Source organism: Rhodnius prolixus, unplaced genomic scaffold (genome assembly GCF_049639745.1).
Source record: "Rhodnius prolixus isolate KJV_2025 unplaced genomic scaffold, Rpr scaffold_4, whole genome shotgun sequence".
Lineage (NCBI taxonomy): Eukaryota > Metazoa > Arthropoda > Insecta > Hemiptera > Reduviidae > Rhodnius > Rhodnius prolixus.
The window spans coordinates 50,127,327-51,280,759 of NW_027411614.1; the positions used below are offsets into that span (position 1 = coordinate 50,127,327).

General features: G+C 35.4%; 14 protein-coding genes, 4 long non-coding RNA genes, 1 other non-coding gene and 1 pseudogene across 34 annotated transcripts in view; 7 read left to right on the forward strand and 13 right to left on the reverse strand.

The window, feature by feature from the left end:
* The window catches only part of LOC141456435 (uncharacterized), a 72,268-nt gene extending 1,066 nt beyond the window's left edge, over positions 1–71,202 (forward strand). The window contains exons 2-20 of one of the 2 annotated variants that reach the window (XM_074132429.1): positions 45,775–45,898; positions 48,952–49,125; positions 49,969–50,094; positions 50,441–50,530; positions 51,839–51,999; positions 53,521–53,747; positions 53,859–53,993; positions 55,174–55,473; positions 56,205–56,544; positions 57,062–57,261; positions 57,352–57,451; positions 60,180–60,389; positions 60,480–60,569; positions 60,943–61,120; positions 61,209–61,368; positions 61,519–61,594; positions 65,746–65,862; positions 65,964–66,224; positions 67,637–71,202. In XM_074132429.1, coding sequence (XP_073988530.1) covers positions 45,775–45,898; positions 48,952–49,125; positions 49,969–50,094; positions 50,441–50,530; positions 51,839–51,999; positions 53,521–53,747; positions 53,859–53,993; positions 55,174–55,473; positions 56,205–56,544; positions 57,062–57,261; positions 57,352–57,451; positions 60,180–60,389; positions 60,480–60,569; positions 60,943–61,120; positions 61,209–61,368; positions 61,519–61,594; positions 65,746–65,862; positions 65,964–66,224; positions 67,637–67,825 — 3,258 coding nt within the window. In that variant the 3' untranslated portion in view covers positions 67,826–71,202. The remainder of the gene's footprint in view (positions 1–45,774; positions 45,899–48,951; positions 49,126–49,968; positions 50,095–50,440; positions 50,531–51,838; positions 52,000–53,520; positions 53,748–53,858; positions 53,994–55,173; positions 55,474–56,204; positions 56,545–57,061; positions 57,262–57,351; positions 57,452–60,179; positions 60,390–60,479; positions 60,570–60,942; positions 61,121–61,208; positions 61,369–61,518; positions 61,595–65,745; positions 65,863–65,963; positions 66,225–67,636) is intronic. The other variant, XM_074132430.1, reaches the window with a different exon arrangement.
* A 763-nt stretch (positions 71,203–71,965) lies between these two features.
* Positions 71,966–75,175, reverse strand: LOC141456455 (uncharacterized). The gene is made up of 5 exons (XM_074132483.1): positions 74,995–75,175; positions 74,090–74,213; positions 73,544–73,732; positions 73,353–73,461; positions 71,966–72,790 (listed from the first exon to the last, which is right to left on the reverse strand). The coding sequence occupies exons 1-5, from the start codon at positions 75,056–75,058 to the stop codon at positions 72,575–72,577; spliced, it is 702 nt and encodes a 233-aa protein (XP_073988584.1). The 5' UTR covers positions 75,059–75,175; the 3' UTR covers positions 71,966–72,574.
* Positions 75,176–75,934: 759 nt separating this feature from the next.
* On the reverse strand, positions 75,935–79,030 carry LOC141456454 (uncharacterized). The gene is made up of 5 exons (XM_074132482.1): positions 78,873–79,030; positions 78,234–78,372; positions 77,970–78,149; positions 76,468–76,600; positions 75,935–76,140 (listed from the first exon to the last, which is right to left on the reverse strand). Exons 1-5 carry the CDS (start codon positions 78,973–78,975, stop codon positions 75,961–75,963), a joined length of 735 nt encoding a protein of 244 aa, XP_073988583.1. The 5' UTR covers positions 78,976–79,030; the 3' UTR covers positions 75,935–75,960.
* Positions 79,031–84,530: 5,500 nt separating this feature from the next.
* On the reverse strand, positions 84,531–87,856 carry LOC141455501 (uncharacterized). Its single transcript, XM_074130613.1, has 5 exons — positions 87,697–87,856; positions 86,886–87,021; positions 86,596–86,784; positions 85,288–85,396; positions 84,531–84,831 (listed from the first exon to the last, which is right to left on the reverse strand). Exons 1-5 carry the CDS (start codon positions 87,770–87,772, stop codon positions 84,622–84,624), a joined length of 720 nt encoding a protein of 239 aa, XP_073986714.1. The 5' UTR covers positions 87,773–87,856; the 3' UTR covers positions 84,531–84,621.
* A 6,979-nt stretch (positions 87,857–94,835) lies between these two features.
* LOC141455640 (uncharacterized) lies at positions 94,836–101,332 on the forward strand. The gene is made up of 3 exons (XR_012459368.1): positions 94,836–96,069; positions 98,623–99,909; positions 100,012–101,332. It is a non-coding gene; the product is annotated as an uncharacterized lncRNA (long non-coding RNA).
* Positions 101,333–101,408: 76 nt separating this feature from the next.
* LOC141455641 (uncharacterized) lies at positions 101,409–106,229 on the reverse strand. Its single transcript, XR_012459369.1, has 3 exons — positions 105,807–106,229; positions 104,658–104,839; positions 101,409–101,665 (listed from the first exon to the last, which is right to left on the reverse strand). It is a non-coding gene; the product is annotated as an uncharacterized lncRNA (long non-coding RNA).
* Positions 106,230–131,114: 24,885 nt separating this feature from the next.
* LOC141455510 (uncharacterized) lies at positions 131,115–159,289 on the forward strand. Of its 5 annotated transcripts, none has more exons than XM_074130620.1 (12): positions 131,117–131,281; positions 131,543–131,683; positions 133,270–133,440; positions 134,499–134,603; positions 134,699–134,957; positions 135,823–136,023; positions 136,884–137,102; positions 137,842–138,061; positions 140,073–140,196; positions 141,543–141,917; positions 157,534–157,713; positions 157,882–159,275. In XM_074130620.1, the coding sequence occupies exons 2-10, from the start codon at positions 131,657–131,659 to the stop codon at positions 141,633–141,635; spliced, it is 1,419 nt and encodes a 472-aa protein (XP_073986721.1). In that variant the 5' UTR covers positions 131,117–131,281; positions 131,543–131,656; the 3' UTR covers positions 141,636–141,917; positions 157,534–157,713; positions 157,882–159,275. The 5 variants fall into 5 exon arrangements, with proteins under 5 accessions (XP_073986722.1, XP_073986721.1, XP_073986720.1 ...); XM_074130619.1 differs by having other exon boundaries at positions 157,534–157,734; positions 157,882–159,274; XM_074130621.1 differs by lacking the exon at positions 135,823–136,023 and having other exon boundaries at positions 131,115–131,281; positions 157,534–157,734; positions 157,882–159,288.
* Positions 159,290–165,600: 6,311 nt separating this feature from the next.
* LOC141456506 (uncharacterized) lies at positions 165,601–167,273 on the forward strand. Its single transcript, XR_012459801.1, has 3 exons — positions 165,601–165,615; positions 166,828–167,012; positions 167,090–167,273. It is a non-coding gene; the product is annotated as an uncharacterized lncRNA (long non-coding RNA).
* Positions 167,274–170,409: 3,136 nt separating this feature from the next.
* klg (klingon) lies at positions 170,410–758,012 on the reverse strand. Of its 4 annotated transcripts, none has more exons than XM_074132565.1 (12): positions 757,680–758,012; positions 577,035–577,094; positions 484,142–484,246; positions 313,392–313,592; positions 288,214–288,335; positions 242,449–242,599; positions 207,649–207,746; positions 185,933–186,107; positions 178,848–178,975; positions 173,513–173,729; positions 172,349–172,473; positions 170,410–171,443 (listed from the first exon to the last, which is right to left on the reverse strand). In XM_074132565.1, the coding sequence occupies exons 1-11, from the start codon at positions 757,753–757,755 to the stop codon at positions 172,352–172,354; spliced, it is 1,455 nt and encodes a 484-aa protein (XP_073988666.1). In that variant the 5' UTR covers positions 757,756–758,012; the 3' UTR covers positions 170,410–171,443; positions 172,349–172,351. The 4 variants fall into 4 exon arrangements, with proteins under 4 accessions (XP_073988666.1, XP_073988667.1, XP_073988665.1 ...); XM_074132566.1 differs by having other exon boundaries at positions 173,528–173,729; positions 242,449–242,608; XM_074132564.1 differs by having other exon boundaries at positions 242,449–242,608.
* Positions 210,621–210,693, reverse strand: TRNAK-UUU (transfer RNA lysine (anticodon UUU)). The gene has a single exon. It is a non-coding gene; the product is annotated as a tRNA-Lys (tRNA).
* On the forward strand, positions 657,963–658,045 carry LOC141456591 (U4 spliceosomal RNA; annotated as a pseudogene).
* A 7,622-nt stretch (positions 758,013–765,634) lies between the features above and the next one.
* LOC141456584 (ATP-binding cassette sub-family C member 4-like) lies at positions 765,635–800,069 on the reverse strand. Of its 2 annotated transcripts, XM_074132738.1 has the most exons (27): positions 799,901–800,069; positions 798,570–798,680; positions 796,319–796,456; positions 795,840–796,044; positions 795,008–795,230; positions 794,402–794,558; positions 793,361–793,499; positions 792,756–792,866; positions 792,469–792,684; positions 792,137–792,301; positions 791,637–791,758; positions 791,020–791,117; positions 789,847–789,932; positions 788,938–789,075; positions 787,592–787,827; positions 787,289–787,503; positions 786,654–786,733; positions 783,862–784,012; positions 783,660–783,766; positions 782,485–782,614; positions 781,591–781,752; positions 780,663–780,796; positions 778,654–778,899; positions 778,409–778,578; positions 777,074–777,203; positions 773,582–773,692; positions 765,635–765,839 (listed from the first exon to the last, which is right to left on the reverse strand). In XM_074132738.1, the coding sequence occupies exons 1-27, from the start codon at positions 799,972–799,974 to the stop codon at positions 765,801–765,803; spliced, it is 3,894 nt and encodes a 1,297-aa protein (XP_073988839.1). In that variant the 5' UTR covers positions 799,975–800,069; the 3' UTR covers positions 765,635–765,800. The 2 variants fall into 2 exon arrangements, with proteins under 2 accessions (XP_073988839.1, XP_073988840.1); XM_074132739.1 differs by lacking the exon at positions 783,862–784,012 and having other exon boundaries at positions 786,602–786,733.
* A 2,374-nt stretch (positions 800,070–802,443) lies between these two features.
* Positions 802,444–803,593, reverse strand: LOC141456241 (uncharacterized). Its single transcript, XM_074132031.1, has 4 exons — positions 803,150–803,593; positions 803,005–803,070; positions 802,759–802,848; positions 802,444–802,675 (listed from the first exon to the last, which is right to left on the reverse strand). The coding sequence occupies exons 1-4, from the start codon at positions 803,303–803,305 to the stop codon at positions 802,565–802,567; spliced, it is 423 nt and encodes a 140-aa protein (XP_073988132.1). The 5' UTR covers positions 803,306–803,593; the 3' UTR covers positions 802,444–802,564.
* Positions 803,594–805,855: 2,262 nt separating this feature from the next.
* Positions 805,856–815,150, reverse strand: LOC141456238 (uncharacterized). 4 transcript variants are annotated; one of them, XM_074132026.1, is made up of 15 exons: positions 814,707–815,150; positions 814,391–814,627; positions 813,232–813,437; positions 812,292–812,451; positions 811,599–811,883; positions 811,106–811,232; positions 810,933–811,029; positions 810,677–810,863; positions 809,470–809,595; positions 809,219–809,380; positions 808,353–808,437; positions 808,078–808,274; positions 807,824–807,967; positions 806,882–807,168; positions 805,856–806,565 (listed from the first exon to the last, which is right to left on the reverse strand). In XM_074132026.1, exons 1-14 carry the CDS (start codon positions 814,975–814,977, stop codon positions 806,918–806,920), a joined length of 2,535 nt encoding a protein of 844 aa, XP_073988127.1. In that variant the 5' UTR covers positions 814,978–815,150; the 3' UTR covers positions 805,856–806,565; positions 806,882–806,917. The 4 variants fall into 4 exon arrangements, with proteins under 4 accessions (XP_073988127.1, XP_073988128.1, XP_073988126.1 ...); XM_074132027.1 differs by having other exon boundaries at positions 805,856–807,168; positions 807,833–807,967; XM_074132025.1 differs by having other exon boundaries at positions 805,856–807,168.
* A 101-nt stretch (positions 815,151–815,251) lies between these two features.
* On the forward strand, positions 815,252–821,262 carry LOC141456240 (thioredoxin-related transmembrane protein 1-like). The gene is made up of 6 exons (XM_074132030.1): positions 815,252–815,524; positions 815,631–815,792; positions 817,599–817,773; positions 818,429–818,530; positions 818,611–818,706; positions 819,154–821,262. Exons 1-6 carry the CDS (start codon positions 815,385–815,387, stop codon positions 819,247–819,249), a joined length of 771 nt encoding a protein of 256 aa, XP_073988131.1. The 5' UTR covers positions 815,252–815,384; the 3' UTR covers positions 819,250–821,262.
* Dbp45A (putative ATP-dependent RNA helicase Dbp45A) lies at positions 821,142–822,819 on the reverse strand. The gene has a single exon (XM_074132029.1). The coding sequence runs from the start codon at positions 822,618–822,620 to the stop codon at positions 821,253–821,255; it is 1,368 nt and encodes a 455-aa protein (XP_073988130.1). The 5' UTR covers positions 822,621–822,819; the 3' UTR covers positions 821,142–821,252.
* Positions 822,820–824,830: 2,011 nt separating this feature from the next.
* LOC141456242 (uncharacterized) lies at positions 824,831–829,672 on the reverse strand. The gene is made up of 3 exons (XM_074132032.1): positions 829,392–829,672; positions 827,629–827,739; positions 824,831–825,252 (listed from the first exon to the last, which is right to left on the reverse strand). Exons 1-3 carry the CDS (start codon positions 829,407–829,409, stop codon positions 825,112–825,114), a joined length of 270 nt encoding a protein of 89 aa, XP_073988133.1. The 5' UTR covers positions 829,410–829,672; the 3' UTR covers positions 824,831–825,111.
* A 3,095-nt stretch (positions 829,673–832,767) lies between these two features.
* Positions 832,768–857,180, forward strand: LOC141455772 (uncharacterized). 2 transcript variants are annotated; one of them, XR_012459426.1, is made up of 5 exons: positions 832,768–833,026; positions 833,103–833,225; positions 837,704–837,842; positions 856,710–856,963; positions 857,044–857,180. It is a non-coding gene; the product is annotated as an uncharacterized lncRNA (long non-coding RNA). The 2 variants fall into 2 exon arrangements; XR_012459425.1 differs by lacking the exon at positions 832,768–833,026 and having other exon boundaries at positions 833,033–833,225.
* LOC141455770 (uncharacterized) lies at positions 843,562–849,262 on the reverse strand. Of its 2 annotated transcripts, none has more exons than XM_074131131.1 (3): positions 847,995–849,261; positions 846,552–846,703; positions 843,562–843,790 (listed from the first exon to the last, which is right to left on the reverse strand). In XM_074131131.1, exons 1-3 carry the CDS (start codon positions 849,171–849,173, stop codon positions 843,568–843,570), a joined length of 1,554 nt encoding a protein of 517 aa, XP_073987232.1. In that variant the 5' UTR covers positions 849,174–849,261; the 3' UTR covers positions 843,562–843,567. The 2 variants fall into 2 exon arrangements, with proteins under 2 accessions (XP_073987232.1, XP_073987233.1); XM_074131132.1 differs by lacking the exon at positions 843,562–843,790 and adding an exon at positions 846,370–846,455 and having other exon boundaries at positions 847,995–849,262.
* LOC141455771 (protein amalgam) overlaps positions 853,355–1,153,433 on the reverse strand; it is a 553,007-nt gene continuing 252,928 nt past the window's right edge. Inside the window, exons 2-12 of one of the 2 annotated variants that reach the window (XM_074131133.1) lie at positions 1,061,875–1,062,000; positions 1,032,300–1,032,500; positions 990,387–990,508; positions 971,802–971,952; positions 930,669–930,766; positions 899,882–900,056; positions 895,655–895,848; positions 869,397–869,619; positions 863,188–863,223; positions 861,048–861,178; positions 853,355–858,610 (exon numbers count right to left, since the gene is read on the reverse strand). In XM_074131133.1, coding sequence (XP_073987234.1) covers positions 861,060–861,178; positions 863,188–863,223; positions 869,397–869,619; positions 895,655–895,848; positions 899,882–900,056; positions 930,669–930,766; positions 971,802–971,952; positions 990,387–990,508; positions 1,032,300–1,032,500; positions 1,061,875–1,062,000 — 1,445 coding nt within the window. In that variant the 3' untranslated portion in view covers positions 853,355–858,610; positions 861,048–861,059. The remainder of the gene's footprint in view (positions 858,611–861,047; positions 861,179–863,187; positions 863,224–869,396; positions 869,620–895,654; positions 895,849–899,881; positions 900,057–930,668; positions 930,767–971,801; positions 971,953–990,386; positions 990,509–1,032,299; positions 1,032,501–1,061,874; positions 1,062,001–1,153,433) is intronic. The other variant, XM_074131135.1, reaches the window with a different exon arrangement.

The window sequence follows — 1,153,433 nt, forward strand, 5'->3', positions numbered from 1 at the left end:
AACTGATAAACAGGGAGTATTGCGATCGTGTTACATTTTCGAGTTTCTAGCTGAAAATCCTATTTTAAGATACCAAGTCCAAAAAAAGATGTGGTACTCCACGATAATTTTCAAAAAACAAAATTAATTTTCTTCCAACTCCAAATTTCAACAAATATTTCATTTTAACTAATTATTTACATCTGTAAACCCTTACATTTCCCTGGAAGGACACTTAAGAAGGAGGTCTACGACTTTCTGTCCCCAGAGCAAATCTTCCCACTTCAGATGAAAGTTGTAGATCAACTTGGACGCAATGTAAATATGAGATTTTGAAAAAAAATTGGAAGAATCATTTTCGAATAAATTTAAGGAAGTATGTGGTCCATCACTTAAGATTAATGATAACGGGGAAAACTCCAAGTAAAAACCGCGAATTTCCTAAAATATTCTTCGCATCATCTCGATTTTCCTGTGTACCACTTCAACTATTTTTCTTAAGATCTCTTAATATGTATGACTATAACATCACATTCCTGTATCGCGATTTCAGCGAAAGCACTCGTTTTAAAGCTCTCTGCGTTCGAAACAGTAGTTTCAGAACGTGGGGAATGGTTTTTGTGCGTGTCTACACTAAGAGGGAAACGAAATCTCGCAGCAGCTTGAAAGTTTATCGTTCAAATAGATCTCAACAAGCCCGCCAACTGTAATTTTAGGTATCTGGATAGTTCATTGGCGCTGTTCCTTGAAAAGAAAAGTAGTTTTATTATGTGAAACTGAAATGACGTAGACCATTTAACATTTAGTGATAATTCAAAATTTGGCGAAAATCCTGCGTTTTCAGAAGTTTAAAAATAACGTGAGATTATGCGCGTAGACTTTTGTTCATAATTTGATAAGAAAGATTAGAATTGATAAGAGTTCTATTAATAGATGTAAATAACCAAAAAAATAATTAGGCGTATAATTTGCATTGAATTAATCAAACAATCATTGATTAATAAAAAAAACTATCGAGATAAAAGAAAGATTTAATGACGCGCATATCTCTGGGAACATAAGAGTGGATCTCTGAAAAAGAATTTGCATTTTTCGGGAACGGAAATTAATCTAAATTAAGTTATATAATGCTAGGAAATGACGTAGTAATTTAGTTAAAAAAGAAACACAAAAATTGAAATAATGTTTGTGATACACGCAGTAGAATTAGATCATAAACAGAACTTTCTATTACCGTTGTGTGAAGTAAACATTTTGTAGAATCTAGTTTCACGTGTGCAAAACACCTGTTGAACTTATCACGTGAATAATGAATATTTTATTAGACAAGTAAGAGATGCTCTTAATTTTACTTGCTTGTCATGTGTATACATTTTTGTGCGATCTCCATTAAAATGGATTTCTAATTACTAGAATAACAAAACTGAGGTTACCGTCATATAACTTTCTATTGTCATAATTTACATAATTGTAAATTCCCACCACTTACGGTTGAGGGTTCTCGCTAACAGCTTCCTACTTAGTTTTAGATTGTTAGTTTTTGAGATATTTTGTTCGCACATAAACCACTTTAAAACCCAATTTGTTCGAAGTCAGGATCTCCCTCCCATTTACAAAGCCATACTGCATAATCAGCAGACCAACACTCATCCTCCATTGTGGAGGATAGAACCGTTCATTACAGAGAAATATCCCTTCAATGAAAATGTCCACCCTCTTCTTGAAGAAGTGCTTTTATTCAAATATTTACGCGATGTCTAAGTTGGTAGAGATTCCGCTAGGGTATTAGTTTTACTAACAGCTTCTTAACAAAATTGTAAACTACATTATAGTTATAAGATTGTGGATATTCATTTAAGAGTTTTGCGAACTCTGTGGACCTAAAGCTTGTGTTCCTAGAAAAAAATCGTTTTTCAAAACTTTGACTCGAAATAATCCCAAGAAATGAGAAAAGCTGACCATTCATTTCTGGAAGAGTGGCTGTCTGTTTAGTTCTGCATTGCAAGGCGTCTTGGTAGAACTATCTACCTGTGCACTGCATACCTAGCCCTATTACCTAGTTCGCATGTATCCCAGCAGGGGGTCACTAGACCACAAGTCACTGCTATGTTGATCATTGACTCCCCAGATGAGTTCTTTATTTCTATTAACCCAGCTAATGGGAGGTAAACTGTACGACCTTGAGCCCGTGCCTTTATTTCCTCTGATGGCCTGCAATTAGGAGCTAGCTCTTGTGTTCTAATTACCAGTTCATCTTAATTCTACAGCTATTATGTGGTACAATGTGGATCATTAGGTGCTCTCTAATATTACCTTCAGCCCGCAGCTTTATTACTGTTGTAATGTTACTTAAAATCCTTGTTTAACCATTGCGAATACCAATTAACCTGATGAGATAATACGTTCTAAATAGATATTTCGTTTTTTAAAGATTTTCTCTAAGATGACTCCTAACGATTTTTATCTGAAACTTTGAAGTAGCCTTTTTATTTCTTAATAAAATTAATAATTAAGTTTAATCAATAAAATAAAATTAAGTCCTGCACTTATTAAAAAAATAGATGGGTTAATCAAAGTTGTTAAGGATTGCACTTTCGCTGTAACTGAGATAAGCTAGAAACGCCACCGTCTGCTGACTCTTCTCAGAACGCTCAGTGGCGAGGGTAATGGAGCTTATAATGTAAACTAATTAAGTTAGTTTGCTTAAAACATAATAATTCCTTTATTAAAGAGTGAAGAGCGGTGCAGAGTGCGGCGTTGCTGGATGGCGAGGTAGCCGCTATTGTTTAGGAACTAGTTTACTATAGCTCCCATGGTTACCATTCACGCAGAGGGATGCTTTGTATGGAGGTCAAGACCCCCTTGGTTTGACCGCGCCAGGGTCGAACAAGGTCGATCTACAGCTCCAGATATTATTTACTGCTTACTGTAGCTGCTGTTAATGCGCTGCTATAGCGAGTTCTCATCGCAAATACATCCCTTGCGTCAACAAATCTGTTACGAACTTTCACATGACCTCCTCGCATCGTGGTAACAGCAGATATAATCTACAGTTCCTGAAACCTAACGGGTACAGAGTTCTGGATTGTAGTTACAGCCTGCTACCTGGAATGAGCAAGAGTCTCTTCTTCCTTGATCTTATTCAACATAAGAGAAAAGTGATGAATAGGTTTGCCAACTAAGTACAAATAGTTGTATAAATTTATTCAATTTCACGCAATTTTTATTAATGAATTGATATGCTTAGTGATGGTAATGTTGTATTAGAGTAGTTTTTAACTGCGTCACATCTAGGGGAATTGCGGTACTAGAGGCTGACATTTATTTACCAACATCTGTGTAGTAAACTACATTAGCCGTCTCCATCCTTCGACACTGGTAATTGGACGTAAAGACTGCCTACAAAATTGGACATTACTATAGTTTTAGTTGAACATAAAAGTTGTGGAACAAATACTCTGATTGCATTTACTCTCGCCAAGGTTAGATTAAATTAAATTAGGGCGGCCTCAGGGCCTACGCCACCGCGACCCCTTTGGATCTATTGTGGCTCCCCTCACTTTAAAGCTCACTCTCTAAACCCGTCCGCTTAATCAGACTCTTAATTCTGAAGAGTGGCTCCTGGGTGAAGCTCTCAGGCCTTGGTTTTTCCTCCCCGAGAAGTAACATCCTTAGCCAGACAAAAGGTTAAGGTAACATCCTTAGCGTCAAGGTTACACACAGCTAATAAATTGCTGTTGAAGGGACCAAAACTTGTACTTCTGGTCTCAGTTTTAGAATTTGGCACAATGGCAGTACTAACTCTTCTTACTAACGAGTAAAAATTTACTGCAGAAAGAATAAGCGTTGGTATGTCCGGGACAGTGACTTCGGAGTTATCCCAATAAATATTCAGTTGGATAGCACTCTGTTCAGATGTGTGCACCCGGCAGCAATTAACAAACAATGGGAACAGATGTTAATCTCCGGCCATTGTCTTCGATCTCCACTTTCTTCTTCGTAATGCGAACCTTGATTATATTATCGCCAATTTGCCACTTTTGAAGAAACAAAACCTTAATAAGAAGTGACTATTCGGAATGTCCGCTGGACTTCCCAGATTAATACTAATTGGAATATTTATTTTATTTTTTCCACTATTTAATGCTCTACTAGATTTCGCTCCTGTGGCAAGTACAACATACTGGATAGAATGCTTATGATGGAGTGATTGCTTTCTCAGTATCCAGGAGATGAAATTTGAAAATAACTTTCTCCTACTTTCGGGATGGTAAGAGAAAGTTTTCCCCTCAAGTTTCTACCGGGAAAACAGAGACCGGAATAGTGTTTGTGTGTGTAAGGGAACACTGTAGCTCAAAAACGGAAACTAGTAGGAATTGGTTTACGTTCCTGCACAGGACGTGGCAGTAACTCAACGTAGACCAGAAGAGCCACTTCGCCCAACTTCCTGCAGCGGCGTCATGGGCTATTGCCAATTTACCACTTGTTTGCTATTGAGGAGCGTTCGAAGAAAACTCTTTAACCGGAAATCGCGCTTGCTCATCAATAGATTTTCACCAGAATGGAGTTTACTATTTAGTCTTAACTTCCTGCATTACAATGAATACATCTGTAACTTTTGTTTACGACTTCTTTGTTTTTACAGAGAAACTAGGGCTTTTCTTGGGGCATTATGGGTAGCTTTTCTTCTGATCATTCATTTCAGTCAGTTTTCCAAACTAATGATCATAAGAATTAAGTACGTTTCAAATAGTCGTAGTGTTACTAGGTACTTTAAGAGTTTAACTAACCAGAACTTTGGTTAGTGGTTAGAGTAAGTCCATTGAGTGACTGTATCAGATTGGTTTGTAAAGTTTTCCGCATTTTAGCCAAAATTTTGTGAATTTATTCGATCACTGCACTAATAAAATCATTCAATGTTTGGACCACTAAAATGCCGACTGCACACTGAGAGACAAAGAAACTTTTCTTTTTTCTTATCACAATTGATTGGGCGATATCTTGAAATTTCAATTATAATTGGCCATTTAAATTGGTGTGATATTTTTTAAATTGAAGGCCGTATAATAAGTGATAACTAACCATATGATTGTGTGTGCGGCCATATTGTTATTGAGTCCATCATAATTGAGTCAGTTTACCCATATTACTGTTTATTACTTTTAATAAGTTAGGGGTTGCCATCATTTCTATTTATATACAAAGTGGTAATTGCGTTTAACCATATCTATTAACCGCATTTTATGAACAATAATATGTGTATTATTGCAGAGGAATTCATTGGTTCAGTTTGTGGTTAAATTTGAAGTTATAAAATTAGAACTAGCTGGTTTATGGTTTTCCAGCGATTAGTTGATTGTTATTTTTATTTCCGCCTTCCTCAGCGAAATTACTATACCCGATTTTAGGCCCCTGTAATGTCAGCATTTTCTTATACCTTGGAAGATGACCGTGTAAGATTAATTTTTTTGGATTTCACTAGAAATGTTTGAATAAAGGGGACTATTACAAATTGACATCAAGCGTAACTAAACAACGTACTTCTGGCGGTCCCCTACATTTTATAAGATTTACAACTCAATCTGCCTAGTATGCATCGTTTTTAAATTTTAAATTAGAGACAATTTTAATTGCCGACACGTAGTTCTATAATTTTCATTAGAAACATATATTCATGCAAATCGTCACTTCAGCAATAGAAGCTGCCTTCAATCAATCTTTAAGAAATTAGTTATGTAAGATTTCTTCCAGTCTACTTTAAATCCGTCAATAGTTCTGAATTAGTTTCCGTCCTTCATACATGCAGTGATTCAGAGAGAAGACTTACAGATTGGCTCTCCTATTACAAACAAAGAAAGGCGGCCGCAAGTAAATTGATATTCACGCCACAATATCACAGTTTAAAAGTAGACGTAAAAAACTTACGTCACACATGGTTTTCTCCATGCTAAACCATCCACCCCTTAATTTTTTTTATTTATTCATTTTATTTTATTTTTTTATCTTCATGTAAATTGGATTACAAATGCATATTATTCTCAACTTAGCTAATGTTTTCTTATTTCTATAATCGATTACTTTTTATCCCACAAATTCACCCTGCTATATCTACTCTTCTAACGCATCGAGAATGACCATATTATCCTCAATTATAGAGTCTTATATTGTCTATAATTGAGCACAATTTCATTGATTTCCGATGGTTACTTTAAGAGATATAGCGGTTCAAAGTTTGAGTAAGATAAAAAACCAGCAAACTTCAACCTCCAGTATCTGCTCTTCTAATGCATCCAGAATGATCATATTATACTCAATTATAGAGTACTATATTGTCTATAATTGAGTACAATTTCATTGATTTCCAATGGTTACATTAAGAGATATAGCGGTTAAAAGTTTGAGTAAGATAAAAAACCAGCAAACATCAACCTCTAATATCTCCTCTTCTAATGCATCGAGAATGACCATATTATACTCAATTATAGAGTTCTATATTGTCTATAATTGAGTACAACTTCATTGAATTAAGAGATATAGCGGTTAAAAGTTTGAGTAAGATAAAAAACCAGCAAACATCAACCTCTAATATCTCCTCTTCTAATGCATCGAGAATGACCATATTATACTCAATTATAGAGTTCTATATTGTCTATAATTGAGTACAACTTCATTGAATTCCGATGCTTACTTTAAGAGATATAGCGGTTGAAAGTTTGAGTAACATAAAAAACCAGCAAACGTCAACCTCTAATATCTCCTCTTCTAATGCATCCAGAATGTTCATATATTGTTGAGTATATTATACTCAACAATAGAGTTTTATATTGTCTATAATTGAGCACAATTTCATTGATTTCTGATGGTTACTTTAAGAAATATAGCGGTTCAAAGTTTGAGTAAGATAAAAAACCAGCAAACTTCAACCTCTAATATCTCCTCTTCTAATGCATCGAGAATGACCATATTATACTCAATTATAGAGTTTTATGTTGTCTATAATTGAGCACAATTTCATTGATTTCCGATGGTTACTTTAAGAGATATAGCGGTTCAAAGTTTGAGTAATATAAAAAACCAGCAAACTTCTACCTTTAATATTTGCTCTTCTAATGCATCCAGAATGTTCATATTATACTCAATAATAGAGTTTTATATTGTCTATAATTGAGCACAATTTCATTGATTTCCGATGGTTACTTTAAGAGATATAGCGGTTCAAAGGTTGAGTAAGATAAAAAACCAGTAAACTTCTACCTTTAATATCTGCTCTTCTAATGCATCCAGAATGTTCATATTATACTCAATAATAGAGTTTTATATTGTCTATATATGAGCACAATTTCATTGATTTCCGATGGTTACTTTAAGAGATATAGCGGTTGAAAGTTTGAGTAACTAAAAAACCAGCAAACTTCAACCTCCAATATCTCCTCTTCTAATGCATCGAGAATGACCATATTATACTCAATTATAGAGTTTTATATTGTCTATCATTGAGCACAATTTCATTGATTTCCGATGGTTACTTTAAGAGATATAGCGGTTGAAAGTTTGAGTAACTAAAAAACCAGCAAACTTCAACCTCCAATATCTGCTCTTCTAATGCATCGAGAATTACCATATTATACTCAATTATAGAGTTTTATATTGTCTATAATTGAGCACAATTTCATTGATTTCCGATGGTTACTTTAAGAGAGTTATAGCGGTTCAAACTTTGAGTACGATAAAAAACCAGCAAACTTCAATCTCTAATATCTCCTCTTCTAATGCATCGAGAATGACCATATTATACTCAATTATAGAGTTTTATGTTGTCTATAATTGAGCACAATTTCATTGATTTCCGATGCTTACTTTAAGAGATATAGCGGTTGAAAGTTTGAGTAATATAAAAAACCAGCAAACTTCAACCTCTAATATCTCCTCTTCTAATGCAACGAGAATGACCATGTTATACTCTGTTATAGAGTTTTATGTTGTCTACAATTGAGCACAATTTCATTGATTTCTGATGGTTACTTTAAGAGATATAGCGGTTCAAAGTTTGAGTAAGATATAAAACCAGCAAACTTCAACCTCTAATATCTCCTCTTCTAATGCATCGAGAATGACCATATTATACTCAATTATAGAGTTTTATATTGTCTATCATTGAGCACAATTTCATTGATTTCCGATGGTTACTTTAAGAGATATAGCGGTTGAAAGTTTGAGTAACTAAAAAACCAGCAAACTTCAACCTCCAATATCTGCTCTTCTAATGCATCGAGAATGACCATATTATACTCAATTATAGAGTTTTATATTGTCTATAATTGAGCACAATTTCATTGATTTCCGATGGTTCCTTTAAGAGAGTTATAGTGGTTCAAACTTTGAGTACGATAAAAAACCAGCAAACTTCAATCTCTAATATCTGCTCTTCTAATGCATCGAGAATGACCATATTATACTCAATTATAGAGTTTTATGTTGTCTATAATTGAGCACAATTTCATTGAATTCCGATGCTTACTTTAAGAGATATAGCGGTTGAAAGTTTGAGTAACATAAAAAACCAGCAAACGTCAACCTCTAATATCTCCTCTTCTAATGCATCCAGAATGTTCATATATTGTTGAGTATATTATACTCAACAATAGAGTTTTATATTGTCTATAATTGAGCACAATTTCATTGATTTCTGATGGTTACTTTAAGAGATATAGCGGTTCAAAGTTTGAGTAAGATAAAAAACCAGCAAACTTCAACCTCTAATATCTCCTCTTCTAATGCATCGAGAATGACCATATTATACTCAATTATAGAGTTTTATGTTGTCTATAATTGAGCACAATTTCATTGATTTCCGATGGTTACTTTAAGAGATATAGCGGTTGAAAGTTTGAGTAATATAAAAAACCAGCAAACTTCTACCTTTAATATTTGCTCTTCTAATCATCCAGAATGTTCATATTATACTCAATAATAGAGTTTTATATTGTCTATATATGAGCACAATTTCATTGATTTCCGATGGTTACTTTAAGAGATATAGCGGTTCAAAGTTTGAGTAAGATAAAAAACCAGCAAACTTCAACCTCTAATATCTCCTCTTCTAATGCATCGAGAATGACCATGTTATACTCTATTATAGAGTTTTATGTTGTCTACAATTGAGCACAATTTCATTGATTTCTGATGGTTACTTTAAGAGATATAGCGGTTCAAAGTTTGAGTAAGATATAAAACCAGCAAACTTCAACCTCTAATATCTCCTCTTCTAATGCATCGAGAATGACCATATTATACTCAATTATAGAGTTTTATATTGTCTATAATTGAGCACAATTTCATTGATTTCCGATGGTTACTTTAAGAGATATAGCGGTTGAAAGTTTGAGTAACTAAAAAACCAGCAAACTTCAACCTCCAATATCTCCTCTTCTAATGCATCGAGAATGACCATATTATACTCAATTATAGAGTTTTATATTGTCTATCATTGAGCACAATTTCATTGATTTCCGATGGTTACTTTAAGAGATATAGCGGTTGAAAGTTTGAGTAACTAAAAAACCAGCAAACTTCAACCTCCAATATCTGCTCTTCTAATGCATCGAGAATGACCATATTATACTCAATTATAGAGTTTTATATTGTCTATAATTGAGCACAATTTCATTGATTTCCGATGGTTACTTTAAGAGAGTTATAGCGGTTCAAACTTTGAGTACGATAAAAAACCAGCAAACTTCAATCTCTAATATCTCCTCTTCTAATGCATCGAGAATGACCATATTATACTCAATTATAGAGTTTTATGTTGTCTATAATTGAGCACAATTTCATTGATTTCCGATGCTTACTTTAAGAGATATAGCGGTTGAAAGTTTGAGTAACATAAAAGACCAGCAAACTTCAACCTCTAATATCTCCTCTTCTAATGCATCGAGAATGACCATATTATACTCAATTATAGAGTTTTATGTTGTCTATAATTGAGCACAATTTCATTGATTTCCGATGGTTGCTTTAAGAGATATAGCGGTTCAAAGTTTGAGTAAGATAAAAAACCAGTAAAGTTCTACCTTTAATATCTGCTCTTCTAATGCATCCAGAATGTTCATATTATACTCAATAATAGAGTTTTATATTGTCTATAATTGAGCACAATTTCATTGATTTCCGATGGTTACTTTAAGAGATATAGCGGTTCAAAGTTTGAGTAAGATAAAAAACCAGCAAACTTCAACCTCTAATATCTCCTCTTCTAATGCATCGAGAATGACCATATTATACTCAATTATAGAGTTTTATGTTGTCTATAATTGAGCACAATTTCATTGATTTCTGATGGTTACTTTAAGAGATATAGCGGTTCAAAGTTTGAGTAATATAAAAAACCAGCAAACTTCAACCTCTAATATCTCCTCTTCTAATGCAACGAGAATGACCATGTTATACTCTATTATAGAGTTTTATGTTGTCTACAGTTGAGCACAATTTCATTGATTTCTGATGGTTACTTTAAGAGATATAGCGGTTGAAAGTTTGAGTAACCAAAAAACCAGCAAACTTCAACCTCCAATATCTGCTCTTCTAATGCATCGAGAATGACCATATTATACTCAATTATAGAGTTTTATATTGTCTATAATTGAGCACAATTTCATTGATTTCCGATGGTTCCTTTAAGAGAGTTATAGCGGTTCAAACTTTGAGTACGATAAAAAACCAGCAAACTTCAATCTCTAATATCTCCTCTTCTAATGCATCGAGAATGACCATATTATACTCAATTATAGAGTTTTACGTTGTCTATAATTGAGCACAATTTCATTGAATTCCGATGCTTACTTTAAGAGATATAGCGGTTGAAAGTTTGAGTAACATAAAAAACCAGCAAACGTCAACCTCTAATATCTCCTCTTCTAATGCATCCAGAATGTTCATATATTGTTGAGTATATTATACTCAACAATAGAGTTTTATATTGTCTATAATTGAGCACAATTTCATTGATTTCTGATGGTTACTTTAAGAGATATAGCGGTTCAAAGTTTGAGTAAGATAAAAAACCAGCAAACTTCAACCTCTAATATCTCCTCTTCTAATGCATCGAGAATGACCATATTATACTCAATTATAGAGTTTTATGTTGTCTATAATTGAGCACAATTTCATTGATTTCCGATGGTTACTTTAAGAGATATAGCGGTTCAAAGTTTGAGTAATATAAAAAACCAGCAAACTTCTACCTTTAATATTTGCTCTTCTAATGCATCCAGAATGTTCATATTATACTCAATAATAGAGTTTTATATTGTCTATAATTGAGCACAATTTCATTGATTTCCGATGGTTACTTTAAGAGATATAGCGGTTCAAAGGTTGAGTAAGATAAAAAACCAGTAAACTTCTACCTTTAATATCTGCTCTTCTAATGCATCGAGAATGACGATATTATACTCAATTATAGAGTTTTATATTGTCTATAATTGAGCACAATTTCATTGATTTCCGATGGTTACTTTATGAGAGTTATAGCGGTTCAAACTTTGAGTACGATAAAAAACCAGCAAACTTCAATCTCTAATATCTCCTCTTCTAATGCATCGAGAATGACCATATTATACTCAATTATAGAGTTTTATGTTGTCTATAATTGAGCACAATTTCATTGATTTCCGATGCTTACTTTAAGAGATATAGCGGTTGAAAGTTTGAGTAACATAAAAGACCAGCAAACTTCAACCTCTAATATCTCCTCTTCTAATGCATCGAGAATGACCATATTATACTCAATTATAGAGTTTTATGTTGTCTATAATTGAGCACAATTTCATTGATTTCCGATGGTTGCTTTAAGAGATATAGCGGTTCAAAGTTTGAGTAATATAAAAAACCAGCAAACGTCAACCTCTAATATCTCCTCTTCTAATGCATCCAGAATGTTCATATATTGTTGAGTATATTATACTCAACAATAGAGTTTTATATTGTCTATAATTGAGCACAATTTCATTGATTTCTGATGGTTACTTTAAGAAATATAGCGGTTCAAAGTTTGAGTAAGATAAAAAACCAGCAAACTTCAACCTCTAATATCTCCTCTTCTAATGCATCGAGAATGACCATATTATACTCAATTATAGAGTTTTATGTTGTCTATAATTGAGCACAATTTCATTGATTTCCGATGGTTACTTTAAGAGATATAGCGGTTCAAAGTTTGAGTAATATAAAAAACCAGCAAACTTCTACCTTTAATATTTGCTCTTCTAATGCATCCAGAATGTTCATATTATACTCAATAATAGAGTTTTATATTGTCTATAATTGAGCACAATTTCATTGATTTCCGATGGTTACTTTAAGAGATATAGCGGTTCAAAGGTTGAGTAAGATAAAAAACCAGTAAACTTCTACCTTTAATATCTGCTCTTCTAATGCATCCAGAATGTTCATATTATACTCAATAATAGAGTTTTATATTGTCTATATATGAGCACAATTTCATTGATTTCCGATGGTTACTTTAAGAGATATAGCGGTTCAAAGTTTGAGTAAGATAAAAAACCAGCAAACTTCAACCTCTAATATCTCCTCTTCTAATGCATCGAGAATGACCATGTTATACTCTATTATAGAGTTTTATGTTGTCTACAATTGAGCACAATTTCATTGATTTCTGATGGTTACTTTAAGAGATATAGCGGTTCAAAGTTTGAGTAAGATATAAAACCAGCAAACTTCAACCTCTAATATCTCCTCTTCTAATGCATCGAGAATGACCATATTATACTCAATTATAGAGTTTTATATTGTCTATAATTGAGCACAATTTCATTGATTTCCGATGGTTGCTTTAAGAGATATAGCGGTTGAAAGTTTGAGTAACTAAAAAACCAGCAAACTTCAACCTCCAATATCTCCTCTTCTAATGCATCGAGAATGACCATATTATACTCAATTATAGAGTTTTATATTGTCTATCATTGAGCACAATTTCATTGATTTCCGATGGTTACTTTAAGAGATATAGCGGTTGAATGTTTGAGTAACTAAAAAACCAGCAAACTTCAACCTCCAATATCTGCTCTTCTAATGCATCGAGAATTACCATATTATACTCAATTATAGAGTTTTATATTGTCTATAATTGAGCACAATTTCATTGATTTCCGATGGTTACTTTAAGAGAGTTATAGCGGTTCAAACTTTGAGTACGATAAAAAACCAGCAAACTTCAATCTCTAATATCTCCTCTTCTAATGCATCGAGAATGACCATATTATACTCAATTATAGAGTTTTATGTTGTCTATAATTGAGCACAATTTCATTGATTTCCGATGCTTACTTTAAGAGATATAGCGGTTGAAAGTTTGAGTAATATAAAAAACCAGCAAACTTCAACCTCTAATATCTCCTCTTCTAATGCAACGAGAATGACCATGTTATACTCTATTATAGAGTTTTATGTTGTCTACAATTGAGCACAATTTCATTGATTTCTGATGGTTACTTTAAGAGATATAGCGGTTCAAAGTTTGAGTAAGATATAAAACCAGCAAACTTCAACCTCTAATATCTCCTCTTCTAATGCATCGAGAATGACCATATTATACTCAATTATAGAGTTTTATATTGTCTATCATTGAGCACAATTTCATTGATTTCCGATGGTTACTTTAAGAGATATAGCGGTTGAAAGTTTGAGTAACTAAAAAACCAGCAAACTTCAACCTCCAATATCTGCTCTTCTAATGCATCGAGAATGACCATATTATACTCAATTATAGAGTTTTATATTGTCTATAATTGAGCACAATTTCATTGATTTCCGATGGTTCCTTTAAGAGAGTTATAGTGGTTCAAACTTTGAGTACGATAAAAAACCAGCAAACTTCAATCTCTAATATCTCCTCTTCTAATGCATCGAGAATGACCATATTATACTCAATTATAGAGTTTTATGTTGTCTATAATTGAGCACAATTTCATTGAATTCCGATGCTTACTTTAAGAGATATAGCGGTTGAAAGTTTGAGTAACATAAAAAACCAGCAAACGTCAACCTCTAATATCTCCTCTTCTAATGCATCCAGAATGTTCATATATTGTTGAGTATATTATACTCAACAATAGAGTTTTATATTGTCTATAATTGAGCACAATTTCATTGATTTCTGATGGTTACTTTAAGAGATATAGCGGTTCAAAGTTTGAGTAAGATAAAAAACCAGCAAACTTCAACCTCTAATATCTCCTCTTCTAATGCATCGAGAATGACCATATTATACTCAATTATAGAGTTTTATGTTGTCTATAATTGAGCACAATTTCATTGATTTCCGATGGTTACTTTAAGAGATATAGCGGTTCAAAGTTTGAGTAATATAAAAAACCAGCAAACTTCTACCTTTAATATTTGCTCTTCTAATGCATCCAGAATGTTCATATTATACTCAATAATAGAGTTTTATATTGTCTATAATTGAGCACAATTTCATTGATTTCCGATGGTTACTTTAAGAGATATAGCGGTTCAAAGGTTGAGTAGGATAAAAAACCAGTAAACTTCTACCTTTAATATCTGCTCTTCTAATCCATCGAGAATGACCATATTATACTCAATTATAGAGTTTTATGTTGTCTATAATTGAGCACAATTTCATTGATTTCCGATGCTTACTTTAAGAGATATAGCGGTTGAAAGTTTGAGTAACATAAAAGACCAGCAAACTTCAACCTCTAATATCTCCTCTTCTAATGCATCGAGAATGACCATATTATACTCAATTATAGAGTTTTATGTTGTCTATAATTGAGCACAATTTCATTGATTTCCGATGGTTGCTTTAAGAGATATAGCGGTTCAAAGTTTGAGTAAGATAAAAAACCAGTAAACTTCTACCTTTAATATCTGCTCTTCTAATGCATCCAGAATGTTCATATTATACTCAATAATAGAGTTTTATATTGTCTATAATTGAGCACAATTTCATTGATTTCCGATGGTTACTTTAAGAGATATAGCGGTTCAAAGTTTGAGTAAGATAAAAAACCAGCAAACTTCAACCTCTAATATCTCCTCTTCTAATGCATCGAGAATGACCATATTATACTGAATTATAGAGTTTTATGTTGTCTATAATTGAGCACAATTTCATTGATTTCTGATGGTTACTTTAAGAGATATAGCGGTTCAAAGTTTGAGTAATATAAAAAACCAGCAAACTTCAACCTCTAATATCTCCTCTTCTAATGCATCGAGAATGACCATGTTATACTCTATTATAGAGTTTTATGTTGTCTACAATTGAGCACAATTTCATTGATTTCTGATGGTTACTTTAAGAGATATAGCGGTTCAAAGTTTGAGTAAGATATAAAACCAGCAAACTTCAACCTCTAATATCTCCTCTTCTAATGCATCGAGAATGACCATATTATACTCAATTATAGAGTTTTATATTGTCTATAATTGAGCACAATTTCATTGATTTCCGATGGTTGCTTTAAGAGATATAGCGGTTGAAAGTTTGAGTAACTAAAAAACCAGCAAACTTCAACCTCCAATATCTCCTCTTCTAATGCATCGAGAATGACCATATTATACTCAATTATAGAGTTTTATATTGTCTATCATTGAGCACAATTTCATTGATTTCCGATGGTTACTTTAAGAGATATAGCGGTTGAAAGTTTGAGTAACTAAAAAACCAGCAAACTTCAACCTCCAATATCTGCTCTTCTAATGCATCGAGAATGACCATATTATACTCAATTATAGAGTTTTATATTGTCTATAATTGAGCACAATTTCATTGATTTCCGATGGTTCCTTTAAGAGAGTTATAGCGGTTCAAACTTTGAGTACGATAAAAAACCAGCAAACTTCAATCTCTAATATCTCCTCTTCTAATGCATCGAGAATGACCATATTATACTCAATTATAGAGTTTTATGTTGTCTATAATTGAGCACAATTTCATTGAATTCCGATGCTTACTTTAAGAGATATAGCGGTTGAAAGTTTGAGTAACATAAAAAACCAGCAAACGTCAACCTCTAATATCTCCTCTTCTAATGCATCCAGAATGTTCATATATTGTTGAGTATATTATACTCAACAATAGAGTTTTATATTGTCTATAATTGAGCACAATTTCATTGATTTCTGATGGTTACTTTAAGAGATATAGCGGTTCAAAGTTTGAGTAAGATAAAAAACCAGCAAACTTCAACCTCTAATATCTCCTCTTCTAATGCATCGAGAATGACCATATTATACTCAATTATAGAGTTTTATGTTGTCTATAATTGAGCACAATTTCATTGATTTCCGATGGTTACTTTAAGAGATATAGCGGTTCAAAGTTTGAGTAATATAAAAAACCAGCAAACTTCTACCTTTAATATTTGCTCTTCTAATGCATCCAGAATGTTCATATTATACTCAATAATAGAGTTTTATATTGTCTATAATTGAGCACAATTTCATTGATTTCCGATGGTTACTTTAAGAGATATAGCGGTTCAAAGGTTGAGTAAGATAAAAAACCAGTAAACTTCTACCTTTAATATCTGCTCTTCTAATGCATCCAGAATGTTCATATTATACTCAATAATAGAGTTTTATATTGTCTATATATGAGCACAATTTCATTGATTTCCGATTGTTACTTTAAGAGATATAGCGGTTCAAAGTTTGAGTAAGATAAAAAACCAGCAAACTTCAACCTCTAATATCTCCTCTTCTAATGCATCGAGAATGACCATGTTATACTCTATTATAGAGTTTTATGTTGTCTACAATTGAGCACAATTTCATTGATTTCTGATGGTTACTTTAAGAGATATAGCGGTTCAAAGTTTGAGTAAGATATAAAACCAGCAAACTTCAACCTCTAATATCTCCTCTTCTAATGCATCGAGAATGACCATATTATACTCAATTATAGAGTTTTATATGGTCTATAATTGAGCACAATTTCATTGATTTCCGATGGTTACTTTAAGAGATATAGCGGTTGAAAGTTTGAGTAACTAAAAAACCAGCAAACTTCAACCTCCAATATCTCCTCTTCTAATGCATCGAGAATGACCATATTATACTCAATAATAGAGTTTTATATTGTCTATCATTGAGCACAATTTCATTGATTTCCGATGGTTACTTTAAGAGATATAGCGGTTGAAAGTTTGAGTAACTAAAAAACCAGCAAACTTCAACCTCCAATATCTGCTCTTCTAATGCATCGAGAATGACCATATTATACTCAATTATAGAGTTTTATATTGTCTATAATTGAGCACAATTTCATTGATTTCCGATGGTTACTTTAAGAGAGTTATAGCGGTTCAAACTTTGAGTACGATAAAAAACCAGCAAACTTCAATCTCTAATATCTCCTCTTCTAATGCATCGAGAATGACCATATTATACTCAATTATAGAGTTTTATGTTGTCTATATATGAGCACAATTTCATTGATTTCCGATGCTTACTTTAAGAGATATAGCGGTTGAAAGTTTGAGTAAGATAAAAAACCAGTAAACTTCTACCTTTAATATCTGCTCTTCTAATGCATCCAGAATGTTCATATTATACTCAATAATAGAGTTTTATATTGTCTATAATTGAGCACAATTTCATTGATTTCCGATGGTTACTTTAAGAGATATAGCGGTTCAAAGTTTGAGTAAGATAAAAAACCAGCAAACTTCAACCTCTAATATCTCCTCTTCTAATGCATCGAGAATGACCATATTATACTCAATTATAGAGTTTTATGTTGTCTATAATTGAGCACAATTTCATTGATTTCTGATGGTTACTTTAAGAGATATAGCGGTTCAAAGTTTGAGTAATATAAAAAACCAGCAAACTTCAACCTCTAATATCTCCTCTTCTAATGCATCGAGAATGACCATGTTATACTCTATTATAGAGTTTTATGTTGTCTACAATTGAGCACAATTTCATTGATTTCTGATGGTTACTTTAAGAGATATAGCGGTTCAAAGTTTGAGTAAGATATAATACCAGCAAACTTCAACCTCTAATATCTCCTCTTCTAATGCATCGAGAATGACCATATTATACTCAATTATAGAGTTTTATATTGTCTATAATTGAGCACAATTTCATTGATTTCCGATGGTTACTTTAAGAGATATAGCGGTTGAAAGTTTGAGTAACTAAAAAACCAGCAAACTTCAACCTCCAATATCTCCTCTTCTAATGCATCGAGAATGACCATATTATACTCAATTATAGAGTTTTATATTATCTATCATTGAGCACAATTTCATTGATTTCCGATGGTTACTTTAAGAGATATAGCGGTTGAAAGTTTGAGTAACTAAAAAACCAGCAAACTTCAACCTCTAATATCTGCTCTTCTAATGCATCGAGAATGACCATATTATACTCAATTATAGAGTTTTATATTGTCTATAATTGAGCACAATTTCATTGATTTCCGATGGTTCCTTTAAGAGAGTTATAGCGGTTCAAACTTTGAGTACGATAAAAAACCAGCAAACTTCAATCTCTAATATCTCCTCTTCTAATGCATCGAGAATGACCATATTATACTCAATTATAGAGTTTTATGTTGTCTATAATTGAGCACAATTTCATTGATTTCCGATGCTTACTTTAAGAGATATAGCGGTTGAAAGTTTGAGTAACATAAAAAACCAGCAAACTTCAACCTCTAATATCTCCTCTTCTAATGCATCGAGAATGACCATATTATACTCAATTATAGAGTTTTATGTTGTCTATAATTGAGCACAATTTCATTGATTTCCGATGGTTACTTTAAGAGATATAGCGGTTCAAAGTTTGAGTAAGATAAAAAACCAGTAAAATTCTACCTTTAATATCTGCTCTTCTAATGCATCCAGAATGTTCATATTATACTCAATAATAGAGTTTTATATTGTCTATAATTGAGCACAATTTCATTGATTTCTGATGGTTACTTCAAGAGATATAGCGGTTCAAAGTTTGAGTAAGATAAAAAACCAGCAAACTTCAACCTCTAATATCTCCTCTTCTAATGCATCGAGAATGACCATATTATACTCAATTATAGAGTTTTATGTTGTCTATAATTGAGCACAATTTCATTGATTTCTGATGGTTACTTTAAGAGATATAGCGGTTCAAAGTTTGAGTAATATAAAAAACCAGCAAACTTCAACCTCTAATAATTCCTCTTCTAATGCATCGAGAATGACCATATTATACTCAATTATAGAGTTTTATGTTGTCTATAATTGAGCACAATTTCATTGATTTCCGATGGTTACTTTAAGAGATATAGCGGTTCAAAGGTTGAGTAAGATAAAAAACCAGTAAACTTCTACCTTTAATATCTGCTCTTCTAATGCATCCAGAATGTTCATATTATACTCAATAATAGAGTTTTATATTGTCTATATATGAGCACAATTTCATTGATTTCCGATGGTTACTTTAAGAGATATAGCGGTTCAAAGTTTGAGTAAGATAAAAAACCAGCAAACTTCAACCTCTAATATCACCTCTTCTAATGCATCGAGAATGACCATGTTATACTCTATTATAGAGTTTTATGTTGTCTACAATTGAGCACAATTTCATTGATTTCTGATGGTTACTTTAAGAGATATAGCGGTTCAAAGTTTGAGTAAGATATAAAACCAGCAAACTTCAACCTCTAATATCTCCTCTTCTAATGCATCGAGAATGACCATATTATACTCAATTATAGAGTTTTATATTGTCTATAATTGAGCACAATTTCATTGATTTCCGATGGTTACTTAAGGAGATATAGCGGTTGAAAGTTTGAGTAACTAAAAAACCAGCAAACTTCAACCTCCAATATCTCCTCTTCTAATGCATCGAGAATGATCATATTATACTCAATTATAGAGTACTATATTGTCTATAATTGAGTACAATTTCATTGATTTCCAATGGTTACATTAAGAGATATAGCGGTTAAAAGTTTGAGTAAGATAAAAAACCAGCAAACATCAACCTCTAATATCTCCTCTTCTAATGCATCGAGAATGACCATATTATACTCAATTATAGAGTTCTATATTGTCTATAATTGAGTACAACTTCATTGAATTCCGATGCTTACTTTAAGAGATATAGCGGTTAAAAGTTTGAGTAAGATAAAAAACCAGCAAACATCAACCTCTAATATCTCCTCTTCTAATGCATCGAGAATGACCATATTATACTCAATTATAGAGTTCTATATTGTCTATAATTGAGTACAACTTCATTGAATTCCGATGCTTACTTTAAGAGATATAGCGGTTGAAAGTTTGAGTAACATAAAAAACCAGCAAACGTCAACCTCTAATATCTCCTCTTCTAATGCATCGAGAATGACCATATTATACTCAATTATAGAGTTTTATGTTGTCTATAATTGAGCACAATTTCATTGATTTCTGATGGTTACTTTAAGAGATATAGCGGTTCAAAGTTTGAGTAAGATAAAAGACCAGCAAACTTCAACCTCTAATATCTCCTCTTCTAATGCATCGAGAATGACCATATTATACTCAATTATAGAGTTTTATGTTGTCTATAATTGAGCACAATTTCATTGATTTCCGATGGTTACTTTAAGAGATATAGCGGTTCAAAGTTTGAGTAAGATAAAAAACCAGTAAACTTCTACCTTTAATATCTGGTCTTCTAATGCATCCAGAATGTTCATATTGTACTCAATAATAGAGTTTTATGTTGTCTATAAATGAGCACAATTTCATTGATTTCTGATGGTTACTTTAAGAGATATAGCGGTTCAAAGTTTGAGTACGATAAAAAACCAGCAAACTTCAATCTCTAATATCTCCTCTTCTAATGCATCGAGAATGACCATATTATACTCAATTATAGAGTTTTATGTTGTCTATAATTGAGCACAATTTCATTGATTTCCGATGGTTAATTTAAGAGATATAGCGGTTCAAAGTTTGAGTAAGATAAAAAACCAGTAAACTTCTACCTTTAATATCTCCTCTTCTAATGCATCGAGAATGACCATATTATACTCAATTATCGAGTTTTATGTTGTCTATAATTGAGCACAATTTCATTGATTTCTGATGGTTACTTAGTTTGAGTAATATAAAAAACCAGCAAACTTCAACCTCTAATATCTCCTCTTCTAATGCATCGAGAATGACCATATTATACTCAATTATAGAGTTTTATGTTGTCTATAATTGAGCACAATTTCATTGATTTCCGATGGTTACTTTAAGAGATATAGCGGTTCAAAGGTTGAGTAAGATAAAAAACCAGTAAACTTCTACCTTTAATATCTGCTCTTCTAATGCATCCAGAATGTTCATATTATACTCAATAATAGAGTTTTATATTGTCTATATATGAGCACAATTTCATTGATTTCCGATGGTTACTTTAAGAGATATAGCGGTTCAAAGTTTGAGTAAGATAAAAAACCAGCAAACTTCAACCTCTAATATCTCCTCTTCTAATGCATCGAGAATGACCATGTTATACTCTATTATAGAGTTTTATGTTGTCTACAATTGAGCACAATTTCATTGATTTCCGATGGTTACTTAAGGAGATATAGCGGTTGAAAGTTTGAGTAACTAAAAAACCAGCAAACTTCAACCTCCAATATCTCCTCTTCTAATGCATCGAAAATGATCATATTATACTCAATTATAGAGTACTATATTGTCTATAATTGAGCACAATTTCATTGATTTCTGATGGTTACTTTAAGAGATATAGCGGTTCAAAGTTTGAGTAAGATAAAAGACCAGCAAACTTCAACCTTTAATATCTGCTCTTCTAATGCATCCAGAATGTTCATATTATACTCAATAATAGAGTTTTATATTGTCTATAATTGAGCACAATTTCATTGATTTCCGATGGTTACTTTAAGAGATATAGCGGTTCAAAGTTTGAGTAAGATAAAAAACCAGCAAACTTCAACCTCTAATATCTCCTCTTCTAATGCATCGAGAATGACCATATTATACTCAATTATAGAGTTTTATGTTGTCTATAATTGAGCACAATTTCATTGATTTCTGATGGTTACTTTAAGAGATATAGCGGTTCAAAGTTTGAGTAATATAAAAAACCAGCAAACTTCAACCTCTAATATCTCCTCTTCTAATGCATCGAGAATGACCATGTTATACTCTATTATAGAGTTTTATGTTGTCTACAATTGAGCACAATTTCATTGATTTCTGATGGTTACTTTAAGAGATATAGCGGTTCAAAGTTTGAGTAAGATATAAAACCAGCAAACTTCAACCTCTAATATCTCCTCTTCTAATGCATCGAGAATGACCATATTATACTCAATTATAGAGTTTTATATTGTCTATAATTGAGCACAATTTCATTGATTTCCGATGGTTACTTTAAGAGATATAGCGGTTGAAAGTTTGAGTAACTAAAAAACCAGCAAACTTCAACCTCCAATATCTCCTCTTCTAATGCATCGAGAATGACCATATTATACTCAATTATAGAGTTTTATATTGTCTATCATTGAGCACAATTTCATTGATTTCCGATGGTTACTTTAAGAGATATAGCGGTTGAAAGTTTGAGTAACTAAAAAACCAGCAAACTTCAACCTCTAATATCTGCTCTTCTAATGCATCGAGAATGACCATATTATACTCAATTATAGAGTTTTATATTGTCTATAATTGAGCACAATTTCATTGATTTCCGATGGTTCCTTTAAGAGAGTTATAGCGGTTCAAACTTTGAGTACGATAAAAAACCAGCAAACTTCAATCTCTAATATCTCCTCTTCTAATGCATCGAGAATGACCATATTATACTCAATTATAGAGTTTTATGTTGTCTATAATTGAGCACAATTTCATTGATTTCCGATGCTTACTTTAAGAGATATAGCGGTTGAAAGTTTGAGTAACATAAAAAACCAGCAAACTTCAACCTCTAATATCTCCTCTTCTAATGCATCGAGAATGACCATATTATACTCAATTATAGAGTTTTATGTTGTCTATAATTGAGCACAATTTCATTGATTTCCGATGGTTACTTTAAGAGATATAGCGGTTCAAAGTTTGAGTAAGATAAAAAACCAGTAAAATTCTACCTTTAATATCTGCTCTTCTAATGCATCCAGAATGTTCATATTATACTCAATAATAGAGTTTTATATTGTCTATAATTGAGCACAATTTCATTGATTTCCGATGGTTACTTCAAGAGATATAGCGGTTCAAAGTTTGAGTAAGATAAAAAACCAGCAAACTTCAACCTCTAATATCTCCTCTTCTAATGCATCGAGAATGACCATATTATACTCAATTATAGAGTTTTATGTTGTCTATAATTGAGCACAATTTCATTGATTTCTGATGGTTACTTTAAGAGATATAGCGGTTCAAAGTTTGAGTAATATAAAAAACCAGCAAACTTCAACCTCTAATAATTCCTCTTCTAATGCATCGAGAATGACCATATTATACTCAATTATAGAGTTTTATGTTGTCTATAATTGAGCACAATTTCATTGATTTCCGATGGTTACTTTAAGAGATATAGCGGTTCAAAGGTTGAGTAAGATAAAAAACCAGTAAACTTCTACCTTTAATATCTGCTCTTCTAATGCATCCAGAATGTTCATATTATACTCAATAATAGAGTTTTATATTGTCTATATATGAGCACAATTTCATTGATTTCCGATGGTTACTTTAAGAGATATAGCGGTTCAAAGTTTGAGTAAGATAAAAAACCAGCAAACTTCAACCTCTAATATCACCTCTTCTAATGCATCGAGAATGACCATGTTATACTCTATTATAGAGTTTTATGTTGTCTACAATTGAGCACAATTTCATTGATTTCTGATGGTTACTTTAAGAGATATAGCGGTTCAAAGTTTGAGTAAGATATAAAACCAGCAAACTTCAACCTCTAATATCTCCTCTTCTAATGCATCGAGAATGACCATATTATACTCAATTATAGAGTTTTATATTGTCTATAATTGAGCACAATTTCATTGATTTCCGATGGTTACTTAAGGAGATATAGCGGTTGAAAGTTTGAGTAACTAAAAAACCAGCAAACTTCAACCTCCAATATCTCCTCTTCTAATGCATCGAGAATGATCATATTATACTCAATTATAGAGTACTATATTGTCTATAATTGAGTACAATTTCATTGATTTCCAATGGTTACATTAAGAGATATAGCGGTTAAAAGTTTGAGTAAGATAAAAAACCAGCAAACATCAACCTCTAATATCTCCTCTTCTAATGCATCGAGAATGACCATATTATACTCAATTATAGAGTTCTATATTGTCTATAATTGAGTACAACTTCATTGAATTCCGATGCTTACTTTAAGAGATATAGCGGTTAAAAGTTTGAGTAAGATAAAAAACCAGCAAACATCAACCTCTAATATCTCCTCTTCTAATGCATCGAGAATGACCATATTATACTCAATTATAGAGTTCTATATTGTCTATAATTGAGTACAACTTCATTGAATTCCGATGCTTACTTTAAGAGATATAGCGGTTGAAAGTTTGAGTAACATAAAAAACCAGCAAACGTCAACCTCTAATATCTCCTCTTCTAATGCATCGAGAATGACCATATTATACTCAATTATAGAGTTTTATGTTGTCTATAATTGAGCACAATTTCATTGATTTCTGATGGTTACTTTAAGAGATATAGCGGTTCAAAGTTTGAGTAAGATAAAAGACCAGCAAACTTCAACCTCTAATATCTCCTCTTCTAATGCATCGAGAATGACCATATTATACTCAATTATAGAGTTTTATGTTGTCTATAATTGAGCACAATTTCATTGATTTCCGATGGTTACTTTAAGAGATATAGCGGTTCAAAGTTTGAGTAAGATAAAAAACCAGTAAACTTCTACCTTTAATATCTGGTCTTCTAATGCATCCAGAATGTTCATATTGTACTCAATAATAGAGTTTTATGTTGTCTATAAATGAGCACAATTTCATTGATTTCTGATGGTTACTTTAAGAGATATAGCGGTTCAAAGTTTGAGTACGATAAAAAACCAGCAAACTTCAATCTCTAATATCTCCTCTTCTAATGCATCGAGAATGACCATATTATACTCAATTATAGAGTTTTATGTTGTCTATAATTGAGCACAATTTCATTGATTTCCGATGGTTAATTTAAGAGATATAGCGGTTCAAAGTTTGAGTAAGATAAAAAACCAGTAAACTTCTACCTTTAATATCTCCTCTTCTAATGCATCGAGAATGACCATATTATACTCAATTATCGAGTTTTATGTTGTCTATAATTGAGCACAATTTCATTGATTTCTGATGGTTACTTAGTTTGAGTAATATAAAAAACCAGCAAACTTCAACCTCTAATATCTCCTCTTCTAATGCATCGAGAATGACCATATTATACTCAATTATAGAGTTTTATGTTGTCTATAATTGAGCACAATTTCATTGATTTCCGATGGTTACTTTAAGAGATATAGCGGTTCAAAGGTTGAGTAAGATAAAAAACCAGTAAACTTCTACCTTTAATATCTGCTCTTCTAATGCATCCAGAATGTTCATATTATACTCAATAATAGAGTTTTATATTGTCTATATACGAGCACAATTTCATTGATTTCTGATGGTTACTTTAAGAGATATAGCGGTTCAAAGTTTGAGTAAGATAAAAGACCAGCAAACTTCAACCTCTAATATCTCCTCTTCTAATGCATCGAGAATGACCATATTATACTCAATTATAGAGTTTTATGTTGTCTATAATTGAGCACAATTTCATTGATTTCCGATGGTTACTTTAAGAGATATAGCGGTTCAAAGTTTGAGTAAGATAAAAAACCAGTAAACTTCTACCTTTAATATCTGGTCTTCTAATGCATCCAGAATGTTCATATTGTACTCAATAATAGAGTTTTATGTTGTCTATAAATGAGCACAATTTCATTGATTTCTGATGGTTACTTTAAGAGATATAGCGGTTCAAAGTTTGAGTACGATAAAAAACCAGCAAACTTCAATCTCTAATATCTCCTCTTCTAATGCATCGAGAATGACCATATTATACTCAATTATAGAGTTTTATGTTGTCTATAATTGAGCACAATTTCATTGATTTCCGATGGTTAATTTAAGAGATATAGCGGTTCAAAGTTTGAGTAAGATAAAAAACCAGTAAACTTCTACCTTTAATATCTCCTCTTCTAATGCATCGAGAATGACCATATTATACTCAATTATCGAGTTTTATGTTGTCTATAATTGAGCACAATTTCATTGATTTCTGATGGTTACTTAGTTTGAGTAATATAAAAAACCAGCAAACTTCAACCTCTAATATCTCCTCTTCTAATGCATCGAGAATGACCATATTATACTCAATTATAGAGTTTTATGTTGTCTATAATTGAGCACAATTTCATTGATTTCCGATGGTTACTTTAAGAGATATAGCGGTTCAAAGGTTGAGTAAGATAAAAAACCAGTAAACTTCTACCTTTAATATCTGCTCTTCTAATGCATCCAGAATGTTCATATTATACTCAATAATAGAGTTTTATATTGTCTATATACGAGCACAATTTCATTGATTTCCGATGGTTACTTTAAGAGATATAGCGGTTCAAAGTTTGAGTAAGATAAAAAACCAGCAAACTTCAACCTCTAATATCTCCTCTTCTAATGCATCGAGAATGACCATGTTATACTCTATTATAGAGTTTTATGTTGTCTACAATTGAGCACAATTTCATTGATTTCCGATGGTTACTTAAGGAGATATAGCGGTTGAAAGTTTGAGTAACTAAAAAACCAGCAAACTTCAACCTCCAATATCTCCTCTTCTAATGCATCGAAAATGATCATATTATACTCAATTATAGAGTACTATATTGTCTATAATTGAGCACCATATCATTGATTTCTGATGGTTACTTTAAGAGATATAGCGGTTCAAAGTTTGAGTAAGATAAAAGACCAGCAAACTTCAACCTCTAATATCTCCTCTTCTAATGCATCGAGAATGACCATATTATACTCAATTATAGAGTTTTATGTTGTCTATAATTGAGCACAATTTCATTGATTTCTGATGGTTACTTTAAGAGATATAGCGGTTCAAAGTTTGAGTACGATAAAAAACCAGCAAACTTCAATCTCTAATATCTCCTCTTCTAATGCATCGAGAATGACCATATTATACTCAATTATAGAGTTTTATATTGTCTATAATTGAGCACAATTTCATTGATTTCCGATGGTTAATTTAAGAGATATAGCGGTTCAAAGTTTGAGTAAGATAAAAAACCAGTAAACTTCTACCTTTAATATCTCCTCTTCTAATGCATCGAGAATGACCATATTATACTCAATTATCGAGTTTTATGTTGTCTATAATTGAGCACAATTTCATTGATTTCTGATGGTTACTTAGTTTGAGTAATATAAAAAACCAGCAAACTTCAACCTCTAATAATTCCTCTTCTAATGCATCGAGAATGACCATATTATACTCAATTATAGAGTTTTATGTTGTCTATAATTGAGCACAATTTCATTGATTTCCGATGGTTACTTTAAGAGATATAGCGGTTCAAAGGTTGAGTAAGATAAAAAACCAGTAAACTTCTACCTTTAATATCTGCTCTTCTAATGCATCCAGAATGTTCATATTATACTCAATAATAGAGTTTTATATTGTCTATATATGAGCACAATTTCATTGATTTCCGATGGTTACTTTAAGAGATATAGCGGTTCAAAGTTTGAGTAAGATAAAAAACCAGCAAACTTCAACCTCTAATATCTCCTCTTCTAATGCATCGAGAATGACCATGTTATACTCTATTATAGAGTTTTATGTTGTCTACAATTGAGCACAATTTCATTGATTTCTGATGGTTACTTTAAGAGATATAGCGGTTCAAAGTTTGAGTAAGATATAAAACCAGCAAACTTCAACCTCTAATATCTCCTCTTCTAATGCATCGAGAATGACCATATTATACTCAATTATAGAGTTTTATATTGTCTATAATTGAGCACAATTTCATTGATTTCCGATGGTTACTTTAAGAGATATAGCGGTTCAAAGTTTGAGTAAGATAAAAAACCAGTAAACTTCTACCTTTAATATTTGCTCTTTTAATGCATCCAGAATGTTCATATTATACTCAATAATAGAGTTTTATATTGTCTATAATTGAGCACAATTTCATTGATTTCCGATGGTTACTTTAAGAGATATAGCGGTTCAAAGTTTGAGTAACATAAAAAACCAGCAAACGTCAACCTCTAATATCTCCTCTTCTAATGCATCGAGAATGACCATATTATACTCAATTATAGAGTTTTATGTTGTCTATAATTGAGCACAATTTCATTGATTTCCGATGGTTACTTTAAGAGATATAGCGGTTGAATGTTTGAGTAAGATAAAAAACCAGTAAACTTCTACCTTTAATATCTGCTCTTCTAATGCATCCAGAATGTTCATATTATACTCAATAATAGAGTTTTATATTGTCTATAATTGAGCACAATTTCATTGATTTCCGATGGTTACTTTAAGAGATATAGCGGTTCAATGTTTGAGTATGATAAAAAACCAGCAAACGTCAACCTCTAATATCTCCTGTTCTAATGCATCGAGAATGACCATATTATACTCAATAATAGAGTTTTATATTGTCTATAATTGAGCACAATTTCATTGATTTCCGATGGTTACTTTAAGAGATATAGCGGTTCAAAGTTTGAGTAAGATAAAAAACCAGCAAACTTCAACCTCTAATATCTCCTCTTCTAATGCATCGAGAATGACCATATTATACTCAATTATAGAGTTTTATATTGTCTATCATTGAGCACAATTTCATTGATTTCCGATGGTTACTTTAAGAGATATAGCGGTTGAAAGTTTGAGTAACTAAAAAACCAGCAAACTTCAACCTCCAATATCTGCTCTTCTAATTCATCGAGAATGACCATATTATACTCAATTATAGAGTTTTATATTGTCTATAATTGAGCACAATTTCATTGATTTCCGATGGTTACTTTAAGAGAGTTATAGCGGTTCAAACTTTGAGTACGATAAAAAACCAGCAAACTTCAATCTCTAATATCTCCTCTTCTAATGCATCGAGAATGACCATATTATACTCAATTATAGAGTTTTATGTTGTCTATAATTGAGCACAATTTCATTGATTTCTGATGGTTACTTTAAGAGATATAGCGGTTCAAAGTTTGAGTGAGATAAAAGACCAGCAAACTTCAACCTCTAATATCTCCTCTTCTAATGCATCGAGAATGACCATATTATACTCAATTATAGAGTTTTATGTTGTCTATAATTGAGCACAATTTCATTGATTTCCGATGGTTACTTTAAGAGAGTTATAGCGGTTCAAACTTTGAGTACGATAAAAAACCAGCAAACTTCAATCTCTAATATCTCCTCTTCTAATGCATGCAGAATGTTCATATTGTACTCAATAATAGAGTTTTATATTGTCTATAATTGAGCACAATTTCATTGATTTCCGATGGTTACTTTAAGAGATATAGCGGTTGAATGTTTGAGTAAGATAAAATACCAGTAAACTTGTACCTTTAATATCTGCTCTTCTAATGCATCCAGAATGTTCATATTATACTCCATTATAGAGTTTTATGTTGTCTATAATTGAGCACAATTTCATTGATTTCCGATGGTTACTTTAAGAGATATAGCGGTTCAAACTTTGAGTAAGATAAATAACCAGTAAACTTCTACCTTTAATATCTGCTCTTCTAATGCATGCAGAATGTTCATATTGTACTCAATAATAGAGTCTTATATTGTCTATAATTGAGCACAATTTCATTGATTTCCGATGGTTACTTTAAGAGATATAGCGGTTCAAAGTTTGAGTAAGATAAAAAACCAGTAAACTTCTACCTTTAATATCTGCTCTTCTAATGCATCCAGAATGTTCATATTGTACTCAATAATAGAGTTTTATATTGTCTATAATTGAGCGCAATTTCATTGATTTCCGATGGTTACTTTAAGAGATATAGCGGTTGAAAGTTTGAGTAAGATAAAAAACCTGCAAACTTTAACCTCTAATATCTCCTCATCTAATGCATCCAGAATGACCATATTATACTCTATTATAGAGTTTTATATTGTCTATAATTGAGCACAATTGCATTGATTTCCGATGGTTACTTTAAGAGATATAGCGGTTCAAAATTTGAGTAAAATGAATAATGTACAAATTTCGTAATGGGCGATGGTTTCAAGTAAACCGCAGAATGTGCTATGTATGTGTAGTTTACAAAATGGAATGTACAATAAAGTGGAGAGTTATGACAGTTATGAAATAGCTTGAAAGAGAATAGAATAGAAGTATTTTTATGGAAGCGATGGTGCAGTATTTAAACTTTTCTAAACGTTTTCAGCAATGTAATTTAAATAGCAAATCCGGCTAATTCTGTTATGGAAATAAAAGAAGTCAAGGCTTTCCAGAACTATAGTAGTTCATTATTTTTTAGAAGTAAGTAACAAAATATAGTTTTATTTTGTTTGGAATAGTATATTGACACGTCAACATTTAGAAATCTTTTTTAGAGATTAAATTAAGTTTTACTATTACCAACATATGTAAGTATTCTAGTGATAGGTTATTTTGTTTATTTTTCTGAGGTTTTTTTGATTGATAATTGGTTCTACGATTTCCTTCACTTGAGTGAAACATTTGTCTGGGAAACTTTTTCACTGGACAGACTAACCGTTTTATTTACGGTCGTATCATTTAAGTAGATGCATGGTTGATTTAAGTAGTGACATTTCTGAGTTTTGTGTTTGCTGACAGTAATATCTTGGAAAGATCGCTTGATGGAGGCGCCGCCTTCTGGAGGATAGCATAACCTGACAGATCTGCTTTAGGGCTGGTTCAACCTGTATCAAGAAGAAAAGTGCGACAGTAAAATTGAATTCATTCTTTCCATTTTCCATTTCCAAAGAAAGTCTATGGGCAGGCAGTTGAATATTTAATTTAGTGTTGATAATAGTTTTCCATTTTATGATAGTTAACAAGATCGTTAATTGTTCTCCACTTGTACAGGAAATGAAGCGATAACTTCATAATTTATTTACTTATTTCTTCACACAGATGATCAAGAAGGCTTGGCCATACAGTATAAACTATCTAGGCCTTGGAATTATCAGTCTTACTTTATAAGTCCGTTGGTATGTGGGGTTGTTACAGCATTGTTGAATGTTGATACATTTATTTCCTTTGTTAACTACAAGGATAAGTGGCTGTTAAACTGTCGATTATCGATTGACTATTTAGCCCTTGTAGTTTATCTTTGGATCTTAAATTCTAAAATAAAGGTAAGAAAATATTCTGCTAGAAAAGCCAAGCAAGTTCGATCATGACGCTGTAGTAATATCGAGAACTACTGCAATGCTAATGAAGGACGTTAAATAACGTTAAGTTACGGCTTCTCCGGTAGATTGCGCAATTAGCTAGTTATGCAAGTATGCTCATAAATAACAGCATCCATATCAACTTACGGCGGGTCTTGGACTGGCCGGGAAAGATGCTGGTTTTCAAAATGCATTTAATTCCTAGCAGTCACTTTTTAGTTTAATGCACATCGTCCAATGTTTTTGCAGTGAACAGATTCCACCCCTGGCAGTCTGGAATATGGGCAAAACATCCACCGGCAGCTGTCTTCATTGTATATGTTTTCCAGTCATAAAGTTCTTTAGATTTTGAAATAGATGAAAAGTTCTAAAGATGCCAGTTGTGTTGAATGGTCTTCGTTCCAATGATTGGCTCGTCAAATCCATCAGATTTTCCAGCACATTTAAGTGCGTAGATGAAAATCATAGTGATTTTTTTACTTTACCGGAAGGAAGCGATGATGTCAAGAGTTTTTCACCGGAAATTTTCTGCTAGGTCCGAAAAGGTGTAAACATATCTGCGAATAGAATTTGGACACTGCGAAAATCACAGAGAGCAGAATATTTGGTTTGCGGCGAGATCTAACGTGAACCTAACGTTGGAAAAGTGCCTCACCCGAACATGCCACCTACTGGATCTAGTTTTCATCTTCTCGAGTTTTTCTTGGGCATAACTCTTGACGATTTTCCCTGCCCAGCAAGTTTGCCTTCAAAAATCTTTTTCAGGAAATTTCTGATAAGGGCATTTGGGAAGGAGGGTGGAGGGAGGCTTACCTCAAATTATTTAAAATTTACTGTACAGCGTTTTAATTGTGTGGGTTAAAAAACCGGCTGTAAAATTTATTTACGTTAGTTGTAATGAAAAAAATTCATGTGTGTGTTCACATAGTTCTGTTATGACGTCGTACGAATTAAAATGAAGAATGGAAAAAGTTAAGGAAACAAACTCGAAGTGTTTTGACAGCGTTGTAACACTCGATGTATATCTGTGGCATTAAGTTCCCATGATATATGCGACCTAAAGAAGTATTATGGAGCCGTGCGGTTGGTTCTTGTTGCTGGGAGCTGTGAAATGTGTTCCAAGATGGCCCAAGGGGATGTGGAAGATTAAGGAGTGCGTGCGTGTGAGGGGGGAGATTAAAAAAACGAAGTGTGGGAGTGTCTAGATGACTTAAGAGGGAATGCCACGCAGTCCTTGCAGCGATAGAAGATTCTGTGGCGGACCGTTTTTTTTTTTCGAATCCATTTAAAATTGCTTTCTTAATCTGTCTGGGCGGTAAAGTTGTCTTACTACGTGGTTCAACAGTCCTTAAAGTAGGACCTGGACCTCAAGTTTTCCCCATTCGTCGCGATCTGCCCCCCCCTAAGGCGCCATCTTGGCACTGCAACCCGACGAAGGTTTTCCTTCACATCATCCAGCCACCTAAGTCAAGAGCGCCCTCGAATTCTTCTGCTTCCTGGGTGCCAAATAGGCGCTCGAATTCTCTGACTTCTAGAAGTGGTACGTTCCTTAACAATTCAAATTTACTTTTAGTGGAAGGAATGCGATTATCTCCAATTTTTGAGATCGAATCTTACCTCTAACGTGCCGCTTCAGTAAAACAAATGCAACCTCACCTCCTGTGCAATATTAACCTTTTTTTAACCATTTGGAAAGCTAGCGTTTCTCCTGGGTTGTTCAGGCAAACAGGAATTAAAACTATATGATCTCAGTTGCGACTAAAATGTAAGTTTACTGCAAAAACATAAATCAAACTCATCGTCAACAAGTTGTAAGTTGTACGTTATCCATTCAGATAGGGCTACAGGTAAAGCTTTTTCGATTTTCATACGATTTCTAGGCAGTCATCGATTTTGATTTTAAAATTTGTTGTGGTTAGTAGGGTTTAAGGAGGAGCTGTGTTGAAGCGCTTCCTTTAATGGAATCATTTTTACGTTTGCAAAATTGAAATTATAATTTTAAATGGAAGTTTATTTTCGAAAAAGATTTAATGACTCAAACTCTGCTGTGAGCAAGAAGGGATTCCAAGATCTATTTACAAAACAGACAGATCTACGAGGGAATTGACGGGGGTAATGAACGTTACAAACAAACATACGGACCGAGCCGTGGGGTAACCATGTGCTGCTTCCCTCGTAGTGACAGGAACACATTCTGGCGCGAGTATCACCCATTCCAGCCCAGCTTGCTCAACCCTCTCACCCACAGAACTCAGTAAATCGCAAAGTAACTTCTAATTTATGGTCTGTCTGCCTTATAGCCTAGGCTTACACTCATTCTGTCTTTGTTTTTTTTTTTCCTTTCTCTCTTTTTTATGTCTCAGCTTTGAGATCAGTATTTTTTAATCGACGAAGATGGAATACTAGTCTAGTTGTTTGAATACTGCAGCCCTAAATGTACCTCTAAAGTACCAGCGTCTGCTCTTTGTACAGAAGTACATTTATAATCTTGAGTTCCAAATTTTAAGCACAAAAACTGTTTTTGACCCTCAGTAGACTTTATTATTGTACCTCTTTTATTTATAAAAATAAATAAATAAAAATAATAGTAAAATAAAAATAAATAAAGAAAACTGAGGATCTTACAACTTAGAAATGTACTTAAAAGTTTCGAAGTGTGCCGCCAAATTTTAGAAATGCATACAATAAAAATTACGCTTTTTTTTTATTTTTTATTAAGACTAAAGTATGCTGTTATTTGTGTAGTACATATTATTTTATTTTATATTGAAAATAAACATTAACTATTTTACACAGTGTATTATGGGGATAAGTAAAATACTTTTAAACTTATCTTATTGTAAGTGTGCCGCCCCAAATTTTAAAATTGTTAAAAGTGTGCCGCCGCGACAAATGAAAAGGTTAAGAATCACTGGTTGAGTAGTTCACTGTTAGGCACAATGTTGATAGTGGCTGACATCATTTTACTCCCCTTGCTTACTAAAATCAATAATCATAAAAAGGTTAAAACTTTTGAAACTATGTTAGCTCAAATGACAATTGCTTTATGGCAATTGTCATTTGGAATATTCTAGAAAACCTCTAAAAAGGGAGTACTATGAAGACGTATCTCATCCGCTGGGTTTATTAATTTATTTGTAAAGAGGGGTCTTCGAAACTGATAATTCCAAGAGAAACTTAGGAGTTACATATCTGAGCTTTTTCATTCCTTATCTGATGAGAGAAGCGTTTCAAGGAACTTTTACCTCTCATGATCTCTCTCTTAACTGTTTAAACCAAAAAGCGGCCAAAGTTATTGAAATATTTCTCAATTAATGAACTTCAAATTCATCAATTCGTAGTAATTCCCCCCCACCCACCCACACAAGATAATAAGAGATTTATAACTAAAAGTAGACAATAACAATTTAATGATCTGTTATGACGTAGTACTAGATGAATTTCTAAATAGTACCCAAACACATGTTTACATAGATCATTAGTCAAATTGGCGCGAATAAATATTATAGAGGCAGTGGTAATAATAATTTGGCATGTTTACAAAATAATATGGTAATAAATAATACAATAAAAATTTACAAGTTTATTAGAATGAAGGTTTTTATTATCAAGGACAACCTTTTTTATTTTAATGGATTTATTTTAGTGCAGTAATCGTTCAGTGTTCTGTTCTTCGCCATATTTTAATTCATTGTATTTTTTTAAGGAAAATATTACAACGTATTCCCAGTGGAGTCTATTAGGAAACCTGTATTAGGAATAACTAATTTATTTATGGGTAAATTTTAAATATAATTTATCCTGTTACAATTGTAACAATATTCTGCAAGAGGTAATCGTGTGCATGTTCCCAGTATTCGCGCACTTATCGTAAAAAAATATTTCTTTTAACTTCTGGACATCACGTATTTTTCTTATTCTAATTAAGCATATTTGTTGACGCATAAATCCTTGAATCAATAAGAAAAATGTAGGTCAATCGAAGAGTGAATTGAATGTTTGATCGCTTGTTTTCTCTCTTGAAATAAATTTTGTTTTCGAAGTTCATATAAAAAAGAAGTAAGTAGCAGATGGGTGAGAAGACACCTTTGCCACTCGCCTTATCTAATCACCTCTTATCAGCGACTTCATATACGTTTCTATTTTATCGTGTCAGCCTTGCGTAATCCTAGTGATAAGGAAGCGTCGCCGCTTACGCTTGCATTTTTTTTTGTCCTGACTTTATTTTTATGATAATTCTTACAATTCTATGGTTTTTAATTTCCGTTAAATTATTATGAATAGTCGAACTTAGGTTTCCAGCGGAAGTACGGCATTAAATATTGAAAATAATCTGACTTCTTAAGTAACTCTTTAAGTTTTTACCAGAATTTTTGTTTAACATTTGCTTTAATTTAGATTTACTGCATAAAAAAGACTTTGTGGAAGCCATTCGATCCAGAATATTCTATTTGCAAAGCGATAAATCTTTTATCTGAGTAGACGGTGGCCACTACCCGAAGGAAACGTTCTAGAGAGATTCAGGAAAGGCGTGTTCATTCGACTGCTATTCCCGCTTTTCTGCAGGGACTCTAAACTGTCCCCAGAGAGAATAAACTCCTGCTGTACAAGGTAGTGGTTAGGCCCATGTTACTTTATGCTTGTCCCTCTTGGAGTTTCGACATGTCGATCCAATATCGCCTCGCTGCAAATCATCCAAAATAAATTCCTCAGGCTTGTCACAACTTCCGCCCGCTACACGCGTATTATAGACTTACACTCGTAACACCAACATGGACTATGTAGGACACTACATCAAGTACCTCGTTACTAGTTTTTTCAGCAAATGCGAAATAAGTCATAACCACCTCTGCAGACGAATAGGTGACTATAATGTAGACACGGTGCACAGGCACAGGAGAGTTAGGGACTCCCTGAATGGAAATCTCTCTTATAAGCTAGGGGTTTTTCACTGTTTTCCCCTTAGTATGTAATGTAATTTAATGAATTTGTTGTAAGAAACTATGTCTGGAGGTTATAGTTCTTAACTGGCACTCCACTCTGTATGTATGTATTTTGTATGTAAAATAAAAATTTGAATCTATCTATCTATCTAGAGAGATTCAGACTTCATTCCATGTTCTTTCAACTGAGTAGCCTACGCTCGTGGCGATATCTACAATTCAGTGAAACAGTCTCTGTCCAACTTTTTTACTCTACCCAAAATTGATGAAACTATCTCTGAAGGTGGATGGCATAGTTCTTGGCTAGCTAGTTCCCAGCTGTCCCAGTATATCTGGCCGTTCAGCCATCCTTGCCGACCTTCTTGTGGCCATTCTCCTCAGATTGCATCAGTAAACTGGCATTTCTAGTTGGCTAATTTCGTCCCACAGCTTAGGGACTTCAAACTGGATACTTCCAATGGATACTCAAAATCTGAACGTCCGCCATACCTAGCTTCAGTAGTGGATTAAGAGGATAGCGGAAAAAAATCCGGGTGGTTTTATTGACTGCGATTTTAATATTACAGCACCATTGAGTGTGGATGGTCAGTGGAACATGATAAAGTTATAATGACGTTGGTAGGAGCTAGAGTCTTCTGTTTGTTGTAAAATGTCAAGAGAGTACGTAGTTGATCAATGTGTGAATGACATTAAACGCAATATTAGCTGCTGACATATGTTGTTATATGGGAGTTGATATTGCTGGCGGCCCTCCTCCTGTAGACTGGTACCGCCACTGCTCTCTAGATTACAGCAGGGCGGGTAGACTCTCCAGCGCTCTCTAGATTACAGCCGGAAGTGCTGGGCGGGCGGACTCTCCAGCTCATTCTCGACTTGCAGTAATAAAAGCCACTTGAGTAAATGACCTTTCTGATTAAACCCACTCCAACAATCGCAGACTAATTGTTTTATAATAGAAACAGAAAGACTATATGTTCCTTATCTATTTCTATTGTTATCTTACAATATTTACAAAAAAAAACAGCTGATGTACCCTCCGCTACATCAATACTTTCGCCGATAGCATTGCTCTTTCTCTTACTGTAAATTCGCAAACTTGTGACGTAAAAACTTTACTATAAAATTGTTTCATCACCGTTACGATGGCCAAAATCAATCAGTTCTTTGAGAAACGGTGACTTCGCACCAGTTTCGTGAAATAAATCCGTTTGTTGTTTACTTCTACGCCATTTTTGTTTTAGTGCTGCAAATGAGCAGATTTTTGGTGATGAAATCTTGATCGGAAATAAGTTTACATAAATTTTGTTAGTGTATGTACGCGTTTAAATCAGCTTAACAGAAAATCGTAGAAAGCTTAAAATTTATATTTGGATTAGTCCCCTACGGGATTAGTCCCCTTTTGGACAAAATCAGCCAGCCAAAAATGCCCTTTCTTTGCATCCGTTTTATTGAAAAGTTCGGGAATTGTCACAGTGAGTATTGATTTTCAACTTTAGGCATTGCCTTACAGTTGTGACAGTCATCCAACTATTCTACCGGACATTTCTAATTTATGGTTATGCAATTACGTAACATAATCCTGAACAGGAAGAGTATCATTCTACAGGAAATGGAACTTCCCAGTACGCCTTTTGTCCGTTGAATTCAAAATTTGGCCGAAGAACTCTCACTCTGGTGAGAAACGTTGTTCAGGTGTCAGGATTTTAGATGCGCAATCTGGGGGGAAGCTGTGATTATCACGCTACTTTTAACAGCATCATTTTATTGCAAATTCTAAGCTTCCAGTCAATTTAAGTTAAGTAAATTACGGAAAAAGTCATGCGTGTTTTTACCCAAACAACAGTAAAATAGCAGTTTCTACATCCCCAACTCTGAGTTTGCTGGGGGTCTATGTCTTAGAATAGCGTTTTACAAAAAACCAAATAAACACTTAGAAAACATTAACATTTCATCGAAATATCGTTCTTGATCGATGGCAAAATAATTGGAAAATGACAGTGAAGAGGTATTTCCGGTTGGCGGATGTGTGGTGGTACTCCTGAATGAATATTCTAAAACGTTTCGATTTTCCGTTTTTGAATAATGCACACGCACATACGCGCTGAAAGAACACTTTCTTTTCAAGGTACCTCAAAAAGTTATTTCTTAAAGGGACTCAGTGCTCGAAAATAAGGAAAATGAAATAGGGTATGGGTTCGTTTGGAATCTTTGCGTTTGGTTTATCAATGACTTATCCGCTCTAAGTGTGCCAAAATTCTGTGTACTTGGGAACTTGGATAATGAGAATTTTAAAACAACCTCTAACAGAGAAGACGATTGGTGACTTCTTACTTGAATTTAGACTGAATTTGAGACTCTAGTGGCAGGGGTTCCTCAATATTATCGTTTATCCATGAACACCTCCAGATATCTTAGTTTGACAATGATGAAACAAAACACAGAATTTCTCTAAATTGTAGGGGGGACTAAATTGAATACACTATTTCAATGACCCCCATATACGAGTAGCCTGCAGTGATTGCAGCTTGTAAGCCAACACCTGCAGATTCTGCAGCTTGTTGGTCGAGTGGTGGGGAGAGCACTCAAGCTGCAAAAAGCAATTCAGTCCCCTCCTCCATCCATGGCTCTTATTGTCATCAACCCTTCCAGTTCAGAACAAACCTGCCCATAGCAGCCTGGATCTCACCTTCGTGCTCTTTGGCTGATCACCCATTATGGTTTGGGCCATTCTTCAGGGGTAAAACCATTCTGTTCCGCTTTTTCTGCAACCCTACATCTAGATGTACCCCACCACCTCACGCAATTTAACGTTTCAAGTAAATTTGCCATAAATGGAGTAAACAAGTCGTGTGAATAGTCTTAACCAAGATTTCTTAAGTTACCATAAACATATTTTTAGACTTATACAATAATATGCAGAAATATTTATTGTATTATGAATTAGTTAAGCAATACTGCAACTACACGGACGGCATTATCAAGGATGAATGCATTAATTGCATTTAATTGAAATGATCTGTGGCTGCATTTTAAAACCGCATATGAATTGTTAATTCTTGAATGTTAAAAAAAAGCGTACAGGAACTAAAATGCCGTTAAATATTATTTGAATGTATAAATCTTCTTCAATTATTTTCAGCTATTATTAGCTTCAAATGTTAACAATTTAGAATTTAAATATATAAGTTTTAAAGTCCTCTAAAGCAAATGTTTAATTCGCATTTAGAGAAATCCGTAAGAGAAAATTAGAAAAAAGCGGAAAATTCTTCAGGAAATGTGAGCATTTTCCTTCTAACTGAGAATTCGAACCGTACATGAAGCCTCCTAAATCTTGGATAAGGCACAGAACGATTCTACTGAAATAGGTCTTTGTACGGAAGCGTAACTAAACACTGTCCGCAGGAGTTTTCTCGTTCAGAGTTTCATCTGAGAAAATTCTTTGAATAAAAGTTGTAGGACTGCGCGTGCGTGGATGATTGCCAAGTTTTGGGGGAAAAGCTTGAAATCAAGTGGAAACTTGATTGCTTCGCTTGAATGAAGGATTGTGATTGCTGTGATCAAGTCGGTTGCTAAAATTTGCTTAGAATAAGGGGAACGAAAATTGTTGCGGAAGATCTACGGTCCGGTCTATATTTACGGTGAATGGAGGATCCGAAAATACGAATAATTCAAGAAACTGTACGGATAACCTGATATAGCTTCTTGTAAAGGAAGATTGACTCATCATCACCGAGTACCAAGGAAAGTTTTATATGGTACTAGTCCTAGAGGTCTCCCAGAACAAGATGGTTGGCAGAGAGCGATCTGCGGAAAGCAGGAGTCAGAAGATAGGGATGAATGGCAGGCTCTCTTGAATGAAGTCCAGATCGTGCACTAGGACTACAGTGATCACGTTACAGTGGGAACCTCTTTTGGGAACATTCGAGACATAAAGACTCCAGCAGGCTTTGGTTTCCCGCTCACCAGATTTTTCCCTCCACAAAGGCTACTTTTCTAAAACTTCATCCTTTCTGACTCTGGAGGCTCAAAAGGGACATTTTCGTTGAAAGTTTGACTTAAAAACATTCCCAAGATCCCAGTAATTCGCCCAATTTAAGTGTCCCATAATTCTGGAAACCGTCCACTTGGACTTCCGACAAAAAGTTTGGAAACCGCAAGTTTGTAAGCTACAACTTTACTTCCTCTAGTAAGAGGAAGCCACGTGAGTGTGCACTCTAGATTTTTGCAGTGATGGCCCCCCCCTCACAGGTTTTGAAATTTTGCCATGTTAAAAAGTATGTTAAGCTAATTTTTGTTCTATTTTGTTGTCTTTTTTATTTTATGTCAAAAATAAGTCGCTCTCAGTCAGTGCCAAAAATATTCACTTACCTAATAGTTATAAATATCTTTCACGTAACAGTTAATTCCATCTTTCCACCTCTCTGTAATTATTACAAATAAGTGTTTCTTTTTGGCATACCTTTAAGTACGTCTTTACAGTGGTTATGAAGCGTGGCTTTGTAAGTGGGAGATCCCCCCAGTTCAAATTCCGTGTATTCGAGCAACTATACTCTGTTAGAAACAATGTTGATAGTTAAGTATATGTTTCCGCCCTCCAGTCCATGACACCTAATTGGTAGTTGGACGTTAAGCCCCGCCTGAAAATATAGGCGATTACAATAAGTACGTCTTTGTGACGGATTATTCGACTTTATTTTGCGGTATTCTTAAGTTCAATAAGTTGTTAGAACGTTTTACAAGATGTGTGGTGTGGATACCAACACTTCACAGACTTTTTCTTGTCAACCATTGCCAAGGTTCTAACTTACAAAATTCCTTCATATTCCCAACATTTGAGTTACATGATTCTTACCAACATTACACCGTACATTACGCCGAAATGAAACCATTACAAGGAAGCCCGTCCCAATCTCTTCTCAGAAGTGTCGTAAAATGAATTTTCCCCCAGAAAAACGGAAAATGCGGTCAAGTTGTCTGACTGTGTTCATGGAATGCACACAGGAAGAACCTGGGAGCCATTTTCGTGGAAGTGAACACAATCTATTCACAGTAATGGTATAGTTCAGTTCCGGTGGAGGAATTTTTGACTCGATTTCAGCGGCAGATTTAGCCCTCCTTGGCAGGAAGTACGTTTCAGAAAAATTACAGGAAATTTATCTACCCTCTTTCCTGACAGTGCCTTATTTAATTTTCCGACGAAAATGTTTTACATATAGTCTTAATCTTTTCGAGATTAATCTTAAAAACTATCAATGACGTGGTTTTTTCCGGTTGCCCAAAGTTGATCAAAACTTTATCGTAATAATTAGCATTCACTGGCGGTACTTAGCGAAATATCAAATTTTTAACCTGCGAGTTTTTCGGTTTTGAGTTGAACCTGGTTTTCACAAACTAGTTTATAACAATGTGAAAATAATGTCTTAGGTCTCAAAATTATTTTTAATAAAACCAAACACAAAATCTATCTGCCCAATGTTTCAGGCAGAAATAAAAACATTCCATTCCGCTTTGTACATCTATATGTACCGCCACCACTTCAAGGAATTACGGTGTTCCTTATGAGGAATATGGTTTGTCAATTTTTCTTCTGACCTGTGAATTATTCTGAATAAAAATGCGCAGAGGAACTGAATATTATTCTGAGCGGCCATTTTAGTTGCAACTTATTTAAAAAAAAGAAAAAGTTTTCTGGTACAAACAAAATATTTAGTTATTATTGATCCTCTTTTTTTAGGAAGGCCATGTTTGCTTGAGAACAGAGGGAGTTGTCTGAGGGAAATCGCTCAAAATCTGGACCAAACAACGAGGGAGCAATTTAATGAAACATTTCGCACATAAAACATAAACATCAAACTGTTGTTTGTAACATTTTATCAACAGACACAAACTGGCAGACAAACTGTGGCAGTGTGAGGTGGAGAAGGGAAATAAGGAAGGATGATGATGTCATTGTTGGGAATACGGGCCGAGTGGACACGTTGATAGTGTCGCCATCCAATAAAGAGTAACTGTGTGCGTGTGTGTGTAGCGTGTTAGTGAGGGTTGAGAGGGTAGGGGGATGCCCTACAGTAACTTGCTAAACACACAGACAGACACGGAACGAACAATAGAATGCAAAAAGCCAACTCAGTGTAGATCCCCTCCTGATTGCTTGGCCAACCCAAGCGCCTGAAAACACACCTGGCTATGTCCAAACTTGTACTTTGGACTTTGTGTCAGAACTAGACTGTTGTTCTGTCATTAAAAGCGCCATGGGAATTCTAACAATACAATGCGGAAATGTATACGCACACCAAGAAAATCCATTTGTTTCCGTTACTTACGAAAACTACTGGCACTAACCTTCTTTTGAATTTCTTCATCAACTATTATAATTGTCCTAATTCGTTGTTCCTCGTCAAGGAGGCATTTTTACATTAGTGAACTTCATTCACTGAAATATTTCGATGAAAGAATTCGAGCGGATTCAGATCTCTAGCTCGAATGCTGTGAGGAAACGACTTATTTGTTTTTATTTTCATTATTTTCTCGTAATAGGCATTTTTTTTTTGCCGTCAAAATATTTTTACCTGAAATAAATGTTCCCCCCCAAAAAAGTGGTCTTTAGAAAATCATGAATGTGTTTGTTGTGAACACAAAGTACAAAAAAAGGAAAAGGAAGCTCAGACTTTAGAGCGGCAAAACAAATCGGACAGGTCTTTAGCAGCTGAAGGGTTGATTGAAGAGAATGCGTTAAGGTGGTTTTGCCACGTGTCCTGGATGAGCAGTAAAAAAAAAAAAAGACAAAAGCAGTGAATGTTGGGAGGGGTACAAAGTCCAAGAGATAGGAAGAGGCAGAGATAGGATATGTTCAGGACAATGGAATGGCGGGAGGATGAAAGAGTTGGATATAAGAGGGAACCCACATGTCTTTCCTGGAGGTAGACGGAGGTTGTGAAGAAGGACCTGACAGTAGCTGAGCAAATACAATGCATTGGAGTTTCTCCTAACCGGATTGAGGCCTTTGTTGCTTTTGGAAAATGGCTTCTGAGGTTTCCTCTAAACTTCCTGTTTACGTAGATCTATTACTTCTATTGGGACCGTTTTTCTGGCAGTATTAGTTTTATGGAACTTCTGAAAGGTGTGAGGCAGGTTTCCTTTTAAAGAGATGCCCCTAATTGCATTGACTCACGAACTGTATCATGTACTATATGTGTTTGTGAAAATAGAATGGTTAGAACCTAGACAATTGCCGTGAGGAAGGAAGTCGAGTGAACGCATTGAAATGGAAGGAGTTCTCTCTGGGTAGAATGAGGCATTCCTGACCAACACATTTACAGGATGCTATCACCAATAACAATGAAAATGGCAGCCTAATGTTTGATTGGCAGCTGGGGCATAGTTTGGCCAGATTCTATCTGGACCAGTTCAAAATATCATCTAACTTGTGTGTGCCAAGAGTATGTTCACCTCTCAGCTGCTTTGCAGTAGTTCGCCGCAGTGATTCCTCGTCCTCGGTAGGGAATCAATAATGTGAACTCTCCTCACATTTAGCTTCAATCTATTGCTGGTTCATTGACTCCACCAATTTATGGTCTTATCCAGCTGATACTGGAATTAGCACCCGACTGTTTTTAAGGTTGAATCAAATTTTATTGCTGTACAAATAATTGATAATCCAGTCGTGTGTACTTGCTTTGCAAGTTTCTCTGAAAAATATTTGAATAAAAAAAAAACGGAAGTGAAGACTCACACGACTTTCTCTTACTGGAATAATCGTGACGTTGCATTCAACTCGTACATTTTTTCATTCTTCCTTGCATGAACAGTTTTTATAACTGCATTCCACTGCAATGTCTCTTAGGAGGATAGTTCTGCTAGAAGTGCTTGAAAACTACTGTACCCAATTTCAAGTATAGGTTATAGAACTGTGCATTGACTTCACAGATGCTCAAAGAAAATCATTGAAGTCAAGAAAACGCCAAAAAAATTAAAAATAACTCAATAATGCAGTTCTACCGGATGTGGGACTTTATTTCCAGGGTTAAAGTCAGCTTCCGCCGGAAAAGTCGAAATATAAAGTTTGAGCTGTTTGCGATTTGTCGTTTTTGAGATGAAGTGTCCTTACACTTGTGAGTCCATTAAAAATAAAAAAAAAGAAGGTTTTTTTGAAACATACGAAAAAAGGTTTATTTTGTGCAACTCAAAATGGAAAATTGTAGCTGCTTACTTCTTGGTGAGCCAGAAAAAAGAAATCAAAAATTATTGCTCCATAATCTTAGATTCATACTCGAAAACAGCTCGAAACTACATAGAGCTTCATTTACTGGTAGGGGGGAACATTTTTCCTGAAAAAGTGGTTTTGAGGTTTTAAAGGAATCTTCTGTTTGTTTTGCTTCAAGAGAAGATTAAAGAGCTGGATGCTGTCTGAGCGCGGTTACCAACTTGGAAAGTTTTAAAACTGTTCCATTACTAGAACTAAATTCTTTAAATGAATGGTGTATTTAGTAGTTTTTATAAAAAGTAAAGTAAGAGATAAGTTTTCTATAGTTTCCAAACAAATTATGCGATAAAACAGAGGAAGGTTACCGAACGGTTATTAGTGAGTTGCTCAGAGCATGACCATGGCATGGTGGTGTTCCTGAATAGTCCAGCGACCGGCCGGTGTGTTGCCTCTTGATTTAATCATTCACTTTATTATAAGCCCTGTGTAAGGGTAGCTTTTTTTCTCTGTGATTTAAATTATACAAACAGGTGTCACGGTAGCCGAGAGTTTAGAGGCGAGATGTAAAGCTAATATGTATTGTGGTACTGGGTTCGATTCCCGATCTTAGGCCTTGGATTTTATTTAATGGTTAATAAAAGAAATTTTACCGTAAAGTAACATATGTTTGCTAGGCGCCTCCGTTTACGATACCTAATTGGTAGTTGGACGAAAGCCCGCCAGAAAAAATAGGCAATTACTTTACTTTTTTATAGAAACATTTTGATACTCAGATGTGGGGATAGTTTACTTGTCAATTTTTAAAAAAACTGATGTGATTCAAGTTGACATCATTGGGATACCCGCCAGCTAAGTAAAACTAATTAGAAGGATGTGTCGAGGAATCTCTGCTATCCAGCCTATTCAAGCACTGTCTAACCTCCGCGGCAGGACACTCAGTCTCCAGCAGTACGGCGTCCATTGGGGTTCAAAGCCATTACTTTTTCCCTCTCAAGAAAAAGAGCATCAAAATCATTGGACCACCTTCTTAATGAGGACTTACATTGTTAAAATATGCTGTTCTTTTATTACAGTGACTAATTAGTTATTACTAATTGTTTTTACTGATATTAGATGAGAAATGTCTAATAAGATATTTTGTGTGTGATTACAGATGTCCGGCGTTTGTGTGGAGGAAGGGGAGACGGCAGTTCGAGTGCAGGCTCAAGTGCCCCATCTGGTGAGTCTCGGCGGGGGCAGACTCAGCACCGCCGTCACCATACATCCTCTCACTCAAGGTTGGTCGCAGCGCTTGCTTTAGCTTCCATAAGTACCAACCGCTAAGTCTAGCTGATTACTTTCACTTCATTAAGTGTGCAGTTCGAAATCAATGCTCCAAACCGAGATCTCGCTAGAAGTACTATTTGATCTGGGTGCACATCCTGGGGTATCTGAAATTTGCTAAGGGATTAGAGTTCTATTCCAACATTTTCTGCAATAAGAATTGGAAAAATTATCCACTTACTTGAGTTCCGCTTCGGCGACACATGTATTAAAATGTACTAGAGTACGGGGAATAGAACTGAAAACTAGTTGACAGAATAGTGCAGCTAACAGCCTCTTGTTTGGCTCCCCTCTCTCCTGCAGAACAAATATTGCATGAGTAATGCTAAATAAACAGATTGTGTTCTCCTTGTATAAATATTCATGCCTTCATTTTAACTCTGTCTTCATTTTTACACAAAGAATACAAATGAATTCGCACCTCTCCATTAAAATTACATTTGTATTTTTAATAAATTTGTTTGCTTTAGAAAGAACTACGACTTGCTCTCCTTGTGATGGAAATGATGGAGATCGCGTCACTGAACACGTCGTGCCCACTCCATTACGTACAGAGAGGATGCCTCGACGAGGGATGTTGGTTTATTGAATAATTTCCTTTTTTTTTGTAAAGTTGGTAGGATGGAAATGCTATCTACAAGATATTGAAAGAACAACCCCATTGAGAATTAACTACTGTAATGGGCGATGACAGCTCACCTAATATCTCTAGCGATAATGATGACATAAAACCGGCGATAATAGCGATGCGGTTAGAGCATGGCTATTTTTAGAACCATTTTTATACATTCATGAAATCATATTCACTGTTCGTTTAGTATTTATCGGCGGAATAAATAGCTAACATGGCTTTTACCTTAACCAATTGTAATTCACCTGCTAAAACGAACATTACAGCAAATATTTGCATTTATTTTTCTTAGAACATATTGTAAGTCGCTATTTAAGCGGGTTTTCTTATTTCTCTTCAGTAGATTGCACAATAATCTGCTTGATTATGGGCAGAATGGTTTTGGCTTTGAGACTTTATAGTTTTGAGGTTTTGTTTTACTGTTGCGAATCACCGATTAATGTCGCCTCACCAATAAGGAAACAATGTTCACGTATCTGTATGATGTGCAGAGTACCAACTGTGTTTTTAGGGGGAACAATGGGCATTTTGGATTGCCTGCGTTCGTTCCCCTTTTTGGTGGTACCGCCCCTTTAATACAATACCAACTGTGGAGCCCATACCCCGAATTGGAGGAATATCAGTTCAAGGGAAGAGCATCCTTCCAGTATGGCTTTTTTGGTATTCTGTATACTCTGGAGCGAATCCCATTTGAACTGAGACCCTACGACTTGTTAGAAAAAAAGTACAAAGTGTGGTTCTGGACGGAGGTTAATTAAGTTTTATAAATTAAGCACCAATGGCTTTCTAATTGCAATTAATATCTCGGTTGTTAGTGTTGTTGCTTTTAGCGGCGTCTGAAAGGGTTGTCCATACTTGCAATCAATGTCTGTAAGTGTACTAGATTTTATTTTCACTTCGGATGACTCACCATCTTTTAGAGGTCAACAGCACGGTGTTAAGTATGCGTTTGGTGCCTTCTATCTATGAACTCTTGAGCAGTACAGTCATAACCAAACTATGAACGTTCTCTGTTCACAGTATACTTAGCTGTACCCATTAGTTTCACTAAATAGTTATGTATTGTCGTTGAACACTATGATTCTAGTGAAGGGAATCTTCCAGCCAGCAAGATTTCAGCCAGTGTGTATAAGATTAGAGAGGGGTGCCGCGCACAAAAATAGCCATGTTTCCTGTGTTTCTCGCAGGCAATGCTTCCACTACAATATAAGCACAAATATAACCTTTCTGGCAGCTAGACTCTGTCGTTTCCCCTTTGTAGCTTCTTTCTTCCAACGTTTGTTTACTTACTTTAATGCACTTGTTTAGGTTTGTTTGTAGCTTAAACTAATTGTTTCTAACATTTACTCGTCTTTAGCTACAGCCTTTCCAGACTCTGTGTACATGATCAGCTGACGACTTAGCTTGTCATACTGTATCTAAAATTCCTTTTTTGTTGAATCAAATATTAATTGTTAAATCAGAAAGACAAGTGAATTCTTAATTTCACAAATATATGCACATAAAGGGCAAGAAATATCGTAACTATTTGTCCAACTAAACGGAATGTTGAAGGGACGTTACCTTGGAAATGGAAAAAACATGGCGCTCACCTTTGCATCATCTAGCCACTCATGACGGCACACATCCGTGCCGAAGCAAATGGTGAAAGACATATTTTTAAGACCTACACCCACAAACTAGAGTTCATTACATAAAGAAGAACAGAGCAGAATGCAATCTCAGTGGCTCAAATAGCGATTATTTTGAAGATTCAGGCAGAAGGTTGTTGTCTCGTTACTTCCGGTTCTTCTCTCTAATTAATGGTGGCTACATCTTCCCATTATAATCATCATCTAGTGTGCCACTACCCAAACTTTGCGGGGAAGGAACCACCAGACGTAATAAAGAAGTCACATTTGTACTTGAATGGAAATTAATTATAATTATTTAAAAAAATAAAAAGTAGTTCTTAAGTCCAGGAACGTTGTTAAGTAAGTGGGAATAAAGTAGTTGTCAGACACATCTTTGCTATCCCACCTAAGTTTTGCGCTAGTTATAGATTTATTTTACATAAGTTGTTCCTTTGCCTTCATGATTACTTCATGTGAGTGGGCTTCCCTCTAAGTCCTATTTAATAGTGTTTTGTAAAGTTCTTCCAAACTATTAAATTTCAATTTAGTTACCATCAATCAGTAAATATTTGAAGTTCGGAGAAAATATAATAGTTAAAACCTTGAGTTTCGAGTTGGAGATCGTCTTGTGAATGAAATCACTTTTTTCCCCTTCACAGGACTTTATAATTCAAATAAAGAATTGATCAGGAAAACTGAAGAAAATCTATTACAAATTATAAAGCATTAGAAAGATAATTGAAGTATGTATTTGCATTTTCAGGCAGGACAGAGCTTGGCTGTGGTCGACAGGTGGACGTGGTAGTTAGCGGCCCCGGCGTAGAGGAGCGACACTGTACCATTGAGAATAACTGCGGTATATTATCGCTGTCCACGAATTCGCCGCTCACCACAATCGACGGACTGCAAGTTACTGAACCAACTAGATTAGTTCAAGGTAAATGATTTTATAAAGACCATTACTTCCGGTCCGATAATCTCTCTCCTCAGTGTGTGCACCCATATGAAAGATAAATTCATCCTTTTTGGTCCAAAAAATTCAATCTGTTTTACTTTTTAAGGATTAAGTTACTGCTATTACTTAATGCACTTTTATGTGCCCTTATCATTCGCAGACCAACCCATTAGTGAGGGTAAAAGTAAACCTAGAACCACCTATTTACACGTGTTTGTATACATATTTTGCGATATTAGTGCAAAGGTGTAAATCTAAGTACGATTTTTTTTACTTCCTCGCAAGATGCATTTTTTTTGGCCCGTCTGAGTATAAAAAAGTTGTTTATGTGGAACGTGTCTGTCTGAAGTGAGAATGAATAGAAAACAAAAAATCACATATTGTGTTTCTTCGACAAAACCGCTCTATGTTTCTGTATTCTTTATTGTGTTTCAACGGGTGCAATGAAGAAAAACTGTGATTTTATTGAAGTATTAATAAAAATTTACGAAAAAGTTTATTTCGTAAATAATGCTATAAAGAATTATTTGGCTTTTATTAATAAATTCCTTAATTACAAAATAGTTTTAATAGAATAATTGAACATTCATTCTTTAGTTGATTTCAAACGAATTTATATCTGTTTGTTGTACTGTTGGTTGGCAACACAATGAGTTCTAACGTTTCACCTTGACTGATCAGTTCCGCTACAATTCACCGCGTGTTTGTATTTTTATTTCTTCTCAAATAATCACTACTGAATTACAAAAAAAAAAAATACTTCATTTTGAAAGATATTCTGTCTTAAATGTTTAATGTTGAATTGATGATAATCATTGCTTGCAGGTTGTATAATTGGCCTGGGCCACGGCGCCTACTTTAGGTTTAATCATCCAGATCAAGCAAGATTGATCAAAAAGTCATTACCAGATCCAAAGTCACCATCCATTTTGCCTTTTAGTTTTTATCAAGGTGTGGAGAAGTATGATTATTATTATTTTATTTTTTTGTACAATAGATATTTACTTAATTTCGTTTATCCAGCAAATGAGTTGCAACTTTGTAGGGGCAGATGAATGCAATGTATGTAATTATATAAAAACTTAACATAAAAATGAAAATAAAAATTGTACATACGTATGTGTTTTTTCGGTGAGCTTTTCCATTGTCTTTAATTCCTCCCGAACCACCCAATCTTATTGCTTGAGGCTACTAAACTATAGAAATTAACTGTAGATTTATTTTTACAAGAATCTGGCGTATTCCCTTTTTTTCTGTTATCTATCCATTTTTGAAACTAATATTTAAGGATTGGTAGGTTCAGGAGTTGATGCGAATGCACCAAATCATCACCAAGAGTCGCGTTCCAGGGATGCACTGAGTGAGGTTACTCATATCTATCAAAAAGGTAAATTGTTCTCTATATAATAATAATAAATAATAAAATAAAATAAAAACCTAATAATAACTGTAATAAAAAAATTAATGTTACTTTTTCAAAAATTTACTTATTGTTTATCATCTATGGTAAGGTCCTTCCATGAATAGAATGATCTTACACAAACATGGTTGCGGTTAAAAGTAACAGAGACTCTTCACTTTAGAACTACGTTTTTTTTCGGGATTGAACATCGTCAAGACATCCTCTGGCATGGCTACCTGAGAGCTTCTACAGCGTTCTGCTACTTTAGAGGCTGGACTCTCTTATGAAGATTTTAAATAATATAATAACATAGTATTTATCCCAAGACTATTATGAGAAAGTCGGGCATTGTACTACCACCATAACAAGAATTGCCGCCAGACTGTGTAAGAAGAAGAAGAAGAAGAAGAAGAGAGGAAATGGAACTGATGAACGAAGTGGGTTTGTTTCCGCCGGTCTTTATCAAAGAGATGTCAATGTTCAAACCGAGTTCTTGAAAGCAGATTTATTACCGATTTTGGACGATCATGGTGGTGCCATCTTTCTGCTGTAAGTGCAGTTAGAAATTTGGCCTTGGCTAGCAGGTTCACCCGCAAGTGCAATCAAAGAGATCAGGATACATGCTGAAATAATGTTCAGCTGTCGTCTCGCCACCGAGTGGGGAGGGTAGTCTGGTTTCAAATGTTTCAAATTTATTTTAAATTTGGCATTTTATGAGATTTAAATTATCTTTATTAATGTATAATGCATCCACAAAAGCTGTCTGCTCTGTGAAAAATGCATGCGTTACATTCTATGCCTAGCGGCCCTGCATGTAAGCCCCTAATTGTTTATTTTCTTAAATAGAAATCATAAAAAAAAAAAAAAAAATTAAAAGTCAAAAATTAATTTACAGAATTTCTGCCTTGAATAAAAACTGTGAATGGATTTTTTTTATTCCAGTTTAAGTTCATAAACGCACGGTGTGGGAGATCTTGTTTATGCCCACTTATCTCCCCACTTGGGACAATTTTTTGTAATATTTGAACTCTGCCCTCATTAATAAAAAGCGTTAAAAAGTCTTGGAGTGAGTAAAGTAGCTTCTGTAATTGTTTCAGTAAGTTGTACGTAATACTTCAGTCATTTTAATGTGAGAAAATAACCAGATCGGCTGGACAAGAAGGTACAGTTAAGTAGAATTATTCGTAGGTGGCAAAATTAACAAGATCCGCCTTCTTAATTCTTTCACACCATTTGTTGTGCTTAGTTTTATGTTAGTAATAATAACAATAACAATAAAAATATTTTGCGCAGGTTACATTAATGGGGATCTAACCAGGAATGGCGAAGCTCCCAGTACCCCTAGAAAGGTGATGCCTAGTCCATCTTACAATAGAGATCCACAACCTTATATATCTCAAAAACCGCCGATTTATGATTCCTTTCATTCACCACTACATTCAAACAAAACTAACGTAAGTAATGGAAATTGAAAATAAACTTATTCAGAATATGAGATTAGTAACTGTGATGCTACAAATTGAGTTAACAGCACAGAAAAAAATACGTAAAAAGTATTTTTTTAAAAATATTTTAATGTGGGTGTGTATAAGTTTCCAGCATAACTTTGGAATTCGCCATTTTTTACACTTTTTCTTTTTTACAAATGGCGGCTTCAATTTTCTGTCAACTTTGTTTACTTATTGCTAACAAACAGAACTGCATCCTTTGTTTGTTTTACCACTTTCCAAGGAAAATTCATTTAGGAGCGCCGACGTGAGGAGGGTGGTTTCCCTCTAATAAAGTTTCGTAAACAAACTTTTACGTTTTACAGTTGAGAAAGTTTAGGTATATATAATGCCAGATTATTGATTCAGTTTTTACATTCGTAATAATCGTACTCAATATGCCCGAAATAAAAGGGCATTGTTTTGAAATCATAAATAAAATGAGCAAAAACGAGGCCTTCCCGCCGCCCATATTAATTAGTTCTACATTCTGTTTCATTAGTAGCTCTAGAGATAAACTTTAAATGCCGTGTTGACATTACATGCTACTCTGCTACAACAATAAAACTGCGATCTTTTCTACTGCAAGTTCTGTTTATGTATTTGTAAAAGAGAAAGTGGTTATTCTTATTATAAAAATTTAGGCACTCGTATTTATCATCCTTTTATAATTATTATTTTTTTATTAAGGCAGTATGAATATTATTTTTGGAAATTGGCTATCAGATGTTTATAATATTTTGTTTGATTTAAGATATTCTTTCATTGAAAGCTTTTTTTATTACACAGTTTAATTTATTTAGAAAGATAAGATAGCATGTACCCAAGTGGTTAATTAAATTTATTGCATATCTGTGTTATCATGCTAAACATGGATATGAGTTAAACTGTTGTTTTTCAACATTATTCACATTCCATTTTCCAGCGTTCGTGGAATAAAATCTTGAAGGGCAACTTTATATGTATGCGTGGCCAAAAATACTCAAGCCACTAATATATTACTTAAAATGCATAACTACGTAATAACAAACGTAGATCAACACTGTGCATATTGGTGGCACTTTTTTTTAAAGGAAGATGAAGGTAAGAAGGATGGACTGTCTTGACAAGGCCGGTAATTAGTTCTTTCGAAAGAGGTACTAGTCTTTTCCTACACGCCCTTAAATATTGCTGGTTAATCGACCTGCAAAAAAAAAGAAAATTGGAATTGACAAGATCCAACTGAAATCTGTTCTTCAACATACCCCGGCTGTTGGAGATTGGCATATAGCCGTCGACAATGCAGAATATGTTGATACCGTTCCTGATCCTGAATCGTACGCATCTTTATTGTACATTTCTATAGCCGGACTTAGTTGGGATAAAATTAGATTTATCAGTCATTTTTTCAGTTTAGGATCATTTCTTACTGTAAAAACTCCTTTTATTTATACAGAACTAGTCATTCTTATTGACACTATGAATTTGGTAGAAAACGAACTGTTCCAGGAACCTCCAAAGTGTGAGAGCAATAGCAGTCGAATCATGGATGTCGACCAACTAGGACTGGATGAAATTCTGGCCCTTTGTTCAGAGTACGAAAAACAAGTTCAACTCGAAAAGTGTACAAAACCGGTGCAAAATAGAATAAAAACCAATGGTTCTCTGCCCAGAGAGAAAAGACTTAATTCTCCTTCATCGCCAGCTGTTCATCACAGTTTCAGTTTTGACACAAGGTATTCTAGCCTGGATGTTAATATTATTTTAGTTTAAGTTGCTAATTTTTTTAAAAAGTAAGTTACTACTTCTAGTTTACTTGATTAATGCTCATTTAAAAATGATTTTAGTGAAATACACTGTTTGGAAAAAGATAAAGTAAGAGATGGAAAAAAGTCTCCTGCGCACGCTTATGAAAACGTAATGGTTACCTCTGGAAGTCCCAGGCCGCGCATAAAAACTTTTCTGAACAAAGAAAACTATGTGTAAGTGGATAATTTCTTTTTTAATTCAGATTAGATTACTTTTAGAAAGACCAAGTCAGCACGGATTGGTGGAGCTAATGTGGTGTTCTCTTTAGTCAGATTACCAGTAGTACTTGACCTGACGTTATACTAAATATTTGACTTCTACAATTTAAATTAACTTTATATACACGACTAGTACTCTAGTATTACGAACTGCAATCCATAAGTCGTCTATTTAATGCGAATTTCCTTTCCTCGAAGATAGATGAATGAATACATCCATTTCGAAACATCATTTCTAACCATTTCTTGTTGTCCATAAGTGAACATTGAAAAAATTTATTTTTGTCTTGAATTAAATAACCCTAATGCTCAAATTTGTATATAATGAGTTTGGAAATAACACTAGGTTGTGTTTCTCGGAGAAAAAAGTGTTTTTTTTACATTTAGTATTATTAATAAATATTAATTTTGTCGATACATATTTATTTAAGTGTTCTTCACTACCTGAAAAAAGAGAAATGACACACACAGTCGTTAATTCACTCCACTATGTTTTTACAACCTAACCTGCCCCTTTTTCCCTACCCACTCATCACTTGAAGCTAGGAGCATGCGCTCTGAGATAGACGGAGAAATTTAAATTTAATATACATATTGTATTTTACATGTATTTATGGGTTTCCGAAATCTTGTAATAAGATACATTCTAACCTTGATTTTTACATTACTCCTAGCGAAAGGTTTCACTGCCATGTTATTTCAAAGAAAGTTTGGATTCATGTACAAAATATGCTTTGTTTGGCAAATTCAAAGGAACATCAAAATTTCTTAACTAGCACAATTATTGAAAAAGCTACTGTGGAAGCACAAAATTGCCTGGAACATTACACTTTAAGGATTACCAATTTGACTAAAATTTTGAATTATTTAACAGAAAAAAAAAGAAGAAGTTATTTATACTAAACATCTACCATTCTTTAATAAAACATAATTTTTGAATGGTTTTATAATCTCTTGTCAATTTTCTTTCAGACTAAATAAGTATAAATGCTACATAATGATTTATTTAGTGATAAAATCGCTTGATCAGTTTTCAATTTGTGCGACCATTTAAGAGTTCTCAAGTGGAATCCTGTATTAATAATCATTTTCCATTTCATTATTTTCTTTTAACTGAAGATTTTTGGTTGTGCAGGCGAGAACACACCTACGAAAGCATGACTAATCGAATCCCGTTGGTTTTGGATTTCGAATTACCGTCGACAAACCAAAATGGTGAACATAATGGAAAAGTCTCTGCTAGCGCATCATCACCTTGTAATAACAATAGTTCGTCTAGTCGAGCACCGGATACTAGTGAACAACGACCTTCCAACGGCCAGAATGGAAGTTTAGAAAGGCGGCATTTTCTCAGAGATCAGTCTGACCGTACGGAGGGAGAACGGCCGACATCTATGGCAGACATCACTGCCTCCACTAAGTACGCCTTTCTGGGGTACAGTAGATTTTTTGTGTTTGTGTTTGTTCCTTTATTTATTTTTAAAATATTTCCTGATGTTCAAAAAAAGAAAAAATGGAAGAAATTGCTAATGGAATCTAAACTAAATAGAAAATCTCCGAGGACTCAGTTGAGCTTTAATTAATATTATTCTGAACAGAGAGTGTTGTCAAATTATCATTTTTATTTTCTCTTAATTACTTAGCATTGTAATTGTCGAGACCTCGATTTTGAGTGTTCTTGTTTTTCGATCTGCTTTGAGGTCCTTTAAGTCAGAAAAGTTTTTTTTATTTTTACAACTCGGTCTCTGTGTGTATTTGTAAAGACCGAGGAGAGGGAGAGGGAATCACCGTAACTCAAATATGAAAAAATAGCTCAAATTTGATATTTACGTTCAAGGCCAACCTAGAATTCCACTATAAGGTCTTGGACAAATCAATCGACTGGAAGTATCAATTTTCATTTTCTCGGACTTTCTCGCAAACAGCCCCTAAGATTTCATTTCTAACTTTTATAATGAATACTAACTCATAAATTTACAAGTTTAACTTAAATTGTTGTCGCTAAAATTCTATTTATGGTACTTCTGAGAGAAGGGTTCGAGTAGAGTCCCCTAGTAAAGGTTTAAATGTAACTCTAACATTGATTTTGAAGGACATTTATTTCAAGAATAGTACCAAGAAAAAATAGTATGAGTTGTTTCACCAGATTACTTTAATTTCTTTTAGATTTGATCCGCGAGAACAGGCAAAAGATGATGAAAAGGACTCAAGAGGATCAGATGTCACTGATAGTAGTTGTAGCATAAAAGAGGCAAAAAGCAATCGGCCTCCACCGTCTTGGGCAAGTCCTACACTTGACTTACACGGTTTTCAAGATTATGAGATTTTAAATGGAGATTCCACAGTTAATCGGAAACTTACTGTGGATAATGGTACATCGGCCGTTGACAAAGCGCTTCTTCAAGAACAGTTGAGAATTGAAAGGGAACAACTTTTTAAAAGAATAAGTGCTTTGAAAGCGAAAGTTACTGAACTGGAGCAACAGGAGGAAGAACTTGTTAGAGAGGTAAGTGTTGATGAAACTTGGTCGGGATATTTACCCGTTTTCTGCTCAGGCACAGTGAGGCTTCTACTTTTGAGACAGTGCAGTTAAATCAAATCGTATTCATCCAAATTAAATCTTAAAATAAAAATAACAAATCTGATCTAATTCGATTATAATAAGCATGAAAAATAGCGGATAAAAATGTATTAGTTATTCAAATAATTTAAGTAAAGTCCATTTCTGCAGCAAGCAACTAGAAGAATTAGATAAACCATTTTAAAATAAGTTGGGTCAAAGAATGATCAAGGCAAAAGAGGTTCAAAATGTTTGTAAATTGGTTAAAGAAGGTTCCAAAAAAACTTAGATAATTGATCCAAATAGCTCAGACATTTGGTAATATCTATTTTCACTAAAAACAAAACAAAAAAATCGGATACGTTTTTCATAAAAGTAAGAAAAATAACTAAGGACTGGCACACACTAGAAAAATTAATTGTAATTAATTAGGGAAATTATTTTAGCTTTTCTTTTTATACAGACTGAAATTGAAGAAGCTTTAGTTTCTGGTGAAATTGCTGCACAAGATGAAAAACTGAGATATGAAGAGAAGAAAATCGCTTTACTTAAAGAAAGGGCCAAAGAATGTGAACAGGAAATGGAGAAATGTTTAGCACAGCAAGCGGAAAGCCAAGAGCATTTTAAAATAGTTTGTGAAAATCATACTGCAATTATTGAAACGTATGTACTACTATGGCTGATGTTGAGCATATTTTTGAATATTATTTTGAATATTCATTAATAACTTTTTTCTTATTTTTTTAATTAAAGATTGGAACACAAGATAGAAGTTTGTAATGATCATACCATAAAGGGAGATCTTGAGGATTCTTTAAAAGATCAACACGAAGTCTTTGATGTGGAGAAAAGAGTGAGTTTAAATTATCTCAGTGAATTGAACTGAGAATATGTTGATAATATCTCGAATTCAGTTATTCTTATCTAGGTCCAGTTATTAAAATAACTAAATAGTAAATTAAAATTAAAATAGTTATTAAAAATATTTTTTTCTTAGCTTCTTTGAAAGTCACCATTAAAAATGTTTCCATTATATAAAAGTATATCTCTTTAACAAAAACTTACAGTTTAAAATGTTAAGTATAAGGGTTGATTAAACGCCAAAAGGTACACAAATCAGCAAGCACCCAACATTTCATTAATTCTTCATTAATATTTAAGTAATTTTACTGCATTAATATTCATTAATATTTTTTAGAATTTATTAGATGTCACAGACCCTTATGCTGGCCATTTTCGTCTACAAAATATTTGTTCAAGTAGCACTGTAGATTGACTGTAATATCTAGTTATTTATAATAATCAAACTATTAATTACAGGTTAAAAAGAAAAACGTTATAAAAAATAAAAAAAAATTATGAGGCTAAAAAATTCAAAACTTTTTTTTATAAAAAAAAATGTAATATGTAAAATAAAGTAAATAAGATATGTATATTTTTAGGACAGCTAATTATTCCAGTATTTTACTATAAGTAAAATTAAATTACAATAGAGAAATCAATAATTGTTGTTGAATAATCTACTTGTTATAACTGTGTGTTATTTGTGCTCTCGAATATTTTGGTAAGACGAATTCAAGACAGTAGCCTACTCTAACTTTGTCTTTTTCTACTTTAACATGCATGTACATATGTGTGATTTATCATAATTATAACAAAAAAATATTATAAATGAAGTGGCCAGCATAAGGGTCTGTGACATCTAATAAATTCTAAAAAATATTAATGAATATTAATGCAGTAAAATTACTTAAATATTAATGAAGAATTAATGAAATGTTGGGTGCTTGCTGATTTGTGTACCTTTTGGCGTTTAATCAACCCTTATACTTAACATTTTAAACTGTAAGTTTTTGTTAAAGAGATTTTTGTACCTTTTGGATAGATTTTCCTTTTTGTCTATTTTACAAAGTTACATATCTGCTTTACAGATTTTTTTAAATTTGGAATAAGCAATTCTATCATTATAACCTGATAAGATGGTAAGTCGGAACCGTAACTACCACTAGAGAGATCTTTTTAAAGAATGATTATCGTTAAGGTCCCTCAAACCATCCTCAGTAACAACTTTTTTTGAAAAAGCGTTTTGAATAACATAGGAAGGTATTTGTGCGTGAATAACAAAATTAAACTGCGATTTCATTACTTCCTTTTAAGAGGAGTAAAAAAAATAAACTGCGATTGCAGAACTTCTAGGCAAAGAGGCAAAGATTTTTTAATCGAACGACAATTCATTGATTTAAATCGGTTCACTCATTGATAATTTAAACGATTGCAGTACTTCCTCTTAGTAGGTGCAAGAGTATCAGCAATGTAGAGGAGCTTTAACCACTTATTCGAGCTGAATTTTATCAAAATCGGACTAAGCGTTATAGAAATATTAGTAATAATAGTTTTAGAAAGGGCCTTATTTGGGTGGGGCAAACTCCCCTCCTTATGAGGCACGGCGTCGAGACTTTTAAAGTGCAAATCTGTACAAAATTTCGATTCGAATGACATTTCATTCATGAAAATCGGTTCACGTGTCGATAATTTGAAACGATTCCTATACTTCCCCTTAACAAGTGTAAGAGCTGATCGCCGCTTTAATGTTACGTAGGGGAGCCCTAACCCTATCATCCTACCAAATTTTATCAAAATCGGGCCAAGATTTACAGAGTAATTAGTAATAATAATTTTGAAGGGGGCCTTACATAAAGGGGGCTAACTCCTCTCCCATTCGATGTACAGGGTCGAGACCCCCAAAAGGCACATCTACATAAAATTCCGAATCGAATGACACCTCATTCATGAAAATCGGTTCGCGCGTTTAGGCTGTACGTTGTTTACAAAAAAGGTAACAACAACAACAACAACAAGAACAAGACCAAGAACATTTTTTGAAAAAGCCGTTTTTGCTCATTTTCGGCAACTTTTTTCTCGAAACCTATTAGATCTGGGTTGTTGCAAAAAAATTACAGCTATAAAGGAGGATTTGCCCCATATTTTAAAGAAAATTTGGGAATTTTATCTGTAGTAGAAAAAGAGAAAAAAATTGTCAAAGTTGGGTGTTTTTCAACGTTACGCTTTTTCGTGCACTTTTTGACGATCAACCCTTATACAACTGTCCTACCGGACAGTTTTAATATAACTGTTATACGTATATATAACCTGTTATATAATTGTTATATGTATAACCTCTTATAACTGTTTATTTAGGGATGTTTAGTAAAAGGGTGAGGGAATTATAAGCAGGGGAAAGAGAGGAAACTTGCTGCAAAAAGTGTAGTTTTGCACATTTATATAAATATTGTTTTTATCTTAGTTGTCTTTTTAGTTTCTTCTTTGCAGCCAATCAAGAAATCTGATATTAACTTTTAATAAATAATATGTGAATCCCATTGATATGTATAATTAGTCCCATGTAAAAAATTCTTAAAAAGTAAAAAGTTTATTGCTAACTATTGCTTTCAGTTGTAAATTAGGACTGTACTATTTTATTTAATAAGTTATTTGAATTTATATTTTGCACAATATTATTACCATTGATCGTATATTTTGCTCCAATTTAATAATTGATTTTTTTTTTTTTTTACACTTAGGGCCATGAGTTACTTGAATTTCAGTTAATGGAAGCCGAAGCAGGTTGGTTATCAAAACGAGAAGACCTTCAAAGAGAGCTGAATGAAGCAACAAAGCGCTACGAAGAAAGGCGACAGAGGTTGCAAAGTCTACAAAGGTCTCCATTGAGGAACAGCCACAATAATAACCTGGAATTGCAAAGGATCGTTCATCTGAAAGCGATTGAAGAGGTTCGTTCAACAATGTTAGAAACATCATGTGAATAAACAAGCTGATCTAATTATTTGTCAGTATTAAAATGAATAACCTTATCATTATAGGGACGGAATCGATTAAAAGTTATTGATGAAGAACTGGAACGATTAGCATCCACTTCCCCTTCGTATAGACTTAAAGGAGAGGGCGAGATGGTATTTATTATTATTGTTATTATCATTGTTTTTTCTTTTTTTTTTGGCGCATCAACAGCTGAGGTCATTAGCGCCCGGAGCTTTTTCCAGTGCACTGCCGGCCTCCGGACAGTGTTCTCTCGTTACAGACAACACTGTCCATCACCGGACAGTGAGCTGTAAGAAGCTCCTAGGAAGAGAAAATCTAAGGGTCAGCAGCTGGATTCGAACCCGGGACCTCCGCGTGGGAGTCCAGTACGCTAACCGCATAGCTAATCCCTTCCCTCATTGTTACTATTATTATTATTATTATTATTATTATTAAAAAAAAATATGTGGTTTTAGAGAATGAAGACTATTTCTAATTTGTTTTTATTTTTTTGTTTCACCCCAGAGCAACGGTATATCATCTTGGAGACGTGTTACAACAAGTCAGGATGATTTAGATAGAATTTCCCGAGTAACCTCAGGAGCTCCTATAGATATGGGCTCATCTAACTCATTAGGCCGTAGGACAATTGCCTCTTTGCAGGAGATCGAACGGAACAGGCAGATACACCTCGCCAAACAAGGTAATTTGGTTCGCCGTTATTCCATGGTTTTATTTTTTATTTCTCCATGATATCTCGAAAGACATCATCAATTGTTGTTTACTTCTAGGTAGCTTAGTTATTCAAGAAGAACGACAGAGGGTAGAGGATCTGAAGAAGAGGGTGCAAGACGAAGTGAGAGCTCAATGGCACCAACAGAGAAGCAGTAACTGCCAGTCACTTACTAGCGGAACTAGTGATGATTCAAGTTTGGAACCTACTAGAGACAGGTAATTGAATTGTTTTTGAGGAATTTACATGTTTTTCCGCGGTTATATCGTTGATTATTAAAAACAAGTTGTAAAAGATAAATAAATAATTAGTTTTCATGAATGATTTCCATTCAATATATTTTCCATAATTTTATTTATTTTTCACAGCGGTGTAAGCAGTGAAGAGGTCGAAAAAGGGATTCCATCTAGTGAAGATGGAAAGAATGAAGAGTGCATGACACCTGTGAGTTAATTTTAGGGATTTTTGAAAATTTAATTTTTCCCTATTAGAAAATATTCTGTTATTCAGTTTGTTGTAAGAAATACTATAAATTGGGGTTCAAATTGTGTTTGACGACGATTTTTTAATGTGTTTACTTTAAAATTCCTCTAATAATTTGTTCGCCTATTTGTCCCATTACATTTATTTTATATGAGAATTATTTCTAATTAAATGAAGTGAATATGCAGTATTTCTTTCACTCTCCCCAGGGTAATTGTTTGGAAGGAGCACTTTCTTTGACTTCTGTTTTGGAGATGTTCTGAACTCAATAACGTAGGCCTGCAAATATGACGGGTAGTGGTTTGTGCTTCTTAGCTAGCTGGCGCACACTAGAGTGGTTGTTTTATATAAGAGTAAATCATAACTCAATCCAGAGATATTGTAAAAATAAAAAATTATTTATGTTTTCCTGGTCGAGCAAGTGAACGTGTCAAAGTGAATGTTAGTGGAGTCTCCAAAGAATCTATTTTAGTTACGGACAAAGTTAAACTGATGGTAATAAATTACAATCCTGGCTTGACTACATAATTAGGAGTAACGTTTACTCCTGATAAAAAAAAACTGTCAAGATTTCAAAGAAGAAAGTTTTGTTTGGCTCAATTGATTTTTCAACTGTATGATGATCTTGTATTTACTTTAATCTTTGTATTGCGTGCAATATTTACGTACTTTAACCGTCGGCAATAAATTCTTAAAATTATATTTCAATCTAACAAAAAAATAGTATAGCTATTTGTGTCTGTTTTATTATATAAATCAAAATTCCCTTTAAATTTATGGTTAGGTTTTTTTGTTGGACGAATATTTTTACAAATTGTTTGACGAACATACAAAGCCCTGTGGTCTTTTAAATTTAATGTGAACGGTATGTGATAGTAAGTAGAAGGATATTAAATAAAGTATGTTTGATGATATTTTAAACCTAGTATCTGCACGAGACAATGTTTTTTTCCGTTAGAGAGAGAGACAGACACAACGTCTATCTAATCTCTTTTTCTGATAACAAATTTTCCTGATAATGTTTTTTAGTCAGAAAATTTTAACTTTTTTGACAAGTGATGGTTTAATCAGTTACATAAAATAATTCATCTTTTCTCAATATTTTTTACACGGATTTTTATAATATGGTAATTTTATTTTTATTTTTTACAATTTAAAAAATCCAGTACGAACTTGTCTTTCTTTGATCGCAATGTAGGCATTGAAGTTTAAAAACAAAGTACGAAATAGAGCAAAAATCTTAAGTTGTTTTGGAGAGCAGTACTTACTCGTACATTCTCCATTTTTCTATAAACTTGGTATTTCATTCAAATATGTAGTTCGTATTAATGTTATTCATGGGAAGGGATTAGCTATTGAGCTAATCCATTGGGATTCCCCTGCTGCAGAGATTAACAGAGAAGGTTTGCCATTCCTTATAACCCACATAATTGTCGTTGCTTATTTTTCGTGATCCCAGAAAGCAGGCAGATGTTTTCTATTCGGATTATTAACTATATAAATTATAATTATATATTTATATTTATAAATACCCATGTGGGTGGCATTAAGATTTTTGTGTGTGGGTAACTGAGAGGGAAAAACAGCGTATTCAGGACTCAGTAGAGTTTGGCACGACCTTACTCCATAACCCCCCTCTATGACAACTGAACATATTCTTCCGGCACTAGCTGACGCTGTTTATATATAAATCGTAGTTTGTTTTAACACTTTGTACTGTAAACATCTGAGTGGCGTTGTCAATCTCCGTATCGCGTATTTTTAGTTCATGTTATAAATGGTTAACAATTTAGATAACCTGTAGTTTTTTGGTCAGCCGTGGTACAGTTTATGCTCTATTTCTATTGCTAATTTGTCAATATTTATGCTAAATAACCCCCTGGTTAAATTAATATTACTAGGAAAGTAAACAACATGACTTTATGGATGAACTACGCGAAAAACGAATGCAAGAGGCAGCCTAGAAAAAGATGTGTCAGTGTGGCGGCGATCTACGATGTGAGTCATTGTTATTAACATGAGAGTTATAATATTCAAAAGTGTATAATTAGACTTTAGGTCTTTAGGTGCTGGGTTAGAAGGGAACACACTGACAAATATATGTAGGTCTCTAGGAGACTTTAATATTTTAATATTTTTCTTTCACCAATTCTGTTACTGATTCCTCAGATTTTCTATGTTTCAGCTTTAGATTCATTTTTCATTAATTTCTCCTTTCTTATTCATAATTAAAGGAATTCTTTTTCTTTCCACTAGTTGTCTAATTCATCGACTCTTAACAGTTGGCGTCGTTAAACCTTGTAGTTCCTATTTGTATATTTCTTATTTTTTTATTTTATTTAATTTTTTTTATATAGAATATAGATTTTCAGTTTCCAACTTTTTAATAGAATTACACTTTTGATACCTGATAATCAGTCTATGGTTATCAACTAAAAATTTATAAATCAGGAATGCTTTAAATTTGTTATTTCGTTTAACCCAACTTTTCAGCTTTTAGAAAAAAAATAATCCGACCGGAAATGATATTTTACACTTCGTTTTCTTCACTTTTTTGGACACTCGGTACACGGCATTAAATCTAAGTATAGCTACAACTCTTATTTGAAACATTTTACCAGGAAAATACTAGAACTTTGTGAGGGTTTTGGGGATGCTTCCTTCTCAAGAGCCACTTCCTTTGTTGACAAGGTATGGAGAACACCTTTGTTGACTAGCTCCTAACAGGAACAACTAAAAACATCTAGAAATGTCGTTACTCTTAAGAGGCAGAGATCGGTTTTGTTTCCTACATACTTGTAATTTGTGGCAGGGTTCTCCAATCAGTTACAGAGTAATCCCATGTTACTAGAAATTTCACATGTAATTGTTATTATTAATAATTGTTAAATGGCCGCATGATATTTTTATTTAAATCTGGTGACTGAAATCAATTTCTGTCTCAACCATACCCGTTCTATTTTTATTTAAAATCCAAACAGCAATTCTTAGGATAGACGACAATATAATACCCACCGTGTTGAACTAAGCTGATGCGAGTAATTTGTCAATGGGTTCTCCCTCAAGGCAATTGCAATCATTTAGCTGTTATTTAGGTTGTCTTCTTGTCACTAAACGTCAGTTTAAATTTATTCCAATGACTAGATATTTTTAGTTTCTCTTTCTCTGGGCATTTTTTAAATTTTTAAATAATTAAATTCTCATAAAGAAATATTTTAGTTATTTTTTTTTAAATATGCGATTTCAGACCTGAGTTTGATGAAAATTTTTTTTAAAGGAATTGTCTGGTTGTGCTGCGGTATTCTGTGACTTCTATTCTATTTCTGGGTGACTTAGATCAACATATCCTCGAACCAAAGCAAGTTCCTCTAACCTCTGCTGATCAAATCACTGAACTAGACCCTGAGAAAGGAAGCAGTGCTGTCCGTGACACTCGTAATCTCGTTCTGCGATCCTCTGAGTCAAAAAAGTGTTCTTTTTTTTGTTTTTTTTTAAACGGGTTTGTTCATGTAACTGCTCAAATACAAATATTTCTATAACTAACAATCACTGGAATTTGAACTGATAGTTTCCTTTGAGTATTCCTGTAGGTCGTGAGGAAAGTTGGCATTTAAAAATACCTCAACTGGAAATACCACTTTATGGTTTTTCCCCACCTTTTGGTGGTTTCCGTTTTCAGCCAAGTACAGCATTCATTTTCCGCTTATCCTACAATCATTTAGACTTCTTATTGCAGTAGAATTTATGATTGTGGTTAGCAGCATGCAGTTCCCCCAATATGTAGGATCTAGGAACCAGTTCTTCAGTTGTCCTCACGCTTGTTAGACGGTCGAACCTCGTTATTATGACTTACTATGTTGTAACAACCTTGTTAGGTTATCGAGACAATAACAATGATGTTACATCTATTTAAAAGAGACCCCATTTCCTTTTTCCTTGTAAGATTATGTATTACACGAAAGTGATGAACTTTAAGAGCGCCCTCTCACTCTGATAGTTCATTCAGTTAACGAATTTATTTATTTTTACTCATTTTCTAATAATACTTGTGTATTCAGACTTAAATTTAAAGATGCATTTATTTAGATTCAATTATTTATTTGACATCTCAGATTGACCAGCTGACAGTAAGCGGAACTCCTGAAAGCAGACCTTTGTCAGACGCTTCAGGATGTAGTGATGACCAGCTCGCTATTAAATTAAGATCTAAATCAACTTCTAATCTTCAGGTAATTGTATTTCAGAATTTAAACAAAACTTCATGAACTGTTATCATCTAATAATGAACTCAAAATTATAAAAGACAACACCAATTTTTTTTTCTTTACAGAGACCACTGACTCGATACTTGCCCATCAAAAGTGAGTCCTTAGATTTAAGACAACATATTGAATCAGCTGGACACCAGGTAGACGCATGTCCACATGTTACCTTGGATTCAACTTCATGTCGAGGATATCTACACAAAATGGCTTCAAGATTTCACTCTCACTGGAACAAGCGATGGTTTGTGTTCGACAGACTGGCGCGAACTCTCACTTACTACAGTGACAAGTCCGAGCGCAAGCCAAGAGGCGGTGCTTACTTCCAGGTCAGTAATACAACAAATTTTAATTGAAACAAATTGGTGTGAACAGGATTTTATCTTCTTTTACTTCTCGTGGCTTTCTTGAAACTCCGAATGTTTACTACACGATGGCTGATTTCAATTAAGATTACTGTGATTAAATGTTTTTTTTTTTTTTTTTAATATTCCTTCCTTGAAATCCTTCTTGTCATCAGTTTTCATGAAACGTTTCTCAGCTTAATCTCAGCTGACACAGTCGTTGCCTTTTTTTAAGCGTACGTCATTCTCTTGAACACATTTTATTTATTTTATAAGAAAGCCCCTAAAGAAAACAAGCAAAGCAACATCTCCAATTGGCGGACAATACCCATTATTTATCGCACAACTGAAAGAGAGGGTTCTTCTTTGAATAAATTGCATGTAAAGTCCTTCTTTATGTGGTTTTAGTTTATTTTTAAAATATACTGTCCATAAATTTGGATCTTTATGGACAAGTGTACATTTCTTTCTAGTACAATATAAAACTTGTTTTGTTTTTTTATTCCTACAGATTTAGAAGTTCTGGAATGAGACTGATACTATATTTTGCAAGGATTATTATAGAATTTAGTGTTTTTAGTTGTTCTAAAGAAATGACCCATGACAAGCTAAGAAAATAACTCAATCAGTCAAGTATGGAAAGTTATTTAGGTTTTCCTTTCTTTGTGAGTGTGTGTGTGTGGAATCTCACTGACACATTGAAAGCAGTCAATCATGTGACATCAAATGACTGCTGTGTTGAATTTAGTAGTGGTAACCATTTTTATTTAACTAATATTTTTAGCCTTTTATCAACTGCAGTCTATTTAAGAAAGTATTAAAATGAAATTTTATAAACGTGACAGGGAAAAGTTAATATTAACCCACTGTATCCCACTTATTCTTGCCTCTTTCTGCCAGCTATTATTGGATTCCCTATCGATGCCATTCCTTACTTTGAATTTTTGGAAATTGAAGCTTTTTGATTTCTTAAATTGTTGAATTGCCAGTTCCTAAGAAAATGTCGGTCTTCTTGTTAAACTTTCTGCTAGGCCAGTTTGATGAATGGGAAAGCGCAGTATCCTGTTGGAAATGTACTCTTTTCGATTCATTAAAACTCAATCCAGCGGTTCGCTTAAAGGTGGGAATAAATAGATTAGCAAATAAGTCCGTAATTAAATTCCCTCTTAGCTACCCAAAATAAAACTTAACATCTTTTTTTATATCAAACTGAGAACCCCATTAACCACTGACCACCGTAATTGATATTTTACTCAAAATCTACTTTATCACCGATGGTAACGATTCTGTTGCTGATACGCTTTATTATTGTTGTTTGAACAGCTCAGATTTTTTTAAGTATTGTGACATAGAAACCTATATATCTATATATACAATATTTTTATTTTTTTAATAAGGCCATAGAAGAAGTTTATGTGGACCATTTGAACACATTCAAATCACCAAATCCAAGAGTAACTTTCGTTGTAAAAAGTTCATCCAGGACTTACCATCTAGTGGCACCAAGTCCAGAAGCTATGAGAATCTGGGTGGATGTGATTTTTACCGGAGCCGAAGGACATCACCAGTATACTCAACATTGTTGATAAAAAAAAGTAAAGCGAACTTAATATTTTATCTTATTTCAAACTAATTTTTAAGTTGAAATTAGTTATCAACTTAGAACAGTGTGATGTAATATCTTTTTATTATTATTATTTATTAAGTTTAACATCTGAAATATTGAAAGAGCAAATTCTTTCTTTAAAAATAAAATAAGGTAAAAATAAAGATACCTTAAAACCTTTTCTCCAAAGATTAATTATAAAATATGTGTAATGGAAGAAATTTTTATTTTTATCACCTAATTACTATCTCTAATTTAATCTTTTTTAATTAAGATTTATTTACATTTTTGATGATCGTATAATAATACTTGGTGTATTTATATTTCGCCTTTGAAGAAAAACATTTAATTGACTATTTTTAGAGTCTGAATATTTGTAGTGTAATAAATAGTTACGCTCAAAAATTTGGGTTATGTTGCCTTATTATTTATGTTTTGAGAGGTTTATGAAGGGGAGATTTAATGAATTCTTAAACTTTCCAGACAGAATAGTAATTTGTCACTATTGTGGGTGTTACAATTAGGTTGTTCTACATTTTCGAGCTTAAATAAAACAATTGTAAAAATAATTGAAGGTTTATTTAATGTATTCATTTTATGTAAATTTACTTAACAAAGTTTTAGTTACGCAAAAGAAATTCTGTAAAGTGGCCACCGTGTCTACCTAGACTTGACTGGAGATTTTCATTTTTCTTATGTCTTACATGGGCTAAATTTAATGGAAAACGCAAGTTATTGTGTTATTTTGTCAACAATTTAGCATACTGTAAAATAATTCCTTATTAAAACCGAGATGTAGAAAATAAATAGAAATTGAGAAGTAGACTTGTAAAATTAATCCCACGACGTTAATCACAATTAAGTCGAATAAGATTAGATCGGGGAGCAATCCTGTCCCTAGGCAATGCAACTAGAAAAGGTTTTTGGTGCCTATCCCTTTGTAGGAGAAACTTCTCCTTTTCACAAGATCCAGGGTTTTCATTATAGTCGTTTTTCGTGTTACCTCATCTGAAGTAGAGTGGCCCGTAGTTTTGTTGAATCGTACATTTGGGAAATCAGGACGTTCTTACCAGAGTAGCGCTAGATCTTTGATATTCCGCTTACCCAACATACAACCTAGTGGATCCATTTCTCACAAAGTTCAAACTTAAGATATCTCGTACTGGATACGTAAAAACTAGTCTCCTCTATCACTTCGTTAAGGCAGCACCGTACCAGAAATGCACAGAAAACTTAGATGAATTTAAATGAGGGCATTTTCTCCCTCAGTGGCAAGTTAACTTCATTATCAATTAAAATGACGAAGAACCTGATAATTCCCTACCAAAGTTCGACTAGTTTTACCAGCAAAATATGGTCGGCTCGTGCATTTCCAAAATTTGATGAGAATATTGTTAGATGAGCCCACTATTCTATGGTTTAGAATATATTATGGGCTCTCTATAGTCGTTCAGTTCTTTGAGTTAAGAAAGTTTGATTAATATCCAATCAGTCAAGATGCAAAATCTTCGCCTGCTATAGTTAGCTAAAGATGAAATTTTTGTACTCGCTAAGATATTGTTATTGGAGCGCGCGCTTTTTAGAAACTGGTCATTGTTAGATTAGCAACAGAAACGGCTGCTTCAAAGTTGTTGGTAAAATGTTATCTTTTCGCAACGGAAAGATTCAGCACAACACACTTTACATGTGATGTCCTGGAATACTTGTCCGAAATGGATCAAACTTTCAGGATTTCTACGCATTTTTAGAATAGTGTTATAGTTAATCACCGTTCGTTCCTAACTAAAATAGACGTGAAACGGTTTAAAAGTACGGTTGCCCATCAATAGCCAAATTTGGTCCGTGCCGATGAAGTTTCTGACATTCGGTGTCTCGCAGTTCAATATAATTCCGCCAAAATTATTGTGGTATGTCTGCCAAATCCAGAAATCATTACTGATGTGGTGCCATCTATTTCTTAGTGAAATTAGGACATATGAATACCCAAATCCTATTTAAGTGCTTCTGAACAATAGTTGGGATTCAGCTAGTTAATATCTGAAAGCATCCTTTCTGCTGTTATCTAGAAAGTTGAATTCTTGACCTAGAAGTTAACCTTCAGCTTGTCATGAATATTTGCGGGTGCATTTCTGTCTTCTCGACGAGCCAACTATTTGGTATATTCGTTGCCAAACACCAATTTCACTAACTTATACATCGGATGGAAAGTCGTTAGATTTACTATTGCATAAAAATTTGAAAATCTAGACTAAAGAACAAATTTTATTAAGTATAATAATCTGTGTACTCCTAGTAATTGGGCTTTTAACTAATAAACAACTTGACAAATTAACCTATGAATATTTTCAAAAATAAAAAGCAAGGTGTTTAACAATTTTTAATTTTAATGTTTCATTTTGTCGTCACATTAGATTTCTCTGCGCAATTACTCTTCTAAAAAAAATCTAGTTTAATTGATTTTTGCTAGGATAGTGTTCTGTGTTAAAAAATATCTTATTTTTTTTCCTTTATAAATACATAACTGGTACAATTATAAATAAACTATGAAAAAACCTCAAGTTGCTTGTAAATAAAAATATTATATTGTTAAGAAAGAAATTGATTAGAAAAAGGAGCAGAAAGTCTATTATATTATACTTAAGCGTGCTTTAAGAAGAAAAGAATTCAAAGAGTTGTATCCTAAAACTTATTTGGAACAATTTAGACTGATTTATAATATAAACTAAATATGTAGCAAAGATAATTTCCAAGCTGCCTTCAAAAGAAAATTGCCTTTATCTTATGTAGAGATTTTTTTTTTTAATTTAAAAAAAAAAACGGTTTATAAGCTGTTATTTTAAGTTCTATTAACTGACCAAGTGAATGCAAAGTTTTGTTTTAAAATCTTGGTTTTGAAAAATACTTAGTTGAGAAAATAAGTTTCTGCTGTTTTTTTTTTTGTTTTTAGTTTATGTAGTGTTAATATATTATATATTTAACATAAATAATATATTTTTTAATTTAATTAAAAAGTTAATGTTGTTAACTCAGGGTGAAGTGCCTAATATTACTAAAAAAAAAGGAAGTTATACTTAATTCTTTTGTTTCAAACTAACAAAACTACTAAACACTTTACTTTAAATCTGTAAACATGATTTTTTTTCATTCGAAGAATCAATAAACTTTTTATTTAATTTTTTAAATTTAAAAAAAAATGGCACTAATCTCATTTAAATTTTATTACTACTTATAAAAAAATATCTTTTACCAATTAAATTGATTAATTAATTTGATCATACATAAGTTATTAATTTTATTTTTTGGTTTTATGTAAATTTTGTATATATATTATAAATACAAAAAATTTATGGAAAAGAAGTTTTTTGTTTATCATTTTAAGTTTCCTTTTTCTCTGTTTTACTCCTATAAAACAATCTTTATAACACTTAGCTGTTGTGAATAAATTTATAACCTCTTAAATAAATTCGAACGATGGTATATTTGGGTCTCCTTCATAAAAACCTTTTTTATTATAGAAAAGAAGATACAGACAAATTCAAACTCAATTGCCAAAACACATTACTAACTTAAGATTATGTTTTGCTGTTTAGCTGTTGTACTTGCGACAATTTTTATTGCAGGAGATAGTTCGGATTACTGCCGCTAGAATTCATGAGCATTGACTTTCCAAATTGTAAACAATAATTCTCTTTTCTGTTCCTTGTTTATTTATTTTTTTTAGTTTCTTTAATGTCTTGTAAATGTAAATTTTCAATTGTTTCTCTTGAAGCAAAAAGAGTTGTTTCAGGCAAATGAAAAGTCCTGGTTTTAATTCATTCTCTTTATTCGAACTTTATTTCTATAATATTCATTTTTAGTTAGGTATTTAATTATGTATTTCTGTTCAATTGGGACTATATTCTTACCACATTATTAAAGCACTTAAGGTAAAATTAAAACACAAAAGGCAAATTGAAACACGTATGGAACAAATTCGGACTTAGGATTGGCTTTGGTCTATTATCATTTGGTAGCAGACAGTAAAAAAAAAAAGTTTGTTCTTACTAGTTTTAATAAGAAGCCATATGGAATTTTTTTTTTTTTTGGCGCATCAACAGCTGAGGTTATTAGCGCCCAGAGCTTTTTCCAGTGCACTGCTGGCCTCCGGACAGTGTTCTCTCGCATATGGAATTGTACAAGAATTGTAAAAGTAATAGATATATAGATTTAATACGGAGGATTTTGGTGCCTAAATGAGGAGAGAAGTTAAAGGAAAGTCGTAACTACAAATTTAAAGGTCTATGTTTGGAGGTTAATAGGAGAAGACTTCTATTTATAGTGCAGTTTTATTGCATTTGTTAAAATTTATTTTGGTTAAGTTGAAGTTTTAGATTCAAATAGAGGAAATTGTGAAGAAAATTTGAAATTATGAGAGGTCAAGTGGTTGTGGAAGGAACTACCAAACGGTCATTTTTTTTCAACTAATAATTGTTAAAGCTAAAAGCCATTGCCATCTGTCCAGCTTGTTGCTTAACTAAATGATTTTACTAGAATTGTTCAATCATTTTTTTTTCCTCCGTTCTTTTGCCCTAGGTATTTGAAACGTTTGAAACTAAAACATAGAATAATCATACTACAGCAAAACGGAAACTCACTTAACAAAAACCAGAACAAAAAAGCTTCTTTTAATGTAAAAATCATCTTCACTTTACTATTTATACTTTCATTCTAAGTGTATACTTTGCTGCACTCAGTAGAAATGGTGGATGAAATTCCTGAGCCAGTCGAGAAGTTGTTGTAATGTCTTGCCGTTCATTATTTTATTAGCCTGCTCCTTCACGTAAGCACTGACTTGGGAGCAGATAAATTTCTCATTATCTTGGATATAGTGCAAGAAGGAGTTGCTGAATAGATCCTGCAATTCCTCCGGAGTCAAGCCTTCAACACTTAGTCCATCAACTGAGAACTAAAAATGAAAATTACTTTTTTTTATATTTTTATTAAACTTTCCTTATTGCTAGTATTACTAAGAATTGTGATCGATATTGAATTTTCTCTAAAATGACTTCTTCGCGATGTTATATTACCAACAGTCAGATCTACAACTTTTTCAATCATTGCCTTCTATTATTTTTATCGACCTATTGGTAACTTACTTTGTTTACAGTTTAGGTTAAGGTAGATGGAAAGAATTGGTAAAAAGCTCTACTCAATTTCGGCTATTAGAAGGCACGTTTCTATCATGTAAAGAGTCATTTTGGTGTAACTTGAGGATTTACAAAGGGCAGAATATTAATTAGAATTAGGTATGCTTTGGAATTCACAGTTTGTATGAAATGTTTAAGATAGAAGATTGACAGTTGGAGCAATGGAAAATCGTCCACACCAAATTTATTTTGAGTAATTTTCTTGAATACTGCTTTCACGATTTTATGAGCGTTTCGACCACTAACTGCAATCGTAAAGGCTATCAACTTCAATTTAAATCTCCCTTGCATTTCACTTCTATTTAAATGTATCAGTTTTACCTTAAGATCTTTAACTGTATAATAGATGTCCAGAGTCTTTATCTGAATGTAGTAGCTATCCACTTCCAGGGCTACATAACCACCTGTCACCAAATCTGTAATGTCCATCCTGTGGAATATTTTTATGAGTCATCAATATATTTTAATTTGGCCACTGTTTCAGAAATAATTATTAAAGCAAATAAACTCACTCAAAATGACCCTGTCCAGAAACCTTTTTACCTTTGACCGTTCCACTGGTGATGTAATCTCCTTCTACATGCATTGTTGGCAGTGAAACAGCGAATTTAGCCCACAGTCCCACCAGATTGTTTTCAATGTGATCGACGGTGAAATCGCTAGCTTTGGACACTTTAACATTATTGAATTTCGCTTTTAAACTGAAAAAAGAAAGAAATAGATTTTACATTACTAAAAATAACATTCTTGAGTAATACGTACCTTTTATCCTATGCCATTCGCTTCATTAAAGAATGATTTAACTCTTCAAACGAGAGAAATATCACATCGGAGATGCATGTAATTAAGCGGATGAAATATTTTTTATTGCATTGCCCGTTTCCGAACAATGTTTTTATTATATTTATTTTTCAAAGAAAAGCTGCGAACGTTTATAAAAAAAAAAGAATATGTTCTTGAAGAGTTTATTGTAGGTTTTAAACTGTCGAATTTACATTATAGTTTAAATAACGAAAAACTAATAAATTTAAAGCAAATTTAGTCTGAACTTTACTGACTAGATATCATCTCCTTGGACAGTTTGCTCCGGTAAATCCGGCACTTGGTAAGGTTCATATTTTTTCAATAGTTTTCTCACTACTTCTAGCGCTTCTCTAATTAATTTGTCAATTGGATTTTCCGCTGGAAAAGAATAACATTACTTTAATTTAGTCTTTGAGAGTTTTCATTCAGTATTTATTTTAAAATACCGATTAGATAAATTGTTAATTGTGATTAAGTAAAATTAAAAGTTATGTAATTGTCTTTTATATTTGTTAACAACTAAAAATTAATTTTAAAGTGGCGATAAAAAAGTAGCTGTTATCTGTAAGGTGTCATCCAAGGTTGTTATTTACACAAATGAAGAGCTACCCAATCTGCTGTGCAAGGAATATAAATAGTTGAAAAGAATTTTCAGTTTTTGCAATTGTTTCTAAAACAGCTTAACGATTTCCTTCCAACTTCAGGACGAACCTAATTGGCAAATGAAGTTGAATTAAATAAATCCTATTAGATATTTCTTTCTGCTACAGTATACCCGGAGATGATCAACTTATTTAATTCTTTTTTTTCTTTCTATGACAAAATGGTGATAGAAAATATGATTTTATTTTCACTGGGTCACGCTGAAAGTGCCACTTCACAACAAAGTTCCGTTCTACGTAACCTAAACTTTCAATTAAAACCGAGTGTTAAAAAAAAATACGGTAGCGAATAGGAAGAAAATTAGTCCACTTCCTTTTTTTGGAAGGGGAGGGAATTTTCTTCTTTTTGTGGAACCTTTGGGTTGCTTTTATCCCAAGATTGCCATTGAAGATGTGAGAAGGTGACAGAGGTCGCGTCCGGATATCACAGTTTCAGCATCAATCTTAACAACAAACTACAATTTAACAACAAAACAAGAAAAAATTACTTTTATTACCTTTAATGTGTGTAATTCCAAGGACTGCCACCAGGAGGCAGATAATTGTGAAGTGAATTTTCATTGTTTCGGGCACTGATTAACTTGATGTTCTATCAGCGATTTGATGAAACGTTGCATACTTATATACACCTTCTTATCACAAGAAATAGATATCTCTCTTTTCATCCATTCAAGAAATATAAATCAAATCAAACACTAAGAATATCTGAATATTTTTGTAGGTGGAGGGGCCACAATTTTATTTATCTTTCCAAGCAATTGAAATAAGCAAATTGAACTATATTTGTAATGTCCCTTTTTTGTACTATAAAATATATTGATACAAATAATGGGTAATACAGTTTTAAGTTGTGGCACATCCATCTATTAATTTAGAACGGAATTTTAAAAGATATTCATTTTTTATAAAGTTCATGTGACGATATACTTGATAAAAACTGGATAAATTCTTCAATATTGCATTGAAGATTGTTATGTTATGCAATGCAATCTACGTAATGCTTCTAATTTTCAGTGTGGTCATCACTTAGATAAGTAAGTTTGAAAATAGAAAAAGTTCAAAACCATTATTTAGTTGAACAGCTGTGCACCAGAAATTGGGTTTAATCTACAGTACGGAATGAAGAAGCCCTTCTTCTTGACATCGCTTTTAGAGAAACCCTAAAAAAGTTTTGAATGGATTCATAACTTTAGTTGCTATGCAACTGGTCAACTAGACCAACGTTTTGTACAGAATTGCTTTAACTACATCACATTCTAGCAACTTAAAAGCAGAAATATGCATGACATAATCACAGCACTCAAACTCTCCATTTAATACCACAGATAAGATTTTTTTTTTCTTACATTAATATATAATAAAAGGTGTTTAGTATATTTTATTTATTAATAAAATTGAACCAAAATATTTTTTACTTTGAAAAAAGAAATTTATTTTATGAATTATAAAATGTAAAAAAAAACTCATTTTCTAAAAGCCATTGATAACAGGTGAGCCACATTTCTCAGCGACATTTGTCGATAATTTTCTGTTGCTTGGCTGTTGAACAGTTCTATACCTTTCTTCATTAAGTTATTTATTTCTAGTTCAAGTAATTCATCAAAACGATTCTTTAGCTTTTCTGGAAAATTCTGGAAGTTAGTCTGAAACAATTGTATAGAAACAATAATGCTATTTAAGTTTCTGGTTTTATATATTCAATGTTTCGACCTGCGTGGGTCATTTTATACTGTAGGAATTTCTATACATCACTGAAAATACAGGAAATTAAAATAAGTGTACATTCAAAGTGAGGTAACTGTAATAGAAAATAAACATATTTTTCATGAATGAATTAAATGAATGAATGACTGCAAAATAACGCTAGACAATTAATGTTTAGGGCAATGTAACGATCCGCGTCCAAGAATATTAAGGCAGTACTGACAACAACACAGTACATCAGATAATTCATAATTTAGTAAACTTACCCTGATCATTTTAGACTCATATTGCAATTTAAATTTTCTAATTCCGTACATGTCTTCAATTTGTTTGGCTGCATGATCAATCACCATTAGATAAATTTTTCCAGTTATATTAATTTTAGAATCAGTATTTAGGCTACACAGAGAAAAATCAGTTCATAGTTAGTTTTTTCTATAATTGCTAAATAATGGGCCCATTAATTGTACTAAATGTTTAAAATAAACTTCATATTTTAATCGCTTGAATAGATTTTTACTTAAAAATCAATTCAATTAATTTATTAGACGTTAATTTAATGAATAATAAATTCTTCTTTTTTTTTTAATTTATTTGTTAAGTTACACCAGCGCTAGATGCACTATTAGTAAGAGTGACAATAACTGACCACTACTAACTCACTAATTGAAGGGAGAAGTTACCCAAGGATAATACTCCCAAATGATAAATTCAATTTTAAATTTAAACTCAAGAAGAAGTTTTGATTGATGTTTTTGAATTTAAATGGTCTTCTAGTGTAGAGGACTGATGAGATTGGCCCGCCGGACTTCGAGGAACTGGCGGGCCTAAAATGAAGAATAGTAGAGTCATCTTACAGACTGAACTGTTCTGATGTGCTGGAGATTATTATGTCAATGTTTGTGGACGGAGATGCGCCGAGTCAGTGGAAGAGTTCCATCATGCGTGCAATTCAGGAGTAACAGCACCAGTTGCAGGAGATGACTCTCATAACATATGTACATTTGCAAGACTTCTCCAACATACGAGTACTCCCTTCCGGAAACTGGAAAAGATGCAGCGAGTTCCTGAATTCTTAGAATGACGCTTAGAATCTAGAAATCAGAGTTCAGAACAATAACAATAAATCTAGTCCAATTATGGGCTTAAACGGCAGATTTTGACTCCTAGCACGCCTTCCTTAAATTAAAGATGGGTTTAATCATAAAAAAAGATTTACTGAGTTAAGGTGATAGATCCCTCGGAAATAGTTCTAGAAGTTTTCTACCTTAGTTTCCAAGTGTAACAGTGTTTACAAACGTTATCCTCCCGGTCTTATAAGCTTTCCAAACTTCGACTATCACCAGAGTTGATGAAAAAACTTCTTGTACTTTAAAGAAAAATTCTCTGGTGCATTTTCAGCGATGAGTGAGAGAGGAAGAGAAGTTAGTTGACTTTAAGCCGGAGCAAAAATTGAAAGCAGGGTATGGAAAATGGTAAAGTTATCTTAGAAAGATCTTGGATGATGGAAAGCGGGCCATTAAGAGGCTGCAGAACGAAACTTAGTGACACCATGGTGTGACTTGACGAAGGAATATTTCAGGTACTCGCAATTGGACCAATATAGACACATAATTGAGGCGAAAATTGAGAAGAACATGAGGACACTTTCCCTTAACCCCTTCCTCGGCATCTGAGCAGTTCCGCTCCTTCTCAATCTGGTGTTCTCAATCCACCAACCGTAATTTTATTTTTTTTAAAGCACTAACAAAAGGTAACATTAGCTTACTTAAAGTCTCCAGAAGCGCTGAAAAGCTCTCCGTCGATTTTGCCGATTGCGTCGTACTGACCACTCACTACCAGCGGCTGAGATACAGTGAACGTTGAACACAGCTTTTTCACATCATTAGACGTGGACTCCAAGAATAGATTGATTGGCATCCTCAGATCTGATAACGTAATACTAATCCTGAAAATACTCACATGTTAATCAAGCAAAAACTTCTTAAGTAATTAACAAGTCAAGCAATTATAAACAAGGATAAGTCCATACCTAGTTTTATTGTCAGAAAGATACAGATTTTTCAAATCAATTGCGTTTATGAATGACGTTGGATCATTGAATAACACCTGGTTCATGTTGACATATGTGGCAATCCACATGTGGAGATCATTAACGGCACGGATTTTATCTGCACAGAAAAGGAAATTACTAGAACTGCATGAAACATTGGGAAATGAACCGTAAGTACAGCCCCAAATTCGGTATCTTCCAGCTGTCCTAAAACTTAACATTAGTCAATAATAGTACTGCTCTTGTAATGTTCCTTAAATCCATTCTGTGGCTATACCTAATGCATCTTCCTACAAGAAATCGTGGAGTAACATGAAAGTCAAAGGGATGTTAATAAGTAAAAGATCATCTTTATTTTCTGGTTGTATCAAAAGGAAGACTTAGCACGCTTGCCTATTGGTCTGAATTGCACAGCCCTCAAGTATGTATAGCGTCCTTCCACTTCAATTTTTAAATGAGCCAAATTTTAAATTCAAGCAACATATTCAGAAAGGTTTTCTAATTGTAAAAAAATTTGTTGATTTAAAATAAAATTTGCAAGCTGAATATGATTTGTAATACTTTTGCCCCAATAAAATAATGTAACTCTTAAAATGTAAAGAGTGAATCAAAACTTACTTGTACTTTCAGTTGTTATCAGGATATCCTTTGGATCTGACAACGCCGAAGAAATTAGTAGTGAAGTTACAAATAAACATAACATCTTGTAAGGATGGATCATTGACTCTGTATTAATAATAACGTCAGAGTGAATTGATCACTAATTAATGTCGCAAGTTAACTTCCTTATCTAGATTTGATTTGAAACAGATTGCTTAATAAAGCACTTCAAAGAAACAAATACATTTAAAAAAAAACTTAATTGAATCTAAAAATTGTATTTATCGCATTCATGCGATATTGGGAGTGGGAAGTTCTTAATATATTAAAAATAATCAATTTCTATAATTAATTATTGCATTCCCGAATACTTTCCTGAAGGATTTCGTGAGGTCTGGGTTAAGCTTCTTTCTAGAGGGAGGGCAAAATGAAATAAGCATATTTACAAATAAATAAGCATCTAATTTAAAATAATAACTAATGCAAATATTTGTGCCTATGAATTAATTTTGATTATCATTATTATTGAATATCCTTAACAAAAACTTACAGTTTAAAAAGTTAAGTATAAGGGTTGATTAAACGCCAAAAGGTACACAAATCAGCGAGTACCCAACATTTCATTAATACTTCATTAATATTTAAGTAATTCTACTGCATTAATTTTCATTAATAAGTTATTTTTTAGAATTTATTAGATGTCACAGACCCTTATGCTGGCCATTTTCGTCTACAAAATATATGTTCAAGTAGCACTGTAGATTTACTGTAATATCTAGTTATTTATAATAATCAAACTATTAGTTACAGGTTAAAAAGAAAAACCTTATAAAAAATATAAAAAAATTATGAGGCTAAAAAAATTCAAAACTTCTTTTTATAAAAAACTTACATCAATGATTTTGTTTATTTTATTTATTTATTTTTATTTTTAAATAAAAATCGTCGGTTTAAGTTCATTCTTCGATTAAAGCACTTGTTATTTTATGAAGTAGTCAAACGATTATAATAATAGGTAATAATTATCTGGCTTTATCGCAAATAATATAGTTTTCTTCAATTACATTCTCAATCTAGGTATTCATCCCACAATGTTGTATATATGTAATATAAAGTAAATAAGATATGCATATTTTTAGGACAGCTTATTATTCCAGTATTTTACTATAAGTAAAATTAGGGGAACTAAATTAAATTACAATTGAGAAATGAATAATTTTTGTTGAATAATCTACTTGTTATTAACTGTGTGTTATTTGTGCTCACGAATATTTCGGTAAGTCGAATTCAAGACAGTAGCCTACTGTAACTTTGTCTTTTTCTACTTTAACATGCATTTACATATATATGTGACTTATCATAATTATAACAAAAAAATATTATAAATGAAGTGGCCAGCATAAGGGCCTGTGACATCTAATAAATTCTAAAAAATAACTTATTAATGAAAATTAATGCAGTAGAATTACTTAAATATTAATGAAGTATTAATGAAATGTTGGGTACTCGCTGATTTGTGTACCTTTTGGCGTTTAATCAACCCTTATACTTAACATTTTTAACTGTAAGTTTTTGTTAAGGAGATTTTTGTACCTTTTGGATAGATTTTCCTTTTTGTCTATTTCGCAATCTTTACAGACTTTTTTAAAATGTGGAATAAGCAATTCTATCATTATAATCTGATAAGGTGTTAAGTCGGAACCGTAACCTCCACTGGAGGGATCTTTTTAAAGAATGATTATAGTTGCGTTCCCATCCATCCTCAATAACAATCTTTTTGAAAAAGCGTTTTGAATAACATAGGAAGGTATTTGTACGTAAATAGCAAAATTAAACTGCGATTTCAGTACTTCCTTTTAAGAGGAGTAAGAAAAATAAACTACGATTGCAGTACTTCTCCCAAAAAGGCAAAGAGGCAAAGATTTTTTAATCGAACGTCAATTCATTGATTTAAATCGGTTCACTCATTGATAATTTAAATGATTGCAGTACTTCCTCTTAGTAGGTGCAAGAGCATCAGCAACGTAGAGCAGCTTTAACCACTTATTCGAGCTGAATTTTATCAAAATCGGACTAAGCGTTATAGAAATATTGGTAATAATAGTTTTAGAAAGGGCCTTATTTGGGTGGGGCAAACTCCCCTCCTTATGAGGCACGGCGTCGAGACTTTTAAAGTGCAAATCTGTACAAAATTTCGATTCGAATGACACTTCATTCATGAAAATCGGTTCACGTGTCGATAATTTGAAACGATTGCTGTACTTCCCCTTAAAAAGTGTAAGAGCTGATCGTCGCTTTAATGTTACGTAGGGGAGCCCTAACCCTATCACCCTACCATATTTTATCAAAATCGGGCCAAGATTTACAGAGTAATTAGTAATAATAATTTTGGAGGGGGCCTTACATAAAGGGGGCTAACTCCTCTCCCATTCGATGTACAGCATCGAGACCCCCAAAAGGCACATCTACATAAAATTCCGAATCGAATGACACCTCATTCATGAAAATCGGTTCACGCGTTTAGGCGCTACGTTGTTTACAAAAAAGGTAACAAGAAGAAGAAGAAGAAGAAGAAGAAAAAGAACAAGAAGAACAAGAACAAGAACATTTTTTGAAAAAGCCGTTTTTGCTCATTTTCAGCAACTTTTTTCTCGAAACCTATTAGATCTGGGTTGTTGAAAAAAAATTACAGTTATAAAGGAGGGTTTGCCCTATAATTTAAAGAAAATTTGGGAATTTTATCTTTTATAGAAAAAGAGAAAAAAATTGTCAAAGTTGGGTGTTTTTCAACGTTACGCTTTTTCGTGCAGTTTTTGATGATCAACCCTTATACAACTGTCCTACCGGACAGTTTTAATGACTTATTTAATGAAAAAACACTGTATGTGAAGGTGCTCTTGGTTAGTAACAACACTAAACCTCACTTAGAAGCATCACTATTTCACAATTCTAAAATTTGATTATATTTGGCGCACCATAGCTCCTGTTACCATAACTAACTTCGACTATCGACAATCTACAAAATAATATCACCTTTCTAAAACTCGGTACCTTCATTCTGACAATCTAATGCCTCATTTACATCAATAATATCATTTTTCATAAACTATAATCAATATGAGCGCCATCAATTGTGGAAAGTGCTTGGAGAATTAGGAAAAACTTTTGAAATATCTTCTCTCTAACTATTGTATCCTTTCTATTCCAAAAGACCCTCTCCAAAAAATTTGAGGTTGACTCCCTTTGTCCACCTCTCAATATATTGTTGAGGAGAGTACTTGAGGATTATCGCAGTCCTAAAGAATAAGTTCTGATGAAATCTCAGAACGTATCGCTGGAGTAATTTTTTAATACTTTTAACTTGCAAAGTTTTATCATTTCACGGAAAACACTGATAAATGGGGAATAAAACTCATCCTCTCGATCCGCATTGAGTAACCAACTCGGTTCAAAAAGATGAAAAACAAGAATACACTAAAGTATTATTTGCCTACATTATAAGTGACAAGTCAATCCAAGGTTGGTTCAATGTAATATAAAGTGAGAATTACTGTAATGTATGCATAAAACTAAAACAATTACTGACAAATGAACTGAGTAATGTAGCCTTACGTGAGATCTTACTAATCCAGAAACATCCTACAAAAACGAGGTTCCACCAGAGTGGAATAGCAAAGGTTGAAGAAGCAGCTCAAATTACTTACTTCACTAACACGAGATGTGTAGTAGTTGGACAAAATAATAGACTAATAATGTTAAATAGGTTACATGTAACGCGGTACAAAAAGTAAGTTAAATATTAGAGTATGATGGTCCTATATAAGTCAAGTGAGTCGTCAACATGGTTAAATGTGAATGTAGAAACTGCATTTATGTTTACAGAAATTGCCACTAGAGTTCTCCACGGGATGGAGTATAAAGTAAGCTGTGTAATGGCGGCTTACTAGTCTGTATCATGCCCATTCCACTTTTATCTATTTCACGATTAAACAATATAAATTCTCAAGTTTTTTGTTTCAGTTGACGATGATTATGTAAAACATGAGGTATTATTCCAAAAGAGATATTATTTATCGTATTTTTAAAAGGAAATTTTTTTCTGGCTTAATTCGAAAGTTTATCAAATACCTATGGGAGAAATGTTGGAAAAAATAATTTAAATTACTTATTTCATAAATTATTAGGTTTAAAGTATTGGCGAATCACAATGCAGTATAGTTGCAGACGGTGGGTGGGACATGCCCACCTCTAGTGTAACCACGCCCCGTCCAATGAAAACGATTCATGGCTGGGTAAAGCGCATGGTAACAATGGTGCTTGTTTACCTTTCTCTTTTTTCTTCTGAATCTTTTGTTATTCTCTCATATTTTAATATTTTTTATTATTTTAGAAATAATATTAATTTTACTTAAATATTGAGAAAAAATGCTGACAAATGATTTTTTTTTTAAATATTCTCAACTGGAACAATACCCACTATTACATCAATTTAATGTTAACTGTTAACTAGTGCCAATCTCTCGTAACACAAAACTGCAAAATTTAATCGTACAATTTATATAATAGTGGCTTAGGAGTTTCGATTACCATTCTGATGTATCTTAAAATTTGGGAGAAAGATGAAATCTCTAAATTTCCTTTACAATAGTGTTCCAATATAGTGCGGATATTTGTCTTAATAATCTCTTAACTATGACTATAGGTACACTAAATGATTGAATGAAAATGAATTTAATCAAATAAATTGTCAGTAAACATTCTAAATTTAAATAAATTCCACTTTATAAGTTGCAGGAGGGAAAGCAGAGCTTATGACCACGAGATTTTGTATTAATTCTTGTTGTTCGTCGGGTGTCACGCCACTGAATATCGTGGGATTAACTGAACGTTACCTATTATGCAGCCCTTTACCTAAAAACTGTTAATTCTTTCTAATTTGTATATTTCTTCAGATTTTGCAATGATATTCATGTACATGTAGGTGTGAGGCAGATAATATTTATTGGATCTAGAACACATTCCTTCCTTTATGGAGTAAATATCCCAATGGAAATTGATGTAACTCTACGCAATATTTTGCACTTGGCAACAGCGTAGTTGCAGGTAGGAGATAATTTCTCCTTGAGTGATCACTGCTAACTATTTGTCTTCTTGAACACTCTGAAGCTGGCTATATTTATACTGTGAGCTTCTTACCACTTTGCGAGGAGGAAAATGACCCTGTAGCATGCGATGATAGGTATATTTTGGAAGTTGTCCCGGCAATATGCTGGGACCAAGCTGTTCTTTAACTTACCTTGCGGACAACTTAGTATTGTTCTCCTGGAGTGGTGTATCTTGACAGGTGGCTGACTAACAGATCGTACCTTATAACTTGGCTGAATTCTTATAATTCTAGATAATGCCCCAAGCTGCCTGTGAGGAGGGCTTTGTCATCCTAGTGCCACTCTACTTAATGTTGAGGACCTTAATATTTTCTACCCGTTCCTCCACAAATACAGTTTGCCTTGCAGAACTATCCTCACTAGCGTTCATGACTTTGCTGATATTTGGACACTCAAGGCGTCTGAATTCCTATCAATATTATTCCCATAAATATCGTGGGGTCAGAATAAGAAGGGGTCCTTTGCGAATCTTGACCGCCTGTAGTGTACCATCCAAATAATGTAATCTTGATAGTTTTTTTAAAAAATTTATTTTTGTTAAAAAATATATTTATAGTGTATTCTTACAATAAAGTAATTTTATATTCAAGATGAGAAGGGTTTTATTGATGAATAAATTTCTTCAGCCAATCCAGCAGTTCCTTCAAGGTTTTACCGGCCATGATCTTGTTGGCAGCTAGCACTACCTGTTTGGACACTACTTCGCACGCTTCTTTCTTGTTCTTCATTAGGAAATCGAGGAATTGGTGGTTCACTAGTTCTTCTACCTGTTCTTTGGTCATTCCTTCGATACTCAAGCCATTCAATGAAGTCTGGACAAAGTTCAAGATAAACTTTAAATTACCAAATATTTACATTTTAGATACACAGTTTGTTTTAATTTCTACATCGTCAGACCTTATACTGGAGATTAGGCAGTTGCGGATTAATAAAGGGCGGCAGCCTAAAGCATCAAATATAATGAAATTGGTTTAATTAGATCGTGTCTAATTTTTGAAATTGAGTTCTTACCGACAGTACATGTTCTGAGGTCCTTTGAATCCTTTTTTTTTTTGGGTGGGAGGGGGTCAAATATGGGGTTAACGTATGTTAATAGGATAGCTCAAAAATAAAAAGTCTGCCATAACTCCAACTTGGTACTATTCTCGCTTCAGATACTTTAGATTGCCACTTCAAGAATTTGGTTTCAGCCAAATTCGGGAAGGTTCGGGCAACGTTAACAATTGAAAAAATTAATCATTATGAGAAAAGAAAAAGAGCGTACTCACTTTGAGTTCTTTTAAAGTGAAGTCCAGCTCGAGATTTTTCATCTGTAGAGCGTGGTCGACCATGGCCATCTGGATGGTTCCGGTTTGCACCAATTGATTCATGTCAATTCTGTAGAGAAAAATCTAGCCTGAACAATACAATTCTATACTCTTACCTCTGGCTTAGATGTGGCTTATGATGAAAACGTGTTTCTTAAGACAGTTCTAAGGGAAAGGTTGGGTTAAGCTTTCCTCTACAGTTAATTCGCGGCTTCACTGCCAGCACAATATTAATTGGGTTTGCAGGTGTAAGTAAAATTCAAAATAAAAAAAAATGGCTGAAGAACCACTTCACTAAATTTTGTGGTTTTTAATTATTTTTACCGTATAAAGTCCAAGTTTGAGGAAAAGTTCATTGCGGTGTGAGAAATTCGCATGAGTGTGCAACTGATTGAAAATCTGCTAATCAGTTTATCTACCGGTCAATACCTATTTATCTGCTGGTCAATACCTATTTATCTGCTGGTAGTTGCTAGCAAAACCTGCCATGAATTACTTGGTGATACACAGCCAGCCGCTATGTAGAGAACCTGGACCTCGACTTCCTTGGTTTTAAATCAATTATAACATTACTTAAGAGAAAAATTAATATAAATAAAAACTGAATCTTTACACAACGGCGAACAATCGTTAGCGCACGGACAAAGGCTTTGTATACACTTGGAATTAAAGATCCAGTCGGGAAAAATTTCGCACGACCACTCAAAGTCGTGCAGTTTAAGTGGCGAGAGTCATTCGTGTATCTCTCCGCACCTGAACGATTGGCAATCGCGCATAAGTTGGAGCGTTTGGACGCGTAGTTCGACATATTGATTGCGTGTTGGTTTTACGCCTATTAGGTGAAAGAACTAATATTCCATTATATTTTAAAACATGTAGTTTATGTTTAAAATTTGAAAAATATTGTATATTCATCCTGCATCACGTTTTTGGAAATTTGTGAGCTGCAAGACTTACAAAAAAAATTGGTGAAGTTGTAAGGGATAATGGTAACTTCTCCCACCCAAAAATAACCATATCTATGGATCTACTTGTTGAATTTCCATACCTACGTAACACTTTTTGTGTTCTGAGGGTTCCCAAAAATGTATTTTCAATGAATACTTAATTTTGGTAGTCTGACACGTTTACGATACTTTCTCTTATTATTTGATTAAGAGAAATAAAAATTAAAGATTATGGATTCAAAAAATTATAAAGATTACTAAAAGATTATAAATACAAAGTAGTAACATGCTTCTGAATGGATTTTTTTACAAATGTGCTTACGTAAAAGTGCCAGAGCCGCTGACTTTTTTTTGTTGAACAACTCCGCTAACCTTGTATTGACCTTCAAGATGCATCTGGGGCACAGTTACACCAAATTTAGCCCATAATCCTGGAAGATAGTTTTCAATGTGGTCCACAGTAAAATCATCCGCTTTTGATACTTTCACATCTTTCAGTTCTACGTTGAGACTGTGGTAGCGGCAGGAAAAAAAATGAAAATTCATGTTATAAGAATGATCTTTCAACTATAAATTTGATTCAAAAAATCAATTTAATTTAGGATGACTTACTCTATATCTTTGTCTACAATGTGCTGTGCCGGGATTTCGGGAATCTGGAATGGTTCCTTTTCTTTCAGCATCTTCCTAACAACTTCCAACGCCTGTCTGATCAATTTGTCTATCACATTCTCGGACAACACGATCCCTGAGAAATTTAATTTAGTTAATTTCCTCAACAAATCCAGCTCAACACAACTGTCTTCACACAGAGACTGCTCTCTTAAAATAACTGTTTGGTTACAGGGAATTCTAAACAAATATTGAAATACTTTCTGTACCTAGTATGCGAGCGAAAGTACACAAACTTTTTCATTTGGTCCATCTAACAAACCAGAGGTCAAAATGTGATCATCCGCTATTTTCCCTAATAGAATCATTACAAATTTTCTTTTAAACATTTTAAGGTTCATTCAAATAAATGCGGATGTCGTGGTGGTGATCCCTTAAAGAGAAATTCTACAGGATCCTCACTTAGATCATTGGTAAAGACTACGCTTTCCTTTAGTGTCCCTTTAGCGAGAGAACATTGTCCGAAGGCCGGATGAGCACTAAAAAAAAACTCCGGACACCAATGACTTCAGATGTTCACGCGCCTTAAATAAAAAATAAAGCCATGACCCACTTAAAATCACTTTCTCCACTTTAAAGTAGAGGCGACTCACAAAAAGTTTTTGACCATTTTTTTTAGAAAATAAAAAAAATATTTTATTGTAACGTTCATTTTCAACCTCGTTACAATGACTCCAAATGTTTTCTGTCTTTTGAGTATTAACACTAAAACTCTGACGTAATTGGAAATAAGAAACACTGGCTCACTTACCATAGCCTTCAAAAGGCATGAAGGCCCCGCTGGCCACAGCAACCAAAGCGATGAGAGCTACCATACAAAATTTCATCTTGAGGAATCGGTGTCCAACTGATACAGTCGGAGAAGTTAATCAACTTTTATAATCCACGTTATCTAGATACATTGCATGAAGCAATCGTATCTAATGCCGTTCCCAAGTGCCTCTTCAAATGATAAGTGAAAATTTTACGTCTCCACAACAGTCAATGCAAGTGTTTTCAACGATTGGGACTGATTAGTGTGGTATCAAATCTTTGATTGAGGGGGATGCAGCCCTGGCTAGTAAAGCTTCACCAACTACAGTCTATTGGCAAAATTAACATTACCTTTCTATCACTTGTCTAACGTTGCATAATAGGAAACGGTTTGATTGCGGGTTTTGTCCAAATTCGACAAAGATTTCCCTTAAATTCACAACTATTTAAATTTATTTTTAATACACATTCTTTTCAAAGACTTATTGCTGCAGAAAATGTGGTTCGGTCCACAGGGCTGGATTTGATCCGTCGAAGCACTCTTGTTTACAGTTTCCCGACCGGTTTTTGACTGTCATCGATCACCAAAGATAGATAATCAGTTTGGTGTAGAGATTTAACTTCATATTCAATGTTACTGTCTCGCACTACATTTGCTGACTTAGGCTGGAAACATAGTGGAGCGGCGAGCAAAGCGGCGCTGATAGCGAAGAGCGAAGCGGCGAAATCAAACACAAGTAAACATATGGGACCGCGCATAGTGGCGAGCAAAGCGAAGATAGAGCAACTCTATCTATTTCTAGTTTTTGTTTTTGCCGCTTCGCTCTTCGCTATCAGCGCCGCTTTGCTCGCCGTTCCACTATGTTTCCAGCCTTAGTGAAGAACAGTCAACAGTTATGATGATATACTTATGTAGCTCAACATTAAACTACCCAAACTTTTTTACAATACCCTGAAGAAGGCAATAAAATTACCGAAACGTTGGTATAAAGCAACTAAATTTGTTTTTTTTTTATGTCCGCACCTCGATATTACCCAAAATCATTAGTGAGGAAGGTTACTTACATATGTGATGTGTTTGTTTGTTATTCAAAATGTTAATGAATCGTAAAACATTTTGCAAAAAATAAAAAATAAAAATAAATAAATAAGAAAAAAGAAATGAAAATTAATGAAACCTAAAAATTGTTTAAGAGTCCTGTACGTTTAGTTTTAGGTTAGTAAAGTTGAAGTTATATGAAGAAGGTACATATGTACATACATATGTATGTAGTATATGGGAGGCGCGCTAATTCAAGATGTTAACACAGAATTACACTTATGTATTTCATACGTGCTGGGAAACAAAAATTGGTCAATAAAATTGAAGAATATGTGATTCTAATAATTGAACAAAATCGTAAATAAGTAAAATCTTAAAAAGGAAACTTTAAACAGTTAACAAACATACTAGTATGTGTGAAGATTGCTCAGCTGTCTGTGTTTGGTATGGAATCACTTAAAGAAATATCAGAGTTGAAGTTAATTTCATGTGTGCTACAACGGATGAAATCAAAGACCTGTCGCTGTACTTTACACATTCTTATCTTGGAAATAAATTTTAAGGTTTCTGGGACGTCTCGCTTCCCTCAGGATTCTTCTCTTTTAATGAACTGAACCTTCATTTCTTCATCTAAATGTTCAAGTAAAAGTAAATTTATAAGCATTGTCAGAGAGAGCAGTGAGAGTAATATCCGCTACTACTTGGCAATGCGATTGATTAAAAACTTTCAATATTGAGTTTCAACGCAAAATATCTTTTTTGAGATCTCCTATTTACGAAAAAATGGTTCTTAGAAAAGTATATTTGTGTGTAAACTAAGCACGGAACCAATAATCAGTATGATTACTTATCGACAAATCGTATTTGTTTTAGTGATTAATTCCTCGACAAAATTAAACACCTGAGCTGATTTTCAATTTGTGATTACCACACTCAAATAGATTAATAAAAAGATAATGGCACTTGAGATAAAATAAAGTAATTGTATAATGGTGTTGTCTTTGGTCTTTCTACTTTAGCACAGATATGATGACTAATTAAGAGTTATTTTCCACTTAGGATTCCATTTCTCAGGATTCTTACTTACATAAATCCTTGAAACTACGAGTTGCCGGAAACCGCACATCGCACTAGAACTACACTTTAGAGCAAACCATTGCTCTATCACAACAAAAACGAATTTCTGTTGGACGAAATACATCAAATCAAAGTTTTATAGCTTTGTGTATGTAGTGTAAATGCGAAGTTTATAGATCCATCCTAGAGGAAATCCCGGAAAAAGTTCTTCCGGTCCGGAAAGCTATATATATATAATAGATTTTTTTAAAAAAATAAAAGATCTGCTTGTTTTAGTTGTGAAGACGAAGTTAGTGAAATTGGGGAGCCACTCTGTAGGAAAATTCAAAAAAATTAAGACTTCCAGTTCCCAAAACTGATTTTGGGCTTTAATTTTCTGCTAGAATCAATCAAAGTACTCAAATGAAATTTAAAGATTCTAGCCTCTGTGAATTTTTTTGGTTTGCGAGCTAAAGTGACCATTATAAACATATTTTGCACTCTTACATTGGACGCACATGACGAAATTATTACGTTAGCTTGAGAATTTAGGAATAAGAAATATATTGTATAGGTATAAAATATAAATATAAGTCTAAATAAATATATAAATAAGAATAAAAAGGAGAATTCCAGCACAATAAGTAAGTATATACTTTTGGTTCTTAGCCAGAATTTAAATATTTGCTTTCCATTCCTTAGATGCACAGTTTAGTTTCATCTTTTATCCACTTTTCCTGTTCCCCCCCCCCAAATGTTTTTCTTTAAGTTAAAATGAAAAATAAATTTCACTCCAATCGGTCCAGTTTGACTATTTCCCAATCTTATACTTTACCTACTTTTGGATTGGTACTTTGTTCACATCTATAACTCCTAAAGTCCTTTATTCTAATGTAATTATGCTAAAAGAGTTTCCTCTCCTTTTCCGTGACGAAGTGGGATCACTTCTTGAATGGAAAAGTGCTAAAGCTAGAATTACAGGATGCTGAGAAATTGTGGATCTAATTTGAATACTGAGCAGCTGTTTGGATCTGAATAATAAGGTTTTGTAATCGAGGGAAATGGAAAACAACTTTGAGAAAATCTAAAGTTATTCATGATTTTCTTTTTTTTTTTTTTAAGGAAACGATGAGCGTTGATGGTCTTCTAGGGTTTCGTCGAGAAAAACCAGAAGTTCTTCAGAGAAATGTACATTCAAATAAACATTTCTTGATTCTTATGGTTATGCAATGCCGATCAATTGATTAGCCCACTCTAGATTGATCAGGGCGGGCGCGCAGCTTGTTTGTATCATATTGTACACAATGTCTATTCACAGCTGAATGTGCTCTTTCCGCCCGTTCAATCAATACAAATCCTTTTAAGCGAACCCAGGACTTACCGAACACCCTTCTAGCTAATCAAGTAGTACTAACAGAGGGCCGATGATGTATGCATTAGTGTTTTACAAACAATATTCTTGTAGTTGAGAATGAGTAACAGTTTTGATTGGGATTACTCGGAGGGTTAGATCGCAAGCATGTCAGCCCAAGGTTCATCGTATGGATGATAGCCAACGGTTACGCTACTGTAAACTGATGGAAATATTAGTCATTATTCCAGGAGTACTTTATAAAGCAAACAGTCAGTCTGTAAATATTGACTCACACGGCCATGCGCAGCTCGCTGGTTTTCCAAAATGTTAATCTTATTCTGATTATCTTCTATAAATAGTGCTTTAGGGAAGAGACGTCGGAAGTACCATCGTACTAACCAATAAAACTAGTTATAGATAGGGCTACTTCTGTCTTTATAAACAGGGGAAAATAAATACATTTCTTTCCAAGCAAGAGGCTGGGATGGAGTAAGTACTTACGAGCGAAACTTATACTACATAGCCCCTTTTTTTAGCCAATGAACTTTGTCCAACTTCCCAACCAACAGATTTAAGTTGCAAGCATTCAAGCATTGAGAAATTAAAAAAAATTTCCTAACATTAAAAAAGAAATGCTATCGGTTTCTGGCTAAAAACACCCACAACCAAATACCAAATTTGGAGTTCCAACGAGATACTCTCACGGAGATATAGTGCTAAAATAATGTTTGTTTATCTTCTGTCATTCCCAGCAAAAAGAAGGCCCTGTCAAATTTGCCAAAAAAAATTGAGTACGTCACTTCTTTCCTAGGTAAACTTTAAACGGGACTTCAAAACTGCATTTCCGGTCAAAACTAATTTCGAGAATTCGAAACGATCTCAACACTTCCCCTTGCTAGGAGTTAGTGTATTTCACGAAGAGTAAAAGAAGTAAACAAAGATTTGAACGCAATTCACAACATCCCCTCTCATGGCAGTAGGAAAAAGGAAGATGTGACAAGTTTGTCTTAATGCTTCTGTCTTTACGAAGCGACAAGAAGAAAAAGGTAAATAAGCTCCGGCGGTTCTGAACCGCAAGTATGGGGGGGGGGGGAAATGAATAAAAACTCTTCTTAAAATCAATAAAGAAAAGGGTGAATGAAGTTTTTTCATTCAATTTTGCGATCTAATTACAAAAGGAGTGAGGTGTATAACTGGAGCAATAAGGAATGGAGGCTGCGGCACAGGCTGAGGGGAGCCGACGAAGTTATCAAGCGGAAATAATTATATGCGGCGAGCTGCCAGATTCCAATTAAAAAAGAGATAATTGATATTTGAAATTAAAGCAGACTAGGTAATAATGCAGATTATTAAAAAAATAAAATTCTACTTCAAGAATTCAGATGCAATTCAGTTTTCAGCGTAAATACAAACTCTAGGTTGCCCTGAATACAGAAAGAAAAGAAGGTTTTTTTTTGGGGGGGAGGGGGGAATAATCTACGCGTGCCTTAATAGGAAACCCACGCAGAGAAATATCACCGGTTTTCTCCGAAATCATTCAACTGTGTGTGCAGCACAACATTAGAATATTTTATCTTCTTTATTAAATTTTTTGTGACTTTTAAAAATTCAATAATGGTACATTTTTGTACACTGCTATCAAGTGTGTATAGTGTTTGTAATGAATCCAATCTTGTTTCAGTCTCACTTTACTTGATTTTTTTATTTTACATTTTTGAACCTTTTTCAGAAAGAAAAAAACTATCTTTAGTTACAAGTTAAATCAAGTTACACAAAGCATTATCTTTCTCGTGTACGTGTACACATGTACTTTCAGTTTCACAATAGATTCTACATAAATAAAGGGTGTCCCAAGCTATATGGATAACTTTTTCTCGGAAACTAAGATAGCTAGAAAAAAACTAAAAAATACGTGTTCCCTTAGTTTTTTGTTAGGAATCCAAATTTAATTTGTAAATTTTTTTCGGTGCTTCCAGAAGCGAGATACAGGCACCAACTTCATTTTTTCAAATAAGAAGGTGCGGTTTTAATTTCAGAAATAGATTCCTCTATTTTTTTAAAGAAAAATTTACTTGAACGGTTTTTTTCTGTGAGTGATATTTTAGAAGTTAGGAATGAAAACATGATTCTTATAAGAAATTATAAAATGATAATATTATAACGGTTTTTTGATAGAATAAGAAGAAAAGTACTATTTTATTATAAATTTTACTCCTCATTAATATTACAAATCATGCTCGAAATGGCCTCCACCATTAGAGATGCATAGACATGCTCTTTCCTGCCAATTGCCCCTTACTGCCAAAGAAATAGATTCGGCTTTAACCGACTTAAAGGTATCTATTATTCTCTGTTCATCTACAGATGCCATCCCGACTTGATTCTGATACACCTAGATTTAGAAATGCTTTTAGATAAGCAGAAATAAGGAAAGAAAGAAAAAAGTTATGAATAATCACCTTGTTTTTCAGGTATCCCCAGAGGAAATAGTCCATAGGTGTCAAGCCCGGTGAGAGAGGTGGCTACTGAATCGCCATATAACACGCCCATCAAATTGTCTATCGAGATATCTCTTTACATGCCTGATGGTGTTATATCGACACGGGGGGCGATTCAGTAGCCACCTCTCTCACCGGGCTTGACACCTATGGACTATTTCCTTCGAGGATACCTGAAAAACAAGGTGATTATTCATAACTTTTTTCTTTCTTTCTATGTCTATGCATCTCTAATGGTGGAGGCCATTTCGAGCATGATTTGTAATATTAATGAGGAGTAAAATTTATAATAAAATAGTACTTTTCTTCTTATTCTATCAAAAAACCGTTATAATATTATCATTTTATCATTTCTTATAAGAATCATGTTTTCATTCCTAACTTCTAAAATATCACTCTCAGAAAAAAACCGTTCAAGTAAATTTTTCTTTAAAAAAATAGAGGAATCTATTTCTGAAATAAAAACCGCACCTTCCCATTTGAAAAAATGAAGTTGATGCCTGAACCTCGCTTCTGGAAGCACCGAAAAAAATTTACAAATTAAATTTGGATTCCTAACAAAAAACTAAGGGAACACGTATTTTTTAGTTTTTTTCTAGCTATCTTAGTTTCCGAGAAAAAGTCGTTATCCATATAGCTTGGGACACCCTGTATATAATACATGGAGAAAGATTTGGTTTTTATTTAGTTTAAGTTGTAACTTTATTTAAACTGACATCACACTTTTATCAATTATACGTATAACTTGTTGACGGAACGTTTCTAAAAAATAAATAATTAAGAAATAAAGAAAAGAGAGACTGAACAAGCTTAAATTCATTTACAAAGATTTTAAATACAGAGAATTTAAACCAAATGTACTGCTATATAATCGAACTGAATCCAGATAGCAGTGGAATCAATAATGGTGTAACCTCCAACAGTGTATCTTGAAATGGGTACATATCTTTGCCAAAACTTTCGGTTATGTAATAAAAGTGATTTTTCAACGCCAAAAACTCCAACATAATTATCAGAAACTGGTATTTTTATTTAAAAAAAATTCATGAATACTTTTAGACCCTATTAGGCCAGCAGTAATTCTAAATTTATTTCTCAACAAGTTAAGTGTATTTAGTTTAAACTTGTGCAGAAACTTCAAAAATTGAATCTCCTGGCAGTGATTCCAGATGATCTCTCAATTCCTCAGCAATGTTCTAGAAAGATTGGGCGAATTAAATGAAAATTATTTACTTATAAATGAATCAGTTTTGAAAAATTTCTAACCAAAAAGCAGCAAATATGTGCAGTCTCGAAATCGTGATAACAGAAGTGTGTAAGAAAATTCGAGGAGACAGTGGTGTTTTCTTGTTTTCTTGGCTTTAAATCTGCTGAGTTGGTCCTCTCTTCGGGAAGGTTAATTGGCACGCTGGTTATATAATTCCGGTCTAAATCCCCACCATACTTTCTTGCAATCACTCTCTCTTAGCAATGCGCAAGTACATTTCCTTTTCTTTTTGCCAAAAGGGTGAGGGTACTCATTAATGTGCAAATCTTCCAGCCACACCCACGGTAGTTCCAAGTCCACACAAGCACACTCAAAGAACAGGAAGCACAGCGGAAGAATCCAGGAGGCTGTCTGTAGTGGTGGTTGTGGAACTAGAATTGTATTGGGTCTTTGTAGAATGGTTTGCCAACCCTTCCTCCATAAAGGGCCTTAAATCCAACTTACTCTGCATAATGCGTTTTTGATAGCACCTGCCGTGTCGGTAAGTAAGTTTGCTCAGAGACAAGTTTAACGACAAGAGGAGTATGAGGCGTTTTCTTCGATAAAATATATTCTTTACTTATTGTTGTTTTCCACTTACCACTTGTACGAAGTTAGCAATGCGATTATGTCCGATTTACTATTTCCAGTTTTTACCAGAAATATCTTTTGAAGTGTATTAAGATTGAAAAAGTAAAATCTAGGAAATGTCCGTATCTGACTTCCATCAAAGAGGAAGAATCTGAATCGAAGCTGAAACTTGATAGTTCTATTTGGTCCCACCAGGGGACTTGGCAGTAACCCAGGGACAAAATAACCTAATCCGAAATTACTGTGTAACTTTACTGATTTCATTGTTAATGTTTTAGGGAATTTTAGATAATAGCTCCTAGATTTTCTGCTTTGTGAACATTTTTTTTGTTATTTTTTTAAAAACATTTCGATGGAGTATACGTCATAAAAACTGCGAAGTGTTAATAATGAAAACATATGAGTTGGAAGCTCAAGCATTGTTATAAGAAGAAAAGTCATGTGAGTGTAAAGATAAAACATTTATTTCTCTGACCTTCGTATTATCTCTTACTTCCGTAACACAACATTTACAAGAAGGTGATAATTTTGTTTGCAGCAATAAATAGTGGAATAAAAAAATAAATATACAAATTTGGTCAAAGGTAAATAAATAAAAATATTCTTATCTTAAATCGTGCATCTACTTCATTAAAACAGACTAAATTCCTTCTATAAATATAAACAAAATCCGTTTTGATTTAATGAAATAATATCCCACGGATATAAACTGTTTACGCTCTTACTGAACATTGGATTCGTTTGGTTAAAGGTAACTGATAAGATTTTTAAATTAAAATAAACTAATGATAAGGAATTCTTGTTTATAAATTTCAAGACAAATCGAAATAAGTGGCGAACAAAGGAAAATATTGCGCCTAGGTTTAGTTTCTTCCCAAAGTGGCTTTGAGTGTTCTGTGAAGGTCTTATCTCTTACACAGTTATAAGGAGAACTGGATGAGTTCTGGGTTTGAAGAAGGTCTTTACCTGTACTGGTCGGTTAGAAAGTACTGATAGGGGAGCAAAGAACCACCTTGAGCCCGTGACTTCTCAGACATCTTAAATTGGAGCGGCTTTATGGAGCCAGCACCAGTAAGGGGATACTGAAAGCCCCAGTAACGTCGGGTTCGAAAGAAAATCTGTTAGTGTTCTCAGCAAAATTCCTTTTCCATTGCTTTTCTTTGAGTGCAATCAAGTTTTTTCTTTTTGCAATTTCCCGCAACTTCTTTTGACTAGAATATGTTTAACAAGGGTTAAAAACAATCATGTACTTGGTCCTGAGAGAGCTGACAGGGCGCCTTCATCCCTTAGGACAACAAACCCTCCATCCGCCGCTAGCACTTCATTTCCTCCCCGTGCCCTGCAGCCAATATTCTGCTAGCTGGAGGCCTCTCACTTTCTTCATTCTTTCTTTTGGTATTAATATAGAATTGGTATTACATTCTTCTAACCCGGAACTCCATCAAGGACTATGCTTGTCGATGTCATCACAAGGAAATTCCCCTAAAAAAGAAAACCTCTGACCCTTTCAGAACCCTCTCTCTACGATTGGGTGAAGATAGAGCAAGTGGGGTGTGGAGAGAATATCTACTGATGATGGAACAAAAAAGCCCTTCGACCTCCTCCCTGGCTGCTCCAAGAAAATTACTCTTCTTTAACGAAAAACTTAGCACAGATTTCTTGATTCCATTTTCTTTAACGAAACAATTTCAGTTTGAGCACGTACAGACAATCAACCTGCTTATTGGTCACTAAATTCAAGAAAGAAAATCGCGTCGTTTAATTTATAAAAAAAAGTATTTGGAGTGAACTCTCATGACTTCCTCCCTTTATAATTCTCCCACTCTTTTCTCTTTTTGCAAAATCAGTTCCAGAAACATATTTCTTTGCTACCATTACTTTGTCGACAGTATATTGGAATGACCTTTAGAGGGAACACTGTCTGCCCGTTGGTGTATGTTAATTTTGTGCTTACATAGTCTACAAATTAGCTATATATTTGATGTGTAAGATACTCAGCACCATCAGCGTACTTATCGCATGTAATGCCCTCAAAGTTGAATGCGTGTCTAACAATGTAGCGCATTAACTTATTAGCCAACCAGCCAACTGTCTGAACCAGCTGACACCTGCTACAATATTACATTTTGCTATGCTCAAGGCGGTCAGTGTTGCATAATTAGCCAACTCTAGCGTGCAACGTGCACATTTCTACAAACAACTTGAATACCTAAATATTCAGAAGATATTCTTATTCGCCAATAAATAACCGTAGTCATAAGGGAAGGGTAAAAGAAGAGTTGTCCTATTTTATTATGGTAACCTGCTATTGGGCTTTAAGTCAACCTGTTTTGTATGCGAAGACATAATAAAACTTTACAGACAGTGTTGCCAGAACTTTGTAATATAAGTAGCTCTACACGGTGAAAAGAAACTTTTTATCCTATAAAACAGTATAGCCAACATTCTCAACACTCTTGTTGAGGCGGTGCCAACCCAAGCGGCAATTTTTTCATTTGATTTTTCTTTCTTGTTTTTTTTAAGCAAATGTGATTTCATTAATCTGTAAACCGATATATTCGTCGGTATCATCAAAATATTTGGTTTGCTTTTGATTCAATATCACGTCTTTTAACGTAACACAAATGATTCATAAAAAGAGAATAAAGTAGATAGATATTAGAAAAGGCCTTTGAAATTTGGAGAAAACCTTTGACTCAGAATTTCAGCAATTCATTTAATCCTAATTAAGTATAATATATTATAAAAGGCAGTTCCCTGGAGCATTTATTATCTGTAAGTTGTTAGAGGAATACGTCATTTAATGGTTGACTCCCAAACAGATGAGGACAGGATCTTTAAGTTGAAGGACATACATCCAGAGCGCTCTAATGATGTCTGCTAAGGACGGCCAAGTGTCAGCTAAGTTGTACATGCAGATGATACATCTCATATGAACAAACTTACAAATGGGCATACAAATGAGCTGCACAAACTTGCAACAGCATAGATTACACGACAAACTAGTCATTAACTAGAATAACTCAATCGTTAGCTAGAGGAAGCTGGGTTCTTTGGTGCTAACCATTCAGAACTATCTTGTACTTTTGTGGATTTCTGGATCTTATATAATGGATTTTTTTTTTTTTTTTTTTTAGATATTCTTGAAGAGGCTGTTACGGTCTTCACTAAGCTTCGAGTAAATAAATTACATTCTCGTCGCTCTATGACTTCCGTTGCAAAAATGGAACTCACCAACGAAAAGCGAGAGAAGGAAGACTCCAACATTATTCAAGAAGGATGTTCGATGTTGACAAATAGCGAATTATTTGCTCAGATGTTCATGATTCAGCAGTGAGAAGTACATCGTAGGGTGCACTGACATCTTGAGCCTGTTTGGGACAAGGCGAATAGATTGGCTTCGCCATTACTCAAAATGTGACCCAAATATTATCCCTACTTCCGATGATAAATTATACCTTTATCAGTACAACTTCCCCGGGCCCCTCACAGTCTTCCTGCTCATCTCCTCCTGCACAAAAAATCTACCCTGTCTTAAGTATGACAATACATTTAAATTGAAAATTAATTAATATTTCTCGTGAACTAAGAACAGAGATTGTATCCGTCCCAACATGAAGATACAATCATATTTAGTCACTAGACTTCAGCTACAAATATTAATAATTGATTATTATTGCTGTTATAACTTATCTTTTACTCAAAGCCACTCTCGAATTGTCACCACGAGTGAATTACTTTGTTAATAAAATTATTCCTTACGATTGCGTGTAAAAGAGATTGGATTACAGTTTGAAAAGAAATTTTAACAAATTGTTATTGCTAACGGTTCATCTTTTCTCGTGATAAAGTATGTAAATATCTATAATGTTAAATGAATGTAAAGTTCAAAACCCATGTTGGAATCGATTCCGGACTTGTTTTGGCCATCACTATAGGAGGTTCTCCTACTCACATTTGAATTGTTTCTTAGACTCCTTTGAGTAGAATAGGTACACTATCTTCTACACAGGTACGAAAAGATATTTAAAGACAGAAGTATTAACAGTTCTTAAGAAAAGGTCTTTTGTCACTTTGAAACGCTGAAAAAAGTGATTTAACAAAGCTAGTGTGGAAAAGAAATTTTATCGGGAGTAAAGATTCAAGATGGAAGTGACGTGTGTTCTATTGAAGGGGGTGGAAGGAAGCGGGACAAGAAAGGTTACAGAGATGTGCGGAAGGTTGCAAGTGAGGATTGTGAGATTGGCGCCAAGCGTTAGGCATCTACATCTGCCCGCTGACTAGATGACAAATCCTCGTTCACCACTAGACACAGTAAATATGGCTTGAGCTGCTACCTGCCGGCAGTCAAGGGAAATGCACACATACACCACCTTCGGCACTTCTCTGCAACTTTAATGATTTCTTTTCTACAACATTAATGGGTGTGTCAAAAACCGTTTTTACTATCCTGTATTGGCTCTAAACGATTCTTATTAATCCTTTAAACATAACTATCATTATAACTTTTTCTCTTTTAATTTAAGGCGTAACATCTGAGGTTATTGGCACTAGGGACCACCGGCCTCCGGGCAGTGTCTTCCATTACACACAAAGTGGGCCTACACCGGACCGTGAGCTATAGAGGCTGCTAGGAAGAGAAAATCTAAGGGCCTGCAGCTGCATTCGAACCTGGATCTCCCATTAAACAATTCAAATTCAAATTATTCGATGTTATTTCATCTTTCGATCAATAAACCCATTCGCATGACGCTTTCCTTCGCTCATTGCAGTACTTTCATCCGTCTTGTTCAATTATCGAACAGTAAAAAGTGCTTAAAGTGCCACTTTCAGCAAATAAGACTTGGAACTCATGCTTACCAGTTTCTCTAGTTGTAGGAAATCACTTGCTAAGTTAACATAAATTAACACGTCTTTATATGCAGGTGATCAACTTAGCGCCATGCTTTACACCGACCCAAAGATAACATTCACACTTGGGTACGTGCCTGTATAAGCCTGGTAATGCCTAAACGATGTTATTGCAATTACCTGCTAGTCTCTAACAGGTACTCAACTATCAGTGAATTAATTACTGTATTAATAATACACTCCCTAAATCCGTACAAGCTGGGGATTAAATGCACACCATCCTGTTTATTGGATGTCCCCATAGATCGAACTAACATATTAGTCTAATTTACATTCGATTGCTATCATATATGATGTAAGACAATTTAAATCTGGAAGAATATGCAAAATGGATCTGGATGAATATTTGGCCATTTATTGTGAACAATTTAAATTTTCTAAATTGAATTTTAAAAAAGAATGTACATTTTTGCGTCCCACCTGCTTGAAAAATTTTCGTGTGTATCGTTATCGCCTAAAATCCCTTTCCACAATACGCACATGAACGAACAGGTGTACATCTAATCGGGCCCTTGCCATTCTATGTCCTTTTTCAAATTAGTCCCAAAAACATTTCAAGCGCAAAAATGCATAACAATCGGACAATCAGCGCGGCTAAGCGCTCAGCCAACCAAATAAAATAAGCATGCTACGTCTCCGCTAGCATGCAAATTCTAATTAGAAGACGAAAACATTTTCTTTTCAATTTTTAATTACAGTTAATAAATCAAATTCAGTTGGTACAGTGACCTATAATATCTTAATTGCATATTAAAATATCAATTAGTCACTAATTCATTAAATTGTGCTCCTAATTTCATTACCTCTAATTATCTAAAATCAAAATTAAATATATTTACAAAATTTAGAATAAAAAACTACAAGCCCCAGTGCTACCATTAAATTTAAATAATTTGCGATGGTTCTATGTTTAATGTTATTACGGAGGCAATAGCAATTCTAGGAAACAGTCTCAAAATGTAACCTCCTTCCGTTAAATCGACTATTAGTTAATTCTGGTCTTGTATATTTTATTAGCTTTAAATAATCTATTAGGTTCACATTTTCTATTTACTCTAAAAAGGAAACAAACATGAAAATCAATTAAAGTTAGACTAATGAATAAAATACTCGTAAATCTGTCTATTAAAGCATAGAACTGAGTTTTTCACTATTTACACTTTATTCTGTAAGAGATACTATAACATTATTATCTTACTTTCGTAAGAGATATTATTACAAAAGTTTAGTTTCTTGACCTTTTACCAGATATACAGGTTTTGGAGGCTCCTGAAACATGAAAATGTAGCTTTTAAAATTTGTTTACGGGTACGGGTGTACTCCAAAATATTACTAAAAAATGCCAAATTTTTCAGGCAGCTTTACGTCCAATTATCTAATAAGGTGTCGTGGAAAGAAGCGGCTAGCAAAGATACTTTACTATAAATTTATCTATTAAATAAAATTCAACACCAAGAGCAGGAATCGAACCAAGCACCACCACCACCACAATACATATTAGCTTTGCGGACATGCTTTTAACCGCTCGGCTCTAGTGGCAGTAGTACTATTTGTCTGTGGGATCAGACCAAACCCAACACCCTAAGCTTTAAAGGACTATTTTAGTGTATAATGCGGTCTCTCAATGCGCTGTTGCATTCGATGGTTCGATTTTTTTTGTCAATAAACATTACGTGCACATACTAACGTGCATGTCTGTGGTTAAATATGAAAAATGTTTCAAAGACAATTTATTTTTGTGAGGAGAAGAGAAGTTGAGTTCTCTTCCACAGATTTAGTTCATTGTACGGATCTAAAAACGGAGAAATATTTATGAATAAGTAGTGTGCAACAAATATTTCGTGTCGGAAGAATATCCGTGTACTGAATTGAGTTTTCTGTAATGTGTTAGACAGTCGGCATTGAGTTGCACAACTTGGACATAATGTTTGCTAGCAATATCACCTTGAATTGACCTTTAGTTTCAGAAAACATTGTTTCTATAACCACTGTGGCATCAATTATCAATTTATTGCAAAGAAAATATTTAATATTGAACTTGAGAGAGTGGAAATGGGCGAGAGAGATATTTAGTATTATTTGAAAAATTTGATTAAAGATGTCATAATTATGAAAGTATGATTAAGTGATTGTAAAGCAACAGGTAGTCGAGGCGTGATTGTTCGAGCGGATGCTGAAGTTACTCGCGAAGTCGGCGTTCGACTGGGTCCACTATTGACGCGCTGATTTGGTGACGATCTTGTGTCTGTTCATCTTCCAAGTCTATTTCCGTTAAAGACGGAATAGAGTCTCCTCTAATTCTTCCCGTACTAGACTGTATAATTTTCTCTCGTAGCGAAACTATTTCTTACAATGGTGAGAGCTTCTGTGCACTACAAAGTCAAATAAAATTTCAAGAAAAACTCTTTAAAAAAAAGAAAAAATTATGTAATTTGCGCTTAGGGAAAGCCACCAGATTTTTTCCATACTCCTAGAGATGGCAGATTCTCTGAGGTTCGATACAATCGATAATCTCTTTTACGAATCAGATGAGCCTTCGCTGGGCTTACTTGAATCAGGAAAATTGTTTTTAGTAATAAATCTATGTGATGGTATTCAAAATAAGCTGGATGTGCATTACAACTAAGGGGGAAATTGCCACCAGAGAGCAGTTAGTGAGATGGAATACCGAGTTCCCAATGCTTGTTTAAATGTAAATACAGGGAATTTACCCTACGTAAAGTATGGAAATAAAGGTTTAGTAGAGAATGCGAATAGTGAAAAAAAAGAAAAGTTGGGAAAGCTAGGCTAGCGCCATAAATTAGCATGTAAACTTAGCTGGGGCTCCCTAGAGCCGCTAACAGTGCCCTTAAGTGCGGCACACAGTCATACGCTCGAACATCCGGTTTCCGGTTAGTGATGAATGTCGTTAGGGATGAGTCAGGCCCCCCCAAAAAATATTTTTACTGAGAAAAATCTGTGTGTGCGTTGCCGATGTTGTGCACAAACCATTTAACAAGACCTTTCTTCCATTTTGGCGCTCCGTCGTCCGAACAACGAAGCAGAGAGAGAGACCATAGCTAGTTCAGCTTGCTTTTTTGTTGTTGTCGTTTTGTAGTGACAACATCATTGTCATGTTCTCTGCTCCACACAAAAATGTAAACAAATCCTATCCTTTTTACTAAGCTGCATATTTTTTTTTGGTGGAAAGAGAGGCTGTGGAAATATTTAAAATCTTTCGGATAAGAATGTGATGTGGCAATTAGGTTTACTTTACTGTGGAGGACAGTTTTAATTAAATAAAATATTTAAATAAAGAACGATGTAGTCAAGCCTCATTCCCTTCTGAAAGTAGCATATTCTCCCAACTGAATTTATTAAATCTCTGTCGATCTCCAACGTTACTAACCTGAAACACTGTGCATCTGTTCATTGAAGCGAAAGAAATACGAATTTGTAAAATAAATAAATAACCCAGTTTCACTCTCAATCCCCTCTTTTATTTTCCTTCTAAAAATGCTTTCAATTTACGATCATTTAGGGGACATGCTCACTTCAGTTACAATTCTGCAATTCACAGCACACAGCTCAAGGATTGTAGAGGTAAGAAGGAGGTAGAGGAACATGGAATGTTACTGATGGCTATGATGCGGACAGAGGTACAATAGCAAAAGTGTAATTGGTTGAGTATGTTATACGAGTAAAAATTGAACAGATTAAATAGGTAAAGAAATACTAATCTTTAAACGTCTCCAAAATGGTTTAAAATGCAGCTATAGTGAACCATCCAGAAATAATCTTTGACAATAGATTTAAATCGATGGATTATTTAAAATAATCAATATTCCCTAACTTTTAGATCTCCTTATGTATTTAGATCATTAAAAAGGAAATATTACTTAATAAAAATATTGATTTTTGGTCTATTTTTGATGAATTTTTTTTATTGCATATTCTGAAAATTCATTGAATACCTACGGGGGGGAAAAATTGTTTAAAAATTTTTAAAATGTATTTTAATAAGAAATAATTGAGAATATACGATTGACCAATCAGTCTGGAGAATTGAAAATGTGAAATATGGGCGTTTTGTGAAGCCAATAGGAAGCCATGCTTGGGTTACTTGGCCACGCCCACATTATATAGGCTACGCCTACAATAAGTAAATCTTTGTCAAACTTATTATTACATTGTGTTTTTGTACTTTGATATATTTGTCCTTTTAGTTCATTTAATTACCGTCTAAAAAAAAATAAAAATATAAAATAATTTGTGTTCTTACAACTAGATCCTTGGTAATCAACTCATCAAAAGACCATTTTTCCCAAATGTTAAAATCATCTTTTATTCTTTCTTCGTGGTGTTTTGAAGTGTTTGGTCTTAAATAAATTTCTTTCTCTATTTGCCAAACATTTCGGCTAGGATTGGCTGCCACCTCAATAGAACTAATTGGCGCAAAGATTCCTAATTTTGGGAAATAAATGTGAGTAAAGAATACACTTTAATGTGATAGTAATTATTCGACTGCAGGGCCCTGACTTCTTTTGGTTGGCTCTTCACTTTTCCCTTCCTTTTTCTGTGGATATAAGTTACGCTGTGTTAAGGGACTTTTATTCCCGTGCTACTTGTATAGAAAGGGATCCTTTCCCCTAATGTCTTAAACAAAATTGTGCTACTAGTTTAAAGTCCAAGTCTATCATAACAATTGGAGGAAGCCAGAAAATTAGGTTTATACGTTCTTACGTCTAAGGGTAGTTTTTAAGCCCTTTAACAAAAAAAACAACTTTTTTTTTGGTTTTTTACTTGTTTTTAACAGGGTTCTGGTAGTGAATCGACCTACAGGATGATGGTCCTAAACTCCCCCTTTTTTTTATGCGTTTGTGTATCTGTGCGTAGGAATGGCCACACTCTTTCAAACAACCCTCGGCTTATCAGGACATTGCAAGTGACAATAAAAATCACCCCAATCATTAAATCACTGCACTTTGCACCCTCCGGACACTTGCAATCCCTTCTCGGCCTCGCATTCTCTATCTTCTCCAAAATCCTCCGTATCTCACAGCTTTTTTTCTTTTTTGTCCCAAATTACCTGTGAGTTTACCCTTAGAACAAACTTTTTACAATGATGAATAGGCCTTAGCGGAGAGTGATATTATTGAACATTTGTCTAGATAAGTACTGATCTTAAGTACTTTAATTTGAAATCACTTAATCGTTCAAAATTTTTCTGTTTTTTTTTACTACTTCTTTTTTAGAGTAGTTCAATGAAGGAAATACACAGAGTTTTAAAGATATATAATTATTGGAAAAAGGGTATTGTACGTAGTAAGTACGATCAGCATCAAGGTGATTGTATCTGATCGTTCAAATTAGATCTTTCCTCAGGTAAAATAAGATTTCCATACATTACCGATCATTCTAAAGTACCTACACACCACTTCCAGTAGTTTGCTGATCTTGGGCTATGCCTAGGCCGATGAATTACTTGGAATCCCCGCGTTTGCCCCCCAAAAAAACTTAAAGACACCAAAGCGACAATTCTAAACTTTCACTTGATAATCAAAGAATCATTTATTCATCAATCTGATCTAGAATTTCGACTACCATTTGCAGCAAACACACGCCAAAGTCAAGTTTGGAATTAATTGTATTTCACAAAACTTCTAAATAAAATGAAAACGTTTTTTCCCAGCCAAACAATTTATTTCACATAACTTGCAGAATAATCATGAGTTATGCATTCCCAACTTTGGGAATTCAAAAGATATGAACATATTGATAAGTTTTTGAGGTTACTTAATGACAATTATCACCATCTGCCATCTTAATAGTACATTCTATTGTACTCCAATATATTTGCATTGTACTATAGATAGCTAAACATTTTAAAGCTTCACGCTGGATATTTTCACAGTATTATTTGCAAAATAAATTAAAATTAAGTGAAATAATAAAGAAAAGTATTCGTGCTTGTTTGAAAAATGGTAAAAACAATGTACATAATAAGATCGAATGTATGTCTGTTAATCTCTTTGGGTCGAAACTATGTTAAAGTAGAGGAAAAAACAAATGACAACAAAGCTGGAATTCAAGCTAGGAATGGTATTCATAACGGATTGTAATCGCTCAATGACATCATGTTTGTGATTATTTCACTAAATAACATCACTACGTCATATTTTCGTGATGCAATAAAATTGATAATGAAGGTTAGATGTAAGTTGTTTAACTGTAACTTCAGACCGCTCAAACCAGAATTAGGTCTATTATGATCAGAGCGCAATTCAGGAAGAAAGCATTACGCACTTTATAAATAGTAGTTTATGCAATTTTAAAGTCGTAACAGAAGTATATCAAGAAAGAAGCTATAATAGAAGCAGTGCTATATGGGTAGCTCAAAGGTTAGGTGAACGCTCTCGTTAACTAAAACATTTTAGATCTGCAGATAATTTGTTACATCTTTGAAAAGATTTGTTAGATGTATTTAAAACAGAATTATCTTTGTTTACAATTCAACCGTCAGAACTAGCTGCTATTGTGAATCAACTCTAAAATTCAATCAGACCAAAAGTATTGAATTCCTAACAGAATATATTATTGGGACAAAATAGAATTAGCCATCAGACCATTGGATACATTGTTGACTCTGTCCGTCCTCTCTTCACTACGGCATCAGGATAATGGTTCATGGTAAAACTGAGCTAGAAAGGACGAGCCAAATGTCCACAGAAATTGTATTATTCAGTAACGGCTTTTGATTACGTCACTGCACTTCCGGAGGGTGATAGAAGGCCGGACAAACTTCCGGCGGACGTAACAACGCTTCTCGAGTGGATACTTCTCTCACAGTCTCTCAGTTATTCAGAAAACCAGGGTAAATAGAGATCATCTCCAAGGTTGTATACTGGAAATAAATTGGTCTTAAGCCAAGGGGTTGTTAATTAAGGAAGATTTTGTCACGGCTTTCTGGAAAACAATGCTGCGTTGGCCCCTGGGAGCTTTCGTACTGGTATCGCAGTTTCCGGTACTGGTATCGCAGTTCCCGAGACTTCCTTTGTCCACTTGTCAACTGGGACCGAACATATCCCTGAATAAAATTATCTCTGCTAAATTTCCCAACAAGCTTTGTAGTAGAATGTAAATAAATTCTAAAATAAAATTTATATTTTTTGGCAGGTTCGCCAGGGTAGCTCATTAAGCACAGTGTAGCCACAACGTGCAGATCTATCGCCATTATAAATTTCCCCAAAATTCCAAGATCATAGTAAATTAGTAAAAGAATTGAGTACTTGGTTAGTTGGTAGGAATGTTGTTCAAATTACTTTCTAAAACATATTTTCTGTGATTTGGTAGCGTTGCATGTGTTGAACAATGTAATCAGACACATTCGACCAATTGGAGCTGGCAATATTCGGCCGGTTCTCACCATTTATAATAGTATAATAATAATAATTTCTTCCTTCAGGAGTAGGAAATTTATTGAATGAAAGTTTTTTGTTTTCTTTTTGTTGTATAATGTGAGGCAGAAATGAAGAAAAGCTGCGGGGAGTGTGCTAGGAGATTTTAAGGGCCTTACAAAGCCCTACAGGAACACCTGTTTGGAAAAATATGAAAAGGAAAACTTCAGTTCATCCCTATTTCGCCCAAGACTTGGGTAATCTCCCCAGTGTTCGGTGGGTGGGCGGTTTGCAAGTGCCTCCGCTCCCGCTCTATCCTTGTTTCCCAATGAATACGCTCACCCTTCTGGTGGAGGAGCCATCCCCTTGAAATCTCGAGTTTTCCATTTTAGCTCTTTGATCCTCCATGGTAACCCGGAATAGCCCTCAATACCCGTACCATCCTCTCCTTACTCATTAATTCATCACTTTTTTCCCTCTTCTACACCCTCACCCTTCCATCCTTTTCTTTTACCTCCATTTTTCATTTCATCCTGGTCGCCCTTTTTGAATTAAATTTCTTCCAATTAAAGAAATAAACTGGTCCGGTCTGATGCAAACATATATATGTATAGCAACACTTTACGTATTTATTATACCCAAGAGTTTGCTTCATTAAATTTTACTTTGTACAAGCAATTTGTAGCCCACTACATCAATATTAAGAAGTGTGTTTTTTAATAATACCTTTTGATCTCTTTGAAAATAGAAGCAAAACAAAAATCAATCGAACCACTTTAAATTGTTAAAATATAAAAAGTACCGATTACATTAAATTTATCAGTTCTGATGATATGAGGAAAACTTTTTGATGTTCCAATTAAGAAGAGATTCCAATTGCAATTTTTCTGTTCACACTGTCGCAATCCAGTGATAGCTGTTTGAGTCATTGTCATTGATCTGATGTTGAAAGTGACTGTGAAAGATTTGGGAAGAGGAACCTTGTGGAAAATGTCTTTCACTGATAGTATTGTCCTCACTGAATCACCAAGGAACTGGGAACAGAGGAAACTGGAGGTAAGGGAAGAAGAGAGAGATGCCCGAGGAACAAGGCATAAATTTGCTTTACATCGGATTTTTCTTAGGATATGTTCCCGATAAAAGTTGTAGCACTACCAGTGAGCAAATGAGTAAGGAAATTCATAGTAGCCATGTTTGAGAAAATATCAATACACTGGAAAAAAAACCCGATCAGTAACTTGATCGATTTTAACCAACATCTTACTGTCGCGCCCACTAAATATGAACTTTGAACTATCCTGAACAAAAAAATTCACTCTTCGATTCCATAAATCAATTATTAGTGGTGGTGTGTGTGGCTTTTTACAATAATCAATGAAAAAATTGGGTCTATTTTGCAGTTTTGTATCAGTTATCTTATTTACTTACATTACCCTCTTACTTATACAATACCTCCCCACAGTTGTATGGCTATTTTTAACAAGTCTGCAGAGCAATCCAAACAAATCTAATCCATTTCACCAAACAATAACTTGAATTTCAGTGAGATATTCATATTAGCAGGCTAAAGATCGAAATAATTGTATCCATAATTTCATTTGATCTTCGTAACTTTTAAGGAGAATTACTTCTCAATAAGAGAGCAAGAATAGTATCTTCTACAGAAGATGGGAAGTCTGAGGGGAGTGGGGAAGAAATAGAATATAAAAGAGAATATGTAAGCAGGGCTCGCAGATTTGCAAGTCAATAGGGCCAGTCAGCTGTCAAATAGACTGTGACATTCAGCATGACTTTATAATCCAACATTATTTGCGAGCATGCGCACTTCCATGGCTTCATTTTTTTTTTCGTTAGATCTTGCATGTTAATACATGAATACTCATCAATCCAATCAACTTTCTTTGTACTCTCCAATAGAAAGGAAGGATTCACTTTTGATCAGTCGGTCTCCATCTTTGTCTGGATGATTAATTAGAGCATTTATTACTTCTTCTTAGTTTATTCCTGAAATATTTGTTTGGAGGTTCTTAGGAAAAGAAAGTGGGATTTAGAAATGGAACAGTTCATGTGTATGTGAACAAAATATCGAAAAAAGTTACGATTCACAGAAAGTTGAAATTGTATATTTCGATTCTGTCCTGTTAGGATACCCAATTTTAACTTAGTGATCAAAATACCTATATAAATTTTCGATAATACCGAAATAAACGGGGGAAAAAATCAAAAGGTGGTACATCCGTTTTAATGAATTTGTCAAAAAGCTTATTGTCCAATTCTAGACGTGCACCTAGTCCAAATATTTTTCTTTTTTGAGTTATACTGATCTCATTAATCAACAGACAGACTGACACACATTCAGACCAAAAACCGAAAGGATCTTGAAAGAATCTCGAATTTCCGGCAGGAACTCAAATTGTGAAAATCTGTACAAAAGCAATACTTACAATTATAGTAAGAGGAAGTAAAAATTTGGGAACCAAATGGTAACTGGGTCATTTTATTGCAGAAAGGAAATCCGTAATAACGAACTTTCCTAATGATGTGACTGCAGTTACCAAGTAAATAAAAAGTGGCAAGCACTCAATAAAGTCACTTTTCTGTATGGCCCAAGTGAGTAATACCTGTGCTATTTTTGTTATATATATTTATTCTATTTGTGCAATATATCCTGTGAGAATAAAGTTTGCGCCGGAAAGGGAAAAGATAAGGATAAAAATGCGCAGTAATATCCGACAGCAATTTGGTAGGAAGGTGAAGGGGTGGTGGGAGTTATTTTTTCGCTTGGGCTGTAGAAAAAAGGGCCAGCGAGATCCCTTCAATAAAAGATTTTGTGCCCTGCACTGATTGAATGATTGGATTTATATATCTACAGATATATCAAACTGCCGACCTAGTCACGCCGAGAGCGACAGAATATATCCAAGTATTTTTGTTTCTTTTCATTTTCTCTGATTTCCTGGAAGTATTGCACTAGTTTCCTACATTGCAGGATACTCACTTCTTGCTGGTAATACACGCCTTCAGATCCTTTAAATCAGATAAAGTAGTTTTCCTTTCTATTAGAAGGAAGTAATGCAATCCTGCCAAATTTTTAGTCTTAAATTGACACCAAGATTCGGTAAGGGCTGATTGCAAACGGTTTCTATGTTTTTTTTTTTTATATACTTCTTGATAAATCTCTTGCCAGGCACCAAAAGAACATTTTGAACAGCTTAAATAAGAAGAAAATAACTAAGTCATCCCAGAGTGCTTGAGGGCGTTCAAAAAGAGGAACAGGTTGACGTGGAAGTGATTAGACTGAATTCCTTTTAGGTTATAGCCCGATTTATAAGAAAACTGAATGTTAGAAGAGCCAAGTCTGGATTATTTTCTAAGTTTTAGTTTGCGGTACCGCAAATAGAGAGCTTAGGTTAGTGTAGAACTTTGTTCCTCTCGTAGCGTGGCTTTGTTCCTGTCGTAGTGTGGCTTTGTTCCTCTCGTAGTCTGGCTTTGTTCCTCTCGGAGTGTGGCTTTGTTCCTCTCGTGGTGTGGCTTTGTTCCTCTCGTAGTGTGGCTTTGTTCCTCTCGTAGTGTGGCTTTGTTCTTCTCGTAGTGTGGCTTTGTTCCCCTCGTAGTGTGGCTTTGTTCCCCTCGTAGTGGGGCTTTGTTCCTCTCGTAGTGTGGCTTTGTTCTTCTCGAAGTGTTGGTTTGTTCTATAGAATAGTCACGTTCTTATGCAAGTGAGTTTATTTAAAGAATTAGACACAAAGAACTCAAAGCATAAAGACAGAACCCCTTGAAATAACTAATTTAATGCTTAGAATAAGAAGAGCGATTTACACTACATGCATATTGGCATAGATACAGCATGGGTAAATTATGCATAAAGTCAGCATAAACTAGAAATGAACGTTTAGTTTTTTGCTCGTTCACTATGTTCATGCGATTTAAATATTGATATTTTAACTTTGTGTACAGATCTTGAACTCGGTAGCCACAATTCTGTTGGTTCGTGATACTAATTTAAACATTTACTTCGGCTTATATTATGAACCCACTGAATTTCCCAGAATTAATTATTTGTTTATTTTAAGGGAAATCAATAGCAGAAACTAATACTCTCCGTTATTATAATAAATGTGAGTGAATTTTCATTTCAAATTCATGGAGTTAATCCTTCATTTCTGCAGAAATTCTAAATGAAATGAATTTTTAACAATTCATAAAGTACGCAAGATTAATTTATTAATTTCATTTGTAATCAAATTCTAAATTTGAAAAGATTTGTTTTCATTTTTAATCGATTTAGTAACAACAGTGACCCCAAGCAAAGAAAAGTTAAGCAGCGATCTAATCGATTTCACTAACATCGTGCCTTTGCGATATCTTAACAATCTAAATCAAATATGGACATCGATAACCTGATCATATCTAGAGTTGTCGATTATAACACACCATCATAACAAAACTGTCTTATGAAAGCTTTAATTAGTAGTGGTACTTAAATCATTTCCTAGACCTAATTACCTGACTTCCTTACCTAGCCTAAACTATGGTTTTTTAAACGAAGAAAACACCTTGATAATATCAATATCTTCCTAAAAAAAGCTATGGTATTTAATACTACCTCTATTTCCCAATCTGTGATAAAAATAATGATGATGTTAATTTGCTAAAATAAATGGAGAAATACAAATATTATTTGTAACCTTACTACCTACCTAGCTTACAAATACCGCTTTTTAAAACATGAACATTATTTCTAACAACCATCTGGTAGAACCGCACGTTACGCAGAAATGACAAGGTTAACCTAACGCAGGATTTCCTAGAACCCAATCTTATTGTTAATGTTATCCTATATTATCCTCAAGTCTCAACTTATCGACTGATTTTTTCCCCCCAAATTAGTGAAGACTCCTCACTCTCCTGAATGTGCCCAAGGATGCATCCTGTACATGACTACTTTCGGTAATTACGTTTTTGCATATATTTGAACCTTAAATATGTTTCCTGTTACTCAGAGTTTGATTGATGAAAATTTATTGTTTAGTATCGGAGTGTTTACTTTTATTTATTCTGAATTAAGTAAAAAAGAAAGTTAAAACAAAACAATTACAACGAAAAGTAATCTTGTTTATCTATGGCTGAAAAAAAAATTACTATATAATATAAAATACATTTTACTAGAATTACTTTTCGTAAACAAAATGAAAAAAGTTTTTAATTAAAAATAAAAAAAAAATGAAGTAAAAGAAGTAGAAGAAGAAAGAAAAACCAGCTCAAAAAGTATGTTTTAGGTTGGAATATTTCTTGAAAGTACAGCAATAAGTTTATCTAAGCCTGAGGCGGTGCCGCTCAAAGAAAATGACAAAAAATACAAATTGAACAAAATAAACACACCCGACAGTCGTGGCGGGTTAGACCAAGACTTTCCAAGATGTTGATAATCTTTTTGATCACCTTAGAGCGTTCTTTTGTTATGTCTCGAAAATTGAACAAGAAAATATGTACCGAGAGGAATTAGAATCAAATAGTAATTAAAAGAAAAATGAAGAATGTGTTTCTTTTCTTTATTTTCAACTACTCTTTATCTTTCTACTTTCCAAAGCACACCTTTCAAATATTCGAACTTGAGTACGATCAATTAGCTTATAAATCGATATTCTGAAATCGACGAATGATCTTGGAAATAACTTTTTATCTAATGTTATTTGAAATTTACGATTGTCAAAAAAAAGATGTTCATCAAGTAAATCAGCTGACCACAGACTTCGCCCAGAAGGGAGGCTGATTAACATTAGAATTTTTTTTAATATTTTCCGATCAAGTTGGCAACACTTGCTGAAGAGTAAACAAAATAAAATAAAAAGTCTAAATAAATTAACTAAAAAAAAGAGTTCATGTTTGAAGTCACCCTGGTCCCAAGGCGCCCCCGAGGCGCTCGCCATACATACGTATTCACGACGCTGAAGGCAGGAAGTACCATTACGTAATAAGAGCAACTATATTTATTGACGCCCTTCTGGAGGATACAGAGGTAACTAAATACTCTCGCCAACTTGAAACTCCTACAGCGAAATTTCCACCAGAGAAACTATGGGTAGGAAAAGCGTTCACCGATAAGCAGATAGCAGTCTCATCCATTATAAGCGTTATCGCAAGGGGGCGTCCAGATAATCTTCACCCTCTGTCACCTCCCCGAACCATCGGGCTTTAATTGGTGTTGTTTAATTAACCGTCAGGCGAGGGTAGCTGCAAGCATCTCACAAAAACGACACACAGGGTTTATATTTTGGTAATTCCAGGTTCTAGAAGAGGAAAGTTGTTCCTGTAATCCAATATAGGCTGCACTACATATACACACTTCCAGTTAAGGACCCTCTCCTCGTACAGCCAGTTTCCCTAGAAGTCTGTTCAAGGATGAAATGGTAGCCGAAGAGTCCTGAGGGAGAAGGGCGCACTTACTTCCGCTGGAAATTATGTAACCCCTTCCATAATCTCTTTAGCAGACGAGGGGCGAAATGGAAGGTCATTTGCATACAATTACGGCTTTCTTAAGGTGGCCCAAGACAAGGTGAGGCTACATCAGTCGACCTAGACAGAGATATTGGTCGTTTCCGGTTTAAATAACGTCCATATCTTTCTTTGACTACTACCACTTCCTCCTCTCAGAACTATCTCTCTCAAACCCCAGTCTGTCAACGTCAGCCAGAGTTAATCAGCCCGTTCTGACTCTGTTAGATTCACGGGATTAACAACACACAACGAGATTGAAATCCATTTTTTTGGAGTAGGGAATTTACTTAAGGCGCTTTTCGTTCCTTGAATTTCCCTTTCACCAACCAACAGGAAGATTGCGAACTTGAGGTAGATAGCTTTTACCGGAAATATACATTTTGTGGTCCAATAGAAAATAAACAAAATGACGTACGATAATTCTCGAATTTCTTTGAAGCTCTCATTTATTTTCAAAGATCTAACTTGTTCAGATTATATACAGTATTTGAAACACTTTTACTTCTAACGTAATGCTGATTGTAAAACCTGCACTGAAACGAAATGATATTTTGGAGGAAAATTTAATCCTTCCTTGGAACAGTGTTGTTGGGAAAATGATTCCCATAAAGTTATGGATCCAGATGTACGTATCAAGTACAATGCTCTACTAAAATAGTTAAAGCTGATTTCTAAAAAATCCAAAAAATAATGGAAAATCTATCCGACAAAGTGACTGATTTTGTTTAAAAGATTGCGGAAGTCACGCGAGTGTTATTACTAATTTTATTCATTAGTATCGTATATTTACTGTAACAGTTGACTGCGACTACGACCTTATTAAGTGTTGCTTAAATGTTATTCCAAGTCTATAGTCAATAACTTCACACACACTGTTGCGAAGAAGAGGAAGAGAGATGTTTGTTTATGCGAACGTATGAATGTATGTGTAGTCTAAAGTAAAGGAAAAGATGTGCTCGGATGTTTCGTATTTTAGAGAGCGGAAGGTAAAAAGGGGTTACTGACACAATAGTAGGTGGGTGTTATTGTTGGCATGACTGTTCCTTGGTGACTAGGTTAGACTATGTTTAATTCATGATAACCACAAAAGTAACCTCTCCATAAAGCGCTCTCTACGCTTTAACCCATCATCTGCAGCATCCTAGATCCTTCGAAGATCTCAAAACGGATGTATTTATTGAAAAGATTATTTTTTTTTATTGAAAAGTTATTTTAATGATACATATACTTCTCTGCTATTCTGACAGTAGGCGCTTAAAGTTACAGTTCCTTAAGGACTCTTAAAAATGTTCTTAGATTAGTAAAACTTTGAAATTGAAATATACCAACTTGAAATGTGCGTGAGAACTCCACTCTATTGTGTTATATTTATATTAGTTACAATTTGAATAGACCAATATATGGAGCAATTAGGGCAGGTGCACTCTGGTTAGGTGCTCTCAACCATGTCTATTTTCGAGAAGAACATGACGTTCATGCATCAGCACTGTTGAAAACGCCCAATACTGAATCACTTATTTTAATTACAAATATATCACATATAAACTTAAAGTTAGTTAATAAAAGTGACAACACTAAATGCAAAATAATTTAATAACTTTCCCAATTTAATTAAATCAATAATTAATGTATAATTAAATTAATTAATTTTCCTATTTTGAATATCATTTTACTAGTTGGTAACACCAGATGAGTATTATCATACTTAAGTACACATCAGTTACTACTTTTAATTAATTATTAATTTAAAGCGCCAAACAGTGCGCGAAAATAAAAGGGGTAATTCTTTATCAACAGCTGGCCAAATAAACAATCGAGAGAAATATAAAGCTGGCCAAATGAAAAATAGAATGAAAATGTCAAAAAAGCTATGTACTTTTTAAATAAATAAACAATAAATACGTACACACGCTTATCATATAGGAGAAAACTTTCGTGTCAGTTGTTTACCACAGACATACTTCCCTCTGCAGTTTTTAATAACAATCCGCCTAGGGTAGGATTAGCTGAGTGGTTAGCGAATACTGGATTCCAACGCGAAGATCACAGGTTCAAATCCAGCAACTGGCCCTTAGATTTTTTTCTCTACCCACCAGCTTCTTACGAGATAACATTGTCTTGTGATTAGCAATGCATTGAAACAAGCTTTTAGCCATGTATAAGTGTTTGAAAAAACTTATATGTTTTATTCAAATTTTAAAACAAATGATATCATTCAAATAATTTTACTGTAAGTTTTATTTTTAATTGAAATAATTAACAATGAAGAATTGGATAATCGCTGCGAAGAATGAAAGTTGAAAAGTAGGTTGGTAGCAGAGCCAATCAGAAACGAGAAATGTTTATTTAACCACGCCTTCTTCTAAGTTTGTCACACCACGCCCTCTTTGGCCCGCAATAAAATGGAAGATCTATATACACATATCTATATAATTGATATCTTTTAATTAATTTTATTGCATTATATTTTCAATAATATTGTTCAGAATTAGTAAATCTCACATACCCTTATTCTGACCATTTCATCCTTATCAATTTTAATGATAAAATGAATGCTACATCTTCACAAATGGTAGTAAATAGGCACTTTATTCTTAATATATTCCAAATTATTCTTTTGATTTATCTTTATTATACACACAAGCCCATTAAAAACGAAAGAAGGTTGAATCATTGTTTACAAAGAAGGTAACAAGTACAAGGAGACAATGAAGAAATTTTTTTGAAAATGCTGCTTTTAATCTTTTGTAGAAATAGAAAATATGATTGTCAAAATAGGTTGTATATTTCTACGTCACACTTTTTGGTCCAGGGATTTCAGTACATTCACTATATTGGTTGAATATATCAGGAGTTTGCTTCGCTCCTGTTCATAGAGTCTGCTGGAGGAGCAGGACTCACCGACATCTGCGACACATCCGTGGAGATATATTCTAGCTCTATAGGAATAAGACCAGATTACATATGTCGGCTTGGGCAATCAGTCTGTTGGGTGTAGTGCCGTTTGGTTTAGAGCCTAGCCATAATCTTCTACTTACGTCTTCAGCTCAAAAGCTAACGTGTGGTTGTAAGTGGATGGGTACCCTCGAAACAGCCGCCAGCTCTTCAATACTGGGTCCAAGAACATATCCTCAATGTTCAATGTTGTACATCCAACTACCACCCCGAAACCCAAAACAACGGCCATAATTTTAGTAGAAAGCATATCCTGCTAGAGCGAAAAGTGAACGTGCAGTGGCTGTCCAGTGCATCTTCAGGTCACGATTAGATTTACCTTCCTTAGACCTTGCAGCAGCAAGAAATGAAAAAAAAAAATGTATTCATAACGGAACTAAAATAATTGAATATTTTATAAACGGAAGAATGTTTAACATTCAGATGGCTCGAACAGATTTGCACCAATTGCCGGAGACTGTAGGAATGCTCATTGCAGTCATGCAGTATACCTCTTCAATATTCTGTAAAGGTTCATGTCTCCTTTACTTTAGAAAACAACTAAATAATTTACTTACACCTTCTTCTGACCCAGTTACTTTTGTATTGAGCAACTATAAAACATGGCGACTGTTTGGTACACTGAGAAAGCGTTGCGTCTCATTTGGCGGCACCATCTTGCGGTGCAAAGAGACAATAAAATTATTTTTCTCACTTGAGTAATATTCATTTTCATTAATGATCATGGAACAATTTATGATTGGCAATTCAAAGGCGATTAACTTCAATTGCTCTTCATTTTTCTACTATCTTGTGAAACGTGCCTTATCTTTGAATTGATAATGTTTGATTGCTTATCACTTGTCTTTATAGATAGTTTTATCTTCTTTAGGTTGTTAATTACAATTTTGTTTTTTTGGGGGAAAAAAGATAAAACACAATCTTGAAATTGATGTGTGATAAGGTATATAAGTGGCACCCAAAATCTAAAACGTTTCTTATTTAGTTATTACTTATCTTGATGGGGTGTATAAAAAAAAAGTCAGAGTATCTCTAAAGAAGATATAAATTGTTCAAAATTCATTCCTGCAAGACAAATTCCAACGATCTTCCATATTTTATTCATGTTGGCATCAATGATTGGAATTTAAAAAAAAAATATCTACAAGTAACTAGCCTAACATAACTTGCTACGTCACTGCAATAAAACTTTATACACGACAGAAGACTAATTGTGGCGAACTTACCGGAAGTAGAGTTCTGCAAACCTCCCCTACCCATCAGATTCATTACGTCACATGCCCGTTATGCAAAGAGCCAAGTTTCTCTCACTGTTAAGTACCCAGAATAAGTTACTACTGAGGCGAATGCAACAAAACTTTATAATGAAGCATATGTGCATCTAAGTATAAATCCCAGAGGACTTAATCACAGACTTAATCATAAATTATGCTTTGGTTGTTTATCACTAATGGACGGACATATGTCCGTATTTGAAGTTACAATAAAGTTTTGGCGTATTTTAGTGTGAGTCATTTACTGTTTTTGAAAGCATCCAATTAAATTTTGTTTACTTTATTTCGTATTAACAGTGGTGGGGATAGAAACTGAGATCATATACCAAGATGGACTTCAGTAACAGTTCACTGTAAGAAATAAGATGTGAGAAGCCTGATAACAACAACCTTCCCTCGAACTCCAATGTAAGTTTCGATTTCCTCAGAAAGAGTTTCGAAGAGTTAGAATTGTAAAGTAAGTAAAGTAAAGTAATCGCCTATTTTTTCAGGCGGCGCTTATCGTCCAACTACCAGTTAGGTGTCGTGGACGGAGGCGATTAGCAAACTGTAAACTTCTTTTATCAACTATTAAATAAAATCCAAGGCCTAAGACCTGGAATCGAACCCAGTACCACAATACATAATAGCTTTACAGGTCTCGCCTCTTAACCCGCTCGACTACCGTGGCGCCTACCGTGAAGTATTACTGCACTTTAGAGAAAAGCAAAATTTTTGAGCTTTCTAAAAAATGTTTGAATAAAAGAATCAAAAACAATGAACCAAAAGTAGGTTCGCTCCAAGCGAAAATGAACCCCAGAAACTGATTTAACATAAATCTCAATATTTTCTCTCACTGCAATTCTGTAGCCTTTTATCATTTAAATATAAGCAATGTAAGCTCTTTAGCTTCTCTCACCACTGGTCCAGTCCGTATAATGCCATTTCCGCCAGATCAAAGTATTTATGGGAATTTCGTGCGGTTTTACCATTTACAGAGGGTTTTCAAACTGAACTTCCCAGTTGACTGAAAATCCGGAAAATAGTTACCTCTTAAATGATGAGAACTGAGGAAAAGAGGGTCATGTTAGTGTTTTCGTGCCACACGATTGCAATACTTCCTTTCTAGGGGAGCAAGAGCATGGAAAACTTTAGAAAATTCAAAGTGACATACAAATTGATTAATTCAAACTATAGTATAATAAAATACGGATAAAATAAAAAATGATAGCATGAATCCGTTTTATAAGTAAGGGACAAGGTGTCAAAAAGATTTAGAAATGAAAATGATATGAACCTTTTAAGGGATTACTATAGGAGAACCCTTCTGCCAAGTCCTGTAGGTAGCCAGCCATGTCTCGGTCTACATGGGCCACTGCCACTGTGTCCCCAGGAGGTCCGTGAGGTCCACAACTGTACCTGACACTTCACAAATGGAAAATACATATTTGACCTTTTTACAGCTGCCGCTTCCACCCTTCTAAAGGATTTTCCTTTAACAACAGAAATCCTGCAGATCTGTTTGTTATCCCTATCTAAACATGGTTGGCTTTTCGTCTCCCCCTACCACCTCAGTGTCCTCCTTTTTATCTCTTCTAAATACATAAACCTATTTGTAACTCTGATAAATTATTCAGGATAAATATTACCTTGTTTATGGTATACTGTTTCTGACATTGAACCATTTAATCCCGTATCGGTTTGCTTTACCAGGCGGCAAGAGTCTGGCTTTCTTTCTCTTAAACCTCATAGATTACATTTCATAAGGGTTAGCGTACTAACCCAGAGGTTCTTCTGTGGCAGCGACTAGTTAGAGCACCTCTTTCTACCCTGCCTACTTAATTAGACTCAGGAGCTTGTTGTCGGGCTACTGGACAAAGAATGAAGGCAAGTATTTTTCTTCGCCGAACTCTGAGCCGCAACCACCTTTTGCACTACCACAACACATTCTCTGTGTTCTCTGTTCCTCACAGACTCTTATGATTCATGTGTTTATCATAAAGAAAGTCTTTCTCAACAGCAAAGAATGGACTTAAAAAAGATAACTTATGACGAACCGTGCTCAACAAGTTAACCAATTTTGCGTCTTTTTTGTGATCAATTCGTAAGGTTTCAACATGCACTAATACCAAGAAGATACAACAGAATCGTTTTTGTTTCATTTGTCAATGTAATAGTAACAATGATCGTGATAATAAAGGGGTTGTTATCTCAGAGGTAAATGTAAGTGCGATTAAGATCCAATAAGGTAAATTAGATACGATTGCAATGCCTCCTTTTTCAAATAGTAAAAGGAAGTAAAAAATACATTCAACAATTTTCTGTTTTCCAACTGTCGTCACCTACATTAAGGCTAAAAGCCGTTCAGTATTAGTATTCATTATTTAGACAGTTAAATCGAATTTGTTCAGAGAAACTCGAAACCATTAATTACCAAGACTAATTGTTGCCTATAAAATAATTACATAAAACACTGTGGTAACTTGATTACAGTTTTAGTGTCTGTTTTTACGACTCTTTCCGGCCCAAGTAAATTAACTTCCATGCAAAATGCTGACCCAAACGTTAATACAATAATCGATAATTGCTAAATAATTCCGCAGAGTAATTAGAATAGGCACAAAAGAGTTGGGAGGTTCTTATTTAAATATTCTAAAGCACTCAGATATTCTCAGATATCGATGTTTTCAATTCTCAAATGATTTATTTAAACAAGCAATGTCGGACTTCTTGCAGTGTGCTACCTTCACTGGACTGTTATAATGTATTATAAACTACGTACCGGATCGAGGAAGTGGTAGTTAAGGTTTTTTGCTGATTTGTCGCCATTTACTATTTCAGCACTTTCCACAGAGTTTTGCTGGAAATCTCATAGTGTACTCCACAATAAGGCATATCAAAATATTTTTGCGACATAAAAACTCTCTTTCATGCACGAACATTCGTGGAACTAAACTTTTACACAGATTAACACTTCCCATAGTATTATTATTGTGACACTAGGTAAAAGTGAATCAGTTGCTAATATTGATCGCCACATATTGCTTTACAAATAAAGCAGATAAATGGATGAGATGAAATTCTAGATAAAAATAAAACTGAAAATGGATTAATTGTGGACATATGATCAATTCCACTGTTGATCCAATCCATAAGTCTGTCCAGTGCTTTTGTTAGCTCTTCCTCCGCCATAACACGTTCCTCACCAGCATTGCTAGCCCTAACAAATCCATTTTTACAGCGGGCAAAAATAATCCGTTTTTGTTTTGGCTGGGATTATGAATTTGTCAAACCATTTAACTAAAGTAACACTTAACGCAAACACAATATTACGTCATTTAAATTGCAGCTATATCTTTTTAGGAAATTTCACACTGCTCGGCTATTTTATCTTCCTGTTTCACGGAGCTATAAATTGTATTTCCGGCCAACTGCTTAAAAAAAGAAAAGAAAATCTCATGAGGGCGCCACTCGACTTTCTCTTGGCGCCATTTTAAGTAAATAATCTTTTTAGAAACTTGGAACTAACAGTAAAAAAATCGTTGACTTTGACTTAAAATAAATAAATGATTTTATTGGAAGAAGTGCGAAATCAAAGTTTTGCCAAAACACTAACCAAAGTGGTAGGCCTAGCAGAAGAAAGCCCAAGATATAAGCTTGAGTTGTATCCTTGCTTAGACTGTTACAGAATAGTTCCTTTGAGTACTTCCAACCTTGGCTTCACATTCCTAAACGCATAAACCTTTAATATCCTTTTGGACACGTTTGAGGAGAAATTAACTTCATCCTTCAGCAAGAACACCATTTAAATGAATCTGATAAAAGACATGAATCTTGATTGCGATTGCACTAACTTTTTTTTACAATTCTGTAAAGAGACCCTTTAAACTTGGAATTTTGGTTCAATAGTTTTAATTTCTATGTATACTTCTCTTCTCTTTTACTTATTCGCGTTAACTTTCTGCACTTAAAAAGCTCTAACCCATTTCCGTACCATTCCACAGCTCAGTTTTCTCCATAAACTTCACTATTCTCACGATGAATTTCAGCCGCTCTTTCACACCTATATCATTAAGAAAACTGTTCACAGCTTGTATTTCACAGTCGTCAGGAATCTCAATCGGCAGAGGCAATTGAAGTACTCACAAAAACACGTATACACGGTCGAATGTAGGTACCCATCACGCATGCGCCAAAAACCGCCCGCAGCACTGCAGTGGCCAAATTTCAAAGCGGTACTTATTTAAAAACACCACGTATCATACAAATTTACTGAAATGGTACTTCGCTAGGTACTCCAACCAATTTCTCCGCTACAGTGGTGCCCTTAAGCTTGATGAACTAAATGAGCGTACCAAAGTAAAGAAAATAATAAGGGCCTCTTTCGGTTCTGTCACGTAGAACTACCGACAAACTGATTATTAAGGAACGGATTTTTATGTATTTAAAAATGCCAAATATTTAATTAAAATATGCATTTATTTTCGTCAATTATGTGGAAAATATGTGATTTTCTTAAAATATTTTCTGGAATATTTAAGTAAAATGGACATTTTTTTTTATGAAAATGGAATTTTTTTTGAGGGGGCAAGTTATAATTATTTATACAAGAAAAGAACATTTTTACAATTTATAATAATTTATTAGGAACAAAATAATTTGTTTTTACAAGTTATAATGATTTATACAACAAAGACATTTTTACTATTTATAAAAATATGTGTTAAATTTTCAATTTTGAAAACTTCACTCTTCGAAATTGTTTGCAATCACATGAAATTTCAAATGTTGGAACGTAAAGTGACGACGATCTGGGCGTAAGCTGGACTTGTAATGACTAAAAGATCGTTCAACATCTACAGATGTTATAGGTGCCTTGCTGAAAGAAGTTATCTCGTTGGTTGTAAAGGGTACACGATGTTCTGAGGTGACTTCTGTTCCACTGATAATATCAGAAATCTGGCAGATTTTCTCCCACCCTTTGTTCTTGCTCAGTACTTCTACCAGTTTTGATCTGATCAGATCTCCCTTACTCCCAGGAAAAAGTTCTGCTGGAAACTCGCGAAGATATTTAGCAACCAGTTGTTTGTTTGAGGCCGATGTTCGTGGCATTTCACCAAAAAAAGAATACACTAAGTGACCGAACGAAATGAATTGGCCACTTCAACGAACGAGCTGAAAGAACAGACAACGTCAGACAACTTCAAAGAACTAACAAGTGCCCGTCACTGTTTAGCAGCATTCTGTGTAAATTACAATAACCATTGTACCCACTGTGATTCACAGCCCTACAGTCTGTGGTTCACAGTTCCTGTCAACCACCTCCCAATTATGAAAATATGCCCAAAATGAAAAATATGAAAAAATATGCACATATTTTGATTAAATATGTAGAAATATTTATTTATTTTAATCAAATATGTATAAATATGCGATTACATCCAAATATGTGGAAATATGTGAAATAAAAGTAGACTCAAACGGCTTAAAAAGTGTCAGTATGAATACTTCTAGTTGAAAAACGTCTGTAAATTGCCTAGAAAAAAATATGTAAATACATACAAATCCGTTCCCTACTGATTATTGTACATAGCGTTCCTTATTCTCGCAGCAAATTTGAACTTGGGCGAGTATTTGTGGGTAACCTCTAATAAATACTTGATACACCAACCCCAATTCGCGAAAACGGCTATTTAGCGCACAGAGTACCTCAAAAAATGATTTTACCAGAGATTATAAAATTTTATACCTACTCATTATGTGGTCGTTGTTTAAAGTTTTGTGTGTAATTGTTTACAAGCTTGTAAAAGTGTTTAAATTCAGATGAATTGGCAGCACTTATTTATTACTTAATTACCAATAATCCTGAAGGAATGCTATCTTTTTCAAGTTGTCAGCAACTCCATTTAAATCCATTTTGCAATCAATCAATTCGCAGAACAGGGAACATCCTCATTTCTTGTCTTCAGAGAGTAATCCAATTAGTCTATTGGATTATATCGATAGACCAGTAGGGAAGCAGACATTACTGGCCGACATTAGTCTTCTAGTAATCCGCTTTGAACATAATATTGTCTCAATCAGGTGGATTATTTAATTACATTTTTAATAAATACTGAATTTTAGAAATATTGCAAACAAAAAATCTTACTTCGGCCTCATTCCGCGACTCCTTATCTCTAGTTTGACGTTAATTCTCGACTATGAAAATAGGCGATTACTTTACTTCGATATGTAAAATCTGCCAACTAAATTAATACTTACATTTATGAAGGATAAAAAACAATAAATTTATGTTTGACCTGAACCTGTTGCGTTACTAGAACAAAATACTACGATGTTCTTACTGATTTGCTACTTCGCTTTCTTTCTGCATAAAAGTTCTTCCCAGTTTAGTCGATAAAGGTTTATATTAATAGTAAAGGAAAGTAATCGCCTATTTTTTCTGGCGGCGCTTTACGTCCAAGTACCAATTAGGATGGTGAAAGGAGGCGGAAGCTCATACTTCATTATAAACAATTTCTTCTCTTACAAATTAAAAGGAGCCATACGCTGGATTCGAACTGGGGATCTCTCACTTACAAAGCCACTCTCATGACCATTAGACCAACCACCCGCCCCAGGTTTATCCTAATATAAAAACAATATATTTTAGGAATAGCTTTTCTAATAGAATTACAGGAAACTTTGCAACAATTTGGTACCTGAATGAACCCGGAGGATGTAAGACGCTGTTGAGCTTGAAGGATGAGTTTTGTTTGAATTGAAGGGAAGATAGAAGATAGGGTTCGGTTGGGAGTTGGAGGGAGTGAGAGGGAGCGAATGGGAAATAAAGGGACGGGAGGGTTGTTTGTGAGAATTTAGTGGATTTACGTAAACTTAGAAGCAGGATCGGGGGGATACTGCAAGCACAGGAGACGGTGCCTGGTTTGACAAACTTACACCTGCATCTCCTCCCAGAAATACTCTCCACCAAACTTACTAACGAGTTCCGGACAAACTCGCTGCTCCAACGAGACATTGGCGCTCTCAGTCGACCACCACCAACACCAACACTAACAATCGTTTAGCTCAATCCTAACTCCTTCTTCCACCCCCAAACTCCACATCTCACCGCCAACTATCTCAAGAGGAAGAATCTTCTTGTACAACTTAAGAAACACAACTAATTTATTTACATTAACAATTAATTTACAGCATTGAGAGAGAGCAGTACTTTCTCTGAGATTGTTCTGCCAAAGTTTTATCTCTTTCTCTTTCTCAGAGTGAGTCTGGTTGGGTGGTTGGGTAGTTCTCTGCAGAGTCAGAAATTTAGTTAGTGACATTTTGTAAAAGTGTCATTATTTTGTACGTAACTAAATTTAATGCAGCGCAATTTTTGTTGCAACCAGTAAGTACTTTACCTTAAATTGTTTTGTAGTTCCTGGTTCATTCAAAATACTAAATAAATAAATAAAATAAATCTTAGCAAAGATAATATTAATTTGTGTGACTTTCGTTCACCAAAGTTCTCAAAGTGCTAACTTATTTCTTAAAATTAGGAATTTTTTAATCATATTTAATTCTACCAAGATGATACATTTGTTGTTGTTCATTCTTTTTGGTGACTGATTCATAGTTTCAATAGGATGAAAAATAATTGCATACATATTCATTTCAACAGAATCATTGTTAACAATCTGTAAATATGTTCCACAGCCCTGAAGATGACCTAGTCCCTAGGTCGAAAGCTCGGCAAAATAAATTTTATTCGACTGAAATGGCAATTATTTTTTCATCCTAATGATACATTTGGTAAACCCGTATATTATACTGAAATGACTGCTTACAGTCTAACCTTCCGTTAGAACAGCCTGGAAGGGAATGTCGCTGGAACAATCATACAAATTTAAAAAGAAAACTCAAGGAGTTATTTCTGGGAAAGACTCTGAAGAAGTGGAAAACTAGAAGTATACGTGTATAAATTCCCTGGAGTACATTTTTGAAATATGTTTTTTAGTGAATGGCGAACACCGTCTGACAAAATACAAAAGGTAATTACCAATACTCCCGTCCAGGGAATCCAAGTGTAGTTTTATTGGTGAAAATTAGGTCATTAAAGGTTAATGAGCACAACATGTAACACATAACCTTTCATTTCGACTAAAAATATATACAAACTCTTGTCGATGGTCTAAATCTATTGAATGGTTTCCCTGTCAGTTGGACCAAAAATCTGTAATCATGGTACTCCACTTATTCTTTACTAATCAAGTATTAACATACACATGATTGGCTCCATCATTTGCGCGTTTGTGTGACGCACTATCTGAGGGTGTGTTTGTTCCATTCGTCAATTTTGTAATTCCAGTTTAGTACTGGCGCTTTGAACGTTTATTTCTGCTAATCACCTGAACCCTTCGACCAACATGTTATTAACGATCTCTTTCACTATTTGTGGTATTCTCAAACCCCACGTTATGTGGTTATTTTAACTATTAATTTGATTTTTCTTCTTGCAGTCTAGTAATATTAATATTAGGACGAATGGCTTTTCATTTGCCCATTGCTAGTCCTGGCTGGACGGATTTTCGTGACTCCTTGCCCTTTTGAAAATTCGATCTAAAAAATTTGACACGATTACAACAGTCACTTTTTTACTTTAGTAAGTAAGAGATCGCTGAAAAATGGAGATAGTCTGGTATGTTGGCCCACATAAACTTAAACGGTTTAAATTAGATGAGCTGAACAGACGGATTCGGATTCGTGAAAGTGTTACTGGTTCCTTTCCTAACTTCAGCATAGAGACCTCCTCCCCACCCCCTCATCTTTCTAGAATGCCCTTCTGCTGTAGCCGCTACTAATAAAATTCCCATAGCCTTATGGTTCTAATACTCTTACCGTCTTTCTACAACATAGAACTGACAAGAATTTATCGAACCGTTTAAGAGTTTTTGGTAGTCTGTTCGGTGAGAGAGGGTCTTATAGAGGTATTCTCATCAATCCTGGGCACCCTTATTTACCTCCCCCTGGCCCTTCTTCCTGACTTTACATAACCCTGTCTAATAGCTTGCTTTCCATAGATCGTACGATCTGGAGAGGGGTGTGTGTGTACATACCGACATCGGACCAACCAATCTACAACCACCACCCTCTTACAGAAGCACTTCTCCGTCTCCTCCGCTGACGATATCTGATTTCCCTTGTAGTGGTTTTTAATAAGAAAGTTGGTGGATATAAGGGAATAGGCCTGGTATGGGAATGCACGAGTCCTGCTCGTTCAGCTCCGTCAATATTCTTATTAAGCTGCAAGAAGTATTGAAAGCACGCAGGAGATTGGTGAGCAGAAAAAGAAACCATGGACACAATCTGGACTTTACACGACTTACTAACGCTGCAATTCGCATCAGGTACTTAGCCTGACTAAATCAGGATACCGTCATGCTTGCTAAGTACTTTTAAATACGTAGAAATAGGATACCGTTTGTCAACTATCTTTCTCATTGTATTCAACAAAAGCAATAGAAAAGCCCATTGATCTTCGTCAGACAACAAAATGGTGACAAAGTTTCTTTGTGTTGCGTAAAGATCGAGGTTTAGTAAAGATAGCGGGTCTTGCATCCTTTAGCTGGATTGGAAACTGAATCAATCCTGGGACCAGACCAGTTGAGACTTCTTAAGTAACAGCAAGTAGTGTTAGCATTTCCCTCCGGACGTTTTGTTGGACTCAGTGGATTTCAAAAGGTATTTCTCCATTGAAACTCAAGATTCAGCACCTCCGCAAGGCATCTTCTACTGGCGGCCTTCTCCTACTCACCCGCATTCAAGAGCCTTCTCATAACCGCAAAGAACTCCACACGGACAGCTACCAAACTTAAATGGATGCTTTCTAAGTGGAATAGATTTTGTCAATTAGTGGTTAGGAGGGGGTGATAAGCTGGCGTAGAGGGTGGGAAACACTCTCTCTCCCCTGAAACTCTCTTCCATGTCCGCCTCTCTCCAGCTTTCCTCTGGAGAGAGACAGAGAGATCAGCCCTGGATACAAGTCTGATTGGAATGAAAACCAAATTACGGTGATACGGCTGCCCTAGTTTGCATCTCAATTGGACCAACTTTGGTACATTCTCATTAAAATAAAAGCAAACACAATCTGACAAAGCCTGACATCCGCCCTACTCCTTCCCCGCCCTGCCGCGCTACCCAAACAGAAATTATATTCCTCGTCGCCATTTCCGTCACTTTGCATCATCATTTATCTCGTGACTAAAACTTCATTATTAACTATGAATATTTTATTATTTTAGTCTCTTTTTCTCTTACAACTCGAAAAGATGGTATTGCGATCGTGTAAATTTCGATTTTTGGTTATTCATTCGAAATCGTCCCTGGAGTCCCGAAAATTCTGCATATCTGGCTATATATGTGCCTTATCTGTCGGGTCCGAATGAGTATAAAGCATAATACCAAAATTTATTGAGTGCCATCATCACAAAAAAAAGCACTTAACCGAAATGTAATAAAGTTTTTTTAGCGGGGAGGGGTCCTCAAAAACGCCTCCACTTAAACTGGATGAGGTATTTTAAGTCCAATTGACTTTAACTAATATTACTATCATCTTTTTTTATGGCTATTATTACCATTTTCATTAGTGCAAAGAGGAAAGAGGATATATGTATATACGTAAGTATACAACATGGCTAAGGCCATGCAGGTAAAAACAGAAGAGCAGGTTTTTTCGTAATTCTGTTCTTGCAAACTCTAAACGTGCTCTTTTTACTGGTGAACGCTCATTATCTAGCCAACAGTCACACTGAGCAGAATATTTGAGCCGTGTGCGCCCGAAATAAAATACCTAAGAATTCTAAGCACAAAACAAAAAAACTCGAATGCTGGTTTGATGTTTATCGAAATGACGAACTCTGACTGACTGACGTCATATCGGATGTCTTATTAACGTCAGGCCAAATTTTCCTCTGTTGGCCCCCCTCTTCCAACCGCTCCTTTGACATTCTTAATGCTTTTGTTGCTATTACCAGTATTTTGCTCCCCTCCGCAGCTTTGTTTCTGAATTGTTTATTTTATTTTTGTTTTACTTTCTTAGTGCCTGTAGATAGAATGTAAAATGTGTCTTTACTATTTCCTGCTAGAAATGCATTTCTTAGATCGATCCGCTTTTTAGCAAATGATCTGGCTTACAGGATGCTCAAATTGATATTAACTTTAGAGATAAGCGCCATTCCTTCTGCTGAAGAGGCCGACAATGCAGAGGAAGAGGCTCCTCAGACACCAACCAGCTGATACTTGACTAGGAATTATTGCTCACCTTTTTTCCCCCTCCCCTATGAATAAAGTTAAACAGGTGTTCATTAACTTACACACAATTTAAGCATTGTAACTACGTATTTCCATTTTTTCAGCTATGCCATCATGCATGTAGTATCAAGGGGAGATTGCGTGGTCTACGTACGTAACCATGAGAGCATGTTTATATCCAGGTGTAGGTTGAAGAGACTTTACAGGTCCCATTGGGCTTTTACCCAATACGATAGACCCCGCGCTCGTGTCAAGCATTCGGTACCCTAACCATTACACTAAATGTGTAATAGTTTTCCAGCCACACTTATCCAGTCAAACGAGCCCCTGGAGTCAGAGGAACGCTATTAAAAAGCTAGCCCTCCAAATAAATAAGTGCTGCAGTAAAGTTGCCAGTCACAAGGTGTTCGGCCATCAATTTACCTGTAAAAGAGTGGGAGTCTCTCACACAGGTGACACATGCTGGCAGGATGAATAGTTTTAAGGGGGATGAAAAATGAAAATATCGTTTGCAATAACATTTTTATCAAATAACAGGATGTAGAAGTCTCTGTGGGCTATAAATTACCGGATATGACACGAAATAAAATCTGCTTGGGGACGTACATTCTACATTCAGATACTCCTGCTTGATGAATATTCTTCATGCTTGGAATTGAAAATAAATCTTCATTGCTATAAACATGATTGGGAGAACTGTAGATTACACTAAAGTGGAAGCTTTAGGGTTTTTAGTCTCGCAGCATCCAAGCAGCTCCTCTCCGCCAAAACAAGAACCTGGAATTAAGACTCGTTCGACTTACTCTTATCACTTTGTTTAGAAACTTTCTTTAAAAAACGAGTTTAGTCAAATTCCTTTATTTATGAGTTCAGCGTAACTCAAAAACGGAAACTTGATAAGATTTGAATTCATTATTTGAGCCCCGAATAAGCTTTCCAATTAAATTACCCAACTTATTCTATTTTACCTTTTCCTGGGCACTTGGTTGGTGTACGCTTTGACCACAGAGTACGAATTATACATCCTTGAAAGAAATGTAACATTTATTTTTTAACGCCCAAGAATACTTTTGGCGGAAAAGTTGGGGACACGCTTTTCTCATTTGGGAGCAATGCACGGCCTCATTACCTCCATAAATATTAATAAGAATTGAATAAATCAGGAAAATTCCCAATTTGTTGAAGATAAGTTAGCTGGAAGTGGTTTTTCATAGACCAAATGTTTTCAGTTGTTACAATTTTCTCTCAGCTTTCCGGATTTTCTTAATTTAAGATGTACATTAGAACTTAAAAATTATAGTAAAGTGAAACTCGAATGAATGTTTACATCAGATTTACTTTGTATGCAATTGCCATGGAAACGACGTCCATAAAGTTTTCATTAAACTTGTTAATATAAAATACAGAGGAAGGATTTTTAACTTTTCCATTGCCAAAGCAAACTTTATTTATTAAATTGTTTATTTTTTATTTTTTTAGTTTATCGAATTGTAAAATTCAGAAATTGGGCAGTAAGTATTTACTGACATTCTATGTACAAACCAATTAGCCTAAAGGGAAATATGGCTGACAGCTGACTACTGCAATATATTCATTACTGTCTGCTTCCACTTGTTTCTTGATTACATTTCCATGATCAGTAGATCCGTAGTATTGCTATTTCATTTTTTTTTTGTGAAGAATAATTTCTTTTTTTTTGGAATTTCAAATAGGAAGTATTTTCCTACGCTATTTTTAGTAACTAAAAAAAACGCTCAACTCTTATGTTTCAGAATAATGTCAGCACAATAGCATAACCATTATTTAAATGAAAACAACAAAAATAAGCACAAATTCACACCTTATTGGAGCTAATTATTAAAAACTGGTACTAAACGAATTCAAATATGTCTAGAAGAATAGATTTGAGAGTGGTGAGTTAACACAATTAATTTATTATGTATGTACTTCTAAATGGTTTTGGAATCATGTCAATTAGAGTTGACACCATCGGCAATGCTGTTTAAAGATCTCTACACGAAAATAATCTTGTGCGAAACAACTTCACTAAATAACTTTGTCAACCCAGAAAAAAAAAACTAAAGTACTTTCCCATATTTCTGCAAAGTTGCTAGCCTATTTTCTGAAGAGTACAAATTATAAAACCCCAGGCATAAAGCAAACCATGTGATTCGCATGGGCCACAAAAAAAAAGAAGAAGTTTTATCCTTATCGAGTAAGGTTATCCTTTGTAACCTTCTGTTGTTGTGTCCGAATTCTTTGATTTTTTTTTCTCTGCAACTTTTTATTTTTGTCTCGAATTTGATTGACGTTTGGCCACTAAGAAAAAATATCTAACTCTTTACAGCTATCAACTAAACTTCTTTAATTGCAGTTTATTTTTGTACAAAATGTATCAACATTTGCTGAGTTTGACGTATGTATATTTTCTTCTTATTGATCAGGATTATCAATCAGGTTATATAAACTTTCCAGCATGAATTTAAAACTGATTCTATTGAGCAGCTTAATCATATTTAAAAAATATGAGTGCATTGTGAAACATACTCGTAAGTGAAGTCGAAGTCTCTACAACAAATTAATCTATTTCTGATAATGGATGCAAGTCTTCCCGAGCAAAGACAGATAACCTCGAAAGTTTTTAGAACTTAAAATATTTGTGGGTGACATGAAAGGTCAACGTTGAATCTATACAAGTGACAGGTCAGCTATATGATGTTCGAGTTGGAATCAAGCTGTGATATGATTAGTATTTCTTGGGGTGTCCACTATAAATACTATAGTATGTGTCCGCGAGAGTCTGCAGAGTGCAGATGCTATTTCTCACAGGGAATGTCTTCACGTGTTACGTTCCCGTTGTTTCTTCTTCCTCTTCTTCCTTAATGTCCTTCACTATACATCTTTGTCATCGACCATAGCTGCTTTAATTTTCACCAAATTCACTTTCCTCTCAATTCCTCTATCCACTCTAGTATTCTTTTTTGGCCTTTATTTAATACCTTTTGCCTTTCAAATTATATTACAAAAATGTTTCCAATGATATTTATATAAACTTGGAATGCAATTATTACAGAGCCAAACAAAAGTTTCATTTGAGACATTTGTGCAGGAGATATGGTCTAAGTGGGATTAGTATGGGTTAGATTATGACTTTCAGTCACTTCTATTTATTTATTACCAGAATGTGATTTATGGCAGATTCACCAACGATCACTCAAGACAAATGAACTTCAATATCAATTCAATGTCACATAATAAAAATTTTCAATTAAAATATAATAATCAAGATAAAATCGAGTGGCTGTTTAATTACCTATTTTGTTTTAAATTCTTTAAGCTCTCTCTAAATTTAGTAAGCTTTACTAGACTCGTGGACATAATTAATATTGAAACTTTGTCATAATAATCTTTACTTTGTAAAAAATTGATAGTGTTTATTTTAATTTATCGTTTGAAATGAACAGATATAAAAATATTTTGTATTTATTTTATGATCCAGTCTTTCAAGTATCAAAAGAAGAAAAAGAAGTTACGATTTAATGGTAAAGATTTCTTTCGGGTTTCTGTAAGGAATGCCCTCCACCATTACGAATGGCTTAAAGATGATCTTCTACCACCAGAAGAACTAGAAGAAAAAGACAGATCGTCCGGACATTTACTAAATTTTCAGGTATGTTTTCTTTTCTCTTCTGCTGTTTTCTCGTTATTTAAATAAAAATTTGTCGAGTGATCAGCAGCAGCTGTTATCATCTGCAGATTGCTTACTTAGACCTCCTTAAGACTTGGTCTTCCAACCCCTCAAATTGTTTGACGTGTGTTTGCAAGATGCTTATTTCAATCTTTGCATGTCTCATTTAGACTATTGCTGTTTGTTCTACAATGATCTAACTGCTGAACTTCAAAGATCCCTGATCGTTAGATTAATTTTTTTTAAATCAGCAAACATGAAACTACTACTCCTCATCTGTTATCACTTCGAAGACTAAACGGCATAAGTAGGAGGAAGTATTTTTGGGCGTAATATTCCACTGCCTCCTCAACACCTTTATACAAAGTTAAGTATAAAGTTAAAACGAGACTAACCAGCATACTGGACTCCCACGCGGAGGTCCCGGGTTCGAATCCAGCAGCTGACCCTTAGATTTTCTCTTCCTAGGAGCTTCTTACAGCTCACTGTCCGGTGATGGACAGTGTTGTCTGTAACGAGAGAACACTGTCCGGAGGCCGGCAGTGCACTGGAAAAAGCTCCGGGCGCTAATGACCTCAGCTGTTGATGCGCCAAAAAAAAAAAAAAAAAAAAAAAAAAAAAAAAATACCATTACCTCATAGTATGACCTATTCAAAAAACTTTCTTATTGCAGGCAGTGGATTCCGTTCATGAAATACTTATTTTCATTATTATTTTTTTTAAAATACTCTTAGAGCTGCTTTTTCAAACTTAATATCTAAAAACGATACTGATCCCCGTTACTACTAATTAAGTAATATGATCTCATATTAATAAAATGACGCTTTGGAGAGATGCAGCAAAGTGCCCCGAAATGTGTTGACCTGGGAACCGTTTCCTGCAAGTGAAGCATATTTTTAAAAAGGACGATACAGCTCCAGATCTCCTCGTTTCATGTATCCAAAGAAACGATTAGAAGTGTAATTATTAGAGTATAAGATAGTGGTGTGAATGACCAGATTGGCCACTCTCACTTTAGATACCTGTGTTTTTTTTTCCAGGAAAAAGTTTTGCTGATGCAAAGTCCTCGGAACAGACCAGAAGCGGAGTTGCAGAAAGTAGCAGAAAAATTTCAAACGTGTAAATTCTTCCGCGGCTTTTCTTTGGTAAATTTTTTAATTTTTAAAATGGAAAACGTTTGCAGTAAAATATGAGCTTTTTAGAAAGGAAATCCATAATCATTGTTTATTTCTATTTTCAGCCTAAACTCACCAACATATTTAAAGTGGCACGATTAGTATTTGTTGGACCGAATCGTACCATCCTAAAAAAGGGACATCAACCGCAAAACATGTATTTTGTAATCGGCGGAATGGCCGTATCGCGACGCGATGAAAAATCAGAACAAATCCATCAAGAAGAAATTGAAAATACTGTTTATATTATTCCTGGATGTAAATTTGCCGACATCAATCTATTTTTTGGAGAACCTATAAATTATTCAGTTTGGACTGGCGATCGTAAGTACTTCTTTAGGTTTTATCTTGTGGGACCCGAGAATGCTCTTTCAGATTCCGTAGAGGTTGGCGGAAATTCGCAAGTATTCTCCTGAATGAATTCCTACGCAATTCTCTTCAGAGAAAGTTGAAACTTCTTTTGACTCAACCACCAGTTTAGAAGGGAAAATATGTAATCTAATCAGGTTGCACTCTTTTAGATAGGTTAGTTTCTAAATGGTTCTAGTTCCCAAAGTCTGTTGTGCCTTCCTGGCTACCAATCAGAAGATTCTTGTGGAGCACTAGTTTTTCAGACATAGAGATAGTAAGTTTCTCGGCTTTATTCAGCTCTAGGTTTTCTGTCTCCAGATAAATACGTATAAGAGAAGCCCTGTGCTCAGTTTCTGGCCACAGTAACTTCTGCTGGCAACTGGTCTGTCTATTTTAAATGTGAGAGTCATCCTTAGCTTGCCATGTTGGTAGGTAAACCCCCTAATTCTTTTGAAGCGGAGACTCTACAATGTGGCTAGAACTGTCACTAGTGTTGGGATCGAAATTCGATGACCTTCTGTTCAGTCGGTTGCAGGCTCACATTTTTCCTCAATCACTCCTTTCACTAGTGAAATCACTACATCAATACGCACAGCTAAGCCAACCACTGAAATTCCGTCCATTTTGGACAATTTATCCCAAACAAGAAACAAGAAAATCCGTGGCCAGGTTCCTTCGAAAAAGTCCACTGATAGCTTTTATCTTCTTTCACCAAGAGTAGCGAGGGATCATTTTCTATTTACGTCACATCTCACTATTATTCGCTGTATAAATACAATTAACTGATAAGTAATCACTTGTACTAATAAATACTAACACAAATTATGTTTACTAATAGAGAGTGTCTATTTACTTTGCTTGAATAGTAAATTTTTTGAATACTTGTGGGCACCAAATGGATATGACCAACAGTGGGCAGCTGTTAAAAAAACCATGTTCCTCTTTAAAAATTATTTTAATGATTTCCCCAAGGAGGGAATCATAGATATGTTCCTAAAGGCTACGGTGGAGAATACTCCGGCAAAATCATGCGTGAAGAGTGAGTAGACATTTATTTTGAGAACTGTAATTGATTAAGCAGTTATATCTTATTTTAATTCATTAGAAAGAATGCTAAGTTTAATAATGGAATAACCTGAAGCTATTTTCTAACCGTAAAACCTTAAAATGTCTCAAAAAGGGCACCGGACAACTCACTTTTAACGTACCACAACATTCCTAGTTGTATCTCTGCACAAATCGCCAATTTCCATGAGAAGGCAACAAATCGCTAAGTTGACTATTCATGCGCCAAGTTTAGCCGGACTAGCATGAAAGTAATATGCAAGTTAAGGTCAGCAAGTTATATTGCAAGTAAGTCGAGCAAGTGTCTGTTCACACACTGTGCCTTTGCATCTAATCTGGAATGCAGTAGCGTCCCTATCTTCTTATAACTTTCCTGAAGAGACCTTCAATCCCATCCTCAGATGTGGTTGCACTTTATTAACGACTTTTTTCTCTACTCGAGACTTTCTGGACAGCCTCGGTAGTTACCAAGAATAGGTTGGGTGTAAATCTTATCTAGTTTCCTCTGACTTTCATTTTGGGAGCATTATTCAAAATACCAGTGGAGAACACAATGACCTCATTGGTCGCTGTGCTGAATATCCCGTTCAAAATTGCGGGTTTTGAAAACCCACTGATATCTCTGCTCACAGTTACATCCTCTTTTCAAATTTACACGCCGTTCGGTAAGGGTGCCTATTTTCAATGATCCTTACATTTAGTTTTAAGAAAACCATAACAGACCATTTAGATCGTAACGGATTTAGCTGACAACCCCATTCCCTTTACAAATCTAACCATAATCTAAATATTTTTACATCATGTTCGCGTGTAATTTTAAAACCACTATTGCAGAGTGCACACAAGGTAAGCCCTTGGTGATGTTTATAATTGATGGCATTGTTCAGGTGATAGAGAGATTGTTAGTTTATGAGCGCCCATTGAAACATCAACATGACAAACAAATCTACCAATTGTATCATTTTCAAGAAACGTTGCAAACATTGCCACCGAACGTGAAGCCAGTCTTTATGAATACTGTGACGCTGACGAGTGGCGCATGCGTAGGTTTTGGTAAGTCCGTAGAAATTTGTTTATTTCATTGTCTTTTAGAAAAAAATAAAATAAAATTAAAATGCCTTTTGGCAGCTTGACTTCCGAATTCTGGAAGTCTCTGGCAACTTTGATCTCGAAAGTGGGTTACTTCCAAAGCCAACTGTGTCCGATTTAAAAGGTTGCGTCAGGGTAAAACTTTATGTTGCTACTGTTTATTTCTATTCACTTTATAACATGGGAATGATCATTAATCATTATTGTCGCACTTTTTAAACGCAAGTTTAAGTCCTAATGTAATGGGATGCAAATTCTGTTACTGTTCAGATGAAAGCCGCTAAGTTACACGAAACGCAGAAGCCTTCCTTGGATGAAGATGCTGAAAGGCTACAGATCGAACAAGATTCAACAGCCATTTTACGTTTATTATCCAAATTTTTTCCACAAAAACTTAAATGTCCGAAGAGACATTTCAACAGATGCTTGTTCTTTTGATTGGTACTGAGGCTGAGTAGTCCAAGTCATCGTTGGTGACCAGTGATTTATTAGCCAGAATAACTCTTGCTCTATCTAGTTTCTAGGCTCTTGACACACACAAAACCATCAGATATAGGACTGTGCTGATGAAGTCAAAACATAGTCCCCAGTTTTATAGCCATTCATTTGACGTATTGTAAAAAAAAACAACTGTTCCTCAAGTTTAAGTTTTTTAATGATTTTGTAAGCTATTAAAAACCAGTCTATGATCCCTAAATTCCAGGTGAAGAACTATTCAAACATATAATGTACGCAGTGACGGACATAAAAACATTAAGAGTTCCAGTCTCCGTGTTGCAACAACATTCATTCAGTTATAAATGGAAACAAAATGTGCTAACACTAAATCAAGTTTGTCCAAACAGGCGACAATTGTTCGAGGCGTTTGTCGATGGACGAAAATGGGGACAATACAAGAAAAAGATCATGCCATCGACTAACAAGTGAGTTTCGACAGGCAATATTTAAAAATTCCACTTTTCATATCTCAATAACTATTATAAATAAAACCTATATCTCATAAACTATTACCACTAAAACAATACGATTTATATCAGTTGTAGGGCTAACTTTTCTCTACAATTTGGTAAAGAATTCATTGAATTCTGAACTATACCAAAAGAGATATAAAGGTTTGAAATTTGAAGGAGTTTGAAAACCTCCTAAATTTAACCTTCAATATCTCATTATCTATTATCACTAAAACATTGCGATTTATATCACTTATAAAGCTAACTTTTCTCTACAATTTGGTACAAAATTCATTGAATTCTGAACAATACCAAAAGAGATATAAAGGTTTGAAATTTGATGGAGTTTGAAAAGCTCTAAAATTTAACCTTTCTTAGCTCGTAAACTATTATCACCAAAACAATATGATTTATACCAGTTGTAGGGCTAATGTTTCTGTACAATCCAGTACAGAATTCATTGAATTCTGAACTATACCAAAAGAGATATAAAGGTTTGAAATTTGATGGAGTTTGAAAAGCTCTAAAATTTAACCTTTCTTAGCTCGTAAACTATCATCACCAAAACAATATGATTTATACCAGTTGTAGGGCTAATGTTTCTGTACAATCCAGTACAGAATTCATTGAATTCTAAACTATACCAAAAGAGATATAAAGGTTTGAAATTTGATGGAGTTTGAAAAGCTCTAAAATTTAACCTTTCTTAGCTCGTAAACTATCATCACCAAAACAATATGATTTATACCAGTTGTAGGGCTAATGTTTCTGTACATTCCAGTACAGAATTCATTGAATTCTAAACTATACCAAAAGAGATATAAAGGTTTGAAATTTGATGGAGTTTGAAAAGCTCTAAAATTTAACCTTTCTTAGCTCGTAAACTATCATCACCAAAACAATATGATTTATACCAGTTGTAGGGCTAATGTTTCTGTACAATCCAGTACAGAATTCATTGAATTCTAAACTATACCAAAAGAGATATAAAGGTTTGAAATTTGATGGAGTTTGAAAAGCTCTAAAATTTAACCTTTCTTAGCTCGTAAACTATCATCACCAAAACAATATGATTTATACCAGTTGTAGGGCTAATGTTTCTGTACAATCCAGTACAGAATTCATTGAATTCTAAACTATACCAAAAGAGATATAAAGGTTTGAAATTTGATGGAGTTTGAAAAGCTCTAAAATTTAACCTTTCTTAGCTCGTAAACTATCATCACCAAAACAATATGATTTATACCAGTTGTAGGGCTAATGTTTCTGTACAATCCAGTACAGAATTCATTGAATTCTAAACTATACCAAAAGAGATATAAAGGTTTGAAATTTGATGGAGTTTGAAAAGCTCTAAAATTTAACCTTTCTTAGCTCGTAAACTATCATCACCAAAACAATATGATTTATACCAGTTGTAGGGCTAATGTTTCTGTACAATCCAGTACAGAATTCATTGAATTCTGAACTATACCAAAAGAGATATAAAGGTTTGAAATTTGATGGAGTTTGAAAAGCTCTAAAATTTAACCTTTCTTAGCTCGTAAACTATCATCACCAAAACAATATGATTTATACCAGTTGTAGGGCTAATGTTTCTGTACAATCCAGTACAGAATTCATTGAATTCTAAACTATACCAAGAGAGATATAAAGGTTTGAAATTTGATGGAGTTTGAAAAGCTCTAAAATTTAACCTTTCTTAGCTCGTAAACTATCATCACCAAAACAATATGATTTATACAAGTTTTAGGGCTAATGTTTCTGTACAATCCAGTACAGAATTCATTGAATTCTGAACAATACGAAAAGAGATATAAAGGTGTGAAATTTGTAGGCGTTTGTAAACCACCAAATGCATGTCATTTGTATACAAGAATCACACGTTTTTGAATATTTAAATGGTGTTTGAAATTGTTGAATTTGGTTTAATGTAGACTTAATTTTGTAGTAAATTCATATTTTGCAAATAACTAATTTCCAGGTCAAATGTATTCCAAACTTCTATACATGACGTTCCAATATTGATGCGTGCCGAACATTTACGTCTGAAACCCGCTTTGATGGAAGCAATAGACAGAGATCCGGATTTTCAGATGTATAAAGAGGTTTGTTTTGGACAAGGGTCCAACTCTGTATCTGAAGAATACCTGCATTAGTTAAATAAATAGATTAAAATTTGGTTTGTGTTTTATTATTTTTATTGTAACTTTTTCCTTTTTTTACGCTTTGGTAGGATGAGGTATTGCGCACGTCGGCAATTTTCTATTTTGAATTTGCCGGGAAAATGCCCATTGAGGTACGAAAAAGGTTGAGGTTCTTTGTCTGTTCCTGAACGCTATAATATTTTAGCAGATTGTAAAAAAAAAATCTGCCTTAAGTATTTGAGGCCAGACAAGTAAAGATTTCTAAAAGAATTTCCCTTGCGCTAGTTCATAAGTAATTGGAACATCGAGCTGTAACTATTTGTGACTAACAGAGTTATTTTCAGCCATCCTGCTTAGCACGCCTAACAGCGGATTTGGATGTGGAGGGTTTGAGAATCAATTGTTTCCAGCAGACTTTAGGATTGGCTGAAACCAACCAAAGCAGCATATTCCAGCTTTGCAAAAGTTACCTGTTTTGTGGGGTTGCCATTTAATCTCCAGCAACCTGGTTTTTTTTGGGTCAACATTACTCTTTTACACCATGAACAATTAGTCCGAACTGACAGGGTTTAAACTGGATATCCAACATGGCGGCCCTCCCCATTCTCGGCAATAATGCGTAAACCTTCAGAATATTGTTAATGACCGATATATCCTTTTGTTTGTCTGGAGGGAGGGTATTGTGGTTTGAGGACGGCTTTCGTCAGCAAACTCTCTCTGCTCACTGGCCCTCAACCCTCAGCAGTTGGAACGTACAACTAGCTTCTGTATACAACAGCCAACAACCATTCATCATCGCGGCTTCCACATCCAGATCCTTCTTCTGATATATTCTCTAGTTTGTAGGAGTTTGTGTGTTTGGCTTAGTATTTAGAGAACATTATTGCAGCTTAGTAAAGCACCTTATTTGTACCAACTTTATACTAGCCCACACTCCAGTCTTCCTCCTCCACTATCCGGGAATCCGGGCACTCTAATGGCTACCGATTATTACCATTGATAGCCGTTTAATTAATTTTAAATCTCTAAAAATAAAGTAATTTTTGGAGTTCGTTTCTACGGAAATCTCTCCAATTGTAAAATATATCTGATGTGATCTCTCACTACGATTCCGCGGGCTTCAATACGGAGTTATTTACACGAAATGTTATATGGGAGCAGATGTGGGCAAATTTTCCGTCGGATAAACGATTTTTCCTACCTATATTAGCCTTCTATTCTTAGCCTCACAATATTTGCCTTGTCTTTGTTTAATAGTATCCTAATAATTATTCTCATTTAGCATAATCACTTGTACTTCTTTCTAGGGTAAGGAAGAAAGAGACGCAATTCACATAACGTGCGTCTGTTGGTATGAATGTTGCCATCTAGACTCGAGCGTACATAGAACATGGGAGTAGCAGAGAGATTACACTATTACATCCGTTAAGATATGATGGACAGGATGCAAGGCGATGAGTAATGTAGTTAGGGGTGGCCAGCCAAGTACCTCACTTCTCATCCCAGATCTCTACTTCCGGACAAATTTCATAAAAGCAAGCAGACGAAAAATTACAACTACTTAGTATTACGCCTAGGACCTTGGAAATTTTACAGACTGACCATTTCTTCCTAAAATCTGTAAGACGCCTCTGTGACAAGCGCTCGTGTGACTTAATGCAATGAATCTCACATAAGTTATGGTAAGGGAAAAAACTTTTTGGTAAAAGAAATTTTCTCTCAATTTATTTGTAACTTGGTAACTATCATTTAAAGAATGTAATCATGCAATTGCTTTTAATTTTTATTTTCTTGTACATAATTCCTAATATTCCAATATAATCATTTATTAATGTGGTTACAACTGTGGACTTTGTATGCGCTAGATTAATAAAATCCGCATGCAGCTGCAAATACACTATGTAGATTAGCCATTATATTAATTAATGTTTGCGACCTATGTGTGTGGTATTAAACAATGTACTTGGCCTGAGACCGGACGGAAGTTGGGAGGTAAATATTTTGTTGATGTCAATATTTGACTTGAGTCAGGTTCGGTTTTTTGTTGATTACTTTCTTATCTCGTTCCTTTTCAATGTTCTTGAATACCCTCCACACAATACTTTGCTTGAGGTACGGGCGGAACATCATCGAATACAATTCTAATCTATTCTACAATTCCTTCATGGCATATGAGTCATCCCCACCACTTGGCTGGAGGTTTCGTTGTTATCCCGCTTCCTTATTATTTGCAAGGAAACTTCATATGCACTTTCTTATACAACATTTCTACAATTTTACTTTAAAGTACTAATTTCTAGTGAGCATTACATACGAGTAGTTCCAAAAAAGATTCACTAAAAGGACTTTTGAGGGAAGAGTGACGTTCCAGAGTTCTTCCTTGAAGACATTTCCATGATTAGCGTTTTTGAATGAAAAAACAGTTTACTTACGGTCAAATGAAATCCATCAAAATTTGAAAATTGAGAAAAATGCTCTCTTACATTTACAATTTAGTGAAGTAGCACTTTTAATTTAATTTAATGACTCTCAGAAGGGACCGCATAAGGGACAATCGAATAACTATGGACTTATGCATAATCACGAAGAACTAACGGGAAAACCAATGAATTCTTCACCCACAAACACCGTCATCACCGTCTTGGGTGTCACCTCAGACGTCAAAAGGACAACGGCAGGTATACACAACCTTTCTATCTACAACGTCCCTACGGCTTAGCTGTCAGAAAGAGGTTAGCATCGCGCTAAAATGTAGTGAGAAAAGAAATTAATCACTTAGAATGTCTGATTGGCAGCCTGTGATATGATTGTTGATCTAATATCTAAATGAATGACGTCGGGATGAAACAAAGTAACCGCTGCAAGCAAAAACTGTTACTTTACTTTGCGAGATTATTATATCTAAAAGCGTGGTATTAGTGGGGGAATCGGATTCTGGTCTGAGGTAGGGAGCGACCCAATGAAGACACGGCCGAAAGTAATGGTACATACTGACAGCTCACCACACGGCCCACTAGATAGTGACGTTGGCTGGCTAGCTGAGGGAAACAAAACTTGGTGGATGGTAGCAAGCAAAAAGTTCTAGAATTGGAAGCTGTAACAAGCAGTTTTTGCCGTGAAGAAACCCATGTGATGTCACTTCCTCCCAGAATCGCCGTACCTTCCCTACTTTATTTTTATTTAATTTGGCTGAAGGAGTTTCTACTCTTAAATTGTCTGACATCGCAGGCCGCTGTTAGACTGTGGATCTGAGTACTGATATAAATTGAACAGAACGAAGACAATCCTCACAATATGATGGACAAGAACAAGGTTCAATAATGAACGCTTCTATCTTAAAGTTTCTTTACAGGAAGAGGAAATAGGAAATGATGTTCACATATAACGAAGTGCATTGCTACTTCCTCAAAAGAAAATGACTCTTTTCGAAGTTTCAATACATGGCACTGGACCCCGGGCAGCTGCAAAGAGGATCATCTCCCAGTAGGTATTTCTTTCCCCTCTTTAAGAGGTCCACGGTTTTACCAAATACTCTACATATCTCTTCTTGTTTCGTTGTATCTCGAACTGCAACCCTATAAGTTGCAACGAAGTCAAACAGGTAAATATTGTAGCGCGCTTAGCACTAAGAATAGTTGTGAATTAAAGCAGCACCATAATACACATTCACCTCATCCACTTATTGTCAAATCATATCCTAAATACGACTTCGTTCTCAAGATTTCGTAGAAACGAGTGTACCCGTTGAAAACTCAAAGCAAACTAAATCCGGCCATTTGCAATGCCGACTCCTGCTGTGATGATGGGAAAAAGGTGGTGCTGGGAATTAATGAGTTTATTAGGATACAAACAGGGAGTGAATCAGTTGTTTACAAGCCATTTTGACCAATGTACAAGCTAGAGCGTCCTACTTCGAACAAGAAGACAATGCGGTGAAAGAGAGTTTGATCTCTTACAGAATTTGCGTAAAGGACAATGATGAAGGAGTTTGCAATTGGAAACTAGTAAAATTCCCTCCCCACAGCCTACCCATGCCGAGGTATGGGTATGTAATAATAGTCCCCTCAATCAAATTGCTTTCTTGTTTATTTAAGAGTAAGAAAAAAGTATCTTAATATCTCCTGTAACAAGTCCCTGAGGCTGAAACGCTCCCTTTGTTGGCAGCGCTTTACGTCAATGTTTAGTCAATATACTTGAAAGTGGACTTTCTTAGTTCTGGCTGGACCCACTGCTACACAGTGACACTGGAATTCTTTCTTGCAATCTAGTGTGGAACTTTTAGACGAATTTTTGCCTTCAAAATTACTGAAAGGAAATAAATATCTACTGAGGTAAGGTAGCCTTTCGAGCTGCCAGTGAATGACCGGTTTTTAGTTTGAAAACGCATCAGTAGTCCTCCATTTTGTTCATCGTTTTTCCCATAATGGACTCCAATCCCTAAAATGCTATTTTTAGAAGCAGTGACAAATATCCATTTAACGGCTGCTATCTATTTCACGTTTGAAAGAAAACTGTTCCATCCAGTAATTTCTTTAGCTTTTAGAAGTCAGAGGGTATGAAGTCTGGTGTAACACTTGCATACCTACGCTACCATATACATATACAACAAATAAGAAGTAGAGCAATCAGTACTTTTCCGGCCTTTGAGGACTTCAGAACAGCCGTAAGACTTTCACTTACTTGAAGAAGAGAAGTTTCGAAAAGGAAATGATTCTGCGTAGAAAACAATCTGCTTTCAACTAATGAATACTTGTTGGAGTAGGCCTTAATGGAAATAATTGAGCGCGAATAAATAATTCAAGAAAAACCAAGAAAAGAAATATAAATATCTGGCATTGATATTCAAAACAGCAAGTTAGCCCCTCGTCTGTGTGTATTTTGCTTTAAAATAAATTACTCGCAATATAAATAAAAAAGTAAATTGAATAAAATAGGAGGAGAAATCGCTCGTTACTTTGGAGGGCCTGGAGCTCCCCTCTTTGTTACTTAACTGGCGCTTGGTGCTGGATTTGTGTTAGAAGACTTTTTTCCAGTTTTACTTTTTTGAAGTTCGCCCCTTACTTGATCCAGTTACTTACACCCTCGGCCCTAACAACTTGCACACTGAAATCCTCGGCTCACGACCCTTCTATTACCTTCATATAAAAAAAGGGAAAGCAACTACCCCGATTATTGCTTCGCCTGTTCAATCCTCCAGGAAGAGAGGAAGAAGGAGAAGTATGAGACAAAGCAGACTTACAAGAGACCAAATATATCTTCTCGCTTGGAGGCGGCAGGGTTGGAAGCTTTAGTTTGGCACAAGTGTGATTACTCAAATGAGATTGGTCCAATCAACTACGTGTTGTACGGTTGTTTGCTGTAAAAGGGTATTCGACCGTTTTGGGGGGGATGTATAGGGCGGGAATGACTGACTCATCAGTCACTCTCTCTGGATGAAATGACCTTGAGGCAACGCCTCCGGGTACCAGTAGTTTGTTACACTATAAGTTGTATTATTAAAATACGAACACCGTCACCCTAGCAAGCAGAAACAATGAGTAAAGCATGCTAGACCAGCTTAATGCGTCCCTCCTTTTTACTTTCTGGTCCTCCTCGTTGCAAGCATCAATTGCATTCATGCGGATTTTTAATTCTAAAGATTCAGATGAAAGTAAGAGTGATAAATATCATGTTTAGGGATCAGATCGGTGATATGGATTAGCTGAAAGATTTGAATTTAAGTAGCATCAACATTCGAGATCATTGTCACCCGGAGCTTTTCTCACTGCACAACTGGAAATAGGATAGTGTTCTCTCATTACTGTCCATCACCGGTCAGTGAGCTGTAAAAAGCTCCTAGAAAAAGCTAATCTTTAAAACACATTACGAATACTTACCAATATGTTGATATCCACTCCAAAAGAGAGCACGAAATGGAGAACTGACTTTTAAAAAACACGAAAATGGAGGCTGTTATTATTGCGGGCATCAGAACGCCCGCAGAAAGACAAAACAACACCTTAATTTGAACGACCGACTTGTTCTGACAATTCGCGCAGGCAAATTAAACACCCTCTTAACAATTTCCTTCTTTGACTGCTTTGTCGAATTTGACAGATTTGGTCAGATCACTGGAACTTGCATATCACCTCTTAGCAAGAGTGAAAAACAAAGAAAAAATAGCAGGTCTAAATTTTATGTTTTTGGTTCTCCTGGTCACAACTCGAAGGACAAAAATGGTTTTAACAACTCAAAATCAAAAGCTTCAATCTCATACGCCATATCTGTGGTGATGTAATATTCCAAATCGTGATATAATGCTATTAATTAATTTGACATTATAATAATATTAATTGAAGACCCATTGTACCAATTAGCTAATTTGGAATAATATTGCAATTGAATAATAGATCAATATGCCTTTATCTAATCATTTATATAGGGTAACCGTCGGTAAATGCTCATTTAGCGAGCTACAATCGAGCAGCTCTGGTGCTTACACACTTATCAGGTTTCCTTCGGATTTTCCGTAAACTCAGAGTTTCCCAGTTAAATTAGCTGTAGTTAGAAAAAAAAAAAAGAAATGAGAAATCACACTTTAGAGGCCCATTATACAATCGCTCCAGAGCTTGCTCCAAAAATCATTTTTTTTCTAAAAGTTTCAAGTAAATCCTGAATATATAAGAATAATTAGCTCACTTAGTTTACCAACATTAGTAACGACAACAGTATTCAAGAAATTCAATGATCAAGACAGAGTTCGAAGTTCGTTTTCTGTGGTTTTCCCCTGAACTTCTTGTTCAGGAGATTGAGTATTTACACACGAACCACTTTGGAACAAACCCACTTCTTTTTTAAGGACTCAGTACTCCTCAAAACCCATATTTTCGGCGAAAAAAAAAATCGATATTGAAAATTTCTATTTCCTTTGTCAGTTGTTAATAATTACAGACCCATTTCTTTCCTTCCGCATTCCTCATATCACATTTCATCGCATTTGTTGAGACTTTTTTACAAATCAACGTTTCAATAATCAATTAGACAATCGATTAAAATTATCCTAACAATACTATAGATGTGTAAGAGATGCCGAAAAAGTGGAAATCAAATTGCAACTAGTCACGCTAGAGTTTCTGAAGATTTTTCTTAATTATTTTAGTTGGTTTGGAAAAATTGTATTTACCGTAGAGTTAGAAAAGTGCAGATCCTAAATCTGATTATTTAAATAAATGAATTATTTGAAATATCAGTGTTGAAGTGGCATAGAAAGGTAGTTCCTGAAATGGGATTAAAACTAAGGCAATAAACTCCATTGTAATTTAGTTAATGTACACTCATTTGTGCAGAGGGGCTTTAATATGGTGACCTGAGCTGAGTGGGTAGACTCTAATGTGGGCCCCAGGTACAAGAACGAGGTACGCCCTCTACCGCTCTTACTTGACCAACTAAAATAATACTGCCATAATATATGGATTGATTTTGCAATGCAATGGTGATCATGCGATGCGTTAAATGTAACACAGAAACTTTATCCATTTACCATAACCATTGGCCACAGTTGATTTCATAAAATTAGGAACTCGTTTTTTTTTTAAAAGGTATATTTCCAATTTATTTATTTTTCTAGCTCTTCTTTCAGTTCAAGATCTTTAAACAATCTTAGCAGCTGAGATGTTTCTTTCACTAAATCGTGCCACACTAAATAAATAATCAGGTTAATAAATGGCATGTACTTACAATGGTGTTCTTTATTTGGGATACCCAAGTACCTATGTGCTATCTCCTTAACATTAACTGTGTTTAAATTTGTGTTGACTAATAATTCCGTTTGTCAAAAATAATGGAAAGTAAAAAATACAGATACCAAAGAGGGCGTGGTGTGGCATACATTGAGTAGGCGTGGTTCAATAAACATTTCTAGCTTCTGATTGGCTCTGCTACCCACCTACTTTTCACACTTCCATTCTCCACTGTGATTAGCCAATTCTTTATTCTTAATTATTTCTATGAAAAATAAAAGTTTAATTTTTTTTACTAATTTTTCCTCCGTAGGTATTTGATCAAGAATCAAATTATACAATACAAATTTTTCTCAATTAAAAACATTAAAAAATAGAAGATTTTTCTTCCTTAATGTCTTGTTTTCTGTACTAATAGTGCAAGGGTAAACAGGAAATTGGGAATAATGGTTATTTTCTTGGGAAGCAGGTAAAAGAAAATTGCGGGTCATGTTTCATGTTCACATATTGTTACCCGCCAATTTGTGTGTTTATTTGCATAGGGATGTTATATATTGATCATTAAAGATTTAATGATAAATAGGTCGATACCTCCTATTACAGTCAATGTAAATTAAAAGGCGTGCTACAAAGAACAAATATTTTGTATATGGAAATGGCGACGAGCATAAGGGTCTGGGACATGCAATAAATTCTAAATGATATTAATGAAAATTTAATGCAGTAAAATTACTTAATTAATTGTTGGGGATTAAATGGGAATAAATCACTTAAGCATTTTCGAAACATTTTAAATGACTGAAATTACGAGCTGAAGTATTAATGAAATAATGGGTACTAGCTTTATTGGTGTACTTTTTGGCGTTTAATCAACCCTTATACTTAACTTTTTAAGGTGTAGGTTGTGTGTCAGCGGAACTTTATCTCTGCTGGAGAGATTGTTTAAAATGATGCTTAGAGTTGCAGTCTCCAAAGAACCCCATGTAAAAAATATTCTTCATTAAACGTTTCGAATAAAAGTGGAAGGTGTTTATTTGAAGATAAGAGCAGGACGGTTCATGTTACGTAGGAGAGCGCTAACCCCGCCATCTTGCTAATTTTTATTAAAATCGGGATAAAATTTACAGAATGAACGTTTAAAAGAGGGCCTTACATATATGGGGCTAACTTTTTCCCCATAGAATCTAGAGCATCGAGATCTGCATATCTACATGAAATTCCGAATCGAATGAAACCTCATTCATGAAAATCGGTTCACGCGTTTAGGCGCTACATTGTTTACAAATTAAAAGGTAACAACAACAACTGCAAGAAGAACAACAAGAATTTTTGAAAATGCCGTTTTTGCCCATTTCTGGCATTGCTTTACTCAGGGACTAATTAATTTGCATTTGTCTAACATTTCATTGTTGTGGCTTAATAACCGGACCACCTTCACTACATCAGCTCCGATAATTGTTTGTTGATGTCTCCCTGTTTTCCTTATAGTTTTAGCACTCTTGAAGATCATCGCAAATCCATCTACTTCCTCAATTTAAAGTCCAGCGCATCAGTCCAGGGAATATTTCCAGATAACAATAATCATGGCAAGAGGGTGGATAATTAAACTTCCGTTTTATCGGGGAAATGACGCCACAAAACTAGCCATAGTGACAGAGGGTGTTTGGAGGCGGTTAGAGTTCACAGACAGGCCGGGCTAGGAGCGGCAATACCGGAACTCGGCTCGCACTAACTTCCAGATTGATCCCACAATAGCGTGTAGTAAATTGGAGTTTACTTTAAAAGAAAGTCACCCTAAATAGCGTTGCGATAGGGATCGGCGTAACCCACAATCCGCTCCCCTAGAATATCCACAAATTAAATTAAACCCTGTCGGGGTGGCGATATGGTCTGGGCTAACATGATCACCGGCCTCTTTCAGCCGCCCCCGCTCAGAACAATAATGTTTCGCGCCTAATAAATGCTTATTAGAATTTCAATTGTTGCATTATTCAATTTTTTTTCCCAACTGATATGTTTTTTTTACTGTTGTGAAACTACATATGAATAATTAATTTATGGCATGTTTAGGTCACGTGTATTTATTAATTTTTTTTATAATAACCCACGTGATTTCAGAGTTAACAAATTGAATCAATCAATTGCAGATAACGTCTTTCAAATCCATTTTCCATTTTTATTGAATATCTTTTCCTCCAAGTGAAGCAAATTTAATTTCTCTTACTTCTTAATAGGGGGTGTATTGCAATCGTAACAAATTTCCGATATTGAATATTCAAGGAACAAAAGCTGGTGAGGAAAATGGCCGCTGGTGACCGGAAGAGAAAGCTCGAGCATGCCTTTCGCTTGCACTTCTCAAAGTTCTAACTTTTCAAAGCCAAATTTTGAAACATATATAACTATTATCCAGATTTTAAAGCTACTCGTTCCTATATAATACACTGCCTTCACATCCATCCTCATAATCTCCAAAAATTAATTTTTTGCATACCCACAGAAACATACTATTTACTAAAATTCATATTTTTGGATTCTGGTAATCTCAAGACGGATATTTGCTATGAAAACCTTGCTATCAAACGGAAATATGGCTAATTGAGTGCCAAATTGGTGCTCAATAAACCGGAAATCAGTGTCAGCTTTCTGAGATTTTCTTTTGTCCAATTATGTTGACTGTACACTCTTCAACAAAATCGCTGTTTCTCTCGTGGGGATCCTCAAAGCATGAATTTCCGGCAAAACCAGCCAATCAAAACCAAAATCCTCGCGAATGCAGTACTTCTATTAAGAGTTGTGAGAGAGACATTTCTAGTTAGAATTGTAAACATTGGAAGAGAAATTCATTTAAATTTTTCGCTTCAGACAACTTCTTTCTTTCTTTAATTTTCACATATTGGAGTTGAAATCTCGATCATGCATGAACGGCATCCATTTTCACAAAACTGAGTACAGATGAATATCACGTTACAATTAATTAAGATAAATGATTGCAAAGCATGAACATGCATGCAGCAGAGTAATCTTATGGAACGGCCGGCCGGCTTTTCATGTTGTGTGAATCCTGTGTTTGTGATTATACACGATTATGTACGATCCTGTGCGAATATGAACGAGAAAGGGGGCGGTTTGTGTGTGGGTCCGTATGGGGGATGTACATTTTGTTAGTGTGATTTGTATTCAATCTGTTTAATGCCTTTTGTGATTTGATATACTAGCTGTATATGGGGTTATTATGATTATATGTAGGTGATTCGTGCCGGCCTCTGTGATGGCAGGTGTCCGTTGCAATGGTGACTCTGGCTGAGAGAGACCGCCTGGACACTCTTCATGCAAATGTTTCACTAATGCACCACACAAATGTCTTTCAACTGCAGGGTATTACAACACTGTCACCATTACTCTGTCCCTATTACACATAGTACACACACTCTCTCAGAAATAAAGCCCCTCTTAACTTCGCTATATTTCTACTTTCATTTCAAAACAGATGAGTTTTATCTGAATAGATCGCTCGGTAGAGAGCGCTGGTAGTCGGCCCCCTATAGCTCTTAATATAACCTACCCACTTCAAGCCCCGCTAACCATTTCCGCCAATTAATCCTCCACCTACACTTTCCCTCTAGTTGTATTTCAAAGAAGGTTAAAGGAGGTTATAGTGAGTAAAAGCGGAAGTAAGTAACACTGAGTGGGGGAATGTCCTCACGCACAATCTAAAAACAGTTAACATTCAAGTGCTGACAAGAAGTGCTGGTTTAGACTCATTACCGCTTCGTACAATTAGTTTTCCTTTTTCTTCAAACCAGCAGGATTTGAACGCTGGTAGAAGACTTCGTTGGGCTTCGTCTTTCTCTCCGCCTTGCCTTTTGTTGAAGTTAGCTTTTCTTTTAAACCATATCTCAAGCTGTTCAAGTTACGACTCTCTATAGTCCTAGAAGATAGCTCTTCAACATTTAGCCAGTAGAGTTCCGTTTTAATCCGCTGCTGCTGCAAGCTTCTCACCCAGCTTTATGTGGCTTGTAATGGTTGATCGAGTCATCCACAATAACAAATCAACGAATCATTTGGATTCTATTTATATACTCATAGTACAAACATGGCTACCAAGATCGTTTTTGCATTTCTCGTTGGACAGCATCGAACAAATGCGATCTCATACTTAATTCTTGAAATAAAATCGTTCGTCTTGAGGCATTAAGCAAAGAAAGAACTAAAAGAGAACAAAAAATTCGCGAGCCGAATTTATGACAAAAATAATTCGTTTAAGATACCTAAAATTCACAACTTTTCGAACCAATCTCAATCCCAGTACTTTCACTGTCCAATCTATAGTGCGGTAAGATCGGACAGCTGCGAATCTTACTCGGATATCACCTGAATTTTTGACGCATGTCGTTGTTTTAACTTCTTCTTGTTTTTGTTGAACAGCTGTAAGGTTTTGCCAAAATGAGGGCCCTTGTCTTTTCGCTAAGAAAGAATCATCGGAAGTAGTACCATTTCTTGCGGTGCACATGCTGTGACAACTATCTCATCGCCGATCATCCAATACACCGTTCTTCACGTGCATCATCTCTAAAATAAGTTTAAATTCGGTTGTCAATTTTACTTACAGTTACAAATAAATAGCTGACCTTCAAGCGGAAAGGCTATAAACCTGAAAGGCTATAAACCTTTAAATGAATTTCTAGTAGTTGCTTCCTGTCTATCTGACAAGATTCAAGAGTAAATCCTCTTATGAGTAAGACATGTTGGATAATTTTCCCGTTCTGGACACACAACTTCATGAGCTTGTACACAAATACACAAACACAGAAATTAGAAAAGGATTTTTAAGTCAAGTTATAAAGATAACGACCTTCATCAAATCCAATCTGACGCTACTTCACTGACCACAAAAACCTTATATTGCCACTACAGTTGAAGTTCTAAACATTGTCCAACCAAAGGGTAGAATATGGGTGCGCTGGACGAATTTAAAGGATAACATTATAACCCAAGGGTTTATTTGGATGTCAGGAGTAGAATTAATATAACAAATCCACAACTCTGTGGTCTTTCCTCTATTCTTTTGCTACAAAACACATTCTCTGATCTAGTTATTTCTAACAGCGTGTTTTACCCTTTGGTTCGTTTTCGTATTTCCTTTTCACATTCCCTTTAACTAACGAAAAAGGAAGTATCGCAAATTTGCGGTTTTTTTTTTTCTATTCGAATTTCCACAATTTTGCATTTCCTCTGAAAAATAAAATTCTTTTACCGAATGGTCTGTCTGCTATTCTTCCTGTGATCTGTAAACTTTTTTTTTTGATCCGGAAAAATCAAGAAAGAGCAGTTTTGGAAGAGAGCTTGGATCGCCTTGGAAATCCCATTTTATTGGAATGTACGGGCCTCTTTCTGATGAAACAACTAAGAATGGTGAAGGTGTTGCTGCAGTTCCGAGGGGAAGGAAATCACACTTGCGCAATAACAATTTACAAAAAAGATTTTTCACATTTCTGAGATTTCATTGAATATGGCATCAACTACATTCTTTGAACTTTGTCCAATCCTTAAGCAATCTTAAATTCTTTTAAGATTTCCAATAGTGTAAAAGTAAGTATTCCCCTTAAAATGTCGTTTCATGGTGATCCAAACAATACATATGTTAGGAAGAATTAAATATGTTTCAAAAGTTCGAAATTTGAACCTTTGAACATTGAGATTTGCAGTGAGAGGAGGTCGCGAAAGGGCTTACAGCAGATTTTTTTTTTTTGCAACAAATGAAACCCATTTTCCAAATGAATTAAAATAAATTACATTTCTTAATTAAACCTTTGAACTGCAAAAATAAACCATTACTAAATTATGAGCTAAATTAAAACTTATTTCCATTAATCAACCAAATTGAAATTTGCTTCCCACAAATTAATCGATTTTTTCCAAATAGAATTTAACATTTATTTGACAGCATTATCTGTCTCCTGTTACATCCGCATGTTGAGGCTTCAGCCCCGTCCACTGGCTGACTCTAGCTCATCATAGGCCCACACTATTCGTACGTCTCACTTGGTCGCTTTCAAACTTCACCATTTTAGGAAGCCACAATAAAGATTTTCATTCGCTATCAATCTACTTTATTCTAGCTAAATTATTGTAATAATGCTTATTTAGTTGACAAATTCGAAATGGCAATTTTAGTGCAAACCATAGGAAAAAATACTTTTAGTTAATTGGTGGTTAGTTTCAATTGAAATGTTTTTGTGAACCTGAAGAAATGATAAGATTTGTGTGAACTTAAGTTTTTAGCTATCAGCAATATATTTCGTTTTTGTAACGGTTGTTCCACCAATTTTACGGATTCCGGACTACGTCATATCCGATTAAAAAAAAGAAAGTAGAGACAGCTGAAGTACATGTCGTGTGGAACGTTCGACACCAGAAATTTAATGTAGATGTACCAAGGATTTATGTAACTTGCTAAGAAAACTAATTCCGATTAAAATTGATTTCAAATTACATTGCTTCAGTTTGGATAATATGGTTAGCTAGCTATCCAGAAATCGTAGATTTATGCGAAAATGTTCCGGTATTCCTTGTCCTGATTTACATTTGATTATTAATATTAGAGTAATGTATGTACAATAAAATGCTTAACGTAGAATGAATCCTCTTCACGTTAAGTGCTACGTGACTTTCATTATACGCTTTGAACCCAGTCGACTCTCTGAACTCTAAAGATCAGATTTGATTATTTAGCCGACAGTATATACAAACCCCATCTCCCCAAGTATGTCTACTTTGTGAGTGTATGTGTTTTCACAAGTATATTTGCACAGTTCCTGCACGGGTAGGTTTGCGCGTGTTGGTTTAAACCTTGTCTTCCTGGGGAGTTGGTAACCTCGCCCAACCGTAGTTGGTCGCCTAGTAACCGGAAATTAGTGGTTTTACGTTATCATGTTTGCAAGCGTCATGTTTTACAATCTACAACCCTATCATCCATCCTAAACTCCATTAGATTATGCCATTCTAATACATAATTGTCCTTTCTTCTGGAGTAATCGATAAAGCTCATCTCACGGAGATAGATAGTGGTAACTTGAGGTGGGTTATGGTCTAAAATGGGATTTTGGTTTGTGTTAATGTCTCCCAGTCAGCCTATACATTTGTAACTAATATTAATACAGATGTATTAGCAATATTACTACATTCAACTGACTGTAATAATGCAAAGGGTGAAAGGATATCCACAGTTCAGAACAATGTACTGGATTAGCAGGTCAAAGTGATATCAGAGCCATTAATTCCTGTGAATCTCACGAAAATTCTGCTGTGAACACGATTTTCCCTTCCCAAATTCTTAAAGGTTTTTCCATCACAGACCTGGAGTTCCATACTGCTCGCATCCCAGTGCCCTTCCAGTCTTCGCACAATAATTTTCTTAAGAAATGAAGAAGAAGAAAGAAGAAAGAAACACCGAAGGGATTTCAGGAAATATGACGTCAAACTATTTAACATTTTTTAAAACATATGTGGGTTTGCCATATCTACTTTTAAATTAATTTTCAACGATAAAAGCACAAAAAATCAACTAGAAACATTTAAACTGCTGAATAAGTTGGATAGGTCCTACCTGCCATCTTCCATCTTCCATTGGTACCTACCCTGCCCGCACAAACCAGTTCCTGAACAAGGACACCAGATCTGTCCGAAAAGTCGAACATTAAAAGAAAGTTAATTTTTTGTTGGCCCTGGCCAACCTGTGAAGTTTTTATTAAAAAGATTTAGTGAATTCCCTAAAATCATTGTCTTCCTATAAATTATACTTCATTCCATACAGCGTGTTTTGTGTTATTTATTATTTATATCGTCAAATAATATTTTAAACGAAATTCATAACGTTTCTTTATTTAATAGTGCAAATCAGCTTCTTTTCTTGTGTGAATATTTGTGCGCATTGACACGAAGTGTTACCCAATGCCTAGGAATAGTTGAATTAACTGTTCCGTTGTTCAACTTCCCTTTACATTTGACACTCTCCTTAGATTATCACAACTGTTGATAAAGGAACTATCGTAAAAAGAAGAAGTTTAGATATTTTTCCCAAGAAAAGACAAAAGTAGACGAAGAGCTATTTTTGGGGGGAACTACCCCCGAAGATGTCATTGTAAAGATTGACGGTTGTCACTCTAATGAACCAACAAAAAACACCCTCAAGTCATCCCTTCCGGGGCACAATGCAATCCCACACACACACACACTTCCAAATTAATTGACACATTTCACAACCAATCGCCCCATCTTACAGTAGTCTGCCGGTTCAACTTTTCCAAAGTTAGATCCCTTGGCCTTTTCCCAGTTTGAAGGTGACGCACACACAAAAAAAAAAAATCTTAAACGTTGGTGTTGTGGTAAGCACCTAGTTTGAGGGTTACGCTGGGACGATCAGTCCTCAATTCTAATTGGTGAGGAGATGGAAGTTGCAATATCCACATGTCTGGCACGGATATTAATGACATTGCAGCTCCTTTGTCGTGGATTTGACTGTCATGTGAGTATTCTTTCTATTTAAGAGGCTAGACAAAGGGTTCCTCTAGAATAACATAGACTCGAAACCCTCATTGGAATTGAAAAGTTTACTTTCGTTAATAATGATGTCTGGGAAAAAAGAAAACCATTGGTTGCATTGTATAGATATAACAGAGAGGGGGGTGTAACAAGTGATGCGGTCGTGATTGGGGGAATGGTTAAAAGGTGAAACGTCATCCAATAACATTCAAAGTGAAATCTATGATTTCACCATTAGTCGGCATCTTTGCGGCTCCCTTGCACATTATGACAGCATTGTCCCCACTCCAGATACAAACTTTTAAGAGCAAAACAAACACTATATTTCAACAATATCTAGGTCTGACTTCACATCTCAGACCTCATTAATTTCATTGACAGCAGACTACCTTCATCACTCATAAAAGGGAACTAATCAATACGTCACTTCCTGCTCTCTGTATGGCAAAACCCTTCCTTTAACTAAACATAAAATTCTGAACTCCCTTAAACTTGATGAACTCCTTTTCTTTTTTATTGTCTTTGGCAGAATGTGGAGCTCATAAATCTGGTTTTATGTGAGCTTGATCTGGTGCTCCTCAGTCAATTTGTTAACCATAAAATATCAAATTACTTCCTTGAACCAGATTGGACGATCTGATGCATCTATTCCTTTTCTTCTACAATTTTTTATTTTATGTTTATTAACTAGTCAAATTTGTGGAATTGACTTTTCATTAACTCCAAAAAGTTGCTGAAAAGAAACAAAAAGCTCAATTTTATATTCCGTTTAAAACCATGTCATTTCCGATTTTGAGTTTTCCCGGAAATAAAGGTGAAAGGTAGTTAGTTCACTACGCTCTTTAGGCACTGGGTCGTAAAAAAAGTTCTTGAGTTTTTGGCTGATTTACTTTATTGAATATTAAAAAATAAGTCATCATTATTTTATTCTTCAGTTAAAAATCCATCTTTGGGCCAGTAATTCCATTCCCCTCTTTGGCAACACGAACTTTCTTTTGAGGCAAAGAATTGAATACAGTTTGCTTTCATTTTTTCGCAGGTATGGATTGGAATAGCTTGTTGGTCCAAAGTAGCAAATTCTCGCATTCAAATGCTGCAGAACTTCTTTTCAGTGGACTAAAGAGGAGAGCTTTTCGGTCAGAACAGCAAGGACCGTCTCTACCGGTGCTGAACAGACTTCCGATTTGACAGCTCGCCCATCGAGGACCAACTCGAAGTGGTACTACGATAGTATAGAGTGGTAACAATAAACACATACATTTTTTGTTTTTCCTTACTATTTCCTCGCTTTCCCTGCTATTTCCTTGCATTTTCTTCAGCGGGAAATATTGGTGACAATATTTTCCACGTAATATATTTATTTATTTTTATTTTTTACTTTTTACAGAAATTTGAAGGAAGAGAGCTGCGGCATCAAGAGATACGATATTAAGAAAGGGTTCTTCATCTTCTTTCAGTCTCATCATGAACGTTAATTACGCATAAAATATGAGCTAGCTAACGGACCAGCAGAAGGAGGGTGACTCTATCATTAATTTCATCTCTTTTTTGTCTCCGACAGAGAGATAAAGAGTTGTTTTAATATTCAAGACCCGGAGCAATGAATGAATGCCGGAGAAGTGCATTAATAAGTTGACCGAACTGGAGGCAAAAAGTGCCCTACAAAGTTGTAACTTGTTGAATTTAGTGGATTCAATAGAGAAATTTGAAAGGGTTTCTCCGTGCCAGTGGGTTTGTTTGGCGCGCTTTCTCCGTCCATACATATTCATATTGTAATGTCTATAAGACTGTACTGGTGTGTGTAAGTTTTCAGTAATCAAACTGTGGGTCTGATGGAGCCACTAATTATGGAATACATTGCGGAAGGAGGTCGGGTAATTAAGGGGAAAAGCGTTAAGGACTGCTCCTACAAAACACATTCCTCCGGTTCGCCCTTCCGGGCCAGTGCTCCCCCTTGTGCAAACACCCCCCTAATGTTTAGATTCTTCCACTAGCATTAATACAGGCCGACCAAAACTCAGGGTCTCTTTCACTCCACTGTTCTGGTCTAAATTCGGGCCACCGTTACAGGGAATATACTGTTCAATGTTTCATGAGTTCTATTCTCGGCCACTGGGCTTTCTTCAGCTACCCTATAACCCAAAGTAAAACACCAGCTTCTCTCTCATACTGATCGCTATTCCTTCTAAAGCATCGAAAGTAAAAGTTTAAGAAATATAAAATTAGATTATTTTTATTTTTGGGATAAATTTAAATGTAATTCATTATTCATTCACTCTCTTAAAGGATTCAGAATCCGGTGATTCAATAAGAATACGCTGACAAAAACTGAAATAATTAGTTACTTGAATGGGCAGAATAATAGTTTTAAGCTCATTTATTGGTACCACTTGGAGGCTGCTAATTGCAGACATTTTTTTATGTCAAATTACAATTTTTAAATTTACTTTATTTAAGGTTTTGCGGATTTCAATAATTAATTTAAATTTATTAATTTCTTCTGTGGTAAAGAAGAAAATCTTCTTCATCTTTTTGTTTTTTTGTAGTAAAAAGAAAAAAAAACTAAGTTTTCATAGAGGAAAAATATTTGTATTAATGTATGTATTTTTGAAAGTGAGGCCAACCTCTGCAGACGGACATAATGTCCATGCATGTGTTCTTTTTCTTAGTTTTCTGTTCAGTATGTTTTGTATTATTTTGTATCATATTTAATAAGCACACATTATTATTATCCATTTAGGTACTCATTCATTCATGTAATAATAGAAATGTAACAATTCATCTAATTCTATTTTAATGGTTTTTCTTAATCAGAGGAGGTACCCAGAGTTTTCCGTATTGAGTTCAAAATTACATGTTTCACATTCACATAGTATAAAAAAAAGAAGTGTTTTATGTGCAGATGTACGTGTACAGGGATACACGATTGGGTGTAGTTTGTGCGGTAAGAAATATTTCTCCATATCCACAGAAACTCGAGGGAAAACTAGGTAAAGTGGCGTTGCCATGTGATTAACTTTGCAAAACAGCATTTTATCGGAGTCTGTGGATGTAATTAAAACCAAATATCGAATTGAACAGTGCGTTTTTCCGTTTTTGAGTTATGGTTGGTGCTTACTTCTAAACAGATCGACAAGCGCACTAAATAGATTAGTGGAATTCACTCCAGCGACATGAAAACTAGTGTTCCTGCTAATAACTAAAAATTGCACTTCTTCCACTTAAAAGTGGTGGTAAAATGTGAAATAGAAATAGAAGGAAGTGGAACAGTAGGGCGGTCCAACTTGAAGAAGTTGATTGTTAAGTTGTTGGCCGGAAGTTGGTGGGCGTATTGTGTTACCCTCTACTCAGCACTTCCTCTTTGCTCCTCTTCTTGTAAGAGATGGCCAGCTCATTCACCAATACTGTAGAAGGCAGAGCCTCGAGATCTGTTCAAAACTTTCTCCACAGTGTTCTGTTCGCTCTCGAATCCACCCCAACATTCTCGCACCATTTATACAAAAGGAAAACAAAAAAAAAAAAAGGGTGGAAAAGCTCTCGCTCCATTTTCATATAATTATTAAGGGAGGGGGCTACTTTCCCCGTCCTTTATTATCGAACAATAAGGGTGAATAAAGGAGAGCTTTTCTCTTTTTTTCGACTTTGGTTGGAAAATTTCTTCCTGCAAGAAATAGCAGCAAGGTGGAGAGTTTGACGTCGATTTTAAGAGGCCAACTAAATAAGATCTTCCCTAACTTCGCTGTGGCCGAGCAGTTCTTTAAAAGCGCTTACTAGCATTAAACTGCTCCTTGCCACGAGCTTGGAGTTTACTCAATCCATCCCCATCCTAAAGCCTCCGCAGGACTATTCTAGTACAGACTACTCACTATATTGTATTAGGGAATTGCTTACCGTTCATGAAATCGCACGTGATTCCATTTCCAATTATTATTGCATAATAATGTTCGCGAATATTGTTCATTTACAATTATTCGCATAAAAAAAAAAGAATTTCGGTAGCGAACAATTTTCACCAAGAACCAAATTTAATTTATAAAATATTAAAAAAATAGATAAGCTCACAAACTGTTAAGATTATGAGGAATTATGTTTTCTACAATAGACATCGTCACAACACTTGCCTTGTCGCCTGCAGAAAAGAATTCAATTTTCATTTAGTTTGATTGACAGTGTTAACAACAAAACCTGCTCATCTAATTGTAATTACTAAAGATGCATTAGAAGCTTGAAACCTTTCTTAGATAATAATCTTAAATTTGATTTTAAAAATAAAAACATGGCCCGAAGCACGACGGGTATTTGTAACTCTTTGTTCTTGTTCTGAACTTTTCATATCAGCAACTCTAAGATTATTTCACTGCAATTTACCTTCTCCAAGGAAATTCTACAATAAGGAATATGTATCTGGGCAATGTTTCCAGCAAGTCCTTGAGGATCCCTCGAATATTGTAGACAGGAACTTCTTTTCCAGTGTTGCAACAGTGCACAACTAATAGCGCCAGTCTTCCTAAAAAAGAATAAGCATGACGTTGTTAATTGGCATGATACGTACGCAAAATGGTGTCTTTTTTTAAGCAATTTGATTTACAATTAAATAATAAAAAGCAAAAAAGCTGTGAATATTTAATATTTAAGATAAATTGGCAAACAAGTCATCGTTGAGTTAGCTGTACTCAGTTAATATTTAATCCATGTTACAGACAGAACTCAATAAGTTGAGGACGGTGTTGGTGTTAGTTGAAGAGAGAGTTCAGTGTTGGGAAATAAATAATTTAGACGATCACTTATATAATGAATATAAGCTAAAATTGGCAGAATTGCTAGATAATATTAGGTCTCTCATTTCACAGCTGATGGCACTCATGTCTGCTGTCACCGACAGATAGCACTGTCCGTGTTTGCTCCCCTCTCCGTTCCAGATTATATTTTAGCAAAATATCACAACTCGTCGAAAGTTCGCTCTAAAGCTTATATATATTATATATACTACGTTTAATATTTAAAAGTGTTATATCTAATTCTACATCTTTATTGAAACAATTCTGAAAAGTGTAAAGCTCACTATAATGCAGAAACATGAAAAACCCATTTAAGAAATCTTATTCACCGTCAACTGTGAATAATCACGAGTTAATATCAATTAAATGAAAATGCAATCTTGTAACAGTGTTCAACTGTCAACAGTTTCTTTAATCTTTAAGTTCATCAATAGTCACGTGACTTTCTGTTACTATACATTTTTTTTTGGAAGGGGTAGAATTTCCTGTAAACGTCGAATTTTCGACGATTTCACTAAAGTTATGTTTCCTTAATTCGTACAGTGTACAGGTAAGGCCAGGTGTAACCTTTTTCCCCATCAGAAAATTAATTTTCCCCAAACTATTTTCAAGGCTATTGACTGTTGAAGTGATGGACTACTTATGAGTAGGTGTTTACAGGATGGTGCAGGAATCAGGGCAATCTTTCAAACCCTGGGGCTTTAAATAACCGCTTACCATACACACAGACAACAGTCATCCTCGTTGGTACATAATCAAGTTCAAACTCTGATAGTAATGCAAAGACAAGTTTATACTTGCCTTGAATGTTTACCATCCATTCTTTTCCCAAATTGTTCTTAAATTACTTATTTTTCTGGAAATACATATAGGATATGAACAGATATACTTACTTATATAACTTAGTTATATAAGTAAGTTACTTGGTTTAATGAGATTTTTTCTTGTCGCTAAACTGAGAATATAAATTAACAAGACCAGAAGAAAACAAGGACTTAAACCAAAATGCCTTAAATTAATTAGAGGCATTTAACAGTGTGGATGAGCAGCCCAAGGAACAGTGAAGTAAGTAAAACATGGATTAACTCATTATCTGAGGAGTTAACATCATTTTGAAAGTTCTCCAGTGGAATGGATTAAGGGACTTTGCAAGAAGTTGTGAATGCAGGTTCTCTGGAGCCAAGTTAGTGAGTGGCATTGGTCCGTGGAGATGGATCACTCTGAAGGAGCTTTCCTGCTTTCTTGAAAAGAGATACCTAGTTCACACAGAAAGATTGTCGCCAGTCTTCGTCAGACCTCGGGCTCCTACATGATAAAGGAAGAAACTATGTTGAAGCCGTGTTACTGAAATGTTAGAGAATATTTGAATAGCTGATAAAGGTTCATATTAAACTTTTTAATTAAGAGTCAACACTGAGGGCTAGAGTCACCCCTTTGGAGAAAAGAATGAGGATCCCTGCTGCTTTTTAAGTTTCAGTAGCTCGAGGAAGGCTTACTACACATCGTTGATTCTAAAAACATTATGTTAAACCGCTGCTTGGCCCATCAAGTATATTAAGTAGTTCGAGGATTCTGGAAAATGTATATTTTGATATTATTAGTGGGCGTGGCTTACATTGAAAAGCTGCAGACTGTGTTCACAGCTGGCAGGGTGAAAAGTGGACCCTCCCCTAATGTTTATGTGAAACTAAACTCCAGGAGAAATTTGTCTTCCATCATTGTAACACTGTGTGCTGAGTTTTCTACACCGGATTATTGTGTTTAATTCCAAGTTACACGTCCACGCGCAGACCTGGCCCACGTAGCAGTTCCCCCACAACAGCTCCTAAATCACGTCGCCTCGCCCACGGGTATCGACACAAGTCATTTGCATGGTCATACACGCAGCTTACGTGTACTAACTTTTGGGTAAATTGATTTCTGACGTGTGCCAGATTACACGTTGCGGTCCACTTGGCGCGCGCCACGGTGATGGTCAGAATGGGGGGAGTAATAAACGCTGCACGATTAGTGTACAGCCAGAGAGTGGTGGAGGCGGGTGCCACTGTGTGTTAGTGTACGAATCGCCCTGTGGCTGTTTACTGTCTGTGCAAGTGGTCGGTGTTTGTGTGAATGTTTAATAAGTTAGTGTGTGTTAGGCTATCCAGTGTTAGGCTATATCCATGTCTGTCATTAACTCTTAGCTCATTAACCCACTCCCCTGGCCTTCCTTCAGGCACACTCAGTCACCTAAAGGAACCGGGAGGGATGAGAAAGGCTATGGTTGAACATTCTAGTCGTGGCACTTTTTTTATATAGCGTGTTAGTGTGGACCTTGCACCTACACACTACCACACTAATACAAACTTACTAAACTACTTCCCCTACAAAATCTTTGTCATAATCAATTGCACCACACACTCCCATATTAATAATAAAAAAACCTTCCCTAACTAACTAAGAGGTAATAAACGATATAAAATAATAGTAATAATGAACTGGTAATCACCGTAGGAACAGTTATTGTTATAAAATAAAAAATTGTTTAGGGTAATTAACTAGATTAAACCTCGTTCGCTTTTAGTAGCCACAATAATAAAATAATAAAAATAAAATATAAAAGCTGTAATTAAAGAAATCCTAAATTGAAATTTTAATAATATAGCTGGAAAATGGTCTACTATTAAACTTGCACTATCATTTATCTGCTAATAGTTGAAAGTAAATTTATTTTGAAGGATTTTTTAAGAAAAATTAGAACAGCGTCCTAAGGGTTTGGAGGTTCATTACTGTGACCCCAGAATCTTGAGAGCTACATATCACAAGTGATGCTGGACATTCTCATGTATAATTACATAGCCTCAGGTTACGAAGCTGTGAGAAGCTGAGGCCAAAACTGTGGTGGTTACTATAACCAATAGGTCTCCCGAACTATCATCACGGTTGACTATAAATACTCCATCAAAACCATAGTCACATAGAGTTTTGTAAACGTATGCTGAAAAATAATAAATCAATAAGTCACAATGAAAAGTGAATAAGAAAATAACTTAGTACACGTTTCATCAGCTCACTCTGGCGGCTGTCAATTGAAAGCAATCTGTCGTAATCCAAATTGGCAGTTCAACGTACCATTAACCGGACGAGAAAACCCCATTTGATTTTAAAATGTTATCGGAAAATAACATTAAAATACTTTCTGGGTACAAATAAACCATTCTGCAAGTTTAGAAAAATGTTTGATTGCATTTTTCGTTTTGTTGGACGCGAGTTTAAGTGTTAACACCAGTTTTCCGAGTTTAAAAAAGAATAGTAACACTTGTGCGACTACTTCTAGATTCAGTTAGTTGAAAATAATATTTTTCTGTTAACAGTTTTTACATCTTTTGAGTACAACAAGGTCCTATAATTAAACGGGTTAATTTTTAGGGATATTGAAACTTTAAATATGTTTTCTCCAGCTGAATCAAGTCAATACAACGTTACTGCATCATTCCAGCAATATGATGGGTTGAGATGGTGTGGTAACTGAATGTCACTAAGTTGTCACTACGGTTACCAGTTGTGGTCATATCCATTATAGTCACATTATTGAAAAATTACAGCTAGTTCTTGCGGGAAAACTTTCTTCACTAAGTCGGATCGCATTGGGACACCCAAAGTTTACATAAAGTTTAAGCTTCATGCGTCGTTCGAACTAGAGTGTTCGAAACCGGAAATCTCAAAACCGGATATTCAATTTCGAAAATTTAACAAGATCGCAGATTACACTTATCTGAAAGAGAAAGTAAACATTTAGAGACTCTTCTTCCAAAACTACAAACATTTTGCTAAATGTGAATTGGATTCACAGTGTTAGTTCGTAAAGATAAATTACAGGGAATTAATTAAATTACCTCCATTAATCAGGTTACAGGAAAGAATTTTCTTTTCAACTTTTGGGTGAAAGTCAACAAAAGAACGTCGCTGAAGTCCTGTTTAGAGATTTTTAGAATTTAGAATTTTTTAATTGGAGTTTGCCATTTCAGCAACAGATTTACAGGCTAATTGACAGGATAATTACAATTCCGAGGTCCTCTTTATTACAATAAAGAGGACAGCAAACAGTCCTTCTATCAGCTAGAAAAGGCGGCGTGAGTGTTAAGCCAATGGGTGAGAAAGCGGCATTACTGCCATTAGTGCACACACAAACAGGAAACGGGAAGTAAGGCCATTTTTGTAGGCGCCAAAGTGTTCCTTCCTGTAAACTGACCTTCTCTAGGTCACTTCCTTTGTTCGTGAAAGTAGTTCCGGCGAATACAGAGCTACCAAGCAGGGCTTGACTGAGTGGATGCAAGATCGCTTCCATAGAGAATTAACTCCAGGTAGAAACGGTTTATATAAATGGAAGTGTTCTTACTCTTCTTCCCCCAAAAATTATTAATTAATAATATATTATATAATTACTAATCATAAATCAAAATTACAATATTGATTATTATTATTATTGGCAAATTGCCTTGCTCAGTGTGACTATAGAAGCCAGCGATGATACTCCTGGTATCAGTGTAATTCAGTATCCAAGCTGGCCCCAATGTCTTTTCAGTCACCTTGTGATGTTGGGTAATGAATTGGAGTTTAAGTTTGAGACGTGTGGGAATGCGGGTGTTGAGCGCAACTTCCTGCGTTTGGTTTTGAGGGTGTTGGTGGCCACAAGTGGAATGTTTGTGTCACGCGTTCAACGAGAGGTTTGAGATGTAGAATGGTGCGTCGTCATGTGTCGAGGTAGTTTGGATTCTGAACAGGAAGGGAGTATCGTTTATTTAAAAGATTTTGGTGAAAAAATGCGGCCTTTGCCGCATTCTGTGGAGTTGGGGGGTTTTCAGTAAAGCTTTTCCATTGAAAGTGAAATGAAAAATAAATAGGTAGTCAATTATGCAAATAGGTAAAATATTGGCGAAAAAACCCCAGTAATATGGAAATTCAAATAGCGTTTAAATATGCATTTATATTGCCAAATGGGGTAAATAGCATTTCAAAAAAGCATTACAAAAAGTGAAAGTTGGAATGAGATGGACAAAGAAAAATGGTTAGGCAGTATGCCGCAAGGCTGCGCTCTCGATAACCAGACGGTTTAATACGGAGCCAAGGGAAAACCTGAAATAATAAACAAAAGAAATACTCAGCGAGAGGGGGTGAGTGACGCCCCCTGCTTACCTCTCATTATGCAAAAAGCCTCTCATTTAAAGTTGTTCCACACCTGGTACATGATTGCCAGGTCGCTCCACTAGATTGAATTAAATTCCTACCTTTAGCGCGGTGCATGCTTCCACTAATCTAACTCCACTTCAGCGACAACAGTGCTGGCCTGCTGTTGTTTTGTGTCGATCACGCGCTTCAAGAAAATAAAAACAACATTACAGATTAGTAATTTTACTTAATGGAAGATCATGTCTAGTATTGGATATAATGGAGGGGGCGAGTAGTTTGTTTGGAATGAATGCAGCGATTTTGTTTAACCAGGCTGGGCTACATCTTGCATTAAGTCACCCTTAAATGTTCTTACCACTTTAAACCATTTTTCCGTCTTTAAATAGATACGAAAAATCTAAACAAATACGCTTACTTACTACAAAACATGGTTTTGACGATTGGCAACACTGACCTGTACACCAACCAAACATTTAAAAGCCGACCACACTCAGTTCATAAGCGGCCAGGATAGAAGAAACACCAACCAAACAGTTTAAATGTAAGAAGTATAATTTGTCAATAGAATAAGGTAATTAAATTACTTTTAAACTAGTTTTATACAAATCATTGTTCATTTTAACTCTAAGTGTAAAATATGTTCCACAGCCCTGAAGATAACCTAATTCCTAAGGTCGATAGCTCGGCAAAAACTTAAAACATAATGACTGAAGCTGGCATTATTTCCACCTTCTGGATTAACGTAGAATGTATAATATCATTATGATGTGAATTGATTTTAAGGAGGGGCCCTGTGCCCTCAATCTCCTTCGTAGCCTGACTTCTCACTTCTCGCCGTTCATCAGTCTGCCTGGATTGGAAGTAGTGTGCAAACCTTTAGAAGGTGTGAAATAAAAAAATTAATTGAAATAAAACAAGATATTTTTTTTTTTTGTACAAATATTTATTCATTTATGGTACAATATTTAAGACAACATAACCTCTGTTCCATTATCTCAATATATTTACAAAAAATGTGCTCATTTAGTTTTGTTTTTTAGATTTTCCCCCATTTTTTTGCTTTTTTTAATTGAACAACGAACGTCTGATGAAAAAAATGTAAAAACAATCTTAAAATTTAATAAACTTTAAATACTTTATTTGAAATTAATTATTTGGAAAATATTTGTTACATTTATTGGACAATTAAAAACAGAAGAATCTCATTATCTCTCGCTCACTCCCTCTTAGTCTACCTTTCAAATCTGAATTTTGATTAAAAAGTTTATTTAATGGGAGAGGGGAGAGTTACAAAACAGAGAACGGCAAGAGAATATAAAAAGAGTAAATTACGTTTTATTAAAAATGGGGAGAGAGAATTAAAGTTGATGAAAAACGTTATTATTTCGGTGTAATGGACGACAAGTACTGTGGCTGAAATTTTAAGCCAGAGAGAAAATACAAAATAAAAATAGTAAAAAACTGATAGTTAAAAAAAAGAAGTAAATTATCAATAACATTTATCACATTGACTGGATTATACAAAACTATATTTTCTTCGTGACCATTGATTTTTTACCCATATTATCGAATTTTTATACGTAACTCTCATTTTTTCATTTTATACACAGATCATGATGTTTCAAAAATCCGGATTTAGGAGCTGGCTGTTCCTGTGATTAAAAATGGGCCATTAGGCTGGAATTGTAATCTGCATTATTGCTTTTACGCCCGTGCAAGTTTGGGTGTACACAATCAATACTTCCAATCACGTTTAACGTTAAAACGAACGTTACTTCAATATCGGCAAGTACAACTGGAACCTAGTTCAAAGCAAAAGGCCGCCTTATTTTTCTTATCACATTCCAAATGTATGTTACAAAAACTCTCTAATATGAGAGACATCTTAACTGAATTCCACAACATGTTTCTGCCAACTATGAATAAAAGTAATACAGAGAATCGCCTGGCTGCATCAAAGTTATGGTAGGTTTATTGTTATTATATGCATCCAATTAATCTTACGTTCTTTCATATGAAATGCAACGTAACAACGCAAGTGAACGTCGATCTAATAATACTATTTTGCTGCGAAAGAACGAACTATTGAGTTGTCATCGTCAGCGTAGGATTTCAACTGAGGTTGAACAATTTTTTATCAAATAACTGCTGCAGCCGTCCGACTTTTCCATGTCTTAATTTTCGTCCAATTCTAATGCAGAGCTTCAGGCTTCTCGCATGAAAAGAAAGGGAAACACCGAGTTGCAAGAAACATTGAAACCCCAGTAGCTTGTTGCTTATTAGGAGAAGCATTGAAGAATCATCACAGAATGATGTGCAAAGAAGATCGAGCTTATTGTACGCTCATGTTACCAAAAGAAACACATAAAAGAACATATGCAAACCAGTTTCTACTCTAAATAGATGGAATGGCCGATAAATGGGAAGGAACAGGTAATCTCCTAGAGACTGCAATTGACTTGATGGTTTCAGGTAGGACAAACTGGTTTAAATTTTCAATGTTCAATTACAGCGGTATTAGTATCGGCTAATTAGTGAATATATTAGCCGAAGGTGTAATTCAATGTAACAAGCACCTAATTAGTTGATATGGTGCCAATTTACCGTTCAGTTTGTCAAGGAGATAGTCCGCCTAATCCAAGAAGTATCATGGTCTGTGGACAAAAATCAGTAAAAATAATTTTCAGTTTATTTTCTCCTATATTCATCAGAGAGAATAAAAAAATCAATTGATCATATTTATTTATTCATATTTATACTTATTTATATTCAATACACACCTAAACTTACACTAAAATGATGCCTAAATATATTTATATACATTTACACATAAATCATAAACTTTAAACGCTGTGTTAAAAAAATAAAATGATAAATTACATTTTGAAAGGAAACAAACAGCTGACATTTTATTTATACATACATTTTGGTTTTTACAATTTATTTTTGAATTCTACATCAAAGAAGTAAACAAAAATATTTTACAGAATGAGTTTCTTTATGGAAAATAATGGGTTTTACTGCGGCAGTACATCAAGAAAATCTTTTGTGTTTATTGAAAAATTCTATCGACTATAATTAATGAAAATTAGTTCAAAGTTTATACATATAAGAAAAAACTGTTCTTTAACAATGAGATAAATTTAGGAAACAAAATTGCAACCTTCTTTTTCTTTATATATTTTTATGCGCGCGAATTTTTTTATTTTAATAATAAACACTCAAAAAACATTGGACGTTATCTTGATTGTGACTTTTATTAAAAATAAAATTAAAAAATCTTTGAGAAAAGAAGGTACTCCTTGCAGGATCAGTTCTCGCCTGGCGTCCACATTCAACTTGCTACTTTGCACCTTTGCACAGAATCAACCCTTATTATCTGTACACAAGACCAACAAATCTATCAGTAATTTCTCCAGTGAAATGACCCATTACGTCAAGGATTTCGAATTGTGGCTGTAACAGTTCTTAAAGTAACATTTCAGAACGGTATGCACTCACTTTCAATCACCCAATCATTTCTGATTTTATTGCCCAGTCATCTCTCATCAGTACACTTAGGACCTGTGAAACTATTTGATGACTTTAGTTAATCCAAAACCAATAGGGGCTCATCACAAAACACACTAAGTGTGAACTAACTGAACAGATTATAGTCAATTATATCAAACACTTCTGGAGAGCGAAATTTAGGCCGCAGTGACTTGGGCCGTGTTTACTCTCCACTGAATGCCGGGGTCCATTCTGGAATCCATGGGATTGAAGCCGGTCTTTTCCAGTACTACTCTTGGCCGCAAACAAATATCACCCCAAACCATAAAGAAAGACAAGCACGCAAACCTTTCTCGGTTCATTCACTAGGACTCGGATAATGAACTTCAACTGACAACACTGTATTGACGGGCAGGTCAAAAAGTATGTTTTAGGCCGCAAAGTGGATTTAACCTTGTGTGCTCACATCTCTCACCATCACAAGTATAACCTTCCTCCAGGTTAATGTACTGCAGTGTTACCAAGTTCCTTGCTTAACAATAGATAAAATTCCCTGGAATTGTCTTTCACAAAAATATCAAACACCAAAACTAGATTGAATCATCTGTTGTAAGATTTAATCGTCTAAGAATTGTAGCAACAATGCCAAGCGAACTGATGAAAACTCATAACGAGTTCAGTATTTGTAATGCACGTTGATTTCTTATTAGTTTTCTTTGTTTTACAGTATTCGACGTGCAAGCGACCCACAACTATCATTGTTAACACACTAACTTTTTACACACATATACAAAGAAAAACTAATCATTCACTAAAGCAAAAACAGAAAGAAAATTGGCTTCAAATAACAATAATTTCTCGTTTTCTAAAATTATGGATTTTCACATTTATTTATTTTTTGTTTTTCACAGAAATTTTGTATTTCTTGAATTTTATAAGGATTTTAACTAAATTTTTTTTCCCCCATTTTTGGCATATATTAAGACTATTTACAGTACAGTGCAAATATTTCCTAAGGACTGAAAAATCACTCAATTAGTCCTTTGTCTTTATTATTAGTATATTTTTTATATTCTTCACAATTTCATTCAATTAAAGAAATTTTTGCCGCAATTTCTTTTTCTCATTTTGTTTTTGACAGTGCGTATTTATTTTTACAAGACTGCAGCAGGAATTTCCTTTGCGATGGAAAAATTATATTTTTCTTCGCGAAGAAGGAAAAAAAATTACTGAAATTTCCTTGAATATAAATTGTGAACTATTTATTTTTTCCCCGACATATATACAAATTTTATAGATTACTTTTATTTGGATTTTGTCAATTTTGAAAGTTTTTTGCTCTTAAAAGAAATATTTAAAAGAACAAATTAAATAAAGAACTATCAAGGATGATTAATCATCAATAAATAATTAATAATCGAATGATTGGTAAACAATTTGGTTTTCAGTTCCCAGTGTGTGATTTTCAGCTCAAATAATCTTGAAACGCTTGGTATTTGAAGCTCCTCATCTGAAAACAATAAAAGATTTTTTGCTTTTCAATTCAAATGGAGAGTGGCCATCTACTTTGTGTTACTCACTTGTGATTTCACAATAGGAGCCTGATTAACCTCTTAACTATAAAGTTTATTGAATTCCTGACATTCCCCATTGCGGTGGACTTCTTAAGAAAACTGTGAAAGATCTTTAACTTCGCACAGAGATCATTTAAAGATAATGAGATATAAACAAAGTGTAGAGAGATGATTGTCTTTGCAGTATGTGAAAGAAATGTACGGGCATTAAGTAATATTCTTAATGCAATTAAAAACACCGTATACAGGACCGTCCTGAGGCGGTAACCATGGGCGATTCTGGGATTGGTCTAGACTCTAGACAGCAGCAGGCCATCAGTAATTGAACTGCTGGCCAACGTGATACTAAGAGCTGTGTAGGATTTCATGACCAACTGAAAAACGCTGAATAACTACATTCATTACGTTCTTAAGAAAGCAAACGAATTAAGAAGATTCAAATAAATCTATTTTAAGTTCGGAACCTTTTTTTCTGAGAAACATGCAGACTTGTGAAGAAAAAAGTATGTGGTGGTCGGGATATTGGTAAAAATCGGTGTATGATGGAGAAACACTACTGAACAAAGAGCAGATTAGAGCCCTTGCCAAAGCAGACGGCAGAGGTCTGAAGTCTTTGCATGAAAAGAGTCCTTGACAAGGGTGAGATTCCAACTGGATGGCAAGGCAGAGCAGCACTAGGACTACTCAGGCCACCTTGGGCCTTTGTGAGAATCAGACCTTCATTTGCGAATCGACTTATGATCCTGTAGAGATGCAGCGTTCTACTCCTTTTAAGGCATGTTCTCAGACAGTATATTTTATTTTCTAAAACAAATTATCCTAAAATATACAAAATACTTACTTCCTAATACCAAATGCAGGAAATAGCTGCAATCAAGATGGCGTTGCAGCCAAACGATGACGTCACGGTGGTATGTGAAGCAGCCACCAGTTCCATGTCCTCAAGGCTGGGTTCTGATGGATAGTCTGTAACAGAATTAGAGGCATGTCCCCTTGTACTCTGTGGCAGGCAATTGGTTAGTTAAAGGAGAATGTATTTGTCCAAGGCAAATAGTGACTGGCTGAGTTGATGTCAGCTATTTCAGTTATTTGTGGATACTGCACAAGAAGTTAATTACTTAGGCTTAATACTTCAAAACTTACTAAGGTCAGTGAATAAATTAACTTTTCTACTTATGATACTCTAAAATACTAATGGTAATCGATTGTAATCGATTTTGAAGAAAATCGAAATGAACTGTCCTCACTGTAAAGCTGAACTACGATTATATTAAAAAAGTAAGATAATTAAAAAAGTAAACTGTAACACAAAATTTTATTAATTTAAATAATATTGTATATTATTTGTCTAGTGTGCATTCCCTAATCTATCTTTATAATAACTTAATTTGAAAAATTTAACCTCTACATTCGCGCGAGCCGAGGGAACCTTCCCAGCTTACCATGACGTGTGACTTAACAGATTCAATAAAAGAAATTTAGAGAACTGAACTCTTCTGTAACTCAATTGAGCGCTAAGAGTTGTACAACAATACTTTGATAAAAGGCAACCATTTTATTATTTCTACTATCTAGGGCGATATCTACCATCACAGACATCTCTCTGCGCTTGGCGCTCCCAGGAGAAATTCACGAACATAAGCCTCCCCTGGATTGAATAAGTCCTCGGAACCTTTATTTACTTTTTTCTAGCACTTTTTGGACAACTATAATAATCTGATAGTGCATTTTACTATAATTGGACTAAACAAAAATCTGGTGACATCACTCGAACGATTTTTTTCATTCCACAATTTGAAATTAAAATTTAGAATTAAAAAAAAAACAGATGGAGGGCTTCAATATTATACGAGTATCTCAGGGAAGTGAAGTTATCCCTGTTGAACTTAACTAAGCCCTACTTTCCGCCTGAGTTTCACAAAAAATCTCTGATACCTGGCGAATTATTTAAAAAAGAAAGAAAGTTTTTGTTTTTTGTTTTTATAAAAGTTTTATGTTTATGTACCGTACAGATCCTCACCGGGTCCACGGGTGTAAAACTGGTAGAGATCGGATACTTCATTCCAGCCGTATTCATTCTTCGCTTGTGCGATCGCCTCGAACACAGAAGCCGCTTCTAGACCGCGGATGTTGTAAGACATCATGTGTGAGAAGGTCTCTCCTTTTGGAGGATGAAGGATCACTTCATGCCACTTTCCGTGCCTCTGATGGGTGTCGTTCATCTGTGAATAGTTAAATATAGTTTTTTTTACACGTTGATTGAAAAGTGAATAAATAGATTTACTTAATTCAATTTAAACTATTAATTACGAATAAAAGAAAACACCATAGCCTCGTGTAGGTTATTTCAAGGCGAATTCCTAACTTCTGGTTTCTAAACTCCATTTTGGAGCCTAGAAGTTGTTTTTATTTTGGTCTAACCAGTTTGGAGAAGGGAACTACTAGCCTCTTCTTGAGGGACTTTGGGGTTCTTACTTATCTCTCAACTGATAACAGACCACACTTGACAACTTATTTGACTTTGTAAATCTACTCATTGACGAGAAGAAAACCATCCAAACTACTCTCAAAACTTTTAAAATAGAAACCATACTTCTATAGTTGATGGTGGCGCTGCCATGTAGCGGGAACTAGATGTATAACTAGGAACTTGACTTAATTATGGCAGACCTACTATACCATCTATGGAGTTATAGAGAAAATACTATGTTCAGCAAAATTCAATGCTACAAGTGTAGCTATTAATTAACTTTAATTACTACCGTAAGAGAAAGTTACCTAAAGAGAAAGTTAGGTGAACACTCACACGACATTCTCGTACTGAAACTCTCCATTTCAGAGACATATTCAATTCTTACGGACATAGGCTTTGTAATCACGTACATTGCACTGTTGTGACACATTAGAGAGAAACTTAGCGGCCCCTCCCCCCCCACGATCGCCCAGAACTGCCTGAAAAACTTTTCTTTTTATTGTAGAAAAAAGTTTAAAATAAAATTCTCATGGTAGCAAAGTGTTCAAAAAATCGAAAACATTTTTGAGAAAAAATAAGCTATACAGTGCTATTTCCATATTGACGAAACTGATCGCCATGTTTGTAGTCAGGTCTTCTGGTGCAACCAACCAGATTCGATCCCCAGTGATTTGTTTTTAGATATCCATGATACCGAAAGAGGAAGAAAGAGACATTTATGTACGGATAGAACCTCAGAGCTGTTATATCCGGTGAAAAATCTAACTTCAATAACCTGATACTTTCGTAATACTTCTTCCTCTTACTACTTCAAATTAAAGGAAGTGAAATAGGGGGATTAATAAAATTTAAAACAATATATTTAAAAAAAAAGTAAAGAGCAATAAAAATATTTCATTATATCATGGATTATTCTGAGGAGAAAACGAAAACAAGTTAGCGAAAGTTTAATAAACGGGGGATGATAAAGTTGGTGATGGCCATTTCCAATAGTTGGTTATGCCTTTGATGTTTCCGATGCGACAACACTATATATATCTAGAACAGTGCACCGGGAAGGGAGTGGAGAAGCTGGAGAAGAAGCAGGGTGATAGTATGTGAGAGGAAGGCCGCCGTACAGAACAGGAAGATGTCGTAAAAGCTATCCAAGTACGGCTATCCAGTACTAGAGTCGTAAATATAAATAGCAGGATAGCGAAATGTGTGTTGGGTTGTAAATAGTGCACGTGTTGGAGAGAGAGAGAGTGAGAGAAGTGTGAGAGGGGAAGCTATAGCTCTGTGGAATGAGCAGGGAGCAAACATGAGTCTGACTGGAGACAAACGAGCGCACTCTCACAGACATGTTCATACATGCACGGTTTGTAACGGTAATAGTCGACCAGAGAAACGATATGTAATGGATATATATTCATTGAATGAACGTTTGGGTGCGCTGTGTGTAGTGTCATTTACAATCATACTTCCGGTATTCACTTCCTTTATTCATGGCCGACTTGCCGTAAATACTGTCCCTCTGCTATTTCTTCCCATTTCAATTTAAGCAGTGAAGAGAATATTTTGAAGACGCTAGAAATGATAAAATAACCGGTTAGTTTGCAATATGTGACCTTAGTCAGATTTCAGTGTCGCCAAGGTTACATTGAAGCCGTGGTCCAGGTGAGGCGAATTCTTCTAATAAAGAATAAAAATTTGGTCACTGAATACTGAACGAATAAACGAGGGTTGTAAACTAGTTACTTGATATTTAAAAACTCGTTTGATGTACGATTCAGAATGTGCAATTAGTTTTTCGTCTGCTGAGTTCATTTTTTATGTTTATATGGTAGATTAGTTTTTGAAGTGAAGTCACGTGGACCGACTGGGAGTGACACGTGGCTGTGAGTGGACTGCCGATCCTCGGGGGAGAGAGGACAGCTTGGGACAGACAGAGAAAAGAAGATTGCTCGCCGCTCTATTCCGTGTACAGAGGCTCGCTCTGTCGGTCGTGACGTCACAAAGGCCAGACACATCTAATTCAATTGGAATGAGACAGGGAATGCCCCTCCACCCTTCAGAAGTACCCTCTTTGTTCCCGATCTCCGCATATAGCTCCGTAGCTCCATAGACAACCCCTTATCTTTTCAAAACCAATAATAAAGCTTAAGAGAAAAATTAAAACATAAATAATAATAATAACAACCCCATCGTTACTATTCACTCTGCGCAGGCAATCCCCGAACAACAGGACACTCTGCATTCACACTAACAATAAGATAGGATTAGGTCACGTGACATACATCCCAGTTTTAATTGGTGTTCGGTTAAAATCATAAGAAATAAATCCGCCAATCGTACTGGACCTTAAATAATAATAGATTAGATATTAAGGAGTCCATCAGCCGGTGGGATTATAATCCATACAAACTTGTCTACCTTATTTACAATGTTCTACATCTGTCGCTATTTATTGTCTGGTGTGCGTAATTCAGCTCGTGTGCATATAAATGCTATGCGTCATATTATTGCAATATGATACGTGGTTGTGAGTGGACCGTTTTTTTATTCTGCTGCCAACACTCAATCGATATTCTCTTAAACGATATTCTCTTAATCGATATTCTCTTAATCGATTTTCTCTTAATCGTTTTTCTCTTAAAAGATATTCTCTTAATCGATTTTTTTCTTAAACGATATTCTCTTACTCGATATTCTCAAACGATTTTCTCTTAATCGATATTCTCTTACACGACATTCTCTTAATCGATATTATTAAAATTTCTTTAAATGTAATGTAATTTTATAAGTTTACACCAAAAGTGGTGGAGGTAACTTGTCCAAAGTCAGGACCACTTCTGCTTTTTATTCTATGTTAAAGACATGTAAAGAACATCATCACTACTTCATCTGGTGACTGGATCTTTACTTTCTGTTTGCTGCCGAGCTATCTGGTGTACCATATACACAGTGTTGGCAAAGTCATGGTATATATAACAGCTGAATAAACGGTTTTTCGCCTTCATACAACTTTTTTCAGTTCGTAAACTATAATAGTGCTACATCCTCCATCTTGTACAGAATAACGTGAAATAAGATATTCTCAGTACTACCGAAGGAACTGGTCCCACTCTCTGGTACACAGCTCTGGAGGACTCTTTGTCTAGAGATCTTGGGAAGCTGAAATTTCACGTTTCCTCCGACCGTATTAAAGAGAAGGATTCTATGTATCAGGTCAAGAGAATTAAGTTAATTGAGGCAAGCGGGCATCGTTTGTTTGTGAGTTCACTCCAGAGTTTTTTGGTGCGCCCCCCCCCCCCATTATTTCTACGAAGAAATTGCAATTTTCAAAAAAAAAAGGGTACAAAATAATAAAGTGTATTTTGAAAAGATTCATTACAAACAGTTTATTTATTATTACAATTATTTTTGCTGGAGGTAATGTGAGGTATTAATTTTTGAATAATTGTTTGCCGCCAGCGTAGTAACGTGGTCGTCCTGATGAATACTTGAAGACGTTACAAAGCAGACAGCTTCAGAACACTTGGTTAAACAGCTTTTTCAGCTGCTCCTAACATTTCTCTCCATGATTTATGCATGGACTAAGGAGAGAATGCTGCAGGCTTCATAAAGCTTGCGCTTTATATCCCATGTGTAAAAGGGAACAAAAAGAACCGAAGTGTTTTCAAAACTTTTTATGAGAATGTGTGCCAGTTGTCCTCTTTGCACACAGAAATGCCACATTAGGAGAATTTACGACAAAAACTAGCGTTTTTCTTTCTTTAAATTTTCCATTAGAATATTTTATAAATGAAATTAAATTGTAGAATGTTAAGGTAAGAGCTTCATCTTTAAAAATCTAGCGAGGGCACCCGCTCAAACTTCTCTTTCCGCATTTTAAATGTTCTGGAAAATGATCATTTTATAAGATGACAAAGGCGTTTACTTCAAGATTTACCTGTTCGCTACAATAAAATGTTGCTGGAGGAAGCCTAATGTCACAGCTTCCCGGAGCCCATCTATGCTTTCTGAGATAAAGGTGCAAAGAAAGGTCACGTCAAACTCAAGATCAAATGAAACCCTAACGCCATCTAGCAATTAATAAACGCAAAAACTTGACGCTCAACCTCAAATAGAAATTGATTTCTCAAGGATTCTATAGCTTAATCAAAGAAATCAACTAACCTTTGTAAGCATGTTTGCCAAGACAAGCAAGTAACTTCGTATTGTTAAAAGTAACTAGTTTGATGAGGGTAATGTCTAATCTCTCTACCTTCTCGTGATGATCCCCCGGAATTCTACAGAAAGGCCAACTCTGACAGAGATGATGGGTTGATGACTTGTTCTATATTGAGATAATCTTAAATCTCACACCACTACATCTTGCTGAGAGGTGACAAAAGAAGCACTTGGCTCCAGGGAGCGTTGTCAGCCAAGACTGCTGCTCCACACAAAGCTGCTTTCTCGCAAAGATTAGAAACCAGCCTTAGTTTGAATAACAGATCCAATTCCGTGAAAAAAGGGAATGAATATCCATTTCGTGGATAAAGTGGTAAAAAAAATGGTAAAATGATGGTTTACCATGAAATGGGTTCTGAGCAATTTGCAGTGAACATTCTATGCAGTTTCTTCGGCTATAGTAGCAATTATAAGGTCGAATTTAAAATGTCCATTGGAAGCTTCAAGTGAGAGATGCTGCTCCAGTCTAAATATTGATTAAAATATCAACATAGAGGATTATCACCAGAAACATTAAGTTACCACCAACAGAGAGGAATGTAGTCTACCAGAAGAGTTCGAAGACTTCGAAACACGCAGCATCAAATCACTCAAGCCGCAATCGCTGTTTCAAACACAATCAACCAATAATCATTAGAGATTTACCACAACTTACCATGATTTTTCTGTAGAGCAGCCTCACTTCCAGTAACGGTGGATAGCTCTCGACCACCCATGTCAAGTTGTAACTATCTTTGGCCCTGCTGAACGGAGTGCTTCTAAACTGTGCTGGACTTGGTCGACCTACAAAAAGAGAGAACAACTGTCAAAATTTAAAATCATATTCAAAGATAATGAATTAAAAAATATCTGTCTGGATTACAAATTTTTCAGTTGAGGATTATAGTACGAAAACGTCGTGTGAGTGTTCACCCAACATATTTTTTATCAATCCCCAATGTCCTGGCCATTGGAACCCCCAATGTCCTGGCCATTGGAACCCCCAATGTCCTGGCCATTGGAACCCCCAATGTCCTGGCCATTGGAACCCCCAATGTCCTGGCCATTGGAACCCCCAATGTCCTGGCCATTGGAACCCCCAATGTCCTGGCCATTGGAACCCCCAATGTCCTGGCCATTGGAACCCCCAATGTCCTGGCCATTGGAACCCCCAATGTCCTGGACTTATGCAGAGTTTTAACGGTTTTTGCCATCTCTTTCTTTCGCACTAAAACTCTGCATTAAATACACACGTCTCGTAAATTAATTTAAATAAAAATAAGGTACATCAAGGAGAAGTCCAAATCTGGAGGAATGGAGGAAATGAAATTCATTTGGTAAAAGAAAGCTTTAGGTGAATGAAATAATGAGGGATGTAATCCGGGCATGGAGATAAAGAGCAATACTAAGTAAATATGGCAGCCGCGGTAAAATAATTAATGAGAATATCTCTGTCTGCCTCTAGGACAGACAGGGTAGTCTGCAGTGCGGGCAACAAGGACAGGAAACAAACCAAATTGACACAAAGCAGATGTAAAACAACACCCGAAGCGTCTCCAGCGGAATGCTTTTAAGTAAATTATTCCTAAATAATATATGGTTATTAAAATGAACCTGACGTGAATATGTGTTTAAAAGGGAGAGAGGGAGCGACAAATGAAAACGGGATGGAGGGAGAATGCGAGGGAGGTATCAAATATGCAGGAATATTCAAATAGCGTTCAAAATAGCATGATGGATCTGAAAAGCGGCCATCATGTAACTAGCCCTTCACAAGGCGCGCTACTAACTCTCCACACCCCTCTGGGGTCAGATGACCTAAATTTAGGGGGAAAAAACTCAATTTAGGGATGGTGGAATTCAATCAGTTTTGAAATAATATGTTAATTGAGATATCGCTATTGTCCATAAATTCTAAACCTTTTATTTGAACATATTCCCGGCCGAATTCTTTCTCAGTGGGCGTCGAGTTTTCAATTTCCTAATACCCAGAAAATCGAATTACGGGATTTTCTTTTGGCAAGCCTTTTGAAAATGGATCCTTTAAAGGGAACTGGAACTGACAGGAAGTCATTAAATTTTAGTCCGGAAAATTTTATTTCTTATATTGCGTACAGGGATTGATTATTCATCCAAAGTGGGTGATGTAAGATGAAGAAAAGTTTAAAATTTGATCAAATAGTTTCCTGTTTTAACAAAACTGAAAGAGGAAGGAAGTCCTGTTTCATGGACAGACAGAGGGGGGTTTGGCGTAATTAACGAAATTAAAAGATCATAAGATTGGTGTTTGGCGCACTCACTAGAGCTAGTACGAGTTCCCCTGGATCAGGGATGGAATCCGGAGGGGACTTGTAAACTCAGCAAGTCCACCCTCCTAAGTACTTTGGATGTTTGTCTATGAGACGTCGAGTGACTGAGTCTACAATTTCCCCTAGTCCTTCAATCTTCTAAATGAAAAGTAAAAGGAAAATATGAATGCTCATCGAGCGATCAAAAGAGCGCGACTAGGGAATTACCCAAACAACTTTACGCTCGAATCAACATGGTCCAATTGGGTAAGTTTATTGCGATGCTGTGTTCCAGCTTAAAAGATTGGATTCAGTATACATAGCGAGACGGTGTGTGGGTTTGAGTGAGAGAGACGATTATATTGACGGACCCCAGTTTATATTGAGGAGGGTGCGTCCAAACATGGCCAAAAATGTTAGTGTTTCGAGTTTAATTGCCATCAGATTTCGTTTTAATCAATGTGTTCAAAATCTGGTAAATCCCTACACGTTTGTCGTCTTCCAAGTTGGTTTAACATCGTGATTACAACTGTGTCGATATTCTTGGGATTTCTGTACATTAAATCCTTCTTTTTACTTTATGAAACTCATCCACTCTAATTTCATTTCTCTTATTTTCGTCAGAGAAAAGTATTGTAATCGTGCCGTTGAGTTTTCACCGTTCGATCTTCATGTGCACTGTGAGAGTACCAACTTTATAGAGAAAACAGAGTGTCCAATTAGTAAATCCTAGTTATTCGAACTCAGGAACTTCGGCACTAGTGTTTTTTCAGTACAGGAGAGGAAATCCGGATGTTTACAATAGGTCCATTTACGAGGAATAAGAGGTAGAAAACAGAGATTGGAAGATGAAAATGGTAAGATGATGAGGACTAAAATATCTGAAGGACATCTGCAGCTGTACGAGAACACGATAAGTCCTCGGCCTGGCGCTGAAATTTATACTTGTTTTTTGTTTAAAAATAGATTTGTTCGACTATTTAGTCCCCACATGTCACTGCACTCTATCCAAAGTATTTCCAGCAAATAGATCCAATACCTGAATTGCGACTCTGGAAAATGTGCTCTTCATTTGGCCCAAAACGTTTTGTAGAACAAACATTTCTTTAGATTTGGAAATAGTGGATGCCAAATCCAGTGGATAGTTTAGAATGTTTGAGATAAACCAACAATTTGTACTTCGAATTCCTCGGTGGTTGGATAGAAGTGCATTGTCCTGTAATTCTCTTTTGTAATTCAGGTCTCTTCTCAAGCAATCCAGTTGGTCAAGAAGACGCTTTGCATTCGCCAGTTACTGCTTAATTTTTTTTTTTTTTTAACATAATCAAGAGAAAAGAAATCGCCATACTGGCCATCGACATTGCCTTCTATAGATACAGAGCCAATGGCTTCCGTCCGGTGCTGTTTCCTTATTGGCGTATAGTGGTAGGCCTACGCCTCATCCAGAGTGAACAATTCCCCGAAATAAGTTGTTGCTTTTTGTTGGGTTTTTGTCAATATTTAACGAATTATTAGAGAATTGCGCTCCTTGCTCTAGTTATTTGGATATACCACATCTGGAGAACGTCACGTGAGTGTTTTGCGACAAGAAAATCCTATCGGCCAGAACATGTTAATCCTTGGAATAGAATCCAAAAATATTCTAGATTTTAAAACTTTTTTTCCCCCCCGTTGGCCAAATATTCAAACATAAAAACGAAATTTATAAAGCTTCAAGCAATAGAATGTTGTATAAAATAAAATAGCTGTTAGTGATTGGTGAACGAGTGGGGATGCCTGCGCCGGAATATAGCGAGGATTAGGCAATCTGAGAGACACTGAGAGGCAGGCAATCAATGGCCAGTAACCCTGGCTCCGGGCTGTATTTAGTTTGGTTTCCTCTTCGTAAATTTGCTTTTTTTTATATTTATTTTTTGTTTTCCCAGCGCCACCCCCCAAAAGAATGTAGTTCCAAATCCAACAACTCGCACCCAGTAAGTTCGTTAACAGTTTTCTATTGGATTAAAAAATAAAAACAAAGAAATCCCATAATGAATTTCTCTTTCAGTCATAACTTCTCTCACGTTAAAAGCTAACCACAAAAGCGAATTTACAATTAAGGTCAGTTAAATATATTTCGCGTGATTAGCTACCTTTTATTATTATAACAAAAAATGTAAAGTAATTGCCTATTTTTTCAGGCGGGCCTTACGTCCAACTACCAAATTAGGTGTCGTGGACGGAGGCGATTAGCAAACATACTTTACAGTAAATTTCTCATATTAACCATTAAATAAAATCCAAGGGCTAGACTAGTACCGCAATACTTCTTAGCATTGCGGGTCTAGCCTATAACCGCCTAACAAACATTCTTTACTATAAAAGTTCTCGTATTAACCATTAAATAAAATCCAAGGTCTAGAGACCGGGAATCGAACCTACTAAACCAACAATACATCTTAGTATTGCGGGTCTCGTCTCTTAACCGCTCGGCTATCGTGGCGCCTATTATTATAACAATTATGAACCTTTCAGTTGAGTTATCATCACCTTGACGGACTCATGGTGAATACACGTTTAGTAAAAAGCAACATTAATAAAAACTAGTTCCAGATAGAAAGGTAATCTTAAAAATTGGACTAAAAGAAAATCGTGCGACCATTCATTCCAGAATTTTGGTTTCCAGCTCTATACAGACTGCGATAGGAAGTGACTAAACTGTCTCTCACATCCGCACGGTACAATTGCTAGATTACGACTTGAAAGTGTAACTGGCGCTTGGAGTTGTCCAGAGAAGAAAGTAAGATAAAAACCCTGGGTCCTGTAAGAACTGGTCGGCTTTAGGCGCAATGCCTGGAGTACCAAAACTCCAGGATCTAATAAGAAATCTAATAAAAAATATTGCATCTGCTTCCAGTCTCAGCACTAATTAAATGGTGAACACTTTAGATAAATGAATAAAATTTGTTACTTACGTGAACTTTACAGTGGGAAAAAAGATGATAATGCCCAGTCTTTGGGTGCTTTCGCAATGAATAGATGTGAGTAAGTGCAACTTTGGTTTGGCTGCATCTAGCTAAAAAGATGTGTGAGCAGCAAATTTGTGTTTAGTTTTGGCTCCCTTCAAAGTTCAAATTCCGGTTAGAGAAGCTTGGAAACGGGGATCGCGAGGGAAAGCCGATTCCTTGTGGTATGCTGAGTGCTCTAAGAAGGAAGAAAGGATGGAAGCCGGGATTCAAGAGGCCTAAACCGTAGTTTGATGTTTTGGTTAGCTTAGGAAGAGTAGGTACAGGTCTTTAAGGCGGACCTAGTCGCATGAACCTGGGCGGAGTACAGCCTATTCAGGTTCTATGATGAGGAAGATGAACAGCACTGCAATTATTGTTTCAGTATGAACAGCTAGTTTCACACAGACTTTGGCTCTTCAGAGAAGAAAAAAAATCTACGCTTTTAAAAAATCCACTTTGCCCTGGAGCTTCTCACCAGACTTCTAAGTCTAGTCAAACAGAAAGGATCAGAGGGATTTTATAAACCCAAGAGTTGGATACCAGGGTTTAGGCCGACAAAGAGTAACTAAAACATTTTACACCACTACAAGTAGGTTAGGAAGAAAATAAGGGATTTGTTGGTAGCTGCAGATCACTAGGGGAGAGCTATCAGCGCGGTATCTGAAGGTGAGCAAGGCCTCGTTCTAATAGAATGCACTTAAAAGAACTTGCATCAATAAAGAGCTAAATTTTTCAATAAATTATGTATGATTTATATAAACCCATTGTTTTATAATTGTTTGTTAATAGAAAAAAGTGTTACTAAGGTAAGTATAAGTTTCTAATCGAAAAAAGGTGGTAATCTAAAAAAATGCAGTTTAGTTAGAATGCAAACTTTTGCATATTTTTACGAGGATGTAGTTTATTAAATACACTTTTTATAGGAGCTCTTGTAGCGAAAACTAATATCAATTAAAAAAAAGGTAATAACTGTATTTAAGATTAATTAAAAAAGTACAAGAGTTTAATTTTGAACTAAATAATGTGAAACAAAGAAAAGACTTCAACTTAATGGTGGCTCCGTCAGCGGAATATGTAAATAGTTATTAAATTTTCTAGTAAAATTAGCGGGCCAGTGTGATGGAAGTTGTAAATACAGTGAAACGAGATACACGTGTTGGGGTCGAAGGAAAAGATAGTGGAAGCTGTAGTTCTAAAACGGAAGAGCCCTCTTTGTGTACACGACGTAATGTATATCCTCATTTTGGGTGTGTGTATGTGTGTCTGAAAGTGGTATTCGGGCATGCGCTTTACATGTTATTAGAGTGTTGTTCGACTAGTGTGTATACATCTCTGCACAAGACGAGCAACGGGGGCAATAAACACACCTGGAGACAAGCTGAATGCTTCTTGCTTCTCTCCTATCCAGAGTGCCAGGCGGTGGGGAGGGGGAAACTCCTAATTCTTGTGGATCACCTGGCAGAGTACGCGGAAGGCCTGAGTGCAGGCTGGCGCGGGAACATAACAGTCCTGGAAGGGGATTTCCGCTGCCTTTACGATCCTCCAGGATTATGAAACAACCTTTCACCCATGGTTGGATCTTTCCCACTCATCTACTCTAAAACAACACAAGCATGCCAACATACTAACTATATTTCTAGCAACCTTATATTCTGGAGCGGGAAGTCATGATTACCAACTTTACTTTATTTTACTTCACAAGCAAGGCTTCCGCTCTAGTGTGTGTGGGGGGAAACAAATGATTAATTCCAACTAGGAATCACTAACCAATACTATCTTATGGAACAGCTTGACGCAAAATCATGCTAAAGGGATGAAAAGTAAAAGAGATTGAATAATCACCAATTTTGGATTCTAAAAACTTCAAAGTATTAGTGCTATCAATACAACGTAATATTCAAATTCGGAGTTAAAGGAAACCTCTTAAACGGATATGATGAATTCATAAATATTAAGTTGTTACTCAAATCCTAATCAAATCAATTACCTACCGTTTTTTTTCCCCGCAAAAACTGATTTCAGAGCTGCTTCTTTCAGTAATAATTTGGTCCAGACTTGGAAGCGACCCAGAATCTACGCCAAAGGATCCCTGCTTGTCCACTTTATTGTTATTATTATTAAAATCAATCTAATCATTAGGAAAGTTGAAAGCAAAGGGAGAACAAAGCAAATTCAGATTAAAGTATGTCCTCGACGTGGGGTGAATGTGAAGAGTATCTCTGCAGAATGGATTCCTTGGCCGACTAATTAAATTTAGATTGAAGATGGTACTTAACAGTGAAGTCCCCCTCCTTGTTATGGAAAGTACGGCCACAATCGATAATGTATTCCATTTCCAGATAATCCGCTCTTCCTGCCGCTCCCACTTCCTGGGCCGCTATACATCATCCTCCAGACACCAGATCTCCTTATCACCTCATATACATAGATATTACCTATATAATAGTAATAAGAAAGAAGAAGAAGAAGAAGAAGAAGAAGCTTACCCGACAGTTCCATGTACTTCTTCGCCCTTCCCAAGGAATTCTCCGCTACACAGCTATAGTTACCAAAGTCTGAGGCTTGTACTTCTTTTAAGGTTAGTGTGTGCTTATTGCCGCGAGTTTCCATCAGCTTTCTTTCCGTCGGTTCTAGTGGAAAACTGTCTTGGTACCAGACCACCTGTAACAAGAAGACGTAAACATATTACAATAATGCAATTACAGCATCTGTCTTTCTCTTCCCAGGCATCTTAAAGGAAGTATTGTAATTCAACGAATATTCCCCAGGAAATATATTCACTCGAATTGAAAGCAAATTAACATTTCATACAGAAAAAAAAAAAACCATCCGAAGAAGCAAAAAATTACATATCTTCCGGGAATTCAAAGTTGAGAAAAATGAACCTTGATAAGAGAAAGTCGTGTGAGTCGTTACGCCAATTTTCATCCAAGAACTGCCGATAGTAACTAAGATAGAAGTAAAGCTTGTTCTAAAGAAAAAGCTTAAAGCAAAAGTAGAGAAAGGGGAGTCTTTGGCCGCTTTACAGTCGAGAAATTTCTGTTCAGTTTACTTAAACTCTTTTAAAAAGACCTGCCGACTTAAAACCACTAAATTATGGTTATATAATTTTAAAATCTGTAGTAAACTTTGGTAAGAACTTTATAGAAAGAGCGGAAAGTACTTAAAATATACTTTGCCTTCAAAACTTAGGGTCTTTAAAGAAAGAGAGAGTGAGAGAGGGAGCAAAGTAAGAGAATGTTAAATAAATTATAATTATTGTATTTTCGTCCCCCTTTCGGCAAAAAAATAAAGAAGAAATCCTGGAGGATTTAGGAATAAATAAATAAAGCTATTCAGAGTGCAGAGTGGTAAAAAGCATTCCTGGAATAAATAATGGATTCCTTATTTTATTTTCAAGTTAAATTAACACATAATTTTTGTACCTAAGTGAAAAAACTTTTAGGTATAGCAAAGCTTTCTTATAATTCTTGTAGTTGTAGAATCTCCCAGAAATTTCCTTTTGCCTACTCTCTTAGGCGGCTCCTAGAAATGGTGAAAAATCTTTGGTGTGAACATAGTTTGGGCAACAATATTCCTAAAATAGAAGGAAACTTAAAGCTCTCCGTCTATCTTTAAGCTTAAGTTTATCACATTGTTGTCGTAGGAGGGTGAAAAAAATAGGGCCACAAATATACACTAACCAATAAGGCGACACCGTAGCCGAGTGGTTAAGATACTAGACCCGCAATGCTAAAATGTATTGTTGGTTTAGTGGGTTCGCTTCCCCGGTCTCTAGGCCTTGGATTTTATCTAATGGTTAATAAAAAAAAATTTACAGTAAAGTATGTTTGCTCCGTCCACGACACCTAATTGGTAGTTGGACGTGAAAAAATTACTTACACTAACCAATAATGCAGTTGTATTCCTGAATGCAGAATAAATGATGCCGAACTGTTCAATAGCATAAACGATCATGTGTGAACAATTAATTGAATCCTAGCAATATGCACTTCAATTAAAGTTCTAATCAAGCAGAATTTACTAATGGCTGGACGGTAATAAAATAATTCATTAAACTTGCACAGAACGGCGCTGTTGTCGTTAGCACTGTGACGGCCAAGTTACAAATAGTAAAATAATTTCTACTGATTGATATTAACCAGAACTTGTCAAAGAAGAGAGGTAAAACTATGGTTGTTTATAGTTTGATAGGCAATTCACTGGAAAATAGTGGCCATAGAACGTAATTAATGAATCAATCAATTAGCAGACTATCGTTAATAACAATTCGCTAACTTCAATTTAGCGATATATGCACCGTCGGGGTTAATGGACAAGCGAGCTGATTACTTAGTCCACTGGTATTACTCCGCTTGAATATGAAACTGGGGTCATGAGAGGAAATTAATCAGTTTTAAGTTATGCTGAAAGTATTGAATGCAAATGGTGGTGCCTGAAGGTGACCAGAAAAACCCCCTCCGCACAGAAAAATAACCTAAAAATCGGAGAAGTTCTGAATTTAATATTTGATTTACCAAATCGCTAATTTGCTATACGAGACCTCTAGCACTTGGAGCCACATCTGGTGGGAAACCCTTGTCCCTTGCAAAAGGGACGAAGTTTCAACGGCCGGAAGTTGATTCCTGGAGCCTCTAGAAAACAAATTGGCCTTCCTATGCGCCGGAATTGTAAATCCTTGTGGCATGAGAACACTTAGACTGTGGCCAGACTAGAACATCTCTAAAAAGTGAAGGATCACGTAAAGAGGGGCGGCTTTCAAGGGGAAGGTCCAGCAAGCCCTTTTGGCTTGGGGAAGCCTTCGGGACTGTCCCATGTACCAATGAATAAATAAATTGGTGCCAACGCAGAACCCGACCATCAGGTTTTGAAGAAACTCAAGCAATCGGATGGGAGCACTTTTTTCTCCAGTTTTGCTACAACATGGCTCCAACCATTTTCTTTAAAATAGATATTGCAAACTAATCCAAATCTATAACTTTTATTAGCAACAATTTTACAGGAACATTTGATGGAGGAGAGTTTTAAATGCTGCTCCAGCTTCACAGCTGTAATGTCCGGTCTTACGAATCATAAATTTTAAGAAGACAGTCTACTTTAAAATAATACCACTTTAAAGATTTCTATTCTCCTAGAATTTATAATAATACTGAACTACAATATTAGCCCTGTTCCTAAATAATAAAATGACGCTGTTTAGAAAGCGTAAGATCACAGCTTCCTAGATATACCATTAAAATCGTTTTTCTCAGTAGAAAATTCTGCATTAAAGTGATAGTCCTGACATCTGTATTGTCCAATCTCTAGGCTAATCTCTAGAGGTCTAGAGAAATACACAAAAATTCTTAAGACTTATAAGATAATCGAAAATCTTCCAATTCGGGAATATTTTAATCTTCCAACTAATAAATATTTAATGCTGAACATAATTAATATTTAATGACAACATTAATTAATAATGCTCATCAATATTATAATAAAGATTTTAGAACTTGGTTGTTCAGGGAAATTTTGAAGATAGTCTTAACTTCGTCATCAATTCAGATTATGTTAATAAGAATTAAATATGTTTTAAAAATGGGAATTTAAAGGAATTTGTTGACTTTCGACAGCGAGAGTTTGGAATGTAAAGTAAAGTAAAATAATCGCCTATTTTTTCAGGCAGGTCTTAACGTCCAACTACCAAGTAGGTGTCTTGGATGTGGGGGCGGAAGCTCATACTTTACTGTAAACAATTTTTTTTAACAAATAAAAATTAGACAATACGCGGGATTCGATCCGGTGATCTCTCACATACGAAGCCACGCTCTTTACCACTAGACCAACACCCGCCCCAAGTTTGGAATGTAAATTATTTCGTATCCGATTTCATTTATACTTGGAAACTAAAAATCTGTTTTCCCAATGAAAACTCAACTTCAAAAATTGTTCTCTTTCACGATTCTCTTTCTTTTTGAAGATGTCAAGGAGAATATGGCATGCGAAGATATAAATCAAAAAGGAAGTGGCGAGTTCCAGGACGACGTTCCGCAGAGACAAGCTATACTCTCCGGGTGAGTATTAATTCTTGTAAAAGAGTACTTTATTATTTTATTTTTAAATAAAGACAGTTCAATATAAATAAATAAATAATGTCAAGCTGAAATTTATTTTACTCGTATCTTTTTTCTTTACGGGTGGGGTTGGGGTTGGGGCTTACATTTATATGTAAAAGGGGACATTGAAGCGAAAAGTGTTATAGGACAAGGGCGGAGAGTTGTCGTAGCAAGTCTGGCCGGAGTGCGCTATCTGGAGGAGAGTCAGGGTTAGGTAGCCCATTGGATTGTGTCCTCAGGGCATATTTCTTCCCCAGCCTTCACGAGGCTAGAGTTACTTGGACCGCCTCTGGCACCAAACTTCCGCTCTCGACGTGTCATTTGCATACTCCAGCTAATCGGGGGACAAGCATCTCTCCCTCTACTGAATCCCTTAGTGAACACTGCTATTCCGGGTTCCCTTTCACACAGATTTATCTTCTGGTCCTTTCCTCTGCTCATACGTCAACCCACACTATCCAGGGTGTTCAATCCTCCCCACCCATTCTAAGTATGTCTGTCTTTTTCCATTGCCTCCTCCTGCTTTTGCTTTTCACAAAATCACACACCCCTACTCGTAACACTGGCTCCCCCTATTCCACAAACACTCCAGATCCTCATTAAAGTGTTACATAAACTAGAGAGGATAACTTGAGATGGTTATGGTAATTAACGAATCTGTTATGAAAATTGAAATTCAAGAATGAAATATCTATTACCGCATTATAATTCAAAATTTTCCCTTTTAATGGCAGAAGTCTTAAATTTTATATCTGATTTCGTTTTGCGAACTAGTGTTTGCATTTCTTTACAAAAAGTTTTGAATTTTTATTGGGTCGCCATTGTTTTTTTTTAATTACTCAATTAGTAGTAGTTTTAATCCATTAAAATCATCCTGGACACTAACAGTTTGATGCCTCTGAATCTAATCAAAATGGCGAGTACTTTTTCCGCTGAATGAATACTCTATAAAAGAAAAGGATCTAAAAAATATTAAAGCTCGATAAAATTATTTAAATCGAATACGTTCTAATAAAACTAGCAAAATTATTACGGACTTTTATACTTCTTAATATGCTTTAATGAACCTTGAAAATATTGTTCAAAAACGAAAATTAGGATCAGCTCAAGCTTTCATAGGTCTAGAGCCAATGTTTGCGACTTCTGAGACTTTCTTTCTTTCTTTTCCTCTGGCTCTACGGTCCTCGAAGGACCTTGGCCTCCTCTAACACCTTTCCCCACTCCTCTCTTACTAAGGCAACTCTCCTCCATGTTCTCACTCCCAAACTCCGAACATCTTCCTCTACATCATCCAGCCACCTAATCCTCGGCCTTCCTCTTTTTCTCGCCCCCCCTGGGTGTCCATTCATTATCTTCCTGGGAATTCGGGAATCTTCCATTACGCAATAATGGTCACAGATTAATAGATTTTGCTTCCGACAAAGGAATGTGTATAGTTAGCACGTGTTTCCAGCACAGAGAGATTCACAAGGAAACTTGGGTTTCTCCGGACGGTCTAACAAGAAATCAAATAGATCATGTGTTGATGGAGTCAAGGCATGTTTCTGATATAGAGGTCGTTCGAAGTTGCAGAGGCGCAGATATTGGAAGTGATCATTTTATGGTGAAAGTAGAATATAAACAAAAAATAGCAGTCAGACAAAGAGATAAGAGAGGAGTTAAGATAGTGTCATATAGGAGAGAAGTGCTGAACAGTGAAGAAAAACAAAAAGCATATGCGGCGAAGGTGACACAGCTTTTGGAAAGAAATGACGGAATGAAAGACAGCTTGCAAGGAAAGTGGAATAGGATAAAGGCAGCGGTCACTACTGCGGCAGAGGAGATCATTGGTAGATCGAAAAAGGCTATTAGAAATGACTGGTATGATGAGGAATGTGCAAGAACCGTACATGAAAGAAATGAAGCTAGGAAAATTATGCTGCAGAGAATGACTAGAAGTGCCAAAGAGCAATTTAAAGAAAAAAGAGCAATAGTTAAAAGGATATGCAGAGAAAAGAAAAGGGCTGCAGAAAGGGGAAAACTGCAAGAATTGCAGGAAGATTTTAGAGGACACAGCAGCAGGAAGTTTTTTTTTTTTAAAGGATTAAAGGAAATTAAATCAGGCTTTAGTTCACAGCTAAATTTTTGCCGTGATGAGAACGGAGAGTTGATTGGTGATAGGGAGAGTATTTTGGGAAGATGGTCAAGTTATTTCAAAGGTTTGCTCAACCCGTCAGGTGTTGGTGAAGGCCAAGTAGTCCCCGCCAGGCAGTTCGTCATAGAAGATGAGGTCATTGATGAAGAGGAACCGCCGGAACTGGAAGAAGTAATGGAGGTTATTAGTGCACTCAAAAATAACAAAGCGGCTGGAGAAGATGGAATACCATCTGAATTACTCAAGTATGCTGGAGAGGAATTAATAAAGGAATTGCATAGCCTCGTTTGGGACATATGGATGGGTGAGAAGATGCCGGAGGGCTGGAACACCTCCATCATTTGCCCTATTTATAAGAAAGGTGATAAGTTGGAGTGCCACAGTTATCGCGGAATCTCTCTTTTAAACACGGCGTATAAAGTATTTTCTACCCTTTTAAAGAATAGGCTGAATAAGTGGGCGGAGAAAATAATTGGGGAGTACCAGAGCGGGTTTAGACCAGGTAGGTCTACGACTGACCATATATCTGCCATGAGAATGATGATGGGAAAAACATATGAGTATGATGTTACTCTCCATCATCTTTTTATCGACTTTCAACAGGCTTATTAAAACTGTCCGGTAGGACAGTTGTATAAGGGTTGACCATCAAAAACTGCACGAAAAAGTGTAACGTTGAAAAACACCCAACTTTGACAATTTTTTTCTATTTTTCTATAAAAGATAAAATTCCCAAATTTTCTTTATAATATAGGGCAAATCCTCCTTTATAACTGTAATTTTTTTGCAACCACCCAGATCTAATAGGTTTCGAGAAAAAAGTTGCCGAAAATGAGCAAAAACGGCTTTTTCAAAAAATGTTCTTGTTCTTGTTCTTCTTGTTGTTGTTGTTGTTGTTGTTGTTGTTGTTGTTCTTGTTCTTGTTACCTTTTTTGTAAACAACGTAGCGCCTAAACGCGTGAACCGATTTTCATGAATGAGGTGTCATTCGATTCGGAATTTTATGTAGATGTGCCTTTTGGGGGTCTCGGCCCTGCACATCGAATGGGAGAGGAGTTAGCCCCCTTTATGTAAGGCCCCCTCCAAAATTATTATTACTAATTACTCTGTAAATCTTGGCCCGATTTTGATAAAATTTGGTAGGATGATAGGGTTAGGGCTCCCCTACCTAACAATAAAGCGACGATCTGCTCTTACACTTGTTAAGGGGAAGTATAGCAATCGTTTCAAATTATCGACACGTGAACCGATTTTCATGAATGAAGTGTCATTCGAATCGAAATTTTGTACTGATTTGTACTTTAAAAGTCTCGACGCTATGCCTCATAAGGAGGGGAGTTCGCCCCACCCAAATAAGGCCCTTTCTAAAACTATTATTACCAATATTTCTACAAAGCTTAGTCCGATTTTGATAAAATTTAGCTCAAATAAGTGGTTAAAGCTCCTCTACGTGGCTGTGAAGTGCCATCATGCTCTTACACCTACTAAGAGGAAGTACTGCAATCGTTAAAATTATCAATGAGTGAACCGATTTACATCAATGAATTGTCGTTCGATTCAAAATCTTTGCCTTTTAGGGAGAAGTACTGTAATCGCAGTTTATTTTTCTTGCTCCTCTTAAAAGGAAGTACTGAAATCGCAGTTTAATTTTGCTATTTACGTACAAATACCTTCCTATTTTATTCAAAACGCTTTCTCAAAAAAATGGTTATTGAGGATGGTTTGGGGACCGCAACTATAATCATTCTTTAAAAAGATCTCTCCAGTGGTAGTTACGGTTCCGATTTAACACCTTATCAGGTTATAATGATAGAATAGCTTATTCCAAATTTTAAAAAATCTGTAAAGCAGACGTAACTTTGCAAATAGACAAAAAGGAAAATCTATCCAAAAGGTACAAAAATCTCCTTAACAAAAACTTACAGTTTTAAAAGTTAAGTATAAGGGTTGATTAAACGCCAAAAGGTACACAAATCAGCAGTTCCCAACATTTTATTAATACTTCATTGATATAATTTAAGTAATTTTACTGCATTAACTTTTCCTTCACATTTTTTAGAATTTATTAGATGTCACAGACCCTTATGCTGGCCAGTTCATTCATAATATTTTTTTATTATAATTATGATAAAATGAGTGATGAATTATTCTGAGTAGTCACATATACATGCATGTTAAAGTAGAAAAAAACAAAGTTAGAGTCGGCCACTTTTTAAATTTCAATCACGGAGGATTCAAAACAATATTTCAGTCTTAAATTCGTCTTACCGAAATATTCGTGAGCACAAATAACATACATTTAATAACAAGTAGATTATTCAACAATATTTACTCATTTCTCAATTGTAATTTAATTTAGTCCCCCTAATTTTACTTATGGTAAAATACTGGAATAATTAGCTGTCCTAAAAATATGCATATCTTTATTTTCTTTATTTTATATTACATATATATAACATTGTGGGAAGAACACCTAGATTGAGAATGTAATTGAAGAAAACTATATTATTTGCGATAAAGCCAGATTATTTATTACTTATTATTACAAACGTTTGACTACAACATAAAATAACAATTACTTTAATCGAAGAATGAACTTAAACCAATGATTTTTATTTAAAAATAAAAATAAATGCATAAAATCATTGATGTAAAAAAAGTTTATGAATTTTTTAGCCTCTTATTTTTTTTATATTTTTTATAACGTTTTCTTTTTCACCTGTGATTAATAGTTTGATTATTATAGATAAATAGATATTACAGTCAATCTAAGTTAAATGGTGTGCTACTTGAGTAAATATTTTGTAGACGAAAATGGCCAGCATAAGGGTCTGTGACATCTAATAAATTCTAAAAAATGTGAAGGAAAAGTTAATGCAGTAAAATTACTTAAATTATATCAATGAAGTATTAATAAAATGTTGGGAACTGCTGATTTGTGTACCTTTTGGCGTTTAATCAACCCTTATACTTAACTTTTAAAACTGTAAGTTTTTGTTAAGGATGATAGTTTAGAAAGGAAGGAGCTGCTGTTGTGTATGAAGCAGTTTGGCATCCCAGCGAAATTGATCCGGCTCACCGGAATGACATTATCCGGCACAAAAGGATGTGTGAAGGTGCAAGGTAGGACCTCGGAACTTTTTCTCTTAAGTAAAGGCTTGCGGCAGGGGGATCCCCTCTCCCCATTGCTGTTTAATTTAGCGTTAGAAAAGGCTGTAAGAGCCATACGGACAAGCCCCAATGGCACAATCTATAATCGGTTAAGCCAACATATGGCATACGCGGACGATGTCGTCTTGACTGGAAGAACCAGAGCAGCTCTGGCGGGTTCTTTTCAAGAATTTGAAGCGGCTTCGAAGGAACTGGGCTTAAAAATAAATCAGACGAAGACAAAGTTTATGGTGTGTTCTCGAAGAAACCTTGGTAGTGATGAGTCGCCTATATGCGCACCGTACAATTTTGAGAGGGTTGCATCTTTCAAATATTTAGGGGCCGTTTTAACCGATAAAAATGAAGTGAGTGTAGAAATAAAAGGCAGGTTAACGGCAGGCAATAGGTGTTTCTGGGCACTACAGAAAGTCTTAAGTTTTCGAGAACTATCAAGGGAGGCAAAACTAACCGTCTATTAAAGCATATTGAGGCCAGTGGTTACGTATGCCAGTGAAACGTGGGTGTTGACCAAGGAGGATGGAAAATTGATTAATTCCTGGGAGAAGAAGATTCTGAGGAAAATTTTTGGCCCCGTGAAAGAAGGGGAAAGGTACAGAATCAGGAAAAACGAAGAAATAAGAAAGCTGTACCAGGAGCAGGATTTGGTAGGTTTCATTAAGAGGGGAAGATTGAGATGGCTAGGCCATTTGGCGACTTCTGAGACTTATTCAAGAAATCGGAAGTTAATGAATTGATGTCGCCAAATAATTTTGACTTGTACTCAGTCATCATGTTTTATTATTGGGAAAGTCAATAAAAATCAAGAAGGCTATTGCACCAATCTAAAAGAAGGGTTGACGAATGGTAACGTTATCGTTGAGGACCATTTCTTCAATCCGAAAGTGTTAATCCAGCTGGAGGAAGAGAAACAATGGTGCTTTAGTTGGAAAAGTGTCCGCGGTTTGTACAAAGCAGACACAAGATATGTTCAGAGTAGATAAAAATCGATTATTCAATGAGTAGATACTAATCGATTTGAGCAGATATATCCTAGGCAATCAGTAGGTTCTGCGATACTATGGGCGGTTATTAATAATAAGAGATTACGAATGGAAATATTTTTTTTTTGGTGGGGTGGCCTCTGTGTAGGACCAAAATATGGTTAATTTCAAATTTATATTATGTTAAAAAATATCACTGTCATTAATGGCTGCCCAAAGAAGTTCGCCAAATGACCTCATTCACCTTTCTCACCAACCACACCATGCGGTGGGGGGGGGGCACGCGCTAATTATAATTATGTACATACACCATACATAAAATCGATCAATACATCGATTAATACCCTTTTCAACAACCCAACGACTAAGAATTTCTTTGGAAATCTGTAGCGTTCAAACCACTAATTGATTCTGACTAATTATACAACCTGTCGAACTTACCGATTCAGTGAAACATATGAGCTAAACATATTGCTTTATTCAATTCTCTAACCAATAAGCTCAAGAGCTTTAGTCAACTAAGGTGTAATTAAAATTTAACTTTTCTAGCTGAGAAGAAAATTAGGAAATAATTTTCCTAATTAGGAAATAAGCAAAAAAGGGCGCCACGGTAGCCGAGCGATTAGAGGCGAGACCTGCCAAGCTAATATGTATTGTGGTACTGGGTTCGATTCCCGGTCTTTAGGCCTTGGATTTTATTTAATGGTAAAAAAAAAATTTATAGTAAAGTATGTTTGCTAGTCGCCTCCGTCCACGACACCTAATTGGTAGTTGGACGTTAAGCCCCGCCTGAAAAAATAGGCGATTACTTTTTACTTTACTAAAGGAATTATGGGAACTTTTATACGTATTAACTAATCTTTGATTCGTAACCATCGCAATATTTCTCTAATCCTGAGGTGTAAGAGGTTGTTAAAAAATTAAATAATGAAGATTTTTTAAAGTGGAATAACTATAATTGACTTTCAGTTAAATCTGAAGATCAGACAGGGCGGCCTCAAAGGCATTGAAGAGAAGGAAGTTGCAACCATTGCAATCAAACAATACAAAAGTTTAATACCATATTATATCCGGTGAATATTACAAAACGCTGATTCAGGGTAGGAAATTAGACAAAGCTGGCCGTAGAATGCTTAAGGCAAAACTAAATCTCTAATCACTAGGGAGCGGGAGTTTTCTGCAAAGGATAATTGTTAAACCTCAACCAGACTAGTTGGTGGGAAAATGCCTTTGCCAATTGTATGCTGAAATAAAGGATAATAATGAAGGAAGCGAACTGGAGAAGTCCAGGCTGGGCAGATAGACCTGGTTTGTATTGTAGAATGTCTTTATTTGTTTGATCTGAATTTCATTTAACTACATCACTTGCATAAGTATGTTTAGCAACTCGTGTAACCAGTTCACATTTAGTTTACTTCAGCTAGTGCTGCCTCTATAAAACGTGCATCGTATTTACAGAACTTAATGTATCTTAAAGGCCCTCTCATTGCCACAGCTACTGTTTAGGATAATAGTGAAAACAAGAGCAGCTTTGAAATAGAAAAATTAGATTTGTATGCAACGTCCAGGTAATTACTCCAGTACACTCAGTTATGCACTTATTCTAAGTTGTAGGTCTATTAAATGGGTTGTCAACTTTTTGTTGTACTCTTTAACAGTAAGGGGCCACGGACTTACTTTTCAGTAACATAAACACAGCATAAAAGCAAAAATAAAATCGGTCCATCAAAAATATCTGCATGTTAAGATGCATTATGACTACGGACAGTCTATTAAGTGTTCTTTCAGCTATGTGGGCTTCAATGTTGAAGTTCGCGAGAAAATGCATTGCAGCTTGTAAGTCCCAACAAGCTTTACACCGGAAATCTGCACGAATGTAGTAACTGGAAGGAGGAAGTAATCATTTGGCGGAACAAAGAAACTTTTCTCTTCCTAAAATTTATGTAACTAATTTCTTTTAAAACTCGTGAATTCTTTAAGAAAAGATATATGATTTGACAGGTTATATTTATTTGTGAGATGAAGTGATAGGGGGTGAAGAAAGCGTGACGTCACAGCTCCCCCTTGACTCCCACTTAAATCTATATTCTCCAAGAAAAATTTCAAACCAAAGTGGCAAACTATCTCTCACAATGGTAAAAGCTGTTAGCGATTTTCTACTGCTACGATACAAGGATGTGCTTGCGAATTTATCCGCAATTGAAATATGCATTCTCACACATATTTGTGCCTCATTTTGTAGTAAACATCTTTCTCTTCATCTCAGAAAATTTTCTCTGAAGCACGAGATGCAGAAAGAGCGTGAGAGAAAACTATCTCCATGAACTGTTTGTTACCCTCTTAGGCAGTCCATGCTGAGGAATAACTCTGGCGAGCAAAGTGGGGAGGGGGTAAGTTTTTGCTCCAATGCTCGTCATCCACATCTCCTACATAGAAGGCCTCGGTAGTAAAGCGTGTCCCCTGTTATTGCTCTTAGACATCATCGTCTGATGGAGTATCTATCATTCCCCTACCAACTGAGAATATCCACATCAAGCACATAGTCCTGTTGAGTGGAAGATACGAGTCTTCCTCGTTCCCCTACCTCAGTCAGAGTCTTGTTTAAATATTAATCCCCCCCCCCAAGAAAGATGGGGAGGGAGAGCTAACTAGCAAGGTTAGAGCAAGAGCGTAACCAAATATGCACCCATTGATGTTATTGGGGTAGAATAGTTGCCTTGTAAATATAACCTCTTACAATGTTACCAACATGAATCCCTCACTTCTTTTGAACAATCAATAGAAATCAAAAAAGGAAAATTAGAAATTTCCCAAAACTACTGCGAAAAAAGATGACAGGTTTTTCTTTTTGATATTAAGTCATCCTAAACGATTGGGACTTTTCCAGAAATGACAACTAAAAATCAAAACAGTAACTTACACGACGTTCGTACCAGTTGAAGGAAATTTTGTGAAACAACCGCAGTTTCACCTTCTTAAATAATCTTTAAACACTGAATTCTTGCAACATATTGAATTATCTTTTAACAAAGTAAAAAATGTAATGCGTACAATGCACAAAAGCAAGTCTAAAGCGCTAACTAACCGGAACCACCAATTAAAAGCTTTCCAGCAACCAAAGTTACGAACTAAAATTACAGCCTGCTTTACCATTTCCGGATGGTATAAAAAATTTAGTTCATTACATCATTACTACAAAATTGGGATTCTAGCAACACAATCAATTCTCAGTGAATCCGTAAATTAGACAGACGCTTGAAGAATTTGCAGGAAACAATTATTTGTTCTCAGGGCATCTTCAAACCGGTTCTTCCGGTGACAATTCAAAATTGAAAATTTGCCCAATTTCAATATTTTTTTTTTTTTGCTAACAAAGGATTATGAGAAAAGAATAATATACGGTTGGAAAAAGTGTGACGTCACTAATCTCCTACAAATCACCTCCTAGGTGGGCCTGAAATACGTCATATCCAAGCTCATATGGATTTGCTGGCTGTCTAAAAAAAAAAAAGCTGGAAAAAGCTCGCACATCCGATCGATTGATTTTGTACCAACTCGGAGTTCTGTAATATATTTCGAACATAAATATTGTACGTTTGATAGATTTACTGGAATGAAATTTTAGAAAAACGCTCAATTTCACTCTTGCAAAGAATCAATTTCGCTTAAGTCCAGTCTTCTAGACAGTTGTTTCAAATAGAGATTTGCGTGTATGTAGTGGGTGGAGAGCAATTAACAATAATCTTAGGCACTATTTTTAGCTAAAATCGCTAGAAATAGAAAGATCTAAGCAGTAACGCTTCTACCGATCGATTTTCATAAAAATTCAGATCTATACTACACTTTTACCGAAGCTCTTTTTACCACAGCTTTGAACAAATAAATCCACCTCTTTATAAAGCTCCCACCGCCTCCATAATGGGTGTTTCTAATTTTGTTTTCAGCCTTAATCGTCTACCTTTTGTCAGAATGTAATGTCTGTTCTTGTACATGAACCCAGGTGAGTCGACGTTCTAAGTCTACAGCAGCAGTCTACAGTAAAAGTAAAAAGAAAAAAGTAAAGTAATTGCCTATTTGTTCAGGCGGGGCTTAACGTCCAACTACCAATTATGTGTCGTGGACGGAGGCGACTAGCAAACATGCTTTACTGTAAATTTCTTTAATTAACCATTAAATAAAATCCAAGGCCTAAGATCGGGAATCGAACCCACGAACCAGCAATACATATTAGCTTCGCAGGTCTCGCCTCTAACCGCTCGGCTACCGGGGCGCCTAGCAGTCTACAGTAAGTAGCTTGTCACTTCTTTAGCGAATTTCTAGACTGTATTGATGTTATCTCAAAAACGTTTGTTATTCTAAGAACTTAGTTGAACGTAAGTAGATGTTATACCTGTTTTTTTCCACTTATTAATTAATTACCCGAATTCTGTTATGAGCAGAAAGAGAAATTATTGCAAATCTTCTCTTAAGCACGCAAAGAAAGCATTAAGCACAATTCCTTTTCTTTTTCTTTTGGTTGGAGAGTAATTTCAACAGATAAATGCTATTAATTTCCAGTAAAGAAGTGAACCTCCAAAAGCCATTAACTCCGGAGGTCGAACGTTAGGATAGTGCCTTAAACAGCATCTCCAAAATACACTTACTTCCTCTTTTCTGTTTGAGGGCTTACTTCGCCACTGTTTTTTTTTTGGGGGGGGTGGCTCTTTTTAAACCGGTTTATGGAGCATATTAGATAGTTTACGACTGTAAGGTATCAGCTGCAAGTTTTATAACTGCTAACCCCTCTCTGCCATTGGCCTATTCTCCACTTGCCAGGAAAAAAAGGGACGAATGAAAAGCAAGCCTCTAAAACCCTCCACAGCTAAGACCCTATAACACATAAGTAGCTAGACTCTACTTCCCACACACATACGAGTACACACACCAAATTATATCCCTTATTTTTTTTCGTCCTCCAAGTACTAATGGGGAAAAAATTGTAATGGCTTGCAGCCAATAAGGAAGCTGGGAATGCCGTAACTCTACAGGCCGCGAAACGAAATATCTCCCTTTATTTATTATACACACTTACACAGACACACATACACACACTCTCACATGTATAATTTATTGCTGGTGCTCTTTATATTATCCAGGTAAGCAGAAGGCACCTCCTGTTTAGAGACACAGAGCCTTCTTTATCGCTCAATAAATTGCTCCTATATTTATTCATTATATAAAAAGAAGAAGGAAAGTGAGATAAACAACGTTTCTATTCTGAAGCAGTAAACTGGGATAAGCTGGGAGTTAGAGTCACAGAAAATAACTGATAAATGTAAACAAGATAATGATAAAAAATGATAATAATATATAATTATTCGACTTCATGGCCATTTATGACATCCTTCACGAGCTGGCTGAAGCTGAAGATGTGATATTATACTGCCTTGAATCTTGTACGTCACAGCTCCTCTAAAACCCCAATAAAATAATAGGATAATTTAGAACAGTCATGTGAGTGAATCAACCGGATTTTGTTATGTCAGCTCGAAACTAAGCAGCAGCAGCTAACAGGAAAGAGTGTTTATCGATTGGTAGTGTATCGATTGGTCCCCCTCATAAAGGAGACACCTCGAAACTGTGACAGAAATAGCCTCGCTATTTTTATAAAACGGTAACTCTAAATTTCAATTAAGATCCTCTGCTTTAGCTCCTGAAAGTGCCAAAGATGAATCACCCATCAATAAGCTTGTAATGTTGACCGAGAAGGGCTTTCCCACTGGATACCACACGGTCTCCCCGGGGATTGTACTAACCCAACTGCTGGTGAACATGAGACATGATAGTGCCGGCGTATTTACACCTAGCAGAGAGGCTGTACGAGTAGAAAAGGTCAACTTGGTGTGGAAATAGATCAGATAAATATTTTCGACCTCTGAGGACTGCGGCCTGTTACTAGTGGTGTTATAATCTTTATTATTAAACAAATTAATAATAAAGAAGGCAATTAAAAACAGTTGCAGACAGTCTTATTGTTAATATGCTAGACTAAACCTAATCTAAAATTTTAATGTTGCTGAATTTTAACAGCCAAGATATTATATTACCATTCTAATTAAGAATAATATTTTATTAGCGAAAATGCTAACAAGCGTGCCGGAATTTCAAATTGATCGTCACAGACATCCGGTTAATGTACACAAACAGGACTTACTACATTACTTAGGGCACGTGTAGTACACGTGTACATTTTCTTAAAAAACTAAATTCCAAAATGTTGCTGGAATTGAAGTTTGAAAACCCCCCTCTCCGCTGTGAAAAAAAAAATCCATAAAAAACTCAAAGATGTTGGGCATGCGCATGCGATTTTCAATGTTTATCAAGAAGATCTCTCAAAAATGCAAAATTCACTCATTTAAAGTGGCATATCTGGTTGTTAAATGTTTTTGTTAAATGATAAAACCGTACATAACGCCTTTAGGCACTTAAGGTTACGCAACTCAGCCTGGAATTCCCTTAATCTTGTATTTTTGGAATAATGTTCCAAGTAAAAGTTGTAAACATACATCATGAAGCAGTAAATGAAAATTAGAGAAAATTCCGGCGTATTTAGAGAAATCCCTTCAGTGAAGTTCTACTTCCGGCTGAAAGATTGCGACCTCTAATTCGTGTGTAGGTAGAGAGCCTAGACTTCACGCCAATGATGATAAAAACACAGAAATAATTAAAAACAATTTGGGTTTCTGTGGCGCGTACACTAGGTCATAATTAGAAGACTTTCGGTAAAAACCGGTTTGTTCTGGTAGATCCCTATTGCACGCTAACCACTTAGTAGCTAGAGAATGACTCGTCTCGAAGAGACCTCTTCTAGCTGAATATATTGGGAAACAGGATTCTCTCTATGTTCTAACAACACGGTGGCGATAGGGAGGAAACGATAAAGAGGAAGTATGATCGACCTTCCACGAGTTTTGTTAATGTCTTTCTATTTACAGAATCATCTTTAGATACGAATTATCATCGCCGGATCTTCCACATTACTGGAAGTCACGTTCATAGGATGTTGGGTTCCAAATTGAGACGAAGAGGGGAGAGGGAAGCTGGGTAGAATCAGACTAAGAGATTCACCCATGTACAAGTGATGGGAGAGTCAACTCGTAGAGTGATTTGTTAGCGAGGAGAACAGATGGGCGGCTTGAAGGTCTCGTCCCACCACCTCAGGATCACCAACTTCCAGGCACCAGGATCAGCGCTGTGTGGACAAGTTTAGCTAACTTTACGCTTTGCTGTTAGTGATAGAGCGGCAGGGGAACTGCAACACAATTGTAGCAAACTGTGCCATACACACACACCCAGACTATCATTTACGAATCAAATTACCAACACAATCAACACTTCCTTTAGTTCACACTCCAATCAAACAATCCCTCATTGGACGGATGAATGGCCACCATAAATGCGCCGTAACAATGAGCACATCGATTCTATCTAATTATTCCGTTAATTGTAATGAGTACCCGAAAAATGAACATCTCGTAATTGTTTCTGGCTGAGATGAGACCCGCTTCATTGTTTTAATGAATTCCTTACAAGATCCTTATGGACACATACTACTTTCTCTTAAGATAATTGTCCAGTTTGTAAAACTGTTCATTTCACCGAAATGATACCTTGCTTAGAGTGAACGTCATCACTCACACTGCCATAAAAAGAATTTTCTTACATAATGATTCAATAAAGAATTTTTAGCTATTTTAGTAACTGTAGGTTTCCACTTTCTCTTTGTTACAGTAAACCATGTTCATGACCGGAAAGTCAGCGGTAAGAGCTTCTCGGAAAAGAATTCCTAAGGGCCGCCAGCTAGATTCGAACTCGGGAGCGATTTCCCTTAAATTGGAAGATTTTTAGAAAAAAAAAAAAAATATTCTTCCGTGACTGATCCGACCTCCCAACTCCGAAATCGCACTTCCTACGGAAGCATTCTCATTCCGCTTTCTCTGAAGAGTTTCCGACAGAATTCTCCTGGAATATGTTTCCAATAAATGTTGTAGATATGTCAGTACTACCCGTTCAGGATTCCAGAATCCGTTCAGGAAATCGTTGAGGGATTTTGACTACTAACTGTCGGGTCCCATTTTACATTAAAATGAAAATCTTAATGAATAAAACTTAAAGTGAAAACTACCTGAGCTTCTTCATTCTTAAGATATTTAGTTCTTTGATTCTCTTTCGCCTTTCTCAATGACTGACCCAAAATGAAAAGGCTGAAATTGATCACAGTTAAGAGAGCGACGAGACCTTAAAAAAGTTTTCAACAATCAACAGAGCGTTCACAACGGACAACGGAGTTTGAAGACGTGCTCCCATTGGTCAAATGTGAGTAATTCGATTTTAAGTTGGTGGTCCAAGGCAGGATCCAGTTCGTAAGAGCTCTACCTGCTAACTGACACACTCGCCTAACTATGTATTGCCATTATAAAGACCAAATATCTACCAAAGAGAAATTCACTTAAAGATGAACTAGAAGAAGAACATGACCGACTTGTAACGCTATAATTCCCACCGGGGATCCAGGTATTAGCCTCCAGTTTCACCCACAGGATGAGAACAATCGCTTTATGATAACGATAAATACGATAGCGCGTTTTGTTTTTTAATTGCATGTAGATTGGGTTGCGATTGAATATAGCGCCTAGCAAAGCTGATGTGTGAATTTATTCAATTCTTTCGTTGTGACCATTCACGTAGATACCACTTGGTATAAAACACTTTCTGGCAGACTACGGGGAGCTAAAAACGCGAATCACCGGCAAAAAACTCATTAAATGAAAATTGACAGATCGCAGATGATAGAGATAATAAAGAGCAATCAACGAAAACAACATACGATAACAACAATCATGTTGTAACCATAACAATAATAGAACTAATTTCATTACAATTACTGTTCTCATGGTAGCGCAATAACTACATTCTGTTCCCTGGTCTAGTTGAGAGCTCACCCTTTACAAAGTGTGCCATTACCAAAGTGGCGGCAATTTACTGAGGGAAAAACATTAACGGGCAATGTCGTGTGAGCCGATAATCACAGGAAGTTCCGTTTTCCTTCCGCTCTACTGCAGCAGCTTCTGGGCATTACGATTGGTTCGGTTATTGAAGGATGAGAAACTAGTCTGGTGATATTATAACTAGGTGGAGGAGAGCAGCTGAAATTTCAGTCTCAGGTTGGAATTAGTAAATAGATTATGGTAGAAGAAGCTAAGTGGGGAGCAGTGAGGGAGCCTGATGGGATCAATCAAGATAATGTGGGGAAGTCCAGACGACCAATTACGGGCTAAACAGAGCTAAAGTCCCATGACATTTATGTACAGACAAACAGAAAAGATGGGCGAACCCATGGTTTGTCGCGTGATATCACACACTTGAACAAGGCTTCTCCCACCCACTGCGCGGAGTTGTCTCTTCTTCCGCTTTGGCAAGACAAAGTGGGGAAGGACGTCTGTCTACCTTTATACATGATCGTGCTGCTATTCCCTAGGGCAAGGCACTTTTCTATCCGTAGTCTCTCATAAGGTCAGATGTTTTATGCATTCGTCTTCTTCACTTCGCCGCCCTCCACCGGCGGATCCCTGTTTGTTCAAAAAGAAGGAACTTCCCTTCAACCCTGGAACTACGTTTTCCACTCTTTTCTTCAAACTTATTTCCTTCCTGCTTTACGCTCGGCAATGCTTTCGCTCTGTTCTTCCCGGAGAGTACTCCATCATTCCCTGCCTATAAAGATGGAATGAATAATACATTCTTGAATGAAAGTGGCTGTTCCTGAAGACCGGTTAAAAGAAAGGTATCATCCTTTTTCGCTTTCCTTTATACACTTTATAGTCTTAAAGGCTTCGCCCCCAACAGTAGTTTCTTTACTTAATCTTTTCTAGGTATTCCCTAAAAGCTTACTCCAAAATAAGCGTTCGTGCTGACTATTTAAAGTCATTTCTACATTTTTGTTTGGTTAATTTTTGTGGAATCGAGTCTCACAATTTGGGTGCATTTTCGCAATCACCCTCCTTGAATGTAGCCAACTTATCGGACCCGCCCGGGGAAGTCAAGTCTCTTAAGTCTTCAGTCCATCACGATTCTATTTCTGGCGGTAGGGCTCTCTTTGCTGATTGTGGGGACCTTTAGAACAAGAGAAAAAGAGAGCAGATATGGATGTTTTTTTCCACAAATTGAAACAGACCCTGAACTAGCTTGAACTTGTCGCGATCTCAGGAGAAAATCAATAATTGTTGATTGGAATGAGGAGAGCTTTATTTCCGTGAACGGACAATCCTATTATCCAATATGGCGACCTGACGGATGTCCTCTCAGGTAAACAACCGGCACTGATACTATAACCTTCACATACCGGTCTCACATCCTCTCTTTAGTCGAACTCCTCAAAACATTTTGCTCCTGGTTGGGAATCCAGATCGTCAGTTCGAGAGAGGCAAACTTTCGGAGACAGTTGTGATGTCGACTTCCATCGATATTGAAATGAATATTACCGAAGTGGTGATTAATATTTACGAGAGGAGAATTTGGCGCCCCTATTCCTTCAACCATGTGGTAAAAAGTGCTTTTCTACTCACAGTGCCAACAGTTATTTATGGTTCTAATCTTTTTATTTAAATATGTGCATCTCTATCTTGTTAAAAAATATATTTGGCAGTCATATATACATTTACTTTCAGATTTATAAATGTATATAGGTATATAATAACGTTTGGGCAAAAATAGATATGGGAATAAATAAATGAGTCCTTCTTCTATATCCAGAGTGAATGAAACAGTAAGTTGGAGGGGGAATGGGATGGAAATTTCCTGGGAGTTTCTTACTTCTTAGCGGGGAAGAGGTATCAAGTGGGTCAGTGGAGTGCTGGGTCCGAGAGGGAGAGAGGCGGCCATTTGGCAGCGCTCCGTCCTAAGAAGTGCGCCCCCTCACAGGGCAAGGTGGAAGGCGGCTAGGATGAAAAGCTTTATGTCGGACAAACTTCCAATATTGGACGGCACTACTAGCAGCAGTGACTACCTAATACCCAGAGGCTCACACACAGAGCCACTGCTTGGCTCCAAACACAGACAGACTCACCGACCTCTCCGGCGGACGTGCGGCAACAGTCACCCAAGTACTTGAACTCTCTCCTTCCAAATCCCAACTTCTCTCACATCTTCCAACACTTATCTATTTATTACATTCCTCTTACTCGGCCAATAGGAAAGTGTTGCGATCAAACTTACGAAGCTGAGTTTTCATTGGAAGGCCGATTTTGAGGTTCCCTCACAGGACTTTTTGTTATCGCCGCGGACATTCAGTAAACATGGACTTCATTCTCAATGTGTAAATGGCAGAAAGATCGATTGTTGTCACACGTTACAACGATATCCCTACAAAGAAAGTGATTTAGGTAAAAGAAAATCCCCGCAAAAGGAAGTTGCATCCAGTACAACCTCAACAAGAAGTTTTGGAATAAATAGGTAATAATCTCCTTCAAGTGCCAGGCTGTCATTAAAGGAATTGAAGGATACAGTGACACCTTAGGGCTAAGGACTAATGTGTATGCCGAGGTCATCTCTCAGACCACTGGGTGGAATCCCTTTCACGGCATTCTGATTTAAGAAGACATCTTTACAAATGTGACCAACAGCAACCCAGTTACAAGAGGAAACATCGGTGGTTGGGTGGATGGAGATCAGGTCCAGTTAGGAAGTGTAACATTTGGAAGAAGACTGGAGTATAAGTGGGATTCAGAGTTCACTTTTGGATTTCGTTTTATTGTAAAGCAGTAAAATTATTTACAACAATAACTTACATTTGGCGCCGGCTCCCCATGGACTATGCACACCAGCTGGGCATCGTATCCCTCGCCCGTGTGCACCCAGCTCCTCTCCACTTCGATTTCCGGTGGATCTGAAACCATTTACAACATGAACTCATTAACAATAAATCAAATACGTCATGGATTCTAAATCATTTAGGAACTTCTTTACATCCTTAAAGAATAAAATATTAAAGATAAAAGCAATTCAGACGAAAGGGATTAGCTAAGTGGTTAGCGTACTGGATCTTAGGTTTTTTTTATTGTTTCTTAGGAGCTTCTTATGTCCAGTGAAGGATATCGTTAGAGAATCGAAGTAAGAGCAAGTTATGTAACTCATAACTGAATTGTTATTATTTTATTTTAAGGATCGTCAAGGATCTGAGGTTATTGGCTTCCGGAACCTTTTTTTTAGTGCACTACCGGAAGTGTTCTCTGGTTACAGGCAACATTATCATCCGCACGGGATGGAAAATGTGAGTTTCCTTAGATTTTCGTTTTTAGATAGGGTTCAAATAGCTGCAAGGGAACCACTAGGAACCAGACTTAAAAAGGGATATTTCTGACGAAAACTCAACTTCGGGAATTCAATACGACGATTACAATATTACAATTGGATACCACTGGGAACAAAATCGGCCTATCATGTTGGTTGGACAGTGATAAAGAGATAACAGGAAGGTTGTCACTATGTAGCCAGACATACGTCTACATCACGGCGGAGACTGGAGCCGTGGGGAAGAGAGAGGTCCCAGCGGGGATAGGAGAGTTTGTCCATTACGAGAGCAACCATCATCACTAGAACAGCTCCTCTTCAGCAGTCTGCACCAGATGGACAACAATTAGTTGCTGACGGAAAACAGAGCATGCTGGCACAGACTGAATGACAGAAAGGATATGGACACGGATAGATGGCATTTTGGGAGGCAGGAGAGGTAGAGTGTTCAGGTCCGGCTGACTGTCAAGCTGGTATATGTGTGCGTGAAGGGCCGAAGAGGGCGCATTGTGGCCGCAGAAATGTCCTCCCCATCCAAAAACACCTCCATCAACGGAAGTATGTCACTCTCTCCTATGTTCGCCAGATGATTATTTCCGCCTCTATACATCAAACATCCATCTTTACAATTACTTAAAAACATCCCAAATACAGTTTATCCATACAATGAAACTTTACATCCTTTAAAAGTATCAAAAATTTGCTGGATAACATAAACCCATTTCGAGATAAAATACGATGTCTTTTAAGTAAGTACCGCTTTGATCTAAAAGAAAAACAAGTACACTTTTCTTGAACAATTTTATTTTTACAAGAAAGCCTCTGGTACTTTAATCTTCTTCCCGAAATAATTGCCAATAATATTAAGGCGCTTATCGTTCAACTATCACATAAATCCCATCCTCATAGAAGTCGGCCGCCTGATTTGACAATCACAGCAACTCATGTGGTTTTTAGAAATTGGTCTGTGCATAAAATATATTTTCGGGGAAATTGAAAATCTGCCCGGAAACGAGGTTAGAGAGGTGTGCAAGAAGTATGTCATTTTGGAGTAATTCCATGATACCACTGGAGCTGGTGAATCTAGGTTTAACAAAATGGGAAAAAATCTTCTGCAGAGCTAAAATTCGGTGGCAAATCAAGAAGCCAAAAACTCGATTCTTTATACTTTTCCACTTTCACGGTGAATTAACGAAGATACAGAGAAATTAAAGCGAAACTCGCCGGGCTAATGGGCTACAGTATACCAAAGGACGGAACCCTTTGAAGTGCTAAAAGACACCTTTTTAAATATTTAGCCAGCCGAGGGTGGATGTTTGTTTCCTTTTAAAGTTCTACAACAGCCAGCTGACTCAATGAAATTAACTTGCGTCAGATTTAACTGGTTTATCATTGGCCACTTTTAATTGCGGCTAAAGTTAAAATTGCCACCATTACAATAATTTCCGTCGACTACGTTAACTTCTACATTTTCTTTCACTAATGATAAGAGGAAGTTTTACGTTCGAAAGCAATTTTCAAGGTCACATCCGCTTTAAGACGCACAAAGTCCAAATACTTTTAAAGTATTTTGAAAATAGCGCGCGCACTACAAAATATCTCCCAAACTATGAGGTCTGACTCATGCAGCCTAACAGTCAGCACTGTGCCGCAAGTAGAAGACGAAGAAACTAGAAATTCTATTCTGTAAAATCGCACATCCGGTTACTTAACTTTACCTAACCTTTCACATTCTCAGGTTCTGCCCACGTTGTAAATGATGTAGAATATTACAGCGGTGGAATTACAGAAAATTATTTAAAAAATGTATTATTTATTTTTCCAGAAAAAAAAGAAAAGTTTCAACGGGAAGTTGAAAGAAGAATAATACTGTTCAAGCGATTGACGAGAAGATGCGCAATACTCGATCAGCAATAACGCCTGTAAAGTTTTCATTCAAAATCTTCTGATGCCAGAAGTGACAACAAAAACGAATCCCAGTTTAAACTTTCTTGTTTTGGGATTATTTTTATTGATCCACCAACAAACAGACCATGTGCTGAAGAAAATTGTTTTCCATTTTCATGGTAACTTGCGATGGAAAATGAATTATGAAATTTGAGACGTTTGCAATATTTTCTTTTTCAGTACGGGAAAGTAAAATATCTGGTATGAATAGTAATACTTAATGGGAGGGGGGATAGTTTTCAGGGAAATTCTAATTATTATTATTAATTATTATTTTACGTGAAACTGGATTTAAGTTCTTAAATGGCACTAGCGCTAAAATTCCTCTAAGAGAAAGTAATATTTAATAATTTGCTAAAAACCGAGTAAAAAACTAGTATCGTATATGTTATAGCTTAATCTAATATTATTTAAATAATAAAAGTAAAATAAACAAAAAAAAACTGACAAAGTTACGTTAAGAACTAAATTTATAACAATGAAATAAAATAAAAAATAAATAAAAAAAGAAAAAAAAATTAATCGCCCGAACAGGGACTCGAACCCTGGACCCTCAGATTAAAAGTCTGATGCTCTACCGACTGAGCTATCCAGGCTGATGTGTTGGCCACTTATTATACCAGACTGTTATGTTTAATCCAGCTTAAAGAAAACTTTTTTTTCCATTAGATTAATTTATTTTTTTTTATTAACTTTTGTTGATTTTACAGGTTTCTAAAATTTCTGAATAGTATTTTCCTAAGAGATATTAATTATATTTTATATATAGAGGTACTATGGATGTAGAGCTAATAATATATTCCAATATTAACTGCGACATATACAAATGTATGTTACTGTCAAACTGCTTTCAAGTGGCTGAATCTTTAAAAGCTTGTCAGTCAGTATCTTGTCATGCAGTAAAGGAAGTTTATAATTGATATGTACTGCACTTATGACTCTCAGTGCAATGTTGGATGATTTTAAAACAAAAATCTAGGGTGCACTTTTTCTTTCTATTATTATACATACTTATTTATATATAAACCCTAATTAATTTAATTATTTAATGAAAAATTATTCAGTAAAGTGCTACTTTCGCTAGAAGGATTTCGACCAAGTTTAGGTTCCAATCGAAATTGGTCAATGAACGTTGGAAATCCTGCTAATGTGAAGGGACATATTGGTTCTCAGAAATTTGAAACTTAAGGCATTACTCTAAAGCGCCATTTCAGGACAAGATACAGTTCCGTTGCCCAGTAAAATTTCTAGCTTGATAGATTTTCAATTTTTTTAAAAATATCTTTCGAAAATGGCTCCGTAATTTTTTTTAATTGGGCATGAAAACCACTGTCTAGAACATGTGTTTTAGGGTGGGACGATAGATGTAAGATGGAAACATACTTCCGAATTGCAGGCGGTAGTTAATGGTTAGAAGTAGTGAGAAATGTTGCAAAGATTTATTGTGGTATTGAGTTCGATTCCTGATCTAGAACTTGCATTTTATTTAATGGTTATTAAAAGAAATTCACAGAGAAATACGTTTGCTAGTCGCCTCCGCCCATGAATGGTAGCTGTAGGCGAAGCCCGTCTGGAAATATAGGCATTGCTTTACAAGTTTGACAGTGGCGCAGCTGGGTAGTACGAAGTGTAACCACCAGTAATTAACGCTGGACCCAACAGTTAAGTAGATAATTAACAGGCCCAGTAGAATTCTGTATTTGTAAGATTGGCATATATAATTTCACTAATACTAATACAATGGGAGTATGGTGTAGGTGTGTTCACACAAGGTATTTTTTAAAAATTAGATCTAACTCACAATTTTAAGGGTAAGTAACACGGACAGAGGTGCGCGCAAAGCCAATTATCCCCCATAAATCCCGATAATGTAATTTTATTACCTGGAACAAAGGCAAAGCGCAAGTCTAGGAAATGTTCCAACTTTTTTACACAGCCTCAGACTCTCCCTTTAGCCAGCCCAGCCCAGCCCTAACAACTGCCCTACATGCCTTTAACAAGATTAATACAAGGCTAAACTTTTTACCTATATAGACAGTATTACTTTATGAAAGTTACCTTACAAAGCTGACTTTGTTCAGGAAAGCTCTACGCCAACTAATAACATGTGAGAGCTTTTACAAGGTTTTTAAAAAAAATAAAGAAAACTTTTTTTTATTAATCCAGTAGCTTTGTAAAAACAAGATTAAATGAGACGGGTGTTAATTTCTGATAGTATCTTAGATGAAAGGTAAAGAACAAAGAGCTGGGATTTTGTATGTATAAACCAATCTGAAAATAGGGCAGCCACATAGTTCGATTAAAGTTAAGCAAAGGTTGCATTCAAAACATGCGCTATAAGGTACTAGTTCTTTGAGTTACTAGCTGCTGAATATTATCTGTAAGGGCAGAACGCACTCTAGGAGCGAGCAGTGCAGAATACACTATTCGTCACGACTGAATTTAATAACAATTCTCCCACGCTTTTCTCTTAAAACATGCAGCCGGGTAAGGAGAGTAAACTGGCACTTCTCAGGCATTGGAATGGTGTCTAAAAGTTATGATAACCTTAACCAATGTAATGTAACCTCAACAAACGCAACCAAGTTGGTTGTGTTTACAACTTTTTTCATTTCTCTCACTGCTGCAAGCGATATCCTGCGGATTTCCAGCAAACTAGCGACATATTTATGTAAATTATTTTACAGCATAAAAGCAAAGTTTGCCTATTTTATTTCATTTAGTAAAAACGAACAGTTTACATAAACATTTCGTTGATGTACATTAGTAACTTAAAGGCATAATTTGGGCCCTTTTAGGTGCTTACTTCATTTTTTATTTTGCATCTAAAGCACACTAAAACTATATAATTTCTTCAGATTCGAAATACTCTCCTTAGTTTGTAATCATTATTAGTTTGAATGTCTGAATTGAGTTTATTTATAAAATTAAGAAATGAATGAATACGGGCGATATTAAAGCATTATTTAAACAAACAAAACAAAAATGTTTTGAGCTCGACAAATTTGTAAAGATGAGAGGCTAGCTGTTTGATGATTTTCGTTTAAGAGAAGCTGTAGAAGCAATCACTAAAGAAGCAATAGAAAACATATAGGTGGGTTAGGAGCGTAAACAGACACTTGTCAGGCATTGGAATGATGCCTAAAAGTGATGATAACCTCAACCAATGTTATTTAACCTCTCAACAAACGCAACCAACTTTTTTTTTTTAATATCCAGAGGGTTTGCGATTTATGAAGCAAAATTTCACACTACTTTAACCGCCCAAAAATTTGAAAAATCTGGATATGCCACCTGGCCAGTGGTCATTTTCCTAAGCCTTCAAGGAAGATGATTCCAAAAAAAGGGGGCCAGTTTGAGCAAGTTCTCCAAGATTCCCGACAGTCTGATCCCTGAGCCTGCCCCAAATAGGGTCAGCCTCTCAGCAGAAATAAGAACTTAGATTTGTCCACAGAATACGTTAAATATTAGCCAGTAAAATAAAACTTCTAGCGCCATATATTTGCATTTAGAATGTTGCTCAGTTTGTTAATTGCCCATTTAGTATCCACTTCATTGAAATTTATTACATCTTTTCATTTCAATATTTCATTGCCCGCTTAAGTGATATAATTTCTCCAGACTTATTACCATAATGCCCGTAAATTGTATTGTTTTTTTTTCTTGAAAGTAATCCAGAACCCTAATTACAATACATCCTTCCTAACAAGCCATAAAAATGGTAGCTGCGATGTTTTTAAAAACATCAACGTTTTTAAAATGTTTTTAGAAGCAAATTACTTAAAGTAATTTTAACGCACGACTTTTTCTTTCCACTAATCTCCAGTTTCTCCAGTTTTACGTCATCCTCACTAACATTTTGCGGTTTGCGAATCCAGACCATACAGCTGAACAGTCTTCCCCTACTCTTACCCCCACTGCCTCAAAACAATTTTTTTTTTTTTTTAAAGAAAATAGTAAGCGCTGATTCCGGGAAATCATAAAAACACACTTCCGGTAAGAGTTTTGGTCGTCAAGTTGCAGTCATGACGTCGTGAGGCGTGTGCTATAAACCAAAACATAATGACCAGTTAAAGCTTTCTAATTTACCTGGGTAATTCATATTTTTTTCCAACATACACAAGATAAGCAGAAATGTTTGTAACAAACCACTTTTTACAATTCACAGAGTCAAAAAAAAAACTGGCTATTTCCGGGAAAAACTGAAAATCGAAATCTGCACGATCTCATTACCTCTTAATTAGAAGTAAAAGAAATTAAACAATCGGGACAACTGAAATAATAATTCACTAAAGCAGGATGGCCTAATCGCAGCCGGAAGATTGGTCAATGGACAGCTTCCTTTTTGTATTTTCATGTTCTGAGACCTCCTGCACATCCTCGTAAAAACACGGAATTCCATGTTTTGAGGTCTTCTAAGTCCCAAAAAAGTTATTTTAAAATGATTTGAGGTTATTGACGCTCGGAGCTTTTTTCAGTGCACTGCCGGCCTCCGGACAGTGTTCTCTCGTTACAGACAACACTGTCTATCAGCGGACAGTGGAGCTGTAAGAAGCTCCTAGGAAGAGAAAATCTAAGGGACAGAGCTGGATTTTAAAAAATATGTTCGAGAACATACCATAACGGAAACAGATTTTCCCGCGATAACACCAAAAAAAAAAAACCTTAAACGTCCAACAACTAACAATAATGCATTTAAAGAACAAACACTTCCGCCTGCAAACTATTTCCATGGTTTAGGTGCAACAGTATTAATAAAAAGTCTTTGTCTATGAAATAAAACTAAAGGAACGAGAAGGGTGGGGACGCCACCGACACTCAGAATACCTTGACAAATTAAACAGACACAATAAACTTTTATTTTGAACTTGCATGACAGATTGGGAGGATCATGATCCAGGAAATAATGACTTACTTAAAATAAATTGACAAGTTTCGACTTACTTAGATTATCAAACTTAATTGCCATAACATTAACAATTAATTGACATGGCATTAACACTTGGTATGTGCGCAACTTGATTCTGTATAAAATGTGACATTCACACAACACAGGTCAGGCCGACCCACGCTTAGAACGCCATCATGGCAAGCGGACAGCAGAAAAGAACAAAGACGTACACTTCCTACATGGCGACCACTTGAGAAGCCCAAAAGGGCAACTGGCTCGAGCTCCCAGGCACACGCTGGAGCCCCCTCTACGTTGTCTTCTCCAGTGCTGCCAACTGGACAATGTAAAAAAAGTTTTCTGTTCCAGTGATGCACAAACCGTGCTTTTCTGGCGACTACACAGTAAGTAAGATTTTGAACCATTGCAATACTTTTCCTTCACTGAGAGTAAGACAAATAAATGGTAAAACATTTGTGAACAAGTATAATACTAAACTGCTTCAAAATCTAAATATCTAAGTAAATAATATCACATACTTGAACCTTAATACGTATATTATGAAAAGAAAAATATTAAGGTTAGGTTCATATTAAACCACACACCCATTCTGCTCATATTTTCTTTTTATATTAAACATTTGAGAAAATAAACATTAATATCCTGGAAAAATTGAGGCTGGAAGATAAAGAGATGATTAAAAAAAGAAAATAGAATAAAATTGAATAAACAAGAATTCGTTTAAAGAACTCGTCATAACGCCCAGACGGCCATCCCCAGTACCAACAGAACTCGTCATAACGCCCAGACGGCCATCCCCAGTACCAACAGAACTCGTCATAACGCCCCGACGGCCATCCCCAGTACCAACAGAACTCTTTACAAGAAAAACCAAAAGATTTAATTTTGGAAAATGTAAACATTAAATATTACAAGAATACTGTGTTGAGTCTGAGAAAGAGGTAAATCTGACAATTCTTCCTCTTTTTCTATAAAAGATAAAATTCCCAATTTTCTTTATAATATCGGGCCAATCCACCTTTATAACTGTATTTTTATTTTATTTTATTTTTCAAATAACAAAAAACAATTAGTTTTTGACAAAAACAATGCCAAAAACGAGCAAAAAAAAGCAATTCCACAAATGGTTCTTGTCCTTCTTGTTATTGATAAATTATTTGTAAACAAAGAAACGCCCGAACACATTAACCGATTTTCATAAATAAAAGGCCATTCGACTCAACATTCTATAAAGATGGGCCTTTTAGGGCACTCGATGTTGTACATTATATAGAGGAGAAGTTAGCCCTATTAAGGTCCCACCCCCAAAAAAAATCAATATTCAATTATAAATAAAAATATTAGACAGACTTTGTAGAAAATGGTTAGCTCTATAACTGGTATAAATCGCATTGCTTAAGTGATAATAGTTATTACCATATGGAATTTTGGGTGTACTGAAATTGCTTCAAATTTCAAACCATAATATCTTCTTTTGTATTGTTAAGAATTGAATAAGTTCTTTACCGAATTGTAGAGAATACAAATCACATTGGTTTAGTAACAATAAATATTGTAATATGGAAAGTTAAATTATGAGTGTATTCAAATTGCTTAAAATTTCAAACCTTCAACCTCGTTTTCTGCCCGATAGATTTCTACTAAATTATACACAATTATAGACAATAAACGCCACCATATACAGGTAAAATATAATCAAAATCTATCGAGTAGTTTACGAGATCATTGATGTTGAAGTTTTCACTGTTTTAAACTATACCAAAGTTTAACTCTAAATATCTCTTTTACAGCCCGATAGATTTCTATAAAATTATAAACAATTATAGACAATAAACCCCTTCATATACAGGTAAAATATAATCAAAATCCATCGAGCAGTTTACGTGATATTTGAAGTTAAAGTTTTCACTCTAGAAAACAAAACCAAACTTTAACCCCAAATATCTCGTTTTCTACTCGACAGATTTTTACTAAATTTTAAACAATTATAGATAATAGTTGCTTCCATGTACAGGTAAAATATAATCAAAATCTATACAGTAGTTTAAAAGATATTTGAAGTTTCAATTTTCACTGTTTCAAAGTGTAATAAAGTTTAACTCTAAATATCTCCCTTTCTGCACGATAGATTTTTACTAAATGATACACAATTATCGACAATAGTTGCTTTCGTATACAGGTAAAATATAATCAAAATCTATCGAGTAGTTTACTAGATATTTGAAGTTAAATTATTCACTGTTTTGAACTGTACCAAAGTTTAACTCTAAATATCTCGTCTTCTACTCGAAAGATTTTTACTTGATTTTAAACAATTATAGATAATAGTTGCTTCCATGTACAGGTAAAATATAATCAAAATTTATCGAGTAGTTTATGAAATATTTGAAGTTAAAGTTTTCTCTTTGATGTTGAAGTATTCACTGTTTTAAACTGTACCAAAGTTTAACTCTAAATATCTCCTTTTCTGCCCGATAGACTTTTACTAAATTATACACAATTATACACAACAAATGCCTCCATATACAAGTAAAATATAATCAAAATATATCGAGTAGATTAAGAGATATTTGAAGTTAAAGTTTTCACTGTTTTAAACTATACCAAAGTTCAACTCTAAATATCTCGTTTACTGCCCGATAGATTTCTAATAAATTATACACAAGTGTATACAATAAACGCCTCCATATACAGGTAAAATATAATTAAAATCTATAGAGTAGTTTACGAGATCTTTCATGTTGAAGTTTTCAATGTTTTAAACTGTACCTAAGTTTAACTCTACTTATCTCGTTTTCTGCCCGATAGACTTTTACTAAATTATACACAATAATAGACAATAAATACCTCCATATACAGGTAAAATATAATCAAAATCTATGGAGTAGTTTACGAGATCTTTGATGCTGAAGTTTTCAATGTTTTAAACTGTACCAAAGTTTAACTCTAAATATCTCGTTTTCTGCCCGATAGATTTTTACTAAATTATACACAATTATAGACAATAGATGCCTCCATATACAAGTAAAATATAATCAAAATCTATCGAGTAGTTTACGAGATATTTGAAGTTAAAGTATTCACCTTTTTAAACTGTACCAAAGTTGAACTCTAAATATCTCGTTTTTGCCCGATAGATTTCTACTAAATTATACACAATTATAGACAATAGATGCCTCCATATACAAGTAAAATATAATCAAAATCTATGAAGTAGATTAGGAGATATTTGAAGATAAAGTTTTCACTGTTTTAAACTATACCAAAGTTTAACTCTAAATATCTCGTTTACTGCCCGATAGATTTCTAATAAATTATAAACGATTATAGACAATAAACCCCTCCATATACAGGTACAATATAATCAAAATTTATCGAGTAGTTTATGAGATATTTAAAGTTAAAGTTTTCTCTCTGTAAAACGAAACCAAACTTTAACCCCAAATATCTCATTTTCTACTCCATAGATTTTTACTCAATTTTACACAATTATAGACAATAGTTGCTTCCATGCAATATAATCAAAATTTATCGAGTAGTTTATGACAGAGTTGGGCAAAAATTTAATCAATTAAAAAACAATTGAATTAAACCGAAATTTAATTTTAATCATGATTAAAATTAAAAAATTTAATCGGCCAAAATTAGTTGATTGAAATTAAATTCACTTTTAATTTAATCGGAATTTAATCAATTAAAATTTTTAATCCTAACTAAAAATTAAGATTAAAATTAAAATTAAATAATCGTAATTTTAATTGATTGAATTAAATTCCAAATTTAGTTTTAATCACTTTGGACGATTAAATTTTTTAATTTAATCAAAATGTGAGAGATTAAATTTTTAAAACCAAACATTGCCAATGGTTAAACCAGAATCGGACCAATGCATCTTTATTCCGCCTAGTGCCTCTTCTCTATCAATATTATCACCTTTCCCAAACTTGGCACCTTCATTCTACCAGTCTGGTGTCTCATATATACCATGTTAGTGACTCTCAAGACTTATATAGGACCACCTTACACTCACATTTAACCATGTTTACCACTCACTAGACTTAGGACCACCTTACACTCACATTTAACCTTGCTGGCGACTCACTAGACTTAGATAGGAACACCTTACACTCACATTTCACCATGTTTACCACTCACTAGACTTAGATAGGACCACCTAACACTCACATTTCACCATGTTTACCACTCACAAGACTTAGATAGGACCACCTTACACTCACATTTAACTATCTTAACCACTCACTAGACTTAGATAGGACCACCCTACACTCACATTTCACCATGTTTACCACTCACTAGACTTAGATAGGACCACTTTACACTCACATTTCACCATGTTTACCACTCATTAGACTTAGATAGGACCACCTTACACTAACATTTAACTATCTTAACCACTCACTAGACTTAGATAGGACCACCTTACACTCACATTTCACCATGTTTACCACTCACTAGACTTAGATAAGACCACTTTACACTCACATTTCACCATGTTTACCACTCATTAGACTTAGATAGGACCACCTTACACTCACATTTAAATATCTCAACCACTCACTAGACTTAAATAGGAAGACCTTACACTCAAATTTCACCATGTTTACCACTCACTAGACTTTATATCTTCTAAAATTATAGATCTGTGCACAAAATAACTGTAGTTTGTAATTGAGAAAAACAAAGTGTATAAGAGAAAAAAATTCCATACCAATACGTGGTTCACAGTGGGAGATATAGAACGGCCATAATTTTAAAGAATTTCATGACCCAAAAAATTTTCAACCCTTTATATCTTCTACATTTATAGATCTGTGCACAAAATAACTATAGTTTATAATTGAGAAAAACAAAGTGTATAAGAGAACAAAATTCCATACCAATACGTGGTTCACAGTGGGAGATAAAGAACAGCCATAATTTTACAGAATTTCATGACCCAAAAAATTTTCAACCCTTTATATCTTCTACATTTATAGATCTGTGCACAAAATAACTATAGTCTATAATTGAGAAAAACAAAGTGTATAAGAGAACAAAATTCCATACCAATACGTGGTTCACAGTAGGAGATATAGAACAGCCACAATTTTACAGAATTTCATGACCCACAAAATTTTCAACCCTTTATATCTTCTACCTTTATAGATCTGTGCACAAAATAACTATAGTTTATAATTGAGAAAAACAAAGTGTACAAGAGAATAAAATTCCATACCAATACGTGTTTCACAGTGGGAGATAAAGAACAGCCACAATTTTACAGAATTTCATGACCCAACAAATTTTAAACTCTTTATATCTTCTACATTTATAGATCTGTGCACAAAATAACTATATTTTATAATTGAGAAAAACAAAGTGTATAAGAGAACAAAATTCCATACCAATACGTGGTTCACAGTGGGAGATAAAGAACAGCCACAATTTTACAGAATTTCATGACCCAAAAAATTTTCAACCCTTTATATCTTCTACATTTATAGATCTGTGCACAAAATAACTATAGTTTATAATTGAGAAAAACAAAGTGTATAAGAGAACAAAATTCCATACCAATACGTGGTTCACAGTGGAAGATAAAGAACAGCCATAATTTTACAGAATTTCATGACCCAAAAATTTTTGAACCCTTTATATCTTCTACATTTATAGATCTGTCCACAAAATAACTATAGTTTATAATTGAGAAAAACAAAGTGTATAAGAGAACAAAATTCCATACCAATACGTGGTTCACAGTGGGAGATATAGAATGGCCATAATTTTACAGAATTTCATGACCCAAAAAATTTTCAACCCTTTATATCTTCTACATTTATAGATCTGTGCACAAAATAACTATATTTTTTAATTGAGAAAAACAAAGTGTATAAGAGAACAAAATTCCATACCAATACGTGGTTCACTGTGGGAGATAAAGAACAGCCATAATTTTACAGAATTTCATGACCCAAAAAATTTTCAACCCTTTATGTCTTCTACATTTAAAGATCTGTGCACAAAATAACTATAGTTTATAATTGATAAAAACAAAGTAGATAAGATATAATAATTCCATACCAATACGTGGTTCACAATGGGAGATAAAGAACAGCCATAATTTTACAGAATTTCATGACCCAAAAAATTTTCAACTCTTTATATTGTCTACCTTTTTAGATCTGTGCGCGAAATAACTATAGTTTTTAATTGATAAAAACAAAGTTTATAAGAGATAAAAATTCTATATCAATACGTGGTTCACAGTGGAAGATATAGAACGGCCATAATTTTACAGAATTTCATTACCCAAAAAATTTTCAACACTTTATATCTTCTACATTTATAGATCTGTGCACAAAATAACTATAGTTTATAATTGAGAAAAACAAAGTGTATAAGAGAACAAAATTCCATACCAATACGTGGTTCACAGTGGAAGATAAAGAACAGCCATAATTTTACAGAATTTCATGACCCAAAAAATTTTGAACCCTTTATATCTTCTACATTTATAGATCTGTGCACAAAATAACTATAGTTTATAATTGAGAAAAACAAAGTAGATAAGAGATAAAAATTCCATACCAATAGGTGGTTCACAGTAGGTGATATAGAAAGGCCACCATTTTACAGAATTTCATGACCCAAAAAATTTTCAACTCTTTATATCTTCTACATTTATAGATCTGTGCACAAAATAACTATAGTCTATAATTGAGAAAAACAAAGTGTATAAGAGAACAAAATTCCATACCAATACGTGGTTCACAGTGGGAGATAAAGAACAACCATAATTTTACAGAATTTCATGACCCAAAAAATTTTCAACCCTTTATATCTTCTACATTTATAGATCTGTGCACAAAATAACTATAGTTTATAATTGAGAAAAACCAAGTAGATAAGAGATAAAAATTCCATACCAATAGGTGGTTCACAGTAGGTGATATAGAAAGGCCACAATTTTACAGAATTTCATGACCCAAAAAATTTTCAACTCTTTATATCTTCTACATTTATAGATCTGTGCACAAAATAACTATAGTCTATAATTGAGAAAAACAAAGTGTATAAGAGAACAAAATTCCATACCAATACGTGGTTCACAGTGGGAGATAAAGAACAGCCATAATTTTACAGAATTTCATGACCCAAAAAATTTTCAACCATTTATATCTTCTACATTTATAGATCTGTGCACAAAATAACTATATTTTTTAATTGAGAAAAACAAAGTGTATAAGAGAACAAAATTCCATACCAATACGTGGTTCACAGTGGGAGATAAAGAACAGCCATAATTTTAGAGAATTTCATGACCCAAAAAATTTTCAACCCTTTATATCTTCTACATTTATAGATCTGTGCACAAAATAACTATAGTTTATAATTGAGAAAAACCAAGTAGATAAAAGATAAAAATTCCATACGAATACGTGGTTCACAGTGGGAGATAAAAAACAGCCATAATTTTACAGAATTTCATGACCCAAAAAATTTTCAACCCTTTATATCTTCTACATTTATAGATCTGTGCACAAAATAACTATAGTTTATAATTGAGAAAAACAAAGTAGATAAGAGATAAAAATTCCATACTAATACGTGGTTCACAGTAAGAGATATAGAACAGCCACAATTTTACAGAATTTCATGACCCAAAAAATTTTCAACCCTTTATATCTTCTACATTTATAGATCTGTGCACAAAATAACTATAGTTTATAATTGAGAAAAACAATGTGTATAAGAGAACAAAATTCCATACCAATACGTGGTTCACAGTGGAAGATAAAGAACAGCCATAATTTTACAGAATTTCATGACCCAAAAATTTTTGAACCCTTTATATCTTCTACATTTATAGATCTGTGCACAAAATAACTATAGTTTATAATTGAGAAAAACAAAGTGTATAAGAGAACAAAATTCCATACCAATACGTGGTTCACAGTGGGAGATATAGAATGGCCATAATTTTACAGAATTTCATGACCCAAAAAATTTTCAACCCTTTATATCTTCTACATTTATAGATCTGTGCACAAAATATCTATAGTTTATAATTGAGAAAAACAAAGTAGATAAGAGATAAAAATTCCATACCAATAGGTGGTTCACAGTAGGTGATATAGAAAGGCCACAATTTTACAGAATTTCATGACCCAAAAAGTTTTCAACTCTTTATATCTTCTATATTTATAGATCTGTGCACAAAATAACTAGTCTATAATTGAGAAAAACAAAGTGTATAAGAGAACAAAATTCCATACCAATACGTGGTTCACAGTGGGAGATAAAGAACAGCCATAATTTTACAGAATTTCATGACCCAAAAAATTTTCAACCCTTTATATCTTCTACATTTATAGATCTGTGCACAAAATTACTATATTTTTTAATTGAGAAAAACAAAGTGTATAAGAGAACAAAATTCCATACCAATACCTGGTTCACTGTGGGAGATAAAGAACAGCCATAATTTTACAGAATTTCATGACCCAAAAAATTTTCAACCCTTTATGTCTTCTACATTTAAAGATCTGTGCAGAAAATAACTATAGTTTATAATTGATAAAAACAAAGTAGATAAGATATAATAATTCCATACCAATACGTGGTTCACAATGGGAGATAAAGAACAGCCATAATTTTACAGAATTTCATGACCCAAAAAATTTTTAACTCTTTATATTGTCTACCTTTTTAGATCTGTGCGCGAAATAACTATAGTTTTTAATTGATAAAAACAAAGTTTATAAGAGATAAAAATTCTATATCAATACGTGGTTCACAGTGGAAGATATAGAACGGCCATAATTTTACAGAATTTCATTACCCAAAAAATTTTCAACCCTTTATATCTTCTACATTTATAGATCTGTGCACAAAATAACTATAGTTTATAATTGAGAAAAACAAAGTGTATAAGAGAACAAAATTCCATACCAATACGTGGTTCACAGTGGAAGATAAAGAACAGCCATAATTTTACAGAATTTCATGACCCAAAAATTTTTGAACCCTTTATATCTTCTACATTTATAGATCTGTCCACAAAATAACTATAGTTTATAATTGAGAAAAACAATGTGTATAAGAGAACAAAATTCCATACCAATACGTGGTTCACAGTGGGAGATATAGAATGGCCATAATTTTACAGAATTTCATGACCCAAAAATTTTTCAACCCTTTATATCTTCTACATTTATAGATCTGTGCACAAAATAACTATAGTCTATAATTGAGAAAAACAAAGTGTATAAGAGAACAAAATTCCATACCAATACGTGGTTCACAGTGGAGGATAAAGAACAACCATAATTTTACAGAATTTCATGACCCAAAAAATTTTCAACCCTTTATATCTTCTACATTTATAGATCTGTGCACAAAATAACTATATTTTTTAATTAAGAAAAACAAAGTAGATAAGAGATAAAAATTCCATACCAATACGTCGTTCACAGTGGGAGAGAATGAACAGCCATAATTTTACAGAATTTCATGACCCAAAAAATTTTCAACCCTTTATATCTTCTACATTTATAGATCTGTGCACAAAATAACTATAGTTTATAATTGAGAAAAACCAAGTAGATAAGAGATAAAATTTCCATACCAATAGGTGGTTCACAGTAGGTGATATAGAAAGGCCACCATTTTACAGAATTTCATGACCCAAAAAATTTTCAACTCTTTATATCTTCTACATTTATAGATCTGTGCACAAAATAACTATAGTTTATAATTGAGAAAAACAAAGTGTATAAGAGAACAAAATTCCATACCAATACGTGGTTCACAGTGGATGATAAAGAACAGCCATAATTTTACAGAATTTCATGACCCAAAAATTTTTGAACCCTTTATATCTTCTACATTTATAGATCTGTGCACAAAATAACTATAGTTTATAATTGAGAAAAACAAAGTGTATAAGAGAACAAAATTCCATACCAATACGTGGTTCACAGTGGAAGATAAAGAACAGCCATAATTTTACAGAATTTCATGACCCAAAAATTTTTGAACCCTTTATATCTTCTACATTTATAGATCTGTGCACAAAATAACTATAGTTTATAATTGAGAAAAACAAAGTGTATAAGAGAACAAAATTCAATACCAATACGTGGTTCACAGTGGGAGATATAGAATGGCCATAATTTTACAGAATTTCATGACCCAAAAAATTTTCAACCCTTTATATCTTCTACATTTATAGATCTGTGCACAAAATAACTATAGTTTATAATTGAGAAAAACAAAGTAGATAAGAGATAAAAATTCCATACCAATAGGTGGTTCACAGTAGGTGATATAGAAAGGCCACAATTTTACAGAATTTCATGACCCAAAAAATTTTCAACTCTTTATATCTTCTACATTTATAGATCTGTGCACAAAATAACTATAGTCTATAATTGAGAAAAACAAAGTGTATAAGAGAACAAAATTCCATACCAATACGTGGTTCACAGTGGGAGATAAAGAACAGCCATAATTTTACAGAATTTCATGACCCAAAAAATTTTCAACCATTTATATCTTCTACATTTATAGATCTGTGCACAAAATAACTATATTTTTTAATTGAGAAAAACAAAGTGTATAAGAGAACAAAATTCCATACCAATACGTGGTTCACAGTGGGAGATAAAGAACAGCCATAATTTTAGAGAATTTCATGACCCAAAAAATTTTCAACCCTTTATATCTTCTACATTTATAGATCTGTGCACAAAATAACTATAGTTTATAATTGAGAAAAACCAAGTAGATAAAAGATAAAAATTCCATACGAATACGTGGTTCACAGTGGGAGATAAAAAACAGCCATAATTTTACAGAATTTCATGACCCAAAAAATTTTCAACCCTTTATATCTTCTACATTTATAGATCTGTGCACAAAATAACTATAGTTTATAATTGAGAAAAACAAAGTAGATAAGAGATAAAAATTCCATACCAATACGTGGTTCACAGTGGAAGATAAAGAACAGCCATAATTTTACAGAATTTCATGACCCAAAAATTTTTGAACCCTTTATATCTTCTACATTTATAGATCTGTGCACAAAATAACTATAGTTTATAATTGAGAAAAACAAAGTAGATAAGAGATAAAAATTCCATACCAATAGGTGGTTCACAGTAGGTGATATAGAAAGGCCACAATTTTACAGAATTTCATGACCCAAAAAATTTTCAACTCTTTATATCTTCTACATTTATAGATCTGTGCACAAAATAACTATAGTCTATAATTGAGAAAAACAAAGTGTATAAGACAACAAAATTCCATACCAATACGTGGTTCACAGTGGGAGATAAAGAACAGCCATAATTTTACAGAATTTCATGACCCAAAAAATTTTCAACCCTTTATATCTTCTACATTTATAGATCTGTGCACAAAATTACTATATTTTTTAATTGAGAAAAACAAAGTGTATAAGAGAACAAAATTCCATACCAATACGTGGTTCACTGTGGGAGATAAAGAACAGCCATAATTTTACAGAATTTCATGACCCAAAAAATTTTCAACCCTTTATGTCTTCTACATTTAAAGATCTGTGCAGAAAATAACTATAGTTTATAATTGATAAAAACAAAGTAGATAAAATATAATAATTCCATACCAATACGTGGTTCACAATGGGAGATAAAGAACAGCCATAATTTTACAGAATTTCATGACCCAAAAAATTTTTAACTCTTTATATTGTCTACCTTTTTAGATCTGTGCGCGAAATAACTATAGTTTTTAATTGATAAAAACAAAGTTTATAAGAGATAAAAATTCTATATCAATACGTGGTTCACAGTGGAAGATATAGAACGGCCATAATTTTACAGAATTTCATTACCCAAAAAATTTTCAACCCTTTATATCTTCTACATTTATAGATCTGTGCACAAAATAACTATAGTTTATAATTGAGAAAAACAAAGTGTATAAGAGAACAAAATTCCATACCAATACGTGGTTCACAGTGGAAGATAAAGAACAGCCATAATTTTACAGAATTTCATGACCCAAAAATTTTTGAACCCTTTATATCTTCTACATTTATAGATCTGTCCACAAAATAACTATAGTTTATAATTGAGAAAAACAATGTGTATAAGAGAACAAAATTCCATACCAATACGTGGTTCACAGTGGGAGATATAGAATGGCCATAATTTTACAGAATTTCATGACCCAAAAATTTTTCAACCCTTTATATCTTCTACATTTATAGATCTGTGCACAAAATAACTATAGTCTATAATTGAGAAAAACAAAGTGTATAAGAGAACAAAATTCCATACCAATACGTGGTTCACAGTGGGAGATAAAGAACAACCATAATTTTACAGAATTTCATGACCCAAAAAATTTTCAACCCTTTATATCTTCTACATTTATAGATCTGTGCACAAAATAACTATATTTTTTAATTAAGAAAAACAAAGTAGATAAGAGATAAAAATTCCATACCAATACGTCGTTCACAGTGGGAGAGAATGAACAGCCATAATTTTACAGAATTTCATGACCCAAAAAATTTTCAACCCTTTATATCTTCTACATTTATAGATCTGTGCACAAAATAACTATAGTTTATAATTGAGAAAAACCAAGTAGATAAGAGATAAAAATTCCATACCAATAGGTGGTTCACAGTAGGTGATATAGAAAGGCCACCATTTTACAGAATTTCATGACCCAAAAAATTTTCAACTCTTTATATCTTCTACATTTATAGATCTGTGCACAAAATAACTATAGTTTATAATTGAGAAAAACAAAGTGTATAAGAGAACAAAATTCCATACCAATACGTGGTTCACAGTGGAAGATAAAGAACAGCCATAATTTTACAGAATTTCATGACCCAAAAATTTTTGAACCCTTTATATCTTCTACATTTATAGATCTGTGCACAAAATAACTATAGTTTATAATTGAGAAAAACAAAGTGTATAAGAGAACAAAATTCCATACAAATACGTGGTTCACAGTGGGAGATATAGAATGGCCATAATTTTACAGAATTTCATGACCCAAAAAATTTTCAACCCTTTATATCTTTTACATTTATAGATCTGTGCACAAAATAACTATAGTTTATAATTGAGAAAAACAAAGTAGATAAGAGATAAAAATTCCATACCAATAGGTGGTTCACAGTAGGTGATATAGAAAGGCCACAATTTTACAGAATTTCATGACCTAAAAAATTTTCAACTCTTTATATCTTCTACATTTATAGATCTGTGCACAAAATAACTATAGTCTATAATTGAGAAAAACAAAGTGTATAAGAGAACAAAATTCCATACCAATACGTGGTTCACAGTGGGAGATAAAGAACAGCCATAATTTTACAGAATTTCATGACCCAAAAAATTTTCAACCCTTTATATCTTCTACATTTATAGATCTGTGCACAAAATAACTATATTTTTTAATTGAGAAAAACAAAGTGTATAAGAGATAAAAATTCTATATCAATACGTGGTTCACAGTGGAAGATATAGAACGGCCATAATTTTACAGAATTTCATGACCCAAAAAATTTTCAACCTCTTATATCAGTGGTTTTAACCTTTTCATAGACGCGGAACACAATTATATGTATATATTTTTCTCGCGGAACACTAACATTAAATAATTTGAAATTCGGTATTTAGCAAGAACTTAAAATTAGATTCAAATTAAAAAAAAAGGAACAATTCTTTGTTTTCGTATCTTTCCTAAGTTTCTAAAGTTCAATACATTGAAAATTGAAATTTCGCGGAACACTTGGACCATATTCGCGGAACACCGGTTAAGAACCGCTGGTCTAGAGACTCGTGAAGAAGTCCAAGTCTACAAAAATTAACCGAAAAGTATTTATTGAAGACACTTAGAAAAATGGCCTCGCCAAAACGTGGTTCGAACCATTGGTTGAAAAGCCATAAAAGTGGATGATTAAATTAGTTTGATTAACGATTGAAATTGAACTAATTCGGTGATTAAAATTAAAGTTCAATTTAATTCTCAGATTTAATCATAATTTTTTTAGTTTGATTAAATTAGTTTGATTAACGATTAAATCTGAAATTTAATTGATTAAATAATTGTCATATGATTAAAATTACGATTAAATTCACCGATTAAATTCTGATTAAAATTAAAAATAAATTTAATCAATTAAAAAATTTAATCAATTAAAAAATTTAATCAATTAAATTTAGAATTTAATTTTTTTTTTAATCAGTGCCCAACTCTGGTTTATGAGATATTTGAAGTTAACGTTTTCTCTCTGTAAAACAAAACAAAACTTTAACCCCAAATATCTCGTTTTCTACTCAATAAATTTTTACTCAATTTTACACAATTATAGACACTAAATGCCTCCATATACAGGTAAAATATAATCAAAATCTATCGAGTAGTTTACGAGATATTTGAAGTTAAAGTTTTCACTTTTTTAAACTGTACCAAAGTTGAACTCTAAATATCTCGTTTTTGCCCGATAGATTTCTACTAAATTATACACAATTATAGACAATAGATGCCTCCATATACAAGTAAAATATAATCAAAATCTATCGAGTAGATTAGGAGATATTTGAAGATAAAGTTTTCACTGTTTTAAACTATACCAAAGTTTAACTCTACTTATCTCTTTTTCTGCCCGATAGATTTTTACTAAATTATACACAATAAATGCCTCTATATACAAGTAAAATATAATCAAAATCTATCAAGCAGATTACGAGATATTTGAAGTTAAAGTTTTCACTGTTTTAAACTATACCAAAGTTTAACTCTAAATATCTCGATTACTACCGGATAGATTTCGACTAAATTATAAATGATTATAGACAATAAACCCCTCCATATACAGGTACAATATAATCAAAATTTGTCGAGTAGTTTATGAGATATTTAAAGTTAAAGTTTTCTCTCTGTAAAACAAAACCAAACTTTAACCCCAAATATCTCATTTTCTACTCTATAGATTTTTACTCAATTTTACACAATTATAGACACTAAATGCCTCCATATACAGGTAAAATATAATCAAAGTCTATCGAGTAGTTTACGAGATCTTTCATGTTGAAGTTTTCAATGTTTTAAACTGTACCAAAGTTTAACTCTACCTATCTCGTTTTCTGCCCGATAGATTTTTACTAAATTATACACAATAATAGGCAATAAACGTTTCCATATACAGGTAAAATATAATCAAAATCTATCGAGTAGCTTACGAGATCTTTGATGTTGAATTTTTCACTGTTTTAAACTGTACCAAAGTTTAACTCTACATATCTCGTTTTCTGCCCGATAGATTTTTACTAAATTATACACAATAATAGGCAATAAACGTTTCCATATACAGGTAAAATATAATCAAAATCTATCGAGTAGCTTACGAGATCTTTGATGTTGAAGTTTTCATTGTTTTAAACTATACGAAAGTTTAACTCTAAATATCTCCTTTACTGCCCTATAGATTTCTAATAAATTATGCACAATTATAGACAATAAACGCCTCCCATATACAGGTAAAATATAAACAAATGACAATGAATTAATGAAATTTTGGGTGCTGGCTGATGTGTGTACTTTTTTGGCGTTAATTCAATTTTTTAAGTTTTTAAACTCTAGGTATTTGTCAATGACATCAAATAGAAGTGGAGAAGACATAAATACTGTAACGAAGTTGACCTGGGCGGAGTAGAAAGGCCTAGATTGTTCTAGAGGTTGAACGACCAAAGTCAGTAACAGGCCGCCACTGCATAAACAAAAGGGGCGGTATCTACTTGTGGCAAAGAAGAAAGGCCTAGATTGTCCTAGGGGTTAAGCGACCAAAGTCGGTAACAGGCCACCACTGTGTAGACAAAAGGGCCGGTCTATACATGAACTAGAAAGGAAAGGGGCTAGATTGTTCAAGGAGTTAGTGACCTGTGTAAAAGCCAGCTAAGAGAAAGGCCTCAGTTGGGGTGGTGGCATATGTGTTTCCCAGCCAGTGATTGACAGGTGAGAGGGAGACAGACGGAGTTGGAGAGAGACAGAGAATGGGAGGAGGCGGCTCACAGCTGAGGTGGTGGCAGTATGTTTTCTCCAGCCAATGAACATCAGGAGGGCGTGGAAACTTATGCTCAGAGAGTTGGAGGAGGGCAGTTCCAGTTGGAGGGAGGCACGCAGTTAAAAGGAGGCCGACACAGCTGGAGAAGTCAGTGTTAATCGAGTTTCAAGCAAGTTTTAAGGAGTTATTAGAGTTTATAGTCAAGTTTATGAGTTAGTCTTGGAGAGTCAGTGTTGCGGAGTGCTTCAGTGGTAGCTAGTTGGGCAATTAGTCAGTTGATGAGTAGAGCTGTGTTAGTGTAGCTGAGACTAGTGCAATTCGGTGCAGTGCGGACCAGTGGTCAGTCGGGGAACAGTTTTGTGGCGTTACGAAGTGAGTAAGTAACAGTAAACTGTTGTGACTGTTGTAAATGGTGACTGTAATGAATAGCGTTAGTTGCTTGTAAATGTTAATGTGAGTAATGTTAACGTGTTAATAAATCAGGTTATTACTTACAACTTTAGCGAGTTTTATTATTAATCAAACCCACATAATAAAATAACTAGTGGCAGGCACTAGTTGTGTAAGTAAAGTTTTTTTTTTGGGGAAAAACTTTACAATACGTAGTAAACGGCACTTTGGAGGAATCACATCAATCATTTCCAAAATAGTGCTCCTAAACGGATTTTATTAGAACAATGTTTAAAATAATAGCAGTTAGTCTAAAAAGAAAGTCTAAAGTACATTCTGAGCTAAATGAGGAGTTTTCAAGTAAATCTAAATAAACTGATAAATCGATTCAGTTAAGTAGTACTTTGACTTTTGGCTGCTTGGTAAAGTGCGCACACACCTATATCGATCAATACCCTAAAGCGGTTATTACGACAGAAATTCAAAGTAGAAAATTTGCTCGAATGTGGCCACTTTCTCTTGACAGAGGTAAACAAGAAGAAGAAGGCGATGAATCACTTTCTAAAGTCGTGCACCTTAGTTTTTTGTAAAAAGTAAATCCGCTTCAGTTTGTGTACGTATACGTCTACAGTCTAGTTAGTGTGAGGTGAGACGTTGATGGGTTCGCTTTGGAGGCGGAAAACAGCACTTTCCATCCTCTAGTTTCTGTTTCAATAGAACAGGAAATAGAACTAGCTTTCCAACAGCCATCTGTAGCGCCACACTTTTCCAATATAAACCACCCGCATAACACTAGAACATCACCATGTACGGAAATGGAAATGAAGAAAAGCAAGTCGGGAATAATTTTGTTTTCCACCTATTTCTGCTAACCGGTAGCGGAACTCGGTAGTAAAACGTGACCACTGGAATGAATTTTCCAAAGTAGCCATACTGGAAAAGAGAGAGGGAGATTACTTCTACAGAGAACGCAGTAGAGAGATCTAATGAGGTAAAGGCTGCTAAACCTTGTTGGGTATAAAAGGTTTGGTTATGTGCTTATATTATTAGTTTTATTTCCTGTAAACTTTTCAAGAGCAAAAATTCTTCATGACCTCTCATGACCCGACTGTCTTCCGCTAACTTATCGCCGAAGTTATCTAGCTCGTAATTTCCTCACAGATTAACTGTAACTCATATTGATGGGCTCAGATCGCTTTGACAAGTGACACACTAGTTCATAAAAGTGTTTGCAATATATTCATTTAGACCTTGTCTGAATTAATGGAAAAAATGACGTATAATTTAATCATTAATTTTAAAATTCTTCTTAGAGATGCAGTTAACTTATTTTCTTCCAAAGAGTAAAGTAATGAATTAAGTAAAAGTAAGTTTAGTTAACTTAATTTACCTAACACAAACTGTGCAGAGCAAACAATGAGAAGCCGCATTTAAGACGGATACACACACCCCCAACTCCCCCAGAACTGTTCTACGAGGAATTCCCCTAAATAAATTGTTCAAAATATCTATATATTATAGATCTACATAGGAGCAATTTTTACGCTAACTTGTACGAAAACCCGGATTTAGAGATGTTTACAAGGAAATTGCACAGAGAACTGAACAATCAACTTTTAAATTCAATGGGTGGTTGGCTGGTTTTGGCGTCAAGGTTACTCGTACACAGAGCGAGAAACCGGATATTTCTTGTGGAAACTCAAATTTAAAAAAAATAAATAAAAATCCACATGTTTGTATTAAATTGCACTTCCGGACTTCCGGACGAAAAGTATTGATTCAAAATAATTGAAACAAAACGAAAATAATTTGTAAGTAGAGTTAGATGATGAATTGAAAGACCTAGAATGTCAATCTATCTTATAAGAAACAATAAACTGGGCGTGTCTCCGTTCAGACTATGTGCGGGCGTCATAGAAGCAAGCAAGATCGTCTAATCACAGAAACGCTATTGTAGTTAGTCTTGCTACAGCGGTAAAGGACAAAAGATCTCCTATAAGAGAAATGGGTGGAGCCGAACAGGATTTATAAAAAGTTATCTAAACCTTTACGAGATGAAATATAACACCGGAAGAAGGAAGTTTGGAAGCAGTGAAGGATACGGAAACATCCATCTTTGTCTGCACACCTTTCTTGTCTTGATTAAGAACAGCGTTTTAAAAAACGACTGACGAAATCGTTACGTTTATGAATCGATCTCCAATTACCCGGGTAAACGCTTCTTAAGGCAGCGAAGGGAGAGAAAAGAAGGGCCATGTTTTCCTCTAAAGGGACAATTAAATATGGGTGTATGGGTCTCATTAACTGTGTAATATTAAAAATAGAAATCCAATAAGTAATTAAAATTCCGCATTAAACCATCTGTTGAGCGGATGAGTTATTTTCGTACCAATCGCTGCAAGAAAATTATATGACGTCCATTGTGAAATTCGGGCGGGTATCCGTACCAGATTATTCGGTATAAAATAAGAGAATCGTAAGTTTTAAATAAATGCAAAATATGCAAAATAGGAAATAATTTCTAAAGAAATGAATGACATAGAAACAGATATGTTATGTTTTTGTTGATATATGTCTGGGCCGGATGTATCAAGTGTCAAATTAATATCAACTATTCAATTAAATAAATGTTATTTCCTGTCTTATGATGATAATAAAATAAAAAGCTGTCATTAGATCAACATGACGTCATTTCAAAACCTCTTAAGAGGGGGTTGCTTTTAAGTTTACAGAATTTGAACTAAACTACTCAAAAGTTGCTAAGGAATTGCAATAAAAAGATCAAAAAAAGGCAGAAAGAGTTATATATTTTTTTAAATCAAAGTTGCTTCATTTGTCTTTTAATATCACATTATCTTTAACAAATAAAATTTTTAAAAACAAAGATAAAACAGGATTTAACAAAAGCCGTGAGTGTCGCTTAACAAATTGTGGAAAACATCTCCACTGGTTTTTCCACAATTTTTATTTTGTTAATCCAATTAATAGTTTTTCAGTACCTGGTGTAGCCTCCTCTTACTCTCTGAACAGCTGAACAACGGTTTGCCATACTCAAAATAACGGCAGCTATTTCTTCTTACGGAATTTCTTCCCATAGTAACGTTAGAACGTTAGCAAGCTCTCCGGTGTTCCTGGGTTGGGGCTGATGGTTATTTAGTCGTCTCTGTAAATTGTCCCAAATGTGCTCTATTGGGTTTAGGGCTGGTGATAGTGCTGGCAGTGGTAAGTGGGTAATGCCGAGACGACGAATTTCTTCAAGAACACATCTGGCGCGGTGAGGCGGGCATTGTCGTCGAGAAAAACAAATTGTGGCCCAATATTGTCTCGGAAGTCTGAGACAAACCCTCGAATAATGTCATCTCTGTATCTGATCCCATTTAAAGTGCCCTGAATGATGTGTAGTTCAGTACGATTGTTGAGAGTAATTCCACCCCACACCATGACACCGCCACCGCGGTGTGCTGTTACCGGTTGGATGAATTGTGGCTCAAAACGAGTGTTTGGCCTTCTCCACACTCGCAAACGTTGCTATCACAGAATCTTGACTCGTCAATAAACAATACAAATTCCCAGTTTTGGTTCTCCCTCAACCTAGAGTTTACCCATTCCAATCTTGCTCTTCTGTGCCGAGTATCCAAAGAGGGCCTTCTAACTGGGCGATACGAACGCAAACCAACCTCTCTCAATCGATTTCTAATCGTTTGATCAGATACTTGAGTCCCAGAGGATTCAAAAAGACGATTTTGTAACTGTCGGACGGTCAAAAAAGGGTTTCTGCGGGCATTCATCCTCCCTAGGCGGTCTTCTCTTTCAGTGGTTCTTCGAAAATTCCCACCACCATGGCGTCTTTGTGCAGTACCAAACTCGCGGTATCTTTGCAATGCTCGGCAAACAACACTTGGCGCAATGTTCAAAGCATTAGCAATTTCAAGCTGAGAAAGGCCCTGTAAATGAAACTGGACAATTAAATTTGCCCTTTCATCACTTAGAGGTCTTCTTTCCATGATAAAAAATTAGAATTGAGAAGAGAAAAAAAGGTTATTCACTTTCAAATGCATTAGAATACTGAATCATTTTAAAGGACAAAATTAGCAATGTTTGTTTTTGTCGTTTATCGAAATGAATTAACCTTTGTACGACTAACAAGTGCATTAATTCCTTAATATAAACAAATATTGAATGCCAAAATAACGAGATAAACATCAAAACATTGTGCAAGTTAATTATATTTGATGTTATTTATAAATTCCTTAGCAACTTTTAAGTAGTTTAGAATAAGGTGACCTAGGTTAACCTTGGTTGTGTTCAGACAGACGTAGCTATCAACGTAGTTTTTTGGTAATGTTGGTGCACGTGTTGCTAGAAAGTCCACCAGCTGTCAATAGTTCTTTGAAATTGAAATTGATTTACTGGAATATATGATGTCACCAAGTTGTTCGTTTAGGACAGTTTATCGTCCAAGGAAATTCAGTCAAAGTTACCCTTCCAACTCCATCAGTGAAGGATTGAGCGTTAGAGTTTAAACGAGATCGTAGTTCTCTCGAAGATGATCCACGTGGAGGAAGGCCCAAAACTTAAGCTACATAAAGGACATAAAAATGGAAACTCAGTATCCAAAATTAGATATGAACGCTCCCTGATTTCAAAACGAGGGGGGCGAACAAAAATTTTTTTTTATAAAAACGTTCAGCCTCCAGATAATATCCGTGTCAACTGCCCAAGTAGAAATTCAATTACATTAATATTCAGATGATTTGATTAGTTTGCAGTATGTTTTTAAAGACATTTACTGGAGCAATGCTGGAAAATTGCTGTACCTTTTTGTTCCAGTAAAAAGAAGTGTGCGTATACTTTGTGCTTCTTCTTCATACGGGCACCAAGTTAGAACTTCATAACTTAATACAATGTTATATAACTTAATGGAAAACACGAGGGCTCTGGAGAGTAAGTGAGACAGCGATAGAACTTTTGTAGTCAAGACTACCTTCATCAGTCAGGGATGGCCGACCAAGATTTTATCTTTGTTCCTAACTTCAACACAACTCATATACGTACACACTCACTCACACATACACTAGAGGCAGCCCCTGTGCAATCTCGCCCATCGCTCTAAGAACTTTGTAAAAATAATAATGAGAGAAGCAAGATGGCGCTTAAACGCGCTTAATGCTAACTTTCTAAAAAAATTTGATCTCTGTGGATGTCTATTATATGCCAGATATCAAATACACTCAGGACTCAAACCCAGAACTCAATTTTAGAAACCACCACAACCCTTCAACATTGAGATGGTTAAATTTAGATCTAGGTTCGCTCAGGTATCGTTTTTACAGACATGAATCTGGGCGTTCTCACATCATATGGACACCTCTGCTTTTGGAGGTACATGTCCTATTTAATTGCCTTAAATTTCATATTAACTTTTTATTAATATCGTTTAGTATTTATTAGATGTCACAGACCCTTTTGCTGGCCATTTTCAATTACAAAATATTTGTTCAGTAAAGTGCAGCTTCCATTTAAAATTAGATTGATTGTAATAAAAGGTATTAAACGATGCATAGGCTTAATTTAATAATTTATTAATTATTATTATTACGTTAATTATTTAAAAAAAAAAAATTAAAAATGCATACACCAACATACATTACCGATTGTGGTGAAAAAAAGAGGGCGTGGTGTGACTTACAAGGAAGGTAGGCGTGGTTTATAAACTGTTCTCGCTTCTGATTGGCTTTTCAACCATCCCACTTTTCACACTTCCATTCTTCACTGTGACTGGCCAATTCTTTATTCTTAATTATTTCTATGAAAAATAAAAGTTTACTTGTTTTCACTAATTTTCCCTCCGTAGGTATTTAATGAAGAATCAAATTATGCAATAAAAAATTTTCTCTATAAAAACATAAAAATAAAAGAAGATTTTTCTTGCTTAATGTCTTGTTTTCTGTACTGATAATGTATGGGTAAAGAGGAAATTGGAAGTAATGGTTTTAATAATTTTTAATCTTACAAGAGAAAGTTCTCAGTTGGCCACGTTTTAATTAACATCTGTTCTAGGACACGATCTGATAAACTTCAACATGACACACTAGTAGAATATATCCTTACTATCAATTATTGTTAGTTGCCAAAGTGTGCAGGTTAGGTGTCACACTGTTGTCCGATTGAGATATATTGAAAACCTAACATGTATCTATTTGTATAATATCGTATTTTCTGCTTAATACAATCATGATCACTCCCATTGACAGTGGACATTAGGACGTCATAGAATACACAAACGGAAGGGTTGAACAAGTTGACAAAGGAAGTTTTATTTTTAGGAAATACAAGGACAAGAAATTGGATGCTATATTTTGAAGGTCAGAAGGTCAGTGTGATAGATATTAAGAAGCTCGTAAGCTTTGCACTGGCGAGTTGTTTTCTAAAAGAGCTCAGAGAAGAGAGAATTCCTCTCAGAGCGGAGCTGGGCTCGTATCTAGGTACCATTAATTGATCTGATCCTTAAAAGGTCTGATCGCCTTCTTCTCCTACGGAGAATGTGGACACGCTCTTTTTAAACTTCCCTGTTTCTAGGCTCTGGAGCCAAAGGCTACTTAAGGAGTCGACTTTTATAGTTCTTCTTTTTAAAGGCCTACGTTTTCCTACCAGTGTACCCACAACTATGGAGCGTGAGAAGTCTCACTAGAAGCTGTTGAACTCACCCGCTCAAGGGCACCCTGAGAAGAGTTTTCTTAGCCTACGGTACTCTTAAAAAGATTTAAGGATGAATTTAGTCGGGGTAAGCACTTATCAGCGTCTTCTCGGCAAAGACAAGCTCTAATGAGATCTAATAATTTGTTTAGCAACCACCCTAAAGGCTTTGTATGGTTCTCGAAGATCTGAATGCCGAGTACTCCGTTTGGTGCTTGGAAATAGATCCTTGCTAATCGCCAAATGCTGGATAATCAATCTGGATACGCGAGCGTGGAATATGGGGAAGAAAACTTAGAATAATAAGATGAACGGGAAACGGTGAGGAGCAGAAGAGAAAATAATATTTAGATGAATTTGACGGCCCTACAGACTTATACTGCTTATAAGCATCTTGACAGATTGCACATAAGTTTAAAAAAAAAAACACCTAACCCTTAGAGAAATAAAACTGAATGATTTTACTGGTGTTCAGCCCAAAATCGTGGGAAGGGAAAGTGGGCCCCCGCAGACCCTATTCAGTAGGCGTTGCAAAGAAATAAGTGAAACTTATAAATTCAGTGACTGAGTTAAGTGAAACAGAGCTGCTGAATAGTGCAGCTATTGAACTCTGCGTTTCAGCTGGTACAGCAAACAACAAACATTTGTCGAAAAGGTAATAAATGCATGGAAACCCAAGACCTACACCTTATCCCAGCTACAGGATAAAGAAGAAGCTCTAGGAGGAGGGGGAAAAACCATTTGTCTATTTTACTCAGTCAATTTGTATTCATTTATTTATTTGCATGGTAACTGTTGGAGCCTATAAAACATCGACAACTAGGTCAAACTAACTAATATAAAATTCAAACAATTACAATAGCCAGGGATGTGTGCCGGCTAGGAGAAGTGCCGATAAAACAGAAATGTTAGCTCCATTGGAGATTAGTTCTTAACTCAGCCGGGCAAGAAGGAAGAAGGAACTGGCATTAGGTGGAATAAAAATGGGAGGAGATAGAGAATGGGAGAGGGAGAGCAGTCCGGACAGGTACTTGGTTTGGATAGCGTTTAGAAATAGCGGCTCCCACGGGGTTAAAGATGTACCGAATAAAAGATGAAGACAAGTTTATGTGCGGCCATTTATACACTCTTCACGCAGTAATTCTACAGACCCCCCGGCCATCTTTAGTTTAGTGTGCGCAACTTTCCAAATGCAATTAGCATTACAATACCAACACATGTGAGGGTTTTTCTTTTTTCCATGAATATTTTCTTCCAATACTTTCTGCGGCTAGCTATTCATTTATTCTACAGCATTTTATTTTTTACTCCATTTTTCCAGCGTTTCAGTGGTTTTCCTATTGCGGGAGAAGAAGATGTAACAGGTCATCTGGCTATTGTAAGCCACTTAATAAACAGAGATATACAAGTTATTGAGAGATCACAGCTGTGCGACACGTGGTAAACATTCCAAATAATAAGGAACGAGGACCTTGGAAATTTAGTACCCAGATTTTAGTACCCAGAAATAGATTTTATGATTTATAAACATTCAGCAAGAAATGTTAAAAGCTCCATATTGAATTACTTCACCCTCAGTTCTCCAAGCAAACGGCCATCTCAAGATGATGGCTAGCTCCAGGGAGTCGTTGAAAGATTCAAACCAGACCTGCAGCTTCCACGTTTAAACGGCCACCTACTAAAAAGCTCCAACCCTCTTTATGCTAATACGTAATGAAACTGCTCTCCTTACCCTGTGTGTTTTTTCCTCTCTTTTTAAACAATTTTTATATCTACTTTTTTAATATCCAGCAATTCCCTTCAGACTTCTCTCACTAAGTTCCTTCTTGCGTCCAGTTCAGATCTTTGCTCCAGGCATCGATGATGGAAGAAAACAGATGCAAAAGGGAAGGGATTAGCTGTGCGGTTAGAGTATTGGACTCCCACGCGGAGGTCCCAGATTCGAATCCAGCTGCTGACCCTTAGATTTTCTCTTCCTAGGAGCTTCTTACAGCTCACTGTCCGGTGATGGACAGTGTTGTCTGTAACGAGAGAACACTGTCCGGAGGCCAGCAATGCACTGAAAAAAGCTCCGGGCGCCAATAACCTTAGATGTTGACGCGCCTTAAATCATTAAAATAATAATAATAATAATATATGCAAATAAAAAGAACATATACATATAAATATTAATATGTGACAATATGATAGTCTCCTAATTACTTTTTCTTTAAGATTTACACAAAAGACTAAAAGAGAAAAAAATTGAATCAAGAATTCTGTTAGTCAGACCTCAATTTTATTGCAGGTCACGGCTCTGAATATTTAAATTGGGTTATCAATAGAAATTTACATAGAATGAATGTAAAAATGGATGACAATGGAAATTGTTTCACATTGAACTTTATTGATGGAATAAATTAAAAAACATCAATTAATATTAATTAATTATAGTAATGATCATCAAGAAATTAATGGTGCATCAGAGCGCTGACACCATATTATCGCGTGGTATCAACAAAATCATCACCCAAGCTCTGTTGAAAGCGCCGTCCAGGAGGAGATATTCCCCCCCCCCATAGCTGGGTAATGGTGCTAGTAATGAGGCAAGGGACCAGGTAGAACCATGATTATGATGTCGCTAATATCTAATAATTGGCTGCATTAAACTTCTTATGGCCATCGTCATATTATGCGACTGATTTCAATTACGAGTAGCAAATATAATTAAGACAAAATCAATATAATTCACTTCAATGTTACACGAGTTTTGAGATAATATTTTTTTTTTTATAAAATCTCAACAAACTGACCAATCTGACCCAGTTTTATACTTTGCTTTAATCCTGGCACTTTTAAACAACAACGGGGCAGGTGTTGGTCTAGTGGTCAAGAGGGTGGCTTTGTGTGTGGGAGATCACCGGATCGAATCCCCCGTGTATCACTAATTTTTATTTGTTAGAAAAAAATTATTTATAGTGAAGTATGAGCTTCCACCTCCACCCCACGTCCACGAAACCTAATTAGTAGTTGGACGTTAAGCCCCGCCTAAAGAAATAGGCGATTACATTATTCTCAAAAGTAACCAGGCTTTCTTTAATCAGAAAAACTTAAGAAAAAGAAGTATAATAAAAGTAATAGATCTATTTGTAATTACAAAAATTATTTTGTAATTACTTTGTAAAAATGTTGACCTCAATCCCAAATATATCAACAGCAAGAAATATGTAGAAAGATGACTTTGGCAATCAATAACTAGGGACTGTATTCTGGAAGTAAATGTATTCAAAAATTCCGTAGAGGTAAAAAAGGGGGACTTTTTATTTATTTATTTAATTTGATGAAAGATAAATATGTAAGGGAAATTTAATTAAAGAAGAAAAAAAACATCCGGTTTCCCTCAAAAATGAATAACACAAGTTCTGTAACATATCGATAGTGCTGAAGGCAGGAAGTACATCGCCACGGTCACTTAGATTTCCAAACTTGCACAAAACCAATTTCCTAACTTTCCCAGCTTTATTAATACTATACAAGCTACAGGTTTTTTCTTGTTCGTATTTTTGTTATTCGAACTGTTCACTTTTGGAAATATAAACATTAACATATCAATTCATCAAGCAATATGTTGGGCCATCAACAAAATAAGTAAATAAAATGAAAACGCAATTATTGTTTCGGAAAAGAATAAAAGAAACCCAAATTGAAATTAATAAATCATTTAATAAATACATGAAAGATTTGGAGATCCGAGGCCGATAATTTTCTCTTAACGCTGATGTTATGAAGAGAATATTTCTTCAAATTTGGACCAGCAGAGCACGTTAAGTACTTATATGTGTATATGATAAGTATAGGTATTAAAACTGTCCTACCGGACAGTTTAAGGGTTGATCGTCAAAAACTGCACGAAAAAGCGTCACGTTGAAAAACACCCAACTTTGACAATTTTTTTTCTCTTTTTCTATAAAAGATAAAATTCCCAAATTTTCTTTACAATATAGGGCAAATCCTCCTTTATAACTGTAATTTTTTTGCAACAACACAGATTAAATAGACTCCGAGAAATACGTGTCTGAAAATGGGCAAAAACGACATTTTCAGATAATGTTCTTGTTCTTACCTTTTTTTTTGTAAACAACATAGTAATATATGAGGTACACTTAAGTTAATGAGAGGTAGCACCTACACTGAAGAGGAAGCCTTAATATTTGGCCGCAGCCTAATGGAACAAGAGCTTGATAAGCATCAGCAGTTTAAGTCTAAAAAAAAAAGAAAAAGGAGCTTACTTACAGAGGACATCGAGCTGCATGTCGACGGTGACCGGATCGCCGACTCCATTGTTGGCCGTACACTGGTAGACTCCAGCCTGATGGCGGTCCACCTTCTCCAGAGTTATTGAAAACCCCTCCATAGCCTTCTCACCCGTCGGCAAGGAGTTGTCCTGAAACAACTAGTTTTCATTATTTTGTTGAATTTATTTTTTGGCATCAGCTGTTTGGCCATATTCAAGTTCATACAAGTCTATGCGTGTTATTATTTGAAATAAATTGTTCAATTCTGTGTTCGATTCAATGGCATAACCTTTACAATAGCGTGTAATAATTTTTCTTAAAATTGTTAGTTCTACTCAAAAGAATATGAAGGCGAATTTGGTCGGTTAGTGCAATATAGCAAAGAGTTTACCCATCTGACATGCGCGAGATGAACTCTCAGAACTACATAGAATCAACTGATAAGTCCAGGTAGAATTGTAAGCTCTAAAATAAAAATAAAACCTTCTGTTAAAAAACATTCAATCAAATCGGTGATTTCTTTGAGCACAGATTAAGTACAGCATAGATGGTCCAAACTGCTCCCTTCAACCAAGTCTAATTTGTTGAGCTGGATGTCCATCTAAGTTTGGACCAATCACAAATGCTGCTGTGTCTAGGGTACAGGCCAAATCTTAATTTTACCACTTCCAAAATATCTAAACATTGTAAAAATAATGCTTGTTGCTAGGCAACACCTGACATCATGCTAGCGGACTGTCGCACCCTCTTGCTAGCTGGGAATTTAGCCTTCAGTCTAAGTTAGTACTACTAAAGCGTATTTGGTTCACAAGAACTATTTTATATGAAAAAATGATACCAACGCTATTAGTCAAATTAAAATGAAAATAAAATATATTTAGATAGCACACACGAACGAAATATTTAGTAATCGTTTTAACTCCCACGTTTAAATATATAACTAAGAACTCTTAACATTAAATTATAGTAGCTTATGATTACACTCTACACCGGGAGAATATAAAATATACATCCTACGGATTCAAAAACCGGCCTAGTTGTATCTGGTAATATTTATAGACCGGTCCTCGGACAATCTTCAGCCATTTTGGCAGCCCGCGGAGACAAAACATTCGGAAATACTGTATTCTTCAGGGGTGGGGGGGGAAGAGTAAAGGACGGCCTATTTTCTGCAGACAGGCTTTACGTACGTCTATCAAGTTAAGATCCTGGACGAATACGGGATAGCTTACAAATTTCTTAAAAGAATCATTAAATAAAATTCAAGGATATGAATGTGAATCGAACTACAATATATTCAAATATGAGTATATGAATCTTATCGATTGTTCTGAGTATCGACCACGCGATCAATGTTTTAAACATCAAAGAATTATCAATTCCACGGACGGCGGTTTGTGGCTACGTATTGAAATATTTAAAAGTCAGTATTTTTGTTTAAAAAAACCACACTGTAATTTTATTCTTTTTAAAGATTATTTAATTTCTTTTCTATTTTGCAGAGAATAATTTGCTCAAAAAAAAATATGTAAGACGGTTTTTAAACAGATTTTATTATTCTGGAAATAAAATTCAATTTTATAAATAAATTAATACAAAACATTACAAAGAAATATAATATGATACATAAATAATTTAGAACAATATAATCCCTGGAAAGAATTATGTCACCGTCACTGAACACTATGAAAACACCCTAACGAACTATGTAATGTAAACACTCCAAAGTGACGATTAACCTTCCCAGACTGTAACCTAACATTCAGGTTGTGTAGAGTTGTCGTCAGCACCCTCTTGGTGGCACTTTTACAAATATATATATCCTTTTTAGAATTGTTGAGAGAATACTTATCTTAGAAGAAAAACTAAAGTAACTAATCTAATTGGGGATCCATGCGATTTACTCGGGGATAAATTACATTTACTACAGGATAAAAGTTTTGAAGGATGCAGAAACACTCCTTAATATGGATTTCCTTGAAAATAATTTACAAACCAAAACGATATATTTCCAACTACAAGATGTAAAAACACATCACTGATTGAAATGTAACGTGGAATTTTAAACCCAGCTAGAAATTTTCACAACTTTAATATCATTTCTAAGTAACCATTCTCCTTAAAGGTACAGCTATACGCAATTTATAAAACTCCTAAATGTCTTCAGAATTTCTGAAAGCTTGAAAGTGAGATATTACGAAGAGAAATTAAAAGTGTAATGTTAAATTCCATTTTCCTGTTTCGCCTAACCTGCAGTTCACATGAAGTTTATATATTTCCGCTAAAGCAAAATGTCGCCTTGTTGGGAAATGTGATATATTGCGTAGGATCGTTAAAGACCAACTTCCTGTCCTTTCAACTCTAAAAAAGTTTACACATATTTGTGGATGTAATGATGTAGTTTTGACTTACGCCAAATTTCAGACTTCAGAATATTTCTTAAGTGAGACAATGTGTCTCAAAATACAAAGCGTGTTATTTAGAATCGTTAAATTTTTAAGCTTCCTTTTCTCACTGCTACCAAAATATTCCACAAAATTATTATTTCTTTCATTTGTAGAACTATTGGTTTTCTGCAATTCAGTTGAATTCCATATAGAGTACTGAATATCAAAATGCAAGATATCTCTTTGCAAAACTAGAGCATTGTTAAATTACCATATATGGTCTACGATATTTCTATTGCTACAGGTAGTAATCAATTGCGTAAAATTTCATTTTTGAATCTTTGGTTCCGAAATACCACTCGAAGTCACAGTTCTCTCCAAATTTCTCGGGCAATCTAAAATGCTGTATGTTACACTTGAAAGTTATTGGCAATAGAGGAAGCCGTGTTATTTATTTTTTACCGAGAAATTTTTAAAGAACATTGAACTTACAAACAAATTAACGACACCATGAACAGCGTCTGAATCACAACTTATATTTATTTTTTATATTACTTTTCCTAGAGATAAACTACTACGGTACTTTGTACAAGTTAGTGGAATAAATATTCTTTATTCTTTAGTTTTAGAATTGTTTTGAGGCAAAGAGAGAGAGACCGAGAGAGTTAGGCAGAGTGAGTGAGAGGGAAGATGACAAAACTGTTTCCTCTAAAAGGAAAAACAAAATGGAGAAACATAATGAATAGTTGGAAAAGCTATTCCTGTTTCCTGTTTAGGTATTTTTTATTTTCACAATTTCTATTTTCCACATAACCGGCTCTCGTCAAACCTCGGCGGACGTAATATCCATTTGTTCTGGCTTTATTCTTTATTTAGCGTTTTCCTTTGAGTCTCTGTCTGCATTCCATTCCACTTGGGACACATGGCTAAATTCTGGCTTTTTTAGCTACGAAATAAATTGAACCCAGTTTTTTTTTTATCTGAAATTCATGTTTGCCTGGCATTCATATAATTGTCCTTTTGTTATCATTATTAATAATAAAGTGAACAGACTGTGTAATTATAATTATAATAAAATCTCACCCGACTGTCTCTTACTTCTCAAAGTTAGCTTTTTGTAATGGTAAGGTTATTACCTCCAAACTATGGCTGCAATGATTAATGCCCGGCTCAGCCAAGTGGAGAAGGGGTGGGGCTGCTTGACGGAAAACAATAAAATGGATAATTTTTTTTAAAATTTATTTATTAATTTAAAACCTGTACATATACATCTAGTAAATGTGATCTTCATTTAGTTATGCACAGATTGTAGGCTGAATCCTGGAGGATCCAGCGCCACAATCGGGAAGGCATGCTGAGAGGGGCCACCAACCAATGCTGGAGCTCTCTACAGGTTGGAAGGAAGTTTAGGAAATTGGTAAAAGGTCGCGGGGCCAACGTCTTTTCAGGCGTCGTGGAGGTCTGTCAGCAGGATGGGTTGTTGTGGATAAGGCTTGTGCTGTTGGGATTAGGAAGTATGGTTAGGCTATTATGGAAATTAAGGAAGCCGAGAATGGATTAGGTCATTGATAAAAGGGATATTGAGGTCTTGTATGGAGCGTTAAATTGGATACATAATAAGGAGCGTTGACGATATGCCGAAGGACTTTAGATTGAAAGGATTGGATTCTTTGGATGTTGGAAGGTTTCCACAGCTCAGCTTCGTAGTGTCTTGTTCCGCAAAGATAAATAAAGAAACTTTTAAGGACCAAAAAAGGAATAAATCAGGATAACTAAGCAAACGGTTGAGCGCCACGCTGTTAAAAAAAGAACAAAGGTAAAATGAAATATTGTTAACAGCGAACCACCATTAAGCTAAAGCCAACATACGAAAAGTAAAACAAATTATTTATTAGTACCAATATAGGAACATACAAAACGAAAGAATCAATTCAATTAAACAAGTCAATCGAGAAAAGCAAAAATAAAATACCAACAAAACAAATGAGAAAGAGGGAGTGGGAGTGGCTAACAATAAAATACAAAATTCTTAACCTAAAAACTATGCCACACAAACTATTCCCATCTTATTTTGGTCCAATTGCGGACGCATGAGATGATAATCTCTGATAGGATAGTACCTGAACGGTTTCCTCTTTCTAGGAAACCTGGTGAAAATTTTGCCAGTTCTTAAGGGGCCTCCACGAGGTCGGCGATATCCCTAAATCCCAGTCGGGGGTAAGCTACTTGGATATCCTCTCTTCAAGTAGTTTTTAATGGCAGGGTTATACAGTAGACTCTCAGAAATCCGGACGTTTGTGGCAGACGTTTATGGCGAACAATTATGACAATACTGTACAGTAATACTGTAATTAACAGCGAAAGAACATTTTCCTTTTCAACTTTATTTTCTTAGTTTTTAAACTCCCCTCCATCGATTTCCTTGAACTGCCTCGTCAATGTTACTGAAACACAGAGCGCCCGACGATACAAACTACTGTACATAACATTTGTATAATGCGGGCTATTTGCGTGCAATGCGTATTATGTTACCTTATATCAAATGGAACCTTTTGTCGTTTGTTTTTTTTTTATTTGCAAGAAATTTAATTTTTTTTAATTCAAGATCATCGATCCGAACTACGGAGAGTGCGGACTAGGCCGATCCGGATTTCTGAGAGTCTACTGTATTTGCCTATCTTCCGTCGGTGAAGCAATAAACATCCGTCTTACAGCTGTAAGTGGTATCAGTCCTTATTGGTAGAGCGACACTCGAACACTACTGCTTATCCCTCCTCTGTCGCCGCGCACTCTATTTCCTTTTCCAAAAAATCAAATTTGATTTTCCCCCCACGACATGTCGCGGCTTTCGGCAGTCCTCAAAGAACTCTATTCACTAAATATTCTTATATAAAATAAACAATCATCCTCTCCTCTCTCTCTACTTTACCGCCCTTCTAACCATTACTACATTTAAACCTTTCTTTTGTAAAGTTTTCTATTTTGACACACAAATACAATAAAATAAATCATACATCATTACTATTTATATTTCCCGAACTAAATTCGGGTAATAACGTTCTACGTGTTTAGTATTTCCTGTGAACGTTTAAAAGGGTTTAAGTGGTAAAAAAAACCCTTAAAACACCACACACGTGGTGATCTAAAGAACATTCATCGTTTGCTACATAACATTTCAATTACAAGTGTGCACATTGTTCAACTATTGCAAGGACAGAAGGCTCTAGTTAATGATCTACTTCCGCCTAGCAAAGGAAAATGATCTGACGAATTATGTATTATATATTTGTAATCAATTAAAACTCTATACTTTTCAAAGGATAAGAATTAATTTTTGCATTTTAACTAAAAAGAAAATAACCAAAAATCATATGTTTTCTGAAGCACACGTAAATATGGTGTTTTATAACCTTTAGAACTAGGTTCACCTTTACAGTGAAAATAGATTTCCAATTTCTAATAAAGTTTAACTATTAATTCAGCCTAATTAATAATAGAATACCAAATTTCTATGATAGTTGTGCTACTGTTTCTAATATTGTTGCTGATACTGGTAATATTATACTTTAGCACGTTATACTTGGCTATTAAGTGTCATTTAAGTATGGTACCATGATATTTGTTCGAAACCATAAAGAGGATCGGGGTTTGATGGTGAACCCAGGGCGTCATGTGAAAACTGATGTGATTAGGAAGAATCAAACCATTTTTTATTCAAACAGACGAACTGGAATTTGAAGAAAAATTAGTAAAGTTCTGTTTGCACGTTTTGTGATAGAATAATATAAAAAGTAAAACTGTGATAATTAAAATATGTTTTTGGTTTTTTTTTAAAGATGTGTTGTCGATGTTTTTGGTTGTGATCCGGCGGCACGTGATATTTTAGTAGGAAAAACGGCTGTGAACGACAATGATTAGCCCATTACACGGTTTTGGCACTCACCGTTACGGTAGAAAGAATAGTGTATTCGCTGTAAATGGATCTGCTGCGATTTATTAGTAGTCTGTAATCTGGGAATTCTTGAAGAAGGAAGATATCTGTGTAAGTTTCAAGGCTATTGAGACTTGTCTAGGAGACAAGGAGTATGAATCTTCTTTCTCGATTCATGTTTATTAGTCTTCAACGGAAGGTCTACAGCCATTATGACCAGTCAGGCGTATTGACAAATGTACCTCGCAGGAAGGGTAAGTATATCAACGGAAGTATGGAGTGGTTGGTTTTTACAGTGTGTTTCCATTATTATTTTTATTTTATTTTAGGAAGGCTCTGGAGGAGAAATATTTAAAAGATATCTCTCTAATGTGTCAGTTCAGGGATTAGTGCAGTTCTACCATCTTCATAACAATAGAGTGTGTTACTAAAATTTAATTTTGGAAGAAAATAAGCCAGACCTTTGCAAGAGAAGTTCATCAGCTCGATCACACCTTATTTTTGATTCTAATTTAATTCTATTCTTATTTTTTACAATCACATTTATATTTCTAGTAGGGTGGAAGACTTCCGCTCTGTGTTACAGATAACGGATGACAAATTAATATCAGAGAATAAAACCAGTCGGTTGCTTTAATTATTTTGTATATTTGTATGTCAGTATTGGTTGCTTTGTTTACAATGTATTATTACAGTTGAATTGTGTATAGCAGTGACAGACTGACAGACATGTGATTAAATATCTGTCCTGCACGCTACCTACACTTATAATGATTGCAGTCTTCTTTTTTTTTTATTATCATTAAACTCAACATCACGAGGTATATTCCATTAGATTGGATCAAAGAATGAAGCAGCGATGATCTCATTACTATGGAGCAAGAGGAACTAGCTGTAGGTGCCGCGAATTCTGGATTTCCTGTGAGTAAAAATCCAAACCCACGTTAATATCCGGCGAATAAACGCAGAGATGCAGTGGCCCAATTCTTTGGATTTCCAAAACAAAATCTCTAACAGCAGGATTCCTCTTGCCCTTCAGTCAAGACGTAGTCGCAGGATCTTGGCTCCCTTGCATGTGTTTACCCAAACAATTACACTTTATACATAAAAATCTATATGGTGACAGTATGTATGAAACTCTGGCTTTTTAGCCAATCCGCAACCAGAAACTAGAATTCTCCAACCCAATCAGCCACTCTAGCTACTACCCCCTTCTTTAGCTGCCCCTCCTTTAGTTCGCAAAAGGTTTTGACTTTACGTCTACACCCCATATAAATCTAATCTGCCATCTACTTTCTATTTTAAACACATTCTCTACGTCAGAAGTCTTGACCGTAAGGTATGTATATTACTTTAACTTAAGTTTTTATTGCTAAGGAGTCTTTACTGCCGAATAGTTTAAAAAGTATATTTTTATTATTAAAACAAAAAGAGTTCTATAGCGATCCAAACTGGGAGAATGGCTGCAATAAAACTGGTCGAGAGAAGTAATAAAAACTTTTATTAAACTACATCATGCAAAAATTTCAGTGCTCAACTTGTCTATTGAAAATCATGAAATTCAAATTGGAAATATGAAAACTTTTATATTGAGTAAAACTACGTCATACAGGAAAATAAATTTACTAAATGCATAATTTCTAAGCAAACAATGTAACCTAGTTTATTTTTCTCTATAATAAAAAGTATTCAGGTGAAAGAACAATGGCGCCAAAAATCAATGTTCCTGTACAAAAATTTCGCTCAAGCACTTCCGGTGGAATTATATTCTTCCAATAAGGAATTTAGCCATGCCATTTAATGTCAGAATCGTTTCCTATTAGAAATTAGAAAGGTCCAGTTCGCACACCTTTTTTTTGTAATCGTCATGGAAACAAGGCGATTCCTTTAATCTGCTCAAAATTATTCACTTTCAAGGTATTACCGTTAATAATCCTAGTTGGAAGATTATAAGTAAAAAAAAAGTAAAGTAATCGCCTATTGTTCATTCTTTTTGGTGACTGATTCATAGTTTCAATAGGATGAAAAAATAATTGCCATTTCAGTCGTGATACATTTATTCTGCCGAGCTTTCGACCTAGGGGACTAGGTCATCTTCAGGGCTGTGGAACATATTTACAGATGGTTAACAATGATTCTATTAAAATAATAATATAATATGTATAATATAATGAAATTTACAAAACTAGGTAAATAATTTTTGTAAATTTCGTTATATTATACATATTATATTATTATTTTAATAGAATCATTGTTAACAATCTGTAAACAAGTTCCACAGTCCTGAAGATGACCTAGTCCCTAGGTCGAAAGCTCGGCAAAATAAATTTTACTCGACTGAAATGGCAATTATTTTTTCAATCCTATTGTAAGCGCCTATTTTTTTCAGGCAGGGCTTAACGTCCAACTACCAATTAGGTATCGTGGACGGAGGCGACTAGCAAACACACTTTACTATAAATTTCTTTTTATTAACCATTAAATAAAATCCAAGATCGGGGAATCGAACCCAGTACCACAATACATATTAGCTTTACTGGTATCGCCTCTAACCGCTCGGCTACCGTGTCGTCTGATTAGTAGTATGTTCGTTGTTCTTTTCTTGACAGTAACCACCGGGAGTTGATGAGAATAAGGTTCAGCTTGTTAGGCTGGTTACCCTGTTTTGGAAACTTTGAACAGAGGACATTGTTGTGAGGTCTTACTTTCTTCAACAAAATCATTTTGGTACACAATAAACAAGTCTATATCCTTCTCTAATATCGATTCTTAATATCAATTTACATACATTGAGGTATTGAAGAAAAACTCGAGTGAATGTTATACCAGTTTTTCGTTCAAAAAAAAACCTGTACAAATCATTAGGGAAGTTCTTCTTTATAGAATGGAAATTGTTTTTCCAACTTTAACTAATTTTCCCGTAGAAAAGAATAAAGAATTGTTTCCATAAATTAAGGCGGTAACAATAAAACAACGCCCTCCGTAATGAATTAGCCAATAAGGTCCTCAACTTTATTGCCCCAATATAGGGGCTTAATTAAATATCCCATATTTGTAAATATCAGTTACTAATTGGTGTCTTCTTTCAAAACTTTGTAATCTTCATCCAAGGATTTTATTTCCATTTATTTCCGCTTTATAACTTTTCTGCGTGCTTCCTGTAACGTCACCAATTAATGAATAGAAAATTCATTTAATAAAATAAAAATCAACTGGACCTAACATCTAGAAGTGGAGGGCAGGCTCCTACTCTCTGTTTCTCTCATCATTCACTGTCCGGATCCATCAGGCTTCCATCATTTCCGGAACACGAAGAAGGTGGCAGCAACTAGTTGGATTACATGAAATAAAACTAATAACAACTGGAAAACTCAGTGGTTGTCCAAATAGAAGCAGAGACTTATAAAGAAGGGGGTTCCGGACAGCTATTTGGTGACGATTCCGGGCTACGGATCTGATGCGGCAACATTGCTGCTTTATGCGCTGTAAAGTATAAGAATCTATTGTTTTGAGCATTAGTTTGTTGCTGGTGGAGGACAGCTTTCTTTAGAAGTGTCGGATCTAAGAATAGGAGACCCTCTAGACTTAGCTTATTAAAGTAAAAAGTTAAGTAATCGCCTATTTTTTCAGGCGGGGCTTAACGTCCCTTCTACCAATTAGGTGTCGTGGACGGAGGCGACTAGCAAACATACTTTACTGCAAATTTCTTTTATTAACCATTAAATAAAATCCGAGGCCTAAAGACCAGGAATCGAACCCAGTACCACAATGCACATTAGCTTTGCAGGTCTCGCCTCTTAACCGTGGCGCCTACTTAGCTTACTATTCAGCTGATATAACCTCCATTATTTTTTTGTGAACCACATCTGAACAGTGAGTGCGTTTATAGAAACAGAGCCTTTAACGTTCTATTTAAGTAATTTTGAGAGAATTTTGTGACGTCGAAGGAATTACACGCTTTTACCTCTTCTATACAATCACGCTAATGCTCTAGTATTTTAAACCGGAAACCGGATATGAAGACCTCTCCATACGCATAATGGTTTTTATGAACAGGTTTATACTTCTAACTCAAAGTGCAGAAATCTCATATTTCTTTTACATACCAGCAGGGCTACAGTAATGTGTTAATCGATCAACTATATCAACTGCCTCTAAACTGAATCGATTTTTTTTTATTTTATTTTCTCAAAAGCAGCAAAAGTTTCAAAAGGATTTGAATTGTGCTTTGATTATATTTTGTGAGAATTAAACAGTTGCTGCAAATTTAGAATTTAGAGAAAGTCTCTTGAGCTAATTGGACGATTTCTTTTACCCGCAGCTTTGGAACATCGGATTGAGCCCAGAAAAATCGGTTTATTTTTGGGCATCAGAATTGAAGCTTCCAACCATGAAAATTCGTTGTATGTAGAAATCCTTAAGGGATTTTAGCAAAAGAAAATAGGGTTAGTTTTAGCCACACTTTTGTTTTGAAGATGGTAAAATGAAGTCCCTCGAATTTCTGGTAAAACGAAGCCACGTTTTAATAGTAGTAGAGCATCGTTCATACAACAAAAGGGAACAATTCAACTTTGTACGAGGATTAAACGTCAAAAGGAAACGAACAGGTTTTGCGACGTATTAATATTATGCAAACAATGGTGAAAAGTGTCGATGCATTCGTGTGTGAGTTCGGGTGCAGTTGCATTGGAAATCAACAGAATGTTTTGCATCCTATAATGGGAGATGCAAAGAATAATATGAATGGAAATTCCGACGGATAATGTATGCATTAGATATGGTCGCTGAGAGAGAAGGAGGAAGTTGATGTCTTCTGCGCGAGGTCTGTGCAGGGCAAATGTGGGCGGACACCTAAACATGACCTTTCATACGGCAAAGATTCGAAATTTTCACATCACTGAGATCAATTTCCCCTTTCCAACTGATTGTGTCTACCGCAGTGACAATTCCCTCTTTCGGCATTTCCCTTCCAGCCGAGAAAGGCAGAAAACTCCCTCCAGGGAGGGTCCATTGAGCTTCTTTCCAGTCGCGGCACTATGTCCCACCATAAATCAAACTAAAAATCACCAAACGAACAAAGGGCAGCCGCTGAAAATAGAATCCTCCATCGCAGTACTGGACCAAAAAAACATTTATTAAGAGCCAAACTTGCTGACTGGCTGACCAACGGTTCAATAAACCGCTTCCACGTCCGGTAACGAGCACTTGGGCCAAATGAACGAGCTATTATTAGCAATCTCTACTATTTCCTCAGCTACAATGTGCCTGTTTTGTAGCTATTTGTGGGCCAAAAAGCACATATTTTATTGAGCCTCAGCGAAGTCCTGCATGTGCCATCCGATGCGTAAAGAAATCGTCTTCACATCCGGTATGGGTATTCTTTTACAGAAATGAAACAACGAATATCCGGTGTAAACACTCGCACGACTTCCTCTTACAGCAATTCTTGAAGTTCTAACTTAAACAAATTCACACTGGAACTGTTTATTAGATAGATAGATTAAACTAGGGCGGCCTCAAGGCCTACGCCACTGCGACCCTTTTGGATCTATTGTGGCTCCCCTCACTCTAAAGCTCACCCTCCTGATCTGTCCTTTTAATCAGACTCTTAATGCTGGAGAGCGGCTCTTGGGTAAAGCTCACAGGCCTTGGATTTTTCCTCCCCGAGAAGTAACATCCTTAGCCAGGAACTGTTTATTACTTTCGTATCAAAATATTCCGCTTAAATAGATCTATAATTTTTATTTGAACCGCTTAAAAAAAGAAAAATCGATTAAGGGCACATTTAGATGGGGGGGGGCACCAATTTCAGAGTAATTTAAGTATGTAATCAAAACTCCAAAATTGAAGTCATCCAGCTCGCTAAAAACACCAGCTTACTGAATAGAATTTTAGTTAGAGCAAATTCTACGTTTCAAAAAATTTTAATACGAAAACGGCGGTAAGAGGAAGTGGTGTGGTGGTCACACCGGATGTATTTATTTAGCAGTTACTTAGACAATCTACGTAAACCTAATCATGACGTCATGCATCCAAATGATGGAGCACATGTTACGTTGTTAAAGTAAAACCCTTCATTTAGTGGAAGAGGGATAATGTCACGAAGTTAGGTCCAAGAACTAGGAGTGACGAATATCTAAAGTATAAGTCACCTTGTGTTTTATGCTATATGAATTATACTAACAATTGTTAAAAATAAAAGCACACCGATTAAAACTATGGCAAGCAAAAATATAAAAAAATAATCACAGCGAAGGTTGTACATTTGTGTTGGGCAGTAACATAGGTACAGTGAATGTGCCTCCTAGAGCGCATTGAATGACTAATGGCGTTAGATAAAAATCGCCCCTTTTATTTATGATTTATTGCCGGACCACACAACACATTCTTCAGGGCTTTGATAGGGTTCTCATACACCTACTCACACACACACACATACAGAAACCCTACATTCATGCAGGACGCCATCTAGATTGTAACTGGGGCTACATGCGGGACCCATAATATTAATTTCATCTTTTTACCCTGAAACAATTAAAATCCAGCCAGGTATTACCTGGAGAGAATGCAGAAGTAACACACTCGCAGCTCGGATTAGTGTATTAATATATTAGTTTTGGCGTTGTATTTGTTGGTTAGTTATAAGAAAAACTGCGCGGAAGGACTCGGAGAAAAAGAGATTATAAAACGATAAATTAATTGGACGAAGATATATTACCTCCGCTTTATAATATTTATTCATTTACTTCCTGTCCACTGCCTGCCACATACTTTGGAAATATGAGTGCGTAATATGAAAAGTTATTTAGTAAATTCATTTTCTTGTGCTTTTTTCTCCTGAAAGGGTTGGACAAACTGAGAGAGAAATGAACATGGAAAAAATGTTAAAAGTTACTTCTCTTTCATTGAAAACCGCATCTGGTGTGACCACTTGCACAACATCCGCTCACAGCAGTGCTCATTAAACTACGGATCGCGACCCCTCGCGAGAGAATTTTCGGGAGTCGCGGAAATATATTGTGAACTGATAAAAATAATTCACTTATTAACATTTCAGTAACAAGTAAATAGAAAAATCAAGTTTTATTGGTTCACTTCAGTAACTCGGGAACATTCAACGTAAGTAGTGGGGATATATGTTGTAATGAACCTAGCAAAGATACCATGCAAATGAAGTATAAGTTTGTTGTTCTGTGGCAGTACACTTCAAAGGAGTTTAGGTTTCGCCCTGTCCATTAATCTTTCAAATATTTTGTAAATGTTAGTGGCTGTAAAGTTCTACGTTTCATACAAATTAAAAACATCCTTACTTATTTACGATTTATATTAGTTGAATTTGTACTCTAACATGGATAAGTGGCTAAATCAGTGGTTAAGAAATGTGAATCCGAGAAAGAAGACACCAAAGCGACTTCGAGTACATCGGAAAATAAGTAGAAAATAAAGAAAAGAGCGAGATTTGTCCAAAAAAAGCACATACAATTAATCATTTCTGCAATACGGTTTTACATTTAATAACAATCTCAATAAAAACCACTTTGTTTAATCTGCAACGAAACTTTGGCCACTGAAAGTATGAAGCACAGAACATTAAAAAGGTGAGGAACCGTAGCATCCATGCGTGCTGCAACCATGGCAGAAAAAATGTTGGATTAGTAAAGAGAATTGAAGCAGAAGGTAATAACCACATTATACATGTCATAAAGAATCAACTTACGCAATAAAAAATTTATACTACAAAAATTGATGTAATTTTCAACTTAAAAGATTTATTCCGACAAAATTCTTCAATAGAATCAAAATTAGGCCCATGATAACTAAAATAAAACATATTCTGCCATCGTTCACAGAACGTAGTTGTTGGTGAAACGTAAAATAAATATTTAAAAACATTTATGTTGGTTTTTGCATAATTTCATTCTTTACTAAATACCTATGGAGGAAAAAATAGTGAAAAAATTCTAGAATTCATTTTTCATACGAATATAAGGCCTAAAAGTTTTAATGGTGGAAGTTAGAAGTGGTATGTGGGCGTGGTAATTGAGCCCTACCTATCTACGGTTCTATTGGCCAGTATACACGCCCACTAGACCGTTGTACGTTCCGCCATTAGGATTTTTAATGTGAAATACTTCTACTAAAACAATTGTTTAGAATTTTTTTACTATTTTTTCCTCCGTAGGTATTTCATAAAGAATCAACTTACGCAATAAAAATTATCACTACAAAAATTCATGTAATTTTCAACTTAACAGATTTATTCCGACAAAATTCTTCAATAGAATCAAAATTAGTCACATCATAATTGATATAAAGCAGATTCTGCAAACATTCATAAACCGTAGTTGTTGGTGAAACGTAAAATAAATATTTAAAAACATTTATGTTGGTTTTTGCATAATTTCATTCTTTACTAAATACCTATGGAGGAAAAAATAGTGAAAAAATTCTAGAATACATTTTTCATACGTATATAAGGCCTAAAAAGTTTTAATGGTGGAAGTTAGAAGTGGTATGTGGGCGTGTAATTTGAGCATGCTTAACTCCCACCTACCTACGGTTCTATTGGCTAGTATACACGCCCACTAGACCCGTGTACGATCCGCCATTAGGATTTTTAATGCGAAATATTTCTACTAAAACAATTGTTTAGAATTTTTTTACTATTTTTTCCTCCGTAGGTATTTCATAAAGAATCAACTTACGCAATAAAAAATTTATACTACAAAAATTAATGTAATTTTCAACTTAAAAGATTTATTCCTACAAAATTCTTCAATAGAATCAAAATTAGGCCCATGATAATTGAAATAGAACATATTCTGCCATCGTTCACAGAACGTAGTTGTTGGTGAAACGTAAAATAAATATTTAAAAACATTTATGTTGGTTTTTGCATAATTTCATTCTTTACAAAATACCTATGGAAGGAAAAATAGTGAAAAAACTCTAGAATTCATTTTTCATACGAATATAAGGCCTAAAAAGTTTTAATGGTGGAAGTTAGAAGTGGTATGTGGGCGTGGTAATTGAGCCCTACCTATCTACGGTTCTATTGGCCAGTATACACGCCCACTAGACCGTTGTACGTTCCGCCATTAGGATTTTTAATGTGAAATATTTCTACTAAAACAATTGTTTAGAATTTTTTTACTATTTTTTCCTCCGTAGGTATTTCATAAAGAATCAACTTACGCAATAAAAATTATCACTACAAAAATTCATGTAATTTTCAACTTAACAGATTTATTCCGACAAAATTCTTCAATAGAATCAAAATTAGTCACATCATAATTGATATAAAGCAGATTCTGCAAACATTCATAAACCGTAGTTGTTGGTGAAACGTAAAATAAATATTTAAAAACATTTATGTTGGTTTTTGCATAATTTCATTCTTTACTAAATACCTATGGAGGAAAAAATAGTGAAAAAATTCTAGAATACATTTTTCATACGTATATAAGGCCTAAAAAGTTTTAATGGTGGAAGTTAGAAGTGGTATGTGGGCGTGGCAATTGAGCCCTACCTACCTACGGTTCTATTGGCCAGTATACACGCCCACTAGACCCGTGTACGATCCGCCATTAAGATTTTTAATGCGAAATATTTCTACTAAAACAATTGTTTAGAATTTTTTTACTATTTTTTCCTCCGTAGGTATTTCATAAAGAATCAACTTACGCAATAAAAATTATCACTACAAAAATTCATGTAATTTTCAACTTAACAGATTTATTCCGACAAAATTCTTCAATAGAATCAAAATTAGTCACATCATAATTGAAATAAAGCATATTCTGCCATCATTCATAAACCGTAGTTGGTGAAACGTAAAATAAATATTTAAAAACATTTATGTTGGTTTTTGCATAATTTCATTCTTTACTAAATACCTATGGAGGAAAAAATAGTGAAAAAATTCTAGAATTCATTTTTCATACGAATATAAGGCCTAAAAAGTTTTAATGGTGGAAGTTAGAAGTGGTATGTGGGCGTGGTAATTGAGCCCTACCTATCTACGGTTCTATTGGCCAGTATACACGCCCACTAGACCGTTGTACGTTCCGCCATTAGGAGTTTTAATGTGAAATATTTCTACTAAAACAATTGTTTAGAATTTTTTTACTATTTTTTCCTCCGTAGGTATTTCATAAAGAATCAACTTACGCAATAAAAATTATCACTACAAAAATTCATGTAATTTTCAACTTAACAGATTTATTCCGACAAAATTCTTCAATAGAATCAAAATTAGTCACATCATAATTGATATAAAGCAGATTCTGCAAACATTCATAAACCGTAGTTGTTGGTGAAACGTAAAATAAATATTTAAAAACATTTATGTTGGTTTTTGCATAATTTCATTCTTTACTAAATACCTATGGAGGAAAAAATAGTGAAAAAATTCTAGAATACATTTTTCATACGTATATAAGGCCTAAAAAGTTTTAATGGTGGAAGTTAGAAGTGGTATGTGGGCGTGGCAATTGAGCCCTACCTACCTACGGTTCTATTGGCCAGTATACACGCCCACTAGACCCGTGTACGATCCGCCATTAAGATTTTTAATGCGAAATATTTCTACAAACAATTGTTTAGAATTTTTTTACTATTTTTTCCTCCGTAGGTATTTCATAAAGAATCAACTTACGCAATAAAAAATTTATACTACAAAAATTAATGTAATTTTCAACTTAAAAGATTTATTCCTACAAAATTCTTCAATAGAATCAAAATTAGGCCCATGATAATTGAAATAGAACATATTCTGCCATCGTTCACAGAACGTAGTTGTTGGTGAAACGTAAAATAAATATTTAAAAACATTTATGTTGGTTTTTGCATAATTTCATTCTTTACTAAATACCTATGGAGGAAAAAATAGTGAAAAAATTCTAGAATTCATTTTTCATACGAATATAAGGCCTAAAAAGTTTTAATGGTGGAAGTTAGAAGTGGTATGTGGGCGTGGTAATTGAGCCCTACCTATCTACGGTTCTATTGGCCAGTATACACGCCCACTAGACCGTTGTACGTTCCGCCATTAGGATTTTTAATGTGAAATATTTCTACTAAAACAATTGTTTAGAATTTTTTTACTATTTTTTCCTTTGTAGGTATTTCATAAAGAATCAACTTACGCAATAAAAATTATCACTACAAAAATTCATGTAATTTTCAACTTAACAGATTTATTCCGACAAAATTCTTCAATAGAATCAAAATTAGTCACATCATAATTGAAATAAAGCATATTCTGCCATCATTCATAAACCGTAGTTGGTGAAACGTAAAATAAATATTTAAAAACATTTATGTTGGTTTTTGCATAATTTCATTCTTTACTAAATACCTATGGAGGAAAAAATAGTGAAAAAATTCTAGAATTCATTTTTCATACGAATATAAGGCCTAAAAAGTTTTAATGGTGGAAGTTAGAAGTGGTATGTGGGCGTGGTAATTGAGCCCTACCTATCTACGGTTCTATTGGCCAGTATACACGCCCACTAGACCGTTGTACGTTCCGCCATTAGGATTTTTAATGTGAAATATTTCTACTAAAACAATTGTTTAGAATTTTTTTACTATTTTTTCCTCCGTAGGTATTTCATAAAGAATCAACTTACGCAATAAAAATTATCACTACAAAAATTCATGTAATTTTCAACTTAACAGATTTATTCCGACAAAATTCTTCAATAGAATCAAAATTAGTCACATCATAATTGAAATAAAGCATATTCTGCCATCATTCATAAACCGTAGTTGGTGAAACGTAAAATAAATATTTAAAAACATTTATGTTGGTTTTTGCATAATTTCATTCTTTACTAAATACCTATGGAGGAAAAAATAGTGAAAAAATTCTAGAATTCATTTTTCATACGAATATAAGGCCTAAAAAGTTTTAATGGTGGAAGTTAGAAGTGGTATGTGGGCGTGGTAATTGAGCCCTACCTATCTACGGTTCTATTGGCCAGTATACACGCCCACTAGACCGTTGTACGTTCCGCCATTAGGATTTTTAATGTGAAATATTTCTACTAAAACAATTGTTTAGAATTTTTTTACTATTTTTTCCTCCGTAGGTATTTCATAAAGAATCAACTTACGCAATAAAAATTATCACTACAAAAATTCATGTAATTTTCAACTTAACAGATTTATTCCGACAAAATTCTTCAATAGAATCAAAATTAGTCACATCATAATTGATATAAAGCAGATTCTGCAAACATTCATAAACCGTAGTTGTTGGTGAAACGTAAAATAAATATTTAAAAACATTTATGTTGGTTTTTGCATAATTTCATTCTTTACTAAATACCTATGGAGGAAAAAATAGTGAAAAAATTCTAGAATACATTTTTCATACGTATATAAGGCCTAAAAAGTTTTAATGGTGGAAGTTAGAAGTGGTATGTGGGCGTGTAATTTGAGCATGCTTAACTCCCACCTACCTACGGTTCTATTGGCTAGTATACACGCCCACTAGACCCGTGTACGATCCGCCATTAGGATTTTTAATGCGAAATATTTCTACTAAAACAATTGTTTAGAATTTTTTTACTATTTTTTCCTCCGTAGGTATTTCATAAAGAATCAACTTACGCAATAAAAAATTTATACTACAAAAATTAATGTAATTTTCAACTTAAAAGATTTATTCCTACAAAATTCTTCAATAGAATCAAAATTAGGCCCATGATAATTGAAATAGAACATATTCTGCCATCGTTCACAGAACGTAGTTGTTGGTGAAACGTAAAATAAATATTTAAAAACATTTATGTTGGTTTTTGCATAATTTCATTCTTTACTAAATACCTATGGAGGAAAAAATAGTGAAAAAATTCTAGAATACATTTTTCATACGTATATAAGGCCTAAAAAGTTTTAATGGTGGAAGTTAGAAGTGGTATGTGGGCGTGGCAATTGAGCCCTACCTACCTACGGTTCTATTGGCCAGTATACACGCCCACTAGACCCGTGTACGATCCGCCATTAAGATTTTTAATGCGAAATATTTCTACTAAAACAATTGTTTAGAATTTTTTTACTATTTTTTCCTCCGTAGGTATTTCATAAAGAATCAACTTACGCAATAAAAAATTTATACTACAAAAATTAATGTAATTTTCAACTTAAAAGATTTATTCCTACAAAATTCTTCAATAGAATCAAAATTAGGCCCATGATAATTGAAATAGAACATATTCTGCCATCGTTCACAGAACGTAGTTGTTGGTGAAACGTAAAATAAATATTTAAAAACATTTATGTTGGTTTTTGCATAATTTCATTCTTTACTAAATACCTATGGAGGAAAAAATAGTGAAAAAATTCTAGAATTCATTTTTCATACGAATATAAGGCCTAAAAAGTTTTAATGGTGGAAGTTAGAAGTGGTATGTGGGCGTGGTAATTGAGCCCTACCTATCTACGGTTCTATTGGCCAGTATACACGCCCACTAGACCGTTGTACGTTCCGCCATTAGGATTTTTAATGTGAAATATTTCTACTAAAACAATTGTTTAGAATTTTTTTACTATTTTTTCCTCCGTAGGTATTTCATAAAGAATCAACTTACGCAATAAAAAATTTATACTACAAAAATTAATGTAATTTTCAACTTAAAAGATTTATTCCTACAAAATTCTTCAATAGAATCAAAATTAGGCCCATGATAATTGAAATAGAACATATTCTGCCATCGTTCACAGAACGTAGTTGTTGGTGAAACGTAAAATAAATATTTAAAAACATTTATGTTGGTTTTTGCATAATTTCATTCTTTACTAAATACCTATGGAGGAAAAAATAGTGAAAAAATTCTAGAATTCATTTTTCATACGAATATAAGGCCTAAAAAGTTTTAATGGTGGAAGTTAGAAGTGGTATGTGGGCGTGGTAATTGAGCCCTACCTATCTACGGTTCTATTGGCCAGTATACACGCCCACTAGACCGTTGTACGTTCCGCCATTAGGATTTTTAATGTGAAATATTTCTACTAAAACAATTGTTTAGAATTTTTTTACTATTTTTTCCTTTGTAGGTATTTCATAAAGAATCAACTTACGCAATAAAAATTATCACTACAAAAATTCATGTAATTTTCAACTTAACAGATTTATTCCGACAAAATTCTTCAATAGAATCAAAATTAGTCACATCATAATTGAAATAAAGCATATTCTGCCATCATTCATAAACCGTAGTTGGTGAAACGTAAAATAAATATTTAAAAACATTTATGTTGGTTTTTGCATAATTTCATTCTTTACTAAATACCTATGGAGGAAAAAATAGTGAAAAAATTCTAGAATTCATTTTTCATACGAATATAAGGCCTAAAAAGTTTTAATGGTGGAAGTTAGAAGTGGTATGTGGGCGTGGTAATTGAGCCCTACCTATCTACGGTTCTATTGGCCAGTATACACGCCCACTAGACCGTTGTACGTTCCGCCATTAGGATTTTTAATGTGAAATACTTCTACTAAAACAATTGTTTAGAATTTTTTTACTATTTTTTCCTCCGTAGGTATTTCATAAAGAATCAACTTACGCAATAAAAATTATCACTACAAAAATTCATGTAATTTTCAACTTAACAGATTTATTCCGACAAAATTCTTCAATAGAATCAAAATTAGTCACATCATAATTGATATAAAGCAGATTCTGCAAACATTCATAAACCGTAGTTGTTGGTGAAACGTAAAATAAATATTTAAAAACATTTATGTTGGTTTTTGCATAATTTCATTCTTTACTAAATACCTATGGAGGAAAAAATAGTGAAAAAATTCTAGAATACATTTTTCATACGTATATAAGGCCTAAAAAGTTTTAATGGTGGAAGTTAGAAGTGGTATGTGGGCGTGTAATTTGAGCATGCTTAACTCCCACCTACCTACGGTTCTATTGGCTAGTATACACGCCCACTAGACCCGTGTACGATCCGCCATTAGGATTTTTAATGCGAAATATTTCTACTAAAACAATTGTTTAGAATTTTTTTACTATTTTTTCCTCCGTAGGTATTTCATAAAGAATCAACTTACGCAATAAAAAATTTATACTACAAAAATTAATGTAATTTTCAACTTAAAAGATTTATTCCTACAAAATTCTTCAATAGAATCAAAATTAGGCCCATGATAATTGAAATAGAACATATTCTGCCATCGTTCACAGAACGTAGTTGTTGGTGAAACGTAAAATAAATATTTAAAAACATTTATGTTGGTTTTTGCATAATTTCATTCTTTACAAAATACCTATGGAAGGAAAAATAGTGAAAAAACTCTAGAATTCATTTTTCATACGAATATAAGGCCTAAAAAGTTTTAATGGTGGAAGTTAGAAGTGGTATGTGGGCGTGGTAATTGAGCCCTACCTATCTACGGTTCTATTGGCCAGTATACACGCCCACTAGACCGTTGTACGTTCCGCCATTAGGATTTTTAATGTGAAATATTTCTACTAAAACAATTGTTTAGAATTTTTTTACTATTTTTTCCTCCGTAGGTATTTCATAAAGAATCAACTTACGCAATAAAAATTATCACTACAAAAATTCATGTAATTTTCAACTTAACAGATTTATTCCGACAAAATTCTTCAATAGAATCAAAATTAGTCACATCATAATTGATATAAAGCAGATTCTGCAAACATTCATAAACCGTAGTTGTTGGTGAAACGTAAAATAAATATTTAAAAACATTTATGTTGGTTTTTGCATAATTTCATTCTTTACTAAATACCTATGGAGGAAAAAATAGTGAAAAAATTCTAGAATTCATTTTTCATACGAATATAAGGCCTAAAAAGTTTTAATGGTGGAAGTTAGAAGTGGTATGTGGGCGTGGTAATTGAGCCCTACCTATCTACGGTTCTATTGGCCAGTATACACGCCCACTAGACCGTTGTACGTTCCGCCATTAGGATTTTTAATGTGAAATATTTCTACTAAAACAATTGTTTAGAATTTTTTTACTATTTTTTCCTTTGTAGGTATTTCATAAAGAATCAACTTACGCAATAAAAATTATCACTACAAAAATTCATGTAATTTTCAACTTAACAGATTTATTCCGACAAAATTCTTCAATAGAATCAAAATTAGTCACATCATAATTGAAATAAAGCATATTCTGCCATCATTCATAAACCGTAGTTGGTGAAACGTAAAATAAATATTTAAAAACATTTATGTTGGTTTTTGCATAATTTCATTCTTTACTAAATACCTATGGAGGAAAAAATAGTGAAAAAATTCTAGAATTCATTTTTCATACGAATATAAGGCCTAAAAAGTTTTAATGGTGGAAGTTAGAAGTGGTATGTGGGCGTGGTAATTGAGCCCTACCTATCTACGGTTCTATTGGCCAGTATACACGCCCACTAGACCGTTGTACGTTCCGCCATTAGGATTTTTAATGTGAAATATTTCTACTAAAACAATTGTTTAGAATTTTTTTACTATTTTTTCCTCCGTAGGTATTTCATAAAGAATCAACTTACGCAATAAAAAATTTATACTACAAAAATTAATGTAATTTTCAACTTAAAAGATTTATTCCTACAAAATTCTTCAATAGAATCAAAATTAGGCCCATGATAATTGAAATAGAACATATTCTGCCATCGTTCACAGAACGTAGTTGTTGGTGAAACGTAAAATAAATATTTAAAAACATTTATGTTGGTTTTTGCATAATTTCATTCTTTACTAAATACCTATGGAGGAAAAAATAGTGAAAAAATTCTAGAATTCATTTTTCATACGAATATAAGGCCTAAAAAGTTTTAATGGTGGAAGTTAGAAGTGGTATGTGGGCGTGGTAATTGAGCCCTACCTATCTACGGTTCTATTGGCCAGTATACACGCCCACTAGACCGTTGTACGTTCCGCCATTAGGATTTTTAATGTGAAATATTTCTACTAAAACAATTGTTTAGAATTTTTTTACTATTTTTTCCTTTGTAGGTATTTCATAAAGAATCAACTTACGCAATAAAAATTATCACTACAAAAATTCATGTAATTTTCAACTTAACAGATTTATTCCGACAAAATTCTTCAATAGAATCAAAATTAGTCACATCATAATTGAAATAAAGCATATTCTGCCATCATTCATAAACCGTAGTTGGTGAAACGTAAAATAAATATTTAAAAACATTTATGTTGGTTTTTGCATAATTTCATTCTTTACTAAATACCTATGGAGGAAAAAATAGTGAAAAAATTCTAGAATTCATTTTTCATACGAATATAAGGCCTAAAAAGTTTTAATGGTGGAAGTTAGAAGTGGTATGTGGGCGTGGTAATTGAGCCCTACCTATCTACGGTTCTATTGGCCAGTATACACGCCCACTAGACCGTTGTACGTTCCGCCATTAGGATTTTTAATGTGAAATATTTCTACTAAAACAATTGTTTAGAATTTTTTTACTATTTTTTCCTCCGTAGGTATTTCATAAAGAATCAACTTACGCAATAAAAAATTTATACTACAAAAATTAATGTAATTTTCAACTTAAAAGATTTATTCCTACAAAATTCTTCAATAGAATCAAAATTAGGCCCATGATAATTGAAATAGAACATATTCTGCCATCGTTCACAGAACGTAGTTGTTGGTGAAACGTAAAATAAATATTTAAAAACATTTATGTTGGTTTTTGCATAATTTCATTCTTTACTAAATACCTATGGAGGAAAAAATAGTGAAAAAATTCTAGAATTCATTTTTCATACGAATATAAGGCCTAAAAAGTTTTAATGGTGGAAGTTAGAAGTGGTATGTGGGCGTGGTAATTGAGCCCTACCTATCTACGGTTCTATTGGCCAGTATACACGCCCACTAGACCGTTGTACGTTCCGCCATTAGGATTTTTAATGTGAAATATTTCTACTAAAACAATTGTTTAGAATTTTTTTACTATTTTTTCCTCCGTAGGTATTTCATAAAGAATCAACTTACGCAATAAAAATTATCACTACAAAAATTCATGTAATTTTCAACTTAACAGATTTATTCCGACAAAATTCTTCAATAGAATCAAAATTAGCCACATCATAATTGAAATAAAGCATATTCTGCCATCATTCATAAACCGTAGTTGTTGGTGAAACATAAAATAAATGTTCAAAATAATTTATTCTTGTTTTTGCATAATTTCATTCTTTACTAAATACCTATGGAGAGAAAAATAGTGAAAAAATTCTAGAATTCATTTTTCATACGAATATAAGGCCTAAAAAGTCTTATTGGTGGAAGTTAGAAGTGGTATGTGGGAGTGGCAATTGAGCCCTACCTACCTACGGTTCTATTGGCCAGTATACACGCCCACTAGACCCGTGTACGATCCGCCATTAAGATTTTTAATGCGAAATATTTCTACTAAAACAATAGCTTAGAATTTTTTTACTATTTTTCCCTCCGTAGGTATTTCATAAAGAATCAACTTACGCAATAAAAATTATCACTACAAAAATTAATACGATGAGTTGATTTGAAAAATGAAGTAATGTTGTTTTTATCAGATCGTAATTCTGAATATGAATATTTTTTTCAATATGACATTTGGTTTTCTAAATTATGCTGTTTATCAGACATTTTTGAGAAGATAAATGAACTGAACTTTTTCCTTCAGGGAGAAAATACTAACATTCTCCGTCTGATAAATAAAGTAAAAGCATTCTTAAAAAAAAATTAATCATTTGGAAAACTAAAATAGAGAGCAACTGCTGTAAAATGTTTAACAGCATCAGTGAGTTTATTAATTTAAGTTTAAGCTGTCTTCAGGAAGTGCAACAGATTATACTTGGTCATTTGGGCAACTTAGAAAATCAATTTCAAAAATATTTTACATTCAGATATTGAATCTAATCAGTTTGATTGGGTATTGAAACCATTGCTGATAGAAATGGATCAAATGCAACATTTATCACTCTAAAAGCACAGCAAGAATTTGAAGAAGAACTTTCTGCTGATGCTGAAGTCTTAAACTTGAATTTCCCAAGAAAAGTTTAGCTACTTTTTGGATTGGAGTTAAAAAAGAATATCGTACAATCTCTGAGGAAGCATTGAAAGTTCTTTTGCCATTTGCCGCCACATACTCATGTGAATTATCATTTTCAACTTTAACGTCAGTAAAGACAAAGTACTGTTCCAATATTTAAAAACATTGAAAATGCTATAAGCCTAAAATTAATGTCAGGAACGGTAATTTAGAAGGAAGGGAGGGTTGGTTTAACCCAAAAACCCTGTTGAGATTAATTTTCACAAAATAAGAATTTACAAAAAAAAAAAAAAATCAAGTTCCTTACAAGAATGAACCAATCGACGAGAACCAATCGACTGGCTTTCAAGAAAATCGCGGTATACCAAAAGAGCATTCGGGACATTCGCACTTCCGTTCAGGAAAAATGGCCCATAGAGAAGAAACGATTCCATAGCGCCCGTATATTTCCTGGAAATGGTAGAAAGGTTTCAGGTATACGGTTGGGTCAATCGAACTGGATTTTGAAACTTTAACCCCGGTCACTATACTTCCTTCCGTTTCTACACGTATGAGGAAGTAAAAATAAAAAAAAATTAGGAACACAGCGACGTTTATTAAAGCAACATTCTTCTAGTGTTTTGTTAATCAGTGTGTGTTTGTATATTTTAGAGCCAGGGTTTAAGCTTACATTTAAACCGGCAACATTCCATTATGACGTAAGTATTATAAGTTTGTGAGGGTTACTTGCGCGGGGTGGGGGTGAGCTACAAAATACTGGCCACAGCACCCTCGCCAGCACCAAGAATACCATCAGACCGTACCCTCACACCAGATGTTCTAATACAAACCTTGTCAGTGTTTATGTGCGCTCATAACACGAACCCCCAAGTACCCCCTGTCCTCTACGAAGCACCTTTTTTGCTCAGTTTAACCCATTACCCACTCTAAGGGGGAAGCTACCTGCTCTTCGGCCATAACTTCTACCTGGTGTTTTTGTTATTTATATAATATATTGGTATAAACGGTTCTGCAAGCGGATATCTACTTTTATATACATGTATATATAACGGAACAAGCGGCAAGAAATAGCACAACTTTGTTACATCTGATACGATATCCGGTGCTCTAGACAATTATTTCCTGTATTCACACACACAAACACACATTCAGCATTACAAGATCATTCAAGACCAGAAATTTCAACAACTTTCGCTTTCTAATCTTGATAGCAGCCAACATATTGGCGTCAAACATAGAATCAGTATCTGACTTGATCCTTAATTCAAGATGATTTCCTGGAAAATTCCTTTTTATTTCCTTCTTTCACCCCTCCCCCCCGCAGGCGCGCTACTCCCACCAAGCACGAGTTCCTTTCCTCACTTCCGTGACCAATTGCGGGCTCAAGAAGTTTTGACCGATATAAGAGGTTTCTCTTTTGAAGTCATCTGGCTTCCTGCCTTTGGGCGAATAAGTGTAGCGGCTGTTACAGCGGACGCCCTACCCTTTGCCCACGGCACTTTCATGCTGAAGGGACGGAAGCACAGCTTTCATGCTGAAGGGACGAGTCACTTAGGGTCAGCATGCACCATCCCCCTCTTCTCTACGGGTCAAGGCAAACCGCCGTATCCTAGAGGTCAGTAACTAGTCGCAGGTTTGCCCTAGCTAGACGGAGGGTCAAGTGCTGACTTATTACGGCCTTATACCTTCTTATAAGTTAAATACTTTCGAAGATCATCTCTCCAGAAAGTTCTGTCAGTTATGAGGCATCTGGTACTAAAGGAGACAATGAGCAACAGGTTGGAGACAGTTAAAAAGGGAGATATTTCCTACAGGAATTATGTTCCTCGACTTCTTCGACTATGTCAGGAAGAGGAAGTACTGGTCCCAGATTAGCGAGTGGCACAAAAAGCTTTTTCTTTGGCGCCTCAGGAAACAATAACAATAATAATAACACTAACAATAATAATAATAGTAATATAATTCTCCTTTGCTAATGAAAGGCAGTATGAGGAACTTCCTTATCTGTATTTAGCAATAATGATCTAATTAAATAAATACTGCAAAGAGATATTGTTTCCTGCACTTCTCCAACAATCAGACCAGCTGCAATCTAATTAGTCATAAAGGAAATAAAGTCTTTTCCGGCTGGCTTAAACCAATTTTTCCAATATCATTTCTAATGATAGCAGCAAGAATAAAATTGAATTTTCCTATATTAGCTTCCGGGCCCTATTAAGAGGAAGTCCATTTTTTCGATTTGTATTTCTATAATTCCTTTATAATTGTTATTGGAGATAAAGCTTAGTACCAACAATAAAAAGCGGAAATATCAGCAATGTGCAGCGGAAATAGCAGTATAAAGAATAAAATAGGACTTACAGAAAATGACAATTATCATGGGCCAACCACTCCAAGGAATAGGGAGGCAAGCTTTGGCAAAGGGTAAATTTCTAATCCCACAATATTATTCGCTTGTTTAAACGAACTGAATATGGCGGAAGGGTGTGTAGGTTCATTAAGGGCCAAGAGATGCTAGCGAGAATCCCTCTAAGGGAAATGTTACGTGTCTTTATATCTCGATAACTCTTAAAAAACTTTTTAACAAAAATATTTTCTTTTATTCAGAGAAGAAGAGAGTGGACCTAAAGCTACATTTTCCAAGGAAACTCAAAACAGAAAATGCGTAGGATTTCCACCACTAACGAAGTTTAAGAGGAAAATAAAAAAAAAGAAGGAAAATGTAGAATTTCCCTCACATTGAACAACTAATCCTCAGGAAGTGAATGAGAGCCTGAATTCTTCAACTCTTTCCCAGCATAATCGGTATTTTTTCCGCCCTTCTCATTGTAGTATGTTTGTGAAATTTTCTAAGTTCTGCTTTGCAAAATTGAGATTTAGCTTTTAAAGGAGCTTAATGTAAAACGCTGTTGAATTATGTGTGAGCCAGGCAAATAGGGACTGGTTCTGTTTAAATCGAGATTTAGAGCAGGTTAACTACGGAAAAATACAAAACCATCCTGGTTAACTATCACAAAATATTTCTCTTGTTTCAACAATATATAACTCGTTTCCGTATAATCAGCGGAAAGGAGTTCCTACCTCAGCCCGGGCCTTCAACGCCGCCTGACTGTAGGGCCAAGATTAATAATGACTCTCCCACTCTCTTCACCTACTTCTTCGTCGAGGTTGGTCCTGCAAAGAGCCACTCTGTCTTAACACAACACCCACTTGGTTAAAACTAAAACCGTTAAGGGTTTAACACCTTAATAATGACCAAAGCTACAAATCAAACCACAATTAACACAATTCATAACACTGGGCGAGGGGAGCGCACTACTTCCTGCCCGCTGCTGTCCCAGTAACCGCAGCACCCGCTCGTCAGCCACCTAGCATGCCCCGCCTAAACTTAACAAATCTATTTCTACAAACAGAGCTCCTCTTCTATCCTCCGGTATACCTATCTTCCACTTCTAACCCCTAGCTGCCCGCTATCTCCACCCTCCAGAGAGCTGTTCCAAAGAGAGAAACTCTATCCCCCTTCAAACACCAACCAGTGTCTCCTCTCTTAAGTGCGTTTTGCGCAAACTACCCTTCCTCCTCTTGTGATTCTCTTGCACCCTTTACCCATTCCCATCCTCCGGAACATCCCCTTAGCAGGGAGAGGCCATTGTTTAGAAGCTGAGGGTAATTAAAGTGAAATCATCTTCAAAACCCACTCGAGACAAGAAGGCTCGTTCACCTTCTCGCTCTTTCAGGATGGCCACAGTTTTCCTGTTTGAATTTATGTTTCTAGTTTAATCCATAATGTCGGAGCAAATCTGGACCTGGAAAAGTGAACACCTCCTGGAAGTACCCGAAGGGAGTAACACTCTGGACACGGGAAACACGACGGGAAGTAGCAGTGGCACTACCTAGCTCTTCACCACTACTAACTACTAAACATTAAGCCGTCTTTATTTATTATCTTGTTTTTATTTCTAGTCAAGTTCTTTCATGTTATTTAAATTTAGTTGTTCTTTCTGTTTTATGCCCGTTCTAACACCGTAAAGTGGTAAAGTTGGACAAAAAGAAGGCGAACTGAACACAGTAATTAGTGAAAGCTACTAACGCTTAAGCTCAACCATTTATTATTAATTAAAGTTGAACTTGAATTTCTGATTTATGATTACCTTCATTTTTAAGTCACTTTTCTTCAGGCTTCAAAGAAGCTTGAAGAAACATATGATATTGGAGAAAGTGTTGATCCAGAAGTTTTTTTTTTTTTCTTTTGCGCATCAACAGCTGAGGTCATTAGCGCCCGGAGCTTTTTCCAGTGCACTGCCGGCCTCCGGACAGTGTTCTCTCGTTACAGACAACACTGTCCATCACCGGACAGTGAGCTGTAAGAAGCTCCTAGGAAGAGAAAATCTAAGGGTCAGCAGCTGGATTCGAACCCGGGACCTCCGCGTGGGAGTCCAGTATGCTAACCTCATAGCTAATCCCTTCCCTGATCCAGAAGTGTGAACCATACGTTTTCGTTAACCTAAAAACCTTTAACCTTTCTCTTCAAAAGCTAAGAAATAGTTTCAGTTTCCCGCAAGCGTCTCGGAGATCACCCCTAGCAGTATTAAATATTCAAGCTCCAATAAATACTAACAAAGCACATAAATGGCCATCATAACTTTTATAAGATACTTTTTCTTTTTGTTCAGAAAAATTCATTTTAAGGAACTTCTCAGGGGATGAATGGGGGGGGGCAAGCTTCCCTCTAAAGTGCCATTATGGTGAATTCTACTGTGTTACCATGAGCCACAATAGATCCACAGGGGGCCGCGGTGGCGTAGCCCTTAAGGCCGCCCTACAAGAATCTATGGTATTACACCATGGGTCTACGCTCAAATTACATGCTGCCATCATTTTTTTTGTAGAAAACCGCTAAACGGAAGTGAGGCGCTTCTTTCCTCTTCAAGAGCTTCCAGAACATCATGCTTCCCTTAAATTGTTTTTCGATTTGTTCTCACTTCTGTGATCTTGGATGGCCCTCTGCTTGGATTTTTCATCCTAAAAAAACTCAAAATAAAATAAATAACCTGTGGAATAAATGAAACTTAATTGAATGTAATAATGTCCTGTTGAAACAGGATACATAATTATGAAGATACATCAAGGGGTCCTTAAGGTAACATTCGTAATGAAGACGAGTGAATACATTAAGAAGGGATGTTTGCTTATTCCAAGGCAACTGAAGTGAATGCTCCTTCACCATGTTCTGTCTCATTAAATTCCCTCCATTCCAGATACTTAATATTCTGGAATGTCGGTACGTCACAAATGATCGATACAAGCTGATGTTACAATTATCCAAGACATCTTTCTATAAGTGAACATCTCTTCTTCTGGAGTTCAAAGTAAAAACTTATGTACAGTTTTTATCTATTTTAGAGAATGAAATTGTGTATATAAGTACGTCTAACTCAGAAACAGTAATCTATCTAGTGCAAATGGCTTAAAAAATGAATCTCATCTACTAGTATCTGGTCTGATCTATTATGTTTCTTAAAATATTGATTTTATGTTTCTATTTTTATAATGTTTATCCTTCATCAGCTTCATACAAGTTACAGACACACTTACATAAAATAGAATCCTGGGCAAAGAAATGGCGGATTAAAATGAACCCACAGAAATGCCAGCATGCCACGTTTACTCTCCGGCGGGGCTCCTGCCCACCTGTCCTTTTCAACAGCAATCCTCTTCCTTGCATAGATCTGGTGCGCTACCTTGGGCTCTACATAGACACACGACTCACGTGGAGCCCACACACTAGACTTAAAAGACAAGCAATGACAAAACGTGCGAAACTTCCTTTACAGACTTCTTGGACGACGCTCCAAATTACCCATTGAACTCAAACGCTTAATATACAACACTATTCTGTAACCTATGTGGACTTACAGGACTAGAGCTGTGGGGTTCAGCCAAACCTACAAACATACGGACTGTACAGGACATTTCAGTCAAAACTCCTCCGACTCAGATAGCTGACGTTCCTTTCTACGGTGACTAACCTCATTCTTCACAACGACCTCAACATTCCCTTTATAGACCAACTCGCCAAGACTAAATACCAAAATTTCCATACTACTCTCTCGACTAGCTCTAATCCTCAAGTACTGTCTCTCGCTTCCTCTGACATCCCTAATGCTCCTTGCCGACTGATGAATGAGAGAGTGATGAATCGCCAGTGGCCCCGCTTCTTCATTGTAGGCTGAAGACCTAAATCATTATTCTCCTATCTCTCCTCTCTCCACATATTCTCCTCTCTCCTATAGAGAGTGCTACCGCTGGGTAGTTTCTCTCCTCCTGCTCTCCTCCCGCACCGGTTCATCACTCTCTCCTCCTCACATTCTCCTCTCTCCTATAGAGAAGCTACCGCTGGGTAGTTTCTCTCCTCCTGCTCTCCTCCCGCACCAGTTCATCACTCTCTCCTATCTCTCCTCTCTCCTCCTCACATTCTCCTCTCTCCTATAGAGAGTGCTACCGCAGGGTAGTTTCTCTCCTCCTGCTCTCCTCCCGCACCGGTTCATCACTCTCTCCTCCTCACATTCTCCTCTCTAATATAGAGTAGCTACCGCTGGGTAGTTTCTCTCCTCCTGCTCTCCTCCCGCACCAGTTCATCGCTCTCTCCATATTTACTTATTGTATACAATGTATACAGATTGTAAATTACAAAATAAATTTTAAAAAAGTTTTATAATGTTTGAATAAATAAACAATATTTAATGTTCAATTTTGAATTAGCATGCGAGAGGTTTATTTTATATTTAAAAATTTTAAAAATACCAAATTTGTTCACAAATCAATAAAGGTGGGTTGTGTTAGGGAGAAAAACACAGGGAGGAAATAGAGATCCTGCCAAAGAGGAAAATATAAAAGCGCTGCCAAAGAGGATCAAAATATAGCTGCTTATGTCATGGTTCTATCAATACTATTTAAATATTAATATTTAAAAACCAACAGAGGAGTAGACTGTGTTAGTGAGATGGAAAGAGATCATTTTTCCATTTCCATGGAGAGCGCTGTGGTAGATGTATTCATATATATTTCTTTTTTTTGATAAAGGAAACAATAGGAAATTATGGTAATGCATTATAATGTCAGAATGATGTTTGTAACATATTATTCATAATGGATGTAGCTAGAAGTTGATGTGGAGTGGGGGCCGATTGGGAAAAGTTAAGCCCGAATGTGGCAGAGTCCAGAGAGCAGTTCTGCACTTTGGAGCCAGGGCTTAGTGTGTTAGTAAAGCCACTGATTCCAGGGAGCGCCAAACTATCAGTCAAGCTAAAAATTCCCATCCATCTGCCGGAACACTGACTGGGTCTATCTGATGGACAGTTTTACACATCTCACCGCCCCCGCTATACTAGGGGCAGCAAGGATGTAGTAAACATGACTTGCATGTCACGTACCATACGGATGTCAGTTTGCATCAATTAACATGACTAACTGCATTCTTGAATGATGGATCTCTGCTATAACAGGCTGAATGATCGTTCTGATGGACCCTCGTCCTATCGCTCCAGGATCTGCTGTATTGCCCAACATGTAGTTAAACAAGGTTTTACAACTTATAACTTCTGTAACCCGCTACCTCCATATCTGTACTATCAGGTTCCAATCCTCTCACTAAAACGATGTTTCTCGTTAATATTATACACTTAGAATACTCACATTTGCAGAACCAACTAAATCGATTCCCTTCGAAATGATATTCTTTCAAACTCAGACTTTTGGTTATGTATTTATTACTCTAATATAAAGAAATCGTAAAACTGTTCAATTTAATGAAATGGCACGTTAGAGGAGAACCTAACTGCTCCTCTCCTTAATTAACCTCGTTCAAGAAAAAAACTTTTCCGTGTAAAAGTAATTAACCTTCTGGAAAACAGTGTGAAGAAGAAGTTGAAAGAAAATTACACAACATTCGCGAGAAAATTATTTGGAACTAATAAATCTCCTCAAAGTAGAGAAAATGGTCAATAGGCTTCCCAAAAAACTAGATCTTGGAAAGCGCTTTATATTAGGATGTTACTTTAGAGCGACAGCGTTTTTAGCTTAAAGAAAATAATATCTCTGTGGAAGAAACTAATCGCCGGTTGAGCGCAGAATTATGATCGAGTCCCGGGAAATATGACAGCTACTACATGGATTAGCACAATAGAGAGGTACAGTATTCCCGGGTTCGAATCTAGCTGCTGGTCTTCTGAGTTTCCCTTCTTCGGTGTTTCTTACAGCTCACTGCCCGGTGATAGACAGCATAACGGGGGAGAACTTCTGGAGTCCTGCTGTGCACTGGAAAAATCTCCAGGCGCCACCGACCTCAGACTTTGATATGCCTCGAATTAAAAAAAGAAAAAGAAAAAAAGAACTCTATGACGTTCAAGAAGAAGAATAATGAAGAATGGTGAAAACTGCGTAAGAAAAGTGGTTGGAAAACTTACAAGTTACCATCAACCCACATTGCTTATCACTTCCTGCAGGGAATCACTATTGTGGGTATACGCCCTGACACGTCTCTCCATTAATCGAATAGGATTCAAGTAAGAAAGGACCGTCAAGTGAAGAGGGGTTTTACCAAGACAGTTTTGGCAAACGACCCCCCGGGAAGAGGGAAGAGTGGATAAATATTAGAGGATGGGGTATCCACGGAAGAGGAGCGCCCCACTTGTTCACCCCCCCCAACTTAGAGAGTCTGCACGCCCCCTCAAGGACCTGCAGCAAAATGAAATGTTATGAAGCGTCTAGCTTCTTACGCACACACTTCGCGAAGCTATCCACGCACCACCGTTACAACATTCAATCCAATTGGCTCTACAAATGAAGATGTCAGACCCCAGGGAACTTTACCACTACCATACCACGCACGTTTACTATCAACCATACACTAGCCAGCTCTCCTAGCCTCTCCCACATCTTTACTTAGAAATGATAAAGATGTTAGAAGGGACTGCAGTGAAAGACTGTAGTTCCTTATTTCCACCTGAAATTCATTTTTTTGAGCTTCCCTGAGGAGTAGTGAAGGGTTTAGCAAATAGATCTCTCTGAGTGTGGTACGAGTAGAGATCCATCTTAATTCAATTAAAGAATTGCGATTGCTAACTTCCCGGTCCCTGGAGCGTAACCAAAATATAAAGTTTAAGCACCCTCTGAGTAGTGTTCATATCCACATACACTTAAAGCGAAAAAGCGAGAAAATTTTGCGCTGAAAAATCATTTTTCTTACCCAAGAAAACTCAATTTGTGAAATTTGTCACTGTCGAATTACCATCGATTTGAGTAAGAGTTGCTTTGGATCCCAAAAAATACGTTATCACATTCTGAACCCGTCAGACAATTTACACCTCAAAAAGCTTCGTGACACGTCTGTCACCTGAAGGGCTACTTCCGCCATTCAGTGAGCTTATATTTATTTTTTATCTTCCTTTTTTTTTTGACAAGTGGAGATTTTGACAGCAATGGCACATTTTATCGTAGAATGGTTCTAAACCCGTTTTTCAAAACACTACTTTCTAAAATTAAGGGACTTCTATTGACGGCACTTTACACTGAAATGGCTGTTCAGATGGGAGCCTACCCCGTTAACCCTAGAACTGTTCAAAACTTTATTTGTATGTATATAAAAAGTTTTAGAATAAAAGTTACAGATTAACGGAAATGTAACAGAAAAGTTAATAGAAAATGTAGTTGTTAGGTTGGCGGTGTTGGGTAATATCATTGGTTTTATCCGTCATAGCACGCATGTTTATGTTGACCAGTTTCGGAATCTCATTCACCATCAGAGGTAGATAAATCAGTTCGGTGTGGTCAGCAAGTGTAGTGCTTAAGTGAATCCCTTCACCAAACGGATTAATCTACCTCTGATCGTGGATGGAAATCCGAAACCGGCCGTTGGAACTATTTTATAGGAGTACAGCTGTGAAACCAGTTATCCTAAGAAATATTTTTTACAAGATTGAACCTATAAACAATTAAAGTAAGAAATAATTACAGTTCCAATAAAAGACAAGATTCAATCAATAGTGCCAGTGGCCATTGAATTGAGGCTGGATAAAGCGATCTCCTTGTCTATTCAATAGAGAATGGCCGAGGCTGGTCGTTGTAAAAGAACACTGGGTTGTACTGGGAGGATACATCTCACCCCTTGGCCATGTTCTCTGAGCATACAAGCCGCCAGCGACGTCTTCAATGGCTGTCCAACCTGGGCGGACAATTTTCCTTAGGAAGTGGCGGTAATGAAGGGTATTTACTTTTTGTATAACTGCTTTCCTTGCTTGATCTCTTTGTCCGTGCGCTTCCGCCCGCTGATAACAAATACTGTCTTTGGGCTACATAAAGGTTTCTTGCATCAACACAGAAATTGATTATCCATCTGTTGACAACCAATGCCAACATAATCTTTAAACAATATATGGTCCAATCAGCCAGCAACTTCCACTTATTCCAGTAGGTAAAAGCGATAGTGGGAGTATACCCGCACGAAGTGTATTGGAACGTTTAATTTCCCGACATTTACAGGTAAACACAAAGATTCTTCGGCAAAGTAAACAAAAAATGATGTAACCTTTGTACTGAAATCGTTTAAATACCAATCACTGCCATGATAACTTTAGAAATGAATAAACTGAATTTAACTAAATTAAAAAAAATGTAAAATATAATTTTTTAATCTAATTTTAAAGATGATGTCAATGCGAAGCGGAAAGCAAATTCATTCCGGACACTGCTGGCCCCAACCATTTGATAAAGAGCTCTTTTCCGCACGACTGAAGAAAAATTAATGTTTAAAACCAGATTCTTAATGAAGTTTTGGTGAACGGCGTCTCTCTAGATTAATTAATTTAATTGTCACAATTTTTACCGCGAACAATTCATAATTCTTTTTTCTTTCTTTTTGTGCTGAACGTTTTGGATAAGCTCGTGATTAATTGAGAGCAAAGGAGTAGAACCAGGTGTCAGGATTGTGGCCGCTGAGCTATCTGTTTCAAGAGCAACAGATCCAGATAATTCAGTTGTTGTGGAAGGTTTTGATTGATGGCCAGAAATATCGGTTCGAATCTTAGTAATTAAATACTCACTTCCGCTTGCCGAAATTTACGCAATTTCACAGCCAAGCGATTATGTTCAAGTAGGTACATATACATATGGAATCTTTTAGTAAAATTGAATTCAGTTTAATTTGGTAGGACGCAAGGGTTAAAATTCAGCTGCATTTTCCCTAGATTTTCCCTTGCTAGGAGATGGTCAGTGTTACCAGTAATGGGAGACACTTCCGGCGGCCGGCAGTGCTCTGGAAGGAAAAGCTTCAGGCGCCAATGACCTCAGATTTTGACTAAATTAAAAATAAAGAAATTGGCACTTCCGATCCCCCCGATTTAGACTACGAAGCCTCATCCCAAACCATATTCTAGCAACCAGTCGAAATATCAAACATTACGCGGTTTTCCGCTTTAGAGATGTCCTCTCCTTACAACTAAAAAATTAATTGGTAAAAACCACTTTTTTAAATACTCAGATGGACTGGACAACATTGATATGTTTGTGAAACTACTAAGTCGGCTAACTTCCGCTTAAGAAGAGAGGGATAAGTGAAAGAGGCAAATCCTCCTGAGCTAGAGAGCAGGTGATCGTGTTGGTGTATTCCATAAGTGGATTAAGTCCTGGCTCATGTTTTATAATAGGTGCTACAATAGGAGAGCCAGAGCAAAGCGAGCTCGCATGTCCAGCGCTAGTCAAGTTTCACTGGAAATCAATTAGGAACTCCGGAGTCCATCCGTCCTACCCGCCACCAACATGCCACACTTTCCGCTGGTGTTAAAAAACACAACACAAACGAATTCACTTAGCCCAGAAGAAAGTATGGTGGCGAGAAGGGGGGGTAGTTGCCGCTGGACTCCTGGCCGGCTCCCTACACAAAAAGGGGCTATTAGTTGCACGTCACTCTCGGCAGGGAAGTGTTCCGTTAAGAGTACAGCCTTAGTCACACATTAGTGCAATCACGGGGGCGTGGCTCCGACTGTGTGCTGGTCGGCCATACTACTACTTCCAACACGCACTCAACACCAGCGCGAAAATATAACCAGGCCGGAAGGTTACGCTAACAGTTGCACAGGAACTAAGAGCACATCAAGTCAACACTGGCATTCTAGTGGTCCACACGTCACTCCAGTGAACAAACTAAACATAATTAATACCTGTCCACCCTGGCCGTCTAATCCATAATCTGATTTTGCAAACAGTATACTCACACTGGAGCAAAGAAAGGCCAACGTCTTGAGGGAATAAACCCTAAATTGATTTTACGTGAATACATGTCTATATATATAGATCAAATGGACAAAATAAATGGAAACAATAACCTTAATTGAAATTTACCCTCATACGTACATTTATTTTATTGTTAAAAGTAAAATCGTACCTATACGATCTAATTGCACCTGTCAGAAATGATAAATCAAAATTTAAAATTCAAGAAAAATCAGTTATCAGAAGTGCTCCTTCTCACGGAAATGCCTTCGAAACACTTCTTCTAAGTTAGTGTAAAAAAAAAAAAAAGTGGCAGACGTGAATGACGGTCATCCAGCGACGGTCAAGGGGCCAACGGCGCCTCAGCCGTCTTCGAGGATTGGAGGGTAGCGTAGTTGAAGACAAGTTTGCAGCTAAAGGATTGAGATGAAATGAGAGTTTTTGATGAAAATTTTTATATCGGATTTTGGCAAGTTCGGGAGATGATGAGTGGAATTTGGAGATCTGTATGTATTGTGTGGTTGCAGGACAGTGATAGAATGGAGGCGGAGTATTTTGGATTCCCATGCGGAGGTCCCGGGTTCGAATCCAGCTGCTGGCCCTTAGATTTTCTCTTCTTACAGCTCCGGTGATAGACCGTGTAACGACAGAACACCGGAGGAAAAAGGCCGTCCGTGCACTGAAAAAAGCCCCGGGCGCCAAATAACCTCAGATGCAGACTCTTCTTAAATCATTAAAAAGAGATTACTACCAAATAGGATGAAAAAATGAGTGTCCAAGAACAGACAAGACAGAAGACAAACCAACCTTGTAGTGTAAAAATATTACTTGTAAACTAGCCCTGAAGATGACCTAGTCCCCTAGGTCGAAAGCTCGGCCTAAATAAATGTATCACGACTGAAATGGCAATTATTTTTTCATCCTATTGAAACTATGAATCAGCCACCAAAAAGAATGAACAACAATTGCTACCAAAGGTGCAGCCAAAAGTCCAAGTTGGAGAAATATCAGTCCACCGGAAAAGAAACTGTCTTTTCCTGCCTTTTCCAGTTCTACCTAGCGTTGTTGGGAACTGCTGAAGGTTTTATTTTGAACTCCTATTTATAACCTGCTTAAGGTAATTTATCAGAGACAATTGTAATGTGGTCATCAGGAAAACAAGCCTTGAGGTTATAACCTTCTTCAACAGAGAACAAAGTTCAAGTTTTATAAAAATTTAATTGCAAAAAAATCGCCGTAGAAGAAAGACTAATGATTTTTTGTTTTTTCTTACCTCATTATGTACGATTTTTTAAAAAATAAAATGAAAGAGGTGTTGTTCGTTTAAAAGCTATCAGTAAAACTTTTTGTAGCGGGTTGCATATCGTTGTAGCCAATCTGGTGCACCAAGTATAACTTAAATTTGGGATAATTTATATGCAAGATAAGTTCAACATAAATTTAATGCTATAATCAACTGGGTTGGCTCTGTGTTTAATATTCTACAATATAATTTATTATACGGCTATTAATGCATTTATTATTTTTTTTTTTTCTTAACTATTTATAGCCAAAACAGTAGAAGTTATTTTATTCAAAACCATGCTCAGATTAATATATTTAATATAATAATCAAGATATAAGAGGATTTCTTTGCTCAGAGGCTGTAAAGAAAATTACAGAAATGTGTAAAATCTATTCGTAGCTGGAATTTTGATCGCAAAATGCTAATTGCGTCACAAGTTTACCGCCATTTTTTTTTTTTTTAGAGCTGACTCATTAATATGGGTATTCTAAATATACTCATGTAACAAGCTATCAGAATAGAATAGAATTTATTTGTTTTTTTTCAAAATACAATATTTTATAAAAGCAGGAGCTCAGCGCGTGAAACCAACACAAAGAGATATCTTTTTTTATACATATTATATGAATGTAAACAAAACACAAAATAAATATGGACAAACCAGGCCAAAACGAATAATAATTTTCTTTTCTTTCTAACATTAAATGGAATAAAGAATAAAGAATAGATAAATATAATTAAGTAGAATATTAAATCATTAAACAGAATAAATAAACATAAACAAACCAGATCCTAACAAAATAATAAAATGTTTCTTCATATTTTAAAACGATCACAATAGAAAAACTTAAAAAATTAATTAATCCTCTAACATAGATACAGTGGGATAACATCTTTCTTTAAAGATTTGAATAGAACTTTAGAGAAACAAACATATTTTTACAGAAGTGCACAATAATCAAATTTGATCGGCATTAAAGCAGTTCAACAAAGAAGCAAGTTTATCCAAAGTGGAACTTTTATCAATGAAAGGAAATTGACTAAAAAAAGAAATCATAAACTTTGATTAAGAAAGAAGTTTACAGTAGACTAAGAAATGAGAACTGTATCTGGCAAATTATCGGGACAAAGCTTACAATTAGCGTCTGGATAAAATTACTAAATTCAAAGGATTCAAGATTGGTCAAATAAAAAAACAACTCGTCTTTTTGCCAACGTTTCGTCAAAATTATTGTCTTCTGTTACAGTTTTCTGTAACTCAACCAACCCGCATAGCCACACCCTGAAGAAGACAATATATTTGTCGAAACGTTAGCAAAAAGACGAGTTGTTTTTTTATTTGACCGATTCCTCGGCAATCTTGAATCCTTAGTTTAATTATTTACGGTCACGAAGCCTATATATTCATATTACTAAATTCTGTTGGGCGCCACGGTAGCCGAGCGGTTAGAGGCGAGACCTGCGAAGCTAATATGTATTGTGCTACTGGGTTCGATTCCAGGTCTTTGGCCTTGGATTTTATTTAATGATTAATAAAAGAAATTTATACTAAAGTATGTTTGCTAGTCGCCTCCGTCCACGACACCTAATTTGGTAGTTGGACGTTAGCCCCGCCTGAAAAAATAGGCGATTACTTTTCTTTTTTTTAACTAAATTCTGTTATTGCGAAGATTTAGCTGTTTTAAACATTTCTATAGAATCTACAAGAAACCCAAAAAACACAAGGGCAATTTAATTCCCTAAAACTTTCGATATTTAGCAAATATTTACATTTTGTTTCACGTCGTATAAAATAGTTTTCTAAGAATTTTTGGCGTGAAATAGAATTACGTAAGAACTTGTCAGTTTTAATTAAAACATTGAAAATCAATTGAAGGTAGGTTTTCCGGGAAGGCGTAATACTTACCTAAAGAGTTATTTCTTGAAATTTTAAAGTTTTAACAATCTCGTAAGATACTGGGAATTAAATACGAGGGTCGTTTGAAAAGTCCGTGCAAAAATAAAAACTTCTTAATTTTTTGGGGTAAACCTTTTTTATTTTTCAACATAGTCTCGTTTTAGGCTTATACACTTCGTCCAACGCTGCTCTAGTTTGTTGATCCCTTCCGAATAATAGGATTTGTCCAAGTCTGAAAAATAGCCATTCGTTTCTGCAAATCAACTCCTCGTTTGAATAAAATCTTTTTCCCGCCAGCCATTTCTTCATATTGGGGAACAAATAGTAGTCCGAGGGAGCCAAGTCTGGAGAATAGAGGGGATGTGAAACGAGTTGGAACCCTATTTTCATTAATTTTGCGACCACAACTGCTGAGGTGTGAGCTGGTGCGTTGTCGTGATGGAAAAGGACTTTTTTGTAGGCCAATCGTGGGCGTTTTTCTTGCAGCTCGGTTTTCAAACGGTCCAATAACGATGAATAATATGCATCTGTAACAGTTTTACCCTTTTCCAGATAGTCGATGAGGATTATTCCTTGCGAATCCCAAAAGACAGTCGCCATAATCTTTCCGGCCGAAGGAAAGGTCTTCGCCTTTTTTGGCGCAGATTCCCCCTTGGTAACCCATTGTTTAGATTGTTCTTTGGTCTCAGGAGTGTTGTGATGTATCCATGTTTCATCCACAGTGACGAAACGACGCTTAAAGTCCTGCGGATTCTTCTGGAACAGCTGCAAACCGTCCTTGCAACACTTCACACGATTTCGTTTGTGGTCAAGCGTGAGCAATCGCGGCACCCATCTTGCGGATAGCTTTGTCATGTCCAAATGTTGATGCAAAATATTATGTACCCGTTCATTCGAGATGCCCACAGCACTAGCAATCTCACGCACCTTCACTCTTCTGTCATCCATCACCATATCATGGATTTTATCAATGATTTCTGGAGTAGTAACCTCAACAGGGCGTCCAGAACGTTCAGCGTCACTTGTGCCCATATGGCCACTCCGAAAATTTTGAAACCACTTATAAACTGTTCTAATCGAAGGTGCAGAGTCACCATGATGTTTATCAAGCTTCTCTTTAGTCTCCTGAGGCGTTTTGCCTTTCATAAAGTAGTGTTTAATCAACACACGAAATTCTTTTTCGTCCATTTTTTGAAAATCACTCGACTTCCTCGATTCAAACGAATGCCAAACACAAAGAAATAGACCGATCTGGCTGAAACTTGGTGGGTGTTCTTCCAAGAGATGCTACTAACTAAACATAACCTCGATACGCGCCAGTGGTGCTATCTCTCTGACTTTGCACGGACTTTTCAAACGACCCTCGTATGTAATTAATACTCCGATTCCGGAAAATATTCTAACTAACGGTACCTGTTGTGAGAGTAGACGTAAAAGAGATACGTTTATACGTTGTTTTTATGCAACTGTTGAGGTATTACATTTCGGTTGGATGAATATGTGATATGACAATAGATTTAGATGGATATTTATCAAAAGTGAGAGAAAGAGAGATGAATGTTCCGGGCTCACATGAAGCCTCTTTCTCAAAAGGAGTACAAGACAGGAACAATGAATCGACACGAAGAGCAAAGCGAAGCTGCTAGAAGAAAGGTTGTGAATGAAGAAGAGAAACGGTGCAGGCAGAGCCGAGTGAAAAGGAAAGACCGTGCCCAGTGTAGAGGCTGTCCAAGGTCCCAGATTAAAGAGCGCTCGCGCAGGATTCGGCCAGGGAAGAAAAGAAGAGCCGAGAGCAAGGAAGGACGAGTAACCTAGAGAATAACAAGTATTTACTGTACTTCAACTAACATTTTGCTTTCCTTTTACCCCGGCCTCCATTTTTTTCTTTTTTGTGTGTAATCAGTGTGGGTGTGTTAGTGGGGATGCTGTTTGTGAGGACCAGATGTTGGAGGGAAAGAACCCGTACCTGATCTGCCGCCTCTTTGCACCTGAATCCAAGCATTCAAACACCTACTTACACACATACAAATACTCTTGCAGCAGACAAGTTTTATCTTTTCTCTGTATATTCCCAGCGGCATTTGTTTTCATAATGTTTTATACCGAAGGCCATTCGCTCCTGCGAACCAACCTACGTAGATATAAACATACTCCATTTCTATACACTCGCTGTTCTCTTGTTTTTATTTGGAAGCCCCAGAATGTAGCCATGAATCCCTTAAATTTAATATTTATAAACATATAAAATATTTTCTGTGGAATTTTGGCCGCTCAATAATTACGCGTTTGTATTTCCTCACATAAGCGGAAGTTTTAGTATCGAGAAGATTTCTAATTTTTTGTTCCACTGGAAATTGCAGATTTTAAGGCCATCTGTATAACTCAACTTTGTACTGGAGCAAAGCGCTTTCACAAATTTAATCCTCATTAGGGTTGAGAAATAAGATGAATGTTATCGATGGGGTTATACGATTAGAAGGTGGCGATAATAAAGGAAGAAATGATGGAACTCAGATCAAGGACAGTCTCTAAACTAAATTCCATTATACACCAACTCAACTTCGCTTATCCTATTGTTAGGAATAAATTTGCGCATAATGAAGAATAAATTATTATTATTGTACTAGGTGGAGGAAATTTAGGGCCGTGGATTGAATAAATATAATGTAACCATGACGATAAATGTCTTTTCCTTCAGCTGAGTTCTTTTTAGTTTCCTGGCAGTGGGACAACAGGAGCTCTGTTGTGAAAGAGACCAAAGGGGTGCTCCCCCACCCACTAGTTGACTGTTCAAATACTCTTTCTCACAGCCGTAAGCACTTTCTCACAATAGAAAGAGCATTGCTTGCTTTGTTACACTATATTTCTATCAAGTATTGAAAGAGCATTCGCTTTTTATATCCTCCTCTCCAAGAAAGCTTATAATAGAACTGAACAAAAGGAAAAGGAAGCACTGAATCGTCATTAGACAACATGGTCGTGCTTCTTTTGGAAAATGATCCATGTTACAGACATCTCTGAACTGGAAACTGAGTCGAGTTGGTTATTGGAGGATCAGTGGTAACAGTAGTACAGATAGATGTCAGAAGAAGGAATATGTTCTTTTCTCATCAATTAATTAAATATGAAAAGCTGTTACTAAATTGTGACCGAACGCGAAAACGGATTTTCCAGCAAGTTTGGTCGCGTTACTCCTTTTGGAGGAACAATGTTCCAGGTTTCCCCCGGTTTTTCTCCTAAAGATCTGATTGCTAACTAGTGATTTGCCTTCTATCTGACAAAAGCTGCACAGAATCCATCCTACACCTGGAAACACTGTAGGATCGAGGCTTAATGGAAACGTTAATTTCATTTCATTACTCCGACTGGATCATCTCTTGACCAATGGCCGCTTGGCACCGCTGGAGCAGGGGTTGTGGGCCATTATTCACAGTTGATCTACTCATATGGATAGACTTGTGTGCCGCATGCAGTTCCAGTTAACTGTTCGCCAGTCCTAAATCAGTCCAGGTTGAAGAAAGAACATATTTTAGGTAGATCTATCTTCGGCTACAGATCCAACTAGCCTACTTTGGGCGCCCAACGACTGTCTAAGAAAGCCTTTAAGATATCAAGCATTCCAAACTGTGAATACTAGTCACTGTTGACCACTACAGAATGGAGGAACTGGCCCAGTTTAGCTTTAACTTTAACAAAAATTTTCTACATCATTTTACAGTTTAATAAAAATATGAACATTTATCTTTTAGAAGGAGTTTGTTGCTAAAATATTGTCTGGTCTAATTAAAAGCTAATTTATCATCTTAAATTAGCAGCCATTGCTGCTCAGAGAGAAATTTCAAGTAATTCTGTTCAACTAGAGCGCTGAGAATTAAAACTACCCCCACGTAGTGGGAGGACAGCTGAAATGGTTATTTCTCAAACTGGTTCTAGCTAGATAGTGGTTTATTACCTACTCATGCTACTTGTAATAGGATCGTGCAGATTATCGATTTTGCGTTTTAACCGGATGTATACGTTTGGAGGTTCTCTAAGTCCGAAGAAATGGTTTCACCAGAAAAGAAGTGTCTATTATTTCCGGCGGACGTTGAAAACTCCAAATCCAATCATTTCTCGTCGAGAAGATTAAAGGAGGTGGGTTAAAAGCGAAGAGTAAACAGAGTTTATGTTGACGTCAATTTTTATTTAAAAAAATAAAAAAGGATCCAATGTGCACCAAGCATCGATTCCAGGGTCTCGAAACAACCCATCAAGCATTCACAGCTATCCAGTAGGAGACGGAGACCAGACGGTCGATCTGTCAAAGAACAGTATTGTTCTCTTTTACAGCAACATATTTCTCTAAACCTCATCATATCAGTGTCCAATATCTTCCTTCCCCAGTCTTGCTGTTACACCAACAATCAAACCAATTTACAACCGAATCGTTTCTCTTCAATCTGGTAGCTTAATAAGAGAGCAAACCCTCTGCAGAGAGTCCAAGATTGTCATGTCACCGAATGTAGTGGATTCTGCCCAATCAACTTCTATCACCATTTTGAACTTACAGCATTCATCTCATATCTTCTTCGCTTATCACCATTTCCAAGCTACTAACTCATACTTTTTCTCCAAAAACTTCAAATTTCAGTTAAAAAATTCAATGCATATAAACGTTGTGCAGTGTTTGAAACTGCACATTACTCTGTAACGTCAGGTACCGTTGGTGTTCGGTCTCTTGGTGGTCCTAAACGAAATATGAAATCTTTCTGCAATCGTTTTAGTGCTAGTACACATAACACTTGTAAAAAATTGCCCAATGCCACGTACAGAGCCACTTCGTAGAAATGGTCAAGGCGGTTCCAAGAGCCACAGATCTCTCTCTCTCTGGAGCGATCTCGTTTTTTTTTACCTAAAATCCGTCAATTTCAAGGAAAGACAAGGCGAGAACTGAAAGACAAAAACACTTACCTTTCTGGACCAAAGTATGCTGGGCACTGGGTTGCCAGACGCTTTGCACTCCAGGGTGATCGTACCTCCTTTCCTCGCTGTCAGCTGTCCACTCGCCGGAGAGGTCCGTATACTTGGCGGAACTGCACACAATCAAATATACACAACCTTGTTAATAAACTTAAAGCAGTGGACTTGGTTACCATTGAACAACATTCTACGAGCTGAGCACTTTTTCGTGCGAGTCTATTTAGATTTTTTCTAGGGTTTTGTCTTCAGAAGGGCAAGTTGCCGAAAAACTCAAACCTTGAAACCCTTTTCAGAATTTTCGCAAACATTTGGCAACAGGTTGTACAACTTTAATGATAAGATTTTTCACTTGTTTAGTTTTTCTCCAAATTGGGTAAGGTTCCCTCTCTAAAGTAAGACTCCAGTATAATTTACGGTCCTTATCTTACATTTCATAAAAGTGGGCTAAATTTTAGGCTAAAATATCGATTCTACCGATTTTCTTTAACCCTTGGATTCCTCGAATAAGCCTCAAGAAAACTTTGACTAAGAATACTTTTGCAATTATATCGATCTCTTTAAAGAGTCATAGTACAATGTGCAGTTTTTTCCAAATCTGAATCATATGAGTGCGCGCATATCTGAGATTGTTACTTGCATAAGTTCAATATTGTGCAAACGTTTCACCTGAACTTAACATAACAGTTAATTAACCTCCATCACTTTGTATAATACACAATGGTTTAATCAGAACATATTAATTAACTGTAAAGTAGCCAATACCAGTAAATTATGTTATTCTAGGAGCTTGCAAATAAGAATTGAATCAGTTAAAGGCAAACAAGAGCTCTCAATAAAATTTGTATTACCGTAGACGAAAAATATGGTCCCAAATTACTATTACCCCTGATTGCTACCCCCCCCCCCCCAATAAGTATTAAAATGAAATTTTCACACACAAAAAGAAGAAGAAGATATTTTGAACTATGTATTAAGAATAACTTTAAAAGAAACAGTTGTGACCCACCGAATTACAGAATCTTTTTTTTATTTACATGTTACCAACATTATGAATGTTGTAAATACGATAATTTCACTTTAGAACAACACTACAACACTGCCTCGATCTCCCCGTAATTGATTTTTCCTTTAAGAATGCTACTATCAATGTTTGTTGATCTTCATTTGTTAATTATAAACAAGCATAAAGAAAAATCGTTTTTAAAATTTTTTTATAATTAAAATTTTGGTATAAAAATTGCTAGAATAGAACTTTTTGTTTATTCTTCTTCTTCGTCTTCTACTTATTATTATTATTCCTATTATTATTATTAATTAGCTTTTATTAATAAAGTGGAATTTTTCTGGTAGAAAATTAATGACTATCATTCTGAGAAATTGGGTTTTCTTTCTGCAGATTGTGTAGGTGAGAGCTATAACTAGTGTGAGGCGCTATGTAAAGCTCAGTTTTGCTATAGATTTTTGAAAAGCTAACTCTGCAAAGTATCATCAGTTCCAATTTAAATTTAATAAATTAGATTAAGATCATTATAATACAATATTGATAAGGATTAAATGAATTAGTGGGAAACCAAGTTTGTAAGAGGAAAAGGCAGGAAAAGGAAGTTGTGTTAGCGGAAAAGCAGATTTGTTTTAAAAGGAAATTGAGAGTAAATTTTACAGGAGTATTCTTTCCGGTGGTACCTCGAGCACTCACGCAGTTATCCTGATGTACTCACTTTAATAAGAGCCACTGGAACTCTACTAGCAGAATGTCCATCAACCTTCTTAACACTGAGGCAAGCTCCTAAACTTCATGTCTTCCCCGAGCTCCAGGGTCTGGCTGAGAGTAGTTCAAAACATATATTTTATGTTTATTCATTATATGCTAGACACACAATTAGGGAAAACAAGGAAGAAACAGAGTGAGGCAGACCAGGTCGGGAAATGAAGGCGTGGCGGGGACACTATACAAGAAGAACATGGGGGTCTTCTACCCAGGGAAGAGCAAACCTTAATTAAACAGTATAACTTGTATAATTTCTCGATACAGGTACCATCCTAGTTGGGCTCTGTTACGGAATTTCCTTCCAACACAGTAAAGTTTGTCATGTAGAGGCGGCAGGTGGAAGTAGAGTGTCACTGTAGTGTCGTGATATTTCCTGTAGCCGCACTTTAAGAGATGGGAGTTTAGTTGTGAGGGTAAGTACACCTTCTAACAGACGGGATGTTGGTAGAAGAAGAAGAAATTTGTTGAGGAAATGAGAAAGGAGTTTCTGCATCTCCGCCTTCTATTTAAAGACATTCCTGGTTATCAGGGATATTCTGGGTGTGCGACGTGGCCTCTAAGAAAGCGTTTAAAAGATCTTAAGAGTTAAGGGCTCAAATAGAAGTAAAAGGAAGAAGCTTTTTGGCTGTATTGGGTAGACTGCTTTCGTCAACAAAACCTCTGAACCTCTGGTTATGTCCTGTAACCTTTCCCCTTCTTAAAGTAAGCGATACAATCTGCAGGTAAGATACAGAAAGAAATTAGGGTGTTTTATACATATTCCACATATCTCCTTTATCATCCTCAATTTGGAAACAGCATCTAGGAATATGAAATCTAATCAGTTGACTTCACCTGGACTAAGCTTAACACGTTCGCGACAATACTTACAAGTATGTGTAGATGTGAAGCGAAAGATAGGGTAGGTGTTAAGAATGCCATTATTGTACAGAACGTTCTAGATAAGAAAGATTGTTCGGCGTCCATGTGGGACGGTTTGTGGAAGTCTTGTTAAAATAGACGCAGAGGTTAGTTTGAACACAAGCCGGGAAAATTAGTTTACGCAGGATATGAATGAAGAACAGGTTAATAACCTAGGACCTAGATAGTTAGTTGTAAGCCAGGCATTCCTTAAATTATGCAAACTCTTCTAAGAAGAACTTCTAAGTTTCATTTTCTGCCTTAAATTTAAATCATCAAACCTTGAACAATAGACAAAGACTCACTCCCCTTCACCGGATGAAAAATTTATGAACTATTTTGTTTGATTTACGTCCTCCGTTTAGGCAAATATCTTCGCCGCCAGTGTCTATGCATGAGAGACAATACGGGCCAGGCAAGAATATATTGTTTTAGAAAATTTAATAGTTTTAATATTACTTAATCATTCGTTCAAAGTTCTCCGATAGAAGAAACAAGTTCCGATCATTGGTAGAACGTTAAATGTTCCCCCCTCCACTACAAACACATTTTTGGCGCAAGTTCTGACATGCAGAATGTGCTTTTCTTCCCAGTTCCTGTTCCCTTATTAGATTGTAAAGTTTCCGGTTGCTAAGTTTGAGAAAGCTAAGAGCTAAGTTTTAATCCCTTCAACATTGCTAACAATTTCTAGTTGTAACACGTCCCAAGGAATATTTAAATGCAAATTGCTTCTCTTTGCTTCTGAACTGGGTGGTAACAGGGTCAATTTGGACTGTTATCGCGATATGGTAAAGATCAGTTAAGAGGACCTGCAAATGAACGTGTGTGCAGCTTTGATGGTATTTTTGATTGGACCTAGTTCGCTAGCAAAGCTTTTTAGGGAGGTTTGTCTGTCTGAACAGTAATAATGGGAAGCATTTGGGATATTATACACAATTTGTAATGGTGAAAATTTCAGTTTGTATGATTGACAGAGTTTCCAAGACTGATCAGCCTGAATGACGACTGATGCTGTCGCCTGTATACAAAGTTATTTACAGAAACGCTACGTTAAACGTTTCGAAACCTACCTTCTAGAAGGTTCTTAGTATATTGCGACCTTCACTTGTGAACAATGAATGAAGTTGTGGCTTACAAGGATGTTGCGGCTTCTTCATGGGTTTGTAATCAGGTTAAACATCGCCATTTTTCTTTTTGCACTCCTAAGTTGAATTTTTTTCCATGTAAATATTCGCCCATTAATTCAAAGGGCAAACTATAAGTAGAATCTTCCCTGTCAGAAGCAAATTACGTGTGATCGTAGTTAGATAATGAATGCTGCAAAGGTCTTTTGCTGCATCCAATTAAAGACTTCATCTACTAGGCCTTCCGAGGTATGCCACGATATTGGACAATGCTTTGGGGAACATGACCAGCCCTACATCTTATGCCAATCAAATCTAATTTAGTGTATATTTTTGGGCGCCACGGTAGCCGAGCGGTTATAGACTAGACCCGCAAAGCTAAGATGTATTGTTGGTTTAGTGGGTTCGATTTTTAATGGTTAATAAAAGAAATTTATAGTAAAGTATGTTTGCTAATCGCCTCCGTCTACGACATCTAATTGGTAGTTGGATGTTAAGCCCCGCCTGAAAAAATAGGCGATTACTTTTTTCCTTACTTTTTAGTGGATGTTCGAGTGATTGGAGGAATTAATGTTAAAAATGTCTCCAAGAGAAAATTTCTTTTTAAAGTTAACAAAGTCGTCGCTCGTAATAGATAGTAATTTTTACCAGAAACTGGAGTTTATAAATGAACTTAATTTCGTAACATCTACCGGAAGATTCTGAACTTCCTTTTTTTGCATAGGTAAGTTTAATAATAATTACAGTATAAATGGGAACTGGGGGGGATGTGCGCCGTTTATGTACGAATAGAGTTGAAAGAGGACGTAACTTGGAATTAAGTCTGGCTACAATATATTATCCCGAGGCGCTGCGTGAGATCTCCCGGAGAGAGTGAACAAGTCCTGGCAATAGGGTACTTGAGTAACTGCGGGACGAAGAGCGGCCAGCCCAGGAAGATGCAGGTTCGTTACACTTGAAGGAGTTAAATTAAGAAAAGATTGGCGTGCAAGAAGAAACTGGGGGGTACACTACCGGTTTGTAGAGGAAGTCCGCTTGGTCGGGGGGTGTAGCCTTAGAGGTCTCTTTATTCCATAAATGGGTTGTGGGTCCTCCCAGCACCTCCAGGGGGGCTTCGTATCACCGTGCTTCCCTTTCTACTCTATCTGTCTTTACTATGGGCAGCATCTGGAAGCTGTAATATACTCTGGCAAAACCTTCTCCCCTATAAACCTCCGCTCCAGCACAGGTGAGCTTCCACTTATATTAAACATTTCGTTTTGAGCAGCTCCTTCATATATATATATATATTTGTGTAACTCTCCACCTTTAGTGCACGGCAGAACTAACGCGCGTGGTAAATTTGACGTGGATGATTGATGCGATGATGCGTGGAATGCAACTTTCACCAGGTTCACCCAGTCAGTCATCTGGACGAAGAGTACTGCCTGGGTTGTTCCCCCTCTTGACTATCCATCAACACACTCAGACCATCTCTTATCACACTACGCAGTCTTGTCGAAATATTATTCATGATGTACGGAAAGAGAATTTCCCTCTAAAATCGAACCGCCTGCCCTTCAATTGTCTTTCTCCCTTAACCTTCTCTCGCTATCACTACAATTATCTTAATAATTATACTTTACTTCCGCAAATGCGCACAAAAAGTACTATTTCCCTTTATAGTCGGCCTAAAAGATTCTGTTAATCGAATTGAGTATTAACCTAACCTAACCTAACCGAACCTAATCTAACCTAACCTATTTTATACTACATCGCTCTTCTTCTGACCGTTTAAAATGAAATTTTAAAAAAGAAAACGCTGCATATTGTTTGTCCAGAAATATGCCGTTGCCTTAAGATTAATTTTGCATCACTGCCATCTAGATCTAGAACAGAACTGGTTTGTATGGTATTCGAGCGTTTTCTGTAACTGCAATTCATCGCTTGTTGGGCATTTTTAGAGAAATCTATCAGCTGTTTCTCATGGTACTGACTCACAAAATTTTAAAACGGATACTTTAATCAAAAATCAGCACCATTACAACACCTTAAGTAAAGAAAAGTAAAAATAAATAAATTGGGTGCTCACAATAAAATTTGACAAATTAATATTTCTAGCAATTTTCTTGAAAGGACAAATAAACTTTAAAGTAGGTTCGTCTTGTGATAAATAATTAGCAAAAACAAGATGTTTAACCTAAACTAATAGTAAATAGTTTCCATAGTAATTAATTCAATTATCTCCAGGTGAGAGGCCAGTTTTGGACTCCAGAAATGAAGTTCTTCGCACAAAGACCATGAGGAGACAAGACCTTTGGGAAAAGTAAGCACCACTTTGCGGGGGGGAGCAAAAGGTGACTTAACTTAGCACAAGCTGGGCGGTCTTTTGAACTAATCCTGTAAGATAAAGCGGAGTACAAGTCCCGGCAACTTAGCTCACTCACTGCCCCGCTAGCCAGCCACCACAATTTCCCATGGACTTACCCACTAGCCGCTAGCTTACCTTTTACTCTTTGCAAAAGAAGGATTGTCTGCCCTATACACATTCACAGACCCACTCAGAAGGTAACAGGTAAAGAGAAGAGAGTTTTACTTTTATATATATATATATATATATATATAGAAAAGAGTGCGGAAAGCCATTTTTGCTGGTGACATCATTACTGACAGATGATTAGGTTTCTTTCCACCCTAAGAAGTGTCCACCATTCTTTGCCACTCTCTGTTCATTTCATTTTTGAACTCTTACACAAGATGAGTGCTTTGTAAAGACAGTTTATAAGCCACGTCTTTCTTTCTTCGCCCTAGAATGTCTTGAACAAAGCAAAAGACGCTATTATAATAATAATAAAGCTTTGTGGAAAGTCCCTCTCTCTCCGCCCCTCAATGAAAATAAAAACTTTTTTTCATAAATATGAAGATGACTATCAGGGGGCTGGAATTCCAGCAGAATACCAAACGGCACCAATCAGAAGGATATGCCGCCAAGCATCTAGCTAGAAGGATAGGCTTTGCGATATTTGTTCGGCCTTTTTAAACGCATTCTAACGGAAGTCGTTATTTCCATCCTTTCCGGTTGAGCTATTCTCTTACCCGCTCTCTTTCTCGCGCTAGACGTCCCTCTCTTAACTTTACTCCTAATACCTTATTTGTCGCAATTCCAACCCAGCTGCCCTTAATGAGAACTACTGATAATATCCGCAAGAATGTTGAAAGCGGAACATTCAAAAAGCTTTACGAGCTGTGATTGGTTCAAAGATGAAGTTTCCCTGGAGAAAAAAACCTTTAAATAAAAATGTTATTACACAGGCGCCAAGGATGCAATCAGAGTACCAGTTTGAAAAGTCGTGGGAGCCATTTCCAGCTAAGTCGCAAAGATGAGCGGAAATTCCGGAGATTAAGACACAAAAAACTTCTTATCAAAGCATCAACCAGGATCCCTGGAAAGAACTAATTGGATACAAAGTTTTAGTTTTCTGCTTGCTCGGATCTGGGAAATTCTTGAAAAGAACTTGATTTAAACAAATTGAAAATATCGCCTCACAATCCCTTCCTGTATGAAGAGGAAGTAAAGCATACGTGACGCTTGATTCAGTAAGCTCTTGGTGCATTTATAATAATTGTAACCACAAGTGGATAACATTACCTTTTTTTTTCGGTATCGATCTATCATTGTTTAAGTGCTCTAATTTGTCCGGATGAAAATTCATCATGAATCTGTTCCCGGAACAATAAAAAAAATATTTCACTGAAATCATTAAATCAGTATTCAGTAATTCTCTGGGTGAAGTTTTACTGGCGAGAGAAACCAACGCGTTAAACAAATTTCGTTTCCGCTTAATAGATTCATTTCCCGGAAACACACAATATTTGAAAATTGGTGCAGTAGAGGAAGGGGCCATTTTTACTCAAATTTCCATTGGTGGAGGGGGATTATGATCTGTCAGCTTCCAGTAGAGAGAACACGCCACGAGGATCAGTTTTGCGCTTTTGGGTTGGCTTTAGTGCTCTCCTTAGTCCGTTTAACTAGGGAGTCTGAGCAAGAGAGAACAGAGGTATATCTTCGGTTAAGCTAAGCTTTGGTATTCTCGTTTCACCCTTTTAGTTTCAGTGCTCAGTAAAGAAGAGATTGCAGCTTCCTCTCCCAGTGACTTCTCCGACATGCTGAAGAAAGAGAGAATGTGCGAGAGAAATACAAACTTGTCTGAATCAACTCTCTTTTACATAAGATACTCGCCGCTGCTCCCAACTAATAGGCTAGCACCCTAATGGTCCTTAACCCGTTACTAGCAAGAAGGGTGCAGATTCCTCCTTATCTAACATCTACTTCTATTTCTTGCCGACTCTATCCAACGTCTCTTTGCTTAATGCACACTTCTTATTACTTAGTTACTTAACAGAATATAAAGTACCGATCAACTAAGGAATACCTTCTTCTTTTTTCTTGCTCATCTCAAAAACAGCAATCTTTGATCTTTTAAATAATTCTATGATTTTCTTCTTCTAAGCATTCACATAAATCCTAATTAATTTGATCCTGCTCGTACATATTTTTGTAAAGGTAGAAGAGGAACGAATCTTTCTTTCATGAATGTCTGGATGAGGAATGGCAAGGAATTAGTACGAGTACGGAGGGAAGAACCTTCTCCATTCACCAATCACATGGTACATATTACCAATTTCTGAGTGTGTGTAAAAATCTATGAGGATGAATAAGGACGATACGAGGCAGGAGGGGCAGTTAAGGGCGCAAAGCTTCCAGCTGGAGATTTTTTAAAATTAAAAATTCAAAAAATCTACCGCTTCAAAGTGAAATAGATGGTAAAAAAAAAAAGATGGAATTTTTTGACGTGAATACGTCCTTAAATTTGAATCATATGGTGACAATCCTAAAAACCTAATGATAAAATCGGGGGATACAGTTTGGCATTATAGTTTCGAATCTATCGTCTACATCCAAAATTAAATTAGACTACTGGATAGCTAAAGGATCAAAGAATTCATTACGATAAGCGAGGACCGCACGCGGTGGAGGGGGAAGCGCCGCCATTTTGAGATCATTTTGCTGCGATACGAGATTTGCAATGAGTATAACTTTTGACTCAGAGAAGCTACGATGTTCGTTTAAGTTTTAATCGTCAGCTGTCGTCACAATCTATCGATTTTATATAAAACATTAGCGTAAAATAGTGACAGTGAATATAATAAGGTGTTAGAATAAAAAAATATCAAAAATATATAATGTCGGCCTGTACGCGTCGAAAAGCCAAAACCAAATCCATAGATCGTATTTGGTTGGAAAGGGCTTCTCAAGAACAATCGAATGGTAATAATAAAACACCATATGACCGAGTCAAGCTGTGCCGGGAACGTAAAAGAATGAATGCGGCCGAGCGGATCAACGACGGTGTCAGTACATCTGCAGCTGGGGCGGTTGAAATTATGCAAGTGGATGATGAAATCGCTTCTACATCGACAACGGACTGTTTAGGCATTGATTGTGTTCGATCGTCGATTTGTTTCCTTGATTTCATCCTAAATACATAAATAAAAATATTTTATATAAAAAATATAACCCGTTACATAAACGTATTCACGTACAACACACGGCCGTGTCCATGACTCAACCACACGTTAATTTTTTCTAACCAGAGCAGCTTCAAGTAAAGTATCGCATTCCTGCAGTGATACCATTATCCAAAAAAGATCTGGATGCAACGGTGGCTGCCAGGTGTTGGAAGAGGATATACCCTTTCCAGATTACTCTCAAATTAAGAGGTTTCGCAGATATTTTATTTTGGAATGGGCGGGCGCTTTAGCAAGTGATTTCCAGTGGCATTAGTAAGACACAAAGATGGTCAAAGAAATTTAAAATAGGAGCAAGAAAAAACCAGATAATGGCATTCTTTTCTCAAGGAAATTGCCAATAATTTATGTTATTAGAATAACTTACTACACTTTTATAAAAAGAAGATAATAGGTTTTCAATTTGAGAATAAAAAAATTAAAAGTTTTTTTCAAGGAATATTGAATAACGATATTCGGCGTAACAAACTCAGAGAACAAAGCTATGTAATTCTCTGAAATATAAAAAAGGAAAAAAAAAGACGGTGTGGTTCTATAAGAAGAGCATGTAGACGTTGCCAAAGAGTAACTTGGATGCAGCAAAACAGAGGCGAGAAGCCGTAGCAACGAGAAACAATGAAATCAGGAGTAAAGGGCTACTTTACTGGTCTACTTCGATATCTGGAGCTGGATCTAACCCCATTGTCTTCGGCTCCAATCTTCCTTCTTTAATGGAGAAGAAAAGAAAAGAACAAAAAACCAAAAGAAATGCATTTGGAGTGAACATGTCCACTTTTATTTCTTGGCCCATCTCTGGGGCACATTTATCCAGATAGATATCTACGATATCCGCTGGAGTTCAACTAACAAGGTTCTGAGATAAACTGTTTTTTTTTTTTACTAGTTTTATTCCTGTGACAACGACATCTTGCGTGCATCCTCCAAAATTATCTCTCATTGCTGATTCAAGGAACACACATTTCAAACTCCTTGATTGGCATTATCTGAAATCACACTCCAGAACTGTACCAAAAAGGAATTTAACAAGAACCAAATTTTTTAGTAAAAAATAAAAATTTAAGGATCTGGTAACAAAAGTCAGTTTACACATTACGTTTACTTTAAGAAAATCTGCGAGTCCACCAGTTCTACGACATGACGTGTAACGACGATTCCTCCATCTGACGTAGTACGATACTTAGGACTGTACATTGGACAAGAGACTCACCTGGAACCCACATACTCGACTGAAACGACAAGACGTGTACAGACGCTACAAGCTACTTAGTAGACTACTTGACTGCAGATCCAAACTCGACGTGAATCACAAACTGACTATTTACAAGACCCACGTGGACATACGGAGCAGAAGTGTGGGGCTCAACCAAACCCTCTAACTCCAAACGCCTACAGACGTTACAATCTAAAAACCTAAGGAAAATCCTGAATGCTCCATATTACATTTCTAACCTTACCATACACATCCCTTTCGTCACTGACCAAATAAAGTCTCGCTACCGCAACTTTCACAGCCTCCTATAGCTCTCCATCCTAATCCTCTTGTCCAACAACTCTTCTCTCCTCACCATCCCGACAATCCTTCTCGTCGTTTGAAGCGGAAGTGGCCTATAGATCTATTGCTGTGATTAAATCACTGTGAAAGAGTTTCACCAGTGGGTGATTGCTCTAACCATGACATTACAAGTGAACTGAACCAGTAAGATCAAATTTACTTGATGCAACAATTTTTGCAGCTGTAAATATGGCAAATAAAGTGGAAAAAACAAAAAAAGGATCTGGTATAAAATGTAAATTTAAAGATTAGAGAAAATTTTGCTACCCACTTTTAATCCATTAAAAATCCATTCAAAAAGAGGCTCTTCCGGTTGAAGAAATGGCAAGGGTGGGGTGGGGGGCGGAAATCTTCTGTCATTTACAATAATCTCTTTCATTTTGTAAACTTTGACAGAAAGTGACAGCTCCCCATTCTGGACTTCTTTTTAACTATGCAAAGCCATAGAGTGCAATGAAGGAACGACATAAAATGAAATCGTACTTCTCGGCTAATGGTGTTTTTTTTCTAAAACTTAAAGTAGATTAAGCTGAAATAACTTAATACAGATAAAGAACATGCAGTCATAAAAGAAGGGTTGGCCAGCATTGCTGTGACTTACCAAAAACCATGCTGGTTCCCCTTGCAATAAAAAAGGGTTCATATTAAATGAAACTGGGAATGATTCTCTGGTTACATACATGGGATACTCTTCAGTCTTCCCCCCACAGCGGAGCGTAATGCTTTTGAAATCAATTATCTAGCCAAAATAGTCAACTCTGATTATATCTACAAATTGCTTTATAGTCAACAAAATTTGATGACTGATTCATTACCATCTGACATAGACTTGCAGCGCCGACTTTCTTGTATCCTCACCAGAACTTGAGTCACAGCAAATGAAAGCTGTTGGAAAAACTGAAGAAGAAAGTTCCTAAAATAACGATTTAAAATGTTTTCAAAAAAACATCCGGAAAATCAGGTCAGGATTCAATCCTGACATCGCAATGACCGGTTCTCTTCAAAGGAGGAAGAGATGAAAATCAAATTTAAGATCGTTCTCTAACAGTTCTGCAGCGGAAATGATGTTTATTTTCCTCTAAAGTTTCATTCCGGAGTAATTTACAGTTTTACAAATTACATAATGTTTATAATACTAATTAAAACTAAACAAAGGAAATGCTTTGTTAGGTGAAGAAGAGGCTAAGCTACATCCTGTGAACGTCTGAACTAGAATTTCCGTTAACTTCGTGCATATAAAGATTTATTGTACAACTTTTAGTTCACTCATTTTTCTAGAAAAATCCATTTGGATAATTCTCGGGATGGGAACTGGTAGTCTTGTGAGTGTTCTCTCCAGGTGGTTTCTTAATTTCTATAGTAACAGCTGGAAGATTCCTCTAAACCTTGTCTACAGTTTGAGAAACCATTCGAGTGCCCCACAACCAGGAATGGTTTGTAAAAATGGGAGTAATATGCAAATAATCTTATACAATGGCGGATTTATAACTGAACAACGGTGACAATTTTCTTTTTTCATTTTTCAATAAAATAATCAATATTCCCTAAATTTTCCATATTTTCTTCACTTAGTAGCATAAAACTGGAAGTATTCCGTAAGAAAAAATATCGATTTTTGGTCTATTTTTGATGATTTTTTTGTTTTATTGCATATTCTGAAAATTCATCAAATAACTACGGGGGAAAAATTGTTTAAACAAATTTAAGATGTATTTTAATGAGAAATAATGGAGGATGAAAAATTGGCCAATCAGAATGGTGAAATAAAGATGTAGGAGGTTCATAAATGTAGGCGGTTTGAGCAGCCAATAGATAGTCACGCTAGCATTTGCTGGCCACGCCTTAGAATTTAGTGGTTCATGTTACTACTGCCAAACTTTTTAAATTGTACTTTTCCACTTTGTTATGTTAGTTAATTTATTGGAGTCTTTAGAGAGAAAATATATTAAATTTGAAAAACTTCAATGATAAAACTGTAATTTAAATGATCAAATTTTTACATTGAAGTACGATCTATTGAGGGGTAAATAGGAAATTACTGGAATCAGTTCTCCCAAAAAATAAAATTGTGATGAATTTTGTGGTGCTCACAGAGTTATTTAAAAAATGTCACGATTTTCTCCGAAAGGTCGTTAAAAAAAACTGTGACTGTGTCATGAACTCGGCCGTGTGTTGTACGTAAATACGTTTACGTAACGGGTTATATTTTTTATATAAAATATTTTTATTTATAAATAACTGTGGCTGTGTCATGAACACGGCCGTGTGTTGTACGTGAATACGTTTACGTAACGGGTTATATTTTATATATAAAATATTTATATTTATGTATTTAGGATGAAATCAAGGAAACAAATTGACGATCGAACACAATCTATGGCCATACAGTCCGTTGTCGATGTAGAAGCGATTTCATCATCCACTTGCATAATTTCAACCACCCCAGCTGTAGATGTACTGACACCGTCGATGATCCGCTCGGCCGCATTCATTCTTTTACGTCCTCGACACAGCTTGACTCGGTCATATGGTGTTTTATTATTACCATTCGATTGTTCTTGAGAAGCCCTTTCCAACCGTATACGATCTCTGTATTTGGTTTTGACTTTTCGACCCGTATAGGCCGACATTATATATTTTTGATATTTTTTTTATTCTAACACCTTATTACGAGTATATTCACTGTCACTATTTTACACTAATGTTTTATATACAATCGATAGATTATGACGACAGCTGACGATTAAAACTTAAACGAACATCGTAGCTTCTCCGAGTCAAAAGTTATACTAATTCCAAATCTCGATATGCAGCAAAATGATCTCAAAATGGCGGCGCTTCCCCCCCACCACGCGCGATGCGTCACAGACCTCGCTTATCGTAATGAATTCTTTGCTCCTTTAGCTATCCAGTGGTCTAATTTAATTTTGGATGTAGACGATAGATTCGAAAATATAATGCCAAACTGTATCCCCCGATTTTTTTACTATTAGGTTTTTTGGATTGCCTCCATATGATAGCAAATTTAAAGACGTATTCACGTCAAAATAAAAATACGTAGATCTGTAAGTTTATAAGCATTTTTCTTTTTTATACAAAAAAATCGTTCTGCAACAGTTCTGCAGCGGAAATGATGTTTATTTTCCTCTAAAATTTCATTCCGATGTAATTTAAGGTTTTAAAAATTACATAATGTTTATAACAATTAAATATGTTACAATTCGTACTTGAATAGAATGCGTGACTTAGGACATGAGAATTGTAGCAAGAAATAGTTCGCACGTAGCTTTCTCTGAGTGAAGCCTTCCAAAACTAAATTACATTAAGTGACCCATCTGGGCCGCCTTTTCTTTCTATTGGTGAGACTTAGTATAGTACTTCTAGCCAAAACTATTCCCCAAACACAATAGAATGGTGAACAGCGCTTGTGGCTAAGTCTAAAGTAACTAGCGATCTCGGTCGTAGTCGTTCAGGCTTCGTTTTTACGTAATCAGCTCAATCAAGCTGAAGGACCATACAGAAGCTGTATCTACTTATCGGAGCAAACGTATAGTTCAAAACTAGTAAAAGTAACAATTTATTTTTTAGAAGAATATTTTGGGCAGGCCTAGCTTAGCAGATAATGTGAGGAAGCTGCGCCACTGTTCGACAGGAACAAGAAAGAATAAAGATAGAAATAAAGATTGAAAATTGCCAAGTTAAAAAAAAAATGAAATAAAAGCTATTACACTCATGTTAGCCATGATTCAGTGGGCGAGCACAATCTATAGCCGTATGAATGGGTTATGAATTAAAATTGGAAAATAAAATGTTCCCCAAGGAGCAAGCACTGCTCTACCAGTGCTACCAGAGAAATTTTAAGTATCCTCACGGGACTGTTTGTCTAGCGTGGGATTGTTTGTTTTCGTTGTTTATATTTTTCGTGATTAATTTCAACTATTAAAGTTTACAACAGTTGCGTATTCAGTAAAACATTTACCCATACTTCGCCTACTCCCTGGGGAAATCTGGACACCATTTCAATTTCCTCTGTGTGTGGGAAACGTCATGCTGAATTTTCTAAAACCGAATTTTTATTTTTTTTAATTACTAAAGTAAATAATTAAGAAATCTAGTATAACACTCGCACAACTGCAGTTGTGCAGTAAAAACTGCAGGTTTAGTAACACCTTAAATTTACAATAGCATTAAATATGGCATAACAGTGGAATGCAAAATTGATCTAGAAGGGGAGCTCAAATACTTCTTTCCGAGAATTCTCTGACGACAAAAAGTTTCTAATCAAATTGGAAGATAACTAACAAGAATACTAATCATAAAGACATCAATTAGGGTTTTGAGATCGATCAAAAGCGTCAGGAAAAGCTGTTTCAAAAATGTGCACTTTTCTTCAACGTAGAATGTATTCTTGTCTTTTGTCACAGCATCACAACAGGAGAGCAACAACTGTTCAAGTAAAAACAGATATAATTCAAAGAATTTCTTGCTGTCCCAGGAAGTGGTGGACATCAAGACAGTTGGAGGCTAAATTACAGTTCGTACTGTTTACCACAGTTAATGTCGTATTTCCGAGGTAGCTACGCAGTCACTTTGATAGATGTGCGCGTTGACCAGTCAATCAGCTGTCAACTTCAATTAGCCACAAGTTATCATATCGAGTCTAGATTATCAAAGTTAATCTTGACTACATTTAATCCACTTATTACGACTATTATAAAAAACCGTAAATAATAAGTATATAGTTCTACATTCTTTCAAATGACCGCTCGACTTTGTTGAAGATATACCGCAGAAAAGTTACAACAAGAAGCGAATGAGGTATTTCGCCTGCCTCTGGCCTGGGGTATCTACATCTGCGACTCTTTGATGGTTGTGTTCCATGTCTCAAATCCATTCACACTTCAGGCACATCTATGCTCATCTCAATTCAAGATCTCCTATCGGGGCTATCAGATCGCCAACCAATCTTACCTTATGATCAAACTGGCACAAAAAAATATTGTGATTGTTTCCGGCTACAGCTAAGCTTGCTTAGATGTCAAATCTTGGAAATGGACTGACTTAGAGCCGCTTTTAGACTCTCGTATGGAAAAAGAACTTTGAACGACTTGAAGCTATATTTAGAAATTGTTGATTTCGGAAGCGGAGACTCGCCCCCTAAATTGAGTCATCCTATTACAGCAATATTAATGATGTAGCTATGATGATCGATTAACGAAAATAAGCATGAACTAGAGATGTAGCGATGATTGGAAGATTGTTGTTTTCCGGAGATTCCGGAGATGATCGATTGGCTGATGGAAGTTATCCCCATGATTGGTGCCAAATTTTCCGGCCCTTTTCCTGTTGCCCTAGGGCGATAGAGCGTGTCTCTCGCAATACTATTTTCTTTCTTTTATACCATTTTTATCGGCCCTTCTTGCAGCTGTAAGTATCTCGTTACGAGGGTAAAGAGCCAGCATAATTACTTGCAGTAAACATTTTTCTCCGTTGCAAAGTGAATTAACTGTTGCAGGACAAAAAAAACAAAACAACGTTTTGATTTATTATAACAATTTCTCACGTTGTACAACACTTGGATGTAGAGTAACTCTTTTGCATACTTCATCACAGTGTCCTACATAAATCAACATTTCCAGGGCCGATTTCCACAAAACTTTTACATACATAAATGTAGAAATAAATGTCCAGGGGGCCCTTTGCATGTTGTTTCCATTGAATCTATAACGAACATATTCACGGACACATTACCACACTCTTGTCTGGCAGAATTTATTGTTTCGTCCCTCGTCCAGCACTGCCACCGTCTGAAGAAGGTTTCGCTCCATTACAGTTACCATACAAACATCCCTTCATTACGTCACAGTCTTTCTATCATCTCTCTCTCTCTCTCTCTCTCTCTCTCTCTCTCTCTCTCTTGTAAATTTAGTTACAATGTCGTTATTCAATGAACACTTTCTCTTAGTTACTTTACATTTACAAAGATAATACATATATGTATATAAACACACATATTTATATACTGTAAATATGCAGGGTGATCCATTTAAAACGCACCAATCGCTAATAACTTTTTAAAAAAGCGGATATTCTTACCGTAATCATAGGTCAAGAAGTCTTGCATACTGGGTGCATTAAAATGATGTGATGATTGCTTTTATTTGATGATAAAACAAATTCATCCCTGATTCACCCACAACCATTACATTAGACTACGATACATGTTTTAAAATCTTCAATTATTATTGTTTTTGTTCTTTGTTTCGCAAATAACATTTTTTGCAGTCAGAGGACCTCCCAAAACGTATATTTCTGGTAAGATAAAATTGTAACTTTGATATTAAATATCTTGACTAATATTAGGGATATCGAAACGGGGTTATCGGCATTTTTCACAGTTTTTTTATGTAGTTTTCATAATCATTGTCAAAACCAGTGGTCCTCATAAAACTCCAATAGGGTTTTTGGCCGTAACTCCGCCAAAAATGATGATACAACATCGGGGGTGGAAAATTTGAAAACTAGACCCAAAAAAACATATAGTTTACTTAGTGGGTTTTTCTGGATTTACCGCTTTCCTAAAAAGTTATTAGCGATTGGTGCGTTTTAAATGGATCACCCTGTATACGTGTATTTGAGGGACAATGTAAATTTTTAAATTAACTTCCTGTACTAGTAAAAGGAAGTGATGAGATCGTGCCAAATTTTCCAAATTTGGTTATCACCGTTTTTGTGCGCCTCACAATCCCAAAATAGTGGTTTCCTAAATTTCACTCTACAAAAGAAATTTTCTTTCCAATTTTTGCAGTTTTTCTTGAAAATGACTTAAACGCTTTCCTTGTGAACCCTAGCATGCTCATTGAGTTCATGCAGATCTGCTGGCTTTTGTTTAAAGAATTTTTCAGAAAAAAAAACTCGATAAAGGGCACTAATGGAGGAAGGGGTTTTACTTGAGTACAGTGCAAGGGCTATACGCTGAGGTGTTGCTAAAGGTAGCCCATGTGTTACCCAGCCAGCGGGCAGCGAAGTTGCTTTAACGGTGGAAAACTCACAATCAAAAGTATGCAAGATCTCATAAGCGTCATTGTTTGCAATGTGCGCGGCGCCCCTCGGCTGAAATTCTCAGAGAGAACAGTGTTTACATGTAGGGCACCCTAAAACAAGTGTTCCAGGTCGTTATTACTGTTCATGGATACCACACGGACATTTACCTCACTTTCACGCACACAGCCCTTAGTTTCTGCGCTAAACACTTTTTAGCAGTTCCCCCTGCTGCCACTTCCTCGCCAGCTGATTTATTACTGTAATTAAGTTTTTTGGCCCCCTCCCTTTATTCTTTCGAAAGACGGACCCCCTCCCCTCATTCTCCTTTATGCCCTCCTTTTTATTTCGTCGTCAAGGAAATTTGTTTCCATGGAATTTATTGCTTACATTAACATGTGTTAGTAATACATGTATTATTTTTATTGTTATTACATCTGTGTAACAAATGGAGGGGAGCCACCCCAACCGGGAGGGCGCTGAGAGCTTTTAAAACTGGATTAACACCATTCCTCACCCTGTCGGTCTCTTCTTTGGCGTTCTTTTTAGATTTTGTTTTGCATTTTATTGTTGCAGATGTTTCATGTCTTTCACACTAATGCTGAACTTCCGTAACAAGTAACTGATAGGGTCAACTTTCAGAATTAAGACTCAGTTCTCACCGGAAATACGTCAGTTCGGTCCTCATGATGAGGAAACCCTTTTGGTAATGGGTTAGGAAAGCTCTTCTTTGAAGCAATGATGAAAAATTCTTTCATAAATAAATAACTTTGATAACGGATACCCAGACTCCAATGTTAGAAGATTGTATGATGTTTTAATTGGAGCCAAATAAAAGTGCCTTAAAGCATGCTAATTCCCATTAAATGTCTATTCCGAATCAGAAGCAAGAGTCAGTAAAGAGTTCACCATCTTTATTATTGTCAAGTTGGCCGCATAATCGTTTGGCTGCCACCTGACATCGCGGCGGCCAGGATTATGAAGCCGTAAGATGGCTGTGAAAGTCACAAGTGCATATCTTTACCGGTTTATTTCTTACAGCATTGATTTAATAGGTTCAATATAGATGGTTATAGAGAAGGTTGTTGACAATATTGACTCAGTATAATACATTTGGCCCGGATGGCGAGGATTGTTAGCAAATGCTCCAATATATTTCTGAAGGATACCGCCCGCCCGCCCATCGGTCGGTCGGTTTGTGTTCTTGTGTCAGTAAGCCAATATCACTTCATAGATTCCATCTTGTCAGCAGTATGTCACACTCTGCCACCCTGTTTCCTGACTTTGCTATTTTCTTTACGTTCAGTTCCCACTCCGCTCGTCACCACGCTGGAGCCGCCATAAAAATGGCGCCTGTAAAACTTCCCCGCCGTTCTCGCTACGTAATTGATCCCACTTCACCCCCTCCATACATATTCCAGTCATTTTACTTTCTCATACAACTAAGTAAAGGAAGTATCCGTATTAAAGGGCATGAAGCTTGGACTCACCCACGGGATCTTCGAGTGGGAGGCCAAGGTCAAAGGGCCAAATCTATACCTGACAACACTCATACAGTTCGTTTATAAAAAAAAAACCTTTGCCTGTTTAAAGAACTTGAAAACAAAATTCGAAAATCCCCAGGACTAAAATATATAATCTACCACATAGCAATGGGGTCATTTTGTGGGAAGAATCACTGCATTTCTTGCTCCCAACGACGCCAAGGAGAAAAATTTAATTTAGGATAATTTGAGACAATTGATTTCACTTATTTCTCGTGACCTCCAAAGTTTGACAAGCGAGACAACTGTGGCTTTAGTTCCAGACAAGAGTTAAAGAAAGAAGAAAAATATTTTTGCTGGAGTAGATGAAGTGGGGTCGTCTCTGAGCACCCTAGAGTTCGCTCCTGTAACTTAATCCTCCAACACTTCCGGGCTCCACCAATTATTGCAGAGTTCTGAGTAACGGGCCCTCCTCGCACACCCACCCTTAGCCCAAGACTTGTTCATCCACCAACATTGTCTTTCCCTCCCACGCCAATAAGCTGATGAAGGATTACAACCATTGTACTGTTGTCTGTTTGTAATTTCCAGTGGCGTCGACTAATTCCCAAACCCCGCCTCTTCTATCTATGACTTCATGCTCCTAATCTTATTGCTGCAGCAAGCTTGGACACTGCCAACTCTTCCGCAGGCTCCGTTCTACCAGCACTACTCACTAAACTACTGCAGATTTGACTTATCACTTGATTGTACTGCGAGAAAATCTTCAAACTTAATAACCAACCTCTCCTCCATTGGCTAACAACAGTGCTGGCCCCTCTTCCAATTCCCACTCAGTCTTTTCCTAATTACATTCGGTTTAATAATTTGATACAATCTACAGTAAGCTTTTAAATTGCAAATTACTTATCTTACCCTTCCACTTCGGTTTTCTTTCTAATTAATCGAAAATGGGTTTTGAACCCGCACGTGACCCTCCTGTTGGTACTACAATTCCTTCAAATTTGGCATTTTTGAAACATATTTACTTCTGACGTTAGACAGCTTCTCGCCGAAAACTGCACTCTCCCGGAAGACCGATGCAACTAAAAGATGGTAGAACTGTGCGAGTGACGTATACAGGAAGTTTAGTGAAAAGGAAAGGAGCTATTTCAAGAGGAAATTCTACTCGGAATCAAGCGCCGAACTGAAGGGTAATCGTCAGATCAGCGCATTATCTGAGGGCTTCAAAGTGATGCCAACTCTCTCAGGAAACCCTTTATTCTAAATCATTTTCCGTCAATTGTTTTACAATAACAGTTACAAATCTTACATGATTGCAACGGTGCATATGAAATGCAGCATAAAAATGAAATTGTACCAAAATAATTGTCATACTCCAGTTCGGAAATCATAAAACATTAAATGCATGTACCATTTCTTCTAACTTAATGCAAACCTAACATTGTTTAGAGACATTATGAAAGCAAGTTTTACTGGTGTTCCCTTCGAAGTGTCTCTTCTTGTTAACCCTGAATGATTATTGGCCCCCTAGAACAGAGGCAGCATAAAGGCTTTGTCCTTCAAGTGAAGCTGAAAGAGTTAAGCTCCACCCCAAAGTTGGTTAACAGTGTCCGAACTGACTTTTGACTCTACCATTCTAATCTTTATATCAGAATATTGTTAAGATAAGAGTTCAATCAGGCGCTTACAGATATGAAGAGCCATCTTACCTCATAGCTATCAACACTACAAATCGATTTCACTACTAGGGCAACCCGTAACCGCGTATTGGTTTTGCCGGGCTAATTTCGAAGTTAGGCTATGATAAAGTCTCACAAAATATTCATTCCTAAGTGAAAGTTCTCCTGCCTGGCGACGAGGAAGAGAGAGAAAAACCATCTTTGAATATAAAATAGTAAGATTAAAGGTGCCATCTGTGGTGCATCAGTAATTCTGGTCACAGAAGTAATTCTACCCTCAAAGGAGAGACATTCGGCGAAGAAAAACTGTTTGGGAAATACTCGCAGCAGCAGCTGACCCTTTGGGCAATACTAATCACTCAGATTAGGGTTAAAGTAACGCCCAAACCAACCACTCTGATTAGTGTTAAAGTATGGCCAACCTCCCGATTACGTCATCAAAAACAGAAAGTTAGAATGACAGGGGGTGATCTGTCGCTAGATCATAGTATAACTACTCCACCTCTTGCACATCTGAATTATATATGTCCAGGGATGGAATCCATCATTGGACCTAGAAGGCCGTGGACTACATTGGCACATAATATTCCTGAAGTAGATATTCTATTGGCATACAAATCAGATGTTCAAGAAGAAAACCTCTGAGAATGCTCCACTGTAACTCAGCTTCCCTCATTTCGAAGGACCACTTTACTGATTCTTCACTTCTTTGAATACACAAGAATATAAAATGGAAACTTTATGTGAGATTTTAGTTGTGGTAGATAAAGAGTAGGATGAAAAAATAATTACCATTTCAGTCGTGATACATTTATTTTGCCGAGCTTTCGACCTAGGGACAGTGTTAACAATGATTCTATTGAAATGAATATGTATAATAAAATAATAGAATCATTGCTAACACACTGTAAATATGTTCCACAGCCCTGAAGATGACCTAGTCCCTAGGTCGAAAGCTCGGCAAAATAAATTTTACTCGACTGAAATGGCATTTATTTTTTCATCCTATTGGAATTATGAATCAGTCACCAAAAAGAATGAACAGTAGAACAGTTAATTTAAATTATTTAGGGTACAAAGTCTTAAATACAATTTGGTACCTTAGGCTGCCCAAAGCGAGCGGTTTTCCTTTAAAGTGGTATGTATCGTACGAACTGTGCAATTTTAGTAAAATTTAAATATAAGTTGGTGAGTTTCGAGTTAAAAGAAAATTTAGAAGTAAGAACTTCGAATTTGTTGTAAAAGCAAGTCGAGTCAGTACCCACATTGCATTTTTTTTTATTGATTCTGAAAATACGGACCGCCCTGATCCACTCTAGTGTGGGTTTGAAAGAGAGTTAATAATTTCCACATGATCTACTCTGTCTCGCGCACTTTACTGGAATTTCGTTAAAAAAAAAAAAAAAAAATCATCCAGGCGAATGGAAAACACTCCAATCCATTTTCCCTCCCTGGAATACTGGATTTCCATTCATTTATACAGTGCTAGGATGGCAGCGTACCTTCCTACCTGCAAAATGTTTTGCTGGAAATAAAAAAAAATGAGTGAAAGAGAGAATAAAAAAAGAGAAGATACTTGGATTGTGACAGATTGGAGATCTGAAAAACAATCTGTCCAGGATATTGTAGATATTTATAGATAAAGAAGATGAATAGGAAAAACAGGTACTCTAATAATTTTCTATACACTGCCCGAGCACGTGTGTCTGCCGTCAAATACAAAAAAGGTCGATCTGAATCTGTTCTAAGAGGACATCAACTATTCATGCAGAAAGATCTTCCGCCCCTCCCCCCAACCCTCGGAAGCTGTTTGTACAATGTCATCATGTTGTTTACATTTGCTGGAAGTTTGGCATAACTCTACAGACAAATAGACATCATGCACTTTTATTTCCTGCAACGTTTTCTAAGAACTAAAAAAAAAGAAAAAACTGGATTAGGTTTTTAACGTTTTTTGTTTTTATTGCTCGTTTCTGGAAAATGTTGCGTTTTCAAGGTCACCTGAACGAAAGAAAAACTTCATTTTTTAAGACTCACATAACTCCCATTCGATAAATTCTCTTCAAACTCTTACGTTTCCTTCAAATGATGAATTCCTGATATATACTTATTTTTAATTCTATAAGGATGTTTGCTGCTGAAGGTGTTTATTCCTGGAAGCTGGAAGCTGTTTCCATAAGATCAGCAGGTAGTTCGGTCTCTACTAAGTCCCGAGATGCCAACCTACCAACTCTTCATCTACTAAAATACCCTACCAGAGACATTCTACCACCAACCAGGAATTTGTAGTTTACTGCACAACCTGACTACCCGAGAAGATACTAATTCTTTTAGAAGACTTCCCGAACATAGAACTCAGACTAAAGAACTGCTATCCAATTCACCAAAATTCACATTGCCCAGTGCTCTCCTGTCTCACGTTCTTCTCCTGGAATTTTCACCCAATCCTTTAATTACTTGAATAAATGATCAGGTACCACAACTAGACCTCCCTAGTATCCTAAGAAGACTACCTGACTCTGACAGACTGATGAGAAACAAACGTCTGGGTCATTCTCTCACCCAGACTTGGAATCTTAAAAAATCATTTTGTGATAGAAATACCAGATCTACTTCAATGGTTTGGTAATCTGTACAAAGTTCTCATTACCCTATTGGCATGTCAGTTCCTCGACTTTACTCCTGTGAGTACATAAAACCTTCTGGAATTTTCTATGGATGATTAAAAGTCTCATTTCCTAGGGACACTTTGCTTTAAATCTGACTTTGTCCTAAATGATGAATAAATATTTTAAATTAAATAATAGTTTCCGAGAATATATGAAGAAAATGAAGCTATTGTTTCCGTAATTTTTATTAAAATGGGTCATAAGATGGAATAAAAGTTGAGGAGACGTTTAGACTTGGAGCAAATTGCGTAAAATAAGGGAACAATGTAAATAAACGGAGGATTGAAAGATCAGACGGTCTATAAAGTTATTCTAAACAAAAATAGGAGCTGCGAGTAAGATGTACAGCCTAGCACCAGCTGTTCGTAGCCTTGCTTCTAACGTAGACTTCCTACATGCCCAGACATCCTGGGATATTATGATTCCTTTAATGAGGCTGGAAAATTCTCCAAGTTGGAAAAAATTCACAAAAAGTTGTTCTTAGAGTACTTATTATTGTTGTTACTTGAATTTTTCAATGTTAGTTTATTAGGGTGACTATTTGGAACCATTTCTTGCGTGAGTGGGTTGCTATCCGAATGCAAATAAGAATGTACACTATTTATGATGACATCTTTACAAAAATGGCCGCATTCTGGCCAAGCAGAACTGACTTTAAAGGGGAAAAAACCTATGGTAAAAACCAGATTTTTCCTCTTATACAATTCTTATAGTTTTAAAATTCACAACATTTTCTTAAAATACGGTAAAAGTGGCCAATGGTGTGGGCAGATGTATTTAAACAAGTTTTAGGAGTAGAATTGAAGTGGGAGTTACTAAAAGCGCCGTGTCTTGTAACCTTCACTGAACTTAGGTGAACTTACGTTAACAAGAATATGTCCAAAACAAAGGTCCACGTCTAATTCTGGAAAAACTGCACTGATTCCAACGCCATCTCTGGCGAAGATGGAGAAAACCTTGCCCTATTATGGGTGATGGACATGGAGGAAGCAAAGCTAAATTTTGCAACAAAAGAACCAACTAATTCACCGACATCCAGGAAGATAACGGAAGAAGGCCCCGCTAATCTTCAGGGCTGCTTTCCTTACCGCGGACAAAGTCTTAAAATTAATAAAAATAAATTAATAGTGCTAAAAATATGACCGATTAATTAGCAAATATTAATTAGGAATTGAAAAGCTGAACAATAGAACAATGCATGTGACTAGAAACGGAGGAAACAACTTTTACCGCACACAATTGTTCCATCCTAATTTTTAATTAATAAAGTTTTATAATTATTAAAATAATAAAGAAAATTATAATTATTTTGTATTAAAAAATTAAACGAGCATTTAATATTAACAATAGGGTTTGAGAATGTTCCAACCCGAATACTCACCTAATATTTCTACGGTATGTATTTGATCGCGATTCTCTCCATCGCCAATTTGGCATACGTAATCACCAGCATCCTGTGGCATGACGTCGCTTATTTCCAAATTGAAACCATCCACCAGACGGAAACGTGAATCTCTAGTCACCATTATCTTGTCGGCGGTCAACACTGAGGCTCCTCGTCTCCATAGTAGCACGTAAGTTCCTGAAATCGAAACAAAACCATTGTATAACCAATATTTTAATTAACGAAAAATTATTAATATTGTATACAGAGATTAGTTTATATTATTATTCAATCTGACTCCTACAAAAAAGTATCTATAAATGAGCTGAAATACATAGAATTCTGAACGGTAGAAATTGAGACATTTCGATTCAAAAAAAGTAAAGAATAAAACTTCTTAAAATATTGTTCAAGTAATTTGGTAAGGATACTTGAAAAAGTTAAATGTACGCAAAGTGCCTTGTGAAATATATTAATAATGTGAATCAAGCATTAAAGTCTGTTTCTGTAAAGATTTATTTGAGAAATGATTGTTATCGTGAAAGTATAACGGCGAAGTTAAAAAGGAGAGTTCACTCGTCTTTTCTAGCTAAATATCAAATGAAGATGGTGCTGGGCTATCAGCAGACTGAAATAGTAATAGAAGAGATGTATGTATAAAAGGCAAGAAGATGTGGGAGGCAGCGCGGGCGGCGTTAGGTACAATCTTTTATTCCTGGGAGGTTCATCTTTTCATCTCTTTAGTTCAATAGACATCGCTTGGAAATGTTGCGCACTGGCTGCTGTGAGCTACGTTTATCATCTCTCTGAAACCTTCTGCAGCCTCTACACTATCTACCTTTCTAGGGAACAGCCAGCCCTTGTACTACTAACCACTACTCAGCTCCACGATGAACCCAGCTTCTTCAGATAGCGAGATCTCCTTTTTTTGTATTTCTTAACAAACAAAAAAAAAGGGATATACTTTCTCTAACACTTTCTTTAAAATTTCAATAACTACAAAACTCTTTATACTGCTGCCACTGTGGTTGTTAAAAGATTTAGGGTTTCGAATTCTATTTTGAGCAGGTAGAGTATGCTGTTTTCCAAAAATAGAGATTTGAAACTTATTTTAACTCCAGTGGAGGATCAGAACATCATTTTCATTTGCTGCAAGCGGGAGCCCTGAAAAGATAAGGAGTGACTGGGAAGAGGACATTATCTTTTGACAGTTTGATCAACACTATCGATTAGGAATCTTATTATTGTCAATAATATCGATTCAATATAAAGGGAGCTGAGCATTTTTCGATCTCAATTAGAAAGTCTGTGTCTTAAGCTTGAATTATGCTTTTATGCATTTAACTTTCTGTACAATGCACTCTGTTAATTGCTGTTGTCCACCTCATTCTGGACGAGTGCGAAATAACCATTCAAGTCTGAAATCCACTTTTCAATTACCCTAAAACGTATCCAACTACAATTTTATTTAGATTTGGGAAAAGATATTTCATTTTCCGGCAGCCAGAGATTAGTGACAAGGGTGAAAATTCCACAAATTTGTGACGTAAATCCCTCAGTTTTCCAATTGCCCGAGACATTCGTGAGTAGAAACGTCGCCCTGATGACCGCTTCTTTTTTTTCTAATCCCATTTATTCTCCTGTTTCGGTTCCAGGTGACGCGAAAGGAATGCTTAGAATTCTGTAATTAATGTTTTACGCCTTCCTAAATTGATCAGAAAAAAGGAATCGCTTCTTTAGCCCGCAAAATTCAGGTTTACATCCTTTTCGGCACATACAATCGGAATCGCCTTTATAGATCCAGTGCATTGATTGTGGTTCATTTCAGTGCCAATGATTTGGATCAAAAGAACCTAGTAATGCGTTTAAATTCTAAATGACCATTGAAATTACCCAATGAAACACGGAAAATATAGACAACATTAGTCTCTAAATACGGGTCAAATATGAATACTATCGATTCATTCTTTCAAACTAGCCAAAACTTTAACTCTCAATATCTCGCTTTGTGTTCATCAGATCTGTACGAAATTTTAAACGATTTTAGACACTATTAGTCTCTATATAGTAATCAAATATGAACACTATCGATTCATTAATTTCGGAGATATTAGCAGTTAAACTTTTCATAGTTTTAAACTAGCTGAAACTTTAACCCTCAATATCTCGCTTTGTGTTGATCAGATCTGTACGAAATTTTAAACGATTTTAGACACTATTAGTCTCTATATACGAATCAAATATGAACACTATCGATTCATTAATTTCGGAGATATTTGCAGTTAAACTTTTCATAGTTTTAAACTAGCTGAAACTTTAACCCTCAATATCTCGCTTTGTGTTCATCAGATCTGTACGAAATTTTAAACAATTATAAACACTATTGGCTAGTTTAACCAACATGACAGACGCGATTACTTTAAATAAAGATGGGATTCGTGTAGAATGCCTATCGTGGTATGAATGGTACAAAAAAAGGAATGTTAAAAAGTAAGTAGCTAAATATCAAATGAAGATGGCGCTGGGTTATCAGAAGACTGAAATAGTAATAGAAGATGATAATGTTTCATTGATTAGTGCGTCATCGTTGTGCAAGATCGCGATCTTTTCACCTTGCTATACAGTGTATCTAATCGAAGTCTTTGGCTCCCCTTTTTTTTTTGAGGAAAAGTTAAGGTAGAACTGCTCCGGGGTGGATTAGTGAGACGTCAGAGGGGATGTTATTCGGTTTACGAGGGAAGGGAATTACAACTTATTTACAATCATATCCGGTAAATGGCTTCATTGGTGTACAAGGTCGGCTCTTAAGCAATAGTCAATTATCCACCAATTTATTTGGAACATTTCTGTGAGAGAAGTTGTTTTTCTCGGGAAAATCATTTTGTCTTTTTTGGTCTCAATATTGTTTTCGCAAGGAGGACCCGGGAAATGAAAATAATCTCTGCCAAAAAAAAACTTGGTAATTGTTATTGGAGGAGGATAGTCCAATTAGATCAGCCTTTTTAGTCATTTAAATATTTCTATCACTCGCTCACTCTCATTGTAAACCCTCTCACTCCCAGGATAATAATTGAACAAATCCTTTTTAGAAATTGGCAAAAAAGAGTAGGACAGCTTTGGTTCACATCCCTAAGGATTATCCCTTCCTTAGAATAGCATTGCAAAAGAGAGACAAGTTTACCAAAAGCCTCAGGCTTATCTCTGGGGACCATATAGCTTTTGTAATTTACAATTTCAATGGGAGCTAATTATTAAAAGCGATTCACGACGATTCATATTGAACAGTTTAAGGGTCCAAAAATCTTCACTCGTCCGCCCCTCATTGGTGCAAAAAAAAAGAGGGGGAGTTTAAGCGCTCTGGTTGGAGCAGATTTAAAGAGGCTTTAAGAGGGGTGTGTTGGAGGCGGCAGACGATCTGGTTTACATTATCTCTCTGCAGCATTTTAATAAATGCTCCCCTGCTCTGATTTAACCTCTGCTAGGGGGAGCAAATGCTGGGAATGGAATGTGCATCTGCAATGTGTAATCACAGATAAGTGCACAATAGAAAATTGTTTTCAATCAATAATTATAGAACAATAATTCTTAGTATAATGGCAAGAATAAATTTTGGAGGCCTAGTTTTAACCAAAAGACGAAACAGCTGAGTAATAAAAGAAAATTCAAACTAAAATTTAAATTTTCTTGACAAGTTTTTAGTTTTAATTATAAATATAATTGTTTTGAAAATAAGTAAGAGGAAGAGATAAGAAATTTAGGGAATTACAAGTAAAAGATTAACAAACAACTTGGCCCAAACTCAAAGACGTAATAACAATAATTTCTGAAACAAATGTTCTAAGTTCATAATGAAATTGGATTTTTGATAAATGAATTTAGTTTTGTTATCCAGAGCTTGACCAGTTAGTTTAGATTAGGAAAGTTAATAAAAATGTCACCAGGGGCAGCAGTGTTGTACACCAATTGTGGTTAACAGAAATTTACTTCCATAGGGTATTAAATCACTTTTCCATTTTCTTTGTATTTTCCTAAGAGGAAATTATCACACCCGAAAGGTTGTCCAAACTCAAGAGATTTTACTTGTGTTTGAGGAAAATCTATGGGTTCTTTTTTCCTCCCTCATTTATAATCCTCATCTCTTCTTTTTATGGTTACCATGTTTACCAAACGATTCCTGTAAAGTAATTGCCTATTTTTTCAGGAGGTGCTTTACGTCCAACTACCACAATTAGGTGTCGTGGACGGAGGCGATTAGCAAACTTACTTTACTGTAAATTTCTTTTATTAACCATTAAATAAAATCCAAGGCCTCTAGACCGAGGAATCGAACCCACTAAAAACCAACAATACATCTTAGCATTGCGGGTCTAGTATCTTAACCGCTCGGCTACCGTGTTGCCCGAACGTTTTGTGTATCTCAAAGTTTCTCAAACAATGGACGTTCGCAATACCTCCTTTTACAAGAGGATATAGATCGGAAATAGCAATAACCTTAAAAATCGCAGCTTCTGCAATGAAGTAAAGAGAAGGAAGCTTCTATTTCTAAATAAGCAGCTCAGGGTTCAGGGTTCGGAATGATATTATCCTGAAAAGGGCAATGCTGATGGTCTAGAAAAAGCTTTAGAAATTTTAGAAATTTTAAATGTGGATCAAACTCAACCATGAAATGAGCTGCGAACTTTCCTAACCAGAAAATGCCGAAGATTCCGTCACGCAAAACGTACGACGACATGATATCCGAACTCTTTTCCCAAAATAAGGGATTTTCATTTCACAAAGTGAAATATTACAAACTGAATAAAAAAGAAATTTTTCAACATTTCAAAGAAACTGTAAATGACAATAGACAAGCGTTTGATCATGTACGTCGATGAAACAAAACAAGAAATGGGTAAGATAGAATTGAAACAAAAGTGAACTGGAGTTTGAAGAGAAAATTTAAGCGAGGGGGTCATCCGTTTTGTGCCTTCGAACTCCTGCTTTACCCTTGTTGTGCAATTAATTGTAAGGAAGAAAAAGCCATGAAAACTGCCGACACTTTATTTTTTTTTATTTTTTTTGTGGGGAAAAACGACTGCATAATAAATTAGTGATCAGAAAAGAAAATCACAGTTGCAGGGAAGATCTAGTGCATTCTGGACGTGAGGTGAATTTATCACACGATGCAACAAGCTGTGGGGGACCCAGATGTCTTAGTGAATTGAATGCAAAAGAGGTTGTTGTACTATTTCGGTTTCTTCTTTTTTAAATTAATGGCTGAGTCGAGGATGGATAGCCGGAGCAATTCATTTTGAACGGTTTTGGTTGGAAGGATTACACTAACCGTGACTTGCCAAGCCCGTGACTCTATAAACATCTTGATTTCAATATTGCAATTGAGGCGCCACGGTAGCCGAGCGGTTAGAGGCGAGACCTGTAAAGCCAATATGAATTGCGGTACTGGGTTCGATACCGGTCTTCGGCCTAGGATTTCATTTAATGGTTAATAAAAAGAAATTTACAGTAAAGTAGGTTTGCTAGTCGCCTCCGTCCACGACACCTAATTTGGTAGTTGGATGTAAAGCCCGCCTGAAAAAATAGGCAATTACTTTACAATATTATTATTATTATTGTGTTCTTTTTTAAAGGTGCTCAACATCTAAGGTCCTTCGCACCTGATACTGTTGCTGAATGACACTATACTAGTTCATTCTAAACTGAAACAATCATTCCAATAAAAATAAATAAATAAATAAAATAAAACACTCATGCATATAAATACATTCACCCAAATAAATACAATCACACACATTAAATCTAATCGCGATTTGTGATGGAGTACTTGATATTCCTCGCATCACATTCATAACCTAATCTAAGATAAAAACATATTTACATACTTTCATAATTAGGGACTAGCATAGTGTCATATGAGACTATATAAATCTATATCTTTAAGGTATTGCAAGGCTTTCTTTGCATTGTCTTCATTATCGTCCAGTATCTCTTTCATGCTATTATTACCCATGTTTAACTTCCGCCTAGCCCATGTATATCTGGTACATTCCACGAAAATGTGATGGACGGAGAGTAAAACATTGCAGGTTCCACATATGGGTTGCTGCTCACCTCTAAAGATATAGCCATGGGTTAGCATCGTATGGTCTATTCTTAGTCTTGCAAGTATGACTTCTTCGTGGCGGGACTGTCTACTAGAAGTCATCCATTTCAATGGTGTGGATTTAATATTTCTCAGTTTATTCATTAATGGAAGTGTTTCCCATTCCCGTTTCCATAGCAATAAGGCTTGGGTGCGCAGATAAGCCCTCCAATCCAACGGCAGAACATTTTCCTTTGGGTTACTTATTAAGGCTGCATTCCTAGCGGCCTTGTCGGCGATTTCATTGAATTTAATCCCTGAATGTCCGGGAGTCCATAGGAAAACGACTGTTTTTCCAATTTCAGCACAAAGATGCAGACGTTTATGCACGGTCTGGATGAGTAGGTTGTCTGTATCCAACTTACATATCGCATCCAGAGAGTTTCGAGAATCTGAACAAATTAGAAATTTCCTCTCAGCGGAATCTATTATGTGTTCTAAAGCTTTGAAAATCGCAAAAAGTTCCGCTGTGAAGATACTAGAAATATTGTTCAGTGACCAGCTGTAACTCCTTCCATCTATCACCCAGGCCGATCCCACTCCAGTAGCCGTTTTAGAGCCGTCAGTGAAAATTTGCTTATAATTCACATACTTATTTCTCGTCCTTTCTAGGAACTTATTTCTATAAACGTAAGGAGGCGTATTACTCTTTATATACTTACTAAGAGTATAATCTATTAGAGGCCTATTGAGTACCCAAGGTTCGATCTGGCAAGCCTCCGAGTTTACTGTTATAGGAATCTCGATATTATTTTCGGTACAGAGATTAGCAAAACGTATACCTAGAGGTTTGCTGTTGGTATATGTTCTGTACTTATCCAATAGCTCCGGCGTAAAAACGGTTTTGTAGCACAAATGGTTTTCCAGTGGTAATAACTTCGCTACATAATTACACATTAATACATTTCTTCTAGTTGCTAACGGAGGTTCTCCGCTTTCCGCGTATAAACTGTTCACTGGACTAGTTCTCAACGCTCCAAGCGCCATTCGGATTCCTTCATTATGTATTGGATTTATTATTCGTAGTAAAGAATTTCTTGCCGAACCATATATTATACTGCCATAGTCTATCTTCGAACGGACGTATGCTTTGTAGAAATTCATCATACTATGTCGGTCCGCTCCCCATTTTGTCCCTTTTAAGACTTTGATTGCATTCAATTTCCTTATACATCTTTGCTTTAAATCCTCAGGATGTGCACGCCAACTTAATTTTGCGTCTAGAGTTAGTCCTAAATACCTGACTTTACTTTTGCAGGGAATTATTCTACCTTCCAACTTCAACTCTACGGTTGGCTGAGTTTTGCGAAGTCGGTGGAAATGAACGCAATTACTTTTACTTGGCGAGAAGCGGAGACCATTCTTTTTCGACCATTGTTCAAGTTCGTCTATAGCCATCTGGAGACCATCCTCCGCTACAATGAAGCTAGGCGAGCTTCTAAATATTACTAAATCATCTGCGTAAAGCAGTCCGTGTACCGATTGTCCCAGCGAAGTTAGAACGCTATTTATTGCTATGAGGAATAGAATAGGGCTTAAAATACTCCCCTGAGGGACTCCATTCTCTTGGATGAAAGGAGACGACAGGGCTCCCCCAAGGCGGACTCTGAATATTCTCAGTTTTAAGAAATTCTGGATAAATATTGGTAGGTTCCCCCTTAGATTCCATCGATGCATCTGCTTAAGAAGGCCATACCTCCAGACCATGTCAAATGCCTTTTCTATGTCAAAGAAAACTGCTATGAGATGGTATTTTTTCAAAAAAGCATTCTGGATAGCACTTTCGAGTTCTAAAAGAGGATCAATTGTGCTATGGAAGCGTCTGAACCCAGTCTGATGTTTATCTAGAAGTCGGTTAGTCTCTAGGTACCACGTCAAGCGCTTACTTATCATTCTTTCTAATGTCTTACATAAGCAACTGCTGAGAGTGATTGGACGATAAGATTCGGGCATTGATTTATCCTTTCCTTCTTTTGCGATAGGTATCGTAATGGCTACGCTCCATGCTTTCGGGAATTGTCTACCACTCCATATTCTGTTATAAAACCTAAGTAGATATATTTTGTTTTGTTGAGTTAGGTTCTGAAGAAATTTGTAATGAACATTATCAGGCCCTGGGGAAGTATCTTTGGATTTAGATAAGGATCTCTCTAACTCCCACATTTTAAAGGGAGTTAGGGGATAATTTTGGTTACATCCCTCTTCAGAAAAATCAATGGCCTGGTTTTCCTCCTCTAGTTTTATGGAGAGAAAGTCCTTAGGATATTTGTCTGATCCAGATACCTTTGCGAATGCTTCTGCAAACAGTTCTGCTTTGTCTAAGTTTTCAGTTTTGACGCTACCATTTATGTTTAATCCAGGGATCTGGGTAGTAGACCTAACACCAATAATTGCCTTGATTTTTTTCCAAATCTCTGAAGAAGGTGTTGACTGCGAAATAGTTGACACAAATTGCCTCCAGGATTCTTTCCTACTTTCCTTTATTATCCTTCTTGCTTTAGATCTTAAAATTTTATATTTGCTTTACAATATTGCAATTGCCGAGAAAAGGTGGTTTAATCAATCCAGTGCCACCCTAAAACCGCCAAGTCCATGTCACCCAGTGTTTGCATTAAGTTGATGGTATTTGTTTATACTTGATGGCGCCAACTATTCGTACCAACCAACCTATGTTTATTACCTGTTTTCTCTTTTCCACATTTGTTATTTCCTGTTAACTTAAGTTAAGGAACCCACGAATAGTCCAACAACTAACTAATTCGACATTTTACGGGACTGACTTCACCTCATCCTCAAGAATTCTTAAATCAGCTTTCCTGGGGGGTAAAGTTTCAAATAAAATTAAGGATCATCTGTTTCGCCATTTTCCTAATAACTTAAAAGAGAATCGACTGCGAGATATCGCCAAAAGTTGCGAGTTTATTGATTAAAGTGATATTTCCTGTTGTACGTTTTGTACATAACCATCGAGCCAGTAATAACTAAAGTACAATCGGGGAGAATGCAATAGATTGCTCTAACGAGATGGAAGAAAAATGAAAATGTGACCTGATTGGAAATGAAACCATTTACTTTAAATTGAAAAATCTCTCTTGAACAATAACACAACTTTCTTTTACTGTAACATCTTACTGTAATTCGCAGTAATTGACTCGCCATTATCTTCAAGGTCATAACTTCAGGAGCTCAGTGCGCCCATTAATATTGTAAAAGTTATAGATCCATACAAAGTGTAGCGAAAACACCCGTCTTCCCAGGTGTCTTAAAACACCCTTAAGTTTACGGGGGACGAATGGAGCCATTTGGGGAGGGGGCAAAGCGTCATAAAAACTGGAAAAAAATCTTTGCAGTAAAGTGGCCTTCGGACATTTCGATTGGGTGGCGTCTGTACTCAATATCCAATTAGAACAGTCTAGGATGATCCGTTTTCTAGCTACAATTCTACTGCCAAAGACAGACAAGCCGGTTTATAAAAGCCTTTTGGTTGATTCCAGAATAACACTCAGATTGCAGGATTTTCTCTGCCGTGGGGGGGGGGGGAGGAGAGAAAGTAATCAACTGCAAAACAGCAACAAACACACCCTCACACACCCTCACACACACACACACACACACACATGCAGAACACCCAATCGAGATAACCCGTGTTTTGTATGCAGAATGGTTTTGATCGTTTTCTCTTTACTGTACTCACATCTCCCCGGAGATCAGAGATTCGTCAAGGTCCCGCTAAATGCCAAATCCCCCCACCTCCCTCTACTACTTCGCATCTCTCCTTTGAGCCTGCTCAAATTCTGTGGGTGACTGTGTATGTAAGTCTTACAAACACTGAAGACTCTGTCTTGCTTGCTTCTCTCAATGCTTCCTAAATCTCGGTGGCCAACCAATCTCCCTTCCTTTTTTTTTTTTTTGTTAACCCTCTTAACATTGGTCGAGGGTTATAGAGGAGCCACAATCGTAAACTTGGCAGCGTAACTCTGGCCCTTATCCCCCTGGATTTACATGCATTGCTTTAGATCTTCTTCATCAGTCTCTCTCTCTCTGCCCACCTATTTGCTAAGTGTTCTTTACTTGGAGGAGTCACAAACTGGTCTGGGGGGGTAATTGGAAGCAAGTTCTTGCCAGATAAGAAACGCGCATACGTACGAGCAAACACGTGACATGCATACGTCACTATAGTTCGCGTGGGCCCTTTTGGCCGTCTCTCCATTTTATTTAAGACTACTAAAGGCAAATATATACTTCTACTTTTATATTCCCGCTGTAAAAAATATGTGGCGTTTTGGCGTTCAACTTTTTGGAACTGGATTATCACCAGCAAACGCTATAAATATCCGATAGATTGTAAGAGCCTTCACAGTTGGTAGATGACGTCATCTTTTAAGGTCGTGTTGTAAATTAGGGTCCTTAGTTTTCTATCTTGACTTAGAGAAACCTTTCTTACACACATTCGTAGGTCATTTCCCAAATTTTGAGGCATAGAAACTCCAAAATTTCTGCAATGGCCTATACCAGGGGTCGGCAACCAGCGGCTCGCGAGCCGCATGCGGCTCCTTTATCCAAATTTGGTGACTCTTCTGCCTGTCCAAAATAAATTGTATATTTCAATTTTATTAAAAAAAATGAAAATTTCATTTATTAAAGTAAAGATATTTTTTCAAAGAGAATTTTAAATTGAGATTTGGTTTGAAATTGAATAGAATTATATTAAAATACAGTTCGTAATTATAAAAGACATTTTCATTCGAATAAAGGTTTAGTTATTATTTATTTGTTTACCAATTTACTTTGCAATAGATGTGAAAATAAATATATAAAATAGTCAAAGTTGGGTGTTTTTCAATGTTACGCTTTTTCGTGCAGTTTTTGACGATCAACCCTTATACAACTGCCTTACCGGACAGTGTTAAAACATTTAAATGTTATTCAATATTATAAAATAATAATTTGTGAATACAAATGATCTACAGAGTTTGTTTACTCTATCATCCTTGCGGCTCTTGGTAAGATTTATTAAAATTATTTAAGGAGAAATGGCTCTCTACTTAAAAGAGGTTGCCGACCCCTGGCCTATACGAAAGGTAATAAAGAAAAATTACATCCTCTCTAACTACAACCACTCTCTTTTTTCAGTTTTCTCGAAATATCTTCTCATGAGAGAACATTTATTTTTGGGAGTTCCCGCCAAAGCACCGGAAGCTTAAATTACCCAACCGGAAGTGTCACTTCTTTAAGATTTTTTAAAGGGGAAAACTAAGTGCACTCAGTAAAGTTCAGAATCAGTAAAGAATCTGACAATTACAACTGTAAGAGAAGATAATGAGGGCATTCGCCACGGATTTCCGGTCTCACTAAACGTTCGTGAAGGATGAATTACGAGTTAATAGATGATCCTAAAAATTAATACATCGCAAAAGCTTAATTTAATTTGCTGAATACTGAATGTTTTCAGTTTCTTTGCAGAACGTTTTTGAAACTTAGTCTCACTTTTCTCTGAAGTGCTTCTATTAATCTATTATCCTTAAGTTTCAACACTCTCGTCCCGCTCGCTTGAACTCACCCAAAGGGCCTTTTCTCTTTTGTGATTTTAATTAGTTTATCTTAGAGACGTTCCAAACTAAGCCTACTGCCTAGTTTTCTCTCTACCAAGAGAGGCTTCCTCAATTTATCCTAAAAGCGTGGCAACGATCCTTTAACGTGGAAACTGCCAAAGTTTTACAGCTAGGATACAAAGGAAGGAAAGTGTGATAAGAGCACTTGGAAAGCTGTTAGTCCGCGTGACTGGTGTAGAGATCGGGTTTGTTGATGAACAATAGCAAGGAGGGGATCACGAGAAGGAGGGGAAACGGTTAGCTGGATACACAAGCGGGTAAGCAACTCTAGCAACTCTAGAAACTAGGGCGCTGGAGATGGAAACGGAACGGCAACTGTGCGAAATATAAGAATCCTTAACCCAAGCGAATATTACCTGGGTTTTTGGAAGGCTTCGCACTTGCCGAGGGATTTAGACATCAAAACTAGCTAAAGGAAACCCCACAACCACCTGCACTTCCTTTTTTGTTTCCTTCATTGTGACAAGTTCTGTCAACTTTTTAATAAACGACCTCCTTCCTTTTGTTAGCATTTCAAAGTTCAAATAATGAGCCAGTTACTTTATTCACGCTAGATGTACAAGCAACATCTTAAGATGCTTGCTTAAACGAACAACAGAGAGAGGCTTAATCTTTATCTGCAGTTTTTCGGTTGTTCACTAGAAGCTGTGTGCGAAGAAGTGGTTTTCACGAGACTGGTGAACGACATTTTCTGGAAAAAAAGTTAAAGCCGCCAACTTGCCTTCGAGTTTATCTCACCTGTTTCGATCTTTATTCCAACCTCAGGGGTGATTTATCAGTAAAATGCAGAGGATTTAGACTTCACTTACATTAGCTTTGCGTACTCTATATTTGCTGTATAGTGTAGCAAGTGTAGTGAGATGGAAATATGTGAAAATGAAAATGTTGAAATCTTTACACTAAACTGATTACCTCTGATACTGGCCGAAAGTTCGAAACAGGTCAGGAACACAATAAACAATGCCTGCAATGACATCAAACATCAAAGTTATCATCCAGCAGTGTGGACATATCCACAATTTACATACACACAGGCAATTATTATTGATCGTTGAAGACATAATCGAAAAACTACCAAAGAATCGAAAATTGTCGCAGGAGCTCTATGAGGTTTTCCGGTTTTCAGTGGTGTGGATGGGGGGGTTACATGTTTTCAGGCAGACGGCGTCCAATTATAGTGAATAAGTGTTAATTAAATTTTAAGGGATACAGTTTCATTGCAGGAACAGGCCGTAATTGTTCCTAATGACGTAATATTGAGTTTCCGCCCATTGGAACCGGCAGCATAGTGTATTTTATTGTACATCGATAATGCTGATATTCATCTTCCAATCTTGATATTAGGGTTCGTTGAGGTGACTGATTATGGTAGTCATTAAGAAATTACTTAGTGCTGTTATAAACTGGTTACGTAATAAACCAGAGAATTATGCCTGAAATTGTTACTAATTTGAATGATACTATATCAGACTGAGAGCTTTATGGCTCTCTTTCACGGATACTTCAGAGGATCAGCGAAAGCTTTAAAAGAGGTAATGAATTCACCAGTTAGCTTGGAATGTTTAGAAATGGTAGCGCAACCATTTTGTATTCTTGTTTAAACTTGTTTAAAGTCAAAGCGATGGCGATTAAGCATTCCAATGACTGAAAAGCCTCAAACTCTACTTTTTACATTCCGTTGCTCGTGGTAAGCATTACATGGTCCGTTGCGACCGAGCCAAATACACATAAATTCACTTTACAAATCAATATACACGATTTAAGTACATATATTTCCGGTCAATCAATTCAGGAAATTTTGTATGATCACAGTACTTCCCCTTATGTAGGCAAGAAAAAAGAAAATAAGTTTTTCCAAAAGAAGAAAAAGAAAAATTAGAAAGTAATAAAGTAAAACTCGTTTTTATAATGAACTACACGCAATCTACTAAAAAAACGATTTGCGGAAAAAGTTTGCCTACATCCGTTTTGTTAAATAATGGCGGGCTTTCCATATTAATTAATAACTGATTAGAAACTCCACAAACACCGGTTTTTGTACCAATTCCTACGTCAGTAGATCGCCACGTCATTATTCCAGTTTGACCTCTCTATGCCTTAACTAGGGCAATGTTCCCTCGGGCACTTTTAGTCACCGGCATTAGTCACTTTTCTTTCACCCGGGAAAATTAGGAAATTAATTTACAATCTCAAGTGCTGTTGTTAGTATTTGCGGATTCGTTCAAGAGCAAATGGAAGTTTTTTGGACAAGCTCGCCACATTTTACGAGTACAATAAATTAGCTCCATTATTTTTATTTTTTTAAAGTAGACAATTTTACAGAATTAACATTCAACGGGAATAATTTTTTGAGATCTCAAGGCACGGCAGGAATATAAGGAGATATTTCTAAATTAATTTATATTTCTCAACAGTTCGTCCTGGCAACCGTTGCTTGTACTTATATTTAAATATTTTTATTTAGAATCCTTTTCTTGACCGATTAATATTAAATAACGTTAATTTATATTTTTAACTTAAACTAATTGAGAAGACAGAACGCTAAGTAACATTCCTATAATGGCGACGTCAGATAATTAACAGATTGAAAAGACTGGCTGTAGGATAACACGAGAACGCATTATCTAAAGCGGCTTTACTTTGGCTGGTAGCCTAGCTGTTAACGGGCGAACTGGACGGCGCTTATAAAGTGGTTAGGCCCTCCAGTAGGGAGGGTGTATGTCCTCCGGAGATATGGTTATTGCGAACAGCGGCTCCTCTTTGCATAATGGGCGCTTCCCTTCAGCTCGACTATAGCAGGCCCCGGCACAATGCGTATGTCCCGGATCTTGCCTAAACAGGGACTATTGTTTCTTTGTTGTTCACTAAAATTAATCTACGTCATAATTCTGTCCCCTGACGGTTTAGTTATTAAATCTTCATTTTTTCTTTCGTTATTATTGCAATTTTTTTTGTTATCGAGGCATATTTCGAGAGATTTAAACAGGTAATGTACTTTATAGTGTACCTTGTACAAATCAAGGTTTTAGCGGATGATCTGAGTTTGAACAGAGTAACTTTTTCTTGGTCCACCAAGAAGGTCTCGGTAACATCTGCTTCTTTCCTATCTTTCTTTTTACGCTGGTGCATCAGTAGCAGTCCGAATGCACTCCTTCCATCGATTTTATTTCCGGCCAACCATCGCATCAAGCAAGCGATGTCAAAACAAAAAGGCAAGAATTAATGCATCTAATATTTCATAATTATAAGATACTTTGGTGTGAGTGATATGCACCAGACTTCTATTTCTGTCAGCATCAATGCCTCAAGTATTTACTCATTGAATGCCATAATTAACGAAACCCAATTGGGAAACCCAACAGTTACTGGAGTTTAGGAGGAACCTTTTTGCTGTTGTGACTGTTCACATATAAAAAAGGCAAAGATTGGCTTCATGCAGCAAAAACTCTGGACTCACAGGGAAATCAAAGAATGTCTCTGTGTGTAAAACAGACATAGTGGGGGGGAGAGGGTAAGAAAGAGAGAGACCTAAATGCAAAAGTCTGCCAGCAATTTCCACTAGGACGGTCCGCAGGGATTTCAAAGGGACGAATTCCTAAATTCATCCTTTGGGACCATGCAGTAGTAACACTGCTGAGGGGGGTGAAGAGGTAACAAAATAAAAAAATAAAAAACAAATAAAAGAAAAGTAAGAAAACCCAGAGTCCGGGGGGTTCGGTGCACTATTCCTTTTTGCGACCGACTACCGTTCTTTGGCATTGCCCTTGTTCTTCTGGTTCCAATTTATCGCCTGATATCTTTTTGCGATAAATTTTTCACTCAATTTAAGTTTTTCTTTTTCTTTCTTTTTTGCTGAATGAGGGAGAATTATAGCCCTTTCAAATTTCCCTTTCTGAATATTCATTTAAAATACATGTTTTGAGGGATCCCCTTGAGAAGGGAAAAATGGTTTTAGCGGAACCAAGATTATAAGAAAAGGGTAAAGGTTACAGATCTACGTTTATGCAAAGTGTATTCGAAGTTATAGGTGCTTTTTTGGTGGGTGGGAAAGTCTCAAAAAAGGAATAATACATTGAGTAAAGCGCTACTTGCGCTTTTCACCTCATTGTTACCAACACTTATAGTTGGTACCAAAATGAAAGATAAAATTTGATTTTTCAGCAATTTTCCCTTTTGCACCAGAGTTTTCTTCCTCAGGCTCTGTCTTACTGCGAACACACTGAGTATCGAGACATGGACAGAAACTGTTGAGCCAGATTCTCTGGTAATCGTGAAAAAAACGGAAGGAAAACTCACTTCGGTAAAATCGCATTACTGATTGACGGATTAGGACCTACGCTATTCGGTTTAAGCGTCAGTAACTACCAAAACCGAAATAACAAGTGTAATTTAAACAAGCTCTGTGTTAAAACAATTAGTTTTCGTCTTTGGTGATCATTATACATCCGGTAAAAAGGAAAACTTGAAATTTTCCTCGTCTGCAACAATGTCTCCTACCAAACAAAAATATACAGAAAATAAAAATTAACAATGCCCATAATACTCGTACACCCGCCCGCACCGGAACAACTGAACTCACTTTAAAGAAATTATGACTCTTTATCAGAGAGTTTAAAAACAAAAACACCCTCACTTCCGGTAAAACAAAACACCTACATGCATGTTCTGTTTTTCATTTATAAAAGTTTAGCACGATGTCTGTGGACAAACGGGGCTGGGGCCTGCATGATAACTAGAACAGATTACTGCCGGGGCAACAACAGCGAGATATGAACCGGAACTTGTGATAATTTCCAGTAACCTTTTCTTATGCTTTTGAAATGAATTCCCTAAAGGGGAGAGTGTGGACCCGCTTACAACACGATGTAGGTACATGCTTAGTGGAAAGGGTTGTATGTGTATTTGTGATGGTGAAGATAGGACAGCAGGAGAGGGTCCTTTGCGATGGAGCGATTTTAAAAAGGGATTCCCCGGTAGGAAACCCATTGCAAATGTCATATGCACACATTTGCTGAGAAAGCAGCCGTGGGTGGGAAATGTCAGAAGAACAACCCCCGGCTAGATCTTCATCAATGCAGTGAACACCCTGGAATTATGTCACTATTTAGCGTAAAAAGAAGTTCTAATATCCTGCGGAAACTTTCTAAAACTGAATCTTTCAAAGAAAAATTGAAAATTTCCACAATTTTCTTTCACTAAAATCCTCATTAAAAAGTAAAAATCGAATAATTATATCATGATTGCTAGGCGCCACGGTAGCCGAGCGGTTAAGAGGCCAGACCCGCAATACTAAGATGTATTGTTGGTTTAATGGGTTCGATTCCCGGTACTAGAATTTTAGATTTTATTTAATGGTTAATAAAAGAAATTTACAGTAAAGTATGTTAGGCGGTTATAGGCTAGACCCGCAAAGCTAAGATGTATTGTTGGTTAGTGGGTCCGATTCCCGGTCTTAGGCCTTGGATTTTAATTAATTTACAGTAAAGTATATTTGCTAGTCGCCTCCGTCCAAGACACCTAATTTGTTAGTTGGATGTAAAGCCCGCCTGAAATAAATAAACAATTACTTTACTTTATATCTTGAAATGACTTTAGAGGGAAACGTGTCGTCCCAGAACCCCCACCCAAAACTCTATTTTCATGAAAAGAAACTAAAGGTGCGAGTCTTTTTCTAAGGAGACGGGAGAAACTAAAGGAAACCATAATCTAGTTCAAAAGGGTCTTACCGAAACTGTATAAAAAGGATGAAATTCAGGAATCTGTAAAATGGAAATTTTCTGGTAGAAAATGAAAATGGAAAATTCGAAATAATCGCCACTTCCTGCTTCTTAATGGGAGGAGTAAAAGGAAACAGAAATAGATTCTGAGAAGCCGCTCATCCAGTTCATTTGCATTCTTTTTTTAATTCTAGCCTCTGTCTTTTTGTCCTCAAAACAGTCGCTCTTTATGGCAGCAGTTCCCAATGACTTCTTAACAAAATCCTCTCTCCTAAATTAACGATCCAAGCAAAATAGAAAGATATTTAGTTGGGTAAATAGTTGGAGAAATTTACTATAATTTTTAAAGGGAGTCCAGAATTGATGATAGTTTGTAAATTAGTGGAGGGTTACTCGCTGTTAGTTAAGTCCAGTGAGTGCTTCATAACCGGATTTCTTTTTTTAATTCGATGAATGTAGACCCACAGAGAGACTGCTACCGGAAGCAAGTATAGGTTACTAGGGTAATGCATAATACGGCCAACAAATACAGGCTCCATTTGTGAATAAGTGCACTTAGTCGTTGAAACAGAGCCTCGAGACCCCAGATCTATTCACTTCATTAATTAATTACAGCGGTTTCCTATTTTCTCTTTATGATTAGAGATAATGTAGAATGTAGGCAGGAAAAAATTTAAACAAAGATACCATTATGTACGCAGGCCAGGAACATAATTACTCAGCTGCTGAAAGAAACTGGCTTAATTGTGAGTGGAAGCTCTGAAAGAGAAGCTGGAAGGCGGCGAGAGGCGGTAATGAACGGCTCCATCAGCTGTAGAATCACGTGGACAAGTCAATGAGACACGTGGCCGCCACGTGATACCTATTACATTGTAACATTGTGATGATTTTCTAATAATTGTCACGTGTGAAGAGAGATAAATGTTGAAAATTGGGAAATATTGGGAATGCTGACAGTTATCATGAGCCAATGTCAGGGACAAAAATTTTGCTTTCAATTTTGGCCTAAAATCAGGTATCTAATTGTCAAGAGTGAAGCATGCAGGTGTGATATATGAGGAGGTGATAGAGCGAGCACAACTGAACTGTGACTGACTTTATTTGTAATAATGGTGATACAATAATATGTAGAGTGGAGAGGGAAACTAACACTAATTTATTATGACGTACATTACAGCAGGTGGTGAACTTGAAATTTAAAGTACAAAAAGCTGCCAAAACATGAATATATCTTCATGCAGTCACGATAAAGTGAACAGGCAGTATCCAGCCAATCAAGTCAAGCTGTGTGTTGAACAACCGACTCAGCTCAACCCTGCCGAGTCCCAAAAACCTTCTTTTCTCAAAGCTCAAGATCACGCTACCGATTTTTGTTAACTTTACACGTCTTGTTCTAATTATCAACTACAAACCCGGGATAATTTTAATGATTGTGGGAGTAGGGAGAATTTGGGCTTAGAATAGGAGATTCAAACGGTCATCTGGCGATTCTTGTTGACAGAATTTGAACAGAGTGCGCAACTGTGTTGAAAGCAAGGTTCAAAAGTGGCTGTTTTGTCTTCCAAAACCACTTCACTCTTTTTACCACTTTTCGCCATTCCAATGCCTCTGCTTCTTTTTAGCCTCGTTTCCTTGCAGCAGTAAGCATTTTCTTACATTGCTGAGTTTTACTGCTTCCATAACTTCGCCTGTACACGTAAGCCTCTGTATGGAACTACAATTAGATAAAAAGCCTAATTCAAGATCTAAAATCAGCAGACAGAATTCCAAGAATACAAAAGTGCTATATAATGATGTGAAACAGGTGGGATTCAACACTAGTTTCCTTTTAATGAAGTTGAGAATGACGACACTCGGCAGGAGGAATGGCGGAAGTACGCCTAGGACCAGAGGTGGGTGGGTTTCCAACAAAATGTTTGAATCGTAGCCCACCGAGCAGAGCAATCCTCTAAATCCATGCTGTGCTATCAGCGAGTTGGGTTCTCACTACTACCAGTCCACTGCACTAACACACTCCTCGGGCTTGCCTTCCCGATAAGCACCTCACTCTCTCTCACTCTCCCTAGCCTGTACTCCTTCTCGCTGCTCTTATTCCCTTTAAAACCCTTCTGTCAAGATCGCCGCCTTTAATCCTTTGGGACTTACAAGTTTCAGGAAGTTTTACGTGTAGAACAGTTCTCCCAACAGCAGAGATAACTAGATTGGATTGTCAATGACAGTCTACTGTGTTGACGCAACTTATTACACAAACGATTATTATTATTATTGTTGTTATTATTATTATCATTATCATTTTTATTATTATTATTATTATTATTATTATTATTATTATTTAATGATTTAAGGCGCGTCAACATCTAAGGTTATTAGCGCCCGGAGCTTTTTTCAGTGCACTGTCGACCTCCGGACAGTGTTCTCCTCGTTACAGACAACACTGTCCATCACCGGACAGTGAGCTGTAAGTAGCTCCTAGGAAGACAAATTCTAAGGGTCAGCAGCTGGATTCGAACCCGGGACCTTCGCGTGGGAATCCAGTGGGCTAACCGCATAGCTAATCCCTTCCCTTATTATTATTTTTATTATTACTATTATTATTATATCGTACACATTGTTCGTATTATTATAACAACAATGTGATACACATTACTTTCTCTTACTATTGTTCTCAAGGTTCCCACATCTACACTTTCTATAGTATTTATGATAATAAATATACAAATATTGGTGGTTGTTATGAGCGTGGACTTTTAAGTAGGAGATTCCTAGTTTTAATCTCAAATTTATAAGAAGAAACGTTAATAGTAAATTATGTGCTTCCGCCTCCAATTTGGGAGGCACCAATTTAGATAATTGGCGATTATTATACATTTATTACTTATTAAATTTTGTAATGAATCAAATAGATAGAATATAACTGGGACTTGGTGTTTATTACGAATACGGCAAAGAATTTTGATAGCGTGAATAAATTGAATAGATGGAAGTTATACATTTTTGTTTAAAGAAAACCCAAAACCGAAATTTTGACAGTTCAATATTTTCTACGCTAGAAGTAAAAGTACGTAAGATGAAATGAATGGTGTTCTTTTGTAAGCCAATAGGCGTCGGGTAACCCCTACTCCTTCCAAATTTAAACTACTTTTTCACTTTTATGTTAATGACCTTTAATTTGGAATTGAATTGGAACCTAGTAATTATTGTAAGCACAAAGCACATGATTAGTGAAAAGCCGAGCTTGAAGGACCTGCACCTGGGTCTAGAAATGGGCTCACCGGTCTTAACTTAGTACACGAAGTTCCGAAAACTTTTACCGGAGCTTTTTCATTCTTCACTGATCAAAGATAATGGCCATTCGCCAGGATAATTACACCAGAAGATAATTTCTTAGGCAAACAACTGCTAGCAATCGATCTCCTTTTTCATGCCAAAGCTTCCGCTACAACTTCTTTGGAAATCATTTTCTAATTCTTCTTTTGTCGTCCAACTATTGCCGACGACAATTATCTTCATATTCTCATTTCTTTTATAACATCCTTTATTATAAACATAAAAGAGGAATTATGGCTAAAAAGTTGTCTAAATTCAATATCCTTCTTTTGTACGATATTTCCCACGAAGTTTATTTAAATCATCTGGGAATTCATTTTCATTTCAACTGAACTCAATAATTTTGTTTTATTTTTTAAATAACTAAAAAAAAAATCAACTGGACCAGTATGAAGGTTAGAAAATCTATCATTTCTTTCTTAAACATTTCTTTAAAAAGATTTCTAATCTAACCCGAAGGAGCTTTGAGGAAAATCTGGTTGCTACCTCCACCCACATCAACAGCTCTTCTAGGAGTACCCACTTGCAAACCCTTGCAGATACGGAGTGAAATCTTCTCCTACAGCCGGAATTGAGGTATTACACTGGGTATACCCATTGCGAAACCCTGAAATTTCCAAAAATTGCGTCTCTTAAATTAGTGTAAGTGTGGTTGTGGCTTTCTCAATTTGTCTTCGCACAGAACCAGAGTTACCAGACACTGGTAGATTAACCAGAGTTAATCAGAATTACCAGACACTGCAGCAAAAAAGATGTATATATTGTCATGATTATGGAACGTTTAACCTAAGGAGTAACCAGAGATATTCATTAAAATTTCTTTGGGGAATTATTCCACGGAATTCCAGGTGCTATTAAGATTTGCTCTGAGAATGGCCTTAAAGATAGCGAGGTTCACATCAACGAAACTGAGCTGCAGCATGTGGCAGCTCTTCTCAATTTGGGAATTCTAAAAAGGCCCAGTTGCAGCTCGCTCAGCGAAAACAAAAGTACTTCTCTACAGAGAGAGAGAGAGCCGGTTCATACTGGTTTTATGAAGAAAAAGCAACCGAACAGGGATGCCACTCCAATCATTAGACAAGAATTTTGTTCCCAGAATAACCAATGGTATCATGGGAAAGTTCCCTAATCAATAGCTTTCGATGGAAACCTGATTTGATTATCTGGTGTGATCTAAGTGGCGCCTTCATCCTGAAAATATTTCGCCATCAATCTTCGAACGTTTCTAATATAATCTAATCTACGACAACTCCATCTTTGTTTTTAGCATCCATGTTTCATGGATTTGAACTTTTTCGTTTGTTATTTACGAAAACCCATGAATATATCTTACTAAAAGCTCATTTGTTTGGTTCGCGATGAAGCACAAATTTTGCATTCTTCCGGAACGTCGAAAACAAGATTGCACTTCCTCTTACTTACGATATGTCAGTAGATTCGAAATTTTACCAAAGAAAGTTAATTTCGAAAATAACCGGATATTCTCGCTAAATGTTCACCCAAACGTGAAAAGAAATAACATAAATAGTTGTAATAATTCCTTCTTCTTCTTCTTTTTATAATAATTGCTTTGCTCTTTTTCATCCGGGATACGTCTTGTAAGCTTTAGCTGCCATTAATAAAGTTCTGTAACGGTACGTAATAAGGAACTAAAACAAAGTTTTGGAGGAGCAAAGTACAGAAGGGTTAGGGCCGTAGTAATGATTATGTTACACTCCTTTCATATAAATATACTAATTAAGAAAGCGAGAGGTAGGATATACTCGGAGGAGGAGGCTGAGAGTAAACTGATAGAACTAGCCTGGATGTAGGAAGGTGGTACTAAGATGGGTAATAAGGAAAGCAGGATACAGAGACGAGGTAGTGAGTAAAGGAGGTTTTGGGTTTAGCAAGTAGGGTTTTTGATAGAACTAAACTGGAGTAGAGGGTTGGACGAGACTAGTACCCAAACGTGGTAGGTGTTTTGCAATCATACGGGACCATTAAAAAGTTTTTGGTATAACCTGCCTCGCGTAGATACTAGTACCAGGGCTTGCACTCAAACACAAACTCCCAGTAGAGGAAGAAGCTCCCAGGGGATGAACAGGACAGAGTGAGGGTGGAGAACAATCAATGGTGAGGCAAAATGGTTTAAAGACTGTGCGACAGAGACTAAACTGGCTTCACCCTTCCTCCTCCGATGGCACTCTCTGACCAACTGCCAGAGGAAGCCAACTGAAAACCTTGAATGGAAATTAGTCCTTTCTTTAGGCTGAATCTAAGATTTTACAGGATAAGACTTGCCTGTGTTTTGCATGCTGTGTACGAAAAACATTTTCATCTAGATTCTATAAGTAAACACACTAAAACTGAGTTAGTACCGCGTGATATTATGAGACAATAGTTTTTTTTTTTTTTTTTTTTTTTAATGATTTAAGGCGCGTCTACATCTAAGGTTATTGGCGCCCGGAGCTTTTTTTCTGTGCACTGCCGGCCTCCGAACAGTGTTCTCTCGTTACAGACAACACTGTCCAATACCGGACAATGAGCTGTAAGAAGCTCCTAGGAAGAGAGAAATCTAAGGGTCAGCAGCTGGATTCGAACCCGGGACCTCCGCGTGGGAGTCCAGTACGCTCAGCGCATAGCTAATCTCTTCCCTCAGAGACAATAGTTCCAGATATCTTTACATAGCAGCAAATTTATTAGTATAAAAGGGTGAATCTAAACGAAAGATACTTTAAAAACCATGTCACGATTTCTTAAGGCAGCTAGATTCCACAGGTGCCAAAGGAGTCACCAGTGGGACACCTGGGACTGCATTATGAGTATGTTCTTCGGTGGGTGACGAGTCCAGGGCTGTGGCGAAATAGTCGAAGATCAGGAAGGAAGGCGCAAGTTAGGTCCTATAGGCCATTACAACAAACACATAAAGTGCCTTAGACAATGGGCTTCCCTCATGAACAACTAATCCATATTCGACCAATCCAGTGCATTAAAAACTGGAGCTTTAAGGGAATGGGCTTCCCTTTCAATAATTACCATCATTATTTCTTTTTCAAGTCAAATATTTCTTATTAGTTCTGTGCGCTTCCATCCCTGAAAGCTCTTTAAATAAATAAGCTACCCCATTGCTTGGAAGCAACCGTAAAACCAATCTTGTTTCGTAAACCATTTTTAACGGAGAAACCTCCTTTATTGTCCAGCAGACCTTAGAATTATTGCTGCCCAAAAGTCAGCCATGTTTAATAACCCAATAAAAACATTTGTTTGCTTTGTCCTTGTTATCCTCTTATATTCCTCCACGTTTCTTTTTATAATTCTGCAAGTTTTACCTTTAGTTCAATTTTATTTTCATTACAACTTCCTTTTTTTCTTTTCATTTTAATTATAATTTGTTTATGTTCCTTTTTGTTCCCTTTTATTATATTAAACAGGAGTTTAATTAAATTTAAAGAAAGAGCGACTTGTTGGCACGGCAATAAAAACACCTGAGATATTATGAAAACAGAAATATTTTACTCGGCTAGACTCTAAAATATGTACTCACTTCTTGCTACACTCAGTTTATTCTTTTAACATATTTCAAACCGTCAGCCGGAAGGATTTTAAAAACTTCCGCCTGCACAATTTACGTGACCAGTTGGGGTTTTTTTTTTTAATTTATTTTTGCTTGCACCTAGCAACGGAAGTGTTACTTTTGAGTAATACTGAACTTGGAACACTGCAGTAGTTTTTAAGAAAATGGGGCTGCGCGAGTGACGTGAAGCGGTCCGCTTAACTCAAAAACACACAGTTAAAGCTACTCAGTCGTAACTTTAGTAAGCTTTTGGCCAAAAGTTAATACACCGGAAGTGTCACTTCATTGGGCACAATACTCAGTTTTATAGTTATTTTCACCCAAACGTCCTCAAGAATTTTTGTTTAAATTATTTTCTGATTGCATTCAAGTGGATGCACAACTTATTAACCAGTTAAGCGTGGAATTTAGTTTTTTAATAATAAAAAAAAAACAAAAATCACCACAGTGTTAGGAATTAAAATCAGACAATGTATACACGTCGAACGCAGGGCATAACAACTAAAAAGTTTACAACGTCGAAATAGTCACTGCAAGCGACTTTTTCTGCAATCTTTGGGAATCTTGAGATTACAGAGCAATCTGTGCTCATTCAAAATCTTGCACCGCTTCACGTATGATGCATTTGCTTTAGCTAACAAGAGCTTTTACAAGGGAAAAAAAACGCTTTGAGCCCTGTGCAAAATGAAATCATGCTCGTACTGAGGTCCTGAATCTCTATCTAAGAGGTAAAAAAGGGCATTGCACAAGGGTTAAGAGCTTCTATTTGTGGGCGTAATTCCCCGATCTCTAATGCGGAGACCAAACATGTACCAACCACTAATCATTTGGCTGGCTCCCTCCACTCCCCTCCGTATAAAATACTTGGCAGTTCTATTGGAAAGATAAAGGAAACATCCCCACCAAATAATATTCTTATTGTATTTTATTAAAATTTCTTGTTTTTTTGTAGTTAATGGCAATATTTTAATAGGAAGAAAAAATAAATGCCAGTTTCAGTCGTGATATATTTATTCTGCCGAGCTTTCGACCTAGGGTGACTAGGTCATCTTCGAGCTAGTTTACTAAGTAATATTTTACATTACAGGGTTGGTGTGTCTTCTGTCTTGTCTGTTCATGGACTGACAAGACTGAAGACACACCAACTCTGCAATGTAAAATATTACTTTTTAAACTAGCCCTGAAGATGACCTAGTCACCCTAGGTCGAAAGCTCGGCAGAATAAATATATCACGACTGAAACTGGCATTTATTTTTTCTTCCTATTGAAACTATGAATCAGTCACCAAAAATAATGAACGGCAATATTTTATATTTTTCACAACGAGTATTCACGTCGAACACTCTGTAATAGAGATTTGGTTTGACATCAAACACGCTTAACTGGTTAAAATAAAAAGTTTATTTTAAGATACTTCTGGAACGGTGCGATTGTTGCCATTCACTCCACTTAAATGTGGCCTTGTTATACAGAGAACAATAATTTACTTGAATCATTAAGTAATTTGATATAAAAGAAAGTCGTACGCGAATAATTTTTTTTAAAATTTTAAATCTACCTTTTCCTAACCATCTAAGATTAAACTTAGCTTAAGCTGGACTTGTTAAAGATTGTGAAAAATAATTCCTCGTTTTGTCGGTGTTGGGGGGGTGCATGTTTATCAGAACGATTTAAGTTTAAGCTTGAATAATTAGAGATTGTAAGAAAAAATAAATAATTCCTCGTTTTGCCTTAGTTTTTACAGTGCATGTTTACAGAGTGTTGGCGACACTGTTCAAAAAGAAAATACTTTAACTAATTGTAAATAACAGCGTAAGAGTGTAAATACATTAATAATGTAGCAAAGGAAGGCGCAGACGTGTGCAGGTTATCATGACGCGCTCGTCGGCCTGTGATACAAGTGCACTCTGTACGATCGTTACAGCAATAATAATTTACATGCGAGTATAGTTTTGTGTCACGAATGTCTCATTAGTGGGCCATTATGTGCTTGTAGGCAGCAGGGGAAAGTGGCGGGGAATAATAAAAAATGGGTTTATTAAATGAACTTCCAACGTTATAATTATTACGCAATTTAGTTTTCATTAAGGGAAAATTAACAAAGAAAAACAATTTTTTTCCCCCTCATTTACTGTTACAGAAATATCCTCGGGAAAAACCGGGATCATACTCACACTAATATATATTTTCAGAGTTGAAAGAGAAAGCCTATCGAACTTATTTAATTTCTCTTCTCAGTTACTGAGACATAACTCGAACTTTACTGGGTCCATCTGAGTCCCAAAAACCTATGTTAACATCTAAGTTCATCGAGAATATGGTTCAGTAAGTGGCTTGTATTTGGCTTCAAGGGTTAGTGGGATAAACTCGCTTCACTGTTCTTCCTAGAGCAAACAGCACAATTATTGTTCCCTTTTTAAAGGGCAAAAGCTTTCTGTTCCCCTTGTCTCCCAAAGGAAAATTGACTTCCAATCTTCTTTAATTTTTATATTTTTCAAACCCTCATCTCTCGCCGTTCATCCACACTTGGCTGCTTCTCTGCTTTTCCATAACTTCTTTACCTGTATCCTGTAATGATTACTTTTTCACAAACTCCGTCGGCCCAAGAATACAGAATTTCCTTTTACGACATAAAATCGTATAATGTTTATTGTTGTTTATGCGAGCAGCGTCTCTAGCGTCTGAAAGCCAGAACTTTCAAATACACGAAAGATGAATGTTTGAATTACGAGTAAGTTGAAGGCTTGTTGGATTAGGTTAGTTGATTTCTCTTTTAGAAAAGTCTTAATAAACAGTGAAATTTTGCATAACTAGGTGCTGGGGGGGGGCTTGTGCTTGAGGGAATGGTGTAAATCAGAAGGAGGAACTGTGCGGTCCCATAGCCGCCCCCACGCGGGTGGAAGTTACTGTCAGTATCCGGAGGTGGCAAGGAGAAATGGCATGAATAAGCAAATAACCCCTTAGTAGTGGTAACTACTGGAAGAGAATAGATAGCACAGCCGGGAGGCGGATAACGACGGGTAAAGGGGCTAGTTTCTACAAGAGCCAGTCGGTGGCGGTGTGCCTTCGCTCTCAATTAGTGACTAACAAAAGCGAACCGAAGCCACGGTTGTAAAACAGTGTGATTTGTGCTTGGAGGACATGCTGCCTCCACCGCCCCTCCCTTACTAACTCATAGGACTGTTATTCTGATGCCGGGGAAGAGCGATGTCGGTGAAACAGTGTGTCCGTACTCACACATACACATCACAAACCTTCCGCCTTTTGCTTGTCTGCCTGTCCGGTACGGGAAATGCGCTGTCCGCATTGCGGTTCCATTTAGAACACTATTCAACCAAGAACATTAATGTATATATATAGAGTTCTGAACAGCAATCAAACGTAACTTTTAACCTTTCTATAATTTGAACCCTGTAGGATGAAAGGTTTGTTTCTGAAGATGAGGTACTCAAGGAACTCAACCAAATAGTTGCTTCCCAGAAGAACCTCTCCACAAGAAGTTGTAGATTTCAAATTAGGCGATGCTTGCGTAATTTGTGCTTTCACAAATTTTCACGTTACCAAGAGTTAATTACAAAATGGTTACATCTCTTCTTCTACTTCAATACTTCTGTTTCTGCCCCAGTTAGAGTCATCATCTTGGCAGCAAGCAGCTGTAGCCCCAACATTCTCCCTTCATTTCCGTAACATTGCTAGAGGCATGAAGAGCTATAGTTTTAGATTTCTAGTCTAGGATACTTGAAGCGGCGTGCAGGTCCTCTTTTACCTACGTCTGGTTATTCGTTCCAACTGCACCTTTAGAGCCAGAAAACTTCTCCAAATAGTATCCCTTAGGTAGGACAGTTCTACAGCCATAGAAGGAAAATATTCCGACCTCTGCCTGTTTTTAATATCTTTACTTTAAAATTTGAGATCCTTGGTACCTTGAGAGCATGAAGTGTAAAAGCGTCTGGTGGGAAAACCTGAACCTTGCCAAAACTATACCTGAAAGAGTCGGGACCCAGGGCAGGATTTTCCTATAGTCTTAAGATCTAGAGGGGCCTACATTCAAATTGTTAACAAAATTAAAATCAAGGTTATTACTAATAACAACATGTTTCATTTAACATATTGATATACAGGGTGAACCAGTAAGTAGTATTGTCCATAGCCGGACTGTGTGTAGTACATCTAAAGTGGAGTTAAAAAAAAAAAAAAAATTCTGATCTCTGAAATATTTGAGAGAATGTTAGGAAATACTTTAAACAAGTGCTATTTTTATAAACAAAAATTCATATGTACTTACTCCAAATTACAATTTCTCACACAACTACCTGTTGGGAAAGAAAAGAATGTGAATAAACCTTAACTTTGCAATTTGTAACCTTTGACTTCCTTATTTTAAGACAACCTACTTTAAAAATTGACTACTGGTCCATCTAAAAGAGTTTTCAATGAATTAAACAACTTGATAAACTAACACTGTTGAGTGCTCGTGAACACGTTTTCTTGTAAAATAAACGTAATTTCTCATACGAAGAAAAAAAGGAATCCTGGAAAATGACATACCGTTTGAAAGCCCACATTAGACAAGGAAACTTTTATAAAAAGTGCCAGCACCTAGGTCTGATAATGATCACGTAAGGGCCTAATGAGTGTTCTTAAAATTTTTGATTAATTTTTTTTCCAGCATCCGGAGGAAGATTGAGGCTGTTTGGAGAATAACTTATGCTTCAAAATGGTATCAATTTTTAGAAAATTTATCTGTCTTTCTAACCGTGTCATCAGAATCGAATTCGGACTAAAACTATCTGAGTAATAACATTTTTATTGGAAAAAAGTAATGATTTTTAGATAAAAAAATTAAAGTGACGTCACTCAAGAACAGTGGAAAATATGAAGTTGGCTAATACGTCATTGAACTCCACTTTAGATGTACTACACACAGTATGGCTATGGACAATACTTACTGTTTCACCCTGTATATCACCGAAGTGATGTATTTTATTATCTCTCATGTAATTTACAAACTTAAAAATGGGAGGTGAAAGGGCCTCATAAATGGAATAGCCTAGGGCCTCTTTTCATCTAAATCCGGCCCTGGTCAAACCAATATGCCTTTAGCACTAAAATATACCAAACTTTCATTGAACCTGTCCCAGAGCCTCTGCCGGCTAGTAAAACGTTCATATTTTATAGCTGGAAGGGAATAGTTGGAGAAAACAGCTGGTGATGGCGAACAGCTGGTAAACCGTGGATGCCCTATTTAATACTAGTATCTATCACCACACTTCTATATGAGCTTTTGAAAGCTGTACACCAACATCCGAACTCATTCGCTCGCTAAAGGTTTAGCAAACAGGTAGTTTTTATCCGTGGTCCAGCAGTTTGCAAATAGAATGAAAGTGCATCCTTGCAGTGCACAGATAGTACATCCCACTTTTCATTATATTTATGCACATTTAAAAGTCTCTATATACAATCTATGCTGCACACTATGCACTCTATGTATTCAACTCAGTTTTTATGTACTCGTAAAACAGATCTTCTAATGAATTTACAAATTACAACTCAGGTAATGAGCCTAACTAAAATGGCAGCCAGATGTTGGCTTCAAATTAAGAGCAGGCCTGAATATCTCTGGTTTTCTTTAACAGATTTCCCGAAGCCGCTGCCTCATCTGCAGTGCCAAGACTCTGATTAATAAATGCCCACTCACTCTTGTTTGGATCTATCGGTCAGTAGATCAAAGATTTAACGCCATCTGTATTTTTTGTAGTTCCTTAAAAAGCCCGGAAAAGAGACCCATAGATTTAGATGGTCTTTGTGACATCGTGAGCAGAAAGATAAAATGTAATCATAAGGTAGTTATGGTGACGGCCACTATAGCAGTGACTAATAAGTTTCAAAAGAAGATTTTTCTTTTTTGAAAGCGCCAAGCTTCCAAGCTGTCAGAGAAAGATTTAGTCGATCGCTGGCCACACTCTTAGAGAAGCTTTTTATAAAGAGAAAATGGTTGAAAGGAAAAGTTAAATTAGCAAGTAAAACTGTTGGAAGAAATAAAGTGAAGCGGAGGAAAGCGGAATGAAGAGTGAGACGTCTGAGAGCAGGAAGAACTGGGCGAAGATGAAGGAAGTAAAAGATTTGATAAGTTAGTGGGAGCGTCCTTTCTGGGCGACCGCCACCTGCTGATCACTTTGATTGCTCAACATTCCCAAACTGAATGGGTGATGATTTATCTTTGCCAGAAACTTCGCCAACAGGATAGAGCTTCCAGGTGACATCATCCAATAACTAATATTCATAATTTCTATTCTCTCTTGATCGAGGCTTAAAACCGGAAGTATTTCGGCTATTACACATTTTCGAACTCATGTTCCCTTTAGAAAGTGTTTTGAGTCTATAATGTAAAATGGAAATCCCAATTAAATTAGTACAGACAATCTAATTAACTAAACACATGAATAAGAGTATTTAGTTGGTTAACTTGAGGATTTCCAACTATGGTTACCATAGCAGTAGCCTGAAGTAGGAAGTTACCACACTATGGAAGTAATTTTCTGCAATAGTGTGTGCACACACATCCGGACGATTTTCTGGAAACCTTAATTTTGGGAATCACTGGACTTCAATTTCTGGTGACTTCGAAAAGTTGACTAGATTGCCACAATGCCACTTATCAGAAATAAAATCCAGGACCAGTTTCAATCAACCATCGCCATAGTTACTAAATGAATGAACACACTCGTTGAATGCACTGAAAGTTGATCAAATGTTGATGATTTCCATCCGAGAAACTGATTCAGGAAACTTATAGGAATGGAGAAAGCTTACTAAAGCATGGAAGTAGAAAATGCAACCAACCATTACATCACTTTACAGTCACATTCCTGTCTGGTGGCTCTTTGATCTAAAACCTCCTCGGTATTGAACACTAACAAACCTCTGGTCATAGCGAGTCTGCGGTTTTATCTGGTAAGAAGGAGTGGTAGAGACAGAGAGAGAGAGTGATCATGCGGGATTGTACGAAGCCAGCTTCTTAACCTGTACGGTTGTGGCTATTTTAGAGGTAGTATGTAGAGGCTGCTGAAGTGAAAGAGGATATTCTGTTTCTGTCTTTGGTGGAAATCATGCTGCACACGATTAGCACAAATTTATGGTCATAAAATTATGCAACGGTGCTCTTTACGCCACAATGTACTGTCAGATTGATATAAGGATTTGTTCATCGCCCTTGTTGCCAAAACTAGGATTGGTACGATGGTTTACAAAAGAACAGATTGTCGTAGGAAGCTACAGAGCTACTGTTTATTGGGCTACACGCTTATTGTGACGCGTTTGTCGCATGTGACCTGACAAGAGTCTCAAGATGGTGCAATTAAAGTCATCCAAACTGGTAATGCTTTAAATAAACATATAAACGTATTGCTGACAGCAAGCGAGATGGAAACATAAATAAAGTCGAAATCTCTACACCAAACCTATTAGTCTACCTCTGATAATGGATGAAAATCCGAAAACCAGTCAGGAAGACAATAAATAATAATTATTATTATTAACATAATTATTATGCTACGACGAATAGAAATCAACGCTTTTATCCAGCACTTTCTAACCTCATTTTCAACAATTAATGTTTATAAGGTTGCTGTTGGACGAAGAAGGTGTACCAAAATATGTGATAATAATCAACTCTTTGAGGCTTAAAATTTCTAGTTTCCGAGATATTCGACGTTTTATACAACAATGCTAACGCTTAGCAACGTCAAAGGAAGCTCCACATTTGAATTACTTAAAATGGCAATTATTTACTTTTTTTGAAATTTGCGAACAAGCAAATACGATATAATATAATGTCGTGAATGAAGATAGGAGAAGGCACCCAGTGGCGACACTCCATTAACGTGAACAGATGCACTATACTGCTCTTATGAGGAGATTAGATCGCGGGGACATCTTCTCTTCAATCTCCTTGGAGGATTACCTGGTAATGTGGAAGAAGATAGGTGTGTTCAATTAAAGGATTAGGATAAGGTGCTGTAAAGGAGTGAAATTTTAAGAAACGAGTTTTAGCAAGGTCGTTAAGGAAACGAATGGTGAGGTTAGAAATATAGAACGGAGCGTTAAGAAGTTTTCGTAGTATTCTTGATTGTAAAGTCTGGATGCGTAAAGAATTGGAACGTTTAGTCGATCCGCAATACTTCGATGCCGTATAACCAAATAGGTCGCAGTAACAACAGGTATGAGTCTTTTGTTTTGTAGGTTGAGTTTAGATCGTTTGTCAAATAGTCTGGCGAGAAGTTTGTAAGGTTGGTTATTTACTTAAAATGTCTGTCTAAGTAATGAACAATGGCAGGCACCACGGTAGCCGAGCAGTTAGAGGCGAGACCTGTGAAGCTAATATGTATTGTGGTACGGGTTCGATTCCCGCAATCTAGCCCTTGGATTTTATTTGCTAGTCGTCTCCATCCGCGACACCTAATTGGTAGTTGGACATAAAGCCCCGCCTGAAAAAATAGGCGAGTACTTTACTACTTTACTACTACTAATGAACAATGGCAAATTGTTTAAGCAAAAAACAAAAATAAAAATTGTATTAAGTAGACTAATAACAACACGGTATTAAGTAGACTAATAACAACACGGTATTAAGTAGACTAATAACAACACGGTATTAAGTAAATATTTAATATCGAAAAACAGTTTGAAAGCTCGCATGCCACAACCTGCAAACTTTCTTCCCAATTTAATATTTAACAGGATGTTTTTTTTTTTTAACAAGCAACGATAATATATATAAATAAAACGTAAAAATACTAATTAGTGAGCTCGGAAAAGTTTATTTACAAGCGGCAACTCGTTAGCTAATTGTGATCATTAATCACCATCGTTTTTGTCCCTTTTCCTTGTGAAAAAAGGGGAGAAATTAATTGGGAGATGAAAAGCGATGGAGGGCAGGTTGAAAGTGAATTAGTGGAGTCGACACACAGGTGTCGGGTGGGTCAGAGTTATTGATGGCCTTGGGAAGCTGCAGCATTCTGGCTCCATTTCACCAATATTCACATCTAACTTGTCAATAAACTGAACTTTGTTATGAATATAACCGGCTTTAATGATTTGGTTACCTGGATTTCTTCTAGGGATCTCCCGGCGGCAAATCAATCATTGGGGGTGCTTCGATTGGTGGAATAAAATCATAGCATCAGACTACGTTCATTTTTTTTACTTTTTCCTGCTCCTAGAAAGTGAAAATGGAGCGCACTCACAGAAAAGGGAAGCGAAGGCACCAAGTAAGGGTTTATTAAATCACAAACCAAAAATCTGGTCTAAATAAACCAACTTCAAAAGTTGTGTAACAGGAAGTAATCATGACGGAGTTTAAAGAGAGAATTCCAAGGGAAAAAGGAAGTTGCATGAGCATCCTCAACCAACTTCCGTAACCATCAAAAATAGAATTCGATGGAACCTGAAAATAGAAAATCTGTACGATTGGAATGCGCACACATTAGAAGGGAAAGAAAAGTGAAAAATGCCAAAACTTTGAGAAATAACAATTTCGTTGAGATTGTTCCAAAAATCAAGAATAAACAATGCAGAGTTTGCAGGTAAAGCAAACAGGGAAGTGGGAGAGAGCATCTTCTACTTAAATACAACTAACTTGGTTGGCTGAAATTTATCTATCACCGCTGCCTCATGGCGATTCAATAACAACTACAGAGGAAACGAGTCCAAACAGAGACAAAAGGGAAAATAGAGAGAAAAACTTGTACTAGTGCAGGTGAGAGGTTTGGATTAAAGGTGGGAAAATAGTATTTCCCAGACCTCCCTTTCATCTGCCGGGTATAAAGTGAGGAAGAGCCAGTTTCCTCTAATAGCACTCCTCGCCTTGTAGAGCGCTTTCCCGCGCCACTAAAACATCCAGTTTCGAACTCAAAGAATCACAACACACTGAGAGGAAACATTCTCCCACCAGATGGCCAACTGAAATTCTAAATCATTCTTCTGAAGGAAAATCTTAAATGAAAATTCACTCACATACACGGTCGAGTGTTTCCACGATAGCGTCTGGTTTCTTACTGACCGATGTAGGTGCACAGCGTGCATGCGCCAAATGCCGATCGCAGCACTACAGCGGCCGAATTCCAAAACGGTACTTACTTAAAAAACACGCCTTTACTTTTTACCAAAACTCCAATAATTATTTACTTTGAACCAATAGTACTCTTATCAATTTATAATTTCTACCAATCATTATCTTTAAAATAAAAGTAGACTTACGGGATAGCAAGTATCGTAAAGTACGAATGTAAGAGACAAAATTTTCAATCATTTTCGAAAAATGCTCAGAAAAGTGAAAAACTATTTCTTAATAAGGTGGTATTCTAGATAAAGAATTTTCTTGAAATTCGAGCAAAACCCCAACTTGAAAAAATTAGTGAAACAATTCACAGATTTAAGAATCCAAATGTTACAACTGCTGAAAGAGAACATCGTGTGGGTACTTACACCAGAATTTTCTTTAAAGAGGAAAATTAAAAAAAAAAAAACAAGTTCGGCAATCAAGTGAAGTACCGATTGTAGGAAAATGTAAAAAAGAAAACACTTTAGAAAGGCAAAGATTGATTGTGAGTGTGGAGGGGCAAGTGGAAAACCCCTGCTATTTGCTGCTTGGCCAAGATAACTTTAGAAGCTCTAAAATGTAATTACACTTGAAGCTGTACAGTATTTTAAGCTCACTTGTTAAGCAGATTAGACTTTTATTTTCCTCCCTTCCCGTAGAGTAGCAGGAAGTACTGCAATCGTGCAGATTATCGATTTAGAATATACACCGGAAACAATTATTTGATTTTGTAGCTAAAAAAAACTTTATTTCATGTTATTGTAACAATGTTTGCACAGTGAAATACAAATCACAAAATAAACATTATTATAAAGTAACAAATTTAAGATAAAACTGATGTTTATGGTTGAACAGATCCAGAGGATTATGAAGATCGTACAACAGTAGAGGTTTTACTGCTTACCTATGGTAAAACACTTATTTACTTCTCTTAGCCTTCGAGAAGAAGGCTTGCGATCGTGCCAAATTTTAAGAAATTGAGAGTTAAATGTTTTAAGGTCCGCTGAACACGAACAGATGTTTTCTACGAACTTGAAGATCTCTATAACCGTTATTTGTACAACATCCAAGGAGAATTCAATTACGGGAAGAAGCGTAGTGGTTAGGGTTAGGGTAGGTTTACTTTATTTTCTTGTATGGCCTTGAAAACCGTAGAGTAAATAATAAGGCAAAAATATGCAGCCTACATTAAAGAAAATAAATTTATGTCGGCAGTACCACTGACACATTTTCGTGGCTTTAAGGATTAAGTAAGCGGTTCAAGCGGTTTTTTTTGAAGTATTCATGTAAACATCGCAAACAATTAGGTGCGGTACATCTATTTAGGGCATCCAGCGAGCTTTAACTTATTTAAGCAGGTTTCTTAGGCAGGAGTTCCCCTGAATAGTGCCGCTCCAGGACATTCTGCGCTTCTAATAACTGTTTAATATTAATGAGTAAATAAGCTTACTTGATTTAAATAGAAAATCTACCCCAGAATAATGGGTTCAGTGGGATCCCTTCTTTTTTTTGCTTTTTTTTGGCATTGGCTTCCGCCATACAGCCAGCATCGTCCAGGTGTTTATCACTAGAATATCACTCAATCTCCATTCTTACTTATACATACATTTGCTTCACTCATTCATCCCTCTACTATATACAACTATTTACATAAACTACAGCTAATGGATGGATCAGAACTCTGTGCTTCTGCCATCCTTATAGCTTAACCTCGATTAAAATCACGTAATTCTTCTCTAATCATTTTCTTCTGTTCATTCTAATTCGGCTATAACTTTTAAATACACTCCATATTTCTTTGCTAGGCTCTGCTATAGATTTAAACACATAGATGTTGGTGGAGAATATTATGTCTTCGTAGCGAAATGGTGCCATCTAAACCCATTTATTAGTGACAGTCCCCCTTATAAACCATGGTTGTCTAGGTAACTGATCTGCCATAGTTTTATAGATCCCCTTCCTTCCGCACAATCTTCTAGTCAAAATCATTTTTTGTACAGACCATGTTTCCTGTAAATTAATTTCGTTTACGGGTAGCACGATAGACGGGCGAATATTCATCCAGATTTATTAAGTAGTTAGTTAAATGCTGCCCCAGAGGCAATGGAGGCAGATGAGGCTGATCACTCTCTCGCCATCCGGAAGAGATTTCAAATTCATACTGTGATGAATGCCGGATACGGCAATGTGTGGAAAAAAGCGGAAGTTACATAGAGGACATACGGTGATGAGTCACATTGAGAAAACAGTCAGGTGAGTCAGTCGCGTAAAACAACACGTTCTCACTAATGGATTTAAATTGTAACAGCAACCCTTTCCCCAGCTACACTTTGGATATCAACTTCCAAACCCTTCATCCTCTTCTCAGATCAAAAACTGCCCGCAGCAGTATTCAGCAAACCGATCTTACATAAAGTAAACATATATATGTATGTATGTGTAGAGCTTTTGAATGTTTCAGTTAGCTTGCCTCAGGCTCAATTCATTATGTCTGTTATATTGTATGTGAGCGAGACAAAAGAGGAAATCCGATTTAATACAAGACGACAACGAGTAGCCCTTAGTCCGTTGTTGCATCTACTGTACTGGACAAGAAGAAATAAGACAAACATAATGATTCACTGTTCAATAATACCAATACCAATTTTTTACTATGATACAACTAAAGTACAAAAAAAAAAGTACGCTGTCTTCAAATATTGTGGGTGTTTAATATAGCTTAATGACTTTAAATTAATGGCAGACTTATATCCACCTACACCTAATGACCTGATAACATTGAAAAGCTAGGAACTTTTAGCAGACAACGGTCATACAGTTGAGGGAAAACTTGTGGATTTAATAAACTATGGCGGAGATAATGCACAGCTGATCACATTGTAAACTGTCTTTCAGCTCTAGATCTAGACTTAATGCTACTATCTTTGACCTGCAAGCATTGATTTTCCAATTTCGTAAAGTAATATCAATTTCCTATTTTTCAATTTTGTAAATAGTACTTGTTGTACACTCCAGCCAAAAAAGGAAAAGGTACATAAGGCTCCCTTTGGTATATTTGATATCGATATGACATAGAGATCGATTGATCAGGAGGGGAGAGGACAGTAGGGTTATGCGGAAAGGAGAGAAATGAAAACGTGTGTGTTTGTTAAGTTTATATTTACCTTTTTAAGAAATACATATCTTCTTGGACTTACATGTGGATTATTTACCTGTTCAGAGAAATACATAAAACTCCCCACTTTATTGTCTATTTTTGGGGCCCCCCCATGGAAACATATTCTTACTCTAAGGTGCCATTCCAGTCGAATAACATGTATAAATTAAATACAAATTAAAATGCCAAATTTGACGAAGATAGATTACAGAATTTGCCCCTTTTTCTTCTTTCTTTGGTTTATTGGTTAAAATGAATTTCTTTGAACTTAGCTTTATAAATACTAATTCATTTAGATTTATGAAGTCTTTAAGCGGAGTTCTTAGAGAAGAGGGTGAAATTACGAGCTCTCGCCTTAAAAGTACTGACTCAGCATAAAGTTCGTTTCTAAACTTGTACCGCATTTAAGAGCACATAAAAGACTACAACAGATTTCAAGTTACAAGGATTATAGTCAACCGGAAATGGAAGTGTGACTGTTTATGAACGGCTTATTTTCAGGTTTCTTTAATTTTCCAGGCAATCACAATTGACCTTGGACATAACCTATCCTTAAGCCTATCACGTTCATTCAAATGAAATTTCTTCTTAGAGAGCATTATTTTTGCGAGGTCGAAAAACAGCATGTTTTATCAGTATTTGACGCACATTTAAACGTTTCGTTAATTTTAAAGAAAATTGGTGCCCCCTAATTAGTGGCTGGCTATAAAAAAAGGCTTATATCCATTGTATCCATTGACATAAGCGCAAGGAAATAACAGTTCACGCCCTTTAAAGGTTTTTCTTAACTTGGAGAAACCACCTCAGCAGAACAATTCCAATTCAGAGTATATACGTAGGGGCTTAAGAGAAACGTTACCAGTTGTGAGTGTTTAGACCAAGCGTTTAAACTCTTAGCGTTGCCGAACTATCCAGAAGATGTAGTTCAACTTGTCGTACCCAGGTCCGTGTTAGTTCTGCAGCTGTTAAGGAATAGGGTGCCGCAAGACATTAGCTCCACCTTGTGCTATTCTCAGTTATTACCCACATAACATTGATAGAGCATATCGCCACCACAGCTGGAGGTAGTTCGCCCATGCAGTCTTACCCGGGACAGAATGCGCTGTAATTGTAACGCTCAAAACTTTGTCGCCACCATTTCTGCTATTAACCTATACTTTACATGAAACCTTCCCCAGCTAACCAACTAATCTCATCCCATTGCACACTTGATCCCAAACTAGTGCACTCCTCATCCAGAGTTCCTGTAATTAACGTGTAAAACTCGCAATACTCGACTTTCTACACAATCATTCTGTTATCAATGTTACAATTGTTTGTACTACATTTAAATCTACGCAAGCATTGGCTCTTTCTTCGTGCAGGAAGTACTTGGCTGGGTTATTACTTCAAAAATTTATTCATTTTTCTCCTTTTAGTTCAGTGCATTTTGCAGATTCTTTTCCCTGTAAACTGATTCAACACCTAAATTGCGATTCTAAAAGGAATGTAAATTTCACAAGTTCTGATGCTAGCACCTCATTGTTTGACCCAAACCTATTTAAGAACAGGGAGTAAATGAAATCCAAATCTGGTGAATAATGTGGATGTTCCAATAATCTTACTTTCCCCTTAGATCACCATGCAATTTGTTTAAATTTCCAATCCAGGCTTTTCCAATCCTGACGAATTTTATTATTCTGTTCGCCGAGAAGACTTGCTTGGTTACTGAGTTATTTGTCCAGAACAGTTAGTAAAAAGAAACCCTCGCAGCATTATAACTCGACTTCTCGTGTTTTGGTGGGTAGTTACCGGCTTCGAACAATTGCCTTGATCTAACATGTGTAGGGACCCTCGTCCAATCCACAGTAACAAGTTTGCGCATAAAATCAGTTTAACTTTTTCTTTCAATTCGCCGAAAAAGTTACTTTATACATCTGTTTTTGGTTAGCAAATAACAAATGCGGCACCCAGCTTGGACGAAGGGATTTAAGACTGTTTTATGTCAGCTCAAGTGACAGAAGGACCAAAACAGTAACAAGCATCTTAGGTGAGTCTAGACTATGAAAGACTCTAGAGTATGAGATGTTTACTCAGAGGACTAACGGTTTACTCCAGCGAGGGATTACAAAATTAAAAAAAAAGTAATATCAAAATCAAATACGATCAACAGCACTCCTTCTGTTAGCCATAGCAATAAGGATTAGCTGGACTCATACAAACGAACAATAAGATGAACAGAACATTCGGATTCCTCTTCTAAACCAGGAAACAGAAAGAAAGTAAATTTAAATAAACATTGACTTCGATAAAATCAAGAAAGAAATCAAGAACAAGATTTTGTTGCAACATTGGATTGTTTTTTAAAGATAATGACTCCATTTTGTAAAATCAAGATTTAGTAGCTTGGCTAGAAAGAGTCCAAATTAAATAAGAAATCATATTGATCACGCACATCTTAAGAAGGATATCATTTGGAACAGGAAGTGGTAGAGATGGACAGAGATACTTCTAGAGGCCCCGATTGATTAGTTTCACATAATTTGACCAAATCTCACCCCGGCGAGCCCTTGGGTCTCCAATTTTCCATCATTATTTTAAAGATGGGGCGACAGAAGATTTATGGAGACTTATTATTGGGCAGTTTATTTCCTACTTATGGGGCAGTCCATTAACTAATAACTAAATGATAGAGAAATTTGTTTTCGAGCAGTTCTGGGGAAGGATTGGGCTACACTCCGAATTTTAAGGTAAGTCTATTTTGAAGAGAAAGTCTAAGTTTGAACGTTGAGAGTTACAGTGCGAAGAATTCTTATGAGGGTGCACACTCCATCTTGTCCTCAGAGGTTTATCAAGGTTAAATATTCAACTAAAATTCAATATATTAGTTTTTTATAATTTAATTGTGTAGCAATATAGTGAGTATCTAGACAGAATCGACACAGTTAGTAGTACTCCTTAATTATGAGGCGTGTTACAGGCTAGACTTCTTACAACACACGAAGAAGTCTTCCTTGCTTTGGTTAGATCAGACTTGTATGTTTGTGGAGGGGATTTTAATAAAAGTTGGCAGCCCTGAGTGGAGATGAGCCACCGCTCCTCTTGCTCACCATTTCACTTTGCATCACAAAGTACCAGTATTGCCACTACAAACAACAAGAGCTTGTTTAATAAATTTTTCTTTACTCAACTTTGTGCTTTTTTTTTTATTAAGTAATCAAGATTATTGTACTTTTTTTTATCCTTACGTAATATTCGGTTAGTGAACTTAATTTTCCTTATAACTGTTTTTTTTTGTCTCAAGAAAAAACGATAAATATTTAAGGTACTTTGAAAAACTAATTATTACGCTTTTCATTTTATAACTTTAAAAGTATGAATGAAAGAACAAAAACTTTATTTGGGGGGGGGCCCAGATCCCTAAGAAACCGAACCTGGACTCTTCGATCATGCTCTTCATTTTTGCTTTTCAGTTTCTCTTACGCAGGAGAACTTAAGACGAACGTAATAAGAACCAAAAGGTAGACCGACCAAGTGTAAAGAATTTAAGAATAGTACGTTTTCTGTTCATTTCTTTTAACCAAAATTCTGGTTCGAGGGGGACGGTTAGCGTAAAAAGCTCGACAATGGAAACTGTAACATCCCAACGTGAGAAACAGAGAGGAAGTTTGTTGGTGGTGAGAGGCAGTGAGCAAGTGTTGGGGGGATATATTTCTTAGGGCAACACACTTCTTATACCTGGCGTATAAGGAAGGTGTGGTAAAGTAATCTAGGCTGTAGATCACAAGGAGGAATCTACTGGGAAATAGGTATTGCAGGCTCCGTATGGTACTTTATCATCCTGGACAAGAGGCGCTCGACAGAACGAGTCTGCAAGAGTGGGAATGAGTGAGGAAGAAGGAAGAATGTAATTTTACATCTGCAAAACAATTTTTGGTGGGACATATTCTCCTTCAATTACAAACTGTTGCCCCAATCTTATTTTGTTTTTAGAAAGTTTTAAAGTTGCACTTTTGTTGATTTGAAAACACAAAATTGATTTAAGAGGGGCTTCAAGAAAATGGTGAAGCCTACGTATGATTTCATAATCCAGTACTACCCTATCTCACAGACGGCTAAGGCGATTGAATGCCAAACATTCCTCTTAATACTAAATGACTTTAATTTTCTCAAAAATGGCTTTTCCGATTTTCTCTGTGTACTTCCGTTATATCTTAGAACATATATAACTTTTATTTGTTTTCGTATAAAATGATTTCCATTTAAGGTTATTGTCACATAACCAAGAGCTTGGGTTTCCCTCTCAGGCGAATACAATGCTAGTGCAGAATCATGGAAAGAAAAAAAATTCTCTGCGTTTTCCAGCCTTCTCAACTATAGATAAGCCAAGTTAAGCCTCATTATATTAGAAATGGGAAAACTGTTGACTGAAAGAACGCCAGAATATTGGATTTACTGAAGCGCCATAATACATTTGTTCTTATTTCAGATATAATAATGGTGAAATTATGTCTTTTAGGCTAAAAAAAGAAATAAAAAGTCAAAAGCAAGGAATTGAAATTGAAGAGGATCAGAAGCTGTTTGGTGAAGCGAAGTGAAAGGGTGAGAAAGATGACGTGCTGTCTCTCTCTCACCCCCCTCAAAGTCTACAGCATCAAAAATTGATCACTTCTTCGGGGGGCTCCACTTTCATCTAGAAGTATAATTCATGATGTAGTTACTTTAAAAGACTGCTGTGCCAACAGTTAGCTGCGCGGAGAAAATTGATACAAAACTATGTTCAGAACTAGCAAAATGAGAACTCCCAGACGATTTGTGTAGTCCAGCAAGCAAAAGAATCCTGCCAGATTGTTGATGTGAGTAGATCTGCAACGGTATTGGCTGTACAAATCGAATCCTGCATAAATTTGGTTTCTTTATGAGCCATTGTTTGCACATACGTAGAACGTTAACCGTTTTGTAAGGTGTGCATGGGTTTAAAAATATTTCGTGTTATGATGTGCTAGAGTTTGTCTGTGAGTGCAGGGAGTATCAGTTAGGTGCTGTTCAGCTAGGATATCCACCGGGTCGAATTGGTCCACATTGGATCTCATTATAACCAATAAAAACCCAAACAGTTACCCAAATAAACGAAATATTACCGCATAAAAAAAGGTAATAAACTTCAAGTCTATTTGCTTTAACTAATTGATATGGTCCAATTTTATATCCGTCCAATATCTGGGAATAACTACTCGTACCAGCAAGTATAATGAGTATTAATTAGTAGGGATCACGCGAGCTCACTTCATTACACTCTCGTCGTCCATTATGGGCGATAAGTAGAGAGCGCTATCTATTGTTATTACCTGGCTACATTTTCATCGGCCAAAGCAATACTGCCTCTGATCACCGTTAGATAGAAGTTAATGCGATGCCACATCAGAGATAAGGTCCCAGAATGCCTTGCATAAATTAATAACAAGAATATAAATTTCTTGTAATGGCCACTACTTCTTGAATGTGTGGAACATCCACCAGTGTGACTTACTGCCTTATTTCCTTTTAAATCCACATCTTTTATTTGATATCTGCTGATCAGGACACAAGAAAAAAGCGTGGCTACAAAGACAAATTTGACCTCCAAACACATGTTGTCTGTTTAAGACTACAAGGTACTACTGTAACTCGATCTATTTCAGCATGAATAGTAATAATTTAATTGCAGTGCTTGCAGAGAACATAGTAGCTCTTAGAGGACACCTGAGACTTAGATTGAAAATGAAGATATGTTTTTTAAAAAAAGATTCCTTTAGGACGAGCTAAGCGATTAGCGCATATATTATGGTAAGTTTGGGAGAAAGAGTTTGGAGTGCAACCCTAGTGGGTGGAAAGCTCACAAGGAAAATCAAGTTGGCAGCGGGTAAAGAGGTTGCTTCTCAACACATTTCCAAAAGCTTACAACATTCCAAGTCTACGACAGGGTGTGTGTGAATGTAGCATTGAATAAACCATGAAGTAGACGTCACCGCTAAAGAGGAGAAGCGAACGGAGATGATGTGGTATGGCAGCTGAAGTGGAAGTCAATCACTAAGAGATGGAGCTGTAGTTCGCAAGAGCTGGGGGGGGGGGGTCCACGATCTGGAAATGGAGGACGGAGAGTTTGCCAGTGAATAAAACACATACTCTCTCCAGCTTCTAGCTTTCCTCAAGATGGTGGTATCAATTAGCCGCGAAGGAATATTTTGCGCTGTGTTTGGATAGTGTGTTAGAATTTACTGCCATGTAAACGCACTCACCGCTTAGAGAGCTAGTGTAGCAATTTGAAAGCCGTAAACGATGTGATGGGCTTCATAAATGCGGGGGCGTGGGTGGGCGCACTCTGGTATTTTCCCTTCAAAGTAGAAGATGTAATTTTGTAGAGATAATTACCAAAGAGATCTACCACAAAACCCGCCATCCCTCTTGCGCACACTCAACCTTCTTTTCCTGCTTCCTTTTCGCTTTCACAATCTTGTCAACTTAGTGATTTTAATTTAATTATCTCACCCAACATCCTGATTAAATCCAAAACTGAAGTTCCAATAGTTTGTTTATTAAGAAATATCTGGTGGTGTTTAACGTTCGCACAACTTATCCCACTTTCTTAAAAACTAAAAGGTGAAGTAAAGAGCGAACCGCTTAATAAATCAAGTTTGCCATCTACAGATTGGTTCAGTTTCGAAACTTACAAAACTTCCTGATACTACAAATCTTTGCAGTTTTGACGCTTACACTTTCCAAATGTTAGAAAGACATTTAATTCTAACTCAGATTAAACTGTTGGTCGCCATTACATAAACTGAATTGGAAACTTACGGTGAAGCCAACCCTGACCTATTCCATGTGGCCTAAAAAAAATTCGCCAGATTCCATTAAATGTTATGATCTACGTGAATTAAGTAGTAAATTACGTGATGTACCTAAAGAAGTTTAAATGGAGCCGTTTTCTTTAAATCTCAAAAAAAATTAACCAAATGAAATCTATAAAGCGGAAGGATTCTGATTGCTTTTGCAGATGCCAGGAGAGCATTCAAGGAATGTGAAGTCCAAGTTCCGGTAATGTTAGGTGCTGAAGCAAGTGCGATCTACTCACAGACAAACACGCTTAAATATACACGATTCATGTTGAACATAAATTTTAATGTTAAATCATTAATCTTCCCTTTTTCTCATCTCCAGAACCTTTGATACATTTAAATGAATTATTCAATGAAAAATGGTATCCCCACCCTCCCAAGAAAAAATAAAATAAAATAAAAAGATTTAAGATAAAGGTTTTGGCTAGAACGGGAGCGAAGATCAGGGTGCAAGTTATTAAAAGGTCTCGCTCCATATTTTTTTTTGCGCACCCTTTTTTTCAACCCGGGGGTTTGGGGCGAAGAGAATTAAGTTGAAGTTACCGATGGAGGTTGCCCACCTATTCTCTTCCGCTGTCCAAACTGGGTGGTTCATTTTGGAGAATGAGGTTAGCGGATTCCACTTTAGCAATACTTAGACTGCGGGAGGAGGGCCCATCTAGTGCTGAAGGTGGTCGGCAGGTAATGCAGTAGAGAAGGTGGTCCAATTTTTTATGTATAAGTTCAAAGTGTAACGACCAACCTGGGCGGTAGCTTTTCGAAGTCAAGGGGAGAAACGGTTCGGTCTTTACTCACTACCCTTCGCGGCGCACTCCCCTTATAAGCCAAGCCAGGAAGCCACCAGGCCATCCGCCTCATTCCCTTTTTTTCAGTATAATGGAAACGCTATCTACCAAAAGGTATTAATACTCCATTTAAGTCAGCTCAGAGAGAATGTCGTAAGTTAATGGTGCCGACTTTAGCGACAATTCTGGGAGGAGAATGTCCTCTTTCTTGTTTCCTCGCCTCCAAGAATCCCATCTCTACCTAGTCTGCCAGAGAGTGAGACGACAAAATCTCTAGACATACTCTGCTGTTTAAACCTTTCCCATTTTGACTTATAGTATCGTAATTGTGTCCCAATAGTTCATCCCCACAACTTGGAAAATTCTGTCCAAGACATTCTCTCAGACTTAATACTTGATGGCTTTTTAATACTGTTCCACTTCATCATCCTCTTAAAATTCTGTTCCTCTTCTCTTCCTCCTCGCTCTTGCTTTAATCTGCTACCTCCAACCGTTTCTTTCCTCTCAGGTTAAGTACAGATGAGGTCATAATCAATGTATTCTTTGGGCGTTATTCTTCTTTCTTATTCAGCATTCTTCTTCAAGAGAATGAGGAAGTAAAGCTTTCTATCTTCTTTCAAAAGAAAAGCAATTCCAACGAACTGCTATTTAGATTTGTTCAAAAAAACTGGTGTGAACTCATCTGACCGCAGTTTTGGTTATTAATTCCTATTGAGACTCAGAAATTTGGACCAAATTTCAGCTTCAACATTTAATATTTGTTCTTACAATAAACTGTGAAGCTGAAGTGACATCCAACAAGTTATCATTGTCTTCTTAAAAATATTTCAAACAAACTCGGGAGTGCCCACCACATGTTAGGCTAGAACCTTCTGCAGGCTCAGAAAACACCATCACATTGGCCTGGCAGATGGCTAGCCTTTGTAGGTTCTGTCAGGAAGAGGAGGAAACGGCACTGCATGTGTTGTGTCAGTGTGAGGGGCTCGTGTGGTTAAGGATGTTACTTCTCGGGGAGGAAAAACCAAGGCGTGTGAGAGCTTTACCCAAGAGTGTCGCTCTCCAGCATCAAGAGTCTGATTAAAAGGACAGGAGGGTGAGCTTTAAAGTGAGGGGAGCCACAATAGATCCAAAGGGATCGCGGTGGTATAGGCCTTGAGGCCGCCCTAGTTTGAATCTATCTATCTATCTAGGCTAGAACCTTACGTCCAAGAACAAATGAAACCCTTTGATAACTGTAGCAAAAAAGACAAAAATTCATTGAAGCTGCATTTGAAAGGACGACCTCCTTGTTCAGAAACTACTGTGAAAGGGAAATTTCTCGGAAACCGGTTTTAGATAAGAAAAATGAAGTGAGAGGGAAAACTTTAAAGAAAATCTTCTCCAAGAGCTTATTGTTGCTTTCCCATTTGGCTGCTTTTAACCAAATGACGAAGTTAAACTTTCGCAAAATTGATTATTTTTGGCAGACGATAGACCGCCACACAATTGTCGGCTAACTTTTAAGCTGATGGTGCACCAGTTACTGCAGTAATTCCGAGATCTTTACTCGATTGCAATACTTTTCTTCTTTGGAGTTAGAGTGGAAATATTGTATAATAATGGTGATGTCTTGTAACTTCACTTATTATTAAAAAGAGAAAGAAATTTTATGTTATTCTGCTCAGTTCAGTGAGATAAAGTTAGTTTTTAACATTATCGAGGCGGCAGAAACTAGAATGATCTAGTAAACAAGAAAGAGAACTGCAATAGAAAAACTATCTGGTCTTATAGTGTTATAAAATCAAAAGAAGTTTTAGATACTAAAGCTAGGAAATGTCCAGAGAAGATGTATTATTAGAGAGAGGACTTGGAAGTCCAACTAATATAAGTGGGGAGATTGAAAAAGAGAATGTTACATACAGAAGGCAGTGGCCGATATATTTCTTTAGAAGAATGTGGAAATCGCTAAAAGTCCTCCGAAAAGATCATCACATCTGCACAGAGAGCGAGAAGGAGAGAGTGGAGAATTGCCACTCTAAACTGTGAGTACAAGGAGTTGTTACCCACATCTTAGCCCACATACACACTCAGCGGCGTGATTTAAGTTTGCCAGCTACTTTAGAAGCTATCACTCGGAAGGAGCTGTTAGCTGATAGTTGCCCCTTCGAGCGGACAAACTTATCTTCTGAATGGCTGGCTCGATAAACACTAGCGCTCCTTTCTTTATTTCTACATTTTATTGTACTACTGTCTATTAAATGGCGGGGGCGTGATATATGGCTTTATTATTTTCCAACACTCGTCTATCTAGGTGGCCTAATAATGTGTCTCCTCTTCCGTTAGACGGAGACAAGTATTCTGCAATCTGCTCGAATTTCACTACTTCTTATTGGACGCCAAGAGAAAACTATAGCGCTCATGCATCTTTCATCTTCATAGTTCTCACCGGAAATGACACTTAACCGGACATTTTTTTGTTTTCAAAGTCAACTATCGACGATATTTGGAAGTTTCAAGAACTGTTTGAAGTGAAAAATCGTGTGCCTTTTTTGCGATATTGCGGAAAATGGTTGCTTTTCTTTAACCTTCTTCTCCTCCAGTGAGGGTGGCAGAACAACCCATCCCACTCTATCGGAGTCCTGATTCCTGACATCCCTCATTTTCATGGACTTCCTATACATGATTCGAGGTTTACCTATCGCTCTCTTAGGAACGGCTTGGCCTTAACTTAACCTTTCATTCTTCCCTCACAACTTATCTTTAACACACCCTAACTGTCGCCCTAGCCGCGCTGATTGCATTACAAGATCGATTTAGTATTAACACCTGGGCTGAATTTCGTAAGGAAGCTCCATGATTTCTTTGTATTAGATCTATGCCAATAATTATGGCCGATTTAATTCGATAATTTCAGGAACACTTCAATGATTGGAGTAAGGTAAATAACTTATTAAATAGATAATTTTATCCAATCGATACTTTTCATAATGAATCAATAATTTTATACAATTTTATTTTTTCGATTAGAATATTTAGTCCCAGCAGATAGATAATGTTTTTTATTATTATTATTATTATTTAAGGCACGTCAACATCTAAGGTTATTGGCGCCCGGAGCTTTTTTCAGCGCACTGCCGGCCTCCGGACAGTGTTCTCTCGTTACAGACAACACTGTCCTTCACCGGACAGTGTTGTCTGTAAGAAGCTCCTAGGAAGAGAAAATCTAAGGGTCAGCAGCTTGATTCGAACCTGGGACCTCCGCGTAGGAGTCCAGTATGCTAACCTCATGGTTAATCCCTTCCCTCAGATAGATAATGTTATTATGATGACTGCATATAATCGCGGTGATACAGCAGGAAGTAAGCAGAATTATCTACTGAACTTTACTGGTCGTAATTTAGTTTCTGCTAACCTAACTACCGAGATATTGTCAGCTAAATTACACTTGCAGGTTAGTTGCACGTAATGCCACAAACGACACTGCAATCGAATTTGGAAATCGATTTTCAATTTTGGAGAAACATCTACTGCTTCTTAATGTTCCTAAAATTTTTTTTTTTAATATTAAAATTATTAAAACTGATTGTTTATTTTACAATCAGTTAGTAGCAAAATTTAACTATTTTTAGGTTTCATCATTTTAATTGCAATTAAATGAATTTGCCACAATAATAATAAATTCAGCATTGGAAACGTTATCAACATTTCGTATAGCGTTTACGCTTTTTCATCAGCCGCTTCTTCAGGTTAGGAAACCTAGGTTATGTAAGGTTACAATTGCAAGAAACCGCCGACCAATGAAAAAAAACAAATGCTCATAAAATTTCCCACGATTATGAAAATAACCTAAACGGGACTGTTTGATATATTATCTATTTAACATGTCTATTTGGATGTAATTTTTCCATTCGACAATCGCGTGTTACGTTTCCATACTAGAAACATCAACAATTGCGACATAATAAATATTTAGGGAAAGTTGGCGTGTAACGTATCACATATGTATGTCATAGCTCTAACTTTCAACTTTATGTACATAGATTGTTATCACGGTGAATAGAAATATTATGTACTAATAATCATTTACAGACCCGCCTGTACCATCGTTTCACCACAGATTACAATCATTTCCTGTATTATTGCAGCAATTCAGCAATATTTACCAATCATTAGTCGTAAAATGGACCTTGCTCAGTTAAATGAGCATAAAATGACTCCTATTTTACATGACCGTCCAGCACAGGAAGCAAATATTGCTAACACGTCACATATCTGATATTGAGTTTTTACCGTATCCGTTAGAGACAATATTTTTTTGGAAAATGGTGTTCCTAAACACTAAAACGATAATTTAGTTTGAGGACTCCCAAGAGCCTGTCAGTACTTGAAGATCAAGATCCCTTCACCGGAAGTGCCAATTTACAAACTTTTTGTCCACTTTTTTGTAGATTCACTTTCTCGGATCACTTTCTATAAACTTGGCACCACTCTAGATCTACAAAGTTTATTTAATAAATCTTTAATAGCAGAATAAATTATCTGTATGATAATATTATTAAGTTTATATGAATTATCCTGGTGGTAGAATCGCATTTCGGCCAAGAGCATGGTGTGGAAGAGAGCCAGGATCCAAGAGAACAGCAAGTTCGAGCGCGCAATGAACACGAACCAATATATTCTTGTCTTGCTATTGGCTACCTTAAATAATGCATTTCCGTTAAAATCCTCTATTTAGAAAATGGGCCAAGATTGCAATATTTCCTGAAACTAACTAGGACAAAGAGGAAGTAGAAAAAAAAGCACCATAAGGACTAATTTAATGCAAATTAACTTCTAGAGCCGTTATAGTAGAAAATCCATATAATAGTGTCGGCAATGGGGAGCGCTATTTTAGATTCAGGAGAGGTATTATGGTTAAGTTCAAGTTGGAGATAGTTCTGGGCAGGGCCAGGGAGTGGGAAGCCAGCAGCTTCTGCTGTTATTGCCGACATTGTGCAACTCTCCTCTACCTTACTCCAACGGGACAGTCTCAATTCTAGGGATGGCCCTGGGTGTCATTACAAAAGGGAGAGCTGTTAGCATTACTCTGACGCCCTGGAATGCCAAGGAAACCCTCTGATCTTATCTTACACCCACATAATCCAGGCTGCTTCCAGATGCTCCACTACTTCTTTCTCACTCATTGTTAAGAAACCTTCTGCTTTAATGCCACTTCAAATTTTCCCAAATATTACTACTTCTTCTCCAGCTAGACTACGCAAGAAGCCCTTCGGAGTCAACAACTGTGTGACTACTGCGGAAGGCGATTCTTATCTCATGAGTGTCGATTTTCGCGACTCGAATCGAAGGCGGTATAGGTCACTAGTTTGGATTGCTCCATTTTCGCAGACAAGTCTTCTCCATTCTCTGAAGACAATTCCCCATCCTGTTCTTCACACCCTTCTCTAACTCCGGTCAGCTCATAATTTTCTTCTTCTCCAACTTCTTCTTCCTTAAGTCACTTTTCTTAACAACCAAATCCATGCTCCCACCCAAGGAAACTACTGGAATATCCAGCATTTAAGGTCCTTCCATAACAGTACTTCGAACCTAGTCGGGTATCCCAGGCAGCAAGTGTTTTCATAGAAACATCTTCCTACCTGATTTAATTTTACTGCGCTATTAGCTTAAACATAGTTTAGATGCATCAGAGCCTTTAATGATCTGTGCCAAGAGAATTAAGCCACTTTATTGACATTTTGGATGGCTAGACAGGAAGTGGGAAAATAACTATTGGGACCAACGTAGACAAGAATCACTTCAAGATAGCTAAGCTCTGGAATGGCCACTCAGGACTGAGACTGGTGAACATCTTGTCACGGATCTGAGGCATCTGGTCTTAGAAGGAGCGGAAACAGTCTGCTTAAGCCGAACTTTGGAAATCAAGGTGAACATTTTCCGAAGAATTCGGGTCTAAACACAAATATTTGAGCTAAATGCAACACTGTTCTTATTTCAAGGCGCCAATACAATAAAATGGATTTTGGATTTTATTATTGAGCAACTTCTCCAGTTTCCAGTTCCTTCGGATTCATTGAGATCTTTGCAAGGATCCAGAACTGGCTAGTCAACTTGCACCAATGGATCACTGATCTGTAGCTCAGCCTAGAGACATTCTGTCCCTGAACCCTAAATGTAAATTGGAACTTTAAACCAAACAGCAGGTAATGAAAATGAATAAATTTTCTTTTCATCTTCCGTGGAAACTAGGGTAAAGTAGAAGAAAGAGTAGTCAAACTAACAGGAAGTTAGGTACTTTCCTAGGCTGGCACCGGATGGCCAAACGAACCTTAACAAATCCAAACATGATGTAATCCTCACCCAGGCTCTACCGATTTTTGCCAAATGAAAATCAAATACAACCTAATACATAAATCTCTTCTAGCAGCAGGATAGCATGGCGTTTTTGTGGTTTATCGGTCGTCTCTCTGTTCCTTCTTTGCTACTTCCTCATTGCCCAGAACCCCCACATTTCTTCTACTATCCACAATACTGAATTATAATATAAATTGTATAAATCCTTGTTGTATAATCCTATACATTTATATATATATATGTATATAATAAAGGGTGTTTGCTTTCAGACCATGCCACACACACACACACACACACAGCAACAAAATGCAAATAAAAGAAAGGGAAGGGGAGTTTACAAAAAAAAAAAAAATGAAACTGCCGCCAAAATAGTGTTTCTTTTATCGCCCCCGCCCCGTTCAATTATTTCTAAATCCATTCCCGCGATGCCCAGATCTCCGGAAGAACTGCTGCATTAACCTCCAGAAGAGAAATACGCTTTTTCATCCCTCGCATCCAATTTTGGCCCGTTGACAAACATTGCCCCATCAACATCTTCTACTTAGTTGAACATTACGTACATAATTTTCCTGCAACTTCCCGTCAGTGTTCCTGTTTTCCCACCACAGTCAATGATGGACTTTTTTTTCTTTCCTCTTGTTAGCGGAATAAAAAAAAATTTCCACACAGTTTTTCTCTCCTTTTGTGTTGCTTTCTCTCTTTTTGTTCGAATGAGGGAAACTATCGCGATAGTTTCAAACTTCTGATATTTAGTTTTCATCGGAAGTACCCTACTTATGGTCTAAAATTATAGAAGTAAGTACCCGATAGTGAAATCCTGTTTTTGGGGTTCTGCCATTTAGTGAATTCTCCTCTCATACTGCTCACGAATTTACGTGTATTATATTTTATCAGCTTCACGTAATGCAGTTGTGAAAATAAACCCCAACGGAAGAGTAGAAACTTTTTTTTTTAATTGAATAACTCAAGTTTACGTGAAGTAGTTATTATGGCGTATATAAACAAATAAATTAAAAAAAAAGCTTAATTATTTAATTGCATCTTTTGCGAGAAAGAAAACTGTTTACGTATTTTCAACTTTTTTCATTTCCCTAAATAATAATTTTAAAGACATAAGCGAAAGTCCTAATTAAGTAATTATTATTTAAATAAACGAGGGAAAATGAGCCCCTGTTTTCCTCATACATAAACCGCTTTCCCACTAATTGGGAAATGATTTTTTTATATTTTTTATCTTCTGACGTAAATAATTAGCCAAATATCTGAAATAAATTATTTTCTCGTTTTAATGAGTAAGTAAGCGAAATGTTTTTGCAAAAAAAAAAGAACCTAATTTAAATGTTTAGGTTAGGTAACCTCCCTAATTGGTTATAACTAATTTCTGTTTGTTTTGAATTCCGAACCCAATTTAATACTTAATTAGAGACTTCTTTTTTTAAAAAAATTATTTTCTTGGTCGAATATTTGTGACCTTTTTTTTTAAGAATTTTGTAAACAGATTCACAGAAGCCCATTCTAATGGAAGGTGTTCTGCTCGGGTTAGGGTCAACAGATGTTCAAGAAAGCGGCCATTTTTTTTTAATTTTTTTTTTTAATGTTTAAACATTCGATTGAGTAAAAATCGATTAAATTGAATGAAATAATTTTTACCTAATTGGGATTTTTTTTCACGAGACCAGTCACTGTGGACCAGTCACGTAATTTAAAATCAAATTTCCTACGTGTTTTATTGAGTCGGTTGTTTAGTGAGTGTTATTGATGGAAATGTTATCTTCATCAAGATAATTTAAATACTATATCTAAAGACGTGACTTCCTGCCGCGATTAGCACTAAGAAATTACATGTAAAAAAAAAAGAAGATTACTCTTGGATTCCTGACACAGGAATGTGGGTACAGCCGTAACCGATGCAGCATTGGCATGGCTGTGGAAGATATAAACATGTTTACCACAAGTATGAGTAAACAAGCTCTGCAAGTACCACAAATGCAGTGGGCATCATCTCTGTTTGCAAAGAGCCCAAATATTGATCTACGTCATCATTAACAAACAGTAACTACACACTGTGTAGGCAAACCTCCCAAACATTCTGCTCTTACTATATTGCACTTACTCGTATGTGATTCGCTTAAGTGCATGTTTGCCATACTCCGCCACCCCCCTATTGCAATAAATTTTACTTTTTACCCCAGCCATATCGATAGAAGCTTGTGGACTATGGCTATACGTTTCCTATTCACTATTTCTATCCGAATTTCCTATTACTCTTCTGACTAGCTGTTACTAAGACACAGTGTCCGCCCACTACTAAGTCAGTCTGACAAGCATCTTCCACTTCCCAAGTGGCCAACTACTTCACAACACCATCTAGCAAGTCTTTCTATTTTCCTGTCCCTATCTTTTCCTCTTTACTTAAACTTCCTGCTTTGCGTTTCGGATTTACATTGAGCCCATAAGAGGAGGCTGACCCTTTTATTGTGTAACTTGTTTCTCCGGAACTATAGCTTCCCTTCTAGGCAAGTCTTTGCCCTTCTAATCCTATATCGCACAGAGATTCCCTCGAGTTAAGTAAAATTCAACAACACACATATACTTCTAGCAGAAACCACGTTAGATCTTCTGTAAGCTGGGTTTCACTCTGTATCCCACTAATGGGTGTAGTAAAGTTCTACAACCTGACATCAGACCTCAGAACGCCGCTTGTTCTTAACCATTGAACAAAAAAAAAAATGTGTGTTTTGTTAGCTGAGATATATATAAGTACTTTTACTGGTAAGCATTCGATAAATACAGGCGCCACGGTAGCCGAGCGGTTAAGAGGCGAGACCTGCAAAGCTAATATGTATTGTGGTGCTGGGTTCGATTCCCCGGTCTTAGGCCTTGGATTTTATTTAAAGGTTAATAAAAGAAATTTACAGTAAAGTATGTTTGCTAGTCGCCTCCGTCCACGACTCCTAATTTGGTAGTTGGATGTAAAGCCCGCCTGAAAAAATAGGCGATTACTTTACTTTTACTCGATAAATACAAGTATAAATGCTTCTAGTCCAATAACCTTTGAAGACCACAGTGTTTACTTTAGTTAAGTATATTGATTATTATAAATATTATTATCATAAAATTATTATTATAAATCCCACTTCTGGTGGACTGAAATTCTCCCTACCTGGATTTTTGTTCAGCAAATCAAAGGAGCGCTTTGGATCAGAAGGGACTATTAGAAATTACAAAAGCAGGAAAACAAACTGAAGATAAATTTTTCTACCAACAGCGCCAAAGTTAAATTCGGATATTTTGAAATTATATATCCAACACGCCTAAAACAGTCAAAAATAATTTGTTCCGGAAAATGCAAAGAAATGTGATGTTTACTTTCTTAAATAGATAAATCGCCAATAGGAAATTAAACTTAGATGGAGCCATTTTCCCAATATACGAGCATAAAACTACTCGGTGTAGTCACTGTTCCGGTTTCTACAAAATTTTGAAAACTGGATACACTTGAAAGTATGCAAAGATGGCGAAACTATATCTTGTTTTGGAGTCATACTTTAAAACAGCTTGGTTAAAGTTGTGCTACCCTGATAACCGCTTTGAAAAATCTATTCTCAAAAATGCAGTTCTGAACCTGTCGACAGACTTCGGAAGCTAGTGGCTTCCAGGTCTTAATGCTCGATGATGATGATGATGATGTCAAATTCGGAAGCTGCATGATTACAAGGCTTTCTTATGCTGGAAGAAAGTGAAAGCATTTTTTTTTTTTGCTCGAAGTCAAATATGCCCGGAAGGAAGGACAATTCCCGGATATGGGTTTGTGTGGAAGAGAGATTGAGGCGATACATTGCGCGACCGGAAACCCAGCTACCCCCCCCCCCCCCACTCAACTACGGAGGGGGTCCCTCTCAGTAGAGAAAAGAAAGTAAGATATCTAGTCAAAAAAGTTATCTCGTTTTGTAACGTCAGTGGAAGGTCGCCCTGGGACTTGCACTGGATATCCTTACCACACGGCTGATTTCTTTTCGCCTTACCATGGATGGAATAAGAAAGGATTACTGGAGGGTCCTGCCCAGTATTTCCGTTCATGTGACACAATATAATAAAAGTTTGCCCACTGGGGTAACTTTATTTCGCAGCAAAAGGATGGTATTGAACATCTGTCCTGCTTGTTGAAGTTTTTGCCGCCATTTTCTTTACCTTATTTTCCTTAGCGTTTTTCTGCCCCAAAAAATAATGAGTTTTCTTTTTTTAATTTTATAAATACTGTAAGTTGTGAGTAAATATGATGAGTGTAATAAGTTAATTCATTTTTGGGGCAATAGACTTCTCTTTCAGCTGTCAATTCAGAACTTCTACAATGGTTAACAACGACAATAAGTTGTTGGTATAACGTGCCGAGTGAATAAAAACACCTTCCACTTAAAATCTATCTATTTAACATTTAAAAATATCACTAAATGTCAAAAATTACATCATTTGTAACGCAAGTCATTTTAAAAACTTGAAAACGTCCCGAAAACAAAACATCTGTTGAATAACTTCCCGACAATATAAACGTAAATTCCTCCGAGTGTGGTAGGTTCTTCAGTGGCAGGTTATTTCTTTGTTTATCTTTTACAACGTAATTTATATTCATTGAAATTTGAAATATTTAAACTTATAAAAATAAATTGAATGTTTTGTCGTTTTTAAAATACAAACTGCAATGATTGACCCAAGGCTATCATTGCAGTTTTTCTTGAAATATTCAACTTTTCTAAAATTAAATCATTCATAAAATGAATTGATTTGATGGATTCCAAATAAGTTTTTATAATTAACGATATATTTATGGAAATGTGTTTAAAAAAGAAAACCTTTTATGGTTTTAATTTTTGTTTTGTTTTTAATTTCCATTTACGATACCCGAGGGCGGCCGAATGTGGCCGAACTAATGAGTGTTGGTTAGTTGTAAAAAGCATTAAACTTAAAGGTAAAATTGTCAATTAAAACTTTCTAAATCAATAATAAAGTTTATTTTTTCCCAAAAAAAACTTAAGTTTTAATCAGATATGTCTTCCTTGCAAACCTGTTGTGCTATAAAAACATTCATCCTGGAATAGCTGGTGCGTGAAGATAAGGAGTAAATGACAAGGGCCGAACTGGTTGAAGGAGAAGTAAAGATTATGTTATTTCTTTTTATGGAACCAAAAAAGGGAAGGCGCTGAGCTGGAAATGGAGACGAACTGTCCGCAAGAATGTAATGTGTAGGAATACTAGCGTAATTTTCTCTCTTATCTTCTGCAGAACTTCTACAGAGACATTGCCATGGCCAAGGCTGTGGTACTCGGCGCCAATCGCCACTCAGCGTAAGCCCCCCCCCCTCTCTTTCTTTAAAATTAAGCGCTAAGGGAGGTTCAGGGGAGTGGAAAGTAAAGGAGTGAAGGGAATTCTGTTGCTATCTTGAAGAGTTCTTCTCCTAAGGCTGGAGTTACTTAAGGAACACACTCTATCACTAACAGTAGGTTCTATTGGGGTGGCCATCCGCTAGCCCCCATCCCTGGGAGGTCTTCTTCTACCAAGATACAGGAGCTAGTGGTTGGGGACAAAGCCGTTGTGACATCATCGCTAAAGCCGCCAAGTCGAATTAAGCGCAAATTATCGCACATGAAGAAACTTTGGCCTCTTACATTTTGTCGACTACCTCTTAGGTTTTTTTTTTCTTGGGCCATTCTTCAGGGGCTGTTCCTCAAAAATCTTCTGCACCGTCAGTAACACGCGCTTCCCTCACATCTCCCCACTATGGAGCGAATCCCACAGTGTTGAGGGAAATTCAAACCCCTTCACTTCTAGTACTAGATTTTTCACACCATAAACTTTTTAGCCTTGTGAATTACGATCGCGAGTAAAATACGGCGGCCCCCCCCCCATCTCCCTGCCAAAAGCAAGTCCAGCAGCTCTGGGTGCCCGCACCTATACCAACTTCTGTGAAGTATTGCCGCCATAGTTTAAACTTCTCTCACCCTCCAACCCCCCTACCAACAAAAAAAACCCGGAATTTATTTATTTTTAAATTGAAATTGAACACGATAAGAGCAATGGTTAAAGATAGCGTGCCATTTAAACTTTTTACTTTGTCTTACCACGCGTTAAAGGAAGTATTGCATCATGTGCAGCTAAGATTTTGGGTTTAAACCGGAGATATCCGGTTTGAGATCCCCTGAGTGGGAAAAAGTTGCTTCAAAAATTGTCATCTTGATGGTTTGATCTCGATGATGCTCAAAAATCGATTAAAGGCACTTCCGGCGGAAGTGTTGTTTTTACTTCCTTTTCAAGAACCATATAGTCCATGCATTGCAATATGTGGTCCGGTCACTTTAATGATTTTAACGGAAATGAACAGTGTTGCTTTAAATTAATTTTAGAAAGAAATAAGAAAACCTAGGAACCAATGAACCCCCCTCCTTTACTCACTTCAAGCCTCCAAAAGAAGTAGAGGTAAAAGAGGAAGGGTGAAAGCTTAAAGGACGGCGCCACGTCGAAGAAAAAGCTTAAAGAAAATGAAAAATCTATTCAGCCGTGTCACTTCTGGTGGCACCTGATTAGCTTGCAAACCAGAATTTTCACTTACATTTTTTCATTCCTGTTATTTTATCAGGAGACCATAGAATGAACTAATTAGTGCCCCACGTTTTAGAAAAAATTCGTTGGAGCCGGCCATTTTCGTCAAAATGTTTAATGTTGCACATGAAGTAAAGAGTGTGCTACATACAGCTATATAGCTGGAATTTTGCACGATTGTAGAGGTAATCGTAGTACTATAATTTTCTATATTTTTGGAATGTTTACAGTTTAACTTTATGTTAGGTAAATTTTATTTTCGATAAAACCGATTCAAATTTGATTTTTTTTTATTGTCCTTTTAAAGAGAGATTTACACCTCTGTACCTCTCTACAGGGGGTACAATAAGTAAATAACGATAAGTATCTCACTCGTTTAAAAGATATCAAAAATATTAGCTCATCTTAACAGCTCTCTCGCGACGACTTAACGGCTGAATACCAAACTCTAGACATTTGCGCCAATTCCAGCCTCGGTACTTACTGGCACTATGTACAGTAATCTAGAAGCCTGCCAGCAATTTTATGAGCACCCATTAAAGACTAGAGAGCTGAAGTGGTGCTGTCATAATGCAGTCATCAGACACAAGCATTGTTAAGTAAATGAGAGTTGGTGGATTTGGCTTGCTGCAGAGTTTAAATAGCTCCGAAGGCATCCATCACAATTGCTCACCTTTGACTCCAGCTGCACTGCTTTATCAAGATCATTCTCTCTCAATACAGATGGTCCAAAACTAAATTCGAAAACTTATCAAGCTGTGATAATGGCTCTTTAAAAAACAATTCAGTTACGATTTCAATTCCTGTTTCCGGTACTGTTGGTAAGTTTTTAATTCCATTATTTTCTTGTTTCATCAATTTCCTCCTTCATTTTCCAATTCAACTTCAACTACAAACAGCTTCATTTCATCGCTTGTTGAAATCTCATCTTTAACCATTAAGTGGAAAATACACTAGCAGGAGATTCCCGTTTTGGATTTCCTTACAATTAGAACTTAACTCCATGTGGGGGAGGTGCTATGTGCCATCAATTCCACGATTCTGGCTTGAGTGGCTTTTACAAACGACTACAAATATTCTGAAAGTTAGTACCAAAGATGTTACTAAGTTTCATCTTATAAGGTGATTACATCGTTGAGACTGTATGGAAACAGCGATAATAACATTTCCTTCATTTACAGAGGATTTAAAAACACGCATTTTTACTGAAAATTCAATATCACTAATTTACTGCGATAAACAACCCGCCGTTGATCCTCTTAACCAACAGTGTGCAGGAAGTAAAACGTTAACAACAGACGGAAATAGAAAAATTATTATCATAAGAGGTTTGCATTGAACGACAGTTGCTAGCTATTTGAGCAGAGAGATAAAATTACCGGCACAGTCGGCGCGCTGTTAATGAGAGCACCAAGTTATGGCGGGGTAGATGTTGCAGCAGATGCTGCCTATTTAACATCGTCAGTACGATCTATGTACTCCAGCCAGGTCTGCCCATAATGTTCCCGCTCCGCCCCCGCTAACAACATACCCACCAATCGGTGCAATTGGTCTCTCCCCCTCTCCCACTCTTTTAGCCCTGTTAATTAATAATACCCCAGATAGTGCTAATTTGCATACGGTTACCAGTATTAATAAAAGACAGGAAATCAAATTGATCAGTTTTGCATGGTTATTGTATACAAAGTTTATTGCATTTGTTTTTGATAGGAAATAATCGTCACTGACGGCTCTGTTAATGATGTATCAAAAAATCACTATTATAAATGCTAACGATTTATAAATGCTGATTACTGTTTAACCGAACATATGCTTCTTAATTACGTCCCTAAATATCTGAAAAGATAGCAACCACCTTAGCAAATTCCTTTCTCTGATCACGGCGGTGGCAACTTGAACAGACCTTTGGTATCCCGCCTGAGAAAGCCGATGTCTATAGCTTTTGATCTTTAGCTGAAAGTCGTATGTCACGCGGATTCATCTGTTCCAAATTTTGACGCGGTTGAGTTAAGTTGTAAATTTTAATTTTAAATATACTGTTGCTATAAATTATTTTAAAATAACCTCTAGTAATAATGCATGTTCCAATATTTAAATGAAATATGGATCAATTAAGAAATGAAGATGTTAGAATTTAGAATTAGTGGTTGCGGTTGTTGATAAGGAATGATAAGGAGTGTGGAAAGTAACAAATTATTACAAAAGGAGTGCTGAATTAAGTTACAAATAGAGTTGCTGATTGTAGATGTGCTAAACACTAGCTCGGCCTTGAGATAACACTTCCCTTTGTTGCCGAATAATGCTGCCGGCCGTATAAATCAGAGCGCACTGCATTGCATAGTGTATAATTACTTGTATCGCTGATAAAATGGAATTATTTCCAAAATATAGGATTTAATTATTTGGGATTTCTTTGGTATAATGGTTTTAAAGTGAACTAAATCCCAAAAATAACGCACAAAAGGTGGTGTAAAGAATTTCTCTTGCTTTCATTCTCAAAGTTGTAAGTAACAAACTTTCCTCCGATTTCCGGTTTCCGGAGGTAGTATAACTGGTGAATTCCTACAAAATGGCACTTTAGAGCGAAAACAAAACACCCTCTTACTTCGAAACCCATCTAAAATCTATTTTTTTACGAAAACGTTTTCAAGAAATAAAACAAGATAAGACACTTAGCTGGACATTTAATTTACTCGGTCTGAAGAGTTCAGCGGTTAAAAACGGTAAAAAACGGAAAACTTTGCATGAAATAACAGTACCGGAAATACCAGGAACTCTTGGGATTTGTTTTTGTGGCTGGAAAACTGTAGTGCGGAAGTTATTCTTCTTCTTCCGCTTTGCAACGGTTGTAAAGCTTATAATCCGTACAAGTACTGAGAATATAATCACTCCAGAACTAGTTACACGATTTTAGGCCCTCCTGAGTTGTGAAAGAGATTTTGGCCAATAGGTGTGATTGTTTGCTAAAAGGGTTTGCAAATCCTCGCATAACCTTGTTACAATCCACGTCTAAAGAAAGCTGTCGTTACTCTAAAGTTTAAGAATTTAGAAGGAAGTCGTCTGGATGTCGCGCACAAGACTATTTCAAACCAAGCCCTTCCATGATTGGTAGGAGTTGACTATTCACTAAGTCCTGGATCGATTCCGCCTGGTAAATATTCATCGCTTATCGATAACTCCATTAGAAATTGTAAAAAGAAACAATACAAACAATTCCTGTAGGAATTTAATATTGATAATAAATTTATTAATGGCCGATACGTATGAAAACTTTATCACCTCAATTTTTATTATTATGTTTTTAAACCAGGTCGAAGTTTAATTTTGAAATTGCGGTGCTGCGCCAAGGGGGTCATTTTAAATAGAATTGCTTTTTCAGTATGGATCCACTTTTATTTGTCATAAAATAGGGATATATTTGATTGATTTACTTTATTTTGATAACATTGAATTGGAAATGGTATGGTAAATTGAAGTGAAATTGTTTTTAAAGGAGAAGCATCATGATTCTTAGGGATGGATAGAACTTGCTCTCCTCTGAAGGAAATCAGGCATTCAGCATTCCTTTAGAGCATACCAGAAGACTTCAGGAGCAAACTGGAGAATTCGACATGGTCCCAAAAAACGAAGAAAGAAGGAATATAAACATAGTTCGTATCCTCCTCAACCAGGCTTCACCCTTTTCGTAGTTGTTTTTTAGTTAACCAACTTTACTAATATTCCCTGTTTTATTTAGTTATTTTTTTGTGCCCACTACCGTCGGACTGCTGTATTATAGCAAGCAGGGTTAAAAATTACGCAAGCAAAGCCGAGGGGAGAATGACATTGGTGAGAGAGTTAATATATTCATGAAGAAAGTTGGCCAATATGAAGTTGCGCACCCTGGCGACACAATATCCCGGGGCTGTGGACCGCAGTTTCCTAAGACCGTACTTCCAACTTGTTCCTCGGCTGGTTCTTCCACCCCCTAACCGCCTGCTAGTTTTCTCGCTTAAGACAATCGTTACTGGAGCGTGTTCACCGCTTACAGCTCCACTCACATTATACTTATCTTTTTTTATTTAAATAATGAAGTTTTGGTTCTAGATTATTTCTCTCTGCTCCAAAGTAAAAAGTTACAAAAGCTGAATTTTTAACTGATGTGAGCAAGATAAGACGTTATTAAATTAGATAAGATTTGCGGCATTTTAATTACGTAGACTCTCTCTCTCTAACAGGAAGTAAAGAGATCTGTAAATTAAGTAATGAGACGGATTTTTTAAAAATTCTTTTATTCAAAAGGAATTACAATTCTATATTGTCACCTTCAAAATAACTTTCTTCTGAAGCCACACAGCGCTAGAGACGTTTCTTCCACTCCTCATAGCAATAGCTCGAACTCCGATACTGGAGTAGCCTCCAGCTGGTCGGTTACAGCCGTTTGAATGTTTTCCGACAGTCCCAAAATGAGATCTCTTGAGGTAATTTTTCAACTTCGGGAAGAGAAAAAAGTCACAAGGACTCAAGTCAGGCGAATAAGGAGCCACAGGAATGTTTTTACTGGCCAAAAACTCGTTTATTGAAATTGCTGTGTGACAAGGAGCATTATCGTCTTGCAACATCCACTTGTTCTTGATGTTTGGTCTCACACGAATGTCCCTTTTTCTAAGTTTTTCAAACGGTCAATCAACACTTTTACCGAGAGGTTTTGAAAAACTGCCATTTCTTTGATCAATCTGGAATGCTTGGGTAGCTAGCACAGTTATTAGGGCTAAAACCCAGAACCCTATTCCGGAAAATTATTAAGGAAGGACAGTCGTTGAGAGTGGTGAGTTATTTCCAAATGCTGGCTCCTACGTCCGCTCCTGGAACTTCTCAAGGAACCTGAGTGAGCTTTATCACCACCTGGGGGGCACTCCCGAACAGTGGAGGTCATATTGATCTAAATAAAGACCACATATTGCACAAAAAGAGAAGTAGTGAGTGCAGAATATATTTGATAACTCATTAATAATATATTAAGAGATTAATTCCAGCTTCTCTGCAATAGGATCTTGATTGGTAATACTCTGGCTACAGGTAGTTAGTAAGATATTTCCATTGTAATCGTTATAACAACAAATACGAGAGCCGAGAGCGCTGTCAGCCAGGGATTATGTATAACAGCATGATCATGTTGCTGATACGTTCAGACAGACTTGACTGCAGACTGTCGCTCAATGAACAATACAATTTCACCTGTTTAGATTACAAACATATCACTGGAGCTCAAGTTTCCCTCACCAGGAGATAATTAGATTAATCCACTTGCAATGGCGGCGAGAACTGTGGCTAATTCCTGGATATCAATGGAATTTTATGAATGGATAAAAGTGTAATATTCCCCTAACGAAATTAAGCTTACTGTGAATTTTATAAGTGTTTATTATTGCTTAAAAAAAGTAAAGTAATTGCCTATTTTTTAAGGCAACCTTTACGTCTAACTACCAATTAGGTGACGTGGACGGAGGGGATTAGCAAACATACTTTACTGTAAATTTTATTTATTAACCTTTAAATAAAATCCAAAGCCTGAGACCGGGAATCGAACCCACTAAACCAACAATACATCTTAGCATTGCGGGTCTAGTCTCCTAACCGCTCGGCTACCGTGGCGCCTTATGGATTAGTGTATATTTGTGGACATATTTTTTCCCTTCCTACGACAGCAATGTGATAAACTTAAGCTTAAAGATGACGGAGAACTTTAAGTTAGCTTTATATTAGCGATGATAATTCCACAACCGGAAGGACTTAGTGAATGAATTTTTCATTTTTCTTGGCTTTTCTCAAAACAATTTTCACTAAAACTTTTATTTACACACTTGCATTGTGGGAAGGGATGGGGTAGCCATTCCTGCAGAGTTTCAGTCTGGCGGGTTGTTCGGTTTAACTAACTGTACAGTATTAAAAATGTAGTGAAGTAAAAAATATCATTTTAAAACATTGAGAAATGAAGTAAGACATCTTATAAGTGTTCCTACCATATTTGATTATTATTTTAATGATTTATTATGATCAAATGCGAGGACTAAACGGAAGGAAGGGAAATAAAAAGCTATTGGAAAGTTATAAAGGACATTTCAGCATAGAACTACGGTGCGACGGTCCAACGGAGCATGCACTAAACTCGCGCCTAATAAAACATATGTTCCAGAGCAGACTTACACATAAATGTAAGAGCAATGCGCGCAGTTTGCAGGCACAGACCTACATTCTACACTTGGAATTTATCTTTTATAGCCGTTCCAGCCCAAGAACTTCCAGCGCAAACAACCATGGCGAAACATGCTTGCTGGAGAAGAACCCTCGTTTCCTTTTCTTGTTTTTATGCGCATTACCTTTGCACGTAAAGTACATTCACAGTGTGCTGGAAATGAGATCTTACGGCACTAGTTTTTCTTCCATAGAGAGAGCCGTTTTCTGAAAATGCCTTTTCAATCGGTTCCATAATTTTCAAATGTTTACAACTTCCTGAAGGTTTCATACTCTCAGGCGTCAAGGTGCGAACTTAGTTTCTCCTACGGGTTTCTATTGCTGCCATTTCCACGCATCTTTTAAGATTTTACGTTTCCTTCAACGAGAGGAAGGGATGTAAAACTGTCCTCTGATAAATATCTAAGGTAGTATGCGTTACATACCACTTTTACTTCAAAAACTTGCTGATTCAAACCAGATTGCAATAAAGAACATCTTAACTTTTCAATTTTGGAAACATCTCAAATCTTCGGGAAAATTACTGTTTTTTCTCCCTTTTTTTAACTTTTTGAAAACAGCTACAATTCATTGAAACTTATTAAGCACATTGCGAAAATTTAGACCAACTTTTTTATCAAAACATATTTCCTGGAAAATTCGATTTTTGACAATAACGGAAGAAGAGAGTAATTGGACTTCCGTCAGAAAGTGGCACTTTTGTGTGAAGAAAGGAATCTTAGTGCACCTCAAATATCAACTTTATTATTTTGATTTTGAGTCACAATATCTTTTTTTAATAATTATTAAATTATTCAGATTATAATGAAATTTTTCATTCTTATTCTTACGTCATTTTATTTATTGTTTTACTATTTTTTTTTTTTAATCTAATCTTTTTCAGAGATAAAGCAGTTTCTACAATAGCAGAATTCAGATTCTGATATTGCTTTTCGCAAATAGTACTATTAAAAGTACAAATGCGTAGTACTGTCGACTAAATTACTAGAGAAGTACCATTCACTTTTAAATTATCATTTCAAATAAATTTTGTACGACACGCTAAAGGAAAATCGTCTAGTTCTGAGTTCGGGTCGTGAAATGTAAGTAATTTCATCGAACAAGCAAAATGATCTGTTCAACGTCAATTACAGTAAATACACTGCCTACCCTTACAATATTAGTACAGAAAACAAGACGTTAAGCAAGAAAAATCTTTTATTTTATAAGTTTTTATAGAGAAAATGTTTTATTGCATAATTTGATTCTTCATCAAATACCTACGGGGGGAAAATTAGTAAAAAAAATTAAACTTTTATTTTTCATAGAAATAATTAAGAACAAAGAATTAGCCAGTCACAGTGAAGAATGGAAGTGTGAAAAGTAGGTTGGTTTGAAGAGCCAATCAGAAGCGAGAACTGTTTATTAGACCACGCCTACCGCCCATGTATGTCACACCACGCCCACTTTGGCTCTTAAAAAAATGGATGATCTGCATTTTTCATTTTTCTACTTTCTATTACTTTTAACAAACGAAATTATTAGTTAATTTTATTTAAATTAGAATTTTTTTGCAACAGAAGAATACGAGAGCAGAAATTACACACAGTCGATAAAAAATAAATAATTACTTGTAATTGTAATCCAATTCTAAATTATAATTAAATCTAGTGCCTTTAATTGAGAACTAGTAAAGAAGTTTATTTGATTATAAATATATTAAAAACTATATTAAACATTATTTGATTATAAATTAGAGAAACACTTTAATTATATGTTAAATGGGTGCTACACTTTACTGAACCAATATTTTGTAATTGGCCAGCATAAGTGGTCTATGGACAACTAATAAATTCTAAATGATATTAATGAAAATTTATTGCAGTAAAATTATTTAAATGGAATTATAATAAAATTTGAATAAAACACCAGATTTATCAAACGTTTCTAAATGGCTGAAATCACGAGCTGAAGAATCAATGAAATATTGAGTACTAGCTTTTGGTTTTTAATCGACCCTTATACTTAACTTTTTAAACTGTAAGTTCTTTTTAAGAAGATTTTTCGAAAGCTTTTTTTTTTTTAAGACGTGTACAAGTCGTGCATCAGGTTAGCACCTGATTTTATTTCTATCCAATAGGAAAAAAGTTTGTTCTTGAAGATGAAGAAATGCTCAGTTCTCTTCCAAAGTACCAACTGAGGGCAGAGCTTTTATCCGGAAGTCATGATGCTTTCACTTCCTGCATTTCATATTCTTTGACTGCGAGCGAGTATCACAAGCCTCAGCCATGTTATGTGAATTCTATTTGTAATCTTCTACAAAAATTCACGGCAAATGAATAAACATTACCATCTCAATATGTATTCATTTTACAACTGTCAGCAATACTAATATCTGCATACTAAAATTTTATTTTAGATATCAAAATAGCGCCCAGCGTTTGCGAGGGGATGGACCCCATTCTCTTCCCGAGGGAACATGACAGTTTGAACTGACCCTAGTAAATCGTGTACAACACACCTCGCCCCAATCATTTACTCTCCCGCCAAATATATACAAATCAAACCATCAAAACATGTTTATCAGATTTACAAATTAAAATGGAAAATTCAAATTTAAAATTATCACAGTGTTATCTTTTACTCCAATATTTTGTAATTATTATTAGCTTACTCCTAAGTAAGATGGCGTAAAATGTTAGATGTGTACTTTTCACTGTTTTAAAAAACTGATCAATTTGAGAGTTGGGATCTCAAGATTACCACTTAGGAAGAGTTCTCGAGTAAAAACATGTGAGCTTTGCTGAAATTCCCATACTCTTGGCATATAGCTTGTGAGAATTTACCAGCTAATTCATGGATATTTCTCCTCTAGCTTAGCTCTGTATCCAGCATCACTCCCAGCATCATTACTGGTTCATCTTCTTCCTCTGTCTGGAGATATACACCTTATGTATTTCTAGTTTATCTTCTCTGCATTGTCGGCCTAAGCAGGTGCGGATCTCGATACAGTAAAACACTTGGGAAGCTCCTAGGAGAAGACGATCTGAAACCGCTGAAACAGCTGAACAGAAGCCGGCTTGACGCTCATGAGTCCAGTACACTAACCACTCAGCTAATCTCTTGCCTCAATCACATCACGGTTATTATTAAGATCTTATTTTCTAACATAGAATTGTAAAGAATGGCTTGTTATTTATTACTTATTATTGTCAATCCCTCAAGTTCATTACAAGTCAATTTTACGTAAAGATTTTTTTGTTAATCCATTGTGGTGGTACATTTGAGAGATGTTATTCAATTATTCAGATTTCCAAAAACACCTTGAGGGAAGAATTGTAATTAATTTTTCATCTGAGGGAACTAATCGCTGGACCAAATAGATTGGCTAACATAGTATTGCAGCAATATATATCCATCTAGGGTATTGACAACACCATGTCAAATTTACAATAACATTGTTGATGTAATAATACAGAGTTTGATTAGTTGGCATGATTTTGAATTTTGCAACATAAATTGATGGTTTCTGTAAATTTGTAAAACAATTTGCAGAACTCAATTTAACGTCATACAGAAGTCTGAATGAGTTTAAATTCAATGATTTCCGTATTTCTAAATTCTGAGTAGCCAGCCAGTAGTTTGGGAAAATAGTGATGGTAAAAAGAATAATGATTTCTATGGCTTTCCTATACTCTATAATTCTCGTTCATAAAATCAATAGAGTCTTCTCGTTACCAGGCGTTGTAGTTTTCAAAAGATTGACGGTAGGCAGAATCAAAAATAAGGTCTTCGCAAAGGACCTTCCTTTCTTGGGAACGTCTACAGCAGAACATCCCAGCGCAACCAGAAAGCTATGTTTAAAGTTTGACTAAGGGCGTAGAGGAGCAGAAGTATGTTACCTCTGTTCTGTTCGATATGGCCGCACAGGATCTACGAACTAAGAAGAGCACGATCAATCTTTAGTCGTCTTACTTTGGCCCTTCAAAGCGTACCCTCAAACTTAAAATGTTCACTGGTTTTTAAAAAATTTATTTGCTATTCACAATCTACAAAAATAATAAAATGCAATCAGTAAATATGATAGAAGAAGGAGAGAAGCTGCCCACCGGCAACACTCTCGCTGGAGTTCCTTACATTACTGGAGCAGGACAAGAGCGTTTCAATCGTCGTGGAGGACGATCTGGAATCGTTGTGGAAGCAAGGTTTTGAGTAAGATTATTTGTACAGATTGGAAGAGATAGATATAAGATCTTGAGGTCGTTATGGAGGGTAGAGTTTGAGACAAAAGATAGAGAATTCGTAATACTGACGTAGTATTTTTGATTGGAAGGACTGGATCTTTTGTTAATTGGAATGTTTGGTTGAACCCCACAGTTCTAGTCCGTAAGTCCAGATCGTTTCGAGTACGCTGTTGTATATTAGTCGTTTACGTTCCAGTGGTACCTTCGATTGTCTTCAACCAATTAGTCAGCTAATTAGTCTTCAGTCGGTTGAGTTGAAGTCTTTTTAGTTTAGTTTGTGGGTTCCACGTTTGGTTCACTCTTACAAAAACCTTTTGGTTACTTTCTTTAAACGATCTAGCTAGACCTTGTTGATAATATTGGGAATATTATTAAACAATAATATTAGTTTAATTAAAAAATAAGAAAGGAAGAGATAGTAGAAAGTGGCCAATCACAGACTGTTTTTATTACATTTTACAATAAGATTTCGCCAATTATAATAAGGGAACATTACAAGCCAGCTGAAAGGGTAATAATTATTAAAACCGTCAGCAACGTTGGAACTGCTATTTCATAATTTATACACAAATATTAGGAAGTACGTGATACTAAGGAGGTAAAGTTTACCTTGACAGCGCGCGAGGAAGATAGGAGGTGCTGGAAACTGGCGGGGGCGGGAGAAAGTCAGACGATGGCGGGCCGTGCGGGGGCGGGCTGCGGGTCTAGATGCACCGGGTGTGTACGTGTCCCTGCGGGGCAATACCTTGCGCAATTAAAAGTTGTTTTGGAAGTTGGCGGTAAGTTTGCTATTTCTCGGGTTAAACGCTGCAGACGAGAGGCAATGTTGCGCCAGAGGAAGTGGCTAAAACGGAAGTTGGCCACACTTTCAGCACGACCCTTTTCACACGTTTCTACTTCACAGGACACCGCTCAACTCCTTGTTTTCCACTGATTTCCAAAAAATAGACATCGAGGGGAAACTCCATTGATTGTTTTTCTCCAGATTTTCCAAAGGTTGAGTGAAATAAATCTGGTGGATCGATCGCCTGACCTCTTACGGCAAATTGCGCGAAGAAAATTTCTTTACGAAGAAACGATAAAATCTACAAAATCGATTCAGTGATGCGGCAGTAACACGCTACCGATAATTCAAATTTAGTATTTTATTTTAATAGTGAAGTTCCATTAGTATTGTAAAGGTGATACTGATACGACTTCTTAAATCGGACTTTAGAGAGGATCTCCATCTCAACAGTACCTCAGAACTGCCTTACGAGAAGTAATATCAGCATATAACAATAATAATAATTAGTCTTTATTACAAAGTTTAAGATAATTATAAACTTTGAAATACAAATACAAAAGCACAGACAGACATATTCATGGTCCTTAGACCGTCTGAAGAGTCGTCAAACACCAAGAAATTTATGATTAGCAACTCATGCTTCAAAAAACACTTTATATAAATAAATAAAATATCAGCATATGTATAATAAGTAAACGTAATTTTAACAAAATCGTCACACGTACTAAGAGCAGGTCGTGGGAGAGTTCATCAAGAATTTTATTCACAGACGTGTGACGTCGCCGGCCAGTCAGATTGAGAGCGCTGATATTTCAGCAACCGTGACGTCAGTTTTGAAGTTTTCGGGGAAGTGAGAGTTATCAGCAGAAAAGCAACAATAGAACTGCTGCCGCCAACGTAATCAATTATTTCACTATTGATTTCTGGTGGTCATTGTGAAATACAATCAAATTCTGACCATTCGTCATCTAAATTATTACATCAAAGTTACTGTGACGGAATTAGCCGGTTATTGCTACTACAGAATGTAAACAAACATGGCAACAAGGCTTCTCACATTCTGTTCCTGAATTACCTGCACACAACATTCATGAGCTCTATGTTTATTTCTTGTAACGTTTGCAATAATGTGGCATTTTTCTAACAGGAACTTCCTGTATTGTTCAGATGAAGAAAGGCTGCCTCAACCTTTTAACAAAAATTTCCCTTCACATAAATTTTCTTGAGAATATATTTCCAAAAGGAAGTTATAGATCTACTTCTAGCAAACGATCAGTTAGTGCAGTTTAATGGAAAACCGTGGAGGGGGCAGTTTTCCGGAGCAAAGGACCTTTCAGAAAATTGGCACTTCCGAATTTTCTCCAGAATATTATTCTCGAGTATATATTCAGAGTATTATTCTCGAATATAAAATTAATTATGGTATTTAAAATTCACAGGTTTTCCGTTGTTAAGTGATGCTTGAAACTAACAGCACATATTTTTTGTACTTCCGTTACTATGAGTTTTGTAACTAAATTTGGAAATATAAAGGACAACAGTTTAATTGGAGAAATAAATAATTCTTGATGGTAGTAACTTTTGTACACTGCATTGACTTTTCTTTGATGGTTCATTCACAGATTATTGGCTTCCTTAAATCGTTACCTCACTGCAAACAATAGTAGCCAGGCCTATTTGGTGCGAAGAGAGGGATAAAGTTTGGCCTAGAGTTGGAGGTCCAACTATACTTTGGTAACCCTTACTTCTCAGTCACTTGGAACTGGTTTCCACTCTGGTAGCCGCCCTAGATCTACCTCATTCATTGCCCAGTCTGATAATACAGCCTTGTCCAAGGGCACCTATAAGTATGGCTAGAGATATTCTATTTCTAGCACGGCCAACACAATGTTACTTCATTCGTTGCCTACTTCCCGATGGTTGGCGGCCTTCATTGGTTAGCGATATTCTGACATTTTGACGGAAGCCACCACATAATTCGACCTGTGAATTTTAAATACCATAATTAATTTTATATTCGAGAATAATACTCTGAATATATACTCGAGAATAATATTCTGGAGAAAATTCGGAAGTGCCAATTTTCTGAAAGATCCTTTGCTCCGGAAAACTGCCCCCTCCACGGTTTTCCATTAAACTGCACTAACTGATCGTTTGCTAGAAGTAGATCTATAATGGACATAATTCGCGTGGACATAAAGAGACTAAAATAAACGAAGGAATATATCGTACTCACACAAAGCAGAGTTGGGCACTGATTAAAAAAAAATTAAATTCTAAAATAAATTGATTAAATTTTTTAATTGATTGAATTTATTTTTAATTTTAATCAGAATTTAATCGGCGAACTTAATCGTAATTTTAATCATATGACAATTATTTAATCAATTAAATTTCAGATTTAATCGTTAATCAAACTAAAAAAATTATGATTAATTCTGAGAATTAAATTGAACTTTAATTTTAATCGCCGAATTAGTTCAATTTCAATCGTTAATCAAACTAATTTAATCATCCACTTTTATGGCTTTTCAACCAATGGTTCGAACCTCGTTTTGGCGAGGCCTTTTTTCTAAGCGTCTTCAATAAATACATTTCGGTTAATTTTTATAGACTTGGACTTCTTCACGAGTCTCTAGACCAGTGGTTCTTAACCTTTTCATACACGCGGAACACAATTATATGTATATATTTTTCTCGCGGAATACTAACATTAAATAATTTGAAATTCGGTATTTAGCAAGAACTTAAAATTAAATTCAAATTAAAAAAAAAGAAACAATTTTTTGTTTTCGTATCTTTCTTAAGTTTCTAAATTTCAATACATTTAAAAATGCAATATCGCGGAACACATGGACCATACTCGCGGAACACCGGTTAAGAACCACTGCTTTATATCTTCTAAAATTATAGATCTGTGATAAAATAACTATAGAATATAATTGAGAAAAAAAAGTGTGCAATAGAACAAAATTCATACGAATACGTGGTTCACAGTGGAAGATATAGAACGGCCATAATATTACAGAATTTCATGACCCAAAAAATTTTCAACCCTTCATATCTTCTACCTATTTAGGTCTGTGCACAAAATAACTATAGTTTATAATTGAGAAAAACAAAGAGCATAACAAAAAAAAAATTCCATATCAATACGTGCTTCACAGTGGGAGATATAGAACAGTCATAATTTTACAGAATTTCATGACCCAAAAAATTTTCAACCCTTTATATCTGCTACATTTATAGAACTGTGCACAAAATAACTATAGTTTTTAATTGAGAAAAACAAAGAGCATAACAAAAAAAAAATTCCATATCAATACGTGCTTCACAGTGGGAGATATAGAACAGTCATAATTTTACAGAATTTCATGACACAAAAAATTTTCAACCCTTTATATCTGCTACATTTATAGAACTGTGCACAAAATAACTATAGTTTTTAATTGAGAAAAACAAAGAGCATAACAAAAAAAAAATTCCATATCAATACGTGCTTCACAGTGGGAGATATAGAACGGCCATAATATTACAGAATTTCATGACCCAAAAAATTTTCAACCCTTCATATATTCTACCTATTTAGGTCTGTGCACAAAATAACTATAGTTTATAATTGAGAAAAACAAAGTGTACAATAGAACAAAATTTCATACGAATATGTGGTTCACAGTGGAAGATATAAAACAGCCACAATTTTACAGAATTTCATGACCCAAAAAATTTTCAACCCTTTAAATCTTTTAAAATTATAGATCTGTGCACAAAATAACAATAGATTATAATTGAGAAAAACAAAGTATACAATAGAACAAAATTTCATACGAATATGTGGTTCACAGTGGAAGATATAGAACGGACGTAATATTACAGAATTATATGACCCAAAAAATTTTCAACCCTTCATATCTTCTACCTTTTTAGATCTGTGCACAAAATAACTATAGTTAATAATTGAGAAAAACAAAGTGTATAAGAGAACAAAATTCCATATCAATACGTGGTTCACAGTGGGACATATAGAAAGGTCATAATTTTACAGAATTTCATGACCCAAAAAATTTTCAACCCTTTATATCTGCTACATTTATAGAACTGTGCACCAAATAACTATAGTTTTTAATTGAGAAAAACAAAGAGCATAACAAAAAAAAATTCCATATCAATACGTGCTTCACAGTGGGAGATTTAGAACGGTCATAATTTTACAGAATTTCATGACCCAACAAATTTACAACCCTTTATATCTGCTACATTTATACATCTGTGCACAAAATAACTATAGTTTATAATTGAGAAAAAAAAAGTGTATAAGAGAAAAAAATTCCATACCAATACGTGGTTCACAGTGGGAGATATAAAACGGCCACAATTTTACAGAATTTCATGTCCCAAAAAATTTTCAACCCTTCATATCTTCTACCTTTTTAGATCTGTGCACAAAATAACTATAGTTTATAATTGAGAAAAACAAAGTGTATAAGAGAACAAAATTCCATATCAATACGTGGTTCACAGTGGGAGATATAGAACGGTCATAATTTTACAGAATTTCATGACCCAAAAAATTTTCAACCCTTTATATCTGCTACATTTATAGATCTGTGCACAAAATAACTATAGTTTATAATTGAGAAAAACAAAGTGTACAAGAGAACAAAATTCCATACCAATACGTGGTTCACAGTGGGAGATATAAAACGGCCACAATTTTAAAGAATTTCATGACCCAAAAAATTTTCAACCGTTTATATCTGCTACATTTAGAGATCTGTGCACCAAATAACTATAGTTTTTAATTGAGAAAAACAAAGAGCATAACAAAAAAAAATTCCATATCAATACGTGGTTCACAGTGGGAGATATAAAACGGCCACAATTTTACAGAATTTCATGTCCCAAAAAATTTTCAACCCTTCATATCTTCTACCTTTTTAGATCTGTGCACAAAATAACTATAGTTTATAATTGAGAAAAACAAAGTGTATAAGAGAACAAAATTCCATATCAATACGTGGTTCACAGTGGGAGATATAGAACGGTCATAATTTTACAGAATTTCATGACCCAAAAAATTTTCAACCCTTTATATCTGCTACATTTATAGATCTGTGCACAAAATAACTATAGTTTATAATTGAGAAAAACAAAGTGTACAAGAGAACAAAATTCCATACCAATACGTGGTTCACAGTAGGAGATATAAAACGGCCACAATTTTAAAGAATTTCATGACCCAAAAAATTTTCAACCGTTTATATCTGCTACATTTAGAGATCTGTGCACAAAATAACTATAGATTATAATTGAGAAAAACAAAGTGTATAAGAGAACAAGATTTCATACGAATATGTGGTTCACAGTGGACGATATAAAAAAGCCACAATTTTACAGAATTTCATGACCCAAAAAATTTTCAACCCTTAATATCTTCTACCTTTTTAGATCTGTGCAAAAAATAACTATAGTTTATAATTGAGAAAAACAATGTGTATAAGAGAACAAAATTCCAAATCAATACGTGCTTCACAGTGGGAGATATAGAACGGTCATAATTTTACAGAATTTCATGACCCAAAAAATTTTCAACCCTTTATATCTGCTACATTTATAGATCTGTGCACAAAATAACTATAGTTTTTAATTGAGAAAAACAAAGTGTATAAGAAAAAAAAAATCCATATCAATACGTGCTTCACAGTGGGAGATATAGAAAGGTCATAATTTTACAGAATTTCATGACCCAAAAAATTTTCAACCCTTTATATCTGCTACATTTATAGATCTGTGCACAAAATAACTATAGTTTATAATTGAGAAAAACAAAGTGTACAAGAGAACAAAATTCCATACCAATACGTGGTTCACTGTGGGAGATATAAAACGGCCATAATATTACAGAATTTCATGACCCAAAAAATTTTCAACCTTTAATATCTTCTAAAATTATAGATCTGTGCACAAAATAACTATAGATTATAATTGAGAAAAACAAAGTGTACAATAGAACAAAATTTCATACGAATATGTGATTCACAGTGGAAGATATAGAACGGCCATAATATTACAGAATTACATGACCCAAAAAATTTTCAACCCTTCATATCTTCTACCTTTTTAGATCTGTGCACAAAATAACTATAGTTTATAATTGAGAAAAACAAAGTGTATAAGAGAACAAAATTCCTTATCAATACGTGCTTCACAGTGGGAGATATAGAACGGTCATAATTTTACAGAATTTCATGACCCAAAAAAAATTTTCAACCCTTTATATCTGCTACATTTATACATCTGTGCACAAAATAACTATAGTTTATAATTGAGAAAAACAAACTGTACAAGAGAACAAAATTCCATACCAATACGTGGTTCACAGTAGGAGATATATAACGGCCACAATTTTACAGAATTTCATGACCCAAAAAATTTTCAACCATTTATATCTTCTAAAATTATAGATCTGTGCACAAAATAACTATAGTTTATAATTGAAAAAAACAAAGTGTACAAGAGAACAAAATTTCATACGAATACGTGGTCCACAGTGGGAGATATAGAACAGTCATAATTTTACAGAATTTCATGACCCAGAAAAATTTCAACCCTTTATATCTTGTACCTTTTTAGATCTGTGCACAAAATAACTATAGTTTATAATTGAGAAAAACAAATTGTACAATGGTACATAATTCCATATCAATAAGTGGTTCACAGTGGGAGATATAGAACGGTCATAATATTACAGAATTTCATGACCCAAAAAATTTTCAATCCTTTATATATTCTAAAATTATAGATCTGTGCACAAAATAACTATAGATTATAATTGAGAAAAACAAAGTGTACAATAGAACAAAATTTCATACGAATATGTGGTTCACAGTGGAAGATATAGAACGGCCATAATATTACAGAATTACGTGACCCAAAACACTTTCAACCCTTTATATCTTCTACCTTTTTAGATCTGTGCACAAAATCACTAGAGTTTATAAATGTGAAAAACAAAGTGTATAAGAGAACAAAATTCCATATGAATTCGTGGTTCTCAGTGGGAGATATAGAACGGCCATAATTTTACAGAATTTCATGACCCAAAAAATTTTCAACCCTTTATATCTGCTACATTTATAGATTTGTGCACAAAATAACTATAGTTTTTAATTGAGAAAAACAAAGTGTATAAGAAAAAAAAAATTCCATATCAATACGTGCTTCACAGTGGGAGATATAGAACGGTCATAATTTTACAGAATTTCAGGACCCAAAAAATTTTCAACCCTTTATATCTGCTACATTTATAGATCTGTGCAGAAAATAACTATAGTTTATAATTGAGAAAAACAAAGTGTACAATGGTACATAATTCCATATCAATAAGTGATTCACAGTGGGAGATATAGAACGGCCATAATTTTACAGAACTTCGTAACCAAAAAAATTTTCAACCCTTTATATCTTTTAAAATTATAGATCTGTGCACAAAATAACTTTAGTTTATAATTGAGAAAAACAAAGTGTACAAGAGAACAAAATTCCATACCAATACGTGGTTCACAGTGGGAGATATAAAACGGCCACAATTTTACAGAATTTCATGACCCAAAAAATTTTCAACCGTTTATATCTGCTACATTTATAGATCTGTGCACAAAATAACTATAGTTTATAATTGAGAAAAACAAAGTGTACAAGAGAACAAAATTCCATACCAATACGTGGTTCAATGTGGGAGATATAAAACGGCCATAATATTACAGAATTTCATGACCCAAAAAATTTTCAACCGTTAATATCTTCTAAAATTATTGATCTGTGCACAAAATAACTATAGATTATAATTGAGAAAAACAAAGTGTACAATAGAACAAAATTTCATACGAATATGTGATTCACAGTGGAAGATATAGAACGGCCATAATATTACAGAATTACATGACCCAAAAAATTTTCAACCCTTCATATCTTCTACCTTTTTAGATCTGTGCACAAAATAACTATAGTTTATAATTGAGAAAAACAAAGTGTATAAGAGAACAAAATTCCTTATCAATACGTGCTTCACAGTGGGAGATATAGAACGGTCATAATTTTACAGAATTTCATGACCCAAAAAAAATTTTCAACCCTTTATATCTGCTACATTTATAGATCTGTGCACAAAATAACTATAGTTTATAATTGAGGAAAACAAAGTGTATAAGAGAACATAATTCCATATCAATACGTGGTTCACAGTGGGAGATATAGAACGGTCATAATTTTACAGAATTTCATGACCCAAAAAATTTTCAATCCTTTATATCTTCTAAAATTATAGATCTGTGCACAAAATAACTATAGATTATAATTGAGAAAAACAAAGTGTATAAGAGAACAAAATTTCATACGAATATGTGGTTCACAGTGGAAGATATAAAAGAGCCACAATTTTACAGAATTTCATGACCCAAAAAATTTTCAACCCTTTAAATCTTTTAAAATTATAGATCTGTGCACAAAATAACTATAGATTATAATTGAGAGAAACAAAGTGTACAATAGAACAAAATTTCATACGAATATGTGGTTCACAGTGGAAGATATAGAACGGACATAATATTACAGAATTTCATGACCCAAAAAATTTTCAACCCTTCATATCTTCTACCTTTTTAGATCTGTGCACAAAATAACTATAGTTTATAATTGAGAAAAACAAAGTGTACATGAGAACCAAATTCCATACCAATACGTGGTTCACAGTGGGAAATATAAAACGGCCACAATTTTACAGAATTTCATGACCCAAAAAATTTTCAACCCTTTATATCTTCTAAAATTATAGATCTATGCACAAAATAACTATAGTTTATAATTGAGAAAAACAAAGTGTACAATGGTACATAATTCCATATCAATAAGTGGTTCACAGTGGGAGATATAGAACGGCCATAATTTTACAGAACTTCGTGACAAAAAAAATTTTCAACCCTTTATATCTTTTAAAATTATAGATCTGTGCACAAAATAACTTTAGTTTATAATTGAGAAAAACAAAGTGTACAAGAGAACAAAATTCCATACCAATACGTGGTTCACAGTGGGAGATATAAAACGGCCACAATTTTACAGAATTTCATGACCCAAAAAATTTTCAACCGTTTATATCTGCTACATTTAGAGATTTGTGAACAAAATAACTATAAATTATAATTGAGAAAAACAAAGTGTACAATAGAACAAAATTTCATACGAATATGTGGTTCACGGTGGAAGATATAAAACAGCCACAATTTTACAGAATTTCATGACCCAAAAAATTTTCAACCCTTTATATCTTTTAAAATTATAGATCTGTGCACAAAATAACAATAGATTATAATTGAGAAAAACAAAGTGTACAATAGAACAAAATTTCATACGAATATGTGGTTCACAGTGGAAGAAATAGAACGGCCATAAAATTACAGAATTTCATGACCCAAAAAATTTTCAACTTTTAATATCTTCTAAAATTATAGATCTGAGCACAAAATAACTATAGATTATAATTGAGAAAAACAAATTGTACAATAAAACAAAATTTCATACGAATATGTGGTTCACAGTGGAAGATATAGAACGGCCATAATATTACAGAATTTCATGACCCAAAAAATTTTCAACCCTTCATATCTTCTACCTTTTTAGATCTGTGCACAAAATAACTATAGTTTATAATTGAGGAAAACAAAGTGTATAAGAGAACAAAATTCCATATCAATACGTGGTTCACAGTGGGAGATATAGAACGGTCATAATTTTACAGAATTTCATGACCCAAAAAATTTTCAATCCTTTATATCTTCTAAAATTATGGATCTGTGCACAAAATAACTATAGATTATAATTGAGAAAAACAAAGTGTATAAGAGAACAAAATTTCATACGAATATGTGGTTCACAGTGGAAGATATAAAAGAGCCACAATTTTACAGAATTTCATGACCCAAAAAATTTTCAACCCTTTAAATCTTTTAAAATTATAGATCTGTGCACAAAATAACTATAGATTATAATTGAGAAAAACAAAGTGTACAATAGAACAAAATTTCATACGAATATGTGGTTCACAGTGGAAGATATAGAACGGACATAATATTACAGAATTTCGTGACCCAAAAAATTTTCAACCCTTCATATCTTCTACCTTTTTAGATCTGTGCACAAAATAACTATAGTTTATAATTGAGAAAAACAAAGTGTATAAGAGAACAAAATTCCTTATCAATACGTGCTTCACAGTGGGAGATATAGAACGGTCATAATTTTACAGAATTTCATGACCCAAAAAAAATTTTCAACCCTTTATATCTGCTACATTTATACATCTGTGCACAAAATAACTATAGTTTATAATTGAGAAAAACAAACTGTACAAGAGAACAAAATTCCATACCAATACGTGGTTCACAGTAGGAGATATATAACGGCCACAATTTTACAGAATTTCATGACCCAAAAAATTTTCAACCCTTTATATCTTCTAAAATTATAGATCTGTTCACAAAATAACTATAGTTTATAATTGAGAAAAACAAAGTGTACAAGAGAACAAAATTTCATACGAATACGTGGTCCACAGTGGGAGATATAGAACAGTCATAATTTTACAGAATTTCATGACCCAGAAAAATTTCAACCCTTTATATCTTGTACCTTTTTAGATCTGTGCACAAAATAACTATAGTTTATAATTGAGAAAAACAAATTGTACAATGGTACATAATTCCATATCAATAAGTGGTTCACAGTGGGAGATATAGAACGGTCATAATATTACAGAATTTCATGACCCAAAAAATTTTCAATCCTTTATATATTCTAAAATTATAGATCTGTGCACAAAATAACTATAGATTATAATTGAGAAAAACAAAGTGTACAATAGAACAAAATTTCATACGAATATGTGGTTCACAGTGGAAGATATAGAACGGCCATAATATTACAGAATTAGGTGACCCAAAACACTTTCAACCCTTTATATCTTCTACATTTATAGATTTGTGCACAAAATAACTATAGTTTTTAATTGAGAAAAACAAAGTGTATAAGAAAAAAAAAAATCCATATCAATACGTGCTTCACAGTGGGAGATATAGAACGGTCATAATTTTACAGAATTTCATGACCCAAAAAATTTTCAACCCTTTATATCTGCTACATTTATAGATCTGTGCAGAAAATAACTATAGTTTATAATTGAGAAAAACAAAGTGTACAATGGTACATAATTCCATATCAATAAGTGGTTCACAGTGGGAGATATAGAACGGCCATAATTTTACAGAACTTCGTGACCAAAAAAATTTTCAACCCTTTATATCTTTTAAAATTATAGATCTGTGCACAAAATAACTTTAGTTTATAATTGAGAAAAACAAAGTGTACAAGAGAACAAAATTCCATACCAATACGTGGTTCACAGTGGGAGATATAAAACGGCCACAATTTTACAGAATTTCTTGACCCAAAAAATTTTCAACCGTTTATATCTGCTACATTTATAGATCTGTGCACAAAATAACTATAGTTTATAATTGAGAAAAACAAAGTGTACAAGAGAACAAAATTCCATACCAATACGTGGTTCAATGTGGGAGATATAAAACGGCCATAATATTACAGAATTTCATGACCCAAAAAATTTTCAACCGTTAATATCTTCTAAAATTATAGATCTGTGCACAAAATAACTATAGATTATAATTGAGAAAAACAAAGTGTACAATAGAACAAAATTTCATACGAATATGTGATTCACAGTGGAAGATATAGAACGGCCATAATATTACAGAATTACATGACCCAAAAAATTTTCAACCCTTCATATCTTCTACCTTTTTAGATCTGTGCACAAAATAACTATAGTTTATAATTGAGAAAAACAAAGTGTATAAGAGAACAAAATTCCTTATCAATACGTGCTTCACAGTGGGAGATATAGAACGGTCATAATTTTACAGAATTTCATGACCCAAAAAAAATTTTCAACCCTTTATATCTGCTACATTTATAGATCTGTGCACAAAATAACTATAGTTTATAATTGAGAAAAACAAAGTGTATAAGAGAACAAAATTCCATATCAATACGTGGTTCACAGTGGGAGATATAGAACGGTCATAATATTACAGAATTTCATGACCCAAAAAATTTTCAATCCTTTATATATTCTAAAATTATAGATCTGTGCACAAAATAACTATAGATTATAATTGAGAAAAACAAAGTGTACAATAGATCAAAATTTCATACGAATATGTGGTTCACAGTGGAAGATATAGAACGGCCATAATATTACAGAATTAGGTGACCCAAAACACTTTCAACCCTTTATATCTTCTACCTTTTTAGATCTGTGCACAAAATCACTAGAGTTTATAATTGTGAAAAACAAAGTGTATAAGAGAACAAAATTCCATATGAATTCGTGGTTCTCAGTGGGAGATATAGAACGGCCCAAATTTTACAGAATTTCATGACCCAAAAAATTTTCAACCCTTTATATCTGCTACATTTATAGATTTGTGCACAAAATAACTACAGTTTTTAATTGAGAAAAACAAAGTGTATAAGAAAAAAAAAATTCCATATCAATACGTGCTTCACAGTGGGAGATATAGAACGGTCATAATTTTACAGAATTTCATGACCCAAAAAATTTTCAACCCTTTATATCTGCTACATTTATAGATCTGTGCAGAAAAAAACTATAGTTTATAATTGAGAAAAACAAAGTGTAGAAGAGAACAAAATTCCATACCAATACGTGGTTCATAGTGGGAGATATAAAACGGCCATAATATTACAGAATTTCATGACCCAAAAAATTTTCAATCTTTTATATCTTCTAAAATTATAGATCTGTGCACGAAATAACTATAGATTATAATTGAGAAAAACAAAGTGTACAATAGAACAAAATTTCATACGAATATGTGGTTCACAGTGGAAGATAAAGAACGGCCATAATATTACAGAATTTCATGACCCAAAAAATTTTCAACCTTTAATATGTTCTAAAATTATAGATCTGAGCACAAAATAACTATAGATTATAATTGAGAAAAACAGATTGTACAATAAAACAAAATTTCATACGAATATGTGGTTCACAGTGGAAGATATAGAACGGCCATAATATTACAGAATTTCATGACCCAAAAAATTTTCAACCCTTCATATCTTCTACCTTTTTAGATCTGTGCACAAAATAACTATAGTTTATAATTGAGGAAAACAAAGTGTATAAGAGAACATAATTCCATATCAATACGTGGTTCACAGTGGGAGATATAGAACGGTCATAATTTTACAGAATTTCATGACCCAAAACATTTTCAATCCTTTATATCTTCTAAAATTATAGATCTGTGCACAAAATAACTATAGATTATAATTGAGAAAAACAAAGTGTATAAGAGAACAAAATTTCATACGAATATGTGGTTCACAGTGGAAGATATAAAAGAGCCACAATTTTACAGAATTTCATGACCCAAAAAATTTTCAACCCTTTAAATCTTTTAAAATTATAGATCTGTGCACAAAATAACTATAGATTATAATTGAGAGAAACAAAGTGTACAATAGAACAAAATTTCATACGAATATGTGGTTCACAGTGGAAGATATAGAACGGACATAATATTACAGAATTTCATGACCCAAAAAATTTTCAACCCTTCATATCTTCTACCTTTTTAGATCTGTGCACAAAATAACTATAGTTTATAATTGAGAAAAACTAAGTGTACAAGAGAACCAAATTCCATACCAATACGTGGTTCACAGTGGGAAATATAAAACGGCCACAATTTTACAGAATTTCATGACCCAAAAAATTTTCAACCCTTTATATCTTCTAAAATTATAGATCTATGCACAAAATAACTATAGTTTATAATTGAGAAAAACAAAGTGTACAATGGTACATAATTCCATATCAATAAGTGGTTCACAGTGGGAGATATAGAACGGCCATAATTTTACAGAACTTCGTGACCAAAAAAATTTTCAACCCTTTATATCTTTTAAAATTATAGATCTGTGCACAAAATAACTTTAGTTTATAATTGAGAAAAACAAAGTGTACAAGAGAACAAAATTCCATACCAATACGTGGTTCACAGTGGGAGATATAAAACGGCCACAATTTTACAGAATTTCATGACCCAAAAAATTTTCAACCGTTTATATCTGCTACATTTAGAGATTTGTGCACAAAATAACTATAAATTATAATTGAGAAAAACAAAGTGTACAATAGAACAAAATTTCATACGAATATGTGGTTCACGGTGGAAGATATAAAACAGCCACAATTTTACAGAATTTCATGACCCAAAAAATTTTCAACCCTTTATATCTTTTAAAATTATAGATCTGTGCACAAAAAAACAATAGATTATAATTGAGAAAAACAAAGTGTACAATAGAACAAAATTTCATACGAATATGTGGTTCACAGTGGAAGATATAGAACGGACATAATATTACAGAATTATATGATCCAAAAAATTTTCAACCCTTCATATCTTCTACCTTTTTAGATCTGTGCACAAAATAACTAAAGTTTATAATTGAGAAAAACAAAGTGTATAAGAGAACAAAATTCCTTATCAATACGTGGTTCACAGGGGGAGATATAGAACGGTCATAATTTTACAGAATTTCATGACCCAAAAAATTTTCAACCCTTTATATCTGCTACATTTATAGATCTGTGCACAAAATAACTATAGTTTTTAATTGAGAAAAAAAAAGTGTATAAGAGAAAAAAAAAATCCATATCAATACGTGCTTCACAGTGGGAGATATAGAACGGTCATAATTTTACAGAATTTCATGACCCAAAAAAATTTCAACCCTTTATATCTTCTACCTTTTTAGATCTGTGCACAAAATAACTATAGATTATAATTGAGAAAAACAAAGTGTATAAGAAAAAAAAAATTCCATATCAATACGTGCTTCACAGTGGGAGATATAGAACGGTCATAATTTTACAGAATTTCATGACCCAAAAAAATTTCAACCCTTTATATCTTCTACCTTTTTAGATCTGTGCACAAAATAACTATAGTTTTTAATTGAGAAAAACAAAGTGTATAAGAAAAAAAAAATCCATATCAATACGTGCTTCACAGTGGGAGATATAGAACGGTCATAATTTTACAGAATTTCATGACCCAAAAAATTTTCAACCCTTCATATCTTCTACCTTTTTAGATCTGTGCACAAAATAACTATAGTTTATAATTGAGGAAAACAAAGTGTATAAGAGAACATAATTCCATATCAATACGTGGTTCACAGTGGGAGATATAGAACGGTCATAATTTTACAGAATTTCATGACCCAAAAAATTTTCAATCCTTTATATCTTCTAAAATTATAGATCTGTGCACAAAATAATTATAGATTATAATTGAGAAAAACAAAGTGTATAAGAGAACAAAATTTCATACGAATATGTGGTTCACAGTGGAAGATATAAAAGAGCCACAATTTTACAGAATTTCATGACCCAAAAAATTTTCAACCCTTTAAATCTTTTAAAATTATAGATCTGTGCACAAAATAACTATAGATTATAATTGAGAGAAACAAAGTGTACAATAGAACAAAATTTCATACGAATATGTGGTTCACAGTGGAAGATATAGAACGGACATAATATTACAGAATTTCATGACCCAAAAAATTTTCAACCCTTCATATCTTCTACCTTTTTAGATCTGTGCACAAAATAACTATAGTTTATAATTGAGAAAAACAAAGTGTACAAGAGAACCAAATTCCATACCAATACGTGGTTCACAGTGGGAAATATAAAACGGCCACAATTTTACAGAATTTCATGACCCAAAAAATTTTCAACCCTTTATATCTTCTAAAATTATAGATCTATGCACAAAATAACTATAGTTTATAATTGATTAAAACAAAGTGTACAATGGTACATAATTCCATATCAATAAGTGGTTCACAGTGGGAGATATAGAACGGCCATAATTTTACAGAACTTCGTGACCAAAAAAATTTTCAACCCTTTATATCTTTTAAAATTATAGATCTGTGCACAAAATAACTTTAGTTTATAATTGAGAAAAACAAAGTGTACAAGAGAACAAAATTCCATACCAATACGTGGTTCACAGTGGGAGATATAAAACGGCCACAATTTTACAGAATTTCATGACCCAAAAAATTTTCAACCGTTTATATCTGCTACATTTAGAGATTTGTGCACAAAATAACTATAAATTATAATTGAGAAAAACAAAGTGTACAATAGAACAAAATTTCATACGAATATGTGGTTCACGGTGGAAGATATAAAACAGCCACAATTTTACAGAATTTCATGACCCAAAAAATTTTCAACCTTTAATATGTTCTAAAATTATAGATCTGAGCACAAAATAACTATAGATTATAATTGAGAAAAACAGATTGTACAATAAAACAAAATTTCATACGAATATGTGGTTCACAGTGGAAGATATAGAACGGCCATAATATTACAGAATTTCATGACCCAAAAAATTTTCAACCCTTCATATCTTCTACCTTTTTAGATCTGTGCACAAAATAACTATAGTTTATAATTGAGGAAAACAAAGTGTATAAGAGAACATAATTCCATATCAATACGTGGTTCACAGTGGGAGATATAGAACGGTCATAATTTTACAGAATTTCATGACCCAAAAAATTTTCAATCCTTTATATCTTCTAAAATTATAGATCTGTGCACAAAATAACTATAGATTATAATTGAGAAAAACAAAGTGTATAAGAGAACAAAATTTCATACGAATATGTGGTTCACAGTGGAAGATATAAAAGAGCCACAATTTTACAGAATTTCATGACCCAAAAAATTTTCAACCCTTTAAATCTTTTAAAATTATAGATCTGTGCACAAAATAACTATAGATTATAATTGAGAGAAACAAAGTGTACAATAGAACAAAATTTCATACGAATATGTGGTTCACAGTGGAAGATATAGAACGGACATAATATTACAGAATTTCATGACCCAAAAAATTTTCAACCCTTCATATCTTCTACCTTTTTAGATCTGTGCACAAAATAACTATAGTTTATAATTGAGAAAAACAAAGTGTACAATGGTACATAATTCCATATCAATAAGTGGTTCACAGTGGGAGATATAGAACGGCCATAATTTTACAGAACTTCGTGACCAAAAAAATTTTCAACCCTTTATATCTTTTAAAATTATAGATCTGTGCACAAAATAACTTTAGTTTATAATTGAGAAAAACAAAGTGTACAAGAGAACAAAATTCCATACCAATACGTGGTTCACAGTGGGAGATATAAAACGGCCACAATTTTACAGAATTTCATGACCCAAAAAATTTTCAACCGTTTATATCTGCTACATTTAGAGATTTGTGCACAAAATAACTATAAATTATAATTGAGAAAAACAAAGTGTACAATAGAACAAAATTTCATACGAATATGTGGTTCACGGTGGAAGATATAAAACAGCCACAATTTTACAGAATTTCATGACCCAAAAAATTTTCAACCCTTTATATCTTTTAAAATTATAGATCTGTGCACAAAAAAACAATAGATTATAATTGAGAAAAACAAAGTGTACAATAGAACAAAATTTCATACGAATATGTGGTTCACAGTGGAAGATATAGAACGGACATAATATTACAGAATTATATGATCCAAAAAATTTTCAACCCTTCATATCTTCTACCTTTTTAGATCTGTGCACAAAATAACTAAAGTTTATAATTGAGAAAAACAAAGTGTATAAGAGAACAAAATTCCTTATCAATACGTGGTTCACAGGGGGAGATATAGAACAGTCATAATTTTACAGAATTTCATGACCCAAAAAATTTTCAACCCTTTATATCTGCTACATTTATAGATCTGTGCACAAAATAACTATAGTTTTTAATTGAGAAAAAAAAAGTGTATAAGAGAAAAAAAAAATCCATATCAATACGTGCTTCACAGTGGGAGATATAGAACGGTCATAATTTTACAGAATTTCATGACCCAAAAAAATTTCAACCCTTTATATCTTCTACCTTTTTAGATCTGTGCACAAAATAACTATAGATTATAATTGAGAAAAACAAAGTGTATAAGAAAAAAAAAATCCATATCAATACGTGCTTCACAGTGGGAGATATAGAACGGTCATAATTTTACAGAATTTCATGACCCAAAAAAATTTCAACCCTTTATATCTTCTACCTTTTTAGATCTGTGCACAAAATAACTATAGTTTTTAATTGAGAAAAACAAAGTGTATAAGAAAAAAAAAAATCCATATCAATACGTGCTTCACAGTGGGAGATATAGAACGGTCATAATTTTACAGAATTTCATGACCAAAAAAAATTTCAACCCTTTATATCTTCTACCTTTTTAGATCTGTGCACAAAATAACTATAGTTTTTAATTGAGAAAAACAAAGTGTATAAGAAAAAAAAAAATCCATATCAATACGTGCTTCACAGTGGGAGATATAGAACGGTCATAATTTTACAGAATTTCATGACCCAAAAAATTTTCAACCCTTCATATCTTCTACCTTTTTAGATCTGTGCACAAAATAACTATAGTTTATAATTGAGGAAAACAAAGTGTATAAGAGAACATAATTCCATATCAATACGTGGTTCACAGTGGGAGATATAGAACGGTCATAATTTTACAGAATTTCATGACCCAAAAAATTTTCAATCCTTTATATCTTCTAAAATTATAGATCTGTGCACAAAATAACTATAGATTATAATTGAGAAAAACAAAGTGTATAAGAGAACAAAATTTCATACGAATATGTGGTTCACAGTGGAAGATATAAAAGAGCCACAATTTTACAGAATTTCATGACCCAAAAAATTTTCAACCCTTTAAATCTTTTAAAATTATAGATCTGTGCACAAAATAACTATAGATTATAATTGAGAGAAACAAAGTGTACAATAGAACAAAATTTCATACGAATATGTGGTTCACAGTGGAAGATATAGAACGGACATAATATTACAGAATTTCATGACCCAAAAAATTTTCAACCCTTCATATCTTCTACCTTTTTAGATCTCTGCACAAAATAACTATAGTTTATAATTGAGAAAAACAAAGTGTACAAGAGAACCAAATTCCATACCAATACGTGGTTCACAGTGGGAAATATAAAACGGCCACAATTTTACAGAATTTCATGACCCAAAAAATTTTCAACCCTTTATATCTTCTAAAATTATAGATCTATGCACAAAATAACTATAGTTTATAATTGAGAAAAACAAAGTGTACAATGGTACATAATTCCATATCAATAAGTGGTTCACAGTGGGAGATATAGAACGGCCATAATTTTACAGAACTTCGTGACCAAAAAAATTTTCAACCCTTTATATCTTTTAAAATTATAGATCTGTGCACAAAATAACTTTAGTTTATAATTGAGAAAAACAAAGTGTATAAGAGAACAAAATTTCATACGAATATGTGGTTCACAGTGGAAGATATAAAAGAGCCACAATTTTACAGAATTTCATGACCCAAAAAATTTTCAACCCTTTAAATCTTTTAAAATTATAGATCTGTGCACAAAATAACTATAGATTATAATTGAGAAAAACAAAGTGTACAATAGAACAAAATTTCATACGAATATGTGGTTCACAGTGGAAGATATAGAACGGACATAATATTACAGAATTTCGTGACCCAAAAAATTTTCAACCCTTCATATCTTCTACCTTTTTAGATCTGTGCACAAAATAACTATAGTTTATAATTGAGAAAAACAAAGTGTATAAGAGAACAAAATTCCTTATCAATACGTGCTTCACAGTGGGAGATATAGAACGGTCATAATTTTACAGAATTTCATGACCCAAAAAATTTTCAACCCTTCATATCTTCTACCTTTTTAGATCTCTGCACAAAATAACTATAGTTTATAATTGAGAAAAACAAAGTGTACAAGAGAACCAAATTCCATACCAATACGTGGTTCACAGTGGGAAATATAAAACGGCCACAATTTTACAGAATTTCATGACCCAAAAAATTTTCAACCCTTTATATCTTCTAAAATTATAGATCTATGCACAAAATAACTATAGTTTATAATTGAGAAAAACAAAGTGTACAAGAGAACAAAATTTCATACGAATACGTGGTCCACAGTGGGAGATATAGAACAGTCATAATTTTACAGAATTTCATGACCCAGAAAAATTTCAACCCTTTATATCTTGTACCTTTTTAGATCTGTGCACAAAATAACTATAGTTTATAATTGAGAAAAACAAATTGTACAATGGTACATAATTCCATATCAATAAGTGGTTCACAGTGGGAGATATAGAACGGTCATAATATTACAGAATTTCATGACCCAAAAAATTTTCAATCCTTTATATATTCTAAAATTATAGATCTGTGCACAAAATAACTATAGATTATAATTGAGAAAAACAAAGTGTACAATAGAACAAAATTTCATACGAATATGTGGTTCACAGTGGAAGATATAGAACGGCCATAATATTACAGAATTAGGTGACCCAAAACACTTTCAACCCTTTATATCTTCTACATTTATAGATTTGTGCACAAAATAACTATAGTTTTTAATTGAGAAAAACAAAGTGTATAAGAAAAAAAAAATTCCATATCAATACGTGCTTCACAGTGGGAGATATAGAACGGTCATAATTTTACAGAATTTCATGACCCAAAAAATTTTCAACCCTTTATATCTGCTACATTTATAGATCTGTGCAGAAAATAACTATAGTTTATAATTGAGAAAAACAAAGTGTACAATGGTACATAATTCCATATCAATAAGTGGTTCACAGTGGGAGATATAGAACGGCCATAATTTTACAGAACTTCGTGACCAAAAAAATTTTCAACCCTTTATATCTTTTAAAATTATAGATCTGTGCACAAAATAACTTTAGTTTATAATTGAGAAAAACAAAGTGTACAAGAGAACAAAATTCCATACCAATACGTGGTTCACAGTGGGAGATATAAAACGGCCACAATTTTACAGAATTTCATGACCCAAAAAATTTTCAACCGTTTATATCTGCTACATTTATAGATCTGTGCACAAAATAACTATAGTTTATAATTGAGAAAAACAAAGTGTACAAGAGAACAAAATTCCATACCAATACGTGGTTCAATGTGGGAGATATAAAACGGCCATAATATTACAGAATTTCATGACCCAAAAAATTTTCAACCGTTAATATCTTCTAAAATTATAGATCTGTGCACAAAATAACTATAGATTATAATTGAGAAAAACAAAGTGTACAATAGAACAAAATTTCATACGAATATGTGATTCACAGTGGAAGATATAGAACGGCCATAATATTACAGAATTACATGACCCAAAAAATTTTCAACCCTTCATATCTTCTACCTTTTTAGATCTGTGCACAAAATAACTATAGTTTATAATTGAGAAAAACAAAGTGTATAAGAGAACAAAATTCCTTATCAATACGTGCTTCACAGTGGGAGATATAGAACGGTCATAATTTTACAGAATTTCATGACCCAAAAAAAATTTTCAACCCTTTATATCTGCTACATTTATAGATCTGTGCACAAAATAACTATAGTTTATAATTGAGAAAAACAAAGTGTATAAGAGAACAAAATTCCATATCAATACGTGGTTCACAGTGGGAGATATAGAACGGTCATAATATTACAGAATTTCATGACCCAAAAAATTTTCAATCCTTTATATATTCTAAAATTATAGATCTGTGCACAAAATAACTATAGATTATAATTGAGAAAAACAAAGTGTACAATAGATCAAAATTTCATACGAATATGTGGTTCACAGTGGAAGATATAGAACGGCCATAATATTACAGAATTAGGTGACCCAAAACACTTTCAACCCTTTATATCTTCTACCTTTTTAGATCTGTGCACAAAATCACTAGAGTTTATAATTGTGAAAAACAAAGTGTATAAGAGAACAAAATTCCATATGAATTCGTGGTTCTCAGTGGGAGATATAGAACGGCCCAAATTTTACAGAATTTCATGACCCAAAAAATTTTCAACCCTTTATATCTGCTACATTTATAGATTTGTGCACAAAATAACTACAGTTTTTAATTGAGAAAAACAAAGTGTATAAGAAAAAAAAAATTCCATATCAATACGTGCTTCACAGTGGGAGATATAGAACGGTCATAATTTTACAGAATTTCATGACCCAAAAAATTTTCAACCCTTTATATCTGCTACATTTATAGATCTGTGCAGAAAAAAACTATAGTTTATAATTGAGAAAAACAAAGTGTAGAAGAGAACAAAATTCCATACCAATACGTGGTTCATAGTGGGAGATATAAAACGGCCATAATATTACAGAATTTCATGACCCAAAAAATTTTCAATCTTTTATATCTTCTAAAATTATAGATCTGTGCACGAAATAACTATAGATTATAATTGAGAAAAACAAAGTGTACAATAGAACAAAATTTCATACGAATATGTGGTTCACAGTGGAAGATAAAGAACGGCCATAATATTACAGAATTTCATGACCCAAAAAATTTTCAACCTTTAATATGTTCTAAAATTATAGATCTGAGCACAAAATAACTATAGATTATAATTGAGAAAAACAGATTGTACAATAAAACAAAATTTCATACGAATATGTGGTTCACAGTGGAAGATATAGAACGGCCATAATATTACAGAATTTCATGACCCAAAAAATTTTCAACCCTTCATATCTTCTACCTTTTTAGATCTGTGCACAAAATAACTATAGTTTATAATTGAGGAAAACAAAGTGTATAAGAGAACATAATTCCATATCAATACGTGGTTCACAGTGGGAGATATAGAACGGTCATAATTTTACAGAATTTCATGACCCAAAACATTTTCAATCCTTTATATCTTCTAAAATTATAGATCTGTGCACAAAATAACTATAGATTATAATTGAGAAAAACAAAGTGTATAAGAGAACAAAATTTCATACGAATATGTGGTTCACAGTGGAAGATATAAAAGAGCCACAATTTTACAGAATTTCATGACCCAAAAAATTTTCAACCCTTTAAATCTTTTAAAATTATAGATCTGTGCACAAAATAACTATAGATTATAATTGAGAGAAACAAAGTGTACAATAGAACAAAATTTCATACGAATATGTGGTTCACAGTGGAAGATATAGAACGGACATAATATTACAGAATTTCATGACCCAAAAAATTTTCAACCCTTCATATCTTCTACCTTTTTAGATCTGTGCACAAAATAACTATAGTTTATAATTGAGAAAAACTAAGTGTACAAGAGAACCAAATTCCATACCAATACGTGGTTCACAGTGGGAAATATAAAACGGCCACAATTTTACAGAATTTCATGACCCAAAAAATTTTCAACCCTTTATATCTTCTAAAATTATAGATCTATGCACAAAATAACTATAGTTTATAATTGAGAAAAACAAAGTGTACAATGGTACATAATTCCATATCAATAAGTGGTTCACAGTGGGAGATATAGAACGGCCATAATTTTACAGAACTTCGTGACCAAAAAAATTTTCAACCCTTTATATCTTTTAAAATTATAGATCTGTGCACAAAATAACTTTAGTTTATAATTGAGAAAAACAAAGTGTACAAGAGAACAAAATTCCATACCAATACGTGGTTCACAGTGGGAGATATAAAACGGCCACAATTTTACAGAATTTCATGACCCAAAAAATTTTCAACCGTTTATATCTGCTACATTTAGAGATTTGTGCACAAAATAACTATAAATTATAATTGAGAAAAACAAAGTGTACAATAGAACAAAATTTCATACGAATATGTGGTTCACGGTGGAAGATATAAAACAGCCACAATTTTACAGAATTTCATGACCCAAAAAATTTTCAACCCTTTATATCTTTTAAAATTATAGATCTGTGCACAAAAAAACAATAGATTATAATTGAGAAAAACAAAGTGTACAATAGAACAAAATTTCATACGAATATGTGGTTCACAGTGGAAGATATAGAACGGACATAATATTACAGAATTATATGATCCAAAAAATTTTCAACCCTTCATATCTTCTACCTTTTTAGATCTGTGCACAAAATAACTAAAGTTTATAATTGAGAAAAACAAAGTGTATAAGAGAACAAAATTCCTTATCAATACGTGGTTCACAGGGGGAGATATAGAACGGTCATAATTTTACAGAATTTCATGACCCAAAAAATTTTCAACCCTTTATATCTGCTACATTTATAGATCTGTGCACAAAATAACTATAGTTTTTAATTGAGAAAAAAAAAGTGTATAAGAGAAAAAAAAAATCCATATCAATACGTGCTTCACAGTGGGAGATATAGAACGGTCATAATTTTACAGAATTTCATGACCCAAAAAAATTGCAACCCTTTTTATCTTCTACCTTTTTAGATCTGTGCACAAAATAACTATAGATTATAATTGAGAAAAACAAAGTGTATAAGAAAAAAAAAATTCCATATCAATACGTGCTTCACAGTGGGAGATATAGAACGGTCATAATTTTACAGAATTTCATGACCCAAAAAAATTTCAACCCTTTATATCTTCTACCTTTTTAGATCTGTGCACAAAATAACTATAGTTTTTAATTGAGAAAAACAAAGTGTATAAGAAAAAAAAAATCCATATCAATACGTGCTTCACAGTGGGAGATATAGAACGGTCATAATTTTACAGAATTTCATGACCCAAAAAATTTTCAACCCTTCATATCTTCTACCTTTTTAGATCTGTGCACAAAATAACTATAGTTTATAATTGAGGAAAACAAAGTGTATAAGAGAACATAATTCCATATCAATACGTGGTTCACAGTGGGAGATATAGAACGGTCATAATTTTACAGAATTTCATGACCCAAAAAATTTTCAATCCTTTATATCTTCTAAAATTATAGATCTGTGCACAAAATAACTATAGATTATAATTGAGAAAAACAAAGTGTATAAGAGAACAAAATTTCATACGAATATGTGGTTCACAGTGGAAGATATAAAAGAGCCACAATTTTACAGAATTTCATGACCCAAAAAATTTTCAACCCTTTAAATCTTTTAAAATTATAGATCTGTGCACAAAATAACTATAGATTATAATTGAGAGAAACAAAGTGTACAATAGAACAAAATTTCATACGAATATGTGGTTCACAGTGGAAGATATAGAACGGACATAATATTACAGAATTTCATGACCCAAAAAATTTTCAACCCTTCATATCTTATACCTTTTTAGATCTGTGCACAAAATAACTATAGTTTATAATTGAGAAAAACAAAGTGTACAAGAGAACCAAATTCCATACCAATACGTGGTTCACAGTGGGAAATATAAAACGGCCACAATTTTACAGAATTTCATGACCCAAAAAATTTTCAACCCTTTATATCTTCTAAAATTATAGATCTATGCACAAAATAACTATAGTTTATAATTGATTAAAACAAAGTGTACAATGGTACATAATTCCATATCAATAAGTGGTTCACAGTGGGAGATATAGAACGGCCATAATTTTACAGAACTTCGTGACCAAAAAAATTTTCAACCCTTTATATCTTTTAAAATTATAGATCTGTGCACAAAATAACTTTAGTTTATAATTGAGAAAAACAAAGTGTACAAGAGAACAAAATTCCATACCAATACGTGGTTCACAGTGGGAGATATAAAACGGCCACAATTTTACAGAATTTCATGACCCAAAAAATTTTCAACCGTTTATATCTGCTACATTTAGAGATTTGTGCACAAAATAACTATAAATTATAATTGAGAAAAACAAAGTGTACAATAGAACAAAATTTCATACGAATATGTGGTTCACGGTGGAAGATATAAAACAGCCACAATTTTACAGAATTTCATGACCCAAAAAATTTTCAACCCTTTATATCTTTTAAAATTATAGATCTGTGCACAAAAAAACTATAGTTTATAATTGAGAAAATCAAAGTGTAGAAGAGAACAAAATTCCATACCAATACGTGGTTCATAGTGGGAGATATAAAACGGCCATAATATTACAGAATTTCATGACCCAAAAAATTTTCAATCTTTTATATCTTCTAAAATTATAGATCTGTGCACGAAATAACTATAGATTATAATTGAGAAAAACAAAGTGTACAATAGAACAAAATTTCATACGAATATGTGGTTCACAGTGGAAGATAAAGAACGGCCATAATATTACAGAATTTCATGACCCAAAAAATTTTCAACCTTTAATATGTTCTAAAATTATAGATCTGAGCACAAAATAACTATAGATTATAATTGAGAAAAACAAAGTGTATAAGAGAACAAAATTTCATACGAATATGTGGTTCACAGTGGAAGATATAAAAGAGCCACAATTTTACAGAATTTCATGACCCAAAAAATTTTCAACCCTTTAAATCTTTTAAAATTATAGATCTGTGCACAAAATAACTATAGATTATAATTGAGAGAAACAAAGTGTACAATAGAACAAAATTTCATACGAATATGTGGTTCACAGTGGAAGATATAGAACGGACATAATATTACAGAATTTCATGACCCAAAAAATTTTCAACCCTTCATATCTTCTACCTTTTTAGATCTGTGCACAAAATAACTATAGTTTATAATTGAGAAAAACAAAGTGTACAATGGTACATAATTCCATATCAATAAGTGGTTCACAGTGGGAGATATAGAACGGCCATAATTTTACAGAACTTCGTGACCAAAAAAATTTTCAACCCTTTATATCTTTTAAAATTATAGATCTGTGCACAAAATAACTTTAGTTTATAATTGAGAAAAACAAAGTGTACAAGAGAACAAAATTCCATACCAATACGTGGTTCACAGTGGGAGATATAAAACGGCCACAATTTTACAGAATTTCATGACCCAAAAAATTTTCAACCGTTTATATCTGCTACATTTAGAGATTTGTGCACAAAATAACTATAAATTATAATTGAGAAAAACAAAGTGTACAATAGAACAAAATTTCATACGAATATGTGGTTCACGGTGGAAGATATAAAACAGCCACAATTTTACAGAATTTCATGACCCAAAAAATTTTCAACCCTTTATATCTTTTAAAATTATAGATCTGTGCACAAAAAAACAATAGATTATAATTGAGAAAAACAAAGTGTACAATAGAACAAAATTTCATACGAATATGTGGTTCACAGTGGAAGATATTGTTAAAGGGAAATTTTAATGTTAGAGGGAAATTCTAGTAATTGCCGCCAGAACATAGCGTCGGTAACATGGAGTTCATTCTAAGTGTAAATTGTAATACGTTCTGTATTTTGTATTGTGCCCTTTTATGTGATTAGTGTTTTGCTTAAATAAAGTCTTAAGAATTTATAACGTGTCTTCTCAATTTAAGAACCATTCTATCATCAATTCTATCAGGTTATGGGCCCAGAAATATCTCTTAAAAGTTATAGTTTATAATCAGTGGAAGTTGATATTTTTTACTGAGTCGAATCAAAGCAAAATGGAAGTAGTAAAAGGAACATTACCTATTAATAAATTAAGAGGCAATGAAAATTGGAACTTATGGAAATTCCAAGTGGAAATTTTGCTGAAATCAAAGGGCTGGTTAGAGTGTATAGTAAATCCACAAATTGAAGCTAGAGAAACTGAAAAAGTTCGTAATGATGAAAGAGCTCAGGGACTTATTATAACACTTATTGAGGACAGAATTATATCATATTTGCTGAACTGCAAAACGTCATATGAAATGTGGAATAAATTATGTAGCTTATTTGAGCAACAATCAAATGTAGGAAATTATCTTTTACAGAAGCAATTTTTTGAATATCAGTTTAAAAATCGAGGTTTGGGAACACATATATCAGATTTAGAAATTTTAGTAGCTAAATTGAAAGCACAAAAAGAGAGCATTAGTGATACAATGTTAATGACCAAGATTTTGTCTTCGTTACCACCAGAATATAAACATTTTGTGTCAGCTTGGGAATCTGTATCTGAAGAACAAAGAACGTTAAGTAACCTAACTTCTCGTCTATTTATTGAAGAAGGTAGAATGAAAGAAAATGAAAGTTTAAATGTTAATAACGTAAATGCCTTTACTTCAAAGAGGATGAACAGGTACTCTAAACAAAAGGAAAAGTATCAACAATCAAATACCTTTCAGAAGCCGGCAAATAAGAAATTTCCTTGCCATTTTTGTGGTCGTATAGGACACTTTATTGCTGATTGCCCGATTAAGTCTCAAAAAGAAGAATATAAACACAATAGAAATACTAATTATGAACATAAGAAGAAAGCAGCCTTTATTAGTTTAAATTTGATTGAAATCTTAGCTGATGAACACTCCTGGATTGCGGACAGCGGAGCAAGTGATCATATGTGTATCAAAAAGGAATGGTTTGAAGAATACAAGAAATTTGATGAACCCTTATCAATTAAAATTGGAGATGGTTCTTTTCTCCAAGCTCTTGGACAAGGTAAAGTTGAAATATTAGCATACAATGGTAAAACTTATATTCCTACTGATCTTACCAAAGTACTGTATGTCCCCAACTTAAAATTTAATTTATTTTCTACCAGTGCAGCTACAGAAATGGGCTATAGTATGATCTATGAGAAAAATGATTGTAAAATTATAAAGAATAATTTGGTCTATGCAATTGGAAATAAAAAGGAAAAATTATTTTATATGGATTTTAAGTTACCTACAAGTTCTATAACCTGTCACAGCGCAAAAAAGATTGAATGCTTAAGAACCTATCATGAAAAATTTGCACATCAAAATGTCACTCAAGTCAGAAAAATTTTGGAATTAACTGGAACAGAGTTCATAGATGATAAAAATTTCTTTTGCGAATCCTGTATGATTGGCAAACAACATAGATTACCCTTTAAAGCAAGTGCTTCAAGAGCAACTAAACCTGGAGAAATTTTACATATAGATCTTTGTGGACCGATGGAAGAAGATTCTTTAGGAGGATCTCGATATTTTTTACTCGTTAAGGATGATCTTAGTCACTTCAGAATGGTTTATTTTTTAAGAAATAAAAGTGAAGTAAAAGAAAAAATTAAAATGTGTGTAAATTTTGTAAAATACAATGTGAATCATCGCATTAAAATCATAAGATCTGACAACGGAACAGAAATACTCAATTCTTATGTAAAAGATATAACAAATAAAGAAGGTATTTTACACCAAGTCTCTTGTAAGTATTCACCAGAACAAAACGGCAGAATAGAGAGAGAAATGAGAACAATTGTTGAAGCCGCTAGGACCCTGATTCATGCCAAAAGCTTGCCGAAATCACTTTGGGCAGAAGCAGTAAACACTGCAGTATATACTATAAACATGACTGGCAAAAGCAGTATAGAAAAGAAAACTCCATTAGAAGTTTGGTCTGGAGGAAAGATAGACATTGGTAAGTTACATGTTTTTGGTGAAACTGTCTTTGTGCATGTGCCGAAGCAGAAGCGACTTAAATGGGACCCTAAAAGTAAAAAAGGACTATTTATTGGTTACAGTGAATCTTCGAAAGGCTTTAGAATCTATTTCCCAGAAAAAGATGAAGTTGAAGTAGAACGAGACGTCATCTTTGTTCGATCAACACATGAGAAAGCAATATCCCTTGATATTTGTAATAACCAAATTAGTAATGAATATAAGAATTATGAAGAACAAAAGGAATCAACATTGTTGTCTGAAGAGAAAGAAGATATATATGGTGAAAAGCAGGGAGGAGAAAATAAAGAAACGAATGAAACTGAAACTATACAAATTGAAAGAGAAGATAAAGAAAAACGAAAAACAAACCAAGAAAATGAACAGAAAAAGGAAAACGAGCAGTATAATCTGAGAGACAGAAGGTTATTAAAGAAACCACCAGATTTGGAAAATTATCTATTAATTGGAGAATGTGAGAATTTAACTACATCAGAAGCTTTAATTAACCCAAATTGGAAACAAGCAATGCAAGAAGAAATCGATGCACTACATAAAAATAAAACATGGCAAATTGTGGATCTACCTGAAGATAAAGTACCGTTAACAACTAAGTGGGTTTTTCGAAAGAAATACAAGAAAGATGGCACCATAGAGAAGCATAAAGCAAGGTTGGTTGTGCGAGGTTTTCAGCAGGTAAAAGGATTAGATTTTCAAGAAACATATGCTCCTGTTGCACAACATGATTCTATAAGATTTCTAATTGCTCATGCAGTAAAGAAAAAATTTAAAATACTTCAGTTTGATATAAAAACGGCCTTCTTACATGGAGAATTAGATGAAACGATATATATTACACAACCCGAAGGTTTCGTTAAGAAATGTAATGAAAACAAAGTATGTCTACTAAAGAAAAGTCTTTATGGATTAAAACAAGCTCCAAGGAAATGGGGAGAAAAATTTAAATCTTTTCTTGAAACTAAAAATTTTAAAGTATTAAAGTCCGATTCATGCGTATTTTTTAACAAGTCATCAGGAATTATAATTGCTCTGTATGTAGATGATGGATTGGTAATAGGAGAAAATCTGTATGAAATGGAACAACTAATGTTGGAATTAAACAAAACGTTTGAAGCTACCTGGGGAGAAGCTAATAAATACTTAGGTATTGAAATAAAACAGCGGAAGGATGGATCAATTCTCATCAACCAAAGTCAGTATACGAAGAAAATTCTTCACACTTTTAACATGAATTATGCAAACTCAACCTACACTCCGATGGAAACTTTGAAAAATACATCCGATACAATTGCTAAAGGAAAACCGTATCGTGAGCTGATAGGAAGCCTGTTGTATTTGTCAACTATGACTAGACCAGACATATCATTCGCAGTAAACTATCTCAGTAGATATGTAGAGAGTCCAAAGTCAGAACATTGGCTTCAAGCAAAAAGGATATTAAGGTATCTCCGTGGTACTATTAACTATGGTATCAACTACAATGGCGCAAGTGAATTAATCCTGTACAGCGATGCAGATTTTGCAGGCAGCGTGGAAGATCGAAGATCAACATCTGGATATGTTTTGATGTATTCAGGAGGAGCAATATCGTGGGCATCCAGAAAGCAGAAAACAGTGGCACTTTCGACTGCAGAAGCAGAGTTCGTCTCAGCAAGTGAAGCTATTCGAGATGTGTTATTTATAAAAAAGTTCGGCTTAGAATTGGAAGCAGTGAATGATTTTCCTATACCACTATACGTAGACAATCAAAGCGCAATTTATATGATTAATCAAGAAGATGGAAAAGCGTCAAAACGTACTAAATATATTGACACCAAGTATCATTTTATTAAGGAGAAACTAGGAGAAGAAATTGAAATCGAACACATCAGTACAAATGAACAACTTGGAGATTTATTGACCAAGCCACTTCAAAGAAGAAAATTCGAATACTTTAGAAGTTGCTTAGGAATAAGTGAATAAAGTTATTTTAAAGAATAATTAAAATTTAGGAGGAGTGTTAAAGGGAAATTTTAATGTTAGAGGGAAATTCTAGTAATTGCCGCCAGAACATAGCGTCGGTAACATGGAGTTCATTCTAAGTGTAAATTGTAATACGTTCTGTATTTTGTATTGTGCCCTTTTATGTGATTAGTGTTTTGCTTAAATAAAGTCTTAAGAATTTATAACGTGTCTTCTCAATTTAAGAACCATTCTATCATCAATTCTATCAGATATAGAACGGACATAATATTACAGAATTATATGATCCAAAAAATTTTCAACCCTTCATATCTTCTACCTTTTTAGATCTGTGCACAAAATAACTAAAGTTTATAATTGAGAAAAACAAAGTGTATAAGAGAACAAAATTCCTTATCAATACGTGGTTCACAGGGGGAGATATAGAACGGTCATAATTTTACAGAATTTCATGACCCAAAAAATTTTCAACCCTTTATATCTGCTACATTTATAGATCTGTGCACAAAATAACTATAGTTTTTAATTGAGAAAAAAAAAGTGTATAAGAGAAAAAAAAAATCCATATCAATACGTGCTTCACAGTGGGAGATATAGAACGGTCATAATTTTACAGAATTTCATGACCCAAAAAAATTTCAACCCTTTATATCTTCTACCTTTTTAGATCTGTGCACAAAATAACTATAGATTATAATTGAGAAAAACAAAGTGTATAAGAAAAAAAAAATCCATATCAATACGTGCTTCACAGTGGGAGATATAGAACGGTCATAATTTTACAGAATTTCATGACCCAAAAAAATTTCAACCCTTTATATCTTCTACCTTTTTAGATCTGTGCACAAAATAACTATAGTTTTTAATTGAGAAAAACAAAGTGTATAAGAAAAAAAAAAATCCATATCAATACGTGCTTCACAGTGGGAGATATAGAACGGTCATAATTTTACAGAATTTCATGACCAAAAAAAATTTCAACCCTTTATATCTTCTACCTTTTTAGATCTGTGCACAAAATAACTATAGTTTTTAATTGAGAAAAACAAAGTGTATAAGAAAAAAAAAAATCCATATCAATACGTGCTTCACAGTGGGAGATATAGAACGGTCATAATTTTACAGAATTTCATGACCCAAAAAATTTTCAACCCTTCATATCTTCTACCTTTTTAGATCTGTGCACAAAATAACTATAGTTTATAATTGAGGAAAACAAAGTGTATAAGAGAACATAATTCCATATCAATACGTGGTTCACAGTGGGAGATATAGAACGGTCATAATTTTACAGAATTTCATGACCCAAAAAATTTTCAATCCTTTATATCTTCTAAAATTATAGATCTGTGCACAAAATAACTATAGATTATAATTGAGAAAAACAAAGTGTATAAGAGAACAAAATTTCATACGAATATGTGGTTCACAGTGGAAGATATAAAAGAGCCACAATTTTACAGAATTTCATGACCCAAAAAATTTTCAACCCTTTAAATCTTTTAAAATTATAGATCTGTGCACAAAATAACTATAGATTATAATTGAGAGAAACAAAGTGTACAATAGAACAAAATTTCATACGAATATGTGGTTCACAGTGGAAGATATAGAACGGACATAATATTACAGAATTTCATGACCCAAAAAATTTTCAACCCTTCATATCTTCTACCTTTTTAGATCTCTGCACAAAATAACTATAGTTTATAATTGAGAAAAACAAAGTGTACAAGAGAACCAAATTCCATACCAATACGTGGTTCACAGTGGGAAATATAAAACGGCCACAATTTTACAGAATTTCATGACCCAAAAAATTTTCAACCCTTTATATCTTCTAAAATTATAGATCTATGCACAAAATAACTATAGTTTATAATTGAGAAAAACAAAGTGTACAATGGTACATAATTCCATATCAATAAGTGGTTCACAGTGGGAGATATAGAACGGCCATAATTTTACAGAACTTCGTGACCAAAAAAATTTTCAACCCTTTATATCTTTTAAAATTATAGATCTGTGCACAAAATAACTTTAGTTTATAATTGAGAAAAACAAAGTGTATAAGAGAACAAAATTTCATACGAATATGTGGTTCACAGTGGAAGATATAAAAGAGCCACAATTTTACAGAATTTCATGACCCAAAAAATTTTCAACCCTTTAAATCTTTTAAAATTATAGATCTGTGCACAAAATAACTATAGATTATAATTGAGAAAAACAAAGTGTACAATAGAACAAAATTTCATACGAATATGTGGTTCACAGTGGAAGATATAGAACGGACATAATATTACAGAATTTCGTGACCCAAAAAATTTTCAACCCTTCATATCTTCTACCTTTTTAGATCTGTGCACAAAATAACTATAGTTTATAATTGAGAAAAACAAAGTGTATAAGAGAACAAAATTCCTTATCAATACGTGCTTCACAGTGGGAGATATAGAACGGTCATAATTTTACAGAATTTCATGACCCAAAAAAAATTTTCAACCCTTTATATCTGCTACATTTATACATCTGTGCACAAAATAACTATAGTTTATAATTGAGAAAAACAAACTGTACAAGAGAACAAAATTCCATACCAATACGTGGTTCACAGTAGGAGATATATAACGGCCACAATTTTACAGAATTTCATGACCCAAAAAATTTTCAACCCTTTATATCTTCTAAAATTATAGATCTGTGCACAAAATAACTATAGTTTATAATTGAGAAAAACAAAGTGTACAAGAGAACAAAATTTCATACGAATACGTGGTCCACAGTGGGAGATATAGAACAGTCATAATTTTACAGAATTTCATGACCCAGAAAAATTTCAACCCTTTATATCTTGTACCTTTTTAGATCTGTGCACAAAATAACTATAGTTTATAATTGAGAAAAACAAATTGTACAATGGTACATAATTCCATATCAATAAGTGGTTCACAGTGGGAGATATAGAACGGTCATAATATTACAGAATTTCATGACCCAAAAAATTTTCAATCCTTTATATATTCTAAAATTATAGATCTGTGCACAAAATAACTATAGATTATAATTGAGAAAAACAAAGTGTACAATAGAACAAAATTTCATACGAATATGTGGTTCACAGTGGAAGATATAGAACGGCCATAATATTACAGAATTAGGTGACCCAAAACACTTTCAACCCTTTATATCTTCTACATTTATAGATTTGTGCACAAAATAACTATAGTTTTTAATTGAGAAAAACAAAGTGTATAAGAAAAAAAAAATTCCATATCAATACGTGCTTCACAGTGGGAGATATAGAACGGTCATAATTTTACAGAATTTCATGACCCAAAAAATTTTCAACCCTTTATATCTGCTACATTTATAGATCTGTGCAGAAAATAACTATAGTTTATAATTGAGAAAAACAAAGTGTACAATGGTACATAATTCCATATCAATAAGTGGTTCACAGTGGGAGATATAGAACGGCCATAATTTTACAGAACTTCGTGACCAAAAAAATTTTCAACCCTTTATATCTTTTAAAATTATAGATCTGTGCACAAAATAACTTTAGTTTATAATTGAGAAAAACAAAGTGTACAAGAGAACAAAATTCCATACCAATACGTGGTTCACAGTGGGAGATATAAAACGGCCACAATTTTACAGAATTTCATGACCCAAAAAATTTTCAACCGTTTATATCTGCTACATTTATAGATCTGTGCACAAAATAACTATAGTTTATAATTGAGAAAAACAAAGTGTACAAGAGAACAAAATTCCATACCAATACGTGGTTCAATGTGGGAGATATAAAACGGCCATAATATTACAGAATTTCATGACCCAAAAAATTTTCAACCGTTAATATCTTCTAAAATTATAGATCTGTGCACAAAATAACTATAGATTATAATTGAGAAAAACAAAGTGTACAATAGAACAAAATTTCATACGAATATGTGATTCACAGTGGAAGATATAGAACGGCCATAATATTACAGAATTACATGACCCAAAAAATTTTCAACCCTTCATATCTTCTACCTTTTTAGATCTGTGCACAAAATAACTATAGTTTATAATTGAGAAAAACAAAGTGTATAAGAGAACAAAATTCCTTATCAATACGTGCTTCACAGTGGGAGATATAGAACGGTCATAATTTTACAGAATTTCATGACCCAAAAAAAATTTTCAACCCTTTATATCTGCTACATTTATAGATCTGTGCACAAAATAACTATAGTTTATAATTGAGAAAAACAAAGTGTATAAGAGAACAAAATTCCATATCAATACGTGGTTCACAGTGGGAGATATAGAACGGTCATAATATTACAGAATTTCATGACCCAAAAAATTTTCAATCCTTTATATATTCTAAAATTATAGATCTGTGCACAAAATAACTATAGATTATAATTGAGAAAAACAAAGTGTACAATAGATCAAAATTTCATACGAATATGTGGTTCACAGTGGAAGATATAGAACGGCCATAATATTACAGAATTAGGTGACCCAAAACACTTTCAACCCTTTATATCTTCTACCTTTTTAGATCTGTGCACAAAATCACTAGAGTTTATAATTGTGAAAAACAAAGTGTATAAGAGAACAAAATTCCATATGAATTCGTGGTTCTCAGTGGGAGATATAGAACGGCCCAAATTTTACAGAATTTCATGACCCAAAAAATTTTCAACCCTTTATATCTGCTACATTTATAGATTTGTGCACAAAATAACTACAGTTTTTAATTGAGAAAAACAAAGTGTATAAGAAAAAAAAAATTCCATATCAATACGTGCTTCACAGTGGGAGATATAGAACGGTCATAATTTTACAGAATTTCATGACCCAAAAAATTTTCAACCCTTTATATCTGCTACATTTATAGATCTGTGCAGAAAAAAACTATAGTTTATAATTGAGAAAAACAAAGTGTAGAAGAGAACAAAATTCCATACCAATACGTGGTTCATAGTGGGAGATATAAAACGGCCATAATATTACAGAATTTCATGACCCAAAAAATTTTCAATCTTTTATATCTTCTAAAATTATAGATCTGTGCACGAAATAACTATAGATTATAATTGAGAAAAACAAAGTGTACAATAGAACAAAATTTCATACGAATATGTGGTTCACAGTGGAAGATAAAGAACGGCCATAATATTACAGAATTTCATGACCCAAAAAATTTTCAACCTTTAATATGTTCTAAAATTATAGATCTGAGCACAAAATAACTATAGATTATAATTGAGAAAAACAGATTGTACAATAAAACAAAATTTCATACGAATATGTGGTTCACAGTGGAAGATATAGAACGGCCATAATATTACAGAATTTCATGACCCAAAAAATTTTCAACCCTTCATATCTTCTACCTTTTTAGATCTGTGCACAAAATAACTATAGTTTATAATTGAGGAAAACAAAGTGTATAAGAGAACATAATTCCATATCAATACGTGGTTCACAGTGGGAGATATAGAACGGTCATAATTTTACAGAATTTCATGACCCAAAACATTTTCAATCCTTTATATCTTCTAAAATTATAGATCTGTGCACAAAATAACTATAGATTATAATTGAGAAAAACAAAGTGTATAAGAGAACAAAATTTCATACGAATATGTGGTTCACAGTGGAAGATATAAAAGAGCCACAATTTTACAGAATTTCATGACCCAAAAAATTTTCAACCCTTTAAATCTTTTAAAATTATAGATCTGTGCACAAAATAACTATAGATTATAATTGAGAGAAACAAAGTGTACAATAGAACAAAATTTCATACGAATATGTGGTTCACAGTGGAAGATATAGAACGGACATAATATTACAGAATTTCATGACCCAAAAAATTTTCAACCCTTCATATCTTCTACCTTTTTAGATCTGTGCACAAAATAACTATAGTTTATAATTGAGAAAAACTAAGTGTACAAGAGAACCAAATTCCATACCAATACGTGGTTCACAGTGGGAAATATAAAACGGCCACAATTTTACAGAATTTCATGACCCAAAAAATTTTCAACCCTTTATATCTTCTAAAATTATAGATCTATGCACAAAATAACTATAGTTTATAATTGAGAAAAACAAAGTGTACAATGGTACATAATTCCATATCAATAAGTGGTTCACAGTGGGAGATATAGAACGGCCATAATTTTACAGAACTTCGTGACCAAAAAAATTTTCAACCCTTTATATCTTTTAAAATTATAGATCTGTGCACAAAATAACTTTAGTTTATAATTGAGAAAAACAAAGTGTACAAGAGAACAAAATTCCATACCAATACGTGGTTCACAGTGGGAGATATAAAACGGCCACAATTTTACAGAATTTCATGACCCAAAAAATTTTCAACCGTTTATATCTGCTACATTTAGAGATTTGTGCACAAAATAACTATAAATTATAATTGAGAAAAACAAAGTGTACAATAGAACAAAATTTCATACGAATATGTGGTTCACGGTGGAAGATATAAAACAGCCACAATTTTACAGAATTTCATGACCCAAAAAATTTTCAACCCTTTATATCTTTTAAAATTATAGATCTGTGCACAAAAAAACAATAGATTATAATTGAGAAAAACAAAGTGTACAATAGAACAAAATTTCATACGAATATGTGGTTCACAGTGGAAGATATAGAACGGACATAATATTACAGAATTATATGATCCAAAAAATTTTCAACCCTTCATATCTTCTACCTTTTTAGATCTGTGCACAAAATAACTAAAGTTTATAATTGAGAAAAACAAAGTGTATAAGAGAACAAAATTCCTTATCAATACGTGGTTCACAGGGGGAGATATAGAACGGTCATAATTTTACAGAATTTCATGACCCAAAAAATTTTCAACCCTTTATATCTGCTACATTTATAGATCTGTGCACAAAATAACTATAGTTTTTAATTGAGAAAAAAAAAGTGTATAAGAGAAAAAAAAAATCCATATCAATACGTGCTTCACAGTGGGAGATATAGAACGGTCATAATTTTACAGAATTTCATGACCCAAAAAAATTGCAACCCTTTTTATCTTCTACCTTTTTAGATCTGTGCACAAAATAACTATAGATTATAATTGAGAAAAACAAAGTGTATAAGAAAAAAAAAATTCCATATCAATACGTGCTTCACAGTGGGAGATATAGAACGGTAATAATTTTACAGAATTTCATGACCCAAAAAAATTTCAACCCTTTATATCTTCTACCTTTTTAGATCTGTGCACAAAATAACTATAGTTTTTAATTGAGAAAAACAAAGTGTATAAGAAAAAAAAAATCCATATCAATACGTGCTTCACAGTGGGAGATATAGAACGGTCATAATTTTACAGAATTTCATGACCCAAAAAATTTTCAACCCTTCATATCTTCTACCTTTTTAGATCTGTGCACAAAATAACTATAGTTTATAATTGAGGAAAACAAAGTGTATAAGAGAACATAATTCCATATCAATACGTGGTTCACAGTGGGAGATATAGAACGGTCATAATTTTACAGAATTTCATGACCCAAAAAATTTTCAATCCTTTATATCTTCTAAAATTATAGATCTGTGCACAAAATAACTATAGATTATAATTGAGAAAAACAAAGTGTATAAGAGAACAAAATTTCATACGAATATGTGGTTCACAGTGGAAGATATAAAAGAGCCACAATTTTACAGAATTTCATGACCCAAAAAATTTTCAACCCTTTAAATCTTTTAAAATTATAGATCTGTGCACAAAATAACTATAGATTATAATTGAGAGAAACAAAGTGTACAATAGAACAAAATTTCATACGAATATGTGGTTCACAGTGGAAGATATAGAACGGACATAATATTACAGAATTTCATGACCCAAAAAATTTTCAACCCTTCATATCTTATACCTTTTTAGATCTGTGCACAAAATAACTATAGTTTATAATTGAGAAAAACAAAGTGTACAAGAGAACCAAATTCCATACCAATACGTGGTTCACAGTGGGAAATATAAAACGGCCACAATTTTACAGAATTTCATGACCCAAAAAATTTTCAACCCTTTATATCTTCTAAAATTATAGATCTATGCACAAAATAACTATAGTTTATAATTGATTAAAACAAAGTGTACAATGGTACATAATTCCATATCAATAAGTGGTTCACAGTGGGAGATATAGAACGGCCATAATTTTACAGAACTTCGTGACCAAAAAAATTTTCAACCCTTTATATCTTTTAAAATTATAGATCTGTGCACAAAATAACTTTAGTTTATAATTGAGAAAAACAAAGTGTACAAGAGAACAAAATTCCATACCAATACGTGGTTCACAGTGGGAGATATAAAACGGCCACAATTTTACAGAATTTCATGACCCAAAAAATTTTCAACCGTTTATATCTGCTACATTTAGAGATTTGTGCACAAAATAACTATAAATTATAATTGAGAAAAACAAAGTGTACAATAGAACAAAATTTCATACGAATATGTGGTTCACGGTGGAAGATATAAAACAGCCACAATTTTACAGAATTTCATGACCCAAAAAATTTTCAACCCTTTATATCTTTTAAAATTATAGATCTGTGCACAAAAAAACTATAGTTTATAATTGAGAAAATCAAAGTGTAGAAGAGAACAAAATTCCATACCAATACGTGGTTCATAGTGGGAGATATAAAACGGCCATAATATTACAGAATTTCATGACCCAAAAAATTTTCAATCTTTTATATCTTCTAAAATTATAGATCTGTGCACGAAATAACTATAGATTATAATTGAGAAAAACAAAGTGTACAATAGAACAAAATTTCATACGAATATGTGGTTCACAGTGGAAGATAAAGAACGGCCATAATATTACAGAATTTCATGACCCAAAAAATTTTCAACCTTTAATATGTTCTAAAATTATAGATCTGAGCACAAAATAACTATAGATTATAATTGAGAAAAACAGATTGTACAATAAAACAAAATTTCATACGAATATGTGGTTCACAGTGGAAGATATAGAACGGCCATAATATTACAGAATTTCATGACCCAAAAAATTTTCAACCCTTCATATCTTCTACCTTTTTAGATCTGTGCACAAAATAACTATAGTTTATAATTGAGGAAAACAAAGTGTATAAGAGAACATAATTCCATATCAATACGTGGTTCACAGTGGGAGATATAGAACGGTCATAATTTTACAGAATTTCATGACCCAAAAAATTTTCAATCCTTTATATCTTCTAAAATTATAGATCTGTGCACAAAATAACTATAGATTGTAATTGAGAAAAACAAAGTGTATAAGAGAACAAAATTTCATACGAATATGTGGTTCACAGTGGAAGATATAAAAGAGCCACAATTTTACAGAATTTCATGACCCAAAAAATTTTCAACCCTTTAAATCTTTTAAAATTATAGATCTGTGCACAAAATAACTATAGATTATAATTGAGAGAAACAAAGTGTACAATAGAACAAAATTTCATACGAATATGTGGTTCACAGTGGAAGATATAGAACGGACATAATATTACAGAATTTCATGACCCAAAAAATTTTCAACCCTTCATATCTTCTACCTTTTTAGATCTGTGCACAAAATAACTATAGTTTATAATTGAGAAAAACAAAGTGTACAATGGTACATAATTCCATATCAATAAGTGGTTCACAGTGGGAGATATAGAACGGCCATAATTTTACAGAACTTCGTGACCAAAAAAATTTTCAACCCTTTATATCTTTTAAAATTATAGATCTGTGCACAAAATAACTTTAGTTTATAATTGAGAAAAACAAAGTGTACAAGAGAACAAAATTCCATACCAATACGTGGTTCACAGTGGGAGATATAAAACGGCCACAATTTTACAGAATTTCATGACCCAAAAAATTTTCAACCGTTTATATCTGCTACATTTAGAGATTTGTGCACAAAATAACTATAAATTATAATTGAGAAAAACAAAGTGTACAATAGAACAAAATTTCATACGAATATGTGGTTCACGGTGGAAGATATAAAACAGCCACAATTTTACAGAATTTCATGACCCAAAAAATTTTCAACCCTTTATATCTTTTAAAATTATAGATCTGTGCACAAAAAAACAATAGATTATAATTGAGAAAAACAAAGTGTACAATAGAACAAAATTTCATACGAATATGTGGTTCACAGTGGAAGATATAGAACGGACATAATATTACAGAATTATATGATCCAAAAAATTTTCAACCCTTCATATCTTCTACCTTTTTAGATCTGTGCACAAAATAACTAAAGTTTATAATTGAGAAAAACAAAGTGTATAAGAGAACAAAATTCCTTATCAATACGTGGTTCACAGGGGGAGATATAGAACGGTCATAATTTTACAGAATTTCATGACCCAAAAAATTTTCAACCCTTTATATCTGCTACATTTATAGATCTGTGCACAAAATAACTATAGTTTTTAATTGAGAAAAAAAAAGTGTATAAGAGAAAAAAAAAATCCATATCAATACGTGCTTCACAGTGGGAGATATAGAACGGTCATAATTTTACAGAATTTCATGACCCAAAAAAATTTCAACCCTTTATATCTTCTACCTTTTTAGATCTGTGCACAAAATAACTATAGATTATAATTGAGAAAAACAAAGTGTATAAGAAAAAAAAAATCCATATCAATACGTGCTTCACAGTGGGAGATATAGAACGGTCATAATTTTACAGAATTTCATGACCCAAAAAAATTTCAACCCTTTATATCTTCTACCTTTTTAGATCTGTGCACAAAATAACTATAGTTTTTAATTGAGAAAAACAAAGTGTATAAGAAAAAAAAAATCCATATCAATACGTGCTTCACAGTGGGAGATATAGAACGGTCATAATTTTACAGAATTTCATGACCAAAAAAAATTTCAACCCTTTATATCTTCTACCTTTTTAGATCTGTGCACAAAATAACTATAGTTTTTAATTGAGAAAAACAAAGTGTATAAGAAAAAAAAAAATCCATATCAATACGTGCTTCACAGTGGGAGATATAGAACGGTCATAATTTTACAGAATTTCATGACCCAAAAAATTTTCAACCCTTCATATCTTCTACCTTTTTAGATCTGTGCACAAAATAACTATAGTTTATAATTGAGGAAAACAAAGTGTATAAGAGAACATAATTCCATATCAATACGTGGTTCACAGTGGGAGATATAGAACGGTCATAATTTTACAGAATTTCATGACCCAAAAAATTTTCAATCCTTTATATCTTCTAAAATTATAGATCTGTGCACAAAATAACTATAGATTATAATTGAGAAAAACAAAGTGTATAAGAGAACAAAATTTCATACGAATATGTGGTTCACAGTGGAAGATATAAAAGAGCCACAATTTTACAGAATTTCATGACCCAAAAAATTTTCAACCCTTTAAATCTTTTAAAATTATAGATCTGTGCACAAAATAACTGTAGATTATAATTGAGAGAAACAAAGTGTACAATAGAACAAAATTTCATACGAATATGTGGTTCACAGTGGAAGATATAGAACGGACATAATATTACAGAATTTCATGACCCAAAAAATTTTCAACCCTTCATATCTTCTACCTTTTTAGATCTCTGCACAAAATAACTATAGTTTATAATTGAGAAAAACAAAGTGTACAAGAGAACCAAATTCCATACCAATACGTGGTTCACAGTGGGAAATATAAAACGGCCACAATTTTACAGAATTTCATGACCCAAAAAATTTTCAACCCTTTATATCTTCTAAAATTATAGATCTATGCACAAAATAACTATAGTTTATAATTGAGAAAAACAAAGTGTACAATGGTACATAATTCCATATCAATAAGTGGTTCACAGTGGGAGATATAGAACGGCCATAATTTTACAGAACTTCGTGACCAAAAAAATTTTCAACCCTTTATATCTTTTAAAATTATAGATCTGTGCACAAAATAACTTTAGTTTATAATTGAGAAAAACAAAGTGTACAAGAGAACAAAATTCCATACCAATACGTGGTTCACAGTGGGAGATATAAAACGGCCACAATTTTACAGAATTTCATGACCCAAAAAATTTTCAACCGTTTATATCTGCTACATTTAGAGATTTGTGCACAAAATAACTATAAATTATAATTGAGAAAAACAAAGTGTACAATAGAACAAAATTTCATACGAATATGTGATTCACGGTGGAAGATATAAAACAGCCACAATTTTACAGAATTTCATGACCCAAAAAATTTTCAACCCTTTATATCTTTTAAAATTATAGATCTGTGCACAAAAAAACAATAGATTATAATTGAGAAAAACAAAGTGTACAATAGAACAAAATTTCATACGAATATGTGGTTCACAGTGGAAGATATAGAACGGACATAATATTACAGAATTATATGATCCAAAAAATTTTCAACCCTTCATATCTTCTACCTTTTTAGATCTGTGCACAAAATAACTAAAGTTTATAATTGAGAAAAACAAAGTGTATAAGAGAACAAAATTCCTTATCAATACGTGGTTCACAGGGGGAGATATAGAACGGTCATAATTTTACAGAATTTCATGACCCAAAAAATTTTCAACCCTTTATATCTGCTAAATTTATAGATCTGTGCACAAAATAACTATAGTTTTTAATTGAGAAAAAAAAAGTGTATAAGAGAAAAAAAAATCCATATCAATACGTGCTTCACAGTGGGAGATATAGAACGGTCATAATTTTACAGAATTTCATGACCCAAAAAAATTTCAACCCTTTATATCTTCTACCTTTTTAGATCTGTGCACAAAATAACTATAGATTATAATTGAGAAAAACAAAGTGTATAAGAAAAAAAAAAATCCATATCAATACGTGCTTCACAGTGGGAGATATAGAACGGTCATAATTTTACAGAATTTCATGACCCAAAAAAATTTCAACCCTTTATATCTTCTACCTTTTTAGATCTGTGCACAAAATAACTATAGTTTTTAATTGAGAAAAACAAAGTGTATAAGAAAAAAAAATCCATATCAATACGTGCTTCACAGTGGGAGATATAGAACGGTCATAATTTTACAGAATTTCATGACCAAAAAAAATTTCAACCCTTTATATCTTCTACCTTTTTAGATCTGTGCACAAAATAACTATAGTTTTTAATTGAGAAAAACAAAGTGTATAAGAAAAAAAAAATCCATATCAATACGTGCTTCACAGTGGGAGATATAGAACGGTCATAATTTTACAGAATTTCATGACCCAAAAAAATTTCAACCCTTTATATCTTCTACCTTTTTAGATCTGTGCACAAAATAACTATAGATTATAATTGAGAAAAACAAAGTGTACAATAGAACAAAATTTCATACGAATATGTGGTTCACAGTGGAAGATATAAAACCGCCACAATTTTACAGAATTTCATGACCCAAAAAATTTTCAACCCTTTATATCTTTTAAAATTATAGATCTGTGCACAAAATAACAATAGATTATAATTGAGAAAAACAAAGTATACAATAGAACAAAATTTCATACGAATATGTGGTTCACAGTGGAAGATATAGAACGGACATAATATTACAGAATTATATGACCCAAAAAATTTTCAACCCTTCATATCTTCTACCTTTTTAGATCTGTGCACAAAATAACTAAAGTTTATAATTGAGAAAAACAAAGTGTATAAGAGAACAAAATTCCTTATCAATACGTGGTTCACAGTGGGAGATATAGAACGGTCATAATTTTACAGAATTTCATGACCCAAAAAATTTTCAACCCTTTATATCTGCTACATTTATAGATCTGTGCACAAAATAACTATAGTTTTTAATTGAGAAAAACAAAGTGTACAAGAGAACAAAATTCCATATCAATACGTGCTTCACAGTGGGAGATATAGAACGGCCATAATTTTACAGAATTTCATGACCCAAAAAATTTTCAACCCTTTATATCTGCTACATTTATAGATCTATGCACAAAATAACTATAGTTCATAATTGAGAAAAACAAAATGTACAATAGAACAAAATTTCATACGAATATGTGGTTCACAGTGGAAGATATAGAACGGCCATAATATTACAGAATTACATGACCGAAAAAATTTTCAACCCTTCATATCTTCTACCTTTTTAGATCTGTGCACAAAATAACTATAGTTTATAATTGAGAAAAACAAAGTGTATAAGAGAACAAAATTCCATATCAATACGTGGTTCACAGTGGGAGATATAGAACGGTCATAATTTTACAGAATTTCATGAACCAAAAAATTTTCAACCCTTTATATCTGCTACATTTAGAGATCTGTGCACAAAATAACTATAGATTATAATTGAGAAAAACAAAGTGTACAATAGAACAAAATTTCATACGAATATGTGGTTCACAGTGGAAGATATAGAACGGCCATAATATTACAGAATTTCATGACCCAAAAAATTTTCAATAATTTATATCTTCTAAAATTATAGATCTGTGCACAAAATAACTATAGATTATAATTGAGAAAACAAAGTGTATAAGAGAACAAAATTTCATACGGATATGTGGTTCACAGTGGACGATATAAAAAAGCCACAATTTTACAGAATTTCATGACCCAAAAAATTTTCAACCCTTAATATCTTCTACCTTTTTAGATCTGTGCACAAAATAACTATAGTTTATAATTGAGAAAAACAAAGTGTATAAGAGAACAAAATTCCAAATCAATACGTGCTTCACAGTGGGAGATATAGAACGGTCATAATTTTACAGAATTTCATGACCCAAAAAATTTTCAACCCTTTATATCTGCTACATTTATAGATCTGTGCACAAAATAACTATAGATTATAATTGAGAAAAACAAAGTGTACAATAGATCAAAATTTCATATGAATATGTGGTTAACAGTGGAAGATATAGAACGGCCATAATATTACAGAATTTCATGACCCAAAAAATTTTCAACCCTTTATATCTGCTACATTTATAGATTTGTGCACAAAATAACTATAGTTTTTAATTGAGAAAAAGAAAGTGTATAAGAAAAAAAAAATTCCATATCAATACGTGCTTCACAGTGGGAGATATAGAACGGTCATAATTTTAAAGAATTTCATGACCCAAAAAATTTTCAACCCTTTATATCTGCTACATTTATAGATCTGTGCAGAAAAAAACTATAGTTTATAAATGAGAAAAACAAAGTGTAGAAGAGAACAAAATTCCATACCAATACGTGGTTCATAGTGGGAGATATAAAACAGCCATAATATTACAGAATTTCATGAACCAAAAAATTTTCAATCTTTTATATCTTCTAAAATTATAGATCTGTGCACAAAATAACTATAGATTATAATTGAGAAAAACAAAGTGTACAATAGAACAAAATTTCATACGAATATGTGGTTCACAGTGGAAGATATAGAACGGCCATAATATTACAGAATTTCATGACCCAAAAAATTTTCAACCTTTAATATGTTCTAAAATTATAGATCTGAGCACAAAATAACTATAGATTATAATTGAGAAAAACAAAGTGTACAATAGATCAAAATTTCATATGAATATGTGGTTAACAGTGGAAGATATAGAACGGCCATAATATTACAGAATTTCATGACCCAAAAAATTTTCAACCCTTTATATCTGCTACATTTATAGATTTGTGCACAAAAAAACTATAGTTTATAATTGAGAAAAACAAAGTGTAGAAGAGAACAAAATTCCATACCAATACGTGGTTCATAGTGGGAGATATAAAACAGCCATAATATTACAGAATTTCATGAACCAAAAAATTTTCAATCTTTTATATCTTCTAAAATTATAGATCTGTGCACAAAATAACTATAGATTATAATTGAGAAAAACAAAGTGTACAATAGAACAAAATTTCATACGAATATGTGGTTCACAGTGGAAGATATAGAACGGCCATAATATTACAGAATTTCATGACCCAAAAAATTTTCAACCTTTAATATGTTCTAAAATTATAGATCTGAGCACAAAATAACTATAGATTATAATTGAGAAAAACAGATTGTACAATAAAACAAAATTTCATACGAATATGTGGTTCACAGTGGAAGATATAGAACGGTCATAATTTTACAGAATTTCATGACCCAAAAAATTTTCAATCCTTTATATCTTCTAAAATTATAGATCTGTGCACAAAATAACTATAGATTATAATTGAAAAAACAAGGTGTATAAGAGAACAAAATTTCATACGAATATGTGGTTCACAGTGGAAGATATAAAAGAGCCACAATTTTACAGAATTTCATGACCCAAAAAATTTTCAACCCTTTATATCTTCTAAAATTATAGATCTATGCACAAAATAACTATAGTTTATAATTGAGAAAAACAAAGTGTACAATGGTACATAATTCCATATCAATAAGTGGTTCACAGTGGGAGATATAGAACCGCCATAATTTTACAGAACTTCGTGACCAAAAAAATTTTCAACCCTTTATATCTTTTAAAATTATAGATCTGTGCACAAAATAACTTTAGTTTATAATTGAGAAAAACAAAGTGTACAAGAGAACAAAATTCCATACCAATACGTGGTTCACAGTGGGAGATATAAAACGGCCACAATTTTACAGAATTTCATGACCCAAAAAATTTTCAACCGTTTATATCTGCTACATTTAGAGATCTGTGCACAAAATAACTATAAATTATAATTGAGAAAAACAAAGTGTAAAATAGAACAAAATTTCATACGAATATGTGGTTCACGGTGGAAGATATAAAACAGCCACAATTTTACAGAATTTCATGACCCAAAAAATTTTCAACCCTTTATATCTTTTAAAATTATAGATCTGTGCACAAAATAACAATAGATTATAATTGAGAAAAACAAAGTGTACAATAGAACAAAATTTCATACGAATATGTGGTTCACAGTGGAAGAAATAGAACGGCCATAATATTACAGAATTTCATGACCCAAAAAATTTTCAACTTTTAATATCTTCTAAAATTATAGATCTGAGCACAAAATAACTATAGATTATAATTGAGAAAAACAAATTGTACAATAAAACAAAATTTCATACGAATATGTGGTTCACAGTGGAAGATATAGAACGGCCATAATATTACAGAATTTCATGACCCAAAAAATTTTCAACCCTTCATGTCTTCTACCTTTTTAGATCTGTGCACAAAATAACTATAGTTTATAATTGAGGAAAACAAAGTGTATAAGAGAACAAAATTCCATATCAATACGTGGTTCACAGTGGGAGATATAGAACGGTCATAATTTTACAGAATTTCATGACCCAAAAAATTTTCAATCCTTTATATCTTCTAAAATTATGGATCTGTGCACAAAATAACTATAGATTATAATTGAGAAAAACAAATTGTATAAGAGAACAAAATTTCATACGAATATGTGGTTCACAGTGGAAGATATAAAAGAGCCACAATTTTACAGAATTTCATGACCCAAAAAATTTTCAACCCTTTAAATCTTTTAAAATTATAGATCTGTGCACAAAATAACTATAGATTTTAATTGAGAAAAACAAAGTGTACAATAGAACAAAATTTCATACGAATATGTGGTTCACAGTGGGAGATATAAAACGGCCACAATTTTACAGAATTTCATGACCTAAAAAATTTTCAACCCTTTATATCTTCTAAAATTATAGATCTATGCACAAAATAACTATAGTTTATAATTGAGAAAAACAAAGTGTACAATGGTACATAATTCCATATCAATAAGTGGTTCACAGTGGGAGATATAGAACGGTCATAATTTTACAGAATTTCGTGACCAAAAAAATTTTCAACCCTTTATATCTTTTAAAATTATAGATCTGTGCACAAAATAACTTTAGTTTATAATTGAGAAAAACAAAGTGTACAAGAGAACAAAATTCCATACCAATACGTGGTTCACAGTGGGAGATATAAAACGGCCACAATTTTACAGAATTTCATGACCCAAAAAATTTTCAACCGTTTATATCTGCTACATTTAGAGATCTGTGCACAAAATAACTATAGATTATAATTAAGAAAAACAAAGTGTACAATAGAACAAAATTTCATACGAATATGTGGTTCACAGTGGAAGATATAAAACAGCCACAATTTTACAGAATTTCATGACCCAAAAAATTTTCAACCCTTTATATCTTTTAAAATTATAGATCTGTGCACAAAATAACAATAGATTATAATTGAGAAAAACAAAGTATACAATAGAACAAAATTTCATACGAATATGTGGTTCACAGTGGAAGATATAGAACGGACATAATATTACAGAATTATATGACCCAAAAAATTTTCAACCCTTCATATCTTCTACCTTTTTAGATCTGTGCACAAAATAACTAAAGTTTATAATTGAGAAAAACAAAGTGTATAAGAGAACAAAATTCCTTATCAATACGTGGTTCACAGTGGGAGATATAGAACGGTCATAATTTTACAGAATTTCATGACCCAAAAAATTTTCAACCCTTTATATCTGCTACATTTATAGATCTGTGCACAAAATAACTATAGTTTTTAATTGAGAAAAACAAAGTGTATAAGAGAAAAAAAAATCCATATCAATACGTGCTTCACAGTGGGAGATATAGAACGGTCATAATTTTACAGAATTTCATGACCCAAAAAAATTTCAACCCTTTATATCTTCTACCTTTTTAGATCTGTGCACAAAATAACTATAGATTATAATTGAGAAAAACAAAGTGTATAAGAAAAAAAAAATCCATATCAATACGTGCTTCACAGTGGGAGATATAGAACGGTCATAATTTTACAGAATTTCATGACCCAAAAAAATTTCAACCCTTTATATCTTCTACCTTTTTAGATCTGTGCACAAAATAACTATAGTTTTTAATTGAGAAAAACAAAGTGTATAAGAAAAAAAAAAATCCATATCAATACGTGCTTCACAGTGGGAGATATAGAACGGTCATAATTTTACAGAATTTCATGACCCAAAAAAATTTCAACCCTTTATATCTTCTACCTTTTTAGATCTGTGCACAAAATAACTATAGTTTTTAATTGAGAAAAACAAAGTGTATAAGTGAAAAAAAAATCCATATCAATACGTGCTTCACAGTGGGAGATATAGAACGGTCATAATTTTACAGAATTTCATGACCCAAAAAAATTTCAACCCTTTATATCTTCTACCTTTTTAGATCTGTGCACAAAATAACTATAGATTATAATTGAGAAAAACAAAGTGTATAAGAAAAAAAAAATCCATATCAATACGTGCTTCACAGTGGGAGATATAGAACGGTCATAATTTTACAGAATTTCATGACCAAAAAAAATTTCAACCCTTTATATCTTCTACCTTTTTAGATCTGTGCACAAAATAACTATAGTTTTTAATTGAGAAAAACAAAGTGTATAAGAAAAAAAAAAATCCATATCAATACGTGCTTCACAGTGGGAGATATAGAACGGTCATAATTTTACAGAATTTCATGACCCAAAAAAATTTCAACCCTTTATATCTTCTACCTTTTTAGATCTGTGCACAAAATAACTATAGATTATAATTGAGAAAAACAAAGTGTACAATAGAACAAAATTTCATACGAATATGTGGTTCACAGTGGAAGATATAGAACGACTATAATTTTACAGAATTTCATGACCCAAAAAATTTTCAACCCTTTATATCTTCTACCTTTTTATATCTGTGCACAAAATAACAATTGTTTATAATTGAGAAAAACAAAGTGTACAATAGAACAAAATTCCATACCAATACGTGGTTCACAGTGGGAGATATAGAACGGCAATAATTTTACAGAATTTCATGACCCAAAAAATTTTCAACCCTTTATATCTTCTACGTTTTTAGATCTGTGCAGAAAATAAGTATAGTTTATAATTTAGAAAAACCAAGTATACAAAAGAACAAAATTCCATATCAATACGTGGTTCACAGTGAGAGATATAGAACGGCAACAATTTTACAGAATTTCATGACCCAAAAAATTTTCAACCTTTTATATCTTCTAAAATTATAGATCTTTGAACAAAATATCTATAGTTTATAATTGAGAGAACTAAGTGTATTAGAGAACAAAATTCCATATCAATACGTGGTTCACAGTGAGAGATATAGAAGGGCCATAATTTTACAGAATTTCATGACCCAAAAAATTTTCAACCCTTTATATCTTTTAAAATTATAGATCTGTGCACAAAACAACTGTAGTTTATAATTGAGAAAAACAAAGTGTACAAGAGAACAAAATTCCATACCAATACGTGGTTCACAGTGGGAGATATAGAACGACCATAATTTTACAGAATTTCATGACCCAAAAAATTTTCAACCCTTTATATCTTCTACCTATTTAGATCTGTGAACAAACTAACTATAGTTTATAATTGAGAAAAACAAAGTGTATAAGAGAAGAAAATTCCATATCAATACGTGGTTCACAGTGAGAGATATAGAACGGCCACAATTTTACAGAATTTCATGACTCAAAAAATTTTCAACCCTTTATATCTTCTACCTTTTTAGATCTGTGATCAATATTACTATAGTTTTTAATTGAGAAAAACAAAGTGTATAAGAGAAGAAAATTCCATATCAATACGTGGTTCACAGTGAGAGATATAGAACGGCCACAATTTTACAGAATTTCATGACCCAAAAAATTTTCAACCCTTTATATCTTCTACCTTTTTAGATCTGTGAACAATATAACTATAGTTTATAATTGATTAAAAGAAAGTGTACAAGAGAAGAAAATTCCATACGTATACGTGGTTCACAGTGGGAGATATAGAACGGCCATAATTTTACAGAATTTCGTGACCCAAAAAATTTAAAAGTGGTAAACATGGTTAAATGTGAGTGTAAGGTGGTCCTATCTAAGTCTAGTGAGTAGTAAACATGGTTAAATATGAGAGTAAGGTGGTCCTATCTATGTCTAGTGAGTCGCTAACATGGTTAAATGTGAGTGTAAGGTGGTCCTATCTAAGTATAGTGAGTGGTAAACATGGTTAAATGTGAGTGTAAGGTGGTCCTATCTAAGTCTACTGAGTGGTAAACATGGTTAAATGTGAGTGTAAGGTGGTCCTATTTAAGTCTAGTGAGTTGCCAACTTGGTTAAATGTGAGTGTAAGGTGGTCTTATCTAAGTCTAGTGAGTGGTAAACATGGTTAAATGTGAGTGTAAGGTAGTCCTATCTAAGTATAGTGAGTGGTAAACATGGTTAAATGTGAGTGTAAGGTGGTCCTATCTAAGTCTACTGAGTGGTAAACATGGTTAAATGTGAGTGTAAGGTGGTCCTATGTAAGTCTTGAGAGTCACCAACATGGTATAGATGAGACACCAGACTGGTAGAATGAAGGTGCCAAGTTTGGGAAAGGTGATAATATTGATAGAGAAGAGGCACCAGCTAGGCGGAATAAAGATGCATTGGTCCGATTCTGGTTTAACCATTGGCAATGTTTGGTTTTAAAAATTTAATCTCTCATATTTTGATTAAATTAAAAAATTTAATCGTCCAACGTGATTAAAACAAAATTTGTCATTTAATTCAATCAATTAAAATTATGATTATTTAATTTTAATTTTAATCTTAATTTTTAGTTATGATTAAAAATTTTAATTGATTAAATTCCGATTAAATTAAAAGTGAATTTAATTTTAATCAACTAATTTTGGCGGATTAAATTTTTTAATTTTAATCATGATTAAAATTAAATTTCTGTTTAATTCAATAGTTTTTTAATTGATTAAATTTTTGCCCAACTCTGACACAAAGTTAAGTACAAAAGAAAACATACGTTTAACTCAGCGATCAGCTGTGCTCAAGGTCATCTAGTACTGCATTAGACATCACTTACCTGTAAATGAAAAATTAATATTAAATAGGTATATTATTTCTTATTGAAATGGTATTATGTACAAAAACTTTTATTTTTTTTTTTATATTTTGGACATGGATACTCTGTGAACTTAAAGTAACCTCCTTATATTCGTGGCTAACTACGTAATTTATATTTTTAATCAAACATGAACAAACATGAAAGCTTCAATGGACAGAATGGACGCTTTACTAACAATTTGTTTCTGTTATTAGTACTAAACATACTAAGTAACTTAAATAATGCTGATAGATTACTAAATGGTCACCAGACCGTAGTTTCAGTTATCTTACCCCCACTGCAAGTTATGGAAACTGATAAGCACCTCAATATAACTCTCTTAAAAAATCTTTTTTAATTTTTAGTTAGATCAATATTTCAAAACTGTCCAATAACTCCAACATTTAGCAAAGCTCTATCCATTGGAGCATTTAGACTAATTACTTTGGCCATCAATAGACTTTCAAGGACATTCCATTAGCTTACAAAGACAATGACAAAACTTTATAAAACCATATTCAGCAAAATGTGAGTAGTAGATATCTACCCTTTATTTCAAAACTAACTGTGTTAGAGCTAAGGCTGACTGCAGAATTAATCCGCCAAGGCCGTGGGGCTGTAAGGATAATTGTAGGACTATTAACCGGCCAAACTGCAGGCTCAGAAAACACATGAATCGCATGGGCCCTGGCGGATGATAGCCTTTGTAGGTTCTGTCAGAAAACGGCACTGTGTTGTGTCAGTGTGAGGGGCTCGTTTGGCTAAGGATGTTACTTCTCGGGGGAGGGAAAAAACCAAGGCCTGTGAGCTTTACCCAAGAGTGCCGCTCTCCAGTATCAAGAGTCTGATTAAAAGGACGGGATCTGGAGAAGGGGAGCCACAATAGATCCAAAGGGGTCGCAGTGGCGTAGGTAATAAGGGCTGTCCTATTAGAATCTTATCTTAGGCTATTAGCCTGTATTTCTCAACGGAAGTATGGATATTTGAAGGGCATGAAGAAAAGCAACAGATTTCTCACACTGTGAGAGGGATAGTTACGTATGTTTGAAGGAAGTGGAAGAGACGAGCCATAGAAATACCTGCATAAAAGGCTTCCAGCACCTGAATGCAATTCAAAAGAAACATTTCAATCCGTCTAATCCACCTAATCATAAAAGCCATCAGTCTAAACTTGTTGAAAGCCCATATTTTCCATAATTAATAATAATTCATAATTAGATCTAATTCAAATAGTTAGGCTCCTCGGATATTGTACTTATAAAAATTTTCAACTTTTATCAAATTGCATTCTTGTTACTTCTTCTTAAATGGCGCTACAACTCATGAAGAGTCTTTGGCTCCTCAAGACGTGCCCGCCAAGCGTCTCTGTCCTGCGCAGCCGCCCTCCAGTTACGGAATCCAAGCAATGCCAAAGCATCTCTTGCCACACAGTCCTGCCATCGCGTTCTTGGTCTGCCTACCCTCCTTCCTGGGACCTTGTTCGCTACCATCCATAATTTTTTTGGGTATTTCTTCATCCCCCATCCTTGCTACGTGCCCTGCCCATCGCAGTCTTCCGAGTTTTACAAGTTTGACGATATCCGGCTCCTCCAACAAAGCATATACCTCCCGGTTTTTTCTGATTCTCCCAGTTCTGTACATCATGTTCAGGGCCATAAATTCTACGGAGAACCTTACGCTCGAATACCGCCAAGGACCTCTCATGCTTCGGAGCCGTACATAAGCACTGGCCGGATCAACGTCTTGTACATTTGAAATTTTTTGCTGCGGGAAGCTTACTTTTGATGTACTTTACTAGGCCAAAATAACACCTATTTGCGGCCATAATACTTCTTTTAACTTCCAAGCTCTCTTGATTTTCACTACTAACTAGCATTTTTCTTAGTGGGTATACGAAAAATTAATCCACCAATTACGAATTGCCATTTTAGATGAAGCCACACCCCAAACAAATAAGGAACCAATCCCCCACACACTTTCTAAAAAAAATTGTAATCATTAATATCCAACGTAGTTACTCTTGATCTACTAAAACTTCTCTTTCAGCAATTTTCAAATTTGTAATTAAAGAGACCCCTCCCCACTTATTTTAAAGTAGTCCTTACAGGAAATTACAAACAAAAAGTCTGAAATAAATACAGTTTTATTTTGTAACAAACAATACATTAAATAACCTCTGGCAATTTTGCCATTTATAAAATTACTTCTTCAAGGCATTTCATAAAATATTAAATTGAAGATTTTTCTTTTAACAATTTGTGTTTACTTTTATAAAGTAAAAAAAAATAAGATAAAATAAGACAAATACCACGAAAACTTTTCTTAGAATGGGGGAGGAAAACCGAAGTATACTTTTAAGAGTTTGTTTCGCCTTCTTTTAAAGTGAAAGACCAAGAAAATGAACACTTGCATGCCCTACTTCTCAAAACACGTTATTACAGTTGTTCCCGTACATTCTAGTGGGTAAAATGGAATTGGATCCGGTCCAATGATTTGGGGGAACCTTGTTTCCCCATCTTCGACCAACTCCGGGATGATTGCCCGGGAGAGTTTTGTTCAGACTTAAAGCAGATATCAGAGCCAGACTGTGCCATTTACCGTGGCCACCTATCTATATGCATGCAGCGTACTCTAGAGAATTCTACCTGTGGCTTCAAGGGATCCGGCTTCTGTCTAAACTAAATTTACGACTAACAATCAATACCACAAACTGGAACTGGTCAAACTATTCTAGTTAAAACAAACAAACTACTTAAACTTTTAGGAATTTTACACAGTAATCAAACATTTCATATTGTTAGATAAATCAATAAATCATTGTCTCAATGGTACTTCTTACTAATTGTGGTATCCTAATTCGTAAACATTTTGAAACATCCGCTTTTGATTTCAATGGAAGCGCTTTATTTTCAATAAATCTTCCCAGAATCTTGGCAAGTTTAATTTACAAGGTAAAAGGTTAGTTCGAGCAAGAGATATTTTAATAAATAATTTAATAAACAAAACATTTGTTATTAAATCTGTCCGGTAGGACAGTTGTATAAGGGTTGTCCGTCAAAAAGTGCACGAAAAAGCGTAACGTTGAAAAACACTTAACTTTGACAATTTTTTCTCTTTTCTCTTTTTAAAATATAGGGAAAATTCTCCTTTATAGCTGTAATTTTTTTGCAACAACCCAGATCTAATAGGTATCGAGAAAAAAGTTGCCGAAAATGAGCAAAAACGGCATTTTCAAAAATTGTTCTTGTTCTTGTTCTTGTTGTTGTTGTTGTTGTTGTTGTTGTTACCTTTTTTGTAAACAACGTAGCGCCTAAACGCGCGAACCGATTTTCATGAGTGAGGTGTCATTCGATTCGGAATTTTATGTAGATGTGCCTTTTGGGAGTCTTCGACGCTGTTCATCGAATGGGAGAGGAGTTAGCACCCTATGTATGTGAGGCCCCTTCCAAAATTATAATTACTAATAACTCCGTAAATCTTAGCCTGATTTTGATAAAATTTGGCAGAATGAAAAGGTTAGGGCTCCCCTACGTAACATTAAAGCGACGTTCTGCTCTTACACCTATTAGTGGGAAGTTTTGCAATCATTTAAAATTTTCGCTTCGTGAACCTATTTTCTTGAATGAATTGTTATTTGGTTTAAAAAATTATGTAGATTTGCATTTTTACAGCACTTAGCTGTGTATCTTAAGTAGAGGAGTTTGCCACACGCAAGTCAGGCCCTCCGTAAAACTATTATTACTAATATTTCTAAAACCCTTAGTCCGACATTGCTAAATTTTAGCACGAAGAAGCGGTTAAATGAAACAAAAATTCAACTCTACATATCTCCTTTCCTACTCGACAGATATTTACGACATTTTATACAGTTGTAGATAATAGTTGTCTCCATAAAACGGTAAAATATAAACAAATATAAAATATAAACAAAATCTATCGAGTAGTTTTCGAGGTTTTTGAAGTTAAATATTTCACTGTTTTAAACGAAACTAAAATTTAATACTAAATATCTCGTTTCCTACTCGACAGATTTTTACGACGTTATATACAATTGTAGATAATCGTTTTTTCCATAAACAGGTAAAATACAAACAGAATCTATCGAGTAGTTTTTGAGGTATTTGAAATCGAATTGGAAGAGTAGATAACTTGGGGACTGTTAGGAGCCATGTTGGTACTATTGGCAGGTTACAACATGTTAGCCATGTTGCACAGAACAGTGCACATCAACCAACCCCAGTTACTTATTACCTATTGCACACATCAGGCCTCCAGATCATGATGGACGCGCTTGTAGCCTCCGCCATCATCAGACTAGCAGCCGCTCACAGTGAGTTCTGATTGTATTTACTATTCCAACGCTCTCGCCAACTGGGTGCTAGTTAATTTTGGATTATCAATGCTAATTTTCATTGACATTAAATGATTGTTTGTTTAGACTAATCTAGACCAACAACCTTCTAGAGTACACATCATCAGCGTGTAATGCTGGCTGGCAATGATTTCAGTGCAGTAACTGAAGATGTACCAGGCTAATTTGGGGTACAAATGGAGTTTAATTCCTGGTTTGCGGCAGGATGGTCACGAAGCGATGGGCCAATCCTGAACCGTTTTCGAGAAAGTGTGTCATTTTAAATTTTGGTATTACTCAGTGACGTTTTTTCGCCGTAAGAATGGCGTCCACCCATTGGTTTAGGGCTGCAGAAGATTTAATTACAGAAATCGAAAGAACATTAAATTTTTGGTAAATTAATGCCATTCAATTGGATATTTTTAAAAAGCTAACTACTAAATAAAATGTCATACGAGTGGTTAATTTGTAAAATCAGCCCCAAGACAAGGACTTCCTGCAACGAGGTTTTGAGAGAATGTAACTATGTACAGCGACGCCTGCTTCACTCGAACTTCATGCACTAAGTGCAGATGGGTGTTCCGGTGTTAGGCACCAAGAATTTGGCAAGTTCTTTCGCCTCTGGGAAAATTTAAATTAAGTTCAGCTGTTCTACTTCTTATCTACCGTACTTTTTGTTCAATTTATCGAGTTAGCTGAAAACTGGCGGGTTGTTTGGGATATTGGAGAGACTAGGCGGGATAACATTAACCGACAGAATAACAGGGAGTTTGGACCCGTCCGGGCCCCACCCCCAACTGGTCAGCTGGACAACTTTTTGAAGGAAATTGTAACATCCAGTCGTGCATGAGTAAGTAGTGTACGTACTATCGTCTGTGAGGGTGTGTTCTACTAGCGTTTAACGTTTGGACTTGGTTTTGGGCAAGAATTCTTATTAGACCAGTATTGTGGTCAATTAAACATGAGTAGATAGTTAATAATCGCGCGGAATTAGTAGAGATTCAAATCTGGAAATCAATATCTCACTACTCGAATTTGTTCTTTAAAAATAAATAAATTTAGCTTAATGATGTATAATAATCACTTAATGATATTTCAAATATGTTTCTAAATAGTACCGCAAGACACGCGCGTCGTTAATGCTTGCCCAGAATCCTAAATATCAATATTCTCTAAGGGTGAAGCTTCAAATCTGAGGTGATAAGCCCAACACTCGTTAAGCCCACTTGATATCCTTTATAACCCATCGCCCAGAAAATTAAACTAATCTCAAAAGGGCCGTTCCAGGTAATCTCCCAGTTTCCATGCACTGACATTCTCTCAGTTCAAGAAAGTCCTAAATATATTTAATATCCACAACAATTATTCAGGTATTAGAACCAAACTTTTGGGAAATAAATCATTAGTAAAAAGCGTAGGTTGTATTAGTTGGCCATCATATTGTTGTTTTCTGTACACTTTCAGTAAAATTGTCTAGCGTCCATTATACCAAAATCATAGGCTTGGAGCCTTTTTTGATTTATACACAGATTTTAAATATTAATTTTAAAACAATACTTGCCTATTGAAGAGTGAGCCGCGACTCAATAGGAATGTTAGAATACTTATTTAAGAACATTTTGGCTGGAGAGGGCCAATGCTCCAGTAACAAATAAAACATAATGGAATTAACTTATTAAAGTAAAACGAAAATAAAATATTAAGCATTAGCTTTTTCTTAAACACAGTTCGTAACAAAATAATGCGAAACAGAATAATAAATCTACTTGAAGTGTATACACAGTGTATATATAGTGTATACAAAGTGTTTAAGTGCAAACTAAAAGAAAGTCACTGGATTCGATCTCGAGATATCTCTCCATAAACTGCAGTTTTATGCAGTAAAGCGGAACTTCCGGTTGAGAAGTGTTTATTGCAGCTGATAGGCAGCAGCTGAGTAGACTTGAATCAAGCAGGAAATCGGGGTAACGGTGCATACTTACTTCTGATAGAGTCAATTCGCACCTAACGGAACTCCTAAAAACTTTCATTTCCGGTAAAAAAAAAAAAACTCCAAACCTAGAATCTTACGAGGGAAAGTAAAAATTTATAGCAGTTTGAATAATTAGGTGGTAGATATTTAAAAAATGGCGAAGCTGATTTGTATTTCATTCATTACATCAAATTGCTGAAGAATTTACAAAACTTTATTTACGTCATAACCGGATGGCTATAAAAAGGCGGAAGGAGAAAAAAGTGAAATTAACAAGAAAGAAAAGTGCGAATTTAGGCAGTTTTTCCTAGAGATAATGGTTTTTACCATGGGGTGATTTTCTTTTTTTTTTTTTTTTTAATGTTTAAGTCAAAGAGAGATGAGGGGAATGGAAATGATTTTCCTGCCTATAAAGTGGGAAAACTCAGAGGGGTAATTAAATTTATTATTGGCTATAAAGAACACTAGATAGCCTATAAGGTGTGAGCATCATATATATAGCTGTCAGCTTTATACAACACATTTCTGTTAGCTTAGGGTGAACTGCTGTTATACACACATTTGGCTGTTTTCTACAATATAATACTTCACTTTGAAATTAAGGGGAAAAACAGCTGAGAGGAGAGCTGAAAATATGAAATGTGTTTATATATATTTTATGTTTAGTATTAAAATAGATTTATTTTAAAGATGTTTCATCCTCTTAATGCGAGGGAAGTAACGGTGAAATTGCATCGAAGCACCTTGGCTTTAATGGCATTTTCAGGGAGGCAGCTTTAATCTAAAAAGTCAAGAAACGTTAAAATAAATGCTTTTCTGGTTGAGGGGAGAGGGGGATAAAAATGATGCTTTTAGAAAGGCGGAAAGAAAGCGATCCGGAAGTACATATTAGGCAAACTTTTGTCCTTCACTTAGTTTTGACGGGTAGCGAATTGGGGAGCGACATACGAGGGCTGGGAAGATGTTTCTGCAGGGGTAAGATAACTAAAGGATGAAATAATCAACGAGAAGTATAAATGCACAAAAGTGTCATGAAGGATGAAAAGGAGGACGCTAAAAAAAAGGATCGACTGCATCTGCAAAGTGCAGCCAATGGAATCACTTCCCACGCTGATGAGAGCATGGCCCAGCATAATAAGTTGTGTAAATGGGGCTGGAAAAGCTTGGTCTTAAATAGATTACAGCCTAGCTAAATGCAATTCACGTTAAACTTCCCAGATAAGATTGTCCCAGTTTTGGAATACAATCTGTGGCAATTAAAATGTTGGGACTTTTAAATAGCTTTTAAATTTGGCCGGAGAAGTGTTGCAATCGCACTGACTTCCTTATTATAAAGTAAGTAAAGTAATCGCCTATTTTTTCAGGCGGTGCTTAACGTCCAACTAATTAGGTGTCGTAAAGTAAACATACTTTACTGAAAATTTCTTTTATTAACCATTAAATAAAATCCAAGGCCTAAGACCGAACCCAGTACCACAATGCATATTAGCTTTGCAGGTCTCGCCTCTAACCGCTCGGCTACCGTGGCGCCTCCATATTATAATTTTCCCCAAGAAAAGTAAGTTTTGGTCCGCTACATATGGAAAAATGTTGCAGCGGAAGGGAAAAAAAAACAACTTCTGAAGCAAAGACTCTCTGAGGGTTAATTCTTTCGCTGGTGCATGAAGAGCCCAAGTGTACGGTCTCATCACTTGAGCGGAAGTGCTATTTTACAGGAAGAAGAGTTTTAGCCTTTTTTTTTTTTTTGAAAAGTTAATTACGTCAACTTCAGAAAGAAAGAATCGCGAGGTGATCACCGGGCCAATCAAATGTTAAGAAGATTAAATCTAAATTACATCTGCAATCACCATAACAAAGGATCAGAAAAGTAAATCGAAACGTATTACTTTGCAATAAAAGTTGCATCACCATCTCTATCAAGATGGGCAAGCTTGATGTGGAGTCGCAAGTTTGTCATTCCTGCTATGTGCTTACTCTGTCTTTAGCTCCTTCAATAGGATTTGGGAGCTTGCTATTATTGGCTGTTTTCCCTTATCCCTTATAGTTTGTTGGGTCGGCCTTGCAACAGCAGGAAGAAAGGAACTCCATATCGCGGAGGTAGACAACCATTTCTATTGTACGACTAGCACCCCCTCCTCCTCACCTAACTGCACAACATTGTTGCTAAGATCTAATTTAAGTTTTACAATAAGAAAGAGATTGGAATACAATCGGCTCGTTCGCCCTTCCTCCTCGCCCCTCCCACAGAAGATGAATTGTAAAAATGTGAATTGATGGAATGATAATATTGAAATTGTGATTTAACTTTTCTATTGAGACTTTTATGGTCCATCCAAGTGTGAGTTATCGGAGGGGGCGGTTCTCTTGAAGAGAAAGGAAGAGAGAGTATGAGTTCCTGCTTTAAGTCCGTCCGTCTGTCTGTCGTGGACTGAACTTTTCTAACAAACTTCTTGTATTATTCAGTTCAAGTTAGAGAAATGAGAAAATCCAATAATAATTCATTCTTAAGTAATTCTTAAACTTTTTACAGTTAATTATTTATTAAGAATGAACTGAATAATAGCGAAATCTTAATAAAATATCTAGATTTGAACAATTTACTGGTCATACACTTTCTCTAAAAGTTAATGGTGACTTTAATATTGCTGGTTAACTATAATAAATTGACTGTTGAAAGAAACGTGATGTTGCAGCTTCCTCAGAAGCCGTTTAAATCCAGATTCCCAGAGAAAAGGTTATAAACTCCAGACAGGGTTAACATACAAGTGAAGCCTTTGGACATCACAGAAACTCATTGAGCCAGTCGCTCCGACTTAGTCTGCCAACTCTAATTTTGAGTTTTCCTTCACAAAATACTATTCAGCTCTCTAGGACCGTACAACATAGTGAAACAGTAGATTACTGCAATCCATTCCTTCCAGAAAATCCCGTCTTGAACATGCAATAGCCAACACCACAATCATCACCATTTCATCTCGTTCTTTAGCATCATGCAAGTTACAGATACCCAAAGCTTCTTCATCTGTCCCTCATAGCGTTAAGTACGATACAACGCAGCTGCATATTCTGAAGATATCTCCAAGGACAGGTTACTGCGCCGACAAGTGACAATGGACGTTCCAGACGATCAGTGACCTCAGCTTGTTGCTTTGAGGAATGAGCCCGTTAGAGGAAATTATGAAAATTTCAATCTCTCCAATCTATAAATCTCTTTTTAGCTCGGCCAGAAGGTCCTATATTTGCTAATATTGTTCCTAGAAGCTCCTAGGAAGAGAAAATCTAAGGGCCAGCAGCTGGATTCGAAGGGACTTTCGCGTGGGAATCCAATACGCTAACCGCATAGCTAAATCCCTTCCTATTATTATTATTACTATTATTATTATTATTATTATTATTTTTAATGATTTAAGGCGCGTCAAAATCTAAGGTTATTAGCGCTCGGAGCTTTTTTCAGTGCACTGCCGGCCTCCGGACAGTGTTCTCTCGTTACAGACAACACTGTCCATCACCGGACAGTGAGCTGTAAGAAGCTCCTAGGAAGAGAAAATCTAAGGGTCAGCAGCTAGCTTCGAACCCAGGACCTTCGCGTGGGAATCCAGTACGCTAACCGCATAGCTAATCCCTTCCCTTATTATTTCTATTATTGTGGTTCCAAGGTGGGTTGCAATGCCTCTAGCGGAGATGGGTTTTTTAGTGGGTGAGGGTTCCACATACAGTGGACATTTTCCCACGATGATGCATAATGCATTTTCCCCCTCCATAAAAAAAATATTACTATTGGATTACGAGATGAGTCTCGCTCTCTAAGGTAATGGAGCCTAAATGGCTTACTACAGCCCCCTTAAGAAGCCCTGTAGATCAAATACACATAAGCCGAAATTTCAGTAGGGAGTATCACAATTTAGAGACCTACTTCTAGTACTGCCTCTCCACCAAAAGTCACAGAAACAAAGAGAGCAATTTCGGCATGGAGATAATGCTACATCCATTCGAGAAGTTTTGTAAATCGAGCGAGATCTCTATTTCTCCGTTTGTCTGTAGAGACATCACGGAGACCCAGAGAAAAGGCGGTAGGTAAGTTATCAAGTGAAGCAATACATATGGTGTAGACCAGCCCACATCAATACAGCTGGTGTTTTAATTAAATGAGGTGCGAAATAAAAAAAAACAAAAAACATGTAGGAAAAGTGGAAAACAAGGAGTGGAGAGCGTGCGGGCAATATTGGGTCGGAATTAAATTAATTGCAACTGGCTGTGTGTGTCCACTGTTAGTTAGAAAAAGTGACCATCACAATGGCAACGCCAGCACGCGTGTAACGCACAGAGCGCGTCGGCAGTACTATGATAAACGAGCTCTATATTAATGACGCTCCTGTACGCCGGCTCGTTTATCACCGTCCGCGGTCCGCTGTTAGCTACACAGCCCTGTCCCTCCTGTTGATATCTGTAACATAGAGCGCTTCAAACTATTATATACTCTAAGACCCGACAATTCGTTTCGTAATAAAGGAAAATACGCGAATAGCCTGCATGTTCTCTTTGCAGCGTCACACCATTTCTATACTCTTCTCTCTTTGTTCTATGTTTTCATTGTAATCCATTTTCCCTCTTTTTATTTCCAGCTAGAGAATAATGTGATACCGTATTTGCTTGCCCAGAAGCCGCACTTTCAATCGCATCGATGAAACGTCAAATTAGAGATCGGCTAAAATTCAAAACGCATATTTTATCAATTAACACCCCACTACCAATAAAAAATGATTAAAGATATCCTTAATTATAATAATAAAACTTAATTAATTACGCAATCAAAAAAAGGTAATCAGTGTAATTAATGAGAAGGTGTGATAAGTGAAATAGTTGGGCCTACTCCAGCTTCTTGATTGGTATGGTAACTAAATGTTCTAAGGTGGAATAAGAACCCAGTACGACTGCTGCAAGATCGTCCATTGGTGAAAGTCAGAGGGCAGTCTTCTTTGATGACACTATAAGTCAGTGATGGCGAACCAAAGATACGCTGACACGCGAGCTCATTTTTGGTGACACGCATCTACAAAGATAAAAATTTTCATAATTTAAACATACGTCTCTCCTCATAACGGCCAGAGTTGGTTATTAATAATAATATTATTACTTACGTTAATAATAATTAATAATTTAATTCTGAATTGTTCAATTATATACAGGGTGTCCCAAGTTATATGGATAACGACTTTTTCTCGGAAACTAAGATAGCTAGAAAAAAACTAAAAAATACGTGTTCCCTTAGTTTTTTGTTAGGAATCCAAATTTAATTTGTAAATTTTTTTCGGTGCATTCAGAAGCGAGATACAGGCACCAACTTTATTTTTTCAAATGGGAAGGTGCGGTTTTTATTTCAGAAATAGATTCCTCTATTTTTTTAAAGAAAAATTTACTTGAACGGTTTTTTTCTGTGAGCGATATTTTACAAGTTATGAATGAAAACATGATTCTTATAAGAAATGCCAAAAAGATAATATTATAACGGTTTTTTGATAGAATAAGAAGAAAAGTACTGTCAAATCCGGTGAACGAGGTGGCCACTGAATATCCCCCGTGTCGATATAACACCATCAGGCATGTAAAGAGATATCTCGACAGGCTATTTGATTGGCGTGTTATATCGACACGGGGGATATTCAGTGGCCACCTCGTTCACCGGATTTGACACCTATGGACTATTTCCTTTAAGGATACCTGAAAAACAAGGTGATTATTCATAACTTTTTTCTTTCTTTCCTTATTTCTGCTTATCTAGAAGCATTTCTAAATCTAGGTGCATCAGAATCAAGCCGGGTTGGCATCTGTAGATGAACTAAAGCAGAGAATAATAGATGCCCGTAACTCGGTTAAAGCCGAATCTATTTCTTTGGCAGTAAGGGAAAATTGGCAGGAAAGAGCATGTCTATGCATCTCTAATGGTGGAGGCCAGTTCGAGCATGATCTATAATATTAATGAGGAGTAAAATTTATAATAAAATAGTACTTTTCTTCTTATTCTATCAAAAAACCGTTATAATATTATCATTTTGACATTTCTTATAAGAATCATGTTTTCATTCATAACTTCTGAAATATCGCTCACAGAAAAAAACCGTCCAAGTAAATTTTTCTTTAAAAAAATAGAGGAATCTATTTCTGAAATAAAAACCGCACCTTCCCATTTGAAAAAATGAAGTTGGTGCCTGTATCTCGCTTCTGGAAGCACCGAAAAAAATTTACAAATTAAATTTGGATTCCTAACAAAAAACTAAGGGAACACGTATTTTTTAGTTTTTTTCTAGCTATCTTAGTTTCCGAGAAAAAGTCGTTATCCATATAGCTTGGGACACCCTGTATATATATATATCAATTATAATATATATGTTACGGTAAAAGTAGATATTGCGGCAAATGTACACATTTTCCGCTAAATGTGCACATTTTCCTCCTCGTTTGGGTAATGTGCATTGAACTAACATTTACAATTTCAAAGAAGGGAAATGTACATTGAATTCACAATGACCATGTCGTTTTGGTAAATGTGAGCATACAAAATACGAAATCGCGAACAAAAGTTTATATCATACGAAGATGTTCCTCAAGATGTTGAGAAATCGGTAAGAGAAATTATAGGAATGCAGTCCCTTACTGGTGGACAAGGTTTTAAAAGATGCAACTGTAAAGGAACATGTTCCTCAAAAAAATGCAGTTGTAAAAATGCTGGAATATTATGCAATTCCAAGTGTCACAATAGCAATTCTTGCTCAAGTAAATAAAACTTTTTTCATTATGAAATTTCTCATGCTCCTTTATAGTTTTATAAAATTTAACTGTTATTGTCCTGAGAAGTAGGCAGCAAGCCATTCCTCCAGGAACTTACAATAAGATGATCTTGTTTTACATTCTTTATCTAATGTTTTGCTCTTCACTTCTTTCTTCATCTCTACTTTCTTAAGGGGAAATTTCAAAAAACTTATAAACTTTTACCCCTGGCAAATATTTAACAAAATTTTGTGTTATAATAAAGAAAAGTATGTTATTATTATTATTATTAGTTTGAGTCCCATCGTATTGGTCCTGAAAAACTAGACGATTGGACGAAAATTGTATTTATGAATATTGGGATCATAACCTACGACATATTATATAATATGCAAAGTAAAGTATGTTTTGTTTGTCATTTACATTTTTTAATTAAAATAATTTTCGTTATTAAAGCCTTTTTGTATTTTGTTTATTTAAATAAATATCTTTTTACTGCAACCACATTTTTAATTTAATTTGTATTCCAACTTTTCGTAAAACATGAAGGTAAGAGTATACATTTACCAAAACGTGAAGGCAAGAGTACACATTTGACGGGAAATGTACATATACATTATATTCAGTTCACATATACCTAACTTTTTAGGAAATGTACACATTTTACGGTAAAAGTGTACATTTCCCAAGAGTGTACAATTACCGTAACATATATAATATATACAATATTACTTGATTTTCTATGTTGTGTCAATGAAATATGTAAAACAAGTCTCTAAATGTAAATCATTGGTTTCATAATTTTGGTTTTTGTATTTTAAATGACATTAAACAAATAATTAACTTAAATGCTCCTATTGTGCCCTTTACACAATACTACTCCTACTTTGCCCTATAGTGCCCCTATATAGTGCTCCTATATTCCTCTTAAAAGAGTTACAAAAAAAAAACCATATCTCTCACGTTTATCATCAATAAAACCTCCCACAGCCATATATCCCCACCCCCATTCCTAGTCCTTATCACCAAGAAAAAATGCTGAAACTGCAAACGTTGCATTTTAAACAGTTATCTAGCCCGACGGGCACATAGAGAGCAAGCCAACGGTAATGAGATGGGGCGAATGTGGTTACAGATCACCATATTCCCTTCCGGTAAGAATATAGCATACAAATTTTAGAACGAGCATGACAAACTGTAATCAGATTACATACATGTCCTACCAGATACATTCTAAAGTGTGCAGCCTGTAACATCTATTTTGCAACAATACTAAACATTAGGCAGTTTATCTCGCGCACCAGTTACTAAAACCGGCGGGACATGCCTCCAAACCATCAGGAGGTTATTTGGGAACAATGTAATATCTTTCTGCTCCTAGCCTGGATCCAGTTATATTACACATACTAACAATCATATCTAGTTCACAATGATAGACAAGAACTACTACAAATACACTCTCACTATTTACATAAATGCATAAACAGTATGCACACAAAGTAATTCAGATAATTCCCTAATGAAAAGAGCGACCACCATATCTACCCAGTGTATTAAACGTGCACTAAACTAGCGCGGATTAACGTTGCAAGGGGGGTCTTGCAGTAGACAGGGAAACAGCTGTTTTGATCTAACTGGTGGGGATTGAGACTGAGTTTTGATTGGCCAGCGATCGCCTGAAAATTGGAAAGCTTAACTCCCCTTCTCCCTAAAAGCAGGCCTCTTTGTTGCTTCATCTCTACAATTCTGTAATTTTTACATATTACAGTTTCATGATTGGAAGCGTAATTCTGGTCGGCTGTCTCGAAGTCGTTGTACATCGCTACATCTCTGTAGGTGGAACTGTCCGCATACCTTAGCCCAGGAAATGAACAGTCTAAAACGTCTTTTGAGTACCGATAATTTAGAACACTTGCTTTTCCTATTTCCGGCTGGATTCGGATTTTCAGCCATTATTCAATTCTTTATTCAGCCCTAATCAGAGAAGTGTCAGTACCAGATCAAGGGACAGAAGAAAACATGGCGCACTGGTTGATGTTAGTTCCGGTCATAAAACTCAGCCAGAATTCGTTGCACCGACCCCACCTCCTTATTCATGTGCTGTTCACTCTTAGTTTCAATAATTAAGAAAATTATTTTAGTGGTCCTTACAATAATAGGAAATGGCAAGAGGGTCCAACCTTATTAAAACTGTCCGGTAGGACAGTTGTATAAGGGTTGATCGTCAAAAAATGCACGAAAAAGCGTAACGTTGAAAAACACCCAACTTTGACTATTTTTTTCTCTTTTTGTATAAAAGTATTTATTAATATTCAGACAATCTAAAAAAAAAAATGTATTATCTGGTAAAAATTTATCTCATCTCGTTCGCGATATTTTAGAGAAAATATGTATATTTTAATTTTAGAGGAAGATGTATAAAAAATGGCACCAATTAATCAAGAAGCTCTTGGATTAATAAGGAGACCACTTAGGGAACTAATTTATAGTTTAATAAACAGTAGCTGTATGAACTGTACGTAATTAATAAATACTGAAGCGTTAAGAAAAAAGGCACGCTAACTAACGCCATGTATGATAAACGGCGTGGCAGAATAGATGTCGAGACTATGGCGCGGCAGCCAGGGGCACGTACGACCTATAAGTAGAATGTGTGTGGTGCGATGTCATGTCGCAACAGAACTAATCTAAATTGGAGGCCACATGCTGACTATATTTTTCTCTCTACGAGTCACACTATCTACGAGTTTAAAAAGGAGCCTTCCAGCTGTGTGGAGGGAGAGGGGAGTCTTGCCATTGGCTCTGATGGCGATGTAGGACGACCCTCTTGCGTGACAACACTTTGCTGCACATTAATAAACCTCTCTGAGATTCATCGCCCTCTCTCTCTCTCACACACTCCCACACATTCAGCCACTCTCTTCAGGTTTTAAGAGAAACTGCAGTCTACCAAGATGAAATACATTTGCTGAGTTTTCATTATTCGGGAAAAACTGATGTGCAACATCAGGACAAGAGGGGAATATCCGTTTTAAGAACTTCTCTGTTTGAAAAGAAGTGGTATTCACCAATGGGCCTCTCAGTGATTCCTAAACAGGTACGCGTAGATAATTCAAAATTTTATTTTGGGTTCCATTGTGGAACATGACAAAAAAACTTTTTGGCTAAACTGAGTATCGAGGAGCGGCATTTTGCTGAATCGATTTTTTTAGAGCCAACGATTTTCTTCGAATTCGATTAATTAAAAAAAAATCCACATCATATTTTTTCTATAAAATGATTAGTGTTAGATATTAACTAATCAGAATGCAGAGGTAAAATGAATTGAAATGATACGTTGAGGGAGCAACATGAAATGACGTATTTGCAAAAGTTGATTGCTGATTGTGTAATACGCTTTATTGAAAGTTTGACGAGACGAGAGACGCAAGCAAGGTAAAGAAAAGATAAAACGATAAAGTCTAAAGGGTGAAAAGAAGTGTTTAAGAAACATTAGGGTTGGCTCTGAACTTGGCCAGTGAGTGTACTCAAGGTACTTGTAACGAATACCAACAGGAATCTCCTACCACCCTGCAAGCAACAAATCCAAAAACGAGGAGCAAAAGGGAACAAATAAAAATATCCTCTTCTATGTAGAACTTGACTTAGTCTAGAGGAAAGAAAGGTCAGCAGTGGGAAACCAGAGCCGACAGTTGAAAGTCGAAAATTTTCCTACTTCCAAAGAAAGCTAGCAGCAGACAGACTGCTAAACTTCACACACCGGAAGAAGATCCGGCCAAGACGTAGCAACAAGCAATGACGTAAACAGGAAAAGTAAAACTTTTCTCGAACATCTCTCTCCCACTAATACTCGCAAACTGTTTCAAACAGGTTTTGACAGCACAAAGTATTCTGTGCTCTTTGAGTTTAGTTTCCGGGGCGATCTAGAATTACGCACAGGAATGTATTTCTGCGCTACATGGCCATGGTTCTTGGCTGACTTTGTTACGATTAAAACGAATTCTCTCTCTCTCTCTTCAACTCGAAACTCAGTTTAGTCAAGAAGTTAAGGACAGTTGGAGAGAATGAGAAAACAGAATAAATTAAAATCTGCAATTCAAGAATGAAGCTGTGATGGGGGGGATGGGGTGAGGTGGGAAACTGTAAAGTAACGACTGTCTGGTGACAGGTGGTGAATTGTAGGCGGAAATCACAGCACACAACCTGGCCGAGAAGCGTATTCATTATTAAAATCTGCCAAATCTACTCCACAGATCAACAATTCCCTACACAGTGGCTTTTTTTGACACACGTTGGAATTTAAATGGCTCTCACAAATTAGAATTGATCATAGGTCAGGTGAACAATTTTAGAATTCAATGAAGAATCACCTGGAAAACTGAATTTGTTATTTAAAAGATTTTCCTTGAGCGCTTCGTATTTTATAGTCCTTCGCAACTTCGCTCTGAAAATTATAGATGGACCTACTTTCAATGTTATAGAAGCTGAATATAAATAAACAAACGAGCGTGAAAGGAAGTAAACTAGGGATGCTGAACGGCATAACACTTCCGGAATCCCCCTAAAATCTTTGTTTACAGCAAATCACAGAGTGATAGGTCAAATCTCAATAAAACCCTTGGGCGAATGTCCTGAAAATTTACAGGAAATTCGAAACGTGCACAGAACTGGAAGCGCTACGGATTAGATCCCATTTTCCCCGCAAACCAAAGAGTCTATTCAGACACCAACTAGATGGCCGAAATCTGAATCTTCTGTGCCACTTCCTCTTCTTCCTCACAAATCATGAAAAAGGCTATTCACTGCCAAATGAATTCAAAGTTTGCACGGCCCGTCAAGTGAATCATCCGAATGGCCGTTCTGCTTGTAATAGCACAATTTAGAGGATTAGCCACATATAAACTTTTATGCCTGCCTCTAAGTTAAACTGTTCCTGCTGCCTCATTTTCCCGGAATTCCGGCGCACTCAGCAAGTTCTTATTTCGGCTACTAATCCTTGTAAGGAGTATCGCCAATTGTCGAGAAAGATTTCATTGGAACTAGCCTGTAAACAGGGATGCGTGCCTCTCACATCGCCACTCAGGTACCATGCTCCCCAGCTGCTTAACCGTTAAGACTCCTGTCTTGCCACCTCTTTGTGACGCCCCCGATGTAACCACAAGCATCCAGAAATGGTAGCTACTTTCCGCCGCCCACAAACTAACCCCATAAAAAAACACAAAGCGATGAGACAGGTTAAAACATGCCAAATAATCATTATTTATTATAACTGACCATTTTGGGGGGAAATTTCGAAATGTAATTATAATTTAATTAATTTATGAAATCTACAAAATTAGTTACTGCACAAGTTTTCATCTATGCCAAAATACTAATTTACAATATTAATCATTAAGCAAAATAAGCCGGATTTGCCAAGTGGACGTACATACCATAATTAAAGTGGCAAATACAAATATACAGGCGACGGGCGAATATTATTCTCTATATCAGTAATTAATTAGTTATTTACATGTGTATTCGTTAGTGAGAAAATTAAATAATTGATTCGAAACTACAGCAGTCCACGTGCTTACACAGTTGCATTTGTGCAAAATCAAGTGCTGCGCTGTTGGGGAGAATCTTTCACAGATAACTTCTCGCTTTGTGTTCGATGTTTCATTTCAGGAGTTTCCGCCTGATAAGGCTTCCCTTCTACTCAGACTTAGCCTGAGTAAAACGATCAGTAACTCTGATTCTGTAGTTAAAAAGAAAATTAATAATTCTAATCTTGTACGATCTATCACAGTCTTCCTTTTACCTCAAAGACATTTTAACTTAAAGGCATTTTTTAAAAACTATATTTTGCCGGGGTGGAGTGGAAACTTACTCAAATCGGACACTTCCGGTGAGAGAGAGTCTGCAGAGCTTCTCTGGCTAGAGATAAGAGAAATTAACAAAACATCCAGATGTGTTACTAGCCGACCACTGAGCTTACAGCGATCTTATATTGAGATAGATCATCCCTGCTGAACTTATTTTAAATTCCCAAATCTATAATGTACATAAGATTAGATTTTTTTTTTAGATTTTGAAAGGCGGGACGGGACCCATGCCCCATGGCACCGCAGCCACCAGAGGCTTATTGTGCCTTCCCCTTTAAGTCTAGAAGATGAAACCTCCCCTTCTAAGAAGGTTGAGGGATTTCCCTACCAGTTCCTTCTGTGCTATAATCTCCTCTGGACTCAAGGTACCAAAGATATCGTAGCGCAGTCTCTCGATTGCAACGCAATCGAATAACAGGTGAGAGGCCGTTTCTTCGTCTTACAATGTAAGTACATAAAGAGTAACAGCAATAAAAAAACATAAATGCACTTCTTTATAGTAAAAGTGCACTTTGTGGGCAATCAATTTTATGCATGGATTGTTTATTAGGTTGTAAACCAATAACAAAACTTCTGGGCAATGTGCAATAACATTCACATTGCGACTAGCCGAACTCAGCAGCACTACTTACTGTTATATTAGTGATGAGAATTTCATAGTAGAGTTACATGGGACTAGAGTTTGAAACAGTCAATGAATAATAACCAACTAAACAACAGTTGCCGTTGTGGTTGCTGTTGTTGACAAACTGTGTTATATCTGTCTCGGTGTGTATGTGTATGTGTGTTCAACATCAAACAAGTTGCAGTTGTCATGGAATTTAGTTAGTCTGAAGTTTCTATAACTTCTAGAATATGCAGATGATTTATTCAGGTAAGAGTTTGAACATGCTTTATTAAATAGATTCTATCTTAAGTAATCTTAAGTAATTAAGGGAAGGGATTAGCTATGAGGTTAGCATACTGGACTCCCACGCGGAGGTCCCGGGTTCGAATCCAGCAGCTGACCCTTAGATTTTCTCTTCCTAGGAGCTTCTTACAGCTCACTGTCCGGTGATGGACAGTGTTGTCTGTAACGAGAGAACACTGTCCGGAGGCCGGCAGTGCACTGGAAAAAGCTCCGGGCGCTAATGACCTCAGCTGTTGATGCGCAAAAAAAAAAAAAAAAAAAAAAGTAATCTAAGTGCAGTTATTTTTTTTTTATCTAAGTGCATTCTAAGTTTGTAGTCTACAAGTCAATTACGATCTATTTACAGATATATTTGCGCTAAAAATATGTGGACAGCTGGAAAACTATTTCAGATCTATTTTAAATTTTGCTTAATTTTATTTTGAAGGGGAGGGGAGGTCAGATTATTAAAAATAAAAGTTCAATTCGTTTGATCTTTCAAAGTGAATTCCTTCGCCTGCACTTTTAAAAACAACTATAAGCAATAAGTTTGGAACTACAGTTAAGTAAACTATACTGTGCGTAGAATAAATAAAGTGTTTAGAGGAGTGTGACCCTTATTACAAGGGCTGAAGGTGCTCTTTGTAGGGTCCCAGTTAAAGGGTATTTGTGGTGTGTGTGAGCAAAGTAAGGAACGACGGCGGTTAGCCCTTAGTGTGTCGACACCAGCTGAGAGGGTTGCGGGAATGCCTTGGTTTCCAATTAAAGGGGTATTTACTATTTATTTATTGTGCCTACCTGCTCTAATGATACCATCCAATCCTACAGGATAGCCAACCTCCATTTCTCGACCTCCTTTCGATAAAAGTTGCAGTGTTACCTAGATAATACAGTTGACAATTATTTAAAGGTTTAGTTGGCCGTGGTAGCAATAGTATGGCGAAAATGGGCAGCTATTAATGAAGTTTTGTTTTTCTTAAACTGGCGCACTTATCGCAATAACCTATGTCGATAATCAACTTGATACATTGAGTAAGATTCTTTATACAGCTTTTAAAGCAGACTATTCTCGAGTATTTCGTCGAAATTGATCGTGCCGTTATAAAATTCTCCTTTTTGTACGGTTCATCTACACCGGAAATTCATACAAAGCTGGTGGAAAACATCTGTCAACAGGACAAAGCTTTGGTGCTTCGGCAATGAGAAAACTGAAGAATTTGAAGCACGAGTTTTTGGGATCATCCCACCTTATTCACGAGATTTGGCACCCTATTCCCAGTTGGTAAAGAAATTTGTGCTGGAAAACCTTTTTTAGACAAACAACAGCCGCAGATGCATATTTTGACATCCCAGAAACGCACTTTATAGGAATCAATTGATATGAAAAACTATTGTCAAAATCACTGAACTTCGTAGAAAAATAAATGCATTTAAAAACGAAAATAGTCTTTCTTATGCTTGCCAAGTACAAAAGAAAATAAAGTAAAATTACTTTCATTATAAGTGAAAGTAAAGAAATGTTTATTTCTTCAGATAGGGCTTAACCTGCAACTACCAATTCTGACTGGAATGTAGCTACTAATGTTGATGACTGACGTAATGGAGTTGAATAAGTTAAATTTTAACAGTGAATGCATTAGACCAAGAGATATACAGATGGATTGTGACATCATTACAAACTACTCCATTAGAGGGAGCACTTACTTTACCCGGGCAGGCTCTTCACAACTTCACTTCAGCGTCTATCTCTCTCTCCCTCTAGGTACAGCGCACTTCGGCGATTATAGATTGCGCCGGAGAGCCAATAATCCATATCTTGAGAAAGTTTAGTTAATAAACCCCCTACCCCGACCCCATTTAAATACGTAATGAGTTCTTCAATATCTAATGATTGTTAAGTGGTCATTATGTACTTTGGCAAGCTAAATCAAACATTCCAGATTATTAGAAATATTAACCATGATTTTAAGTAAGGCCGTACTAGGGAAGGAGAAGTAGATAATCCACTTCTTCAGGGATCTCAGCATCCCAGCATATCAACCCTCAGTACAGAAACCCCCCTGACTCCAACGATTTACATAGCGCCTGTTCGAAAATAGTTCAGATTTAGGTTTAGGGGAACCTACAGACAAACTATAGTTCAACTTAATTGAAGGAGTATTGCGACCCATGCCGAAGAATGTAAAAAAACATCCTCTGAGGCACTAAGTAAAGGAACCAACTCGGAGTAAGTAGCGTTCTCTAATTAAGGCTCGCTTGTTAAGGAGTTACATCCCAAAAGCCGATTTCATTCTCCTTTCGGGACTTTCCTTCGGAAGCCTGTAAATATAGTGAGGTGTTGAGACAGGACATATCCTCTTTGGGTGAAGGGCAGAGGTTTCTATGATCTTGGGTGGGAGATACATACCTTTTCTTGAACACTTTGATGCTCTTTTAACTTAGGGTGCATCTTTAGAAACTGCTTTAGACATCTGGAAATACTACACCTAATTATTGCCTCAAAATTTTCACCAGGAAATTCTTTGGACAGCCTGGGTCCCGACTGTTTGGGGAAGCTATCCTCAAAATAGGTTTATCCTGAATCAGAGAGTCTATATCATTTTCCAAATTAAAGAAACCTGGAATAAATCAAGAGGATATCTACTTCTTCCAACATCCAGGGAAGTTCCAGGAACAGGAGTCACAAATCCTGATACCATCAAACCTTCACTGGAATGATTCTGATGCTATGTTTTACTTTAGACCGCGAGGTTACGCTTAGCGAGACCAGGGTTTTGGGCATATTGGGATAAAAGTGGCACGCAAAGCCCTAGGAAATTGTTACATTGTACTAAGGTTCTGAATTGCGGTATGTTGACTGAACCATGTTTACAAACATTATCCAAAAATAATAAACATTTATTTAAGTCGTATACCCGAAACAAGGTTACCAAACTATTCCTTACCGGGAAATTTGTGAGAATTTTGATTAAGTAACTAAAACCGACCACACAGTGTTTACAGCATGTTGGCAAAATCAAGACTTCTGCGATGTTAACTAGCTAATAAAACAACTATAGCCCAAAATTTTGTTTGTTCAAAAACAATATATGGTAGGCAACAGAGTTGCGAGTTAACAAGAACAACAACATCAACCAACAATGCTCCAGCCTGTGCAAACTACAAAAACGGTAGTGGGCGTGTAGCCATGTATTTATAAGACTCCTTTGGCGTGTATGCGTGAACTTACCCAATCAAAACAACCAAATCGTTCACCTGAAGTACTCCCCATGCCTCCAACCTGATTTCCGTCTTGCAAAATGGCTGTTCAGGATTTCTCCATCCTAAAAGGTTTTTACGGGTGGTAAGCACGCGGTGTTAATGTTAATTCGTTAATAAAACCTCATACTGTTTGCACTATCACAACATGCTTTTGCCTGTCTTTGTTTTCCACCGCTTCTGGTTTATTTATTTTTTTTGTTCACCCTTCCTTCCGTTGTTTTAATCACACGAACCAATGGGAGGGCGGCAGAGAAAATACACCACCCGTTGGCGAAAAAAAAGTTACCCAACTACGATAACCGTGACTATATTTAACGTGAAGCCATAAAAAAGGTTAGTTTATTGGGTTGGTCACGAGGACGGTTTGCTGTGCGTTAAATAAAAAGTTATGTCCGATATAAATAGGAAATGTCGCCTGAGTGAAACCTCCCCTTCCGCCTTTTGCCGCCTATTCCGTTCCCGCTCTCTGCACGTTCTCCGCGCGCCATCTACCAACCCTTATTTATAATTCTACATGGGTTTTCTTTATCAAATTCAAATTTAATATCTTTTTATTGAGATAAATTTCAAGTGTGTTGGTCGAGGGATTTGGTTTTATTTAACTAATGTTTTCTTTAGCCCCCTCTCCAACTCCACTTGCTATTTCTTCATCTCTGTTTACTTTTATTATAATATTTAAATAACATTTTGTCTGTTCTACAACTTTTTAAATGTTATTTCAGAGGCCGTTATTTTAGTCTAATTTTTTTTAGCCTGGATAATTATCCTCACAACTTTTTCTCGCCACAATTGAAGTCATTCAGTTTTCTTTGGAATTGGTGCTAGAGTTGTGTGACGTGGTAATCAACAGAGAAAACATAACCTAACCTCACAATGAAGAGTTGTGATCTAATTATAACAGAGTTTAAACCTTCCTTAACTCCACAAGTAAAAGTAGATTGTTTCGACACAGTAAATGTATGTGTACTACCGCATAATTCAGTGTAAAGAACACTTTAACTCTAATGCTAACTCAAATAAGCCCTAAGTTAAAGTTAAACCCTTTAAAGAATTCAGTTAAAATGTGGTTTTCGTGAAATTCGCAGAAAACTGAAACCCTATTAGGAAATCAGCACTTAACATAATGAATGATATTCAGAGGAATAACTTTTCTTGGGTTAAGTGATACTTAAAATATAAAGGAATATGAAGGTTGAAAGATAATTGCAGGAAAAACTCGCCTGTGGGTTTGAAACCCAAATAGTTTTATGTATCAACTATTTCTGTGTGTAAGGAGTGATGTTGTTTATGTGGTATAAGGCTGGGATACCAGTAGCGAACCTCTAAGATGTCAGAAATAAACTTAGCCTAAAGCGATCAGTTTCACTACTGCAAACATTATTCACCTCTAACAGTTCCGGAATAGAATTTAACAACAAAAAAAAAAAAAAAACAGTGATGAGGAAATTGGATATCAAGTTATTTTGTAAAGGAAGGAAGTCGGCTTTCACCTTGCAGAGCTCGCAGGCACACCGCCGACCTGTTCTTCTTATTTCTGTAGCAAATTGTTTGTTGAACGTGCAACCACTTAAAAGTTTTTTTCCTACACTTGCAAACTTTGAAAAACGAAAACAAAAAAAAGCACAAGAACGAAGTAAACGTCGAACAAGTTGTTGACGTAGAGTTTTTTTTTTTGTCGTCGACTTTTGAATAAACTAAAACCATTCTCCAGGCCAAGTTTGTGTCATTGTTTAGAGTAATGGTGGTGGCCATGTTTTCCAAATAAAATACGTAGAAAAAAAGTAACTTTAAAACTATTATATTACATAATTTACATCTATTTAAAAAAGATAGTTTAGTTTTATTAAAATTTAAAGCAAAAAAAAAAACTTATCTGGCTTGTAGAACTTTCAAAACTACTTATTCCTGGCTTACACTTTTTCTTACGAAATAAGTATTGCAATCAAGCGGTTTTGCCTGAAAGCACCAACAGTCTTAGCACTGATAGACTCAAACCTGTGGCCAGAGCCAGGCGATAAGTTCTGATTTGGTGGCAATGGTTACCATGGTAATATTACCAAAAATAAAGGCTGGGCTGTCATCCGGACGAATACAGCTATCTTGTTAACATATTCAACTTATCGTCTTGTAACGGTTAACAAGTGTGAAAAATCCAAGACACTGCACTACACGTATTTGAAGTACGTATCTTTGGAGAAGAATAACTGGAGAGCCTTCGAGCTTTACCCAGGGAGTGCTTATCTAAAGTGTAAGCATGATCAAACTAGAGAGTCTCAAAAGCTAGCCAGGATCGACCGGGCATAGTTTGATCAGCCAGTCACCAACTTACGTCCCACTTGGTAGATTAAAGAATTATGTTCAATTGATACGTGGATTCTTGATTCAAAACTAAGAAATATGCCTGTTGGAATTTCTAAAATAAAGAAAAAGCCTACATTATAACATTTTCCTTGGTATATTATTGGTGTTACTGCTAAAATCTCCTGCATGCAACTGTGTGCAATTATTTTATTCTGAATCTACCAGAAAAAAAACTAAGGGTTCTACCAATCAAATCTTTTCGCTCTTCAAAGAGACAGAAGACAGATGGAGAACAGTAAAGTAAAGTAAAGTAAAGTAAAGTAAAGTAAAGTAAAGTAAAGTAAAGTAAAGTAAAGTAAAGTAAAGTAAAGTAAAGTAAAGTAAAGTAAAGTAAAGTAAAGTAAAGTAAAGTAAAGTAAAGTAAAGTAAAGTAAAGTAAAGTAAAGTAAAATAAAGTAAAGTAAAGTAATTCAGGCGCGGCTTTACGTCCAACTACCAATTAGTTGTCGTGGACGGAGGCGACTAGCAAACATACTTTACTGTAAATTTCTTTTATTAACCATTAAATAAAATCCAAGACCTAAGACCGGGAATCGAAATATTAGCTTCGCAGGTCTCGCCTTCAACCGCTCTGCTATGTTACAGTTACCGATAGCTTAACTAAACTCAAAGGAAAAGAAAACGAAGTTGGAAGACCTTGTATAACTTGGGGCCGGAAGTGGGAGGGGCTCCAATAATCGAATAAAGTTAAGAGGAATTAAAGTTGCCCAATAAACGCATCAACAGAAATAAATAATGGAGCCATCAGGGGACTGTTTGAAGAACTCCATTATCGATTCAACTAACGTCAACCACTCTGTTTAGTGAGCAAATACTGCGGGAGCGGGAGAATAGTTTTAAGTTCCACCAGTTGAGCAGCAAGTGTGAAGTAATATGGTTGAATGGAGTATGCAAATCCTCCAATGAGTTAGTAAGAGTAAATCAGATATGTGCGGCGCGGCATTCCCACACCAAACTCGTGTATCCTCTGGGTGTAGCGGTCGTGCGTGCAAACAGCGTAACGGCCACTATGTGAGAAGCGGAAGTGGTATCCAGGATGGCAGCAGTGGGCGAGCATAAGTAAATATTTGCCCGAGGAGGACCCAGATTGTTGTAATGCACAGAGGGAGAGAGAGAGAATAACTTGTTCTACCAACCGAGCCACTCATTGTCTAGCCAATTCGCTTTTGCATAAATTAGCCAACATAGTGTTCACTAATCTGGTGGTGCGACACTTGATTCACCCACTTGTCGCAATCACTGCTAATAGCCACATACACAACTTTCTTAAAGTTAAATGACTAACAGAGCCACCAGTAATCACGGTTTTATAATCATAATTACAATTTGGACATTTCCTTCCGCCTAGTTATTGGATTAATTCAAATTTTCGAAACGGAATTCCTTGCGGAAGTGCTACACGTTTTGAACTTCCTTTCTACAAAAGTATTTAGAAAATGGTCCATGAGCGAACGCAATAGCTTGAAATCGAAATACTGCTGAAGGTTTAAACTTAATATTTGTGTTCCGGAACAGCAATGGTCAAAAAGTTTAGCTTTCCACTTTTCTAAAAATGACTTCCTTCTTCAGAAGATTAGTTTAATTCAACGACTCTACATTTTTCCAGGAAATTTCTACTAAAGGAATTTCTGGATGCGTGTGATAAAGAATGCTTCATTCTAATGTACCACTTCCGTACAATGGTCTGTGTTTAGTATATTATGAAGGAGGCTTTAATATGGGCTCAAAATTTCTAGTTTTAAGAAAATTTAACCGAAAGTATCACTTATAAAAGTGAAATTTCCACTTTTTTGGTTTTTGTTTTGGAAAATGCGCCCCGCATATCTCTAAATTTCCATTAAACTTACACACACATTAAACAGATCTAAAAGTTTTGATTTTGGAAAATTTGATTCAGGGTATCCTGAAGGAAGCTGCGGAGGGGGAATAGTTCCCTTGTCATTCCGGTGCAATGCGCCGTTTAACAAACAGGGTAATGTCAGTTAGAATTAAGCAAGTTTTGAAGTTCAAAGTTCGAATGTTGAAGTTAGAAACTTGAAAATGGATTTACAGAGGAAGTCTGGTGAGTGGTAGTAGTTTTTAAATTTTATTTTAATCTTGTTTAAGGAGCACATCATTCAGATTAGATCCTTTTCAGGACTTTAACCAAAGGGTTTTTTTTCTCTTCCAGCGGTTAGAAATACTTTTTGCAAGTCCAACAGAGAAGAATAATGCAGGTCTGGCGAGATAAAGTCCAAACAGGCAAGGTTGGATGGAAGGTGCTATCCATTTAGAAGTCCTCGGTGAGTGGGTGAGGTTTCCCTGTAAAGAATATGTCGGTGCCAGGGAGCGGCTTTCTACCTTGTCGCAGATAGCATCACCGCCTCCACAGTATGTCTGGAGGCCTTTTTTTCTTTCTTTTACCATGAAACATTGCCCGCCTCCAGCTCTCTATTATCATCATCTTGTCTTTCTTTAATCCTTCTCCAACTGGGTTAACCCGTTCGGTTAATGAAATACTTAACTAATAACTAAACCCTAAAGTTCTGTACAATAATGAAAATTTTATTCTTTCAATGTTATCAGTTCACATCTGATAATGGTTGAACTAGCAAATCTCCGGCAAAAAATTGAACCGAAGTTACAGGTCGAAATTCTACATCAACACCCATACATCCCCAAACCTCTCGACCATTGATAATTTACCTGTTCAAGCATTAGGACAACATTTTACTTTCTCTTAAAAGGAAGTAATTCCAGTCATCCGTTTTGAGGCTGGCTGAGATCTAAGAAATGGTTTTTACAAATTGGTGTGTGTGTTGGCATGACTGTTAGGCGAGCACGCAGCATTTCCACCGTATACTTACATTATTAGCTTTCGAACAGAATCGGAAAAACCAGAATGTAACTTTATTAAATCGATTACCCGTTTTTGGTGCTTTTCTCCCAAACGCATCCTACGATTCCCTTTAAACTAGGTAAGTTTATTGCTCATATATAATTCTACAACTTTCTGTTTGAAATATTTTGCCGGGAATAAGCGAAGAAGGGCCCACTGCTAGACTAAGGGATAGCAGGACTTTCCACGAATGAGCCACTACAGTCTATGTTTGGACTTGTTTTAGGTTATAAATTAATAAGGAATAGATATTTAACCAAAAATTTGTGGAAGTGCCGTAAATAAACCGATTTTTGTAGTCTTCAACGATTTTTTCAAAAACAAAAACCCTTAACATTAATTTTTACAGAACTTTTTTTAAATAAAATGGTATTTTAAGAAAAGTCAATTATGTAAACTGTAACTTACAGCACTTTAAAGCACAATACCTAATTTCTAGGCTTGACTAAGCCTCACAACATTCTAAGCGCCAGCAGACAGGTGTTTATCTTCTAAATACTGAAATGATTTCAAAAAACATTTAGATCGCTGGCCGGAACTTCCTGAGCGGAAACTGAAATTCCCCTTCCCCTTGTACAATAAATAACTATTCACCAGTTAAGGAAAGAGTTAGGTAATATCTCTCAAGAAATAAAGTAGCGGATTACATCCATTGAAGAAACAATCTTATATATGACTGGTGATAGGATAGACAAAATGCGAACGGACAGAATAATGGAATTTCCACAAATCCTTAATAACAAACCAAAATAAAAAGTCCTAACAAATAAACAAACAGCAAACAATAACATCAACTACAACAACAAATGGATGTCTCCTGCCCGTCCTCTCATTCTATCTCTCTCTCTGGCATGAAAGCTCTGCCTCACTTGGACCACCACACCAACATAAACCCTATCTTGTCTCAGTAGCTGGGGTTAACAACAGTGTAGGGACAGCTCTCTTTGGGTCAGTCGGGAGGGAATATAACCCGGCGAAGAGAACGAACCACCCGAGAGGAGAGTGCTTGTGACAATGTTTCTGTCCCAGCAGACCAACACCATGACCAAGCTAGTCGGTTCCATTACGACCCTGACACAGGCTGATTTCTCCACAGTGGAGCCCGATAAAACAGCTCCAAAAACTTGTCCACTCTCTTCTTTGCACGACCAATTCCATTTAGTGAAGATTTTTATTTGCCTATTTCCAAGATATCTCGCACAAAAAAGAGAGAGAAAACAGAGAAACTGTAGTGGTCAGCGTATTATTTGCCTTATCAGCGGCAGCAATCATGCAAACGTTTCTCTTGCCTCTTTTATTTTAAGAAACTAGTTCTTTATTCTCTTCCTCTCTCTCTCCCGCCTTGTTCTAAGTTTATTACAAAACAACTAATAAACCCAAATCCTTTAGTTAATTGGATTTTATTTACTCGAAATGAATTTCTCGCGGAGGTAGAGAGAAGTAGACCGTGGAGGGGAAAGAGATCCCCCCTCTTTCTTCAGAAGTTACTTCCCCTACAGGTCAATCCAATCTAGCATCGCAAAAACTCTTTCGTGCCTGCTGAGATAGGTAGTTTCATGCATCTATTTTGGGTTTAGCGAATCCACAAAACAACAAACCCAAGCTCATCATACTTTCTTTCACGCTTATAATGGTTGTGACGTGCAGGCTAAGTAGACAATGAACCGAAGTGGAAGCTACAGTCCCTGTGGAGGGAAAGGTTCGGATTCAAAAAGTTACAATATGGCGATTGAGTAGACCAGCGCAATAGGCAACCATTATCACCATCTGACGTCTTTCACAAGAAGCGACTGGAGGAACTGACCCAGGAGCCATATTGGAGTCGTACACATGAACCCCCAATCCTCGCAGTGCTAAGAAGACACGCGAGACTCTGCAAGTTCCCTATTACAGAGCGTTAATTCCCAAACCACGGACCATGTCTCAGCAGCAATGCTCTCGGTTGGTGGCCCATGGATTAATCAGACTGCCCTGTTAGTCACCAATTCTCCACCATTTCTCTGATGTCATATTTACATCGAAAATTCTCTTCCAAAAAAAAAAAATAAATAAATAACTTGGTTCACGTGTAAATCATTAAAATATAATTTATCCTCCCTGTAGAGTTCTTGAGGCGTTTTTGGGACAGATCAACCGCAATAAATAAAAGGTTCAGATGTTTCAAATCACACTTTTTGGTGAAATTATTTACTGAATTTAGAATTATACCAGGAGCAAATGAGCTCTTCATTTTTTAATCCAAAATCTACAGCTGTTATTGTGATCAAACGTGTGAAGCTTTAATTAACTTCCTTCCCCCCTCTATATGTATATAAATATATATATATATATATATGTGTGTGTGTGTGTGTGTTTCTTTAAACAGAATTAATCAAAAAAATGCTACGTTAAATTTTAATTTGGAAATTTTTTTGCAAGAAAATTAGACGCGTAATATTGTATAATGTACTTGCGCTGGTTCCGGTTTTATAAACGCCTGGAAATTCCAAGTTGGTAAAGTGTAACATAATTGATGAAATGATTAACCTTAATTAGCTGACCTGATTTCCAGGGAAATAATTATTTAACTCTCTCCAGCAGAAAACAAAATGAAGGCTAAAGAGTGAGGAGGGGTAGTTGTTCTTCACTAATACTCACAAAACAAAAAGAAGTTGAACTTAAGAAGGAAACTCTAGAACTTACTAGATAGTAGAATGAGCTCACCTCAACTAGTAGACCAAGAAAACTTCCACATAATTTCCCCCGAAATACCACCCATTGGTTCTTTTCTAATCTATTTAAGTGGAGGCGAACGTTTGATCTTAAGAATTGATGCTTATTGCCGTTGAGTAGAGGCTATCGGACTTGCTACCTTGCAGAGAACCAGAACAGGTAATTGCTCTGGTATGTGTGTGAGTAGACCAACATTTAAGGATATCATCGTGTTAATATTTAAAAAAATCGATTAACACTCTTTATGAGAACAATAAACGCCTAATGTACCACTAAAATAGCCAGTAATCGACTTCAACTGTAATTCCCGCCAGTTTATGAACTCTGTTGCTAAAGTATGGGCCTTTTTTTTTTAGGTCCATTTCAGTATACGGGAGAGAATGTCTTGAAATATTCAAGTGCAAGGAATAAGATCAGAAGAAAAGTAACTCTGAAAGGGAGGTGCATTTGAAAAATGATGTTTGTGAGTTGTGAAGATCAAGGGAACAGATGATTCTTCCGGAAGGTAGTTAAGCAAGCCGCGCACTTTAAGGCGAGCAATTAAAGGCACCTCAAAAGAGAGGTGGCTCTTTGGCCAAAGAATAGTACCAGGAATTAGCAGTCATGTCGAACTTCTCTCAGAGATAGCTGCCAACATCTGAGATTATTGGCGCCTGCAGTGCACTGCCGGCCTCCGGACAGTGTTCTCTCATTACAGACAACACTGTCCATCGCCGGACAGTGGAAACTGGAATTGTCTGTAGAAGAATTAGGATCGCTCATTTGCAGGCACGATCCTGACAGAATCCTAACATGATATAAATCTTGATCTTCTTCCATTTTTCAGTTTCGAGATATATTTCGCAAGCCGTTTTCTATAAGCCACTTTTTTTGGTCTCAATGGACCCAACAAAACCAGATACCATCAGGGAAAACTCCGTTGTGGAAAATCTGACGCATACTCAGTACTTCCTTTTACTGGTATTAAGAGGAAGCACTTGGTACTCCAAAAGAGGAGAGGCGATTTGTTTCACTAGGAAAAGTAGTTAACATGGAGTGCCAAGCTTCGCAGTCCTTCTAGTGATCACTGACCAAAAACCTGTTCAACTAATACGAAGAAAACGGTAACCTAATAAAGAATATCTGTCAGATAATCAACTTAAATTCAAAGAAAATATCGATTTAAAAGGAGAAGTACATTTTATACGCTCACTCCAGATGTACTGTTAATAAATAATTGAAAGTAATAACCGGCCGTCAAGGAAACGTCAATATGCTTAAGAAGATTACCGTGATGAAGCCGTGAGTAAGCCATCAACTTATCAGGCGCACACGTGACAGACGGCTAATCAAGTTGGTAACTGTCAAATATCTAGTAGTTTACTTGATCGCCACTGTAGGCTGTTGATTGATAATTTAATTAAAACCTTCAACTTCTACGTCATGGGCGCGTTATCAATGCGGCTTATCATTGGCAGTTAATTTATTTTAAATTGCAGCTACATTCTACAGTGTTGTAAAGTCGTCAGGACCTCAAAATAAAAATATATGGTGTTAAGTTGTGTAGCATGGATTTGTTCATAATTTGCAGGCTAAGTTTAAATACCAAATTGTTAATTAATTTTCTCTACTTAGTAGAAGTAAAGGTTCTAAGTCTATGAGTGAGCCATAATACGTCAAAAACCAGCCGAAGGAATGCATGCTAGAGAATCTGCCACTATGGACTTCAAGAAGAAGTAAGAGGCAAAAAGAACATTTAGGTATTATTATAGTCGTATCAATTTTTCGTCAATAATTTTTTAGTTAATCTGATGCAATTTTTTCAGTTTTTTCGCGATTTGACAGATATAAAACAGCCATAAACTGGAAAAAAATCGATACTGCAAGCAGCACTTTTGGTTGATCACTATAACCAAAGGTGTATTGGTCTTGTGCTTTAGATGATGCAACTCAATCAAATATTAAATTTATATCTTTCGGTCATTCGTCCATCACCGGAGGTGGAGCCATCAGTCTGGTATAGAGAGATTTGACTTCACTTCCGTTTCCGCCTCGCACTACACTGATTTCCCTTAACGTATTTCCATCAAATATATACTTTCTGCGATTTCCAGATTTTTACTTAAGAACAATATAAGCAAGATCAATTCATAAAAATCGGTTTTTTCGTACCCTGAAGACGACTTCGAATGTAAATCTGCACGACAACTTCCCTTTAAGAATGGTAAGAGAGTAATGGAACGTAGATCTAATTTATTTCATTGAGAGGAATAAAAAAAAAGTCTGCGAAAGTGTAAAATGGTAAAACTAGAACTCGGCTGTCCAGGTTGCTGACAGTCCTCAGACGATCACCATTGTGGTGGTAGGTTGTTTACCGTTGAAAAGTGTGTACAGTGAGAGCGGGAAATGTTAGGATTACTTCCGGTGTCCCCAACAGACTGCACTATCTAAAAGTTTAAATGATGCACGCACAAAACATTTACACATTCAAACCCCTGCCAGCCAGGATACGTATCAACCATTTCCCGAGTTCAATTCTATGGGGATGCTGTATAAAGTAATAGGAACAGCGTGGAAACTTTTCTAATTGAATTGAATCTGCATAAAATTGCTCTCTAGAATCCCGTGACAGATTTCTGCCGCCTATAGAAAGAAAAATTGCGCAATTTACGTTTTCATCGACAATCAGATTATCAGATATCCTTAAAAGAGAATGTAGCATTTAAAAATTGTTGAAAATGTGATTACGGCCCTTTTGCTTGATAATAACGCTGATTGTATGCGTCATATCCGGTATGTGTTTCGTCTCCCTGACATCATGATTGATGATTCAGAACTAGGAGTTCTGATCCGGAAGCCAAATTGTTACAAGTTTAGTCGTGCTCTAAATTCTTCTAGACTGTCAGAAAAAAGGGTCTTCTCTGAACATGAAGCTAACTCTGTTAGCCCATTTACATATTGGGTTGGAAATTTCGCTCAGGGAATTTAGATTTTTGGGATGTTTTGGGGCAGCTGTGACGTCTATGAAATTATGTTCTCTGAACGCCTGTAATAATGAAATGAAACACCTTTTTAGTGCGAATTCAAATTTAATTAAAGTAATTACTTAAATTCCAGTAAGAGGTGGTCGTGTGAGTGATTACACCGGAGGCAAACTTTCTGGCGGGAATCCAAACCAACAGGACTGGGCATGCTGCTTATTACGTATGAATGTGACGTATCGCTGAACTATGATTATGATTCAATAAATCAAGAAACAAGTGACATTGTTAATTTATTTAGGTCATTCAATGCTTCACTAAGTACTCTTATATTAAATGTTAAACACATCAGAAGTTGAAGCAGTGAAGTCCAAAACATATGGTATTGGTATCCGATTCCCACTGATTACTAAATTTGGGCATACTCAGAAATAAAACTGACCTGAGGTTTCCAAAGATCCCCCTAGTTACTATTTTAGTGCACAGATAAATTGCAAGGTTCATCTTATTGAAGGGAAACTGACTGAGGAAACGAACCACCGGAAATCTTTTGCAAACATCGGTGAGAGGGGGCTCTTAAAATTACCATTGAAGAATCCCTAAAATGATTTTTCCTGCAGGATTCCTGCAAATCAGAATCGTAGAGTGACATATTTATTCCTGAAAAATAAACGTTAGACCACCACTGAAGATCAAAGTATATAGGTACGGTTCATGTCCGCAGAAGTGGCGCACTACGATCTTCGTAGGTCTATTGTGGCTCCCTGTTGGTTCCGGAACAAAGCTTTATAAGTTTAGGCTAATTCTCTACAAGTAAATGATATATCAACTGATGTATCACCTGATGATGTAAAAACCTGTTACTCGAAGAAATAGAAAATGAGAAGGTCCTCAAAGAGAATTAGCAAGCCAAGTGCCAAACAACTTACATCAGACGGATTTTACCAACTAGAAAAGCAAAGTACGAATCCCATGCGCAAGAATTCGCCGACTAATGCTAGTTTAATTTTTCAGAATGCTCAATCATCAAAGGAAAACTATATCCATATAAGGGATAAAGAAAAGTATATTACTTGAATAAAGCATCAGAATATTGACACGTAGTGACAGAATAAAGTTGATGAGGAGGGATGTCACTCAAATGGAAAACTTACTTGTTATACAGAGAAACAAAGTGGGGATAAACAAGTAAGAACATGCATATACACGTACGTATGTACACCTGGCGTATGTGAACAGTTTCCCAAACGTATAAACTTTGTTTTGAGAGTTTAAAATACGTTACCGGGATACTTGATGCTGTGATGGTGACAAAACTAAAGTTTACAAATGCCGCTAACGAAATAGTCTCTCTCTCTCTCTCTAAATAATTTTTGTTTAAATATTCAATTATCTAATAGTTAGGTGTACAAGCTGTATTTAAGTTACTTTGATTTGCGCAACAACTTAAAGATATACAAGTTTTGTTTTAGTTAATTTTACACTAACTTCCGGAAAAGATCTAAGGAAATGTAAAGAATTCTACTAAGTGAAGGAGGCAGTGACTAACTTTCACGCAGGTTTATAATAAATTATTTTTTCCCCACTTTTAGTCACTTGCAACGAAACACTTAAAATTTGTATTAATTCAAAACGATAGACAGACAGCAATGTAATAAGGGTTGTTACACCATGAAACTGGAGTTAGACTTGCTCTGACTAGTGCCAAGGGAAGCACTACGATCGATTTTTCATTGGAAAAAAAATTGACTTCCAGTGAATCCGGAAAAAATATTTTAGCAAATGATTTGTGCAAGTGATTGAATCAGTGTTTATGTTAACAGAATAAAGATTTTTAATTGGTGCATCTTAGTGTCAAGAGTTTAACTACTAATTTACTTGCAATTTATGATTGGCCCAACCAATATTTAGATCATTAAACACGTCAAGTAAAGTTGAGAATAGCGGGAATTGTAGCAGAATGGGAAGATACATTTGTATTTGTAGAATTTGGGGAATGATGCAGTCTTGCTAGTGTTCACATCAGATATTCTGTCTTTTCTCTTAAACTCAAATTTAGGTACTTAAATATCGCAGATAACTCAAACTTATATTTTGTTTTTTGAACCAATTTTACCTCAAAACATTTATGCTCCCCCCTAAAAAAAAAAAAAACTCAAACCCAATAAATCTGCACTTAATACTTCCTCTTGGAAGCTTAAAGAGTTTGTAAAAAAAAGAAGCAAGTTGGTAACAGTGGCTGAATATTAATGAAGCGACAGTGTTGCCTCATTATTCTACTACATCTCATCTTCTTCAACCATTAATTATTTTGTACGCGAGCCACGGCCTTGAACTCAGTGCACACTTTACACCTAGAGTAAACACTTTAGTCTTTAAACATCTCTCTCTTTAAACAATGAGATGTTTAAATTTGCCAAGAAGTACACTAATTATTTCCTAGGCGTTACTACGAGGTGCTACACTTCAAATTGCGACAAACTTGCTTACTGAATAACTTACCTGCTTATCTAGTACGAACTGTTCGGATTCTGTTCGATAAAGATGTTTTTTCTGCAATCATGTAGGAATGTTCTCATAACTCAATTAAAATCAGCTGTGTAATGCCCAACTTTACCTCACTAGTGGGGAAAAATTCCCATTAGTGTCACTTTCCTCACTAGTGAGTGAAAAAACTTTATTGTGCTACCTTGATATAAGAAGTTTTGTTATTAAATATTTTCTGTAAAACTTTAATAAGCTTATTTAACGCAACTAAATAATTAAAAAACGAATATTAAAAAATAAAATAAAAATTGAAAGGAATATAGAAATAAAAATAATATTTTAATAAATAATTAGATATTTTTAATTATAACAGTTAAAAAGGTTATAGTGTTACCTTATAGAAATTTAAAATGGATTCTAGTGATTCCTGTTTAGTTTTTTTTTTTAGTTAATAACCCTAATGGTTGCAGAAAAAATATAATATTTAACTCGAATGTAAAGTATTTTCCTCACACTCGGCAATTTGCACTTGCACTCGCCTCGCTTCGCTCGCTCGTGCGTGCAAACCCTGTCTCGTGTGAGGAAAAATTCTACTTTCCACACTTGTTAAATAAATAACTATTATTATTTCAGAAGAAAGAAAATCATTTGAATCTCATGAACAATTTCACGCCCATACATCTACTATCAACGATCAAGCTCGATAATTCAAGCTTTGAAAATACATAGCTCAAGGACGCCACGGTGTACTTAAAAGCCCTTTTAATGAAGCACATTTAAGTTAAAGCTAAACAATATTAGTAAAGATTCTAAGTTAAACTCTGTTTTGTTTTTTTAAAATAGTTTATATTATAGTTTCAGCCAATCTGTCTTTCATCTAAACAAGTCTAACGCGACAATTATTTTGTTTACCACTGTGGTGACCTAAGATTGCTTGAACTTCAAAACAAACACTCCTGTTCAAAATAAGGATTTACAAAGGAAAACTTTCAGAAAAATTGGATAGAATTACGTTAAAAGTTAAAACCTCCGTTCACAAAGTAGCCCCATGCTCACAAAGGAGCAAATGTAGCTTTTTTTTATCCCTAAATTCCACCCTAACTTTTTACATTTGAGATTTACAAGGCTGGATGAAGGAAAGAGTTAATTAAATAGCACCATTTTTCTTTTTATCACATTCTATTTACTTTTTTAAAACATCAGTTTCCTCTTTGACAACAACCTTTACAGATCTTCGTTAAAATAAAATAAAAAAAATGAACAATAAATGTAAATGGAAAAAAGGGGTAGCAAAGAAAACTTGTTGACTTCAAAGGAGATGGAGCTCTTAGGTAGGGGTCTTCAAGTCGGTAATAAATACAAATAGGAAAAGAAGAAATAATAAAATTATTAGTGGAAGTAGAAGAAAGACTACTTGAAGCTAAGGGCCGAACTTCAAGGCTGAGTCTATCCAGAGTATTACAAAATAAGATTTTATTAGATTGAATATATATGGGAAGGGGGAGGGAGGGAGAGAGTGAATAAGACTAAATTAATGTTGAGGTTTAACTTCAGACTGCTCCTTTCTTGGTTTCTTGGTAATTTTGTCCGTCGTTTTATCTTAATTCTTAAAAACAACTGAAATGGCTGAAATTTCTCTGAAATAGAGTTAAATCACCAGGAGCCAGAGAACGTAACCCCTCCATTCCGCCCGCCCACCAAAAAAAAGAAAAGCTCTCCAGATGTAGCAGCCCAGAGAGAAGCTTGGAGGAGGTTGCAGAAAAGTGTGGTGTGACGGTGGCGCTACATGAATATTTACCTGAAGAGCTGAACAGCCGTAAGGGCGGGCGTCCAGTTTGTATGCAAACCAAACATCGCAGCCTCCACCACAATCTCTGCATAATTGGGCCGTTCGATCGTTTCTCTGCTTTCCACCACAGCGCCGCCATATGTGTGTCTTCAAATGAATGTATGAATATTTTTACTCCTTTCTATGTTTTAATTTTGTCCTTGTGTGCCCTTTACCTTCGCCAACAGCTTTATTTACTTTTTCAGGAAACATTTTCAAGGAGTTGAATGGAAAACACAAAATCTGGTTTGACCAATCACCTGATTTTCCCTTACTCTCATGATTGTAACGATGGAACTTGTTCGTCTCTTAACAAGAAATCACAGACTGGCTGTTACACTGTTCAAAGCTCTGGCCGCCAACGACCTCAGGTATTCAGGTTTCTAAAAAGATTTCATTTCCACTATGGATAAAATGAATGTTAGTGTTATGGCGGGAACAACAGGTATGAAAAGGTTATGTACGCTAGAGAAGGTTTTTGTGTTGTTTTGAGTACTGCATGTCACCAATTTGTGTTCTTTATTTGTTTCGTCTTTTAAATAAAGAATTTGTTAAGTATTATTATTTAGTATAATAGTATTATTTGGTATAATAATACAATATTGGGTATCTACGTTGGGTTTGAAATTGGTTCAGAAGATTTCTCTCAAGAACCCTGGCTTCTGAGCGAGCTTGTGATGTCCACAATTTTATAGCATAATGAAGCAGGTGAACATTTATAATAATAGTGTCAAGCATCATCTAGTAAACATTCAATGTTTCAAGAAACTTTATTGACTTGTATTGCGGTAAGAGCAATATGTGAGAGTGTACTCGCCAGGGTCTTTTGACATGAATACGTCTTTAAATTTGCTATCATATGGAGGCAATACAAAAACCCTAATGATAACAAAATCGGGGGATACAGTTTGGCATTATAGTTTCGAATCTATCGTCTACATCCAAAATTAAATTAGACCACTGGATAGCTAAAGGATCAATGAATTCATTACGATAAGCGAGTACTGTGACGCATTGCACGCGGTGGAGAGGGAAGCGCCGCCATTTTGAGATAATTTTGCTGCTTATCGAGATTTGCAATTAGTATAACTTTTGACTCGGAGAAGCTACGATGTTTGTTTAAGTTTTAATCGACAGCTGTCGTCACAATCTATCGATTGTATATAAAACATTAGTGCAAAATAGTGACAGTGAATATAATAAGGTGTTAGAATAAACAAATATCATCAAAAATATATAATGTCGGCCTATACGCGTCGAAAAGCCGAAACCAAATACAGAGATCGTACACGGTTGGAAAGGGCTTCTCAAGAACAATCGAATGGTAATAATAAAACACCATATGACCGGGTCAAGCTGTGCCGGGAACGTAAAAGAATGAATGCGGCCGAGCGGATCAACGACGGTGTCAGTACATCTGCAGCTGGGGCGGTTGAAATTATGCAAGTTGATGATGAAATCGCTTCTACAGCGACAATGGACTGTATAGGCATAGATTGTGTTCGATCGTCGATTATGAAGACACATTGTTTCATCCTAAATACATAAATAAAAATATTTTATATAAAAAATATAACTCGGTACGTAAACGTATTTACATACAACACACGGCCGTGTCCATGACACAGCCGCAGGTTTTTTTTTTCTTCTAGGACAAGTAGTTCATCTTATTCGTTACAAGATGAAGAGAGTCTACTGTGAGTTGGTTGAATCGGTGTGGGTTTGAAGCGTTAGATATGAATTCCGCTTGAAATCCCACACAGATACACAAAGCGAGATTAGAGCCCATGCCGTGAAATAGTAAAGCAATGATAACAACGAGAAGATAGGGCAGTTATGCAAACGAGCCATGTTTGCGTGTCACTGAGGTGGCGCGTGCTTGCGCTAAATACAAGTAGAAGTGTTGTGATTAGAGTGTTCAGAAAGCTCGCATGCCTAACGGTAAGACATCAGGCTGCAGACACTTATCTAATGCATGTCCTTCCTCCTGCACCGCTGCAGTCAACATTCTCTAAAAAGTATTGCTCTCTTGAACCCCACCCCCACCAACGTCTTTTCCACTTGTTATTTATTTTTCTCGATGCCAACAATCGGGGCATTAATTGGACCTCTGCCTTTCTTTTATTCCTGCAACTCTATATTCAGTTTGAACAAGAAATATTTGAGGTCACCCGAGACTGGAGAAATGGCTTTTAGCTCATGACATCTGAGCGCGTATTCCATCAAAATTTTGGTACAAAAACTGATCTACGTTGATCAATATACTCCACAGACACTGCAGTGGCGATTCCACTACAGATCCGATCTAGGTCCGTAAACAGGAACTCTTTCTAGAATTTTCCGGCCTGTAGGATGAACTTGTTAGTGAAGACTGGTCCTAAGGAATTGTATCTTCTACCCAAAAGTGTCACGGACAGAATGGCCCTTAGCACTTCCGCAGGTCTTCGATAATATTTAATAGTTTTTCCAAGAAAACCGTTAATATTTATGATGTGGGGGAGGTCAAGCGCACCAATGAGATGCTTTAGTTAATGCTTTTCCGCCATCATGATGGTACGTATTCCTGTAATACCACTAGGGATTAAAGGAGATCCCACTTTTCCTAAAAAAAAGTGGTAAGACCAAAAGTGTGAATTACCCGAACGTTTAAGTAAAGGGAGCGATGATCCCAGATTCACGATTTGCCTGTCAGTTAGAGTGTGGTCTAACTTTGGAAGAATCGCCAGCACACCATTTGAAAGCTTTGACCCTTGCGCTTAGTTTCTGTTTCAAAACCACTGTCACGAGTCTTCCATCTGCCATCCACTAGATGCGAGTTAATCTGCCTCCGCACCAAGAAAGCCTTAATTACATTAAAAGGGAACGTCTTTATGCAAGGCCCCTTTACGGGTTTAAATTATTCATCTGCACTTTCAGCCCGTTAATTAATTAATTCCCTGCAGCAGATTTTGGTTACTCTTCTTTATCTTCTCCTACAATTAAGAAGAAGTAGCACGATCTTTTGTAAAGAAATTTTCACCGGAAATAATTGTTAAATTTAAATAGAACTCTGGCACGAATCTTACTTCCTCTTATTTGAAAATAAAGAAATAGTTGCCTTCAATATTGTAAATAATCACTACTGTAGGATGCTGTTGAAAGAAGTTTGACGTCACCACTCCCCCATAACCTAACGTTCAATGCTCTCTATAAAAATTTTAAAATTAAACTTTCTGCATTATCTCATGAAACTCAGGGGCAAGGTGTTCAGTAAAATCTCACTTCCGGCAAATTCTTTAAACTCGTAATTTTGCCATGAGACATTTCGAACTGGTGGTGGGGCCGAACAATAAAAGTAAAAACGAGAGCTAAATCATTCAGTAAAGGGGATACTTCCGGCAGGATATTGCTTGCACATAAAGAGTTCCTGTTATAATATTATAGAAACGATGGAGACATCATCATACATTTTACTGGAACGACACTTTCAACGTAAGCCTGCTCAGACGTATCAGTATTTCCGGGAAAATGTTTCAAATGTTTAAAATCTATTATTGTGTACCAAATTTAAACGTCATTGAAGAAGATTTGGACTTAAAGCTCGAAAGGAGCTTTCAAAGGTCCAATGAGAACCTAATCTCAATTTCATATTTCCACAGAAAGAGGCAGACCAAATTATAAAAGCCATTTTTGCAAACACAAAACTTGAAAATCTACATTAGGAAATTGACCCGATCTCTAAGCCACCTCCTAAGTGAGTGAAAATTACTCATGTCGTAAGTAAAATAAGAAAATGAAGTTCTAGTCAGGTGAGTAAAAATTATTTAAAATTCTATTAAACTGATTTTGGGGAAGATAGGATTCTTGCTCAATGAGTGAATTACTCAGTATAGAGGTATACTGAACTAATAAGATGAGAGAGACCCCAAATGGCACTGCTCTTACTTCTCCATTCTGTACCAGTGGTAGATGAGCGTGCTGGAAATTAGTAGTTGGAGAGAAATGTGTTTCTTTCAGGTGGATCGGAGGGAGGGGGTTTAGTCCGGGTGAATTGGAAGGTAGGATCAATTCTGGAAGTAGGTTTTTACCGCTTTAGTTGAGCGAACGGCTATCAATGCAGGACTGTTCGAGTTACTCTTATCTGCCAGGAGCAGACTTTTAGCCGGGGCAAAGCGGGGGGGGGGGTCGAACAACTGAAGAAAAGAGTTGTCTGTGTGTGAGTGTTTGGGGAAGAAGTTTCGTTTTCGGATGGAACCGGAGGGCTCAGGCTTGGGTATAAAAGGCATTAGAATACCATAATCCACCCGTCCGGTCTATGACCCTCACTCAAAGGAGGGGGGGATGAATTTCATTCGCCATCTTGCCCCTTAGTTGTACCAATTTTTATTAGATTCCTCCAGTGGAATCACACCCCCCGAGTGGATTACCTTGCCAGCATCCTAGAAATAGTCCCACCTCATTTATTAACTTTACATCGGGGAGTTCTTCCCATTCTTCTGGTACCACCTCCTCCAGTTATTCGCCCACACTCTCATCACCCTCAGGAAGATCTTGCAGCTCGCTGCTTCCGACCAGCATCACAATAATGCACCACACTACGTTCTCTTCCCGTTCAATCATTCCAAAAGGAAGAGACAAAAGAAAACTGCTACCGATTCTTTTCCACTTTCTCTGCGCACCCTTCCTTCGTCACAATCACTTCGCCCACTCTGCCAGGCAAATTAGGCAATCCTCACTCTCTGGCGCCTAACAATTACACCAAGGAGTCCACCTTTTCTCGCCTTCATCACGTTTATCTCTTCTCTCTCCCCCCTCGTTTCTATCAAACAGTACTTCCATCAACCAGTACAATTGTATCAAAGTTTTCCTGGGAGTCTGGGTTTTTACTAAGCATCACTTGATCAATTTTTTTTTTCAAGGAAAAAGGAAAGAAATAGGATGAAGAATAAACAAAAATAAAACCGAATAAGTTTGAGGATCTTTCTTTTGATCGTCTAAATTAGCATGCTCAAGGCAAAATACTGTTTGCAGTACAACTGGGTGCATGGAAAACAGGCCAATAAAGGAATCCACTCAAAGGAAATGGTTTTCCTAATTTGCTTTTCCCTACTCCTTTTCTCTTGTTCCTTAAAAAAAAAAGGAAGATTTTTTTGCATAACTTCTTTTTTTTTGGAACAATATGTTGGCCAAATATGACGCAAGTTGGATAAAGCAAGACCAAGTATTTTCAATGAACATAATTCTACTTTAATCTAAGGAGTATGTGATGAAAAGTCAGTAAATCATTTAGAGTCCTGAATAAGCGATACCTCATCAGCCGGGAACACAACTAACTGGCAAACTCTCCTTAAGGAACCAGACATACCACATCTTGAAGCTGGAAACAAATGTAGGTCCATCCCCGGGTTTGAAGGGCGGGTAGCGTTGACTACAGGAGTCATTAGTACCCAGGATTATTAGCGTTAAGTCTAATTTTATTAACTCACACACAGAGAGAACAATTTTTATAAAACTATTTCCTTTACTTAGGCGACCTCAAAAGGGGACATTTCCGGTCCAAAATCTCCAAAAATCGAGAATCTTCCAGGATTCCAGAGTGAGAGGAAGTCTGATCTGCTTAGTGCTCGGTTTGCAGAACCGTTATAACTAAATCAGGCATTTAGCACAATTAGACTAAGGTGTTCATCGTCCGTTGAGCCACATAAAACAGCTGATAACGTGGTAAATAAACTAAAAACTATATACTTCATAACATTACAAACCGTAAGAAGATAAATATATTTGTAACTATATCGAATACACTTCCGGCCAATAAAGATAATTCTTTCTTCTTGACTGGAGGACATGAGAAATGAAACCTCCTTTTCTAAAACATCGTAAAATCTGAGAGCCGGGGAAGCCGTAACTATAGATACTGGGAGAATAACAATACCAGTGTTATCTGTCACATAGAGAGGCTCGTAAAGTTAGGATGTTACACTTTACAAGAGTACGGCTGTTTGTACGGATGTACATAAAAGGAGGGTAGATTTCCCTTACGCTGGAGATATTTTCATTGTTATTAAAGTTCTCATCCCTCCTATTTCCTAGAAGTCGTTTCATGTCTAGGATATTGTTGTTACAATGTCGTTTTTTTTATTTCTTTGCTCTTTCAATAGTAATATTCCCAATTACCAATTAGTCTTAAGATCGATTTCCATATTAGTCTATGTTTCTTGCTCTTTAGATGAAATCTTGTTTTAATTTTAACTTTTCACGACTTGTAGTTTTAAGGAAAAAAATCAAACAAACCAACCGTGCTGTGTCATGAACACGGCCGTGTGTTGTACATGAATACTACGTTTATGTAACAGGTTATATTTTTTATATAAAATATTTTTATTTATGTATTTAGGATGAAACAATGTGTCTTCATAATCGACGATCGAACACAATCTATGCCTATACAGTCCGTTGTCGATGTAGAAGCGATTTCATCATCCGCTTGCATAATTTCAACCGCCCCTGCTGCAGATGTACTGACACCGTCGTTGATCCGCTCGGTCGCATTCATTCTTTTACGTTCCCGGCAAAGCTAGACTCGGTCATATGGTGTTTTATTATTACCATTCGATTGTTCTTGAGAAGCCCTTTCCAACCGTATACGATCTCAGTATTTGGTTTTGACTTTTCGACTCGTATAGGCCGACATTATATATTTTTGATAATATTTTTTTTATTCTAACACCTTATTACGAGTATGTTCACTGTCACTATTTTACTCTAATGTTTTATATACAATCGATAGATTGTAACGGCAACTGACGATTAAAACTTAAACTAACATCGTAGCTTCTCCGAGTCAAAAGTTATACTAAGTGCAAATCTCAATTTGCAGCAAAATGATCTCAAAATGGCGGCGCTTCCCCCTCCACCGCGCGCGATGCGTCACAGTCCTCGCTTATCGTAATGAATTCTTTGATCCTTTAGCTATCTAGTGGTCTAATTTAATTTTGGATGTAGACGATAGATTCAAACTGTATCCCCCGATTTTGTTATCATTAGGTTTTTTATATTGCCTCCATATGATAGCAAATTTAAAGACGTATTCACGTCAAAAAGAAAAGTAAGTTTAAATTGACCCTTGGTTTGTAATTGACTCTTATTTGCTGAGTTATAGGAGTGTCCCGTTTACAAACATCCTGGATGAAACGGATGGGGCAGCAGATGGACAAAGAGTCTCAATAGGTTCAGATCCCTCGGGTGGCACACTGCCTCCCACGGCATCAGTCAAGTGACATTTTCGTAAATTATATTTCCTCTCCAACCAAAACATAATGTCGCAGACTTACTTTTATTAATTAGTCCAATTTTGGTCAACTGGAACATTTGTTTAATAAAAGAATGTTTCCGGCCGAATTAAATCCTCAGAAGAGGAAGTGTTCTACTCGTGCCTTGAGTTTTACACCGGTCTTAGGGTCTTCTGTCTGTACGTCTGCCTGCCAACACAACAATCCTAGAAGGTTTAGATTTGAGATTTGTTTTTGTTTTGTGTTTTAATAAGCTTTTGGACCAAATCGGCACAAGTGAATGTTTTCTTCAAACTTAGCTCCCACAGATAGCTCCCACAGATAGTTTTACAACTTTGATTCGATCATTTTTCTTGGTAAATACGATTTAACTACTCTTTTGGAAAAGGAAGTGGTGGTAAGGCTTTTCTTTTAAAGGTCATCTGTGCAATTTCCGGTCTTCTCGCCTTAGTAATATCTATAAACATTGATTATGTAACGAAAATTCCAAATTTCAAGAGATGGTTGACCCAATATTGTCTTTTTACTCAGCAGAATGTTTTGATTAAAATTATAGAATACTATTCTTTGCAGTTCACTTCCGGTGGATTTATACTCTTCCATAAGGATTTGTGGTTAGACATTTCGTAATAGAAAATGTTACCAGGTATTAGAACTAAATAGAACGATATAATTGAAGCAGCAATTTAGGGTAAAGTTCAATCAACTCGGAAAAGACAACGAGTACGAGTGTGGGAAGAGCCCTTAGAGTTCCTCAAGACTTAAAAAAACTGGAAAAAATTAGGAAAGAAATGAAGAAGCTAAAAAGGAAAGCTTTGTGGTCTAGTTTCACAGCAATTATATTAATTTAAATTAAATTATAAGAAAATAATTTACAGAAAATAGAATTAATTAAATTAATTGTTTAGCTAAAAAGGTTACCTGAAGGTTACAGGAAGTCGAGTAAAATGTAAGTTTGTGCAGAGGATGAGAAATTCGATTTAACAACGTGAATGATAAATGCCAAGAAGATTCTTCAGCGTGTGTGAGTGTGTTAGAAGGTGATTACCGTGGGCCAATTATGTGGGACCTAACTGCAAAGTAGGGGAGAACGAACCAACTATTAAAGTGTGAATACTTCTTTTTTAAAGTATGAAGGCGAAGTTTAGAAAAAGAAGAAATAAAGGAATCGTGTAGAAATGTGTGAGCTGAGGAAGCGCCGTCTAAACTACGTACTATAAATACATGATATAACCTGACGCTGGACGAAGAAGGAACCTTGAAAACGGCGAAAGGTTAGAGGTCGTCTAGAACTGACTAGTCACGTAGATCTTCTCCAGCATTACCACCACGCTGTGGAATTAATACATCACCTTGCCGTAAAGCACTTAATAAGTTCACACCAAGTAAGCGGAAACGGTGGACACTATGGGGCCCCATTTTAAGTCCGTAACAGCCCGTAACAGTTTTAATAATTTATTGAAATACAAATAAAAAAAAACTCTCGTACGTTTGAAAGTCACTTTTAGTAAAAAATCATAAATCATTTAGTACGATCTTTGTAAAACCATATTTACACTTCCGCCGCCCCAAAGAAAACCTGCCAAAAATAAGGGAAAGTAGAAAATATCTTATAGTCCTTCTATTTTATCCCCTAAGTTACAGTCAGCAACTAACTCCTCTTAGAAATCAGCCCCTGATCGTTTGTATTTGATGCTGCCACTTCTAGCCTTCGCGACAGGAGTCACGAGCAGATTGGCAGAGTTTCCCTCAGGAATTTACGTTTTATTGTCTCCTGAATATGACAAATTGAATACCGCAAACTGGTCTGTGTTTAACTGCGATTAAATATTCACTAATACTGAAAAAATATGGTGGCAACACTGATATGATTCTTTTATTCCTGAGTAAACACAAAACCTAAGTCCTCCACGATCGCTGTACATCTCAAGGGGTGAGATATTCTAGGTCAATGTTTTTACAGTTTGTACTGAAGCAGTTTTTATAAAGTTCTTCTATTAATTTTTTGTAAATCTTTTTTTTTATTGGAATTAAGTTTTGTTGTGAATTAGCCTTAAGGCACAGTGAATTCGATCGCTGTGAGCTGGGTACAAATTTGACTGAGTATACTGTACATACACATACCTAGAATTGAAACTGAGACTAGAATTACTTACCTAGGTTTTCCACTTCACAAGGCAGCACGAGTGTGTCTCCGATGACCACTCTGTAGTTCTGGCCTCGGGTCACAAATCTGGGCGAAGGCGTCGGTGCCAAGTTGCCTGTAATCAAAGTACACAACGTTAGAAAGTGGTTCTGGCACATGTCACTTCTTACTCTGTCGTAAGGATGGATAATCTTTTTGTGCTATTGAACTCGGTCCAGCTGAAATGGTACCAGGGCAGAAAGAAAATCTACTCTTTTTTTATAGATATAAAATCCGCTTTCGATTCCGTAAACAGAGAAGCCTTATTTTACAAATTGTACCAATGCGGAATCACATCTAAGTTGGTAAGGGCAATACAAGCTTTGTATAAGGAAACTAACTCGGCAGTTTGGTGTAGTCTTTCGCTTCCATTTCAGACTTGTTGCGGTGTTAAGCAGGGTTGCAACCTAAGTCCTATGCTGTTCAGTTTATTTATTAATGATTTAAAGGATGCGCTTAATGGAGGGATATGGATAAAGGACTATAACCTAAAGTTGCTGCTCTACGCGGACGAAGTGGTATTATTAGTGGATGATTCGAGAATATTGCAGGAGATGATAAAACAACTGGAAACTTATTTGGACAATTGGAACTTACTGCTTAATTTGGATAAATCGAAGATAATAGTTTTCAGAAAATCTGGTGGAAAATTGGGTAAGCTGGATAAATGGAGAAAAGATTGCAGTTGTTAAAGAGTATAGTATTTGGGGTTAAGTCTTACTCCTGCGTTAGTTCTAAAGTCTCATTGGAACGATAAAGCGAGGCAGGCGATGCTGGGGTTGAATAGTGTTTGGGCTGGCTTATTAGCAAACAAATATGTGCCGACTTCTGCCAAAAATGAGGTGTTTACATCTGTAACAAGATCCGTACTCACTTATGGGTGTCAGATTTGGGGTATTCGGTATTCAGACAGAATAGAGAGAGTGCAGAGATCGTTCATAAAGAAATTGTATCGCCTCCCAAGGAATACACCAAATTACGTGCTCCACTTAGAAACGAAATCATGTCCACTACATGTATTCACATTTACTTTATTTTTGAAATTTCTCAAAAAGATATGTGAATTCGACAACAGCCGTTTAGTTAAAAAGTTAGCTTGTGAAATAATTAATAAAAAAATTATTTGGTTTAAGTTGGATAGTAATATTGGGTTAAGCGTGCATTCACCTGAACAGTTTAGGAGCGAAATTAAGACCATACAGAACTCTCTGATTCAGTACTATAGAAATAGTTATATTAATAACGCGATTAATAGTTCCTACCATAAGATCTATAGCAGTTTATCATTTAATGTTGATTATACTAATATCGGCCTAGGTATATCAGATGTAAGCCTTATAGTGAAGATCAGAGGGGAACTGCTCGATTTAAACTACAAGCCTTATCTAGAAAAAAATTATAAATGCAGTATGTGTAACTTGGCGGCTAATGAAGATGTATTCCATTTCTTGGGCCAGTGTGTCATATTAAATTTTATTAGAAAAAGGTATTTCTTTAGCGAGTTGCTGACAGTTAGCGAAATGTTATGTGTACTGAACGGCTCTAATTGGCCGGCATTACTTGGCTACATCAGAGAGGCATGGTCTTATAGAGAGTTCCTCATAGAAAATTTCAATTTTTAAGTACGCTGTTACATTACTGTTTCTCCTTTTTGGTAAAAAAAAAAAAAACCTATTTGGTTCGTAATAAATTAAAATAATAATTATATAAAATGCACATATTTATAATGTAAATAATAAATTATACACATACAAATATTTCTGTTATGAGACATACACTCCTGACAGACGATTAGCAATCATGTCAGTATTCATGCTTTCATCATTTACATTAGTTCATGTAATATTGATTTGTGAAATAAAGTATGTTTTCTATCTATCTATCTATCTATCTATCTAACTGTCGTGGAATAGCCGTCGAATAATCAGTTAATGTTCAATTACAATTACAGTTTTTAATGTTCGAAAACATTGGATAATGCAAGAGTCTGGTTTGAAGTTACATGATAATATATGGAATTATATTGAATTACAATCCAAACTTTTTCAGTCAGCTGTAATTTTTACGGATGTAATTTAGGAAATAAAAGATTTGTGCCCTCTAGTTTATTCATCTCTGTTAATACCTAGATTTCCTTTTACTAGATACCCTTTTAATAGAAGCGGACACTGTAACTTCTGGAAAGAATATTTATGTTGGCATGTAAAATTATTACTGAAGAAAATAATAATGAAGGGATCAGTGGTTAGAGTAGCGAAAACCCTGCGGAGATTCCGTGTTCGAATCCAGCTGCCAACCCTTAGATTTTCTTAGGAAGCTACGAACTGTCAGGTAATTGTTTTCATTGCAATGTTGTCTGTAAAAAAGAACTCTGTCCAGCAGTGAGCATTGAAAACGATCCGAGTGCCAGTTTTTGAGGATTTCTCCAACTGCTAAGCAGGATAAACTGTATTGCGCTACTTCCGAGTGTTCAGGGAATTCCCTCGATCTGCATTTAAGGAGTAGGCTTCCCTGTAAAATGTCATTTTGTGTAATGTACGGATTAACAACTCTATAAATATAACGGAGGAATATCTTTTCAGACTTTGAGATTATTTAATTGCTTCCAAATCATTGAGAAGATTTGACCGTTTTGCAGTTAGTTCAGTGGTCCATTTATACAGAATCTAATCCAAGCAGTGCTAGAAAAAGAAATCTAAGAAAAGTAAATGTGTTCATTCATAAAATTGGGGCAGCCGGAAATGCAAGTCTACTCAGGGAATCTTCAGATCAGATTGATGAAGAGGAAGCGCTGCTATACACTCCCCCACCTCCTCCCACATCTATTTACCTTCTCTTATTTATTCATGAGAGGACCAGTAATTTATTTACAGCCGCGCATAGGAGGCGAATCTCCGTTTATAGGCAAATCGAAGGTGGAGTTACTGTTGGGCGAGTTTATGCAAGTCTGGCATAAAGCTCGTAACTGGATGTGCAGTAAAGAAAATTCAGCACGCCTAGATCTGCAGCTATGAATACCTGAAATGTAGACCTAAATCGGGCAGACCACCGCTATCAACTTCCTTCGCCTCCAACAGCGACTAGGGCCAGTATTCAATCACAGGGCCCATTCTGAAGTTTGATAGTTTGCCTTGAAAAGAAATCTACCCTTTCTTGGCTAATACTTGGACCCTAGGGGCCTCACCTATTTATCTGAACGCAGTTCCTGCGGGCAGTCCCCTATTGCCAATTGGGCAACACCCACCGTTGTGTCGTTTCTCTTATGCCTCAAAGAACCACTCTACATCTTCATTTCACTTCTTCATTTATCACCTTCTTCACTCCTTTACAAACGAATTACCAAATTCCGAGTTTATCCGTAAAGGGGATCGGTCCATCCTCCCCTCATACAAGCCCATCTTGGGTTTCACTTTCACAGTTTTTACCATGAGCTTCTTTTTTATGTTTCAAAATTTTACTTCCTGCATAGTTCGTTGACTAATGTAGGGTAGTACTGATTTCGTACGTGTAGCAAAAACTGGTCCAGAAGTCTAGATACATTCTAAGAAAACCTAGAAATACAGTATATCCGGTCTATTCTTTATCTCCAGGAAGACAAGTCTGCCATGTCTGGTAATGGGTGACAATTGGATTAAGAAAAATCATCCGAATAGTGTAACTCGCTTCCTGTTTCCGTGCTGCCCGCATCATTTCTTCCAACTTCTACAGCAAAAACTTGTTTTGCCCTTTTTTTTTTATTTTGTGAGAGATTTCCGCGGCCCACTTCCTCTTCCTTTTGTTTGTCCCCATGTTACGTCATTTCTATTATACACACCCACGTGTACATATGACGTCACCGCCGCTTTCCTAAAACTGTGCTAAAATGAAGTTAAATGAAAATCGTTTCCAAAAATAGTAATTAAAAAAGAAAACCTAAAGTGATTTTCGAATAAATCTCGGAGAGGTTTCCACAAATTAGCAATTTTTATGAGTGGGTTTGGTGAAGTGAAGTAGTAATGGTCGCGGACTTGTGGATTGTAGATTCCCAGTACTTTATTTTTGATTGCTGATGTTAATAGACTTCATATTATCATTTTCTTCAAAGTCAGAATTTCATGAACTTATTTAAGCCTCCCCACAAAAGGATAGTATATCTATAGTAGTGTATAGTAGAATCTCAGTGGGCCAGCAAATGGCATTTACAGAAATAGATCTAAAGAACCTCTATCCTTAGAAGTGCTCTCTTTTCAACGTTCCCTGTGTGGGTAAGCAACTGTCAAAGAAAATGTTAGAACCGTTTTTCATCTGACAAAAGCTGAAATATGAAAGAAAAACAAAAAAACAAAAAAAAGGTGGTATATCCAGGGATTTGGACGGATATCTTTCTGTGAACCAATAGTATTACTAGATTCTATCTAAATTAAAACCGTACCCCCTATTCAAAGTCACATTCTGGTGCGTGCTGTCGTTATCACGATGAAACACCCGACTGTTGAGTGCAGGTGTAATATATAACATCGACTAATCAATTTAATCGATCATTTTGATCTGGTGATTCGCGATCGGAGAGCACTACACTTTCCAGTGACTAAAATTTTGTATGGGGCTCGGCTTCTGCCTATCCACGTTGCTCGCGCAGAATTTCCTTTCCTAATTCCAGGAAAAATGAAAGTGGGGAAAAACAGGGCTCAGAATAATAATTAAAAAGAAAAAAAAGAGATACCAAACATGGATTTTCCTTTTCTCTTTTTTTTACGCCTAACATTATTGTTGTCATGACAAAATGGGGCCAGGTGACATTTAATCAACCTTATAGAGATATAGATGGAGTGCGCGTGTAAATGCAGAGACCCCACTTGGTTAGAAAAATCCTCATCTCCACCAGCCAATCACCCCCGAGTAGATAGGGCCAAGTACACCCTTGGGATGTCTTGTAATTGGCCACTGGCCAGAACCAATCATAATTCTGATTCTCTTCGCTTCCATTACAAACAAACACGGAACACTTAGCTCATTGTTTGAGACTGTGTTAGTGTGTATATATACATTTTTTCTTCTTTTTTCTTTGTGTGAGTGTGTATTGTTTTGAGGTTTTCGATTGGTCAGAATGGTTCAGTTCTATTAGGGGATTGGGAGTAGAAGTGTCAGTGATTATGTGAAGCCAGCGCTAACTCGATTACTCTACCTTATGATTGTAGTTGGGTCCATACATCCTCTTGTCTATAGTCTACGCTTACATCTCTTCCAAAGAGCTTTGCTCCCTCTTCATCCTCAACAACAATCCCACTACGTCACGTACTAAATTCTAAATTAATTAAAACGTTCGCAGAGAAAACATCTATAAATACTAAAATTCTGCGCACGCCAGAACAGGTTTCTCCAGGTCGGTCAGTTTGTTTTGGTTGGCGGAAACCTTCGCTCATTGCAATAATTTCCTTTTTTCCTTTCTTTAATTTAAGTGCACTTCCTGTGTAGTCCCTCATTTCGAAACACTTCGGCACCAACACCCACCCAACATCATACATCGTAATTTATGTAACAAAATTTATTCAGTGAATAAGCATTTCCGTTGAAGCCATTTTATTCAAATTTGGAATATTAGGCATTATTGAATTCCTGCAAAACTTTTACAGGTAAATGAGGCACTATTATACACTCTGGAGAAAAAAAAAACATCTATTCCCTAGATCTGTCCTAAAACTAACACATTCCTGGGTAAAACTATAAATAAAAAAGTTTTAGATCTGTAAGTGTGCAAGAAGCGGTGAAAGAAAATCGATTGAGCCGATTTCGGGAAACAGCTGAAGTGAAAAATCGATTTAGGTAAATGGTTTGGACACAATATATGTTAGGCCTAGCACTTTGGTTTGAAAGGTTCCGCGTGGTTCTGGGGATGCTACGATCAACAGCTCTCATATCAACAGCATCTGTTATAATAATACAATGTACACATTTAATATGGGTGGCAAAGTTGTGTATGTCTACAATTTTTTTCAATTCGGAAAAACCTTAATAATGTGTAAAAGTGCCATCAGAGTGTGCTGACGACAACGCCACTCAGCCTGAATGTTAGGTTATAGTCTGGGAAGGTTTAGCGTCACTTTAGAGTGTTTACGTTACATAGAGTGTTTTCATTGTGTTACATATAAATACTAAACATATAGACTAGTAATTTAATTATTCTTTACAAGTATTTTATTGTTTTAATTATTTATGTATGTATGTATTAATGTTTGTATTCATTTATTTCTAAAATTATATTCTTTACAGAATAATAAAATCTGTTTAAAAAACCATCTTACATACGAGGTGTGTTCAAAAAGTAACGGGAATTTTCGTTTTTTGAAAAAAATATTTATTTATTCATCTACATTAATATTGTCGCCTTCAAAGTAGTCCCCTTCGCATACAATACACTTGTGCCAGCGCTTTTTCCAATCCTCGAAACACTTCTGAAACTCGATCTTTGTGATAGCTTTCAGCTCTTTCAGCGATTCGCTTTTAATGTAATCTATGCTTGTAAAACGATGGCCTTTTAATGTTCTCTTTATGTTTGGAAATAGAAAAAAGTCACATGGAGCCATGTCTGGCGAATATGGAGGCTGGGGCATCGTTAAAGTTTTGTTTTTGGCCAAAAATTCACGAACAAGCAATGAAGTGTGAGCAGGTGCATTATCGTGGTGCAAAATCCATGAATTGTTTTGCCACAAATCCGGGCGTTTTTTTCGGATTGCTTCACGCAAACGGCGTTGAACTTGTAGGTAGTACTCCTTATTGATTGTTTGAACTTGTGGCAAGAATTCATGATGCACTATGCCATTAAAATCGAAGAACACAGTGAGCATAACCTTCACATTCGACCGCACTTGTCGAGCCTTTTTCGGTCTTGGCGATCCAGAATGCCTCCACTGGGACGATTGAGCCTTAGTTTCGACATCATATCCGTAAACCCATGTTTCGTCACCTGTTATAACACGTTTCAGTAGATCCGCATCGTTGTCGACTTCATTGAGTGACTCTTGAGCAACTTCCATTCTCCGCTGTTTTTGTTCGAAATTCAACAATTTTGGAACAAATTTTGCTGCCACACGTTTCATACCCAAAACATCCGAAAAAATTTCATGGCATGAGCCAATTGATATGGCAACATCATCAGCGACTTCTCTGATTGTGATTCGGCGATCGTTCATAACCATTTCTTTCACTTTTTTCACGTTTTCATCGGTTGTTGATGTGCTTGGACGTCCAGGTCGTTCGTCATCTTCAACGTTTTCGCGGCCATCTTGGAAACGCTTATACCACTCGTAAATCCTTGTTTTACTCATAGCAGACTCGCCATATGCCTTTATTAACATTTCACACACTTTATTTCATTTTTTACGCAAAATTTAATACAAATTCTTTGATCCATTTTTTTTAACAAACAAAAATCGCCAAGCTCGAAAAACACGTCTAACCTTAACGGCTGCCACTTAAGAAGTAAACAATGAATATTACTGAAAATTTTATCGTACATCAGGGGCATGTGTACCAACATAATAAAAAAAAAAAATTTTACAATCAGACTCTCCAAACCCGCGAAATTTAAAAATTCCCGTTACTTTTTGAACACACCTCGTATGTATTTCCGGTGAACAAGCAATTACGTAAAATTTGATCCGTTAGACTTGCCTCAACAAGAGGAACAAGAGAAGGTGATTTCGCAGTTTGCAAATGCTGGAATTTTTCCTGGCAATAGTGCTTCCCGTCTGGGCAGAGTAATCTCAATGGGATATCCATTTTTTTATTGGGTACGTATAACAGATGATAACCCTGGAGTTCATAGGCTGTTGAGGTGTGGTAGTGGTTGGCATGGTGACCAGGGTGGCTCTTTAAAATCATTGTTATGATCACAATGTGTGTCTGCAGATTAACACGGATCTGTACCACAGAGCCAATGCCACTTTGCCATTTAGGATCTCTTCGTCCAGACTGTGCATGGCTTCATTAACTCGTAACTCACTAAATGCTTGTATGCCATAGCTAACAGCTATGGTGGGTTTATATCGACAAGTTCGCTAGCCAATGAATTAGTTTCAAACATTTCAGATGGTTGATCCTTTTATATGTATAGATATAGCACGTGTGTTGATTCCAAAAATATCTCCATCTTCAGATGTTGTGATAAAATAAATTTCTGTTGCTGATTCAAGATCAGTGGTTCAAGATGGTGATCGCTTCAGCACAATAAGGAATTTCCGATAAACACTCTTAGTGAAACGGGATCGCCTAACAGGAACTTCCGGCGAATACCCAGTTAAGGATTATTTGTCACGATGTTTTTAAGTAAATTACAAAAAATTAATTCTATATTAAATTTTATGTCATCTAATTTCATTTTATTCTCTTTATTCTACGATAGTTCAGAATTTGCCTCAGCAAAATTTTTATTACGCGATTTATACAAAATGCTTGCATATTATAAATAACTGATGAAGTGTCTCTTATAATCCATAAATTTATAACATTGTGACTTAATTCCAACCTTTATAGCTTTATATCTTCTATTCCCAATAGAGGGGTCCGCTCCATATTTATTTTAATTATTCATTTGTTTTTATTAAAGTCATTCAGAATATTAAGATATTTCATAAAAGTTGCAGAGTTATAAAAATTTCAAACTAATAAAATATTAATGATTGTCTGAGCTATATTGGAAATACAAAGTTATTTTATTACCTCTTTTTTCCTCGTTACTAACCAAGAAGAGAGAGTTTCTATGGTGTAAAATTATCCATAACGAGTTCCCATGCTTGAGAAATGCATGGTGACCTTTTACAGGCAAACAGACCAAGTTTAAAATAAAAAACACTTCCATTCTCTACCACGGCCCTCAAAATATGAATTTCTAGTGGAAATTAAACTTGGAAAACCTTCACTTGGGAAAATGCCACCCTTACTGCTGGAGAAAACCAAGAGGGAATAAATAGAGGAGAAATGTACCAAAGATAGGGAAAACTTTCAGCCTCTCTCGATGTTAAACAAGAGTACTAGAGTCTCTATTTGATCCGGACTGTCGCAGAGTCAGTTAGCGAGCTCCCAGAGTCGAGAAAACTAGAAACTGTTGGATTTTGAAGAGAGAGAGAGAGTGGACTGTCGACAGAGCGGAAGTTTACACTGGGCCGGTGAAGTGTGCTGGAGGCTCCAGAAAGCACGCTCACCTTCCAGCCAGTCTAATCCCCAGGGATCGTTTAACCCCACTTGACCATCCCAACTACCTAACACACCACGTGGAATAGCAATACCAGGGGTAGAAACATGATAAATCCAGGTTGCAGGCTTAGGATATTTTTTCCTGTATTTCCTTTAATTTTTTTCCACCAACAACCTTTTTATTTTAGTGCCCTGCACGGTCAATCGCAGTTCCCACGCTACCTGTTGTTTCCGGCTAAAATGATAGGTAGGAGTTGATTCTTTTACTTCCTCTTACTCCTCTCAAGAGGAAGTATAAAAAAACTTTAAAAAAAGCTTTTCTATTGAGTTTTCGCCATTTTGAGGAAGAGGAGAAAATGGTTCTTGGGTCTTCCACAATCAAAAAGGAAAAATCGTGCAACCTTAAGGAATTAGTCAGAGTGAGTAAACAAGAAGAAGTAGCCCACAATATAATCGACTTTTTACTCATGCTTCGAACCTCTTCGTTATATAGTAGTAATCCATGTTAAGCCCAAAGAAGATATCCTAGAAAATCAAAAAGAAAATAGCGTTAGTGTGAAAACCAAATTTTCTTTGCATTAAACTTTATTCTCCACTATCTCCAAAAACAGATAAATCTTTAAGTATTACTGATTCTGATTTATAGTTTTGATAAATAAAAAGAACAACCAAACAACAACAATCTACGCCAAGAGATTTCAAACAATTTTAGCCTCCAGCATCAAACGAAACGATCAAGATTGTCAATATCTTGAACGTAAGAGTATAAAAACAAGCAAAGAACATATTTAGCAATATTAATCCTGAATTCTATCTCTGTTCTACAGGAGTGGGGGGGGTGTAAGAAGAGGAGGAGATCTCTCTCTGCAGACTGTGGTGTACTATGCGGATAGAGTCAAAGATCCCATGGCAGTATCTTTGATGACCTTCTGGTATAAAGTACTTTGTTTGCTAGGATAAGAGTTTGGGGCAGTAAGAGTTAGTGAGAAGATTGAGAAGGATATGCTAGGGCTTTTTTTCTTTTTGTTGTAGCTTGAGATAAGAAGGGAAGATGGAAGAACAAGATGAAGATTTGTAGAGAGAGAGAGGGAAATAGGAGGCGTAATAGCCCTTAGGTATTATACAAGGAGATTGCGAGAGGGACAAAGACAGGATGTGATTAGGCTCACTTGTGCCGTCACTTCCACCACACACTAACACAGCACCACCAAGATGAACAGATTCAGTATTAATTTTTTTTTTTTTTTTTTTCCTCGAGAATGCCTTTTTTCTCAGATGGTTAGCCTTCCTCCCCGACCGCGGCCAGTTGTGGGTGTCGGAAGGTCAACACTTGACGTGACCTTGTTAACGATACAACAAGATATATGGTTGAAACTGGAAAATAAAAGAGAATCCTCTCTGTGAGAGAGGAGAGGTTGAAGTGAGAGAAACATTTCGTTTTATTTCCAAAAAAACTCCAGTCTCTTCTTCCAGCGGTCTATAATCAGGAGAAGAAACTACGTGGCCGGAGAACACCTATCCGCGGCACTAATGGTCCGTGAGATACAAGTCCCAGCTTTGTTCAAGGGTATGGAGGGGGTGGCCACGGAGTCTAGGAGAGTTCCCCCTTAAGATGTGTTCGCGCACGTTAAACTTAATTAGCCAGATCTTAGTGGTGGTGTGTATGTTGATAAACAGGTCAGTGGGGTCACATCAGCGTATTCTAACCGCTACGTCCTCGACTTCTTCCTCTACTCTCACTTCCTCGCCGTCGCCCATAAATATCAGGTGCTAACACCCACAAGTCTCTCCCCACCCCTTACTGAAAATCTAATAAACTTCTAACTTAATAATTTTCTGCAAACACATTTGAACTCTGACCCTCTAAATACATCTAATTCTTATCAAAGTTTACATCTTTACCATCGTAATTTTTTAATAAAACTTTGTAATATTACTATATATATATATATATATATATATATATAAAACAATAGTATTGTAATGATAGCATTTGCACAAAATCGTGTGAGGAGATTTTTGGGATTTAGTCAGAATATGGCCGCATGATGCGGAAGGCAAAGAGGAAGTCGAAGACAGGAAATACCACTTTTTGCACAAACTTATCGAGTAGGCTGGGTTAAAAAAAAATCATATATACGTAGTGTATTTTTAAAATATTAGAACAAAACTTCCAAAATATAACCAAGTATATTATTTCTCTGTGCAGAATGAATCATGGAATATATTCATACATTTACCTAATGGTGAACATTTAAATTAAGAAAGAAAAAAACAATTTTGCCTGCGGAATTCATAATCTATTTATTGAAATATTCATATTTGAACAGGTTATTTAATTTTGTAATCCCAATATTAATCTATTCTTTTACGATTTAAATAATTTTCATTATGTTTTATTCATGCTGTTGTTATATTTATGCAGATTTTAGGGTTTGATTTTTCACCAGTAACATCCGTTTCTTTTTAAGTCAATTTCCTCTCCATCCGTAAGAGAAGAAGAGAGAGATTCGAAACTTGGAAGAAAGTAACAAAGTTCAAATTTTACATTTAGCACAGGTGCTTTACATGATGACAATCATGTTACCTATATGAGATCCAAAAATACGTAATCAAAACCAATTTAGGTAACCGGAACGGTCCCTTTAGAGATAAAATCTTATGGATTTTATCAAAACTGGTCCAATGATTTCTTTAAAATCGGCACACTAATTGCATAAAAGAAGATCTATAACTTAATCAGATATTGTATAAGTATATATTTTTCTGCAACCATGTAGGAATGTTCTCATTACTCAATTAAAATCAGCTGCGTAATGCCCAACTTTACCTCACTAGTGGGGAAATTCCCATTAGTGTCACTTTCCTCACTAGTGAGTGAAAAAACCTTATTGTGCTTCCTTGATATGAGAAGTTTTGTTATCCTATTAAATATTTTCTGTAAAACTTTAATAAGCTTATTTAACGTAACTAAATAATTAAAAAACGAATATTAAAAAATAGAATAAAAATTGAAAGGAATATAGAAATAAAAATAATATTTTAATAAATAATTAGATATTTTTAATTATAACAGTTAAAAAGGTTATAGTGTTACCTTATAGAAATTTATAATGGATTCTAGTGATTCCTGTTTAGTTTTTTTTTTAGTTAATAACCCTAATGGTTGCAGAAAAAATATAATATTTAACTCGAGTGTAAAGTATTTTCCTCACACTCGGCAATTTGCACTTGCACTCGCCTCGCTTCGCTCGCTCGTGCGTGCAAACCCTGTCTCGTGTGAGGAAAACTACTACTTTCAACACTTGTTAAATAAATAACTATTTTTGGTATGTCACTTTTTCGTAAAGGTTAGAATCAGACTGTCCTTTAAAGGGCTATTTTAGGGTATGGCTCAAAACCTGATCCAAATAAAAATTAATTAAATATCTAAGAGACGTCAGAATTTAAAGAAATTAAGTTCTAATTAAGTTCAACTTACTGTACAGTTTGAACACATACACTCGCAAACAAAAACTTGCAGTTTAAAATTTAAGTATAAAGGTTGATTAAACGATAAAAGATACACAAATCAGCAAGTACCCAATATTTCATTAATACTTCATTAATTTAATACTTCAGTAATTTTACTGCAATAAATTTTCATTAATATCATTTAGAGTTTATTAGATGTCCATAGACCACTTATGCTGGCCAATTACAAAATATTGGTTCAGTAAAGTGTAGCACCCATTTAACTTAGATTGATTGTAATAGTATTAAACTATTCATGCGCTAAGTGCAAGTTTAGTGCAGCATTAGACAGTAAAAAATTGTCGGTTTAAGTTGATTCTTCGATTAAATTGATTGTTACTTCACTTTATCTTGTAGTTACGCGTAAAAATAATATGTAATTACTAATTAATCTAGTTTGTTGGTATTAAATTTAAATGTAGTTTTCTTCAATTACATTCTTAACCTAAGTGTTCTCCCCACAATGTTGTAAATAAAATAAAGACACGCATATTTTTAGGAAAGACAATTATTGTTAAATTACTTTATTAATTATTTGATTATAAAACTTCTTTACAAGTAATCAATTAAATAAATTATATCAAATTAAAATTTAGAAATAAAAATTATTATTACAAGTAGTTATTTATTTGTAATTAACTGTGTGTAATGTGTAACAAAAAATTCCTAATTTACATCAAATTGGCTTCAAAATTTAATAGAAAATAAAAAAAAAAAAATGAAAAATACAGATTTTCCATTTTATTAGGAGCCAAAGAGGGCGTGGTGTGACATGCATTGGGGTGGGCGTGGTTTAATAAACAGTTCTCGCTTCTGATTGGCTCTGCAACCAACCCACTTTTTCACACTTCCATTCTTCACTGTGACTGGCCAATTCTTTATTCTTAATGATTTCTATGAAAAATATAAGTTTAATTTTTTTTACTAATTCCCCCCCCCCCGTAGGTATTTGACGAAGAATCAAATTATGCAATAAAACATTTTCTCAATTAAAAACATTAAAAAGTAAAAGATTTTTCTTCCTTAATGTCTTGTTTTCTGTACTGATAACGTAAGGGTAAACAGAAAATTGGGAATAATGGTTATTTTCTTGGGAAATAGGTAAAAGAATATTGTGGATCATGTTTCGTGTTCACTTATTGTTCTCCCACCATGATTATTTGCATTGGGCTGTCATTTAATGATTATTACAGATTTAATGATTAATAGTTTAATACCTTTATTTAGTTATTTAACTTTATTCATGAAAATCGGTTCATGCATCGATAATTCGAAACGATGGCAATACTTCCTCTTAATAGGTGTAACAGCAGAGCGGAACTTTAGTTTTAAGTATAAGAAGTTTGTAAAAAAAAACACCTATTTCGTGATGTAAAGAAAATTAGCATTACTCTGCCCTCTTTCAACCAAAAACGTAGGAGACTTATTATATTGATTTCCACGAGAATTAGAAAGAAATGATAAAAGTAGTTCGATTATTGCTAAAAGCAAATTGGTGTAAAAACACACACCAAAATTAGAAACTAGAACAATTCTACAAAAATGTGAGGATGCTCACTGACAGAGTGACTGGATACAGATGGAGAAAAGCTGTTGTCCCAAAAACTAATCCAATGACAGTTTTTGCCTCCAAAGTTGGGGGTAATATCGCTGAAGAGGAAACTACGTTGGAGCGGGGTACAATAAGATGGAATTCAGCATTCAAATTCTGAGTCTCAATATCTCGCTTCCTTTCCTTTCACAACTCTACATGATTTTCCACAAATTAAGATTAAGAGATTGAGGGGAAATATCCTCTCTGTAGCACCATCGTAACTTCTTTTATTTGAAGGAAACCAAACATGTAGAGGAAATTTGAAAATTTTTAATTCTAAATAATGTGGCACTGATAGAAAGTCGTGTAACTCGAATTTCCAGAGATTTTCCTCTCAGGAAGGAAAGCGAGCGAACAGTGGCGCGACTGTGCCACCTACAGAGCTGATATCGACGTGCGTACTTATAAAGCAATTATTGATTACCAAAAGGGAGTTCTATCTTGCGATGGAATGGGCACACATCTTGCTTTGATACATTTGAATATTATACTATCCGTGCATCGATATATTATATATTCTTTTCTTTTTTGACAACTAGACATTGGCGTATGCATGCGTTGTAGGAGGACGTTTAGGGCTAGGGGAAACGAGCAGCATTGCTATGTGTCTATGTGTGGACCATTCCAGTCTGTATTATATACAGCCACAGCACGCACACATTGCAGGCATTCCAGTTTGATGTATCGTACATCTTGGGTGTAACTTATTGCACCTGACATCCACCTCGCCTGCACCTTATCACACTGTCTGTCTATCTGTGCTCCCCTCCACTTCCAGCCAGTTCCTCTTCCTTACGTCCCCGCTATACTCCTTTTGTTCTAATGTCTTCCTTAGATTACCTCTTCTTCTTCTTCTTCTTTTTTTTTAGCGTGTTTTCTTTGCAGATTTATTCTACACTTTACTACTCTATCTACCATTGTGCTTTTCTTTCCACTTTCTATTATTCTCCGTACTAGAATTGCGGCAAAGTTTCGACAGTTCGCGAAAAAATATCCTTTTTATGACCCTGTGGCCCAAAAAGTGTTTTTTAGAAAAATCTATAGTAGAGTAAATATAAAGAAAATTGCCAGAAGCTCAAACTGCAGATTTCCTTTGAGTACCACTGAAGAACTTGAACTGAACTCACTCCCTGGGTCTTTCTAAACACGTAACTTGAAATTGTAATTCTAAAACTAACAACAACTCCATCTCCGGGAAACAATAAGAGGATGTATTAAACAAATTGCTGCTTACATTGCAGCAAATAGATATCAAATGGTTAATAAATCAACAAATATTCATTTAAAATAACAGTTTGGTTAAGTTTGTCCAATAACAATAAAATACATTTTCCTGCAGGTTCTTTGTTTATGTAAAGCTCCCAGTTATTTGAGACGGAATTAAAATTAATACAAATAATTATCTGTCTATTTATAATACATATGTGTATTATATATCATACCAATGTATTTCTACCAGAAGCTATACTTAATATCATTTAAATAAATCATTGTGAACCATTAATAATCTATAATAATAATTTCCCAGTAATAAAGTACAGGTGATAGGTCACCTTACTTCCTGAAACGCCAATAACTTATAGCTCCCAAAAACAATAAGGTTATTTTATTTCCTGATACTCAGACTCTTTTCTCTCTCTCTCAGTCTCGAAGAAAACTATGCTGCATTGAAGAAGTGCGGGTGGAGAGATGTTAGTAATGCCTAAGTGACAGCCAGAGAGAGTGGCAATGTGAGATCTGAAAGTGAGGTTACAGGTAAACAACGAAATAACCGTTTGCTCTGCGCTGTAGTTAATATCTAAGATACAGAAATGAACACATGTACGTGAAGAAGAGTATAGTGGTTGGAATGTAGAATACTGGAGATTCGAACTAGAGGCTGATTGGTGGTGATGAAGAGGCGGGTAAAGGGCGGATTGTTCTAACGAGCATTCAGTGTAATGATCGAGGTTAACAGTTGTCCAGCTTCTTTTATGCAGTTTCCAGTAAAGTAACCTAGAATTAGTAGGCATTTGGGATGTTCCCGTACCCTGACTTCTCTTTTGTTTCCATTCTCTCTCTCTCTCTCTCCTCGTCCTGTTCATGTAGTCTATCCTTTTGTGCTTCACCAAATACCAAAACTTTCCTTAAATGAAAGCAACCAGACGATGATAGATCGTAGGCCTGCTTCTTCTTACGCTCAGGAGGGCCACCATATTGGTGGAAAACAGGCCAGAGCAATTAATCTAAAAAACGACTTTGACTGGTTTAAATTAAATTCCTTACAGAAATCCACCACCTCTGGCCACAGAATAAAATCGATTGAAACCCGTTTGTGTGTCGATCTGTTAGCAGTTTTCCTCTTGCGTATTCAATTTCTAATGAGAGGTGTTCTATTTGTTTGTATTACATTAAGACTTACTATGCTTGCGAAAACGCTCTGCTAACATAAACATTCTGTTTATATTCACTGCACATTATTTAAATTCCCGTAGGAAGTAAAGTGTGACGTGAAAATGACCTTGAGCAATGCAGGGAACAGATCAAGTCTAGCGGGACTTGATGGATAGATCACTGGTTCGAATCCTACTTCCTCTTTTCAGAGCTACTACTGAATATCCTGTGGCCCAAGTGCAGCTCGCACTTCTCCAAATAGAAAATCTGATTCAAAGTCTCACACACTAACATTGTTAGTTGGAGGAACACTATCCGCAGCCTTCCTCCAGAACAGTCCTAAAACGAATTTTCATAGAAAAATGAAACCAATTACAGTTATAGACCAACATGTGTACGAGGTAATACGATTTTAAGAGGAAAACCTCTGCAAAGTGGAAAATCCCTTGGAAAAATAATGCGCCTATGGTGGAAATTAAAGGTTACTATAATTTTACGTTTTAGAGATATCTGGTCCGTCTGCTCGCACACCATTTCCTTTTATAACTTTTTTTTTGGAATCAAGGTACCTAAAACCGGATATTACAAAACTCTTTATAGAGAAGTTGACACGCCTGTAATACGACTTCTCTCATCAGTAAATAGGAGAAGAAAGAAAATGGTGGAAATCTCTGGCACCAAGATGCGAGGTTACTTGATACAAAGCAGCTATCCAGGAGTAGAAGAACTTCCTTGAAGTAGGATTCCTTGCTTAACCTGCTGGAATAACCAGACCCTCTCCTGCGTCTTTTCACAATAATTCTCGCTCACATCTATGGCGGCATCGGACAAATCAAATGAAAAGTCCGGAAAAGTTAGTAACAGATTCACTAGGAAGGTTCTTTCGGTGAAATCCGTTGATTAACTATTTAAAACAGGTATAACAAGGTAATCAAATAATTGGTATTATAACTGTTATTGGGTAGACGGTACCATTAGCCATCACGAATACATCGTTACATTGCCTGCCCAGTCTTGGATTACAAACCGTGCCACCGTCTTGACAAGAATTAACTAGACAGCGTAATTAGTTTGTAGAAGGTTGGCACCGTTTCTAAACCAATTAAACCTTCAACTAATCTCACACCGCCTTTGCTTCCGCTTTACCCCCTCTTCCCGTCAGCTATGTCGAATCTAATATTTAATTGCAAACACGCATGGAAACGCGATGATTAGAGTTCGCAATTTACCAATCAAACGATTTCTTTTCACAATATTCTTAATTTTATTAACGACCGTTTTCTTTTGAAAACGTGCAGGAATTATTGTAATCGAGCAGGTACTCGTGTTTGAATTTTCATCTGAAATTCACCTACGGGATCCTACGAATAGATGGAGATGTGTGTGTAAGTAGGTTAGGTTGGAAACCTAATGATCGTAATAACTGGGGGGGTCCCAATGGACCAAATCGCCGATCAAGATTGCCTCTTGTAACTGTGTTATTCAGAAAATAACTTAAAAACGCAAAATTGCAGGAAACTGAAACTTGATATTTCGATTGATCCTACCAAAGGAGACGCGACCGGAAGTGTTAAGTTTTTGATGAATTTTTCACATTTATGAGACTTTTATCAGTGATTTTTTTGAAACGTTGTGCGCACCGAATATACACGAAAATCAACCAATGATAGATAATTAAAAAGCCCTTCTTGGTGGCTGTTAACACGAGTGGCTCGTACATTGTCCAATAATAATTATAATAAAGGTCTTCAACAAATTAGTTGAACTTCATTAAAATGTAATATTCAGCGTCCTTCGCCGTATCCATGTTTTATTTCATTCTCTATCTCGTACAGCGTAATGCAAAAGCTCTAACAAAGCAAAATGCATACTACTACTACTGCAGTCGATTCTCTGTGTATAAGTGTGATGATGAGGCGGTGAGGGATGATTCAAATCATCTATAACTATTTAGCGGCTAGTACCAATTTAAAAAAGAAACTGGCCGTTTACAATCTTATATTCTACAAAATATTTGGATCTTACTCTAAATTCTAATTCATCTACTTTTTAATTACTTCTTGACCGGAAATGATCTGCAGCATCCGTCAAGATTTTAATTGGATACGCTTAAATGGTCAAAATAAACTTTATATACTGAGATTCGTTCGTCCACAAAATTAAAATTGGTTATGAATTCTGCCAATTAGAAATGAGCACGCAATGAAGCGCTTAACAGATCGATGTTCTTCATTCTGAATGGATTTAACAAGGACTTTTATTTTTAAAAAAGTAGATAAAGTTGCATTATATTTCCAACGCCATTTAGGTTTTTATTGAGATTACTACCTTGTTAGCATGCTTACATGAAGTGTGATGTAAAATTTAGGATAAAGAAATGGCATCTGCATTATAAATAAGCAAGATCCTTAATTAGTAACCATTCCTTCAAATTAGTTTGGAATGAACCCTCTCTGGAACTACTCTAACTAATGTATATCTCTCCAACGTAGACTAGTTCCTCGAACTCCGCATTTCAAAACAAATTTAATTGTTAACTCGTACATTACACTAAATGGTACTTTAGAGCAACGTTCCACAGCACTTATTGGATTAAGGCTCCTTTAATGGATGAATTTTCTCCACATCAAGATTTCTTTTGGAATGCTCCAAACTTTGATGAACACATTGCAGCCAAGTTCATCTACAACTTCTTCTTTTTGAATAATTTTTAAAGAAAAATTCGATTGAGGTTGTTTCTTGAGAAATGTACTGGATAGACTTACTTCTAGGGTTGCAAAAGAATTTCCAGTTCTAGCACTTATTAATGAGGATAAAATGTGTAGCTAACATTCCTACAGGAAGCTTGACCAGCAATGGGCATCTCTTGAAGGATTTCCATTCAGCCTTCTTGCTCACATGAAGACCTCTTTTTTTAAGGCGGGGCTCTGGGACGTCCTGCTACGCCCGGAAGTCCAGGAAGATAACCCGGGGAATAATTGTCTGAAGAGAAATGTCAAGAAATGTTCACTTCTTGTTTAAATACTACCACATTTCTAAATCATTTTATTTTTTCTACTTAAGATAAATATTCTTAAAAAAAAAATAGAGTCTTGGACGAATGCGATGGTGCACGCGCTTGAGTACGAGCCAGTCAGATCAGTACGAAAATTATGCCCAATCCCGTCTGGAAGGCGCAGATTTATGTCACTCTGTGCTTATTGTTATTCCATCGAGGATTTAGCAATCCATTCTGAATCTAAAATAATATTTCTCTCTAATATTCTTGTATTATTATACTTATGTACAATATTATAAATGTATTTCTTTCTCCATTTGTGTGGTTTGCATTTAGATGAACTGTGAATCCTTGTACGACTTCCCCTTGGTAAACTTCTGGAGTTTCTAACTAGTTCATTATTTGGTACTCTGAATACTAAAAGATATTCAATTTTCAAACACATTATCTAGATCGTAAAATTGCAAATTATACCAGAATATCATAAAATTCATTTTCCAAGAAAACTTCTCCAAATCAAAGTCAGACAAAGTTGAGAGGAAACCTTTCTTGTGGCTTTGTGTTGACAATGTGGATAATCTAAAAGAAGACAGAGTGAGAGATTTCCCTCAAACCATGAATTTAAACCTCCAAAACACCGATCCGAGCATCATATTGAAATAGCACTTTACTCAATTCTTCGTGGAATTGCCCTTAATTGAAATTCTTCTGTAATCCTGTTTCAAACAAACGTTTTAGACCAACATGTGTTCAAGTATAAAGAAAACCACTAAGTCATTTACTAGAAATTATTTTTTAAAAAAGAGAAAATAAATTAATTTCCTTCACTAATTTTGCTTTTATGTTTCACTTGCTAAGTTACAGTTATATACTTTATTATCAGCTTGATAAGCGCCACGGTAGCCGAGCGGTTAGAGGCGAGACCTGCAAAGCTAATATGCATTGTGGTACTGGGTTCGATTCCCGGTCTTTAGGCCTTGGATTTTATTTAATGGTTAATGAAAGAAATTTATAGTAAAGTATGTTTGTTAGTCGCCTCCGTCCACGACACCTAATTGGTAGTTGGACGTTAAGTCCCGCCTGAAAAAATAGGCGATTACTTTACTTTTATCAGCTTGATGCTTTTTTTAAAAAAAACACTTTTTAAGAACTCTGTATATATGTAAAGGGCTTGCTGCCTACAGCTGTCGGGCAAACGTCAGCGAATAACGACCCTCAACCTAAATTCTGGCCTTACAGGCGATCACAGGGCAAGGAGGTACTCGGGCTTTAGGTAGCAAATGTTACTAAGCGTCGCTCCTGCAGTCTCGGCCCTTGGAACCTTTATCCTAGAGAAGTAGTTACTTTGGGCCAACTTGTGACATGGAATTCATCTCACTAGCTCCTGGGAGGTCTCGTCAAAACTTTCGTTGAGCCTTTCTATTTTGTTTTTATGTTATTGTTTCTAATGATGAGCATAACAGGTTCGAAACGTCCTGCTGGCATGCAGCTCTGTAAGCGAGAAAAGAAAACAAAAGTATGCGAAGAGTCTGGAATGTTTTCCACATTGATTCCTACAGGATGTAAGAGGATTACCAATCTTTATCGTTCAAAAAGTAACTTCAGAACATGAAGTAGCTGACAGTTGATTTCATACTCGTACAAAGACCACATTATTATTAGACAACGGAAGGTTGTACTGACTGTTAGATTTATAAAATATCTAGAAGTTTTGGTTATTGTTGTCATGAGATTTTGTACAGTTAACGTCCGAACTCGTCGTCCCTCTAGGTGAGCCAGTTCAGTTTATCAATTTGAGAAGGATTATCTAGTATGGCCGCCGGCCGGTGATAATGGTCTGGAGAATAATTGCTCTGGGCATGATTATCCCACTTTGGACCAGTACATATGAGGTCAGTTTATCACCCATGATGTGATATGTCCGGCTAGTAATATCAGTTGGCCCATATCTCTGTCTCATTTACTATCTCTCTCTCTTACACACACACACTGTTGCCAAAATTGCTTGAAGCACAATCCAAGCACTTGCCTTAATATCTACAAATATATATTATATATATTACAAACTGAATTAGATTTGATGAGACAATAATTTAATACAAATATGCAAGCAGTAGTTATAGATATGACATTATATCTGCCGATTAATATCATAGAACGAAGTTGTTTTACAAAAATATCATTATGAAGTTGAAATAGAGTTAAAATTTCAAACACCAGTAAATATTAGAATATGGTTGAATGTCCAATTATGTACTAAACCTATTTAACAACAAAATGTATCGTACTAAATGTATAAATAATTATTATAAAGGTCACTTATTTAATCTCGATTATTTATTTAAGGCGCGTCACAGCTGGGAGGCACTTTCAGCACCAGCCAGTTAGCCAATAATCTGTTCTCTTAATTGTGTTAAATTTGAATTTTAAGGAACAACAATCTTTTTAATTTCTTTTAGAACCAGCAACATGATTGAGTATGTGTGGTCGATATAGATCAAACCCGGCAAATCGCCAAAAGTTCAAATTCGATATATCGACTAGGTTCTAGAAGTTTTACGTAAGAGAAAGAAGTTTTTAACATCAAATTTTTATTTTATGTAGAAAAATACATTCCCATAAAATGAAGAACTGAATGATTAGAAAGATTAAGATCTCTCCCAGACTCCCTCTAGCTGCCAATCTACTTTCCAAAACAGAAGTTTATAAAGTTGAGGAAGATGGAAAAGTTAGAAGAGTTATTTAAATCTGAACAATCGATTCTGTTAGTAGATTAGGTAAGTGGGAGAATCTCTTGTTCAACTTTTGTAACAAAACGGAAACTGTAATCTAACATGCAGAGGAGAAAGCAAGCAATCTGCACGGACGTCCTGTTTAGCAAAGTGATGGTTCGCCGACATCACTTACCTTCTTCCCCTGTCCAGGATGTGTGTGCAAACATTCAACAAGAACTAATGAAATATTAAGAACTCTGTGTTGAAGAGAGGAGTCTCTGAGGCGGAAGGAAGTGCGGGCATGGAGATTTAAAGAGTGTCTCAGTGTGCCACCCAGAAATCTGTACAGTTTCCTGTTTGAGCGTACACACTTCACTATGAGTGCTTAAGCAACAAGTTAAACAGCGTACAGCAATTAACCATTAAACTTATTTAATATTTCAGTATAATGTGTGTTCCTATGTGTTTGCCTATGTGAAGGCGTAGTTGAGAGGGTGTGGTTTAAACGTTTAGTAAGTCAACCGGAGCATGCATTTTGTAGCAGATCTCAAACAGATGGAACTTTCTCAATGTTAATCTTGGAAATATAAATTGAGGCGAATTTTTTCGACCCTTCAATTGCTCGAAGCAAGCGATTGACTCGCTTAAACTGACCAATACGAAAGCCAGCAGTGAAATAAGGAAGAACCCCGGCAAGAGAACGATCCTGGAGCCTAACAGAAGATCGATCAGTTTCTGCTTTCCAGGAGTTTCAAGCTTTCCAGGAGAGAATTCACAAAATTGGTGTGCACTCACACGACTTTCTTTTACCCAAATTTACGTCATTAAATTTGCTTGCTAACACTAAAGACAGTTAATCCCTCTGATGGTTTAAAAGTAAGACTATAATCTTTATGTAGATATTAATTTTCATGTTTCGTTTATCTTCTTAAATTGGCCTAATATAGATATTATTATTAAAGTTTACTTCAGAATTATACTTTGCACAGTAATAACAAAAAGTAAAGTATGTTTGCTAGTCGCCTCCGTCCAAGACACCTAATTTGGTAATTGGACGTTAAGCCCCGCCTGAAAAAAATAGGCGATTACTTTACTTTACTTTACTTTACAGTAACAACAAAGTGTCAATAAGAAACGCAGGATGCGTGTCACCACCGCACCCATCTACATCAATAAGCTCTAAACAATAAAACCAATCAATGTACGTTTTATCGAACTTCAAATAAACCTTTTAGCAATTACCAAGAGAGTTACTGAAAAACTAGAAATAGAATTTATATTGAAAACAATTTGCTTAGCATTTGGTCCAACCGCAGTTATTTCCGGTGCACTCTTATTCTTCTTCTGATAATTTCTTTAATTTGGTTTCACTTCCGCTTTACCGTTCACTATTTAATTCTTCCTAAAAATTCTTTCAGTTCGTAAAACAAGACATTACATTGAACTTGGAAATTTTGGAGGATACCTTCCCCAAAAATTATGGTAAAACTAGTTTTTTTTTGTAGGAATAATGAAGGTCACAGAGCTACGTGTTTATTATATTTACGTGACGTTGAGAGGAAATTGCAGAAAAACTTGCGGTAAATCCTAAAAACCAGTGAAAATTTTAGTTTTAAAAGTGGTATTTGAGATAGAGGAATTATCTTCTAATTCTTAATTTTTACAGTTCATTCAATACTTCCAAATATTATGACAGCGTGTTGTCTGTAACGAGAGAACACTGTCCGGTGATGGACAGTGTTGTCTGTAACGAGAGAACACTGTCCGGAGGCCGGCAGTGCACTGAAAAAAGCTACGGGCGCCAATAACCTTAGATGTTGACGTGACTTAAATAATAATAATAAAAAAAAAAATTGTGACAGCGTTTGCCTAGATCTCACTCTAGAATGTCTGACTTTAGAGTCGTCTTGCCCTACAGGAGGTCACAATGCGCGTTACTTACTACACTCCCTCCTTTAACTGAATCCTTGGTATATGAAGAGGCTAAAAGAAATCTTGAAGAGATTCGTAAGTCCCATCGTGGCACCATATCTAAACCCAGAGGATAACTTTAAACTTCTGCAATTTTTTAATGTTTTTAATCTTCACTGACCTCACAGCACAACCGCGATCAATTTCTTAAGACTGCCTAGGTTGCCCAAAGGCTCTCTGAAAGCTTATATTTCTGAAGAAAAGAAAAAAATTAAAGATCCGCACGATTGCAAACTACAGTTTACCTTTTTCTAACTGTAAGAGCAAGTAAAAGGGGGAACGAGAAAGTTCTAAACTTGGTTTTTACTTTTTCGAACTTGCTGTGAAATTCAAATAACAGAGTTTCAGAAAAAACAATGGACAGAAAAGCAGTTTTTTAGCAACAATGTCCGCTTTAAAGTAACTTTATTTTCTTTTGTGCAGAGAAAATGGTACTTAATTGCTTTTATTTGAAAAGTTAGCCACGGCCTTGGTCCTGTGCGTAGGAAGAGTGTGGGTGGGGAGGTACAATGAATGCAAAATATACGTGAAATAATAATGGCAATAAAGATGGCGGCAGGAAACGGAACTGGAGGTAGCAGCGTCTTCGCCATTTTCTAAACAATTACTAATTGATCATTTTATATAATTATAGAAACTAATTGGATATTCTGCGCGAGTGAGAAAAGAAAATCTCCAGTTACTGTTTTGAGGAAAATTGAACGCATTCTAGCGGATTGCGATTGTGAGAGAGGAGGCGCGGAAGTAGGACGTGACAGGGAAAGCGCTGGCCGGCGCTAGTAACGGAAGTTACCCCAATTACAAAGTTTTCACTTCTTATGAAAACTCCGGAACAAAACAATATTAGAGTAATTAGAAAGTTTTTGGCGCTACTTTAATTTGTATAAAGTGGTTTTTGGAATATTTTCTAATTTGAAATTAGTCTTTGTAGACTGTTATGGCCACCAACTAAATGGGCCGACCATAATTCTGATGATGACGGTTAAGATGAGAACCCATAAAAGTGGTTTTCCTATCTCCGCACTGTTCGCTGATTATAATGATTAATGGGTACGCGTCACTCTTGATCACGTCATTACTGAGGAGGTAAAAAGAGAAAGCACGGGTAAGGATGATGGCCAAGATGGTGAAGGAAAGAGAAATAATCTCTGCTGGGTTCCAATTCTCAGCTACTTAGATAAGAGAGACCTTAAAGATTCTTCTTCTCTGCATCCACTAACTGAGATGACCGTTCATCTATTGCTGCCTAACGGAGTTTTTGCAACTATTCACCAAGAATAGTAAATCTATTTAGTAAAAAGAAAAGAAAAGTGCAATGCACTTCAAAAGGCTGCAGCATGTCGCCTAAGTGCATAAAACTACAAATACGAGGCGTGGCTATTAAATAACGAGACTGATGCTGTTACAGAAGAACTATGCATGCGCCACATCCTAACGACCGACAGCTGTGCAGCGTAAAGCCTTCTCTTTCGATTGCAGTGTCTCACGTGTTTGTAGAGAAATCTGTGTCTGACCGGAACCGTCGTTTGTGTAAGAGGTGTTAGTTTCGTTTTGCCGAAAACGTGATACTGTACATGTAGTAGAGCAACGAATTGTGAAATTTCACACCAAAACTTGATAAAACCGCTACTGAAACTTATCTTTTATTAAAAAAAAAGCTTATGGCGATGAATGTTAATCACATGCACGAGTTTTTGAGTGCTTCAAGCGTTTCCAAGATAGCCGAGAAGACGTTGGAGATGATGACCGCTCGGGTCGCCCTTCCACGACCAAATAGATGAAAATATCGATTATAATTAATCAACATTACTACCGTGAGGTCCGTGAAAGAGTAAGGAAAAAACGACCCGATTTGTGAAAGAACAAGTCCATCAAGACAACGCTCACACTGCATTGTCTGTCAAGACGTTTCTAGCCAAAAGTACAACATCCCAGTTTTTAGGCCATCCGCCTTATTCGCCTGACCTGGCCACCCCAAAGTCAATTCTGCATTAAAAGGAACAGGATTTCAGCAGTCCGTTGAAGCTGTGAAAGAAAAAGCGGCACGCGTCATGCAGGAGCTGACAGTAAAAGACTTCCAGCACTGTTTCTGAACAATGGTAAATTCGCATGGAGCGTTGTAGCGATAGGGGAGGGGTGTATATTGAAGGTGATAATAACTAAATATGTATGAATTTAAAATAAAATGTTTTACAGCAACAGCCTCGTTATTTAATGGCCACACCTCGTATGTATTTAATTTTGTAATAATTTATTATAAATTAAAAACAATTAAGTTCCAAAAAAAAACTAAAATTTTGTTAGTGCGAACAAACGAAGACTGTATTTTTAGTCTCCTGACTTTGTGTCGGGCCGGAAAGCAGAGGTGAAACTGAAGTTGACAATACCTGTTTTACCCGATAGATTACTTCCGATAGACATCGACAACTATCTGCAAAGCTCTTTGGAGGCTGTAATAATTCACTTACTACCAGAGATTAATGGAAAGTTAGGAAAACTTTAAAGTTTCAGGTATTTTAAGTCCATGGAAGTGAGAAAATAATTAGGAATTCTAGGGTGGTGGGGGGGGGATTATTTAATCATGTCTATTCAGGCAAAGTTTTAGATGTGACCTTCAACAATGTGTTTAGTTCAAAGTTCTTTTTTATCAGGGTAACATAAAAAAACAAGAAAATGGATTTTTGGTAAATTTAAAAAAAATACTTTTTTCTGGAATCTGTTTTATAAAAAAAGTAAAGAAAAAGTTAATTAAAATTTTTACTCAAATTCTAAATATTTTGTTTTATTACAGCTGCTTATGATTTCCATTAGAATTTACACCAATCAGGGCGGTTCTTTTCATTTATATTTTACACCATTTTCACGCCTCAAGCGTTTTTTCCTTCTTCTTTAATTAGAAGCATATTAATTTGGGTAAAATTGTTTTTCCTTCAGTTTTTAATTATGAGGAGGGGGAAAAAACAGCATCAAAATAAAAAGTGGGGGCCTATTTTTGAGTGAATCTAAAAAAAAATAGCAGAAAAATCTTTTCAGTTAAATGTTAATGGATCTCCATTAAACACAGACTCCTTAATGGTCCCCAGGGAAAGCGCCGAAAGACACAAAATGTTCCAGATAGAACTGTAGGGGGGGCTCAGTCAGTTCGGTAACCTGGACCAAGTTCATAGAAAACCTTGGAAGCTATTTTCTTTTGGAAGCCGTATTATCGCAGAGATTGTAGAAATTATTGCCATTTTTAAAGAGAAGGGGGGTCTGCATTAATTTTTTGTGGGTAAGGGGTCATTGTGGTATAAAAGAAAATGAAATTGTTGATAAACTTGCAAAGGAAGCCGCCAATAGTGGGGGAAATGGCTAACTATAAATTACCACACACTCTGATATCAAGTGTATAATTGCAAAAGCAGCACTACGAAAATGGCCGGACAGATTACAATTAATGGTAATAAAGGGAGATTCTATAAAACTATAGGCAGATCAGTTACCTAGACAACCATGGTTTAAGGGAACTGTCACTAATAAATGGGTTGTTTACGACAACAAGCAGGCTGAGAGCAAACCACGCTGTGTGTGGATCGTATCTTCACAGGATCAACAAAAAGGTCCTCCTCTCCTCTTTGCGTAGATTGCGATGAGGAGGAGGATTTCAAGACAATATAATACTAATGATATGCCCACGTTATTTGGTAGAAAGGAAACGAATGTTTGACGACTTATACAGGTATTTAGATGAACCATTTCGCTACGAAGAGATAATATTCTCCACCAACTTATATGTGCTTTAGTATATAGCAGAGCTAGCAATGAAATATGAAGTGTATTTAAAAGTTATAGAATGAATGGAAGAAAATGATTAGAGAAGGATTACGGTGATTTTAATTTTGGTTAAGCTATAAGGATGGCAGGAATATAGAGTACTGATCCGCCCATTAGTTGTAAGGTTTACGTAAATAGTTGTATATGGTAGAGGGATGAATGTGTGAAGCGAATGTATTTATAAGTAAGAATGGAGAGTGAGTGATGTTCTAGTGATAAGCACCTAGACGATGCTGGCTGTATGGCGGAAGCCAATGCCAAAAAAAGAAAACAAAAAAAAAGCTATTTTCTGGGATTTCCCTTGAAATTTTCTTTAAACGAAACTTTATTTAAATTGGTCTTTTTAGATAACGGGGGGGTTTTCCTCCAGTCTGTCGCTTCAACATACTTTGCACGGCTCAAACGCCTGAGTAATATTTACTGGAAACCAAGTTTTGTGACAGACTGATGTACACACTGAAAATCACATTTTCATTAAACAGATTTACTTTTCTCTTACAACCAGCCAAACCTTGATAGAAAACTTGAGGTTTTAGTACCTCACTTTGTATCACTCATAGCTTGGTTAAGCTATGTTCTATAAATAGATTTCAGGCGCTAAAATAATGATTTCAGCACACTGAAATATCATCTCAACACATTGTGCGACCGTCTAAACTAGGTTAAGTGACTTTTGAATAGGTCATATCACATTAGAGTGGAAAACCACATTACCAAGTCTAATTGCAAACTCGGATTTTCGTTCCCGAGAGGGTCACCTGAAACTCGAACCACACATTCCTCTCTCTCACACTAAACACACACACAGACACAGACAAAATGCTGAACAACATTAACAATTCGTCCTTAACTTTTAAGCGTTTGCCACAAACACAGTTATTGAGTTTACCTTTAATTCAAACTGAAAACTACACTCTAATTCCGTAATGTTTGAACGAAGTTTGTTCATTTCCTGATAAATTATGTTCGCGGTTTAGATCACAGTAATACTCATCCTTTTCTTTCCGGTGACCACCATCCTGTATCCTGTAGGAGGATTGAGGCTTTCTCGTCTTAAAATAGAATTTTAATTTCTTAGTCAACAATTTTAATTAACTAAGCACTAAGAACCAAATTGGTTATTAGAAGTGCCCAGTCTATCGAAATGATGTTTCACTTTTGTGATTTGTTATTATTTTTCAAATGAATGAACTGAAAAACTATTTATTCATAGCGATACACAGTTTCTTCAAATTTGCAATTTCTCGTAGTAGTTATTAGAGCAGCAGCCATGAGAAATAGAGAGAGATAGACTGTTGGAGGAAGTAGAACGAAATAGAACTGGAAGCAGCGAGTACTTCACCGGAATCAAGAACCGTACGCGTCCACAGTTCACGACCCAGCGGAAACGCAGATCACTGATTCACCCAATCACTGCGCGACGTTCATCATACGCTCCAGCAATCACTTCACGACTAACACTAGCTTATTACAATCATAATATCAAATTGAAACTTACATATTCATAGTTTAGTCTTGAGGAAATCTAAATGAGCTGCCCCAAATGCAAAAGTTTCACTTAGAGGTGAGGAAGAAATAATATAAGTTAACCTATTTGGGGGCCCGGAAACACACCCGTCACTGTCGGGTAACAGCCAATCCACAGACACACACAGTAAACTGTTATCGATTGTAACGTCCGATAGTAGATAATGGTGTATATTAATCATGTGAGTTAGCGAATGATTGATATGTAAACCTGAGCCATGAGCGTACATACAAACACACGGACCACATATTTCACTAGATGCATTAGTTAACCGCAAATTTGAATTAAGCCTTATTAATTTGATGTGAAAAAAACATTAATAATTATATAATACAATGACTTATAATTAGGTCGTATTAGTTAACAGTAATTATAAACTTGACACTAATAGATTATTATACAAACAGATCTTTCATAAAATGACACTTACATATTAGGTGAATTAAAATGGAAAGAAATAATTAATTTAATGAAAAATTAGCTGATATTTGTGTTCGATCCTCGAAAGGATGTGCGGCCCCCCTGCCTAGAATTTGTCTTTTGGCGCTGGTAGTGCATCATTGCCCAGTTGGCAGAACTGGTGAGACGAGGAAGGAGTGGGGGGCTCCAGCTTGTGCCTGGGAGCTCGAGCTAGTTGCCCGGGGGCTTCTCATGGGGAAAGTCGCTCATTGGGCTACTCAACGGAACTGCAGTCTGTGTCACCTTGTTGCCATGATCAAGATGTCGTCCTGCTACAACGGCGTGTAGGTCCCCTGCTCTGTGTCTCCTTAAAGACTTTATTATAAATATTTAATGGCCATTAATGTCGCGAAGTCTGTTGTGTCAAGGTGTGAATTAATGTTGTAATAGCGAGGGAACATAAATTGTAATAAGAAGCCAAGCACGAGCTAATTGTAATTGTATGTCTCGTAAGGTACCAAATTGTAAGTCTTTTTAATATATATTTTGTCTGGTCTAGACCACATTGTGTATTTTTGTTCAGCTGAATTATCCAAAAATATAAGATCATTTACTATCCAATCTCTGTTAGTATTCTGAGTGTCGGTGGCGTCCCCCACCCTTCCCAACCTTATTATTACTTAGTGGTTATTCTCATTTTCAGTCTGCTCTCCCAATTTCTGTCCTTTTAATATCTTTTTATTTCTCTAATTGCTCCTCCCCCTCCTACAAATATTTTTGAATTTGCTTTTCCCATTTCCGACTTTCCTCTCGGGTGTAATGGTAATAATATTCAATTTTCTTAATAGGTGGGGAAGGTGTGTCACGATTGGGTCAAATATCCGAGGTCTTACCGGAAATACCCGATTTAAGGTTCGCTGAAACAAGGACAAAGTGGTTTAACAAATTGGTCTTGGCTTTTGTGTATAAAGCAATGAAAGCGAAGTTCAATTGAGGTCTCCTAGAGATCTACAACATTGTAGGATGTGTTCCTACGAAAATCTGCTTCAAAGTAAAACGGTCGTAGCGATTAAAATTCGGTTTGGAAACCATTTATTCGTTAAAAGCTGTTAAAATTGTGTTTATATTAATGGCGGAGTGTGCTGAACTGATTTCGGGTTATGTTTGAGTTGGCCCAATGGCGAGCCACTCACTGTAACAGGAAGAGAAACTCTAGAATTTCACCAAAAAATGCCAAATTCATTTGGAGAACTAAGTGACCCAAAACTTGCCCTTTACATGAACTAACGTGTAAAAACCAAATCTGGCGAGCAAACTCTCAAGACTTCCTGTTTCCACAGCTGCCGGGATCACACTTTCTTCAAACTCGGAATGTTTACTGAAAAGATGGTTTACTTCATGATTACTTTAATGATAGCAGGTGTTGAGGAAAGCGCGACGCCACAGATGCCCAAAACCTGACTAAATATTCCCTGAATCCTAAAGCGATAAATAGGCCTAACATGCCCCATGCATGGGGAGTTCAAATGAAATCCTTTGAAACTGCCAAGAACAATGATGACAAAACGAAACATCCAATGAAATGGAATACCGTCATTTAGAACTGTACAAGATGCGGGAAGTAGTATTTTAAAGGAGAGCTTAACTTGACTTCCTTTCATTAAAAACCTTTAATTAATGTCGTTTACAGGAAATATGTTTCCTATGTTCTACAAGGAAAGAGACCGAACTTGACGATAAAATGCCACGTTCTCCTTTTTCCCTTAACATAAATCCCCTTAAAAGAATTTTTGTGAGATAATATTTCTAATAAAATTACATCATATGTATACAACTAGAAACCCATACTTTTAAGGACAAATCCTTGAAGCCCTTTTTTGAGGAAAAGCTGAAAGAAAATCCAGAATCAATAAAGTGACAGTTCCTGTAAACTGTGCGTTAAGTTTGGGAAAACACGAGGAGCCCATGTTAATCTTTCCTCTCACTAAAAAACGCCGTTTGCAAGCACTATAAATACACCACCAAGTCAGAAAAAGATAAGGAAATAAAGGAATTTCATAAAATCTAAAGATCCAAGAAATATATATATATATATATTTTGTAAATAAATATAAGGAAATAAAGGATAAAAAACCGTCCACTATTTACTCCACTTATTTATTTTATATTCTATATGATTGTGGGGAAAGCCAATGTTTGTGACTTGATGTTATACAAGCTGAGAGGACATATTTAGGGTGTATTTATATGAACGTTAGAAGAGAGAAGGTGCCAAGGTTCATTGAAATAAATATCTAGTCGGCAGGGGCGGCGAACGGATAGGAAAAAGTAGAGCTAGTTGAGAATACGGTGTGGTCTTTCCACCAACGGGCCAAGCAAGACCATTCTTGGATAGACCATTGTAGATTAGTTATATGAGCGGCAGACTTGACTCGCTTGCTGTGTGGGTGGTAGTATGACAGTGGAAGCTTTCGCAGAACAAGATGGCAGCGCAAGAAATGAGGCCTAGAGGGAGAGGGGTGAGGGAGAGCAGGGTAAAGCTCATAACCCCTCACTAAATCCAGGACCTTAAATCCTCAAACCCATTCCACTTAGCGGCTAGATCTGGTCCATTTTCTGATGTTTTTGGTTAGCTTTTATTTTGTGTTTCTGCATTCGCTTTCTTTTCTTTTTTTTAAACAATTTTTCACCACCGGTTTTCCCCAGTTTGAACTTCATCTTCAACATCATCCTCCGTCTAAAGAACCCAACCAGCCAGATTATCACTAATATCCTTTTTTTTTTTTTAATACAAATACTAGGTGGGTTAGATGGAACATTCAACTTTATCAGGCTAGGCCCACAATGGGCGCCAGTATCCTATGATCTGCTGACACCCATGTCTTCTTTAGTGGTTTAGAACAAGGAATGCCACTTGAAGAAGCATCAGGACTCGCCAGAGAATGGAAAGCGGAACCGACACAGTTTCTCTCCTGAAAGCACACCACGGCCCAGCACAGGAAGCAGGAAATCATTTTTACTCAACGCTCGGCTTCTAATGCCAAGTAAATCATAATTCATATATACGAGGTGTGGCTATTAAATAACGAGACTATTGCTGTTTTATTTTAAATTTATACATATTTAGATATTATCACCTTCGATATACACCTCTCCCCTAACCCTACAACGCTCCATGCGAATTTACCATTGTTCGAAACAGTGCTGGAAGTCTTTTCCTGCATGACGTGTGCCGCTTTTCTTTCTGAAACGGACTGAAATCGTGTTCCTTTTAATGCAGATTTGACTTTGGGGAACAGATAAAAGGCACATGGGGCGGCCAGGCCAGGCGAATAAGGCGGTTGGCCTAAAACTAGGATGTTGTACTTTTGGCTAGAAACGTCTTGACAGACAATGCAGTGAGAGCCGGCACGTTGTCTTGATGGAGAACCCCGTGACTTGTTCTTCCACAAATCGGGTCATTTTTGCAGCACCTCTTACACAAACGAAGGTTCCGGTCAGTCAGATTTCTCTACAAACACGAGTGAGACGCTGCAATCGAAAGAGAAGGCTTTACGCTGCCCAGCAGTCGGTCGTTAAGATTTGGCGCATGCATAGTTCTTCTGTAGCAGCATCAGTCTCGTTATTTATCTATTGAAATCATATTATCATATTGCCAACATATTAGTCTCAAGACCCATCTCTTGAACTCAGGATGTACCGCATTACATTAGCCTCTGGAAAGGGCTAGTTTGTGTACACCTCACTTGTAACAAAACAAGTTAATTTAAATCAACGTCCCAATCTTAATTTTTCCCCGAAGAAAAGGTTTTTCTTCTTGTTCCTCAACTTGTTTCCCCTCAAAATGGCCTCTACTCCAAAAGAGGAGAGGCTACAGTAAATTTAATTACATTTTACTATCTCCATACCTGGATAAAGTTATTGTACCTATCACTAATATAAGATGTGCAATCATTTCAGAGCTGGCTGTACCAAGAGCACCTTTGTCTCCAGAAGCTGAGTAAATGGAAGACAAAGGGGAGTAAAGAAAAGATGAGAATTGTCGTATTTTTTTGCATCTCATATTCTATCTTTCATATGTGCTACAAAGAACTAATAGAGAAAATAAGGAAATGATAGTAATAATTCAATCTCTTATAGTAATGGCCGAAATGACCATCATCCCATGGGATGATTTAATGCTCAGAAAATTTCTCTATAAAAGAAGGTAATTTATTAAAGCTGTTATTTTCCTGATTTTTTCATAGGATACATCCCATTTGGGCCAATTTCTTTTAAAGACCATATTCTGTCTTTAATTTTACGATTGCAATAAGTTAAGATATCAAAATTTTGATTACCACTTAATGTAAATATTGTAATTGGCGAACGTTAACATAAAACCCCTTTATTACAGTTAATTTAAAATTTTATTTAAAATTACGATTTTGTTCTAATAATTACAAATAATTCAATTATTTCACGCAATAATTGAAGTTTTTTTTTAGAATGTAAGAGCTACAAGAAGAAATGGTCTGGTATGAGACATTGTTCGGGGAAATGGTATGCATGGATCTTTGAAGGATGCTTTGTTTAGTACCAAATAAAGTTTCGGATACTTATTTACTGCGTAATCAAGTGTTACGTTGAAGCTTTAGCTCACCAAAGCATGTAACTGAATAATTTTTTTTTTTTTTTTTTTTTTTTTTTTTTTTTTTTATTAGCTTATAGAAAATACATTTCATAGCTAAGGAGTCCAGGTAATAACGTGCTTAGAATTAACTCTGCTGTGACAACAACAAAAAACAAAGATATACAAAGATATACAAACAGAGAAAAAGAAATAATAAAAATCTTAATACATGCACATGTGCTATAAACTCTCATAATGGAAAAAATTAGCTTTAATCATCACTGACAAATAGAGAATATTTCAAAATAAACAATTTTCTTTTGAGTTTTATTTAAAATAATAAACAATTTTCTTTTGCGTTTTATTTAAAATAATAAACAATTTTCTTTTGCGTTTTATTTAAAATAATAAAAAGAGTAATGTGAACTAAAAGATAAATGGACACTTTTACAATAAGCGGGTAAACATAAACAAATGAACACAAACTTTAGACTTAATTTTTGGTAAGTAACGATAAAATAACGGCATTTTACAATAGTTTCGTCTTATCCATTTATTTATTCATTTTTTTTTTTTTTCTTTTTTTCTTTTTTTTTTTTTTTCTTTTTCCAATTTTCGTTCCCTTCCCACTACCAAGCCAGCTGTGTATTTATTGAGAATGGTTTGTCTGCAATTTAGGCTTTTTCTAACAAAAAAGTATATGTCATTTAGTTTATTTTGGTTTATATCGCTCAAAAGAGCTTCTATAATACAATTTTCATGTTTTAAAAGAGGCAAATATTTATTTATGAATTTAGATCTCAGGTGGTCCAAGGCACTACAACAAATTAAGAAGTGAGTTAAAGTGTCCTTGTCGGAAGAGTGGCAGATTTTGCAGTCATCACTGGCATTAAATTGAAATCTTTCAGCTCCAATAATAACTCTAGTTACTTTATTTGAGGCCATTCTTAATTGAGCTAATACTCTTAATTTATCAATCGAACAATTCAGACTGCTATATATTGTATCATAATGAAAGCTACTCAGTAGCCTGTAATGGGGATTAAAAGTGGAGTTCAAAACAAAATTTATATCTTTACTTATTAAGTTGAGTTTAAATGCATACGAAATTTCTTTATAGGTTTTTTTTAGTGATATTAAATTTTGGTCATGCCAGAGATTTTGAGACCCAGTTACTGTTAGATAGTTTCTAAGTTCCAGAGCCCAGTTGTAAGGGATCGATGGGACATCCACAAGTTCTCTCAAGCGCATATAGCACAATTTAGGAATTCGATGCTCTTCCATAGCTAATAGCTTCATCCACCACTTTAATATGCGCTCATAAACTTTATGTTGCATATGGATTCTGCCGGTTTCCATTCTAACATACGCGTCCGGAGTGTTTCGTGGTAAAGCTAGGACCGACTTAAAGAATGCGAGTTGACCTCTTTCTATAACATTTGAATAAGGGCACCCCCAAACTTCTGTCTGATACAAAAGAATACTTTCAGCTATGGAATCGTACAGTCGGCATTTGGTTGCCCACGTATCCGACTTACTGGCCTTCAGGATGCTTATAACAGCCGACCTACCCGCAACACTTTTATTTAGAAGGGAGATAGCCGCTTGTCTAAATTTGCCTGATGAACAGAAAGGTATTCCCAAATAATTAAACGTATTTACCACCTCTATGGTACTGGTATCATATTTAAATCCCTTAGACTTTGCGGGCCTGCCCCCTTTACTGAATATTAATATCTTTGTTTTCTTGATATTGACATTTAATGAGTTATTGTTACAGTACTGCTTCATTATATGTAGAATATTTTGAGTTTCCTGCCAAGTTGATGCGAGGATCACCACATCATCCGCATATTTGAGCATAAGTAAATCTCTATCATTCATTAAATTAATCCCCTTAGCACCCCTTTCTTTAAAGAACGAAATCATATCGGCAATAAAAAGAGAGAAAAACAATGGGCTTAATACCTCCCCCTGAAGGACGCCCTCAGTAACTGAGATTTTCTTTGAAGTCTGACCATCTTGAGATATAATGAAATCGGCACTGTCATATAAAATCTTCATTATTCTCAAAATTTTTCCACTAATTCCCATATTACGTAGTTTGCGCCAAAGTTTATCGTGAGGAACAGAATCAAAGGCCCGCTTGAGGTCCACAAAAACTGCAAATACTTTCCTCTTAGTAAGCCTCAATTGAATGTTCACAGCTGCAGCTAAGGAAAAAATACAATCCGTACAGCCCCTGCCTGTCCTGAATCCCATCTGTTCCTCGGGAATAACTTCTAAGTCCTCCACCCACCTGCTAAGCCTATTATATATAATTGATGTGAACAATTTGGCAATACAATTGAATATAGCAATTCCCCGATAGTTAAGAGGATCCATGGGATCTCCTTTCTTATACACCAATTTTAATCTTATCTGAGCCCATGATCTTGGGAGTTTTTCCGAGTTCCAAATTTTATTGAACAAATTCAATAGAAAATGTGTCCAATTCGGAGGCAGGAATTTAAAGCATTCGTTTGAGATAAAATCAGGACCGACAGCTTTATTAAATTTGGTTTTCTTTATGCTCAGAAGTAATTCATCCAATGTAAACTCACGGTCTAGTTCGAGGTTATACGGAGATAAGAATTCTATATTATTTACAATCCTAGGAGGCAGAAAATTATCATAAAACTTCTCCCATTCGGAGATTGAAAGGGAACACTTATTGTTACCAAGCGGACGGAATTTACTGACAGTGGACCAAAACTCACTTGGGTTTTTTAGGTTACTTAGTTTATTTTTTATATCATCATAATAGATTTGTTTTGACAGTTTTATCGTGTTTTTATACTTTTTCTTAGCCGTTAAATAAATTTCAACATCAATCTGGTTAAAGTTATTTCTTTTACACCTTTTATATAAGTAGTTTAATTCTTTTTTACAGCCATAACAATTACTATCAAACCAGGGTTTGTTTTTTATAATTTTAGATGTAAAAAATATTTTGTTCCTTAAGATTCCCGACTCTCGTAAAGTATTGTAAATAGTATTGTAAAATGTTTCATATAATTGAAATACATCTTCACTATTGAAATAGATATTTTGATTACACTCCATAGAGCGCATGAATTCTAAATAAAGGGTCAAATTTCGTTCTAGGTAACGGCTCTGAAATGAGGTTATATTTTTATTATCTAAATGCACTTGTAAATTTGAATTTAAAGAAGAAAGTTTTAAAAGCGTCATGTTATGATCAGACAGATGAGAGACATTTGAAATGTTAAAATCATTAACTATGTTAATAGCACCTATAGAACACCAAACCAAATCAATCAGACTTGAACCTTGATCAGAAATGTATGTAAATTTTGCGGGAGAATCCTTTACAGAACGCCCATTAAGCAGAAAAAAGCCCAATTGTTCCATAAGTTCGGTTAAACACTTGCCTCTCTTATTAACATGGTTATCTAATGAAGTTCTAGTGCCTTTAAGTGATGTGCCGTCAAAAATTTCATCATCTAAACTGTTAAGTAAGCCTACTCTAGAATTGAAATCACCCCCAATGAAAAAGTTTATATCATGAAATTGAGATAACAAATCATTCAATTCATAAAAAATTATATCAGCTAAATAATCATAGTCATTACCTGGTCTCCAGTATACAATCCCAATTACATAATGCTCATTTCCAATAATTAAATAAAGAAATAGTCCCCATTCGGAAGATATTAATGTTTTCACTTCAGATACCAGCCCTTTCCTTATGAAAAATATCAGACCTCCGCTGCTTCTGCCTCTCGAAAATTCTTTTTTTGCTAAGCTGTAGAAATAGTCATATTCTTGAAAAAACCTTGGGACTAAGAAATTTTCATACCAGATCCATGTTTCACACAAGCCTATTACATCAAGTGCTAGAAGTTTCGTAATTTCAGTTTTCGCCAAATTAGAGAGAGTTCCATATCCGTGCACATTCCAGAAACCAATTTTCAAGCCTAAGCTTTCTCGTTTTTTGAAGGTTTGTTTCCTTGTTGTTTGAAGAATCGAGCTAATGGGTATTCCTTTCTATTTTTTCGTTTTTTTGGATTTCTGACTGAACTATCTGATCGGTCGGTATCACAAAAATCTTCATATGACGTGTCCTCATCTAATGAAGCATTGCCCGCGTCTTTGAAACCTAATCTCTTAAAGTCATCCTCTGATTTAATAAGAACAACGGGTGCACCGTCGATTTTCCGTGCTAAAATTCGGTTATTCTGAAACCATACATACTTAACAAGCCCCATACTTCTAAATTCTTTTAACTTTTTAAAAAGTCTGTAATGAAAGGGACTCATGGCTTCTGAGATGTATACTGGGAGTGTTTTTTCATTTACAGTTGTTTCAAGAAAAAATTTTCCTTTTTCTTCCTTTCGTTTCTTTTTGTAAGCTTTAATAAATTCCATTTTCTCTACATTCCGTGTGAATTTAATCATTATAGAGGGTTCAAACTGTTTATTTTTTGAGGGGACTCGATAATAATTATCTAGATTTTCCTTAATTAAATTAAATTCAATCTTTTCAGAAATCCTCTGAATGACAGTAAAGAGATTTTCGTTTTCTTTGACAGGAACGTTTGAGATTCTAACTCGATTGTAACGAGTATACTGTAAATTATCATACATCAAACAAGTCAAGTTAGATACATTACTTTTTAAACAATTGTTTTCTTTAGATAATTTCTTATTTTCTTCTTTGACCTTATTTAGCTCTTGTTTCAAAGAAGACAGCGAGTTATTAATATTATTAATATTTCTATTGATCTCATTATTTTGCGTTTTAATTTCTGATATTTCGTTACTAAGTAAAGACATATTGCCTGTAATAGTATTTAAACTTTCAAGAATAATGTCAAACTTAGCTGGATTTGTTGTACTGTCCCCACTGCTGGCCGACTGGGATGGTGGGGGTTCCTTATCAGAGAGCATACTGTATGTATTGTGCGTATGTATGTGACACTTGATAAACCTTAATAAACCAATTGTTTCACACTCTTCCAGCAGCGAAATGGTTCGGTAGAAAATTGTAAAATTTTAACACAGTACTTCGAATATATTAATAATGCTAATTGCAAATTTTCACAGCAAACAGTCACTTATAACTGGTGTTTAGGGCACTTAGTTTCAAGAGCGATGTTTACTCTATCAGAACTAACACTGAACTCGTAACTGAATAATACAAATGTACACAACTCTAAATTACAAATCAAATTTAGCAGTAATTGAAGAAGTTCAATCTCCTTCCAAAAAAAGAACTGTAACTCATAGTTTTCGAATTGTTATACAAATAAAAGTGATTATTAATGAACATTCCAAATCGATTGGAAATCGTTTGACTTCTTTAAGAGAAAACGCCAAAATGTTCATACGTCTGTTCTGTGGAAGTCGCAATTCATCACACCAGAACTGCCCCTTTATAGAAATTATTGTGCTTTGAAGGAAATAATAAACTGATTCAAATCCTAGATTTTAAGACTTCCCTTGTACGATCTAATACTATTCTTCAGACTATTGCATCAATTATAATTATAATATCATTTGTGTCTGTACTATTGGCCAAACTGAATTCATTTCCTAAACAATTCAAAGGAATCGGAACTATAATAGAATCTTGGTAGATTCTCCCTTCCCAAGCTGAACTCGACGCGCACCATTGCCCGCAGACAAACAGTATCGGTCTATAAAAACAGCAACGAACTGGATACAAAACAAAAAACCAAAAAAATGGAATTAGCAGAGACTACCGATTAATGAACTGAAAATGACATCTTCAGCAGAAAAACTCTTTAAAAATGATCTGAGTGTATTCATTAAAAATGGATTTTAAAAAAAAGACAAGAAAAGATTTGCAGACAGAAAGAGACGCCAGGAGAAAATAACTGAACGATCTATTTACGATGAACGCTGGAATGGTTGAACGCTTAGAAAAGGCCTACCTCTGGGCGATTCTGACTGAAAGACCAGCGTAAAAGCAAGCAAAAGAGCTGATAACCCTGGGAAAATGCACGCCAATACATGCCAACAATGTTCGGTCAAGATATTTACAGACTCACCTGTAACACACAAAGAAGTGCTATCAATAGGAATGGATATTCCTGAGCTGAATAAATGGAAAAATAAATAAATCCTTTTATGTAGAAGAGAAATGGATTGGTAATAAATAATTCTTTTAAAAGTAGAGAAAGATAATTCTGATTTTCGATATATTGTGAGTTCAAGGGAGAGAAAAATCTGATTGAATTCCAGTCCAATCAGTTCATCAGTGCGTCTGAAATCTAGCGTTCTAAATAAAGGAAAAACATTTCCAGAAATTTCCATATTTTCCGAACTATTTCTACAGAAAAGTAATTCTGAGTTAGACTTAAGTTATTTTCCAAATCAGTTTTCTTATCTCTTGTAAGCAAGTAGTTTTTCTGCGCTTGTCCTGGAAATAAGGTTCTCTGAGTTCGAAAAATTAGTTACTATTTTATTCTTTACATCATACTGCTGCCAAAACAATAATTTTATTAGATTGTTGCCAGCCACCTGGTACATAGAAAAAGAAAAAATGTTTCAAGAAGTTTAACTAGAAGATACAGGAAGAGAAAGTTGAGTGAGTCTTCTCCAGCAATTTGAGAGCTAATCTTAAGAAAGTGGAGGACATCAAGTCAGTCCGGGAGCTATCTGCACATTACAGCAGGAATACATCCTTATTCAGTCCTGTCCCTTCACCCAATGCTTCTTCTTTCCTCTCCTTCCAAGGCCATCATGATTCCATTTTCCTGCAAATCTTCCTACTATATCCCCTTAACTGCGTCACAGATTTTTCTATTTGATTACTTCCCTCCTTCACCACATTTCCCTCCCATTGCTTCCTTTTTCTTCTTTAAGTCACTGCTCTATTTCGCCCATCCTCTTTCACACATCCGGATATCCCACATTACTGGGTTGAGTGAATTTTCTTATTTCATTTTGAAAGGTTTAAAGAAATTTCAATGTATGAAGAAGCACAACTCCTCCGCTACTACTGCCAACGAAATCGAGAATTATCCCAGTTGGAATTAGTATCCCTTCTACTTTTAGCAGCAAAAGAGAGGAGATTCCCATGGGTTGTGGTTTTTTTTTTCTAATACTTGTAGAGCTACTCAAGTGAATTGACTCTCTCAATTCAATGATGAAGCTAGTAGAGAAGCAAGCAGAGGGCGGTATATAGAAAGAAGATGCAACGACTGGAAGATTGATGAGGGGAAGGGAAATAACGCATCTACACTTCTGTACCTGGCATGGTATTAAACTAACACTACCATGAAATAGCATAACTGGCAGGGAAACCCCGAGGGAATAGAATTTTAAAGGTCGGATGCACTACTTGTGAAGCTCGCATTGTGAAAGTGGGGACTGCATAAGTGAGTGCCCGCGAGGGAGTGAAAGAAGCGGAAATCTTCTTCTTCGGCTGGAATTGCCTCAGTCGGCTAGGGGTGGAAACAAACTAGGATAACCACTCCATTCAAGCAGGGCAATTCCACTCAAGGGTATTAGAGATGTCCTTAAATCTTGAGACAGTTTTAATTGTATGTCTTTCCCGGATGACGGGAATGATGACGGTGTTGAATAAAATAAACAACAAACTGGGTTTCTCAGCTTTGACATGGTGCGCAAAACACAAGTTTCTAAAATGTCACACGACGACACAACATTAGTGATTGGCAAGGTCAGATCAAAGGATTAAAGACACTAATACGTAAGCGCCAACTGACTTACGCGAGGTCAATATCGAGGTCAAAATAACAGACATTAAATTAAATAATCAAAGGAGATTCACACAGCTGACTGTCAGCTGGCCAGCGGTACCACTGCCACTTAAATAATAAATGCGATTTTCCTGAACGGAGTTTTTCAGATTTCCTTCCAGTTGCCTTTAAACTTACTGCAACTACATGAAATGATTAATATTTATTTTCTCTTAAAACAAATTGATTTTAAGGAAATTCGGGAAGAGGGGGGTAGTTACACTTCATTCCCATTTTATTGCAATTCGCAATATTGTACCATTACTTATTTGGGAGAATCAAATATATTTGCTAAAAATGTCAGGTGTGACGTGTGAATCTCTTGTTATTATAGCATCGTTGCTAGATCGAGTTGCTATCAGTTTGTTTAAAAATCCTTAATCACAAAAGTCACTTTATGGAATTCTTCTGGGGCAAAGTTTCCTTCAAAAATCTAATTGTTACGACGACCCTACGAGGAAAATATATTTAGATTAACTTCTAAGTTTTGAGAAAAGCTAGAGATTGAATAATGTCGTGAGAGTCTGAATCTCTTTTGTTTAGTTTAAAGCGCGATCAGGGCAACTGAGTCCTTGGAGTCAAGTGCTCTTCCCTGTGCACAGCCGGCATCCAATCAGTGTTCCCTCTTTATAGACTATACTGTAAGTCAAGTACACTGCAATTTTACGCAGGAATTCTTAGAAAGAGAACATCTAAAAGGGAGGCAGCTTGATTAGAAAATGGGATCTTCACAAGGGAATGCCAATGCACTAACCACGGAGCTATCCCTTACCTAGTTGTTTTTATTAAAACATCAGGGCTGAATGTTTCCAGCGCGTTGTAATCAACTCGCCAGCCATCCATTTCATCAATAGTTCATACAATGTAATCGCAAAAGCTGTAAGATTAAAGCTGCACTTATTAATTCATCAGCCGTCTGGTTACCATTTAAACAGAATGATTTAGAATTCCCTCAGTAACGGGTATCCCCAGCGTTTCCTTTATGACGGAAAACATGCATGCTAAAATAGTAGAGGCTGCTTCTAGCTGAGATAATGCATCATCTCACCGCAGGACACTCTCTCCGGTTGCGCTCAAAGTCCATTGCAGGCAGCAGCTATGTTAAGTTTCAATGTTTGAACAGAGATATGATACAGGAATGCATTTTGTAAAAGTAATTTACAGCCATTTTTCTTACAAAATTAAATTATTATTTACTACATAAAATCATGCTTAAAAAAACATTGATTCCCAATTGTTATAGAGTCTTGTTCGATCCTCGAAAGGATGTGCGGCCCCCATGCCTAGAATTTGTCTTTTGGCGCTGATGCATCATTGCCCAGTTGGCAGAACTGGAGAAGAGGAAGGAGTGGGGGGCTCCAGCTTGTGCCTAGGAGTTCGAGCTAGTTGCCCGGGGGCTTCTCATGGTGAAAGTCGCTCTTTGGGCTACTCAACGGAACTGCAGTCTGTGTCACCTTGTTGCCAAGTCCAGCCATGATCAAGAGGTGTCTCCTTAAAGACTTTAATATAAATATTTAATGGCCATTGATGTCGCGAAGTCTTTTGTCAAGGTTAATAATTGTTGTAATAGCGAGGGAACATGAATTGTAATAAGAAGCCAAGCACGTGCTAATTGTAATTGTATGTCTCGTAAGGTACCAAATTGTAAGTCTTTTTAATATATATTTTGTCTGGTCTAGACCACATTATGTGTGTTTTTGTACAGCTGAATTAATTATAAACATATGATCATTTTCTATCCAATCTCTGTTAGTATTCTGAGTGTTGGTGGCGTCCTGTGAATTAGTCGTAATTCTCATTTTCAGTCTGCTCTCCCAATTTCTTTCCTTTTAACATCTTTTTATTTCTCTAATTGCTCCTCCCCCTCCTAGCAGTATTTTTCAATCTAATGCCACAAATCAAACTCGAGACGAAATGGTCCAAACGTACATTATACCCAAATGAAACCTTCGTCAACTGTCCAGATAACAGGGGAAAAACTCCCGATTTTGGCCAAAAAATTACCCTTTCAAAAGAATCCCGCTTAAATGAACTTGAAAAATCTCACTTCATTAAACATAAAATGTTCACAAATAACATAATAACAGTAATATGGATGTATACAATACACGTATAGATAATACATATAGATTAACTTGTAAAACCACAATGCAATTTATCCGACAGGATAATCAAATTAGAACTGATAGACAACTAATTAGCGCATAGAAATAATGTGATCATTTCCATCATCCAGTGGGATAATAACTTCTATGCGAGTACGTCAACGAAACATCTCTCTTGTCTAATACAATGACTTAATCAGAAATCAACTATTTCCAGAGGGTGGCTTTGAAATACTAACAAAGTGCAGGTTTTATAACAAACAGATGATGACAGTAGTTCAGTTTTGTCACAGAACAAGTAGAGTAAACGGAGAATTTTTCTAGTGGTTCCAGTTCTATAACTTTGAATTTCATTTGGATTACTCTAGAGATGATATTCTGTTGCATTATCCTTTTAGAGGAAGCTTAAGGTTGCAAATCCAGACAATTTCCTTACGAAAGTTTAGATTCAAGTCAAAGCTGTTTTCAGCTCAAGAAGTTTAAAGAAAATCGAAATAGCTTTTCGAGAAATCCTTGAAAATTATTTTGTAAAGATGTGCGCTACCGGTAAATAGATTGGAATCCCTTAAATGGAAGAAAATTAGCTACTTCACTAGGAATATTTGAGTCCCTGAGAGCATCCCAGCCCAACAAATCTAACACACAGTACCGACACCTTCAACATTTCCACATCCTACATACATAAGAGCATGCACAGATATTTGATGTTTGCAATATTCAGAATGAGTCTAGCAGAACCTCAAAGCGAACAAGAGCTTCACTCAAAGATAGATTGCTTACTTTGATATTGCTCTCGGAATAAGCAGGACTTAGCTGACTTGGGAGTAAGTTCCAACATGGGTTTTTTTTTTTGCCGGCGCATCGACGTCTATGGTCATTAGCGCCCTCCAACATAGTTACCAGGAGTCAGAAGACGATTTGAGGACTGAGAGGTATTTAGGCACCAGGGAGCATTTGCTGGCCTTTTCCCCCATACCTTGGGCTTCTTCTTGAGTTACCAGAAGTTCTAGCGGGATATAACCAATGCTGAGGCTTTGGGCGAAGTGGTGTCTGCCCTCAGGGAATGGTTATCCCTAAATTGTCAGCTCTCACATCTAAACTTGGCTGAATGGTGTCATCACCCAGGCTTGCATAATAGTTCTGTTACTCACAAACCTTATTATATGCGTTGATAATCATAAACCAGACTACATTCTACAATATTTTTTATACAGTCATCAGAGGACATCGTATTCTGGTCAAACTTACGGAATTCATCAATAGCACGTTTAAAATGAATACAATCTTTATAAGAAAAGTTCATCAATGAGTTGGCATAAATATTGGCTATGAATAATAGATTTTTTAATAAATGGGAAGTTATTCAAGAAACTTTTTGCAGTAGAAGACAGGGAACCAGAGTAGAAGAGTAGGAAGAAGAAGGAAATGTTCAGGAGTGATAATGTCCATCAAAAGTACCAATCTAATTGCAAAATATCTGGAACAGTTATTTAGGCCAGGATAATGGTGACTGTCTGCTTTCATGAAGGAAGTCTGGGGCACACAAAACAAGTTTTAAATAGAAATAAGTACTATATTCTTCCCTCAAAAAATTGTTTAAAATAGAATTTTTTTCTCCTGTGGGAAACCAAATTATAAAATTTGAGTCCAGTAACTTTTCGTTTTACGTACTTTCGTTTCCGTAATGGACGTACTTTATAAAAAAAAAATTACTTTTTCCGACATCTGAAATTTCACACAAAATGGATATATCCGGTGAGAGAACTCCATTTCAGAAATTTGACAAGATTGCAAAACTTCCTGTAAAACTAGTGCAATAGGAGAAAGTAAAAATATAGGAACATCCTCAAAAAAAATTGTTTGAAGACATAACCTGCCTCCAGCATACAGGAAGGACTAGATTTTCTGAGAGTCTAGAGTTGTCTAGATGGTAGACGAACATTAAGTAGCAGTAGATGTGAACACAAAAGGACAAGAAGCATCCTTAGAGGGATGCAGGGTGGGAGTTTAGGAAGGAAGTCGGAAACACAAACGGCTACAGGAAGTCAAAGAGAACAGAATGTGAGTATACTTGAGTAGAGACATCTTTTATTACTGTCATAAGTCCATTTGCTTGGTTTCTTAGTTTGGCGAAGAAAGGGTGGCGCTGGTTGGGGCTTTGCTTTGTAACGCCCCCTTGTGGACATACATTCGCCAGCAACAATAGCTTGCAGTTCTTACAAATGGATAACAACCATTTTATCTGTTACAAGCTAAAAGGTAATCAAAGTAAAATTAATGATTATCTGAAGCGTTGAAAACATGGAGGACGGCAAATCATGAGGACTGTACCGGGAGAGTTTGGATAGCGGTCTTTGTAAACGACCGCTTGAAATCGTCGATCCTTCTGTAACGCAAAGAAACGAAACCTCTGAGTAAAACTTCAGAAATTTCTATGAGGGCCATTTCAAGTTTCACTTTAATATCCAAGAGTGATCATCAGTTACATACTCCTCCTAGATGTCAACGTTGTATGATTGATGGGAAAACCAACATCTTTGTCATTCAGTCTGAAGGAAAACCTGTTGTAATAAATTTCCAAGAAATCCTTTTGTAAGTCTGTCTGCTTTTGCTGAATTTCCTCTGCAAGTCAAGTGGCTTCCTTGACCTTCTAGTTGACCTCTTTTTACTGAAGTTGTCTATGAATACTGCCCCTTATATCAAGATATCTTCCATAATTAAAGTGATAATATTAGATTAAGGGAGTGGCTACAAAACTAAATTCCACGACCTGGAGAATTTATAATGGTGTTTCAAAGTAACCAGTATTTCTTCCCACCGAGCTCTTCCATAAAGATTGTTAGGTCTTCTAAAGGAGCCTAGGGAGTGCCAGGAAACAAAGAAATATAAAGCTGCTATAAAATATAAACCTCTTTTATTCTTATCGTATAAAATATTCATAAACAAGTGAGCAGTTATAAACATTCTTCCATTATATCAAATAACCAATCGGGAGTGAAGTTCGCATCCCCTACTCAACCTGGAGCCGACAAGGCAAGGATTTATGTTTTATAGTATGTTGCGTTGCAAAAGGGAGGCAGTGCGTAAAACAGAGCACACTATTAGTTCGGGCTGGGGTTACTAGGGGATGGGGTTGTTGGCGATAGAAGAAAATTAGTTAAACATGAGGTGGACAAAGTCCATGTCCGCAAAGAGGGGTCGGCTAACGTTTGTGGTCGAAGGGCCTTAGGGAACTGCGGTAGGGGAGTTCTCCCTATTCCCTATAGTGAAGTGAAATTTGGCAGCCTACCAAAACCAAAATCCTTTTGTCTCTTGGAACTGTTTTGTTGTGAATGGTGGAATAGACTGCTTTTGAACGAACAATATCCCAGTGCGCAAATCAGCTACAAGTAGTCCACATCGCCACAGACCTTTCCTCTAACATTCTCCTGAATAATCTGGGGGAGATAGAAAGAGAGGGAATATAGAGTTCTCGCTGTTATATAAAATGCAGGAGGGCACTTTAGCAAAGCATGAACTGTACGATCGCGTTAATGCAATCATTATTTGCAAATAAAATCGCTTTCTCTTTAGAGGGCCACTTTAAAACGGCCAGATTTATTTTATCGACCCACACTCAATCGATTCTATGATGGATTTACTTCCCTCTCTCTTGCTCTCTCAATCTCTTTCAAAGTTTACTTAGAAGCAGATGGGGGAACTCAACTTTTAAAGGAGTTTGCCTTGGAGAGTGCAGCTGGTTCGGCGAAGGCACTCAAATTCTTCTTCTTCTTTACCTCAAAACGGGCAGAGACGTTTTGTCCCAGGACCAGAGAATCGTATTCTCTACTAAAGATACTCTACAGGTCTGGCCATGAAGCCGGTTGTAGATTTCGGGGAGGGATAGGTCTCTGGTAATTTGGAATGGGATGCTACCACTCACTTTAGTCTCGAGATGGATGGCATGCTTTCAGGACTAGATGTAGATCAAATCACAGCATCCAGCATCCCATAAAAAAAACTGAATAGTTAATGTAAATTATCTTTTACTAGATGTAACGGGTCAAAGGAGACATTGCTACACATTGAGACATTTACACCTCAGATTGTAGTGTTTAGAGACGGAAGTCTAAAATGCCAATCCCTCTTGTGGTAGGTGTTTTAGGTCGTGAAGAAATTAAGCTCAAATCTTCTGTAGAAACTAGAGCCTGCACGATTTTGCCGAAAATATCTAAATGTGGTAAATTTTCAGTTGAAATATTTGTAGTTAAATTACCTAAGTGATTAGAATGTGGCTATTTCATTTTCCAATTATCCTGAATTTCCTTAAAATAAAATGAATGAATAATTCCTTCTTAAAACTAAGTATAAAGAGCTATTATTATACGAAACCTTCAATTTAAAAACCCATCCATCAAACAAAACTTTTGCTCTCAATGTTACTAAGATTTTTGACTTATTTTCGAGATATCTTAGCTAAACCTGCTGCAGACTGAACAATAATTTTTCCCTTTTAAAAAATACGTATTAACAGAAATTTTTTTAGAAATTTTATTGTAACCTACAATAACTCAGAACGGAATAGTAAGGAATAATTCTGAAAAGAAAAGAGTTTGTTGCATTAAAAATATCTTAGTTTTCTACACACAGATCGCCTAAACTCAGTCCATTACAAGAGGCGTGGTCTATTTCATGTGGGCGTGGCCAACTAACAGTTCCTACCTTTTCACTAGCTAAGCACACCTCCGACATTTATTACCATCATTCTTTGTTGTGAATGGCTAATTTTTTAATGCTGATAATTTCAGGGAAAAATACAATTCAATTTTTTTACTAACTTTTCCTCCGTAGGTATTTGATGAAATAGTTAATTACGCAATAAAAGAAATATATCATAAATAAAGTCTTTACTGTATAATGTTTTCTCATATGTGTAATTAAATGTCAAGAAAATGAATAAAATGGGAAAAATGATCATTTTATCCAAGAAATAGGTAAAAGAAAATTGTGAATATTTTTTACTTCTGAAGTCGCCATTTTTAAATTTATTTGTACCAGGCTGCCAGTTAATAAAACGTAACTGGTTATATAACATTTAAACTTTATTCATTCACAGTAATTACACACCTATTAGCAATAATAATAATAACTATGAAGCCAGCAGTGTAGCTAATTGATTCGACGAGGCTTACCTCGCCCTAAAAATGACAAAATCGGGCCAATACGACCCAGATCTGTGCAGTACACATTGACAGAAGGAATGCCAGTTTTTTTTTTAGCTTCACTAACGCGCAAGTATTTGCAATTTTAGTCCTTGTTAAAGTTTGGCCCAACTAGGTTTCATTTTTGGAGGTAGCCATTCTCAAATGCCGCCCCTTTGCAACTTTTCGTCAGAAGCCATTTCTCTGTCAAGTGAACTCTGCCAGTGATGATGCTCTAATAAGTGTATTGCGATGGTCAAACTTAATGTTGCTGCCATTTTGCTGTTGTGACTTTCTTGGTGCACTAATTTTTGTAAGATCCGCTTAAGGTGAAGCTGTAATCCCAAAGTTACGACTAGCTACACTTCTTCTCTTCCAAGTGGGGGTAAAAGACAGCCTGGAGGCTGGCAGTGCACTGAAAAGACTTACAGGTACTGATGATCACATATATTGAGGTGCCCCAATAATTTATACAATAAAATTAAGAACCTTCTCATTAGAAAAGAACAATTTAAGGTAATGGAAGCGTTATATAAGTTTTAGGAAGTTTACCATGTCTAATTTCGTTAAAAGCGCAAGTATAATGGTTTCTCTCGCATACAATAACAATTTAGGTACTCAAATTAGATTGGAAAATATGCAGAAAGTGATAAAATACTGTTACAAGTGATTACGATATGACGTTAATAAGTATTGCGGAAGTGAACAGAGTAGCACCAGTACTGTGCCAGCGAAGTGAAGTAGTGGGGCGGGGAACTGACTATAAGTTCAGGTAAAACTCGATCGCTACCTTCTACTGCTCCCCAGGGAAGTATCATTTCCGCTTCCCCAACCCTACTTTATACCAGAACTTATTTAGTTGATACTCAACTTTGATAATAAGTCCTAGAATTAGAATCAATTTATTATTAAACCATTCTGCGCAACTCCGCGCCCCTCCCCTTGTGGAAAAAAAGTACAGTTTGGTGGGAACTTTAATAAAGCATAACCGTACTTAATCAGATTGGAGGGGTGCCTACAATATCTACTACAGGATGTTCCGCGAGCTAGCGAACTTCATGCGCAGTTTAAGACCTGTCTTAGACTTGAATAAGTCACACAAATGAAGTCGCCATTCATTTACAGCAACCGTTAAATGACTGGATAACTACAGTAGATAAAATAATTAAAATAATAAAAAAGGACTTTTAAATAGAAATTCTATTATATAAACACACACAAAATTTTGTACTATTTATTCAATTCTTCTTTATTACACAATACGACTAACGATGTAAATAATTTCATGTAATCATTTCTTGAAATTAAGAGGGGCTGTTGAATTTAATTATCAGACAATGTAAGAAAGCTAGCCATTACTTATGAAGTGTAAATTATAACCTGCTACATGTTTAATTTTAATCGAATGTTAGATGTAATAACTAACGTAGTAAGCAATTCTTATGAATTTTGTACAAACTTAGATAAAATGGCAGCCCACAACAAATACACGAATAGAAAAGTGAAAAAATTATTAGGAAAAAGTAACATCCGGTCGCGGTAGTTCCAAAACAATAATTCAGCAACTCATTTAATCTTTCTCAATACTACAAATACTGGTGGTACCGTGGTACACTAGACTAAAGCAGCACTTTAGAGCAAAGTTACTCACAACTTTCATTCAGAAAACTTTTTCCCAGAAAATTTAATTTAGAGCAGCTTAACGGAAGGGCATTAGGGCTTAACTCTAATGTGCTATTTTACTGACTACTGCTGATTTACCACTCACACAATATTAACAAATTGTATACGGACTTGACTACCGGAATGTCTGTGACCGACTTCCTGTTCAAAACGTTCAAACAAATAAAAATCTAAGCACCTAGAGCTTTAATTTGGGTACTTAGCATGCAAATGGGATGCCGTGCTTCTATCAAAACTCAACGTTGAAGCCGATTAACGTTAGGGAAAAAACATTTTTTAGTTTGAAACACCAGACAACTTGGTTTTCGAACTCAGGGGACTGTAAATACTAAATACCACACTGTTTTCCCAACTTGGTTTTTATTTTTTAGGACAATGAATAAGATTAATGTTAAAATTTATGTATTAAATTGAGATGACAATAAAACTGTCCCACTTTATGTATAAATTGTACTAAATCCGTTAGCAGTGGTGACCGCAAAATCTTGTTACTCGTATCCCAATTATATTCAGACTTCAGTCACATAATTGTTGAGTGTTTCCATCATTTACACGAACATCAACACCGACAAAACAGTAGCATTGTTTCAGGTGTCGCAAACAGTTTTCTAATTATCGGATGCACAAAATTGCATTCACAATACTTACAATTATAATCCAGTCTTTGAGGGTATGGCAAGGAAGACAAATTTAATTCAGGGAGGTTCCGATAAAGGCCCTTTCACCCTTTCACGATTTCCGGTTTTTAGAAATTGTTGAGAAGACAAAAAATAGGAGTGGCAAATGATGAGAATTTGTTTTTTTAAAACCAAAATCATTTGTAACCTCTTTAAAACCTCGCGTTTTAAAATTACGCGAAAAAAATAAAATTGAATGACGTTGGTATAATAGAAAGAAAGTCACCAAGATTGATTTTGTCTTCTTCTTGAAGAAGTGTTGCACAAGATCCATCAAAGGCTCAGTAATAGTGGTCCAGCTGCCTCTAGATCTGCTCCTTTGTCCTGAGCGCACTCCACACTCCAAACATTCGCGGCCCCACAGATTCCCGCCGCTATCTACCACTCACACAACGTTTCCCATTTACAGGCGACGAATGGTCTCACATTTATTAAAGTGGGCGCAAGTTGTCCCTTAATGCCCACGGAAGTACCACATCCACTTCCTTTTACAGAACGACTTTCATAAATTCCAAGCCGCCTGCTGCGGTGATCGCTTCCGTTTCACCCACTTGCGGTTTCTCTTTTTTCAATCAGAGTGTTTCCTCGTACAAACACCAACTTCTTTCTTTTTTCATCTGATTTTAGGGAGAGTTTCACTTCTTCCAGAATGGAGTCCATTTTCTTTTTTAAATCCTTAAACATTGCACTGCCATAGAAATGCCACTTTCGCGGGCTTGGGTTTACTGACGGAAATAATACCAAGTGCGTACGTAGAGTTCAATTTTTAATAAGATTCTTCCCCTCCAGATTTGGCACCGCCTGATTCTATTTACTTCACTCTGGGGTCTTTTTAATTTTTAACATTTACTTTATTTTCTTGTTTTGTAATCACTATAAACTATAACTTATACAATGACCGTATCGATACTAACTATCGATATCATATAGATACTAACTATCGATATCATCTCGATACTAACCATAGATATCATATCGATACTAACTATCGATATCATATGGATACTAACTATCGATATCATATCGATACTATCTATATGCTGTTTTATTATTTTATTTTTACTTTCATTTTCACTTATTATATTTTCACTTTTGTAAGTACTTATTTATTTATTTAATTTCTGTATAATCGCAGGCCAAACTGTTAAGGCCTCTATTTGTTCCAGTATTTATTCTTAGGGGACAATTGTCCCAGAATAATAAATTTCTTTTCTATTTCTATTTCTATATCATATCAATACTAAAATTTAACCAATTTGCAAAAACTTCTTTTTCAAACTGAGGGGACCGTAAAGACTAAAAAGTTGACCTGTCAAATAACAATTGCAAATTCATATAAAAACAAATTAATTTAAACATAGCGCAAAAGCAACTAAAATTGTAGAATTTGGAATTGTCATCTCAGAATTACATACGCTCAACTCACTGGATGAGATAAAAAAAAGTTATTTATTGCAGAAATGCGGGAAGCTGAGTTATTACTCACCGAGCGCCAGTATTGTACTCACGCGCACACTGCAACCAGACGAGGAAATGGTGAAAAAACGATTTCCTCAAACGTGCAAAATTAATTTACTTCTGCAAAATCATTTCAACAATTTAGAAGGTAAAACTCCTGAAGATTGGGTAGATCATGAATTCCAGAGAATGTTGCATTTACTTGACCATATTTATTGATTTCAAACTGTGAAATGATCGGGTCAGGTTTGCTCGATACTGTCCATCAAAGGCGCGAATAGGGCGGGAAGATCTTGCCAAGCGTCAGAGAAAGGGCTTAGTTTTCTCATTAAGCATATTTTAAGCTTTAGATCGTCCTAGATAAAATCCTGCCTATTTCAGCAAACTATTCACTAGGTAACTATTTGGTACAGCCTCATCCCATTTCTCTTATATTATTTATGGATTTGTTATGTATTTTTCTATTTATTGTGTACAGTATTTAGATTTTTAAATTTTTTTATTTGTTAAAACCAAGTATTTGGATTTATTAAGTGGATATATTTATCGATAAAATATATTCGATGGTAGGAAAGATGTTAGGTAAAATAAATTAAAGCAGCCAACGAGAATTTGCATATAATGCAAATACATATTTGGGTACCGTAAAAGTTTTAAATTTTTTATTTTTTTGGTTTTACATTTAAAATAAAAATTGAAACAAAATCTGGTGTGGGTTGTGGTTACTGCTTTCTCTGACTGCAAGTCCTAAAAGTTCCCTTCATTCACTAAAGGTTTACCATTAAAAAAAAAAAGGCCCTTTGAGGAAAGCGTGTCGTCCCAAAAGGGATCTTTTTCCTGGCTTAATAATTAAGCAGGAAAAGGAAACAAAAAGAAAACCCTCAAAGATTCAGACAGTCTGCCCAACCCAAATTCTTTTAACTTGGCATTTTGTCAACATTTCTAAATATTATATTACGTCATCGTGCAATCACTTTTTATAATTTACAAAACATCTGTTTTACAAGCAGCGATTAGCTTGCCACAAGTAAACAAGGAAACGATTCTAGAAATCAAGGGAATTAAAATAGAAACTGCAGCGTTACACCAAATCAAAAGAAATCAGAACAACAACAATCTTTGGAAGCCTTAAAATTAGGAACTTGCAAAATAATGGCGATTGAAAAGCCCAAAAAATAAATTAAAAAATCACATAGAACCAAACGACTTTTTCTCGGCGATTCACAATGTAAATTTTGTTTTTTCAATTCGTGGATCGACAACCCCAAACATTCACGGTCTCGAGACACAAAGGGTGCCGTTCCACTAAGCGCTCACAACGATCAAAATATACCTTCAAACGTTCCACTAGATGACCTTGGTCGTTGTGATCGTGGCGAAAACGTCACTAATGACGTCATTATTTTCGCCCACGCGAAGCTCTCACAACGCCCCACCTTAAGAGCTGGGTCGAAGTGGGCGTTCAGAAATTTGGCGCAATTTTTAAAAGCAAAGATGGAGACCGAAAAAATTATATCAGGTAAATGAAAGTATTATCTCATATAAATACTAATTGAATGTGTTTCTCGAAAGTCTAAAAAAAATAATAAAATGAAAAATTACTTATCCCTTTACATACTAAATCACTGAATAGCGATCAATTACACTTTGATAGTTAATAATATGTGGCCTAAGATTTCGCTTTTCTTTATTGCGATTTTGTAAAGTTGCATTCCACTCTTCAACGGAACTAGATGAAAAGCATTACATTTTGCATTAATAAATATCCTACTGTTCCCACAAAAGGCATTTTAATTTTATTTAAACGTAAATTTTATAAATACTTCACGAAAATGAAATATAAAAATTGAATTATATATATATTTTTATTATAAGTCAACTTTACCAATAATTAATAAAGTTTACTATAACTGCATATAAACGGGGTTAAAATTAAAAAAACAATCTCTTCAAGCTTCTGACTTATTTTCGAGGTCGCCATTTCTAATGTTTACATGAACGGTTAAAACGCCCCATACATCATTCCACTTGGGTTTTCGATTGTAACGTTCGCAAGCAAGTGGAACGGGCAAAACCGCGGGCGTGAGCTTGATCGTTCTGAGCGCTTAATGGAACGCACCCAAAATCAGCTGTCTGTATGAACTGCAACACATTCTTTCAATTATGTGCCTAAATTATTTTACGTTAAAATTTCAGTTTCAATTAGCTGATATTTGTAATTAGCTGACGATATCGCCACTTTATCACTATCGCAAGTGAGCACAATGTAGCGTGAGCTCAGGCTGGACATATTACGTCAGAACTTTCTTACTGTGCTCGTATATCATGGAGGCATAATGTGCAAGGGCATGAGTGTGTGTGTGTGTGTGTGGTAACTTAGCGGACTGAGTGAGAGGAGGAAATCATCTGTTTCCAGCTCCAGGAAATGTCTCATATTTCATAATCATCTGTAGAATTCCCATGTCGAATCCAGAATGAGAGAAATGGTCCAAAAAAGAAAAACAAAACTACGTTCTTGATATAGGTATAATCAACCTACTTCCAGCAGCTTAATAAAATTAATGGTGGTTTCTAGTGAGTAAACATCATAGGGGAGTAACTAACTTCAGTCTGGAGGAAATGACGTAAAAGAGAAAAAAAACTTGTAATGGAAATGGCTGGAGAAAAGAAACTCAATTGGAATCTTTCTTGAAACAAAAAACGAAAGAAGTAGTGAAACAGATTGAAGCAAGGCTAGTTATTGGAGTGAGTTGAGAATGGACCAGAGACTAGTTCCATGGCCACACACACCAGCGTTGGTCTATGATCCTAGAATGGGTTATTAGCTACTACTGACAGTGAGCGATCTGCTACCGCCGGAACTGATTTGTTCCCGGCTACATGTGTACCAACAAAACCATTTAGCCGGTGGACGCTAGGGACCACCACGCTGCCTCTCGGCCACCTACAGAATTACCATGCATTAGCTACGCTTTTGCTGGCTATTTATTCACTTTTAGTCTTCTCCATAAACACATTAATTTCATTCTTCTAAGTACAAAAATCTAAATTCGTGTACAACTCGTTTTTTGGGGAACGAACTTCAAAAACTGATCGGGGAATATCGCCTCCTGCAACAGAAATCAATAAATAGAAAACTGGTGCCACTTGGAATTCTTACTCTCACATTGAACTCTTTTTTAGTTTAATCAGATTATAAAGCCGCTAATTGCGCTTAAATGACCTTTTAGATTAACCAAAACTGGCTTAAGTAGTACATTTCTGGGATAGGGTTGGACATACAGTACTACGTGAGCGCAATGAACATTCCAAGTTTTATTGAACATTGTGGGAGCCATAACCGAGAAAAGATTGGTCGATTCTTGATGCGACACGAACCACTATTTCAGAGTGATTTTTTCCAATGAAAACCCCAAATCTAAAAATTGCATGATCACAATGTTTCCACTTACTGGCAGTGAGAGAAAATAAAGAAACTCGGTTAGTTAATTTGATGAGAAAATCTAAAACAAAGTCCTCACTATCGATACGAAACTGAAAATGATTGCAACAAGCTAAAAAATAAATAAGAGATAAGCTTTGAGAGTCTTTATAGAGATATTAGTTTATGAGAAAATTGGGAAACCATCAAGAAATTTTGGAAACTGGTTTCTACCAATCAAAGCTATTTCTTAGGAGAAGTTTTTTACTGAATGCCAATCAGAGTAACTGTGCCACAGGCCAACAGCGAATAGAATTTTTTGGCAAATCGAATTAGGAATCGCTGTTGCATAATTTCTAGGATACCTAATTGTTTATTATTATTTATATATTTTTCTTTTATGTAAGAGTTATTATATATGTAAGTTTCCACTTCATATTACTAACACAATCCTTTCCAATATTCTCTTGATCCTGGTTTTCTGCACTCCTTTATCCTTGGCGCACGATGCCTTTTATCACCAAGTAAATCACCTTTTATCCTACTCTTGCTCCCGAATCATTTTCCGCCTTTCTATTTTTTCAATTTTTCTTCATTCACCTTCACCTTGCAACCAACTTTTCTTTATTATTTCCATTAATAAAAGTTACGTTTTTTTTTTACGTTAATTTTACTCTATTTTGTAGGAGTGGGTGGATAAGCCATATTTAAAGCCCAAAGGAAGTCGGGCTTATTCTTTCCCCATTTCGCACTAACCCCATCAATAGAATCTCCGCAACTTTATGTCGCTTTTATTTCCTTTCCGCCTTTTGGTGCCAGGATGCCAGCTTATCTGGTTCACTGCTAATAAGCTACTTCCGTATTTAATGATTTCTTGTTTTTTTATTAACTTCATAACAGGATTTCAGCAAAAAAATTATAAATAGTATTTTAAATCTATTTTTCTTTCGCTTAATTCTCGCGAAGGAAGTGTTGCAGTCGTAGAGACTTCTTCCTGTTTTATGTTCCCACCGGAAATACAATTTCTTTTCCAATACTCCGGACGCTTTCTCTCGCTACAATTCTCAAATTACTTAATATATTTTCCCTAAACTTCAAATTTCAGAGTATATTCAATTGACGATAGGGCCGGGTTTAGATGAAAAGAGGTCCTAGGCTATTCCACTTATGAGACTCTTTCACCACCCATTTTTAATTTTGTAAATTACGTGAGAGATAATAAAATACATCACTACTATGATATTCATCAATATGTTAAATGAAACATGTTGTTATTGGGACTGTTTTTAGAATAGTGTAATTTTAATTTTGCTAACAATTTGAATTTAGATCCCTCTTGATCTTGAGGCCCTAGGCTAGATAGCTTATAGGAAAATCCGGCCCTGATTTGTTGATACAGTTTGTAGAACCGTACAATATACTGAAATGAAACATAAGATTGAAGCTTATCTTCCTTCCCTCTCCTAACCTTCCTTCAAACGAATTTTTAGGGGAACAAACTAATTAAGTGAAGGTCGCAGATCTGCCATTATGTAAATATGGAGTGCAGAGGAATTGGAGAGAGATACATTCGGAAAATGTGAGAAAAGCGTTAAAGGCCCCGTAAAATAAACACTTCCTATCAAGGAATTTTCTACTGCACCGGATATCAGCCGCACCTGTAATCGTCCATACTTGTGTAGGACCACTGATTGCACAAAAAGTACCATATTAGGGGAAAGCGGAAGTACCTACACTACAAAAAAGAGCCAAGTCTGAAGCGAGCTCTGAGATGATAGGAGCTCGCATCACCAAGACATTCTTTTCAATTATTGGTTGCCCTACTGGAAACCCAGCGGCCATATTGTTCCCACCACTCCATTTGCCAATTAAAATAACAGGATTACAAAACCTCATTCGTTCATAAAAATAAACCAATGAGAGGAACGCAATAAACTAATTAATCTAAACGCTGAATATTAAATGTTTAATGAGGTGGACTGTGTTAATTAAACGGTGCCTTTTTAATAATTATTTAATCATTATTTACCTCTTTTTTCCCATTAAAATTAAACTTTTTTTAAAAAAATCTTTTATTTAACGTATTTAATATTAAATAAAGCCCCTTTATGTCTGTTAGTCTGTATGATGGTCGGATGTCATTAGAAACTTAATTCTAGTTAAATCTGTTGGTCCGCTAAAGTTGTTTTTAAAAAATTTCCAACTTTGTGAAATAGGAGATCACTGCCATGTAAGGGCTAATGTTCTTTCCGGCTAAATAACGAGTTACTTCCGGAACTCGTTATGATAATAATGCCTTCATTCAGTTCACTCAATAGATTTTAAAATGCAATAACAACTTCATCTGAAAATCAATAATAGATTACAATAAAAGGATAATGCAGAATTTAGTGTGACGTCTACCCCAGAACCCCAGTAGATTTTCCTGTGAAAAAGGTTCAAAGTGACACGAAAAGGGCCTTAGAGATATGCCTAATATTTTTTTGCCTAATTCGGTACCTACCATTTTCTTTATAACTGAGAACACAAACGTGTTTATAAAGTTAAATTTTAAATGATTTCAATACTTCCCCTTACTGGAGACAAGAGAAAGTGATAATTAAAACGAACTTGAGGAACTAACTTGACAAATGAACACTAAAGAAATATATTCCATTCCTCGAAAGAATACTAAGTGAATGTAAATTTATAACATTTTTTAAATACTAAAAACGATTAAATGATTGAACATGTTACAACATGCAATAAAGCAGGATGGAAGCTATAAATAAATACGGTGTATATTTAGAGTACTGCTTGAAAAGTGGAAAGAAAGAGCTCTTATCTTATTTGAGAATGTTGCTTGCGTGCGTATGTGAGTGGATCATATGTTGCTCTGGCCGAGTTCCAAGAAGGTGTGAGCTCCTGCACGGAGAGGGTGCTCCTGTCGGGTCAGGATGTAATATTCCCCACCAGATTCTGCACTCCAATAGGAAGTGAAACTAAAGCTCAACTTCTCCAAACTTAAGTGGAAGTTTTGGGCGTGTGTGTGTGTGTGTGTGTGTGTGTGTGTATGTGTGTTTTTGTTTTCACAATCTTCTCAACTGCTTAGCCTTATACTTACACACATCTATCTGGGAAATTAACTTCACACTCTCAAGAGTTCTTCTTACCTTCTAAAGAGCGTCATTAAACGTATGTGTTAGTAAAAAAAAAATCATTCTAATGACTGTGATCACTTAATTTCCATCAGCATTTGTTGGTTCGATCTTAGTGACACAAAGCTTGCTAAGATTTCTTCAAGTCGGCCAAGAGCTTCTGCGATAGTTATTGGTGAATATATTGCATACTTGGGAGCTGTAGTTTTGCACTTGTTAACATTGTGAACCCTCTTTTGCCTCAGATATGCCTTGAAAGAGCTGAACTGCCAAAATTTTCGGCTTTGAAAGTGTGCCCTCATCAGTGGCTTTGATGTGAAATGAGTTGTGGCTACTAGCTACCAGGTTTACTCTGTTCTAATCTCGATAAGATAAAGTAATAGCCTCAGGTGCTTTCTACCTGAATTAGTTTTAATGAGCTTAAATAAATGTTTAGTTAGTTTCTTGCTCATTTCTTACCTTCAACTACGGGTTCAAGATGTAAAGCTCAAACTTTCAACTTCGCCATCTGAACCAAGATCACCATCAAAGAGGAAAAAAAAGAATATGTTGGAGCAATTGGACAGCAGTCCATTCACTGATAACTTGATCTGAACAAAATACCAAATAAGTCAATGAAGAAGGCAAGCGATTTGAGGCTACCGTAGTTTAGACATTCCTCCATATCATACAGAAGAAGGAGTAGTTAGCTCAATTTAGGTTGACTTATTTTGCAGAGAACATTAATTTTAAGTGAGGTTGTGGAAGAACTGCGACATCATGCTTCCTGAAAATTTTATTATGAGGAAAATATTGAGGCTATTTTCTTGTGGAAATTCTAAGTTTAGAGATAATTTAATTACGTAAAGTGAGGTGAAAATTCTTAAATAAAGAACTAATAAACATTTTTCTAACTTCAAAGAAGGGAAAGCGAACCAGAATATCAAAAGTTGTGAAAGACATAATGTAATCCGGACACAAACAACTGTCAGAGAATTGATTTGCGGAACTATAAAACTTTGGCAAGCGGGTAGCTAACTGCTAACTTTATTGTTCCGGATTTACAAGTTTTATCACGTCAGTGCAGAAAGCAAGGGATTATCTTAGCGGTCGGTCAGGATTAATCTGTATTCTTCGTGACAATCGTACTAATGTTGGGTCTGAGGAGGCCGACATTTCCTTAATCCTACTGGCAACTCTATTCTATTGGTTTCCGCTTGGTCTCCAATAGAGTTGTGTCAATGAACTCCTCGGTACATTGTGAGATCGAGCGGCAGGGTAATTTGGAAAAGTTGATAATCTGTATATAGTGGGAAGGGGAGTGGTTGCTGAAATAATAATGTTATACAGATAGAACCCTGCTGCCAGAGGAAGACTGGTTCTCAACTAATTAAAAGGAACAGAATCCTTACAGGAAACTGAACCATCATTAAATTCAAACAAAAAACAAACACTCTCACGACTTCCTCTCAATTCTACCCTCAAGTTCCAAACTTGAAGATGTCATTCAAACTCGCGATTCGTAAAACCACAAAATATCTGAAATTACACCTTTGAGGCATGCCTAAACCACATCTTTCCCTTTTGAGGATGCCATAATTTACAGGGACACCATAAGAGTCGCTTTCGAGAAAAAGTGGGAACGAGCTATCAGCCCATTTAGTATGTTCTGGTACTTCCGTTTCTAGTAAGCTGTTATTGTCGGATACCAAGGTATTAAGTACCAAGTGGATACCCATACTGCCTGATACTGAGGTAAAAGAAGTAGAATTTACAAGAAGTAGGGTTCTGGGATGAAATATTATTCAGTTTTTTTTATTTCAATGAATCTTTATTGAAGTCAAGTAACTTTCATTAAAAAAGCCACGTTTAAATAAAACTTTCTTATTAAGCGAGAGTTTTATTAAGATTATTATTAGGTAAATAGAGAACATTTGAGTTCGAATATCTGACAAGACCTCTGCTAGAGCAGTAAAACTAAATAATCAAAATAGTACGTAAGACGCGATGTAAGTGGACAAAGATTGTAATACCACACAGGATATCCGGAATATTGATTACATATGTTGTTATTGAGGTCATGAATGGAATTCATATTGAGTTGCGAACTGGTGATCATATTTGGTCACAATATCAGCTTTCTTAGTTGGTTATCTGGACAGAAAGAAGTCTAGAGAGAAAGAGCAAGCTGCCATGACAACCTAATGACCGACCGCACAATAATTCCCCATATAGTGCAGGACTTGCGGCTGGAGTTAGTGAAAAACCCAAAGAGGATACTGGCCATTATCTGACCGGGATTGCATGTTCCGTCAGGCGTGGCCACAGCTTCCAATCTCCCATTCTCTCACAATGTCCAACGAGGACCATTTCAATCCGCTAAGAGGATTGTATGTTAAGAAAAGAAATATATATATATATAGGTTGTAGATTCACATGTATATATAAAATATATCGTGGTGAATCTGCCCAATACATTTTCTTGCTACAATTACAACTTTTTTCACATTATGTATTTTTACTAAATGATATACTGTCTTATAACTGACAATATTTGAGGAAAGAGTGACCATTCACTCTTAACTTCACTAATCTAACTTATTAGCTAAGATGTTATTTGGACCCATTCCTCGCTAATTTGAATCCTTTAATATTCTTTTACGAGTTTATTTTTTTTATTTCTTTGAATGATGCGTATGAGTTCAGCAAAACCCCAATGTATAAGTTAGTTCCGTGAAAAATGAAGGCGGTCGTTCGTTATAGATAAATAATAATTATTCTAATAAATACGTAAAGGAATTAACGTTGTATTGTAAGCGAGCGTAATAACCGAATTGTAAGTACATTACATATTGCGAGGTTCATAAATTGGAAGATAATCCGACAAACAGAACGTAGAAAATCCGTGATAATAAACAAGCATATCAAAACGAACGCACAGTGAGGGGGAATCGCTTCAGATTCTAAAGTTTAGCACATTAATAATAAGGGACTTAACAAGCTATTATATCCACACTCCGGGCTTTCAAAGCGGCCAGCTTGCAAACTTCTCACCCATTAATGAATATAATTTCAGGTTTTACCTTTAAGATATTAATTTAACAATAATCCAATAACAGTATTATTAGGATTAATCAATTAATCCATATGTAGTACAGGATGTAATGAACTCACTAGATCATCCATGGCCTCACTAACTCTGGCCGTCTTTCTGGTGAATATGGCTGCCTCTAAATAGGACTGCCAGTCCATTTGGTACTGCTTTTTGAAAGCCCCAAAATTTTTTCGATGATTTCAAGATATCAATCGCTAAATTTTATGGAAATTAAAATTTGTACGAAAAAAAAATCTTAATCGAAATTTTCACTGAAAAGTTACTCGATTCCATTATCGGCTACTTTAAAATCAGATTGCTGTAGGAAACGTGACTTCACAGGTGTAACATCAGTATTCTCTGAGGAAAGATTTTCAAATCAAAGTGATAGGCCTAGCTTAAATGTTGGGTCAAAGTTAAAACCTTTTGACAAGTCAGAACGGAAAGCTTGAAAAGGTTGACCTGTCTCACCCAAACATTCGAAGCGCTCACAACTCTATTTCGAAAAGTTGTTACAATCTTAATACTTCCTCTTTTATGGACCAAAAGAAAAGAAAGCGGGGGCCAAAACCTTAAAGCGTGGACAATCATGGTTAATTCTTTGCTCAGATAGATTCTTGAAGGAACAATAAAGTTAGCAAAGTAATCGGCTATATTTCAGCCGGGGCTTATCCAACTTAGGACTCATGGTCCAAGAATAAGATCATTCTTTACTGTTAATGCATTTCCAACAAATACAAAGTTCCAATCAGCGCTCATAATCTCTATACCAAACTCATGCTGCAGAACATTATGTATGCTGTAGTAATTTCCACAATTTATATTCATGACAGATTAATAAGCACGAAATTAGGAAAAGCATCTTGAATGAAGCAGTAAAAGGAACAATGTGTGGAATAAAAACACCGAGTGTATCCTCAGTGACTGTGAGGCAACTTAGACGCGGTATGTGTGATGCTGTTCAGGGCGGCCTGCTTAGCTCCTCCCCGTGCTTGCCGAGCTCATATTGTGTGCTTAAAGCCTGCCGGCGAATCTCTTTTCAAACCGCTAACGAGCTCTCCTGTTTATTTTGCAAAACGAGCCGATCTGAATTCTCTTTACCAGGCAACACATCTAATATTCCCCCCCCTATTCGCTACATTAACTATCATTGTCCTCGCCAGATCGTGAGGTCCCTTTAATTCCATCCCTCTTTAGCATATAATCTATCTGCTTCAAAAAGAACAACTTTCCTCAGTCCAATTCTAAAATTAGCTAACATTTATTTTCGCTTTTTCTCTTTTTCATTGTTCCTCCCCAACATCGCTTTGGGAAATATCTGCTGAGCACACTCACACGACCTTCTCTAGCTACTTCTATTCCCAGAGTTCTAATTATGTATTTGTTTCAAATATTTCATTCTTACCAACATCACCCAAGTTACAAAACTGTACATTACACTGAAATGATCGCTTTAACCAAACCCCTCTTCCTTTCAGATAAAGACAAATTATCCTACAAATACATGCATGCAATTTATGGGTTCGGGAAAAATATTCGGGAAACATTTTGTGGGGGGGGAATCTTGGAAAATGAAAAATATTTTCCCCAAAAAATATTGCTGTTCTGGATTTTCTTAGCAGCATATTTATTCGTTGGTTACGGTCGATAACTGTCCCTGATAGAAGAAAAAGTCAAAAAGGAGTTGAGAAAAATATAAAAAAAACATGTAACGAGGAAAAATAAGACCTTCAAATATATGCTAGGATAATATTTGAAAAAATAAAAATGATAGCATTGCCAGTTATGACCTGTAGTGATTGCGATTTAATTAACGATAACAAGGTAAATATTATAAGATAATGATCTTATTAAATGATACTCCAGTAGGCGAGAGGGAAAAAACACGTCCTGAATGCTCTATAAAGAGTGCTCCCATCTAGCGGGGAGCAGAACAGTTAGAGCGCTTCAAGCTGGCGACGCCCGAAGATGGAAAGTATCTTATTAACTCTTATCTTCAACTAGAAGTACATTCCATTTTCTGCTAGGGCTGTTGATGGCAGAACTAGGCCCGGTCGGCAAATGAACTTACTACTCTGGAGCTGGGATATATTTAGGAGTGTGCTACCTCCTGGTGGAGAACTGCCTCCAGTTAAAAATGTAGACCTTATTTTGTGGTGATAATTGAAATCCAGCTAGGGGGATTTTGCTTTTTATTTTCTACATTTATTTCATCAAAATGTTCCAAAACCAACTCTCGACTATATTGCATGAATCCCATTGAAAGTCAATTGGTAAAAAAGTGTCTGAACAGCAGCTGAGAAATTAACTAATGCAAATTACAAGGGCATCACTTTGACCAGCTCCAGGTAGATGAAGTTCAAGCACAGAGCCGGATGTTGCTAATGTTGTTGACAGAGTTTTCTCGACCGCTCCTCAATATTTCCAAGAAAAAGTTGCTAATAATTAAATTTAGAATTAACAATGAAATTCTGCACTTTCATTTTCAACAGTGATTATTTTCAATTGGTCTAGTAGAATTGCTCTAAGATTGCGTAAAATTCCAAGCAGATATTGTAGACATTATAATATATTCGCAAACAAAATTTCAAATACTCGATATGATTTGAAAAATTCATGAATCTGGAAATTCTTACAATTTGAACAATGAAATTTGGCACAAATTGAAGAGCAGGTTGCCTAATTTTAGCAAAATTTCAGGCAGATTTAAGAAGAAATTCACAGTCAAAATCTTCAGCACGTGGATGAGTTCTTAATAGTGCCCACACTAGTATTTTTAAGTTGGTAATACTGAGGTAATGCATGTTTATACATACCACTGCGCAATTTTCAGTAAGACTGTACTCACCTGCAACAGATCAAAAGACGTATATACTTATTGGATGTCCTTCCTTTTGAGATGAATAAAACATAAAATATATCAGATTTATTTTAAAGAAGCGCAAGAAAAGTGCAATAAATAAATAAGTCAGTTCTTTGAAAAGATAATAATTCTGTCAAAAGAAAAATATTGAATTCTATTTACATCAATCAGCATTCGGAAGATAGAGCAATCAATTCCTCTCGTGCAATGTGGACCAGAAAAAATGTGCACATTTTTTATAATGTTTTCCAATCTTTATTTTATCGATTTTCTGCATCATAAGCAATCATTTATTATGCTTATTCCTCGAAGCAAGTCAGAGTAAGACTCTGTTCGTGATAGCATCCAAGGCCTTCAGTAGCCGTTCACGTCCATCTCCAAAGAAGATATCACAATACTAACCTAAACGGGAAAGAGAAGGAAATTCAATCAGGTGAGATACAGTTAGGCCCAACTGCTCCAATAAGGACCCTTGGAGGAGGATATGATGATACGCATTCCCTACAAACAGTTTCTGCCGCTAAGACCGTTACTGTCTGATAGTTTCCCTGAAAGGCGATGACCTTAGATTTTGGAACGAGATCCTCTCTATTGCTCAACTTCTGATCCGTCAAGGAGAAAGAACATTCACGCCAGAATAATCTCTAATGTCTCAAATTATTTCCTGATTTTGTTTCTTCCAGTATTTTCCTCAAAGGAAAAGTTAAGAAACTACATTTTCCCTCTTAATGTAAAAATACTATTCCACATTCCTATTCGTAAATTGAATTTCACTTTTTTCAGTTTTTCTCTTTAACTTAGAAGCATTTTGTTCACAAATAAATGGAATTGTTTCAACATTTTCATGATTTAGAATAAAAGGAAATGTTGAAACGAAATTATATTTACTAAATAACTTCCGTCTCGTTGGTTATAAATTTTCCAGTTTACTGAATTTGATTCTTCTTTTGACAATAAAGGAAAAATAGAAAAACCTCTAACTTGAAAGTAAAGTTTCGCACTAAATCGATGAATCGATCGATATACGAATGTATGCGATTTTTACACAATACAAAAAAGGCGGGAAAACAAGTCTCTACATGCCCAAGTTTGCCACTTTCATTCAGTGCAGTCACATAGCCGGAATTTAGTACTTAATGTTGGCTGGTTGTCCGCTACTCGCATTCAAAATTTTCAAAACACTTCCGGAGGACACTCGTTTCCGAAAATTAGAAAAAGTGCAGAATAAATAAATAAATAAAAGAAAGCAAGAGTGAAATTAATGAGCACTTTAAATTTAAATTCAAATAAAATTAAACTCTCTCTCAATTTGGCTCATAATTTTTTTTAAATTTATCCACTAATTATAATAAAATTGTGTTCAACATAATTATAGCAATATGGCATTAGCGCAGTATGTGTTGGAATATTGTATCATTACACGCAGAGGAGGTTGGTAACCCTGAGAGCCAATTATAACAGCAGCAGTTGCAAAATTCACTACTTTAATTAAATTTGCAAAATGAGGTGGGAAATTGGGCGCAGCAGATGTTTCTAGGGGTTAAATATTGTTGCTCACCTTCCATAGCAAAACCATACTCGTTCTAGTCCAAATGATGCTAAGAGAGCACAAACTAGATTATAGATTATTAGATTTCACACTAGCTATTTACTACATCTATTTGCCAAAACAGATACACCTTGAAGCCAGCCGTTAAGTCTAGTTAAACATAAACAGAGTATAAACAGATCTTATTGACTTTCCACTTGATTCCCACGTTCTCACGTTGCTTGGTAGAGGAAATACTATATGAGAATTCCAAGCGTTTGACTTAGATAGTTTACGTTAATAACCTACATGAGTCCATTTTAAAGAAGGGACAGTTTCGATAAAAGAATGTATAATTTAAAAAATGGATCACAGGACAGCGAATTTTCTTCCGTTTGCAGATATGGTTACCTATTTATTCGTATCTATTGCTGAATGATAACAGTTAATGAGACATAGAAGGTTAAACTTCAGAGGTTTTCAAATTCGTTAAAATATCAAAACTTTAGCTGTATTGTTCCGAACATAATGAACCCTTCACCGAATTGTAGAGAAAAGTCTGTTCTATAACTAATGTAAAAAGCAATGTTTTACTGCTAATAGTTATTGAGATATAGAAGGTTAAATTTTGAAGGTTTTGTAAATGCTTCAAATTTTAAACCTTTATATCTCTCTTCCTATTGTTCCGAACTTAATGAATTTTGCACCGAAATGTAGAGAATGTTTAGCTCTATAACTGTTATAAATAACAATGTTTTACTGCTAATAGTTATTGAGATATAGAAGGTTAAATTTTGGAGGTTTTGTAAATTCTTCAAATTTTAAACCTTTATATCTCTCTTCCTATTGTTCCGAACTTAATGAATTTTGCACCGAAATGTAGAGAATGTTTAGCTCTATAACTGTTATAAATAACAATGTTTTACTGCTAATAGTTATTGAGATATAGAAGGTTAAATTTTGGAGGTTTTGTAAATTCTTCAAATTTTAAACCTTTATATCTCTCTTCCTATTGTTCCGAACTTAATGAATTTTGCACCGAAATGTAGAGAATGTTTAGCTCTATAACTGTTATAAATAACAATGTTTTACTGCTAATAGTTATTGAGATATAGAAGGTTAAATTTTGGAGGTTTTGTAAATTCTTCAAATTTCAAACCTCTATATCTCTCTTCCTATTGTTCCGAACTTAATGAATTCTGCACCGAAATGTAGAGAATGGTTAGCTCTATAACTGGTATAAATAACAATGTTTTACTGCTAATAGTTATTGAGATATAGAAGGTTAAATTTTAGAGGTTTTGGTTAAAAATATTAATGAAAAGTTAATACACTAGTGTTACCTAAATGATATCAATGTAGTATTAATGAAATGTTGGTTACCTGCTAATTTGTTTAACTTTTAGCGTTTAATTAACCCTGATACTTAACTTTTTAAACTGTGTTTGTTAAAGAGATTACTTAATAGGTGTTAAGTTCAAGGATTTTACAGGAATGAGAAAATCTAACCATCCCTTCGCCTGGAAGAACCCATTTTCTTATTTTCCTAGAAAAGTGTAAATTATAGAATTAATGTTTTGGCCAAAATAACGTTTAATATTTAAAGTGAATCGTTTTCTCTGCGAAACTGTTCTCAAACTGTTTTCGAAAACATTATTCAAAAACTGAAAATTCTACTCAAATAGGTGCTGCTTAGGGTAGACCGACTATGACCGAAACCTTACTGTAGCGTCCCACGAAGCACGGATGCACTTAACCAAATATTAAATTTGAGATTTCAGAGAATTTTGGTTTTCATGTACGGTGGACACAACTACACTTTTTGCAGACCTATTTTAATAACAAATTTCTTGTTCTCAAAACGGATACTTCCACATCGTTCTGGAAGTTTTTGGACATTTTGGACATTTCAACGATCTTCATGACTTTAAGAGTACGTAAACATGCACAGCGTATTTGCAGAACGAACGTCAGAACTCTTTGAAGTCCTCTTTTGATGTAACAGCGTTTTGAATCCTAGCGATACTGATGATGAAACTGATTTGAGTCACGATCCTGATGTTTTTGAATATTTTCTGAAATGATTTCTTATTACTCTAATGACAGTATTTGCTGCTTTCCTGAGACTCCAGGTCCTGGTTTTTCTATCTGCATGTCCTTGTTGCAGATTATCATGAAAAGCTAGCAGGGACTAACGAGTAAATTGAGAGTTCGGTAGGTAATTCTTAAAAGCGCTGAAGATAAAAGTGAAGTGAGGATAAAGGACATGGATTGGACATTGCAACATTTCGGAAAATTCTTCAGATCCCTGCAGTTTTGATGCTCTTATCAGAAACTATTCCGCAGAACCTTGAAGAAGTGAAAGTAATCTAAAAAATCCCTAAACCTTCGAAGTGACCTTTAAGATTTATTATACCCGAATATAATATTTTAGTCCTTCCCACTTCCATATCATTCCTGATTCCTTAAATAGACACAATCATAAACCTATTTTAAAAATAACTTTATATATATTTGTAAGAACTAAAAGTGAAGCGAAGGAACCCTTTGCCCTTAAATAGGGACAGAAGCAGTTAACAGTGATGGACGCTAAGGCGAAAGCTACTTGCCCGAACTAGTTAAGACTCCGCAGAAGGGAAAAGAGAGTGATATGCCCTAGCTAGGTTTTATCTTGTGGGGCGAAATGCTAATTCCGTCCAGGAGCTTGTTAGCGGCCCTTATCTAGACAGCTGTGCCGTCCATCTCTCCTCGGACTTCCTCTGTACAATCCTTACCATCGCCACTCATTCTCCACGATTTATACCTTTAAATCACTTCTTTTAAATCGCAAACTCACGTGCCAAGAGAAAACCCTTTATTCCATTTTTAAATTTTAGTTTTTCCAATTTTTTTTTTTCTCCAAGTTTTGAAATTAGGTTTCAAGGTGAAATCTAGTCAGAAACCCCACACCAACATGAATGTAATATTTTTTTCAAAACTCCGAATTAAAAATATTGAAATTACCCACTATCAAAACTGCACGGAAAAGCGCAATGTTGGAAAACGCAACAACTTTGACCATTTTTTCTTTTTTTCATAATACTGGAGTGGGACTTCATGAATTCGGTGAAAAATTTTAGCATTAGAAGCGTCATCAACACCAATCACAACACTATGAACTTTTTAGACGGGGAGCGCCAATGTTTGTGACATCGTTTGCGGAAATACATCTACCCACAAAAGGCCATCGCACAGAAATCCTTTCAGACGTAGAGAGCCTCAGAAGGGATACATCCGGTGAGATCAATACAGATAATTTTACATGATTTCAGTACTTCCGCTTCAAGTACAGTGAGAGCAGGTATGGTCCTCTCTTCCGAGAAGTTTGTCTCACTCACAAGAAGTGCCATCCTGCTGCAGCCCCCACCCACGCCTGGCTAATATAGAGAGCCGATTTCAATCAGTAAAAATGTCATGTTCCAGGAAAAACTGTTTTTATAAAATTTCGCGCGGAAGGCTGTTCGCTATTCTGTGCCTAAAGTCCTAAAATTAGAATTCCTCTGATGGCCGATCGAAGATAAACAATCAACATGATTTGCTTTTCATTGCACCTAATAAAAAAACTAAACTTTATTAATTAAATTTGAAAAGAGTACTTTTTCTGAGAGCCGGAAGTGTGTGTATATAAGCAGCAATTCACCAACTGTAGTTAATTGATTAGCTCTTGCCAAGTTAGCCAACATTCAAATCATTTTAATTAATTCATTTTACACAAGCATTTTTAATTTTAGTCTTCTTCTAGTTCGTATGGGCTTCATCATGAACTGGGCCGTATTATCGCGACGCGGGAAACTATAACTTACTTCACTATATTTCCGGCTATTACCGGTGATATGTTCCGTAGACTATTCAAAAGCTTTAACGTACACTAAGATTGTACGACAATCCAACTAACACTTAGCCAGGAGGCCTTAGAATGGTTAAATACTTCATCTAAGAATGACACGCCGAATTATCGTCTGTATTGAACACTATTAGTATTCTGTATTGATGTTGCAAGCAAGACATTCATATCTTACAAATCCTAGACATTTCTGACTAATTGTAGAATAAAAAGGGCAAAGGTCAAACAGATTACAATAAAAGAAAGCAATCTGAGTGATTATGTGCACAACTTGTGGTAGCGCTGCTTTACTTTGAACGGTGAACGGATGGAGATCATGGAAACTGCAATTAAATGGAAAATTTAATTAGAGAAAATCTATGCCGAAGGCGATGGACCAGAGAGCAGTCATTGGATGGAAAAACCACTGGCGACAACTACTGAGAGCCGTTATACTGATATTGAACTACATTGAATGCTGAAGTTAAGGGGTCAAGAGTGAAGGGTGTAATGGTATCTCTTCACAAGTACCCAGGGTACTGGAGAGGGTACTCCAGTAAGCTCTCCCCTCTACGCCACATACCCGAGTGTTGTTGCGCTACTGGCTCGCCCCAACCCAGCCCAACCCAACCAAAACTCCTAACGAGCCAATTAATTACACCCTATTACCCTGTTTACGACTTTTTAACTCGACTATAAATTTCCGGCCGGCTATAACCACCTATCCAACAACTCTTGGGCCATTTATACGGGGGTTGAAAGAATGGTTGGTTAGTGACGCTATGTTCACCGGTAAACCATGTTCCAGCTATGAACCAACTGAACAATTAGCTTTATCCCGGCGATTGCCAGCCTCCTCTTTTTATTTAAATCGTTCTTTTCATTCAATCTCGTAAAGAGAAGTAATGTGATCACAATAAACCAGAAGTGGTTTTCCAGAGATTCGTGGATATAATTGGAAAAACTGTCCAGAAAAAAAGAAATCTCTTGCGAAGAGGATGGTCAAAATTACAACCACATTTGAATACATCGATAGAACAAAGCGACTAGGAGATAGCTGGCAGTGCTGACTGGTTCGACTATGAGATAGCTGGCACTGCTGACTGGTTCGACTATGAGATAGCTGGCACTGCTGATGGTTCATGAGCACAAAAAGTTCGACAAACAAAGAAAGAGAAAGTTTGGGTATGTGAGCGAAATTAAGTTTATAAACGAGCTGAACGTTGGCGTTTTTATCAACTAGGCTAAATTAATGTTCTTAAAACAAGTATACGGAACTTGTTTTCAAATTTCGATGTCGAGGAGTAAGCACACAAAAATCGTACAAGTATTAAGGCGCCATATGTAAATATGTACAAAGAAAAAAAGTAAATAAATGAAGTGCTAATGTACAAAAATATTGTAACCTTCATAACCATAGTATGGGGAAAGCTTAAGATGTGAAGGATACAGCAGAATGCAGAGAAAAAGGAAGGAAAAGCCTGTAGCTACTGCAGAAAGGAGTCCACGGTAGCCGAGCGGGTTAAGAGGCTCTTTGACCTGCAAAGCTAATATGTATTGTTGGTTTAGTGGGTTCGATTCCCGGTCTTAGGCCTTGGATTTTATTTAATGGTTAAATGAAAAATAGTAAAGTACGTTTGCTAGTCGCCTCCGTCCACGACACCTAGTACATGGTAGTTGGACGTTAAAAATAGGCGATTACTTTACTTTTTCATACAAGTAATTCATCTAAAATAAATAGAATAAGGTAACCCTGGGTTGCATTCTTAGAGAATAGACAGGGGCAACTGCCATCCATATCCATCTGCCCATTGAAACAAAGTCAAGTGATGCTAATGTTATTCTCCGATAATGTACATCATTAATAATTGATTATGTTTTGTCCAACATCTTTTAACTAATCATTTATTCACAACATGAGAAAATCTCTTTCAACTTCTGTTCTTTTTTTTTTAGATGGATTTCAATTATTTATGAATTTCATGATTCAGGATGTTTCCATCAGTTAGATCTTTGGGCATAAAACCTTTCTTCATATTCTTCAGTTTCCTGTAAGCAGACTGACTTGGCGCTGTTCACAAAGCGTAGCCTTTGCTCCATTATCGCAACTTTTTCATTTTGCATTGTGGATGAACTTTTCTCTTGCCCAAGTAAGAGAAATTTTTATTATGGTGGAGTTTTAATGTTATTCATAACATTAAATAAGGTTCTGTAAGTAACAGTAGTCATTACAATCTAGTCTGTGTGCATAACAATACAACAAAATAGTAAGTTGTGATAAATTAAACTTTTGAATTTGGCAGGGTGATTATGAAGAGTATATATCCGGTAAGAGTATATCCGTACTGTCAGGATTTGAGCAAAACGTGTTAGAACACCAAAAAATCAGTAGAGGAGCATATAGGAGAAGTTTCACCAAAAAAAGCAGTGCGAAGTATCTGAAGTATTCCAAAAGAAGTTCAGTATATGAATGTGACGGATGGAAGGCAATGCGAAAGAAGATTAAGATTAAGATTCTAATAGGGCGGCCTTTAAGGCCTACGCCACTGCGAACCCTTTGGATCTAATGCGAAAGAAACAGGAAAAGTAGAGGGTGGGATCATCAACACCGTTCTGTCGTGCCGATCTGGTGACACGAAACAGGCGACAGAACGGATGGCACCAGGCAAGAAGGTGCGAAAATTCTTCTTTTCCTAAGTAAGACGAATCAAGAGTTTTGATGGAGATGCGGGGAGAGGAAGTGGCACCGGAAATACCCGTTTTCAAGTCTCCTGAGTGTGTTAAAGTTTGTAACCGAAAAATGGTCATAGATGGCAGGAGCTGCTGCATAAAATAAATTTGCACTTTAGACTGCAAGACCAGCTGCTGTTTCCAGCCAAGATTCCATAATAAAAAATAAAAAAATTCATTCTCTACCGTGCGTTCGGCCTGGCCAGTGCCTGCTTATGTTATCTATCGTCTGTGAGTTCTATCTTTTTATTAGTATTTTGTATTTAGCATAAATTTTCCTATTTGTACGAATTCTTCCTTAAGTAAAGGTATTTTGTTGTTGGTTCATTAAGCTCAAGAGAGAATTTTATTTCACTCCCTATCGCCCCGGTGATTGTCTCCAGGACCCTCCCTCCTCTCACCAGTGAGCTATCCCACCAGAGGCACCCTTAAGGGTATTTTTCTAATTGAGGCTGGTTAGGGATGTCGTACCTGATAGCTTCGGCTATCTGGCGCCCGCAAGGATACCGTCCCTTTCCCCTAGCCGGTCACAAGTTATATTTACTTTCCGGCTGACGGATTACCAAGCCGGATACGCTTTTGTTTTGTTTTCCATTCTAAAGTTTGTAATTATTATCAATAAAGTGCCTTATTATTATTATTATAATTTTTTTTTTTTTTTTGGCGCATCGACGACTATGGTCATTAGCGCCCCTAGAGCTATGTTCTTTTCTCGGACTAGGAAGGCACATGTCTCTCCACCTGATTAGCGTCCAACCAATGTCTCATCCAGTAATCTAGGTAATCCGACCTAGGTCCACACTTCCCTTCATAGGTTATCGGTCCAGCCGACAAGAGGGATTGCGGGTACCCTGTAGTGTCATCCTCTTCTTACCCAACCCATTCGTCTTGTCTCAGTTTTATTCACCACCTAAAGGCTATTTGCATCTATATCCTTTCCCAAACTATCCTAGCAATCAGTTTTGATCTTTGGGGGTGTATTATTATTTTTTTTTTTTTTTTAGCGCATCAACAGCTGAGGTTATTAGCGCTTGGAGCTTTTTTCAGTGCACTGCCGGCCTCCGGACAGTGTTTTCTCGTTACAGACAACACTGTCCATCACCGGACAGTGAGCTGTAAGAAGCTCCTAGGAAGAGAAAATCTAAGGGTTAGCAGCTGGATTCGAACCCGGGACCTCCGCGTGGGAATCGAGTACGCTAACCACATAGCTAATCCCTCCCCTCCCTCCCCTTATTATTATTATTATTTATTATTATTTACAAATACTAAATATATACCATAAATTAGCGTGTATGCGTGCAGTTTTGTGGCCTAGGGATTCTTGTTTTTCATCTTTCAGTAAAAGATTGCATAAAATAAACTTGCATCATCTTTATTTGCAACTTAAGGTTGCAGAACTTTACAAGAGAAGACACTTTGTTCTTATACACAGTTATTCTTATCAACCTACTGGATAACTTCATAAAAACAATCTGAAATGGTTTATACCTACTGCTAAAACCAAGGGATCGTATGGTGCGAGTCGATCGATGTCAGGAATGGATAATATAAATGGGGAAATAGATATCACTTAACATGTAGTTTGAAGTCAAGACGAGTGGGTAAAACTGTTAGCGAACAGCATTAGAATAAAGAGAACTGGCCAAGATGGACGGAGACCGGGCAAAGGATGTTTACATAAGGCCCGCTATGCAAATATGTTGTACAATGGGGGTCGTTGAGATGCGGATGGCCGTGCAGCAGTTAGCAACCAGTCAAATCTACTGCGATGTTTAATTAAACCACCGACCCGCCTTCATCCTAATATATTGCTGTAGTTTTCTTCGTTCGTTTCAACCCTTCTAGGCGCAAGGCCAGAGACTTCTTACCATTTTATTGTTATATCTACAATTTTCTCCACTCTTTTTGTACTATCGCTAGCCAGGTAAGGTAAACCGATTTTGATGAAATTTCCTATTTCGAATTTTCACCTAAAATATCCATTTTGCGGTCCTCTGAGTTCGAAAAAGTGGAAATGGTATCTGTGAGTGTGTGGATAAATTGCCTTAAAACGAGAAATCACAGCAAACTGGAAATGTACCTTTCGATTTATTCTCTCTTAGGAACTCGATTGTGAATTTCCGGCCAAAATTTCCCACTTAAAGAATCGATTACTCACTTTTTCAAGATTTCCTGAAAATATGGGTTCAAAGACATCCTTTAAACGTTCTAAACGCATTTTGTTCACGATAGACGTTTATCTGGAACACTTTCTGAGAAATATTTAATCAATGAATTTTTCATTCCAATTGGATTATTTCGTCTCTTACGATAAACTTGGTAGACGTACGAGTATTAAGTACGAGCTGTTAAATAATAATTTTTGTTTGAATTATGTTCCTGGAAAAAGTCTATTTTTGAAGCATTCTCAGCAAGGATTAGGTGCATTCTACAGTTTTACAATTTGGATAAAGTTTTTAAGAATTTAAAATGTTGAAGTTCAGAGTTTGAAAAAATATAACATCATATGAAGCACATACGAGTATATTATATTTTTCGAATAAAACACATTGATTTTGATAGTATCTTTATTAATTTTCTATTTGAGTTCACACGGGAAATATATGTTTCGTGGATACCCTTAACATAAACAAAATTAGTTCGTTTTTCCCTCCACGAGGGTGAGTAAATAAGAAAATGTTCAAGAAAAATCAGCGCGATTGCCACCACTAGTGGTGTCAAGATAGTAAGTCAATGTAAGTTTACATTCAATGGGCAGATACTATAAGTACAAATAAAATATACCTTAAAGGAAAATGCCCTTCATTTAAAGGCAAAGTAAAAGATCGGTGCAAAGGGTTGCAAATTCCGGATGGAAAATATTTGTAACCCCTAACCACCCCAGTTTGAAAATAAAAATCCCAACTCCAGTATCCCTCTAGAATGTATATAAACGCAGCTGTTGTACTTTTTTTTAACGGCGAAATTCCGCCGGTAGCGACATTGGGCCGTTAGAGGGAAACAGAATGTACAGTCAGTTCCGCCGGTTGATGGGGTTATTTTTAGCCTACCCGTCCAGTTTTGGGGGTGCAAAGCGAGCGCTTTATTTCATTCACCATTGGTAGCCAATAATCCTGTGCCCCCAGTACTTTTAAACTTATCTCTGTTTTCAGCCGATCGAAAATTAGGTGTATTTCACTATAACTCCAGCTATTGGTATGTTTCTTATTGTATTTAGAGCAAGTTGAAGAGCCTCATCCGATTGGTGGAGGACATTGTTGACATTATTATTAGTTTAGTTCCAAAATTCATTTGTTTACTTTTTGTCTTTTGGTGCTTAGTTCCCTTCTTGTTCTTCAAATCCCTCAGGATTCACTAAGCCAAACCACTTTGCCCTTCACTTGACAGCTGCATGGACCAGATGAAGTTTTCTCCCCTTTTATCAATCACGCCTCTTTTCACGGTTTTCTGAACAAGAAAATTCCTTTTTCCACCACAGAAATCATTGGCTAAGTACTTAGAAGCAGATAATTCCATTCGCCGCTCCAATAAAGTTTCGTTCCTGGGGTATATAGTGGCCAATCCGTTACTCATCTCTAACAAATCGGTGCTCAAAATTCAACTGCATTTTATTTATTTTATTTAAAGGTCCAGATATTGTTTACAAACTCCTGATGAATAACTTTATTATTTTATCACTTTAAAAGCTGGAAAGCAAAATGAAGAGCCATCATTTAAATACTAGAGACTAACAATAAATAAATAATTAAATAATAAATTAAATCTAAAATAAAAAAAAAATTAATATAAAAACTCCAGACAGACTGTGACACTGGGACTGTCCCTGGAGAATAGCGACGCACTGGAGTGTATACTCCAAGCTGGAGAAACATTCTCCAGCAAAAACAGGCAAGTAGAGAAAAACAGCAAACTACTGAATCATTTTCACATCATTTCTTTGTGTTTTTCTTTGGCTGGCTCTTTATTTTCCACTATCAGAGACACTGTCTTCACCGGATAAGGAGGGAAAGAAAACTTCTTATTTCTCCGTCATGTCTGCCAGAATATTACAGCAAAGAAATAAGGAAAAGTAAGGGAAAAAAAAGAAAACTCTAGTGAGAAAACTCCTCAAAGTAGTTACTCTTTCTGCCACCTGGGGCGTTCGGTATTGAACTGTGGGTCCAATCTTCAAAGAATTCTCCACTCTTCAGTCGTTAACGCTCCACTTTATCTTTCAAATTTAACCATCCGCGCAGACTGAGAAATACCCAGTTGCTGTAATAAAAACATTCATCAGAACTCACAGTCTACTCCTCTTGATCGCCATCCATCATTTCGTCACATTCCAGATAATCCTCTTAGGCGATTACAACGTCAGTGTCTTCTTCAGGAAGAGAGTAGTCAATCACAGAGATAACTTAGGAAGTGTTAAGGGTAACTTCCCTTCTCAATTAATGAGTGTGTAGTAGTGCCAAATATTGTAGTTGATACTATTAGTAACATTACACACTTAGAAAAACCATGAATCACAACGGAAATGTACTTTAGAGGGGGCGTACTCCTTTTCCCGAAAACGAGCTTTAAAAATCATTTTCCGGGCCAAATTATTCCAATAAACATTATAAATCTGTTTTAATGTAAAATTCAGGAAGCTTGAAGGAGGCGAACAATCCAGGCGATACAACATGGCGGACATCCTGTGGAGGAAGTTACTTCAAAGTTCAAATATTAGCAACTCATTATGTTTCCCGATCTTCCCACCCAGAAGGGAACCCAATCCGAGAAACATGTTGCAAAGAAATATACTTAGAACAGCTTTATCGCTGCGAGTATTCAGGTTTGAAAATAGACTGTGTGTTGAGGAAATTGGTCCCAATTGGTTACCGGAAGAAACTCCTAATTGCCAATATAATCTGTAATATCTCATTTAAAGGTTCAATTTTGAAAAAATATTGCTCCAACTAAAAATGTTAAAAAACAAATCATTAGTACCTTTTTGTTGTGTTAAAATAGTGCTATTTCAGTTTCTAATTCCTAATAAAGATTGAAGAAGTGCAGGTCACCTGCAGGGTAACTACAGACGTACTTCACCTGCATCGGCTTGCACGAGTTATAACCGCAGCAGTGACGCACACATTTCCCAAACGGCCGTTCTGGTTACTAAGATCAATTACAACAAAAGTTTAAGGTTACCATCTTTGCCAAAAATCATCACTAAAACACTGGAAAATCTTTAAAGAAAAGCGGCACCAGCGGGGTTAACCTAATCCTATAAATTTAGGATTACGTAGTGATATTGAAAAACAATCCTGTTCCGATAGTGATGGCAAATTACCAACTATTTCCAGTGACGTATGAAAAAAAGAAGCGAGCTAAAAAAAGCACACTTGAGTGACTGAGAGGGATGATTAAGTAGGCAGCAGATGAAGGAGGATGGTGAGTGCGTGTAGTGCAATAAACGTCTGCAAGAGTGTCTGCATGATTTATGCATTCTGCAAGTTTATTGCCATTCATGGGGGCCGTTCGCTCCTCTCACTCCTTTTCTATACTCCTCTCTCACTTCCCCTTCTTCTCTCCTCATATTTCTCATTTATCTTTATTTACCATTTTAAACGTCTTACACAATAGGCCGTACAATAATTATCTTCACTTCTGTTTTTATCTGCTGTGAACACTCTTTGCAATGTAACATAATACGCGATTTGTTTAAATTGTTTTTCTGTAAAACCTAGAATTTGTAATAATGTTATTTAATATAATTCATACTATAATATAATACATATATTTATAATATAATGCAAGTGTTAGATCCGTACAATGCTCTGAACGCCATCTAAGGGCGAATTCCACCACTTCACCCACAATATTCTACAAAACTTATTTAAATTAAAGCTTATAATTACTAGTATGCAACAAGAAGTGCAATATAATGTAATTAATAATACGCATTAAGTAAAGTAATCGCCTATTTTTTTCAGGCGGGGCTTAAAGTCCAACTACCAATCAGGTGTCGTGGGCGGGGCCGAAAGCTCATACTTTACTATAAACAATTTTTTTCTAACAAATAAAAAGAATTCTTACGCGGGATTAGAAATGGGGATCTCCCACTCATAAAGCCACGCTCTTCACCACTAGACAAATACCCGCCCCTAAATAATATGTACTATGTAAATAATATGTCCCTAAATAACGTATCCATGCTATCGTTAAAAAGGTTCGACGAAGAGAGATGAGCCAATCCAGTAATCCGGAACCTACACTCCCCTCCTGGGTGTCCAAGGCACACTTCACTTCAACGTCATTTCCGTATACTCAAATAGAACGGTTCTAGGAAAGGTATTCACTCCTTCAGGTTGTCTAGGGGAATACCCGGGAGTGAATGAAGAGTTACAATTAGGGATAACTCCCCTTAGTGCATCCTCCCAATAAACCCAGAAAATATATCCTAGTTCAACATCTAAGTGTAGGAACTCCTAAACAAAAGCTTGAAGAACTAGATAGCCTTCAATTCGATTCAGATACAACTTGGGTATTATTACTCACAGCTTAGATATACTCGTATCTTCTAAATACCTAAACATAAACTGAAATCAAAAAGTGTCTCCGACAATTTTTGGTAAACAAAGTCGTTTAACGTGCCAGCGATAAACAGATAAAAGAAATAGCAGAGGAGAAATGTACCTTGAACGTGAGCATCTTAAAATTTGTCTATGGGTTTTTTAAGTAAAAACTATTGAGTGGTGAAGATGGTTATTTTGTCACGCAAAATTGCAATAATTGGGACAAACGCGTTTTATGATCCTTCATGTACATAACATCAGGGCAGCTTCCTTTTGAGTGTATAAATCAGTAACCTAACTATTTTACGATTATTATTCTAATTTGATTAAGACTTAACACAGCGTAAATACTTTCTCTCCTCTTTATTAGAGAAAGTAAATGATTTGAATGCGATCGTTAAGTCGATGACCGGAAATGACGTAATAGGTTTTAGCGATGATCAACTAACTTAGAATGACCAAGAGGAGATGTCATAAAAACGCGTTATAATATTCAATCTACCCATTCTAGATTTAATTAATATTTCATTAACTGATGGTTACTTCAAGCAAGATTTTCCATTTTTCCTTGTAAAAAAAAAAAAATCTAAAGAGGATTAAAGAGAAGCTTTACAAAAAAAGAGGGATGAAATTTCCCTCATTTTTCCCTTGTCTTTACACTTAACCGGAACCTGATGATTTCCCCGGGGTGTCGGCCATAAAACACAGTTAAACTTAATTGTGAAATTCCTAGATGTAATTCTCTTCCGTCTATTTTTAAGTCCTTGTTCCTACAATTGAGTTGTGACAGCACTTAAAGGCTAGGAAATTTGTCAATGTGAAAAGTGGGAAGATTTTCCTTCTAATTTTTTTTTTGTGTTCGTGAAAATTACCATCGGTAATTGTTAGGGAAATTATCCGCAGAAAATTTGGCCGTTAAAGAGAAGTATATGGGGGGCCGGAAATAAGGTTTTGTTTGGAGACTTTTGACGTAATTATGATTGACTAGTATCCGGGGAGGGGGGCAATCTAACTTCTCACTCCTGAATTGTAACCGTAGAATAAGAAATCTGCTTTGGATGACTCAGAAACATTTCCATCAACCTCTTCTTATTGCTGGATTAGGAGGGATTTATTGCTGAACATTAAGCAACTGGTACCACAATCCCTTTTTTTTTGAGTTGTTTCTCGCAACCAAAAGAATTCATTTTGACGGAGAACATAACGTAAGGTAACTCTATCAACTACTCTTCTATAAAATTGTCTCTCAGGCAATTTCGGTTTTCGCTGTATCTGTGACTTTTGGTGGGTGCAGCGTCATTTCCTGTAGCATATTTAGAGGGAAGGAAGTTGGAGCCAACTGCCCTTAAGTAAAGATTCCAAGTTTACAGAAAATTTTATTAGGTAAACTGCGGTTGGGGAAAGCACCATGCCACTTCATCTAGTTCTTCCAGAAAACTATCGTAGGATTCGCCTGTTACGTAGTTCTTTTATTTTTGCCAGGGAACAAAGAAAAATAATCCCTTTTCAATCCCAGGATTTACTATAACTAACTTTACCAGCTTATGAAAAATGAGACTTTGTCTTTTTAGCGCAGAACCGCTAAAACCGCAGATTTCCACCAATTGCCTTTGGTCGAGGTTTCCTTTCTGGCATAGTGGGTTGATTCTAAGATATCGGAGCATGAAATCAGTTGGATTCTTTTTTTAAACAAAGAAGAAAACAGTTCTGTTTTCCGTCTTAAAGTAGTGTGACTTTAGGTGGTCATCAGATTTTCTGCAAAGAAAAGTATTCGACAGATCACGTTGGCCGGCCAGATGGTCATCATTGTATTGTACAAGTACACTAATTCATTGATAACAACGCCATTTCTAAGTACGGTAGCGAACTTTTCCCTTTGCCCTGGTTTATCAGAATTTTGAGACATGCAGAAAGAGGAAGGCTCGTGTGTGAGTGTTTGGCATCCGCTAAAAATTGGTCGTTATGGAAACAGTTCATCTAGTGCTGCTCTAGGATTTAACTACCGGAAACAGTGATTGCAAGTAAAATGCCGGATGCTTTAATTAAACAATTTTCTCTGTTTTGACGTTGCGTAGCGCACAATGAAAACATCTTCCTTCTATTTTTTCAAAGGATTATCTGCACCAAGTTGATGCTGGAATTCTGGAGCAAGGTTGAGGCCGTAGTGCATCAGCATTACGCTCCTTCCACGCGCAACCCGTCACCCTCTCCTTAACCTCCCTTACCGTTTACAGCCTCCTCAATCTTCCCTCTTTTGTACGACTAAAAGGTAGAAGTAAAGTAACCACTTTCCTAGTAGTGCGTCCCCCCTCCACACTTCCTACATCCTTTCTAAGTTCGCCCTTCTTTTCTGTAGGGATTACCCGCGTTGTGGACAGGCTAGCCGCAGTAAGAACCAACCACTCACCCTTTCTCTATTTCACCATCTTGATTTATAACGCTTATACAAGTAATCTGGACGAGTTTTGTTTGAACAAAGGTTACACCTTGAGTGACTTACCTCTGCCAGCCGACATTCTGTGAGTCGGCTAATATCAGAAGAAAGGAGAGTTTACATACCTCTGACTTATCACTAGAAACTAACTGATCTGTAGGTTATTAGTTAAATAACAAAACAGAGCGAAAAATTGTTGATACAATGAACTTAATGTACGTTCATTACAAAGTATTGCAAAGTGAAATAGCAGTAAAATTTCGTAAGTTCCAGCCTTTGCACGTGCAACAAATATGAACTTCGTAGTTGCATTAGTTTAGGAGAAAAATATGAGTTGTAATTTCCGCATTTCTAATTTCAAACTGATTTGAAACCACAATATCTTCTTTTCTAACGATCATATGGCTATGAAACCTAGTTTAGTTTTGAATTTGCTGAAGGAAGAAAAAAACAGGATGAGTTTCTACTCTACTCCAGGTTAGACGCCACGGTAGCCGAGCGGTTAGAGGCGAGACCTGCGAAGCTAATATGTATTGTAGTATTGGGTTCGATTCCCGGTCTTGGCCTTGGATTCTATTTAATGTTTAATATGAGAACTTTTATAGTAAAGTATGTTTGCTAGTCGGTTATAGACTAGACCCGCAAAGCTAAGATGTATTGCGGTACTAGTCTAGGCCTTGGATTGTATTTAATGTTTAATATAAGAACTTTTATAGTAAAGTATGTTTGCTAGTCGGTTATAGGCTAGACCCGCAAAGCTAAGATGTATTGCGGTACTAGTCTAGGCCTTGGATTCTATTTAATGGTCAATATGAGAAATTTACAGTAAAGTATGTTTGCTAGTCGGTTATAGGCTAGACCCGCAAAGCTAAGATGTATTGCGGTACTAGTCTAGCCCGTCGATTGTATTTAATGGTCAATATGAGAACTTTTATAGTAAAGTATGTTTGCTAGTCGGTTATAGACTAGACCCGCAAAGCTAAGATGTATTGCGGTACTAGTCTAGGCCTTGGATTTTATTTAATGGTTAATATGAGAACTTTTACAGTAAAGTATGTTAGCTAGTCGGTTATAGGCTAGACCCGCAAAGCTAAGATGTATTGCGGTACTAGTCTAGGCCTTGGATTTTATTTAATGGTTAATATGAGAACTTTTATAGTAAAGTATGTTTGTTAGTTGGTTATAGGCTAGATCCGCAAAGCTAAGATGTATTGCGGTACTAGTCTAGCCCGTCGATTGTATTTAATGGTCAATATGAGAACTTTTATAGTAAAGTATGTTTGCTAGTCGGTTATAGACTAGACCCGCAAAGCTAAGATGTATTGCGGTACTAGTCTAGGCCTTGGATTTTATTTAATGGTTAATATGAGAACTTTTACAGTAAAGTATGTTAGCTAGTCGCCTCCGTCCACGACACCTAATTGTTAGTTGGACGTTAAGCCCGCCTGAAAAAATAGGCGATTACTTTACTTTCTTTTACTTTTTTTTCCTACTCCAGGTTTTCCAGAGATCTTTCCTGATACGTCTGGATAAAAAAAAAAAAAAAAAAATCGATAATCCTTTTTGTACGAGATGTGAGAGAAGGTTAGATGAAAAAAATCATATGAATAATTCACTTCTCTTTAGATTTTTCTCCAATCACAAACATTATACAAGCTACAGTTTTTTTATTTTTTTCTGCAGGCTGCTCGAGATCGGAGAGTGGGGTGTAGATGGAGAACTGGCCGGAGGGACCATGAAGAGGTACACCAAGATTAAAATTATATTTGCAGACACAGTGGTGAAGGCTGTCTGTATTTGTGGATGAAGTAACGACAGAACGTGCAAAAGAATGGCATGCATAAAACAGTAGGACTAATTTGGGGTAAAAAATAAAAAAATAAAAAATAAAAAAAGCACTGCGTTTGCCGAAATAAAGACGAGTGAGCTGGTGGTCACACGGCCTCGCGCCGGCGGCTCCCTGCCTCCACAACTCACGAACAAAAGGAACTCCTTTCATATCACGCAGATACTGTAAAGAAAACACTAAATTCAATAAACCTGTTAGGGAAACCATATTTCTGCTTCGTGGAAAAGGAAAATGCTAGCCTTGTTGTCCCAATTAGGAGCAATGTTCTTCTGAAATTGAACATCCCCAGTGTCTGGTGTGTTTGAATGATCTGCACTGTTTGAAATTAACACAAAAAACTTTTGTACGTATTTATTACTTATTTGATAGGATAGACTCCTAAAGTGCGAAATTTATATTGACTAATGCGTACTGCACACAAGGGCATCGAGGTAAAGTTCGGTAAACAGCTACTTGGCTTGGTGCCGGCATCGGTGCACACAAAAGCAAGCCCACTGCTGCTGCCAAGGAAACTTCGGCTGGAATTCTCTCCTCTTTGTAGCCTGGGTAACTTTGTAATCAGTAGATGTAAACATGTCACAGAAGGCTGCTTTCCCTGGTTTTTTGAAAAATTATGTATCTGTTGCAGTACCAGCTAAGAAGGAAAAATTGAAAGGTCGGGGCAGTGGTGGTCTGATTATTTTTGTTAAAAAGTGTCTTAATGTGAGTGTAACCGTATTACAATCGCGAGATTGGTGGTTGTCTGTTTTGTTAAAAAATGATTATTCTGTGTTAATTATTTGTTTGGTATATCTGAGACCAGGCAGGGAATATGATTATATCGTTGAGCTGATAAAAAATGATATTTATGAAATTAAATTAATGTATGGCTGCTGTAATTTAATCTTGGCGGGCGATCTGAATGCTAGGGTGGGTAGTTTAGATACGGTAAATAGTGAATGTTTTGCGAATTCTTACCTTAATAGTAATAGAAGCTCGTGTGACCAGATAGTCAGTAATAGAGGACTTGCTTTGACCGATTTACTTGATGAAATGGGTTTTTTCATACTAAATGGGCGTACTATTAGCGATAAATTAGGTAATTATACATTTGTTAGTAACCAAGGGTGCAGCGTAATCGATCTGGTGTGCGCCTCTTTTGAAACTGTTACTGTTATTAATGATCTAAAAATAATTAATATTTCCGATTTATCCGACCACTTGGCCTGCTCTCTTAGTTTAGTGATTGATTTTTGCAGTAGCCATAAGCTAAATAACAAAAATGAAAAATCTGAAATCCTTAAGATTTTCCGTGACACGGACCATCTTAGCAACTTTGTATTGACCCTGAAACATTCATCTCGTATTTATTATAACTGTGTTGACATTAACGATTTGTATACTAATTTTGAATCTGCTATACTTGATAGTATGAACCAGGCAGACATGATTAAAAAAATAACTATTTCTAATTTATTAAATAACAAACCTTGGTTTACGTCTGAATGTTTCATGGCTAAGAAAGCAGTAAAAAATAGTTTTAAAAAATGTCATAACAGTAAGTTTGAAAGAAATTGTGTCATTGAATATCAACAAACAAAAAAGAAATACAAAGGTTTATTGAAGTCATGTAAACAGAAATATTATGACGATACTAAGGAGCGCTTCCGTAATGTAAACAACCCAAATGATTTTTGGAATGTTGTTAATAAAATTAAAAAGACACACTATACAGTCTGCCCTATTGATGTTGAACAATGGGAAAGTTTTTATAACTCAGTGTTTTCTAAATCTAAAGTAGATTTAGACAATTTTTTTGGCTACTACAACCCTGAACTGGATGCTACCATTTCACTAGATGAAATCCATTCGTCTCTAATTAATTGTAAAAATAAAAAGGCAACTGGTGTTGATTTAATACCTAATGAATGTTTAAAAAATCTCCCAGACGAATGGATTCACTACCTACTAAATTTATTTAATAAAATATGGGAAAATGAAAGTGTTCCTGTGTCATGGGGTAAAATAAGACTGAATTTGATTTTCAAAAAAGGAGACCCCTTGGACCCTTACAATTACAGAGGGATTGCTTTGTTCAATACTATTGTGAAGGTTTTCACATTTGTGGTTTATAATAGACTGGTAAAATGGGCTGAGTCTAACAAATTGATTCCTGAAAATCAATGTGGGTTTAGGATGGGTCGTGGATGTAGAGATAGTGTTTTTTCTTTAATATCTGCTATAAATATTCAATTACGCTTAAAGAGAAGGAAAGTTTTCACTATTTTTGTGGATTTTAAAAGAGCGTTTGATTCTATAAATCATTCACTACTGTGGCGGAAGTTGTATCATCTGGGGATCAGTACCAAAATAATAAGAATTCTTGAAAATCTTTATGAAATGTCATCTTTCATTATTACTCAGGGGAATGTTAGCTCACAGGACATTCGTATCACGGAGGGAGTGCTTCAGGGGGAAGTGCTCAGCCCCTTGCTTTTTTTGCTATTTGTCTCCGATATGCCTGATTTTTTTATTACTAACGGATCCCGCGGTATTAATATTGACAAGAATACAGATTTACATCTGCTGCTGTATGCTGACGATGTGGCTATTTTAGCTTCCTCCTGGCTGGACACCCAGACAAATTTAAGCATTTTGCAAAAATATTGCCAGAATAACTGTTTAACAGTTAATACCGCAAAAACTAAAATACTTCCTTTCCATAAAGGTGGTCGCACCTCAAATCTCAAGCCTTTTAAGTACGCTAGTACTGGTATTGAAATTGTAAACAGTTTTACGTATCTCGGGGTCCCTTTCCACAGGTCAGGTACTTTCTTCCAGACCACAAAGTATTTTCTATCTAAGGGTTCAGCAGCTAATTCAGTTGTCATGAAGGTACTATCCGGTTCTAAATCAGATTCGTGGCGTTCAAATTGTTATCTGTATGACTCTGTTTCCGAAAGTAATTTGTTATATTTGTCTGAGATCTGGGCTTGCAGATACGGATCTTTGATTGAGCGTGGGCAGGTGAATTTCCTTAAAAAGTTACTGTGTTTGGCTATATCAACCCCAGACTCGTATGGGAGATTGGAGACTGGCCGTATTCACACCCAATTGAAGATATTTAAGAGAATGCTCAAATGGTGGGTCTGTCTGCTTAATATGTCAGATGATAGAACGCCTAAGATCTGCTACAACAGACTAGCTGCACTCTTGGATACTTTTGACTTGCCCTTTAACTGGACCCATGACTTGAGAAACTGTTTAACCTCTATTGGCAGATTTGATGTTTGGATGGCTCAAGATGTCAAGTTAATTGAAAGTGAATTTAATAATATGGTATTTGCGTACAGTAACAATTTGTTAAGTAAAGATATTGACAAAGTTATCAGTTCTAGTTACAATAATTATTATAGAAGTTTATGTTATTTCAATTTTGATGACTCATATATATTATTTAACACTCATATTAACAAAATTAGAGCTGTCTGTCAGTTACGTTTAGCCTCCAAGCACCATACCAGACTATACATTAAAGGTGAAAAGTTTATTTTCGACAAAGAACAATGCCGTTGTTGCTCACTTGGACATAGAGAGGATATTGTTCACTTTCTGGTAAACTGTCCTTTATATTCTACAGTTAGAACTAAATATTTAAGTAAATATATAAAGAATGTGGACGACTGTAGTAATGTGATCACCATACTGGATATTGTTTCTATTGAACAACTCAATGATATTTACTTCTATATTCATAGCAGCCTTAACTTAAGGAAATTAAAGTTACAAATTTAACTGATTATAAAAAATAAAAAAAAATAAAAAATAAACAAATGTGTTATAAATGTATTATAAACCTAACTGTGTGATTTTATAATATTCAAAAATTCATTTAGTATCCTGTGCTGGTTTATTTAGATTATTTTCTTGTAATATTATTATTATTATAATTATTATTATTATTACTAAGTATTGGTTTTATTTTATCTAAGTTATTATACTGATAAAGATGTTACTTTCTGTTTCTTTTTTATGTAATTTCATTTTTTGTTTTGTTTTATGTTCTTCAATTTTGTGAATACTTATGTAAATACTTTACCCAACTCCCTACAATAAGCCTCAGGCTTTAATGTAGTATAAATAAATAAATAAAATAATGTAAACATGTCACAAGTATTTGGCAAGGTAAGCAATAAGATCATTCTACTACCTCTATCGCGAGGATAATGGCTAAAGTTTTAATTCCAAATTGAACCCTAAACAATCAAACTTGTTGGAATTAAAAATCCATCAAAATATTGACAAATAATCGTTTTTCAATTCTGATGCATTGATTAAATACAGTATACTTAGGTCTTCACTTCAATATTACTGTCAAAATGAAAAGATAATTTAATATGGGGGCACAACTTGAGGGTACAAGCCTTCTTCTTATCGAGCTTTTGATTCCGAGCGTAAAGCTCCGTGACTGACACGCCGCGCTTCAGTTTATTAACGTTTACATCAAAAAAGTGACGGCAGAAAATCAAAGCACTGACACGGCAGTTAATCAGGAAGAAGTCAGGAGAGAGCAGAGCTCGCCACCTGCCGGCTAATTGACTCACCAACTAAATACACTTGAGCTTCAACTTTAATGAACACAGTCTACCGCACTCCGCCCCCGGAACAAGTTAAGTACTAAAGTCTAAGTTTACGAATGATCCGCATGTATGAACCGTGAACCATCATTTAGTAAGTAATGCTTTTCTACAAACTTTGCCCAACCAATGAGGGTTGGGAGTAAATAAAGGTGTATCTTTGTAACCAACACGAGTATTACCACTAATTACTTTCCTCAAAGGGAATTAAAAATGACGCCGTTCAGTGCCTGTTTGATCATCAGCTTCTTACTCTCTCTCTCTCTCTCTCACCTCTGGTATGGGGAAACATTGCGATCGGGGACAAACTTTCAAGATTGGGTTTTTATCGGGTTAGACCACAATCTAATATCTAACTCTCCAAGCGCCTGGGAGTAGACTAATCCTTAGCAAGTCCAAACGTAGCGAATTTCCCAACGTAACATTTTCAGCCAATTTTGCCCCCCACCATTGTAACATTAGAATACAATAATTATAATTCCAGAAAATAAGAATACCTTTATAAGTAATTGAAGCAATAATTTGTTTTGCTTGTAACAAAGTTGACCTGAGCAGAGAAGAAAGGCCTAGATTGTTCTGGGAGTTGACTGACCGAAGTCTGTAACGGGCCACCACTGTGTAAACAAAAGGCCAGGCTTTACCTGAGCCGGAGAAGAAAGGGGCTAGATTGTTCTGGGAGTTTAGTGACCGTAGCCTATAACGGTCCACCACTGTGTAATAGCAAGCTAAGGGAGCGGCTCCAGTTGGGGTGGGGGCAGTATGTGTTTTCCCCAGCAAGTGAGTGGCAGGTGGGAGTGAGACAGTCGGAGTTGGAGTGGAGCAGTCGCAGTTGGGGTGAGACAGACAGAGTTGGAGTCAGACAGAGTTGAGTCGGAGTTCTGCAGCGTTAGCCAGTTGGGCTGTTAGCCGGTTAGTCGATGAGCCAGTTAGTTAGTCAGTTTGGAGAGACAGTTTGGAAGTGACAGTTTGAGTCAGGTTGCGAAGTGCTTCAGAGTTAGCCAGTTAGGCGGTTAGTCAGTTAGTGAGTAGAGCTTTGTTAGTGCAGCTGAGACTAGTGCAATTCGGACCAGTGGTCAGTCGTGGAACAGTTCTGTGGTGTATTTACTTAGTAGTAAGTAACAGTAAACTGTTGTGACTGTTGTAAATGGTAAATGTAATGAATAGCGGTAGTTAGTAATGTTAATGTGTTAATAAATCAGACTACTTATTAGTTTAGCGAGTTTTATTATTTATCGAACCCACACTTATTATTCAATAACTAGTGGCAGTCACTAGTTGTAGTTGTAAAGTTTTTAGTAAAAGGATAAAAACTTTACGCGCTTCATTATTGTCCACTTTATCGAACGCGATACGTTCCTACCCCTGCGTAACAAAATATTTTTAGCCAGGAAACAAAATTTTATATTTCTATGAAGTCACCTGTTGGCGAGTAATACGGAACAAGCTGTCAGCTGGCTGTCATTGTAAAGTGAATAGAATAAATGTAGCTTCCGCCTTCTGTGTATGTTAGAGACAGAGAGAGTATATCGTCTGAAAGGAGGACTGGGTGAGCGTAACAAGGCTAACACAAAGATTATTATATATCCCCATTGTATCCAACAAACAATACAGGAACCGTCGGGAAGGTAGAGCTATTTGCCCAAAGGCAAAGGGGGGAAATGCCATACCATTCAGTTGCTACGTCACTCCATCCAGCTCCTCATTAATTAATACGTATACAATTTAAAAAAGTGACGCAAGCATGTTTTAGGGCACTTCTTCAGTGGCGCAACCGTACCAACTTCCGGTCCGTGTCCGGTCTGTCGGCATGTACAACCGTATTGTTCACTAAAATCATTGAAATCTCCCCCCACATTCACACACACAAATGCTGGTTTCAAAATTCACAAACAGATTCTGGACAAACATCATTCTCCAACAAGCGTAGAAAAACTGTCCAGTAATGCAGGGGAAATGAATTCATTCAAAAATTCATTAATTTTTAACATTCAGCGTTACATTATATAGTTCACACAAAAGCAATATGTACTCTTGACAATAACAAAAAAGCGGTCCATTCTCAGCCAAAATAAGAATAACCTATAATAACTTATAATACTGTTACTAAACGAGAAATAAGCTTATGCTATAAACAAGGATACCAAAAGTGAATCAACTTAAGATATGGGACTTACGAGGCCGGCCGTAGAAGTCTAAAGCAACGACTTTAAAAGAAACGACAAGGCACTTTTGGTAAGGCTTGCACAAGCTGTTTCTTTGGCAGATTGGAATTTGTGGCAAAGAGGATATCTGGCCACTGTTACAAGGTATTGGTTTTCTTTAAGAAAACTTCTTCACAGAATATCGATAACCTTGTTTTAAGGGAATGTGATTCTAAACTTCTTTTGCCTCCTTGGGAAACAAATCATAAACTTTTAGCGAATTTGGGGACGCGGTTTTCATCCGCATCCTCACCAAATGGCCCAAAATTGAGTTTTCAAAGCACAAGACCACACGCAGCTTATGTGTATTTTTATTTAAGGAAAAATTTCCTTTTAAATTAGATTAGAACGTAATAATCCATCATCAGGCGATTTGATCCATAGAGTACAGGACTCAGACTTGTTGGTCAAGAAAACCAACTGCAGCATTACAAGAGGATGGTGTCTCTCAATAAGCAAGCCCTACCAAGAACCTACTCAGAAAAACATGGGTATCAAGAGCGGTGCCAATCTATCTTCGCTCTTATGCCTCGTTCTTGTCGCGTCACACTGCCGATCTCTCATACCAAGCTTTGGGAGTTGCCATTTAATCCCGTTAGAGGATATTCTGATGAGCATTTCCAATCTTGTACTTCATATTCTTTAAAGAAATTGAATGTAAGTATCGTAGTATTGACCTCGTCGTGTTGAATAAGCATCATTGTCTCGAAGTCCATTTCCTCCGCTTCCTTCCTGCAGCTGGTCAAAAAAAAAAAATGATGCAACGCATTTTCAATAGATCACAGCTTCCGCCTCCAGGAAACTATGTTATTAAGAACGTTGCGAATACGTTCGGCAAAGGCACCTCATGTTTTCTCCGATACCCTCCACTGACGAATCTTTCCCTAGGATCCAAATTCGGTCTTTGTTCATCTTTCCAGACCTGAGATCATTTCTGTAGAAAGGGCTAAATCATCTGACACCCAAAAACGAGTTCGATTTAAAAAAAAAATAATGATAGTAATTATAGTAAAATAAAAAAATTACGAACTTAAAGCGCTGGCCAGATTCTTGTCTTCTCTCAATTTCAGATGATCACCACCGTCCGGAACTGTTAAACAGGAAAATTATCAACTGTTAAATAATAAAAATTGAATAATATTTACATTAAATCACCACAGATTGATGGCACATCACATTCAAACTCATTAACAACACATAACATCCTACAGGAGACGATAGTGGCATAATTAGAGAACAGTTCCACCCATAAAAACTGGCCGGCCACTGTAAGGTTTTCATGTGATGGTAAGGACGTATTCTTAATCTCACCATGGGAGTTATCGGACATCCGAGCTAGTGAACCTTTCCACAGATTGGAATTAAGAAAAAAGATAGACCAAGCGTCCTCAGTTAATTCAACCCAAAAGTATCGTCCTGTTTGTAGTCATTTTTATTATTTAATTTTTATTCAGATGTTCGGGTTTACAGCTTACCCAATAGTAACACCAGACTAGGCACCGCCTCCAACCACATTCCAGCCTTCGAGTCGCCTAGTTCGGCAGCGAACAACCGTTGCAGAAGATCGTTGTATGCACTATGATCTGCAGAGCGTTGTGATTCGGTAATTAATCTTGAAGTAATACTAAATTGAGACAGTTGTCAACTCCTTGAACATGCCCAAGTTGGAATGCTGTCCAAGAAAGAAGACCGTCACTGCAGCACCATGGGAACAGTTCTGGAAACACCACGTTCTGGACTAAGCTATAGCTCCCTAAATTTTCTCAGGTCCAACTGCGTAGATTGCTGCCAATACTGCATGTGCGCATATATTTATATTTACTGCATTATTGATTTCAACTACATAGATTCTTATGATATATAATATATAATATGTAGAACTCTATATTTGTTTAAATGTGCGCATAAATATTTAGTTAGTTAATTATCAAAACAGAGGGAGGTCAATGGTGATTCATTTGATAATTGTTATAATAATAGAAATTAATTCACTGAGTATAACTAGTATAAAATTAATAACATGACTTTAGGCAAGTTACCGTGATCGTATTGTTGTAGCACCGTGCGTAGTAAAATTGGCGCCCAGAGTAAATCTAGAATTTGGGTTCACCACTGGATGTTTTTAAACGTTAAGGAAATTAATTTTCAAGATAATCACTAGTCTAGGAAAACTTCAATTAAGGGCCCTTCTGCATTGCCAATATAGTGGAAAATGAGGTCCTGATATGATGTCAGGACTTTTTCTAATACAACAGCCAGGAGCAGATCAAAAATTGGTTTTAATTTCCCGTATTTATGTAAACGAATTTAAGGAAAAATAAGTGAAAAATGAAAAATAACTAATTGTAGGACTCTGCATTAGTGTTGCACCAGGCTGCCGGATTATTTTGGGCGGCCTGACTACCTTGGACAATAAGTAACTATCAATACCAAACTTTGGACATAATAAATAATAAATAAAGTTATTCGAAGAGAATATAGGTACATTTATTGTGGAGTAGGGGACGCCTTTATTTAGTATTCTAGAAATTTAAGGAAGGCTACAAATTGTAGGCCTTTATCAAGCCTCCAGCCTCCAGCCTCCGACAGGAACACAGAAAGAAGAAAAAGGGGAGAGCGGAAAAAAGAATGCGAATGCCTGAGGACGTGCCTCAACAGAATGAAATAAAATAAATTCCTATATATATATCCTTGGTCCTTTTGCTTTCTCCTTGTCCTGTGAGGCTGCGCGAGTGTTTGACACACTTACCTACCCCGGCGATCTCGGAGGCGGCAGCAGCTCTCTCACAAACACAGCTCACTTGCTAACTAAAGCAGGGCTAAGGGAATATTGAATCCAGGAGGTGTTACCTTTTGGATTTATACGTCCTACGTGCCCTTTACCAAACCTGCTAGGTATTCCTCTCCTTCACTACTACCTTCACACACCGACCACTGTTCCACTATAACCACTATACGACACGACCACTTCTTTACTTGCCACTATTGGTCCCGGTTGCTTTTCTTTCTTACATAACCAGTTTTTCTGCTTTTTCCTATTCGGGTAGCTCTTTTTCCATGGAAATGTGTTTTGTGTTTATATGTATTAAATTTGAGTGTTACGCCTACCTTTATCACCATTTCTATTCACTCAATAATCCCACCCGAATAGACCAAATGTTTGGATCTCATTTCACAATAAATATAAACAACTCAACACATATTACTTAGTGCCACTGAAGTTCTCCCTTCGGCCAAAAGAAAAAATCAATTGTGAAAACTCGAATAATTAACGAATCACTTCTGTTTGGGTCACAGCCTCCACAATCTTGCGAGAAAAATTCTAACAATCTAGATAATTACAATAAAACAGCTTAGTACCTCATGCACTTAATTCTGGTTGGACATTTCTTACTGTAGATTCCAGTTAGAAGCGTACATTGTACTAAAGTGCAGTTTAGAAGAGAGCTTTAAATTCGCGCATTGAAATAAGGGTCACCCTTAAATAAAGAAACAACTCCTAACTCACAATTCATTAGTCCGAATGGGCCTCAATAAAAACTGTTTAAAAAAATGAAATGCACGCCCATAAATGAGCCTGCTCTTTAAGTTCAATTAGCTACAACCCATAAATCTATCAGAATGGTCGTCCAGAGGCACTCCTTAGAGTACAGAGTTCAATCATAAACCGTTTCATTCATGAACTTTCTTACTTCATTAAACAAATTATTCTTGATGACAATGAATCACTCAATGAATTCACTGTTCCCCGACCAGTGATGTTGCTGCCTTCAATATTGGCAATTCCACTATCTGCACTCCTAAAAGCCTGAGCTTTTCAACGGAAATACAACTTTTAAAGAACTGTTAATTCGAAAAAGTGGAGTTAACAGCTTAGTTTCAGTGGGCGTCAAAACGGGAAATTGTAGAATGTTTAGATTTGCTAATTGGCGTTGCTTTGACACCATAAGATCGTCATAAGGTTCACGATCAGATCAGAACCAATGAGAAGCGACTTTTCGTAAACAATTTTTTTTTTTTAATGATGGAGCAGACCAATATGATACGCTTGATGACTTGCTCCACAGCTGGGATAGACTTAACTCTCAATCTCCATCTTGCTGAGAGGCGAACAAAGGAAGTAATTCTTAGAATACCTGGGGAACATGTTTTGAGGAGAAAGCAGTGAGCATCTGGTGCCTGAAGGTGAGATGTTCCTGTTTGCTGGTTCTCTCTTTCCGTGCCAAATCACAGGGGTATCGTGCGAGGCGTGCCGAAGTATGAGTAGCCTAGGGGTGACTGGGTCAGGATACAGGTGCCAGTTGTCAGGTGTTGGATATTGGAGGACAAGACAAACCCTCTTGGAAACAGTGTTGTATTAACTTCATGAAGTGATCACTATGAAGTTGTTATCCTACAAACAAGGAATCCCTAGTTGGCCCCTAACAGAACTAACCGAGTCTAGATGACCTAATGAAATGACGTGTGGCAGAAGAGTGGATAATCATGGAGTCAGTTCTAGCAGCACTCTGGATTTCCGGTCCTACTCTATCATTATCTCATTCATGAACCAACCCACTCTAATTTCGTCCCCTTGGCGTTACCCCCACACCAAGCTGTACTTTCATAAATAATTATTTTCCTTTTTATTTGTCAAATTGTATGATTTAAGGGCGGTCTAAATGGATTTCCTTGTGGAGGGTGGTATAAATTTCCAACATGTCGGGAGGAAAAATTATCTGAAGGGTGGGTGAGTTTGTGTGGGTGCTTTGCGAATGGAGGCCACTTCTTGCCCTTACGACTTCCGGACAAGTAAGCTTCTCTTAGCATTGAAGAAGAAGTACTATCTCTTACTTTCCCCCACTTTGTAAAAACCACTTTTTTGCAGGCTAAGAAGACTTCAATGCCAACGTTCTGGTGGAAAATCTGCAAGGTCAAAACACCCATCGTTACGACTAATTAGGAGATATTAAATGGTTTCTACTTTTTGATGACTCACTGGTTTCAAAGTCTTTTTAGTGTGGCTTACTGAAAGATACTGAGTACACGACGATTCCCTCTCTACTTCAGCGAGAATGGTAAGAGTACTCCCTCCAACCACTTAACATTTTTGACTGGGGACCAAACATTTGAAGAAAATCTAACGACGAAAATTTTTTTGAGGATTGTGGAACGATTGTAACTTCCAAATAACTTGCTTTTTATCGAAATTTCGGCAAACTTATTGCCTTCTTAAAATTGGTTTCTTTTGTGTTTTGACTGTTGAATCACAATAATAACTTTGGATCTAGTTAAAAATAAAATAATAATAACTTGAAGAAATGTAGCAAACTGAACAGAATGGAATACGTAAAAGGAAGTTGTGAGAGTTCACATCTGGTTTCCGGTTTCGTAACGAAATTCTCCAAAACAACTCAAAAGTATGGAGACATATAGTTCCTATCATCGAAACTATTTGCAGGGAAGTTCCGGTGGGAGCTAATTTATTTTTAAATTTTATGATTCCAAGGTTGATCTGTAGGGGATGTTGTAAATCCCGTCAAGATTGTGGAAGAGAAAAAGCGGCTCCAAAGCAGTGGGTAGCACAGTAGGGGGGAGTAGTTCTTTTGAAGTCTATGGAGAAGATGCCATCCGATCTACGCTGGTGTTATTATTTTTATATTCCAAAAACCTTCAGTTATCTTGGCGAACCACAACAACGGGTTACACCCTACATCCCCTCCAAACCATGATACGTTATCTCACAGAGGCGTTGTTGTGTGCTTGTGAGAGGGTACAAAAAAAAAAGCCTGTGCAATCCCAGCCGAGGGTTAGTCTTCAACTGGGCGACCACAATGGCTTCCAGTATTCTGAAAGGTCGCCGTTAGTACAGTACCCTCCTCATGGACAATAGAACCCACTCCTCCGACTCTGCTCTGTCGCACTGTCCACCAGCTAAAAACACCAAAAAAAAAGACATTATTATACCACGCCCGGTCGCACAATAGCCTCGATGGTGTTTTAGTTTGGGGTTTACACCCTGCAGACCAATGCAGCGGTGTAAGCAGAGCATAGTCTCCGGCCTTGTTTGAGAGACCAAGATAAAAGAAATGGTTGGACTGGATACAAACAAAAAAAGGAATATCGGGGGGGTGTAGAGGTAGATATGGGGGAAAAAATTGGAGTATGAGAGAAGTTTTGTTGCCAAGAGTTCTTGGTCAGCCACCAGGAAGAGGGAAGTTCTCTTTTGTGTGAGGAAGGGTCCGAGGATGCTAGTAGAGGGTTACTTCTGGCTCTAATTATAGCGAACAAATCAAAAGATACGGTCTGACCTCTGGAAATCTTGACTTCTTATTACCATTCCTAAAGCCATATTCAAACTCCTACGGCTTGCTGAACTCCTAAACTAAAATCTGGACACGATATTCTGTCCCTACAATCCTCAGGATATTACTCCCGCATTTCCTTCCAACTCCAAATTTTTTGAAATATACTTAGTTCTCATTAACATCATACAGGATGTAAGACCACGCACCATACAGAAAGTCAATAGAGCGAAGCTTCTTCTCTTCCCACAGGACAATTCTAAAATAACAATCCTGGCAAAGTATAACAATAACAGTAACAGAACTGTCAGTACAATAGTTTACCAAAGAAATTTTAAAGGAAAATCTCAAGTCAGCGAACGGAAAAACTTTGATGAACTCAGTTAACGCTTTGCGATGATCTAAGTGACGGTTCAGGTTATCGGGGGTTAGATAATAGTGTTTTATGTTGATTTAAACAATGGAGTAATGTTAATATTGTTCTAGAATCTAAAGGTAATTAAATCTGATTAGATTTATGTGAGGAAACGAAGGTAACAAAAAGGTTTTCACTTCCTGCTTGGTTGCGTCACAACCCGCTAAGTTGCGGTATTAGATATTGGTACACAAAGCAGATCACATCCTGACTAGTTGGAATATTTTGGGTTTTCCAGACGGGAGACAATGCCCTAGGAGTTGGCACAATAACCCCCAGTATATGTCGCTCCATAAACACAAAGCCTAATTTCAGAAACGAATTTATTTTGAAAAATGGAAATGAATTCAAGAGGAACGAAGCCAACTTTAAAGAAGTATAAATAAAGTTGTCGCCATCTCCCAATCTGCATCACAAACTACAGCCAAGTGTAGGAAAAAAAAGAGACTCTAAAATAGAAGTTTCGCTGCGAGCCGAATACTACTAGCCGGAGTCCATTAGAAATTTAGAAACCCTTCAGATGTCTATGTATTTGTGTTTCCTTTCTTCTTCTTTCTACTTTCTTTTTAAATAAGTTCTGCCGGAAGTGGTGGAAGGATAGTGGCAGAGAGTGGAAGCCAAGCCGTATCCCAATGTATTCGAAAGCCGACCGACCAGCGACTGCCAGCACTCAGGCCACGTTGCCTTACCTTACCCTCCTTCGACTTCTTATAGTAAAGGTCCTTTTCTCCGTCCTCTTCTTCTTCTTCTTCTTCTTCCCTCTGGCACGTCTTTATTATTCTTAGGGAGCGATGGAAACAAAGAATGCAGCAAAAAGATGTATTCCGAGCGCTGGAAAACTTCTCCAACTTCCAGTCAGAAGAAAAGGAAAAGCCAGGACAAATAGAAAACTCACTTTTATAGATGTAAAGTATCCCATATAGAGATATTTGTATCCTTAACATCAGCGTTGAAGAATTATTATTTAATTCCCCAACTATTGCAAGTTTTCCACCCGTGATCATCAACTGTTTTTAGAAAGAATAGAATGAAAATTGGCATCATTTTCCAATTACCTACAATGAAATGTGAATACTCAATATCTACAATTTGACACGGCTTTCTTTAGTGTGTAAGATGGAATATGAAAATATTCTAGGAGTATAGAACTGAAGGTGGAATGGGTGTACAAAGAAGATGGAAAAGTAAAGGTGGGTCTTCACCATTATAAATTACCATCCGAGGGAGAGTCAGTGTAGGAGAGGGTCGTTCTCTTGCAGGTAAGGAAAGAGGCCTATCATAGATATCCTCTAGACAGCCGGACCAGGGGAACCAGCACCGCTAGACTTCATGACCAAAAAAAGAAAAAAAAAGAGCAGAGTTCCGGTATGGAGGAACAATCTTTATTTCCTCCACAACCTTTATATCTTTCGGGGGTGGAAACCCGCACGATCTAGGTCCATAGTGTGGGAGTGTAGGAAGACCAAGCGGTGGAGGCGGTGTAAATCGTTTCCCGTCTCGCCACCTCCAAGATAGAATTGTAGACCTGCCCAAATTGCCTAGAGTCACCGAGTTCTTACCGGCTGGTTTTTGGATCCTCCCGTTGCCTCCACCTTGTCTTGCACAGTGCTGGTCTTCCTGGCAGAGTACCACTCCATTGCTGATCTCCCTCTCTCAGTCCGCATTATCCACCAATCTCGTACATTGAGCCCAAGCGTGCTCTTCAATATTTAATAGGAAAATATGGCAACGTCTATATTGGCTAATATCAAGGCAAGGTTTAGGTATGTGCTACGATAAATCAAGCAGTGGTATGCTGCTATCTATTTAAAAAAGAGAAGGAAAAAAAGGCAAACTTTCTGCGTTAAACTGTTCCCGATTACCGGATACCCCTATCCTGACTTCCCGAAAAAAAAAGGTAACTCTTCAATAAAATCTTATTCTTTTCCAGTATTTTACATAACTATTTCTACATAATCCCATTAAAGTGGCAACTCTATCCTTGATAACCTGATCAACCTGAAACCTCTTAGCCAGCCAGCTATTCATTCATAAATCACGGAGCAAAAATGTTGGAAGCAATAATTTCTCCACTGATTACAAAATCAATACTTTTTATTTTTAGTTCAGGTATTAAACAAAGTTTAGGATGAAAAATGTTATATCGCCAAAAAAGCATCGGGTAAAAGTCGACCAAACGACTTACTTTTGCTACAACGCTAAACGCTTTCCCTGATCTACGATGTACTTTTAAACTGCATGCTACTGGCTCTAATTAGTTGACTTTTCCGTTCGATTCCTTCAGGAATACCACAAGCATATAGAACGGTCATCGTCTCTGCGACTTAAGATGCTATCTCTCACCCCTCACTCTTTGAACTCAGAACGAGTGACACTTACTGTCTCTCTGACAAATCTCCCTGCGCCACTTCCGCATCTTCTTCTCCTCCGCTCGTTCGGTCGACTTGCCGAAACCATCAAAGAGGCTCAAAACCTGTGTGAACCTGCCTTCAGAAACTGCTCAACGTGCCGCCTCAAAAGCCGATCACCCTCCATTTCCTTTAACAAGTATACCCTATCGCCTAATTTTTCTTCGACTCTCATCTCCTCCAACTAACAAAGGGATATGTAAACAAAATTGAGGAGGCTTTCCACACAAACCATAGGAAGGTGTTTAAACAAAGCCTAACCTGAAGCAGTACGAGACGCTTAAACATATGGTAAGAAATTTAGTAATTCTCGGGTTACATGTTTTTGTATGTTAAAATTTGTGTAGCATTGTTATAGGCACTTGACTAAAACGTTTAGAGACAGAGGTACATTGGCTCGATACTCACCTAGGTAAATCACTGCAGTTAGATGAAAGTATTTTCTTCCCTCTTTGTGATTAATTAATACCTAGGCCTAGCACGGTTTGTACGGCACACCTACACGCTGGAAGCGTTGAACAAAAGGTGACTGTGTATATCAGCAACTCAATCAGATAGGAGCGTGGGCGTTAACTATCCCCCTTATTGTAGTTAAGTTTCTGTTTCATTATCAAAGCACTTGGCGCTGGGATCTCTTCACTATCTCCCTCTGCCATCTTGGTATCCCTTTGTTATTAAAGTAGTGAATAAAAAATAATAATTTAAAAAAAATTCTCCTTTTGTTTTTATTTTAATTATTTTCCCAGTATATTTACTTTTTTTTATTTATTTTGGTTAGAATAAAGGGAAGATTATTAAAATCCGCTTGCCTGATTGATTCCTTCTACTAATAAAAATATCCTCTAAGGATATTATCCTATCCAGCAACATGGAGAGACGAACAAGTCCGCAACTTTACCATCAGCTCACTAAAAAAAAAACTAAAATAAAATCCTCTGAACAAGAAGGTAACCAAATAATTAATTTCTTTGATATCCGGGGCTACCCTTCTTAACTACCACTCGTTCAACCTCCTCGGAGTTCCTCTCTGTTCCGCATTTATTTAGTTTAATTGCCGTAGCTACACACTTCCTTTGATACAGACACTTGTACACTTTTTTGGTTTGTTTGTTTGTGAATGGTCGAGAAAGTTCTTGTTACACCATTTTTTTTAGATAAACATTTAAAAAAAGCAAACTTTATCCAAAGAGCTTATTTCATGGAAGTGATTTTAACTGGAATTATCTTTCTATCTTCCGTGCAAGTTGGCCAACCTCCCGTATACCGCTACATACGTGGAAACAGAGCTGTTTCCGGTAAATACGAGGTCTGTCGAAAAAGTATCCGACCTTTATTTTGCCCTCGCAAAATAAAGACGATAGCGCGGCGCCACTGTACTCAGTAAAGGAAGACACCTTCATGGGCATGTGTGAATTTTGTCACATTACCGATTCTCTCAAGATGACTGAAACATCGAATTTTGTGGTGATTCTCAAAGCGAAACAATTCGTAAGATTCAACAGGTGTTTGGAGACGAAGCGATGGGTGTAACACAAATTAAGGAATGGTTCCACCGTTTCAAAAATGGCCGCACTTTAGCGGAGAGTGACCAGCGTTCTGGCAGGCCCCAGACTGTTCGGAGTGCAGCCGTTGTTGAGACTGTGCGAAATTTGGTGATGGCAGATCGTCGCTTGACCGTGCGGGAGATTGCCCAAGAGGTTGGAGTTAGTGCAACTTCAAAACGGAGGTCCTTGTGTTCCGGCGACAACAACTTGGTCACTCTCCGTTGATGTGCGGCTACTTTGAAGCGGTTGAACCACTTCTTAATTTGTGTTTCACCCGTCGCTTCGTCTCCAAATACCTGTTGAATCTTACGAATTGTTTCGCTTTGAGAATCACCAAGCTTTTGGCAAAATTTGATGCAGTGCCTTTGCTCAATACGTTCAGTCATCTTGAAAGAATCGGATCCGGAAGTCGGAGAATCGGTAATGCGTCGAACACGTTGTGTAGCACCTCACTCAGCGACCCCGAGGCAGCGACTGACGCGCTGGAAGGCGGTCACAAAATTCACACATGCCCATGAAGGTGTCTTCCTTTACTGAGTACAGTGGCGTCGCGCTATCCTCTTTATTTTGCGAGAGAGAAATAAAGGTCGAATACTTTTTAGACAGACCTCGTATCTTGTTCCCTATTTTGAACATTCACCGTACTTCCACATTCTTGTGATTTTTTTTGGTTGGAAGGGGCCTCCATTTTATTTTCATCTTGAATTTCCAACGGTGAGTAATGTAGCCACTCTATTCATAATTATATTAATGACGGCAGCACATTAATTTCTACACTTGTGATATTTTTTATTAATAGCGAAAGCTTTTGAAAGAGACTTCTATATTTTGTATACACTATTATAATGGGCCGGCGGCTTTTCATATGGCCAGCAATAGCATTAAAATTCATGCTGGTTGAGGCAGCGTACGTGAGACATCATGCACACTAAACATGAACACGCATACTCGCCGACATGATCTACATGTGTTGTGACAGTCAAAATCGTGGACAGTTGTACTCGTTGTCCGGTAAGTAAAGATGTGTGTCACATTTTGCATTCTGTTTGGCGCGGTAGAAGTGTACAGGGCAGGGTTCACTTAGGCACTGTTGACCCCAAACATCCCCCATTTCCATCACCGTCAATTCAACCAAGTTTTTTTTACCAGAAATACATGTTTTGATATTACCTCCACTTAAAAAAAATCTGTGAACATTTATTTAACTTCGTCTATTACTTTAATTCACGCGGCTTTTCTCCAAACTTGACGTTTTGTTTGACATCAACAAGTTTATCCACCATGACAAAAATATCAAATATCAAATAGCTCCAAAATCGCTTTACATGACCAGGAAAACAAAAGCAGTAAACAGTTGGCGGAAGTGAATACCAAAAGTATCGTTACAAAGATTCACACTGCCGCTTCTTCAAACTTGTAATTTTTGGAAGCTATTTAATCCATACTAAGATCAGGAAATGGAACTTTAGAGGGAAATAAACCCCCACCTTTCTCTCAGAACTGCCCTAAAATGAATTTCACCGGAAAAAAGTGTCGAACAGAATTACAAGAGTCATTTTGTATTTAAGAGTACTCTCCTAACTTTAAAGATTTTAACTGGAGTGATTTACGATAAAAAAAATCTTGGAAAAATTATAAACTCTTGTAAATTCACTTGATCATGCCATTTTAGGGATATAGCACTTTAGAGGCCAGCCTAACAACCTACACTTCCTCTCCTAGAAAGGCTTGTTTCCGGTATAAACGTTTGTAAAGAAGGTATAGGACCACATATGCTCAGCCAATTATCATGTCTAAAAGTTGCCGTTTTCAGGCAAAAACCTGAAAAATCGATCACAAAAGTGATCCAGTTAGCAATTTTTTTTTTTTTTGTCCAAAAGCTGTTAAAGAGCTGCATAATTGCATCTTTCTAGCTGCGTAAAAGGAAGTGTAGATACGAAAATATGGACAGAATCTGGTGCTTGGATTAGTGTGTTCACTAACACCCATTGTATTCCATTGTGCACGTTAGACGTGAGCGGATAGAGAGGGAAGTTTTGGCGTGAGGAGGCAGACATTCAGTGCAGCGTAGCGTGCTAATTATCGGGCCTCAGCAGAGTATGTGGCTTTTAGAGCCAGCCATTCTGGGATCTGGTGCTGACAATGACAATCTGGGGTGGGAATAGTCACACAACACAGACACACAAACACGGTTCCAATCCTAATGATATCACCATATTATCCATTTTAAAACAAAGAATCTGCAACTACGTAGTTCCGCCAGACTGCGCTAGTCACCACAAACCAGACTAAACACCGAACATGCCCAGCCTTGCACTGTAATTGTCATTGACTGTGGAAACATTTTTCTTAACACACCGTTTATTCTGTCGAAGAATTGAATTAAGCATTGTTCCTTTCTCTGTGCACTCCGGAAAAGGAAGGAACGGAAATAGCTGTTAGCCATTTAACATAGAATAATACACAAACAGAAAACAATAAGTGATAAGTACTTAAATGATTTTAATTAAAAAGAAGTAATGATGAGTCTAATTAAAAGACGAAAAGTACTAAAAGCAGAATGTGCTGGCCCAATTAAAGTCACCAGTAATTAGAACTATCCACAAATAGCTCTTAAGGTTAGATTCCCCTCAATTTTATTTTATTGATTTTTAACAAATAAAAACAGAGACTACATTTAATTGGTCGAGAGTAGTACAATCAGATACCAATCAAAATCTCTGATAAACACGACTTTTAATACAAGCAAAAAAAAAACATCTGACATAATTTGGAGCAATTCGTTTCCGATAGCCTTCAGCTGATTCCTCAACAAACTTTCCTAAACGTCACCAGAAATTTGAAGTGACCAAATTTGAAATTTACTGGTTTTGCTTTTCCACTGTCTTTCTATTTTTTATCCAGCTAAAATAATAATCTGTTTGGGGACATGGCGAGAGTGATAATTTCACCGTTTGAGGTATAATTATATCGATACACTTGACGTATCGATCTCTGTACTCTGTGTTATTTTCACCCAGTGTTTGAATATTCTAATCCATAATGTGGCACCTGGTTGGCACAGTAATTAGCCAACTATTTATTACTCGGCAATAATTTCCATGTATTCCTCTACGTTATTACAGTTATCTACAGCTTCGGTCGTCAATTAACGTCAGAGTTCCTTCTCACTGTTTATAAATACATACGTTTAGAGTGTGGTCAACTGTTGGAGTCTTGTCAGATTGTTGAGTGTCGGGAGAACGATATAAATGTGTTAACTTTTAAAGAAGAACGTAATAGGTCGTCATTTCCGGGAAAATCTGGGTCAGTAAAGTGGCATTTCCAGTGGACCGATGTTGTCCAAAACCTTATTCTCGGGTCTGATAATGGCCCCAAAACCCAAATATCAAATTTGAAATTACTGTGAAAAAATTTTTCGTAATTGAGTCATGCGGATCCCGCGAACTCCACAGACCTCCTTAGGTAGACACACAGAAGACCAATTTGTAATTTTAGTAGCTCAGGAGAGCCCATACCGGGCATTTCCAGTCAAAAGTTGAAATTTTTTGTAAATTTGGCACGAACGTAATACTTCCTTTTACTAAGCCAATGAAAGTAAATATCGATTCAAGAACGTGGTGATCCTGCACATCCGGCATTGTTTCCGGTTTGGACTAAAATTTGTGGTTAGCGAAGTTGGTGAGTAACCTGAAGGAAGTGGTTCGCCTGAAGCAGACAGCTGGTCCTAAACCTGGGATCTCCCTCGGAAGTCCATTCCACAACCAGTGGTCTTATCCTTCCCTTTACGCTATTTTTCACTTAATACGAATTAACTTAACGTGTTTTGAGTACGAAAAAGAGACAAAATTGTGCGTACGTACTTCGCGATATGCTAAGTGCAGTACTTACTGAATGAGTGCACTTAACCATCAACATATGTTAAGTTTTTAGTCTATATCAGCCACTTCACAATATCACAGTTACTAAATCAATTTAATTACAAAAATTGCGCGAAAGTGTTCACATATCTAAAGGTTCTATCTAAAGTACCTTTTGGTACAAAACCATAGCATCGCATTAAGTTGGATATCTCCAAGCTGTGGATTATATTAGCAAGCACATACTTGTTCTTTCATCTAGCACAATCGTCATCAGTGTAACTTTATCACCCAAAATAATGACGTCACACAATCACTTCTAGCCGCCGCTAACAAAGCCGAGGGTGCTGCTGCCACACTTCAGAGGGTTGTAAACTTGATTGAATTAATGTTTGACGATCTAATGTCTGTGTACGGCCGTGCCAAATGCTGTGGACATTGTTGGGGTTGGAAAAGATGCACCATGAGTGGAATATTGCTGGCTGCATGATGACAACTCAGGACTGTATGAATTATTTATAGAAGTAATCCCCCTTCACCCCCTCCAATTGCGCTGTATAATACTTATGCATAGAACAATAATTAATTCAATAGATCGTCCCTCGATGGGAGATGATCTTCTATGATTGGAAGGGGGCGTATTTCAAGATCGAAACCGATGAAAACATCGACTCATTTCTCTCTCACCCCATGTACGATCTGTAATCGCCAAGATTTTCGATTTTTCTGTTTTCACCGGGTAAAGTCCCAATTGATGAGTTTTCAAATTTGATATTTAGTGGGGGGCCACCCTTCTAGAAATGCCACTTTCCTGGATCAATATTTCAGTTTTGTGATCGTTATTTCTCTAAATCAACTCCAACGATTTTATCTAATACAGTTATTTAACTTATATGACTCTTTTTAAAACATATTTTCAGTCGTTTCAAGACACTACTGGGATATGGGGGTACGCTTCCCTCTAAAATGTCTATGTTTTCAATAAATGTGCGGAGCTTTGGCCTTGTGAAAACTTGTTTCCGGTTTCCCGCTTACGTCACTCTCATTGAAAGAAAGGACCATTGTGGACACGATATTTAAATTTGATCTAACAGCTTTTATCTATTCCGGTAATTGCGTCTAAAAGCTTTTCAGCGGTAGAAAGGATATGAAGTCAATGCGTAGATGAAAACTTTGAAGGGAATTCGACAGATGAAGTTGCGTTTTTCTGCAACCATGTAGGAATGTTCTCATTACTCAATTAAAATCAGCTGTGTAATGCCCAACTTTACCTCAATAGTGGGGAAAAATTCCCATTAGTGTCACTTTCCTCACTAGTGAGTGGAAAAACTTTATTGTGCTTCCTTGATATAAGAAGTTTTGTTATTAAATATTTTCTGTAAAACTTTAATAAGCTTATTTAACGCAACTAAATAATTAAAAAACGAATATTAAACAATAAAATAAAAATTGAAAGGAATATAGAAATCAAAATAATACTTTAATAAATAATTAGATATTTTTAATTATAACAGTTAAAAAGGTTATAGTGCTACCTTATAGAAATTTAAAATGGATTCTAGTGATTCCTGTTTAGTTTTTTTTTTTTTAGTTAATAACCCTAATGGTTGCAGAAAAAATATAATATTTAACTCGAGTGTAAAGTATTTTCCTCACACTCGCTTCGCTCGCTCGTGCGTGCAAACCCTGCCTCGTGTGAGGAAAACTACTACTTTCCGCACTTGTTAAATAAATAACTATTATATGTGTTTTTCTCTTTCAATGCGGTTGTCTTCACCCGAATTCTAGAGTACATAGTGGCATTGTTACTGAGTCGGCGAAATGGTTTAACCAGTAGTGACTCCACCGGATACAATCTACACAAAGAAATATTTTTGTTGTTGTTTCGAAAAGCTAGAAAAGCGGTGAAAAGCGGTGAAAAGCCCTGATTAAAAGAAAAAACAAAAACACCGTAGTTTGTTAATACGCGAACACAAACTTGAAGCGATAGAAAGTGATTTTCAAATTGACTTGACACGTGGTGTGATGACGTGGCTGATGTGTGACCAGGTAGGACGGTCACTCAATCATCCAACTCATTGCCACAACACTGCTCATCATTGCCAAAGTCAATTTCCGCAATGTCAACCGCTAAATTGGTTTTTCCTTAACCTTCACCCAACGCAATTACGTCACATGTTTTCTCCCAGACGCAGTTTATTTTTCCAAATTTCTTTTGAAATATTAAATCAAATAAATTTTAAAATAAAAATCGTAGAAAGCCGCTCTCACAAGACTGCCCTTCATACGGATCAACAAGTTTACTTTGTGAATGAACACTGCGTAAGATTAAATGTCCATTAGTCTGTTTTGAACTGCCAATTCTTTCCAACACTTTACGTCACTAATTTTTTTAGCAAGAAGAAGTGTCCAAGCGTTTTTTGGGCTTCAAAGTAAAGGCTGTGGCAAATTGACATTTCCCATGAATACTGCAGTATTTCCTCTAACAGCTGTTAGAGAAAGTAACTGCCACTATATTTACAGGAAGTACGTGGATGTTGGTTGTAAATAATATACGTATTTGGATGTAAATATGTTCTACTCGGCTGGGATTTCACAGTGTGAAAGTGGGACAGATTAATGATTCGCGAGTTTGGTACAAGTTGGGATGAAGTTATCCAGGCCAATCTCCCGCCCTGAGCACGCGCTCTCCCGCTTCGCCACTCCTCCATCAACAAACTGGCGGATATTGTGGGAGAAATCCCCTGATGCTGTAGTTCCCTCTCGCTAATTTTAACGTCGATAACCATCGTAGTATTAATTAAAACAGGTAGAAGAGAGATACATTAAGAAGAAAGACCTTGATGCAGATGTTCACAGACATGAACTGGTGTTCGGCAGCTGTAAAGATCGTGATCTAAGGATAACCTCAGCAGGCGGTAGTCACAATTCGAAATTTGAAAATAGTCACTATAGTCCGACCAGAAACGAAACCTCCCAAATTTGTCCCAATTGAGAAGCTTAATAGAGAGCTATATCCTCAATTCGCTCATTAGAAGTTGGTTGTTTAAGTCTGCTACCACCCACATGTTTCGCCGAGACTTTCATTATGACGTAATTACTTAGTACTGCCAGCACGAATAGTTAGACTCTTCGAGAGAGATCTAGGCATTACTTCCAGCACTGGAGAGACAATAAAACAGTGTTACTTTTAACATGAAACTTTCAAAAAAATTCCCTTTTTGTGAAAATTTTCTCTCCTACGTCAGTTTTAATAGAAATTGTAAGAGCACTTTTCAAATTAAAGTGAAAGAAAAGAAAAAAACTGAAAAAATACAAATATTAATAAAAGAGAAATGATAATAAAATTTTATCATTGGCGTTAAGAAGAATTTAATATTTAATTTGAAAACAGAAGGAAAAGAAAAATAAGAAATTGCAAAAAATTATAAATAAATAAAGGTAGACAAGATGGAAAACTACAAGGAAAGTGGATAAGAGAAATGAACTAGAAGGGCCGCGAGGAAAAATAACATTTCTCTATTATTGTTAGAGGGCGCCATAATAATTGGTAATTTAGGTATGGAACATCTTAATTAGGGCTAGAGATATCTGCAAAGGGAGACGCCCACTTGCAGCTTGCGATCTCTTATAATTAATGTAATTTACAAGTTTTCTTCTTTACTATTGTTAACAGGCAATTATGAGATCTTGAGGTATTCTCTGGGATTTCGAGTTTTCATAAGGAATCCCCTTTTTGGGGATTTGCTGGGTTCGAAAAAAAGATTTTCAAGAAAATGATTTTCGTATGTGATGTTAAATATCTCAAAATCTGTAAGCACTTCCATCTGTCAACTGTTTGTTTCAAGTAGTTGTAGGGATTGAAAAATTGCAAGACTTCTGGGCAAAATGTGATAAGCATCTGTTCGAGGGGCTCATGGGCAAACTGCTTCCAGCAGTCGGAAACCCAAGACAGTATGAGCACTTGTCTCAAAGGCAATATTGAATCAATCATACCCTTCTTCACTTGTGGTTGGGAGCAGGCGAGGATCATTCCCATTGAAGGATATTTCAGTGTAATTTACTTCACAAAATGGAGAATGTTTGTACGAGTTGATTACGTAACAGAAATCCAGAGGGAGAAGATGAAACACTGAGAAAAACCAGAAAGACAAAGTCTATCCAGTATTCAGACCAGATTTCCATGGAGGAGATGCTCTGGACCATTACAATTCTTACTTGCTGTGGTAAGAAAAAAGTAAAGAGAGAAAAACTAGTGACTCCTCTTTGAAAGAGGATGTGGGCGTTTGAAAGAGCCGTTGCCAGCATTTGCTGTGGTAATGCGTGACCCACATCGTATGGCACGGTATCACGCTGGGAGCTTTTAGAGTGCCGCCGCTGCAGGGGAGTGATGCTATCATGGTCATATCGGCCGGCAAGAGTGTTTGGAGCGGCTTGCTCAGTGAACGTGAGTCAGGTAGACTTCCTAGGCCGGAACTTCGCAGTTAAGGAGATACCTGCTGAGCGTGCTCATTACCTATCCTGGTCACTATCACAGAAAGAGACAGAGAGCATTCATATCGGAAGAGAAGATCTCTTCTTTTATTTTATTTTTGTTTTTATGAGAATCCTTTGAGGTAAGACCAAAACGCTGAGAAAGTTAAGCAATAAAAACAGGCAGAAAGTCGAGGAAATGAGACGCGCATATAAAGGGGATACTTAAAAAAAGGAACCAGTTTAAAATACGAGTTCCTCAATATGGAGACAAGAAAGTCCATTCAAGAAGCAGAAGACGTACTTAAGTCTAATCTTAAGATTATCAATTGTGAATGAGATCTGCGTAACTAAAACGATCGAACTTATTTGTCAATTATAACACTGGCAATATTTATAATCAAACTGTAGACAAATCATTGATATTCCTGTAACCAGTTTATTGATATATTTTGATCGTTGAAATTTGGTTCGGATCCTTTGGCATCCAATCGAAATATAGAATATTCGGAGAAGTTCATAAATAAATACACACGAACATTAGTTTTTGGAGAACATTTTTTTGAATTCCGGAATAGACAAGATTACAGTTTCCAGTGACAACCCAAAATCGAAAAGTTGACATAATCGCAACACTTTCCTTACTAGAGAGTCAGAGAAAATAAAGATAACAATAAGAAAGACGGTAACTTGAATTAAAAAGTAAAAATAAACCAACCAAAGAAAAATAAACTAAATCTAATTTGAAATTCAATGTACACATATTCATAAAAAAAAGTGTAACAGTGTTTTTAATAATATCAACATTAAAAGGAAAGGAAAATAAAATAAGAAAAATGTTAATAATAAAGATAAAAGAAGACGAGAATAAACATGGCTAAACTTTCAGAAGTAAATATTGATGTAAAAATAATATTAACAAAGTCTTGAGACTAGAAAATAATAAAGAAATAATAAGAGAGAGGGAACTGCCGTCTAATCTGTTAGTGGTAGAGATAATGGTCATCTCAAGTAGGGGTCTTACGATCTGGGTCTACGTCCTTTGAAATTGACGATAATATTGAAGTGTTAGTGAATACGACGGCAGTGTGATCAATACGAGCGGAAATCTAATTATCCTCAATATTATCGAGTTTAATCGTGTACGGGTACACAGGAAGTACTTTCTCCCTCTTGGTGACGCTATAATTTTTACCTTTTGCCGGTTCTTCTGGAACCGGGCCTGAGCAAACACAACCATAAATAAGTAGTAAGTGGCGCTAAGGGCTGGTATTCCTCGCTAATTATGCTAGGTAGGGTGGTGTTTTCACCTCGGTAGGCTGCTATCGTGGTGACTAAAAAATCGGTACGCAATAAATGTTCTACGTGCAGGACAGAGACGAGCGAACATCCCATTAGGCAGCCTCAAACAAAGATTAGGTGCAGATATTTTGGTTTTAATTTTCAATCTTTCCTCACAAGAAGAAGGCCTACTGTTTAAATTACCTTTTCCATTAAAGTTCTGAGTTACCGGTGAAATGGATGCTACTAATGATACTATGATTCAATATGTATTAATTTTCCATTTCCTACTACAAAGTTTTTTACTGCGACCCTTCACTGAACCCTCACTGATGCCAGAGGACAACATTCTCTCAGGTGATAAACGACTCAGCATCCACTTGAATGGGGAAGTTACAGATATACACTTACCCTTCTCGACAAATATTATACTGGTAGCTACCTAAGGGGGTCCTAGACTGAGGGTCGCACCAACAGCTGCTAACTCAGAATCCGGCTCTTAGTAATAGAACTTTGGAAAACCCAAGTGGTTTTCCCGGAAAATACTTTTCCTTGGTAGAAACAATTAAAAAAAATGAAAATTGATAAGTAACGTTACTGGAGAAAATGGCGCAGAATAGTAAGATAAAATGCGCGATCATGTTACACTGATTAACGCTTAACACGTTGTTTTTCAGGATTAATACTGATGACAGATCTTTGGGGGTCCGAAATGACTTGAAAAAAAAAATGGAAAATTTAACAATTGTAGAGTCTGGTTTTGGCTTTGTAGTTTTTAGTCGAACTTTTGTAGTAAAAAATGCTGAAAGATCTAGGTGGCTTAGTTTACCTGTAATTAATTGAGTAGATGAATTCTCAAACTGATAAAATGGTAAAGACAGGGTTGCAAGAAAAGGACAGTTCATGTAAACAGTAGCGAGCGATAGGTAGCCGACTGGGAGGGCCAAGATTAACTCTGCAGTGGGCAGGGCTAGAGATTTAGAGCGGGATAACCAGCGAGGAAGGTGCTGACGTCACGGTGGGCTGTTCCACGCAGGCGGCTGATTTATGTCCGCAGAACGGCGGCGAGCTGGTCTCGGTCCACAGCCTCCGAGATCGTGCCACTTTCCTTCCGCACTCAACAACTTGCAAACACCTTCCTCGGCGCTACACAACATCTCCGGCCTGTCCGCAGTACTTCTTGTTTTTAAAGTTCCCCCCACATCGTGGTCTTGTTGGACTCACCCTCCTAACAAACAGTTTGTACTTCTTCTTAGCACTACTAAGAAACACTGATGCTTATATTTTGCATTTTCAACAGATATACACGATCTGAAGACTCCGGAGTTTGAAAAATATTTATATTTGTTGGTTCGTGGATCCGACTGTCCGCTAGGTTGTCTGGGAATGCTAACCACCAAAACCCAAAAGTAGAAGATGATATTCTAAATTGAAAACAAAAAACGGTTGACCGGAAGCGCCACTTGGTCGAATAGGTCTTCCGCTATTTCGCAACTTCTTTCGAAAATGGCTGCAATGATTCCCCTAAACTTCAGATAAACCTGACAAACTGTGGCTTATACTCTCGCAGGCTTACACTACTTCCATGATGTCGTCACAAGATTAACTGTAGCCTACTTGAACATCTTTCCTCTTGTTTTTACTCTATCGTGCGGCACGGACCAATCGTGTGTTTTGACGGAAGAAATAACCAATACGGAATTATGACAAGTTTGAGTATGGGGAAATCGGGCACATACACATCAAAACAATAACAAGTTTTCTAAAATCCTGAGGACCCCCCCCCCAAAAAAAAAACAAGTGCTATACCTGTGCAAACTCAATTAAGAAAACTTGATGCTATCGCAATAGCGGAAAAAAAAGGGAGAAAACGCTGGCGATGTAAGACGGGACAAGGGAAAGCGGTTCCTCTTGGAATTAACTGTCAGTCCTATCAGATAGGATGGATTTAGTAGCTGAAGACGGTAGGAGAGCTGCGCGGCAGTCCCTTATGTTCCTTCCACAGCCAGTACGCTGCAGTCCCTTAGTTCCTTCCACAGCCAGTACGCTGCAGTGCCCTCTTAATGTAGTCCTAAATACCTTTTCTATTAGATTTAAAGTTTGTTCTTTTTTTTTAAAATAAAGCTATTTCCAAAACTTGCCATTGTCTTTATTAGCAGCCTAGAAAGGTTGGTAGCCTCTGATATTAAACGAAAAATCTAGTGTATTTTTGGTTCTTTAAAACCAGATTTTCCAGATTTTAAAACTTCATTATATCGAAAAAAGAGGAATTTGGTTCCGTTTTTTAAATAACAGTGAAGATTAAATGAGAAATAAAATATAAAAATCTTAAATTATCCGCCACCATAGAACACTTATTGGCTACTAAGAATCGAATCAAATTAATTAAACTCCCTCCAGATGAAATTTTAAGGAAAGGGTACCTACGGAATTTTCAAAAAATTGTCAAAGTTATCGGAACATCTGATTTTAAAAAGAACAATCTTTTTTTTAAGGCAATGAACCTAATGGCTATTATGCCCTTTGCTGTTCTGTGGCAGTGCACATGCCAACTTCATACACAACCTTTTATAAACAACCCCACTTATGGAACCACATTCTTAAAGCTATATACTTAAAGTTAAGATTCATTCACACTATAAATTACATCCATACCTATATACAATTATATACAGATATATGTACATTTTAAAAATTTTTTATACACATGATAATACATTTTAAATTTTTTTTATATACATGTTTTATATACATGATTTTTATATATTAATCTCTTCAAGCAATCTCTTGAAATATCATTGCGTTCAGAGAACTTGCTGAATGGTACATTAATTAATGAAACGTAAGAAGCATGTAGCAGTTATTCATGAGTAGACTTCATTATGTAAAAGTAGAAGATTTCAGCATAACAAATCAAAGAGCTTGCATCACATTTAGCTCCTAAGAGTTTGTAATCTACGAAAGGACTTTTAAGAACCAGGTTCAACATATTAATGAGTTAAATTCATTTCAATCAAGCAAAATAATTATTTTTTTTTAATCAGAGAAAAGCTGAATGCCTGGCATAAAGAACAAACTAAGATAAATGGAAGTGATGATGATAGCAACAGGACGCGCCCTAGCAACACTCAACCTAAACTAGATAATTCCTTCCAATGGAAAGAAAAAAAAATAAAACTTTTTCCTCACTTCTATGAACTTTGAAGTGAAAACTTCGGGAAAACTAATTACCTCGAGGAAATAAAAGAAGGTACATGCCACTAAGAGATAAAACAGAATTTTCTTATTTATTCACGAGTTGATTCTTTTTTATATCCATTTTGTACTTCCGCTTCTTCCTAATCACAGGAAGTGCGCCCATCTCCCAGGTGCAGTTTTCACCGGAAATGTATCTCTGCTGAACATGAAAAAAGGTTTTACCGTATAATTTTGGATTCGTTAACAAATGTTTTGTAAAAAACGATGTAGCGTTTAGTTCATTTTCAGAAATCTGTTTTGAAATTTCTAATTTTGAATTCACACCAAGATTTTGGTCGAGATTCGTCACCTGTAATTGCGTCTTTATTGAAGCGATTTTTGAGCAAGCTCCACTATCCCAAAATTGTGATTTTATTATCGTGAATTCATATTGAAACTAATCAATATTTATAAAAAATTTGAAGTTCTAGAAATGTTTGAAAATTTAATGAGAGAATAAAAGAGAATTGTTACTGTTTTCCACTCTCCCATTCTCTGGGGAGAAGAACAGAATGGTTGGGGCCGATTTTAGACGTAAAGTTTCCCTGGGAATATCCGCTTGAAGGCCCCTCAGTGCGGAAACTGACTTATTTCTAAATAATTTGCTTATTTTTTTAATAAATGGATCTTACTGTTGGGGAAAATTAAATTTCAAAGCCACTTAAAAAAGCAATTTGATATCTTAATAACAAAAATATGATAAGAGATGTTGCTAGAAAGAGTACAGAATTAAAAGTAATTTGATTACAAATAGTTTATTGAAGAAGAGAAATCAGCACGTCTATCCGAACTATCAGGTGTAAATAGCGAAGCACAAGTCTCATTACCTCTTGCTGGCCGAGCCCAGAGTGTGACTGAAGCGATGTGGCAAACCTGTTAAAGACCTGAGGATGGAGGATGGTGCTGACGAAAGGGGGAACACTACATACACTTCCTTCACATCCACTCGAAATCCAAGCCGTCCAGAGCAAACACACTATTCAAGGCAAATAGAAATCTCATTACGGTATAATAACGGGAGATCAAGCCGAGGTAAACATCGGCATCGCACAAGTACACATACATTCAACCAGAACCTTGGCACTTGGCATGTGTATTTATGTGTTTTCCTTATGCCAAGTTATAATTACAAGGTTGTATGGTAGAAGCTGAAGGATTAGCTACACGCCAATAAATAATGTAAATAATAAGACATGTTATTACATAATTATTAATAAAGTAAAAAAAGAAGAAGATCTCTGACGACTAAAACGGCAATTTCGATAGTCTGGATTTATCTAAAAGCTAATTGTCTGGTCCAATGGTGGCACATAATCCAAATATAAAATTGAATGTCATGCGACACATGTTTTTTTTCCGACCAGTTCCGGATTTTCATGCATCATGAGTCAGCAATTACAGCTTGTGACAGAAACAAAGTGGGAGTCAAATTCACTACACCACCGCTGCAGAAGGCTGGGGTAAATTTGAAAGTATTGATATTTTCAGTAAACTGTTTATATCCAAATAAAACTCTTAATTCATTAAATCATTGAACAGCCAATTAACTATTAATAATTTGCCAGTTAACTAATCGGTTCCCCCACTGGATTTAAAAAGACCTCCATGAACTGTGTGACCGCAGACTACAGTGATACAGTTTCAGCCAAATATTTAAGAAAGCTAGTTAGCTATACAGTTTAAAATGTTAAGTATAAGGGTTGATTAAACGCCAAAAGGTACACAAATCAGCAAGCACCCAACATTTCATTAATTCTTCATTAATATTTAAGTAATTTTACTGCATTAATATTCATTAATATTTTTTAGAATTTATTAGATGTCACAGACCCTTATGCTGGCCATTTTCGTCTACAAAATATTTGTTCAAGTAGCACTGTAGATTGACTGTAATATCTAGTTATTTATAATAATCAAACTATTAATTACAGGTTAAAAAGAAAAACGTTATAAAAAATAAAAAAAAATTATGAGGCTAAAAAATTCAAAACTTTTTTTTATAAAAAAAAAATGTAATATGTAATATAAAGTAAATAAGATATGTATATTTTTAGGACAGCTAATTATTCCAGTATTTTACTATAAGTAAAATTAAATTAAAATAGAGAAATCAATAATTGTTGTTGAATAATCTACTTGTTATAACTGTGTGTTATTTGTGCTCTCGAATATTTCGGTTAGACGAATTCAAGACAGTAGCCTACTCTAACTTTGTCTTTTTCTACTTTAACATGCATGTACATATGTGTGATTTATCATAATTATAACAAAAAAATATTATAAATGAAGTGGCCAGCATAAGGGCCTGTGACATCTAATAAATTCTAAAAAATATTAATGAATATTAATGCAGTAAAATTACTTAAATATTAATGAAGAATTAATGAAATGTTGGGTGCTTGCTGATTTGTGTACCTTTTGGCGTTTAATCAACCCTTATACTTAACATTTTAAACTGTAAGTTTTTGTTAAAGAGATTTTTGTACCTTTTGGATAGATTTTCCTTTTTGTCTATTTTACAAAGTTACATATCTGCTTTACAGATTTTTTTAAATTTGGAATAAGCAATTCTATCATTATAACCTGATAAGATGGTAAGTCGGAACCGTAACTACCACTAGAGAGATCTTTTTAAAGAATGATTATCGTTAAGGTCCCCCAAACCATCCTCAGTAACAACTTTTTTTGAAAAAGCGTTTTGAATAACATAGGAAGGTATTTGTGCGTGAATAACAAAATTAAACTGCGATTTCATTACTTCCTTTTAAGAGGAGTAAGAAAAATAAACTGCGATTGCAGAACTTCTAGGCAAAGAGGCAAAGATTTTATAATCGAACGACAATTCATTGATTTAAATCGGTTCACTCATTGATAATTTAAACGATTGCAGTACTTCCTCTTAGTAGGTGCAAGAGCATCAGCAATGTAGAGGAGCTTTAACCACTTATTCGAGCTGAATTTTATCAAAATCGGACTAAGCGTTATAGAAATATTGGTAATAATAGTTTTAGAAAAGGCCTTATTTGGGTGGGGCAAACTCCCCTCCTTATGAGGCACGGCGTCGAGACTTTTAAAGTGCAAATCTGTACAAAATTTCGATTCCAATGACATTTCATTCATGAAAATCGGTTCACGTGTCGATAATTTGAAACGATTCCTATACATCCCCTTAACAAGTGTAAGAGCTGATCGCCGCTTTAATGTTACGTACGGGAGCCCTAACCCTATCATCCTACCAAATTTTATCAAAATCGGGCCAAGATTTACAGAGTAATTAGTAATAATAATTTTGGAGGGGGCCTTACATAAAGGGGGCTAACTCCTCTCCCATTCGATGTACAGGGTCGAGACCCCCAAAAGGCACATCTACATAAAATTCCGAATCGAATGACACCTCATTCATGAAAATCGGTTCGCGCGTTTAGGCTGTACGTTGTTTACAAAAAAGGTAACAACAACAACAAGAAGAACAAGAACAAGAACATTTTTTGAAAAAGCCGTTTTTGCTCATTTTCGGCAACTTTTTTCTCGAAACCTATTAGATCTGGGTTGTTGCAAAAAAATTACAGCTATAAAGGAGGAGAAAATTTGGGAATTTTATCTTTAGTAGAAAAAGAGAAAAAAATTGTCAAAGTTGGGTGTTTTTCAACGTTACGCTTTTTCGTGCACTTTTTGACGATCAACCCTTATACAACTGTCCTACCGGACAGTTTTAATAAACCAAGGATGATTTCCTGCATTGCATCAACCATTCCACAGGAATAACTACGATCCTTAAGAGACATCAAGTTTCAGTACACCATAATTGGTCATATTGTCCTGTTCTTGTCAAGCCTACCACTTTAATGTGAACATCTTACTTTCTTAATAACACCAAATATTAATAATAGTAATCATTCATTCATCCAACTTTAATTGGCCATTACTTTGTCTTACTGGTTCTGAACAAGGTGGGGCTTATTAACTCAGAACCGTTGTGCGCAGATTGTGTCAGGAAGAGGAGGAAACGGCCTCTCACTGGCTGTTCGATTGTGTTGCAATCGAGCGGTTGCGCTGAGAAACCTTTGGAAACCAAAGGAGATAGCTGCCCAAAAAGGACTAGTATGGAAAGGACCTCAACCTTTCTAAAGAGGACAGGTTTCGTCTACTAGATCCCAAAAATGGGGAAGCCACAATAAGTCTCCAAGTATCTAACAGGAAGTTGAAACAAAATCGGATGTTTCCCCCACGATTAGCCATTAGCTGTTTCCCTGATCTGAATCCCTTTTTCCTTTTTTTTTTGGAGGGATTCCAATGAAACTAATTTTCACTTTATTGGAACCTTCTCGAAAATGGCTTCAACGATCTTTTCAATCGTTGCATACTATACGTACATATTTCTATGTATTACATGTATTTGAAACGATTTTTCTGAGGAAAATTCGTTTGAAGCCAGTTCTAGGAGTTAAGAGTTGACTTTTGCTAACCGAGTGCCATTATATAAGGTTATATATTGATGGTATGAATTAAATTCATGTCCGATATACAAAAATCTGCGTCTGAAAAAATGGATACTTGAAGAGAACGACGGAAATAAGAGGAATAATAAAAGGGAACTCAAGACTTGTGTTTCCGGTGGAACTCGATGTAGGAAATAATTACGAGAAGTTAGTTCATTGTTTCGAAACCCATCGTTAGAAACTTGAGGGAGAATTAAAATGCTAATGATAATACACTAAACACATAGAACTTCCCTTATCTATAATCCCATAATTAGGTTCAAACTCGGCTCTTGTCGGCCATTTTGAAATGATCGATGTCTGGCCACTTTTCATTGTTTTTGTTTTCTACTTTATTACATGACGTCATCTGTATTAGATCAATTAATCAGATTGATTGATGAAATTCGTTTTGACAGAAGGATTTAATTGGCAGCCAGAGGCCGTTTCCTAAAGGAGTCCCCTTACTATCCTGACATGCAAACTCATCATAACCCTTACGACCATCATTTATTAAGTTTTATCCAGCGTTAAATATATTTCGCCCATCTTCCTATTCAAGCAAAAGTAAATAAATAAGTTGAGATTTTGCTCTATTTTTACTCAAAATGCATATGTTTTTAAGATCCAAATTCCAATTCTATTTTTGTATAATTCTGTTTACTTTCTCCGAGAGTGTGTGTGTGTGTGTGTGTGTACGAAAAAGTTACGAATTTGCGTTGCTTAAGATGAAGCGAGGTGGTTGAAAATGTTGATTTGGCTAAGAGCAACCACACAATCCTTCAAGGACACTGAAAGAAGGGCTTAGAATCCTTAAAATGGCCGATAGAGGTCACTGATTGAAGAAGAACCCCAAGGACCTGTCAGAATCAAGATTCTTACACTTAAAAGTTGACACCCCGCAGGGACAAGCTATTTGGGGGCGGTTAATAGGTGGATGTTGGGTCTCAATGTGAGCCACAGGAGCGTACCTGTAAACTCCTTACTGCTAACTTAGCCACTCATTCTTCCAAGCTAAGGGAATACAACTGAAATGTCAGAGTAACTCAAAAAACTTTTGGAACATCGACTAAATATCAAATGTAGTCATTGGATAGGCTGCCATTCTCTTAGCAGACCCAGTAGAACGGAGCACCCTATTAATGAACTTAAATTAAGACTTTAATTAAACAAAGGGGGGGTGAAGGATGGAGAGGTGATGCCAAGAGGGTGGAGGATCTGTTGGCCCCCAGGACTTTCTGTGTTCCAGAACAAAGTTAGTGTGGATGTACCACACTATCCATGACAAACAGTGGGAGATGCTCTTGACAGGGTACAGTGGCTGGAGTCTGAAAGGCCAGAGGGATGTAGGCCAAGAATGTATACCAAGTCACACAAAGTGCTAGGGTGGGTCCTGCACCCCTTAACTGTCCTTGAAGCTTACTTCATCATTTCCAACGATATCGCCTCTAAGCCCCAACCACTTGCACTTTTTTTTCACTTCACTTCCCTCGCAAGCACAAAGTAGAACTAAAAAGAACAAAAATCCCCCTTTACAGTCGTGATCGTTACTCAGGGAATATTTCACGGTCCATAATTATTTCCGCTTCCTTGCCCCGCCAGCGACCAGATATATTAAAATAATGTTGATAATAACTTTGGAAAACTTTTTCTTCCTTTTTCCAAAGATAAGTTCGCTTGTACCGCCATAAAAGAGAAAAGTTCCATTTTTCTTTTTAATTTTTCACCTGAAATAAACAGAGGACAAGAAAAATCGAGTTTGAACACTCACACGTCCTACCCAACTACCAACGATTTCCTTCAAAGGTTTTACTGAGTAAGTGAAAACCAACCTGGTTATATAACGCCAAAACTTTATCCACTTTCTGTAAAATACAAGCCCAAAGTTAGCACACTAACTGCGTTCAGGACAATACCCAGGAACCTATTTTTAATACACTTCTTCCGGGCAAGAGTGTTGCTTAAGCTCACCAGAGTAATGTGTTGTTTTTTAAATTTTGAAATTTGGCCGCTGCAATGCTGCGGTCGGCATTTGGCGCATGCGCGCTGTGCACCTACATCTGTTAGGATAGAAAACAAACACATACTGTATATCAGAGTTGGGCAAAAATTTAATCAATTAAAAAACAATTGAATTAAACAGAAATTTAACTTTAATCATGATTAAAATTAAAAAATTTAATCGGCCAAAATTAGTTGATTAAAATTAAATTCACTTTTAATTTAATCGGAATTTAAACAATTAAAATTTTTAATCATAACTAAAAATTAAGATTAAAATTAAAATTAAATAATCATAATTTTAATTGATTGAATTAAATTCCAAATTTAGTTTTAATGACTTTGGACGATTAAATTTTTTAATTTAATCTAAATATGAGAGATTAAATTTTTAAAACCAAACATTGCCAATGGTTAAACCAGAATCGGACCAATGCATCTTTATTCCGCCTAGCTGGTGCCTCTTCTCTATCAATATTTTCACTTTTCCCAAACTTGGCACCTTCATTCTACCAGTCAGGTGTCTCATATATACCATGTTGGTGACTCTCAAGACTTACATAGCACCACCTTACACTCTCATTTAACCATGTTTACCACACACTAGACTTAGATAGGACCACCTTACACTCACATTTAACCATGTTTACCACTCACTAGACTTAGATAGGACCACCTTACACTCACATTTAACCATGTTTACCACTCACTAGACTTAGATAGGACCACCTTACACTCACATTTAACCATGTTTACCACTCACTATACTATATATCTGCTACATTTATAGATCTGTGCACAAAATAACTATAGTTATTAATTGAGAAAAACAAAGTGTATAAGAGAAAAAAATTCCGTACCTATATGTGGTTCACAGTGAGAGATATAGAACGGTCATAATTTTACAGAATTTCAAGACCCAAAAAAATTTCAACTCTTCATATCTGATACATTTATAGAACTGTTCACAAAATAACTATAGTTATTAATTGAGAAAAACAAAGTGTATAAGAGAAAAAAATTCCGTACCTATATGTGGTTCACAGTGGGAGATATAGAACGGTCATAATTTTACAGAATTTCATGACCCAAAAAATTTTCAACCCTTTATATCTGCTACATTTATAGATCTGTGCACAAAATAACTATAGTTTTTAATTGAGAAAAACAAAGTGTATAAAAGAAAAAAAATTCCATATCAATACGTGGTTCACAGTGGGAAATATAGAACGGCCATAATTTTACAGAATTTCATGACCCAAAAAATTTTCAACCCTTCAAATCTGCTACATTAATAGAACTGTTCACAAAATAACTATAGTTTTTAATTGAGAAAAACAAAGTGTATAAGAGAAAAAAATTCCGTACCAATATGCGGTTCACAGTGGGAGATATAGAACGGTCATAATTTTACAGAATTTCATGACCCAAAAAATTTTCAACCCTTTAAATCTGCTAAATTTATAGATCTGTGCACAAAATAACTATAGTTTTTAATTGAGAAAAACAAAGTGTATAAAAGAAAAAAATTCCATATCAATACGTGAATCACAGTGGGAGATATAGAACGGCCATAATTTTACAGAATTTCATGACACAAAAAATTTTCAACCCTTTATATCTGCTACATTTATAGATCTGTGCACAAAATAACTATAGTTTTTAATTGAGAAAAACAAAGTGTATAAAAGAAAAAAATTCCATATCAATACGTGATTCACAGTGGGAGATATAGAACGGCCATAATTTTACAGAATTTCATGACACAAAAAATTTTCAACCCTTTATATCTGCTACATTTATAGATCTGTGCACAAAATAACTATAGTTTTTAATTGAGAAAAACAAAGTGTATAAAAGAAAAAAATTCCATATCAATACGTGGTTCACAGTGGGAGATATAGAACGGCCATAATTTTACAGAATTTCATGACCCAAAAAATTTTCAACCCTTCACATCTGCTACATTAATAGAACTGTTCACAAAATAACTATAGTTTTTAATTGAGAAAAACCAAGTGTATAAGAGAAAAAAATTCCGTACCAATATGTGGTTCACAGTGGGAGATATAGAACGGTCATAATTTTACAGAATTTCATGACCAAAAAAATTTTCAACCCTTTTTATCTGCTACATTGATAGAACTGTTCACAAAATAACTATAGTTTTTAATTGAGAAAAACAAAGTGTATAAGAGAAAAAAATTCCGTACCAATATGCGGTTCACAGTGGGAGATATAGAACGGTCATAATTTTACAGAATTTCATGACCCAAAAAATTTTCAACCCTTTAAATCTGCTAAATTTATAGATCTGTGCACAAAATAACTATAGTTTTTAATTGAGAAAAACAAAGTGTATAAAAGAAAAAAATTCCATATCAATACGTGGTTCACAGTGGGAGATATAGAACGGCCATAATTTTACAGAATTTCATGACCCAAAAAATTTTCAACCCTTCACAATTGCTACATTAATAGAACTGTTCACAAAATAACTATAGTTTTTAATTGAGAAAACCAAATGTATAAGAGAAAAAAATTCCGTACCAATATGTGGTTCACAGTGGGAGATATAGAACGGTCATAATTTTACAGAATTTCATGACCAAAAAAATTTTCAACCCTTTTTATCTGCTACATTTATAGAACTGTTCACAAAATAACTATAGTTTTTAATTGAGAAAAACCAAGTGTATAAGAGAAAAAAATTCCGTACCAATATGTGGTTCACAGTGGGAGATATAGAACGGTCATAATTTTACAGAATTTCATGACCAAAAAAATTTTCAACCCTTTTTATCTGCTACATTTATAGATCTGTGCACAAAATAACTATAGTTTTTAATTGAGAAAAACAAAGTGTATAAGAGAAAAAAATTCCGTACCAATATGTGGTTCACAGTGGGAGATATAGAACGGTCATAATTTTACAGAATTTCATGACCCAAAAAATTTTCAACCCTTTATATCTGCTACATTTATAGATCTGTTCACAAAATAACTATAGTTTTTAATTGAGAAAAACCAAGTGTATAAGAGAAAAAAATTCCGTACCAATATGTGGTTCACAGTGGGAGATATAGAACGGTCATAATTTTACAGAATTTCATGACCCAAAAAATTTTCAACCCTTTTTATCTGCTACATTTATAGAACTGTTCACAAAATAACTATAGTTTTTAATTGAGAAAAACAAAGTGTATAAGAGAAAAAAATTCCGTACCAATATGCGGTTCACAGTGGGAGATATAGAACGGTCATAATTTTACAGAATTTCATGACCCAAAAAATTTTCAACCCTTTAAATCTGCTAAATTTATAGATCTGTGCACAAAATAACTATAGTTTTTAATTGAGAAAAACAAAGTGTATAAGAGAAAAAAAATTCCATATCAATACGTGGTTCACAGTGGGAGATATAGAACGGCCATAATTTTACAGAATTTCATGACCCAAAAAATTTTCAACCCTTTTTATCTGCTACATTTATAGAACTGTTCACAAAATAACTATAGTTTTTAATTGAGAAAAACAAAGTGTATAAAAGAAAAAAATTCCATATCAATACGTGAATCACAGTGGGAGATATAGAACGGCCATAATTTTACAGAATTTCATGACACAAAAAATTTTCAACCCTTTATATCTGCTACATTTATAGATCTGTGCACAAAATAACTATAGTTTTTAATTGAGAAAAACAAAGTGTATAAAAGAAAAAAATTCTATATCAATACGTGATTCACAGTGGGAGATATAGAACGGCCATAATTTTACAGAATTTCATGACACAAAAAATTTTCAACCCTTTATATCTGCTACATTTATAGATCTGTGCACAAAATAACTATAGTTTTTAATTGAGAAAAACAAAGTGTATAAAAGAAAAAAATTCCATATCAATACGTGGTTCACAGTGGGAGATATAGAACGGCCATAATTTTACAGAATTTCATGACCCAAAAAATTTTCAACCCTTCACATCTGCTACATTAATAGAACTGTTCACAAAATAACTATAGTTTTTAATTGAGAAAAACCAAGTGTATAAGAGAAAAAAATTCCGTACCAATATGTGGTTCACAGTGGGAGATATAGAACGGTCATAATTTTACAGAATTTCATGACCAAAAAAATTTTCAACCCTTTTTATCTGATACATTTATAGAACTGTTCACAAAATAACTATAGTTTTTAATTGAGAAAAACAAAGTGTATAAGAGAAAAAAATTCCGTACCAATATGCGGTTCACAGTGGGAGATATAGAACGGTCATAATTTTACAGAATTTCATGACCCAAAAAATTTTCAACCCTTTAAATCTGCTAAATTTATAGATCTGTGCACAAAATAACTATAGTTTTTAATTGAGAAAAACAAAGTGTATAAAAGAAAAAAATTCCATATCAATACGTGGTTCACAGTGGGAGATATAGAACGGCCATAATTTTACAGAATTTCATGACCCAAAAAATTTTCAACCCTTCACATCTGCTACATTAATAGAACTGTTCACAAAATAACTATAGTTTTTAATTGAGAAAAACCAAGTGTATAAGAGAAAAAAATTCCGTACCAATATGTGGTTCACAGTGGGAGATATAGAACGGTCATAATTTTACAGAATTTCATGACCAAAAAAATTTTCAACCCTTTTTATCTGCTACATTTATAGAACTGTTCACAAAATAACTATAGTTTTTAATTGAGAAAAACAAAGTGTATAAGAGAAAAAAATTCCGTACCAATATGCGGTTCACAGTGGGAGATATAGAACGGTCATAATTTTACAGAATTTCATGACCAAAAAAATTTTCAACCCTTTTTATCTGCTACATTTATAGAACTGTTCACAAAATAACTATAGTTTTTAATTGAGAAAAACCAAGTGTATAAGAGAAAAAAATTCCGCACCAATATGTGGTTCACAGTGGGAGATATAGAACGGTCATAATTTTACAGAATTTCATGACCAAAAAAATTTTCAACCCTTTTTATCTGCTACATTTATAGATCTGTGCACAAAATAACTATAGTTTTTAATTGAGAAAAACAAAGTGTATAAGAGAAAAAAATTCCGTACCAATATGTGGTTCACAGTGGGAGATATAGAACGGTCATAATTTTACAGAATTTCATGACCCAAAAAATTTTCAACCCTTTATATCTGCTACATTTATAGATCTGTGCACAAAATAACTATAGTTTTTAATTGAGAAAAACAAAGTGTATAAAAGAAAAAAATTCCATATCAATACGTGGTTCACAGTGGGAGATATAGAACGGCCATAATTTTACAGAATTTCATGACCCAAAAAATTTTCAACCCTTCACATCTGCTACATTTATAGAACTGTTCACAAAATAACTATAGTTTTTAATTGAGAAAAACCAAGTGTATAAGAGAAAAAAATTCCGTACCAATATGTGGTTCACAGTGGGAGATATAGAACGGTCATAATTTTACAGAATTTCATGACCAAAAAAATTTTCAACCCTTTTTATCTCCTACATTTATAGATCTGTGCACAAAATAACTATAGTTTTTAATTGAGAAAAACAAAGTGTATAAGAGAAAAAAATTCCGTACCAATATGTGGTTCACAGTGGGAGATATAGAACGGTCATAATTTTACAGAATTTCATGACCCAAAAAATTTTCAACCCTTTATATCTGCTACATTTATAGATCTGTTCACAAAATAACTATAGTTTTTAATTGAGAAAAACCAAGTGTATAAGAGAAAAAAATTCCGTACCAATATGTGGTTCACAGTGGGAGATATAGAACGGTCATAATTTTACAGAATTTCATGACCCAAAAAATTTTCAACCCTTTAAATCTGCTACATTTATAGATCTGTGCACAAAATAACTATAGTTTTTAATTGAGAAAAACAAAGTGTATAAAAGAAAAAAATTCCATATCAATACGTGGTTCACAGTGGGAGATATAGAACGGCCATAATTTTACAGAATTTCATGACCCAAAAAATTTTCAACCCTTCACATCTGCTACATTAATAGAACTGTTCACAAAATAACTATAGTTTTTAATTGAGAAAAACAAAGTGTATAAAAGAAAAAAATTCCATATCAATACGTGAATCACAGTGGGAGATATAGAACGGCCATAATTTTACAGAATTTCATGACACAAAAAATTTTCAACCCTTTATATCTGCTACATTTATAGATCTGTGCACAAAATAACTATAGTTTTTAATTGAGAAAAACAAAGTGTATAAAAGAAAAAAATTCCATATCAATACGTGATTCACAGTGGGAGATATAGAACGGCCATAATTTTACAGAATTTCATGACACAAAAAATTTTCAACCCTTTATATCTGCTACATTTATAGATCTGTGCACAAAATAACTATAGTTTTTAATTGAGAAAAACAAAGTGTATAAAAGAAAAAAATTCCATATCAATACGTGGTTCACAGTGGGAGATATAGAACGGCCATAATTTTACAGAATTTCATGACCCAAAAAATTTTCAACCCTTCACATCTGCTACATTAATAGAACTGTTCACAAAATAACTATAGTTTTTAATTGAGAAAAACCAAGTGTATAAGAGAAAAAAATTCCGTACCAATATGTGGTTCACAGTGGGAGATATAGAACGGTCATAATTTTACAGAATTTCATGACCAAAAAAATTTTCAACCCTTTTTATCTGCTACATTTATAGAACTGTTCACAAAATAACTATAGTTTTTAATTGAGAAAAACAAAGTGTATAAGAGAAAAAAATTCCGTACCAATATGCGGTTCACAGTGGGAGATATAGAACGGTCATAATTTTACAGAATTTCATGACCCAAAAAATTTTCAACCCTTTAAATCTGCTAAATTTATAGATCTGTGCACAAAATAACTATAGTTTTTAATTGAGAAAAACAAAGTGTATAAAAGAAAAAAATTCCATATCAATACGTGGTTCACAGTGGGAGATATAGAACGGCCATAATTTTACAGAATTTCATGACCCAAAAAATTTTCAACCCTTCACATCTGCTACATTAATAGAACTGTTCACAAAATAACTATAGTTTTTAATTGAGAAAAACCAAGTGTATAAGAGAAAAAAATTCCGTACCAATATGTGGTTCACAGTGGGAGATATAGAACGGTCATAATTTTACAGAATTTCATGACCAAAAAAATTTTCAACCCTTTTTATCTGCTACATTTATAGAACTTTTCACAAAATAACTATAGTTTTTAATTGAGAAAAACAAAGTGTATAAGAGAAAAAAATTCCGTACCAATATGCGGTTCACAGTGGGAGATATAGAACGGTCATAATTTTACAGAATTTCATGACCAAAAAAATTTTCAACCCTTTTTATCTGCTACATTTATAGAACTGTTCACAAAATAACTATAGTTTTTAATTGAGAAAAACCAAGTGTATAAGAGAAAAAAATTCCGTACCAATATGTGGTTCACAGTGGGAGATATAGAACGGTCATAATTTTACAGAATTTCATGACCAAAAAAATTTTCAACCCTTTTTATCTGCTACATTTATAGATCTGTGCACAAAATAACTATAGTTTTTAATTGAGAAAAACAAAGTGTATAAGAGAAAAAAATTCCGTACCAATATGTGGTTCACAGTGGGAGATATAGAACGGTCATATATTTACAGAATTTCATGACCCAAAAAATTTTCAACCCTTTATATCTGCTACATTTATAGATCTGTGCACAAAATAACTATAGTTTTTAATTGAGAAAAACAAAGTGTATAAAAGAAAAAAATTCCATATCAATACGTGGTTCACAGTGGGAGATATAGAACGGCCATAATTTTACAGAATTTCATGACCCAAAAAATTTTCAACCCTTCACATCTGCTACATTAATAGAACTGTTCACAAAATAACTATAGTTTTTAATTGAGAAAAACCAAGTGTATAAGAGAAAAAAATTCCGTACCAATATGTGGTTCACAGTGGGAGATATAGAACGGCCATAATTTTACAGAATTTCATGACCCAAAAAATTTTCAACCCTTTTTATCTGCTACATTTATAGAACTGTTCACAAAATAACTATAGTTTTTAATTGAGAAAAACAAAGTGTATAAGAGAAAAAAATTCCGTACCAATATGCGGTTCACAGTGGGAGATATAGAACGGTCATAATTTTACAGAATTTCATGACCCAAAAAATTTTCAACCCTTTAAATCTGCTAAATTTATAGATCTGTGCACAAAATAACTATAATTTTTAATTGAGAAAAACAAAGTGTATAAGAGAAAAAAATTCCATATCAATACGTGGTTCACAGTGGGAGATATAGAACGGCCATAATTTTACAGAATTTCATGACCCAAAAAATTTTCAACCCTTTTTATCTCCTACATTTATAGAACTGTTCACAAAATAACTATAGTTATTAATTGAGAAAAACAAAGTGTATAAAAGAAAAAAATTCCATATCAATACGTGGTTCACAGTGGGAGATATAGAACGGCCATAATTTTACAGAATTTCATGACCCAAAAAATTTTCAACCCTTCACATCTGCTACATTAATAGAACTGTTCACAAAATAACTATAGTTTTTAATTGAGAAAAACAAAGTGTATAAGAGAAAAAAATTCCGTACCAATATGTGGTTCACAGTGGGAGATATAGAACGGTCATAATTTTACAGAATTTCATGACCCAAAAAAATTTCAACTCTTCATATCTGCTACATTTATAGAACTGTTCACAAAATAACTATAGTTTTTAATTGAGAAAAACAAAGTGTATAAGAGAAAAAAATTCCATATCAATACGTGGTTCACAGTGGGAGATATAGAACGGCCATAATTTTACAGAATTTCATGACCCAAAAAATTTTCAAATCTTTTTATCTGCTACATTTATAGAACTGTTCACAAAATAACTATAATTATTAATTGAGAAAAACAAAGTGTATAAGAGAAAAAAATTCTGTACCTATATGTGGTTCACAGTGGGAGATATAGAACGGTCATAATTTTACAGAATTTCATGACCCAAAAAATTTTCATCCCTTTATATCTGCTACATTAATAGATCTGTGCACAAAATAACTATAGTTTTCAATTGAGAAAAACAAAGTGTATAAGAGAAAAAAATTCCATACCAATACGTGGTTCATAGTGGGAGATATAGAACGGCCATAATTTTACAGAATTTCATGACCCAAAAAATTTTCAACCCTTTATATCTGCTACATTTATAGATCTGTGCACAAAATAACTATAGTTTTTAATTGAGAAAAACAAAGTGTATAAGAGAAAAAAATTCCGTACCAATACGTGGTTCATAGTGGGAGATATAGAACGGCCATAATTTTACAGAATTTCATGACCCAAAAAATTTTCAACCCTTTATATCTGCTACATTTATAGATCTGTGCACAAAATAACTATAGTTTTTAATTGAGAAAAACAAAGTGTATAAGAGAAAAAAATTCCATATCAATACGTGGTTCACAGTGGGAGATATAGAACGGCCATAATTTTACAGAATTTCATGACCCAAAAAATTTTCAACCCTTTATATCTGCTACATTTATAGATCTGTGCACAAAATAACTATAGTTTTTAATTGAGAAAAACAAAGTGTATAAGAGAAAAAAATTCCGTACCAATACGTGGTTCATAGTGGGAGATATAGAACGGCCATAATTTTACAGAATTTCATGACCCAAAAAATTTTCAACCCTTTATATCTGCTACATTTATAGATCTGTGCACAAAATAACTATAGTTTTTAATTGAGAAAAACAAAGTGTATAAGAGAAAAAAATTCCGTACCAAAATGTGGTTCACAGTGGGAGATATAGAACGGTCATAATTTTACAGAATTTCATGACCAAAAAAATTTTCAACCCTTTTTATCTGCTACATTTATAGAACTGTTCACAAAATAACTATAGTTTTTAATTGAGAAAAACAAAGTGTATAAGAGAAAAAAATTCCGTACCAATATGCGGTTCACAGTGGGAGATATAGAACGGTCATAATTTTACAGAATTTCATGACCCAAAAAATTTTCAACCCTTTTTATCTGCTACATTTATAGAACTGTTCACAAAATAACTATAGTTTTTAATTGAGAAAAACCAAGTGTATAAGAGAAAAAAAATCCGTACCAATATGTGGTTCACAGTGGGAGATATAGAACGGTCATAATGTTACAGAATTTCATGACCAAAAAAATTTTCAACCCTTTTTATCTGCTACATTTATAGATCTGTGCACAAAATAACTATAGTTTTTAATTGAGAAAAACAAAGTGTATAAGAGAAAAAAATTCCGTACCAATATGTGGTTCACAGTGGGAGATATAGAACGGTCATATATTTACAGAATTTCATGACCCAAAAAATTTTCAACCCTTTATATCTGCTACATTTATAGATCTGTGCACAAAATAACTATAGTTTTTAATTGAGAAAAACAAAGTGTATAAAAGAAAAAAATTCCATATCAATACGTGGTTCACAGTGGGAGATATAGAACGGCCATAATTTTACAGAATTTCATGACCCAAAAAATTTTCAACCCTTCACATCTGCTACATTAATAGAACTGTTCACAAAATAACTATAGTTTTTAATTGAGAAAAACCAAGTGTATAAGAGAAAAAAATTCCGTACCAATATGTGGTTCACAGTGGGAGATATAGAACGGCCATAATTTTACAGAATTTCATGACCCAAAAAATTTTCAACCCTTTTTATCTGCTACATTTATAGAACTGTTCACAAAATAACTATAGTTTTTAATTGAGAAAAACAAAGTGTATAAGAGAAAAAAATTCCGTACCAATATGCGGTTCACAGTGGGAGATATAGAACGGTCATAATTTTACAGAATTTCATGACCCAAAAAATTTTCAACCCTTTAAATCTGCTAAATTTATAGATCTGTGCACAAAATAACTATAATTTTTAATTGAGAAAAACAAAGTGTATAAGAGAAAAAAATTCCATATCAATACGTGGTTCACAGTGGGAGATATAGAACGGCCATAATTTTACAGAATTTCATGACCCAAAAAATTTTCAACCCTTTTTATCTCCTACATTTATAGAACTGTTCACAAAATAACTATAGTTATTAATTGAGAAAAACAAAGTGTATAAAAGAAAAAAATTCCATATCAATACGTGGTTCACAGTGGGAGATATAGAACGGCCATAATTTTACAGAATTTCATGACCCAAAAAATTTTCAACCCTTCACATCTGCTACATTAATAGAACTGTTCACAAAATAACTATAGTTTTTAATTGAGAAAAACAAAGTGTATAAGAGAAAAAAATTCCGTACCAATATGTGGTTCACAGTGGGAGATATAGAACGGTCATAATTTTACAGAATTTCATGACCCAAAAAAATTTCAACTCTTCATATCTGCTACATTTATAGAACTGTTCACAAAATAACTATAGTTTTTAATTGAGAAAAACAAAGTGTATAAGAGAAAAAAATTCCATATCAATACGTGGTTCACAGTGGGAGATATAGAACGGCCATAATTTTACAGAATTTCATGACCCAAAAAATTTTCAAATCTTTTTATCTGCTACATTTATAGAACTGTTCACAAAATAACTATAATTATTAATTGAGAAAAACAAAGTGTATAAGAGAAAAAAATTCTGTACCTATATGTGGTTCACAGTGGGAGATATAGAACGGTCATAATTTTACAGAATTTCATGACCCAAAAAATTTTCATCCCTTTATATCTGCTACATTAATAGATCTGTGCACAAAATAACTATAGTTTTCAATTGAGAAAAACAAAGTGTATAAGAGAAAAAAATTCCATACCAATACGTGGTTCATAGTGGGAGATATAGAACGGCCATAATTTTACAGAATTTCATGACCCAAAAAATTTTCAACCCTTTATATCTGCTACATTTATAGATCTGTGCACAAAATAACTATAGTTTTTAATTGAGAAAAACAAAGTGTATAAGAGAAAAAAATTCCATATCAATACGTGGTTCACAGTGGGAGATATAGAACGGCCATAATTTTACAGAATTTCATGACCCAAAAAATTTTCAACCCTTTATATCTGCTACATTTATAGATCTGTGCACAAAATAACTATAGTTTTTAATTGAGAAAAACAAAGTGTATAAGAGAAAAAAATTCCGTACCAATACGTGGTTCATAGTGGGAGATATAGAACGGCCATAATTTTACAGAATTTCATGACCCAAAAAATTTTCAACCCTTTATATCTGCTACATTTATAGATCTGTGCACAAAATAACTATAGTTTTTAATTGAGAAAAACAAAGTGTATAAGAGAAAAAAATTCCATATCAATACGTGGTTCACAGTGGGAGATATAGAACGGCCATAATTTTACAGAATTTCATGACCCAAAAAATTTTCAAATCTTTTTATCTGCTACATTTATAGAACTGTTCACAAAATAACTATAATTATTAATTGAGAAAAACAAAGTGTATAAGAGAAAAAAATTCCATACCAATACGTGGTTCATAGTGGGAGATATAGAACGGCCATAATTTTACAGAATTTCATGACCCAAAAAATTTTCAACCCTTTATATCTGCTACATTTATAGATCTGTGCACAAAATAACTATAGTTTTTAATTGAGAAAAACAAAGTGTATAAGAGAAAAAAATTCCATACCAATACGTGGTTCATAGTGGGAGATATAGAACGGCCATAATTTTACAGAATTTCATGACCCAAAAAATTTTCAACCCTTTATATCTGCTACATTTATAGATCTGTGCACAAAATAACTATAGTTTTTAATTGAGAAAAACAAAGTGTATAAGAGAAAAAAATTCCGTACCAATACGTGGTTCATAGTGGGAGATATAGAACGGCCATAATTTTACAGAATTTCATGACCCAAAAAATTTTCAACCCTTTATATCTGCTACATTTATAGATCTGTGCACAAAATAACTATAGTTTTTAATTGAGAAAAACAAAGTGTATAAGAGAAAAAAATTCCATATCAATACCTGGTTCACAGTGGGAGATATAGAACGGCCATAATTTTACAGAATTTCATGACCCAAAAAATTTTCAAATCTTTTTATCTGCTACATTTATAGAACTGTTCACAAAATAACTATAATTATTAATTGAGAAAAACAAAGTGTATAAGAGAAAAAAATTCCATACCAATACGTGGTTCATAGTGGGAGATATAGAACGGCCATAATTTTACAGAATTTCATGACCCAAAAAATTTTCAACCCTTTATATCTGCTACATTTATAGATCTGTGCACAAAATAACTATAGTTTTTAATTGAGAAAAACAAAGTGTATAAGAGAAAAAAATTCCATACCAATACGTGGTTCATAGTGGGAGATATAGAACGGCCATAATTTTACAGAATTTCATGACCCAAAAAATTTTCAACCCTTTATATCTGCTACATTTATAGATCTGTGCACAAAATAACTATAGTTTTTAATTGAGAAAAACAAAGTGTATAAGAGAAAAAAATTCCGTACCAATACGTGGTTCATAGTGGGAGATATAGAACGGCCATAATTTTACAGAATTTCATGACCCAAAAAATTTTCAACCCTTTATATCAGTGGTTCTTAACCTTATCATAGACGCGGAACACAATTATATGTATATATTTTTCTCGCGGAACACTAACATTAAATAATTTGAAATTCGGTATTTAGCAAGAACTTAAAATTAAATTCAAATTAAAAAAATTGAACAATTTTTTGTTTTCGTATCTTTTCTAAGTTTCTAAATTTCAATACATTTAAAATTGAAATTTCGCGGAACACTTGGACCATATTCGCGGAACACCGGTTAAGAACCACTGGTCTAGAGACTCGTGAAGAAGTCCAAGTCTACAAAAATTAACCGAAAAGTATTTATTGAAGACGCTCAGAAAAATGGCCTCGCCAAAACGTGGTTCGAACCATTGGTTGAAAAGCTATAAAAGTGGATGATTAAATAAGTTTCATTAACGATTGAAATTGAACTAATTCGGTGATTAAAATTAAAGTTCAATTTAATTTTCAGATTTAATCATAATTTTTTTAGTTTGATTAAATTAGTTTGATTAACGATTAAATCTGAAATTTAATTGATTAAATAATTGTCATATGATTAAAATTACGATTAAATTCGCCGATTAAATTCTGATTAAAATTAAAAATAAATTTAATCAATTAAAAAATTTAATCAATTAAATTTAGAATTTAATTGTTTTTTTAATCAGTGCCCAACTCTGCTGTATATTACTTTAATAATGTGTGTTATCAAAGTAAATTGTGATATTTTGTTCATGCAAATTCGTCATGACCGCTATACCTTAAACAGTGAGAGAAAGTGATAACAAATAAGTAGTTAACGTAAGTATTATACAAGTTAATTCTGTTACAAACAGACAGATGTATGAATGGAGAGGCTCTAATGCGATTGATAGCCATCAGAGTGTGCTAAATTAATTTAGATTTGGTGGTAGAATGAACACAGTTCTGCGGTTCTAACTGAGCTATAAGTATCGATGATCCTTTCATATTATTTACTGAGAAGCACTATGGTAGATTTGTTGAATTTCATCTGGGCATAGAGCGAGGCAAGGTAATTGAATTTGTTCAACCAGACGGCCTCGCTAGAACTGAACACGAACAGCAGCGTGTGCGCGGCGCTGATTTAACAGCCATTTCTCTAGAGACTGTTGCACTATAGTGCACTCATAATCTAGTTCACGCACAATAGTCACACACCATAGTGAGTCGACACTATTACGTTCTTTTACTCAATTTTCTTGCGAAAGTATCCAACTCAGTTTCAACGAGGCTCTGGAGAAGAGAAGAATGAGAAATGAGCAAATTTAAGGCAGTATTCTGCAAATTGATTAATCTAGCTGTGACTTGAATTGGTAGGGAGAAAAACGTTGAAATAGAGAAAATATTGGACAAAGAGACAGAGGGAAGTTGTGATGATTGTAGGATGCAGCGGAAGCGAGAGAGAGCAATAGGATAGTCGAGACAAGCACTCATAGAACGGAAGTACTTGCGTTCCTTACGGAAGTAAGTATAATTTAGAATTTTAGTGCGATTGCCAGATATTGGATGTCAACAGACAACAGACAATAGGAAATTTACACAACGACCTCTTAAGGTTTTTTTTCCCCGCGGGGATCAGCTTGCATAAACCTATAAACCAGGTGACAGAAAAAGGTAGTTTGTTTCACCGTTTGCTACCATTTTGTCTGGACGTAATAATTGCCTAATTTGAGTTTTTTATATTTTTTTAATTGATCAATCAATCAATTCAGTATTTAGCTTTTCTGCTTTAACAATAATCAGCTGTTAGATAATTGTGCGCAAAGTCGAAGTTAGATGGAGGTAGATATAAACAAAAGCAAAAGTATTTCTAATAATATTGCGTCGAATTTAGGTTGCATTTGTGTAAATCAAGATTTCTAGAAAAGAGCAAAACAAGTTGATAATTTTGATAATTGATAATTGAATGCATTTATAGTGAATGGAATGGTGTTCTTGTTTTAAGATATAATATCCTGAATGAAAAGAGAATCATGATATAATCTGTGTCAAGTGTTACACTTTGGTTTTTACCTTTAAAAGAATTTGAATAGAGATTAGTTTAATTAAAAGCGCGTACAAAGAGAGTCTAAAGGTAGATAATATAGTGTATGAATATGGATAAAATGTTCTGCTTTTTAATTACTTTTATTTTGACTTTCTTGAAAATAATCTCTTTTTTATCTTTTTTTTAAAGAAATATTTTAATTGAGGACATAATTCTTGAAAACTGATCATTTTAAATTAAAAGTCAAGATTGCAATAGAATGAGTCAAATTTGCAAATAGGTTTTAACCACTGGGAAATGTCCTAATCGATTAGGGTCCTAATTCGAGGTTAAAGTTACAAGTTCAGACACTTTGGGCGAGAGTGAACCGTTTTATCTGTCCCATCGAAAAAGTGGGTAGGCAGTATATTTAGTAATTTTACATTTAATATCACGTGAGGAACAATTTTCTTTAGTAATTATGTCAAATTAAAACCAACTCTCATGCTAGTTTTAGGAAAAAATCTTTGGGAAACATGAAGGCAAAATATCCTCAACGGGCCTCCAAGAACTTTGGAGAAGAGACTTAAGGATTAAGGATGAAGTCTCCCATCTTTAGTAATTATGTCAAATTAAAACCAACTCTCATGCTAGTTTTAGGAAAAAATCTTTGGGAAACATGAAGGCAAAATATCCTCAACGGGCCTCCAAGAACTTTGGAGAAGAGACTTAAGGATTAAGGATGAAGTCTCCCATCTTTAGTAATTATGTCAAATTAAAACCAACTCTCATGCTAGTTTTAGGAAAAAATCTTTGGGAAACATGAAGGCAAAATATCCTCAACGGGCCTCCAAGAACTTTGGAGAAGAGACTTAAGGATTAAGGATGAAGTCTCCCATCTTTGCCCATTTTTTTGGCCTTAATGTTGCAGGTTGTTTCCTTCCGACTTGAAATGATGGGTCAGTTTACAAGAAGTTCGTTCACTAGCCGGGTCAAGAGTTAAAGTAAAAGTCCGTGATAGTGGTGACCTCATGATCTGGTATTGGTGCTCCTCTTTTATTATATTTAATAGGAATCGGGCTCGTACGAGTCTTGCAAGGACTATATACTCCTTTCTTTGATCATGAAACTCCTAAACTACATTTAAAGTTTATATCGTTACAACCTTTTACGCACAATGAACGATTTGATTTTGTAAACTGCCCGAATATGCTCTATTATTTATTCCTCCACACTCAGGTACACAATTCTAAACAATAATATACACATACAGGGTGGCGATGGTTTGGCAATGGGAAAGCTTGGTCAAAAGCTTAATTGCAATATCACGTAGTTTAATGAAGTGTATAGAAACACGATCTACACCGCCAAGCACAACAGCTACTGGAGGCTTCCATAAACCAGTAAATCATCAACAGCCAAGCTGCTTTTCATGCACACAGAGGGTAGGTGAGGAATACAGGGCAGATTTCAACATTCACTAAACATCTAACACATATATTCCGTTAGAATAATAGATCATGTTCATGTACAAATATAACGTACGTAATAATAAACACGCTTACAATGTGTACACATACTATATATGCAAAATTTATCTTGAAATTTGTGTAAAATAATATTTAGACTACTTAAGGAACGGATGATAGATAAAACAGATTATGATAAAAGCAGAGTCAATCTGTTCATGAAGAGATTGTGCCATTAAAATAAGTGAAAAATGTTCAATTAGATGTAATTAAGAAACTGGAGAAGAGCTAAAACTTCTCCAGCAAAAATTACATGAATTTATGCCTTTGGTCAAAATTCAGAAGACGCTAACACCTATTTACAAATAAACATCCTAGTACTTTGACTCAGAATGAGTTACTTACTTCTAAATGAAGATGTATATCATTAACAAGGCGCAAGTCGAAGAAGGTACTTATTCTCAAGAACACCGAAGAAGGTTTAATTTATTTTAGGAACTGGCACACTAATTACCAGCGAATTAACAAAAAGATTTTTAATTAGTATAATTACCTCGTAAAGTGAATTCGTAATAAGGTTATTAAAAAAAAATGTTTAAAGATGAAGAAGATTGTTTCAAATTTAGAATAAAATTAAATAGCCAAAGTGATATTAAAAAAAGAGAAAAGTTTCTCACAAAAAAGCAAAAAGGATTTATATTTTGTTTTTTAGAAAACTCACTTAAAACAAACACGCTTTAAACTTGACTTTTTTAAAAAACGGAAACCAAAATAAAAATGAAAAAAAGGAACAAAATACGCTGCCTCTAACAAGTTACCTTCTAACGTGAATATATTCGTCTTAAAAGACTTAGTTCTTAAAAGTGTAAAGGATATAACGTTTTCTTTTAGGGAATAAAAACCAAGAGAAGAAAGGAGGTAAGCGACAAAGTGAGAAAGTAGACTCGAAGGGAAAGAGATGCGTGTGTTCTTAAAAGTAAATTTACTTTGTAGTCGGCCATGTTTTCAAACTTTTTAAACAGGCTAATTCTTTGTTTATTTTATAGGGTGACAAACATACTGGATGGCGTTAAAAGGAAGAAAAGTTGAGCATTGGCCAGCCTCTAGAACATTCTTCCAGACACATTTACAGCCACAGGGCTCTAAACTTTATGAAGTAAAAGTAACTGTGGCTCGTTAACACTTAAATACATTATTATAAATTATTTACTGTTAATGTTATGTGTGGTAAAAGATAAATAAATAAAAAAAATAAAGGGAAAGCGTTAGTTTAAGGAGAAGTTATTAGTAAAGGCGACTCACGCACTACGACAAGAAAACTGGCCACTAGAGAGACATTACATGGACGAAAATATACACCTATATGATGTTGAGTAGGTGGCAGAGTTGGATGAGAGGTAGGCAGGCTGCAATATACGAGATGGGAGACGCTGAAGAGCTGAAGAAGAAGTTGTAGAAAAAGAGATGAAGGAATGGTGTAAAAAAAAGTCATTAAGTAGGACTTGGCATGAGTTGGGCTGGCTGGGCTTGGCTGCGTACTTCTCCAGCGGCTTGTTACCGGAGAGTGGGCTTCACGACGAGGTCTGCAAGCGGGAGGCGTTGAGAGCCCCACTGTTAATGTAACCCTGCCCGGCACGTGGAAGGGTTATAGCACCCCCCATGCCCCTTCCTGGCCAGCTTATAACGCCCTTCAGGTGACAAACACTTCATTATACAAGGCTCATTTGTTTGCAGGATTATAAATTTCAACGCACCTTCCAGCGTCTAACTGCTCCAGCTGAATATACACCTATCCTCTACACTCACACAAACACATCCAGTCTTCACTTCCCAAAAACATTTCTTCAGTCTGCGGACTTACTTTCAGCGCCCCAGCAGCCACTCACTCCACAGTTCCCTTGAATTAAAGACAGCACTTACAAGGTAATATTCTCGCCATCTTGGAATATCCCCTTTATTCACTTTTATTGCCCAGAATAAGCCCTACCTTCCAAATAACTTATATATGTAAAATATCCCCTTAACTTCCAAGTTTTAAGGACTTGAGACTGAGATAAAGTGCAATACCATTATAGAAGAAAGATAACATTAGATTCGGCAAAGTTTGTTCAGAAAGTCCTGCTAAAAGGTGCCCTCGCAGGTGATCAGACCACTCAATGGAGTATAAGAACTTGCTTGTTTGACCTAACAGGTTCTTCAGTACCCACTTTGGGAATTGTCCTGAACTTACCACCTCTCCTCCACATCTTCATCGAACAACATACTGTCCGCCACCGAACAATGAAAATCGCGTGATCTGCAATACTTCCTTCCTCCTTGCAAAAGAGGTAGAAATATTTAAAAAAAAAAAAAGATTCGAGTTTACCTCACCTCATTCACAGACCAAGGACATTCTCTCCAACTTACCTGCAACAAATCAATAAAACTTATTAGCAAAATAAAATGATATGGCTTTTGCAGAATATCTTAAGCAGTAGCGGAGCGTGATTATTTCATCTGGTTAGCAAGCAGCAGGGTTCCCCTGAATGGTCCATTCGTATGAATCAAATCTCCTTATCTCCGACCCAATCTACATCTCTTTTGGAGCGCTGGAATTTATGATCATAGGAGTCTCTTCCACTAGCTCCGCAGGTCAACTGAACACCTTCTAGCGGTCTTAACGGGACCTCAGACTTTTACCCCGTCCAGGCCGAGTAACCATATCGACAATCTAGCCTTATAGCATTTCTTTCGGGCAAGAATCTTGTTATCCATCTACCCTTCGGCAAGGCTAGAGTATGATTTGGCAGGGCTAGAGTTTTGCTAAACACAAAAATTGTTGCACGCACAACAAAGTGTACATACTTATATTGTGACAAGATTTGAAGTCATAGAGTTGATTTATGTTGTTGGGATGAAATACCCGCAAGAACCCCTGAAGAAGTGCCTACAACAGAAACCTCCAGAAGTATTCTCAACTGCTTCTTCCATTAATATAAGTAGGTTTGCAATTAATTAAAAGAATTTGGCCAAGCAGTATACAAACTTACTCGACCACTAACCACCTCAAAAAAGCCCTTTGATGTAATAAATTCTATTTCACGGTATATTTAGGGCTCCCCCCTCCATTACAAAGGTTTTTCATCATAAATACCACCCTCACTTGCTGATGATGCTCCGGATCAGTATATACTCGCATCGCACCCTTTCATATCCATTTCAGCCAACCCTACTGTCCTTTTTCCAACCTTTTTTTTTTTAGATCCTCTACTTCCACACCTCGGCCAAGTACAAGCGAAAAGTTCATTTAAGGTTACACTTTCGGGTGTATGTGTTTATGTATATAGTGTTCTTCCCTCCATTTATATCAGATTCCATGATTATATTTTGGAAGTAGTAAGGTAGATGAATGTATACATCCCGACAAGAGCGTAGTTCCATATATTCCCTTTATTCTACACCCATTTGGCCCCTCATAATTCAATCATATCCTGGTTTCCCAAGCATGCATAGATGGTTGACATTAATTAAATCTGGGGTTTTAAGTTTAGTAAATAAAAAAGCAAAAGTCCAACAAAATCCTTTGGCGCTTCTCCCGAATTACATTACAACTTTCAATTCTTATGTTTCTTCAGCGGACTTTTTTTTGTATTATTTCTAAAAAAGACTGATGGACAGATTTATTAGAGAAAGCAACTTAAAATTAGGTTCCGGATTCGAATCCAGCGGCTGGCCTTTAGATTTTCTCTTCCTTGGGGAGCTTCTTACAGTTCACTGTCCGGTTGATGGACAGTGTTGTCTGTAACGAGAGAACACTGTCCGGAGGCCGGGGCAGTGCACTGAAAAAAAGCTCCGGGCGCCAATAACCTCAGATATTGACGCGCCTTAAATCATTAAAGAAAGAAAAGAAAAAATGAACAGTTTTCTTATGTACATACATTACTAGAGATGTTAAACAATATTGAGGGTCTCTGATAATCATAAACCTTTATTTAGTTCCAAAATCGAGTTTTTGTAAACATTTCAGTTTCGTCGAGACCAGATAACTTATGTTGAAAAGGAACATTCTTCACGTGTAATTTAATAGATTCAATGTTAAAAGTATTGGACATCGGCCAACAATAAATAAATATATCTAAAACTAAATCTGTAAACAAACATTGCAAACAAATTCACCACAATAGATATTTGTAAATCAGCTGTCCTCGAGATCACAACTGCGATACAATTATTTCGCTTAAGTTTTAACTTACTTTAAGTTATTTAATTATAGAAAATTTTGCGCCCAACCATTTAAGTTGATATATATAAAGGAAACACACAGGAACATCAGGGTATACGTTTGTTTCCGGCAAAATTGACACGAATGTAATTCTCATTGAGAATCTGCTACCATAGTAAGAGAAAACTTGCGCGAGTAAGAGAAAACAGGACCAATCCTTCTGGCTTTCTCTTACGTGCACGGTACTCTGGATGCCGTAAATCTTGGAAAAGTGTGACGTGCCCAGCAGTTCTTCGCCCCCCACACATGCGCTATGATTTCAAGCAATGGTTTATGGGAAAAGCGCGTGTTCATTTTCCCGGACTTTCCTTCGAATTATCCCTTTAGATCTACTCCCCACACTCTACCCACTCCCTCTGGACTTTCTGGACTCCATCCTCTACCCTAGCCTGATTTCTTATTCACTGATGTTACGAATTTAAATTATGGCTCAACAGGGTTTGAATACAGAATTTTAATTTTGTAGCTGTAAAGGCTTTACTCTGGAATTTAGTGCGTGTGTGTGTTTGGAAACACAAAATCTAAAAACCCTGGAGCAGTGGAACTGATACTGGAATATGAATCACTCTGAAGTCTCAACTACCTCGAAACGGATTCACCTGTCGGATGTTTCCTTACAGCACTAAATTGATTCTGAGTAAACTTGAGATTACAAGCTGAGAAAACTGGTGGGTTTAGATGAAGTTGGGCAATCTCTTACCAGTTCAGTAAGACAGCAGCGTGTACACGAAATAGAACTCAATATTTCTTTAAAGTCTAACAATGGATCCCGAGCATGAAAAGAAATGGCAACCTAAATAGCAGATTCGTAACTCTGTTCCTTACTTTAAACATGGCCCAGTTTCTAACGTAGACAATAAGGAAGGATTTCTTTAACTGTTTGTGGTTGAAATGTCGCATTCCTTCTTCTGCTTCTTCTACGATGTCCCGCTCTTCAGAAAGCTTATTTCTCTTGTAGCCACTTTCTGAATTAGTCATCACCTTATACATTTTTCTTTCCACAAGAAGAAAACATGATAAATTTAACTTCAAAACAATATTACTGAAAATCTTTTTTTAAGATTGTCTACTGCACACCTAATTCTAAAAGCTAATTCAATTGCTCGCAACCACTGAACATGATGGGGTCAGAGTCAGTAGAGGATGACGTAAGCAAATTTTTTGTTTTTATTGAAGACTAAAAAGAAATATTTGAAATAAATTGTAAAAATGTTGAGAATATTATGAAATTATTGGCCAATAAAAGTTAAGTTTATTTATAACCTTTTTTTTAAAACCCAACCATTAATTATAAAATTAATAATTAGATTGTCTGAACATTAACACGATTTTTAACTTCCAAGAAATCAAAGTGCAAAAAACAGCTGGGGAACTCCAGGCGAAGCTACTGAGAGATAATAAATAAAGATCTAAATGTAATCCTCGATTTTTTCAGCAAAAGTTTCTACCATTTTGAAATAAGACTAACAGTTAATATTTTAGGCACACCAGGTAATTTTTTTCAAAATTCAATTTATGATAGAATTTTTTTTATTTTTACATTAATAAAACACGAAATGAAATTAACTAGACGTAGGAAATTGCATAATAAAGTTGCAGAGAGGTTGGGGGAAAGGTTTTTAGAGGTTTGCAAAGAGCTTAATGTAGAGCAGCGGTAGCCGGCTGAAGCGAGGAGGAAGTTACAGGTTAGCGGACGAGGCGAGGTTACACTTGGGTCATGAAAATTCATAATTCTTGTGTGACCTTTTATAGTGTCAGAGCAGTTTGTGAGTGTTAGTACGGAAGTGTTTCGTCCTTATATAAAGGGGCCACACACACACGCGCGCGTGTACACGCGATTCACATGACGTGAGTGTGAGATCGCTGAGAGCCCCATATTAGTTGGAGAGGTAATTCCCGGATTTATGCGGAACCCCTAAACTCAATCTTGGTAGCCTTCAATGAGTGCACAAGCTGGTGCTGAGATTAAAGCTAAAAGTCAGCAAATTTAAGCTCCAAAAAGGGTATTCCTATCCCCTGGAGGCTACTACCACACTTAAATAACCTCTCGGCAGCTATTATAGTGATTGCGACAGTATTTTCCTGGCCATTTTCATTTAACCGGATGACAACACCAGAGGTAATAAATAAGGAAAGTGATGCGATTAATCTCTTTGCGTTTTTTTTTTGCTAATCTTCGTAAGATCAGAGCAAAAAATCTGATGTTCCTCTCCACCACCACGTCACCTCACCAAACTAGATTTAGTTGGCCAAAATTTACTGTCCACCATCTCAGAATTTGTACAAAAAATTAGTTGGCTTCATTTAAAATCACATGTTTATGAAGTACGACGTCACACTTCCACAGAATCTCCTAACAAAGTTATCACTCGACACTTGACCTTTAAATGAGAGCCATATCTTGTTGAATTATCAATGAGGCAGTTGCGAATAGATTATTAAAGGGAAAAACTCATTAGAGTAATCCAAAAGTCTTTTATGATTATTTCAGATTATCCTTTACAGGGACTGTACAGGGTATTCCAAAGCTCTCAACATCCCAGTTCACGACGGTGTCACCCTGGACGTAGTTAATACCAATATCGTAATTACCAACATCTTAGGCCATAACAAAAGCATAGCTAAGACAATTTCCTTCAAAATATTGGTACAAAAAACTGGGGAAAAAGTAGAATAACCAGAGTATAGAAGTGGTTTTCCCAAAGTAACTCGAGGCGGACGCAAGAACTAACATAAAAACGGAAACTCGGTTTTAGTTATGACTCAATATCCGCTTTCATATGCAAGCCAAGTGAATATATGGATGATATTACAGACAGGAAGGAGCGTCCCAGTTTTAGGCGTGTGTGGGTGTGACTGTGTGTAGCCAAAGTGCGGAAGTGTATTAAAGGAAAAAGTTCAATTTTAAAGTTGCCTTTAACCAGAGCTGCACCAGAGTTAGCTGTAAGAATGTTGTAGTCCCTAACTTGTTGCCAATCCAATATGGTGCCCAGCGCGGCCTGTGGTAACAGGTTGTATTATGGTTACTTATATTCTACCCGACTGTACTCACTAAACTATGTAAAAGTTTTCCAATATCACGAAAGGAAAGATAATTCTGTTGCTGATGCTGTGGGATTAGGGTACTAGCAGTTATGTATGTATATAACCATTACATGTACCTAACTTCCAAGATCTACTGGAAACGGTTCTACGCCACGCTTGAACTGACTGACACGTTCCTCATGTTCACACTTGAGCCTGGAGCCGATGGGGTGCCTTAAAAAAGGCATAAGTACTTATGAAGGCCTAATTACACAAAGAAGTCATCTGGCACAAGGCAAGACAAAAAAATTCTGTAAAATAGCCTGTTAAAGGCAAGTTTACTCGGTTTTACATTCATCCAGTACCTGGAAAACTCACCAGTCGTTAACGGAAAAACTAGTTCTTCTAACTGGAACATCGGCAGTCCTAAACTGTCGTAGGTTAGGGAGAGTGCTAAATGTTTTCTAGTCGAGAGTATGGGATGAGCTAAAGTTTGCCTGTAGGTTCGATAAACCCAACAATCGCACACAAGAAATACTCCTTAGGAATTTAGTTGAGGTTACGTAAGTGTCTACTGCACCAGTGTCTTTATCACTACAAAGAAGAAACTGGTGTCACCGGAAATGCCAATTTCCAAAGATTTTCCTTAGAATTTCTCGAAAGCCATTCCTATTCTGGTTTTTAAATTTGGTATATAAGCTACTGCGACGTGTAGAACATACATACAACTAGCATAATTTATTTAGAGTTCTGGGTTAAGCGGTCCCTGTTTCGAGGAGGCTACAATTACATCCTGGTGGAGGGGAGCTCCGTAGAGACGGAGGGGTAAGGGAGTAGGAAGAAAGGTTAGGGAAGGGAAGGCAAGGAAAACGGGTAGGAAATAAAATTAACAGCATCTGATTATCTCGCTACAGGAAAATGACCAAGAGAGAAGATTGAGGATTGAGGATTATCTTATTAATAAACAAAAAAACATTCCTTTTACATAAAATACCAAAAACTAGTCGCAACTTTTTGGGGAATGCTGGGGACTTTCACTCAGGAATCAGCAGAGGGGATGGCAAATTCCACCTGAGTGTTTTCTTGTTTTCCTCAATTCTGTCAGATCGACAAGTGGATATGCCCACTCACCTGCAAACTGGCGTCAGGCTACCTTCCACACTGTTACCTCGCTTTTCCGTTGCCAAGCTGTCCCTCGTCAGTCAGCCCTCTTCACCTCTTCTCGCGGGTCTCTCCTCTTCTAATTCTTCCGCTCCAAATTCTTCATTTTCCTTAACTTAATTTCCTAAACTAATTTCTCACTAAAGAAACCAAGGAAGAATTATTTGCGTATGGGTGAAGCTGTTACATCGTAACATCCCTTCTCTCCTAATAAAGTGCTGATTCACTGAATTTTACTGTCGAACACTTGGCTGAAATTCCTAGTTTGAAGAACTTCGCTTAAAACGGGAGGTTGAATGTTTGGACGCCTGTTTTCATCGAATTAGAAAACAGCCTATAACTTGGCTGAAATACTTTTATTATGAACCTTTAAAAGGTTTTAAGGGGGCACTGAGCTTTTCAAAACATATTTTACTTCAATACTTTATGGCCAACAAACATTTAGGGGGAAAAAATTGAAGTTTAGAGAAAGAAAAGCTAGGAAAATTTATTAAGGTAGAGTCTTGTATGGCGTTTTCCGACAACATTTTTGTCTTTAATTCATATAAGATCAGCAGGATATAACAAAGTGAGAAACAAGTGATATGTGTCATCGGGTTGTTCATAGTCGCCCCTCTTCTTTCACCATCTTCCTTCACGAAGGAGTTTCCGGTAGGTTCATCATTTATTCTCACTCTTTCTAACTTCCATAAATCCATTCAGCTCACATGTTCTACAAGTTCTACGTCATACATTTGGAAGTGCCTTCGTAAACAAGGAATAAAGTGAGAAATATTTTACAATTCTCACAAAAACACCTAACTTTCTTTGTGTTTGAATGTCGGACACTCTAAATATAATAATAATAAAATATGAAAAAACATTCAGAAGGAAGCAAGTACAAAACTGGTCGGCGTATTTGTACAGACATGGTTTTATTCGCACCACCGATTTTTCCCGCATCACTGGTTAACACACAAACTTTTTACATGTTTACTATCCTTTCGGCAACTCCATATAAAAGTTAGTAAGGCGGAAAGAATGTGTGTGTATGTGTGTAAGAGTATGTGAAAATAAAATATCGATTCTACTTAGAGATTGGTCTAAAATACAGTCTCGTACAAACACATTATCGGTAGAAATATATCGATTATGTATGTAAATAAACTCTACACCTGGGGCTACCTGCAAAGAAGCATGGCTGCCGTATGAATGATGGCGGATATTTAAATTAATATGAAATTTATCCACAACTTGCTACTCTCTAATCGCAGCGAATGTCAATCATTCGTACTTTGAAGCGATGGATATTGGTACACTTTGAGAACCGCCATAATTCTAAGCCAGTAGATTGTACGAGATGAGTATTTAATTATAACGTTAGTCCTAAAAGTTAGCCGAGCATCCATTTGGAAAAGACGCATTACGAAAAGTGCTTTTTACTTTACAGATCGCAAAAACGTGGTTTTATTGGATCGATTTTTTTCAGATTGAGATTAATTAAAAAAAAAAAAAAATCGGCTCTACGAACATAAACGTTGGAGAAAGCGCGTTTTCTCTAATAAAAGCGTGAATTTGCCGCTCTAAAACGTTCTTCAGTCGGAGTTTCTGAGTTGTTCTTTTTCGATAAAAAAGCTGGTTTGCATTTTAAAGAGCTTTAAAAGGATCAAGACAGAATATTGATTCTCTTAGAGAGAATCTATCCAGATATAGTGAAGTTTTGTCCATTTTGTCTGGCTTTACAACTAATTGGACGTATTAGATATTAGATTCTCATATTAGCTACTAAATAAAATCCAAGACCTATACCATGAATCGAACCCTTCCTTGTCTTCCATAAGGTAAATGTCTCTCTAACGGAGATTGTGGCATCTGGTAATCTTTACCAGAACTCTCTAGGCTTATTCAGTGCACTGGGCGATTGAGTCGTCATGCTCTCTAGTGTCCTGTTACTACTTTATTAGTTTATTATATTAGCATCTGGCAATCTTTAGCCGGATTTATTGGTCTAAAGCCCCGGTATCTCTCATGAGATGAGGGATGGGCGGGGAACAATGGGCATTTGGATTGCCTGCGTTCCTTCGTCTTTCTGGCGGAACCGCCCGTCTAAAGCAATCTTAATCTTAATGAATCGAACACTAGATTAGGTACCACAATTCTTACTCTGCAAGCCTCGTCACTAACTTCTCAGCTATCTTGACTACTTATCTAGATATAGTAAATCAAATTAAGTGGTTAAACTTTTAATTGCTTGCTTATATTTTTCTTTTCAATTGCATATTTTCTTCCTATTTACTTTATCGCTTTTCTTTCATCTTTACTTCCTCTGTGTGAAGCTCAAGTGGGAAAGTGCTTGAGCAATACTGATATTCACACACGAGTGGAGGCAATTGGAATTTACTTTCTAACTTAACTCAAAGAGTTTGAATTATTAATAAGAAAGCTATGTGATTTCCAAATACCCTTAATCAATAAGAACTAAAAAAGATCGAAGTAAACATTCTAAGCTCTCCATCAAACAAAGCAGTAGAAAAAAAAAAGCCATCGAAGTCCACTTCTTTTCTTAATAAAGTACAATGACTTATTCATAGTCTGAAATGTTTAGGTAGCCACTTAAGCTAAAGCGGAAATTTATGGACAATCACTTCCAGAGCAGCCATGTAGATCACTTAAGAGAGCCTTTTTCAATCTAGAATCTCCCAGTTTCCGCCAAAGTTTCTTTTAGAAATATTATTCTGTTTTCCACGGACCATTCCATCAGATGATAGAATTAGTTTTTCCAAATAAAATACAATTTTGAGAATTTTTCACGGTTGGAAACTTCCCCCATTTCAGCAACGCAATTGTAAGCGCAATTAAAAATACAAATTATCACCTGCTGCACCAACATAAATTTTTAGTTTAAAATAGACAACCTGCAAATCGATAGTACCAGCGGATTACTAATAAATGATCACCTCGGGGTAAACGTAAAAAGGGCGAAAAAGTTGACTTGGGATTGTTTGAGTTAGTCGCTCACCAGAGGTCGACTGCTAAATTAATCATATCGTAAAGTTTCGACCCGGAGCACAGAATGCTAGGAGCTTATTGAACGATGTTTGCCAGAATTGTGGGTGGATAACTTTTCACGATACTTCGATACTTGTTAGGAGGGGGGGGGGGAAGTAAAGACCATTAATTTGTAACAAAATGTTTGTTCATCAATTATTTTAAGAATTTTATGTGTTGCGAAAACTCGACGTAGTTTGAGGTTCAAAAATTCAAGAGGTTTGAGGTTCAAAAATGAAAAGCCTATTCTAAAGAGAAGACAAGAAAAACTAAAAAATAAATAATATACCCACAAATATTATGAAATTGAAAAAGTTACAAATGAACAATTTAAGAGATTTATACAGCTGCGAAAACCGAAGAAAGAAGCTAAACTAAGTACATCAGAATTACATCAGAAATGAAGTTCAAAATCAAAGTTTTAGCTTCAAGTATGCCTCAAAATCATAAAACTTCATCCAACTTTATCAAATCTCAAATGAATTAAAATTTTGCTCAAAGGGGGGGCCATAAACGGACATTTCCGCTGAAAACTTGCACACGTCATCACTGCTAGTCAGGGAGGAAGTTAATTATTAATTTGAATTAATTGTTAAAGTTAATTGATCAGAAGACTATTAATTAAAATCATTGAGCATGGTCATGTAAGTAATGACTAGTTGAAATGAATAAATTATTTAACATGAACAAATAATTGGCATCGCTGTGGGTTTTAGGAACCCTAATAATATTCTAACCATATTGAAACCTTTTAACGTGGACGGCTTTTGAACTGTGTGGGGGGGGCCCTGCTGACCGCTCAAGCTCTGAGCCAAGGACTCATAACTGGATTACTACTTTGTTGTGGCTTTATTCTGGAATCTGGCCCACTTAATGCGTTCCACCAACTTTATCCACAAGTTTTACAATCAATTGATTTAGATTGCGCTATTAAGCTGGCGTTGCTTTCACCCAATTCCATCATTAATTCGACCCATTCAAACCACTTCCTCTTTACCAGAATTTTGCGATTCAGTTTTCTTGAAACCTAGTTTTAGAAATTAGAAAATAAATAGATTACTATAACCAAAACATACAGTTTAAAAAGTTAAGTACTCGTATAAGGGTTGATTAAACGCTAAAAGGTACACCAATCAGCAAGTACCCAACATTTCACTAATACTTCATTGATATTATTCGAGTAATTTTACTGCATCAAATTTTAATTAATATCGTTTAGAATTTATTAGATGTGACGTCTAATTATGACGTTATTTGAAACACTAAAATAAATATAAAATAAAAAATGCGTACACCAACAGTATGATAATACAGATTTTCCATTTTATTACGAGCCAAAGAGGGCGTGGTGTGACATGCATTGGGGTGGGCGTGGTTTAATAAACTGTTCTCGCTTCTGATTGGCACGTCAACCACACCTACTTTTCACACTTCCATTCTTCACTGTGATTAGCCAATTCTTTATTCTTAATTATTTCGATGAAAAATAAAAGTTTAATTTTTTTTACTAATTTTCCCTCCGTAGGTATTTGATGAAGAATCAAATTATGCGATAAAATCTTTTCTCAATAAAAACATTAAAAATAGAAGATTTTTCTTCCTTAATGTCTTGCTTTCTGTACTAACAGTGCAAGGGTAAACAGGAAATTGAGAATAATGGTTATTTTCTTGGGAAGTAGGTAAAAGAAAATTGTGGGTCAAGTTTCACCTATTGTTCCCCACCATTTGGTAGGGTTTATTTGCATAGGGCTGTTATTTATCGATTTTTAAAGATATAATGATTAATAGTTTGATACCTTCTATTACAGTCAATGTAAGTTAAATGGTGTGCTACTCTTGACTGGACAAATACTTTGCATTTGAAATCGGCTAGCAAAGAGTCTGTGACAACTAATAAATTCTGAACAATAATTCAGTAGAATTACTTGAGCGATATTATTGTTATAAAATTGGAATAAAACACATAAGCTTTTACGAACGTTTCTAAATGGCTGAAATTACTGAGCTGAAGAATTAATGAAATGATGGATACTCGCTGATTTGTGTACCTTTTGTCGTTTGATTCGAGTTCAGGGGTCTCAAATTCGAAGATTTACCATAATCGCTAAACTTCCTTTTACTAGCAATAATAGGGTAACAAATAACATTTCAGAAACTTGTAATCCTAAATATATTAGATCTACCACGGTTTTTTATCCCAACCTAGCCAAAAGCTGCTAAGTAAGTAAGTAATTGCCTATTTTTTCAGGCTGGCTTTAAGTCCGACTACCAATTAGGTGTCGTGGACGGAAGCGACTAACAAACATACTTTACTGGACATTTCTTTTTATTAACCATTAAATAAAATCCAAGGCCTAAAGACCGGGAATTGAACCCAGTACCACACAACACATCTTAGCTTCACAGGTCTCGCCTCTTAACCGCTCAACTATCGTGGCGGCAAAAGCTACTAATTTCTTCGTCAAGGTATTCTTCCCAAGTTCAAGCAGGAGAAAAAAATTCCTTTTGGTTTTCCAGGAAGTAAAAATGATTATTTATGTATGACGCTACATTTTATTCATAAAAAGTAAAAGAGAGGAGAAGGATGCTGGCCAAGAATGGGGAAGCATTCCTGCGGACCACGAGGGGACTTTAGAATGCTAAGGGCTGTATATTATGCAGTGCTGGTAGGTATATGGTTATCCAATAATGGGCCTTTCGCTTCTAACAGAATTACTTTCTTCAGGCCCACACTACAAACTCACTTATACCTTTATGTATTTTATATCTCTTTTGGCTATTTAAAAAGTATGATGATAACTTCCGATGTGAAGAATATATCCTGCTAAAAAAAGGTGATCTTTTGTTTATATTCTTCCGTAAAATGGTTACTGTGTTATTATATTTAATATTTTTACTTTCAAAAAATGATACTTAACAACAAACTTTGGTGTTAAATTTATACGATACGACACTGGTGAGTACATTGCATGTTAAGTTTATACTTGTAGTTATTTGAAGTATATACTTGGAAGACATACAGAAAAGAGGCTATTTGCCCCAAGAATTATGGGTTATTTTTACACACGAATCAACATATTGCCCATTAAAATGAAATTGCATAAGAGGTCTATTTAAATAATTTTCAATTTTTTGTTATCTAGCGACTTTTTCCGAACTGTGAAAAACTGTGGTAGGGGTTGTTTTATGCTGACGACCCCCCCCCCCCTGTGCACAGAAAATAAACAAGATTTATGTCTGTTCCGTTTTCTTTTTCTTTCTTCTTTCGTCACACAGAAAATCAAAGATCAATACATTTTCAGGAAATTTGGACTTCCCATTACGCCATTTTTCTTGACACTCGCAACATAGTCAAATGTTATATGTGGTAGAGTAGCAATGTACACACTGGCATAGATTAGATTAGATTATACTAGGGCGGCCTCAAGGGCTACACCACTACGACCCCTTTAGATCTATTGGGGCTCCCCAACTTTAGAGCTCGCCCTCCAGACCCGTTCTTTTGATCAGACTCTTTCGGAGAGCGACTCTTATGTAAAGCTCTCACAGGCCTTGGTTTTTTCCTCCCCCGAGAAGTAACATCCTTAGCCCCGGACAAGTCCCTCACACTGGCACAACACGTGCAGTGCCCGTTTCCTCCTCCACCTCTTCCTGACAGAACCTACAAAGGCTAGCCACCAGCCAGGCCCTTGCAAAGCATGTGTTTTCTGAGCCTGCAGTGGCCGGGTTAATAGGCCTACAATTGGCGGATTAATTCTGCAGTCAGCACAAACTGGCTGTAATTAAATCCGAAACGTTCCGATATTGTGGTTCATCCTCATTTTTATCCTTTCAGTAAATCAGATGGAAAGAACTAAGCCTGAAGGGTTCACTGTGTGTGTGTCTTTTTTTGTGCCTTAAGGAAAAGGAACGATAACAGTCCCTGAAAACTTGAAGGCTGATGCAAATCATAAGTTTGGACAGCTTGGATGTTATTTAGAAGTTCTGAAAGACAGAAGAAAACTCAAAGAATCGTACTAACTGTAAGTCATGCGAGTGGTAAACAGATTTTCCTAAAAAGAGGCTTCCCCAAAATTATAGTGCGAACTCAATTTGGACATGAAAAGCAATATTTCTTCCTTTAAATGAAACCACTAACAAACAGCACCTAGCGGAGTTACGGCCCCCCACCATAACAATTTACAGCCGTTTCTATCTTGTATTGTTATTAGGTAATTGTATGGCTTTATTGCGCGCATCCTTTAGACTGGAGAACTGCTGTGGAAATTAGGAGAAATATGTTGGCCCATTCATAGTTCATAAAAAACCATATTCATTCATGCTGCCTCCACTGGAGTTCTAACTAAATTCCAATGTTTTCGACCAAGTATGTATGTACGAGTATATATTCACACTCTCGCAGATATAAATGGCATCCAGTTTGGCCAATATATTTCTATATTTCCAATATCTACTCTAATACTTGCCTTTTTTTTCATTCCTTATTTTGAGGGCAGGCCGAGCCTTGAGATGAGAGGTAATTCTTTATACGGAAATGGTTATTTGTTATGCTTTGGCTTCGTTCTACCGTGAACTTTACGAGGCTAGAGTTCCACATCATTTTCACCTCTTTTTAACTTTTTCTCATTCTTGAAAGTGGGATGTATTGTAATCGTGCCAAATTAAAAAAAAAACTCTCGACTTTTCGCCGGAAATACAAGTCTCCCTGGATACGTAAAAATGTTCATTGATATATATTTGTGTGTGTGTGAACTGAACCGAATATTTCCAAAAAATGGACAGTCCAAAAGATCACTCAAACTTAGTCTTCCGTTTTGATTCTATTCTCGCTTCTTGTACTAAGTTTTGGACAGAATCTACAAGGGCAAGTCAATAATTATCCGCAATGTAGTTATAAATTTTATTGTAATTTATTGTAATACAAATAGAAAACATTATTTTCCAATATAATCCCCTTGCTTTTCAATGCACTTGGTCCATCGTTGCACAAGCTTAATGAAGCCGTCATAAAAGAAGGTTTTTGGTTGAACTGCTAGCCAGGAATACACCGCTTCTTTCACTGCTTCATCCGAGGTAAATCTACGGCCCCTTAATGCCTCTTTGAGTGGACCAAACAAGTGGAAGTCCGATGGAGCAAGGTCAGGACTATACGGAGGATGATCCAGGACTTCAAAAGTGAGTTTCTGAAGCGTTTCAGCAGTGTGGGTGGGCGGGCATTGCCGTGCAACAACACAACACCTTTTGACAGCAGTCCTCGGCGTTTGCTTCGAATTGCAGGCTTCAACTTGTCAGTAAGCATCTCACTGTAACGCGCACTCTTTATTGTTATGCTCCTTTCCTGATAATGTTCCAGTACTACGCCTTGTGAGTCCCAAGTATTAAAATTCGAAAGTGGATGTCATGATTTTCATTCAATACCTTATAATACCTATTTAGACAGTTAAGTAACCTGATCTGAGATCAGAGAGAACTACATATACAAGAGAACTCCTCAGAAGGTTACAGTTCTGCCAAATATACTGTATCGAGCATTGCTGTAAGCATTGCTAAATAAGCTCTTTAATTCGGAAGAGAGACTCCAATACATGATGTTCCTGGATTAGGTTTTGAAAATGCTGCCATTGATATTATATATATATATATTTTTTTAAATGATTTAAGGCGCGTCAACAACTAAGGTTATTGACGCCCGGAGCTTTTTTCAGTGCATTGCCGGCCTCCGGATAGTGTTGTCTGTAACGAGAGAACACTGTCCATCACCGGACAGTGAGCTGTAAGTAGCTTCTAGGAAGAGAAAATCTAAGAGCCAGCAGCTGGATTCGAACATGGGACATCCGCGTGGGAATCCAATACGCTAACCGCATAGCTAATTCCTTCCCTCGCCATTGATATTAATTGAAGTAATTGTAAATTACCATTGTCTTCTTGTTCTTCTTTTTTCAAGGTGTTTCCCTAACGAGGGTTCCTTGCGCCAAGCATAGACACCCTTCCCTATTCTGAGCGTCGCTTTCGCATAGACCTCGCGCTATCATTAGTTCCGTTACCTGCGCTAGCCAGCTATTCATAGGCCTTCCTCTTCTTTGTCTGCCAGCAGGTTGCCAGCAGAGAGCCTTTTTTTTGGAGGCGCGAAGAACATGTCCAAACCACCACTGCCTTCTTTCGTCCATTATCATTGCCGTTCAGTTAAAATAGTGTTATAAACCATCATACAGGTTTGCCAACAGTTTTTGTACGAATTTGTCTTTCCGGTTTGTCATCTTGAATAAGTAAGTATACAGGGGGGCCACCTTAAATGTAGTAATTTTAATGTTTAATGTTAGAGCGTGCAGCATTAACATTTACTAAATAAATCCGAAGCAATCGGGATTATTTGGGACTTGAGGGGGTGGGGGAGACCACAGAATTAGTTAATTGTAGCGATTATTTTTAACTTTTTTTAAAAAATTCGATCTTCTCATCGATGCACAGTAATTTCTCTATTCTAACTATTCTAATAACTCATTGTTTTGCAGAAAAGTTACAGTAATTTGCCAAATACAATTACACCAATAAATAAAAACAGTTGCCATTTCTTTAAATTATTTAAATAAAACCAATTTTAATTGCAATAAAACCAATCGCTAATGTTGAACTTTTGAGAATTTTTTTTGGTCGAATAAATATAAATTCAATTTTCATTTGCTACCAGAAGTTTGTATTCGTTCGACTGGAATATTGAATTAATTATTTAGAGCTTTAACGAACAAAAAGTAAAACAAACAAATATTTGGAAATAAATAAACAAATAGGCCGAGGAAAGCAATAAATAAAAAAAAAGAAAAGTTCATTAACATAAATTATTAATTCACATTGAACTTAATTTACATTGAATTAAATAATTCTGTTTTGCAGGACAATAACTTTTTATGTGATTTTACGTTCACAGTATTTTTACTCTAATTTAAAAATACATTTACTGAATCAGGTGATTTTAGGTGGCACCTAACTTCATCAGAGTTGTATTGGGAATTTTGTGGGTTTGTCTTGATTCCTTCATCGGCGATTTATTGGGAGATATGTGGGTTATTATAGTTCCATTTTGAAAATTTCGAAGTTAGTATGATTAAAATTTGTTTTCAAATTCAAAGTTTTCAAGCCTCGCGTATTTCATTAAGTGTTTACACCTGAATTTTTAACTTAGGTAATAAAAATAATTTAATTTAAATATATATCTTCTTCTTAATCATTCCTCGTTTACCTTTCAGTGTCGAGGTGCCTTCACTAAAACTTTCCAGCTATCCCTATCCTCAGTCTAACCTATATCTTCTCCAATCCAAGTTCCTCTCTCTGAAATCCTCTCTCACTATCCCTTCCCATGTTGTGCGCGGTCTGACCCTGCCTCTTTGACCCTGGCATCTTAGCCTCATAACAAAGTCTTGCTATACGGCTTGTGTCCATCCTCATCATGTGCCCACTAACCATCTTAGCCTGGTGTTCTCTTAGCAGCTCTTCCGCCGGCCTGATCTGTTCTGAGATTAGACCTTATAGTAGAATTTCTTATTCTATCTCTCCTCGTCTTTCCCTCTATTTTTCGGAGGAAACGCATTTCGGCTGCCTGTACCTGACTGCTCTGTTTGGAAGTTAGAGCCCACGATTCGCTGCCGTAGGTTAGAATTGGGAGATAGATATTTTTAAAAACCGTTATTTTCGTGCCCTTCGTTGCTTCCCTTTAGTAATAACATAAATCCTTTCTTAAGGGCATTGAACATTCTACCTGCCGTAGCCACTCTTCCGTTAATTTCCCCGTGGATTCGGCCTTGTTCATTAATATTTACTCCAAAATATTTAAAATCAGCGACTTGCTTAAATATATATATGAGTGGATTTAAGTCGGCTGGTTCTCGGCATCCAGCCTTACCACTTGACTTCAAGAAATTGAGCATATATGGTCAAAGTCAAGAAATGCACTTGCAACGAGAGAGCGCTACCAGAACAGTGCTCTGCACCTTATAGGTCAAAGACACCCTATCAAAAGATATGATGTCAAGGACATTGTGATCTTCTATTGGGTGAGTAACCAGAAGTGAAAGTCCCATTCACTTAAGATCGTTCTGATTGTACTTAAAAATCGTACTGAGTTTAATAACGGACAGAATACCACACTGGGACATCCGGCAGTTTACTTAGGGAACCACAATTCCTCCACAATATCAAGCATATATTTTTAGCACTTATTATTTTAGCATTCTGGGTTTTTAAGTATTTTGTAAATAATTTATTGTATTAAAAGTAAAATAAATCTAATAAAAAAACAGCATACGTACAACACAGGATGATTTTGTTCGTCCAGTGAATAGATATGAAACAGTCTAATGATAAAAGTAAAAGTGAAATGGCCAGCACAAAATGGAAACATTTAGAATAGTAACGAGCAGAGTTAGCCAAAAGGAGGTAAATTATTTGATAACACCATCTTGTTATCCGACCCCTAACGGCCAGAATTCGAAATGTTTACCATCCGCCACACAATTCCCAACCCTTACCAGAATAATACCAGTCAGAAGATGTACAGCTCTCTCTCTCTCTCTCTGTCACACAGTCTGCCTCTCACTTTCAATTCAAGATGTATAAAAATCCTAGAGCGAGGGAAGGACTAGAAAAGTAGTACATCTGGCCAGCCAAGCGCGGAGGGCTGGAAGCAAAGAGCTATAAACAGAAGGATATACTGGAACCGGCTGACTAACTACTCCCTTCACCCACTTTTAGGGAAATAACTCTGCCGGAAATCATAAGAGTTGAGCTAGGAGTTGTTATTACCCTAAAAAAACCTAGATTTAATAGCTGTATAGCAAGTACATGGTTATATTTTAGGAGCACTGCAAACTATCTTTGCTAAGTATAGCTCTGAGAGCAAAACACGAGTTAATAAAAAAAAAATATATCTATATTAGCTCTAAGAATAACTAATAAAACAAAGCTCATGCCAAAAAATATAACACAATGCTTTGTGTGCTATAAGTAAACCAACTACTTCATTCTTCTATTTAAATTTTTTCAATTTAAACTCTAATAAAATAAAAAATAAAACGAATAAGTTAAATTTGCAATTTCCGTGAGCACAAAGCAAAAAATATAAACTCATCCGCACGGGTAAACTCATGGGCAAGAGTATACAAAATTGAAAACCCCGTAAACTTTATCTGAGAGCCATTAAAGGCTTTACCTCGTTCACTTGCTTAATCGAATTGCAATCTCTGGTTAAAATAAAAATAACAATTTGGTGAAAATACTTGAACACATGTTTTGTTTGAAGATCACAGCATATTCTCGAACCTCGGGCTCTATTTAGGAGAGCTCCTCAGCTCCTACTACCCGCGCCAGTTTCCACAGCCCTTTCGGCCGCCTCATAGTGTAACTTGGAAAACATTCGCTAGTGTTAACTGGCATTCCACTTTAGTAGGTACTGCACAGATATCCGATCTTTCTGCTGGACTTGATAGTTTTCTTATTTAGTCAGGGAAAGTGGAAAAGTCACACAAATGATGATGTCACATGTAGGTAAAATGGTGCGTACGTTCACAAGATTTTCTCTAACCGTAATTAAGTCATGAAATTCGCTTGAAACTAAAAAAATCCGCACAAAGCACAAAAATTTATTTAGTAAAGTGTCACTTCCGCTCTACTCACTTCCTTTAGATTTTGTAATTTCACTTACATACGCAATCCGTATTAATACTGTACAGAGGTATAAGGTCGCACATTACCGAAACTTTAAAAATAACTCTTAAACGATGGCATTTTTTGCCATATTTTAAAATATTAAAAAAGCAATTTAAGAAATGGTAGTTTTAATATGGATGTCCGCTCGGGTCCGCCAGGACCAAGGAGGCTGTTCGTATCAGCCTGGCCCAGTTTAAAGTTCAGTTTTTCTCTTGAATAGAATACATTTTTACTGGTCTTACTTATTTTTTTCTAAATTTTTTTACAGACTGAAAAATAAAAACAAATTTGTGATGCAAGAGTGAGAAAAGAAAACTGACAATGGGGTTCATTAGTTGATTCGTTTTTCAATTCAATAAGAATTTTCCTTTTAAAATAAATTTTCTTCTGTTGCTCAGCTGTTGTACATCGGCACCAAGTTACAAAGTGAAACACAGTTTAAAGTATTCAATTTACAAGAATAAGATTCTTGCTATTGACTTCAGCAAATATTCTCTCGTATCGTGACCTTGACATTCAATCATTCAGACAGGAAGTTCGAGGAAATGTAGGAATCAGGAAGTGGAGTTAATTCAACCCCCCTGAACCAGTTACTCATGAGCGTTCAGCCAGAGTTTGTTTTGAGTTTCCAAGGATGAGGACCACTGAGTGAGATGCTCTTTTATCAAATTGAGTTTGCCGAGATATTTCCAAACCATTTTTGAGCTCATAACAAAAGCACAGAGTGCTTTTGTGACCCCCCTCTGACTACTTCCAGATTTCGATATTTCCTGTTAAGGTTAAATTGGACGCATTTTCAGTTGCGCTAATTTCCGGCCAAGAAATGATGGGAAATTTATCAATAACTCTAGGGGCTCGGACACCTTCAACGTTTCTTATAACCAAAAAGAGCCGACTAGATAGGATAATTGAGATTTCATATCAGATCGTCCACCATACTCTGCAGCCAAGAGTGTGCTGCCTTGTGTGGTATCCCTAAACGATTTTTAATGGTCCACGCTTAATATCACATGCTACTCTGTCTGTAACCTGAGCTGACGATGAGCGCGACTTGGCAATGGAATATGTTTCTTGCTTCAGAAGTCAGACAGATCAACTAGTCCCAGAAAAAAAGTCGCTCCACTTCATGTTATCGGATAAGTCCTTATTGTTATTGTTGTTACTGCTGATTCCATCTCTGATCAGAAAAGGAGGATGTTGTTCGTGTTCAAAGAAACTTTAAACAAATAATAATAAAACTGGATTAAAAATGAGCAATCTCCGCCTCCAGAGGATGGACTTGAAATCCAAAGCACCATCTTCAAAAGAAACTCAAATGGAATGCCACGTTTGAACTTTAGATTACCCAGAAGTAAATGAAAACATTTGGCTACGGATTAGCTCGCCAAATGAGAGCTACCAGTTGGATGTATGTGTTCTAAAGCCAATATGTCCGATTAGATCCATATTATCTATAATTAACAGAATCAATAAATAACATTAGCCATTTACATCTAGCGCATAAATGGGAGGCAGGCCTAATTAATGTGCACCATTGCACTATACACCAATATCAACTAATTACAACCGATATCCTAAATAGAGCGCTATTATCGTGATTGGGTAAATGCAAGATAGAGCTACAGTGGAAATCACTATGACACCCTCTAGACTTGGGACTTAGCAATGACATCATTTCTGACTGCTCTTGTGTGGTATCCCTAAATGATTTTTAGCGGTCCCTGCTTTATATCACTTACACATGCTACTCTGCCTGTAACCTGTGCTGACGCTGAGCGCGACTTGGCAATGGAAAAAGAAACCTGCTGCAGAACAGCTACAGCTGCAAATCAAATAGTCTCAAAAATAAAATAACATCAGATACCTTACATAAAAGGCAATTAAATTGTTTGTATTGTAAATGTTTCTGACTGAATGACTAAATGTAAACTAATTTATACGGAACCAATGCTGGCAAAAGTTCTACTGAAATCAACAGTCCAGATCAAGGTAACATAAAATTGTCAGTAACTTCATTGCAGCCATATGTAAATAGAGGGCAGCTAAACAGTGCACTCTATGCCACAAACCCAAGCATCCTTCCAGCAAGACTAGAAATGAGTATAAACACAAAAGAACTACTACATTATTGACGGATCTTAAAGTCTAGAATGTCGTTAACCACGAATAGTGAAAAATAATTGAAAAAGGGTCAATAATAGACCTTCCTAGGCAATCTGGGAGAGCAGCACAAATAAGATGACATCAAATAAAGGAAAGGGAAGGGTGGGAAACGCTACCAACATTCAGAATACCTCAACTGATTTAGACAAATACAATAAAAATCTATATTTTACAATTTTGAACTCACATACAAAAAGGGATCATGACCCAAATACATAAAACTGACTTAGTTAGACTTACAGGTTTTCTGACTTTAAAATTAGACTTATTGTAACACTCACAAATTGACTTAACCCAAGACAACAAAAGAAAACGAAAGTACATCGTTCAACCGGGCGGCTAAGGGGTTGTCCCAGTCCCTGGCGAAAACAGTTCCAGCTAGACCGACGCTAGAAACCTGGCAATGGCGGACACACAGACAAAATCAGTCTACGCTCCCCCACTCTCTTGAGAAGCCCACGGGCAACTGGCAACAAAACTCTTTCCACACTCTCTGCGGTCCCCCCACTCCTTCCTCATTCGCAGTTTTGCCAACTGGGAAATGATGCACTGTTAGCGCCAACAGACAAATTGTAAGCAGGGGGGGCCGAACATCCTTTTCGAGGATCGAACAAATAGCTTCATATCTCGCACATCATTAATCGCCGATCGCCTAATGTCGTAAACCTTCTCGATGTTTCTTCACTTGAAGTAGCAGTATCAGAGATGGACCAGGAATTCAGCAGCATATTTCTTTACCGTATGAAATGAAGGAACAATTTTTTTCGGGAAGATACTGTAGGTAAAGGTACCATCAGAGGGGGCTGACGCGACACAACCTGAATGTTAGGTTACAGCCTGGGAAGGTTCAGCGTCATTTTAGAGTGTTTACGTTAGATAGTGTTTACATAGAGTGTTTAAAGACTTTGCGAATAAACTTAGTAATTTAATTATTCTTTTCAGGTATTTTATTTGTTTTAATTATTTATTTATGAACGATTAATGTTTATTTATAAAATTATATTCTTTTCAGAATAATAAAATCTGTTTTAAAAACCGTCTTACATGTATAGTAAAGTAAAGTAAAGTAAAGTAATCGCCTATTTTTTCAGGCGGGGCTTAACGTCCAACTACCAATTAGTTGTCGTGGGCGGAGGCGTCTAGCAAACATACTTTACTATTTCTCATTTTTAAACATTAAATAAAATCCAAGGCCTACGACCGGGAATCGAACCCAGTACCACAATACATATTTCGTCTTACATGTATATTAATCTTTTTAATAAATTCGCTGAAGTCTAAATTAAAGACCGTAAAATTAATAATTAATTATTTGACCAAGCTAAGAGATCTGCTTACGTTATTGCGATATGATGTAACCAATGCAACTAAAATCAAACTTTATTGATTGCATCGTCTCATCTCAATGAAAGACTGAGAACTTTTCAACTTGCACTAATATATTTTAATTAATAAAGTGAAGTAAAGAACTTCCTAAGACAAAGAAGTAATTTCCTGCCAGAGAATACAATATTATTTAATGAAATTAATTAAGACTGCTGAAACCATGAAGATATAATCAGCTGTTAAATGTTGAACAAATAACAATAGTTACAGCAGCAGGTAGAGAGATGTAATGGAGGAGCTAGTAAAATCAAACAACTCGACTTTGTTAAAGGAGAGTTAACTTCATTGTTTGAAGACAGCAGTAGGCCAACGGGGGGGGGCGGAAAACTAGAAAGAAGCCGCCAACTTGACCAGACTTCGCAAGCATCTTGTGTCAAAATAAAGGAGAATTCTAGTGAGATTTGGCTAACTCTCCTTCATCTTTAGCCCAGTCTCTCAAAACTTTTAACTTCAATCAAGTTGGGTCATAATAATGGTTGAAAACTGAATATTAAGATTCTGCACGATTGCTGTAATTCCACTTCTGAAGGCTTAAGAGGAATTAAAATTTAGAAAATGTAATGGAAACAGGGTTTTGGAAGGGGAGCAGTAAGGGCAACTAGTGAGATCGTTCACTCATATTTCTAATTTATTTCTCCTCATATCTGTTCTTAAAGAACTCACAAAATGAGTTGTCACTGATTTTTATAAAATAAATTGAATAATAATAATAAATCAGTCATGCGCAGACATGCCTAATTTTTTCCAACTATAACAAATTTAATGTGAGTTATGACATCACTTTTCTTTGCCTTGGGTATTTCACAAGGAAGACAAACAACAAAAAAAATTGAAATATGAGATTTTATGTTTGTTAGCTTTGTGTGCTTCTGTGTTTATTATTTCAGCTTGACAGATCTTAATTTTATTAACAAAGTGTGACAAGCAAAGTGGAAATGGGAAATGAGTAGAGATCCTGGCTTTTCCTTTCCTGTCACCTCAATTTTCCTTTTTTCCTTTTTGTCAGCAAATAAGCTTACAGAGTTTGTGATTTGTTTTTCTTTTTTTCTTTTTTTTTGTCTGCTTATTAATTTCTACAACTTAATAATATTTCTGCTCATCTTTAAAAAAAAGAAAGTTCTTTTAATAAAGTATACGACAAAGCGGATAGAAAGAAAACTCGAGGTGGTGCAAGGGGATAAATGCCGGGAAAATCAGAAAACATGGGGAAAAACAAACACAAAACTGAAATGCCAACAGAAGCCCTCAATTAAAACCAGTTTACTCTAAAATTTTCCTCAATTGCAATAACAAATATTGTTGCAAATCTAGTGAATGAAAACTGCGCGATAAGTCAAGTTGATCCGTCGGCAAGCAAAAAAATTCAATTGATAGCAACGCCATCTAGGTGCACAGCCGCGAAAGTTCAACCTCACCCATCTACAATAGTTTGCAGCAAGGGTCCCTCACATTTTTACAAGAAAAATGCCAACTTCAAGAGAAAATCAAGAGTAACAAACAAAAAGAAAAAGATATGCGCCTGTTTTTATGAAGGGAATCTTCTGGCTGTGTGTGGTGCTATTTCCCATTTCCAGCAGTTCCAGCATTGTGGAGCCGCTAGAGCACGTGTAGAGCGCACCGACCACAATCCTTCTGGACTAACTCGGTTACCCACGTCAATTTACCATGTCAACACGCTACCACCACCCTAACAACTATAATCTCTCTCACACACATACACTGACGCAATGACCTCTGATGACATATGTGCAGTCATTTACCACTTAAACACAACACAGCATGAACATGGCCGCCTCCAACTGAGGTATCACCACAGCCTGCTATTTGTAGAGAGAGAGATCCTCCCCCCCCCTCAAGGTAAGTTGTAACTCATTACCTAGCCTATCCCGCATTCGGCTCACAAGAGCCTTCTAATGCCGCTGACATCATACATCTTCTGATAGTATAAATCCTCATATGATAGTATAAGTTGTAAGAGCGTTTTATACGTCCATATGTTGTTGGTTAGCCAGAGTTACGAACATCAGACAAAATTTTGTCAGAAATATCTGCACTGGGTCTTTTTTGATTTCCTAAAAACAAGATTTAGGGTAGACTTGGAATTTCCACAACAAGAACATCTTTAAGTTTCCACTGAATTAGAAAAAGGTTTTTTCCACTTCTTGGAAATTCCCAATGAATTTCTTTTAAGCTTGGCCACACCCACTAATCCAACGCATGGACCTGTACTTTTTGTTCCTAGCGTTTACCCGGAGAGAATTCCTGGAAAAAAAGGGACCCACATGTGTTTACATTAAAAATATGTATATATATATATATTAAAAGTCGTTTTTTATTCATTACAAGTCTTTGAAGAACCGTAATATTAAGCTCATGTCTTTTTTAATTTCTATGTCCATTTTTTTTATGGTGAATTTCATTTTAAATGTACTTATTATGTATTCATATGGATGCAGCAAAATAAAAAGTTAGCGAGCACCGAATTTCTCCACTACTCATACATAAGAATATTACATATGTTTCTCAAACTAAATAAGCAAGTTTAGACATGAAAGCTATTCGGGTGAGGATCGTGGGTAAGAATTACGAATGGGTCACATGTTGGCAGTCAGCCTGACAAATCCATATCTTTACTCCAGGCGTTTTGAACCTGTACGGCTTTCAAACAGACTTCTACAGATTTCCCAGATCTTCACAAAAATTATCATTTTTTTTTTTTAAAAATGTGTATTTATGAGGGTAATTATCATTGGAAATTTAAAACAAAAAATAACAGAATGCCCTTTTCGAGACATGTATTATGCAAATTAGCATTTGCAGTTAACCCTAGCATTGAATTCCAAAATTAATTCTATCTATAGAGCTTAGAAGACTAAATATTATCAGCCTCGGAGATTTATTTAAATTACCTCTTTAACGTCAATAAGTTGAAAGCTTAGTCAGCCGGTTGTAGTTTGCTAACAATAACACAATGTAACTCTTGTTTCAAATTGTTCTGCCTTTACTTCCTTGTCAGTCTAAGATTTGCCGCTTTGTCTAAAAACCAATGGTTACTCTGTAATTTCATTTCTTCTTAGAATGCACAACTAATTCTATTGAGTGTAAGGAAATTCTGGAAAATTGCTTTATACGAGTACATCCCAGTAATGAAACCAAACTGAAACATTTCTAGGGGGTTTTGTGATTTTTGTTTTGAATGATCGGGGGGGGGGGTAAGGTTGCAAAATAGATGCCTGATTTAAATTTTAATGAAAATAAGTAATTAGCGCTTGCAAAGTGAAGATACGTAAGTCCGATAGAACCCTAGCGAAGTGCCGGTTACATTTTACTTGGGCCATGCCGATCCCATCTATTCAAGTTAGTTTATTATTATCATTTTTGTCAGCACGCCACCTGTCCATCTGTCCTCTTCAACAGCAATCCTCTTCCTACTACAGATCTGGTGCGCTACCTTGGGCTCTACATAGACAAAAGACTCACGTGGAACCCCCATACTAGACTTAAAAGACAAGCAATGACAAAACGTGCGAAACTTCTTTACAGATTACTTGGACGACGCTCCAAATTGCCCTTAGAACTCAAACGTTTAACATACAACACTATTTTCAAACCTATGTGGACCTACGGACTAGAGATGTCTGGGGTTCAACCAAACCTACAAACATACGGACAGTACAAACATTTCAATCAAAACTCCTCCGACAGATAGCTGACGCTCCTTTCTACGGTGACTAACCTCACTCTTCACAACGACCTCAACATTCCCTTCATAGACCAACTCGCCAAGACTAAATACCCAAAATTCCACACTACTCTCTCGACTAGCTCTAATCCTCTTGTACTGTCTCTCACTTCTTCTGACATCCCTAATACTCCTCGCTGACTGAACCGCTAGTGGCCCCCGCGACTTCCTTGCAGGGAGAAAGCCTAAACGCCATTATTCTCCTATCTCTCCTCTCTCCTCCTCACATTCTCCTCTCTCCTGTAGAGAGTGCTACCGCTGGGTAGTTTCTCTCCTCCTGCTCTCCTCCCGCACCAGTTCATCATACTCAGTCTCCATATTTACTGATTGTATACAATGTATACAGATTGTAAATAACAAAACAAATTTAAAAAAAAATTATCATTTTTAAGATACATTGATTGAGATTCTGGAGAAGCTGTGTTGTCACGCTTCGTGCATCAGGAAGTAAAAGTAAAGTAAAGGCGGGGCTTTACGTCCAACTACCAATTAGGTGCCGTGGACGGAGGCGACTAGCAAACCTACTTTACTATAAATTTCTCATATTAACCATTAAATAAAATCCAAGGCCTAAGACCGGGAATCGAGCTAAACCAACAACACATCTTAGCTTCACAGGTCTCGCCTCTAACCGCTCGGCTACCGTGGCGCCTTTCATCCATCATGATCGTTATGTTGAACATGTGCAACACTGAAATGAACTTCTTTTTAGTACAAATTCCCAAGTTTCAAGAAAATTTAATGCTACCTCAACTTCGGTAGGAGTAAATCGTGTTTGTGTTCACGCCAGATTTGTATTAGGAAGTAGCAAGGTAACCAGACCAAGGGCCAAACAGCTGCAGATTATTATAAATTTAGATCCGATAATTACAAAACCTCAGGGTCTTAGTGGTGCACTAGAGGAAGCTGCGAGCTGTAACCAAGTTCCAGTTGAGGTAGGAGGCTGAGTGTTTCAAGGCAGAAGCTTCTGGAGAAAAGAAAACCTCTTTTTCTGTTTTTTCTTCTTAAAAAAGAAAAACCTGGAAATCTAAGGAAATAACCAGGATGAGTAGGGATAAGGTAAAGCCGCAGCTAAAAGGAACTGGAGGAGAAGAAGTTGAAGTAGTTGTGGCGGGGGAGATTTCACTTTCTGTCTTTATGGTTCGCCGAACATTAATCTCTTCGGTTCTACGGGAATTTTAATGATGTTTATATATAGAGAGAGAGAAGGAGGGAGTTAAAAAGTAAGCACCAATGGCGATGGTGTGGCCAAGCAGGAGCCAGGGCATCACTTCCACTATCTTGAATCCGCTTGGTTGTTTTTTGGCTTGGAGCTAGTAATCGATAGGCCATCGAGCAACAACGGCACCATTAAATTGTTACTTCGGTTAATTGATAATTAGCCAAGAGAAAACCCTAGTTCACGATTAGATAAGCCAAGTAAGTAGCACTAAAGTGGGCTGGATATAAACTAAATATCAGAGAGTAATTCAGCGATTAACCTGAACATCCTGGGTCATATGATTGCTGGGAAGAACTTAACGATCATACCTAAAATAGTTTTGACGCTTAAAAGCACATTTTTAAAAAACGAAACCCATCCTGACTAGCCACCCAAATATCGATTAAGTCTATGGCGTCTAGATGTTTCTCAAGCAACTTTCAATTTATCATGACACTTTAAATGATGAGAAATTTGAGATAATTATTTTATTTTTTCAATGTAAATTAAAAAATATAATTAATTTTTATCTGTGGGATTTAACAGTTTGAAAAGAGAGATTACTTTTTTAAGGGGCATTTAAGGGGGGAGCCATTTTCAAATTAATTAAGAAAAAATAACAATTTATGTTAATCAATCTTTTAATAATTTTATGCTTCCTTTCTCTCGGTTGTTTCAACTGAGTCTGTTTTTCTCATTAAAGATAATTAATTTGCATTTTTATTAATTAGTTCGGTCGCAATTTTTTTTGTTTTCTCTGCGTGGGTAAGAAAAACATATTTTCTTCGTGCCAAAGTTTCCAAAAATAATTTTCTCAGAAAATAGCCATTTTCACCGTTAAAAATGGGTCTTTGTGTGAGTGAGTGAGAATCAAATAAAAATTGATTTTTAATTCTAGTTTTTGCTGAAACTGACTGAACGCTAACTTCACCCATATTGGAAGGTGATCAGGATAAGACGCAATAACACAACTTTTGTAAAAACTGAGAAACACTTTTACAAAAATATGTTTGGGAAAATTAAACAACGCTTTTCTTTGGGAGAAGTAAAATGAGGAAAGACTGCGAAAATAAAAAAGAAAATTTAAGGACAGAATCAATATGGCGCCGACTGTGATGTCCCGTCTTTACAAAGCTCATGGATTGCTGCTTTTTTTGGAGGGATGGGAGGCAAATCCATCCCTTCCTTTTTTATGAAATTATTAATTATCTGTACTGCTGCTGAATTTTAATTAATAAAGAATCAGCTGGGCGCTGCGACAAGCACTTCACTCTTCATTTATTATTCATACGTACAGAATTTAATGGATGTTAGACAATCTGGTCCTAAGCTGATTTCTTCTTCACAAGATAAGGAAATCTGGCGTGAAACACTCTCACGACTTCCTGTAGCTGCAAATCGCTAACTATATATATATACTGCCTCCTTTCTTTTAACATTTTTAAATCCTCACCCTTACTCTGCCCCTCCTCCAAAAAGTTAGGGTAAAGTGAAAGATTCAATAATCAATTTGGACAGAATTTTCTCCCCACACATCCGACATTTCGGCTTCACTTAATAGCTCTCCTTCAATCTGTACGTTCATCACGTTGAAAATGATATTTTAAAGGCAAGTGTTGAATCAAGCACAAGAGGATACTTGCAGGATTTAAGGATACAAGTTGCAGGATGTTTAAAACGTTTATTTGGTGTTCACTTAAAGTTATAACTTTTATGAGAATTAGTTTTGCAGGAAATTCTCTTTAAGGCGATTCTGCGAAGTAAGTCAGTTTGACAATGCCGCCTAAATAATTTGTACAGAAATATAAGTTCATTTAGAATGAACAACTTATAATTTCTGAAACAGCAATGAAAGGTTTCAAAAAGGCCGTTTCTGAATTGATTAGATGCTGACTTTAAATCAAGATTGGAAGATCAAGTGGCTAAGCCCCAAAAAATAGAAGTAGACCTTTTTGACCCGTGAGCCTGCCTCAGGAATGTGGCAGGAGAAGACTTTACGAAGATATTGGATTCGTTATTAGATATTCCGTTTAAACAAGCCCACACATGTTCCGGAACTTCCTCTTTAGTAGAGGCTCCATCCTCACTGTCAGCTCATCTAAGCTAAATGAAATCGTAAATATTTGATTTTCATTATGGTGTCCCCCCCCATACTTGGCTGGACAGCGTCGAGTCAAGAGCAACTGGAGTGTCCACAGGAACTGTGCCAGAGAAACTATTGAACCTCCTTTCCGGTTAAATGATCTTCTTACACGTAAAAGATCAAGTTATTAATTTCCCAAAAGGAAAACTTGGACAGCTGAAAGTGTCATTTCCGCTTAAATACATGTCATCACCATTTGTTTACATACGTTTAAGGGATTAGGATTACAAAGTTCGGAGTGGTTGCGGCACAATTGTTTCTGATCACCAGAAATAATAGAGTTTGTTAATGATTTTTAGCACTTTAAAATAAATGAACATATTCACAAGAGTAAAACGTTAGAGCCATTAGAGTGGCGGACTAAAAGAGAAGGAGGCTTGGTGAATAAAGGCCAAGGAAAAGTGGATGAATGGATTAGGGAAATAAGGATACAGAGCGGGATTCAGCATGGCGTTTGGAATTAGGGCTTTTTTATTTTGAAGACTGTAGAGGAGCCAAAGTAGGGAGAAAATGCGAAGATACGGGAGTGCGAAGCGACGAAGAGGACGAATTAAAAAGGGAGCTAATTAAGAGTGAAAATGCTTGAGCGAATAATTTGTTCGCCAACTGTAAAAAAAATAAATAAAAAAAGGAAAACAGGTCTACCAACTTCTTCTATCACTTATATATATAAATTACAAGGAAAAGTCCATTTAGTGTAACCAAACATGGCCAACGGAAATAAACATAAAGGAGCGAGAGAAAGACAAGAGATATTTCCTTCCTTTTTCATCCGGAGAATTTCTTTCACTTTTCTCTGCATATTTAATTGGGCGGTAGTTTGGCGTTTAAATGGGCCGACTGTATTTTCTTTTTTCTCGTTTCACAGTTTTAATGGTTTAAAAAAAAATGTTTTCATAACTTGACTATAAAGAGATTACAAAATTTTGTATTTTACCATTTGCTGGAAACAAGAAGAAAAATATTATTTTACACTCGATAGGAGTCGAGTTTGGGACGAGGCAAAACTCTGGGAGAGAGAAGGAGATCTCTACCGCTCTCTCTCTCACTCCAGGACGCTACTTCTCAACAGAGCTGCCCATAAATTCCACGAACGGTCCAGTTTGAACCCAACATTTACTTGAGAATTTTTCCGGCGAATAAAAGAAATAACAAAAACACTTTTAAGACTTGTTCGTTGACCTCACACGAGGGTAATTATTGAGATTGTCCAGATTTTTAATTTTGAGGGTTAATCAATTTTGAGGTCCCCTGAGGCTGAAAAATGATTGTTTATGAGCCATTGCGGGATCCGATGAAACACTTTGGGCTAAAATCAGCCAAATTGAAGTGCCACCTTACTGAAATAATTTTACTTTCACATGGTGAAACTCCTACTATCCCTAAGCTGGAAGAGACTGTCTGCCTTTGGTCTCTGACAGCTTGGTATGCGAGAAGATGAGGTTCTGAGTCTTAGGCCAGACTGCTGTTTTAATAATGCCATTTCCAGCTGCTGACCCTTAGATTTTCTCTTCCTAGGAGCTTCTTACAGCTCACTGTTCGGTGATGGACAGTGTTGTCTGTAACGAGAGAACACTGTCCGGAGGCCGGCAGTGCACTAGAAAAAAGCTCCAGGCGCCAATGACTTTAGATGTTGGCGCGCCTTAAATCATAAAAATAATAATAATAATAACGTCATTTTGTTTCGCAATAAGGCTCGATTTGAATATTGTCCGGCACAGAGTTATCAACCACCTCCTCAAACCAGTTCTTCATTGACAGACAATCTGCCAGAACGTAATAAACATGTCTCACTTTCATTTTCCACCCACACTAACCAGGTGTTGCCTAGGAAATGAGATTCTTGGAGGCAGCGAACTCAAGCTCACCTCTATGTGTCTTAACAGATCAATACACTGTTCTGCATCTGTACCATCTCTAGGCACCCAGAGAGCATAGTGTGTGTGGCGACACCATATTTCATGTTCGGGTACGAGGTTCGAAAGGTTTACGTAGCTAGGAGACAATATGTTACACAAAATGAGATATTTCGACTACAAGAAAAGATCATTTTCTTTTGGCGGAAAAATAAAATAAATGTAAAGGTGAAGAAACTCTCACAAAAGGAAAAGCTTCTAAAGTTTGTCATTTTCTTTTCTTTTTTTTGTCTTTATTTCAATTTTTCTATAAAGCAAAGTTCACAGTTCAAGACAATATAAGCTCTCTAGTTAGCAGTAAAGAAGGAGGAAAAAGGAGTTTAGTCGGTGACAATGAAGTCTCGGCAGGAGTAACCTACTTACAACCCCTCGCCAAGAACCTGTCCACAAACTCGATGGGTACATAAAAAGTTTAAAGAGTTGTAACCAAGCGAAAGAGCAAAGCAGCATCATAATTACGAGTCCATTGTTGAGACTAAAGAAACAGTGAGAGGCGAGAGAGCTAGGGGCGGCGGCTGGAGGTGGTGAATAGGTCCGAAGGGGGCAGCTGTGTTGCCGGAGTATAGTGGCGGCTAGCCTCCTTCAGTTCTAGGAAAGTCAGCTCGGAAGCGGCAGCACATTATGTCTTGTACTTGGCAATATTGCGAGGCAATCCCCGTTATTATGGACCTACTGATGTCTCCTCTTCTTATTCAGCCCTTTATTAGAACTAAATAGCGTTAGATGAGAAAATAAGGGAAAAAAGACTTGTTTAACTTTCTCACTTGATTAGAGTAATTAAGTTACCTTAACAAAATAATATGAGAAAGTGAAAAAAATAGAATTTTCTCTTAGTGTCCATATTGTCAGGTAACCATTCCCTCGCCTCTTGTAACTGCGCAGAGCTGTACTCTAACTCTTGGATTCCCCAACAATTACTGAAAAATAATTTTTAATTTGTCAAATTAAACTGATTAAACGACAAACTTTGAAATAAAATCGAGAAAGAATTCCTCTAAAATCCTTAGAATCTAAAGCAACAAAAATATCAAAACGAAATAATAAGTTCAAGCTTCCTGTTTTGCAATTTTCGGGAGATAACCTGTTCACATTCACATGAGGAAGTGGAATGCCCGTAAGTAAGGCAAGTTTATACTCGATACTCCTCGGGGTGTCTCTTAACTAATAGGCCTTGGAGGAAATGAGGGTGCCTTATGTTCCTTGCGCAGTGGCAATATCGTAACCAATGAAGGCCTCCTGAGGTGCGATTATTGCTAGTTGAAAACTTTTACCAATATGTTCGAGGAAATAAGAGCGAGGATGTTAGGCGGAAGAGAGTTTGGTTGAGGTGCAGAAGAGACGTCATCGTGCCCGAACGTGGGAGGAAGTGCGGAAGTGAGGCTGCCCGCATGTTGCACATAAACAGTCCTTCTTCCTGGGATTCCACTATCTTATCGTGTCTCAAGTCTTACTTAGGCTGTGTTGTGGCTACGGCAAATTGAATGATAATCTCAAGTAAAATAATTTCGTAGATTATTATGATGACGTAACTGAGATCTATTCACCCAAAAGGAAGTCGTCTCCACAGATAGATGTTTTTTCATCCACTGTATCCCGTGTTTTGAACGTCATAGTGTATACAAATTTTAAAGAGTCCTAATTGGTGTTTTTTTTTTACACCAATTGCTGTTCTTTGAAGTATAAAATAATTGGTTTAGAGGGAGGCCTACACCAATTCATACCTCTCAGGTGCCTTAATCGGATTTTCTTGGATAATTTTTTCGTAGGAAAGTTCGAGACCAACATGAATGATATTCAGTTGATAAGATTTAAAGAAAATTGAGAGGGGCGAGAGAGAGAAAACTCTGAATAGTGAAAAATCCTTTTTCCAAGGCGGTAAAATCCGGTCGACCTATTTTCATTTTATCGAGTTCTATTGTGGCATCAATGAGAAATATCAAATTCAAATAATCTTAAGATTTTTTTTGTCCTGCAGCTACAGTCTATTCCAGTTAAAAATGTCGAAAAGTGGATATGATCGCCAGTATTAAGAGAGAAATGTAGATAAATGAGCTAATATTACTGGTGATCCTTACTACAGAATCATGTTATTATACGTAGTAGTAAATTGTTACATCCTTTAGGATGATCTGCCAATCAAAATAACATGCATTAAAGATGTGTGGGTGGGTAGCAGATGAAACAAAGTCCGAAACTGAGGCCTCATCCTCTCTGCACACATCCATCAAGAAGGCTGTGTATTGCCAACACTGTACAGTTCTGCAATTGATCTTCCGCAAACGTACAGATCGCTATATTATTAATACGAGGTCACATCGTACGCACAAAGTCCATTTCATAAATATTGTTGTGTGTGTGTGTTTGTGTGTAAATGAATGAAAGAGTGAATGTTAGTTTGGTTTGGGTTTGGAATTTACCAACAAAACCGGGATGAGTTCGAAACACGCTGCCCTCTTTGTAAAGTTTGTGTCTGTGTGCGGAGTAAAGTGTTCCGAAAACTGCAACAACTGAACGGAGTTGGGGATGGGATGATTTTGGAAGTGCAGGGTGAGTCATAGGCAGGTTATTGTAAACTGGTTTTTTATGGTGTGTTAGTGGTACGATACATAGAGTGACCACGACATGTATCTGTGTTAGATTGGAAGCTGCAGGGGCACGGGGCGGTGAGTATAAGAGTTACATTTATCAAATCCAGTGCACACCAATTTTATCGGCTCCATTTTAACACACGTTCACTCCAGCAGGACTACACGATGAATTGGCAGGTGGTCCAGGCTGGACAAATGAATTGGCCGGGCGCTGGAAGTGAGGTCAGAATGGGTTATAACTAAAACCCCAGTGGCCAGAGGAGGCTACTAGGTTTCGCAATGCCTCCAAAATCAACAAAACAGCCCCGGCTCGCTACCGCACTCCCATAATGAGGAGCTTCCCTAATTACCCGTCAGATGGTTATTCGTCCGATATACCGTGGAAGATTATACTTACATCCAATTCACTTTCCCATTTCCAATATTTCCATCCATTATCCAAGTTTGGGTCTTCTTAATTAATAACTCCGTTATTTTTCAAAATTACTACTTGAACATTTTCTAATAATAGAGATAGTCCGTTGCAACAGCGTTAGCAACTACGTTTCAGGAGGTTGCATAATGCTTCCAATCATCATGTGTACATTACGATCCTCTGATGAAGGTAAACAGTGGCATGAAGTTTTTAGCTGTTTTAATTTTAACATTTCAACAGCTGGTAGCTAATAAATATTTCAGTTTATTGTTTTGATTTATCTGTTTTGTTTTGTTTTCATCAATTATTATTAGGCGCATGGTTTACTTACGCTTAAAACTATCCCCTTACTTCCGTTCTACACCACACGGAAATCTTTGTAGCGGGAGCGGAAACAAAGTCAATTTTAAAGAAGCTTCCGGTCACTTCTTATTCTGTTTCTTGTGTTATTAATATTAATTTTTTTTTTTTAATCATTTAAGGCGCGTCAAAATCTAAGGTTATTGGCGCCCGGAGCTTTTTTCAGTGCACTGCCGGCCTCCGGACAGTGTTCTCTCGTTACAGACAACACTGTCCATCACCGGCCAGTGAGCTGTAAGAAGCTCCTAGGAAGAGAAAAACTAAGGGTCAGCTGCTGGATTCGAACCCGGGACCTCCGCTAATCTCAGTATGCTAACCTCATAGCTAATCCCTTCCCTATATTATTATTTTGGGGGGGGGCGCATCAACAGCTGAGGTTATTAGCGCCCGGAACTTTTTTCAGTGCACAGCTGGCCTCCGGACAGTGTTCTCTCGTTACAGACAACACTGTCCATCACCGGCCAGTGAGCTGTAAGAAACTTCTAGGAAGAGAAAAACTAAGGGTCAGCTGCTGGATTCGAACCCGGGACCTCCGCGTGGGAGTCCAGTATGCTAACCTCATAGCTAATCCCTTCCCTATTATTATTATTATTTTTTTTTTTGCGCATCAACAGCTGAGGTTATTAGCGCACGGAGCTTTTTCCAGTGCACTGCCGGCCTCCGGACAGTGTTCTCTCGTTATTATTATTATTATTATTATTGTAATGATTTCTTTTTCTTTATTTAATTTTCATAAGGTATTATTTTGTTAAAGAGGTTTGTGAGATTATTTATAATATATGAGAATTCTAGAAGTTTTATTTATATATTGTTTAGATTCAAGGCGGTAAATGCTGCTATACACAATGGATTACAACTCTGGCTGACGGTGTTAAGCTCCAAGCCAATTAGCTTTGAAGTTTATTCTTTCGTTTATTTAAATGTTATATTTTTTGTTATTAAAGCACTTCTACGTATTCTATTCTATTTCTTGTCCAGAGTGTACCTTTATTAGTATCTCCGCCTCCACAAACTCGGTGAAAGGAAGATGTAGCAATAAACATTCATTAGGAACTTATTGTTAATAATAATGCAATGGACATTTAAGATCAGCCTGATGGTGGAAGAACGATAAAAAGAAAAAATTAGTTAACATCAATATTAAAACACAAGAGTGCACTTAGAGGAATTCTAATAACTGGGAGTAATATGGCCAGCCGTGTAAGTTTTTATTGGAATTCCAATGTAAATAGAGAAAATTTCTTATAGGCATCAAATTAAAGGAGATTATGCAGTAGTGGGTTCGCAAACTGGGCTATTATTATTTTTATCTTTTTTATTTTTTGTTTTAGAGAAATTTTGTAATGAAAGTATTTTAATTATATTGGACTTTTTCTTTTTATTCAATTTTATGAGCGTCCACTTCCAGGTCACCAGCTCATTTCGCTTTCGGTTTCCAAATAGGGTTCTCTGTTTTCTCGACCCTGTAAAGTAATGGAGAGTTTCTTGTCCATTACAGCGTGCGGTTGCTATCTAGCAATGTTAAGTGCTACTCTATGAGTTATCAGGCGCCATGGTAGCCGAGCGGTTAGAGGCGAGACCTGTGAAGCTAATATGTATTGCAGTACTGGGTTCGATTCCCGGTCTTGGATTTTATTTAATGGTTAATAAAAGAAATTTACAGTAAAGTATGTTTGCTAGTCGCCCCCGTCCACGACACCTAATTGGCAGTTGGACGTTAAGCCCCGCCTGAAAAAATAGGTGATTACTTTACTTTACTCTATGAGTTATCTCATTCGTTACACAAGTGGTTCCAGAATTGGAAGCGTAGTTCCTGCGAAGATCTACATTAAAGAAGATCATTTGGCGATGCCACTTGGTATAAATGGGATGCTTTCTGAGCCGATATTAAGGCTAACGTTGTGTTTTGGATGAGCGGATTTAGAATTGGGAAAACTCACCGAAAAAAAAATGGTTTGCTGGGGCCAAAAAGCGCTAAACTCTCGTGTTTTCACTTCGCTTGGAATATTCTAGGAGTATGGAAGAGCTAGGAGAATATTCTTCTAGTTGGGGTCATGTGGTGATCGAGAAGGGAATAACTCAAATCGAGCACTTTACTTCCTCTACATTTCGCAGAAAATCAAGACATTCTGAGGTCTGGCAAACTGCTTAAACCAGAAGATAATCAGCTGCGACCCCTTTAGAACTATTGTGGCTCCCCTCACTCTAAAGCTCGCCCTCCAGACCCGTCCTTTTAATCAGACTCTTAATGCTGAGATAATGAGGTTAACAAAAATGTGGTTTTGAGTAATCATGGAGTAGGGGACAAACCGCAAATAAGCTTCAGGTAATTCGGGCTTCCAATCACCTCACTTTTTCTCAAAAACAACATCCTTACTGGAGAGATTGTACATTTGTCGCAGTAAATATAATATATTCTTCAGAAAAAAAGATAACTTCCGTGTTGGAAGTTTGTGTTGAGTATCTCCGTATCAGCGATTCCTAAAACATTGAACAATATCTGCAATTTTTTGCAGTCCAAACGCACGCAACACATTATAAAACGTATTCGTGGGAAATAGAAACATTTAACAAAGTTATTCTGCACGTTTTATTTTCGCCCTTTCACTGTAAAATAAACTGTACAATGAATAATCTGTACACATTAGCATGTGCTAAAAACAAACATTAACAGATAATGTTCGCACATTAAAACACAATCAATGCATCTGATTTACCGTAGACGAGGTTAAAGCCCACAGTTGTAAAATAACATCGCGTTGTGTTTGATGAAAACATTAAAACAACACCATCAAATCTCATGTTTTCAGAAGATTTTAAAGCCCTTCATCCTCCATCCCAACTATAATAATATGGAATACAAAAATATTTATGCTTAAATTTCATGCTTTTGTGTCCCCTGATGTGAACAATTCAAACAACTATGCATTCACCAGAGAGAGATAGAGATCTGCAGTGTTTGCGCGCTAATATTATTTCAACTCAAAACCAATAACTTCCTAATGAGCCGCTAGAGATCTTAGCTGTAGCTGTTCTTTTGGTTAAAACGTAAATATTGTTACAGTTTAAGGTTATTTTAAAAAAATACGTTTGCTTAGAGTGCAGCACCTGCCTAGGCCAGGGGTCGGCAACCTATTTTAAGTAGAAAGCCATATTCTTTAAATAATTTTAATAAATCTAACCAAGAGCCGCAAGGATGATAGTGTAAACCAGTGGTGGGCAAACATTTTTAATGGGGGGCCACAAAGTTTAAGAAATTCCAGAGGAGGGCCAGAATTATAGAAAAAATGCATTTTGTGTTAAAGCTTTTAATCATAATATTATAAAAACATTACAGCATTACACACTTGTGTAACTACGCGGCTAGTTTAGCTTCACCTATAGGTTATGCATCTATTATTCTACTAAGTAGAATCTACTTTATACTTCTCGACCGTCAAAACGTAATTATAGCGGGCCATATACTATCCATGTCGATGGACCCTCGGCGGGCCGGATTAAATACTTTCGCTGGCCGGAGTTGGCCCGCGGGCCGTACTTTGCCCATCACTGGTGTAAACAAACTCTGTAGATCATTTGTATTCGCAAATTATGGTTTTATGGTATTCAATAACATTTAAATGTTTTATATATTTATTTTCACATATTGCAAAGTAAATAAACAAATAAATAATAACTTAAGGAATAAAAAGGCGGCAGTCTTACATTATAAATCAAGTACTTTATTTTGATATTGTATAATTCTATTCAATTTCGAACCTATCACATTTAAATTTATTTTTGAAAAAATATCTTTAGGTAATAAATGGAATTTTCATTCGTTTCAATATATTTTGGGCAGGCTGAAGAGCCACACAATTTCGATAAAAGAGCCGCGGGTTGTCGACCCCTGCCTGACTCTAGGCGAACAGATACTTTTTGCAACTTAATAAATAAACCAGGCAGGAGCTTCTGAGACTAACTGTGAGTAAATAAAGCTATGTTTTCTTAAAGGATATCTTCAAAATCGTAGACGAATATAATCGTTTAAATAACATGACCTTCGATAAAAGGCCAGTCACAACACTGATCTAGCTTCTACTTTAGTTGAGGCTCATTTTGGTTCTGATTTTACTCAGACAGGAATCCCCTCAACCTCTTACTGTGTTTAATTCAAAGAGTTGTTATCCCAGTATTCGTATTGCTCTTCCCATCCACTATACGTACTATACTAAGACCAGGGCCAACAACAGGATGACTGTTCAAATTCTGGATCGTTTGTCCTGATGCAACCCTCGCACTTTTTCCCTTTGGATTAAATAATATTACCAAACTGCACCTAGAGATCAGAGGACATGATCGCTGGGAGGGGAGGACCAGGACATTGTACCAATGGAGAGGTTTCTTCTTCTAGAGATTTATCTTCCAGAGTAATTCCGATTTCACGCTGAAATGAATCTCATATACGTCTCAATAACCTCATTGTGTTAAATTTTCATAGTTCAACACCTCTCCAAAATTTATTTTCTTCGCAAATGTGTTTTCAAATTTACAACCTTTTTTTGCTTTACATAAACATTATTTGTAGGGAATTAATCGTTGAACTGTTCAATAAAATCTGTCCGTCTACCCTGAACAGAGTTTTAATCCGATCTGCTGGAATTATTCAAATGAAGATTATGCTCATATAACGCTTTGCATTAATGTTTACATTTGCCCAGTTCTGTGCGAATAAAAATGATGATCTAATCAGATTATCAATGAATTTTAAATGATGAAAATGTGGTCGGATCCGCTGAACTGGAAGCTGATGAAATGCTCAAAGTTTCTGATTTCATTCAGTTTTCCCCTACTTCCGGATAGAATTAAAATAGCAGGAAATGTACTACTAGATAATTTTGGCAACTCTCCTTCCTGATAGAAGATCGAACTCCGCCTGGTCAGCCAGAATTGTGAATTTTTCCTCCTGTTTTTTAAACAAATGGCTCTAGCTAGGCAAAAAAGCTTCATGATATTTCTATCAATTGCAGCTTTAGTCGCCATTTTCTATGGCAAGCAGAACCGAGCGTTTGTTGGGCAAATAGCACTAATTATTTTGGGGTAATGTAAAACTAATAATCTGTTCTTAAGACTTGATCAGATGTATGTAAGAAAGGAGCGTTTTGGGAAGACTGAATGTGAGCCACGGATCCTGGTCGCCATGTCCGCCAAGAGCAATGAAAGTGAAGATGAAATCCTTTTTCCACGATGACAAGAGTGACCAATGCTTTATTGTAGATCTTTGCAGGAACTTATCCGTGGCTCACATTCAGTCTTCCCAAAACGTTCCTTTCTTACCAAAATCTCCTATTTACAGCTGATTCTATGATCACAATAAGGTTATTTGTATGCATTATTTATAACTAAGAACTGATAAGTATAATTATTAATATTATTGCAAGAACTTAACGCACAGGAATGTATACATTATACTACTTCGAGCACTTTAAATAAATCTATAGATATATATGTATATGTGTGGAGATGCAGTATGTAAAAGAGACAAATTACGTTGGCTGACAATAATGATAAATAACATCCGCAACGCCATACGACCTCACAACGCTACTGCAACATACTGTGACGTCACCAACACTACCAAACACTAACATTCATATGTCCAACTGTTATATGTTGGCCTTTGATACTCTGTATTTGTTTTGTTTATATACGTACACACACACACACTCACACACATGTGTAAAAGTACTTGAATGATATTAAGCTTGATTCGCGCCCCCAATAATACATCAATCTCAAGATTTCACAGGAGGCACAGTGACTTCCTCTCACTGCCAGGATTTTCACCGGAAATGTCCACATTGAGGAGCTGACTTCAGGAAGTAGTTGTTTTACAAATTGGTTAGTATAAGCAGTATGAATTTAGAGTGCGGTAAGTTGCACTGTCTCCCCACTAACAGCCGAATCATCAGTAATGTTTTGTGCCTACAATTTAGCTTGAACACAACACATAACCAGCTTGTAATTATTATACCTAAGTTCGGCCCCAATTAGTAAACTTCTGGGCTTTAAAATGTAAACACTAGAGTAACGGTGAATTGCATTAAATCTGATTTCTACGCCAGATTCTACTTTGTGCGATTCTCACAGAGGACAATCTCGAAACACCTAATTGGAGTTTTTACAATTATGATAATTGCGATCTCATAAATCGATTTCACAAAGTTAATGAGGGAACAGAATCTTAATACTGTAGGTAAATTTAAATGTATTTGGTATACGAGTGGCAACACTGTTAATGGTGAGTGTAAGAGGGGATGATAGTTTGAGTTGGTAAGAGAGTTTAGGTAGCAAGTGACGCTTATGTTATGTTATACCTTATGTTAGCGTTTATGTCTTATGTTATGTAAACCAAACTTATGTTTAATTGTGTTTATTTCAACCCTTAGAAAATTATTTAAACGTATAATTTTTTTGTTTTTTTCTATCATTTTTATAACTCAATAAATTTTTGTCTAGCAGAACTCTAATAATAAACTTAATTTCATCAGATTAACCAATAAAATAAACAAAGTTTACTTAAAAGAAGTTCCAAGTAAGAGGGAGGACTACTTTATGGATTCTGGGCCGACGTGAGGGAGGCTCTTGGCTGTGGAAGCGATCCCTACGACGCTGATAGGGATGATTTAGCAACTATTGCAGGGAACACCTATTCGTTTAATGTATTCATGCGTTTCACTTGAAGAGGTTCCTGATTACTCAGGAACAGCAAGTCAGCATAGTCAATTCCATCCCCCAAATCAAAGCAAGCAGCACACCTCCAAGTAGTATCACCAGATAGAGGTCACTGGTTTTGACCCAGAGCATCTAATTGCCTGGCCTTATGTCTATTTTTAGGGCAAGATATGCGCAGAAAGCAGAGTCCCCATTCAGATTGTGCCTACAAGTGGAGGAAACTGTCTATTTCCTGTTTGATTGAGTTGCAGTCGCTAGATTGTGCTGTAAGGTCTTTGGCACTTAAAACCGAAGATCATATCGCAACACAACAATGGCGGATAAGTAAGTCGTTCCATGTAAAGAGGAAAGCCTTTATCCACCACATATTTAGAGGGTGGTAACAAGCCTTTTTGGATGCAGAGACTTGGGAGGTCCGATCTGGCCGGCTCCTAATCGGTTTCTTCTCCCCCACTCACAAAACAAGTATTTCCTTCGTAAACTAAATGACAAAACTTTAAAAACGTTCACTAAACTACTTTAATAACGTACAGCGAGATGACGTGTTAAAGTGATCTAAATTAATGCCGTTAGTAAGAACAGAAACAGTACAAATGAGACTGGAGCCTAGACTGTGGTTAGAAACTGGGACGTTCAAGTAGTACTTTTGAATAACCAGGTTATAGTGACGTCATCAATATAGAGTGGTGACGAACTGGAATGCCGACTGGGGGAAGCCGAGTTAGATTAATGACAGAACCTGCATGACAATTTGTAACCCCTACCGCTGCTCTATAGGCGGCAGTAACGATGTACTCCGCCAGCCGTTCTAACAGCGGTGCTTGCACATTTTAACCTCGTGTATAAAATTGAAGTGCTTTGTATAGGATAATTGTTACACTTATATATGTACTGGGTATGTGTAAAGACAGACACAGAGCTCCCGTCGGCCCTAAACTTCACTAATCCCACTTATCTTCTGGAACATTATCACTACGCTGGCAATGAAAGTCATGAAGATTTCCGTTTTAAAGCCCGCATGTCTCTTGGCGACTATCTTAGATAAGATAGTCAAATGGGCCAACATATCGCCACTAAGGTTTCATCAATCACACAAACTTAATCATCATTGACCAGGTCCAATTTATCGATAATGTAAGGTCAATATGCTGTTTTGGGACGGCAGCAGTGGAAAGGCGATTTGGAGCTATAGATGCATTACTTGCAGACAACTAAATACGTCATCAAAATGGCTGGAAAAGTCGTGAGAGTCTTTCACATCAGATTATCATCATCTCTGAAACAAATACAAGTTAAAAGTAGTTCAAGCACTTTTTGTAGAAAGATTAGATGATTATGAAAACGGAAATTGTTGGAACATTTAGTTCCATTCTTTTTGTTTAATCGACAACTTCCTGCGCAAGAATTTCACTTTGCCCAGTTCTAGTAACCGACTGATAATAAAATATTAAAGAGATAAATAGATAAGAAGATTATGTTTGAGTTGGGATTAAGTTTATAAAATACTTGCCTCTACTAACAGCGTACGAACAACATTGTTCTGCAAGACAGCTGGCGGGCCAGTTGTTTGAAAACTTTGTACAAGTCTCTGTCCGTCTTGCTCAAGCTCTTTGTGAACTTCTCCTTCGCTTTATCTGTTCATAGAGAGGCAAAGGTTTGTTGCTCTCAAAGACTTGGGTCCTTCTACTCCAACCAGTATAGTGTGCAGTGTCCAGTCTGCAGCACGTCTAGATTCTAAGTAGAAGTTGACCTCCTTACTGTGCTCCAGAACCGAGCGCAGAGTTGAATTCGTAATGTCTTAATAGTATGGAGAGGTAAAGCTGCTTAAGGAGCCCTTTCCAACGTTAAGTCCTTTCTTCCCGTACGACCCTATGGGTCTATTTCCTTTACTTCCTCCATCATGTACCCAGCTTTGGTTCTGGGTACGTCTCCAAGCCAAGACTCCACCTGATTGTACACTTTGAATACTGTAGCATGAGGTACTATATACTCTGCAAGCCCTTTATTTCCATTACACAAGACTTCCTGGCCCTAATTAGCAAATATCGAACAAATGAGTAATACTGCTGCTTCTGCAAGGTGAATGGTAATAAAGTTACAGGTGAAAATTACGAAAGTTACAAAATTGGAACGGAAAAAATTACAAGAAAAAACGATCTGGGCTGTGCTGTTAAGACTGATATTTAAATACAAATCTATGATGCATTGCAAACCTTGTCTAGAAGACAGGAAATCACCCTGCTATTCGAGACCAAAGTTCTCTAGAATCTTCCATGGACATCTTTGGATAACCTAACTAGCTTTCACGGGCTTAAAAATCATCCAAACACTTGAATAAATCCATATCTACATCCAGAGTTATTGTAAGCTCTTTTGTTTCTATATGCCTCGATACAAAATATCTGGTCTTTCATAGATATCGATTTTTCTGAAGTCTTTTAATATTCTGTCAGATTTCTTTCTATGACATCCTTTAAGGCTTGATTACGACAATATTTATCAAGAGCTATACGTCTAAAATATGTCTTCAATTTTCTTAAAAAACTTGCTCTTTTTGACTCCTTCCTTCCGGTCCAAAAAGTTTTGATTTTTTTGCAGGTGATTCTAATTGCAGTAACTTTATTACCAACATTCACTTACGAAGTGCATTTATAGAGGGCCGATCCTTCAGTTGCAGTTCTTCTTTCAAGAATAACGCAGATATCAATGCCAACTCTTGGCTCTGGGACCTCCCCTTACTTGCAGACAAACGAATTCTAATTAACAACTAAATGGGAAAGTAGAAAAAACATAGAAGAAGCTGAGACTGCTTTGAATTTATTGGTCCTTCGTTCTTACAACAAGGCAGTATAAGTTCAGCCCTGCATCACTGCCTCACAATCTGTTTATTGCTTCTTTTTGTCTGTACATTTCTTTTCCCTTCTCTATCTCGCTCTTCTTTCCGAGTTTCCCTTCTCTATCTCGCTCTTCTTTCCGAGTTTCCCTTCTTTATTTTTACTTTTTTCTTTAACTCTTCCGTTGCAATGGGATTGTTACTACTAAGGGATTGTTTTAATTACATATTTTTAAATGAACTAACCAACCTCTAGAGGGTGGATCGGAAATGAAATTTCAAGTTTAAGCTTACGACTATTTTCTGCGGTTATTTTATATATACAAACCGCGCCTAAAAACACGATTTATAAGGTCGCAGAAAAATGCAAGAAAGCTCAACGTCTGGTTGCAAATTGTCAGAGCACATTTAAAAAAAAAAAAATCATTCGACGGTTTCCGGTTTTAGCGAATTTTTAAAAATCAATCATGGATCACTAGTTATCTCTTACTGAGCAATCTCTCATTCTCTTACATCTAAGAAGGAAGTATTATTTTCACGAAACTTTTTTATTTTTGAAGTTCCAAGATTTGTAAAAAGTGGTTTATGTTGGTTAACTGAGTGTGTTGTCGAAAGCTTAAACTTTAAATTTCATTTGCGATCCACCCTTTACAGGTCAACTGTAGATTAGATTAGAAGAAGCTGCGGGATCAATTTTCCCAAGGAACTGCAACAAAAAAAAACGCCGGGAAACTAATAGCGGTGAAAACTACAACGAAAATTTGTCATTTTTTAAATAATTCACAATCTTAAGCAGCAAAAACGGATCATCAATTGAAAATGGGGCAATCATGGCCTTAGTTATACGATCGCAGCAAACACAAAACGTCTAGCGTTTAATGTTTTAGTAATTAACACAGTTGGCTACACTGGTAAAATATTAAGAACTGATCAGGGTTGAGTGGCACACCTGCTGCCATAGAGATAAAAACCTGGTAATGGCTGGATGAAACGGTTAAACAAAAAGCTATCAATCGTCAAGCTCAATCCCAGGTCTGCTCTCAAGACTTCCCAGTAGCCAAAGCAAGGAAATACGACACCTAATAATGTGGTTACAATTTTATACCATCCAGTTAAACTTGGAAACTATAGTAGCGCATTAATCTAAATCACGGCCTCACTAATTATTCCGCACTTTCATGAAATATTAAATTGCCTACGAAATAGAGCAATCATAAGGCACAATAGAGCTACAGTCTCTTCGTTGAACAAAAGCTTTATGAAGGTGCTTTGGAAGGAGTTATTAGTTAATAACACCTTACCAGCTACTAATTACTTAATTTCAATATTTACCAGTTGAATGATTAAAACGATCAAACAATTCTTGGCTGTGTGGGTAATATTGGAAGCTGGCGGATCCACTAATATAATTTAATAAATTAATTCCTCATTATAGATTCACAAAATATCCAAATCGATATGGAGTGATGAGGGTTGTGTTAAATAAATCTTTTCTCTACAAGTGACTTTTAAATAAGCGTTTATTTCAAATATGAGTAACTTGTGTTACCTCCTCCCTGTAATATCAGCTGATCATGAAAGTAATGACTTTACTCATTAAAACTGTCCGGAGCAAAAAGCGCATCAAAAAAGCGTAACGTTCAAATACACCCAACTTTGACAATTTTTTCCTCTTTTTCTATAAAAAGACAAAACTCCCCAATTTTCTTTAAAATATGGGGCAAATCCACCATTTATAAGGGTAACTTTTTTGCAACAACCCAGATCGAACAGGTTTCGATTAAAAAGTTGCCAAAAATGTGTGAAAACAACTTTTTCCAAAATTGTAGTTTGTTACCTTGTTTTTTGTTATAAACAACGTAGCGCCTAAACGCGTGAACCGATTTTCATGAATGAGGTGTCATTCCATTCGAAATTTCATGTAGATTTGCCTTATGGGGGTCTCGGCTCTGTACTTCTTACGAGAGAGGAATTAGCCCTGTTTTTGTATGGACCACCTCTTAGACATTAATTACTAATAACTCTGTAAATCTTACCTCGATTGTAAAAAAAATATGACAGGATGTAGGGGTAATAGCTGCCATACGTAACATTAAAGTCCAGCTCTTTCACCTACTAACGGGAAGTATAGAAAACATTTCAAATTATATAATGTTAGCCGTATCATCAGCGTACGGAGGTAATAATGATGGTGTAGGGATGAAATGTTGGGCCATTTTCATTTACAAAATATTTGTCTTGTGAAGAGGAGCACACCATTTAGATTGACTGTAATACGAGAAGGTATTAAACTATTAATCATTAAATCTGTAATAATCATTAAATGACAGCCCAATGCAAATAATCATGGTGGGAGAAGAATAAGTGAACACGAAACATGACCCACAGTTTTCTTTCACCTATTTCCCAAGAAAAAAAAACATTATTCCCAATTTCCTGTTTACCCTTGCACTGTTAGTACAGAAAGCAAGACATTAAGGAAGAAAAATCTTCTATTTTTTAATGTTTTTATTGAGAAAAGATTTTATCGCATAATTTGATTCTTGATCAAATACCTACGGAGGGAAAATTAGTAAAAAAAATTAAACTTTTATTTTTCATCGAAATAATTAAGAATAAAGAATTGGCTAATCACAGTGAAGAATGGAAGTGTGAAAAGTAGGTGGGTTTGAAGAGCCAATCAGAAGCGAGAACTTTTTATTAAACCACGCCTACCTTCCATGTATGACACACCACGCCCTCTTTGGCCCCGTAATAAAGTTAAAGAGCTATATTTTTTCATTTTTATACTTTCAATACTTTTGACAAACGACAGAATTAGCCAATTGTATTTAAAATGAGCATTTTTTTGCTACAGAAGAATACGAGAGCATAAATTACACACAGTTAAAAACAAATAAATAATTACTTGTAATAATCATTCATTTCTAAAGTATAGTTTGACATAGTTTCTTTAACTGAGTACAAGTAAAGAAGTTTTATTACTTATTATATAATATAATTAGAGGAAGGATTAGTACTGGGTGAGAAAAAGGCAGTTGTCAAAGATCGGGACAATTGGATTGGTCACCCCAGAGACCTCACACTGCAATGCGGAAATAGGAAATCGTAGAAGGAATTGTTATTAGAAATTATTATTGCACAACATTAAAATCATTCTAGGAGGAATTGGTTGTAGATTGAGCAATTTAAAGATCAAAAACTTCCAATTTAATTCACTGAAAAAATGCTTATTGCGCAGGATTGAACGTTTTGATAATCACGAGTTTACAGGAAATACCTTTACCGGAAGTGCCACTTTGTTGAATGCTCAAAACATCGCATCAAAGTAACCTCCACACAGAACTAGAACCTTTATTGCAATCATTTTATAGGCGAGTTCTTTTTATGGGCAGTTCTGTGATGGCGGTAGACTGCCTTCTAAAGTGGCAAACTTTATAATCACAGTATGAAGTTACTATATTTTCAAAATGTTGAAGAGAACGTGTAACTGCAGTAACCGGAAGTGGATTGTGGTGGTGTTCAGTCCAGACATTTTACGCGCTCTCTCTCCCTCGCCTGAAGTCTTGAGGACTTCTGTGTGCGACAGAAACGTTTTTATAACTTGGTACGTGACACTACTCGAATACGATAAATTTTTAGTCGAAATACGCCAACCGAAAATATATTATACAAAATCGATTTTTGGCATTCTAACGGCTTTTTTAAACTTTTGCAATGCAATTTGCAATTAAATTCCAAAATCAGCAGCTAGAAGGTGCCATTTTATTAGAAGGTTTTAAATTTTGTTCTAAAATGGTACCATTATGAAGAATTATTGAGGACAAGTTCTACTACTCGAGAAAAATGTGTGATTACATGAATAGCGCTAAGAGGAAATCCTCTGGGTTCCAGCCTTTTCCACGAACGAAGCATGAGAAAGAAGATGAAAACTCATTAAAACACGATGCGAATCAGCAAAAACAATATTTTCATCTTTTGACAACACTCATAAATATTTCATAACCTTTTATATGAAAAAATACATCGCACAAATATTAATAATTTTTTTTAAGGGATTTTTTTAGACCGACAGCATCCGCAATCTTCATACATTTCCTTTTTTTAAAATTAAAAAAACCGTCCCCTGATTAAATTGTTAATTTTGATAAATTACTCTGCCAAATGTTGTTATCATTTTATCTTTTATGTGCTTACATATATGTTATTATTATTTTTTTAATGGCCGCACCAAAGAGGTTTACCACATGTGGCTCTTTATAAAGAAATATTAAGCCCCAAAGGGTGAGAACACCGGGGAACTAGCAAGCCTTGAATAGACGGGGTACGGTTCCCAGAATTAATTCAGGGATATATGCCTGTGAGAGTGTGGGAGATGCTGAGGGCAGAAACGTGGACAGCAACCTGTCCCTTAAAGTATAGGGGACTGCGGGAAGGGGCAAGTTCCAGCTAACTCCCAACCGGGAATTTCCACTTTCTCACTTCGTCCGTGCCCATGGAAAAGTAATCCTCTACGCAATTAAAAATAATATAACCAGGGTCAGATGAACTCTGCGGAGAGGAGAGTGGACGAAAGGAAGGACTCGGCTTCTGAGGTGCTTTCATGGACAAAGGGCGACCCTGACTGCTCACTCACACACCTAGTTCGTACACACAGTTGGGGAGGTGGTTTAATTTTCTGGTCAAAGATGACGAGACATCAAAGATTGTGCAATCTTCGATTGCAGTTTAACAAGGAGATCTGTTGCCAAATTCTTCAAAACCATTCTCTGGAAAATTAATTATGAAAATTTTGAGAAATCTACTAAATGCGACTTTTCTAAAGGGCCAAGTGCTTTCCATCACCTGCATCACGTTAATTGCAAGGAGATATAAAAGTTCTACACTTTAAGAAAATTATTTGAGTGAAAATGCTAATTTAGGGAAAAGCTGATTCATTTTTCTCTATTTTTTTCGAAAATGATTCGAGTGATTTCAATTTTAAGTTTGTATTTACACCAAATACACGAAGAAGACTCTGCAAAGTAGTAGATTCCCTTAACGAATATCGCCGTAAGCTTAGCATTTGGATTGAGTTTGTAGCGAAATGTTGAGTACAAAGTTCTTGGTGTCTGAAATTTTTCGTTTCCGAAAAATCTGTTCACAAGCATTCAGACCAAGCGTCGGAACTTTTTTTTCATATTCAGCGCAACTGAAAGTGTTTATTTTTCGAAAAGAAAGCGGTGGATGAAGCCTGGAGAATTACGAGTTGGACGCAGAGCGGAAGCAGCGGTAGAGGAGCAGTCGAGCCAAGTTCTGCTCACTCAGCAGAATGCCTTCTTTTCCGGAATTACCAGCGCCGAGACAGGAAAGATTTGATTGCACAACATTGTTGACCAATTAGTGACCGTGCAGAAGTAGAAACATGTCCAACAATGTTGGATATACTTCGTTAAGGGTTGTGCCACATTGGTCGGTGGGCTTGCCTTCGGCAGCCTTTTAAGGCCTCTAATGAACTAGACCACACGAGCTACACAGGAGGTTTGCGGACTGGCAAACAGCCGCCAAGGGCCAGCAGACAGCCTCAAGAAGGCGAACTGCTAACAAATTCCCCAGCGCGACTAATTGCCCACTTGCCCCGCCCACTCCATTCCTAAATTAACGCTCTGACGCCCTCGCTTCTCCCATTTTGTTTTATCCCCCCCTCCACACTTACAGCTGATGAGTTTAAAGAAGTTATTGTTAAACTGAGGGCAGAACTCTGCGAATCAGCGTCCTTAATCTAATTATTGCAGATGTTCGTCTACTGTGTTCTCCATCGGCTCTAAATTGTTAAAATCCACTATCTTTATAAAAGAGGACAGTTTTCTTAATTTAAACAACAATTACAAACAACACGCAACACCTTTAATTTTAAAACGTTCTTCTTCTCTAAGGAAAAAGAAATCTTGAGATCGTGCCAAAATTTGAGTACGTATTTGTATTAACAGGAAATGAACATTTTTTTTTTTTGAGGTCCTCTAAAGCTTGTCTCACGATTTTCCCTTACGGAAATTCCCTACAGCTTTTCTTCAAACTAAAAAAGACTTTTGAGGAAGGCGCCAGTGGATGTTATGTCGCTGAGACAGAATGAATTTCTGTTGGTGATGTTGAAATTGAAATTTAGGTTCTGCTTTAAAGAATTGAAACAACTAGATATTAGTTAAAACAAACCCACACATGCATATATATAGAGGAAGAGGTAGAGGGAGGAACAGCTACAAATGTGAGGCTGCGGCCCAAATAACTCTCCTCTCTAAATGTATCTAATGTATGTAACATGTAAAATATAAACATACTAAGTATGTCAGACATGGAATCTAGTATATCACTTAGCAAGTGGGTAATGTCGCCCCAGCCACTTCCTCTCTCACTTTTATCGCCCTCTCTGTCCGGTTCCATTATATGCATAAATTTATCCCATCTACTTTACATTTTATATATTTATTGCAACAATATACAAGTGGCACGTATAAAAAATGTTGCTCCAAGACCCTCAACAGCTCGGGTTCTCGCAGAAATTGGAATTTTACTTTCTCTCCTTGTGACGTTTTAACCGGAAGTATTTCATTTTATTTTGTGACCTCTCTCAGCTTCACATCTCATTAGGACAAAAATGATCAAATATTTTATTTTCACATTCTCGAAAGCAGTAAGCCAGTTCTAGATCTACGTGGGGGAGGGGGCACAATGATACGATCCACTCAAAAGAAAATCTTTGAAGAAGTTTTAGAGAAAATTTAAAAAACAACAATCGATTCAGTAAAGAATTCCGATTTTATTCAAGAAGCTTGTTACTGATAAAATCTCGATTAAAATTAAAATCTGCGGGACTTTCTGAGATTTTTTCATTTTTGCGAGTCACACACACACACACACACAGCAAATTTTTTTTTACTCTGGGGATCCCAAAAACGATTTGCTAGTGAAAAATCACAATTATTTCCCTTCCGGTAGAGTAATTAAAAAAATAAAAAAGTTGTACCAAAATTAGTTATAATTGAAATGAATTTTGCTTAGATGTAGCGAGCATTAAGTACTATATTCTGTTACATTTAATTTAGGGATATATTCCAATATAGGACTTTGGGATATTTGGGATATATTCCAATTAATTAATTATCCAGTGAATCTTTGACTTAATACCTTCCGTATTAAGTCCCATGTTTGCGATCTTACCACACTGAGGTAGGTCCACAAAGGCATCTTCAACTTTTCTCTCACATTCTGTCACACCTACCAAGGGCGACTGACGATGACCTCAGGCACTAATTGACCTGAGGAGGCCATTGCAAAAGAAAAAACATGGATGGAATCACCTTTTCAGTTAAAACGAAAGAAGTTCCTCCTAACCATCTCTTCGAATGGCCCCCCGACGTACTAAGCTACGCTGCCTGAAGAACAACACCTGCCTCAGTTTCCCAATCTAATCTGAAGAAAAGCAAAGGTACTAATCTTAAGAAATACCAAGGAATGGGATATACGAGGGTCGTTTGAAAAGTGCGTGCAAAAATAAAAACTACTTAATTTTTTGGGGTAAACCTTTTTTATTTTTCAACATAGTATCCTTTTAGCCTTATAAGGCTTACACTTCGTCCAACGCTGCTCTAGTTTGTTGATCCCTTCCGAATAATAGGATTTGTCCAAGTCTGAAAAATAGCCATTCGTTTCTGCAATCACCTCCTCGTTTGAATAAAATCTTTTTCCCGCCAGCCATTTCTTCATATTGGGGAACAAATAGTAGTCCGAGGGAGCCAAGTCTGGAGAATAGGGGGGATGTGAAACGAGTTGGAACCCTATTTCCATTAATTTTGCGACCACAACTGTTGAGGTGTGAGCTGGTGCGTTGTCGTGATGGAAAAGGACTTTTTTGTGGGCCATTCGTGGGCGTTTTTCTTGCAGCTCGGTTTTATGCACCTGTAATAGTTTTACCCTTTTCCAGATAGTCGATGAGGATTATTCCTTGCGAATCCCAAAAGACAGTCGCCATAATCTTTCCGGCCGAAGGAACGGTCTTCGCCTTTTTTGGCGCAGATTCCCCCTTGGTAACCCATTGTTTAGATTGTTCTTTGGTCTCAGGAGTGTAGTGATGTATCCATGTTTCATCCACAGTGACGAAACGACGCTTAAAGTCCTGCGGATTCTTCTGGAACAGCTGCAAACCGTCCTTGCAACCCTTTACACGATTTCGTTTTTGGTCAAGCGTGAGCAATCGCGGCACCCATCTTGCGGATAGCTTTGTCATGTCCAAATGTTGATGCAAAATATTATGTACCCGTTCATTCGAGATGCCCACAGCACTAGCAATCTCACGCACCTTCACTCTTCTGTCATCCATCACCATATCATGGATTTTATCAATGATTTCTGGAGTAGTAACCTCAACTGGGCGTCCAGAACGTTCAGCGTCACTTGTGCCCATATGGCCACTCCGAAAATTTTGAAACCACTTATAAACTGTTCTAATCGAAGGTGCAGAGTCACCATAATGTTTATCAAGCTTCTCTTTAGTCTCCTGAGGCGTTTTGCCTTTCATAAAGTAGTGTTTAATCAACACACGAAATTCCTTTTTTTGAAAATCACTCGACTTCCTCGATTCAAACGAATGCCAAACACAAAGAAATAGACCGATCTGGCTGAAACTTGGTGTGTGTTCTTCCAAGAGATGCTACTAACTAAACATAACCTCGATACGCGCCAGTAGTGCTATCTCTCTGACTTTGCACGGACTTTTCAAACGACCCTCGTATTCCAATTAATTAACTATCCAGTGAATCATCCTTTGCCACCATTACCAAATCCCACCACAATAAAACAATGCCTTTACGATTTCTTACGGCTGGCGGGATTAGATTCCACGACGTGATCAAGATTCGAAACATTTATAAAATTATAATAAAACACCTAAAAAAACAATTAATTAATTAATTAGACATACTGGAATAAAGAATGTTGATCAGGGGAGAGCCGCTAACTTTGAGGAGAAGTTTGTGAATGAGATGCAGTCTAGTTGGCGGTTCCCAGTCACCCATAATGAAATTCCGCCAGCATTGAGCTGTCAAGGCTCCTGTCTTCCCGTGAGGCGGTACACACAGAATACCTTAGTTGGCATTCTTAGGACATTCTACCGCCCGCGTTCTTAGCCCAGTGCCTTCTTCTAGCGTTAAACTTACACATCCGCCGGATACAGATGTGTATTGATCTAGCACTAACACCATATGTTTTAATAGTGGGGAACATCTCAACTTTCCTGCAAATGAGATCCCATTAGATACATTACTAGGGGAAAATTTATTCAAATTCTTTTCTCCAGTTCTTACAAGTAATAAGGAGGAGTTACTCAATGCCGGATTGCAATAGTTTATTCTGAGCATTAAAAATAATAACTGAAGCCAAATATGTAAGTTATCCTCACAGTTACGTACTTAAATATCTTCAAACATGGAATATATACTAAGAATACAGCTGGCTTAGAATATTCCAAATCTTCGCTATAATAAAACAATAAATATCTCGTTTCCTACTAGACGGATTTTTACGAGACTTTGTGCAATTATAGACAATAGTGGTCTCCATACACAGATAAAATTTAAACAAAATCCATCAAGTAGTTTACGAAATATTGGAAGTAAAAGATTTCACTGTTTCAAACGAAACCAAAATTTAACTCTAAATATCTAGTTTCCTACTCGACGAATTTTTACCAGATTTTATACAATTATAGACAATAGTGGTCTCCATACACTGATAAAATTTAAACAAAATCCATCGAGTAGTTTACGAGATATTTGAAGTAAAAAAATTTCACTGTTTCAAACTAAACCACATATTAACTCTAAATATCTAGTTTCCTACTAGACAGATTTTTACGAGATTACGAGATTTTTACGAAATATTGGAAGTAAAAGATTTCACTGTTTCAAACGAAACCAAAATTTAACTCTAAATATCTAGTTTCCTACTCGACGGATTTTTTACGAGATTTTATACAATTATAGACAAAAGGGATCTCAATATACAAATGAAATTTAAACAAAATCCATCAAGTAGTTTACGAAATATTGGAAGTAAAAGATTTCACTGTTTCAAACGAAACCAAAATTTAACTCTAAATATCTAGTTTCCTACTCGACGAATTTTTACCAGATTTTATACAATTATAGACAATAGTGGTCTCCATACACTGATAAAATTTAAACAAAATCCATCGAGTAGTTTACGAGATATTTGAAGTAAAAAAATTTCACTGTTTCAAACTAAACCACATATTAACTCTAAATATCTAGTTTCCTACTAGACAGATTTTTACGAGATTACGAGATTTTTACGAAATATTGGAAGTAAAAGATTTCACTGTTTCAAACGAAACCAAAATTTAACTCTAAATATCTAGTTTCCTACTCGACGAATTTTTACCAGATTTTATACAATTATAGACAATAGTTGTCTCCATATACAGATAAAATTTAAACAAAATCTATCGAGTAGTTTACGAAATATTGGAAGTAAAATATTTCACTGTTTCCAACGAAACCAAAATTTAACTCTAAATATCTAGTTTCCTACTCGACGGATTTTTTACGAGATTTTATACAATTATAGACAAAAGGGATCTCAATATACAAATGAAATTTAAACAAAATCTAACGAGTAGTTTACGAGATATTTGAAGTAAAAGATTTTACTGTTTTACACAAACACAAAATTTAACTCTAAATATCTCATTTCCTACTAGACGGATTATTACGAGATTTTGTGCAATTATAGACAATAGTGGTCTCCATACACAGATAAAATTTAAACAAAATCCATCGAGTAGTTTACGAGATATTTGAAGCAAAAAAATTTCACTGTTTCAAACTAAACAACATTTTAACTCTAAATATCTCGTTTCCTACTCGACGAATTTTTACCAGATTTTATGCAATTATAGACAATAGTGGTCTCCATACACTGTTAAAATTTAAACAAAATCCATCGAGTAGTTTACGAGATATTTGAAGTAAAAAAATTTCACTGTTTCAAACTAAACCACATTTTAACTCTAAATATCTAGTTTCCTACTAGACAGATTTTTACGGGATTTTACACAATTATAGGCAAAAGTTGTCTCCATATACAGATAAAATTAAAACAAAATCTATCGACTAGTTTACGAAATATTGGAAGTAAAAGATTTCACTGTTTCCAACGAAACCAAAATTTAACTCTAAATATCTAGTTTCCTACCAGACAGATTTTTACGGGATTTTACACAATTATAGGCAAAAGTTGTCTCCATATACAGATAAAATTAAAACAAAATCTATCGACTAGTTTACGAAATATTGGAAGTAAAAGATTTCACTGTTTCCAACGAAACCAAAATTTAACTCTAAATATCTAGTTTCCTACCAGACAGATTTTTACGGGATTTTATACAATTATAGGCAAAAGTTGTCTCCATATACAGATAAAATTAAAACAAAATCTATCGACTAGTTTACGAAATATTGGAAGTAAAAGATTTCACTGTTTCCAACGAAACCAAAATTTAACTCTAAATATCTAGTTTCCTACCAGACAGATTTTTACGGGATTTTACACAATTATAGGCAAAAGTTGTCTCCATATACAGATAAAATTTAAACAAAATCTATCGACTAGTTTACGAAATATTGGAAGTAAAAGATTTCACTGTTTCCAACGAAACCAAAATTTAACTCTAAATATCTAGTTTCCTACTCGACAGATTTTTTACGAGATTTTATACAATTATAGACAAAAGGGATCTCAATATACAAATGAAATTTAAACAAAATCTAACGAGTAGTTTACGAGATATTTGAAGTAAATGATTTTACTGTTTCCAACGAAACCAAAATTTAACTCTAAATATCTAGTTTCCTACTCGACAGATTTTTTACGAGATTTTATACAATTATAGACAAAAGGGATCTCAATATACAAATGAAATTTAAACAAAATCTATCGAGTAGTTTACGAGATATTTGAAGTAAAAGATTTTACTGTTTCCAACGAAACCAAAATTTAACTCTAAATATCTAGTTTCCTACTCGACAGATTTTTTACGAGATTTTATACAATTATAGACAAAAGGGATCTCAATATACAAATGAAATTTAAACAAAATCTATCGAGTAGTTTACGAAATATTGGAAGTAAAATATTTCACTGTTTCCAACGAAACCAAAATTTAACTCTAAATATCTAGTTTCCTACTCGACAGATTTTTTACGAGATTTTATACAATTATAGACAAAAGGGATCTCAATATACAAATGAAATTTAAACAAAATCTAACGAGTAGTTTACGAGATATTTGAAGTAAAAGATTTTATTGTTTTACACAAACTCAAAATTTAACTCTAAATATCTCATTTCCTACTAGACGGATTTTTACGAGATTTTGTGCGATTATAGACAATAGTGGTCTCCATACAAAGATAAAATTTAAACAAAATCCATCGAGTAGTTTACGTGATATTTGAAGTAAAAAAATTTCACTGTTTCAAACTAAACCACATTTTAACTCTAAATATCTCGTTTCCTACACGACGAATTTTTACCAGATTTTATACAATTATAGACAATAGCGGTCTCCATACACTGATAAAATTTAAACAAAATCTATCGAGTAGTTTACGAGATATTTGAAGTAAAAATGTTACTGTTTTACACGAACTCAAAATTTAACTCTAAATATCTTGTTTCCTATTCGACAGATTTTTACGGGATTTTATACAATTATAGACAAAAGTGGTCTCCATACACAGATAAAATTTAAAGAAAATCTATGGAGTAGTTTACGAGATATTTGAAGTAAAACATTTTAATGTATTACTCGAACTCAAAATTTAACTCTATATTTCTTGTTTCCTATTCGACAGATTTTTACGGGATTTTATATAATTATAGACAAAAGTGGTCTCCATATACAGATAAAATTTAAACAAAATCCATCCAGTAGTTTACGAGATATTTGAAGTAAAAAAAATTCACTGTTTCAAACTAAAAAACATTTTAACTCTAAATATCTCGTTTCCTACTCGACGGATTTTTACCAGATTTTATACAATTATAGACAATAGTAGTCTCCATACACTGTAAAAATTTAAACAAAATCCATCGAGTAGTTTACGAGATATTTGAAGTAAAAAAATTTCACTGTTTCTAACTAAACCACATTTTAACTCTAAATATCACGTTTCCTACTCGACGGATTTTTACCAGATTTTATACAATTATAGACAATAGTGGTCTCCATACACTGATAAAATTTAAACAAAATCCATCGAGTAGTTTATGAGATATTTGAAGTAAAAAAATTTCACTGTTTCAAACTAAACAACATTTTAACTCTAAATATCTCGTTTCCTACTCGACGGATTTTTACCATATTTTATACAATTATAGACAATAGTGGTCTCCATACACAGACAAAATTTAAACAAAATCCATCGAGTAGTTTACGAGATATTTGAAGTAAAAAAATTTCACTGTTTCAAACTAAACAACATTTTAACTCTAAATATCTCGTTTCCTACTCGACGGATTTTTAACAGATTTTACACAATTATAGACAATAGTGGTCTCCATACACAGATAAAATTTAAACAAAATCCATCGAGTAGTTTACGAGATATTTGAAGTAAAAAAATTTCACTGTTTCAAACTAAACAACACTTTAACTCTAAATATCTCGTTTCCTACTCGACGGATTTTTACCAGATTTTATACAATTATAGACAATAGTGGTCTCCATACACTGATAAAGTTTGAAGAAAATCTATCGAGTAGTTTACGAGATATTTGAAGTAAAAGATTTTAATGTATTACTCGAACTCAAAATTTAACTCTAAATATCTAGTTTCCTACTAGACAGATTTTTACGGGATTTTACACAATTATAGGCAAAAGTTGTCTCCATATACAGATAAAATTTAAAGAAAATCTATTGAGTAGTTTACGAGATATTTGAACCAAAATATTTTACTGTTTTACACGAACTCAAGATTTAACTCTATATTTCTTGTTTCCTATTCGACAGATTTTTACGGGATTTTATACAATTATAGACAAAAGTGGTCTCCATATACAGATAAAATTTAAACAAAATCTATCGAGTAGTTTACGAGATATTTGAAGTAAAATATTTTACTGTTTTACACGAACCCAAAATTTAACTTTAAATGTCTAGTTTCCTACTCGGCAGATTTTTACGGGATTTTATACAATTATAGACAAAAGTGGTCTCCATATAAAGATAAAATATAAACAAAATCTATCGAGTAGTTTACGAGATATTTGAAGTAAAAATGTTACTGTTTTACACTAACTCAAAGTTTAACTCTAAATAACTTGTTTCTTATTCGACAGATTTTTACGGGATTTTATACAATTATAGACAGTAGTGGTCTCCATACACAGATAAAATTTAAACAAAATCCATCGAGTAGTTTACGAGATATTTGAAGTAAAAAAAATTCACTGTTTCAAAATAACAACATTTTAACTCTAAATATCTCGTTTCCTACTCGACGGATTTTTACCAGATTTTAGACAATTATAGACAATAGTGGTCTCCATACACTGTTAAAATTTAAACAAAATCCATCGAGTAGTTTACGAGATATTTGAAGTAAAAAAATTTCACTGTTTCTAACTAAACCACATTTTAACTCTAAATATCACGTTTCCTACTCGACGGATTTTTACCAGATTTTATACAATTATAGACAATAGTGGTCTCCATACACTGATAAAATTTAAAGAAAATCTATCGAGTAGTTTACGAGATATTAGAAGTAAAAGATTTTAATGTATTACTCGAACTCAAAATTAACCTCTAAATATCTAGTTCCCTACTAGACAGATTTTTACGGGATTTTACACAATTATAGGCAAAAGTTGTCGACATATACAGATAAAATTTAAAGAAAATGTATTGAGTAGTTTACGAGATATTTGAACCAAAATATTTTACTGTTTTACACGAACTCAAAATTTAACTCTATATTTCTTGTTTCCTATTCGACAGATTTTTACGGGATTTTATACAATTATAGACAAAAGTGGTCTCCATATACAGATAAAATTTAAAGAAAATCTATTAAGTAGTTTACGAGATATTTGAAGTAAAACATTTTACTGTTTTACTCGAACTCAAAATTTAACTTTAAATGTCTAGTTTCCTACTCGACAGATTTTTACGGATTTTATACAATTATAGACAAAAGTGGTCTCCATATACAGATAAAATTTAAACAAAATCTATCGAGTAGTTTACGAGATATTTGAAGTAAAAGATTTTACTGTTTTACACGAACTCAAAATTTAACTTAAAATGTCTAGTTTCCTACTCGACAGATTTTTACGGGATTTTATACAATTATAGACAAAAGTGGTCTCCATATACAGATAAAATATAAACAAAATCTATCGAGTAGTTTACGAGATATTTGAAGTAAAAATGTTACTGTTTTACAAGAACTCAAAGTTTAACTCTAAATATCTTGTTTCCTATTCGACAGATTTTTACGGGATTTTATACAATTATAGACAAAAGTGGTCTCCATATACAGATAAAATGTAAACAAAATCTATCCAGTAGTTTACTAGAAATTTGAAGTAAAAATGTTACTGTTTTACAAGAACTCAAAGTTTAGCTCTAAATATCTTGTTTCCTATTCGACAGATTTTTACGGGATTTTATACAATTATAGACAATAGTGGTCTCCATTCACAGATAAAATTTAAACAAAATCCATCGAGTAGTTTACGAGATATTTGAAGTAAAAATGTTACTGTTTTACACGAACTCAAAATTTAACTCTAAATATCTTGTTTCCTATTCGACAGATTTTTACGAGATTTTATACAATTATGGAAAAAAGTGGTCTCCATATACAGATAAAATTTAAACAAAATCCATCGAGTAGTTTACGAGATATTTGAAGTAAAAAAATTTCACTGTTTCAAAATAACAACATTTTAACTCTAAATATCTCGTTTCCTACTCGACGGATTTTTACCAGATTTTAGACAATTATAGACAATAGTGGTCTCCATACACTGATAAAATTTAAACAAAATCCATCGAGTAGTTTATGAGATATTTGAAGTAAAAAAATTTCACTGTTTCAAACTAAACAACATTTTAACTCTAAATATCTCGTTTCCTACTCGACGGATTTTTACCATATTTTATACAATTATAGACAATAGTGGTCTCCATACACAGACAAAATTTAAACAAAATCCATCAAGTAGTTTACGAGATATTTGAAGTAAAAAAATTTCACTGTTTCAAACTAAACAACATTTTAACTCTAAATATCTCGTTTCCTACTCGACGGATTTTTACCAGATTTTACACAATTATAGACAATAGTGGTCTCCATACACAGATAAAATTTAAACAAAATCCATCGAGTAGTTTACGAGATATTTGAAGTAAAAAAATTTCACTGTTTCAAACTAAACAACATTTTAACTCTAAATATCTCGTTTCCTACTCGACGGATTTTTACCAGATTTTATACAATTATAGACAATAGTGGTCTCCATACACTGATAAAATTTGAACAAAATCCATCGAGTAGTTTACGAGATATTTGAAGTAAAAAAATTTCACTGTTTCAAACTAAACAACATTTTAACTCTAAATATCTCGTTTCCTACTCGACAGATTTTTACCAGATTTTATACAATTATAGACAATAGTGGTCTCCATACACAGATAAAATTTAAACAAAATCCATCGAGTAGTTTACGAGATATTTGAAGTAAAAGATTTTAATGTATTACTCGAACTCAAAATTTAACTCTAAATATCTAGTTTCCTACTAGACAGATTTTTACGGGATTTTACACAATTATAGGCAAAAGTTGTCTCCATATACAGATAAAATTTAAAGAAAATCTATTGAGTAGTTTACGAGATATTTGAACCAAAATATTTTACTGTTTTACACGAACTCAAAATTTAACTCTATATTTCTTGTTCCCTACTCTACAGATTTTTACGGATTTTATACAATTATGGACAAAAGTGGTCTCCATATACAGATAAAATTTAAACAAAATCTATCGAGTAGTTTACGAGATATTTGAAGTAAAAATGTTACTGTTTTACACGAACTCAAAGTTTAACTCTAAATATCTTGTTTCCTATTCGACAGATTTTTACGGGATTTTATACAATTATAGACAGTAGTGGTCTCCATACACAGATAAAATTTAAACAAAATCCATAGAGTAGTTTACGAGATATTTGAAGTAAAAAAATTTCACTGTTTCAAAATAACAACATTTTAACTCTAAATATCTCGTTTCCTACTCGACGGATTTTTACCAGATTTTAGACAATTATAGACAATAGTGGTCTCCATACACAGATAAAATTTAAACAAAATCCATCGAGTAGTTTACGAGATATTTGAAGTAAAAAAATTTCACTGTTTCAAACTAAACAACATTTTAACTCTAAATATCTCGTTTCCTACTCGACGGATTTTTACCAGATTTTATACAATTATAGACAATAGTGGTCTCCATACACTGATAAAATTTGAACAAAATCCATCGAGTAGTTTACGAGATATTTGAAGTAAAAAAATTTCACTGTTTCAAACTAAACAACATTTTAACTCTAAATATCTCGTTTCCTACTCGACAGATTTTTACCAGATTTTATACAATTATAGACAATAGTGGTCTCCATACACAGATAAAATTTAAACAAAATCCATCGAGTAGTTTACGAGATATTTGAAGTAAAAAAAATTCACTGTTTCAAACTAAACCACATTTGAACTCAAAATATCTCGTTTCCTACTCGACGGATTTTTACCAGATTTTATACAATTATAGACAATAGTGGTCTCCATAAACTGATAAAATTTAAACAAAATCCATCGAGTAGTTTACGAGATATTTGAAGTAAAAAAATTTCACTGTTTCAAACTAAACAACATTTTAACTCTAAATATCTCGTTTCCTACTCGACGGATTTTTACCAGATTTTATACAATTATAGACAATAGTAGTCTCCATAAACTGATAAAATTTAAACAAAATCCATCGAGTAGTTTACGAGATATTTGAAGTAAAAAAATTTCACTGTTTCAAACTAAACAACATTTTAACTCTAAATATCTCGTTTCCTACTCGACAGATTTTTACGGGTTTTTATACAATTATAGACAAAAGTGGTCTCCATATACAGATAAAATATAAACAAAATCTATCGAGTAGTTTACGAGATATTTGAAGTAAAAGATTTTACTGTTTTACACGAACTCAAAATTTAACTCTAAATATGTTGTTTCCTACTCGACAGATTTTTACGGGTTTTTATACAATTATAGACAAAAGTAGTCTCCATATACAGATAAAATTTTGATGATTTTTAAAATGATGATTTTTAATTAACCATTTTAGGGAACGCTTAAATCTGTCGAATCATTGCAACGCTCCAGCTTCTCATTGACACACTTTGTTCCAGCTCATATTTGTATTAAACTATTTACAAAACCGGAAACGACACTGAGAGGGAAAGGCTCTCCCAGAAAAGTGATTGATTGCAATACTTTCTCTTGCCAGTGCAGGAACAGGAAGTAACACAATGTTCGTTCATCGATCGTTTCTCTTACCGTATTTCCCATTCTTTTTACATCTCCTCATCGAGTAGAACTTTTACTTGGGTACCCACAGCGGATGCTGCATAGCGTTTTGGCCATAATCCTTTAACCACATTTACTAAACAGATTGTTCAGTATTGAGTTGTTCTACAATTTTCCATTAACATGTTTTACTTATCACGTTCACGTAGCGAGGGAAGGCGTTCACAATATTTATAAATGTTTTTGTGATATCAATTAAATAAATGAAATATTTATTGGTAAATAATTCATGAGCAAAAGAAGGGAATACAAAGTTACAGTAACAGCTTAATGAACAGAATGAATGGGTTACGTCCAATTGGTTCTCGTATTCAATTAGCCAACATAAACAACAAGCACTAATACATTTTCATACCAGAATTTTGATTTGTAGATGAGTAATTTCTAACACAATTTTAAATACTAAATATATTCAATGAATTTCAGCACAAATTAAATTTTCCTTAAATAATAATTTTGTCCAATACTAATGCCTACTAAAGAGAATTCATTCGCATATTTGAAATAGTGTATACAATGAATTATTCATGAGTATTTTTCTCCAAGGAGGTTTTCCCTTTGTTTTTCTTTTTAAGTGAGTGACTTCCTGTGGCCATTAGACCCTCTCCCATTCAGATCGCCTCACCGGAAGGATATAATACATAAGTAACAACACAAGGGAGTTCTATACACTAATCCCAACTTAGGCCAGCTATCAGATCGTACGAAAAACTATTAAGAAAGTGTGTCTTTTTTATTCAGCCAATAATTATGTAATTTTAGTGTCCAGTTTTCACTAAAGTTTCTTAAAAATTCAGCCATGAAACATCGCCTGAGTTCCTGTTACTACAATCTTATGGTTGTGATCTTTCTTTTAATCCTATTACTTTTATAAAAGTAATAATTATGTAACCTTTCATAATTGTACTAAGAATGACATGTTGTTCAAACAAATGTTACAGATAAATCTAAGCGCGTGTTATGTGTGGGTACGTGTATATACAAACTAGAGAAAGTTGTGGGTGCTATTTTGGAAAAACTACCGGAAACTTATGGAATTTTCCTTTTAATTCGATAATTTATTAAACAAATTTTAACATTTTATCTTCTTGATCTTCTAATTTTATCTTCTAAACAAAAGTGAGCTGTAAGAAGCTGGCAGAAATAGAAAATCTAAGTTCTATCATTACTTCCAGAAAGTCTATAGATAAACCAATGATAGTATTATTTTATAAAATAATAAGCAAGGACGAATAAAGTGAATGACTAAAAAACTATAATTCAAAACCAGTATGTCTTTTATATTGACCACAGTGACAATCATACACCATTAGTGGAATATTATAAAAGCCAAACTACAATTTTCAGAGGACAGAACTAAAGAAATAAATAAAATTCAATACTAGGCTAATTATTTATTAATAGTTGGTGATGAAGGTTGAAGAACCGCTACCATTTTGTAATAATGAGAGGTGATTTTATTGATTCCACTTTGTCAAACAGTAACCAATAAAATTTGTATACTTCACTCCCCATCCAACTATAATTCCCTTCTTTAACGTAACCTTTTTGTAGGGCCGCGTCACTTTTCATTATTTCTTCTACAAATATGAAATCTCTCTTAAAGAATTATAATCACGATTTCCATCGATTTTATATATACGTATATGTTTCTAATTAAAGTTAGTAATCCATTTGACCTTTAAATATTTCATTTTTTTCGCCGCCATATACTCGACATTTGGAAACAAAATAAATGATAAATGCTTGTACAGTGCGAATTAACATGCAGCATTTTGCGAAATACTTGAACCGGACGGAAGTCACCGCAAACTTTAAGGAACTCAGCCCTTAGGTAATTGTGAGCGTATCGGTGCAGATTGTGAGTTTGTGATTAAACAAACATTACTTCCTTTGTATTCATTGAATTTGAATCGAGTCCTATTATTGGGAACGTATCAAATTCTGGTTATTCCTCGGGAAAAAAACTTCTTGAAGCTCCTCAAGTTCAAAAAAGTGTATATAAATAATAAGTGTATAAAAAATTGTATTAAAAATAATTTTGCATGTCACAGTTAACACAATCAATCCTTAATACTGAACACTGAAGGAAATATATTTTGGAGCTTAATTTCCAGCAGGTGATGATATTGAAAGGATTAGGGACGAAGGAGAGGCTCCAGTCAGTCGGCTGCAGTTAGCAGGATGATGGAATATTGGCTATCAGTTAGATGGAAGTCTCCTTCATTACGGTGAGATTTAAATTGAGTTTTCTATTAACAAGAACAAGACACGTAATGGAGCAAGTTAACAACAGTTCTACTAAACCTCGTTGTCGACGGATGACATTATTCAAATGGGGGAAGGTGTTGCCGGCGAGGGGCGGACAAGGATAGCAAGGGTTTATGAAATCTAGTTAAGTTAAATAGTAACATCGTGATGACAACAGTGAGGAAGGGATGCTGGCCTGGCCTGGATGATGAAGAAGAAACGATTACAAATCAATTAATGTAAATAACGCTTACAAATAGGAAGAGAGGAAAAGCCAGCTAAAGAAGCCGAACTACGGAGGGAAGCTGGATATGTGAGGGAGATGCTAGAAGACTGCGGAGAAAGAGAGGAATACCAGGACGTTCATTAACGTAGCTATTGGCCAGTTCGATTAGCCAGGTCATTAAAGCTACAAGAAGGGACAAGGGTCTGGTTTCCTTTGCTGGGGTATAAGGGTCATATAGCCACCGTATTCAAAAGGGTTTCTGGTTTGAATTTCTAACCCTGGCTGAAATGAGAAGCAAGTTGAGTACGTTTTAAGGGAAATGGTACTCACACAAACTCGCCAATACTTGCTAGAATACCCTTGTTTGAATCGACTACATTGTCCGGATAAGCACCACTACATTGTTCGGATAAGCACCCATTTTGCTAACTAACTCACACACAGAACACAATATTTGGGATTTCGCTCCACCTGCTCACCTCCTTATCCATCTCTACTTAATATTTTTTAATAAACTCTACACAACAGATAATTACAAATTTAACCCTTTTATTTTGGGAAAAACCTAAAACACACTCTGTTCACACCCTTATTTACACAAAATCCATTTAGGAGACCATTTTCTCTTCGCACACGAATCTCAACAACATAATCATTAGTACAATTACAAGAAAAACAATTTTATAGGCAGAAAACTATCTGAATTACGGGCACATTAGTGAGAAGACCCAGTAACGCTTCTCCCGGAAACCTATCGAAAAACAAACTTCCAGGACAAAGCTGGGGTATTTAGTCCCAGAGAGGAGCAGAGAATTCTGTTGGAATAGTCTTTTAGAAGATGGAGAGCTGGAAAATGGATGAGGAAAGTTGGGCTTCCTTTTAGATCAAATTTTTCTCAGACACTGAATAATTAAGGAGTTGGCTGAACATTACGGTGAACTAAACCGACTCTTGGCAAATCTTTTTTAAATTTAAAATGAAATTTCGAAATAACTGCTTTCAGAATTGGAGAGGGGCTACCGTCTAAAATGTTTTCACTAACTGTATAATGTTTTTAAGAATTTAATCCTAGTTTGAAGAAAGTGGAAGAGTTAGAACCTTGAGAACTGCAGCTACAGGAAGTCGTGTGAGTGTTCACTACAGATTTTCTTTGAGTTCAGGGAGCCTCCTGTACTTCCGGGGCGATTTCGAAAATTTGACACAATCGCACTGTATCTTTACAGGAAGTTTAAGAGGAAACTACTGAAAGAAACAGAAATTAAAAATTCTTTAAATACAAAGAATGCTTCCGTTTGACGTTATGCGAAGAAGCTACGCGAAAAAAGTGGACGAGTATCCGAAGTTAATGAAATAAATGATTCTGATGGAAAGCAAACTAGCCTAGTCAATAGACTCTGATACAAAACTCTTACGGCTTGCGTTAATGTAATAGATGAGCGCGCCAGGACCGGAGTATCAGCGACTATCGAGTGAACGAGATAACCTGGCCAAAGCGATTTATCCGCCACTACAAATGAACCCCGCCCATTCCCCTAGCCGTCAAGAATCGGACCAATTTATCTCTAGCGGGCGATCTCTGACCCCTCACAACCACTAACATTCAAACATAGTGGTCCATACCCGCCTCTACTCGAAACTCTGGTCCAGGATAATGCTCTGTACGTGCGCGTGTGCGTGTGTGTGTATATCTCTGGTGTAACAGGGAAGTCCATGTCAGGGGAGTATGGTGGAGTGGAGGGTGGAGTCCATTTTAATTTGTCAACTCCTGAGCTGTAGTTCATCCCGAGTAAACTAAGTCCGCTGTCTCCTTGTCTTTCAGTCCATCACTCTTCACGGTGTACTGAAGTTTAGAATTATCTGTGAGTCAATACATTTCTCCCCTCCTTGCTACTTTTTCTTCCTACTGCTTTTAGTTACGTTTCGTCTAAGTATGCAATTAATGCATTAGATTAAGGAATCTGTATCTGATAAGATAACGCTTTATTAATCAACCTATCTAAATTCTTTTACAAGCGAGGTATATTTGAAAAATGTAAAGGGTGAAGAAAAAGATTGGGTTGAAAATAGAGGGATCTCTTGGACTATTTTAGGCAGAAAAAAGGCTATTTAGAAGAGAGGATTTTAAGCATTCAGAGATAAGAAGAAGGAATAAATTAATCTCTTAACCTACTGCTAATTATAACAATTAGTTAAGAAAGATTATAATCAAATAATATAAGGAAATAAATTCCCTCAGAAACTGCGCAAAAGAAAGCCTCGTAAAATGACAAATGTTAACAAAAAAAGAATTTAGTAAATGTTATACCGGATCTAAAAAGTTTCTTTCGAAAGCGAATTTTGGATTTACCACGGACGAATAGTTGTCAATATTTAGAGAAACAGGTCAAATAAATTAACAGAAACTAAGATGAAAGAAAAAATATAGCCTGAACACGTCATTATTGTGCGCAGCACTTGGAGGGGGGAGGAATGGGAAGCTGGGCAATAAAAGGGTCATAAAAAGCGTTTTTTGGTTGGCCAGACTGTGACTGAATGATATTAAGACGGTTGCCAAACTGCTAATGCTTTCTAGATTGCCTTTCCTTCCAGTTTCATGTTCGTAAAACTCCACAGACGACTGGAAGTGGGGAAAAATGGAACAGGACAACAACTTTGCGACCATAAACCACAGTAAGCCACTGGTGCCTAAATCCTACATCTCTTTTATACAATACACAAAGACAATTCACAAAAACACACATTGGGAAAGTGAGTGAGACAACAATAAGAAGAAATGAGAAGGAGAGAGACAGAACTCTGAGCCAAGCTTCCCATAGCATCTTGCATCATAAACTGCAGAATCTCTCTGAGAGCAGAGCCGGATATTAAGACATTATGAGATAGGCGATAAAACGCCTCGAACTGTGACAACCCAGAGAAGAAATATGTTTCTTATTTAATTCTTTCAGGTTTTGTCCAGCAAGCTTTACAATAGTTTTAGAATTTGTCAAATCAACTAGTTAGGTAAATTTACCTGAGTGTTGTGTTTAATAAAAATACTTCGAACCACTTCTCCAATAAAAAAGACCCTGGTTTCAAAACTTGCACAACTTTAACTTACACTATTCACGTTATTAACTTTTCTTTTAGATTTTCTAGTTTGGAATTTCCGTAATTCAATCGTTTTAACAAACATTATACAACATACCACCTGGTAGATCTAGCCATTTACTCTATATTAGAGGAGCCTAACCGCCTTCTCATAAAGTGCCGAACAATTAAATTCAATCAAAAGCTATATAAATGCTATCAGTGTATGGACAAAACAAGAATTCGTTGGAGACGTTACCGAAACAAATCGCAGAAATCTCAGAACTGTATTAATCGAAACCGCGACTCTTCGTGTTAGTTGTGATCATTTTCATCTATTTCGAACTATTTCGAAGTATATGAGTCACGCAGAGATGGACAAACACGCAGATGAATGTCTAAAGACCAATTTTTTTTGGTTACCCAAAAAACGGGTTTTTTGCAGTAAAAATTTCAAAATCTAAAAATCTGTACAAGTGGTTAGAGAAAGCTGTAAATTGGAGGGAAAAAAAGTCGCGCGAGTGTTCACTTGAAAATGAAATTTCCGGTGTTACCCCAATCAGCCACCAATTACTTCCGGTCTTGAAAGGACGAGAAGGTAAAAAATCCGGTAGATTTTTTTAAAATGTAACTAATTTATTAAAGAGGAAAATATATTCCATATATTTAATTTTACTAAAGTTTATCTCTAAAACTTTGACATTTCGAGCAATGACTACATTTACAGATGCTGCAGATAGAAACTGAAAGATGTTGAAGTGAATAAGCCAAGAAGTATCTTTTGCAAGAGTTTTCATTTTCACAGAAGTTCCACGTCACTGAATGAAGATAAGAAAGGAACATGCACTCACAAGACTTTGTTCTGTTGAAATGAATAAGTTTCGTTAGACTATTTCATTTACTGCTGATGCTGTGGGAGTGAATCTGTGTGGGAAAGTGAAGAAGATACCCTCACCTAAATAATAGTAATGAATAAACTTTCCTCCAGTATTTAGTATATATCCATTTTATTCACCCATAGCGTGTCGGATACCTATTGAATTACTCAAGTTCCTAGCTACGAAGGGTCTGCCAAGAGAGCTGGCTGGCTGTAAATTATGATAATTAGTTCCCATGGTGGGGGTTACTCTCTACTCTCGAGATAATAGCTAAGAGGAAATGGCCAAACTGTTCCACAGCTACTTCAATATGCCAAAGATTTAAAAATACACAAATCTGCTTTAGCAATCTCTTACCACATTAATATTAAACCTGGATTTTTTACTGAAGTTAGATAAATTCTATCTGGTCGAATTATAACAAAAGGACTTTCAGGGAATAGTTTATCTCCAAGTACATCAATCCACCCCCGCGAAATCAATGTTGATGAAGAGAATGTCCAACAAAAGCAAATGGTTTAAAAAGTTCGTATTTCAAAGCATCCACAACACTTAAATTGATTCGACTCTAAGTTTCGAATTGGTCCCATTTGTAGACTGTTTGATTTAGCCGCCAAATGTGCGACTGATGATTACCAAACGAGATCAATCGTTTAAAGTGAGATCAACCCCAGGGTTTAAATTTAGAGAGTGGTTTGAAAAGTACAAATTTCAACACCCATTATCTCCTAAACTAACAGGATGTGAAGATATTTTGTTCATTTTTTAAGGAAATACGTAATTTATGTTCTCATGGCAAGTTATGGCAGTTGATTGAGAGAGGATAAGTTAGTTCTTTATTTGAGAAACTTATAGAATTTACACCTTGAATCAACGTCCATACCTGGAGCTAGCTGGAGCTGTTGGAATTCGCTACCACTATGCTAACTGTATTGGAGCCTTCATTTACAACTGGAACTCTTTTGAACCTCTGGCACTATGAAGAGAGCGTTAAAATATGCGGGCCGGGCCGATCTAATCAGGTAAACTTGATCAAGTACTTTTTTTAAAAAAAATAGTTTTTTTTTATAAAAGGAAGACTCCAACTTAATGAGCAAGAAGTCAAGGATTCCATTGTGAGACTCCAGTACAATCTGAAGAGTGGAGGCGTCTGTAAAAATTACGTATTGCATTGTTTAGTAGTTTTATTGCCCTCTACAGAAAGACAAACATTAAAGTTAGGCCTTTGCATTTGTGTTAGTGGAAAAGATGTAAAAGGAAACAAAGGAGGGAGAGGTTTATCTAACCTTTACATAAATTTATGCAACCTTCAGCGTTACGAAATCTCCTAAGTGAAAATGTAAGTGGAAGTTAGTGGTAGGGTTAAGGGCTGGGAACAAGAGAGCGCAGGCGGGATGTACCACCATCAGCGAGCTGAAGCCCCGCTGACGCTGGAGATCCAAGTAGACGCCACGAATGTTCCACTCAATTTCTCTTTACCTACGATGAGAGACTTTACTAGACCGTCCCCCGATGTCTCACTAATGTCTGATGATTAGCGCACCCGGACCTGGAGGATAGCGAAGAAGCAGAAGAAGAGGAGAGTGGAGAACCATTTAAAAATGTGAATTAGATCCTGGCGATGGAAGACGAGCAAGCAAGCACACAGACACACAGACACAGCCTCAGCCATTGTGGCCAAGCGTTGTAAGTGTAGCAGGACAAAAACAGTTCTAATTAAGGCGGGAAAAGGGTTTGAAGAGGAAATGACACAATAATTAAGGTAGGGGTGCCCTAAAAGGTAGAGAGCCACCGAGAACAGTGGAAACAGAAGAGCACTGAAAGCAAGGCGGTTATAGAATGAACGCACTCGAAGGCGCTGAAATGGGCGCCGCACCTCCCTCTATCCACAGTTAACTGCCGCCATTGGATACTCCGTACTGTCATTAGGATCCTCCTGCTTTCTCTGCACTAGGTTCTATGTTCATGTGTCTTATCAAAAGAAGAAGCGTAGATCATACCATGGTCTTATCAAGAAAAGCACCACGGCTATTAAAAGCAAGCAAAGAAGCAGACTTCCACTCTGACTAAGCAGCATCTACCTATTAATTTGAAAGTGGCTTTTTCTAATTTTATGTAATACGGCTTTTACATTCTCTTTTAATACTTAAAAGAATCGTACAGGTCTCTATGAGGCCCTCTGAGTTTGAAAAAGTGGTTTTTTATGAATTGCTCGAGTTCGTATGTTCGAGAAGGTTTTGCTTTAAATATTGAAGCCACTATATTGGGTCAATTTCTCGGTTTTAGAGATCTTCTCGAAAATGGCTTTAACAATTCTCTAAAACTATTAACAATTAAGCTCTATAATATTCTAAATGATTACATACATACTCGTATAGATCTAGAACTATTGTTTTTTTTAATAGTGTTTAATGTTGGTAAAAATTAAATATGATCCATTCATAGTTTCAAGAAAATGTCTGAGTTAGCTTCTTGAGCAAGAGAAAGAGGTCTCTCCCCTGATTAGCATCCTGGCTTACTAATGCTAGAAGGTCATAAGCATATCGACTGCGAACCATTCCTCAATTTGGACATCCTGTGTCTGAGTGTGTGAAATGTTTTCTAAATTAAGTTGTTTGTCATACAAAGTGTTCCACAATTCAAGCTCAGTCGGCCGAATAATGAACACAGGATAAAGGAGTTGGGTGTAAGGCGGTAGCAGTGGGGTGGGGATGGGGGGGGTGAATTTAAACACTGACAACTAATGGACAAACAGACAAGGGTCACACTTTAGGATTTCCGGCTTGCACAATAATCCCTACATAGTCGGGCTCGAAATAATCCATTTTAATTCAGTTTAAACGAATACCATGGCTTGGATGAGATAGGAAGAAGTCTTCCAACGCAACTAGGGCAGATTACAGGCCAGGAAGAGGACGGAAAGAGAAGTAAAAAGCTGCACAATTCCAGATGATCAGCATCAGGGGTTTTTCGAGCACCAGGATTCCCATCAAGTAGACTAGAAAACAAATCAGAGATTTTAATTTGTTTTTAAGGATGAAGTTAGAGAAATGAAGATTCCAAACATGCTTCTTCTACAAAAAAATCACAAGACGATCTTTTTTATTTTACTGCACTCTGTTGGCTTTTCCCGCAAATTATATCGCAGCTTACAATTAAGGGAAAAATAGGGTACATTATTATCATATATCCAATTTTGCGATGACTTCTTTTTAGCAGTTCCTCAGGTAACCCTCCTTGGTCTACGGTTCTTCCTGTTTTCTGAAGTTCCACTGATCCTTGGCCGCCGACACCGACCTGAAGTTCTTCTCCTTGCCTGATTTCCGCAACTTTAAATATGAAAAATGGTCCATTTCAAATTGTCACTAACATTACTTCACAATTGCTGGACAACTCTTGGTTGGAACTGACGGAGTAAAGATTCTTGCATTTCAGCATACAAATTGAGATTTAAAAAGTTACCTTCAGAACAAAAAAAAAAAAAAGACAAAAATGACTCTAAGAACTCAATGCGCTTCAGAGATATTTTTGAAATAAGAGCAAAAACGATTTGTGCAAGAAGCTACTAGAAGACATCCTGGCGTGAAGTTAGACAGAAAAGACAGGAAGTACACTTAATGGAACACAAAAACAAAATATGTAGTAGGAAATCCAAGGAGGACGTAAATCTCGGTGAAGATTGTAATTAAAGTTGCAGATCATGGGCTAGGGCGAGAAAATTGGGTCATTTATCTTTTAGTAAGCAAACAGAGCGGCCCGGACGTCCAGCGGACATTCCTCCAGGAGGTGTTCTGACGACTTAATTAATCACCTCGGGAAATTATCTTCAGAAATAACGGGTAAGAGCGCCGTCAGTTCAGATAGATATTACTAACGACAGATCCTAGTTTCCCTTTCTGCTCCCTAGATCCTGTATAACAAAAAGAAAAGTGCCCTCACGAAAAATTATGTCACATTTTATTTCTCTTACTTATAATAAGGGGGAGTATTGTAATCAAGTCAACGTTTCGATACAAAGGTTTTCAACGGAAATGCGCCTTTCTAGCCGGAAAAATATGGGGTAAAAACTCACACGACTTCCTGTTACATCAGTTATCATGTACTTAATTGAATCCATTTCGACTAATTACAATCAAAGAGAATACCGCTCTGACTGCACCTGCCGTAAAGGTCTGTCGTCTTCAAGGTAAATAACTAACTGTGCTATCTTCAAATTCGAAAGCATACAAAAGATCTGCATTCTAAGTTTAATAAAAGTCTGGAGAGCCTAGCTAAACTTTGGCAGCCATGGCGTAATATAACAGTCCTTCATAACCTTCTTCATAACCTTGATTTTCATTCGTATCTTGAATATGAATTCCAGAACTTTTTCCAACGTGGGATAATCCTTTTCTTTACTTCTCCTAAAGTCCTTTCTTAAAAGACTTACAGTTTCTGCCAATTGGGGTCTGCCAAAGATAAATCGCCCTCTCTTTCCAATTTCTTCTTCTCTAGCAGTAAGATTGGCAGAAGATTTCTCCTTCAAAGTGCCCTATCACTGGATGTAAGGTACTGCAGCCACTGAAATGTTATGGTGTCAACATTTCGAACTTAGTGAACATCATTTCACCGGAAGCGTCAATCACATGAACGACTTCTTTTTATCGTTCGCAATTCCGCCTTCACAGTACCTGTCTCTTTTATTTAATATTCTTTTCATAAATATTGATTTTCAAGGGAAGCCACGCTTTCCCTGTAAAACACCTGTAATCATGTTGATCTCTTTAATGGATCCTTTTACCACTTGGTGGTAATTCCTAGTTAAGTAAAACCTTGGGTATTAAGTGTAGGTGTTTCAAACAAGAATATCTTTTAGCCTAAAACATCAGTATATCTACAGTTGACATGTTCCTATCCTGGTCTCAAGTATAAAAATTATCATTTCCCACAACTAAATTGCCAGTTAGTTTTAATATTCATTGAGAATGGAGTGCAAAAAGCCGTTACAAGCCAGAGAGAGAGAGGAGGAGCCTTTTTTTTCTACGTTCAGAAGTTTGGTGTTGGCAATAAATTCAAGATACATTAAGTCGGAGAAGTGGCAGGACGGCCTCCTGCACGCCGACGACCTCAATGATTCAGTGAAGAAGGGTGGCCAACTGTGAGAGCTAAGTCTGTTTCGATTTCTACCACACTTGGTTTCTACAACTCTTCGTCCGCCCTAACGGAGGCTGGCAAAACACAAGCCGCTGGAAAGCCAGCGGTCTAGCTTTAGTGAAGAAGGTGACCCAACACCAACAGCGGCTATACCAGCAAGAGGAGGAAAAGCACAGGGCTATAAATATATCCGGTCCGGTTAGCTTTACAATCTCGCTTCCGGCCGACCTGGCTCTAAAACAAGCCGGGGCATTGCACGCCTCCGCTGGGGTATAGATCAGCAGTGACGTCGGTCAAGGCACACACCCTGGTGGGTATGGGGTAACCGCGGCTCAGCTATTGGGATGCCCTCTTGGGGGATTAATCGGTTGCAGGATTTACTGGAGTTTAATTCTGTACCAAACTCTACCACCTATAAGGACCTACTATCCTGCAGTTTTGGCCATCAAACTCAATTTGATTTCTATAATATCAGCGCCAATTACACCTGTTTTTGATGGCGATGCTTACTCCATAAACACAGTTATGCTTTTGCAATACCTCCTTCTCGTAATTTAATGTTTTTTTTAAAAAAAGATTTATTGAATTTAACTGCAGCAATTGTTGCAACAAGTAAATGTGTGGTACATGATGACACAATCTCAGGAATACTGAGTGGAGAAGGTGGTGACGCTCCATTATCGTGTACACTTATTGTTCTAGTATTTTGACTGTAATGACTGGATGCGTAGAGCTTTGGAGTTGATCCCCGCACTTCGATATCCTATGACCAAACAGGTCGCAGTAACACAAAGTAACAGAAGAGTCTCACAAAAATCCCACAAAAATAACTAACATAAATTTTAAGACATTAAAAAAAAAAAAGAAATGCCCAAAACCAAAGCGGTTATCCACTTGTGCAGTTTTATTATTCATTTTATTAGGACGGTCTGTCAGTTCGCTAGACAGACATCAAGAACATGAACCCCTGGCATTTTACTGGCTTCTCTCAGTTAACCATATCTGAATTCTTAAAATTTCTTGTTATGCTACATGATTTATGACATCATTTCACGCACCATATAACCGGGTCTTCTAAATCAACTGCGTTAACAACCTTCACAAAATTATAATAGAAAAAGAACCACTATTTTGAATACATTTTATGATGTTAATCTTTACAGCATCAGTAAATTTGCCAGGGAATGCGACTAAATGCTGTCTACTTTAAAAACATATAATCAGTGTTAGTAAGTAAAGTAAGTAGTAAAGAAATCTCCTATTTTTTCAAAATAGGAGGCTTAACCTTCAACTACCAATTACGAGTCGTGGACGGAGGCTATTAGCAAACATACTTTACTGTAAATTTCTTTTATTAACCATTAAATAAAATCCAATGCCTAAGACCGGGAATCGAACCCAGTACCACAATGCACATTAGCTTTACTGGTCAGTAAAAATTAGTAAATAATAAGTGTTAGTGGTGCCCTTACAGATTCATTTAAGGTAGTCTTCTTTCCAATTAAATGTAATTTAATGTTTAACTGAACTTTTATAAAAATGGGTAATAGATAGCTCGGAAGATCAACTTGTATAGAGGAGTGAGAAATACCACCGTTTTTTTGAGGTTTCGAAGAAAAATTTAGTTATGAGATCAAATCTGGGTGTTTATTTACGTATCAAGATCTTCAAAATAAATATAAGTAAATTGGAAATTGATAAGGAGGCAGAATATGGAATTTCCCAAGTTGGGAAATATCAGTTCACGGAAGTTTTTTTTGAGTTGTCTGTAGCTTTCCGCGGAAATCAGAAAAGTAAGATTCAAAGATTCAGAGATGATGATGTTTAGTTACATCAATTTGGCTTAAAACTTTTTCTCAGCGAATATTGATTGCGCTAGCTTCAATACGAGTAGTTACAATTGTGAAAATAAAAAATTTGCAGACTGTAACTTTCCTTTTAGTGCGGGAAACTCTGTGCCTCCTGCGTAAATTTAATATCACGTACATTGCTGCAAAAGAAAGTCAAGCAAGTTTTCACTAGTCACTGGACATAAATGGACCACATCGCAATACATACTCTTAGCTCTGGTTCGAGAGAGTAACCAAGAAGGTTGTTCTGGAGCTGGTAAGCTAGTAGTAAAACTGAATAAACGAGTAAAACCTGACTTCCAGCACATAATGGTGACGATGTCCCATAATGCTCACAACTTTTGTATCCGCTCAGTTTAGCAACAATTCATAAACCAATTTCCCGCTGCTTAGTTCTTACAACGTTATTCCATTACCATTTCGTAGATGTTTGCTGGGGAAGCAAGAAGACAACAGCCCGACCGCAAGGGGCTCTACAGTTAATGTTACATGTAGAAAATTATAGCCCAAGTTGGGTGCCGAACTTGCTTGGGTCCGCTCTTAACTTCCACCACTCTTTCCCTCTCCCTCCCACTTTTCCACTTTGCTCAAGTACAAAGTACTCAGGAGCCTGGAAGAAGGAGGATGAGTGTGCAGAAAGGACTGTGGTTCCTTACTCTTCATTACTTCACCAACTAAACCCAGTTAGTTCCCGTTGCTCTACAACAGATAGTTAATCATAAAATAAGGAGTCATAAATCTGGAGTAAGCTAAGAAAAGTGAACGCTCAATTAGGTTCCTACAGGAGAATTTAAATTTACATCAAATATATACATTTCCAGTTTGTTAAGGCGTCCAGGTTTACCTGTTCACTTTAATAGATCATAATTACGCCGAACAGAACCGTAAACTTGGCTATAATTACTAAGTATGAGTGCCAAACATTCATTCTCCGCCACCATTAATAATATTTATGAAATCCTCTCATAATTTATCTATATTTTATGTAATTTCATTGCTCGTGAAGCGCAAAAAGGCGCTTCTAAATACCCTTGAATCAGTTACATTCATAGTGAGTTATTGAACAGTTAGGATTGACAACTTGAGAAAATGACGGGTGAACTTCTGGAAAGAAAGATGAAATGATGGTATCTTATTTTGTATTTTTTTCGTCACAACCTGAATGAAGAAGGACAACATTTCTTTCGTTTCCCTTTAGAGCTCAACATCAGCCACATCCGGAAAGTAAGATGAACAGTGACGTAACCAAGTGCAATAACTAGCAGAATTCTGAGCGCATTCAAACTTCTCAGCAATCGCAACTGAAATTGCGACTGGAAATTCCGTGATAACAAATCAAATTTCAATTATTTATTTACAAACTCATTTATTATCTTTAGTAAATAAATGAGATGTAAAGAGATCAGGAAATATCGGCTAGAAGTAGTTGCTCTAGAATATTTAAACTTTCTGTTTATTTACTTTTAGCTGGCTAACTTGCTATGTGAGTGAAACATCACAAAATGAGCCGTCTACATGCACAACAATGGAGGCTATTAGAATTTTAAATGCGTGACACTCTAGCCTACTGAATTAAGTCTATTCCTTCCGATTCTTTTCGTCCGGACATAAAGGAGAGCGGGAGGTTCACTTTATTTTTATTTTACTATTTGTGTCTTAGAAATTGCGAAAGAATTAAGGATAAATAAATATAAATAAAAATAAAATAAATAAATAAATAAGGAGTTTATTTACTTTAAAAAGGAACTTTAAGTTTTACACCTCCTTCTTCCGGTTGTTTGTATTTAATTTAATACATCAGGTAACCAAACACATGCTAGTAGTTAGTTTGACTAGCGTAGGAACTCAATCGCCTTTCTCTGTATTAAAATAATTACGATTTCTTTATGCGTAAATTTTCTTCACAAAAAGGTAGTTGTGACGTCAATATAACCCTTGTACACTCTAAGGAAATGGTCCTGGATGCTAGGTGACGTCACAGCTCCTCCATGATTCCACTGGCACCCATATTTCTTGAGAAGAAGTTTAAAACCAAAGAGATAGGCTTAGCTGCTGACGCTAAGTTCAAGATTAATCGTAATCCTAGCAACAGTCTAGAGCAACGGAAGCACCTTTTTGTACAGGAAGTGGCTATTAGCCACATGGATTACGACTGAAACCAGCCTGCTATACACCAGCCTGCTATTCACCAGCCTGGCTATACACCAGCCTGATATACACAGTTTTAATGCAAGTACGTTTGGATTGCGGAATGTGTAATAATGAGTTTGTTTGTAGTAATAGTTACTATTAACGCCTACAGTTCCTGTGTGTATAGTTTCATGTCTGGAAAGTTAGCATTGTGTTACAAAGATGGGACATAAGCAGGACAAGGTTCCTGGAAAAGAGGACTAATCTCCTACCTTCAGGACAGACAGTAGTCTGCAATGCAATTGTAACTGGATACATTTTCAAATTATTGAAACGAATTCACAGGACGTTGAATCGTAAACAAAATTTGGTGGCCATTATTCTTAATTTTGTTAGAAGCATTTAATAATACGCAAATAAATCCGCGGTGGAATATTATTGTTATTTTTCAACTGTACAGATGGGGCGGCACATCAAAGAGAACAGATCTCATGTTCCCAACTAGGTACTACCATAAAGCACGGCTATTATCAACTGCAATTGGCTTAAAAGAGAACCAACATACTGTTAAATAATTGTGCCGGGAGATTCGCCTGTAAAAATACTGTTTGTTTAATTGGCAAAGGTGAAAAATTAAATCAAAAGGGATTTTGACGTTTTTCTGGGGGGGGGGAACAAAGTGTTTTAAGTGACGGGGGTTCAAATAAAATAATTACCACGTAAATTTAGCTGCTCAATTTACCTTCAAATATGCTGCAAGCGCGTTTGTCCATTCCTGCACAGTTCGGCTGCAGTAATCGGAACCTTATGTCCGCTAAAGATATGTCATAATTTGGTATTTTCGCCGCAAAAGATAATAAAAAGAAAAATAAACCTACTGCTTTTTAACAAGCAGCTCATTATCTTCATCTTTCCTTTGTTTAGTTACTCTTTCGGACCCCTGTGCGTGACTGAAATTTCCTCTGAGGAAAATGGGCAGTTCAACTGCAACTGGTCAAAAATCGAATAATGATATTCGATAGCTGTTGAACAACGAAAATACTTTTTTGGAAATTCTTCTATGAATGATTTTTTACTTGATGTCTTTATTCTTATTTTCAGCAAGTCTTGTTTTGCTTAAGGATTAATTTTTAAGTTAAAAGCTTAAAATTACGCTAATCTGACATACGGCCAAGTCTATTGCTGTAATCTTTATTTTTAAGAAAATAAACTACTGTCATCACCCAGATGAGTGTGTAAGAAATTCAATAACAAGGAATTTTGGATAAAACAGAGAGAGGAAAGCACAGTAAACCGCTGAACTAGGAGAGTAATGATAGATGAAGTCGTTGGCAAATGAATGCCAGAAAGAAGGACCATCTTTAGTTAAAAGGATTGTGGTTGTACAATATGATTACGACCAACTCATCAACATGGAAATTAGGTGTGAAGAACTCAGCACAGACTTGCCGACTGAGATGTCTCCGCGCCTCTAATCTGAAGAACACGAATGCTGGAGGTATTAGACGAGGATACTCCACCTCAGGCGGTGAAAACGTACGCTGCTCACACTACTACACTGCGTTGAACCATTGTAGTCACACACACACACACACCAATCCCTCCAATTATTACAAACAGCTAAGAATGAACTGCTTAATGCGAGCTCTGTGAAATTATTTAGCAGACTTCTCTCAGACCGCTACTCATTTCACTGAGGCTTTAATTTTGCCTTTAAAATACGGATAACGGATTCAAACTTACAAGATATATTGAGTAATTTTCTATCTTCTACTCTAGATATGTTAACACTATCTAAACATTCGCGGTAAAAAGTACTAGACAATGGACACTACCAACTTATTCACCTGCACAAACGGACAGTTATTTTGTTAAAAGAGATTAGCTCGAATGGTTGTGATTAATTTGGGAAAAACTGAAAAGTTTATTCATTAAATAAGTGGGAAATTCCTAAATTTCCTTTTTGTGGAAACTGTAACCTCCACCGAGGCCCAGAACTCTTCCCTAGGAGTTAGCTTCCAGGGAAAGCGTTTCCAATTAAAGTTCTAGATCCATTTGTATGTCAGTTCGTACAATCAAGATTGTAGTTGTTTTATAAAAGTGAGAAATTGATTGAGTAAAGTGGCGCTTCCGCCTCCAAGGTCAATTTGAACCAAAACCTTATCCCAGACTCCCTTCTCGCGGCGTCTAAACTAAATACAAAAAGAATTAACTATTCCCGATTTTCCATTTTTTAGTTATGCTGATCACGGGAAGTCTACAGAACAATTTGTGAAAACCATTTTACCTTATTCAGAGACCTTGAAAACGTGAATTCTCTGAATGTACTCAAAACCAAAAATCTACAGGATACCAATTAGTTTGGTTTCAAACTCATACGAGTCATTAACAAAAACATACTCTTCTCTCATTATTTACTTTGATTATCGTCTTCTTTGTCGACAGTCAATTCAATAACTACTCATGAAGATGGTGCAATAAACTTTTGTATTACAATAAAATACTGTACACATCCCCACTTTTGGATCAATACGCGTAAAAAACGGAAATTCGGAAAACTGTGCCGTTTTCACGTTTCAATGTAAATCGTTTCAAAAAAGAAAATGAGAAATAGTCCAATATTGTTTCAAACGGAACTAAATTAAATCACAGGATGTAATTAATGATTTTTGAATTTTATCTTAACGAAATATCTAAGAAAAATTAAAATAATAACTGTTTCAATTAATTAATATGCGTCCACATTTGAGATCGTTTGCTTACCTATCGCTCCATCACTTCTCCAGTGAAACTGAGTCCCGCACTCTCATTTGGAGCCATTGGATATACGAAGTAAACTAACTCGGCAGTAAACTGAACGATTGGTTCCGGTAGATGTTGCCTAGCAACAGAAGCGTCAGGAAATTAAGTTGCTACGCAGAGTGACGATGTTTCATCGCTGTCCTGTTTTTTTTTTTTTATTATTACTTATTTAACGGCTTATTATCTCTGTAACGCTGGAGATCATTAAAGGCAATTAATTAAAAATGAGAAAAAAACTGAAAACTACGGGTTGGCTTCAATTTCCTGGCTGTAATTAGTTCACCTATCGTTTGACGTCATCGCATGTTAAGATACTACGTGTATAAACTACCTAGATTGTACTCTTACTGTTTGGAATTAAAGTTCGGATTAAATCCCTGAGTCTGGATCGAAATCTGGCGTGATATTAACTCGAGTTTTATTTTCACAATAATTTCTGTTCTAATTTCAGCTAATACTGAACTTAAATCAACCATTTTTAGTTATCTAAGCAAGTCACACTTCCGGTAAGTAAATGGGTTTAAAATGTATTCCATACATTACCAAGAGACACTAACTCACTTTTTTTTAGGTTCTCACTTAAGAAGTTGGTGAATACGTGACCTATAATTCATTTAAATATTTTTAGTAAAAATTAGTTTTAAAGCAGATTAAGCGACGTAGGGAGCGATGGATCCCCTCTGAAGTACGTACTGTTATCTACTTAGCAAGTAGTGTGTTCAAAACAGAATCATTCTCGGAGCTCAAGGTCCGGTTCTCCGCCCGATGAAGGCAAAATCTTAGAAAAGAAATATCGTTCTTCTCAAAAAAGAAAAACCAGTGATGAATTTACTTACTTCCTGAGTATTTTAAAGTTCCTGAATGAAGTTCCCATCCTTACTGGGGTACTTTCCAAGCAACACAAAGTGTAGGGAACATACTTTTTCGGGTTTTAATTAATTTTTAATCAAGTGCAGATGTAGTAGAAGTAACAACTTACCAACTGGTTTAGTGTAAAAAGAAAGATGCCAAGGAGGGGAGATAAAGTTCTCCTACCCTGGGCTTGATTAAATTTAGCAATCACCTGAAGCAGGTAAATAGTGAACTCTGCTTTCAAAAGTATGGCACATTAATCTGCTAGAATTTCGACTGAGAAAACACATCAGGAACGGCAGGCAAAATATCTCAAGATATTATTTGCTTCTCCTCTCCACACACAGCTTCCCTTAGTTCTTTTCACTTTCTCTTACCCCTTTTTAAAAAGTAGTTTCACAATAGTAAAGTTTTTCCAATTCAAAGTTTTCATTATAATAACTTGTATTCAGGTTCTAATAAGTATCAATTAGAGGCTTTTAAAAATTACGCAGAGCCAGAGTGTGTCTCAGTCAACTCAACTGAAGAATTACAGAAAATTCATTTAAAGATTTCTTAAATGTGGATTTTTTTTCCTTTTTCCTCAAGAATCACGGATTAGCCTCTCAGGTGGATCGCGTACCACTGAACTTGTTCACACTTTACTTTTCTCTAGAGATTATTAAGGAAGATATTCGTTCAAGAATATGCGACTGAAAGGAAAGCAGATGTGCTATTATGACACGTAAGAACTCGCTGTACGTAGCACAATTAAAGAACCACTGGTTTAGGAGCGTCCTAGTGCCCGACAATAAAGATATACCGGAAATACAACTTTAACAAATCGATTTTTCATTGCGATTTGGCTTTTACTTTGTTTTCAGTTAATGATTGGTATCAACAGAGCAGATGCTGAGAGGACGTATTCAGAAGATAGAATCCTTAACTTAGGTTGCATGCTGCAAACTGGCCGAAAGTAAGGTCACATAGGACTGGTATTTTGATCGGATGAGGTAATTCTCATCTGAACTGGCTCAGAGAACTCCGCTCTAAAACTTACTCTCTGTTTTTGTGGCAGTCACTTCCTCCCAATCTACCTTCTCCATAAACCATAAACTCACCATGGGGCCCTCATACACACACAAACGAGCAAACAGGGTACGCACAAGAATTCCTTTCTGCTTCTCAATTCTTATTTCGTTGCCGTTTCCTCCTCACATTGCAATTCTCTTCCTTCAAAGTTTTCTTCTCTTTCTCTCTCAGAGCCAGTCCTACATAACTTTAGTCTCTCTCTTGAATATACTAACACATCGTAACATTAATCAACTAAACAAACTAACGAAAAGAATATTAACAACTATAATTGAAACAATTTAAAAACTACTCAAATCCAAATAGATATAGACAAACACATTTCCAAATAGATGAATATCTAACAGGGGCTGTATCAGCCAATCAGTGATGTTCAGGTCATCCGAGAGCATTTTCTGTCTGGGATATGGTAGAGCATTCTCAATCTAGACCAAGGATGAGCAACACGCGGCCCGCCAAGCATTTCTAAAATTGAATTTATTTTATCGACTTTCTCCCATCAATATATTGTTATAAAATTAATTATAATAAAATGGTAGTACATACTAAACCGAAATATTTTTTTATGGCGAGTTACTTGTCGACAACGTTTTTAACATGCAATACGAACGCGCCGCGTCTGCGCGATTTTTTTGTGACGAGATACACACTTGTCGGTAACTTGTTCAAACATGAAATGCGGACGTTTCGTAAATTATTAAGAAGAGTTAATCTATGTGCGGCCCGCCAAAAAAATTTTTAATTTAAATTGGCCCATTGATTAAAAAGGTTGCTCACCCCTGATCTAGAATATACAGAGCAGTCTAGGAACATGTGTTCTACTGCCAGGAGTGCATTACAGTTATTTGATGAAGGAGCTCTAAGTCTAGTCATCAGATGACCAAGGGCTCCTATTACCTCTACAACTGGTGTCCCAGCTTGTTATTACTCTTTAATTTCCTTCAAGTTTTGTTCTCGCTCACGAATCTAAATAATAAATGAACGTTTTTGTGTCAACCTGAATGCTGAATAGGTGGGAATCCAGATTATCAGGTACAGCTATTCCAAGCCTTTAGCCTTGTATGTTGAGCCAGAAGAGCGAGATTACAATAATTTGATTGCGAATTGAATGGTAGTTAGGTTGGTAGTGAATTTATGCAGAGACACGTCGTTGGTGAGCGAAAAAGAGAAGTGAATTATTCGCCTATTGTAAAAGCTTCGCCATTCACTTATATTTGATATGACCAGTCCTTTTGGTAAAGTCCCACTTCCGGCATTCACCCCTTGCAGAATGAAAAATAAATCTGAATCACTGCCCTTCCGCCCTTCGCTTTCTTCTTTCTTTTTAAAATCCACCCCCCAGTGGCCCGCCCAGTCCATTGTGATCTACAGCAACCCCAAAAAAAAAGAAAAGCATAGGGCAACATTAGGGAACAGCATACGGAGTAAGACGGAAGGGTCAACTAGAATGGCCAAGTATCCGTTGAACCTGCCGGTGATGTAAATACACCACGTTCCGGATAGCCATCGACTGAATAGCCGATTGTCCTGGCACATTGAATAAACCAATTTGTACCCTTTGCTCTTTCCATCCCTGACTTCTCTTGCCCCTCTGCCTCTCCGCATGTTAAAAACAAATAAAATCAGCGGTAAAGCATCCACACGACTTCCGCTTTACCGATTCAGTAATGCAAACTACCTGTTAGTGTTAGCTGAATATTCTGGAACTCTTTTGCAGAGATGTGAAGTGTCTTCATTCGGCAAGTTTTGAGTTCTCCCTAAATACCGTGACTTAGGCGCCACGGTAGCGGAGAGGGTTAGAGGCGAGACCTGCAAAGCTAATATGTATTATGGTTCTGGGTTCGATTCCCGGTCATAGCCCTTGGATTTTATTTAATGTTTAATATGAGAAATTTATAGTAAAGTACATTTGCTAGTCGCCTCCGTTCACGATACCTCAGGTAGTTGGACGTAAAGCCCGCCTGAAAAATACCGTGACTACGACGATTTCACTACACATCTAACAGTGACACTTCTTAGAGATTAGTTTCTTACAATGGGATGCTGGCTGCCTAAATTAGAACCAATATAGATAGTATTAAGTATTAAATCTGTTACAATAGAGTTTGAAAACCGTAAATTATAAGATGTAACCTCCAGAATGGTAACAGCTGAAAGTCACAGCAATCGCAATTAGATATTAAAGAAATTAATAAATATAAAATATTAATAATTAGTAATTAATTAATTTAATTTCTAAAGAGGTAAATAATTTGTTTATGTTTACCTTATATTTAGAATTATTTGAGTTTTTCTAAAGAATCGTTTTGCTGCAAATTATTAATGGTAAAATGAAAACAAACCATTGGTCGTTATGAACGCTATCTCACCCACCCAAGTCGAACTACAGGTGTATCCATTATTCATTTATCCAGAATTATTATTTTTTTTTTTAATAACTTCATTTTATTTCATACACTAAACTTTTTTTGAACTTTATAAATTAGTACGCTTGTTTCACTTCGAATTAAAATGTTTGTGCATTTTTACTTTTCTGTTCTGCTTCATGCAACTTAGTTTTTTTTAAAAGAAATATTATGACTGATGGAGACTGACCGTTTTTAGTCTAAATAAAATCGTATTGCTCTTCTGAACACAATAGTTATTTGATTAGATTCCACCGGAAATAAACAAAAAGGCCTCTCGTACTTCTTTCTTTCTTGTACTATAATTTTGATTGATAATTTTCAGCCATTTCCGGAAGTTTAGCAAGCTTTACTTTTTTTTTTCTCTTTTTTTTGCATTGGCTTTCGCCATACAGCCAGCATCGTCTAGGTGCTTATCACTAGAATATCACTCACTCTCCATTCTTACTTATAAATACATTCGCTTCACACATTCATCCCTCTACTACATACAACTATTTACATAAACTACAGCTAATGGATGGATCAGTACTCTATATTCCTGCCATCCTTATAGCTTAACCTAAATTAAAATCACGTAATCCTTCTCTAATCATTTTCTTCCATTCATTCTATAACTTTTTAATACATTCATATTTCATTGCTAACTACGCTATAGATTTAAGCACATAGATGTTGGTAGAGAATATTATGTCTTCGTAGCGAAATGGTGCATCTAAATACCTGTAGGTATATGTCGTCAAACATTCGTTTCCTTTCTACCACAAAGCTTTACTTTGGAGTAACATTACGCAGAAGGAGAGATGGTAGAGAACACACCAGAAATGGTTTAGGGAGGACACACTGTTTAGGGAGGACAAAATATGACCTCTCCAAGGAAACGGCCCTTTTTTCAATCTTCTGAGATGTCACCGAATATGGTGACGTAGGTTTCTAAAAGTCAGCTGGTGTTCGAGCAATTCACAGGAACTTGCGGTCATGCCACTTTTCCATATTTGGAATTACATCTGCTTATTTGATCTCATTGAAAATGAGATCCCCCTCTCCAAGACGACTCGATTCTGCAGTTAATGAAGCTCTCTGCTTGACTTTAGCTAGACGACAATTTATTAGTCTCCATCTTCTAAAGAATCTCACTTCATTACATTTGGTTTTATCTCAAGTGAGAAACTATCCAGATAAGAACCGGGCGAACCATGTTTTAACTCTATTGTTAAGAGCACAATTGTTATATCGTCCAGGACCAACTCAGTTCGGCGAGTCTCTTCCAATTCACGGATAGTGACGAGAGGCAACTGCTTTCAAAGCTAATCAGCAAAGTTTCAAATTCAAGCACCACGTCTGACTGCAGAGCGTATTCTTCGGTGGTTATCTGAAATCTGTATCCATTTTTCTTTTGTAAGTAAAGGAAGAAAGAGGAGGGCGAAGAAAAGAGGAGAATTTCCCGCTTCTTACTGGGGTTTTCCACTCTCTCTCTCCCGGCTATTGTGTGTATTTTCAATCAGTCCAAATGAAAAGACGTCCACAAATAAAAAAAAAAGAGGGAACCTTTCCTAAGCTTCTGGAGCCCAAACTTATTCTCGCAACTCATTCAAACTTCTCTCAAACTCTAACGGAAACATTGTCTACTCTGCGTCGGCCTCAACCTATAGACAGATCCCTTCTTTCCGCGATACAGCCCGACAATCCAACTTGGTGACTTCCTTATTTTCTCCAGTGTTAGTCTTGGTTGTAGTTACGTAATCCATTGTCTTTCTTATTGTCGCACAGTTTAGATAGTAAGGAACTAGCCGATATAAACTAGCGTTCATTTCTCTCACTTTTATTGAAACAACTTTGGTGTTAATCACATGAGATTCTTATACTAATATTCCCAATATTTACTCTAAACTTAAGAGTTTTTATTAAATTTCCCTTTAAAAAATACTTCACTGGCGCAGCTTATTGTTTGGGGATCCGTTAGCATTTTTTTTTTTTTTTTTTGGAGGAGGCCATCTCACAAAAATGTTCAGCGTTTGTCTGTCAGAGTGATGGCTCTTTGGGGTCTTCCTCCTAGCCTGACATTCACCAAGGACTGGCTGGACGATACACACACCACCACGTCCTCTTCAACTGACAACCCCCCACTTTCACTGCTTACAGCCTGTCAACCACAAACTCCATTCTCCAGTATTCATCACTAAAATACAAATAACATATTATTGCACTGAACCAGTGCAATACTGGAACCAACGGTCCTTTTAGTATAAATTGCAAGTTTCAAGAAAAGGTAGTATCGTAAATTGTGGTATCGTGCGTCTTCTCACCGGATGGTTTCCCATTAATTCACTTCTTTTCTTCTAGCTTGAAGTCATTTCTAAGTACACAACAACTAAAACAGACCTAGCGTATTAAACCAAGAGCTGACCATTACACTGAACCATGACAAGATGATTGTAGCACTCCCAGCATTACTTCTCGTTCTGCACGGATGGCCGAGTCGTTCTGCCGCAGAAAAGCGCGGATCCGCAGTCTGCAGTACAAGTGGCCCTTAAGTTCTAAACCAAGCACTTGAACCTTCTGCCCTTTTATTCCCTGGGTTTTTAATGCTTAAAGGTTTAGCTGGCAGTTCCAGCTACCTTGCCTTTCTTTTCCTCAAATCGTAACGTTGGGAAAACTTTTAATTGGCTGCTTTATGCCCAAAAAGACACACCTCTTCTTTGAATGGAATTTCTTAATTGAATTATATTTGCCACTCCTGTTATAAACCAAGTATCACTGATTACCTAATTAGGAAACACAGTTTCATCTCCAAAAACTTTTTAATTACATTTTAAAAATATGGTTTGACACTCACGACGACTTTTACTCTCATTACCAATCTCAAGGTCCTAACTTGTTACTTCAGTTTCAAATGTTTGCAAATCAAAATGGCCGACAAACTTTTGCGCAATGAGTGCACCAGTCTAAAGCTGATTTCCACAAGAACACAATAAACTAAAGTAATCGATTCTGTGAAGTGGTACATCTGGTTTCGAAATTGACCAAACCTTAAGGATCCACCAGCAAAATGTAAAAACCTGAACTTTATACGATTTCCCGTCTACCATAAGTTATGTTCAAATTCTAAATAAACTATTTGAAGCTTCTCTAAACAATTGTAGAATACTAGAAAAAAACACTTTCAAATCAATCTGCTCTACACATTTTCGAATTTTAATTACTTCGCTATGAGATGTTTGCGGAGACGAAGTAAAAAACAAATCGTCCAATTTTATGATCATTTTTTAACCGACCAATAATAAGGCTTTGATTGTTTCTGCCATTTTGGAGGCAATGATTTGCCAATCAAAAGAAAGACAAGTTTATTATAAGCAGATTCAAACATCTGCGTTTTTGTGGTTACCGGGAGTTCTTTAACCCAATAGGAGTAGCGCATGTCCACCAATTAATATGTTTAAATTTAGGATAAGGTAAATTGAAATATACGCTGATTTGGTAGAAAGGGGAACTCTGCAGCCCGAAGGAACGACGATGGTAGAATAAAAACGATAATAGATTTTTTATGGTTGACAGCCATAAAAAAGAAATGAACTTTAGAGCAAAAAAAAAAAAGAAAATGGTTTACACACATTTAACGACTTAAATGAAAAATGGTTGTTGAATTGCTATCAGCAGTATTTACAGCCAAGAGGAGTGTGGTCTGACCATAAATGTGATCTTAAAAGAAATTGTAAACTCTGCTTCAAGAGAAAAACAGTTTAGTTGGAAAAAAAAAAATAGAAAAACAGCACAAACATAAATGTAGCCGATTAAACTGCCGGCTTCGCTGAGATTTATCTAGGGAGCCGGAGAGGTACTTCGGAGAACACTCCAATAGAACACTGATGTGCCATCATTGGGAAATCAAGAAAAAGTTCCTGTGAGAAGGAAGTGCATGCACAGGAGAGGCTTATTTACGACTATCCCTTGGTTTCTTACAAGTTCCCTACAGCACTTGGTAAGTGCTTTCATCACTTGGGGCGCTGTAGGGTGAGGGAGAGCGAAGACTTTGTTCGAATACTTGGAGCACAAAATTTAAAAAAAAAAAAAATCATTGCCGCACAAAAACTAAAAATCAATACTCTCAAGGAAATGGAAATTTCGCTTGAGGAATTTCCGCCTAAACTGAACATAGTAGGTGCCAGGAAGGAGATACGAGCATCAGAACAAGAAACTGCTTAGGAGTCATTTGGAGTCACAAGAGTAAGGTTACAATCAGGTTATAAACAAGAACTGGGTGACCAAAAGTTTGCTTCCATATGATCTCACCAACTGCCACTGCTCCTAAGCGAATTCAGTGTTGACTCACAGCTCTCAGTAGACACTACCATAGCATGTCAGGATAAACAAGCCAATACAAGCTAATAACAGTCTCCTATTGGTCACAGCAGATCCAAAGGTTATCGAGTGCAGATGCCACAAAGAGACGCTAAACCCCACACACACTGGCAGCGACTATCATGTCCAATATGCCCCTACGCTACTAGGAGACACCTTCATGCACTTTATCTTCTCAGATTATCAATAAATGATTTAGTTTATTTATTTATGTATTTTATCTATAAGAGCGTGGAGAAAAACTATTTGTTAATCACTATTTAATTGCTCACGCAAATTAACGATTGCTTTTAAAACTGAGGTGATAAAAAGCAAAACTAACTTTGCATGTAGAAATCGAAATCATGCATAAATCTCTTGCACATGCTAGAGTGTTAGGACATGAAATACAAACAAAAATTGTAGATTCCACTCTATAGGGTTGACCAGTAAGCCTTTGCCAGAGGGTCTGGTGTCATCTACTGGTTAGAGCACCTGTCTAGTCCTGCGTACTTTATTAGTCTTAGTGTGGGACTACTTGGCAAAGTATACCATGGCTTTCTGGTACGGAATTCTGCCCTTTAATATTGGAGGGCGGCTGCACAGGAAAGAGACGCCTGGCGGGCACGTCTTGAGGAGGTCAAGACTCTACATGACTTGTAGCGCCACTTAAGAAGAAGAAGAAGAAGAAGAATATTATACAGGTGGTAGATCAGTACGTAGAACTGGGATAGCACAGTGAGGGGATGCTAATGCTTGAAGCACACTCAAAATGTCAGTTGCTCCGCATGTATTGCAAAAATGTTGAAATTTTCTCCAATTTTACTACACAAATTTTCATTAAATTGAGCCATTTTCAGTTTTCCTTGTTGAGGAAACCAGCTTCCAAATTTAAAGTGGCACTTTTAGGATTGATAGTGGTGTGTAAGCAGTTAGTTTACTTCTCTAGTAAAGTAATCGCCTATTTCTTTAGGCGGGGCTTAACGTCCAACTACCAATTAGGTGTCGTGGACGAAAGGGCGGAAGCTCATACTTTACTATAAACAATTTTTTCTAACAAATAAAAAGTAGTCATACACTGGATTCGAACTGGGGATCTCCCACACACTAAGCCACGCTCTTGACCACTAGACCAACATCCGCCCCTATTTCTCTAGTATTTTCAAAGATGACCAATTGGTGCTTGAGCAATAACTAACCGCTTTCAATAAAATTCAGTTATAATAGAAAATTAGAGAATTAGAATTATTGAGCAAGAGGAAGTTGAGTGAACTCGTCGGAGGAAATCACACAGAGCGCTTTTGGCGGAAGTTCAATTTCAAAATTTGACACGATCTCAATACTTCGGGTATGGAAGAAATCGAAAAGCAAAGAAGTAGGCTGCATGTTCGATTTTATTAATCGAATGCAGTTAAAACCATCTTCGATTTTTTTCTTTAAATCCGCACAATCTTAACAAGACACTTTTGTCGAAATTAAAATCGTTGTAATTTGAGGCGCAGGATGTGGAACAGAGGTGAAAATAGCCGCGATACTGGTCGATCATCATTCCACTAGAACACATCCACTCATTACGGCTGAATTACTAGATTAAGAACATCCGACAATTGACGGATAGCATTACGTCGAAGTAAGTTGTTGGCAGAGGTCTATGAACTAGTTTACAGTAGTGACGTATCTATTAGCGTATTATTTGGAGCGAACAAAGATACTAACTCCATGGAGAAGATTAGGGCTCTCCGTCTCCGGCTATATTCACAAGTTTGTCAAGACAAATGGAACTTTGTGGTCCGAAGTTGAAATTATGTCATTAACAACTAGTCCAAACGGGAATCTACCATTTATTAATTATGACATACGAGTATGCTAGAATCGCATGGTAGAGATTTCCTGCTGCACCAGCTGCAGTTTAGAAGTAATCGAGGCTGAGAGGACCCAGAGTTTTTTTCCCTTTTATCCGGACTCTGCCTAATCTCTGCTGTCCACCAACTAATCAACATTCTGATTCATCTTTAGATTTGTAAAGTTCAGTTACCTCGGAGTAATAAAAGAAATGCTAATAACTTGCCTATGGCGAATTCCCATTCTTTGGGCCTAAACTTGGACCGAGAATTTTATCAAACATTATGAGCCGTTCCGAGCGTGAGTGGTCCTTTTGGGCTTCACTCCAATGATTGCCGGAAATTTGGTAGAAGCAGGAAGTCATTCAATCTTTTCATCTCACACCAACCGGCAGCGAGTGCCCGCCCATCAGTTTAACTAAAGGACTGCAATTTTTTTTCCAACTCATTGGCTCGCTGTTAGAGGCTATTTTAGTCTATTAACCTAAATTAGGCTGATGGTGGACTGTTTTCTAGAGCTCAGCTAAATTGTTTTCTTTTTATTGACGTTCTCTCTTTAATTTCGAATGCACTTGGTTAAAGCATTTACTGTAATCGTGTCTTTGAAGCTGATCGTAGATGAAGTGAAGTTGAAACTGGAAGTGTGTCTGTCAGTTCCTGGTCAGCAGAATTGAAGAACCCGTAGGTTGTTCAAACTTATTCGTTTAGATGACACCAGAGGAGTCTATTATGAGGAAGTGCCAGGATTGGATTTTTCACTTTATTACGACTTACAGGAAATGGTGTTTACTATTTACTTTAACTTTGTTACAATTGTATCCAAACAGATGGACAAATTTGAAAAAATTTAAACAAAAAAAAACCCTGGGTGACAGGGAAGGCTCTCCAGCTGAAACAATGGAGTAGCTGAGTAGTTAGCTTGTATTACAATTAAGGAAGTCTAGCGAGTTCCCTACACGACAGGAAGTTACGTTGTTAGAATCACTTTCTCACGTTTACTATTGAAATTATTTATGGCTGCGTAATAAGAACTAAAAATCAGTAAAAGAAATAGATAAAGATTAGAGTATTAATATTATTCAACCCTAGGAGGAAACTTCCCAAAGATGAGAGACAGGAATATGGAGCAGGGAATTGTTGAAGGAAGGTATGAGGAGTAAAGAAGGATAAGTCGACGTTGAAAAGCCATCAGTGTCACAGAGCAATCTTCTTCGCTGCCCTGGACCCTACTTAAGCGGTTGGAGTAGGGCGATAAGTGATAATCGAAGATAAGTACCATCCAAAGATAATCAAATATTGCAGAGAGAGAAAGCTGAAAAAGGAAATCTCTCACTGCCTCTTCAACACGCTGTCAATATTCTGCTCCTTTATTTCTCTTTATTTAACATTTGGCCGTCTTCTGGAGAGACAGGAGTCCCTCATTCATGAAGTGATTCAAACACTCAATCTCATTATTTCCTGTAATTAACGCATTTTTTTTATTTTTAATTACAAAAATGTAAGAGGAACTTCCGATTGTGTTGCCGCTGTAAAAGGGAGGTGTTGCAATCGAATTATTTTGTTTAGGTACCAGGATAAGGCCTCGGCAATCAACTTTTCGACTAAAACCAGTTAACCAGAATTTACAGTTAAACATCAAGAAGTCTTTCCACTTTTCCAGCGAAAAGCGGTCCTCACGATATTCTTGATACTCAACGATTTTACATGTACAGAGAGATATTAAGTTTATTTGTAAATTTTGTGTTCTTTCGATTAGTGTTATTAGATTACTATGGTTATAAATCTTTTTCGAAGATATTGTAATAAATTTAGATCGGTAAGTGCCACAAATGCTCATAGCCTGTAATAAGTTAATAGCAGTAAGCAATTACTCGCGTTACTTTGAGCACCAAATAGGTGCACTTTTTAAAAACAAATCCGATAGTACATAACCTAACCTAACCTAACCTAATTGTATTACAATTGTATCCAAACAGATGGAAAAATTTGAAACAATTTAAACAAAAAAAAACCCTGGGTGACAGGGAAGGCTCTCCAGCTGAAACAATCGCTAACCTAAGCTAACCTAAGCTAACCTAACCTAACCTAAGCTAACCTAACCGAATTTATGTTCAGTATTGCTATCAATCTGGAAAGAATTCTTTGAAAAATTATCACCAAAAGAATGTATAAAGTCAGAAATTCCTGTTTGGGGGGGGGGCAAACTTACAGGTCACAGAGTCCATTGTAATACTGGGCAACGTCAGAGAGATACAGAGAAATTAGAGGGGGCTCAATATTCTCACCTGCAGTATTATTTTTCTCTTGTTGATATAGCATTTACTTTGAGAGCAGGGAGGGGCACAAACATTCACACATTGTGTGCATGAATGTACACAGAGACACGTAAACAGTAAAACTCGCACCCATAACTCCAGAACGTCACAATACATTACTATTGGCCGAATTCAATGAATGAACAAATCAATGGTGTGGAAACTGTGAATTGATTTATTCACACATTAGGACGGTTTGAGGGGCCAAGGGCTAAACATAATACGTTACTCAAAATTAAAAGACATTATTTAGTAAATGTGTGTTAATCGGAGAGTCCACATTAAAAGTGTTTATTGTTATCATTTAGCGAAATACAGATAGCTGGTCCATTAACGCTAGATTAACGATATTTACATAATTGAAAGGATATGACGGTCCAAGGAATGTCCCCGGTATGGCTCTGCTTAATGAAAAAAAAAGAAAAAGAAAACTTGAGGGACAGTGTGCTTAGAGTTGAGTGTGTGGAGTGGGTAGGGTCAGAGGGGAAGCAGATTTATATCCCATTAGGCTTACCACGCTTTTCACTTTTCCGAGTCCTTCTCGAAAACTGCTGCCACGCTTTCCATTAAACTTTCCAAACTCTTATATAATAAACTTATCATCCTTATTTGAATCATTGCAACTTCCTCTCCTGATAAAGTATCGCCATCAAATGGGCAGTGAATTTTTCGCCGGAAATGCAGGTTTGTGATTTCCTGAACATGGGACACGATAAGAAAAAGAAAGGTTTTCAGCGAATGGACGGCCAGTATGCGAGTTTCCTCAAGGTTCTCTGGAGAGGAGTTAACGCCGTCAATAATAAACGTCGCAAATAACGCATTCTGAATAATTCTTTACAGAACTATTGCTGCTTTGGATTGGCAACTTTTTTTGCTCGAAATCTATTAAATCTACGTTGTTGCCAAAAAACCAAAAAAAAAAAATACACTTTTAAACGAGGATTCTGCGCTGTATTATAAAGAGAATTTGAAAATCTCCTTTTTCACAGAAAAAGGCGAAGACAAAAGTCAAAGTTAGGTGTTTATCTGAGCGTCTTCAATAAATACTTTTCGGTTAATTTTTGTAGTCTTGGACTTCTTCACGAGTCTCTAGACCAGTGGTTCTTAAACGGTGTTCCGCGAATATGGTCCAAGTGTTCCGCGAAATTTCAATTTTAAATGTCTTGAAATTTAGAAACTTAGAAAAGATACGAAAACGAAAAATTGTTACATTTTTTTTATTTGAATTTAATTTTAAGTTCTTGCTAAATACCGAATTTCAAATTATTAAATGTTAGTGTTCCACGAGAAAAATATATACATATAATTGTGTTCCGCGTCTATGATAAGGTTAAGAACCACTGATATAAAGGGTTGAAAATTTTTTGGGTCATGAAATTCTGTAAAATTATGGCCGTTCTATATCTCCCACTATGAACCACGTATTGATATGGAATTTTTTTCTCTTATACACTTTGTTTTTCTCAATTAAAAACTATAGTTATTTTGTGCACAGATCTATAAATGCAGCAAATATAAAGGGTTGAAAATTTTTTGGGTCATGAAATTCTGTAAAATTATGGCCGCTCTATATCTCCCACTGTGAACCACGTATTGGTACGGAATTTTTTTCTCTTATACACTTTGTTTTTCTGAATTAAAAACTATAGTTATTTTGTGCACAGATCTATGAAGTAGCAGATATAAAGGATTGAAAATTTTTTGGGTCATAAAATTCTGTAAAATTATGGCCGCTCTATATCTCCCACTGTGAACCACCTATTGGTACGGAATTTTTTTCTCTTATACACTTTGTTTTTCTCAATTAGAAACTATAGTAATTTTGTGCACAGATCTATAAATGTAGCAAATATAAAGGGTTGAAAATTTTTTGGGTCATGAAATTCTGTAAAATTATGGCCGCTCTATATCTCCCACTGTGAACCACGTATTGGTACGGAATTTTTTTCTCTTATACACTTTGTTTTTCTCAATTAGAAACTATAGTAATTTTGTGCACAGATCTATAATTGTAGCAGATATAAAGGGTTCAAAATTTTTTGGGTCATGAAATTCTGTAAAATTATGGCCGCTCTATATCTCCCACTGTGAACCACGTATTGGTACGGAATTTTTTTCTCTTATACACTTTGTTTTTCTGAATTAAAAACTATAGTTATTTTGTGCACAGATCTATGAAGTAGCAGATATAAAGGGTTGAAAATGTTTTGGTCATGAAATTCTGCAAAATTATGGCCGTTCTATATCATTCACTATGAACCACGTATTGATATGGAATTTTTGTCTCTTATACACTTTGTTTTTCTCAATTAGAAACTATAGTTATTTTGTGCACAGATCTATAAATGTAGCAGATATAAAGGGTTGAAAATGTTTTGGGTCATGAAATTCTGCAAAATTATGGCCGTTCTATATCCTTCACTATGAACCACGTATTGATATGGAATTTTTGTCTCTTATACACTTTGTTTTTCTCAATTAAAAACTATAGTTATTTTGTGCACAGCTCTATAAATGTAGCACATATAAAGGGTTGAAAATGTTTTGGGTCATGAAATTCTGTAAAATTATGGCCGTTCTATATCTCCCACTGCGAACCACGTATTGGTACGGAATTTTTTTCTCTTATACACTTTGTTTTTCTCAATTAAAAACTATAGTTATTTTGTGCACAGATCTATAAATGTAGCACATATAAAGGGTTGAAAATGTTTTGGGTCATGAAATTCTGTAAAATTATGGCCGTTCTATATCTCCCATTATGAACCACGTATTGGTACGGAATTTTTTTCTCTTATACACTTTGTTTTTCTCAATTAGAAACTATAGTTATTTTGTGCACAGATCTATAAATGTAGCACATATAAAGGGTTGAAAATGTTTTAGGTCATGAAATTCTGCAAAATTAAGGCCGTTCTATATCATTCACTGTGAACCACGTATTGATATGGAATTTTTTTCTCTTATACACTTTGTTTTACTCAATTAAAAACTATAGTTATTTTGTGCACAGATCTATAAATGTAGCACATATAAAGGGTTGAAAATGTTTTGGGTCATGAAATTCTGTAAAATTATGGCCGTTCTATATCATTCAATGTGAACCACGTATTGGTACGGAATTTTTTTCTCTTATACACTTTGTTTTTCTCAATTAAAAACTATAGTTATTTTGTGCACAGATCTATAAATGTAGCAGATATAAAGAGTTGAAAATGTTTTGGGTCATGAAATTCTGTAAAATTATGGCCGTTCTATATCATTCAATGTGAACCACGTATTGGTACGGAATTTTTTTCTCTTATACACTTTGTTTTTCTCAATTAAAAACTATAGTTATTTTGTGCACAGATCTATAAATGTAGCAGATATAAAGGGTTGAAAATGTTTTGGGTCATGAAATTCTGTAAAATTATGGCCGTCCTATATCTCCCACTGTGAACCACGTATTGGTTTGGAATTTTTTTCTCTTATACACTTTGTTTTTCTCAATTAAAAACTATAGTTATTTTGTGCACAGATCTATAAATGTAGCAGATATAAAGGGTTGAAAATGTTTTGGGTCATGAAATTCTGTAAAATTATGACCGTTCTATATCTCCCACTGTGAACAACGTATTGGTACGGAATTTTTTTCTCTCATACACTTAGTTTTTCTCAATTAAAATCTATAGTTATTTTGTGCACAGATCTATAAATGTAGCAGATATAAAGGGTTGAAAATATTTTGGGTCATGAAATTCTGCAAAATTATGGCCGTTCTATATCATTCACTGTAATTGCGAATACAGAAGTACTGTATAAGTCAACGCGCCTACGCGTGTGCACGCTTGTGAATTTTGTTTACAATTTTGGTTTGAACTACTGAACTTTCCGTTTGTCCGCTGATATATACTACAAGCTCAAGTGTACATTATGAGCGATAAACAAAACGCTACAGCTAGCACTGCTGGTGGACTAGAGAGTGGGGAGGGCGGCTTAGCCAATCTCTTACATCTTTTTTTTCTAAAATCTGGCCGTTCTATATCTCCCACTGCGAACCACGTATTGGTACGGAATTTTTTTCTCTTATACACTTTGTTTTTCTCAATTAAAAACTATAGTTATTTTGTGCACAGATCTATAAATGTAGCAGATATAAAGGGTTGAAAATGTTTTGGGTCATGAAATTCTGTAAAATTATGGCCGTTCTATATCTCCCATTATGAACCACGTATTGGTACGGAATTTTTTTCTCTTATACACTTTGTTTTTCTCAATTAGAAACTATAGTTATTTTGTGCACAGATCTATAAATGTAGCAGATATAAAGGGTTGAAAATGTTTTGGGTCATGAAATTCCGCAAAATTATGGCCGTTCTATATCTCCCACTGTGAACCACGTATTGATATGGAATTTTTTTCTCTTATACACTTTGTTTTTCTTAATAAAAAATTTAGTTATTTTGTGCACAGCTCTATAAATGTAGCAGATATAAAGGGTTGAAAATTTTTTGGGTCATGAAATTCTGTAAAATTATGACCGTTCTATATCTCCCACTGTGAACCACGTATTAATATGGAATTTTTTTCTCTTATACTCTTTGTTTTTCTCAATTGCTAACTACAGTTATTTTGTGCACAGATCTATAAATGTAGCAGAAATAAATGGTTGAAAATTTTTTGGGTCATGAAATTCTGTAAAATTATGGCCGTCCTATATCTCCCACTGAGAACCACGTATTGGTTACGAATTTTTTTCTCTTATACACTTTGTTTTTCTCAATTAAAAACTATAGTTATTTTGTGCACAGATCTATAAATGTAGCAGATATAAAGGGTTGAAAATTTTTTGAGTCATGAAATTCTGTAAAATTATGACCGTTCTATATCTCCCACTGTGAACAACGTATTAGTACGGAATTTTTTTCTCTTATACACTTAGTTTTTCTCAATTAAAATCTATAGTTATTTTGTGCAAAGATCTATAAATGTAGCAGATATAAAGGGTTGAAAATTTTTTGGGTCATGAAATTCTGTAAAATTATGGCCGCTCTATATCTCCCACTGTGAACCACGTATTGGTACGGAATTTTTTTCTCTTATACACTTTGTTTTTCTGAATTAAAAACTATAGTTATTTTGTGCACAGATCTATGAAGTAGCAGATATAAAGGATTGAAAATTTTTTGGGTCATAAAATTCTGTAAAATTATGGCCGCTCTATATCTCCCACTGTGAACCACGTATTGGTACGGAATTTTTTTCTCTTATACACTTTGTTTTTCTCAATTAGAAACTATAGTAATTTTGTGCACAGATCTAGAAATGTAGCAAATATAAAGGGTTGAAAATTTTTTGGGTCATGAAATTCTGTAAAATTATGGCCGCTCTATATCTCCCACTGTGAACCACGTATTGGTACGGAATTTTTTTCTCTTATACACTTTGTTTTTCTCAATTAGAAACTATAGTAATTTTGTGCACAGATCTATAAATGTAGCAAATATAAAGGGTTGAAAATTTTTTGGGTCTTGAAATTCTGTAAAATTATGGCCGCTCTATATCTCCCACTGTGAACCACGTATTGGTACGGAATTTTTTTCTCTTATACACTTTGTTTTTCTGAATTAAAAACTATAGTTATTTTGTGCACAGATCTATGAAGTAGCAGATATAAAGGGTTGAAAATGTTTTGGTCATGAAATTCTGCAAAATTATGGCCGTTCTATATCATTCACTATGAACCACGTATTGATATGGAATTTTTGTCTCTTATACACTTTGTTTTTCTCAATTAGAAACTATAGTTATTTTGTGCACAGATCTATAAATGTAGCAGATATAAAGGGTTGAAAATGTTTTGGGTCATGAAATTCTGCAAAATTATGGCCGTTCTATATCCTTCACTATGAACCACGTATTGATATGGAATTTTTGTCTCTTATACACTTTGTTTTTCTCAATTAAAAACTATAGTTATTTTGTGCACAGCTCTATAAATGTAGCACATATAAAGGGTTGAAAATGTTTTGGGTCATGAAATTCTGTAAAATTATGGCCGTTCTATATCTCCCACTGCGAACCACGTATTGGTACGGAATTTTTTTCTCTTATACACTTTGTTTTTCTCAATTAAAAACTATAGTTATTTTGTGCACAGATCTATAAATGTAGCAGATATAAAGGGTTGAAAATGTTTTAAGTCATGAAATTCTGTAAAATTATGGCCGTTCTATATCTCCCATTATGAACCACGTATTGGTACGGAATTTTTTTCTCTTATACACTTTGTTTTTCTCAATTAGAAACTATAGTTATTTTGTGCACAGATCTATAAATGTAGCAGATATAAAGGGTTGAAAATGTTTTGGGTCATGAAATTCTGCAAAATTAAGGCCGTTCTATATCATTCACTGTGAACCACGTATTGATATGGAATTTTTTTCTCTTATACACTTTGTTTTACTCAATTAAAAACTATAGTTATTTTGTGCACAGATCTATAAATGTAGCACATATAAAGGGTTGAAAATGTTTTGGGTCATGAAATTCTGTAAAATTATGGCCGTTCTATATCATTCAATGTGAACCACGTATTGGTACGGAATTTTTTTCTCTTATACACTTTGTTTTTCTCAATTAAAAACTATAGTTATTTTGTGCACAGATCTATAAATGTAGCAGATATAAAGGGTTGAAAATGTTTTGGGTCATGAAATTCTGTAAAATTATGGCCGTCCTATATCTCCCACTGTGAACCACGTATTGGTTTGGAATTTTTTTCTCTTATACACTTTGTTTTTCTCAATTAAAAACTATAGTTATTTTGTGCACAGATCTATAAATGTAGCAGATATAAAGGGTTGAAAATGTTTTGGGTCATGAAATTCTGCAAAATTATGGCCGTTCTATATCATTCACTGTAATTGCGAATACAGAAGTACTGTATAAGTCAACGCGCCTACGCGTGTGCACGCTTGTGAATTTTGTTTACAATTTTGGTTTGAACTACTGAACTTTCCGTTTGTCCGCTGATATATACTACAAGCTCAAGTGTACATTATGAGCGATAAACAAAACGCTACAGCTAGCACTGCTGGTGGACTAGAGAGTGGGGAGGGCGGCTTAGCCAATCTCTTACATCTTTTTTTTCTAAAATCTGGTCGTTCTATATCTCCCACTGCGAACCACGTATTGGTACGGAATTTTTTTCTCTTATACACTTTGTTTTTCTCAATTAAAAACTATAGTTATTTTGTGCACAGATCTATAAATGTAGCAGATATAAAGGGTTGAAAATGTTTTGGGTCATGAAATTCTGTAAAATTATGGCCGTTCTATATCTCCCATTATGAACCACGTATTGGTACGGAATTTTTTTCTCTTATACACTTTGTTTTTCTCAATTAGAAACTATAGTTATTTTGTGCACAGATCTATAAATGTAGCAGATATAAAGGGTTGAAAATGTTTTGGGTCATGAAATTCCGCAAAATTATGGCCGTTCTATATCTCCCACTGTGAACCACGTATTGATATGGAATTTTTTTCTCTTATACACTTTGTTTTTCTTAATAAAAAATTTAGTTATTTTGTGCACAGCTCTATAAATGTAGCAGATATAAAGGGTTGAAAATTTTTTGGGTCATGAAATTCTGTAAAATTATGACCGTTCTATATCTCCCACTGTGAACCACGTATTGATATGGAATTTTTTTCTCTTATACTCTTTGTTTTTCTCAATTGCTAACTACAGTTATTTTGTGCACAGATCTATAAATGTAGCAGATATAAAGGGTTGAAAATTTTTTGGGTCATGAAATTCTGTAAAATTATGGCCGTCCTATATCTCCCACTGAGAACCACGTATTGGTTACGGAATTTTTTTCTCTTATACACTTTGTTTTTCTCAATTAAAAACTATAGTTATTTTGTGCACAGATCTATAAATGTAGCAGATATAAAGGGTTGAAAATTTTTTGAGTCATGAAATTCTGTAAAATTATGACCGTTCTATATCTCCCACTGTGAACAACGTATTGGTACGGAATTTTTTTCTCTTATACACTTAGCTTTTCTCAATTAAAATCTATAGTTATTTTGTGCACAGATCTATAAATGTAGCAGATATAAAGGGTTGAAAATGTTTTGGGTCATGAAATTCTGCAAAATTATGGCCGTTCTATATCATTCACTGTGAACCACGTATTGATATGGAATTTTTGTCTCTTATACACTTTGTTTTTCTCAATTAAAAACTATAGTTATTTTGTGCACAGCTCTATAAATGTAGCACATATAAAGGGTTGAAAATGTTTTGGGTCATGAAATTCTGTAAAATTATGGCCGTTCTATATCTCCCACTGCGAACCAGGTATTGGTACGGAATTTTTTTCTCTTATACACTTTGTTTTTCTCAATTAAAAACTATAGTTATTTTGTGCACAGATCTATAAATGTAGCAGATATAAAGGGTTGAAAATGTTTTGGGTCATGAAATTCTGTAAAATTATGGCCGTTCTATATCTCATTATGAACCACGTATTGGTACGGAATTTTTTTCTCTTATACACTTTGTTTTTCTCAATTAGAAACTATAGTTATTTTGTGCACAGATCTATAAATGTAGCAGATATAAAGGGTTGAAAATGTTTTGGGTCATGAAATTCTGCAAAATTATGGCCGTTCTATATCATTCACTATGAACCACGTATTGATATGGAATTTTTGTCTCTTATACACTTTGTTTTTCTCAATTAAAAACTATAGTTATTTTGTGCACAGATCTATAAATGTAGCACATATAAAGGGTTGAAAATGTTTTGGGTCATGAAATTCTGTAAAATTATGGCCGTTCTATATCTCCCACTGCGAACCACGTATTGGTACGGAATTTTTTTCTCTTATACACTTTGTTTTTCTCAATTAAAAACTATAGTTATTTTGTGCACAGATCTATAAATGTAGCAGATATAAAGGGTTGAAAATGTTTTGGGTCATGAAATTCTGTAAAATTATGGCCGTTCTATATCTCCCATTATGAACCACGTATTGGTACGGACCTTTTTTCTCTTATACACTTTGTTTTTCTCAATTAGAAACTATAGTTATTTTGTGCACAGATCTATTAATGTAGCAGATATAAAGGGTTGAAAATGTTTTGGGTCATGAAATTCTGCAAAATTATGGCCGTTCTATATCATTCACTGTGAACCACGTATTGATATGGAATTTTTGTCTCTTATACACTTTGTTTTACTCAATTAAAAACTATAGTTATTTTGTGCACAGATCTATAAATGTAGCACATATAAAGGGTTGAAAATGTTTTGGGTCATGAAATTCTGTAAAATTATGGCCGTTCTATATCATTCACTGTGAACCACGTATTGATATGGAATTTTTGTCTCTTATACACTTTGTTTTCTCAATTAAAAACTATAGTTATTTTGTGCACAGCTCTATAAATGTAGCACATATAAAGGGTTGAAAGTGTTTTGGGTCATGAAATTCTGTAAAATTATGGCCGTTCTATATCTCCCACTGCGAACCAGGTATTGGTACGGAATTTTTTTCTCTTATACACTTTGTTTTTCTCACTTAAAAACTATAGTTATTTTGTGCACAGATCTATAAATGTAGCAGATATAAAGGGTTGAAAATGTTTTGTGTCATGAAATTCTGTAAAATTATGGCCGTTCTATATCTCATTATGAACCACGTATTGGTACGGAATTTTTTTCTCTTATACACTTTGTTTTTCTCAATTAGAAACTATAGTTATTTTGTGCACAGATCTATAAATGTAGCAGATATAAAGGGTTGAAAATGTTTTGGGTCATGAAATTCTGCAAAATTATGGCCGTTCTATATCATTCACTATGAACCACGTATTGATATGGAATTTTTGTCTCTTATACACTTTGTTTTTCTCAATTAAAAACTATAGTTATTTTGTGCACAGATCTATAAATGTAGCAGATATAAAGGGTTGAAAATGTTTTGGGTCATGAAATTCTGCAAAATTATGGCCGTTCTATATCATTCACTATGAACCACGTATTGATAAGGAATTTTTGTCTCTTATACACTTTGTTTTTCTCAATTAGAAACTATAGTTATTTTGTGCACAGATCTATAAATGTAGCAGATATAAAGGGTTGAAAATTTGTTGGGTCATGAAATTCTGTAAAATTATGACCGTTCTATATCTCCCACTGTGAACCACGTATTGATATGGAATTTTTTTCTCTTATACACTTTGTTTTACTCAATTAAAAACTATAGTTATTTTGTGCACAGATCTATAAATGTAGCACATATAAAGGGTTGAAAATGTTTTGGGTCATGAAATTCTATAAAATTATGGCCGTTCTATACCATTCACTGTGAACCACGTATTGGTACGGAATTTTTTTCTCTTATACACTTTGTTTTTCTCAATTAAAAACTACAGTTATTTTGTGCACAGATCTATAAATGTAGCAGATATAAAGGGTTGAAAATGTTTTGGGTCATGAAATTCTGTAAAATTATGGCCGTTCTATATCTCCCACTGTGAACCAGGTATTGGTACGGAATTTTTTTCTCTTATACACTTTGTTTTTCTCAATTAAAAACTATAGTTATTTTGTGCACAGATCTATAAATGTAGCAGATATAAAGGGTTGAAAATGTTTTGGGTCATGAAATTCTGCAAAATTATGACCGTTCTATATCTCCCACTGTGAACCACGTATTGATATGGAATTTTTTTCTCTTATACTCTTTGTTTTTCTCAATTGCTAACTACAGTTATTTTGTGCACAGATCTATAAATGTAGCAGATATAAAGGGTTGAAAATTTTTTGTGTCATGAAATTCTGTAAAATTATGGCCGTCCTATATCTCCCACTGAGAACCACGTATTGGTTACGGAATTTTTTTCTCTTATACACTTTGTTTTTCTCAATTAAAAACTATAGTTATTTTGTGCACAGATCTATAAATGTAGCAGATATAAAGGGTTGAAAATTTTTTGAGTCATGAAATTCTGTAAAATTATGACCGTTCTATATCTCCCACTGTGAACAACGTATTGGTACGGAATTTTTTTCTCTTATACACTTAGTTTTTCTCAATTAAAATCTATAGTTATTTTGTGCACAGATCTATAAATGTAGCACATATAAAGGGTTGAAAATGTTTTGGGTCATGAAATTCTGTAAAATTATGGCCGTTCTATATCTCCCACTGCGAACCAGGTATTGGTACGGAATTTTTTTCTCTTATACACTTTGTTTTTCTCAATTAAAAACTATAGTTATTTTGTGCACAGATCTATAAATGTAGCAGATATAAAGGGTTGAAAATGTTTTGTGTCATGAAATTCTGTAAAATTATGGCCGTTCTATATCTCCCATTATGAACCACGTATTGGTACGGAATTTTTTTCTCTTATACACTTTGTTTTTCTCAATTAGAAACTATAGTTATTTTGTGCACAGATCTATAAATGTAGCAGATATAAAGGGTTGAAAATGTTTTGGGTCATGAAATTCTGCAAAATTATGGCCGTTCTATATCATTCACTATGAACAACGTATTGATATGGAATTTTTGTCTCTTATACACTTTGTTTTTCTCAATTAAAAACTATAGTTATTTTGTGCACAGATCTATAAATGTAGCAGATATAAAGGGTTGAAAATGTTTTGGGTCATGAAATTCTGCAAAATTATGGCCGTTCTATATCATTCACTATGAACCACGTATTCATAAGGAATTTTTGTCTCTTATACACTTTGTTTTTCTCAATTAGAAACTATAGTTATTTTGTGCACAGATCTATAAATGTAGCAGATATAAAGGGTTGAAAATGTTTTGGGTCATGAAATTCTGCAAAATTATGGCCGTTCTATATCATTCACTATGAACCACGTATTGATATGGAATTTTTGTCTCTTATACACTTTGTTTTTCTCAATTAAAAACTATAGTTATTTTGTGCACAGATCTATAAATGTAGCACATATAAAGGGTTGAAAAAGTTTTGGGTCATGAAATTCTGTAAAATTATGGCCGTTCTATATATCCCACTGCGAACCACGTATTGGTACGGAATTTTTTTCTCTTATACACTTTGTTTTTCTCAATTAAAAACTATAGTTATTTTGTGCACAGATCTATAAATGTAGCAGATATAAAGGGTTGAAAATGTTTTGGGTCATGAAATTCTGTAAAATTATGGCCGTTCTATATCTCCCATTATGAACCACGTATTGGTACGGAATTTTTTTCTCTTATGCACTTTGTTTTTCTCAATTAGAAACTATAGTTATTTTGTGCACAGATCTATAAATGTAGCAGATATAAAGGGTTGAAAATGTTTTGGGTCATGAAATTCTGCAAAATTATGGCCGTTCTATATCATTCACTGTGAACCACGTATTGATATGGAATTTTTTTCTCTTATACACTTTGTTTTTCTCAATTGCTAACTACAGTTATTTTGTGCACAGATCTATAAATGTAGCAGATATAAAGGGTTGAAAATTTTTTGGGTCATGAAATTCTGTAAAATTATGGCCGTCCTATATCTCCCACTGAGAACCACGTATTGGTTACGGAATTTTTTTCTCTTATACACTTTGTTTTTCTCAATTAAAAACTATAGTTATTTTGTGCACAGATCTATAAATGTAGCAGATATAAAGGGTTGAAAATATTTTGGGTCATGAAATTCTGCAAAATTATGGCCGTTCTATATCATTCACTATGAACCACGTATTGATATGGAATTTTTGTCTCTTATACACTTTGTTTTTCTCAATTAGAAACTATAGTTATTTTGTGCACAGATCTATAAATGTAGCAGATATAAAGGGTTGAAAATGTTTTGGGTCATGAAATTCTGCAAAATTATGGCCGTTCTATATCATTCACTATGAACCACGTATTGATATGGAATTTTTGTCTCTTATACACTTTGTTTTTCTCAATTAAAAACTATAGTTATTTTGTGCACAGCTCTATAAATGTAGCACATATAAAGGGTTGAAAATGTTTTGGGTCATGAAATTCTGTAAAATTATGGCCGTTCTATATCTCCCACTGCGAACCACGTATTGGTACGGAATTTTTTTCTCTTATACACTTTGTTTTTCTCAATTAAAAACTATAGTTATTTTGTGCACAGATCTATAAATGTAGCAGATATAAAGGGTTGAAAATGTTTTGGGTCATGAAATTCTGTAAAATTATGGCCGTTCTATATCTCCCATTATGAACCACGTATTGGTACGGAATTTTTTTCTCTTATACACTTTGTTTTTCTCAATTAGAAACTATAGTTATTTTGTGCACAGATCTATAAATGTAGCAGATATAAAGGGTTGAAAATGTTTTGGGTCATGAAATTCTGCAAAATTATGGCCGTTCTATATCATTCACTGTGAACCACGTATTGATATGGAATTTTTTTCTCTTATACACTTTGTTTTACTCAATTAAAAACTATAGTTATTTTGTGCACAGATCTATAAATGTAGCAGATATAAAGGGTTGAAAATGTTTTGGGTCATGAAATTCTGTAAAATTATGGCCGTTCTATATCTCCCACTGTGAACCAGGTATTGGTACGGAATTTTTTTCTCTTATACACTTTGTTTTTCTCAATTAAAAACTATAGTTATTTTGTGCACAGATCTATAAATGTAGCAGATATAAAGGGTTGAAAATGTTTTGGGTCATGAAATTCTGTAAAATTATGGCCGTTCTATATCTCCCATTATGAACCACGTATTGGTACGGAATTTTTTTCTCTTATACACTTTGTTTTTCTCAATTAGAAACTATAGTTATTTTGTGCACAGATCTATAAATGTAGCAGATATAAAGGGTTGAAAATGTTTTGGGTCATGAAATTCTGTAAAATTATGACCGTTCTATATCTCCCACTGTGAACCACGTATTGATATGGAATTTTTTTCTCTTATACTCTTTGTTTTTCTCAATTGCTAACTACAGTTATTTTGTGCACAGATCTATAAATGTAGCAGATATAAAGGGTTGAAAATTTTTTGGGTCATGAAATTCTGTAAAATTATGGCCGTCCTATATCTCCCACTGAGAACCACGTATTGGTTACGGAATTTTTTTCTCTTATACACTTTGTTTTTCTCAATTAAAAACTATAGTTATTTTGTGCACAGATCTATAAATGTAGCAGATATAAAGGGTTGAAAATGTTTTGGGTCATGAAATTCTGCAAAATTATGGCCGTTCTATATCATTCACTATGAACCACGTATTGATATGGAATTTTTGTCTCTTATACACTTTGTTTTTCTCAATTAGAAACTATAGTTATTTTGTGCACAGATCTATAAATGTAGCAGATATAAAGGGTTGAAAATGTTTTGGGTCATGAAATTCTGCAAAATTATGGCCGTTCTATATCATTCACTATGAACCACGTATTGATATGGAATTTTTGTCTCTTATACACTTTGTTTTTCTCAATTAAAAACTATAGTTATTTTGTGCACAGCTCTATAAATGTAGCACATATAAAGGGTTGAAAATGTTTTGGGTCATGAAATTCTGTAAAATTATGGCCGTTCTATATCTCCCACTGCGAACCACGTATTGGTACGGAATTTTTTTCTCTTATACACTTTGTTTTTCTCAATTAAAAACTATAGTTATTTTGTGCACAGATCTATAAATGTAGCAGATATAAAGGGTTGAAAATGTTTTGGGTCATGAAATTCTGTAAAATTATGGCCGTTCTATATCTCCCATTATGAACCACGTATTGGTACGGAATTTTTTTCTCTTATACACTTTGTTTTTCTCAATTAGAAACTATAGTTATTTTGTGCACAGATCTATAAATGTAGCAGATATAAAGGGTTGAAAATGTTTTGGGTCATGAAATTCTGCAAAATTATGGCCGTTCTATATCATTCACTGTGAACCACGTATTGATATGGAATTTTTTTCTCTTATACACTTTGTTTTACTCAATTAAAAACTATAGTTATTTTGTGCACAGATCTATAAATGTAGCACATATAAAGGGTTGAAAATGTTTTGGGTCATGAAATTCTGTAAAATTATGGCCGTTCTATATCATTCACTGTGAACCACGTATTGGTACGGAATTTTTTTCTCTTATACAATTTGTTTTTCTCAATTAAAAACTATAGTTATTTTGTGCACAGATCTATAAATGTAGCAGATATAAAGGGTTGAAAATGTTTTGGGTCATGAAATTCTGTAAAATTATGGCCGTCCTATATCTCCCACTGTGAACCACGTATTGGTTTGGAATTTTTTTCTCTTATACACTTTGTTTTTCTCAATTAAAAACTATAGTTATTTTGTGCACAGATCTATAAATGTAGCAGATATAAAGGGTTGAAAATGTTTTGGGTCATGAAATTCTGTAAAATTATGACCGTTCTATATCTCCCACTGTGAACAACGTATTGGTACGGAATTTTTTTCTCTTATACACTTAGTTTTTCTCAATTAAAATCTATAGTTATTTTGTGCACAGATCTATAAATGTAGCAGATATAAAGGGTTGAAAATGTTTTGGGTCATGAAATTCTGCAAAATTATGGCCGTTCTATATCATTCACTGTGAACCACGTATTGATATGGAATTTTTTTCTCTTATACACTTTGTTTTTCTCAATTCGAAACTATAGTTATTTTGTGCACAGATCTATAAATGTAGCAAATATAAAGGGTTGAAAATTTTTTTGGTCATGAAATTCTGTAAAATTATGGCCGTTCTATATCATTCACTGTGAACCACGTATTGATATGGAATTTTTTTCTCTTATACACTTTGTTTTTCTCAATTAAAAACTATAGTTATTTTGTGCACAGATCTATAAATGTAGCAGATATAAATGGTTGAAAATTTTTTGTGTCATGAAATTCTGTAAAATTATGACCGTTCTATATCTCCCACTGTGAACAACGTATTGGTACGGAATTTTTTTCTCTTATACACTTAGTTTTTCTCAATTAAAATCTGTAGTTATTTTGTGCACAGATCTATAAATGTAGCAGATATGAAGGGTTGAAAATTTTTTGGGTCATGAAATTCTGTAAAATTATGACCGTTCTATATCTCACACTGTGAACCACGTATTGGTACGGAATTTTTTTCTCTTATACACTTTGTTTTTCTCAATTAAAAACTATAGTTATTTTGTGCACAGATCTATAAATGTAGCAGATATAAAGGGTTGAAAATGTTTTGGGTCATGAAATTCTGTAAAATTATGGCCGTTCTATATCTCCCACTGTGAACCACGTATTGGTACGGAATTTTTTTCTCTTATACACTTTGTTTTTCTCAATTAAAAACTATAGTTATTTTGTGCACAGATCTATAAATGTAGCAGATATAAAGGGTTGAAAATGTTTTGGGTCATGAAATTCTGTAAAATTATGGCCGTTCTATATCTCCCATTATGAACCACGTATTGGTACGGAATTTTTTTCTCTTATACACTTTGTTTTTCTCAATTAGAAACTATAGTTATTTTGTGCACAGATCTATAAATGTAGCAGATATAAAGGGTTGAAAATGTTTTGGGTCATGAAATTCTGCAAAATTATGGCCGTTCTATATCATTCACTGTGAACCACGTATTGATATGGAATTTTTTTCTCTTATACACTTTGTTTTACTCAATTAAAAACTATAGTTATTTTGTGCACAGATCTATAAATGTAGCACATATAAAGGGTTGAAAATGTTTTGGGTCATGAAATTCTGTAAAATTATGGCCGTTCTATATCATTCACTGTGAACCACGTATTGGTACGGAATTTTTTTCTCTTATACAATTTGTTTTTCTCAATTAAAATCTATAGTTATTTTGTGCACAGATCTATAAATGTAGTAGATATAAAGGGTTGAAAATGTTTTGGGTCATGAAATTCTGTAAAATTATGGCCGTCCTATATCTCCCACTGTGAACCACGTATTGGTTTGGAATTTTTTTCTCTTATACACTTTGTTTTTCTCAATTAAAAACTATAGTTATTTTGTGCACAGATCTATAAATGTAGCAGATATAAAGGGTTGAAAATGTTTTGGGTCATGAAATTCTGTAAAATTATGACCGTTCTATATCTCCCACTGTGAACAACGTATTGGTACGGAATTTTTTTCTCTTATACACTTAGTTTTTCTCAATTAAAATCTATAGTTATTTTGTGCACAGATCTATAAATGTAGCAGATATAAAGGGTTGAAAATGTTTTGGGTCATGAAATTCTGCAAAATTATGGCCGTTCTATATCATTCACTATGAACCACGTATTGATATGGAATTTTTTTCTCTTATACACTTTGTTTTTCTCAATTCGAAACTATAGTTATTTTGTGCACAGATCTATAAATGTAGCAAATATAAAGGGTTGAAAATTTTTTTGGTCATGAAATTCTGTAAAATTATGGCCGTTCTATATCATTCACTGTGAACCACGTATTGATATGGAATTTTTTTCTCTTATACACTTTGTTTTTCTCAATTAAAAACTATAGTTATTTTGTGCACAGATCTATAAATGTAGCAGATATAAATGGTTGAAAATTTTTTGGGTCATGAAATTCTGTAAAATTATGACCGTTCTATATCTCCCACTGTGAACAACGTATTGGTACGGAATTTTTTTCTCTTATACACTTAGTTTTTCTCAATTAAAATCTGTAGTTATTTTGTGCACAGATCTATAAATGTAGCAGATATGAAGGGTTGAAAATTTTTTGGGTCATGAAATTCTGTAAAATTATGACCGTTCTATATCTCACACTGTGAACCACGTATTGGTACGGAATTTTTTTCTCTTATACACTTTGTTTTTCTCAATTAAAAACTATAGTTATTTTGTGCACAGATCTATAAATGTAGCAGATATAAAGGGTTGAAAATGTTTTGGGTCATGAAATTCTGTAAAATTATGGCCGTTCTATATCTCCCACTGTGAACCACGTATTGGTACGGAATTTTTTTCTCTTATACACTTTGTTTTTCTCAATTAAAAACTATAGTTATTTTGTGCACAGATCTATAAATGTAGCAGATATAAAGGGTTGAAAATGTTTTGGGTCATGAAATTCTGTAAAATTATGGCCGTTCTATATCTCCCACTGTGAACCACGTATTGATATGGAATTTTTTTCTCTTATACACTTTGTTTTTCTCAATTAAAAACTATAGTTATTTTGTGCTCAGATCTATAAATGTAGCAGATATAAAGGGTTGAAAATTTTTTGGGTCATGAAATTCTGTAAAATTATGACCGTTCTATATCTCCCGCTGTGAACCACGTATTGGTACGGAATTTTTTTCTCTTATACACTTTGTTTTTCTCAATTAAAAACTATAGTTATTTTGTGCACAGATCTATAAATGTAGCAGATATAAAGGGTTGAAAATGTTTTGGGTCATGAAATTCTGTAAAATTATGGCCGTTCTATATCTCCCACTGTGAACCACGTATTGATATGGAATTTTTTTCTCTTATACACTTTGTTTTTCTTAATTAAAAAATATAGTTATTTTGTGCATAGGTCTATAAATGTAGCAGATATAAAGGGTTGAAAATTTGTTGGGTCATGAAATTCTGTAAAATTATGACCGTTCTATATCTCCCACTGTGAACCACGTATTGATATGGAATTTTTTTCTCTTATACTCTTTGTTTTTCTCAATTGCTAACTACAGTTATTTTGTGCACAGATCTATAATTTTAGAAGATATAAAGTCTAGTGTGTGGTAAATATGGTGAAATGTGAGTGTAAGGTGGTCCTATCTAAGTCTAGTGAGTGGTAAACATGGTGAAATGTGAGTGTAAGGTGGTCCTATCTAAGTCTAATGAGTGGTAAACATAGTTAAATGTGAGTGTAAGGTGGTCCTATCTAAGTCTAGTGAGTGGTAAACATGGTGAAATGTGAGTGTAAGGTGGTCCTATCTAAGTCTAATGAGTGGTAAACATAGTTAAATGTGAGTGTAAGGTGGTCCTATCTAAGTCTAGTGAGTGGTAAACATGGTGAAATGTGAGTGTAAGGTGGTCCTATCTAAGTCTAGTGTGTGGTAAACATGGTGAAATGTGAGTGTAAGGTGGTCCTATCTAAGTCTAGTAAGTGGTAAACATGGTTAAATGAGAGTGTAAGGTGGTCCTATGTAAGTCTTGAGAGTCACCAACATGGTATATATGAGACACCAGAATGGTAGAATGAAGGTGTTAAGTTTGGAAAAGGTGATAATATTGATAGAGAAGGGGCACCAGCTAGGAATAAAGATGCATTGGTCCGATTCTGGTTTAACCATTGGCAATGTTTGGTTTTAAAAATTTAATCTCTCATATTTTGATTAAATTAAAAAATTTAATCGTCCAAAGTCATTAAAACTAAATTTGGAATTTAATTCAATCAATTAAAATTCTGATTATTTAATTTTAATTTTAATCTTAATTTTTAGTTGTGATTAAAAATTTTAGTTGATTAAATTCCGATTAAATTAAAAGTGAATTTAATTTTAATCATGATTAAAATTAAATTTCGGTTTAATTCAATTGTTTTTTAATTGATTAAATTTTTGCCCAACTCTGTTACACTGCAGAATCGAGCTACTCATAGTGCTTATTAAACTACGGGTCGCGACCCCTCGCCAGAGAATTTTTGGTTTTACACTTTTACTTGTTTGGAAACAAGTTTTTTTGGTTTATTTCAGTAACTCGCGAACATTCAGTAAGTAGTGGGGATATACATATGTTGTAGTGATCTTAGCAAAGATACCGAGCAAATGAAGAATAAGTTTGTTGTTCTGTTACGGTGCACTTTTTAAAGGAGTTTAGGTTTCGGCCAAATGCACAGTGTATATTAATCTTTCAAATACTTGGTAAATGTTAGTGGTTATAAAGTTCTACGTTTCATACAAATTAAAAACATCCTTACTTCCTTACGATTTATATTAGTTGAATTTGTACTCTAGAAAGGATAAGTGGCTAAATCAGTGGTTAAGAAATGTGAATCCGGGAAAGACGACACCAAAGCGACTTCGAGTACATCGGAAAATAAGTAGAAAATACAAGAAAAGAGCCAGATTTCTCCAAAAAAAGCACATACAATTAATCATTTCTGCAATACGGTTTTACTTTTAATAATTATCACGATAAAAACCGCTTTGTTTAATCTGCAACGAAACTTTGGCCAATGAAAGTATGAAGCACAGAAAATTAAAAGGGCATTTTGAAACGAAGCATCCTACTCACTCAAATAAAACAGTCGAATACTATCAAAGACTTTTGAGAGATTTAAAAGAAAAAACTAAGTCTTGATAAATATGCAACTACGTCCAGGAAAAATACTTATTAGCATCGTACGAAGCATAGTTTTTTAATAGCGAAAGCGATAAAACCTTTTACAATTGGTGGGGAACGTGTATTGCCCGCAGCAGTTAAAGTTACTGAGTTGATTCATGGTAAAAAGTGTGTAGATGAACTGCGTAAAATTCTATTAACAAATGATAAAGTTTGTAAATCTTTGTTTTTGCATTTCATTCTTTACTAAATACCTATGGAGAAGAAAAGTAGTGAAAAAATTCAAGACTACGTTTTTCACGAGAATATTTGCCCAAAAAGTCTTGATGGTGGAAGTTAGGAGTGGTATGTGGGCGTGGTAATTGAGCCCTACCTACCTACGGTTCTATTGGCCAGTATACACGCCCACTAGACCAATGTACGATCCGCCATTAGGATTTTCAAAGCTTTTTTTCTCTATTAAAACAATAGTTCAGAATTTTTTTACTATTTTTTCCTCCATAGGTATTCCATAAAAAATCAACTTATGCAATAAAAATGTATACTATAAAAATTAATGTAATTTTTAACTTAACTATTTTATTCCAACAAAATTCTACAACAAATCAAAATTAAGCCCATGATAATTGAAATAGAACATATTCTGCCATCATTCACAAACCGTAGTTGTTGATGAAACGTAAAATAAATGTTCAAAATAATTTATTCTTGTTTTTACATAATTTCATTCTTTACTAAATACCTATGGAGAGAAAAATAGTGAAAAAATTCTAGAATACATTTTAGGTAAGAATATAAGGCCTAAAAAGTTTTAATGGTGGAAGTTAGAAGTGGAATGTGGGCGTGTAATTTGAACAAGGTTAACCACTGCCTACCTACGGTCCTATTGGCCAGTATACACGCCCACTAGACCTGTGTACGATCCGCCATTAGGATTTTTAATGTGAAATATTTCTACTAAAACAATAGTTTAGAATTTTTTTATTATTTTTTTCCTCCGTTACTAAAAATTTGCAGAACTTTCTACTGATGCTGAAGTCTTAAACTTGAATTTCCCAAGAAAAGTTTAGCTACTTTTTGGATTGGAGTTAAAAAAGAATATCGAACAATCTCTGAGGAAGTATTGAAAGTTCTTTTGCCATTTGCCGCCACATACTTATGTGAATCATCATTTTTATCTTTGTCAATAAAAAAACAAAGTACCGTTCCAAAATAAAGAATATTGAAAATGCCATGAGGCCTTCAATTCCAAAGTTAATATTAAAAAAACAAAAGTTCAAATTCTATAATAAATTGTTTACTGCGTTTAACTATGACAACTTTGCAGAGAAATTTTGTAAAAGTTTACAAGGATATTGGAGAAGGAATACTGTGCGTAAAGCGAAGGACAAAACTGGAACAAAAAAATGGAACATGAATCTGTGGGAAACTAGAGCGGGGGCGGCGTGGAGTTCCAGCGTCATGAATACTGATGAGCCCTTTTCATTCATTAATTAGCCCAATTCGAGGGCTGATTGTACCTTTATTAATAATGCTCTTTAATTTGAATTCTTAACCAAATACCATCATAAATAAGGACATAATACACAAATGAAAATAAGATGGCGTAACTATTAGGTTTTCGAAACTAAAAATCGAAGCAGAATAATGCTTCAACTTCAGTAAGTTATAATGCAATCGATATATCGATCAGGCGTACTCAAAACCAAAGAAAAGGGCTTCTACGACAGAAAAACTTCCTCAAAATACAACGCAGATTCCTAATGATACATTTTCCTGGCTGTGATAGAGATTATGAGTTAGTAGATAAGCGTTTGCAGAAGTGGCTCTTCAGGTATTTAGTTCCATCTGACGTGCTTGAGAGCGGTGTAACGTACTTAGTAGAGATTAAGAGGACGTCTAACAATGGTCACTCTAATCTATCCTGGAATTTCACTCCTCTTCTACCCCACTCCTCCTCTACAACTGCCTTAAAATAAATTCGCCCATGAAAATAATAGGCCGATCTCCACGAGCGAATGCAAAGCTCGAATTATTAAGCAATTTAACATAAAAGAGGTTTTGCACTTGGTTAACATCATCCATTATATCCGAAGGATAGACAAAAGTTGAATCGTTTACAACTGGTAGAAATGATTTACTGGCAAAATATTTATAAGAATGATATTTCTAAAATTCTGAGTTGAAAAATTGCAATCCATAGCAATGTCGCATCTGTTTCACGCTTACTTTAATATTCTAGGAGCCAACAATGTGAATCTAAGCACCACTAAGTTTTTACAAGAAATCCTAAGTTTAAAAAATAATAACTATGCAGGGAAGGGATTAGCTATGCGGTTAGCGTATTGGATTCCCACGCAGAGGTCTCGGGTTCGAATCCAGCTGCTGACACTTAGATTTTCTCTTTCTAGGAGCTTCTTACAGCTCACTGTCCGGTGATGGACCGTGTTGTATGTAACGAGAGAACACTGTCCGGAGGCCGGTAGTGCACTGAAAAAAGCTCCGGGCGCCAATAACCTGAGATGTTGAAGCGCCTTTAATAATAATTTAAAAAAAATAAATAACTACGTAAACAGTGATAAGGGAGGGGGTGAGGATGAAGTTTTTATTGAAAAAACAGTCTTACGGTCGCAAGAAGATACTGAACTGGGCATGTGAGAGTCTATGAGATGCCAAGAATAGAAAAAAAGAAATATGAATAAATTTATGTTGCAATGATTCAATTTGATAACAATAGGAGCCTAATGGCAGCAAAGATGAAAGAAATTATACTTCTCTTAAGTTCAGAATAGAAAAGAAATCATGAAAAGAGAAGGAAGAATCGTAGCGGCACGACAGGATCGTATTGTATTCTATTAGTGGTCGGTACCTTTATGTCAGACTACTCGTGATATACCTGCCCCCAGTCTACTCTCGATCTGACGGCCAGTCCGGGGTGCACTTCAATGACTAGGCTACTGCCTCTCTCTTGAGAGCTTCATTTTTTTTTAAAGACATCATTATTCTATTATTGTGCGCGGTCTTTATAATACACATATATCCTGTACTGTCGGTATTATCAAGTTAGCAAGACGCCTCATCTTAATTTCCCATCTTTCATCGTCTTGTCATTAATGTAGACATCGCAGACAACCGGTAGGCCAAGAAAGTGCTTCGTAAAGCGCATAACAACTGTGTAAACCTGCCTATCTATTAAGCAACAACTATTGGTAACTAAAACCTCACAATCAACCAGTTACATCTCCATCAGTATACAATTTGCGGAATGTAAACATAATACACTGTGCGAACATTCAATAACCACAGTCTTACCATAATTTTAGGGATAAAGTTTTTTAGAAAGTAAGAGATTTTCAATATTTAGTGCTATATTAAAGGAAGTGTGACTTCACAGCTCCCTAAGTACCCTACTCAAATCAGTTATTAGCTGCGAAGACTGCAAGTTCAAATTAAACAATTTGAAGAACGCTAGAGCAGTAGAAACGCCAACCAATTGACGGAGATGAAAATGATCGCTGCAAAAACTGCTCGCAGTTAGAGTCAGCAGGCTGACAGCAAAGCCTTGGGCGACAGAAACCAGTTTAGTACTGTGCACAGATGTTACTGGCTAAATAGGTATCAGATATTGTTGGAACAATACTAATTAACTGAGGTGTACATTATTTATAAATACAAAAGATTGTACCGGCCGTGTACTACTGTACAACAATGCACATAAAAACCAATCAGACATGTATTAATTAATCACTAACATTGTGTTGCACAGCAACCATCCATACATCCTAATCAATCCTGATGAACCAGCAAACAAAGCGAATATAGCAATCCTTTATTTGTTACCACATACGCATCTAAAATTCAATATTCAAATAGCTTTAGGTAAAAAGTACACAACTTCTTCTGTATGAATCATAGGTGTTAATCAATTAAATATTATTGTAATAAACCCAATTATTTGCATAATTTGGTTAATTAAAAACAAAAATGAAAAGGGGGAATTCCATCAATTGAAACGGCAAATAGCTTTCAAGATATTTTCTGTGCGTGAGGATCACCAGAACAAAAGTTGCTTACGACCTTATTAACTCGACCCTTACTTCGCTCCTGTTGAGCATTGAATCTTTGATGTTAATATTCAGCTAATGAAAGGACAACTGGACACCTCTGACCTTTTCTACCCCAGCACCAATTAACGACACCTCCACGTTCTGTTCAAATTACCAGAACGGAAGATAAAATAAAAAAATACCTGATGAGAACTTATTCAATACTTTCATATGCGAATGGCTCTTGCTCTAGTCACACTTCAAGCTCTGGGCGGGCCACCACTTCCGGCAGCTCGGACTAGACAGATTTAGCGGCATAAAATCGCGGTCAATCGCTGCAATCCTCGACTTTCTGCGCGATGAAATCTCTCGCTTACATTTCGACCAATCTCAACAGCCCTCGCGACCTCTGCCAGAATCACTGGGCAAGTTGTTCTTTTCAGCGCAATAATAACAATAACTTATAATTATAACCTCCCATAATATAGTTTAAATGGAGTAGTTTCATGTAGTATCAAATAAATCGGCTTTTCCAACTATTTGTGCTTTCTGCGGGCATGTAAGTAGGATCCTGTTTAAATCTTTCGAGGATAATGAATAAATGAAAACACGGATCCAAAGCCTCGTTTTACAAACAAAACTTTTCTCTGAGGCGCTTCTAAAGATGAAAGCGTAAGTAAGGAACTTCATTTATTGCGCAAAAGGAATACAAAACTAAGGAAACGGATATGAAGGAATAGTTATGTCTGTCGACGCCTGTTTTGGAGAGAGAGAAGGATTTTTAATTTGTTTAAAGGAAGAGGAAAAGCTTATTCTTGAGGGATTTTCGGGTTTTGTTGATGGGATACTCTGGACTGTGAGTGCCCTCCTAGCACCTCAGAAACCAGGACTCACCCAGAGAAGTTGTCGGTAGACGGTCAGAGCCGGCATTTAGTGATAACTTTTCTTATTGCCAACTCACTCTTCTCCGCAATGCTCTCCTTGAATATCCTGAAGAACCCCTCTCCCAAAAATAGTGATTATTGGATTTGACTCTCGGGCTTGCCATGCATTTTACTAGGTGGAATAAGAAAAGTAAGAAGAGTATGTTGCCTTCCGCTTCCGGCCAAGGCACTATTACGGTATTTGGAAAATTGGAAAATTTAATATACAGATATACTCTCACCGGAAACGAATATATGTAAACCTCGCAGACACGCCTACAGAGGCAAATTTCCTAGAAACAACTACTGCGATCACTATACTTCCAAAAAGTGGTGCAATAGAAAGTAAAACATGTACAATAAAAATGAGCTTTAGAGCTTCAGAATTACCAGAAATCCAAGGATTATCTAAATGCAGAACGGGCAGAGCACAGATGAAGGATTACTCCCAATTAGGATATTGGAAAATGGATTAACTCAATTAAACTTTGCCAATCTATATATCTATCTTTGTATTCGCAGAAATATTTCTCTTTGTTTCTTTTTTAATAACTATGTCAGATTGGTAAAATGTTTTTACTTTAATACTTGGATTTAGGTCGCGCGCGAGCTCCAAACTGCCCTTCAAGGATTACAAATAAAATAATTTACAATTTAAGGGGAATCACACGACTTACTGAAATGTTAAGGGTCGCACTAGACTTTTTGGATGTAGGATTGGTTTCGTGGGCCAGGGGTGAGGAGGGACTGTAAGAGAGCTGGAAAGGATCTGGGTTTATTTGCTTCTAACGCACCTTTCTTTTTAAATTAAATTTAAGTTGCGTCAACACCTGAGGCGCTCGGAGCTTTTTTTTAGTGCACTACCAGCCTCGGACAGTGATCTCTCGTTACTGACAATTCTGTCCATCACCAGACAGTGAACTGTAAGTAGCTTCTAGGAATAGAAGATACCTAAGGGCCAGCAACTGGTGTCGAACCCGGGACCTCCGCATTGGATTCCAGGATCAAACGCGCTCCCTCTTCTCCAAATTTAGTTCCCTTCTCGCCCAAACTAATGCACAAATTAAAATAGATTTCCCTCTAGAAATACCCGCCAGTAATGGATAGTTTATTTGATAAAGCATTAGCCGACCAAGTTTAATGAAAACGGAAGAAGCCGCAGTCCAGAAACTTAAATAACCAAACAAAAACAGGAACCTGATCCACAAAAACCAATTTCCAGTTTACCTACTTCCGTTATTTTAGTTAGGAATTCGAGGAAGTATTTTTTTACTAAAGTTCGAAATTAGTGAAAAGATGAAATTTAACACACATTGTTTTCGTTATACACACTTTAATTTTATTATGATCTCCGTTATATTTCCAACAAATGTTACAAAAGTGCACGAATACAACGAATAAACCAAAAGTTTCAAGTAAATCTTTGGAGCTGTTTTTGAGATTAAATAAATTTTTTTAAAAAAACGTGAAAAATCGATTCTATAAAGTGATATTTCCGGTTGGCGGTTTGGTCTACTTCCTGCTGGGTCCCATGGCAACCGCCAGACCAAACCTCAAATCAGAGCACGCTGAGATATATCGACTTTGAGATCTGCTGCCCACACTAACTATAAACCTCACAGACTCCACAGCTTGCATTTAAAAGCATTTTTTCGTATTCAGAGGACCTCAAATGCGCACTTTTTGTGAAAAATTAATTTCTAAACTTTTGGCACTTAATGCAGAAAGGAAAAGCTAGTTGAATTTTCTTAAATTTTATAGACCATCGATGATCCGACTTATTGTGATTTTCTATTTATTGCCACAAAAGAAGAGTTTTCAAAAGATTGCATTAGAGACAATTAAAACTTATTTTTTTTTTTTTTTAGATCTTTTATTGCAATTTACCACTGCAACAGTTGTTGCAACAAGCAAATACGGTGAAAGGGAAAAGAAATAACGGGAAATCATGATTGGAGAAGGCACCCAGTGGTGCCACTCCAGTAACGTGCTTAAGATAAGAGAAGATCACGAGGCCATCTTCTCTTCAATCTCCTTAGAGGATTACCTGGTAATGTGGAGGAAGATAGGTGATCTATGAGAGGGTTAGGATGAGCTGCTGTAGAGGAATGAAATTTGAAGAAACGAGTGTTAGCAAGATCTGTAATGAAAGGAATTTTGAGGTCATTATGGATAGTGAGGTTAGATACATAGAACGGAGCGTTAAGAAGTTTTCGAAGTATTTTTGACTGTAATGTCTGGAGGCGTAGTGAGTTGGAACGCTTAGTCGATCCCCATACTTCGATGCCGTATGACCAAATGGGTCGCAGTAACATTAGATATAAGAGTCTTTTGTTATGTAGGTTAAGTTTCGAACGTTTGTCAAGTAGTCTGGCGAGAAGTTTGTAGCGTTGGTTAGTTTCTTGTCTTTTCAGTCTAGTATGGGGATTCCATGTCAACCGTTTGTCTAGGTGCAGTCCAAGGTAACGTACTTTGTCCACAGCTGGTATAGGAGTTTGGTTCAAGATGACAGGAGGTAGGATTTTCCGTCTGAGAGTAAATACTATAAACTTAGACTTCGTAACGTTGGTTTTGATTCTCCATTTGAAAAGCCAGTCCTGTAAGTGGTTGATGTGTGTTTGTAGAGTTCGTGTAGCGATAAGGGGATCGGAATGTGGAGATAAGATAGCAGTATCGTCAGCAAAGGTGGAGAGGATAGTATTTGGATGTTGAGGTATGTCTGCTGTATACAAGGAGTAAAGAATAGGACCTAGGACACTGCCCTGAGGAACACCAGCTCGAGCTAGACGGATATCAGAGTCTGCTGCTCCACAGTTGACTCTGAAATATCGATCTTTTAGGTAAGATTTGAGGATGAGGTAGTAAGTATGAGGAAGAATCTCCCTCAGCTTAAACAGTAGTAAAACTTATTTAAATTTGATCTTTTATTTAATAATTGCATAACCAAAAAAAAAACGGAAATTAATTAATATGTAGAAACAGGAAGGAGAAAAGTAGTTAACCAAATTAATGGCTACTTTAACCTTGCAGTCTGAGAGCAGCAAGTTCCACGGGAAATGGTAGTCTCCCATGAATGGAGTTTGGATTTCTCTGGAGAATGCTGAATCATTACAGATTGCTGCTGCGCTAACTGGGTCGCAGATAGGGCAATTTAATTGGAACAGATGCCAGAAAATTAATTGAAATTTGTTATCTAAATAAATATGAAATTTTTGTAAGGAAGTTTTTATAATGCCGAGTAATTTGTATGAGTGAAATTTTATTTATTTATTGAGATTTACCCCCCTCCCTGGGTACCCACAGGGCACAATAAGTAAATGAGATAAATGTATATACTATAGATAACGTGGCAGACGTGAATGACGGTCATCCAGTGATGGCCGCCATTAGTCACTCAGTAGGTCACGGGGCCAACGGCGCCTCAGCCGTCTTCGAGGATTGGAGGGTAGCGTAGTTGAAGACAAGTTTGCAGCTAAAGGGTTGGGGATGAAATGAGAGTTTTTGATGAAAATTTTTATATCGGATTTTGGCAAGTTCTTCGGAGATGAGTGGAATTTGGAGATCTGTCTGTATTGTGTGGTTGCTAACATAGAATGGAGCGTCTACTATGCGGCGGAATATTTTGGATTGGAGTGTTTGCAGTCTATTGATGTTGGATTTATTAGCTGTTCCGTAAAGTTCGAGTCCGTATTGGTGTGAGAAGAGCTGTGTAGAGTCGTCGTTTGTATTGTAGTGAGAGTTTTGAGCGTTTGTCGAGTAGTCTGGCTAGAAGTTTGTATCGTTTGTTTAGTTCGGTACGTTTAAGTCTCGTATGGGGGTTTCAGGTAAGTCTCTTGTCTAGATACACTCCAAGGTACCGCACATGGTCGGCTGGTGGGATAGGTGTATGATGTAAGAAGACAGGTGGTGGAGTTAGACTTAGTTGGGTTCATTTTTATACGCCAGTTTTCTAACCAAGGTTCTATTGAGTGAAGGTGGGACTATAGTGAGCGCACTGCGAGGATAGGGTCAGAGTGTGTGGAGAGAATGGCAGTATCGTCAGCGAAGGTGTAAATAGAGGTATTAAGGTTAGAAGGTAAGTCGGCAGTGTAGATTGTGTAAAGAAGAGGAGCTAAGACACTTCCCTGTGGTACACCAGCAAGGATTAATGGAAGAGTGAGTAGTGCCTTGAAGAACTTGGAAGAATCTGTCAGATCTGCATCTAAACGAAAACTTCTGATCTAGCAATCAGAGAAAGAGGGTGGAAAACTACCGGAAACCAGAAAATAGTGGTGGAAATAGATTGTGAAGGTGTACATTTCTGAGTCCATTTTGGTGGATGTAAAATCAACATCCGTACACAAATACCACACATATGTAAAGGTTATATATAGGTACTGTTTGATTTCGAGTTATTACATATTTATTATTGGTGCGCCTATTTCAGGTTATTTTATTTAACTGATAGAATTCCAAATTTATTTAAAGGATAGTCTTAATTTTAAGTCCTAAATCCTCATTTAGTTCGTTTGTCTGCGCCGATCACGAACTATTTATGTTACACAATCTTGCCTACTTGTCTCCCTTAAAATAAACAGTGCTCCCGGAAGTAACTACTTCTTCATCATTCTGCATAAAACATATTCATCCGAAGCCGAATTGTGTACAATACAATTGGTGGCCAGAAATCACTTAAACTAAAACAAAGTGAAGCAAAAAAAAAAAAAACACCCCAGGCGTGCTCAATCAGGACGTCAAATCTGGCCCGAAGTACGACAGACAAATCAATGTTCTCTTTGTCATCCAGCCACCCAACCCTGAACAGTGGCCACTACTCAAAATAAAAAAAGCATCGACGAGCAAGTGTGGACTGAGGGGGGGGGGGGTAGATGTGGGCAAAAGAGGAGTTTGCCAGTCCGTAGTCAGACAAAGAGTTATAATTAAAACGAAATGCTGGACCCATCGCGCTCAATCTCCTGAAGCCGGCCGGCCACATGTGTAGGAACTAGTCACGCTCCCTGTGTTAAAGCGTTACGCCCTGCTTCCCGAATTTATATTGCGGCTCCCTGGTTTCCTGGCTCCCACAATATCCCAACCACTTTTGTTAGCAAATTGTTTTCGCACAAAGTGTTATCAAAAAGACTTCTCAGAGACATCGCGCTTCCTTCAATAGGAGCGATCTTTCTTAGAAAAAACAAAAAACAAGAACAATAAACATTTTGCACAAACATTTGAAGTTGTTAGTTATAATCTTGAGAATCTTGAGTTAGGAAAAGTCTAGTGAGGATGAAGCCAGTTTTTCTTTTTTGTATTTTGGTATGTTACAGATTTTGAAGATTGAGGAGAATTATAACAGCGGTGTCTTTTAATAATCGAAAATAAGGGAGAACAAATATTCTCCGTTATATAATAAATATTGGGGCGGCTATAAAGTACAGTTTGGGAACCATCTCACATTCTGTAATGGGATCCAATTTCTCACAAATTATGGTTATGGTTAGTGCAGCAAGATGGCAGCACACTATGGTGTTTTTTTTTTTTTTTTGGAAGAGTAGAAAATAGCGCATAACTGGGGAGACTGCGGGGAATGTGGCCGTCCAGGTCTTCTGGGAGCACGGGGGCTCCACGGCACAATACTCGACCGCTCTTCCTAAACACACCTCACTCAGCTACGTAGTGATCGCTTCTTTTTTTTCAGCCAAGGAAGGACATCCTCTCGCATCGAAAGGAGCTAATAAATTTCCTACCTTTACAAGTTCTCGAGAGCTTCCATAATAATTTACTATTGATGCAATCGTCGAGATTTTTTTCACAATTTTCTGCGTACTCAGTAAATCTTAGTTGGCTCCAATACCCAGCTCGATCAGCAAAGAAGGAGGAAGTTGTAGATAGATTAGGTTAGAACAAGGGACGGTCTAGGTTCAATGTAAAGTGCAGCCAAAGAGGTTTATTGTTTGAATGTCCAATTGGTGAAGTCTTCGCTCTGTACAAAGTCTTAGCGATGGAAAAGCAGTCAAACTGGAAGGCAGTTACCAAAATGCAAGTAGTTCCAGTCGCAAAAACCTTGCGTTTATATAGGTCAAAGGTTTTCGTCAAACAGTCGTTTCTGCATTCTATTTCGAACTAGTGATCTGAAGCGCCATAAGCGACGTTTCCTCTGATCTTGTCACTCACTCCACCAGGGATTAATTGATTTCAAAGGCCTTCCGGCCTGGAGGCTGGAGTGTTTCTTTTTTGCTTTTGAAGGCAGAAGGAAGTAGATTAGTTGAAATTGTTTATGCAATTAAATATTGTAAATGAAAGTTTGGTAGTGTTTTTGTTTTAGTGTTACAATTTTGTGTGCAGCCGGAAACAAACTTGGGGTAGTTAGACGGCGAGACAGTTACCAGGGTAGCAGCATCCCTTCTCAGCAGATAATGATCAGAAATGATAAGATCGACTGTCTGGATGTCTGAAGTCACGCTTCATTACTACTCGTACATTCAGCTTCAACATGTTCAACTAAAAATAGTAATGCCGCTGGTAATTGCAGTTCGGCATGTTTGGTGCCCACTAACCATCGTAAGGCAAGAGTACCTACCTAGGTGATTTCCGGTTTAGAGTTACCTCCTGTTTTCTGGCCATCTGAGTTTGAAAAAAAATAAAATACGGTGTTAATGAATTGGCCCGCAGGGTTTGTCTGATTAGAAATATACATTTCCTATTTTTGGTATATTTCCGGAAAACCATAGAATAGTAACTAATCACAAGTAGATGTTTTAAATTTTCAACAAAATAAATCATTTAAGGGCGCTTTTGTGGAAAAAGTGGAACAGGTTTTCATTGTAAAGTGCCAGATCTATATTTTGCTACAATGAAGTACGGTATAAGTCCTATTTTTCGAAATTTGTTCTTCACATTACCCACAGACTGCTGTAAAATAGGAAATGTGTTATTAAAATTCCAGGTTCCTCTACCGGAAATTACTAAATTAATTTCTCACGTGTTTTTTTTTGTCGAAAAAAGCACCTAAATTTTTCTCAGAAGACTATTAGATACATTAAGTCAATGTAAAACTGAAACATCTATCTTAATCATCCTTCTAAAAATAGTTTCATTGAAAAATCGAGAATTTAAAAATATCTGCGAACATCAAGAAGAGGAACATTTGAAAAACACGTGGCTGGAAACTGACAGCGGAAAGTGACTTTGTTGGTATTTGGCGGGAGAACACAAAGTCTGTGACTGAGAGGCGGGTATTAGCTTGTCCTGGCCAACTTTCCCGACTGCCATCAACTTCACTAACACACACACACACACAACGTATCTCAGCCGATGAGAAGTATTTGACGACAAACCTTGTTCCCAAAACCAATCGATACTCAAATAATGGAAACAATCTTTCACTTCCGGTTTAGTCCATTTCAAGTGTGTTTAAAAATAGGAAAAGTAAAATTGAAAACTCTGATAAGACTTTCTCGATACAACAATAATTCTCAAGGTCTAATTTTAAACCGTGAATCTTTACTAAATTTAGTTAGCCTAAATGTGGGAACTTCATAAGAAGAAGACCGTTAGCAAGGTAAGAATGGCAAAGAGGGTGTATTTGAACGGGCAGATTACGGAAGTTTAAAGGAAGTCGCACAACTCTTTCGGTCGCAATTTTAGCAACTTGCTCCCAATATCGCTCAGGAGGTATAAACGGAATTTAACTGGGCAGTTCTTACCTTTTACACAAATTAGCCAGCGTGCTAGATATTAAAAAAAAAAATCAATTTTTCAAGAAAATCCTGTAAAACTGATTACCCCCTTTTAGAGTACACGAGCGCAAGCTCTTTCATAGTTCAAGAATAACAGAAGAAAATGAAGATTTATAGAAATTAACTCGGAGTATGAAGAATGACGTATATTTACAAAATATATGAAAATTACATGAACAGAAAAGTATGTACTTATTACAGAATGACATCCTCCAATTAAACATAAATTAAATTATAAACAATGTAAAAATAAATAAAGTTCACTAACAAAAAATTCAAAATAACTTTTCAAATAAAATATATTTCGCACCTTAGACAATGGTTTAATGCTCGTAGGACGTCTGTCGAGTAATTCTATTTAAGTTTAAGAGTGACTAAACTACAAGAGTGATAATGTACACAACAAGCGATGAGGGGAGAATGCGGAGTAGGGAGTTGGTAATGGATGAGTGAACTTGGAGTATAAGTTCGAGACAAACCCGATAAGAAGACGAATGTCCAAATTTATCAAAAAAAGAGCACCATGGTTTGGTTAATGTTCATAACTACCAAAATGAGTACTTCCTCTCTAAACATTGCCGCTAAAACTAAAGTACCGCAATCACCTGTGTGCTGTAAACAGGTCATATAAATATCCACTTCCTTCTCGCAAACTCAATACATAAATTCTGGCTTGATCGCAAACTCTTGCCATCTTCCTATTGTCAGTAGGTAAGAGAAACTAAAGAAATAAAAACAGGAGAGCGAAGAGGAGATGAAGGAGTGACGGAGAGAATGGGATAGGAGATGTTTCGGGCATGAGAGAGAGAGGAGAGATGCGGAAGAATGAAAAGGAGATCCAATGGTAGGAGCTGCGTACTTGCGGGAAGTAGAAGAAATGGCCGCTGGTGACAGCACATGTCAGACGGCTCCAGATATCGGCTTCTATGTAGTCGCCTATCTCTATGCTGCTATTGCCAAGCCGATACCGGTTTACAAAAGGAAGTTCTTGCCCAAGGCGCTCTTTGCCGTACTGATAAGATGACTGCCGGGACATGTTGATGTTCGTTTTAAAGTTCTGTCGCCCAACATGCTAGTCAAATTGGTATATTCATGGCCAATTCGATCTAATTCGATCAATTTTTTTTGAACCCCTAGTGTAAAGAAAATAAAGCATTCTACAAAATATTTTCGTTAAGCTTTAAGAAATGTTTAAAATTCAACTTTTCAAAACATTTCAAAACAGGCTTCTAGCAATTTAGTAAATTTGGCATAATCACTCATTTGTCTATTTCTATCATTTTAAACTCTGATGTTCAGAACTCACGCAGTTCTTGTTAACTGATATTAAGGATGATAACATAAATTCGATTAAAGCACTTTGGAGGTAACCTTAAACATCATCCCAGACACTGGCACTCTTATAGGGACGAGTCTTTTTCAATCATTGTACTGTTCAGAGATAATCGTCGGTCATTTTTGAAAACCGATTTTTGGAAAAAAAACGAAAAAAAATCATTTCAACATCGTTGTGTTTGACATGGTCAAAATTTATCGTGGCATTTAGGCGAAATGTTCAAATTTAAATTTCTGTTATTTCCCGTTTTTGAGTGATGCCGTTACTTTATTGTACACTTCCTCTTGGGCCAATTTGTAAAAATCACTTTTCCATCCAGAGATTAAGAGGGATATTTTCAGTTTAAACTCAAATTACAGTACGACTCCTTTCAAGGCGTAAGGCGCAAGGGTCACGACAGACCCTAAGGGTAGACTGAGCAATGCTGGCCGGATCACGGCATTCTGTGTCTACACCCCACCAACAAACACCCTGATAGTCTCTTCCCCCTCTGTTGCAACGAGGAATAAACATTGAATAGTAAAAAAAAAAAATAAATAAATAATAATATCATAAGTGGATTTGCGCTCCCCTTGTAATCGCTTATTTCGGTCCTCATTTATTCCAAGCCCCTCCACATGGACCCCCGGTTTGCGATGTTTTCTTATCCCCTCAGAATTGGGATTTAAGGGGCCAGTTAAGTCTTGAATCTACAAAGACTTGTGACTCATTTGGACGGATGAACACTCCTGTGACACCTCCTCTATGAGAATTTTACATCTCTTCTCTCTAGAACATCTGCTCAGGAACATTTCCTATCTAGGAAAATTTAAAAAAAATCTGGCATTTCCACACTCACACGACTTTTCTCACCTTGAGTTTTCAAGGTTTTCCTTTTAACCCCAAATTTGTATGGTTAGGAATGTTAGTTAGCTTGGGTAAACTGATAATGTTAGGGAAGCGCGAAATTCCTGAACTTCTTAAAAATCAATTTACATTCACAGAGTTAAACAGCGGAGACTTCTATCTGGCAAGATGGTGAAGGTTAAATATCAAGAGATGAATCCTTGCGGTCCAGCGAGTTTCTTCGAACTCAGCATCCCAGCTGGGTATCCCATCTAATCCTTGTAACATGATCTACCTCAGTTGCGGTCCATAAATTACACAGAAATGTTACTTGATGAGAAGCGTAACCATTTTTTTTGCTCAACTCATTTTTTTGCCATTGAAATATTTGGAAAACAAAGACTCAGTTAATGAGTTCAATGTTATCTCTTTTTCTGCCCCCCAAAAAAAGCAACCATTAAAATATCTGCAAAAGTATAGATTTGTTTGTATACTGAAGCCATAACATATTTGGTACGCAAAAACAGAAGTTCTTTGTAAACAAACAAAGTAAACCTCTGTGCTAGCACAGTCATGTGTGAACGCAAATTTTGACTTTTACACAATGTGTCAGTGTTATGTCTGGCTGAAAGTATTGTTGTCGTTTTGTTTTCTTAGAATGAAAGAGAAATAATAATGTGAAAGATTTACTTATATTTATCCGAGAAGGATAATAATCTAAGAATATTTATTTATTTATCCAAGCGCAAAATTTTAGTTGAAGTTCATTATGTTCTATAGTTAGCCCATTCCACAATTAAAAGAAGTTTCCTTTATTTGTTTAATTTCTTAAACTGTCGGTTAGAGGTGATGCTGTGATCAAGTAAATCTGTGATACTGAGTCTACGATGGAAATACTCGACTTGACTTTTATCTTGATGAAAGAATATCTGATGTGGATTCTGGCAAGACGTTCTCTAACAGCAATTCTCAGCTTATACATGCTCTTGGAACACCCAATTTCCAAAATACATTTAATTCCTATAAACGTGAAACAATTTCAAATACGCAAGTTACATTGAAATGACACTTTTTTAGAGGGAAAATGTAGGTTATTTTTTTCAAATTCGAAAGTAGAGCAACCCTCCTTAAAAATAAAAATTGTCTGGCAGTAGAGTATAGTCTCCTTTTGCAGAAGTAGTTTAACTCGCTAACCAGGGGTAACGTGGGGCATCTTATCTGACCTACCCCTATAGGACATGACAACTCATGTGAGCCCTAATATTACAGACCATTTCTGTGCCGTACCCAAGTACAGATTAATCAAAGACGCAAAAACCTACTTTACTTTTACCGCGTCATTGTGACGACAAGTCAACGAAAGAGAGCGATTCAGTGTTAAACACAGAAGACGAGCATTGTTCGCGCAGCACACCACTGCGAAGAGACAATAATTAGCAGAAAATTCAAGCCCATATCGAAGAGTATCACATTATTTTTCCACAAACTGAAACAAATTTGAAAGAAATCTGATAACTGATAAAGCTACATTTGGGTATCATGCGCTAGCAGAGATTTCTATTCGATAGATCGGAGGTCGAAAATAATGCGAAAATGCTTAACAAAGAAGTTCGCACTTTTCAAAAACGAACTAATTATGAGTCGATAATAAGATAGTTCCATCCGCGGGGCTTTGAAAATCGTTCCAGTTTGAGTTGGCTACGAAAATTGGGAAACCATTCTTTCCTTAGAATGAACAGTTATCTGAAAAGTATGTCTCTAACAAAGAACAGTGATTTAGTGTTCCAACTACTGTTTTGTTTCTTTTTGAACATGATAAGAACCTTTCCTACTGTTCTTTTCAATGACTAACTTTCTAACGATTACAGGAGAAGTAGAGTTGTTCGTCATCCGAACTACTCGTTTCCGATATAAACTAGTTTTTGAAACTAGCTCGGCCTGTTTACCAACACTCAAAAAGATATCGCATTCGACAAGAAGTCAGCAGATTTCTCCAACAGAACGCGAGCTAAAGTGCATTATACACTGTTAAAGCCTCCTCAAAAACTGTAATTTTGCGTTAATAACTTTTTAAAATAAATCTTTTTTGAATTATCAAATACAGCAGGACATAATTTTATAAATATTAAATTAGGTATTAGAAAAACTTCAAAATATAATACAAAATACAAATTTAAATATATTTTTATATCCAAACTATTAGAAAATTTAATGAAACATAAATTTAAAAATGAGATAAAAATGCCCTCCTAGTTTGTAATTTTTACAAACACTGAAGTGCTACAAACAGGTACTACTGAGATAATGATTGTGGCTATAGGATATCCCAAGTTAAGCCTGAATTACTAGCGGGCAGCTGAATACCCTCCACCTTTCTTCACAAAATGCTCCAAGTATTTACAGACAACCTTTCCCAAATGAAGGTTATGGATCTAGACGTGCAATGAGTATTCAATGTCAAATGAATAATCATAAGATCTAATTTGAAAAAATCTTCAAAATTGCCTCCCTAGTCTGAAGGAATAAAAGCTTATAATCACGTTCCATCGTAAATCCAAATATCAGATGTAATCTTTCTGCGATATTCCGATTTTGAGTTATGTTACGAGCACCCAGACCAACCTACAAACAAAATAATAGCCAGCTTTTGACAGCACTTGTATAAAATGTTATGGTTAGCAGATTTGCTCACGAAAGCTCGCCTTCAAATATTTTGATAAAAAAAGGTTTTAAAAAATCACGATTTAAAAAAAAAGTAAAAATTAATTATTGTTGAAAGACAATCACAATTTAGTAAACCACATGACGAGATCGCTTCGTCCTTTTCAGCAGCAAAAGTTACAAAACCCTATTTCTCTCTTGATGTGAAATGGAATTAACTTCATTTTTTGATTCCCGTATTTTGATCGAATTTGATGCTAATTGCTCAAAAGTAATAAAAATAATTAAATAAATAAATTTCCTTGTCATACCTCTGGATAAAACTGCAGATCCGTAAAGTGTGCCCACAGCCGAGAAAAGCAACGTCAATTGCAATACCAGCCGCATTTTAACTGGCTACTTTTTTCTGAAATTTTATTTAGCGCCAAATTTGGTAAATTTATAAAACGTTCTTTTCATTAATTAGTTTAATTGCTGATGCAGAAAGAGTCTTTTTAAAAAGTCTTTATTTTTATCTCCAAATATAAACAAATTTTCCAGAAATAAAAAATTTCGTGTCGTAATTTTAAACAAATAGAATTCCAAAACACCGTCACGAAGTTCACCAACCGAAGGTCGGGCCAGAACTGAGGCAGTGTGTAGGGTGTTTAACAGCAGTAGCGCCTCCCCTGCCATCAGGGTTGGTGGCTGGCGGAGTAGGGGCCGGTATCGGAGTGTGTTGTAGATGATCCCGCCAATGAGTACACTTGCCGCCACTCAAGCGCGCGCAAACACACACGACCGATGCACCTTATAATTCCCTCCTTCTGATATTACGACTTGATAGACTCCTCGCAATAATTGCTCATAGATTTCTTCGACACCAATGATTTCTATGGCTCTCTTCTCTTTGGATGCGCTAAATCTAGAACAAAAAGAATCATCTGTTTCAAATAAAAGATTCTAGATTTACACATAAGCAATCAGCAAGCGAAGTTTAAACAAAATCAATTAATTCGTTTTCGAGTAAATCCCAAAAGAACTGAAAAATCGATTGAGTAAAGTGGGACATGCGGTTGGCTGATTTTGCCCATAGGCTTCTTGGCCGATCCCGTGGTAGCATCTAGTCCAACTTCCCGCGATTTTTCATTTTGGAGTTCCACTGTCCATTGATGCATTGATCAATTTGCCAGAAGTCACTTTTCCTCTTAGGGAATCTCAAAAAATATGTTCTCTGTGACAACTCGAACATCGAAAATCTGTATGAAAGTAACCACCGCAGCTCGATATTTCCGCTTAGTGGCAACGTAAGCGATGCCAAAGAGATTTTTGGAGAAAATCCTCACCAGGAAGGGCGTTTTTACAAAATTCTTTTTCAGTTGTTTTACATAATCTGAAAAACAGCTCCTAATATTTATTTAAACGGTGTAATAACAGTTGATTTGTTTTTAGATCTATAACCTTTATTATTTAGTCGTGAATCATCAATTATGAATAACTATGATCTTACATAGAAAGGTCAACTAATTTTAAAAAATTCCTAGAGCGTATTACAAGGAAAGAAGTGGAGATAAGGTGGGTCGTTGTGATCACAAGAGAATTCATATGGAAAATTTAAAAAAAAATTGCCAGGAAAGATAATTCGAACAAGGGAAATGAGAAGGATGAGCGGAGAAAGTTATTGTGGTGGATGAAGTCTTGACAGCAGGAGAACTTTATTCGTTTTATCCAGAGCTACGACCTACACGAATAAAGGCAACCTGAGTCTTACTTCTATTTTGTTTTTATAAATATATTCTAAATAAATTCATCCTTCTTGCAAAAATGTATTTCTCTCTTATTTCCGTCCTATTTTTTTTACTATTTCAAAAAGCAATGAAAATAAAATCCAAATAACAGGTTTACTAACCTGAAAAAATGGCAAAAGGTCCATGAAAGAGGCTGGTCGAAGAGGTATGATTGCTGAGAAGACAGGCTGAAGTCTGGTACTACCATGAATAACAGAGCAGTGAAACTCAGGTTCAAGGCGCCCTAAAAGGATTTTCGGCAGAAGTATGACGTTTCAGAAGCTCTTTAATCCAAGTTTGCATAAAAGTTATTAGCAGAAGATGACCTTGGGTCAGCAAGTGTCCAATCAGATTAGAAAATCAAATAGTTCTTCCCACTGCGGTAAGAAACAGAGAAGTAGGTAAGGAAGTAAATGTGTACTTTAACGATGAGCGGGGTATCCCCCTGAACCTGTTGGACCCGAGTGAGTCCTGAAGGATGCGATGCCCAACGAGGGCACGATAGCATCCGACCCAAATGTACGCAGCACGTATTCACGTAGGGAGTAGTACTCGTCGCCTTTATGACCTATGTCCCACGGTGGCCAACATTCCAGAACAGATGATGTTTTCAAGAATCTTATTTCTCTCGAGCCCTAAATCTGATTGTTACGTGAACCTGCTGAACAATAATTTTAGCATGTTGAAATAAACACACGTGCAATGCGGTATTCAATCTTGTTTTCCAGTCAACCACATTTCATCGGCTATCATTTGATCTTAACCTCAACTTACAATGCTCAATGACCTGCAGTGTTGATTGATTTAACATTTACACTTGAAAATTAAATAAATAAAGTTTAGCTTTTAGAATCGTTAAACTATTCAGCCATGCTCTTCACAATCAATATTGTTGACCCTACATACACAATCCCTTACTTACACATTTATTTACATATTAGTGGACTGGCCTTTCAGATTACTGAATTTATTATCGAATTATTGTTGAATAATTTACTCTATACTGGCGTAACGTATTGATTAGCAAATAGATCTTTAATTATTTAGTGGCTTAAACTAATACTAGCTTCTGGACTATCAAAGAATGTCACGTTTTATTTTTCTTCAAGTTGGCATCGGAAAGTTTCAAACTGATTATCAGGGGAAATTATAAACTTTCGGACTTTTAACAGTCAGAAGCCGTCATTGGAGTTATTGATTACGATCTTTTACCCATTGCAAGAAGAAGAAGAATTGCATTCTTGCAGATTGGATTTTCTACATTTCCAGCAGTTATCCGTTTAGTCTACGAAAAAAATAGTTTTCACGAATCGGTCTTCCTAAATGTGTAGTGTGTATTTCAAAAACGAAAAATTAAAGAAAACTGAAACTTAATATTTCATTAAGATACCATCAAGGAACAAGACAAATAAGATTTACAATTATTAGGTATATTATATTATTATATAAAAGGACAATGAAAACTAAAACCGAAAATCAGCCCGATCCAAATACTCCTTTTCGCTGAAATAGATCACTTTAATTCCTCTTTTTAGTAATTAAAGAAAGAAATAAATCCGAACATGATGTTGGTACTGCATTAAAAATCTCATAATTCTAAAAAAAAAATGAATTACGATGTTGTGCTTTTCAGCATTTTAATTTACCAGAGTGGAGATAGATCCTGAACTCGGGGGGGTACAGTCAACAAGTAACCCTTTCACCCCTCAAATATAAATACATACATGTACAAAAGATATTTCCTGCAATTTTCATTTGACATTTCGTCAATATAGAGAGTGCAAAACAGTGTAACGCGTGTCCAAATACAATAAATAACTAATAGATGTCGCACTAAACTGTCTTTTTTGATGGATTCATTGATTTTTACAGCTGGTGAATAATTTATAACCTACCAAAAAGGTTCACTTTGCAATGCCATGCAAACCGTCTCTTGCAACATTCAAATCTAAACGATTTCGCTCACTCACTGCCTCTTTACTACTAAGCTCGCGACCTTTAAATTCAACATGGCATCAAGCTATTTCTGCACTAAAAACATTCACTACTAACACCACCATTTTTATGCAATTGCTATTTACTTCTGGCTGAGAACTGTCGACGAGTTGATCACCAACCCTACTCCGCAAGATCAACCAATATTTGACTAATGTGTAACCTTACCACATTGCAACCGTGCGGATTTGTTGATGTTGAGTTTTTACTGGAAAAATTCGATCCCCTGAGTGCGGAAAAGTAGTTACTAAGTGCTTACACTCCTTCTGACAGGAAGTCTCTGTATGAGTAAATGCAAAATTATTGGTTTGAAGTTTATTTTGTCACAAAAACTATAAATAGATAAAGCTCTATTTGGACATGGTGGGCACTCGCTTATCACCTTTTATGCAAATACGTTTGAAGTTTATTTTATCACAAAAACTATAAATAGAAAAAGCTCTATTTGGACATGGTGGGCACTCGCTTATCACCTTTTATGCAAATACGTTTGAAGTTTATTTTATCACAAAAACTATAAATAGAAAAAGCTCTATTTGGACATTGTGGGCACTCGCTTATCACCTTTTATGCAAATACGTTTGAAGTTTATTTTATCACAAAAACTATAAATAGATAAAGCTCTATTTGGACATGGTGGGCACTCGCTTATCACCTTTTATGCAAATACGTTTGAAGTTTATTTTATCACAAAAACTATAAATAGAAAAAGCTCTATTTGGACATGGTGGGCACTCGCTTATCACCTTTTATGCAAATACGTTTGAAGATTATTTTGTCACAAAAACTATAAATAGAAAAAGCTCTATTTGGACATGGTGGGCACTCGCTTATCACCTTTTATGCAAATACGTTTGAAGTTTATTTTATCACAAAAACTATAAATAGAAAAAGCTCTATTTGGACATTGTGCGCACTCGCTTATCACCTTTTATGCAAATACGTTTGAAGTTTATTTTATCACAAAAACTATAAATAGAAAAAGCTCTATTTGGACATGGTGGGCACTCGCTTATCACCTTTTATGCAAATACGTTTGAAGTTTATTTTATCACAAAAACTATAAATAGAAAAAGCTCTATTTGGACATGGTGGGCACTCGCTTATCACCTTTTATGCAAATACGTTTGAAGTTTATTTTATCACAAAAACTATAAATAGAAAAAGCTCTATTTGGACATGGTGGGCACTCGCTTATCACCTTTTATGCAAATACGTTTGAAGTTTATTTTGTCACAAAAACTATAAATAGAAAAAGCTCTATTTGGACATGGTGGGCACTCGCTTATCACCTTTTATGCAAATACGTTTGAAGTTTATTTTATCACAAAAACTATAAATAGAAAAAGCTCTATTTGGACATGGTGGGCACTCGCTTATCACCTTTTATGCAAATACGTTTGAAGTTTATTTTATCACAAAAACTATAAATAGAAAAAGCTCTATTTGGACATGGTGGGCACTCGCTTATCACCTTTTATGCAAATACGTTTGAAGTTTATTTTATCACAAAAACTATAAATAGAAAAAGCTCTATTTGGACATGGTGGGCACTCGCTTATCACCTTTTATGCAAATACGTTTGAAGTTTATTTTGTCACAAAAACTATAAATAGAAAAAGCTCTATTTGGACATGGTGGGCACTCGCTTATCACCTTTTATGCAAATACGTTTGAAGTTTATTTTATCACAAAAACTATAAATAGAAAAAGCTCTATTTGGACGTGGTGGGCACTCGCTTATCACCTTTTATGCAAATACGTTTGAAGTTTATTTTGTCACAAAAACTATAAATAGAAAAAGCTCTATTTGGACATGGTGGGCACTCGCTTATCACCTTTTATGCAAATACGTTTGAAGTTTATTTTGTCACAATAACTGAAATCTGTACCTGAAGGAGCGGGGTTAATTTCCCGAATGATCCACTGCCTCTTCAGATTGTGTTAGTTAGCTGGTTGATTAAAAGTTGCAAGACTGTTCTTTTTCAAATAAATACACATATTGTTGTGGGCAGCGAAACTCTAAAAAAAAAGTCGTCATGTTCTGTGGTATTTCCGGTAGACTATACTTTCTTCCCACTCGGATTTGATTACGCAGTTCATTCTCTTATATTATACAGTTGGTAAAATTCAATGTAAATGTAGTAGAACGAATTTAGAGAAGCTCTTAACTTCACTCTTTCCCAACATAGAATCCTGTTCAATTGAAGTTTACAGGCAAATAGTTCCAAATCAAACTGATGCACCAGCATGTACGCCGTGCTAAGTAAAGTTATTGGAGATATTAAGTAAAATAAAATTGTAATAAAGAATATGTAGAAGTGGCAGGTCCGGTAAATTAGTTATCTTTAAATTCCGAACTTATTTAATTCCTTCCAACACTGTACAGGTGGCGAGAGCATACATTACACTGCTATGGCACTTTAGCAGTCAACCTCACTAACATCCGCCTCACTGAAGTGGCCTAAATCAAATTTACCTAGAAAAATTAAATGTGTTTCAGATAAAAGTAGCAGATCCACTAGTGTAAAATGGCAAAGTTCAAAGAAAACTTTAGTAACCATTTTTAGAAACTCGTTAGAAGTATGAAATTTTATGAACCATTCAGTAAAGGTGTTATTGCTGGTAGGGAATTTTGATCGTTGAGCTACTGTCTGGACACCAAGTTCATGTTTTCTGCCATCTTTCATTTATTAGACTTTTTGTTTTCATCCTTTTCTACAGATCAAAAAAAAAAATATATATATATTTTTTTGGAATTGGTTGACAATAAATCGGTTATTTCTGGAGAAAAAACTATGTCGGAAATTTGGCATGATCGGAATACTTTACTCACCTTTTTGCAAGAAATAATAAAGACGAAGTAGACAAGATTCACAGGATGTTTGTTTTAGTTGGTTGCTGTGTGAAAGGAAAGTGGAACACACATGATGCGGACGAAAATAATTGGGTCGCCAAGAACGAGAGTAAGGCCACCGCCGGGAACCGAAAAAACCCCATCAGATTAGTGTGTATGTCCTAGAGGCGGCGAAAGAACAGATGGAGAAGTTTCGGAACACACAGAGCAAGGGGGGCAGAAAGGGTTTGACTGACAATGAGTTGTTTGAGTTAGAGACAGTGGAAAACGCGTGGAAATAGAGTTGGCGCCATTTCCCTGCTCCATGTGACAATCTCCTTATGTGTGCAGCCTAACGAAGTGAGGAAAAGGTCCCAAAGGTTTTCCCTCGGCTTTCACACCTCAACAGACACGCCCCATGGATCTTACTCTACTTCCTACAAATTCTTATTTTCTTCCGCTTTATATATAAAAACCCTTGTGTACATGACTTCATCATCCATGCTTGGGCTTGGAAGAAATTGTAGACGGTTCAACCTTCTGTAATGCATACATCTCATTGATTACGTATTTCTATTCTGTCTTTGTACCTTGCTCCAGTCAATATTGACATTTATCTCTGCCTCATACTGTCCGCAGCACAATGTCTGCGGATTTAAAATAAATAAATCTCTATGAACACTCATATGACATCCTCAAACTAGAATTCTCTATGTTTTTTTTACTTAGAATTTTTTAAAATTTTGGAATGGTTTAACACAGTGGCGGCTCGCCCGGTGAAGTTGTTTTCAAAACATTTGTATTCCGCGTTATAAGTTAATTTTTAATTAATTGAATGATATGTTTAATAAAGTTAAAAATACCTATATTGATTGATATAGTAGTCCGCATAACTTCGAATTAAAAATAAACATTCGCTTATTGTAAATAAAAAAATGGAGCGTCTAAGATTCTAATAAAAAAAGGAAATGTAACTGTAAATATTTAGAGAAGTTATAAAACAAGTCAATAAAATAAAGACATCCAAGAAAATATGTTCTTTCCTAATTAAATTTTCTTTGAATTAAATCTGAAGAAAGGGGGGATAAACCTTCTCCTGCCATACCTGGTACTTACTTTATTTTGAATCTGGAAATAATAATCTATTATTACTAGAAGCAGACCAACTATGAATTTAAGTTACGTCTAGTTTTGGTACTCTGCTTACCATCTGTATTCAAAATAATAAAAAAGCAAATCTGACAGTTGTTTTTAATAGTTTCATTGCGATGACTCACACCGAACAATAAAAAAATTGCGCTTGTTTACACAACGCTGTGAAAGGTATCACTTAGGGATTATTAAAACTCCACTATCCACTACTCGTTTAGCAATTCTTGAGCAATTGGCTATTTGCGTTTCCGAAAAAATGACATTGGTATTCGGAAATATATCCTATCCGCACCGATTTTAGTACATTAACACTAATTGTTAAAGAATTGTTAAAGCAAGTCTTGTGACGATGATTCACACCAGATTCCCGATACGGTGAAGTCAACCACTTTTCTTGAATAAACTGTCAGTTAGAGGGCGTTACAGGATAGTGGTAAGGAAAAAAATAGATTGAGTGATAACACAAGTTGTTTGAAGAATAGATTTGTGAATATCGGGAAATTCTGAGCTAATTGAATATTCTACCAAAAGAACAATTTTATTTTTAAGAAAATTAAAACTTGATACAGATACAGATATTAAAATAAATTTCTTAAGTAATGATGATGCAGTCATATAGCGACTGCTTGCTCTGGACTTCACTTCAGTTTCAGCAACGAAATTTTAATTTCTCTAATGCGCCTCTACTCCTGCAAAGATTCGTGCTCTTTTCTTACATAGTGCTGCAAAGCAAAAGAAAGCAGAGTGTTAATTAAAATATCATTTATAAATGAGTGAATAATGGTGAAAAGTAATTAGAGAAGAACGACGTCGTTCTTGTGGGCATTCTGTTTTCATTTTGCTTGGTTTAATTCGTGATTAAAGGAGCGCCAGGCCGCAAATTAAAATGATAACTAAATGCACTTTTAACATAATCCTAAGCTATTACTTTTATTTATATTTGTTATTATCTTCTCTTCCTCCTAGTAACAGGAAGGACTGCGATCTTGTGAAATAGAGGAAGTAGAGTTTCTCACAGGTAATCAATATTTTCAAGTTCCCAGAATACAAAAACTAATCTTGTGCGCTAGTCTTTATTTGAGCCAAATTTCACGGAATCCTGATCAAAAGGAAGCTTACGTTTGACAGGTTTGATTGTCCTGTGTGTTCGCCAAATTTAACCACGGCAAATTTCAAAATCACTGTAAATATTCAAATGTAGAACTTTTTGTTTCTAATTAGGATAACAGAAAATAATCTATGAATAAAATCCAAACCCATACAGCCAGACATCCAATTTTATGTACTAAAATTACCAATATCAGGCAAAATAGTCCTAATGGAATTATGGAGTGCACATGCAGAGTCGGTTCGTACAAGTTTTAGCCTAGTTGATTGCTCGTCGTCGTATACATGGCTAATTATGAACTATAACATGAAAAGTAAACACACATGTGTGAACAACTGAAACAACCGCACCACTCAAACGGAACTGTTTGTATACACTAGCGCTGTGTTGGATATTTTACTTGTATGCAACCACATCGCGCTGTTGTTCTGCTTTACATCAACAAATCCGCCGGTTATTGGCAACACTTTATTATTCAACCTTCCAATATGGCCTCCTGCTCCAAACTCTCGCAACTTTTTAACCGCATAATCCCGGAATCTGGTAATTCTTTAATTGAGCTAACTTAAACACTACAACTCGTTTTAATTTGAAGCTTCACCTGACCTCACAATTATTCAGATTGCCTCAAAACGCATATCGCGAGGTGATAATTTATTTGCAAATTATTTGCAAATCTAGAAAAAGAGAAACAAATTGTCAAGTTGGGTGTTTTTCAACGTTACACTTTTTGACAGTTAACCCTTATACACTGTCCTACCGGACAGTTTTAGTAATAAAAAAAATCTTTTGGGTTCTAATTATACAATTTTCTCGTAACTTTGAATTTAAACATCTGCGTATAACAATCCTTAACAAAAACTTACAGTTTAAAATGCTAAGCATAAGGGTAGATTAAACGCCAAAAGGTAGACAAATCAGCTGGTACCAAACCTTTCATTCATACTTCCGCTCGTAATTTCAGCCATTAAGAAAAATTCGAAAAAGCAGGTTTTTAATGGAATTATTATAACAATTGATAACATTTTAGAGATTCTACTGTAATAACTTATCATTAATATTGTTTAGAATTTATTAGATATCCCAGACCCTAATGCTGACCATTTTCGTCTACAAAAGATTTGTTCAAGTAGCACTCCATTTAACTTAGATGGACTGTAATACCTATTAATCTACAACAATCAACTACTGAACGTAGCAAAAAGATCGTACAAGCGTTATAAAAAAAATAAAAAAATTATGAGGCTACAAAATTCAAAAACTTAAAAAAAAATGTATACACTAACATACATCAATGATTTTGTCCTCTCCCAATCGATGAACAGCGTCGAGACCCCCAAAAGAAACTTCTACATATAATTCGGACTCGGGTGACACCCCCCCATTCATGAAGATCGGTTTACGCGTTACGTTGTTTACAAAAAAAAAGGTAACAAGAAGAAGAACAAGAACATTTTCTGAACACGCCGTTGTTTCCCATTTTTGGCAATTTTTTCCCCGAAATCTATTAGATCTGGGTTGTTGCAAAAAAAAAAAAAAAAAAATACAGTTATAAAGGAGGATTTGCCCTATATTATAAAGAAAATTTGGGAATTTTATCTTTTATAGAAAAAGAGAAACAAATTGTCAAGTTGGGTGTTTTTCAACGTTACGCTTTTTCGTGCAGTTTTTGACAATTAACCCTTATACGACTGTCCTACCGGACAGTTTTAGTAATAAAAAAAATCTTTTGGGTTCTAATTATACAATTTTCTCGTAACTTTGAATTTAAAACCTGCTAACATTATGTGGTACATAAAAGTCCACTACGCTGAATGACACTTTTTTGGAAAGCGTACCTCTCTCCCAAAATTGCCCTAAACAAATCTTGAAAAGTTCATCAAATAAATGTTTTGGATAGACAAGTAAGACACGTTTATGCGAGTTTTGCCGACAATAGTGGAAGATTTATATTCGGAAAAAATCTCAGACAGATGAAAAAACCGATTAATAAAGTACCAATCATTTGACTCCATCAGAGCCTCTGGTCTGGAAATGCCACAGGCCTCATTTCGCAAATTAACGATTGCAACTCATTCAACCAGTAGGTATGCTATAAAATGCCGGCTTTCTTCTCAGAATATGCCTTGGGGCTACGAGTATGATTAATTAATTAATAATCTTTATTTATAATAACATAAATTTGACAAAAAATTACTTCTTGTAATGAATGTACATAAAGGCACTATGTTGGTTGTACAACCGTTACAGAGTGGGGAAAAAAAAACATATACTTATATTCAAAATAAATAAAAATACAAACTAAAAGATGAAATAAGTAAATTGTACGAACAAAAAATAAAATAAACCAACTTATGGTGATAATAAACTAAATTTATGTACACTTTAATGAACAACAACACAAAAACAAACAAAATCAAAATTTCTTCTTCTTGGTTACTATTCAATAAATATGACATCTATACAATATTCACATTTCTTCGTAAATATGCAGATTTACAATAACTGACTAGTGCCATCCAGTCTTTTCCATTCAGTAAACCGACCATCTCTATGGTGGACAAATTGGTTCTTTTATAACATTTATATCTTAGATCACCATACGCTGGACATTCAATCAAAAAGTGATGCAAATCTTCCACAACCTCCATATTACACATTGGACACACATCGAATTCATCTTTAAATGGACAGTTGTTTAATTTTATTGTACCACTTCTTACTCCAATGATCCATCTTATATGGTCCAAGGACATATTACTAGTCAGGTAATGACCATCCTCCAAATTGAATTGAAGCACTCTATAATGCCTATAATATTCATTGTCAGCTACACCCTCAACGAATTTGTTTTGGAACCGTGCCTCTAAACGTATTCGAATATTCCGGAATACACCATCCCACTCAGAAACATTACTAAGTGACAGGACAGTTTCCATATTTATACTTTTCATTACTTTTTTAATATGGTTAAACCAAGATAAGTCCTGCTTAATCACTTGCACCGCCAGTTTCCTAGTGAGACAATCCTCAGGAAGGTTCATGATCTTAATAATATAGTTGTGGTGCAATTTTAATGTAAACAAAAATAGGGGTAGTATTCCGGTCTCTAAGTGCAAGAAGGCTGTTGGTGTGTAATTGGGCAACCTGAAGAGTTTTTTCAAGAAGAACCTCAATAGTTTTTCGACTTCGACATATTCCGTTCCCCCCCAAATCTGTGCCCCATAGCACAGGACAGATCGACTAACACTATTGAATATCCGATTTTTAGAATCAAATGATACACATTTATTTTCAATCAATTCGTGCCAGACAGAATTTAACCCTAACTTTGCTTTATTAACTTTTCCAATTAGGTGTTTTTTAAACGATAATTTTGGGGTAAGAGTAAGCCCGAGATATTTATAGTTATTTACAACTTCAATTTCTTCATTATCAAAGTACCACTTTTCTTTTCGCGATCTTTTACAACCATTACCAAAAATAACTATTTTAGACTTACTTAGATTGATATTTAAATTCCAAGTGCTGAGATATTTATTGAGACAATTAATCAGCCTTTGCAGGGATTGCGTTTCCGAGGCCAGTAATACAATATCATCAGCATAAGCCATGATATTTATCCTCTCACCCTCAATCAGTACACCCCCACCATCTAGGTAGTCCTCAATGTCGTTCAAGAATAGTGAAAACAAAGTAGGGCTTAAAACACAGCCCTGCTTGACGCCTGTAGTCGTTTCAAATGCATCGGTTAAACCGTTTTCATACCATATTTGAGAGTAAGTATCACTCAACAAGCCCTTAATAGCATTCACCATCCTTGTTGACAAACCTAAGTTATGTAGTTTATAAAATAGAGCCGCTCTATCCACATTGTCAAATGCAGAAGACAAATCGACAAAGAACGCATATACTTTTTGTCGCTTCTTACTTAATTTTAAATTTACAATATTAGCTAAATTAAATATATTGTCAATTGTCGAACAATTCTTCCTGAATCCTGCCTGAAAGTCCCTCAAGATCCCCCTCTCTGCCCAATCAGTTATCCTTTGTAACATAAGCCCAGTGCATAATTTACTAATTGCATTGTTGAAGGAGATACCTCTATAATTGGAAACATTGTTTATATTACCTTTTTTATAAAGAGGGAAGATTATGGAATTCTTAAATGCCGAGGGAGTATCACCACAAATGAATATTTCATTATAAATTTCCAAAAGATGATATTGAAATTCTGGTGTAGCATTTTTAAAAAATTCGAAGGGAATGCGGTCTAGACCAGGTGCTTTACCATCCTTAGCTTTCATAAGAACATTTTCAAGTTCCACTAGAGTAAACGATTTGTCTAGTTCATCATTAAACACATAAGGTTCGGCATACTGAACACTAAAAGCGCCAATCTCATGAGTGTATAAATTTGAAAAGTACTCTACCCACTGTTTTGCAGTAATATTTCCCGTAAAGCGGTTGTCCTTCTTTCTGAATCTCCGAACTGAAGCCCAAAAAACTTTCGTATTCGAAATATTATTAATTTTATTTACTATTTCCGCGTAATATTCAGCCTTCTTGGACTCACAAACATTTTTATACAATTTATTATGATGCAAATACCCTAACTTATCTTCCTCTAGATTTGTTTTTTGATATTTTTTTAGAAATTTAAAAGAATTGGTTCGAGAGTGGTGGCAATCTTTATCAAACCAACCTTCCTTAAATTTTGACTTTTTCGGATTCGGGTTATATTGCGATGACCGTTTTATAATTTTACAAAAAAAAATTATTTTCTGTTCAGTGCTCTCAGTTAGATAATTGATAGAGTTAAGGAAAAATTGCAATCTTTCTTGATAGTTTACCTTATTTTGTTTATTCCAATCTAGTTTGGGGCAAAGAGGGAGGATATGGTTATTGTCAGCATAATTATGAAAAAGTATGGAGGTCACAATAGGCATATGATCCGAATATATTAAAGAGTCTACCCTAAAGTCTGTTATTAAAGGTAACAATTCTGCATCCACCAAGGAATAGTCGATCACTGAACTGCCATTTGCATTTACAAACGTCCACTCGCCGCTAAGGTCGTTTTTGGTTCTCCCGTTCAAAATGAATAATTTAAAATCGCTACACAACTCCAACAGTTTCAAGCCATTGTTATTTACTATACAATCTTTAGAATTTCTTTTATAATTTTCAATAACATCACAGTTAACAAAACAATTTTTTGATATTTTCTGATTATTCCCAACTCTACCATTGAAATCACCAATTAGAAGAAATTTCATATTATTATTTTCTAAGACCAAATTATACAATAGATTAAAATCATTTAACCAGTTATTACAATTTAGGTATATCGGAACAATGTGAACAGTTTTATTAATATTTATCTCTACTAAACTAAAACCAGAAATTTTTATAAACTTAACATACCTCGATAAATTTATTTTAAAACCATAAACATGTCCTCCAGAAGCTCTTCCTTTCACTGAATGCCTTTTAGCTGGAATCCAAATTGTTTGAAATCCATTAAATTTATGTTCGAATAGACCAATTTCTTCTTCAGTAACAAATGTTTCGAATAAAAAGAATATATCAAAATTTCTAATATAATCAAAAAATCCAGTTGCATCCGCTTTACCCTTGAGACCTGCCACGTTGTAAGCCAATGTATTCAGGGAATTCTCAGAAAATTGTAACTGCTAAGAAGTTGCATCTCCCTTCTTTCTACTACCTGATTGACTGTCTTTTCCACCACAAATATTACTTTCTGAAGTTGACCGACTTCTGAATGAAAAACGTTCTAAATTTTGTTTTGCCTTATTCTTATCCATTTCAGATTTGTTTTTCTTAAGGCCGAGGTCGGAGTCACATTTTGCTGGAGACATAGATAAGAGCCGTTTTTTATTTTCTGTATGATTATCCTTCATTCTGTAGTTATTATTTTGCATTATAAGGCGGTCATATTTAAGAACAGCGTATTTGCCACTTCTACGAGCCTCCATCATTTCTGTTTTAAGAAGTTTCCTTTTTTGCTGAACATCTTGGGGAAAATCATGGTCAATGTATAACTTTGTACCTTTCAATTTCCTTGCATTTTGGAGAATAAGTAGCTTAGTACGATATGTTCGCAGGCCCAGAAGTATAGGACGTGATTTATTGCCTCTATTACCCAATCTTCTAACAAAATCTATATCTTCTGGAATCAATTTTTGGTTTAATTTATCATCAACAAAATAACAAACAAAATTTTCCAACTCCCAATAATCATTAAACTCTTCATCAACTCCAAATATAATAATGTTTCTTTTGCGAATCTCTCGTTCAGTATGCCCAATTCGCGTATTTAAGGATTCTACTTTATTTTCAATGAAAGTTATATTCTCTTTTAAATCTGACAATGTTAACTTTCTTTTCTCCTCCATATCTTCGTTTAACTCAGCTCTTAGCTGCATCAACATATTTTTCATTTCATTCATCATATCCACATTAGACAGCATTTTAATAAATGAAAACAAATTTAAAAAATTGGGAGAGAAAAAAGAGAAATGCTTATTAATTTTGTTAATAAAAAAAAAAAAAATTCAGAATAACTGTGGTAGTATAGTTGTAAAGAGCGTCTGTAAAGCGATAGTATTATTTAAAGTTCTGGGTGCATAAGTCTAACTCATGCACGTCTGTTTGTACACAGCCTCACTGCCTAGTACTCCCACCACACTGCACTTTATCTTCAACTAATTACTCACTTATTTAATGTACAATTATTTCTTCAATAAATATTTCAAAACCTATTCATATGATTGTATTAAAACTATACAGTATCAACAACTATAACATTAACTACTTCTCTGCCAAATTTCACAGAAAAATCACTAATCAAACCACCAAAAAAATTGAAATTTTATAGAGACGATGTTCACTTGTTAAAAGCTGGATCCCCACTACGAGTATGATTAAATCGATTAACTTTTATTGTTGATATGTTCATGAATATAAAAAGTCGGAAGGCTAGGTTGAATGGGTGAGCTATCTATCCTTATTCTACAGAGGTTAGTGATATTGACTTACAGTGGCATGCAGGCCCAAAATAAAAACCTCTCAGATCCAAGTGCTTCAGCGGCCTGGTACCAGCTGGAGGACGCTTAAATAATGCCCAACCTTCGCCCGAGTAGCCCGGTTCTCGAAAATGAGAGGATTAGGTATAGGAAGTAGTACTTTCTCTCCCGTTAATGTTCCAGACATACGTTCAACTAGAATACTGCAAATCGCGTTTTGTTTGACCAGTACTTGTCCAGGCGAACTTACAACTCTAGAGGTTTAGAAAAAATTTATCAGAAGAGAGAATCTTCCAGAAGTACTTACTTGTTCAGCTTGCATGGCCAAATGCAGTGCCGTGCTTCGGCCACTTTCTTGCACCATTCTGGATAGGTGACTGTCGGCTGATTGCAGCAGAAGGTACGGCACGCCAAACTCCTGTAAGTACATTTGTTTATAACCTCATGAGAATTATACGAATATTTATTTTAATACAATACATCTTAATCAAAGATATATCTATCATATTATATATATATTAGTCGTGAAAATTCAGCAAAATTTAACAAATTTAGGACCTAAAACTTATCGGACGTCTTGTCAGTTAGCAAGGAAAGCCTACCTCTTGTCTCAGAACTGTCCTAAAGTGTATTTGAACGTGTATATATTATAATAAAATGCATAATATAATAAAACCAACTTTCTTTTTCCTAAAATCGTAACTTCATTGATCCGGTTTTAAAAATGTTAAACGACATCTAAGACTCACTGGAACACGATCTTTCCATTCAACATCCAACAAACCACTAATTTAAATTGAAATCAAACCATTTGGATTATGGAGTATTCCGACTTATTTAAGAACGTAATGAAAATGTTATAGACCTTGGAAGTAAGTTTACACTTAGGAGAGTGAGCCTATATACAACGTGACCTGTAACGTTACGAAGGCTTTGCGACTCAGCGCACGTACGCAACCAGTCTCATCATAATTAGTCTCCACTGTGTGGTGTTGCGCCTTGCAGAGCTCTCTATGGCACAACTATTGAAATATAGTGACTCTTAAGGCCAACACGATACGGGAATTCATTTTAATTCGCATTTTGATTCCATTCTTCTGTCACCCGACAACTTTTTGCACATAATGCTCACTGGCCTGCACTAAGGCTTTTGCAGCAGAAATCACATCTGCCTAAATTTTATAAAAATTTTCAATTTTTTTAGACATCTTGTTTACCGTGCTCTGACTAAAATTTCTCTATCTGCTGCCTGTCTTCCCTATTTAGCCTCTGCTGCTCCCTTGTCAAATCGACAGCAGATGTCGGAGTGAACCTCTGGTCTACTTGACATAGGCCCCTCAAAAATATAAACCTTAGAGAAACTTTTACCTATAAGTACATAACTTAATTTCTGTTTATATAAAGTAAAGCCATATTTTCAAATGTATGTATTCATCAGTTCCGTCAATACAACACTGAGGATAAAATATGAAATAGTAGGACGCAAAATAACATATGCATCAAAACAACTTATTAAATTGAGCATCATTAAGGAAAAATATTGGGTTGTTTACTTATCGATGCCCTTTCAGATGGCGTCGATTAGTAAAATTATTTAATATTACTAACAATCTGGCTCACCTTATCTGTCATAGATTATACTAGAAAAGAATTGTCCACTTAAAGATCGAAAATACAAGTTCAGTAAATTAAAACTCACGATTCGACAGAAATTAATAGTTCAAGTATTTAAGTTTATTCGCATCTGCAATCAGGTCAGTTAATGTCTTAATCCCAAAGACACGACTCAAAAGCGATATTCGGGACTATTTAAGTCAAGCAATTATTTTACCTTTACTAAATCATCAATTTCCTGAGTCGGAAATTCCAGTAATCACTGCTAAAACATCTTCAGTAAATTCTAAATGTAATTAACAGACCAATGTAGTAGCCAGAGGGATACAGTTTGGACTCGTGTGATTTTGGACGGAAATTAAAATGGCTTCCCCATTCGGCCGTTGGTAATCCCATTCTACGGTAGTGAACATCCTTTACAAAAGGGGAGAGAGACTGATTAAAGCGTATGAACTGGGTTTTTTGGTGCACCCTTCGCTTCGGGTTTGTAATTCTTTTTGCTTCCAACCCTTTTATTACCACTTTATTAATGAGTATTTTTCATTAAAATGTCAAGGTTAATGGAAACATCGTTTAAAAAATCTCGAAAAAAAGCAAGTTTAATTATTAACTAATACCCTAAATTCATGTGGAGATACCTAACTCCCACCAAGAGTAAAGTTCTCCTCTAGGGCCTGTAATACTAACAGTTAAAGTCCGTTATCTCAGCCTAGGTTTGAACCTACATGCCCTCAGGGCATCCCAGTGAAGTCTCTAGAGATAGTTAATGTGTGCAACTTATTAGGTTTAAAGCACGCGCAAGCTAGCTAATCATTAAAAGCAATCACCTACCAAACAATAGTTCTGAAAAAAAAAGTAACGATTCACAACAGATTTCGAGGAAGAGACCACTTTATAAGTTTTAAAGCTCACATTTTCCTAAAAATGGCGTCAACTCTAGGGGTGTTGGAGCTTACAATGAGTTTAGTCACACTAATGGCAAGGAAGTTAAATTTTCCATAAGTTTTTGGTGTACATGAGGTACATTGCATATGAGGAATCAATTTGAATTAACTTCGTCTGGAACTATCTCTGTTTATGATGTTCGTCAAATCATTATGCACTTTTCACATTTATCTCTAAGAACGCTAAGTCCAGTTTTATTAAAAAACTTGGTGAACAAGAAAAGGATGTAAATAGATGTAAGATTGATTTTTTGTTTTATTTATTATTGTACTTGGACTGCCTTGGTTAAGCGCCCACTGTCAATTTTCTTTTCTCTTTCCTAAGGCCACATGCCACTCGAGCTGGGATGACACAGGCAACCCTATAGCTTCCACTCACAACGCCTTGCTCAACAAGGTAGGGTGAAGCTTAGGAATACAAGAGTGTTATTGTACGTAATATTTTTATTGTGCATTTAGGAAAAACCTGAACCAGTAAATCAAGATAGAATAAACATATGAAAAGAGCCACTGCGAATAATTTAAGGGATAATTAACCAGCTCAGATGGAAACAGAGCTAGTGAGAGAGGAAGATGTTGTGAATTTCGAAAATTGTTTCTTTTGCCTAATTTTAAGATTATGGAAAGTTAAATGTTCTTACGATTGGTGAAATTAAATTTGCTGTTGCTCTTATCCTCTAGGAGTTGAAGTTGTTTTTATGGAGAGGTCTGAAGATTAAAAAATAAAAATAGTTATGCCCCTTCAAAATGTTCAGAACTTGATAAGGAGCACCAGTAACTACACGCACTAACTTGATGTACTGCTAATTTTCGTTTCAGCATAGAGTTTCGAGATCTCTTGTGTCAGCTCCCCACGTAATTCTTATAAAATCTTCTCTTTCTCGAAATGAGTTTAGAATCGGTCTATAATTTATTCGGACCAATTACAAGAGTTTACCTCCCTCAATTACAACATTCATCTAGTACATCTGATTAAATCGTAAAACCAAAAAATGCAATCAAATGTGCCTTAGAAGGAACGTGAACTGGATTCCTCTCTGCTACGACACAAAAACTAATTTTCAGTAGAAAAAGTAGCAGAACTTCTAAAATGAGAAAGGAAAGGAAGAAGTTGAACTGAAGAGGCCTTAGTTCGAGTATCCAGAAGTTTCTACAGTTCTCTGTACGGCGTTGTAACCAGGGAACCCCACACCATAGTCTCAATGACCTCAGATGTTGAAGCGCCTCAGATAGAAACTTACCACAACGCATCCAGCATCCATAACGACAATTCTATCCGAATCCATTACAGTATGTAGTCGGTGAGCTATGGTCAGCACTGTACAATTTTTGAACTTTTTCCTGATTATTTTCTGAATTAGACCATCAGTCCTGAAAAATACCAAAAATAAATTAAGATCAAAAGAAATATTTTCATAAAAATTACAAAACTTTGAAGTGTCAACCATGAGGCTTTTTTTTCAAATGTGAAGTTTAAAGTTCACACTTCGAATTATCTATACATAATAATTTTTTCTAAATTATGCAATTTATAATAAAACCTTTACCTGAATGACTGAGAGGTGAATTTTTTCAAATTATAAATTTTTGTCTAGTGTAAATTGACACAAATAAACGTGATAGGCCCCCTCATGAAAGAAAATTATTAATCTAATACGTATAAGAGACCTCTTTGCTATCTAACGGCTACTTTGTAAACTAAAACATTCTTAGTTCAATAGGCAAACTTCAAAAAGGCTGGATACACATTAGCAGTTTCGTAAGAAGAACGGATACTGCTCGTAAATTGTTCTAGAAATCAGCTGCAGTAATTTTAATAGTCGTTTTGAGTTAGGCGATAAAGTTTGTGTGCAATAAACAGTGGCAATTGGCATTGCAAAACTTAGAAATAACAATTCTTTTACTGGCCAATCTTAGTTATCATATTAACTTGATTTATTTATCAACTTTTCAATCAAATACCCAACATGCTTTTACTTGCTCTTTTTTTGGGCCATTGAAACTGTTGATTCTGATGTCGGGTAATTGTAAGATAAACAATATTCATATAAACGATTTCATAAGATCCACATTCAAGAGGACTCTTGAAAATAAATGAGAGAAAATAAAAAATCTGGTGTGATATCTAACAATTTTCTCTTTCCACAATGTGCGTATTAGAATTTCCTTCAAACTAAGTACTTTGTGAAGATATCGCAAGAAAAATTAGAACATTTACTTAGACACTTCAACTCAACCGATCTTCTTCGAATTTAAAATTTGATTTCCGAACTTAATAACTTTTGATAGTGTACAGGTTATGAGGCCATACATTTACTTAAATGATACTGCAGAAAACTTTCGACTCAGCCAGCATTCTGCGTAAATGTTTCAAATTAAAGTAATAAACTTCCTCCGTGTGGGCAACAGGCATAAATTTAGAGAAAAGGAATATAAACTTCCAGATTAAAATTCCTTTAGATCGGAATTTCCTGTAGGAACTCAATTCCGTAAATTTGGCTGACCAAAGTACGGTCCTAGAGCAAGTATAAAAGCTCAACAAAAAAGCTGCATATATTTGAAGTTTAATTACTAACTCAGGATCTATACTTGCTGTAGCCTCGTCCAGTACGATGATCCTGCTGTTCTTGATGACAGCTCTGGCCAGACATACTAACTGTCGCTGTCCCAGGCTGAAATTACTGCCTCCTTCGCTGATTCTAGTGTCTAAACCATGTCCTTCCTTCAATAACTCACTCAGATCTAACTGTGAACAGATAAGAAATACGGGCTACAGCGGTATTTAAAAAAAAAGGAAAGAAAAAAATGTATAAAACTGTACCTCATCTAAAGCTCTCCAAAGGACGTAATCCGGATGTTCATTGAAGGGGTCTAGATTACGTCGTAGATTTCCAGAGAAGAGGACTGGATTCTGTGGAATAATGGCGATACTGGATCTGAGGCTACGCAGAGAGAGCTCGGCTATGTTCACTCCGTCTACAGTTATGGAGCCTTCTACAGGCGTGAGCCTGAACAGAGCGTTCGCCAAACTAGATTTACCAGCTCCGGTGCGACCAACTACTCCAATCTGTACATGCGACAAAGAAAATTCAGCAAACCGAAATGTTTGCTATAAACAATTTTATCACTTCTTTTGACTGCCCTTAACAGCGGAACGCTGCGTTTGCATTAATTATTCTTAAATTTGAGTTTACAGAATGAAAAATCTGTTTATAATGCACAGGGCGCCTCCTCCTCAAGAACTCAAGAAAAACTAAAATACTGACTTCGAAGAAAACAGCCATGACTGGAAGGGAATGGTCGACTGACTTTCACTAAAATGAATGGTGCAGTCAGGAAACTTGCCCTAGAAGATAGTGGTACAAAATGCGGCAAACGAATGTTGAAAGGTTATGGAGATGCAGATTGGTTATATGCCGGTAAGATTCTACCAAGTCCTGTTCACTTCTCTTCAAGTTGTTTATCTAAGAGATTTCGCCCGCCCAAGAGGAAACACAACTTTTACTTGAAACTTAATGTTTGTTTAGGGACTTGCCGCCCAACTAGTACCTTCCACAGTCTGTGTATATTTGATGCAAAGGTTACCAACTCAACCCAGAGCAACTTACAGGTTATCGGCTTCTTATCGCTTCATAATTATGTTACACTTCTAACATCGTAATATCTTAATAAGTTAAATTTTTCATTTAAGTATTCCTATCATTTCTTAGAGAGGTAAATTATCAAGTCCAAAATAAAATCAACTGTCATGGGCAGTGAAAAATCGATTTACAACTTAAATAAGTCACTCCGACAGTCCATTTTAGCTACAGACTTCGTAAATTTAAATGTTTTTGTCCGTATCACGGACTCCCAAGTCAGATTTTCTTGTTCCTAAATTTTTAGTTTATTATTCAGTCTGAATTTTGTCTGGACCTCTAGATGAAGTCCTTCAAAAATTTTTAAGATAAAATTTATATGATTTTTACTCTCTCTTACTCTAAATAAAAGGAAATGTTGCAATCGTATAAATTTGTCGATATTTAGTTCTCAAAGGAAATAAACGTTTTGAAATTACCAGTTCCGCAAAACACTTGTCACTCACTACAAGTGCTTGTCTGATCCGTCAGCTGCCTGAAAAACCTCATCACGCGATGGACCTATTGAACTCTCTTGAATAGTCTTTCATTCAACGTCATAACGCCATTGTTAAATGTTTGAGACTACCTGCCTTCGAATTCTCATGGAGTACTAAAAGTAAAAGCAGCTGCACACCGTAAGACCTGGTCATTAATTATTTTCTAAACATTTAACCAGTGCGGATGTGTTTTTTTCAAGTCCAATGAACTGTTTCAATCAGAGAAACTATGAGTTCTTTGAAATACTACAATTGCTCCCTAACACCGCTAGAGTTCAGGTGATCTGAACGATAAATTTCTTATCAAAAATCCAATCAGCAATAACTGTCACGGAAGCAATGCTCTCATTTCTTACGGGGGTAAGAGAGCTCAAACCGTAATTCGTGAAGAAAGCTGAACTTTTTTATTAAAAAATTCCCCAAGTTCACCCGCTGATCGCTTCTAAAGCCACTTCACATCAAACGCCACTTCAATATTTATTACACAAACAGCACCACTTTCTGATAGCTAATCAATACCTATCATTTACTTGTCTATTGTACGGTATCTACGCGTGAAATTTAATATTCCTATTTTAATTAATCCTTTAGTTCTGAAGCTTGTTCAGTCCTACGCACTTAACCTGTCCATATAGGTACATATATGCTGGCACTTTACCAATCAATCATTAAACAGAAAATTCAGAGACTTTGATATAACTAGCAGAACATACCTTTTCTCCAGGTCTGATGTGAAGATTTAAATTTTCAATGAAGGGCGGCTTTTCTTTATCGTAGGTCAGTGTAACATTGTTGAATTTAATTTCTCCCATTTCTGGCCAAGGTTGAGGTGGTGGACATATTTTATCTGAAATTATGTTTTAATTAAAGTAAATAAAGGGATTACAACAAATGTTGTTCACACTTTACTGTCTTCAAAAAAAAAGAACTGTCAACTGACAGCCTCCTTCATGATTAACACCACCTTAGAGTAAAAAACTGCATTCTTGCTGCCCCAAATTTCGGAGCCGTAAGACAACACAACATTTACTCGCAGCATTACTTCTACCGACCTCAGTGAGTTAAATTGAGCGGATAAATCATTGAGTTAACTAAAGAGCCGTGGTAAAAGATCTCAGTTACAGGCTTTCAGCTGAAAGATTCATTAATTTCAGAAAGTAAGGATAGACTACTACGCCTGACATCACGTTCCATGACTATCTAGGTTCTTAGCCTACAAAAAGCCAGAAATTGAACGGACGGATGTATTCCGTAGGACAGCTTCTCCTCCTTCAGAGGAAAGATAAATAATAAGCAATATATTAAAAATAGAAAACAATAAAAAAAAATGAACAATAAATATGACCCAAATAATAATATTCCAATGACTTAGAAAACAAATATTATAAATTCCATCCAAATAAATAATTATAACTGTAACTCAAAAACATTCTCTAGAACGGATTGCTCACAGTTGTTCTCCAACTCTATTTCCAGATAGGCTAGTTTGCTCTAGATGGGAGCTTCAGATTAACAACAGTCTGAGTAGTCGCTCTTCCCCATTGGGGGTATCCTCCGGTAACTTCTAACTCTAACTTTTTAGCATTACTAAAAAGCACACAATTTCTTATCACATCTGTTTTGTGTTGCGAAGTAACTCACCTGTATCTGATTCCTCTCGTGGTAGACTGATGAAGGCCAACAGTCTCTCCACAGAAGTCATAAGATTTACGACTTCCGAAGACTGTCTCATGCCCCACTGCAACAATTTGGTGATTGTCATCGCCTGGGATATTGCCAGGCCAACGTCTGCTCCATGAACTCCTTTATTACAGTAAAAAAACAATAAATAAATGTGCTTTTTGAAATGATTTACGCTTCCACCCGAGTACAGTCCTGGGGTAAGTTACTGCAATGTGGGTACTCACACGACTTTCTCTTACCTCAGTTTTCATAATTCGTTAAAGTCGCTAAAAAATACAAAATATAGTAAATGGCAGTACCGGTCAGCCGATTCAATTTGGAATTTTGGTAACAAATTAACTCATTATTAATTTGAAATAGGTAATTAATTAATTTTACTGGAAATGACATTTCCTTTAACCGGGAAATTGTTGTAAATAAAAGTTGCAGATCCATAAGCAGAGTTAAAACCAAATGTAGGAGCCGTTTTTGAGAAAATCTCAAAATGATTCTGTGAAATTGTTCTTCCGGTGTGCGTATTGGTCGAGTCTAACCTGATTAAATTTGTACTTCCTGCTATTTTTAATTTTTGAGTTATTTGTAACCATACTCTCACAGATACATTTGTAAAAACCACTTTTTGGGTTTAAAGGTCCTCAATACGGATATATCCGATAACAACTCTAAATTGAAAATTTTACTCAAAAAATAGCAGACAGAAAACAATAAGAAGTAAAGAGATAAAAATAAATTATTGGCTGGACTAAAATCATACCGTAACTCTGTTTTAATGGCAGAGAAGATAGTTATTTTGATGTTTACGAACTAAACAGATATTATTATTACAAATTTTTAAACTCCATAAAAATATACCATCAGAGCTGCTAAGGATGATGAAGAGGAATACTACACATGATAAGTAGATGATGCCCATCAGATCCAACGAGAACGAATATCCTTGCTGGGCGGAAAGAAACGTGTACAGAGTTGTTGTGTGCAGATCCTGCAGAAAGCATAAAGTCATTTTTAACATGCCATGAGAATAGAAACAAAGCTCTAAACCAGATTCTACTGTCCGACTTAAACAGCAAAATTTTATTAGCCCATAGTTCAGCAAAAACTGCAAGAAAATGAAGTAATTTTTTTGAAAGAAAACAGATCAAATACAATCGAGAGAGCTGGTGCCAAAAAAAGGTAAAAACGGCATTTTCAGAAATTGTAGTTCTTGTTGTTGTTACCTCTTTTATAACCAACGTAGCACCTAAACGCGTCAACCTTTTTTTGCGAATGAGGTGTTATTCTTTTCGAAATTTCATGTAGATTTGTCTTTTGGAGGTCTCAACGCTGTACATTTAATGGAAGCAGTGTTAGCCTCGAACAAGTAAGGCCATATTTAGTTACTAATAATAACTTAGTAAAAATCTTTGCCCGAATTTGGTAAAACTTAGCAGGATAAAGAGGTTAAGAGATATTTAAGTGAAATCCAGTTCTTACACTATTAAGGGAAAGGATTACAATCGCGCCGAATTCGCTTAATTAATTCCACTTTGCCCTTTCAAGGAAAAGTACTGCAATCGCAATTAATATTTTTACCACCCTCAAGAGAAAGTAGTATAATCACTATTTATCTATCATTAGATAAATAAACTCAAACTTCCCAAAAACTACAAAAATCTCGTTAACAAAAAATTAACTGCTTAGAAAGTAAATAATTAAACGACAAAAATTACCCAAATCAGCATTAGAAAACAAAAGAACTATTTCTAAAAATCCTGTTTTTCAGCATTTTTGACCATTTTTTTCTCGCAATCATAGCAAAACAAAGTTAGGGTAATATTAAAGATTAGTAAACTTTATCATCCTATATCTCATTTAGTATTACATCTACATTGTTCAGATTTCTCTCGACTTCATGGGAGCCCTCTCTTGCAATAAAATGGAGTGCCCTTCTTTATTCCATTTCTTGGCAAAGGAACATGCACTGGAAAGAATGTTCACGAAAATAAGTACATAAATCTTTAACTACTAAAGAACTTACGGTAGATTACCTGATGCAAGTCAAATTCCCTTCGCAGATATTCTGAAGATCCGTGCGCCCTGATGGTTGCAATTCCTTGGAGAGAGGTGCTGAGATGTATAAATACAGGACTTCTATCTGAAATAATAAATACTTCTTTGTAAAACGAATAACTAGACTTACCTAAATAATGTAAATTCAAAGAATTAAGCCTCATCAATATTAAGTTATACTCATGTTTTCCATTCTCTTTAGATTTAGCGAGGTCTTCATATAATAGCGTCTAATAGTGGTAGCAATGACGGTGAATATAATTACAGGTATGATGAGCCAAACGTTCACTATCATTGAGGTGATTATAGCACCCAGCACCTGGCCGAATACCTGCCAAATTTGTATTAAATGCTTACTATTAATATTTTTTGAATTTATTTAAAGTCGCCGACGTCTAAAAAATATTTTTTTAAGCGAAGAGAAGCTCTCCATTAAACTAGAATTGTCTTAAAACTAAAATTGGAAATCTCTTAAATTTAGTTGGTGGAAATTGCTCGTAGACTGAATTAAACTCGTAGGTCGTAAAAATCCTCTAGAAAACTATTTTCTAGGAAAAAGTTTTAAATAACAGTAAAAAGACCTTACTTGGTACTAATAATGGCTCGAGTTCCAACGCTTTAGAGAAAAAGCTGTTTCAAAGGGTAGCCGAAAAGGTAGAAATGAATTACCTAGTTTCAGCTTCCTTTGTATTTTCTGTTTTGAAAAATTCTGACCAAACAAATTGTCAAATTATGTAAATACCCAACCAAATTATGCGTTTGTATACGTTTTGAAGTGACCTCAAATCCTGGCGAAATATTAATTTCGGTAATTTGGAACTGTTCGGACTAGGAAGGTGGGAAAATAAATGTTTTATGTTGTACAAAATCCCTAATTTTGGGAGGGAAAAATAGCGGCTGGCCGCAGCTTCTGCCCAGCAGTTCTAATGCTCGTACATCAGCATAATATGCTGTTCTGGATCTTACATATTATAAACGGCGGCGGTTCAATTTGCTGCTCAAATCGGAAGCAATGCGCTTTGAGCGGCATGTGGAACTTAACAACGCTAAAATCAATAACATTCTAAAGAAATTTAATTAGTGTGAACAAAGTATTCATTAAAGGGCAAAATGTGCTAAGAGAAATAAGAGCTTTCAAGTTTTATTATAAAGCAATGTGCAAGTTGAGGGGAAGGCAATGAATGGCCAGGGCAACACCGTTTATGGCCATTAATTGTCCACTGGTTGGTCAATTTCAAATGTTTACCAGCTATGTTGTCGCGCAAGAATGTGAATGATATAAGATATTGTAATGACTGACTATTATTATCGCTTGGAATTTAACAATAATGCGCCCGACAGTTTTAGGTAATTCTTATTATAACTAACTTCTCTTCTAAACTCCTGCGCATGAGGTAAGAATTCCGGAGTGCCCACATTACTTTCTTTTACTCTAATTATTATCACTTTAATAACAAAGTTTGCTTAAAATTAAAAGTAATTATGACTGACAAAATTTATTAATGGGACAAAAGTAGTATGAAGAAATCTTTAACTCCTTCCTTTAAGCAACTATCAAAGGCAAATAAATAAAATAAATAAAAATAAATTGTAATCATCATTAAAAAACATTGTACTATAAAGTCTATACCTAACTTCATATGACAAACATAAATCACACAGAAGCAATAGTGTAGCAATTTCTACAGCACAAATCTCGCATAGATATTTGCTTTGTGCTTAATAGAACATTTTGACATTACGCTCAATTATAGACCAATGTTAATTGTTCATTGAAAATCAAAAATAGCTTGGTTATGCGTTAGTTTTGAAATTACTGAGAGATGGTATTTTCAGAGCTCAAACTTAAGTAGAATAAAATCCCTAATTCTTAATAATCAGAGAGTTCCCAAATTTTGCTCTACAGTGTGCTATGCCAGTTCCTATATTAGACAAATATCAAACTTAGAATTGCAGTAGTTTAGGAGGTAATGACAATTTAAGTTTAAATAGCTCTTAAGTCGCTTAAATTTACAGCACAACAAAAAATTAGATAATTAATAATGTTTTACTAAAATACGAATTCTACTTTCCCGTAACTTTGCAAAGATGTATCAACGCGAAGTTGCTTTCTAATCAGAGTATACCACATGACAGAATTGTTGAAACAAGCTTGAAAGTGCAAGTCCCTTGGTTTGATTTTTTTTTGCGCAATACAAGTTTAGATGAGCTGCATAAGTGAAATTGGTACAAAATGCAAAATTGCTTGTGCTTTACAAAACAATCTAAATTAATTCTACAAACTCCGTTCTCTCTCTCTCAACAACCTGCAGTCGAGTTTTAATACAAACTTGTTCGGCATTGCATTGAACAACTTTTATTTAATGGGTGTTCAATTTATATTCCAGAAGAAAAAACAAAACTCCATTTAAATTTTAATAATGGTGGATGAGGATGAGGGTCGAATGTTACCTACTGTGACATATTATTCAAATTGGAATGGGCCAAAATGGCTAATAATTTTTATAATTAATATTGCATACTTCATTCCGGATGACAAAACTAATTATAAATTTATATCTTTTGATTGCAAACAAATTAAACAAACGATAGGAAATATGCAGGAATACGTTGCGCTGCATACTCTAGAAAATGTTAATAAATTCAACAAATTGTTAATTAAATTCAGAAAAAGAAATTTCAATAATTATGTATTTTTTTACACCCCCGCTTATCACTTTATTTGTACCAGAAGTTACATTACATCCAGATTTTATTGACTGCTAATATTTCTTTAAGGAAATTCGCACGTGATTTCTAAGAACAGTTTCCTACTTTACTTTTTGCCAGGAAACTGACAAATATTATTTAGATGTGCCACTGAGAGCTATTGAGAGGCGTACATTAGAAGTTAAACTGTAGAAGTTAAATGGAAACTTACGAAAGACACAACCGCCCTTAACAGCTGTACTTCTAATATCTTGTCTGATTACCTGGTTAGAATCCAGAATTGCTTTTGGTAGAATCTCGTCAATTGATCCAAGATCTCTGGAGAATCTGTTCAAGATGCCGCCTGAAAAATGTGAACAGTGTTTAGCAGTAAGAATGTACACAATGTAACTCTTAGGAGGAGAATATTTTTTGGGAATTGGGGTACATGTGAAGGATTAGAACAATGGAGGTATTCTGAAATTGATTCCTTGGTTAGCAAATTGCAACCGAACCCTTTACAACTCTCAATCAAGTTAGCAAAAATTACTTTATTAAAATTTTTATTCGTAGTTGGAATCAAAGAAATTAGTCATAACCTTGAAAATGCAGTAAACGTATGTACCAAATTTATTTATAATTGAGCCGTTTATTTTGAAAGTGGCATAAGTCACTTTTTCAAAAAAAACGAGTTAATGGCAACACTAAATACAATTGAACGGTATCTTTTCATTTTTAAAAAATTTGCAATTTGAAATATCAGTATCATGAGATAACAAGTACAAGTAAATCTTCTCGAAAGTTAGCATCCATATTTTTAAACATGTTAAAACGCAAACCCTTAAATATCTCGACTTAAAAACAAAGTGACTTATGCCACTTTCAAAATAAACGGCTCAATTATGACTGAGTAACAAACCTGTGGGGACACTATTGAAGAAGGACATGTCAGTGGAGAGTACACCTTCAGCAGCTGAACTATGTAATCCTCTGGAACAAGTCAAACACATCAAGAAGAACGCAGCTCCACGAGAAATGGCTGCAGCAAACAAAGCTGCAACTAATGCACCATAAGTTAACAGATTGTCTACATTTGAATGTGCTTCTCCTAACCTATCTTCTTCTTTGTTTGTCCTGAAAAGAAGTAATTTTTGGCCTAGCCATTTTTAATAGACAGAGTCATAATATAGTATTATTATAATATCAAACAATAATGGTGTACCAATTTGCAACATAGACATCGCAAGCGCTAGCGAAAAACTGTGCCGTCAATAAGAGAGTTATGTACAAAATAAATCTGGAAAGACCACCGTTTCCACTCAAGACATATCCAAGGAAAACGTTGCCTCTGTAGGTTGTATACTCCTCCTTGGAAGTCTCTTTTACAGACTCCACTTCTATATCGCAATCTGTTGCTATTGAGCTGTCATCACCAGTAATGCTTACCGATTTAATGCTCTGCAAATTACAAAAGGAAAAAAATCTCACATGACTTTTCCAGTTCTTGAAAGTACTTATTAAGTATTTTTCCACGAAAATTCATTTTGAACAGTTTTAAGAGTGGGGGTTAAGCTCTCCTCTAAAGTGCGGTCTAGGCAATTGTACGTTTCTAACTCTTATATGGAAAGGTATTGATGAGTGTGAAATGTCAGGGAAAAAAATTCATGTCGAAAAAGTCTAGTTCGACAGTAATACAAGAGTTTTTTAAGTTCCGTTTGATACGTTTCTTGGGAAATTAATTTTATTGGGGTAATGGAGGAGCTGTGATGTCATGGTTTCACGAACAGAATCATTTTATTACAGAGACCATGTACGATATTAAAGCCAACTTTCTTTTTATTCGAAATTCTAAGTTGATTTCCAACAAATTTTAAAAAGAATAGTCTGTAATAAGTTCTTCTTGTCATTAAATATTGAATTCCACATTACCCAGAAATGGGTCGTCATTACTAATAGTCCTTTCTCACATTTATTGGTAAAAAAGTCAACAAATTAATCTATATTAACAATAAAAAATCTTTAAAAAAAAAGTAATAATTTGTAAAATCAAACTCCTGACAAGTAATATTGTAAAACACTTTGAACAAATTAATGTTTACATAAATATTTACTTAAAAATGAAATATTCGTAACCAAAAACCTGTGTAATGTATTTTTTTTAATTAAGAGAATAAAATTTACAATGATAAAATCAAACATTGATAGTAGAAAGAAGCACCGTCTGGTCTACTAGTTAATAAATAATAAATTAATCGTTACTTTAAAATAAAATTTTTGCGAACGGTCACGTTGAGATATTGAATAAATCAACAGAAATGTTGACTTTATATTTGATTAAAATGAAAACAAATTTATTATTGGAAACAAATATTTCATTACGAAAGTAAACAATTTCAATTAAATGAATTTATAATTTTTTTTTAGATAGAACGTTTTATTTTACTCTCTGTAAGAAACCCAATGAATGAGATTAAAAATGCAAAACATTATCCCAGGAAATTTCAAATGAGAAATGAGGAAATATCATGAGTCTTAAACTAGATTAAATTAGAAAAATGAAATACTCACTTTACAAGATAACATTCTCAAGAAAGTTCTAGGACCTGTACGGTCATGAACTTCATTCGCGACATAGACCACAGGTTTAGTGAAATCATGTCCACGTTCACAAAATTCTTGAAAACTTCCTTGATCTTCAATTTGACCCTTAAACAGTAGATAATTTAATGTAAAAGAAAACAATATAAATCAGAATTCGAGTGTGAAGCATATTAATAAAGCACCTTTCTGCACCATCTATCGGATTTACGATAAACTAACCCACTTCACACTTTAAACCTCATAGTTTAGGGTCTCTCTTAACTAAATACGTATCATGTTTTTACTAATGACGTCATATACACAGCCCAATAAGTCAGATAATTCCTCCTTCATTTCATTTAATGGCTGCTTATTGGAAGTATCAGACGTCTCCCTTTTTTCCACGCCAGCCCTTTTACTCTCATTCGAAATTTCTGGAGAACTTCTAGACTTGGAAATTCATCCAATTTCTTCGGAGGCATACAAAGAATTTAATTCGATGAAGTGTATTATAAGTAGATTAAAAAAAATAAAAATAAATACATACAAAATAAAACAAAAAATAATATTGTTTACAAAAAATATACAATATAAGAAATAGTTTGTTCAGGTTGCTAATTGCAGGTACGGTCAATTCTTAAAAAGGCTTATTTATAAACGAAAATTAATAAACTTTATAAAACTTTTCATGCTATCAGTAAACAAATAGGTTAACACTGCTTTCTACTATTCTAGCATTCAAAAGCTAATATATTTTCATTAAAAAATAGAGTTATTTACTTGATTTTTCGTGTTCACAATTTTAAAAATTATTATAAAACTGGTTGTTTTAAGTTCTTTAAAAGTAAATCAATACTGAAAATAAAAAGCTTTCCTCAAAAAATATTTGGTACTTACATTTTGTAATAAAATTATATGATCCGTGTACTTGATCACCTCCAGGTGATGGGTGGCCAATATTATAGTTTTACCTTTAAGAAAACCTGGAAAAAGTTGTAAAGTAAAATTTATACTGAATTAGCCACGATTAGTAAGTAAGGTAAAGTTAAGCCTATACCATAAACCGAACAGGTGTCTTGAACGACAGAAGATAGTCGCCGACTTAACATAACTGAACATTTTTCATGCTACACGTCGATTGGGAGTCGATCCCAGGACTGCAATGGACATCTTTGCTTTGAACTCTTTGCCTGTTTGAGATTAGTTTATCCGAAATGTTTGGATTGAGATATTACTAATTTGTAATTAGCTGTGTTTATTTAACTAAATTTAGCTGATTCCAGAATGAAATATTTCTGAAATAACTTTTAAATATTAAAACTTTCGACCTATTTATGAAGTTATTTTTAAAAGAAATGAAACATTTGTTTTTTTTTATTTAAAGCTGTTTCAGTGTACTGCCGGCCGCCGGACGGTGTTCTCTCCTTTCAGACCATTCTTTTCACACAGAACAGTCAGCTGAAGAAACTTCCAAGGAATTCCGCGTGGAAATCACATAACTAATCTCTTCCATATCTGGTGTTAATACATTCTAATGGTAGATGGATGTAGATGTAGCCATAAAATATTAGGACTTGTTTTCCTAGATGGCCAGTTACAATCATGTGGTTATCAATCTTCACCCATCAGCAGGAAGTACGAGTAATAAGGAACAATTGTGTCACTTACAGTTCTGTCCTGTCCAACGCAAGCAAAATGTAGCGAAAAAATGGATCTAAGTATTAAAAAACTTAACCTTAATAAAATTCGTAAGTGCTAATTGGAAAACTATGTCTTGGAATTCGATATTTTGTATTTTTATCAATATTCTTGTCCCTGTACAAAAGAAGAAAAAGAAAAAAAAGCAATGATGGATTATTATTATTGCTTGTTTCGTACCCATTATTGTTAGTTATTGTTAGTACTCTCTCCATAAACGAGATAGATATCAATCTTATAAATGAATTAGATTAGAAAGCACTAGGTTTAGAAATGTTTACACTCTTTCAGATTCTGTTATTAGTTCTATTCTGAATTTAAATCACAATATCTCGCTTTGTACTCTGACAACGTTGGTTTTTTTTTATTTACCTTTAATACAATCGTGGAACAGTCTTTTAGAGACCTGAGGATCCACAGCTGATAGAGGATCATCCAGCAGGTAGATGTCAGCTTCTTTATAAACAGCCCTAATTTTTACAAACAATTTATTAACTGTAGGAATGGTACTTGCAAGCATTTAAGAGGGAGAAAAAATTAATTTTCAAGTCTATTATTTGTGCAACTTATTTCTAAACTTATTATTCAATAAATCAATAGTTATTATCATATTTTATCATTTTTTTTAAAAATAATAGAACTTATAATATTTTCTGACGAAGCAAAAAGTTTAAAAAGAAATTAATGATATTTTCAAAAACAGAAAACTTCATTGCACTTCCCTTTTATTTTAATTTTTCACTTTTTTTTTTTTTTTTATTTAAAAGTCTTCAAAGCGGATATTTCCGCTAAAAACTCGATACTAAAAATATGAGATGGTCGCAATATTTTCCTTACTGACTCAGAAAATGTAAAAACAAGATTATAAATGGGTTTTCATGATGTAGTAAATTTCTTGTTGATGACTTTAACAATCGTTTCCGACTGATTTTTAATTTAGTACAAATTTTTACAACTTCTGGCGGGCAACAAAATAAATAAAGAAATACCTGGCCAAATTAATTCTTGCTTTTTGACCTCCTGATAGGGAGGCTCCTCTTTCACCGACTGATGTCATATCTCCGAACGTAAACTGATCCAGATCTGTTTCCAATGAACAAGCATGTAATACCTACACATTTCATGTTTAGGGTTAGCTCACTGTTACTACTAACTAGAATAAAAAACAACCTAAGAACAAGGACAATGTAAACACAGTGACTAAATGGTAATACAAAATTAAATGGTTATGATAAGTTCGTCACAACTTCATCATGTAATTGTAACCTATCTAATACTAGTTGTATTAGATACATTTGCAGAAGTTACTGATAAAGGATGTCCGAAAAGCAGAGAAATAATAAAGAAATTGATTGTCTCTAGTCGCTGTAGGCAAGCAGCTTTTTAGATGCCTCAATTTACAGTTTTCTATTTCAACAAACTACTTAAGATATCGGACAATTTAGTTTTTTTTTTTTCCTTAAAGAAGAATTTGCTTGAATTTCAGTACCTCTTTATATCGTTTACGGTCGTACGGTAATCCTAGCAATATATTGTCCCTTACAGTTCCTGCAAAAATCCAAGGCTCTTGCGAAGATAAGGAAAGTCTGCCATTAATTTTTATTAATCCTTCAAGAGCTTTTATTTCTTGCAGTAATAAATATAACAGCGATGACTGAAAATTTAAGTTGAAACTCTGTTAGTAAGCAAACCTTGCAGAACTCTATACTTACTCTTACTTTGGGCAAAAGACCATTTGCCTTTTACATGGAATACAGATTGCTTCATATAACACCAGACAAAAGTAAAATAAATATTGCTCTGTTTTAAATTGACACTTACTTTACCTGAGCCAACTGAACCAATGACACCAACTATTTGACCTTCGTAAATAGTGAAATTCATATTTATTAATGTAAGATCGGAAGATGAATATTGCCATTTAGCATTGACATCGGAAACCTCGATGGCTGTTTTCTGTTTCATGTCCGCAATTGCATCTTCATCGGGCTTATCAAGCACACAATTATCATGAACCTCTTCTTTCAACAGGAATGTCTGAAAATTCTTTTATTTAGTTATTCATTAAGCAAGAGTGCAAATCTAATTAAGTTTACAACTAGAGATACCTGAAGTCTTTTGATTGATACAAGACCTTCTGATACTTCTCCAACGCCTCTAACGAAAACACCTGTCATGCTGATGGCCAAAATAGCGAAGTATGCTGATGAGACAAATACCTGGTGATTAAAAATAATCTTTAGAATCCCTTTTTAACTTCCTAATTGAGGCATAGTCTTAAGAATACGTTTACAAGTCTTTTAATGAATAAAAGAGTCACTTAAAGAAGTAAATGTATTTTAATTTAAAAACATGCCAAGAAACATTTCAACAGTTTAGGCTACTAAAAATTTTATTTTAATAAAAAATAAGAAATTTTCCTAATTTTGTCTTAATTTTAGCATGTGGCTCCAGTTTTTGATCTCTGTGTACCTAAAAAAATATTTTATGGTAAAAGGAAGATTTTTACGATAAAGAACGAGTACATTTTAACAAAGATTTCAGTTTAGTAGGGTTTATTTGTTAAATATATTTAGCAGGAGTGCTGCAAGAAGAAGTCGAATCACGCCATGAGAAGACACATTTCCATTGTCCATAGTGAAATATAAATTAAAAAGCTTTGAAACTTCTAGTGTTAAATTTAGACTTAAAATTCGCCAAAATATTTACTAACTTTGTCAGCTGCTAATCGTTCGCCCATCAGAACATAGACTGTTAACGTCAGAAACAGTGCAATTCTACGAGTCGTAAGACTGAAAGTCATGTACAAACCCCTGACGAAATTCGCTTTTCCAACTTCTTTTAGCTCTCGTCTGCAATTCAAAAGTAATTATTCTCAAATAATTAAAAGTAATTAACGGGTAAATATACAAATTACAATAATTAAACTGTTTAAAAGCGTTAAAATAAATAGCGAAAAGATGTAGAAAACATGGACTCGACGAAAAACTAAGCATCTTAGCTCACTGTTAGCAAGGTTCTACAGAATTATAAATCGGTAGGAAAAAATCATTAAGGACTAAGTTAGTAGTAAATCGAGGCTCCTGTTCCTGGGAGTAGAAAGTTGTATTAACATTGACAGAGGAAAATGTTTATCATGTTTGCAAACATTCCTTGCTTCAGTGGATTCTGTAAGATACAAAAATAAATAAAAAATAATGTTTTTTAATAGAGTAGTGTTATTTACCGGACTGAAGAACTTGCATATTACTAACCAATGTACAAGAATGTGGAAAAAGATGTATTTTCTAGGTAAAAGTTGGGAAAGAGTATGTAAACTAAAAAGGGAAATTCTTATTGACTATTACGCATTTTATGGCCGTTACCCAGTCACTCTTGAAAAATTGGTCACCTGACAAGAGCAGTTATCATTGTCACTCCAAAATGATGTGTTTTGTGTTTAAAATGGATTGTTTATTTTCATTTCCTATTGCACAAAAAATAAAATAAAGCAAAAGTGTGAAGTGCATTGCTTTTAAATTTATTATATTCTAAACTCAGGGAGACAGGAACCTAAAAGAACTTCTCAGCTAAACATGAAGTCCATGAAAACTTTAATAATATCAATTTTCTCACCTCCCCCCTTCAAAAAATAGCAAAAAACTGAAATCAAAAGCAATAAATCTAGCCGAATACTAGAAAGAAAGCGTTCTAGAGGTCCACTTTTCCGCTTCTCTAAACACTCTACATTTCTTACTAACCAAAGGCCACTTACTCCCTGGCTTCTTCCAGATGTTTGATGAATGGTCTCTCCCAGGCATATAGTTTTATCACTTGTACACCTGTAAGCACCTCATCAGTCAATCGGATTCGTTCATCAGTTCTGACAGCAATCTTACTCCTGAAATTGCTTGTTAGCTTGGCAGTATATGCTGCAGCATAAATTATTAATTTTAGGAACAAATTAAAACTAAGTATTGTTGGTTGGATTTAATAACAATGTATAAATTATCAATATCTAAAGCATTTGAATTCGGAAATGCTAAACTTATTTTGTACGTCAAGCATTAATTCATTTGAAACAATAGAACCTTAAAAATAAAAGATTGTATTTCGTCTATGACACAAGAAATGAGATCACTGGTGATCTACTATTACTATTTTGGTGATAAGTATTCGATTTATTATTAAGGAGAACCTTATCTTGATTGACTGAAATAAACTGCTTCACCTGTCTCTATCCCCTATATTCCAGCCACCACTCTTGATGATTGCACTAGTGAGGCGTGCGGCTGTGCCATATAAGAGCTCAGGTCGAGCGAAGGCACCATGGCGCTCATTACCTCTATGTTCCACCGAGTAGTAAAAGTTAATTTCTCACCTTGCAGAGGGGCGATTATCCCGATGATCAACATCCCAGAGAAACCAGCTAAACCAACTTCGGAGTACAAGAAGTAGCAAATAAGCAGCGTTACAATTGGAGCTGTCCACAGATAATTCATGGTTACTGCCACAGCATCAAATCTGCTCACATCATTTGACACTAGATTTACGATCTGACCAGGTGATATTTCATTCAGCGCAGCTTTGCTCAGCCGAAGACACTGCGAACAAGTAAACAATGTGTTTATGGAATATAGTTCCAATACATATATATATATATATATTGGAACAACCATGAAATCCATTAAAAAATGAAATGCTTGTAAATTCGTAAAGCAGATCTTAATATTGAATTAGATTGAACATGAGTTGGCCAAAAAGCCCGGAGGTTTATTGAGAAACCCAACTGGGGCTTAAACCCAACCTTTCCCACACTGCGTTTTGCACCTACCATAAGAGCAATCGACCAAGAGGGCTTTGTGTGTGACGATATTAGATTATCGTAAAATATTTACAGCTAAGCTTGCACAGATGAAATCAACGATATTACCCAGCTCAACAGATACAATCATTTTTTAATTTTCATTTATTATTATTATTATAGTTTTGTTGAAAGGCTGAGGATCTATAATTCTTTTTGGAGGCAATATTTCTCGTATCCATATGGTCTGAACTGCTTTACTCTAGTCCAATTACATTCTGAAATATTGAAGTATAAAGCGCTTTTATTTCGATATTACAGAAATACATGCCGTGGCTTAGTTTTGCGTTGAGGATTGTGTACAGGTGGTGACTGAACGGCAAAAATACATAAGAAATAAAAGCAAGACCTTTCTGTAGACCAGAGAGACACAAGCGGCCCTCATCTTCATGCCCAGAGTGAATGCCGTCAGCATGTAGTGGTTCGCCATTGAATTAGTGAACAATGTGGCCAGCAGTAATCCACATCCGCCGACGAAAGCATTTGTCATATCCAGCACACTGCCTTGTGTGAAGTTCAAAAGCATCAGGCCGAGAAGTTTTGGCCATAAAATGCTGCATTAAAAAAAAATAACAAAAATTAGGATTTATGCTCTTCTGTAACTTTGAAAATAATAATAATAAAACATTTTTAACATGAACTTATATCGTACATTCAGCGTGTGAACACGTGAGGTCATTAAAGCTCCAGAGCCTTCTCACAACACTGATAAGAGGTTTTTGGAAATCTACTGATGGTTATCAGTCTCTCAAGGTATTCTTATCAGCACGACCCCCATTCAATAATTACAATTAAGTTAAACAAAAAAGTAAAACTATCTGTACATACGCTTCAGTTAGACTTTGGGTTCCACATAAGAATGCCAACCATATAAAATCTCCTCTAAATGTGTTGAAAAGCGCCGTCAACAAACTGGGAGTTTTGCTAAGGTTGTTCTTACTCTTCTTCAGTTCTTCCACCCAGAACCTTCACAAATTGAAAAAAGAAAAAATATAATTAGGGATACCAGAAATTTTTTTTGGGGGGGGAGGGAAATTAATTGTCTTGATGGTGATAAGGTGATCTCTGTTTGTTGAAGAACAGGTTGCTTCTGGTAAATGGAACATCATCTTAGTAATCGAAAATTTAAACACTTGAAAGGTAACTAATAGACTTTTAGACAATTATTTATTGTTTAACAAAATTCTTGTACAATATTTTGATTGTGGTTGAGGTTCGGATACATAAACAAGTAAATAAATAAAAAAGATGCATTCATTTATCACGAACGATAATCCAGGAAGAACATATATGTAATTACAGCCTAAAGGAACAAAATTTTAATTAAATCTTCCTAACTTCTAAAAAATTATTGCACTATAAATTATGTTTCTTTTTTCAATTTACATATTATCACTAGATTCAACGAAGTTAAACTCATTAATTTAAAGAGAAAAATTAAAATTACACGAATGTAATCTACGAACTAAATGAGGAGGAACATTACAACTACAATCTAAAATACAAAATGGAGACAAATTAAAGGCAACTAATCGATTTTTGGTTTTTAAATCAATTGTTTTGGTCAGTCAGGGCAGCAGTGGCGTTTTATTTTTTATTATTTTTTTAAAATGAAAGACGGATCAATAATCCAATTTACAGAAAAATTACCTTGGTCACTTTTTTGTTTTTGCATTGATGTGTGAATAATGATGCCTCAAGACAAGATACTTTTTTTTAGTTTTACTGCATTAACTTTTCATTAATATTGTTTAAAAGTTATTAGATGTCACAGACCCTTATGCTAGCCATTTTCATCTACAAAATATTTGTTCAAGTAGCACACCATTTAACTTAGACTGATTGTAAGAGAAGGGATTAAACTAATGTAATGAATGTTGGTGTATGAGTTTTTATTTTTTAAAATAATGTAATAATTTTATTTATTAGCTTTTTTTTTATGCTGGAATATTTTAATACTATTAATTAATTCATTTCTATTTATTATTATAATGGCAAATACTTTCGTTTGTCGAAAGTAATAGAAAATAGAAAACTTAAATCTTCCACTTTATGACCGTCCAAAGGGGGCGTAGTTTAACCCCATGCATGGTGGTAGGCGTGGTTTAATAAAATGTTCTCGCATCTGATTGGCTTTTCAACCACACCTACTTTTCACACTTCTATTCTTCTCTGTGACTGGCCAATCCTTTATTCTTAATTATTTCTATGAAAAATAAAAGTTAAATTTTTTTTACTAATTTTTCCTCCGTAGGTATTTGATGAAGAATCAAATTATGCAATAAAATTTTTTCTCAATAAAAACATTAAAAAGTAAAAGATTTTTCTTGCTTAACATCTTGTTTTCTATACTAATAACGCAAGTGTAAACAGGAAATTGGGAATAATGGTTATTTTCTTGAGAAGCAGGTAAAAGAAAATTATTGCTCATTTTTCACCTATTATTCCCCACCATTTTGTAGCACAGGGTTGTTATTTAACACTTTTTAAAGATATAATGATTAATAGTTTGCTACCTTATATTACTTCAATGGGTGCTACACTTTATCTAACAAATATTTTGTATATGAAAATGGCCATCATATCATCATCTAACAAATTCTATGTAAACAATATTAATGAAAATTGAATACAGTAAAGTTACTTAAATGATATTATTGATATAAAATTTGAATCACACCTCGTAAGCTTTTTCGAACGTTTCTAAATGGTAAATACTGAAGTATGTTTAGTACCAGCTGATTAGTGTACTTTTTGTTGTTTAATCAACCCTTATTCTTAACTTTTTAAATTGTAATTTTTTGTATAGGAGACTTATAGTACTCAAATCATAATAATGTAGTAGACTCTCATTTAACCTTTATTTAATTCATTGGGTTGGTTTGGATCATTTAACCATATTCTAGAAAATATAAATGAAACTAACCATTAAAAACTGTGTTTTTGTTTTACTAATATCTATAAAACTTTGAAAATCTGCAGATTACAATACCTTCTGTTGCTACTAGAGTAAGGCAAGGTATCTAAAATCTATTTACTTAACACTTAATACTTAGATGTTCAACAGAAATAGAATTACTTTTCAAGCCTGTCTCCAATCAGTTGCGATCTGTGTTTGTGATAAGGACCCCAGATGTTGTCAGCGTTCAAACGATCCTTGTAATCGCTTTTGAATATGCTAAATATCCATCTATAAACAGGAAGTTGCCAAATTGTTAAATAAGAAATTAAATTATAATTGAGACCATATTTTATGGATTCTTTCTTGCAGTAAAAATTATTTTACTATTGATTGTGCTAATGTTTCATTTAAATTTCCTCCGTCCTCAAGAAAGATAAGTAAATCTACATAAATATATAAATATTATTCACTCTGCATAATATTTCATAAATTTATTTTATTCATTCGTACAAGCGATCTCCTTTTTTTAATGCTTAAAATTACATAAGTTTACTACTGCATTATTACTTCTTACTAATTGAACAAAGATTCAAAATAGAACTAAAAGATTAAACACAACTAAATTATGCATAAGCAGAAAATTCTTTTTACTGTAAATGAGAACCCAGTCTATGCCTTTAGTAGTGTGAGGGTGTCCTGTAGAACAATCGCCAATAGTCCCTACCCGCGTCAACTTATCGAAGTAGGAAAACATCCCCTCTTTCTATAATGGATTTCTACATATCTGAGGCTCAAAGTGGACATGGGAATAATCGTGCCTGACTACACTTATTCACCATAATAGCGAGAAACCTTCTTGGCACAGTGAACGTTAATCGCTATGCCCTTTTCAGAAAGAGCAGACTTCACAATAGATAATGAAGTACCGTTGCCGGCAAATTATTTCAGCCTGTAGGTGCCAAAAATTGATTTCCATCAATTATACATTGTTCACTTAAATTTACAATTCAATTTATTGACTTTTTTATTGTTAGTTTTATTTTTTTAGTGTTTTGTTAGATTTAGTTTTCTTTTAGGACTTGCTACAAACGAGCGGCGATCTAAGTATCTATTATGTCTTCCATTCGCTTCCAAGTTTGCCATATTATGTTTAATTAAATGTATGTTATAATTGTTAGTATGTTTAGTTACGTTAGTGTGGTAACTTCACTTGCAACAGAAATTAGTTATAATTAATTTATAGGTTTAAATAGCTTTAGACATACATTTAATATAATTTTGAATTTTAATTAAAATTTAACTGTCTCTTATGTTGGAAACACAGGCCTGGAAAAAGAACATTATTTTTTATATCTATCATTTTATTTTTTTAAACTTTTCCGGACTTAGAGGGTCTGAAGAAATTTCTGGGCAGAAGTCATTTTCGAATTTTTAGCGAAATTATAGCACTTCCCCTCAGCAATAGTGAGAGAAGGTAACGAAACAGAAATCAAAGAAATTGTACAAACGTGAATGTGAGGCGGGAAAGAAATCCAGCTTGTTCTAATGGATGGGGCGACCACTTCCTCTTGTTCGCCTCCATTTACTCGAGGAAGAGGATTCACCTGCAGAAAATGTTAACAAAAAAACGGCCACTGTACGACAACGACCACTACTGGATTTCTTTACTGCCATTCATAGACGAAATTTCATCATATCTGAAAGATAACATTTAAGTAAATACTAGATACAATGATGTCTGTGTTTACAACCTGCTGCAAATACATAAATTAATCACTGCTATCAAACAAATACAACTTGTCAAATACATTCTGTGTTTTGATGAACTTTATTTTTCTTTGTCATTAATTTTGGTAACTAAATCATTAATCCAGGAGAAAGAATGAATAATTATAATAGTTTTATATTTTTGCCAAACTTTTGACCTAGATACTAGATCATCTTCAGGGCTTTTGGCCATTATAATACTTTTTACTTTGTTATATGTAAGGTTGGTGTGTCTACTGTCCTATCTGTCAAGTAATATAATTGCCAGTAGCATAAGCCCTGAAGATTGTCTGGTCCTTTGGTCGAGAGTTCGGCAATTATATTAAAAAATTATGACTGAATATGGCATTTTGTTTTTTTTCTTCCATCTTTAATTTTCCTTCTATGACAGATCCGCCACCCCTGTTATCCTATATCCTGAAAGTGGTAGATCCTATTTTTGCTGGAAAAGTTTTTCAAGATTAGTCCTATCTAGGAATTAGAGCCAGGAGCCTCAATAATTCAATTCCTACATCCTCAATTGGTAGAACTCGGTAGCCACCTGACTCGCTTTATGATTACAGCTCCGCCTAAAAGACCATCCTTTTTGTCCAGCCTCGTGGACATTTTTCTCGACGCTAGATGCGTGTACTTGCACCAAGTTCTGGCCAAGTAAGTGCAGTTACGCAATTTTCTTTCCTTAGTTTCAGTCAAGTTTATTCGTGAATTTGTCTTCTTAATAAATGACTTCTTCAAGAAAAAAAGAGATAATTTCTTAATATAAATTTACTTAATATAAAGATGTAAACCTCTAGGACTTGGGTGTTCAATTAAAACTCTCAAATAGCCTGGGAAAACTCTGATTTACACATACCAAATAAGACCAATTAAAATTAATGACTATAAAACTAACAATTTAATGTCTGCATAATTTAAGTTTAAAAATACTTAATTAATTAGTTCAAATAAAACAAAAGTAATAATCAAAATTTCCTTTATATCTGAATCTTCATCAGTCAAAAATTGACACATCAGTTTCATATTTCAGTATTTGTTTTAGGTACATATGTCCATCAGGTTCTGTATCAGCCCGTACATTTAGACAATCAGAGGAATAAAGAAGATGCAGGAACAGTGCTGACATTGCCCACCGACTTATTCTTCCGACATTTTTTTTCATAATTATTCTCTTCATGAATACTTTATTCAAACAAGAAAAATTGTAAAAAAGAATTCGACTTTTTATTTCGCTTGAGTACCACTAGGAGTTTTAGCAAAAATTTAGTGAAACAAAGCTTTTGGCTAACAATTTAATCATTTTTCAGATTTCTGTTTTACTTTCTCCACTATTTCGATGTTTACTAAAGCAAAGAGAATGTTAAAACGAAAATCAATGCAGTAAAGTGGTAGAATATCTAAATATCATTCTGAACAAATTTTAAGGTACGAAACAATCTTCTTTCTATAGATAAGCGGATAGTAAAGAAATACATTCAATGACACAGCAGAAAATGTCAGCCAACTAAGAATAACATAAATTAACTAACTTCTATCTTATCTAGGTACACTTTATTTCTAAATTGAATGACGTCATTAATTATCTACAATCTTAATTAATTAATAACTAAAATTAATTAGCTAGTTCAGTTTATAACTAATTTCAACAATGTTATGAGTACATTTTGTAAATTATTTACGTTTAATTTATCTTGGTAACAAAGCAGATGTTAGTGCAATCCGGATTTACATTTTAAGCAAGTAGGAAAGGGCCTGAATCCACAGATATTTCTGAGGTTTCCTTCTAAAACAATTGGTGCAAAAAATAGAAGGTTAAATTTTTAGGTTTTGTAAATCGTTAAAATTTCCAACCTCTATATCTCTCTTCGTACTGTTCCTACTTCCATGAATTCTTTACCGAAATGTGGAGATATTTTAACTCTATAAACTGGTATAAATAGCAATGTTTTAGAGATAATAGTTATTGAGATATAGTAGGTTAAATTTTTTAGGTTTTGTAAATAGTTAAAATTTCAAACTTTTATATTTCTTTCTGTATTGTTCTGATTTGAATGAATTATTTCCCGAATGTTACAGAGAAATGTTTCTCTGTAACTGATATCAATAGCAACGTTTTAGTGATTTATGTACTATATACCAGTTTAATTAACCTTTATACTTAACTTTTTAAACCTTAGGTTTGTTTTAAGAAGTCTACTATAGGTAAGGTGAATATCAAATTAAAAGGAAATTGGAGGAGAGCTGTTTTCAATAAAACTTGACAGAAAAAAACCATTTAAAGTACACATTCAGTAGGTACATATGTATATTTTGTTCGAAAGCTTACTGCCGGTAACCAACCATTTTAGTTGTAATCAATGTACAAAATTCCATAAAAATATAAGTCAAATCTTAATAGGCAAAACATATTATTTGATATAATTTAATTTTGCTCTAATTTTACCACTATCAGCGCCATCCAAGTCACGTAAATTAATTAACAATAACATCAACTGTAATGTCATTAGTGTTCCTAGTATCTGCAATAATTTGTTTTATTTGATTAGAAGGATAAATATTTTACTCATTGTAACTGGTTTGTCGTATCAACAAGATTACTTACTGAAGTTATCATTTGATAATTCAGACCAATCACACCATACGCTGTAAACTTGACTTCTGTTTTCATTGATAAGTGAGAAAGTAATAGGTCCTGAAATGCATTAGATATTTGTAGTCAACAAGATTAAATATAATGCAAGCGTACACTAAAATAAAAACTGTTATTGCAGTTCAATATTCATTTAGTTAGGAAGCTTCATTTTTTGTTTTTGACAATTCAGATGAGTTAACCTCAAAAAACAATTACTTTATTAATATTGGTCAGTTGATCATCCAACATTGCTTGATACAACGTCCAATCAAACATTCGAGCCTGGAATCAAATGATTAAGAATTGAATTAACGTTTCCTGTTTTCAAATCTACTTAACTACGAACAATTACAAAACATACCTGTTCTGCAACTCTAGCTGAAGTCGACATCAAATCAAATATTTGAAACATAAAGAAAAGTGACTGAAATACTTTAAGCATTAACATATTCTGATTGTCGACATCCAGACTGTATAAATAAACGAACACTGGTAACATGGTTTCCAGATTTACCATTACAATAACAAAGATGAATACTATTGACAAGAAAATCTGTAAGCTGAATATATGGTTCACTTGGTGACATAATGAAGCCAGTGATCTGTGGATCTTCACCAGTGATGTCTTCTCTATTTCTGGACTTTTCAATCCAGTATCTATCGCACTATAGTATCTAGAGTAAAAGCATACTTATTTCAATTATAATATATTTAGTTAAACCAATAATGTAGTTGAACAGAAGGTAAGATTCAGATGCTGAAAAGTACCAACGATTTTATCTTAGAAGCTGTTTTTTGGGGGGAGAAGGGAATATAAATGGTTTCGGGTTTTCATCCATCAATAGAAAGTGAATCAGCAAGTTTATGTGGAATCAATTGTTTCTTAATAAAACTGTGAGTCTATCTCTAAAAATATAAATCTGCAGCAGGCAACTGAACACATACAAGCTACTGGGATGAAATCCTTCAAATCAGAAATAGATTTCCTGAAATTAACTGAATAACTGATGGTAAAATTTTCTCTTCAGTGGTAACTAATTTCAAGCAAAATCCTGAAATCCTCTAATCTATTTGGAGAGTGTAACTTATAAAAATCTGATGTGACCACTGAGGTTAAAGTTATCTTAATTATTAAAACTATCCAGTTGGATAAGATAGATATAAGGATGGGCCATCAAAAACTGCACTAAAAAGCGTAATGTTGAATTACATTCAAATTAGACAATTTTTTATCTTTTTCTATTAAAGATAAAATTCCAAAATTTTCTTTAAAATAAAGAGCATATTCATAATTATTTAAAGTAATATCACAAAAAAATTATCCGATTAGTATTCGAAAATTTCCATTAAAATAATAAATTTCCTCAACTTCTAAACAATTTTCCTATTGCATGTCTTGCAGGTTGCTTTTTTACTCCTCTAAACCAAAACCATCAAAACTGATTTCTTTAATTTTTGTGTAGGATCTGCTAGAAGATTTTTAAATTTCTAGTTGAAATATTTTGTTTCCAATTGAAGTTTTCCATTTTTTGAGGGCTCAAGGGAAGGGAATTTTTTATCATTCCCATAAAGGGTCATTTTGTATTTCCCTAACAAGTAACAACTAGGTTCTCAAAATATTGTGAGAATGATATCTGCAACAATTCAGAGTGTGGAGTGCTAACTCTTGGATATTTTTTCGTTTTTTGGTATTTAACTCAGACCTACACATGAAGACAGATTTGAAGATGAGCCTTGGGGGGCTATGACGTTACGTTCCATCTAAATCTTTACCAAAAATTGAATCCGAATAATATTTGGAAAACCTTCAAAGTTTTGAAAATGAAGAATTTGAAAATGTATAAATTAAATCTTCGAAAATTGAAATAAACTCTTGAAGTGAATGTACCTTGAAATCACATGAAGTAAGCCCAAGAATTGCCTTTCAGTGAGCGATTTTTGTACAAGTGGCAAGAATGCCAACAGTTTTATGAGTAACACTAACGTTTCTTCAGGTGGGTACAAAATGTTTTCCAATACATACATTGTAATCATGAATAGTAACAAGAGTCCCGTTCTGGATAGATCAAAGTACCTATCTAAATCCAATTGCAGTCCTAAACGACAAATATCTTCAGCAAGTTCATCCAGCTGACGAAACACTGACGATAGGTGTGCGTGGTAGACGGTATTTCTCCAGCTGACTCCAACATTACACAGCGTGGCCACAACTATCAATGAAGACAAAACCATAGCAGCGGTGTCCGGGAACAGACCCCCGGCCGCTTGACGCACATAGTCGTACAGCATCGTAAATCCACTCATCGCGGACAATAAAGCCGAATAAGCCACTAAAGGTAAGTATAATCTGTTTCCCTTGCTCTGATTAACGCCGGCCACTTGAGATACCGTTATGGTCATCCTAACCCAACGGTAGGACTTGGGCATCGGAAGCACTATTTCTTCTTCTTCCATTGGAACTACTGCAGTCACTGATTACGATTTATTGTATATAACTTCTATCTAAATAAGCGTGGCTTATTTACTTTATTGATTGGTTGCTTGCACGAACTTTTGTTTAAAAAGTATAATTATCTTTCTCAATAATGTTAACAATCAATTGATTTACTGCTATTTCCTCATACTGTTTTATTAATTGATTTACTGTTATTTCCTCGTAGAAAAAAGAATTACTATCGTATCAGGTTTTTTATATCTGGATTCCACCGAAAATTTACTCAAATTTGAATGAAAGTGATTGAGCAAATTGCTTGGTGTAAAGAATAGAATTTTTGAGAAATATGGATGTTAAATAAGATAAATAATTAATTTTAAATTGTCAACCTACAAAAATTATCAATCCCTTACACAACTTAAAAATATGTAATTGCTATTAATAATTAGATGGCTGTCAGCGTAGGCGGCTTCCAATAATATGCGCCAATAATATTTTGTTTAAAAAAATGAAATATGCGTTGACATTGAGCAGGAATGTAAATAATATTGAATCACCTCACTGAAGGATCATTGAAGGCAGTGTGAAAAAAATCTTCATTGCAAAAATGGGAATCAAATACAAGATTCAATATTTTCTTTAATACAGTTTTTATTAATTAAATAATTCTCATTCAGTATCGTAACAATAAGTTTAAGTTGATATTACAATGAGCCAGTCTTTTGATAGTTTGAACAAACATTTCTTGATATTGTTTATAAAATGTTATACAGCAGTGTATCTATACGGCTTGTTTGATTAAAATTTTTACTACTTTGTTTCTTAAATTATTAATAATAAGGTATTTACACATTAAAACACATCTTGGAGCAGGAATTAACTTTGTACTCTTCTCGTGGGGGCACATTTTTTGTCATCTGGTGGTTTAGGACGAACATTTATTGCTCATCAGGACAACTTGAAGTATAACGAACGCCGAAACCGAACGATAAAAAATGACCTAGCAACCAAGAAAATGATGTGAAATGATTTACATATCTGCGGAAATAATGAAATTGATGTCTCACACATTGTCAAAAGATCTGCAATTTATAGCATTTTAAAATTCAGATATTTTCTTGGTTAATAAAAGTAAAAAGAGGCTTATTAATTTAGGTATTTTTAACTGGAGTTCTTTTCATATTTATTTGTTGAGATTACTATACAAAATGCATCTTTTTATTAACAATCATGAAAATCAAAGGGAATAATTACTAAAAAATTGAATTTGTTTTTCTTAATTTATAGTTTCTTGATTTGTTTATCTATATTTATTTTTATTTTTTTGTCAAACTTGCAAGAAACTGAAAAAACAAATAAATAGTAGTTACAATTAGTAAAGATAAATATAATCAATAATTAAATATTTTAAAAAGAATTGTTAGCTTATAATTAATTTTTATCATTATCATTGTAGTAATACAGCATTTGAAGCAGTTAGGCCAAACAAAATTTGGATTTTGAAGAAAGTTCGTTATTTTATTTTTATTTAATTTATCAAAGGTCTTATTGGTGTGCAGATGTTATCAATTTAAGCAAAAACGTATTAGAGCCAAAAAGACTAAAGGAAAATAATATATACTATAAATAAAATGTAAATGAGCTTTAAAACTACTTTACCCCTTATAGCAGAAAGATAATAAAAAATGACCAAAGTTAAACAGGTAGAAGATTGTATCTCTTTTTAAAATAAACGTTACACGCTCTGTGTGAATAACTTTGCATTTCAAGTGGTAACGGAGTGGAACAATGTTCAGTTGCCGACATTGCACCACAAGTTTTACACTGTAAATTTACTCGGTAGATGGTCAACTGGCCACCGTCAATGGTGTCTGCCTCATTCGGAGGCAGGCAATCTCGTTCTGCATTTCCTTCCACAACTTCCATTTCCATTTCGTTAAGTGGGCCTGGAAAAAAAATAGGTGAATATTACGACTACTTTTTGTAAAGACATTTCCAATAACATCGTTTCATTATACATTTCAGCAAACTAATTGATAATTTATTAGCAACAATAGAACAGCGATGAAAATGAAGACTAACTATATATAGGTATCATTCGTCACAGAAAGTCTATTTTCTGTCACTCAATTCGATTCCATTTTCAGTGATTGGTTCATCGGACTGTAGAGATACAGACAGGAAATAGCAAAATATTCTTCAGAAATATTTAATCACCTATTGATTAACATATTTATCCCATTTAATCACACCACGCTTCCTAATATGTATGTTGCCCATTTTATATTATTCAACCTTTGTTCAAAATTCAACCTAATACATGTTATAGCTTTCCCTATAGACAATGCTAGTTGAAAATCTGCTCGATTAAATCTCACGACGAGTAGGATGAAATAAGGTAATGTAGCCTTTAGTACGAATTCAGCTAGCATAATATTTGACAAAAACTTTATAAGCGGAAGTTAAATACTCGCAGAAAAACCAGATGAATCAATCACTGTGGACAGTTGGGCAAAAATGTGTCACCATTACAAATAATAGAAAACAAGCAAACTAGGGCGGAATACAATCACTAATGTTAGCAAACTAATATGGACTAACTAGACTGACGTTGTATGCTACTAATTCTCTTCTGAATACAAGATTGGTCCCTTTCGGTAAGGATACGAGCATTGCTTGGCGTTTCCCAGTAAGTGGCAAATATGATATCTATTCCCTTCCCACTAAGAGGTTTTGCTAAGGAAGCTGAAAAAAATATACAATATTATAAATAACAAGAAACTTTACTGAAGTATTAATGAAGTTTATCATTAGAGGGAGAGAAAAAACCAAAACTTAAAAATTTCACACCTTACCGGTGGTCGTAGCACGAGCTAAACTTTCTTTCTGTGAATCTTTATTCAAATGTTTTTTTATTCTTTTCTTTATATTCGCCCTTTCATCTCTTCCTTCATCCAAATCTACGGTAACATCTTCTGGAGGGTCAACTTCTTGAGAATATAACGGTTCATAATCCATGGCAAGTTCACCTAAGTTTATGTCCAGAGAGGGCCTTTAAAAATATAGGTTAAATTATTAAGTTTGACATTTCACACTTATTCCCATCTTCTATTTTGGAATTCAAACTTACACAGTCATAGTTCTTACAGGAGATTGTGACTGTTCATTTAAGTTTTCCTGATATCTTGCAAAATTATTTAGTGACCCATCCTCCACTTAAACAAGCAAACCTGGCGTTAAACACTTTTTACAATTAAATCTCCTAACAATTAGCACTATTCTAATATAGAAAATTTCTTTAAACTAAAGTGTCACCAAAAAGAAAATTTTAACAGAGCTTCTTCACTATTAGTACGTTATTGTAATCTATCCCGAACTAGAGTCCTTCGATGGATGATGTAGTTTTGACAGAAAGTTATTATCTGTTTCCCGGAAGAAACCGGTCTACACTTTGAGTGCAACTTCAGACTCACCTGTTTTTTTTTTTTCATTAAACGATAGCATATAATTGAGAAAGTGAACCATCAAGAGCGTATTGTGGATCCTAAAACCATGGAGTAATTAGTTTCCAGTATGAAACAAGTAACGAACTGCCGGAAGAATAACTAGAAAAACTGAGTGAATATGATGTTAGGCACCCCGTACTACGTGTTGCGAATTGGATTTTTAGAGAGAGAGAAAAAGAGGTGAGAGGGTGAGAGAGAGTCTATGAGGGAAAACAAGTGGAAATCTAAACCTGAAAGAAGAAAAAAGATGAAAACCAAAAACGTTTTTTTAGATACTTGTTCTAGGTCACTTGTGTTATACGAGTAGTTCCACTATAGCTGGTATAATCTTTCGAATATATACTTCAGAAACTGGGGCTATAATTACAATTTTTTGGCTAAGATTTTAGAACGCACGGTCGGATCTACAATGCCACCCAAAGTGTTGACATGCTAATGGGCTTTTAAAGGTGTTTTCTTGACAAAAACTTTAATAATATCTAGTACTTACTTCGTTCTTGTGGATAAGTGAAATAATTAGAGACATCTTGTTGAGGTTTAATTTTATTTTTGTTAAATTTATTTGTTTTTGACCATTTCCGGTTTACTTTGTTCTCCTTTTTAATGTTTTCAAATGGGAATGTATTATTATGTTCTACATCCCAATGAGATTCTGTAAAAAATAGTTAACGTTCTTGTGGGTTACAATGCACATTGACAATAAGAAACAGAAATCATAAACTAAATACAAGGAATATTTACTTGAAGAGTAAATTAACAATCCAGGAGGTTTGATGTGCTGATTTAAGGCGTACAAATGTGTTTCTAATGTTTTGTTGAAACGAAGTTTACAAAGATCTGTGTGCGTTCTTTCATGCATAGTACTTCCTGTTTGAAAAATCGGACATGAAAAGTATCAAATATGGTTTGTTATACTATCTACTATATACTATAATGTAGCATTGTAATGCGGCACAAGTTCAACCAATGTTTCTCATTTCCTGACTCCTGATTACTTATGTTAAAATTCCTCAACTAATTCTTGCACTTACAAAGGCAGAGCGTGTGAGCAATACATGGATGGTGCAGAGCCAGACTGTCCAAATGTTTTTAATTACATTTTTAGGAGAATACGTTTATTTTGCAATGCAATAGGTAATTTTAACACGCTTCTAGGTTTTACACTTTAAATTTTACTTCTAAAAAATTAAACCATTAGAACTAGGTAAGATTATATTTGTACAGCATCAACAAGGTTTTCTGTTTAAATTTCCACTATAACTCTAGAAATGGCGCTGTTAGTATTAAAAAAAAAAAAAATTCCTAGTCAGCAGTTAACTTGAAAGTTAACAACTCTTTTTGGAAGTCCGTTTTGCCAAGTATTAAAAATTTTTGTTTTCCAAGCATAGCCTGCTCAGCTCATCAATAATTTCAGCTTTGGATAATACAGCAATTGGCATGTGGTTCTCTCTTTTTTGCAAGCAAGCCAGCTTTATTATTTTCTAGAATCCAAAGCGATGTGGGATCCATTTGACACTTTCTTAGCACTTAAGCCTGACGATCTCTCCCTTCGGCAACGACACTTGCTTGGGAGTTTTCAAAAAATACAACCATTTTTAACTCCCAACTGAAAAGTCACCGACGTGTGCAAATGATGTCTTATTAGAAGTATTAAGACACCTTTAAAGTATGAAGATGTGAGCAACTTTCAGCTTATGGCATGGTTGCAGATATTTTCTTAATACTATAAGAGTGTAACTTGCGATCAACTCTTGCCATAAACTATGTAAATTAATGTAAGTTTTGTAAAGGTAGTACGTAAAGCTTCAGCTTAACCCTTATCAAAGAAAATAAATATTACTCCTGGATGGGAGTAATATCAGATAATCAAAATTTAGTTGCCGTCAGCTAAATTATGCCTAAATTTCTAAAATTTGACTACAATTAGTTATAATATTCACCTAGTTACCTTGTGCTAATATGAAAGGTGTTTTTAATAATTGCACATGATTGTTGCAAGACGTAATCCAAAATAGATACATATCATTGCCAACTCCGTTAAAACTAACAGTGATGCCGGGCGCTGTAATGTCACCAGCTCCGATCATGGGTTCATCCAGTAATGGTTCACCATTCTTGCCTCCTGCTACCCAAGTCTGAAAAATTAATAACGACATTCAGTAAAAATTACATCACAAGATATAGGTAAGTACTCCAAATCTTACTTGTGAAAAGAAATACAATGGGAAAGAAGGTCCAACTAAATGGTTAATTAGCAAATCAGGGATAGAATCATCGTCAAAGTACGCTGGAGTGGGTCCACTGCAAAAACAAGAATGATCGTTATGCAACAACTGTATCTCAAGCAACGGAAAAGCAGGAACAGAATCTAGCTTACATTAAAATCTGCTTGGGCAATTCATCGTCAACTTCTCGATTACTGCTTATGTTCCAAAGTAATGCAAAATTACTTCCATTTATGGCACTCAGTCTACTGCCTGAAGTGATGATAATATCTTCCATTCCTTAAAAAAAAAAAAAAAAAATACTAATTACAATAATAATAAGTTAGCCATTAATTTATTGCGTTGCAGAGTAGGCATTTTGCGACATGTGATCTCTTGCCCTAATACCATGGAACCATCATATAAAAGTATATTATCAACATTTTTGTTTTTGTTTTGGTATAAATACAAATATTAGTTGTTAAGCATACATTACATAAAAATATTACACTTTAGGAAAATTTTGTTTTTTGCTAACGTCCAATATTTCTTTAAAAATATGAAAAAGAGGGCATAATAAATTTAGAAGATCTGATTTATGTTTTATTAATTAATATAACAATCAGAAATTTTATAGCGACTGACTAATGGATCAAATTAATATACCATCATTGTTCATGTCAGCAAGTACAATCCCTGAACTGACTCCGGCTTCATTGTCACGCCAAACCTCAGCACATCTTTTCTCATCGGACATAGCAATGCTGTGCAGGGGTACTGCGTACAGAGCACCACCGCTGTCTATATTCGGCTGGCCGGTAGCAAATATTACCATGTAAGTGCTGTCGGGGGTCACCGTTATCCTTGGAACAGTATACAAACCTTCTCTTCTTGGTGTTTCAATCTGGCCTATTGTTACACCATTCCGGCCGCTCAGTACAATTAGTAATCCTGTAAATTTATAATAATTATAAAATCTGTATTGCTAATGAAAATTATAAACTCTGCGCCGGAGTTATGGCTCATAACTGCCTCTTTGCTTTAACCAAAAAGTTTTAACAATTGAAACGAAAAATGTGCTAGTGTGCCCACTTTTTTCTGTCAGAAAAATTGTTTAATAATGAGTTCTAATCTTTAAAAAAAAAAGGTTTGAAAATCTTCTTGATCTACAGAACTATTTTTCGATCCTAACACCCGATTGCGCTCAAGGGTACACTTTTAGTGTACTTTTGTAATTTCACAAACGTTTGCCAAGGCACCAGGCACAAAGCTGGTGTATCTAAATTTCCAGAAAACACTAACAACTTCACTTCCTCTCACCAGCTACACTTTCACAAAATAAATGATATAAAAAAGAACCTGATTGATCTGACGTATGTGCAACCAGAACATCTGAATATCCATCACCATCTAAATCAGACGTGTACTGGGCTGAATATATGTCTATTTCATAATGAGTTTTCGGTTTTTCGACTTCCCAGATTAAATTACCAGTTTTGCCATCGACAGTGCAAAGAACCTAAAAAATTTACTTTTTAAATAAACAACTCGTTATTCATCATACACTGAATTCAATTTTCTTGCACGTATTGGAAGCACCACTTATTGTTTAAACAAAAACCTAGGACGAACATCAAAGAAGAATATTTCTTAAAGCAATTATAACTACATTCTAAATTTAGAAATTTAATCTAAACGGAAAATAAAGCACAGCATATATCTCAATGAAATTTTCAAATTGTAGAGGCAGCGTAATGAATTGTTCTAGTGAAATGTGCATGTTCTAATTTACTCTAAAGTAATCCTCAAAATAAAACTCATGGAATATACACACACGGTGCATATTTTGTATTTATGGAAAATAGCCACTGGAACAAATTGAATGATTGAAGGACTGTGGGTATTGTGAGAGATAGTCTGGAAGTTATCTAAAATACCTACTTTAACCATCTCTACTAACATTTTGAAAATGTAATCTAAGAAACCCACAGTGAACTATTCATCAAGGCAAGACTTTCCATTAACAGCTAGTTCATTTTTCCGGCAAATTAATCTCAAAAAGAGGAAATTTTCCGAACCAATTTCTGTAGTCGAGCAAGTACAGTACTGTGATCCCGGGGAACAGAAAGAATCAATTGGTTAGCTCGCAGTTCAGACCGGAACAATTCTGTTCAGCTTGTCTTCCTAAAAAAGTCGGTACCGATGAACCTTCTCAACTTCTGGGAGCTCAGTCCCTTAAGGGCTTTTGCCAAAAGCACCTAAAAACTAACGTTTAAGAGGCTGCCAAAAATTAACTTACTCCTCCTTTTCCAGAAAGAAGACAATCGTTGGTTTTATCGGCATTAACGTTAGCCGAACAGTCCACAAACAGTACATCCCTTCTAGTCCAATACTGCCATATATAGCTACCAGTTCTTCCGTCTAGAGCAACTGCACCTCCACCACAGGTGCCACTACTTCCTGGATAGTCTGAACATTTTCTTTGAGAAGAGATATCTTCAACACCTAATTTTATGTCTTATTAATCAGTAACATTTTTTTAAGTAATAAATAATGGTTGCATTGTTCAAAAAGAAATTATTAAAACAAACATATGACACACTGAATGAAATAAAGGAAAGAAATAAAATAAACTTACTCGACACAAAAGAAAAAAATTAAGCGTCTGAAAAAAAGAATAATAAATAAATATAAAACAAACACGAAAAAATAACAAAAGCAAATCAGAATAGTTAAAACAGAGGACTTTTTTCAATAATTAATCAAGAAATAAGGAATGAAAATAGTGAAACTGGAAGAAAACATTCAACAGCTCAATGAGAGTTTCTCAGCCAAAATATTGCAAAATTTATAATGAAAATGCAATTTTAATTATATGCAATTAGTGCATATGAAACTCAATTAGAGACAGTTGTATTCGTAGTGTAATTCAAAGTAAAAAACTAATCATTAGAATGTTTCAAATAAATCGTAGTTATGGAGCTTTACTTGATAAAATTTTAAAGGAAAAATAGTTGATAGGCACAAAGAGTCATAAAAATGTGCCACGAAAATGAACAGTAGAGTTTACAGTGAAACTAAATAGCGATACTCAAATATAAAGGTAAATGAAAAATATAAGAGTCCAGAATTAGCGTTGGAGGTGTCTTCTAGGCTGCGGAGAGATGTTTATCCAGTCGTTGATTAGTCATCAACAAGAGAAATATTGAAGAACCAGCCAGAAACATATCACATGAGAGCAAAGCACATAGAAATGAAAATACGGTTTAGCTAAACAATATTTTATGCAAGATCATAATTTCTAAATATTTACCGTAAACTAATATGTTAACATAAACATTTCAATGCTAGTTTTTACAATAAAATAACTCTATACGAATACGTCTTCTCGAAATGAATTTCAATATTTATCGAATTAAGCGAATAAAATCCCACTTATTAGTCATTTAAAAAGTTACCTGTTGCATAGCCTAACACAATGTCATCTATTTCATCATCGTTCAAATCAGTTAAAACTAAGGCTGCTTCTGAAGTGTACTTCAAAAATGATTGGTGCCAGACGTCCTTTACAGAATAATCTGTACAAGGCAATATAGTGATTTCAAATTTCCTACTTCCAATAATTTTCCACTGCCTAAGTCTATCGAAAGGAATTGGAAATATGCTCAGAACCATGATTAAACCAATTATTGATCCTAAATAACATATGAAAAGGTTAATTGATAAAGCTAAAATATGATTCAGAAGAAAAATAAACAGCTTATTTATTCATACCTAAAATTACAGCAATGGACAAAAATGTATAACAATACGGAAAATAAAATCGTCTGTAAAAAGGCCTTTTACGAATTTCTGAGCGAAATTTATTAGGTTTGCATTTACGTCTGGGAGCCATTAGTGGTCTTTTGACACCTATTTCTTCATCAACTTTAAATCCATTACGTCCATCTCTAATAAATACTTCATCTTCAACATCATCGCTCGCTTCGTCGTCATCAAAACTATCTTTAACTGCAATCTTAGATGAGGAATATCCTGTCATCATTGTGATCAGACAACTAGTTGATCACTTATTTAAATAAAAACAAACAACAAGTCACTCTCTCTCTTTGGTGTAACTTGAGAGGTTTCAAACTGGTTATAAATCATATAGCGTTCAAGAATAATCGATTGAAACGTAAGAAACTTTTTTCCACAATATCAGTCACATTGAAAAATACAAATAAAAATTGTATCAGTAAACAAAATAAATTTATTTTGATTCATTTCTGTAAGATTTATGTAAATACCATGTATTATTTCACACCTGACTGAAGGTTCTTGCAGTTCCATTCCTAACCAACGAATCTAGCCTGTATCTAACCATCCAAACCATTTATCGTAAGACTTAATGTAATTTTTATTTCTATAAACTCATTTTGCATTAGTGAATGTTAGTCTCCTCTAATTGATATGGCCACTGGCATTAGTTTTTTATTATTTTTAAGCATAGCGTATATAAATTTAGGAGTTACTTATTCTAAATCGCAATTAATACGACTAGACGAAAACAATTGGCAAAATATGCTGTCAGGGGAATGGATGGTCGAGTTGTGAGTATATTGTTTCTTAAGAAGAAATGTATTTACAAACCTTTGTGTTATTATTTTTTATTTCATTTAAATGTAATTTTTTAATTACTTGATTTGCTACGTTTAGCTATGCCCCTTGGTGTCCAGCGTGCAAGCAATTACAACCGCTATGGGAGGAATTTTCATCTTGGAGCAAAGATCTAGGATTGTCAGTAGCTCAAGTTGATGTTACTTCTTCTCCCGGTCTTAGTGGTCGTTTTATGGTTACTGCATTACCAACAATTTTTCAGTAAGTTAATTTTTAAATTGGTGGGTGGATCCGAAATGCTGGACAGTTCCAAAGATTTTTTCGTCATGATATGGTTGTTCTGAAATATTTTGACTTCTATCGGATGTTAACCTATCATCCCAAAACCGTCACAAGGTTCCAGAACAAGCATGATGAAAAACAAAATATTTGATGACTTGTTATTTGAACAATTGTTATTACATCTTATATAATCTTTAAAAATTATGGCTCTAGCTAATTACGATATTTACTTCTATTATTATCTTTATGTCGGAAAAATTTGACTATATTTAAACTTCAATAAGCAATAAGTGCAGTTCAGCAACTTTACTTTAAACTAACGGTATAAGAAATACTGAAGTAAAGCATAAAAATTAAAAGCACTGCCCGGTATATTTTTTATACCCGGGCTTCATTTCTTCTCCGGAGCCTCAGGTTTTACATATGTGAATATTACTTTTTGGCTAATTTATTACTTAAATTTTGATTGGAACACTTAAGGGGTGTTTTCGCTTCTTAATCAATTTTATACATTAAAGAATATGAGCTTGCTTACATTGTTGCAACGGATATGTTGGGATCAGCAAAATCTAAAAAAGTGATTTTGTTTCAAACACTATTCATACTGAGAGTATTTTTCTTGACGTCCAAACCTACCTACAAGTACTGTCCTAGGTTAAATGTGAGGCGAATTTATAAAATAGGCAGGCCGTCTCAGCACTTGCTAATAAGCAGTCAGTACATTGTAGACTTATTTACAAACTTGTTTATTTAGTTCAGTTTCAGAGCAGATTCAGAATGAATGATGAATACATAGGCCTTTTCAAGATATTCAGATTTCTTTTGACAAAGGATTAAGTAAAGATTCAAATAAGTTTTTAAGTTAATTTCACATATGTTTAGCTATTTTACAAAAATGAATAAAGACCAAATATCTCTGTCAATTAATTTTTAATTTTTTATCATTATTATTTTTTTGCAGAAACAAAAATTTTGACTCAGCGTTGAAAAAGACAAGTCTAGTTTGCTAAATTCTTCTCACCATGAATTGTTATTATTTTTTAATTTTACAAAATACCTTGTGTTCAAACTTATTTTTAATTCAATCTTAAAATGCTATTTTTAAACCGTCTGTATAAGAAAAAACGTGCATGATGACAAGTAGAATCAACTACTTTATATAACTTTGCGGATCCAACATAAGTTTGTATTCTATTGTAATATACAACTAAAGTTTAGTATACGTACAATATATAATTAGTTAATTAATTTTTTATTCCCTCGACTAGGCGTACCACTTTGCTGTGTAAAGTTTTTACTTTTTTGAGTGTTTCTCCTAAATGGCTTCTACGATGTTCTGTAATGCAACGTATTTAAATTTTATGTTCGTAAATCTAAATCTTTGTACAATTTTCTCTGAGAATTCGTTTAGGTGCGGTTCTTTTGAGAGTGGATTTTTTTTTGTCATTCCGTTGTAAATAATGTACGATTTTAAATGAAAAGAAACATGAATCAGAGTTGAATGTCTTTTGAAATTCTGATTAAACTATAGATGAAAAATGGATAGATAGTATATTGGGAATTGCTGTTAGAGAAAGGGGTGAGGATCTAAACACCAGATTTTTATCATTCACATACAATAATTCCGTCATTAACATTTATAACTTTAATTTCCCTTCCAAAATAAGAGCAATTTTCAGTTGTTTCAATTTAATTTTACATCGTATTGAGATGTGTATTCTTTGTTTAACAAGATTTTTATATTATTTTATTTTAGTAAAACGTCTCTTTCCATTTTTTCCTCAGCGTAATTCATGGAGAATTCCGTCAGTATAAAGGCTCCAGAGATCGAGAATCTTTTATGTCATTTGTTGAAGATCAGAAATGGAAAGATGTCGAGCCTGTGCCCGGTTGGAAGTCACCATCCTCTATTCAGATGTCAATTGTCGCATATTTTTTTAAACTTTCGCAAGGACTTAGGGTAAACTTTATATTTTTTTCCCTTTAAAATAACTTTTTTAGTAGTCTTTTTAATGTAACTGTCATTTTACAAGAAACTAGTCAAATACTCTAGGTGTATTCCTGAATTCAGTTACTTATTTTTTCTCCCTGATTTTGAATACTTTTCTTGAAATGTTAAGATTTATTTTGAACCAACAGGAGAGTTGGTTACATTCTGCTAGTAATACTCGCTCAAATAAAAGGAATCTGGTTAATAAAGTCGACATTCTTTTTGTCTGAGTCAGTAAAATTTTATTACTTCGATAGGTGAATTACCTGTGGGTAGATATCTTTCTGGGAGTGATACATATCTCAAAGTTTAGCACTCACCTCAAATCAAAATTAACGAGAGAAAGCTTGATATGAACTTATAAGCTAATAAGTAAAGAAGTTGAAATAAAACAGTCTATTAACAAGATAAGGAATTCGATGAGAATACAATATTTTGTTTAAAAGTTGTAAGGATGAACAATTTTTCATCTTACCAGAACATTAACATTAATTTGAGATTATCGTTAGCTGCAGAGGACTAACCAGAAACGATCTGAGAAGAAGAAATATTCACATGCATTGCCTTATCTTTAATAATCAATCATTAAAACAGTAAAATTTGCTATTTCTGTTTGTATTTTCAGACAATACACAATAAATTGATGGAAGATTATGGTCTACCAAATTGGGGATCCTATCTAATATTTGCGCTGGTGACTATTATTTTAGGAGCTATATTAGGCTTGGTAAGGCAAAAGTCTGTGTTTGTAAATTTTGCCCCACACGTATCTTTCTGTAAGTTTATTTTTAATTTTGATTTTTATAGATCATGGTATGCTTTATTGATTTCATTTATCCACCAAAAGTCGTGCATCGAACTCCAGTAACAGCTGAGGTGAAGACTGGCGAAGAGGAGGAAACTGTAAGTATCTAGAATTTATTTGTAAATTGCTAACCCTTAAATTAAATATGAGAAGAAAGTTGTTTGGCTTGCTGGTTGTTCGTTCCAAGAGAAGGGAGTCTTTTCAAAAACCTTTTATTGTTGCCCTACATCTTCTTTTAAAATATGGCCTCAAGTTGATGCGGAGGTGAGTCCTAATTGCCTCAGGGTAAGGTCAATAGTGCCAGAATGACCAGTGAATAGAGTTGGCATTTTCATAAGGGCGCAAAACCCAACGGGTTTTTATGACGAAAGTTTTAACTTATAATACTAAGAAAATACGTACAGAAAAAGACTATCGAATTAGTTTCTGTATTTAGATTGAAGGTGCAGTACACCTCCATCCTCTCAAGGTCATCTCTTTCTAATCAATATTCTCATCACCTATAATTTCTGTATAAGTCTTGAATATAATTGAAAATTATGTAGGATGAAGACCTACCAGATGAAGAGGAAGTAGATGATGAACGGTCCCCGGAAGCGAACAATGTGAGGAAACGTGTGAAAGCTCGCAAGGCTGACTAAGGATTTTGCTATCTAACATTCCAGACTAAACAACCGTGGAGTTTTTCTTATTTCAAAGTAACTAATGATGAACAGCAGAGAAATAATAAAGTATTAAATGTTTTATATAAATAGAGAACTTTGAAGACGTGAGTGAATTTGTTGTTTAAATGTTTTTATTTTAATATTTGTTTTTTAATTAATTTTGTACTAAGAAAACAAGTTTTTAAATCTATGTAGGTACTTCTTTACCTCTTCTGTAAGTAATAACACCAAGTGATTATTGAATATTTGAAAAGAGAACTCTTTTAAATTGATTTTAGAATTGAATAAAGTGTACGCTTTCTTTATATTAAAAAAAAAAAAATTGTATTTTTAGTGTGAATTACTTTGAAATATTATAATCCGTAGTGTGTGAGTCAATAAATTTTGGTCTGCCACAAAAGTTCTGCGCTTATTAGTGGTATTCCAGATTTTTTATCCCGTTAATTTTGGGTGAATGGATTATATTTGCTGCATTTATAAATATTTTTCGATTTTTTTTTTTTTACTTTAAATTGGTGTGAACAAAGTTTATACGATTATTAGTTTATCAATTAGTAATAAAGTTTAATGTATTTTTAATTAATTAATTTTTCAAATAGACTTTAATGGTATATCAGTAATCATATTTTAAAAATTAAAACGAAAATAACCAAGCATAATAATTTTACTACTGGTAATTTTTCGTTGATTTGTCAAAACTTTTTGGATTTTTATCCATCTTCAGAGAGTGAACGTGCGAATTCATTTATTTTATAACTTCAGCATCTTGATTTTTGCTCTGCTGTAGCCCGATATCATCTTGCCAGGTAAAATTAGCCATCTGGAAAAGATGGGACATTTGTCTATCAACTCTTCTACTAGGCTGAGATGGCATACGAATCAACATTCGATTCCTGTCCAAATAGTCTTTGAAAATATATGCTTGTTTAGTAAACAGAGAATAATGCTAAAGGGAAATATGCCCTACTTTTTTCAAATTCTTTCTTTTCTGATAGAAGATTCAATTCTCACCAACCATGGAAGGTTACTATAAAGCGGTTTCCTCCTCAGATTTACATATCTTCAAAAGTGAGTCGTTTTCTTAATTGCACTATTAAGATTCCACTTCTTTAGATTGCCTAATATCCACCAAGTTCATATAAATATATGATATATTCATATAGATGAACGCTGCTAGAGATACAGAATAATTACTTAAAAGTCCACATTTTAATATAATTTTATATTTTGTTTCTCATTGCATTGATTGCAATTAGAAGTGGAAATTAAATGATCAAACAAAACCTGAAGATTGTTGAAAATTCGATTATAAAGTTAGAATAGAAAAGAAGCTTATACTCATTCTGTGGAACGCTTAAAAACTTTGTAGAATTAGCCAACATTTACTTTCTAGAATTTGACTATATTCTTTATTATTATTCGCGACTTCACTCGCCAATCGAGTGGCAATCTGTTGGGTGGTGAGTCAGTGACGCCTGTAAAGTGTTTATTTCTAAATTGACATTCACCTTATTTAAACTTTCAAAGCGAAGGAAATCTTGATCTAATTAATGCTTTCAACATCTGTAGTTTTAATTTAACTATTATTGTTATTATTACTTTAATAATCTTCTGCCAAGCAATATAATAAGATTATTTTAAAACATTTGTGATTGTAAAAAATTTAACTGCAATCCCCAAAAGTCCAGACACTGAACTTGATTGCATAAATGGACAGTACACACAAGGAAAGGAACGCAAGCAAGACACTATCCACTATTTCCCTGAACTTACTAAACTTACCAGAAGGAACAAAATAAATTGTGTATTGTATATTTTTTTTTAATTACAGCTAATGTAGTCTGCATAGAAAAATAAAATTGGAAATGTATAGTAGTTCTTGATATATTAGAAGTTATAAAAATTAAAAGTTATGCACACAAGTGATTATTTCAAAATTGTACAAAGTTTCACCTACAAATAATGAAATAAATAGTTTGCTATACAAAATTTTCTTTCTTAGATTTTTCTATTTTCTGAAGTTTCTTTTGTTTTCTTTTCTTCTTTTCCTCCTTCAATTTGTTGAGTATTCTATCTTGCAAATCTGGATCCTTTCCTTCCAACAGTAATTTCTTCCTCTTATTAATTTCCCGTTTTTCATAAAATTTACACTCTTCTAATTTGATTTCACATTCACCTTTTGTAACAGTGATTTGTGTAAATATTTTTGCTACTTCTTTATTATTGATTTTAAATTCCGCCAGAGTAGTATTGACTTCCTTTTCTATATCTTTCAATAATTCTATTTCATTTGGTGTCACTAAAGTTATAGCATATCCGGGTTTACCAGCTCGTGCAGTTCTCCCAACCCTGTGTATATAATCTTTAACAGTAACTGGTACAGCGTAATTGATTACTAATTCAACCAAAGGTATATCAAGTCCTCGACTTGCCAAGTCAGTTGCAACCAACAGTGTTACATGATTTGATTTAAATCTATGCAATGAATTTAATCGTTCACTTTGCCGCATCATGTTGTGTAAAGCAACGTTCTTAAAGCCGGTAAGATTAAGAACCATAGATAGTAGTTGACAATTTTTACATGTATCAGTAAAAATAATTACTGATCCACTGTCATCTTTAGTAGTAAACTTTCTCAACGATTCAACTAGGTATCCATCTTTTGCATAACTTGGGCAAAATACATAATACTGGAGTAGCTGTTCGACTGTTTTAACTTCTGCCGATTGCTGCCAGAGGAACATATCATTCTTAGCCACCTGCTTAACTTTATCAAGCGTATCAGTCATTGTAGCACTGAACAGTAGGGTCTGTCTATTTTCCGGTACAGATCGAAATATTCCTTTCATGTCACTGTCAAAGTATCCGCCTAGCAGTTTATCAGCCTCGTCTAGCACTAAAAACTTAATCTTCCTAAAATGAAATGTATCACAACTGTTTAAATGATCGTTTAACCTTCCTGGAGTTCCTACAACAATATGTGGTTTTTTAGATAACTCTTGTCCTTGGGAAATCATTTCTAAACCACCTACAACTACAGATTGCCTTAAGTTCATACATCTTCCTATAACTGCAAATGATTCTTTTATTTGAAAGGCTAATTCTCTCGTTGGTGTCACTATAACCGCAAATATTCCATAAGGGTCTTCTGCTAGTAAATGTAGTATCGGTAAAGCGAACGCTAATGTCTTACCACTGCCAGTTTTTGCGACACCGATAACGTCTCTACCAGCTAGAATTTGTGGGATACAATTTACCTGGACAGGTGTGGGAGAATTGATTCCAACGGTGGCCAGCTGCCTCACTATCCAAGGACTAAGTTGAAGATCAAAAAACGATTTATCCATTTATAGTGGCAGTAAATTAAAAAATATTCTATAGTTAATATTTAATTAAAACATTTAAAAAAAAAATTAGCATGCTTAAGTAAAAACTATTCAATAAATAGCTGCACTCTCCACTGTAATCACAAATCTCTTACCCACATGTCAATCCTCACACTTGAAAGTAAGGTTACATTTTAACCTCACCTCTCAGACAACAGAGACAGGTTATGATGATGTGAAATTATCGATCCTAGTTATTGCAACTCTTGAAACCAAATTCATATGTACATATATAACTTTCCCAAGCGAGGAGCTATTTACAGTTTCACAATAAATATTAAATATTTTTAACATATTAATGAAATATAGAGTAAATACAATGCCAAATCAATCTAACAATAAGTGAAATGAAAAAAAAATAATACTAACAATTGGAAAGGGATAAGCTGTGTGTTAGCGAATTCTGGCTTCCATCGCGGAGATGACGGGTTCGAATCCAGCTGCAGGCCTTTGGATTTTCTCTTCTTGGAGCTTCTTACAGCTCACTGTCCGAGGTTGGCAGTGCACCAAAAAACGCTCCGTGCACCATTAACCTCAGATTCTTACGTGCCGTAAATTAAAAAAAAATACTGACGGTAATAATAAGTTCAATTTAAAATATGGTCAATTGCTGGTAAATGGTGATTTGGAGAATATTTCGTATATAAAAGGGTTCGCAATACCCATAACTATTGAAGTAATAAGTCGGAAAATTTTAAGTAATTATATTTTGTAATGCTGTGTTAATCTGAAGCAATTTTCCGACAGTGAGAGTTACAAAAATATGGAAGCTTAACCCCACCTCTTACTGAATGGAATCAGTTAACGAGTTTTTGGAATAAGTTCGAATGGAGAGCTCTCCTTTAACAGCTAAACAGCACTACATAATCTATTTGAACGAAAGATGTCGTGGTGCTGAATATACATAACTTCAATTCATTCACAATATACTAGCCTATTAATACGCTGCGAAGAACAAAGTATAAAATACCGCTGCAGATGTGTGGTTACCTGTGGTGCCACGGTAGCCGAGCGGTTATAGGAGAGGTCCGCGAAGCTAATGTGTATTTCCTGGAACTGGATTCGATTCCTGGTATAGCCCTTGTATTTTATTTAATGGTTAATAGAAGCAATTTACAGTAAAGTATGTTTGCTAATCGCCTCCGCCGCGACATCTAATTTGGTAGTTGGACGTAAAGCCCGCCTAAATAAAATAGGCATTACTGAACTGAACTGATTTGTGGTGACCAAAATAAATGAATATGGTAACAAAATATATTTATATATTTCAAAGTCAAACAATAATTTACATCACAGCCAGTAAGTTCCCAAAACTGCAATAAATAAGCAGTTATAAGCGATAAAAAATTTGGCTAACAGTAATCATTTCTAAAATACAAAATACAAATTCTTTTCTTAGGCCATCCTGCATTCTTTCAAATTTATTATTATTTTAAATTATATATGCTATTATATATATTTTTTAAAAATATAGTTGACTGACTTGACTAGATATGTGTAGGTTTATATCACATGATTTTCACACAAAATTCTTTGTTAATGATTTTTAAAAATCGGATTGAAACAGAAGATAGAAGAGTGCTCCACTCCTATGGCTACCTTAAAGGTATTTCTTATGCTAAATATGGTATCACAAACAGAAGAGCTACCGCATTCTCCGATAGTTGGACTGCCCTAAAGACTTTAGAAGCTTCAGAAGCTGCGTCACTCGGCGCAACTTTCTTCCTGATTCTTTAATAATTACACTGATTACCCCAAATTTTCATTCCAGTAATTCTTCTTCTTGATCTTCTTTAAATTCATGGCTTAAATAAATTCATTTAGTGAATGTTAAAAAATGTAATATTGAAGGGAACAAAATTTTGAAATTTTCCATTCAACAGCCACCAAATATTTTTTAAAATTCACCACTATAAGAAAGTTTGTTAGTTTGCAGCTCCTAGAGCCAGAGTGAGCTGCAGTTTCTCAATCTTTTGTCAGAGTAGTTTTAATTTTGGTCAAACTTGCACTTTTTAAACTGCCTTTCTTCGGTTAATATTTTTCATAATTTTAAAGAACAGCAAAATTATACGAAAGAACAATAAAATGTATAAAAAAAAAGAAAAAAGAACAGTCGTGATAGAGAGAGAAATCGCATGCGTACAAAACTTTTTATGAAATAATAATTCAAATTAATTTAAAAAATATATCATATACAAATATCACAAAATAATCATCAAAATAATAATCAAATGTGTTTATTTCTTTGTTCACACATCAACTCACTCGTGGTTTTTCTTTTTCTATTCACCTACACCAAGATTATTCACATAATTAATCTTCAACATTCACAAGGATCACATTGGCACCTTACGTTGCTTCCGTCCTGTGAGTTTGGTTAACAACACCTCACTTTGTCACTTCCGATAATATTGTTTTCTTCACTCTTTCTAGGAGCGTTTGGAAAGTTATATCACTTCAGTGGATGTCTTCCGTACTTCGTATACCGATCGCACCATTCTTTGGCTTCTTCCTGACCAAAGCAGCACATTGGGTAAACAATGTTGCTTTTTGTTCGCTTGGCACAGGTTTGGCATAAAGTTTCTACGTGTTCCTGTTATCAACAAAACAAAAAAGAAACGTATTATTTATTTAAGATTTATATTCATTGCAGTACAGACAGTATCACATACTGATAATCGAGATATGTATTCACCAATTGGCTTGCAAGAAAACCTACTGCGAAAATTCACACACCCATCTCTCCCCGTAGTTTGTGTTCGAATCCCATCGGGAAGTGGTGCTGGGTTCTCTGGATACTAGTCTGGGGACTTCGAGTTTGGGATGCTTGCAACCTAAGTTTGTGCTGATGTAGGGAAGAGGTCTCTCAGGCGATGCCGAGGGAAGACTCGGCCACCAGTGCCCTTTTGGAGCATCTGGGCTGAAGAGGTGGTTACATAGGGTCGTCCTATACCCTCAAGTCCATCCACCTGTCACTGCTGGCCAAGCCAGTGAACATGTCCAAGAAGGCTCGCGGCAACTGGCCACAGTCTCCACACGGCGAAGAAATAACTTTGGGTCCTAAATTAATCCACTCGGACTTCCTGCGCAGATTGAGTCATAAGAGAAAGAAACGTACCATTTTTGATTGCTGTGGAATCGCTAATAACTTTATCACCTTGAGACTTGAAGAGAATTCTACAATTGAGAAACAAAGATTTTGACTGAAAAGGGAAAGTTCCCAACCTAAATCTGCAGGTGCTGGCACCAAATCCTTAGAAAATTTAAAATTTACAACTATGTAAGTCGCAGAAATAGGAAGAATGTAACAAATTGCACATTAAAGTGAGATACAGTAGAAGTGAAGGTAACTAAAACAAAATTACAACATTTCTGAAGGAGAAGAGTATCATTAAATTTTATCAACTAGGCTATCTCAGAGCGTAGTAATAGATTTCCTATCGCATTTATTTTATAGATTTAATAATAATAAAACTGTCATCTATTTCTAGTCGATAGATTGGGAATAATTGTGTGTTGGACAAATCAGATAATTTTGGAACAAAGTATCAACTTGTCTTCCTATTATTAAAAGAGATAATTTGGGAGTTATTTTTAATTGTGTTCCTGGTTGATTGTATTCTTATTAATTCTAAATCAAAAAATAAAGAAAACTAATTTATTAATTAGTCTATAATACTCTTTATCAGACGACCCATTGCACTCTAACCCTCTCAGTTAGATGATCACAACTCTAGCGGGATACTTGGACTGGCTTTGGCCGGCCAAAACAACCGAGAAGGGTATGTATACCCCGGCCTCATTAACTGCTAAAAATAAAAAATATATAATCACACACACTAACAAACCAACCATCTCTCTATCTTCTGATAACTAATACACACAAATATATGTATATGTATTTGTTAATAAACATTGTTAATTAATTTTAATAGAAGACATTTCAATGACAAAAACATACTTTATCTTCTTCATTATTATTATTTTTTTCAATTTAATGTTCAGTTTGAATTTTAAAAATTTGTCTTGGACACACATATGATTTTCATTTACTGCAATTATTCACTTTTTTTCCTTTAGTTGACAAATTGTCTACTGAATTAAGTGAATGGTATAGTTCCATTTAATCTAATAAGGGAAGGTCATGTTGATGGCAGAGGTGCCAACGAGGCCAATGCAATCAAATCTCTTCTATGCTGAAAGCCATAAAATGACATTGTTAGGACCATGGGGTGTCATGATAAGCATTTGGTCCCACTTTATGCAAGTTTTAGTGATATAATAGAAAGGATTTTTTAAATATATATAATGCCAAGGTTTTGTTTAATAAAAGAATCAGGCCTCTTGGGGAAGAGATTAGTGCAATGGACCTTAAATTTTTCTTTCTAAGAGCCTAGAACAAAAATAGGCATTGCAAAAAGAACAAAGAAGATGCCACCATATAAACTAATCTTACAATGGATCACTAAAAAAAAATAGCACAAAATGAGTTCAACTGAAAACCATGTGCAATGGAAACATAAATGTGACAAGAAATGCAGCAATTTAGCAGAAACTCAATTATAACTTATATGTTAGGCAGGGTTTTTGTAGGTTTAGCTGCAAATAAGATAAGAAACAAAAGGGTTTTACTCGACCAGGTTTCACCACCATGATGGAGCAACTTGTCCAGAAACCAAGTGGACTCTTCAACAGCTACAGTTCTTCGCCAAAAGTATTAATCTATTCAACTTCATATTCATTATTACATTAGTTCTAAGCTCTTAATTATTGCAACTCAATTTTTTTAACTAGTCATTATTTATTTTCAAAGAATTGTTAAGTTTAAATTTAAAATTAAAGCCTTAAGTACCTATTTCTTATAAATCTCTAAATAAATCCTCTTTTGCATCTCATAATATTTCCATCATTCGACCACTACATTCACACGCCACAGTTTGCGTAATTTCAAGAAATAAACTTCATTTACATTTTCTTTACATTCGTCCCTTGGGCCAGCTATAATAGTCTCCATGTGCAATTCCCTGCCGAGCGCTATCTGCCATAGACATAAGTTCACCAGCATTATTGTGCAGAATACCTGAAATAAGTTTTGTTCAAATCAATAACCGAGCTTCATCAAATTAATTCAAGTTGATAAATTCAGTCAAAAAGTTAAGCAAGTATATTGTTGATGTCAACATGATAGTTGCCTATATTTCAAACAAGTAATAAAAATATTTTGAAACTCGTAGTTAATGAATGAGTTATAAACAGCTTAGGTATGTGTAACCAAAGAAAGTATTTTATGTCAGATTTTTACTTTTATTAATGAATTTAAGAATTTATTGATATCAAGCAGTTAAAATGCTAGAAATAACAAAAGATGGAAGCAGTTGATGGCAGACATTGCTGTAGAAATCTGGAGCGAAACTCATTAGACTTTCTCTGAGCCCCACCTTCGTAGCTAAACTTTCTTGAAACTTGAAATCCTCACTACAAGGATAGTTTACTCCAATGTTCACTACAATCAAATGGTCATTTTAAAGGAAGAGACGTTTCAGCCTTCAGAACCCACTAAAATCAATATTCTCTGAAAATAAGTTTCTTAATTATAATATTATTTGCCCTCTCTAGGAAGTGACAGAAATTTGTCAAAGGTATTAAAAAAGCAGTTGCATCTTCACATGAATTCTATTCTCCTAACTCGAAATTTGGTTAAACACTTCGTACTCAAGGTAAAGAATCGTTCGATATATCGAAACCACGTAGAGCGTGGATCTAGAGGATCACAGCTTAACTTAACCGCTCTCCAAAAAAAAAAGCCCGCTTAAATAAAGTTTCCTGAAAAATGATTTAATTAAAAGTAACATGTATGTATGCAAGGTTTGGAGAAAATCATTGGAACAGATTTTGAATTAATGTTTAAAAAGTTTAAAGTCCACATGTAATCTTCTAATTTGGAATTTGAATTACTTTAATTACTGAACAAAAACTGAATAATCAATTCAGTAAAGTCTCATTTCCGTTTGTACAAACTGCACATTATTAGGAAGGAAATATTTCTCCGGAATTCGGAGTTGGTCCTTAGAACTTTGAGAATTATAGTAAGAGAAAGTTGTGTGAGAATTGGCAGCACTGCGATCATGTGTTTACGATTTGAAATTTCTGGTCTCCTCTTAGAACTAAAAAGGGCCTTCACATCACACATCTTCTGTTTCTAAGCGGACTTAACAACTTATTTTTCGGCCAGTTTTTAAGGTTTTTTTCTTCTTCAAAGTATGAATTTGTATTGAATGAGTGTTGACCTCAACAAAGCTTGGATTTTAGAATTTATTTTGGTCAACGACAAAAAGAAGAAAGGATTAGGAAGGAAGGAGGAAGGGGAAGAATTAGCTATGCGGTTAGCGTATTGGACTCTCCGCGGTGGTCCCAAGTTCCAATCCGGCTGCTGACCCTTAGACTTTTCCTAGGAGCTTCTTACAGCTCACTATCCGGTGATGGACAGAGTTGTTTGTAAAGAGAGAACACTCTCCGGAGGCCGGAAGCGCATTGAAAAAGCACTCAGAAGTTGACGCGCCTTAAATCATTAAAAAAAAAAAAATATTAAAATTTTTAAAAGAAAAGTGTATACCAAGGCTGTTACTTAGAATCAATTTTCAAGAAGAAACATTTTTTAAACAGGAAGAAAAAATCTTTAAGTTGACCGTTTAGAAATTCTTACTATTTTCCAAATTCAGTAAATGTACTTACCAGTAAGGGTGAAGGCATATTTCCTTTAGTAAGTTTACACAATAGAAAAATGAAACTATTTTCGAACTGAAGTAAAAACTAACTCTACTATAACAAAACTATGGTAGACAAACTACAACCGTTCAATAAACAAACAGATACTGCGAGATACCTCCTAGCTGCTGGTTCAGATTGAGACTGATTACTTGTCAATCCCTCTCTTGGCATTTAAATGCTTTACATGCGAAAGACCTACGTGAAGAGTGGTGACGTGGCGTGTGGGACAGCCAGAAGTGGAGTGAGAACTGGTACTCGAGTGGTGTCAGTCAGACCGCCTAGACCACAGACCACCGCCACAGCTCGCATCTTAATCTCCACGCCAACAATCACGCCCTTTACGCATGTAGCGTGTATCTAACTAAATTCTCGCGAAGTATTTCCAACAAAATAATAACCGACTAATTCAGAATATATTTCCGGCTTTACTTCCTCTTACCCTCCTAGTGAGGGGCAGTCTTGCTGATTTTCACAGGTAATAGACGTTATGTGGATGCTTCAGTGGTTTTTCAAATAGACATGCATGACTCGTACGACTCGATCAGCATTCCGAAATAGTAAATTCATTCAAAGGATTTGGCGGGTTGGTTGAGTTGAACAGTTTTCTTTGACCCACGCCCTGAAGAAGGCAATAAATTTGTCGAAACGTTGGCAAAAAGACGAGTTGTTGTTTTTCTTGTTTTTGGGCCGACTTCTCGCTAATTGAATCCTTAATATAAATAAGTATATATTTTTATTATTAAATCTATACCGTATAATTGAGAAACTTTTATTCTATAATGTCTTAATATGGATCAACCTCGAAAGGAATTCCAGGGTGTACCACTGAAGCCCACCATCGTTTTATTGAAATTCTAGATTTGAGAATATTGATAACTAAATTACAGTTAGAAAAACGAGTCTATGTTCACACCTATTTTGTTTTAACATAATTGATTTTGTGAACCCCATGAAGTCCATTATTGAATCCAAATTTATCAGAATTATTAAATTGATAACAGATTTTAAAAAGGAAATGATCTTTTAGCCTTCTTCCTCTGCTCTCTGCTACTGCCGCTTTCCTTCTCAAACCAACCAAGACAAGCTAACTCTGCTCCTCTTGCCCATTTCTTCCTTGAATCCAATCGGATTTCTTTTGATGCTCTGTTAGATGTGACATGGACTTCCTTGTGGATCCGGTCTACTTAGAGGACATTGCTTTAGCGAACGATTATGGCCGTTTCTTTTCTCTCTAGTCTGCCAAACACTCAATTTTTAAAGATTTCCTATAAAATTGGTAATAATCATCTGCATTAATTTATGAGCGTGAATTGCAAGAACAATGAAACCTAAGGAGGTTTCAATCAAAATTACTGATGTCCCAATTCTGAATAACTCCTCCGTTAATAGTCAAATTAATAACGGACTGGGGCTGCCTCCCGGTCTGGCCCTCTTTTCATTTCCAAAGGGTTCTATCTAACGCATAAAACCGTTAGACTCACAATAGCAGGGTTTTATGGCCCTTCTCCAATATTCTTTAAGCCAGAGTTTTTGTCTGGGTACAGAAACAAATGCTGACTTTAAATCTACAAATTTTTTCAGTTTTCTGGCTTTATAAATTAAAATTTGCAAAAATGTACAACAGAAAACCTTCACAGCTACCAAGTCGTCGCTACATCCCATTGTTTCTTCTCTTTCAATTATTATTGCTAATACCAACTAAATCTTAAGTTCGTTAATGACGATAGGTTTAATTTCAGAAGAAAAAGACACGTTGAATGATTCACAAAGAATGTAATACAGGAAGAGATAAAATGGAAAGCGCCTTTGTTAATAATCAATCTCCTTTTGTAAACTTGGAATTAAATTTACATTCAAAACTGTAAAGGCGAACCTTTAACCAATTCTCCTCTGCATTTTGCTAGCAAAGGAATGCGTAGAAAAAAATATCTGTAAACGGATTTAGTTGTCAATTATCTAACGTAATACGAGCATATGTAGCCTTATTATAAATTAGAGGACATTGATGTTAACTAAAGATTTCTAATTACACAAAAATATAAAAAGTCTAAAGTTCAACTTGATTAAACGCAAAAAAAGAAGCAAAATCAATAAATTCCAGATAAGATATTAGAAATTCTTCAAGTTGAGAATCTATCTTTTTTATCCTATTTTAATTAATTTTATGTTCAATATGGCTAAAATTATCCGCATTTTTTTTATTTAATCATTAAAAAAATAATAAATGTTCCATTAACAAAAAATTAATCATCTACTTCTTTGTTTCTTATGCCCTTGATCCAATGCCTGAACTTCTTGTTAAAAGCGTTCAAAATTTCTTGATTTCCATCCTAACATGGCGCTACCAGCTAAGTACATTTGTAATGTAAGACAATATTTAAGAAATATCAGATCTCCCTTCATCATCATAGTTCGTCTACTTTGCACAATGGTAATGAGATATTCAGAAAACGATAACCTTATCTTAAATAAAAATGTATCTCTTAACAAACCTTTCTTTTTGTTTCTAAGCAAAAGCGAAGATGTCTATATGGGTAGAGCCGTAGAGTAACTCTCCGATTGTTATACGATAAAACTTCTGCCAAGGGACTCCTTAGAGCAGAGAAAACATCGACGATTTAATTTGCTGCCAGAAATGCAAAGGAAACTGTTTTTGGAACCGTATAACTTTCCCATTAAACATCCTCAAAACAGATTTGGTATCGGCTTTTTAGGATTAAATTTTCACTTTTTGTTATTTTAATAAAAACATTTTGGGTAGGCTCCGCCCTGGAGTCAATACGAATGCTCAGCCTCTGTTTCTAAGGAAGATAATGTAAGAAATGATGCAAATATCTCCCTAATTAGGTGATAAAACAAGAATTTATTACAATCTATAAGTAATTATATCGAGTATGTGCCACTTTACGGATAACTTTTAAATATTTCAAGGGGTTAGTAACAAACACTCGAAAAAAGTAAAATAGGAGGGATAATTAAAAAAAATATACACCGTTCTCATTGAACAATACACACTTAAATTTGCGCATAAACAACTTGGTATTTTATTAGGTTAGCATAAATAACTATTGCGCTTTAAATTTAATAAAATTGTAAACGGGCTTTTTGATTTGGAAAAGACCATCCATTATTATCCGTAATTTGGTCTATATTCGTGAAAAAGATTGCTCTAAAGAGGTCAGAAGTAAAATCTCAAACGAGAAGAAAATTTCCATCGAAAAATGGAAAGTGAGTTAGATAAGAAGAAGTTACTCCCAGACAGGAATATAGCGAGCGCTATATCTAGAAATCAAATATTACCATCTCGTCATATGCCTTGTTATAAATGTTCAGGGGTCCCCCTTGGTTATCTCGATCGTAACCAATTTTACAATATTGCATACTTCCTTTACTAGTTACAAGAGAAAGTACATAGAAAAGAATCAGAATGAAAATTTAATGCGAGAGAATTATTACAGAGAGACAAAGATTACAAGTCTAGGCAGGGCTGTAAGAATACTTGCCACCTTAACAAACCACGCTACTGCGGCAGCATTACAGAAACAATAACCTCTCTTAGAACTTGAATCCCCAGAAAATTACCTCATACTCACACTAAGGTTATGTAACAACATTTTTAAATAACCTTCTAGGGTGGTGTTTATTCATAGTAGTATATTTGCAACCGTTTATTAGGAAGAGAAAGCCGAGCCCTAAGTGCTGAAAGAAGGGAGAGAACCGAAGGACAACGCTGTACCCACTCTGTCTGATAGCGAAATGAGGTCGGAGTTTGGCTTCTACCTAATAACATTCTTCCAGGTGACACAGATTTTTCTTCTGCAAATTTATATTAAAAAGGTAAAAATAATAAAGGAAGTTCAGGGCTGGCGAAGTAGTTTCAGATTCCTAACTTCTGTTACAACAACATTCCCGCTTTATTGCAAATTATTTTCATAACATCAACATCTTATTATAGTCATCTGGGTTAGTTCTTTATCTCTCTGGTGTAACAAGCATTTCACTTCTCACGTTCTCAGTTCGCAACAGTATTAACTTTTAACCCTTTGTACAATTGTTAAAGCAATCACGTAGATTTCAGATTTTTAGGTTTAACCTGGAATTAATGTTTTGAACAACCACGTTTTGAATAAATGCTTAACCAAGTTCCCTGGCGTTATTGTATGATATTGGACTAATTGTCACAATAGGCTCAGACCGGGCTTACATTCTACTTCTTTGCGAGACCACGTTATCTCATTAGAGGCGAGTTCGATCTGATCCTAAAAAGTGTTTTGGTAATGATGCGCCAGGATGTAGTAATGATCCCCATACCTTAAACTAGTAATGTGCAGTTCTTTTTTTATTCATTTCGGTTCATTATCGATACTTATCTACACTCAATACTTATCATTAATCGTTCTGATAGGAGGCATTTCTTTTGATAATCCTGCTTCCGGAGGTTTAACGGGGCCATATCAGTAAATTCTTTTTTTACTTATCAGCAATATACAATTTTATTATGTTTACAATATTTGAATTACATTCTAGTGACCAAAAACAAATAAATACCATGTCTAAAATTAAGGAGCAGATTCCAAAAACTAAGATGAAAAATAGATTAGGCAATAAAACTTTTTTAAATACAAGAATGTAGGGCACCATTCTTAAGACCTTCAAAACTAAAATTCAGGAAGGGCCTCCCAACATTAGGGAAGTAAAAAGTAGACTTTTAGCGATCAACAAGGCTTTTAAAAGAAATCTAAAGCTCGTCAGCAGTTCTGTTTTATCAAATTACAATAAAAGTTTATCCAAACTGTATCTGGCTGTCAGATTCATCCAACTAGCGAACCCTCGCGAGGGCGTAGGAGAAAACACTCGTTCTGCTTTGTTTATCCTGCTTAGAACTACCTCTTTCTTTTTCTAGAACTAGACTTACTGACACGATTTTAGCAAACGCTGCTAGACAACCGATAGACGAACTAAAAATGAACGTAGAACGGCCAGAAATCAGATATCAACGATGTTTGGGCGAATCAAATGGCATACAGCGAAAATTAAAAGAATTAATAATTACCGCGTAATTGAAACTTGAAATTTACATCTTTTCATTTTTAAATTTTCCCCCAAAAATGGGAAAAGAAGTGGAGATCTTGGTAGCATCAGTATTTTTTTTTTTTTTTTTTTACTCCGGACAGTGTTCTCTCGTTACAGACAACACTGTCCATCACCGGACAGTGAGCTGTAAGAAGCTCCTAGGAAGAGAAAATCTAAGGGTCAGCTGCTGGATTCGAACCCGGGACCTCCGCGTGGGAGTCCAGTATGCTAACCTCATAGCTAATCCCTTCCCTAGCATCAGTATTATCCGCACTTTCATATTTCATTAGCTAAACACGTGGTTCGGCCTGTAATTATCTTGTCCTAATTAGCCCATCAATAATAAATTAGCAATTTATCGTTTTAATTTCCAATGTAGTAATACTTTTATCATGTAATATGGTTGAAATAAATTGTATTTATACATAGATACTTTTTTTTTTTATGAGAGAGCAACCAATTCGTCAAATTTATTCATCCATATTCGAGAGATCAACGATTTATAATGACGTCACTAGAATTAGTGCAGATAGGACTCCTCGTTCCATATAGAAACCGATTTAGTTTTATCCAGTTGACCCTATGAGTAGTGGTTTGTTAAGTCCAGTTGTTTTAGAACCAATTACAGATCAAATGTGATTTATTATGGTAAATCCAAAAGAAGGTATAGACAAGGAACTTCTTTTAGTATTTGGCATTCGGCGAGTAACCCAGCGAGAAGTTAGAAGAAGGAGATAAGTGAAAACAAAAGTTACATAAGTAAAAACTTTTTTTTTGCTTGTAACAAGTTTTCCTTTAACAAGTACATATCGCTGTCAGTAATGCAATTTTCGTTTTTGTACTAAGAAGGTTCTTTGGTGGCAAACGGTATTGCAAAAACCTGCTTACATCTCCTCTTCAGTTGTAAAATTTTTACTTCCAAAAAATGAGCAATTGATCGGAATATGTGCAGTTCGAAGGTGTGAGCTCTAGTTGTAGACATAGTGAGGTAGTTTAAATTTCAGCTCAGTAATTTTTAAAGCCGTTTGATGCTAAGAGTGTGCTCTTGCAAAATTATACTTAAAAATACCTTTTTTTTACATATCTGTTGACTAAAGACGGGAACTTTTCAGCCACAACAGCATGGGCCGGTTAAAATTTTCTTTAGATTATTCCAGACTGCTGGCGCATTCTGGTGGTCTTTTTATAAAGATCTATCCGATACTAGTGGTTTGATAAAAAGAAGGGAAATATTTTATTTTCTCTTTTTATATATTTATTTCTTACCTTTGTATCTAAATCACAATAAGAATTTTATACCTTTAATAATTTTAACAAATTGAATGTACGGGTATTCGTATTTGAAATTATTTTATTTATATACAAAACAAAAAATGATTTTTCACTAACATTTCGCTAATAATCCCTTTAGAAATACTGAAAATTATGTTTAAAACAAGCCAGCAATGATAAAATAACGTAAAGAAATACTTTTTAAACGCCTAGAGAACGCTTCGGCAATGGAATTTCTGTATCAAAACATGAAGTTGTTAACTTTTTTTGATTTGCATTACAGCAGAGACTCATGTAGACCGCTGTAGAGCGGTCGCTTTTCATGGAAAAAATAAGATAGTTACAATTTTACACATAGCAGCTGTTTTCGGTACAAAAGCAAATCGAAAGTATTTCTTTCTGTACTTTTTATTTCATATAATTTCAGCATTTATTTCATGAATAATATTAATTATTATATGAAGTACATAATTTAGAGTGTTACTCTCCCTAAACGGACAGAACAGAAGACCCACCAGTCTTAGATATGACAAATTAAAAAAATATTTGTTAACAGCCCTGAAGATGACCCAGTCCCTAGGTCGAAAGCTTGGCAAAAGATAAAAATAATATTGAAATTAATATATTTTTTCCCCTTTTGGCATTGTTATCTTTGTTTATACATTCACACGGACATACTCATACTTAGAAACAAACAAAACCTTTGTTATGTTCTGGGTGCTTCGAATACATGTCTGTGACGAAAACTAAATTTCAAACATTTGACCCGTTCACGGGTCTTTGTTTCCAATAAGGAAAACTAAGCATTTAAGAGTTCAGCATTTTCTCTCTTTTCACGTGGAAGCGCTGTGTGGTTGCTCTTGAATGATATCAAGTGATGACTCACTTGAATCAGCTCTCGTAATTAATTACTGCAAACACCTACTTGAACTTTGAAACTCCTTTTCTTTTTTTTCTCTCTTTGTGATTAATACTGTAATTATTTGCTAATCTTTGTGTTTGTAATAAGGACCGAAAAAAAAATGATATTTTTTTTGCAAGACACCTGTAGGATCTGATTTGGAATGCGTGGAATTCGCTTTTTGTATGTCCCCTTTTATAGAAGTGACATCATGAGTCAGATGCTCTCAAGCAGATTGTGAACTGTTCAAGTGGTTGCTGGCAAATAGACCATTTCTTTGTATAACATTCCTATTAAATTAAATTAAAACCCCTCTACGACTTGTTCCCAGAATTGGTAATTATGTAATTCAAATGATAATTCAGATCGGTTCCTGTGTTTCCAAGAAATATATTGGCGACCTCATTTTCCCTCCCGTTATTTCCAATCTGATGTCATACACTCACACTAACTTTTCTATTTGCTGTTTAGGATGTATGTTTTTTGAAACCTAGAATTTATAATAGGATGAAAAAATAACTGCCAGTTTCAGTCATGGTATATTTTTATTATGCCGTGCTTTTGACCTAGGGGCTAGGTCATCTTCAGGGATATTTTACATCATTAAAGGTTGGTGTGTCTTCTGACTTGTCTGTTCATGGACTGAGTGTGATGGATCTGTGTGATCATAATAAATTTTATTTCTATGACAAATAGTATGTTCTATAAATTATATTATATGTTAATTACAAATTACATTAAACTACGTTATTAATAGCATTTCATTGTTACTAGGTGATCGCCCGAACAGTACATAAATAAATTCAATGGCTAGAAAAATTAGTGAAACAAATTCTAAGTACAGTGTAGTGAGAACTTCAGCTTGACATGTAGCATGGACTCAGCGTGATTAACAGCTGGGGCACCACTAGCGAAATCCTGCTATATCTTTTTATTTCCCCTAAATACCTGCAACTGCAGCAAAAAATCTGTATGTTTTTATAATTTTTAAATTATTTTCAATTTCTTAAATGCTATTTCGAATTTTCAGCTTTTACTGAACTGCCATTGCATAGATCTGTGGTACGTTACTGCCAACTTCAACTGAAACTTTTAGCCATTGGCAAAAAACCAGAGAAACGGAGGATTTTGGAATTAGTTGCGAATACACTCAACAACAGCAAACAAAAGTATTTGTTTCTTCTAATTCCTACTTACTTTCTAAATCTGAAACAGCTCTAATTATCTTGTCTAATACACTGTACTCTCTTGCCCTGATAGCTACTCTTGTGACTGGGTGCTGCTTATGACTTTAACAACTTTATGCTACGACAATAATTTTTCCAGAAACATTTTCACAAGAAGATGCCATTAGATGTGTGCAATTTGTAACTCCATCCCCCCCCTCATACCAATAAATTATTGGTTTCTATCGCCACAACAATAAAGAAGTTTTGTTTATTTGAACGCAATTAGATAACTTTCTATTATCTTTTTCTAATTAATGTCTCGTCTAGATAATTAAGAATAACAAAATATAAGTTAACTGATATTAGTTTGGGACGAAATTGTAAAATAATTGAAATATAATATTATTAGTTTGAATAATTGTATTTAAAGAGATTGGCAATACTGATATATCTCACGCTTTTGATATTCAAGGACACTTGAATGCTATTCCTAAAGATTTAAGCGACTAAACATCTCGGCATAGGCGGACTTTATCTCGGTTTGAATGAAATGTTTCTGAATTTACGCAATTAGTGGCGAATGAATATTAGTGAAAATAAAGTTAACGATATTTAATTTGCAATTTCTCCAACTGCAATCTAGTAAGAATTAATTCTACCAGTATTATTCCCTCTTAGATTCACTAAGTTCAAAACAACTGTCTTGAATAGATACCAAATGTTAATAATGGTCATTTTGAAATCGGTTAGGGATCTTTTTTGAAAAGAATTCCTAAAGAATTTTAGCGTATTATTTGATCCGGGATAGAATATGGAGATACAGTGTGTCTGTGTGATGAAGTATGTATGTAAAAGAGCTAGGGTGTGTGAGTGAGAAAGAGCCAGTTAGTAGGTGAGCACAACTCAAAAAAATTGTATAAAATTTGAAATCGATATTTTTTATGGACTTGGCAATGAAAGAAGTGCGAGATCTACAAAAGGTTTTTTTTGGGGGGGGGGGGGAGATTACAGATTCACACACAATTAAACAATCGTAATCTTTGTCGATTTTGTAGCGATATGATTCCTATATATAAAAATTAATTAAAAACAAAAAATATGTATTTACAATATTTATTTTATTTAGCTAACGTTTAAAATATTCTTCGAAGAAATGACCGTTAATTAATACCGTCATAAGTCTATAAATTATTACATAATTTTTCTTTAACTCATTTCACGGGTCTCGAAGGCTTCCGACAGTTCGTTGCACACGATAATCTAGTAACTATGATTACATTCTGGGGCGTGTACAGTTCAATAATTAATTCTATTATTTAAGGAATAATAGAGACTTTAATGCCAGTCACTTTACACAGCCTGGTTATTTACACCAAGATAATGAAGTCTAGACACAATTTGTGAGAAATTCTTTATCTCTCTTAGTGGACGGATATATCCAAGAAAACATGAAGTAAAAAGATTGAATGAATTCCAAAGAACTTCCTCTTATTTTGGCAAAAACACAGTCATTTTCTGTTGTTAGTAAATGTCTGTCTATGGGAAGGAAACTGCAAAAAGTTTAGATTCTACATATGATTGGTTCTACGATGAGACCCGACTTGAGCTTTGGGCAAGATCAGCCAAGGCGAAAAGCACTGCTATGATCAACTACCGCGTAGATGTTTTCGAGGATTTTCGCGAAATCACCTCCACGATTTTCTTGGAACTGCACCGACTGTCTGGGATTTGATGAGTTATTTCCGTGTGTGATGTAAGCATTAGATATGTTTTGAAAAATTTTGAATTTAGAGGAAAATTGGAATTGGAAGCATTCTGTGAAAGAAAGTGGTGTGAGTGTCCAACGAGATTTCCGGAACAGCCACCACTGACCGCGGCCATTTGTGCTGAATTGGGTTCAAATGCGGCAGCTCACCAACTGGAAGCACTGCAAAATGCGTAGTCTTTAAGTCACACCCTACCACTAACCATTTGCTGTTGGTAGGCTGCGAGATGTATGACATTACCTTAATTCTCTTACTGTATGCCTTGAATATAACCGTCACTTTACCTACAGTTGTGGTGTAGGCCTTTATCAGTCACCAACTTTAAGGAGCCTATAATTAAATACTTCGGCGAGAGGTAAGACTTGCTAACTAGTCTAGCTGCACTCTCCTTTTGTGCCCAGCCCGTCTAATGTTCCCCATTTATCTGCTGCTAAACCCACTCCTGTTAACCCACTCCTATTAATTCTAAAGCCCCTTCCTAATTACACTTTCACCACTCACTCTCACCTTTCTCTAATCATAGTGATTTGAATTTTACTGCGAAATACGTATACCACACAATCTATACTTTCTACACACTGCACACTTGAAGCAGCATATGCTCACAAGAAACTTAGGTCTTTATAAAGCACTTATTTCTAATAAATTTTAAAATAGTTTTGGGGGGAAATTAATGGCAGTTCGTGCCGCTGAAAGTTCACTGGATTCCACTTGGAGGAGTCGATCTCTTTTCGCCCTCTAGATTCATGCTTATATTCTACCGCCAGCTGAGAAGACTTATGAAAACCAGTTGGCAATAATAAAGAGAAGGAAGTTATCTCCTTCAAGACAACATACTAATTAATCCAGCGAATAGAATATCTCCTACAAATGACTGAAGAAGTGTGATCTCATTTCGGCCTGCTTAGATACAGAAACTAATATTGATCTGGCTCTCCTTAGGAAGACTAGCTCTTATATACACATTTTCCGCTATAGAACTTCCGTTTCAATTTGAGGGAAACCTGCTGACTTCAGCTAATGGTTCCATTATTCTGCCTCAATCTTCACAGACACCCCACAGTTATTTGACTCACGTTAATTTAAAAAGGATGAAAAAAAGAAAATGAAATAATAATTTTTAAAACATATTTTTTACTATTACAGTACATGCGCGCATCTCCAGATACAATTCATTAAAAAAAAAAAGAATAATTTTTTAAATCAATTACTTATTTATAAAATAGTAATATTATACTTTATAATTATTTATTAATATATCTATTTAAATATTATGAAGGCTGTTGTGAGGTTAATTTAAAATAAAAATATTAAAGAAAAATTAATCTAAAGTGGTCAAAAAGGTTAATGTTGTTTATTAGAAGTTGTTATCAATTTTTATATAACATTCCTCAGTTGAAAATAACTCTATAACTTCCTAGTTTAGTTATAATTAAATATAATAAAAACTTTAATTAGTTGTAATTCTAATTATTGTACTTCCTGCAATACTTAATGCTTTACTAGAATTATTGTTTAACTTATAACAGAGTGCGTTGATATGGCGAACGTTGAGGTGAAACGATCAGCGTGATTGCCTTAATATTTCCGCTACACAACACCATTTCCACAGGCTCCTTGACACCTTGGGAAAGTTCCCCAACCAGAAGTGAAATTTATAATTAATAGATTTTTCCCTTTTTCTTACTGTAAGATTGTACTAAGAATGGCCGTTTTGAATTTCCCAACATACCTATGCGTTTAGCGCATGGACTGTTGCGCATGCTTTATCACCTTTAATATGTCAAAGATTAAAAGAAAACCATAGATACTAATGAATTCGAAATCTTTTAACGAGAAATTCTACTTTTACTGATGCGATTTTCAGTTCCCCCCCCTCACAAGAACACGTCACTAACGATTTATTTTAACGGTGGGGGAGTGTTTTGTTTTTATGCTTTTTTAAGATTGATTCGAGACTTTGGGTCTCTCCGATAAATTTGTAAACCTTAAAAATGTGCGCGTCTGAACAAGGCCTATCAGCTATATACGAGGTGTGTTCAAAAAGTAACGGGAATTTTCGTTTTTTGAAAAAAATATTTATTTATTCATCTACATTAATATTGTCGCCTTCAAAGTAGTCCCCTTCGCATACAATACACTTGTGCCAGCGCTTTTTCCAATCCTCGAAACACTTCTGAAACTCGATCTTTGTGAAAGCTTTCAGCTCTTTCAGCGATTCGCTTTTAATGTCATCTATGCTTGTAAAACGACGGCCTTTTAATGTTCTCTTTATGTTTGGAAATAGAAAAAAGTCACATGGAGCCATGTCTGGCGAATATGGAGGCTGGGGCATCGTTAAAGTTTTGTTTTTGGCCAAAAATTCACGAACAAGCAATGAAGTGTGAGCAGGTGCATTATCGTGGTGCAAAATCCATGAATTGTTTTGCCACAAATCCGGGCGTTTTTTTCGGATTGCTTCACGCAAACGGCGTTGAACTTGTAGGTAGTACTCCTTATTGATTGTTTGACCTTGTGGCAAGAATTCATGATGCACTATGCCATTAAAATCGAAGAACACAGTGAGCATAACCTTCACATTCGACCGCACTTGTCGAGCCTTTTTCGGTCTTGGCGATCCAGAATGCCTCCACTGGGACGATTGAGCCTTAGTTTCGACATCATATCCGTAAACCCATGTTTCGTCACCTGTTATAACACGTTTCAGTAGATCCGCATCGTTGTCGACTTCATTGAGTGACTCTTGAGCAACTTCCATTCTCCGCTGTTTTTGTTCGAAATTCAACAATTTTGGAACAAATTTTGCTGCCACACGTTTCATACCCAAAACATCCGAAAAAATTTCATGGCATGAGCCAATTGATATGGCAACATCATCAGCGACTTCTCTGATTGTGATTCGGCGATCGTTCATAACCATTTCTTTCACTTTTTTCACGTTTTCATCGGTTGTTGATATGCTTGGACGTCCAGGTCGTTCGTCATCTTCAACGTTTTCGCGGCCATCTTGGAAACGCTTATACCACTCGTAAATCCTTGTTTTACTCATAGCAGACTCACCATATGCCTTTATTAACATTTCACACACTTTATTTCATTTTTTACGCAAAATTTAATACAAATTCTTTGATCCATTTTTTTTAACAAACAAAAATCGCCAAGCTCGAAAAACACCTCTAACCTTAACGGCTGCCACTTAAGAAGTAAACAATGAATATTACTGAAAATTTTATCGTACTTCAGGGGCATGTGTACCAACATAATAAAAAAAAAAATTTACAATCAGACTCTCAAAACCCGCGAAATTTAAAAATTCCCGTTACTTTTTGAACACACCTCGTATAACATTAGGAAACGCTAAAATCCGTCTGAATTTTAAATTTGTAGAAAGTAGATTACTCTTATCGCAACTTCTCATAATAATAAGTTACATACTCAATATAAGAAATTGCAATCGCGTTAATTTCTCGATGATGAGTGTTTGTCAGAAATATCCGCTTTGGGAGCCCCCGCAATTAGTTTTTAGAAAAAAAGTAGAAGTTTGTTTAAAAAATAACACAAAAGATAAAAATCACAGGTAATTGGAGTGTAACTTAGCGATCAATTTACAACAGATTGTATTATACAATTAGAGGAGAAAATTATCGGAGGAATTTTTGAAAAATACTCGGCAAATAGAAAACCTCATTCTGTAAAAAATTCTTCCGATTTTGAAATTTTCTTCAACTCGAAACTTTAGCGAAAATTCACGAAATTGCAGGCGATTTTCGGTATTAGTTTTTAATTTCCGGTGGGTAATTAATTTCCTGTTTATTTGAAAAAGAAAAGTGTTTCCCCAAATCTTCAGTACACTCAGAGCCACAATAAGGAAAAACATGCTTTCTTTTGAAAGACGAAGCAAACCAATGCAGCATCTTCTGTAAAAATAAAAATAATTGTTTTAATAAAAAGTATTTCTTTTAAAGAGCGCCGACTTTATTATTTGTCTTTTTAATTGGCGCCCTGGGCTTCCCCAGTTGATAGTTGAATCTGAACTTTAAACACTGTTCTGTGAAGGGGTAAAAGATTTTATTTCTGAAACAACGTTCGGCGTTTCTGTTGGGAGACCAGAGATTGTACGGATCTGCGCTTCGCTCTTTGGCCAGCTCTATCAGCCTTTCTTCGTAAGCCTGCGCTAAATCTCTGTCCAAACAAATAACCTAATATTAGTTTCTTGCGGCGGTTATTTTCAACTATTAAATTCGTTAAATAAAGAAAAGTATAAAAAAATAACGAAAACAAATATATATTAGATGTGCGATTTTTTTTTTTTAGTATTCAAGTTGCTTAAGAGGAGCGAGCGAATGATCTATTGAGATTTTGTCGCTGTTAATGTTGCTGTTTTTTTTTTAGCGCCAAGGATGAAATTACTAATAGCTAATTATGAGGGTTACAGGATTAGCCATTGAGGGGAAATCTCCCGATGTAGATTACACAAAACTAAAAATATGCTCCTTCCATTACTAACTGTGAAAACATATCAGAGCGCTGCTATTTGCGAAAATATTAAGAAAACTCAAAAAAACAAACAAATATAAAAATGAGAAATTAAGATTATCTTAGCGACAGTTTTTTTTTCATTTTGTTGATCTCACAAACATAAAATATTATCAATTTTAGAGGTTAAATTTGTAAGCAGGTCATTACAGAATAAAAATGTTTAGGACGCCATTAACATAATCGGAAAAGGAGGGCTCCCGGTATTTTTTTTTTTTTTAAATGATTTAAGGCGCGTCAACATCTAAGGTTATTGGCGCCCGGAGCTTTTTTCAGTGCACTGCGGGCCTCCGGACAGTGTTCTCTCGTTACAGACAACACTTCCGGTAATGATATATTCCAACTATAGACGATTCTCTTTTATGGGTTCAAAGTAGGACAGAGCGTTGCAGAGAGGACTCGAAAACTTAATGATTTTTGGCGCACCAACAGTGTTGGTCCATTGTCCATGTTGCTATTTAGAAAGTTCGCTCCAGAGATTTGTCCTGGAAATTAGCTCATCGTACTGGATCGGTTTACAGTAGGTAACCCAAGGTAATGTTCTAAGCACCTCATGGAAGCTGACCTACTCAAACAGTCTGGTACAACAAGATGTTAGCAACGTCGTGGGTGATTGAAAGCGCAAAATGGTGAAAAATCTAGCAAAATCGATTCACCATGATTTGAACAATCGGCTCAAATTAATACTTCGGAAGTTTCTTCTTGTGCAAAAAGCAAGTACAGTAAGACCCCGCTTAACGCTGTTTCGTTTAGCGCTGTTTCGGTTTAGCGCTCTTTTAATTCAACCCGGGGATTCCCAGAAATTGCTCGCAGCACTACGGGGATTCCCCGAAATTGTGCGCTTAATATGGATGAAATAGTGGAATTAGCGAAACAAACCGGTTTAGTTGAGGTAAATGTGGAAGACGTCGAAGAAATAGTTCATGTTATATAGTTAGTAGAAACATGTTAAGATAGCCTCGTTTAGCGCTGTTTCGCATTACGCTCTACTTTGATGGAACGTATCCTACGCGTTAAGCGGGGTCTTACTAACGTTGAACTTGTGATGAAAAAGTGGATAATGTTGGACGGTAGAAAAGTTTGCTACTGTGATTGGGCAGGCTGAATAATTTGAACACAAAACTAAAAGATGGCGCTCTAGTATCGTACTTGCCGAGCTGAAGGAGCCAGTGAGGCTGTGCAACATCCGGACATGCACGCTGTTTAGTCTTCCCAGAGGGCATTTCTTTAACTTTAAACATGAAAAGTGCTCTTTTAATTATTGTAACAGTATTATATTATCTAATAATGGCTAAGTTATAGTGACATTAGACTTACTGGGTGTAAATTGCAAAGGGAATTTGAAATAAAGTTTAAAGAGAATTGCTTAGTGGTAAATTGTTAAGTAGAAGGTAAACTCAAGTAAAAAAAATAATAAATTAATAAATTAAATGCTTTAAAACCTGGAAACCTGAAACCTTCCCTACCAACCAGGACACAACTCTTTACATAACAAACACTCTCATCATACCGATTAACCTTTTTCTGCTGTTGAGCAGAACTTAATGTTAATTCTCAACTTTTATATGTAAGTTACAATTTCCATAATCTTTTTCTAATTGACCACCTTTATATTTCCGAAATAATTTTTATAAGTAGAACCTAGAGCCTAGAGTATTCTGTCCATAGCAAGTTCTTTCTAAACTCTTAAGAAGTGAGAAGATATTTTGTTGCGAAGCAACTTCAGATCTTGTGCAAACCAAAAATCTTATGCTCTTATATCCTGGCTTAAATGAAAAACATTTTATGTTTATTATCAAATAACTGTAAAAGTAATCGATGCCTTCATCCTTCATCCCTACAAAAAAATATTCATCCCTATCTGGTGAAATTAATCCCATCATGCCGATGTTACTCCAATATGCAAGAAGTTTACGGTCTAGGGATTCATAAAATTTTATATAATACCTACTTAAAATTTACAGCTAACATTTGTTAAAATAAAAATTTAATTTATGGATACAGATATTAACAATATTTTTGGATTGTTTAAATTAAAACTAACTGAACAGAATAATAATAATAGTAATAATATTATATTTTTATTATTATAATTTCTTAAACTTAACTTAAACAATCCAAAAATATCAGTTTAATTGATTGTTAATATCTGTATTCATAAATACAAATATATATTTGTATAAATTCTTAAATTGTAAATAAACTTTTCAAATTCAAATAATAATGCACAGTTGTTAATTTCCCAGATTTCATAATTAATTTATTCTCAGATCAATTTTCATTCTTCTATAAAAAAAAGAGGCATTACCAACTGTGTAAAAAGAATATTCAAAAATTAGTATACAAAATAAGAAAATATGCACAAAAGATGAATTACAGCTAGAAATACAGCGGTTGGATACTTTACCCAGATAATGTGCTTAATAAGTTAATATGCTCCTTCTGAGTAATGAGATTCCTGTGCACCTTTTTGAATTCAGGATGCTGTCGTTTACACTCAAAGTGCGGCATTACCACCTTCACCATCTCGTCAAGCACGTATTTGTGAAGTTCACTTTTCTGACAATACCAAAAGTTAAGTGTTATTTCCTCCATTTCATATTTACAGGAGAACAGTTTTAATTACTTATTTTCCATCAGTAAACGTACAAATTTTGGTGAATACATAAAATAGGGAGTTGCACCATGGTTTCTAGGATTTATGGGAAGTAGCAAGAAGCACTCTAACTTCAGCTCCTTTGATGGACAAACTGAGCTCGTACATTCCCTGGGACACCCCAGGAATAACTTTTCCAGCAAAATGCTATCAAATCTAGGAATTATAGGAATGCAGAAAATAGGTTCAATCATTTTCGGAAAAATGCTAAACTTCTCATTTCCGGTTATATAATTTTCCTCTCGGTGTTCTAGCTACGTTTTTAATGCAACTTGATGTTGAAAATAGTTTTGAAGAGGCATTTTAAAGACAAACTTAACTTAGCAGTTTCACACCCAGAAAACAGTGCCAAAAACTGGTAAAGCACTTTATTAAAGTTCAGACTACCTCTTGGCGAATTCTGGGCAAAGCCTGCATTTCAGCATCGGAAACGAAAGTATGTTCTAGGTATTCCCTTTACACCGCATCGGATGTGGCTTAACGTCTTTTTCAGATCTAGATTCGACTCTTTTTTTTTTTTGGAGACATCCCTCCCTAGTACATCACGACACCCCAAAAGTTCACAAAATATACATCGGGCCGGCACAGTGCTTTTTATGTGCAAAATTATTTGGGTATAGTGTGCCTCAGGAAACATAACTGAGGCGTTCAAGGTGTCTGATGGATTCGACACGCCAAGCACATTAAGCGGAGTAAAAATAGTTTCTTTAAACCGAGCTGCACAGACCGTCTCAGACTGCTCCTACCAGAAAGCGTGCATAGTTGCATTCTTTGGGGAGAGAGCTCAGCTGGTTACGTTGAGTTGGATGGTGACCCTTGGAGGGGTGCTTAGATCACCAAGGAGTGGTTATCTCTGACTGCTTCCTTTTCTGGCTTTCTTACCCTTCTTCAAATTCTCTGTAAAGCTTGGTTCCCTTAATTTCCTACTTCTCTTAGAGAGTCTGAGTGGGTTTAAAAAGGGTACTGTTGGAGTGAGTGATTCCATCTGGAACTAATGGTGAAGCAGTCTACCTTCTTTGGTCGCAATGCAGAATCAGCCGATAAGATAAAACACAACCTATACATACCATGCACTAAAAATATTTTTCCATTCAAAAAATGTAAACTTTTCGAATAAAAATGAATTTAGAAGTTCATTGCATTCGGTTGCAATTCACAAAAGAGAGGTTTGAGAGAATTTCAGGTATTACTCACTAAGTTGGCCGCCTTGGTCACTAGAGGTTCAGCTTCTTCTTCCTGTTTTGTTTCTTCAGCAAGTCCTTCAGTTTTTTCTTTCTTTTCTTCTCCAATTTCTTCAAATTTTCTTTCCGAAAACTGAGACACTTTTCGTGATACCACAGTTCCTTCATTCAGTAGAGAGTCTGATTCTGAAATATCTACTTCGAACGTTGAAATCTCACTTGGCGTTCGGAGCTCTTCCCGCATCATTAAGGCTTCATTTTCTGTTTTATCACCATCTCTTCCAGCAAAGAATTTGTTGAGGCATTCGGTATCTTTTACATATTTTTTGCTCTCCTTTGGCACAACCACTTGTTCTGGAACTTCTACCTTTTTCTTGCGGTCTACAGTGTGTTGGGGAATTATTTTCTCAGCTTCTAGTTTTTCACTTTCTGAATCATTTTCTTTAACTTTCTTTTTACTGCGCATGAAGTATGGTATGTCCCATCTTTCTGCTTGCTCTATGAATTCTTTTCCATAAAACATCCCTTCGAACTTTTTCTCTAAATTTTTCTCATTCGTGTAACTTCGTTTGAGTCGATTTTCAACTCTTTGCCTTTTGGTTCGTAATTTCTCACGATGGTAAACTGGAATGCCTGCGCGATGTAAGTGCTCTCTCTTTTCGAAAGCCACGAGCGAGCTGTACTTGTATGCCTCTGAATCTCGCATTTCAACCTCTTCTTCCTCTCTCTTTTCTTCTTTCAGAATTTTAAAATTATTTCTTTTTTCATTAACATCTACTATCTTGCTGCATTCAGGGGAGATGTAGTACGGCTTGTGAAGCCCATCAGCCCGTGTCGAGCCCTTATCCATGCTTGCCATCAACACTTCTTTATCCGATCGGCGAATGCTTCCAGATTTCTTTATCGATTCCAGAAGATCATCCAAACCTTCCACGTATTCTATTTCTCTGGGTTTCGAATCAGATTCCTTTTTCACAGATTCTTCTTTTTCAGATTCCTCTTCTTTCTTTATTTGCAGCTCACTAAGTTCATAGAGTGCTTCGATTTCTGCAGCTACTGGTTCGTAATTTTGTTTTAGCTCCGCAATAATGTCATCCTGTCCGTAGTACGCAAGCATTTTCAGATCACAGCAGCCACATTCGTGCATATAGTTCAATAAGGAATGGTTTTTCAAAGAGTGATAGATATTCATTTCTATTAGCTGGTGTATTATTTTAGAAAATTAACCCTTTCTTAAAATCAAATTACATATTGTAATAAAATAATAATTACGTCTCCATATGGTAAAAATTTACGATTATAAATGAGTGTTCTGTTACACGCCCGCAGAAATCATATGGGGCAAACAGATGATGACCTTTTGGACTGTGTTCTTCGATCTGGCCACTCACACGACCTCGTCTCTTGCTGCAGTCCTCTAGGTTCTATCTCATACACTTGCTTTAAACTCCAAATTTATGAAGCCTATTTAATCCTAAGTAATGGACAGTTTGATACCAATCACCATCTGGAACGGTACTTGAATGACTCTAAAGAAAAACAGTGTTCCCACTAGAATTGTCCCAAAAAAAGAATTTACTCGTGCAAGAATCGTGTGAAATTTGAAAAATCACTCTTCCGATAGACGGTCTTTAGCCAAAGCTTTGATATTAAAAGTGACCACACCACTGGAATATCAAACATGCGCTTTGAGTTTATGGATACTATGTGTTTCGTAGGCAGCTAAGGACATGTTCGACTTCAGAAACGATATTGTCTTATCAAAGGAAATCGGAAAATATATATAAAAAAAAAGGAAAAACGCTTTTCTTAATTTCTGGAGGATACTTTTATAGTGAGTGGGCACTAATGTTGCGAAACTCTTAAAGTAGAGGGTGGAGCGAACGGACGAAGAAAACTGGGTTGCTTTGTGAAGATATTGATAGATTCCTGAATGGAGAGTCTGCATTCTTCAAGGTAAAGGGCTTACTAGCTGGGCGATACAGTTTGACAAGCCTACAGTTACACACACGAACACACCACGTCGAGTGCAATAACTGCCAAAGGCTTTGGGCTACTCCGGTCCGAGAGTATAATGGAATTTCTCAGATCTTTTTTTTTTTTTATTAGAGGCCGAGTGTGGTCCGATCGTGAAAATAATATTTTGAGGCACCTTGAGAAAGATTAGATTTCGTTAAGATAGATTCAACTTGTGTTTTCAGATTTTTTCGCTACTTGGCCAAACCTAAATAATATTACTGGTGCAATTCATTCACTTTATATTTGAAAGAAAACTTCTTCAACACAACTGTGTTTATCTATTCAGCCAAATTTTTATGCCGCTCTAAATACTCTTAAGGAACATCATAGAGCCAGCGAGCGGCCTCTGGTTGCTTTCCGCCAACATCTGCCTGAGGCGGAAACCTTATAGTCAGTACTTTCTTTCCTAATGTGCTTCAGTAGCCATTAGTGACATTTACCCTCAGCGTGTGGATAAAGCTCACCAGTTCAAGTAATCTTAAAAGCTTGGCCATTTTGTTGGAAGCACGTTAAGGGGGCACGATTTCTGCCGGATGTTGCTCTTCAATCCATTCCTGTTTTGACTGGAAAACTTGGATCATTCTCTATATCCAAGGCTCCGGCCCAAGGTATACACCTATTTATGTTACATCATTAGTTTGGTTGTGGCACGTGAAGGTAGAGGAGATGTGACCGCATGTGAAGATAATTAATGAAATCAGAGTGAATCACTGGACTGTCTGTGGGTGGATTTAATGTGACTGTGTATTAAATTTCGCTCACTATGGACATGAAGTTAGTGATGAGGGTGGCTCAGTTTGGGCTTGCTATTAATATAAACTACGGCCCAACTCATCGTCCGCTCTATTACAGTGAAGACAGTCTTCAGCTCTGTAACATCAAGCCAGTGTTTTCTGAATTGTAGCACACTGTCATCAGTAGGGTTAAACATATTATGTATATACATTTGCAGAGACTACTCTGAAATTTGACCCAATTTCATTACTGTATTATTACCGATGTGTTGCTTCCACATTCTCTTCTTTGTAGTCCACTGGATAAGTTACTCGTAGTCAAATAGAGCACAAATTTTGCACATTTTTCACTTACCGCAATTTACGTGATTTATTTTCTTAAAACTTACAGTTTGTACTAGAAGCACGGTTCTCATCAGTTTTAAAAATGTTGACTAAAATAATAATATGCTTTTATTTTGGGGAAAAGAAATTAAAAATGGCACCCTTTGAAGGCAGAGTGACGCCGCGGCTCCGCTTTAATGAATGCCACTAAAAAAAAAGCTTTAATTTTAAATGGTACCAAAAACCCCAACATACAGCTTTCAAAAGCTCAATTGAAAATTGTATTGTACAGTTGTTTTATCAATAACATAGAAGCGGGACTTCATAGCAGGCTATCTTTTTTATTTAAGTATATGGTGGCCAAGTAGTAAAAACTTCGGGAAATCTACACGGTCTCAAAACAATACTGACCTTTACAGTGAGTAAGATGAAGGAAATCTGAATTTTCTCGAAACCTAGAGTTTTTACTACAAGGTCACGTCAATTTTATTACAATAGAACGATTTCGTTGATGAAATAGTGACGTATCAGTTGCCTGAGAACTTCTTCTCAAACAATATTTGATAAATATCAAAATGAAGTTTCAAATAAAAGTGGTAAGCTCATAAATTATGATCCAATCCCAATGAAATTCTCTGGAGCTAATTAGAAAATTGCAGAAAACTCGAAAAAGGCCATCTGTAAAGTCGAATTTCAGACAGACTGTAATTCAATTAACTTGGAATTTCGGCAAGCTGAACACCACTATACACATGTGTAATGTAACTAGGAATCTTAAGAATTCTGATGTTTATTCTCATATTCCAGTATGCACCTGCACCAAACTTAAAATTTGTTAAGTCTTAGATTTTTCGTTTTGAATTATGCTGAAGGTACCAACTCACAAAGACTAATTTTTATTTTTAATTTTATCTTTGCTCAAACTCAGGGAGCTCAAGACGAGGGGTAAGAGGAAGTAGGGGGTAATAATCGGAAGCCAAAATCTATGCTATGAAGAAGACCGTCATATTGCCATTGCCGAAGTAGGAGAATATTGTCGGGAGTTATAGGAGACCATGTGTGTTAGGAGCGCAGAATATAGACATACATTCCGAAAATATAAATATGGGATAGGAGACGTTTAAAGCAGGAGGTGTTTGGCCGACGGAAATAAATAAAAGTTACGGTGCCGAATATAAAGTAGTCGAGTGTGCGGTAGCTGGGACAGTCTTGTCTCTCCGCACTATTTATAGTGTTGGGAGGGGGTGCATTCAGTGCTATTATCACCCTCCCCTCCCCAAAGTACTTCGGTTCGCCTTCCAGCCACATATTTTACAAGCACCCTCATTTACAACCATTTTTACGGTCTTTCGCTTCACATTTTAATATTTACAAAATCCATATAAAACAAATATTTACCTCCACTATTCTCCTAAAAGGGCCGCTCCAACCGCTGGTGCGCAAACATAAATGATAATTCCAAAGTTTCGAAATTGGTATACACATAAACAATACTTTGGTTCGTTTATCTTGATCTTCATTGAAGGTGCATAGGAGTTAAAGGAGTTGGATGCTAAGTGTAGTGTTGGCGATGCCGTCGGAATAGGTGAAGGTTATAATGTTAGGGTAGGTTGGAAGATCAGCTGAAAGACTGCAACTGCAGAATAGTTACCACACTCTGGAAGCCAAATTGGGATTAGGATTATATTCTGTGAGTAGATATCTATTTGAAATTGGTCAAAACCAATTTAGATGTTTGATGAAAATTTTCGATTTCTGCTGTTTCGTATCCCTTGAAAATGTAATCTGTAAGTGAACCGCACTTTAATTGCTATTAAATTTACTACTTACATACCAATAATTGTGTTGAATAAAAATGTAAAAATTTAGTTGTATAAATAAATCGCAATAATAATAATTACTTTATATTGGGCTGAAACGTCACCTTGAGTAAAAATGAGTATAAAAGTTGAGTTCAGTCTAGAAAGGCCACTTGTTTCCAGCGATCCTCACACATTGAAAAACTACATCATCAAAAAGAAACAAATCTGTTTCCTTTGAGATTCGAGGCCTCTTACGGTCCTGTGGGAAAATCTTCTCTGCCTTACACTTTTTACTGATTAATATTCCGGAGAAATGTAAAGTTAAAACTTCTCATGATCTTGACAGTGGCGTTACATGTGATTTCTCAGTTGCAATTGCAATCGATGCATTGAAAGGAAATGCAAGTGAGAGCTCCACAATACGTATATTGAGCCTTTATTTCCCTCCAAAAGATAAATGGCTGCCTATATTAAAAAGAATAAATAAATAAGAATTTTTACAAAGTAGACACCGAAATATAATCTTTTTTATTGATTTTTTAAAAGCTGCATACACACTCTCCCTTTACAAACCATACATTTACTAATTTATTTCTTTTTAATTCTTAACTGTTTTTATTATATTTTTCTTTTTATTGAAACTTTTTCTGTAACTGCAACAATAAAATTTTCCTTACGTTCTTAGAGGGGAAACGAACACACATAAAGCCAGTATAAAATACCACACGTTGTGTTTTTTTTATTACAAAGAATTTTATTTTAATTTTATGCACATAAAGAAAACTTTTACTTTTTTTTATATAAAGAAGGAAATCCATTTTAATGGGAAGTCCAAGGGTGAAAAATTTTAGTAAAAAGTCTGTGATAAGAAGAAAACAAACTGTGCTGTCGATGACGTTTACTTATCGACTGCTTTCCTCTCTCTTAACTTTCTTAACTGTTCATACTTGAACGTACCTACACTCAGAAACTTCCTAATTTTGTTGTTGTAGACAAGTTTTCCCAATTTTTGAACATATAACCCTCATTTTTTAAAATATATCTTCTCTGTTTTCCACATTTAGAGTGGCTAACTTTAGTGTTAGAAATTAATTATGGCTTTTATAATTAATGGTTGGAGATTTTTTAATATAGAAGAGTGACTGCCTGATTAATAAAGCATTTGTTTTGTTCACTTTGCTCGTTTTCTGTCTTTGTATCAGCGAGCGTGATGCATGAGAAAATGTTCATGGCATCGATCCTCCTAAAGAGGCTCCAACCCAGCAAAGTTGTTGGCAGCCGTGGCCAGCAAATGATTGGAAGGAGACACCACCCCGTCTTCTGGACAGATTCCTGCCAATGAAAGCAGATAACTTCTTTTTCGTGGCCATAGTCCTAGATGAAGTGAGAATTAAAAAAAAAAAAAACCTATCACAAGTTTTTGCTGAGCTCGTAGTTAGAGATACCACTGGTTTAACTGATTGCGGAACTTTTTCTGTTCCATTTGGCTTGGTATCCTTTGGGAAAAATCTTAATGCCGTTTTTGAATTGCGTCCTTCCGTAATTGTTGAGGGAACCCTCGTTGGCCGATATTTTTCAGATTGTCAAGAAAATAGCAGATTTGGACCGCTAATATATTTGCTAAAGTGGCAATTTCACATCTGCCAAAGTTGAAGCCGGGAGCGCCCACTTTCTGATGGGGGTTTTCCCTTTTTATTCGCTTTCCCAAACTTTTGTGATCCTGGAGCACTTTCCGTCTTGTTGATCTCTGTTTTACAAAGCAGTGGTACATATTTAAAACTAACAAGCGACTTAATTTTCATACTGAACGTATCAAATTTTGTGGCCAACGTTGTTAGGCATATTCTTTTTCACAGACTTAAGCAACATTAGACAGAATTGTTATTTAATACTTTACTCGATCCCTAGATGTTCCCGTTAAGCTGTTAAGCTGTTCCCGTTTTAAAGCTGCATTTTACGTTTTAAAAGATTTTTGCAGGGGTAAAAGATTACCGTATTTAGATCCGCGGTATCTTGCCAAAAATTCTTACCTCAGTGGAACGTGGGAGTTGGTGCAGTTTGTGGTATAATGTGTGATGATAATTAGGTGGAGTAACCTTACAGCAAGGGTGCGCAGATGTGTGAATAGTAATGCTCAGACTTGCACTTTATGGTGATATTTCTACTCCCGTTGAGCTGCCTTTAAAAATACTACTGCAGTTGAATGCAATATTAATGCAGAAATTGTAGTTAGGATTGCTGTGAATTGCCACAATCTCAGTCACAAACCTTGAACTTTTCACTTGCACGTTTGCTACCTGGACTTCCCACTGAATTTAAAGGCTTCACTACTATAATTAAATATTAATTATTAATCAACTAATTTTTTCAATTATGTTATAGAATGTAAAAATTGGATACTCAAAAAAGGAAAAGGAGAATAGTTTTGACTATAAAACATAGAGCTGGCACACACTATACACACGTTTTTCTTTATAATTTTTCAAAATTTCTCAATTTCCTTAAAAACTAACTTAATTTAAAGAGAGAAATTATAAAAACAAACAAAAAGAGAGAGGTTTTCTTTAATTTCTTAAAAATATAATTTTTGGTTTATTTCTTATCATTTACTCTCACAATACTTAATCTAATTTTTTTAATTTTAGTTTTTAGCTTTCTTTATTTTGTTTTTATATTAGCATGATACAAAAATTAACATTAATATTTACAGAGAGATTTCCTGCGATTTCGTGAGAGAATCACATTTATTCCTTGTTTTATATATGTATATATAAAACATATGAATAGAATCTATGAAGTTATTACAATTTTTTGGTTTATAGTGTATTGTATTACAAGTTGTGTTAATTCACGTCTGTGTTCAACATTAAGATAAACATTTTGTTTTAATTTATTCGCCTTTTCTTAAACTTAGTAAACTAACAATTTATTCTTAATGTTTTAGTAGAATGCCCATCGAGTTTTATATTATACTTTAATGAGTAAGACACATTGAATAAAGCACCTCTTTTTTTTAATGGAACATTGCGATATTTTGAGGTTATTATTCAATTGCCTTTTTCCGCATTTTAGTACAATTGGTTTATAAAATAGTTTATATTTGTGAGAAGATTGTTATGAACTTTTCATAAGACCATTTCCTTTAGGGTGGAAAATGGAAAAACGGTTCAAAAGTAATAGTTATTTGTCTGGTGACTAAAGTAGTGCTTATAATACGTTACCTCGTATTGAAGTTTACGGTTTTTTTAAATCTTATTAAATCCGCATTAAATCAATGTAGTCTCGTTCTGGGCAATAAGGCCTATTTAATGAAACACGTTTGGTTCTTAGTGTACGAAAAAAAAAAAGTTCACCATCTCAAGTGACTAAAAATAATGAACATCTTTATTTTCAACCATTTGTGATCTAAGTTCCAACTTAAACCATAACCTTTGACAGAATAATACACTTACTTTAGGTTGCAGACAAATTTTTGATAATAATCATTAGATTTTTCTCCTTTTAAGGCAATTTTTATAAAATTACCTTTCAATATATTCGTTCTACAAATGGACAGAACTAGATCTGTCTAATTAGAGAAGAAGAATTTAGACAAACATTTTTGAATAAATAGCATCAAAATTTCTGTGGAAAAGAAATTTCATTTTTAAACTTAGTTACTAATAGATTTGATAGAATCGTAACTTTTAAAGAAACAGAACAAAAGTAATAAAATATTTATAAATATTTTTATTTGATTTTAAATTTTCATTTATGTATTCTGAAATTCAAAATATTATTTTAAAGATTAAACTTTAACATTGTTAAAGATAACAGAGATCTAAATACAAATGAGTTCTTACGCTTTAGGTTAAGTGACCAGTTGTGAACAAAAATGCCCTGAAGAAAGTGGCAAAAATAGGCTGCCATCATCCACGAGTGAGTGCCACGGCTTCAGATTCTGAGAGAAGATCTGGTAGGACTACCCAATATGAATCAGGCAATCCAACTTGAGGTTGAAAATCAGGAATCATTGCAGTGTTTTCTCTTTGGGTCATAAGTGATGAAGGGCCATAGAAACACGACGTTGCACGAATTGCAGCAAATGGATTTCTTCCTATGAGGTAATCTTTCATGATCTTGGTAGACCCACTGGCTATATTATTAAGTCCGTTATTAGTGGAAATGTTCTGGAATGTTGCAGGAGGTGATAGAAGCTCGGCGGAAGATTGAACTGGTTACTCCTTAATGGGTGCCCTAGTCGTCAAGTTATTTGAGGCCCCGTTAGAGCCACGATCCATTCCACATCCAATCGACGCAGTTACAAAACCAAACGAAAAATTAAACCGATTTTTTCCCCGGGTGAATCGTGAAGTGGCCGAGTTCGTATTGAAGTCAATTCCCAAATCTGGAAATACTTGCACAATAAGGTTCCCCATTTTAACCTTCAGATAACTCACCCCTATTTCTTACAATAAAATCTTATAAATAATTTAAACGATAAAGATAACATCATTCGTGCGCCTGTAGATACATCGATGAATAAATTTCAGAAGTTTCTTTTTATGACGTTAAGAATTCTCTCTCCCATATTTTCTTCATTTTATTTTGTTTACTTTTGTTCAATAAGAGTTCTAGTTTTCATTTATTTCCTCCAATCTATTAAATGGAGTTTTTAAAAATTTACAAAAATAAATTGAATATTACCATTAAGAACAATAATAATAAAACTAAAATAAAAATAGCTCTAAACACACGCCTTAATTCGTAGCATTAAAAAGAGTGTGGAACAAATTTTACATTCAAGTATTTCGTAAATTTTATTTTTAATAATTTTATTTATTTGTTTTTAAATTTGTTTCCACATCTATTTACATAGAACTTTCTATATATAATTACATTAATAAATGTTTAAAAAGTGAATCACTCTTATTTGTTGTTCAGTTAACGCACTCAGGGACGCTGGGAAGCTGCTATCCGCTCCTGGAACTTGTTTTTGAAGTACAAAGTTCAAAACACAAGAGTAGAAAGTAATAAAATTCATGCTAAAAAAATATACACAGAATTGGAGGGTCCGAAAAAATGCAATTATTACGTCAGTATTTATTACATTAGGTCCTAGTTGTTCTAATACTCTCTAGAATGCAACACCTTACAGCACTAACCATACCTTAGTTTATGTACACAATTTTTACATTTTTATTGTTTTCTTATTTTTAACTTAAAAGACTTTTTTTTTTTAAAAAAAATACATTTTTAAAATTTTAATATGTCTTCTTTAACAAAAACATAAAAAAAAAAAGAATTGATAATTTAAAAAAAAATATATATATTTCAAATTTACGCAAAATTTAATTATCATTAATTGAATAAAAATGGCACCAAAATAAAAATAGATGAGATTTTTGTTTTCTTTACTTTTTTAAGTAGTTGTATTTCGAATGTTTTTTTTTTGAAAAAAATTTATACATAATTATTAGCAGTTAAAAATGTTTTAACTTTAAGATGTTATCTTTTTTACTAAAAAGCGTCAGTCTTTAGTCTTTCTTTTTTCCATTAAAAATATTTCCTATTTTTGAAATGTTTAATAGGTCACCAAGTTGATGGCTGTACATTGTGGGCCATTTTATTTTAAAAATCTTTATAGTTCAGTGATTAGCGTTGTTTAACCTTTATTTCTTTTTTGATCATTTTTAATAAAAAAGGATTTTCTTTTACTTTAGGTACGATACACTCTCCTCTTCTTTCTAGCGCCCTCACTGTACAGCAAACTGTAAACATACATGAATGATTTAAATAATATTATGTTATCAATATTACAAATGAACTTAAAATGGCCTGAATTATTCACTATTTATTCCAACGTTATTTTCTTCTTTAAAAAAAATGGGAATGGGAAAAAGTGAACATTTAAAAAAAAGTGAGATCATTTAATAGATTGACATTTCTAGAAAAGAGATTTTCTTTGCTTAATTCCATCCCTCGTTGAAACGAAACGAACTATAAAGTTGAGTTTACAAAATTCCTTTTCGCTCTAGAATGTAGAAATCATTCTCACACGCGGACCATTTTCTAAAATCCATTTGGACCCAGTAGACCTCAAACTGTTATTCACGTTGAAAACTCAAAATTAAAAAAAAAAAAAAAAACTGGAAGATGGCGTTCTTGTCTAGTAAGAGAAAATACAAATGTAATGCAAACGTGTAATACTTACATTTCTGTTTCCACCGTAGGTCTCCAGTTAGCTTATGTTTATGTAGAGAATATTAATGTTGTTTTATCTTGTTTAGGTTAAAAGTAAACCAACAACCGCAGCCTTCTCCATATGAACATTGTATAATACATAGTTTTTAGGTTGGACAATTCGTGTAATAATACTAATTTTACATAGTATGATTTTTATCCATGATGGTAATATAAATGGAAAGGCATAAGTGGAGGGTGGAGCATATCGTCAGCCCTCCCAAAAAAGCAGAGTGGCAAGTGACCAATCTTCGAAGTCATTTGGTAGCCTCAAGAGGTGTACGTAATCTAAAATCACGCAAATCTCTGCGCCATTCAGTGTGCATCTTATCAACAAAGAAAAGTCTATTTGATTGCAGTTCTGTCGTTTTTGTCTCCTATGAGTTGGATAATTCTCTTTCATTTATTTTCACTTACTTTACTCTCTTCCTATTAAGGTTTTCTTCTCCTTTGGTTTCCTTCAGTTTTGTTTCATTATACTTTGAGTTTATTATTTTCCTGGATAGAGATTCTTGATCATGTTTGCGCGTGGTTAAATAAAATTATTTTCAGTAATAGTGGTAATTGAGCTACAGATAATTATAAATTTTTATTTTTGTGCCCATTGTTGGAATACTAGCATCTCCTGCTCCTCAATTTTATTTAATCACTTTATTACCAATAAAACCAGAACAAGACAGTTTTATAAAGCGAGGTGCAGCTAGACAACATGATGAATATGTTCAGGCCAGACTCTTCATAAATATTTTTAAAAGATACATTCAAGATGGAGCATCCATTCTCTGCTACAGATTTTGTAACAGTTGGACGCATAATGGATACGTAATCGTCCTTGCAAGCTCGCTTCTGGTATTCATTCTATCCGATTTCAGAATTTCATCCATGTCCTGGGATTCAACAGAGAAATTCGTTTAAGCTTCTGCCACTTTATCTGAATGAATAATAGGAAGGTTGTAAAAGTAAAGTAATCGCCAATTTTTTCAGGCAAGGCTTAACGTCCAACTACCAATTAGGTGTCGTGGACGGAGGCGACTAGCAAACATACTTTACTGTAAATTTCTTTTATTAACCATTAAATAAAATCCAAGGCCTAAGACCGGGAATCGAACTCAGTACCACAATACATATTAGCTTCGCAGGTCTCGCCTCTAACCGCTCGGCTACCGTGGCGCCATAGGAAGGTTGTAGTAACGTTTGCTATAGTATAACTGTAAGTTTTTTATTTTACCTCACATAGTACGCATGCGTAATGGTATCGCTGAGCGGTTTCGGGTTTCTATCCATCACCAGAGGTAGACTTATCAGTTTGGTCTAGAGATTTTGACTTCAGTGCTACCAACTAGCGCTGCTGACTCAGCACAGGATGTGATTAATTAGCCTAGGGCCTCTCGCAGTCTGTGCCCAGAAAAGGAGTAAACGTCTACGCTCTACATTGCAACAATCTGTTGTAGTGGAGATCGTTGGCAACCTCAGACTAGAGAAGATCGATCATTTGGCCATCGATCAAAATCGACCAGTACGAAATAACCTAGTTCTTGTAAAGAGGGGACTACCATACTACTACTACTTACAGTGGATTTTACAGTAAGACTCAGTTGGCTGCTTGCCTTGTAGAAGGCATTGTTCTAATCTAATTTCTGGCATATTGAAAAAGAATGAATGCGGAAATGCCTTAGGCTAGTCTCCAAAAGTATAAATATCAGATTTCTTCGGAAGTGTGAATCTTAGTTGGTTAGGTCCTTGAGGCGCTGTTAAAGATTAGGCTTGATAAGTTAGACTTCCGATCTTGTAGGATGCTTCCGTTTTTACGAAAAAAAAAAATAATTAAAGGGAATTTTCAGCAAACAATTTTTTTTTTAAATACAAAAATAATCCCTTCTAAAATATTACTTAATTTGAGCTCTTCAAACTGGGAAGACAAAACAAATTATAGAAGAAGTGAACTAAATAAAACTGGATGGTTACCTGTCCAGTACCTTAGGACCACCTGACTGCGACGGCAATGGCCACTGAGGCTGCCACCACGACCGGACTGGCTGCGACTGAAGACACCGCCGTGCCGAAGGCTTTCACTCCCATATCTCGCATTTCCGGCTCTGAATGTTGACAGACAGAAAACAAATGCTGCTTAAATAAAGTTACCAAGTTTCCTTTGAAAAGAAGTAGGAAAGTAAAACAGTCTCTTCAGTGCATCTCTCCTCCGAAGTAATATCTGTGGTAATTACTTACCCGACTTTTTCACAAGTGCATATTGCAATCCAAGTACCCAAACTTTCTAAATGCACATAAATACGCTTTATGGTGTCGAAAAGTTGCGCGAGCTAACATTTATGAATGGGACTGCACTACAAGGTAACAAGAATCGCTTGATTCATCCCTACTTACAATCCTTTGCTAAATTTCTGAAAATCTTGTTATTCACCAATCAAATCATTTTGAAATTTTGCTTTGAATTAATGGACGATGTGATTTTCATTGCTCCAAATTCAACTCACAGTATCTCGCTTCGTAATCAGTAGATCATTATGAAATTCCGATCAGTTTCGAGTATTCTAGCCGCGCTATATTCGGCACAGATAGAAGGCTCAATAATTTTAGAAGATTAAAAAAAAAAAATGGATTGACAGTTTTATAGTAAATCGCGGAAGCCGAGAAAACAGGAGATAGTGAAGAAGTAGAAGTTTATTGATGATAACTTTCTAAGAAGAGGAGGTATTATGTCAATGCGGATTTAATAATTAAAATCTACAGTATTAGAGGTCACAATATCCGCATTTTTACCGAGAAAGGGCCCTATATCAACAAACTCCTATACCTTCACTCATTGCCTGTTAGGAGGAGTTCAATTAGTAGTTAAAATAGAAATTAAAATTCAAATAGTAAAAAGTGCTCAAGATGCTGTATCAATCACAAAATTCAACTACTCAAATCTATAATATCATTATTTACAATCAATTTGTATCAAAATATTTGCTAAACGGTGTTTCTTCTGTGCAGAGAACAAACATTTGTGTTATTTAGATGATCGTGGGAGGGGTGACTTATGTGGGGGTGAGAAATCGGAGCACAAAAGTGGGGGGGGGGCCTTCTTTATATTTTTAATTTATGGTATAAACTATTATATTTATGTTTATATATGCATTTTTTTTTTTGTAACCAAGATTAATGCGAAGTGGTCACGCAATTGGAAAATTAATGCAGGCATTTTTCATTTTCTTAATTTTCTTTCTTGTTATTTAAAAAAAAAAATCACCTTGAATGACCTTTTCATTTTTTTAAATAAAACACTTTCATAGAACATTTTTTAGAAATTTTAATCTTGTTTATATCCGAGTTCGCCTTTTAATTCTGTACTGTAGCAAACTGTCGGCAGATATGGCCATTACAAAGAAAATAATTTTTTATTATTATTATTTACTGTATTTAGTTTTGACAGCGGAAAGGCTTTCTGGATACTAAACTAATGGGTCTCGCATCCTCTGGTAGTTTACCGAATATTTCGGTTAGCAGAGTATCCGGTTCACAAAAGAAATGTTTGTTCTCAACACAACCAAACTAGTGCTTCACTTCAAGATTATACATTTTCAAAGTTAAAACAAAGAAACTCAATCTTACAAAAAAAAGAAGCAATCCTGTAATTCAATGAATATTCCTTTACAAAATAATTACGTCAGAAAACCTAGCGATAATCCTACGAGTGATGATGCTTCCTCATATCACTTATGCAGTGCGAAAGTATTTTCTTTAGAGAAAATTAAAAAAAAAAAAAATCTTAAGATAAAACCCAATAAATGATCTTTGCAGTTAGTTGGTGGTATAAAAAGCCTAAATAAAATGTTATTTGTCTTTTTATTCAAGTGTGTGAGATAATGCTTCGGCAGTTATAATTATAATAAAAATTAAAATCCACTTAATAAATAGGATATACAAATTTTTCCAAAAATAGGTACCCCTAAAATAATGCGCATGCTTTTAAAAAAATCCTTCAAAGAATAAAACAAAACCAATAAAGAAATAAAATGCTGGAAAAGCTAAGCAGAAAATTATATATATATATATATATTTAAAAAGAGAAATCAAAAACAAAAACAAGTAGGGAACTGACCTGATAAAATGGCGGTTTGTGAGGGAGACTCTGGACCTGGATCAAATGGACAAACAAAATATTTGCTTACACAAGGTTGTCATTCAAATAAAACAAAATTTAAAAATAAATAAAAAATTAAAATAAGAAAAGGTAATAAAGGAATGAAAGTAATGAGGTAAGAAAAAGGGTTTGCAACTTGATTCAAGGCCCCAAATCATAAATATTAATGACTGTTAAATTTTTCATCATTTTTTCTCTTTTTTAGCTATAAGAACTTAATGAGCACGATTAGAAATAATATACAGTGAAATCACCTCAAGGATCCACATCAACGAACAGAACAATGTGTGATATTGCCAGGATTCATTGGACCAATTTCAAAACACTTAGAAACAAGAACGAAAGCACCAGAAAATAACGAGTTAAAACTGCAATATCCATTGTTTTTAGTTTGGTGCGATCGCCTTGGAGTGTAATCACAAACTGGTCTGTTGTAAAATTAGACGGGAACTAGTACCCTGAAAGCTAGTCCTCCGGAGGTTAATCCCCACGAAGGCTAGTCCCCCCGAAGGCTAGTCCCCTCGAAGGCTAGTCCCCCCGAAGGCTAGTCCCCCCGAAGGCTAGTCCCCACGAAGGCTAGTCCCCCCGAAGGCTAATCCCCATAGAGTCTAGCCTTGAGACTAATAGGAATAACTTTGTTATAGAGGATTCAAATTTACCGAATGGGAGATATTTTATGTAAATGTAATAAAATAGTTGAAGTTTTGTGCTTCTAATTCAAATGCGCATTTTTATTTTGTCGCTCTTTAAACAGTCCATTGACTGGCCATTAAACATAAAATAAGATTGCTCGAAGTATTACATTACCTTAAAACAATTGGTCTACCGTTCGCCAAACCAAACCAGGAAACTATGGCGGGATGAAGTAGTTACTTGGCAACCAAGAACCGGCATTAGTTCAGATGTTCTCCAATTGAAATGTAATGGAAATAGCCTACTTTTTCTATACTGACTTGGAGGGCTGCCTATCTCATGCTGAAGGTAGTTTTCTACATCATCTATTTCTAGAGGTAATTTTCCTTACTTTTCAGGACATACAACTCAAACTGAATAAAGAAAGCTTTGTATGGGAAGTGCATTTATGGTTGAGGTAAAAAATCAAACCTAATTATTTTCTAAATAAAGAACATAACTGGATTTCAGGATTTATGTAAGGCAACTGAGTTTGATCTGCTAACCTCCACAACGATTACATTCATAAAGTTATATGCACATTACCAGTTATGATTATGTAGTTAAAGAGATAGCTCTACAAAATTTATAGCACCCTGAAGAAAGCAATAAATTAGCCGAAACGTCGGTAAAAAATGAAATTTATTTGACAACGGTCAAAAACTAAACCACCATTTAGCGATGATCGTAGAAGCAGTTTTCTTCGGGTAGCACCATAAATAACAAAGATAAGCAAACTGGTTTCGTCTGGAAAGTTGGCGATGGTAACTAAAGATCAAATCGATACTTTCTGCGATTTTTTGCGTTTTTGAGTTATGGTAAGCACCTACGCTATAGAGAGAGATAAGCTGCACAGACGCAAACAAAAGTGCAAAAGTATCGAAGCCATCTAAACGCGATTTTCCGAAGAAAGCCTAAAATTACCTTCTAACGAGAGGTTATTGCTGTTATCAATAACAATGAAAATATAAATAAACTGGAAAATAATAAAACTGTTTGAAAATGTCGTTCAGTTGTCTGAGTGAGTGAAAATAAACTTTTGCAGACGGTGGATTTTGATGTAGACAAAGTAAAACTCATGCAAAGGTGCACCTAGTGATGGATTACCACTTGGAATTACTTTTTCTTCTCCTCTTCAGGAGATTGTACACATATATGTTACCCTTGTATGCACATGACATAGTTTGCGAGCTAGAGCGACACATGACAAATCTAACCCACATTAGCAACGCTTGTTCACTCCAACTAATATATTTTGTGCGTATTACGTTATTTAGGTAACAAACTGTGCAATAGTCTGACAATTATTAATCAAAAGAAGAGTACTTCCTGTGAACAGAAGTACGGGAAATGATGACAGTGTTACATTTAGTAATTTCTATATTTTAGTAAATCATTTGCATAATCTAATCTCAGTCCAAATACTGTTAGTCAAATTTTTTTCAAATATCAAATATTATTATTGTTGGTCTAGTGGTCAAGAGCGTAAGTGCGAGATTCCCAGTTCGAATCCCGCGAATGACTACTTTTTATTTGTTAGAAAAAATTGTTTAAGTAAAGTATGAGCTTCTGTCCCCGCCCTGAAAAAAATTATCAAACATACAAGAAAGATCTAAATGGATTGAATAACTGGTTTAAAGTTCCAAGTATAGTTTAGGAGCAGGTTTTGAGAAAGAAGCGACTGTAATTGTTCATTATAGTGGCATTTGTAATGATGATACTCGCAGTGAATAGCGTAGATTTTGCAATAAAATTCTTAAACATTGGCCACGTCCATTGGAACTAGTCGCGCCCGCTTAGAGCAACGGCTTCGTTTCGTCAGAACTAGACGCGTCTAATGAGAGCATCGGCTTCGTTTCGTCAGAACTAGACGCGTCCAATGAGAGCAACGGCTTCGTTTCGTCAAAACTAGTCGCGTCCACTGAGAGCATCGGCTTCGTTTCGTCAGAACTAGGCGCGTCCACTGAGAGCAACGGCTTCGTTTCGTCAGAACTAGACGCGTCTAATGAGAGCATCGGCCTCCAAAGAATTCTTCCTACATAGAATAGGAATAACTCCGCGTAGTAAGAAGGCTCTTTAGAAAGAAAGTTTATTATCAAAAAAAAGCTCATCTGTTTTTTCCTTCTGGTTAACTCGATTTTTCGGGTTAAGAGAAATTCGAAACCATGGGGATGTTAATAATAATATTCCTGATAATAATAAAGTATTCAATGAAGGGAAGGAATAAGTACGAGTTAGCCGGTAAATTTACAGGATCATGGAGTTGAGGTGTTAATAACACTAGTGGTTAGTTGAGGGGGAGCAAGAGTTCATCATCCCCAGGAGCCGCAAGGGAGGTCAGCTCACTAACAATGTACTTTAATTATGTACATGAGGATATTAATACCAGCTTTGGCTAGATGGTGGATCTAATTCACCAACCTTGCAACCACTATTACAATATATATTTTAGCTCCTTCACAATAGTGACTATCTTCCTAATTTTATTAAATTATTAATTAATATAATAAGGGATTATATTAAGAATACGCACGCAGTTAGGTATTAGAACTGTTGAAACAAAAGTAGATCTTAATACCTGAGTAAACGGAGCAATGCCTGTGCGTCTTTGTAGTCCCTTGCTGAAGATCAAAGTTAAACTTTCCAAAATTTCCCGCTTTGACCTTACAGATGCACACATGAACCCACAATCAAATCCACTCTTTGTAATGTGAGGACCTCAAAGGGGATACATCCAGCGCAAACCGGAAATGGAAAATCTGGAACTTTCTCTTACATTTGTACACTTCTAACTTGGCCCTTCTTCACTTCAGTGGTTAGTATACTACTGTCCAAGACTTTCATTCTGGGCACATGCTTTGTATCCACGTAGCAATTTAAAACAGGTGACTGACCTCCGTCTGCCGGCAATCGACCTCACAACTCCGCCAGGCCATTGCTTTAACTTGGTTTTAAATGGCCTCCTTCATTTGGTCCAGAACTTTGGCTGCCAGTCTATTATTTAAGGGCCTACTTGCAAGGGATGTTCCTGCACTCTCTGTTCATCCGAAACAGCCAAGATATCCAACCGACCTCTATTACTCACGTTAGTCTCCTTCAAGTCATGGATCGGTTAAGCAGCAGATGTAAGTCGTTTTTACCATTCAGTAATTGTCAATTAAACTATTCGCTGGCTTAAGTAGCTAAGATAGCAAACCTAAGAAAATTGAACTCAATTGCGCTCAAGATTAAAAAAAAAACAACCAAAGAGCAAGCGATGAAAGGTGGTTAATTTTGTAAATATTAACGGATACATCCAGCATTATACCGCGAGTGAGTAAGGTGGTAACACTGTAAAGCTTTTAAATCCAGTAGGAAACTTGGGGCTGAACTAAGTTCAAGAATTTGCCGAGAGTTTTCCTTTCTAGTGGGCCGACACTTCCGTCCACATATTTAACTCCTCACCCATTAACTAATTAAAACTTTTAATTCACCCCCAGAGTATATTTCAGCTCAGGCTCTACACCTACACAAACCTCTACTCCATTGAAATAAATATGAGCAGCTTGGATTATTTGCCCGCTCAGTAAACATACATGTGCCAAAATTTCTTTAGTATTTATGTGAGTCTTTGAAACATCCCAATTTTGCGTATCTGGAACATTTCACCCAGGTGGAGGAGTGATTTCGATTACACCATTAAATCCTACTTTCATTTATGAGCAAAAGTGGGATATATCCTCATAGACTTGGATTAGAAGCTCTAATTTAACAGGTTCAGTGACGTTCTCGGTCAAGTCTAACAGACATTGTTTACCCTCTACTCTTCCTAAGTGGGAGAATCATAATTTGCATATTTATTATTCATGTTATCATAAAATATGTTTTCATGTCCGCTGAGTACCAAAAAGAGGTGATTTAGTTTTTCTTGTGTAGTTCATAGGTATGGTGATAAACTTAATTCATCAAAAAACATAATCTCGCCGAAAATTTCAATTAAATGTTTTACTTTTAAAGTTACATCACGAAACCTTACAGTAAGCACATTAAGTAATAAGCATTCAATTAACAATAAGCCTAGAAGCAAATCATCCAACCCGAATACATTTTTGAGGTTTCTGCTATTTCTTAAAACTGGTAACATTGATAATTTTTAAACTTTGCACATACTCAGCCTTGCACAGACTGACTGGAAAGTTTTTTGAATCGAAACTCTCAGGAAGGGGTGAAGGCGGCTCTCCTGCAAGATGATGTCACAGAATGCTAAATATGCTAATATTTATGAGTAGGAAATGTCTAAAGGAAATTCCAAGCTGTAAGAATGTCAGTGGACCGGAAGTACGCCTGTGCTGAACGGCTTTTACATTTTCAGTAATTTTCTTCCGCTTTCACCTAATGGATTCATTTGAACTTGGCCATGAATAAGCAAAGTGTTCCCCAGGGAACATTGATTTTAATGGGATTTTTGGAGAAGCTATGATGTTGCGCATTTTCCAACAATAGCATTTGATTATAGGAACATGAATTCATTTTTTATTCGTTAAAATAGTTAAATTTTATAAAGAGTCTTTCAGTGGTTAATATTTAGGGCATCAAGCTGACTGGCCGATAAGTAAAGGCGAGACGATGATTCTCACCAATGAAAGAAAATGTGTGTTTTTGTTATTCGAATCAATCAACATGAAATGGTCAATTCAGTTCAAAATGGCGACCAATTCGCTTCATCCAGATCTGTGGATCTAATTGGCTACTTTCTTGCCAAAGAAGTATGGCTTCCATCATCATTCTAAACTAGTTCCTACGCCTGCTCTCGCTTCCCAGTCCAGAATCGCATTATTGAAACTTGGTAAAAATATTTCAATTTTAACGCCATTAAATTTTTGCACTTGCAGAGGCAGCGGTGATTGGTTAAAGCTAAATAAGAAAATCTTTTTAAGAAAAAATAAAAATAAATGCTCAGACAGTTTAGTTAAGGTAGGCATCGAGATTTGGCGAGATTGTCTACTTACTGAGATGGGAGCAGTTATACATTGTTTTTCAGATGTGCGTATTGTAGTAGAATACCTAGCGATTTGGTGGTACATTCCACATATATACTTAAATATACCAAAATTTAATGATGTTTCGGTCTTTATGTAGAATAAGAAAAATATATATATATTTTTTTTTTAATGATTTAAGGCGCGTCAACATCTAAGGTTATTAGCGCCCGGAGCTTTTTCCAGTGCGCTGCCGGCCTCCGGACAGTGTTCTCTCGTTACAGACAACACTGTCCATCACCGGACAGTGAGCTGTAAAAAGCTCCTAGGAAGAGAAAATCTAAGGGTCAGCTGCTGGATTCGAACCCGGGACCTCCGGCGTGGGAGTCCAGTATGCTAACCTCATAGCTAATCCCTTCCCTAAAAATATATATTTGTTTTGCGCCACCCATAACATTCAGAGATTTCGTTCGATATTTTTTAATTGATCAGACAAGAAATAAAATTTAAATATTGATTAAGCAAGAATTAACTGACCTGCACTTCTTGTCGAGAAGTGAAAGCTATCGGACATTTGATTCCAACCGAATCGGTTTTTTGCTTGTACTCTCGCCTCGTACTGTACGGCCGGCTCCAGATCTTTGATCAGATAGGACATGTGTTGCGTGTACTGTCCGCTAGGTATCGCCGGAAGTATTACGTCACGCCATTCCCCTCGTTGACTTCCCATCATGTAATGGCCATGTGTTTCATTTTCCTGCTGCAAAAACAAAAACAAAAATCCAATTATTGTCACTAATATTTTCTTGGCTAAAGAAATGAATGAACAGAGGAACAGATGACTAAGAAGTCTGCCTCCCGAATTCAGTCTGAGTTCTGGAGAACGATACAGTCTCATCTATTAAATAAGGATATGAACACATGAATATTGTTGTTGTTTTAAGAAGCTCAATGGAATTTTAAAAAAATCCTAATTCTTGTTTGTTATTCTGCTGTAGACAAAAATGCAGTTTATTTGGCATTCAAATGACTGTTCACTAACTAAAGGTAAATACCAAGATATTTCGCTATAAGAGAATTGGAAATTAGTATCGATCGTGAACCAGTTTGATGAAGTTGAAGGTGGAACATGCTTTGTCTATCAGTATTCAATTTACGTGTTCTCTTATTCAATACAGTAAAAATGTTCATTAGCCTCCTCAAGGTATTGCCAAGAACACAATAAACACGCAGGTGGTATTGTTCTTGTCTTCGAGTACTTCCTGAAACACTTGAAGCGCGAGCACCACTCAAAATACTTTCCAACACTTTGCTAGCTCCCTGCTTATTGCCCTTTAGAACATATCCTTCTTGAGAGGAAACCCAATTTTAAAATTTTGACAAGACCGCAGAAAAGAGAAACCACGCCGAAATGAATATAAAGGAGAAGTAGCTGCCACAAAAACAAGTTCTGTCACTCTGTCGTAAAGCAGGCAAATTTCGTTCATTTTCTATTTAAGATTATATTTACCTTTCCTTAGTTCATGAAGGAATAAGCTGTCGGAGATAAAGTGCTGGTTTTTCCAGTACCATTTTCCAACGACATTATTGCCTAAAGTTTATTTCCTAAAGAAATGGACTTTGCGGTACTCTAGTTGTTTTCTCAAATGAAATATCTTACTTAATTTTATTTTAAAAACTCAATTTCCTTGAAAAATGTGAACTTTTACATACAGGGACTGCTTATTATTACCGAGTACGAGTATACGTACAAAGACAAGAATGATGAAGAGTCTAAGCATTAGTTCCGGGAAAGCGCTCTAGATAAGAAGAAATTAAGGGGGTGGCAAAACCGGAAGTATAAAATAAAAAGCTCGGCGTGCTTTAAAAGCACGGTCAGTAGCAAGCATGCTGTGCCAAATAGTGATCATAACTTGTAAGTTCTCTAGCATAACATAACTTTACGCTGTAGCGTATATTTATCAATTATTCAGGACCTACCATTAATATCTTCTGAATGTTCTTATTCTTTTGTTTCAGCCTAGGAATTTAAAGCAAATTCAATCCCTAACTAACAGAAAACAATTTTCGTAAAACTGTTCATTAGAGAACTCTTTAGGGGAATCTTACCTTCACCCTTCTCCCATTGACTGCCCTAAAATCGAATTATCATTGACAAATGATTCAACTAAAAGTTATTACCCGTGAGTAATGTAAACACCAAGTCTAAAGAAAAATCATTGGAAGCATTTTCGATGAAATCTCAGAAAAGTGGAAACAACCATTCAATTAAATAGTATTTCCGGCTGAAGGTTTCCGATCATTAGGTTATGCGGGTTCCGTCATAATACTATTACGAACTGAAGTTTGTAAAAGATGCCACTTATTTCTCGTCATAATTCCTGCGAAATACTACTCCGCTGCTGCTGAGATTAGTTTTCTGCACGATAGAAGCTAAATAAGAACTAGTCAAACATTCTACACAAATGTGATGAACTCATCTCTGATGATGGGCAAAGAAATGAACAACAAGAACTGATCTTCAAGGATTTTTCTTATTTTGCCTAAGCCATGTTGTTTGTTCATGATAATATATTTTGCTTTTCCTTCGCTTTCCCTTTAGGTTACATCAATCTACTTTACTGTGATGAAAATGGAAAATATAACAAATTGGAACCACACTTTATGCAGCAGATAAAGTTAATTTATCATCTTTGGAGGAGAATATAGTGAAAGATGTCGCTGCGACAAGATATACAATACGCTTTATTTGAAGTAATATTTTATAAGATTTACAGTTTTTCCTGCCTGGGAAATGAAAATGCAGTGCTTTTCTCTTGATTTATCCAGAAGATAAAATCTCTAGATTAGAAAGAAGTTGGTGCTTTCTTAGTTTTTCTTACAGCGACGTAAAAAGAATGACGGCGATTGTCAATTTTTCCAAAATGGAGATTTACGTTTTGAGAGCCAGCCTTGAGTATGGCAAAAATTGATTGAACACGCAACTGGCTATATTCTCGACGTTTTGTTTGATCGTCGAATTTTCACTGCAATAATAAAGGTTCACTTTTCGAAACGCATGATGTCCCAGAACTCGATCATAAAAGCTATTCTATGAAAACAATTTTTCACAGGTTTTATCTCAGTAAAGCGGAAAAAGAACAAAATATTCTTCATAACTGGAGGTTTAGATAGAGTTTTGATTTTCACTAAATGTACAGAATCGTATCCGAATTTATGTGAGGGAAACTGAATTCTTCACTCGTAATTGTGGCAATTTGAGTAAGGGTAAATCGTGTAAGTGATCAGATTTTCCAATTAAGTTAGAGAACTGTATCAAAATTTCAAGATATTGAATATACAGGGGGTAGAAAACGTGGCATGATGTTGATATACCCAGGTAAATATGTACCTGTTGCCATGTGTTAGGCGGAAGGTTATAGAAGCCTTCCTGGAGGTTTAGCAAATGGAAGGAGCATTTCGCCGGAGAACGCTCTTGTAGTGGTTGTTCACGTAGTGGGTAGAATTCAATGGCTTCACTGGGAGCAACTGTATCGGCGAGCACACACTCCTCGGGGATATAGTATCCCTATTTATTGCTAGCTACTCCCCCCTCTACAGAACGAGCAAGGTCCCTTCTTAATCCGCCTATTTATATGCAAAATAGAGGAGGGAAATTAATTTGTTTTCAGAGGCGGGCCAGTGTGTCGTCCTGCTGTGCTTACTACACGCACGAGCAGCCCTCACAGCGGCTCAAGTACTTTACTTGCTCTTAGCTTAAAGAGAAGGAGTGGGGGCCAGCTCTCATAAACAAGTTGGTTGGCTCGATGACATGACCCCGTTTAACGGCCCCCGTTAATGGGCTTGGGATTAGTGCCACCAACGTACCTTTAATTAGCCGCCCCTGAAAGCAGGGAATTTGCAAGCTTTTCCTTTAAAAAATTGTAAGCTTTACAAGAACAGAATCCTTTGCATAACCTTTCTCTACTAATATGAGTACCGCACAGCCTCCGAACAAAAGCCTGCAGGTATTACGGCCAGTAAATCGTACTTGAAAGCATTTACTGGAGAACAGGGCCAGCGAGCCTCTTCGCCCATTTAGTAGCTCAAACTTAAAGGTAGCGGCACTCATTTCACCACTTTCACAACTCTTACTGTTCTATTTTTCAGATATTCTGGGTATCGTATAACTCTAATCCGGATGTAAAATGAAATTCTATGTTGTGTCCAAACAGACCTACTGAATATCTTTCTATATTCCTCTCCAGTCACACGTAACTGCAACAAAACCCTGGGTAGAGAGCGGCCGGCGGTTGGCTTTAGAATTTCCTAGAGCAATTCTCACAGATATTCTTACAGATGGCTTCTGCAAATACAGCCACTAGGCTCTTCAGAGAGATTTTAGGAAGAGAGAAAATCTGGTAGTCAGGGATATACATTTCTTGAAAACATTCCTCTCCGACAAACCTTCCGAAGATATTCCAAAAAAAATACCATCCCTCGACATTGTAGGGTGGGTTTACACCCCTCTGACACTGTCTACGCTCTCTAGGAGAACTCCGCGGGAGCCCGCACTCAGGGATAATCACCCCTCTGTTACGAGACTACCTAAACTATTCTCCATTGGGGAAAAAGCTTGGCTATATTTTCTTGAGAGAAAAATTTTTTCTCCTCCAGAATTTGGTATCTGCGCAGGTTTCTGAAAAAGTTGACGTCTTTTCAAGCCCGGCTTAGATGCCCAAGTCTTTGCATGGCTTTTTTTTTTTTTTAGGGTGGTCCTGAAGGCCCAGAGGGATTTGGATAGCGTGGAAATAGTTCCTTCCGTTTATATTTAATTATTATTGTTTTCTTTTTTTAGATTTTCACGAGAGGGTCGAACGATTTTCTCAATTCCGTATATCTATTATATTCTTCTATATATTTAACTTTTTGTTAGATAGTTTTTCTTGAAAAATTATTTCTGTGAAGAGAGGTGGAGTGTAAGTTTTTAAATTCGGAGTTTGTGTAGAATGTATAAATTATAACCTTGAGAATTTCAGTTGCAGAAAGTCTGGTGAGTGAGAGATGTTTGCCTCATTGGTGTCAAAAAGAAATCTAGTGTCAGTTTTTATGATTCACAATAACTGACTCTGCATTCATAAATTGTAGCATCACTTGGCCGTAGTAAGAAAACTATGGAGTGTATGCAGCACGGGACTTGGAATTATTGCACGCAATTAGATCTATCTGTGCAAATGAATCGGTCAGATATGGTTAATTAATTAGTCTTAATGGAGCGGTACTGTCAATTTGAGCTAATGGCGTCTAATCTGAGATGCAGTAAGGGGAAATCCGAACGCTGAGATTGAGTCTCGCCAGATTCACAACATGAAATTTGTATACTTGGTTTTACAATTTTATTGAAGAAAAAATGCCACCGAAACATCCTCATTAATTAGTAAGGTACTATTTGAATTATTTTCGATCAATAATTTTATTACAACTAATATTCTTGTGAACAATAAGCTTATTTAGAACATTCGAGAAACGGTGTAGTGCGGTTCTTTATCAACTCTTGGTTACTAATTCTGGCCCTCAGACTTTAAAAGACAGTGCATCCGAACTCTTTTAGTGTAATATTTGGTTCTATCACTTATGTAATTTTAAGCAGATCAAAATGAATTTTAAAAATACGACATATTTAAAAAAAATGCCTCATTTTTGCGCGATTTTTCCAAAAAAACAAGCTGATCTCTTTAGACACCTTTTTTTAAAAAAAATTTGTTGTGAAAATGGATTATAAGAGATATTGTTGCATTTTATGTAATACCTAATGTGTTTGGAATGGAATTTGTTGTTTAGAAATGTGAATGTGCAGGAAAGCGGAAGGCAATTTGTCACTCAATAGAATGAAAAACTCCGAGTATAGTAAAACAATTTTCCTTTTTGGTTTCACGTCGTAACCGTGGGCGTTAGAGTTGGTTGCAGAATCACACCCTTAAAAGAACATTACATTGACATCCTAGTTCCACTGACAGCCTTCGGCTGTTAGGGCTTTACTTTATCTTGTTTCTGGAAGAACTATATAAGGGGATTTTCTGTGTCATGTATAGCTCAGCACTGTTGTCAACGGGAGAGTGAATATCGTCGGTATCCGCAGTGAATTTGTCATAAATTATTTCCAATAGAAAAAGCAGTCCCTCTTCCCCCTTGCTACGATCTGACAACTAAAGAATAAAAGTCTGCAGATGATAATTGAATGAGTGTGAAGAGTGCCCTGGCCAGGATAAAGAACTGGCAGTAAGACCAACCTCACGATTGGACTCCAGGTGGCGTAGAAAGCCGCTTCTTTTATTTTGTCTAAGTCTTCCACAAACATTTCCCCATTCCAGCCGGTTAGTCTTGATTAGCGACTGCGAAGAGCGAATGGTTCGCCCTGAGAACGGCGCAAAAGTAGATTGGCTTTCCACCACGACCGCATCACAGCTCCATCTTTCTCTCTCACTCCTTGGAGAGTCTCCACCCAAAACTGATCTCATTTAGCATGCAGGAGAATTACGTACAGCTTAGGACCTAAATTTTATGCGTGCCTAAATTTATATGTAATATCGTTTGGCGCGCCGGAGGCAGCAATTTTGTGCAGTCGGATTTAGCGCGCAATTAAGCGAAATAGCTTGGGTGTAAATTGGCGGCAAGGCGGGCTTTGTAGCCAGAAGTCTACACTCACACACGTTACTTCCGGAGCGCATGTTCGAACTGTATCAGGAGGCAAACCTGCCACTAGATACTTCTGGCGCTAGTTGTATTTCATTTCCTCTACTTCTACTGTTGGTAGATTATAAGACGTTTAGGATATCTGAATCACAAGATTCACACAAACTCCTTTATTACCTTACTGCCAAACATACTGTAATGTTTTTCTCCAAATAAAAACTTTACTTACACAACTAGTGCCTGCCACTAGTTATTAAATATGTGGGTTTGATTAAATAATAAAACTCGCTAAAGTTGTAAGTAATAACCTGATTTATTAACACGTTAACATTACTCACATTAACATTTACAAGCAACTAACGCTATTCATTACAGTCACCATTTACAACAGTCACAACAGTTTACTGTTACTTATTCACTTCGTAACGCCACAAAACTGTTCCCCGACTGACCACTGGTCCGCACTGCACCGAATTGCACTAGTCTCAGCTACACTAACACAGCTCTACTCATCAACTGACTAATTGCCCAACTAGCTACCACTGAAGCACTCCGCAACACTGACTCTCCAAGACTAACTCATAAACTTGACTATAAACTCTAATAACTCCTTAAAACTTGCTTGAAACTCGATTAACACTTGATTGAAACTTAATTGAAAACTGACTTCTCCAGCTGTGTCGGCCTCCTTTTAACTGCGTGCCTCCCTCCAACTGGAACTGCCCTCCTCCAACTCTCTGAGCATAAGTTTCCACGCCCTCCTGATGTTCATTGGCTGGAGAAAACATACTGCCACCACCTCAGCTGTGAGCCGCCTCCTCCCATTCTCCGTCTCTCTCCAACTCCGTCTGTCTCCCTCTCACCTGTCAATCACAGGCTGGGAAACACATATGCCACCACCCCAACTGAGGCCTTTCTCTTAGCTGGCTTTTACACAGGTCACTAACTCCTTGAACAATCTAGCCCTTTCCTTTCTAGTTCAATAAAGACCGGCCCTTTTGTCTACACAGTGGTGGCCTGTTACCGGCTTTAGTCGCTTAACCCCTAGAACAATCTAGGCCTTTCTTTTCTGCCACAAGTAGATACCGCCCCTTTTGTTTATGCAGTGGCGGCCTGTTACTGACTTTGGTCGTTCAACCTCTAGAACAATCTAGGCCTTTCTTCTCCGCCCAGGTCAACTTCGTTACACTGCTCCCCTCTTAGAACTGTTCGTCCCGAACAGAAGTCTCCTTCGTGATGTTGGGCAGCAATCGGTCCAAGTGTACCACCTTCATCTTGGATCTGGGCGTGCGTTGAATCCGTTACACCAGGTCGTTGAGCCGACAGACAATGGTGCAAGTTCCTTCCCAGCAACTTAGGAGGTTTTCCCTTTTTGCGGACACGTTTAAACGCCCAAATTTTCTGGCCTCTCCGGAACGTTCTTCCGATGACCTGCCTGTCATACGATGCCTTCTTCCGGTCGCTGTCCAGTCTTTTCCTGCCGCGTGCCTTTCCACGTGCTGCTCTCCACTTCCGGCGAAGTTCCGCAACGTAGCCGCTCACGTCCGACTCTTCAGCTTCCAAGCTGCCTTCTAGGGTCCTGTAGATTCGCTCCACCATGCCGTCAGAGTGAGGGTGTAGCGGCGTCGTCCTTGTCCTCCTTACGCCGAGGATCTGGTAGACCGTCGATGCTGCAGCCGCCATTGACGCGTCTTGATCTGCTACGACGTGGGTCTCTGCCCACTTACTGAAGTGGTCCATCGCAACCAGTTTAAAGCGCCTTCTTCTTCTGTACTCAGGAGAAGGTCCTGCCATATCGAAAGCTATCCTCTTCAGCGGTAACACCAACTTGTCCTGCCGCAGGGCGCCGTTGGTTCCTCGGCTGGTTCTCTTCATTGCTACCCACTCGGTGCTACGACTACCCCAGTCTACACCGTCCTCGTGGTAGCCTACCAAAGAGAACCGCCGCCTCTGCTTGGCCCTTGCCCTCTTCACTGCAGGATGGATCCCGGTATTACCTCCGTGGATGTCCGATAGCCCTTCTTCCCTTTTCGATCCTGGCAGGAGTACTTTATCTCCCTCTTCTTTCCTCGCTGTCCTCGCTTCAAGGCTCTCTTCCACAACTGGTATAAAAAAAGTTCCCTTACCTTGCTCTTTCTCTTCCTGTCCGCTGCAGTTTTCTATGCTTTCTTCTTCCCTTGCAGCTTCCTGAACTTCTACACAGCTACGTCTCCCTTTATCCTGGTCACCTTTTAAGTCTGACCTGCTGTCTGTATCATCCTGGCTGCCTTCGTCTTCTTCTTGGATGTTGTTTGTTTCTGTTACGCCCTCAATTTCTTCTGGCATCTCGTTTACTTCCCTTTTTATTTTCCTTATTATTTCTTCTTTCATCTCAATTTGGCCTTTTCTAATGTTTTTCACTTTTTCTATCATCTCTAACTGGCCCTGCTTCAGGTTTTCATTCATCTCCTTCATCAGTGCTATTAACTCCTCCATGCTGGGCATCTTAGTACTCACGGGCATATAATACTCGTCAGTTCTCTACAACTTTCCGGCAATTCACCCGAACTAATAAAATCAGCACTTACTCGTCTAGCGGTTTTACTATATCCCACTTCTGACACCAATGTAATGTTTTTCTCCAAATAAAAACTTTACTTACACAACTAGTGCCTGCCACTAGTTATTAAATATGTGGGTTTGATTAAATAATAAAACTCGCTAAAGTTGTAAGTAATAACCTGATTTATTAACACGTTAACATTACTCACATTAACATTTACAAGCAACTAACGCTATTCATTACAGTCACCATTTACAACAGTCACAACAGTTTACTGTTACTTATTCACTTCGTAACGCCACAAAACTGTTCCCCGACTGACCACTGGTCCGCACTGCACCGAATTGCACTAGTCTCAGCTACACTAACACAGCTCTACTCATCAACTGACTAATTGCCCAACTAGCTACCACTGAAGCACTCCGCAACACTGACTCTCCAAGACTAACTCATAAACTTGACTATAAACTCTAATAACTCCTTAAAACTTGCTTGAAACTCGATTAACACTTGATTGAAACTTAATTGAAAACTGACTTCTCCAGCTGTGTCGGCCTCCTTTTAACTGCGTGCCTCCCTCCAACTGGAACTGCCCTCCTCCAACTCTCTGAGCATAAGTTTCCACGCCCTCCTGATGTTCATTGGCTGGAGAAAACATACTGCCACCACCTCAGCTGTGAGCCGCCTCCTCCCATTCTCCGTCTCTCTCCAACTCCGTCTGTCTCCCTCTCACCTGTCAATCACAGGCTGGGAAACACATATGCCACCACCCCAACTGAGGCCTTTCTCTTAGCTGGCTTTTACACAGGTCACTAACTCCTTGAACAATCTAGCCCTTTCCTTTCTAGTTCAATAAAGACCGGCCCTTTTGTCTACACAGTGGTGGCCTGTTACCGGCTTTAGTCGCTTAACCCCTAGAACAATCTAGGCCTTTCTTTTCTGCCACAAGTAGATACCGCCCCTTTTGTTTATGCAGTGGCGGCCTGTTACTGACTTTGGTCGTTCAACCTCTAGAACAATCTAGGCCTTTCTTCTCCGCCCAGGTCAACTTCGTTACAATACTATAAACAGAGACAATCTATTTGAGCGTGTTTCTACGAGTAATTTACTCTGGTGTTGAATAAATTCAGCCCAGTTTGCCAAACTACTTTTAACACCACTACTATTGACACTATTTTGTGGCTGGTGTACATTCTTTTACCTAGGCATTGAACCTAGGTTTCCGGCTTCTTAATTTTTAAGCCTATCCTGACGTTCAAAACTATTATTTTTCTAGAGAGATAAATAGTAGCGAAAAATCTAGAAAACTTGAAATACACATTATGTATATTTTCCTATAAAATTAACATTACGGTTATTTTTAGTCGGTCACTAAACTTCAATGTTTTCATATTTCCTGCAACACGCCTGATGTCATTGCGTTTAACAATCACTATTTAAATATTTTCAGATTCTTTTTTGCTAATTTTGTTTTCTTTAGTTAGGTAAATTTTTGGGTTTGGGTGCATTTCCAGCTGACGAGCGACAGAATTGTTGTTGATTTGTTGATTTGACTCGCAAAACAGGTTAGAAGCGTGGCCGGGTCTTCTAATAACGCCGCATCATTCTAAGGGACGGCCAAAATGGTACTCAATTCATAGTTCGGCTGAGACTTCCAGAGAGTGTCATATTGAAATGTTCATATTAAGACATTCTCCAAGGTATTATATTCATGTCTACTAGGGTTGAAAACTCTTGTCATTCTGATTTTGATAAATTCGATTTAATTCTGATAAATTTTATGCTAGGATATGACAAAACTTTATTGGGCTGTCGGAAGCCCAATTAGCTTAAATGCTATCGGCTTGGCATAAAAAAAAATCCGTAATCACGATATAAAGCTTCCATTTCTAATTTTATTATTGTTTCAATATGGCAGATAAAAGGAAAAAGTTGTCAAGCGTCGCATATTAAGCTGGAAGGTTTGTCCAAATCGATTTCAAATAATTAATTTGTAAGGGGAGGGGCTGTTTGTTCAGAAAGCAGGAGCTCAGTTCAAGTTGACGGAAACTGGGGCAGGTTTCCCCGCCACACTGTATTATTTTTAACTAGCCAATCAAACTGCACTCTGGTGGTTTCCATTGGGTGGGGGTAACGGATTTCTCTATAAATAAAGTCATTCATCTCAGTTAAGCAGTTCTCATCAATTCAGCTGTTTTAGTTTTAATTTTTATTTAAATAGAGGCGCCTCAGACCAGCATTTATCTTCTGCTTCCGCAGACGGTGGCTCTGTAATCCCAGCTATCTGCTTACTTATTTATTAAACCACTTGTGAGGCAGGACCCTTTCCTTACTTGTGTCACAAGGATGTGCAGTTCTGCCTCCTAGATTTATATGTTTGGTTGACCGACAGTCTGATCTGAACGACAATATGTTGCAAGAGAACTTATCATATAAATTTCAGTGTCGGAGTATCGTGGAAGTTCGGAATGCAGGTAGGCAGACAGCTACGCCAAATCTATGGTCTTTCAAAACTGGTTGGCAGCGACTCAAAGAATGGGACGAGATTCTTCAGTGAGCCAGGCTCCAGTAATGGATTGTAGGACAGGAGATGATGTTGGTGATGACAATTAGGCTTGGAGCACAGCTGAGAGGTCCTCTGCTAAGCTTTGGAGGTTTGGTTGGACTCACTTCCACTCACCAGCTCAAGTTAGTAGGACTCGTACGTCGCAAGCTGTCCTGAACGATCCACAGGCCATACGAGGAGAGATAACCCTTTGGGGAAACCACCAGAGAGTGTTTCCAGTAAAAAGGTTTCTTAATTGGTTCACAGAGTTTGCCTGTCAGCTGTTACATCATCCTCTTACTCAAGACGAAATTTGCTGATCGCGGGAAGTTTGAAGTAAAGTTGTTTCTGATTCGCTTTCTGATTTCTGAATATCGCCATCAAATTAATTTTTCATCCTGGCTATCAGAATCTCGATGAGAAGCAACCATATTGGCGTTGTGGCTTACTACCAATGATGAGATTTACTTTGTCCAGGATGCGTCTCCTTGTAACTGATATTTGTTACCACGCCTAAACGAAGCCGATATCCAACACCTAAACTAGCAAGTGTTTTGAAGTTTGAGAGTGAATGTTGCCACCTAACTACCACTGTTAGTTTCAAAGCTAGTTCCTGACCGAATCTAAACTCGTCGAAGGTGAACATGTAGCTAAAATCCTTTGTAAACAGAGATAGAATGACAACAATGTTGAATTGAATTCATAAACAGAAACTTGAATATATTCAATGCACAAAATAATTCGTCAATCTATAAAATTGTGTACAGACGGGGTCTTATCTTTTTATTTAGAATTTATTTGAAGCAACGAAGTGAAAAGAGGATAAAGGAGAAGACAAGTGGGGTTGGGGATGCTGGAGCTGGAACGGCGGAGATCAATCAATTGGCGAACATGACAAATGAACGCCCCTAGTCGGCCCGCACAACAACTTGTAAACACAGCTCTCCTGGAGAGAAGTATAAATCAACTGGCTCTCTCCGATCCAGAACTTTAATGTGGAGGAGGGAGAGTTAAAGGGCGGTGCCCTTTGCTGCCCAAGGGCAATATTCAAGGCAATTTTAGACCTTTCATTTCCAGTATCCTATTCTTCTTCTTACTTTCCCTCACTCTTTCACTTCCCATGTAGATTTTTAACAAAGATTGCGAACCGAAAATATTTGTTTCTAGAAGTAGCCGCTGAAATAGCCACTAAAACAAGAAATTGCAAAAAGATGAAACTTGAAATGTCGATTAAGTCCGAATGAAACTTAAGAATAAAATCCCAATAGCAGAAGCAACACTTTTTTTAAGGGAAAAAAAGGAAGTATTGATTTCGAGTGGGTTCTTAGAGAGCTATGACGTCATTTCCCTTCAATAGGTAACTTATTATTGAGATCATAGAGTACTGAAGTCAAATATTTCAAGATTTAAGATAATTTAATCGCGTAGTTTTTTAAATCCCTCAAATTGTTTACTTCCTTTTACATCAGGAAGTGCCAGCGGTTAAAATACAAAAAATCTGGCCCTAAATTAATTGTGAATAATAATCAAGGAAAATAATTCCAGCGAATTCGCCAGTGAGAGGGTTGGAGAAGCTAGAGAAAGGGGGCATGAAGAGTTAATGACGTCATTATGGAGTGGACTAACGAGGCGATCTCTCTACATGGGTATTGTGTTCGTTACCATAACAACCAGCCTTGCAAACTGATCTGCTAGGATTAAAGAAAAAAAAAAATAATAATAATCTGACGAGGGAAGGGATTAGCTATGAGGTTAGCATACTGGACTCCCACGCGGAGGTCCCGGGTTCGAATCCAGCAGCTGACCCTTAGATTTTCTCTTCCTAGGAGCTTCTTACAGCTCACTGTCCGGTGATGGACAGTGTTGTCTGTAACGAGAGAACACTGTCCGGAGGCCGGCAGTGCACTGGAAAAAGCTCCGGGCGCTAATGACCTCAGCTGTTGATGCGCCAAAAAAAAAAAAAAAAAAAAAAAAAAAAAAATCTGACCACTCACACGTTTTGCCCTCACCACTATTCCTAAACTTCTAGCTCATCAATTGATTCTTTCAAACTCCGGATATTTGAATTGTATCTAATTCTCACATTAAGTTCCGTTTATTCTAAAACCAGATTCCTCGTCTTCGGGAGGTTAAATGTTTCCCACCTGGAGATGTGTGACATCCGGTAATCTTTGGGAACTCTCTAGGTTTGTGCAATGCACTGGGCAATTGAGTCGCCATGCTCCCTACTGTCCTCTCTCTACTTTAATAGTTCATTGTACTGTTATCCGGCAATTTTTAGCAGGATTTCTTAGTCTTGAAGCCCCGGTGTCTCTTGAAATAAGGGGTGGGCCAGAAACTATGGGCATCAGAGTTCTTATTTTCAGTGGAATCTTATTCTCTAAAACTTGTTCAGTTTCAATCCCGGATCTTCAGGGAAGTGAGTGAAAGTAAAAAATCACATTCTTAATATTGATTGTTAATTGATTTATAATCGATATTAATGATCTAATTATTGCAATTCCTAATTTAATGGAAAGTTGATCAGATTAGCCGGAGGTAAGACCAAATTACAAGTTCGCTTTGGTACGGTAAGAGAGTGAGAGAGAGTGAGAGAGAGATAGAGGGGGAAGATGGGTTTCCCAGGGAGTATGCGAGCGAGAGAGAGAATAGGAAAAGGAATGGGGGTTTGGATTAATTGAGGTTAAGTGGGAATGTCTTTTGAACAATCAGCGAGTTGATGGGCTTAAAGGCGGAAGCCGGCCAACAGAGAAATGGGTGCGATGTTCCACTTCGAGAGATCTGCGGCCGTTAGGTAGAGAGGTCTGGGCTGTTAATGGATAAGAGTGGCTAGCCATCTACCTTTAATAGGGTAAGCCATCACTTCCTTCTCGGTGGCCCTAAAATCCAAACCAAACCTCTGGCCAGATAAACACTCCATACTGATGTTTCTCCAATCGCCAACACTAATCTGTCACTAATTTCTTCTCGCTTCCTTATAAATAAACATTCTCTAAGAAAGGATGTTTAAAGAATGCCCCTTCTTTTATCCTAAACAGTATTAGACGCTAACTTTTGTTAAATTATAACCAATAACTAATACCAGCAATGTGTGAACCATTCGCAAAATAATCCAGTTGTTTTTGAGTGGAGATTTGTTACTTTGGAAGAGAAGGTGGGTCGGTAACTACAAGCTAGGATCGAAGCGGCAATCCAACCAATGTTAGCTGGTGGCTCCTGCACTAAAAAAAGAAAGAGCAAAGTCGATTACACATGGCTGTAGCTAGGATGCAAGGTATTAGGTGTTGTTGGCATAAATAGGCTTGGATGCACGCAGGGGCGTCAAGGTCCCGCGAATAGTAGTGGATTGCGAAACCAATTATTTCCCGCTCTCCATTTCACTTCGTGTATGCATCGAAGCGGGGAATTCGTGTTTGTCATAACTGAAACACAGTGCCGTTGGTCTTGAATTACTCGTATTCTGTAGATTTCTACTAAGAAGCGAAATAATAAAAAATTTTCCTCGGTTTTCAATTATATTACACCCCTTATAGGGAAAATGCCAATTTGAAGAAAATTTGCTGAATAATTGTGGTAAGAAAAAAATTAGGTTAGCACGGAAATAGATCAGAACAAAAGAGATTTGAAGTGTACCCGCCCAGAGAGTCTATAGAAGTTTGGAAGGTTAGTAAATCCTGGGCAAGTTTGGTGCGAGGGGGCGGAGTCTGAAAGCCGCTGTGACCCAGATCCTAGATATATCGCTCCATCTGTGGTTGTAGACTGCAAGAGACAAGTGTATAAAAGAGTAACAATGTTTAGAAGTGAGGGGTGTGCATACATCTAAGCTAGTGTTCTGTTCCAGGGTTCAGCAAGACCAACTTGTTACTTCTCTAATAGTTCCACCTACTTACGTTCAGCATCACCAGTGGTAAGCGAGACGGATGTGTTTTACAAAGGCCAGGATGCCTAAGAAAGGCCACGTTGATTTTATCCTTCACCACCAATTAGGATTTTCTGCCATCACCAGAGATTGATTGAACAGTTTGGTGTAAATAATTCGACTTACACGTCGGTTTCTGTGAAATTATACACTTGCTGACTTCAGTGTGTGAGGGTAATTATCCAGCAATGCAGACCATATTCCAGCAGTCTAAATTTCGCAGTTCATTTCAGACCTTTTGCAGGAAATTCTTATGCAAAACATTGAATTCACGCTATAAAACCCTCTTTCTATTTTATTTTATTTATTTTTACTGGAAAGTATTGATCAGAGGTTCACAGCCTCTTATTGCAGATGTCTGTGCCAATTTGAAGGTTTCATTTTGTTGGTCTAGTGGTCGAGAGCGTGGCTTTAAAAGTGGGAGATCTCCAGTTCGAATCCTGCGTATGACTACTTTTTATTTGTAAGAATAAAGTGTTCATAGTAAAGTTTGTGCTTCCGTCTCCGTCCACGACACCTAATTGGTTGATGGCTACAAATAAAAAGTTACAGACGCACATAAAATTCATTAGCGTACAAAGTTTCATGGAAATCATTAGAGCTACTCCATTTTCTGCTGGCTGTGATTTAGCTAACCTCAATAAAATCACAAACTACGAAACTCAAATAATAAAACTAAAACTCTAGAGTACTTGTGATAATATGAGCAAATTAAATCCAAGAACTCTGTAGAGTTTAGAAGTGAGTGGCAAAATTTTAGTCTGAGAATAAAACTCGACAAGACTTCAAAAACAACATTAGCAACAATCATATGCGCTTAATGTGTGAGTATGTGCATACAAGAACTACGTTATGCAACATTTCATGTCGAACATTTACTGTTCACAGAAATAAAGATGCATTAAGTTACCAGGAGTGTATTCTACGTTCTAGAACTTTTTTTTTGTGTACAGTCCTTACGGTGTGTTGCCGTATAATGTAGTTCTGTATGAATGTGTATGATAGAGCCACACTTTAAAGGAAGTTGGAGGCAGTTTTCTTAGAGACAAATTGCACGAAGAAAAATGTCGTCAACAGTCCTTGATGGTAGTTGGAATGGGAAAGAAGTAGCGAAGGGTAAAGGAAGTAGAGGTAGCCCGGTGTCTGGGTCCTTGAGTTCCTGGAAGAGGATATCCATTGGGTTTATGTCGACACTGGAGTGTGGAGGCAGCATCTTCTCCAGTGCTTCTCCCTCTTTGCTCACTATATGTACAACCATAACCCACGGAGCAGACACATAGGAAATGCCTAACCGCCTTAGAAATTGTCAATGTTTTGGACGGTGCTAAATGTGCCAGAACAGGTCTGAATGGGATGTGTTTTGTAAAGACATGGAGCAATGAGGCTGTTGTCCCTGAGACTTTGTCAATGACGCACCAATCTCAGAGAAAGGAAGCGAGAGAGATAGAGAGACCTAAAATAGTCTATGCATGAAGGAAATAATGTGGAAATGTAGATTTATATTCCGCAGAACGGTATTTTTATTTTAGAACAAGGTGCTAATCCCCATAGCACTTATTTTGGCCCAATTTTCGTAAATAAATTTTCTTGAAATTTATTTAATTAAGCATGACGTCTTCCGACCCCCACAACAACATTCCCGCAGAAATATATTCAAATCAAAGTGATAGCCCTAACTTGCATTGAGCCAGTGATAGCCCTAACTTGCATTGAGCCAGTGATAGTTCTAACTTACATTGAGCCAGTGATAGCCCTAACTTTCATTGAGCCAGTGATAGCCCGAACTTACATTGAGCCAGTGATAGCCCTAACTTGCATTGAGCCAGTGATAGCCCTAACTTTCATTGAGCCAGTGATAGCCCTAACTTTCATTGAGCCAGTGATAGCCCTAAATTGCATTGAGCCAGTGATAGCCCTAACTTGCATTGAGCCAGTGATAGCCCTAACGTACATTGATCCCAAAATCTCTTTCAATTACTCTAGGAATGTTCTACGTAGAAGATTAGAAAATGCATTGTATACAAATTTTATTCTGTACCTACTTTTTTTTTTTGAAATTCTGCATTATGGTTAAAAATTCAAAAATTTGCTCAACAACATTTTAGAGGTGAACTTAACTCTGGAGAGAGAATTGGCGTGAAGTGCTGGACCTCGCTAAGAGAGGCTGTAGTATTTGAGAAGCCTGTATCATTTGCAAACAGACAAGAACATGGCGTATTTACAAGTGATCCACAAATACAATTTTTTTTGCCCATATTTTTGTAACTTTATGGTTTTACTAACATTAACTTGAGTGATGGATGGGTAAATATGAAAAAAATAATTATTAATAAATGATTGGCCAATTACAATAAGAATTATTGAATTGAAGGTGTAAGTAGGCGGTTTATAGGGCCAATCAGAAAGCTGGAACTGCTTGTTAGCCCCGCCCTCCTCAAGCCGCCATGCTCGAAGTATGTTTTCTGTTTTTTTTTTAAGCAAAAAGCAGTTATTTTAAATGACTCCAGAGCGGTGTTTTTACTTTCTTTCATTGCTCACAATTGGAAAAGCGGAAATTAGGATTCTGGATTTTGTGTTTTCAACGAGCTTTCCAGTGAAGCAAAAAGTATCTTTTATAAACTGACCTGTTCTGCCAAGGTTAAAGCTATTTTAATACAAAACTTCACCTATCCTCGTATTTATGTAAATTTTCCTTTTTCTCTTTTATTTTCTTTTAGAGGGGAAGCGGATTACAAGTTGTATGGAACTAAGTCGTATATCACACATAAGTATGGAAGCACTTTATTTGGAAAGTAGCAGCAAAGAGAAGGCGTGGTGTTAACAAGTTCTCTATAGAAGTTTGCAGGCCTAGCTGTGCGAGATAAAGCTGGCTGTTCCAAGCTTGCAGCTAGAGACTTCTCCTCTATTATCTATTCACAGCTAGCCTGCAATAAGCAGTTTCGTCCGAAATATACAACTTTTCTTTCTTCTATTCGCACCAGAATGTAAAAAAGAAAAAGTGATATAACAAGTGGGAAATATAGAGATTCCATTCCTTTAAACTCACTTCTTCTTGAGTTTCATACATTCAGGGATGCTGCAAAGAGGTTTTATGCATGAAAACGATTCTGTATATTTGAAGTGTGATCATAAAAGCCTTATTATTCGAAGTTATGTTAAGATAATTTATTGCAATATTTTCTTGGACTAATCCTCTACGCAATCAGTGATGCAAGCAGTTGCACCCCCTTCTTATAATTAAATTTTGTATAATTTCACCATTACGTCATCAATACACTGAAATAGTTTTTATAAAAACTTTTATCGCTAAGGATCATTTAGGAAATCTACTGAATAACGGATTCAGAGGGACTGAATTTAGGAATGTGTGGAAACTGCCCCCATTAGTAGCATTGCTCAGTGCCTGATTGCACTGCTATCTGGCTGTGCCTGACTGCACTGTAATCTGGCTGTGCCTGATTGCACTGCTATCTGGCTGTGCCTGATTGCACTGCTATCTGGCTGTGCCTGATTGCACTGCTATCTAGCTGTGCCTGATTGCACTGCTATATAGCTGTGCCTGATTGCACTGTTAACATATCTGGCCAATTTAAAGCGACGGTCTGCAGAAAACTTGTATTTTTGTTTACTGTTTACTGCTCTATGAATGTACTTCCATCAACAACTTGGAAAACGTTAATAAACGTTATGTTACCAACATAACTTTGAGGAGTGTCAGTGAATACCTTAGATGGAGAAGTTCAGCTTCAATTTCGCATAATGAACTTTTATGAAATTCTGCAAAACTTTCTTTTTGAGTAAGATTAAAAGGGATTTTTTTTTTAAATTAACTAATTTGTATTTGATTCCATTTTTGGGATGAGGACTGTATTTACTTATTTTAGTAAAATATAATAAATTTATTCATAACAGGGCTTTTTCCATTAGCAATTGATTTGGTTTTTTGAATTTTATGTTTGGGTGACGAATATGAATAATATTTGAAAATGGAGTTTCATTTTGAAGGTTAATAAAAGGTAATTTGATTAATAGCATTATAATGTTGGCTGTCCTGATCTGGCTTGGACCGGTGTTCAAATTTTTATCCCCAATAATCTATTTATACTTTTTTGTTTTTTGTTAAAGGTAAATAATAAATTCTATAAATAAAGGATTATCTCTTTTTGTGCTGATTTGGCTTGGACAGGCTGAATACTATATAACGCAATACGTGATTTTTTGGTACAAAACAAGGTAATTTCATCTCTATTCGTAAAAAATTAAATAAAAATAAAAGAGAGCTTGTCCTGGTGGAGTCCTGGCCGAGTTATTGTCTGGCTAAAGGTTGTTAACGATTTCAGCCGCACATATGTGGAGAAATGTGTTATTGTATGAACTTTAGCACGGAATCGGTAAAAAGATATTTATTTCTGTTTTTTTTTTTTTTGAAAAGAGGTAAATTCAGAAGGTAGCTGGTCCAGTGGAGATAGGCTCAGAGCTGCTGTCTCCGACCTGACAGTAATGGAGGCGGTACTGGGGCGATATGCCAGTCAGAACCGGCCGGGCAGAGATATAGAGGGCCGGGCGGACACATATATCAAGGCTGCAGTGGCGGCTCCATGGGACCGGAACTGAGTTATACCTGTCCTGCCGGGACCAATTAACTTCCGTCCTAACCTAACTATTCCACACTGGCCTCATCTCACATCCAAACCGGCCATTCTGCGCGCACTACGTCTCTCCTCCTCGGCCCTTTCCAGGTCGGCCGGGCCGGCATCCCCTCTCCATTTCTGCCCAATTTATTTTTACATTTGGACGGAAGTTACTATTTGCGAGTTTTATATTGTGCACTACACACATATTTGTAAACACATTCATATATGTTTCCATTGAAGAAAGTTATTTCACAATTTTGTACAATAGATTGCAGCCGAAATAGAATCTGACAAGTTCCATATCTGTTGAATTGAAATATTGGATTAACTCGATATGAAATTTCCCGTCTGAATTGTGATCGAGCTAAGATCAGAATACTTAATTAGCTCGATGTACTTTCCACCGGATGTACAGAAAAACAAAGAAATCTTTTACGATAATCACATTTCCGGACAAGGAATTTTTTCAAACAGGATTTTAGCCCTCTTGGATGCATTTCAGTTACATTTATTCTTGCTTGAGTTCAAATATGGACTTAATGACCAGAATATTTACTTAAAAATGTAAAAATAAACAAAAATAATAACTAAATAAAAACAGAATGTTAAAATAAAAAATAAAGTTATAATCGAAATTACTTTCACTGATACTCTCTCAAAGTTTTGCTTAGTCCGGATACCATGAAACCGCCAATTGGAACGCTTCGAGAAGAAACTATTCGAGACAACACTCACTAGAACTAGTAACTGGAGGACGAAAAGTCGAAGGCCTAACATTATTATACCAACTGATTGATTATACCTAATAAATGGCCGTTTATGAATACGACCGCAGCCACACATGAAAGCAATGAGCTAAAACTGCACGCCTAGATGAAGCTAAATGTAAAATACGATAAACTATTCATAACTAGAGTTTTGAATAAAAGAACTAGTTTGGCGGCTAGTTGAGATCTGACAGGGGAGCTTGCAGGCTGAACGTAACAAATCGCTGAGCAGAGAAGTGAATGTCAAAGTGACTAGCCTGAAGTGGCGATAGAATTCCGCTGGTGCCTTCTGCACTCTGGTGTCAGAGCCGGTAGTTCTCACTGCTCTACTTCCTTCCTTAATCTACTTAAAAATTTCTCTTCTCTACGTGCCACAGTCTATCCACCTCAGTCTGCTCTTTATTCCTCAAGTTTCTTAACACCCCGGTCGGGCTGATATTAAAAAGTTTTTAATTAATTTCTTAGTTAATACCAGAAGATATAAAACACTTGGTGTACATAATTTAAAGAAGCCGTTACGCTGGCTGGCCCAAGGTCGTGCTGGCTAAAAGACTAAAACTTTCTTTTTGGCTAAAAGTACTTGTACAGCATAAAATATTCGCCTATTTTGAATGGCGGAGGTCACCTGCCTTTTATTCAAAAAAGTTTTAAAGTGCGCCGAGAGGGAGAGGAGGGAAGGGGGGGTTAAATCAGTGCCATCTCGACAAGCAATAACCTCCTAGATGGCACGCCGCTCCAGCAATATCTCTCTCTTCATTGGTTTAAAATGTAAAATAGCGCCGCATTATTCCCGCGCTTCTTTAAATTAGTAATCTTGTATCATTTCCTAGCCCCGGGTGAGGGGGACGCGGCCGCCACTGTCGGCCAGAGTTCTCTCTGCACAAACCATCTGCCGCGCAAGATGTCAGCTTCTCTTGCGAGAGTATGTATATATTTTATAGTTTATTTAAATTTTCTATTTTTCTCACCTTTCAACTAAATTTTTTAATTTAAAATTTAAATTAAAACACCTCATAAAATATTAAAATAAAATCACGAAACATAAAACATAAAAAGTGCGGGCAAAATAAAAAAGAATTATGGGAACAATTCTGGGAAACCTCTCATCGCTTTCTATTTCTAAGTCCTTAAAGGCTTTACCTGACCCTTGAGATGGTGCTATATGCCCCTTTGGCTTAAGGATCCTGGAGAACAGGAACTAATCTAGTCCGAGAGTGAAACAGACTGGCTCCTGGCTTTTATCAAATATTTTAGCGTAGCTGTTATCAAAGAAAGAAATGAGTTGATTTCGACCAATTCAATGGAAGATATAAGGGCTGTTCGAATCGGCCGTGAAGATATCCAATAAGAAATGAAATTTCATACTCTTCTTACACGAATATTCAGCCGTAAATTAAACTGGAAGGAACAACTTCACAGAATGCATCCTCAATAATAACCAGAGAAGCGGAGGATTGGTTCCTCCAGAAGTAGAAGTTGGGGGAGACCAGCATGCACATAGAAATGAAGAAATCTAGGGAAAGAGATTTGGGCTGGACTTCCGAGAGAAGAGTTGAAAGGTATTAGAATGCAAATTTGTTGAAGCTTTCTCGTTTGTTTCACTTAAAGAAGGATATCTTCCAGAGAGCCGTCTAACTTTCCTCCAGTCGCTCACGGAAGTGTCCGAACAACTGTGGACTTAAGAGCAGAGAGGCCTGCCTTCTCTCACAGTCTCACAACAACCAACAAGCATTTTATGTCACTAATGTTGCAGCAGTAAATAATACATTTCATTTGCAAACTTCTTTTAAATCTACTTTACTTTGCAGATGAAAAGATAATCAACTAACTGCAAACGCAAATAATTCCCATTGAACAGTCCAGGCAGAGTTTCATTTTACTCTACCAACACACACACTGCTACCAACACACTCACACAGTAACAATAAAAAAGTCCCTTGTCCTTGTCGTTCAGAGTTAAAGTTGCCATTAAGTTTGTGTTATCTTTTATTTTATTTCCACGTCTTTTATTTTCTGTTATTTAAACAGACTTGAAATAAGATTACGAGCTAAATAGAAGTTAAAGCAAGTTTTTTCATCTATTTGCTCCTCTCACTGAATCCCTTGCTCCTGTTTTCTAGTTTCTTTTAGGTGCAGTCTCAGCAGTCCGACTTATCAACGCGTGAGAGTCACAGAGAAAGAAAGTCAGGTATAAAACTCACACGATTTCTTACTACAGTTGGCCGCATTGAATTTTCTTCCAACTTGGCCTTTCTACTCAAATAAAAGTTGGTTTTCTTTTTTTTTCTTTTTTTTTTTACCTTTTACTGTAATTTACCACTGCAACAGTTGTTGCAACAAGCAAATATGGTGAAAGAGAAAAGAAATAACAGGAATTCATGAATGGAGAAGGCACCCAGTGGTGTCACTCCAGTAACGTGCCCAGCTACATTGCTCTCACGATGAGAGAAGTTCACGAGGCCATCTTCTCTTCTCTCTCCTTAGAGGATTACCTAGTAATGTAGAAGAAGATAGGAATGAAATTTGAAGAAACGAGTGTTAGCAAGATCTGTAATGAAAGGAATTTTGAGGTCATTATGGATAGTGAGGTTAGATACATAGAACGGAGCGTTAAGAAGTTTTCGAAGTATTTTTGACTGTGATGCCTGGAGGCGTAGTGAGTTGGAACGCTTAGTCGATCCCCATACTTCGATGCCGCATGACCAAATGGGTCGCAGTAACATTAGATATAAGAGTCTTTTGTTATGTAGGTTAAGTTTCGATCGTTTGTCAAGTAGTCTGGCGAGAAGTTTGTCACGTTGGTTAGTTTCTTGTTTTTTCAGTCTAGTCTGGGGAGTCCATGTCAACCGCCTCAAATAGAAAATTATTTCTTTCGAAGGGAAATAAAATTCAAGCCAAAATGGTTGTCCAGACTTAAGACACGTCTAAATTCAAAGGAGCCACTTGAGTTTTTTCAAGAGAATCACAGGATACTTTACAATCGCACTTTCGGTGCTCCAACTAGGACTTCTGGTACTGTAATATGTTACGAATCTAGAATAACCTAAAACGACTAGTTGAAGGTCAGTGCAATACGGTTTCACCTTATGACACCTTGAAATATCTAATGATTGTATAATATTGACGCTATCGTCATCTTGAGTACCATGCCCAAGTTTAAAGAAAATTGAGATAGAGAAATGGAGATAGCCCCTCCGATTTAAGAAAGAAATTAAAAGTATTAGAGTCCTATTCAAGCTTAAACAAATTGCAGGTTAATACGGCCAAAACGAAAGTTTTGAAGTTCGGTACAGGGAAACTTAAAAGTTGTGAAAATTTTTACTTTGGTTCTTCCAGGCTGGAGATGGTTTCCTATTTTAATTATTTGGGCATTACATTTTCTAGATCTTCACTTTTTAAAGAGGCTAAAGATGAAGCGGTTAGGAAGGCCAACTCTGCAATGGGCTCATTGTTTAATATTTTTTACAAAAATAATTTAAAATCTTGGGAATCAAGAATGTATCTTTTTATTAATAATTAGAAATACTCTGCTGTATGGTGCTCCCGTGTGGAGCCTTAGATATCTGGATGATTTGGATGCTGTACAATGTAGATTTATTAAAAGAACCTTAAACGTTAACCAATGTACTCCTCATTTTCTAATAAGATTAGAAACTGGTGTTGTCCATTTAAGCCTGTTTGTTCTGAAATTGACGTTAAATTGGTTGTTAAAAATAGAAAAAATGGACAGATCCAGGTATCCGAAAATCTGTTTTTCAACATTGGTGAACCTTCACAGTGAAAGGATGAATCATAATTTCAACTGGTACTCACAATTGCGAACTTTAATTAATAAATTCATTCCATCCTTTGTGTGGCCAAATAATTTTAGTAAATCTGATCTAGACTCTATCGTTGATAGATATAGGGCTTATTTATTTAATGAAGATCTTGCCAGAGCAAGAAATTCTAATTATAGTAAACATTTGCATGCAATAATTCCTAAAGAAATATTGTGCCAACCTTATCTCCTGTTGGATATTCCTCTAAAATATAAACGCCTATATGCTCAGCTAAGATTAAATGGCAAACATTTTTCAAAATTTACTATAGACAATGTAAGTTTTAAAATTCGTGGTCAAAATGTTTGTAAGCTGTGCAACAAAGAGGTGGAAGATGGCACCCATATGGTGGCCGTTTGCCCTGTGTTTTCAGAGGCAAGAGGATATTTTTATAGGGAAGCTTTTGATGGCCAGCTTAGCATGGAGAGAGTAGTTACGAATCAGAACAAAGAAAGCCTTTTCCTGTTGTACAAATACATGAATTTTTCCCTAAAATTAAGAGAATTTCTATTATTATTTTCTATTTCTTAACCTTATATTTTTGTTTATTTTATTTATATTTTAGTAGTGTATTCATTATTAGTAGTTGTGCGTTTTTTTTGTTATTAAAAATATAATTTAAAAGATAAATAAATAAATAAATTTGGTTATTGCAAAATGTATTACTTCTATTTTATTTTTTTGTTTTGTTTTTTATATTAAGTATTTTATTTCTTAAAGAACGATTTTTAGTTATTCTTTATATGTTTAAGTTAAAAGTGTACTTTTATTTTATGTTTTTGTTTGTAAACATAATTCCATTGTAACGACTTAATGTCTAATACAATAAATAAATAAATAAATAAATAAATAATATCAATGCAATAATATAATAATATTAAAAATTGTATTGAACGAATAGCAGAGGCAGTTGCAAAGGAACAATTCCATTTATTAATTCCGGGATGACTTTATTTTATTTGAAAGGAATTAAAACAAAATACTCATTCTCAAAATGAGTACAATAAAGGGATTCTGGGAAAATTTCCTTGTAACAAACACACGCGCACACCCACAAACAGACCTGTCTGTGTGTTGCACATTAACAAGAAAAGTGCCCTCCAATCAGAGGCCTGAGTGTTGGCCAGCAAAAAGAGAATTCATTATGAGACATGAATTAAACAAATTAGAAATTATAAAATATATAGCGATAATTCTATGTAATTTAATTAAAAGTGGACCTTTTGAATTTTTCTGACAGTTTTGCATGTTTTGCCGGAAATAGAACTGGTTCATCGAAGGATCCAAATGAATATATCCATAACAATAACAAAAGACTACTTCAATAAATAACAACACACAATACGAGTATTTAGTTATTTCATTAGTCAGTCCTACTTGAAATGTTCAGTGCGCCAATTCGATTAGGGATAAAAACAGTTTGCGATTTATATGTGAACAGTTCTTCCGAAAGCCATGAAAACAACTGTGGAATATCCTCTGGAATTGAAAGTGATCCATCAGGATCGTCAAAAAAAGCACAAAAAAGAAGTTTTGAGAAAAAAACTGCCAAAAATGGGCTAAAACGGCATTTTTAGAAATTATTCTTGATTTGATATTGAGTGTCAAAGTTTGAGACTGTCAAGAAATTTAACTGCTATTAATTTCTTATCTCTCACCGAAGGAACTCATCGTTATCACAGCTAAATCTCTCTAACACCTATTGAGAGGAAGCAGTGTAATCTCATTTATCTCCTCTCTTACAGAGAAGTATTGTAATCGCAATTTCTTTTGCCACTCTTATTGAGTATGTAATGTATTCGTGGAATTTCTTTGAACTTACCTCTATTAATTACAACGGTGACCTCCACGGTTCTAGCTATATCTTGGACAAGAGATCTTAACTAAAGACTTACCCTTCTCTGCGGTCGTTTGGCATGTTGGAAGATTGGCTGTGAACCTGGCTGTGTTCCGCTGGCGATTGGCAACTTCCTGTAGTACAGGGTGAACTCTTCAATCGGTGTGTAACTGTCCACAGCCCACGAGATGTTGTAACTGTCACGAGATCGGCCCATCGGATGGCTGCGAAATTTCGCTGGATTTGGTCGACCTGCACAAAAACAATTGATATTTTAGAAGAACTTAGAGGAATAGGTTTTATCTGAAAATCAAATCAATTAAGAGGAACCCTAAATGAAATATCAAATTTAAACCTTAATCTTCTAACCATTCACAAAGCAGTTTCTAAAGACACTTTTTACCTTCTCGCATCCTCGCATGCTTGCGGATCTTCAGTTGTGTTTCGAGGTCTTGTGAGTTGTAAAAAGTGGCATTTAGAAAACTTCCTGTCCGAAAAATGGAAAATCGCAGATTGCTCTAGGTTTTGGAGAACGATCAGAGAGCTGCTTTTTAAGGATTTTGGAGTTTTCTTGAAAGCTACGCTTAGTTTCTCATAATAATTGATTGAAGCCTCGTATGCTCATTGTATACTCAACTTATTTGGAATATAGCTCCCGCAAAGTTCATTAAAAGAAGTCTTCTTGGGGAGTGAAGTTGATCTCTACTCTCAACTAATGCTTTTGATATATTGTACAGCTATAAATAGCTTTAAAATGAGTGTGAGGAGCAAAAGTGTAACCAAAAGTTTGAGTTGATGCTATACTTTGCTCTGGCGGCAGAATGCTTTCCGAGCTTTCTATTTGGTGCCGAAGGCGTTCATTTGTACTTCGACGTGACGAGCGTGTGCCAATCTATCACACTGTGTTCTGAAAGTTTTATTGGGTTTTTCACAGACTTGCTTCAGCATCACTTCATCTGACAGAATCTCCCTTAGTGCTTTATTTTTGCTCAAGTAAATGTTACACCTTTTTAAATAAACGGTTTGTTTAGTACCCAGATCCGAGCATATCGTGTTACTTTAGAAAGCATACAACTGGAGGGAACAGTACACACGCACACACCTGCGCCAAGCAGGGACATGGCTCCATTAAACACTGACGCACCGATATCACCTTCCGCTGGCGGTCGGATGTGTGAACTTGTCTCCAGTGTCTGTTCGCTGCTGGACCCATTTACATAAAACGAAATTCTGGCCTCCTCACTCGGCTGTTGGAAGGATTTCGCGTGTTTCCCCGCCCATCACTCTCAAATCCTTAGGTCTTGCTTCCTAGATCTCTTCCCTAATTCACTATAGATATATACATTTCATTTATACACATTGAATTATGCATAAAATGTTTCTCTCACATCAAAATGAAAGCCTACCACTTCTTTTTTGCTCTTTGCGCACCCTTCAGATGAAAAGTAAGGGGCTTGAATACTTCCGCTCTACCTTCACCAACATCCTGTTGCTGCTTATCGGTTCTTTGGTATTGATTGCTTTTCGTCTCACTCACTGCGACAAGTTTACGGACAGTTGGTCCGCATCAGCAAGTACTTCCGCTCTCACTTATTCTCGTGGAAGTGGAAAACCATTTCCTAAGAAAATTTAGCTGGCGTCAAAAAAGGGGTTCAGCTCTTCTCTTAAGAGAATTAAGTGCCCGGAAAGGTTCTGCTTCTTCCGTTTGTTAGACACCGGAGTTCCGATAAAATTGCTCTCAGTTTAATAAAATTACAAATTTCAATAAATTTAGCCGTGTATGGGTGTGATAAACACCCAGTTGGGAAACATTTTTTGTATTCACTGTGGCGAAACCTGGCCAGCTCTAAATGTGCACTTAATTCGAGTATACACTGTCTACAACAACCTGGTTAATCACTCGAACAAACATACGCTTGTTAATATTTAGATAGATTATATATGTGATAATGCGATATATTTTGATGTATAACGTTAGTTAATCTCGCTATTATTAGGAGTTAGTGAAGTGTATATCTTTGTGATGATTCACTATAGAAATGTGGTAGATAAAGGTACCTAGTTTGAAGTTGGGCATATTAGTTTGTTATTATACACGGCTCTGCTCTGTGTGGTAGTGTTAATACTGTCCTGCTTACATTGTTAATTAATGTTCAGTAAAGCAACAAATCCGTGGAATTGACAATGTAATCTGCACCTAACAATGTACTCTAGGGGTTGGATCACGTGATTAATACCAACACAACCCACCTAAATACTCGTATAACTTATTATAGATAGACAATTCTTATTTATTTCTCATTTGTTTGTTTGTTTTCGTTTTTTCTTAAGTAAAAGAGAAGGTCAGAGTTCGTTGGAGTGTAAACAAAATTATACTCATTGGCCTCTGCCAATGACTCTCTGGCTTCCGCTCAAGGGGACTTCCGCTACCGAAGTTCTAGCTTTTTGCTGCATTTTCTTAAAATTAATTAATTTTCATTTGTGTCTATATTCACACTTATTTCACAGGCCAAATTCTCAATTTGGAATAAAAAGTGCCGACACACTGGACTGCATGGAAGACTCTGTTAATAATAATAATAAACTATTTAACGTCATATTTATATATAAAATGGCTTTAAGAATACTAGATTATTCATCTCTTTTAGATTGCGGATTTAGCATTTTGAAAGAAATTGAGACAAATAACCGTCATTAAGTCTCCCACATGTTGCACGCCTGTAATTATGTTATATGCAAGTTTCAGCAGTAGTATCTTGGAGCAACAATAGCAAACCTTAAGAACTGGTGTTGCATCTTTTGCAGTTTTCTTTGCCAGTTTCGCATCTTATACACCAACATGGAGCTACTTTAGTCAATGCTGGTCTAATAAGGACCTTATATAACAATATTTAGAAGTGGAAACAGTTCAACACTTTTGGACTAGTGCGTTAATGTCGGAGGAGATCTGTCCAGGGTGACGCTCAAGAATTTGACACAGGAAGCCCGTTTGACGATATTGTTTGTAAAATTATTTTTAACGTGAAGGTTCTTGAGGAAAATCTGACGAATGAATTTTATTGTTGCTCAGAAAGAAATCTCCCCACACTTTACGCGAATTCGAAATACTTTCCAATTAGTTGTCGTTTATGTCTATTCAGATATTTTTTTTCTACAATATTCTTAAGCCAGTTCTAAGAAATGGGAGGAAAGGCTTCTCTCTAAAATACCATTTTTCCACTGCATCGGCGTAAATAGACTAAATCTATTTATTAATCAAGATCTCCTCGCTGGTTTATAATATTCTAGGCGAACTCCTATTTAAATATCGACGGCGGGGTTGCTAGCGTCTCGCAGTTCCGCCCGCGGCCACAGGGCGCTCTGGAGTCGCTGCTCTTCACTCAACTTCTACGGAGGATCTCCCCCCCCCCGTCCACGTTGGCATACCTAATTAAACAAGTTCACTCTGTAACTTTCGTCCGCCTACCCTTTTAATAATAAACATCCTTTCTAAGGGTGCCCCTCTCTTGGCTCGTCAGAATGGTACACCAGCACCTCTCTAGGTCTCTCTATGAATGTTTGCCTCACTACTCTCAGCTTTCCACTCAGAGCACAGTGAAGACCCTTTGTCACTTCCGCACGCCGGCGTCATCTCTCTCTCTCCCTTATGAAAAAGTGATAACATAACCTTATACCCTACATACACATGAACCTCACTTGGAACCTCTTCTTCCTTCGCCAGCGTTTTAAATCTTCCGCTTGATGAATTTCCTCCTTTCTCCCAAAATTTATGATTCTGTGTGTGTATTTTTCTAGCATGTACTCAGTCTGAAAATTAATGCTTTCCATTTCCATTTTCTCAAAAATACTTGTGTGAAAACTCATACGACTTTATATTGCAGCGCTTTTGGTTCACTCTCTTCAAGAATCCAATTAGGAATCGTATTTAATTTTTAAAAACAGTATAAAGTTAATGAAGTCGTACTTGACGCTGAAATACAGTTTCCGAGAAATGCCCTAAAAGAAGTTTCAGTTCACTATCTTTACAATAGTGGGACTTCCGCAAGTTACGATCTAGTTTAAAGTTGAAATTCGTCCAGTGTTTGTTTTTAAGACATTTTAGGAAATTACAATGTTGTGTCGCATATCAGACTTCAATAATCATAATCTTAGAATAACGAGCACGAATAAAAGAGGCAGAGGTGACCTTTCATATATTTAACATCTTCTCCCAAGCCATACAGTTGTTCTGTGAATTTATATCGCTTGAGCGTTTTAAATTTAAACGTATGAAAATGGAAATTACCTGATAATTCCAGATATTGCCTGGTCTTGCCGATATTGTTGTCCGCCAGACAGGAATAATTGCCGAAATCGGATGCCTGAACTTTACGAATGATCAATGTATTTCTGCTTCCTCGGACCTCAGTAATCCGCCTTTCCGTTGATCCTAATCTGAGCGTGTCCTTGAACCAGACAACCTGCAACACCGGAAACAGTTATAATTAAACTTTTAAATTGTTTAGCAAATAATTTTTGAATAATTGAAACATATTTTTATAGTTAAGATTACAAAGGAATTTCCCACGAAACTAGAGGAAATGGATTTTTACGATTTTTCCATCGGTAATTTTCCGCAATTTCCTAATTTGTAAATATTTTTAGTCGCTAAATAATGAACTCTAAATTCAGCGAAGGGTTTTCAACTATCATCACTTTTTTCAAGCAATATTCTCAACTATGCCTAATTAGTTACATTGCTTTTACAGACAAAGCCGACTTCCGCTGACCCAAATTTCCAAAAATAATATTATTGGCATTCAGAATTTGTACTTAAGGGATAGGGACTTCCAAATTACACATTTCACTTCAATAAAAAGGTACACTGTTGGAGGCAGTAGGACGTTACGGCTACTTAGAACCTCCGAAAATCGATATTCCTCGGGGAACCATTGACCAAACATAGGTCATGTCGAAGTTCTGAGGATTACTTAATTAAAGTTAGCAAAAATTTCTGTTCAGCGTAATCGAATACTTCCTCCAACTTGGTATGTTAACTTCATACACATAGATGTTTCAGACGAGAGGACTTTGTTAGTTTTTGAAAGTCCCACAAGCGGAGCTGAAGTTAACCTTCCCTTGAGGGCCTCCGCTTAGTTATTGTTCTCTCTAAATTTAATCAACCTGCAAATCTGTAACATGAATACTAAACTGAAAGAAATCGTTGCAGAAGTTCTGAGAAAATCTCAAAACTTCCGGACAAACTGGAAGTTCCAGACAATATCAGTGATCAACTTTATTGCGAGATTTTGCTTTTTTGAGATACTGACCAGACAACCCACAGACTATCTCAGACCAATTACTGACTTAGATTTCTTTTCGCATTTGGTGTTCTTTAAAACGAGATTACAGGTGATGAAATTCTGCCACATCATGAACATGATCAAAAAATGCAATTTTGGTCCAACACAGAGTTCGTATTTAATTTTTATTAATAATTATAAAGTAAAAACATTCTAAAAATCAGCTGTAATTACAGAATGCTTGCTTTATACCCGTAGCTATAATGATGAACGTTTTGATAAGTTTTTTTGATTGTATACAAAAAAAATTCTAATTTATTGTTGGTAAGAAGATGTAAAGGAAGGTAAACAAACAAGCTGAGAGAAAAATAAATGAAAAATCTAGCGGGGAGAAATAGAATACGAGGGAGATAAGGCACGCAGTGAGTTAGTTGGCACTGCCACTGCTTTCTTGATTTATAAATGAATTTCTCACCGAGAAGAATTGGCGTACACAGTTGGCGCATAAATGGCTTTAAGAAAAAAAAATTCATCATTCATGTTTGTTTGCCAATAGGAGTGATGGTAAACAGTAATCTAAGTTTTTATGCAGGTTGCACCAGTCTGGTAGAAGCAATCCGGTCTCATTTAAGAAATACTGCCGCCTTATTACCTTAGCAATAAGCAGTTTAATTTATGTTAGATAATAATATGAGACGGCAATTAATATAATTTTCAAAACCATTTCATATTCACGCGTTACAACCCTACAATATTCTTAGAGCACTTTAAGGAAGATCTTACCGTCTCCAGAAGATCCCCACCGGAAAACAGTTTCCTGGAAAATTATTTCTAATAAAAGTAGGAGACTTATTTCACTCTCCTGGGTTCGAAGTTCATTTTTCATGGAAGTTTGGCCTCAAATATACTGATTACATGTGTAATTCCTTTAATAACATTCATGTGGCTGAGGAAGAACCTGAAATGTGACTTTAAAGGCTAAAGTGCCATTAAATAGACAAACGTTTCAATAGTTCTACTTGTACGCAGTTATCGTGTCAAAGATCGGTGCAATTTGTTGCGAAAAAATGAAATTAATAATTAATAAAACAAACCAATAAACGCCAAATCGATTCAATAAATTTGCACATCGGTTGGACTGATAGGTTAAGGTCAGGCCCTATGGCAGCTAGGTACTTCCTCACAGAAGCGGTAAGTACAGCATTTTCATTCTCAAGGGTGTTCGTACATTTAGGGTGCAATTGCAAATAATAAAATTGTACGATAACCATAATTCCTCTTAAAAGAAGGGAGAGGAAGCAGTAAATTTCATCTAACTGGCATACAGGAAGTGTTTCCCTCCGAAATGGTACTATAAAGGCAAGCCTAACCAAGAACTTCCGGTTGAAATAGATTTTCACAGAAAAACGTAACAAAATAAAAATTCTAGATCTACGAAATGCAATTAGTATGCATGTGCAGCTGTAAGAAAATCATTGAGCCTTTTCGAGACAAAAATAGAAAATCAGGGAAATTCTTTCAATCAAAATGGTTCCTTTCGGCAGACCAATTTCGACCAAAACCGACTCTCTTTGATGGCAACTGAGCCTGATATCAAATTTGTAACTTTTTGCAAGCATATCTGAGTTATGCTGGCAACTCACTAACACACATTGCATTTTCAAAACAGTGTCCTGAAAATATAACATCCAGCTGAGAGAGGCGGAAGTAAAGGAAGGTTTTCTGTGTGGAAATAGGTTAGTATGGTAAATCAAGAAGTTGCGGCAAAGAATGTTTTAATGTGAGAGGTTAGAAAGTTGGTTTGGTAATTAGTGGTCCTTGGAGAGCCGCCTTTTACCCTCAGACATCGAAGAACACTGTGCCAAAGTCACATCCAGCAAACATAGCTTCCAGTATTCACACACACGGAGAAGTTTACCTCACAGCACTCCAGGGAATAAGCTAGAACAGAGAGTAAGTGCCAGGTGAATCTGGACGGGCGGGCGGTTCATGCCCCACTTAAATTACACAACACATACACTCACATGCACATTAACATTAGGATACCTTCATTCTGAACTACCTCTGTGTATAAAACTGGCCTGGAAGAGAACACCAGAGTCTATTCTCTAAGCTACACCAGAACCCATGGACTAAGCACCGTCTAACAGCTGGAGTGCCGGATAATCAAGGATATTATTCCAAGGGTGAGAAATCGGCATGCCCGTACTCACCGTGAGCAAAGCCGATTCCTAAACGAAGAAGTTTAGCATAGCCCTTAGATCAAGTAGAAGGTTACTTAAAGCCAAACTGTTATAAGTCAGACCACTATTTTGGGGTGTTTCCAGCTGGTAGTTCCAATATCTTACAGTTTTCTGCTTAACCCTTTACCAGTAGTTACGGTGAAATTGTCACAGTCATGTGGTACTGTAAATATACGAGTATATTTGATTGTTCAGTTCACGGACTTTATTTGGAGTAGATAGTAACACTGAAACAGTCACGATTACAGGGCCAACTATTAACTTGCAAAATTTGAAAAGACGTAGTCTATCTACTCAGTTTCAGTATATTCTACACAGCGATTATTAATCGCCTCAAACTAAGTGACGTATCCATCCTTGACTACCTTACTTCTGAATGCCATGTAAATATTGATTAGAAAGTGTAAAAAAAAGTTATCGAAGGAAGAAGCAAGGACCAGGAGCAATTAGCCGAACTGCGAAAACTTCTCCCGTAAATCTTGCAAGACAGATGTTTTTATGTATGAAGTTAAGAAGGAGGGTTAGTGTTTTAAACAACAGATGTAGCACATAATTCCTTGCAACATATTCTCCGGGGTATGAATAAAACTGGCACTGTTTGAGACTGTAGTAGTGGTGCAGTTTGTGTGGCAGTGAGATTACTGTCTCGTGTGGGTCTTCCCGAGAATGAGACTTCGTCACCCTTTATCACCACGCACAAGATATTCTTAAGATCTATGTAGACATAGTGCTGGCGGCAACCTCAAAGGTGCTACCTCAAGAGTCAACTTCCTCTGCAAGACTCTAACATTTAGTAGAGACACCTCCTTTCTTACAACTTCGCATATCTCAATGAACACACTAATCATTTGGTAGTTTGAAACCCTCCACAGTGAAATTCCACCTTTAGGGGGTTGGCTCTTGCAGTTGGCCGGCTAGACAAAGTGAGTGTCAGTCAAATAGAATTTATTTTTTGAAACTCATACTACTCTCTCTTACAATATTTCTCAAGATTTTTTCTCAGATTTATTTGCGTTTTTTCCTTAATAAAGCAAGCAAGAAGGTTGGCCAAACTGCTTACACTTTTAAAACTAAATGCAAACTCTTGGACTTTAAATAAATAAATGAATGAGGTAAATAGGTACTACGAAACAGGATAAATAAAGTGAGGTCGTTATTGAAGTAAATCAGCAAAAGTCTTTATAAACCGTAAACGGGTGCTTCACGTACTTGATTAGTTTCTAAGTTGGAGCAAGAAATAGTTGGAGCCGTTTCCCTGATAACTCCCAAAAAGTTAACTATTTCGAATTTGTAAAGTGGCAATTTCATCTGGCAGATTATTGCAGCCTCCAATCTGAAACATCGTAAGGATCTCTGGATCCTTGCGCTCACCGCCGATGCAGCCAGGCAGACTAATATATGGAATTGTAAAAACCATTTAGTTAGATCTCAAGACATGAAATTCCGCGGAAACCTAAAATAGAAAATCTAGACGAATGCAATACTTTCCCTCACGAGGAAAGAGGAAAAGTAAAAAGTAAATAGTAGGGGGTATTAATAGTTAAGCGAGGGAAGCTAGTTAAGCCGCTAAGTTATTTAGTAAATACAATGAATACTGCTTTAAATGCTAATTGTGGACCATTTTAATGAGCAAAAACTAGTTACAGTGGCGGAATGAGAGTGGGAGCTCGGAAAACAGCTGAGTTTATGTTTTCCATTAATTGCAGGTTGCTGGTCTCCGCCAGAACAAGAAAAATTAGCACTGAGTGGGAAAACACACGTACCGCATTAATGAAAATAGCGTCGGGCACTTTGTAGTAAATTCAGAGAGAGCTTAATGTGTTCGCGCCAAACTCACAGCGCGCTTCTTTGCAAAGCGATACTCCAGTGAAATGGCGCGCCGCATATCACTTTTTGGTTTTTTAATTATTTTCTATTAATTAGACTAAATATGAATTAATAGTGGCATAGTAGCGGACTAATTTGTAAAAAAATATCTTTAAAGGGTCGAGATTCCTTAAATGACCTTAAAGGCAGATTGATATTATAAGCACTAATATTTTCACGCACTGATATAATAAGCCAGCGATATCTGAGGTTCTCAATGGAAATTACAGGAACAGCAGCGGAAGCCGGACATTAGGGATAAGAACACCCTGGCGCCATCACACCCCAACTTTTCAATGACCTTCTTACACAAATCTGAAGAAAGCTTCCTGAAGATAGTGAATTCTAGGAAGAGTATATTCCCCTTCAACATCTACTAAGCTGCCCAGGTTCTCCAGGAAAGTGGGGAGTCTGCAAACAGGGATAACAACTCCCAGTTGCCTACACATTCCTCCCCTCTGAAGTGAGATAATGTCCAGGAAGAGTATGAGGCTGAGGATTCCTGAAGAGTTGAGTTGTGCAGCAATTTTTAGAAACAGTGCAGGAGATCTACATGCTAGTCAAAACCAAATATCTGCACGATTACATTTCTTAATCTTAGAGGGGGGGGGGGTGAATAGATTTCAAGAAAAAAGAGCGCTACACGAAATAGTCACTAAATCAATATATAGTACATGCAAACATATCTACCACAATTAGTTTAAAGGGTGACTTGGGTAGAAGTTAGCAATTAGTATAAACGGATATTATGAGCGGTAAGTAGATAATTAAGTCTCATAATGGCGACTTATATAAGAAAATTTTTTGAAAAGGCAAAAAGAAAGGATAGGAAAACAAAACAGAAAAAGAAAAACTGTTAAATTGAAATGTTATCATCAGGTTAACAATTGATAAGACGGAGTATGAAAGAGGAATGTTGATGACTTGAATGTTATTATGCAAGAGTGTTCTCTCCACCCAACTTGTACAACAAAAGGAAAGACCAGAGTACCATGGTTTTCCTTCTTCACCTTCGTTCTGGCCGACTTAGGTAATAGGTTTTAGAAATAAGGACGACAATAGGAACAAAAGAGAAGCGCGGCAATGTTGCACAACTCGATTTCAATGACAAAGGCGGCTTTAATCAGTCTCTCATCCGCCCAGCCTCCGCTCTGTTCTTACTTTAGTCCAATGAGCCTAAAACTGGAGTCGCTATAAGGGGATGAGAGAGTCCGCTTTGCTCCCTGCCAGGCACCGAGGAGATGTTAATGTAAACTGCTGGAGGAGAAAAATAAAAAAAATACTCAACCACTTTTAGGGAGATGTATTACTGCTATCATCGGGAAGAAGAAAGAATTGCATCCAGGGGTCGGAAGATTGTTGAAGAAATGGGGAAGTCAAGAGAGGGTGGCATAAAGTGGTTTGCTGCAGTCTGCCTTTCCTTGATGACATCGTGGTGGTGCTACACAGGATGAAATGTGACCTTCAATAAGTGGTTTGAACACTCACATTCGAGGGTTCTCTCCGCGTCTGGCGATATCTTGTTCTATTACCCCAACAGTTAATGGGTGCAACCACCTGTACACGAATCTCTGATTGCCAAACTGCATGGCACGATTAGTCGCATTCATTTTACACAATATTTTCTAAGGTTATATTTGAAAAATATTATTACAAAAAATCTGATGTGATGAACCTCTATCAATTTTTTCCCACCTAAAATATTCTATAATTAAATTGAAAACTAGAATTTAAACTAATACAAGTTGACTCTCAAATGAGATACTATGGCTTTATCGCAGCCTCTATTCAAATTTAAAAACAAAAGTAATTTGATTAGAATTTTGCACAATTGTAGTACTGTAATTGTAGGACTTTTGGCGGGAATAACATAACAGGAGACGAGATACAGCAGTTCTAAATATTAAGCTAATGCAAGACTCCCAAACTTCATCACCTTATATCTCTTTTCCAATTGTAGGTATAAAGCTGGAATTTAGCACCGTTGTAGAGCTAAATTAGTGCTATAATTGTAGGTCTTTTCGCGGGAATAACACAAACAGGAGACGAGATACAGCAATTCCAAATATAAACCTAATGCAAGACTCCCAAACTTTATCATCTTATATCTCAAAGAATAATGCCGACAGAAAGTTGGAATTTCGCTCAAATAGATAGGTAAATGTTCTATAATTGATTAAACTAATGTGGTAGAGGATTTACAGCAATTTGAAATGCTAATTAGGTACAAAATTCCTAATTTTTTTCACCTCATATCTCCTTTAAAAAATTTATTCAGAGCGCTTTAACAAAGGTTTCGCGGTGAAATATTAATGAAGTTTGGTACTTAATGATTTGTGTAATTTTTCTCGTGTAAACCATCTTTGTACTTATTTCTTTAAACTGTAAGCTTTTGTTTAGGAGGGATAAAATACATTTTGTAGGCAGAATACTTTTTTTAGACATAAGTTTGGTGTGTATTTTATGTTTTTGAGGAGTTTTGGAAGGTGCTGCGAGTTGGGCTGCGATGCAGTTCTCTTCTTCTAGATTTCTCTCTGTGAAGTTGTCAGGTGGGACCGGATATCATAAACAGGAAGTATGTAAAAGAAGATGTCTGGAGCGTCGCTTGAGCGAGAGATGTGAAGAGAGACCTTTGAGTTGGCACACACATACTAAAACCCACTCTATATTGCTTTGTCTAGCGCTCTCTGCCCTGCTCATCTTCTTCCACTTTTCCTCATGTATTATTTATAGATATTACGAAATATAACATATAAAACGCCTGTGTTTTTTCACTTTATGCCAATTTGAAGAACAACGCTGTTATCTCCTCTTTTAGATCTACCACCATGCTCCACCATATATCTCATATTTTCTTGCCTTTTTATACAACATTTGTTTTCTCTCTTTTTTTTCCATCTTTTCGTATTTCTCACAATTTATTTTTACTGAGTACACGTCAATAACCAGCTGTTTCCTATTTCTACTATTAAACCTAAAATGCAATTAAAAGCAGCAACACTAAAAACATGAAAAGTAAAGTTTCGTAGTTGATTTGTTTTCATTATAAGAACGAGGAATGGTCTCAGTCATATCGCAGCCAAAAGAGCAGTTTTAGAAGTGGATGAACAGGGCCCACAGTTTGCTCACAAGTCGTGTTTGTTTTCTCTCCTGCAGCCTCCAAGTCCCAGAGGTCTATATTCAGTTCAGGCAGGTTGTTAAAGATCGTCTCCACTGCTCTTGTCAAAAACTGCTATTGAAATTTACCATGAAAAATAGCGAAACCCAAAACTAAAGAGATGAAGGGAAAAGAGATCTTTCTTGCTAACTGCTAGAAACTGGAAGTAATTCGATAGTGAAAATTCTGTTTATTGAAAATTGGCGGCAAATGAATGGAATCTGGGAGCTAATAACGAGAGAATAAGGTATTCCTCAAAATGCCATTTCATAACTTTGTTCGTTTTCTAACTCCTTTTATCTTGGACATTACCAGGCAACTCGTTATCTGAGATGGCCACGATTTACTCACGAAAGTTATTAATCAACTCATGGGAGACCACCATCTCGTCAATGTATCATTTATCCGATTTACTTGTGTTGCAATAGCAAAAGTACCTGCAACAGTAAATGTGATCTCTGAAAATGTCATATAACTTTATCCATGATTCATTTTGTTCATCGTTAAGTTCTAAATAAAATCTTTGAAAAGAAGAGAAAACGGAAGTGCCCATTTTAATTCCTCTAAAGAGATTTCTCTCTTAATTAACAACTCCTTTGAAATGGGTGGAATCCCTGAGCCACCCATGGAATTAAGTAGTTTGTGAGCGGTGAATGAGTTGGTGGAGCGCTGGAAAAGATGGCGGTAGTAGATAGCTGGGTGTTTTAATGAATATGTATCCAAGGGGGATTTCAGAACAAAACTGGGTGCGACGGACGCATTTCTTTTTTTTTTAAACGTTAATTTTCTACAAGCGACACCGAAATAATGCATGCATGCAAATTTTTACGACACTTTTGCACTGCTCTTTATAAACACTGACCTCCCCGTCTCTTAAGAATCTCTGCTTGCTCCCGGTCGTCCATCTTCGCCCAGCCCCGTCTTAAGGGAAGTAAATGTAGCATTAAATACTAACTTAATTTGGAGCGAGTTAATGACTCTAAGGAAGGCAATTCTAATAAAACGCTCACTGAGTCAGCACATCCTGCAGTTTTGGAGAGCAAGTCAGGAAAGATTCCTAACGAATTTCTCCTTCCATTATTTCATTAGTAATTATAAATACTGATATACTGATTCTAAAATTGTTATTATAAAATCAACCTGCAACCTCCTTAGTTTGTGAACAATTGTGAGTTTTACAATTCAGCTCCAATTAGGGAATAAGGGAAGAAATGGAGAACGTCTGATACAGAGAAAGGAAGCGTTCTTTGACCATTATGTCCACGGAATTGAAAAGCTAACGAACATTAGTTTGGCCATGTCCCAACTTGATCTTAGCGCTGGCCTTCTTTAACCAACCTGATCAACATCGTTTTCCCCTCTTGTAACTCTAAAGAAAATTACCTCCCTTTTTCTTGACTGTATGCGTATAAACTTAATGAGTCGCCCTGAATCATTGCCTTCAGCCCAGTAGGCCTGCTCTGTTATTAAGATGTGGTGTAAATCATTCAAAATGGGGAGTACGAAATGTGTAGCTTTATTGGCCGGCTGGTTTGATGTTGCTTAACAACTTTGGTACAAGGGTGCCTAGATTACATGAAAATGAATACATTTTTGAAGAGGGTCTTAGATGAAGGCAACAAAGCTTTTGCCTAGCTTAAAAGCAACATTTAAAACAACACGGCTGGAAGATCGTGAACCCCCACAGCTACCCCATACACCCATACTCAAACAGCTGCCCCAACTACTGGGGCTTAATTAATCTACCCATCCTCACTCTGTCCATTGCATTGCTAAACTAGGCAAGGACTTGATTAAGAAAGACTAGTTTTCCACCCTTGGACCAATATCCTGCCTATTCCACTCTTCTTCTTTTAGAACGCTCCTCCAACTCTTTTATCCTATCTAATTAAACTATTATTATTTATACAAAGCAGAGTGTTAATCTCAATCTAGTTTCTCAACGGCGGCATATAGCACACGACTTCTCGCGCTCTAACTTACAAATCTTCTCCCCGTATATTAGCTCTCCAACTCATTTTTAAAAACTTTTCAGTTTGTGAATGTATTAAAGTTATTATTAATTTGATCAATCTTGGTGGTGTGCTTAGTAACCAGGATAATTAATTATTTCAAGATAATTAATTGTATTAACGTGTTCTTTTGCATAAAATCCAGCACCACCTGATCATATTAATTAATCTTATCTTTAAGCAGGTTTGAACATACTTTATGCAAGTTTCAACTTGTCTCAGTTGCACAAGGCATCTGATTGGTAGTTATGCGGCAGTCCAGTGAGTGAGTTGTGTTATCCTTATGGCGACTGATCGTTTTTTCACAGTGATTATTTCCTGTTTGAGCACTTCCTTCTTTCTGACGGCCATGTATAGCAAACAACTAATTATTCTTAAAGTACGGCTAGTCTGTCTCCTTACCAAATGGATCAGCACCGATTCTATCTAGAATTTAGCTAGTAAAGAGGCACACGGTTAATCTCACTAACTTCACAAGAATTTGCCACTTCAGTGTTATACGGATAGATCCGTTCCAGATTTTAAGGCTGTTGTGAATGAAGAACTAAACATGAATGAAGAAGCGAAGATAAACGAGAAGTCGATGTCCACAGCTGTACCTTCAGATCCAACAAACAGTTGGAGGAAGTTGTAATCCGAGAGTCTCGACCAAGCGGCCTCCCACTCACTTCCTTTTACGTCTGACATCCTGCCGCCTACAATCAAGAGGATCTTGATACTTTACACGCAACATCTTTATCGTGGTACTTTTTATTTCACTTTTATTTGTCCAGAGCCATTTTTTTTTTCTCGTTTTGTTTGGTGAACCATTAAAACTTCGGGTGATGGAGAAGTGCTGGAGGGTATAGATGACTGTGAAATGTCGCCTAATCCGACTACAAAGGGAACGTGAGCGAAGAAATAAAAAAGAAAAAAGCCGATTAAAAAAACACAGGTGCTTTCAAGGGAGCAGGCTGGGGAGGGGGAGAAATCATGAATACAAATGATTCTTTTTCAGACGGACACAGAACAAGTGGGAACCCGGCGGAGGCGGCCATGATTAATAGCAGGAAATGAAATGGTAAATTATTAAATTCAAAAGTAGATTGCATGTAACCCTTTAAAAGCCATTTATTTTATTAATTTTAATCTAACTCCGACTGTTACAGCTGATAAGTAACGGTAATTTTTGTTCGGGGCAGACTGAATTAGACGTGGTTTCTCTCCCGTTGGTGTACAATCTAGGGCTTCCCGTTTAGTTCAATACGACTCCAACGTTTCCATTCTGAAAGGTGTCCAAAATTATTCCTTATTCTTACTTTTTTTCTTTCAAGGTAAGAAGTTTTTACCTTGCCTAATACTAAGCTCTCCGAGGTTCTCGCCTTATTTTCCATGAGATTCTGGTCCAATCTACACGCGTCACTAGAGAAATTAAAAACTATTCTTCTAGATTGAAAATAGAACTATCGTGGAGGTTCGTTAGAACATAATAATTGTTAGGAGCATAAAGGCTGGGGTGTGCAGGATTGTAATTAAAGTGCGGCTGTGTTTCAATATCAAGTTAACCGGCGCTTACACGGCCATAAACATGCACAGAATGTTCCTCAATGATGAATTCATTAATGAATATATATTTTAGGAGAATGGTGGGGGCAGCCAGGGGTTTGCGGCAGAGGAGCGGGAGTAGAATCAGTGCAAAGTAATAAGTGTGAAGCTCTCTGGGCGCTACAAGGAGTTAGAGCAGATCTTAGAGCCAAGTAATGAGCAATTACTCAGAGCTGCTACTCATCTACTCGGCAAGTTTGCCTTCCAGCCATTTCCACTTCTATATGGTTGTTCTTGCCTCTCTCCAACTCATGCTGGCCCACATAATAACATCTCTGTCTGTGAATGGAGCACGGCTTCTCTCATTTAACGACTTCTCTCCCTACAGCTCCCGTAGGCCGCCCTCACTTGAACCCACACAACGCCAGACACAGTCATCTTCAAACAAACTGTTATATCAAAACCTAGGGTCTCTTGGCCCAACTCGCTAAAGCTATTACATAACACAGACGATGATGTCATATTAATATGTAAGATACACTGTAATAAGGAAAAGCCACTGTAATACCCATGTTTCTGTTCACAGACACTAACTCATTCTGCCACAAATAATCTACGCAAATATGAGATCATTCATATTTTACGAGGAGAATAAAAACTCAGGCGTGATCTCTTACCTTGATTTACCTGATGAACTTTCCTTAGAACTTTGTCCAAAAAAAAGCGTAGAAACCAACTGTTCTCGCATTGCCTTTTTTTAACATTTAAAATTTTTAGACTCAATTAATTGTCCTTAAAATTCCAGGAACAGTACCCACAATAACACCGAACTGCCCCACTTCCCCTCCTTTCACCCCACTCGAATTTACTGGTTAGATGTTTCAAATACAAATTTTAGATCTATACGTATTTGTGCAATAAGATTCCAGATTTAAAGTCAGACCTCTTTAGAGTGGATTACATACAATATGTAAAAAATACATTCATGAAAAAGGCTAAGTTAAAGGCGCATTGCCAAGGTTAAGCCTCAGTTCCTGCCAGTACTCATCTTTGAACTAAAGTTCACGAAAACACATAACAGATCGATTGGTAAAAATAGTTTTTCATACTCGATGGATCCACAAAAAGTTATGGTTAACGAAATCATATTGATTGTAATACTTTTTATTACGAGCAGAAAAAGAGAAGTAATAATAAAAACTCTGGTATTTGATAAAATTTGACGGAGGTAATGCGTGAAGAGAGGGGAAGGGACGGAAATAAGAGAACAAGAGGCGGAGAGTTCCGCTACCCTGACAAAAAATAAAATATCCAGTTATGTGGTGAAGTTCATTTAAGCATGAAGATTAGAGTGGTAGAAAGGTAATGTGGGTGTAGTAGCACAGATGTTTGGCCAGAGAGAATCAATCTGACAGCACAAGACAGCCGGGCCCGACCGCTGGAGTTTCATTCAAAGCTAGCGACACACCACGGAGCACATTGTGTGCAATCAGTCAGCTTGACTCTCTAGTCATATCTGGAAGTTCTGGAGTGGACACCGTCCCGGAGCTGTACTCCCCCTTGCGCTCAGGTAGTTTGCAATCCCGCCAGTTCCCATTTCTCTCCGACTCACATTTGTACACATGTTTAAATATTAAACACCCTGTGTAGACCAACGCCATTCTCCTGAACCACTTCACATGTTGCTCCATATTCCAGCCCCCTTCCTACGCAGCTCCCTACGCTATTTTGATTTATTATTTATCCACTTTTTCTGTATCTTACCCTTTTATCCGAGAAAATAGTATTATGACCATGTAAAACGTTCATATTGATACTTTCTAGAAATACTTTTTCTGTGGGCCCCTCAGCCCCTAAGTCACACATGATTTTTTCAACATTCTAACTTATAAACCTCCATTGAACTGGGAGTTGTAAAACTTATTTAATGACTACATAAAACAGCTCATTACGTTGCAATAACACTTTAGACTGAAGTTCCTCCTCTTCCTTCAAGGGAACTGTACTCTATAAAATTTTTCTGGAGAAAATACTTCAGGTAGAAATAGAACTAGATGTTGAGCTGCAGAACTAGGTGTTGTGCTGCAGAACTAGGTGTTTTGCTGCAGAACTAGGTGTTGAGCTGCAGAACTAGGTTTTGTGCTGAAGAACTAGGTGTTGTGCTGCAGAACTAGGTGTTGTGCTGCAGAACTAGGTGTTGTGCTGCAGAACTAGGTGTTGTGCTGCAGAACTAGGTGTTGTGCTCGATTTTGTGAATTAAGCAATAATCGTGGGAGCAAATGTGTAAAAAAGTTAAAAATATATTAAGTAAAGTGGGAAGCCCACTCCTGCTTACAGAAGCATTATCTACAGAATTTTTCCTGAACAAATCTAACAAACAAAAATGTGAAATACCAGACGAAAGAGAGTGCGGCTGTTTAGAACGACTTTTTTGTTTTAGTTGTAGATAGATAGTTGAATAGATGAAACGGATCTCATTTGAAACAAGACATGCCATGTCCCTCTCTATGAGCGGTTTTAGGGAACTAAGAGCGGGCTGAGTGCGGAGTGTAGACAAGAGGGTCTACCGAACTTCGCCCAACTAAATTCTTCCCACATCTGGTGGAGGCTACTCAAGGGTGCGCTAACCACAAGCCTTCCTCTTCGGCCTATCTTCACTGCCACACGATTCCAACTTCCTCTTACCGACTTCAGTGGCCCACAGATCCAGTAGCCTCTTGGAATGTGCAAGTCCGCAATAAAGTGGTAGGATGCCACTGTTTTATTATTTCATCAAATATTTCGCTCGGTGATGCCACAGCATCTGGAAAGTTTACTGATTTTGTGGCATTTCTACCGCAATCTCTTCATCCAAACGTACTTCCTTACACCAAGCTAATCGCACCTGTTCATTCGTAACTCTAAACATCCTCTCCAACAGTTATTTCCAACCACACTTTATCAGTTAATGGTATCTGAATTTTTCACTTGCTCTAACAACTATTGCAACCATGAAGAATGTAGTAGACCTTCATTTCTAAGGTTTCATAGAAATGGACAGGCGAAAATTGAGGTTTCGGAAAAGGTGTGTAGAGTGAACGAGTTGGAGTCGGCTTAACTAAAAAAAATCTGGAGGGTATTCTGACGTCACTTCCCCCCGCATTTAGAACGATTTCACTTGCAAATCATTCTGCTAATGCCGATTTGATTAATTAGGGCCGCCTTTTCGCGGAACTCATTCACCATATATTAGGACTCAGAGGACTGTGAAAACATTTACGGTGAGAACTCAATATCGCAGCAATTTCCCATCAGAGGAAAAAGAGGAAGTAAAAAAAAAAAGAAGAAAAAGTAGACCGAATTTATCGGATATTTAGAAAAATCTAGGACACTTTCCTTCAGGCATTTCTATGGAAAGTTTTCCCGATTTAGGGCAGAATGTTATGTGAGAAGTTTGGCCATTGTGCTTTTATGGAGGCTGCGCTCCGACTAAACACTATTTTGCAGATCACTCGCGCCTTACGGCAAGGAAAACAACCATCTGTTCTTCCATTTTGTTCACATCTCTAAAAAGGTGCGTTTATTTCGCCAACTAGTTATTGAACAGCTAATTTATTCTAAATTAGTCGTTTTCAAATTTCATTTCTCATCAGAATCTTTACAGATGTATAATGTTTCGTAGTTAACAGATGTACACATGTCTGACTTTAGTGAATTTTCCATTTTTGCAACAATTTTACGGAGATTAAAGCTGTACGATTGGTCGACAAAAAATGAGCGAAAAAGCTTAACGATGAAACATTTCCAATTTTAATTTTTTTTTTCTATAAAAAATGAAATTCTCAAATTTTCCTTATAATATAGGAAAAATCCGCTTTTATAACAATATATTTTTTTTTTTGCAACAATGTAGATCTTCGAGAAAATCGTTACCGAAAATGAGCAAAAACTACTCTTTGTTCTAGTCCTTGTATTTGTGTTGTTACCCTTTTTTTTATTTTCATGAATGAGGTATCATTTGATTTGGATTTTCATGTAGATGTACCTTTTGGGGGCACTTCAAAGCTGTACATTCAAAAGGAGAGGAGTTAGCCCCATTAATGTATGGCCCCCATCTCAAGCATTTATTACTAATAACTCTGCAAATCTTATCCCGATTTTTTTTATAAAAATTTGGCAGCATGATGGGGTTAGGATTCCCTTGCTTAACAATTAAGTGCCATCCTGCTCTTACGCCTGCTAAGGGGTAGTACTGCAAATGTTACATTGTCGGCACTGCTCTCTCCTTCTTCGAGAAACATTCTGCGAGGAAGCAGCAGCCAAGAAGTTCTATTACGAGAGTGAACGTCTTAAAGAGATGGGCGAAGCTCGTTCAATGTCCCAATTTCTGAATAGAATCACAGATATGAAGTTTCCTGTTCTTTTATTCTCAACAAAGAAAACAAAATTCTTTCTTTACAAAGAACACACCTGTACAGGAGACTAAATGTCGGAGCAGCAGGAGCAGAGCCAGTCTGGCTGCCAAAGTAGCTCCGGCAGTTTGAAACGCTTCATGAAGCCCATCAAGTAGACATTTCCCTTCACTTGGCTAAACGTTCCGCCCAAGGCCTCGGCTACGCCTCCCCCGTTCCGCCATCACTTGTGTACACTTGAAAACTCACTTTATTAAAAAGGGATTTTCATTGTGGAGTATAGAGAGACTCCGCTAACTGAGTTTTATATTAGATTTTTCTTCCAGAGAACTTCAGCCAAACCCAGATTGGCTTCTTTCTCTTTATTCGGGCCCTTTCCTCCCGCCACCCTGAATAAAGAGACGAGAAGTAAGGAGCGGAACCGGAGACAAGGAGGCGAAGGTGTGCGGAAGGATAATGTGGTCTATTCCCTGTACTTAAAGATTATTAAATGAGAATGGGCCCGAGGAAGTTTCATTTAGAATATTTATTCTAAACAAATCTGTTGTGAATTCTCGTTCCACTTTCTCCATCTCTTTAGATAACTTTATATAAAGCATTAAATTGAAGGACATGAAAGTAACAAAATATGGATTTTATTAATTAATACAATACCGTAACTTCATACAGCTAATTCTTATTAACCGCATCAGAAATCGCCTTTCTAATTCTAGTGATTTCCTTATTTAATTTGCCTACTATACCAGTTTTGGGACACGGTGCGCTCGTTCAAACGGACAAATTCTATTGACTGAATGGTTGTTATCTCTGGATGTTGGATGAGGAAGAAGGAGAACAGACCGACTGAATTTCATCGGTGGCCCGTGGGTAAGCTCACCTTAGGGGATGTTATATACACACTAGGGGAGCAGTGATGGCAGGGCTGGCGGGGGTGCTGCATGCGCCAGTGGACCCTTCTTAACTGCCCCCAACAACAAGGAATGTCTTGTTAGCCGCCTCTGTGTGTACACAACCAACCGACCGAACGTTCATCTTCGGCTTCCTTTACACCTTGCCGCGCAGCCTGTTCGCATAAAGCCCGACACTACAACTTAAAAGAAACACAAAACAAAACACTCCTCTTGTCGTTACATTTGTTCAAGTTTTCCATTTCCGTAAAACTTTAAAGAAACGCAAACTGCCGGAGCTACTTTGGCAGCCAGACTGGCTCTGCTCCTGCTACTCCGACATTTAGTCTCCTGTACAGGTGTGTTCCTTGTAAAGAAAGATTTCTCTCTTGTGAAAAGCGGTGGCTAAAACTTCATTTTATCGCAGTGACCTTCTTCCAAGTTTAAGGAAACAATTATAATCAGTGTCTAGGGAAGTTTAATAACAGAATGCCTTTCAAAGAGATCCGATTTTTCTAGCCTAACGAGCCCTTCAAGACAACTGGGGATACTTCTACCAACAGTATCAGGAAGTTAACTCCCGTTAGAGAATGTTCTCGAGTCCATGTTCATTTCGCTTTTTAGCCTTCAGTCTACTTTTAATAGGGGGGGAATTTTATTAATTCTGAAAAGATGTTTCTTGATTTGTAACATGTTGTATAACACTGCCAACTCGTTCCAGTAATCCTTTTCTGAATGATATAGAAATAACCCAAGTAATATAGGTCTGAAGAGAATTTAATAATTTCTGAATTACATTCATATTTTCAAATTACTTGCAGACATGAGGGGAGCAGCTGTCAGAACTGATGCAATGTGGAGCATTTTTTCTTATTCAGATTATTATCTCATATTCAGACTTTTCTGCATGTTAGATGTATTAATAGCTTTTCTTTTCTTTTGTACTGCTCTTGCATCTCTTGAGGGGAAAGTAATGGGATCGCGATCAATTTTAGAAATAGAATTTCCACCAGAAGAAATACATTTCTTCGGATCACCTTTTTCTGCTGAGACTGTGAGAGCACGCTTTGAGATCGTGTCCGTTTGACCTCAAGTTGTCACCGGAGATACTGGTATTCATCACGTCACTAAATATCTTCGATTCTTACGTGCATTATACAGTTGTAAATCATACAACATACTGAAATGTCACATTAGAGATATGCCAGCCCCAGTAAATTTGTCCACAAAAAAGAAAAAGTAATTAACTTACCGATTACTTAGTTTATTTAATAATTTTCTCGCGTTCATTGCCTCTAAAATGCTTTACGTATATTGCAATGTATGTCCTAAACACTTGAGCAGTATTTAGGGAGTTTAAATGTGAGGTAAGAATTCGTAGTTTGGGATAACCAACGTTCGGGAGAAAGTCAAGTAAAATAGTTTTTTTTTCATTTAGACGTTGGCGGGACGCAACTTAATTAAGGAATCAAAACAACTCAATGATATCTATATAGTTCTGAATCAAAATTTTACACTTTATTCTTCTTTCTATGATTTGATATCTCTTTGGGGGCCTCATTTTTGTTTTTCATGTCATACGTAGGTGGATTTTAAAATGAAAAATATATTATGTGGCCCATAACTGGCGAGTTGAGGTGAGGTTGGCGTAACTGGGGTGGAGAGTAACAAATGCCACCATGATATATGGTAATAAAAAACACATGAACAAGCGAACTCACACACGGAACAAAATGGACGTCAACAATTACACACGCAATATGTCCGCCGATGTGACGTATCTTTCCTTCTTCTATTCTACGTATTTTGCCAGCGCGTGAAAACACTGTTCTAATAATTATAATTAAAATACACTCGTACGCAAATACCGTGGGTTTAGGGGGGGGAACCGTTTTGAACCCCTCACAAGACTCCTTTTTTTTTACAATACGCAAGATCCTGACCCCATTTGTTCTAGATGTATTTGCTTCTAACACTATTCACTTTCTAAGCACATTACAGAAAAGCTCACAAATCGAAAAAGCTGCTCTTAAAAATGACTTTCTTCTAAATCGTAATATAGTTAGACATTCGATTCACATAAATGTCACAGAGGTGTAAGAAACGTCTGACAGAGGTAGCACTTTAGAGGCATGTCTAAGCCCCTAATCTAAGAACCTTGTTTAAATATAATTTCTGGGTAAATGTGCCATATTTAATCTCTTTAACAAAAAACTTACAGTTTAAAATGTTAAGTATAAGGGTTGATTAAACGCCAAATGGTACACAAATCAGCAAGTACCCAATGATTCATTAATATTTCATCGATATCTTTAATGTAATTTTACTGCATTCTTTTTATTATATTTTTTAGAATTTATTAGATGCCGCAGACCCTTATGCTGGCCATTTTCATCCTCAAAATATTTTTTTGTATAGCGAGAAGACTCGCTTCATTTAATTTAGATTCATTTTAAAAGGAGGTATTTAACTATTAATGCACAGGTTGTTAATGAAACTCTAATTTAATTAATAGATCTGCAAAGGGAAACACAAAGTTACGCATAATAATTGAAACAATCAGGATTGCAGTTTGGGCTCACCAATTTTCTTCGGGTTTGGATTTCATGTCTATTCAAATTAAAATTTTAGAGGTGACGAAGCCCTGAGACTAAACCTTAAACCCTAAACCCCTCCTACAGCCAAGGTAAACCCTTCAGTAAAGAGGCACTTCCGGTTGAACTACTTTCAATAAAAACTTCTTCTTTTTTATGATCACTGGACCTCAAAACTAGAATTTCCGCTGAAGATTCTAAACTCTGCAGATCGCATTACTCCCTCCTACTCAGGGTAGTAATCTTACAAATAGATATTGGTCTGTTGGTGGGAAGCTGAACCGGTTGTTTGGTTCTCTACAGATCAAACTAAGAACATCTTTTTTACTCGACAGCAACATTTCCTTCTGAACTGTAATCAAAGTATTATCTAGATTGAGTTGTCTAGAGTTCTTACGAAATGGATGACAAAAAGAAATAAACATTGAAAAAAAAAGTGAGTAGACAATATTTATTAAAAAGGTTACCATGGCTACATTGATGTATCCACGCTAGAATGGAGCACGAGGGTGCCGGCTGGATGAGTGTGTGAGACAGCTCTACTAGGAGACACTTTAAGTTGTGGTCACCAGGTTTGTGAGGGAAGTACTTTAGTACCTCCACGGTTAAAGCTAAGTATATCGACTGGAAACATCTTCCTGTAGTACCATCCTTAATGGTGCTTTATCCCACTAATACCGCTCCAACTATATCCTTAGATACCTAAAGTTTTGGTATAGGGGCCAGTGGTTGTAATTAAGAGCTTTAAAACATTTACTCTTGCTTTTAGTGTCCTATTCTTACACGGACTTACTTTTACTTTCGCTCGTAAGTACTGCCATATTGTAATTTGGTTGGCTTTCTACTTCGGCTTTCTGCAATAATGCCGTTCCTACGTCTTCAGAGTACTGAAAAAATAGTTTTCAAATTGGTTAAATCCAAGTATAGAACGAGGTGTGAATAACTAAAAAACGGAAATACAGAATGTTCAATTCCATGTTTAGTTCGTTTTATATTTCCTTAGCGCCATCATTGGCACTGAAAACGAGATTTAGAAAGAAACTTGCATCCGGTAGTGTCGCAATTTGTTTTTATAGAAAACTATATTTATATCTTGGCATGCTTACTGGACACGTGACATCCACAAATTGAAACTAAAAGACTTCCTGAAAAAAGTATGTTTTGGCTTGCCTTCCGTTTTAGAGTTTTTGTATTAATAAGGGCAGGGCCGAATTTACCTATAGGCCAACTAGGCTTTAGCCTAGGGCCTCAGGATCAAATGGGGCCTACATTCACATTGTTAGCAAAATTAAAATTACGCTATTCTAAACACAAAACATAATATTAACATTTTACATACTGATAAACGGGGTGTTCATTTTAAGACGGCACAAATGCATTTCATGCTTAAAAGATTAATCTGTGAAAAAAATGGTAGAGGTAAAATTTGTTTCCCGTCGCCTCTAGTTTCAGAATATGTGACTTGATTTTAGATTCCTGCCCGCATACGCGGCTGACGCGCGACCAAAAGTGAGGGTTTGCAGTTGACCCCCATTTTCATATACACAGTTTTAAGGAGTATAAAAAGTGTGAAAGAAACCGGAAACCGCAATTCGATATCTTCAAAATTAAAGGTGCTAGGCCATTTCAAAATCTGGTATTTATTAATCATATTTCAATTTTTTAACTTGTTATCAAAGAGAAAGAAGAGGACGCGATTTTTATGTATCTTTTCATCCCCTTTCTACTGAAAATTTTGCCAATTCAGTAAAGATAGTATTTATCGTAAAATCGGGAAATAAGTCGTTTTCGGAGTGATTTCTCTAAGAAAAATCAAATGTTAAGAGCTTTAAATGTTCTCAAGCATACACAAAATGGCTAAAAATTAATTTTACATCTGTTACAAACAAGAAGGTTTAATAATTATTTGGTAATTTTGGGACAGTTGCGTTTAATTACACAAAAAAATTGGAAACCTCCTGCCACATATTTAAGTGATCAATATCTTTCATGTAAAGGATCAAACTTATTCCTTAATTTATCAAATAATGCACTTTACACAACTTCCGAAGCATGTACTGTGCCTTCAAAGGTGCCTACTCAGATACAGAGAGCTGTTGATAACCTCCAGGCTAACCTGGATTGCTAGCCAGAGGAGGCTCCTTTGAAACCTCATAAGTGGAATAGCCTAGGGCCCCTTTACATCTAAATCCGGCACTGGTGGTCACCATATGCAAATAAAATATAAACAAATTCTATCGAGTAGTTTTAGACATATAAGAAGTTGAAGATTTCACTGTTTCAAACGAAACAAAAATTTAATTTAAATTTACGAGATTTTACACAATTATAGACAAAAGTTGTCTCCATATACAGATAAAATATAAGCAAATTCTATCGAGTAGTTTTCGAGATAATTGACGTTAAAGATTTCACAGTTTCAATTAGAACGAAAATTTAACTCCAAATATCTCGTTTCCTACTCGATAGATTTTTATGAAATTTTATACAAGTTTAGGCAAATTTTGTCTCCATATACAGATAAAATATAAGCAATTTCTATTGAATAGTTTTCGAGATAATTGAAGTTAAATATTTCACAGTTTCAATTGGAACCAAAATTGAACTCCAAATATCTCGTTTCTTACTTGATAGATTTTTTTGAAATTTTATACAATTATAGACAAAAGTTGTCTCCATATACAGATAAAATATAAGCAAATTCTATCGAGTAGTTTTCGAGATAATTGACGTTAAAGATTTCACAGTTTCAATTAGAACGAAAATTTAACTCCAAATATCTCGTTTCCTACTCGATAGATTTTTATGAAATTTTATACAAGTTTAGGCAAATTTTGTCTCCATATACAAATAAAATATAAGCAATTTCTATTGAATAGTTTTCGAGATAATTGAAGTTAAATATTTCACAGTTTCAATTGGAACCAAAATTGAACTCCAAATATCTCGTTTCTTACTTGATAGATTTTTTTGAAATTTTATACAATTATAGACAAAAGTTGCCTTCATATACAGATAAAATATAAGCAAATTCTATCGAGTAGTTTTCGAGATAATTGACGTTAAAGATTTCACAGTTTCAATGGGAAACAAAATTTAACTCCAAATATCTCGTTTTCTACTCGATAGATATTTACGATGTTTTACACAATTATAGACTAATGTTGCTTCCATATACAGATAAAATATAAGCAAATTCTATTGAGTAGTTTTCGCGATAATTGATGCTGTACATCTCACAGTTTCAAATGGAACCAAAATTTAACTCTAAAGTTTCATTTTGAAGAGACTTTTTGTCGTTTCCTTTACGACAGATTATTGAGAACGTTTATATAATTATAGACAATTGTGGTGCTTCAGCCTGGGGCCTCAGGATGAAGAGGGGCCTACATAAAATGGTTAGTAAAATTAAAATTACACTATTCTAAAAAACATAACATATTTTATATTAACATTTAACATATTGATATATAAGTATCACAGTAGTGATGTATTTTATTATCTCTGATGTAATTTACAAACTTAAAAATGGGAGGGGAAAGGGCCTCATATGTGGAATAGCCTAGGGCCCCTTTTCATCTAAATCCGGATCTGAATAAGGGTAATGTTCGGTCTCATCACATGCATAATGTTGACAGGAAGGTAGCTTGACTTCACCCCCGCCTAATGGAGCCCCGCTTAGATGAAGTTTCATGGAAAATGTTGCCAGTAAAAGTTATAGTCCTACATGAATGTTGAATATATACACAGAGTTCGATGAATGTGCACTTTTCGGGAGGGAAATAGTTCAGTTTGGTGCTCATCCATGTGATGCAGGGGTTGTTGCTTCCAATAAAATCGTGACTTTAATCCTCCATAGATAGTGCACTAAATTTAACCTACAGCTTTCAATGACAAGCTTGGAGGTTCTCTCGTTGACCATTTTCTATAAATAACTTTTTTCTTGCTGGGGAAATCCCAAAATATATATTTAGAAAATTTGACCTGTTTTGGATGGGGGCTAAAAATTTGGTGAGGAGGGTATTAGTGGAGAATGGTGTGGTGTAGAGGAAAGGGAGGGATATTGATTGGAGCACTCCATAGCCGGTCTTTCATTAACGCACAACACGTTGAGGATTCTACTAGACTGGGCAAATATACGGAGAAGATGGTGATGAGTGTGGTCTGGGTAAGTAAGCAGAGGTGAGACAAATAGAGCAAGATGAGGCGGGGTGTGCACTTCCAGCCACTAGGGCTGCAAGATAAAAGCCCCGTATTTATCTTACAGCCAATATTTATTTACATTGTAGGCTAGAACCGCAGGCAACCGCCCTAACAGTTATACAAACTGACATATCCTTACACACGCGCACGCAACATGCCCTACAACCAGTCAAACATCACGCCCTTCAATAACACACTCACGCGCCTTAGTAGAGCGCAGTCTTTTTTACTCTGACTGTGAGGATGAAGAAAATATCGGGAGCTTAGTAACACCAAGGGCCAAATAAGAAGTTACACTTCTCGGTGAAGTATTGATGGGTTTTGGACTTGGAGGGCGTAAGAGGAAGTCTGGCTACTTCGTTCCGCATAATGCTCTAGTGTGTTCATATTGGAATTTTGAGGCATTTCAATTTGTTTTGTTTGGGGGGGGGGGTACCAGGTAAAGAAGTGTGCAGCCAACCGTCCGTCTCTCTGAAACAATCGTTGCCCAGTAGTGCAGAGTCTTCATAGTCAAAAGTGCATCGCAAATCCAGGTATGCATCAAGAACCTAGGCTCTGATGTCCGCCGAGGAAATGAAGCTGATTGACTGGGAGAGGAATGTATTGTCAATTTTTGGCCTGGTGAATGTTGCGCAGTCTAAACAGAGAAAGAATTGTATTTATTTGCAAACGATCTTGTTTCTACCATAAAGTTAGATCGATTACGCTGGTTTGGCCGTTCACGTAGGAGGAAATCAGACGGCCGTAAAGAAGACTGTGAAAGAATACCCACGCTAAACACTCAGGTAATTGCAAAATCATTTGGGACTGATTAAACTTTGATAAAGAAGCCGGGAGATACGAACTTTTGTAAAAAAGTTCTACTACATTCTTGCAGGACTTTAAAACAGAATACCAAGTTTGAATTTTTCTATTACTTGGAAGATATTTGTTTGGCTATTGCTGCAAACATTCTCGTCGCACTTTCGAGACCCAAAACATTGCCAGTGAAAAAGATTCGTAAATTAGAAACGATCGTGATAATTACCAACGAGGAGTTACCATGTTTGCGAGGAAAGATTGGGGATATTCAGCATCCGGGCACATAAATTTTCCATTTGCGCATGTCCAATAACAAAATTCACCTTGGTTACTTAAAGTGAAAATGCTGAAGAAATGATGTGTTCATCTTGTTTTCCTATTTCCATTTGTGGAAACATTTGACTCACGTTAGCATTAAGGTTTCTGCTAAATCCTCAAGAGGGGTTGTTGTTACATCAGTGGTAGGGCGACGTTTTTTGATAGTGGGAGGTGGTCTGCCGCTTGCCAGATACACATGGTGCGTACTAAGTGGAAGAACAGCGGGGGAGCTGAAACCGGAAGGAGGATAGCCGTCGCTGTTGTATCGCCGCCCTCTTTCGCCTACCTTGATGTACAATATTTAGGGGTGGGAGAGGCTTAGTCTCTTTGAATCATAAAAGACACTCGCATGTTGGCTAATGCACCATACGCTACTCAACCACTGACAGACTTTGCCCCCGCATTCCTACGAAGGACTAGTCTCGAGTGAAGGACGCAGCAGCAGCTCCCCACACCCTATTCAGGACGGTAGAAAGGCATTAAGGTAAGAACACAACATCCTTCTGCATCCTCCAACATCTAACGGCCCATAATACAATACAATTCCACCAGACTTACTCCATTTATTTTTTCCAAACGCACCACCATACTCCACTTGTTCCACCTTTCCAACAATGTTTTCCAAAGTAAGAAGAATAAGAAAGCGAAGAAAGAAGATAGTAGGAGCAGACCAAGAGAGAAGCACTTCTTCCTGATGACGGGATCGTAGTGCCGTTTCCTGTTGGTTGATGATATGCAGCCGATAAATCTGAGTTATAAACCCTCACTGCATGTTTGCTCTCCAAGAGAATGCTCTAGCTGGGGGATATCATAAAGATTTACGGACCTAAAGCTACAGATTTACGCAAGACATTCCCACAAATATATGGACACAGTTATGTAGCTTTATGCTGGCCAAGATAAACACAATTCCAATTTGACAATCTGCTAACGATAATTCCAAATATTTCAATATCCATTCTAAATCCATCACTCCTCTAGATCCCAAGACAAGGTGGAAAGTTCTCGGCTGTGCCCACAGATAAGGCTAGGCAGAACTCGGTCTGCAAGTCCACTCAGCTACTCAGGTAATCCCTTCTTTGACAACTAATCGCATTCATTCATAATATAAATTTTACATGAATTTTAATGAATGAATGAATGTTGGCCGAACTCACACCTGCCTATTTCCTGTATTCTTCTGCCACATTCTAACATGTACTTTCCTTAAAACTTCAAACTTCTAGAGGACTTTGTTTGTCTTCAATTTGAAATAACAAGATTTTAATCAGAAAAATATTTTCGCAGAAGGTAGAAGGGGGATTGATCGACAATTCAGAGAAACAGAATTCCCGAGTACGCTGGTGGCGCCGCTTAGGCAGGTTAGGTAACTAATCGTCTCCACTAATTCATGAATGTAATTTACGGCAAGAGTCCCACTCGTTATACATATAGCGCTTCAGTTAGCAAAGACATGTACTAGCGGTGAAATAAGTAAGCGATAAAGGATGGTGCACGAGTTTCCTATTTTAATAAAGCTTTTACATTTGTTTAAAATATTTATAGAAATGGTAATGAAACTGGACTCTCCAGCCGTGTGATAAATGGCCGCAGGGTATTTGATTTCGGTGCCTCCATTATTGTGCTAGGGGGTATTTCCACTCGATTAAAACCGGAAGGAATTTTGGTTTGTGCGTGTTTGTGTTTTTATAAATGAACAGAAAACTAGATGAATGATGAATCACTGGTAATATTTATTTATCTTTAGCTCAGAAATAAAAAGTCGGCAGAGTATCAGTTTGGAAAGTGACAGTAGTCGTGAAAATCCACACCTGGAAGTTCCACTTATACTTTTTCCTCCATTTTTTTGGAGATTTTTCCACGAATTTCTGTGTAACACTATACACAAATAGATCTGTTGTTTGGATAATTTCTCTATGTAAACTCAGGGCAGTTCTAAGCGATGGGTAAAGTCAGGCTTTCCCTGAAAATTACAGTGTCTGTGTTTGAGGTTTTCCACTGTCTGATGTTAGTATGGAATAATTATAGAACATTAAAAACAAAAATCGGAGTTGGTGGAAAATGAATGAAAATCAACTTTGGCATTAGAGACAAATTCATGAGAGTGTTTCTGTCAGACACTCCATCCCTGGAAACAATCCCTGGCATGATAGCTGGCCAGCTGGCATCCGTATTAATTGGTAGCGGATCTGTTGAAGTGTGCTAATCACGTATTTTCCACGTAGATTGCCAATGTTTACTTTCCTGCTGAAGTTTCCAAGGCCCAATCAATATCGAGAGTGCAAGTCAGCAGATCCTACCTACTCTCATGTAACCTATTGCAAATTCATTCTTGTAATTTTGCCCTTATTGAACTAGCTGACGTGAGAATACTTTCCTCTCAGCCCTCTACTATGGGGGGTTTACAAATAATACACAAATTGGATAACCTTTTTCCTTGAAAGAAAATCGCTGAAGCAAACAATTTCTAACTTCACACTGGTTAGAGTATGTATGGCTACAGAGTTGAGATTTCCAAGTGTTTCATGCCACGTTTTGGTCCAATCCCAAAACAAGACTCTAGTTTGGCAGAAACAAAAAATTCCCAGTGAAGGTTATTATCAATTAATTGAGTTTGGTTTTTACAAATTGGTCCCCGTGAATATGGTATTTAGTGTAAGTTGTATTGTGCGGTAGAATCCCTGAATCGTTTACGTGATTTTTTTTTATAAACATAATTTTAGTAAAAATAAAACAAATAAACGGTGTATGGAGAGAATTGAGAGTTCGAACCTTGAGAGAAAGAGAAGTAAGAGATCACTCCAGACATTTTGGTTTTGTTTTATCGCAGACAGGTTTTTCACTGGACCTATCTAAAAGTTTTGATCTGCCGTTAATAAAATACTGATTATGTGATTCTAGGTTTCTTTCATGCATTTTTGAAGAATTGAAAAGAAAAAAAAGGGTAGCTTTCAAGCTGTCAGTGCAGTTTTAAGACTCTCAATCTCCGCCAAGGACTTTTTTTGTCACTAGTTGTAAAAAAAAAGAAAAAAGAAAAATCAGTAAAAGTTTTTCACAAAAAAGAATAAATAAATTTTTCCTGCAACTGTGTGATAATGTGACAAATATTCAATCTAAGTAGAGGGTCTAAAGTTATTGATGGAAAGAAAGGTAACCACATTTATCGCAGTTAATTACATTTTATTTTCCTTTTATACTGTAACAGTCTCCGAAATTATGGTGATTGTCTAAACCTTTTCTCTAAATTTCCTTTTTGAAATCTCCTGAATCAGAAAAGGTTGTTTTTAGAAAATAGTTAATATTTAGTTGAACAAAATACCTCAAAGACTTTTTCAAACGCAAGAAGTTAAAACTTTAAATGTGTTTGATTTTTTTCTGTGGTTTCCCGATCTAAAATTCTCTTACGGGTTACTAGCTGGACACCAGTAAAACAATAACATTTATTTGAATAATTCACAAAGCGGAAACTGCTATTTGGAGAGTTCCTGTTAGGTGAGGGGTTTTTAAAGGGCCTTTTAGCCCAAATCAGCTGGCCTCATTATGCGATCATGAATTCTCATTCATGCTGCGGAATGCCGAGGTTGGAGATAATCCTGGACAGGAAATGCAACGTAATAGAGTTTTCCTCTTTGAACATAAGCACTCTGATTTCCTGTAAACTTTCCACGCAAATGTAGATCTCTTTTTCCAGGAAATTCGTTTTTACAGATCTCTGGGAACGGTTAGAGCCTGAGATGAAGATTCAAACCAAAATGTAAGACTTTGGTGAGTTTCCAGGACTCTTTGGTAATTATTTTCATTTGGCATTATATCTGATTCTGGGAAAGTAATCTGATTCACAATATTTTCTTTTAAGAAGTGAGAGAAGGTGAAATTCAAACAAAAAACTTTGTATGCTCACCGCGTACTTATTCAAAAGAAGAATGGTAAGTAATTAAGTTTGAAGTTAGTGACAGTATAATTGATTTTAATATAATTGATGGTTAATACAGAGTTTAGGTCAAAGTTTAAACATTAAAATAACTAAGTGGAGTAAGAGGAATGTCTACTAGCAGTTGTTTGTCTACCTTTAAGTGACTTGTCTAACTTATCTCTTAACAGTACAGTATTACATGCGTATAACGAAGTGATATGTGGTAGTAAGCTAGCCGTAGTGTGTTAGTGGTAAAACAAGGACATATCAGCTAAACTAGCCGAGGCCAGAGGTGGGGTTGGCATGCCGGTGATATATGCCTACAGAGATGTTGCTGTCCGATGGGAGCAGAATTACTAAGCCGTCACACCTGTCAGCTACTTAGCTACAGCATTGCTGCTGTCGGCCCCAAATAGAGAATGTCGCTGAAACAGACTTAACAGTGCGGCTACGAGAATAGTTAGTTGGAGTTCTGGCTATATCGAACTGAGGTCACCATAATTTTGCATAATTCTACGCTATACCCACAACGCATACATTCCATTAGGATTTACTTAATTATACATTCACACAAAATTAGAAACAGTATATTTCTTCCTCTGATAATGTATTCAATCAGTGTAATTTTAATTAAAATATTTGACAAAATCCAGTTTAAACACAAACGTGTCTTCCGCAATTGAATTTTATTGAAATTAGGAGTTTTTACTGCAGAAACAGTCAACTTTGGTGTTGCACGGTTCACTATGACAGAACTGCGCTGTTGAGGGAAGCGTGACGTCACAAGTTCCCGCAGAAGTAGATATATTTCCTGTGAAAGAAACTTAAACAATCTATGCGCAGTCTTTTCCAACAATTTAGACAAAAAACCGGGAACAAAACAATCAGAGAGTGGCCGATCCTGGCTCGTGATTGGCGCAATGGGGCATAGAAAATCGAACTAGTTTAACCTCTGCCCTCATTTGGCGACTCCGCCGTAAGGCGCCAGGCAGTTCGAAATGTGCGCAGTTTCTAACCCTTCTCCTTAACTTTTTACTATCGACCGTCTGTCAAATTTTCAATGATCAATGAAACTCAATAATCTCTAGATCAACAGTATAAAAATGCTGATGGTTTGCTGCTTCTTTCAGTCGTAGTTGTACTTTACCTCTCTTATACATCCAGCTGAAATTCAAAGACATCAAATCCAGCATTTGTAGTGCATAAATTGTACATTCTTCAAAGCTTCAAGTCCATTCATATAAAGGATATATCCCTGCTATGACTTCGATGGACATAAGTTAGATTTGGAGGTTTCAAATTCCTATTTTAAAACATGTCCTAGTCAGATAACTCTGGGCACTTCGCCCCCCCCCATTTCGGCATGCCTCCTCATAGAGAGACAAACTGCTGCTTTATTGGTTTCATTCATGAGGTGTCATGATAGGAGCACCACTGATGACTCCTGATGCTTTATTCTAAAAATGTATCAACTTTATTTGCTTCCTGGACCAAGAAGCTCCTGGACGACTCGCCCTGAGGATGAATGACGGTTTTATACGTGCCAACGATCTTGGAAGCGCTTAATTACATTATCTATGGCTTACGTTCGACAGAAAGAAGTTTGTGATGTTCCTCTTGTGCTTGCACTCCAGTCTAGAGTTCCTTATTAAAAAAATCTATTTCTGGGAGCCAATTCTCTCAATTTTTAAACAAACAAAACACTCACCATAGAATAACACAGTGAACGCTAAAGTTTCTTCTTTTTTTTGCAGTTTTAACCCTTCACAGACCACTTACCAATAATGGCTAATTTGTATGATTACAAAAGTCCAATAAGGAGAGGAAAAAATAACACATTTAATGTTTAAAACAAAAAATAAAATAAATTGAAGTACGTACCTCAGCTGGCGGTTCGGCGAATACAATGCAGACGAGCTGGGCCTCGTTGCCTTCTCCAGTATGAACCCAACTTTTTTCAACTTCGATTTCCGGCGGAACTATAACACGCACAAACACACCAATAAGTTACATGAATAGAAAGGAGTTATATCATTATTATTTCTAAAGTAAAGCAGGAGATGTTAAATGGAAAAGAAGCTGGGTGCTGTATCTGTTTGAATTCTATTTTTGAATTAAAGTACAAGTAGTAATTGTTAAAGTTGATTTGTTGTTGGTTTAAAAGTTAAAGTTGAACCCTTGAGGCTGATTTAACTTTGCCACCAGCGCCCCCAGCTGGCGCCTAGGCACTAACAATCGCTCTCTTTTACAATTTGACTTCTAAAACTTAGTTTACACTTTGATTTAATTTCTGTCTGCAAGAGAAGCTCCACAACTTGGCAAGGTGTACATTAAAATATCTCTAACAATTTTTTCCTAATTTAATTATATTATATTAATATTTTTTTTTCTTTTTTACTATTTCTACTTTCCTCTGCTATCAGGGGGGATAGATATTTTGCTGATATTTACTTTCACCAGGCCTATTTTGCCTCGCACAATGTCATTTACGTCTCACAAGGTACTTCTGCTATATCAACTCCATATCAAACTCTTAGTACAGAACCTGACGCCTTGTCTACGGTGAGACTCAAGGAGAATTGCAGATTGTGTAGACCAGCGAAAGCCAGCCCCAACTTAACTCTTTCTTAGTGACAAAGTTCCCAGGGCCACAGCTGAATGAAGGAGACAAAATAAATGTTATACGGCCTTAATTGACAGTAGCTGATTCACATAGCCGACACCGCCAGAGTCTCTATGTTTTCCTCGAACGCAAAAGGAATATCACTGAAGGGGTAAATAAATGTCTGAGAGAGAATGTGAGAAAGAGAAAGAAATACGCACGGTAATATGTTATTTGGGACTTCTTTCCCTCAGGTTAGTGATGGTGTAAGTGGCTGTAGTACACGGGCTGCTGCAGACTGCCCGGATATTCTAGTCTACTAGGAGAAGACCAGCCAGGGAGGTGAGCTTGCAAAAGGAACGAAGCCTACAAGTGGAGGATGTTGTAGCAAAAAGCTGTTACCCCGGCGCTACTGGCTAATAAATAGCCCAGACGTTCGGATGGGTTATGAGGTACACCAACTACAAGATGAAGGGGGAAAGAAGGCCTCCCCTGAAAAGAGGCAACAACTACCTTCCTTATCCATAACTCTACCTTCTGCAGTCATTACACCCACTGAAACAAGAAGAAGAAGAAGAAGAAGTCTTTCCTAGCTAGAGACTTTCCCACCAATAACCAACTCCCTGCACTTCTTAGCCCCCGGTGCCTGAGTGTAGTACAGCCTCGCTGGCACACCCCAACACACAGCTCCATCAGAGAGCGGGTTCGCCCAAGACACGGTACCCTAACCTTTAGTTTTTTTTGCAACTCATGTAGTAATGAAATTGGAATTGCCATTGTTGCACGGCTAGATTTATTGCAGAAAATGACATGTGCGCTAACAGCACGGGTCCTTTACTTCCATTTTAGACAGTAGCAGTTGTAATAACAGTTAACAACACAGATAATAGCGATTCTCTAAGAAAAAGTTCCAATTATTTTCTATAAATAAACATGATACACTAATTACGTATGTAAATCTGTTCACTATCATTACAAAAAATTTGTTGCCTGAAATTCGATATGGGCGCTGCTGAAGAAGAGATTGGCTTTCACTTTAGGGTAATGTATGGATTGTGATGTCATCTGAGCATTATTAATTTAGTTATATGAGATCGAAGTATCAGTTTTGATGTCTACATAGTCACGCATGTGTGGCTATTATTTTTCGATGGCCACAAATTCTTGAGTAGGCAGTGGCGTAGAACATCGGCATTTTTATGAAATCTGGTTAAATTAATGGTTTTAAAAATGATGTGAGGATGAAATGTTCAAATTTTGAATGTCGAGAAATGAATTGCACCAGCAACATAATCATGCCATTATACATTCTTATTTTATTAAAAATTGATGAAATGAAACTTTAAGAAGAGACGCATTGCAAGCAGAAAGTGCTTGCTCCGAGAAAGTAAAAGAATTTCTGGCTGGAGAAAGGACAAAGAATAAACGAGATAACTTTATCACTGCCCACTGGAGAATTCTTATTAAGCCAGAAATTGGAAGGCGTGATGGAGGGCAGCTAAAAGAATGTGAACACAGTTTGGTGTAAACAAATAGAAAGCACGCACGTTCGAGAGATCTAGCGGCGATAAAGGGAAGCTCGTGGAGGTAAGGTTAGTTTTAAAGAGTTGAAGGTATCACATAAACAGAGTGAACTGTTCTCCTGCTGTGACACTTGCCGAACTCCACGCTAACTTAATATAGCCTACGAAGTGATAACTCTCCCTGCTCTTCCTTTGCAACAACCCTGCAGTCAGCCCGCAGTTATTAAATCTTCAGTCGACCAGAGTTTTATTCCACTTTATTTAGGTCCTTTGAGACCAAGAGTTTACAAATTATCAGAAACACCTCACCATCAGTTTAACCTTGCCGCTGGTGTTAACTTCTCTGTGTTTGTGTTTGTATTTAGAGTGCACTGTGTGAAGTGGTTGCTTGTACTCTATATTCCGCCCTTTAAAGGTACTTGAGTGCTGTTTAAGTTCCAAGCCCTACCTTGTCCAGGGATTAACTCCAAATAGTTTTACTTGGAGATGTCCTTCAACTATATTAGGGCTACTAACAAAACAGCCGCTCTAATTGTTTGCGCGGGCAACAAAAGAGGAGAAAGGTGGCCCCCTCCCTGAGGTAATGAAATTCTACTTTGCTACTTTCACTTTCTTCTTTACACTGAATTCCTAAAATTTAGTAAAAAATTCTAAACGTTAATGCAAATGTGCGTAAAAAGAAATTGTCTTAAAATTCATGGCAGATTTTGTCCAGGTGTTTTAAGTTGGTCTAATGTACAAGGTGTTGCAGTAAAATTGCTGATTTAGTCAGTCAACCCAATTTTCATCTGTCCAGAGCAGGCTTTGGCCTGTTTTGAGATATTCTGGATTACAATAATCAGGGAATGAGAAGCTGATGAGACAAAGGACAGATGAAGACCGAAAAGAACATTCGTTCGTAAATTCAATCCAAGACTAGTTATTTTAGTTGATCAAATGGAGCAGAATCAGTCCAAGAAATATAATAGGACTGAGATCACAGCCAAGACACCGCTGAGGGCCAATCATTCAACCTAAACGTGCTTGAACAAGCACAACCCGATCAATTCCAAAGATCAAAAAGACAAAGCCGGAAGCTCTTTCCAAGCTCAAATTTGATTCTGTGACTATATTAGTGTTACGGAGAGGTAGTATAAGATATTTTTTTAGAGTAAGGTATATCACTAATTTGGGACATCTGATTTCTAAATTTTGGCCATCGTAGGAGATGGACGAATCCTGGCGATTCACGCTCTCTGACTCAATGGCAAATATTCAGTAGCTGTTTCAAGGAACATCCAACGGTTGGTGGAGCTTTGGCCCTGGAAAAATAGACTTAACGAGCCAGAGGTCCGTTCCTTTTTATAGCGCCCAATAGGTGCAGGAAACATCTTGGTATAGGAAGAGGAAGGGCTGCTTTTTTGGACCCTTTGCTTACAGTGGTAGGGAGAGATCTGTTTGCGTTGCAAAGACAATATGTGACTTGGGTGGGAAAGGAACCGAGCCTGAATTGACAGTTGGCACAACTGCATTTTTCCCTTTGAGATAATCCTAATTTCAAAGTTGTGAATCCATTTTATTCTTCCTCTTTATAGATTTATTCTAACCTCGAAAGAATTGAAAAATAAAGAATGGAGTGCTTCGAGACAAAAATAATAAAAAAACAAATAGAGAAACAAACTAACTTATTAAGTGACAATCCAGTGGTGGAAACATGCTATGCAAGTGAATTATACCGCTTTAGTTTTGGTTTAGAACGGCCACAGCAGCCCTAGTTTGCAGTAGCGTATTAAGTACGATTTAGTTTTGACTGGTCTGTAGTTAGTTATATCGTGAATGTTACTGCTGACAAGGGCACAAACTTCGCTCTGCAGGTATTAGTCTGTAAAGGCTTACCTCCAGAACAGTGAGGACCAGAGGAGTAAGTAGTTTAGGGATTCTCTTGTCCGACCACCAAACTTTAGTCATTTCACAACATCTTAACTTTCCCACCAACAGGATACTCCAATTCTATCTTAACAATAATTGTTTATTTACCATGGTGTCCTTTTTTTCCCCAAAGGACCACTAAACGGAAGTATTCCAAGGAAGTCTAATTTTTTTTATATTGACTTTTCACCGGAAATTTCGAAAGTTTTGATGTCTCTTGAAGTCAAAAAAGTTTTTTTTTTTTTAAATGGTCGATGAATACGTGTGATTCAAATACACTCTAACTCAAAGAAGAAAAATCGCTTTAGGCATAAACTTCCTGAATCGCTTGCATATCCTGTGGGAGCGCCACAGCAAATATCGATAGTGTTAAAAATACCTGAGCCGGAAGTGCATTGAGTGGATTTTCAAGAACCTGGAATTGTTCCTTTAAATGTGGGTTTATTAGGCTATTTGAACCCATTTATCGGTAAGTTCCAATTAAAGGCATTTCAGGAGATGAAATTGAGTGACATTTCGATGTAATTACGGTTCTGATTAGGCTTGAATTATTGCGTAAATTCGGAGTTGTGAGAGAATTCGTCTGCCGGAATTTAAACTGATACAATCACTGAATGGATCTTTCACTTTTTAAGATTTTCTAGAGAATGATTACTATGAAACATTACGTAGTTCTGTAACTTCTACTTCAATCATTTTTCTAAGGGAATCCTGTTTTATGGCATCTTCGCGGAGGGATTTGTTGGGCTCCTCAGTAGAGTAAGCTTCCACGTACTGTTATAATGTTGGTAACCGTTCAAAGTAACTAATTTAAATTTTCGGAGTTGGAGGGAAGATTTAGCAAGAAAAGATCCGGTAAAGGTTCCTGTTTTTGGTAGGGGACTGAGAGAAAAGGGATTCGAAATCGAAGCATTTCACAAAAACTAAGAACAAGTAGGTACAAAGAATCTGGTGTGAACCCAAAATGTCTCTTTCTCTTTCTAATATAATTTAAGTAATTCCATTTTCTTGATACTTAGAGTTTATACTAACCAGATAGAGCTTCATATTAAAGAGCCACTCGTCTAACAGCTTGGAATGAGGCACTCTAAAGTAGAGCTCAATTTCACCTCTATCTAAAAACCCTATTCAATGTTTCAAATTTATGTAATAGACATTCATGTATGTAGGTGATGTGCAGAGTTTAATGCATACCAACAAGTTGATACAGAATCATCTGAACCGACCTTGTAAAAAACTTTAATAATATTGTGACGAACCTTCGGGATGGCTTAAACGCATATCAAACCACTTTGTCGTTCATAAGGAAATTCAAAAACGGATATTTGCAGTGAATACTAAATGGGAAATCTAGCCGATTGCTTGCGAGGGGTTAAGCGGAGCAACAAGAAAGAAGAAAGGTAAATATTTAGTAAAGTAGGAAGTGTGAATAAGCTGGGAGAAAGCTTTAGAGAAGATGAGGGCAGGATGGATTGTTTTAAAGAGCCGCCAGCTGACAGTGAAGCTGCAGCGTCTGAACGAGATGGATGCTGCAAGAAGTGAGCGCAACTTGAAGCATATAAACCACTCTGTTTGCGCTGTCTATCCCCGGAGCTGTCTACCCTATCCGACACGCTCCTATTCTCTTCTCTCAGGCCAATAACGCCGCTCCATGGAGATAAAGCAGGGTTTGAAGGCTGAAAGAGCCTTCACCTCTTTGAAAACCTTCCCCACCCAAGAAATAAATAACATCAAGGAATCTCTATATTGCATATCTCTTCATTAAGGCTGCAGGTGGCAGGACTGGTTTAGTGAAACCAAGAACCAGAACTTTCCACCATCTTGTGGAGCCAACTTTTTCTTACTGCAGTTTACATCCTTAAATATCCTTAAAACCTACCATTTTTTATACATTTTATTTGCTGTCTGTATTTTAAATGATTCTCCAGATGAACCGCCACAATTGAGGCTTCGTATGAATCCCAGGAGCCCGAAAATACCTTTCAGTTCTGAGAATATCTACTGGAGTTCCTACAGTTCAACAGGAGAACAACTCAAGTGTAGACACTCCCACGACTGCAATCTGAGGCTTACAACTTGCTCGTTTCCTGCTAGCTACGATTTTTTTTCGGGATCCGGAAAGGATTTTTGGACGAAGAGAGGCTTTAAACTGTTCTTACCAGTGAAAACTTAACCATGAAGATCTCTTCTTGCAAGGAGTAACAGGAAATACGAATCTACGTACATCCGGTAAAGTTCCCTACCTCATTGCTGATTTCTGTGAGGGCAAGGACTCTTCAAGTCCTTTTCATTTTTCATTTGAAAAATTTTCCCCGGGAAATGTGATTAAGGCGGAGGGGTGGGAAGACTGCCACTTCACCTTAAAGTACGGTACCTTAATATGTAAAGGTTCACTTACATATTTGTAAGGAAGGTTAAAATTGCTGATAAATTCCATATTTGGTGGAACTCTCTCAAATGGTAGCAACATAACTGAACGCTTTTTTCAATTCTTTGAGATTTTCTAGCAACTGATTCCCTCTAGACTTTGCATGTTCTCGACATTTTCCTGAATAAGTTCCAGAAAAATTTGAATTTTCAGGAGGTATCCCTTTAGTGCATTTCAATGTGAAGTATGGATTTACAGCCTCGTCAACAAGTGCCCTTCAATTGGTGTATCTTTCTAAACGGATGCTTGGCACAAATAGGGGCTATGGATTTGTGGCAAAACGGAGATTATTTGGAAGTAACTAAAAATAAAAATGATTTAATAAATCCACACAAATCCCATCTAATCAGTATGGATATTAATAAAATTTACAACATTAACGCGTAATAGTTATATCCGGTTCGTCATTGGTTTAACTGCAAACAATCTTACCTTAATTTAAATATCCCTTTTGAATTTTTAAAGACCAAATTTCAGGTTAATGAACAAGAAATTCCCAAGAATTATAATAAATAATATGAAATATGAATTTATACCGGGAAATAATTGTGGTTTGGATAACACTATGGTTAATATTGAACATCTTTTGTTGGGTTGTGAATTTTTCACAGATTGAAATATTTACATCAGTTTAATTTTATAAAGGAATACACAGATTTAGACAAATTAGACATTCTACTGAATTGTACCAGTTTAAATGAAATTAAGCCTATATAATATTTATTTGAAAATATGTTTTAAACTTTAAAACAGAAAATTGAGCCGTGGTTGGCAAATGGACATAAAGTTTGTCTCAAACACGTTAAAAATAATAATAAATGATTTGAAATGAATAAGTGAATTTGTAGTAATGCTGTTATTTGTCTGTTTGTTTATTATAAAAGACTTTTTTTTACATTTAAATCAATAGTCAGTAACTTTCTCTAAAATTCTGTTAGCTTTATTTATTTTGTAATATTTTTTCTCAAACATATTTACTAAATAGCTGAATATGTGAAATAGCTGAACTCTTGCTATACAAATTTTTAATTTTTGAAGTTTTGGATTTACAGCCGGCATGTTGTAGGTAAGAATTGAACATGTCTCTGAATGTTGTTAACATTTGAAGAAAATGTGCGAGTTGGAGCCCCCTGAACCTGTAGTAAATAGTGAGAGGGTTCGCCCTTATTGAGGCTAAGAACGGAACTATTGTGAGGATCGATAAGACAAGCTAAAGTTAAATCTAAACTGAATCGTAATAAATTGCAATCTATTTATTTTTGTAAAAGTTTGTAAGAATTCTGATAAACCAGTCAGGAACTTGTTAAGAGTTTTTTTTCCCGCATTATTAATGCAAGTAAAACAGCCAGAGGAGATGCTGATCTGCAGATAGAGCCTTCAAGGAAAGTTAACAGTAAAGCTAATAAGGGAAAAGAGTTGGAGCATGCGCAGTAATAGAGGAGAGGTGTAGAACCACGAGAGGTCGGCATAAATTAGCTGCAGTGTGACAATGAAAAAGTGCGGGATGATTAGAATGGCGTGGCAGCTATCTGGTGACGTGTGGCCGCAGCATAAGTCAAGTGGCACGCCACCTGGTGCCACCGAACTGAAACCTCGCCTACTGTTAACCTCGCCACTCTGTCTACTATCACATTAGCCCTCAAGTATTTTCCAACATTATGGAAGCGGCCGGCAAAAACCGTGACTCTACCACCTTTCCTTATCACTGCATGAACAATACGAGCTGCAAGTGCTATCATAACTGCAAGTTCAGAACTAGTTCTGTTCTCAGCCACCACAGACCAAGAAAGTAACTCCCGGTTTCTAACGATCTTTCACGTATCGCGCCATCGTAAAATATTGCCTTTTTTTTTTTAATTCCGTGGGCCCACAATCTTTCTTGGCGTCTCTAGGTAAAAGGAAGTCTCACAAACGTGTCAAGATGGAGTTTTTCCATCGGAAATTGAGTTTTGAGACCCCGAAAGAGGTTCTTGGTCTCAGTTGGGTTTATCTAAAACTTATATCAGAAATTTTGCATCAAAAGAGTTCTCATGTTACCTTTATAACAGAAAGTTGACTTCATTTGAATTTGCCTAGTTTTAATAAAGAAGTATTTAATGTCATAAACTTTGTTAATTAAATTTCCTCCTTAAAACTTTTTAATGACATATCATAAAATAAAGAGTAACTACTTGAATGCAACTTCTATTTGAATACTTCCGTTAAGTGTTTTTGTATAATGGCTCGTGGATTGGAGCAGAACTTTCCCATCCCAACCGGCCAATCGTATTTCAATATTTTAATCCAATCGATTGTAATTACTTGAAGATTGGTCAATATGCTTAGATATCTAAGCAAGCGCTCATGGGGGCAGGACTAAGGCACTCAATTCATCCCCACTTCCTTACCCCGCCATAGCAACCGGGCTTAAAATTAGCGAATAACTCAGTCCTTAATTAAGTTCCTTTCCTTTTGCTTACAAATTTATTTTTTCTCCATCGTTAGTCTCTGTGCGTTCGAGAGATTCAAGCGGATTCTTTTACTCTTATTCCGCAATTCTTTAACAATTCAGTGCTCCTTTCTCTTCTAGCATCCTATGATATTTCTTTTAGTCTATTAATTAAGACAGGAGCTTGTGAAAGATACCAATCTGTAAACATTTTCTTTTAAAAGTGATTATTATAAAGTAGAGTATCCCACTGCCTGTATAATTCAAAAGGAAGCGCTGCTGCTACAAGGGGATCACCTAACAACGTATTTTTACAAAATCAATCTACGTATAGTAGAAATGTCACTAATGAATAGGTGTGACAGGGCGAAAGAGGGTGCTCCACTAGTGTGCCTTTTGAATACAATGTACTGTCTCACCACTAATATAATTTAACAGGAAGTAAATATCTAAAATTCCAAATTTAAAGAGATTTGATTGACCGGAAATGTACTTTATTGACTAATTTATTCAGTTTTTGAAAATATTTTTTGTACACACAAACCGGGACTTATAGATTTTTTACTTTTTATTAAAAACTTTTCTCCAGGAAAGTTTATAAGCGGGATCCTTATGAGGAGGTTAAAGTACCTCCTCTAAAGCACCTTTTCTAAATTTGTACGGCTCTATCACTTGTACCACAATCAAGAGTGTTGATATAATTCCGAATTGATGTAATTCACCACATGTGTAAATGTACAGAAGGTTGTTTAAGATTTTTGTAATTTCCAGGACGATTTCATTTGACCATTGGCCAAAAATGTTGGTTAAGCCTAAGACCAAATTATAATTTTGGTTTAATACGGAAATAGTGATTTTAGAGAACACTTTCTCCAACAGAGAGCACTAATTTATTGTAATGAACGTGCATTGTTTGGTTCCCCAAGAGTGGCGGCCCCCCAGACTTGTTTTTTCCCTGAGTCAGTTGGCGGAATTGGGTGAGCACGAGGAGAGAGGGGAGGCGCTGGTAGGACGTGAGGTCAAGCGTCACTGTGTGAAGTAATGTCGGCCATGTTAGCGTCCTTTTTCTTGCTTTTACATTGTGACAAGTTTGATGATATAAAAACCTGGTTTTTTGTTCACAAGTTTTATGGACAAATCGTTAATCTGTTGGACAACATATATATATATATATATTCGTATGTAATTAGCGTAATTATTTTATTGTATTTAGTGCGCGTCAAGCACGTTGTTAAGTACAAGGTCATTTCCCCAGTTACGTATTGTCTTGAACTATTAATTATTGTAATTATTCTTCCCTTTTGTTATTATATAAATTGTTTATCCTCATGTGTATATCGCCTTGTACATTTGACTATTTTATTGTATTTAGTTACGTATTGTCTAGAACTATTAATTATTGTAATTATTCTTCCCTTTTGTTATTATATAAATTGTTTATCCTCATGTGTATATCGCCTTGTACATTTGACTATTTTATTGTATTTAGTGCGCGTCAAGCACGTTGTTAAGTACAAGGTCATTTCCCCAGTTACATATTGTCTAGGACAATTAATTATTGTAATTATTCTTCCCTTTTGGAATTATATATATTGTTTATCCTCACGTGTATATTGCCTTGTACATCTGTCTATTTTATTGTTCTCAGAGTTTATGGATTATTAATAAAGTATTGAATTGTATCTATGTAAAAAGTGTTTTGAAGACTGGTGGCGTCCCCCACTATTCCAACCTCTAATTTAAATTGCCTATGTCACATCCCCCCTTTCTTGACTATTTTTCATGGTGCCGAAACCCGGGAACAGTCTTCAGAACACTATTATTTCAGCTTTGTTTCTTACATAGTACACCTCATTAATTGTATTTTTTCATTTTGTGTTTTTATACGTGTTACGGGCATTAGCTACTAAGTTACTTAGTCTATTTCAGTTATTTTGTCTATAATTTTTGTATTGTGCTATTATTTTGTCAATTGTATATAATTCTTTTTCTCACCAGCACAACCTGCGTGTCTAGCCTTCCTGTACGACATGGAAGAGTTCACCGAGAATACTACCCCTCCCCGTTCGCCAGCTCCCATTCCCCCTTCGCAGGAGGAAACTCCGAAATCGTCCATCCAGTCTGAGGCCAGCGGGGATCTGAATGCCATTAGATGCCGTCACCTCACTGCCAGGCTGGATCAATGGACTCGAAACGTTCAATTGTTGGACCCAGAGTCCCCCGAGTCAGTCGCCCGATGTCAGCAGCTCTCCGCCGTTTTTGAGTCTCTGTCCCAGACAGTGGATAAAGAGGCTTGGGAATGGCTGCGGCCTTTGGCATCGGACTGCAGTGCCCCTCTTGCTTTGGCGATGTCTCAAAGCCACGAACAGGCTGAACTCGCCCACCTTTCTATTGTCTTGCCGATTTTGGCTACCCCCCCTCCTTCCATTAAGCCCGCCCCCGTGTCTGTCTCTTCCCACACTGGCGTAGTGGATGAGTCCGTTGTGGAGCTAGCCAGAAGGCAGCTGCAGGAGCTCATCATTCCTAAGATTCCGGTGTTTGAGGGGGATGTGTTGACGTATGGGGATTTCAAGCGGAATTTTCAGACTGAGATTCATAGACTAGCCCTCCCTGCAGCCAAGCGGCTTCAGGCTCTTCGATCATGCTTGAAAGGCCCCCCCTTGTCCATCGTCCAGAACGCCACCTCCACTGAGGAAGGATACCTCTATGCCTGGGAGACTCTGGACGCCCGATATGAGGGAAGGTTGCGGGTCGCCAGCGCTATGGTGGACAACTTCCTTCACTTCCCGGAGCCTCACCCTAGCATAGAGGCGTGCATCGCCTGGCTGTCAAGCAGACAAATTTTACTGGACCAGTGTTCCATCCCTCACCCTCTCGATTTTCTCCTTTGTCACATTACATTGTCCAACTTGGCCCCCGGTCTACAAGAGGAATTTAGGAAGAAGTACCTAAGATCCTTTGACGAGCTGCCTTGCAGTTCTCAAGTGTTGGATTTCCTAAAGGACCAAGGGGACCGACTCTCTCCTACCTTGTCCCCAAGGAGGACTTCCCCTCCTCCTGTCCAGGCTAGTCCCAGCCCTAGTCCCACGCCTCCTTCTCATCAACCAGCTTCCATCCCCTCGCCCAGTCAGGTTAAACCGTACTCACCCAAATCAGTCCGTTTTGTACCTCGTCCACCACGGAGACCGTCATCATCTTCACCTCCTCCAAGGCCACCGCCTATCCCTTCCACTCCTCGTGCCCCAACTTCTTCAACCTCTTCCTCCATTCAGTGCTACCTCTGTGGGGATCCACATCGTCTGTCTAAATGCGCTCACTACGTTAACTTGTCAGTGAGTGACAAGTGGGATTTGGTTACGGAAAAGAACCTATGTACCAATTGTCTTTCCATCTATCACCCAGTATCCCGATGTCCTTGCCAGGTCGGGTGCGCGAAGTGTCATGGAGAGCATCATACCTCCTTGCACCCCCCTCCACCATCTGCCAGCCTTAGTCAGAGAAGAGCTAGTGCCCCTGGAATTACTCCATTGATGTCCCTGCGAACCTCTCGACCCTCGAGGCCCAAATCTCCTCCCAAAAAGGTACGCTCCCAGGACTTGCCTGAATCCCCGCCCCCCTTTCCAAGGCGCTCCCTTCTTCCCCCCAGCTCCTTTGAGCCTCATCTGCCTCTAGGCGGGGTCAAGGACTCTGAGTCTCGACCCTCGTCGTCTTCCTCGTCCGACGTACTGCCCCCCGTACATCCTGTAACGTATTTTGGACGTCATCCAGCACCCCCTCCCCCGCCGGAATTATAGATTCTTGGCAGGCGCGATACCCCTCCCTTGTCCACCTTTGCGTTCTGCCGTCGCAGACGCTGCCGTTTGTGTCACTCGGCAAATGTTCCACGTCAGTCCATAGTAAAGTCGTTTCCGTCCGATATGTCAGTTTCCCCCACTGCCCTGGTGCATCTCCTTGGAGGAGATGGCCATTGGTATCGCGCTCGTGCCCTGCTGGATTCAGGCAGTGAGATAAATTTGATGTCCAAGAAATTCGCCAAAGAAAGTAAATTGAACTATAACCCTATGTCAGGTGGGATTCGAGGGATAGGAGGCAACATCGCCACCCAAGTCGTAGGTCAAGTTTCTACCAATCTAAGGCAATGTCCCCCATTTTCCCAAATCAAAGTCCCCTTCCGCATAGTCACTAAGACGGTCCCAGATGCACCGTCCTCTTATTTCCCTGTTAAGGATTGGCAGCATTTGGCGGATAAACAGTTAGCCGACCCAAACTTTAACGAACCGAGTCCTATAGACGTAGTATTTTCAGCCTCGGTTTTTGACGCCATCGACCTTAGTCAAATAATCCGGGCACAAAATGGTTCCCCCAACGCCCGACTAACAACTCTTGGCTGGATTATGTCTGGCCCCTTGAGAAGCTTCCCCTCGAGGCGGGTTTGTTTTCACGCTTCTGTCAAGGACAGCAGGTCCAACTCCAAGTTATATCGGACCTATTATAGAATTCTGTTCAAGCATAAATATGGTCAACTACCAGCTCCTAAGGCACCTGCTAACCAGTCTAGCCCAGAAAACAAGCCTTCGGCCGAAACCCTCTTGTACCGGTCCGAGTCGGAACCGCTTGCTTGCAATAACCCTGAACTCCCCGCGCATTCCGGACAATCAGGCCCCCCTAGTTTGTCTGTGTCCTCCGCCCAAGCCAGGTCTACTCCCCAAGAGGAAGTCATCACTCAGCAGCCCACTCCTCCAACTTTGGCTATCCAACTTCCAACCCCGAAACCTCAACGTCTGATTAGAACGCGACGGCCGCTGCAAACTTGTAATCTCTTCCTTCCTGAAACGCTGCCCCCCACCACAACCTCTGCCGGGGTTGCTCTCTCCGAAGGTTCTGATTCACCTGTTGGTCCCTCTCTAGTCACTCATATGCCGGCAATTCCTGCCCAACCCACGGTACTCCGACTCGGCTCGGGTAAAATTCCCCAATCTATATCACACCCCCCTGACCTAGTCTTGTCACGCCTGATGGAAAGAATGTTTGCCTTGGAGGAAGTGTCGGAGGTTTCGCCTCTCACCCCGGACGAATTGAAGGCTGAAGAGTGCTTCTCGAAGTCACATTTCCGACTTCCTGATGGTCGGTTTTCAGTAGCACTGCCATTTAAAACTAGTCCGTGTTGCCTCGGTGAATCCAGAAAGATTGCTTTAAGGCGTCTCCTACAAACTGAATCCCGTCATGCCAAGTCCCCACATCTCCGTGCTCCCTATGTGGAGTTTATGCAAGACTACTTAGATTCGAATCATATGGAACTGGCCCCTCCTCTCAAGTCAGGTCAAATTGTCTATTATATTCCCCATCATGCGGTAACCGTCCAGACGATCCCCCGGAGAAGATTCGTGTAGTATTTAACGCTTCCCAGAAGTCCTCTTCAGGCATCTCCCTCAATGAGCTCTTGCTCCCTGGACCCCGTTTACAGCTCGATATCTGGAAGGTGGTTACCAGATTTAGAGTGGACAAATGGGTCTTTACGGCCGACATTCGCCAAATGTTTAGACAGATACAACACCCCCCGGAAGACAGGGATTTGTTACGCATACTGTGGCGATTTGACACGAGCCAACCAGTGCAGGAGTACCGTTTGTGCACTGTGACCTATGGAACCACGTCAGCCCCCTACTTGGCATGTCGCGTCCTTCAAGAATTAGCTCTGACCTCTCAGGCTTCCTTTCCCCTGGCCTCTGAGATACTCCGCGACCGTACCTATGTGGATGACATTTCTGGAGGAGGCCCTACTCTAGAAGTGGCATTGCAATCCAGAGATCAGTTAATCCAATTATTGAGTCAGGCTCGAATTGAACTCAGGAAGTGGGCCTCAAATCAACCGCAATTATTAAATAAAATACCCCCGGAATATCTACTTCCAGCCATGTCCTCAGTCTGTTTAGAAAACGATGAGGAGTCACAATTGAAAATCCTCGGACTTTGTTGGAACCCTGCTCAAGATTACTTCCACTTTCTAATCCGTTCCGTGCCTAATGTTCAAACTAAAAGACAATTAGCCAGTCAGATTGCAAAAGTTTTTGACCCCTTGGGATGGCTGATCCCCGTAACAGTTTTTGCTCGTGCAATATTTAGAATAGTCTGTCAAGCCTCTTTTGATTGGGATGATCCCCTGCCCTTGTCAATTGTCCAGGAATGGGCTCAGTTCGCTGTCTCCCTGCCTGACCTGTCTAAAATTCACATCCCTAGATTTTTGTCTCTACCCAATCCTAAGTGTTATTTGGTGGGTTTTGCTGACGCGTCTGAGCGAGCCTATGCGGCCGTGGTTTACCTCGTGTCCCAGTCTGAGGACACTGTCATTAGCCTGGTCATGTCTAAAGCCAGAATGGCCCCCATGAAACCGGTCACGCTCCCTCGTCTGGAGCTTTGTGCGGCCCACCTACTTGCCCTTACGATTAATAAGGTCAGATTACTTTTCCCTCAGATAACCACTCAGAACATCTTAGCCTTTTCGGATTCTACCATTGCCCTGGCCTGGATTACAGCAACGCCACCTCCGCATTGGAAGGTGTTCGTGGGAAATAGAGTAGCTACTATCTTAGAAAAAGTACCCGCCTCGCAATGGTTCCACATCTCCTCCTCACAAAACCCCGCTGACTGTGCCTCACGTGGAGTACGTCCTCAAGATTTAGTGAGTCACCAGTTATGGTGGGAAGGTCCCCCTTGGTTGAAATCAAACCACGAGTCATGGCCCCTTGGGCCAGTAAATGCCGATTTGTCTGACCCTGTCGTAGGAGCAGAAATTCGCTCCCAGGCCCTTAACGTGTCAAGTGTAATGCCCTGCCCTGAGGAATTAGAGTCTAAATTTTCCAGTCTGTACACTCTGCAAAATGTAGTGGCCTGGTGCCTGCGATTCGCCCACAATACTAAAAATCCAGTACATCGTATGTCAGGTCCATTGAATGTAAAGGAACGTAGCGAAGCCCTGCGAGTTCTAATAGTCCGAGCCCAACAGCACTCGCTTTCCGAAGAAATTGAGGATGCTCAGTCCCCTCGGCCTAGACTACGCCTCGTTAAAACGTTAGGCCTATTTCTGCACACTGATGGAGTGTTGCGAGTCGGAGGGAGACTCAGACTGGCCGATGTCCCCGAATATCAAAAGCACCCTGCCTTGTTGCCTTCGCAACACCCCTTCACGGCCCTGGTCATACAAGATGCCCACATATCCAACCTCCACGTAGGCCCCACTGCCACTCATGCGTTTTTGAGAAGTCGATATTGGATTGTTAATGGTAAGAATGTTGTCCGCCGACAATTGGGAGCCTGTAACAAGTGTTTCAGTGTCAAGCCAACACCCTTCAACCCACTCATGGGTCAACTGCCCGAAGGAAGAGTCAGCGCTTCATCACCCTTCGCCACCACTGGCATAGACTACGCGGGCCCCTTCAACGTGAAAATTGCTTCCCTGCGTTCAGCCAAAGTCCTCCAGTCTTACCTCGCCATTTTCGTCTGTTTTTCCACCAAGGCCATACACCTGGAACTAGTCACAGACCTTACAACACAGGCATTTTTAGCTGCCCTGAACCGCTTTGTTGCCAGGAGGGGTGTGCCGAGTCACATTTGGTCGGATAACGGCACTAACTTCGTCGGAGCCAAAAGAAGACTCAAGGAGGTATCTGCACTACTAAATGACGCCAAGTCTCAGGAGGCCATTCTAAGAGAATCCAACAAAAGAAGCATCGAGTGGCATTTCATCCCCCCTCGAGCACCACACTTCGGAGGTCTCTGGGAAGCAGCCGTTAAATCTACCAAAAGATTACTGAAGGTCATGTTAGGCACTCAAGAGCCCACCATGGAGTGTTTCCTCACAATCATTTGTCAAATTGAAGCCATATTAAATTCCAGACCTCTTACCGCTGTCTCGTCCTCGCCAGATGACCTGCAAGTCCTGACGCCAGGTCACTTTCTGATTATGCGACCTATGACTGCGCTACCTCCCGATAGCTCCTTAACTCCTCGCACTGCGCTCAAATCGAAATGGGCAATGGCGCAGCTCACTGTTGGACAGTTTTGGAAAAGATGGCACAAGGAGTACCTCCTCGAGCAGCAAGCCATGCTCAAATGGCATTCGCCTTCCTTCCCCGCGGCAGTGGGACAGATAGTCATGATCATGGACGACAACCTTCCTCCCCTGCAGTGGTCCATAGGCCGAATCGTCAAGCTTCACCATGGCCGAGACGACGTGGCCAGGGTGGCCGAGGTCAAGACAACTTCAGGACTGATTAGCCGGCCTGTCCGGAAGCTTTGCCCCCTGCCAACTCAGTAAGTGGATCTCTGCGAGTCCACTGCGGGGGAGGATGTTTGGTTCCCCAAGAGTGGCGGCCCCCCAGACTTGTTTTTTCCCTGAGTCAGTTGGCGGAATTGGGTGAGCACGAGGAGAGAGGGGAGGCGCTGGTAGGACGTGAGGTCAAGCGTCACTGTGTGAAGTAATGTCGGCCATGTTAGCGTCCTTTTTCTTGCTTTTACATTGTGACAAGTTTGATGATATAAAAACCTGGTTTTTTGTTCACAAGTTTTATGGACAAATCGTTAATCTGTTGGACAACATATATATATATATATTCGTATGTAATTAGCGTAATTATTTTATTGTATTTAGTGCGCGTCAAGCACGTTGTTAAGTACAAGGTCATTTCCCCAGTTACGTATTGTCTTGAACTATTAATTATTGTAATTATTCTTCCCTTTTGTTATTATATAAATTGTTTATCCTCATGTGTATATCGCCTTGTACATTTGACTATTTTATTGTATTTAGTTACGTATTGTCTAGAACTATTAATTATTGTAATTATTCTTCCCTTTTGTTATTATATAAATTGTTTATCCTCATGTGTATATCGCCTTGTACATTTGACTATTTTATTGTATTTAGTGCGCGTCAAGCACGTTGTTAAGTACAAGGTCATTTCCCCAGTTACATATTGTCTAGGACAATTAATTATTGTAATTATTCTTCCCTTTTGGAATTATATATATTGTTTATCCTCACGTGTATATTGCCTTGTACATCTGTCTATTTTATTGTTCTCAGAGTTTATGGATTATTAATAAAGTATTGAATTGTATCTATGTAAAAAGTGTTTTGAAGACTGGTGGCGTCCCCCACTATTCCAACCTCTAATTTAAATTGCCTATGTCACATCCCCCCTTTCTTGACTATTTTTCATGCATAATGTTGAAGTGAACCATCTTTCAGTAAGTTTCAAGAGAATTTACTTTCATAAAGTGCATTTAAAGACAATTGCGTGCTTTGGACACAATTACAGCATTTAGGGTTCGCTCATAGAGTGTAAATAATTACTGAAAAAACGCATGCTAGCTCCCTGAACCTCATCTTCTAAAATGACAAAAAACAAGTTGTCATTCAATGTGGAAAGGTAGTTATATTGTTATTAGGACTATAGAGTGAGAAAGAGATATATGGCCAATATTATGACGAACACGCTATTATATAATTATAGGAATTAGGAAACAATAACTGTTTCACGTCACGTGATTCTCTGCAAAAACAAAAAAGCGGAAACCATTAATTTCAATAATAATCTGAGAGACACTTATTTAACTTGCTACCTATCTGCAATTTAGACATCGACATTAAACATCGATTATCAGCATTGCGCGTTGAAACCGAGTGAACACTCACATGACTGTTGCTATATTCACAGTTAAGTCTGGCGTTTACCAAACAGAATTGGATAACACTACCTATTTTCATGAATAAAAAAGCGAGTGTAAAAAAGCAGTATTTGACATTTGTTACAGACAATTATGGGGGTAGCGTAAAAGAGTCATACTTCTCCCAACATTATCTGCATCAGATTATTATTTGGTGTGGAGTGTTTGGGTACTATTTTCTGGTATTACATTCCTACAAAAAGAAAGGAAATTAGAATATACTCAAGGCCGGCGAGATAAGGGGAGTTCGGTGGATTTACACTTTAGTCTTGGAATTCCAAACAGCAGCCCCGGCGAGCCAGCTCATTGGTCGCTCCGCATCCTCACTTCCTCTAATACCGACCATTACCTTCTTCCTCTCCTACACTCCCACTTCCTTTCTATTATTTCTGGTTTGTTCTCCGTCTACCCTAAATAAACAATTTTTATTCTGTTTTCTTTTTGCTTTCCCTTATATTGTAGTCCCATTGTAACCGAGAGTAATTACTTTAATGCTAGATTTGGAAAATGGGGGTTCCCCGGCTGAATCGGAAGCGAACACCCGCAAGTCTCTCTTTTCCCGCCCTAGGCAATTAAACCTCCCGGAAACTTGGACTTTGTTACTCTTACTACTTTTATACATCCGGTTTTTCGTGGCTAAGCTTTGCCCAGCACTTTTTTTGGGGGGGAGTAAACCCACCGCTGAAGTGTTTTTCCAGCAGTCTGTACACTCTTCTAAATTATCACTATGGAACATCTAACCGCAATCGAGAGATGGAAGAAAATGAGTTCAGTGGGAATGCGACATCCGCTCGAAACGGCCCTTTCATTATTAAGGTATTTATTTTTTAAACCGTCAAAAGGGTTTCATTTGGAATTGGACATGACGTATGCTACATTCTATGTGGGAATTTGAGCTTTTAAAGAAGCTTGTGACGTCACACTTCCTTCGTTCATGATGTAAACTAAGTAAACGTGATATTGATTTCAATTCCCTCTTGATACAATAGTTTCAAGAAGTTTCAATTGGGTATATTGCCTTAAGAGAAAGACATGGGCGTGTTCAACCCAAATTCTTTTGCAACACACACACACACACACAGTAACTCTCTACATGCATTTGTGAACGTGTAAGAGAGAGTCCGGTGCCAAAACGCGAGACGAAATGAAAATAAATGACGTAAGAGTTACGAATGTAAACCACTAATGGAATTTATCAAGTATACAGATTTTTTAATTTCCCACAGGAAGAGCTTTTATTGAGTTAGGCGCGGAAGTCAAACCCGTTGCAGGATCTGAGGCACATCACTAAGTAACTGAATGGGATATTATCAATTCTGCTGACATATATACACCGGAAGTGTAAAGTAGTATGCAAAGAAGTGTGCATTCCAACCAATGTTGCCTTACAATTCCTCTTACTGCAATTAGGTTAGCTTTCTCTCTCACTCCGAGTTAAAAAGAGTGTAGCAGTTTCCGCCGGATAAGCATGCTTTGAACTCATTTTGCGTCTCATTAAATTCTAACTTTTTTTTTTTTTTAAATGAAATAGTGATTCAAGTTTCAGCGGAAGTGGCACTTTATTGTATTTCTCGAAAAAGGTAACGAATTTCTTTTCGATATAACTAATTTGAATAGGCTGGAAAAGTCTTTTAGGGTAAATTAGGGCATTCTGGTGAGGTGCTACGTCCTTCTAAAGGGCTGTTGCGAATTTCCGCAACCCATTATATCTTAGTATCATATTAGAGAGCCATTACGTCACACTAAAATAAAATGTTAACCAATTTATTTATTTTTTCAATTTTGTCAAAAAACGTTTTTTACTTTTATCATGTGATTCTATCAATAACATTTCATCCAGGGAAATGGTTTATAGGAATCAAAACTGAAATATTAAATAATGAAAACAGTTTTCAGCTCTTTGATTTCAGCTCATTGAGTTTCCTTTTGTCCCCCAAAACTCGTCGCATTTTTCCCTTTTGCATCTTTTCTCTCCTCTGATTGTGCTTGCTTATAAGGAGTAAATGAAATAACCTGTCTCTTCCTCTTTCTTTCAATAGGTAGGTTGTCCAGTGTCTGTTCTTAACGGTTCCATTGACCACTTGCTTTATCCCCGGCTTCTGGAGTAAACCTCGTTCCTTTCAAATAGATTCTGTTCTGCTGTACTGCCTGACGAAGTAAGAACAGATCTGCAGGCTTGGTTTCATCACCAGCCCAGGCTAAATTCCTACAGGAGTAAAAAAAATACCTCATTCTTCCCTGCAGAGTGGAGGATGCTTCGAGTTTCCCTTTTGCTGTATCAACTACGTGCAGTAGTCGAGGGTGTGGTAGTTTTTGTTATCTTGCTGACCTACTCGATTGATGATGCTACGTGGTAGTTTTTTAAAAAAAGAGAGATACAGAGGAAAATACAACCAAAGATAGAAATAAGATAAAAAGAAAAATTAAGGAGAAGGAGAAGTGAAAAGCATAGAAAGTAGGAAAGTATAAAACCGGAAGAGGAAAGGGCCGTGAGGAAGTGGAGAGGCGGAACCGAGGGTGCTGCCAGCAAAGTGAAGGCACAGCGTAGCTTGGTTAGGTTTTCAAGAGCTGTTAAGTGGAATTAACCGCTCGGATGACCTCTCCAGGGCCAAGACGAAATCAGCAGCTGCACAGCTGAGACTGCGACCTCTCGCACTCACACCAGCTCACCTCCCTCTCACTTCATTCTCTTATATATGAATGCATTTAGTACCTTTTATTAGCTACGATTAAAACTTATTTCTTGTTATAAAACTGTAGCGCTGTGAAATTTTAAGTGACTAAATTAATAATAAAGGGAGAGAATAATTTTTCTCTTAATACTTCCTTTTACTCAAAGGTTAAAGGAGTTCTTGCCATCATGTAGGTTTGAGTTTTCACACGAATGCACTTTAGGAGGCCCCTGAGGCGAAAAGTGGCATCACAAGTTGGCTTACGTGCATCTGTGGTCAGCAGAATGGAAAGTGACGAGAGTTTGATAACGATTAAGTGCCAGCCAGAATCATTAATCTGCTGCGGATTCCGGAAGTGTTGCATATAACACTGTCCTCCACCAGACTGGATCTTTTAGAGGCTCCTAGGATGAGAAATAAAGTCCTCGAATCCTGGGAATCCTTAAGGCGATAATCCCACACTTTTAGTAACACCAAACTTTGGATTTGGTATGACGCTAAGGAAACTATATTTAAATGCAATAAGGTCTAACGCATGTTTCAGATTTTCCTGTACCAGCAACGACAGAAACATTTTATTCACTTCATATTTGTTTTTTGACGAGATTATCTTTGGCGTTATTCACAAATCTATTTTATCTTTATTCTGTATTTATTTACTTTTCTTTTGTGAAATTGTTAAACAAAGGAAATAAATTTCCAGGCTTTCAAAGCGACAAAAACTCGCCTCAAGGCGCAGCACTACAAGTGACAGCCCGCCCCTTCGGAACGTCTCCCCACTCGGCAAATGTCACACTGGCCTTGTGTTTTTGTGTATGTGTATATTTTACACTTCACTCTATCTAGCCCAGAGTAAATAGAAAATGGAAATAGTAATGAAATTTGACATCCAAACACCACAAGAATGTTCTCCGTGAGTCTTTTTACTCACGCAACGGTTTCATGTTTGTAGGTCTGTATATTCGTCTTCGTACAACCTGGAAAGGAAATACATTTGTCTCTATATTAGATCTCTCTGCCTACTCCGAACACAGTTCCACTCCTAGAGTGGTTTGAGAGGGTGTGCGCGTCACACAAGAAGAAAGATAGTGTACGTTACTGAAGAGGTTTTACTGAGGAAGTCTCAGAATAGAGTGCGACAATGCATTTAGGTAAATGGCTTCGTTCAATACAGAATGGTTAGGTTTGGTTATACTGGAGTATGAAAGAACCACAATAGAGATATGCAGTATGTGTTAGTGGATGAATCTGTGCCGTTGGATTTAGATGTTATATCTAAATAATTTCAGAGTTGAAAAGATCCTGTATGTTGTGCAGGTGATAACTAATGACTGTCAAGGAACTCTGTGAGCCAAGAAATACGCGGATTTAGGCCAAGTTCACCTTCAGTTAGTTCTAGACAAGTGTTGATGATTTCTCTTCTTTCCCTTCTTCATCATCTTTGCATTCAAAAATGGATCTTGGCTACTGTCCCCCCCCCTCTTGAACTAATAACTCTGTAAATCTTATCCAGATTTTGATAAAATTTGGCAGGATGTAGGGGTTACATTCTATGTAACATTAAAGTGCTGTCCTGTTGTTACACCTACTAACGGGAAGTATTACAATCATTTCAAATTATCGGCGCGTGGACTGCTTTTAAATGGCTGAAATTACGAGCTGAAGTATGATTGAAATGTTGGGTACTTGCTGATTTGTATACCTTTTGTCGTTTATTGAACCGTTACTGAAAGAAGTAGAGCCTTCAGTCTAAAGCTCTATTCAGCTGTTTAACGCGCGGGAAAAAGAAAATTGAGCCTTTTTGTTTGTTTTTTTCGATTTTTGTTATTGACGTAAATTGGTCTATTTATTCGACTCTCTTCAGCCAGCTGTTCGCTGTTTACAATAAAGTTTGTATTGTAAAAAGTCCATTTGGTATTCCAAGTTGGATGTAAATTGTAATAACTGAGGTAAGGGAAACTCGAATGGTCGGTCGCACCAAATAAGCTGTTTACGTATTTAACGGCTAAAAAGTTTATATTTTAATTAATTTATTAATAATCAATTCAGCCGTGGTAAATAAAATTAGAGATAAACCAAAATATTAAAATAGAATTTTGTTATTAAATATTAAGGAGTGAAACAGAGAGACGAAAATCGGTTGCAACAGAAATCAGGTGGAAAATTTGGAATTAAATTTAACTTTGTTTAAGAGAAGAGTAAATGGGCTTCAGAGGTAGAAGGAGTGCGGGGTGGATTGTGAAGTTAATGTAAACAACTGTAATGGGATGAATTATATCTGGGATGGGGCGCTGGCAATTAGAGTGGCCTGATACGTGCGCACTCAATGCCCCAATTAAATGGACATCATAATTTAGCTGGCGGGGGTCTGCAAGTTTACTGTTGGCCTCGCAACAGATAAAAGGGCCGCGGCTACACTGAATATAAAACCAACAGAAATCAGCTTAAATAGCTGACAACAATCCACTTATCTCTGTCAATGTACACTCGTACACATACACTCTCTTAGAATGTTTATAGTAGAATGTTTCAGCCCTGCAAAGAATAGATTTCCTTTTTTACTTGGCCAACGTTTCAAATGGATATTCTATCATCTTCAGAAGTAGAAATATGAATTCATAATTATATCATTATTTACTGAAAATACAAAATTTAAGGTACACATCTTGATTATATGACTTTGTACTGGTATCTATTGTATATAACTTCAAATACTCATTTTATATCTTGTGTAAGTATATAACTTGGTATCCATTGTATCCTTATACATTGTCGGACAGTTCTAATTTACATGTATGTGATTTTGTACAGGTACTAAGCAGACATATGAAATTATATATACGAACAAGATATATGAATTTGTATACTCATTGTACATACTGTAGGTCCATTTAAAGTAACTATGTTCCTCTACTTTTATAGAGGGAAATGACTGAGAAGGCGATCGAGAAAAGATAAACCTCTCTGGATGAAATGACCGGAGAAATAGTTTTCGAGGAAACACTTGTTTACTTAGAGAACGTCTTTGGATGAAGGTTATAATTATTAAGTGAGGACGGCTAGTCATGGTCTTGCAGAATATGCACAAACTACTACTGCAGTTGCTTCATGTATCTCTAATATTTGTATTCTTTGCTATGATTGCATCTGGAAAAGTGTGTCAAGTAGAATCTTGCAGATTTCAGAAAGATCGTGTCTAGAGGGTACCCCCTTCACCGCTTCTCTTTTTGTTGCTATCTTAGATTTTTATTTAAATATAAAACATTATGATTTAAATTATAATTATCTTAATAGAACGTTATAGATTAGTGTTAACTGGACGTAATGCATGCAAACTGTACTGGTGGAACAAGCTGCTATTAAAGGATAAAAAAAGACACGTATATGGACGTAAACAACTTTGGGAAACCAAGTTTTCATTTTGCGGGTACGTCAAAATGTTTATCTGTGTAACTATTCAAAATGGAAAATGTGCACGAATTAATGTAAATATAATTAGTAGTGACAGATAGGGGTGGTGGTGGGAGGGAGGTTGCACTTGATGTCGCTGATCGGGAAATTGATCACTTCATGTTCCAGAGCGGCCCAATTCAGTTTGGTCTATTAGTGGGAAGAAAAAGGGAGATTTTCCTTGAAGAAATAATTCCTCAGTGGTGTCCTGCTTTTCAAATCCTTTTTACTTCAGGGTCCGGTCAAAGAAGTGGGACTACCAAGGGAGTGCTGGCACGCGTTCACATAGTCTGTCCGAACCGACATCACCTCAGCGGCTTTTTCTTTTTTTTTTTTTAATCCCTAAGTTGACATTGATTAATTTCTGGTAATTTTCCCTCAATGAGATTATGATACTGAGAGCGATGTTGGCAGGACAAAGAGAGCGCTGACAGGTCTGAACTTGTCCAGCCAACAGAACTCACTGCACTCAACCACGCATGCGCACTCTCACGATTAACATTCGTCTTTCAGACATCGAGTAATTACTCAAACAGATCAATCTCTACTTTAAATTCTCACACTTTTCTACTTCTACCCATCTCAAGATTCTAACATTTATTGAAGAATTTATTATTACAACGGCAAAACTGCTGTCGGGTTCAGGTTCTTACTGAACCTGCTCCGGACTTCAAAACCTCACTAGCATTATAGACTGGCTGAAAATGTGTATTGTGGGGGCGTGACAATGAGAGTAGCCCATCCAATCCCCTCTCAGGATTACCTTACCAAAATTATTAAAATGCTTCTTTGCAGTAAAGTCATCGACACATCTTGTCGAGGGATTTCCAACCCAAAATTGAAGTTCAATTTCTCAACTGGAGCCCACATGGAGGAGCTTCAGGAGAGGTGTGGTTATGCCAAATCACTAACTCCCCTGGGAGTTCTCCAGGAAGCTAATGACAAGAAGGGTTATAACGACAACACTACATTGTATACTATAACACTACTACCTTCTTAATTTGGGATGCCCTTAGAATTGAAGTTATTGGAAATTCAATCCAGGTCGTTTCCCTAGATTAAGCAAAAGATCTGCAGAAAGGGTTAGTTTCCGGAATAATACTGTGCTCAATACAAGCCATCTTAGAAATTATTTATTTATGAAATGAGCATCAGCGATATTCAGCGAAGAAATTCCGCCCTCCAGTAACCATTGAATAAGATGGAATGAATAAAAACAAAGAAAATACAAATGCAAAGAAATAGCTCTCCATTCCTCAAGTCAATTTATCGAAGTAACTTTTAACAGGACAAGAGAAATAAAATAAAGAAATACTAAAAAAGGGCGCTAACGTTATCCTCGGAGCACATTTGTACACCCTTCCTCGGAGTATCTCTCAATAATAAAAGATAAGGAGTGAACGGGAAATTTTTCTCCTTCCAATTTTTATAAATATATTTTTTTATTTTCTCTTATGTATTCTAAAAAATGTATTGTTCTTATTTCTGTATTATTATTTTGCACCAAGACTGTCCCTAGGGAAATTTCGTCCACACTCCGGCGCCAAGTATTATTAATCTAGGGTGGGTATTGTCAAACTATTTACTAAGTTTTTACTATTTACTAAATTCTACAAAATAGAGTAACTCTGCTTTAATAACAACCAGTTATATTGCTCTTTTTAATTACAGAAAGTTACATTAATTGCCATCGCCGCAACTATTATAGTTTTATCTGGTTGGTCGTATTTCGTCAGGAAGAGTTTGTTTGGCCAAAGGTTCGAGTAAAAGCCTATCCAAAGAATTCTGTTGCATCATTGTTAGACAAGGTTTCGGTTACCATTGGAGCGCTTCCTCAGCATCTTCCTCGTAACATCAGATTTTCAATTGTCCAAGGGAAATAAGAAGAGAACTGAAATGATACCTCGGCTGCGAAGGTGTCAATGAAATATTCTGTATGACGGTTACAATATTTAATTTGAGCGCGTATAACCCAAAAAACATCAAAAAAATGAAGGGGTGCCGCTGAATATCCTCTATTATCAAAACAAAATCAATTTTCAAATTTTAATAGCGATCAAGGCTGCCGTGAGATCACACTTCCTTAGTGCCGAGTTTTAGAATATAAACGTTTTCAAAAGAGGAAGTTAAACTAAATGGCCAATAGATTTCTTATCACCTTTTCACACTATCACCTCAGGTATTAATTACAAATACCAACTAACGACCAGTTAATAAACTTGAAACATTAGTTACAATACGAAAAGTCTTAAACAGTAATTTTAATGAGAGAAGTTAGCCTCACGTATAGGAGGCCTCCTCCCATTCAGAGTAAGAAAGTATTAAGTGTGTATGTATGTGTGTGTGTCCACAATAATTTTCAAAGGAAAAATCGCAGAAAGTTAAAAGAAGATTTTTTTTTGGTACTACCAACGTGACATCACAATAAGGGTTTTGCTCAAAACCAGTCCTCCGGAAGTAGCCCTTTACTGAACAGAAACGGCTGCAATGATTTCCTTTGAACTTAATAAGCTAATCGTATGTAAATTTTATTTTGAAAACATTCCCCCCTCCAAAAAAAAAAAAATATTATTAGAAGCTCTTGTAAAGTTATTAAACTTAAAAATAACTTAAACGTACGTAGTAGAATGTTTGTGAGTATAAACTGGTGGAAGAGTAGTGGGGGAAAGTCAGGTTAGTACGTATTCACACAAGTTCCGAGATTTAAGTAAATATTATTTCAAAAGTTGTGATAAGAGTACTTCCGGAATGTTAGTTCTTTTTAAAAATTTTCGCTGAAAATAAAAGAGGTAATAAATAATGAACCTATAATTCAATATTCCTATAATTTAATGAACAATGAAGAAATGTATAAATATAAACATTCAGAAACAATATCTACATCTAATCCCTAACTAACTTGATTAAGTACATTCTATTTGACCAAACTCTTACATCTGAGTTTGAAAACAATAAATATCGTATGATTTTTAATTTAATAAACTAGAAGATTTACAGTTCATTTTCCTTTTATCTTTTGTAAACAATTTAATATTGAAATAATAATTTTAATTAAATTCAAACGTATTTTAACATTAGTTGAAAGAGGTACTAGCAATTTTACAATTTTATTATTTATTAGAAATTTGACTTTAATACGAGAGGGGGTCGTTTGAAAAGTCCGTGCAAAAATAAAAACTACTTAATTTTTTGGGGTAAACCTTTTTTATTTTTCAACATAGTCTCCTTTTAGGCTTATACACTTCGTCCAACGCTGCTCTAGTTTGTTGATCCCTTCCGAATAATAGGATTTGTCCAAGTCTGAAAAATAGCCATTCGTTTCTACAATCACCTCCTCGTTTGAATACAATCTTTTTCCCGCCAGCCATTTCTTCATATTGGGGAACAAATAGTAGTCCGAGGGAGCCAAGTCTGGAGAATAGGGGGGATGTGAAACGAGTTGGAACCCTATTACCATTAATTTTGCGACCACAACTGCTGAGGTGTGAGCTGGTGCGTTGTCGTGATGGAAAAGGACTTTTTTGTGGGCCAATCGTGGGCGTTTTTCTTGCAGCTCGGTTTTCAAACGGTCCAATAACGATGAATAATATGCACCTGTAATAGTTTTACCCTTTTCCAGATAGTCGATGAGGATTATTCCTTGCGAATCCCAAAAGACAGTCGCCATAATCTTTCCGGCCGAAGGAACGGTCTTCGCCTTTTTTGGCGCAGATTCCCCCTTGGTAACCCATTGTTTAGATTGTTCTTTGGTCTCAAGAGTGTAGTGATGTATCCATGTTTCATACACAGTGACGAAACGACGCTTAAAGTCCTGCGGATTCTTCTGAAACAGCTGCAAACCGTCCTTGCAACACTTCACACGATTTCGTTTTTGGTCAAGCGTGAGCAATCGCGGCACCCATCTTGCGGATAGCTTTGTCATGTCCAAATGTTGATGCAAAATATTATGTACTCGTTCATTCGAGATGCCCACAGCACTAGCAATCTCACGCACCTTCACTCTTCTGACATCCATCACCATATTATGGATTTTATCAATGATTTCTGGAGTAGTAACCTCAACAGGGCGTCCAGAACGTTCAGCGTCACTTGTGCCCATATGGCCACTCTGAAAATTTTGAAACCACTTATAAACTGTTCTAATCGAAGGTGCAGAGTCACCATAATGTTTATCAAGCTTCTCTTTAGTCTCCTGAGGCGTTTTGCCTTTCATAAAGTAGTGTTTAATCAACACACGAAATTCTTTTTCGTCCATTTTTTGAAAATCACTCGACTTCCTCGATTCAAACGAATGCCAAACACAAAGAAATATACCGATCTGGCTGAAACTTGGTGTGTGTTCTTCCAAGAGATGCTACTAACTAAACATAACCTCGATACGCGCCAGTGGTGCTGTCTCTCTGACTTTGCACGGACTTTTCAAACGACCCTCGTACATACAAATTTTGTAAGTTAATGTTTTGCAATTATTAGTTTAATATCGTTTAATTCAGTGATTAACCGAATTGGGAGGTTATTTGTAGTTGATTGTAAACAGCTGCAACATTATCTTGGCATGCAGTTTGCCCATATTTATTCTCATATGCCCATATAATAAGTCTATTACTTTCATGGTGACGATTATATTATGTATTGATCGTGTCAAATATTGTTAAGGAAATAAAACATTATTTCCTTATTTCGGCAAATCTTGGTTGTTGGTACAACTGCCAACTGTGTGTGTGTGTGTGTGTGTGTGTGTGTGTGTGTGTGTGTGTGTGTGGAGGGAGAAGCTTTTGCGCGGTTTTGTGTATTATTCTGTGCTGATTGTTCGCCTTTTAGGTTAAGTTAAATATTTCGGTGTTCACTTTGTCCTATGATTATAATATGTTATATATCTTGTTTACAGTGTTGCTTGTTCGTTTATGCTTTTATCACTTTTATTCTTCCCCTTAACCCTAACAAATATTGAGCATCATTAAATTAAAATGAGGGTATTCATTTAATTAAGGCTCCATTATAAATATTCCATTAGCCTGTACTAATTTTCAGACGTATTGCACACCACATCTGCTTTCGGATTGGTTTTCTTTTCCAATTCATAATTATTTGTTATATTATTTGTTAATACAATCTTGTATTAAATTAATTTCGTGTAATATTAATGTGAATTATTTTAAAGAAATTCCATAACAATGTACAAGTTGAAATTATTGTTAAATTTACAAGTTGAAAACATGGAATTTGCCATTAATATTAAGCATGAAATTATAAATTCTGATATAGTTCTCTCAGTAAACAGCATTAAATATTACAATTTCCAACAAGAAAATTGTAATTATTTATGCATAAATTAATGTTTATTCAGTGAAGAATGAATGAATTATCATTGTTGTCCATGAGTTTGTTCCAAAATCTGGCTTTAAAGATTTTCACATGGGAAAAGTCAAGAATAAACACATAAACGGCTTTCGTTTTTCTAATCCTCGTTTACATGATTCTTACTCATACATTTCAATCAAATGTCGAATTTCAGACATAATTTTCCCTGTTATTGTACAGTTTCTAAAGCCGAACATGATGCATTGGAGGCAAGTAGAGACTAGTAAACATGCCCTATAATTCACCTTAAAATAGTTCTTTCAGTAACTAGATGGGCATTAAATAAGCCAATTTGGAGTACCGGAAGTGACACTGTACTGAATATCTTTTCCAAATGGTAGCGATTTTTACTAAAATAGTGGCAACAATTTCCTTTCAAAATTCTACACACGTACCAATTATTTACTGTGTGCATTACTTTTATAAAGAAAATTTTCTCAAGTTTGAAAAATCAAATCAATACTTAAAGTAGCAAGAATATCAGTCAACCGTTGGTGGTAAAAGAGAAAATGTATAAAATTAACTTTAGATAACTTTTAAATCTTCATTGACGAAAAGGTATCATTTTAATTTGTTGAAAGTGATTCTTTCCAATTTCAAACGAATTCAATTAGGCAAATTGAGGTAAGAGAACCTCCTGAGAGATTCAGCCCCTTTGGTCCTCACCTCGAACCGCGCACACGTAGCGGTGGAAACTAAATACATTAAAATTTTGCAAAAATTTAATTTGAATTTTAATTAATATTGTGTCGTTTAGTCATAACACTGTCTGACTGCTCCCAAGGGTGGGGCCAAGTAATTGGATGCGAAAAATTGTGTGTTCTTGCTAGCGCGCGTGTGTAGACCGTGTACATTAAATACTAGGGAGATATGGTTAAGATCGTCCGGATACGTAGCGCGGTTCGTTCGTAGTTACAGCGAGCGGGTATCAAGATCAGATATGCACGAGTGGGCTCGCGACCTCCAACTACCACGTCCCACACATTCCGACAGTTATAATAAATCTGAAGATATCAGTGACACGAACGGTGAGAGATTTAGACAAGGAGTGTGATTGTCCGGGGTTGCTAACAGTCTGAGGCAAGGATGAACATTGTTCTCGCTGGCTCACTCACACACAGCTCAACTATGTACAGGGCTCTGAGTCGCAGCATCCTCTGGCAGCTCGGACAGATTGCCGTGCCGCAAAGCGCAAATAGAGTTTTGATAACACTGTGTTCCTCTACCCACTACCCACTACCCTCTACCCTCTACCCACTACCCTCTACCCACTAATTAATTCTGCAATATCATTACCATTCCAAAGATGAAATCATTCTTTAACGGCACAATTACCTATTCGGCCCATTTGGAGTTTTACCGGAAATTCACGTTTTATAAAGATTATTCCGGTGAAGCTCTGTGAGTTCAGAGAATAATGAGCTAGCAAAGCTCGAGCTGAATGTTCCCTATTGGCTCAGCCGTTGCCAAGGTTTTGGCCAAAGTCCACCGTCCGCAAGTGAGATTTCTCAATCTTTTGGCTTTTTTCCAAAAAGAAAGATAAATCCTATTTACTCACGAAATGCTATTTTGAAACTTTTCCTCCGGAAAATGGTTTTCTATTGTTGGGAACCTCTTATTTGAGCTTCCAACTGAACGCTCTTTCATTCAGTTTCCATTTTCTAAATTGCGGAACATCGTTGATCTCTAGAATAGTTTTCTAAAATGTTGAGCACATCATGCGAGAGCTTAGACTAGACATTTTCCTTCAGCAATTATGATTGACAAAAGTGAAGATAAAACATTTATGCACATGAATAATCCTAGAAGAAAGGTAATAAAGGTGGGAAGGGCATATCTTGGAGTGGGGGGCAGACGGCCTGGATGCATAATCCAGGAGTAACGGGTCGCCCAGTTTGGGGCCACAATAAGCTCCCAGGCTGTGCCTATCCAATTCGTATCGGCTGGAATAAGTTCATAGATATCTCATTTGCAGTAACCATTTCGGTTTATCTACCTTTACCTGTTACTGCTGTTTCTTTACTAGATCCGGCGCACCCTTAGGGCACAAACAATATTACACTAAGCCTGTATTGGACCGCGTCTGCAGAACTATCTCCATGCTAATATCCACCAGCACTCCTATTTCTTCTATTTCTTATTCCACCATTATTGTTGGCAATTTGATTGGATGAACACGGGAAGGTGATTTCTTCATTTCGATCACATACACACACTTGAATAGAAGCCAGTCGACTCTCTCTTACCCCAACTGAAGGGCTAATTCATTCAAACTAATATACTGATGTTGTTAGGTTGTTCTTAATTCAGACTACTTTTTTTTAGCTGACTATCTTTTAGTCAATATTCTTTAAGTATAAACCACAAGAAGGTGATCGCAAAAACTCCGCTAAGGGAAAATAGTCACAAAACAAGATTCTGTTCTCAATTCTAGAGCTTCAAAGTGTATTTTCGGTGAATTTTGCTGTTGCTTTTGCTTACCAAAACCAGGAAGTAATAAACATCTTTAATTGAGTAAAGGGGACGCGGAAAACCAAAAATTCTTTGTTTAGAATCAGTACATCCGGTAAGGAATTTTTATTTTTCATTCCCAAAAATTACAACCATTAAAAGTAATAAATGGTAATAAAATTAGAGATAAGCAGTTTTAAACAGAAGACATAAACACACACACACACATATATATATATATGTCATATATATATATATATATATATGACATAATATATTGGAGCACGCTGTCAGAATTTATACTTGGCGAGTATGATCACAATGTAGAAGGGTTAGCTGTGCTGACGGTTTGCATACTAATGTGCGGCCTGACAACAGATAATACCACTGTTAAAATAATTCAGGGTCCGGAGCGAGGGAGCTGGCACTAAAGGAAGTGGCCAGACTTGAAGGAAAATTGGACTCGCGAAGGTGCTTCCTTCGCAGGTTACATTATTAAATACTAGATATCGAATTCAGCTCGTACAGCAAATTTATTGTATTTTCGATTTTAACAACCTGTTTATACTGCTATTCCATCTTTAATTTAAATTAACCTGCAGACTATTATAGTCTGTAGTGTGGATTCAATAGTCCAGTAAACAATGAGGCAGTATGGGTAAGCATTCTAGGCAGACTTATAGCGGATGTACTGCCAATGTTGCGATGTTTCCTTTGATCGAGGACAAAACAGACGTTCCATTTTGATTTGGAACTTTTTCTCAGAGGAGCCCGTTTATTGTAGTGATGTTATAAGACGAGGTATGCTTTTAGTCAAAATTCTATGTTTCCATGTTAACCTAATTTCGTGAATGGCGGTACGAGAGAGTCCATTCCAGACTATTCTTCCTTTTATGCAGTTTTTTATTTATTTATTTGCAACTTTACAAAATATACATCTAGCAATAGTGTATTACAGAGCTGGCTCAGTGCCACAACCAGGATGACAGGATGAGAGTAACCAGCCAGCGCTGGAACTCTCTAGGAACTTATTGGGGTTTAGGAGGCAATGAGGTCACGTGGCCAACGCCGTTTTAAGCAACGTGGAGGATTGTGCAGGATGGGACGATGTGGATAGTGATTGAGCCAGAGGATTTGGGTGATCATAGAGAGTTTGCTGTGGAAATTTAGGAATCGGGTGGTGGATTAATTCATTTACATACGGAATATTGAGATCATGATGGAGGGTGCGGTTGGAGACACATAGAATGGTGCGTTAACGATTCGGCGGAGGACTTTAGACTGGAAAGATTGGATAGGTTGGATATTGGATGGTTTGGCGGAGCCCCTTCAATTCTGCTCCATATGTCCATATTGGTCGTAATAGTGTTTTGTAAAGTGTAAGTTTGTTTTGTACGTTCATGGAGGATTTCGGTCCAAGGAGTCTCCCTTAGTAGTCCGTAACGACTGTTCAGTTCTTGTCTTTTAAGTCTTGTGTGAGGGTTCCAGGTTAGACGGCTGTCAAGGTAGAGCCCTAGATAACGAACCTGTGTGGAAGTCGGTAGGTCAGTATTGTTGTTAATAGTTAGTGGAGGGCAGGTCTGTCTTCGTAATGTAAATGTCACCTGTATACATTTGGTAGTGTTAAGTTTTAGTGTTAAGTTGTTCTCTCTTATGGTATTGCCAGAGTGTCAGACTTCATAAATTGTGTTATTACAGGAAATATCATCCGCTTTTTGTCGCGTCCATAAACGGAAACAGTGGTTTTACCTAGAGGAACACTGAAGCTCAAAAATGTGTGTTTTTTTAATTTCAAAACTCAGCGTTCATTGTGCGCTGAAGTGGGATTCCAGAAAATTGGGGCGGAGAGTCGCCTCAGATTGCCGGAAGATAACCAGAAAAACAGATTCATAAAGAGGCCCAAACTGAAAGCCAATTTATGATAATCGAAGATAATTAAACACATATCCGGTATAAACGGTAGGTTATTTAATCATGTTTCTATCATCTTCAGTCGCAAATTGATGATACAAAATGAAACAATTAGCTAATTGTTCATTAAAATCAAATGTTATTGGTATATCAGGCGTATAAATCTTATCGCTTGGAAATTAATTAATTAAAACCAATATGGCGGCTCTGGCACAGAATGTAAATCAACGTCGAGCTAGGGCTTATAAGGTGTGAAAAACCTCAGAAATGAAATCTTTTTTAAAAATGAATCTGTTTCTTTCTTTGTTCTTGTTTTTGCCTTTTTTTTTAAATTTTAATTTCTTATTTTTTTCTTCAAAGAAGAGAGGGGGGTGCGATAATGACTAAACGGAAATAGAGAGACTGTCAAAGGAAAATATTAAATGCGAAAGAGTGAATAATAAGGTTTTTAAAACCATTTCGCGCTGCTCTAGGGTTTCATCTTGCCCCTTTTCACCGACTGAGAAAACAGGCGGCAACATTAAAAACCCATTTGTTTGGGCAGCGTCAGAGTAGTTCTCTTTTTTTCTATTTGGAGCGGGGGGATGGTGGTGGTGGTGGAAATCCCGACCACTGTTGCTCCATTTCCCTTCCGGCTGCCCATTCTTAGAGATAATTAAGGAGGCCGAATCAAGGCAAAAACCAAAAAAAGGAAGGAAAATGGTGAAATATGAAACCTAGGCTCCAGTTCAGACTAAATACTAATGAGATTTATTCGGATAAACGTTCCTTAATCCATTAGGGAATAAAAAATAAAATCCACAAATACATTAGCGGCAACTAAATGGCGCCACTCCTTGTTAACAGGAACCAAAGTCAAAATTTCTTCGAAAGGTCAATGAGAATTTACTGAATAGATCCGCCAGGTTTTCTCCCAGCTAAACCATTTTCTTACTTTACTGTTGGCAACCATGCTTATTAGTCCGGCTTTTATTTACTTTGCCCTACAATTAGAAAAACCAGCCCATTTTAAAAATTAAGTTCTCGCCTGGAAAACACATGTCGGTTCCCTTGAAATACTTCCATGTTTTTCTTTCCAAGAATCGACCTTAGCATGACTATAACAAAAGGACTTTTGAATTAGCATTATGTACGGGAACACCCGGCCGCCTCGAAACCTATGATTTTCATGAGCAGAAGAAATCTTCGAAAGATTCCTTTCAAGTGCTTTCCTTTAAACTTGCACTTTAATTAAGAGCCTTCATGCTCACATCAGTGGGAAGGAAGTTCCTCATCGTAACTACCCTAAAGTGCAGTTTCCGGTAGCAATCCCTAACAGAAGTTGCAGTCCTTCAAATGAAGGTTAATATAGTTATGAATGTTTGAATGACATCAACTAGCCTAAACTCAGGTGACTCCGATGCCAAGAAAATCCGCACGATGGCAATACTTCCTTTGACGAAGTTTCAAATGATTCGGTGTATTTTAACTTCCGATTTCAAATAGTGGCCGTAAGTTAAATGTCAAGGGTGAAAGTTTCCTAATGAATGTTAAATTAGAGCTTGTCGTGATTTTAGTTACCACGATTTGCACAGGAGTCTGTTTTCAGAGAGGTATTCGATGGTACAGAGTAATAGGTCGTAGTTCAGAAATACGAAATACCCGGGTTTTCAATGATTTGCAAAGTTGGCATTTCTGTAGACGGCGAGTAGTCACATGGTATTGATATTTGATAAGGTTACCACTGGGACTGTAACCGTACGACCAGATAGTCAGGGCGCCTAAATGTCAATAAAAGGGCGCGTACTGTCCCTTAATTAGTCCCTTACGAGTGCAACTCTGCCTCCACACTTCTACTATTAATGTTTATATTACTGTCTGTCCGAATTACCAGCAGTCTCTCTTGCTTCTAGCTAGAGCAAGTGCTGCTATCGTGTAACCACGCTCAACTTAAGAATGTTGCTTTAGAGGGCTTTACTAAGTTCTTCTCTAACCTTCTGTGAGTCCTTTATCCGCCAACCTGATCCTCCCATGCCCGTTCGGTCTTATTTTCTTTCATCGGTCATCTACCTCAAAGTATCTCACAATCTTAAATAATCCCTAACACTATTCTCACTAGATGTCTGAATCTTGTCTATCTTTCTTGGATGTTTCACTTCACACATTTATCCTGTAGGTTACTATCTCTTCGTTCATAACTCTGTCTCGCATCGAGCACTCTGCTGACCTCCACCAAAAGTCCTTTTCTAGTCTCAGGAGCCAATCGAGTTCTCCATTGTTTTGAATATGAAACATTTTTCACCAATGTCCCAACAAAAATTATTAAATAAAACAATGATGTTTTTTAAAATGCATCAAAAAGTATTGAAAACTCTATTCCCGATGCAGATGATTTCTTTAACATGGAAAAATTAGAAGTACCTGAGAAGTAGATTACAGTTGGAAAGGCAGAAAGAAGGGGCAGAGACGGTAGACTCATTCAGAGTCTAGTCCTAGATATAATAATCGAAAACTTCTACTGGATTTACTTATTTCAGTCTAACCTCCCGATTTAGAGCTAAAATGGATAATATTCTTAAAGAAGTACGCTCACAAAACAATTGAATAATATTCAGGAAAAAAAGCCTAAAAGAAATATAGCTTTTTAAAAAATTCGAGTCCAAAAAATAAATGAACGTTGCTGAGATATTGTTTCGAGGCGGAATAGAACAAAAAGAGAACGAAAGGGGCCTTTATTGAGCACATAGTTTTGGAGTTCAAGTGAAGTGCAAATATTTGGCCAGCTTCCCCTTCAACCCCTCACCGTCTCTCTTAGAAGGTACTCTTATTATTCTCAGGTTGATCTTTGCCTGGCTAGCGAGGATATAGGTCTTAGGTAAGACGAGGCGAACAGAAAAAGTTAGAAAGAATTGGCAGGAATGTTTGGTCAGGATGATGACTAGGGTACGAGGTCGAAAGAAGTTAAAGGAAGCAGTGTTTGAGGTCTGGCAGAAGAGAAGTTGTGAAGAGTAAATCTACTCTAGAAATGTGGAATTCCTTAATATCTGGTCACTGTAAACATGACCCGAACTACCTTCGTTCCAGCAGCGGTCCAGGAGACCTCTCCATAGTGAAACAAAAATAGAATTTAGATAATCCTTGCATCTCCTGTTTGTGTGACTGTGTGTGTGAAATGTGTGAGCAAAAGTTTGTGGATTGTTTCAATCAAAAAGTACCAAGGCTACCAAGTATTAGGGTAGCTGAAGTGTCTCCTAGCGAGAGAAGGAGAGCCGAAGAGACTGTTCTGAACATAGATGAATGTCTGACCAAGAGGCTCTAGGGGTATCCGGCACTTCTCTTGTCTTGGCGAGGGTTCGCCTGTTTGTTTTGCAAGAGCCGCACAGTTCTCTCACACAGAATTTTTCTCCTTTCAGTGTGCGTTGATCAAATCAAGAGAAAGAAACTTTGTACCCGTCTGTTCTTCTGCCCATCAAAACTTGTTGCCCCAGTAGCAGAAGTGTAAACATGACCTGAGGGAAAAAGAGGTCCAGAAGAGTCAACCCAAGTCTATCCAAACAGGACTACTGAGGAAAGAAATAAAATCAAATCGAGAGCAATCTGGGATTCTTTGGGATATTAAGGGAAGCAAAGAGGTTACCAAGAAGAAAAACACAAGATACTGATTGCGTTCTCACTGAAATTAAATTTGTTCTATTTTTAGTTGAATTGTTTTTATTGGCCCTGCTTAATTTTAATTAACAGCAAACAGCCACCCTACAAACAAGTTTCTCGTTTCATTTTCAAGAATCTAATGGCGTCACGAAGAGGCAGAAGAGACTTAAATTTAGTGTCAGGTTCTATTACGGGTTGCTTGCTGGCTAAATTTGGATCGACGGGGAAAAGGGCTACTTAGGACTACGTCGAATATCCATCACTCGGAAGATATATCATAAAAGCGGAGTGTTTCAGAACTCTCTTAGCAATGAGAAGTGGGTAAATTTTACCAAAGAGGTAATTTTACGAAGGTTGACCAGAAAGCTTATGTCTCTGGGCTATCCTGGCATTCCCATCTAGTCCTGTTCACTGAAGGAGAAGGTGCGAACTTTTCTATGCCGGAAGGTACATCCTGAGCCAAACCAATACTACACTCTGATTGCACTGCCTTTCACATCCTTCCCGACAAAACGTACTCTAGCTATCCTCCGCCATGCCCACTTCATGTTTGTTTATCCAAACTAAAGTGGCCATTGGAAAATGGCCACTGCCCAAATTGTAAATATTTACTAAGTTGCTAACCAGATGTAGACACAATATCACACAACCTCCCAGGAGAGCTCGACTATCAGCTTTCTTAACGCGCATTCTCTGCTTTGGAAAACAACCTGATCCAGGTTTATTTACTTTTCCTGCTTTTCTCTGTTCTCCTTTTTGTTTAAAGAGCAGAAGGTATGTTTCTTTATCTTTATTACCTTCTGTATATATTTTACGACCGTGCCTTTCTCTCTGCTTAGGAAAAACCTAACGTATATATGGTTATAGTGAAGAGAAGTCCTCGCAGAGCTCAAAAGACCTATTCGGTAAAAAGAGCATGAAGTTCGGTACCTGGATATAGTTGCCCCATAAGGTTTTTCACTTAGAACTGTACCCAACGATACTGTAAGCCCTGTATGGCCGTTTGTGGCTTAGTGGAAACTGGTGTACAGGATACATAACCAGTAAGCATGGTTGTAAAGAAATACAGAAAAAACTTTTAGTTTCAACAATCATTAAAAAAATGTACTCATTTCCACAGTGAGGATTCATTTAGACAAACTTCTAGATTACAGGAAACATGGAGCCCGTCCGGAAGTACTTCACTGAATAGTTGGTTTCATTGCAAACATTTTCCATAACTTATGGCGCACTTCCGGATCTAAAGCATTTTCAGGAAAATTCCTTTTTAGATTCCAGATTTAGTGTTACTTGGCAAAGTTGGCTTTGAGCAAACACTGTGAAGCCAGGATGGATTACTGTTTCGGAAACTCTAGATTTGAATGAAGAGTATTCGAACATTAAAAAGCGAGAGAAGTCGGTAGCAGTTCTAGAGGCAATTTACCATCCATTTCGTAAATATCAGATTAAAAGAGGGAAAAAGTAAAAACCCATCACAGGGAAATAAATTTAAAGGAAAACGGTCGTTAGTTGAGGCCCTTGCTGAGGTGGTTTAACTGGAACTCTTGGGAGAGAAATGATATTATTGCGGAAGGGGGGAGAGGCGGAGAAGTGAAACAGTTTGGGGTTAAAAGAATTTTTAATGGGAATCGGCTTTAGATCATTTGTTACATTCTGGAACGGGATTGGCCAGCCGTCCAGTCGGAGATACCGCGCCTAATTTACAGGCAGATTCAATGCAAGTTAGGCAACCTTGAATCTGTGTTCTTGTAATATCTACCAATACTACAAATTAGTAGTAACAAATTTTTATTTTCTCTCATTCCCCATGAGGATGTGGTGCCGCGGTTGGGCTGATATCCGATTTTGACTTTCACCGGCGACATCCGTTTACCCGGTTCCTTTGTTTGCGAAAATTAAAATCCCGAGAGTTAGGAACTTTGGATTGCTGCAGCCAATAGATGCTATTTTGGGCTTAGCAAACACCTCCGGTCTAATCTGATCTCAAGAAAGACGAAGGTGGGACTTTATAAAACACTGATACGGCCAGTTCTCGCCTATGGCTCGGAAATCTGGACCACTAGAAAGGCAGATGAAAAGAAGCTCCTGGCGTTTGAAAGAAAAATACTCAGTAAAATATATGGCCTGGTTAGGAACGGGCAGATATGGAGAAGAAGGAAGAACCAGGAGCTTTACAGTCTATATGAGGAAGTGGATGTGGTAAGGTTCATAAAATTAGGAAAGCTAAGATGGGCAGGACACGTCATTCGAATTGAAGAAGGCGAGATAGCCAGAAGAGTGCTAAAAGACGAGATCCACAGTCTAAGAAAGATTGGCCGGCCGAAGGCGAGGTGGATGGATGGGGTTCCCGCGGACGCAAGTTCATTATTTGGCGTCACAAACTGGATGGCTGCTGCACAAAACAGGGATGCCTGGCGGAGGCTTTTTGACGAGGCCCAGACTCATTAGTGGGTTGTCGCGCCATTTAAGTAAGTAGTAAGTAAATTAAAGTATATCTCAGCATAGCACTAAAACGGAAACGCGGAAAGTTAAAGTTTGATATTTTTTCGACTCAGTGCCCCGACTGCTTTAGTAATAGTACTTCACCAGTTGAGTTATACTTTACCAGCACGATTTGCTCAAAGAGCAGTTCAAGGGAGGGAGTGGTTGTAACAAGCCACTTCAGCGTAATGCCTCTTGTACAATATTACGGCGGAAGTGAAATTCCAAATTTGAAGATAATGGCTAACCGGAAGTGCCTCTTAAGTGATTTTCTCCAAAATGCTTCCATGATTTTCTTTCTAAGGTTTTCTAAACAGGTCTATGTCTGTATATTATGGCTGTCCAGTTTCCAGGGCTATTTGCAAGCAGGATGAGTCATACTTACTAATTCTTTTGTTCTGACCACTAAGTAATTATAGAAAGAGACTCTTGCGGATACTTACAGAGCACGTTCAGTTGGATTTCCCTGACTGCTGGCTGACCGACGTTGTTCGAAGCGGAACACTGGTAGATACCAGCATCGTGACGATTCGCGCGCGATATCGTTATCGTTGGACCTTCGACAGTCTTGTCGCCGGATGGTAACAGGTTATTCTGAAACAAAGAGAATAAATTTGATTTTACAATGTTGCATACAGAATAAAGATGTTAAAGACATTACTAGTGACTGACCGCAAGCCAAGTAAAAAACCTTCCAACTCTTTTGATTAGAAATGACTTAATCTATTCTTATCATTAAGACTTCTCGAGGGATAAACTGATTCATTATGATATCACGATGTGAAATTATAATTCTTTAATATTTATCTTCGAATGTCGGAAACATTTTCTGTCCTTACTAACATAAGGCATCCTGAAACCCCGTGGGTTGCACTGAAATAACAAGGAGGAGAACACTTCCAAGAGTGACCTAGACCTGATTTTCTTGGAAAAATGTTATTAATAAACGTTTTAACCACTTTCTAGCGAAGGGCCCGTAATGGAAAATATAAAGCGAGCCTTCCTGCAGAAGAATTTCCTTCAGCACCTGCGCCTGCAATCCCAGCACAACTTATTATTTATCCCTTATTAAGGAACCTCCGGGACTGCCCTCAATTAAATTTTTCAGAAGAAATAATAGTCGTAAATCTGCGAAGTGGTTTATGGTATTTTAAGTAGTTTAAGAAAACTCGTTCGAGCCAATGTTGAAAAAATGTCATAGATCTTGGCAAAAAACGTGGGTTCTGCTGCTACGGTCAGCTGCAGTCATAAAGTAGCTCCATACCGCTTCCCAAAAGACGTAGCAGGGAAAGAGAAGGTGCCATCCCAGCAGGAGAAGTTTTTGATGACCAAGTTTTCATGCACCAGAAATAATAAATAAAGATAAAGAGAATTGTGCGCCAAGATTGCAGTACAGGCTACTCCACTTCGCTCCTGCAGGATTCCTCAAATAAAGTAGGAAATATTTAGTGAGTTAGGTAACTTTAAACTTACAATAAACTAAGAGAAGGGTCATTGAACCAAGAACGAGGGTATGTCTCATGGAAAGGCCCAGCAGTGCCTTAGTAGGAATTAAAATTTGTTGCAGGATAAATTGAGAAAATAATGGAATGCACAATCATGAAACGAGAAGCGATCAATTAAGAAAGAGGAGAGATGGGTGACTGATTCTCCAATTATTACTCTAGCTGAAGAGAGATCATTGGGCTATACTCTTTGGAGAAAGAAGAATTGAAGTAACTCTTCAATATTTACTTTCTTTGGTGAAGATGAAGGAATAAAAGATAAGAGTGATAAGCGCAAAAAAAAGAAGCAATACACCAGTGAAATCGAGAGCTGGCGGAACGGAAGGGATCTGCAGGCAGAATACACGTTGTTAGAGGCAAAAGCAAATTAGAATGAAAGGGCTGGTAGGATGTCTTAATTTTTGCGCATGACTGGCGCCGAAGCAGATCATCGCCTTTGAAACCCTATATTAGAAAGAAAGGGAAATAATAAAAGAGCGAGCGAGAGAATGCGCTAACCTTTTTAGGGCCATTTCTTTATCTTTTCCACATGACACCCAGCGCAAATACCAACCACTCAAAGATCTGGGAGCAAATTGTGTCAAAGATAATTTCACTATCTCAGATTCTTTTTGCTCCAATTTATCACAATAGTTATTGTAGCCTGAGGAAAGCACTTGAAAACCCTTCTTAGATTTTAATTTCTCTTACTTCCATTTTAACAAGATGTTTTTAATATGGATCTATCGCCGTTCATTACATATGGCAAGCCCACAGTGCCAAACAAAAACTCTCCACACGATAAAACAATTCATCCAGCTTCTCTGGAAGACGGCAGTTTGGGATATCCAATCCTCGCTCCCTTCATTCCTACTCGAGATACTCTGAAGAAGAGTGCTACAGAGGTCTCTTACAGGAAAGACTGTGTCTTTTAGTTTAAATGTACATTTATTTGATTAAACAGTCGCCTTCTAGTTTGTACAACTTTTTACCAATGAATAGATTCTCCTTCAGAGCAATCCTGGAATCTACGCAAAATCACCCTTCCCCGGCCGCAATTACCTCTCCTTCTCTTTTAAAAGGGTTTCCAGCTAAACACTTCTTTAGTTCTAGAAATCTATGGAAGCCAGAAAGTGTCGAATCTGGTGAATCCAGAGCTTATAATTTGTGCTTCAAATCTCTCAGATTTTTCACTGCCAAAACACTCTGGTGTCAGCTGCATCGACCTAATGAAAGGGACATCGAAATTCCTTTCGTAATTGCTATTTGTGTATTCAATTTAATAAAAGTAAAAGCAAATTCAATTTGTCACCTCTTTACACAATGCGTTTTGTCTCAAGGTGTAGATAACCTCATTTCCTGTAATAAGTTTTCAGCCAGGTATAACTTCCTGGGTAACAACCAAGTTTGTGTTAATTTATATAATTATTTTAATTTATAATTCTGCGTTTTAATGACATAATTGAAGTTTGCCTGGAACATTAAGGAAGGTAAAGATATGTTTATTTCACATCAAGAAACACTTGGGGTTTACAATGAATTTATTATTTTCTAAGCGAAGGAAGTCTTCTTGAAAAGTCTCTTTGATCAATTTCCCTAAATAATTTTACCACGATTTCGCGTGAGTGTATTGTGATAAATAACCTTCACGTAACCTTTAACTAAATTACTTTAGGAAATACCATTTACTCACTCTTACACAGGAACTCTATTAAAAACTAATGTGTGTGTGTGTATGTGGTGGAAAGGTGTTTATGGACGGGATGCTGCGTATGAAGATGATTTAATGAGATATACTCCATCTTCGTAAGACAAAACCGGCCTTACACTGCCACCTTGAGCTGCTTCAATTATATTAACAACTTAACGTTTAGCGAATAGAACCTTTTATAATCTCTGGTTTTCATGATTGACTCCTCTATACTATTCCTTGGGCCTTGTATCCGGAGGTCGTACCAGAATTAATTAAGGAAAATTAAGAGAGGGCGCGCTTTAGCAAAACCCGTGCCCCACCCCCGTGAATATATCTCTCGTGACGTCACACACACAATACGCACTTACACACTTACACACTGTTCTTTATCATTCTGCAAACTTACCACATCATGTTCTTCAACACTTCTTTGCAGAGCAGGTTTTGTCAAGCAGATGCCAAAATAGCGTCAAGAGAAAATAGTAGTGAGAGGGGACAGGATACAATAAAAAAAGTGGATAATTTCTAATTCCAAATGTAGGTCTTTTGGTTTTTGGCTTTTGGACACATTTAAAAAATGTTTCATCCAAAACATAAACCTTCAATGAGCCATCAATAACAAAATTTGACGCAATACGTCCTTTTTCCAGGAATAGACAAAGAACAAAGTAGTGCTAATTTTGTAAGAAAAAGCGACTACTACGAGAAAAAAATATTGTAGAAGTTGGCAACAGAAAACATTCAGCTAAATCCTGTGTGTATAAAATCCATGAGAAAATATCAGACTTCTGGGCATGTGTCTGTCTTCATTAGGGTCTTGAAAGCATATTCTCTCTCTCTTGCTGGGTTTTGAAGGTATGGAGGCCAATAAGAGAATGGTGCAGAAGTGAGAGTAGGGCGCAGAAAGGATTAGTGGAGGGAGTTAGCGAGCGAACTAAAAGGATCACTTCAGTGCAGAAGCGTTACCTGGCAGCAGCACAAGCCATCACCTGACCTACTTAGCTCTTCATGTTGTAAAAGTGTGTTCACAATCTTTAAAAAGCTGCCAGAATTAGAAATATTTACTAATGTCTAAGGGCAGACTGAGAGGTGCATAGCTTTTCCCTTGAACTGCTCTTGAAGAAGAAAAACTCGATGGGGGTTTAGATGCATTTTTGGATTCCATCTGGGTGTAGTTATTAAAATTCGCACAAGTATAGAAACAACCAGTCGTTATTAAGACGTTATCAGAGCAGTTCATTGGTTTTGGACCGAAAATATCACAACAACAAAGACCATCGGCAGAAAAAAAAAGTTTTGAATTAAATCAGATGCTAGAGGGTTAGAGCAATGTCCAGGTGACAGTAAGTAACTGTTCTGCGGGCAAGTATAGGGGGAAATATTGAAGGGGCCGGACGTTAACAATGGTCTAGGCTGGAAGAAGAGATAATGGCGCTCTTTTCATTTTGAAATGTGTTTTTGAAAATGAATAATCGACCGGACTGAGCGCCCTGTCAAAAGACTTCACCGGCCCATTGTTGCCATAAACTGACAATGAATAAATTAAACGCAATTCCGCTAGATTTGGACCCGTTTTTTGTTCTTCTAATAGATCGTTTTGTTTACTTTAGCCTTGCGTAACATAACTGATTTAAGCCATTTAATTGCATCAAATATTGCAGTTTTATCATTCCATTTAAATTTAAAATACAAATCGTGTAAGTTTTCTTCCTTACTAGGCTACTTTCACTCGAACTTTCCACTAGTTTACAGACTATGAGCTTACAGGCGTTCACAGGCACAATGATTTAAATAAATACTTCATTTTTAGGCGACTTTAAAACATGTACTTCAGGCGTTACAGTTGTTAGTACACCCCTGAATCAAGAACAAGTCTTAACTTGAGATACTCGACTTCTATTGTATCACTGAAGTTGCTGCTATCAGAGGTATGCAAAACGAACGAGAAAGGAACGATGGTGTACGAGTATGTCCACCCTCTCGGCTGATGGATAGTCCTTGGGGAGCGATAATAATCTTGGCGCGGTTGTAAGGGTATTTTTTTGTTGTTGTTGTTGAGATATAACAATCTAAACACGCTGCGCACTGCAGGAATATTGATTCCGTGTGCAGCATGCAGAGCACTCGGCAAGAGATACTCTGAAAAGGTTGCCCACGGGAGTTCACGCAAATCACCAGGTGCTCATCTTAGGAATTCTTCAAGTGATTGCGACGGCAATGGCTCTTCTCCACTTGTGCGCCACTTCTTTGATTCCTTCTCCTGTTCCCTTTGCCACCACCCTTTCGCACTCCACCTTCCAAATGCTTTTAAGGAATGTAGTTATTTATTGTGACGTAGTTCAAACACTGAAATGAGTAATTCTGTCCTTTTTGTTATTTCTTCCTTTTACTTGCCATTTAAACTTTCTCTTACTAGTAAAATTTTCAGTTTAAAGAATTCTAAAGATCAGTTTTATGGCCCCGAGTTCGAACTTGTGGTTTTTAGTAAAAGATGCGTTTTTTCCAACAATAAATTTCTAAACCTTCTGAGGAAGGAGGCGAGGGTTGGCTCTCTACTAAAGAGCCGTTTTAGTAACACCTGCTTGATATTTATGTGCATGAAATGACAAGTCGCAAATTACCATCGGAAGTGCTTTCTCTGGTTTCCTGTTTCTAGGCATAGCCAAAGTTTTGAACTTGGACATGACGTATTGCTTAATGCCTAACTTTATGTTTTAAAACGTTTTATTGAGTTTCTGATTTCTGTGACGTCACGCTTTCTGCAATAGCATCACTTTACAATATGCACGGAAATGACAAGTCAACTGTCGCATAATACAATTACTAAGTTCAATGAACGTTCATTTATAAGAGAAACGAGGTAGAACTAGAATTCACACTATTTTTGAAGTCTATTGTGAGATGATGCACAGTAAATTACGTCTGCTAATCGCCTCTGTTCACAACACCTGATTGGCAGTGGGAAGTTAAGCCTAAATAATAGGCATTACTTCACCTTTGAAACATAACTTTCGTAAAAATAATTGTATTTTCCACCAAAACCAAATAAACTGTTCACTAAAGTAGATTTGTTAACTAGGATATTGATTGCGCTGACTGCCGGAGACGACAAATATATGAGTATCTTACGTACTAAACTGATACTAGGACTTGAACATCAGACAATGAAGACACAAGATAAAACGAAGCAGGACAAACTTAGCTCCGCTGTGACTTTCTTTAACGCTTCACTAATACACTGTAATTGTTGAAAAGAAATCGCATGAATAAAACAAAACCTTTTTTTTAAATTATATTTCTGAGTTATGTTAAGATACAAATTTCCTGTACAACCTAATGATTACACTACTACCTACTACAAGCGCTGAGAGAAGCAGAAAAGGTTTTGTCAGACAGAGGGTATTGTTGCCCTGACTGCGATTGTTTTATTTTGTTGTTAAGTAAAGTTGGTACCTTTAGCAGACAAGTTTTAAAACTTTGTTGTTTACTAAAAATAAAATAAAAGGTGAACTTTATAATATAAAGCGCAGGATGAACTTTATTTTTATGTACAGACTGTACAATGTTACTCTGTTCAGAACTTGTTGCTATCTCCTTGGGTGAGATGTATGTCCACCACACTCTGCATATCTGGGTGAAAGCTCCATTTCTAATTCTCAGTTCACTCACATGTTTATATCTCTTCATTAAAAACAAAGATTTAGTTTCGTTCACAAAGTTTCCCGCAAACAGTTCCGAATAACAACGGGATGTCCGACGACTCTCAAGAGCCCTTCCACATCAACCTATATTTAGATAACAGACTAAACTTAACTCTAAATATTAGTCCATGGCACCTCTTCCTAACTAGGAAATGAAGGGAGAAACCAGGACTTGGAGAGAGAGAGAGAGAGAGAGAGAGAGAGAGAGAGAGAGAGAGTGCTACTTCCCGCCGACGAGGAGGAAGGGAAAGCAACAAAAAATTGTTTTTCTCCTCCTTAAATGTACGAGTATTATCTTAATGTGTGATCACCAAAGCACGCGAGCTCCGTTAATACTGCCTCCGTTTGAGTTGTCAAATTGACAATGAAATGTGAAGAGGATGAGGTTTGTTGAGTCGAAACTTCCTTGAGGAAGTGGCAACTAATTGAAGATCCGTTTCCGTGTAGTTTCTGTGTCTGATTCACGCGAAGGCCAGCTGACATTTAATTGAGTATGGATTAAAAACAGAAGCAGAATATAGCCAAAAGCAGAAAGGTTTTTCCTTTTCCCTCTCACTACCAAGATTTACCTAGGGCAGCTTGAGAACTGAGATAGCTAGAAGAGGTCTCTCATGTTCGTTTTGATGGTGTTATAATCTCTTAAGTTGCGGTTCAAGATCTTAAGGTCTCCTGAGCGTGGAAGAGTTCATTTCACTAAAAAGACTGAGTTACTGGAGCTTTTAATGAGAAAAGGCTTCACCTAAGTAGACATTCAGGTGGATGATGCAATGAGTCTAAAGGAGCGGGTTGTCAAAGGACTTCTTTGTACATTGGGGATCAGGCCTGCTTTGTAACCTGCAATATAATGACAATGAACTATTTGGCAGATTACCTATAAATATATTATTTAGTCGGCTGTTCATTACAGCTATATGAATATCTCTGAGCACGCAGATGGAGAATAAGGGAGGGTTTAGACGCAAAGGGTGCGAGCCGAGGCCGAATGAGCAGCCGGTTCAAAGTGAAGAACATTGTCAGGCCCGTGACATTTCCCTATCGATTAAGAAAATCAATTAGTATAGCATCGATTACACTAATTTTTTACTCACTAACTGTATTATCAGGATATGTGCCGTAAGGCTCTTTACCCAGGTTACAAAGCAGGCCTGATCCCCAATGTACAAAGAAGTCCTTTGACAACCCGCTCCTTTAGACTCATTGCATCATCCACCTGAATGTCTACTTAGGTGAAGCCTTTTCTCATTAAAAGCTCCAGTAACTCAGTCTTTTTAGTGAAATGAACTCTTCCACGCTCAGGAGACCTTAAGATCTTGAACCGCAACTTAGAGATTGTAACACCATCAAAACGAACATGAGAGACCTCTTCTTGCTATCTCAGTTCTCAAGCTGCCCTAGGTAAATCTTGGTAGTGAGAGGGAAAAGGAAAAACTTTCTTTTTTACACAGTTTTCCCACCAGAGGTTTTCGCCTGGCAGCATCCCAGTTCGCAGCTTTTGCAACCAATCAAACAGGTTTCTAATGCTATTTGATTTATGTGGTGCAGGGCATTCTCATTTATCAGCAAATTATGACAAATAAATTAGACATTTTTTACGTTCCTGAAGGTCAGATAACGCTTGAGAATCACTTGGAACACTTCAAGTCTATTAATATAGTTTATTTTATGACTAATCAGTTGTGACTTGGTAACCGGATACATTTAACTATTTTCGAACCATTTAGGCTTTGTTAAATGGCGGTTGAAACCAAACATATGTAAAAAATAGCGAAGTCACATGTAAAAATAAGTAAAATTATCTTTTACCAATTTATCTGTAAATAGCTAACTATACGCACTTTTCCATTTCCCCTGATATCATTAGCAGAAAGCAAAGACTATTAAACAAGAAAAAGCATTATTTTGGACATATTTATGATAATTTTCTTTTTAAATTACATAATTCAACAAAAACCTAAGTGGGAAAAATTAGTAAAAAAGATGTACATATATTGATTTTTTTCTATTGATTTTTTTTTTTTTTTTTTTTGGCGCATTAACAGCTGAGGTCATTTGCGCCCGGAGCTTTTTCCAGTGCACTGCCGGCCTCCGGACAGTGTTCTCTCGTTACAGACAACACTGTCTATCACCGGACAGTGAGCTGTAAGAAGCTCCTAGGAAGAGAAAATCTAAGGGTCAGCTGCTGGATTCGAACCCGGGACCTCCGCGTGGGAGTCCAGTATGCTAACCTCATAGCTAATCCCTTCCCTTTTTCTATTGATAATGAGTAATGAACAATTGACCAATCACAATGAAAAATGGAAGTGTGAAATGTAGGAGGTATGGTGAGCCAATCAAAAGGTGGCAAGTGTTATTAAGCCACGCCCTTATCTTGCAGACCTTCCATTGAAAATGTGGTAGTATTTCCAGAACGTAATACTATTTTTTTAGTTTTCGTTTTTTTTTTAACTTTCCTAGCTTGTGTAAAGCAGCAGTAATACATTTGCATTTCACCTTCACTTAAATTAATAGTAAAATAAAATAATTTTGGTAATGTAATCGATTCATCAAGAATCGATGGTATTCTCCAAGGTAGTATATAACCTCAAGTTTTGATTACCCGTTGTGGGAATTATAAACGAGAAATCTAAAGTACCATTTCTATAGAATGAGTCTTTACATTATACCCGCAAACCAACATTCACACTTACAGACCACTTTAAACAAAAACAAAACGAAAAAATGATCTACGAATATTTATTGGATGCCAATTGGGACTAATAAGATGGAATTAGCAAAACTGCAAGTATAACGTATTATCAAGTGGCTGACATGTTATTTACGGCAAAACATAATTAGCAATGATGTGCTTCATTTAGTGACGCTGCAAGTCCTATACGTACTAAATTAGTTCACACATGTTTATTATACTACTACATGCGCGCGCGCTTGTGTAAACATGCAACTATAATATGCGTAGATAAATGAGTTTGCGTTTTATGAGCACCAGGCCATCCAAAGTAAAAATAGATTTGACAAAAAGAGAAAGCAAAACTGAGTGAGGGGGGCAATATAATGACTCATGCAGGTTTAGACATGCACTAAACATGCTCTGGCCGGTGCGGCAAAGCAATAGTAAGAGGCGCACTAGCGCTGTCACTACATTTCAAAACCAGTGGTCCAATCATAGCCCTCCAGCGTTACCTAACTCACGGTTCACTTATGTATTCATCCTGCCCTCGGCGACCACCACTCCTGCAAACGTGGGCAAATGATGGTTATTTCTCCATCCCAGAGGGAAATCTAGGTTTGTTTATAAAATCGTTCAACAGTAAATGAGAAATAATAATAAGTGAATTATAAAACTTATCATAATCTCATTTTTTCAGCCCCCTGACTAAATACATCAGACATTAAAAGTCCATATCCGAAATTCCACTCGATCGTTACTCTACTTTCACCAGGGCGATTTACACCTGCAAGGGATTATCTAAACTGTAAGAGAAATCATAAGAGTTTTACCTTCACTAACCTCTCGTAAGAGGAGGTATCGTAATCGTGCAGATTTTCACTTTCGCTTTTTCAACGGAAATATGTTTTCAATACGAAAAAGTGGTTTTTACAAATACGGATGTAGGCGTCGGTAAAAGATGGATTTAAGGATGTATCCAAATATGAATAAAAGTGGCTGACCTGAAAAGTGCTGCTTTATTAATTTTAGTCCACTTTCTATTTAAACAAGTTTTGTTCGGAAAAAGTGAACGTGCATAGTAATGCAGTCCATGTCCATTTTAGTAAGTTTCAGGAGAAACTAATCATCGCAGTTCCTGATCATTGAGGTACAAAACCTGACTGGAAAATGATTATTTTTATTCCATAATTAAGGAAATTGTAGTAAGAGAAATCGTGTTACGCCACATTTTTTCGAATTCAGGGAGGTGGATTTCAATTATTCATGGGAAACCGAAATTGGAAGTGTTCTCTTTTTACAGGAGGAGAAAGGGAATGGATGATTGGGAGCACAATGTGAGAAAGAGCGGCTGGTATTTATGTTTACATCTGTGTAGAATCTCATTCCTGTCAAAACTCTCTTCATCCCCACTCAAGTAAAATTCCTTTATATAACCCGCACCGCCCAGAGGAGTTCACCCCATCCAGACCAGATCTCTGTCAGGCCATTTAAAATTCTTTACTGCGAACTTTAGCGCCATCGGGGAGAGGCGCGGTAGTAGATTCCTTAAAAGGATATTTAAAGGCTTATTTGAATTCTCCATTTAAGTAACTCGAGCCTTGGTTCTCTTGATAAGGGATGGAAGCGAGAAAGCAAGAGTGGGAGGAATCTTCTTTTCCCTTAAAGAGTTTAAGTAATGGAGTGAATTTGTGTCTCAAGTGTCTGGAAGAGTACTTAGGGGGTGGAAGTACGGAAGCAGCGAAATGTAGGTGCCGCGCACTACCCAGTAATCAAGAACAGCGTCAAGTGCTGGCTCTGCCGCTCTGGGACATTGCGGTGGCGCCCAGAGCTGCCTCCACCCTCCAGACGGCTCATGGCGGCTCGCAGTGAATTAATGGGCCAACTATGAGCACCGCTAATAAATCACCACATTAACACTCTACACTCGGAGGCTTCTTTCATAAACAAAAAAAAAAAAAAGTCTTGAAAAAGAAAGAAAGAAAATACTGAAAAATAGTCAAGGACCACCCCGTGCTATACTATCTGCTTCAAGTACTTGCTGAATGTTCCCCATCTTGCAAGAAAAAAATGCTTTTTATTGTTTTCCAGGATGAAAAATAGGAATAATAAACCGAGCGATTCTTCATTGAATGCAGCCTTCTGATCTGCTAGATCTTTTTAATGCTGAAAAAGACTTTTCGGTAAGCCGCGGCCGCTGCACAGACATTCAAAAGTTGGCATAAAACAACCATGGTCTACCGGAAGCCATCAGAGATCTTTTCTTTAGTGATCTATTTCCGGTGACCGACAGGTTTCAGAGTACTCCCAAAGTTTCAGTAAGTTCTAGCCAAAAAAGAGCCCCTTACCGAAAGACACTATTTCTGTGATCTTGGCGTACAATTACTTCTACTACATGACTGCAGAGGTAGTTGATGTATGCATCGACTTGGAATTGATCAAACGCCTACCTTCTGGTGCAATCTTGACAGTTGTGGGAGTCACAATAGATAGTTTAGTAACTTCTCCAACATCCAATTGCAATCTTACTTACAGGGAGAATAATTAGAATAATGGACGGATATTTGAGAGCGGAAATCATTTATTATTTTCACTAAACCAAGTTTGTGTTACATTCGTGCAGATTTTTTATCTTGAGTTTTAACCAGCGCTTACAAATTGGTCCGCAGGAATCTTTTTTGGTATTTTGTGATGCGCGCGCGTCTTTAATTACATTGAAAAAGAAAATCTAATAAATTTGAGCTCTTTTATTTTAGCAGCTGGAGAGAGTCACAGGATGTCGCAATATCATATTATGAAAGTAAATGTTTGTGTATACTACAGCCAACCAACTTTTTAAATCAAATTCAAATTTTAAGAAAATTTAATGTACCTTATTCCTTGTTCCTACAACCCAAGGAGGGAGTATTGCGATCGGGTCGAATGTTGTTTTCCAAATTGACCCGAAAATATATTTTTTTTAAGGGTGTGGGATCTCTTGGGTACAAAAAAGTGGTTTTAACAAATTTCACAAAGTGGTCTTAATGTCAGTCAGTTTGTTCAGCATGTAGTCAGCGTCACGTTAAGATAGCACTTCCGGACCGACAATATTTGTGGACAAAATCTTACATCCACTTCCACTTCTGAAAGATTTTCTCGCGAGTGACTGCAATGTTTTTAGTCTCGGTAAAATGACTGCACTTCAGTATACAGTTTGAAACATTTCCACGCGTAAAGGGATGAATGACTACGCTGGGGCAGAGGGGATGATGGGACTTTCCCCTCTAAATTACCGTTTGAGCGTAACGTTTCACATCAACAGGTAAATATTGACGAGAAATCTTTTAAATAATAAAAAATCCAAAGTTGAAGAAAATTAGCTGACGAATAGCGCCATTTCTCTAAACAAATGTTTATGATGAAGACAACAGTAAAAAATTGAAAAAATTTCAAGAATGAACTTGACGTAAACTGGGTCACTAGAGATTCGGGCGGATGTTCTCACCTGAGTTTGTCTCTCTACTTTAAGAGATTAGAAATGAAATGAGAGATAACTGTTCGGGCCGCCGGAATGGGTGAGAGAACGAGTTCAAACTCTATGTTCGGATGATTCCACCAATCAAATTAGGATTATTCAATCGAGCTGAAGAAACTTTCAGCAGCTCCTTGACTTTAACTTAAAAATAATTTATTGACAATATTTCTGTTAATAAAGAAAGGGTAAGAAGAAAGGCAAGTTGGATTTTAATATCGACTTTTCAAGAAAGGCTAATTAGTCTGTAAGAGGATTAATTAGAAACTGATTACCCATCAGATGGCAGCATCGTCCGCCGCTATACCAATCAGATGGCAGCATCGTCCGCCGTCCAGGGCTAATAATTAAAGGGCCAATTACTGAATGAAGGCAACTCATTTTAATACCTAAAATATTTATCCACAGTTTGGAAAACAAAATTCATTACCTCCTCTTGATCGAAAGAAGAGGAGGTGTGGTGACGGTGCCAAACTGTCCGGATTCACAGGAAGTATGTGCTAAGGAACTCGACGTCAGTGTTCTTTACACTGATAACTCTAAGGAGACTTCCCTACTTAGCTGCCACATGGGAATATTACTTCGCGCTAGGTATTGCGATCGGGCAAATTTTCCATTTTTCATTTTTACCGGAAAAATCAGAAATATTTCCCCAGTCTGAGTCTAGGTGCAGGCTGCTGGAATCAATCTGCTGGAGTCCGCGCTCCACCACCCTTCCTTTGGATTTTTAATAAAACACAAACTTAGCAGTCAGTCCGAAATGAAAGAGTTGAAAGATTTTTTTTTTTTTCCATTTGGCGAACAGGAAGTAATTCCAGGATATATGCGGCCAGGGATATGAGGCCACTCCAATGAAGAAGGATGTGTTACCACAGAGAGTCCCGGACCAGTAATGAAACACGAGCTGACCGCCAAAGCACACTCGGCAGAGACTCTGCCAGTCGGATCCCCATCACACACAACACTCGCCCACCCTGGATACAGACCCATGGGTTTCACTCTGCGCTTACACTCGTTAATGGACCCGCGATCAATCTTACTCACTGCAACACCACATCTTGATTAATTAATGCCCGTCTCCTACACCATCGACCAAAGCCATCAACCTTTCTAGTCTGGGTGACTGTGTGTGTGGGTTGAAGCGTCAGCCTGCAGGAAGAGGACCATTTCTAGTGTTGAGCATTTTTACTCCCCCCCCCCCACCACCGCCACAGGCAGTGTGGAGCCAGTGAGGGGCAGGATTAGGACAGGATTAGGCAGCGCGTCATCAAGTGATTTAACAGAGAGAAACTCACCTCCTCCTCTTGCCTGGACAATTAAAACAGTCTAACTTCCGGTTTGCTGATGTTCTTGCTCAGACTGTCCGGCAGGACAGCTGTACAAGGGGTTGATCGTCAAATACTGTGCGAAAAAGCTTATCGTTGAATAACACCTAACTTTGATTATTTTATTTTTTTAAAGATTTCTTAATTATCTTTAAAATGAAAGGCGTAACCTTGTTGTTTTCATCATACGACTCCCAAGCATTATCCTGGGACCCGAATCGTAAAATAAACTTAGTGCGCTAAACTTCACCTCTCTCAAAGAAAATCCAAAATCAATTTACTGAAACATTTCCAACACTTCTCTGAAAAACTGATTCCTCGTTCCGATTAACTGGTTGCGCCGGAAGCTTCAGCAAGGAAGCCGCACTGGCATCTAATACAAACTGAAGCTGAACACTCTAAGATTTTTCTATTTTAAGCTTTTCTTCCCAGGTACAGGCGACACACAAACGCACACGTGTTCCCTTGTTGGCCTGAGAAATCACCAAATCGAAAATCCGCACATGGTTTGAGGTGTTTTCCGGAAAATTGAGTGGAAAGAGTGAACATTGCTCTGGGGAAGTCGTAAAAAAAAAAAAAAAAAAATCATAATGGAATAACAAGTAATAGCATTCAGCGAATTTTACTTTTTAAAATAATCTGTTGAGACGCACAAACTTACAAACCTCGCGCTGAAATTTCTTTTCAAGTTTACGGCATCTAAAAATTACATTCCCTGTGGAAAGTCAAGTTCAAAATGATTGGACACGGTCGCAATACTATAGGAACAAATCTTAGCGAGCAATAACTTGTTAACAGAATTACTATAAAATCAATCTATTAAACTATTCTGACAATCACTGTCCGAGCAAATCCTAATGCCCTGTAAAAGTAAACGAACCAAAGTAGATTTTAGCTCTAAAGTCCGGCAATCCCTGGACAGAATGTACTGCACCATAGCAGCTACTGTGCCAAGATAAGGGGCACTGAACTATCAGGGGGTCCTGAGCAAATCCGACACATAAATTTTATAGTAGAACTGTAATACGCGCATGTGCGTGTGTGTAGGTAGTTCGCAGGATGTGCGAATGTCTGTCTGCAAGAGGGATGGGGTATCCATTTCCTTTATCGGCTTTTCGCAATAGTTGCTTCTGTTAATTATTTAGGATTACATCCACCCAGATGATCATAGATTGCAGACAGATAATTAATTATCTTCCCACTATCCCAGTTCTTAGACCGTCCGGTGTTGTTATGGACGCAGGTTGTAAATATACCAGAAAGAAGAAAGAAATGTATAACCAATTTCAGTCATTATTTTTTATTTTTGCCAGCTTTCGACCCTAGGGGCTACGTCATCTTCAGGACTTATGCTTTAGGCCATTATAATACTTTTTACCTTGTTATATGTAAGGTAGGTGTGTCTTCTGTCCTGTTTGTTTATGTACTAACGAGCAGTTACATAATTCGTTTGGTCAACTGTATGATCGTTTTTCAAGATGGAGTCTAAGATGACTTTCAGGAAAAAAGTGGCGAGAAGAGTCTTCTAATTTATGGAGAAGACTTCGAGCTTGGATGATCTTGTGGAGCAAGGGTTTTACGCCTTTTAGATAGGCTTTCTGATCATAAGAAACGATAAAAGAATCGTTATCATGGCAACGAACAGCCGGGTCAACTGTTTAGAAAAAGGTGACAATGCTGGAATGTAGAGGGAGGCTGTGCTCTTTGGAACAGGCACAAGCAGGAAAGAACCAGCGAAAGAAAATCCAGAGTTTTCTTGGTACTCGATGGAATTATTCATTTCCATTTTTGAAGCATTACCCGGAAAATTTGTTTTAAAGTGATTCTTGAGAAGAAAGTCAAATTCAACAAGGAACTTCACTTTATTTATTACGGTAGTGGGGAGATATGAACTAATTTATTTATAACCGTTGGCGGATCACTGAAGGAGATAGTTGGGCGAAGGTGTGCACAGAGCGGAAAGATAAAAGAAAGGAAGCCGGAAGTATTAGGAAGCTGTCTGGAGAGGTTTTATTTTGCGGTTGTTTTTGGAGCAGAGTGTTGTTTGGAGTGAAGTGGGGTGATCTAACAGTTGAGAGCTCTCACGGCCCGGAGTGGTGTGTTGCCGCCTCCACTGCCGCCTCCTCACTGAGCCCTGTGCTTGTAGGTTGGATGACGTGGCTCTGCCGCCTCTCAGTTTTGCAAGTCCACTTGTCTCTTTCTAGTGATGATATACTTAGCCACGCTTGTTTTCCAAAACTCTGTTTCCCCTTTGACTCTCTCTTCTATTTCCCAACAAATATAATGTATCTACTAAAAAAGCTTTGTGGGTATGCAACTGCTTCGCTCTCTGTTTTTCTGAAAGGAAATCCGGTGTGCCATACCCGCGCGACTCCCTCGCTGTAATTATTACCATTCTACTAGGTTGGCCGATTGTATTGGCCAAATAAATACTATCTTAAGGGTCAAAGTTTATAAAAAATAAAAAACATTTCCTCGGTTTATAAAAACTGCTGTATAAATTTAAGGCAATCTGTCCCCTTGTTGTGGCAAGTAGCGTCAATGTGGCAATGTTGCCAGTCTGTAATTGCAAATAGTTCATTCAGAAAAACATTTGAATCGATACCTCAGAAGCGCACTTCCGGCGATAACTCCAGATTAAAGCGAGCAATGACTTCTGGTGCTGAAGTTGGACCCTTGCTTGAACTCTGATTGTAAGCAGACGGACGCTGAATAGGAGATGCGGTTTAGGAAGAGACATTGAATGTCCTTGGGAAGCGTGATCACATGTTGTCTCTAGTTACAAATTAGGCGCGTGTAATTATCAATGTAATAAATGCAGTAACAGGTGGGACGAGGTGACTACAGGAGCAGTGAATGGCTTGTAATAATAATGCACCCCGTCTCGCTCTAATCTCCAATTAACTCGTTACACCTGATGTTTACGAGCTCATGAAATGGAACTCACCTACCGTACGTGACGTACAAACCACTAATGAATTATTATTCCAGACACCTGCTGATCCTCCCATTTACTGTTTTCTTGCACTCAATTACAATATCTTACTGTGTGCATCCCAGTAATTTTAGAGAGCACCCGTTATACAATCTCTTACTAACCGATAAGTGGAAGTTTTGCAATTAGGGACATTCAGGTGATAAGACAGACCGTTACACCAAAATTGTGAGGGAAAGCTTAACCCCAACTTATTCCAGAAATGAATAATTTTTATAAAATGGTGTTTGTTTGTGAGTTTAAGAACAAAATAGCTCTAAAACTAAAATATCTCGGGAAGGTGAAACTCCGCATTTTGATTGGTTGGGACCCACACTAGGAGGTAAAACTAGTATAACTTTTCCTACATATAACTCAATGGTGTTCCACGCGGTTAGAGGCGAGACCTGCAAAGCTAATATGTATTGTGGTACTGGGTTCGATTCCCGGTAAAGTATTGTATATTTGCTACTCGCCTCCGTTTATGATACCTACGTTATGACGTAAAGCCCGTCCAACTACCAATTACTTTACTTTTCTTTTTACTTTTTAAATGAGAGTGGAACATGTTTTGAAATTCGGGCAATGTATGAGTTTAGTTTCGAAAAATTGTAAGAATTGGTAAAGTGAGGCTTTACCACCATTTCACATACCCAGAAGCTCTTTGGCTTTGGGCTTATGATCCAAACCCAAAGTCGCAATACTTCCTCTTCATTTGAGACGAAAAGGAAGTTACAACTGTCTTTGTTGACAACGGAAATCTCTAAACCTAGCGCAAGGAAGTTAGAATGTAATAGTTTAGTTCTTCCGCATGAACCCAATATAAATACAGTGTCTATTTTATAATCTACCACTTTAAATAAATGTATTGGCAAATACAGAAAAAAGCAATACTATGTGGCTAAATGTATGTTATGAAGTGGACAAAACAGAATTATTGTACATAAGTAGGTATTCGAGTATATTCATGTACATAAAGTATACATGATTAGCATGTACATATTTAGTGTGCACATGCGTGCAAACCAACCGTTTGTATTTAGTGCTCTCTTACATGTTCGATAGCAACATGATAACGTTATGGAGAGCTAGCATGCAGCTTTCTTTTTATGTATTTTACTGTTATTTTTATTAAAGAGGGGGAAATTTAAGCCGGTGAAGACTAAATGTTCAAAAAAAAAAAACCCAAAGCCAAACTTATAAAAACATACGTCATCATGCATACATTTAAGGAATAGAAGCGCAGTTGAGATTTAAACGGAATTCATTGGCAAAGAACAGATTCATCTTGAAATTCGGGCTTGCAAGCACAAGTTCAGCTTTCTTATAAAATGGAGCGTTTAGGAAACAATGAATATAATAGTGAACGCTTAACGGACTTCTAATAATTCTATTACGTAACTGGGAGTTAGGTATCGTTAACATGTTTATTAACAACAAAAGTTGATTGAATGTGATTGGATGACGCAATCGCACTGCTACAATCACTTTGTCGATTGTTCATCCTGTCGATTACCCAATCGGAAAGTTATAAATTTCCTTAACAGTCTCCATTGCTGTTACATAATAATCGTTACAATAGCTATGTTTAATTTTATTATCGTTGTCCATGTTAAGGATCTAGTATTTAATACAATTCCAGATTCTACTGTAGGTTGTCATAATTAGAACTTACCTTCCTCGTCCATGTTATCGTTGGCACAGGGTTACCATCGGCTCGACATTCTAGAGTAACCATTGACCCTTTCTTCACTTCTATCGGGTTACCAGATGTGGTCTGATGAATTCTGGGCGGAACTGCGAACAGAAAGATTTTTTTTTTAATTGCTAGAGGAAATAACCCTTTAGGTGGAAGTGAATCAGACAAACCCCTGAGAATAACTCAGCCCAATAATGCGAGAATCAACAAGCTAAGCGGTGTTAGCCCTCGATGGTTTATGAGTACTGCAGATGACAGGATAGGCGAATCTGGACCATATCACATGCAGACCGCTTTGGTACAGGAATAGTCCGAAGGAATACTCTTTATCGCACTAACACCCACTCAATTCATCGAGTTCGAACTAAATGTGTTCTTCTACCATCCACTAATGTACTCTTGTAAATCTAATATAATATAATGGGATAGACGTGTAAGAAAGCATACCCTGTATGAACTTAAAGAGAATACTTAATTGCAGCCTAATCCTTGTATCTAACTGTATAATACATGCACACATACACACCATATGTACATTTATACATAAGTTTAGTGTTGCTCATTTCCACTTTGTAAATCCTACGTAAATTAGCCGGCCAGCGTAACCCACTAGAGGGAGACAAAGTCAGTTGGATTTTAAGAGCCCCCCCCCCGGCATGAGTCTGACATTAACTGCTGAATAATTTTAAAGTCGTACTGGCTTTAATATTGTGTGTACTAGGTAAAGTAAAGAAATATGTACTACTTTATTTCTGTGTTCAGGAGATAAAGAACGAAGTTCTATTTAAGCAAACCTTCTAAGTGCAGAGCAACTTTAATAACTTGAATAAAATGGATTAATTTACCTTCAGATTAATAATATAGTCGTCGTCAAGGAGGATACTCAACAAATCTAAAAACAGTAAATATTAACACAAATTTCTTAAATTGCCACAATATTATTAATCTAAACGAACAATAAAGCTTAGTTTAACTTACATTTCTTTGATATTATTCTTAATATAAATTAATTAAAATCCCACCTTTGGGAGTGTTTCTGCATAAACGATTATGAGCGATTGAGCCGATTTAATCGATTAGATTCGGGTAAAATAAGACTTTGGTGACCTAATTTTACACGTGATGTCATTTAGAGTGCAGAAAGCAAATCCATTGGCTAATCGAATCTGTGCTGGTTGAGCATTTTGAAGTAGACACTGGAACGCGCGCGGCGTAAGCTCGGACACTCTGTAGTGTGCAAGCAAGCACGGTGACATTGCGGCAGGCCGGCTTCCTAAAGACGGCTAGAGAGGGTGTACTGCCTCACGTAAAAATGTCCATCCTTTTGTACCGTCTACATGGCAAGAATGTATACGGTATAGAAGGGAAGACAGGAATTAATAACGATATATTGAGGGTTCGTCTCAGTGGCGCCAAGTACGATAAAGCAACTCTACAGGAAGCAGAAGACATTATTATCCGTCAGAGGGGAGGGAAACCCTCTAGCCAAAGCCCCTCTGGACCTATAGCCACCCCAAAGAGACCACACGACCGACCTTGGAAGGGACTCAGTTTGCAGGAAATCTGAGAGAAGCAAAGAACCATTGCACAAGTGTGTGAGTGTGAATAGGAGGGAGCGAAGTCCCAAATTAAGTAAACCATAAATATTCAAAACGTTCTACTTGCATTTTTATTTGTTCAAGTTGTAATGAATAAATCCTGAATAGTTATATATATATAGTTTATAGTATATATATATATATACGAGCAGTGGCGGCAGTTACTTGCAGGAAGCTCGTCTGGGTTTTGCAGGCTCTTGGACTTCATAAATTCGCAAAGCCCCGCCATCAAAGCGAGCAAAAGTGTTTTATGGCTGAAAGAAGAGCAGCGTAAAGATACTAGTGCATAAGGTGGAAGAGAATTAGGCGAGCAGAAGACAGAGAGCTACTATGGCCGGAGAAACTTGTCGTGAGGAGGAGCTACTGTGCCACATTCATCATGAGGGGCTCTCCGAGTCGTATCTCCTCCCACTGTCGCAAACCTGGAGCACTCTGCCGCACCAGCAATACACCCCCTTACAGCCTCTTCTCTAACATCCTTCACATGTAGTCCGACCAGCAAACACTTCTACCAAAATACGATACAATATAAATTACACCAGGAATATAGCCCACTTCACACCCCGCACTGCACAGTCCCTTACGTCACATTACAGTTACAAGTATTTCCCAGTTTCCAACTTTATTATTATCGCGTTGGGTGGCCATTTCACTGAAATAGTGATCTTACTTAAGGAAAACTTACTATTTTTTACTTCTTACTGCCTCATTATCGTGGTTTTTTTAAAAATCTTTATTGAGAGGATTTACTTCAAATATTCGTAATAACAAAACTTAAGTCCAAAAATGATAGTTTTCACAAAAAGTAACCCAAAAAGGGATTTTAAATTTAATATGTAGCACACTCGAACTATACTCTACAAAATATACTTATTATACTTCAATAAGTATACAGGAGCAACAAGAGCAATTAGGTCGTGAAATGTAACGAACACAATGCAAGTGAACACGCCTAAGACTTGGTCTTATTACACTCATTTCAAAATTACATCTTCCAATCTATTTGGTATTAATACTGAAGTTAACTGCCTTTTTTAGTTATCCAGGAAAATAAACTGGCATTAACGGCACCATCAAATTCAGAAGTATTTTTTTAAGTTAAGTACACCATCTTAAAAACAATTTGCAAGAACTTTGTTCGTGAAAATTGTTTCAAATAAAAATGATTTATTATTAAATAATCGAACAGAATCCAAGTTTAATAAATATCGATGGAACCATAATCGGAGAATGTTTAGAAAAACAAAGTTCCTTCTTCGATTATTTTAGCATTTGAAATCCTAGCGATACTTTTAATACTCCTGGACCATTCTGTATACTATAGATTGTATCTTGAGCTAAGGTGGCCCTTGAGTCGGTCACTATTCCTAGTGGAGCCCTAAAAATAAAAATAAAAAACCATTTGTCAGAGAAAAACCTTCCAAATCAAAACGAGAGGTTTTCGGCTGGTAAATAATACACGCGGCTCTAAGGAATTTAGCAGGAAGCTGTGGCTACTCTTACTGAGAGAATGCGGAAGCCAAACAACATCGTGAAAAACATGGCTGCCAATTGTTCTCCTTGAGCTGCATGGCCGAATAAACAAACCCAACTAATACCGCCGTGAATGAATAAAACAGAGGGTCCAACAATGGTTCTTCCCATTAGCCCACAGGAGTGCCCCACCACTAGCAACCTCAATATCCCTAGATTCATGTAGTTTCATTAAGATTGATTTGTAACCTTTCAACTTTACACATACTTGTTTCTTTCTCATATCTCTCATATTGTAACCAAGCAGATTATTTAATTTTTTATTTTTCATCAGAAATCTCGTTTTTGAGGTCCAAAACTCGAGATAGAAACTTTGAGGTCCATTGTTTAGTTTTGAAATTTGAACACCCTACAATTAGAATTTTTTGACAAATGCAGCAAATCGTTGTGACACTTTTTTAAAGTAGATTTTCCAGAATTAGCAAGTTCTGCTTTTTCTCACTCTAACAGTAAGAAAAGATAAAGTTATTGAGCAGTTTTTCGATTTTAGGGTCCTTATTGGAAATATCCATTTTGAATCCGAAAAAGTGCCTTCAAAAAAGTTTACGTTTGTAAAAATTCAAAGTCTGTAAAATCTAACCGGCCGACGAACAACTTGAAGATATCGTGAGAGGACCTGCTAGTTTGAGGAGCAAGTTTGTCATGTGAGTATCTTTCCTGAAAAGATGCTTTGTCAAGTAGAAACAAATTTGTCATTAGAATTTATAGTTTTCTATTTGGGATTACAAAGAAGAATGTAACTCACAGAATCCTGTACATTGTACCTTATATCTGTAAGTAATGGAGTTAGAGGGAACAGTTTAATTGTTCTATACCAGAAGTTTTTTACCTAATCCTAATGTTTGTAGCGCCAGCTTTTTGGGAAATCCATTCTCTGATGGAGACACACACCAGGGAAAACCATGAAATATAGTAAAGAGGGTATTTTCTCTCTCTTTGGTAATATAATGGAAAACCCAGTTAAATAAATGATGTGATGAAGATCTGGCTAGCAGGAAGGGGCGCACGTGGTCAGCTGTAACAATAAACAGCGAGATGGAGTCCAGAGGCGGCAATGCTGCCCCTGGAGCAGCAGATTGTCACCAGACTCACCCACCCCCGACATCAACAACAGGTGTGGACGGCTTGCCTTGAAAAATGGCACTTCGCGCCAGAAAAATTACTTTCTCAACTTTCTTCACAAGGATTTTATAAACAGAATTCTATACAACAAATAGAATCTCATTACAGCAGCGGTAAGCACGTTTTCAGTGCCTGTGCGCTTACTTTTCAGTTTTCAAATATTATAAAAATAATGTTTTCTCTTAGAAATAGATCCGTTCAGTCTGAAGTGACACCTCAGAAAAAAATCCACCATTCACCACAGCCAAAGCTGCCAGGTTGTGACCTTGAAAAAAAAACTGAAAATGTTTAGATCTATGTATAATGCACTCTTGACATTGTATACGTCATCAGAACATGAAGTAGGGGCCCTAACGAGAAATAATAAAAAATATTGTGTACGCACTATTACAGTAAAAGGACAGATTGAGGTAAAAACTAAATTCCACGCGTACTGGCAATGCAGCTAACAACTCCAGTATATTTCTCCTATTTAGAATGATGATATTTTTCTTTCGAACCAGTTACTTGCACTGTTGACGATGTTTCAAATGAATGGGTACTGATGTAACCTCATCCGGCTGGATCAATTTTCATACAAAGAACACGCAGTATTCATGGGAATTCGGAGCTACAGAAGTATTCTATGATGCTACAATGACCTTCTGCGCCTCGGTGGCCAATACTGTTCTAATTTGGTTAGCGGATTGGAATCCCACGCGGAGATCCCGGGTTCGAATCTAGCTGTTGGCCCTTAGACTTTTTTCTTTCAAGGGAGGCAACCTAATCTTTTGATAAACCTTAAATGTGAAACAGTAACGAATGCTTCCTTCCAATTCGCCATTTACATTCCACTCAATTCGTCCGTCCTCCACTAATTGGGAGCAGCAGACTGATAGACAGCAATCCCATTCAGCAACCTGCTATAATCTGATTTAAGCAAACTTTGAGAAAATGCCTGAACTAAGTTCAGAATGAGGAGGAAAGATCAGCCGAGTGGTCCAGTGCACTGGACTGCCCCGCCAACGGACCGGATTCTAGTCCCAGCTGACTGCCCTTAGGTTTTCTCTTCCTAGAAGCCTTTTACAGCTCAATATCCGGTTTTGTAGAAAGAAACTTTGCCCTGAGGCTAAACGTACCCTCAAATAGGCTTTAGGCACAAGTCGGCGCCCTTAATTAAAGAAAATAACACCGTTGCTCGATAAACCCGTGTGAAAGCCCCCCCCAGATTCTCGGCATGGATACATTTTAATTAATTCTATTATTAAAAGAACTATGAATAGGAAATACAGGATTTGAAAGGGATATTCATTATTCACACGTGACGTATGAACACAGTGTTAGTTATTAACAGTTTCATGTCTGTTTAAAGTCGGCCGAACAAAGGGCTTATTGTACACAAAATCGATACGACTTCCCTGCCTACAATTGATTTATCAATGCAACTATTTGGTATTGATCGAACTAGTTTACCTACTTCAATAATATTACGAACAGGAAATATTTGAACAAAAAACTTGATTGAGGCGGTAACTTGATGTCTGGTTCAGTTACCTATAACTAGTAACTAATTAACTGCAAATACAGTAATTCTCTTAAAGACGGATAAGAAATACTAACATGTGAATATCGTACTTCCGTTTAAGAAAGAAGAAAACATTTAGATATACTGCAATCGCAGGACTTCTCCCTAAAAAATGAAAAGGAATTAAACTGCGAATGCAGCACAATTGCCATATTTTTCCTAAATAGGAGTAAGATTTGGATGGGATTTTCATGCAGTTTTTGTCGATCACCTTAATTAAGCAGTTTAACCTTTATTTAGTAAGAGAATGACCCGTAAGAATCTATAACTACGTAATTTTCGTTTGTGAACAGAACTAAGTTAAAAGCGTAATTCTTCATGAAATTTGGTACGAAGGAGGTGAGACCTCAGTGGTTCATGCACGAACTATTTTTACGTTTTAAACTGTAATTTCACGACCTTGTGTATTGCTCGTAGGTTTCCGGTATTTAATGCATTACTTCCCTTAACAGATCGTCCTAATACTTTACCTCCTTCCAGGTTCCTACGAACAACTTAATATCATTGTGAAGTCACCCATTCGCACTCCTAATTAGTCAAGTTTCTTCCCTAATGAAGAGAGGGAGAACAGTTGTTTTCTTTTGAAATTGTCCATTAACTGCGACTTGGCAGCTTCCCATTTTTAAAACCTGGGACTTCTCTAAATTTCACAAATATTCTAAAACTATCGATTCGATCGTAAAGTTTTACCTTTTACTTGGATGAATTTTCCAAAGTCTAAATAAATGAGAAAAAAATAAGTTTTTTATGTGAATCAATGTACAAGGTGTCGTCTGTGTTTGATAACATAACATTGGAGATGTTGTTACTTCAAGTGAGGAACAAACTGATTGTCAATCACTTAACATTGATGGATACGTCAATATAACTGGCCCACGTCATGTCCGTCATAAATGTCATTGTATACTAACTGAACGCCAACAATCTGATTACATTGTAACTCTGTAACAAGATATGTACACACAAAATATGGTGTGAACCCAATAATATACACGAGATTACCATCTCTGCCAAACTGCTATTCTCTCCGCTTGTTAAGATCGGGCATAGGATTAGCTTCGTAGAGTAAAGTCATTTGTACTTAAAATCAGCTGATGCGGAGCTTGGACAAGTTGTCTGGACTCTAACAATTTTTAAGTTTTAATATTTAGGATCTAATCTGATCTTCTTTCACATACTATAACGCTATTTCAACGATTACATTATACAAAGATCTGTTAGATAACAGATCATTTTTTTAAGGAAGTATTACTATCATTGGTTTTGGCTTCGTAATGCGGTAACTGCCCTCCATACAAACCATGAAAATTGTTAATTTTCTCTATTATTATGTTAACTTTCTCCGGAAAGTTCGATGGATTTTTAATGAAGTCACCAGAGAACTGTAAGAAATCACGAATGCAATTTTTTTAAACTCGAAATGTTCGCCACTAATTTAATACTCGCTAACAGAATGTTGGCTGAGTGTTCATACGGTAGATTTTCCAGAATATTATCCGAAAGAGCTAGTTATTTAACAATGTTATTCAGTTGTTCTTTTCTTTGTGTAGTAAACGAATTGGATAGAATTGCGATGTGACGGCCCTGACGGAGAAGAGGACAAATGCCAGGTTCTAAAGAGGTCAGAAGGGAAATCCAACAGAGCAAGCCCGGGTCTCTCTAATGAACCTTAACAATCAATACAATGGTAGGAGCGGCTCCAGTCAAGAGATACACACTGTCCTCCATCCGTCCTTAGGTTTGTTCCTTCTGCCAAGCTTTACTTCTTATCCTTGCGTTGATCGGCCGTACAAATTCCTCGATGGACTGATCGTACTATCATCAGAACAGACGATGTTTTATTCAATCCTGCACGTACCCCCATCTGAATAATTCAAGTGATTTTGGCTCATTCTTCTTCTTCTTTTTTCTCTCTCTCGTCTTGATGGAAGAAGCGTTTTTTCCCGCCCCAAGGATAATAGGAGATTGGGAAACGGAAGAAGGTTGTAAGTGTGGTAGAGTGAGGCTATAGTGCAGCCCTTGCTTCGTGTGAGAATAGAAGAGGCTGTGTTACAGATAGCCAGAAGGAAAAGAAGGGTTTTTATTGGTCACCGGAGAGACTACTATTACGTAGGTATGTCTGAAGTGTGTTGTGCCACCAGAAGAGTTGCAACTAGATCTACCTCTCTTCACTGCTCCACTTACGGAAACTAACTCTTTTTTCATCCTAGTGAGCCATCCCGCTAAAGTGTGACGTAAACTGGTGTGAATCCTCACAAGACTTCCTCTAATCGCTATCCTCCAGGTTCTAACTGATACAATTCTAGTGTTGACTTTTGAAACAAATTATTCCTTGCCAGAATACCGTTTGTTTAAGCGAACCAAAGCACTAAATGATTGCCAGGACAAGCAACTCCAATCTTTCCCCCAGCTGTCTTAAAACGAATTCACCTACAAAAATTATTTCTGGCTCCGAGATGTCTAGTGTTAAAGAGTTTACACAAAGTCCTTGGAATAGTTTCTTCATCCTGTGAACTCAAAATCTGTTATCCTATTTGAATGATTTTTCTAGGAAACTGTTTTTAGGAAGGGCAGACGTCACAATTTTCCCCAAAGGACATTTTAACATATTCTATGGTTGAGTTCATTCATTGTCCACTGTAACTGTATAAATCGTTTTTCGATTTTTGTTCAATTTTCAATATTTTCTCCTTAAAGTAAACGTGGACATCATTAATTTATGTGAGGCCTTTCACTTTGATTTGAAACTTTACATTGATTTTGGTGTAGTTCTTGGAAAGCTGTGACATCAAGCAACGTTCATCAGTATCATATTATTATAGAACAAGTGTAACATCGAAGTCATCGAAGTATGTTTTGTTTTCAAATCTTTTAATGGCTTTAATTTAAGGCGGGCTTTACTTCCAACAACTTGATTAGGTGTCGTGGACGGAGGCGACTGACAAACATTCTTTACTATTAAATTCTCATGGTAACCATTAAACAAAATCCAAGGGAATCGAACCCAGCACCACAATAGAACTTAGCTTTGAGGGCCTCGCCTCTAACCGCTCGGCTACCGTGGCGGATAATTGAGGTTATTCCTAGTTGAAAGCTATGTGTTTAGTAGAAAAACCAAAATTTTCAGAAACGTTAATTATTGAAACTGCATCTCCTACAAGAAATATTTTTCTTTGGACGCAGTTTTGGGATTAGTATAGGCTTTTGATACCTGCCCCAAAAGTCTTAGAAACCGTTAATAACCATCCAGGACTAGAGTGGAAATGTTTAGTCCACATTATCTCCAGCTGTTCTCTTTCCCTTTACCAAACTCTGACTCAGGTATCTCTGGAAGCTTTTAATAAATATAAGAGTGTTACTGAATAAAACAAATTTACATTTTCCTTTTAGTATTAATCAAGGAAAATCTTTAGAGACTTGAAAAGGATATCCTCTATTAGAAGATTTCCCTCGAAAAAACCACCTAATGCATATCTTTCTTCTGTTGAATTCTGAAAGCGGATTTATTAATTGAAAAGCCAGGATTTACATAGAGAGGGGGTATTCACGGGGGGGCGAGGCACAGTGACGAGCAGAACGGTGAGGTTGAGGTTGTTGTAAGATTGAATTAGTGATGATCAGGTAGAGTGTTAGAGAAACAAATAATGTAATACACAGGAGCTATGAGCATGGTCTTTCACGAGGGGGTCGAACGAGTCGAGCAACTGATCGAAGGTTTTCATCAACTTATTCCATCCTTTCTGTCCGCTATCGCTCTCCTTTCATATTAATTGCTTTTCCTTTCTGGCAGCAGATCCCCGCCTCTCTTCTAGACCCCCCCAGCCCTCCCAACTCTCTCCGCCAGACATGCCCAAACTGGTCTTTAGAATACCCTTCTCTCTAGCCTTGAAAGCAATGCTTTAATGTAATTCTGATTTAACTGTCAACATAAAGAAGTTCATGGTCTAATTTACATCAATTGCTATCGTCTAATTGAACTGTCTAGAGGCTTTTGCACTTGTGAGCATCTCAGGCCAATCTTATTGATTTGATTACATTGGCCGAGTCTTGACAACATCTCATACTTTTCGATGAATAAGGTTATTCTCTTCTTTAATGACTGCAAATAAATGGTAGATACATAAAGTGACACTTTAGAAGCACTCCTAACTACAAGTTTTAGTTTAAACTATTTTTCAGTCTGGTGGGTCAGAAGAAAATCTTAGGCGCCATGTTCCGGAAAATCTTAAAGATGAGAAAATCCATTCGGTATTAATTGAAATTTTCTATCATTTTTAGCTTATTGTCTGCGCTTGTAATCACTATATCCTAGAAGCTGAAAATCGCTGAATCAACGAACGTCCTATTCCGTTTTGACACATCGACGATTCTCTTAGAATTGTTTACATGAAATGTATTAACCGAAATCCTTTAAAGCGCCACTTTACTGATGCGAACTTCCGATTTTTCCCGATTACACTTAAACATCGTGCACCATTTACCCATCTAAATTACCCATCCATCAGTTTTATATTCCAGGAAAATAGGTTTTGGGTGATACCGTTTGGGAAACTGCTTCCCCTAAATGTGGCTCCATCAGAACAAACTATCCTCGCACCACCTATAAGATCCGGGTAAATTGAAAGCATTGCTCAATTCCAAATTTGTTTACTGGAAAAAGTTGAATAACCCACTTCTACACTAGTCTACACGAATGACCATCAGAGACTTTATAGTCTTCAAGACGATAGATTGAAGTGATTTTTGGATCCTGTATGTAACTGTACGAAGTTTATAGATCTTTGTGTGTGTAGTTATTTTTAAATAAATACTCGTAGCTTGTGGTAGTCGGACGGGACATAGCAGGAAGTCTTGGGAAGGACGTTCCTTAAAATGGGATTATGGTATGTTTCTTTTATTGTTAATATGTGGGCATATGAAAGGACCCGCATCACTGTGTGGTAGCAGACGTCATGTGATACCAATGAAATACGTCACAGATGAAATTACTTTCTGCTCTGCTCGGATAAGAGAGAAGATAGGTGGGTTGGGATGTCCCGGCCAGGAAAGAAGAGTGAATTGTGATGCAGTGGAAAACAGGAGGGACAGCTTCAAGCCAGAACGGCCCTGATTTTACCTAATTTAAGGTGACAGTGAAGCGTTAGCCTGGAGGAATACTCCAGTTGCGGCCCCCACTCTAGCTCGCTTCCACCTCCACTACTCGGCTTACCGGCAGAAAGATCTGATTAAGGAGCCATCTTCACTAGATTACCTGCCCCGCGTCGCCCTCAGATCATCTCATTAACTGCACTTCACGCTCCTCCTTTACCCAGGCATATTTATTAATGTGTGTCCTTCTCCCCCTATCCCTGCTCTTCCACTTCCTTCTCCTTCAATAATCTCCCTGTAAGTGAGCTCACTTATAAATTTTACTTCGTATAATGTAATTTATGTAACAGGCATAAGTTTGATTTATTTAAAAATATTTACCCTAACACTGAGAATGTTAAATCTTCAATGAACCATTAACTGTGCACTTCTGCACTTCCTTAACGTTCTACTCTACAGGCGGAAGTCTGCCTGTGTACATAATGGCTTCTAAAGTTACACTCAAATTTAGTTAGGGTACTTCCTATAATCACTCTTTTCTACATCTCTCACTAAGGCACTTTCCGTTCCTCTTCTTAACAACATGCGCTTCAAATGCGGATATCGGAATAGCTTTCGTCATTAATGCCGTTTCTGCTTAACAGACTGTTCTTCAATACATTTACATTATCTACTAATACTACGGTGTAGAGTAGTCTCTTTTTTAATAGTCTTTCATTGATCAGATGACCTCGCAGCCCATGTTTTCCTGCATTGTCAGGGGCTTTATTCGGTTTCTTTCTAAATGAGTACAACCCCAGATATTGGACCTTAATTGCACAACTCAAATCCTCCGTTACATCACTGTATATCGTAATCTCCCTTTTCCTCATGAGAGTTTATGCTAAATTTTAGCCATTTCTGTCTTCCTCTAGCAGAAGATATTGCAAACGTGCACTGGAAATACACGATTTGGTAATCCCCAGAACGGTTTTTTCAGTTGTAGAGTGGATGGCATCCCTATCGAAGGTTGTACTACAAAAAAAGAAGACTTCCAAGGCCTTAATTATTGCCTATTAGAGAATTATTACATGCTCTCAGTAATTGCTCGTGATATAGTTATTTAAGAAACAAAGTTTCGACCAGTATGGAGGGGCTTCTTTGGAGTAAATAATCTTCTTACCAACAAAAGAAAACTTTTGAATGAGTAATGTGATTGCAAACCTAAGAAATGTAGTTTTGATAGTAGCCAAAAATCATTTCAGTGGAAAATAGTTTTTTGGTGTAATTTGAAATAGTTCTGGTTCTGGATAGGTTTGGTATGAGATGTCTTATGGTTCATGAAACACGATTATAAAGCGCCGCACCAACAACAGTAGGAGATGTAGGGTGCAGAAGAAATCTACTAGGAAGAACTATAGCTACACTCTGTCAGATATAATCCAGGGTCCCCAAACCATTTACTAGTAAAAGGTAAAGTAGAACGTGCAGGAGTCCCCTTCCAATCTGCCGGGGACAGCGGCAACTGGACAAATTTCAAGTTATGTCCTCTAGAAAAAGTTGGGCATACTGTAGAGCTCCTCCGTGTCCAACCAACGAGAAAGATCTTCCTTCCGCCAAGGCCCCTCTTTCTTTGGGGGGCTGCTTGCCACCCTAGAACATATATTCACCTCAACCTTCTTCCCATTCCGAACATATACTTACGCCATTTCCACTTTTCTCAATCCTTTCAAATAACAAAGACAGTAAATAACAGAATTCCCTGGAGAGTTTACCGGAACTACAGTTTATCCTACTAGGGCTAAAAGCAACCCTTTCTTTCCTCCTTCAAAAATGAAAAGGGGACACTTCACTAAAATACGTGGATCATTGGAAATCAGGTGCTGTAGTTTCTTTCATTGGAGAGGTTACTTGATTTTTTTCTATTTTCTCAAAAGTTAATGTAGTTTGTCCATGTTGAGGGACAAACACAATAAAAGCTTAAGCGTCCTGAAATATTCCTTTTTTCCTTTAGCTTGAACATTTCCAGCAATAAGAGAGAATAAAACGAAATTAGGGAATGTGGCAACTAACCATTTATTTGAAACAATTTTGAACTAACCAAATCCAAAGCGGTCCGGCTAAGAAGCCATGGTTGTTTATAAACCTTGGACAAATTGAATGAAGTACTGGCGAACTGGAGGCGAACAGCCGGGACCTACGTTTACATAATGTATGAACTTCTGCAGAGGCAGGGAGTGTGGAGAGGAAGAATGATAGTGGGGGAAGAAACCAGGTCGGTGGTACTTTGTATTCATGGATGTGGGAATGTGTTTAGAGGCAGCAGCAGAAGAAAAGAGAATTGTTACAGACATACCGACAGTGGGTGTGCACGTTATATGCAATGAACTGAGCAGATACTGGAGGCAAAACAATGCACAGTGTTAATTGCATCGTATGGCAATTTTGTGACTCCACACACTGTCCAGCAACAGCCTACTGAGTTTAGCAAGGAGATAAAAGCTGGTACCAAACTCAAACAAGAATTACAAAAATTACCCCTTTTTAAAGTAAAAATTTCATTCCGATCCTACATATCCTAACACCTAACGATTAGGCTGTAAGTCGGTTTAAGGACATGGATATGATTGTAGATATAATAAGCCTATATATGGAAAGATCAGGCGTAACACCCTAAATTTATCCTCGATTTTTTTTAACGGGAAAAAATTGAAGTTTTTGAAAATAAAAAAAAAAGCATATTAATTTTAGGCTTATATATTTAGAAATATTTTTATATTATAAAAGCAATTAGAACATCGAATTGATATAAACACATTTTAAAAATAATAAACGATATAAATTTTGTTTTAAATTATCACAAATAAGTTATTATTGTAAAACTAGAAAACCTTAAACAAATTTTCGTATTAAAATCGTTTAATTAATTTTAATGAGAAGGATCTGCTTGTTTACCTTCACACAATAAATCTGGGATAAATATTTGTTATTGAAGGACTCATAGCATTTTCAATATTCTTTATAGTGGAACGGTAGTTTGTTTTTACTGACGTTAAAGTTGAAAATGATGATTCACATAAGTATGTGGCGGCAAATGGCAAAAGAACTTTCAATGCTTTGTCAGAGATTGTTGGATATTCTTTTTTAACTCCAATCCAAAAACTTTTCTTGGGAAATTCAAGTTTAAGACTTCAGCATCAGCAGAAAGTTCTGCAAATTCTTGCTGTGCTTTTAGTGATAAATGTTGCACTTGGTCCATTTCTATCAGCAATGGTTTCAATACCCAATCAAACTGATTAGATTCAATATCTGAATGTATAATATTTTTGAAATTGATTTTCTAAGTTGCCCAAATGACCAAGTATAATCTGTTGTACTTCCTGAAGACAACTTAAAACTTAAATTATTAACAATAATAAAGTCACTGATGCTGTTGAACATTTTACAGGAGTTGCTCTCTATTTTAGTTTTCCAAATGATTAATTTTTTTATGAATGCTTTTACTTTGTTTATCAGACGGAGAATGTTAGTATTTTCTCCCTGAAGAGACAAGTTTAGTTCACTTATCTTCTCAAAAATATTAGCATTTTCAATATTTTTTATACTGGAACGGTACTTTGTTTTTATTGATATTAAAATTGAAAACTCACCCATTGGTACGATGGTTATTACCTTCTGCTTTATGTTTCTTTACAAATCCAACATTTTTTTCCTGTCGTGGCCGCACCTCCATCAGTACAAACACCAACGTACAGTTACCACATTCCATTCCTTCTTGTTTACAAAAATCATCCACTTTTAAGAATATAGCTTTCACTGTTCTATGACTTGCCAATATCTAGCAAAATAACAAGTCTTTATATACATTATTTTCATGACAATATCCTACTGATAATGACAATTGAGCTATCTATAGACGCATCAAACTGTAAGGCAAATTTTGGGCTTTGTTTAATTCTTTCCAATTATTGTTGAAACAAGTCCTCAACAATTTCAGTAATCCTTTTACAAACTGTATCATTTGTTAATAGAATTTTACGCAGATCATCTGCACACTTTTTTCCATGAATCAACTCAGCTGCACGTTCAATACAAAAGTAGCAATCCTTACATAAATATGTTTTATTTCAATTATCATGGGCCTAATTTTGATTTGATTGAAGAATTTTTTCGGTATAAAACAGTTAAGTTAAAAATTGCATTAATTTTTATAGTATACATTTTTATTGCATAGGTTGATTCTTTATGAAATACCTACGGAGGGAAAAATAGTTAAAAAATTCTAAACTATTGTTTTAGTAGAAATATTTCGCATTCAAAATCCTAATGGCGGATCGTACAACGGTCTAGTGGGCGTGTATACTGGCCAATAGAACCGTAGTTAGGTGGGAGTTAACCTTGCTCAAATTACACGCCCACATACCACTTCTAACATCCACCATTAGGACATTCTAGGCTTTTTATCCTCATGAAAAATGTAGTATAGAATTTTTTCACTATTTTTTTCTCGATAGGGATTTAGTAAAGAATGAATTTATGCAATTACCATCATAAATTATTTTAAAGATTTAATTTACGTTTCATTAACAACTACTGTTTATAAATGATGGCAGAATATGTAATGTTTTAATTATCGTGTTTCAATTGTAGAATTTTGTCGGAATAGAACAGTTAAGTTAAAAATTACATTAATTTTTATAGTATACATTTTTATTGCATAAGTTGATTCTTTATGGAATACCTACGGAGGAAAAAATAGTTAAAAAATTCTAAACTATTGTTTTAGTAGAAATATTTCGCATTCAAAATCCAAATGGCGGATCGTACAACGGTCTAGTGGGCGTGTATACTGGCCAATAGAACCGTAGTTAGGTGGGAGTTAACCTTGCTCAAATTACACGCCCACATACCACTTCTAACATCCACCATTAGGACATTCTAGGCTTTTTATCCTCATGAAAAATGTAGTATAGAATTTTTTCACTATTTTTTTCTCGATAGGGATTTAGTAAAGAATGAATTTATGCAATTACCATCATAAATTATTTTAAAGATTTAATTTACGTTTCATTAACAACTACTGTTTATAAATGATGGCAGAATATGTAATGTTTTAATTATCGTGTTTCAATTGTAGAATTTTGTCGGAATAGAACAGTTAAGTTAAAAATTACATTAATTTTTATAGTATACATTTTTATTGCATAAGTTGATTCTTTATGGAATACCTACGGAGGAAAAAATAGTTAAAAAATTCTAAACTATTGTTTTAGTAGAAATATTTCGCATTCAAAATCCTAATGGCGGATCGTACAACGGTCTAGTGGGCGTGTATACTGGCCAATAGAACCGTAGTTAGGTGGGAGTTAACCTTGCTCAAATTACACGCCCACATACCACTTCTAACATCCACCATTAGGACATTCTAGGCTTTTTATCCTCATGAAAAATGTAGTATAGAATTTTTTCACTATTTTTTTCTCGATAGGGATTTAGTAAAGAATGAATTTATGCAATTACCATCATAAATTATTTTAAAGATTTAATTTACGTTTCATTAACAACTACTGTTTATAAATGATGGCAGAATATGTAATGTTTTAATTATCGTGTTTCAATTGTAGAATTTTGTCGGAATAGAACAGTTAAGTTAAAAATTACATTAATTTTTATAGTATACATTTTTATTGCATAAGTTGATTCTTTATGGAATACCTACGGAGGAAAAAATAGTTAAAAAATTCTAAACTATTGTTTTAGTAGAAATATTTCGCATTCAAAATCCTAATGGCGGATCGTACAACGGTCTAGTGGGCGTGTATACTGGCCAATAGAACCGTAGTTAGGTGGGAGTTAACCTTGCTCAAATTACACGCCCACATACCACTTCTAACATCCACCATTAGGACATTCTAGGCTTTTTATCCTCATGAAAAATGTAGTATAGAATTTTTTCACTATTTTTTTCTCGATAGGGATTTAGTAAAGAATGAATTTATGCAATTACCATCATAAATTATTTTAAAGATTTAATTTACGTTTCATTAACAACTACTGTTTATAAATGATGGCAGAATATGTAATGTTTTAATTATCGTGTTTCAATTGTAGAATTTTGTCGGAATAGAACAGTTAAGTTAAAAATTACATTAATTTTTATAGTATACATTTTTATTGCATAGGTTGATTCTTTATGAAATACCTACGGAGGGAAAAATAGTTAAAAAATTCTAAACTATTGTTTTAGTAGAAATATTTCGCATTCAAAATCCTAATGGCGGATCGTACAACGGTCTAGTGGGCGTGTATACTGGCCAATAGAACCGTAGTTAGGTGGGAGTTAACCTTGCTCAAATTACACGCCCACATACCACTTCTAACATCCACCATTAGGACATTCTAGGCTTTTTATCCTCATGAAAAATGTAGTATAGAATTTTTTCACTATTTTTTTCTCGATAGGGATTTAGTAAAGAATGAATTTATGCAATTACCATCATAAATTATTTTAAAGATTTAATTTACGTTTCATTAACAACTACTGTTTATAAATGATGGCAGAATATGTAATGTTTTAATTATCGTGTTTCAATTGTAGAATTTTGTCGGAATAGAACAGTTAAGTTAAAAATTACATTAATTTTTATAGTATACATTTTTATTGCATAAGTTGATTCTTTATGGAATACCTACGGAGGAAAAAATAGTTAAAAAATTCTAAACTATTGTTTTAGTAGAAATATTTCGCATTCAAAATCCTAATGGCGGATCGTACAACGGTCTAGTGGGCGTGTATACTGGCCAATAGAACCGTAGTTAGGTGGGAGTTAACCTTGCTCAAATTACACGCCCACATACCACTTCTAACATCCACCATTAGGACATTCTAGGCTTTTTATCCTCATGAAAAATGTAGTATAGAATTTTTTCACTATTTTTTTCTCGATAGGGATTTAGTAAAGAATGAATTTATGCAATTACCATCATAAATTATTTTAAAGATTTAATTTACGTTTCATTAACAACTACTGTTTATAAATGATGGCAGAATATGTAATGTTTTAATTATCGTGTTTCAATTGTAGAATTTTGTCGGAATAGAACAGTTAAGTTAAAAATTACATTAATTTTTATAGTATACATTTTTATTGCATAGGTTGATTCTTTATGAAATACCTACGGAGGGAAAAATAGTTAAAAAATTCTAAACTATTGTTTTAGTAGAAATATTTCGCATTCAAAATCCTAATGGCGGATCGTACAACGGTCTAGTGGGCGTGTATACTGGCCAATAGAACCGTAGTTAGGTGGGAGTTAACCTTGCTCAAATTACACGCCCACATACCACTTCTAACATCCACCATTAGGACATTCTAGGCTTTTTATCCTCATGAAAAATGTAGTATAGAATTTTTTCACTATTTTTTTCTCGATAGGGATTTAGTAAAGAATGAATTTATGCAATTACCATCATAAATTATTTTAAAGATTTAATTTACGTTTCATTAACAACTACTGTTTATAAATGATGGCAGAATATGTAATGTTTTAATTATCGTGTTTCAATTGTAGAATTTTGTCGGAATAGAACAGTTAAGTTAAAAATTACATTAATTTTTATAGTATACATTTTTATTGCATAAGTTGATTCTTTATGGAATACCTACGGAGGAAAAAATAGTTAAAAAATTCTAAACTATTGTTTTAATGGAGAAAAAAACATTAAAAATCCTAATGGCGGATCGTACATTGGTCTAGTGGGCGTGTATACTGGCCAATAGGACCGTAGGTAGGTAGGGCTCAATTACCACGCCCACATACCACTTCTAACTTCCACCATTAAGACTTTTTAGGCCTTTTATTGATATGAAAAATGTACTCTAGAATTTTTTCACTATTTTTTCCTCCATAGGGATTTAATAAAGAATGAAATTATGCAAAAACAAAGATTTACAAATTGTATCATTTGATAATAGAATTTTACGCAGATCATCTGCACACTTTTTACCATGAATCAACTCAGTAACTTTAACTGCTGCGGGCAATACAAGTTCCTCACCAATTGTAAAAGGTTTTATCGCTTTCGCTATCAAAAAACTATGCTCCGTACGATGCTAATAAGTATTTTTCCTGGACGTAGTTGCATATTTATCAAGACTTAGTTTTTTTTTTTAATCTCTCGAAAGTCTTAGATAGTATTCGACTGTTTTATTTGGGTGATTAGGATGCTTCGTTTCAAAATGTCTTTAATTTTCTGTGCTTCATACTTTCATTGCGCAAAGTTTCGTTGCAGATTAGACAAAGCGGTTGCGTTTATCGAGATAATTATTAAAAGTAAACCCGTATTGCAGAAATGATTAATTTTATGTTCTTTTTTTGGGCAAATCTGGCTCTTTTCTTGTATTTTCTACTTATTTTCCGATGTACTCGAAGTCGCTTTGGTTTCTTCTTTTTCAGATTCATATTTCTTAGCATGATTTAGCCACTTATCCTTTCTAGAGTACAAATTCAACTAATATAAATCGTAAGGAAGTAAGGATGTTTTTAATTTGTATGAAACGTAGAACTTTATTGCCACTAACATTTACCAAGTATTTGAAAGATTAACGGACACTGTGCAATTGGGCGAAACTTAAACTCCTTTGAAAAGTGTAGTGCCACAGAACTACAAACTTATACTTCATTTGCTCGGTATCTTTGACAAGATCACTACAACATATATCCCCACTACTTGCTGAATGTTCGCGAGTTACTGAAGTAAACCAAAAAAAACTTATTTTTTCTATTTACTTGTTACTGAAATGTTAATAAGTGAATTAATTTATCAGTTCACAATATATTTCAGCGACCCCTGGAGGGGTCGCGACTCATAGTTTAAGAAACACTGGTTTAAGGTACCCACAGTACTTAAATTTATAGTCAAAATATCTTAACTCTACCTGTTCAAATCACCATTAAATTTTATTCAGTCAAATACGATTTCTAATCCAAAATGTGTTAATTATTAAGATTAAAGATACACAGAGAAGGGGAAGAAATCCAGAGGCATTCTCAAAAATTTGCTGGCCGCTTTGCAAGTTGGCCCAACTAAAGATTACTTTTCTTATTAATAATCTACAGTCTTCTAAAAATTAATAATAAAAACTTATCGCTTCCTTCTATGATTTCATTTATAGTGAATTGTAGGGTTTCGCAAAAGTTATAAGTAATAATTATATTTCATAAACCGGGGTCCGATGGTTGCAGTAAGAGAGTCCTGCGAGGGATTGCACCGGATTTCCTTAATACGATATAATTCTTGGCTTAATGGAGCCAGAAAATATTTTCAAACATTAAATATGTTGTTATAAACCAGATTCACTTAAAGTTAGTGTGCACGCAACTTTACACTCGAGGGTTGACTCGATCTCCTAGCTTAGAGAATAATGCTTTAGCAAGCGAAGCTGACCAAAACTCAGAAGGTTGGGATTAAATATGCAGGTGTGAAGTTTATTGATTACGCGGATGCCTGTTCATTCGATCTGAACAGATGAATGTGTTGTGTATGTTTAATTCGGGCAACTGAACACTGGCAACCCAGGAACGCGGTTGGACTCAAAAGCGTTCGCAATTAATTAATCGCATCTAAACTTCTCCTGCTCAAATACCCAAAAGCACAGATGCCCATTCAGACAAGAACAGACCGACACGCCCACATATGTAGCGAATGGTTGTTTTGTACCCCCTAATCACACACCGCAGGGGGGATCTATATCCGATAATGGGCCCAACTCTCTCTCTCTCTCTCCCTCTCTTACACACACATTGTTGCTCTGATGACGCCTCTTCATTTAAAGACCTAGAGTATCAGGAAGGTCCTGATGGACACGCTCTGTTTACATGTAACATTAAACCTAGACCACCAACATTGCGTAACAGTCTGCAGAGCCGGTTTGACCGCAGATGCCACTGCAATATTAGTCCCCACGAACAGCCCAACACAGTAACCTGGTTTTCTATTTCATACACTAAGTACCTCCCTCTCCACAATCTCACATGATAAAACCACTATTCAATCTCTAATGACCATCAAACCTGTGCAAGTCATTTGATATCCGGCGAAATGTAATAAAAGGCGACTTTAAAGGCATAAACAATTTATTCCGTTAATAAATTAAATTGCCTAATATGTATAAAATAAAAATTAGTCGTCTTGGTAGGTCAATAGGTTTGTATTTGAATAATCGATAGCTGAAAGCTGATGTTTCCAAGTTAGGTTCGTAAAGACAGCACCACTCCTAAATAAAGATCCAAGTCCTAACATAATGAAGAGAAAAATGAATAGTTCTGAAGGAGCAATTATTGAAATAAATTATAAAAACTTTCCATGAATCGCCAAAAATCAATTCCCATGAAATTTGATCGAGGTAATGAGAATTTGTGTAACATTCTTTCTCCTTTCAGCGGAAATCCGCTGCTAGCTCCTTAGTTTATCTCTTCTGAGGAGCCTCTACAGTTCACTGAATGTGGTGACTGCAACGAGAGAAAATTCAGGCACTGAAAAGGGCAACGAATTCGGAGGTTATTGCGCGATACGTTAATTACCTTAACCCAACAAAACTCTGTCAATACGAAATTATTTCCATTTTTAGAAAATCGTGTCAGCGGAACAACTCGTCCGATTTTCATTTCGCGTCACTTCCTCTTCCTGAAAAAGTAACTTTCAGGACATAAAAAAGTTGCATTTTTCAAAAAAAAAAGAAGAGGATTGTCAAATTTTCCAGCTTCCATTGGACTGGGTAAACAGTTGGGACACCTTTCGTGCTAAAGCTAACATTTATTTCACCAACCAATTGGTCACAATCAAACAGGTCTTTATTTGGTCGTTATCAATTAAAATGAAAAGGATGTATGCCTGTAAATGTTAGACATCTAACCAACTGCCAGAATCACCGCACATTCGTCCTGCTAGTCCAAGTTCAGCCATTCTATTGCATCAATATATTTAATAGGTTACATCAGCGATTCCCAACCTGTGGTACGCTGGTTGGTGGTACGCGAAAAATAATCAATAATGGCGGACATAAAAAATATTTAAAAAATTATTTCTTAACCGAAATTAAAGAAAAGTTAGCTGAATAATTAATATAAATGGCAATGTTCTATTGATAACAGTTGAGATATTCAAGATTAAATGTTTGATGTTTTCAAATCCGTTTTGAATACGGTGAAATTTCTAATGTCTATATCTCTTTCTTATTTATCACAAATCTATGATTTCTTTACCGAAATGTAGAGAAACGTTTGGAGTATAATTAGTACAATTTACGATGTTCTGAAGATAATAGTTAACAAGATTTTGAAAGTTAAATTTTAGAGGTTTTCACATTTATTCAAATTTCAAATGTTTATAGCTCCTTGTGTATTTGTTAGCTTTCAATGATTTCGTTGCCGAAATTTAGAGAAAAGTTAGCATTATATTCGGTATAAATGGCGAAGTTTTATTAATAATGAGATACTCACGATTAAATTTTGTACGTTTTCTAATTCTTGTCGAGTTCGTTTCGAATTCCTTAAAATTTAAAACGCTTATATCTTTTCTCGTGTTTATCAGATTTTAATGAATTCTTTACCGAATTGAAGAGAAAATTTAGGTGTATAACTGGCACAAATCGCCATATTCTAGAGATATTAGTTAACGAGATATTTGAAAGTAAACTTTTCACTCCGTAAAACAGAAGCATATTTTAACTCTTAATATCTCGTTTTCTGCCCGATAGATTTTTACTAAATTTAACACAATGATAGACAATAATTGCCTCCATATATAGATAAAATATAAACAAATTCTATTGAGTAGTATACGAGATATTTGAAGGTAAACTTTTCACTCCGTAAAACAGAAGCAAACTTTAACTCCTAACATCTCAATTTCTGCCCGAAAGATTTTAACCAAATTTCACAAAATTATAGACAATAGTTGCCTCCATATACAGATAAAATATAAACAAATTCTATTGAGTAGTTTACGAGATATTTGAAAGTAAACTTTTCACTCCGTAAAGCAGAAGCAAAGTTAAACTCTTAATATCTCAATTTCTGCCCGATAGATATTAACCAAATTTCACAAAATTACAGACAAAAATTGCCTCCATATAAAGATAAAATATAAATAAATTCTATTAAGTAGTTTACGAGATATTTGAAAGTAAACTTTTCACTCCGTAAAACAGAAGCAAAGTTTAACTCTTAATATCTCAATTTCTGCCCGATAGATTTTGACTAAATTTTGTACAATTATAGACAATAATTGCCTCCATATACAGATAAAATATAAACAAATTCTATTGAGTAGTTTACGAGATATTTGAAGGTAAACTTTTCACTCAGTAAAACAGAAGCAAAGTTTAACTCTTAATATCTCAATTATATACAAATATAGTCTTCATATACAGGTAAAATATAATCAAAATCTATTGAGTAGTTTACGAGATATTTGAAGGTAAACTTTTCACTCAGTAAAACAGAAGAAAAGTTTAACTCATAATATCTCAATTATATACAAATATAGTCTTCATATACAGGTAAAATATAATCAAAATCTATCGAGTAGTTTACGAGATATTTGAAGTTAAAATTTTCACTCCGTAAAGCAGAAGCAAAGTTTAACACTTAATATCTCAATTTCTGCCCGATAGATTTTAACCAAATTTCACAAAATTACAGACAATAATTGCCTCCATATACAGATAAAATATAAACAAATTCTATTGAGTAGTTTACGAGATATTTGAAAGTAAACTTTTCACTCCGAAAAACAGAAGCAAAGTTTAACTCTTAATATCTCAATTTCTGCCCGATAGATTTTAACCAAATTTCACAAAATTATAGACAATAGTTGCCTCCATATACAGATAAAATATAAACAAATTCTATTGAGTAGTTTACGAGATATTTGAAAATAAACTTTTCTCTCCGTAAAAGAGAAACAAAGTTTAACTCTTAATATCTCAATTTCTGCCCGATAGATTTTAACCAAATTTCACAAAATTATAGACAATAATTGCCTCCATATACAGATAAAATATAAACAAATTCTATTGAGTAGTTTACGAGATATTTGAAAGTAAACTTTTCACTCCGTAAAACAGAAGCTAAGTTTAACTCTTAATATCTCAATTTCGGCCCGATAGATTTTAACCAAATTTCACAAAATTATAGACAATAGTTGCCTCCATATACAGATAAAATATAAATAAATTCTATTGAGTAGTTTACGAGATATTTGAATGTAAACTTTTCACTCCGTAAAACAGAAGCAAAGTTTAACTCTTAATATCTCAATTTCTGCCCAATAGATTTTAACCAAATTTCACAAAATTATATATAATAGTGGCCTCCATATACAGGCAAAATATAAACAAAATCTATCAAGTAATTTAAGAGATATTTGAAGTTAAAATTTTCACTCCGTAAAACAGAAGCATACTTTAACTCTTAATATCTCGTTTCCTGCCCGATAGATTTTGACTAAATTTTATACAATTATAGACAATAGTAGTCTCCATATTCAGCTAAAATATAAGCAAAATCTATCGAGTAGTTTACGGGATATTTGAAGGTAAATTTTTCACTCCGTAAAATGAAAGCAAAATTTACCTCTTAATATCTCTTTTTCTGCCCTATAGATTTTTACTAAATTTAACACAATGATAGACAATAATTGCCTCGATATACAGATAAAATATAATTAAAATCTATCGAGTAGTTTACGAGATATTTGAAGTTAAAATTTTCACTCCGTAAAACAGAAGCAAACTTTAATATTTCGTTTTCTGCCCGCTAGATTTTGACTAAATTTTATACAATTATAGACAATAGTGGTCTCCATATTCAGTAAAAATATAAGCAAAATCTATTGAGTAGTTTACGAGATATTTGAAAGTAAACTTTTCACTCCGTAAAACAGAAGCAAAGTTTAACTCTTAATATCTCAATTTCTGCCCGATAGATTTCAACCAAATTTAACACAATGATAGACAATAATTGCCTCCATATACAGATAAAATATAAACAAATTCTATTGAGTAGTTTACGAGATATTTGAAAGTAATCTTTTCACTCCGAAAAGCAGAAGCAAAGTTTAACACTTAATATCTCAATTTCTGCCCGATAGATTTTAACCAAATTTCACAAAATTACAGACAATAATTGCCTCCATATACCGATAAAATATAAACAAATTCTATTGAGTAGTTTACGAGATATTTGAAAGTAAAGTTTTCACTCCGAAAAACAGAAGCAAAGTTTAACTCTTAATATCTCAATTTCTGCCCGATAGATTTTAACCAAATTTCACAAAATTATAGACAATAGTTGCCTCCATATACAGATAAAATATGAACACATTCTATTGAGTAGTTTACGAGATATTTGAAAGTAATCTTTTTACTCCGTAAAACAGAAGCAAAGTTTAACTCTTAATATCTCAATTTCTGCCCGATAGATTTTAGCCAAATTTCACAAAATTATAGACAATAGTGGCCTCCATATACAGGCAAAATATAAACAAAATCTATCAAGTAGTTTAAGAGATATTTGAAGTTAAAATTTTCACTCCGTAATACAGAAGCATACTTTAACTCTTAATATCTCGTTTTCTGCCCGATAGATTTTAACCAAATTTCACAGAATTACAGACAAGAATTGCCTCCATATACAGATAAAATATAAAAAATTCTATTGAGTAGTTTACGAGATATTTGAAAGTAAAGTTTTCACTCCGTAAAACAGACGCAATGTTTAACTCTTAATATCTCAATTTCTGCCCGATAGATTTTGACTAAATTTTATACAATTATAGACAATAGTTGCCTCCATATACAGATAAAATATAAATAAATTCTATTGAGTAGTTTACGAGATATTTGAAAGTAAACTTTTCACTCCGTAAAACAGAAGCAAAGTTTAACTCTTAATATCTCAATTTCTGCCCAATAGATTTTAACCAAATTTCACAAAATTATAGGCAATAGTGGCCTCCATATACAGGCAAAATATAAACAAAATTTATCAAGTAGTTTAAGAGATATTTGAAGTTAAAATTTTCACTCCGTAAAACAGAAGCATACTTTAACTCTTAATATCTCGTTTCCTGCCCGATAGATTTTGACTAAATTTTATACAATTATAGACAATAGTAGTCTCCATATTCAGCTAAAATATAAGCAAAATCTATCGAGTAGTTTACGGGATATTTGAAGGTAAATTTTTCACTCCGTAAAATGAAAGCAAAATTTACCTCTTAATATCTCTTTTTCTGCCCTATAGATTTTTACTAAATTTAACACAATGATAGACAATAATTGCCTCGATATACAGATAAAATATAATTAAAATCTATCGAGTAGTTTACGAGATATTTGAAGTTAAAATTTTCACTCCGTAAAACAGAAGCAAACTTTAATATTTCGTTTTCTGCCCGCTAGATTTTGACTAAATTTTATACAATTATAGACAATAGTGGTCTCCATATTCAGTAAAAATATAAGCAAAATCTATTGAGTAGTTTACGAGATATTTGAAAGTAAACTTTTCACTCCGTCAAACAGAAGCAAAGTTTAACTCTTAATATCTCAATTTCTGCCCGATAGATTTCAACCAAATTTAACACAATGATAGACAATAATTGCCTCCATATACAGATAAAATATAAACAAATTCTATTGAGTAGTTTACGAGATATTTGAAAGTAATCTTTTCACTCCGAAAAGCAGAAGCAAAGTTTAACACTTAATATCTCAATTTCTGCCCGATAGATTTTAACCAAATTTCACAAAATTACAGACAATAATTGCCTCCATATACCGATAAAATATAAACAAATTCTATTGAGTAGTTTACGAGATATTTGAAAGTAAAGTTTTCACTCCGAAAAACAGAAGCAAAGTTTAACTCTTAATATCTCAATTTCTGCCCGATAGATTTTAACCAAATTTCACAAAATTATAGACAATAGTTGCCTCCATATACAGATAAAATATGAACACATTCTATTGAGTAGTTTACGAGATATTTGAAAGTAATCTTTTTACTCCGTAAAACAGAAGCAAAGTTTAACTCTTAATATCTCAATTTCTGCCCGATAGATTTTAGCCAAATTTCACAAAATTATAGACAATAGTGGCCTCCATATACAGGCAAAATATAAACAAAATCTATCAAGTAGTTTAAGAGATATTTGAAGTTAAAATTTTCACTCCGTAATACAGAAGCATACTTTAACTCTTAATATCTCGTTTTCTGCCCGATAGATTTTAACCAAATTTCACAGAATTACAGACAAGAATTGCCTCCATATACAGATAAAATATAAAAAATTCTATTGAGTAGTTTACGAGATATTTGAAAGTAAAGTTTTCACTCCGTAAAACAGACGCAATGTTTAACTCTTAATATCTCAATTTCTGCCCGATAGATTTTGACTAAATTTTATACAATTATAGACAATAGTTGCCTCCATATACAGATAAAATATAAATAAATTCTATTGAGTAGTTTACGAGATATTTGAAAGTAAACTTTTCACTCCGTAAAACAGAAGCAAAGTTTAACTCTTAATATCTCAATTTCTGCCCAATAGATTTTAACCAAATTTCACAAAATTATAGGCAATAGTGGCCTCCATATACAGGCAAAATATAAACAAAATTTATCAAGTAGTTTAAGAGATATTTGAAGTTAAAATTTTCACTCCGTAAAACAGAAGCATACTTTAACTCTTAATATCTCGTTTTCTGCCCGATAGATTTTGACTAAATTTTATACAATTATAGACAATAGTAGTCTCCATATTCAGTTAAAATATAAGCAAAATCTATCGAGTAGTTTACGGGATATTTGAAGGTAAACTTTTCACTCCGTAAAATGAAAGCAAACTTTACTTCTTAATATCTCTTTTTCTGCCCTATAGATTTTTACTAAATTTAACACAATGATAGACAATAATTGCCTCTATATACAGATAGAATATAATCAAAATCTATCGAGTAGTTTACGAGATATTTGAAGTTAAAATTTTCACTCCGTAAAACAGAAGCAAACTTTATATTTCGTTTTCTTCCCGCTAGATTTTGACTAAATTTTATACAATTATAGACAATAGTAGTCTCCATATTCAGTAAAAATATAAGCAAAATCTATCGAGTAGTTTACGAGATATTTGAAAGTAAATTTTTCACTCCGTAAAACAGAAGCAAACTTTAACTCTTAATATCTCAATTTCTGCCCGATAGATTTTAACCAAGTTTCACAGAATTACAGACAAATATTGCCTCCATATGCAGATAAAATATAAACAAATTCTATTGAGTAGTTTACGAGATATTTGAAAGTAAACTTTTCACTCCGTAAAGCAGAAGCAAAGTTTAACACTTAATATCTCAATTTCTGCCCGATAGATTTTAACCAAATTTCACAAAATTATAGACAATAGTTGCCTCCATATACAGATAAAATATAAACAAATTCTATTGAGTAGTTTACGAGATATTTGAAAGTAAACTTTTCACTCCGTAAAACAGAAGCAAAGTTTAACTCTTAATATCTCAATTTCTGCCCGATAGATTTTATCCAAATTTCACAAAATTGTAGACAATAATTGCCTCCATATACAGATAAATTATAAACAAATTCTACTGAGTAGTTTACGAGATATTTGAAAGTAAACTTTTCACTCCGTAAAACAGAAGCAAAGTTTAACTTTTAATATCTTAATTTCTGCCCGATAGATTTTAACCAAATTTCACAAAATTATAAACAATAGTTCCCTCCATATACAGATAAAATATAAATAAATTCTATTGAGTAGTTTACGAGATATTTGAAAGTAAACTTTTCACTCCGTAAAACAGAAGCAAAGTTTAACTCTTAATATCTCAATTTCTGCCCGATAGATTTTAACCAAATTTGACAAAATTATAGACAATAGTGGGCTCCATATACAGGCAAAATATAAACAAAATCTATCAAGTAGTTTACGGGATATTTGATGGTAAACTTTTCACTCCGTAAAATGAAAGCAAAGTTTACCTCTTAATATCTCTTTTTCTGCCGTATAGATTTTTACTAAATTTAACACAATGATAGACAATAATTGCCTCCATATACAGATAAAATATAAACAAATTCTATTGAGTAGTTTACGAGATATTTGAAAGTAAACTTTTCGCTCCGTAAAACAGAAGCAAAGTTTAACACTTAATATCTCAATTTCTGCCCGATAGATTTTAACCAAATTTCACAGAATTACAGACAATAATTGCCTCCATATACAGATAAAATATAAACAAATTCTATTGAGTAGTTTACGAGATATTTGAAGGTAAACTTTTCACTCCGTAAAATGAAAGCAAACTTTACTTCTTAATATCTCTTTTTCTGCCCTATAGATTTTTACTAAATTTAACACAATGATAGACAATAATTGCCTCCATATACAGATAGAATATAATCAAAATCTATCGAGTAGTTTACGAGATATTTGAAGTTAAAATTTTCACTCCGTAAAACAGAAGCAAACTTTAATATTTCGTTTTCTCCCCGCTAGATTTTGACTAAATTTTATACAATTATAGACAATAGTAGTCTCCATATTCAGTAAAAATATAAGCAAAATCTATCGAATAGTTTACGAGATATTTGAAAGTAAAGTTTTCACTCCGTAAAACAGAAGCAAACTTTAACTCTTAATATCTCAATTTCTGCCCGATAGATTTTAACCAAGTTTCACAGAATTACAGACAAATATTGCCTCCATATACAGATAAAATATAAACAAATTCTATTGAGTAGTTTACAAGATATTTGAAAGTAAACTTTTCACTCCTTAAAACAGAAGCAAAGTTTAACTCTTAATATCTTAATTTTTGCCCGATAGATTTTAACTAAATTTCACAAAATTATAGACAATAGTTCCCTCCATATACAGATAAAATATAAATAAATTCTATTGAGTAGTTTACGAGATATTTGAAGGTAAACTTTTCACTCCGTAAAATGAAAGCAAACTTTACTTCTTAATATCTCTTTTTCTGCCCTATAGATTTTTACTAAATTTAACACAATGATAGACAATAATTGCCTCCATATACAGATAGAATATAATCAAAATCTATCGAGTAGTTTACGAGATATTTGAAGTTAAAATTTTCACTCCGTAAAACAGAAGCAAACTTTAATATTTCGTTTTCTCCCCGCTAGATTTTGACTAAATTTTATACAATTATAGACAATAGTAGTCTCCATATTCAGTAAAAATATAAGCAAAATCTATCGAGTAGTTTACGAGATATTTGAAAGTAAAGTTTTCACTCCGTAAAACAGAAGCAAACTTTAACTCTTAATATCTCAATTTCTGCCCGATAGATTTTAACCAAGTTTCACAGAATTACAGACAAATATTGCCTCCATATACAGATAAAATATAAACAAATTCTATTGAGTAGTTTACGAGATATTTGAAAGTAAACTTTTCACTCCGTAAAGCAGAAGCAAAGTTTAACACTTAATATCTCAATTTCTGCCCGATAGATTTTAACCAAATTTCACAAAATTACAGACAATAATTGCCTCCATATACAGATAAAATATAAACAAATTCTATTGAGTAGTTTACGAGATATTTGAAAGTAAACTTTTCACTCCTTAAAACAGAAGCAAAGTTTAACTCTTAATATCTTAATTTTTGCCCGATAGATTTTAACTAAATTTCACAAAATTATAGACAATAGTTGCCTCCATATACAGATAAAATATAAACAAATTCTATTGAGTAGTTTACGAGATATTTGAAAGTAAACTTTTCACTCCGTAAAACAGAAGCAAAGTTTAACTCTTAATATCTCAATTTCTGCCCGATAGATTTTATCCAAATTTCACAAAATTGTAGACAATTAAATACCTCCATATACAGATAAAATATAAATAAATTCTATTGAGTAGTTTACGAGATATTTGAAAGTAAACTTTTCACTCCGTAAAACAGAAGCAAAGTTTAACTCTTAATATCTCAATTTCTGCCCGATAGATTTTAACCAAATTTCACAAAATTATAGACAATAGTGGGCTCCATATACAGGCGAAATATAAACAAAATCTATGAAGTAGTTTAAGAGATATTTGAAGTTAAAATTTTCACTCCGTAAAACAGAAGCATACTTTAACTCTTAATATCTCGTTTTCTGCCCGATAGATTTTGACTAAATTTTATACAATTATAGACAATAGTAGTCTCCATATTCAGTTAAAATGTAAGCAAAATCTATCGAGTAGTTTACGGGATATTTGATGGTAAACTTTTCACTGCGTAAAATGAAAGCAATGTTTACCTCTTAATATCTCTTTTTCTGCCGTATAGATTTTTACTAAATTTAACACAATGATAGACAATAATTGCCTCCATATACAGATAAAATATAAACAAATTCTATTGAGTAGTTTACGAGATATTTGAAAGTAAACTTTTCGCTCCGTAAAACAGAAGCAAAGTTTAACACTTAATATCTCAATTTCTGCCCGATAGATTTTAACCAAATTTCACAGAATTACAGACAATAATTGCCTCCATATACAGATAAAATATAAACAAATTCTATTGAGTAGTTTGCGAGATATTTGAAGGTAAACTTTTCACTCCGTAAAATGAAAGCAAACTTTACTTCTTAATATCTCTTTTTCTGCCCTATAGATTTTTACTAAATTTAACACAATGATAGACAATAATTGCCTCCATATACAGATAGAATATAATCAAAATCTATCGAGTAGTTTACGAGATATTTGAAGTTAAAATTTTCACTCCGTAAAACAGAAGCAAACTTTAATATTTCGTTTTCTCCCCGCTAGATTTTGACTACATTTTATACAATTATAGACAATAGTAGTCTCCATATTCAGTAAAAATATAAGCAAAATCTATCGAGTAGTTTACGAGATATTTGAAAGTAAAGTTTTCACTCCGTAAAACAGAAGCAAAGTTTAACTCTTAATATCTCAATTTCTGCCCGATAGATTTTAACCAAATTTCACAAAATTATAGACAATAGTTCCCTCCATATACAGATAAAATATAAATAAATTCTATTGAGTAGTTTACGAGATATTTGAAAGTAAACTTTTCACTCCGTAAAACAGAAGCAAAGTTTAACTCTTAATATCTCAATTTCTGCCCGATAGATTTTAACCAAATTTCACAAAATTATAGATAATAGTGGGCTCCATATACAGGCAAAATATAAACAAAATCTATTAAGTAGTTTAAGAGATATTTGAAGTTAAAATTTTCACTCCGTAAAACAGAAGCATACTTTAACTCTTAATATCTCGTTTTCTGCCCGATAGATTTTGACTAAATTTTATACAATTATAGACAATACTAGTCTCCATATTCAGTTAAAATATAAGCAAAATCTATCGAGTAGTTTACGGGATATTTGATGGTAAACTTTTCACTCCGTAAAATGAAAGCAAAGTTTACCTCTTAATATCTCTTTTTCTGCCGTATAGATTTTTACTAAATTTAACACAATGATAGACAATAATTGCCTCCATATACAGATAAAATATAAACAAATTCTATTGAGTAGTTTACGAGATATTTGAAAGTTAACTTTTCGCTCCGTAAAACAGAAGCAAAGTTTAACACTTAATATCTCAATTTCTGCCCGATAGATTTTAACCAAATTTCACAGAATTACAGACAATAATTGCCTCCATATACAGATAAAATATAAACAAATTCTATTGAGTAGTTTACGAGATATTTGAAGGTAAACTTTTCACTCCGTAATATGAGAGCAAACTTTACCTCTTAATATCTCTTTTTCTGCCCTATAGATTTTTACTAAATTTAACACAATGATAGACAATAATTGCCTCCATATACAGATAAAATATAATCAAAATCTATCGAGTAGTTTACGAGATATTTGAAGTTAAAATTTTCACTCCGTAAAACAGAAGCATACTTTAACTCTTAATATCTCGTTTTCTGCCCGCTAGATTTTGACTAAATTTTATACAATTATAGACAATAGTAGTCTCCATATTCAGTTAAAATATAAGCAAAATCTATCGAGTAGTTTACGGGATATTTGATGTTAAAATTTTCACTCCGTAAAACAGAAGCAAACTTTAACTCTTAATATCTCAATTTCTGCCCGATAGATTTTAACCAAATTTCACAAAATTATAGACAATAATTGCCTCCATATACAGATAAAATATAAACAAATTCTATTGAGTAGTTTACGAGATATTTGAAAGTAAACTTTTCACTCCGTAAAACAGAAGCAAAGTTTAACTCTTAATATCTCTTTTTCTGCCCTATAGATTTTTACTAAATTTAACACAATGATAGACAATAATTGCCTCCATATACAGATAAAATATAAACAAATTCTATTGAGTAGTTTACGAGATATTTGAAAGTAAACTTTTCACTCCGAAAAACAGAAGCAAAGTTTAACTCTTAATATCTCAATTTCTGCCCGATAGATTTTAACCAAATTTCACAAAATTATAGACAATAGTTGCCTCCATATACAGATAAAATATAAATAAATTCTATTGAGTAGTTTACGAGATATTTGAAAGTAAACTTTTCACTCCGTAAAACAGAAGCAAAGTTTAACTCTTAATATCTCAATTTCTGCCCGATAGATTTTAACCAAATTTCACAAAATTATAGACAATAGTGGCCTCCATATACAGGCAAAATATAAACAAAATCTATCAAGTAGTTTAAGAGATATTTGAAGTTAAAATTTTCACTCCGTAAAACAGAAGCATACTTTAACTCTTAATATCTCGTTTTCTGCCCGCTAGATTTTGACTAAATTTTATACAATTATAGACAATAGTAGTCTCCATATTCAGTTAAAATATAAGCAAAATCTATCGAGTAGTTTACGGGATATTTGATGTTAAAATTTTCACTCCGTAAAACAGAAGCAAACTTTAACTCTTAATATCTCAATTTCTGCCCGATAGATTTTAACCAAATTTCACAAAATTATAGACAATAATTGCCTCCATATACAGATAAAATATAAACAAATTCTATTGAGTAGTTTACGAGATATTTGAAAGTAAACTTTTCACTCCGTAAAACAGAAGCAAAGTTTAACTCTTAATATCTCTTTTTCTGCCCTATAGATTTTTACTAAATTTAACACAATGATAGACAATAATTGCCTCCATATACAGATAAAATATAAACAAATTCTATTGAGTAGTTTACGAGATATTTGAAAGTAAACTTTTCACTCCGAAAAACAGAAGCAAAGTTTAACTCTTAATATCTCAATTTCTGCCCGATAGATTTTAACCAAATTTCACAAAATTATAGACAATAGTTGCCTCCATATACAGATAAAATATAAGCAAAATCTATCGAGTAGTTTACGGGATATTTGAAGGTAAACTTTTCACTCCGTAAAATGAAAGCAAACTTTACTTCTTAATATCTCTTTTTCTGCCGTATAGATTTTTACTAAATTTAACACAATGATAGACAATAATTGCCTCCATATACAGATAAAATATAAACAAATTCTATTGAGTAGTTTACGAGATATTTGAAAGTAAACTTTTCACTCCGTAAAACAGAAGCAAAGTTCAACACTTAATATCTCAATTTCTGCCCGATAGATTTTGACAAAATTTTATACAATTATAGACAATAGTAGTCTCCATATTCAGTTAAAATATAAGCAAAATCTATCGGTATTAAATACCGAAGTCCTCACTCACAAATATTGGAGAAAAAAAAAGTCCCCATTTACACAGAAATTTTATTAGAATCTCTACCTTTAGAGATAAGGTATATTCTAATAATAAGTTAGATGTGTACACCTTAAAATACGAACATTTATTGAGCGAATTAAGTGTTAACACTTCCTTCGACTTGATAAAGGTACCGGAAAAGATGAGAACCGCGGCCTTCGAAGATTACATTTCTTCCCATTATCCGGGCTGATATCGTTTATTTACAGATGGGTCCAAAAACAATAATAAAGTCGGAAGTGCTGTGTATGATCCGGTTCGGAACTATTTTACGATAATTAAATTAGAAGATGAGGCGTCCATCTATACAGTGGAGCTAATTGCTATTTTAACAGCTTTAACATATATTAATTCGCTGTCGGAGAAAAAATATACCATTATTAGTGACAGCCAGTGTGTTGTGTAAATTATCACATATACACAACCAGTCTGCAGGAATGAATTACATTATCGCAGAGATTGTAGAAACTATTGCCATTTTTAAAGAGAAGGGAGTCTGCATTAATTTTTTGTGGGTAAGGGGTCATTGTGGTATAAAAGAGAATGAAATTGTTGATGCACTTGCAAAGCAAGCCACCAATAATGGGGAAATGGCTAATTATAAATTACCACACACCGATATCAAGGGTATAATTGCACAAGCAGCACTACAAAAATGGCAGACAGATTAAAATAATGGTGATAAAGGTAGATTCTATAAAACTATGGCAGATCAGTTACCTAGACAACCATGGTTTAAGGGAACTGTCACTAATAAATGGGTTGTTACGACAATAAGCAGTCTGAGAGCGAACCACGCGGTGTGCGGATCGTATCTACACAGGATCAACAAAAGGTCCTCTCCTCTTTGCGTAGATTGCAATGAGGTGGAGGATTTCAAACATGTAATAATGATATTTCCACGTTATGTGGTAGAAAGGAAACGAATGTTTGACGATATATACAGGTATTTAGATGCACCATTTCGCTACGAAGACATTATATTCTCCACCAACATTTATGTGCTTAAGTCGATAGAAGAGCTAGCAATGAAATATGAATGTATTTAACAGCTATAGCCGAATTAGAATGAATGGAAGAAAATGCGTAGAGAAGGATTACGTGATTTTAATTTCGGTTAAGCTATAAGGATGGCAGGAGCACAGAGTGCTGCTCCATCCATTAGCAGTAGTTTATGTAAATAGCGGTATCTAGTAGAATGATGAATGTGTGAAGCGAATGTATTTGTAGGTAAGAATGGAGAGTGAGTGATATTCTAGTGATAAGCACCTAGACGATGCTGGCTGTATGGCGGAAGCCAATGCCAAAAAAAAAATTTAAAAGATTTTTACTAAATTTAACACAATGATAGACAATAGTTACCTCCATATTCAGTTAAAATATAAGCAAAATCTATCGAGTAGTTTACGAGATATTTGATGTTTAAGTTTTCACTCTGTAAAACAGGAGCAAATTTTAACTCTTAATATCTCGTTTCCTGCTCGATAGAGTGGATTTTTGTGAGAATTCCGGACATTTGCTGACTTGTTTGCAGATTGTAAACATGAATGTTGAATGTTAATTTAGAGTCCTGCGTCAAGATATTTAGCGGCAACTGATGTTTATAGAAAATTATCTTTGCTGATGTGAATAAAAAGGACGTTTTTCATTTTACGAAAATGAATAGGAATAATTTAAATTTAGAATAATTTTCACACCAATCATGGTGTGAGAAGAGAATTGCGCAAAGTAATACAATTTTAAGGCCATCAATTTTAGGTTTACAGAAAACCTGAGAACTCTAACCAACTGCAGAGGAAAAGATGGATTAGTTAATATACAGAAGAAATACAATTGGTCCAGGTAACTGCACAATATCGTGTAAGCAGGAAAATGCTTCAGTGAGCGAAGTTTCCACTTTCTTGAGATTTTTTAGAAAACTGCAAAAAGGATTTTCTTTAAACTTTTCAAGGACATTGAACCCATCACTTTTTGACCTACAACTAGTTTTCTAGAAAAAATTGTTTAATCATCATCATTTGATTCCAATTTGCGGTTTTACTATAATTTTGTTTAAAATAAAATAGAAAGTCGTGTCACAACTCGCTTTTTTCGTATTCAGACGTCTTTATTTATGTATTTCCTTAATCTTAATCTCTCAATTTCGACAAGATCATAAAATAGTTCCTCTTGCCAGCAATAAGAAGAAACAACTAGTTGCAGGCAAACTATCTAACTTGTCCTCTAATGACTTTATGAAAGCTATTTTCACCAAGTACTCATTTGCAGAATACTCTGGTGTGCTGAGTACACCAGTCAAACCGCTGTGCGAGACTCTGTCTTGATCCCACAAAATCACTGATAGTCTAGTAAAATCACTGACATTAATTTAAAATAAAATAAGCGATGAATTGATGCTCCGTTCAGACAGAAGTTTGGACTGAAGGAGAGGACTGCCGCTATTACTTCTGACAGACGAGCTCTTCATAGCGTCCGGGCGTACACGTTTTCTTAAACCAGCAATGTTCCAACCATTAATTCTACATCACACCTTTGCCCTAGCCCACCTTCTACACAGCTCTGCCGCCATCATTATTCTTCTTCTCTTTTCATTTTCCTCTACACCTTCCTTTATCCACTCTTGTCCTGCAATACTAACCACTTCCTTTTGTACCACAACCTTCGGTAATCTCGAAAGTCCCCAGTGATCTCCATCTCCCAGACTTCAATATATACAACTTGTGGTGGGACGATGGAAGTAAGGCTCCACGCAAAAGCAACAGTCTTTAGGGCATAGTATTATCTAGTTGTTAACTGCCGATTTGCTATCAGAGTGCTTGAGCATTTGTCACAGCTGTTTATTTTGTCGAGGGAGAGAAAAGAAATGTGCAGCCAAATATTGTCGTGCTCGTCATTCCTATCGTTCGTTGTAACCAAACAACCATTTTAAAATCTGGTGAAGTAGAACGCAAACACTTCTCGCCAGGATCTACTCAATGCATGTTCTGCTAGCAGACAAGTTATCCCAGACAGGGCTAAAACAGAAAATAAACTTACTCGGCTTTCTCTCACTGTCTTAAGGGTTGCCTAGATTCCTGGAATAGCCAGTTATTAGTGCGAAAATTTCGTTCAGCGACTGTCACTGCTGGACTACTTACCTGTTCTGCTCTGTCCTTCAGATATCACTCGTAAACTCCTTCGGATATCACTTTTTTTGTTGACAATTTGATGTAGACATTTGTTAAGAAACTTAACTAGCGACATGCGACAGTAAATTTCATGCTTTATGCTATTATTCGTTCACCTCACCTTTGAACGCTACTAATTAGGTTGAAGGGTCAATAATTTTGGAGAGTAGATAACTTGCTGTCTAGGGATCACGTTAGCAATTGTTTAAGACTTTTTTATTCTCCTTTACAAGCATCAAATAATGTATTTTCGGACAGCCCCCAAAATGGAAAAACTCCAGAAAACATAAAGGAACTAAAAGAAGAAAAGCGGGAAAGTAGTAGAACAGTGATGATAATTGGCCAATTTATTTTATTATTGTTATACTTTTCATATATTCTTCCATCCTTCCAAAATGGGAAATGGGTTGGAAAGAAAAATAGTTGGACTCCGATGTCCGGGGACGCTTTCTGTCTGTCGTACTTGTGAACAAATTTATGTCCATGGTTGTGAAATTAGAGGGGTGTATTATTGTCATGTGCGCTAGTGGAGCACTCTATGCTCGCTCTGGGACGTCGCTGAGTTTCACATTCATGTTCACATTCTCCATGTTCATGAACACATTCATGCAGCCACGTTCTGCAATATAATAGAAGAAAAAACGCACGCCTAGCATTTATCTTTGCCGCTCTTTCTATTGTTCTTATGTTCCTACACCAGACCCGTTATGTATTATTGCTTCCCTTTTGTCCCTACGCATGTCGTATTGTTGAACAAATCTTTCACTAAATATCCCTGACCTAAATTACAACGATTTTTGATTACTTTTTGCAGGTTCGCTACAGAAAAACCAAAAGCGGCTCTTGCTGACAAGAATACCTAATTTAAATATAAAGATTCGGTTGTCGCTGATAATAGATGTGGATCCAAAGCTGGTGTGGATATGGCTTTGTAGCCCAATGGAATTTAATGTGGATTGTTGTTAACGGTAGGTCCTCACTACAAAGTGCAAATGCTTAGCCGAATTTCTCTACTGTTTGCTTAGGAATGCACGTGTATTTAGGGATCGAAATAACATCAGGGAATGCAGACCAGTAAATCCGTAGAGATACAGCCTGCAATGTTCCCAACTCCTTCCTGTCTAGGATATCCATGGTGGGAAAACATTTTCCAACGTAATTCTTCTCTTGGGCGAATGAACATCTATTTCCCGAATTGTTGAAAGAAATACTAGCGGGCTTACAAGATGCAGAAGGGTCAGGTCTTGTATTCATGGCTACACTAATATAAGCAGGTAGGGTTGTCTTTACAAGATGTTCTGTAGTTGGGAAATAAAAAGGAAAGGAAATAAAACGGTTCTACTAGATGTTACAAGGGCCGTCCCTTCCTTCCAAACAGGAATACAACCATATCTTAGTTAGATTATTCAACCTTAGCCTCGGGAATAACCTCTGGGTGATGTTGAATAGCCGCAGATAGAATGTCTGGGGCTTGGGAACAGGGCTACAACAGTTCAAGTAACACAATTGTACAGTTCCAACCCTTTCAGTATCTAAATATAAGCAATGTATGGACAGACGTACATAACCAAACTAACCCAACAGCGTGAAAAACTCAGCAAGAGAATACAGGCCAGACTAAGGGTGCAATTTATTTTGAATTACAGGTACCTTCGTACTGATATTTCGGAGTGGTCACATGCCTGAAATCCCGTTACTGCGATTCGCTCTTCTGGGATACACTTATTCTTCACCCTATTTTTTTTTTTTAAAGAAATTAACCAATAAAAAGCATTCACAGTTTCACTACCCAAACCTGATGAAACTTAATTAGGACACGCCTTTCTCTCATCGCAACCCAGCCAATTAAATTTTCTTTAAAAAAAGCTATTCTCGTCCTGAACTGAGGCACATCCGATGGTTTGACCTTTCTCCAAGTTGCGATTTCCGGTAAGATATTTCATTATACATAAAATACGAGACTATATATCGTATATATAGTCACTTTTCGAGGAAAGTAAAAATGAATCACTCGCTAAATATCTCGCTTAAATAAAGTTTGCTGGATAATATTTGGAAATTATGAGGTAATAATTTATTACACTGAAATAAAACTTCTTCAAGTTTCCCCTAAAAACATTCTTACATGAATGTCCAAGCAAAACGTTTAAAATAAATAGAATTTCAGAAAAGAAATATAGAATTAAAATCGTTGGAGCAGTTGTTACGCTACCATTTAGGCCCAGCGTCACTTCAATGGAGAAGGGGGTGGGTCGAGATGAAGAAGAACACAATAAAATAAAATGCAATAAGTAAAGGAGAGAAAATAAAAAAAAGAAAATGTATTTAGGGCGCCACGCTGTTTTAAGTTAGTTCCGCAGGAAACAGCGAAACCTACGGGACCATAATAATAGTTTTTAGGCCTGCAACTAAAAATAAAATAGGGTGGAGGGAGGGAGTTCTGGGATAAAAAGAAAAAGACGAAGGCAATTTGGAGACAACAATGTATATTGAAAAAGAAGTTTGTAAAAAAAAATCAAAAAAAAAGATTATTGGGTGGCAAATGTATATCCTCTGATACAATATTATTTACCCTTACGGTACTTAGCACAAGTATACGATATATTAAATCAAGTGATTGATGTATTTACAGAAGGAACAAAAATTAAAAAACCCTTGTTTAGGGGGGAAAAAGCCCAAGGCGGAAGCTTCCTTATAACTGTACTATTTCTTATACTAAACCAATACAATTATCCTCATAGGGTTACAAACAAAATAAAAAAATTACACTGTTGAAAACCTTAATACTATAAAATATAATTAGGAAAAAAACCGTGAAAACTATATACATAACTATATACAAAAGAAATACTCCACTTACCCCAGGCCTGGGTCTTACTTTGGTTTTTTGCGTGGGTGAAATTGTATTTTCGCTTTTCCGGCGCTTGTTCCGTAGTCCACTGCAGCACTCTCTACTTCCTTTTCTGTAGTAAATTACGTGGAGGGTAATCCCCACACTGGGAAATGTTACAGAAAAAAATGTTCACCAACACTGGTAACTTCAACCCCTCACACGAACTTTCCAATTTCTGTATGAAAATTGTAGGTGCATCCGGCCAAGCCGAAGAAAAGGAAGTCACCTTATAACAGAGCTATCCGTCACTTACTGCTCACAGTCGAGCTCTGGCTCCTCGCATACGCGCCGCTCTGTTTATCCCCTTTTGTTCGCTTCTTCATAAACAGGCCGAAGTACAATTTCACTTGCTTATCTTACCAAAGACGTATTTCTTTGTACTCATATTCTATTTTTATGTATACATTTGTCCCCAATTGAATTATTTAAATTAAAATTAATTATGAATTCTTGTTACCAGATTTTCCATCTGTAACACAGTAATCGTGAAATACTGGAAATTGCTTGCCAAAATGAGTCTCACAAACACCTAAACGTACTCACACACCGACCAATTTAAAGAAACTACTATTACGCACTCTAGCCGCAGGAGAAGTAACCTTTCAGGGGGGACAGGAAGTCAAAGGATCTGCAGGGTCTCTTCCCCGCAATCGGCCAATTATTTGAAGGTGTATTCCAGCCATTAATCCCAGCAGCATTGAGGACCAGCTTGCGGTAAGTCCATCTCACTAGACTTTGCTGGTAAGGGGTCCAGCAAACACCAAACCAAAAAGTGGTCCACCTGGGTCACGGGTCTGACCCCGAATGTCGGTCGACGCTCATAGCTCATGACAGCTTAATGCTTTGCATAGAACCAGATAGACTAAGAAAACATTTCCAGAAGGTAAGTTACAGTTTGCAGGTTAAAGGCAATGACGAGATTCCTGTCTAACAGCGATAGAGACCAGATCATACGCGACCGTTGAAAGAGGCTGCAATAAAGAGAAGATATTCGTAATAGATTTACAAGAGGGCGGCGCTGTAAGCCACTCTTAGCTATAGTGCCTCTTTTCCTAATCTAACCTTAATTATTCTTCCAACTCATCAACATTAAGTAAAAAAGTAATACTAGTTTGTACTCACCAAGTATCTCGACTGTATGTGTGATCTCGAGCGGCTGCAAGGTAGCGATCTGGCATACATAGTTACCAGCGTCCTGCGTCTGGACGTCTCGAATCTCCAGATTATACCCGTCCACTAGTCGAAATCTTTCATCTGGACTTACTTTCACACTACCGGCTGTAAGTATGGCGATGCCACGCTTCCACGCTTGCATGTACGGACCTGAAACATAGAACAGGTAAAAGGGTCAATTTAGATATATCAAATGGGAATAACCGATTGCATCCCTAGTTTAAACAACTTAGTTGAGAGTAACTAAACGTAGGTAAAATTTGAAGATTGCAACAACAGCGAAAGAGTGACTGTCACTCCGGTATTTGATTTTTGAAGTTAGTACCAGTTAAAGGGCATGAAGGGGCGGAAACCTAAAACCTGTATTTTCTTCTGCAGTCGCTTCCGAACTTGCTTCGAAATCCAACGCCGATTCGACTCCACCTATGCGATTTACCAGTTTTTTTAAGCGATTTCTCGAAAGAAACTCGTTCTTTTTATTGAGTTCTTACATTACAGGAGCCCATAAAGGTCTCTTACTTTCATTTGAAACACTTTTCCTGGTAAATCGATTTTTTGGGTTCCATCAGGTGTAAGTGTTAAGTTATGCCACTCTCTTTGCACAAATTAAGTTGCCTGGGTTAATCAGTATTAAGTTATATTAGGTGTTATAAGTTATTAACAATAGATGTTTCTTATTCTAATGATGTGGAGATAATAAAGGCTGATCTACTGACACAAGAAATGTTATCTTCAAAATAAGAACATCTAGTGAAAAGGAACAAAAAATTGGGTAAATCCATGGATGTTGGTTGGTAAATGGAAAGTATTGATCAGGGTATCAATAGCCGTTAGCGAGTTTGATGGACAGACAGTTGTCAGCTGCAAGTAGGAAGTTGTGTTTGAAGAGTACGAGCTGCTGCAGACTGTCTCCTTCGACCAACCACTGGGCAGAACAAGTTTCCAAGTCCAGCAGTGAACTAACATCCTGTTAAAGATAGTTTGCCCAGCACTTGGCTAGTTAGATGATTACTATTTCATTCTTATAAATTTTCCCTTTGAAGAATTTTGGATTTTTCCACTGATTGCAAACTTTCCAGCAAAGAAAACTCAAATCCGCTGCGAAAACTATGGCCAGTTTCTCTCCGTACTCTTCTCAAGTTTTTAAATTTATTAATTTTTATTCAAATTCCGAAAACCTTCTTGGAGATTACGAAAAGTACACGACTTGTAAATAAACTGTACCTGAAGTACGAGTACTTGCTGAAACTTGAGGCGGAAATAGTTATGATGTTGACGCGCGTTGAATTAAATAAAAATCTAGCGATGTATGGCCGATCCAAGAACTTACCTCTATGGCTTTCTCACCTCTAAAGGGCCATTCGGGTAATAATCGATTATCGATTATTCGGGTATATTTACGATATTGCAAACTGTACAATCGCAGTAAGAATTGAATATTTTTTAAAATTTGGTGTCCGAAAAGAAAGAGCTCGAATTTAGAGTTGTGAGATCTGCAGCGAGGAATCGTGTGTATGTTCACAGTCGATTCTTTATTTATTAACAAAATATTTGGAATGAAAAGGAAATTGAAAGAACCATCGTGCATAATAAAGCATTAGGATGTGTAATCAAGCAAGAAAACAAACTTGAATAACTGTTACATGGTGAACAACAGGTAGCCGCAGTTCCTGGTAATGTTCACTCATTCATGTGGCTGTGACACGCGCCCCATTCATACAGCCCTCTCAACCCCTCTAGGTGCAAAGTATTTGGAAATCATGCATAAACTATAACCCAATAATTACCTTCATGTAAACTATTATTTATTTCTTATTGAACTGGCTGAATCGAAACTCTGTGTACAGTTGATTAATTAGTCGATTATTTCGCTAAAAATAAAGTGAATCTTATTGGTGAATTCTTAGAACTGTAGGGGGGGGAGGGCTATTAAACGGCTATCTTCATTATCGAGCTCTTCTGTGGCCTGCCATCCCCAATTAGGTTCCAATTAGTTTGCCACGTCGCCGTCGCGTACAACAACATGGGATGGTTTTGCTGGCAGCCGCTCACTTGGCCACTGGGCCTACCCTAATCTGTATTGAATTTCATTCATTAATAGTCACATCATTTATGACTGTATCCGGTTTCTAACGACCAAGGTCTTAGCGCTCTAATTAAGACGCTGTAACACTATTGGCTGGCCAGACTGAACTATAGTATTATACAGACTGATATCCCTGGACCTTGACTAAACTTCATACATGCCTCAAAGTCTATAAACTTCACGGGTGATCCAATAGCCTTGTTTATTGTAAATAGCTGTTAACTTTGGTTAGTAAAGATCGTTTTAACTTTCCATTACACTCCTTTTGAAGAGCGAATGTTTTTGGGTCTTTTGTAAGAAAAACAAAAATGTTTTCTGCGCATGATCTAGGTGAATAGAATAGTTTTTATTTCTCAAGTAATCACATTTTTATCAAAAAGTCGGCAGTAATTGGATTTAAAGTCTTCCATTGGAACCTCCTGAATGGTTTGTAACCTTTCTGAGTCTCGCAATGAGATTTCCCAACTCAAACTTATTTCCAACTTTTTGGTCGGCAGGTCCAACAAAATCCAAACCAACTTCAAACTGATTTGTGATCGATCATGCGGGTACCAAATCATGCACTAATAGTCCGGGAAATGTGCAGTAAGCGATAGGTTTAAAAAAAATGAATCTAAAACTTTTCAGGCATGCGCAGTGTAATGAAAACGTTCCAACAGAACCCCAATTCAATTAGTGTTCAATCCAGTATCGCCTAATCGTAAAATAATTGACTGATGGAATAAACTTATTGCCAACATAATTAACCTTGGCATGGATGAGTTGGGTCGTTTTCTTTTTGAGACGCTATGAAAATTTGGCTTGCAGTTTTGGTTTGTATAGTGCTAACTCATTTTAATCTTTCTAGGTACGTTATGGTGGCATTGGTACGCGCTAAGAGTTGACTCTTCCTGTCCATTGAACCTTTAGCTTCCATTTCCCGCTCCTGAAGTACCCCCCCTCTAGAGGTGTTCCAGTGTTAAGGATAAATACTAAAAAGTAGACAGATTTTTGTCAATTTCTGGAATAATTCCTTTCCGTTATTTTCTTGGCAGTGAATCCAAAGGTAAGCTCTACTTCAGGGAAATTGTTTGGTGGTTGGCTCTTGACTCGTTGTTCATCGTTTTTGATTCAGTAATCCAATTATGACTGAAATTGGCGAGGATTTTTCTTTCTTTTGGATTATTGAATCAGTCACGAAAAACGATGAACAGAACTGTTCAATGTGAACATCAAGTTTAGAACAAAACAATGGAATATTTACTTTAAACAGCTAAAAAATGTCATCTCTACAGAAACGGGTGCCTTCACGTCAGCTGTTTTCCTTCAAATTGGCAATTTAGTTTCACATTTAATACTTATTAATTTTAACTCATTTGCAGGCATAAGAGTCATACAAAATTTCTCTATAAAATTCATAGGCTCGCCTATGGTTGTACTTGATGTCGAAGTAGAATTCAAGGATACTTGATATTTTTTTTTCCCCAACCAACCGTTCAATTATATTTTTCTCCTGTGGAGGTGTGTAAAAGCTCGCAAGCTCCCACTGATTGCGCCACTGTTCTATTTTTAAAAGCTTGCAATATTTAAATAAACTCGTAGAACATGCAACCTTTCAAGCTCGCCAGCAGTATATCACAGACTGTACAGATAAGACCTCCGCCACCTACCTCGCGCCCTGAGTTTCCCAGCAAAAGTGGTGCGGAAAATTATTTTTCTCTTTTCTTTTTTAGCGTAACGTCGCCTGTAGCGCACCCACGAGTTGACCATTACCTCTCTCACGTTTCTAGATTGACTACATTAACCAGCCGCTCCAAACCAAGTGACAAGTTTTAATAGCCATATTTACTTACACAGCTGTAACTGTAAAAGGGCAACTTTATTCTCTTTTAGCCCCCCATAAGGTTTTTTTTAATCGTATATTCGCCCTTCGCCCCTTCACTGAGATCGATATCTTTTCGTCAGGCATTTATTCGTAGGTACTGAACAAGATTATTACAACTAAAATGGTTTAGTTCTTGTACTCCTCACAAAAAAGCTCACTGCTATTCCCTTCTCGACATTGACCTATCCCTAAAATATCCCATAGAGTTCTTTTTTTTTGGCCTTTCTCAAACAAATAATGAAATTCACCCCATTCGGCTTTATTGTTCCGTTTCGTGCTGCTTGTTTGCTCTTTGACTAGCTTCCGTCGACGACTCGTCGAATAGTAACTGAAATTACGCGTAAAATTCTAAATAACATTTACGTTCTCTAAAGATCAAATGATATTCTGATTTATTTTCTACTTCATAAAATATTAATCATAATTTTACTCACCAACTTTCATTGGCTCAGGTTTGGTAATAAGTTTGAACCAATCAACGGAAAATACCGCGATAATAAAAGTTTATCCAGAGTTTCAATTAATAGTTAATTTGTTCCTACTTAGATATTATTAAGTATTATTTTTGGATTAATTCAGATTAAGATAGCTTGATACAGTTATTCTTCGTTAGCGAGAGTTAACGACTGGGATTGATTGGATGGAATGACAAAGCCGTCCAATAAAGTTTGTTCTTAATTAATGTTTGATAGATATTCACAGGAAATAAAATGAAGGAATTTTCCATGAGGATGTGGGTGTGGACGGCAATCAGTAGCATTAAGTAAACCTGCGAAACTTCGCCAAAATTTGTCCATGGTTCTTCACTAGCAAACATCGACATCCAAGCCTTGAGAATCTCATTGTATTATTATGGCCGGTGTATATTAAAAATGGAATAGCATGTCCAATAGAATTATATTGGTAATAAATTCCATATAAGTGACGATGTGATTTATAGAATACTAGTATGGAGGGCAGGTATATCCCATAAATACTAAGGAACAGCCATGTTTAAGGCGGAATATGTTCATATACGTCTATGTGGTGGCCATAATTTCACTGCACCGGAATTATATACTAACTTTATCACCTATTCTTTACTTTCCTATCCTCTTTATTTTACTGCTCATCTTTCGTGAATCGCTGCCACACTTGAGATATAAAATTAATATTTCGCCAACGCCTTCCATTCGCATCGTTCAAAATTCTTTATCTTAATCCAGATTTCACAGCAAGAAGATAAGTGACAATATTCTGTAGATGTTCAGCAAGCTTACTAAATCCCCATTAGGACAGTCGATAAACGCCAGAAGTTTACATCCAGCAAAAAAAGCTCTTCTTCCCTAAAAAATAAATAATTCGGTAATTTACTAATTTCTGGAGTGGGATTTAGTCCGCGTCGGGGGCCACTTGAGCTTGAGCTTGCTTCTATTTCTAGCGAAAATGTAAAAGCTTACTATGGCTATTAGCACATTACCTACTTTTCTCTCGAAGAGAACGAGTTGAACTTGGACAGTTTGAACAGCAGTTAGCAGAACTCTATTTAATTCAATGATTTAATTTATAACTTAGCCTTACTGTTCTTTTGCAACTTTGGAGAAAGCTGCTACGCATGAAAGCTCTCGGTTGTCAAGAGAAAAGTTGATATTGTTTACCCCCACCTGACGGCGCTCACCGAGCGGCAAAATAGAAAAGCGGCTTCCAAAAAAAGTAGAATCTCTCTTTAATCTGGCTCCTTGTGCACAATAAAGATGTTAAAGTAATGATAAAGGTAATGAGAAGCTTGGTTGGGGCTGGATATGTGATGTAACAGAGAGATACAGATATAAGGAATTGAAATTTGAGGTATTTAAAAACCACCCAAATTTAACCTTCCATATCTCGATAGTGACCGAGAGTTACGAAGAACTAAGCAAAGAGTTTACGGTCATTCATTTACCAAAACAAACCACTTCCCGTTTTGCCGGTTGAGGACACCACGTCGCACGCTAATGTGAACCCACCAAACTAAAATACCAGTCCTAGGGGGAGGGGGTTAATCGGCTCCACTTTAAACGTCCACTAGCTAGCCGCTATTCTGCCCTATCCGAAGACGGACAGCGAAGTGGGTAACAGTACAGAATATAACCGGCAAAAGAGAGGTTGAGTGGGCTTAGGCTAATTCAAAGCCAGCCAATAAATAAAACGGAGTCCCTTTCCGGGAGAAAGTAAGGGGAACAGCGAGATCATTGTGGATGGGTCGCGTTTAAAAATCCTCATTCCATGAATACCTTCGCTCTAGTGCTACAGTTTACTGAAAAAGGGTTTAATCCCTAGGATTACTTGCGCAAATGGGCAAGTCAGGAAAGGATGAAGTCCGGACTAAGTTACGGTCTGGGATAGCTCCAGTATACTCCGCTTGGAATAGAAAGCAGTGACCGTGAAGTAAAACTTCAGCACAAAGAGTTCTACTTTAGTGAACAATCGACGCCAAACTTAATTGCGGTCCCGATGGGTGAAGTATTTAATTTTAAATTAATCCCATTACACTAAACTGCAAAATCAAATTTAATCAAAAGTGAGTGAGAATTATTGAATGTTTGAGTTGAATTTGATGAAGGCCACAAGGGCTCTCGAAGCTGAATAATTATTGCAGCAACCTAAGCAACTGCATCCTTAAGCTCGCATCTAAAGTGCCAATTAAATGCGATTTACTGGAATTAAAATTTGAAGAATTTCATTTAATCGGAAGATCAACTTTGTGCAACAGGTTTCTGTTTTCTTTTTTACATTTTCCGGAAATGGCTCCTACAATACTTATTAAACTTGAAATATTATTTGTTTATGTAACAAAATATAAAGTTTATTACATGAACTTTATGGTACAAATTATGTCGGGTGTTTTGATATAATTTGAAAACATATTTCCGAATTTGAAGGAGTCGATGTTAGGAGATATTTAATGTAGCTGCCAGTTTACTCGCAGCTTCCGAATTACGACTCACAATATCGATTACTAAGGCACGCCGATTAAGATTCGGCATTATAGTAGAAGCCCTATGAGTTGGCGGCTCAAGTCCTGGTGATTCATCCTTCCTAATACGCCTAGGGGGGTTACGCTATACTCTAGTAAACCCAGTGATCATGCGCGAAGTTACGTTCTCGATTCAGGAAAAATAATTGTTGAAAACGGGGGAAGAAAAATAACGATTTACGCTTAAGATTGGAAAAATCTTACAAATTGGGTTTTGCTTGTCTTTCTCTGAAGAGAAATACATCGATTAGGATTTGCTTTAAACATTTGTTTCAGAACATTCTTGCGTGATGATCCACGATCGTATAACTAAATCCGTTCCTTGCAAAGTCAAAATTGAGGCAGGGATACTCTTAGTCTATGTTTCTTAGAGAGCTAGCCAATATTGAAGTCAGGTCTCTTTCCCTCAAAAGAAAATAAAAAAATATATAAAACTTGAGAAAAGTTGTAATTCGTAAGAAAATTTCCGGAAGCTTTTTTTAGTAAAAACGCCTGAATGTATTAATTATAAGCGGATAAAAAAGTTTTTCAAAGTTAAGAAATGCTAATAATTAGGAGGTACTAACTTTAAATTTCTTATAAAACATTAAAAATTTATAATTAAAGTTGAATAATGGATCAATGTTTGTCTTTTTTAAGTAACTGAATTTAAAACAAACTGAACTTTATTTTTAGATAGAAACCGGGGGTTTCTATTTGGAGGATTGGAATTTTGGGAGAAGATGCCTCAGGAAGGCAAGGACTGCTCAATGGGAAGGCTCGAAAGGATGTAAATAAAGAAATGGTAGTGTTCGAGATTGCAGGGCAGCAAATTATCTGTAGAAAATTATAGTAGCTGGTATAACTTTGTGGAAAAGCCTTCGTGGAGGCCATCAGAAAATGAACTTGAAAGTAGGGAAAGACCAGAACAAGGAATAGAAGTTCCACCATAGAATGAGAAGACGCTTCAGAGAGACCAGATTGGACGAGTCCGCTGCAACAGAAAGTAATAACTGCGCTAATCAAGCACCGACATCACATTTCTCCTTATTATGTTGGCGTTTCTAATTAATATTTTAAAGGAGAAATACTCACCACATTTTATGAAATTGCCCAAGTCTCTTAATGAAATGGCAAGGTGAGCTACTTGGTGCTGAACTGACTGAACAGGTGAGACCGCCTCTCGCAAGCCAACTTGTGCAAGCAAAATACATCTTTGTTCTAAACTTTTACTCGGCTTCTTTTGTTCTTCACCAAAGAATTACACCAGTAAGTAAGCGCTGGAGGGGTACTTTGTGAAGTTCTCCTTTAAGATATTTGATTTTCCATCACGTTTCATTAATTAATGTAATGGCAACACAGGGTCATGTGTGCACCATCAAATATGGAGCCGAGCAAGTTGGACGGGTGCGTGAGTGAGCCAGTGATAGCCTAACGAGTAAGTAATAATTAAAGCAAAGCAAACTAACTATAACTTTAACTTCATGCTTAACTGATCAATAACTTATACCACATTAGTTTTGTCAGGAAAGTTTCAAGACCGGATGGAGGAGAGGGGGAGCCTTTTGCCAGCTCAGGTTCCCCCCGAACGCACACAGGGAGGGGGTACTTTAACAACAACTCACTCTGCCAACTCCATCTGCCGAACGGGGCTTTACCTAGCCTGCTAAGTCTAACAAATCTGTACACTTTGCGCTTATTCTTCTTCTGTGTCCGCGCAAAGATCTTGTCATTCTGATCTGACTTCCGTTCGCTGTCATGTCTGTAATGATAAGGGTCTTGGCGGCGACTAGCCGTTTTCTCCATTCCCAAGGTTTATCCTACATTTCTAGCTTTATTTTGGTGCTGTCATGATCTGGCCTAGCACTGCAGTCAATTTCAGTAAGGCCAGATGCTCTGAAATTTGAGAAAGTGCAGAAAAAACTTGTTTTATATCCAATCAGATTGCTTTGCAATCGGCAATTTTCAATAAAATTTCCACTTGCATATTAGCGGTGATATCAATGGAACTAGAAAATTGAAATTTTCTAACTGGAACTACAAGGGTGAGGGTGATTAGCCAAAATCTGCTTTGCGAACGGTGACTGAAGAAGATGAGCCAGCTTTCCAAATCTTGTTTAGTTGCGTTGAATAAGAGAATGGCACAAAGTTCCTGGACCAACGTAGAAGGTGAGGCTTTATTTCAAGATTAGATTCCGAGGGATGGTACAACTTGCCCCTTGGCCGCGCAATGTCTTGGGGGAAAAGCCTGCCCCGGCTATTTGATGAGTTCCTTCTATTCATTGATCAAGATCATAACTTCCAGGTGCACAATCAGCAGCACTACTATCCCACGCCATGCCTTTGGACTACACTGCTTTCACTCACCTCGAGGAAGGAAAAATATTGGAAGATCAAGAACTTGAGTTAGCACCGCAGACTCACGTTTTGAGTATCCAAGACTAAAACATTTCCGTTTCGATAGAAGGCTATGGTCCAAATCCGTCCACCGGATGTGCTAATCAATACCATTTTTTTCAGTTTTTGTAATATATAATTCATATCATATAGATGGAGGTTCATTTTTGAGAATTTGAGTTGATTACAATACTTTCAGCTAGATAGGAAGAGAGTATGTAAAGGAAGTTGTGTGACAGAGTAACCACTCCGTGTAACAGAGTAACCACTCCGTGTAACAGATTAACCACTCCTGATTAAGGATTTCACGGTAGATTTTTTCGTTGGATTAGGACTTGAATACAAATTTAAGATGCGCTCAGATACATCTAATTTGTTTGTTTTATCTCTGCGACTGACGCCGCTTTTTACAATTCCTCCGCTTGATGGATTGTTTGCTTGATCTTGGCAGAGTACAAACGAAAATCAATCCCTTTAAAGCATGCATTCAGAGTTGGACACCTTCCGCTTGGAATCTCCATCTTCTTCTAGACAAACAAGCTCCACCCCCGGACTGCTGATAAAGCTGCCAGTTCTTATCATTCTCCGAGCTTGAGAAGTTACCGCCTCTTGTTCTAAATTCTGAAGAGATAATGGGCTAAACATATAATAGTCCCAACCTAGTTCAGACTAATTAGGGGAGTGAGACTACCGTAACACCTCTGGGCAATTAGCCAATGAGCTCAGCTGTTGACGCGTCTTAAATAAAACAAAAATTATGAATAATTTTTTAAAGTGACTATTTTTTCATATTCTCATAGCTATCTCAACGTATTACGATTCTCTCAAATTCGCCATCGAGTTCTCAAAGGAAATGACCTGTCCCCCCCCCCCCCCCAGAGTACAAAATGTGGTTTTAGGGATTGTCTGAGAGAGTTTTTGCAGATAAATGATCGCTGGCACAACAGCAGCAAGTTCCAACTTCATACTACGATAGGCGCGTGAGAAGTTCTATGATTTTTAAAACTGCAAGTAGTAGATTAGAGGTCATATTTCAGATTAGGAAAAAAATTTGCGTTTCAGACTTTGATCAATTGTACTGTGGGCGTCAAGACCAGATTTTGTTTTCGCTTCAATCAAAGCGTAAGTTAACTTCTTTTCAATGGATCGAACCCACAATATGTGATGCTTGTTTTCAGAGCCCACAGCCAGACGGTTGTTCATCAAGCCCACGCAACATTTTTTATTGAAATAAAAACAACTCGCTAATTTACTCGAACACCCAGTTGGTGGTCCACGATTCCTGTGAGGAGTTCACTTGATTGAGTTCCTCACAGTATGAAAACAAGTTTACACAGTTCATTGAATATATCAGAACTGGAAATGGCTCCAGTAATAATTAATTAGCACTAGAAACGGAATTAAATCAAATCTGGAACATTTGGTAAATATAATAAATTATGTCAACTACAGTTACACATTTTACTTAACAGTAAAAACAAAATAAATACAAACCCAACATACATTATGCGCTCCCAATTTAATAGGAGCTTGTAAGTTGAAAATTAAGGGAGAAAAATAATTAACTTGTAAGTTTGCAGGTGCACAAAATGGTGGAAAGTAAATTAATTTTAAATCAAAAAGAGATTTTGCGTAAAATACTGTATAATTTAGTCAGCTGTTGTGAACAGCGTTATTCAGTGTTATTTAGAATCAGGACTACACTCAAAGATTGCGTCACCACAATAACAAGAACGTAATGGCAGACACAGGGGACAAAGCCGCAGTTCGTGGATGGGATTGCAGAGCCCCAAGGTACTCACTTCGCTTTATCTTTTAATTGCCCTCTGAGCTCCTACAAAGCAATAGCAATGCCAAAAAAAAAAAAATATATATATATATATAAATAAATAAAACAAAAAATTATTCACAAAAATGGTGTTCTTTACTCCAGAAACTGGTTCGCTAGTACGTTGCTAGGCAACCCTTTTTATCTTAATACAATGACATTAATGTTGGGTAACATTAAGCCCTATCTCTGTTGGAAGCAAAATGTTCTGTTCTTTAGGTTTTTTCGCCTTTTGTGCATCTCTTGCTCAGTACTGTCATCTAATGTTTGTAATTAGTTCTGCTCGGAATAACAATACTCTGAGGTAAGCACTTTCCGCAATTGAGAGTTCGCCAGTGCCAAGGCGATTAGGCATATAATAAGAAAGCCTTATGATCATCTTACTTTCTATTTTACCTGCGAAATTTGCAAGTAAAGCCATCGATATATTGAATAGATTAAGCACTATTCGAACACTGAACAGGTAGTATAAATATCTTCTGATCGAGCAATTCAATGTTTTGTGACAAACAATCAAAATTTAAAAAATATTTAAATATTTTCGACTGATTAGCTCACTTCCTTACCTAGCTATTTTTTGTTTTTAATTTTCTTGCGACTTCTATCGTCTATCAGGTTCTTGAAGATAGTTAAACGGCAAAAACAACTGATATTCATCCGGACTTCTCAAAACCCACCACCACACTAAAGTACTAATTGCATTAAGTCGTTATTTTCGATTCTTCCAGTTTTAGCAATCAGAATTGTGCCTTAATAATTTACTGTTCCAATGAAATTATTTGCCACAAGTCTGTAGATAAATAAAAGTAAAGAAATAAACTTCTTTAAGAGAAAGAGACGGTTTTCTCATCATAATCAAGTAATTTTCTCTTTAAAGATAATTTAATTGGCCAAGATTGATTAATTTCCCTTTCCTGTGTTTCCACGATTCTCCTTGATGTAATTACTGCAGAGACAACAAGCACTTCCGGCGGTGCCACTGTTTACCACTGCCATACATTTTCTTTCTCCATTTTCTTTTATAATTCCTTCCACATACTCGGCAATGATCAGCTCTCCGCCCGTAACTCTCAGAAGTTTCTCTTGCTTTAGCGCGCGAACCTGCACCAGCCTGTCATGTAACCAGTAAAATTGGGCTTCTCAGGCAACTTCCGCTAAATATCAATGAAGCATTGTTTTAAGCGCGGCAAGGAATATTTTATGTCTGCATTGTTGAGGGTATTTAAGAGGGATGGTTATGGCGTCGCCGTCGCTTGAATAGTGATGAGTATTTGGATAGATGTAATTAGATTAGAGACCCTGGCGTTACCTTCAGGCAGACTGACACACTCCTCATCACCCTTAAACGCCCAAATCTACATTAGATCTGTGATTACTTGTTAACTTTGTGTTGTTTGCTCTTTTAATATACTTATGTGAATTTATCTCTGATGTGTGCACGAATAATAAACTTGAGTATGCCAGATATGAGATTCTTAAAGTGCATAGATTGTTCCTCATAAAAAAACTGTCAGACATCTCAAACAACACTGAAACATCTTATGCATTAGTCAATTTAGTGATATAGTATTTTATCTTTTACAAACCAGCTTGTCCAGCTTGAGTAGGACAAAGGTCAAATCCTAAAGAGAATTGAGATAATTACACTAAGATAATGGTGCCCATCATGATCGAGAATGTTGACAATACAAAGAAAGTCAGCATTTTTATGAATAATAAATAAATATATTAAATACAAAGTTTTGCATGATTGCGCGCATTAAAGATATTAGACTTAAGTTAGCAGACATAATATGTAGAGCAAGGCCTGGCGCATTAATATGCAGACGAGAATGGAGCGCATTAGACGGAAGAGTTTAGCAGTTTCCTCGGCGGTAAGTTCTGACGCTGAACTGTGAGTACGCTGCTGGTGTCCCCGCACACAGACATTACCTAACACCCTTGACATTACTTAACGTTCCGCCGCATTTCTAACACTGGGCCGTTTCGTTCCTTAAGACAAATGTTCATCCTCTTCCACTCTTTACATACACCATGTTCAGCACCCCCGCTCCCCTACCAAAGCTCTTCCTGTTTACCTCCATTCCCCCCTCCTATACTCGCTCAGAAGCTATTCCGTGTTCATAAACTTTTCATAATTACTGCATAATGCTTTTCCCCAAACCAAAGACCACAGACAGTTAACTCATTGCCCCTCCACTATCCGCAACAAGATTTCTCCCGGCATTACCAGTGTTCCCTCAACATACAAAACATCTTTAAACATATCTACTTTAACTATATTTATATGGAGTTGGTTGTTTTGTTCATACATATTAAACGCGCACTTTAGTTTGCCTAATTGGTTTACCAATTGCAGCATTATAATGCCATTCTCCAGGCATTTACCCCGGATTCATAATCCAGATTCAAACTTCCATTTCATTGCTTTCACAGACAGTAAAGTAATTTTCTATTTTTATTCTCAGATCTGGTGAGAACACTCAGGTGTCATCCTCTAACTAAATTGCTCAAGGTTCTGTTTGCTCCGTATTTCTAACAAATTTACGTTGCTTATTTGCTTCTTGCTAGAAACACTAGACAGTTTTTAGAGCTGTGATCACACAGATATGTTCCTTCAGAAATTAGTGCCTCTCCCAGAACTACCGTAAAAAAAAGGGAGTTCAAATAAATTTTGAAAGATATTGCACCGAAATATCCATTTCTAGGTCCCCAAAATCCGAAAAAGCGGTTTTACTGAGTTTGGGTATGCGTGGCTCAATTAACCCAAAATCAGAACATCGCGCGGAAAGTTCTTATTTGATATTTAGGATTTGGATAAAATCGGAAATGCCACTTTCCTGAATATAGTTTTGAGTATTTGAGATTTTCAAATCGGAAAGTCGGCAGTCGCACAGTTGGATACCTAGATCTACAACTTGTAGTCGGAACATTTTTCTTACCAGAATGTGGGGGGGGGGGGGGGACTTTTCTCTAAAGAGCCATCTAACTGCAATGTGCGGTTTCAATGCCTACTTAATATCAATAGAAACTGAACAAAGAATAAAATAATAAGAAAAAGTGGGAGAGCGGAAATACAATTTCACTGCACAAATTTTGTGAGTATTAGCCACTTCCTCCTCCTAAGTTAAATAGAATACATTAAGTGAATTGCGATGAGAGAAGGTCGAAGTGAGAGATAACATCAGATATTCCAGTAAAAATCACAAAAACTGTATCGAGTAGATAGATGTTGGACTGGAGATCATTTCTTAGTCTGAAATTGTTCAACTAACAAAATAAAGTAAGAGGTGCAGCTTTCTTTGTGTGTTTTTAGAAAGCTTAGCTTTATTTCTGGTGAAAAAGTTATTTAGAAATGGAAATCAACTCTTGCTTTTAAGAGCAAACGGTGGATGAGGAGGCGGAAATGCTCTAGCATTAGTTCGATTTACAGCGAATGAAATCAAAATTTAGCAACATGAGGCTCGCTATTGTAGTCTAAGTCTAGTGAAAATTCAAATTATGTTCCCCCTCCAGACTCCAGTAAGGTAAGTAAGGTTATCCTACATAACAGAGTTGAGGTAATCTTCTCATCGTGTTTGTGTTAGTGAGTCCAACTCACACAAATTACCTCTCGATATATACCAGAATAGATGAGTCCCTGTTACATATTAATACAATTTGTGTATACCCAATGTAGCCGAAGACCTATGAGTCATTCAGGATAACCATGCCATTGTTCACAGGTTTACCAGCAACACGTTTGCACCGGTGGTCCAAGATGGAATACCAACCAAGATAAAGTGACCGCATTATTATTTATGAGCTAGACACCAGTTAGGTTCCCAACTATTGCTGAGTGTTGCACTCAACACCGAGTATTACCACCAGGTTCTGGAATTAACTCTGTTGCCTGTATTAGTGGTAAGCCCACATTGTTGGTTAAAGCCTCTTCTACGTATGTTCACACCTCTAGATTTCGCACGTACCCCAATCTTCCAACTAAAAACAGCATTAGTTACATTCAAAAAGAGGTAGAAAATATTATTAAATTTACTTGTTCGAGAAGCTTACGACGGCTGGAGGAAATTGGAACAATCTTCGCACCAACTGGAAATCACGAAGAGATCGCCCTGAGAATGAAACTAAACTTTGGGGGGTAACCCACTGACTTTTCTGTTATTACCAGTTCTCCAGAGTCTACGTGGACCTTTCATTAAATGTTAGTTGGCTCCATTATAGGGTTACCGCAGCAAAAGCCTGGAGAGAACTGAGAAACCCTCCTCTTGAATTACATTTACATGAAAAGAATCTCAAACAAAACGAAGAGTAGATTTCAAGACTGAGCCTCAGAAGCCGAGAACCAGACGCTAATATGAAATCTTTCAAATGATTTCATACTTCTGGTGAAGCGAGTTCCTTAAAACGTGGGATTTCAGCAAATAAATTTCATGCTGTTTATATTATGTGCTGAATAGGACACTATCTTAAGGATACTTCAAAGGAAAGGGTAGCCCTTCCGGTCTGGAACCAAATTTCCCGGAAAAATATAGAAAATAAAAGGTAAACATATCTTCTATGAGTTTCAGGAATATAATTCGAGTTGTTCTTGTTAAAATAATGAAAATATATACATATATTTATATACATATATATATACATTGAAAGTGACGACACGTCAACGGGGAGCTTTCTGTAGGTGAACCGTTAAACCCATTAATTACTCCTTAACAAAAACTTACAGTTTAAAAAGTTAAGTATAAGGGTTGATTAAACGCCAAAAGGTACACAAATCAGCAAGTACCCAACATTTCATTAATACTTCATTGATATTATTTAAGTAATTTTACCGCATTAATTTTCATTAATATTTTTTAAGAATTTATTAGATGTCACATACCCTTATGCTGGCCATTTTCATCTACAAAATATTTGTTCAAGTAGCACACCATTTAACTTAGATTGACTGTAATATCTATTTATCTATAATAATCAAACTATTGATTACAGGTGAAAAAGAAAACGTTATAAAAATAAAAAAATATGAGGCTTAAAAATTCAAAAAATTTTTTAAAAAATGCTTACACCAACATACATCAATGATTTTGTTTATTTATTTTTATTTTTAAATAAAAATCGTCGGTTTAAGTTCATTCTTCGATTAAAGTAATTGTTATTTTATGTAGTAGTCAATCTGGCTTTATCGTAAATAATATAGTTGTCTTCAATTACATTCTCCATCTAGGTGTTCTTCCCACAATGTTGTGTATATGTAATATAAAGTAAATAAGATATGCATATTTTTAGGACAGCTAATTATTCCAGTATTTTACTATAAGTAAAATTAGGGGAACTAAATTAAATTACAATTGAGAAATGAATAAATAATTTTGAATAATCTACTTGTTATTAACTGTGTGTAATTGTGCTCACAAATATTTCGGTAAGACGAATTCAAGACTGAAATATTGTTTTAAATCCTCCGTGATTCAAATTTAAACAGTAGCCGACTCTAAATTTGTCTTTTTCTAATTTAACATGCATGTATATGTGACAAATTCAGAATAAAGGGCACATTAAAGAGAAATCAGAAGAATAATTTGAAATAGAGTTAAAATAAAGTACCTATTTATACGAAGATATAATATACATTTTATCATAATTATAACTATTATGAATGAACTGGCCAGCATAAGGGTATGTGACATCTAATAAATTCTTAAAAAATATTAATGAAAATTAATGCGGTAAAATTACTTAAATAATATCAATGAAGTATTAATGAAATGTTGGGTACTTGCTGATTTGTGTACCTTTTGGCGTTTAATCAACCCTTATACTTAACTTTTTAAACTGTAAGTTTTTGTTAAGGAGATTTTTGTACCTTTTGGATAGATTTTCCTTTTTGTCTATTAGCAAAGTTACGCCTGCTTTACAGATTTTTTTAAAATTTGGAATAAGCTATTCTATCATTATAACCTGATAAGGTGTTAAATCGGAACCGTAATTACCACTAGAGAGATCTTTTTAAAGAATGGTTATAGTTGCGGTCCCCAAACCATCCTCAATAACCATTTTTTTGAGAAAGAGTTTTGAATAAAATAGGAAGGTATTTGTACGTAAATAGCAAAATTAAACTGCGATTTCAGTACTTCCTTTTAAGAGGAGCAAGAAAAATAAACTGCGATTACAGTACTTCTCCCTAAAAAGGCAAAGATTTTGAATCGAACGACAATTCATTGATGTAAATCGGTTCACTCATTGATAATTTTAACGATTGCAGTACTTCCTCTTAGTAGGTGTAAGAGCATGATGGCACTCCACAGCCACGTAGAGGAGCTTTAATCACTTCTTCGTGCTAAATTTTATCAAAATCGGACTAAGCTTTGTAGAAATATTGGTAAGTTTTAGAAAGGGCCTTATTTGGGTGGGGCGAACTCCCCTCCTTATGAGGCATAGCGTCGAGACTTTTAAAGTACAAATCTGTACAAAAATTCGATTCGAATGAAACTTCATTCATGAAAATCGGTTCACGTGTCGATAATTTGAAACGATTGTTATACTTCCCCTTAACAAGTGTAAGAGCAGATCGTCGCTTTATTGTTAGGTAGGGGAGCCCTAACCCTATCATCCTACCAAATTTTATCAAAATCGGGCCAAGATTTACAGAGTAATTAGTAATAATAATTTTGGAGGGGGCCTTACATAAAGGGGGCTAACTCCTCTCCCATTCGATGTACAGGGCCGAGACCCCCAAAAGGCACATCTACATAAAATTCCGAATCGAATGACACCTCATTCATGAAAATCGGTTTACGCGTTTAGGCGCTACGTTGTTTACAAAAAAGGTAACAAGAACAACAACAAGAACAACAAGAAGAAGAAGAACAAGAACAAGAACATTTTTTGAAAAAGCCGTTTTTGCTCATTTTCGGCAACTTTTTTCTCGAAACCTATAAGATCTGGGTTGTTGCAAAAAAATTACAGTCATAAAGGAGGATTTGCCCTTTATTTTAAAGAAAATTTGGGAATTTTATCTTTTACAGAAAAACAGAAAAAAATTGTCAAAGTTGGGTGTTTTTCAACGTTACACTTTTTCGTGCAGTTTTTGATGGTCAACCCTTATACAACTGTCCTACCGGACAGTTTTAATTTTCAAGTGTTAAACAAATGCGGAAGCTTTTAGAATCTTGTGATGTATCTTCGGTCCAAGGTACCATGTCAGCCACCTGCGATGTTTTAATCTCTACGTGTGTTTATAATCCTGTCTTATTCAATAAATTATGAATTCAAACATTCTTTGTAATAAGGTAAATGTGGGAGCCGGTGGGATGGGCGTTGCTATTAAAGCAAGATGCTCCAGTGGACCGCACGGTCCAATCTCGAGGCTCCTCCTGCAGCCGCTGACACAACTACTGAATATTAACTGAATGCAAAGTGGACTACTTAATCATGTCGGATGAACCACCGGACTTCCTCACACAACCCCGGCCTGATAGTCTGACGCCTCACCCATTTCCTTTCCAATTTCATTCCCTTAATAGGCTCCTACCAACTACTCCATCTATCCCCACCAAGTACCTAGAGTGAACAGCACTAATCCAAGGTGTCATCAAATGAAGTTTCCCACTAGCGTGGCTTTTCTTAACGGTAACTCTCGGAGCTGCCGTTAGCTCCTTCGGCCTTGCAGCCCCCAACGATCTAGGTCCAATGATTCAGGGTGAATATATTACAGTACATATACTGGTATGAGATCAGAAATGCCAAAACTTACCTAACGAAAAGTGGAAAATTCCAAGTATAAATTTTCTAGTTTAATAAACTTGATGATAGGAATGGCTTTAACATAATAATTTTCATTAAAACCACTTTGTTGTAATTTAAAACAGACAATATCACCGGGTTCTATCTAGCCCCAATCACCTGTTCATGAAGGCTGATTTCAGTCACGCTAAAGAGATAAGAATTCAAATGAACTCGGCCAATATTTCAAGACAAAAGCAATCCTCCACATTAATCAGCAAAGAATTTAAAATAATTAACTCATTGAAGGAAAATCTGGTGTAAAACTTTAACTCCTGTCTGCTGTAGGGATTCGCCTTTATTTATTTTCCTGGATTAGGATCTGTACAAGAATACAACGACTTACTAGAAACCTCAAGATTTCTTCAGTAAAGTGGCGTTTACCCTGAACCGATGTCCCTTATATTTGGAATTTTGCACGCATGTTGGATTTCCAGTAGGATTACAGAGGTAAGTTCTTTAGAGGGATGCCTGATCCCTTTTTGGAACTTCCTTCGGAAGTATTCGCTCACTAGGCTTCTCTGCAAGGTTACACATCTGTATAATGTACGCTTTTATAATCTTGGTGATGACTTGAAAAAGTGTTTCTTAGTGATTCTAGATTTCGACTCTTTCAAAGGCGTTCATGCGTCCAGGAAACTAACGAACAAAGTTCAGAGTCGCCATGTCTAATTCGTGCGCCCCCCTGGTAAAAATTTAACACCGCCTTTACAACTCATGAGCATTATCTGCACTCCAAACGTACAGACAACTTAAATAAACATACTAGTCTTCACTACCTTTTTCGATATTTTTACAAACACTTTTCACTGTTAGTTAACAATCTTGTTGGAAATCACATACACTCCACTCCAGACTGATGAATGAAGCTCTGATCATGGATGTTATCTGACAAAAACGAGAGAAACATGGCGCTGCGTCGAATAAAACCAACAATACAATAAAACGCAATTAACACGGGCCTCGTGAACATCAGTACCTACAAGAAAAGTGTGAATGTGAATCCACATCATCGCTTGTTCGAACCCCAGAACCCCTTTAGCACAGCCAGCTAAATTAATTTACGACCCACCCTGAGGATCGCATTTAATGTGAACATGCGACTTCGCCGCACTTTCCCTCCCTCCTCTCCTTCATCCCAATATATTCTTACAGGCAGTTCATTTATGCAGAGAAATTGTGTACTCTATTTTATGTTGATTACACATTTGAATATTATCTGGGATTCCATATTTCTAATGCTGTATCCCCATTTAATTAAAACAGAAACAAAAATGGCGTGGAAATTCACACAATCTGATTTCTCTTGCAGATTTTTAGGTTCAAATGTTCTAATTCCCGCTTTTAAACACGTTTAATTCTTCCTAAAACAGTACAGCATGTAAAATCGTACGCCGAACTGGGATGACACTCAGAGGGGTGTCTACCAGGAATTTTCTCCCAGATCTACCGAAAAACCATTTTTTGTACAAAACATTATTGCGATAAAGTGTTACTCAATTATTAGTAATTGAGTAAACAGAGGGTCCTAAAAATAGCACCTAATTTTGAGAAAATGTTATTATTAGCACTTGTATAAGCAATTAGGCCAAAGAACAGATCAATCCCCCTTAACATCTTCATAATGGGAAGGCTTTTCAAGCCTAATACCCAACTTCCTGGAATTCTGTTAGTGGGTGGCGTCAAAATCTCTCTGTTCACTAAGAGGATAAATTTATTGATTGATAGCCCAATGCCTGAAAAAAATGAGGTAACCCTGGCCAGGGTTCTAAAATTAACCATAAACACCTCCCGTAGCAAAGATGGCGGGACATATTTTCGTAGCAGAGGCCTGTATTGTTTCCGCTCCTAAATAACCGACCTATTGCGCTAAAGCTCGCAGGTAAAACAGATCTCAAAAAAGTAAAAAAAAAAAAAAAAAAAAAAAAATTTATAAAGTAGCATTTTTGACCTTGTAGGTAAACTCAGATTACAAAAAAGGCCATTTATGGCTGAATAATACCCGGGCAGACCATTTTTATTTTCTTTAACAACAATACGAGCAACATGAAACCAAACAAATAGTTTGGTTTGTATTTCGTGTCGGCCAGACATTATCAAGTTAGGGTTCTGATGTAAAACAGCTGAGAGCTAATAGTGAAGCACGGGGTCAGCGTGTGGCATGTGCTTCCTCGCTTAGTGACCCACTTCTCTTCTAGCCCATCACCCACATGTACGTGGTGTTCAACGTTCTTGCGGTTACATTCATAACTGGCCCATAAAAATAATTGCAAGCATGCCTGTAGTTCTAACACCTAACACAATATCTGCCCGATCAATTACAAACTACTGCACAAATACAGAGGCCATCATATAAATGTCGTAATTTATCGGAAATTAACGAAAATACTGGTCGCAGGTAAAAAATAAAACAAACGAGGTAAATATAGCGTGCCATCGAACTGCACAGTTTGATCTAAACCTGAACTTGGTTTAATTTATCGTACACCCTCGGCTGGTTTCGGGCGAAAAAAGCTAGTACCTAGGAATTACACTTTATGCAGAGCTTTAAGTGCAAGTTTACACAGCTGAACTCTGAACACAAGTTACGAACCTTTCCCAACCTCGATATGCGCGCGTGTGCGTGTAAAGTAACATTTTCACCGGAAAACTAAAAATTGGATTTCTAACCTGGAGCTTTTCCTTAAACTCAGTTAAACCGATTTTTTCTTTCGCCTTTGCTATTTCGAACTTTTTTCTTTTCATGTTTAAGTAACCCTAAATAGGGCTTTACATTAATTTAGAAATTTCTGAATTTATTTTTATGCCAAAGACGAAATTTATGAGGTCTGGGAGGATGTGTGAATGGCTCAGGTTCCAATCTGGCTCGGCTCCGTCAAGGACAGACATTACTTTGCGATCAAATCTGGCTCCATCAGGTACCCGACAGTGACTTTCCGTTCCAGCCTGCACCTTCAGGGACCCCACAGTAACTTTCCGTTCCAATCTGGCTCCATCTGGGACCCACAGTAACTTTTCGTTCCAACCTGCACCATCAGGGACCCCACAGTAACTTTCCGTTCTAACCTGCACCATCAGGGAGCCGTCAGTAACTTTCCGTTCCAATCTGGCTCCATCAGGGACCCGACTGTAACTTTGTATTCCGAAAATTCTTCAACCCGATGTAGCTACTTTTACTTTTGAGCTACTGTTACCACCACTTTCGTAGTCGTTCTTTTTATATTGTAACTGATTTTTCATATCAGTTGCAGTGATTACACTCATAGATAAACAAGTTTATTTGAAACACTATCCCCTGAAAATTCAATTAAGGGCGGGCCCTCTGTGGGCTAAGAGTGAAAGATATTCAAATATTTAAGGAAATTTATGAATTAGAACCTTGAGTGTAAGTCGGATGATGGATAGCCCAAGAATCTATTTATTTTCTTCCGAAGAGATTAGGCGCTTTAATCTGACATGCGCTACTAAATTACTACTTAGTTACTATTGTTTATGATGACCTCTAAATTCTAAAAATTACCATTATTAATTTTAATGGTTTAATGTAGATGTTTAAAGTAGATCTGTGACTACTGCAATAATGTAGATCTGTTTAATGTAGATCTGTGATGCGATGCAATATTATTTCTATTTTGTAAGTTTTTATAAAACGTTTTTCTAACACAAACTTTAAATGAAATGGTAATTTTTTAGAGAGGGGCCTTATTAACATTCAGAAGGAACATACAGCTTAAATAAAGTCCATGTGGGGTAAATTTCTATTAAGGTGACAATTTACCTTTAGTTCTGGTTGGGGGGAGAGAAACACAGCCTCAATAGAAGCACTTCTAGCAAGTAATTTCAGCCATGTTTTACAAGAGGCGTTACTCAGTAATAACTCAAGTCTAAGTGGGCGAGTAGTTTGGGATTACCTGGGTGGGTTTGCTAGAATCCTCTCCGAGCTAGAGTGGTTTGTTAAAACAGTGAATTTGGATTTGCGGAGGAAAAAAAAAATGTTGAGAATATGCGCGCAAAGTGGCCAGCTGGTTTGGGTTAGACCGAATGTAGGGTACGGTGGGTTTGTTTGCACCCGTAGGTATGAGTTCTGTTGTTGGCCAACGAACACTTCACTGGAGAACATGCTAAACAATAACGTGGTTGTTTGTCACACGGGGATGACCCTTCGCCCGAATGGAGGTATTCCGCCAGTCCCCGGCCAGCAACAGGCGCTGTGTCGCAATACAAGATCCACTCTGCGTTACACATGTCTTTTTTTTTGTCGAGCAAGCATTAACGACAAACATTTACTGATTGTACAAAGCCCTTCTCTCCTACATGAGAGGGTTAGCTCCACTCTTCCGTGTTAGGAACGACAAATGCAATCAAATTAATATTTCCATTTGTTTAACTCTTTTATTTATTTTAAGTTTTTTGGTCCTTTTTGTTGCTGCAATGACGTTTGCTCCCAAAAGCCCTTTACTGTTTGCTTCACAGCCTACTTTATCACATTCGACGAGGAATGAGCGACCACAAACTCAAGGAACTTACAAGCGGAGAACATGGATTGTGCTGCAAATAAAACTAATCTGGTGACGTAAACTAGCGCCATTTTCTCTAACAGCAGTGTGCCCGTTACTAGTATCGACATCCAGTCACAATTCCAAACAAAGATGTTTTTCAGTCGATCTTATTTCCAGACTTAAAGAAGCCCAAAAGATGACAGTCCAAAAAACCAAGAGAAAAATCGTTAAAGTCATTCCTGTACTGCCGTTCTTCTAGAGGAGAAAATTAATTCAATTTGGGATTCTAGTTAGATCTTTAAGTTGTGTACATTTAGACATCTACTGGTGATAGAAGTGCAGAATGTAATGGACCGGCGGAACCTGTGGTAGACGCTAAGATAAAGTTTCTCGGAAAATGTTTCAAATAGAGACGATAGTGGTGCATTAGTGGCGAACAGGTGTGTCTACTAAAGTGCACCTCCCACTCACTTATCTCCAGTCACTTTCAAGCTGGAAAACTATTGTGAAGGTGAACCTTTATCTTTACCTCCCTTCAGTTCACTGCAGTAACAGGAGCTACTGTAATCGTGCAGGTTTTCAGTTTTGCTTTGAAATATCCGTTTCCCCTGAGTTCGAAAAAGTGGTTTTCAGCTCGCACTCAATGGATGTGGCTAAGATGCAGAAAACTGAAATTTGTTATTTCATTTAAGAACCTACGATAAGGTTTCGATCAGAATGGGTCAACCAAAATAACCAATTTACTAAATAATGTTTTCGGTTTTTCAAGATTTCCTTGATTAGAGCTTCAACTACACTATTGGTTGAAACGGTTAAAAGAAAAAGCTTTTTTGTGAAAAACTGGAAAAACGATTCAGTGAAGTAGTTGTATCGGTTGACCATTTTGACTAACCTTACCGTGGCAAATACCGTAGGTACCTGAGCTGAAAATCAAATTTGAATATACTGCGATTTGTCGTTTTTCAGTTACGGTGTGTATACACACACATGTTTTCGACTCCGGGAAACCTCAAAATAAAAAACCGATATTTCCGTTGAAAACTAAAAAACAGCTCGATCTCTTACCCAGAGATTGACACGATCAAGAAATCTGGTGAGAACTTTCACCTGCCGGCATCCTGGAAGAAGGAAAATTCGCATGTTAAGCAACCTTAGTGAATTTAGAATATAGAATTTAACGAGAATGAACAATTAAACACGTAGAGTGTGAAATTGCTAAGTAGTCGTCAAGTTGTATCTCATCTTCTTCGTGAGGTAATAACTAACTCGCAAGCCAGTCAAGATAAGTCGTTAAATGTAATTTGGCTTCCCCTCTTAACAAAACTTTCTAAACTTATTTCTGAAGCAACTCGTTTTCCATTAGAACTCGTAATTTGATATTCCACCTTAATTCCTCTAAAGGAATTCTATTACTCAAAGAAGGACTCAAAGAAGGGAGTTCAATCCATCTTGTCAAACGTGTATCCTTTGAAATGATTCCTTTTAACGATTCTGGAAGATGGTAAACATGCAATCACTTCTCCATTTGATTCAAAATGTTTTCCAGCCACATATTTCTTTAAATCTGGGATTCAGTGTGGTCCAGAAGACTTGAACTGAAGGTGATTGTCACTTCCACTCGTAGCACCCATGCAAAATTCCAAATTTGAACTTTCCGCCATTTTGTTTAGAGTTACTGAAACTGAAGTCAATACATTTAGAGGACAGCGGTGAATATGTGTGAACCCTGTAAACTTCCAAATTCAGGAATCATATGTCTGAATTGTCTAAAGTTTGATTGGTTTCCTGTAAGGCTTAAAAAATTCATGTGGATGTTTAGAAATGTGAGATTTGTCAGGAAGGAAAGAGAGCGCTCGCAGGATTGCCCGTGAGGTCGCTGTCGCCTAATGGCTTGTTCTCAATTATGGCAAAACATGATTGCGTTGGTTGCTGTGAGTTCAGTTCGCAGTCTTGCACAACCTCTCAACAACAAACATCTCTCGAGATTTGAATGAGCCAGCGAGCTGATTGTTAGTGGATGTGTCTACAGTCAGTCTTGTTGACTTATTCTGAAGAGCAAGGCAAACATGAACATGCCGACGTACCAACTTAGCTCTTACCTTTCCGACTGAGGCTTCTTCATTAATGATTAATTATTAATATGTTGTTTTCTTGTTACGTTATTTGCTACTTGTTCTTCGAGAAAGAAGAAGTTAAGTTTTTTTTTTAAGTTCTTCAGAAAATTGTTTTAAAAATTATATAATATTTATCAGTACGAAAGATTTAGCCTAATTTCCAGTCAAGTGCGGCTATTTCGAGTTTGCTGCAATTTCCTATTTAGTTGCCTCCGCGTAGAAAGCATTAGACAAGTTACTTTACTTTGAAACTTTAACTTTAATATAATTTCAGGGCAGCTTTAAGTCATTCTCCCTCAGTACATGAATATATTTAATCCTCTTTAACAAATACTTGCAGTCAAAAAGTTAAGTATAAGGGTAGATTAAACGGTAAAGAGTACACTAATCAGCAAATATCCAACTTTTCTTAAATACTTCATTGATATTATTTGATTAATTTTACTGCAATAAATTTTCATTGGTATTGTTTAGAATATATTAGTTGTCACAGACCCTTATGCTGGCCAATTACAAAATATTGGTTCAGTAAAGTGTAGCTCACGTTTAACTTAGATTAGTTGTAACAGGATGTATTACATTATTCACTCAGGTTTTTTAAAAAAATTCTACTGAAAAAATAGTTTTTACGACGTACCAACATACATTATCTGATTTAAGTGCAATTTTTCTTTTTTTTTGCAGCAATAGGAATTAAGCATTGTTCGGTTCAAGTCCATTCATCGATTAAATTGATTGTTACATCATTAAATGTAATATTTACCTAATTAATAATTAATCTAGTTTGTTATGTATTTTAATGTAGTTTTCTTCGATTACATTCTTAATTCTAGGTGTTCTCCCTACAATGTTATATAGATGTAATACAATACAAAAAATAACAGTAACTTCCTTTTAAGAAAAGTAATGAAAATTAAATTGCGTTTTCAGTACTTCTCCCTAGGAGTGCAAAGAGAAATCAAACAGCGAATACAGTATTAATTTCCCTGTCACTTTTCTTCTGCCAAATTTTATTAAAATATGGCGAAGATTTTCAGGGTTATTAATATTAAGTGGGGCGAACCTCTCTCGAAAAGATCGATACCTCTAAAATTTAAATATACAGAAAATTTGGAAACAAATGACCATTCGTGAAATTCTGTTCACGCGTCGATAAATGTTAACGGTTGCCCTACTTCTCGTTAGTAGGTGTAGTAAATGTAACGTTTGGGAACCCTAACTCCATTATCCTGCCAAATTATATCAAAATCGGGATAAAATTTACAGAGTGATTAATAATAATAATAGTTTTATGAGGGTCCATACATAACTGCTCTAATTCCTCTTTCATAAGAAGTACAGCATCGAGACCCATAAAAGGCGCATCTACATGAAATTCCGAATCGAATGAAACCTCATTCATACAAATTGGTAAACGCGTTTAGGCGCTACGTTGTTTACAAATAAGGTAACAAGAACAAGACAAATTTTTAAAAATGCCGTTTTTGCACATTTTTGGCATTTTTTTCTCAAAATTTGTAGTAGTTAAAAAAAAAAAATAAATAAATAAATACTGTTATGAGCAAGGATATTCCTTTATATTTTTAAAGAAAATTTGGAAATTTTATATGATATAAAGACAGTCTTGTCAAAACAAATTTTAAATTTCAAGCAAATTGAATTGTATAAACTACGATGTGAGAGAGTAACTTTTGTTATCACATCCAGTAATGCTCTACTTCCGCGCAATGAGAGCGACCGAGACTGTAAATAAGGTTATTCCGCTGGACTATTTCCTGGAGACTTCTGTCTGCATACTTTAATAAAACCAATTCGCTGAAGAGCAAACTTGACGTTCCAGGTTGGAGCTGTCAATCCAGAATTTTATTTCCATACAACGAAGTACAGCTGTCAACCTGGTGCTTCATTGGTAAGCGAATATTTAGGAGGGGTCTCACCTATACAGAGTTTCTAAGCTGCAGACTATTTAAGAATGTTCGCGCAACACTCCGTAATAAGTATAAAAAGTAGCGTGTGTGGTTAGATAAAAGGGCAAAAAGGTGCTAAAATCAGCAAATGTTTATTATTTCAGCAAAGAGAAACTTTTCCTGCCGTTTTCCTGAACTGATTTCCCTCAATACCGGGGATTTCTGAGTACCTTACTCATCTGCATCTGAACAAATGTTTTCATGAATCTCTACAGACAGCAATAAATACAAATCTGAAACCATTTAAATAATTCTACAGCATTACGTGTTCATTAGTAAGAAAAAAGAAAGAAAATTAATCGCCTATTTTATGAGGCGTGGCTTAACATCCAACTACCAATTAGATGTGTGTACGGAGGTGGAAGCATTCGCTTGATTGTTGATAGATAAAAAGTAGCAACACGTGGGATTTGAACTGGGATCTCTGTCCTAAAATCCATGCTTTGTAACGCCGTAAATCTGCTCCCGATCGTAAAATATTCTCTTTCTAGTTGTAAAAGGAAGTAATGTACTCGCGCAATTTAAATAATATTTCCACTAGAAACAATCCATGGATCGTTGCGTTCGGCTGGAAGTTATTAAACAGACACTTTTATCCCGTCTCCGCCAGCTCTGCTAGGAGTCGTCAAACTTGGTTAGAATTAAGTTGGCACTTAGCTGGGTGATGTTTAGCAGGGCTAAATTACTTTGGAAAGTCGGCAGGTGATTGCCAAGTATAATAGTGTCTTCGTCTTATCTGAAAGGTATCCTAAAGTCGCTCAAACAAACTTATTAGCCTTCTGCATTCAGCTGGCTATATTTAGAGGCTCTGGAGTCAAGTTTACAGTTCTCTGTCTAATAATTGATCAGAGAGTAAGCTGACGGTGACGTATAAAACTTCTCGTACCGTCAAATGTTAAATAAATCAGACAAAAAGTAAATTCAACAAGGGAAATCTGAAGCAACAATTAGAAGATTTCCAGCATAACAACTCTTCAATATTTAAATTTTTTGCTCCAACTTTTTAGAAAGTATTACTCACATGCAACTCTCCACAAGGGCAGTTGTGTAAGGATCGATCGTCAAAAAGTGCACAAAAAAGCGTAACGTTGAAAATCATCCAACTTTGACAATTTTTTTCTCTTTTTCTACAAAAGATAAAATTCCCAAATTTTCTTTATTATTATAAAGATATTTAGGGCCAATCCTCCTTTATAACTGTAATCGTGAAAAAAGTTACTGAAAATGAGCAAAAACGGCATTTTCAGAAAATCTTCTTCTTGTTCTTCTTGCAGTTGTTACTTTTTTTTATAAACAAACAACTGAGCGCCTAGACTCGCGAACCGATTTTGATGAATGAGGTGTCATTCGATTCGGAATTTTATGCAGATGGGCATTTGGAGAGTCTTGATGCTGTGAATATCTAGCTCTATAACTGGTATAAATTGCAATGTTTTAGTGCTAGTAGTTATTGAGATATAGAAGGTTATAGTTTAACGGTGTTTAAACTATTTTAAATTTCAATCCCTCATATCTCTCTTCTTATTGTTCAGAATTTAATGAATTCAATACTGATTTGTACAGAAACATAGCTCTATAACTGATAAAAATTATCAGTTATAGAGCTATGTTTAAATTTATTGGCTTCTGAAACTTTAACCATCGACAAATTGTTTAAAGTTATTTATTTAACAATAATAATTTTACTTTTAATGTACGACAATGTCAAACTATTTCCTGTAAGTGGTCTATTAGAGAAACAGTTGATGCTGGTTTATTCTCTCTGTGACCCGTATATGCTCTTGGTGTTCATAAAAGAATCATTAAATGATAATAATAATAATTGTCTTTATTAATTAATATTTACATTTATCTTCATAAATAACATAAAATTAAAAACTTACAATATAAAATAAATAAATACTTAGAATGCTTTTTCTATTTTTAACTAAAGACTTAACTCTTGGTCTCTTGGACCGTCAGAGTGAAAATGATAATAATATCATAATTAATTTTTAAATTTGGGGCACTTACCGACATTGTTGACCTCGCAGGGCAGAACCACGGTGTCGCTGGTGGTCACCATGAACTTTTTCCCTTTTGTGGCGAACGTTGGTTTCTCAACTGTCATCGGTTCTAATGTTAAACTAGCCAACGCTCCTGTAATCAAAATCAAGCCAATTCAATTTTAGGCATTAAAAAAAAAAAGCAAACAAGTAACCATACCCAGATGGAAATAACTTGGGATCTGGCATGACTTCAAATCTCTTTCAGAATCAAACCAAGATAAACTTTATCTGAAAAATTGGTCACATACGTACATCGATAAAAGAGTTTCCATGCGCTTTTATTGGTTGGTCATTAGAGTATAATAATAGGTGTTGCAGAAAGTTGCGAGAGTGATCCAATTCGAAAACTGCAGCATTGTGAGACAGAGATGCTCTTTATTTAGAGCGAGAGAGAGCGAAATTAAAATAGTAAAAGAATATTAAGTAGTAAGATGAGTGCAGAGATAATGTAATTGATAATTTAGTAGATTGCCTCACATCTTACAAATTTAGTGGCGCCATTTTGAGAAGAGATCTCTAAGACGTCATAACTGGATCCAGTCTTCAGTCTTCACTGATCTGATGCAGATCCCCTCTCCAGCAGCCACTGTCAATGTAGAACAGTATAATAAATCTTAATTCACACTGGGCATTGTTAAAGTTATTTAGTGGAGTTGATTAGAGTGGCAAGAGCGGCCGCATCGCTACCAAGCAAGAAGATGATAAATCGCCCTTGTTCTTTGGTTTGTAGAGTTAGAGGCAGAAGGCGAGAGTCTGCAGTGGCGTAGCGGGTGCTCATTACGGGGAATTATTCAAAGTCATCTATTAGATTAGAGAGAGCGTCCCGATTTAAAACTCTAGAATTTCTCTTCAGAGTTCTGAGAGATATCACAAAGGACCAACAACAGCCGAGGACAAAGTACACAGAGAGGATTAGAGTTAAAAGAAGACGCTGGGGTAGTAGAACACACTTCGATAACAAAGCAGAACAGTTGAGTCCTGATTGGCAGTCAAAGAATGATCAGAGAGAAGCTGTAAATAAGAAGAACAAAATAGAATCTGATGATGTTTGGAAGAAGATAAATCGAGAGACTAAATCAAAATAAAAAAGCAAGTATTTCTAGTCAAATAAATGGGATAACGAAGGCGAAATTACATTAAAGCTTTAGTTAATCAGCCTTGTTTAGTAGATCGTTTGTCATGGGGTTCCCCGACTTCATCAACAGAACGTCTTGCACAATTCTCTTCAATTTTTATTTTATTCTCGGTTCGCGCCTTCATTCTTTTTATAAATATTCTCAATGTAATAAGCAACAGATATTTCATTATCGCTCGCTATTAGGCTATATTAGAAAGATCTTATTTTTTAATTAGTCTTAATTTTAAGGACGTCAAAATCTAAGAAACAATGTGCGCCCGAAACCTTTTTAATGCCCTTCCGGCCCCCGGTCAGTGTTCTTCAGATTATAACAACTCTGTGAAGATTATGGCTCCAAATAATTGGTTTGTGTGTGAAGAACGTATCAACTACAATTATCTAAATGCAATGGATAGATTGTTAATTTATTTGACTTTTAAAACACAATATATTACGGCCAGTTTGACTGAAACAAAGATTACTTACATTGTAATTTCAGATTGAATTCCAATAAAATAGCTCAAACATTTTTAATTTATTATACTTTATTTATTTTCACAACTACAGTATAATTCTGCAACAAGTGAAGCAGATACAACATGATAATAGAATAAATACATGAATACATGAGGGGAGAATTCACTCATTGGTGAAAAGATCGCGTGGCCACCTGCGCTTCAACCGCCTGGGAGTATTTTCTGGTAGAGTAGTAAGTTGGGTTACTAGTGGATTAGGATGTGAGGTGATTGATGTGTGGAATTTATTATAACGGGATCTTATAGCTTCTGAAATATAGCTCAAACTAAAAACTGAAATAATCTAGAATAAAAATATTGCTTGGTTATTACATTCAGCATGAAGTAATCAGTAAGACTATTTCTGCTGGTAGGTGAAAGACCACCGGTCTAAGATACAAGAAATACATCAAATCACAGATACTATCCAGCTCTGCGGTCTAATAGTTTCACTAATAGTTTCGGCTTCTATTTTTAGAATATTAGATATTTCAATCCCAGGATATGTAAATTGAAAGTAAGAGTCATTAAATGGTCGTTTTGATGAAATTATTCCTTATTTTTGGATTAAGACTTTCCAAGAAATTCCATTAATGGGACTGGAATCTCACTTTTATGAACTTTTAATTTCTTTTTTTTTTATCCACTTCAAAGTTCTTGAAGTTCTTTTAGGTTCTGTGGTGGTTAAAGCGTTCTAGTGGACAAGTAATTCGTGCAGCTCTTTCTTCCACATCGTCTGGAGACGTTTCTATTATTGTAGCGGTCGGAATGAAGATTGTGGACGTGACCATCTCAATAAGCGTTCTGAGTGTGTCGCATGGTTTGACAGACGTACAATGGTGACCCCGCGAACTAGCCTCCTATGTGCTTGTGTGCCCCACAAGTGCCTCAACACATTCTAGACAACCGTGCACCAATCTCCCACAATTCTATTGTGTCACTTCTTCCAGCTACACCCATTCTTGCTCGAAGTGGCATCTCAGTTCGGCTACAGCTCTATTCTTCATTTGACTTCTACAGCACCTTTCTTCCCTCCCTCTCATATTGCTTCATTTTTTGATCTCTTTCTTTCCATTCGACACATTCTATTCCTCATTCCTCTCTTTTCCTTCTTCTGCTTCTTCTTCAAAATAAAGAAGGCCAGCATTCTGAAAATTTTCAGATTTTTATCTGAGTTCTTAAGCCACCGAAGTAGAAGATTACGAGTTTAGGTTAGATTTTATTAAATTGAAAAATTAAATTTAAGGGCTTACTACTCCAACGCTAAGTTAAGATAACTTCAAAAGCTAAATTTAGGATAATAACAATAATATCAGGGTTAAGAGGACGTCACGCTCTCTTCGACATTTTATTTTTACTTAACTTTGAAGTCGATTGTTATTTGATACATACTTGAATTCTTTTAAGAAAATTTAATCGCTTGAACCGCGTCAAAAAAATAAGTGAATATTCACAAAATACTTTATTATTATTATTTAAAATCATACATTTGCTCAAGCTTTCTTTTTTGTAAATAAAAAAGTTTGGTCCAAACTTATTTCAAATTAAATAATTCGATAAATGTTAGCGACTTCATATTTTTATTAAAAAATGTAAAAGCTACAATGAGTAGGTTGACATGAAAATAGCATATTTAAACAATAGTAATACATTAGGTGCGAAATATTTAATAAGCGATATTGCGGAGAAGTGGAAACAGTTTATCAGAGAGAAAACGATGGAGTTGTAAAAGGGGAAATAGAGGTACTATATTTCCTTGGTATATTCTTAGCTGAGGAGGGAAGAGTACATGGAGCGTTCTGGCATAGAAGGAGCAAGTCTGGCCAGCAGGACTCAGAGACAGAGGGAATTCGTTCGGTATAGAGTAGAGCCACTTCTGCACGGCTTCATCATTCGGGCAAATTTGAAGGGAAATACCCAACTGTTTTTCTTTTCTCTTTTGTTCGCTGGGAAAGTGTTTATCCATCTAATCTTGAGCGCAGTAATGCAAACGACCCTAAGCGACAGTCACTGCCTTTAGAATACCCTTTGTTTTCTACACATACTTACCTACAGAAGGTGAGGGAGCCCTTGTTATCGCCTATGGTCACTCTCAGCGCTTTCCACGTGATCCTGTAAGAAAACTGCCCGCAACGTATTATAAAAATAAAATTACCTTTATTTCAGTTTTTCTTTGCTGATTTTCCTGTCCTAGGTTTTGTTCCTTCTATTCTTTCCATTCGTTTTCATTTTGATGTTTCTAAATATAATATGAGAACCACATACGTATTATCATACTCGTGTTATCGCAATGGTGCTCTGGAATTTTTTGCTTAGTTTTCACCATTTGACGGCTCCCTACTCTTTCTAGGTAGCCTCGGCAGCTTGTCGGATGTCAGAAAGTGATATATTACCTAGGAAGAGTTTAAGAGGGATTACTTTTGTACCAGGAGCCGTGATCCTATACTGCAGTCTCTCGTTCTTCACAGAGAATTTCCAGAAAGTCCAGGTAGTAACCAAGGTTGAAGGGCTTGTAACGGAAATACCAAAAATCGGCCCGATTGCAATAGAGTGAGACTAGCTTAAAACCGAATAATAAAAATGATTTCTGTTCATTTGGTTTGGCTGTCTGTGTTTAGGAACCGCAGATTTTATTGTAAAAAATATAATCCTTGGGCCAAATTGGAGTTAAAATTAGAAATAAGCTAAGTTAAAATGAATCCTGTTTTAATAGTACTCTGTTCGGATAGAGCTGAGGGTATTTAAACCCTTGGAGAAAGGGCAAGAAACCAGCAGCTGTTTATTAGAAAAGACAAATCGAGGGAAAAAATCATTTGTGGGTGTCCTGGAGTAGCGAATGTCCTCCCTTACTGCCCTCTAACTAAACCTATTCAGTTTTAATTAAAGAGGTTTCACTGGGTAAGCGAGCGAGAAGTTCCGGAGGTTTTCCATGCTGAATAAAATCCTCTTTTGTGTTAACTGGGCGAAAATTACACTGGGACTTTAGTGAACAGACCTTAAAAAAAGTGGCTGGGAATAAAGGGGGTGGCAAGTCGTTACAGGAAGGAGCAGCTGGGACCAGTTCAGCTCCAGACCATACAATATTGAGTTAAGCCGTTCCAGCAGCTTCCCTAAACCTTCTCCAGCTATTTCTTTTTACATCCCTCCTACTTTCAATGAATAATACAATTAAAATTGTTTAGGATTGTAAGCAGTGTTTGCAGCAGGAAAGCTTAAGTTCTTAAAGGAAGGTAAAATACTAAAGCAAGTGATCGGTTCGGATCTGGTAGCTACATGAGCCATCGCCAACTAGCCGGGTAGCTGTTCACTGTGGGCCGCTAATTAAAAAAAAAAAATCCCAAGACAAATAGAAGCTGTGCGAAGAATTACGAACAGAAGATCTTCTATTTCCAGTTTGGAGAGTAAATACAGGAGCCCTAAGCAAGATTTGGTGCCATTCTGCACATTAATATTTAATGTGTATGATGCCACAGTAGCCAAGCGGTTAGAGGCGAGACCTGTAAAGCTAATATGTATTGTTGTTACTGGGTTCGATTCCCGGTCTTAGGGCTTGTATTTTATTTAATGGTTAATAAAAGAAATTTACAGTAAAGTTTGTTTGCTGGTCGCCTCCGTCCACGACACCTAATTGATAGTTGGACGTAACTTATACATCCTTTTACCTTTCTAATTTATAAATCTTTATACCTTTTTTAAAACTAATAATTTTAGGAACGCATTTAATTCTTACTAACATTGTTAGTAAACGCGAGCATTTTCAAAAAATGCCACATTGAAAGGAAACCTACCTGCCTGTGTCCCAGTACTGCCTAAAAAACCTTTCTCTGGGAAAAATGATATTTATTTATTTATTTTTGATTTAGAAATTTACAATCCTGTTTAAACACTAGTAATCTGTTGGACTTGTGTTGCAGGAGGATAAAAACTTCCTACTGCTATCATTCTTGACGTGATACTCCTTTTGCTGGTCAAAGAAGATCTCAAGGCCACTGGCGCTTTAGTCAGCTTGGAGGATTGTGAATGATGGCAAGAAAGGATTAGAACAATGAGAGTATGGTTCTTCCGATATTTTTCCTTGGCTAGCTGCTTTACGAAAGGAATGTCCATGTAAGTGGGCAACAATTATTTGCCATAGTACTTTAGATTTAAATGTCTGCGTTGTATGGCTACATAGGTTTGACTATAGAGTTGTATATTTAACTTTCAGTTCCGTCGGTAGTTTAGACCCAACCTCATTTGGTGATAGAGTAAAACTGAACATTACTATGAAATGGCACTTCATAGTAACGCTTGCATATTTGCTTGCATCTCCACTAAAAGGTACAGATATACACATGTGCAATCAGGGATTGTGGGAGCAGTGTTCTAGCCATTTACAAAGACTGTAAACGCGGATTCACTTTTCGCATAGTCCCATGAAAAACGTAAAATGGAAAATTCCTTTATTGCGAATAAGGGAAACGAAACATTTTCCTGGAAGAACGTAGATATGGTTCTAAAATTAAAACTTGTTCCCTGCTTTGGTTGGTTTTGCAGCATGAGGTTTGCATTGTCACCTTATTTGGAGCGTGGTAAAAACTAGTATCCCGATTGGTATGCAAAATTTTTCATTTTAAATTCACATTTTAGATGTTATGTTGTTATCACAACTTTAATGAAGGGTATATACTTCAAATTGATAAGGTATTGATAATTTAATCATCTATCTATAATAGACACGCAATAGATAATCCAACTATTAATAATTATTTTATCAATGGCATGATGTTGACGTACCCTTAAATAATGTATAACAACCTTTCTAAACGCTACATAGCATGTCTTACAATTTAGTTTTTGTAATTTGTATTTTTTATAACAACTATTCAAACCGGCACTGCCTTAACAATTTATCTTAAATTATGCACATTAGTTAATACTTTTTTTTGAATTTTTAAATGTTGAAGATCGCTAAGTTCAATAGTTCATCCATTTTTGCTATAATGAGAAGTGGTTCTGTATCAAAGTATTAAGTGCTGAGCGATTGGCAAGTTTGTAGCTTATTACAGGTGAGCCTTTGAGTTTCAAGATCACAGTGAAGAAGTAGATAAGAATGACTCGAAATATAATCCATTGGAAGTAGCCTTCACTTCAATTCACGGAGCACAATCGAAAAAGAATTAAGTATTTAACAAAGACATAGAAAATATTGCGCTTATTGTAAATAATATTTATACAAATCTAGTAAATTAAGGGGGCAGTTGATTAAACATCCGCTGGAGAAATGAATATAACATTTCATCAATTGTTTAACAACCGCGAGAGTAGATCGTCAGGTCAGCGAATTGTTGCTAGCGCCTACGTATAGTAGATTCGTATTACTCCTGTCGTAACAAACTGCAATATTCCGCTAGTTTGACAAACTACAGTATACTGCTAATTCGGCAAATCACAGTATACAAAAAGTTCGGCCAACTACTCTTTGTTTGTTCATGTTTATGCAAGGGTGTGCTCAATTTTGCCCAAAATTGATGTGCGCTTCCTGCGCTAGATGTCTTTACCCTCTCTCTCTCTCTCAGCAGTCTTCCTTCCGTTTTGAAGTAAAAACAATCTGGCCATACCTTACCCCACCATTCCTCAGAAAAAATGGTTCCTAGTTTTCCATTTCCTTCCTTAAGAAAAGTAGAGAAGTGAAAGAAAATTATAAAAGAATTAAGTCTCCTGCAGGATGGAGTAGTCTGCCGGGAGTACTGAGGTTCAGCACCGGCTTTCCTGGAATAATTCAAAACGACCCACTAGTTTGCCCCTCCACTTGCTTTACTGTACTCCGTCCTCCCTTCGAGCAAAAAGAACTAATACTCTGCTTAATCTAGTGTCTCCTAATTTCTACATCTGGGGAAGAGAACCATCCGCTAATTTATAACCATAATTTCCCGCCTTAAAACATCAACCTCACAGAGGCGCGCGCGCGGTTCTTTATATTAGCGCGGGAGCCAGGGCACGCGGCACCCTTCCAAATTGTCTTCCTCATTAGCCAGAGATCCTGTTTTACATTTCTTTTATTACCAAGAATCCAATTTTCTCTTCCAGATCGCTTTTCCTGTTTTCATTGTGTACGTCTTTCCCTGTTGTGTTTGTGTATTTTATGTTTATGCCGAATAATAACTACCAATTAGGGGTTTTTTCATTGTTGATTAGGTCGTAGTTAAATTCTTAAATGGCATTGTTTGTTCTTACTTTATTTTTTTTTAAAAAACGGTTGCAACCCAGACTTGGTCCTCGGCCTGCAGAATTTCATGCTGAAACAGTTGCACATTAACTCCACTAAGTTGAACTCTAGAAAAAATAAAAAGAATTAAGTATTTTCTTTTTTCCACTACATTATGTTAATTTTCTCCAAAACTTTTTCTTAATTTGATTAATGATGAGCTTTTTTTCAACACCGCAAGTGGTGTTCTGCTTCTGAGTTAAAGCCAAGATACATTTTAAATTATACTTCCTTCAACCAATCGTAACACTAAAATCCACTTCCGGAATTAGTAAGGCACCAGAATCAATATGACATAGGCACCAGAACATAGCTCAGCACACAGATAGGGGGGGGTAGAGATCGATTCATCAATGAGTGAGCGGAAAAGACACCCATACAAACTCTTGACGACCTTTACTCGCCAGGGAATCGCAAATGCCCTATGATCTTTCAACGTCCAGGAGATTAGTGCCAGCAAAAGAATATTAAAGACTTGTGACAAATCGGTGATAGATACAAATAAGTACTCAGGTTTGATGAACTAAGCTTGCAGAACATGAATGCACAAGTGATGCACAATAACTAGGTTGTCTCATTCAGCCAGGATCTATAAGAGTATCAGCAGAATGCAATTCTTTCCCCTTACAAGGATGCGTACTTCCCAATGGTTTGAAATGCAGTAGTACAATTCAGTTAGAAATGCAGTTAGGTATTCCGTTGCAGATAAAAGGTGCAACATGAAAAGGCTAGCTATGATGGAAAGGCTGGTACACTTAATAATATTTAACGCTTTTTAAACCCTTTACTTTAGGAAGTTGAACCATAATGCTATTTACCTGGCCATCATGTTTGGCTTTCACCTTGTTTAATAATTGGAAAAATATAAGAAAATTCTGATTCCATCGGAGCCTCGCAGCAGCATTAACGGTAGTGGCGTCAAGCTCTCTTTCTGGGACATCTTCAACAATGTGAGGTACAAGCAGCATTCCTATCTCAGACCTGTAGGGTTCCCAATCAGTCTAGGAAGGTCGCCAATCGACCTGAATTTTTTATACTTATTGCCTTCATAAGAAATGTTTATTTCGCGAAAACTCCTCGTTCCATGCCTACTGGGTATACTTTACACAAGTGTTTAGGTTTTGTCCCAAATGGTACACAAATTTTCTTTTAACTTTCCTATTTTATCTTTTTAACTATTATATCTCTTTGAAACTCTTCTACCGATTGAGACCATGTTTATGACTTTGTATTCAAAATTACGAGCTGTGCCCTTTTTGTACAATTTTTCAAGTCAACAAACTTTTTAGTTTAATTTCGAACTTCTAAGAACATTGAATAAAGTAAGTAGCAGTAAATATTGTATTTTGGTGTTCATTCAGGACTTCCTACTTTGTTTTTTACACTATGAATTCATCCAATGAATTTGGAACAAGATCCAATTAAGTGTGTACCATATTCCTCTCCCAAAAAAAGCTGAAATAATAATCGCAATCCACCGTAATTACACATTTCAGTAATTACTTGTACACTTGGTGCAAAATGGTTGAAGATAATTTAAATTTTTGCTAATTTTGTCCAATGTTTCACCATATATTTGTTAATTTTTTTTGCTCGGAGACTCGGGTGCAAAGAGAGGGGGAGAGGCGGAAAACCGTACAGAGTGGAAATATGGAATGCGATCATATGTGAAGCGCTCGAATATGTAGAACATGTGTTAATGAGATTAACCAACTGCAAAAGATCTGTTGGATGTGTGAAGGTTAATTTAATAAAGCTATGGAGAGAAAGTGAAGTTTGGCATTTAATGAATCCATTAGTAGCCATTGGCGTCGCCAGCAATATTTTGTTATAATTTGGGGATTTTGTTTTTAATAATAAAATATTAAAGATTAAATAATGATGAGGCCCGTCTGCCGGCAGGGGCTGCACCCACAAAAACTCCTGTGTGAAGTGTAGTTCCCTAAAACTTGCGGTGATCAATGAGGAAGCATGGACTGGTGGTGGCCGGTCTGATCTAGGAACTTCTCACAGTTCGTCTTCATCTCAACTGGCTGCTGGCAGTGAAATTGACGATGATAAGGTTCAACATTGTGACTATTTTTGTAAAAGAATTCGTGCATTATTTTAAAGAAACATTCAGTTTAGGTAACTGATTCTAAATAAAGGAGTATTAAACTGCGCTGAACTTTAAAAAAGTGAATTATGTATATTGAAAATTGAAACATATGCAGAAATGAATGTTGCAGATAAAGGTGCACTGTTTTAAATATATTTGCATTTTGAGGTGCTGGGTGGTATGAGATATGGACACATTAAGGTGAAAGGGCCAGTACCAGAGCGCGCACAATGGCGCACCCCATGGTCTAATGTGATGGATAGCGCACACTGACAGAATGTATACCTAATTTGGCAATACATTAACACCGCTCTGTGAGGCCCCCTTTACTTACGTCATCTATATTGTCGTGACGTACTCATACATGTATACACACTGAACCTCGTTCACTTGATACTATTGTATGCAATATTCGGTCATTCAGTCTTACTGATACTTCACAGATGTCCTCGATCTTATTTCCCTAAATGTCAAGGAAGCAATCCAAGTGTGAACCCTATTTAAAATCAACATTCCCCGAGAATAATTTCAAACCAAAATAATGGGTACCGCACTGAAATCAATATTCTTGGTGGGGGAGGGGGAGGACCAAAGGCACCAACCAACCAGAAAAGAGCATATTTAGGTCACGATAAAAGGAAACCCTTTAGAGCAACATTTCTTGCGCGATGCCCTACCAATGTCTTTCTAAAATACTTATGCTCCCCCCCCTAACATATATTTTTTAAAACAACGAGACTTTTGCAACAATTTAACCTACCCCCTTATTTGAGATTAACACCAAAGGTGAATGCTGAACGTAACTGCTAAACTTGGATCCCAGCACTAAGCATTTCGCGCCGTTCACAAGAAATAGCGCGTGTCGGCCCAGCATAACCAGTAATTCAATCTGGCAACTAACGGTGAAATTACGGCTACGAAAGTGACGGACAGAAGTTACTTATACTGGAGGTTTACCCAGCTCTAGTAGCGACTGAAAGCCGCCGTACGATGAACTTGAAACTCTGGACAAGACCATTTTCCGATCCTCGTTGGGAAACACTGCTCTAGAGATTCAAGAAACGTGGAAGAAGCCGCTCTAACGTGACACCGGAAGGCCACTTTCTCAGCTGATTTTTGTTTCTGAAAACTGAAAACATGGCATCCACATATAAAAATATCTTTTAATTCATTCTCCCAGAAATTCCTTTAATGTTTGCAATTTCAGTGTGGGTACAGCCTAATCACATGCGCAATGACGATATAAACTAAACTGCAAACCAAATTCAGTTGGCCGGAAGTTCCACTTGACCGAAGTTTACCGCGATTTTTTTCGCAAATGGTACAAAAAGTTTCTTTTACCTTTCCTTTTAACACTTGTACGAGCTATTATCTCTCTTTGAAACGTTTTTCCAGTGCCATTACGGTTCATTGCACTGAAGTGTTACCCATAAAAGGAAACCCATCAGCTACACCCCACCTGCAAATCTTAATCGAATTTCCTAGGAAAAATGATAGGAACAAAAGTTTTAGATCTGAATGAGTAGAATCCGTTTCAAAGATAAAACAATAAATTAATTAATTAAAAGAAAGTGAAAAAATGGCAGCCCTCCTGAGAGCCTGATGAGGGACTCTGTGCGACAAAAGGGTTTCTGAATGAAAATAAAGCGGATTTTCTTCAAATTTTCATTTTTGAATTAGTGTTCATGCATTCTCTCCCCTTCATAGCCACTCCTCCCGGCATTTTCAGTAATAACCATTATTTATTTAATATCTATTCTGTTTGTTGACCTGTCACCCTTTGGTTCTAGCTGTTAGTGGGGGTGCATTGCTTGGAAACTCCAATGTCACTGTGCACGCGAGCTCCTGGATATCCTGCCTTCCTTCTTCAGGCAAGCGAACCTTTGAATGCCATCAAGAGCTCTAACCGCACCCTTCCAGCCGAGACACTTCGCCCTCCAGACCTACGCACCATAGAACCTCTTTGTTTTAACTACATTGGGAGATATTCAGAAGGTCGTGCCGTGACATAATGCCAACAAAGCACCGTCCAAGGGCGAATCTGCCCTTCTCTGTATCATTGTTGGTAAAGATGGTGATTCTGACTCAGCTTTTAGTCCAAAGTGAAGCCCAGTTCCTTAGCCACTTTGTTAAAGGGGAATTTAGTCCCTATGGCAGTGTATGGAGGAGAACTTTCTTTTGTATGTGGATTAATGGACACAATGGGATAAAAGGGCACCGATAGTATAAAGTCAGATCTCCCTCGGAACTCAAAAGAAAGCAATATTTATGAGAAAATTAAAGTGATAGATTAGCGTAAGGTTCGTGGCATCAAAGATCAAAAGAAATCCTTTGGGCGACCGCCTGAAACTGTGACGGCCATCCTCCTACCTATGAGGCACAAACTGACCCACGTTACGATTTTAATGCTATACTTTAACAATTTCACAAAACATTATAAAAACTGCCTAAAATAACAAAATTTGATGTTTTTTTTTAAAACTCAACAAAAAATAATAAAATATAACTATAGATATTGCTAAATAATTTAGATGAAGAATTAGGAGACTTTCAAAATGGCTTACTCTGGAGAAGGAAATTTGGCCATTTAATTAAAATGTTAGAGAGACAAAATGAAAATAAACGTGAAAAGAAATAATAGTAAGCAAAGATAAGATGGCAGAGAATGGAGCGTATCAGCCACAAAGCACTCTAGAGCACTCTGAGTACCGAGCTCAATATTTCTTCCTAGTTGAAATTTAATTACATATTCTAGAGAAATAAGAAGAAAATAATGATGACACGTTAAAGGAAAACTTTTCACTCAAAATCGCCTTAAGAGGGATTTTGCTGGGGAAGCGTTACTTATCGCATTAGGGGAGAATACTTGAGAGAAAGAATGTATGAGAGCTACTTCCGATGGTGGGGGACACTTGTAGCGGAAGTGACCAGCACAACATTAATTCGGCTGAAGAAGTATCTAATGGCGAGGTAATAAAAGTGGAGGTGAAAATTGAGCAGCTTTGCTAGAGGTAAGTCATAAACTTCCCTTATTATTAATTAGTTTGTAGGTAAAGGACTAGTGTGAGTCTGGGGTTTTAAGGTAGGAGAGTGAACGCCAGGGAATACACCAGGAGACGAGGTGAGACCCGTGTAGCTGCCCTGTGTAAACACGCAACGGCTACTTAGTATGCCGTCCTGCTAGATAAGTCTGTTAATAGTGCGCGTTAATGGGCCCGAGCGGCGAAAAGGACCAACCCACACTCAGGCAATGAATGGCCTGGCTCATGTAATATTTCACAGCTTCATCACTCTCCCTTGCTAATGTATGCCATTACATTAAAAACTGTACAAATTAACTATGTACACAATAAATTACAAGCGTAATTGTTTCCACTTTTTTGCTCCTTGGCGGAGAGGGGCCCAGTTAAATTAACCGGTGCTCATTATGGTGCAGTGCCAAACTTTTCGGACGCAAATTACCCCCCCCCTTTCACCAAAAATGACGTAAGAGAATACTCTGCCCAAAAGTGCCATCAATCGAATTTCCAGGAAAAATCATCCAATTAAAAGCCTTGAATTTTTGGGTGGCCTGATAAAGGAACCTAAACTGAATATCAAAGGAAGAATTTGGGTCTTTTTCTTGGTTAAGTTCCTCCACAGCCACAGTGATACAAACACACGTACCGACATATTTGTAAAAACAAAAAGGAATTCGATATGTAAGCAAAATTTCCAAATTGAAGAAGCCATTTTACTTTGGCACAAGTTTTAAGGTTTGAAAACCTTTTTTCTTTTTTCCAAGAAAGTTTCATTACGAAAACGCCACCAACGATATTCATGCTCATTGTGCACAAGTAAGAGCTGTAATTTTATTTCAAGGGATTTTTGAGCAAGGCTGGGCTTGTGATCAGTTAAATGTAGTGAACAAGAACAATTTTAGTGAACTACTATTTTGTACAAATTCCTAAGAAAACTTAATTATGTTAATTCTGGCAACTCGTGGAGTTTTCAAAGTAGATTTGAATAGTGAGGCTGTATCTGCAAACCATGAGCCTTTCTATGGATGGTACTGTGGCTGACTTAGGCTGGATTTGTTCTACGAATTTTGATATATCGAGCTACAAAGAGTTGGCCATCTCTGAGCTAGGCGAACGAATCGATGTGAAGATGAGGTGAAGAAATAGGGCCTCCATTGTTGAGGGCCAACGTTAATGCTTTAACGTTTATATTGTTAAAATTATTCAATGTTTCCGGTTGAGATGGCGGAATAAAGCGGCGGTGCGGTGCCTTTGATCTGCAAGCCTCGTTTCCGGTCACTCTGTTGGCTGCCCTTTATAAAACACATTTCCTCTTGTTTCCTAACTCACTGGCATCCCTCCCATCCCTGCCAAGTGCAGCATCCATCCAGCTTGAAAGGATCTAATTCTCCCTCTCTTACCCTCTCTAAAGTTGGCTCCACTCCCCTTGGAAATCTCTTTTAGAGATTTCGTCGTGATTTCCTGTCTTCCTACACTACTTAGAAGGCTAGTTACTTCCTACATCGCCGTCCTCGGCCTCCACTATGAAATCATCCAACTTACTCTACTACTCTACTACCTCTACTACTTCACGACATAGTTCCGGCTTCCAGCATTGTTGCACAGCCAAGCGATAGCAATGTCTTTTACTATCCTCTTTGTATAAAAGATGTTGCTCAAGGGGTTTTCCTAGCTCTATTCCATTTTTCATTTTCCATCTCACTGCAATTATGTTCTCTGCTGTTTCTTGCACAAGCTGGAAATAAAAGTAAAGTATGGATAATCCGCTGAAGCGAACAAACCGTGCACTTATCTTTCTTCATAGAAAAGATTTTGCAATGTACAGAGTGGGAAGAAGGAGGATGTTCTGTCAATATCTTTTACTTTCCCTTTCCCTTAGAAATGGAACAATGTTGAGATCGTCATAAATTTTTTTACCGAGTTTTCACGGGAATACACGTTTTCCCTTAGTTTGGGAAAGTGGTTCCTAAAAAATGGAGTAGGAGCGTTCCTATAATGGGGATAGGTCACACTTAGTGCAGAGGAGCCGCCAAGAGTGGAGGGCGGACGAACTAAGCTAGCCCACACAAAACTGTAATACTTAAATTTGACGACAGTTCAATTTGGACATCATTTATTTTGAAAATTTGACAGAGGACATTGATTTCAGGGTGGTCGTGGAAAGAAGGGTCCTTTCAATAGGACATTGTATCATATGACATCATATATTTGTTATTTTAATCTCATTTTAACTGGAGAACATTGGATTCCGCAGAATGGCGATAAAAGGAAATCATCAGAGCTTCAAGTGGATATTTTGATGATCTTCAGAGATGCAATTCAATGAAAATATAACTTAAATTATCCGCCCAGCAGGAGTCACACCATCCGCTCTCTATGGCGGTTGAAGCTGTGAATCCGTTACATTCTGCCACTGGATTATTGATAAAAACATACAGGAGGACATATTTGCTGGCTGAAGTCCATTATGTGACAGTTTATTAAGGGCAGGGTGAGAAGATGAGCGGCGGTGACTAACATTAGGTGCTAACTACTTGAGCGAATACTTGGCGACACGGTCCGTCTCCGCTGTCTAACATTACTTATCTCTAAAGGTTGGGCAAAAAATGGCACTTCTACGAGATCTAGCTAATGCAGCCAGCGTCTTGCCACAATGGCCGTTTGATACTCCATCACGAGATTACATCTTCACTTTTATTCTTTATCTTTATTCTTAATATTTCATACGTCATCCCTTCAGTCCCTTTATTCTGAAATATACACTAAGACCTTTCTAAAGGGCTCTTCATGAAACTTTCTTTTAAATTTTAAAAGAAGAAAGACATAAGATTTAAAGATAAACCGGAAGCTCCGATCCTTAAGGACGCAGTACAAGTTCTCTGATCCACAGAGCAAATTCACTTTCTCCAAACTCCGCATTCAAAGGAGCGAAAGAGCAGTTATCTGAAGTTTTTAGCAGACATATTTTGTAGTTAAGAAAATGTGCACCACAGTTTACGCGGTAGAAATCGTAGCTGTCACCTTGGCCTTTTTATAGATAATTCAACTAATTAAAAGTAACAAACCAACTTGTAAGAATCGACCAATTTGGACCATTTATATATATAGAGATAATTCAATTACCGGCTTTTGAACGGAAAGGGGCACAATGAGATTGGGTTAGTGGGCATTGCTTGTGGACATGCTAGCTGAGGAAGCGACGAAAATTGAAGAGGCCGCATTTATAAAATTAAACCCCTCTGAATTTAAAAATTATATTACAAGGAGAGCGCTTAAATCCTGGCAAGTAGAATATAAAAGTGCTCAGAAGAGGGAGTTGCAAAAATACGATGATTTCCAAATTACCCAGACCGACCTGGTTTAAAGGCCTGGGGCTGAATAAACAGATGGTCTTAGGGAGCTGTGACGTCACACTTCCTTCTACAGTCAACTTTGTAATGAAATCTTTCGTAAATATTCTATGTTACCCTAATATTAATTTCGTTAATTGCGCAAAAGCATTAACATTTCTTAACATTTTCCGGAAGTAGTGCTCTTAGTGGTTTCCTCAAACATGAACATTTAAGGATACTGTCATTTCTTTTATAATTTTTCATTTTTTTTTTTATTTTCAGGAAAAAACAAGACGTAAGAAAAGCTCTGGAAAATTCGATGAAGGCTTAATTTTTACCCAATTCTGGAAGAAATAATTCGTTGAAGGTTCCTCTGGTTTTGAGAAGTGTAAGAAGCCATCAAGTGTCATCTCAGTATTAAATTTCCACATCCGGCAAAATTGCCAAACCAAGCCACAGTTTACTTTTCTGAAATCCACCATGTCGTCTACATTATCACATTGTACCATCTCACAGCTGGAATTCTGATGTAAGCTCAACTTGTATAATTTCGCAATAGTCCCTCTTAACGCATTCGCAGAATTTATGGAATGGTTACCTAAATAAATTAACTAATTAGAGCCACGCCTGTTTGCATTTTAAACATATAAATATACAATTTTGATTCTCAACCACGAAATTTTAATTTGTCATCTGAGGCTCACTAACAGCAGTTGGGAAAGTTGGTTTTAAAATATAATTTTCGATCTAACATTTGACCTTACAGTCTACCGAGTCAGATTAGTTCATTCAGACGACAGGTCACTTTCAATGTACCTGACAAACTTCCCTAACCTGTTGTGTGAAGACTCAGTCTGGCCGTGACGTATCGCACAAGTAATCTAATTTTATTTAAATTTGTATAAAAGTGATGATTGACTTAAACATTACACACATTTAGACTTAAATAAGATGTTACTGCTGAAGAAAGCGAGTGGTCACAGCTCTCTCAGCAATAAATCCACAATTGGATGAAAAAATTCAAACCAATATGGGAGCTTTGTGACTGTGTTCAGAGATCTTCAACTTTGGTTCTTTGCAATTTTAGTTACACCGGGTAAAAACTCTTTAAAATAATTTGTTATATACAGGGTGTCCCAAGGTATATGGATAACGACTTCTCTCGGAAACTACTCGAAGATAGAAAAAAACTAAAAAATACGTGTCCCCTTAGTTTTTTTGTTAGAAATCCAAATTTAATTTGTAATTTTTTTTCGCTGCTTCCAGAAGCGAGATACAAGCACCAACTTCATTTTTTCAAATGGGGAGGTGTGGTTTTTATTTCACAAATAGATTCCCCTATTTTTTTTTTTAAAGAAAAATTTACTTGAACGGTTTTTTTCTGTGAGCGATATTTTAGAAGTTGTGAATAAAAACATGATTCTTATAAGAAATTTCAAAATGATAATATTATAACGGTTTTTTTGATTGAATAAGAAGAAAAGTACTATTTTGTTATAAATTTTACTCCTCATTAATATTACAGATCAAGTTCGAAATTGCCTCCAACACTAGAGATGCATAGACATGCTCTTTCCTGCAAATTGTCCTTTACTTCGGTTTTTACGGTTTCATACTTCTAGTGTAATGCAGAATCAAAAAAGTTAACGAAATATTTTCCTAAAGTAAAAGAAAGTAGAATCAAGATCATTGAATGAAAGTGAAAGTGTACCATTTTATGTACTGGATAACTGTGCTTTCATTGGTGAGGGAATGGCTTACGGTGTCACTACGTCATCAGCTACACTCCGCCCACTTCACACATCCCGTTCGCCAATGAGATTAGCTAATAGTTTTTGGTAATTTTTTCTAGGAAAAATACTATTTAAATTTTTTTTACTAATTTTTCCCCCATAGGTATTTGATAAATTATCGAATAATGTAATAAAAATTGATATCTTAAAAATGTCCAAAATAAACATGTTTTGAACATTATTTTTCCGGTTTCATACTTCTAGAGTAATGCAGAATCAAAAATAATAACAAAATATTTTCCTAAAGTAAAAGAAAGTAGAATCAAGATCATTGAATGAAAGTGAAAGTGTACCATTTTATGTACTGGATAACTGTGCTTTCATTGGCGAGGGAATGGCTTACGGTGTCACTACGTCATCAGCTACACTCCGCCCACTTCACACATCCCGTTCGCCAATGAGATTAGCTAATCGTTTTTGGTAATTTTTTCTAGGAAAAATACTATTTAAATTTTTTTTACTAATTTTTCCCCCATAGGTATTTGATAAATTATCGAATAATGTAATAAAAATTGATATCTTAAAAATGTCCAAAATAAACATGTTTTGAACATTATTTTTACGGTTTCATACTTCTAGAGTAATGCAGAATCAAAAAAATTAACGTAATATTTTCCAGAAGTAAGAGAAAGTAAAATCTAGATCATTGAATGAAAGTGAAGGAGCACCATTTTATGTACTGGTTAACTGTGCTTTCATTGGTGAGGGAGTGGCTTACGGTGTCACTACGTCATCAGCTACACTCCGCCCACTTCACACATCCCGTTCGCCAATGAGATTAGCTAATAGTTTTTGGTAATTTTTTCTAGGAAAAATACTATTTAAATTTTTTTTACTAATTTTTCCCCCCTAGGTATTTGATAAATTATCGAATAATGTAATAAAAATTGATATCTTAAAAATGTCCAAAATAAACATGTTTTGAACATTATTTTTCCGGTTTCATACTTCTAGAGTAATGCAGAATCAAAAAAGTTAACGAAATATTTTCCAGAAGTAAGAGAAAGTAAAATCTAGATCATTGAATGAAAGTGAAAGAGCACCATTTTATGTACTGGATAACTGTGCTTTCATTGGTGAGGGAGTGGCTTACGGTGTCACTACGTCATCAGCTACACTCCGCCCACTTCACACATCCCGTTCGCCAATGAGATTAGCTAATCGTTTTTGGTAATTTTTTCTAGGAAAAATACTATTTAAATTTTTTTTACTAATTTTTCCCCCATAGGTATTTGATAAATTATCGAATAATGTAATAAAAATTGATATCTTAAAAATGTCCAAAATAAACATGTTTTGAACATTATTTTTCCGGTTTCATACTTCTAGAGTAATGCAGAATCAAAAATAATAACGAAATAGTTTCCTAAAGTAAAAGAAAGTAGAATCAAGATCATTGAATGAAAGTGAAAGTGTACCATTTTATGTACTGGATAACTGTGCTTTCATTGGCGAGGGAATGGCTTACGGTGTCACTACGTCATCAGCTACACTCCGCCCACTTCACACATCCCGTTCGCCAATGAGATTAGCTAATCGTTTTTGGTAATTTTTTCTAGGAAAAATACTATTTAAATTTTTTTTACTAATTTTTCCCCCATAGGTATTTGATAAATTATCGAATAATTTAATAAAAATTGATATCTTAAAAATGTCCAAAATAAACATGTTTTGAACATTATTTTTCCGGTTTCATACTTCTAGAGTAATGCAGAATCAAAAATAATAACGAAATATTTTCCAGAAGTAAGAGAAAGTAAAATCTAGATCATTGAATGAAAGTGAAAGAGCACAATTTTATGTACTGGATAACTGTGCTTTCATTGGTGAGGGAGTGGCTTACGGTGTCACTACGTCATCAGCTACACTCCGCCCACTTCACACATCCCGTTCGCCAATGAGATTAGCTAATAGTTTTTGGTAATTTTTTCTAGGAAAAATACTATTTAAATTTTTTTTACTAATTTTTCCCCCCTAGGTATTTGATAAATTATCGAATAATGTAATAAAAATTGATATCTTAAAAATGTCCAAAATAAACATGTTTTGAACATTATTTTTCCGGTTTCATACTTCTAGAGTAATGCAGAATCAAAAAAATTAACGAAATATTTTCCAGAAGTAAGAGAAAGTAAAATCTAGATCATTGAATGAAAGTGAAAGAGCACAATTTTATGTACTGGATAACTGTGCTTTCATTGGTGAGGGAGTGGCTTACGGTGTCACTACGTCATCAGCTACACTCCGCCCACTTCACACATCCCGTTCGCCAATGAGATTAGCTAATCGTTTTTGGTAATTTTTTCTAGGAAAAATACTATTTAAATTTTTTTTACTAATTTTTCCCCCCTAGGTATTTGATAAATTATCGAATAATGTAATAAAAATTGATATCTTAAAAATGTCCAAAATAAACATGTTTTGAACATTATTTTTCCGGTTTCATACTTCTAGAGTAATGCAGAATCAAAAAAGTTAACGAAATATTTTCCAGAAGTAAGAGAAAGTAAAATCTAGATCATTGAATGAAAGTGAAAGAGCACCATTTTATGTACTGGTTAACTGTGCTTTCATTGGTGAGGGAGTGGCTTACGGTGTCACTACGTCATCAGCTACACTCCGCCCACTCCACACATCCCGTTCGCCAATGAGATTAGCTAATAGTTTTTGGTAATTTTTTCTAGGAAAAATACTATTTAAATTTTTTTTACTAATTTTTCCCCCCTAGGTATTTGATAAATTATCGAATAATGTAATAAAAATTGATATCTTAAAAATGTCCAAAATAAACATGTTTTGAACATTATTTTTCCGGTTTCATACTTCTAGAGTAATGCAGAATCAAAAAAGTTAACGAAATATTTTCCAGAAGTAAGAGAAAGTAAAATCTAGATCATTGAATGAAAGTGAAAGAGCACCATTTTATGTACTGGATAACTGTGCTTTCATTGGTGAGGGAGTGGCTTACGGTGTCACTACGTCATCAGCTACACTCCGCCCACTTCACACATCCCGTTCGCCAATGAGATTAGCTAATCGTTTTTGGTAATTTTTTCTAGGAAAAATACTATTTAAATTTTTTTTACTAATTTTTCCCCCATAGGTATTTGATAAATTATCGAATAATGTAATAAAAATTGATATCTTAAAAATGTCCAAAATAAACATGTTTTGAACATTATTTTTCCGGTTTCATACTTCTAGAGTAATGCAGAATCAAAAATAATAACGAAATAGTTTCCTAAAGTAAAAGAAAGTAGAATCAAGATCATTGAATGAAAGTGAAAGTGTACCATTTTATGTACTGGATAACTGTGCTTTCATTGGCGAGGGAATGGCTTACGGTGTCACTACGTCATCAGCTACACTCCGCCCACTTCACACATCCCGTTCGCCAATGAGATTAGCTAATCGTTTTTGGTAATTTTTTCTAGGAAAAATACTATTTAAATTTTTTTTACTAATTTTTCCCCCATAGGTATTTGATAAATTATCGAATAATTTAATAAAAATTGATATCTTAAAAATGTCCAAAATAAACATGTTTTGAACATTATTTTTCCGGTTTCATACTTCTAGAGTAATGCAGAATCAAAAATAATAACGAAATATTTTCCAGAAGTAAGAGAAAGTAAAATCTAGATCATTGAATGAAAGTGAAAGAGCACAATTTTATGTACTGGATAACTGTGCTTTCATTGGTGAGGGAGTGGCTTACGGTGTCACTACGTCATCAGCTACACTCCGCCCACTTCACACATCCCGTTCGCCAATGAGATTAGCTAATAGTTTTTGGTAATTTTTTCTAGGAAAAATACTATTTAAATTTTTTTTACTAATTTTTCCCCCCTAGGTATTTGATAAATTATCGAATAATGTAATAAAAATTGATATCTTAAAAATGTCCAAAATAAACATGTTTTGAACATTATTTTTCCGGTTTCATACTTCTAGAGTAATGCAGAATCAAAAAAATTAACGAAATATTTTCCAGAAGTAAGAGAAAGTAAAATCTAGATCATTGAATGAAAGTGAAAGAGCACAATTTTATGTACTGGATAACTGTGCTTTCATTGGTGAGGGAGTGGCTTACGGTGTCACTACGTCATCAGCTACACTCCGCCCACTTCACACATCCCGTTCGCCAATGAGATTAGCTAATCGTTTTTGGTAATTTTTTCTAGGAAAAATACTATTTAAATTTTTTTTACTAATTTTTCCCCCCTAGGTATTTGATAAATTATCGAATAATGTAATAAAAATTGATATCTTAAAAATGTCCAAAATAAACATGTTTTGAACATTATTTTTCCGGTTTCATACTTCTAGAGTAATGCAGAATCAAAAAAGTTAACGAAATATTTTCCAGAAGTAAGAGAAAGTAAAATCTAGATCATTGAATGAAAGTGAAAGAGCACCATTTTATGTACTGGTTAACTGTGCTTTCATTGGTGAGGGAGTGGCTTACGGTGTCACTACGTCATCAGCTACACTCCGCCCACTCCACACATCCCGTTCGCCAATGAGATTAGCTAATAGTTTTTGGTAATTTTTTCTAGGAAAAATACTATTTAAATTTTTTTTACTAATTTTTCCCCCCTAGGTATTTGATAAATTATCGAATAATGTAATAAAAATTGATATCTTAAAAATGTCCAAAATAAACATGTTTTGAACATTATTTTTCCGGTTTCATACTTCTAGAGTAATGCAGAATCAAAAAAATTAACGAAATATTTTCCAGAAGTAAGAGAAAGTAAAATCTAGATCATTGAATGAAAGTGAAAGAGCACAATTTTATGTACTGGATAACTGTGCTTTCATTGGTGAGGGAGTGGCTTACGGTGTCACTACGTCATCAGCTACACTCCGCCCACTTCACACATCCCGTTCGCCAATGAGATTAGCTAATAGTTTTTGGTAATTTTTTCTAGGAAAAATACTATTTAAATTTTTTTTACTAATTTTTCCCCCCTAGGTATTTGATAAATTATCGAATAATGTAATAAAAATTGATATCTTAAAAATGTCCAAAATAAACATGTTTTGAACATTATTTTTCCGGTTTCATACTTCTAGAGTAATGCAGAATCAAGAAAATTAACGAAATATTTTCCAGAAGTAAGAGAAAGTAAAATCTAGATCATTGAATGAAAGTGAAAGAGCACAATTTTATGTACTGGATAACTGTGCTTTCATTGGTGAGGGAGTGGCTTACGGTGTCACTACGTCATCAGCTACACTCCGCCCACTTCACACATCCCGTTCGCCAATGAGATTAGCTAATCGTTTTTGGTAATTTTTTCTAGGAAAAATACTATTTAAATTTTTTTTACTAATTTTTCCCCCCTAGGTATTTGATAAATTATCGAATAATGTAATAAAAATTGATATCTTAAAAATGTCCAAAATAAACATGTTTTGAACATTATTTTTCCGGTTTCATACTTCTAGAGTAATGCAGAATCAAAAAAGTTAACGAAATATTTTCCAGAAGTAAGAGAAAGTAAAATCTAGATCATTGAATGAAAGTGAAAGAGCACCATTTTATGTACTGGATAACTGTGCTTTCATTGGTGAGGGAGTGGCTTACGGTGTCACTACGTCATCAGCTACACTCCGCCCACTTCACACATCCCGTTCGCCAATGAGATTAGCTAATCGTTTTTGGTAATTTTTTCTAGGAAAAATATTATTTAAATTTTTTTTACTAATTTTTCCCCCATAGGTATTTGATAAATTATCGAATAATTTAATAAAAATTGATATCTTAAAAATGTCCAAAATAAACATGTTTTGAACATTATTTTTCCGGTTTCATACTTCTAGAGTAATGCAGAATCAAAAAAATTAACGAAATATTTTCCAGAAGTAAGAGAAAGTAAAATCTAGATCATTGAATGAAAGTGAAAGAGCACCATTTTATGTACTGGATAACTGTGCTTTCATTGGTAAGGGAGTGGTTTACGCTGTCAGGGGAATTAGACAAAGTAAAAATATCTGATTATGTAATTTTGTCTTACAAATTGTTAATGCGTATTAACAATTCGTACTGAAGACGGGGCAAAGAGGGGGTAGTGATTGTACTATATAAATATATAAAGATGTCCCTTTGTGAATGCAGAAGCTGCCGGGGATGATATAACCATTTCAGCGCTAATTATTCATTGGACTAGACAGCTTAGAGACTGTGTGTGTGTGTGTGTGTGTGGGGATCGGCCCTGCTCTGCAGCATCCGTGGCTGGACATTAAGTAAGGGGAGACAAAGTGCCCCTTAGACCGCTCTTCAGGCAATATCTCAACCATATCCTCTCCTCTCTACTACTCTGTTCCTTTTTACGCCCAGAAATCTGGCCAGGAGACCCTACTTTCCCTTCACTCTCTAGTGGCTCATCATCGTCCAAGTAAGCACATTTCTCCTTATACTTAGCACAATGGACGCACATCAACCAGATGGCCAAAGAGAGAGTAGTACATAGAGGACATCCCGCGTGATGAGCTGCTCACTCCCCTTGTAATCTGTATGTAGACCAGTACATGTTTCTGCTGAGACAGATCTGACCCTCGGTAATGTAAGATGGACCTCCATAAATATTACAGGGTCGCAATAGTACAAGAATGTACACATTACACACATTGAGCTCATTTGCTCTTCTACAGAGTCTGCCAAAGGCCCCAGCATTTTCACTCCGTCCGACTCTCCGAGAGAATTTATCGATAATTGGACAGAGTTTTTACGGGGGAACTTTTGGCGGAATGTTCTCGTAGATACTCGTAGACTCCAAACAGCGATTCACAAAATTAATTACAAATTTAAAATAGAGAATTTCAGATAACTAGAAAATGAAATAAATCATCGTTTTAAAAAACTGACTTGAAAATATTTTTGCTTTCATTGACACTGTTTTCGCTATCAGTATCGTGCGGTAAACTTTCATTCCAGGACTGGCACGTCACTGTTTAGTGTGTGTGGCGTAGCTAACAGTGACGTAGTAAGTGTGAAATGGAGATTCTCACATCCCTCATCCTTTTGGTTTAATGTTAGGATAATTGGGTTAGCTGGTGGCCAACCAATGAGATGTGGGATCCGGGCGTAGGCTGTGGGAAATTCAAACAGACGAAGTTATCAACAACTGCAAGTCTCTTGATCCACCGCCATGCCAGCCACAGGGCTGGCGGCTTACAGGGTCTGCCCTTCTGTCTGTCGACAGGTCTGGACCATTTTCACTTCTCACGTTGTTCTTCAGGGTCGGCGAACTAGATACATGTATACATCCTCTCTCTCTCTCTCTCTCTCTCTCTCTCTCTCACACACACACACACACACACACACACACTCAAAAGGTATTTAAACCCAGAACGATGCTCCAGTGGAGCTAACTAAAGTTGGAATTAGGCGCATCGCATGCCGATACTCAGCATCCCGACAGAGTCGCCTATCTCTCTCTAAGCCCCTCCCACTCCTCTACCACCTTCTCCTACCATCTACCTTGGGTTAATATAAATTGGAAATTATGCAGTCCTAGCGGAGTGGATTTGAATTGATATTAGCTTCCCAACCACCAGCACAGCGTCTGCCCGAAATACTGTGTGTGATAGTAGGTAGCCGTCTATGAAATGCGATTTCACGCTGAGCGTTTTCAACTGAGACGTAGGCGCTTTTATTGTTGGCCTGGAAAGGTGCGATACGAGACGAGCAAGCGGGCCGATTATAATAGAAACAGATTTGAGGGACGGAGTCCCCCAGCGTCAGAGAATAAGGCGGTGCAGATCAATTTGGAAAGCCTCCCTTTCTTCTTTAGTTGAGCCACACTCGCCAATCCCGCCATTATTCTTTTGGAAATGAATAGTTCAAGGAAAAGAAATGTCTACGCAAAAGAAATATATAGTAAATTACAAAAATTCTCAATTTTCTTACTTTTCACGGAACTTCAAAAAAGTTAATTTTTTTATAGGATTCTACAATTTGCACAAAAACTTCACATTGGAGAGAAAGTGAACTCTTTCCAACCCAAAATTGCCCCTTAAAACATTTTTCATCGAAACAAAAATTGTAGAATTACCTATTTTTGCGTTTGTAAATAGAAAGTTTAAGGAAAATGAACATCAACTCATGCGTCACGTCCGGTTGAAGGAAACACTTTAAATTCGGGATTTCAGCTGTAAATAAGATCAATTTATAAAACTTAAAATCCTATTTTTCTAACAAAAAATCCACTAAACTATTTTCCGGAACTAATTGTTTTCGGGTGTTATACTGGGAATTCGTCTGTAGCGCTGTCAGGTGGTAGGAAATGAAACGTTCCCAGTAACAGCTTATTTATGATTGGCTCAACCAGTTTAAAGACTTTCAAAAACGTCAGTAAGATTATACCGGATACACTTTCCACTTTCATAAGGTTTTCTCCAAAATGGTTGCTCGTATAATACAGTGGAACCGGTCACAATAATAAAAATTCATCAATAACCGAGAGGGAGTCAAGCGAAGTGACCACCAGATTTCCTGCCTTAAAAGAGGAAGTTTAGTACTGCAGAAAATGAAACCCCCCCCTCAATAATCCAAAAAGGCAAAAAACTTTGTTAAACTCAGTAATTAATTAACATCAAAAAATATTTGATTAAGACACAGACTACAATGAACTGTTTGTTTCTTTTTGTGTGCGTTCATTTTATTAATTCTTTATTTTAATTAGTGAAAAAGGGTTCTTCTGGGTTCTGCTGGGTTCTTCTTTACAGTTTTTATTTCTGTAAGAGAAGATAGCTTCAGTGAAGCAGCGACCGAGGGAGGAATTCAAGGAGGAACGCGGGTAGAGCATGCTGTGTCGGCGAACTCAATTAGGGCTCGCATATGCATGGCTATTGCTTCATATGCATACGAAGTGCTCCCATGCAGGTAGCTTACCAAATCTCACTTCCGTAGTCCCCTCTCTTCCGCCGCATTCACACACTTAGATGCATCCACTGGTTGGGCTCAAACGTTAGGCGTTTTTTATATTTAGTTTGGTACATGTTAAAAATTAATATTAACATCGATGGCGGCCTAAGAAGATGAACATTTGGTAGATGCCCCGGTAGGATTCGAACCATATCAGAACTCCCACAAGAGGGAGCATTTTCCAGCCTGTATTTCCAGATTCACTTTCAGGCTAATGTTAAAAACAAAACCACAGAAATCTACGATTGCCTTTAAATGGAAGTAACACACATTGCGTTATTTCAAAACTTTCTTGATTAAACCAAAATTTTAAATGCCAGGGACTATTTATATGGTTTTGTAAATTTATAAATATGCACAAAGAGATCCGGTAATGGAGTCAGTATTTCCGATCCAATACCTGGCTGCCCTTAGATTTCCATGTCGATATTCGAGAAGATATTATATCCTCAAGTAAGCTAGATGGGAGGAAGGTGGAGAATCAAACGAATTTCCCAAGATCCACGGATTTCATACTCACGGCTTTAATACAGAAGGTGTAAAATTTGAGGACCGTACTTAGGGATAACGAGAACAGACTCCATATGAGATAATTGAAAACATTATTGAAGCTAATACTAACCTGAAAAATTTTAAACCAATTACAAAATTTTGCTAGCAAATTCAGCACAGAATAATCTCTGTGGGCCGCGAGTTCGATGTACTGCAATTGGATAAAGACTGAAATAAAGTTTTCGGCCAAAAGTGGGTAAGTGGTGAGTTTTGTGTCTATGAGTGCAGTTAAATCAAAGGATGTGAATCTTAGAGGTGTCAGAATAAATGTTTATGGTATTAGCCTGGGGAATAATAGCCAAGTGGAGCAAGATAAGGATACTGACAAAGTGACAGGATGCCCTCTGGAAATTACTGCTGCCCTACAACCAGTACTGTACAGGCAAAAGTTAATTGTTGTTTAATCAAAATACTGTTAGTACAATTACAATTACACGCATTTTAATAACTTTATTAAAGGGAATTATTACAGCGAATTTATTAAAGGCATGATTTATTTTAGCTTTTATCTGGCAACATGAAAGACTCACTTTGTACACGCTCAAAGAACTAAAATCCGCAGAATTACTTTACAACACACGTGATACGAGCCTGCGGCTTAATTAAATTAGTCAATACAAGTACTCCTGATATAAACAAAATACAAGGCTAGAGATACATTCACAGGGCCTACACCAGTCTGTTGCGGCTTAGTGCACAGGCCAAACTGCCTGCAGCTGTATCAGTTATATTTCAATATACATAATTAATAAAATACATTAAAAAAAAAAAATAATAAAAAGTTAATTAATATTGCAATAACATAAATATTAGTCACAAACAAATATTATACGAATAAAACATTTTTCTTTCAACATTTCATTTGATAAAAAGTAGAAAACAAATCCCGTTGACTTTATTAACATAATTTTGCTTAATTATCCTCTAGTTTGCTTTAGTAAAGCAATTGCCAAAGCAAAGCGCTGACGGTTATCGGCTTTGAAAAAATATTTATACTGGCGCTGAAATTTCACTTTGTTCTAGTAGATTAATTATGAAAATACTAAGCGAAATTGTAAAATCTCTGCAATGCTAGCTAAATACTAAATTTAAATTTTTAGCCTAATGTTAAATACAAGGCATTCTCTTTTTAGAATTAATGTAATTATATTTTCTAGAGACTTAGGATTGTTGCTAAGAAGTTAGTTGATTTCATTAATTTACGCGTTCATAATAATAAAATTAAACAGTTGAGACTAGAATGGCCTCACAGCAGGCTCAGAGCAACAATCAGTACAGAGCCTCCACCTACAGTCAGTAGTCTACAAGCTAAAGTTTCGTACCGAAGCGATTGGCCTAAGATACCTTGGGTTCCCTGTTCAAGTGAAGCTCTTGCCAAAGCCTAGAAAATTATAGAAACTAGATAAAAACCTTTTTTAGAGAGTCCCTTTCCCTGAGCTGATAACCTTCCAACACTGAATTTGACAATCCGCTTGATAAGTAAAAACATTGACCGCTGAATCTATAAATAGGTCAGCTACACTGAAATGGCTGCTTAAAGGAGACTTTAACTTTACTACAGCTCTGTTAAAAATGCACACAGCATAATATTTATAGGGAAATGTTTCAAATAAAAGTGATAGTCGTGTGTCAAGTTCAAGGACATAATTTTGGACATAATGGCTAAGGAACTGTAAATCTCTTAGCACTTTCAGCCGGTCGTTCATTGATTGTTACAAACTTATTGAAACAGTCAGCTCTAATTATGACTGTTTGGCCGGCAATGACCTCATTACCTTTCACTCGATGGACACCTTTCAAGAAAGCCTACCCTTTTGTAAGAGGGTAACCTTACTGGGAAAATGCGTCGTAAATCAAAGTTACAAATTTAAACTTAGTCAATAATTAAACTAAAAGTTTAAACCAAAAATCGTGTCATGCCGCTTTTAAGAAAATTTACTTAAATGAAAACCAAATAATGTGGCATTACCGGTTGGCTGATCAGATGTTGGCCCTAAACCAACGGACACATCTCAATTTCCTGCCATCGTTTACGAGACATAATGACCCCCCCCCCCCACACACACACAGAGGGGCAGACACTTGAGCTGGAATCCTGAGTTTTGAGGAGAGTGAAAACGTAAGTTTAACGTTTAATTATAAAATGAAACTCATATTAATTAAAACAAGGGAAATTTAAAGGGAATATTGAAGTTAATGAATAAAGAATTGCGATGAAGGTCATGAGTACATGGCACACATTAAATTGTTGATTCTTACATTAATTAAGAATGTATTCAGTAACTTATTCATCAGCTCTGAATTTATTAATGAAAATATATAATGCACACGACAATACTACCAATTTTGGCAACTACATTTCCAATTAGCATTCTAAAAGACAGGAATATTTAATTAATATGGAATATGGAAGTAATGGACTTGTCACACTGCCTTTGTTACAATTTTATACACTTATACACACGTTTCAATCAATGGGAAATGAATAACAGCTTTTCATCTGACGCAACAAAAAACATAGGATCCTTGTTCCTGCATATTTTAATTCCCATTCTGCATCAATTTTAATTAATTTTCCTTGTTATAATACAGGGTATTCCATTTCTAAATTAATGTACTGTCCACAAATGAAAACATTTAAGAACCGCTAACACAAAGCATGAGGTCCGATTTTTGCAATAGGATGTAAAATCCGCAAGTAGCCCAACTTTTACAGATTGGCAAGTCATCTCTATCCTTTTTAGAAGATTTAATTAACAATCAATTGTTGAGGAGACTCTTCTTAGAAAAACTCTTTTCGATGTTCTGTGTTTAGCAATATTTCAAGGAACTGAGGTAATTACCGTAAAGAGCTCTCATAAAAACTTTAATATTTTCTACTTAAGTGAGGAGCTAAGAGAAAGAAGAAAGTAAAATTATTAATTCTCTTTAGGAGAGTTGCTAATTTAGCGGCCAAAATATTAAGGGAGTTATTGAAAGAAAAAATAGAAATTCACTCGTATTTTAACCTCAGAGGCCAATTAGAGTTTTTAAAAGTGACGTCATATTTGATGAATGGAAGCTTCTTTCTTTTGTCGAGGTGAATGGCCGCTCCTTGGGGGTGAGTAGGAAGTGGTGGGGGGACAAAAACAAATTACTTCACTCCATGTTGATGAAGGAGAGGTGCTCCTGAGGAAAAGAGAAGAAAACATTGGTGTTCTTTCGTTAGGTAGATCTGACTAAGGAGTACTAGACCTGGTGCCCCACTCTAATTTCTACTTTCATAAACTTTACCTGCTTTTCTCTAGGGGATATACAGAATTATTCCCAATTAAGACTACTACAGCTGAGAGCGCTCCAGTGGTCTTAACTTACTTTATAGCTGTGTTTCCTGGCACCACAGGAGGATATTAAAGAAAAGAATGTATTTTCCAATTGTCGCTTTATTAAAGGTTGCTTTAATTGTGCAAAAGTAGCTGTAGGAAGTTCCGCGCTGGAGAGATAAGGCTTGTATGGAGCAGGCGGAGGTAGGCCGTGATTCTGAAGTCTGCAACTTTCGCCGATTGCGAAGTTCACGGCGTTTTGAATCGCAGTTTGATTGGCCTCGCCTTTTTGAAAACCACTTTTACTTCACGTGTATTTGAAAGTACAAGTTTCCGGCTGTTCTTGTAAGATTTAATGTAAAGTTAACTTTCATCTTATAAAATTGGAGATTTTTGAATATGTTGGTAATATGGTAAGAGAGGAATAATGTTAACATTTCCAGCCTGAAGGGACTCCGCCATATTGCGACTCGGGCGGGGGGTATTCTTCTTTTATCTTCACATCGTCTTGGCATTGCCTATATTTCGAATTTGTAAGGCAAATAAAGACGGTCTCTCCATCCCTCGGCAGGGATACTGAGAAGCGGGCTGAAAAAGGGGAGGAAGGCATGTTCGGAGGCGGCAAGAAAAGCAGCTCTTCACTTTGGCGGCGTACAGCCGCAGGCCTCTATTAAACGGAGAGGCCTGTCTTTTATCGGCAACCAATTTCTGGAGATGGTTAGAGGCGTGCCAGTCTCCCTAAGCGCTGACAGGGTTGTGTCAAAGATTTTGTGGCTGTGTGGAGGATGTAAGTCACGGGAACTGAACCCAAGGGATGGAAGCGTGCGGCTCAGCTCCAACGTTTGTCTCCACATTATTAAGCCATGTAGCAGCAGCTTCTTTTTTCACTCAATATTTCTCTTTTAATATGGAGTTTTCAGAAAATCGTTGCGTCCGCTTTTCCAGAAAACCTTAAAGAGGCCGAAAATTTATTCAGTACAAAATATTGTTGACTGATTTGACTAAATGCTAATTGTCGGATCCATAAATTAAATACCAATTTTGCACAACCAGCGAAGTATTTAAATTATTCTCATTAACAGACGCTCACACAAAAATTTTAGAAACCAATTTATAAACTCTCAAAATAAAACAATTTCTCAGACCCACCAGAGGAAGTGAGTATGAAACGTAATTATTTTTCAAGACTTTAGTACAAGATTGGCAAAATAACTGTTTCTACTCGCATAAATGTTCTAGCAAAGGAACCAATCACTCCGAAGTGCCTTTCATGAAATATAGACAATGTAGAAAATGGAGAAATGATTGATTGGTTATCGAGTTGTATTGGGCGAAAGCGCACGTGCTTGTGAAGTTAGTTCTGCATTGCGTGCTCCACACTTCTATACTTTAAAATCTTCCCTTTAAATCGAGAGCTGCAGGATATCGATTTTTGTCCGTGTGTGTTTCTGACATGTTTGCACAACCTCCTTACACCTTGACCTTAAGGTGAACATGCGTTCTTATAAACTCCATGACTATTGGTAACAATTTTAGATACTGTAGCCACAAATAACAAATTCCAGGGCGAAGGCACTTTCTGTAACAACCACCCATCAGTATCAAAGATAGTTTAAGGGTTTAATAGGTACTTGCACAACATATTGTGGCCCTCTATTCCTCACTCTGCAGTACTTCCCGCCTCTCTCTCTAGCTCCGTCTGGATCGGCTGGTCGCTTATCTCGCCAAACTGTTCGTCCAGATAAGGCAGAATGCCGCCACGGCCTTGGTAGGTTGACGGCCTCTTCATGTTACGACGTCTTCAAGGTGACGACTTTGTTTTGGATACGTTATTCACTACCATATTTTTTGATTGGTGCTAGGTGGACTCGGCGCCGGTGGACTGGCAGTCCGGCAGTTTGGTTATCTGGGTGTCTTGGCCGTCTGACGAAAGTACTGCATTCTTCTAATTTGGGCAAAGTCGGTTAAACGAAAGTGCTACATCACAGGAAAGTGATTGAGATTCAGGTCCAACAGTTTCTGCTAAAACACTAAAATACTAATTCAATTAAGTGACCAGTAACTTTGATTCGAAATATTTTGCCAGAAAAATTGAATTCCAGGATTCTTTTGAAAATGTTGGTACATTGCAATGAAATTAATATCAAAAACAAAAACGTTTACGAGTATATTCGCTCAACGGTTTATAAAAATTTTCGCCAATTAAATTTTCTCGCTTAGGTTCAACAATTATCTGATTTTCAGCACTGGCCACCGTGAATGGCAAGTGTGGTGGACGTTCGCGGCAATCGCAAAATGTCCGGATCATAGTAAAAACGTTCACAGGGTGGCCACTTTAGTGCAGCAAGCTCTATGAGTATCTCAGCGTTGCACATTAATCCATTCGCTTATCAAATGATCTGTTCAAAATAAAATATTGCCGCCGTCTCCCACCACCCCCTAGGCAGTCTGGTGCTAAGCTACATATTATTCCAAACACGGCCATGTTTTATGGTGCTGGCTATAAACTGTTATATAGTCTGTGAATAACTATAAAATAAAAATGATGTACTACACTTGTTTTTCATTTGCAGGCCTTCATAATCGATTCAATTACTGCATTTAGTTCGCTTGTTTATTGACCAGCCCAATATCTTTTGCTAATTTTTTCTACTTTACTGTAATAAAGCAATACGCTTTTATATAATAAATAATTAATTACGGTTACATTTACATTTCTCCAAGAAAAAGAGGAAGTAGAGAGATCGGCTCGGAGTTTTGTATTAGAAATTTCACCGGATATACATTTACTGTCTATGTAGTTAAATAATTCTCTTAAAAAGAAGAAACTGATAAAGGAAGTAAGACGTTAATGTATCCTAGCAACTCTCTAAAACCACTGATTTCCTGAAACTAGTTTAGTCAGCGTCTCTAACATTACGTACAAGGTCATGAAAGATTTAACAGTCAGTTGAAATTCATATTCTGTTAAATTTTAGGGAGTATTGCGATTAAAGATATGCGATTCTTTAAAAGGAATATTCCTTAGGAACATATTATTTCTAGAAGAATTAATTGAACTACATACCGCAGTACAATAGGTTACGCACAACATACTAGCAGAAGAAGTGATGTACATTTACTTGTAAAAACATTAATTGTTGATTTCTCCAAGGATTATCTTGTTTAGCAAGGTTAAAGCTACAGATCTTTAAGAGCCAGAATTCAGTATTGTGCTAGGACGATTCTTTGATCGGATACCTCAATAAGCAAAGCAGATTGGTAAAGGTTTTCTGCATTCTAACGGAAGCAAAACTCTTTTTTGAGACTGATTCTACGACAGAATTCAGCTAAAATGTTCATCACAGCTGCGAACAGGTGAAATTAGAAGTCACCATTGTTTTGGGGTCCTCGGAAATGATCTGATATTGCTTCCTCAGCCACTTCCTCAGCCAACGCTTCAGATTTTTTCAATTCCATCCACTACCACATGCCTTCTAGCCAATTTTAAAAATACAAATAACCATGATCTATCATTTCCTGTATGTAGTTTCTAGTTATGGAAGCAAACTGGATATTTAGTAAAATTCGCTGTCGGAAGAAGTTTTGTCAATTAAATTGTAAATATTGTGTGAACATTCCCAGCGGATATTGTGTTCTTAGATACCTTAACATCCAGAGGAAACCCCATAATCGGCGGGAAATAGCGAAACTCATAACCCAAGTTTTAATCTACGTTCCAGAATGTATCTTACACGACGAGGTAATATCAATTTATCCTCCACTCACGCTGTACTTTTACAGCTCATAAAGCTGGACGTGGCCGAGACCATAATGGATATTATTGCAGAAGTGGTTGCAGGATGTGAGAAGCTGACAATGGCCAACTAGCTGGTTGGCTCTCATGTTGCCAAAATGGTACTACACTTTTAGTAGTAAGCGACAGTTTGTTATCCAGTCGTTGCCCTGATATTCGGGGTATGTAAAGATTGCTGGATTCAAGCATTGCGCTCTCTTTCGTTCTGTTCAACAACACAGTCATTTCTTGCTGATTGCCAACATCGTCACTTTTATTACGTTTCATTTACTTTCTTCATCTACTACAACTGCTTGTGATGTCATCATCAAGCAGAGTATTACCAGATCTTGAGTACTTGGCTCATAAGTATATCTTGGGTTGCACTTTGCTTATTGCTACTTTCAATTCACTTGCACCAAATTGAATGGTAAATAGTGTTTATTTATTTTGAGGAGTTAATCTGGGATGGCCAAGATCGCTTTGTTCACCCCACCTGGACCAATTTTAAAAACTTTTTTTTCAAAGTAAACCTCAAAACGATAAAAATCTTCAATTCTATTTAATAAAAGCGGAAATAAAAATTAGGAATATCGATATTGTGTTCACGCGTTGAAGCCTGTTTTACGAGAATTGCTGCACTCTAAAGTCAAAAGGCTTTAGCCTAACAACTCCCGATACAATAGCACCTTGTATAATACACTTTTCCTATTTCCAGAGATGTTAAAAGGCAACTTTCCCAGGGCAGAGAGCGTATTAAGGGGACTAATAATTAAATTAATGGAAATCAGTGTTTGTCAGACAGTTTTACTCTATTTGCATAATGACATTTATGTTAGAGTTGTTAACAAAACTATTTACCTTTTATAAACGAACTAATAAAACCAGTTGGCGTCCTAAATAAATAAACCATTAAGGTAATTAAAATCCTCTCAATCACGGTAGTGACGTAATGTTGCTAATTAATATTTACGTATTGGCGACATTTTTATAAATAATTAATTTCGAACCGTTTGAACCGGATACAGAGCTCAACGCCGCTCCTGGAAATCGTCTCCAGTTACCGTACATATTTCATTCAAAATCCGGCTTTATGTGAACAGCTTTTCAATAACAGAGATTATAATCATTTTGAAGAGTAGGTGATGTTAACTCTCAGACTCCATGTAAATCTCCTCCTTCAGCTACTCGCTATGTGATTGGTCTTTGGTAATCGAGATTAGCCCAAATGGTCGAACAGCAGTTTTATAAGAGTCGACTCGATTATTGTCTTAATCCACTATGAAGATCCAAGATTTCATTTAAGCAGAATTTTGAAAGAAATATTGCAAGAAGCCCAGTTTTGTTTTACATTTATGTTTATCTAACTTCTGCCATAAATAGCTTTCTTTTGCCGAATAGGAATACGAATTAGTGTGCCCTCTGGGTTAGCGATTTCGCAAGTTTTCGTTCCCTAAAAGTCACGAAACGAATGTGGCAAGCGACAATGAAAACATAGTTTTATGTAAGTTAGTATATTATTCAAGTTTTTCCTAACTATAGTGAACCACTGGAAACTTGTTCTATTAATTAGCGCGTTCTATTTAATTAGGAAAAATGTTGTCCACAACAAGCAGACATATTTCTCATAATTGTAAACTAAGGAGCAATTGTTTAAAATAGAAGAAAACCAAACTTCTAATTGGCTAGAACCAAACTTTATATTAATTAGTTTTCTAAATAAAAAAAGGAAAAATTCAATTAATTATTACTTTGTTTCTAGCTAATTATAATATGAGCTCTTTTGATTTGAATTTTCCAAAACAAGTAGCGCTATTTATAGAAATAACTTCGTGGAAGTTTCCTCATTTCTCTCAAACCCCTTCTTCCAGAAGTACCCTTAATCCAATTTCCCTGGAATATTGTTTAGAACAAAAGGGTCGTAGAGCTGCTCACAGTACAACAAAGAAATTAGTAAGGACTGTTTAGAACAAAAGGGCCGTAGAGCTGCTCACAGAACAGCAAAGAAATTAGTAAGGACTGTTTAGAACAAAAGGGCCGCAGATCTGCTCACAGAACAGCAAAGAAATTAGTAAGAACTGTTTAGAACAAAAGGGCCGCAGAGTTGCTCACAGAACAGCAAAGAAATTAGTAAGGACTGTTTAGAACAAAAGGGCCGAAGAGCTGCTCACAGTACAGCAAAGAAATTAGTAAGGAATGTTTAGAACAAAAGTGCTTCCAGCTGAACAATTTTTTTTAAATTTGAAGTTTTGTAAACAAAATTAAATTCTTGTTAACACTGTATAAGTGGAAGAAACGTACTTTACACACGAATGGCACTTTAGAGGAAAGCTACACCCCTCTCTTCGCGTGCACTTAGTTGGTTGCAGTTCTATTCCATTTATTGAAGCACTAATATGGATTGCAATGACCTTATCACTCGATAGTATTGGTCTAGCTGCTATCACATCGGTAATAGTTGTATGTACTAGTACCACAGACAATGGGTAGGTTTGATCGCTTGCCGATCATTAGTTCAGTTATACACTCATTCACAATATAGAATAAACACTTGCGCCAAGAATGATGTGTATTCACTAAACTCAATAATAAAAAGTTCTGTGATACTAGACAGGGGTTATCAGGCAGAACCACATCTATCTGGGTGCGCCAGATCGCACACCCCAGGGTCTCTTAGTGACTGGCAACCCTCGCTAATAGTTAATTACTCAATTTAACAAATTGTGGGGTGCTTGATGCAGCTGTTCGTAATAGAAACCTCAATGTGTCCCCTGTAACTCTCAAATATTTACCGACTCACTTCTTCAGGCTTTAATATTTTTTTTTACTTAACTGAATTAAAATTAGTTGTTTAGAGAAAGAGGGTGAGATTAGGATCTGATGAGGGCTCCAGAATACGGGACTGGTATTCTTACACTCCCCTCTGCCAGAGCTTCGTTAAGTAACGCCTGATTTATTCTGGGTTCCACTCTTACTCTCCCAAATATCTGTTTCAGTTACACCACTGGATGTGATGGGGACCCCACGCTACTTTCTCCTGCCGCTATATAATTGGAATCGGGTGGAAAAATTGCTCAAAACAAAAACATATGTAAAGTGGATCATTTGATTGGCTAATTTAGTCCAAACTCTGGGTTCTATGGTGGCAACGATTCGAAATATATCTCTCCTTTCGCACGAATCTATCTACACGGACCAGTTTGTTAAAAGCATTTTTTTCGCGCTCAGGAAGTGACAAAGCAGACATTTCCGTGCCGAAAACTCCGTGCCGATTGGAGGAGTGGGAGAAGGCGAAGAAGCACCAACCGACCTGCATACTTATCTCTGAATATATAGATGCGGATGCTGGTGAACAATAAATTAGACAGTCTGTTATGAGCACGTAGTGAAACCCGGGCTGTGTCTGCTGATTAGTTCCTGCTGGAATTAATTAATCTACCAGTACTTCATCCCCAGCCTCCCATGTAAAGGGGGAGGTCTCCCATCACCCCTACTACAAGTGAGAAAACAGATGCAGAATACAAAAGATTTTCAGACTCTATCTGGTTACCATCTACTAGTTACCGCTAGCTATTTGAAAATGTCTTAATTCCATCTTTTCCCTTAGAGCACATTCATTATCTGACAAGCGAGATATTTGTCATTCAGTACATATAGTTATATCTATAAATAAAATAAATATTTAAAGAAAATATTTAAAAATGATAGATCCAACTGACCTAGTCACATCCAAATTCAAACTAAATCCTACAAAACTAGTTGAAAATGACTGATTGAGGGAATTTACATGATGTGTACGAGTGTTATTCAAAATGTTCCTGAATAGTAAAATATTTTTCTTTCTCTGTTCCTGTCTCGCTCGATGGTGGTTCCTATGGGAGAAATGGACAGTCCTATCATGATTACTCAAAATCGAAATCAGTCCGCTCACACTTTCTTGAGTCCCTGGGATGGAATAGAATTTTCGGCAGCTAAAATGGAAAAGATTTCTTCAACTTCCATTAGCAGAGTCCAATGAGCACAAATAATAATACTTGGTATACTAATAATAGTACTTGATGACATATATGTTGCATCAGCGAACATGGAAGACAGTTCTAAGTACGAAAGGTCGGAAAAGGCAATTCCAAGTGAAGCTAAGAGATGCTCGAATATATGTCTGTGTAGGGAAGTGGCCATTTGGGAAGAAATACGTAATTTACAGCCTAGTTCCACTTGTAGGAGCACCATCCACTTTTACTTTCAATATCGCTGGCCATAAAACCTGGCCGAACTGGATCTTGAGGATGTTCATGCTGCGCTCTGGTAGTGATGTTAAGAGAAGGCTGGGGAGAGACGGTTAGTGTTAGAAGAACGGAGAGGGTAGACGGAGGGGGATTCAAGGTACAAGGGTAGCCCCTAGCTGGAGGCAACAACTTTACGGTTGGAAAAGTAAACCCCTTCTCCTTCCCAGTCGGTGAGAACTTGAGTATGAAGAATAATTCTATGTGCAAGCCTCCAGAGAGTCGTTTTGATAAAGAGGTACAAAGTCTGCTGCCTTCGCCCCTGGGACGCCTCCCAGTTCAGCTGGCGCCACCGAACACTAACTACAAAAGATATGCCGCCACACTTGGATATTCTGTTATTTGTATTCCGTGTATATCTCTAATATATTTCTATCTCAGTTTGATTTATTCGGGGTATCTCAGGCGCATAAGAGCCATTTAATACGGGCAAATCTCAAGACTCTCCCTTCACAAATGGTTGCTCAACTCTAAGCGACTAATGCTTTAAAAAAAGAAGAAGAATTTGCTGAGAACAGTCAAATAAACTTTGCTCTAAGTAATATTGAAGTCAAATTTGCGATCTTATTTTTTATTTTTTAACTTTTTATGTAAAGTTTAATTCTGTGTGCTTATTATAGATCTAAGGTTAGGTTTTTTAAGGGGGAAACAAAAATTGTAAATCTTGTAAATACAAACAGAACACTAAAATGTCATTTCTACGAGTGGCATGTTCATGGGGTTCCCCATCAATATCAGGCATGAACCCCATCAATATCCTAAAGTAATTCTTTCTAAGCAAAGTTAATGATCTGCGTTCATGAGATTTAAATAAGTTTAGAGAAAATCGTAGGATCAGTTTCGAGACAATCTCAAATATGTTGGAAATCCTTTCGATAGGGCAGTTAACTTATGCATTGTTTTCGAACTTGCGGCACAAGCACTACGATGGTGACATAGAACTTTAAAGGACAACGTTCAATATTCACCTGCTTGGCAATTCGTTACTTCTTCAAAACTTGACATTCACCTTCTTACAGGTTAACCTGTAGCGTTTATCGCGGAAGATAAAGATGAATTATTCGTAAAAATAAAAACAGAAAAGGTAGTATTGTTTTAATGTAAGGATCTAAAAGCCGTGAACCTTGAAGAGCCCAAAAGGTTGAAATCAGGCAAGTAAAAACCCTTACAATCGACAGACATTCACAGACTACTTGATTGGGCGCATCCAATTCCATCGCGTTCTCACCTGCAACAAAAAAAGGAAACCTCTTACGTTTCTAGAAACGTTCTAAATTTCAACATGAAAAAATTATTTAAAATCTCAAAAAAATTTGTTGCGAATCAAATTTGACTTTCTATTTCAGCTATTTAAACAGTGTTCTTAAAACTTGCAAGTTTTACTAAATATTATTGAGCTTCAATTTGTGATCCATGTATTAACTATTCAGATTTAGCAACACTAGCTTAATCCAATCTTAGGAATCGTGCGACCATGCGGAAGGATGGGATGGGCTGGTCGAGAAGTGAGTACGTTTTCAAATTGCATGAACCTACTCCCACAATACCCTAAAATGATTTTTCCGGGAAAATGGCACCAATAAAAGTGAAATAAACAAAAGAAAATGTAAAATGAAAACCTTTTATGTTAAGACGTACTTTTAGTTGACAGCGTTAACTGAGTTAGTTAACAATTTCGTTAATTTGAAACATTCACCGCACTTCCTTTTCGTAGGAGCAAGTAATTGCATAAGGAATAATTTGTCCAAATGGACTAACTTCAAAACAATGTGCTGAATGGTGAAACGAAATGTTTGAAGTGAACGATAAAATAATACAAAATATTTAATAGAGTGTACACTTAATGTTCAGCGATCATTGCCTTATATATCGATGGAGTAAAAGAAAATAGCCCATTATTCTGAGCGAATCACATCTTCTAAAAGTTGTGAAAAGTTTCGTGAATGAAAAGTATTGGTAATAAGAGTAATGTGGACGAATTGAACCGTAAGAAGGAGGAGATTGAAATACCCCCTCCCCTCTGCGAACAATACAGCACGAAACTTGCCACTTCAATATACTTTGCCCACTTTTATATTATATTAACAGGAAATTAAAGTTCGTTTTCTAGAAGTAACCAGATTGAGGAATATTTCCTTCCATTTCTAGAGTATTAAGTAAAATACAAGGATGAATACTTATTTAGTCGATGTCACTGATTGAGATAGCTCTGTGCAAAATAGAAGTTTAACAGCAATCGCTAAAGTGTTAACGATTCCTCTGCGACTTGTCAGAGCCATCGAAGAAGAAAATATTCGCTGCAGATAGCTAGAACATCCACAGTTTTTTAATAAAAAGCTCTAATCCAAGATTGGTTTGAACAGTTTTCTACGTTCTGTAAAATTACTAAGTAATTACTTTGGATCTTCAGAGAAAAAGTTCCAGAAGACCAACCGATATCATGGCAGCTCACCTGATCATTTTACAAACAATGCAATCAATAAATAACATTAGTTACCTTGCACCAACGCCGTACGAAACGCTAAGTCCACGCATCATATGATCATAAATTAGCTTTGTATTACGTACTAGTGTTACTTGGAACGCTTTGCGCTCGTCATACGAGTGAACTTATAAGAGAATTCGTAAATAATGAAACTATTTCGATATAGTTGGCACTTTTCGTGAATCCTAAATACGCTAAAAACGCATGAAACCGACGAATTTTTGGGGAACAGAAATTTAGTGATGGCTGAGCGAGGATGTGATTCGCTCTGGTAGTGTCGTTCGAGTTTGTTTTTCCAAATATGGTGTTACCATCTCTGATGGAGGAGGACATTTTATGAGAGCGATTTCAACACACACCTTCTCAGACAAGATGTAGAATAACCACTTTACACGTATGATTGTAGTCCTTCTTTTACGCCCAATAAATTGTTCTTGCAAATGAAATAAAATCATTTAAAGAAATATGTATTTATATTGGAAATTTCACTCGATCCAAATTTCTATCTCTTTGCCAAGAGTCTGGATGGGCCAAAGTACTTGTTTCCATTAAACTTGACGTAATTAAAGGGAGCTTTTTGTTAGAACTCACCTCGCAACAAGATATGATGTCAACAATAGACCATCTCCGCCACTTTGGATAAATAAACAATCCATCCTTGGGAAAATTTGTTACTTTTCTTCATCCTCAGTCGATTCATTTTCATTTTACTTGAATTTCCATGAGTCTACCTCACCAACCATGGCAACCTGATGGTGCTAAAGCGGTGAACCCTACTTGCCTGCAGGGACTCAAGGTGCAGGGCAGATTGGTTACCACTTATTCAACATTCCTTCACTTCCAGCTATATATATTTACATAAACAAGATGAACCTTTCCTTTCAGGGTACTTCAGCTATACATCTTGTTTTTAGTGAAATTGAAATTTGAATAATTAATGTAATATGTTTCCATATTTACTAAATACTTGTCAAAAAGAGAAACAAGCAAGTCTCCCATTATGTTTATATTTTATTTCATGAAGTTAGCTAATAATTTACTTTGGTTCACTTCTGCCAGCTGGAAAACCATGTACAGACTCACACGACTTTCCCTGGCCACAATTTACGTATTAACTTTTTTGACTTTGCTAACACACACTTCCAGAACTCTTCGTTCCCATAGTTTTCAGAGCATTCAGACCTTTTTAACTTCTCACCTCCACTCATTGCTTAAAAAGAAAAAGTATTAGGTGAAGTTATTTTAAATTATGTAAATTATATAATATATCAGCGTTTCCCAAAGTGTGGGTCGCAACCGTCGTGGCAAAAATTGTAAAAACACAAAAAATCTATAACATTTTGCTCTAAATTTAATATTTTTCAAGTACTGCAGGTGGTAACCCTTTACCACCGTTTCCTTCCGGACCGTTTAAATTCGGATGCTCTGATTGGCTGATTCGATTCGTCATTCAGTGCCTTCTCCGGTACATGCGCCGTAAACTCACGTGTATCAAAACAACAAAGTAACAATCATTAAGTCCTAATTTGAAATTACTATGTGATGAAAAACAACATCATCCTTCGCACTAAGGTCAAAATATGTAAAACAAAATTTACTTTAAGTTTTAAATGAAGATAATGGATTGTCTTTAATTAGTTATGTTTTTGTTATATAATTATTTTGCAATTTTTGTGTATGAAATGAACAAACAAATAACTTGAATTTTGATTTTTATTAAAAAATAAAATTTGTTTTGTAAATAAATGTTTTTTTTTTTATAAGGTGGGGCGCGAAAAAATTTAAAATCTCGTACCGGGCCGCGCTCAAAAAAGTTTGGGAACCGCTGAAATATATATTATAATTTTAGGCTCTCAACCACCAGACCTTGTAACAACAGACAAAATTGAATCATAATCTTTCGGAAAATTTAAGCTTTTTGGATTTCTGTGTGTAATACAGATCTACAAATACCCTAAATATGCAATCGTTCACTTCTGTAATATTTACGGGACGTGTAGGTAAGAATAATTGTGTTCATTAAGGTGTTACTGCCGTAAGGAAAAGATATAGCTAAAACCTAACCTAATCTGACCTAACCATGAGTTGGAATCAAGTTGTTAAAACAATTCTAAAAAAACCCAATTTCCCTATTGCTTATTTATGGAATAGATTGTAAATGAGATAAGAATGGAGTTGTTGACGAAGGGAATGAAAAAATAAGGGCAAAAATGAATTGCGAAGAGCTCTCTCTAGTGTAGGTGATAAACGGAGAGATTTAGCGGCCAGCCCCTTTATTAAGAATTCATGGAATTTAAAATGTGCCAAATAATGGGGCTGCTTGCGTTACATAAGACCGGAAACGTCGCCGATGGCGATAAGATGAAGAAGAGCAGACAAAGTGAAGCCTGGGAGTTACTTCTTGGAGCTTGGAGCTGCGATCCTCTCCGTCCACTCATTCGGAGTATATTATGGCCGGCAAATATGTAAATACATTTATAATCTTGAGCCGCCCTCGAGCTAACGTCCTCTTTAAGCCTCTCAGGCTCCCTGTGCTAGATGTCTTTATTTTATTTATTTATTTACTTTTTTTTTTTATCCTTCTTATTCCTCCTGTGCAACCTTTCAGGGAAAGGGACTTTGTGCCGCCTGTCTACTATGAGGCACTCTGTCCCAAAGGAATACATCAGCAGGACAGCTTGCCATCCCACAAACCCACACACTCCAAACTCAACCCGTTCCTGCCCCATCCCTGCCCTGCTCACATTAAAAATTTAATTTCAAAAAACTTTTCTTACTCAAGCAAGACATTGTTTTCATTTGCATAATCTCCTGCTTGTTTATTCCCTTACTTCTTGGTCCAAGATGCAATGTCTCTCTTCCCGTCTGTTGCTACCCTCGCAATAAACAAGAAGTAAAACTTGAAGGCACAGTACCCCTAACCCCCCTCACAAAAAAAAAATTGACTCTATTTTGATTATTTCTCAACGCCCTCCGAACTCCAACTATTTCCTTCTTATTTTGGACAAGAAAGTCGCCCCAATTTTCTCCTTCAGTTCCTCCTTCCACGATCCCGCCCAAAAAAAGAAATATAGCGTAAAGAAGCTCTTTATACTTCCATCTTCTTAGCATTAAGAAGGAAGTGAAACCAAGATTATCATATTTTTTAGCTTGGAAGAATGAAGCAATGAGGAACTCCGCTGTGGAGGGGCAAGGCGACAGAGTGAACAGTACGAGGGTGGATATTTCTCGGTATAAATAGACACTTGACTGGAGAAATATATATACATCACATTTTGTATAAATAATGTATACATAAGTTGGTCCTTGGCCGTTCTGTATAAAAGCACTCCAATGCAGTGTAGATACCGCAAACCTGAACTCTCCTGGGGTTCTTGTCCCATTTCTCTTCTTTTTATAATTATCTGCCCCACTTCAAAATTCCACGTCTGTTTGATCTGACAAACACAGCGGGGCCGTGTTTAAAAAGAAACTTGAACGGAAATGTTTACCTCTTCCTTTTCGATTTAGAAATCAATATTGCGCAACAGATCCTTTTCTAAATTGCATATTTTGCAAATGGAAGGATTGAAATCATGCAGATTTTTGGGTTTGAGTTTTTACCAAAACGAAACCTGTCAGGACCTGAAGATCTCTGCTACCAATCATATTAGAATTCGTAACAGTGAGTTGAAAATCCTGACATAAACACAACGTAGGAAAATAGAATTCTTAATATCATATCTTTAATTGAAAGAAGATTATCTTATGCATCATTTATGAATGTTAAACTGAGAGTTTTTCATTAGCGCATATGTAACTAATAAAAAAGTAGAAAAGTAAATATAATAACTGAATTTAGTAAGTTTTGAAGTATTAATAGGAACTTACTGTCCGCTTCAACCAATCATTTGGCCGCTGCATCATTCCATTCAACCTGTTTGCATGCATTTAACTTTCTATCCTAATTGAGTAAAAAAGCAATATCAATAAATCAAAAGCGATGAAAAGAGAAAAATATCATTTAATAATGTGAGTTTTACAGGCACAAAGTATGCGGGCAATATCTGTTGGCGGAATATTGGCGGTCCTGTAATAACCATGTATCCGATGGGGAGAGCGAACAGGAATGAGCACGGCCCTGGAGGGTCTAAAAGACTAATCTAATATAACAATAAATTAATAGCGAAGATAGGTTGGCAAGCGTGGCGTTCCCCAGGAAGTACAAAAGGGCTAGGCGAGCACACCGGCAAGGAGCCTTGTTGGTTAGAAGCTCTTTGTTTGTGAAGGAATGTCCGTTTAAGGATGCCTCGACTGTTGCTGCCCCTACCTCCAAACACAAGACGTCCTACAAGAAAGTAAAAAAAAGGGACAAGGTGAGGCCCGGGTATAAGCCTGAGGATAGTGGCCCATTGTAGGACCCGGCTGGATCTTATAGGAGAACGACTGAGTTATGTAGGATGGGAGTGTAATAAGGCAGGGTCCACCTTTTTATAACATTGCCCCCCATCCACTCTAGTCGACCTCTTTTCACTATGCAAGATTTACAACATAACCTTGCAGCAACCAACCCTATCCAGCTCATTGTACCCTCGACACTGGCGTCCTCTACTTCCTCTTTATTTCTTACCCCCTCTCTCTGTAGTCCACGGCCTACAACTACAATTTTGTCCATGTATGTAGCAACGTTTCCCCTCATTCTACCCTTTCATAAATATTGCCAAACAGACCTTCATTAAATAAAACTTTAAATATTTGATATTTACACTCTCTCTTACACCAACCCTATGTATTTGAAGCAGATCTTTGGGCAAGGAAAATACTCCTTTCAAAGCCTTCATGACATATACTTACTCTTTTACGCTCCGTAAGAAGATCTATCTTAATCATAAAGATCACAGTCCACAACAAGAAGTTGGAAATCATTTTAGGAGGACGTCGTTAAAATTAAAATAAGAGCAATTCACGCCAAGCCGCATAGAGTGTCCTGTAGCGTGTATCCTGTTTAAGGAAGATTAAATAGGCCGCTGAAATTCCATGTTTGAGAGAATTCCTCCCTAAGCAATACTATTTGTTTGATATTAAAAATGGTTCCTATGGCTTCTAGTGAACAGAGCGCGCTCACAAATATCTACATTTACTTTTACCAGTTTTTTTTTTTTAGTTTTGAGCCCAGTTTTGGGGATGCGCAGGCTTCCTTGCCGCCATTTTAGAAGTAAAAATTTTAAGTTTAAGATTAAGAACCTCAGGAATATTATTATTCGACTTTGGGCAGATATTCAACTTTTGTTTCCAAACCATCTTCACTCTCTTCATTCTTAGATAAGAAACCGAAACCTCGCCCCAACTTACATTCTCATCTTCTTCAATGCTATTATTTAGTGTTACTATTTTGATTTTAAAATTTCTTTCGCCAATTGCTATCTCAAGCTACACCTCTTCCGTTACAAGTTCTCATCGGATTTCTTTACCCAATTCCAATATACTTCCTCAGCATCTCCTCAACTAAAGTCTTTATTCTACTTCTATTAGGACCCACTGCTTGAATACATCAACAGTTGGTTCAGTTCCGATGGAAGAAAGATAAGGCTCCCGCTTCTTGTTTCCTGAAGTAGTCATACCATCTTACAGTGCCAATTTTAATCTTTAATAGCACTTCCAATATCCCAGCTCCAGTAAAAAGGTGAAGAGAGAAAAATTAATGCCTTCTTAGAAAAATGACTGTTTCACCAGATCCACACTATATATTCCGTGGAGTTCCGAGTCCGCTAATCTAAAAGAAAAATAATACAGAATCAAACAGTGAAAAGCTAAGTGAAAAGAGTCAGCACGATTCCAATACTTTTTTTTGGCAGGAAGTAAATGAAAGTAAAACCAATGAAATCCAATTTAATAATCGCCAACGTGCGTCGTAGTACGCGAAAGCTTGTTCCGTGATGCTTGCAAGGGTTGAATAAAGTCATGTTATTTCCCTAGTTCATGTTATAAATAAGGGGAGAAGTCCCTTACTTTTAAAGTAGGCACTAATAATTTACGTTAATTTCAGGAATATCAACTTGTTGAGGGAAGCGTCTAAAGAATTTAATAACAAGCAGTAAAGGAAATATAATTCAAGCCGCTGAGATGGGCGATGAAAGGAGAGCAGATCTAAGCTTAATGTAAATTCAATAGGTGGAGTTTCATTAGTAAAGAAGTGTTGGTTGGCTTGGGGATTAGGAAGCTTTGTTTTCCTGTGAGGAAGGAATCCTCTACTATTTAGGACCATGGACACTCTAGACGGGAGGAGGAGTTTTGAACGGTTACCTGGTAGCTCATGCTATTCCTACAGTATTACATCCTGCGTACACCTTAATGGCCCATTAGGATGTCTGGGGCACGTTTACACGTACAGAACTCGGCAGGATTAGTACATATTACAGCCGCTCCACCTCCAAAAACAGGCTCCACCCCCACCCCCCCAATAAAAAAGGGAATGCGAGAACAGAATTGGAATTTAATACTACAAACCGTTCTTTTACCTTTCCATGTTGCCGCCCCCGATATAATCATCTCCATTCACCTTTTCTCGATTAGTGTCGCGTTTCGATGCAAACAAAAAAGTGTTCAAGTATTCAAATAAACAACGAGTTGCTATCCTAATAAAAAACCGGATTATGCTTGTACCAAAGCGGACTTCTGGAGAATTTTCGTTAAGTATACCTGCATTCTGTTGCTGGACGGAGGAGGAAGTAAGAAACCATTTCCATAATCAGTCACAATTATTACTTCCGGTATGTAGCAATTGTTACCTCACCCCTTCGCCCTTATAATCCTCTCCAAATGTCGAATGATTGATGAAAATATTTATCCATGACGTCATTTTGGCTCGTATTGAGATTAACTGCCTGCTTACTTACTCCACCATTAATTCTTGTCACTTTAACTCACTCCTGCCTGTGGCTCATCCTGCTGGATTGAGGCGCAGGATCCAGAAAAATCGAAGGTAACTGACTATATAGTTCCTTTTACTACGTACAATTTCCACACTTCCTTCCAATTAAAGTAAAAGCCTCACTGTAAATTACAAAAAGAGAAACTCAGTGAGTAGATTAGAAAGATGAGAATTAGGCAAGAGAAAGCTAGTCAGAGTCCGTACCCGCCTTATTTTTTGCTGGAAAAAGAAAAACCAAACATGTCAGCCAAGAGTTTTAGTAATTTTGTGGCTGCAAACGCCGTGTTGATGACATCTGAAATCAAGGAAGATGGTTGAAAAATCGACGGAAATGAGAAGAGAATTTCTAATATCAATATCCAGAATGCCATTTCTTTATTAGAAATTCGTTAGAAGAAGCTGGATCCTCTGTTCAGTTCTGGTGACTCGAAACTCTATGACGTCTTAACAACTGGAGAAAGAAAGTCTTCCCCTCCGATTTGCTTAATAAAAGATGGGAATGTATAAAAAAAAAAAGAGAAAAATATTTGATATTTCGTATGTAACATATGTATAAGGTAAAATCTTATTTATTAAATTGGTGAACTTTGTTACGAGAGATTTTCTATTAGCCAAACAGAATAAATCTTCTTAACTTTAATTAGTGAATTTCAAACAATAGATGTGATAATTTTTCACTATTAACTGGAAAATCAATTTAAGCAATACTCTAGCTTAGAAAGATACACTGCTTAATCAAGTTTGGCTGCAGCACAAGAGCGGAACGAAAAGACGACGCTGAAGCGAGGAATATGTGGGAATAGATGGCTTTGGCACCAATTAGGTCAGCGAACAGACTGGAAGTGTGCAATCTATATCGAATAGCCAGGCTATCAGTGTATCTGTAACTAACAGCAGGCGAGATAAGTTCTCGGAGAGCAGCACTGCTCGCTCGGAGATCATTTTTCCACGGACGGCGTCAGGTGGGACTAACTACATACGTCTGTTCGCCAGTTATTAGTTAGACTATATATTAAGGAATCGGCAATTAGCCGAGCGAGGCTTGTGCAAACCCAGCAGCACCGGAAACCCTTTTCACACACCACACAAAGACCCGCACACAGATACATACTTCTACACCCTCCCCCCAGTTTTTCCGTTACTAAATCCAATAGCCTAAGCTTCGCCAAGCTGCCTTCCGATTTAAAGCTTCGTTTTATTCCTCTTCTGTTTTACTTTCAAATTGGACTAATTAAAAGTACAGTGATTTAGCCTCGAATGTTCACCGCCTCCGGGAGCAGTGTGACCACCGCTTGCAGCAACCCGGTCTTGGTAAGAGAAGTTTATAATGTAAAAAGCCTTTCTGCCACTTGCAACAGTGTTCTATATTCTAAAACCACGGGTTGGCTACCATTATTCCTCTGAACCAATAAAATTGCAAGTTAATCACTCCCCCTCTTACTGCTACATGAACAACATAAAGCATTTCTTCCTCACAGTTTGTTCTGACCGACTCGACTGGGGATCTTCCACTTACAAAGCCACGCTTATAACCACTAAACCAACAACCACCCCTAGAACCCTAGATACATATATACTCGTATCATACCTTATTACAGATATGTAAGTTCATTGGAAAAGCATATTTATATAAAAAAAGGCCCTAAACTGCAATTCACAAAGCTAACCTCAAAGTGCAACAGTACTATTCACCAAAATTACCAAATTATTGTCAAAATAACTACGACTCATTAATAGAGTTTCCATATTGTCACTCAAAGATTAAAAACAATGAATTCGAACAGGATATTTCAACAACCTAAATTTGATTCTCCACCAGTTTCCCCAATATTAATAATTCTCTTAATTACAGGAAACGCCCTCTCCAACCAGTCATAATTTACTAACGTTCGAACCATTGCGGAAGTAGATAGTGTTATTAAAAGTTAAAAAACATTTTTGATCTATAAGCTTCTCTATCTCGATTTCTACGAGTACTGATCAAACTCCCCGTTACAGAGTGATATGTCCTGAAACTGACTATAATTCCAAATAGAAACATGACGAAGGGAAACAATACTACTCAAAGTTAGAATAGCATGTTAGTTAGAAAAGATTATACCTCCAAAGAGAGATATAGAGATTTGAAGTATGAAGTATTTGAAAACCTTCAAAAGTTAACCTTCTATATCTCATCAACTATTACTAAAACAAAGCGATTTATATCATTTGTAGAGTAAACTATTCTCTACACTTTGTTGAAGAAATGATTAAAATCTGATCTATCGGAAGAGAGATAAAGAGGTTTGAAATTTGAAGTATTTGAAACATTTAACCTTCTATATCTCATCAACTATTACGACTAAAACACAGCGATTTATATCAGTAGTAAAGTAAACTATTCTCTACACATTGGTGAAGAAATGATTAAAACCTAAACAATGAGAAGAAAGATATAGAGATTTGAAATTTGAAGTCTTTGAAAACCTTCAAATTTTAACCTTCTATATCTCTTCAACTATTACGACTAAAACAATGCGATTTATACCAGTTGTAGAGTAAACTATCCTCTACATTTTGTTGTAGAATTGATTAAAATCTGAACAATTGGAAGAGAGTTATAGAGGTTTTAAATTTCAAGTACTTGAAAACCAACAAATTTTAACCTTCTATATCTCTTCAACTATTACGACTAAAACAATGCGATTAATATCATTTGTAGAGTAAACTATTCTCTACGTTTTGGTGAAGAAATGATTAAAATATGATAAATGGGAAGAGAGATATAGAGGTTAGAAATTTCTAGTATTTGAAAACAAACTAATTTTAACCTTCTATATCTCTTCAACTATTACGACTAAAACAATGCGATTAATATCATTTGTAGAGTAAACTATTCTCTACGTTTTGGTGAAGAAATGATTAAAATCTGAACAATGGGAAGAGAGATATAGAGGTTTGAAATTTCAAGTATTTGAAAACCAACAAATTTTAACCTTCTATATCTCTTCAACTATTACGACTAAAACAATGCGATTTATATCGTTTGTAGAGTAAACTATTCTCTACGTTTTGGTGAAGAAATGATTAAAATCTGATAAATGGGAAGAGAGATATAGAGATTTGAAATTTCAAGTATTTGAAAACCAACAAATTTTAACCTTCTATATCTTCAACTATTACGACTAAAACAATGCGATTTATATCATTTGTAGAGTAAACTATTCTCTACGTTTTGGTGAAGAAATGATTAAAATCTGATAAATGGGAAAAGAGATATAGAGGTTTGAAATTTCAAGTATTTGAAAACCAACAAATTTTAACCTTCTATATCTCTTCAACTATTACGACTAAAACAATGCGATTAATATCTTTTGTAGAGTAAACTATTCTCTACGTTTTGGTGAAGAAATGATTAAAATCTGATAAATGGGAAGAGAGATATAGAGGTTTGAAATTTCAAGTATTTGAAAACAAACTAATTTTAACCTTCTATATCTCTTCAACTATTACGACTAAAACAATGCGATTTATACCAGTTGTAGAGTAAACTATTCTCTACGTTTTGGTGAAGAAATGATTAAAATCTAAACCAATGGAAGAGAGTTATAGAGGTTTTAAATTTCAAGTACTTGAAAACCAACAAATATTAACCTTCTATATCTCTTCAACTATTACGACTAAAACAATGCGATTTATATCATTTGTAGAGTAAACTATTCTCTACGTTTTGGTGATGAAATGATTAAAATCAGATAAATGGGAAGAGAGATATAGAGGTTTGAAATTTCAAGTATTTGAAAACAAACTAATTTTAACCTTCTATATCTCATCAACTATTACGACTAAAACACAGCGATTTATATCAGTAGTAAAGTAAACTATTCTCTACACATTGGTGAAGAAATGATTAAAATCTAAACAATGAGAAGAAAGATATAGAGATTTGAAATTTGAAGTATTTGAAAACCTTCAAATTTTAACCTTCTATATCTCTTCAACTATTACGACTAAAACAATGCGATTTATACCAGTTGTAGAGTAAACTATTCTCTACATTTTGTTGTAGAATTGATTAAAATCTGAACAATTGGAAGAGAGTTATAGAGGTTTTAAATTTCAAGTACTTGAAAACCAACAAATTTTAACCTTCTATATCTCTTCAACTATTACGACTAAAACAATGCGATTAATATCATTTGTAGAGTAAACTATTCTCTACGTTTTGGTGAAAAAATGATTAAAATCTGATAAATGGGAAAAGAGATATAGAGGTTTGAAATTTCAAGTATTTGAAAACAAACTAATTTTAACCTTCTATATCTCTTCAACTATTACGACTAAAACAATGCGATTAATATCATTTGTAGAGTAAACTATTCTCTACGTTTTGGTGAAGAAATGATTAAAATCTGAACAATGGGAAAAGAGATATAGAGGTTGGAAATTTCAAGTATTTGAAAACAAACTAATTTTAACCTTCTATATCTCTTCAACTATTACGACTAAAACAATGCGACTAATATCATTTGTAGAGTAAACTATTCTCTAAGTTTTGGTGAAGAAATGATTAAAATCTGAACAATGGGAAGAGAGATATAGAGGTTTTAAATTTCAAGTATTTGAAAACCAACAAATTTTAACCTTCTATATCTCTTCAACTATTACGACTAAAACAATGCGATTTATATCGTTTGTAGAGTATACTATTCTCTACGTTTTAGTGAAGAAATGATTAAAATCTGATAAATGGGAAGAGAGATATAGAGATTTGAAATTTCAAGTATTTGAAAACCAACAAATTTTAACCTTCTATATCTCTTCAACTATTACGACTAGAACAATGCGATTTATATCATTTGTAGAGTATACTATTCTCTACGTTTTGGTGAAGAAATGATTTAAATCTGATCAATGGGAAGAGAGATATAGAGGTTTGAAATTTCAAGTATTTGAAAACTAACAAATTTTAACCTTCTATATCTCTTCAACTATTACGACTAAAACAATGCGATTTATACCACTTGTAGAGTAAACTATTCTCTACACTTTGTTGAAGAAATGATTAAAATCTGATCTATCGGAAGAGAGATAAAGAGGTTTGAAATTTGAAGTATTTGAAACATTTAACCTTCTAAATCTCATCAACTATTACGACTAAAACACAGCGATTTATATCAGTAGTAAAGTAAACTATTCTCTACACATTGGTGAAGAAATGATTAAAATCTAAACAATGAGAAGAAAAATATAGAGATTTGAAATTTGAAGTATTTGAAAACAAACTAATTTTAACCTTCTATATCTCTTCAACTATTACGACTAAAACAATGCGATTAATATCATTTGTAGAGTAAACTATTCTCTACGTTTTGGTGAAGAAATGATTAAAATCTGAACAATGGGAAGAGAGATATAGAGGTTTGAAATTTCAAGTATTTGAAAACCAACAAATTTTAACCTTCTATATCTCTTCAACTATTACGACTAAAATAATGCGATTTATATCATTTGTAGAGTAAACTATTCTCTACGTTTTGGTGAAGAAATGATTAAAATCTGATAAATGAGAAGAGAGATATAGAGATTTGAAATTTCAAGTATTTAAAAACCAACAAATTTTAACCTTCTATATCTCTTCAACTATTACGACTAAAACAATGCGATTAATATCATTTGTAGAGTAAACTATTCTCTACGTTTTGGTGAAGAAATGATTAAAATCTGATAAATGGGAAAAGAGATATAGAGGTTTGAAATTTCAAGTATTTGAAAACCAACAAGTTTTAACCTTCTATATATCTTCAACTATTACGACTAAAACAATGCGATTAATATCTTTTGAATAGTAAACTATTCTCTACGTTTTGGTGAAGAAATGATTAAAATCTGATAAATGGGAAGTGAGATATAGAGGTTTGAAATTTCAAGTATTTGAAAACAAACTAATTTTAACCTTCCATATCTCTTCAACTATTACGACTAAAACAATGCGATTAATATCATTTGTAGAGTAAACTATTCTCTACGTTTTGGTGAAGAAATGATTAAAATCTGAACAATGGGAAGAGAGATATAGAGGTTTGAAATTTCAAGTATTTGAAAACAAACTAATTTTAACCTTCTATATCTCTTCAACTATTACGACTAAAACAATGCGATTTATACCACTTGTAGAGTAAACTATTCTCTACACATTGTTGAAGAAATGATTAAAATCTGATCTATCGGAAGAGAGATAAAGAGGTTTGAAATTTGAAGTATTTGAAACATTTAACCTTCTATATCTCATCAACTATTACGACTAAAACACAGCGATTTATATCAGTAGTAAAGTAAACTATTCTCTACACATTGGTGAAGAAATGATTAAAATCTAAACAATGAGAAGAAAGATATAGAGATTTGAAATTTGAAGTATTTGAAAACAAACTAATTTTAACCTTCTATATCTCTTCAACTATTACGACTAAAACAATGCGATTAATATCATTTGTAGAGTAAACTATTCTCTACGTTTTGGTGAAGAAATGATTAAAATCTGAACAATGGGAAGAGAGATATAGAGGTTTTAAATTTCAAGTATTTGAAAACCAACAAATTTTAACCTTCTATATCTCTTCAACTATTACGACTAAAACAATGCGATTTATATCGTTTGTAGAGTATACTATTCTCTACGTTTTGGTGAAGAAATGATTAAAATCTGATAAATGGGAAGAGAGATATAGAGATTTGAAATTTCAAGTATTTGAAAACCAACAAATTTTAACCTTCTATATCTCTTCAACTATTACGACTAAAACAATGCGATTTATATCATTTGTAGAGTATACTATTCTCTACGTTTTGGTGAAGAAATGATTTAAATCTGATCAATGGGAAGAGAGATATAGAGGTTTGAAATTTCAAGTATTTGAAAACTAACAAATTTTAACCTTCTATATCTCTTCAACTATTACGACTAAAACAATGCGATTTATACCACTTGTAGAGTAAACTATTCTCTACACTTTGTTGAAGAAATGATTAAAATCTGATCTATCGGAAGAGAGATAAAGAGGTTTGAAATTTGAAGTATTTGAAACATTTAACCTTCTATATCTCATCAACTATTACGACTAAAACACAGCGATTTATATCAGTAGTAAAGTAAACTATTCTCTACACATTGGTGAAGAAATGATTAAAATCTAAACCATGAGAAGAAAGATATAGAGATTTGAAATTTGAAGTATTTGAAAACAAACTAATTTTAACCTTCTATATCTCTTCAACTATTACGACTAAAACAATGCGATTAATATCATTTGTAGAGTAAACTATTCTCTACGTTTTGGTGAAGAAATGATTAAAATCTGAACAATGGGAAGAGAGATATAGAGGTTTAAAATTTCAAGTATTTGAAAACCAACAAATTTTAACCTTCTATATCTCTTCAACTATTACGACTAAAACAATGGGATTTATATCGTTTGTAGAGTAAACTATTCTCTACGTTTTGGTGAAGAAATGATTAAAATCTGATACATGGGAAGAGAGATATAGAGATTTGAAATTTCAAGTATTTGAAAACCAACAAATTTTAACCTTCTATATCTCTTCAACTATTACGACTAAAATAATGCGATTTATATCATTTGTAGAGTAAACTATTCTCTACGTTTTGGTGAAGAAATGATTAAAATCTGATAAATGAGAAGAGAGATATAGAGATTTGAAATTTCAAGTATTTAAAAACCAACAAATTTTAACCTTCTATATCTCTTCAACTATTACGACTAAAACAATGCGATTAATATCATTTGTAGAGTAAACTATTCTCTACGTTTTGGTGAAGAAATGATTAAAATCTGATAAATGGGAAAAGAGATATAGAGGTTTGAAATTTCAAGTATTTGAAAACCAACAAGTTTTAACCTTCTATATCTCTTCAACTATTACGACTAAAACAATGCGATTAATATCTTTTGTAGAGTAAACTATTCTCTACGTTTTGGTGAAGAAATGATTAAAATCTGATAAATGGGAAGAGAGATATAGAGGTTTGAAATTTCAAGTATTTGAAAACCAACTAATTTTAACCTTCCATATCTCTTCAACTATTACGACTAAAACAATGCGAATAATATCATTTGTAGAGTAAACTATTCTCTACACTTTGTTGAAGAAATGATTAAAATCTGATCTATCGGAAGAGAGATAAAGAGGTTTGAAATTTGAAGTATTTGAAACATTTAACCTTCTAAATCTCATCAACTATTACGACTAAAACACAGCGATTTATATCAGTAGTAAAGTAAACTATTCTCTACACATTGGTGAAGAAATGATTAAAATCTAAACAATGAGAAGAAAGATATAGAGATTTGAAATTTGAAGTATTTGAAAACAAACTAATTTTAACCTTCTATATCTCTTCAACTATTACGACTAAAACAATGCGATTAATATCATTTGTAGAGTAAACTATTCTCTACGTTTTGGTGAAGAAATGATTAAAATCTGAACAATGGGAAGAGAGATATAGAGGTTTGAAATTTCAAGTATTTGAAAACCAACAAATTTTAACCTTCTATATCTCTTCAACTATTACGACTAAAACAATGGGATTTATATCGTTTGTAGAGTAAACTATTCTCTACGTTTTGGTGAAGAAATGATTAAAATCTGATAAATGGGAAGAGAGATATAGAGATTTGAAACTTCAAGTATTTGAAAACCAACAAATTTTAACCTTCTATATCTCTTCAACTATTACGACTAAAATAATGCGATTTATATCATTTGTAGAGTAAACTATTCTCTACGTTTTGGTGAAGAAATGATTAAAATCTGATAAATGAGAAGAGAGATATAGAGATTTGAAATTTCAAGTATTTAAAAACCAACAAATTTTAACCTTCTATATCTCTTCAACTATTACGACTAAAACAATGCGATTAATATCATTTGTAGAGTAAACTATTCTCTACGTTTTGGTGAAGAAATGATTAAAATCTGATAAATGGGAAAAGAGATATAGAGGTTTGAAATTTCAAGTATTTGAAAACCAACAAGCTTTAACCTTCTATATATCTTCAACTATTACGACTAAAACAATGCGATTAATATCTTTTGTATAGTAAACTATTCTCTACGTTTTGGTGAAGAAATGATTAAAATCTGATAAATGGGAAGTGAGATATAGAGGTTTGAAATTTCAAGTATTTGAAAACAAACTAATTTTAACCTTCCATATCTCTTCAACTATTACGACTAAAACAATGCGATTAATATCATTTGTAGAGTAAACTATTCTCTACGTTTTGGTGAAGAAATGATTAAAATCTGAACAATGGGAAGAGAGATATAGAGGTTTGAAATTTCAAGTATTTGAAAACAAACTAATTTTAACCTTCTATATCTCTTCAACTATTACGACTAAAACAATGCGATTTATACCACTTGTAGAGTAAACTATTCTCTACACATTGTTGAAGAAATGATTAAAATCTGATCTATCGGAAGAGAGATAAAGAGGTTTGAAATTTGAAGTATTTGAAACATTTAACCTTCTATATCTCATCAACTATTACGACTAAAACACAGCGATTTATATCAGTAGTAAAGTAAACTATTCTCTACACATTGGTGAAGAAATGATTAAAATCTAAACAATGAGAAGAAAGATATAGAGATTTGAAATTTGAAGTATTTGAAAACAAACTAATTTTAACCTTCTATATCTCTTCAACTATTACGACTAAAACAATGCGATTAATATCATTTGTAGAGTAAACTATTCTCTACGTTTTGGTGAAGAAATGATTAAAATCTGAACAATGGGAAGAGAGATATAGAGGTTTTAAATTTCAAGTATTTGAAAACCAACAAATTTTAACCTTCTATATCTCTTCAACTATTACGACTAAAACAATGCGATTTATATCGTTTGTAGAGTATACTATTCTCTACGTTTTGGTGAAGAAATGATTAAAATCTGATAAATGGGAAGAGAGATATAGAGATTTGAAATTTCAAGTATTTGAAAACCAACAAATTTTAACCTTCTATATCTCTTCAACTATTACGACTAAAACAATGCGATTTATATCATTTGTAGAGTATACTATTCTCTACGTTTTGGTGAAGAAATGATTTAAATCTGATCAATGGGAAGAGAGATATAGAGGTTTGAAATTTCAAGTATTTGAAAACTAACAAATTTTAACCTTCTATATCTCTTCAACTATTACGACTAAAACAATGCGATTTATACCACTTGTAGAGTAAACTATTCTCTACACTTTGTTGAAGAAATGATTAAAATCTGATCTATCGGAAGAGAGATAAAGAGGTTTGAAATTTGAAGTATTTGAAACATTTAACCTTCTATATCTCATCAACTATTACGACTAAAACACAGCGATTTATATCAGTAGTAAAGTAAACTATTCTCTACACATTGGTGAAGAAATGATTAAAATCTAAACCATGAGAAGAAAGATATAGAGATTTGAAATTTGAAGTATTTGAAAACAAACTAATTTTAACCTTCTATATCTCTTCAACTATTACGACTAAAACAATGCGATTAATATCATTTGTAGAGTAAACTATTCTCTACGTTTTGGTGAAGAAATGATTAAAATCTGAACAATGGGAAGAGAGATATAGAGGTTTAAAATTTCAAGTATTTGAAAACCAACAAATTTTAACCTTCTATATCTCTTCAACTATTACGACTAAAACAATGGGATTTATATCGTTTGTAGAGTAAACTATTCTCTACGTTTTGGTGAAGAAATGATTAAAATCTGATAAATGGGAAGAGAGATATAGAGATTTGAAATTTCAAGTATTTGAAAACCAACAAATTTTAACCTTCTATATCTCTTCAACTATTACGACTAAAATAATGCGATTTATATCATTTGTAGAGTAAACTATTCTCTACGTTTTGGTGAAGAAATGATTAAAATCTGATAAATGAGAAGAGAGATATAGAGATTTGAAATTTCAAGTATTTAAAAACCAACAAATTTTAACCTTCTATATCTCTTCAACTATTACGACTAAAACAATGCGATTAATATCATTTGTAGAGTAAACTATTCTCTACGTTTTGGTGAAGAAATGATTAAAATCTGATAAATGGGAAAAGAGATATAGAGGTTTGAAATTTCAAGTATTTGAAAACCAACAAGTTTTAACCTTCTATATCTCTTCAACTATTACGACTAAAACAATGCGATTAATATCTTTTGTAGAGTAAACTATTCTCTACGTTTTGGTGAAGAAATGATTAAAATCTGATAAATGGGAAGAGAGATATAGAGGTTTGAAATTTCAAGTATTTGAAAACCAACTAATTTTAACCTTCCATATCTCTTCAACTATTACGACTAAAACAATGCGATTAATATCATTTGTAGAGTAAACTATTCTCTACGTTTTGGTGAAGAAATGATTAAAATCTGAACAATGGGAAGAGAAATATAGAGGTTTGAAATTTCAAGTATTTGAAAACAAACTAATTTTAACCTTCTATATCTCTTCAACTATTACGACTAAAACAATGCGATTTATACCACTTGTAGAGTAAACTATTCTCTACACTTTGTTGAAGAAATGATTAAAATCTGATCTATCGGAAGAGAGATAAAGAGGTTTGAAATTTGAAGTATTTGAAACATTTAACCTTCTATATCTCATCAACTATTACGACTAAAACACAGCGATTTATATCAGTAGTAAAGTAAACTATTCTCTACACATTGGTGAAGAAATGATTAAAATCTAAACAATGAGAAGAAAGATATAGAGATTTGAAATTTGAAGTATTTGAAAACAAACTAATTTTAACCTTCTATATCTCTTCAACTATTACGACTAAAACAATGCGATTAATATCATTTGTAGAGTAAACTATTCTCTACGTTTTGGTGAAGAAATGATTAAAATCTGAACAATGGGAAGAGAGATATAGAGGTTTGAAATTTCAAGTATTTGAAAAAAAACAAATTTTAACCTTCTATATCTCTTCAACTATTACGACTAAAACAATGGGATTTATATCGTTTGTAGAGTAAACTATCCTCTACGTTTTGGTGAAGAAATGATTAAAATCTGATAAATGGGAAGAGAGATATAGAGATTTGAAATTTCAAGTATTTGAAAACCAACAAATTTTAACCTTCTATATCTCTTCAACTATTACGACTAAAATAATGCGATTTATATCATTTGTAGAGTAAACTATTCTCTACGTTTTGGTGAAGAAATGATTAAAATCTGATAAATGAGAAGAGAGATATAGAGATTTGAAATTTCAAGTATTTAAAAACCAACAAATTTTAACCTTCTATATCTCTTCAACTATTACGACTAAAACAATGCGATTAATATCATTTGTAGAGTAACCTATTCTCTACGTTTTGGTGAAGAAATGATTAAAATCTGATTAATGGGAAAAGAGATATAGAGGTTTGAAATTTCAAGTATTTGAAAACCATCAAGTTTTAACCTTCTATATCTCTTCAACTATTACGACTAAAACAATGCGATTAATATCTTTTGTAGAGTAAACTATTCTCTACGTTTTGGTGAAGAAATGATTAAAATCTGATAAATGGGAAGAGAGATATAGAGGTTTGAAATTTCAAGTATTTGAAAACAAACTAATTTTAACCTTCCATATCTCTTCAACTATTACGACTAAAACAATGCGATTAATATCATTTGTAGAGTAAACTATTCTCTACGTTTTGGTGAAGAAATGATTAAAATCTGAACAATGGGAAGAGAGATATAGAGGTTTGAAATTTCAAGTATTTGAAAACAAACTAATTTTAACCTTCTATATCTCTTCAACTATTACGACTAAAACAATGCGATTAATATCATTTGTAGAGTAAACTATTCTCTACGTTTTGGTGAAGAAATGATTAAAATCTGAACAATGGAAAGAGAGATATAGAGGTTGGAAATTTCAAGTATTTGAAAACAAACTAATTTTAACCTTCTATATCTCTTCAACTATTACGACTAAAACAATGCGATTAATATCATTTGTAGAGTAAACTATTCTCTACGTTTTGGTGAAGAAATGATTAAAATCTGATAAATGGGAAAAGAGATATAGAGGTTTGAAATTTCAAGTATTTGAAAACCAACAAGTTTTAACCTTCTATATCTCTTCAACTATTACGACTAAAACAATGCGATTAATATCTTTTGTAGAGTAAACTATTCTCTACGTTTTGGTGAAGAAATGATTAAAATCTGATAAATGGGAAGAGAGATATAGAGGTTTGAAATTTCAAGTATTTGAAAACCAACTAATTTTAACCTTCCATATCTCTTCAACTATTACGACTAAAACAATGCGATTAATATCATTTGTAGAGTAAACTATTCTCTACGTTTTGGTGAAGAAATGATTAAAATCTGAACAATGGGAAGAGAAATATAGAGGTTTGAAATTTCAAGTATTTGAAAACAAACTAATTTTAACCTTCTATATCTCTTCAACTATTACGACTAAAACAATGCGATTTATACCACTTGTAGAGTAAACTATTCTCTACACTTTGTTGAAGAAATGATTAAAATCTGATCTATCGGAAGAGAGATAAAGAGGTTTAAAATTTGAAGTATTTGAAACATTTAACCTTCTATATCTCATCAACTATTACGACTAAAACACAGCGATTTATATCAGTAGTAAAGTAAACTATTCTCTACACATTGGTGAAGAAATGATTAAAATCTAAACAATGAGAAGAAAGATATAGAGATTTGAAATTTGAAGTATTTGAAAACAAACTAATTTTAACCTTCTATATCTCTTCAACTATTACGACTAAAACAATGCGATTAATATCATTTGTAGAGTAAACTATTCTCTACGTTTTGGTGAAGAAATGATTAAAATCTGAACAATGGGAAGAGAGATATAGAGGTTTGAAATTTCAAGTATTTGAAAAAAAACAAATTTTAACCTTCTATATCTCTTCAACTATTACGACTAAAACAATGGGATTTATATCGTTTGTAGAGTAAACTATCCTCTACGTTTTGGTGAAGAAATGATTAAAATCTGATAAATGGGAAGAGAGATATAGAGATTTGAAATTTCAAGTATTTGAAAACCAACAAATTTTAACCTTCTATATCTCTTCAACTATTACGACTAAAATAATGCGATTTATATCATTTGTAGAGTAAACTATTCTCTACGTTTTGGTGAAGAAATGATTAAAATCTGATAAATGAGAAGAGAGATATAGAGATTTGAAATTTCAAGTATTTAAAAACCAACAAATTTTAACCTTCTATATCTCTTCAACTATTACGACTAAAACAATGCGATTAATATCATTTGTAGAGTAACCTATTCTCTACGTTTTGGTGAAGAAATGATTAAAATCTGATTAATGGGAAAAGAGATATAGAGGTTTGAAATTTCAAGTATTTGAAAACCATCAAGTTTTAACCTTCTATATCTCTTCAACTATTACGACTAAAACAATGCGATTAATATCTTTTGTAGAGTAAACTATTCTCTACGTTTTGGTGAAGAAATGATTAAAATCTGATAAATGGGAAGAGAGATATAGAGGTTTGAAATTTCAAGTATTTGAAAACAAACTAATTTTAACCTTCCATATCTCTTCAACTATTACGACTAAAACAATGCGATTAATATCATTTGTAGAGTAAACTATTCTCTACGTTTTGGTGAAGAAATGATTAAAATCTGAACAATGGGAAGAGAGATATAGAGGTTTGAAATTTCAAGTATTTGAAAACAAACTAATTTTAACCTTCTATATCTCTTCAACTATTACGACTAAAACAATGCGATTAATATCATTTGTAGAGTAAACTATTCTCTACGTTTTGGTGAAGAAATGATTAAAATCTGAACAATGGAAAGAGAGATATAGAGGTTGGAAATTTCAAGTATTTGAAAACAAACTAATTTTAACCTTCTATATCTCTTCAACTATTACGACTAAAACAATGCGATTAATATCATTTGTAGAGTAAACTATTCTCTACGTTTTGGTGTAGAAATGATTAAAATCTGAACAATGGGAAGAGAGATATAGAGGTTTTAAATTTCAAGTATTTGAAAACCAAAAAATTTTAACCTTCTATATCTCTTCAACTATTACGACTAAAACAATGCGATTAATATCATTTGTAGAGTAAACTATTCTCTACGTTTTGGTGAAGAAATGATTAAAATCTGAACAATGGGAAAAGAGATATAGAGGTTTGAAATTTCAAGTATTTGAAAACAAACTAATTTTAACCTTCTATATCTCTTCAACTATTACGTCTAAAACAATGCGATTTATATCATTTGTAGAGTAAACTATTCTCTACGTTTTGGTGAAGAAATGATTTAAATCTGATCAATGGGAGGAGAGATATAGAGGTTTGAAATTTCAAGTATTTGAAAACCAACAAATTTTAACCTTCTATATCTCTTCAACTATTACGACTAAAACAATGCGATTTATATCGTTTGTAAAGTAAACTATTCTCTACACATTGGTGAAGAAATGTTTAAAATCTAAACAATGAGAAGAGAGATATAGAGATTTGAAATTTCAAGTATTTGAAAACCAACAAATTTTAACCTTCTATATCTCTTCAACTATTACGACTAAAACAATGCGATTTATATCATTTGTAGAGTAAACTATTCTCTACGTTTTGGTGAAGAAATGATTTAAATCTGATCAATGGGAAGAGAGATATAGAGGTTTGAAATTTCAAGTATTTGAAAACCAACAAATTTTAACCTTCTATATCTCTTCAACTATTACGACTAAAACAATGCGATTAATATCATTTGTAGAGTAAACTATTCTCTACGTTTTGGTGAAAAAATGATTAAAATCTGATAAATGGGAAGAGAGATATAGAGGTTTGAAATTTCAAGTATTTGAAAACAAACTAATTTTAACCTTCTATATCTCTTCAACTATTACGACTAAAACAATGCGATTAATATCATTTGTAGAGTAAACTATTCTCTACGTTTTGGTGAAGAAATGATTAAAATCTGATAAATGAGAAGAGAGATATAGAGATTTGAAATTTCAAGTATTTAAAAACCAACAAATTTTAACCTTCTATATCTCTTCAACTATTACGACTAAAACAATGCGATTAATATCATTTGTAGAGTAAACTATTCTCTAAGTTTTGGTGAAGAAATGATTAAAATCTGATAAATGGGAAGAGAGATATAGAGGTTTGAAATTTGAAGTATTTGAAAACCTTCAAATTTTAACCTTCTATATCTCATCAACTATTACGACTAAAACACAGCGATTTATATCAGTAGTAAAGTAACCTATTCTCTACACATTGGTGAAGAAATGATTAAAATCTAAACAATGAGAAGAAAGATATAGAGATTTGAAATTTGAAGTATTTGAAAACCTTCAAATTTTAACCTTCTATATCTCTTCAACTATTACGACTAAAACAATGCGATTTATACCAGTTGTAGAGTAAACTATTCTCTACGTTTTGGTGAAGAAATGATTAAAATCTGAACAATGGAAAGAGAGATATAGAGGTTGGAAATTTCAAGTATTTGAAAACAAACTAATTTTAACCTTCTATATCTCTTCAACTATTACGACTAAAACAATGCGATTAATATCATTTGTAGAGTAAACTATTCTCTACGTTTTGGTGAAGAAATGATTAAAATCTGAACAATGGGAAGAGAGATATAGAGGTTTGAAATTTCAAGTATTTGAAAACAAACTAATTTTAACCTTCTATATCTCTTCAACTATTACGACTAAAACAATGCGATTAATATCATTTTTAGAGTAAACTATTCTCTACGTTTTGGTGAAGAAATGATTAAAATCTGAACAATGGAAAGAGAGATATAGAAATTTGAAATTTCAAGTATTTGAAAACAAACTAATTTTAACCTTCTATATCTCTTTAACTATTACGACTAAAACAATGCGATTAATATCGTTTGTAGAGTAAACTATTCTCTACGTTTTGGTGAAGAAATGATTAAAATCTGAACAATGGAAAGAGAGATATAGAGGTTGGAAATTTCAAGTATTTGAAAACAAACTAATTTTAACCTTCTATATCTCTTCAACTATTACGACTAAAACAATGCGATTAATATCATTTGTAGAGTAAACTATTCTCTACGTTTTGGTGAAGAAATGATTAAAATCTGAACAATGGGAAGAGAGATATAGAGGTTTTAAATTTCAAGCATTTGAAAACCAAAAAATTTTAACCTTCTATATCTCTTCAACTATTACGACTAAAACAATGCGATTAATATCATTTGTAGAGTAAACTATTCTCTACGTTTTGGTGAAAAAATGATTAAAATCTGAACAATGGAAAGAGAGATATAGAGGTTGGAAATTTCAAGTATTTAAAAACCAACAAATTTTAACCTTCTATATCTCTTCAACTATTACGTCTAAAACAATGCGATTAATATCATTTGTAGAGTAAACTATTCTCTACGTTTTGGTGAAGAAATGATTAAAATCTGAACAATGGAAAGAGAGATATAGAGATTTGAAATTTCAAGTATTTGAAAACAAACTAATTTTAACCTTCTATATCTCTTCAACTATTACGACTAAAACAATGCGATTAATATCATTTGTAGAGTAAACTATTCTCTACGTTTTGGTGAAGAAATGATTAAAATCTGAACAATGGAAAGAGAGATATAGAGGTTGGAAATTTCAAGTATTTAAAAACCAACAAATTTTAACCTTCTATATCTCTTCAACTATTACGACTAAAACAATGCGATTAATATCATTTGTAGAGTAAACTATTCTCTACGTTTTGGTGAAGAAATGATTAAAATCTGAACAATGGGAAGAGAGATATAGAGGTTTTAAATTTCAAGTATTTGAAAACCAAAAAATTTTAACCTTCTATATCTCTTCAACTAATACGACTAAAACAATGCGATTTATATCGTTTGTAGAGTAAACTATTCTCTACGTTTTGGTGAAGAAATGATTAAAATCTGATAAATGGGAAGAGAGATATAGAGATTTGAAATTTCAAGTATTTGAAAACCAACAAATTTTAGCCTTTTATATCTCTTCAACTATTACGACTAAAACAATGCGATTTATATCATTTGTAGAGTAAACTATTCTCTACGTTTTGGTGAAGAAATGATTTAAATCTGATCAATGGGAGGAGAGATATAGAGGTTTGAAATTTCAAGTATTTGAAAACCAACAAATTTTAACCTTCTATATCTCTTCAACTATTACGACTAAAACAATGCGATTTATACCACTTGTAGAGTAAACTATTCTCTACACTTTGTTGAAGAAATGATTAAAATCTGATCTATCGGAAGAGAGATAAAGAGGTTTGAAATTTGAAGTATTTGAAACATTTAACCTTCTATATCTCATCAACTATTACGACTAAAACACAGCGATTTATATCAGTAGTAAAGTAAACTATTCTCTACACATTGGTGAAGAAATGATTAAAATCTAAACAATGAGAAGAAAGAGATAGAGATTTGAAATTTGAAGTATTAGAAAACCTTCAAATTTTAACCTTCTATATCTCTTCAACTATTACGACTAAAACAATGCGATTTATACCAGTTGTAGAGTAAACTATTCTCTACAATTTGTTGTAGAATTGATTAAAATCTGAACAATTGGAAGAGAGTTATAGAGGTTTTAAATTTCAAGTACTTGAAAACCAACAAATTTTAACCTTCCATATCTCTTCAACTATTACGACTAAAACAATGCGATTAATATCATTTGTAGAGTAAACTATTCTCTACGTTTTGGTGAAGAAACGATTAAAATATGATAAATGGGAAGAGAGATATAGAGGTTAGAAATTTCAAATATTTGAAAACAAACTAATTTTAACCTTCTATACCTCTTCAACTATTACGACTAAAACAATGCGATTAATATCATTTGTAGAGTAAACTATTCTCTACGTTTTGGTGAAGAAATGATTAAAATCTGATAAATGGGAAGAGAGATATAGAGATTTGAAATTTCAAGTATTTGAAAACTAACAAATTTTAACCTTCTATATCTCTTCAACTATTACGACTAAAACAATGCGATTTATATCATTTGTAGAGTAAACTATTCTCTACGTTTTGGTGAAGAAATGATTAAAATCTGATAAATGGGAAGGGAGATATAGAGATTTGAAATTTCAAGTATTTGAAAACAAACAAATTTTAACCTTCTATATCTCTTCAACTATTACGACTAAAACAATGCGATTAATATCATTTGTAGAGTAAACTATTCTGTACGTTTTGGTGAAGAAATGATTAAAATCTGATAAATGGGAAAAGAGATATAGAGGTTTGAAATTTCAAGTATTTGAAAACCAACAAACTTTAACCTTCTATATCTCTTCAACTATTACGACTAAAACAATGCGATTAATATCTTTTGTAGAGTATACTATTCTCTACGTTTTGGTGAAAAAATGATTAAAATCTGATAAATGGGAAGAGAGATATAGAGCTTTGAAATTTCAAGTATTTGAAAACAAACTAATTTTAACCTTCTATCTCTCTTCAACTATTACGACTAAAACAATGCGATTAATATCATTTGTAGAGTAAACTATTCTCTACGTTTTGGTGAAGAAATGATTAAAATCTGAACAATGGGAAGAGAGATATAGAGGTTTGAAATTTCAAGTATTTGAAAACAAACTAATTTTAACCTTCTATATCTCTTCAACTATTACGACTAAAACAATGCGATTAATATCATTTGTAGAGTAACCTATTCTCTACGTTTTGGTGAAGAAATGATTAAAATCTGAACAATGGGAAGAGAGATATAGAGGTTTTAAATTTCAAGTATTTGAAAACCAACAAATTTTAACCTTCTATATCTCTTCAACTATTACGACTAAAACAATGCGATTTATATCGTTTGTAGAGTAAACTATTCTCTACGTTTTAGTGAAGAAATGATTAAAATCTGATAGATGGGAAGAGAGATATAGAGATTTGAAATTTCAAGTATTTGAAAACCAACAAATTTTAACCTTCTATATCTCTTCAACTATTACGACTAAAACAATGCGATTTATATCATTTGTAGAGTAAACTATTCTCTACGTTTTGGTGAAGAAATGATTTAAATCTGATCAATGGGAAGAGAGATATAGAGGTTTGATATTTCAAGTATTTGAAAACCAACAAATTTTAACCTTCTATATCTCTTTAACTATTACGACTAAAACAATGCGATTTATATCGTTTGTAGAGTAAACTATTCTCCACGTTGTGGTGAAGAAATGATTAAAATCTGATAAATGGGAAGAGAGATATAGAGATTTGAAATTTCAAGTATTTGAAAACAAACTAATTTTAACCTTCTATATCTCTTCAACTATTACGACTAAAACAATGCGATTTATACCAGTTGTAGAGTAAACTATTCTCTACACTTTGTTGAAGAAATGATTAAAATCTGATCTATCGGAAGAGAGATAAAGAGGTTTGAAATTTGAAGTATTTGAAACATTTAACCTTCTATATCTCACCAACTATTACGACTAAAACACAGCGATTTATATCAGTAGTAAAGTAAACTATTCTCTACACATTGGTGAAGAAATGATTAAAATCTAAACAATGAGAAGAAAGATATAGTGATTTGAAATTTGAAGTATTTGAAAACCTTCAAATTTTAACCTTCTATATCTCATCAACTATTACGACTAAAACACAGCGATTTATATCAGTAGTAAAGTAACCTATTCTCTACACATTGGTGAAGAAATGATTAAAATCTAAACAATGAGAAGAAAGATATAGAGATTTGAAATTTGAAGTATTTGAAAACCTTCAAATTTTAACCTTCTATATCTCTTCAACTATTACGACTAAAACAATGCGATTTATACCAGTTGTAGAGTAAACTATTCTCTACATTTTGTTGCAGAATTGATTAAAATCTGAACAATTGGAAGAGAGTTATAGAGGTTTTAAATTTCAAGTATTTGAAAACCAACAAATTTTAACCTACTATATCTCTTCAACTATTACGACTAAAACAATGCGATTAATATCATTTGTAGAGTAAACTATTCTCTACGTTTTGGTGAAGAAATGATTAAAATCTGAACAATGGGAAGAGAGATAAAGAGGTTTGAAATTTCAAGTATTTGAAAACCAACAAATTTTAACCTTCTATATCTCATCAACTATTACGACTAAAACACAGCGATTTATATCAGTAGTAAAGTAAACTATTCTCTACGTTTCTGTGAAGAAATTATTAAAATCTGATAAATGGGAAGAGAGATATAGAGATTTGAAATTTCAAGTATTTGAAAACAAACTAATTTTAACCTTCTATATCTCTTCAACTATTACGACTAAAACAATGCGATTTATACCAGTTGTAGAGTAAACTATTCTCTACAGTTTGTTGAAGAAATGATTAAAATCTGATCTATCGGAAGAGAGATAAAGAGGTTTGAAATTTGAAGTATTTGAAACATTTAACCTTCTATATCTCATCAACTATTACGACTAAAACACAGCGATTTATATCAGTAGTAAAGTAAACTATTCTCTACACATTGGTAAAGAAATGATTAAAATCTAAACAATGAGAAGAAAGATATAGAGATTTGAAATTTGAAGTATTTGAAAACCTTCAAATTTTAACCTTCTATATCTCATCAACTATTACGACTAAAACACAGCGATTTATATCAGTAGTAAAGTAACCTATTCTCTACACATTGGTGAAGAAATGATTAAAATCTAAACAATGAGAAGAAAGATATAGAGATTTGAAGTTTGAAGTATTTGAAAACCTTCAAATTTTAACCTTTTATATCTCTTCAACTATTACGACTAAAACAATGCGATTTATACCAGTTGTAGAGTAAACTATTCTCTACATTTTGTTGTAGAATTGATTAAAATCTGAACAATTGGAAGAGAGTTATAGAGGTTTTAAATTTCAAGTATTTGAAAACCAACAAATTTTAACCTACTATATCTCTTCAACTATTACGACTAAAACAATGCGATTAATATCATTTGTAGAGTAAACTTTTCTCTACGTTTTGGTGAAGAAATGATTAAAATCTGAACAATGGGAAGAGAGATATAGAGGTTTGAAATTTCAAGTATTTGAAAACCAACAAATTTTAACCTTCTATATCTCATCAACTATTACGACTAAAACACAGCGATTTATATCAGTAGTAAAGTAAACTATTCTCTACACATTGGTGAAGAAATGATTAAAATCTAAAGCATGAGAAGAAAGATATAGAGATTTGAAATTTGAAGTATTTGAAACCTTTAAATTTTAACCTTCTATATCTCTTCAACTATTACGACTAAAACAATGCGATTTATACCAGTTGTAGAGTAAACTATTCTCTACATTTTGTTGTAGAATTGATTTAAATCTGAACAATTGGAAGAGAGTTATAGAGGTTTAAAATTTCAAGTACTTGAAAACCAACAAATTTTAACCTTCTATATCTCTTCAACTATTACGACTAAAACAATGCGATTAATATCATTTGTAGAGTAAACTATTCTCTACGTTTTGGTGAAGAAATGATTAAAATCTGATAAATGGGAAGAGAGATATAGAGGTTTGAAATTTCAAGTATTTGAAAACAAACTAATTTTAACCTTCTATATCTCTTCAACTATTACGACTAAAACAATGCGATTTACACCAGTTGTAGAGTAAACTATTCTCTACGTTTTGGTGAAGAAATGATTAAAATCTAAACCATTGGAAGAGAGTTATAGAGGTTTTAAATTTCAAGTACTTGAAAACAAACTAATTTTAACCATCTATATCTCTTCAACTATTACGAATAAAACAATGCGATTTATACCAGTTGTAGAGTAAACTATTCTCTACGTTTTGGTGAAGAAATGATTAAAATCTGAACAATGGGAAGAGAGATATAGAGGTTTGAAATTTCAAGTATTTGAAAACCAACAAATTTTAACCTTCTATTTCTCTTCAACTATTACGACTAAAACAATGCGATTTATATCGTTTGTAGAGTAAACTATTCTCTACGTTTTGGTGAAGAAATTATTAAAATCTGAACAATGGGAAGAGAGATATAGAGGTTTGAAATTTCGAGTATTTGAAAACAAACTAATTTTAACCTTCTATATCTCTTCAACTATTACGACTAAAACAATGCGATTTATACCAGTTGTAGAGTAAACTATTCTCTACACTTTGTTGAAGAAATGATTAAAATCTAATCTATCGGAAGAGAGATAAAGAGGTTTGAAATTTGAAGTATTTGAAACAGTTAACCTTCTATATATCATCAACTATTACGACTAAAACACAGCGATTTATATCAGTAGTAAAGTAAACTATTCTCTACACATTGGTGAAGAAATGATTAAAATCTAAACAATGAGAAGAAAGATATAGAGATTTGAAATTTGAAGTATTTGAAAACAAACTAATTTTAACCTTCTATATCTCATCAACTATTACGACTAAAACACAGCGATTTATATCAGTAGTAAAGTAAACTATTCTCTACACATTGGTGAAGAAATGATTAAAATCTAAACAATGAGAAGAAAGATATAGAGATTTGAAATTTGAAGTATTTGAAAACAAACTAATTTTAACCTTCTATATCTCTTCAACTATTACGACTAAAACAATGCGATTAATATCATTTGTAGAGTAAACTATTCTCTACGTTTTGGTGAAGAAATGATTAAAATCTGATAAATGGGAAGAGAGATATAGAGGTTTGAAATTTCAAGTATTTGAAAACAAACTAATTTTAACCTTCTATATCTCTTCAACTATTACGACTAAAACAATGCGATTTACACCAGTTGTAGAGTAAACTATTCTCTACGTTTTGGTGAAGAAATGATTAAAATCTAAACCATTGGAAGAGAGTTATAGAGGTTTTAAATTTCAAGTACTTGAAAACAAACTAATTTTAACCTTCTATATCTCTTCAACTATTACGACTAAAACAATGCGATTTATATCGTTTGTAGAGTAAACTATTCTCTACGTTTTGGTGAAGAAATGATTAAAATCTGATAAATGAGAAGAGAGATATAGAGATTTGAAATTTCAAGTATTTAAAAACCAACAAATTTTAACCTTCTACATCTCTTCAACTATTACGACTAAAACAATGCGATTAATATCATTTGTAGAGTAAACTATTCTCTACGTTTTGGTGAAGAAATGATTAAAATCTGATAAATGGGAAAAGAGATATAGAGGTTTGAAATTTCAAGTATTTGAAAACTAACAAATTTTAACCTTCTATATCTCTTCAACTATTACGACTAAAACAATGCGATTTATATCATTTGTAGAGTAAACTATTCTCTACGTTTTGGTGAAGAAATGATTAAAATCTGATAAATGGGAAGGGAGATATAGAGATTTGAAATTTCAAGTATTTGAAAACAAACAAATTTTAACCTTCTATATCTCTTCAACTATTACGACTAAAACAATGCGATTAATATCATTTGTAGAGTAAACTATTCTGTACGTTTTGGTGAAGAAATGATTAAAATCTGATAAATGGGAAAAGAGATATAGAGGTTTGAAATTTCAAGTATTTGAAAACCAACAAACTTTAACCTTCTATATCTCTTCAACTATTACGACTAAAACAATGCGATTAATATCTTTGGTAGAGTATACTATTCTCTACGTTTTGGTGAAAAAATGATTAAAATCTGATAAATGGGAAGAGAGATATAGAGCTTTGAAATTTCAAGTATTTGAAAACAAACTAATTTTAACCTTCTATCTCTCTTCAACTATTACGACTAAAACAATGCGATTAATATCATTTGTAGAGTAAACTATTCTCTACGTTTTGGTGAAGAAATGATTAAAATCTGAACAATGGGAAGAGAGATATAGAGGTTTGAAATTTCAAGTATTTGAAAACAAACTAATTTTAACCTTCTATATCTCTTCAACTATTACGACTAAAACAATGCGATTAATATCATTTGTAGAGTAACCTATTCTCTACGTTTTGGTGAAGAAATGATTAAAATCTGAACAATGGGAAGAGAGATATAGAGGTTTTAAATTTCAACTATTTGAAAACCAACAAATTTTAACCTTCTATATCTCTTCAACTATTACGACTAAAACAATGCGATTTATATCGTTTGTAGAGTAAACTATTCTCTACGTTTTAGTGAAGAAATGATTAAAATCTGATAGATGGGAAGAGAGATATAGAGATTTGAAATTTCAAGTATTTGAAAACCAACAAATTTTAACCTTCTATATCTCTTCAACTATTACGACTAAAACAATGCGATTTATATCATTTGTAGAGTAAACTATTCTCTACGTTTTGGTGAAGAAATGATTTAAATCTGATTAATGGGAAGAGAGATATAGAGGTTTGAAATTTCAAGTATTTGAAAACCAACAAATTTTAACCTTCTATATCTCTTTAACTATTACGACTAAAACAATGCGATTTATATCGTTTGTAGAGTAAACTATTCTCCACGTTGTGGTGAAGAAATGATTAAAATCTGATAAATGGGAAGAGAGATATAGAGATTTGAAATTTCAAGTATTTGAAAACAAACTAATTTTAACCTTCTATATCTCTTCAACTATTACGACTAAAACAATGCGATTTATACCAGTTGTAGAGTAAACTATTCTCTACAGTATGTTGAAGAAATGATTAAAATCTGATCTATCGGAAGAGAGATAAAGAGGTTTGAAATTTGAAGTATTTGAAACATTTAACCTTCTATATCTCATCAACTATTACGACTAAAACACAGCGATTTATATCAGTAGTAAAGTAAACTATTCTCTACACATTGGTGAAGAAATGATTAAAATCTAAACAATGAGAAGAAAGATATAGAGATTTGAAGTTTGAAGTATTTGAAAACCTTCAAATTTTAACCTTTTATATCTCTTCAACTATTACGACTAAAACAATGCGATTTATACCAGTTGTAGAGTAAACTATTCTCTACATTTTGTTGTAGAATTGATTAAAATCTGAACAATTGGAAGAGAGTTATAGAGGTTTTAAATTTCAAGTATTTGAAAACAAACTAATTTTAACCTTCTATATCTCTTCAACTATTACGACTAAAACAATGCGATTTATACCAGTTGTAGAGTAAACTATTCTCTACAGTTTGTTGAAGAAATGATTAAAATCTGATCTATCGGAAGAGAGATAAAGAGGTTTGAAATTTGAAGTATTTGAAACATTTAACCTTCTATATCTCATCAACTATTACGACTAAAACACAGCGATTTATATCAGTAGTAAAGTAAACTATTCTCTACACATTGGTGAAGAAATGATTAAAATCTAAACAATGAGAAGAAAGATATAGAGATTTGAAATTTGAAGTATTTGAAAACCTTCAAATTTTAACCTTCTATATCTCATCAACTATTACGACTAAAACACAGCGATTTATATCAGTAGTAAAGTAACCTATTCTCTACACATTGGTGAAGAAATGATTAAAATCTAAACAATGAGAAGAAAGATATAGAGATTTGAAGTTTGAAGTATTTGAAAACCTTCAAATTTTAACCTTTTATATCTCTTCAACTATTACGACTAAAACAATGCGATTTATACCAGTTGTAGAGTAAACTATTCTCTACATTTTGTTGTAGAATTGATTAAAATCTGAACAATTGGAAGAGAGTTATAGAGGTTTTAAATTTCAAGTATTTGAAAACCAACAAATTTTAACCTACTATATCTCTTCAACTATTACGACTAAAACAATGCGATTAATATCATTTGTAGAGTAAACTTTTCTCTACGTTTTGGTGAAGAAATGATTAAAATCTGAACAATGGGAAGAGAGATATAGAGGTTTGAAATTTCAAGTATTTGAAAACCAACAAATTTTAACCTTCTATATCTCATCAACTATTACGACTAAAACACAGCGATTTATATCAGTAGTAAAGTAAACTATTCTCTACACATTGGTGAAGAAATGATTAAAATCTAAAGCATGAGAAGAAAGATATAGAGATTTGAAATTTGAAGTATTTGAAACCTTTAAATTTTAACCTTCTATATCTCTTCAACTATTACGACTAAAACAATGCGATTTATACCAGTTGTAGAGTAAACTATTCTCTACATTTTGTTGTAGAATTGATTTAAATCTGAACAATTGGAAGAGAGTTATAGAGGTTTAAAATTTCAAGTACTTGAAAACCAACAAATTTTAACCTTCTATATCTCTTCAACTATTACGACTAAAACAATGCGATTAATATCATTTGTAGAGTAAACTATTCTCTACGTTTTGGTGAAGAAATGATTAAAATCTGATAAATGGGAAGAGAGATATAGAGGTTTGAAATTTCAAGTATTTGAAAACAAACTAATTTTAACCTTCTATATCTCTTCAACTATTACGACTAAAACAATGCGATTTACACCAGTTGTAGAGTAAACTATTCTCTACGTTTTGGTGAAGAAATGATTAAAATCTAAACCATTGGAAGAGAGTTATAGAGGTTTTAAATTTCAAGTACTTGAAAACAAACTAATTTTAACCATCTATATCTCTTCAACTATTACGAATAAAACAATGCGATTTATACCAGTTGTAGAGTAAACTATTCTCTACGTTTTGGTGAAGAAATGATTAAAATCTGAACAATGGGAAGAGAGATATAGAGGTTTGAAATTTCAAGTATTTGAAAACCAACAAATTTTAACCTTCTATTTCTCTTCAACTATTACGACTAAAACAATGCGATTTATATCGTTTGTAGAGTAAACTATTCTCTACGTTTTGGTGAAGAAATTATTAAAATCTGAACAATGGGAAGAGAGATATAGAGGTTTGAAATTTCGAGTATTTGAAAACAAACTAATTTTAACCTTCTATATCTCTTCAACTATTACGACTAAAACAATGCGATTTATACCAGTTGTAGAGTAAACTATTCTCTACACTTTGTTGAAGAAATGATTAAAATCTAATCTATCGGAAGAGAGATAAAGAGGTTTGAAATTTGAAGTATTTGAAACAGTTAACCTTCTATATATCATCAACTATTACGACTAAAACACAGCGATTTATATCAGTAGTAAAGTAAACTATTCTCTACACATTGGTGAAGAAATGATTAAAATCTAAACAATGAGAAGAAAGATATAGAGATTTGAAATTTGAAGTATTTGAAAACAAACTAATTTTAACCTTCTATATCTCATCAACTATTACGACTAAAACACAGCGATTTATATCAGTAGTAAAGTAAACTATTCTCTACACATTGGTGAAGAAATGATTAAAATCTAAACAATGAGAAGAAAGATATAGAGATTTGAAATTTGAAGTATTTGAAAACAAACTAATTTTAACCTTCTATATCTCTTCAACTATTACGACTAAAACAATGCGATTAATATCATTTGTAGAGTAAACTATTCTCTACGTTTTGGTGAAGAAATGATTAAAATCTGATAAATGGGAAGAGAGATATAGAGGTTTGAAATTTCAAGTATTTGAAAACAAACTAATTTTAACCTTCTATATCTCTTCAACTATTACGACTAAAACAATGCGATTTATACCAGTTGTAGAGTAAACTATTCTCTACAGTTTGTTGAAGAAATGATTAAAATCTGATCTATCGGAAGAGAGATAAAGAGGTTTGAAATTTGAAGTATTTGAAACATTTAACCTTCTATATCTCATCAACTATTACGACTAAAACACAGCGATTTATATCAGTAGTAAAGTAAACTATTCTCTACACATTGGTGAAGAAATGATTAAAATCTAAACAATGAGAAGAAAGATATAGAGATTTGAAATTTGAAGTATTTGAAAACCTTCAAATTTTAACCTTCTATATCTCATCAACTATTACGACTAAAACACAGCGATTTATATCAGTAGTAAAGTAACCTATTCTCTACACATTGGTGAAGAAATGATTAAAATCTAAACAATGAGAAGAAAGATATAGAGATTTGAAGTTTGAAGTATTTGAAAACCTTCAAATTTTAACCTTTTATATCTCTTCAACTATTACGACTAAAACAATGCGATTTATACCAGTTGTAGAGTAAACTATTCTCTACATTTTGTTGTAGAATTGATTAAAATCTGAACAATTGGAAGAGAGTTATAGAGGTTTTAAATTTCAAGTATTTGAAAACCAACAAATTTTAACCTACTATATCTCTTCAACTATTACGACTAAAACAATGCGATTAATATCATTTGTAGAGTAAACTTTTCTCTACGTTTTGGTGAAGAAATGATTAAAATCTGAACAATGGGAAGAGAGATATAGAGGTTTGAAATTTCAAGTATTTGAAAACCAACAAATTTTAACCTTCTATATCTCATCAACTATTACGACTAAAACACAGCGATTTATATCAGTAGTAAAGTAAACTATTCTCTACACATTGGTGAAGAAATGATTAAAATCTAAAGCATGAGAAGAAAGATATAGAGATTTGAAATTTGAAGTATTTGAAACCTTTAAATTTTAACCTTCTATATCTCTTCAACTATTACGACTAAAACAATGCGATTTATACCAGTTGTAGAGTAAACTATTCTCTACATTTTGTTGTAGAATTGATTTAAATCTGAACAATTGGAAGAGAGTTATAGAGGTTTAAAATTTCAAGTACTTGAAAACCAACAAATTTTAACCTTCTATATCTCTTCAACTATTACGACTAAAACAATGCGATTAATATCATTTGTAGAGTAAACTATTCTCTACGTTTTGGTGAAGAAATGATTAAAATCTGATAAATGGGAAGAGAGATATAGAGGTTTGAAATTTCAAGTATTTGAAAACAAACTAATTTTAACCTTCTATATCTCTTCAACTATTACGACTAAAACAATGCGATTTACACCAGTTGTAGAGTAAACTATTCTCTACGTTTTGGTGAAGAAATGATTAAAATCTAAACCATTGGAAGAGAGTTATAGAGGTTTTAAATTTCAAGTACTTGAAAACAAACTAATTTTAACCATCTATATCTCTTCAACTATTACGAATAAAACAATGCGATTTATACCAGTTGTAGAGTAAACTATTCTCTACGTTTTGGTGAAGAAATGATTAAAATCTGAACAATGGGAAGAGAGATATAGAGGTTTGAAATTTCAAGTATTTGAAAACCAACAAATTTTAACCTTCTATTTCTCTTCAACTATTACGACTAAAACAATGCGATTTATATCGTTTGTAGAGTAAACTATTCTCTACGTTTTGGTGAAGAAATTATTAAAATCTGAACAATGGGAAGAGAGATATAGAGGTTTGAAATTTCGAGTATTTGAAAACAAACTAATTTTAACCTTCTATATCTCTTCAACTATTACGACTAAAACAATGCGATTTATACCAGTTGTAGAGTAAACTATTCTCTACACTTTGTTGAAGAAATGATTAAAATCTAATCTATCGGAAGAGAGATAAAGAGGTTTGAAATTTGAAGTATTTGAAACAGTTAACCTTCTATATATCATCAACTATTACGACTAAAACACAGCGATTTATATCAGTAGTAAAGTAAACTATTCTCTACACATTGGTGAAGAAATGATTAAAATCTAAACAATGAGAAGAAAGATATAGAGATTTGAAATTTGAAGTATTTGAAAACAAACTAATTTTAACCTTCTATATCTCATCAACTATTACGACTAAAACACAGCGATTTATATCAGTAGTAAAGTAAACTATTCTCTACACATTGGTGAAGAAATGATTAAAATCTAAACAATGAGAAGAAAGATATAGAGATTTGAAATTTGAAGTATTTGAAAACAAACTAATTTTAACCTTCTATATCTCTTCAACTATTACGACTAAAACAATGCGATTAATATCATTTGTAGAGTAAACTATTCTCTACGTTTTGGTGAAGAAATGATTAAAATCTGATAAATGGGAAGAGAGATATAGAGGTTTGAAATTTCAAGTATTTGAAAACAAACTAATTTTAACCTTCTATATCTCTTCAACTATTACGACTAAAATAATGCGATTTACACCAGTTGTAGAGTAAACTATTCTCTACGTTTTGGTGAAGAAATGATTAAAATCTAAACCATTGGAAGAGAGTTATAGAGGTTTTAAATTTCAAGTACTTGAAAACAAACTAATTTTAACCTTCTATATCTCTTCAACTATTACGACTAAAACAATGCGATTTATATCGTTTGTAGAGTAAACTATTCTCTACGTTTTGGTGAAGAAATGATTAAAATCTGATAAATGAGAAGAGAGATATAGAGATTTGAAATTTCAAGTATTTAAAAACCAACAAATTTTAACCTTCTATATCTCTTCAACTATTACGACTAAAACAATGCGATTAATATCATTTGTAGAGTAAACTATTCTCTACGTTTTGGTGAAGAAATGATTAAAATCTGATAAATGGGAAAAGAGATATAGAGGTTTGAAATTTCAAGTATTTGAAAACTAACAAATTTTAACCTTCTATATCTCTTCAACTATTACGACTAAAACAATGCGATTTATATCATTTGTAGAGTAAACTATTCTCTACGTTTTGGTGAAGAAATGATTAAAATCTGATAAATGGGAAGGGAGATATAGAGATTTGAAATTTCAAGTATTTGAAAACAAACAAATTTTAACCTTCTATATCTCTTCAACTATTACGACTAAAACAATGCGATTAATATCATTTGTAGAGTAAACTATTCTGTACGTTTTGGTGAAGAAATGATTAAAATCTGATAAATGGGAAAAGAGATATAGAGGTTTGAAATTTCAAGTATTTGAAAACCAACAAACTTTAACCTTCTATATCTCTTCAACTATTACGACTAAAACAATGCGATTAATATCTTTGGTAGAGTATACTATTCTCTACGTTTTGGTGAAAAAATGATTAAAATCTGATAAATGGGAAGAGAGATATAGAGCTTTGAAATTTCAAGTATTTGAAAACAAACTAATTTTAACCTTCTATCTCTCTTCAACTATTACGACTAAAACAATGCGATTAATATCATTTGTAGAGTAAACTATTCTCTACGTTTTGGTGAAGAAATGATTAAAATCTGAACAATGGGAAGAGAGATATAGAGGTTTGAAATTTCAAGTATTTGAAAACAAACTAATTTTAACCTTCTATATCTCTTCAACTATTACGACTAAAACAATGCGATTAATATCATTTGTAGAGTAACCTATTCTCTACGTTTTGGTGAAGAAATGATTAAAATCTGAACAATGGGAAGAGAGATATAGAGGTTTTAAATTTCAACTATTTGAAAACCAACAAATTTTAACCTTCTATATCTCTTCAACTATTACGACTAAAACAATGCGATTTATATCGTTTGTAGAGTAAACTATTCTCTACGTTTTAGTGAAGAAATGATTAAAATCTGATAGATGGGAAGAGAGATATAGAGATTTGAAATTTCAAGTATTTGAAAACCAACAAATTTTAACCTTCTATATCTCTTCAACTATTACGACTAAAACAATGCGATTTATATCATTTGTAGAGTAAACTATTCTCTACGTTTTGGTGAAGAAATGATTTAAATCTGATCAATGGGAAGAGAGATATAGAGGTTTGAAATTTCAAGTATTTGAAAACCAACAAATTTTAACCTTCTATATCTCTTTAACTATTACGACTAAAACAATGCGATTTATATCGTTTGTAGAGTAAACTATTCTCCACGTTGTGGTGAAGAAATGATTAAAATCTGATAAATGGGAAGAGAGATATAGAGATTTGAAATTTCAAGTATTTGAAAACAAACTAATTTTAACCTTCTATATCTCTTCAACTATTACGACTAAAACAATGCGATTTATACCAGTTGTAGAGTAAACTATTCTCTACACTTTGTTGAAGAAATGATTAAAATCTGATCTATCGGAAGAGAGATAAAGAGGTTTGAAATTTGAAGTATTTGAAACATTTAACCTTCTATATCTCACCAACTATTACGACTAAAACACAGCGATTTATATCAGTAGTAAAGTAAACTATTCTCTACACATTGGTGAAGAAATGATTAAAATCTAAACAATGAGAAGAAAGATATAGTGATTTCAAATTTGAAGTATTTGAAAACCTTCAAATTTTAACCTTCTATATCTCATCAACTATTACGACTAAAACACAGCGATTTATATCAGTAGTAAAGTAACCTATTCTCTACACATTGGTGAAGAAATGATTAAAATCTAAACAATGAGAAGAAAGATATAGAGATTTGAAATTTGAAGTATTTGAAAACCTTCAAATTTTAACCTTCTATATCTCTTCAACTATTACGACTAAAACAATGCGATTTATACCAGTTGTAGAGTAAACTATTCTCTACATTTTGTTGCAGAATTGATTAAAATCTGAACAATTGGAAGAGAGTTATAGAGGTTTTAAATTTCAAGTATTTGAAAACCAACAAATTTTAACCTACTATATCTCTTCAACTATTACGACTAAAACAATGCGATTAATATCATTTGTAGAGTAAACTATTCTCTACGTTTTGGTGAAGAAATGATTAAAATCTGAACAATGGGAAGAGAGATAAAGAGGTTTGAAATTTCAAGTATTTGAAAACCAACAAATTTTAACCTTCTATATCTCATCAACTATTACGACTAAAACACAGCGATTTATATCAGTAGTAAAGTAAACTATTCTCTACGTTTCTGTGAAGAAATTATTAAAATCTGATAAATGGGAAGAGAGATATAGAGATTTGAAATTTCAAGTATTTGAAAACAAACTAATTTTAACCTTCTATATCTCTTCAACTATTACGACTAAAACAATGCGATTTATACCAGTTGTAGAGTAAACTATTCTCTACACTTTGTTGAAGAAATGATTAAAATCTGATCTATCGGAAGAGAGATAAAGAGGTTTGAAATTTGAAGTATTTGAAACATTTAACCTTCTATATCTCATCAACTATTACGACTAAAACACAGCGATTTATATCAGTAGTAAATTAAACTATTCTCTACACATTGGTGAAGAAATGATTAAAATCTAAACAATGAGAAGAAAGATATAGAGATTTGAAATTTGAAGTATTTGAAAACCTTCAAATTTTAACCTTCTATATCTCATCAACTATTACGACTAAAACACAGCGATTTATATCAGTAGTAAAGTAACCTATTCTCTACACATTGGTGAAGAAATGATTAAAATCTAAACAATGAGAAGAAAGATATAGAGATTTGAAGTTTGAAGTATTTGAAAACCTTCAAATTTTAACCTTTTATATCTCTTCAACTATTACGACTAAAACAATGCGATTTATACCAGTTGTAGAGTAAACTATTCTCTACATTTTGTTGTAGAATTGATTAAAATCTGAACAATTGGAAGAGAGTTATAGAGGTTTTAAATTTCAAGTATTTGAAAACCAACAAATTTTAACCTACTATATCTCTTCAACTATTACGACTAAAACAATGCGATTAATATCATTTGTAGAGTAAACTTTTCTCTACGTTTTGGTGAAGAAATGATTAAAATCTGAACAATGGGAAGAGAGATATAGAGGTTTGAAATTTCAAGTATTTGAAAACCAACAAATTTTAACCTTCTATATCTCATCAACTATTACGACTAAAACACAGCGATTTATATCAGTAGTAAAGTAAACTATTCTCTACACATTGGTGAAGAAATGATTAAAATCTAAACCATGAGAAGAAAGATATAGAGATTTGAAATTTGAAGTATTTGAAACCTTTAAATTTTAACCTTCTATATCTCTTCAACTATTACGACTAAAACAATGCCATTTATACCAGTTGTAGAGTAAACTATTCTCTACATTTTGTTGTAGAATTGATTAAAATCTGAACAATTGGAAGAGAGTTATAGAGGTTTAAAATTTCAAGTACTTGAAAACCAACAAATTTTAACCTTCTATATCTCTTCAACTATTACGACTAAAACAATGCGATTAATATCATTTGTAGAGTAAACTATTCTCTACGTTTTGGTGAAGAAATGATTAAAATCTGATAAATGGGAAGAGAGATATAGAGGTTTGAAATTTCAAGTATTTGAAAACAAACTAATTTTAACGTTCTATATCTCTTCAACTATTACGACTAAAACAATGCGATTTACACCAGTTGTAGAGTAAACTATTCTCTACGTTTTGGTGAAGAAATGATTAAAATCTAAACCATTGGAAGAGAGTTATAGAGGTTTTAAATTTCAAGTACTTGAAAACAAACTAATTTTAACCATCTATATCTCTTCAACTATTACGAATAAAACAATGCGATTTATACCAGTTGTAGAGTAGACTATTCTCTACGTTTTGGTGAAGAAATGATTAAAATCTGAACAATGGGAAGAGAGATATAGAGGTTTGAAATTTCAAGTATTTGAAAACCAACAAATTTTAACCTTCTATTTCTCTTCAACTATTACGACTAAAACAATGCGATTTATATCGTTTGTAGAGTAAACTATTCTCTACGTTTTAGTGAAGAAATTATTAAAATCTGAACAATGGGAAGAGAGATATAGAGGTTTGAAATTTCAAGTATTTGAAAACAAACTAATTTTAACCTTCTATATCTCTTCAACTATTACGACTAAAACAATGCGATTAATATCATTTGTAGAGTAAACTATTCTCTACGGTTTGGTGAAGAAATGATTAAAATCTGAACAATGGGAAGAGAGATATAGAGGTTTTAAATTTCAAGTATTTGAAAACCAACAAATTTTAACCTTCTATATCTCTTCAACTATTACGACTAAAACAATGCGATTTATACCAGTTGTAGAGTAAACTATTCTCTACACTTTGTTGAAGAAATGATTAAAATCTAATCTATCGGAAGAGAGATAAAGAGGTTTGAAATTTGAAGTATTTGAAACAGTTAACCTTCTATATATCATCAACTATTACGACTAAAACACAGCGATTTGTATCAGTAGTAAAGTAAACTATTCTCTACACATTGGTGAAGAAATGATTAAAATCTAAACAATGAGAAGAAAGATATAGAGATTTGAAATTTGAAGTATTTGAAAACAAACTAATTTTAACCTTCTATATCTCATCAACTATTACGACTAAAACACAGCGATTTATATCAGTAGTAAAGTAAACTATTCTCTACACATTGGTGAAGAAATGATTAAAATCTAAACAATGAGAAGAAAGATATAGAGATTTGAAATTTGAAGTATTTGAAAACAAACTAATTTTAACCTTCTATATCTCTTCAACTATTACGACTAAAACAATGCGATTAATATCATTTGTAGAGTAAACTATTCTCTACGTTTTGGTGAAGAAATGATTAAAATCTAAACCATTGGAAGAGAGTTATAGAGGTTTTAAATTTCAAGTACTTGAAAACAAACTAATTTTAACCATCTATATCTCTTCAACTATTACGAATAAAACAATGCGATTTATACCAGTTGTAGAGTAAACTATTCTCTACGTTTTGGTGAAGAAATGATTAAAATCTGAACAATGGGAAGAGAGATATAGAGGTTTGAAATTTCAAGTATTTGAAAACAAACTAATTTTAACCTTCTATATCTCTTCAACTATTACGACTAAAACAATGCGATTAATATCATTTGTAGAGTAAACTATTCTCTACGGTTTGGTGAAGAAATGATTAAAATCTGAACAATGGGAAGAGAGATATAGAGGTTTTAAATTTCAAGTATTTGAAAACCAACAAATTTTAACCTTCTATATCTCTTCAACTATTACGACTAATACAATGCGATTTATACCAGTTGTAGAGTAAACTATTCTCTACACTTTGTTGAAGAAATGATTAAAATCTAATCTATCGGAAGAGAGATAAAGAGGTTTGAAATTTGAAGTATTTGAAACAGTTAACCTTCTATATATCATCAACTATTACGACTAAAACACAGCGATTTATATCAGTAGTAAAGTAAACTATTCTCTACGTTTTGGTGAAGAAATGATTAAAATCTAAACCATTGGAAGAGAGTTATAGAGGTTTTAAATTTCAAGTACTTGAAAACAAACTAATTTTAACCATCTATATCTCTTCAACTATTACGAATAAAACAATGCGATTTATACCAGTTGTAGAGTAAACTATTCTCTACGTTTTGGTGAAGAAATGATTAAAATCTGAACAATGGGAAGAGAGATATAGAGGTTTGAAATTTCAAGTATTTGAAAACCAACAAATTTTAACCTTCTATTTCTCTTCAACTATTACGACTAAAACAATGCGATTTATATCGTTTGTAGAGTAAACTATTCTCTACGTTTTGGTGAAGAAATGATTAAAATCTGATAAATGGGAAGAGAGATATAGAGGTTTGAAATTTCAAGTATTTGAAAACAAACTAATTTTATCCTTCTATATCTCTTCAACTATTACGACTAAAACAATGCGATTTACACCAGTTGTAGAGTAAACTATTCTCTACGTTTTGGTGAAGAAATGATTAAAATCTAAACCATTGGAAGAGAGTTATAGAGGTTTTAAATTTCAAGTACTTGAAAACAAACTAATTTTAACCATCTATATCTCTTCAACTATTACGAATAAAACAATGCGATTTATACCAGTTGTAGAGTAAACTATTCTCTACGTTTTGGTGAAGAAATGATTAAAATCTGAACAATGGGAAGAGAGATATAGAGGTTTGAAATTTCAAGTATTTGAAAACCAACAAATTTTAACCTTCTATATCTCATCAACTATTACGACTAAAACACAGCGATTTATATCAGTAGTAAAGTAAACTATTCTCTACACATTGGTGAAGAAATGATTAAAATCTAAACCATGAGAAGAAAGATATAGAGATTTGAAATTTGAAGTATTTGAAACCTTTAAATTTTAACCTTCTATATCTCTTCAACTATTACGACTAAAACAATGCCATTTATACCAGTTGTAGAGTAAACTATTCTCTACATTTTGTTGTAGAATTGATTAAAATCTGAACAATTGGAAGAGAGTTATAGAGGTTTAAAATTTCAAGTACTTGAAAACCAACAAATTTTAACCTTCTATATCTCTTCAACTATTACGACTAATACAATGCGATTTATACCAGTTGTAGAGTAAACTATTCTCTACGTTTTGGTGAAGAAATTATTAAAATCTGAACAATGGGAAGAGAGATATAGAGGTTTTAAATTTCAAGTATTTGAAAACCAACAAATTTTAACCTTCTATATCTCTTCAACTATTACGACTAATACAATGCGATTTATACCAGTTGTAGAGTAAACTATTCTCTACACTTTGTTGAAGAAATGATTAAAATCTAATCTATCGGAAGAGAGATAAAGAGGTTTGAAATTTGAAGTATTTGAAACAGTTAACCTTCTATATATCATCAACTATTACGACTAAAACACAGCGATTTATATCAGTAGTAAAGTAAACTATTCTCTACGTTTTGGTGAAGAAATGATTAAAATCTAAACCATTGGAAGAGAGTTATAGAGGTTTTAAATTTCAAGTACTTGAAAACAAACTAATTTTAACCATCTATATCTCTTCAACTATTACGAATAAAACAATGCGATTTATACCAGTTGTAGAGTAAACTATTCTCTACGTTTTGGTGAAGAAATGATTAAAATCTGAACAATGGGAAGAGAGATATAGAGGTTTGAAATTTCAAGTATTTGAAAACCAACAAATTTTAACCTTCTATTTCTCTTCAACTATTACGACTAAAACAATGCGATTTATATCGTTTGTAGAGTAAACTATTCTCTACGTTTTGGTGAAGAAATGATTAAAATCTGAACAATGGGAAGAGAGATATAGAGGTTTGAAATTTCAAGTATTTGAAAACAAACTAATTTTAACCTTCTATATCTCTTCAACTATTACGACGAAAACAATGCGATTAATATCATTTGTAGAGTAAACTATTCTCTACGGTTTGGTGAAGAAATGATTAAAATCTGAACAATGGGAAGAGAGATATAGAGGTTTTAAATTTCAAGTATTTGAAAACCAACAAATTTTAACCTTCTATATCTCTTCAACTATTACGACTAATACAATGCGATTTATACCAGTTGTAGAGTAAACTATTCTCTACACTTTGTTGAAGAAATGATTAAAATCTAATCTATCGGAAGAGAGATAAAGAGGTTTGAAATTTGAAGTATTTGAAACAGTTAACCTTCTATATATCATCAACTATTACGACTAAAACACAGCGATTTATATCAGTAGTAAAGTAAACTATTCTCTACACATTGGTGAAGAAATGATTAAAATCTAAACAATGAGAAGAAAGATATAGAGATTTGAAATTTGAAGTATTTGAAAACAAACTAATTTTAACCTTCTATATCTCATCAACTATTACGACTAAAACACAGCGATTTATATCAGTAGTAAAGTAAACTATTCTCTACACATTGGTGAAGAAATGATTAAAATCTAAACAATGAGAAGAAAGATATAGAGATTTGAAATTTGAAGTATTTGAAAACAAACTAATTTTAACCTTCTATATCTCTTCAACTATTACGACTAAAACAATGCGATTAATATCATTTGTAGAGTAAACTATTCTCTACGTTTTGGTGAAGAAATGATTAAAATCTGATTAATGGGAAGAGAGATATAGAGGTTTGAAATTTCAAGTATTTGAAAACCAACAAATTTTAACCTTCTATATCTCTTCAACTATTACGACTAAAACAATGGGATTTGTATCGTTTGTAGAGTAAACTATTCTCTACGTTTTGGTGAAGAAATGATTAAAATCTGATAAATGGGAAGAGAGATATAGAGATTTGAAATTTCAAGTATTTGAAAACCAACAAATTTTAACCTTCTATATCTCTTCAACTATTACGACTAAAATAATGCGATTTATATCATTTGTAGAGTAAACTATTCTCTACGTTTTGGTGAAGAAATGATTAAAATCTGATAAATGAGAAGAGAGATATAGAGATTTGAAATTTCAAGTATTTAAAAACCAACAAATTTTAACCTTCTATATCTCTTCAACTATTACGACTAAAACAATGCGATTAATATCATTTGTAGAGTAAACTATTCTCTACGTTTTGGTGAAGAAATGATTAAAATCTGATAAATGGGAAGAGAGATATAGAGGTTTGAAATTTCAAGTATTTGAAAACAAACTAATTTTAACCTTCCATATCTCTTCAACTATTACGACTAAAACAATGCGATTAATATCATTTGTAGAGTAAACTATTCTCTACGTTTTGGTGAAGAAATGATTAAAATCTGAACAATGGGAAGAGAGATATAGAGGTTTGAAATTTCAAGTATTTGAAAACAAACTAATTTTAACCTTCTATATCTCTTTAACTATTACGACTAAAACAATGCGATTAATATCATTTGTAGAGTAAACTATTCTCTACGTTTTGGTGAAGAAATGATTAAAATCTGAACAATGGAAAGAGAGATATAGAGGTTGGAATTTTCAAGTATTTGAAAACAAACTAATTTTAACCTTCTATATCTCTTTAACTATTACGACTAAAACAATGCGATTAATATCATTTGTAGAGTAAACTATTCTCTACGTTTTGGTGAAGAAATGATTAAAATCTGAACAATGGGAAGAGAGATATAGAGGTTTGAAATTTCAAGTATTTGAAAACAAACTAATTTTAACCTTCTATATCTCTTTAACTATTACGACTAAAACAATGCGATTAATATCATTTGTAGAGTAAACTATTCTCTACGTTTTGGTGAAGAAATGATTAAAATCTGAACAATGGGAAGAGAGATATAGAGGTTTGAAATTTCAAGTATTTGAAAACAAACTAATTTTAACCTTCTATATCTCTTTAACTATTACGACTAAAACAATGCGATTAATATCATTTGTAGAGTAAACTATTCTCTACGTTTTGGTGAAGAAATGATTAAAATCTGAACAATGGAAAGAGAGATATAGAGGTTGGAAATTTCAAGTATTTGAAAACAAACTAATTTTAACCTTCTATATCTCTTCAACTATTACGACTAAAACAATGCGATTTATATCAGTAGTAAAGTAAACTATTCTCTACACATTGGTGAAGAAATGATTAAAATCTTATCAATGAGAAGAAAGATATAGAGATTTGAAATTTGAAGTATTTGAAAACCTTCAAATTTTAACCTTCTATATCTCATCAACTATTACGACTAAAACACAGCGATTTATATCAGTAGTAAAGTAAACTATTCTCTACACATTGGTGAAGAAATGATTAAAATCTAAACAATGAGAAGAAAGATATAGAGATTTGAAATTTGATGTATTTGAAAACCTTCAAATTTTAACCTTCTATATCTCTTCAACTATTACGACTAAAACAATGCGATTTATACCAGTTGTAGAGTAAACTGTTCTCTACATTTTGTTGTAGAATTGATTAAAATCTGAACAATTGGAAGAGAGTTATAGAGGTTTAAAATTTCAAGTACTTGAAAACCAACAAATTTTAACCTTCTATATCTCTTCAACTATTACGACTATAACAATGCGATTAATATCATTTGTAGAGTAAACTATTCTCTACGTTTTGGTGAAGAAATGATTAAAATCTGATAAATGGGAAGAGAGATATAGAGGTTTGAAATTTGAAGTATTTGAAAACAAACTAATTTTAACCTTCCATATCTCTTCAACTATTACGACTAAAACAATGCGATTAATATCATTTGTAGAGTAAACTATTCTCTACGTTTTGGTGAAGAAATGATTAAAATCTGAACAATGGGAAGAGAGATATAGAGGTTTGAAATTTCAAGTATTTGAAAACAAACTAATTTTAACCTTCTATATCTCTTTAACTATTACGACTAAAACAATGCGATTTATACCAGTTGTAGAGTAAACTATTCTCTACACTTTGTTGAAGAAATGATTAAAATCTAATCTATCGGAAGAGAGATAAAGAGGTTTGAAATTTGAAGTATTTGAAACAGTTAACCTTCTATATATCATCATCTATTACGACTAAAACACAGCGATTTATATCAGTAGTAAAGTAAACTATTCTCTACACATTGGTGAAGAAATGATTTAAATCTAAACAATGAGAAGAAAGATATAGAGATTTGAAATTTGAAGTATTTGAAAACAAACTAATTTTAACCTTCTATATCTCATCAACTATTACGACTAAAACACAGCGATTTATATCAGTAGTAAAGTAAACTATTCTCTACACATTGGTGAAGAAATGATTAAAATCTAAACAATGAGAAGAAAGATATAGAGATTTGAAATTTGAAGTATTTGAAAACAAACTAATTTTAACCTTCTATATCTCTTCAACTATTACGACTAAAACAATGCGATTAATATCATTTGTAGAGTAAACTATTCTCTACGTTTTGGTGAAGAAATGATTAAAATCTGAACAATGGGAAGAGAGATATAGAGGTTTGAAATTTCAAGTATTTGAAAACCAACAAATTTTAACCTTCTATATCTCTTCAACTATTACGACTAAAACAATGGGATTTATATCGTTTGTAGAGTAAACTATTCTCTACGTTTTAGTGAAGAAATGATTAAAATCTGATAAATGGGAAGAGAGATATAGAGATTTGAAATTTCAAGTATTTGAAAACCAACAAATTTTAACCTTCTATATCTCTTCAACTATTACGACTAAAATAATGCGATTTATATCATTTGTAGAGTAAACTATTCTCTACGTTTTGGTGAAGAAATGATTAAAATCTGATAAATGAGAAGAGAGATATAGAGATTTGAAATTTCAAGTATTTAAAAACCAACAAATTTTAACCTTCTATATCTCTTCAACTATTACGACTAAAACAATGCGATTAATATCATTTGTAGAGTAAACTATTCTCTACGTTTTGGTGAAGAAATGATTAAAATCTGATAAATGGGAAGAGAGATATAGAGGTTTGAAATTTCAAGTATTTGAAAACAAACTAATTTTAACCTTCCATATCTCTTCAACTATTACGACTAAAACAATGCGATTAATATCATTTGTAGAGTAAACTATTCTCTACGTTTTGGTGAAGAAATGATTAAAATCTGAACAATGGGAAGAGAGATATAGA

Coding starts and splice junctions, on each gene's coding strand:
- LOC141456455 (XM_074132483.1), bottom strand. CDS start 75,058: ATGAAAATTCACTTCACAATTATCTGCCTCCTGGTGGCAGTCCTTGGA. Junction 73,733..74,089: donor GTCCAAGGAGATGATATCTA/GTCAGTAAAGTT, acceptor TTCTTTTTTCAG/TTTAAAAGCGAAATTCAATA. Junction 73,462..73,543: donor TCTGGACAGGGTCATTTTGA/GTGAGTTTATTT, acceptor AATATTCCACAG/GATGGACATTACAGATTTGG.
- LOC141456454 (XM_074132482.1), bottom strand. CDS start 78,975: ATGATCCATCCTTACAAGATGTTATGTTTATTTGTAACTTCACTACTA. Junction 78,373..78,872: donor GATAACAACTGAAAGTACAA/GTAAGTTTTGAT, acceptor TTTTCTGTGCAG/ATAAAATCCGTGCCGTTAAT. Junction 76,141..76,467: donor ATGAGTCTAAAATGATCAGG/GTAAGTTTACTA, acceptor CAATTGTTTCAG/ACTAACTTCCAGAATTTTCC.
- LOC141455501 (XM_074130613.1), bottom strand. CDS start 87,772: ATGAAATTTTGTATGGTAGCTCTCATCGCTTTGGTTGCTGTGGCCAGC. Junction 87,022..87,696: donor CATGCCTTTTGAAGGCTATG/GTAAGTGAGCCA, acceptor TAAATTTCTCAG/GGATCGTGTTGTCCGAGAAT. Junction 84,832..85,287: donor TCACTTTAAAAGAACTCAAA/GTGAGTACGCTC, acceptor AACTTTGTCCAG/ACTTCATTGAATGGCTTGAG.
- LOC141455510 (XM_074130620.1), top strand. CDS start 131,657: ATGTCTAGAAGAATAGATTTGAGAGTG. Junction 133,441..134,498: donor GACATTTACTAAATTTTCAG/GTATGTTTTCTT, acceptor TTTTTTTTCCAG/GAAAAAGTTTTGCTGATGCA. Junction 136,024..136,883: donor GGCAAAATCATGCGTGAAGA/GTGAGTAGACAT, acceptor CCACTATTGCAG/AGTGCACACAAGGTAAGCCC.
- klg (XM_074132564.1), bottom strand. CDS start 757,755: ATGCGGCTGGTATTGCAATTGACGTTGCTTTTCTCGGCTGTGGGCACA. Junction 173,730..178,847: donor TGCTCTACAGAAAAATCATG/GTAAGTTGTGGT, acceptor AACTATTCACAG/ATGAACGACACCCATCAGAG. Junction 172,474..173,512: donor ACCCGGTGAGGATCTGTACG/GTACATAAACAT, acceptor ATTCTGTTACAG/ACTATCCATCAGAACCCAGC.
- LOC141456584 (XM_074132738.1), bottom strand. CDS start 799,974: ATGGAGGCGAACAAGAGGAAGTGGTCGCCCCATCCATTAGAACAAGCT. Junction 796,457..798,569: donor ATTGGAGACAGGCTTGAAAA/GTAATTCTATTT, acceptor CAATTTGTGAAG/GTTCTGGGTGGAAGAACTGA. Junction 781,753..782,484: donor CATCCTTAGCAGCTCTGATG/GTATATTTTTAT, acceptor ACTGTAATAAAG/GAGTTCATGGAGCAGACGTT.
- LOC141456241 (XM_074132031.1), bottom strand. CDS start 803,305: ATGGTAAATCTGGAAACCATGTTACCAGTGTTCGTTTATTTATACAGT. Junction 803,071..803,149: donor CAGCTAGAGTTGCAGAACAG/GTATGTTTTGTA, acceptor ATTTGATTCCAG/GCTCGAATGTTTGATTGGAC. Junction 802,676..802,758: donor ATTATCAAATGATAACTTCA/GTAAGTAATCTT, acceptor AAATTATTGCAG/ATACTAGGAACACTAATGAC.
- LOC141456238 (XM_074132026.1), bottom strand. CDS start 814,977: ATGATGACAGGATATTCCTCATCTAAGATTGCAGTTAAAGATAGTTTT. Junction 810,864..810,932: donor CATTGTATTTCTTTTCACAA/GTAAGATTTGGA, acceptor TTAATTTTTCAG/ACTTGGGTAGCAGGAGGCAA. Junction 809,381..809,469: donor ATTGTTAATTTACTCTTCAA/GTAAATATTCCT, acceptor TATTTTTTACAG/AATCTCATTGGGATGTAGAA.
- LOC141456240 (XM_074132030.1), top strand. CDS start 815,385: ATGGCCACTGGCATTAGTTTTTTATTATTTTTAAGCATAGCGTATATA. Junction 815,793..817,598: donor GCATTACCAACAATTTTTCA/GTAAGTTAATTT, acceptor TTTTTTCCTCAG/CGTAATTCATGGAGAATTCC. Junction 818,707..819,153: donor CTGGCGAAGAGGAGGAAACT/GTAAGTATCTAG, acceptor AAAATTATGTAG/GATGAAGACCTACCAGATGA.
- Dbp45A (XM_074132029.1), bottom strand. CDS start 822,620: ATGGATAAATCGTTTTTTGATCTTCAACTTAGTCCTTGGATAGTGAGG.
- LOC141456242 (XM_074132032.1), bottom strand. Junction 825,253..827,628: donor GGGACGAATGTAAAGAAAAT/GTAAATGAAGTT, acceptor TGTTGATAACAG/GAACACGTAGAAACTTTATG.
- LOC141455770 (XM_074131131.1), bottom strand. CDS start 849,173: ATGAATATCTATCACTCTTTGAAAAACCATTCCTTATTGAACTATATG. Junction 846,704..847,994: donor TGACCAAGGCGGCCAACTTA/GTGAGTAATACC, acceptor TGGTATTGTCAG/AAAAGTGAACTTCACAAATA. Junction 843,791..846,551: donor TTATTAAGCACATTATCTGG/GTAAAGTATCCA, acceptor TTGTTTGGACAG/AGATTTAGCGCAGGCTTACG.